The 1,153,433-nt window shown below is 44.4% G+C and overlaps 1 protein-coding gene and 1 long non-coding RNA gene across 8 annotated transcripts; both read left to right on the top strand.

The window, feature by feature from the left end:
* Positions 1-66,570: 66,570 nt before the first annotated feature.
* LOC144821737 (uncharacterized) lies at positions 66,571-81,583 on the top strand. The gene is made up of 3 exons (XR_013608412.1): positions 66,571-66,670; positions 79,865-80,244; positions 80,974-81,583. It is a non-coding gene; the product is annotated as an uncharacterized LOC144821737 (long non-coding RNA).
* Positions 81,584-391,925: 310,342 nt separating this feature from the next.
* SLC7A2 (solute carrier family 7 member 2) lies at positions 391,926-1,033,304 on the top strand. Of its 7 annotated transcripts, XM_078678120.1 has the most exons (14): positions 391,926-392,117; positions 644,678-644,873; positions 782,450-782,539; positions 833,609-833,999; positions 852,111-852,266; positions 856,126-856,291; positions 881,367-881,500; positions 884,450-884,672; positions 889,873-890,009; positions 931,137-931,239; positions 933,341-933,546; positions 933,724-933,890; positions 962,300-962,408; positions 963,633-970,881. In XM_078678120.1, the coding sequence occupies exons 4-14, from the start codon at positions 833,624-833,626 to the stop codon at positions 963,827-963,829; spliced, it is 1,974 nt and encodes a 657-aa protein (XP_078534246.1). In that variant the 5' UTR covers positions 391,926-392,117; positions 644,678-644,873; positions 782,450-782,539; positions 833,609-833,623; the 3' UTR covers positions 963,830-970,881. The 7 variants fall into 7 exon arrangements, with proteins under 7 accessions (XP_078534246.1, XP_078534249.1, XP_078534244.1 ...); XM_078678123.1 differs by lacking the exon at positions 644,678-644,873; XM_078678118.1 differs by lacking the exon at positions 782,450-782,539.
* The last annotated feature ends 120,129 nt before the right edge of the window (positions 1,033,305-1,153,433 follow it).

The raw sequence follows: 1,153,433 nt of genomic DNA, 5'->3' as shown, positions 1-1,153,433 counted from the left end.
TATGAGGCAACACGCCAATTTCTGACAGTTTGCACTATGCAATACCATTCTACTCTACTCCACTCCATGCCACTCTACTCTGATATGGTAATACACTCTATTATACTTTACACCACACTATGTTACATCACTCCACTGGTCTCTACTCCACCGTATGAAACTTTACCTCACTCTTTGCTACTGTACAACAAACCACTCTACCGTAGCTCCACTGTACGGCTCGCTACTATATTCAATGCAACTCCACTGTACATGACTTTACTACACTCTATGACACTCTCCAATACTTAACTCAACTCTGTACCCCTACTCTCCACTGTACAACACTTTACTACACTGTATGCCACTATCCGACACTCTACTCCATGTTATGCTGCTCTGCGTTACTGTAGTCCACTCTATGACAATGTTTGCAACTCTTTGATGACACTCCACGCCACTTAACTCAACTCTACTCTGACACAAAACTCCACTCTACTCCACTCTAATCCTCAACTCCACAGTATGACACTCCACTCTAAACCATTTAACTTTATGAAGCTATATGCCAATCCACTCAGTCTCACTATAAGGCACTCAACTATTCACCACTCCACTATACAAGACTCTACCACACTATATGCCACTGTACCCTACTGTAGCATACAACACTAGCCAACACTGTACGACACACCACTGCACTTTACTGTACAAAACAGTACTCCAATTTATGACACTTTATTTGACTGTTTGCTACGTCACTCTCCTCTACTGCACTTCACACCACTATACGGTAGGACAAGTCACTTCACTCTATGACACTTTACTGCACTCTGCATTACCCCCATTCCAGTGTAAACCACTCTGCCACACTTTATCCCACTCTGCGCCACTGTAACATACTTCACTCTAAACTGCTTCACTGTCCAACACTCTAATCCACTGTATGCAGCTTCACTCTATAACACTGTACCACATTTTATGCAGCTCAAGGACACTCTATTACACTCTATGCCCATCCACGCTACGCTACTGTACTACACTATATGACACTCGAAAACACATAATTTCATGATATGACACAAAACTCTACTCCTTAACATTACAATCTGAGACACTCTACTGCCCCCTAATCCACTCTTTGGCACTCCACTCTTTGACACTCTACTCCATTTTATGAGAATGTGTGACACTCTACTCGCTAACACTCCAGTAAACCACACTTCACTCAACAACACAACACGATACAACATTACACTACAGTCTCCAACATTCCACTCTATGACAATCCACTGCTCTCTATGACACTCCATTGTGATCCAACAGGTCACTTTACTCTATGCCACGCCACTGTAGAAGACTCTACTCCATTGTATACCCGTTCACTCAACTCTACTCTACTCCACTGTCCAATATTGTAACACAGTCCACTGTATGACATGCCACTCCATGCCAATCCACTGTACGACCCTACACTGTACGAGACTCTCTGCCACTCTACTCTACGCCACTCCAGTTAAACCCTCAACTATGCCACACTACAGTACACTGAACTCCATTCTAAGCCACTACACTCTACAACGCTCTACTCCATTCTGGGACACTTTACTTGATGGCACTCTGCTATACCACAATCCACGACACTCCAGTCCACAGCACCCCACTGTACAAAACTCAACCTACTGTACAACACGCCACTCCACTGTACAACAGGCCGCTCCACTCTACAATATTCCCTTCACTATAGGACACACCATACCACTTTGCTGTATAAGCTTTACTCCACTGTACGCTACCCCGCTGCACTGTACTGCACTCACTGCACAATACTCTACTCTGTGACAGTAGACTGTACAACACTCTCCTCCACTCTACTGAACAACATTCCATTTAATGACACCCTAAAAAATGACATTAAACACTACGAGTTGAAACATGTTTTTTTTAACATTTAAATTCAAGGGAAAATACAAAGGTTAAAGTTTTGTTACATATGGGAATATGCTATTTAGTATAGCAACAAAATACAATTTAAACTACATTTGAAATTACAAACTTATAGTTAAAAGTCTAAATTATAAGTTCTACCTCATCCAAACAAGAGTATAGATTGGGCACCTCACAACATTGTACTAGGAAAAGAAATTCGCACCTCATGAACTATAACTCACCAATCTGCACACAGAGTGTTAGCATACATAATGTAATTGTAGCTGTGATAAGTTTTGTTATAAAAACTGACATTTAACATTGCAGAAGTGAAGGTATATGAAAGAGTGTAAGCACTGCACTATGTTGTGAGATGACCAATTTATAATATTTTTGGACGCAAAACGTTTTCCTATCAATGCCTAAGAAGCATATTTTAGACCTCAGGTGACACGTTTTTTCGCACTCTACATCGTTTATAGAGTTTTAACTATAACTTTGCAATTTCAAATATCTGTGTAGTTTAAATTGTTTTGTTGTTGTTAGACAGTGTCTCTGTCCTCGCGCTGTCTCTCTGTTGTCATCTGTTCCTCAGTCATCCACCTGTCGCTGATCCTTTTTGTTTACTTGTATCTGTCCCCTCCACTTTTCAACTGCAATCTTTGTCTCTCTTAACTTTAGAGAGTATGCCAAATAATGTGTCCCAGCGTCTCCGGGGACTAGTCATTTCTGGGCACATTCTGACCCCATATCTGCTGAGATAGAACAGCGTTCTGGGTACGGTCTGACCCCGCATCTGCGGACACAGCAGTCTCTGCCTTTCTTTTAATGTTTGACAGACAGTAGCACGCAGTCACCGATATCCCAGAGTTACCAAAACGGTTGGTTCTCGACAGAGGCGTTCCTCGCGTCGTGTTCGCAAGGGAGAGCACCTGCTTTCAAAGGGATGTTTCTAGCAAATACAGATTTGACTTGCGTTCTTTGCTGGAAGCATTGACGACATCCTGTAGAAAGGGACGCTAGGGCCGGAACTGGCAGCTTGACTCTCAGATGATATTCTCAATGTTAGCTTTTCGGTTGCATAAACCCTACCGTTTGCCAGGTTCGTTTTAGCATCTTCTCTCATTGGCGTTTTCCGACCCCTCCTGGTCACACCCCAGGCACCGACGCCCCTTCGTTCCACTAATCACAAGGCTGCCAGCTGCAGCTGACAGTTACTTACGACCCAGTTCTTCCCGTCATGTATTGGGTGTCTGACGTTTATGATATGTATAGACTGATAACACGCACCTGACGGAGTCATTAGGCTGAGAAAATGCATTCCTTAGAATCGCTGGGTGCATACACAACTTTGCTTCGCCAATGCGTATTAGTTGGTTTGGAGAGGTTACTTAACTTGCCCTCGGCGGGGACACTTTACGTTTATTCAGGGGGCGGACATGTGTGAGACTTTTCACTGTCCTGCCAGCGGTGTCAACCTTGACATGCAGTCTCGTGTCATTCCAAGGGCTACATATGGTTCCGTTCAATGCAAAGCCAACTACAATAGATCACAGTTCCTGCTATAGCCTGCTGCCCAGAGAACTATTTGTGAAAAACGAAAACAAGTTCAAAGGCTCAAAGATTTTCCAAGGAACCCACCGTTGGAGCTTCTGGATGCCTAGGTGATCGTGACCGATCACCAAGGATGCTTAACCTTGCCAGTGCTTAATTTGTGCCGGTGTTTTCCTGTGCTCGGCACCGGCACTTAATTGTCAATACCGGGACTTATGGCAGTCTGCCATATGGTGGCACCGTTTGCCTGATTTAGAGAAGAGCACTACCGCAGTTATTTATTAATTCAAAATACATGAAAAATATCTGATGCTTGCTGCCCAAGCCATTTGCTTTCAGGTCCTGGAATAGTTTGAAATGTCACGCGTGTAGGAGTATGATAGTAGTTGTGTTGGTACTGTCATTGGCAGAACAGGCAGGGCAGTGGGTAGTGTGAGTTGTGGTAGCCTCTTGAGGAGGGCCCTGGCAGTTATTGTTTTACAAATGAAGCCCTGCTTGATTCCACTTCGTGCTTCTTTCGTCCACCACGCTGACCTTCCTGCCTCTTTATTTCACCCTTTCAGGTTATTTTTAATCCCTGCTTTCTTCCCTGATCACAGCTTTCCAATCTTTCTTTTCTCCTTTGTGACTTCTCTCTCTTTCTTTGGATCAGCCTGGTAACCAAAAATCTGCGCGGTGCTCACCATCTGCAACCCCGGCTCAAATGAAGTACTGTCGCTGCCCTAAACAGATTTGTGTTTTATTTCGTATTGATCATTCGATAGTTGCCTTTCCTGATCTTTTGAGAGGCACTGCCAAAACAGCTCGCATTTTAGCAGTAATTGACCCTGAGGACTAGGATCGAACAGGGTAATCAATGGATGGACCAGAAGCCCTGCCTGCAGCGGGCGCACCGCGAACAGTGGGCACCGGGCAAATATTGGTTTGCGCACCTAAGTTTCCACACCTGCACAGCCACCTTTCCGTAACTGATAATCATCGGTTTATGCACATTACTTCTGTTACAAGCAGGGCCGATGGGTTTATTACATTTTTCTGCAGTTGATGAACGAATGAAAAATACTTAGAAGAAAACACACACTGAGCCCTCTCCGTGGTTCCCTGGCGCCACAAGAATGAACTGGAGAGAACACAGAGAGGCAGCGAAACCTGCTTGAAAAGCCAGCTTTTCAAGGCTTTGGACATTTCATGAGGTTGTTCTCAACTGAAAAGAGGGCTGTTTGCAATAGTCTCAGATAGCACATCGTCTTAAAATGAGCACTGACCTGTTTTAATTGTATATGCGTGTGTGCACTAATCACAAAGGAGGAACGGCAAAACAATGGACAATTAGATGTAAAAATCACAGAAAAGTGGAAATAAAGATATATAAAACAATTTTCCCCAGGTGTATATTGTTCATGGTAGGGTCCTCAATGACTATGGTAGATTTCAGGCTCAAAACCTTCAGGGGTGATCCTTGGCACTAGCCCTGAGTCGTAAGGCCCCAGGAGAGCTATTGTGTGAAGAGAAGTGAGCTACATCGGTCATCAAGGGATGGAATAATGAATAAAGGGCGAGCAAAAGGATATGGAGTTATGAGCAGGTCACCACAGCAAATTGTGTAAGCGGATAAAGATTGCATAAGCAAGAGATGATACATCACTGTGGGTTCTGCTGGGATGCAGTTGCAAGTGGATCTAGGTATGGTTGAGGTACATAAAACCTCTGCTGTAAGTAACTAACAGTCTTTAGAGCATACATGATGCACTGATCATAAACAAAACATGCCTCAGACTGCAAATCAATCAATCAATCAGGGAATTGTAAGCGGGCTACTCACCCGTGAGGACCTCAAGGAGCTGAGGGGGGTGTCCGCCAGCCGCGGCCGGCAGTGGGAGTACCTGCAGGGCGGTAACGTGGGGAGGGGCAGGGTGGGGGGTAGTAATGTATGGATTATGGAGCTTCCCAGGTAAGTAAACATTTAGATAAATAAAACGAATTTCGTTGAGTACACTGCATCCCCAAATGCGATGCAGTGTGCGCAATGAAATTTGTTTTATTTATTTAAATGTTTACTTACCTGTAAAACTCCGTAATCCATACATTACTACCCCTCCAACCTGCCCCTCCCCCTCCCCATGTCACCGCCCTGCTGGTACTTCTGTTGAAAGTTGGGCTGAAACCGTCAACATTATCGGCGCCCTCTTGCTCTCCTTAAACCTTTTGTGCGCGTAAAACAGCCGCCATTTTGAGCACCATGGCTTCCCTGCTCTCGCCGAGAGCCAGCGCGCCTCTCTCCCCCTCCTAGCTTCGCTGACAACCCCCCTGCCTGCACCTGCCGCGAATCGTAAAACCCCTCTTCGGCGCTGCTCTGCCCCAGGCCCTCGTCCTGTTCCCAGCGCAACACCTCCCTTCTTCCCATTTATGATCCCCGGCCCTTTGATGCAAACCCCTTTTCCCCGTGTGCCCGTTCGTCTTCCTCGTTCCCAGGCCGACACCCAGCTCTGCCGACACTGTTCCTTGCCCCTCCCCGTACAATAGAAAGTTTCCCCCCAGCAAGGGATCCCCGGGTTGATCAAAGCCCCCCGCCCTACGAGATCCGATCGAACCCCACACACTCCGTGAATCGGCGGAATATCCAGCTGCGCGATGATCATCACCTGTTGTGAACGGGGCGGGGACTTCCACTGTAACCTTGTGTGGGAACGGGCTGGGAAGGGGGGATTCTGAGGATGTCTTTCCGTACATCAAAGTATCGACGAGAATGTGTTACATGCAATAAAGAGATAAACTTGTGTATAAGAGGCCAGGCCTCAGGGATGCAGTTAGAGCACCTCAGAACGATACCTTCTGTCCGTTTCGTTGTGTTCTCCTCCGGAGAGAATAAAAACCTTGTTTCCTGCCTTCCAGTCTCCAGCGCCTGCCTCTTCAATAGTTTAACTTCTTTGTGGGTTCAAGAGGCGACACCGCCGGGCAATACTTAAGGATCTTATATTCTGGTTGGTAGTGCCACCCTTTTTCCACAATTGGCGTCCCAAGCGTGGGGCCCATCAGCGACCCATGGATCCAGTGGGAGAGGTCCTGACGACAAAGTGAACGACTGCAACGATCGGGAACGCGTCTGTCCGATAGACCCTCGTCTGACAGCCGATCATCCGAACTTCACTGGTTCCGAACAGACCTCTCTCGAGTGATCTACGGTCCTGACTGGGAACCATCAGGAGTGCCGCGAGGATAACGGAGAAGAGAGGACGATCGGGCGCTGGATTCGGAAGACAAGAAACTGTCCATGCGGTCCGGGTAAGGTCGTGTAATCACGACAAGTTGCGAAATGATTGCTTGATTGCTTGTTTGTTTAAAAATACTAGTATTGCTCTTTTTTATTTATTTGGAGATTCACTGTCTGCAAACGGAGAAACAACGGGCTCTCTCTTTGCAAGCAGTGGAGGATAGGTAGGGCAGCAGCCGTGCTTATTTTTTCTCCCCCACTCAATAATCACTTGAAACTGAACTGTTGTTCGCAAAACTATTGTTTCCTGGAGATTCCCTGTCTGCAAACAGGGAAGAGACCACCCTTTTTGCAGACAGTGAAAAGGGTAGGTAACGCAGATCTTTGCGGACCTACTCATTCTCCCCATTGTTATTTATTGGTCTTTTGTTATTTTGATCCATGAGGTATTCACTGCCTGCAAACAACGTAGAATAGAAATATTCTGTCCAGTCTTTGCACCTAGTGATAAGATAGGCAGTGCTGACTTTTTAGTCCCTCGTTACGAGCCGTCATGTCTGTCTTCTCCCCACTGATTAGTAGCCTGTTTAGCCCGGACCGCCTATTAGAGATGGACCATCCAGCCCCACTGGAAGGCACCCCTAATAAGGACATGTTCATGAAGCATGGATTGACCGCTATAGCCTATAGTAAACTATGGCATAAATATACAAAAAAGGGTCAAGAAAGTCAGTGGCCCCTGATAGGATCCTTCGATGATGATAAAATAAAAACGCTAGAAACTGCCCTGGGTAAAAACAAGACAACACCTACTATGCTTGACAGCTTCGGCATGTGGCGAAAAGAAACTGAACAACGTAAAAAGAAAACTGAGAGTAGGTTGGAAAAAGAGCTGCGAAAAGCAGCCCACCTAGCTGCCCAGAAACTAGAAAAAGAGATAAAGGAAAGAGAGAAAGCTAAACAGAAACTAGAAATGGAAACGCCAAGCCAGTGTCCGGTTAGAACCCCCTCCATGCTCTACCCTGATTTACCCTCGAAACAACGAGCCAATGAGGACCTGCTGTTAGGTCCTCCTATCATCTACATGCCCCCTCCATATGCCCCTTCTCAACCCTTGGCGCAGCACGCGCCACCCCCAGGTACAAACGAAGGTACCGCCACAGCGTCGGCCCCAATGGCCTCTGTGCCAGCCGAACCCCTTGTATTAAAACCCGCATCAACAACAACGTTAGACGACCATGAGACTCGAGGGGCTGGCCCTGCAAGAACAAACAGACTAGACAAAGATGAGCGAGCGGGGATCGACAAAATAGCAAGGACACTGGTAGAAAGAAAGGATGATGAAGAGTACATCACAGATATGTTCAGCTCGTATACAGGGAGTCACAGACGACATTTTACCGTACGACTGTGTTATCATGTCTTGAATGCATACGAGGACCGATATCGAGACAAAGGTCCCGAGAGCCTAAGGACTCTGTACCGGAAGGTCGATATCGGGGATGAGGGCGAGTGTGATGTGTCGGACCTCCTTACGCGTACGCTTGAGGTTTTCCGCCACCTCACTGAACGAAAGCCGGGAGCTAAATCCGCAGCCTCCGTAGTGACCGAACCACCAACCGAGCAATCTAACACCATGATGCCGATACGAGAGGCTGCCCCTTACTGGGTTCCTCCTCGGGGTACAGGGACTCACGATGATGCAAACAACCAAGATGCGAAGGGAAGGGTAGTGTACAACTGGGTCTACCAGCCATGGGACCGGCAAGAGATACTGACATTCCGGAAATCTCTACCCGACCTACGTAAAAACCCCACTGCCTTCTATACTGAATTGGGTACAGCCCTGGGCTCAACGATTATGACCCTGGCTGACATCGACTTGTTCTTCGGGTTATGTCTACCAGCTGATGTGTGGAAGCAAATCCGGAAAGTCGACCACCTTGAGCTGTTTGGACATACCTGGTCACAACTCGATGACCTGGACAAACAACGGGGACCAGGACAAAAGCCGTTGAAATCCATTCTAGACCTCCCAGATAAAATCGTAGAGAAATTAAAAACCCTAATCCCAGAAAAGAAAGTGGACTGGTCGATAGTAACAGCCTGTCGCCAAAAACCCCAGGAGGATGTATCGGAATACTTCTCCCGGTTTGAAACGGTGTTCTCCGATTACAGCGGCCAGGACATGACCACTGCAACCGGACACCATCTGTTTGTCCAGAATTATGTTAAGGGCCTATCATCGGAAATCTCCCAGAAACTACAGGCCAGCGAGAGTAGTTGGGCAGCCTCCAAACCTACAGCGATTCTCCAAATGGCCCAATATTATGAGCATCAGAAAAATGAAAACGATAGGGCGACAGAGAAAAAGAAGAAGGACTTAAAAGAGAGGGTGATGATTGCCAAACTGCAAGGGGTGACTATAGGACGAGACCAATACCGGGGAAACTACCAGACAAACGTCCCTAAGACTACATTTCCCCAGGACCGCACTCTGACTTCCTACAGTGGACGCACAGACCTTAGAGAAGACCAGTGCGCTTTCTGCAAAGGGACTGGCCATTGGAAATCCCAGTGCCCAGTTCTTCTGGAAATGATCAGAAACAAAGACCCCAGGGATGTAGCAAACGGACCGAGACCTAAGGGACAACAACGAGGGCCCCCAAATGACGCGACTAATGACAGATCAAGCAGACCAAATACGTTCGATCGACCCAGGCAGAACCAATATCAACAATCTGACTATGACGACACTCACACCTTCGCATAGGACAGCCAAGGGCGAGGGAGGGATCCAGTCGAGCTCTATGTTGACCAGCAGGGCCCTTATGTCACTGCTAAGGTCCTGGGTACCAAGTCTCCATTTCTGGTAGACACTGGCGCAACACGTAGTGCGTTATCTAAACGACTGATTCCAAGGGCACCCTTGTCTGGCTCACTCATAACATCGACAGGTTTCGATGGAACGCCCTCCACCAACCCTTTGTCTGCCCCGATTCTCTTTGACGTAGAAAACAACACCACCGACACCACGTTCTTGCTTTCCTCCAATAGCCCTGACGCCATTATGGGACTTGACTTACTGAAACACTTCCGAGCGACGATCAGGTGTTCTCAAGATGGAGTTCGAGTGTTTCTTTACGACAACCCCGTTCTGCTTAGACATTGCTCCCCCCGACACATGTTTTCCATCACCGACGTTGACGCGTCCCTGCTTGACACTCTACCTCCGTATCTGTGGGCCAAAGCGGATTCGGACGTAGGGCGTATGTTAATTGACCCAGTGCACATTACTGTCCGACCAGACGCAACACTCCCAAAACTCCCACAATATCGGATATCGCCAGAGGGCGAGAAGGCATTGGTAATGATTATCCAGTCACTGATAGACGCAGGAGTGGTAGAGGAAGTGGTTAGCAACGTTTGCAACAGCCCTATCTTGCCCATTATCAAGAAGCAGGGAGAGGGAGATGAGAAAGCATACCGTTTCATCATCGACCTCCGAGAGATCAACAAAGTGGTGGTACCCCAGTACCCTGTGGTCTCAGACATCACCACCATCCTGACCTTGATTCCATCCACTGCCACCACCTTTTCCGTCATCGACCTCAAGAACGCATTCTTCTCCATCCCCATCCACCCAGACAGCCGGTATCTCTTCGGCTTTACCCTAAAAGCCCGCTCATATAGGTTTTGCCGAGCGCCTCAAGGCTACACGGAAAGCCCTAGCATTTACAGCCAGGCCCTCAAAAGACAACTAGACCAAGTCCAGTTACCCGACGGAGTGGTGTTGGTACAATATGTCGATGACATCCTTTTGGCAGCCGACACCACCCCTCTAGCGGTTACCGCCACCATTCAACTCTTGCACTTCCTTGCGGAAAATGGCCACAAGGTCTCCAAGAAGAAGTTGCAATTCTGCCTACCCCAGGTCACTTACCTAGGCCACCTTTTGTCCAAAGATGGAAGAAAACTCACCCCTGATCGAATCCAAACCATTCTAGATACCCCTGTCCCTAAGACCCAGAAGCAGGTTCGCTCCCTATTAGGCCTCACCTCCTTCTGCCGACAATGGTTACCAAACTTCAGCCTCGTTGTAAAACCACTGCTTTCTCTGCTAAACAAAGACATCCCTTTCCCACTCCCTTGGACCCCTGAGTGTCAAACTTCCTTCACAGAACTGCGAGATGCCCTTTGCTCAGCCCCTGTCCTGGGTACCCCTGATTACAAAAAGCCCTTCTCCCTTTACACTCACGAAAGGGAGGGGTGCGCTTTATCTGTCCTGACCCAGGCCATCGGCCCTAAGCAACGACCGTGCGCTTACTTCTCTGCCACTCTTGACCCTGTCGCCAGAGCCTTGCCTGCCTGCCTTCGAGCTGTAGCTGCTGCTGCAATCTCTATCCGACAGAGTGAGGGGATTGTACTCTCGAATTCCCTCACGGTACTGGTACCCCATGCAGTCGACACCCTCCTGAACCAAACCAAGACGCAACATCTGACGAGTGCACGACTGACTGGATACGAACTGACCTTGCTTGCCCCCCATATCACCCTGAAAAGATGCACCACACTGAACCCAGCAACTCTGTTACCCTTGCCAGAGAACGATCCCAATGTGCACCCCGTACATGACTGCGTGACTCTTACGGACGAACAGACCAGGAGTAGGGTTGATCTCAGAGACACGGCTTTCCCTGACCCCGACGGGGAGCTGTGGGTGGACGGTTCTTGCATCAAACTCTCCGATGGTACCACTTCCGCTGCCTATGCAGTCACCACGGCTCGAACTGTAGTAGAAACAGCCCGCATCACCCAGCGATCTGCCCAGGCAGCGGAACTGATTGCTTTGACGCGAGCCTGCATCCTGGCAACAGGAACCACAGCGAACATTTACACCGACAGCCAGTATGCCTTCGGGGTGGTTCACCATTTTGGGCTCCTCTGGAGGGAGAGAGGATTCTTGACCTCACACGGCACACCCATTTTGCACGGGGATTTAGTCTCCGCCTTAATCGAAGCTGTCCTCCTCCCCAACAAACTTGCCGTTATCAAATGCCAGGCACACAAGAAAGTGACAGACATTATTGGACAGGGAAATGCACTAGCCGACATCACCGCCCGAACGACAGCTGAAAATAGAACGACAACACATATGTACGTGACCAGGTCACAAGCAGAAAACTGGACTGACGCCAAGGACACAATTAGAGACATACAAACGGCTAGCACACAACACGAATTGACTGAATGGACACGGGTGGGATTGAAAGACGATGAAGGCTGCTGGCGGACAAAAGACACGAACAGATGGTTGCTACCTGATTCGTACTTGATTCCCATATTAACCATGGCACACTCCCCTGCCCACATAGGATCAGCCCCCATGATCGAACTTGTCTCCAGGGTTTGGCACAATGACAAGATCCCAGATTCCGCCAAACGCCTGGTCCAACAATGCTTAATATGCCTGCAACACAACCCCGGGAAAGGAACTGTAGTACCCCGGGGGGGATTTGGGGTCCCAAACCACCCATTTGAAGTCCTGCAGATGGACTACATCCAGCTAGACAGATGCCAAGGCCTGAAATATGTACTCGTCGTGGTGTGTGCATTTAGCAAGTGGGTGGAAGCATATCCAACCCGTGACAACACCGCTATGGCCACTGCAAAGGTTCTGTTAAAGGAGTTTTTCCCCCGTTATGGCCTCTGTCGTGTTTTATGGAGTGATAATGGCCCCCACTTTGTAGCCAAAGTTATCCAGCTCATCCTAAATGGGCTGGGTATTAAACAGAAATTCCACGCAGTCTTCCACCCTCAATCTGCTGGGCTTGTCGAACGACACAATGCCACACTAAAGCTTAAACTGGCCAAAATAGTGGCTACCACGGGCCTGAAATGGCCAGACGCCCTCCCATTGGCATTGCTATCGATGCGCTCTACCCCCACCCGACATCACTTAACCCCTTATGAAGTTGTCTTCGGTCGACCCATGAGCGTCTGGTCTGCCCCGAAACCAACTTCCATTCATGACGTTCCGGACGTCCTAATGTCTGATTATCTGTACAAATTGACTGAAACTTTGTCTGTCCTTCATCAGCAGGTGCAGCAGGCCATCCCCGATGCTTCCAGGGGTCCGGGTCACGCCATCCAGCCGGGGGACTTCGTGCTGATCCGGAATTTTCAGCGATCAAAGAGTTTGGAACCCCGGTGGACGGGCCCCTGGCAAGTGCTGATCACCACTCGGACCGCACTTCGAGTGGAGGGGAAGAAACACTGGCTGCACGCTCATCACTGCAAAAAGGTCTCTCCAGCCCTGGCCACGACAGACACCGTCAACACCCAAGAAGAGCTCCTGAACCAGGACCGACCATCGTTGAACTGCTATCCTGATACTGAGACACTTGAACTTTCAAAACATCCTGACCCCACTGTGCCATCTCGAGAAGGGTATTTCCTGCGTCGAAAGGAGGGAGCTTCGGCTAAGTAGGCCACGGACTAGGTTAAAGGATCTCAGAACGGTGACCCAAACTACCAAGGGTTACCTGGAGAGAAGCTAAAACTAAGTCTGTGGTCCTGCCCACTACCGAGCACCTTGAAGACGAAGACGATGGAAGCGCCAGATAAGAAGATGATGGAAGCGCCAAATAAGAAGCCGACGGAGACAGCAGGAAATACCCACTACAGAAATCCGAGAACAGACAGACTCCATAGCTCAAAGACAATTGCACTCTTCATCGTAGTCCTCCTCTGTTTTCTCCTCATGACTACGCTCTGGATTATGGAAGAACACGCACCTGCTCACGAAACATTCCTAACCACTGCTCAGCCTACCACCATGAAGGAACATTATCTAATTTCGCTCTCTCCTCAACTAAGAGAGAGGCGAAAGGAGTTTTGGAACAACTCTTTCGTGCAGCTACTTCACCAGCACAATCTTGCCACCAACACCACCAACTGCTGGATCTGTGGGTTGCTACCCCATGCCACTGGACATTCAATACCATTCATCCCTTCACCCTTCTCTGTCCACGGCTCCTGCCTTGCCTGGCTGATCCTCCTGCAAGAGAGCTATACGGGCAATGCCACCTCCAGCAGAACTGCAGCACATTCTTCTCACGGGGCCGGGCGAAACAAGACAAAGACACACTTCTGCCCGCTGACCCCCAGCGACTCGATCCAAATGGACATCCCGGCTAAAGAACGAATCGAAATGCAGGTGTTCAACAATCCAACCAGACCCACCTTCTCCTATCTGCGGAAACGAACGGCTGCCACTCTGACTGTGGCCCTGTCGGTCATCAACGTCACAGGCCACATGTGTGTAGAAGGACTTGGGACACAGCTGGTGGGTCGCAGCGCTTGCCGCTTTACCAGCACTCTGGATTCCACGGATCCACCTTCCTTTGTGTCATCCCCAAACATGTATTTCATCTGCGGCACGAAGGCCTACACCTGGCTCCCCAAAGGCTGGGGGGGCACTTGCTACATCTCCTTCGTCCTTCCTCCAACTTATGTGGCCCCAGCGAATCACCACAGGCAAAAACGAGCCAAAGACGTTGAGCAAGCCGACTCAACAGGGGCGCAGTTCCTCGATGCTATGAAAGGACTCGTCCCCCTCTGGGGCCCGATGGCAAACAGCCGTGCCATCCGACATTTGACTCAGGCAGTCGAGACAACCATGAACATCACAGCGGGCATCTTTGCCAACAACACTGCCGAGCTCCAAGCGGTCCGTTTGGTGGCTCTTCAGAACCGCCTCGTTCTAGATGTGGTTCTGGCGGACCGTGGAGGAGCATGCCGCATTATTGGGTCCAGCTGTTGTACATACATACCGGACAACTCACCCTCAGTATACAAAGCCATCGAACATCTTCACAGACTCTCTTCGGAAGTTCACCAAGAGCAAGAAGAATGGTCGCTTGGTGGTTGGTTCTGGGACACCGTCAAAAGCTGGGGCTGGAGACTGCTCACCATTATCCTGATTCCCGTAGTTGTAATATGTGGCCTATGCTTAGGAATTCAATGTCTGCCACCTATGTGTTCTTTATGTGCGAGTTGTATTTTTCCCAAAACTGTGGACATTGGAAGCGAACATATGAGAGCATTGTATGATACCGAAGTTAGGAATTTGATGAAAATTGACATTGAGTAAAGCAAGGTGGCTAGATATGTTGAAAAGGGGGGACTGTTGAAAGTTGGGCTGAAACCGTCAACATTATCGGCGCCCTCTTGCTCTCCTTAAACCTTTTGTGCGCGTAAAACAGCCGCCATTTTGAGCACCATGGCTTCCCTGCTCTCGCCGAGAGCCAGCGCGCCTCTCTCCCCCTCCTAGCTTCGCTGACAACCCCCCTGCCTGCACCTGCCGCGAATCGTAAAACCCCTCTTCGGCGCTGCTCTGCCCCAGGCCCTCGTCCTGTTCCCAGCGCAACACCTCCCTTCTTCCCATTTATGATCCCCGGCCCTTTGATGCAAACCCCTTTTCCCCGTGTGCCCGTTCGTCTTCCTCGTTCCCAGGCCGACACCCAGCTCTGCCGACACTGTTCCTTGCCCCTCCCCGTACAATAGAAAGTTTCCCCCCAGCAAGGGATCCCCGGGTTGATCAAAGCCCCCCGCCCTACGAGATCCGATCGAACCCCACACACTCCGTGAATCGGCGGAATATCCAGCTGCGCGATGATCATCACCTGTTGTGAACGGGGCGGGGACTTCCACTGTAACCTTGCGTGGGAACGGGCTGGGAAGGGGGGATTCTGAGGATGTCTTTCCGTACATCAAAGTATCGACGAGAATGTGTTACATGCAATAAAGAGATAAACTTGTGTATAAGAGGCCAGGCCTCAGGGATGCAGTTAGAGCACCTCAGAACGATACCTTCTGTCCGTTTCGTTGTGTTCTCCTCCGGAGAGAATAAAAACCTTGTTTCCTGCCTTCCAGTCTCCAGCGCCTGCCTCTTCAATAGTTTAACTTCTTTGTGGGTTCAAGAGGCGACACCGCCGGGCAATACTTAAGGATCTTATATTCTGGTTGGTAGTGCCACCCTTTTTCCACACTTCCACTGCCGGCTGTGACTGGTGTCCGCAGATCTGTTTTACCGCAGAGCCAAGTCTTGAGGGTGCTAAATACAAAATAGCAGAGCAGCAGGGTCTTCCTGAAGGTGTTCAGGGAAGGGGCGCATCTGATGTTTGCCGGTAGCTCGTTCCGAGTCTTGGCTGCAATTTCAGAGAAGGATCTTCCGCCTGCTCTGTGGACGCGCGGGGTTTCGGCCAGTGCGAGGTTGGAAGATTGGAGGTTTCTTTTGGGTACATGGACATTGATTCTGTCATTGAGGTATTTGGGTCCGTTGTAGTGTAGGCATTTGTAGGCATGAGTGAGGATTTTGAAAGTGAATCTTTTCTCCACGGGGAGCCAGTGGAGACTTTGTAGGTGTTGACTGATGTGTTTGTGTCGGGGGATGTCGAGGACGAGTCTGGTGGCAGTGTTCTGTATTGTCTGGAGTTTGCGGAGAAGGGACTTGTTGGTGCCGGCCTAGACTGCGTTTCCATAGTCCAGTCTGCTGGTGATGAGTGCGTGGTGACTGTCTTCCTTGACTCAGGTGACATCCACTTGAAGGTCTTGCGGAGGATGCGGAGGGTGTTGAAGCAGCTGGAGGTGACGGCGTTGACCTGTCAGTTCATGGTGAGTGATGTGTTGAGTACGATGCAGAGGTTCTTGGCATGGTCTGAGGGGGTAGGTGGGCTTCCGAGGGCGGTCGGCCACCCGGTGCTGTCCCATCAGAAGAGGTGGTACCTAGGACAAGGATTTCTGTCTTCTCAGCGTTGAGCTTCAGGCAGCTGTTGGTCATCCAGACTGCGACATCTTGCATTAATTTCTGGAAGTTGAGTTTGGCAGTGGTGGGGTCTTTGGTGAGGGAGAGGATGAGCTGGGTTTTGTCGGCGTAGGATACGATGTTGAGGCTGTGTTGTTGGACGATGGCTGCAAGGGGGGCCATGTAGATGTTGAAGAGGGTGGGGCTCAGGGATGATTGGGATGTGGGACTCCGCAGGTGATTTTCGTGTGGTCGGAGAGGAAGGGTGGGAGTCTGAACCTTTCGCTTCTTCCGGTGAGGAATGATCGGATCCAGTCTACGGCTGTTCCTTGTATGCCTGCGTCGTGTAGTCTGGCGACTTGTGTGCGGTGGGAGACGACATCGAAGGCCGCTGATATGTCAAGTAGGATGAGGGCTGTGGAGTAGCCTTGGTCCAGGAGGGTGCGGATGCCATCTGTGGCGGCGAGTAGGGCTGTCTCTGTGCTGTGGTTGCTTCGGAATTCGAATTGGGACGGGTCGACGACAGCATTCTCTTCAATGAATCGTGTCAGTTTCCTGTTGACTGTTTTCTCTGCAACTTTGGCTGAGAAGGGGAGGAGCGAGATTGGCTGATAGTTCTTGAGGTCGGTGGGGTCGGTGGGGTCAGCTGTGCACTTCTTGAGCAGAGGTCTGACTTCTGCGTGCTTCCAGTCATCTGGGAAGGTGCCTGTTTTGAAGGTGGTGTTGATGGTACGTTGTAGTTTGGATGCTATGGTGGGCGCGGCTCTGTGGTAGATGTGAGTGGGGCAGGGGTCAGTGGGGTCCCCCGAGTGGATGCTTTTCATGGTCGAGGCGGTGTCTTTGGCCGTGATCGGTTGCCAGTTGGAGAGGGTGAGCTGGCTGGTGCTTCTGGGGGGGCGGGGGCCATCTGGGGTGCCTGGTGGATGGTCGATGAAGTTGTCGTAGAAGTTTTTGATCTAGAGGTGGCAATAGGTTCCAAGCTTGTCACAGAGGTCTTGGGATGGGGTGATGTCTGTGGCTTTGCTGCGTAGGTTGATGAATTCTTGAATGACACTGAAAAGTTCCTTGGAGTTGATGGAGTTGACCAGGATTTTGTTGAGGATGAAGGTCCTCTTGGTGGCTCTGATCTGGTTGTGGTAGTCCACCTTGTAGGTGGTGTGGTTTTGGTTGTCTTGGTGTTTCTCCAGTTCTTCTCCAGGCGTCTGCAGGTGCGTCTGGCTTCTTGGAGAGCAGTAGTAAAACAGGTGGCTTTCCTGGGGTGTTGTCTGTCGGGGTTGCGTAGTGGGACGAGCTCGTCTGCGCAGTCGAAGATCCAGGTGTGGAGTTCTCTGTCTGCGTCATTTGTGTCTGGTGCCCAGGCGTGGTTGTCTCAGGTGAGGGTGGAGTTACGCTGCTCATCGTTAACCTTGCTCCAGATACTTTATGGTGGGTGTGGGGCTGGTTTGGGTGCCTTGGGTTTGTTGATGGCGAAGTGTACACAGTGGTGGTCGGTCCATGGCGGCGGCGTTGTGTGGCTGAATTAGACGCTGTTTTCTTCCGTGAAGATGTGGTCGAGGGTGTGTCCTGCTCTGTGGGTCGGTGTGTTGATGAGTTGTTTAAGTCCGATGCTGGCGAGGTTTTCACGAAGGAGTGGAGTTGGAGGTCTCCTCTTGGTGTCCACAGCACAAGGTGGGTGCCTCACAGAGAGTCCCTTTGGTGAATCCACCAGAAGAATTCCTAGCCCTGGGTGTGAGTACGTGACCCCCATGTCCTCTGCACTTCACACACTCTTAAGACCTCTGCTAAACCAATGCTATAAAAATGACGCTTAATGTACGAATCTGCAGTGCTGGAAGGGTGACCGGCACAGTGGCAGCTCCCTTCACAGCACTGTGTTTCCCGGAAAGAAAGTGGGGATCTCCAATAGGGTGTAGGTCCACCTTCATGATGACAGAGGCCCCAAGTGGACCAGCAGTCTGTCCACCAGGGTCTAAAAAAGCCCCTTTGCTGTTTTCTGAGGACTATATAGCTAAGAGTGCTTAGAGGTTGTGAAAAGCCCTCTCCTATCTTATTTTGGTAAAGTGGCAGCACCATGAAACTGAATTAGAGGGGAAAGCCCTAAATCCTTTTTGTTGTTGCAGAAAGTTTCTACAGTAATCACAGTGAGGGACATTAATAGGGCAGAAAGTGCTGCAGATACATATAGCCACAAATATCAATCATTCAGTCAGACTGGAGTTGTATAGCGGGACTAATCACCCATGAGGATATCTACCACATATCCATACATATTGACCACTAATTCATCCCGCACATATCTCAATCTATCAACTCACATTATCCATCTGCACACATTCTCCATACATTCACAAGAATTCTGCATTTATCAAAACTTAAGTGCACCATCCTCCAACGTCCCACTCATTTATCCACCCGCTTACCCAACTAAATAAACACCATTCGTCCATTGATTCATTCACCAATACATACACACACTTATTTGCTTATCTGTTAACTCACTACTCCACTCACTCATGCATTCACTTAACCAACCATCCTCATCCAACCATCCATTTACTTATGAATCCCAGCATTAACACACAAACAAACCTACCATCAAGAAAGTGATTTTGCACTGATGCTTCACAAGCTGTTCCAGTTCTGTGTAAGGGAAGCTTGCATTGCTGCTGTTTTGCTGCTCTTGTTCTGCAAAGAAGGTATACTTTACAGTTGCTTCGCAAGCTGTTCCGATTCAGTGTATGAGGAAAGCTTGCATTGCAGCTGTTGTACTGCACCTGTTCCGTAAAGGAGGGAGTCTTTACTGCTGCTGCTGTTCTGCTGTTCCTATTAGTGAAGTAGTGTGGCTCACTGGTTAGAGGCGGCAGACCCGAGAGCAGAGGACGGCCCGGGACCAGGGTTCGATTCCCGGCGCGGCAGGTTTCTGGACCAGGGTCAGCGGACTCGATAATTCTCTCGCCTCGGTGCCCACTCTGATCAGCGATCACACTCGGCAACTCTGGGCATTAGCTTGCCTCATCTTCACTAACGGCCCCACCAGACCGCCGGGGATGCCTGGTCTCACCCTGGAGATACCCATTAAGGGACCATCTCTCAGGGAAGCCAGGAAGGGTTTCGCAGCGGTCGAAGCGCCTTGGGACCCTACGGGTAAGTAGTGCGCTATATAAATGCCTATACATACATACATATACATACATACATACATACATTGTATGAGGGAAGATTGTATTGCTGCTATTGGACAGCTTCTGTTCTATGAAGGAGGGAGTCTTCACTGCTGTTGCTCTGCCTATTCTGTGTATGAGAATATTAATGATGAAAAAGTTGATGTCAATATGAATAACAATACATTCATGTATAAAAACGAAATTGCATCTTTATTGACAAATTCTCCCATTGAGAACTTCACATCAGCATGACTCAGAAATAAGTAGTTAGGCAGGCTTTGAGGCCCTGGCCTGGTGGGGTCATTGATTGGCAGGTCACAGGTGGGGTGGCACGTAGCCAGCAGACAAATGTTCGAAGAGGAAACCCCAAAACAATCCCACAGATAGGCGCAACAACACCAAAATGGTCCAGGCAGATTGGACTGAAGAAAGTACACATGGCCAGATGGGTGAGTGAGTTCCCAAAACATCATAGAGTAAGATACCACATGAAGTTAGGGAACACAGAGCCAAGCAGGACACAACACACATAGTACATGCAGTGATCACGTGCTCCCCATGCCGACATCTGGACACGTTACCCACTGGCCGCATTGTGTCCTTGTGAGGTCAAGCCCCAACTGGATTCCTCATCTAATACATTAATTTATGGCTCCAAAGACAGAGGGTCATATTCCTTACCAAAAAAGCGTTGCAGGAACAATTTTTTTGCATTCAATGAACTGTATTAAAACCCACATTTTATCGATTGTTAATTGAGACAGTCCTAAGACCCTATGCCTGTGACTGTGATCGTGGCAGAAGTGTTTTTATTAAACAAACTGATCCTGTTTTGCCAAAGGCATTTTGTTGCTTTTTATTTCAAGATATTTCATGTTCAAGCAACATTGTGGTGAGCCACCATCAGAGTTGATTGGTAACGCAAACTCAACTGCAGCTAAAGGAAGGGGATCCCTCCTGGATGAATTCACATTTGCGTAACAAGGAAGGTGAGCAGATACCGCAATTGATTAGAAGTTCTGCTGAATCCGCGGGGCAGAGGACCGCCCTGAAGCAGACATAACAGAGGGTAAGAGACTACATCAGTACATTAATAAAGCATGTGGTGTATGGCAAACTAGGCAGAAGCGTAAAAAGATGTCAAGACTCTCATGGGAAAGCCTCCTAGTGCCCCCCAGTTGAACCTTTTTGGGGGAAGTAGGCGCCATTGCAGACCTGTCAAGCTTTGCAGAGTCATGTCCTGTAGCTCGGTGTCATTTTGGCTCTGATGTTTGCTCCCGCCTTCGCGGCGGAAACCTAAGATGGCCGCTCATCAGGATCGAGTGGGTTGCCGGTCTAGTTTTCTAAAAACTCTCCCAACTCAGCTATGCTCGCGGTCGCTCACGCGTAGTACAGCGCACTTAAACCGATAATTTGAAGTAAACGTTTGCGTTTCTGATATTGCGGCAGTTTCATGTTTCTGGAAGAGAAGAATCAGAGATTTTCCACAGAAGCAGTGTTAGGTATCACAGTAGGTACACTGTGATGTAAGGTGAGCCTTGTAATTTCGATTTTTGGCAATTTTGGATATTTTTGGGTTGCATCGTGAAGGAAGGTTTTCATATTGCGTTTGATACCAGAAGAATTTCAGAGACTTTCTTACAGGAATTTAAAAACTTAAATACAACTAGTTTCTTCCTGTATTAACCTGGTTACACTAGAAACGTGTGGAATAGCATATACCTTTGAGGTAGTCCAGTCTCTTCTGATAAGGAAAAGACCTTGCTGAAATAAGGATTAGGAGAGGATACTTGAGCTTAGTAGGTTGTAACAAAGCCCGCTTGCTAGAGAATTGAAGCATTTTCGGATTCCGACCACAAAAGACTTTCAACTCTAGTCAAGACTTCAAACACAGAGAGGAGGTTAACAGTAACTATAGTTATATGTATATTCAACAGAACTGGCTGAGAGGGGGAAGAACAAGCCCCCAGAACAAGAAGAAGAAGAACCAGGAGATCAGGGGGCGGCGGCAAAAGGAAGAGGAAGGGGCAGAGCCAAGACCCAGAACCGATCCTACCGCAACAAAAAGAAGTAAGGGGCATAACACAGACTACGGCGACCAACTTGACTGTAGTGAACCTTACCAATCGCCCCCTCACTAATGAACAACACAAACTCCTGGCATTAGGACTCACCTTCTGCCCAACCACCAATCTGGAATTCATGCAGACCAAGATCGATCTTTTTCGGTTCACCAGAAAATTAAAATTGCATAAACACTTCAAGCTAAGACCACACATCAAGGGACCTACGAAACACGGGACAAGACTGACAGCTACCGACACCTTGGTAGGCAACGACATGTCTTGTATTGAAGCCTTCAATGTCCTTAGGGGCGATTTGGAACCTGAGGACAACACAGGAAGAGATATGGTGCAGCGGGCTGCATTACAGGGGATTGAGCAAGAGAGGGATGAAAGCCATTTTAAACCCCTGTCTACTTTCATCCCCCAGTCACCTTGGGATGCCATTGACGCCTTTTCAGAGGCTATAACTATGGAACTTGTGAAACAGAGGAAAAACACCAACACTGAACAAAGCAGCATCACAGAACCCCAGAAAAAAGCCTTACAGGAGCTCACCAGCGACAAGAAAATCATCATTAAACCCTCGGATAAGGGGGGAATGTCGTTTTAATGACTAGAGATTATTATCATGGTGAAGCTATGAGGCAACTCTCTGATGCAAAGTATTACATGATCACCACCAGGAATGCTTATGACTCTAGCATCAGAGTATGATGATTTGGTTCTGAAATGGTACAATTGCTCTATGCTGGGAAAAGATGAACACATTTTTCTGCGGAGCAATAACCCTATAATACCGACTTTTTATCATCTACCCAAGTTGCATAAAAACAGTGTCACTCCACCAGGCCGCCCCATTGTGGCTTCTATTGATGCGCTGACAGAAAATATGTCCAAATTTGTGGATAGTTATATCTTTCCCCTTGTCTTAGACCTGAAGTCATACATCCAAGATACCAAAGACTTTCTGAGTAAAGTGTCTACAATGGAGTGGAAATCAGACTATCTATTTCTGGTGATGGATATCACCAGCCTCTACACTATCATTGATCATAATCATGGATTGGCCGCCATTGAATACTACTTGGGCAAACGCCCAATTCGCTTTGCCCAACACAACATCATGCTAATTGAATTTGTGCATTTTTGCCTAACTCATAACATTTTCTTGTTTGAGGACAGATTCTACAGGCAAATTTCTGGGACAGCGATGGGCACCTGCTTCGCCCCCAGCTATGCGAATTTATTCGTTGGCTGGTGGGAGGAGCGGGTGCCCAGGAGCTGGAAGGAAGGCCAGGAGAGCGGTAAGGTGGTATACTGGTACCGCTACATTGATGACTTGTTCATCGTGTGGCAGGGTACCAGGGACACGGCAGAGAGGTACATCGACTCTCTGAATGATAACATCTACAATGTGCACCTATCGGGGACAATTAGCGGGGTGGCAGCCAACTATTTGGACCTCCGGGTGTACATTGAAAATGGCCATGTCCATACCGCACTGTATCGCAAGGAAACAGCGGGCAATTCTATCCTCTTTGCGAATAGTGAACATCCACCAAAACTCATAAGGAATATACCCTATGGGGAACTCTTGAGAATAAAGAGGAACAGTACTCAAGACCGGGAATTCGAGGCGGCTGCCTCGGATGGACTAGACCGCTTCCGAATGAGAGGGTATGAGGAACCACTCCTAAAAAGTGCACTAAACAAAGTCAAAAAGATCTCAAGGGAGGATATACTCAAAAAGAAACAGAAAGGGTTGAATACCACCATAAAGGACACTTTTAGGATGATAACTCCTTACTCCTCAGGCGCCAATAAACTGAAATCAATAATGCGAAAAAACTGGCATATTCTGCTGACAGATGAGGTGTTGAAAGAGGATCTACCACCACATCCCCTAGTGACCTTTAGAAAGGCTAGGTCTTTGAGAGACAAGTTGGTGCACAGCCACTTGGAAGCTCCCATTACACAACCTAACACCCTGAGGGAAATGAGTGGTTTCTTTCCCTGTGGAAAATGCAAGGCGTGTGCCAACAGCCGTAGGGTGTTACAATATGACATCCCGGATGCTGGCAGAACTAACAAAATCCGTAAGTTCATCACGTGTAGTACTGTCTATGCAGTGTACTGTCTAATATGCCTGTGCGGCCTACGCTACATCAGCAGCACTATTAACCAGTTGAAGCTGAGAGTGCTGGAGCCCTTAAGGGCAATTGATAAAGTAGATCCCTCGTATCCAGTGGCCCGGCACTTTGCGGAATACCACAATAAAGATAGAAGCAAACTGAGATTCTTTGGGCTAGATCATGTCCCGCAAAACCCACGAGGTGGAGACAGACTTAGGAGGCTGCGACGCCTCGAATCGAGATATATAATTGATCTGTCCACTAAGTATCCTAAAGGCATGAATGGTGGGGAGGAATTGACAGTGCATCTTGGAAAATAGAAAGGAGAAAAATACCGACTAGCGTTTTGAATCTGAATACGCGCTTATTCCTTGCATTATGACGAGTATATGAGATCCGTGACAACAGTTTTAATTTTCGCAAAGTTCTTTGCATGTATTAATTTGGTTTCTCTGGTGTCTTGATGGACCGAATATTGATCATGCGTTATTACCTTTCAGGATTTATTTACTATATAAGTATGATGACATCTTTATGAATTTTAACATATATGTTTGTAACTATGAATTGCTCATCAGGTGGGTTGAATCTCACCACCCATTACAGGAGACTTGGTAGTTTCTGCCACCCATTGGCTATATCGCTTTTTATAATGATTTGTTTGACATGTAACAACTTTTTCTTTTCTTCTCTTCTGTAGTCCTGACAACATACCATCTGTAGATAATGACTGTTTGTTGTACATCTGTATAGGGACATTAGCCGATCCACAGCGTTATTGTTTAAAGCCCCACGTTTTTGGTCATGTAAATATGAGAATTTATGTTGACATCATGTACTATCCTTCATGAATGGAAACATGTTTAAAGATGGCGCTCGTGTAGGCATCTGTGGGGCTAGTCCCTTGTTGATGTCCACCTTACTCTACCTGGTGTGTATTTAAATCAGTATCTTCAGGTCTCGGTAACAACACTGACGAAGGCTATTGCCGAAACGTTTGTTTGCTAATATAATAAAGCACTGTGAATCTGTACTTGCCGGAGTGCTGTTTCCTTCCGTATTTGTGAATGATCTTTTGAGCGCTATATATATATATATATATATATATTCACTGAAAAAACCATAGGTTATAGACCATATATAGTTAGGAATTAGCATTTAAAAAACCTTATTTTACTCACACAAAACCATTGAAATTCCATATATAGTTAGTTGCACTAACTATATATCGCGCACCCGTAATCCACTGCTGATGATGTCACATATTACATCATTCATGACATGGTCAGTGACATCACTGATGACATCACTGATGACATCTCAAATGACATCACTGATGACAACATCCAGTGATTATGTGTTTCTGTAAAGTTTAAATATGTTTTACATATTGAAGAATGAGTGGATGTATAAGTGTCTGAATGAAGGTTTTAGTAGGTGCGTGATTGACTGTATGAGTGAGTGATTAAATGCGTCTTACTAAATGCACGGGTTAGTGACTAAACTGTCTGAAAGTGTGCATCAGCATGTCTGTTGTTGTGCAAGCTGCTGCATGTGTTGATCAGTAGCTATATAAGTAGCTATATGGGTTATTGATTGGTTGCACAAGTATTTGTATGGGAGACTGAGTGTGTGTATGACTGGCTGGGAGGTGTGTGACTCTGTGCAGATCAATGTGTACTTGTATCAGTGATTCTATAAGAGAGTAAGTATGTGTTAGTATATGTTTTAAAATGTAAGGTACTCTATGTTTAACTGTGTAGATTAGAAAATGGAACTGTGATTGATTCTTTACAGGACTGACTAGGTGTGTGAGTAACTCCATGGATGAGTGGCAGAGTGTGAGTGTCTGTATAGGTGTATGAGTGCATATGATAGTGTTGTAAAGATGAGTGATTGTATGTATGAATGATTGTATGGGTGAATGAGTGAATGTGTGTGTAGACGTAGGAATCAGTGAGTGGGTATGTAGTAACTAGTATTGGTGTGTCAATGGTTTCAAAAATTATACTCTGTATTTAACACTGGGTGTAACAGAGGTTATATTAAAGTGTGAGGAGATGCATTGTATTGTCACATTAATGATATCATCATTGATGTGACCATTGATGTCAAATGAGATATCATCAGTGATGTCATTTGAGATGTCATCAGTGATGTCATCAGTGATGTCACTGACCATGTCATGAATGATGTAATATGTGACATCATCAGCAGTGGATTACGGGTGCGCGATATATAGTTAGTGCAACTAACTATATATGGAATTTCAATGGTTTTGTGTGAGTAAAATAAGGTTTTTTAAATGCTAATTCCTAACTATATATGGTCTATAACCTATGGTTTTTTCAGTGAATTTTCAAGGTTTTGTAAATGCTAATTCCTAACTATATATGGTCTATAACCTATGGTTTTTTCTGTGAATTTCATTGGTTTTTTAACAGCTAATATCTGTAGCTGTAAAATGTATTCTTCTTTAAATCCAAAAATATATTTTATATGTTTATGAATAATTTTTTTTTTTAAATATTTTTTTTTCTTCGTTCCCGCTTCGCGAATCGGGAAGCTTCCCGTTAGCTGACCTTGATGCCGCGAAATAGACCGCGAGCCGGTAAACGTTTCTTTACCGCAACTGCCGCGTTAGAAAACAACATCGTGACGCCTCCCGTCCGCATGACGTTTCGCGTTGTCGCGTGATACGTCATATGACGTGCTACGTTAGCGAACTCGTACGCTTACCGAGTCGCAAAGCACAGGTTTCTGGAAGCAAACCGGGAGGCCCTGCAAAGCGCGTAACGTAAACACAGCAGGTCATGTGACTTGGTAATAACACTTTTCATTGGTTCATTTCACTTTCGGTTTCCTAATGATGTAAGACTAGGTCATATGATCTAAAATGAACACTTTTCATTGGTTGAGAACTATTTTTTTCCCAAATGGTGAAAATCCCTCCTTCTTTCCTCACTCTGACTTTCATCATTGTGAGAGAAAGACCCTTTGTTACCAGTGAGCAATGGCTTCTTTACTAGCTTCAGCTGGTGCTTCCCCACCACCTCCACCACATCCAAGGAAGAGTGGACCACCTGCTAAAGTTATAATTCAGCAAGAAGAGGAAGAAGAGGAACAGGACGACCTATGAAGTACCGAAAAATATATGATCCCTTCCCAACAATAATCATTACATTACCAAATCCCTTATCATTACAAATAAGCAGTCGGTCGGCAGTGTAGAAGGTTCAAGCGTTTATTAGACAAACACAAACTCTGCCAGAGGAGCTCCTTGCGACCTGACCCGAAAGGTCCGCCAAGAAGACTGCTGGCACATTGTCAGCACATCACATATATACAATTGCGTTGGCACCGGCATGGCCTAACATGGAAAAATACAAATTGGTACAAGCTAGTACAGTAATAGGAAAGCCCATATAAGGCACACAAAGAGCTCCTGATTTCGCTCAGGCAGCAAGGTCAGACGGGTGACTCCCTTCTGTCTTCTCAGAGACAAACCACCCTGCACCCCTCCCGGAATGTGCTTATCGGCCCTTCCTCGGCTAACTACGACCTTGCCGAGCCTACCGAGCTGAAACAGCAGTTTCTGCAACAGTTGGTTTCTTTCCCAGGAGCAGGGCCTTTAGAGCTAAGGGAGAATAAGGCCTGTGCATGTACGATATTAAAGAGGGCCATAATATGGTATTCATATAGCGTAACGTGGCATGAAGCTAAGTGGAAAGAAAATACCGTAAATACTAATTATGCATGTCTACAGTGTGAGTTTAGTGACACCATGCTAATCCTAACATATCGATTATCAATACTACGTGATCAGGAATCGATTCTGGTACCTCAAACCCTCCTTTTAGCGTGGTGGCGCTAAATGATAACAGACATCTACTCCTCAAATATTTCTTCATCGATGATCATCATACCATGTACCTCTTTCTGCAGCATTTGGGCTTTAACAGCGATAGGGGATGGAACACACAGAGTGGTGATACGGGAAGCACAGTAAGAACAGCAGGCTGGACCACAGTGCATCAAGACACAGCATGTGAAAATGATGGCAGCAGCTCCTCCTAAAATTAACATTACCTTCCATCCCCATGTGGCCAGAAGTCCCCAAAACCAACCTGACAATGACCAAGACCCATTGTCAACATGCATTTCGGAAGCAATGCGATGCAGTTTCTGGATGGCTAGATGGACGGAGGGGGCGGAGTCAGGAATATATACACAACAAGAACTGCCGATGATGCGGCATGCCCCACCCCGATCAGCTAAGATAACGTCTAGAACCATTCGATTTTGAAGCGCTACAAGGCGAGTAGCCTGAATTTCCACCGTTAGGTTAGTTAAAATATCAGTAGTGATATTAATGACATTCTCCACTATTCTAGACAGTCTCCGAATTTCCCTACTATTGAAAATGGGCCCCCAAAAGGGTACTAGACCCTTGCTGAAATCTGTAAATTGCTGCAATGAAGTATCTGTCTGATCAACTTCAGTCATATCGAGCTGTCTACGTGCTCTGTGTAAGAGTGAACTACGGGGATGGTTCGAAGTCACCTCGATGAAGCTTGCTATCGGTGTGCTTGTGATTGGAGCGGCTGGGTTCCCATGATACGACCGCATCGGGTATAACTGATGCGTTTTATGATAGTTGGAGGGAGCCACATAAACAGGGGGAAACAGAAAGGACAGATAACAGCGTCCCCCCCAGTTTCGTGGTAGCCAAGTGTATGCATGTTCCCCGCACACGAAGTACACATTGTGGGGAGTAATCAAAGGAGGGCTAATACGTTTTCGCAGTCGATAGGTATAATTGCAGATGCTATTCCCCATTTGTACCTTACCTATCCCTTGCACACAAAATCCTGCAGAAACATTCAAAATAGGAATGGGGACAGTGCGGTCCCTGGTAACATTTCGTTCGATGAAAATCTGAAAGTATTGGGTGGCATTAAAGTCCTTAAAATCATACAGTTCATCTTTTAACCAAGTTTTGTTCATTACCGCTAAATACAGCTGTATACATCCTTGTGGGTCAATTATCACCTTATCCCCATGTCCTGTTCTATTATATGCATAGTGCGCTCGAACATAATCAAGAATAATATTGTGCTCATTGACATCTAGATCCCTGAAATGCTCACTCCCATGCCGGTATATCGCCAGAAACAGTTTGTACCATGCTTCACAACTACCTAGATAAGACAGAGGGCGGGAGAGAAATAGATCATGATTGCGCACCACAGTAGGCAGGAGTCCACAAACCCAACAATCCGTGGCGTTAGTAACATTGTGCGTCTGATGCAACATTTCTATGAATACATTTTTAGCATATTTTTGGCGATGTCTTTCTTTGTGGGGCGCTAGGGTAAACAGGAAATGCTCGGGAGGTGCGGCAGTTGTGGGCAAAAACTTTTGTAAGGGGTATTTATATTCTAGGTATACAAACAGACTCATGAACACAGCTACTATAACAGTTATAGTTACAACAAAAGCTATTTTGACCTTCGTGGTCCATGTGGAAAACATTGGCTCATAGAAAGGTATGCGTCTAGGCGCAATAGGAAACTCTTCTTCTAGGATTACACGACCAAAAGGGTACATTGCTAGCTAAAAGTCCAGAGATAGGCCTAGCAGTCCGACCTGCCAGAGGGTTTCTTCGTTCCTGCGTCCGTCAGAGTCTCACAGGCAGACTCGTATCCCTATTCCAAGGTAGAAGCCATATCCATTTGAACAGAATCTTCTTTCTGAACAGAGCACAATGATTGAAAAGTTCCAGCTCTCAACGAGTTCAGTCCAGTGTCTCGCTCAGCGCTCAGACCGGTAGTCTAGCAAACCCTATCTTATGCAATGAAGTCCTTCCCTATCTCCTGACAATGTGGTCTGAGGCGCCGTGTGTCGGCCTTCTGGGCCGAAGATTATATCGCTCACGACCCAACACTTCAGGGTCAGAAAAGAGCACACCCGGGGTTTTCCGTACTGGTGACGTTTTGTCGTCTGGGGTACTTGAAACAGAATTCAACGCTACTGCACGCTCACTTGCAACTTCAGTGGAGACCAAGTCATCTGATCTCGCCGATCCTTCCCGTAGCCTCTGCTCAATCTCGCAGGCATCAGAAAAGGGCACAAATGCAGCAGCTCTTTCAGTTTCCTGTGTTAGAATTTCCCCTGGACGTGACCGCTCACCGGGAAGTGGAAGTGGCAGTCGTTTCAGATGCGAAACATGTATCCAATGCTTCCTGCCATCCACTTTAACCGCCGTCCGGGTGGCCAACAGAATCTGCCGTGGCTCAGACCATCTAGGAGCCAAGCTGGTGTCTCGCTCAAACTTTTTGACCAGGACCCACTGGCCGGGCTGTAAACGATGACCGGGGCCCTCTGGCAGTGGCTGCAGTACAGAAGCTACCTGCTGATGAATAGAACGAAGGTCTTTAGTCAAAGCATACAGGTAATCAATCAACATAGGATATTCAATATCTGCAAAAGAACGAGGTCGAGGTACCCCCCACACATTAGCAGGTCTCCCAAACAGTATCTCATATGGAGAGAGACCCGAACGTGAGTGCGGGGTGACACGTAAAGACATAAGGGCTAGAGGTAAAGTGTCAGGCCAGTTCAACCCCGTGCTCTCCTTTATTTTTGCCATCTTCAATTTTAGAATGCCATTGTATTTTTCTACGAGCCCTGCTGATTGGGGGTGTCGGGCAGCATGGAACTTTTGTTGTATGTGTAAGCCCTCGCAGATATGCCGCACAAGGGCTCCATGGAAATGTTGCCCGTTGTCCGACCAAATCAAACGAGGCAATCCGAAGCGAGGCACAAACTCTTTCAGGAGAGCTTTTGCAGTTGCCAGTGCTGTGTTCTCCTTAGTAGGGTATGCCTCGACCCATTTGCTAAATGCACAAACTACAACCAGTACATATTTGAGATTATTGACGCGGTCCATATGAATATAATCCATTTGGAGCACTTCAAAAGGCAATGCAGGTGGTGCGAAATTCCCGGCCAAAACAGTTTCTCCTTTTCCTGGGTTATGCTGTAAGCAGACCATACAATATTGGACCAAACGGACAGCCGTCCGTTGGATATTCGGATTATTCCAAACTGGATCTAAGATCCCACAGATACCTTTTGCTCCTATGTGTGCTGGTCCGTGCGCCATTGTTACCACAGCCTGTACTAATGCATTGGGCAGTAGCCATCTTTGTTTTTCAGTCAAATCGATCCAACAATTATTTTCATCCAATCTCCCTATCTCTTGTTCCCATTTCTCTAGTTCCGCTGGGGTGGCTTCCTTCTGTAGTATTCTGACACTTTCCATAGTATTATCAAATAATTCACAGTCTCCCCCCACCCATCTAGTAGAGGAATGAACGTACATGGGTGACATCAGCGACTGTGCTGTCTGCTTGGCCACCTGGTCTGCAAAAGCATTGCCTTCTCCTACCTCATCCACAATTACTTTGTGAGCACTGCATTTAATAATAGCAACTTTCTTGGGGAGAGTGAGAGCATCCAACAACCTCAAAACCAGTTGCCCATTCTGTATTCTCTGACCGTGTGAAGTAAGGAAACCCCTTTCTTTCCACAGCCGCCCAAAACTATGGGCTACGCCAAAGGCGTATTGGCTGTCCGTGTAAATGTTGACCTCCAGTCCCTCACTCAGCTCACAGGCTCGTAACAAGGCCATAAGTTCAGCAGCTTGGGCTGATCGGTGGGGTAGTCTAAGTGTTTCAACAACTGTTTTCAGAGTCGTGATGGCATATGCAGCTGTCGTTGTGCCATCTGCTAGTTTGAAACAGGAACCATCCACATATAGCTCTCCCTGGGGCTGATCTAAGGGTGTGTCTGTGAGGTCAATTCTACCCTTGGTCTCTTCCTCAGTGCGATATATGCAATCATGTAAATTAGTGTCCTGTTCACTCGTATGGAGTGGTAACAATGTAGCTGGGTTCAATGTTGCGCATCGAGTAATCGTAATATGTGGTGCAAATAAGGTCAGCTCATATCCAGTAAGGCGTGCACTCGTAAGATGCTGCGTTTTTGTTTTATTTAGCAAGGTGTCTACTGCATGCGGCACCATTACAGTCAAATTGGAATTTAAAACGAGTCCTTCTGACTGCCGGATGGCCACCGCTACTGCAGCCGTAGCCCTCAGACAGCTAGGAAGTGCTCTTGCAACATTATCCAATGTTGCTGACAAATAGGCGCACGGTCTTTGCTTACCTCCAAAGGCCTGCGTTAAAACAGATAATGAACAACCGTCGACCTCGTGTACATATAGTACAAAAGGTTTACGATAATCTGGAGTACCCAGAACAGGGGCAGAGCATAAAGCAGTTTTTAGAGAGTCAAAAGAGAGCTGACATTCATCCGTCCAGGGTAGGGGTTCATGCACATCTTTGGTAGTCAAATGCAACAAAGGTTTAGCCAGAAGTGAAAAATTAGGTATCCATTGGCGACAGTAAGATGTGATGCCAAGAAAAGCGCGGACTTCACGCTGCGTGCAAGGTACAGACATGTTAGAAATGGTAGCAATACGTTCAGGTGTTAGTCGTCTACCCTCCTTCGATAAGAGATGACCTAAGTAGGTCACCTCCTTTCGACAATACTGAAATTTAGATAAGGATACCTTGTTCCCCTTGACAGCCAAATGGTGCAACAATTTAACCGTAGCTTTCTTACATCCATCCTCTGTGTCAGATGCAATGAGTAAGTCATCTACATATTGCAAGAGGACATTGCCATCCGGCAATTCTAAGTCATCCAACAGAGCCTTCAGAGCCTGGCTGTATATGCTCGGACTTTCAGTGTAGCCTTGAGGAGCGCGACAGAAGCGGAAGCTGCGTCCGGATATTGAAAATCCGAAGATCTGTCTGCTATCAGGGTGGATAGGAATGCTGAAGAAAGCATTTTTCAGGTCAATGACCGAAAAGTACTGTGCAGTCGGAGGGATCATGGTGAGGATGGTAGTGATATCGGTCACCACAGGATACTGTGGTACCACAATTTTGTTTACGGCTCGCAAATCAATCACAAAACGATAGGCAGCACCCACCTCCCCTTGGTCATGGTTCCTCTTCAAAATCGGGAGGATCGGGCTATTGCAAATATTGGCGTTTGTCTCCTCCACAACCCCTTTGTCAATCAGTTCCTGGATGATGTGCAATAAAGCCCGTTCCCCCGCCGGTGCTATTTTGTACTGTGGGATGCGTGGTAGTTTAGCGCCTTGCTTCAACGTGATGTGAACTGGGGGTATGTCCAGTTCACCCACATCTGCGTCCCCTGTCGCCCAAAGGGAGGTTGGGACGCCATCGAACTCCGGTGGGAGTCGTTCATTTTTCGTAAAACATTGTTTAACAGGTGTTACAGAGGGACGTATAGTTAAATAGACCCCATCCGCAGAACAATGTATAGTAGCATTCAATCTTTTCAGCATATCCAATCCCAACAGATTCTCCCCACAATTCGATGTCAATAAGAAAGGAGTGTCCATCGTAGCTGGACCGATCGTAAAGGGGATAGGTTTAGAGATGGGGCTTACAACGGGGACTCCAGAAAAACCCACCGAAACATTGTTTTGCCCGGACAGAGCTGCCCCTGGAACCAATGATCGAGCAACGGAACTGTTCATTGCTCCCGTGTCAATTAGAAAGTTTTCAGATGTCCCCAACACTTCCCCTCTGATGTAGGGTCCCCTCTGATTGACCGGAATTGACACATGGCCCCCCCTCTGTCCCTGGCTATCCTATGCTGGGGCATATTCATCATCATTCCCTTCGGCATAGTCACCATGATAGTATTGTCTGCGTTGGGTGTTATCGAAGTGGTTCCTTTCTGACCTGTCTGGTTGAACGTCTCTGTACTCGTCTCTATGCATATCACCTCGGTCGGGGCCCCCTCGTCCTCTACCTCATCCGCGATTTGCTGCGTTCTGGGCGGCCAAGTATGGACACTGAGCCTTCCAGTGTCCCTCCTCTTTACAATAGGAACATTGGTTGATGCCTATTGACGGGGCTCCTCCTGAACCCCTTCCTGTCCCCGCCCCTCTCGTCATTGGGCCCCGGCCACCTCTAACTCCTCCTTGCCCTCGAACCACTTGCTGTAACAGTACTCGGGTCTTCAGATCCTTAACCTTCTTATCCACCTTATCCTTATTTTCATTTTCTCTATGCTCGTAGTACTGGGCCATGCTGAGTATTACAGACGGGGAAGAAGTAGTCCAGGTACTCTCTGCCGCCTCTAGTCGTGCTGAAATTTCCGGAGCCAGGTTCGTAACGAACCTGTTAACGAACAACCTTGTGCCCCCTTCTGTGGCCAAATCTTGTCCACTAAAATCAATAAAAACTTCTTCGAACCTGGTAAAGAAGTCGGACACACTTTCGTCCTTCTTTTGTCTACAGGCGGACAGTTTATCCCAATCGACTTTTCGGGGTGGGATCAGAGTATGCATGAAAGTTATTATTTTCGCTGGAAGAGAAGTTATTTCCACTCTGGGTTTGTCCCCCGGTTTGCGATCCTGGTCCCAGCCCCTTAACTCTTCCCACGTGCCACCAAATTCAGCATGATTAGAATCGTGCACCTGTCGCCATATATCAACCGGTACTAGCAGTCCGAAGAACAATTCAACATCGGCTAAAGTCATTACAGCGGATGCAGCTGCTTCGGTCAATTCTTTGTAGTACGCAGTAGGATTCTTTCGGGGATCTGGCAGCTGAGATTTCAACGCCAGTACTTCACTTCTTTTCCATGGGGTATAAACCCACTGTTCCTGGAACCGAGCCGCCACCCCTTGTCGTATGATCGCCTGGTTACCATCTCGTTGTTCGGGGATTTCGGGATGATAGATTGGGTGTACTTCTCGCATAGGGTATTGCGTAGTCCACTGTGGACTTTTCAAGAATAATCTGTCGCGATATTGTACCAAAGTGTCTACATTCTTAAATACTTCTTCCGGTGTTAGGCTAAATTTATGGGCCCAATCTCTGATAGTATACAAGATCTGGGGGGCTGTCCCGTCCCTAAAGCTTATTTCCCAATACCCAATGAGCGAATTGGACATTTCGTATAGCACATGTTGTTGCATGACTGGCTCTAAATCCTTCACAGTACTCCATATGTCAATCAGGGTATATACTTCATTCCGCACCCACTTGACAGCCTGGTCTCCTAATGCTTCTTTTTCGCCATATTCTACGGATGCTCTAGTGAACAAACGCTTGCCATCTAGGCCCCCTACAGCTCCCCTCGGGGTCGGGTCAAACCCTCTGGGTGTAATACAAGCTCGGGGGGAAGATATCTCCGGCATAGGGAGACTCAAGTGCGTCTGAGGGGAAGTAATCAGTTGTGTAGTTTCGGGGACAAGCGTAGCCAAGGCCCCACCCTGAGGTGAGGAAACATCGTTATTTTGTTCATTGATAACGGAGCCCCGTTCCTCGGGCGCAGATGCCCGTGGTCTAACTTCTGTCTGGACAGGTATTGCAGGGTATATACGCTCCGGGGCATATGGTGGGGGAGGCCTTGCATTTAATAATTCCTCAATCTCATCTTCCGCCCCTTCTCTGGCTACATAACATTGGTCTACCTGCAGTTTAAACCGCCTGTCTGCAATTTCAATATTTTGTTCTACCTTATTTTTGTCATATGCGATAGCCTTCTGGGTAATAGTCTGTCCCTGCTCTATCTTCATTAATTTTTCAGATCGAATGCGTCGTCTCTTAGCTTCTTTCTGCCATTTGTTAAGGGTGTCGAACATCGACTGCCGGCTGCGTTTAATAAAAAGACGTTCTTGTAAATATGCCAGTTTTTGTTCATCGAAAGACCCTGTTTTTGGCCACTGTAATTCTATATTGTCCTTAGTGTATTTATACCACAGAGAGTTAAAGATGAGAGGGCCAATACCGTGCTTACAATACATAAAGTGGCTAGGTGTCCCCTCCGGGGGGTTCGGCTGACTCTCGTCTAACCTCCCTTCTTCACTATGGACACAACCAAAACACAATTTGCTAAAGCACGGCATATTGTATTATCTAATTTCTGGCTGAAAAGGAATTTCTTCGTTAGTACAAATTCAACAAAATTAAATATCACGTTATCCTTACGCTTTCATTCTCATGGCCATGACACCCATCATCCTCACATCCGTATTTTCCTTATACATCAGACAAACGTAAAACGTGACACATAAGTTCCTGCAATTGCAATCAAAAAAGTGGAGCCCGTCGGCTCCCACTCGTGGAGAACTCTTCTGCTAATTTATTCAAAAGGCTGCAAAAACACGACCAACAACAGTCTCGTCCTCAGACTGCCTAAAGATGGTTACACAGGTTTTAAACCACAGACCGGTCTACAGGCCATCCGACAGCATTCATGGTTCACCTCCCGAACTGTTCTGGCTAAGCCCGCGTTTCAGCGCCGCTCCAGATTTGTCCGGGTGCTACCCAATCTCAACCATCGGCTTTCCCGAGAACAGTCCGGCCGAGCAGGAACCGCAGTTCCCCATGGCGTATAATCCTTATCTTTAGTGTACCCAGAGCGTTCGCACGTGCAGTTCCACACTGCCCCCGTCGAACCTCCGACCAAATCCTCTCTGTGACAACTAATGCAAAGTCAGAGTTTCTCCGTGACCGTGGGCCACCAGATGCTTAAATCCCGTTATTTAAATCTACATATGCAATTCAACATATAACGAGACACAACACTCACCTGGTGCACACAGGTTTGCCGGAACGTTCTTCACTGCCGACGTTTGCCCAGTATCAGCGCTGCAGGTTCTCGGGTTGCACCCGAAGGACTCCGGCGTGGGGTTACTAGCAGCTGAAGCCCTCTGGATCGGGATGGCAGAGCAAAACCCCAATTTCTTATGCGTCTGGTCTGCAACTCTCCCGATCAAGCGGACCCCTTTCGATGTCGCCTGTGGCTACACAGGGACGACCCCAACGCGGAGTCCCGGCGGAGTCGCCAACTGAAGTACCGAAAAATATATGATCCCTTCCCAACAATAATCATTACATTACCAAATCCCTTATCATTACAAATAAGCAGTCGGTCGGCAGTGTAGAAGGTTCAAGCGTTTATTAGACAAACACAAACTCTGCCAGAGGAGCTCCTTGCGACCTGACCCGAAAGGTCCGCCAAGAAGACTGCTGGCACATTGTCAGCACATCACATATATACAATTGCGTTGGCACCGGCATGGCCTAACATGGAAAAATACAAATTGGTACAAGCTAGTACAGTAATAGGAAAGCCCATATAAGGCACACAAAGAGCTCCTGATTTCGCTCAGGCAGCAAGGTCAGACGGGTGACTCCCTTCTGTCTTCTCAGAGACAAACCACCCTGCACCCCTCCCGGAATGTGCTTATCGGCCCTTCCTCGGCTAACTACGACCTTGCCGAGCCTACCGAGCTGAAACAGCAGTTTCTGCAACAGTTGGTTTCTTTCCCAGGAGCAGGGCCTTTAGAGCTAAGGGAGAATAAGGCCTGTGCATGTACGATATTAAAGAGGGCCATAATATGGTATTCATATAGCGTAACGTGGCATGAAGCTAAGTGGAAAGAAAATACCGTAAATACTAATTATGCATGTCTACAGTGTGAGTTTAGTGACACCATGCTAATCCTAACATATCGATTATCAATACTACGTGATCAGGAATCGATTCTGGTACCTCACCTAGATAATCTCCCTATTATGGCCAGAAGATCTGTTGTACCGGAAGTAACGGGACCAGAGGGCAGGGAGATGGTGCCAAATATACAAACGAGATTTCGTGAAGTAAAACAAGTCTGCGTACATTGCAGTGGAATCATTTGCTACGCAGAAAGTAGCATCACTCTGATCAACAGAGCTATTAACAATCATGCTCATGTTTGTCCGAAACTCCCCAAACAATAAATTCTTTTTTTTGTTTTCTTCCTCCTGTTGAGCCCTTTACAATGAATCGTTTTCGTTGCCCCCTCCGAAAAAAAAACAAAAAAAATATAAAACTGTTCAGAAAAATTCAAAAAAAGTAAAAAAATGTTCAGAAAAATAATAAAAAAAATATAAAACAACAAAAACAATTTAAAAAAAAGTTCTTTTCAGAACTACCTCCCCGTTATAAAAAAATTGGTACAATATTTGCAACTGTGCCAACCTCTATTTCTCTTAGTTCGCTTCCCAGTTCGCTCCCCGGTACGCGAACCGGAAGCGAACCAAAAAATTTTTTTTATAAAAAAGAACAGTAAGTATAAGGGAAGGAAACAGACAGTTATGTTAAAAGAAAGACAGCTATAGGGGAGTAAACTAGAGATACTATTACCCGTAATCCACTGCTGATGATGTCACATATTACATCATTCATGACATGCTCAGTGACATCATCAGCAGAGGATTGCGGGTAACAGTATCCCTAGTTTATTCCCTATAGCTGTGTTTCTTTTAACATAACTGTCTGTTTCCTTCCCTTATACTTACTGTTCTTTTAAAAATTTTTTTTTTAGATCTGTCAGAAACAGTGAAAGTAATGAAATATAAAAGACTACGTAGAATATGAGCACTGTATGCAACAACTTTGACACTGACAGAAGCCTCACCTTCTCCATGCCTCCTACACAGTTCTACATGTACATCATAAATGCAAACAGAACAGAATTAATTATACATGTTAAATGGTTTATTTTTGCTGTTCTCAGAATGTATCAAATTTCACTAAAACAGTGACTTGAAGGTATTCATCATATAACAGCGGGGAAAAAAAAACACAATCAAAATGATTGTGTTTAAAAAACCCATACATTACAAATCAGAATTCAGAACTCCTTAAAGTTAACTTACTTTCCATGACGGCCAAGGATGTCCTATGAACAGCTTACACTCTGTTGTGCTGTTATTACTTTCAACCCGCCACTTTCTGAAAGAAAACCTCCATCGTTTTCAAAAACATGTTACATACAATAAATGACTTCTCGCTCTCTACCACACGATTCCACAAGGCCAAATCGTGTCAGAGCCATGTATAACTCTTGGATTTCTTGTAAGCCAATCCCGTCTTTTCGCATTTCCGCAACTTTCAGAATTAAAATGTTGAAGATCATTTACACAATCCTGGACTAGTAATATCTTCCCCTTCTTGCTCAATCATGTTCTACATTTCCTATCACACTGATACTGCTTACTATGAAGCAGACTTACACTACCTTTATGACTAGTACAATTATTTAATTCTCTACATCACTTTTAATCACAAAGCAATGTAAAACAGTAGACAGCATTGCAGACTTACATTCCCTCTACTCCATGTTTTGATTCGCTGCTTCAATTAGCTTATAAAAAGAAATAGTTTTTCTGAACTCATTCAAAGTGCACGTATTTCTCAATAACGTCCAGTGTTATGGTAAAAAGTTATGTCTCTGTACTACACTTATCCTCAAGGCCAAATAGTGTAGGAGCCATGAGAACTTCTTGAAATTCCTCAGAGCACATCCCGAGATTCTTTCCCTAAAATTTTGGTTTTAAAAACACCAGGTAAGAGTTTTTAAGGTCATATGGCAATTTTTTTGTGAAAATTAAAACAGAATCATTGCAGAATGACCAGCCATTTCTACACTTTAAATAAGCTGTATAATGTCCTGATGTTATTGAAGGACCATCATGATATATAATTGCTACAGTTACAAAAGTCCTTCCTGATATTGACAACTGTGAAGCCACAACATTTTTAATTAAAGTTGTCAATTTTGTTCCATCAGGCCTACATCGTTGGAACATTAAAATGACATACTGGCCATATGTTCGTATAAATAAAGTGGACATCATTTCAGATTTACATTGGCTACACTCCATGTTGTGATCAGCTGCTTTTACTAGCTTATTAAAAGAGACTGATTTACTGTCTGGCAAAGTTAAATATATAAATCTTTCTGAGTCTACACTAGTAGTAGCTGATACCCTACAGTTCTCGCAGTCATGCTGCCATTGATAAGAAAGCCCAAACAGGTGATCTACATCTACACCTTCATCATGCAATACATCAAGCATATACATTAAAAACTCCTGACAATCTTGCTGACTATTTTGAGAGAATTGTGTTTGGCCTGAACATCTGTCTAACAGATTTCGAATTTCAGACACACTTTCTATGTTTGTTCTATCAGTGCTACATTTCTCTAACACAGAATTTAACAAACTGCAAAATCTTTGATCCGAATTGACCACAATCTGTTCTTTTAAAGTTTCTAGAGAAAAGACAACATTAACCACTACATTAGCATAGCAGTTGACACCAGAACTGTTTTCAAATTGAAAACCAACAACATCTTCAACAGAATCCTTTTTGTTTCTGCTTATAATTTCAGGTTCATCAACTTTTCGTCTTTTTGCTACAACCTCCCCAGTATTGGTCACATTTCTTCGTTTCCGGCCTACCACACGTTTCTCAAACAAAGGATACTGAGGCAAATGTGGCGCATACTCTCTTCTCAACCTATTGTATTCCTTAACACAATCTAGATCCGCACAAATGTTTGTGACATCACACTCAATCAAGTACAATCCCGATAAAGTCCTAACTCGTGACAATGCCACATATGCCATACCCTCCTTGAACACAGAACTGCCAATATTCACCAATGCACAGTCTACACTTAAACCTTGCGATTTATGGATTGTCACCGCATATGCCAAGCAAACAGGAAACTGCTTACGACGAACATATAAGTCTTTTACAAGCAAAAATCTAGCAGAACAACGAGCAATTAGCTGTACTTCCTCAATGCCATCAAATTTAATTTTTAAAAATTCAATTCCATCTCTATTTCTGTATTTCACAAAATCAACAACATTACCCATTGATCCATTTACCAGACCTCTTTCAACATGTAAATTCCTTCTTAAAATTATACGGCAGTTCAAGCACACATTCAGAGTCTTTTCAAAACCCGCAGTTTTAGATATACTCTTCTCTAATGAATCCAATTTTGTTTTCAGATTCTCAGACAAAATAATTGTTGATCCCATATGCTCTACTCTGTCAATAGCGTCCAATTTCACAATCTCTTGCTTTTCTAAATGCAACATTTTGTTGTTGAATTTGGCACATTCTGCAAGAGTTGGCATCAAACATATTCCAGATTTTTTCTCAGTAACTTTCTGAAAAATATTCTCAGGCACAACATCTTCGTCTGGATATAAATTTGTCAGTAATCGTGCATGTAAAGCTTCTTTCCCATGCTCGGTCACTTTTCCAATTCTAACATCTTGTAGAATAGTCTTGTAAACTTCATCCTTTGCCTGACGCATATTTTCATGCAGTTCAGCATAATTGAAGTTTAACCATATATTGACGTTGCCAATACTCCCTAAGCACTTCCTGGTATCTTCATGCGTGAGCATTTTGAACACAGGTTGCCCTTTCACTGGTGTCAGCTGCAGAAGATCTCCAAAAACAATGATGTGTTTGCCACCAAATAACACATCATACTCTGTTTTGAGAACTTCTTGCATTCTCAAATGCACAAAGGCAAGCATGACATTGGAAACCATGCTTACTTCGTCAATGATAAGAAGTTTCATTTTCCTCAAGACTCTTGAAACTTCAAAACAAGCATCTCCAGATAGCTTGTGATATTCTAATTTGTTGTCATGCTCCACTGGCAGCATCAGTAAACGATGTAAAGTAATCCCTTTAATGTTATGTGCTGCCAGTCCAGTTGGAGCGGTGACAACACAAGACAGCGATGACTCTGTCCTTTCCTGCAAATAACATGAAATTGCTTTAATAAGGAAACTTTTTCCAGTTCCCGCTTCTCCACTCACGTACAGTCGGACAGGCTTCAACGACGTACATGAGCACTCTTTCTTATCATGACTTAATCCATGATCAATTTGCATGGTAAGTTCGTCATATATTTTCCTCTGCTCAACGTTGAGTTGTCTTTCCAACTCTTCTAAGTTAACCGCATCCTCCTGAGCATGTGCCATGGCTCTTTCCACTTCATTCATAGCAGTGGCAGCTTAATTTTCGATAAGAGGTCCTCCTAGTGGATCCTGACTCAATGAAGCAGAACTCTGACTGTCCTGAGAACTGCCTCTGGCAATCTCGGCTGCAATCGTTGCTTCCTGCTCAATTTCCACATTCAACATTTCTACATATTTGGAAAAAGCAGGACATTCTATGGTCTCCTTGGCAGCATTGAAAGAGTCTTCGTAACAGAGGAAATCTCCAAGCAGTTCCTCTTCTGCACGCCAAGGCTTAAAAAGTTGCAAAAGTGCTAAATAGAAAAACTCCTTTTTTTCAGGAGATTCGCCACTCAATTTTCGATGGTTTATCAAGTGGCATTTTCTTTGCTTGACCAGACATCCCTCACTTCCTATTACAGCATACACTCCTTTCTCAGTATCTTCTTTGATGTTCCTCTTGAATATGTAATTTTGCAGAACCTCATACAGACAAACATTCTCGAGGTGACTGCTTCGATTTGGATAATATGTATCCAACATGTTGCTCTTCAAAATGTCGGTACTGTTTGGCTCCTTTTCCGCCAAATACTCAATTTCCCGCACAGGTTTCAGAACTCGATTACGCGTTGCAGCAAGACCAACACTCGCCCAAACGATACTCCTGGACTTGGCATAGAGACTTGCTGAAGACAACCGGTCAGAACATTCGTAAGCTCCGATTTCTCGATGCGACAACATCTTCAGACTGAAACTGTACAACTTCTTGCTGAGGCTCTTTTCATGGGAAATGTCCTCCCACATATCCTTCAATTCTGTCTTCTCTTTTTTGGTGATGTAAGATGTCACATACCTAGCCACAGCCATACAGTTATCAGCCACAAACTGTATATCCATGTTAGCATTCCACATGGACAAAATCACCGGGTTGTAGTCGTTGATGTACTTAGACTCTTCGTTCCTCTTCAAATTGTATGTGTTTTTAGGTGATTTCTTCATCACATTATGTCGCAGCGAAGACATCAAACTGTTCACTCTTCCTTTAGAAATCACCGATCGTGGAAAGCCGAAACGACATTTGGTGTAGAACTTGTCTTTGTTCCGGAATTTACGACGACAGTACTTTCCACATCGATGGCTTTGGAAACGTAGAACTTTTTCTCTTAGGCTTTTTTTCTCCTTTGCGTTTGGAACAGCACACGTAGAATACTGTTCTATGAAACTCATCACTGAGTCGTCTGCATCCGTTCCAAATTTAGGTGCATCCTTGATCCACAGCAACATATGTATATGAGGAGCACCTCTTGCTTGGTACTCCTTCCTCCAGAAGAAATCCAACACCTCTCCAAGAGGTGGATTCTTCTTATTCATGATGAAAGACATCATACCTTCAAATCTATGATTGAAGTACCTACATACATTGACTGGATCCAAAGAGCACAGTTCTCCGGGTGTCTTGAATTCGATGTTTTCTACGTTAGCATTTGCCTCTCGTAGAAATTCAAGTAAGTCTTCCCAGCCATACTCAGCACAGCTCAAAGTGAGGAACCATGTGGGAGTTCCTAAGTTCCTCAGCATACATTTTAAATCACCATGACGACGGTACCAGTACTCATTAGTACCACGCTGACACGCCATGAGATTAATCAGGTGAGAATCCAAAATACTGTCTTGGACATTGACTTTATCCATAAAGTCACTTGCCGAGATGTTTTGCATGTGTATACCACTTTTCAAGATGTGGTTCACTGCATATGACAGTCCAGACAGATCGCTTTCAAACAGGAGATGAAACAAATAAGGAATGCATTGTCGAAACCTAGGATCTCCTGCATACAATCGCAAAGTCCGGTATTCAGAAGCAGGAATTTGATGAGGTCGCTCATCATATCTTCCTCCCTGACCTGTTGGAAAAAGCTGTGGGAAACACAGAGCTTCCAAACTTTCCTCCCAAACACTAATGGGACTCCCTTTCGCTTGTTTCATTTGAAACAACTCAATAGCATTCCCCATGACTTCCTTGGAATGCAAAGGATGAACACTATAATGTTCATATATTTCTTCACTAGTACAGGGTTCTACTTTCTCAATTTGACCAGCACACAAATCGCTATCCTCTTCCTCACTTACTTCCTCTTCTGCAACATATACATTTTTATAGTATTTATTATATTTTTTCAAATACAATGTTGCCCTTTTGACTTTCCTAACATCTACTAAATCTTGCCATATTTTCTTATTCTTTGTCGGAACCCCATTAACTAAGATAACCAGAGGTTCCTCTTCCACTTTTTCTACTCCAATTGTGTTAATGTTTTTCTTCAAATCTAGAGGCAAATAAACAACTCTTCCCTTTAATCCTCTCTGTAAATCTGATGGAGGCAATTTCCCTGTCTTTGGCTCCATTCTTACAATAGCCTGAAAGGGATGGATACTTTGAATCAAAATAGATTCATAAGTATTTAAATCCTTCAATTCAGAAGGAATTTCAACCAATTCCAGATTATTATGAACTGCTCTAGCAGGCATCTGGTTTTGATTTAATTTGTTACAACAATAAGTACACACACGTTGATCCAATCCCAAATCAAAACAATTTTCTACCATCAAGTATGTTGTAAAATCCTTCCATTCACTATTATTTTCCCTTTCACTTTTTCCATATAAATCCACTAACTTAGTCTGATTCTTATAATAAGTGCGTCGACAACACACACAAGTGAAATTTGGCCTCTCACTTGATTTCACCTCAAACGTCGCAATTTCCCTCTGGAAATTATCTGTACTGGAAACCTGTACACTATCTTCCACATTACTCTCTTCTTCTTGGTCAATTTCAACATTCTCCTCTTTACTTCCAAAGTAACAAAACTCAATTTCTTCACATATATTCTTCACATCTATTTCAGAACCATGCAAAAGAGCAGCGCATAATTGTTTTAGCATAATTGCTGGACTCTTAGCATAATACAACATTCTAACTAATTTCCTCACTTTATTATGATGCACTGCTAGCATCCTGAAATGATGAAAAACACTCTGGCATACTCTCCTGGAAAGACAAGCCAGTGAATGACCATGCAAACCTATCACTTCTCTCACTCTGCAAGGATCTAATTCTTGCAACAACTTCATTTTCTGCTTCAAACTTTTCTTACTAAATGACCGTATAAAATCACAAAGCAAATTGATGGAATCCTGTCGTACACTGCAAATACTACTACACTTCCAGGTGTACACAGGACCCTTAGGACGTCTCCCTAAAACCTCATTACCTAACACCTCTTCTATCTCTGTTCTCACAAGTTTTTCTTTTTCAACTGGACAACCATCTTTCACTTCATAAGCTCGACCACTGGTGTCAACTGCATGCACCAAATCATTATCCTGGAAATAACTCTCCTCATTAAAAAATGCCTCAGAGCTTGAACTATGCATCCATTCTCCAGAAAAAACTTCACAAAAATTACTACGATTAACTATTCTCTTCCATCTACTATTTCTTTTGAAATCATAAATTACCTTGTTTAGCTTCCTAATTCTATTGATTGTCAAAATAAATAACTTACGTTTAATTTCAAATGCCTGATCAATAACTTTCTCAACTATTTTTTTTCTCTTATAAAAAACCACTTTCTGCTGACCTTTCTTAATATTTTTTAACACATTCCCAATTATCCTGTTGCGGAACATTCGTTTACGAATATCCCTAAACTGTTGTTTCCTTCTACTTTCATGCATAGAGTTATCTCTTACTCTAGCAGTAACATTTCTCATTGGCCTTTCCTTACCATTTGAATTCATTCTCCTTTTCTGGAGTGAAACATTTTCTGTAGTAATATTTTTTTTACTACACATATTTCTTATGACTGTTTTTCGACTCTTACCCGGTGCTTTCTTGGTGACTTGACAAATCTTTTTGTTAGAGGACTGCTGCAATATTCCATGCTCCTGCTGTCTTTGACGTTTTCCAGCCTTTCTTACTCTTTCTTTGCTAGGCATCCTAAAATCTTGAAATAATCTGCAGTTGAATCTGTGGTAAAATATAATAAAAAATGTTATTAACCACTATTACCCAACAGTAAATTAATAACAGTCATCAAAAACTTAACACACTACTTAAGTATATAATATACTGAAGCCTATCTCCAATTTTTCACTGAACAGGACTCATCTCTTCTTAACCTTGGATAAACCTCACCTACTCTGTGTCCCCTGCACATAATTAAATGTAAAGGGGCAGATTTATATTAACTAGCACATCCCCAGGGATGCACCAGTTAACGTGCACCGCTGCTCTGCCACCCACGGTGTGCCGCATTTACAATCAGATAGGACAAAGCTACATCAAAACCCTGCGCCTGCTTGAAGCAGGCATAGATCTTGACGCAGGTAGGCTGAAAGCTAAAGCAACAACTAAGTGTCGTGTGCAGAAGTTACAAAAAAGGAAAAATGGCGTTTAAACCAGTAATGAGACCATGCTAACGTAATACAGAGTAAAAATATCCAGGATCTACATCAGTTTGGGGTTCACGAACCTGGCAGGTACAAGGCACTGAGGCTTTCCACCGTGCATGTCTCATCCCAAAACATATGTTGTTTGTGAATGAAACAATTTCCCAGACCAAATGCTTTGGATTGGCTACTTCTAAAAAATTAAACACCCCTACTATCCCGGAGTTAGAGGAATACGATGGTTGGAGTAATTTTACTCGTTGTCTATTAAAGATTTACAGGCCCTACTCCGTAATTCTTCCTTTAACATTTCCAGTATAAATCCAAAAGGTTGACTGCTTTGGCAACGTGCCTTATCCACGGTTTAATAACGCTGCCTTTTGCTTTATATAAGTTTTCAAATTGTATGAAATATATACCAATAGGTCGTTATTAACCTTTAGGTAGTGGTTTTCTTCATCAAGTCTGGTCGCTTCCATACACATACAGATTTTCAAAGATGATCAAGAACTTTATCTGAATGGAGAGGAATGCACTGAGACGCCAGATCATTCACTAATGTGTAGGCACAGACAGTTACACGGTTCATGCAACAAACACCGACCAAATATGGCTTGCGTGTTGCAAGGCACGCCAGTTCCTGCTATCATCCCCACGTTCAAGTTCTTGGAAAATGGTAGTTATTTGATGCTCAATAATGAAGATTGTTCTGGGTTAATTAAAAGTATTCATTTTATCGTAACAGTAAATGAACGGGTTATTTGCTGCAGAAATGTTCTATTTCCTCCCACACATGAACATAGGGAGTTTTCAATCTGGCCACAAATACCAACCTTGGGAGCACATTTCAACAGCATGGCAAGAATAAGAGCTCTTTTGTCTCAGAGAGAGGTGGCCTTGAGTTCGGCCCGTGAAACTTTCGTGCTTCACATAGCGAACACCCGTACAGAGGTGCAGACCCTTTTAAATACAGATTCGACTTTGCATTTCAGCAAGATTACCCATTCATTTCCATGCAGCAGGAGGCCCATAGGAATGAAGGTGCAATTTGCGATTAGCAATTACCTCATCGCAAATTACGAATTTTTCCGACGGTGCAGGGGTATCTCAAGAACACCCTGCTGCACCCCTGAAAAAAAAATTTGGGGTCATATGGCGCACATAAATTTTGAAAACATTCCTTTACCTCAAAAACGATTTTCAACTCATAATTTGAAAACACTGCACATGGGGAAATGACTTAAAATGTCCTTAAGACACATAAAAGCATTTTTTGATTGCCTTTGCAGCATGTTTCAGTCACCTTTAACATGCCTATGTAACGGAAACATTCAAAATCTAAATTTGCCATGCACAGGTGGGAGCATATTTACAAGCAATTTGCTCCACAGACAAACTTCTTACATTGAAATGGGAAAAATAACATCAGAGACTCTCAATTACCTTATAAAGAAGCAGACACCATTATGTCCTTCTCATCAATATTAAAACCATTGCTTTTTCTCAAAAACGATTTACAAGTCATAATTTGAAAACACTCCACAGCTCCTATGCACATAAAAACCCTGTCAGTACTAATACTTCACATTTTCTCCAATTACAATTTCTCATAGAAACAAAATCTATTTGTGAAACACTTGAGACAAAGCAACATTTGAAAAACACAACTTTCTTCATAATTTTCTCCTTAAAGCACACTATTTTCTATCTAAATTAAAGAAATTTTTTCTCACCTTAGCAAATACTTTGAGTTTCAAAACAGTCTCAGAAACACACCAATTTGTCTTCAGCAGAGCAAAAGGTATGCACTCCAGAGTCTGCAGCTATCAAAAGCACAGAAATGCTGTAATTCCTCACACAGATCTCTCATGTCACCCAATCAAAACTCTTCCCTCACTTTTTTTCAAAGCAAAACCCTTCCCCCCTCTGCCCCCTCTCTGCTTTTTCTGCATAGCAACCACCTCTTGCAAGACCTCTCACACAACAATGTTGCAATTGAACTCTGAACTCTCAGTGCACCTGCATATCCAAAGCATTCTTTCATTTAATGATTTTTTCTTCGCCACTCAAAATACATCTTTCAACGAACTCATCCATGCACACTAACTTTCTGTTTTCAGCAATCAAAATCCACCAATCACTCTTACTGCTTCATTAACACAGAAACTCCTCAGTTTTTTTCATTTTACACTCTCATTTTTTCAACTGCCATTTCATTGCCACACTTCATCTGACTGCAGGAGAACCTTCTCTCGCCATGTTTTCTGTCTGGATTGTTGGACATAGCTACATCTATTGGGCTCAAAGGTACGCTGAAAACAGGAATTTACCTAACCTCAATTTACAAGATGTGGAAATTAAGTGGTTTGGCCACAGAGGATTAAAATGTCACCAATTGATACCATTGGTGAAAACCTTTATGCATTTGCCAAAACCTGACCTGTTAATTGTGCACTGTGGAGGTAATGATTTGGGCACTTTGACTGGGGTAGGTCTGGAAATGCTTTTAAAGGACACCTTTGAGCAATTGATGGCACTTTTTCCTCAGACTGCCTTGGTATATTCAAATATATGCCAAAGACAGAAATGGAGGTGGTCGAACCAATTTTGTCCACAAATTGAGAAATCGAGGAAGCATGTAAACAAATCTGTTTCAGCTTACATGAGAGACCATGGAATGGGCTCCCTGTACAACAATAACTTGCGTTACTACATGCAAGATATCTACAGAGGAGATGGAGTTCACTTCTCAGATGAGGGCAACAGAGTTTTCACTCTGAATTTAAGAATGTGCATTGGTACCTACTTATAAGTACCTAAATGTACCATAAACCCAAAAGCTCTTCTCAGAGCTACCCTACATCTGATCACTCACAATTATTATTGTACTCTAACTTTTTTCACTAATTTTCAAGAAAGTACGCTCCCCAGAACGCTTCCCGGTTCGCGAACCGAGCGCACTCCACGCAAAAAAACTAAAAAAACGGTATATATTTTTTTGCCCTGCGAGAACCTTTCAAAGCCTCCACATCAAACCTAGGGGGTCAGGGACGATCTACTATGCCCCCTTATGGTCATTTGCCCCTTCGCTTTGGCCTCCTCTTGTCTCTCGATCCTACCGAGAGACAAGATGGCGGCCGCTACGGACTGTTTGGAATGTTTACAGACGCCGAAAAACCAATCAGCTTCGCAAACCTCCGTAACGCGAAAAGTACGCGAAGCGGAGCGCTGTTACAGATATATATCTTTTTTTGAACGTTAATTTCTCAAAATCCACTGGAGCACATATATTGAGACCTAGCAAAGGCACATCGGGCTACCAGTCCCTACAATTTTGCCAAGTTTCGTGCAAATCCATTCAGCCGTTCGATTATTATTATTATTTTTTTTTTTGCCCCGCGGGGCCCTTTTAAAACCTCCACATCAAACCTAGGGGGTCAGCGAGGATCTACTATTCCCCCTTATGGTCATTTGCCCCTTCGCTTTCGCCTCCTCTTGTCTCTCGATCCTACCGAGAGACAAGATGGCGGCCGCTACGGACTGTTTGGAATGTTGACAGACGCCGGAGAACCAATCAGCTTCGCTTCACAAAGCTCCGTTGCGCGAAAAGTCCGCGAACCAGACCGCTGCCTGGTCCGCGCTTACAGATATATATCTTTTTTTAAACGTTAATTTCTCAAAATCCACTGGAGCACATATATTGAGACCTACAAAAGGCACATCGGGCTACCAGTCCCTACAATTTTGCCAAGTTTCGTGCAAATCCATTCAGCCGTTCGGGCTAAAAGTGAGGCCAACCGCCCTATGGAAATTAACATGGGAAAAACGCGTTTTGGGACCCCCCTTTTTTCTCGGCCCCCCCTTGACGAACCCCCCCCAAATTTTCAAAGGCTGCTCAGAAACAAAATGTGCCATTTTCCTGAAAATTTCAGCCAATTCCGTCCACAAACGGCAAAGTTATTAGACATAGAATTTTCAAAAAACCCATAGAGAAAAAATCCTAACTATATATACCTACTGGCGACCGCCAGTAGGTAATATATATATATATATATATATATATATATATATATATATATATATATATATTCGTGCTCATGGGGAGTGTCCAACAGATCGAGAAGCACTCGGGCATAAAAGAGCTCTTCCCCAACAGCTTTATTAAAGGTCAAACATTTGCTCTCGCCAGTTCCATTAAGCATCGGGCTGTTTTTCTGGACGCGTTTCGGGTATCTCCTTCCTCGGCGGCATACAGTCCATAGAGCACCATTTGGCCCCGCCTCCCACTTTAGCGAGATCGCACGCCAATGACTGGCTGCTCAACATGATTCTGTGCGTTGCTTTATGGGGGGTGAAGTCCGTCTTAAAATGATGCCCACATATCATGCTTTAGTTCAAGCTCAACATGAGCCCCGGAGTAAGCAACATGTTAACATCCTTCTTTTATGCCCCACAATTGAAACCACTTACTGCGTGACTCCGTGGCTTTATTAAAGGTCAAACATTTTCTCTCGCCAGTTCCATTAGGCATCGGGCTGTTTTTCCGGACGCGTGTATCTCCCTTCCTCGGCGGCAATCAATCCGTAGAGCACCATTTGGCCCCGCCTCCTAATTTAGCGAGATCGCACGCCAGTGATTGGCTGCTCAACATAATTCTGTGCGTTGCTTTATGGGGGGCGAAGTCCTTCTAAAAAGGATGCCCACATATCATGCTTTAGTTCAAGCTCAACATGAGCCCCGGAGAAAGCAATATGTTAACATCCTTCTTTTATGCCCCACAGTTGAAGCCACTTACTGCGTGACTCCGTGGCCTCCTGCTTCTGAAATGGTGCCTCCCAGCGGCAGGACAGCCGCTCTAACATTTGTGCTCATGTGGAGTGTCCAACAGATCAAGAAGCACTCGGGCATAAAAGAGCTCTTCCCCAACAGCTTTATTAAAGGTCAAACATTTGCTCTCGCCAGTTCCATTAAGCATCGGGCTGTTTTTCCGGACGCGTTTTGGGTATCTCCCTTCCTCGGCGGCATACAGTCCATAGAGCACCATTTGGCCCCGCCTCCCAATTTAGCGAGATCGCACGCCAGTGATTGGCTGCTCAACATGATTCTGTGCATTGCTTAATGAGGGGTGAAGTCCGTCTTAAAATGATGCCCACATATCATGCTTTAGTTCAAGCTCAAGATGAGCCCCGGAGAAAGCAACATGTTAACATCCTTCTTTTATGCCCCACAATTGAAGCCACTTACTGCGTGACTCCGTTGCCTCCTGCTTCTGAAAGGGTGCCTCCCAGCGGCAGGACAGCCGCTCTAGCATTCGTGCTCAGGGGGAGTGTCCAACAGATCGAGAAGCACTCGGGCATAAAAGAGCTCTTCCCCAACAGCTTTATTAAAGGTCAAACATTTGCTCTCGCCAGTTCCATTAAGCATCGGGCTGTTTTTCCGGACGCTTTTCGGGTATCTCCCATCCTCGGCGGCATACAGTCCATAGAGCACCATTTGGCCCCGCCTCCCAATTTAGCGTGATCGCACGCCAGTGATTGGCTGCTCAACATGATTCTGTGCGTTCCTTTATGAGGGGTGAAGTCCGTCTTAAAATGATGCCCACATATCATGCTTTAGTTCAAGCTCAAGATGAGCCCCGGACAAAGAAACATGTTAACATCCTTCTTTTATGCCCCACAATTGAAGCCACTTACTACGTGACTCCGTGGCCTCCTGCTTCTGAAGTGGTGCCTCCCAGCGGCAGGACAGCCGCTCTAACATTCGTGCTCATGGGGAGTGTCCAACAGATCGAGAAGAACTCAGGCATAAAAGAGCTCTTCCCCAACAGCTTTATTAAAGGTCAAACATGTGCTCTCGCCAGTTCCATTAAGCATCGGGCTGTTTTTCCGGACACGTTTCGGGTATCTACCAACCTCAGCGGCATACAGTCCATAGAGCACCATTTGGCCCCGCCTCCCAGTTTAGCGAGACTGCAAGCCAGTGATTGGCTGCTCAACATAATTTTGTGCATTGCTTTATGGGGGGCAAAGTCCGTCTTAAAATGATGCCCACATATCATGCTTTAGTTCAAGCTCAACATGAGCCCCGGAGAAAGCAACATGTTATCATCCTTCTATTATGCCCACAATTGGAGCCACTTACTGCGTGACTCCGTGGCCTCCTGCTTCTGAAGTGGTGCCTCCCAGCGGCAGGACAACCGCTCTAACATTCGTGCTCATGGGAGTGTCCAACAGATCGAGAAGCACTCTGGTATAAAAGAGCTCTTTCCCAACAGCTTTATTAAAGGTCAAACATTTGCTCTCGCCAGTTCCATTAAGCATCGGGCTGTTTTTCCGGACGCGTTTTGGGTATCTCCCTTCCTCGGCGGCATACAGTCCATAGAGCACCATTTGGCCCCGCCTCCCAAATTAGCTAGACTTCACGCCAGTGATTGGCTGCTCAACATGATTCTGTGCGTTGCTTTATGGGGGGCGAAGTCCGTCTTAAAATGATGCCCACATATCATGCTTTAGTTCAAGCTCAACATGAGCCCCGAATAAAGCAACATGTTAACATCCTTCTTTTATGCCCCACAATTGAAGCCACTTACTGCGTTACTCCGTGGCCTCCGGCTTCTGATGCGTGCCTCCCAGCGGCAGGACAGCCGCTCTAACATTCGTGCTCATGGGGAGTGTCCAACAGATCGAGAAGCACTCGGGAATAAAAGAGCTCTTCCCCAACAGCTTTATTAAAGGTCAAACATTTGCTCCCGCCAGTTCCATTAAGCATCGGGCTGTTTTTCTGGACGCGTTTCGGGTATCTCCCTTCCTCGGCGACATACAGTCCATAGAGCACCATTTGGCCCCGCCTCCCAATTTAGCGAGATCGTACGCCAGTGATTGGCTGCTCAACATGATTCTGTGCGTTGATTTATGGGGGGCGAAGTCCGTCTTAAAATGATGCCCACGTATCATGCTTTAGTTTAAGCTCAACATGAGCCCCGGAGAAAGCAACATGTTAACATCCTTCTTTTATGCCCCACAATTGAAGCCACTTGTGGGGTACCACTTCAGAAGCAGGAGGCCACGGAGTTACGCAGTAAGTGGCTTCAATTATGGGCCATAAAAGAAGGATGTTAACATGTTGCTTTCTCCGGGGCTCATGTTGAGCTTGAACTAAAGCATGATATGTGGGCATTATTTTAAGACGGACTTCGCCCCCCATAAAGCAACGCACAGAATCATGTTGAGCTTCCAATCACTGGCGTGCGACCTCGCTAAATTGGGAGGCGGGGCCAAATGGTGCTCTATGGACTGTATGCCGCCGAGGAAGGGAGATACCCGAAACGCGTCCGGAAAAACAGCCCGATGCTTAATGGAACTGGCGAGAGCAAATGTTTGACCTTTAATAAAGCTGTTGGGGAATAGCTCTTTTATGCCTGAGTGCTTCTCGATCTGTTGGACACTCTCCATGAGCACGAATATATATATAGATATATACATATATATATATCTATATATAAATGTACTTACCTACATTCTCTTGGTGATTTAGTACCGGTGGAGTTCTTCAGTTATCAGTTCATACAGACATTTCCTGCATAAAGAAAAGAATCATTTAAGTTGTATATTCACAAGACAAGGGTGAAAGCAGGTAAAAGAGAAGACATATAGAATAATATAGAGCAAGGAGTGAAGTCTGCAATACTTAAGGGTAGTAAACTGTGTATTTATTTTGCAGCGTCCTATCACGGCAACTTACCAGTAAGGACTAGCAGTATACAGACCTTAAATCTAATACCAACCGGAGAGCAGCTAGCCACTATGAAGAGACAGGTATTGAAGAGTAGGGAGCATTCATTTTTTGGGGGTTTGGGTATAGTTATCGTGGTTATATGATATTCTTTGTTGCAGGAGACCACTCGAAGTCAAGCGAGTGTACCAGTCCAGAAGAAGAGTAACAGTGGCAGTCTCTCTTTATTCCACATCCCCTTTGCTGCTAGTGAATGAATTCGCTGTTGCGGAGTTGGGGATTGAGGAGCATTCATCTGTTCCTGCGAAAATCACAGTTCTGGTGAAGGTACTTGACAAAAGATAACCTGGAAACCCTGCCACTGACAGACATCTGGGCATACTACCTATTTTATATGTCATAGCTGAGTAGTCACAAGGCGTCCTCGGAAACGATCCAGTGAAAGTCACCTTTTTTTGATAGTCAGCATGCTAAGAAAGGTGAATATTTATTGTATTTATCGTTGGAGTTGACACCTTAGTCTTATTTTTTACTGTGAAAGGGTTTCTCAGTTCCACCAGTTTCTCAACACTGTTGGTATTTGAAAGAAGTGGGAGGTGTTTTTTACCTAGGTCCCTGTGTGTAACACAGATAGTACGCTTTTTCTGCTCGGCTTGACACAGCTTATGTGCTTGGACTGCTGGGTGTGACACAGATAGTATGCTTGGCCCACAGGTGTGATACAGGGTGTGATTCCGGCATTTAGGGAAAAAGATTTGGACCTGGGAGATTAGGTGTAACTTGTCTTTGGCCAAGAGGGGCCTGTGGTTCTCAAGTTTTTCAATTTATTTCTGTGAACTGTTGTTATTATCTTTGTCCCAGAGCCAATATTGACAGACTATGAGGCCCACTCAGTCCCGAATACCGCGCAGAGCTTCCCCTGGTGACAGGATAGCATGAGCTAGGAGCGGGTTAAGGGATTTATTTTACAAAGTCATCAATTTTTCTGTCAGTCTTTTATTGTTGTGTTTAATGTAAGGTACATGTGTGACATTGTGCTCCTGTTATAACTGCAAATTGTGTTTTGTCTTAAGTGAGGTGTTTTTGTAAATGACCCAATGTTTCATATGAAGATGCTGCTATTTCTCAAAAACTGTTTTTTATGCCAAGAGTCAGTATCATTCAGATACTGTTTTTTATTGACAAATTGCATTTTTTCTATGTTGCAATCCTTCAAATGCATTGGTATTGTGTTTATGATATGTTCATGGTGAATTGTTGATGCATCTGTATATAGCGTTGAGCTTGTCATTACGTAAATAGAAGCAGTAAGCCCCCATGTAAATTTTCTCTATGATTAAATCAAAACCAAACATTCCCTAAAAAGAAGCTAAGGTATCTTGTCCTCCGAAACTGCCAAACGTATCCTGCAAACAAGATTCCTCACACCGGCTAAAAAGCTCATTGGGCCCGATTCACAGAACTAACTTAAGACAAAATCTTAAACTTACTACCATTTCGGTATTCACAGAACTTAGGAGTCCTAAATTGAAGACTCCTAAATGCCTTCTGTGAATACCGAAAGTCTTAAAATTAGGATTTTTCTCAGTGTAGGAGTAGTAAAGTTAGGAGTACTAAACTGGGAAAAATCATAATTTTAAGACTTTCGGTATTCACAGAAGGCATTTAGGAGTCTTAAAGTTAGGAGTCCTAACTTTACTACTAGTAAACTGAGAAAAATCCTAATTTTAAGACTTTAGGTATTCACAGAAGGCATTTAGGAGTCTTAAAGTTAGGAGTCCTAACTTTACTACTACTAAACTGCAAAAAATCCTAATTTTAAGACTTTCGGTATTCACAGAAGGCATTTAGGAGTCCTAAAGTTAGGACTCCTAACTTCTGTGAATACCGAAATGAGTAAGTGCCCTCTGTGAATACCAAAATGGTAGTAAGTTTAGGATTTTGTCTTAAGTTAGTTCTGTGAATCGGGCCCAATTAAGTTTTGCCAAGAATGGCAAGGACACACGAAGGTGCACACATTTCCCTGGCCAAAGGAGAGAACTTCTGATACTAACGTATTTGAATATACAAGAACACACATACAAACCAAGTACACAGGTCAAAAGAAACATAAGAGAGAGGCATTATTAGAACTATGGACCATATTCAAGGAAGCCCAGATTGACAGTCATGCACTACAGATAGCAAACAAGGTGTCAGCACCTCCTCCACCATATGCAGGTATGGAGGTTCTCTCGCCTGCTCCCCCCACATTAGGATACTCTAATCCGCCAGTTGAAGAAGCTGGTGGACCCCCTACTGAACAAAAAACGGTTAGGCCCAGCTTTGAGAGATTGAGAGGCCAGCAGGTCCAGGCAGTCGCAGAGCAACCCCAATCTGGTGAGGGCTCTCAGAATTTCGACCCCCCCATCCGCCATAGAACCCCAGTGGAGCTGAGAACACACACTGCCACAAGTCTAGCAGAACACACACAAGTGACAGAGGGATTTGTGGGGTTGTAGATAGTGACACAGCTAGAGGTGGTGAGGTTGGAAACCCCAGTCCCCCGGGGACCGATGATGAGGGTGAGACTACAGGTCTTGGCCAGTCAACCAATGTAGTAAGAAGAGAGCCGATGCTCAAGGCAGAAGAGGCACATAATGACATCACCACGAGCTGACCAGAGGAAGAACAAGTAGTCATGATATTCATGAAAAATATACCATACAACTTTGTAAAACAACTGAAGGGCAGCAAGGTAATGCCTAAGGGAAGAGATGGTCTCCTTATCGAAAGACACTACAGTTATACAGGGGTTCTTGAGTTCGGAGTGAAGGATCTCCTTCACAAAACCCCTCAAACTAAAGATAGGAGGGAATTAAGTGAGAATCAGTTTTTATATTCTTCCTCGTCCTGACTAATCTATTAGGATGAGATCTGTTAGCCAAATGGAAAATTACCATCCAGTTTACCGAGAATGGGACCATGGCCTGGTCTTCCCTAGGGGCTCCCACCCTAGGATCCATATAATCGAAACACCCCCTCATCACAAGTATTTCAGCAAAGACACCACCTACATACCAGACCACCTTCACTGAGGCGGTCTTGGCATACATGGGTGAACTCTTGTGTATTGGTGAACTTGTTGGGAAGTGAGCACATCACACACACCGCCTCCTAGTTGAGACAGCTAAACGGACAGAAACATTTGTAGCTAACAAGGGAGTTAAGGAGGAAGAGAGTCACAATTATACTACACACGTATCAACTGGGTCCCCTGGGACAACCCCTGGGAACAAAGCAAGAAGTGGAGGCAAGGCATGTGGGGGCAATGGCCATAACGGATAGATCCCATGTGCCTGTTGAAATGCCAAGCTCAGACTGTGCCACCACCATGGCACCTCCATGCACCTGGGAGCGAATAAGACAAGGCTGTCTGGTGCAATCAATCAATCAATCAATCAGAGAATTGTAAGCACGCTACTCACCCGTGAGAGTCTCAAGGTGCTGAGGGTGGTGGTTCACAGCTCCTTTCAGCCAAAGAGCCAGGCCTTAAGAGTCGTCCTGAAGGTGTACTGGGAGGGGGCATGTCTGATGTCTGCCGGTAGCTCGTTCCAGGTCTTGGCTGCAATGTGAGAGAACAATCTTCCGCCTGCTCTGGCTCTGTGGATGCGTGGGGTTTTGGCCAGTGCGAGGTTGGAAGATAGGAGATTCTTTTGGGTACGTGGAAGTTTATTCTGTCGTTGAGGTATTTGGGTCCATTGTTGTGTAGGCATTTGTAGGCATGAGTGAGGATTTTGAAGGTGACTCTCTTCTCCACGGAGAGCCGGTGGAGTCTCCGCAGGTGTTGGCTGATGTGTTTGTGCCGGAGGATGCCGAAGACAAGTCTGGCCGCAGTGTTCAGTATTGTCTGGAGCTTGTGGAGCAGGGACTTGTTGATGCTGGCGTAGAGTGCATTTCCATAGTCCAGTCTGCTGGTGATGAGTGCATGGGTGACTGTCTTCCTTGACTCAGGGGATCCATTTAAAAGTTTTGCGATGGATGCGGAGGGTGTTGAAGCAGCTGGAGATGACGGTGTTGACCTGTTGGTACATGACTAGTAAAGAGTCGAGTATGATGCAAGGTTTTTGGCGTGGTCTGAGGGGGTGGGTGGGCTTCCGAGGGCAGTGGGCCACCAGGTGTTATCTCATGCTGAAGGGGTGGTTCAGAGGATGAGGACTTCTGTCTTCTCGGCGTTGAGTTTTAGGCAGTTATTGGTCATCTAGACTGTGATGTCTTGCATGCCTCTCTGGAAGTTGAGTTTTGCTGTGGTGGGATATCTGGTGAGGGAGAGGATGAGCTGGGTGGCATCGGAGTAGGACACTATGTCGAGTCCACGTTGGCTGCAAGGGGGGCCATGTAGATGTTGAAGAGGGTCGGGCTCAGTGATGACCCCTGTGGGACTCCGCAGGTGATTTCCATGGGGGCGAAGAGGAAGGGTGGCTTCTTCTGGTGAGGAACAATCAGATCCAGTACAGGGCAGTTCCTTGTATGCCGGCGTCGTGAAGTCTGGCGACTATTGTGCGGTGAGAGACGGTGTCGAAGGCTGCAGACAGGTCGAGGAGGATAAGAGCTGCGAAGTGGCCTCGGTCCAGGCAGGTGCAGATGTTGCCTGTGGCGCCAAGTAGGGTGATATCGGGGCTGTGGTTGCTCCGGAATCTGGATTGGGATGGAGCGAGGACGGCGTTCTCTTCGATGAATCGTGTTAGTTCCCTGTTGACTGTTTTCTCTGCCACTTTGGCTGTGAAGGGGATGAGCGAGATGGGCTGGTATTTTTTGAGGTCGGTGGGGTCGGCCGTGGGCTTCTTGAGCAGGGGCCTGACTTCTGCCCGCTTCCAGTAATCTGGGAAGGTGCCTGTTTTGAAGGTGGTGTTGATGATGTGTTGCAGTTCGGGTGCGATGGTGTCCGTGGCTCTGTGGTAGATGTGCGGAGAGTAGGGGTCGGTGGGGGCCCCTGAGTGGATGCCTTTCAAGATCGTGGCAGTGTCCCTGGTTGTGATCGGTGTCCAGTTGAAGATGATGGACTGGCTTGTGTCTCTGGGGCTAGGGGGCTGGCTGTGGTGTCTTGTGGGTGGTCGACGAAGTTGTCGTAGAGTGTCTTGATCTTGAGGTGGAAGTAGGTCCCAAGCTTGTCGCATAGATCTTGGGACGGGGTGATGTCTGTGGCTTCACTGCATGGGTTAGTGAATTCCTGAATGACACTGAAGAGTTCCTTGGAGTTGGTGGAGTTGGCGAGGATTTTGTTGTGCATGAAGTTCCTTTTGGTGGTTCTGATTTGGTTGTGGTAGTCCATCATGGCGTCCTTGTAGGTGGAGTAGTTGTCGGTTGTCTTGGTGTTCCTCCAGTTCTTCTCCAGGCATCTGCAGGTGTGCCTGGCATCTTGGAGATCAGTGGCGAACCAGGCGGCTTTCCTGGGGCGCTGTTTGCCGGGATTGCGTAGCAGGGCAAGCTCATCTGCGCAGTAGGAAGTCCAAGTGTGGAGTCCTCTGGCTGCGATGTTTGCATCGGGTGCCCAGGTGTGGTTGTCTCGAGTGAGGGCGGAGTTTAGTTGCTCGTTGGTAACCTTGCTCCACCAGTCTCTTTGTGCTGGGCGTGGGCTGGTTTTGGTGCCTTGGGTTTGTCGACGGTTAAGTGGACACAGTGGTGGTCTGTCCATGGTTGTTGCATTGTGTGGCTGAGGTTAATGCTGTTACCTGCGGCGAAGATGGGGTCGAGGGAGTGTCGATGTGGTGATGAGTTTGTTAGGTCCGATGTCGGAGAGGTTGTCACCGAGGATGATGGAGTTGGAGTCGCTGGGGTTGTTGAGGTGAAAGTTGAGGTCTCCAGTGAGTATGTAGTTCATTGAAGCGATGGCGTGAGGTGCGATGAAGTCGGTGATGGTGGTGGCGAAGGGTGTCCGGGGGTCTGTAGATGAGGTTTCCTCGGAGTGTGGTGTTAGGGCCAGTCTGGATCTGCAAGTGCAGGTGTTCGGCGGAGGGAAGGTTTCGCTGGAGGTGTTTTGAGGCAGAGGGTGCTCTTGTGGGCGATGGTGAGGCCCCCTTCCAGGTGGTCGGGTGGTCTTTCCTCTGGATCTTGTATCTGTCCGGGATGGCGGTGTAGATGTCGGGGGCCGAGACGGCATTGGTCCAGGTCTCCATGAAGAAGGCAATGTCGGGCGAGAGAGAGTCGAGTAGGTTTGAGATTTCCACAACGTGTTTGTGCATGGAGCGCACAGTGAGGAGGATGCATTTGAGGGTGTCATTGGTGCTGGTGTCGATGGTAATGGAGGCCGGGGTGGTGGTGAAGGTCCGGCGGCAGTGGAGGTAGCAGAACTGGCCATGGGTTGTGTTCAGTGAGGCTTGTTGGCAGTCTCAGTGATTTCCGGGGTTGAGTTCAATGAGGGTGTTGGAGTTGTTGCGGTGGAAGGTTGGCGATCCAGGGCTCCAGGCCCTGGCTGCGGTGCGGTCAGGTTGCGGATGGGCACAGATGGGTTTGCCTTACGCGCGCCTTTGGTGTGCCAGTGGTATGCCCACTGCATGTAGGGGAAGGGGGAGAGAACATGCAGCTGGGAGGTGGGAGCGGGGGCGGTAACGGCAGAAAAAGACACAAGCAAAACAACCGGATGGGCAGAATAACAGAGGATGAAATCAACAGCAGCAGAAGTGAGAACAAATATCACAATGACACACAAGTGGGGAAACAAATATCACACTTGCACACAAGTGGGGAAAAGCACAATGGGCCAGGGCCAATCACCACAAAATCCTTATCCACATAAAGAAGCCCAGGGTATTCCAAATGCACCTTACATTTAGCCGTAGGGAGCTCAGATAGCCACTGCAACAGGGATAAGGCAGTTGGAATAAACAGTACCTGCAGACAGGGAACTCAGCCCAACAGGGGCCGGGGACAAAGCCTCAGCAGGGAGGGGTAACCCTCTGAAGGTAATGCCTTCATACAAACACAGAGTCCAAATTTGCAGTAGGTAAAACTCTAGAGTAAAATACCACCCATTTACCCCCATCCACCCCATCCCAAAAATTAACTGTACCAAAGCCAAAAGAAGGACCAATGAGACAACAATGGGAATACAAACGTTGACTTGCATCTGAGGATTCAGGGCTGCCTCATGTCTTCTATTGATCTTGTATCCTCACTAAAGTTCACCATTAAGGGCGCCTGTGGGAGCCAAGGCCCCACTCTGCTACTGATCCCCCAGGGAAGGGCTGGCTAGCCATACCGCAGGGGCCACAGCCTGATGAGGGCGCGGGGTGGCTCCCAGGCAAAGTACTTACCAACAGGCACCCAGGTCCCCGCATCCAAAGTCAATGGGACGGATTCCTATTACGAGTCAGAAAGTTTCCCATTCCCTGGTATCCAGCCCAGGACTGATGTTGCCTTCATGGTGTAAAGTTCCAACAGCACCCCCAAAAACTAGAAACCTCTGTCCAAATGGAAGCCCCCTTCCAGTTCTAAAACAAAGCTGTCCTCAAGAAACAGGAGCCAGGATTCCCATACACCTGGAATAATGAGGATCCTGTAACCTTCACAGAACACGCTCAAGAGTCAATATGTTGCAAGGTGCCCGCATGGCGCCAAGTCAGCCAAGAGGTTTGTCAAGTTAGCCAGATTTCCCATAGTTGTAAAACAGTCCTGGTCCAGTCGTCATCCCTAGGCAAAGTTCAGCAAGGGTTCTTGGCCTTTGCCCCTGGCTCTCCGTGTTCTTATGATCGATGATCTCTCCTTTTCTTTCCTTCAGGTTTTTCAAATCTCCAAAGTCTGGTCATTGTGCCATACCCCTCCAAAATAAAGGCAGGAGTATGCCCGCTAGTTAGAAGTTCCTAGCCTCAAATCAGGAACCGCAGATCCAAACACACTGAAAAGACGTTGTCCGAGGGAGAGGGAGGTGTCTGGGAGAGGGGAGGTCACAAAGTTCATCACAGCTCCAGGTGAGCGTAGAATGCTGAATGCGCTCACCCCCGTATCAGGCCTAGTAATTAACCAATGGACCAGGCTTCCCATACACCATCCAGAGAAAGCAGTAAGCACCACAAGACGGCACGATCAGGGGTACATAGGGGCCATGGAACAACTTCCAACCCCTTCCTCCTCATGATAAGTGAAATAGCAGATCATGCAAGAGCAAGAGAAGCACCCAAATATCAACAAAAGAAGCTGAGCGTTAGCCCATAAAGAAATTTCTAGAGAAAGGATGGAGCCATGATATCTGGCACCACAAGGGAGAGGCACCCTGCAAGCTGAGAACAGAGAAAAATATACACATGTGATCTTGGGGCACGTTGCAACTACCAACAGCACTTAACAGTGATCCGTCTCCTCCTTGCACAGTCCTGTGCATGTGTAGGTTGAAATCAGCCCACCCTAATGGCGAAACATGCACACACCAGGAGAGACAGGGTCTCGGAAAACTAGCGGAGCCCAACACAATCATATATAAAAACTGATATGATCCATCCCTATGATCACAAGACAACTACATAAACATCTCACATTAATCCAAGCATCAAGTTAGTTATGAAAACTCATAAAATAGATTAATTCCCCCGATTACCCATAACCCATCTTTAAGTTTTAACCATCAAAATGATACCACGATCGAGCCCACCTTCTGGTGCTCTACTAAAAAGTGGAGAACACACCCCTGAGGGAAATAGAGGAACGCCGAAGAAAAGATCATTAACGATTGCACACATACGATCATTTTCTGAATTAACAAATGAACCAAGTTCTTAGGTCAGCAATCGAACCTCCAAGTGCACCACCATTTCAGCTGACACATCATCACCCCACCATGGATCTAAGGTGTGCGAATCCAAAAATTATGAACTGCACTGTGGCATTTTTTTGATAGACTTCTTGAATGAAAAACACCCAATAACCAGAGGACCACAGACACCCCCTTGGATCCATACCAAGACCGATACTGTTCAATTGCAAGTTATGTATTTTTGCACTTCTATGTAACCCTCTGTTTAGTTTGGGTGCTACACCTATTCACTGCTAAAGAACCGCCTAGCGAAATGGACTCTCTTCAGAAACTATCACATTGCTTGCAAAGGGATCTCTCCCATGTCACTTATAATTACATTGACCCAAACACTATCATTTCACATGCACTACACAGCACCCTTTTACAGAACATGTGGAATCAGCACATGACCACCATGGGCTCTAAGACATCTGCTAAGTTGTGTTACGTCTGTTCGCTGATACCACATGCAGTAGGAGCAGATAGAATTTACTTGTCCCAATAGGTAGCCCCATTAAAACAAAATTCCTTCTCAACTTATACCTGTGCAGAATCAGGGCCAAAATATAGCCCAACAAGGTAGAACCCCAGAGAGTAGTAGTGAATCTGACCCATTACAAGACCAAACCAGTGACTCTATACCTTTTCATTGAGCCTAGCAATGTCCAAACTGAGCTGGACATGATGTATAGGAAAGACACCATAAGGGAGGATACAGTTTGGCCCTGAGACTTCCCAGAGAAGAGATTCTTGGAGGTAGCAAAACCCCCAACTCAATGCACAAACACATCCACTTCTGCCTCCATTTGTGGCTCAAGGGTATCCCTTAGCGTATCTGGCCCAATCTTCTTCAACAACAAGTGGAACCCAGACATGGAGTTCCTGTGTACGGGTATCCAGCTTGATGATATGAAGGGAAATGGGTCTCGTAGGGGAGGGTTGAATTAAAGCATAAATACCCATGTCAGGAATGCTGGATACCAATGTGGGTGGACACACTTGGCTAGAATGGAAGGGGCAACCCCTAATTGTATGGAAATGTACACTGTATTCCTTATGTTTCAGAGGTAAAGGAACGCTTCTACTAGGCATGAATGAAAACTGCAGAACGATCCTGCACATTCCAGAAATGCAATGGGACAACTGCACGCTGATGCATATGTACTGGCAGTGCGGCGAGCTTGCCTACACTCAGCTTGTCCCTAGATGGCACCGACTCTGTTCTCTGGTACAAATATACACCCATACCCTGGTCATTCCCGGAGACGAACTGACAGACTTGTACCAGTACCCACTAAGGAAGAAAGCAGCCTTGTTGCCTCAGACTCGTGAAAATAAAACAGCAGATTATTTTGGCTGGGCTGTACAAGGACATTCCAGAAGAATTCAGACTGTGTTCGGTCTCACAAGTATCAGCAGGCAGGTCCATGCCCTTCTTTACCATGCGGGCAAAAGCTAATGCCGGCAGGCTCCAAATAACCAGGTGGGAAATGCTTAAAATGATAAACAGCACTGAGCTCAGCTTTAATTTTATCAAGGAAGAACTGGGAGCAATGTGCTTCATAGTAATGCTTCAAAAGACAAAGGTCCTTAGCTTATCAGAATCAAGTTTAAAAATAAAATATAGGCCATAGTAGGAAACTATATTTGTCCTCTGTCCAGCCGGACAGGGTATTTATTTGAACAATTTTTTAGAACAGTTAATTAGATCGTTTCTGGCACAGTCCTGTACCACATTCAAGAGAAGACAAAACAACATATAAGGGAAAATATTTCACAGGCAAAGAGAGAGCAAAGCTGGCCACTTTAGGATCGATTTTAAATTGACGTGTTTGCCAGGAAACACAACACACAACTGAGATATAACACAATGGTTAAGTTGTGAGCGTGCTACAGAAAGGCGACGTTTCGATCCCTTAAAGCTCTAGTTACATGGGATCATCATCAGGACAGAAAATTGAAAACATTTGCCTGCCTGTAGTTATCAAACACCCGCCCCAGTGTTGGGCTCCTTAGATCTTGAGCAAACGAATAGCCTAAGTCAACCGTTCGGGATCTTGTTGCAAAATGGGGCAAATTTCTCCGATTAGGGTGTAACGCTGTCCACACTGTTGCCAGCGGAATGTGACATCAATTTCGTCACCGAGGTTTTCTGATATAAAATACTTTGTCCAGAATGGGGTTGGCTGCCCGGTTGAGGGTCGAGGTCAGCGCTGTAAGAGTACAGTGACTCAGTTACAGTTAGGGTTCTTTGGGCGGGGGAACGATGTCCTCTCCGTGTCTGCGGGGGAACGATGTCCTCTCCGTGTCTGCAGAGATTGTCAATTTAAAATCGATCCTAAAGTGGCCAGCTTTGCTCTCTCTTTGCTTGTGAAATATTTTCCCTTATATGTTGTTTTGTCTTCTCTTGAATGTGGTACAGGACTGTGCCAGAAACGATCTAATTAACTGTTCTAAAAAATTGTTCAAATAAATACCCTGTCCGGCTGGACAGAGGACAAATATAGTTTCCTACTATGGCCTATATTTTATTTTTAAACTTGATTCTGATAAGCTAAGGACCTTTGTCTTTTGAAACATAAACTACCCACGGTCCTCAGCCAACTGTTTGGGTTCCCTTGTTTAAATAAGAAATCATAGTAATGCAGCACTGATATGTGTTAGACTTAATGACCGCAATGGAGGGGAGTGTGTGACAATATTGGTGCGTCCTGCTGCACATTTATCCCAGGGAATGACCGGTATATTAGGACATTAACTCTTGCCTCCAAGCTCTGAACCGTTTACAAAGAGACATGCATGAGGATAGAGGTGGCCCTGAGCAGGAGCGGTTCTGGAATAAGTTCTCCTGGCTCCCCCAGTGGCTTTCCGGTCTGTGCTCATCGTTGCTGCCAGTTATCATTATGTTCTTGTTTCTATGTAATTTCGTGCTATTGGGGATTTCCTTCTGTAAAACCGCAGCCCTCAAATTGGGTAGAATAAAATTGGGTAGAATGCAAGTAACTAGGAAAGTAGTAATTCCTAAAACCGGAGAACAGCCCCTCAATAAAGTGTCTGTCATGAAGCATGGATTAGATAGTGTAGTTGGAATTGTAAAATTGAAACCGTACATAAAATATTCGATGAATAACGATACATTCATGTATAAAAACGAAATTGCATCTTTATTGACAAATTCCCCCATTGTGAACTCCACGTCAACCACAACTCAGAAATATGTATTTAGACAGGCTCTGAGACCCATGCCCGAAGTCATTGATTGACAGGTCGCAGCTGGGGTGGCATATAGCTGGCAGATAAATTTGCAAACAGGAAACCCCAGATCAATCCCACAGATAGGGTCAACAATACCATAATAGTCCAGGGCGATTGGCCCTACATAGCACACATGGTCGGAGGGGTGTGCGTGCTCCAAAAACACCATAAACTCAGATGCCACATGAAGTTAGGAAAACATGGCCAATCAGGGCATAGCACAAGCAATGCATTCAGTGATCATGCGCTCCCCATGCCAGACAGCTGGGCTCAGTAGACAGTGGTCGCACTGTGTCCGCGCAAGGCCGAGGCCAACTTGGATTCCTCATCCAATACAATCATTTATGGCTCCAAAGACAGAGGTTCAGATTCCTTACCAAAAAAGGATTGACAGAACTATTTTATTGCATTCAATGCACTATATAAAAATGCATGTTAGACCGATTGTTAATTGAGACAGTCCTCAGACCCTATGCCTGTGCCCCTGCCGTATTGTTTAATTAAAGAAACTATTCATGTTTTGCCAAACGCCTCATGTCTCTTGTTTCTTCAAGCTATTTCATGTACAAGCAGCAAGAGAAGCTTGGATAGCTGCTGTTGTGCTGCTCACATTCTGTAAACGGAGGGAGTCTTCACTGCTACTGCTGCTCTGTTACTGCTATTCTTTGAGGGAGGTAAGTTTGCAGTACTGATTCTTTGGCTGACTCTGTTTTGTGGGAAGAACACTTTCACTGCCAGATGCCCATGCTACAGCTTTTTAGAGAGAGGGGCAAACTTGCAGTGCTAATGGCCATGCAGTACATTTACTCTGTGTCGCACTGAAGCTGAAGCATGAGAAAACCTTTTCACATGACGAGAGACAAAGTTATTGGCATTGGCAATGCTTATTTGATCTGCTAACCACTGACATTTTGTCATAACACAAAAATGTCTAACATATGTTTCTGCCAAATGCTGGTAAGTGCATCATACTTCCATCAAACTTCACTTCATTAATTGCCCTGCTTAAAATTCAACCATGGAGAATTAGTTTCCTAATAAGGTAATGTAAATTGATTTATTTTTTTCAAATTCAAGCCTCAACTCTGTTGCTTAGTAAATTTTTAACATACATCTAAGCACAAAATTTCCTACTGGATATTTAATCATTATTTTTATTATTCTTTTTATGCATCTAGCAAACAATCAACATCATACAATTCATAACCATAGAGAGTAGCACTTCGTATTACAGTATACAAGATAATTGATGGAAAAAGAGCAATATGTGTCAGTTAAGACATACGAGTATACACCTGGCACAAAGAAAACAAGCATTGGAAATGCAATAGGTCTTGCATTTTTTTGAATTACAGCTACTGGCATTGTAAATGGCAATGTGTTACGTATTATGTACGTGGTGTGTAGTGGAATTTTGTGGGTAGGAGCTCTTATGTTTCTCACATCCATAAATGAGTAGCTTATCACAGGGTGGCGCCAAAGAGCAATTTGTGAGCTGAAGGTGAGAGTGCACGGACGAGCCGAGAGAAGCCGGGAAACGGGAGACGCCCGAGGAGACGCCCAAGGAGCGGTAGCCGAGCACCCGAAATCTTGAATCCAGCATCGCACATCTAGCTCGGCGGCGGCAGAAGAGAGCAGCGGTAAGAGGTAGAGGCAGGCAGGCGGGAAGGGGAGAGAGAGCGTAGCTTCACGGCCATCGGCATACAGCCTCGCCTTGCCTCGCCTCGCCTTGCCTCATTTTGCCTTGCCTCACCTCGCATCGCACCGCATTGCCTCACCCAATCGACATCAAAGGAACTCGGCGCTCAGGACTTTAGCGGAACACGGAGGTGGGGGTATTTCAGCACACCTCCTCTGCTTATTTGTTCAAGCGTCTCTGCATGTTCTCTGCACTGGACGTCTGGCACATCAACACAGGCCCCCTCCGTTTTTCCCGTGGTTTGGAGCCTATTAGGAGCCCATTAGGAGCCTATTAGGAAGAGGCACCGGTCTTGCTGAGAGAACCCAGTGCCTTGTTTGCCACGCTTGCTACGAGGTAAGAGGCGGAGGTGGAGGCGGGGGAAGGAGGGAGGGACGCGAGCGCGGCCGCCGTTAGAGGTGGCTGCGAAGTAAGAGCCGGGGGTGTCGACCGAGGGGGCTGCTTGACCAGGTCTTCCAGCTTGCGGTCCCCCTGTGTGCTCCGCTTGCACTGTCCCCCTCTTGCCCCAAGCTGATTTCTACCTGATTACTAGCGCCGCTCCCGCCCCACCCTCCTGAAATAAGCGGCCCATCGACGCGATCGGAGATACATCTAACCTGCAATCAATCTCCCGGTGGTCAGCAGACGCCTCACAATTAACAGTTTTCCAACAGCCCGCTAATTTCACCACAAAATTCAAAAGCCCAACTGGCAAAAACAAAAAACAAAAAAAAAACTAACTTCTTCAATACTCCAAAAAACAAGGCAAACCCCGGTATACTGCTGGTAAACTACTATTCAAGATACTTGTCAATCCGGAGGAACAAACGCACCGCCCGCCCAACAAAAAGTAAACCTCAATCGTCTCAACCATCATAAAAATGAGATCAGGAAAGATACGAGGCGAAGACAATCCACCAGAGAAACCTCAGGGGAAGACAAAAAAGGGAAACGGAGTCCTTCCGAGCGCGATCAACGAGGCAGTGGAAGGAGCTGCTGCGGGCAGGGGCAAGAGCCACAAAAAACTAAGTTTGAAAAAGCCATGCACCAATTCTACGGAGCCAGTAGAACCCCTCCATGCAATGACAAAACGACATGGTTCTCAGAGCCCAGTTGTGGCAGCAAAGGGGCCCCACAAGGGCAGCACAGCCTGCGGCCAACCTGATCACGACGCAATGCCCTCTCCTGCCCAAATTGCTCAAGCCCTGCGTCCCAAAGCAAGCAAACGTGCTTTAATTACTGACTTCCTAAAAGTTTGCCAAAGACTCTCCACCGGGAGTGGTGTGGAATTCCTACAAGATAACGTCAGCTCCAAATCTTACAGCAGCCAATATAATGCCGCCACAGAGACAATGAACAAGGGTACTAAATTATCATCGATTCCATCTACTTCAAGGTGCCACAGTGAGCCCCGTAACGCCCCAAATATTAAAACAAGAAGGAATTCTGGGGGCGGGGGATTAGGTCCTCCCGGGCTAGAAGACTCGATCAGCCACCAACAGGTCAAAGACCCGGGCCGTCTCTCGTCGTATCCACCTTCCAAGGCTCAACAAGCATTCCACACTTCATCGGTTTGTGCTTTAGTCCATCGGGCTTCAGACGCAAGTAACGACGTGAGCAACGATTCGGTCTTCCTGGGGCAAAGCCCACGATCGACCCAAATAACCATCCCTGAAACAACAGAGGAAGGCTCACCTCAAAACCAAAACTGCACCCAAAAGCTGCCGACACCGCCAACGGTGAGCTCCCCTAGTTCAACGAGTGGTCACTTCACACTGAAATCAGACAAAAAGGAGGGAAACCATAGCTTCCTCTCTGCAGGATCAGCAACTGATGTGATCGAAGATATTAAAGTTAGTAGAATTTCGAAGTCACTAGAAGATAATGTTCCAGCAAATGACACTGCAGAGCTCAAAAGAAGCACTTGTCCGCTTCCCGCACTTTATGATTTAAGCCCAGGCAATGAAGACAGCATCTTAAAAAGGACATCGCGAAGGAGTGCCTACCTGTGCGAGCATCAAACCCAAATTGATTTAAGTCCAGGTAATGAAGACAGCATCCTAAAAAGGACATCGCGAAGGAGTGCCTACCTGCGTGAGCATTAAACCCAAATAGATCCTTCTAAACATCTTGACTCCTCATTTATACTCAGTCACACCCAGGGAGAAACCTTCGAGAGCACTCAAACAGCCACAATAGGCGTAGCCATGTCCTACCATGCAGACAAATTCGACATGCAAGTCGACCTGCTAAACCTCTTGGCTTTTCATGTCCAGGGAATTGAATCAAACTTACAGGACTTAAATAGTATGATTACTAAGGTGCAACTTAATAAGGACTCCTCTTTTTATACCTGTCACTGCTCCCAAAAAACAGATAAACTGGCCACCGTACCCAGTTTGATGACACAAATACTGGGGGCCGTTAGGGATTCATCAAAGGAAACAAAGATAACGACAAACCAAGCAAACGTCCAACAAGACGTCAATAAGGAATCTGGCCGGCCTATAGACGATGATAGCTGTGGCAAGGAAAGCTCGGAACCCCGAGACAAATCCTCCTCTCTCTCTACCAACGACACACCCACAACAGTAACCTCAGATGATCAAAATCCAGTTGCCACCCGAGAGGAAGCTCTGCTAACTCAGGTACTACCACCAATCAAGGAAACAGGCTTCAATCACACTGAACAGGCACCCACTCTCACAAAGAGAGAAAGGAAGCGCCTGAGAAAAGCAAGAAAACTCAAACCACAGACTCGAGGGGTGCTACAAATTCAGTCCCAAACAACAAACAACAATTCCAACGGCAAAGAAGTTACACAGCAGTCAGAGGCTGCCCCACCTCAAAACAAAATAACATCAGAGCCAGGGCTACCTTCAATAACTAATTCTCCACCCAAGGAAACTTCTATTTCCAACGGTCCAATAGAACGTATAAGTCCAACCCAGAACGCAAGGAAAGTGTATTGCATTTTCAACCCTCCAGGGGTGAAAGCAGAACGCAACTTACCAAGTCCAGACTCAGCTCATAATGCAGAGATTGAGCAAGGATCTCAACCAAAAGCCAGCTCCCAACTCATGCAAGCACCAGCAAACGACGGGCAAGCAGATGCAGACAAACCCATCAAGAGTAAGGTCAAAAAGACAACAGACATGCTGAGTTTAGAAATTCAAGCATCGTCAGTCCCGGCTCCTAATGGCAATGGTAGGGAGGCAACAAGCAGTGTGAACACATCTAACTCGCCCATATTAGAGCTAGAGGCAGAACGGGTAGGACCAGCCTCGCCAAATCCCGAAGAGAGAAGACGTCCAAAAGATCAAAAACGGCATATCCCAAGTAATAAAATCGAGCCAATTCCGCAATATAGCTCGAGAGGGCCTCACGACATACTAAACAGAGGGTCCATTTTAAAACTGCTAGAAGTACTACCTGGTCTCCGACATATAAAATCAAGTGACTTGGTATCAATCGAGTTTAAACCAAACCCTCTCAAACTAGCCCCTGAATCCACGATAACAACGTGGACCAAACATACTGTCACCGAACTAATCCTGACACATAGGGAGGACTTTGCTCTATGGGGCATGGAGCTAAAAAAGGTGGAGCCTGCTCGATATCCCAGCCCGTTGCAGAAAGAAAGCCCAAAACGAAGTCTTTTAAAAAACGCCAAAGGTCCAGATCAAAGAAGCTTTATCGAAGATGAAGTTCACCCACTCAGGCAAATTACAATTACTTTTGCCCACCAGGAAGCAGCCATACCCGAAAGGCATCAACAAGCCTCCCTGGCACTAACCCAAAGGAACCTAGAATGAACCAACGTTAGACGAATAAAAGGTAAAGAGCAGGGCTGCAAGATCTGTTCGTGGAACGTCAACGGACTAATCACAAAGCTGGAGGAAGATGACTTCATAGAATTCATCACCCAGTACAAACTACTTTTGTTTCAGGAAACATGGTTGACAAAAAACACACCGCTGGTGGGATACAAAGAATTTTTCACATCAGCACATAAGGAGGCACGTCTTGGCAGGGCCAAGGGTGGCCTATCAATTTACATATCTACTGACTTCTCATGGTCTTCCAGCTGCATTGAACTAGACTCCACATGGATGCAATGCATCAAAATTGAAATTTCGCCCATTATGGGTTTATTGATCGTAAACTTATAGATGCACCCCGGTGGAAAACAGAAAGGGAAAAGGATAAAACAACTAATCACAGTAATTAACACACTGAAAACCACCTACCCGAGCGATAACATGCTTATAACCGGAGATTTCAACCTGAATTTATTGCAGGGCGATGAGGGAACTCTCCCTACTCACATTGATCCACGACAGGGCAACCAAAGTAGGAAAAGCGCAATGGGGAGGCAATGCGCCACCGAACTGGAGGCCCTCCACTTATATACACTAAATGGAAGGGGCCACTTGGACAATCCAGCAGCCCTAACGAGGGTTAGGAAGACCTCAGGTTCAACAATAGACTATACTTTGGTTGACCCCGACCTATTCCCTCATATTAAAGATTTCCATATTCAGGCACGGGGAGAAAGCGATCACTTCCCACAGTCCTTTGCATTAATAGTTCTGCCAACTAAGTCCGAGCATGCGCAGCCTTTATCTTTGAACACCCAACTTTTTAATCTGCAAAGGCTAAACTGGAACGAAGAGAACATTTCCAACTTAATGGAGACATGCCACTCATTGTTGTCACCACCTGCCACGTCAAAAGACATAGTAAAGACCTGGGAATCCTTCGTGGCGGATATAAACAAGAAATACCAAAGTAAACGCAGAGGACAAAAAACAATAAGAAACGTAGGAGGGAAATGGTACACTCCAAAACTACGCCTATTAAAAAGGCAACTAAACGCTTATCTCAGGGCTCAACGTAAAAAGGATCTTCAACTACCACAACAAACCCTGAAAAAAATTGAATCCTTAAAAAAAGAGCTAAAACGAGAGTTTAAAATGGCCAAGCGACAGCACATGGAAAAACTTGAGTGCATTATACTCCATGCAAGCAAACAGCGGAATTCCAAAGACTTTTGGGCAAAAATAAATCTCATGCTCAACGGCAAACATCGTCAGTTTAACTCAGACATGACCGATCAACTCTGGTGCAGCCACATCGATTCACTATATAACTTCATTCACGACACATCCACCGATATCACAGTGGCACTACCATCTGAGTTCATTCTAACCCAAAGCACGAGTTTAATGGCAGAATCAAAGTACCCCGAATCCAAAGCCACCTGCAAACCACTGACACTGGAGCATACAGGAGCAATCGACCAAATCACAACGACGCAGGTACTGAATATCATAAAAAATTTGAGAGCAGACGGAGCTCCTGGTCCAAACGGCCTCCTCAATGCTCTATTTAAGCAAGATCCAAAGTTTTGGGCTAGCCAATTGTCTCCCTTGTTTTGTCACAGCCTAATCACCGGGAACATTTCTGACTCCTGGAGGGGCAGTATTTTACATCCGATATACAAATCAGGGCCCCGCTCAGACCCAAACAATTATAGGCTAATAGACTTAATAGACGTAGAGGCCAAGATCTACGCATCAAATCTTTTGGTAGAACTGGAATCTTGCGTCAGTAGCAAAGGGCTAATCCCTCTGACACAAACAGGTTTTAGGGCTGGAACGGGCAGTCTCACAAACTTATCCGCGCTAACCCTCCTGGCTAAAAAGGCAATCGACAATTCCACTACGCTTTACACTTGTTCCTTAGACCTGACAGCGGCTTTCGATAAAGTGCCTAGATCCAAACTTTGGGCCAAAATGAAAGCCTGGGGTGCACCGCCAAAGCTACTGGGAGCAATTATAGAGCTATACTCGCACACCTGGGTTCAAATAAAAAAAGGAGACGGCCGATGCCTAACTAAGAAATTCACAACTTTGAACGGCCTAAAACAAGGCTGCGTGCTGGCCCCCAGCTTCTTTAATATCTACACCGCAGACCTAGAAAGCAATCTACGTACAATCCAGGGAGATCCACCAAAACTGGGCCAAACATCCATAGCCAGTCTACAATACGCAGACGACATTGTGCTCCTCTCAAAAACCCCGATCGGCCTACAACGTTTGATTTCCAAACTCGCGTTATACATCACCAAAGCAAAATTAACTATAAACCTCAAAAAATCAAACATCCTATGTTTCTCCAGCTCTCGAAAGAAAAAACCAAAATTTGTATGGAGGATAAATTCTTCTACATTAACACAGTTGGACAAATATAAATATTTGGGCATTTCACTCGACCATAAATTAAAGTTCAATCACCACTTAGAACTAGGGAAATCAAAAGCTAAACAGCTTCAATTTGCCTTAAAAACCATACAAAAACACCTAAGTGGTAGTTCAACTGCCCATATGCTAAAGATCGTAGCTGCCAAATTCTTGCCATCGCTCACATATGGCTCGGAAATGATGGCAATCAGGGACTCCAAAGTGCTAAATCTCGCCCAATCCAGACTGTTTAAAAACCTCTTTTCAATCCCGAGACACATCTAACAAGCCCAAATACGGTTGGAATATGGACTAACTAATCAGACTCCGGCAAGACAAGGTGGGTGCTCTGGCAAAATTCTACTAGTGCATGAGGGATGCTGAAGACAACACACTTGCCCACCTCTGCTGGCTAAAGGTCGAAAAACAGGCCGGGTCCCCTAACTCAATATACAAATCCCTTAGGCAAGCGCTCGATTCATTAAAGCTGGAAGAAGCCTGGCTTTCACCTATGTCATACAATGCTTTTAAACTGCTTGCCAACAAAGCTATCAAACAAGTATCGCTGCTAATGGACAAAGCCGCAGTGGCTGGTAAAAGCCATGCCTGGATTGTGTTGCCAACCTACAAACATCTGAAACCTCAACCATACTTGCAAGACTGTTTTAGGGACTATTATAAGAGGAAATTAAGCCTTCTGAGACTGGGATGCTTTTCGAGTAAAGACCTCACCCCCAAATGGCAACGGTCCTGGCCAACTTCTGCCTGTCGTCTCTGCGGCAAGGCCGTAGAGTCTTTATTGCATCTAATATGCATATGCCCGGTACTGCAAAAATCAAGGAAAACGCTTTTGCTACCACTTTTAAGAGAAGCTCAGGTGAGAACTTGCAGGGCGGCTGTGATAGAATGCCTCAGCGGATCTCGGATACAACTAGCTTGCAAAACCATAAAATTCTTGGCTGATGCTGCTGAAGAGCTAGAACACAAGGCAGTAATTAAAGATGACCCTGGCCAACTGGTCTCATCACGGCTGACCCTGGACCCCCACCTTCCCTCCTAACGGATACTCCTTTACTCTCACGTTTCCAGGTTGCGTTCTCCATTGTGAGTCAAAATGTGTATCTCTCACCAAACTACATTTATTCCCTAAAGTATTTGCACCTTTTCCCAGAACAATCATCTGCTGCTTCTAAGTTCCAATGAGACAGCCATACCCTCCCTCAGCCATACCCCTATAATTTTACACTGCAATTGTATATTTGTGTAAGTTAGCTAAGATTACGCTATTTTAACTTATTATTTTTCAGTGATTTTAAAGCTGTTTTTATGTCGACTTCATGATGTACATGCTGTTTGCATGGTGGTAAGACCCACCCTTTTATGATTTTTACAAATCAAATAAAGTACAATTATTATTGTGGGTAGGATTGGATTAGTTGGAGAATTGTGTGGCATGGAATTGTGTGGTGTGGAGTGGATTTGTGTTGTGGAATTTTCTTGCATGGTGAGCTGTGGAATTATGTGGTATTGAGTGTACAGGATTTATGTGGAGTGGATTTGTGTGTTATGGAGCGTAAATATGTTGAATGGCATTTTGTGTTTTGGAGTGGTATGTAGTGGAGGTTAATCATGTGGTGTGTTGATGAATTTGCGCAGGAAGGAACAATACATAAATAAAAGAGTAAGACCATACATAATAGGGGATAGTCGGCGGGGAGCGACAATAAGAAAATATGTATTTACACTAATGAAATTGCAAATGCTTTATGTACCAGAATGCAATTGCACGTAGTTATTGTTGGGTACCACGTTAACTAGGAGCTCTTAAGCCTTAACACTAGTGATGTCTGGAAATTGACTATTAATCGGTTACAACAAAGGAACTTTCCACCTTGATATTTGAGAAAGGGTGAAAAGTTTTCCACTAGCCCCAGGCCTGAGACAACAGGTTGAAACACCTTAAAGCAAAGGCTCAACTCACACTAGAGCAATACTCTTGATCAGGGCAGAGATATTGGGCCCGATGTAGGTGGCTAAATACCGGTCGGTAACGGTGAAATTTCACCGCTACCGACTGGTATTTCGCCGATTGCAATTTTCGTAATACCGAATGGATTAGATAATACGGAATCGGTAAAATAAGGAAAACCAGTTACCGATTCGTTATTACAGAATCGGAGATACCGAAAACCCCAAATACCGATTTGATAAATAAGAATCGGTAAAAGAGATGTACCAAAAATTGGTAATACCGAATGTGAGAAGTTGGCCTGGTATATGATGCTCACTAGTTCTAGTGATCACCTTGTACCATGCCGAGCAACCCTTATGATGATTGGTTGTAAGTCAACCTTATAGACCAGCTATCCTAGTAGCGTGGACAAAGCAGTCTTAGGCTAAACTCCGTAAAGGCATGTGAAGCAAGCTGTTTTACCATACACAATCCCCTTGAATACCAAATGAAAGGACACCACACAGATATATATTGAAAATATATATATATTTATTTACTACAAATATCCCCTATACTCTTTATGAGCACAGAAGCAAATGCGTTAAAACAAAACACAGTTTAAATACACAAAAGTTGCACAATATGGATGAGCCCTAGGGGCCACTTAAACCATATACTAAAATAGTGGTATAAGAACCACCAATCTGAAAGGAAATAGGCCTAGGGCCTGGGGAATCGCTGGAGCTGTTCGGGACTAACAGTGAAGAAGTCGGGAAAGGCCCGCGGGACTCGGGTGCAGTGCTTAAAGTGCACGCATGCACCAATGCAAAGTCAATGGTGCGTAAAAGTTACAAAGTTACTGCAAAAGGAGTCTTCCGACTGGACTAGGACTATCAAACTTTAGAGTTAGGCACTAGAGGTATATACCAGTGTAGGAACACCAGCGTTAGTAAGTTACCTCACCCACAGGAAGCCAGTGCATAGGTGCCAAAGTGTGTCGGGTTTCGTCACGCAGTCTGATGGTGCCTGAGGATGAAGATGCTGCAGGCGTCCAGGCGAGAAGTGTCCGGTGTGATCCAAGGGTGGATCGAAGATGTGAAGACCTGAAATCAGAGGGGACAATGTTCAGAAGTCACTAGCTAGTGACTGGCGAGGAACCAGGATGGAACCAGGCAATGTCGGGGGCAAACAGGCGATGAGGTGCAGCTTGTCTCTGCAGCCACATGAACACGAAGAGGTCTAGGATGTCAAGGAGTCAATCACAAGCTGTCCCACGAAGGTTCTAGCTGATGGCGGTGTCGGCAACTTGATTGGAGCAAACAGGCCTTGGCTAATGCAAGCCACGCAGCAAGTGAAGAAAGCTTAATTCCCGGACCAGCAAGGTCAGAGGTGCTGCTCCTTTTTACAGAAACGAGGGCCAATCTGGAGCAACCAGACCAGCAGTTTAGATTGTAGATTTTGTCGCCAAGGTGGCCACTAGCAGCGTGGCAAGTGACCGGATGACGCGTCAAGTGGCAAAGTGTAAAAGGGCCCCACGCAGATCGTGGAGATGCTGGGGGGCTGATCTTTGGTGCAGATGCTGCTCCATAGTGGGGCTTCTCAAACCCCAAAGCACAGCATCGAGGAAACCTCGGGTGCTGCGCAGTCAGCTTCTGAGGGGTCTTTCAAGATGGCCGGTCTCACGTCTCTCGATGCCTCCACGGGTCTCTTCTTTTCAGGGACTGTGGATCGGGCTGTGAGATGTCTGGGAATCTAGGTCTTGTCAGGCTCTGGGCTCGCGCTCCAGCGGGAGGCGGTGGCAAAGCAGACGTCGAGTTGCTGGTTGGTGCCTGTATTCACAGGGTGGTCACTTCTTGGCCACAAGGGAGATTCTCTTCAGTCTTCTGTGCAGCAGAATGTCGAAGTCTAGTTTTCTTCTTAGTTTCAAGTCGAGTTCAGGATGATCTGAAGTCTTGGGACACAGCTACTACTCTTATTCCAAATCTAGGGGCCGGATTACCTGCTAGGTCCCTCCTCTGGGTGGGACCAGGAAGGGGGGTGGTTACACCCCCTTTCCTTTGTCCAGCTTCGCGCCAAGACTGGGGAAGGAGAGCCCCAGCACCGGTTTGAACTGGCATATGCACAGGGACACCTTGTGTGCCCCAGGCATGTCTCATTCTATTCAGCCCTGTCCTACCCAATACACAAAATCCTGTCTGGGGTGGTGCTAGCACCTCCCAAGGCAGGAAACCCTTTGTCCAAGCCTCCCTCGCTGGAAGGACTCCCAGCAGCAGGAGGTCAGACTTGTGTCTGTGGTGGCAGCATCCATTTTGTGATGCTGAGGCTCTAGTTTAACTTTAACCGGGGTTCAGGTTATGTACATGTCGTGTCCCTCTAGAAGGGTGGAATGCTACCCCCGTCGCCAGAACCGGCGAGGGGGTAGTATTCCAATTCGTATGACACCTTACTCGACATGTTTTGATAAAGCCAAACCAAAGTTAGCAAATAACCGCGAGGATTATAATGCACTTAAGAGTATATGGTATGGCAGTATCATGGAACAGCTACAGGAAGTGGTTCTGAAAGCTGCAGACAGGCTCAGCTCATGCTAGAGCACCATCTCACATATTTCCAAGCACTCTGCCTCCAGGATTGATGAGGCCTTCCATAGGAGTGGCTGATAGGTTAGGCATAGGCATACTATACCTAAGTAAGGGGTGATTACACCTACTTACCCCAGCTGAGTGATCAGCCAGTTGTGTCAAATATGGAGGCCAGGCCAGGGGTGGCACAATACGTGCTGAAGCCCCTGGTAGGCCTTGGTAACACCTATGCCCTGGGTACCCTGGGTACACTGTTACAGGGGCCTATAAGGTGAACCAGTTCCAATTTGTAATGCACCTAGAGTGCATTGGCATCAATTTAGAGAGAGAACAGCAGGCTGTGGGTCTGATTAGCAGGCCCACAGCCACATTAAGTCATTAAACAGTGAAGCAAAAAGCAGAAATTTGGGATGACCATAGGATAGCAGACCCTACTCTCGTACACCGAATTTCATGAAATTCAGTATTTAAGAGTTGGTAATTACCACTGACTCAAAGCAGGTGGTAATCATGTGCACAGCATTTAAACAGCCCCAAAATGCAACAGTCTCCACACAATGGCGGCCCTCTACGTTATTGCAAGGCAGCTATGACTACAGGCAGCAGGAATGAGGATCTGGAGAAGGGAGGAACGCATATACAGACAGCGCATCACACTATTTCAACTCACTGAGACAGAAATTCATGAAAGGTACAGGCTACACCCCCAAACTATCCTGGACCTGATACGGGACCTGCACCCACTCCTGGAGCATCCTACACCAAGGGCGCACGCTATACCACCACATGTCCAGGTGCTCTGTAGCCTCCACCTATTAGCATCAGGAAGCTACCAGGGGGTGATAGCTGCGGCAGGTGGTGTATCGCAGAGCTGCCTGTCTCGGTTCCTTAACAATTTCCTGGATACCATGATGCAAAAGATACATCACTACATACGCTTCCCCACCACACAGGCCGGACTCCAGAAAACAAAAACAGACTTCTACCAAAAGGCACAGTTCCCGCATGTTATAGAGTGCATTGACGGGACACACATACCTATCTGCCCACCTGCAGCGAACGAGTACATCTACCATAACAGAAAATCCACTCACTCCATAAATAAATCCAGTACTTGTATAGCGCACGAATTACCCCCGAAGGGGTCTCAAGGCGCTGAGGGCCGTTGGGAAGATTAAGCATGCAGGTCATCTGCGATGCAGCCAACATCATCACCGACTTCGTGGCAAAATTTCCTGGGCGCACCCATGACTCCTACATATTCCGCTACAGTGGGACATACACACGTCTGGCTGGGGGAGAATTTGGAGAAGGATACCTGCTAGGTAAATCACTGTGATACACCCTGATGTATACTGCTGATGAATGTGTTGGTGTTTGTTATTAATGACACTTTCTTTCTCTCCTAGGTGATAGCGCATATGCCGTGCAGGCATTCATCCTCACTCCTTACCTGAACCCATTAACCCCAAGTGAGAGACGATATAATGCTGCGTACAAATCAACACGCAACGTGGTGGAGCGGACGTTTGGGCTGTTGAAGAGCAGGTTCCTCTGCGTCCACAAAAGTGGAGGCGCCCGTCAGTACCGACCCATCATCTGCTACAAGATCGTCGCTACATATGCTATGCTGCATGACCTGGCAACTAAATAAGGGACAGCAGTCGATTTGACCGACTCTGAGGACGATGACGATGACTTTCCACAACCAGAGCCCAGCGCAACAGGAGCGGCACCAGCACCAGATGGGAGACAAAGATGGGCTGTAATTACACGGAACTATTTCTAGGTAAGTAAGGAGACACGGCCAGTAATTGTGTATGACTGACGTAGTTTAATAGCATGTCACTATGCCACATCATGAAGGGCTTAACATAGCAGTCCCAATTCCAAACAGTCTACTAAGCCGTCATGGGTTAATTCACCCATGTATCAAAAACAAGTATGCCTGGCATTACTTCCTGCGCCCACGCACAACACTGCTGCTTCCTCTGTGTACACTGTCCTCACTGGCAATATGTCCTGTGCCACCACTTTGCCGTCCCCTGCTCCTCCTGGACTCTGTTACAGAGGGCGTTTCACTACTGCGGTTATTTGTCTCCTCACTGTCCGCCATATCACCTGCACCAGTATTGGCAGTCTGATTATTTTGTAGCACTTCAAATGCAGTGGTCACTGTCACCAGCCCCCTTGCCACATCCCGGCTGCAGTGTGCCATCTCCTCCTGCATGGCCACCGAGCGCCTGCAGCGCAGAGAAGTGGCAGTGCAGAGGCCGTTCACCGATTTGGTGTTGTTCTCCATGTTATGCCTCTCCCTGCGCCTTGCCATTCTGTCATCGTCCATCTTCTTGCACAGCAGCCTCACTGAGTCGGACATGTCCCTCATGCCCTCAGCCATGTGCCTCATTCCCTCAGCCAGTGTTGTGTTCATTGTGCAGATGCCCTTCTCTATGCACTGCAAGTGTGCTGTCCTGTGCCCCATCTGCCGCCAAACTGATCTAATTGCCTTTCCTTGCAGGTGCTGCACCTTCAACATGTTCACCTCCAGACCTGCATAGACACTCTGATCCTCGCCCTGCGAAGGTGGACTGTGTGCCCTAGCCCTGCGGCATCTGGCACACAGTGTGTGTGGTCGCTCTGTGGGGGACTGTGTACCAACAATATTGCCATCGTCTGGCACCGTTGGCTGTTCTACCCCCCCTGCAGTGCTCCTCGGACAACTCCATGTGTTGGAGGCTGGCAACTGCATGCCTCCTAGGTCTTGGAGATGATGGCGTTGGTGATGCTGCTGGTGATGCCGGTTGTGATGCCGGTGTTGATGCCGGTGATGGTGGTGTTGATGGTGGTGGTGTTGATGGTGGTGGTATTGACGGTGGTGGTGTTGTGGTGTGGCCCGCAGGCGAAATGACATCCTCCTCCTCCGCTCTATCTCACCGGGGTGCCTTTCCTGCCTTGCCTGGCGCAGCCCTGCACGATGTCTCGCCTGTGGAGACAGATTGTATATTAGTTCACTTGTCTGGCAGCATTTGCATAAAAATACATTTCATGTCTGCCAATAAATCCGACTGTCCTCTGCTTGCTTATCGCTGATGTGCGTCAAATGCCTTTGGGTTCAGTGGGCTGACTGTTATGATAGGTGTTACACTGACTACATCTCCCATAATGCATTGCTGGTGTTTAGTAAAACCTGTACTGGAGTGGGATTCACACTGCCTCATTGGGGAATGGGGTTAGGGAGTGGGGGGACGCAGCTTGGTGTGCATGCATCTTACCTTGTTTGGTTGCAGCTCTGGCTGACACTCTCAGGCTCAATGGTGGACTCCACAAGCAGTTCCAGGGCAGTCGGTGCAGGTGCTCTATTTTTTCCTCCTCCTGTCTGGTTTGCTTGCTTTTTCCTTTCAGACATCCTCTTCTTCGCCATACTCCTGAGGTCATACCACCTCTTTTTTAGGTCGTCCACGTCACAGTGGGTCACACCTATGGCATTATTGAGGTCCTGAATTCCAATCCATATTTTTCTTTTTTGTGACTCAGGCACTGTTAGACCTGTCAGCTTTTGGGTGGTCTCATTTTTTCTCTCTGTCTGCCTCACATTTTTCCCACCATTTTTTTTTTGTGTGGCCTTAGGTCTCCGGATGCCTCGCCACTGCCAATCAGTGCTGAGGCACAGGTGTGCCTTTATAAAAGGGTGGAATGGGTGAGCTTCATAAAATGGTCGCCTGTCAGAAATTACCTCAGAGCTCTAGCCCATAGGATAGCATAAGGGGGGTTCAGAACCTTTCGGACCACTCTAGTGACCTTGGCCCAGGCTATATATAGGAGGGTACTGGGCAGCCATTTTGTCACACTACTGGGTTAGCTGGAGTGCGGACTACTTATTTTTAAAACAAGGGTGCTAAGCGAGTATTAAACATATATGGAAAAGATGCAATATAGTCCACAATGGGGTTCTATATGAAAATCCGATGTCCAGCCGGACATGGGTCTTTTATTAACAGGTATATAAAATGTATGCAGAATATTTAAAGCACAAGGTTATTAGGGCACAAGCCTGTACCCTAAGGACAAAAGCATACAAGGGAGCAAAATGGGTTAAGGGGGAAACAATACATACAAAGTAACACAAAATGCAGGCAAAAGATGTTGAGCTAGGCCAACTTGCATATAAGGTTAGGAAGCCGCAAGTTTGGACCAAATAGCAACCACACTGATTACACACAATGGAAAAGCTGTGGTACTATTTTAAATTGTTGACGTTTCGATCCCTGCTCAATTAGTGTAACGGGATCATCATCAGGACTACATTAATATATTTTGCCTGGTTGAGAGCATTTTTGCCGCTCATCTTTCGGAAGCACAGATCTGGGAGCCTGTGCGGGATGTCGGTCTAGCGTCAACTAGAATTGTGTGTTCGTTTCTGGAGTGAATATCCAAATATTAAAAGCTCATATATATGAGAGGCACAGATCTGGAAGCCGGACGGGATGTCGGGCTGGCGTCATCAAGATTGCCGATGACGGGAATGACCAGCCAGTCATGAGGGAGAGAATGAAGGCAGCCGCCTTCTTCAGAGCCGTTCGGTCCTTCTCCGGGGGTGTGGCACACGATGGTGCAGGATAATCCTGGGAGAGCAGCGGTGTGCTATGGCGTGGTTTGCGCGATGGCAGATTAGGTGATCTGCCATCGCGCAAACCATGCCATAGCACACCGCTGCTGTCCCAGGATTATCCTGCACACGTAATATCCATATTCATCCATCTCCAAACTTCCAGAAATGATTTTTGACTTTTATAAAACGACCCTTTTCAAAGTCATTGACAGAAGATGAGGACTACAAGCAAAAGGGCTGGTTTTCAAATTGCCAGCAATCAAGGTCTATTAGTTCTTAGAGGGTGCACTGTTGCTGACTTAAAGGGTCCAACCAGTGTAAAGAAAAAGCAGTTCCCTTTAGCCAGTCCCGCATCACTGACCATCACTAACAATACGCATTCTGGAACATTGCTTTGCTTAATAATGTCTACTTAGGTGTTAAGATCTTTTGTGTCATCGTTGATCAGGTAGCTAGTCCCCCATTTGAACAGGGCTAGAACAACACTTTTAGCAGTTGTCTGAGCCAGGGTCTCTTGTGACTTCCAGTGGTATTTAGAGAACACAATGCAGGCCGGAGACTGGCCTATGAACCTTATTAAGAACCTGGTGGAGTTCGAGATAAGGGAGAGCCAAAGTTGTGATGAACTGGAGCCTTGTGGCTAAGTTGCTGAATGCGAACAAGAGAAACATGGGCTTTAATTCAGAGCCAGCATGTTATGTAGTTATGTAACATTGAACACATTTATTAATCTCCCTGTGCCTACTTCGCATATTTAGCCTATTGGCCAAAACTGGGTGTTCCAGGAATGTGTTAAGTGTTGGCAACAAGATCTACATGAGTAATAAATGAGTAATAAAAAATATACATTTACTGTTTGGAAACTGTCTAAAACATAAACTATGCGATTCAGTCAGCCTATGAAGAACCTAACAGTATGACTACATCTGAAGTTCCATCATTGCCTTTCATGGTCTGCAGTCACATGTGATATGCGCAGGACATACCTGTTTCATTGATGCATTACTATTTCATCATGCAGATGGATGGTATTAGTCAAAAGCATAATATTCTTTGGCATGGATTCCCAAATTCATCTAGGTGACTTAGAAACATCTGAGAAAATGTGACCCAGCTTCAAATCTTCCTTACTAATTGAAATGAATCATCTTAAGACGCATAGATTCGTCATCTGAAAGAAAATTATGATGTTTATTGACATACTTAAACACATAAAGTACTTTTTTGTGCAGAAAACATATATCAGTTTAAGGAGTTACCTCAAGGGTAGCAAAAAATCCTCTCCCCAAGGTATAGAGTTATTCAACGAACAACTAAAGTAAAACGCATGCTATGATTAATTTGTTTCTGGCAGACCAGGCTTCTCCTTGAGCTGTGTGAAGGGTGCCTCTTTTTTTGATATATTATTGAAAGCACGTTTCAGGAAGTGTCTTTGTGCTGCAATCACTTATGCTAGGATGCAGAGGTTCTTTTTCACTAGTACTGTGAATGGACTTAATATGTTGGTTGTCTGCTCAAGGAGAACATTTTATATTTTACTAGATTTAGAAATGTTTACTTTTCTGATTCTGTTTTCAATTACACCTTGCTTGATCTGTCCCCTGGTTTTAAATGCTAGTTTTCAGGCACTGCATTATACATCACATGTCATGAACGTGGAATAGAAGATCTCTAATTTTTGTTAATCAGTTATGAGATTATATTACAGTTATGTTTTTAGTTACTATAACATGTTACATTGATATAAAACATAAAATTAGCCTTGCTGTTACATGGTCAGACACTGAAAACATAAAACACGTGATGGAGGACAGATAACGTGGGAATGAGAAACACAACTGAGATAAAAACAGATTTTGGTCATTTAAATTCATATACCTCGTTTCCTTTAACTAATCATGCTCTGAAATTCAAACAAGCAAATTCATGCTTCTATTAAAGATGCTGTGAAGAAAATACCTTGCTTGGATAAAGCACAAATGAAATGAGAAAATCCATTCAAAAGAGTCAACAATTATAGTTCTTTTCTTCTTCTGCAAGCACTAATTATAAAGCCTAGAATTTTGCATTCTGTCCCAGACTCCTTACTTGTTCATGCAAAATATTTGCCATAAATGGTCCTTCGCCCTAATTATAGTCAAATTTCATAAATAGGGCACATTTTATATAATTTAAATTAAACTAGTCAAGACGCTTTTGGAATCCTCCATTGGGGCGTTCCTGTGTACTGAAGCAGGCATTTCCACGTACATACCTTCCAATGTGCAAAAGGGGACGCTTATGGGAGGGATAAACGCACTGCAACGAACAGCAAAGACATGACAGTGCATTAATTTGGGCCAGATGTAGGTAAATGAGAAATACCGATTCCTTAATACCGAATTTTACCGATTCGGTATTAAGAAATCGGTATTTCCTATGTAGGTAAAGATTCGGCAAAAAATACCGAATCCGTAATATTCCTTATTACCGAATCGGTAATTGAGATTCGGTAATAAGGAATACCTACCCATTCATTTCTATGGGCTTGGAGGCCCGTAGGAATGAATGTGTTTAGACATTCAGTATTACCGATTCGGTATTACTGAATCGGTAATACCGGGAGGTATTTCAAGGGTGCTCGGGTGTCCAAAGGACACCACGTTGCACCCCTGAAATGTGCATGTGTGCACATGTGGCACACATACATAACCCTAAGGGCATGGATGTGTGCCACATGGCACTTTCAAAAAAGCAAAAAAGTGCTTTTTTAAGGGAAAACGGTAATTACTGCCAACTTGTAGCTGGTGGTAATTACCGATTTCTTAGGCTCAAAAGCACTCTTTAATGTGCTTCCTACATTGCATTTAAGGAATCGGTATAACGATTCCTTAAGTGCAAGAGCAATAAGGAATCGGTATTAAGGAATCAGTATTTATCGATTCCTTATTTACAGATTCCTTACCTACAATAGGAATGGCTAAATACTGGTCGGTAACTCTGAAATTTACCGAATTTCGGCATTACTGACCGGTATTTAGCCACCTACATCAGGCCCTTAGTAACAGCACAAGTATTTCGAAGTTAGTTCTTCAGCTAATGTGTGAGTTTATTGGCCTCCCTGCAACAGGAAGCTGATGGGCTAATATGGTAATTGTGGGAGATGTCAAGTAATCTGTCATGTGTACAACTGCAGCAGAGCTGGTAAGTAATATTGCATCTCTGCTAATTATTAAACACGTTGCATTAGAGACCAGAAATTGGCATATTTATGACTTTTCTATCGATGTGTATACATCTTTGAACAATTATTGGATTTTAAAAGCAAAGGGCATAACCAAGCTCCTTGAAACAAATAGTCACTCTCTTTAACAGCTGTAATAAAAAAAAAAGCAGAGTACAGCAGGAATAACAAGCATTTGCAATGCAATAGTTCTTGCATTTATGCGAGTTTGAGCTATTCACATTGCAAATAACAATGCCTTTTATTTTTGTTTTTAAAACATAAATAAAAGGCAGTGTCATTTACAATGCCAATAGCTTAAACTTGCGTGAGTGCGAGACCTATTGCATTGCAAATGCTTGTTGAAATAATATCTGGATAAGCAAGATGACAGCTCACTTTGTTTTATCCATGTCACTCTTAAACTGTATGCTAGGACTCCAATGACCCCCAACAATTGAGTAACTTGATTATTGTGACTGACGTCAATGAAAGGAACTACTCAATACCCAGTGCCATCTTGTTTGAAAAATAAAATTTGTATATCTTTTATTGAGTTGAAATTGTAATGTGCCCGGCCACTGATAATTCTTCAGATCGTCCAGAAGTTGCCTACATTAGCAAAAAAAATTATACTAATACTAATAATGCTCCTGTTTGAGCTGTTACGCAGCCTGTGACGATTGTGGTGTGGAATAGGCCCCTTGAATAAGTGGCACACCACACTGTGTTGCCCCATCCTGGACCAAGGCGTCCAGATGTCAGCAGCTGATCAACTTGGGGCTGGAAACAGAACACATATATATCACTTTCCTAATGTGAGTGACTTGCTAGGCATTCATTTTAAGTGCATAGCCGCTTTGACCAGAAAGCCTTCAAAGAAAGCGGAGCTGTGGGACAACTCTGTAGCTTCCGTGAGCTCCGAGGACTCGTGAACAGGCGCCCGGAGTTCATGTTTCTCACATCCATCTGGTAAGGCTCCATCTGCCACACCTCGCAGCTCCAATAAGCCCTCGAGGGCAGGGCTTTAAGTGGGATAAAAAAACTGTGGGGGGAGCCTCTCAAAGGGGTGTGGCCTATGTCATTAAGGGCGTGTCTTAAAGGCACGCAAGCTAAAAATCTGTACTTAGCATAGTGTGCCACCCGACTTCTGTATTGCTGTTGCAGTCATGGCATCCAGATTTATGATGCAACAAGTAACATCAAACCTATAACAATTCAGGACTATCGGCTTTGTCAATGGTTGTTAGTTGCATAAGATAAATAAGCAGTAACAATGGCTTTTATATAATATTGATAAAGCTTCCACTTAAAGCCCTGGTGACACCACAACGATGTTGCTGCTCCTGAGTTTCAAAAAGAGAAGGGGAAATCCAGAGAGAAAATGACTCTTTAAAGGATTTGACTTCCCCTACAACGCTGTCACTGCAGTCCGGAAAAAACAGACTGTCTGTGCCAGGGCACAAAACAGAACCCGATAGAGACCTGTTTCGAGTCCTCCTTCAAAAAACTGCCGGTGCTCAGCACCGGTGAGACCCAGCCCCCTGAAAGCCCTGCCCATGGGCACATTGGGTTACTTACTCAGTGCGTTACGGTTGCAGCTGCTGACATCTGCAATGACCTGCAGGTCACGAGTTGGAAAATAGGCAAAGCAAATCATTCTGTCGATGTCGAAAACCTGAGTATCAATAGGTTTAATAATAGTGTCATTTGTTGTAAGCAGTGCTTAGAAATTGGGCGACATATAGCGCTCGCTCAACTATACTTATGCACACTAAAAACAAAACAGAGGTACAGACTTTATGTCTAGTCCTATCTCTCTGAAGTGCTCCTCGTCACAGGACTGCACAGCATTGCGAAGCCACATACACACTTTGTCTATTTATCATCTTTCTCCTACTTCCTGTTCCTCGCGTATCTTTTTCCATCTCTCCTTTCACCATGCCTGCTTCTATCCACATCTCTCATCTGTGGACCTTTCCCACTTATTGTTTCTCTTCCCTCTGTACCTCTTTTTCTCTCCTTCTCTATCTTTATACCAGCAGGTTTTTGCACTCCACCTAAATCCCCATCTATCTTTCTCCTCCAATCTACTTGCTCCCTGCCGCTAGTCTTCCGCGTCACTTTCTCTTCTCACTCGAGCCCACCTCCCACCCCTTTTGTCGTTCGATCTCTTCCTCCTGTCAGCTCTCTATCATGTGGCTCTGTCCTCTCCAGGGCTCGAGTCGGGGTACCACGTGGGTGGACGGCGTCCCCCCACTTATTTTATTTTATTTTTTTCTCTCACTTTCTGTCGCCCTATACTACCCCCTCTCTCCTCCTGAGGAGGTCTCAGTGTCTGTGGGGGAGCACCGCAGGCCCAGGTGCATGTGCAGAGAGCAGTGCATTATACTTGGAGCTTATTGAATTAGTTGAGAGGATTTGCGGCAATTCTGACCTAATTGAAATTCTGAAGCACACAATCTAAAGCAGAGAGCCGACCCAAGGATTGAACACCCCTCCACGGACACTGCAATTGAGCCGGCATACTGCCAGGAGCTCACCAGCCACTCATGAAATGGCCCTTGCCTTAAAGTGTATGGATGTGAGGAAACTCTAAAGTTTCCTAGGTCCACGGGGACTATAGTCCAGTCTGTTTTTTTCTTTAACTTGTAGTCCAGATTTATTTTATACCGCTCTAAAAAAGACTACAAGTCCCAGAATTCTCAAAAAACCTAAAATCAGACCTGGTCTAATTAGTCAGACATGGATCTGTGACATGTCGTAGCTTTGAGAGCTGGGGGGGGAGGGTGTAGGGGGATTCTGTGCAGTTTATGTGTGTGCGTGCCTCCGGTGTCGGTGCGTGTGCACGTGTCCATGTCTGCCTGTCTTCGTGTGTGTAACTGTGTGTGTGTGTGTTTGGGGAGGGGGTGCTAGGAGAGCACCTTGACAAGAGATATCAGGATGTCAGGGAGGGGTAAAAGGCAGGGAGGAGAAGAGTTTGGAGAATATGTAGCCGAGTTCTCCAAGGTGGCACAACAATTTGAGGAGAGACAGCAGTCACTGCACTTCTGCCAGCGCCAGTGGCGCAGCGTGCACTGTTGTGTAGCAGGTACAGGGACACTGGTGCCAAGAAGTCCGGGAAGGGCGCACCGAACCCTCATTATTGCTGTATTTGACAATTCAAGCTAGCAGCTTCGCTTCCAAGGGCCCATTCCTTCCAAGCCTAAGGCCAGTGACAGCGACTACGCCACCGGCCAGTGGGTGGAATGTACAGCGTGGGGCACGCAGTGATGTGGAGTGAAGGGGCCCACACAGCCTCCATTGGGGCTGCGCCGTGGTGCCCCTACAGCATGTCCCGATCCACTGGAGGAAAGGGCGTGGGGGCTTATATAGAACCCGGAGTACAGAAGCTTCGCAAGGGTGCACTGGGAGTGACGCGAGCTAAGAAAGTTATCCCTTTGACTGCTGTTGGGGGTAGGAAATTCTGGGTTCAATGAGGCCCTCGTGGCTCTAGGCCTCAGTGCCTCTGAACCTGCTACTCCCGAAGGCCAGGCTTATGGTGGCATGTGATAAGTCTAGAGGCTCCGAGGGGTCGCCGAGGCTCACACAGACCTCACACAGACCACAGACTAGGAGAAGACCTCGAGAAGTTGCGGGGGCCTCCCAGCTTCAAACTGATATGGAAGGGGGGATGCAGTGCTAGGTTAGGCGAGGCGCACTTCCTCACTTGCGCCAAGACCAACCCCAGCACACCTCGCTCTGTGGGTTCAGAACCAGCGGGGCACAGATATCAATCCTGTGGAGCCGCTCTACATTCCACATCCATGAAATAACAATCGCCGTGCTGGATAATGGACACACCCATTGCTGCTGGCATTCCAAGACGAAAACTCGTATACATGAAAGCAGCGTTGCGCTTCCAGGCACAGTCTGGCCGAGCAGGACGGAGCCTGCAACCAGCGCTCAACACACAGTCTGGATACACACCCCCGGCTCCAATGTGCTCCTACTCACAGGCAGCAAGCGCGGTTCCGAAAGTGAAAGGAGGACCGTGCTGCAGCCAGAGCATGGGGATCTCTTGTCTTTATGGGGCCATGTGTTTATAACACATGGCCCCATAAAGATAAGAAACTGCTTTGCGACAGAAGCAAAGCAGGCCACCGAGTCCGGCTCAGAGGCCAAAGGTCGTCCACCAAAAACCCTAATTTCCAATGGCAGGTCATCGTTTACCATAAACGGTGATGCCGGCCAATGGAAATAAGGGGCGGGACTTAAAGCCCTTTTCTAAAACTACTCATCTGCAATAAATCTCGCCGAGCGGGCTATGCATGTGCGCAGTAACGCTAGGCGAGACCTAAAAAGCACAAAAAAGTTGTGTGACACTCTGATTCTAATTTTCATAGTGTTCAGGAATTATTATTTTTTGGTCAGGATATAGGAATTCGTTGTACCAGAAGTCCTTTCATAATGAAAAAATGGTATTCAGAGAGGTGGTTTTTTTTCGTTGCAGATTTATACAGGTGCTTTGACATCATATATGTTTGCCGTTCCAGAGAAAACTATCAATGCTGTCAGGTATGCCGTCCTGGTGTTATACGCCTGTAACTTGCAAACTCTGAGCTGAGTTAGAAACACTTACAATGTTAAGAAAAGGCCCACAGTTTTCGCTTCCCCTTCCGGTATCATAAGGGCAACTTGGATTTCTAGGCAAGGGGCGTGTTTAGAGGCAGCAAAGCTCATGGCCATCTTTGAATGGAACGTAAGTAAAAACCGAATGCCTCAGAAGCTTTTAGTATTTAAAAGTGAAGGCGGGTGTCGGACTTACTAATTAAAAAGTGAAGACAGCTGCCGCGCTTTGTATTTAACAGTGAAGGCAGCCGTCGAGCTTAGAATTTAAAAGTGAAAGTGGGCAAGGCGCTGAGTAATTAAAAGTTAAAGAGGGAGCCTAGTATGTAAAAGTTAAAATATAGTGTAAAAAAGAACGAGCACTAAATGGACATGAAAGCGGGAGTCAGTAAACGGACATGAAAGCAGTAGGGGTTGGAGCCCAAGTCTGGCATGTGACACGTGTCACTCTGTCATGTGGCATATGCCACATCTGATGTGACATATGCCATAGATTTTCTTCATTATTATCAGTTGAGCATTTCCAAAGGACTATGTTTCACTCTGCTAAAATAAATAAATTGTCTAAAAAAATAAAAATAATATTAAAAAATAATTTCCCGAGGTGGGGTTTGAACCCTGGTCAAAACTCACACAAAGCCCCTGTGAAGTAACAGTGAGCCATTTGTTCTGCTGAACTTCCCCCAGCCAAAGGCATTTATGTCATAGAATAATGATGTCGGTCCTTCCTCTGTTTCTATTGTCTTTGGACTTTAGATACCAGAAATCTTCTCTCGATTTATATTCTTTAAATACAAATAGCCCTTCCTTTCATACAGTCTGCCACTAGCCCCATGCATTTATTATTGTTACACAATCATCCCCACATTCTCATTCCACTAAATAAGTGATTTCTTTCATAGCAAACCTGTCCCCCCTATCCACATGCCACCCAGCATGCCATCAATGCCTCACATGCACTATGACTAAGGAGGCCATAGTTCTCCCAGATACTGCTAGGGGGTGATTTACAAAGGCACAGCTTTCATTTGTGGAATTTAGAAATAAAATTTAAATAAAAAAAAAAAAAAAAAACGATTTTCCCTATCTGGGGTTTGAACCCAGGTCAAAACACACTCAAAGCCCCTGTGAAGTAACAGTGAGCCATCTGTTCAGCTGAAATTCCCCCAGCCAAAGGCTTTTATGTCATAGAATAATGATGTGGGTCCTTCCTCTGTTTCTATTGTCATTGGACTTTAGATACCAGAAATCTTCTCTCGATTTACATTCTTTAAATACAAATAGCCCTTCCTTTCATACAGTCAGCCACTAGCCCCATGCATTTATTATTGTTACACAATCATCCCCACATTCTTATTCCACTATTTAAAGAATGTAAATCGAGAGAAGATTTCTGGTATCTAAAGTCCAAAGACAATAGAAACAGAGGAAGGACCGACATCATTATTCTATGACATAAATGCCTTTGGCTGGGGAAATTTCAACAGAACAGATGGCTCACTGTTACTTCACAGGGGCTTTGAGTGAGTTTTGACCAGGGTTCAAACCCCAGCTGGGAAAAATCTTATTTTTTATTTTTATTTTTTTTAATTTTATTTCTAAATTCCACAATTTATTTATTTTAGCAGAGTGAAACATAGTCCTTTGGAAATGCTCAACTGATAATAATGAAAGACAAAGTAGAAAATCTATGGCATATGTCACATCAGATGTGGCATATGCCACATGACAGAGTGACACGTGTCACATGCCAGACTTGGGCTCCAACCCCTTCTCCATGAAAGCGTACGCCATGCTGAAACATGAAGTGGAGAGCCCGTGTAGATAGAAAAGTTATAGTTAAGAATAGAAAGTTATGAGCGCGGTGGCCCATGAAGTGGGTGCCATGGTGAAGAACTCACATTGTAGCACAAGCAGGACTGGACATGAAAGAAGTAGTCCCCAAAGGGACACATAAACGCTTACAGAGTAAGAAAACTATAGTTTGCTGGGGCTCCCGAACGAAAACCAGAAGTGATTCATGGGGAGCTCCAACCAATGAAGGGCCTACAAAGCAGAGGGATGCACATATCAACCTATGGTAAGCAGCTGGCAGGGATTACACTCTTTTATAGTGAATACAACAGATCTTGCAGGCAGCGCATGAGTACTGACGCTCAACCTAAACACTTCTTTAGACAGTGCGTTGTGAAGGTCATGGGTCATGGCCAGAGAAAAACAGAGCAAGCAATGATGACCGTGTCACATTTTAGACATAATATGACAAAGTGCAATGTGGGTTAAGTAAAAACATGCGAGTATGCACCAAGAAAATGGAGGAACCACATTCTACAGTACGTTATAAAGATTATAGGTCATATCCAGATAGGAAGACAGCCATCCACCCACTTATGGGGTATCAAATACGAGACAATATAGGTCAAAACCTGTAATTGCTTAAAACAGAAATCCCAAAGGTGCAAGCATTAATAAACTCCTGCCACCAGACCAGTGGGTGTGATGCATCATTCTCAATATTTACAAGCCAAAACTTAGTGGCTTCTGGCATGTCCCAAAAGTGGTGGGGTGGGTGGTTGTTTAAAAAAATACATAAAATAAAACCCTTACCTTCCTGCAGCAAGGCAAAGTCCTCCGTCTTCTTCTCTCCTCGAGGCAGGCTCACAAGCCAATCCTTGCGCTGCTTGCCCTGATTAGAGGGAGCGACCTCTGTTGGTACTCCTGAGTGCACTGGATGCCTGCACTTACTATCAACTCAGCTGTCTTAAGACAGCTGGGTTGAGAGGTACAAAGTGCGCATGTGTGGCTGGCCGTCGCAAGACGGCCGGCTAAAGAGACATGAGCACTTTAAACAAGTGCAAAATGAAGCCCACCCTCCTCCATGCTGCTGCACCAACACTCTGTTCGGGACAGGGTGACGAAAAATAAAATGGTAATGAATTAGATTCATTACCATTTTATTTTTCGTCTTTGGGGCATTTCACTGGGGGTGACGCTCCTCTGCTATAACAGGGGAGATGATCCTGACAAAACTAACCGTGCCAGGGAGAAACGAAAAAATAAGTCCAGGTAACTCTAGATGGAATTAATGGATAGTATTTGAGTATAATCATCTTCTTATCCCAGGTAACAGTCATTTGAATAGTCGTGTTTAGCTTATAAAAATAAAATGCAAGTGCACAAGTAAAACAGGACAGGAAGCAAAAATATGCGCACTGTCGGCCCCATCAATTCCACATCTAAAACATAAACTGGCAGATGCATCAAACAAAATAGCTCCCGGTAGAATAGCGAATCGGTAAAACAGGCCGTTACCGAACGCAATACCTGAAAACCCAATGCATTCCTTTAAAAATAAAGAATCGCAAAATAACCTCCGAGGTAAATTACCAAATCGCAAATTAGCCAATCGCTAATACCCAGAAAGAAATCAGCCTCCGGAAATACCGATTCTCTATTAAAAAATCACAACGGAATGCATCAAAACACGCAAATAACGAAAGTGCCCAAAATCACTATTTTGCATGAGCAAAATAAGGGGAATCACAAACTGGAGGTAAAGTTGTTGGAAGGAAGAAAAAAAAAAAGACAGGTGCATACAATCAGAAACCCTTTAAATATGCCTCTGGAGACACTGTATGTGTACCAAAATGGCTGCCCCCTAAGTACTTGCTAGGAGGAGGAGAATCATCGCTCTTGCACAGCGCAGGAGGATGATCCAGGACAGGGTTTTCAGGGTGCGCATCACATTGCTGGGCCAGTCAGAGGAACTGATCTACGACAAGTACAGATTGAACCGGGCTATGATCATGCGCCTCATTGCTGAGCTGGAACCACTACTGCAGCACCAGACCCGTAGGACGAACGCCATCCCAGCCTATGTCCTGGTCCTATGCAGCCTGCACCTGCTGGTGTCTGGAAGCTTCCAGGGGGTAATAGCAGAAGCCGGAGGCGTGTCGCAAAGCACAATATCACGCTTCTTCCACAAATTCCTAGATGTCATTCTGACAGTGATACATTGCCACATCACCTTCCCACTTGATACATTGCCACATCACCTTCCCCACAACCCCACAGTATTTGAACCGCACCAAACAGGAGTTCTACCGGGTGGCACAATTTCCCCATGTGATAGGATGTGTTGACTGCACGCATGTCCCCATCTGTCCTCCCTCAGCCAACAAATACATTTTCCGCAACCGGAATTCATATAATTCAATCAACGTGCAGGTCGTGTGCAATGCCAAGCACATCATAACGGACATCGTAGCCCAATTCCCAGGAAGCACACACAACGCATAAATATTCCGTCACAGTGGCATCCACAGGCGTCTGATCAATAGTGAATTTGAAGAGGGACACCTACTAGGTACATACTAATGACTCATCATTAACTCCATCCTCACATGTATAATTGCAACCCTTTGCTCCCCACCCTGCAGGTGACAGCGCCTACGCCTTGCAGGAGTATCTCCTCACTCCCTACCTCAACCCAGCAACACCTCAGGAGCAGCGCTACAACACAGTATACATCAGACACCAGGAATGTGGTAGAGCGAACCTTTGGCATCCTCAAGAGTCGCTTCCGGATACTATACAAGACAGGAGGTGCCTTGCAGTATGACCCAGTGACCTGCTGCCGGATCATAGCGGTCTGTGCCATGCTCCACAACATTGCCACAAGAAGGGGGATACCAATAGAGGTGGACGGAGAGGACGAATTACGTGCACAGCAACCCCCCCCACAACACCAACAGGCACACGTGCCTAACACAGCAGAAGGCCAAAAGGGCGGACATACATCACACGACATCACTTCTGAGACAGGTAAGAATGAGCCATCACAACATGATCTTGTTTGCAAATGTTTAATGCTCATGAGCACTTGTCAGGTGCATACAAATGAGATGCCAACATGACGCTGATTCAAATAATAGGTTAGGATACATGTCCATTGTCATCACGGGAGTATCTTGTGGTATTGTAGTTGGCCCATGGTTACGTCACCATGGCCAGGGAGCCAACGGAACATGGCTATTTGTGCCTCCCATGTACCCCCAGCCTCCTGTGGCGTGACTCCTCCACATCACCACGATGTGTGTCAGTGGCTGTGGAGCTGCGTGCACTGCGCCTCCTCTCGCTGGCCTCCGGCACAGAGATGCTTCTGATGCTTGAAGCAGCCTCACTCCCCTCCTCCATTCCCAAACTGCTGGCACTAAAAGTCCCAGACTGCAGATGCTCCACTGCAGTGGTCACTTTTTCCAAGGACTTTGCCACATCTCCGCAGTAATGGCCCAAGTCGACCTGCAGGGACACAGATCTGCGTGATAGTACAGCTGTGCTGTTGCACAGCTTTGTGATGGCCCTAATGGAGGCTTTGGAACGGAGCATGTTCTGCCGATGCCTCCTGCGCTCGCTCTGTTGCCCTGCTATGACAGCACGTGTGAGATCCTGCAGGCACTGTTTCATGTCTCCCATACCCTCAGCAATGGCTGTGGTCATCTCACGCACAGCGTCAGTCATGGTGCCAATTTTGTTAGCCAATTTTGATAAGTTAATGTTAATAGCACCCATGTGTCTCCCCTGCAGGCGCTGAACCCTCAGCATCCGTGTCTCTACCATACCGTAGCTGTTTGTTGGATCCTCAGATCTCCCTGCAGCTCTACCCAGGGGCCTGCCCCACTGTTGGACCCGGACATGTGCTGGTGTTTGAGTTGGCGGAGTGACAACTGAATGCAGTGGAACATTTGTGGCTGCTGGCCTCTGCTCCGTCTCTATCACCTGCAGGGAGGGGACATTTGCCCTGCGGCTTGGTGTTGTTGTCCGCGGTGGTGGTGGTGTTGGTGTTGTTGTCCCCAGTGGTGGTGGTGATGGTGGTGATGGTGATGGTGGTGTTGTGGGTTGTCGTCCCTGTGTAATCTCAGCATCGGTCACTTCTGGGGGTTCAGAGATGATGAGCCATCCGCTGTCATCGGAATCCAGGGGTGATGCATCTGTGTGTGAAACAGTGCATTGTTATTATTTTGTCTGGATGTATCTGTGTTGCATACTTTCATCTACATAAAGGACATATTTGGACTGACATTTGGCCCTGCGCTGCTGGTCTCATTTCATTAACATTAGGGATCAGACATGCACACTTTCATGACTACAACTCACATGATGCAACCTTCTGGTGAGGGTATATGCGTTAGGCACGGCTACATGTGCACTGTGTTTGGCCTGGGGGAATGGGCAGGGGTAGACAACACGCTGCGTATGTGCACTGGCATGCATCTTACCTTGTCCTTCTGCCACAGCACCGGAAGTGTCCAATTTGGTGACCCTCACAACAGCTTCAGGCTCAATGGTACCCTCAACGAGGTCCTTGAGGGCTGTGTTTGGTGTGACGTTCGATGTTCCCCCTCCTGTGCCAGCTGCATCCTTCACCCTTTCTGCAATCCTCTCCTTTGCCCTTTTCCTGAGGTCATACCACCTCTTTTTCAGATTGTCTATGCTGCGGTGGGTGACCCCTACAGCATTTACCCTCTCCTTGATGCGCAGCCACATCTTGCGCTTCTCTGCCTCAGGCACCTTTAGGGATAGCTTGCCAAACAGCCTGTCATGTTTGCTGCTCACCCCCTCAATGAGTAGTTCAAGTTCTTTGTCAGAAAACTTTCGCTTCCTCTTCCTGGGCGTGTCCTTTTCCTGGGGTGCATCCTTCTCCGTCCTGGAATGCTGTGCTATAGCTGGTTTGTGCTGGCACTGTATCACTCCTCAGCTCCTGTGCTCTGCCTCCTCCTCTGTGCTCCTCAGGGCACTGAATTAAGCATGGGCTGTGTTACTTCCTGGTTGTGATGTCATCAGCCTGCTTCCGATGCAACTTTATTTTTGTGAATTAGTTTATACCGAAATCGCAAATACCGATTTGGTATTTGCTAATTCGGCATTTGCTAATCTTTATTTTGCAGCAATTGTGGTTTCGGATTTATTTAGCGTTTTTTTGCGATTTGGTATTTAATACCGAATCTGTTGATGCATTGCGGTATGCGAGTCCTTATTAGCGATTCCTTATATATCGCTAATAAGGACTTGTATTACCGATTTTTGATGTATATGCCCATTACTATTTTGCCGTAAATTTATGTTAAATAAGCATGGAGGGGTGTGATCAAAATCATTCAAAAATGTTAAACGATGAACCTTGATGCAGGAAACATTCATCCAGATTTTGCAAGGGCATTGCTGTTCTTAATTTCAGAACACGATACCGCGACCCCCAAATTACGTAGTTGAAGGTACCTATAAAAAAACCTTGTCAATAAAGAGAGAACCAATCCTGCAACACCTTGTATAATATAGCACAATCAAATAGTTGCCCAAGAGTATACAGGCCCGCCACTGCCCAACACCCCGGAAGCTGTCATGAATGAATAACATCAAATTTAGTTTATAACCTATTAAGGTATATTGAGTATAGGTAGTAAAACTAGGAAACTATTTCTGTAAAGAGGACCAAACTTGATGATAGACCTGTAAAGTCTTATACCTAGTCCTATTGAAATACATTGTGTCAATCAAACTTACATTTGGATTCATTACCCTCACGAGGGGCATGTAGCCCACAAACATGGAACCCAACTACATGAATCTTTGCCGGTAATTCTAGTGAGAGGAGTTATAAATACAGCAAACAAAATAGTACCACAGTATTGGTAAGGACATACCACCACTCTCACGAGTTGAAGAAAATGAATCTTAAACCTAAGTTTCCGGTAAAACCATATAAAAATCTGCCATCTGGCTTTGTCCTTTCTGAAAAAAATCTTTGAAAGGTAGAGTGGTATTCACCTAAATGGGTACAAATAGCAGGGTAAGATAATCATCTTTATAACATTACATCTACTGATTAATACAAGATTCAATACATTCCATTTGTTAAAGATATCAACTGAAAACTTAAAAAACATATCATGGTCGCACTCTCTGACCTCGTCGGAGATCATTGATAGTTTCACATCCAGTTATCAGGATGACTACACCTTTCTTTTATCTTGTGCCATAGAGGATACATTGGTGATACCTGCGTTTTTTTCAGTAATCAGCTTGTCACCGGATATACACCCAAATTCGCTGCTAATGCTTCCACCTCCATCAAGCCGAAAAGTAAGTCAAAAATAGCCAAATTGTCAGCATATACAAGAACTTTTAGTTCAAGTTTATGTAGGCAAAGAGGTTGTATAGTAATCGACTTTGTGAGAGCCTACATATAGGGTTCCAGGTAGAGTGCTAAAAGTTGCGGAGACAGGGGATAGCCCTGCCTTGTACCTCGGGTAATACAGAAAGAGTCAGACAAAGCAGCCTTGGAAGCAACCCTTGCACTTAATCCACTGTAGATACAGCAAACCCAAGAAATTAAACCAGAGCCAAAACTTGAAGGCCTCTTAACTAGCCAGAGAAACTGCCAGGAGAGCCGGTCAAAAGCCTTTTTCGGCATCCAGCAGGATCATCCCGACGGGCACCTCCTCCACAGATGCCACTTCCAGCACTATTACTCTAGTGTTGAAATGTGCGGTCGTGTCTTTACTTGGTTTGAATCCACCAGTTTGTAAATGACCACTGATAGCCTATTGGCAAAAATCCTCGTATAAATCTTTGCGTCTGAATTGATCAAGGAGATTGGCCGTTATGAGTCAAATTTCCTTGGATTCTTCCTTCCTTGGGGGAAGATCGATGTGCTGGTTCTGCCCCAGGAGCCTGCCCAAAAAAAGTCAGAATAATTGAACAAGCCCAGGAGGACTGGAACAAGCAGGCTAGAAAAGGGGGCTGTTTGAGAGAGCCCGTGCATCGATCCTGACAGTTAAATAAATAAGAAAAAAAGACCAGCATATGAGGAATAATAGCCTCCTGTGTTTTCACTAGGGTAGTGTATTAAATAAAAGGAGTAAAAAAACTTTGAAAATTATTTTTTGACACAGATATTATATATATATATATATATATATATATATATATATATATATATATATATATATATATATATATTCACTGGAAAAAACATAGGTTATAGACCATATATAGTTAGGAATTTGCATTTACAAAACCTTGAAAATTCACTGAAAAAACCATAGGTTAGAGACCATATATAGTTAGCTGGACATTTTATTGACATAAAACCAATGAAATTACATATATAGTTAGTTGCACTAACTATATATCGCGCACCCGCAATCCACTGCTGATGATGTCACATATTACATCATTCATGACATGGTCAGTGACATCACTGATGACATCACTGATGACATCTCAAATGACATCACTGATGACATCACTGATGACATCTCAAATGACATCACTGATGACATCATCTAGTGTCTGTGTGTTTTTGTAAAGTTTAAATATGTTTTACATATTGAAGAATGAGTGGATGTATGGAAGACTGAGTGTGTGTGTGGCTGGCTGGGAGGTGTGTGACTCTGTGCATATCAATGTGTACTTGTATCAGTGATTGTATAAGAGAGTAAGTATGTGTTAGTATATTTGTGAAAAGTATGGTGTTCTGTGTTTAACTGTATAGATGAGGAAATCGAAGTGTGATTGATTCTTCACAGGACTGACTAGGTGTATGAGTGCATATGATAGTGTTGTAATAATGAGTGACTGTATGTATGAGTGATTGTATGGGTGAATGAGTGAATGTGTGTGTAGACGTAGGAATCAGTGAGTGCGTATGTAGTAACTGGTATTGGTGTGCCATGATGTCATCAGTGATGTCATTTGAGATGTCATCAGTGATGTCATTTGAGATGTCATCAGTGATGTCATCAGTGATGTCACTGAAGTATGGTGTTCTGTGTTTAACTGTATAGATGAGGAAATGGAAGTGTGATTGATTCTTTACAGGACTGACTAGGTGTGTGAGTAACTCCATGGATGAGTGGCAGTGTGTGAGTGTCTGCATAGGTGTATGAGTGCATATGATAGTGTTGTAATAATGAGTGACTGTATGTATGAGTGATTGTATGGGTGAATGAGTGAATGTGTGTGTAGACGTAGGAATCAGTGAGTGCGTATGTAGTAACTGGTATTGGTGTGTCATGATGTCATCAGTGATGTCATTTGAGATGTCATCAGTGATGTCATCAGTGATGTCATTTGAGATGTCATCAGTGATGTCATCAGTGATGTCACTGACCATGTCATGAATGATGTAATATGTGACATCATCAGCAGTGGATTGCGGGTGCGCGATATATAGTTAGTGCAACTAACTATATATGGAATTTCATTGGTTTTATGTCAATAAAATGTCCAGCTAACTATATATGGTCTCTAACCTATGGTTTTTTCAGTGAATTTTCAAGGTTTTGTAAATGCAAATTCCTAACTATATATGGTCTATAACCTATGGTTTTTTCAGTGAATTTCATTGGTTTTTTAAAAGCTAATATCTATAGCTGTAAAATATATTCTTTATTACGTGACGTATCACGTAGCCACGTGAGACGCCTCATGACGCGTCGCATAACCGTGACGTATCGGCTCTGCAGCGCAAACAAAACCCGTAACGTAAGCGTGCCGGAGCACGCTTACAGATATATATATATTTTTTTAACCTTAATTAGACAAAATCCACACGTGCACATATCTTGAGGCCTTGCAAAGGCACATCAAACAAACAGTCCCTACAATTTTGCCAAGTTTGCTGGAAATCTATTCCCTTCATTTTTTTTTACTGTTTCTCTTGGTTTTCCCCTTGTTACGCTTACCGGGACGCTACCCGGTACGCGAACCGGACGCTCCAAAAACACAAGATGGCGGACTCCCGTTACGCTGCCGGTTAGCTGCCCGGTTCGCGTACCGGGAAGCGCCTCTACCGCGAAAAATTGCGGGGGACTTTAATATCCCCCTCATCAATCCTAGGGGGTCAGGAGGGGTTTACCTTGCCCCCTTTCCTTCATTTCCCCCTTCTTTTTTCACCACATCTTGTCTCTCGAACCTACCGAGAGACAAGATGGCGGCCGCTCCGGACTGTTTACAATGTTGACAGCTACGCTGCCGGTTAGCTGCCCGGTTAGCTGCCCGGTGAGCTGCCCGGTGAGCTGCCCGGTTCACGTACCGGGACGCGCCTCTACGGCGTAAAATCGCAAAAAAAAATATTTTTTTATTTTTTGCCCCGCGGGGCACTTTAATATCCCCCTCATCAATCCTAGAGGGTCAGGAGTGGTCTACCTTGCCCCCTTTCCTTCATTTCCCCCTTCGTTTTTCACCACATCTTGTCTCTCGATCGTACCGAGAGACAAGATGGCGGCCGCTCCGGACTGTTTAGAATGTTGACAGACACCGGAGAGCCAATCAGCTTCGCTTCGCGAAGTTCCGTTACGCGTCAGGTACGCGAACCGGGGCGCTAACCGGAGCGCTGTCACAGATGTATAGATTTTTTTAAACGTTAATTTCTCAAAATCCACTGGAGCACATATATTGAGACATAGCAAAGGCACGTCGGGAAAACCATATCTACAATTTTGCCAAGTTTCATGTAAATCTATTCAGCCGTTCGAGCTAAAAGTGAGTCCAACCGCCCTATGGAAAAATGAATGGGAAAAACGCGTTTTGGGACCCCCCTTTTTTCTCGGCCCCCCCTTGACGAAACCCCCCCAAATTTTCAGGGGCTGCTCAGAAACAAAATGTGCCATTTTCCTGAAAATGTCAGCCAATTCCGTCCACAAACGCCAAAGTTATTAGACATAGAATTTTCAGAAATCCCATAGAGAAAAAATCCTAACTATATATACCCACTGGCTATCGCCAGTAGGTAATATACATATATAAACATATATAATCTGCATATCTATATAAATATAAATGCATGCATACATATACATATATGCATACATATGCATGTTATTTACATGAAAGTTTTAAAAACACTAATAAAAGCAAAGCTAAAAAGCCACCTCATTACAAACAGAATGGCTTTAACTTAAACGAGGGCGAGATCTATTGCATTTTCAATGCTTGTTTACTTTGGTTCTATCAAGAAGGCATTCAGATGTGTCACACATTTGCCATAAATTCTGAATGTTAGCACTCTAGTTGCTCATTAGATCACTGTAGTAAAGCTAGTGCTCACCAGGGAAGTCTGCTGCTAATCATGGTTTGCAGCCATTTTCCCGCATTTTTTATCCCGCAGACTTTCAGTCCGCATACCATTATCCCGCAAGGTCATTGACCTCGCATACCATTATCCCGCATTTTTTCAAAACGCATGTGCATTTATCGCGCATGCCTTTACAAAGAATTACGTTTTAAAGGCATGTATGGTAAATGCATTTGCGTTGTGAAAACCACGATGACGAGAGAGGTAAGTGGGTTTGTGTTAATTTTTTCGTGGGTTAGTGATTGTGTAGTGTAGTGTAGTGTTGTGTAGTGTAGTGTTGTGTTAGTGTAGTGTAGAGTTGTGGTGGTTGTTTAGTGTAGGGTCATGCTGGGGGTAGTGTTTTAGGGTTTAGGGTTGTGTTGTAGTGTTTGCGTAGTGTAGGGTCATGCTGGGGGTAGTGTTTTAGGGTTTAGGGTAGTGTTGTAGTGTTTGCGTAGTGTAGGGTCATGCTGGGGGTAGTGTTTTAGGGTTTAGGGTTGTGTTGTAGTGTTTGCGTAGTGTAGGGTCATGCTGGGGCTAGTGTTTTAGGGTTTAGGGTAGTGTTGTAGTGTTTGCGTAGTGTAGGGTCATGCTGGGCGTAGTGTTTTAGGGTTTAGGATAGTGTTGTAGTGTTTGCGTAGTGTAGGGTCATGCTGGGGGTAGTGTTTTAGGGTTTTGGGTAGTGTTGTAGTGTTTGCGTAGTGTAGGGTCATGCTGGGGTGTAGTATTTTAGGGTTTAGGGTAGTGTTGTAGTGTTTGCGTAGTGTAGGGTCATGCTGGGGGTAGTGTTTTAGGGTTTTGGGTAGTGTTGTAGTGTTTGCGTAGTGTAGGGTCATGCTGGGGGTAGTGTTTTAGGGTTTTGGGTAGTGTTGTAGTGTTTGCGTAGTGTAGGGTCATGCTGGGGTGTAGTGTTTTAGGGTTTTGGGTAGTGTTGTAGTGTTTGCGTAGTGTAGGGTCATGCTGGGGTGTAGGGTTTTGGGTAGTGTTGTAGTGTTTGCGTAGTGTAGGGTCATGCTGGGGGTAGTGTTTTAGGGTTTTGGGTAGTGTTGTAGTGTTTGCGTAGTGTAGGGTCATGCTGGGGGGTAGTGTTTTAGGGTTTTGGGTAGTGTTGTAGTGTTTGCGTAGTGTAGGGTCATGCTGGGGGTAGTTTTTTAGGGTTTTGGGTAGTGTTGTAGTGTTTGCGTAGTGTAGGGTCATGCTGGGGGTAGTGTTTTAGGGTTTAGGGTAGTGTTGTAGTGTTTGCGTAGTGTAGGGTCATGCTGGGGGTAGTGTTTTAGGGTTTAGGGTAGTGTTGTAGTGTTTGCGTAGTGTAGGGTCATGCTGGGGGTAGTGTTTTAGGGTTTAGGGTAGTGTTGTAGTGTTTGCGTAGTGTAGGGTCATGCTGGGGGTAGTGTTTTAGGGTTTAGGGTAGTGTTGTAGTGTTTGCGTAGTGTAGGGTCATGCTGGGGTGTAGTGTTTTAGGGTTTTGGGTAGTGTTGTAGTGTTTGCGTAGTGTAGGGTCATGCTGGGGGTAGTGTTTTAGGGTTTAGGGTAGTGTTGTAGTGTTTGCGTAGTGTAGGGTCATGCTGGGGGTAGTGTTTTAGGGTTAATGGGTTGTGTTGTAGTGTTTACGTAGTGTAGGGTCATGCTGGGGGTAGTGTTTTAGGGTTTAGGGTTGTGTTGTAGTGTTTGTGTAGTGTAGGGTCATGCTGGGGGTAGTGTTTTAGGGTTTAGGGTAGTGTTGTAGTGTTTGCGTGGTGTAGGGTCATGCTGGGGTGTAGTGTTTTAGGGTTTTGGGTAGTGTTGTAGTGTTTGCGTAGTGTAGGGTCATGCTGGGGGTAGTGTTTTAGGGTTTAGGGTAGTGTTGTAGTGTTTGTGTAGTGTAGGGTCATGCTGGGGGTAGTGTTTTAGGGTTTAGGGTAGTGTTGTACTGTTTGTGTAGTGTAGGGTCATGCTGGGGGTAGTGTTTTAGGGTTTAGGGTAGTTTAGTTGTTTAGTGTATGCTAAAGGCATATTCGTTCTAAAGGTTTTCGTTATTTTAATTTGCGGCCTAATAGTACATGCGGGATTTTTTTTGCGGACTGATGGTATGCGGGATTTCGTCATATATTCGCTAATCATACTTTCTATGGCAAAATGAACCCCCTCATTTTGTTCCTTTTTAAATTAAATGTTTTAAGAGTTACCACTTTATTCCAATCAAGATGGCTTCAGGTGTGCCATACCTTTGTAATAAGTAGGACTGTTAGCACTCTAGTTGTTCTTTAGAACACTCTGGGAGATTCTGTCATTGGGCTATAGTTGGGCTACATCTGGCTGATATTCGGGCTACATTTGTTTTTTTTTGTCTCTGGTGGCCATCTTTGGGCTACATTGGGCTACATTGGGCTACATTTGGGCTCCAACATATATATAGCCCAATGTAGCCCAATATATATTTTTCAAAGTTAATTTTCGTAAAAACCACTGGAGCCTATATCTTGAGACATAGCAAAGGCACATCGGGCTACCAGTCCCTACAATTTTGCCAAGTTTGGTGTAAATCCATTCAGCCGTTCAGGCTAAAAGTGAGGCCAACCGCCCTATGGAAAATTGCATGGGACAAAACACATTTTGGGACCCCCCTTTTTTCTCGGCCCCCCCTTGACGAAACCCCCCCAAATTTTCAGGGGCTACTCAGAAACAAAATGTTCCATTTTCCTGAAAATGTCAGCCAATTCTGTCCTCAAACGCCAAAGTTATTCGACATAGAATTTTCAAAAATCCCATAGGAAAAAAATCCTAACTATATATACCTACTGGCTATCGCCACTAGGTAATATATATATATATATATATATATAAAAATAATTCCACAGTCCTGCTTCTCCCGGGATCCCCCAAGACACAGGTACGGACCACACCGTGTTCGTAGATTTCAAAGTGCCATTTTTATTGCATTCCAATGTGCAGCATTCTCAAATGACAAGTGCCCAGCATTATATCTGGCATATCACCTACTACCATTTGGTGCAACTGAATATTTCAGGAACTGTAAGGCAGAGACAGCATCCTTACATCGGAGTCTGTCTTCTTCAAAGATACCCCTACATGATATATGCTAGTTTTTCAAGTATGTCATCTATGTCTATTATGTGGTCGCGACCAATCACTGGGTTGTATGTAATTTAAATGAGAGGAGGGTTTTGAACACAAACTACCAGCAAGCAAGGCGACTGGGATCACCGAAACGCGTTTGGTTATGGACACAGCAATGCACGAATAAAAATTGAATAAAATTACCAGCGGCTGCTGATAGAAACAAAGAGTCCGTTTCTCTCATCTTTTACGAGCGCTAGGAAATATGGCCTGGAGAGTGGAATCCTGATATATATATATATATATTCACTGAAAAAACCATAGGTTATAGACCATATATAGTTAGGGATTAGCATTTAAAAAACCTTATTTTACTCACACAAAACCATTGAAATTCCATATATAGTTAGTTGTACTAACTATATATCACGCACCCGCAATCCACTGCTGATGATGTCACATATTACATCATTCATGACATGGTCAGTGACATCACTGATGACATCACTGATGACATCTCAAATGACATCACTGATGACATCACTGATGACATCTCAAATGACATCACTGATGACATCACTGATGACAACATCCAGTGACTGTATTTTTCTGTAAAGTTAAAATATGTCTTACATATTTATGAATGAGTCGATGTATAAGTGTCTGGACGAAGGATTTAGTAGGTGCATGACTGAATGTATGAGTGAGTGATTAAATGTGTCTCACTGAGTGCATGGGTTAGTGACTAAACTGTCTTAATTTGTGCATCATTATGTCTGTTGTTCTGTAAACTGCTGCATGTGTTGATCAGTAGCTATATGAGTAACTATATGGGTTATTGATTGGTTGCCCAAGCATTTGTATGGGAGACTGAGTGTGTGTGTGGGTGGCTGGGAAGTGTATGACTCTGTGCATAGATGTATGGGTTCAAAAGTGCATGTTGGAAACAGCTGTATGGGCGGTTGACTGTGTGCATGACTGTATTGGTGAGTGAATAGATATCTCAGTGCTACATGTCAAATTAAGTACATATGTAAAATACAGTACATGTGAGAGTTGACATATATAAATAACTGTGCATAAGAGCCAGTGAATGTGTGAGTGGCTGTATGGATCATTGTGAACTTGTATCCAGGATTGTATAAGTGAGTAAATATGTTTTAGTATATGTTTGAATAAGTAAGGTGTGTTTAACTGTATAGTTAAGGAAATGGAGGTGTGATTGATTGTTTGCATGACTGTCTAGGTGTGTGTGTAACTTCATGGATGAGTGACAATCTGTGAGTCTGTGTTTACACTGAGTGTATCTAAGGTTATATTAGAGTCTGAAGAGGTTCATCGTATTATCACATGAATGATTTTATCAGTGATGTCATCAGTAATGTCATTTGAGATGTCATCAGTGATGTCATCAGTGATGTCATTTGAGATGTCATCAGTGATGTCATCAGTGATGTCATTTGAGATGTCATCAGTGATGTCATCAGTGATGTCACTGACCATGTCATGAATGATGTAATATGTGACATCATCAGCAGTGGATTGCGGGTGCGTGATATATAGTTAGTACAACTAACTATATATGGAATTTCAATGGTTTTGTGTGAGTAAAATAAGGTTTTTTAAATGCTAATCCCTAACTATATATGGTCTATAACCTATGGTTTTTTCAGTGAATTTTCAAGGTTTTGTAAATGCTAATTCCTAACTATATATGGTCTATAACCTATGGTTTTTTCAGTGAATTTCATTGGTTTTTTAATAGCTAATATCAAAACCTTTACAATGTATTATTCTTTAAATAGAAAAATATTTTTTACATCTTTTTAATACAATTTTTTTTTAATTATTTTTTTTGTTTCGCTCCCGGTACGCGAACCGGTTAGCTTCCCGTTAGCTCAATCCGGAGGCGCGACCCGGTCCGCGAACCGGTAAACGTTCCTTTTGCGCACCTCTCGCGTTACAAAACAACATCGTGACGCGTCGCGTCAGCATGACGTTTCGCGTTCTCGCGTAATACGTCATATTACGTGCTACGTTCGCGTACCCGGAAGCGCAGCGGTACGCGAACCGGAAGCGATCCGCGGCGCGGCGCCGACCGCGTAAGGTAAACACAGCAGGTCATGTGACTCGGTAATAACACTTTTCATTGGTTCATTTCACTTTTGGTTTCCTAATGATGTAATACTAGGTCATGTGATCTAAAATGAACACTTTTCATTGGTTTAGAACTTTTGCTTTTCCCAAATGATGAAAACCCCTCCTTCTTTCCTCACTCTGACTTTCATCTTGGTGAGAGAAAGACCCTTTATTTAGAGTTTGACATGGCTTCATTAGTAGCTTCAGCTGGTGCTAACCCACCACCTCCACCAAATCCAAGAAAGAGAGGACCACCTGCAGAAGTAATTTTGCAAGAAGAGGAAGAACAGGAAGAGGAGGAAGAGGAGGAAGAGCCAAGGTTTTTGCCAGAGGAGCCCAGGAGGTACAATCGAAAGGAGAATTACATCTGGCAATTCTATAGAATTCCTGAGGGGCAAAAAAAAGTGAATGCACGCTACGTGTTTTGCCGTATATGCGGTGATAGATTGTCAAGGGGAACTGATAAAAAATACAGTTACGGCAATCATACTATGCATCGGCATATGAGTAGGTGGCACCCAAATAATTATAGTGCTGCCCAGCTACGTGACAAGCAACAAAATCCCCTCCCAATGGCAAAAAGATCGGTTGTTCCAGAGGTGTCGGGACCAGAGGCGAGGGAGATGATCGCAAACATCCAAATGTTGTTTGGGCACGTAAAGCAAGTGTGCGTGGAATGTGGCGATTTCATCTGCTACAGGGAAAGTAGCATCACTTTGATTTTGCGAGCAATTCAAAATCATGTTAATGTTTGTACGAAACGCCCCAAAAAATAAATTCTTTTTTTTTTGTTGCTCCTGTTGAGCCCTTTACAATGGATCGTTTTTGTTTCCCCCCCCAAAAAAAACAATTTTTTTTTAAAAACGTTCAGAAAATACAAAAAAAGTAAAAAAATGTTCAAAAAATACTAAAAAAAATATATAACAACAAAAACATTAAAAAAAAAAGTTCTTTTCAGAACTACCTCCCCATTATAAAAAAATTGGTAGAATATTTAGAACTCTGCCAACCTCTATTTCTCTTAGTTCGCTCCCCGGAGCGCTACCCGGTACGCGTACCGGAAGCTAACCAAAAAAAATATTTTTAAAAAAAAAGAACAGTAAGTATAAGGTAAGCAAACAGACAGTTATGTGAAAAGAAAGACAGCGTTAGGGAGTAAACAAGAGATACTGTTACCTACAATCCACTGCTGATGATGTCACATATTACATCATTCATGACATGGTCAGTAACATCAACAGCAGTGGATTGTAGGTAACAGTATCCTTAGTTTACTCCCTATAGCTGTCTTTCTTTTAACATAACTGTCTGTTTCCTTCCCTTATAGTTACTGTTCTTTTTTTAAAAATTTTTTTTTGATCAGTCATAAACAGTGACATTAATAGAAACAGAGAGAGTGAACAAGAGTGAAGAACTATGGTCCTCCTCAGCCACCCTCAGAAAACCAAGGGGGTCAAGATACATCTACCGTGCCCCCTTCTACCCATTCTGAACATTATTTGCCCTCCATCTTGTATCTTGATTCGACCGAAACACAAAATGGTGGACTCCCATAACGCTGCTGGTTTGCGAACCGGGCCACTTCCCGGGAAGCGGTCCAAAAAAAAAGGTGGGAAAGTAATTCACAGACACTAAGAGTAATAGAGATGGAGTGAGTGAACAAGACTGAGGAACTATGAGAACAGAGGGACTGAGAAAAAAAGTGGAAGGAGTTGAGTAAGTAGGTAATAGAGAAAGGAATGAGGAAAGTAGCAAAGGCAGGAAACTGAGGATTAAAGAAGTGAAGCAGTGGATCTAATAGTAGGTGAATGTGATAGAAATGTAACGAAAAGAGTACAACTATTTACCTTATAATTGCCGTTAAATTAATCACATTTTATTTTTATATTTTCAATCTGTGAAAGAGAGAACCAACATTTGAAAAATATTAAAACATGTATTTAAAAATTACAAAAGACAAGGGAAAATATTGAAGGACAAATAGTTTTTCAACAACTTTGACACTGACAGAAGCTTCTGCTTCTCCAGGTCCCCTACACAATCCTAAAGATATACATTTTAAACTAACAGTATCTTGATGCAGATGAAGTGAGGCCTATCTTAAAACATGGTGCATCTTTTGCATTGCTCTTGTTTCAGAAAAGTGTCGCTTCAGGATGCCAATAACATGTCTCCTATCCAGAGATTTGTTTGAGGTGAGGCCTACTCAGAGTTCAAGATGAGATTTACACTTGTTGAAGTGTACAGAGGAGATAATATCTGTGAAAGTCTACCAATGAAGTGAGTCATGTCCACTGCACTCTTCAACAAAGTAGAAACCTCCTATGTTTCCCTGGACAGACCTAAACTTGATCTGCACAATGTGATTCATAATGATAGGAAACACAGGTGATGTAATTGAAATATGTGCAATTTATTTTGCTCATTTCACAATCACATCACTTGTGTTTCCTTTGCTTAGGTATCTCATTGTGCAGATGTAGTCCAGCATATGAAAGAATACGTAGAAGTGCAGCACTGCATGCAATAAATTTAACACTTACAGAAAACTCACCTTCTCCATGCCTCCTACACAGTTCTACATATACATCATAAATGCAAACAGTACAGAATTAATTATACATGTTAAATGGTTTATTTTTGCTGTTCTCAGAATGTATCAAAATTCACTAAAAACAGTGACTTGAAGGTATTCATCATGTAACAGCGGGGAAAAAAAAACACAATCAAAATGATTGTGTTTAAAAAACCCATACAACATCAGAAATCAAAATTCAGAACTCCTTAAAGTTAACTTACTTTCCATGACGTCCAAGGATGTCCTATGAACAGCTTACACTCTTTTGTGCTGTTATTACTTTCAGCCCGCCACTTTCTGAAAGAAAACCTCCATCGTTTTTAAAAACACGTTACATGCAATAAATGACTTCTTGCTCTCTACCACTATTTTCCACAAGGCCAAATCTAGTCAGAGCTATTTATAACTCTTGGATTTCTTGTAAGCCAATCCCATCATTTGGCATTTCCGCAACTTTCACAATTAAAATGTTGAAGATCATTTTCACAATCCTGGAATAGTAATATCTTCTCCTTCTTGCTCAGTCATGTTCTACATTTCCTATGACACTGATACTGCTTAATATGAAGCAGACTTACACTACCTCTATGAGTACTGCAATTATTTAATTCTCTACATCACTTTTAATCACAAAGCAATGTAAAACAGTAGACAGCATTGCAGACTTACATTCCCTCTACTCCATGTTTTGATTGGCTGCTTCAATTAGCTTATAAAAAGAAACAGTTTTTCTGAACTCATTCAAAGTGCACATATATCTCCATGATGTCCAGTCCTATGATTAGAAGTTATGTCTCTGAACTACACTTATCCTCAAGGCCAAATTGTGTAGGAGCCATTAGAACTTCTTGAAATTCCACAGAGCACATCCCGAGATTATTTCCCTAAAATTTTGGTTTTAAAAACACCAGGTAAGAGTTTTTAAGGTCATACGGCAATTTTTTTTTGAAAACTAAAACAGAATCATTGCAGAATGACCAGCCATTTCTAGACTTTAAATAAGCTGTGTAATGTCCTGATGTTATTGAAGGGCCGTCATGATATATAATTGCTGTAGTTACAAAAGTCCTTCCTGATATTGACAACTGCGAAGCTACAAATTTTTTTATTAAAGTTGTCAATTTTGTTCCATCAGTCCTACATCGTTGGAACATTAAAATGACGTACTGGCCATATGTTCGTATAAATAATGTGGACATCATTTCAGATTTACATTGGCTACACTCCATGTTGTGATTAGCAGCTTTTACTAGCTTATTAAAGGAGACTGATTTACTGTCTGGCAAAGTTAAATATATAAATCTTTCTGAGTCTACACTAGTAGTACTTGATACCATACAGTTCTCGCAGTCATGCTGCCATTGATAAGAAAGCCCAAACAGCTGATCTACATCTACACCTTCAGCATGTAATACATCAAGCATATACATTAAAAACTCCTGACAATCTTGCTGAATATTTTGAGAGAATTGTGTTTGGCCTGAACATCTATCTAACAGATTTCGAATTTCAGACACACTTTCTATGTTTCTTCTATCAGTGGTACATTTCTCTAACACAGAATTTAACAAACTGCAAAATCTTTGATCAGAATTGACCACAATCTCTTCTTTTACATTTTTTAGAGAAAACAAAACATTAATTACTACATTAGCATAGCAGTTGACACCAGAACTGTTTTCAAACTGAAAACCAACAACATCTTCAACAGAATCCTCTTTGTTTCTGCTTGTAATTTTAGGTTCATTCACTTTTTGTCTTTTTGCTACAACCTCCCCAGTATTGTTCTCATTTCTTCGTTTCCGGCCTACCAGACGTTTCTCAAACAAAGGAAACTGAGGCAAATGTGGCGCATACTCTCTTCTTAACCTATTGTATTCCTTAACACAATCTAGATCTGCACAAATGTTTGTGACATCACACTCAATCAAGTACAATCCCGATAAAGTTCTAACTCGTGACAATGCCACATATGCCATACCCTCCTTGAACACAGAACTGCCAATATTCACCAATGCACTGTCTACACTTAAACCTTGCGATTTATGGATTGTCACCGCATATGCCAAGCAAACAGGGAACTGCTTACGGCGAACATATAAGTCTTTTACAAGCAAAAATCTAGCAGAACAACGAGCAATTAGCTGTACTTCCTCAATGCCATCAAATTTAATTTTTAAAAATTCAATTCCATCTCTATTTCTGTATTTCACAAAATCAACAACATTACCCATTGATCCATTTACCAGACCTCTTTCAACATGTAAATTCCTTCTTAAAATTATACGGCAGTTCAAGCACACATTCAGAGTCTTTTCAAAACCTGCAGTTTTAGATATACTCTTCTCTAATGAATCCAATTTAGTTTTCAGATTCTCAGACAAAATAATTGTTGATCCCATATGCTCTACTCTATCAATAGCTTCCAGTTTCACAATCTCTTGCTTTTCTAAATGCAACATTTTGTTGTTAAATTTGGCACATTCTGCAAGAGTTGGCATCAAACATATTCCAGATTTCTTTTCAGTAATTTTCTGAAAAATATTCTCAGGCACAACATCTTGTTCTGGATATAAATTTGACAGTAATCGTGCATTTAAAACTTCTTTCCCATGCTCAGTCACTTTTCCAATTCTAACATCTTGTAGAATAGTCTTGTAAACTTCATCCTTCGCCTGACGCATATTTTCATGCAGTTCAGCATAATTGAAGTTTAACCATATATTGACGTTGCCAATGCTGCCTAGGCACTTCCTGGTATCTTCATGCGTGAGCATTTTGAACACAGGTTGCCCTTTCACTGGTGTCAGCTGCAGAAGATCTCCGAAAACAATGATGTGTTTGCCACCAAATAACACATCATACTCTGTTTTGAGAACTTCTTGCATCCTCAAATGCACAAAGGCAAGCATGACATTGGAAACCATGCTTACTTCGTCAATGATAAGAAGTTTCATTTTCCTCAAGATTCTTGAAACTTCAAAACAAGCATCTCCAGATAGCTTGTGATATTCTAATTTGTTGTCATGCTCCACTGGCAGCATCAGTAAACGATGTAAAGTAATCCCTTTAATATTATGTGCTGCCAGTCCAGTTGGAGCAGTGACAACACAAGACAGCGATGACTCTGTCCTTTCCTGCAAATAGCATGAAATTGCTTTAATGAGGAAACTTTTTCCAGTTCCCGCTTCTCCACTCACGTACAGTCGGACAGGCTTCAACGACGTACATGAGCACTCTTTCTCATCATGACTTAATCCATGATCAATTTGCATGGTAACTTCGTCATATATTTTCCTCTGCTCAACGTTGAGTTGCCTTTCCAACTCTTCTAAGTTAACCGCATCCTCTTGAGCATGTGCCATGGCTCTTTCCACTTCATTCATAGCAGTGGCAGCTTCATTTTCAATAAGAGGTCCTCCTAGTGGATCCTGACTCAATGAAGCAGAACTCTGACTGTCCTGAGAACTGTCTCTGGCAATCTCGGCTGCAATCGTTGCTTCCTGCTCAATTTCCGCATTCAACATTTCTACATATTTGGGAAAAGCAGGACATTCTATGGTCTCCTTGGCGGCATTGAAAGAGTCTTCGTAACAGAGGAAATCTCCAAGCAGTTCCTCTTCTGCACGCCAAGGCTTGAAAAGTTGCAAAAGTGCTAAATAGAAAAACTCCTTTTTTTCAGGAGATTCGCCACTCAATTTTCGATGGTTTATCAAGTGGCATTTTCTTTGCTTGACCAGACATCCCTCACTTCCTATTACAGCATACACTCCTTTCTCAGTATCTTCTTTGATGTTCCTCTTGAATATGTAATTTTGCAGAACCTCATACAGACCAACATTCTCTAGGTGACTGCTTCGATTTGGATAATATGTATCTAACATGTTTGTCTTCAAAATGTCGGTACTGTTTGGCTCCTTTTCCGCCAAATACTCAATTTCCCGCACAGGTTTGAGAACTCGATTACGCGTTGCAGCAAGACCAAGACTCGCCCAAACGATACTCCTGGACTTGGCATAGAGACTTGCTGAAGACAACCGGTCAGAACATTCGTACGCTCCGATTTCTCGATGCGACAACATCTTCAGACTGAAACTGTACAACTTCTTGCTGAGGCTCTTTTCATGGGAAATGTCCTCCCACATATCCTTCAATTCTGTCTTCTCTTTTTTGGTGATGTAAGACGTCACATACCGAGCCACAGCCATACAGTTATCAGCCACAAACTGTATATCCATGTTAGCATTCCACATGGACAAAATCACCGGGTTGTAGTCGTTGATGTACTTGGACTCTTCGTTCCTCTTCAAATTGTATGTGTTTTTAGGTGATTTCTTCATCACATTATGTCGCAGCGAAGACATCAAACTGTTTACTCTTCCTTTAGAAATCACCGGTCGTGGAAAGCCGAAACGACATTTGGTGTAGAACTTGTCTTTGTTTCGGAATTTACGACGGCAGTACTTTCCACATCGATGGCTTTGGAAACGCAGAACTTTTTCTCTTAGGCTTTTCTTCTCCTTTGCGTTTGGAACAGCACACGTAGAATACTGTTGGATGAAACTCATCACTGAGTCTTCTGGATCCGTTCCAAATTTAGGTGCATCCTTGATCCACAGCAACATATGTATATGAGGAGCACCTCTTGCTTGGTACTCCTTTCTCCAGAAGAAACCCAACACCTCTCCAAGAGGTGGATTCTTCTTATTCATGATGAAAGACATCATAGCTTCAAATCTATGATTGAAGTACCTACATACATTGACTGGATCCAAAGAGCACAGTTCTCCGGGTGTCTTGAATTCGATGTTATCTACGTTAGCATTTGCCTCTCGTAGAAATTGAAGTAAGTCTTCCCAGCCATACTCGGCACAACTCAGAGTGAGGAACCATGTGGGAGTACCTAAGTTCCTCAGCTTACATTTTAAATCACCATGACGACGGTACCAGTACTCATTAGTACCACGCTGACACGCCATGAGATTAATCAGGTGAGAATCCAAAATACTATCTTGGACATTCACTTTATCCATAAAATCACTTGCCGAGATGTTTTGCATGTGTATACCACTTTTCAAGATGTGGTTCACTGCATATGATAGTCCAGACAGATCGCTTTCAAACAGGAGATGAAACAAATAAGGAATGCATTGTCGAAACCTAGCATCTCCTGCATACAATCGCAAAGTCCGGTATTCAGAAGCAGGAATTTGATGAGGTCGCTCATCATATCTTCCTCCCTGACCTGTTGGAAAAAGCTGTGGGAAACACCGAGCTTCCAAACTTTCCTCCCAAACACTAATGGGACTCCCTTTGGCTTGTTTCATTTGAAACAACTCAATAGCATTCCCCACGACTTCCTTGGAATGCAAAGGATGAACACTATAATGTTCATATATTTCCTCACTAGTAGAGGGTTCTACTTTCTCAATTTGACCAGCACACAAATCGCTATCCTCTTCCTCACTTACTTCCTCTTCTGCAACATATACATTCTTATAGTATTTATTATTTTTTTTCAAATACAATGTTGCCTTTTTAACTTTCCTAACATCTACTAAATCTTGCCATATTTTCTTATTCTTTGTCGGAACCCCATTAAATAAGATAACCAGAGGTTCCTCTTCCACTTTTTCTACTCCAATTGTGTTAATGTTTTTCTTCAAATCTAGAGGCAAATAAACAACTCTTCCCTTTAATCCTCTCTGTAAATCTGATGGAGGCAATTTCCCTGTCTTTGGCTCCATTCTTACAATAGCCTGAAAGGGATGGATACTTTGAATCAAAATAGATTCATAAGTATTTAAGTCCTTCAATTCAGAAGGAATCTCAACCAATTCCAGATTATTATGAACTGCTCTAGCAGGCATCTGGTTTTGTTTTAATTTGTTACAACAATAAGTACACACACGTTGATCCAATCCCAAATCAAAACAATTTTCTACCATCAAGTATGTTGCAAAATCCTTCCATTCACTATTATTTTCCCTTTCACTTTTTGCATATAAATCCACTAACTTAGTCTGATTCTTATAATAAGTGCGTCTACAACACACACAAGTGAAATTAGGCCTCTCACTTGATTTCACGTCAAACGTCGCAATTTCCCTCTGGAAATTATCTGTACTGGAAACATGTACACTATCTTCCAAATGACCCTCTACTTCTTGCTCAATTTCAACATTCTCCTCTTTACTTCCAAAGTAACAAAACTCAATTTCTTCACATATATTCTTCACATCTATTTCAGAACCATGCAAAAGAGCAGCGCATAATTGTTTCAGCATAATTGCTGGACTCTTAGCATAATACAACATTCTAACTAATTTCCTCACTTTGTTATGATGCACTGCTAGCATCCTGAAATGATGAAAAACACTCTGGCATACTCTCCTGGAAAGACAAGCCAGTGAATGACCATGCAAACCTGTCACTTCTCTTACTCTGCAAGGATCTAATTCTTGCAACAACCTCATTTTCTGCTTCAAACTTTTTTTGTTAAATGACCGTACAAAATCACAAAGCAAATTGATGGAATCCTGTCGCACACTGCAAATACTACTACACTTCCAGGTGTACACAGGACCCTTAGCACGTCTTCCTAAAACCTCATTACCTAACAACTCTTCTGCCTCTGTTGTCACAAGTTTTTCTTTTTCAACTGGACAACCATCTTTCACTTCATAAGCACGACCACTGGTGTCAACTGCATGCACCAAATCATTATCCTGGAAATAACTCTCTTCATTAAAAAATGCCTCACAGCTTGAACTATGCATCCATTCTCCAGAAAAAACTTCACAAAAATTACTACGATTAACTATTCTCTTCCATCTACTATTTCTTTTGAAATCAAAAATTGCCTTGTTTAGCTTCCTAATTCTATTGATTATCAAAATAAATAACTTACGTTTAATTTCAAATGCCTGATCAATAACTTTCTCAACTTTTTTTTTTCTCTTATAAAAAACTAGTTTCTGTTGACCTTTCTTAATATTTTTTAACAAATTGCCAATTATCCTGTTGCGGAACATTCGTTTACGAATCTCCCTAAACTGTTGTTTCCTTCTACTATCATGCACAGATTTATCTCTTGCTCTAGCAGTAACATTTTTCATTGTCCTTTTCTTTCCATTTGATTTACTTCTCGTGTTATGGACTGAAACATTTTCTGTAGTAATATTTTTTTTATTACAAATATTTCTTATGAAATATTTAGAGCTCTTACCCGGTGCTTTCTTCGTGGCTTGAGAAATCTTTTTGTTAGAGGACTGCTGCGTTTTTTTTTTCTCCTGCTGTCTTTGACGTTTTGCAGCCTTTATCTGTCTTTGTATTGTAGGCATATTGAAATCTTGAAATGATCTGCAGTTGAATCTGAGGAAAAATATAATAAAAAATGTTAATAAACATTATTATCAAACAGTAAATCAGTAATAGTGATCAAAAACATAACACACTACTTGACATTTTAATTTGAAGATTTTTTAGTCATTGGCGATTCTTTACCATTCCTAATTTGCGATGAGCAAATTGCTAATTGCAAGTTACCCATTCATTTCCATGGCCTAGGAGGCTAATATGAATGAAGGTTTAATTTGCGATTAGCAATTTGCTCATCACAAAGTAGGAATTTTTCCAAGGGTGCAGGGGTGTCTCAAGAACACCTGCTGCACCCCTGAAAAACAAATTTGGGGGCATATGGCACACATACACGCCCTAAGGGCATGTGTTGGCGTCATATGGCACCTTTTGTTTTTTTGAAAAAAAGCTTTTTGAAAAGAATTCACAAATTACCACTAATTTACCACAATAGTTTCCAAATCCTTAATGTCATTTTTTACATAGTTTTTGTTTGATACATTGCATTTAAGTAGTCACAAAATTTACAAATGCTTCAGTGCAATCGCAAAATAAGGAATAGCAAATTTTGCTACTCCTTATTTTGCATCAAAGTTGTTTGATACATACCATTTGTCTAATTAACATTCGCAAAGGCCGAAATTCATAGAAGTTTGATCTTTGCAAATGCTAATTAGCTTGATACATATGGCCCCAAGTGAGGCCTGTCTTGCGACATGGTGCATCTTTTGCATCACTGCTGCTTGGGTTTTATGTGGTACGTTTTTTTTTTACACCATGACATATCTGCCTAAATGCATCAATTTTTAATGTTGTCACCTCATAGCAAATATTTTGCACCACCGCTGCATCATAAAAGTGACGCACAGTGGCACAAAAAAGGCATACACCTATCATAAATCTATCCCTAGCATTTTAAATGATTAATCCAGGATGACAATAAAGTGTGTCCTATCCAGAGGTTTGTTTAAGGTGAGGCCTACTCAGGATTGCAGATTAAAGTTACGCTTGATGAAGAATACAGAGGAGATAATACATATAAAGGACTACCAATGAAGTAAGTAATGTGCACTTTATTGCGCCAGTCATCATAAATGTATCCCTAAGCTTCTTATCTTGTTACAGATGAACCACCATATGTACCATCAAACTATTTTGCATTTCCTAAATAGCAAATTTTAAGGAATAAATAGCAATTCTTTACTATTCCTAATTTGCAATGAGCAAATTGCTAATTGCAAATTACCCATTCATTTCCATGGGCTAGGAGGCTCATAGGAATTAAGGTTGCAATTTGTGATTAGCAATTAGCTCATCACAAAATAGGATTTTTTTCAAGCGTGCAGGGGTATCTCAAGAACACCCTGCTGCACCCCTGAAAAAGAAATTTGGGAGCATATGGCACACCTACATGCCCTAATGGCATGTATGGGCGTCATATGGGACCTTTTTTTTTGTTGAAAAAAATGCTTTTTGAAAATAATTCGCAAATTACCACAAACTAGAAGTTGGTGGTAGTTTTCAAATCCTTAATATCATTTTTTACATATTTTTTGATACATTGCATTTAAGGAATCGCAAATTTTTAATTATTGACATTTTAAGTCATTTCCACATGTGCAGTGTTTTCAAAATATAATTTGAAAATCGTTTTTGGGGAAAAGTAATGGTTTGCAAATTTATGACAAGGACATAATGGTGTATGCTTCTCTATAAGGCATTTCAGTGTCTCTAATGTCATTTTTCCCATATTACATTATAAGACCTTTCCCCATGAAGCACATTCCTTGTAAATATGCTCCCACCTGTGCATTGCAAATTTAGATTTTGACTGTTTCAGTCACATAGCCATGTTGAAAGTGACCCAAAAAAATTGCAAACGTTTTAAAATAACACATTCATGTGTCTTAAGGACATTTTAAGTCATTTCCCCATGGACAATGTTTTCTAAGTGGCACAAAAGAGGTATACACCTATCATAAATCTGTCCCTAGCATTTTAAATGATTAATACAGGATAACAATAAGATGTAGCCTATCCAGAGGTTTGTTTAAAGTGAGGCCTACTCAGGATTCCAGATTAAATTTACGCTTGATGAAGAATACAGAGGAGATAATATATGTAAAGCTCTACCAATGAAGTAAGTGATGTCTACTTCATTGCGCCAGTCACCATAAATGAATCCATAAGCTTCTTATCTTGTTAGAGATCAACCGCCATATGTATCATCAAACTATTTTGCATTTCCTAAATAGTGAATTTTAAGGAATAAATAGCAATTCTTTACCATTCCTAATTTGCAATGAGCAAATTGCTAATTGCTATTTTACCCATTCATTTCCATGGGCTAGGAGGCTCATATAAATGAAGGTGCAATTTGCGATTAACAATTTGCTCATCACAAATTAGGAATTTATTCCAAAGGTGCAGGGGTGTCTCAAGAACACCCTGCTGCAACCCTAAAAAAGAAATTTGGGGGCATATGGCGCACATAAATTTTAACAACATTCCTTTACCTCAACAACGATTTTCAAATCATAACTTCAAAACACTACACATGGGAAAATTACTTAAATTGTCCTTAAGACACATAAAAGCGTTTTTTGATTGGCTTTCCTGCATGGTAGGGTCACTTTTAACATGGCTATGTAACACAAACATTCAAAATCAAAATTTTCCATGCACAGGTGGGAGCATATTTACAAGCAATTTGCGCCACAGAGAAAGGTCTTACATTAAAATGGGAAAAATAACATCAGGGACAGTCAATTGCCTTATAAAGAACCATACACCATTATGTCCTTGTCATGAATTTAAAAACAATTCCTTTTTCTCAAAAACGATTTTCAAATCATAATTTCAAAACACTGCACATGAGAAAATGACTTAAAATGTCATTGAAACACATGAAAGCGTTTTTTGATTGGCTTTCCTGCATGGTTGGGTCACTTTTAACATGGCTATGTAACACAAACATTCAAAATCAAAATTTTCCATGCACATGTGAGAGCATATTTACAAGCAATTTGCGCCACAGAGAAAGGTCTTACACTAAAATGAGAAAAATAACATCAGGGACAGTCAATTGCCTTATAAAGAACCATACACCATTATGTCCTTGTCATGATTTTATAAACAATTCCTTTTCCCCAAAAACGATTTTCAAATCATAATTTCTAAACACTGCACATGGGAAAATGACTTAAAATGTCATTAAAACACATGAAAGCGTTTTTTGATTGCCTTCCCAGCATGGTTGGGTCACTTTTAACATGGCTATTTAACACAAACATTCAAAATCTAAATTTTCCATGCACATGTGAGAGCATATTTACAAGCAATTTGCGCCACAGAGAAAGGTCTTACACTAAAATGAGAAAAATAACATCAGGGACAGTCAATTGCCTTATAAAGAACCATACACCATTATGTCCTTGTCATGAATTTAAAAACAATTCCTTTTCCACAAAAACGATTTTCAAATCATAATTTCTAAACACTGCACATGGGAAAATGACTTAAAATGTCATTAAAACACATGAAATAATTTTTTGATTGGCTTTCCAGCATGGTTGGGTCACTTTTAACATGGCTATGTAACACAAACATTCAAAATTTTCCATGCACATGTGAGAGCGTATTTACAAGCAATTTGCGCCACATAAATCATAATTTTCTCCTTAAAGCACACTATTCTCTATCTAAAGTAAAGAAATATTTTCTCACCTTAGCAAATACTTTGAGTTTGAAAACAGTCTAAGAAACACACCAATTTGTCTTCAGCAGAGCAAAAGGTATGCACTCCAGAGTCTGCAGCTATCAAAAGCACAGAAATGCTGTAATTCTTCACACATATTTCTCATGTCACCCAATCAAAACTCTTCCCTCACTTTTTTTCAAATGAAAACCCTTCCCCCTCTGCCCTCTTCTCAGAGCTACCCTACATCTAATCACTCACAATTATTATTTTACTCTAACATTTTTCACTAATTTTCAACAAAGTACACTCCCTGGGGCGCTACCCGGTACGCGTACCGGGAGCTAACCTCGCGAAACTTTTTAAAAAAATGGTTTTTTTTCGCACATATAAACCTCCTCAGCCACCCTCAGAAAACCTAGGGGGTCAAGATAACTCTACCGTGCCCCCTTCTACCCATTCCGAACATTAATTGCCCTCCATCTTGTATCTTAATTCGACCGAAACACAAAATGGTGGACTCCCGGAACGCTTAAGGTCCGCGAACCGAGGCGCTCAACGGTTCGCGTACCTGGTCACTCCCTGGGAAGATAAAGGAAAAAAAAAATATTAAAAAAATCCAACAATTAATTAACATACAGCATTTGAAAAGACTATCATTCATTTTTCATTGTAGTACGCTCCCCAGAACGCTTTCCGGTTCGCGTACCGGGCGCTAACCACGAAAAAAAAACAAAAAAAAAAATTTTTTTTTTTTTGCCCCGCTGGGCCCCTTTAAAACCTCCACATTAAACCTAGGGGGTCAGCGAGGATCTACTATGCCCCCTTATAGTTATTTCCCCCTTTGTTTTGGCCTCCTCTTGTCTCTCGATCCTACCGAGAGACAAGATGGCGGCCGCTCCGGACTGTTTAGAATGTTGACAGACACCGGAGAGCCAATCAGCTTCGCTACGCGAAGTTCCGTTACGCGTCAAGTACGCGAACCGGGGCGCTGCCTGGTCCGCGCTTACAGATATATATCTTTTTTTGAACGTTAATTTCTCAAAATCCACTGCAGCACATATATTGAGACCTACAAAAGGCACATCGGGCTACCAGTCCCTACAATTTTGCCAAGTTTCGTGCAAATCCATTCAGCCGTTCGGGCTAAAAGTAAGGCTAACCGCCCTATGGAAAACTCAATGTTAAAAACACGTTTTGGGACCCCCCTTTTTTCTCGGCCCCCCCTTGACAAACCCCCCCCAAATTTTCAGGGGCTCCTCAGAAACAAAATGTTCCATTTTCCAGACAATTTCAGCCAATTCCGTCCACAAACGCCAAAGTTATTAGACATAGAATTTTCAAAAATCCCATAGGCAAAAAATCCTAACTATATATACCTACTGGCGACCGCCAGTAGGTAATATCTATATATATATATATATATATATATATATATATATATATATATATATATATATATATATATATATATCTATATATATATATATATATATATATATATATATATATATATATATATATATATATATATATAGATATTACCTACTGGCGGTCGCCAGTAGGTAGTTATAGTTACGACCTAGTTTCCATAGGAAATCCTCAACATTCTATTTGGATTAACTTTTGCCCTGGTGGATGAATCTTTGCGAATTTCTCAAAGAAGATGGCTCGGTCCGCTGCGCTCCTTCCCGGAAAGTTTGGGGGGGATTGGTGAAGCGGGGGCTGAGATAAAAGGGGGGTCCCAAAACGTGTTTTCTCCATGTTATTTTCCATAGGACGTTTAGACACGGCTACAGGTCGAACGGCTGAATGGGTTTATAAGAAATTTGGCAAAACTGTAGAGTCCGGCTCGCAGATTACGCTTTTTTTGGAATGGTGTAAATCCGTTCAGTAGTTGCTGAGAAAATTAAAGTTAAAGTCAATTATATATCTGTAAGCGCGCACGGGTGCGCGCACTCAAGCGGCTGCGCGCGAGCGGAATTTTTTTTTTGCTGCGTGACGTGTGTTAACGTTCGATTCGAAGGAAATCAGGAAGTGTTGACCGCCATTTTGTCACTGCGAGTAAATATATTGTTCATTTGAAAGCGTTGGAACATGGAAAGGGGAGAAGGTAGAGATTGTTTTGCTGCGTAGGTTTTCTCAGGGTGTGCAGTAAAGTCCTTAAAGGCGAAAATATATATATATATATTTTTTAAAGTTGCGGGGTGCGCGCACTCGGGCGCGCACACTTATTTCGAAGACTGTGAAAATGGAGATAAATCAGAAGTTTGAGTGCTTTGATATAAGGTGGCTCTGAAAAGAGCCCTTGTGTTAATTGAGTTTTTTCTGCATTTATAAGTAAGTAGCGATGCAGAGCCGGATGTTGCAGAGGAAGATTCTGTTTCTGCCTTCCTTCTTACTTAGTTATGGTTTTTTCACTCTCACTCCAGGCTTTTAGTCTGTGGATGGAAATCCATGAACCTAGACTCACCTATGAAAATCATACTATTGATGCTTGACTGAGGCCAAGGAGATCAGAGTGCATGTGTGTGTAAGGTGATGTACCTCTGGGGAGATGATGTTACGTTTAAACGTAGCCCCTGAGTGCTTAGTTCGGTTCTGTTCTCTCACTGTTGTTGATTTAGAGCCCCAAATACAAAGGCTTGTTGTTGCTTGTGAATCCCCAAGTGTATATTTGCTCATACTGATCCATAACGCCCCGGCGTATCCATGTCGTAGGCTGCACGAGTGGGCGAAACTCAGCTGGCCGAGCAAGACTTGGGGAGGGGGCAGGAGCCAAGAGGAAACAAGGAGGGGTTTTCATCATTTGGGACAAAAAATATTTCTAAACCAATGAAAAGTTTTATTAACAAGTCACATGACCTGTTATGCTTACGTTACGCGCTCCGCGCCGCGCCCCGGATTGCTTCCGGGAAGCTGCGCTTCGCGCCTCGCGCACCGGAGCACTTCCGGGTGCGCTAACGCGGCGTGTCATATGACGCATTATGCAACAACGCGATACGTCGTTGGGGCTCCACCGGAACTGATTGAATTGGTAGTCTACAGTGTTTCTGGAAGTTTCAGACTGAAGCTGGCGTCAGCATGAGAGCACCCCGTGGCTACGTCATGGCCATTCTGCGAGCAATCATGGCAGAAGCTCCCCACCGGAACTCTGCGGGAGTCGGCGGCCCCGGTGACTCTTGTAGAATCTTCAAGGCTGATGGGACTCTTTTGGGAATGGGGCCCATGCCGTAGCAGTCAAGCGTCCGAGTTCCAGGGTTGTCCAGAGCCATCGTTGCAGGCCAAGCCCAAGTCTGTGGAGCCGACCGCCATTTCCTGAGCTCCGTGCCAGCCGCCTGTCGCTGTATCACAAGAGTGGGTGCAATTCAGCCGGATGGCGGGTGAGACGCTGTATAGCAAGAGCAGGCGTAATTCAGCTGGCCGAGCGAGGCACTGTGCCGCAGGAGCGGGCGCAACTCAGCTTGTCGAGTGAAGCGCTGGGGTGTAGCTGAGAAACCTCCACCTAGGGAGGTGGGGGAGGCTCGTTCGCGCCGCCTCTCCCTTCCAGTGCACCCCACGCCGTCTCCTGGCGCAGGTATATGTGATGGTTGGCCCAGGGCACCGCAGGACGTGTCTTCAGGTCAAACGGATTGTGGGACAAGGTCCAGAATGGAAGAGTCACCAAAAGGCTAAAAGTTCCGCCGGACCCCGGGAGCCGGCCGCCTATGTCGAGTGAAGTGCTGGGGTGCAGCTGAGAAACCTCTACCTGGGGAGGTGGGGGAGGCTCGTTCACGCCGCCTCTCCCTTCCAGTGCACCCCACGCCGTCTCCTGGCGCAGGTATATGTGATGGTTGAACCAGGGCACCGCAGGACGTGTCTTTAGGGGTGTAGCTGAGAAACCTCCAGCTGGGGAGGTGGGGGAGGCTCGTTCGCGCCGCCTCTCCCTTCCAGTGCACCCCACGCCGTCTCCTGGCGCAGGTATATGTGATGGTTGGACCAGGGCACCGCAGGACGTGTCTTTAGGTCAAACCCTCAACTATGGCACCCAACATCCAGGACTTATGACATTTGTGGAAGGCTGTGACATCGAAGCATCTCAGGGACCAAGCATATCCAGAGTCCTTCCTACAGCCTCTGCGTTCCTTCTTACCTAGTTTTGGTTTTTTCACTGCCACTCCAGGCTTTTAGTCTGTGGATGGCAAACTATGAACCTACACTCACCTATGAAAATCTTACTATTGATGCTTGACTGAGGACAGGGAGATCAGTGAAGCGCTGGGGTGTAGCTGAGAAACCTCCACCTGGGGAGGTGGGGGAGGCTCGTTCGCGCCGCCTCTCCCTTCCAGTGCACCCCACACCGTCTCCTGGCGGAGATGTTGCAGCAGCCTGCCATGTAAGTAGTTATTTAATTAAACGTTTTACCCTGTTACTTTGTTGGTGTGTTGTATATATTTATAATATTTGCATAGGGTTTCTCGTTATTTTGGGCGGGGTGGGCGGCGGAGGAATTTCACTGAAAAAAACATGCATTTGGATCGATGTTGCAGCAGGCTGCCATGTAAATAGTTATTTAATGAAACGTTTTACCCTGTTACTTTGTTGGTGTGTTGTATATATTTATAATATTTGCATAGGGTTTCTCGTTATTTTGGGCGGGGTGGGCGGCGGAGCAAATTCACTGAAAAAACCATAGGTTATAGACCATATATAGTTAAATATCTCAAGTCCATCTCTGCACTCGATGGAGATACAGGTCGTCGATCAAAAAATGTGCTGGCCACCTCTAATGGTAATAGCGTGGCCAGGGCTTTTGTCGATGCCTCTGCAAATTGCACAGGGTGCACTTGTTTGACATGCCGCACCATGGTATGTATGGAAAAGGAATATTTTTTTGTTGGATTTCCTCTTGAGAGAAACGAGTCACATATCGTGCAGGTTACTTTTGGTGCATTTACTTTCTTTTGATCTTCAGGATAAGTGAAAAATTGCCAGATGAAAGATTCTTTTTTTCTTCTTAAAGGTAGTCGATCATTTTGTTCAGAATCGGAAGATGAATGAGATACGGTAGCCAGTTCACCAAAGCCTTCCGAAAAATGTAGGACGTTGTTCTCTCTTGAGAGTAGAAAAGATAGTGAGAGAAGTGGGTGGAGTGCTGCGTGTAAATTCCAGAATAGAAACTAGTTGGAAGTGTTGTTTTCATGTTGCAGCAGGCTGCCATGTAAATAGTTATTTAATAAAACGTTTTACCCTGTTACTTTGCTGGTGTGTTGTATTTATTTATAATATTTGTATAGGGTTTGTCGTTATTTTGGGCGGGGTGGGCGGCGGAGCCGAGCTATCTTGCAGCCATCATGGCATCGAGTTCGGTTTCTCTCACTAGTTTCATATTTCTCATGAGGGGTTGTTCCTAATGTTTCTATTTTAGCGAGGTGAAAAAGAGATCCTATCAGTGGCCTACTGATTTTGCTCGATTCCTTTTGTTTTTTCTAACGATTTTTAAGTTAAAGTTTGCTAGCACGATACAGCGGCTAGTCCGCATTTTATATATATGTCTTTTTTATTAGGGGTCTCCTCCGGTGGAGTCGGACGATCTACCTCTAATAACCGGTAAGTGTTCCTCTGAAGGAATGCGTCTTGAAAGTGGCTGACTGTAATGTATGATATTTCACTCAGTGACTTTCAGGCCCATGCTGTTTCAAAACTGTGCATGTGCTTGAAGCAGGCGTAGGTATTGACGCAGCATTGTGAATATAGTGCATTGGTGAGCCTTGCTGGAGCTGCATCACAGTTGCGATGCAACTCTAGCAATGTATTAGTTTTTGAGCACAGATGTGTTACGCATGTATGGTGTTTTTGTACCATGGTGCGCCACATTTCAAATGTGGCACACCATGGGTAACGGAGCACTAGCATACTGTGGTGCACATTAACTGGTGCATATCTGGGTATGAAGTAGTTAACATAAATCTGCCCCATAGGTTACAAATCCGCGTTTAGTAGACTGTTTGGCCTTTGTAGTTTTATGTTTTTTCTGTTATTCTATGTAGGTATGTAATATTGCAAGATTTTTGTCACGAAAAAGAAGCCATGAGTATTGGGTTTGTGAAAGATTGCAAGATTTTTAAAATTAAAAAGGAAAAACCATGGCATTGTTTAATATAGTATTGTAAATACTTATCTTTAACAATGATGAGAGAGTAAAAAAAGGTTAACCTGATGTTCTAAAGTTATTCACAGGCTTCTTTAGAGGAAGTATTCTATATGATTGTAGCGTGGGTGTTTCACTTTTTTATAGGTAATAGAATGCATTCTGCAAGCATGTAGTACTCCTCCTGCTACAGCATAAATATTCTTCAGTGCTTATTTTCATTTCGTAAGTGGTATTGAGACCGACACAGAACTTCAATGGATCGGAGGGGCTGTTCCTGTGCATCTGGAGGACTGCCAAGCCGTTGCAGCAGTGGGAGTGAGGCCTCTTACAGGGGCGTAGCGCAGCTCCTTTTGATGTTCACAATTGCAGATAACAGGGTAGAGATGTGAGAGAAGTGGGTGGAGTGCTTCGTGTAAATTGCAGAATAGAAACTACTAAGAACCAATTGGAAGTGTTGTTTTGAAGTCACATGACTTCACATGCGCGTCTCAGGACGTGTACGCGGTGATAGTATCTGGTCACGTACGCCATTTGGAAGTAGCGGTCTAATTCAGCGAAGTTTCAAAACGTGAAAAGGAGTAAATCCAAATATATCCGGATTTAATATATCTTCTGAGCTCGAATCAAGCATACAATTGTTAAAGTATAAAACCTTTTATATTTTTTTTTAAAATACCAAGGTGTGTACATTCGGTCACACACGAAAGTTTAAAAAGACATTCGGCTCCATTTAATGAAAATTTTCATATTAATAAAAAAGAAGCCTAGGTTTACTGTCTGTGACGTAGTATAAGTTCTTTGATGGGTCTATGAAGAAATTTAATAAGTTGCAATCGCGAAGTTTTCCCGAAATATATAGGCGGGTGCGCGCACACGGTCGCGCACGAACGAAAGCCAAAAAAAGGGGAGATACACCCCCTTTATAATATGCTCCTGGAGCTGTTTTTGGTACAATGAGTTAGTTCTGAAAAGAACTTTTTTTTAATTTTTTTTTTTTGAAACAACTGGTATGATGTTTTTGATTTTTTAAACTTGCAACAACATTTTCAAGTGTGACACAGGATCAAAGTGAAATGAAGAAATGTATCTTTTCTCGGGGCATTTATGACTCTCAATTTTTAGTTTAGTAAGAATGAGGCTCTGCTCTCCGTACAGAAGAATTTCTCCACACTCGTTGCATTTCATGTGCACCTTTGCAAGATATGGTCTCAAGTCCATCACAGCACTCGATGGAGATACAGGTCGTCCACCAGAAGATGTGCTGGCCACCTCTGATGGTAATAGCGTGGCCAGGGCTCTTGTCGATGCCTTTGCGAATTCCACAGGGTGCACTTGTTTGACATGCCGCACCATGGTATGTATGGAAAAGGAATATTTTTTTCTTGGATTTCCTCTTGAGAGAACCGAATTGCATATCGTGCAGGTAACTTTTGGCGCATTCACTTTCTTTTGTTCTTCAGGATAAGTGAAAAATTGCCAAATAAAAGATTCCTTTTTTCTTTTTAAAGGTAGTCGCTCATTTTCTTCAGATTCGGAAGATGAATGCGGGGCGGCAGCCATTTCAGCAAAGTCTTCCGAAGGGTGTTGAACGTTGTTCTCTTTTGAGAGTAGAAAAGATAGTGAGAGAAGTGGGTGGAGTGCTCCGTGTAAATTGCAGAATAGAAACTACTAAGAACCAATTGGAAGTGTTGTTTTCAAGTCACATGACTTCACATGCGCGTCTCAGGACGTGTACGCGGTGATAGTATCTGGTCACGTACGCCATTTGGAAGAAGCGGTCTAATTCAGCAAAGTTTCAAAACGTGAAAAGGAGTAAATCGAAACATATCCGGATTTAATATATCTTCTGAGCTCGAATCAAGCATACAATTGTTAAAGTATAAAACCTTTTATATATTTTTTTAAAATACCAAGGTGTGTACATTCGGTCACACACGAAAGTTTAAAAAGACATTCGGCTCCATTTAATGAACATTTTCATAATATTAAAAAAGAAGCCTAGGTTTAGTCTCTTTGACGTATTATAAGTTCTTTGATGGGTCTATGAAGAAATTCAATAAGTTCAGATTGCAAAGTTTTCACGAAATATATAGGCGGGTGCGCGCAGTCGGTCGCGCACGAAAGCCTGGAAATGCGCTATCCATTTTATTGAGAACTGTTGCCGAGAGTGCGCACACCGGGTCGTGCACGAAAGTTTAGAAAGACTATTTTTATTTACAGACAAATTTTAATGCGTTGAAAAAAAGGCAAGGTAGAGACTTTCTAATTCTGTATCGCTTTACAAGGAGTCTCTATGCAACTTGAACAGTGAAGAAAACGGCTTGTTTTCGAAAAAAATATTGCCAGAACTTTATTGACAAAAGTATAGGTTGTATACACGAGATATTTCTGAATTAGCATTTTAAAAACCAATGAAATTCACTGAAAAAACCATAGGTTTTACACACGTTATAGTTAGGAAGTAGCATTTACAAAACCTATGAAATTCACTGAAAAAACCATAGGTTTGACAACAGTTATAGTTAGCTGGAAATTTTACTGATATAAAACCAATGAAATTCCACGTTATAGTTAGTTGGACTCACTATAACTTGCGCTTGTAATAAACTGCTGATGACGTCACATATTACATGACATCACTGATGACACCATCCTTGTGACACAGTGACAGACCTCCTTTCACTGTAATCTAACCCTTGAAACACATTCAAAAATAGAAACTAAAATTTTGAAAAAAATTGAGATACCCATACCAGTTACAACAACCAATTCAATAATTCCACCATCTATATACACATGCACTAATTCACCAACAGTTCTATATAGTCACTCATACATATATTCACTAATCATATGTAGTGATACACCTACACATCCTGTTACACACCGACAGTCATCCAAAAGTTATTCACACACATACTCACACATGCAAATAAACTATTGAACATCCATTTATTTACATAAACAGCTATACACACACTACCACTTTACTTCAAGGAAACTTACACATACTTACTCTCTTAAAAAATCACTTATAGAAACACATACTAATTTAAAGAGGAACTCTTATAATCCCTCACTCTCACATATAGTCACTTATATACATCAATATTCACATATACTACATTAAATCATATGTAGTTACTGATAAAGACACTAATAAGACAGTCATTCACTCACTAACACAGACATATGCACACTAATCCACCCATACAGTCTTGCACACATGCTGTCTTCAAAACACATACAAACAGAGACTCAGTCATTCTTGCATCTATGTACTAAGTAATACCCCCACCAAACCATGCAAACACTTATACTGATACTAAGAAAAACATCTAATAACCTATATACATACACATGTACCTACTCATCAACCCATGCAGCCACTTATACACAAAGTGAAACACTAATACATATATTTAAATATTTAAGCATTACTTACTAATATATGTATTCACTAAGATATTCAATATTATATACATATATAACATATATATATTTTTCAGAAAGACACACATTCACTGGATGGTGTCATCAGTGATGTCATGAGTGATGTAATATGTGACGTCATCAGCAGTGCATTACACGCGCAAGTTATAGTGAGTCCAACTAACTATAACGTGGAATTTCATTGGTTTTATATCAGTAAAATTTCCAGCTAACTATAACTGTTGTCAAACCTATGGTTTTTTCAGTGAAGATATATATATATATATTTATATATATATATATATATATAATTCCACAGTCCTGCTTCTCCCGGGATCCCCCAAGACACAGGTACGGACCACACCGTGTTCGTAGATTTCAAAGTGCCATTTTTATTGCATTCCAATGTGCAGCATTCTCAAATGACAAGTGCCCAGCATTATATCTGGCATATCACCTACTACCATTTGTTTTTGCATTTGTCACCCCGAGTGGGATGGGTATGCTCAGGCGTGAGTCCCATGCTCTCCACACCACTGGAGTCATGAGGCACAGGGCCAAGGCTGATTTGCATATGGCCATGTCTGAACTGGAGCGGTGTGGAGTGCAAAAAAACGAAGGATTTAGGTCCAGATCTCTGTACTGGGGTGAATGTATAACATTGTTCTGCATTCTGTCCATCAACTGTTGTTTTTGCACCATTTGGTGCAAGACACACAAAGGGTGGAGAAAATGTCATCCGAGGTGTTCTTAAAAAAGATAATATCCTGATTTGGAATTACTGTTTGGCATATAAATGGGAACGTTATTTCGGTTTACTTTTCAGAAATTTCCACGATTTGAAATGTGGTCATTGACTTAGAGTGAGGTTCATCAACCCCTCCATACATGATTGCAAGGGGTCACCTGCAGTTGTAATTATATAGATAACTTGGAATCATTACAGATATTGGAGTCTCAATTGCATGTTCGAGTCTCTGTTGCATGATTGATAATAGGTGTTCTATTTCAGATAGAGTGTGATGGATATACATACCCTGAGGGGACGGAGAGATATCCCCAATTTTAAAATTTCTAAATTTCTGAACTTGTTTATGTGGCTCGGATGAGTGAAGTGGTTGGTGTATCACCAGGATAAAAACACTGTTTTTTTATATAAGCTTATCAATGGTTAACTGTTTTTTTAAATACATATTTTTGTGATTTTATACCGATTCTGATTGTGCTTTTGGAGATATCATCCTTTGTCCCGAAGAAGGTGGTGTTTAAGCATTTATACCTCCCGAAACGCTTCGACGGTCAGTGCTAAGAGGCTTACTGTAGACTGCGACAAACATTTGTTATTATTGTTAAATTTACTGCACAAAAATCAAATGTCACAAAAATGAATTTGGTCTAATGTATTTGCCTGTTTTTATGATAAGAAACAATTTTTCTTGCAGGTTCTCCCAGTATTGTACTCATTTGTTTTTATAAAAAATTTCTTGTAATATTTGTTGTATGGTGATTCTCAATTTTGTTAATGTTTTATTAATAAAATATTTTATATTTTTCAGCACTTGGCCTTTGATGGTGTTGGTGTTAAGTTCTGGTGATATGATTACGTGTATGATTGTATATTTGTTGGTGAATTAGCATGTCCAAAGGTTTCTTTTTGACTAAGGTCTGCTTAAACAATGGCAGTCATCGAAGCAGAGTTCAAAATGAGTGGCTACCAAATTAGGCAGAGTTTAATAGCATAGTCTCTCTTGCTCTTATAATAGTTAGATTTGTATAGTCTCTTTATGTCCCATCATCTTCTTTGTGTTGATGTACCTTGGGCACTTAAAGCAACAATATCCCCTTTTTAGGTTTTGATGCAGAGTGCAAGTGCTGTGCTTCTCAAATCTATTGTATTTATTATAAGTCTTGCTTTTGAATAGTTGGTGTGCTTGCCACTAACTTTTCCTCCGTTTCTAATGGTTATAGCATACTATTTCCTGTTCTTCCTTTCGTGTGTTTCTCAGTTCCCCTTCGCCCAAGTGTTGTTTTCATGTGCTCTGATGGAACTTCTTTTCTTAATTGATATGCTATCTTACACATAGTGCGAAACCCAATGAAGGTGTCAGAGCACTTCACAAGCACAGATAGATTTGGTGATTTGCATAGAAACACTGAATGCTTCCCAGTGAGACTCGAAATGGTTGCTTTAACCCTTACGCTAGCACTCACTGGCACTTCTGTATTCATCTCCCTTTCATGAATCATGTGAGGTCTACTATAGCTTTAATGGGGGAGGAGACTTCTAGTTAGCTTTTACTCTGATACCATAATTACGTGAAGGGAGCACCAACAATATTATTTTCACCTCAAATGGCTTGTAGGCCTTATTTGTGTTCTTCAGTAAGTTCCACCTGCACAGCGCTTGTGCTGTTCTTTTGAAATCCATTGTATTTAATATAAATCTTAAAAGGGGCTTACATTCCGCCCTTTCTTTTCATTGGTTGGTGTGCTTGCAACTTATGTTTCCCTAGTTTTTATTGGGAAAAGCATACTATTTCCTGGTCTTCCTCTTGTGTGTTCTCTTATCTGTGTCCCAAGTAGTGCTTTCATGTGCTTTGGTGGAACTTCTTTTCTTAATGTATGTGATGTTTTGCACATAGCATAAACCCCTGCAAAGGTATCAAGGCACTTCACATGGAGGGAAAGATCACGTGATTTGCATATAAACTCTGGATTCCCCCAGCCGAGACTTGAACCCTGTTCCCCAGCTTCCAGGATGGCTGCATTAAATCTTACCCTAGCACTCACTGGTGATTCTGTATTTATCTTCATTCCATTAATACTGTGAGCGCTGCTGTAGCTTAAACAGGTGAGGAGACTTCTAGCTAGCTGTTACTTTGATGCCATAATTACATGAAGGGAGTACCTGCAATATTCATTTCACCGTTAATGGCTTGGAGGCCGCATTTGTTTTCTTTACTGAGATACTCTCAACGTGCTAGCGCTACTTGCCCATATTACCAGATTTATCTAAAGTGACAGATTTGTGTATCGTCACTATGGATCCAAGCGGTCCACCATGTTATGCACCACACTACCTGTGTGCCTCACCAGTGCCTCACTACTGCTGCAGCATTTGTACCGCAATCTGGTCCCTCTATTTTGGCAGCATAGGCCATCAGTATAGCCGTTGAAGGATAACCTTAACTCCCTTAAAGGGAGCGCCTGCATGTTTGTTTCCTAAAGTACTGACACTATTGAGACACATCCCTTTATTTTTAAACAACGTGTTCATTGGCAGCAGGTATTGCCCACACCTTGGCTCACCATACTTTGGGGCCTATTACAATGCCGTCTCGGAAACGGAACCAACCGACTGACCTCTGGTCGGCGGTCCCAACCGCCTCATCATGATGCGACCAACCTCTATGGGAGCTCGTGTTACAGCCGGAAACCGGCCGTTGCACAAGCTCCCATCGAGGAATGGGTGTCTGTGTTCATCCCTGCACCATTTGGCAGGCACCTCAGGGTGCCTAGCATACGGTGCAGGGATGAACATGGGGGCACCATAGTGCCTCCTCAGCCATCAACCGGAGGCCACAGAGGCAAGGAGGCCCCTGTTAGGGGCCCCCATTCTCGCTCTCTGACAGGCTTTCCATGTCGTAAATTACGACATGTAAAGGCTGCCGGAGACTGAGTATCGTTACCCCAAGGGCAGAATGGCCGCCCTTTAGGATTATGGGCCAGCTCCTTGAGCCCGTCAGAAGACAGGCAGAATGGCCGGCCGGTTTAATTTTCTGGTAAAAAATTAAACCGAGATGCAGCCCGGAATGGCTGCGACCAACGGTCAGAGCCTTTCAGGACCATATCGTAATCCCGTTTACTGGCGGTAACTGGACATTGAGGTCCTATCCTTGCCGTACTGAGCTCCTCGCAGTCAAGGTTACATTCTTCATTCTTCATAGAACTCACCACAAACACTGAAATAGAAGCACTCCGACGCTCCCACATCAGTGGACTGCATGCAATATTCTAAATCCTTCAATGCTGAACTAGAATTACAGTATAGGCTCTAAAAGGACCCCAGTATTGGAATGTTGCTATTTTGACTTGCCTTACTTATAATTGCATCTCTTGTTTCAATTTAGGGGCTTACGCACAAGTAAGTGGCGGAGTGAGGCATTAGCCGTCATGGCTTAACGCCTCACTCTGCAACGTCAGAAACGCAAGGCTGCATCGTATTTACAACAATATGGTGCAGACTTGCGTTTCCCCCTGCCCATGCGCTACACTTAGCAGGGTAGCGCCAATGGAGGCACCCTTGCCCCATAGTGCAAGGGTGTCTGCATGCAGGGGAAAGATTGTTTATGTACAGGAAGTTTCCCTTCCTGTATATAAACAATTTTTAAATGCCATTTTTCACACATGGAAGTGGCAAAATGGTATTTATTAGGTCGAGCATTCGAGACCTCTTATATTTACTTTAGTATATGCTTATATGTGTATGTACTTTGTGGTCTCTGGAGATTAGCCCTATGTCTTGTCTGCTTTCGCTTAGGGACTTTTTTCTGTTTAACTGCCTCTATTTAACTGTTTTGATAGAAAACGACCAGTAGAGGTCAGTAAAATACCAGAATTGCTTTCTGCTGAGGGACTTTAAAAAAAAAATTCTGGCAAATACCTCTATTTAACTTTCTTGATAGAAAACGACCAGCAGAGGTGAGTAAAATACCAGAATCACTTTAGCATTCTCTAGATTACAGTCCAAGGAAATTGTCTTCCACAAGCACCCAACAATAATATTTGTTTTCAAATCTTGTATTTTCAGTGATATGACCACCAAAGGCCATGATTTTATATTAAAAACAGAGCTTTGAACTATGCCATTTCCCGCTGAAAGTCAATATTTCTCTCCATGTGTTCCCATACCTGGCGCAGTTTGGTGCTTACTTTCCCTCCATGTTAAAGAACAGTAGATTTTCCAGCACCCAGGCTAATAGCTAAATACATATAAGGTCCCAAAGGCGGGACCGATTGCATTGCAAATGCTTGTTTTAAAGATTGTTTATGTTCAGGAAGGGACACCTTCCTGTACATAAACAAACCAAGGCATTTTGCTTTTTCCATGTGTTCTGCACAAGGCAGCACACATGGAAAAAGCAAAAACGAGGAGTAATAATGCATTTCTCCTTGTTTCAACAGCTTAAGACCAGGTTTTCCCTGGTCTTCATTTTGACGCTGCCCCTATTTACGCTGCCCTTGTAAATAGGGGGCAGCGTCAAAATCAATGGGCGTTATTCAACTACTCATTTGAGGGAGTACTTAAAGTCCGCGTGAAACGACTGTCTTCACCAGCCTTTGGGAAGCAGTTCGTTGCCAGAAGCGGGTTCGCCGTAATTTCGAGGTAAGGACTCGGGCTTTTTGTTGTACTCAGAAGCGGTCCGGGGAGGACGTGATAGAAAGCGGGACCCTGACTCTTGCAAGGGAAAGTGGCAGAGAGCCTAAAATTTGAATGTGGCCCTGTCTTACTAAAACTAAGGAGTGGGGAAGGTTAAGAACTCCCATTTAAGACTTTAATGCCAAAGCCCTGTGAACCTCACCCCAGCAACATCGATGCCTCAACAATAAAGTACGCAACGCTCCTTTAAACTGAAGAGCGCTGAAATACATCGTGGTGGAAGCCCTTGGCTTATAAATCAACCTAGCAGCAGAGATGAACTTTCAATTTCATTTTCGTGCTGCAGTAATAAACAACAAGGTGTAGGTAGAGAATAGATTATATCTATGTTCTACCATCGTGTTTCTCCTCTTTATGAAATTTAATTCTAACATTAGAAATCCCTGCAAATGAAGTATGTGGCATAAGATCCCGTTTTAAAATAATGCCCTGACACAAATATAAATAAGTATCTTTGGGCAGAGATAACATTACAAATGTGAGATGAATAACAAACATCTATTAAGTAAGACCTTTTACTGATACAGGTCAAGAGAACATTGTAACAACTCCAAGATCGACACTACCATCACTGTGCACACAGCACTTAAAGAAAAGAGGACAGCGTTGTCACATTCAGGCTGCCAAGTTACAGCGCACGCTCTAACCGGTATGTATTGACCCCTCTATAATAGTAGGAGTGATAGATAGGTGGATTATTAGCCACTGGCCTATGTACATTTGTTAACTGAACCAGCACGTTATGTCTATTTTGTATAGGCATCAAGATACCATTAGCAAAGGCGCAGAAGTGGACAGCCTGACTTTAATCATTAGGCGTAAACCTTACTGGTACGTATAAACAGGCCCTGCTTAAAACAGACTTTAGATCTAGGATATTACTATCTAGACTATATGGTACTATCTGTATATCCCACAGGCACGGCAAACGATTGAATATAGGCGGCGCACATTTAAAGACGCTCCTGCTTGAATGAAGACACCATTGATTACGTGTCACCCTGGCTTTTAATAGTAAGTGTACTCTGTAAGACGTATTTAAAACTAAAAAGTCTTAAAAAAGTATGGCAATTAATTCCATGCTTTTGTCAATTTTAGAACTCTATACTTCTCTGGCCCATAATTGAAGTGGCTTTTATCACAAAGTTTACCAGTGATGATACAGTCGTCCTGATAATTCATAGAAGGACGTCAACCCTACCAATACAAGTAAGGATATTTCTTGTAAAAATCTCGAAATAGTGACACAACTAAAAACGCCCACAACTAGAAGCAACTCTCCATAGGGATAATGTATTAATTGTATGCATTCTTTTTTTTAGAAAGAAGAACTAAATTGGTTTTTAACTCTGTCCGTCCTGAGGAAGGTGCTATAATTGTAACCAACGCACCGAAACGCGTCGACAATGGGACTTTTTAAATGTATATGAAATGTATTTGTTCATTATTTAATTTGTGATTTTGAAATTATATGATTTTACAGTATTAATGAGTGACTCTGAGGTAGATACCGTAATACGGAATTGTTAGACAGTTTGTGCAATATTGTACCAGTGCACCCAAGTATATATTGAATGCATTTTTGAACATGGTTTTATTAAATATAAAAAAAATCTATGAAAATAAATTTTGAGAGAACAAAAAACGTATTCTAGTGTGGAGCAATAATATTTTTCCAGTGTCACAGCTGTAAATCAAAGGTTAATGATTTGTATGTGTAGGCCCCATGGTCACCAACTGAAAGAATAATTACACAGAAAGGAATTTCTTGTTGATAAATATTTGTTATTCCACCACAACACCCACTGCCCACCCCTTTCACACTAAGCATAGTGCCAGCTAGATGGAAGGAAGCAGTGGTTGTTCCGCTACCCAAGAATCTGCATATTAGCCCAGATCAACTTGATAATTTGTGTCTAATTTCTTTACTCCCTTACTTCATAAAGGTTGCGGAGAAAGTGGTAAATACGCAACTTACTGGGCATATTGGGAAATACAATCTTCTGCATCCCACTCACTCTGGGTTCCAGGCCCTCCACTCCACGGAATCAGCCCTATTACTCGCCACTGAAACCATCAGGAAATACATGGATGAGGTACAGATGGCGGTCTTAATCCTGCTGGATTTAAGTGCCACCTTTGACACTGTTGCCCACCATACTGTGTTGCAGTGTCTGAGGAAAAGTGGGGTGTCTGGTAGTGCATGGAGCTAGTTGAAATCCTTCTTGTCCGAGCGCAGTTTTCAGGTGAGGCAGGGCTCTCACTACTCCAAAGTCATCAAACTGAAACAGGGAGTACCGCAGGGATCAACCCTGAGCCCGACCCTGTTCAATCTCTATGTTACACCTTTAGCGGAGATTGCAGACGGTTTGGGGATCAGGGTTGTGTCCTATGCTGATGACACACAACTGGTGGTTTGCCTGACACAAGCACAGGATACGGCAACCTCCAATTTTGTGGCATGCATGCAAGATCTTGCATCATGGATGGCTAATAACTGCCTGAATTGAATGGCAGTAAGACCGAGGTGCTTGTGATGGGGAGAGCCCCGACAGTGTGGTCATCGGCATGGTGTCCCTAGTGTTGGGGCCCACCCCCATGCCCTGCGCTTGGGAAAAGAATCTGGGGGTTTGGCTGGACACTAAGCTCTCCTTTGTGTACCATACCAGGCGGTTAGCAAGTGCCTGTTTCGGAGTTCTCAGGGGCCTTCAGAAAACCCTGAATATGCTGCCTACTGCAGCCAGAAAGACCATGGTGAATGTCCTGCTAACATCGCGTCTTGATTATAGTAATATTCTGTATCTGGGTGCCACGGGTAAATGCATGCAAAGACTCTAAGTCATACAGAATGCAGCAGCTAGGCTGGTTCTTATGCTCCCAAGGAGGGCCTCCTCTAAGATGGTGCTGGCTTCCCTACACTGGCTACTGATAAGGGAGAGAGTCCTGTTGAAGGCACTGTGCATCTGCCATCGTATCATCCAGGGAACATGTCCATCTTATTTGTCTGATTTACTTAGTCTCTACTCCCCAACACGCCAGCTTAGATCATGGGGGATGGGCCAGGTGTGTGTCCCTGCCATCAAGAGAGCTGGGATGGGTGGCCGCTCCTTTCGCTTTTTCACTGCACAGCAATGGAACAAGCTCCCCTTGAGCCTCCGTCTGGAGGGCTCGGAGGGCACCTTCCGGAAAAATCTGAAAACGTATCTCTTCCCCTCTGGATAGTCATGCCGGGTTACGATAGGGTGTAGTGTTCGAGGCAGGTTTGCACCGCAGTGTGGGGGACACACTGGCCGAGTGTAACCAGGCACTCTATAAATGTGTTTATTATTTTTATTATATTATTATTATTATCGTTATAGCGTGAAAGGGGGCCCCATTTATAAGGCAGCGTTAGGCCACGTTAAGTGGCATAACGCTGCTTTGTAAATAAGGCAATTTTAGGAGGTTGTGGTGGCAACAGGGTCTTGTACAAATACCCCTTTGTGTCTGCAGTTCCTCTCCTTCACCCCGCCCTCCTCCTGCTCCAGTGGTTTTACTCAAACTTCCTCTCCCATTCTACTCGGCTCAAAGGTATTGGAGTGCTTTACATAAGCACCAGACCAGTTGCATTAGGATTTTTTATTTAGCATGGTGAGTGTCGTGTCGCCATGCCTGACCCTGTCCAGTACTTACGAGTCCGGCATGGCAGGAAGTAGATTGGAGGGGCGGCACGTAGGAGCGCCAGTTGATGTACGTAGTGGATACATTCAAGAAGCAAAAACTACAGCTCGTGACCGCGTGTTATTTAAAGTGCGCGACACAAAACCTGGTGACGAAGGTGGGATGTGAAGACACCCCCCAGCTCTACATGAAGGGATAACGCTGCTTGAAGACCGCTGCAGCCACAAAGGGAGGCACGCTGTTATTAAAGCGAGCGAGCACTGCCGATCGGCTCATTTCACAGCCCACGATGAGAGGGCCCAGCAAAACAGTCTCCTGAGGCTCAAAACAGTTAAAAGTGCACAGCATTGGGGTAAGAGCATTGATTCCCCATTTATTAAACCGGCATACAGATGTAGCATCTGGCGGCCATCTTGAAGACAGGCAAACAACAGAAAAGCACCCATGAGGTTGCCAAAAGATATCTTAAGGCCTTGTTAACGCTATGGGGAGTATCAGAGGGGACAATGAAGATAACAACACTTCACCATGACCACTCAGCCTGATTCCACACGAGATGCGATGCCAGGTCCAGCTCCAGCGGTGCCACATGGACCCATAGTGGATGAGCTGGATAGAAGACTTCGAAGATTTTATGAAACGTTCAAGAGTACATGACCCCGACCATCAACTCATAGCACTGAGAAACTTAGTGGTTAAAGACATTGGACAAGTAATCAAAGAACTACCTCAGGCAAACGCTGCGTCGTATGCAGACGTAAGAGAAGCTCTGAACAGAAAATTTCTTCACAAACGTAACCTAGATTACGAATGCTACACCTTCAATCTTGCAATTCAAGAACGCAATGAATCCATGGGCGACTTCATTTCGCGACTAAAGCGTCTCGCATGATACTGTGAGTTTGACAACTTTAACCCTGAAGATGAGCTTCGTCTACGCATCATCGAAGGATGCCAATCAGAGTCACTACGACGTCAGCTGCTAAAGAAACATTACTCACTTTACGACATTGAGGAACTCACAAGTATAAATAATCAAGCCAAAGAACACGCAAATAAAATGGAAGCCGGGAAAACAGAAAAACAAGAGCAAGCCCTCCGAGTTCAATCCCCGATGGAAGTAAGAAGTCGGTCAGATCATCGGAGGCCTGGTAAATCCACAAGTTCGTCCCGTGGTGGGACCAGAAACAGTAATACCCAGAAACAACCGCCACACTGCTATCACTGTGGCCTGGACTACCCACATACAGGCACCTGCCCAGCCATGGGACAACAATGTCACCAATGCAGGAGAGATAATCACTTCAAAGCTATGTGCCAAACTCGGCGTAAAGAAGCAGGACCAGCCGTACGAAGCACTGGAACAAACCACCACGCGGAGATCTTTGATATGCTTGCTACTGACTCTCCGGACGTGCTGTTTATGACCGAGACGTGGCTACAGGACGCGGATACCGCTATATTAAATCTTGCTCTCCCTCCTGAGTATACTGTAGCCACTCTTAATCGCGGTGCGCGAGGGGGTGGAATTGCTATGGCATTGAAACGCCGCTTTCCCTGTGAATGGAAAGAACTAAAAATTCCGGGATGCGAATGTGCCCGGTTTAGAATTTCCATCTCTCACTGTTTTAGCCTTACTGGACTCCTAATATATCGGCCTCCGGGCTGCGATGCCGCCTTTAGGGCTGCTCTCCCGGATGTCATCAGCTCTGAGGCTCTTGGCTGTGCTAATTTTAATGTGCAAGGTGATCTTAACCTGCACTTTGACTGCACACTCCAACCCTCTATTCGGAGCTGCTTAGCTGACTTGGAAGCCTTGCAGCTATCACAGAGAGTATCCTTCCCCACCCATCAGGGCGGGCATTTATTGGACCCTGTGTTCTCCAATCTAGAGGACATAATCATAGGTCCACCTACCCAGCTAATCTGGACGGACCATATGTTGGTGAAGGCTGTTATCCCTATGTCAGACCCTCCTTTTGTGTCGCAGAACAAATTCATTTGTATGCGCCAGTGGAACAAATTAAAGTTAGAAGATTTTCATCTTCTACTAGAGAAGTCTCCTCTGCCTTCTTTTTCCGAGGTCAATTCTGGCTATGAATCATTCTGTAATTGGATTGCCTCGGCCTTGGACTTGCTAATTCCCTTGGTTCGATTGAACTGTCGGACTAAAAATCATAGCCCGTGGTATGATGAGACTCTAGCGTCCCTTAAGAGAGACTGTAGGAAAGCAGAAAGGCGTTGGAGGAAAACTTATGACTCCGCGCTTAAGACCTGTTACCTTACCTTAACTAAGGCATACCACAGAGCGATCTGTCGAGCCTGGGCCACATTTTATGCGGAGGAGTTTCAGAATAGCCCTAATCCCTCTAAATCAATTTTTAAGGTCTTAAAGGACCTCATGACAAAGAGGGCCACCGCAGTTGAAATCTGTACTGATTCCCACTGCGAAAGTCTGGCTGCCTTTTTCACTCAAAAGGTACAGGCAATCTACCGCTCCTTTCCGACTAGTATGCAATACTCGGCCTCAGATGGCTGTCCGAGGAGTGACGTTGTGACTCTGGACCTGCTGGCCCCCCTCTCTGAGGAGGGGTTTGATATACTGATCCAAAAAATCAAATCTGGCTCCCCAGGGGACCCGCTCAAACCGGCCCAGTTTAAGAACATGCAGGCTTTATGTCGCACACCTATGTTAGCTCTTATCAATCTGTCACTGTCCTCAGGGACCGTGCCTACTAGCTGGAAGCAAGCGGTAGTAACGCCTATTTTAAAAAAGCCCTCCCTAGATCCGGTCAAACCAGAGAACTATCGCCCTATCTCGCTGCTGCCGTGGGCCGCCAAAGTCACCGAGGCCCATGTGAATGGGATCCTGGCTGTCCATCTTGCCAAAGCTAACATCTTGGATCCCACTCAAAACGGATTTCGTGCAGGTCACAGCACGGAGACTGCCCTGTTGTTTATGACTGAACATCTGCGCTCCGTGCTGGACAACGGACGAACAGCGGCACTCCTGTTATTAGATCTGAGTGCCGCGTTCGATACAGTGTCCCACGAGATCCTGTTGCGGCGGTTAGAGGAAGTAGGCGTTAGGGGATCTGCTCTCCGCTGGTTCCACTCTTTTCTTTCCGATAGATCATTCCAGGTTGTAATTCCTCCCGGTAAATCCACCTCTTACCCGCTTACTATGGGGGTCCCACAGGGATCATCATTGAGCCCCACTTTATTTAATATTTACGTTAGACCGCTGGCTGCTGTAGTCAAACGCTGGGGCCTGACAATGGTCTCCTATGCGGATGACACACAGCTGGCGGTCACGTTAAGTGGAGACTCAGCTGTGGAGGCCCTCAAGTTTTGCGAGGGGCTTCGTGCGGTGGTCAATTGGATGAATCAGAACTGTCTCCAATTGAACACTAAGAAGACAGAGGTTATGGTGTTTGGTAAGCAACCTGGATGGTGGAATGATCACTGGTGGCCCCCCGAGTTAGGAATGATCCCTTCTCCTGCCATGGAGATAAAAAACCTTGGAGTCTGGCTGGATCCTACCCTTAGTTTTACCTGCCATACTGAGAGGGTGGCCGCCTCCTGTTTTGGTGTTATCAGGGGCATGAGACCGGTATTGAAATTGTTTGATGCCCCCACTAGACAGCTTGTGGTTCAGGCCTCTGTACTTTCTAGGATAGACTATGCCAGTGCTCTACTAGCAGGAGCCAACCAGGCGGAAGTTAAGCGGCTGCAGCGAGTACAGAACGCCGCTGCAAGAGCGGTGGTTGGACTGCCGAGGAGATGTTCGGTCTCAAGAACACTGCAGGCGCTTCACTGGCTCTCAGTTGCTGGGAGGATCGAGTTTAAGGTGCTCGTTCTGGCGTTTAAAATTTTAAAAGGCATAGCCCCCCCATAATAATGAATCTACTGACCCCGTATGTTCCCTCTCGACCCCTGAGATCAATGGGTCAGAACTTGTCCGTTGTTCCACGTTTCCTGTTGAGTAGGACTGGCGGCCGCTCTTTTCGAGTTGTAGCCGCAAAACATTGGAACTCTCTTCCCGCTGAAATTCGAGCACTGGAAGATCTTCTCCAGTTTAGACGTGCTACTAAAACTGTACTTTTTAATAAAAATTTCTGATTTGGCAGCTATTTGCAATGTTGTGTTTACCTTTCTGGGCGCCAGGACGCCCCTTTGCTGGGGCAGCTGTGCGCGGTACAAAAGCAGTTAACATAACATAACATAACACGTGGGGGCGGTGCATGGAAGGAGAGACAGCTCAACTAGCTTGTTCAGATCCAGCACCCAGTCACAGGCCTCATATCAATCTCGCCGGTCGACGTCAAGAGAATCGTCCACCCTCACTCCTATATCACAAGACAGTGATGAATACGTGTGCATGGTGGCAGACCCAGACCGGTTGAAGAAATATCCCTGACTAGATATTCAAATGGGAAACTACCCTGCCAAATTTGTTCTAGACACGGGAGCGTCACTCAATTATCTCTGCATGACAGAATATGAGAAAATTTGCCTGAAACCGAAGTTAGAACCAGCCGCAGTGCGCGTCTACACGTGGATATCCAAGGAACCACTGCCATGCTTAGGACGATTTCCCACAACGCTAACTTACAAGGACAGGACAATCCAGGCTCAAATTCACATAATAGAAGGTCCTGAAGCTGCTATCTGCCTTCTCAGCCTACTCACAGCAGAACGGCTGAAGCTGGTAGAGATCCTATTCAAAGTGGACGACTCACCTGATATCATCAACAAATTCCAGAAGCTGTTCTCAGGCCTAGGAAAATTAGCCAACGTCAAAGTCAAACTACACATAAATGAGCAAGTAATGCCAGTGGCCCAACACTACAGGAAAGTACCGCTCCACCTCCAACAAGCAGTTGATGACAAACTTTAAGACGTGCTGAGAGCAGACATCATAGAAAGGCCATCCGGACCTACTCTGTGGGTGTCACCTGTAGTAGTCGTGCCTAAGCGAGGACATGAGAACAAAGTGCGCCTGTGTGTGGACAGGTGAGCCCCGAACACAGCCATTGAACGGGAAAGACACCCTGGACCTCATATCAGCGACATGATTACTCGCCTGAAAGGAGCGACAGTCTTCTCAAAATTAGACCTCAACAAAGGATACCACCAGTTCGAACTCCATGAAAAGTCAAGATACATCACCACGTTTACCACACATCAAGGACTCTTCAGAGACAAACGCCTTATTTTGGTATCTCTTCAGTGGCGGAAATCTTTCAAGAAGCCGTTCGGTGAGTGATCCACGACATTCTAACTCATTTAACTATAGCGACGTCATCCTCATATTTGGTGCAAAACGCGAAGACCATGACAAAGCCCTAGACCACGTGTGTCATGCCCTTCTTAACGCCAAGCTCAAACTCAACAGAGACAAGTGTGAATTGCACAAGTCAACTCTCAAGTTCTACAGCCACATCTTCTCTGAAGATGGCATGAGACTGGATCCCGAAAAACTCTCAGCACTCGCTGATACTCCACAACTCCATGATGTCAGCAACATTCGGTCCTTCCTGGGCATGGCCAGCTATTGTGCCTGGTACATCAAAGACTATGCAACCATCAGCTACCCGCTGCGAGAACTAACAAGACAAGGCCAAACATTTCACTGGCCCAAAGCATGCGAGCATGCTTTCAACAAAATCAAAAGGGCTGTGAGTTCTGCCACCCACTTGGCAGACTTCAACCTCAGACGGAAAACCGAAATCACAGTTGACGCCAGCCCCGTTGGCCTTGGTGCCATCCTAGCCCAGTATGATGATGAGAGAGACCAGCGTCACATCATAGCCTATGCCAGCTGCAGCCTCACTGATTCGGAGAAGGCATACTCCCAACCGGGGAAGGAAAGTCTGGCAGTCGTATGGGCATGCAAGCACTTCCATTTATTTGTATATGGGAAGCACTTCACACTTATCACCGACCATCAGGCCTTAATCACCATCTTCAGCAACCCACAAGCAAAGATGCCTCCAAGAATCGAGAGGTGGGGGATCTGCTTGCAAGACTACACATACACCATCATTCACAAACCAGGAAAGGCAGAGAACCCAGCGAACTAAATATCAAGTCATCCCCAAGTACTGACACAGACACGTAACTCGCTAGCCGAAGAATACCTCCACTTCCTTATTGACCAAGCACTCCCACCTGCCGTCCCACTGAACGCCATCAAAGAGGCCACTGCCAAGGATGCCACACTCCAAGACGTCATGCAACACATCCGCCCAGACTCATGGAGACATATGGAGGATTCACAAACTACCATTGCTATTAATATCCAAGAACTTTCATCTTTCAGACACGTCAAGGATGATCTCACAATCAGTGCGGATGGGTTGATGTTGAGAGACAGAAGAATTGTCATCCCTCACCAACTAAGACAAGGGACTATCAATCTAGCACACGAAGGCCACAGAGGTGTAGACCACCTTTCAATGGACACGAGTTCACGGAATTCGCAAATCACCTGAATTTTAAACACCGGAAAATCACTCCTTTATGGCCTCAAGCCAATGGGATGGTTCAGCGCTTCATGGCCACCCTAAAAAAACAATACAACAAGCTGAACTGTCCCAACGTGACATCCAACCAGAGGACCCCAAACACCAGGATACCGACTACGGATGCAGTCATACAATCCAGACTCCCGACCTTGGACCATGAGACACTGATGAACCTCGATTGAGACAAGAAAGCAAAGATGAAAGATTACGCTGATAATCGCCGGTATGCAAAAACGTCTGACATTCAAGAACGAGATTTGGTACTAGTGAAGCAGGAACGGAGAGCTAAAGCCGACTGCCATTATCATGCTCACCCGCTACAAGTAGTGAGGAGGAAAGGGACCATTTTCACAGCTGCCGCCACAACTAAGAGGACCACGAGAAAGTGTCACACTTCAAGAAGTGCAATCCAGCGGCATATGATCGAGAAGACGAAACAGACGGAGACACGGGCACCTCAGACCCAGGAGCGGACAACCTCGAAGAACGCCTTCGTGTAATTGACACGGATAAAATCAGAGAGTGGTGTACTCCTCGCCGACCACAGAGGACCATTCGAAGACCGGTTCGACTCATTGAAGAACTCTAAAGAATAGAAAAGATCAAAGGCAACTGATAAATCACAAATGGGGGATATGTTGTGTTGCCATGCCTGACCCTCTCCAGGACCTCCGAGTTAGGCATGGCAGGAAGTAGGTGTGAGGAGCGGCACAAAGGAGCGGCAGTTGATGTAAGTAGGGGATAAATTAAAGAAGCAAAAACTACAGCTCATGTCCACGTGTTATTTAAAGCGCGCGACACGAAGGTGAGATTTATTTATTTATTTGCAGGTTTATACCGCGCTAGATTCGACTCCCAGAAGAGTATCTCCGCGCCTTTAGGCATCTACAACATAAATTTTGGGGAAGAACCAGTTTAGCAGCCGTTCTAATGTTGGAATAAAAAGGTCTTCAGCATTTTTCTAAAGGGGAGGTGTTCTACACATAGCCTAAGAGACTTGGGAAAACTATTCCAAAGGGAGGGTCCTGCAACTGATAACGCTTTGGTTCCATGTCTGGCTTTTTTTGCTCTAGGTACGCAGAGGAGGCCTTGCTCACTCGACCTAAGGATCCGGGAAGGTACATAGGGGACGAACTTTGTAGTCAGGTATGCTGGACCCAGCCCGTTAAGGCTTTTGTGTATTGTGCAGCACACTTTGAACTTGGCCCTCTGTCTGACAGATAACCAGTGTAATTTTGTCAGCAATGGTTTGGAAGGCGTACAAGGGGGGACGTTCAGAACCAGGCGAGCAGCCGTGTTCTGAACGACCTGGAGTCTTGTCATGACTCCCTCGTTAGCGGAGAGGAGTAGGCCATTACAGTAGTCCATTCGACTCAGGACCAGGGCCTGTACCAATGTTCTTCTAGTTGCATCTGGTAGTAAGGGAAAGATTTTGCGCAACATACCAATGACATGGAAGCAGGCTCCCACCACCTGGTTGCCATGCTGTTTGAGTGTAAGTTCTTGGTCTAAGCGAACTCCCAGATTCTTAACTATTTGTTTGGGCTCGGGTACTGGACCCAGATCTTGTGGCCACCAGTCCGGAGTCCAGAGGAGTTTCGCTTCACCAAACAACATGACTTCTGTCTTTCCAACGTTACATTGCAAGTAGTTGGAAGACATCCAGTGTGCCACTGCTTTCATGCCCTGGGAGAAGGAGTTCCTAACCTCGGTGGTAAAGGATTTAAAGGGAAAGAGGAGTTGAGTATCATCCGCGTAAGATACCGGGATGAATCCATAGGTTCTCATGATGTTAGCCAGGGGTGCCACATAGATGTTAAAAAGCGTAGGGCTCAGACATGAGCCCTGTGGCACCCCTTTGGAAATTTCAACTTCCTCTGACCGATATGCACCCATTGTTACTTGCTGGGTGCGGTTTGTTAGAAAACTCCTCAACCATGCCAGCGCTTCATGCTTCAGGCCGATGTTAGCTAGCCTGGCAGTCAGGATGGAATGTTACACGGTATCAAATGCCGCAGACAGATCCAACAGCACCAGGATAACGGAGTGACCCCTATCCTGGTACATATGTAGATCGTCTGCGACAGACAACAGGGCGGTCTCGGTACTGTGTTTAGGCCTGAAGCCCGATTGTGAATAGTCTAGCCCTCCTGCAACTTCGATGTATTTAGACAAATGTCTATTAACAAACTTTTCAATAACTTGCCTAGAAATGGGAGCAGGGATATAGGCCTAAGGTTGGCTAGCTCATTCCAGGGAATCGTTGTGTTTTTCCTGAGCGGTCTAACCAACGCCTTCTTCCATCCTTAAAAGATTAAAAGATTTGCTCAGAATCACAGAATGTTGAGCAGAAGCAGAGCGTCAAACCTGGTTACCCAGCTCAAAAGTCGTCAACTCTATTTGTAACACCACATCCTCTCCCCTTTCATTTAAGGGGCTTTGGATCACATCAAATGGATAATTTAAAACAATGAAACATTAATCTCTCTCGTGTTGTAACTCTCGTTCCTTTTGATGAGTGCCGGTGCTGCTCCTGTTTAAGGGGGTGGTATTTATGCACTCCCCTTTACTGGATGTTGTGGCATTCTCTCATCACCATTTCCCTCTGTTTTGCGGTTTGCTTTCGCCATGTCTCTCTTCTTATGCTTCTCCTCCCCTTTAAGAGATGCTTGTGTGATGTCACTGGTATTGTGCTAGCAGACGAATCAGGAGAGCACCAAGGGCCCCTGTGAGCATAAAAGCTTGAATCATCTTTACGGGCTGTTGTGTCAGCGCGTACAAAAAATACAGTGAAACCTCCGTGATGAAGAAAGATGCCAGGCTAAAAGCAGACATATAGGGATGATTTCTCACAGCGGGGCGAAGCTAGTGTACATTGCACGGAGGTGACACGTCTATGGTTTCACACGGCTGTTCTCTTGCAGTTTTTGTTCAGTTCGGAAATAAAGCCAATCCATTCATATGCCAACCAAGGCTACCTAGAAGTATTGTATATTATTGATTATAAACATAACAAGAATTGATTGTGAAGCCCTTGCTGTGTAAGGTAAGCCTGCCCACAGGTTTCCACAAGTCGCTTCCATTTTAAGGAAACATCATTTTCCATTTATATGCATTTATTTTTTCCCCTGAATCACTGCGAGCTGCTTGTGTTATTTTGAAGGTGGGCTTCACTTTTAGTGAGCTGACAAGGAGGCTTATCGAGTTAAAAGCCTGCTGCTGTTATCTGAGTGACACAAGGTTCAACGTCATGTGACTCAGGGCAAATAACTTAATCTCCCCGTGTTCAAGAAAAACACGCATTGGCATAGCCAAGAGGTCTCACTTTTGGGACATAATAAGTATTTAGTTATGCAGCATAATCTCCTTGGTGCAACAACATCAACTGTTGCATGGCTAAACACGTATAAGGTCCCAAAGGCGAGACCTATTGGCTATGCCAATCCAGTCATGTGTGAGTATCTTTCGTAGATTTGCTATTAGTTTTAGCTTTGAGATTAATTTTACCACCAAATGGATAGGGCAAATTCATACAAGTAATATTTTGCAAAATGGCTCAATATACAATATCCGAGGTCTCAAATCCCAGAGGTTTAATATAACGCCCCAATGCAAGAGGAGAATGCTGCTCATGCTGGCTTATTGCAATGTCTGCACCAGCTTGAAATAGGCGAGGGCGGAAGTAATAACTTCACAAGGGGGGCTTGGGGGAGGGAGCTGACCGAAGGAGGGCTGCGAGGGGTTAAACAATTAGGTAGAAGCTTCTAGAATTGGGCTGGTCTAGTAGGTTTTACCAGCCCAATTATAAACCCAGGTGTCCCCTCCTCCTAGCCACCATTTTAGGTTTGGTGACCTGGTGGCTAGGAGGACAGTTAGCGTTTTTTGTGTGGTGTTTGAATTGAAGTTTTAGGTAGCCCCCTTTTGGTGTTCAATCTTTTTTCCCTTTGGTAGCTTAGCGGAAATGGAAGACTACCGAGTTTTGGAAGCGATGAGGCTTCTTTCAGAGGCAGGTCGGATGGATCTGCTGGTGGGAGGGGGGCCGGCGCGCCCTCAGCGCCAGGCCTCCGCTGGTGTTTCTGCAGCGGTGATGGCGTGCTCCTCTCCAAAGAAGAGACGCTCCTGTCAGGTAAGCGAAAGGGGCCGGTCCCGTACGAGGAAACCGGCCCCTCTTGGTCAGGCGCGAGTGGCGGTAGGGGCGGGGGGAGCTCCGGTGGTGTCTGGCGCTCATTTGGCGGGCGCGAGTGAGACACAACAGGCCCCTTGTGTTAAGGCGCGAGTGACGGTTGGAGCAGTGGGAGCTCTGGCAGTATCTGGCGTTCTGGCGGGGCATGCGTCTGAGGCGGCAGGCGCGCTGGTTGTCTCTGCGGCGGTGCGGGCTGGCAGTGTGGCTCCTGATACAGCGTTCGATTCGGCGGCGCTTTCAACGGTCAGGTGGGGGAGGGGGGGTCGGAGAGGGAGCAAGAAGCGCTCTGCATCAGACCCGTTATTAGAGCGTCGGTTGGAGCCTGATCATGTGGTTGCTGCGCGAGGGGCGCGCAGGGGCTCTGTACAATTTAGCGCTTTGCAAGGGGTATGTCAGGAGCAGTTTGAAAACAGTGTGGATCCTTCAGGGCTCGTGATTGCTGAGTCGCAGTTTACGTTTGATGCAGGCAATAGGGTTTTATTCACCCCTCCTAGACATCTGGTGCCAGTTAAACAGGTTGTGGGCAAGATACTTCCTGGCAGGTTTGTATCAGGTGGGGGGGAGGGCCCTGGGGGTTTGGAGCCTCAGGTTGGGCAGGTATTTTCTTCTCATGAGGTGGGTGCTGGTCAGGTGGAGGTGGAAGAAAATGTGGGAAGCCCCTTATTGTTTTCTACTCCTGGTTCTTCTGTGGGTGCTGCTTTCTCTGTGGGGGGGGGTTCCAGGGGAGAGGGTGAGTGGGCTCAAATGGGGGGGGCGGGTTCTTTTTCTGGTGTTGCTTTGGAGCCGGAGGCGTCTCGGCCAGGGGGTCCTGGATCTTTTGGGTTCTTGGAAGGGATTGACCGTTTTCAGGGAACTGGTAGGGGTGTGCCACTGGTGGGACATGGAGCTTTTTCTGGTGATGTCAATATTACAGGTCATGTACCTGTTGCAGGGAATTTGGGGCTTTCAACGGCAGTGGTAGGTGATTCTGCGGGGGTCTGGCAACTTGGGGTTAGAAGTGTGGGGGGTGTTGGTTTTCATGGCACAACGTCACAACGTGATGGGGGTTTCAGGCAAATAAGTGGGGGGCCTTTACAGGGGCCTTTAGATGTGGTTCCATATGGGTCGAGGGGTGCAGGAGGCCCCTTTTTGATGTTTGGTTCCCCTGGGTGGGAGCATTTTGGGGCTGCAGGTTTGGCGCAGCGTGGATTACAGAAAGATGGTGAAGGTCAAGAGTGGCGTGCAAGGGCTCCTTTTCGGGCGTCTTCTACAGCGGTGGCGGTGGATAATTTGGATGGTAGTGATGATGAAGAGGTGATAGGTGACTCTCCAGTCAGGGAGGTGCCTTTGAGAAGTAATCTTGGAGGGCGTTCTTTGGAGAGGCTTACGGGGTTAGTTGCTGGTTCTAATTTGCGGAGGACAGGGTCTGGGTCAGGTGTTGTATTTAGGGACCCTAGCACACCAGTCCAAACTTTTTCTTTTCAGGACAGGGATAGGTGCGGCGGTCCAGACTTGGCAGGGCGTGGTCCAGTCCAATTTCGCCGAGGTGAAGTGAGGAGAATGCCTAGCGCGGCCCTCTCTGTTCCACCGAGGGAACCCGCCGCAGTCAGCACACGAGGGTCCGGCGTGACCCCGCTGGCCCCAACGAATAGCAGGTCTAGGTGGTCCACCTTACCGTCGGCTATGGAGCCACAGAGTCAGCGCAAGGGGAGGTACGGGCGTGTACAGCCTGCTCCCCCTCCTGGAGGTTCTTCACAACAATTAAAATGTAATATTGCTGATGCCGGGTTAGGTAAGACCCGTAGTGTGGTGTTTCCTGCTGAACTTGATTCAGTGGTCCTGGATTATGATGAAGACAGTCCCGAAGAAGGAGAGTTACGGGACGTGGAGGGGGTGGAGCCCTCTCATGTGTCTGGTAGTGTTTTTCAGGCTCAAGCGGTGCAAAGACAAGTAAAGGAGAGACGAGAACATGGCCCGTCAGTCAGGGCGCCTCGAAGACAGGATACATTGGTATCGGCACCACGGGCTGAGCCTGCGAGAGTGGTCTCTTTGTTACCAGGTGAGCAGTTAGCTGCACAGGCCAAACCGACTATGGTGTCTGTGGGCACAGGTGGGGAAGGGGCTGTTGGGGTTGGTGAAGGGCGGTTGCTGAAGGGACGTTACGTTAAAGACACTGCTGTAGGCACTGACGATGTTTTGGACATTACAGGTAAAGTGGAGAGTTGTACTAGCACTGAGGCTTCAAGTGGTGTAAAAGAGCCATTGGCTAGCAAGGAATTGAAAATTAAAAAATTACCTTATATGGGGGGTCACGAAGCCTTTGGGTGCCCATTTAATGTTGGCTACAAAAGAGAGAATTTGGAAGAGTGAATATAATGAACTTCCTAAGTTACTACACCGGGAAGTCCGGTCCAAAGAAGGGTCCAAGGAAGAAGAATTTGAGCTTGCGAAACGACCTAGAGTTCCGTTAACCATTGAGAATTGGACGGCTGCATTCCTTATATATGCGAGTGTGTATTGTGAAAAATGTCCGGAGCGCAGCGTGTCTCTGTTTAAATACATGGGTGTTATACGTAAGGCGCAGCTTACTGGGGGGGGGATTTGCTTGGTCCCAATATGATGAGGAGTTCAGGGCCAGGATGGCTTGGGATCCGGAGGCCAAGTGGGGGGAGCTGGACACTGATTTATGGCAGCATACTATGGGATCTGCTTCGGGGGGTAAGACGATTTTTACGGCTAGTGGTCTCCCCTTAATTTATCGGCCCTTTCAGGGCAAGCCCACCCGGGGAGGGGTGGGGAGTAGCTCAAACACACAGTCTGGAGTTGGCACGTGCTGGGAATTTAATAAAGGGTCCTGTAGTAGAGAGTATTGTAAGTTCAGACATGAATGCTCCGGTTGTGGTAAGCGGCACCCCTTGGCTAGATGTTGGGATAACAAGCCACCAGGAGGTCAACAAGGGAAACAGTCGGGTGCAGGTGGTTCAGGGACATCCCAGCAGTTTTCAGGGGGTAGGGGATCTAGAGGTAATCAGGGTGTTGGGCCCAAGGGCTCATACACCGGTTAAGTTGGAAAAGTTGCGCCTTGCACTTCAGGATTATGATGATGAAGCTGTGAAATGGAAATTGTTGGAAGGTTTTGAATTTGGATTTCGTTTGGGTTACATGGGTTCCAGACAAAGGAGATGGTCTGCTAATTTGAAATCAGCATCTGAGCATGGCGCAGTGGTGCAAGACAAATTGAACAAAGAAGTACATGAAGGAAGGATGGCTGGCCCTTTTCATGATTGGCCGATCCATAATTTGATAATATCACCTGTTGGAGTGGTCCCTAAAAAAGATCCGGAACAATTCAGGCTTATTCAGCACTTGTCATGGCCGGAAGGGTCGTCTGTGAACGATTTTATTGACCCAGATTCTACTTCGGTCTCTTATTCCTCAGTTGACGTGGCCATGTCACTTGTTGTGACCGCGGGCGCAGCTGCTGAGATGGCTAAGTGTGACATTAAGTCTGCTTTTCGGCTGCTGCCTGTCCATCCAGATGACTGGTGTCTCCTGGGCATACAATTTTCAGGAAAATGGTATGTGGATAAGGCATTGCCAATGGGTTGCTCCATTTCATGTGCTCTTTTTGAGTGTTTCAGCACTTTTCTACAATGGTACTTTACTCATCGTCTGATCACTCTCTGGTATCGCACTACCTAGATGACTTTTTCTTTGTCGGGTCCCCGGGCTCCACGGAGTGCCAGTCTGCTCTGGACACTTTCCAAAGGCTTATGGAGGATCTGGGAGTTCCTTTAGCTCCCGAGAAAACTGTGGGTCCTGTCACTGTCTTGTCCTTTTTGGGAATTGAAATTGATTCTGTGGCAATGCGGGCTCGCTTGCCAGAGGATAAGAAAGTGAAGATGCTGGAGTTACTGGAAACCATGTTGTCAAAACGGAAGGTGATGGTGAGAGATATTCAGGTGTTGCTGGGTCACCTCAATTTTGCGTGTAGGGTGGTGAGAGCAGGGAGAACTTTTTGTCGCAGATTGGGCAGGGCTCTTGCAGGTCAACATTTGCCTCACCACCGTGTTCGCTTGTCTGCTGGTGTCAAGGAGGATTTGAGAATGTGGAAATTTTTTCTCACTTATTTTAATGGTGTACCTTTGGTTCGGGATGTTGACTTCCAGTGAGATGTGCAAATGTTTTCTGATGCAGCAGGCAGTGAAGGATTTGGTTTATATTGGAATGGGAGATGGTGTGCGGAACGATGGCCGGATGAGTGGTTGAATGGTGGTCGCAGCATAACCTTTTTGGAGCTTTTTTCTTTACTGATGGCTTTGACCCTGTGGGGGGAGGTCTTGGCACACAAGAAGGTGCTTTTTCGTGTGGACAACATGGCTGTGGTAGAGATTGTTAATCGAGAGTCCGCCAGGGATGAACAGGTTTTGAAGCTCATGAGAGTCTTTGTGCTGGGCTGTTTGAAACACGACATTCACTTTCGTGCTTTGCACATTCCGGGTGTGGACAATGACATTGCGGATGCTTTGTCTCATTCACAGTGGGGGAGATTCCGTGGACTGGCCAGGGAGGCGGACAGATCACCAACCCCGATGCCGATTCATCTGTGGCACGTAGGCAACGCCGGGTCTTACAACTGGTGGTAGGTTCTTTATCTGTGTCTACGCGTTCCTGTTATTCCCTGGCTTGGAAGGAGTTTCTGGAGTCCGGCGCTTGCAGGCGGGAGGAGGTTTGGCGTCGTTCTGAAGATGTGGTGAAATTCATTTTAGATCTCATGGATAAAGGTTTTACTAGAGTAACGATTGCAGGGAAACTGGCAGGGATAGCTTTCATGGGTAAGTTAGTTTGGGGTTATTCTCCTTCGGCGGGTGAGATTGGCAGGAGATTGCTTGAGGGCTGGGCTAGAGAGCAAGGTCATTCTAGTAGATTAAGGGGTCCTTTATCTTGGCAGATGCTGGCTCGGTTGATAGCTATTTTGCCTTCGGTTTGTACAGATGACTTTGAGTCTTGCTTGTTCTCAATGGCATTTATGTTTTTTGGAGCTTTTAGGGTTTCGGAGTTGTTGGGCTCAAAATGTAAGTGTGGCATCTTTTGGCGTGATGTGTTTTGTTCTGATGAAGGGGTGCATGTTTGGTTAGCTAGTTCCAAAACTGATCAGAAGAAGTTGGGGAAAGGAGTGTGGTTGGAAGCGCGCTCTCCTAAGATTACTTGCCCTTTGCTGTTGGCTCGGCGCTGGCGTTCTTGATCAGAGGGTGGTGATGATTCTCTTGTTTTCCAGCATACTAATAAAACTCCTGTTACAGCATACCAATTTCGCATGGTTTTGCGCAAGGCGTTACAACACTTGGGTTTGGATGGGAATTTATATGGTACACATTCTTTCCGGATTGGTGCTGCAACTGAAGCTTTTAATAGAGGATGGACGCAAAGGGATATCATGAGGTTGGGGCGTTGGTCTTCGAACTGCTTTCAGCGTTAGGTGAGAGGTCCGGCGGAGGAGGCGCTTGCGTCATCTTCCTTTCCATAAGCTTTAACTATGTTTTCTTTTACAGGATCAGTAGCTGGGCCCCGTTCTCCAGTGGTGACGGTCTGGATAGTTGGGCATTCCTTCGTGAAATGGGCCCGAGTCCAGGTGGCGCAGAGTTACTTCGGAGAGCTTTTGGGTTTTAATGCTCACATGTTTAACATTGTTTGGAAGGGGAAAGGTGGTATGCTCTGGAGAGAGTTAATTCCATGTCTCAACAATAGTATGGTGGGCGGGCTCTGTCCTGACATTCTGGTGATTCATTTGGGGGAGAACGATCTCTGTACCACGAAGGGTGTTGTATTGTTGGGAGCTATCAAAAAAGATTTGAGTCTCATTAAAGAGTTTTGGGCTGGTTGCCATGTTTTCTGGACTGAACTAGTTCCGCGTAGGATTTGGAGAGGAGCGGTGAACCCCAGAGCTGTAGACAGAGCCAGGAAAAAGGTGAATTCTGAGGTTTCTAGATTTTGCCGGTTGCTTGGTTTCAGCAGGATTTCTCATAGAGAGATACGCTTCGAGACAGTGGAGTTTTTCAGGGACGATGGTGTTCATCTTTCCAGAATAGGGATGGATCTGTATTTGTTGGAGCTGCGTGAGGTTTTGGCACGATCACTGTCGATGCAGCGTTGAATTTTGTTAGTTTCTGCTTCTATTTTCCTAGTTGGGGGGCAGAAAGGGGGGTGGTGTCGTTTTCTCCCCCCGCCCTACCTTTCTGGGTGGCGGGGTTTTTGTTATTTCGGTGCTGTTTATTGTAAAGTTTTTGGTGAGTATTGGTCTGATTCATTGATTGACAGGTAAAGGGGAAGTTGGTCATTGCTTGACCGTTCAGGTTTTGGGGGGTCTTGACAGGGGTGAAGGGTCAGGCAGGCTTTTGGTTATAGAGGGCCTGGTTTTCATTATGTGATGGGGGTTGTTGATGACGTAATGTGTTAAGTGATGACGTAATGATTTAATGGATGATGTAATGCTTTATTGATGATGTTATGTTTATAATGTTATTGTAATATTTTAATGCTGTATTGTTGGGTGGGGGAGGGGCCAAAGAACTTTTGGGGAGGGGGTGGGGGCGGGGTTTTGAAGTTATTTATTTATTTAGTGAGGTCTAGTTTTGTCAGGCTTTGCCAGGATTTACATATTGTAATGTGCACCTGTTTCCTAATAAAGCGGCCTTTTTCACACTCAAATACTTTGGTCTACTTTTCTCCCTCACCCCTCGCCCTCCCTCCCAAGTGATGGTCTTGGAGAGCTCCCACAAATGAAATGGCCAATGGCTGTTGCCCCGTCACCGGCTATATTTAGAAACAGTGTGCTCGACTTCTGGTGTGTAAACACGTGGAGCGGGTGCATTGTTTTGTTTTCGACGATGGTGCATACGGATATAACTCCGAACTGCTAATGGAGCAATGAGATGATAGATGTTGTAAGATGCCCCGCCCCTGACGCATCCTGCCTGCCTCTCATTGGAGAGAACGACGCCTGGACATTGCGTAGCCTAACATACAGACTACAAGGATTTATTTATTGCCAGTATGAAAATGTCAGTAGCCACCACCGGAATAAAGGAAGCTGCTCTTGGTTCTGGCGGTGGGCTGTAGTGCATGACTTAAGTAATCCTCTCCCCGTCACGCTTTTTGCAAATAGGGTAAGGTAAATAAACAGGAGATGTTCATGGCTGCCCCCCCACCCCCTCCTCCCTAAGGAAAAAGGCAGATAATCAAACTCGTAATAAAAATGCCGCGCAGGGAGTGCACGCATCCTGCCGAGAATGTTTTAGAGCTCAATTTAACACTGATGAGTCTAAACAACACAGCGGGATTGTTACAATACCATCAGGGCTCAGAGGTTCCGAATCCATCGCCTTTTTCACCACCATGAATCCAAACGCGTTATTGATCCCGTATTACTTTACCAGCATGGTGAATCAACTAGACAAAAAACACATTTTATTTCGGCTGCATTATTCATGATGTTAAACAGGCTATGTCATTGACTCGGCACTATTTTACAACTGAGGTGAGCCCACTCATGGTAATACGAAATATACATAGGTTAGGTGTACGAGCAGTGATAAAGCATGCCACCCCTGGGTGAGTGAGGGCATAGAATCCTATATATTTACAATCTCATAAACCATTTTGAAGTAACAAAACACAGAAAAGTCTCACCTTGATGAATTGCGTCTCTGTAGAGTTAGTATCCAGCTCAATATCATACTCACATGGTTTACAGGTTTTTTAGCTTAAGAATACTAACTTGTTCATATTTGCCATGCATTGACAAATTGCCATTCCACCTGCAATCTAACTGAAGCAAATGCACTATTGCTACTGCTAGCAACAAATCTGTAATAGACGATTCAAATTAATTTCCAAAGCATTTTTGATACATTTTACTTCCCAAAATGACGAAAAGTGAGGACAAAGAGACAGACAAAGCCCATCCTCTCACCTCATAATGATCAGCTTTCATGTGGTCCATCCTTCCTCTTGACCTACATCAAATTGTAAGTCCTATGCTGGTACTTTATTACATTTTTCGAATGGCTACTTTTGATAAGTGAGGTTTAGAGATTGGAAGATGATGTTGGATGTTCATGCATGTGTCGGTGCTGTCTCTGAGATAATCAACATAATAGTCATAACATCAATGCAGGTCAGGGACGGTGTTATCCTCAAGATTAGATTACAAAAGATGTCCCTAAATATTAGATTCAAAACAGCATTTCAAATAACAAACATTAAATAAGGAGTGACTCAAAAAGGGTGTGGTATGTCGTTTAGAAAACCATAAAGGTTTATAAAAAATATAAAAGTGCAACACAGAAGGCAAAAAAGTATACTTAGTCTCAAGAAATCAGTCACACGGCTTATAGATCAATTCCCATAAAGGTTCTTAGCATTTAAAATAGATGCAGCATTGGGCAAATCAGAAAATAGTCTTAGTCCAGAGTGTGCAGGAAATAAATAGAGGAATAGGCTACATACCTAGTACAGACCCAAAAGAATCTGGCACATCCCCAAAAATCGGGGCTTTTCATACTAAATTTTACAATGACAGGCAACGGAAAGTGAGCAAATGTATTAACACATTGTCATACCACAATAAAGCATTATTAAACATCCTATAATACCACCATGTCAGTACGATCCCCCTAAATGAATAATATTAAGTTCCCTCTGACCTAAAATCATTGGAAGTGTCAGAACAAATGTAGTTACATAAACAATCAAAAGTCTTATAAATGAAAAGTGTTGGACCTGGCCCTTTTGGCAGGTTCACCCCGAGACTTTTTGCTTTTTCCTAGCCTGTTTCTGGAACCTGGGTTGGTGATTTTAGGCCTCTGCGCACTTTTTCCACTGTGGTACAGTGTAAAGTGCGTGTGCTCTCTGTGTATGTGTGGTGAGTGACCTGCCCTCCCATAGGAATGAAGGGGGAGTATGTATGCCCATGGTAGTCCTGATGTGTGGGGAGTGCAGGGTCGAGTTTGATATGTGTGAACTCGTGAGATTGAATGCTGCGTAATGGTGTATGCAGCATGGTTGTGTCTAGTCTAGAAGTACCACTTTTAGAAGTTGGCATATTTGTGTAGTGAGTCTGCTGGCACGTAATTGGCTGGTGAGCCTGGCCCAGGAGTGCCTGGGCCTGCTTGTGGATTGACTGTCTGGTTCGAGTGTGACAGGGGCTGCAGAGCCCCAGGAGGTTGTCTGAGTCAGCCCGTGGATGAAAGGCAGCATCTGCTGCCAGGGAAGTGGGAGGAGATTTAGCACCTGATAGTGAAGGGCTGTGCCTGCTGCCACAGTGCTGGCTCCACCCCCCCGCTGGGAGACTGTCACCTCTGTCCCTGATACTGAAGGGACTTCCCTCTAAACCAGTCTAGCTGGTTCTCACACTGCCTACACAAAGACTTCAAAGACTTTTCTGGGTATAAGAAGGGGCTGTGTCCCCTTCCAAAATTGTTCTTGTTTTCAACTTGAATCTGCCAGGGGCGTGCTGCTGCTGGGGCTCAGGGTAATCCCTGAGCCCTGCCCAGCCCCTGGACTCCTGATGGACTTTCCTTCTCTGGGAGCTGCTGTGCTCCACCTTATGTCCTGGACTACTGAAGTCCTGGACCCCTGAAGGACTTTGCTGGATTTATGGGCCTTTTCTGTGGCTCTAGCGCTGGGGAAGCGCTTTATTCTGCTTATAGCGCTGGGGGCACTGTAGATTGATTCCTAGCGCTTTGTTCTTGGTCCTGGGCTTGAGGGCGCGTGTTCTTGCCCCTTTGGCGCTCTGGAGCGCTTTGTCTTTCCCCCGCGCTTAGTAGCGCTTTTATTTTCATATTGAATGGAGGCCGGTGCCCACCCGGCATTGCCCCGTGTGGTTCACCGCCGCTGCCCGGGGCCCGGAATATCCCTAAAAGTTGCCAAAAGCGGAGGCTGCAGCGCCGAAAATCGGAGCCGCCACGCTCTCATTGGTTGAGAGAGCCGAGCCCCCTCACCAACGTCGCGACGGGATAGGCCCGTGCGGCGCAGCGTCATGGCCCTTGTCGTGCTGTGATTGGATGAAGAGAGGAGGCTCGTCATCGGGGCCGCAACGGGATTGGCTGATCGAGGCCGGCCCGGGGAAGGAGGAAGAGTGATGGTGGCTGGTCTGCAGGGCTTCCGTGAGCGGAGGGAGCCCTGCAGCGAGAGGAGCGGCCTGCAGAGACGAGCGGAGGGGGCGCGAGGCACATTGCTGGTGCCTGCCCCCACCGCGAGGCTCCCCGACTGGAGGGAGAGCCCCGAGGAGAAGAACCGCCGATCGTCTGACCGACCGGTGAGTGTGTGGCAGCAGAGGAAGGGGAGGGGCGCCGGGACATGTTGTCGGTGTCCGCCCCCCCCTCCCCCGGTAGCGCGAGCTCGCGCTCGTGGTCGGTGTGAAGCCACGAGGGCTTCAAGGGCGGCCCCGGTTGGCAGTGGGTCGCCCCAACGTGCATAGAGCCCTGAGAGGCTCCCGGCCCCAGTTTGTGTTCAGAGCCACGGAGGCTCTAGGGGGCCATTTTTGATTTACGAGCCCTGAGAGGCCCGAGGGCCTGTTCGCTTGTTTTCAGAGCCTGAGGGCTCCGAGGGGGCATTTGAATCTACGAGCCCAGCGAGGCTCGAGGAGCCATTGGTTGCAGAGCCTGAGGGCTCCATGGGCCATACTTGTTTTAAGAGTCTGTGAGGCTCTTGTGTTATGCCAGAGACTGTGTGGCTCTAACGCGTGTAGAGTGTTTCCAGAGCCTAGGTGGGTCCAGCGTGGCGCAGTTTGCGCCTAAGGGTCAGTGAGGACCCTGTCGCAGTTTGGACTCCCAGCTGCCCAGCAATTAGTGGGCAGCTGCACCGTTTAGGTCTTGTGATTTGCCCAGGTGCCCAGCAAGTAGTGGGCACCTGCACCGTTTAGGCCCCTGACATTGAGACTCAGGGCGTCCTAGCCCCAACAAGGCCAGTTGGCCTAGGGACTGCCACAGGTGGTGGCTTATGTAAGGTTGTGCGCAATTGTATGGTTTTTAATCCTGCACCTCTGAATGTTTTTAGACATCATGTGACTTTTGCGCTATTGTATTGTTATGGTACCTCTGAATGTATCTTTATTGCATCATGTGCTTGTTCTTAACACAGCTGAATGTGTAGGTTTATGCATCATGTGTTTCCCTTTACTACTCCTCTGAATGTATATTTATGCATCATGGGTAATGTGTTCTTTCCTAGACCCCTAAATGCTGTGTGATACTTAGGTAGTTGTTCTTTTTGATACAGGTGGTCCTAGTGAGGTCCTGGTCCCCTGCGTGACATTCTCCTAAGGTGTTTAGGGTTGCGTAGGTGGTACTTACCTGTATCCCAGTACTTACTGGTATGTGATTTACATATTTTATATTTTTTTTGCTATACTTATTCTAAGTTCTATAAGTGCTATTTCTATTTCTAAAAGTGCTGATTATGACAGTGGCCCATGTGGCCCTGTCCTGTGTAGATAATCCCATGTGAATATTGCCCGTGCCAGTTGGCACAATGTATATGTGTGATTCTATCTGATATGTTTTGACAATACAAAAGTTATTTTAATATAACCTTGTGTGGAGTTCCGTTTGTGGTGTGCCTAGTATGTTGTTGCTGTTGTGTGCTGGCGCAAATGCTTTACACATCGCCTCCGAGTTTAGCCTTGCTGCTCGTGCCAAGCTACCAAGGGGGTGAGCAGGGGTTATCTTGGCGTGTGACTTCCTTGCCCTGACTAGAATGGTGGTTTCTGCCTGGCTTTGGCGTCAGCCTTAGCCTACCAGAAATAGCCAGTTCTAACATTGTTGGTCAGCGGTGCGGATTTGGACTTGTGTTTGCGCAGTGCCACAGCGACAGCTGGCTACATTACAAAAACTCTGCAATTTTTTTTCAGATAGTCACATGTTTGGGATTATTGTTTTTGGTTTTGTTTTTCCTCAAGAGTGTCATTTTCAGATGGTGTATCTGCGCTTTATGTTTAGTGGCAGATGAGAGAAAATGACAGGGCGGGACGCCAGTAGAGGGGGAGGTTCCCATAGATTAGGAATCCCTTGCTGGGTCCAGTGTCCAATCCCTATTCCTGTCCCTGTGTGGGTAGATGGAAGAGAGCGAGTGTGGAGGAGAAATGACTTGCTTGGGAGGGTGGTTATCCCCTGAGTGTAGTGTGTGTGTCTGGATTCCCCAGTATGGTAGGATCCAGTGGTGGCAGCTAAAATATGTCCAGTGCGTGAAGTCCCATTCCCAGTTCCCAGAGTATGGTGCCTGGTGCTCAGTAAGAGGGGTACGGGTTGAGAGTCAGAGGCAGTGAGGAACTGTCTCACCAGTCTGGAGGGGGAGTGTGTGGATGAGTGGTGTCTTGAACTGGAGGAGTTGGTGTGAGTTTTTTTTAAGGAGCTTGCACGTGAGGTGTACCTCTGGTGGTTTGCAGGAGGTCCTGCAGAGGCATTGGACAAGAAGGTGGATGTCTGGCGGTGTGCTAGATGTCTTGCAGAGACATTAGGGAGTGATTCTAAAAGCAGTGGCTTGTGTATCTGATGATCCTGTGTAGGTGAAGAGGTTCATGTGTAGCCCAGCTAGGTCCCAGTAGTATAGTAGGGGTGTAGGGGCTCACGTCCTGTCTCAGTGGAGGCGGAGTGAGTGTGGGGCGGTGTGTCCCACGTTGGCCCGAAACCCTATCTCAGGGCCTGGAGGGTTCCCTAAGGGAGCGCCAGGTCAGGGGCCTAGGCTGTACTTACACGTCATTTGAGGAGGATCTTCCTGTGTCTAGAGGACGGGGAGTGTCTGTAACCAGAACTCCGGCGGTCCTAGTGTTGGGCAGTACCGCTCCTAAGTGGAGGGTGCAGAAGTCCTGGCTCGCTGAGCATTTGACCGTCTAGAGTGCTTGACCATTTGTGGGGCCTCTGGAGGTCTTTCTCCGAGGAGGGGGAAAGCCAGGTTGGGGTTGTAGCCTGACCTAGAAGGAGTACTGGAGGAGAGTGTGTCACTGATACGCCGCTGGCGTGTGCTCTGTCTAGCTTGGGACATACTGAGAATCACCCTGTGATAGGGAGTACTGGAGGAGAGTGTGTCGCTGATACGCCGCTGGCGTGTGCTCTGTCTAGCCTGAGACATACTGGGCCTGTAATCATGGAACTGGAAGGGGGTGCAGAGGGACGGTGTACTTCTGACCCCGGTGCAACCTGAGGGTTTAGATCCTAGGTTCGGAGATAAGAAGCTTCCAGGTCAAGAGGAATCTCTGCCAAAGTAGATCAGCTGAAGAGACTGAGGAGGCTGCCCTTGCTGTGTGTTCTGGGGCCCACCTGCAGTCTGTTGTTTCTACTAAGGTGGAGGAAAGGGGATTTTGCTGTGTGCTGTGTCCCCCCACCTGCTTGAAGAGGGACTGTGCTGTGTGCTTTGTACCTCAGGAGTGAAATTATTTCCAGGTGGTAGACCAGTGATGGAGTGAGGTCCTGATCTGGTAGGAGAGTTGTGTTCTGGTGAGTGCTTCCCTGTGAGGGTGCGGGAACCCAGAAGTAGAGGTAGGGTGGGGCATTCTTGCCCGTAACCTCTGGTCAGCCTGAGGGTGTGGTTCCTAGGTTGAAGGATCAGTGGTAGTGTAGCTACACTGAGAGAGGGAGTGGAGAATGGCTATTGTGTGCCAGGGGTTACTGCCCCCCGCTCTGTGGATTGGTTAGGACCTGTGATATTTGGATGGCCTAGGGCCTGGTCCTGGCTGTGGATGACTAGTGTGTACCAGTGAGGTATCCTAGTTGTGCCAGAGAGCTTTTGTTGAGGGAAATCTATGTGGGTTCAGAGTGGCGAAAAACTGGAAGGTGTCCCTGCCGTGCGGGCCCGTGTCCGTGTTTTGTCGCCCAAAGCAAGGAAGCCCATCAGTGGAGTGATTGGTCTACCCTGCGTTTTGGCTGGAAGGGGGTTGTGTTGGACCTGGCCCTTTTGGCAGGTTCACCCCGAGACTTTTTGCTTTTTCCTAGCCTGTTTCTGGAACCTGGGTTGGTGATTTTAGGCCTCTGCGCACTTTTTCCACTGTGGTACAGTGTAAAGTGTGATAGAGGGGCGTTTTTATCGACTTTGGTAGGGTGAAGGTCTGATGTGAGCCCTACTTGACAAAATCCGAAAATAGGCTAAAATGACCAGGTTTCCACCATATAAAATCAGCAAATGAAATCCCACGGATCCCCTGAATCCCGGGGTTGTAGGCCCAAGCCAAAGGCCAAAAGCCACCGGCTTATGTTAACAGAATCCACTGAGCCTAAATAGTTTTAAACGTACATTTCTGATGTGCTGAACACAGCGAGGCAATTGAGCAAACCTGAAAGTTACAGTAGCCTTTCACAAGCCCCATTGCAAGACACCACATACACACACGTACACAGACTCAGCCATTACAAGTTGGCACATCTTGGAATCTTGCAGAAATGTTGTTTTGAAAGATAGCTTGCATGAAATAAATGTCACAGCACCTCAGCACCTGTCGTAAGTTCCGCTCTAACACATATATTTTTAGAAATGTACAAGATGTTCGCTTTTGAAGAACACAATGTCCTCTTTTAGAGAACAGAATGTTCTTTAAGGGTGTCCTTCCAGTGTCCTAGAACACATGTGGTTAAACCACCTGCAGAAAGTGCGTCAGAAAAGGCGTCAGAACAGTGTTAGTTCTGCATTTTTCAGGTATATTAGATTCAGCCCGTCAAATCTGAAGCCAGAGTTCTGCTAATGCGACTTCTTGCATGCAGGCTCTCCGGCTAGTCGATTGTCTGACTTGGGGTGTCAATTCCTCTCTCTCAGGTGGTGGGCACCCTAAGCCAGATAATACTTTTGTCTTTTAAATGTCTGTCCTTGCTCTGTACTTTCCATTCACACCCAATCCCTTGCATTTTAGGTTCACTTAGGCTATTAGGTCCTGCTGGGATAGTCTCCATAGGCTAAGGGGCTTCTGGGCACTAGACTTTATAGAGTGTTCTGCTTACCCCAACTAATTTCAATTGTGCCTTTTCAATAATCCTGGCCACTCACATTCTGGGTCTCTTCAAAATGTTTGACTTGCATGAATCATTCTCATCAGAAAGGCTTAATTCTAGGCACTATGATTTCATCACAAATGTACTCCATGTCTTTGGATCTCTGTCAGTTTTCCATTATGCATTTTTAAGAGTTACTCATTTCAGCTTGCCTCGCAGCACTTTAGAAGCAAGTTCTATTTAGCATATACTCCTGGCAGAGTGAAGCCAGATTGTCTTAAAGAATATTCACTAGAAATGCGTTTTATTGAAATACATGTGTTTTGTGCAATAAAAGACACCTCAACTGTAATCTTTGTTCTTTGTTCCTTATTCCTCAGTGAAGTATTGCGTCGATGACATGTGCCCACGGCTCATGACCACAGGACAGGGTGGTTTGTGGTTTGTGACTCGTGATCACACCCCAGAGGGCTTCACTTCACCCTTCATCAGCTGGCGCCCAACATATAAATCATACTACATACGTCTGCAGTGGATTTGGCGTACACCCCCGACAGGTTCCTGAGAGCACCGCCACCGCTCCTTTGTGGCAGAGACCACAGGTAGGACAAGGGTTTTGTTTTTCCTTGGATTTCCTGGGTCTCTGCTGCCTGGGGGTGTGACTGACTCTTTTGTGGACTGTCTCTGGCTGTCACCTGTCCCTGCGACGCTATCTTTGGTCATGATTTGAACCCAAGTTGTCTGTCCCTTTGTGTGGTCACGATTTGTCACTTTCTTGTCAGAGGCCAGTATCGGCTTTTCTGCTGCTTTTTGGTTCATAACAGTGTGCCTTCGAGGTTGTTTTTTTTTCCTGTTTTGCACTCTTGTTTGCCCTGCCGGTTCCGGTCCGGAGGGGATGGTTATAGCGTCAATGGTGCTAGGTTTTTGATCCCTCGACAGTTAAAGTCTGTGCGCAGGGTGTCCCCCGGAGCCTCTGTGTCCGGGGTCGGAGTTAGAGTCTCCCCTTCTACAGTTCAAGTCTGTGGGCAGGTTTATGATCCCTCTCCAGTTCGAGTCTGTGTGCAGGGTGTCCCCCGGAGCCTCTGTGTCCGGGGTCGGAGTTAGAGTCTCCCCTAGTTCTCCATTTTCGCATTATGGTTTGACGTACGATTGCATTTTGTTCTTTGCCATATTCTAGGTTGATAACACATAACTACTTTGCACATTGTATTTTTTTTCTCTCCGAACTGTTTATTGCCTGTTTACATTGCCTATTGTGCTCTTCCTCAGTTCCGGTCTGTTCATTCCTCATCTTCGCAAATCCTTGTTGCCCATTCTTCTCTCCCGCGCCCTTCCTCTGCCACTTGTGCCCCTACGTTCTCTTCCATGAGGGCTGCCTTCACGCCCTTCCATTGTTTACTTTCTTCTCCTCACGATTTAGTTTAGCAAGGTTTGGGTGTCCATATCTTTTGTTCGGTTCCACTTTTAGTCTGCTTTACTGACTGGCTTTGTCAGGTGCTGCCTTGTTCTCTCGCTCCGCGAAGGCACAGAAAGAGGAAGTGGCTTGTGGTATTTTCGGATTCCCCCTCCTTTCTAGCCCATTCTTGCTCAAGCTGGGGGCTCCACTGTGTTCAGTGGGAGCTAATGTATGGGTCCGTTTTACTATACTTTCAGTTTTTGTGGTGCGTCTTTTGCATATGTTTTTGATTTATATGTGAGTTTGTTGTAATGGTGAAATATTTGGTTTGTTCCCATGTCATTTGTCCATTGCCTTGCTCTGTGTAAGTAGGTGTGCTTTGCAGTTGCCTCTCTGTGCATCCAGGGATATAGCGCCTCTTTACTGTTTGCACCATCTCCCCAGTGTTGTTTTTCTATCATTCGCCGAGCAACTGATAGCCAGAAAGGGGGGGACAGGTATTCAATTTTTCCACCGAACCCGTTGACATCCTCATCGCATCCTCTATATTCGTGATGGCCAACACCACCACACATACTATAAATTGCTCTATGCATCTGGTGCATGACGTTCCTATGGCAATACATAATACCACTTTTAACACAATAAAATACCTTGATAGCAAGAGCCGAAAGCGCCTAGCTAAGGCTTGGAACATTCTAGGGTTCCTGTTCACTCCCAATACACAGGTGACCATCTCTACTATTTCCATGACTGACGTGTTTGCCTGCACACATGCATTTTTCTGCAACGGGCCTAGCTCATCTCAGTCCACTCATTCTATAACTCATTCAAATTATCAGGGTCTCTCACACGGCTCAAATTCCATTGTCATCTCTGATGAAGAAGACGTAGAATAATCAGATTCTACGCAGTCTGTTGTAAGTCCACTCATTCGGCACTACCAAGACAAAAAGCCCCAGGCAAAAGATTCAGGCAGGATTTGAGAAAGGAACATATACTTTACCTTAAAGATTGAAAGTTGGGAAAGACTGCTAATTCTGTCAAGCTTTTGAACAAAATACCCACATCAGTCTAAAATTTCCTATGCCAGTTGTGTCGGCCAGTAACACCCTGGTTGCTGCACAGAATGAAGAATTACAAGAGAGTATATACCCCTGTGTCATTAAGGGTATAGGAGAGGGACCTATACCAGATCTCCTATACTCAGTGTGATTTCCTTAGTGTAATTTCCTTGTATAATAACTGCCTTACACTCCGGTTTCGTTTCCATTTTTCATTTCATAACAATGTCATTTCGTCTTCATTGTGCTGTCCTACATATAGACATCATTTAAGGGTTTTTTATTTCTCATGCTTTCAGAATTAAAATATGTCCCTTAGGCACCTGGCCTCTCCAAAAATAATTTCTCTTCTTCCTTCTCTTCTTCCTTCTTCCTTCCTTCTTCTCCTGATTTTCTCTCATTTTGCGCCTGCAAACTTATTGCCAAAAGAGGAGGGGTGAGAACTGTATTCCATCCTGGCACTTGACTCCCTTTTGCTACCCCCCACACCGGTCATGCTCCACCTTAATTGACCACATCACAGAGCAACGTTTTTTTTGTGTTTTCTGGTTGCTATTACACCCTATTACACCCTATTACACCCTAATAGTACTTACTAGTATAGTAATAGTCTAGGTTTTTCAAAGTTGCAGGAAATATTGTGTACCTATACTGGAAGGTGAGTGTACTAAAATGCTTTTAAGCAGTACATAAGCCAGGGACTACAATAATGGGTGTGCATTGACAAAGCCAAGAGGGTAACAAATAATTTTGAGACCTACTGAATTTACAAATGCTTGTTTATTTTTATGTTGCAAAGAATGGTACCTACCTTATTCCAGTAGTTGGGTGAAATATTTTTGCATTCTGTTTTGGGAACATTTTATTTTGAAAGCAAAGAATTATCAGTCTTGCGTTGAAGCTTCTGCAAATATTTGAATATCTTCAGTAACTGGTTGTATGTACACAATGGTTCAAATTGCTTCTTCTCCACATGATATCACAATATGAAGATAGAAGATAATGAGATGTACTATTTCCCTAAAGTCTTTTTCATTGTCTATGACTTGTAGGATGTGATCAGATTGTTACTGTGTTTTTCTAAAATGCTGGTACTAAGGTTAAATGCACATGAAATGGACTGCTTCATCTCACCTTGGTGCCGGGACTCATCATAGCCCCCTATTTGAGACTGCAAGTACGTGTTGGTACAACTATCCAAGAACTGCAATGTATAAATTCTTGCCAAAATGCCTCCTGAAGGAGTTCATTCCACACCTTTAAGTGCCTATGCTTTTGTGTTCTGACAATTGACCACCGTTCATCTCACACGTGATTGAAGGGGTGTGCATGGGGCGAGGAGTTACACAGACTGGATTGATGCACTTCCACTTGCTCTGTTGTCCATGAGTGGCACTACAACGACTAACATTGTTAAGTTCTGAAAGGCCTTCCTGAAGAAGGGACACCAGAAGTCTGGTTAGACAAAGGAGGGCAAGCTCAACTTGCATCAAGAGTGTCATCTAAGGTACGCCACAGGTACAATATTCACTCCAGCAGACAAGCAACAATAAAGAAGGATTAGAGGAGAGGCAGATCCCTGCTTGCTGCAGGCCAGGCTTCCTCCAGGAAAGCACAACTCAACGGAGGCAGCTCCCTGCTAAACCAGAGCAGGCCAGGCCTCTTCATACTATCATCCAAGGACCCCTACGTTCTCTCCCAAGTGCTAATGACTGACTTTCTTGATCCATGGTTCTCATACAAAGAAAGCAGCGACTCCGCCCCATGAAAAGCACCAAGTGGGGATGTTATCCCAAGATCATCCTGATGGGTTGCATGTGCTACACAGCAGAGAAAGAAAGAGTGTAAGCAGACCCCAACGATACATCACCTAAAGGCGTCTGGAACTTCAAATGCCCCAACGCCTCAATATGCAAGTTGTAACAAGATATCTTTCCCTTCTTCATCACCCTACTTTTTTCATATTTGAAAGTGCCTAGGTAATAGAAGTGCTTGCAAACCTCTCAAATTACCTGAAGACAGGCACCAACGGTTACTTTTTCTGTTTACAGAAATGATCACTGAAGATCTGTTTAATTTTTCAGCTTAGTTTTGAAAAAGACTTAAAGTACAGCAGAAAATAAGACATTTTTCCAACTAATCACACCAACCACAAGTACCAACGATTGGAACAATGCCTCAAGACTTTCAGAACAATGAATAAAAAATGATAATGAGTGCTACTGGCAGTATTGAACACTATTTACTGCCATTATAATGACTATAAATGTATTATGATCACAGTGCTATACCGAAGATACTGATTAAATGAGACAGAGATATTGTACTGAAATTGAATAGATAGCCATTGATAAAGATGGGACAAGGGGACAGCTGACAGGACAGGATGTTATGTTTGCACACACTGGCCTACCGTCACAGACAAGAGCATGTGTCATACTTGTCTCTAAACATGTGAGCTGTATCCTAATGAGCATTATGCCTTATGAACGCCTGCTTAAATGAACACGATGCAGAGTATGCAAAAATACTACTATAAGTGTTATGTTAGTGACATGCCCAGGATGCGGCCACTGGCTGAAGGGTCACAGAGATACTGAGTTGAAAATAAGTGATCATTGAATGAATGATTGAATGATCAAGAGGAGGGAGATGATAGAGGGGCGTTTTTATCGACTTTGGTAGGGTGAAGGTCTGATGTGAGCCCTACTTGACAAAATCCGAAAATAGGCTAAAATGACCAGGTTTCCACCATATAAAATCAGCAAATGAAATCCCACGGATCCCCTGAATCTCGGGGTTGTAGGCCCAAGCCAAAGGCCAAAAGCCACCGGCTTATGTTAACAGAATCCACTGAGCCTAAATAGTTTTAAACGTACATTTCTGATGTGCTGAACACAGCGAGGCAATTGAGCAAACCTGAAAGTTACAGTAGCCTTTCACAAGCCCCATTGCAAGACACCACATACACACACGTACACAGACTCAGCCATTACAAGTTGGCACATCTTGGAATCTTGCAGAAATGTTGTTTTGAAAGATAGCTTGCATGAAATAAATGTCACAGCACCTCAGCACCTGTCGTAAGTTCCGCTCTAACACATATATTTTTAGAAATGTACAAGATGTTCGCTTTTGAAGAACACAATGTCCTCTTTTAGAGAACAGAATGTTCTTTAAGGGTGTCCTTCCAGTGTCCTAGAACACACCTGCAGAAAGTGCGTCAGAAAAGGCGTCAGAACAGTGTTAGTTCTGCATTTTTCAGGTATATTAGATTCAGCCCGTCAAATCTGAAGCCAGAGTTCTGCTAATGCAACTTCTTGCATGCAGGCTCTCCGGCTAGTCGATTGTCTGACTTGGGGTGTCAATTCCTCTCTCTCAGGTGGTGGGCACCTTAAGCCAGATAATACTTTTGTCTTTTAAATGTCTGTCCTTGCTCTGTACTTTCCATTCACACCCAATCCCTTGCATTTTAGGTTCACTTAGGCTATTAGGTCCTGCTGGGATAGTCTCCATAGGCTAAGGGGCTTCTGGGCACTAGACTTTATAGAGTGTTCTGCTTACCCCAACTAATTTCAATTGTGCCTTTTCAATAATCCTGGCCACTCACATTCTGGGTCTCTTCAAAATGTTTGACTTGCATGAATCATTCTCATCAGAAAGGCTTAATTCTAGGCACTATGATTTCATCACAAATGTACTCCATGTCTTTGGATCTCTGGCAGTTTTCCATTATGCATTTTTAAGAGTTACTCATTTCAGCTTGCCTCGCAGCACTTTAGAAGCAAGTTCTATTTAGCATATACTCCTGGCAGAGTGAAGCCAGATTGTCTTAAAGAATATTCACTAGAAATGCGTTTTATTGAAATACATGTGTTTTGTGCAATAAAAGACACCTCAACTGTAATCTTTGTTCTTTGTTCCTTATTCCTCAGTGAAGTATTGCGTCGATGACATGTGCCCACGGCTCATGACCACAGGGCAGGGTGGTTTGTGGTTTGTGACTCGTGATCACACCCCAGAGGGCTTCACTTCACCCTTCATCAAGTGCGTGTGCTCTCTGTGTATGTGTGGTGAGTGACCTGCCCTCCCATAGGAATGAAGGGGGAGTATGTATGCCCATGGTAGTTCCTGATGTGTGGGGAGTGCAGGATCGAGTTTGATATGTGTGAACTCGTGAGATTGAATGCTGCGTAATGGTGTATGCAGCATGGTTGTGTCTAGTCTAGAAGTACCACTTTTAGAAGTTGGCATATTTGTGTAGTGAGTCTGCTGGCACCTGATTGGCTGGTGAGCCTGGCCCAGGAGTGCCTGGGCCTGCTTGTGGATTGACTGTCTGGTTCGAGTGTGACAGGGGCTGCAGAGCCCCCAGATGGTTGTCTGAGTCAGCCGTGGATGAAAGGCAGCATCTGCTGCCAGGGAAGTGGGAGGAGATTTAGCACCTGATAGTGAAGGGCTGTGCCTGCTGCCACAATGCTGGATCCACCCCCCCGCTGGGAGACTGTCACCTCTGTCCCTGATACTGAAGGGACTTCCCTCTAAACCAGTCTAGCTGGTTCTCACACTGCCTACACAAAGACTTCAAAGACTTTTCTGGGTATAAGAAGGGGCTGTGTCCCCTTCCAAAATTGTTCTTGTTTTCAACTTGAATCTGCCAGGGGCGTGCTGCTGCTGGGGCTCAGGGGAATCCGTGAGCCCTGCCCAGCCCCTGGACTCCTGATGGACTTTCCTTCTCTGGAGCTGCTGTGCTCCACCTTATGTCCTGGACTACTGAAGTCTTGGACCCCTGAAGGACTTTGCTGGATTTATGGGCCTTTTCTGTGGCTCTAGCGCTGGGGAAGCGCTTTATCCTGCTTATAGCGCTGGGGGCACTGTAGATTGATTCCTAGTGCTTTGTTCTTGGTCCTGGGCTTGAGGGCACGTGTTCTTGCCCTTTGGCGCTCTGGAGCGCTTTGTCTTTCCCACGCGCTTAGTAGCGCTTTTATTTTCATATTGAATGGAGGCCGGTGCCCACCCGGCATTGCCCCGTGTGGTTCACCGCCGCTGCCCGGGGCCCAGAATATCCCTAAAAGTTGCTGAAAGCGGAGACTGTAGTGCCGAAAATCGGAGCCGCCGCGCTCTCATTGGTTGAAAGAGCCGAGCCCCCTCACCAACGCCGCGACAGGATAGGCCCGTGCGGCGCAGCGTCATGGCCCTTGTCGTGCTGTGATTGGATGAAGAGAGGAGGCTCGTCATCGGGGCTGCAACGGGATTGGCTGATCTAGGCCGGCCCGGGGAAGGAGGAAGAGTGATGGCGGCTGGTCTGCAGGGCTCCCGTGAGCGGAGTGAGCCCTGCAGCGAGAGGAGCGGCCTGCAGAGACGAGCGGAGGGGGCGCGAGGCACATTGCCGGTGCCTGCCCCCACCGCGAGGCTCCCCGACTGGAGGGAGAGCCCCGAGGAGGAGAACCGCCGATCGTCTGACCGACCGGTGAGTGTGTGGCAGCAGAGGAAGGGGAGCGGCGCCGGGACACGTTGTCGGTTTCCCCCCCCCCCCGGTAGCGCGAGCTCGCGCTCGTGGTCGGTGTGAAGCCACGAGGGCTTCAAGGGCGGCCCCGGTTGGCAGTGGGTCGCCCCAACGTGCATAGAGCCCTGAGAGGCTCCCGGCCCTAATTTGTGTTCAGAGCCACGGAGGCTCTAGGGGGCCATTTTTGATTTACGAGCCCTGAGAGGCCCGAGGGCCTGTTCGCTTGTTTTCAGAGCCTGAGGGCTCCAAGGGGGCATTTGAATCTACGAGCCCAGCGAGGCTCGAGGAGCCATTGGTTGCAGAGCCTGAGGGCTCCATGGGCCATACTTGTTTTAAGAGTCTGTGAGGCTCTTGTGTTATGCCAGAGCCTGTGTGGCTCCAACGCGTGTAGAGTGTTTCCAGAGCCTGGGTGGCTCCAGCGTGGCGCAGTTTGCGCCTGAGGGTCAGTGAGGACCCTGTCGCAGTTTGGACTCCCAGCTGCCCAGCAATTAGTGGGCAGCTGCACCGTTTAGGTCTTGTGATTTGCCCAGGTGCCCAGCAAGTAGTGGGCACCCGCACCGTTTAGGCCCCTGACATTGAGACTCAGGGCGTCCTAGCCCCAACAAGGCCAGTTGGCCTAGGGACTGCCACAGGTGGTGGCTTATGTAAGGTTGTGCGCAATTGTATGGTTGTTATTCCTGCACCTCTGAATGTTTTTAGACATCATGTGACTTTTGCGCTATTGTATTGTTATGGTACCTCTGAATGTATCTTTATTGCATCATGTGCTTGTTCTTAACACCGCTGAATGTGTAGGTTTATGCATCATGTGTTTCCCTTTACTACTCCTCTGAATGTATATTTATGCATCATGGGTAATGTGTTCTTTCCTAGACCCCTAAATGCTGTGTGATACTTAGGTGGTTGTTCTTTTTGATACAGGTGGTACTAGTGAGGTCCTGGTCCCCTGCGTGACATTCTCCTAAGGTGTTTAGGGTTGCGTAGGTGGTACTTACCTGTCCCCAGTAGTTACTGGATGTGATTTATAACTGTTATATTTTTTTTGCTATACTTATTCTAAGTTCTATAAGTGCTATTTCTATTTCTAAAAGTGCTGATTATGACAGTGGCCCATGTGGCCCTGTCCTGTGTAGATAATCCCATGTGAATATTGCCCGTGCCAGTTGGCACAATGTATATGTGTGATTCTATCTGATATGTTTTGACAATACAAAAGTTATTTTAATATAACCTTGTGTGGAGTTCCTTTTGTGGTGTGCCTAGTATGTTGTTGCTGTTGTGTGCTGGCGCAAATGCTTTACACATCGCCTCCGAGTTTAGCCTTGCTGCTCGTGCCAAGCTACCAAGGGGGTGAGCAGGGGTTATCTTGGCGTGTGACTTCCTTGCCCTGACTAGAATGGTGGTTTCTGCCTGGCTTTGGCGTCAGCCTTAGCCTACCAGAAATAGCCAGTTCTAACAAAAAGCATTCAGTAAGCAAACAGGAAGGGCCTTGAAAAGTAATTAAAGGCTTACTCTGGAGGTCAGCGAGAACAGCATGTCATCACACAGTATCAGTGCACATTTTCCTCCATGCGGTGTCAATGAGAAATATACATGTATAAAGAATATTATGGATGCTCCAAGAAAAAAGATGGAGTTGAGGCATAGTTGAGGCTTGGTCTATGCCAGGAAAACATAGTTCTGAACATCACAGCATTAGTGTTTTAATTGCTAAATATTCAGGTCAACAGGTAAATATGATTCTAATCAGAAAATAGCTACAACAGAGCCTTCCTCTGATGATTACAATCATCGCCAATATCCCACTGTTACATTCATAATGCAGTTGCAATTACTTTCTATCTCTTTTGTCTCGATTTTTCCAAAGCCTTGATGTTTTCTTATACTTGTGCATTGTTATCTTCCATTTCATAAAGATCATGTTTCCTCTTATTTGCAGATGTTGCTATCACCTTCTACTTATACCCACAATTTATTTGCATTTTGTATAAAATTGCTTCAAACATTTTAAGTAAAAGAATGAAAATAATTGCACAATTCAACACAATATTAAATTATATTAACATTGCACAAAGCATATTTCTTCCTACAGAGTCAAACCATTCACCAACTGTTTCTAATCTTATGAAACCAGGACCCAATCGATTCCCACAAACCATAGTTCTTAAGAGCGTTTGCATCATTAGAAATGTTAGTTATTTATTTTATATACGGATTAATAAGTTTACTGTTATTGGGGATTAAAGTACAGAACTGTTGTACTCATAAAACTCCGCTATCTTTTGTGAGCAAATTTCCAAAGCAAGTCTATTTCGCATTATCAAAGCACACATGCCCATTAATTCCTTGTTTATTCGGGTTAATGCACTAGCATTGAAAGAATCCAAGCGGTGTAAAAGTGTTGATAATCTTCTAATTATCATATCATTCAAAGCCATAGCAATAGATGGAAATATAGTACCTAATACATCTAACACAATTTGTCAAAACACCCAGTTCACTCTTCAATCCAACAATATCATTAATTTCATTTACACGGTAAACTCAAGGGAATACTAAAGCAAGATAGCAGCTTCCTACCCAATTACAAGGCAGATTATAATAGGCAGCCTTACCACAAACATTCTGAATTATTTTCAATATTGTCTCTTCACCATTCAAAAACGTATTGTTGATCACATAACTCCTTTCACACTCACTTTCTCCAGCTAATTCTATTGAACTAGTACTTTGAAACTTCTGTCGCACCATACATACTTCTTTTCGCATAGGCACATTCGAATATCTGATTTTCCTTTCAGCTTCTTTTTGCATCTTAATTGCACTTTCCAATTTCTCAGAATGTTCACGCTTCTTTTATTGTAATAAACTCACTCTCTTCTTCACTAAAGCTGCATACAAACACGTTTTTAGTGTTGTTAAAGTTTGAGGTAGATTGTGCAATTTGCTTCAGATATTTACAAAACAATTCCACAATTCCCAGAGTCTTCCAATTCAAGAAGTCCTTCCAAAGAAACATTAAATTCCAAAGGATATGGAGGCAAGAATTCATGACTATATTACACACTGTGATTGTAATTTTATTTATAAAGCGCTTACTACCCTTGACGAGGCTCTGGAAAATCAAGGGAATGTAGACATATTGAAGAATGGGAAGAATACTAGTCTCTTGATAAATCTATTATCTCTTCTTCAGATATTCCTGTATTGGCCACCAAAACTGTTGGTGCTATCTCTCAAATAATCTCCATTTCTAGTTACAGCACCAATGTGGGGCGGGGCATGGTGTATTCCCCAAGAATAAATGAGGTAAAATGTTTTTAAAGTTAAAATTCAGAACTGCATTCCAAATAACAGACAATAATTAAGGATCGACTCAAAAAGAGCTCAAGATCATTGAACTAGAAAACCATAAATATTTATTAAAAAGATCAAAGTGCAGTACAGAAGGCAAAAAAATAAATGTTTGTCTCAATAAATCCATCAGAGGGCTTAGAAAACAATTGCTAAAGGCTGTAAGCATTTAAAGTCAAAGTAGTATAAAGAAAATTCGAAAAGTAGAAAAAGTCCAGAGTGTGCACAAAATCAAAATTGAAACGGGCAACATCTGTAGCAGAGACCCAAAAGAATCTGGCCATTTCCCCAAATCAGGGTTTTTAATAATACATTTTACAATGGAAGGCAATGGAAATTACACAGTCAGCATAGGGTGAGCAATGTATCAACATATTGTCAAATCACAATACAGTATTATTAAATGTCATACAATACCACTCTCTCAGCACTAACTCCATTAATTAACAATAAGTTCCCTCTGACCTAAAGAAATTGGAAGTCTCAGAAGAAATGTGATTACATAAGCAGTGACAAGTCTCATAAACTAATAGCGTACAGTTAGCAAACAGGAAGAACCTTGAAAAGTAACTAAATGCTTCCTGAGGAGTTTTTCAAGAACAGCATGCCATCACAAAGAAACAGTGCACATTTAGCGGCATGCGGGGTCAATAAGAAATATGACCATAGAATTAATATTTAGATGCTCCAAGGAACAAGACAGAGTCAAGGGCTAGTTGAGGCACAGTTAGGCCTATGCCAGGAATATATTGTTCTGTCCATCACAGCATTATTGTTAGATTTGCAAAAGGTCCATGTTAATAGCCAAATAATATTCATTATATATATATATTTATAAGAAAATAACTGCACCAAATGTTTTTTCACTGATGATGATCAAGTTTGGGCTTTACCATGAAGGTGGCTTTATAGTACTATAGGATTATAAAGAAAAACGTTTGATTTGTTTGATTGTTCTTTCCTTTCAGAGATTCCTGTGTGTCAAGTATCTCATCAATTATTTTTTGTAGAGTTTCATTGCAGTTGGGAGGCTATATCTGAGGAATGTAGAATGGTAATAACAAGGCAGTGGAGCATACTGTTGTGCTGTTGTTTTTTTTAAAGAGGGTATTTTAGTAGAGCTGAAAGTGTGGTGTGTGTAGCCTTTAGAGGAGTGTGTGATCACTGTAGATGTTGCTTAAAGTTCAAGTTTAGTGGAGTCATGAAAAGAATGGAACAGTAGTCAGACCATTGGAGGACAATGGTTCCGAAAGTGAATTTTATGGTTCAGGTTGGAAGATCAGGCCGATGGTGTATCCAGCTAGTTTATTTAGGATTCGGTATCTGTTGGTATAATTCTAAGGATTTGTGGTCTTTTAAGGATGACGAGGGGAGTAGTGTGTTTGTCTAGAGTGATATCTTCAGTACAGGTTATTTTCTCAAATTAAGTACATGTAAAAACTAACGTTTTTTTCTCACTGCAACTCAGCCTGTATCATTTCACCACTAGTTTCCTTTCCTCCTATCTCCCTTCTTTATAGGACCTGTTCTTCCAGTTCCACCCTGATTTGGATTTTGCTCCATCTATTGGCCATGTTGTACAATGATGCCGATTTCATCTCTTTAACTTCTGTAAAATCAAATCTCTTATTTCGTTCTCTTCTCTCACAGTACTGCTGCACATCTCTCTCTTTAATCATTGTTCTTCTTTTTATGTAGGCTTGCCGAAATACTTAAAAATTCCTATTCATACACTATTCATAATTCCTGTATTTGGCTTCTTTTTATTTTTTCTCCTAATTTCTCTACCTCTTTTTATACATGTCACTCCATTGGCTACCTTTCTCAATTGTGATAGTGGGCATGTGATTTTTGGGGTATGATGATCAAGGAGTCTGTGTAGGAATGGTGCTGACAGTTGTGTAGTGAGATTATTCTGATGTGCTTGTTGTAGGAATGTGGTGTACTCACGTCAAGAAACTCACAGGGACTTGCTTTGGCACCCTGAAAACGCTGCGAAAATTTCTCCCTCTCTTGCCAGTCGGTGCCAAAGAAACGGTAGTTCGGGCGCTCATCCTTTCCCGGCTCGACTATGCTAATGCTCTCCTCGTGGATGTCCGGGTTAACTTACCAGGAAGCTGCAGGTAGTCCAAAACGCGTCAGCGAGACTCCTACTGGGACTTTCTCCCAGACAGAGTGTGCGGTTTCAACTCCGCCACCTACACTGGCTCCCAGTTGAGTCTCGTCTTAAATTGAAAATGCTGTCCATTATCCAACGGGCTCTGTATGTGCTGGGCCCACTCTACCTCCAGAAGCGCTTTGCCTTCTATACTCCTTCCAGGCAACTGCGGTCGTCTGACCAACTCCTTATACAGAACCCCCGGTTCAAACGTCACCGGCTGGGCGGCTGTTCCTTCACCCGCAAAGCTGGCTTAGCCTGGAACGAACTCCCTCTCGCCCTCAGGATGGTCTCAGACCCAGCAGCTTTCAAGAAGAAATTAAAAACGCTGCTGTTCGGAGGCCCTTTTCTCCTGACGTTCCTGATTCTTCAACTGGTTCTGTGGTGGGTTTTCTTGATAGCAGCGCCGGGATACTTTGAGTAACTGCGCGCTTTATAAATCTAGTATAACATAGCATAACATAACTAGTGGAGTTTGAAGTGGAAAATCGATGCAGCTGGAGTTGAGGTACGGGTAGTGTTTTTTGAGACTCGGGAGAAATCGTGTTGTTGATGCATGGAACAGACAATGGATAGTGAATAGACAGTGAATTTAAATGATTGCAGTGATAGAGACTAGGGATTAGGGGTGCTGAATGAGGCTGAGGGGAGTGGAGGTGATATTGGTTGCTTTGTAGTGGTGCTGGCATGAGTTATTTATAAGTAGAGTATGTATTATTAGTTGATGAGTAGAAAATAACTTCCATACACACACCATAGTAACCACCAACCAGCGGCATAGCTGGGGGGGGGGGGGGGGGGGGTCGGTCCAGTGGTAGGGTGCGCAGCGCGCGCGAGCGCCACCAGTGACGGCCCTGTAAGGACATTTTTGGCCAGTCCTCGCCTCGCACCGTAGCAGTGTGATGCGTTACGCGCTCACCGCCCCCTACGCTCACCCCTCATCGTGTCGAGGAGTCGGAGTGCGTGGAGACCATTCTTCTTGCCTGCTTTACTGTCTGTGGCACGCAACTATTAAAGAATTCATAAGAGGTGAGAGAGAGAAAGAAAGAATAAAGAACCGTCCAATTAGAATGATTGCACCGTGCACGACGGCACCAAGTTACCTCTTGGAGACTCCGGTTCACACTCATGGACATGTTAAACCTGCTTTATTCTATTAATTGGTATTTGGTTTGATTGTCGAGGTTTTAGTCACACAGCGCTGTGCACAAATTTTTGGGAGCTAGGTAGATCCACCTCATCTCAGCGAGGTTCCCCAGAGCCTGTTGGTCTCGCCATGGCAGACAATACCTCTGTCGCGTTTGATACGCCGGGGGTCCTTTTCCTGCGCCCCCACCCACCAGCTCTGGGCCGAGCCTACTCCTCCGTGGGAACCGGCTAACATTTACCTTTCCCGCTTTCCCGGCCCTCCTGGCGTCTTTTACAGTTCCATCGGCGGCTGAATGAACTCCTAAATTAAAGTGTATATTTCGCTTCTTTCTGTGGTTGTATTAAAACAGTGGGGCTTGGGGGGTGGGGGGAGGTTGTGGGGCCCCCGAGGACACCGTTCCCATCGCCTGCCTCTTGGAGTGTGTTTGCAAAGGGCACATAATACCTTTTAGCCATACTATCCAAAGTGCATCCACCTCCCAAGACTGTATCGTGTAGATTCCCAAACAAAATATCCAGAGCTCTGCATTGTCCTTGGTTGTGCAAAGGTCTACCCAACGGGGCCCACGTTTTTGAGTGTTTGAGTTAATATTCTGCATACTATTGGGCTCAATTGAAATTCAACTGAGGTTGGGAAATTCATACTGGGTTGACCTGCCCTTTTGTTCATTTCTCCTGCTAGAATGCTGATAGGGAGGCTAAATTCTGCTGGGCCCATACTGCAATCGAGAATGCTGACTAGAGATTTTGTTCTACCCTGCATACTAACAAACGTTTTCGCTACTTGATTGTCTGTTCTCACTGGAACATCTTTCCCTTGTATCTGTGTCACAAATGCTTTTAATGCTAAGAATATATATTGTTGTCAGGTTCTCCAGTTGGAGGAGTGAAATGACTATTACAAACCGTTTTTCCTGGACTTGATTGTCCTCCAAAACTGCTGTCCAACCCATGTGGCTGGTTTCTGTTGTTATCACTACTGGTCTTGCTGACTGCAGAGACATTCCCTTAATCAACTGACATTCCTCTAACCACCAACTTCCTCTAACTGTTGTCTCAGACTGTCCACTACATGAATAGATCAGCTCATGTCGAGAGTTATCAGGTCCCAGTGGTTGAAGAGATGCCACGGTAGACATTTCAGATGAAACCAAGACCACACTTGTCACTGCTGACATCAGACGTTGGACTTTCAAGAATTGTGCTGTTGTCACATCTGTTATAGGAGAGAGTGTAGCTGGAAATAAAGTGTCAAAGGAAGGCCTTCTGGTAGCAATACTTTCCCCAGTTTGGAAATGGGCTACCACGAACTTCTAATCTTGTGCCGGGACCAAATGTGAATTCTTCCAAATCAGTAGAGTGACACGTTCTTGTACAATCTGTCCGATCTTGACCATTTGATAGAGAAGGTGCACACATTAACCAATCATCTATATATGGAAAACATGTGAATAGCCTGTAGTTGTAAATGAGCTACAACAAGTGCAAGTCTCTTTGCTAAGTCTCCCAGAGCTGCTGATCCCCCTCCTTCCCCCACCCACCAACTACGGGACCTACCCCGAAAAGACCCTCTTTGCTGCTGACCGCTTGTAACTAGGAATGATCAAACACTATATGGATGCTATTTGAATGGCTGTAATAGTTTCGTTTGACAGCTCAATGAGGACTAAAAGTTTGGGTCTTTATAAGAGTAATTGCTTTATTTGTGTTTTTTGTGCTGCTCCGAGCTCCCAGTGATGCAACCAAATATGTCTTCTGGCCGCAGTTAGAGCTCCCAGTGATGCAACCAAATATGTCTTCTGGCCGCAGTTAGAGCTTCCAGTGATGTAGCACCCGTGCAGACTTTATTAAAGATAATATCAGACAAGTACCTCCGCTCCCATCAACTCTGCTGCTGTAAATGTTTCATACAAATTCTGAAAATCATGCAGTAAAGTGTGTTTAGCGTACGTGACGTATGTGGCTGCTCTAAGAACAAAATAGATTAATGCATATGCCCTTTTATATATCACACTTTTTGTCAACAATATCTGATGGCAACGAATCTTCAGTCGCCAAAGAGAAAGACATATTTTGCGCACTCTTTCTCTGGCTCTTTAGTGACTGATGTTGTTGGGTGCTGTCTTTTTTGGAAGTCTGCGGTGTGATGGGTGGGTTTCGGTTCATGTGTCATCGCTATCGCCCTTGGCTCTTTTGTCCATTTTCTCTGATGCCCGGTATGGATGTTAAATGTCCGTTGCTGAGCCACTGACACATGACCTCAGGACATATGAATTTCCAAGAACAATGACAATGACGTTACTAGAGGTAACTATTAGCAGCAATACTACGTGTCTCTTGGAGACTCGGACATCTTTTAAGTGCTCACCGTCCTTTTTCCCCAGCACCCCTCACGCCCCCAAAGGGGCGGCAATCTGACAGATAGCCCCGGGCGCCACAAGCTCTACCTACACCCCTGCCACCAACATGTTAGCCTGTTAGCACAAACACAATGGAAGTGGGGTGTCAAAATACATTGCAAGTGCTATTATTGTTTTTTGTTTGCTGACATTGACCAGAAGTGATCTAAGTAAAGCATTGGATGTGAATATCTTCTGAAGGATGTGGTAGATTGATGCTGGGAAAGAGGGGGCTCAGTAGATATGATATTGTGCTACAACTCATTTTATTGCGCAATTGATTGACCGAAATCAGTGCTAATCCTTTTACGGATTTTGGCACTGCTTGCGGGACCTCTGTCTCACTAAAGCATTCTAAATGACAATTTTAGTTGAACACATAGAACCTTTTTGGTTCTACAAAAATGACAGAAAGAGAATTCCTAAACCTTAAAGATTCATTTTTAAATTTTGTCATACAGAAATTGATTAATAGAGCCAAATCAATAAATCAGAGTGCAAAGCTCAGTTAGAGTGCAGAATCAATCAAGAATTTAGCAAAGTTCAGGTCAGCAAAATACAAGGTATATAATGGGATGACAATCCAGCATGGATTCGCCTCAAGTGGTTGGAAATATGAGGCCTCTAACGCATCCTAAAAGAGCACAATTTAATAGAATTCTGAGCAAGCAATCAATCAGGTGTTTGTTAAGCGCGACTACTCAGCCGTAAGGGTCTCAAGGCGCTTGAGGGTGGGGGGTCGCAGGTTCCAGTCCATCAAGGAGGGGGTCTGTCGAAGAGTCAGATTTTGAGGTTTCTTGCGAAGATGGGCAGCGATGTTATCTGTCTGAGGTGGAGCAGAAGGTCATTCCAGGCTCTGTCCGCGCGGAAAGAGAAGGAGCGGCCGCCTGATCTGGTTTTTCTGGTGCGGGGGACCATGGCGTAGGAGAGCTGGGCTGATCTTAGGGTCCTTTGGGGTCCGTGGAATTTGAGTCGGCTGTTCAGGTACGCTGGTCCGATGTCGTGGAGGGCCTTGTGAGCGTGGGTTAGCATCTTGAAGGTGACTCTAGCTTCGATGGGGAGGCAGTGGAGTGTGTGCAGGTGCTGGGAGATGTGGCAGTGTCTTGGCAGGTTGAGGACTAGTCTTGCGGCGGCATTTTGGATGTTCTGTAGCTTGAGGGTGAGGTTTAGAGTGCGTTGCCATAGTCGAGCCTGCTGGTGACCAGGGCGTGAGTGACGGTCTTTCTGTGTTCAAGGGGGATCCATTTGAAGGTCTTACATAGGAGATGAAGGGTGTGGAAGTAGGAGGACAAGACAGAGTTGATCTGCCGGTCCATTTTGAGCTCTGAGTCCAGGATGATTCCCAGGTTGTGTGCATGGTCCGTGGGGGAGGTCGGGCTTCCGAGGGCGGGGGGCCACCAGGTGTTGTTCCAGGCATCGGGGTTGGGGCTCATGATGAGTACTTCCGTTTTGTTGGTGTTCAGTTGTAGGCAGCTGTTTTCCATCCATTTGGCGACAGCTTCCATGCCTTCTCGAAAGTTGTGTCTGGTGGTGTTGAGTTTGTTGGATAGGGAGAGGATGAGTTGGGTGTCGTCTGCGTATAACACAATGTTGAGTCTGTAGGTTCTGACGATGGGGGCGAGTGGAGCCATGTAGACGTTGAAGAGTGTAGCGCTGGGGGAGGACCCCTGGGGGACTCCGCAGGTGGTACGTGTTGGGTCCGAGAGGAAAGGGGGGAGTCTGACCCACTGCGTTCTGCCGGAGAGGAAGGAGCGGATCCAGACGAGGGTCTTGTCTTGTGTCCCTGATTGGTGGAGTCTGCGTATTAGGGTGCGGTGAGAGACTGTGTCGAACGCCGCTGAGAGGTCGAGGAGGATGAAGGCTGCTGTTTCTCCTTTGCCCAGTAAGGTACAGATGTCGTCTGTTGCGGCGAGGAGGGTGGTTTCTGTACTGTGTTTTTTTCTGAAGCCGGATTGGGAGGAGTCGAGGATGTTGTACTCTTCGATGAATTTGGCGAGTTGGCTGTTGATGGCTTTCTCGATGACTTTCACAGGGAACGGGAGCAAGGAGATGGGTCTGTAGTTTTTGAGGTCGGTGGGGTCCGCCAAGGGTTTCTTCAGGAGGGGGTTGATCTCAGGGGGTTTCCAGTTTTCAGGGAACAAGGCGGTTGCCAGGGAGCGGTTGATGGTGTGACAGACCATGGGTGCGATGGAGTCATAGTTTTTATACATTCACTACAGTTGTACATCGTTCCCACAAGTTAATCAAAGTTAAAAAAAGGGAAATATTTGCAAAAATACATTTAGAAAGTCTTATATAATTCTGTAACCTAGAGCTTCTAACAAACACCACCTATGCTAAAATAGACATTGTTACAGTGCGTGATTCTGCTACACAGCTAGGTGCAACCTCAAACATTAGCAGTTGTACTAAAGCAACAGTTTAATATTTTCGTGAAGTTCTTTGTCTTGCCTGTGAAAAGTACATTTGAACATTATTCTACTGAAACATGAAAATGCAGGCTTTATCCACGCAATACTCGTCAAGTGGCCATAAAGATGGAGTACGAGGCCTATAATTTCTAATTTCTGTTCACTAGTATTCGAGTTTCATGAGTTCAATGCATTTATTTTCAGGGAAACAACGTTGCCAGATATATAGTAGTAATGGCGTAAGTTCTAATGGAGGATGAAAAGGGAGGCTGGCTGTAGAGGGCACTTGTGGTGGTCATGCAGGGTACAGAGGAGGTTAAACGGAAGTAGGGAGTGTTATGTTTGAAAGGACTTTCATCAGTGATTAATGAATATGTACACAGGCATACAGCTGTCCCGCACATACTCAAACATGTTCGCAAAAAGAACTGGTGATCTTCATTGGGCCATCTTCTCACATATTTCTAGCACTTTCGTAAGAAAAGTAAACAAAAGGAAACGGCAACAGTGATATTAATTTCCGAACTTTCACCTAAGGAATTAAATATAGCCCACAATACATTGTTACACCAGTCCAGGGCCGTAGCTACAATACAGCTTTCTGTTAATTGTTTTGTGCACAAAATAAATAAACCACGTCTGCATTTGAAAATACATCTACTTTTGAAATATTCTTTTTGGGTCCAATTGGCAAATGTACAAATCCCAAATCTCAAAAATTGCTGTACAGAAACTCTTAGCTTTTACTCCTTGCTATGCTTTTATTTGCAAAATGATATATGGCTCTGTCAAACATAAAACAGCAAAGCAGTTTAAATAAACAGATACACTTTGTGTTGTTACCCTGACTACGTCTGAAAAACATATGCTATCTGCCCATATTAATAAATAGTTGAACAGATTAAGAAAGAGGTTCATAATCAACTTAAATGTGTAGTGCTGCCAAAAGGCTCCCCTCGGACTATGCAGCTGCATTGACAATGCGTGTTCAGTTTGCAGGAATGCTTTTCCCTTCTTAAAATGTGTTCTTCAATGGAATTAAATCCTAGGCTTAGCAATTTTGAAAGGTCCCCTTGGGAGGCGGTGAACTTTGTGCCACCATCAAGAAGCAATGCTAAATTATTGAAGTAATCTTCAAAAATTTGGGATTTAAAGCACTGTTTTCTAATCTCCGAGCATGCTTTCTAATGCTTTTGGCACTTCAGTCTCAAAAAGTCGCTGTTATTACTGGACCCAGTAGTGCAACCAGTACTGTACTCCTGTCTGCAAGTGCATTACTGCGTCCAGTAATTCTGGGGCTAGTGATACAGGTTCAGTCAAACCAGGGTCAGTGTAAGTGGACCAGATTTACAGTACAAGCCTAATGAACTGGAAACGCGTTGTAAGAAGTTGTCTCTAACTCAGTGGTCTTCTAACTTTTTAATGCCCCCTCCACCCCCCCCAAAAAAACAATAATCATCGGGTCCCCCTTTAAAAATTTCACAATTATTTTATTCAACTGCCAATGTTTAAATATGTCTAGACTTATTTAAACATTGCAGGTAAGTGCTGGTACCGTTTTAAAAATGCAATCAAATGCGTGATTGCCAAATACAATTTTGGTCAGGTGGGCCTCACCAGTAAAAATAACCACAGTGTGATTATTAGAAATGGGGGATTGTTTTTTTTTTTATTTCTTTCCCTTTTTACACCTTCTCCCAGCCAGGATATAAATGACAAAAGATGTTAGTGATGGCTCATTACTGAACGGCTTATTGCCGCTCATTGTTTTCCGCTGAAAACAAAAGCACTGTTATCAGCGTAATGCTTCTTTTGACCAAAGCCTGGTGCTCCCCACTTTCCAGGATTACTTGAGGCCCCCGCATAGGGGGCCGAACCCCCAATTTGAAGACCCCTGCTCTAAATCATATTACTTCCTGGAATGTCGTTTCTAGTCACCCTCTGTTCGCAGGATCCTTTGCTATAGAGAAGCAGTAAGACTCCTGGTAGCCATTTTAGCAACAATGCAATCATTTTTGGGTCGCACCCTGGCCACTGCCATCCTTTCTGAAAATCAGTCATTAAGCCACCAAAACCTGCCTATTCAACACCATGTGATTTCACGGCTTAGTTACATTTAATTTTTAGAGCGGGAACTCCACTTCCTTGCAGAGGTGTTCGTAAGAGAAGAGCCCTACTAAATGTGCCACATCATAGCCAAAACAAGTGGCAAGGTGTGTGAGCCTGTGTTGCAAGCCCTCACTGTCCATGTCAACCCAATGCCCTCAACTCACTGAAATGTTGGAAACAATAATGGTGAAGTGACCTGAAGAGGCGAGTGAGGGACCGCCTAGCAAGGCCCTGATAAGAAAGCCTTGACACATGTTGAAGTCCTGTACCTCATTTGCAGTTGGAGACCTGGAAGAGAGGGCCGGGTCCATCATAAACCTGATCAGTCTGCCAGGATTGGATAGTTGAGTTAGAGCATTGCAAGACGCAATAAAACTGTCCCAATTCTAAATGTGTGTTTCTTAACCCGACTTCACTGGGTACGTTATTATAACAATTTCTTGTTATAGGACAGAGCACTATTACCAATTGTAATGTGGCCATACTGGAGGAATGATTCAATATGTGGTTTGTTATATATACCAAATATGTATTTGTGAGCCACTACTGTATTTAGCATGTTATATTTGTATACCGTAAGTAATCAACCCTGTTGATTGGTTGCTTACTCTGGGGCCACTTATCCAAAGTATAACACTAGGTTTTTCTACATTACAACGCACTTTTCTATGACGTGTTACATCAGCGATTTAGGCTGCAGTCAGCTGCCCTACCATAGTGCAGCTATATATTTGCAGGCATACATGTGAGCGGTATAAATGTACATTGGAGCCCAAATGTGACCTTAACTTCTTTGTCACTAGTGCACTTCCTATGTCAACTTACGATGGCCTTACTAGAAAGGTAAAAAAAGCTAATTGGGTGTAACTGAATTTACCTGATGTTATAGGGATAAAGCACACACATAGCCAAATTGAATAGCAGTGTCCCAGTGCACAGAGACAATATAAAAGGCAAACCCAGCCAGAAACATTGGAGGACCACCGACACAATAATATTCTTGCTTACTCCATATTTCAAGTGCCACTTAGCCCATTCTTCCTCATTATTTTCAAACGATTTCTTGTTTTGTCTTCTATGCAAACAGGAGAAACTAATAACATTAAGTCTAAAATGTTGCACATATTGATATATTACCCTTGCATTTATCATTTGGGTCTATCATATCATGTAATATATTTAATTCCACAAATGCCTGTCACTTACAACAATTCAATTAGACCTTCTTGCCTTGGGAATAATCCTTTTGATGTGCCTAGTTTTTATTCCATTAGTGGTATATTTTTACCCCAAGAACATGTGTAAAATGAAAGCCTAGCAAAGCCATTATCATGCCATGCTTTTGCTCTCTAAGCCCATTTCAAGCAATCTTTCATGGTATTTTTGTTTGGTTATGACATGTCTTGTGGTTAAAATCAAGAGCTTCTGTGTGACAGAACTGGTGTCCTTTTTCAAATGATAGACAGCAATGTTTTTTTAGATGTTAGGGCAGTAGATATGATATAAATTGTTGGAAGAACTGAAGCAACTTCAAGTGCATGAGTGGGTAGAATGCCGATTACTCTTGTTGCAGTGAAAGGTATGGCAGAAATTAGTCAAGGTGTGCACTAGGTTTGATTGATGGCTCTCAGGAGCCCTACTCTAAATGTTACTTTCTACTTTATCAATAGCACATTTATTAATACCAAGGCCCCATACATTTGCATTATAAGAAAAATCTTGCCAAGCCATGCATCTGCTGTCTCATATGCTTTCAAATTGTTTTTGTAGATGCTGCTTCCAGTTTTAGCTGTACATTTACCAAATACACGTTTTTGTTGCAAGGCTTTGCTGTTGTGGAAAACAGGCTAAAATCATCAATGTGCCGAAACACTGGTACACTGGTACACTAACGGATGCAAAATTGGTGTGTGTTGGACGTGGCCCTTTTTGCCAGGTTATCCCCAAATGTCTTGCCTTCCTCCTGTATTTTTCTGACTTCTTTTGCTGATTCAGGACTCTGGGCACTGTAGCACTGCTGACCAGTGCTAAAGTGCAAGTGATCCCTGTGTAAAGTGTCATGATAATTGGTTTCTCTATGATTGGTATATTTGATTTACTAGTAAGTTCCTAGTACAGTGCACTGTGTGTGCCTAGGGCCTATAAATCAAATTGCCACTATTGGGCCTGCAGCACTGATTGGAAAGTGCACCCACTTGCCAGGCCCAAACCTTACTTTTTACTGCATGCTGCATGTAAGTCACTTCTGAGGTAGGCCTAAAGCAGCCCCTGGGGCAGGGTGCAATGTATTTAAAAGGCAGGACACACACTGGTGTGTATTACATGTCCTAATAGTGAAATCCTGCTAATTTTTCACTATTGCAAGGACTAGCTCTCCCATAGGGTAACATGGGGATTGCCTTGAAATAACTTTTAAGGCTAATTTCCCATTGGGAGCGTTTGAGATTTGGAGTTTGAGATCTCTGGACTCACAATTTAAAAATACATCTTTTGGTGAAGTTCGTTTTTAAAATGCATATTTGAAAATGTCACTTTAGAAAGTGGGCCTTTTCTTGCTTAACCATTCCATGCCTCTGCCTGTCTGTAGAATACATGTCTGGGTTGGCTGGCAATCTCTTGTACATCCACTCTAGAGAGTCACAAAAAAGGGAGCTGAGGTATGCCTTGCATATCCGGATGGCCCATCACCAGGCTGATGGGCCATCCTGAGCTAGAGTGGTGGGAAAAGTTGTCACTGACACCTGAATATGGCTGTGAATGTCCTCACAAAAAACTGTCTCCACCGCCCTGTAGTGTGTCTAGAGCCAGGTCAGGAAAATGCAGGGGGTTGTGAAATGCAAAGACTTGCCTTTGAAGTTTGCCTACTTCAAAGGCAGAAAGGGGTTCAGGTATTGGACCTCTGACACCTCAAAATCAGAACACTTCTGGACTGAGGAATAAGAGCTAGATGCTGTAGAGGGACTGCCACTCTGCCTATTGCTTTGTTGTTCTGGCCTGCTGCTTGCTGCCTCTGTCCTGAGAGTGAAAGGACTGGACTTTGCTTTCTGTATCCTGGGTAATCGTGGCTGGTGGGTGTTACCAGGGTTCACTAACAATTTGTCAGGACCCAATTTGGGCTGTGGCACATACCAAAACGGTGGTTTCACCCAGAGACCACCTATTCCAAGGTAAGTATTAGCATGTGTGATTGGTTTGTGCCCTTTCTATTCAAATAGATCTGTAGGGTGAGTACAGCCCCAATTTTTGTTTTGTCCGTCATGTATGCAGAACTAGTTGAGTACTCATTTGCGTTAATCATATCTTATTTGTTTGAAGATATTTGCAGGAGCCAGCAGGCCTGGAATTTCTCAAGGCAGAATATTCTCTGTTGGTTATTAGTGTTGTAATTGGATAAATATCCGATGTGTCAAAAGGAGTGTCTACCTTATGCCAGGTAAGACCGCAGAGATCATGACGGATAAAAAAAAATTGGTGATGTACTCACGCTATAGATCTGTTTGAATCACCCTGTACTCACCCTATAGATCTGTTTAAAAAAAATAAAGCCTTGGAGGTGGGGGTCCCCGGGGCTGCGGGCGGCAGTGTGCCACCCCACAATCAAAAATAATTAGAGCCCCGGTGGTGGTGGTCACAGGGGTTTGGGGGGCGTTAGAGCCCCCCAAATGTTATTAACCATCCCCGGGGGTGGCGGACCCCGGGGCTTCGGGGATGTGTGTCCCCCGCAATAAAAGTTAAATCGAGCCCCGGGGTTGGCGGTCCCTGGGACTTGGGGGATGTTAGAGCCCTCTCTCACATTTCATTGCCAAGCCTCAGGGGGTGGCGATCCCTGGGGCCGCGGGGGGGCCATGTGCCCCTGCAACCATAAATGCTTTGCCCCAAGGGTGGCGGCCCCCGTGGCACTTTTTTTGATCATGCCCCCGGGACTTGGCCCCCCGGGAGCTAATTACCAACAAAACGCGGGAGTCCGCTCGTCCTTTTTTTAAAATGTCGGTCAAAATTCGCGCTGGGTGCGCGAATCTTGCCGATATTTTTTTTATATTTCTTTGGGGCCCTGGGGGTCCTTGTGGGGCCCCCTGAGCAGGCCTAGGGTGTCAGGGTGTTTCTACCCTGCCCACATTTTGCGTTTTGTGAGGTTTTTTTTTGCTTTTCTGTGCCTCAGTAGAACCGATGCAAAACAACAGTTGATGGACAGAATGCAGAACAATATCATACATTCACCCCAGTACAGAGATCTGGGCCTAAATCCATCGTTTTTTTGCACTCCACACCACCCCAGTTCAGACATGGCCATATGCAAATCAGCCTTGACCCTGTGCCTCATGGGAACAGTCCAGCCCGAACTGCCAAGCCATGTCTTTCCTGGACCGGAATCAAGCATCCTAGGACCGGTTTCTGGCTATCAGCCGTCTTCAGCCAGGATAGCTTGACTCCAGTGGTGTGAGAGCATGGGACTCACGTCTGAGCATACCCATCCTACTTGGGGTGACAAATGCAAAACAACAGTTGATGGACAGAATGCAGAACAATGTCATACATTCACCCCAGTACAGAGATCTGGGCCTAAATCAATCGTTTTTTTGCACTCCACACCACCCCAGTTCAGACACGGCCATATGCAAATCAGCCTTGACCCTGTGCCTCATGGGAACAGTCCAGCCTGAACTGCCAAGCCATGTCTTTCCTGGACCGGAATCAAGCATCCTAGGACCGGTTTCTGGCTATCAGCCATCTTCAGCCAGGATAGCTTGACTTCAGTGGTGTGGAGAGCATGGGACTCACGTCTGAGCATACCCATCCCACTTGGGGTGACAAATGCAAAACAACAGTTGATGGACAGAATGCAGAACAATGTCATACATTCACCCCAGTACAGAGATCTGGGCCTAAATCCATCGTTTTTTTGCACTCCACACCACCCCAGTTCAGACATGGCCATATGCAAATCAGCCTTGACCCTGTGCCTCATGGGAACAGTCCAGCCCGAACTGCCAAGCCATGTCTTTCCTGGACCGGAATCAAGCATCCTAGGACTGGTTTCTGGCTATCAGCCGTCTTCAGCCAGGATAGCTTGACTCCAGTGGTGTGGAGAGCATGGGACTCACGTCTGAGCATACTCATCCCACTTGGGGTGACAAATGCAAAACAACAGTTGATGGACAGAATGCAGAACAATGTCATACATTCACCCCAGTACAGAGATCTGGGCCTAAATCCATCGTTTTTTTGCACTCCACACCACCCCAGTTCAGACATGGCCATATGCAAATCAGCCTTGACCCTGTGCCTCATGGGAACAGTCCAGCCTGAACTGCCAAGCCATGTCTTTACTGGACCGGAATCAAGCATCCTAGGACCGGTTTCTGGCTATCAGCTGTCTTCAGCCAGGATAGCTTGACTCCAGTGGTGTGGAGAGCATGGGACTCACGTCTGAGCATACCCATCCCACTTGGGGCGACAAATGCAAAACAACAGTTGATGGACAGAATGCAGAACAATGTCATACATTCACCCCAGTACAGAGATCTGGGCCTAAATCCATCGTTTGTTTGCACTCCACACCACCCCAGTTCAGACATGGCCATATGCAAATCAGCCTTGACCCTGTGCCTCATGGGAACAGTCCAGCCCGAACTGCAGAGCCATGTCTTTCCTGGACCGGAATCAAGCATCCTAGGACCGGTTTCTGGCTATCAGCCATCTTCAGCCAGGATAGCTTGACTCCAGTGGTGTGGAGAGCATGGGACTCACGTCTGAGCATACCCATCTCACTTGGGGTGATAAATGCAAAACAACAGTTGATGGACAGAATGCAGAACAATGTCATACATTCACCCCAGTACAGAGATCTGGGCCTAAATCCATCGTTTTTTTGCACTCCTCACCACCCCAGTTCAGACATGGCCATATGCAAATCAGCCTTGACCCTGTGCCTCATGGGAACAGTCCAGCCCGAACTGCCAAGCCATGTCTTTCCTGGACCGGAATCAAGCATCCTAGGACCGGTTTCTGGCTATCAGCCATCTTCAGCCAGGATAGCTTGACTCCAGTGGTGTGGAGAGCATGGGACTCACGTCTGAGCATACCCATCCCACTTGGGGTGACAAATGCAAAACAACAGTTGATGAACGGAATGCAGAACAAAGTCATACATTCACCCCAGTACAGAGATCTGGGCCTAAATCCATCTTTTTTGTGCACTCCACACCACCCCAGTTCAGACATGGCCATATGCAAATCAGCCTTGACCCTGTGCCTCATGGGAACAGTCCAGCCCGAACTGCCAAGCCATGTCTTTCCTGGACCGGAATCAAACATCCTAGGACTGGTTTCTGGCTATCAGCCGTCTTCAGCCAGGATAGCTTGACTCCAGTGGTGTGGAGAGCATGGGACTCACGTCTGAGCATACCCATCCCACTTGGGGTGACAAATGCAAAACAACAGTTGATGGACAGAATGCAGAACAATGTCATACATTCACCCCAGTACAGAGATCTGGGCCTAAATCCATCGTTTTTTTGCACTCCACACCACCCCAGTTCAGACATGGCCATATGCAAATCAGCCTTGACCCTGTGCCTCATGGGAACAGTCCAGCCTGAACTGCCAAGCCATGTCTTTACTGGACCGGAATCAAGCATCCTAGGACCGGTTTCTGGCTATCAGCTGTCTTCAGCCAGGATAGCTTGACTCCAGTGGTGTGGAGAGCATGGGACTCACGTCTGAGCATACCCATCCCACTTGGGGCGACAAATGCAAAACAACAGTTGATGGACAGAATGCAGAACAATGTCATACATTCACCCCAGTACAGAGATCTGGGCCTAAATCCATCGTTTCTTTGCACTCCACACCACCCCAGTTCAGACATGGCCATATGCAAATCAGCCTTGACCCTGTACCTCATGGGAACAGTCCGGCCCGAACTGCCAAGCCATGTCTTTCCTGGACCGGAATCAAGCATCCTAGGACCGGTTTCTGGCTATCAGCCATCTTCAGCCAGGATAGCTTGACTCCAGTGGTGTGGAGAGCATGGGACTCACGTCTGAGCATACCCATCTCACTTGGGGTGATAAATGCAAAACAACAGTTGATGAACAGAATGCAGAACAATGTCATACATTCACCCCAGTACAGAGATCTGGGCCTAAATCCATCGTTTTTTTGCACTCCACACCACCCCAGTTCAGACATGGCCATATGCAAATCAGCCTTGACCCTGTGCCTCATGGGAACAGTCCAGCCCGAACTGCCAAGCCATGTCTTTCCTGGACCGGAATCAAGCATCCTAGGACCGGTTTCTGGTTATCAGCCGTCTTCAGCCAGGATAGCTTGACTCCAGTGGTGTGGAGAGCATGGGACTCACGTCTGAGCATACCCATCCCACTTGGGGTGACAAATGCAAAACAACAGTTGATGGACAGAATGCAGAACAATGTCATACATTCACCCCAGTACAGAGATCTGGGCCTAAATCCATTGTTTTTTTGCACTCCACACCATCCCAGTTCAGACATGGCCATATGCAAATCAGCCTTGACCCTGTGCCTCATGGGAACAGTGCAGCCCGAACTGCCAAGCCAAGTCTTTCCTGGACCGGAATCAAGCATCCTAGGACCGGTTTCTGGCTATCAGCCGTCTTCAGCCAGGATAGCTTGACTCCAGTGGTGTGGAGAGCATGGGACTCACGTCTGAGCATACCCATCCCACTTGGGGTGACAAATGCAAAACAACAGTTGATGGACAGAATGCAGAACAATGTCATACATTCACCCCAGTACAGATATCTGGGCCTAAATCCATCGTTTTTTGCACTCCACACCACCCCAGTTCAGACATGGCCATATGCAAATCAGCCTTGACCCTGTGCCTCATGGTAACAGTCCAGCCCGAAGTGCCAACCCATGTCTTTCCTGGACCGGAATCAAGCATCCTAGGACAGGTTTCTGGCTATCAGCCGTCTTCAGACAGGATAGCTTGACTCCAGTGGTGTGGAGAGCATGGGACTCACGTCTCAGCATACCCATCCCACTTGGGGTGACAAATGCAAAACAACAGTTGATGGACAGAATGCAGAACAATGTCATACATTCACCCCAGTACAGAGATCTGGGCCTAAATCCATCGTTTTTTTGCACTCCACACCACCCCAGTTTAGACATGGCCATATGCAAATCAGCCTTGACCCTGTGCCTCATGGGAACAGTGCAGCCCGAACTGCCAAGCCATGTCTTTCCTGGACCGGAATCAAGCATCCTAGGACCGGTTTCTGGCTATCAGCCGTCTTCAGCCAGGATAGCTTGACTCCAGTGGTGTGGAGAGCATGGGACTCACGTCTCACCATACCCATCCCACTTGGGGTGACAAATGCAAAACAACAGTTGATGGACAGAATGCAGAACAATGTCATACATTCACCCCAGTACAGAGATCTGGGCCTAAATCCATTGTTTTTTTGCACTCCACACCACCCCAGTTCAGACATGGCCATATGCAAATCAGCCTTGACCCTGTGCCTCATGGGAACAGTCCAGCCCGAACTGCCAAGCCATGTCTTTCCTGGACCGGAATCAAGCATCCTAGGACTGGTTTCTGGCTATCAGCCTTCTTCAGCCAGGATAGCTTGACTCCAGTGGTGTGGAGAGCATGGGACTCACGTCTGAGCATACCCATCCCACTTGGGGTGACAAATGCAAAACAACAGTTGATGGACAGAATGCAGAACAATGTCATACATTCACTCCAGTACAGAGATCTGGGCCTAAATCCATCGTTTTTTTGCACTCCACACCACCCCAGTTCAGACATGGCCATATGCAAATCAGCCTTGACCCTGTGCATCATGGGAACAGTCCAGCCTGAACTGCCAAGCCATGTCTTTACTGGACCGGAATCAAGCATCCTAGGACCGGTTTCTGGCTATCAGCTGTCTTCAGCCAGGATAGCTTGACTCCAGTGGTGTGGAGAGCATGGGACTCACGTCTGAGCATACCCATCCCACTTGGGGTGATAAATGCAAAACAACAGTTGATGGACAGAATGCAGAACAATGTCATACATTCACCCCAGTACAGAGATCTGGGCCTAAATCCATCGTTTTTTTTGCACTCCACACCACCCCAGTTCAGACATGGCCATATGCAAACCAGCCTTGACCCTGTGCCTCATGGGAACAGTCCAGCCCGAACTGCCAAGCCATGTCTTTCCTGGACCGGAATCAAGCATCCTAGGACCGGTTTCTGGCTATCAGCCATCTTCAGCCAGGATAGCTTGACTCCAGTGGTGTGGAGAGCATGGGACTCACGTCTGAGCATACCCATCCCACTTGGGGTGACAAATGCAAAACAACAGTTGATGGACAGAATGCAGAACAAAGTCATACATTCACCCCAGTACAGAGATCTGGGCCTAAATCCATCGTTTTTTTGCACTCCACACCACCCCAGTTCAGACATGGCCATATGCAAATCAGCCTTGACCCTGTGCCTCATGGGAACAGTCCAGCCCGAACTGCCAAGCCATGTCTTTCCTGGACCGGAATCAAGCATCCTAGGACTGGTTTCTGGCTATCAGCCGTCTTCAGCCAGGATAGCTTGACTCCAGTGGTGTGGAGAGCATGGGACTCACGTCTGATCATACCCATCCCACTTGGGGTGACAAATGCAAAACAACAGTTGATGGACAGAATGCAGAACAATGTCATACATTCACCCCAGTACAGAGATCTGGGCCTAAATCCATCGTTTTTTTGCACTCCACACCACCCCAGTTCAGACATGGTCATATGCAAATCAGCCTTGACCCTGTGCCTCATGGGAACAGTCCAGCCTGAACTGCCAAGTCATGTCTTTACTGGACCGGAATCAAGCATCCTAGGACCGGTTTCTGGCTATCAGCTGTCTTCAGCCAGGATAGCTTGACTCCAGTGGTGTGGAGAGCATGGGACTCACGTCTGAGCATACCCATCCCACTTGGGGCGACAAATGCAAAACAACAGTTGATGGACAGAATGCAGAACAATGTCATACATTCACCCCAGTACAGAGATCTGGGCCTAAATCCATCGTTTCTTTGCACTCCACACCACCCCAGTTCAGACATGGCCATATGCAAATCAGCCTTGACCCTGTGCCTCATGGGAACAGTCCGGCCCGTACTGCCAAGCCATGTCTTTCCTGGACCGGAATCAAGCATCCTAGGACCGGTTTCTGGCTATCAGCCATCTTCAGCCAGGATAGCTTGACTCCAGTGGTGTGGAGAGCATGGGACTCACGTCTGAGCATACCCATCTCACTTGGGGTGATAAATGCAAAACAACAGTTGATGAACAGAATGCAGAACAATGTCATACATTCACCCCAGTACAGAGATCTGGGCCTAAATCCATCGTTTTTTTGCACTCCACACCACCCCAGTTCAGACATGGCCATATGCAAATCAGCCTTGACCCTGTGCCTCATGGGTACAGTCCAGCCCGAACTGCCAAGCCATGTCTTTCCTGGACCGGAATCAAGCATCCTAGGACCGGTTTCTGGTTATCAGCCGTCTTCAGCCAGGATAGCTTGACTCCAGTGGTGTGGAGAGCATGGGACTCACGTCTGAGCATACCCATCCCACTTGGGGTGACAAATGCAAAACAACAGTTGATGGATAGAATGCAGAACAGTGTCATACATTCACCCCAGTACAGAGATCTGGGCCTAAATCCATCGTTTTTTTGCACTCCACACCACCCCAGTTCAGACATGGCCATATGCAAATCAGCCTTGACCCTGTGCCTCATGGGAACAGTCCAGCCCGAACTGCCAAGCCATGTCTTTCCTGGACCGGAATCAAGCATCCTAGGACCGGTTTCTGGCTATCAGCCGTCTTCAGCCAGGATAGCTTGACTCCATTGGTGTGGAGAGCATGGGACTCACGTCTGAGCATACCCATCCCACTTGGGGTGACAAATGCAAAACAACAGTTGATGGACAGAATGCAGAACAATGTCATACATTCACCCCAGTACAGAGATCTGGGCCTAAATCCATCGTTTTTTTGCACTCCACACCACCCCAGTTCAGACATGGCCATATGCAAATCAGCCTTGACCCTGTGCCTCATGGGAACAGTGCAGCCCGAACTGCCAAGCCAAGTCTTTCCTGGACCGGAATCAAGCATCCTAGGACCGGTTTCTGGCTATCAGCCGTCTTCAGCCAGGATAGCTTGACTCCAGTGGTGTGGAGAGCATGGGACTCACGTCTGAGCATACCCATCCCACTTCGGGTGACAAATGCAAAACAACAGTTGATGGACAGAATGCAGAACAATGTCATACAGTCACCCCAGTACAGAAATCTGGGCCTAAATCCATCGTTTCTTTGCACTCCACACCACCCCAGTTCAGACATGGCCATATGCAAATCAGCCTTGACCCTGTGCCTCATGGGAACAGTACAGCCCGAACTGCCAAGCCATGTCTTTCCTGGACCGGAATCAAGCATCCTAGGACCGGTTTCTGGCTATCAGCCGTCTTCAGCCAGGATAGCTTGACTCCAGTGGTGTGGAGAGCATGGGACTCACGTCTGAGCATACCCATCCCACTTGGGGTGACAAATGCAAAACAACAGTTGATGGACAGAATGCTGAACAATGTCATACATTCACCCCAGTACAGAGATCTGGGCCTAAATCCATCGTTTTTTTGCACTCCACACCACCCCAGTTCAGACATGGCCATATGCAAATCAGCCTTGACTCTGTGCCTCATGGGAACAGGGCAGCCCGAATTGCCAAGCCATGTCTTTCCTGGACCGGAATCAAGCATCCTAGGACCGGTTTCTGGCTATCAGCTGTCTTCAGCCAGGATAGCTTGACTCCAGTGGTGGGGAGAGCATGGGACTCACGTCTCAGCATACCCATCCCACTTGGGGTGACAAATGCAAAACAACAGTTGATGGACAGAATGCAGAACAATGTCATACATTCACCCCAGTACAGAGATCTGGGCCTAAATCCATCGTTTTTTTGCACTCCACACCACCCCAGTTCAGACATGGCCATATGCAAATCAGCCTTGACCCTGTGCCTCATCGGAACAGTCCAGCCCGAACTGCCAAGCCATGTCTTTCCTGGACCGGAATCAAGCATCCTAGGACCGGTTTCTGGCTATCAGCCGTCTTCAGCCAGGATAGCTTGACTCCAGTGGTGTGGGGAGCATGGGACTCACGTCTGAGCATACCCATCCCACTTGGGGTGACAAATGCAAAACAACAGTTGATGGACAGAATGCAGAACAATGTCATACAATCACCCCAGTACAGAGATCTGGGCCTAAATCCATCGTTTCTTTGCACTCCACACCACCCCAGTTCAGACATGGCCATATGCAAATCAGCCTTGACCCTGTGCCTCATTGGAACAGTACAGCCCGAACTGCCAAGGCATGTCTTTCCTGGACCGGAATCAAGCATCCTAGGACCGGTTTCTGGCTATCAGCCGTCTTCAGCCAGGATAGCTTGACTCCAGTGGTGTGGAGAGCATGGGACTCACGTCTGAGCATACCCATCCCACTTGGGGTGACAAATGCAAAACAACAGTTGATGGACAGAATGCAGAACAATGTCATACATTCACCCCAGTACAGAGATCTGGGCCTAAATCCATCATTTTTTTGCACTCCACAGCACCCCAGTTCAGACATGGCCATATGCAAATCAGCCTTGACCCCGTGCCTCATGGGAACAGTCCAGCCCGAAGTGCCAAGCCATGTCTTTCCTGGACCCGAATCAAGCATCCTAGGACCGGTTTCTGGCTATCAGCCGTCTTCAGCCAGGATAGCTTGACTCCAGTGGTGTGGAGAGCATGGGACTCACGTCTGAGCATACCCATCCCACTTGGGGTGACAAATGCAAAACAACAGTTGATGGACAGAATGCAGAACAATGTCATACATTCACCCCAGTACAGAGATCTGGGCCTAAATCCATCGTTTTTTTGCATTCCACACCACCCTAGTTCAGACATGGCCATATGTAAATCAGCCTTGACCCTGTGCCTCATGGGAACAGTCCAGCCCGAACTGCCAAGCCATTTCTTTCCTGGACCGGAATCAAGCATCCTAGGACCGGTTTCTGGCTATCAGCCGTCTTCAGCCAGGATAGCTTGACTCCAGTGGTGTGGAGAGCATGGGACTCATGTCTGAGTTGGGTGTGGAGAGCATGGGACTCACGTCTGAGCATACCCATCCCACTTGGGGTGACAAATGCAAAACAACAGTTGATGGACAGAATGCAGAACAATGTCATGCATTCACCCCAGTACAGAGATCTGGGCCTAAATCCATCGTATTTTTTGCACTCCACACCACCCCAGTTCACACATGGCCATATGCAAATCAGCCTTGACCCTGTGCCTCATGGGAACAGTCCAGCCCGAACTGCCAAGCCATGTCTTTCCTGGACCGGAATCAAGCAAAATATGACCGGTTTCTGGCTATCAGTCGTCTTCAGCCAGGATAGCTTGACTCCAGTGGTGTGGAGAGCATGGGACTCACGTCTGAGCATACCCATCCCACTTGGGGTGACAAATGCAAAACAGTTTATGGACAGAATGCAGAACAATGTCATATATTCACCCCAGTACAGACATCTGGGCCTAAATCCATCGTTTTTTTGCACTCCACACCACCCCAGTTCAGACATGGCCATATGCAAATCAGCATTGACCCTGTGCCTCATGGGAACAGTCCAGCCCGAACTGCCAAGCCATGTCTTTCCTGGACCGGAATCAAGCACCCTAGGACCGGTTTCTGGCTATCAGCCGTCTTCAGCCAGGATAGCTTGACTCCAGTGGTGTGGAGAGCATGGGACTCACGTCTGAGCATACCCATCCCACTTGGGGTGACAAATGCAAAACAACAGTTGATGGACAGAATGCAGAACAATGTCATACATTCACCCCAGTACAGAGATATGGGCCTAAATCCATCGTTTTTTTGCACTCCACCCCACCCCAGTTCAGACATGGCCATATGCAAATCAGCCTTGACCCTGTGCCTCATGGGAACAGTCCAGCCCGAAGTGCCAAGCCATGTCTTTCCTGGACCGGAATCAAGCATCCTAGGACCGGTTTCTGGCTATCAGCCGTCTTCAGCCAGGATAGCTTGACTCCAGTGGTGTGGAGAGCATGGGACTCACGTCTGAGCATACCCATCCCACTTGGGGTGACAAATGCAAAACAACAGTTGATGGACAGAATGCAGAACAATGTCATACATTCACCCCAGTACAGAGATCTGGGCCTAAATCCATCGTTTTTTTGCATTCCACACCACCCTAGTTCAGACATGGCCATATGTAAATCAGCCTTGACCCTGTGCCTCATGGGAACAGTCCAGCCCGAACTGCCAAGCCATGTTTTTCCTGGACCGGAATCAAGCATCCTAGGACCGGTTTCTGGCTATCAGCCGTCTTCAGCCAGGATAGCTTGACTCCAGTGGTGTGGAGAGCATGGGACTCACGTCTGGGCATACCCATCCCACTTGGGGTGACAAATGCAAAACAACAGTTGATGGACAGAATGCAGAACAATGTCATACAATCACCCCAGTACAGAGATCTGGGCCTAAATCCATCGTTTTTCTGCACTCCACACTACCCCAGTTCAGACGTGGCCATATGCAAATCAGCCTTGACCCTGTGCCTCATGGGAACAGTGCAGCCCGAACTGCCAAGCCATGTCTTTCCTGGAACGGAATCAAGCATCCTAGGACCGGTTTCTGGCTATCAGCCGTCTTCAGCCAGGATAGCTTGACTCCAGTGGTGTGGAGAGCATGGGACTCACGTCTCAGCATACCCATCCCACTTGGGGTGACAAATGCAAAACAACAGTTGATGGACAGAATGCAGAACAATATCATACATTCACCCCAGTACAGAGATCTGGGCCTAAATCCATCGTTTTTTTGCACTCCACACCACCCCAGTTCAGACATGGCCATATGCAAATCAGCCTTGACCCTGTGCCTCATGGGAACAGTCCAGCCTGAACTGCCAAGTCATGTCTTTACTGGACCGGAATCAAGCATCCTAGGACCGGTTTCTGGCTATCAGCTGTCTTCAGCCAGGATAGCTTGACTCCAGTGGTGTGGAGAGCATGGGACTCACGTCTGAGCATACCCATCCCACTTGGGGCGACAAATGCAAAACAACAGTTGATGGACAGAATGCAGAACAATGTCATACATTCACCCCAGTACAGAGATCTGGGCCTAAATCCATCGTTTCTTTGCACTCCACACCACCCCAGTTCAGACATGGCCATATGCAAATCAGCCTTGACCCTGTGCCTCATGGGAACAGTCCGGCCCGAACTGCCAAGCCATGTCTTTCCTGGACCGGAATCAAGCATCCTAGGACCGGTTTCTGGCTATCAGCCATCTTCAGCCAGGATAGCTTGACTCCAGTGGTGTGGAGAGCATGGGACTCACGTCTGAGCATACCCATCTCACTTGGGGTGATAAATGCAAAACAACAGTTGATGAACAGAATGCAGAACAATGTCATACATTCACCCCAGTACAGAGATCTGGGCCTAAATCCATTGTTTTTTTGCACTCCACACCACCCCAGTTCAGACATGGCCATATGCAAATCAGCCTTGACCCTGTGCCTCATGGGAACAGTCCAGCCCGAACTGCCAAGCCATGTCTTTCCTGGACCGGAATCAAGCATCCTAGGACCGGTTTCTGGTTATCAGCCGTCTTCAGCCAGGATAGCTTGACTCCAGTGGTGTGGAGAGCATGGGACTCACGTCTGAGCATACCCATCCCACTTGGGGTGACAAATGCAAAACAACAGTTGATGGATGGAATGCAGAACAGTGTCATACATTCACCCCAGTACAGAGATCTGGGCCTAAATCCATCGTTTTTTTGCACTCCACACCACCCCAGTTCAGACATGGCCATATGCAAATCAGCCTTGACCCTGTGCCTCATGGGAACAGTCCAGCCCGAACTGCCAAGCCATGTCTTTCCTGGACCGGAATCAAGCATCCTAGGACCGGTTTCTGGCTATCAGCCGTCTTCAGCCAGGATAGCTTGACTCCAGTGGTGTGGAGAGCATGGGACTCACGTCTGAGCATACCCATCCCACTTGGGGTGACAAATGCAAAACAACAGTTGATGGACAGAATGCAGAACAATGTCATACATTCACCCCAGTACAGATATCTGGGCCTAAATCCATCGTTTTTTGCACTCCACACCACCCCAGTTCAGACATGGCCATATGCAAATCAGCCTTGACCCTGTGCCTCATGGTAACAGTCCAGCCCGAAGTGCCAAGCCATGTCTTTCCTGGACCGGAATCAAGCATCCTAGGACAGGTTTCTGGCTATCAGCCGTCTTCAGACAGGATAGCTTGACTCAAGTGGTGTGGAGAGCATGGGACTCACGTCTCAGCATACCCATCCCACTTGGGGTGACAAATGCAAAACAACAGTTGATGGACAGAATGCAGAACAATGTCATACATTCACCCCAGTACAGAGATCTGGGCCTAAATCCATAGTTTTTTTGCACTCCACACCACCCCAGTTTAGACATGGCCATATGCAAATCAGCCTTGACCCTGTGCCTCATGGGAACAGTGCAGCCCGAACTGCCAAGCCATGTCTTTCCTGGACCGGAATCAAGCATCCTAGGACCGGTTTCTGGCTATCAGCCGTCTTCAGCCAGGATAGCTTGACTCCAGTGGTGTGGAGAGCATGGGACTCACGTCTCACCATACCCATCCCACTTGGGGTGACAAATGCAAAACAACAGTTGATGGACAGAATGCAGAACAATGTCATACATTCACCCCAGTACAGAGATCTGGGCCTAAATCCATCATTTTTTTGCACTCCACACCACCCCAGTTCAGACATGGCCATATGCAAATCAGCCTTGACTCTGTGCCTCATGGGAACAGTCCAGCCCGAACTGCCAAGCCATGTCTTTCCTGGACCGGAATCAAGCATCCTAGGACTGGTTTCTGGCTATCAGCCGTCTTCAGCCAGGATAGCTTGACTCCAGTGGTGTGGAGAGCATGGGACTCACGTCTGAGCATACCCATCCCACTTGGGGTGACAAATGCAAAACAACAGTTGATGGACAGAATGCAGAACAATGTCATACATTCACCCCAGTACAGAGATCTGGGCCTAAATCCATCGTTTTTTTGCACTCCACACCACCCCAGTTCAGACATGGCCATATGCAAATCAGCCTTGACCCTGTGCATCATGGGAACAGTCCAGCCTGAACTGCCAAGCCATGTCTTTACTGGACCGGAATCAAGCATCCTAGGACCGGTTTCTGGCTATCAGCTGTCTTCAGCCAGGATAGCTTGACTCCAGTGGTGTGGAGAGCATGGGACTCACGTCTGAGCATACCCATCCCACTTGGGGTGATAAATGCAAAACAACAGTTGATGGACAGAATGCAGAACAATGTCATACATTCACCCCAGTACAGAGATCTGGGCCTAAATCCATTGTTTTTTTGCACTCCACACCACCCCAGTTCAGACATGGCCATATGCAAATCAGCCTTGACCCTGTGCCTCATGGGAACAGTCCAGCCCGAACTGCCAAGCCATGTCTTTCCTGGACCGGAATCAAGCATCCTAGGACCGGTTTCTGGCTATCAGCCATCTTCAGCCAGGATAGCTTGACTCCAGTGGTGTGGAGAGCATGGGACTCACGTCTGAGCATACCCATCCCACTTGGGGTGACAAATGCAAAACAACAGTTGATGGACAGAATGCAGAACAAAGTCATACATTCACCCCAGTACAGAGATCTGGGCCTAAATCCATCGTTTTTTTGCACTCCACACCACCCCAGTTCAGACATGGCCATATGCAAATCAGCCTTGACCCTGTGCCTCATGGGAACAGTCCAGCCCGAACTGCCAAGCCATGTCTTTCCTGGACCGGAATCAAGCATCCTAGGACTGGTTTCTGGCTATCAGCTGTCTTCAGCCAGGATAGCTTGACTCCAGTGGTGTGGAGAGCATGGGACTCACGTCTGAGCATACCCATCCCACTTGGGGTGACAAATGCAAAACAACAGTTGATGGACAGAATGCAGAACAATGTCATACATTCACCCCAGTACAGAGATCTGGGCCTAAATCCATCGTTTTTTTGCATTCCACACCACCCTAGTTCAGACATGGCCATATGTAAATCAGCCTTGACCCTGTGCCTCATGGGAACAGTCCAGCCCGAACTGCCAAGCCATTTCTTTCCTGGACCGGAATCAAGCATCCTAGGACCGGTTTCTGGCTATCAGCCGTCTTCAGCCAGGATAGCTTGACTCCAGTGGTGTGGAGAGCATGGGACTCATGTCTGAGTTGGGTGTGGAGAGCATGGGACTCACGTCTGAGCATACCCATCCCACTTGGGGTGACAAATGCAAAACAACAGTTGATGGACAGAATGCAGAACAATGTCATGCATTCACCCCAGTACAGAGATCTGGGCCTAAATCCATCGTATTTTTTGCACTCCACACCACCCCAGTTCACACATGGCCATATGCAAATCAGCCTTGACCCTGTGCCTCATGGGAACAGTCCAGCCCGAACTGCCAAGCCATGTCTTTCCTGGACCGGAATCAAGCAAAATATGACCGGTTTCTGGCTATCAGTCGTCTTCAGCCAGGATAGCTTGACTCCAGTGGTGTGGAGAGCATGGGACTCACGTCTGAGCATACCCATCCCACTTGGGGTGACAAATGCAAAACAGTTTATGGACAGAATGCAGAACAATGTCATATATTCACCCCAGTACAGACATCTGGGCCTAAATCCATCGTTTTTTTGCACTCCACACCACCCCAGTTCAGACATGGCCATATGCAAATCAGCATTGACCCTGTGCCTCATGGGAACAGTCCAGCCCGAACTGCCAAGCCATGTCTTTCCTGGACCGGAATCAAGCATCCTAGGACTGGTTTCTGGCTATCAGCCGTCTTCAGCCAGGATAGCTTGACTCCAGTGGTGTGGAGAGCATGGGACTCACGTCTGAGCATACCCATCCCACTTGGGGTGACAAATGCAAAACAACAGTTGATGGACAGAATGCAGAACAATGTCATACATTCACCCCAGTACAGAGATATGGGCCTAAATCCATCGTTTTTTTGCACTCCACCCCACCCCAGTTCAGACATGGCCATATGCAAATCAGCCTTGACCCTGTGCCTCATGGGAACAGTCCAGCCCGAAGTGCCAAGCCATGTCTTTCCTGGACCGGAATCAAGCATCCTAGGACCGGTTTCTGGCTATCAGCCGTCTTCAGCCAGGATAGCTTGACTCCAGTGGTGTGGAGAGCATGGGACTCACGTCTGAGCATACCCATCCCACTTGGGGTGACAAATGCAAAACAACAGTTGATGGACAGAATGCAGAACAATGTCATACATTCACCCCAGTACAGAGATCTGGGCCTAAATCCATCGTTTTTTTGCATTCCACACCACCCTAGTTCAGACATGGCCATATGTAAATCAGCCTTGACCCTGTGCCTCATGGGAACAGTCCAGCCCGAACTGCCAAGCCATGGTTTTCCTGGACCGGAATCAAGCATCCTAGGACCGGTTTCTGGCTATCAGCCGTCTTCAGCCAGGATAGCTTGACTCCAGTGGTGTGGAGAGCATGGGACTCACGTCTGGGCATACCCATCCCACTTGGGGTGACAAATGCAAAACAACAGTTGATGGACAGAATGCAGAACAATGTCATACAATCACCCCAGTACAGAGATCTGGGCCTAAATCCATCGTTTTTTTGCACTCCACACTACCCCAGTTCAGACGTGGCCATATGCAAATCAGCCTTGACCCTGTGCTTCATGGGAACAGTGCAGCCCGAACTGCCAAGCCATGTCTTTCCTGGAACGGAATCAAGCATCCTAGGACCGGTTTCTGGCTATCAGCCGTCTTCAGCCAGGATAGCTTGACTCCAGTGGTGTGGAGAGCATGGGACTCACGTCTGAGCATACCCATCCCACTTGGGGCGACAAATGCAAAACAACAGTTGATGGACAGAATGCAGAACAATGTCATACATTCACCCCAGTACAGAGATCTGGGCCTAAATCCATCGTTTCTTTGCACTCCACACCACCCCAGTTCAGACATGGCCATATGCAAATCAGCCTTGACCCTGTGCCTCATGGGAACAGTCCAGCCCGAACTGCCAAGCCATGTCTTTCCTGGACCGGAATCAAGCATCCTAGGACCGGTTTCTGGTTATCAGCCGTCTTCAGCCAGGATAGCTTGACTCCAGTGGTGTGGAGAGCATGGGACTCACGTCTGAGCATACCCATCCCACTTGGGGTGACAAATGCAAAACAACAGTTGATGGATAGAATGCAGAACAGTGTCATACATTCACCCCAGTACAGAGATCTGGGCCTAAATCCATCGTTTTTTTGCACTCCACACCACCCCAGGTCAGACATGGCCATATGCAAATCAGCCTTGACCCTGTGCCTCATGGGAACAGTCCAGCCCGAACTGCCAAGCCATGTCTTTCCTGGACCGGAATCAAGCATCCTAGGACCGGTTTCTGGCTATCAGCCGTCTTCAGCCAGGATAGCTTGACTCCAGTGGTGTGGAGAGCATGGGACTCACGTCTGAGCATACCCATCCCACTTGGGGTGACAAATGCAAAACAACAGTTGATGGACAGAATGCAGAACAATGTCATACATTCACCCCAGTACAGATATCTGGGCCTAAATCCATCGTTTTTTGCACTCCACACCACCCCAGTTCAGACATGGCCATATGCAAATCAGCCTTGACCCTGTGCCTCATGGTAACAGTCCAGCCCGAAGTGCCAAGCCATGTCTTTCCTGGACCGGAATCAAGCATCCTAGGACAGGTTTCTGGCTATCAGCCGTCTTCAGACAGGATAGCTTGACTCAAGTGGTGTGGAGAGCATGGGACTCACGTCTCAGCATACCCATCCCACTTGGGGTGACAAATGCAAAACAACAGTTGATGGACAGAATGCAGAACAATGTCATACATTCACCCCAGTACAGAGATCTGGGCCTAAATCCATAGTTTTTTTGCACTCCACACCACCCCAGTTTAGACATGGCCATATGCAAATCAGCCTTGACCCTGTGCCTCATGGGAACAGTGCAGCCCGAACTGCCAAGCCATGTCTTTCCTGGACCGGAATCAAGCATCCTAGGACCGGTTTCTGGCTATCAGCCGTCTTCAGCCAGGATAGCTTGACTCCAGTGGTGTGGAGAGCATGGGACTCACGTCTCACCATACCCATCCCACTTGGGGTGACAAATGCAAAACAACAGTTGATGGACAGAATGCAGAACAATGTCATACATTCACCCCAGTACAGAGATCTGGGCCTAAATCCATCGTTTTTTTGCACTCCACACCACCCCAGTTCAGACATGGCCATATGCAAATCAGCCTTGACCCTGTGCCTCATGGGAACAGTCCAGCCCGAACTGCCAAGCCATGTCTTTCCTGGACCGGAATCAAGCATCCTAGGACTGGTTTCTGGCTATCAGCCGTCTTCAGCCAGGATAGCTTGACTCCAGTGGTGTGGAGAGCATGGGACTCACGTCTGAGCATACCCATCCCACTTGGGGTGACAAATGCAAAACAACAGTTGATGGACAGAATGCAGAACAATGTCATACATTCACCCCAGTACAGAGATCTGGGCCTAAATCCATCGTTTTTTTGCACTCCACACCACCCCAGTTCAGACATGGCCATATGCAAATCAGCCTTGACCCTGTGCATCATGGGAACAGTCCAGCCTGAACTGCCAAGCCATGTCTTTACTGGACCGGAATCAAGCATCCTAGGACCGGTTTCTGGCTATCAGCTGTCTTCAGCCAGGATAGCTTGACTCCAGTGGTGTGGAGAGCATGGGACTCACGTCTGAGCATACCCATCCCACTTGGGGTGATAAATGCAAAACAACAGTTGATGGACAGAATGCAGAACAATGTCATACATTCACCCCAGTACAGAGATCTGGGCCTAAATCCATTGTTTTTTTGCACTCCACACCACCCCAGTTCAGACATGGCCATATGCAAATCAGCCTTGACCCTGTGCCTCATGGGAACAGTCCAGCCCGAACTGCCAAGCCATGTCTTTCCTGGACCGGAATCAAGCATCCTAGGACCGGTTTCTGGCTATCAGCCATCTTCAGCCAGGATAGCTTGACTCCAGTGGTGTGGAGAGCATGGGACTCACGTCTGAGCATACCCATCCCACTTGGGGTGACAAATGCAAAACAACAGTTGATGGACAGAATGCAGAACAAAGTCATACATTCACCCCAGTACAGAGATCTGGGCCTAAATCCATCGTTTTTTTGCACTCCACACCACCCCAGTTCAGACATGGCCATATGCAAATCAGCCTTGACCCTGTGCCTCATGGGAACAGTCCAGCCCGAACTGCCAAGCCATGTCTTTCCTGGACCGGAATCAAGCATCCTAGGACTGGTTTCTGGCTATCAGCTGTCTTCAGCCAGGATAGCTTGACTCCAGTGGTGTGGAGAGCATGGGACTCACGTCTGATCATACCCATCCCACTTGGGGTGACAAATGCAAAACAACAGTTGATGGACAGAATGCAGAACAATGTCATACATTCACCCCAGTACAGAGATCTGGGCGTAAATCCATCGTTTTTTTGCACTCCACACCACCCCAGTTCAGACATGGTCATATGCAAATCAGCCTTTACCCTGTGCCTCATGGGAACAGTCCAGCCTGAACTGCCAAGTCATGTCTTTACTGGACCGGAATCAAGCATCCTAGGACCGGTTTCTGGCTATCAGCTGTCTTCAGCCAGGATAGGTTGACTCCAGTGGTGTGGAGAGCATGGGACTCACGTCTGAGCATACCCATCCCACTTGGGGCGACAAATGCAAAACAACAGTTGATGGACAGAATGCAGAACAATGTCATACATTCACCCCAGTACAGAGATCTGGGCCTAAATCCATAGTTTCTTTGCACTCCACACCACCCCAGTTCAGACATGGCCATATGCAAATCAGCCTTGACCCTGTGCCTCATGGGAACAGTCCGGCCCGAACTGCCAAGCCATGTCTTTCCTGGACCGGAATCAAGCATCCTAGGACCGGTTTCTGGCTATCAGCCGTCTTCAGCCAGGATAGCTTGACTCCAGTGGTGTGGAGAGCATGGGACTCACGTCTGAGCATACCCATCTCACTTGGGGTGATAAATGCAAAACAACAGTTGATGAACAGAATGCAGAACAATGTCATACATTCACCCCAGTACAAAGATCTGGGCCTAAATCCATCGTTTTTTTGCACTCCACACCACCCCAGTTCAGACATGGCCATATGCAAATCAGCCTTGACCCTGTGCCTCATGGGTACAGTCCAGCCCGAACTGCCAAGCCATGTCTTTCCTGGACCGGAATCAAGCATCCTAGGACCGGTTTCTGGTTATCAGCCGTCTTCAGCCAGGATAGTTTGACTCCAGTGGTGTGGAGAGCATGGGACTCACGTCTGAGCATACCCATCCCACTTGGGGTGACAAATGCAAAACAACAGGTGATGGATGGAATGCAGAACAGTGTCATACATTCACCCCAGTACAGAGATCTGGGCCTAAATCCATCGTTTTTTTGCACTCCACACCACCCCAGTTCAGACATGGCCATATGCAAATCAGCCTTGACCCTGTGCCTCATGGGAACAGTCCAGCCCGAACTGCCAAGCCATGTCTTTCCTGGACCGGAATCAAGCATCCTAGGACCGGTTTCTGGCTATCAGCCGTCTTCAGCCAGGATAGCTTGACTCCATTGGTGTGGAGAGCATGGGACTCACGTCTGAGCATACCCATCCCACTTGGGGTGACAAATGCAAAACAACAGTTGATGGACAGAATGCAGAACAATGTCATACATTCACCCCAGTACAGATATCTGGGCCTAAATCCATCGTTTTTTTGCACTCCACACCACCCCAGTTCAGACATGGCCATATGCAAATCAGCCTTGACCCTGTGCCTCATGGGAACAGTGCAGCCCGATCTGCCAAGCCAAGTCTTTCCTGGACCGGAATCAAGCATCCTAGGACCGGTTTCTGGCTATCAGCCGTCTTCAGCCAGGATAGCTTGACTCCAGTGGTGTGGAGAGCATGGGACTCACGTCTCAGCATACCCATCCCACTTGAGGTGACAAATGCAAAACAACAGTTGATGGACAGAATGCAGAACAATGTCATACATTCACCCCAGTACAGAGATCTGGGCCTAAATCCATCGTTTTTTTGCACTCCACACCACCCTAGTTCAGACATGGTCATATGCAAATCAGCCTTGACCCTGTGCCTCATGGGAACAGTCCAGCCCGAACTGCCAAGCCATGTCTTTCCTGAACCGGAATCAAGCATCCTAGGAGCGGTTTCTGGCTATCAGCCGTCTTCAGCCAGGATAGCTTGACTCCAGTGGTGTGGAGAGCATGGGACTCACGTCTGAGCATACCCATCCCACTTGGGGTGACAAATGCAAAACAGCAGTTGATGGACAGAATGCAGAACAATGTCATACATTCACCCCAGTACAGAGATCTGGGCCTAAATCCATTGTTTTTTTGCACTCCACACCACCCCAGTTCAGACATGGCCATATGCAAATCAGCCTTGACCCTGTGCCTCATGGGAACAGTCCAGCCCGAACTGCCAAGCCATGTCTTTCCTGGACCGGAATCAAGCATCCTAGGACCGGTTTCTGGCTATCAGCCATCTTCAGCCAGGATAGCTTGACTCCAGTGGTGTGGAGAGCATGGGACTCACGTCTGAGCATACCCATCCCACTTGGGGTGACAAATGCAAAACAACAGTTGATGGACAGAATGCAGAACAAAGTCATACATTCACCCCAGTACAGAGATCTGGGCCTAAATCCATCGTTTTTTTGCACTCCACACCACCCCAGTTCAGACATGGTCATATGCAAATCAGCCTTTACCCTGTGCCTCATGGGAACAGTCCAGCCTGAACTGCCAAGTCATGTCTTTACTGGACCGGAATCAAGCATCCTAGGACCGGTTTCTGGCTATCAGCTGTCTTCAGCCAGGATAGGTTGACTCCAGTGGTGTGGAGAGCATGGGACTCACGTCTGAGCATACCCATCCCACTTGGGGCGACAAATGCAAAACAACAGTTGATGGACAGAATGCAGAACAATGTCATACATTCACCCCAGTACAGAGATCTGGGCCTAAATCCATAGTTTCTTTGCACTCCACACCACCCCAGTTCAGACATGGCCATATGCAAATCAGCCTTGACCCTGTGCCTCATGGGAACAGTCCGGCCCGAACTGCCAAGCCATGTCTTTCCTGGACCGGAATCAAGCATCCTAGGACCGGTTTCTGGCTATCAGCCGTCTTCAGCCAGGATAGCTTGACTCCAGTGGTGTGGAGAGCATGGGACTCACGTCTGAGCATACCCATCTCACTTGGGGTGATAAATGCAAAACAACAGTTGATGAACAGAATGCAGAACAATGTCATACATTCACCCCAGTACAAAGATCTGGGCCTAAATCCATCGTTTTTTTGCACTCCACACCACCCCAGTTCAGACATGGCCATATGCAAATCAGCCTTGACCCTGTGCCTCATGGGTACAGTCCAGCCCGAACTGCCAAGCCATGTCTTTCCTGGACCGGAATCAAGCATCCTAGGACCGGTTTCTGGTTATCAGCCGTCTTCAGCCAGGATAGTTTGACTCCAGTGGTGTGGAGAGCATGGGACTCACGTCTGAGCATACCCATCCCACTTGGGGTGACAAATGCAAAACAACAGGTGATGGATGGAATGCAGAACAGTGTCATACATTCACCCCAGTACAGAGATCTGGGCCTAAATCCATCGTTTTTTTGCACTCCACACCACCCCAGTTCAGACATGGCCATATGCAAATCAGCCTTGACCCTGTGCCTCATGGGAACAGTCCAGCCCGAACTGCCAAGCCATGTCTTTCCTGGACCGGAATCAAGCATCCTAGGACCGGTTTCTGGCTATCAGCCGTCTTCAGCCAGGATAGCTTGACTCCATTGGTGTGGAGAGCATGGGACTCACGTCTGAGCATACCCATCCCACTTGGGGTGACAAATGCAAAACAACAGTTGATGGACAGAATGCAGAACAATGTCATACATTCACCCCAGTACAGATATCTGGGCCTAAATCCATCGTTTTTTTGCACTCCACACCACCCCAGTTCAGACATGGCCATATGCAAATCAGCCTTGACCCTGTGCCTCATGGGAACAGTGCAGCCCGATCTGCCAAGCCAAGTCTTTCCTGGACCGGAATCAAGCATCCTAGGACCGGTTTCTGGCTATCAGCCGTCTTCAGCCAGGATAGCTTGACTCCAGTGGTGTGGAGAGCATGGGACTCACGTCTCAGCATACCCATCCCACTTGAGGTGACAAATGCAAAACAACAGTTGATGGACAGAATGCAGAACAATGTCATACATTCACCCCAGTACAGAGATCTGGGCCTAAATCCATCGTTTTTTTGCACTCCACACCACCCTAGTTCAGACATGGTCATATGCAAATCAGCCTTGACCCTGTGCCTCATGGGAACAGTCCAGCCCGAACTGCCAAGCCATGTCTTTCCTGAACCGGAATCAAGCATCCTAGGAGCGGTTTCTGGCTATCAGCCGTCTTCAGCCAGGATAGCTTGACTCCAGTGGTGTGGAGAGCATGGGACTCACGTCTGAGCATACCCATCCCACTTGGGGTGACAAATGCAAAACAACAGTTGATGGACAGAATGCAGAACAATGTCATACATTCACCCCAGTACAGATATCTGGGCCTAAATCCATCGTTTTTTTGCACTCCACACCACCCCAGTTCAGACATGGCCATATGCAAATCAGCCTTGACCCTGTGCCTCATGGTAACAGTCCAGCCCGAAGTGCCAAGCCATGTCTTTCCTAGACCGGAATCAAGCATCCTAGGACAGGTTTCTGGCTATCAGCCGTCTTCAGACAGGATAGCTTGACTCCAGTGGTGTGGAGAGCATGGGACTCACGTCTCAGCATACCCATCCCACTTGGGGTGACAAATGCAAAACAACAGTTGATGGACAGAATGCAGAACAATGTCATACATTCACCCCAGTACAGAGATCTGGGCCTAAATCCATCGTTTTTTTGCACTCCACACCACCCCAGTTCAGACATGGCCATATGCAAATCAGCCTTGACCCTGTGCCTCATCGGAACAGTCCAGCCCGAACTGCCAAGCCATGTCTTTCCTGGACCGGAATCAAGCATCCTAGGACCGGTTTCTGGCTATCAGCCGACTTCAGCCAGGATAGCTTGACTCCAGTGGTGTGGAGAGCATGGGACTCACGTCTGAGCATACCCATCCCACTTGGGGTGACAAATGCAAAACAACAGTTGATGGACAGAATGCAGAACAATGTCATACAGTCACCCCAGTACAGAAATCTGGGCCTAAATCCATCGTTTCTTTGCACTCCACACCCCCCCAGTTCAGACATGGCCATATGCAAATCAGCCTTGACCCTGTGCCTCATGGGAACAGTACAGCCCGAACTGCCAAGCCATGTCTTTCCTGGACCGGAATCAAGCATCCTAGGACCGGTTTCTGGCTATCAGCCGTCTTCAGCCAGGATAGCTTGACTCCAGTGGTGTGGAGAGCATGGGACTCACGTCTGAGCATACCCATCCCACTTGGGGCGACAAATGCAAAACAACAGTTGATGGACAGAATGCAGAACAATGTCATACATTCACCCCAGTACAGAGATCTGGGCCTAAATCCATCGTTTTTTTGCACTCCACACCACCCCAGTTCAGACATGGTCATATGCAAATCAGCCTTTACCCTGTGCCTCATGGGAACAGTCCAGCCTGAACTGCCAAGTCATGTCTTTACTGGACCGGAATCAAGCATCCTAGGACCGGTTTCTGGCTATCAGCTGTCTTCAGCCAGGATAGCTTGACTCCAGTGGTGTGGAGAGCATGGGACTCACGTCTGAGCATACCCATCCCACTTGGGGCGACAAATGCAAAACAACAGTTGATGGACAGAATGCAGAACAATGTCATACATTCACCCCAGTACAGAGATCTGGGCCTAAATCCATAGTTTCTTTGCACTCCACACTACCCCAGTTCAGACGTGGCCATATGCAAATCAGCCTTGACCCTGTGCTTCATGGGAACAGTGGAGCCCGAACTGCCAAGCCATGTCTTTCCTGGAACGGAATCAAGCATCCTAGGACCGGTTTCTGGCTATCAGCCGTCTTCAGCCAGGATAGCTTGACTCCAGTGGTGTGGAGAGCATGGGACTCACGTCTGAGCATACCCATCCCACTTGGGGCGACAAATGCAAAACAACAGTTGATGGACAGAATGCAGAACAATGTCATACATTCACCCCAGTACAGAGATCTGGGCCTAAATCCATCGTTTCTTTGCACTCCACACCACCCCAGTTCAGACATGGCCATATGCAAATCAGCCTTGACCCTGTGCCTCATGGGAACAGTCCGGCCCGAACTGCCAAGCCATGTCTTTCCTGGACCGGAATCAAGCATCCTAGGACCGGTTTCTGGCTATCAGCCATCTTCAGCCAGGATAGCTTGACTCCAGTGGTGTGGAGAGCATGGGACTCACGTCTGAGCATACCCATCTCACTTGGGGTGATAAATGCAAAACAACAGTTGATGAACAGAATGCAGAACAATGTCATACATTCACCCCAGTACAGAGATCTGGGCCTAAATCCATTGTTTTTTTGCACTCCACACCACCCCAGTTCAGACATGGCCATATGCAAATCAGCCTTGACCCTGTGCCTCATGGGAACAGTCCAGCCCGAACTGCCAAGCCATGTCTTTCCTGGACCGGAATCAAGCATCCTAGGACCGGTTTTTGGTTATCAGCCGTCTTCAGCCAGGATAGCTTGACTCCAGTGGTGTGGAGAGCATGGGACTCACGTCTGAGCATACCCATCCCACTTGGGGTGACAAATGCAAAACAACAGTTGATGGATAGAATGCAGAACAGTGTCATACATTCACCCCAGTACAGAGATCTGGGCCTAAATCCATCGTTTTTTTGCACTCCACACCACCCCAGGTCAGACATGGCCATATGCAAATCAGCCTTGACCCTGTGCCTCATGGGAACAGTCCAGCCCGAACTGCCAAGCCATGTCTTTCCTGGACCGGAATCAAGCATCCTAGGACCGGTTTCTGGCTATCAGCCGTCTTCAGCCAGGATAGCTTGACTCCAGTGGTGTGGAGAGCATGGGACTCACGTCTGAGCATACCCATCCCACTTGGGGTGACAAATGCAAAACAACAGTTGATGGACAGAATGCAGAACAATGTCATACATTCACCCCAGTACAGATATCTGGGCCTAAATCCATCGTTTTTTGCACTCCACACCACCCCAGTTCAGACATGGCCATATGCAAATCAGCCTTGACCCTGTGCCTCATGGTAACAGTCCAGCCCGAAGTGCCAAGCCATGTCTTTCCTGGACCGGAATCAAACATCCTAGGACAGGTTTCTGGCTATCAGCCGTCTTCAGACAGGATAGCTTGACTCAAGTGGTGTGGAGAGCATGGGACTCACGTCTCAGCATACCCATCCCACTTGGGGTGACAAATGCAAAACAACAGTTGATGGACAGAATGCAGAACAATGTCATACATTCACCCCAGTACAGAGATCTGGGCCTAAATCCATAGTTTTTTTGCACTCCACACCACCCCAGTTTAGACATGGCCATATGCAAATCAGCCTTGACCCTGTGCCTCATGGGAACAGTGCAGCCCGAACTGCCAAGCCATGTCTTTCCTGGACCGGAATCAAGCATCCTAGGACCGGTTTCTGGCTATCAGCCGTCTTCAGCCAGGATAGCTTGACTCCAGTGGTGTGGAGAGCATGGGACTCACGTCTCACCATACCCATCCCACTTGGGGTGACAAATGCAAAACAACAGTTGATGGACAGAATGCAGAACAATGTCATACATTCACCCCAGTACAGATATCTGGGCCTAAATCCATCGTTTTTTGCACTCCACACCACCCCAGTTCAGACATGGCCATATGCAAATCAGCCTTGACCCTGTGCCTCATGGTAACAGTCCAGCCCGAAGTGCCAAGCCATGTCTTTCCTGGACCGGAATCAAACATCCTAGGACAGGTTTCTGGCTATCAGCCGTCTTCAGACAGGATAGCTTGACTCAAGTGGTGTGGAGAGCATGGGACTCACGTCTCAGCATACCCATCCCACTTGGGGTGACAAATGCAAAACAACAGTTGATGGACAGAATGCAGAACAATGTCATACATTCACCCCAGTACAGAGATCTGGGCCTAAATCCATAGTTTTTTTGCACTCCACACCACCCCAGTTTAGACATGGCCATATGCAAATCAGCCTTGACCCTGTGCCTCATGGGAACAGTGCAGCCCGAACTGCCAAGCCATGTCTTTCCTGGACCGGAATCAAGCATCCTAGGACCGGTTTCTGGCTATCAGCCGTCTTCAGCCAGGATAGCTTGACTCCAGTGGTGTGGAGAGCATGGGACTCACGTCTCACCATACCCATCCCACTTGGGGTGACAAATGCAAAACAACAGTTGATGGACAGAATGCAGAACAATGTCATACATTCACCCCAGTACAGAGATCTGGGCCTAAATCCATCGTTTTTTTGCACTCCACACCACCCCAGTTCAGACATGGCCATATGCAAATCAGCCTTGACCCTGTGCCTCATGGGAACAGTCCAGCCCGAACTGCCAAGCCATGTCTTTCCTGGACCGGAATCAAGCATCCTAGGACTGGTTTCTGGCTATCAGCCGTCTTCAGCCAGGATAGCTTGACTCCAGTGGTGTGGAGAGCATGGGACTCACGTCTGAGCATACCCATCCCACTTGGGGTGACAAATGCAAAACAACAGTTGATGGACAGAATGCAGAACAATGTCATACATTCACCCCAGTACAGAGATCTGGGCCTAAATCCATCGTTTTTTTGCACTCCACACCACCCCAGTTCAGACATGGCCATATGCAAATCAGCCTTGACCCTGTGCATCATGGGAACAGTCCAGCCTGAACTGCCAAGCCATGTCTTTACTGGACCGGAATCAAGCATCCTAGGACCGGTTTCTGGCTATCAGCTGTCTTCAGCCAGGATAGCTTGACTCCAGTGGTGTGGAGAGCATGGGACTCACGTCTGAGCATACCCATCCCACTTGGGGTGATAAATGCAAAACAACAGTTGATGGACAGAATGCAGAACAATGTCATACATTCACCCCAGTACAGAGATCTGGGCCTAAATCCATTGTTTTTTTGCACTCCACACCACCCCAGTTCAGACATGGCCATATGCAAATCAGCCTTGACCCTGTGCCTCATGGGAACAGTCCAGCCCGAACTGCCAAGCCATGTCTTTCCTGGACCGGAATCAAGCATCCTAGGACCGGTTTCTGGCTATCAGCCATCTTCAGCCAGGATAGCTTGACTCCAGTGGTGTGGAGAGCATGGGACTCACGTCTGAGCATACCCATCCCACTTGGGGTGACAAATGCAAAACAACAGTTGATGGACAGAATGCAGAACAAAGTCATACATTCACCCCAGTACAGAGATCTGGGCCTAAATCCATCGTTTTTTTGCACTCCACACCACCCCAGTTCAGACATGGCCATATGCAAATCAGCCTTGACCCTGTGCCTCATGGGAACAGTCCAGCCCGAACTGCCAAGCCATGTCTTTCCTGGACCGGAATCAAGCATCCTAGGACTGGTTTCTGGCTATCAGCTGTCTTCAGCCAGGATAGCTTGACTCCAGTGGTGTGGAGAGCATGGGACTCACGTCTGATCATACCCATCCCACTTGGGGTGACAAATGCAAAACAACAGTTGATGGACAGAATGCAGAACAATGTCATACATTCACCCCAGTACAGAGATCTGGGCGTAAATCCATCGTTTTTTTGCACTCCACACCACCCCAGTTCAGACATGGTCATATGCAAATCAGCCTTTACCCTGTGCCTCATGGGAACAGTCCAGCCTGAACTGCCAAGTCATGTCTTTACTGGACCGGAATCAAGCATCCTAGGACCGGTTTCTGGCTATCAGCTGTCTTCAGCCAGGATAGGTTGACTCCAGTGGTGTGGAGAGCATGGGACTCACGTCTGAGCATACCCATCCCACTTGGGGCGACAAATGCAAAACAACAGTTGATGGACAGAATGCAGAACAATGTCATACATTCACCCCAGTACAGAGATCTGGGCCTAAATCCATAGTTTCTTTGCACTCCACACCACCCCAGTTCAGACATGGCCATATGCAAATCAGCCTTGACCCTGTGCCTCATGGGAACAGTCCGGCCCGAACTGCCAAGCCATGTCTTTCCTGGACCGGAATCAAGCATCCTAGGACCGGTTTCTGGCTATCAGCCGTCTTCAGCCAGGATAGCTTGACTCCAGTGGTGTGGAGAGCATGGGACTCACGTCTGAGCATACCCATCTCACTTGGGGTGATAAATGCAAAACAACAGTTGATGAACAGAATGCAGAACAATGTCATACATTCACCCCAGTACAAAGATCTGGGCCTAAATCCATCGTTTTTTTGCACTCCACACCACCCCAGTTCAGACATGGCCATATGCAAATCAGCCTTGACCCTGTGCCTCATGGGTACAGTCCAGCCCGAACTGCCAAGCCATGTCTTTCCTGGACCGGAATCAAGCATCCTAGGACCGGTTTCTGGTTATCAGCCGTCTTCAGCCAGGATAGTTTGACTCCAGTGGTGTGGAGAGCATGGGACTCACGTCTGAGCATACCCATCCCACTTGGGGTGACAAATGCAAAACAACAGGTGATGGATGGAATGCAGAACAGTGTCATACATTCACCCCAGTACAGAGATCTGGGCCTAAATCCATCGTTTTTTTGCACTCCACACCACCCCAGTTCAGACATGGCCATATGCAAATCAGCCTTGACCCTGTGCCTCATGGGAACAGTCCAGCCCGAACTGCCAAGCCATGTCTTTCCTGGACCGGAATCAAGCATCCTAGGACCGGTTTCTGGCTATCAGCCGTCTTCAGCCAGGATAGCTTGACTCCATTGGTGTGGAGAGCATGGGACTCACGTCTGAGCATACCCATCCCACTTGGGGTGACAAATGCAAAACAACAGTTGATGGACAGAATGCAGAACAATGTCATACATTCACCCCAGTACAGATATCTGGGCCTAAATCCATCGTTTTTTTGCACTCCACACCACCCCAGTTCAGACATGGCCATATGCAAATCAGCCTTGACCCTGTGCCTCATGGGAACAGTGCAGCCCGATCTGCCAAGCCAAGTCTTTCCTGGACCGGAATCAAGCATCCTAGGACCGGTTTCTGGCTATCAGCCGTCTTCAGCCAGGATAGCTTGACTCCAGTGGTGTGGAGAGCATGGGACTCACGTCTCAGCATACCCATCCCACTTGAGGTGACAAATGCAAAACAACAGTTGATGGACAGAATGCAGAACAATGTCATACATTCACCCCAGTACAGAGATCTGGGCCTAAATCCATCGTTTTTTTGCACTCCACACCACCCTAGTTCAGACATGGTCATATGCAAATCAGCCTTGACCCTGTGCCTCATGGGAACAGTCCAGCCCGAACTGCCAAGCCATGTCTTTCCTGAACCGGAATCAAGCATCCTAGGAGCGGTTTCTGGCTATCAGCCGTCTTCAGCCAGGATAGCTTGACTCCAGTGGTGTGGAGAGCATGGGACTCACGTCTGAGCATACCCATCCCACTTGGGGTGACAAATGCAAAACAACAGTTGATGGACAGAATGCAGAACAATGTCATACATTCACCCCAGTACAGATATCTGGGCCTAAATCCATCGTTTTTTTGCACTCCACACCACCCCAGTTCAGACATGGCCATATGCAAATCAGCCTTGACCCTGTGCCTCATGGTAACAGTCCAGCCCGAAGTGCCAAGCCATGTCTTTCCTGGACCGGAATCAAGCATCCTAGGACAGGTTTCTGGCTATCAGCCGTCTTCAGACAGGATAGCTTGACTCCAGTGGTGTGGAGAGCATGGGACTCACGTCTCAGCATACCCATCCCACTTGGGGTGACAAATGCAAAACAACAGTTGATGGACAGAATGCAGAACAATGTCATACATTCACCCCAGTACAGAGATCTGGGCCTAAATCCATCGTTTTTTTGCACTCCACACCACCCCAGTTCAGACATGGCCATATGCAAATCAGCCTTGACCCTGTGCCTCATCGGAACAGTCCAGCCCGAACTGCCAAGCCATGTCTTTCCTGGACCGGAATCAAGCATCCTAGGACCGGTTTCTGGCTATCAGCCGTCTTCAGCCAGGATAGCTTGACTCCAGTGGTGTGGAGAGCATGGGACTCACGTCTGAGCATACCCATCCCACTTGGGGTGACAAATGCAAAACAACAGTTGATGGACAGAATGCAGAACAATGTCATACAGTCACCCCAGTACAGAAATCTGGGCCTAAATCCATCGTTTCTTTGCACTCCACACCACCCCAGTTCAGACATGGCCATATGCAAATCAGCCTTGACCCTGTGCCTCATGGGAACAGTACAGCCCGAACTGCCAAGCCATGTCTTTCCTGGACCGGAATCAAGCATCCTAGGACCGGTTTCTGGCTATCAGCCGTCTTCAGCCAGGATAGCTTGACTCCAGTGGTGTGGAGAGCATGGGACTCACGTCTGAGCATACCCATCCCACTTGGGGCGACAAATGCAAAACAACAGTTGATGGACAGAATGCAGAACAATGTCATACATTCACCCCAGTACAGAGATCTGGGCCTAAATCCATCGTTTTTTTGCACTCCACACCACCCCAGTTCAGACATGGTCATATGCAAATCAGCCTTTACCCTGTGCCTCATGGGAACAGTCCAGCCTGAACTGCCAAGTCATGTCTTTACTGGACCGGAATCAAGCATCCTAGGACCGGTTTCTGGCTATCAGCTGTCTTCAGCCAGGATAGCTTGACTCCAGTGGTGTGGAGAGCATGGGACTCACGTCTGAGCATACCCATCCCACTTGGGGCGACAAATGCAAAACAACAGTTGATGGACAGAATGCAGAACAATGTCATACATTCACCCCAGTACAGAGATCTGGGCCTAAATCCATAGTTTCTTTGCACTCCACACCACCCCAGTTCAGACATGGCCATATGCAAATCAGCCTTGACCCTGTGCCTCATGGGAACAGTCCGGCCCGAACTGCCAAGCCATGTCTTTCCTGGACCGGAATCAAGCATCCTAGGACCGGTTTCTGGCTATCAGCCATCATCAGCCAGGATAGCTTGACTCCAGTGGTGTGGAGAGCATGGGACTCACGTCTGAGCATACCCATCTCACTTGGGGTGATAAATGCAAAACAACAGTTGATGAACAGAATGCAGAACAATGTCATACATTCACCCCAGTACAGAGATCTGGGCCTAAATCCATCGTTTTTTTGCACTCCACACCACCCCAGTTCAGACATGGCCATATGCAAATCAGCCTTGACCCTGTGCCTCATGGGTACAGTCCAGCCCGAACTGCCAAGCCATGTCTTTCCTGGACCGGAATCAAGCATCCTAGGACCGGTTTCTGGTTATCAGCCGTCTTCAGCCAGGATAGCTTGACTCCAGTGGTGTGGAGAGCATGGGACTCACGTCTGAGCATACCCATCCCACTTGGGGTGACAAATGCAAAACAACAGGTGATGGATGGAATGCAGAACAGTGTCATACATTCACCCCAGTACAGAGATCTGGGCCTAAATCCATCGTTTTTTTGCACTCCACACCACCCCAGTTCAGACATGGCCATATGCAAATCAGCCTTGACCCTGTGCCTCATGGGAACAGTCCAGCCCGAACTGCCAAGCCATGTCTTTCCTGGACCGGAATCAAGCATCCTAGGACCGGTTTCTGGCTATCAGCCGTCTTCAGCCAGGATAGCTTGACTCCATTGGTGTGGAGAGCATGGGACTCACGTCTGAGCATACCCATCCCACTTGGGGTGACAAATGCAAAACAACAGTTGATGGACAGAATGCAGAACAATGTCATACATTCACCCCAGTACAGAGATCTGGGCCTAAATCCATCGTTTTTTTGCACTCCACACCACCCCAGTTCAGACATGGCCATATGCAAATCAGCCTTGACCCTGTGCCTCATGGGAACAGTGCAGCCCGAACTGCCAAGCCAAGTCTTTCCTGGACCGGAATCAAGCATCCTAGGACCGGTTTCTGGCTATCAGCCGTCTTCAGCCAGGATAGCTTGACTCCAGTGGTGTGGAGAGCATGGGACTCACGTCTCAGCATACCCATCCCACTTGGGGTGACAAATGCAAAACAACAGTTGATGGACAGAATGCAGAACAATGTCATACATTCACCCCAGTACAGAGATCTGGGCCTAAATCCATCGTTTTTTTGCACTCCACACCACCCTAGTTCAGACATGGCCATATGCAAATCAGCCTTGACCCTGTGCCTCATGGGAACAGTCCAGCCCGAACTGCCAAGCCATGTCTTTCCTGAACCGGAATCAAGCATCCTAGGAGCGGTTTCTGGCTATCAGCCATCTTCAGCCAGGATAGCTTGACTCCAGTGGTGTGGAGAGCATGGGACTCACGTCTGAGCATACCCATCCCACTTGGGGTGACAAATGCAAAACAACAGTTGATGGACAGAATGCAGAACAATGTCATACATTCACCCCAGTACAGATATCTGGGCCTAAATCCATCGTTTTTTTGCACTCCACACCACCCCAGTTCAGACATGGCCATATGCAAATCAGCCTTGACCCTGTGCCTCATGGTAACAGTCCAGCCCGAAGTGCCAAGCCATGTCTTTCCTGGACCGGTATCAAGCATCCTAGGACAGGTTTCTGGCTATCAGCCGTCTTCAGACAGGATAGCTTGACTCCAGTGGTGTGGAGAGCATGGGACTCACGTCTCAGCATACCCATCCCACTTGGGGTGACAAATGCAAAACAACAGTTGATGGACAGAATGCAGAACAATGTCATACATTCACCCCAGTACAGAGATCTGGGCCTAAATCCATCGTTTTTTTGCACTCCACACCACCCCAGTTCAGACCTGGCCATATGCAAATCAGCCTTGACCCTGTGCCTCATGGGAACAGTGCAGCCCGAACTGCCAAGCCATGTCTTTCCTGGACCGGAATCAAGCATCCTAGGACCGGTTTCTGGCTATCAGCCGTCTTCAGCCAGGATAGCTTGACTCCAGTGGTGTGGAGAGCATGGGACTCACGTCTCAGCATACCCATCCCACTTGGGGTGACAAATGCAAAACAACAGTTGATGGACAGAATGCAGAACAATGTCATACATTCACCCCAGTACAGAGATCTGGGCCTAAATCCATCGTTTTTTTGCACTCCACACCACCCCAGTTCAGACATGGCCATATGCAAATCAGCCTTGACCCTGTGCCTCATCGGAACAGTCCAGCCCGAACTGCCAAGCCATGTCTTTCCTGGACCGGAATCAAGCATCCTAGGACCGGTTTCTGGCTATCAGCCGTCTTCAGCCAGGATAGCTTGACTCCAGTGGTGTGGAGAGCATGGGACTCACGTCTGAGCATACCCATCCCACTTGGGGTGACAAATGCAAAACAACAGTTGATGGACAGAATGCAGAACAATGTCATACAGTCACCCCAGTACAGAAATCTGGGCCTAAATCCATCGTTTCTTTGCACTCCACACCACCCCAGTTCAGACATGGCCATATGCAAATCAGCCTTGACCCTGTGCCTCATGGGAACAGTACAGCCCGAACTGCCAAGCCATGTCTTTCCTGGACCGGAATCAAGCATCCTAGGACCGGTTTCTGGCTATCAGCCGTCTTCAGCCAGGATAGCTTGACTCCAGTGGTGTGGAGAGCATGGGACTCACGTCTGAGCATACCCATCCCACTTGGGGTGACAAATGCCAAACAACAGTTGATGGACAGAATGCAGAACAATGTCATACATTCACCCCAGTACAGAGATCTGGGCCTAAATCCATCGTTTTTTTGCACTCCACACCACCCCAGTTCAGACATGGCCATATGCAAATCAGCCTTGACCCTGTGCCTCATGGGAACAGTGCAGCCCGAACTGCCAAGCCATGTCTTTCCTGGACCGGAATCAAGCATCCTAGGACCGGTTTCTGGCTATCAGCTGTCTTCAGCCAGGATAGCTTGACTCCAGTGGTGGGGAGAGCATGGGACTCACGTCTCAGCATACCCATCCCACTTGGGGTGACAAATGCAAAACAACAGTTGATGGACAGAATGCAGAACAATGTCATACATTCACCCCAGTACAGAGATCTGGGCCTAAATCCATCGTTTTTTTGCACTCCACACCACCCCAGTTCAGACATGGCCATATGCAAATCAGCCTTGACCCTGTGCCTCATCGGAACAGTCCAGCCCGAACTGCCAAGCCATGTCTTTCCTGGACCGGAATCAAGCATCCTAGGACCGGTTTCTGGCTATCAGCCGTCTTCAGACAGGATAGCTTGACTCCAGTGGTGTGGGGAGCATGGGACTCACGTCTGAGCATACCCATCCCACTTGGGGTGACAAATGCAAAACAACAGTTGATGGACAGAATGCAGAACAATGTCATACAATCACCCCAGTACAGAGATCTGGGCCTAAATCCATCGTTTCTTTGCACTCCACACCACCCCAGTTCAGACATGGCCATATGCAAATCAGCCTTGACCCTGTGCCTCATTGGAACAGTACAGCCCGAACTGCCAAGGCATGTCTTTCCTGGACCGGAATCAAGCATCCTGTGGTAAATAAATAAATAATACCTCTATTTTTGACTGGATATACAATAACAGATAGCTCAATAAATAAGAGTCAAGATTCGAGGTAGCTGGAGTTTGCAGGTTTAATACAGCATAAAGGACAGGAACAGGACAACCTGCACGGGCAAGATCTGGGATGGCTAGCAACTTTTAATAACAGTGCACAAGCATATATAGTTAAACAAAATACATGATGTTCAATACAATAGGCGTAGCAGTGGGCAGGGCCTGTAGCAGTCGCGAAAGATAAGGCAGAAAGTAGGTGTAACAAGAGGCGTGAACAGGGCGTATACATAGACATGTGATGTAAACGTAACGGAATATGTCATAAATGGGGCGGAAACATGGAGGGGGCTACCTAAGGAGCCGGGACCTCTGACCTAGTGGTGCGCGCAAGCTGGCAATGACGTATTACTAGGGAGAAGCTGGGGGCTATGACTTCTGCGCTAGAAGGAGAGACGAAAGTCTGGAGAGTCAGAGCGACATGTACCTAAACACTATCTAGTATCTGATGTTTAGAGAACATGTTGATAGAATCCAAAAGTTATCAGGGTAAAGGCTAACAGACACTAAGACTGGTGCATGCATTATTCTACATGTAGTGTGTGTTGAGGAATATTAAATGACCATAAATACAGTATTTCTCTTTCATGGAGACGTAAAGGCTAGACGATGACTGAACCTATTGATGCGATTCAGTAGCTTAGGAATGCAGGGAAGGAGAGCTGGACTGATAACTAGAATCATAACATACTCTTGGCAGACTGACAGGCAGAGCCAGGCCGAGCCGGGCACTGTGAGGCAGGAAGTAAGTGAAGGGTCAGGGATACAGGTGGGGGCTGTATCGCTCCTCGGAGAGGGTTTAGGAGACAGGAACTGAATCTGAATCTGATTCCGGGCCCTTTTGAGGCCTAGAAACGGGGATTTTACAATGAAATAACGTGCACACTGTGAAACGTGGCAACATAACTTTACATAGGCCTGATGCTCGTTGTATTCACGAAAACTAGGAACTGGCATACTAGAGATGGACACAGCTGTAATTGCGTCTTTAATCGATCATAGGGAATACATATGCATATTAATCATGCACATATAACATAAGATGGGGAACACGTAGGGACACAGAACATGGCAAAATTTACTTTTCCACAATCCTAGGACCGGTTTCTGGCTATCAGCCGTCTTCAGCCAGGATAGCTTGACTCCAGTGGTGTGGAGAGCATGGGACTCACGTCTGAGCATACCCATCCCACTTGGGGTGACAAATGCAAAACAACAGTTGATGGACAGAATGCAGAACAATGTCATACATTCACCCCAGTACAGAGATCTGGGCCTACATCCATCATTTTTTTGCACTCCACAGCACCCCAGTTCAGACATGGCCATATGCAAATCAGCCTTGACCCCGTGCCTCATGGGAACAGTCCAGCCCGAAGTGCCAAGCCATGTCTTTCCTGGACCCGAATCAAGCATCCTAGGACCGGTTTCTGGCTATCAGCCGTCTTCAGCCAGGATAGCTTGACTCCAGTGGTGTGGAGAGCATGGGACTCACGTCTGAGCATACCCATCCCACTTGGGGTGACAAATGCAAAACAACAGTTGATGGACAGAATGCAGAACAATGTCATACATTCACCCCAGTACAGAGATCTGGGCCTAAATCCATAGTTTTTTTGCATTCCACACCACCCTAGTTCAGACATGGCCATATGTAAATCAGCCTTGACCCTGTGCCTCATGGGAACAGTCCAGCCCGAACTGCCAAGCCATTTCTTTCCTGGACCGGAATCAAGCATCCTAGGACCGGTTTCTGGCTATCAGCCGTCTTCAGCCAGGATAGCTTGACTCCAGTGGTGTGGAGAGCATGGGACTCACGTCTGAGTTGGGTGTGGAGAGCATGGGACTCACGTCTGAGCATACCCATCCCACTTGGGGTGACAAATGCAAAACAACAGTTGATGGACAGAATGCAGAACAATGTCATGCATTCACCCCAGTACAGAGATCTGGGCCTAAATCCATCGTATTTTTTGCACTCCACACCACCCCAGTTCACACATGGCCATATGCAAATCAGCCTTGACCCTGTGCCTCATGGGAACAGTCCAGCCCGAACTGCCAAGCCATGTCTTTCCTGGACCGGAATCAAGCAAAATATGACCGGTTTCTGGCTACAGTCGTCTTCAGCCAGGATAGCTTGACTCCAGTGGTGTGGAGAGCAAGGGACTCACGTCTGAGCATACCCATCCCACTTGGGGTGACAAATGCAAACAGTTTATGGACAGAATGCAGAACAATGTCATATATTCACCCCAGTACAGACATCTGGGCCTAAATCCATCGTTTTTTTGCACTCCACACCACCCCAGTTCAGACATGGCCATATGCAAATCAGCCTTGACCCTGTGCCTCATGGGAACAGTCCAGCCCGAACTGCCAAGCCATGTCTTTCCTGGACCGGAATCAAGCACCCTAGGACCGGTTTCTGGCTATCAGCCGTCTTCAGCCAGGATAGCTTGACTCCAGTGGTGTGGAGAGCATGGGACTCACGTCTGAGCATACCCATCCCACTTGGGGTGACAAATGCAAAACAACAGTTGATGGACAGAATGCAGAACAATGTCATACATTCACCCCAGTACAGAGATCTGGGCCTAAATCCATCGTTTTTTTGCACTCCACTCCACCCCAGTTCAGACATGGCCATATGCAAATCAGCCTTGACCCTGTGCCTCATGGGAACAGTCCAGCCCGAAGTGCCAAGCCATGTCTTTCCTCGACCGGTATCAAGCATCCTAGGACCGGTTTCTGGCTATCAGCCGTCTTCAGCCAGGATAGCTTGACTCCAGTGGTGTGGAGAGCATGGGACTCACGTCTGAGCATACCCATCCCACTTGGGGTGACAAATGCAAAACAACAGTTGATGGACAGAATGCAGAACAATGTCATACATTCACCCCAGTACAGAGATCTGGGCCTAAATCCATCGTTTTTTTGCATTCCACACCACCCTAGTTCAGACATGGCCATATGTAAATCAGCCTTGACCCTGTGCCTCATGGGAACAGTCCAGCCCGAACTGCCAAGCCATGTCTTTCCTGGACCGGAATCAAGCATCCTAGGACCGGTTTCTGGCTATCAGCCGTCTTCAGCCAGGATAGCTTGACTCCAGTGGTGTGGAGAGCATGGGACTCACGTCTCAGCATACCCATCCCACTTGGGGTGACAAATGCAAAACAACAGTTGATGGACAGAATGCAGAACAATGTCATACATTCACCCCAGTACAGAGATCTGGGCCTAAATCCATAGTTTTTTTGCACTCCACACCACCCCAGTTCAGACATGGCCATATGCAAATCAGCCTTGACCCTGTGCCTCATGGGAACAGTCCAGCCTGAACTGCCAAGTCATGTCTTTACTGGACCGGAATCAAGCATCCTAGGACCGGTTTCTGGCTATCAGCCGTCTTCAGCCAGGATAGCTTGACTCCAGTGGTGTGGAGAGCATGGGACTCACGTCTGAGCATACCCATCCCACTTGGGGTGACAAATGCAAAACAACAGTTGATGGACAGAATGCAGAACAATGTCATACATTCACCCCAGTACAGAGATCTGGGCCTAAATCCATCGTTTTTTTGCATTCCACACCACCCTAGTTCAGACATGGCCATATGTAAATCAGCCTTGACCCTGTGCCCCATGGGAACAGTCCAGCCCGAACTGCCAAGCCATGTCTTTCCTGGACCGGAATCAAGCATCCTAGGACCGGTTTCTGGCTATCAGCCGTCTTCAGCCAGGATAGCTTGACTCCAGTGGTGTGGAGAGCATCGGACTCACGTCTCAGCATACCCATCCCACTTGGGGTGACAAATGCAAAACAACAGTTGATGGACAGAATGCAGAACAATGTCATACATTCACCCCAGTACAGAGATCTGGGCCTAAATCCATCGTTTTTTTGCACTCCACACCACCCCAGTTCAGACATGGCCATATGCAAATCAGCCTTGACCCTGTGCCTCATGGGAACAGTCCAGCCTGAACTGCCAAGTCATGTCTTTACTGGACCGGAATCAAGCATCCTAGGACCGGTTTCTGGCTATCAGCTGTCTTCAGCCAGGATAGCTTGACTCCAGTGGTGTGGAGAGCATGGGACTCACGTCTGAGCATACCCATCCCACTTGGGGCGACAAATGCAAAACAACAGTTGATGGACAGAATGCAGAACAATGTCATACATTCACCCCAGTTCAGAGATCTGGGCCTAAATCCATCGTTTCTTTGCACTCCACACCACCCCAGTTCAGACATGGCCATATGCAAATCAGCCTTGACCCTGTGCCTCATGGGAACAGTCCGGCCCGAACTGCCAAGCCATGTCTTTCCTGGACCGGAATCAAGCATCCTAGGACCGGTTTCTGGCTATCAGCCATCTTCAGCCAGGATAGCTTGACTCCAGTGGTGTGGAGAGCATGGGACTCACGTCTGAGCATACCCATCTCACTTGAGGTGATAAATGCAAAACAACAGTTGATGAACAGAATGCAGAACAATGTCATACATTCACCCCAGTACAGAGATCTGGGCCTAAATCCATTGTTTTTTGCACTCCACACCACCCCAGTTCAGACATGGCCATATGCAAATCAGCCTTGACCCTGTGCCTCATGGGAACAGTCCAGCCCGAACTGCCAAGCCATGTCTTTCCTGGACCGGAATCAAGCATCCTAGGACCGGTTTCTGGTTATCAGCCGTCTTCAGCCAGGATAGCTTGACTCCAGTGGTGTGGAGAGCATGGGACTCACGTCTGAGCATACCCATCCCACTTGGGGTGACAAATGCAAAACAACAGTTGATGGATAGAATGCAGAACAGTGTCATACATTCACCCCAGTACAGAGATCTGGGCCTAAATCCATCGTTTTTTTGCACTCCACACCACCCCAGTTCAGACATGGCCTTATGCAAATCAGCCTTGACCCTGTGCCTCATGGGAACAGTCCAGCCCGAACTGCCAAGCCATGTCTTTCCTGGACCGGAATCAAGCATCCTAGGACCGGTTTCTGGCTATCAGCCGTCTTCAGCCAGAATAGCTTGACTCCATTGGTGTGGAGAGCATGGGACTCACGTCTGAGCATACCCATCCCACTTGGGGTGACAAATGCAAAACAACAGTTGATGGACAGAATGCAGAACAATGTCATACATTCACCCCAGTTCAGAGATCTGGGCCTAAATCCATCGTTTTTTTGCACTCCACACCACCCCACTTCAGACATGGCCATATGCAAATCAGCCTTGACCCTGTGCCTCATGGGAACAGTGCAGCCCGAACTGCCAAGCCAAGTCTTTCCTGGACCGGAATCAAGCATCCTAGGACCGGTTTCTGGCTATCAGCCGTCTTCAGCCAGGATAGCTTGACTCCAGTGGTGTGGAGAGCATGGGACTCACGTCTCAGCATACCCATCCCACTTGGGGTGACAAATGCAAAACAACAGTTGATGGACAGAATGCAGAACAATGTCATACATTCCCCCCAGTACAGAGATCTGGGCCTAAATCCATCGTTTTTTTGCACTCCACACCACCCTAGTTCAGACATGGCCATATGCAAATCAGCCTTGACCCTGTGCCTCATGGGAACAGTCCAGCCCGAACTGCCAAGCCATGTCTTTCCTGAACCGGAATCAAGCATCCTAGGAGCGGTTTCTGGCTATCAGCCATCTTCAGCCAGGATAGCTTGACTCCAGTGGTGTGGAGAGCATGGGACTCACGTCTGAGCATACCCATCCCACTTGGGGTGACAAATGCAAAACAACAGTTGATGGACAGAATGCAGAACAATGTCATACATTCACCCCAGTACAGAGATCTGGGCCTAAATCCATCGTTTTTTTGCACTCCACCCCACCCCAGTTCAGACATGGCCATATGCAAATCAGCCTTGACCCTGTGCCTCATGGGAACAGTCCAGCCCGAAGTGCCAAGCCATGTCTTTCCTCGACCGGAATCAAGCATCCTAGGACCGGTTTCTGGCTATCAGCCGTCTTCAGCCAGGATAGCTTGACTCCAGTGGTGTGGAGAGCATGGGACTCACGTCTGAGCATACCCATCCCACTTGGGGCGACAAATGCAAAACAACAGTTGATGGACAAAATGCAGAACAATGTCATACATTCACCCCAGTACAGAGATCTGGGCCTAAATCCATCGTTTCTTTGCACTCCACACCACCCCAGTTCAGACATGGCCATATGCAAATCAGCCTTGACCCTGTGCCTCATGGGAACAGTCCAGCCTGAACTGCCAAGTCATGTCTTTACTGGACCGGAATCAAGCATCCTAGGACCGGTTTCTGGCTATCAGCTGTCTTCAGCCAGGATAGCTTGACTCCAGTGGTGTGGAGAGCATGGGACTCACGTCTGAGCATACCCATCCCACTTGGGGAGACAAATGCAAAACAACAGTTGATGGACAGAATGCAGAACAATGTCATACATTCACCCCAGTACAGAGATCTGGGCCTAAATCCATCGTTTCTTTGCACTCCACACCACCCCAGTTCAGACATGGCCATATGCAAATCAGCCTTGACCCTGTGCCTCATGGGAACAGTCCAGCCGGAACTGCCAAGCCATGTCTTTCCTGGACCGGAATCAAGCACCCTAGGACCGGTTTCTGGCTATCAGCCGTCTTCAGCCAGGATAGCTTGACTCCAGTGGTGTGGAGAGTATGGGACTCACGTCTGAGCATACCCATCCCACTTGGGGTGACAAATGCAAAACAACAGTTGATGGACAGAATGCAGAACAATGTCATACATTCACCCCAGTACAGAGATCTGGGCCTAAATCCATCGTTTTTTTGCACTCCACCCCACCCCAGTTCAGACATGGCCATATGCAAATCAGCCTTGACCCTGTGCCTCATGGGAACAGTCCAGCCCGAAGTGCCAAGCCATGTCTTTCCTCGACCGGAATCAAGCATCCTAGGACCGGTTTCTGGCTATCAGCCGTCTTCAGCCAGGATAGCTTGACTCCAGTGGTGTGGAGAGCATGGGACTCACGTCTGAGCATACCCATCCCACTTGGGGTGACAAATGCAAAACAACAGTTGATGGACAGAATGCAGAACAATGTCATACATTCACCCCAGTACAGAGATCTGGGCCTAAATCCATCGTTTTTTTGCATTCCACACCACCCTAGTTCAGACATGGCCATATGTAAATCAGCCTTGACCCTGTGCCTCATGGGAACAGTCCAGCCCGAACTGCCAAGCCATGTTTTTCCTGGACCGGAATCAAGCATCCTAGGACCGGTTTCTGGCTATCAGCCGTCTTCAGCCAGGATAGCTTGACTCCAGTGGTGTGGAGAGCATGGGACTCACGTCTGAGCATACCCATCCCACTTGGGGTGACAAATGCAAAACAACAGTTGATGGACAGAATGCAGAACAATGTCATGCAATCACCCCAGTACAGAGATCTGGGCCTAAATCCATCGTTTTTTTGCACTCCACACCACCCCAGTTCAGACATGGCCATATGCAAATCAGCCTTGACCCTGTGCCTCATGGGAACAGTGCAGCCCGAACTGCCAAGCCATGTCTTTCCTGGACCGGAATCAAGCATCCTAGGACCGGTTTCTGGCTATCAGCCGTCTTCAGCCAGGATAGCTTGACTCCAGTGGTGTGGAGAGCATGGGACTCACGTCTCAGCATACCCATCCCACTTGGGGTGACAAATGCAAAACAACAGTTGATGGACAGAATGCAGAACAATGTCATACATTCACCCCAGTACAGAGATCTGGGCCTAAATCCATCGTTTTTTTGCACTCCACACCACCCCAGTTCAGACATGGCCATATGCAAATCAGCCTTGACCCTGTGCCTCATGGGAACAGTCCAGCCTGAACTGCCAAGTCATGTCTTTACTGGACTGGAATCAAGCATCCTAGGACCGGTTTCTGGCTATCAGCTGTCTTCAGCCAGGATAGCTTGACTCCAGTGGTGTGGAGAGCATGGGACTCACGTCTGAGCATACCCATCCCACTTGGGGCGACAAATGCAAAACAACAGTTGATGGACAGAATGCAGAACAATGTCATACATTCACCCCAGTACAGAGATCTGGGCCTAAATCCATCGTTTCTTTGCACTCCACACCACCCCAGTTCAGACATGGCCATATGCAAATCAGCCTTGACCCTGTGCCTCATGGGAACAGTCCGGCCCGAACTGCCAAGCCATGTCTTTCCTGGACCGGAATCAAGCATCCTAGGACCGGTTTCTGGCTATCAGCCATCTTCAGCCAGGATAGCTTGACTCCAGTGGTGTGGAGAGCATGGGACTCACGTCTGAGCATACCCATCTCACTTGAGGTGATAAATGCAAAACAACAGTTGATGAACAGAATGCAGAACAATGTCATACATTCACCCCAGTACAGAGATCTGGGCCTAAATCCATTGTTTTTTGCACTCCACACCACCCCAGTTCAGACATGGCCATATGCAAATCAGCCTTGACCCTGTGCCTCATGGGAACAGTCCAGCCCGAACTGCCAAGCCATGTCTTTCCTGGACCGGAATCAAGCATCCTAGGACCGGTTTCTGGTTATCAGCCGTCTTCAGCCAGGATAGCTTGACTCCAGTGGTGTGGAGAGCATGGGACTCACGTCTGAGCATACCCATCACACTTGGGGTGACAAATGCAAAACAACAGTTGATGGATAGAATGCAGAACAGTGTCATACATTCACCCCAGTACAGAGATCTGGGCCTAAATCCATCGTTTTTTTGCACTCCACACCACCCCAGTTCAGACATGGCCTTATGCCAATCAGCCTTGACCCTGTGCCTCATGGGAACAGTCCAGCCCGAACTGCCAAGCCATGTCTTTCCTGGACCGGAATCAAGCATCCTAGGACCGGTTTCTGGCTATCAGCCGTCTTCAGCCAGGATAGCTTGACTCCATTGGTGTGGAGAGCATGGGACTCACGTCTGAGCATACCCAGCCCACTTGGGGTGACAAATGCAAAACAACAGTTGATGGACAGAATGCAGAACAATGTCATACATTCACCCCAGTACAGAGGTCTGGGCCTAAATCCATCGTTTTTTTGCACTCCACACCACCCCACTTCAGACATGGCCATATGCAAATCAGCCTTGACCCTGTGCCTCATGGGAACAGTGCAGCCCGAACTGCCAAGCCAAGTCTTTCCTGGACCGGAATCAAGCATCCTAGGACCGGTTTCTGGCTATCAGCCGTCTTCAGCCAGGATAGCTTGACTCCAGTGGTGTGGAGAGCATGGGACTCACGTCTCAGCATATCCATCCCACTTGGGGTGACAAATGCAAAACAACAGTTGATGGACAGAATGCAGAACAATGTCATACATTCCCCCCAGTACAGAGATCTGGGCCTAAATCCATCGTTTTTTTGCACTCCACACCACCCTAGTTCAGACATGGCCATATGCAAATCAGCCTTGACCCTGTGCCTCATGGTAACAGTCCAGCCCGAAGTGCCAAGCCATGTCTTTCCTGGACCGGAATCAAGCATCCTAGGACAGGTTTCTGGCTATCAGCCGTCTTCAGACAGGATAGCGTGACTCCAGTGGTGTGGAGAGCATGGGACTCACGTCTCAGCATACCCATCCCACTTGGGGTGACAAATGCAAAACAACAGTTGATGGACAGAATGCAGAACAATGTCATACATTAACCCCAGTACAGACATCTGGGCCTAAATCCATCGTTTTTTTGCACTCCACACCACCCCAGTTCAGACATGGCCATATGCAAATCAGCCTTGACCCTGTGCCTCATGGGAACAGTCCAGCCCGAACTGCCAAGCCATGTCTTTCCTGGACCGGAATCAAGCACCCTAGGACCGGTTTCTGGCTATCAGCCGTCTTCAGCCAGGATAGCTTGACTCCAGTGGTGTGGAGAGCATGGGACTCACGTCTGAGCATACCCATCCCACTTGGGGTGACAAATGCAAAACAACAGTTGATGGACAGAATGCAGAACAATGTCATACATTCACCCCAGTACAGAGATCTGGGCCTAAATCCATCGTTTTTTTGCATTCCACACCACCCTAGTTCAGACATGGCCATATGTAAATCAGCCTTGACCCTGTGCCTCATGGGAACAGTCCAGCCCGAACTGCCAAGCCATGTTTTTCCTGGACCGGAATCAAGCATCCTAGGACCGGTTTCTGGCTATCAGCCGTCTTCAGCCAGGATAGCTTGACTCCAGTGGTGTGGAGAGCATGGGACTCACGTCTGAGCATACCCATCCCACTTGGGGTGACAAATGCAAAACAACAGTTGATGGACAGAATGCAGAACAATGTCATGCAATCACCCCAGTACAGAGATCTGGGCCTAAATCCATCGTTTTTTTGCACTCCACACCACCCCAGTTCAGACATGGCCATATGCAAATCAGCCTTGACCCTGTGCCTCATGGGAACAGTGCAGCCCGAACTGCCAAGCCATGTCTTTCCTGGACCGGAATCAAGCATCCTAGGACCGGTTTCTGGCTATCAACCGTCTTCAGCCAGGATAGCTTGACTCCAGTGGTGTGGAGAGCATGGGACTCACGTCTCAGCATACCCATCCCACTTGGGGTGACAAATGCAAAACAACAGTTGATGGACAGAATGCAGAACAATGTCATGCATTCACCCCAGTATAGAGATCTGGGCCTAAATCCATCGTTTTTTTGCACTCCACACCACCCCAGTTCAGACATGGCCATATGCAAATCAGCCTTGACCCTGTGCCTCATGGGAACAGTCCAGCCTGAACTGCCAAGTCATGTCTTTACTGGACCGGAATCAAGCATCCTAGGACCGGTTTCTGGCTATCAGCTGTCTTCAGCCAGGATAGCTTGACTCCAGTGGTGTGGAGAGCATGGGACTCACGTCTGAGCATACCCATCCCACTTGGGGCGACAAATGCAAAACAACAGTTGATGGACAGAATGCAGAACAATGTCATACATTCACCCCAGTACAGAGATCTGGGCCTAAATCCATCGTTTCTTTGCACTCCACACCACCCCAGTTCAGACATGGCCATATGCAAATCAGCCTTGACCCTGTGCCTCATGGGAACAGTCCGGCCCGAACTGCCAAGCCATGTCTTTCCTGGACCGGAATCAAGCATCCTAGGACCGGTTTCTGGCTATCAGCCATCTTCAGCCAGGATAGCTTGACTCCAGTGGTGTGGAGAGCATGGGACTCACGTCTGAGCATACCCATCTCACTTGAGGTGATAAATGCAAAACAACAGTTGATGAACAGAATGCAGAACAATGTCATACATTCACCCCTGTACAGAGATCTGGGCCTAAATCCATTGTTTTTTGCACTCCACACCACCCCAGTTCAGACATGGCCATATGCAAATCAGCCTTGACCCTGTGCCTCATGGGAACAGTCCAGCCCGAACTGCCAAGCCATGTCTTTCCTGGACCGGAATCAAGCATCCTAGGACCGGTTTCTGGTTATCAGCCGTCTTCAGCCAGGATAGCTTGACTCCAGTGGTGTTGAGAGCATGGGACTCACGTCTGAGCATACCCATCCCACTTGGGGTGACAAATGTAAAACAACAGTTGATGGATAGAATGCAGAACAGTGTCATACATTCACCCCAGTACAGAGATCTGGGCCTAAATCCATCGTTTTTTTGCACTCCACACCACCCCAGTTCAGACATGGCCATATGCAAATCAGCCTTGACCCTGTGCCTCATGGGAACAGTCCAGCCCGAACTGCCAAGCCATGTCTTTCCTGGACCGGAATCAAGCATCCTAGGACCGGTTTCTGGCTATCAGCCGTCTTCAGCCAGGATAGCTTGACTCCATTGGTGTGGAGAGCATGGGACTCACGTCTGAGCATACCCATCCCACTTGGGGTGACAAATGCAAAACAACAGTTGATGGACAGAATGCAGAACAATGTCATACATTCACCCCAATACAGAGATCTGGGCCTAAATCCATCGTTTTTTTGCACTCCACACCACCCCACTTCAGACATGGCCATATGCAAATCAGCCTTGACCCTGTGCCTCATGGGAACAGTGCAGCCCGAACTGCCAAGCCAAGTCTTTCCTGGACCGGAATCAAGCATCCTAGGACCGGTTTCTGGCTATCAGCTGTCTTCAGCCAGGATAGCTTGACTCCAGTGGTGTGGAGAGCATGGGACTCACGTCTCAGCATACCCATCCCACTTGGGGTGACAAATGCAAAACAACAGTTGATGGACAGAATGCAGAACAATGTCATACATTCACCCCAGTACAGAGATCTGGGCCTAAATCCATCGTTTTTTTGCACTCCACACCACCCTAGTTCAGACATGGCCATATGCAAATCAGCCTTGACCCTGTGCCTCATGGGAACAGTCCAGCCCGAACTGCCAAGCCATGTCTTTCCTGAACCGGAATCAAGCATCCTAGGAGCGGTTTCTGGCTATCAGCCATCTTCAGCCAGGATAGCTTGACTCCAGTGGTGTGGAGAGCATGGGACTCACGTCTGAGCATACCCATCCCACTTGGGGTGACAAATGCAAAACAACAGTTGATGGACAGAATGCAGAACAATGTCATACATTCACCCCAGTACAGATATCTGGGCCTAAATCCATCGTTTTTCTGCACTCCACACCACCCCAGTTCAGACATGGCCATATGCAAATCAGCCTTGACCCTGTGCCTCATGGTAACAGTCCAGCCCGAAGTGCCAAGCCATGTCTTTCCTGGACCGGAATCAAGCATCCTAGGACAGGTTTCTGGCTATCAGCCGTCTTCAGACAGGATAGCTTGACTCCAGTGGTGTGGAGAGCATGGGACTCACGTCTCAGCATACCCATCCCACTTGGGGTGACAAATGCAAAACAACAGTTGATGGACAGAATGCAGAACAATGTCATACATTCACCCCAGTACAGAGATCTTGGCCTAAATCCATCTTTTTTTGCACTCCACACCACCCCAGTTCAGACATGGCCATATGCAAATCAGCCTTGACCCTGTGCCTCATGGGAACAGTGCAGCCCGAACTGCCAAGCCATGTCTTTCCTGGACCGGAATCAAGCATCCTAGGACCGGTTTCTGGCTATCAGCCGTCTTCAGCCAGGATAGCTTGACTCCAGTGGTGTGGAGAGCATGGGACTCACGTCTCAGCATACCCATCCCACTTGGGGTGACAAATGCAAAACAACAGTTGATGGACAGAATGCAGAACAATGTCATACATTCACCCCAGTACAGAGATCTGGGCCTAAATCCATCGTTTTTTTTCACTCCACACCACCCCAGTTCAGACATGGCCATATGCAAATCAGCCTTGACCCTGTGCCTCATCGGAACAGTCCAGCCCGAACTGCCAAGCCATGTCTTTCCTGGACCGGAATCAAGCATCCTAGGACCGGTTTCTGGCTATCAGCCGTCTTCAGCCAGGATAGCTTGACTCCAGTGGTGTGGAGAGCATGGGACTCACGTCTGAGCATACCCATCCCACTTGGGGTGACAAATGCAAAACAACAGTTGATGGACAGAATGCAGAACAATGTCATACAGTCACCCCAGTACAGAAATCTGGGCCTAAATCCATCGTTTCTTTGCACTCCACACCACCCCAGTTCAGACATGGCCATATGCAAATCAGCCTTGACCCTGTGCCTCATGGGAACAGTACAGCCCGAACTGCCAAGCCATGTCTTTCCTGGACCGGAATCAAGCATCCTAGGACCGGTTTCTGGCTATCAGCCGTCTTCAGCCAGGATAGCTTGACTCCAGTGGTGTGGAGAGCATGGGACTCACGTCTGAGCATACCCATCCCACTTGGGGTGACAAATGCAAAACAACAGTTGATGGACAGAATGCAGAACAATGTCATACATTCACCCCAGTACAGAGATCTGGGCCTAAATCCATCGTTTTTTTGCACTCCACACCACCCCAGTTCAGACATGGCCATATGCAAATCAGCCTTGACCCTGTGCCTCATGGGAACAGTGCAGCCCGAACTGCCAAGCCATGTCTTTCCTGGCCCGGAATCAAGCATCCTAGGACCGGTTTCTGGCTATCAGCTGTCTTCAGCCAGGATAGCTTGACTCCAGTGGTGGGGAGAGCATGGGACTCACGTCTCAGCATACCCATCCCACTTGGGGTGACAAATGCAAAACAACAGTTGATGGACAGAATGCAGAACAATGTCATACATTCACCCCAGTACAGAGATCTGGGCCTAAATCCATCGTTTTTTTTGCACTCCACACCACCCCAGTTCAGACATGGCCATATGCAAATCAGCCTTGACCCTGTGCCTCATCGGAACAGTCCAGCCCGAACTGCTAAGCCATGTCTTTCCTGGACCGGAATCAAGCATCCTAGGACCGGTTTCTGGCTATCAGCCGTCTTCAGCCAGGATAGCTTGACTCCAGTGGTGTGGAGAGCATGGGACTCACGTCTGAGCATACCCATCCCACTTGGGGTGACAAATGCAAAACAACAGTTGATGGACAGAATGCAGAACAATGTCATACAATCACCCCAGTACAGAGATCTGGGCCTAAATCCATCGTTTCTTTGCACTCCACACCACCCCAGTTCAGACATGGCCATATGCAAATCAGCCTTGACCCTGTGCCTCATGGGAACAGTACAGCCCGAACTGCCAAGCCATGTCTTTCCTGGACCGGAATCAAGCATCCTAGGACCGGTTTCTGGCTATCAGCCGTCTTCAGCCATTATAGCTTGACTCCAGTGGTGTGGAGAGCATGGGGCTCACGTCTGAGCATACCCATCCCACTTGGGGTGACAAATGCAAAACAACAGTTGATGGACAGAATGCAGAACAATGTCATACATTCACCCCAGTACAGAGGTCTGGGCCTAAATCCATCGTTTTTTTGCATTCCACACCTCCCTAGTTCAGACATGGCCATATGTAAATCAGCCTTGACCCTGTGCCTCATGGGAACAGTCCAGCCCGAACTGCCAAGCCATTTCTTTCCTGGACCGGAATCAAGCATCCTAGGACCGGTTTCTGGCTATCAGCCGATCTACAGCCAGGATAGCTTGACTCCAGTGGTGTGGAGAGCATGGGACTCACGTCTGAGTTGGGTGTGGAGAGCATGGGACTCACGTCTGAGCATACCCATCCCACTTGGGGTGACAAATGCAAAACAACAGTTGATGGACAGAATGCAGAACAATGTCATGCATTCACCCCAGTACAGAGATCTGGGCCTAAATCCATCGTATTTTTTGCACTCCACACCACCCCAGTTCACACATGGCCATATGCAAATCAGCCTTGACCCTGTGCCTCATGGGAACAGTCCAGCCCGAACTGCCAAGCCATGTCTTTCCTGGACCGGAATCAAGCAAAATATGACCGGTTTCTGGCTATCAGTCGTCTTCAGCCAGGATAGCTTGACTCCAGTGGTTTGGAGAGCATGGGACTCACGTCTGAGCATACCCATCCCACTTGGGGTGACAAATGCAAAACAGTTTATGGACAGAATGCAGAACAATGTCATATATTCACCCCAGTACAGACATCTGGGCCTAAATCCATCGTTTTTTTGCACTCCACACCACCCCAGTTCAGACATGGCCATATGCAAATCAGCCTTGACCCTGTGCCTCATGGGAACAGTCCAGCCCGAACTGCCAAGCCATGTCTTTCCTGGACCGGAATCAAGCACCCTAGGACCGGTTTCTGGCTATCAGCCGTCTTCAGCCAGGATAGCTTGACTCCAGTGGTGTGGAGAGCATGGGACTCACGTCTGAGCATACCCTTCCCACTTGGGGTGACAAATGCAAAACAACAGTTGATGGACAGAATGCAGAACAATGTCATACATTCACCCCAGTACAGAGATCTGGGCCTAAATCCATCGTTTTTTTGCATTCCACACCACCCTAGTTCAGACATGGCCATATGTAAATCAGCCTTGACCCTGTGCCTCATGGGAACAGTCCAGCCCGAAGTGCCAAGCCATGTCTTTCCTGGACCGGAATCAAGCATCCTAGGACCGGTTTCTGGCTATCAGCCGTCTTCAGCCAGGATAGCTTGACTCCAGTGGTGTGGAGAGCATGGGACTCACGTCTGAGCATACCCATCCCACTTGGGGTGACAAATGCAAAACAACAGTTGATGGACAGAATGCAGAACAATGTCATACATTCACCCCAGTACAGAGATCTGGGCCTAAATCCATCGTTTTTTTGCATTCCACACCACCCTAGTTCAGACATGGCCATATGTAAATCAGCCTTGACCCTGTGCCTCATGGGAACAGTCCAGCCCGAACTGCCAAGCCATGTTTTTCCTGGACCGGAATCAAGCATCCTAGGACCGGTTTCTGGCTATCAGCCGTCTTCAGCCAGGATAGCTTGACTCCAGTGGTGTGGAGAGCATGGGACTCACGTCTGAGCATACCCATCCCACTTGGGGTGACAAATGCAAAACAACAGTTGATGGACAGAATGCAGAACAATGTCATACAATCACCCCAGTACAGAGATCTGGGCCTAAATCCATCGTTTTTTTGCACTCCACACCACCCCAGTTCAGACATGGCCATATGCAAATCAGCCTTGACCCTGTGCCTCATGGGAACAGTGCAGCCCGAACTGCCAAGCCATGTCTTTCCTGGACTGGAATCAAGCATCCTAGGACCGGTTTCTGGCTATCAGCCGTCTTCAGCCAGGATAGCTTGACTCCAGTGGTGTGGAGAGCATGGGACTCACGTCTCAGCATACCCATCCCACTTGGGGTGACAAATGCAAAACAACAGTTGATGGACAGAATGCAGAACAATGTCATACATTCACCCCAGTACAAAGATCTGGGCCTAAATCCATCGTTTTTTTGCACTCCACACCACCCCAGTTCAGACATGGCCATATGCAAATCAGCCTTGACCCTGTGCCTCATCGGAACAGTCCAGCCCGAACTGCCAAGCCATGTCTTTCCTGGACCGGAATCAAGCATCCTAGGACCGGTTTCTGGCTATCAGCCGTCTTCAGCCAGGATAGCTTGACTCCAGTGGTGTGGAGAGCATGGGACTCACGTCTGAGCATACCCATCCCACTTGGGGTGACAAATGCAAAACAACAGTTGATGGACAGAATGCAGAACAATGTCATACAGTCACCCCAGTACAGAGATCTGGGCCTAAATCCATCGTTTCTTTGCACTCCACACCACCCTAGTTCAGACATGGCCATATGCAAATCAGCCTTGACCCTGTGCCTCATGGGAACAGTACAGCCCGAACTGCCAAGCCATGTCTTTCCTGTACCGGAATCAAGCATCCTAGGACCGGTTTCTGGCTATCAGCCATCTTCAGCCAGGATAGCTTGACTCCAGTGGTGTGGAGAGCATGGGACTCACGTCTGAGCATACCCATCCCACTTGGGGTGACAAATGCAAAACAACAGTTGATGGACAGAATGCAGAACAATGTCATACATTCACCCCAGTACAGAGATCTGGGCCTAAATCCATCGTTTTTTTGCACTCCACACCACCCCAGTTCAGACATGGCCATATGCAAATCAGCCTTGACCCTGTGCCTCATGGGAACAGTGGAGCCCGAACTGCAAAGCCATGTCTTTCCTGGACCGGAATCAAGCATCCTAGGACCGGTTTCTGGCTATCAGCCGTCTTCAGCCAGGATAGCTTGACTCCAGTGGTGGGGAGAGCATGGGACTGACGTCTCAGCATACCCATCCCACTTGGGGTGACAAATGCAAAACAACAGTTGATGGACAGAATGCAGAACAATGTCATACATTCACCCCAGTACAGAGATCTGGGCCTAAATCCATCGTTTTTTTGCACTCCACACCACCCCAGTTCAGACATGGCCATATGCAAATCAGCCTTGACCCTGTGCCTCATCGGAACAGTCCAGCCCGAACTGCCAAGCCATGTCTTTCCTGGACCGGAATCAAACATCCTAGGACCGGTTTCTGGCTATCAGCCGTCTTCAGCCAGGATAGCTTGACTCCAGTGGTGTGGAGAGCATGGGACTCACGCCTGAGCATACCCATCCCACTTGGGGTGACAAATGCAAAACAACAGTTGATGGACAGAATGCAGAACAATGTCATACAATCACCCCAGTACAGAGATCTGGGCCTAAATCCATCGTTTCTTTGCACTCCACACCACCCCAGTTCAGACATGGCCATATGCAAATCAGCCTTGACCCTGTGCCTCATGGGAACAGTACAGCCCGAACTGCCAAGCCATGTCTTTCCTGGACCGGAATCAAGCATCCTAGGACCGGTTTCTGGCTATCAGCCGTCTTCAGCCAGGATAGCTTGACTCCAGTGGTGTGGAAAGCATGGGACTCACGTCTGAGCATACCCATCCCACTTGGGGTGACAAATGCAAAACAACAGTTGATGGACAGAATGCAGAACAATGTCATACATTCACCCCAGTACAGAGATCTGGGCCTAAATCCATCATTTTTTTGCACTCCACAGCACCCCAGTTCAGACATGGCCATATGCAAATCAGCCTTGACCCCGTGCCTCATGGGAACAGTCCAGCCCGAAGTGCCAAGCCATGTCTTTCCTGGACCCGAATCAAGCATCCTAGGACCGGTTTCTGGCTATCAGCCGTCTTCAGCCAGGATAGCTTGACTCCAGTGGTGTGGAGAGCATGGGACTCACGTCTGAGCATACCAATCCCACTTGGGGTGACAAATGCAAAACAACAGTTGATGGACAGAATGCAGCACAATGTCATACATTCACCCCAGTACAGAGATCTGGGCCTAAATCCATCGTTTTTTTGCATTCCACACCACCCTAGTTCAGACATGGCCATATGTAAATCAGCCTTGACCCTGTGCCTCATGGGAACAGTCCAGCCCGAACTGCCAAGCCATTTCTTTCCTGGACCGGAATCAAGCATCCTAGGACCGGTTTCTGGCTATCAGCCGTCTTCAGCCAGGATAGCTTGACTCCAGTGGTGTGGAGAGCATGGGACTCACGTCTGAGCATACCCATCCCACTTGGGGTGACAAATGCAAAACAACAGTTGATGGACAGAATGCAGAACAATGTCATGCATTCACCCCAGTACAGAGATCTGGGCCTAAATCCATAGTTTTTTTGCACTCCACACCACCCCAGTTCAGACATGGCCATATGCAAATCAGCCTTGACCCTGTGCCTCATGGGAACAGTCCAGCCCGAACTGCCAAGCCATGTCTTTCCTGGACCGTAATCAAGCAAAATATGACCGGTTTCTGGCTATCAGTCGTCTTCAGCCAGGATAGCTTGACTCCAGTGGTGTGGAGAGCATGGGACTCACGTCTGAGCATACCCATCCCACTTGGGGTGACAAATGCAAAACAGTTTATGGACAGAATGCAGAACAATGTCATACATTCACCCCAGTACAGACATCTGGGCCTAAATCCATCGTTTTTTTGCACTCCACACCACCCCAGTTCAGACATGGCCATATGCAAATCAGCATTGACCCTGTGCCTCATGGGAACAGTCCAGCCCGAACTGCCAAGCCATGTCTTTCCTGGACCGGAATCAAGCACCCTAGGACCGGTTTCTGGCTATCAGCCGTCTTCAGCCAGGATAGCTTGACTCCAGTGGTGTGGAGAGCATGGGACTCCCGTCTGAGCATACCCATCACACTTGGGGTGACAAATGCAAAACAACAGTTGATGGACAAAATGCAGAACAATGTCATACATTCACCCCAGTACAGAGATCTGGGCCTAAATCCATCGTTTTTTTGCACTCCACACCACCCCAGTTCAGACATGGCCATATGCAAATCAGCCTTGACCCTGTGCCTCATCGGAACAGTCCAGCCCGAACTGCCAAGCCATGTCTTTCCTGGACCGGAATAAAGCATCCTAGGACCGGTTTCTGGCTATCAGCCGTCTTCAGCCAGGATAGCTTGACTCCCGTGGTGTGGAGAGCATGGGACTCAGGTCTGAGCATACCCATCCCACTTGGGGTGACAAATGCAAAACAACAGTTGATGGACAGAATGCAGAACAATGTCATACATTCACCCCAGTACAGAGATCTGGGCCTAAATCCATCGTTTTTTTGCACTCCACACCACCCCAGTTCAGACATGGCCATATGCAAATCAGCCTTGACCCTGTGCCTCATGGGAACAGTACAGCCCGAACTGCCAAGCCATGTCTTTCCTGGACCGGAATCAAGCATCCTAGGACCGGTTTCTGGCTATCAGCCGTCTTCAGCCAGGATAGCTTGACTCCAGTGGTGTGGAGAGCATGGGACTCACGTCTCTGCATACCCATCCCACTTGGGGTGACAAATGCAAAACAACAGTTGATGGACAGGATGCAGAACAATGTCATACATTCACCCCAGTACAGAGATCTGGGCCTAAATCCATCATTTTTTTGCACTCCACAGCACCCCAGTTCAGACATGGCCATATGCAAATCAGCCTTCACCCTGTGCCTCATGGGAACAGTCCAGCCCGAAGTGCCAAGCCATGTCTTTCCTGGACCGGAATCAAGCATCCTAGGACCGGTTTCTGGCTATCAGCCGTCTTCAGCCAGGATAGCTTGACTCCAGTGGTGTGGAGAGCATGGGACTCACGTCTGAGCATACCCATCCCACTTGGGGTGACAAATGCAAAACAACAGTTGATGGACAGAATGCAGAACAATGTCATACATTCACCCCAGTACAGAGATCTGGGCCTAAATCCATCGTTTTTTTGCATTCCACACCACCCTAGTTCAGACATGGCCATATGTAAATCAGCCTTGACCCTGTGCCTCATGGGAACAGTCCAGCCCGAACTGCCAAGCCATTTCTTTCCTGGACCGGAATCAAGCATCCTAGGACCGGTTTCTGGCTATCAGCCGTCGTCAGCCAGAATAGCTTGACTCCAGTGGTGTGGAGAGCATGGGACTCACGTCTGAGCATACCCATCCCACTTGGGGTGACAAATGCAAAACAACAGTTGATGGACAGAATGCAGAACAATGTCATACATTCACCCCAGTACAGAGATCTGGGCCTAAATCCATCGTTTTTTTGCATTCCACACCACCCTAGTTCAGACATGGCCATATGTAAATCAGCCTTGACCCTGTGCCTCATGGGAACAGTCCAGCCTGAACTGCCAAGCCATTTCTTTCCTGGACCGGAATCAAGCATCCTAGGACCGGTTTCTGGCTATCAGCCGTCGTCAGCCAGGATAGCTTGACTCCAGTGGTGTGGAGAGCATGGGACTCACGTCTGAGCATACCCATCCCACTTGGGGTGACAAATGCAAAACAACAGTTGATGGACAGAATGCAGAACAATGTCATGCATTCACCCCAGTACAGAGATCTGGGCCTAAATCCATCGTTTTTTTGCACTCCACACTACCCCAGTTCAGACATGGCCATATGCAAATCAGCCTTGACCCTGTGCCTCATGGGAACAGTCCAGCCCGAACTGCCAAGCCATGTCTTTCCTGGACCGGAATCAAGCAAAATATGACCGGTTTCTGGCTATCAGCCGTCTTCAGCCAGGATAGCTTGACTCCAGTGGTGTGGAGAGCATGGGACTCACGTCTGAGCATACCCATCCCACTTGGGGTGACAAATGCAAAACAGTTTATGGACAGAATGCAGAACAATGTCATACATTCACCCCAGTACAGACATCTGGGCCTAAATCCATCGTTTTTTTGCACTCCACACCACCCCAGTTCAGACATGGCCATATGCAAATCAGCCTTGACCCTGTGCCTCATGGGAACAGTCCAGCCCGAACTGCCAAGCCATGTCTTTCCTGGACCGGAATCAAGCACCCTAGGACCGGTTTCTGGCTATCAGCCGTCTTCAGCCAGGATAGCTTGACTCCAGTGGTGTGGAGAGCATGGGACTCACATCTGTGCATACCCATCCCACTTGGGGTGACAAATGCAAAACAACAGTTGATGGACAGAATGCAGAACAATGTCATACAGTCACCCCATTACAGAGATCTGGGCCTAAATCCATTGTTTTTTTTCTCTCCACTCCACCCCAGTTCAGACATGGCCATATGCAAATCAGCCTTGACCCTGTGCCTCATGGGAACAGTCCAGCCCGAACTGCTAAGCCATGTCTTTCCTGGACCGGAATCGAGCATCCTAGGACCGGTTTCTGGCTATCAGCCGTCTTCAGCCAGGATAGCTTGACTCCAGTGGTGTGGAGAGCATGGGAATCACATCTGAGCATACCCATCCCACTTGGGGTGACAAATGCAAAACAACAGTTGATGGACAGAATGCAGAACAATGTCATACATTCACCCCAGTACAGAGATCTGGGCCTAAATCCATCGTTTTTTTGCACTCCACACCACCCCAGTTCAGACATGGCGATATGCAAATCAGCCTTGACCCTGTGCCTCATGTAAACAGTCCAGCCCGAACTGCCAAGCCATGTCTTTCCTGGACCGGAATCAAGCATCCTAGGACCGGTTTCTGGCTATCAGCCGTCTTCAGCCAGGATAGATTGACTCCAGTGGTGTGGAGAGCATGGGACTCACGTCTGAGCATACCCATCCCACTTGGGGTGACAAATGCAAAACAACAGTTGATGGACAGAATGCAGAACAATGTCATACAGTCACCCCATTACAGAGATCTGGGCCTAAATCCATTGTTTTTTTTCTCTCCACTCCACCCCAGTTCAGACATGGCCATATGCAAATCAGCCTTGACCCTGTGCCTCATGGGAACAGTCCAGCCCGAACTGCTAAGCCATGTCTTTCCTGGACCGGAATCGAGCATCCTAGGACCGGTTTCTGGCTATCAGCCGTCTTCAGCCAGGATAGCTTGACTCCAGTGGTGTGGAGAGCATGGGAATCACATCTGAGCATACCCATCCCACTTGGGGTGACAAATGCAAAACAACAGTTGATGGACAGAATGCAGAACAATGTCATACATTCACCCCAGTACAGAGATCTGGGCCTAAATCTATCGTTTTTTTGCACTCCACACCACCCCAGTTCAGACATGGCGATATGCAAATCAGCCTTGACCCTGTGCCTCATGTAAACAGTCCAGCCCGAACTGCCAAGCCATGTCTTTCCTGGACCGGAATCAAGCATCCTAGGACCGGTTTCTGGCTATCAGCCGTCTTCAGCCAGGATAGATTGACTCCAGTGGTGTGGAGAGCATGGGACTCACGTCTGAGCATACCCATCCCACTTGGGGTGACAAATGCAAAACAACAGTTGATGGACAGAATGCAGAACAATGTCATACAGTCACCCCATTACAGAGATCTGGGCCTAAATCCATTGTTTTTTTTCTCTCCACTCCACCCCAGTTCAGACATGGCCATATGCAAATCAGCCTTGACCCTGTGCCTCATGGGAACAGTCCAGCCCGAACTGCTAAGCCATGTCTTTCCTGGACCGGAATCGAGCATCCTAGGACCGGTTTCTGGCTATCAGCCGTCTTCAGCCAGGATAGCTTGACTCCAGTGGTGTGGAGAGCATGGGAATCACATCTGAGCATACCCATCCCACTTGGGGTGACAAATGCAAAACAACAGTTGATGGACAGAATGCAGAACAATGTCATACATTCACCCCAGTACAGAGATCTGGGCCTAAATCCATCGTTTCTTTGCACTCCACACCACCCCAGTTCAGACATGGCCATATGCAAATCAGTCTTGACCCTGTGCCTCATGGGAACAGTCCAGCCCGAACTGCCAAGCCATGTCTTTCCTTGAACGGAATCAAGCATCCTAGGACCGGTTTCTGGCTATCAGCCGTCTTCAGCCAGGATAGCTTGACTCCAGTGGTGTGGAGAGCATGGGACTCACGTCTGAGCATACCCATCCCACTTGGGGTGACAAATGCAAAACAACAGTTGATGGACAGAATGCAGAACAATGTCATACATTCACCCCAGTACAGAGATCTGGGCCTAAATCCATCGTTTTTTTGCACTCCACACCACCCCAGTTCAGACATGGCCATATGCAAATCAGCCTTGACCCTGTGCCTCATGGGAACAGTCCAGCCCGAACTGCCAAGCCATGTCTTTCCTGGACCGGAATCAAGCATCCTAGGACCGGTTTCTGGCTATCAGCCGTCTTCAGCCAGGATAGCTTGACTCCAGTGGTGTGGAGAGCATGGGACTCACGTCTGAGCATACCCATCCCACTTGGGATGACAAATGCAAAACAACAATTGATGGACAGAATGCAGAACAATGTCATACAGTCACCCCAGTACAGAGATCTGGGCCTAAATCCATCGTTTTTTGCACTCCACACCACCCCAGTTCAGACATGGCCATATGCAAATCAGCCTTGACCCTGTGCCTCATGGGAACAGTCCAGCCCGAACTGCCAAGCCATGTCTTTCCTGGACCGGAATTAAGCATCCTAGGATCGGTTTCTGGCTATCAGCCGTCTTCAGCCAGGATAGCTTGACTCCAGTGGTGTGGAGAGCATGGGACTCACGTCTGAGCATACCCATCCCTCTTGGGGTGACAAATGCAAAACAACAGTTGATGGACAGAATGCAGAACAATGTCATACATTAACCCCAGTACAGAGATCTGGGCCTAAATCCATCGTTTTTTTACACTCCACACCACCCCAGTTCAGACATGGCCATATGCAAATCAGCCTTGACCCTGTGCCTCATGGGAACAGTCCAGCCCGAACTGCCAAGCCATGTCTTTACTGGACCGGAATCAAGCGTCCTAGAACCGGTTTCTGGCTATCAGCCGTCTTCAGCCAGGATAGCTTGACTCCAGTGGTGTGGAGAGGATGGGACTCACGTCTGAGCATACCCATCCCACTTGGGGTGACAAATGCAAAACAACAGTTGATGGACAGAATGCAGAACAATGTCATACATTCACCCCAGTACAGAGATCTGGGCCTAAATGCATGGTTTTTTTGCACTCCACACCACCCCAGTTCAGACATGGCCATATGCAAATCAGCCTTGACCCTGTGCCTCATGGGAACAGTCCAGCCCGAACTGCCAAGCCATGTCTTTCCTGGTCCGGAATCAAGCATCCTAGGACCGGTTTCTGGCTATCAGCCGTCTTCAGCCAGGATAGCTTGACTCCAGTGGTGTGGAGAGCATGGGACTCACGTGTGAGCATACCCATCCCACTTTTGTACCGCTCTGGCCACCATAAGTGTGGCAGGGTATGCTCAGACGTGAGTCCTTTGCTTACTTTGCCACTGGATTCAAGCAAGCCGGGCTGAAGACGGCTGTAATGCCAGAAACCGGTCCTCGGAAGCTTGTTTCTGGTCCAGGGAAGGCATGGTTTGGCAGTTCGGGCTGGACTGTTCCCATGAGGCACAGGGTCAGATTGATTTGCATATAGCCATGTCTGAACTGGGGTGGCAGAGTGGGCTAAAGAACGGTGATGGATCGAACCGAGATCTTTTGACTGGGTGTGAGTGTTTGATTGGTTCAGATGCTCCGTCCATCACCACCCCCTTTTGTCCCGCTTTGGCCGCCATAAGTGTGGCAGGGTATGCTCAGACGTGAGTCCCTTGCTCACTTTGCCACTGGATTCAAGCAAGCCGGGCTGAAGACGGCTGTAATGCCAGAAACCGGTCCTCGGAAGCTTGTTTCCACTCCAGGGAAGGCATGGTTTGGCAGTTCGGGCTGGACTGTTCCCATGAGGCACAGGGTCAGACTGAATTGCATATAGCCATGTCTGAACTGGGGTGGCAGAGTGGGCTAAAGAATGGTGATGGATCAAACCCAGATCTTTTGACTGGGTGTGAGTGTTTGATTGGTTCAGATGCACCGTCCATCACCACCCCCTTTTGTACCGCTTTGGCCGCCATAAGTGTGGCAGGGTATGCTCAGACGTGAGTCCCTTGCTCACTTTGCCACTGGATTCAAGCAAGCCGGGCTGAAGACGGCTGTAATGCCAGAAACCGGTCCTCGGAAGCTTGTTTCCGGTCCAGGGATGGCATGGTTTGGTAGTTCTGGCTGGACTGTTCCCATGAGGCACATGGTCAGGCTGATTTGCATATATCCATGTCTGAACTGGGGTGGCAGAGTGGGCTAAAGAACGGTGATGGATCAAACCCAGATCTTTTGACTGGGTGTGAGTGTTTGATTGGTTCAGATGCTCCGTCCATCACCACCCCCTTTTGTACCGCTTTGGCCGCCATAAGTGTGGCAGGGTATGCTCAGACGTGAGTCCCTTGCTCACTTGGCCACGTGATTCAAGCAAGCCGGGCTGAAGACGGCTGTAATGCCAGAAACCGTTCCTCGGAAGCTTGTTTCCGGTCCAGGGAAGGCATGGTTTGGCAGTTCGGGCTGGACTGTTCCCATGAGGCACAGGGTCAGACTGATTTGCATATAGCCATGTCTGAACTGGGGTGGCAGAGTGGGCTAAACAACGGTGATGGATCAAACCCAGATCTTTTGACTGGGTGTGAGTGTTTGATGGTTCAGATGCTCCGTCCATCACCACCCCCTTTTGTACCGCTTTGGCCGCCATAAGTGTGGCAGGGTATGCTCAGACGTGAGTCCCTTGCTCACTATGCCACTGGATTCAAGCAAGCCGGGCTGAAGACGGCTGTAATGCCAGAAACCGGTCCTCCGAAGCTTGTTTCCGGTCCAGGGAAGGCATGGTTTGGCAGTTCGGGCTAGACTGATCCCATGAGGCACAGGGTCAGACTGATTTGCATATAGCCATGTCTGAACTGGGGTGGCAGAGTGGTCTAAAGAACGGTGATGGATCAAATCCAGATCTTTTGACTGGGTGTGAGTGCTATATTGGTTCAGATGCTCCGTCCATCACCACCCCCTTTTGTACCTCTTTAGCCGCCATAAGTGTGGCAGGGTATGCTCAGACGTGAGTCCCTTGCTCACTTTGCCACTGGATTCAAGCCAGCCGGGCTGAAGACGGCTGTAATGCCAGAAACCGGTCCTCGGAAGCTTGTTTCCGGTCCTGGGAAGGCATGGTTTGGCAGTTCGGGCTGGACTGTTCCCATGAGGTACAGGGTCAGACTGATTTGCATATAGCCATGTCTGAACTGGGGTGGCAGAGTGGGCTAAAGAACGGTGATGGATCAAACCCAGATCTTTTGACTGGGTGTGAGTGTTTGATTGGTTCAGATGCTCCGTCCATCACCACCCCCTTTTGTACCATCAGTAGAACCGAGGCACAAGATGGCTGCCAACACTTCCTGGTTTGGAGTGTTGACAGCAAATTAGCATACAGCTCGTGCTTGGCAGGGTGCGCGGATCCACCGCGGCCATAGATATATAATTATGTGATTTTACTTTTGATTTTCTCAGCAACTACTTGAACGGATTTACAACATTTAACAAAAAGGCATGACTCCGAACCCAGGGCTACCTCTTGGCCAAATTTGGTGTAATTCCGTTCAGCAGTTCTGGCTGTAGCTGCAATTAAATGTTCTTACGGGAAATTGCATGGGGAAAACATGTTTGGGGACCCCCCTTTTTTGTAGGTCCCTGCTTGACGAATCACCCTGAGAGTTTAAGGATAGGAGCGGACCGGAGCGGCCCATAAGTCTTGAAAATTTCGCGAAGATTCGTCACCCGACGCCAAAATTATTCCAAATAGAATGTTGCAGATTTCCTATGGGTAACAGGTCCTAACTATAACTACCTACTATAACTACCTACTGGCGACCAATAGAAGGTGATATATATATATATATATATATATATATATATATATATATATATATATATTACCTACTGGCGGTCGCCAGTAGGTATATATAGTTAGGATTTTTTTCCTATGGGATTTTTGAAAATCCTATGTCGAATAACTTTGGCGTTTGAGGACGGAATTGGCTGAAATTTTCAGGAAAATGGCACATTTTGTTTCTGAGCAGCCACTGAAAATTTGGGGGGGTTCCATCAAGGGAGGGCCGAGAAAAAAGGGGGGTCCCAAAACGCGTTTTCCCCATGCAATTTTCCATAGGGCGGTTGGACTCACTTTTAGCTCGAACGGCTGAATGGATTTCCACGAAACTTGGCAAAATTGTAGATATTGTTTGCCCGATGTGCCTTTGCTAGGTCTCAATATATGTGCTCCAGTGGATTTTGATAAATTAATGTTCAAAAAAATATATATATCTGTAACAGCGCTCCGGTTAGCGCCCCGGTTCGCGTACCTGACGCGGAACGGAACTTCGCGAAGCGAAGCTGATTGGCTCTCCGGTGTCTGTCAACATTCTAAACAGTCCGGAGCGGCCGCCATCTTGTCTCTCCGTAGGATCGAGAGACAGGAGGTGAAGAAAAACGAAGGGGGAAATTAATGAAAGGGGTCAAGGTAGACCCTTCCTGACCCCCTAGGATTGATGAGGGGGCTATTAAAGGGTCCCGAGGGGGAAAAAATAAAAAAAATAAAAATTTCCGTTTTTTCGCGGTAGAGGCGCTACCCGGTACGCGAACCGGGTAGCTAACCGGTAGCGTAACGGGAGTTTTCTGTTTTTTTGCAGGAGAGGTGCTACCCGGTACGCGAACCGGGTAGCTAACCGGTAGCGTAACGGGAGTCCGCCATCTTGTGTTTCGGTCGAATTTAATCACAAGATGGAGGAAAAACAATGTGGGAAATGGGTATAAGGGGGCACGGGAGACGTATCCTGACCCCCTAGGTTTTCTAAGGGTGGCTGAGGAGGCTCATATATGTCGAAAAAGAAAAAAAATTGAATTTTTCGCGAGGTTAGCTGCCGGTACGGGAACCGGGTAGCGAACCGGGAAGCGAACCGGGAAGCGAACAAAAGTGAAAATGAGTGAAAAAAGGTACATTTGAAATTTTTAAAGAGTAATCATAGTTAAGGTAGCTTTGGAAAGAGCTTTTGGGTTCTGTGTAAGTTCTAGGTACTTATAAGTAGGTACCAATACATAGTCTTAAATTCAGGATGCAAATTCTGTTCCCCTCATCTGAGAAGTGAACTCCATCTCCTCTGTAGATATCTTGCATGTAGTAACGCAAGTTATTGTTGTAGATGGAGCCCATTCCATGGTCTCTCATGTAAGCTGAAACAGACTTATTTACATGCTTCCTCGATTTCTCAATTTGTGGACAAAATTGGTTGGACCACCTCCATTTCTGTCTTTGGCATATATTTGAATATACCAAGGCAGTTTGAGGAAAAAGTGCCATCAATTGCTCAAAGGTGTCCTTTAAAAGCATTTCCAGACCTACCCCAGTCAAAGTGCCCAAGTCATTTCCTCCACAGTGCACAATTAACAGGTCAGGGTTTGGCAAATGCAAAAAGGTTTTCACCAATGGTATCAATTGGTGACATCTTAATCCTCTGTGGCCAATCCAGTTGATTTCCACATTTTGTAAATTGAGGTTGTGTAAATTTCTGTTATCAGCATACCTTTGAGCCCAGTGGATGTAACTATGTCCAACAATCCAGACAGAAAATATGGTGAGAGGAGGTTCTGCTGCAGTCAGATGAAGTGTGGGAATGAAATGGCAGTTGAAACAGTAGGAGTTTGTAATGAAAAAAACTGTGGAGTTTCAGTGCTAATGATTCAGTAGCAGTGATTGGTGGATTTTGGTTGCTGAAAAAAGAAAGTTAGGGTGCTTGGATGAGTTCTTTGAAAGATGTAATTTGAGTGGTCAAGATAAAAAATATTTTATGAAAGATTGCACTGGATATGCAGGTGTACTGAGAGTTCAGAGTTCAATTGAAACATTGTTGTGTGAACTTGTAAACATGAGAGGTCTTTCAGGAGGTGGTTGCTATGGAAAAAAGGCAGAAAGGGCAGAGGGGGGAAGGGTGTTGATTTGAAAAAAGTGAGGGAAGAGTTTTGATTGGGTGACATGATAGATATGTGTGATGAATTACAGCATTTCTGTGCCTTTGTTGGTTGCAGCCTCTGGAGTGCATACCCTTTGCTCTGCTAAAGAAAAATTGGTGTGTGTCTGAGACTGTTTTGAAACTCAAAAAGTATTTGCTAAGGTGAGAAAAGATTAATTTAATTTAGATAGAGAATAGTATGCTTTAGGGAGAAAATTATGAAGAAAGTTGTGGATTTAAAATGTTGCTTTGTGTCAAGTGTTTTACAAATAGATTTTGTTTCTTTGAGTTTCATAGCCATGTTAAAAGTGACACAAAAGTGGTGCAAGGGCCTTAAAAATACGCTTTGATGTGTGTTAGGGCATTTTAAGTCACTTCCCCATGAATCTGGGTGAATAGTTTGCTTACTTAATGTGTTTAAAAAGGTTTCTTGAAGTCAATTAGGTTTCTTGATATGTGCTGCTAGAGTTTCATAGCCAGCATGGGGCATATTTAGAAGGACTTTGAGCCACTTTCACATTATTTTCCCCATGTTAAAGGTGACGCTAAAGTGATGAAAGGGCCTTGTAAATGCACTCTCATGTTTGAGCCATTTTCATGTTATTTTCCCTATGTTAAAAGTGACGCAAAAGTGGTGCAAGGGCCTTGTAAAATATGCCCTCATGTGTGTTAGGGCATTTTAAGTCACTTCACCATGAATCTGGGTGAATAATTTGCTTACTTGATGTGTTTAAGAACGTTTCTTGAAATCATTTACTTTTCTTGATATGTACTGCTAGAGTTTCATAGCCTGCTTGGGGGCATATTTACAAGGCATTTGAGTCACTTTCACGTCATTTTCCCCATGTTAATAGTGACGCAAAAGTGGTGCTAGGGCCTAGTAAATACGCCCCCATGTCTGTTAGGGCATTTTAAGTCACTTCACCATGAATCTGGGTGAATAATTTGGTTACTTGATGTGTTTAAGAACGTTTCTTGAAATCATTTAGGTTACTTGATATGTACTGATAGAGTTTCATAGTCAGCATGGGCCATATTTACAAGGCCTTTGAGCCACGTTCACATTATTTTCCCCATGTTAAAAGTGACTTTAAAGGTGGTGCAAGGTCCTTGTAAATACGCCCTCATGAGTGCTTTGCAAATTTAAGTCATTTCCCTGTGGTGCAAGGTCCTTGTAAATACACCCCCATGTGTGCTTGGCAAATTTAAGTACTGACAGGGTGTGCTTGTACATAGGAGCTGTGTTGTGTTTTCAAATTATGACCAGAAAATCGTTTAAAAAAAAAAATACTTTTTACATTTATGAGAAGGTCAAAATGGTGTCTGCTTCTTTAAATAAATATTTCACTTTCCACCATGAATATGGGAGAATAATTTGCTTGTTTGCCGGTTTAAAAACACGTTTCTTGAAGTCATTAAGGTTTCACAATATGTTCTGCAAGAGTTTCATAGTCAACATGGGGGCAAATTTACAAAGCTTATGAGCCACATTCACGTCATTTTCCCCACGTTAAAAGTGACTTTAAAGGTGGTGCAAGGTCCTTGTAAATACGCCCTCATGAGTGCTTTGCAAATTTAAGTCATTTCCCCTTGGTGCAAGGTCCTTGAAAATACGCCCCCATGTGTGCTTGGCAAATTTAAGTACTGACAGGGTGTGCTTGTACATAGGAGCTGTGGTGTGTTTTCAAATTATGATCAGAAAATCTTTTTTTTTTTAAAAAGAAATGCTTTTTACATTTATGAGAAGGACAAAAAGGTGTCTGCTTCTTTAAATGAATATTTCACTTCCCACCATGAATATGGGAAAATAATTTGCTTGTTTGTCGGTTTAAAAACTCGTTTCTTGAAGTCATTTAGGTTTCACAATATGTTCTGCAACAGTTTCATAGTCAACATGGGGGCAAATTTACAAAGCTTATGAGCTACATTCACGTCATTTTCCCCATGTTAAAAGTGACTTTAAAGATGGTGCAAGGTCCTTGTAAATAAGCCCTCATGAGTGCTTGGTAAATTTAAGTCATTTCTCCGTGGTGCAAGGCTCTTGTAAATACGCCCGCATGTGTGCTTGGCAAATTTAAGTACTGACAGGGTGTGCTTGTACATAGGAGTTGTGCTGTGTTTTCAAATTATGACATGAAAATGGTTCATAAAGAAAAGGAATGCTTTTTACATTTATGACAATGACAAAAAGGTGTCTGCTTCTTTAAATAAATATATATCACTTCTCACCATCAATCTGGGAGAATAATTTGCTTGTTTGTCGGTTAAAAAATCGTTACTTTAAGACATTTAGGTTTCACAATATGTAATGCTAGAGTTTCATAGTCACTATGATGATAATGATATACATTTAGAACTGTGTAGGAGGCATGTAGAAACTGAGGCTTCTGTAAGTGTCAAGGGAGGTGAGTAATGTACATTGCTCTGTTGCATACAGTCCTCATCTTCTGCGTACTCTTGGATATGCTAGACTACATCTGGACAATGAGATACCTAAGCTGAGGAAATACAGGTGAAGTGATTATGAAATGAGCACAAATATTTGCTCGTTTTTCAATTATATCACCTGTGTTTCCTAACATTACGAATCACATTGTGCAGATGAGGTTTAGGCCTGTCCAGGGAGACAGAGGAGGTCTGGCCTTTGTTCAAGAGTGCAGTGGACATGACTCACTTCGTTGGTAGGCCTGCACATGTATTATCTCCTCTGTACTCTTCAACAAGCCTAAATTTCATCTGCAACCCTGAGTAGGCCTCACCTCAAACAAACCTCTGGATAGGCCACACCTTATCGGCATCCTGAAGCAATCATTTAAAATGTTAGGGGCAGATTTATGATGGCCGTGCGCCTCTTTTGCGCCGCCATTGCGTCACTTTTGTGACGCAGCAGCGGTGCAAAAGATGCACCATGTTGCAAGATAGGCCTCACTTCATCTGTAACAAGATACCGTCAGTTTAAAATGTATACATTTAGGACTGTGTAGGGGGCATGGAGAAGCTGAGGCTTCTGTAAGTGTCAAAGTTGTTGCATACAGTGCTCATCTTCTGCGTACTCTTTGATATGCTAGACTACATCTGCACAATGAGATACCTAAGCAAAGGAAACACAGGTGATCTGATTGTGAAATGAGCAAAAAAAATTGCACGTTTTTCAATTACATCACCTGTGTTTCCTAACATTACGAATCACATTGTGCAGATGAGGTTTAGGCCTGTCCAGGGAGACAGAGAAGGTCTGGCCTTTGTTCAAGAGTGCAGTGGACATGACTCACTTCATTGGTAGGCCGGCACATGTATTATCTCCTCTGTACTCTTCAACAAGCCTAAATTTCATCTGCAACCCTGAGTAGGCCTCACCTCAAACAAACCTCTGGATAGGCCACACCTTATTGGCATCCTGAACCAATCATTTAAAATGTTAGGGGCAGATTTATGATGGCCGTGCGCCTCTTTTGCGCCGCCGTTGCGTCACTTTTGTGGCGCAGCAGTGGCGCAAAAGATGCGCTATGTTGCGACATATTTACAACTTGATGCATCTAGGCAGATGCGTCACGCTGTAAAGTCCTGCGCCACATGAAACCTGCATCAGGTTTCATGTGGGCGTTTTGTTGCAGGGTGGGCGTTCACTTGCATGAAAGCCCTGTAAAACTAACACAGTGAAATTTACAAGATTTCACTGAGTCAGCCTTATGGCATTGCTGAATCAAATCCTTACGCCTGTTTGAAACAGGCATAAGGAGTGATGCACCATGCAATGTGTGGCTTGCCCCTGTGCATTGCAGTAGTCATGTCGCGCTTGCGACGTGATTCCTGCAATGCGCCGCTTTTGCAGGAACAGATGCGCGACGCATCTGTGCTGTTTTTGCCCCATGGTGCTCCGCATTGTAAATGTGACACACCATGGGTGGCAGAGCAGCGGCGCAGGTTAACTGGTGCATCCCTGGGGATGCGCCAGTTAACATAAATCTGCCCCTTTACATTTAAGTATGAGCAGGGGACACAGAGTCGGTGAGGCTTATCCAAGGTTAAGAAGAGATGAGTCCTGTTCACTGAAAACTTGGACATAGGCCTCACCTCCTCAGCATCGCTGGACATGGCTAAATAATATCTGCAAAATGTTACTCTTGTTAAACAATTTTACTATTATAGTCTCTGAGATTTGTCTCTTACTCTGCAACATCTCATTGTTGTTCTCTTTCTTTAAAGATAACGACAACATCAACCATGAGTGATAATGAGCAATCTGTTGATCTCGATCTTATCATTGAACTTGTCATTGAAACGTCAGTGGAAGTAGATCCCTTGGATGATTTATATCCTGTGGATGATGAAGAATATGATGAGGATGCCGATTTGTCAGACTTGTATGACATAGGGTGGGCAGCTGACCTGCTCGAGCCTATTGAACTATAAAGACTTTTAAAAATAAATTTAAGTTACTGGATATGAAAAGTAACCATGTTAACCGTTTTATTTAAAATTAAATACAACTTCAAAAACAGCTTGTGTGAAGTGTCTTTAATAAAATAGTGAAATATGCTAATACAATTAGTTCAGATTCACATATAAAAGAGTACAGGTCAAATGTAGAAGCATTCCATTTCTTTGCTACTATTTGTGAGTTTTAAATTTGTCAATGCACTAAAAATTATTGTATGTAGAATTGACAACTAGTGTGTTAATTTTTTGGCGACTGTTATTGATTTACTGTTTGGTAATAGTGGTTAATAACATTTTTTATTATATTTTACCACAGATTCAACTGCAGATCATTTCAAAATTAAAACATGCCTTCGAGGCAAAGGAGGAGAAAGTCTACAAAACGTCAAACACAGCAGCTTACTACATGCTTGCAGCAGTCCTCTACAATAAAAACTCGTCAAGTCACCAAAAAAGCTCCGGGTAAGACAACTAAATCTTTCCTAAGAAACATTTCCAGAAAAAAAAGTATCACTACAGAACATGTTTTAGTCCAGAAGAAGAGAGTCAATTTAAACAGGAAGGAAAGGCCCCTTAATAAAGTTAGTGGTAGAGCAGGAGAAAACTCTGTGAGTGCCGGTAGAAGGCACAATCAATTTAGGGACATTCATACACGAATGTTCCGCAACAGGATAATTGTAAATTTGATGAAAAATGTAAAGAAAGGTCAACAGAAACTGGCTTTCTATAAGAAAAAGAAAAATGTTGAGAAAATTATTGATCAGGCTTTGGAAATGAAGCGAACGTTATTTATTTTGGTAATCAATAGAATTAGGAAACTAAACAAGGCAATTTATGAATTCAAAACAAATAGTAGATGGAAGAGAATAGTTAATCGTACAAATGTTTGTGAAGTATTTTCAGGAGAATGGATGCATAGTTCAAGTTGTGAGGCATTTTTCAATGAGGAGAGTTACTTCCAGGACAATGATTTGGTGCATGCAGTTGACACCAGTGGTCGAGCATATGAGGTGAAAGACGGTTGTCCAGTTGAAAAAGAAAAACTTGTGTCAACAGAGGCAGAAGAGGTGTTAGGTGATGAGGTTTTAGGGAGACGTCCTAAGGGTCCAGTGTACACCTGGAAGTGTAGTAGTATTTGCAGTGTGCGACAGGATTCCATCAATTTGCTTTGTGATTTTGTACGGACATTTAATAAGAAAAATTTAAAACAGAAAATGAAGTTGTTGCAGGAATTAGATCCATGCAGAGTGAGAGAAGTGACAGGTTTACATGGTCATTCACTGGCTTGTCTTTCCAGGAGAGTATGCCAGAGTGTTTTTCATCATTTCAGGATGCTAGCAGTCCATCATAATAAAGTGAGGAAATTAGTGAGAATGTTGTATTTTGCTAAGAGTCCAGCAATTAAGCTTAAACAATTAAGCAGTGCTCTTTTGCATGGTTCTGAAGTAGATGTGAAGAATATTTGTGAAGAAATTGAGTTTTGTTACTTTGCAAGTAAAGAGGAGAATGTTGAAATTGACCCAGAAGAAGAAGGTAATGTGGAAGAGAGTGTACAGGTTTCCAGTACAGATAATTTTCAGAAGGAAATTGCCACGTTTCAGGTGAAATCAAGTGAGAGGCCTAATTTCACTTGTGTGTGTTGTCGACGCACTTATTATAAGAATCAGCCTAAGTTAGTGGATTTATATGCAAAAAGTGAAAGGGAAAATAATAGTGAATGGAAGGATTTCGCAACATACTTGATGGTAGAAAATTGTTTTGATTTGGGATCGGATCAACGTGTGTGTATTTATTGTTGTAACAAATTAAATCAAAACCGGATGCCTGCTAGAGCGGTTCATAATAATCTGGAATTGGTTGACATTCCTTCTGAATTTAAGGATTTAAATACTTATGAATCTATTTTGATTCAAAGTGTCCATCCCTTTCAGGCTATTGTACGAATGGAGCCAAAGACAGGGAAATTTTATTTTACGAATGGAGCCAAAGACAGGGAAATTGCCTCCATCAGATTTACAGAGAGGATTAAAGGGAAGAGTTGTTTATTTGCCTCTAGATTTGAAGAAAAACATTAATACAATTGGAGTAGAGAAAGTGGAAGAGGAACCTCTGGTTATCTTAGTTAATGGGGTTCCGACAAAGAGTAAGAAAATCTGGCAAGATTTAGTGGATGTTAGGAAAGTCAAAAAAGCAACATTGTATTTGATGAAAAACAATGAGTACTACAAGAATGTATGTGTTGCAGAAGAGGAAGTAAGTCAAGAAGAGGACAGCGATTTGTGTGCTGGACAAATTGAGAAAGTAGAAGCCTCTAAAAATGAAGAAATATATGAACATTATAGTGTTCATCCTTTGCATTCCAAGGAAGTCATGGGGAATGCTATTGAGTTGTTTCAAATAAAACAAGCCAAAGGGAGTCCCATTAGTGTTTGGGAGGAAAGTTTGGAAGCTCGGTGTTTCCTACAGCTATTTCCAACAGGTCAAGGAGGAAGATATGATGAGCGACCTGATCAAATTCCTGCTTCTGAATACCGGACTTTACGATTGTATGCAGAAGATCCTAGGTTTCGTCAATGCATTCCCTATTTGTTTCATCTACTGTTTGAAAGTGATCTGTCTGGACTGTCATATGCAGTGAACCACATCTTGAAAAGTGGTGTACAGATGCAAAATATCTCGGCAAGGGACTTTATGGATAAAGTCAATGTGCAAGACAGTATTTTGGATTCTCACCTGATTAATCTCATGGCATGTCAGCGTGGTACTAATGAGTACTGGTATCGTCGTCATGGTGATTTAAAATGTATGCTGAGGAACTTAGGAACTCCCACATGGTTCCTCACTCTCAGCTGTGCCGAGTATGGCTGAGAAGACTTACTTGAATTTCTACGAGAGGCAAATGGAAACATTGAAAATATCGAATTCAAGACACCCGGAGAACTGTGCTCTTTGGATCCAGTGAATGTATGCAGGTACTTCAATCATAGATTTGAAGCTATGATGTCTTTCATCATTAACAAGAAAAATCCACCTCTTGGAGAGGTGTTGGATTTCTTCTGGAGAAAGGAGTATCAAGCAAGAGGTGCTCCTCATATACATATGCTGCTATGGATCAAAGATGCACCCAAATTTGGAACAGATCCGGATGACTTAGTGATGAGTTTCATAGAACAGTATTCTACATGTGCTGTTCCAAAGACAAAGGAAGACAAAAGCCTAAGAGAACAAGTTTTACGCTTTCAAAGCCATCGTTGTGGAAAGTACTGTCGTCGTAAATTCAGAAACAAGGACAAGTTCTACACAAAATGTCGTTTCGGCTTTCCACGACCAGTGATTTCTAAAGGAAGAGTGAACAGTTTGATGTCTTCGCTGCGACATAATGTGACGAGGAAATCACCCAAAAATACATACAATTTGAAAAGAAACGAAGAGTCCAAGTACATCAACGACTACAACCCAGTGATTTTGTCCATGTGGAATGCTAACATGGATATACAGTTTGTGGCTGATAACTGTATGGCTGTGGCTCTGTATGTGACATCTTACATCACAAAAAAAGAAAAGACAGAATTGAAGGATATGTGGGAGGACATTTCCCATGAAAAGAGCCTCAGTAAGAAGTTGTACAGTTTCAGTCTGAAGATGTTGTCGCATCGAGAAATCGGAGCTTACGAATGTTCTGACCGGTTATCTTCAGCAAGTCTCTATGCCAAATCTAGGAGTATCATTTGGGCGAGTCTTGGTCTTGCTGCAACGCGTAATCGAGTTCTGAAACCTGTACGGGAAATTGAGTATTTGGCGGAAAAGGAGCCAAACAGTACAGATATTTTGAAGACCAACATGTTGGATACATATTATCCAAATAGAAGCAGTCACCTCGAGAATGTTTGTCTGTATGAGGTTCTACAAAATTACATATTCAAGAGGAACATCAAAGAAGATATTGATAAAGGAGTGTATGCTGTAATTGGAAGTGAGGGATGTCTGGTCAAGCAAAGAAAATGCCAATTGGTAAATCATCGAAAATTGAGTGGCGAATCTCCTGAAAGAAAAGAGTTTTTCTATTTAGCTCTTTTGCAACTTTTCAAGCCTTGGCGTGCAGAAGAGGAACTGCTTGGAGATTTCCTCTGTTACGAAGACTCTTTCTATGCAGCCAAGGAGACCATAGAATGTCCTGTTTTTCCAAAATATCTAGAAATGTTGAATGCGGAAATCGAGCAGGAAGCAACAATTGCAGCCGAGATTGCTAGAGACAGTTCTCAGGACAGTCAGAGTTCTGTTTCATTGAGTCAGGATCCACTAGGAGGACCTGTTATCGAAAATGAAGCTGCCACTGCCATGATTGAAGTGGAAAGAGCCATGGCACATGCTCAGGAGGATGCGGTTAACTTAGAAGATTTGGAAAGACAACTCAACGTTGAGCAGAGGAAAATATATGACGAAGTTACCAACCAAATTGATCATGGATTAAGTCATGAGAAGAAAGAATGCTCATGTACGTCGTTGAAGCCTGTCCGACTGTACGTGAGTGGAGAAGCAGGAACTGGAAAAAGTTTCCTCATTAAAGCAATTTCATGTTATTTTCAGAAAAGGACTGAGTCATCGCTGTCTTGTGTTGTCACCGCTCCAACTGGACTGGCAGCACATAACATTAAAGGTATTACTTTGCATCGTCTACTGATGCTGCCAGTGGAGCATGATAACAAATTACAATACCACAAGTTATCTGGAGATGCTTGTTGTGAAGTTTCAAGAGTCTTGAGGAAAATGAAACTTCTTATCATTGACGAAGTAAGCATGGTTTCCAATGTCATGCTTGCCTTTGTGCATTTGAGAATGCAAGAAGTTCTTAAAACAGAGTATGATGTGTTATTTGGTGGCAAACACATCATTGTTTTCGGTGATCTTCTGCAGCTGACACCAGTGAAAGGACAACCAGTGTTTAAACTACCTACACATGAAGATACCAGGAAGTGCCTAGGGAGAATTGGCAACGTTAATATATGGTTAAACTTCAATTATGCTGAACTGCGTGAAAATATGCGTCAAGCGAAGGATGAAGATTATAAGAATATTCTACAAGATGTTAGAATCGGAAAAGTGACCGAGCATGGGAAAGAAGCTTTACATGCACGATTACTGTCAAATTTGTATCCAGAAGAAGACGTTCTGCCAGAGAATATTTTTCGGAAAATTACTGAGAAGAAATCTGGAATATGTTTGATGCCAACTCTTGCAGAATGTGCCATCTTCAACAACAAAATGTTGAATTTAGAAAACCAAGAGATTGTGAAACTGGAAGCTATTGACAGAATAGAGCATATGGGAGCAACAATTATTTTGTCTGAGAATTTGAAATCTAAATTGGATTCATTAGAGAAGACTATATCTAAAACTGCTGGTTTTGAAAAGACTCTGAATGTGTGCTTAAATTGCCGTATCATTTTGAGAAGGAATTTACATGTTGAAAGAGGTCTGGTAAATGGATCAATGGGTAATGTTGTTGATTTTGAGAAATACAGAAATAGAGATGGAATTGAATTTTTAAAAATTAAATTTGATGGCATTGAGGAAGTACAGCTAATTGGTTGTTGCTCTGCTAGGTTTTTGCTTGTAAAAGACTTATATGTTCGCCGTAAGCAGTTTCCTGTTTGCTTGGCATATGCGGTGACAATCCATAAATCGCAAGGTTTAAGTGTAGACAGTGCATTGGTGAAAATTGGCAGTTCTGTGTTCAAGGAGGGTATGGCATATGTGGCATTGTCACGAGTCAGAACTTTATCGGGATTGTACTTGATTGAGTGTGATGTCACAAACATTTGTGCGGATCTAGATTGTGTTAAGGAATACAATAGGTTAAGAAGAGAGTATGCGCCACATTTGCCTCAATATCCTTTGTTTGAGAAACGTGTGGTAGGCCGGAAACGAAGAAATGTGACCAATAGTAGGGAGGTTGTAGCAAAAAGACGAAAAGTCGATGAACCCGAAATTATAAGCAGAAAGAAAATGGATTCTGTTGAAGATGTTGTTGGTTTTCAATTTGAAAATAGTTCTGGTGTCAACTGCTATGCTAATGTAGTGGTTAATGTTGTCTTTTCTCTAGAAACTTTAAAAGAACAGATTGTGATCAATTCGGATCAAAGTTTTTGCTGTTTATTGAATTCTGTGTTAGAGAAATGTAGCACTGATAGAACAAAAATAGAAAGTGTGTCTGAAATTCGAAATCTGTTAGACAAATGTTCAGGTCAAACGCAATTCTCTCAAAATATTCAGCAAGATTGTCAGGAGTTTTTAATGTATATGCTTGATGTATTGCAAGATGAAGGTGTAGATGTAGATCATCTGTTTGGCCTTTCTTATCAATGGCAGCATGACTGCGAGAACTGTAGGGTATCAAGTACTACTAGTGTAGACTCAGAAAGATTTATATATTTAACTTTGCCAGACAGTAAATCAGTGTCCTTTAATAAGCTAGTAAAAGCAGCCAATCAAAACATGGAGTGTAGCCAATGTAAGTCTGCAATGCTGTCCACATTATTTATACGAAGTTATGGCCAGTATGTCATTTTAATGTTCCAACGATGTAGACCTGATGGAACGAAATTGACAACTTTAATTAAAAATTGTGTGGCTTCGCAGTTGTCAATATCAGGAAGGACTTTTGTAACTGCAGCAATTATATATCATGACGGTCCTTCAACAACTTCAGGACATTACACAGCTTATTTGAAGTCTAGAAACGGCTGGTCATTCTGCAATGATTCTGTTTTAACTTTTAAAAAAAATTGCCTTTTGACCTTAAAAATTCTTAACTGGTGTTTTTACAACCAAAATTTTAGGGAAAGAATCTCGGGATTTGCTCTGAGGAATTTCAAGAGGTTCTAATGGCTCCTGCACTATTTGGCCTTGAGGATAAGTGTAGTACAGAGTGAAAAGTTATTTTTGAGTTTTAAGTAGTTCCTGAAAAAAAAGAAGGTTTTCTTACAGAAAGTGGTGGGCACGGATTAGTTAAAGGACAACAGAGTATTTCCCAAACCAAACAGAGTTCTTACCATAACACTTGACGTCATGGAAAAATAACTGCACTTTGTTTTTTATTTTTTTAAAAATATTTTTATTGGCTTTGCAGTGTAACAGTACACGTAAAATTCGCTGTCATACATATAAACATCATATTTAGGCATCCTCAATGTTTACAACTTGTATTACATTTGTTAATTAGCGAACGCTGGCCATCATAACTTCGTCACTAAATAACTGCACTTTGAATGAGTTCAGAAAAACTGTTTCTTTTAATAAGCTAATTCAAGCAGCCAATCAAAACATGGAGTAGATGTAATGTAAGTCTGCAATGCTGTCCACATTATTTGTACAAACTTTTGGTTATAATGTCATTTTAAAATTCCAACTATATAAATCTGATGAAAGTAAGTTTTCAACTTTAATTACAAATGTTGTGGCTACACAGTCGTTGATTTTAGGAAGAACATTTGTAACTGCAGCTATTATATGACATGATGGTCCTTTGACAACATCCGCTTATTACACAGCTTATTTAAAATGTAAAAAAAGCTGGTGTTTCGGAAATGATTCCCATTTGACTATGATACAATGTTGCCTTTTGACTTAAAATATTCTTACTTTGTGTTTTCAGAAGAGAGAATTTAGGGTAGGTAACTGGCCTATAATGATTCTAGGAGTTGATATAATTTTATGTACTGTTTTAAATTGCTTTGTGATTAACAGTGATCAAGAGAATTAAATAATTGTACTAGTCATAGAGGTAGTGTAAGTGTGCCTCATAGTAAGCAGTATCAGTGTCATAGGAAATGTGGAACATGAGTGAGCAAGAAGGGTGAGATATTACTAGTACAGGATTGTGAAAGTGATCTTGAACGTTTTCTTTCTGAAAGATGTGGAAAAAGAAAATGACGGGATTTGCTTAGAAGAATTCCAAGACTTATAAATGGCTCTTACACTATTTGGCCTTGAGGAGAAGTGCGGTACAGAGCGAGAAGTCATTTATTGTATGTAACATATTTGTCAAAACGATGGAGCTTTTCTTTCAGAAAGTGGCGGGCAGAAAATAATAACAGCACTACAGAGTATAAGCTGTTCATAGGACATCCTTCGACGTCATGGAAAGTAAGTTACTTTTGAGGAGTTCTGATTTCTGATTGGTTATGTTATATGGGTTTTTTAAACACAATCATTTTGATTGTGTTTTTTTCCCCCCGCTGTTATATGATGAATACCTTCAACTCACTGTTTTTAGTGAAATTTGATATATTCTGAGAACAGCAAAAATAAACCATTTAACATGTATAATTAATTCTGTACTTTGTATAGTGAATTTTAATTTGTACTCGTCTTGTCTCATGCTCACTCGTCTTTTACTACCTTCTATCAATCCTCTTTACATACTCACATTGCCTGTTGTTTTATTCTCTTTCACCCTTGTTCTCTAAGTCCACTTATCTTTCAACCTTTGTTTCCCTATTCCAAATCTGCTTTTTTCTTTTCTCCCTTGCACTATTTTCCAGCTTTTAGACCTTCTGCTTCGCTTGTCTTTTCCATCTTTCCTCCCTTTGTTTTCTAAATTAAATATTTTTGGGTTCTCCTTTTTTGGTGCAATCAGTTAGTATAACTCACCCTCACTCATTTATCTTTCTTTGTTGCCTCACTCAGTCTGTATCTGACACTCTTTCCTTCACTTCCTCTGTCTCCTCTCTCCCGCACTCTCTTTTCCTTATTCGCCCTTTCCTTATATAGTTTACCTTACTCACTTTCTTTTAGTAGCTTACACAACTTCAAATTAGTTTTCTCTTCTATCCTTCTTTTCTGTCACTGAAAGTATCTTCCTTTTTTTTCTCTTAGTAATTTACTCAATTACAATTTCTTTTTGTCTCTGACTGTCTATCACCGTTTCTTTCTCTTTTTTTCTGCATGTTTATCTTTAACTTTATTTCTTTGTAAAATTGGATGATTTTCAATGTTTTCCCTTGTCTTTTCTAATTTTTAAATACATGTTTTAATATTTTTCAAATTTTTGTTCTTTCTTTCACAGATTGAAAGTATAAAAATAACAAGTGACTAAGTTAACGACAATTATAAGGTAAGTGTTTTGTACTCTTTTCGTTATATTTCTATCACATTTAACTTCTATTAGTTCCACTGCTTTATTTCTTTAACCCTCAGTTTCCTGACTTTGCTACTTCCCTCATTCCTTTTTCTATTACTTACTTACTCTACACCTTCCACTCCTTTTCTCAGTCCCTCTGTTCTCATAGTTCCTCACTCCTGTTCACTCACTCCGTCTCTATTACTCTCACTGTCTCTGACTCATCACTCTTTCACTACTTGTTCATTATGCTTTCTCCCTGTAGTTCAAGCACACTGTTATTTACATTTCTTTGCTGTTTCAATTATTCCTTTTCTGTCACTTCTTCTTTTCTGCTTTCTGTTTTTTCTCTCTGTTATTCCACATGTTTTAACCTTAGTCACTGTCATACATCTTGTTTTATTCCTATTTACTTTCACTCACTGTTTTCGTAACACTTTCCCTCAGGGTTGTTCTTTTAGTCCGGTTCTATCCCTACCTCTCATTCCACATCCTTTACTGTTTTTCTTCTTAATTTGAACATTCACTCACATTCTCTAAGAAACTCTTGTTTATTATTCTTCTACTCTCCTTTTTTTCTTTCACTTCCTTATCTATTTTGTTTTTCTCAATTATACCCTCTTACATCTTTTCTTTGGTAAATAGATCTATTAAACAGTATCTCTGTGTTACTCCCTCTAGCTGTCTTTCTTTTAACATTACTCTCTGTTTCCTTCCCTTATACTCACTCTTCCTTTTTTTTTCTGTTTTGCTTCCGGTTCGCGTACCGGCGCGCGAACCGGGAAGCGAATCAAAAGAAATAGAGGTTGCCAGAGTGCTAAACATTCTAGCAATTTTTTATAAATGGGAGGTAGTTCTGAAAAGAACTTTTTTTTTTTATTGTTTTTGTTGTTTTATATATTTTTTAATTTTTCTGAACATTTTTTTACTTTTTTTGTATTTTTTGAACGTTTTTATATTTTTTTTGTTTTTTTTGGGGGGGGAACGAAAATCATTCATTATAAAGAGCTCAACAGGAGCAACAAAAAAAAAAGATAATTTACTTTCTGGGGCGTTTTGGACATTTATGATTTTCAATAGCTCTGTTGATTAAATTGATGCTACTCTCCCTATAGCAAATTAATTTGCCGCAAAAAATGCAGACTTGCTTCACGACCCCGAAGTTCATCTAAATGTTTGGGACCGTCTCCCTCGCCTCTGGTCCCGTCACTGCCTGTTCGCTTAATGTACTGGCCACATGAGGGGGGTTTTCCTGCAGGTCACGTACCTGCGCAGCACTATAATTTATAGGGTGCCACCTCTCCATGTGCCGATGCATGGTGTAATTCCCGAAGCTGTACTTTTTATCAGTCCCTCTGGACAGAGTTTTGCCACAGATCAGACATGTGACGTAGCGGGCATTTACTTTTTTTTGACCCTGGGGAAATGTATAGAATTGCCAGATATAACTATCCTTCACATGGGACCTCCTTGGCTCTTCAGGCAAAAACTGTCTCCTCCCTTGCTCCTCTTCCTCTTCTTCCTCTTCTTCCTCCTCTTGATTAAGGATGACCTGAGGAGGTGGTCCTTCCTTCCTAGGAGGTGGTGGTGGTGGTGGGGGTGCACCAGCTGCAGCTACTAATGAAGCCGTTTCTTATTAATCAAAATAGGTCTTCCTCTCACAAAGTTGAAAGTCAGAGTGAGAAAAAAGGTGGGGGCTTTCATCATTTGGGAAAAAAAAAATTCTAAACCAATGAAAAGTGTTATTTTTAGGTCACATGACCTAGCCTTACATCATTAGGAAACCAAAAGTGAAATGAACCAATGAAAAGTTTTATTAACAAGTCACATGACCTGTTACGCTTATGTTACGCGCTCCGCGCCGCGCCCCGGATCGCTTCTGGGGTGCTGCGCTTCGCGCTCCGGAGCACTTCCGGGTGCGCTAACGCGGCGCGTCATAAGACGCATTACGCGACAACGCGATACGTCGCGCTTACGCGACGCGTCACGATGTTGTTTTTTAACGCGGTAGTTGCGCAAACGGAACGTTTACCGGTTCGCGGACCGGGTCGCGGCACCAAATTGAGCTAACGGGAAGCTACCCGGTGCGCGGACCGGTAGCGAAACTAAAAAAAAAATAAAAAAAAATATATACATAAAAAAATTGTATTAAAAACATAAGAAATATATTTTTCGATTTAAAGAAGAATACATTTAAAGCTTTTGATATTTGCTATTAAAAAACCATTGAAATTCACTGAAAAAACCATAGGTTATAGACCATATATAGTTAGGAATTAGCATTTACAAAACCTTGAAAATTCACTGAAAAAACCATAGGTTATACACCATATATAGTTAGGAATTAGCATTTACAAAACCTTTTTTTACTCACACAAAATCATTGAAATTCGCATATATAGTTAGTTGCACTAACTATATATCGCGCACCCGCAATCCACTGCTGATCATGTCACATATTACATCATTCATGACATGGTCAGTGACATCACTGATGATATCTCAAATGACATCACTGATGACATCACTGATGACATCTCAAATGACATCACTGATGACATCTCATTTGACATTACTGATCACATCACTGATGACATCATTCATGTGATAATACGATGAACCTCTTCAGACTCTAATATAACCTTAGATACACTCAGTGTAAACAGACACTCACAGACTGTCACTCATCCATGGAGTTACACACACACCTAGTCAGTCATGCAAAGAATCAATCACACCTCCATTTTCTCAACTATACAGTTATACACACCTTACTTATTCAAACATATACTAACACATATTTACTCTCTTATACAATCCCGGATACAAGTTCACAATGATCCATACAGCCACTCACACATTCACTGGCTCTTATGCACAGTTATTTATATATGTCAACTCTCAAATGTACTGTGTTTTACATATGTACTTACTTTGACATGTAGCACTGAGATATCCATTCACTCACCAATACACTCATGCACACAGTCAACCGCCCATACAGCTGTTTCCACATGCACTTTTGAACCCATACATCTAGTGAATCAACTGCTCACACATCTATGCACAGAGTCGTACACCTCCCAGCCACCCACACACACACTCAGTCTCCCATACAAATACTTGGGCAACCAATCAATAACCCATATAGTTACTCATATAGCTACTGATCAACACATGCAGCAGTTTACAGAACAACAGATATAATGATGCACAAATTAAGACAGTTTACTCACTAACCCATGCACTCAGTGAGACACATTTAGTCACTCATTCATACAGTCAGTCATGCACCTACTAAATCCTTCATCCAGACACTTATAAATCCACTCATTCTTCAATATGTAAGACATATTTTAACTTTACAGAAACATACAGTCACTGGATGTTGTCATCAGTGATGTCATCAGTGATGTCATTTGAGATGTCATCAGTGATGTCATCAGTGATGTCATTTGAGATGTCATCAGTGATGTCATCAGTGATGTCACTGACCATGTCATGAATGATGTAATATGTGACATGATCAGCAGTGGATTGCGGGTGCGCGATATATAGTTAGTGCAACTAACTATATATGCGAATTTCAATGGTTTTGTGTGAGTAAAATAAGGTTTTGTAAATGCTAATTCCTAACTATATATGGTGTATAACCTATGGTTTTTTCAGTGAATATATATATATATATATATATTACCTACTGGCGGTCGCCAGTAGGTATATATAGTTAGGATTTCTTCCCTATGGGATTTTTTAAAATTCTATGTCTAATAACTTTGGCGTTTGTGGACGGAATTGGCTGAAATTTTCTGGAAAATGGAACATTTTGTTTCTGAGCAGCCCCTGGAAATTTGGGGGGGGTTTGTCAAGGGGGGGCCGAGAACAAAAGGGGGGTCCCAAAACGTGTTTTTAACATTGAGTTTTCCATAGGGCGGTTGGCCTCACTTTTAGCCCGAACGGCTGAATGGATTTCCACGAAACTTGGCAAAATTGTAGGGACTGGTAGCCCGATGTGCCTTTGCTAGGTCTCAATATATGTGCTTCAGTGGATTTTGAGAAATTAACGTTCAAAAAAAGATATATATCTGTAACAGCGGACCGGGCAGCGCTCCGGTTCGCGGACTTTACGCGTAACGGAACTTCGCGTAGCGAAGCTGATTGGCTCTCCGGTGTCTGTCAACATTCTAAACAGTCTGGAGCGGCCGCCATCTTGTCTCTCGGTAGGATTGAGAGACAAGAGGAGGCCAAAACAAAGGGGGAAATGACCATAAGGGGGCATAGTAGATCCTCCCTGACCCCCTAGGTTTAATGTGGAGGCTTTAAAAGGGCCCAGCGGGGCAAAAAAAGAAAAAAAAAATTGTTTGTTTTTTGCGTGGGTAGCGCCCGGTTCGCGAACCGGGAAGCGTTCTGGGCAGCGTACTATAAGGAAAAAAGAATGATAGACTTTTCAAATACTGTATGTTAATTGATTGTTGGTTTTGTTGATTATTTTTTAATTTTTTATTTTAAAAAAAATTATTTATTAATGTAATTGTGTTTCAAAATTTAATAACATTTCTAACATTTCATTAGTTTATGAATTACATATAAAAATGATTAAAGACTCAAATAATTTTTTAATATTACATATAATTTTATTTTTCGGATTGTTTTTCAAAATTTAATAGAATGTCTAACATTTGACTGTCAGATATGTCCTCTTGTTGAGTGAACATAACTTCCCACATTTGACCGTCATCATAATGAAGTAAATGATCCACAGATTCTACACATTGAACTAATTCATGGTCCCGTGATTCATCCATGAAATCTGAGTCATCATTATCCTCAATATCTTTTTCTGTGTTGTTCTCCAGAACAATTTCGAAGGAAATATTCTGCTCACCTTCCATTTTATTGCTGTAATTTGCATAAAAAATAATTATATCAGTAGAGATAGGGCACTGTTGGGTTTAAGTTCAGACAGGTACTTGTGAGTTTATAACAGAGAAGTAATCTATGGGCACTGTATGGTTTCAGGCGTGAAGTAGTACTATTAAAAAGTGCCTGTGAAGAAGCCTAAGTAAATTCATAATTATACCACAGAAACCTAAATCAATCCATAATTATAATAAAGAAGCCTTTCTCAATGTCTAACTCTTACAGAGGGATAGTATATAACTATCTGAAAATGTTTTCAAATTTATAAAATAATATCTCACCTTCTAAAAACAAGTTTAAGTTGTGAGTGAAAATGATCTTGCAATGTAGTTCAGGAAGTAGTAGTCAAAATGGCTGTGTTTCTCTCTCTTCCTTTATATATATTCAGGTACATAACCAATCAAATGTCAGGTAAAAAAAGTAGAAAATGAAAGTAACATTTTAATTGGTTGTCAATTGCAACACTTCAGATGTGTTTTGTGAAGTAATTTACCTCAGGGTATTTAGAGAGGTGTACAGGCTAAATGGTTAAATGGAATTTCAATCAAATTTGTGAAAATGGTAGGGATTGGTATGTACTATGAGCTAATCTATATTTGGTGAAAGTGTCTCCAGTCGCTTTTCTGTAAACTACTTTCCCACCTTTTTTGATGGTGCGCTTCCCAGGGAGCGACCCGGTACGCGAACTGGCGAGCGCCCCGGTACGCGAACCTTAAGCGTTACGGGAGTCCACCATTTTGTGTTTCGGTCGACTTAAGATACAAGATGGAGGGCAAATAATGTTCAGAATGGGTAGAAGGGGGCACGGTAGACTTATCTTGACCCCCTAGGTTTTCTGAGGGTGGCTGAGGAGGCTTATATGTGCGAAAAAAAACATTTTTTGTAAAAATTTTGCGAGGTTAGCTTCTGGTTCGCGTACCGGGTAGCGCCCCGGGGAGCGTACTTTGTTGAAAATTAGTGAAAAAGGTTAGAGTAAAATAATAATTGTGAGTGATCAGATGTAGGGTAGCTCTGAGAAGAGCTTTTGGGTTTATGGTACATTTAGGTACTTATAAGTAGGTACCAATGCACAGTCTTAAATTCAGAATGAAAATTCTGTTGCCCTCATCTGAGAAGTGAACTCCATCTCCTCTGTAGATATCTTGCATGTAGTAACGCAAGTTATTGTTGTACAGGGAGCCCATTCCATGGTCTCTCATGTAAGCTGAAACAGATTTGTTTACATGCTTCCTCGACTTCTCAATTTGTGGACAAAATTGGTTTGACCACCTCCATTTCTGTCTTTGGCATATATTTGAATATACCAAGGCAGTCTGAGGAAAAAGTGCCATTAATTGCTCAAAGGTGTCCTTTAAAAGCATTTCCAGACCTACCCCAGTCAAAGTGCCCAAATCATTACCTCCACAGTGCACAATTAACAGGTCAGGTTTTGGCAAATGCATAAAGGTTTTCACCAATGGTATCAATTGGTGACATTTTAATCCTCTGTGGCCAAACCACTTAATTTCCACATCTTGTAAATTGAGGTTAGGTAAATTCCTGTTCTCAGCATACCTCTGAGCCCAATAGATGTAACTATGTCCAACAATCCAGACAGAAAACATGGTGAGAGAAGGTTCTCCTGCAGTCAGATGAAGTGTGGCAATGAAATGGCAGTTGAAAAAATAAGAGTTTAAAATGAAAAAAACTGTGGAGTTTCTGTGTTAATGAAGCAGTAACAGTGATTGGTGGATTTTGATTGCTGAAAACAGAAAGTTAGGGTGCATGGATGAGTTCTTTGAAAGATGTATTTTGAGTGGTCAAGAAAAAATCATTAAATGAAAGAATGCACTGGATATGAGGTGCACTGAGAGTTCAGAGTTCAATTGCAACATTGTTGTGTGAACTTGCAAACACCAGAGGCCTTCAAGGAGGTGGTTGCTATACAAAAAAGGCAGAAAGGGCAGAGGGGGGAAGGGTTTTGATTTGAAAAAAAGTGAGGGAAGAGTTTTGATTGGGTGACATGAGAGATATGTGTGAAGAATTACAGCATTTCTGTGCTTTTGATAGCTGCAGACTCTGGAGTGCATACCTTTTGCTCTGCTGAAGACAAATTGGTGTGTTTCTGAGACTGTTTTGAAACTCAAAGTATTTGCTAAGGTGAGAAAAGATTTCTTTAATTTAGATAGAGAATAGTGTGCTTTAAGGAGAAAATTATGAAGAAAGTTGTGTTTTTCAAATGTTGCTTTGTCTCAAGTGTTTTACAAATAGATTTTGTTTCTTTGAGAAATTGTAATTGGAGAAAATGTGAAGTATTAGTACTGACAGGGTTTTTTTGTGCATAGGAGCTGTGGAGTGTTTTCAAATTATGACTTGAAAATCGTTTTTGAGGAAAAGGAATGGTTATAATATTTATGACAAGGACATAATGGTGTATGCTTCTTTATAAGGCAATTGAGTGTCTCTGATGTTATTTTTCCCATTTTAATGTAAGACCTTTCCCTGTGGAGCAAATTGCTTGTAAATATGCTCCCACCTGTGCATGGCAAATTTAGATTTTGAATGTTTGCGTTACATAGCCATGTTAAAAGTGACACAAACATGCTGCAAAGGCAATCAAAAAACGCTTTTATGTGTCTTAAGGACATTTTAAGTCATTTCCCCATGTGCAGTGTTTTCAAATTATGATTTGAAAATCGTTTTTGGGGAAAAGGAATGGTTTTAATATTTATGACAAGGACATAATGGTGTATGCTTCTTTATAAGGCAATTGAGTGTCTCTGATGTTATTTTTCCCATTTTAATGTAAGACCTTTCCCTATGGAGCAAATTCCTTGTAAATATGCTCCCACCTGTGCATGGCAAATTTAGATTTTGAATGTTTGTGTTACATAGCCATGTTAAAAGTGACCCAACCATGCTGGAAAGGCAATCAAAAAACGCTTTCCCGTGTCTTAAGGACATTTTAAGTCATTTCCCCATGTGCAGTGTTTTCAAATTATGATTTGAAAATCATTTTTGGGGAAAAGGAATGGTTTTTAAATTTATGACAAGGACATAATGGTGTATGCTTCTTTATAAGGCATTTCAGTGTCTCTGATGTTAGTTTTCCCATATTACATTAAAAGACCTTTCCCCGTGGAGCACATTCCTTGTAAATATGGTCCCACCTGTGCATGGTAAATTTAGATTTTGACTGTTTGAGTTACATAGCCATGTTAAAAGTGACCCAAAAAAGTTGCAAAGGCTTTAAAAAAACACTTTCATGTGTCTTAAGGACATTTTAAGTCATTTCCCCGTGGGCAGTGTTTTCAAATTATGACTTGAAAATCATTTTTGAGGTAAAGAAATGTTGTTAAAATTTATGTGCGCCATATGCCCCCAAATTTCTTTTTCAGGGGTGCAGCAGGGTGTTCTTGAGACACCCCTGCACCTTTGGAAAAATTCCTAATTTGCGATGAGCTAATTGCTAATCGTAAATTGCACCTTCATTCCTATGGGCCTCCTGGCCCATGGAAATGAATGGGTAATTTGCAATTAGCAATTTGCTCATCGCAAATTCGGAATGGTAAAGAATCGCTATTTATTCCTTAAAATTCGCTATTTAGGAAATGCAAAATAGTATGATGATACATATGGCGGTTCATCTCTAACAAGATAAGAAGCTTAGGGATACATTTATGATGACTGGCGCAATGAAGTGGACATCACTTACTTCATTGGTAGACCTTTACATGTATTATCTCCTCTGTATTCTTCATGAAGCGTAACTTTCATCTGCAATCCTGAGTAGGCCTCACCTTAAACAAACCTCTGGATAGCCACACCTTATCGTCATCCTGAATTAATCATTTAAAATGCTAGGGACAGATTTATGATAGGTGTATGCCTCTTTTGCGCCACTGTGCGTCACTTTTGTGATGCAGCGGCGGTGCAAAAGATTTGCTATGAGGCGACAAAATTACAAATTGATGCATTTAGGCAGATGTGTCATGGTGTAAAAAACACCGTGCCACATGAAACTGATGCAGCAGTGATGCAAAAGATGCACCATGTTGCAAGACAGGCCTCACTTGGGGCCATATGTATCAAGCTAATTAGCATTTGCAAAGGCCGAAATTCTGTGAATTTCGGCTTTTGCGAATGCTAATTAGACAAATGGTATGTATCAAACAAGTTTGATGCAAAATAAGGAATAGCAAAATTTGCTATTCCTTATTTTGCGATTGCACTGAAGGATTTGCAAATTTTGCGATTCCTTAAATGCAATGTATCAAACAAAATATATGCAAAAAATGCCATTAAGGATTTGCAAATTACCACCAACTTCTAGTTGGTGGTAATTTGCGAATTCTTTTCAAAAAGCTTTTTTTCCAAAAAACAAAAGGTGCCATATGACGCCCATACATGCCCTTAGGGCATGTATGTGCACCATATGCCCCCAAATTTCTTTTTCAGGGGTGCAGCAGGGTGTTCTTGAGACACCCCTGCACCCTTGGAAAAATTCCTAATTTGTGATGAGCTAATTGCTAATCGCAAATTGCACCTTCATTCCTATGGGCCTCCTGGCCCATGGAAATGAATGGATAATTTGCAATTAGCAATTTGCTCATCGCAAATTAGGAATGGTAAAGAGTCGCTATTTATTCCTTAAAATTCGCTATTTAGGAAATGCAAAATAGTTTGATGATACATATGGCGGTTCATCTCTAACAAGATAAGAAGCTTAGGGATACATTTATGATGACTGGCGCAATGAAGTGGACATCACTTACTTCATTGGTAGACCTTTACATGTATTATCTCCTCTGTATTCTTCATCAAGTGTAACTTTCATCTGCAATCCTGAGTAGGCCTCACCTTAAACAAACCTCTGGATAGGCCACACCTTATCGTCATCCTGAATTAATCATTTAAAATGCTAGGGACAGATTTATGATAGGTGTATGCCTCTTTTGCGCCACTTTGGTCACTTTTCTGATGCAGCGGCGGTGCAAAAGATTTGCTATGAGGCGACAAAATTACAAATTGATGCATTTAGACAGATGTGTCATGGTGTAAAAAAACCGTGCCACATGAAACCGATGCAGCAGTGATGCAAAAGATGCACCATGTTGCAAGACAGGCCTCACTTGGGGCCATATGTATCAAGCTAATTAGCATTCGCAAAGGCCAAAATTCTGCGAATTTCGGCCTTTGCGAATGCTAATTAGACAAATGGTATGTATCAAACAAGTTTGATGCAAAATAAGGAATAGCAAAATTTGCTATTCCTTATTTTGCGATTGCACTTAAGGATTTGCAAATTTTGCGATTCCTTAAATGCAATGTATCAAACAAAAAATATGCAAAAAATGCCATTAAGGATTTGCAAATTACCACCAACTTCTAGTTGGTGGTAATTTGCGAATTCTTTTCAAAAAGCTTTTTTTCCAAAAAACAAAAGGTGCCATATGATGCCCATACATGCCCTTAGGGCATGTATGTGCGCCATATGCCCCCAAATTTCTTTTTCAGGGGTGCAGCAGGGTGTTCTTGAGACACCCCTGCACCTTTGGAAAAATTCCTAATTTGTGATGAGCTAATTGCTAATCGCAAATTGCACCTTCATTCCTATGGACCTCCTGGCCCATGGAAATGAATGGGTAATTTGCAATTAGCAATTTGCTCATCGCAAATTAGGAATGGTAAAGAATCGCTATTTATTCCTTAAAATTCGCTATTTAGGAAATGCAAAGTAGTTTGATGATACATATGGCGGTTTATCTCTAACAAGATAAGAAGCTTAGGGATAGATTTATGATGACTGGCGCATCACTAGGGATGTGCCAGTCATCCTGTGCCGCTGTTCCGCCACCCATGGTGTGCTGCATTTACAATGCGGCGCAGCATGGGGCAAAAATAGCACAGATACGTGACGCATCTGTGCCGTTAAGGTGGCGCATTGCTGGAGTTGTATCGCAAGTGCGATGCAGCTCCAGCAACGCTCAGGGGTGCCCCATCTCCACAATGTTGCGTCAAGACCTATGCCTGCTTCAAGCAGGCGCAGGGTTTTGACGCAGCTTTCTCCTATCTGATTGTAAATGCGGCACACCATGGGTGGCAGTGCAGCGGTGCACGTTAACTGGTGCATGCCTGGGGATGTGCCAGTTAACATAAATCTGCCCCTTTACATTTAAGTATGTGCAGGGGACACAGAGTCGGTGAGGCTTATCCAAGGTTAAGAAGAGATGAGTCCTGTTCAGTGAAAAATTAGACATAGGCTTCACCTGCTCAGCATCGCTGGACATGGCTAAATAATAGCTGCAAAATGTTACTCTTGTTAAACAATTTTACTATTATAATCTCTGAGATTTGTCTCTTACTCTGCAACATCTCATTGTTGTTATCTTTCTTTAAAGATAAAGACAACATCAACATGAGCGACAATCAGCAATCAGTTGATTTCGACCTCATCATTGAACTCGTAATTGAAACATCAGTGGATGTTGATCCCTTGGATGATTTAAATCCTGAGGATGAAGAAGAACGTGATGAGGATGCAGATTTGTCAGAATTATATGACATAGGATGGGAAGCTGACGTGCTTGAGCCTATGGAACTATAAACATTTATTTTAAAAATTTATAATAAATAAAAAGTAAAAATGTAAACCGTTTAATTTAAAAATAAAGACACCTTCAAAAACAGGTTATGTGTAGTGTCTTCAATAAAATATTAAAATATGCTCATAAAATTAGATCAGATTCACATATAAAATAGCACAGGTAAAATGAATATAAATTCCATTTCTTTTCTGCTATTTCTGTATTCTAAATTTGCCAAGGACTAAAAAATCTTCTATGTAAAAAAGTCAAGTAGTGTTTTAAGTTTTTGATTACTGTTATTGATTTACTGTTGGGTAATAGTGGTTAATAACATTTTTTAATATATTTTACCACAGATTCAACTGTAGATCATTTCAAGATTTCACCATGCCAACCAAAGAAAGACTGAGAAAGGCTGCAAAACGTCAAAGACAGCAGGTTAATGAAAAAAAGCAGCAGTCCTCTAACAAAAAGATTTGTCAAGTCACCAAGAAAGCACCGGGTAAGAGTACAAAAACATTCATAAGAAATATCTGTAGTAAAAAAAATATTACTACAGAAAATGTTTCAGTCCAGAAAAAGAGAAGCAATTCAAACGGAAAGGAAAGGCCAATGAAAAATGTTACTGCTAGAGCAAGAGATAACTCTGTGCATGATAGTAGAAGGAAACAACAGTTTAGGGACATTCGTAAACGAATGTTCCGCAACAGGATAATTGGCAATTTGTTAAAAAATATTAAGAAAGGTCAACAGAAAGTGTTTTTTTATAAGAGAAAAAAAAAGTTGAGAAAGTTATTGATCAGGCATTTGAAATTAAACGTAAGTTATTTATTTTGATAATCAATAGAATTAGGAAGCTAAACAAGGCAATTTATGATTTCAAAAGAAATAGTAGATGGAAGAGAATAGTTAATCGTAGTAATTTTTGTGAAGTTTTTTCTGGAGAAGGATGCATAGTTCAAGCTGTGAGGCATTTTTTAATGAGGAGAGTTATTTCCAGGATAATGATTTGGTGCATGCAGTTGACACCAGTGGTCGAGCTTATGAAGTGAAAGATGGTTGTCCAGTTGAAAAAGAAAAACTTGTGACAACAGAGGCAGAAGAGGTGTTAGGTAATGAGGTTTTAGGAAGACATCCTAAGGGTCCTGTGTACACCTGGAAGTGTAGTAGTATTAGCAGTGTGCGACAGGATTCCATCAATTTGCTTTGTGATTTTGTACGGTCATTTAATAAGAAAAGTTTGAAGCAGAAAATGAAGTTGTTGCAAGAATTAGATCCTTGCAGAGTGAGAGAAGTGACAGGTTTGCATGGTCATTCACTGGCTTGTCTTTCCAGGAGAGTATGCCAGAGTGTTTTTCATCATTTCAGGATGCTAGCAGTGCATCATAATAAAGTGAGGAAATTAGTTAGAATGTTGTATTATGCTAAGAGTCCAGCAATTATGCTTAAACAATTATGCGCTGCTCTTTTGCATGGTTCTGAAATAGATGTGAAGAATATATGTGAAGAAATTGAGTTTTGTTACTTTGGAAGTAAAGAGGAGAATGTTGAAATTGACCAAGAAGAAGCGGGTAATGTGGAAGATAGTGTACAGGTTTCCAGTACAGATAATTTCCAGAGGGAAATTGCGACGTTTCAGGTCAAATCAAGTGAGAGGCCAAATTTCACTTGTGTGTGTTGTCGACGCACTTATTATAAGAATCAGACTAAGTTAGTGGATTTATATGCAAAAAGTGAAAGGGAAAATAATAGTGAATGGAAGGATTTCGCAACATACTTGATGGCAGAAAATTGTTTTGATTTGGGATTGGATCAACGTGTGTGTACTTATTGTTGTAATAAATTAAATCAAAACCAGATGCCTGCTAGAGCAGTTCATAATAATCTGGAATTGGTTGAGATTCCTTCTGAATTGAAGGATTTAAATACTTATGAATCTATTTTGATTCAAAGTATCCATCCCTTTCAGGCTATTGTAAGAATGGAGCCAAAGACAGGGAAATTGCCTCGATCAGATTTACAGAGAGGATTAAAGGGAAGAGTTGTTTATTTGCCTCTAGATTTGAAGAAAAACATTAACACAATTGGAGTAGAAAAAGTGGAAGAGGAACCTCTGGTTATCTTAGTTAATGGGGTTCCGACAAAGAATAAGAAAATATGGCAAGATTTAGTGGATGTTAGGAAAGTTAAAAAGGCAACATTGTATTTGAAAAAAAATTAATAAATACTATAAGAATGTATATGTTGCAGAAGAGGAAGTAAGTGAGGAAGAGGATAGTGATTTGTGTGCTGGTCAAATTGAGAAAGTAGAACCCTCTACTAGTGAAGAAATATATGAACATTATAGTGTTCATCCTTTGCATTCCAAGGAAGTCATGGGGAATGCTATTGAGTTGTTTCAAATGAAACAAGCCAAAGGGAGTCCCATTAGTGTTTGGGAGGAAAGTTTGGAAGCTCTGTGTTTCCCACAGCTTTTTCCAACAGGTCAGGGAGGAAGATATGATGAGCGACCTCATCAAATTCCTGCTTCTGAATACCGGACTTTGCGATTGTATGCAGGAGATGCTAGGTTTCGACAATGCATTCCTTATTTGTTTCATCTCCTGTTTGAAAGCGATCTGTCTGGACTGTCATATGCAGTGAACCACATCTTGAAAAGTGGTATACACATGCAAAACATCTCGGCAAGTGACTTTATGGATAAATTCAATGTCCAAGACAGTATTTTGGATTCTCACCTGATTAATCTCATGGCGTGTCAGCGTGGTACTAATGAGTACTGGTACCGTCGTCATGGTGATTTAAAATGTATGCTGAGGAACTTAGGAACTCCCACATGGTTCCTCACTCTGAGCTGTGCCGAGTATGGCTGGGAAGACTTACTTGAATTTCTACGAGAGGCAAATGCTAACGTAGAAAACATCGAATTCAAGACACCCGGAGAACTGTGCTCTTTGGATCCAGTCAATGTATGTAGGTACTTCAATCATAGATTTGAAGCTATGATGTTTTTCATCATGAATAAGAAGAATCCACCTCTTGGAGAGGTGTTGGATTTCTTCTGGAGAAAGGAGTACCAAGCAAGAGGTGCTCCTCATATACATATGTTGCTGTGGATCAAGGATGCACCTAAATTTGGAACGGATCCAGAAGACTCAGTGATGAGTTTCATCCAACAGTATTCTACGTGTGCTGTTCCAAACGCAAAGGAGAAGAAAAGCCTAAGAGAAAAAGTTCTACGTTTCCAAAGCCATCGATGTGGAAAGTACTGTTGTCGTAAATTCCGAAACAAAGACAAGTTCTACACCAAATGTCGTTTCGGCTTTCCACGACCGGTGATTTCTAAAGGAAGAGTGAACAGTTTGATGTCTTCGCTGCGACATAATGTGATGAAGAAATCACCTAAAAACACATACAATTTGAAGAGGAACGAAGAGTCTAAGTACATCAACGACTACAACCTGGTGATTTTGTCCATGTGGAATGCTAACATGGATATACAGTTTGTGGCTGATAACTGTATGGCTGTGGCTCGGTATGTGACATCTTACATCACCAAAAAAGAGAAGACAGAATTGAAGGATATGTGGGAGGACATTTCCCATGAAAAGAGCCTCAGCAAGAAGTTGTACAGTTTCAGTCTGAAGATGTTGTCGCATCGAGAAATCGGAGCTTACGAATGTTCTGACCGGTTGTCTTCAGCAAGTCTCTATGCCAAGTCCAGGAGTATCGTTTGGGCGAGTCTTGGTCTTGCTGCAACGCGTAATCGAGTTCTCAAACCTGTGCAGGAAATTGAGTATTTGGCGGAAAAGGAGCCAAACAGTACCGACATTTTGAAGACAAACATGTTGGATACATATTATCCAAATCGAAGCAGTCACCTCGAGAATGTTTGTCTGTATGAGGTTCTTCAAAATTACATATTCAAGAGGAACATCAAAGAAGATACTGAGAAAGGAGTGTATGCTGTAATAGGAAGTGAGGGATGTCTGGTCAAGCAAAGAAAATGCCACTTGATAAACCATCGAAAATTGAGTGGCGAATCTCCTGAAAAAAAGGAGTTTTTCTATTTAGCACTTTTGCAACTTTTCAAGCCTTGGCGTGCAGAAGAGGAACTGCTTGGAGATTTCCTCTGTTACGAAGACTCTTTCAATGCCGCCAAGGAGACCATAGAATGTCCTGCTTTTCCCACATATGTAGAAATGTTGAATGTGGAAATCGAGCAGGAAGCAACGATTGCAGCCGAGATTGCCAGAGACAGTTCTCAGGACAGTCAGAGTTCTGCTTCATTGAGTCAGGATCCACTAGGAGGACCTGTTATCGAAAATGAAGCTGCCACTGCTATGAATGAAGTGGAAAGAGCCATGGCACATGCTCAGGAGGATGCGGTTAACTTAGAAGAGTTGGAAAGACAACTCAACGTTGAGCAGAGGAAAATATATGATGAAGTTACCATGCAAATTGATCATGGATTAAGTCATGACAAGAAAGAGTGCTCATGTACGTCGTTGAAGCCTGTCCGACTGTACGTGAGTGGAGAAGCGGGAACTGGAAAAAGTTTCCTTATTAAAGCAATTTCATGTTATTTGCAGGAAAGGACAGAGTCATCGCTGTCTTGTGTTGTCACCACTCCAACTGGACTGGCAGCACATAACATTAAAGGGATTACTTTACATCGTTTACTGATGCTGCCAGTGGAGCATGACAACAAATTACAATATCACAAGCTATCTGGAGATGCTTGTTGTGAAGTTTCAAGAGTCTTGAGGAAAATGAAACTTCTTATCATTGACGAAGTAAGCATGGTTTCCAATGTCATGCTTGCTTTTGTGCATTTGAGAATGGAAGAAGTTCTCAAAACAGAGTATGATGTGTTATTTGGTGGCAAACACATCATTGTTTTCGGAGATCTTCTGCAGCTGACACCAGTGAAAGGGCAACCTGCGTTCAAAATGCTCACGCATGAAGATACCAGGAAGTGCCTAGGGAGCATTGGCAACGTCAATATTTGGTTAAACTTCAATTATGCTGAACTGCATGAAAATATGCGTCAGGCGAAGGATGAAGTTTACAAGACTATTCTACAAGATGTTAGAATTGGAAAAGTGACCGAGCATGGGAAAGAAGCTTTACATGCACGATTACTGTCAAATTTATATCCAGAACAAGATGTTGTGCCTGAGAATATTTTTCAGAAAATTACTGAGAACAAATCTGGAATATGTTTGATGCCAACTCTTGCAGAATGTGCCAAATTCAACAACAAAATGTTGCATTTAGAAAAGCAAGAGATTGTGAAACTGGAAGCTATTGACAGAGTAGAGCATATGGGATCAACAATTATTTTGTCTGAGAATTTGAAAACAAAATTGGATTAATTAGAGAAGAGTATATCTAAAACTGCAGGTTTTGAAAAGACTCTGAATGTGTGCTTGAACTGCCGTATAATTTTAAGAAGGATTTTACATGTTGAAAGAGGTCTGGTAAATGGATCAATGGGTAATGTTGTTGATTTTGTAAAATACAGAAATAGAGATGGAATTGAATTTTTAAAAATTAAATTTGATGGCATTGAGGAAGTACAGCTAATTGGTCGTTGTTCTGCTAGATTTTTGCTTGTAAAAGACTTATATGTTCGCCGTAAGCAGTTTCCTGTTTGCTTGGCATATGCGGTGACAATCCATAAATCGCAAGGTTTAAGTGTAGACAGTGCATTGGTGAATATTGGCAGTTCTGTGTTCAAGGAGGGTATGGCATATGTGGCATTGTCACGAGTTAGAACTTTATCGGGATTGTACTTGATTGAGTGTGATGTCACAAACATTTGTGCGGATCTAGATTGTGTTAAGGAATACAATAGGTTAAGAAGAGAGTATGCGCCACATTTGCCTCAATATCCTTTGTTTGAGAAACGTGTGGTAGGCCGGAAACGAAGAAATGTGACCAATACTGGGGAGGTTGTAGCAAAAAGACGAAAAGTCAATGAACCTGAAATTATAAGCAGAAACAAAAAGGATTCTGTTGAAGATGTTGTTGGTTTTCAATTTGAAAACAGTTCTGGTGTCAACTGCTATGCTAATGTAGTGGTTAATGTTTTGTTTTCTCTAGAAAATGTAAAAGAAGAGATTGTGGTCAATTCTGATCAAAGATTTTGCAGTTTGTTAAATTCTGTCTTAGAAAAATGTAGCACTGATAGAACAAACATAGAAAGTGTGTCTGAAATTCGAAATCTGTTAGACAGATGTTCAGGCCAAACACAATTCTCTCAAAATATTCAGCAAGATTGTCAGGAGTTTTTAATGTATATGCTTGATGTATTGCATGCTGAAGGTGTAGATGTAGATCAGCTGTTTGGGCTTTCTTATCAATGGCAGCATGACTGCGAGAACTGTAGGGTATCAAGTACTACTAGTGTAGACTCAGAAAGATTTATATATTTAACTTTGCCAGACAGTAAATCAGTCTCCTTTAATAAGCTAGTAAAAGCAGCTGATCACAACATGGAGTGTAGCCAATGTAAATCTGAAATGATGTCCACATTATTTATACGAACACATGGCCAGTATGTCATTTTAATGTTCCAACGATGTAGGCCTGATGGAACAAAATTGACAACTTTAATTAAAAATGTTGTGGCTTCACAGTTGTCAATATCAGGAAGGACTTTTGTAACTGCAGCAATTATATATCATGATGGTCCTTCAATAACATCAGGACATTACACAGCTTATTTAAAGTCTAGAAATGGCTGGTCATTCTGCAATGATTCTGTTTTAACTTTCAAAAAAAAATTGCCGTATGACCTTAAAAACTCTTACCTGGTGTTTTTAAAACCAAAATTTTAGGGAAAGAATCTCGGGATGTGCTCTGAGGAATTTCAAGAAGTTCTAATGGCTCCTACACGATTTGGTCTTGAGGATAAGTGTAGTTCAGAGACATAACTTCTAACCATAAGACTGGACGTCATGGAGAAATAAGTGCACTTTGAATGAGTTCAGAAAAACTGTTTCTTTTTATAAGCTAATTGAAGCAGCCAATCAAAACATAGAGTAGAGGGAATGTAAGTCTGCAATGCTGTCTACTGTTTTACATTGCTTTGTGATTAAAAGTGATGTAGAGAATTAAATAATTGTAGTAGTCATAGAGGTAGTGTAAGTCTGCTTCATAGTAAGCAGTATCAGTGTCATAGGAAATGTAGAACATGACTGAGCAAGAAGGGGAAGATATTACTAGTCCAGGATTGTGAAAATGATCTTCAACATTTTAATTAAGAAAGTTGCGGAAATACAACATGACGGGATTGGCTTACAAGAATTCCAAGAGTTATAAATGGCTCTGACACGATTTGGCCTTGTGGAAACGTGTGGTAGAGAGCGAGAAGTCATTTATTGTATGTAACATGTTTTTCAAAACGATGGAGGTTTTCTTTCAGAAAGTGGTGGTCTGAAAGTAATAACAGCACAACAGAGTGTAAGCTGTTCATAGGACATCCTTCGACGTCATGGAAAGTAAGTTAACTTTAAGGAGTTCTGAATTCTGATTTGTTATGTTGTATGGGTTTTTTAAACACAATCATTTTGATTGTGTTTTTTTTCCCCCGCTGTTATATGATGAATACCTTCAAGTCACTGTTTTTAGTGAAATTTGATACATTCTGAGAACAGCAAAAATAAACCATTTAACATGTATAATTATTTCTGTACTGTTTGCATTTATGATGTACATTTAGAACTGTGTAGGAGGCATGGAGAAGGTGAGGCTTCTGTAAGTGTCAAAGTTGTTGCATACAGTGCTCATATTCTACGTAGTCTTTCATATGATAGACTACATTTCCACAATGAGATACCTAAGCAAAGGAAACACAGGTGATATGATTGTGGAATGAGCAAAATAAATTGCACATTTTTCAATTATATTACCTGTGTTTCCTAACATTACACATCACATTGTGTAGGTGAGGTTTAGGCCTGTTCCTGGAGACAGAGGAGGCCTGACATTTGTTCAAGAGTGCAGTGGACATGACTCACTTCGTTGGTAGGCCTCCACATGTATTATCTCCTCTGTATTCTTCAACAAACCTAAATTCCATCTGCAACCCTGAGTAGGACTTACCTGAAACAAATCTGTGCATAGGTTACACCTTATTGGCATCTTGAAACAATCATTTAAAATGTTAGGGTCAGATTTATGGTGGCCGTGCGCCTCTTTTGCTCCATTGTGGGTCACTTTTGTGTAAAAGATGCACCATGTTGCAAGATAGGTTTCAGTTCATCTCCAAGCAAGATACCATCAGTTTAAAATGTATATAATTAGCAGTGTGTAGGGGGCATGCAGAAGCTGAAGCTTTTGTAAGTGTCAAAGTTGTTGCATGCAGTGGTGCACTTCTGGGTACTGTTTAATATGCTGCACTACATCTGCACTATGAGATACCTAAGCAAAGGCAACACAGGTGATGTGATTGTGAAATGAGGAAAAGAAACTCCACATTTTTCAATTACATCACCTGTGTTTCCTAAGTTTACGAATGACATTGTGCAGATGAAGTTTAGGTCTGTCCACGGACACAGAAGAGGTCTGGCCTTTGTTCAAGAGTGAAGTGGACATGACTTACTTCATTGGTAGGCCTTCACATGTATTATCTCTTCTGTATTCTTCAACAACTCGAAATTTCATTTGGAACCCTGAGTAGGCCTCACCTCAAACAAACCTCTGGATAGGACACATCTTATTGGCATCCTGAAACAAACATTTAAAATGTTAGTGTCTTGCGACACTTTTGTGAAACAACAGCAGTGCAAAAGATGCACCATTTTTTAAGATAGGCCTCACTTCATCTGCATCAAGATACTGTTAGTTTAACATGTATATCTTTAGGACTGTGTACGGGGCCTGGAGAAGCAGAAGCTTCTGTAAGTGTCAAAGTTGTTGAAAAACTGTTTGTCCTTCAATCTTTTCCCTTGTCTTTTCTAATTTTTAAATACATGTTTTAATATTTTTCAAATGTTTGTTCTCTCTTTCACAGATTGAAAGTATAAAAACAAAAAGTGAGTAAGTTAATGACAATTATAAGGTAAATGTTTTGTACTCTTTTCGTTACATTTCTATCACATTCACCTACTAGTAGTTTGACAGCTTCATTTCTTTAACCCTCAGTTTCCTGCCTTTGCTACTTCCCTCATTCCTTTCTCTATTACCTACTTACTCTACTCCTTCCACTCCTTTTCTCAGTCCCTCTCTTCTCATAGTTCCTCACTCTTGTTCACTCACTCCGTCTCTATTACTCTTAGTGTCTTTGACTGATCACTCTTTCACTACTTGTTCATTATGCTTCTTCTGTGTAGTTGAAGCACACTAAGGGGCATATTATCAACACAGCCAATAAAATTATTGCTGTTTTTATCGGCAGAAAACTGGTGCAAAAGTGGTTTTAGCGGCAGTTTTCCGCCGCAAAAGCGGCTTTAGCGACACATTTCTGCCGATAAAAGCTGCAAAACTTTTATTGCCTATGTTGATGATATGGCTCTATGTTATTTACATTTCTTTGCTGTTTCAATTAATCTTTTTCTGTTATTTTTTCTTTTTTGTTTTCTGTTTTTTCTCTCTGTTATTCCACATGTTTTACTCTGAGTTTGAACATTCACTCACATTGTCCAAGAAACTCTTCTTTGTTATTGTTCTACTCTCTTTTTTTTCTTTCACTTCCTTATCTATTTTGTTTTTCACAATTATACCCTCTTAAATCTTTTCTTCGGTAAATAGATCTATTAAACAGTATCTCTGGTTTACTCCCTATAGCTGTCTTTCTTTTAACATCACTCTCTGTTTACTTTCCTTATACTTACTCTTCTTTTTTTTTTTTTTTTTTTTTTTTGGTTCGCTCCCGGTTCGCGAACCGGGAAGCGAACTGGGAAGCGAACTAAAAGAAATAGAGCTTGCCAGAGTGCTAAACATTCTAGCAATTTTTTTTGAAAGGTAGGTAGTTCTGAAAAGAACTTTTTTGTTTATGTTTTTGTTGTTTTATATATTTTTTTTTTTTTGAACATTTTTTGTTTTTTTTGTATTTTTTGAACAATTTTATATTTTTTTTGGTTTTTTTGGGGGGGAAACAACAAAAAACAGGCATTGAAAAGTGCTCAACAGGAGCAAAAAAAAAATAATTTTTTGGGGCGTTTAGGGCAATTATGATTTTCATAAGCTACATTTATTAATGTTATGCTCATGTTTCCACAGGAAATCAATGCTCCACAATACAAACAGGTGAACTTGAAGTGTGCAAAGTTCTCTTGAATGTTTGGCACGGTTTCCCGTGCCTCTGCTCCTGACAACGATATTTGAGAAGTTGACCTGGCCACAGGAGTTGTTGTTGGGTTCTCCTGCTGGTCACGTATCTCTGCCCGGCTGTAATTCAATGAATGCCACCTGTTCATGTGCCGATGCATGGTATAGTTCCCATAGCTATACTTTTTATCAGTCCCTCTTGATAATTTCTCTTTGCAAATGAGGCAGGTGACATACCTCGCATTTACTTTCTTCTGCCCTGGAGGGATTGAAAAAAACTGCCAAATGAAACTGGCTTTCCTATGGGAAACCCGGGGCACCTCTTCCAAGAACTGTGGTCCTTCTCTCTCCTCTTCCTCTAGTTCTTCCTCTTCCTCCTCTGTGTTGGTGATGACCTGGGGAGGTGGTCCTCTCTTCCCATGAGGAGGTGGAGGTGGTGGTGGGGGTGCACCAGCTGAAGCAACTACTGAAGCCATTGCTCAAGTATGAAATAAGGTCTTCCTCTCACAAAGATGAAAGTCAGAGTGAGGAAAGAAGGAGGGGTTTTCATCATTTGGGAAAAACAATAGTTCTAAACCAATGAAAAGTGTTATTTTTAGGTCACCTGACCTAGCCTTACATCATTATGAAACCAAAAGTGAAATGAACCAATGAAAAGTTTTATTAACAAGTCACATGACCTGTTACGCTTATGTTACGCGCTGCGGAACGCGCCCCGGATCGCTTCCGGGTCGCTGCGCTTCGCGCCTTGGTTCGCGCTCCGGAGCACTTCCGGGTGCGCTAACGCGGCGCGTCATAAGACGCATTACGCGGCAATGCGATACGTCGCGCTTTCGCGACGCGCCCCGGATCGCTTCCGGGGAGCTGCGCTTCGCGTCTCAGTTCGCGTACCGGAGCACTTCCGGGTGCGCTAACGCGGCGCGTCATAAGACGCATTACGCGACAACGTGATATGTCGCGCTTCCGCGACGCGTCACGATGTTCATTTCTAACGCGGCAGTTCCGCAAACGGAACGTTTACCGGTTCGCGGACTGGGTCGCGGCATCAAGGTGAGCTAACGGGAAGCTTCCCGGTTCGCGAACCGGGAGCGAAGAAAAAAAAATATTAAATTTTTTTTTATTAATAAACATATAAAATATATTTTTGGATTTAAAGAAGAATACATTTTACAGCTACAGATATTAGCTTTTAAAAAACCAATGAAATTCACTGAAAAAACCATAGGTTATAGACCATATATAGTTAGGAATTTGCATTTACAAAACCTTGAAAATTCAATGAAAAAACCATAGGTTATAGACCATATATAGTTAGGAATTAGCAATTAAAAAACCTTATTTTACTCACACAAAACCATTGAAATTCCATATATAGTTAGTTGTACTAACTATATATCGCGCACCCGCAATCCACTGCTGATCATGTCACATATTACATCATTCATGACATGGTCAGTGACATCACTGATGACATCACTGATGACATCTCAAATGACATCACTGATGACATCACTGATGACAACATCCAGTGACTGTATGTTTCTGTAAAGTTAAAATATGTCTTACATATTGAAGAATGAGTGGATGTATAAGTGTCTGGATGAAGGATTTAGTAGGTGCATGATTGATTGTATGAGTGAGTGAATAAATGTGTGTCACTGAGTGCATGGGTTAGTGACTAAACTGTCTTAATTTGTGCATCATTATGTCTGTTGTTCTGTAAACTGCTGCATGTGTTGATCAGTAGCTATATGAGTAAGTATATGGGTTATTGATTGGTTGCCCAAGTATTTGTATGGGAGACTGAGTGTGTGTGTGTGGTGGCTGGGAGGTGTATGACTCTGTGCATAGATGTGTGAGCAGTTGATTCACTAGATGGATGGGTTCAAAAGTGCATGTGGAAACACCTGAATGGGCGGTTGACTGAGTGCATTGGTGAGTGAATGGATATCTCAGTGCTACATGTCAAAGTAAGTACATATGTAAAACACAGTACATGTGACAGTTGACATATATAAATAACTGTGCATAAGAGCCAGTGAATGTGTGAGTGGCTGTATTGATCATTGTGAACTTGTATCAGGCATTGTAAAAGAGAGTAAATATGTGTTAGTATATGTTTGAATAAGTAAGGTGTGTATAACTGTATAGTTGAGGAAATGGAGGTGTGATTGATTGTTTGCATGACTGACTAGGTGTGTGAGTAACTCCATGGATGAGTGACAGTCTGGGAGTGTTTGTTTACACTGAGTGTATCTAAGGTTATATTAGAGTCTGAAGAGGTTCATCGTATTATCAAATGAATGATGTCATCAGTGATGTGATCAGTAATGTCAAGTGAGATGTCATCAGTGATGTCATCAGTGATGTCATTTGAGATGTCATCAGTGATGTCATCAGTGATGTAATTTGAGATGTCATCAGTGATGTCATCAGTGATGTCATTTGAGATGTCATCAGTGATGTCACTGACCATGTCATGAATGATGTAATATGTGACATGATCAGCAGTGGATTGCGGGTGCGCGATATATAGTTAGTACAACTAACTATATATGGAATTTCAATGGTTTTGTGTGAGTAAAATAAGGTTTTTTAAATGCTAATTCCTAACTATATATGGTCTATAACCTATGGTTTTTTCATTGAATTTTCAAGGTTTTGTAAATGCAAATTCCTAACTATATATGGTCTATAACCTATGGTTTTTTCAGTGAATATATATATGTATATATATATATATATATATATATATATATCAAAACAATGCCCTTGTAGGCATAGAGTGATGTATAATTTATGCTAAAAGAGGGAGAGATTTAGGTGGAAGGCAGGTCCTGTATAGAGCCCCCTTAACACCAGTGACACTCTAAATTTGCTCACCTCGAATGTCTGCTTTTCTATCAAAATTTTTAAGCATAGGATTAGCACAGTGCTATCCACGCTGAGATAGAAAGGGACACAGTCTTTTGCCATTTCTACATCTCAGTCTTTAAACATAGGATTAGCGCAGTGCTATCCATGCTGAGCTGTAAAATGACAAAAGCCATTTACCACTCAAGGCACAGTATTACAGCTTTGGATTGGTAAATTACCATCCAAGCCAACCTGAAATGAATAAAAGCAACCTCTGACACGTGTTTCACTGTCATTACAGCTCTTCAGAGAGGTTTAGCTTTGTCCAGACACAAGGGAGCACCCAGTATAAGTCAAAACAATACCCTTGCAGGCATAGAGTGACGCATAAATTATGCAGAAAAGAAGCAGCGAACTCTGGGTAGTTCCCAAGTTTAGGTGGAAGGCATCTCCTGTATAGAACACCCTCAACACCAGCGACACTCTAAATTTGCTCACCTCCAATGTCTGCTTTTCTATCAAAGTTATTAAACATAGGATTAGCACAGTGCCATCCACGCCGAGATAGAAAGGGACACAGTCTTTTGAGTCTTTTTGCATTTCTACATCAAAGTCTTTAGGCATGGGATTAGCACAGTGCTATCCATGCCGGGCTATAAAATGACAAAAGCCATTTACCACTCTAGGCACAGTATTACAGCTTTGGATTGGTAAAATACCCTCCAACCCAACCTGAAATAAATAAAAGCAACCCCTGGCACGTGTTTCGGTGTCATTACAGCTCTTCAGAGAGGTTTCGCTTTGTTCATACACAAGGGAGCACTCAGTATAAGTCAAAATAATATCCTTGCAGGCATAGAGTGATGCATAAATGTGCAAAAAAGAAGCTGAGAACTCTGGGTAGTGCCCAAGTTTAGGTGAAAGGAATCTCCTCTATAGAGCACCCTCAACGCCAGCGACACTCTAACTTTGCTCACCTCAAATGTTTGCTTTTCGATCAAAGTTTTTAAGCATGGGATTGGCACAGTGCTATCCACGCCGAGATAGGAAGGGACAAAGTCTTTTACCATTTGTATAGCAAAGTCTTTAAGCATAAGATTAGCGCAGTACTATCCATGCCGAGGTGTAAAATGACAAAAGCCATTTACCACTCCAGGCACAGTATTACAGCTTTGGATTGGTAAATTAACATCCAAGCCAACCTGAAATGAATAAGAGCAACCCCTGACACGTGTTTCACTGTCATTACAGCTCTTCAGAGAGGTTTTGTTACGAAAAAATCATCATGTGGCTGATTTCCTTTCCAAAAGACTTAAGTAATAAGCATGTCCTCGAATACTTATTCATTGGATATTACATCTAAAATTCTTTCTGAATATGTATTTAATTGTAGTCATCAATGCTTGTTTATTTATGCTTTCCAACGTTTTGTATTTGGCATCTAGCTTGTGTTTCCTTCCAACTTTCTTTACATGCATGGTTGAGTGCGTCCGTTCCAAACTGCCAATATTTAGCATAACTGAACGCGTGTTCGGAAACGTGAGCAGAACCTATTTAAACCCGACCTGTCCTTATCCCAATGCTTCGCTTTGTCAGTAGAGACTCCTCCCTGAATCCGTGCAGTTCCTGATCAGTCGGCAGAAGGCATCCGGCTGGCTTTGACGCTCGCCCGGCACTCTTCTGCTGACCTCGGCTCTCCCTCTTCAGCGCAGAACTTCTGCTGGAACAGTCCTGCTTTCCGCTTCTTTGAACAAACAAAGAAAGGAGGAATACATCACCGCATCGTTGCCTAGCAACAGAACGTGAGCTTGCTGTTGTTTTATTTAACAAACTCAAGTTAATAAACGGTAAGCTGAACATCATGTATTTGTTGGAAAATACCTTGGATTTTAACTTTCTCTCGAGGGGGCTCATTACAAAGGATTATATAGCGCTTGGGTGCTTTTCTCGGAGACATTATTGAAAACTCTCAAGAGTGTTTAACAAAGACATTATTCATGCTCGGGTGCCTTTTTTGAGACGTTTGGTTTGACAGTCGAGAGGATTCTTCAGAGACATTCGATTCACGCTTGAATGCAAATGGTCAAAGACATTTAATTTGCGTTGTGTGTTTATTCTTAGACTTCCTAAGATTAAGAGAAGTGTATTGTTTCCAGAACTCCTTAGCAACTGAACACATAAGAATTTATATGAAAGGCTGAGTAAAGCCAATGTCGAACTCACAGAGAAAGGCATAAATCTGTGAATGATTGAGTGCTATATTGTTCTTTCTTCTGTGTTTTCTTTATTATCATTACAGAACCCCTTTTGGAAGTTGGGACAGGTGTACTAAAGGTACAGAGCTCTTTTCTGCATTTAAAAGATATGAATAACAAAAAAACTTTGAATCAGTATTTAGTATGTTTTTATATGTTTTTACCTAGACAAGAATCAGGTCCAAGAACTATGTGGGAAAATATTTAATGAATGCAAGAGTCACGGCCTATTAGGATGTGATGTTAAGAATAAAGATAATAAGGTTAAATTATTGTTGGTTTAATCTTGAAGAGGTATAGCTTTAAACTGTTCTTACCTATTTTTTACCTAGCATAGTACCACAGCATTGGCCTAGTCAAACACCTGCATTCCCCAGAAGTATTCTCCAATCCTCCGAGACACATCCACTCGAAGAGTTGCTAACACCAACAGGCAATGTTTTGTCTCTATCTCTCTCTCCCATTCCCCCCTTCCCTTGGGAATCGTTTGCAAATCAGTACGTTTAACTATCTTGCTGACCCCGATTGATTTTCAGGCACGTAGGGGCAAAGCAACACCAAGAAAGGAACAGAACAGAATACAGGTGAGAGTTTTGTGACAGAAAGCCAAGCCACACAAAAAAAGGTTCCTTTCTTGGTTTTGCAATATGGAGTTTACAGAGGAGACTTTAGATTCTACCCAACTGACAGCCTTGGTTAGGAAATTGTCATTAGAAATTAATAGTTTAAGAGAGGAAAACCAGGCATTGAAACACGAATTAGAAAAAACTAGATTAGGTGTTACTACTTGGCGAAAATCTGACCCTGGGTCTTTAAAAACAATTATTTCACCTGCTAAATTTAATCCCAAATTTTATTTATTTATTTATTTATGCATTTTTATATAGCGGGGACTTTAACCGAAGGTGTCAGAGCGCTTCACAATAGGAACAGAACTGATACATGAGAACATTACAAGTGAGCAAAATACAAAGGCAAACGTTACATTAAATGAAGCAAAATTACAATTGTGCGCCAACAAAGTATAAGAGGTAGTAAACGGTGCATTACAAAAGTGACAATCGTGAGTCAACAAAATACAAGAGGTAGCAAACGGTGCATTGCAGGAGGAAAAAGTGACGTGTGCAGGTTACAAAAAGCGTACAGAATAAATATAGAGGTATAATACTGCAATATATGGAGGACACTCCAGCACAAGAACAAACGTTACGTAGGCACAGGTCACTACCCCTTCAGAGTGTTCAGGAGGAGGTGCTGAGCAGAATCTCCACGTTACAGTAGTGTCTCCAAGTCCAGTTCCCTTAGCCAACCCTGAACGTTTCTTAGGAGATTGTAACCGGTTCTCCACCTTTATGAGTCAGTGTCATTTGCATTTTATGTGGAAACCACAGATTTTTACTAATGACACGTCAAAAGGTAGCCTTTATCATATCCTATTTAGGTGGTATGGCAGCTAGTTGGGCCATGCCTCTCGTAGATATCAATGACCCTTTACTACACAACTTTACTGCTTTTAAAGCAGCAATGTCAGGATTATTCGCTAAACATGTCTTCATTCATGCTTCAGATAATGAGCTTGTAAATCTCCATCAGGGATCAAAGGATCTGATAACTTATGTTAACAATTTTAATAGGTTATTGTCAGAAACTCATTGGCCAGAATATAAAAGAATCTCTTTATTCTATTGTGGGCTTCAGGATGATCCGGAGGATTCATTAGCTCACATAGTTAATCTGCCTGAAGATTATACTGAATTCCTAGACCTAGTAGTCAAACTGGACCACCATTTAGGTGAGAGAAAACATGAAAAACCCAAGGGTGATTTTAGAGCTATACATTTCAGGACTGAAAGAAAGGAAGTTGAAGACAAAAATAATCATCAAGAACCTATGCAGATAGAAGTATTAAAAGGGCCACTATCCTCTGAAGAGAAGGAACGGAGGAAAATGGGTAATCTTTGTCTTTAATGCGGTAAACCTGGACACTTTGCCAAAGATTGTCAGGTTAAACCAAATAAAAAGAAAGCAGTTGCCATGAGCAATTCTACTCTGACTGAGTCGTGAAAACTAATGTCCCCAAAGGAAGTTGAGATTGTTTCTTTGGGTTCACAAGACTTTAAGATCTCTCGCTACTAATGTAATAACTAACACTCCCAAACATTTGACACTAAGAATGACGTTTATTTTTTCTACTCAGCATAGACATAGTTTAACAGTAATGATAGATTCAGGAGCCACAGGCAACTTCTTTGATCTAGAATGAGCAAACAAATTAGCACTTAGGAAAATTCCTAAATCTGAACCAGAAGTTGTTAGAGCTGTGAATGGGTCAGCCCTATCTTCTGGACTAATAAAATGTCATACCCAACCACTGACAATTGTCGGTGATAATGGTCATACTGAAGAAACCATATTCGATCTAATAGATACTCCAAACTTTGGTGTAATTTTGGGAGTTCCCTGGCTAGAACATCATAACAGTAATACCAAATTGAGAGAGAGGGTAAAGGGCACTCTTGGTCCCCCTGGTCAATCTTGTAAAACAACAAAAGAGTGTCGTGAAAAAAGTGTATAAGCACTAGACACAGAGAAGAAAAAATCACCCTGAACAAGTCACATTGGAAATCAGCGTGGATTTTTCAGGAAGCCCTCACTCACCATCCTGGGTGGTGACATGCTTCATCATCGGGCCCACCAGGAGTAGCCGAGTGCCTCCCTGGTGTGCTACAACGCCAGATTACTGCGGAGCTGGTTCTTTGTGGCAAAGGTGTCAAAAAGAAATGTGGATTAAAAATGTCAGAAACTGTACCATACAAAACATTTTATTCAATGGTCAGTTTGACATAAGTAAAATATGTGTGGGAAACTTACCAGTTAAATGACTTGGTTGTTTCCACTTAAAGTGGGGTCAACATTTTTCTGCCCATCTATGTGTCATTTACTGGGCTTTCATCAGGACCGTAAGGTGGTGTACCTCGGCGCTATGGGCGCGCTAAGGCCCCCCCTTACCAGAGGACGTGAAAGTTAAAAGCAAGTGTGTAAAAATAAAGTGCAAAAACCAAACAAACCAAAAGTGGTGGGATACCTTCAATTTGAGGTCCCTGTACTGTCTGAAAGAAAAAGACATACATACACAAAAGACAAACAACACAAAATTAGTGCGATCCATCTCAAGGGTTTTCTACAGCGTAAAAACTCTGTGTGGACGTGCTTGAGAATACTGAAGAAGTGGTCATGGTGCCATAAACGGTATTTTAGTGCAGGAAAACGCCGCTCTATAGGTGAGATCAGCGCAGAAACATGCACTATGTCACGTAGAAATGGCCGTTGGACAGATCGGCCGATAACACAACACTCGTGATTAGGCGATCAATATGCCCTAAGTTAGGGCAAATGGTGATGTCAAAAATAGCGTCAAGGAAAATTTTACTGACGAATACTGGACAGGGTTCTCACTTGTAATGCACAAGATCCACACCCCATGGGTCTCGGGAGGGGGGGAAGCGACAATGGCACACCCTGTAGAAGGATATTAAGAAAGGCGAAATCGGGATTAGAAACGAGGAAAAGGGTGCTCGCAGATTACTTATCTGATTGGTAGTGAAGGTAGTCTGAAGGTCTTACGCCCGCAACGCCTGCCACCCGTTCAGCACCTAGCGTCTCCTGCTACCGGACCCCGTGGATGTGGGGCTGTGGTCAGAGATCGCTAAAGTGTGGAGCTGACGGAGGTGGCGGCTGCTGGCGCTGGCGGAATAGCCAATCCCTGGCCGAGCTGCAAAAGAGGCTTGGGATAGGCAGCCAATCAGGGAAAAGCTTCACTACGAGGCTTGGTTTGTAAGCATGTGGGTAGTTAGGACCTATCATAGAGTCCGGCCGGAAAGAGGCTTGGAACTCAGGTCGAGGCTTATCAAATGTAGGAAACGAACTTTATTTAGATCGAAGAAAAAGCAGTCACAGTGTTGGAATGCTTTTTTAACTAGTAAAGGTAAAATTACACAGCACCATACTTCGGATGCACAATGGAACAGGCAAATGAGTGGAAAAGTCAAAAGTTAAAAATAAAGTTTTTAAAAGAGGATTGAAGGGCAAAGTTGTCAGTGTTTTATGAAAATGCCCCAGTTACAGATATCGGTAGACACGGTGGCTTCTTAGCCTATCAAGATTATTAACGCTTGAGTACTGAACTCCAAGGGATTTGATCATTAAAGCCATTTTGATGGGTACCCAATCTATATACCCAGCGTTGTTCTTTCTCAAAAAGGATGCTGGCGGTGTTTCTTTCAGTAGTGTTTAGTTCTATGATGGTCCATTGGAGGTCATTTGGAGTGTGATTGTGTTGGAGAAAATGCTCACTCATCCTTGTCGTGATTTTGCGACATCTGATGTTACTGCGATGCTCGCAGATTCGTTGTTTTACCTTGCGAGTGGTCATGCCAACATATCTTTCCAGACAAGGACACGTAATCAAATAAACAACGTTGGTGGAGTTACAGTTAGTGTGTGTCCTTTGTGTCCAAATCTTGCCTGATTCCAAAGAGAGTTCTTTAGTGTGTGTGGTCAAGTGACACACACTGCAGTTGGAACAGGGATAATGCCCGACGATCGGTGGTAGACCCCATGTGCTTGTGATGGATCTCTCAACGTGAGAGTTTGACACTGGTCCTTTCGGACGTGTGTGCACCAAGGAGTCTTTTAGACTTCTGCCTTTTTTGAAAGAAAAGAGGGGTTTGTCCCAGGTCCTCTTGTTGCTTGTTACTATCTTCCAGTGTTTATTGATGGCCTTTTTCATGGCGTCTGATAAACAACTGTAAGTAGTCACACAAGTAAGGGGCATCTCTGTAGGTTCCCTGATATTATCCTCCAGAAGTGCTTTGCGTGGTTGGTTCCTCGCACGTTTATTTCCTTTTTCAAGGATCTTGTTGGGATAGCCTCTTGCTCTTAGTCTATTTGTTAGTTCCCCAGCTTGTGTTTTGTAGTCTTTGATGTCGCTACAATTCCTGCCTATCCGAAGATAGTGTCCATAGGGCAGGTTTTCTTTAAGAGGTCTGGGGTGATGACTAGAAAACTCAAGCAGATTGTTCTTTGCAGATGGTTTATAATGAGTTCTAGTTTTTAGGAGCGTTCCTTGTACGGTGATAACCACATCTAAGAATACCACTGACTGCTTACTTTAGCAGTGTGTAAATCTTAGGTAAGGATCAAGAGTATTGATCCACCTGAAGAATTCTTCCAGATCTCTCTCGCCCCCTTTCCAGATAAGGATGATGTCATCGATATACCTCCTCCATATTCCTATGGAGGAGGTGAAGGGATTGCTGGTGGGCAGTATATGCTTGGTCTCAAAATTGTAGACATAAAGCCCCGCTACACTTGGAGCAAAGGTACTGCCCATGGAAGTTCCAGTAGACTGAAGAAAAAGCTTTCCTTGGTACTCAAAATAGTTTTCTTTCAGAGCCATGGTCACACATTGCAGTATGAATTCTTTGGGCGTTTGGTATTCTCAGGGGATAGAGTCTAAAGCTGTTCCTATGACTCTAAGGGTATCGTCCTGTGGGATACTTGTGTAAAGGCTCTCGATGTCAAGAGTAGCCAAGATGATGGAACCTTCTGCGAAGGTGACTTGTTCTAGTAGTTGCAAGAGGTTTTTTGTATCTTTCAGGTACGTAGATGTATTTTGTATGAGTGGTTTTAGGTAGTGATCACAAAAGGTGGAGAGAGGTTCGAGCACTGAGCAGATACCCGACACAATAGGTCTGCCAGGTGGAGGGATTTTATTTTTATGCGTTTTGGGCAGAGTATAGAAATATGGGATGGTACTGCCACCTGCTGTGAGATATGCCGCCTCGTGTCTGGAAATTTGTTCATTCTCTTCTGCGTCCTTAATCAGGTTTTGGATACGCTCTTTCAGTTCCGGGGTGGGGTCTATTGAGAGTGGCACATTTTGTCATAATCCTGGGTGTTTTGGATCACCAAGCCTCCACCCTTATCCGCTGGTTTAATTGTTATTGATTTGTCATTTTTGAGATCCTCGAGTGCCTGGTACTCTGAAGTTGAGAAATTCCTAAAGGGCGTGGGTGTGGGTAAAGTTTCCATGTCATTGAAGACCGCCTGTTCAAATGCTGTTATTTCGGCAGGGACTGTGTGCGGAGGGGGAACAAACGTTGATTTAAGACTCAGGTTCGTATCTGCGCTAGGTGTAGTGTCATTTGTTGAGTCAGCAGTGGACTCAAAGAAGGCCTTGAGTTTCAATTTTCTAAAGAACTCTGATAGTTCACAGTGAAGTTTGAACTTATCCGGTCTTGCAGTCGGTACGAATCCAAGGCCTTTCTCTAGAACTAACTACCCACATGCTCACAAACCAAGCCTCGTAGTGAAGCTTTTCCCTGATTGGCTGCCTATCCCAAGCCTCTTTTGCAGCTCGGCCAGGGATTGGCTATTCCGCCACCACCAGCAGCTGCCACCCCCATCAGCTCCACACTTTAGCGATCTCCGACCACAGCCCCACATCCACGGGGTCCGGTAGCAGGAGACGCTAGGTGCTGAACGGGTGGCAGGCGTTGGGGGCGTAAGACCTTCAGACTACCTTCACTACCAATCAGATAAGTAATCTGCGAGCACCCTTTTCCTCGTTTCTAATCCCGATTTCGCCTTTCTTAATATCCTTCTACAGGGTGTGCCATTGTTGCTTCCCCCCCTCCCGAGACCCATGGGGTGTGGATCTTGTGCATTACAAGTGAGAACCCTGTCCAGTATTTGTCAGTAAAATTTTCCTCGACGCTATTTTTGACATCACCATTTGCCCTAACTTAGGGCCTCTTGATCACCTAACCACGAGTGTTGTGTTATCGGCCGATCTGTCCAACGACCATTTCTACGTGACATAGTGCATGTTTCTACGCTGATCTCACCTATAGAGCGGCGTTTTCCTGCACTAAAATACCGTTTATGGCACCATGACCACTTCTTCAGTATTCTCAAGCACGTCCACACAGAGTTTTTACGCTGTAGAAAACCCTTGAGATGGATCGCACTAATTTTGTGTTGTTTGTCTTTTGTGTATGTATGTCTTTTTCTTTCAGACAGTACAGGGACCTCAAATTGAAGGTATCCCACCACTTTTGGTTTGTTTGGTTTTTGCACTTTATTTTTACACACCTGCTTTTAACTTTCACGTCCTCTGGTAAGGGTGGGCCTTAGCGCGCCCATACCGCCGAGGTACACCACCTTACGGTCCTAATGAAAGCCCAGTAAATGACACATAGATGGGCAGAAACATGTTGCCCCCACTTTAAGTGGAAACAACCAAGTCATTTAACTGGTAAGTTTCCCACACATATTTTACTTATGTCAAACTGACCATTGAATACAATTTTTTGTATGGTACAGTTTCTGACATTTTTAATCCACATTTCTTTTTTGACACCTTTGCCACAAAGAACCAGCTCCGCAGTAATCTGGCGTTGTAGCACACCAGGGAGGCACTCGGCTTCTCCTGGTGGGCCCGATGATGAAGCATGTGACCACCCAGAGTGGTGAGTGAGGGCTTCCTGAAAAATCCCCGCTGATTTCCAATGTGACTTGTTCAGGGTGATTTTTTCTTCTCTGTGTCTAGTGCTTATACACTTTTTTCATGACACTCTTTTGTTGTTTTACAAGATAGAACATCATAACCCCAAGATCAATTGGGTTAAAAGAACAGTTACCCTAGACTCAAGTTACTGCAGAAATCATTGTTACCAGGACACGCAAGATCCTATACATCATTTGTTTTGTTCTGCAGTTGAAATCTCTTGTCCACAATTGCCAAAAGAATACCAAGACTTCTCAGAAGTCTTTGACCCAGTTCAGGCAGCCAAATTACCACCACACAGAGTATATGACTGTCGCATTGATTTAATTCCTGGCACAGTTTTGCCCTGTAGTAGGATTTACGCCTTGACTGAACCAGAGAACCAATATCTAAAAACATATCTTGAGGAGCTTCTAGAAAAAGGGTTCATAAGGCGCTCAACATAACCTGTTTATTCGCCACTCTTCTTCGTACCTAAAAAATCTGGGGATTTGAGAGCGCGTACATAGACTATCGCGCCGTTAATAAAGCCACTATTAAGAACTGGCATCTTCTACCATTAATTCCGGTCCTGCTAGATCAGGTCAAAGGATCTAGTATTTATACAAAACTTGACTTCCATGGTGCGTACCATCTGGTGCGTGTCAAAGAGGGCGATAAGTGGAAAACAGCTTTCCGCACAAAATTTGTGCTGTATGAATATACTGTGATGCCTTTTGGCCTCTGCAATGAGCCAGCCGCATTTCAGTATTTCATTAATGAAGTATTGCATGACTTACTTGATGTGTGTGTCATTGTTTATATAGATGACATTCTATTTTTTTCAAAGTCAGTGGAAGAACACACCATTCATGTTCATTCACTTTTGCAAAAGCTAAAAGAAAATTCTTTATATGTCAAACTAGAAAAATGCGTGTTCCACACTTGAGAAGTAGAATTTTTAGGCTACTGGCTCTCCCCAGAAGGCATTACCATAGACCCAAAAAAGATCGTAGCTATTTTAAATTGGCCCATCCCAACCACAGTTAAAGACATCCAGTGGGTTCTAGGGTTTGCCAATTTCTATCGGCGAATCATATCCAGCTTTTCCGAATTTGTAACCCCAATCACCCAACTGTTAAAAAAAGGAGTTAAGTTTCATTGGAATCCTGATGCTGAATCAGCTTTTACTAAATTAAAAAAGGCTTTCACTTCAGCACCCATTCTTATACACCCAGACCCAGATAAACCATTTTTTGGGGTGCCTGATGCCTCTCAAACAGCCTTAGGAGGAGTTTGCGGAAAGACTCCACTACTGGAAGACTCCACCCAATCGCCTTCTACTCATGCAAACTGCTGGCTGCAGAGCAAAACTACACAATTGCAGAGCGAGCGTTATTAGCCATAAAGGTGGTATTTCTTGAATGGAGACATCACCTTCTAGGAGCCAAGCATACAGTCACCATTTTCTCATACCATAAAAATGTACAATTTTTTACTACCATCAAGGCTTTAACCCCAAGACAAATGCGATGGTTGCTTTTTTTAGTGAATTTGACTTCATTATTACATATCGTCCAGGTGAAAAGCAACTTCTATCAGATACCTTATCAAGGTTGGTCTGTGATAAAAAGCTAGAGAAAAAGAATGACTTACCCAACATCATTCTTCCTGAAAAGATAGTAGCCATGACTAACGCTGAAAAATTCCTTGCCCAAGTTAAATCATCTTCTCAAAAGATTAACAAGAATGGCTTAAACAAAAAGAAAATTCCATTCAGGAAGGTTATCTTTTTTACAAAAAAAGAATGTTTCTCCCTCAAAAAGAATTACAACAACAAGCCCTAAAATGGAGTCATGATTCTAGTACTGCAGGTTACCCAGGAATTCATAATACTCTGGAACTATGTCAAAGACACTTTGGCAGCAAAATATTAGTCATGATGTCCAACAATAAGTGAAGTCGTGCCCAACTTGTGTCAGACAGAAAGCTTCTCATCAATCTCCCACTGGACTTTTACATTCTGCCATCCCCTTGTCACACGATTAGTCTAGATTTCATCACGGGTTTACCTGAATCTCATAAATTTACCACTATTCTAGTAGTCATTGACCAGCTTTCTAAAATGGGACATTTCATTCCCTTATTAAAGCTGCCATCTGCAATGGAATTTAGTAGCATCTTCATGAAACACATAGTTAGAGTACACGGACTGCCAAGTAAAATTATTTCAGACAGAGGCCCCCAATTTGTGTCCAAATTCTGAAACCAACTCTGTAAGCATCTAAAAATAGAGCTGGCCTTTCATCTGCCTTCCATCCACAGACCGACGGTCTGACAGAAAAACTGAATCCGTATTTAGAGCAGAGTTTATGATGCCTAACCTCGACCGTTTCCGCCAATTGGGACGAGGTCCTGCCCCCTAGCTGAATTCTCTTACAACACTCATCATTCAGCCTTAGGTTGTTCCCCTTTCTTCTTTCTTACCGGCATGCACTCAAGATCCCTCCCTACCATCTTGTAAGATTCTTACCATACAATGACTGCTGTTACTGAGAGGATTCAACTTTTGCATGAATTACAGGAAAAGGCTAAACGTAGTTTAGCTAAGAATAAAGACAAAATGAAGAGTACAGCAGATAAACATAGGAACCCAACACCAGAATTCAAAATAGGTGACTTAGTTTGGCTATCTACTAGAAACATTAAAATCGAAGGTCCTAAAAAGCTGAAACCAAGGTTTAATGGTCCCTATCCAATTGAAAAGATTTTAAACCCAGTTTCCATCAAATTAACCCTGCCACATGATTTCACTATTCACCCAGTTTTTCACGTATCTCTCCTAAAACCAAATGATCCAAATACAAGACAGGATCATCCACCTCCACCAAATGTTGTGGGAGACCATGTAGAATTCGAGGTAAATCGCATTTTGGATGCTAAGCGTATTCATGGTCATTTATATTACTTGATAGATTGGAAAGGGTATGATGATTCTGAACGTTCCCAGGAACCTGATACACATGTGCATGCTCCATGACTTATAAGGTCTTTTCATGCCAAACACCCAGATAAACCTCGCCCAGTAAGAAGACCTTTAGGGGGGAGAACTGTTACGAAAAAACCATCATGTGGCTGATTTCCTTTCCAAAAGACTTAATTTATAAGCATGTCCTCGAATACTTATTCATTGGATATTACATCTAAAAGTCTTTCTGAATATGTATTTAATTGTAGTCACCAATGCTTGTTTATTTATGCTTTCCAACGTTTTGTATTTGGCATCTAGCTTGTGTTTCCTCACGTTTTTTCCTAAGCGCTTCTAACTGTATTTACATGCATGATTGAGCGCGTGCGTTCCAAACTGCCAATATTTAACATAACTGAAAGCGTGTTCGGAATCGTGAGCAAAACCTATTTAACCCCTTCGCTGCTGGGGTTATTCTCCTGCTGTGCTGGGGGGGAGGGGGGCGCGCACAGCGCCCCCATGCTCATGACGAGCTCAGCTCGTCATGAGCTACGGCGCTCCGGTTCTCATGACGAGCTGAGCAGGTGTATTGACTCCCGTGGAACGCTCAGCACAGCAGGGGAATTCTCCCCGCACCTGAGCGTTCCACTGGCCATGACGAGCTGAGCTCTTCATGAGCACCGGAGCGCCGTGGCTCATGACGAGCTCAGCTCGTCATGAGCGTCGAAGGTGTTAAACCCCACCCGTCCTTCTCCCAATGCTTCGCTTCGTCAGTAGAGACTCCTACCTGATTCCGTGCAGTTCCTGATCAGTCGGCAGAAGGCATCCGGCCGGCTTTGATGCTCGCCCGGCGCTCTCCTGTTGACCTCGACTCTCCCTCTTCAGTGCAGAACTTACGCTGGAACCAGCCGCGGGCCGTGGAGGGAGTTACGGTGGGGCAGGCAGGCGGGGAGGGGGCGGGGCAGGGTGGAGAGGGCTAAAAACCGGCACCTGGATAATTACAGGTAAGTAAACAATTTGATTAATAAAACGAATTTCGTAGTGCGCACTGCATCGCATTTTGCGATGCAGTGCGCGCTACGAAATTCGTTTTATTATTTAAATTGTTTACTTACCTGTAATTATCGAGGTGCCGGTTTTTAGCCCTCTCCACCCTGCCCCGCCCCCTCCCCGCCTCCCTGCCCCACCGTAACTCCCTCCACGGCCCGCGGCTGGCTGGAACATTCCTGCTTTCCGCTTCCTGTGAACAAACAAAGAAAGGAGGAATACATCATCGCATCGTAGCCTAGCAACAGAACGTGAGCTTGTGGTTGTTTTATTTAAGAAACTCAAGTTAATAAACGGTAAGCTGAACATCTTGTATTTTTTTGGAAAATACCTTAGATTTTAACTTACTCTCGAGGGGGCTCATTACGAAGGATTATATAATGCTTGGGTGCTTTTCTCAGAAACATTATTGAAAACTCTCAAGAGTGTTTTACAAAGACATTATTCATGCTCGGGTGCCTTTTTTGAGACGTTTGGTTTAATGCTCGAGAGGATTCTTCAGAGACATTCGATTCCCTCTTGAATGCAGATGGTCAAAGACATTTAATTTGCATTGTGTGTTTATTCTTAGACTTCCTAAGATTAAGAGAAGTTTATTGTTTCTGGAACTCCTTAGCAATTGAACACATAAGAATTTATATGAAAGGCTGAGTAAAGCCAATGTCGAACTCACAGAGAAAGGCATAAATCTGTGACCGATTATGTGCTATATTGTTCTTTCTTCTGTGTTTTCTTTATTATCATTACAGACCCCCTTTTGGAAGTTGAGACAGGTGTACTAGAGGTACAGAGCTCTTTTCCGCATTTAAAAGATATGAATAACAAAAAAACTTTGAATCAGTATTTAGTATGTTGTTATATGTTTTTATCTAGACAAGAATCAGGTCAAAGAACTATGTGGGAAAGTATTTAATGAATGCAAGAGTCTTGGCCTATTAGCATGGTATGTATAATAAGGTTAAATTATTGTTAGTTAAATCTTGATGAGGTATAGCTCTAAACTGTTCTTACTTATTGTTTTCCCTAGCACAGTACCACAACATTGGCCTAGTCAAACACCTGCATTCCCCAGAAGTATTCTCCAGTCCTCCGAGAGACATCCACCTGAAGAGTTGCTGACACCAACAGGCAGTGTTTTTTCTCTATCTCTCTCTCCCATTCCCCCCTTCCCTTGGGAATCTTTTGGACATCAGTAAGTTTAACTATCTTGCTGACCCTGATTGATTATCAGGGGAGTAGGGGAAAAGCAACACCAAGAAGGGAACAGAACGGTATACAGGTGAGGGTTTCATGGCAGGTTTAGCTTTGTCCAGACACAAGGGAGCACCCAGTATAGGTCAAAACAATACCCTTGCAGGCATAGAGTGACGCATAAATTATGCAGAAAAGAAGCAGCAAGCTCTTGGTAGTTCCCAAGTTTAGGTGGAAGGCATCTCCTGTATAGAGCACCCTCAACACCAGCGACACTCTAAATTTCCTCACCTCAAAGTTTGCTTTTCTATCAAAGTTTTTAAGCATAGGATTAGCACAGTGCTATCCACGCCGAGATAGAAAGGGACAAAGGGTCCGATGTAGGTAATCTCAATTTACCGATTCTTAAAGACCGAATTTTACCGATTCGGTATTTAGGAAATGGTAAATTTGATGTACCGTATTTTCTGGCGTATAAGACGACTTTTTAACCCTTGAAAATCTTTTCAGAAGTTGGGGGTCGTCTTCTACTGATTCGGTATTTGAAAATCGGTAAATAGTATGTAGGTAAATATTCGGTAAATTTTAGTGAATCGGTAATATTCGGTATTGCTGATTCGGTATTTACCGATTTGGTAATTCCCATTCATTCCTATGGGCCTGGAGGCCCATGGTAATGAATAGGAAGCCATTCACTATTACTGATTCGGTATTACCGAATCGGTCATAGCGGGAGCATATTCAAGGGTGGCAGGGTGTCACATTGACACCCTGTTGCACCCTTGAATCGTGCATGTGTGCACATGTGGCCGCACATACATGCCCTAAGGGCATGTATGTTTGCCACATGGCATTTTGAAAAAAGCAAATAATTGTATTTTTTAAAGGTATTCGGTATTTACCACCAACTTGTAGTTGGTGGTAAATAACAAATCCTTAAAGCAAAAATGCACTCACTTAAGTGCTACCTACATAGGTTTTTAGGATTTGGTAATTTACCAATTCCTTAAAATAAGGAATCAGTAAATTACCAAATCCTTATTTACAGCCTCCTACATTGGAAAGGGCTAAATACCGGTCGGTAACGGGAAATTCACCAATTTTCGGCCGTTACCGACCGGTATTAAGCTACGTACATCTGGCTCAAAGTCTTTTGCCATTTCTACAGCAAAGTCTTTAAGCATAGGATTAGCGCAGTGCTATCCATGCCGAGCTGTAAAATGACAAAAGCCATTTACCACTCCAGGCACAGTATTACAGCTTTGGATTAGCAAAATACCATCCAAGCCAACCTGAAATGAATAAGAGAGGTTTAGCTTTGTCCAGACCCACCTAAACTTGGGAACTACCCAGAGTGCTCTGCTTCTTTTTTTGCACATACAATCAGGATTGTTATCCATATTGATATCCATCATGGCTATCAATCAGTTTAGGAATTTATTCCGCCAGACTGGCATCTAGATTTGCACTATAACATATGTATATAAAGCAATTTAACAGTTGCGTCTGCTCCTGAATGTGCCTTCCTGCAACAAACCCTTTCTGATCCGTATGTACCAACTTCGGGACCGTTTTTGCCAATCTCCCTGCCAATATGCCCATAAAGATCTTATCATCTGCATTTAGCAGGGAGATTGGACGGTATGAATCCGCCTTTTTAGGGTCCTTGCCAGGTTTTAAAATCAGAACAATTGTTGCCTCCTTCCAAGACTTGGGGACCCTTCCAGTTGGGCAGTAAACCGAGTTAAAAATATTACCACACCAAGGGGCCTTCAAAATCTTTTAAATGCGCTGGATGGGTATTGCAGACAAAAGGGGCTTGAAATTAATCCGGTAAAAAACTAATTATATGACCATCAGACCCCATAAATGTTTCAAACAATAAATGCAGTCAAATGGAGTTAGTTTGGAGTGTGTTTCAAATTTTGTATATCTTGGGGTGACCATTGACTCCAAACTTTCATGTAACCCCCAGATTGCAAAATCTAAATCTTTTCTTATTCAAAACGCAGCTCCAATTGTAAAAAAACTTTTTTCTACTAAATCAAAGGCAATTATTCCTGCATTGCAAGTTTATAAATCTAGAGCTCAAACAGCCGCTCTATACAGCTCAGAGTTATGGGAAGGGGGGGCCTTTCGCCTCTAACCTTAGGAGAGAACAAAATTATGAGGAGGTTTACTGCCCTTTCGCAAAATACTCCAGTGATTCCCCTTATGCTGGATTTAGGTATCAAGCGAATTGAGCATAGGGTTATATGGATGTCCCTCTCGTATTGGATCAGAATATGGACAACGGAGGAATTACAAATATATAGGCAGGCACTAAGTGAACTGATTGCTCTTGACACTCTTGTCACATTTCAATGGCAGATCCATATCAGGAGGTGGTTTTTGGGTCTGGGTTTGAACAGGTACTGGGTGCACCCGGACCTGCTCTCCTCTGATTCCAAACAGGAATGCAAAACCATCTTCTGGAACATTATTGAGCAGAGTGTTGTATCAAACCCCAGTCATGGTCCACTTATTAACCAGTTTTTAAGTTTTAAAATAAGTCCCTCCTTTGAACATTTTTTGGGCGCGATCGAGCCCCTTCTAGCTAAAATACTGTACCTAAAATTTAGATATGGTACGTTGAAAATCAAGAAATTCCCATCTAGGTGGGGAAAAAAGGCTGGGGAGGAAAATTATTCTATATGCACTGAGTGTTCCCTGGGAAGAGAAGAGGATATTGCCCACGTGTTATTTTTTTTACGCACTGTATGAAACTCCTAGGAAAAAATGGATTCGCCCCTTGGGTAGGAACCTTTGCATCAGGCAGTATACTGAAATGACGCGCATTCTCAAAACAAATACTTCCAGATTTTTTTGTCTTTGGAACAAGTAGATTTTTATTGACAGCCAATTTCATCAGACTAAAGCAAGGCTTAAAGTTTTAATAAGTAAGGGAATATGTTAAAACTTGATACTAGTGTTTTATGTAAGATGTGTTATCCCATTTACCTGTGTTTGTATACTATGGCATCAAATACCCCTGTAGCAGAAAGATAAATATACAATAATGATGAATGAATTACTGTGATGCACTAGCACTTTATGCACCTAGGATCCTGTTAATGACTTGTTAGGCCATATTCATTCTTGTTGCTGATTAATATTGCACAGTGGAACTTAGAACTTAAAGGGTTACAATTATTAAGAGATTGCAGGCTTATACGAACATTAATTTATATGCTGCTAAAATTAAAAATTGCACTTTAGGTATCGAAGTGTTGGCACTTCGCACTTTAAAAACTGTTGTATACCGTGTTAAAATGCTGTATTTTATATATATTGTGTTTTAATTGGTACAAAGCTGTATGTTAACTTATATATTTTTAATGGAAATGATATGTTTTAATTGCTTTGATGATTCTGTGAATCGAGTAAAGATGCTTATTAAAAAAATAATAATACCCATTGCAGGGATCAACTCCTCTTCAAGAAGTTTATAAACTTCACTCGGGAGCAAATCCGAGCCTGCAGCTTTTTTATTCTTAGATTTTTTAATTTGCTCAGTTATCTCTTCCGGAGTAAAAGGAGCATCTAGTTTGCTCCTACTTTCTTCCGACAGAATGGGCAGATGTTCATTACTAAAGAATGACTGGATAGAGCTCGGGGACGGTGCCAGATCCTCTCTGTAAAGGGAGAGAAGACAGGATTGCATATCCTTGATCCTGCTTGATGTCTCCCCATTGTTGTTTATGATCAGTTCTTTAATGTTATTCCTGGCACGATCAGTTCTGGTTTTCCAGGCCAATAGGGCTCCTGCTTTCTCCCCGAATTCAAAGTTTTGCATATTTCTGGTGTTCCATTGCGCTCTACATTTTGCATCTGATTCCCTCTATATTCCTGTCTTACCTCATCTAAGTCCTTCAGGGCTAGCGAGAGACGCTCTGAATCCCCATTGCTTAATCCGTTCCTTTCTTTCTCCAACTTGCTTATCTTTCCTTCAGTGCTTTTCAGTGCCTCCGCCTCCACCCTATTCTTAAAACAAATAATACCATGGAGCTTCCCCCTTAAGCAAGCTTTATAGGCATCCCAAATAAAATCCATAGTCGTGGAACCCATATTTAAGGAAAACAATTCCAGAGAGGAAGCCTGCACTGCTTCAATGACTTCAGGATCAAGGAGCTTGGCCCTAAAAAGTGTCCATCTCAGCGGCTGCTGCGGCAACCCTTTGTTTTGGTATGAAAATTGTACGGGTGCGTGATCGGAGAGGTGGCTTGGCAAGACAGAGATCCCCTCTAGATTGTCCAGAGACAACCTATCTGAGAATATATAATCAATCCTTGAGGAATGACTGTATTTTTTACTGTAGAATGTGAAACCATGTTGATCTCCTCTGTGGGGCCTCCATAGATCAACCAGGTCCAAATCGTGTGTCATATTCAATAAGGCTAGATGTATCTTTGTGGCTCCTACATAATGACTCAAATTGGATCTGTCCTTTGACGGATCCAACAAAACCTTAAAGTCCCCCCAATAACATAAGGTGGTGATTCCAAAGTCAATATTGACTGCAATTTATATATGTAGGTCGGATCGTCTACTTTTGGGCCATAGAATGAGGCACACATTAAGTCTACGTTCTCAAATGCTAATTGAGCCACCAACCACCTCTCAGAAGAATCTGATTGTGTTTTTTTATGGAACAAAGGATGCCTTGCTTGACCAGGATCGCCACACCTCTACTTTGAGACGTCTGATGTGACACACTAAAACATTTTATCCAAGGAACCTTGGAGAAAATTGAGCTACTTTCTATGAAGCTTAGGTGCGTCTCTTGTAGTATACAAACTTGGGCGTCGGAAAGCTCCAGATACTTAAAAATTAACCTCTGCCTTCAAGGGCACCTCAACCCATTTACATTCCAAGAAATAAAGATGGTCTTTCTATCCCTTAGGCCTTGATTTCCTACCATTCCCTTGCACTACCTGTAAAGCTATCTCCCCTGCATGGCGTGATATTCCATACCTGAGGTTGAGATGAGGTTGATTTTTTCTTTTTTCCACTGCTCCCCACCCTCATGCCCCCCTCCCTCCTCCCCTGACCCATGAGGAACCCTCCCTTTCAATAGGCAAAAGCCTATTCGGCCCTCTCTCCCCCGTGGGATAAAATAAGAACTTCTAAACTAACTAGGGGCCATATTATCAAGAAAGGGCGATACATTATCGCCGCTTTTATCGGCAGGAAACTGCCGCTAAAGCGGCGATAATGGACTTGATAATATGCCCTTATGAATTTCCATAGAAGCCCAGGTTAACACCAGAACCTGGGCTTCTATGCATCTACTGACAGACCTACTCTTACTCTCATAGACATACACAAAGACACTCCCAGAGACTCATAAATGTTTTATAGAGTTATTTAGATAGTGATGTAGCAAATGTGATACTGACAATCAGTTATATAGTTATACATTTTGAATGTACTGGTGGCTGTTGAATATATGCTTTTGCTTTGCGACGTCGGGACATATTTGCAAATATAGCGAAGTCCTCGTGAAAATTACGAAAAATTGAAAATTTCAACAAAAGAGAATCATAAAGAAAATGAACAACATTTTAGAAAATAGGGTGGCTCTAAGAAGAGCCTTTGTGCTCAATGTGTGTATATGAGAGCTACACATAAGCCTGGAAGCAGAGTTTCAGATTGCTGAGAAACACCTTGTTGCCTTAGTCTGTGAAGTGAACTCCATCACTTCTATCGATTTCATGCATATCAAAACACAGGTTATTTGTGTAGATAGAACCCATGTTCTGGTCTCTGAGAAATGCAGAAACTGTTTTCTTAACATGTTTCCATATGCTGGAGTACACCAGGCAGTTTAAGGGAAAAGTGTATTAATTAGGATTTCCAGCCCTACCTCAGTCAGTGTGCTTAGGTCATTACCACCTCAGTGTACAATCATGAGGTCAGGGGGTTGGGAATCCAAAATGCTTTTAACTAAAGGCAGCAATTGATGTGACTTCAAGCCTCTCTAGCCATCCAGGTAATGGCCACATTAGCTAAACCCAAGTCCCTGTCAATACCACATTTTTACTATCAGTGTCTCTAGCCCAAAAAACATAGCTGTGGCCCGCAAACCACGCACTAACCATTTTGAACTGATGCAGCAGTGGCAAACATGAGAAGGCTAGAGATTTATAAGACAGTTTGGAAAATGAAAGGCAGTTAAAATGGAGGTGAGCTCCTGATTTAAAAAGAAAATAGTTGATCAGATGCTGTGAATTTGGAGGATAATACAATTAGGTAGTGTTTTGAAAGCTTAAGTAAGTAGGTCTGTGATTGACTATTAGAAATAACAAAGTGTAAGGCAGACTTTGATATTCTTTTTATTCTATTAAGTTAACCACACCTGCTGCAGCTCATTTTGTAACCAGTATGGCCCTTCTAGATTGTACTGAGAACTTGTGACCTATTGGTTCCAGTGGGTTGCTATGGGGCCTGTGCTAAGAGTGTATTGGGGGAAGGGTGTTAAAGAGAGATTGTCTACTTTAAGAAATTCAAGCTCCTTACTCATTCATGTGTAACAGGGGTTGCATTTCCTAGCAAGGGCTTGCTAATAAAGTGTACAGTACTCTTAAAGTCATAAAACTACTAAGCTAAATATGTTTTTGGACTCCCCTTATTTTTCGCAAACTCGTCCCGTGGATTACAAATAATTTGCGGATATGCAGAAATACACTACCATTTTGGGCTTCTTTATAAAAGTGCATGTAAGGGTTAACAAATACTAACTATTCAGAGGTGGAGTTACAAAACTAAAAGATTAAAGATATGCTTTTATTTGCTGCCTTCTGCACTCTCAGAGAGTGCAAAGTTGAAAAGTTTGCCATTAATCGTTTCTTCGTATGAGAGTGGTGTACCATTCTTATGCTTTGTTTTACTTTTCCTAAGAGCATTGGATCTATCTAATAAGAGCAAAAAAAACTATTTCACCAACAAACACAATTTTCAGGTATGTAAAGTACATTAATTTTGAGAAAGAAATCGATTGAAAAGGTATATGCATATTGAAGTTTATAAAACTGAGTATGAAATATGTGGAAACATTTTGAAATTTTATCAGATGATGTATAAGTGGTAGTGTGAGTGTTTTTAAATATTTATCATTAGGTGAGTAAGACACTTTCTAAGTGTGTGACTATGTAACCGTTTGAGTGTGGTGCAGAGCAGGTGAATGAGAAGTTAGTTTACAATGTGTTGGCCAGGAAGTGAATACTGTAGATGTGTTGTTTTAGTGAATGCTGTAATTGCTAGAAACAAAACTAACTGCTAAGGGTTGAAATTATGCTTAACAATGTATTTGAAGATTTGAAAAGTTTCTGCTCACAAAGAATGTTTTTCTTGAAACTCTGGGACTTTTAGTTCGATCTATTCCATTTTAAAAGATGCCTACAAGTCTTAGAATAGAAAAGAAGAAACATGCACTTTAGTTGTACTTAATGCATGAACCTGTGAAACTTGACAGCTATGTGTTAATAGACATAACTCACCTCTAGGATACGTATCCAACGTATCCTAGAGGTGAGTTATGTCTATTAACACATGCTGCTTTGTGCTTGAAAGATGAGAGATGCCCTTTTGAGTTCAATAAGCTACTCATGCACTTGCAGGCCCCTAGCCCAAGTAGTACACGGAGTATACGACCCATAAAGGAACTGGCATACATGTTTCAAAGCAAAGAGCTCTCTCTTCCCACTCACAGATCGACAGAGGGACTTGTACATTCACTCACATAAAGAAACCGCTTATGTATACACAGTATCAATGGCAGTTGCACAGACACCTGCATATCCCTCTATTCCCTAACACAGGTACTAAGGGATTTGACATGCCACTTACATACACATTCAGAGAGCCATTGAGGTACTAAAACAGACAGACACACACTGGCACATTTATTTAAACATCTCATAACACTGCTATAGCTAGACTCCTACACTCACTCAGATATGTAGGCAAGTAGAAACACAACCTCATCATCCATCAAGACGAACAGTCCCTTAAATATGGGTCAGGCCTCGTAGTGTAGACCCTGTCTTTGCAATCCCACTGCCAGCTTCACTTAGCATGTAAGCCATTTGGCAAGTCTTATATCCACTTTTTAGTACACATTAACTTTCCTCTGAGATAGACTGTATGCTGTAGGTATGCCATAAAGCATGTGCTTTGTGCTTAAAAGATTGAGAAATGTCCTGTTGAGATTAGGGAACTTACTCATGCACTTGCAGACCCCATGCCAAGGAATGTGTAGAGGATGCCATCCATAATGCAACTGACATACGTGCTTCCAAAGGATACAGCCTCTTTCTCACCCACTCACAGAGTAATAGAGGAACATAGACATTCACTCACATCTTCAGAATCTACCTATCTATGCAGGAGTATAAGAGGCACTTTCAGGCATACCTACATACCCCTCTATTCCCAAACACAGGCACTGAGGTATTCGTTTAGGTACTTAACTACACATATAGAAAGCTATAGTGGTACTAAAATAGACAGTTATATATTGGCACATTAACTTAAATATCTCATGGCACTGCTATATGTGACTACTACACTCACTCAGATATGTGGGCAAGTAGAGCCACAACCTCGTCACCCATGCAGACCCATAGTCCTTTAAACATGGATCAGGCATACTAGTGCAGACGCTGTTTGCGCACCCTCACTGGCAGCTGCACTTGTCATGAAAAAGCATTTGTCAACTCTTACATCCATGTTTTAGTACACATAACACACCTCTGAGATATGATATAGGCATGCCATAAAGCACAGTGCTTTGTGATTAAAAGATTGAGAAATGTCCTTTAGAGTTTTAGTAGATTACTTATGCAGTTGCTGACTCCTATGCCAAGCACTACATAGAGTATACCACCTATAATTCAACTGACATACATGTTTGTAAAGCATAGAGCCTGTCGCTCACCCACTCACAGAGAAACAGAGGAACATATACGTTCACTCACATACTCAGAAACTGCTATGTATGCATCTGTATCAAGGGAAGTTGCAGATACACCTACATACCCTCTAATCCCTGAAACGGGCACTGAGGTATTCATTCAGCTACTTACAAACACATTTAAAGAGTCATGGTAGTACTAAAACAAACAGTGATGTACTGGCCCAGCTACTTAAGTATATTTTGGGTCTGCTACAGCTGGACTCCTACATTCAATTAGCGATGTAGGCAAGAACTGATACAACCTCGTCATCCATCCAGAGAAATAGTTATTTAAACATGGGTCATGTCTACGAGATCTGGGCGTAACTCCATCATTTCTTTTTGCTCACCATGCCATTCCAGTTTGGACCCAGCCATATGCAAATCAGTCTTGACCCTGCATCCAATGGGAACAGTCCAGCCGGAATTGCCAGGCCAGGTCCTCCCTGGACTGGAAACAAGCATTCTAGGATAAGTTTCTGTCTTTCAGCCCCCATCAGCCAGGATAGCTTGACTCCAGTGGCATGGTATTTTGCTTTCTCGCCCTAAGTGTGCCAGGTATGCCCAGAAGTGCGTCCTGGGCTCACAGTGCCACTTAAATCAAGCTATCCTGGTTGAAGAGGGGTGAAACCCCCAAACCAGTCCTAGGATGCTTGTTTCTGGTCCAGGGAGGACCTGGCTTGGCAGTTTTAATTTTTTAATTTTTTTAGGAAGCTTATAAAGCGCGCGGCTACCCCCGTCGGGGGTGTCCCGGCGCTAAGAATACAAGTTAATCACAGAAGGGGATTACCAGGTTCAAAACCATCCAACCTGAAGCTATAGAAGCTCACCTGATCAGAGTTTGGTGAACAGCCAGGTTTTTAATTTGCGACGGAAAATTTGCTCTGACTCAGTGAACCTCAGGTCCAGAGGAAGGCTATTCCAGTACTTGGCCGCCATCACGCCGAACGTTCTGCCGCCACTCCGGGTAAGCCTAAATCTGGGAACAATCAGTAAACGGAGGCTGTTGGATCTCAGGTGTCTTTCTGACATGGATAATTTGAGTCTATTGCTCAGGTAAGCCGGGCCAATTCCATGAATGGCCCGAAAGGCAAGGATCAGAATTTTGAATTGAATGCGTTGAGCGATGGGAAGCCAGTGTAGGTCGTTCCGAAATGCTTTAACCGAATTACGGGTAGGGATGTTTCCAATAAGCCTGGCTGCCGCATTCTGAACGATTTGCAATCGGTCAATGAGATAGAGGGGGGCACCAGTATATAAGCTATTGGCGTAGTCCAGATGTGCCGTAATAAGAGCATGGACAATCGTTTTGCGGGACGCCTGAGGGAGATAGGGAAAGATCTTCCTGATCATGCGCAGCTTGCCAAAGCAGGCCGCGGTAACTCTATTGACCTGAGCTTTGCAGGACATGGTGTTGTCAAAAAGGAAGCCGAGATTGCGGGCTGACTGTACTGGATTGGGAGGGGGGTTCAAGACAGTAGGCCACCACAAGGTGGCGGGGGGAACTGATTTCTGGCTAAAAAAGAGCACCTCTGTTTTATCCGTATTTAGGGCCAGGTGATTGGAAGCCATCCATGCGCAGATGTTGCCAAGGCAGTTGCGAAAGTTAGAGAAATGGGAGTCTGAGTGGTCTCTGAAGGAAAAGATAAGCTGAGTATCATCAGCGTATGAGACCACCCTGACCCCCCATGGCTCAACTACCCTGGCAAGCGGGCCCAAATACACGTTAAACAAAAGAGGGCTTAAGGCGGAGCCCTGAGGCACGCCGCACACAAGGGGTTTATCCTCTGATTCGAAGGGACGCAAAAGTACCCTTTGAGATCTCCCTGAGAGGAAAGATTTAACCCATGCCAGGGCCGTGCCACCAATCCCCAGCTGCTGTAGGCGAGTCACAAGTATGTCATGTGACACAGTATCGAATGCAGCGGACAGGTCGAGGAGGGCCAGCATGGCCTCCTCGCCCCTGTCCACTGATTCCCGAATTGTCTCAGATACCTCTAGCAGCGCAGTCTCGGTGCTGTATCCGGTTCTAAATCCGGACTGTGAATCGTGCAACAGCTGGTTGGTTTCTAGGTACAGGGCCAATTGTTTCTGGACCACTTTCTCTAAGATTTTGGCAGGTTTAGGCAAAAGAGATAGGCTGTTCGGGCTGGACTGTTCCCAACAGGCACAGGGTCAAGACTGATTTGCATATGGCCAGGTCTAAACTGGGGTGGCATGGTGAGCAAAATAATTAAGGATTTAACCCAGATCTCTTGACTGGGGGTGAATGTTTTGATTTGTTCTGCATTCATCTGTCAATTGTGTTTCTTTTGCTTTCTCGCCCTAAGTGTGCCAGGAATGCCCATGCATGGGTCCTGGGCTCACTGTGCCACTGGAATCAAGCTATCCTGGCTGAAGAGGGGTGAGACCCCAAAACTGGTCCTAGGATGCTTGCTTCCAGTCCAGGAAGAACCTGGCTTGGCAGTGCGGGCTGGACTGTTCCCATGAGGCACAGGGTCAAGACTGATTTGCATATGGCCAGGTCTAAACTGGGGTGGCATGGTGAGCAAAAGAATGATGGATTTAATCCGGATCTCTTGACTGGGGTGAATGTTTTGATTTGTTCTGCATTCCGTCGATAAATTGTGTGTCTTTTACTAAAGCAAAGAAAGCAACATTATATCTGGTACAAAATAATGTTTATTATAAAAAATGTAGATGCTCTTCAAGATATAACATGCATGAAAGGTGACACATTGCAATCAAATGGTAAGATTGAAAAGGTGTATCGATCCCCATCAGAAGAAATTTATGAACACTACAGTATCCACCCTCCGCATTCTAAAGAGATTATTGGTGATGCTATTGATCTCTTTCAAATGAAAGAAGCGAGAGGAGCTCCCTTGAGTGTGTGCGAGAAAGGTTTTGGAGCTCAGTGCTTTCTATATCTCTTTCCCACAGGAGTGGGTGGTAGGTATGATGAGCAGCCTGTACAGACATCAGTAGCTGAGTATAGATCAACTAGACTATACTTAGAGGAGCCTAGATTTCACCAGTGCATTCCCTATATATTTGTTATTTAAATGAGAGTGACTTGTCAGGCTGATCTTATGTAGTAAACCACATTCTCAAGACAGGAGTGATTCTGGAAAATATCACAGCAAGTGAATTTGTTGACAAAGTTCAAGGAAAAGATGAAAACCTGAAATACTACTTGAGGAATTTGATGGCATGCCCACATGGCACCAATGAACATTGGTATTGTTGTCATGGTGAGCTGAAATGCATGTTGAGCAATCTAGGAACATCAACTTGGTTTCTAACACTGTGAGTGTGTATGGGACGACCTGCTTCAATTCTTCCAAGAATCAAACTCAAACATAAAAAACATCGATCTGAAGACATCAAGAGAACTTTGCTCGCTGGACTCTGATAATGTTTACAGATATTTTAACAATAAGTTTTAGCGGTGATGACTTCCATCTGCAACAAAACGAATCCTCCTCTTGGGCAAGTAACTATCAAGGGATTTATCTCCGCTTTTTTGGCTTTAAAAGCCAAGAAAGCGGAGATAAAATTATCTCCCTATTACCTAGCTGTCGCTAACACCAGTTAGCGACAGCTAGTAGGAGATAGCAACCATCTTGGGCCCCGCTTTGCATGTCAGAGATATTTATCACTAATGACATGCAAAGTGGGCGTGCCAAGATGTTAGCGACTGGAAACAGTCGCTAACATCGCTATCTCCTATTACCAACTTTTGGAGATATTCGCGCTAAGCGCGAATATCTCCAAAAGCTAACACCTGCCCTGAGCAGTTCTTAGCCATGTTATCCAATGGGAGGTGGATAACATGGCTAAGAGCATTAGCTCGGTAATGCATGAATATCGCTGACTTTACAGCGATATTCATGCATTTCGGCCGATTTTTATCGCTTAGGAGATAAACCTTGATAATAGCAAGGCTCCTAAGCGATAAAAATTGCCGCAACACGGCGATAAAATTATTGCCGCTAAGCCAACATAGCGATAATTATCGCTATTTGTTGGTAATATGCCCCTGATTTCTTTTGGTACAAAGAGTACCAAGCTAGAGGTGCTCCACATCTTCATATGCTGTTATGGGTAAAAGAGGTCCTGAAATTTGGAACAAACAGTGATGAGTCTAGCTTCTTTTTCATACAACAGAATGTGACATGCGCCATCCCAAAAGACGGTGCTGACAAGGGGTTAAGGCAACATATTCTACGGTTTCAAACTCATAGATGTGGGAAGTACTTTCACTGAAAGTATAGATGCAAAGACATTTTTTACATGAGATATCGTTTTGGAGTCCTACGACCAGTCATCTCAGAAGGAAGAGTCAACTGATGTTTCTCTGCAGTCATGCACACCCGGACACAGAAATCAGAGAAGAGCAGATGCTTCCAAGTATATTAATGACTATAACCCTGTGATTCTGCAGATGTGGAATACAAATATGGATCTACAATTTATTGCAGACAACTCCATCACTGTTGCTTGCTACGGGACTTCATATAAAAACAAATCAGAGATAAAAGAGATGTGGGATGAGATTTTGGCAGGAAGAATCTTACCAAGAAATTGTACAGTTTCAGTTTGAAAATGCTTTCCCACAGAGAAATAGGATCCTATGAATGCCCTGACAGGTTGAGCTCAGCTAGTTTGTTCTCCAAGTCATTAGGATTTGTGTGGGTAAGCATAGGCCTTTCAAGTAGTCAAAATAGAGTATTAAAGTCTTTCCCAGAAACAAAGCACCTTGCAGAATTTTGATCCCGAAAGTTGAGACATTGTGAAAACTAAGATGCTGGAAACATACTACCCTTGACGGGGTCCACATCTTCAAAATATGTGTCTCTGTGAAGTACTTCCGCACTAAACATACAGAAAAAATCTAACTGAAAACATAGAAGAAGGAAGATATGCAGTACTTGGATGTGAAGGTTGTTTGGTGAGACACAACAAAGGAAATCCAATAAACCACTGAGTGCTTAATTGCCAAACCCCAGAGAGAAGAGAGTTTTTATACTTACCACTTTTGCAGTTGTTCAAGCCATGGCATGCTGAATTAGATTTACATGGACCTGTTACAAAGACTCTTTCAACACTGTGAAAATGTTCAGTGTTTGCAACCTACTTGCAAATGTTGAAAGATGAGATTGAACATGAAGAAACCATTGCTGCTGAGATAGCCAAGGAGAGTTCACAAAGCAGCCAAGGTTCTGCACCAGCGTGTCAAGATCCTCATGAAGAACCAATTATTCAAAATGAAGCAGATAAAGCTATGAGTAAAGTGAAGATTGCAATGTTGCTAGGAAACTTTGGATTTTGAACATGTATTAGAATAACTGAACAAAAAGAAATTTACAAAGAAGTCAAAAATATAATAGAGCATGGATTTCTCCACAAGAATGAACAGTGTGATTGTTCTTGGCACAAACTAATATTACTATATGTAACATGGGTCAAGTTGGCACTGAGAAAAGCTTCCTAATTAAGGTTCTCACTGGTTACCTACAGAAGGCTACAGAATCAAATGTCTCATTCGAGTAACAGCACCAACAGGATTAGCTGCTGAAAATTAAAGGTATTACTTTACACCACCTACTAATGCTACCTGTTGAACATGACAATTTATTTATTTATTTATTTATTTATAGAGTTTTATATAGCGCGAACGTGACCCTTGGGTATCAGAGCGCTTCACAGTTACATATATATGGTGTAAAAATATAATTCGCATAGTACTGCATACAGTGAGTGAGGTAGGTAAGTATAGAGCTATATAGTAAACATTTTCCTGAAAAGAGGTAGGTAGGCAGTCTAAGGTATAGAGCTATATAGTAACAGATACATATACATATAGTTTGTATAACATTTCCATATCGTGAGTGAGGTAGGTAAGTACAGCAATATGTAGTGAACATTTCCCTTGGCAAGAGGTAGGTGGGTATAAGTAAATATATAAAGCTATATAGTAAACATTTCTCGTTGATATGAGGTAGGTTAAGTAAAGTCTATAAGGAGCTATCCTAACATATGTACAATGGATTCGTAGGAGTAGTCCTTTCTATATGCTACAGATTGCATCAGCCCGGTTACTCTACTAGTCTACTATCTGAATGTTATATTCCTGTACACATGATCAGCATTGTCTTTTATCTGTGTATTCTTCATCTCGGTACTGGGGAAATACATCGGCAATAAACAATAAACTGGAAGATCAGAAATAAACTGGAAGATCAGAAATGATCTGGTGAAGCTTGCCATGAGGTATCAAGAGTATTGAAGAAACTGAAGCTTTTAATCATTGATGAGGTCATCATGATATCCAGCTTAATTCTTGCTTTCAAACACTTGAGAATGCAGACGATTTTAGGAACAAACTACACTGCGCTCTTTGGAGGAAAGCTTATAATTGTATTTGGTGACCTACTGTGATTTACCCCCATGAAAGGACAACCTGTTTTCAAAACAGTTGTATATAATAAAACAAGAAATTTTTCTGGGGAGTATTGGCAATGTAAATATTTGGTTACACTTTGAATACAAGGAACTAGAGAAAAATATGCGTCAAGCATCTGATGTAGATTATGCAGATACACTGAAGAACATTAGAATATGAGTTCTGACAAAAGAGTGGAAACAGGCTTTGGAATATTGCCTTATCAAGAAAATATTTCCATCTAATATTATAACAGCTGAAGTTATGTACAATTTCATTGAAAAACAGAAGTCTATACTTTGTTTAATGCCAACACTTCAAGAGTGCACCAACTTTAATGAACAATTACTACAACTGGAGAAAGAGGATATTTTGGAAATGACTGCTATTGATAAAATGGAACATTAGGGAGTCACAATACTACTCAAAGATAATCTACAAACAAAATTGGATGCTTTGGAGAAGTCTGTATCCAAAACTGCAGGGTTAGAAAAGTGTTAACCCATGAGCAAAAACTGTTGAGTAATTTTGCACCATAATTTAAACATTGGGGAAACGTTAGTATGTGGTGCAATAGGTAATGTAATTGATTGTATTCATTTCCCAAATAGATATCGGGTTGAATACTTGGCCATAAAATTTGATCAGATTGATGGCATGAAGCAGATCACCTGTTGTGTTGTACGTTTTTTGATAGTGAGAGACATATGTGCAATGCAAACAGTTCCCACTCTCTCTAGCAAAAGATGTAACTGTCCATAAATCACAAGGTTTAAGTGTAGACAGAGCGTTTGTTAATACTGGAAGTACTGTATTTAAAGAAGGAATCTCATATGTAACATTGTCGCAAGGTAGGACATTGTCCAGTTTGTTTTTGATTGATATACTCTCCTCTTTCATGACAATACCCTGTTTGTGAGAAATGGACTATCTGTCCAAAACAGGAAGATTACAAAAGAGTGTACAAATGCTGAAGACATGAAAGGACAATCTAGAAGCTGTTGAGAAGAGAAAACTGGAAAATGATGAACATTTTGTAGGTTACCTGTTGGAAAACATTTCTAGCGTCACCTACTATACAAATATTGTTCTCAAGGTACTGTTTCATTTATCACATGTAGTCAACCAAATTCAACTGAAACCAGATAAGAGATTGTGTTCTGCACTGTATTACTTGCTCCAACATTTATTGACTAACAGAACTGTGATACATTCTGCTTTAGATATATGGGCCCAGATGTACGATGTCATTTAGCATTTCTTACTGGGCTGAATTGCTATTTCGGCCCTTTAAGAAATGCTAGTTGGCGTTTTCAGATGTAGAAAGGGCTAAAACCAGTCGCAATTTATGATTTCTACACTGTACAAATCGCAAATCGCGACTACAATGTAGTATTCGTAAATAGGAATTATTTGCAATTCTAATGCACATGTACAAACACTTCCTAAATGTGAATTGGGCAATTACCATTGACTTCAAGTTGATGGTAACCATGTGCAAAATAAAAAAATGCATTAAAATACATATTTTGTAATGTTACATGAAGAGCACACCCTGGGCATATATACACTTGTGCACTAGGAAATTCAGGGTACCTCCAGGGGTGCCTTAAGCCCAGAGGCACCCTCAGCTTTGCAGTTCTTATATTGTGTTTTTCTATAAGGAATCACAATTTTGGAAATGCAAACTATTTTCTATTTCACCCGTAGGCTGGAATGCAATGCCATTTCATATTTGCGTTTCCCCAATACCGATGCCTAATCTGTAGCATTCGCTCTTAGGGAATTGCAGATTTTGTACATATAATTTTGCATTTCTTAAATTGCGATTCCCACAGAGATTCTTTTTAAGAAATGCTAATGGAAACCTTAGTAGATCTGGCCCACGTAGTGGAAAAGTAATGTTTACTCTCAACAATCAACAAGATAAACAAGAATTTATGATGATTTTATATAGAGTTTTAGAAGAACAAGATGTAAATATTGATGATTTATTCAGACTGATTTACTTATGGAACCGTGACTGTGAAGATTGTGATTTTTCATCTACCACTCAAAAACATTCTGAGTGTTTTCTCTATGTAACTTCACCAGATTCCAAAACTGTGTCTTTTAACAAATTATTGTAGAATGCTAACCAAAATATGACCAGCCCAAAATGTGAAAAGCAGCGAGTCTCCTAAGACCCCAAAAGCTGCCCGGTGTAGGGTCACCTTTAATTCACTTTGGATTCTCTTAACAAAATAATGAGGCAGGCGCTGGACCTGGAAGACAAGAAACAAGTTTATTTCTCATGAGGAGAACCTGTCAGCAGACACCGTGGTAATCTGCTGAGGTGTGCTGTCAACAGCTCTCCTGCAGGTCACTTTTACACAGTATCAGGACAAAGTAATCTCTATGATCAGTGTCATGTAAGCTTTGTATCCCCGCCCGGACAGGTAGTCACACAAGCCAAACATTGTTTCATCAACATGGTTACACAAGCCCAACAGTTATTCTCCTCCCACCCAGGCCAAACAGACAATTTTATTTTGCAGCTGGACCTTGCTTCAGGGGCTAAAACATGTGAGACCGGCCAGATCTAAGAGTTCGTTCTGTTGATAAAAACAGGTCCCATTGTTGGCAAAAACAAGTCTTGCTGTGTGCAGTGCAATAAACCATGTTTGCAAGAGTCTGTTTGGTATTTGGAACCTGTTTGTGTAAGGATGTCCATGGGTTTGCCTGTAAACAGAGATGAGAGGAAAAACGAGTGTGTGGCAGCAAGTTGATGTTGCTGTGGTCGGTCAGAATGACTGCAGTTTATATGTGTGGAGGAACTTCCAGCAGACAAGATGGTGCAATGTTCACGATCTTCATTTTGCTCTCAACAGTGGCTGTGGCGAACATAAATGAACGCCGCTTATGTGCACCTAAAGTTTATCGATTCTAACAGTCCCCGCTTTTTACCATAAGTTAGGTCAAAACAGAGGGTGAGTAACCAGCAATAATAGTCATTTTGGAGGGGAATGAGGGTGGTAGAGGACAGGAGGGTATCATTATCGAGTCCATTTTTCTTTGTCAATATTCATCGCCATAAGTTCCTTTACTTTCTGCCTCACAGCTAAACATGCAGTTGGGCTGTTCATTGTAGTCTTTGGTGGCATACAGGTATTATAGGCAGATGCACAAACATCAGGAAAATAATATTGCTATCAGTACAAACAGTATTGTCAATAACTTATGCAGTCAATGTAACAAGCTGGGAGACAGTGTATACAAGAAGGGTATTTGATGTACCACACGTTTAAACTTGGTGATGAGCATAATTCATAGATGATGCAGTAAATTCAGTCTAACACAAAAACTAGGTTATCATACTAATTGCTTGGTAGGATAAGGACCATTAAGTGCATTATTGAGAACTGGACTATATGAGGAGCCATACTAATAAGTATGTTCATGAGGACAACTGGTGCTCTATAATCCTTGTGATGCACATTTTACTCTTCCATATGGTGTGATACTCCTACGTTATTATTCATACAATGACACTATGGATGCAATTGATGTAGAATTTCAAAGGAAAACCTTTTTCTTGTCCATTTGGGGCATAATGAATACAAGGTGATTGGGAGAGAAATTTAACCTAATATAATAGATGGTCAGGGCATTAGTTTTGTCAAAGCTCTTCTTTCCAGTGTCCTTTACAGTGAGCCATCACTGGTAGGCTCCCATTGTTCATCTAGTGTTGGCGCTGTGGAGCACCGGCGGTGGAGCTATGCGTCCAGATCGGATCCAGATTCCACGTTGCAAGGCAAGGTTGTTCTTTCTCTGGGATCACAGTCCCTTTGCCCTGTTCACTAACTAATCTATTGCTGGTACCTTAGACAGGGTACCCGCACCTTATTCTTGATCTGTGAAGTCCATCCCTACTAACCCTATTCTATCTTTGTGCACTGTTCCTTCATCAAGTGGATTAAAATCCCATGTGAAAAAGGGGGCTGGGGAAGTCAAAGGAAGAGAGGGTGGAGTGGGGTCAGACTGGAGATGGACCAAGGGGGGCAGAGACTCCACACAAGTGAGCCCATCAATTAGGCCCAATGGGCCGAGACTTCAGGCACAAGTAAACCAACAGGCTGGGGGCTTCTGGACAGCCCTTCTCTCTTTCATTCTTCTTGTCGTGATAGTGCCTCATCCAGCATATCTTTGCTCTGCGGCTCCACCTTGGTCGTGGTCAAAGGTATTTTTATGGCACGCAGCCAGGCTATGCATCACGTCCGACCTCTCTCTTCCAATGACTGGAGGGCATCCTGAATCTAGTAGTGAGTATAAAACACATTTTTAGAAAACTGGTTGGGGAAGACGTTACACAATTTAGTTTTCTCTCCCAACCCCAAGCAGCTGGGGAAATATGTATCATTTACTTACAAAGGAAGATAATATGGATACCCTGAATCTTTACATCTGTGTATATTATTCACTCATGAACCTTCACTGTTGTGCAGGTCTACAAACACATGTAGGAATTTCCAGCATACATATTATCTCGTGTCCATTCCTTTTACGTTTATGGCTGTGGCAAGAAATCTAAAATTATTAATCATATAGCCTGTCAAATTTAAACTGACTTCTCCAGCAAAAACCCGTTGTTACAAACAAATTCCTGCAGGGCTATATTTTCTTCAAGATCTGCTAACCACAATAAAAAGTGTGATGCGCTATTATCATGGGCATACAGGTACCCTTCCTAGTATTGTGCACCATAAAGTACACAGGCTGAGCACTGTCCCATCCTGTCAATGTTCCTTACTTTTAACTAAACATCTTGACCTCAGTACCCACTCAGCAGGGCTTACTACAACATTCCTTTCAGTTTAGTTCAAATCATTTTCTGTAAACATTATTCTTATTTTTACATGATCCTTTACTACACTAGTTAATGAAGGACTTGCGATGTCCCTACAACTCATATGCAATGTCTGTGGTAACATGAACGATGATGGTGGTGCCACTAAGGCATTTAAACAAAGGCCACCGACATATAGCTCCCTTTTAAGGGTCAGATTAGGGAACATCAGTCGTCTTACCCGTCCTTTCATTTTCAGCCAATCAAATTCCATAATTTTACAGAAAGGAGGGGCAGTAACATGGCATAATATGGTATTTTGTTCCTGTCAAGTTGTTCAAAGACTGTTGCGTTAAAGCCAATTAGACGTGTACTTGTGAGGTACAGTGTCTTCATTTATTCAAAAGCGTATTCACAGCATTCTATGAAGTGAATGGCTAAGAGTGAGTCCGCCCAGTTGTCTTAAGGAATTGGTCCCAGCATGGTCATTCCTGGACACCGTAGGTAGGCTCAGAGAGAGAGAGAGTGCACAACAACAAGCTATCCAGTGCACTTACCACGTAGAACAGTACAGGACAATTTGCATAATAAGCACATAAATCAAAGGAAAACATAAAACGCACAGTCTTTGTATACAAACAATACAAAATAGGACGCGACAATCCATGTACCAAGCACAGAAACCGACGAAAAACGCAGTGTTAGTTGCACAAAAGGACTTTTTCATGCATGTCGCGCATCTCATAGTTCATTTAATTGACCCAGGGGCCAGGCTCCTTCCTTCCCCCCTTTTTTTTTTTTACAGTAGATGACCTAAGCAGGTGACCTTCTTTTGAAAATTCTTACTCTTTTTAATGGCTGGACACAAGCACAGTCGTACTAATACTCACAGTGGTGTCCCCCAACATCTAGCAACGATAGTCCGAGTTGAGGTATAGGTGTAAAATAGGGATGCCAGTCAGATGTGCAATGGTACAGCTCTTATGTTTCTATGTGGATGGAAGAAGAAGGGGTACATTTGAAACATGACAATGTCTCTAACTTCTGGGTGGAGGGAGATAGGATGAACCCCAACCCAGGGGACCGTACACTTCTCCATTTGGTCAGTACATAAATCAAATTCATCATTCTCACTAGTGTGCGTTACTTCATTCTAAATAGGATAGAAAGTGTTCCTAGTAAAAGTGAAAGGTCGCACACTTGTGATACCTACTGGAGCCGGGCTCTTTTCATTGCAATAAACCTTCAGGCTCCTGATGTAAACTGCCCTCCCAATCACTGGCTTCCAGGAGACACGTTTTTAGTAAGGTATGTGTCATATTTTAATTAAGAAAAATGCTATTTCTCTTTCGCATGTGGACACCAGGTTTGGGCCTGTTTTACACATCCCATTGGCCACCTGGTTAGCAACCCAGCCATACAAAAGCGTTATTGACCCATATGCACATGACACATACACATACATACTATACAAACATTTCACGCACTCAGAGATAGTCCCTACACACAAAGCACAATTTCATAACACTAGCCTATTTTCGCATAAAAGACAATGTGCTAAGCCTTTCCAACCTTCAGTTGAAACACAGCTATAACCTAAAGAAAAAGGGGGTGAGGGGGCAGCATCTAAAGCACATCAATACGCGTGATGATGAAGATTTTTAACCCACCATGAATCAGACTCATCTCTGAGATGCAGTCCTTGGCACCTTGGTATTGAAGCCCAGAAAGATTTAGTGCGGCCAGGTTAACTAATGGCAGAACGTTCACTACATGGATCATTCAAGTACAGCATTACAGATCGCGTGTAGGAAAAGGTCAGATGCCAGAGGTATTCAGTATAAGGTAGGGGGATGATGGATTAATGCTTTCATTTAAAAAAACAATCTACAGTGGTCTGGGGCTGTCCCCATTCACAGAATAGGGAAACTATAGGAGGTGGCAAGTTTCATTGGGTGCATCCTTGTTTCTAAGGGTGTACATCTTGGTTACAGTGGCAAGACCACTAACAAACGTGTTTAATGTTTGCATGGAGATCAGTTTGCGGGAGGATGGGGTAAACAGTTCAGCTCCAGTTAAAAAAAAATGTGTGGGCACAGCTGTGCTAGGAAACCACAGATTTGTAACGGCCAGGGCTGGCAGACTTACCCATGGGGTCCGTAACCATTGACTAGGACATGCCTCAAATGCTTGTGTAGGGTGCACCACTCTATATGACATAAAAGAAGCTGTGCCTTTCTAAAACCAGCAATATGTGTTTGCGCCTGACTCCTAAAATGCAGTGGCTAGCAAAGCTTTTCCATATTACAATCTAAACAGATGACCTTTTTCCTAGGAGGTTGTGGGTGGTTAAAACAGAGCAAGACTTTCCTTAAATGCTCATTCAGGTCATGTAACTTATGCATGGACATCAAATGTTGGCACTTAAAATGAGCTTTTCTTGTGATGATTCTCCTAGCCCTGGTTTTTGCAATGCAAGCAATTTAGGGAATGCATCTCTCTTTTCATTTAATAGATTTACACCTTACTTCTGTATAATGTTTGACTGGATGGCATACCCCTGGTAAGGCTCAGGAACGTTTGAAAAAAAACTCCTCTGAAAGTTGGCAAGATTATTAGAGTGGAACGTGCAGCGCTTAATTTGTGCCGGTGCTTTTTACAATGCCTATGCATTTACTTCCTAATGTGACAGTTTAAGCCCTCTAGCCTAGGGCGGGGTGCACACAGCACAGGAGCCAATACATTTTGCAAATGAATATTGTGTATATCAATTGAAACTGACAAATTAAGCACTGGGAACGTGGGTGGGAAGGTAGATGAAACACATGATGTGCAAAAATAAAAATTCTATGTCTAGGACCTCAAGTACCAGAATGCAGCTGGGGTTCACAGTCACCTAACATCTGGTTAAAGTACTCCCTTTGGGAACCATATAATAGTAGTACAAAAATGTTCATTAAACGTGTGCTTTTGCTCCGTCAAGGGGGCTGCGAAGTAAAAGAGGCTGAATTTACTATCCTCTTCATTGACATATCTAAACGCCAGGATCTTACAAAGTGCTTATGTTGTCAAATGAAACATATCTTAATTATTATTTTAGCGTTGTTTCTGCATCTTTTTAACTTTTTAGAATTGAATTACTCATTCTAGTGGCCACTGAAAATTGAGTTTCTTCTTTGTGTATTTGTTCCACAATGAGCCCCACATTATGGGACAAATACCGTACTTTATATCTAGCAAACGATTCGAGCTTAAACAACCATTTTTCAACAGCTTTAGAAAAGAGAGGCATGATGGAAATTGGTTAAAATAAATCTCTCAATTAATCCTAAATTCAGACAAGAAGTCTGCATTACCTGCTCTTTACTATTTGCAACAGGTAACCTCTGTTCAAAAACAATCAATCAATCAATATTAACAAGACTTGTTCATTTTTTACGTACATGTCTTTGTTAGGGGTGTCTTCCGGCGGTGCCAGATGACTGACCTCTAACAAAACGGTCCGGTCAAAAACAATCAAACAATCTTGAGAAGACAGGCATGACGTAACAAAGGTCAACATGAATATCTCAAATCAAATTTTGGCAAAAGGCCCGCATTACGTGTCCTTTGCTGTCTGCAAAGAAAGAGAGGATTCCTAATCTCTGTTTGTTTGCATGCAGGGAATGTCTTTCCTGTAAGGTCCCAGTCAGGACCGCAGGTCACTCAAGAGAGGTCCGTTCGGAACCGGTGAAGTTAATTTGATCGGCAGCCAGACGAGGGTCTTTTCAGGGCAGGTTAACTCCAATCATTAGATGTTCACTCCGTCGTTAAGACCTCTCTCACTGGATCCACGTGTCGCTGATGGGCCCGACGTTGGTGCGCCAATTGTGAAAAGCAGCGAGTCCCCTAAGACCCCCAAAGCTGCCCGGCGTAGGGTCACCTTTAATTCACTTTGGATTCTCCTACCAAAGTAATGAGGCAAGCGCTGGACCTGGAAGACAAGAAATACGTTTATTTCTCATGAGGAGAACCTGTCAACAGACACCGTGGTAATCTGCTGAGGTGTTCTGACAACAGCTCTCCTGCAGGTCACTTTTATACAGTATCAGGACAAAGTAATCTTTATGATCAGTGTCATGTAAGCTTGGTGTCCCCGCCCCGGACAGGTTGTCACACAAGCCAAACATTGTTTCATCAACATGGTTACACAAGCCCAACAGTTATTCTCCTCCCACCCAGGCCAAACAGACAAGTTTATTTTGCAGCTGGACCTTGCTTCAGGGACTAAAACATGTGAGACCGCCCAGATCTAAGAGTCCGTTCTGTTGATAAAAACAGGTCCCATTGTTGGCAAAAACAAGTCTTGCTGTGCGCAGTGCAATAAACCATGTTTGCAAGAGTCTGTTTGGTATTTGGAACCTGTTTGTGTAAGGGTGCCCATGGGTTTGCCTGTAAACAGAGATGAGAGGAAAAACGAATTTGTGGCAGCAAGTTGATGTTGCTACGGTCAGTCAGAATGACTGCAGTTTATATGTGCGGAGGAACTTCCAGCAGACAAGATGGTGCAGGCAATGTTCACTATCTTCATTTTGCTCTCAACAGTGGCTGTGGCGAACATAAACGAACGCCGCTTATGTACACCTAAAGTTTATTGATTCTAACAAAAATGCAGATCATATGCTATCTCTGCGTTAATGCTAACAAGAACTGGAAAATACCTTACAACGAAGCAGAGCAGATGGTTCCAATTTGGAAACACAAATTACAAACTTCAAACCAGACAAATATCAATTTCTGGAAGAATTTTTACTACTTCAGCTATCATCTTTCATGACGGAATTATTACAACCTCTGGACACACACTGGCTATTTCAAGAGTGAAACTGGATGGAAAGAATGTAATGACATCAATGTAAAATTCAAACCAAAACTTCCTTTCGAACGACAAAACTCTTATCTATTTTTTTTTCAACCAAATTTAGAGGGATTAATTCTAGATAAAAAAGTGATCTATAGTGTTTCTTCTACATGGTTCATCAGTTATTTAGACATTACTCAACCTATTGTGGCTAATGTGTTCAAAAAATTCTTTAAAATTCAACAGTCCTTTTATCTTCCACAAAGGAGTAAATACCACTTCTAATTACTACACTGTCTAATCAAAGTCTGAAACTGAATGGATATAATCCAATTACAGCAGCCTTAATTGAAAGCAAAAACTGCCTTTGTAACTACAAAAATACCCCTTTTTTTTGATCAACCAAACTTCTATGTACTATTTGTGCAACAAAACTACAGTATGGGATCTTGCCTATATGGATCATCAGCATTTTAAACATCATTTGGTCAACCAAGGGTGATGTTTTAAAAAGGATCTCTAAAGTTGAAGAGTGCTTTATATTTATTTATTAAACACTTTTGTTCATTGGCATAGAGTGCGTTATATTTATTTGTAATGTAGTACCAGATATAATAATTTAATAAATATTTTTAACATATGTTTCTTTACATTACTATCCAGAAAAAGCATTTGATTAATGAATAGTAGGGAATGCAATGCATAGTGTCACTTATTTGTAGTGATCTACTGTGCACCTTTGGGGTTTTCTTTTTACAATCCATTGATTGTATTTTCCCCACTGTTTGAGGATGATGCTTCATACAGATCACTGTTTATGGTGAAGAAGTATGAAAGCTGAGAACAGTAAAAAAAGGGAAAATTATGTTAAACTACATTGTAATACAATAAAACAGTGTTACAATATATGTAATGTGTATTGTTATGATTATGTAATTTTGAAGATTAAATACTAACAAATCTTTATGTTCTTTTTCTTTTTCAATAGCTACTGCAGTTGAACATCATTAGATGTCTCAAAAAGCTTTTCCTACCACAGACATATTGCTTAGAGATATTCAGGGAAAGTGTTTTTAAACATTATGGGCCTCATTAGGATGACGGGCGGACTTTGCCCGCCCATCATCCCATCATAAATCGGAACCCCCCGCCATAAGGGCGGGGGTCCCGGGGGTGCTATTAGGATGTGCCCGCCATAGTGGGGGGCACATCCTGTATTTTCAGCATTGTGGCGGGCGGTGCTCTCTGCACCGCCCGCCACAATGCTGAAAATGCACTTTCACATTGTCATTTACAAAGCGGCAGGCAACACGCGGTGCCTGCCGCTTTGTAAATGACAATGAAGGGGGTACCACAGGTACCCCCCATGTGCACCCCCCACCTGTACTTCACTCTGGGGGCCCCCACGGCACCCCCAGAGTGAAGACCGCATGCCATTCCGTGGCGGCATCGCCGCCGCGGAAAGGCACTGAAAACCAGACATCATAATATGGCTGGCGGTGTCTGTTAGACACCGCCACCATATTATTCCTTTTCCGCCCCGGCCGCAAGACGACCGGGGCGGAAAAGCGGCGGACGGTCTTTCCGTCCGCCGTGGTCCCCTCCACCATCCTAATATGGCGGGGGGAAATCTGGTTATGATATCGGGCGGATTGCCTCCGCCAGGCTGGCGGTGGCTACCGCCAGCCTGGCGGAGGCAATCCGCCCGATATCATAATGGACCCCTAAGTGTTCTTGCCATAGCTTCCCATTAGTTTCTTTTGCATTTTTTGTAATTTAAACTTTCCATGTAATACAGCAGATTTACAGTTAGTCACAAAACAGCTCACTCAATTATTCATGCAAGGAATCACACAACCAGTCACTTACCCATAAAGCTTCTCACACATGCAGTCGCTCAGTCATACAGATACTCACATACCTATCATTTCACTAGAGTAGATCACACCCCGACTCATTCACTCAAACAGCCACTAACATACCCATTCACTCACCCATACTACAATAATGCACCTTGTCACTCACTGATAAAGTCCCCCACCCACCCACTCACACACATTTACATTCAGTCTCAAACACTCACTCACCAATCGCACAACTACTTACTGACTGATTCAGCCACTTGCATACCCACTCATTGTCCTATACAGCCACTTACTCACCTAACCAGCCACTCACACTAGCACTCACTCAGCCATACAGCGACTAACACACCTACTCTCTCACCCATACAACCTCGCAAACAACAATTCACCCATACTACCAATCACACAACCACTCACTGAATCATACAGCCACTCACACATGTACCCACTTAGTTATACAGCCACTTACACATCCACTCACATACCCTACAGCCACTCATGCACCCCTTCTCTCACCTCTATAGCCACTGATACACCCACTCGCTCACCCATATAGTTACTCACAAAGTCACTCACTCACCTATACAGTTATTCATTCACCCACTCACTAATTTATACAGACACTAATACACACATACTCAGTCACCCATGCACTCACTTACTCCCCCATACAGCCACTGACGCAACCATTCACTAACCCATACAACCATTCACTATCTTATACAGCCATTCACACACCCATTCAATCAAACAAACAGCCATGTACACAGGTACTAACTCAGCCATACAGCCACTTATGCACCCTCTCACACACCCTTACAGCCACTCATGCACCCACTCTCTCATCCATACAGCCACTGACACACCCAATCACTCACTTGCACAGTTACTCACACAGCCACTCATTCACCTATACAGTTACTCACACACCCACTCACCCATACAATCACTAACATACACACTCAGTCAACCATACACCATGATGCAGTCACTCACTCGAGTCAAGTCAAGTCAAAAAGATTGTTTATTTAGACCATTGGTTTTTCAAAACAAGGATGAACATCCAAGCATCATACATATCACCGTTTTAAAATCAGCTCCAGTTAAAACTTTATCAAACCAATTAAATACTTTAAATATATAAAATATACATCTAAAAAGAACAAAATAAAGTCTATCTCTCAATTATTTAAATTCCCAATATCATTAATAAAAACTGGTGTAATTTCCATCACATCCATACTGATGCTGCAACGTCTACTCTACACATTTTTAAGAACATTTTTAACTGCAAGCATACACTTCTCTAATGCAGATGCTACATCCAAGGCGTGCAAATCTAATAGCAGAACTCATGCTCGTTCCCGATTCCTAATCTTGCATTTTAGGAAGATTGGATGTAGCCACAGTTTTTGTGCGTCGGGAACATATAGACAGCCCAATAAAATGTGCAAAATATTGCATTTTGTCCCTATATTACAGGTGCACTTCCCTTCTGGATCAATCATAACTCTCTTAATCCTATCATTCTCATAACATGGAATACCCCCAGTCCTTATCTTTAATAATTCTCTTCTTTGAAGACCGTGTTTCATTATATGCCGACGACATTTTGTTGTATTTGATGTCCCCCCGTAAGTCGTTGGGAGTTCTCTTTGATGTCCTGCGTTCCTTCGGACGTAACTCCGGGTTGGTTATCAATTGGTCCAAATCCTGTATTTTCCCGCTTACTGGTGACCCTCTCTCTTTGCCCCGAGTGTGCCCGATCCCGGTCCGCACCGAGGGTTTTAAGTATTTGGGTATTTATATTTCACTTGACCCTTTGTTGCGCTATAATCGGAATCTGTTGCCTCCACTCGCCCGACTTCGGTCGGACGTCGCGGCTTGGTGTAATCTGCCCTTATCCCCCCTGGGACGGGCGGCCCTGTTTAAAATGATGTCTCTTCCCCGGTTCTTATATGCTGTGCAAAACACACTTGATCTAGTGCCGGCTAGCTATTTCCGCGAAATTGAGGGCCTCCAAAGGAAGCTGGTATGGGCTGGCCGACCTCGTATTGCGTTGGCTAAGCTCACGTTACCCTGGTACGATGGGGGCATTGCGTTACCTGATATACGACGGTATTATTGGGCATCTCAACTGAGTGCTGTGAATCATGCTATGTATGGTCCAGTTCCGAATCCTGCTTACGAAATGGACCGGTGGCTCTTGCCCGGGGGAAACTATTACAGGGCGTTCTATTCTCGGGGTGCTAGGAAGAACTTGACGGGACCCACTGGAGTGGCGGTGCAGGTATGGGGCAGTGCGACCGCGGCTACCGGATGGACAGATAGGCTGACCAGAGCGACCCCTCTCTTTGCCGCGGAGAGGCTGGGTGAGTTGTGGACCTCAAAAGGGTTTGATAGATGGGACCTCATCGGGATTAGTAAGTTGGATGACCTCTGGGTTAAGGACAGGGTTAAGTCCTTTGCTGAATTGCAACAGGAATATGGTTTGACTGATTCGGAGTTTTTCCGGTACCTTCAGGTTCGTCATGCCATTGGGTCGGTTTTTCCGGCTGGGTCTGCCATCCCGGAGAGCTCCCCCCTGGAAGACAGGGTGCTGGACGGACATGTTCCGGACAGCACTATCTCTCTTATATATAAGAAACTTATTAATACTCGGTCGGATTTGCTTCTTCATCTGCGTACCTCCTGGATTGATGACGGACTGGAGCTGGATGATGAGGATTGGCAGGCCGCGATATCCTCTCCTAGGGAGGTTGCGATTCCGGCGCGTCTGCGACTCGTTCAGCTGAAAATTCTACACCGGGTCTATGTCACGGGTCCCCGACTGATACATATGGGTTTTTCGGAGGATGGATTGTGTCGGCGGGGCTGTGGTATGCTTGCTACCTTCCTCCATATTATATGGGAGTGTCCGGAGGTTGTATCTTTTTGGAATGGAGTGTATGCGGTGATGAGTGAAGTTACGCATGTTCAGTTGCTGCCTGAAGCCCGGCGTTGTCTTTTGAATGTATGGGAGCCGACTGATTGTAATGTTGCTCAGACTCAATGGGTGACGCTGGGGAACGTGGTTGCAAAGAGGGACATTGCACAATTGTGGGGATCTCAGAGGGCTCCATCAGTCTCCGGGTGGGAAGATAGTATGGACTGGTGCATGTTCAAGGAAAAGATTGTGTATGTCTCCCGTGGCAGGCCCAAAAAATGGGGTAGGATATGGGGCCAATGGAACTCGTTCCGTGGGGATGTCTGCGACCCCCCTTTCACTGATCCCCCTGATACTCCTTGTTCCCCTTAGCTGTGTCTTTCGCCTCTTTCCCGTGCTGTATTTTTGTTAGACCACTGGCGCTGGGTCCCCCTTTCCCCCCTCCCTTTTTCTTTTATCCTCTGAAGATTCTCCTGTCTTTCCCTATTGTTCTAGGTCTGACTCGCCCCGCATCTTATGAAGCGGACGTGACAACTCGGGCATAGCCTTGTCTTTTTCTTCTTTGTTTGTTTGGTTGTTTTAAAAAAATGAAACCTCTTTATATCCTGTCGTTTTGTAATTGATCGATGTCATGCACCATGGCTGCCGGACCCCTGGTTGTCGGCTGATGAGCTGTGTACCTTAACGTTGTTTTGAGATGCTGCACCGGCCGGCCCAGAGGGTTGTAGGCACATCTTTGTTTCTATTTGTCTCTTGCAAATAAAGGTTCTTAAAAAAATAAAAAAATAAAATAATTCTCTTCTTATCCAGCAACTGGGAAGAAAATCCATGTACGGGAATTGTTGGCCATTTTGCCAAGGTTTCAACATAAAATGTACGGATCTTTTCCCTTCCAAATATTGCCTATCCATGTCCCATGATATTTCTTTCCCTGCTGTCTTAAGTCCTGCCTTACTTATCGTCGGATGGATGTTCTGCTGGCTTACACCAACCCTCACTATTTCTCTAACCCCCTTTGCCCACTTCATTTCACTCTGTAGGATCTCACATTTTACACCAAGAAGATACTTGTTGCCCCTCTTCACAACCTAAGCGTTGCCAGAAACTTATTAGTGCCATGATTGCCATTTTCTCCCATGAGACCATACCCGTTTCTAATCTTATGGCCTGTATCATGGAGGATCTAGGAAGGGACAGTAATTTTTTTTACACACATTCCTTCTTCGACATCCCACTTCCTCTTACCATTTAAAAATAGCAGTTCAGGTGGCCAAGATGGCGACGGAGTAGGACGTGCTTTGGTCCCCTCCGGCGCCAGGCCCTAAAAATAGCCTTGTATAGCTTTGACCCCGGGTGTCCACCTGGGGTTTTGGGCTGCTCCGGAGCCTACTTACTGTGGCGACCGGCGGAGGAGCGATTTCCAGCGGTCCCTGGGCTCGCAATAGCGAGACGGAGTCGGCGGCGGTGTCCGGAGCCTGAGTGACGCTGCGGCCAGAGACGCGAAGGGGCAGCGTGAAGACTCTGAAGGGTGCCCGGCGGAACATAGCTGGTGGGAGCACCGAGACCCGGGACTACGGTGCGGCGGGGAGCTAGCAGCGGTGAGGAGAGGCCTGATCGGCGCCGTGGTCCGGGCGCCGGGTAGGGGGCGGAGCCTCCTGGCCGAGCACTCGGTGCCACAATACGGCCGCCGGAGCAATCGAGGCCGTGGTCTGCGGCCTAGCTGAAGGACGTTCTGCCCTACTGCCGGGGCCCTCGTCCAGGGTTCTGACCTGAGGAGACTGCGGTTGGCCCCCCCATGAACGCTGGCAGAGTCAGATCCTTCGTCTGGGATCCACGAGGTTTGGCTAGCCGGGCCTGATAGCTGAAGGCCGAAGCAAGGACGTGAGACGCCGTGTGCACTTGGGCCCTTAAGGATAGAGGCGCTGCAGAGGGGAAGCGGTGTGAGCAGTGGGTATTTACAACCTGTGGACGCAGACGCTGAGAGACTTGTAGTGGCTGCTGAACGGCCATTTAGCTCCGGTTTTGCCCCCCCCTACGTCTCAGGGACTGAGTTTACTGGAACGAGACTGGGCCTGTGTGACCGGCAGGGAGGGGAGAGGTTGGACCCCCTGACCATTCGGCTACGCTAAGTCTGCGGGCAGATATTGGCGTTGAAGTGGGAACTGGTGCAGGCACCATCTAGAGGCTACCCTAGTGGGGAAGGCACTGCGCGTGGAACCCCCCTGGGAAGCGACAGGGGCTGCAATGTCTACCATTTCGCGCAAGGGGAAGAATGGTAGGGACGGCCAACCGAAGACCAGCCAGCAACCGGCATCCCCTGGCCCGAGCTCCTCTCCCAAGAGATCTGACGACGAGGCCCCAGCCACCAAAGCTTTTATGACTGACCTCTTCAAATCCATCAAGGAGGATATCTCGGACCTCCGAGCGCAATTGACGTCTGACCTTCGGGAGGTGAGAAGAGACGTGGATGGCATTGGGGAGAGAGTGGCCACGCTGGAGGACCACGATCTCAGCATGGCGAATGACGTCCAACAACTTCAGCAGGACGTGCTGAGGCTTACGGAGCAGAACTTGGACTTGCAGGCCCACACGGAGGACTTAGAGAACCGCTCCCGAAGGAATAACATTCGCATACGGGCGGTACCGTGGGATGGCGAAGCAGGAGACTTAAGGGGCTACGTGCAGGAGCTATTTCTACAGATCCTGGCCGAGGACGACGTACATGAGATCCGGATGGACCGTGTCCATAGAGTTGGACTGCCCCGAAGGGGAGGGGGACCACCCCCGGATATACTGGTCTGTATCCACGATTTTCAACTAAAGGAGAGGATCCTCAGGAAGGCACGAGAAATTACTGACCTGCAGTTCCGAGAACACCGCCCGCAACTCTATCAAGATCTAGCGGCCACGACCCTTCAGAAACGACGAGAGTTCAGGCCGGTGATGGCGTTTCTCCGGAATCGCAGCATCCCTTACTCCTGGGGCCACCCTTTCCGCATAGTCTTCCGGTGGCAGAATAAGTTGGTGCAGCTCCGCTCCTTGCAGGCTGCAAAGGAGCTACTAGGCATTGAGGATGAAGCCCCGGCCTCAAGGGCGAGCAGCCCCTCGACGAGGAGACGACATCGATCCTCCTCCTGGCACAGAGTGGGTTCAGCATCGGACCGCGGGAGGCCTGATCGAGCTACCAGCCTACAGGAGAGGGGCGATGCGGTAGCTTCCGTCGCCTCCGCGACGTTGACGACTTCACAGCAGAGCTCCGGAGCGGCCTGACTTATGGGCTGTTGATCAGTGGGCGCCGGAGGGGCTTGTGCCCTCAAGTTCCGTGGGTATGGTGGTACTTTGTGAGAAGACACCCCGGACCGAGGCCATGGGAGTCCCACATGGATTCTCCCACCCCCTTCCTAGTGACTGTTCGGTGCGCTGCACTGATCTGGGACGCTTCGTTGAGACTGCTAAGTATATTTGTTTGTTTTTGAGTTGGGGTTTGGGTGGGGGGGGCACTGGGGGTGTTGTGGGAGGTCTGGTGGAGGGGGGTGGGTGGGCAGGGAGGTGGTGGCGCCTGGTTTGAATGTACGGTACGTCCTTGTTACGCTGTGTATATGCTACTGGAGCTCTTGCGTGTTCGGCCTTTAGGAGCGATTGTAGCTTGGGAAGACTTTGTTGCTGACCTTGAGTTGTTGGATGTGGACAGGGGCTCAGACTTCGGTAGAGATCCGGTAGTAAGAATGTCTACGGATTGGATGGGTAGGTTTCTTGGTTGCTGGAGTGGGGGGATGACATTTGCATTGATTGTGAAGGAGCGGACTCTACCTTACCGTTATGCCGCTTAGCATTGGGACATGGAATGTCAAGGGGCTCAACTCCCCTCAAAAACGCCAGAAAGTGTGAAAATATATTACTGATCATCATTTAGATATTGTGGGACTCCAGGAGACCCATCTGGCGCGTAAAGACGAACTCCGCCTGTGCCATAGGCAATTCCCACTGGTCTATAGGTCATCTGCTTCCACCAAACATAGGGGAGTGGCGCTTCTCTTTCGAGCGTCTATACATTTCCAACCCTTGGGGGTTAGCGGGGACAAGGAGGGGAGGTGGCTTATGGTTAAGGGTGTGCTTGCTGGTGTAACGTGTACGTTTGCGGTGATATATGTCCCCAACGCGGGGCAGAATGCCTTTCTCCGTGCTGTGCTTGATAAGGCGGGGGATTTTGCTGAAGGCCTCATGGTACTTATGGGGGACTTCAATATGATTTGGGACAGAGACCTAGATGGCTCAAGGGCGCAGAGGGCGGGTGCTGGGGTCTTTTCCGCTGAGAATCAAACTGTAATGGGTGAACTTGGCTTGGTTGATGGCTGGAGATTTCTGCACCCCCAATCGCGTGACTACACGTTTTTCTCCCATGTTCATCACACTTACTCTAGGCTTGACCATATCTTTGTGAGCCAGGCACTACAGGGAGCGATCCGAGACTCCAGCATTTTCCCTTTGTCTGTTTCGGACCACAGCCTGCTGGTAGTGGGGTTGCACTGGCCTTCCGGGGGTGACGGGGTGAAGAAATGGTATTTCCCGCCGGCTCTGGTCAGGGATGACGCCTCCTGCAGGGCATTGCGCAAAGCAATAAGGGAGTTCTGGACCCTCAACCCGGCGTCAGACACTTCCCTCTTTAACACCTGGGATGCGTGTAAGGCCTCCGTCAGGGGCACATGCCTTCAACTAAATGCTAACCTCAATAAGTTAAGGCGGAAAGAACGGGAGGAATTAGAGGCAGAATTAGTCACCTTGGAGCAGGCCCACAAGAACAAGCCTTCTAGGCTCGCACTAAGGCCACTGACTGCAGTGCGGGGTAAGCTGAAGGCCCATTACGCCAATCGTGCGGAATTTACCTTGCTTCGACTTCGGCGCATTTCCTACTCCCAGGGGAATAAGGTAGGCAGACATCTGGCTCGTCAGCTGCGTGATAAACGAAAGAGGGAGTATATAGGTGGCATACTGGACTTCTCGGGGACGCCCTGCCACAATGATGCGGATAAGGCCCGTCTCTTTGGCCAGTTCTATGAGACGTTGTATAAAGGAGATTCCCTTGACCAAGCAGCGCAGGATCGCTTTCTAGCTGCCCTCCCCATTCCACGGGTCTCGAAAGAATGGAACGAACAGCTTATGGCCCCCATCTCTAGAGAGGAGGTATTGGAGACTATCGGAGACCTCAAGCTCCACAAAGCTCCCGGTCCAGATGGGTACACGGCATTGTTCTACAAAACCTTTGCTACGGAACTTTGTGAGTTCCTGGTACCCCTTTTCAACGAAATGGCAGTCTCGGGTTGCACCACGGGTTCCATGTCCGAGGCTGTGATCTCTGTAATCCCTAAACTGGGGAAGGACTTGTCCAAATGCTCGTCTTACCGCCCGATAGCTCTGCTCAACATAGATGCTAAGCTATACTCCGCTGTCCTGGCACGTAGACTCCGGGATTTGATGCCGGCCATTATTCACCCGGACCAGTCGGGATTCATCAAAGGCCGTCAAACGCACGACAACTTGCGAAGGGTGATTCACCTCATTGAAAAGGCCTCGAAGTTCCATCTCCCAGCCGTCTTGGTGGGGCTCGATGCGGAAAAAGCCTTTGACCGGGTGGACTGGAACTTCATGTTCCGCACTCTGGAAGCCTTTGGGTTTTCGCAACAATTCATCACCATGATCCGAGCGAATTACAGCACTCCATGCTCCAGAGTGATGGTTAATGGGCACCGTTCCGCTGGCTTCGCCCACACCAGGGGCACGAGACAGGGGTGCCCTCTTTCTCCCCTGCTCTTTGCCTTAAGCATCGAACCCCTGGCCATCGCAATGCGTGAGCAGGAGCAGATAAAGGGACTCCCCTTTTCAGGAGAGCAGCATAAAATCTCCCTTTTTGCGGACGATGTGCTGCTTTCTGTAGGAGACCCGGCGCACTCTCTGCCGCACATTCGGACTCTGCTGTCCGACTATGAGGAGGTGGCCGGATTCAAGGTGAACTTCGACAAATCATTTATCTTGAACTTAACGCTCCCGCCGGCCGAGCTGGAACGCTTACGTCCACTTACGCCGTTGGCTTGGGCGTCGGCCTCCCTCCTCTACCTGGGGGTCCGATTGACACCTTCTATTGACACCCTGTTCGCAGCGAACTTTCCGCCCATGTTGTCGGCGGTGAGAGTGGAACTGGACTGCTGGAAGCCGAAATACATTACCTGGCTGGGTAGGATCCACGCCATTAAGATGGTCCTCCTTCCTAAATTTTTATACCTTTTTCAGGCCCTCCCCATACCGATGGAGTTAGACTTCTTTCGACGACTGAAGACCCTCTTGCTGAAATTCATCTGGCAGGGGGGCCGGGCGTACCTCGCTTATGCGACTTTGAGGCGCCCGCGGGAGGAGGGTGGAGTGGGCCTCCCAGATATGCACCTGTACTACAAGGCCGCACAATTGAGGGTCATGGTAGAGTGGTCGCAACAGGAATCTGAAAAACACTGGCTACACATGGATAGGAGTGTAGCTGGGAGGTCGATATGGGACCTGGCTTGGAAGCCCAAACCAGACAGACCTAAGAATGCTTACATCAGCACCCCCACTGGCACTGTTCTAAAGGTATGGGACACGGTATCAGGGGACGAGCGATGGACGTCGTTCCCCTCCCCCTTCACTCCGTTGCACTTCAATCCGGCTTTCCCGCCGGCGCTGCAGGAAGGGCCGTTTCGGCCCTGGAGAGAGGGCGGGTGTAGGGCCCTTACACACCTATTTCATGGCACGGAACCCCTCACATTCTCCAACTGTATGAGGGACTATGGTCTGCCACCCACGGAACGCTTCCGTTATGCCCAGCTGATTCACTGGGCGACCTCCCCTGGTCTAAGAGAGGCAGCTACGAGACCGCCCTCACCCTTTGAGGCCTTCCTTTTACGGACTGCTACGATGAAGGGCACGATCTCCTTTCTGTATAAGCTCCTGCTCAGCACAATGGTCTCTCCTCGTCCCCGCTATATGAAACACTGGGAAGGTCAGCTGGGTAGGGAAGTAGAGGACGGTGAATGGAAGGGACTCTGGAGGGACATTAGGGCCCACAATCTCTCGGCGGACCTCCGCGATGCCCATTACAAGACTATGTTTGATTGGTACCTTTACCCCTCGACACTTCACTGCATATTCCCAGCGACCTCGGATCGCTGCTGGAGGGGCTGTGGCCTACTAGGAGATTTTCGCCACATCTGGTGGGACTGTCCAATCATTCGACCCTTTTGGACCGAAATTCTGTCACATATCAGAGACATGTTGGGATACCCGATCCCGGACTCCCTATCCTTTGTCGTCTTGGGTCTCCGAGATCCACTGCTGGAGCATCAAACAAAAGCAGACAAACAGATTATGTGGCTATGTCTCGGAGCGGCCAAGCTTACCCTGGCTGCGGCCTGGAAAAAACCAGAGGCCCCGGCTATGTCGCTATGGCACGCAAGACTATGGAGGTTGATGAGCATGGAGAGATTGGCAGATATCTTCTTGGGCAATTTTAAGAACTTTATGTTCCGATGGGGTCCGCTTGTCAGATTCCTATCGAATGGTTTACCATCTGCTGTTTGCCCGTCAGCTCTGCGAGCGCTCCACCTTTTCCAGGTTTAACTGCATGATTGTTGTGACTGCGTAGTGCAGGGAGATACTGTTGGCTGGCGCCACCACATGGGGGGGGGGGCACCGGGGAGGGGGGAAGGGAAGGGGTTTTAGGGGGGTTTTGTCTTTGTTGCGGCCTAGCTTGCTGGGGGGGACCCTGGCTTTCCCGGGGGCCATCCCGAGGACCTTAGTATACTGCGATGACGCCTTCTCGGGGAAGACTCGGCAGAGACAATGTGGAACTCCGGGCAGTTGAAACCCCTAGCTACCAATGACTCACTTGATCCCGCTCTATGCGGTGAAATGTACCCTGTAGCTCTGACTGGATACGTCGGGAGTATTGCTGGGTTATTGTGTCTAAAACTGCAATGTTGCCGCCTGTTTTCTCTCTGTCTTTCTCTCAATTTCATTCTTTTTTTTCAAATGCAATAAAAACAACTTTTACAAAAAAATAAATAGCAGTTCAGCACCATATAAAAACTGGGGAGGTACCATAACCATATAGGCATTCAGGACAGGTCTATCTGACATTTCTCCATAGGAAGCATTATATTTCCTCAGGCTGCTAACCGAGGTTAGGGCCCAATTTCTTAGTGCATCCAGGTGAACTTTCCACCTCATAGATTTCTCAAACCAGATTCCTAGATATTTATATTCATTAACTTTCTCTAATTTTATGGTATCCAGGACTCAGTTGAAAATCTTTCTCTTTTTGCCGAAGCAGAGATTCTTTGGTTTTTCCAGGTTTACTATTAATTTCTTTCGGCTGCAGTAGTCTCCAAACACTTTGAGGTTTTTTTCAGACCTATCTCAGTTTGGTCCCTAATCACCCGATCATCGGTGCAAAGTAAGCATGCAATATGCTTTCCATCTATTTTTGGGCTTACCTCCCTCGCCGATCCCAAGGTGGTGGGCAAGTCTGCTATAAATAAAGAGAAAAGTAATGGGGCCAACACACACTCCTATCTTGGCCCAGTTTCAATCAAAATCTTCCATGACAGTGTATCCTCTGTATTGAGAATAACCTGGGCCCAATTCTGACAGTGCAGCCCTTGTATTATTGAAATGAGCCCCTTGGGGATATCTAAGACCCCTAGCATTTCCCATAGCCGTTCTCAATCTACCAGGTCAAATGCGGCCCATAAGTCTACAAAACAGCAGAATAAACTACCCTCCTGTTCCATAGACTTCCGAGCCAATGTCGACAACACAAAACAGTGATCGATTGTGCAGTGGCACCCCCGGAATCCGCCCTGTTCGGGAGGCACCACTTCATTGTCTACAGCCCACTCTTTAAGTTTTTCCAGAATAATTTTAGAAAACACCTTTTCACTAATATCCAGGAGGTTTATTAACCTGTCATTTTTGGGTAGCAGAATATCTCTTCATTTATGGATGGGTCTAATGATTGCCCCGCTCCAATTTACCGGGTATAACCCAGAGTCCAGGATGCTATAGAACATTTTAGTGAAAAAAATCAGCCAACCAATACGGTCTAGTTCGAATAATTGCTGCCGGAAGATTAACTGGCCCGCTGCAAGCGTAAGTGTTAGTTTATATATAGTTCGTCTTACATTAGAAAATGTAAAGAGAGACCTAATATCTATCATGTTCCACCTCCATCCATAATGTATCTTTCTGTTTTCCTTGACCACCCCCTCTACCATATAATTCTCCCACATAACTCTCCCATGCATCTTCGGTTACCACACATTTCATAGCCCCCGGTTTCCTACCCGATCCATCTTGGACTAATTTCCAGAACATTTTTACATTTCTTGATTCAATAACTTCCAGTAATCTTCCCCAACATTTCTCTTTAAAGATTCTTTTATACTTTCCAATCAAATTTTTCTATTCTTTCCTTAGTTTCTGTTGGCTGTGGAACGTATCTAAATCATACTTTATTGTTAACTGTCTTTCCTTTTTTCTTATATACAATTTTAATTTTCTAACATTCCTCATTTACCAGTTCTTATTTTTCCCCTGTGGTCCCCCCTTTCTATGGTCCTTATGGCTATTTCTTTGTAGATCCCCCTTAGACATTGGACCTCATCAGATATAACCTTTTTGAACCATCCTATATTTTCTGTGGAAGAGATTATCAATATTGTCTTGGACCGCTGGAATGCATTCAGCCACTGATACAACCATTCACGCATCCATAAAGCCACTCACACAACCACTCACTCTTCCATACTACCATTCACACACCCATTCAATCAAACAAACAGCCACTCGCACAGGTACTAACACACCCATCCAGCCACTCATGCACCCTCTCACCCACTAATACAAGCACTCACACACTCACTCATAAAGCCATTCACTTATCCACTCACTCACCTATACAGTTATTCACATACCCTCTCACACAACCATAAAGCCCTTAACATATACACTCACTCACCCATTCAATCACTGACACTCCCAGTAACGTATCTATATTCTACTCATGCACCCTGTCACCCACTGATACACCCCCTCATGTACCCATTTACTCACATATACAGTCAGTCTCTCACTCACTCATACAGCCACTGATAAATCACTCACTCTCCGAGGCAGCCAATCACACAGCTTCTTACTGGCTGACTCAGCCACTCACATTCCCACTCACAGACCCATACAGCCACTTACTCAATCACTCCCTCACCTATATAGCCACTGACACATGCAGTCACTCACCCATACACCCACTAACACGTCCACTCCCTCAATCATACAGCCACTGAAGCAACCATTCAGCTGCCCATACAACCACTAACACAACCACTCACTCTCCCATACAACCTTTCACATACCCACTCACTCACTTGTACAGCCACTCACACATCCTCTCACATACCCATACAGCTACTCATGCACCCACTCTCTCATACATACAGCCACTGACACACCCAGTCACTCACCTGCACAGTTACTCACACAGCCACTCATTCCCCTATACAGTTACTCACATACCCACTCACCCATACAGTCACTAACAAACACACTCAGTCAAACATACACCATGATGCAGTCACTCACTTATCATTCAGCCACTGACACAACCATTCACTCATTCATAAAACCACTCATTCATAAAGCCACTCATGCAACCACTCATACTGCCATTCACACATGCATTCAATCAAACAAACAGCTACTCACACAGGTACTAACACACCCTTCCAGCCACTCATGCACCCTTTCTACCACTTATGTAAATGTAAATGTAGCCGTACTTGTAAAGCGCACTGATACTCCTGAGTGTCCTGGCGCTGTACTCATACCGCTAGGGAACCCTTCCTGGTTTTTTCCTGTGAAATGTCCACTCGTGGGCATCCCCGGGTGCAACCAGGCATCCCTAGCGCTGTAGGGGGCCGTTGTGGAGACTAAGCAAGCTATTGCCCAGAGTTGCAGCGTGGGACCCATGCTTAGAGTAGGCACCGAGGCGAGAAATCAGGTCAGAGGAATTATGAGCCCAAGATCCGCCGAGACCAGCCAAGGCAGGAATTGAACCCTGGTCCCAGGCCAGACTTCTGCATCAGGGTCTGCCGCTCTAACCATTGAGTCACACTTCTCCACGTACAAGCACTCACACACTCACTCACTCATAAAGCTATTCACATATCCACTTACTCACCTGTACAGTTATTCACATACCCTCTCACACACCCATAAAGCCTTTAACATATACACTCACTCCCCATTCAATCACTGACACTCCTATTAACTTACCTATACTCCACTCATGCACCCTGTCACTCACTGATACAGACCCTCACATACCCACTTACTCACATATGCAGGCTCTTACTCACCTATACAGCCACTGACATACTCACTCACTCACCAATGTAGCCAATCACGCAGCCTCTTACTGGCTGATTCAGCCACTCACATGCAGTCACTCACCCATACACCCACTAACACACCCACCTTCTCACCCATACAGCCACTGAAACAACCATTCAGCCACCTATACAGCCACTTACACAACCACTCACTCTCCCATACAGCCTTTCACATACTCACTCACTCACTAACTCACTCTTACAGCGACTCACACACCCTTTGACATACCCACACAGCTACTCATGTACCTGCTCTCTCACACATACAGTCCCTGATGCACCCACTCACTCACCCGCAGTTACTCACATGGCTACCTACACACCTATACTGTTACTAACACACCCACTCACTCACCTACACAGTCAATAGCACATGCACACTCAGTCACCCATACACTTACCCACTCACCCATAAAGCCACTGACACAACCATTCACTCAACTATACAACCACTCACTCTCCCATATGGCCACTCACACACCTATTCAATCGCACAGCCACTTACACAGGCACTAACTCACCCAAGCAGCCACTCATGCACCCTCTCACACACCAATACAGCCACTCATGCACCCACTCTCTCACCCAAACAGCCACTCACCCACCCAGCCACTCACCCAGTTATTCACTCATCAATAGTTACTCACACATAGTCACTAACACACACTCTCAGTCAACCATGCACCACTTATTCAGTCACTCCCTCACCCATATAGCCACTCACACAACCATTCAATCATCCATAAAGCCACTCAAACGACCACAAACTCTTCCATATGCCCAGTCACACATTATTTCAATCAAACAAACAGCCACTTGCACAGGCACTAACTGACCCATGCAGCTACTCATGCACCCTCTCACTCACTCATAAACCACTCACACACTCACTCATACACCCATTCACATATGCACTCACACACCTATACAGTCATTAACATGCGTGCTCACTCACCCATACAGTCATTGATACACTGACTCACTAACCCACACAGGCACTCACACACCCACCCATTCACCCATACATCCAATCACACAACCACTCACTCACCCATATAGCCACTCACACTAGCAATCATTCACCCATACAACTACACACACAGGCACACACTCACCGATAGAACCACTCACACAACCATTCCATCACCCATGCAGCCCCTCACTCAACCATTCACTCACCCATACAGTCATTCCCACAGCCATTCTCTCTCTCAGATGGCTACTTACACAGCTAGTCACTCACCAATACAGCCACTTACATATGTGCTCACTCACCCAGACAACCACTCACACAACCATTCACTTACCCATATAGCCACTCACAGAACCAATCACTCTCCTATATGGCCACTCACACAGCCACTCACTCAACAATACAGCCACGCACATAGGAATTCACTCGGCTATAGAGCTACTCGCACAACTATTCACGCATCCATACAGCCACTCCCAGAATCACTCACTCTCCCATATGTCCATTCATACAGCCAGTCACTCACCTATGGATGTACGACATTACAACGCATGCTTTTACATCGCATGCTTTTACAACGCGAGTTTTACAACGCATACCATTACAACGCATAGTCCTTTTAGGCGCTGGATAGTGATTTATTTAATTTACTATTCCAACTCCAGTCCCCGTGGATAGTAGGGAAGGTGTTGGATAGTAAATTAAATATATTCCCTATCCTAGAGCGCCCCCCAGCGCAATGCGTTGTAATGGTTTGCGTTGTAAAAGCTGCGATGTAAAAGCACTGCGTGGTAAAAGTTGCATTGTAAGTGATGTTCCCCCTCACCTATACATCCACTTACACGGGTAATCATTCACCCATACAGCCAATCATACAACAATTCACTCACCAATGCAGAAACTCACAGAACTACTCACTCTCTCATACGACCACACACACAGCCACTCATGCAACCAAACAGCCACTCACACAGGGACTAACTCACCCATACAGCCACTCACACAACCACTCACTTTTCCATATGGTCACTCACACACCCATTCACTCAAACCAACAGCTCCTCACACAGGCACTAACTCACCCATACTGCCAATCATTCACCCTCTCATACAATCAGTCACATACTCACTCACTCATACAGCCACTAACACACACACTCACTCACCCATACAGCTTCTGACATACCCTCTTTCTCACTCATAGTCTCTCACATACCCTCTCACTCACTCATACAACCACTCACACACCCACTCTCGCCTATACAGCTACTCAGACTAGCACTCACCCACCTATACAAACACTCACAAAGGTTCTCACTCACCTATACAGCCACTCATACAACCATTCATTCACCCATACAGCCGCTCACACAGCCTTTTGTTTTTAGTTCTGCTGCAGATTTGCAGATCCTCCTTAAATACATGTTTGCAAACATTTTTGGCCCCGAGTCTAGGAGGTTAGAGTATCCCTACCCTGCCCCCTATATCTTTTTTGCATTTTTTAGGACTTGGGACTGAGTCCCAAGTTTTAAGATCACTGCCACCAGGTCCTGGTTGATGTGGTGATAGCCAATCAGATCTCAACAGGAGGTCTGTCCACTCAGCAAATCCACTGCAGTGTGAAATATACAAATGTCTTTATTATTAATGGGTCACCTCTTAATGGATTTACACCATATCCCAAAAGCACTCTTTATGGACCAAGATCTAGCTTTCTGCCAAATCTGGTGAAAATCCAATTAATGGGTCTGGCTGTGTCTAAACTTCCTGAGGAAAAATGAATGGGGAAAACGCGTTTTGGGACCCCCTTTTTTCTCAGCCCCAGACCACCTCAAAGCTTCCCCGGCGCACAGTAGTCAAAAAGTAGCACTTTTCTACAAAGTTTCATGGAGAATCGCCAAACTGTGTCAATTTTTATTAGCAATACAAAAAGAAATTTCCAATGTATACGCGATCCTAACTATAACTACCCAGTGGCAAACGCTATTGGGTAATATATACTTATTTTTTTTATTACTAAACTTCATGTGTTGGTCTGCTTGTACAAAGAAAATCATAAAAATAATTTTAAAACTTTCAAAACAGAAATGTAATCACAATTCACCAACTAATTGCTTTGAAAAATAGCACAGCTTCTACAACAATTCTCTTTGATTCTTGATCCAGCAAACATTCAAATGAAACTTTGTACTAGATATATTCCAGCTCCATTGAAAACAGGTTTAAGTTACATTATATGTGCAGCTAGGTTTGAAAGACATAAAAAGAGTAAATGGACTATAAAGATGTATGCAAATATTTTACTTATAATAATTATTATAAAATGTGTTAAATGGAACCAGTAACTGTCTTTTGCACTCTGTGGTTAAAATCATATTACAAATAAAATGTTGCTCAAAGTGAGAATTTTCCCATGTTATGAAAAGTCAATGTTGTTTCAGAGAATTTAACTGCGTGAAGAATCTAGTATTGGTCAGGAGTGTAAATTGTTCCTTATTGACTTAATGAAGAGAGGGAACTCCTCAGATTGACTGAACACTCCTGGTGCCTGTTTTTATTGTGTAATTGTATTTATTATATTGTACTCGATTTGTCTAAATTGGTTTTGAATGTTTCTTATAATGTGTTTTCATATTGTTATGTTAAAATGTTATGTTAAAACGGGTCTTTTATAGCGCACGGCTACTCCTAGGAGTGTCCCGGCGCTTTGACAAAAACCCAAGGAAAAAAGAGACCGGGGCTAATGCAGGGCAAAAACAAAGGAAATTACTGGGTAAAAAGCCATGTCTTCAGCTCCTTCCTAAAAACCAGTAAATTACTGATTTTCCTAAGAGAGACGGGCAAAGAATTCCAACATCGAGGCGCCAAGCATCGAAAGGAGCGTCCTCCAATTCTAGCCCGCCTGATGGAAGGAACAGAAGCCATAGCCAAAGAAGCCGATCTCAAAGTTCTAGAAGGCACATAGAAGGTCAGGCGCCTCCTGATATATCTGGCCCCTACATGATGTAGCGCTTTAAAGGCAAGTGTGAGTGCCTTAAAAGTAATCCTTCTTGAGACAGGTAGCCAGTGGAGCTTTTTAAGCAACTCCGATGCGCTCACTCTTCGCTGAAGGCCATAAATGGCGCTTGCGGCGGAGTTTTGCACCATCTGGAGGCGCGCCAAAAGAAATGTTGGCAGTCCCAAGTAGAGCACATTCGCATAATCTAGGCGTGAGCCTATCAATGCCTGCACAGTAATCTTTCTATGCTCAAGAGACAGGATAGGGAGGAATTTCCTTAACATTTTCAAAATGCCGAAACATTTCCCTGCAAGCTCACGAATCTGAGGCCCAAAAGAAAGGCCATCATCAATCTGAAACCCGAGATTTTTTGCTTTGGAAGAGGCATCTGCCGGAGGGTACATGTCCGGAGGCCACCAGGCATTCCACCTAGGATCAGGAGAGCAGCCAAAGAAAAGCAGTTCCGATTTATCGGAATTACATTTAAGACTGTGCTGTTTAAACCAGTCAAAGACCGCCCCTAGACAACTTCTGATCCGCATACCGTCAAAGTCAGAGCCCTTCGAGCAGGTAAAAAGAAGCTGGGTGTCATCAGCGTAGGATACGATCTGGGCACCGAACGGCTCCGCCACTGCCGCCAGAGGGGCCATATAGATGTTGAAAAGGGTGGGGCTTAAGATAGAGCCCTGAGGCACCCCCACCTCCAGTGGCGGCATAACGGCGGAGAAAGGTGGCGCCCAGACCGTTTGCCGGCGGCCGGCCAGAAATGACTCAAACCAGTTCAACACCGTTCCGCGTACTCCGATCTCCCAGAGTCTTAAAAGGAGACCGTCATGGGGAACGGTGTCGAATGCCGCCGACAAATCCAGCATAACTAAAATGGCCTTTCCTCCAGTGTCTAATAACTCCCTGATGGCATCAGTAACCTCAAGAAGAGCGGTCTCCGTACTCATGTTGGCCCGAAAGCCCGACTGAGTATCGTGAAGAATATCATTACTCTCAATGAAGTTAGATAGGGAGGTATGCACATGCTTCTCCACCACCTTTGCCAAGGCTGGGAGAAGGGAAATCGGCCTATAGTTAGCATGGACTAATGGGTCCAGATTGGGCTTCTTAATAAGCGGCAGGATCAAGGCATGTTTCCAGGCCTGGGGGACTACTCCCGTGCTTAAGGACATATTGAGCACCGGGTTGAGCAAGGAGTTTATGGCAGGGGCTACTCTACCAAGACACTTAGCGGGGCAAGGATCCTGCGGAGAGCCGGACTTAAGCTTAGTAAGAAGGTCAAATGAGGCAGAGAGAGATATAGATGGAAACTCAGACAGAGAGGGGCCTTTCAATACCAAGGATGGAGACCGAGGAAAACTAATCTCAGGTGCAGGTACTAAACTAAGGGGGGGAAAGTGTCTTGAATAGCTTTAATTTTAGTGGAAAAAAAGAGTGCAAGTTGACAGACCCAGGCTTCAGTATGGGAGTGAGATGGCAAAATCGAGGTGGGGGAGATGAAATCTTTCACAATGCGGAATATTTCTTTACTCGTATTCGCTGCATCCTCTATCCTTTTGTCAAAATAGGCTTTTTTTATCAGCCATAATATGGCGGTGATAGAGCCTAGTAGATTCCCTATATTTATGTTTGTCACTGGGATCGTACCGGCGACGCCAAGCCCTTTCTGCTTTTTTACACTCTCTACGCAACTCACAGAGAAAGGGAGTGAACCACGGGGCAGAGGCGCGCCTACTAGTTTTACTGGAAATTACCATGGGAGCTAGCTCCCATGGTAATTGGGTGTTTGAGTGCTGCATTAATACTTAAAATATTGCATCTAAGTTAACCCTGACTGTTTTTGTGGCAAGCTACCAGAGGGTTAAGAACAGGTTTACTTAGCAAATGTTGTGGTTCTTCCTGATAAGAATTGTCTTTATTATGTCAGTGGGGCTTACACCCCTCTCATCTAATAACCCAAGTTCTTACATGCAAATAACAAAATTGGCACTCACAGCTGGGATAATCCTTTTACTTTCCAACCACGACCAGCCTCTTTTCTTAATGTGGATACCATATTTTGGGATGATACAGGATTCTCACTGGTCCACCTGCACTTGTGTCACATTTGTCTTTCAATTCTCATTCAAAAATCTACTCTTTCAGAATGTCCCATTGTAGTGTAGTTCCTATATTCCCAATAGGCTCTGCGCATTGGAATAATATATTCAGCAGTGTAGACGTAGGACTGAGGTTATCTAGGTCTCTACTGACTATATTAGACTTAAGGTTTGCCAGCTAGCTCAGAGGTCACTAGAAACTTTCTCGAATAAACGAGGAGGAGTTTAACCTCCCTGGACAGACAAGAAGGGATTAGCTTCTGACAACCATAAAACATGACAACTTTGCTCTCCCTGAATAAGAGTATATCTCTAGAGTCGTGTGAAAACAATAGACAGCTATTTCACTCAGTCAAATGTGCGTACTTAGTTTCACCAGAATGCGGAGAAAAGAGAGACGGGCGTTTTCAATAAAAGGTGTTATTTATTGAGCAGTCTTCTTCCTCATACAAGAGAAATGAATTGCCACGATTGTAATGCTCATGGTAAAGTAAAGTGCGTACAGTAAAAGGAGGATTATAAAATAATACTGTAAAAGCATTGATATGGTTTCTTAGCCATATGATACTTTAAAATAGATAAAATATATACATACATATATACATCGACTAATCGTACTCAACTGGTGCTTCTAAATACGCCTACCCCGGTGTACCTGACCTAAGCCTAATACGTGGGAGGGAGTAAGTAAGTAGCAGTTTAAGTTACGTTTGTTTTGCCAAGAATCTAACTCAAGAATTCTCTGTAAGGGTTTAGTCAGTTCCGTACCTGGGTAATAGAAAGCAGGAGGTCTGGTATCTCTCTCTCAGGACTCGATATCCCAGCAACCCGCAAGGGTAGGCTGGAAACGCCAGAGCTAGATTTCTCGGCAGGAGAAAAGACAGCGTCTTTCTCAGCGCGTCAAAGAGGAGGGGCAGCGTCCGTGGGCTCTCACATCAGCTGGGCTTTCGGAAGTAGATAGCTGCTCTGCTCCAGAATTACCACCGTGTGTTTGCTTAAGGCAACGTTGGTATATTTATACCTGAAAGGTGCCTGGGTTTGACGTAAGGTTGGACATAAGACGTCAATAAAGATGTCACTAAGAACTGGCCGTTCTTACAGTGCTTTACTGGAGTTCTAGGACGAAATCAAAACAAAGGCAAGGGGGATTTCCCAGGTTGCTGGAGGCTTGGTTTTGTTTAGAGAACTCGGTGTGCTTACTAGGGGGCCGGAGAAGTAGCCTTGCTTAATGTGACAGCACGTGCTACGACTGAATTATGGATATGATTATTATGCCGTTGTATGGATATTATTGATTATAACCGGACAAGGGCATAAAATAGGAATATCAATTCAGGTTTCCTAGATAACACACTACACCCACTCCACGAATTAATATCCATCATTACTAAAACTTAAGCAATAGTAAACATACAAGGTGCACATGTACACCAACCCACCCCAAAATACATTTTTGCATTTGAAATGGTGTATGCGAAATACATGAAAAAGATTATAGGTACTGTATGTGTTTCAAGCAGTGTAATCATTCATTAAAAAGGATGCATATATATATCAACATGAATGATTTGCGAAATTTACACATGAAATTGCTCTTAATACAGAAAAAAGTGCGAGACCATTCCATCACATATAAATACAGTTGCTGTAAATGTGCTAGACGTGATATATTGTCTTCAGAGGTCCTAAAATAGAAGCTCTGTTCTCTAAGAATAGTTCTACTTCAAGCAGAGTACATGTGCCCAAAAAAGGTAAATTTTTTGGAATCGGGGAAAAAAACAATTTCGCTTTCAGGGGAGAGAGAAAAAATATAGTTCCAAATATGTTCAGTAGCTTTTGTTTATCAAAGCCGAAGGCCGAATTCAGAGTTCAGGGAACTCTGTGTACTAGTTTGCTTAAAAGTTATTCTTTTTGTTCGGGGGAAAACATCATTTCAGACAGACTTTCAAAAAAGTGGTTTACCGCTTCAGGTGAAAGTTCGACCAAGTTGGAAAATGCCGCAACTGTGCAGTCGTGAGCATGATTGCTATCATCGATGACAGGATCAGCAGTGCTCACAGAAGGTCGTACCTGGGTGATGTTGCTCTCATCTCATACGTCACTACCCTTTAATCGCAGTGGTGAAGTCTCAACGAATGCTGTCATCAGGATGGGTAACCGCTGGGGACAACACGATGCATGAGCCGTTACAGGACTTAGCAAAGTATCTGTATCCAATGGTACTTCTGATTGTAGTGTAAGACAGACGTCCAACACGCATTCTTCTCCGCATAGCATACATCGAAGCACAGGTAAGATACAATTCTGCCAGATGGGTCTGAATGAAAGAAACCAGGTCATATTCAGATCTCTTAGCCGGGCTAATCCAAGGACTTTAGTTATGCGGTCCCGATAGCGTATAGCTAGGATCGTTTCTTCCATTGTTGCTGCAGTCTTGTCTGCGTTTTGGCTTGCCATAACGAAGCAGGAGAATCAAAAATAAAATGCCTGCTACGAGTCCCAACAGGAGTGGTAGGCCACCAAAGACAGAATAGACAAAATTAGGAAAAATGCCCAGAACTGTTGTGAAGGGTGTTAACAGTCCCGAAAAAATTGTCTTAAATACATGTGGGATACCTCCAGTATCGGACATATTTAGGATTTGGCTTAATATTTCTGCGAAATGTAGGGGGCAATTTGCTGATAAAAGGCTATGTATCTCTGCCGTTGTCCTTGCGACTTGCAGATCATACGTTTCTTTTGATGACGTCAAGGGCACAGTTGTCTGCAAAAGGACAGACTTTATTCTGCTTAAAGTATCAATTCGAATAGAAGAGATATTCAAAAATGGCCAAATGTTTTCCTCCCTGTCTGGAGTGCTGTTTGGAAACAATACTTGCATACAGCAAGTGACCATGGAACTAACGCTAACTAGATAAGCTTTTCCTGGCACCATGCCACAACATCTGTGGTCCACTATTAGAATATAGCTCCCGTTAGAAAGCCGTCTAAAGAATGGCTCTATTCGAGTTGCAGGTGTGCCATGCTGGTGACATGAAAGGTTATTTGAAGTCCCCTCACAGGCCCCATGCAGGTTAATACCTTGACACAGAAGTATACCACTTAGTGATCTTTTACAATTATTACCACTGAGAAATACATTCTGTTCCTTTTCACTATAACATGTGTGTGTGTAAGGTAATTTCCATGATGACTTAATGTACCCTTTGCCCAACCTTTCATACTGGCCTGCTGGTATATATTCTTGACAGAATTTAAATTTGAAAGTTGTTATCGGAATAGATATTATTCCGTGTATTATCCATTCAATGACAGGTCTTTCTGACATTGTCAATGGCAATCTCTCTAGTTTTTCCATGCTCAGAATTGTATATTCTGCTCCTTTCTGTGCCAAGCTGATTTGTGTATCAGTAAGGTTAAAGATAGAGAATAATGATGTTGTGTTGATTAAACGCCAAGGCACGTAGCCTGAACGCAGATTTTGTAACGTCCAGCCAAGCTGTACAATAGAACATAATTGGGACTGACCATGTTGTAACATTAACAGGTCCTCTTCTATTATATCTGTAGCAGATGATACAATGCTGTCCAGTGAATATATTCTGGAAGACAGAGTCATTAACCCATTGTCCCCAACAGAAAGTGATTTTTCCAAATTAATACGGTCAATTTCCCGTATTTTTTCTGCTGTTTCAATTTGCATTATTTTCCAAGCTTCATTGTAAGCTGCATATATACCGGCCGCTATGAAACGTTTTTGACGCTGTTTGCGTGGTCCCATTATGAAATCACGCAAGTCAGCACCGTCTTTAAGTAAAGTCAAGTGTTGCTTAATTTCTGCCAGTGTGGATGTGTGTAGCCATTCGAGGCAGAGTTTTCCTACACTGTATGTTGTAACTATCCCTGGATGTTGTCTCTGGGAGTATCTAGGGTCTGGCCTGGTCAATTTGAACCCCTGTATTTTGTTCAGGAATCTATCTTGACAGTTATTTGTGTCTGTGGGCCAGATCAACCATTTCTTCCAATCAGGATGTGTTCTGTTTTGGTTAAAAATATGGGATACGTCTATCTCAACATCTGTAGTGCTATTACTGTCAGGTGTTGGTTTTGGAATAGACGGTTTGTTTAAGTCTTTAATTTTGGCTAAGCCAAGACAGGTTGTCTGTTAAATGGTATCATTCAAGAATATAATTTGTTCTGGGATCATTCAGGCTCTAAATAATGATTCTATACCTTGGACCTGCCAATCTTTGGTACCCCAGATGGTTTTTGTTTCAATATTGTTTTTCCAAAAATGAAAACCAAATGTAGTCATTTTTTCATGAAATGCTTCTGAATAGATTAATTTAGTGTTTGTCAGCATTGTTTTCATTCCTGTCTTATTTAACATTTTGAAATAAAAGACTTCTGCTTCACTTGTGTTAAACCCTGAGAAGTATGGGAATTTCTCATAAAATGTTTTTGAACTACCTTTTGGTGGAGTTGCACAATGTTCCCATTGATTATAATTTAAAACATTTCTAGGTTGAGCAGATTAATGCAAATAGTGATGCGCAAAGTGGTTGTAGCAGTACAATTCGTCATAATTAGATGAACCCTGCAAGTAATCATGTTCTGTAAATTTTGCTGACATTACTAAGTCTGACATCATATCATTAATACTTTCAAAGTCCCAATCATCAGAGAATGTGCTCGGTTTTACAAAGTCACTTAATGAAATTTTGAACTGGTGTGGATACTTCAAGAGCTCGACCGGGCCATAAATATCGTAATCTGTTTTGTCCCAAGCTACCCCACCGGGTATTGGATTGGCTGCGACATTCACGGATGATAGTTCTCTTTTCTCGATGTGAGATGACTTTTGTGGCTTTAGGACCAAGTTGATGTTCTGACTTGCTGTGTCCATTGTACTATATTTTCCCTCAATTAATTTTCCCAAACAAAGAACCATGATGAGCCAAAGCAGGAGGAAAAGTACACCTAACACAATCCTAAATTCAATCCATGGAGAAATCAGATAGGTTTCTTTGAGTTGATGAAAGAGTTCTGTTACTTTGTTTTTAAAAGATTTAGTTGTTGGCTGTTCTTCAGGCTCGCTTGGATCCTCAGAAAAGTAATCGAAATTGATGAAGTAGCCAGATGCAGTTCTGTCAATTGTTGGAATCGCTTCCGGATTTTTATTTGCTTTGGGAATTTTCTTTGTTTCATTAGCATAGTCTGTGGCTACATCGTTGTAGACAGGTGTTTCTTGATGAACTGTTTCAATTTGGGCTTCAAGAGGCACAAGTTCCATGGCATTATTGCATAGTCCCTTTTTAATCACTGCAGGTTTATCAAATGTGATTAGTCTCTCAGTTTGAACCTCTTGGATTGTAGCAAGATTTGGTCTTCTGCTATTTCTTGGGAGTCAACTGGGCCTACTACTTATTATCGGCCACATGATTGTGGTTATACGAGGTCGATGGATACAACTCGGTTCTCCTTTTTACCAGCAAGGGGCGGTAGTACAACTGATCTTGTTCCGTTGACAGCTAAGACAGGTACTGCTTTTCTGTAAGAAGGCCCAAATTCCTTCTTCACCGCGATCTTCTCTCTGACCAGATCCCCAATCTTTGGAATCCATACAGGCCTTGCTGGGACAGGTGGTTTCTCTTTAGTGGCTGTTGGCTGGTGTTTTAGCTTTACGTTGCTCAGGTCTTTTCTTGTTTCATTTAAGTCCTGTAAAATAGCCAAACGATCTTTGATATCAAAGCATTTTTCTTCTACCACTGAAGTCTGATTATCTAAGTCCTGAATATGCATTCTTGTACCGAACAATAGTTCATACGGACTGAAACCTTTTAGAGAATTTCTTGGCAGATTGTTAAGACTACGTTGGACACTTGTTAAATGTTGGACCCACCCAGTACCCGTACCTAATTCCCTCGCCGTTATAGATTGCTTTATGTCTCGGTTTTTTCTTTCCACAATCCCGTTTCCCTCAGGATGGATGGGACAAGAATACCGCAATGCAATGCCCATGCTGGTCATGGCCTCCTTATAAGCGCGAGAGCTAAAAGCAGGACCATGGTCAGAATGTAGCATGCCAATTGCGTATGTGCCGATATAGACTCGCAAATCTTTTATAACAGTTCTGGAATCAGCCGAGCGCTGGGGCCTACATTTTAAGTGAATCTAGTCTTAAATAATATACATAGGGACGCATGTTTCCTATTTAATCATGCGTATAGATCGCCTTATGCTTTCTACTAGGTGTTCTGGCACTACTTCGGCCGGTTCGCCACTGCGGTCTCTGTTGCAGTTTTCACAATTTTTTGCAAATTTGTGATTATCCATGCTCATTCCCGGCCACCAGTATTCTGATTGTAATTCTGTCAGAGATTCCTTGATCCTTCGGTGCCCTAGACCTTCAGCCAAGTGTGCGTCTACTGTGAGCAAAACTCTCCTGTTCGTGTTTGGAATCACTCTATCCCTCACTCCAGGGATTCGAGCAAAAGGAACGGAGTTTGCATCGATTATGTATGTATAATTGAGTGGATAATTCACGGGTAATGCTGCACAGTCGCCTTTTAAAGAAGTTTTTACCGCCAGCACGGTTTCCCCGTCTATGTATTTTTCTGAACGCTTTTTTGTGGCTACGGAAGCCGGATTAGTTGCTTCCGCTGTGGCTGTCTCAGCCAATGAATTCCCTGCAGCATGAACGCCATCACGCTGATGACTCAGTGTATGTATCACGTGAGTCTTTTGTAGTTCTTTCTTTACAAGAACTACTTGTTCCCAAAGCGATTTTCGCTTGATTGTGGCACCTGTGTCATCTTTGTAACCGTTTTCAACCCATTTCTGCAAGTCTTCATTGTATGATTTGACGCAGGAATGCGAATCGCACACTATTAGTGTCGGGAATTCGCGATCGGCAATGTCGAGCGCCATATTTAAAGCTATTAATTCAGTTTGTTGACCTGAATTGTCTTTTACAGATTGTGACATTGTGACCAGTGGCATCAATTTTCCTCCGCGCCACCGGCATTTGCCAACCTCGCACGTAGCGTTATAAGCTTGTTTTCCCCAAACTGAGGGTTCTGCATAACTGTTTGTGTATATTACGCAGGCGTAAAGTTGTATGGGCAGAATGTCGTTAGGCAGAGGATATTCTTTTTCATATGTTAGATATTTCAATTTTTTCATTTCCGGGTCAAAATAGTATTTCACTTTTTCTGTAGCAAGAGAATTTTCCCATTGTATCCATTTTGGATCTAATGCCGCGGTAGTTAAATTACATGGGCTTGTTAATGCCTCGAAGGCTGATTCTGCTGTTAAAACAGTAATCCGTCTGCCTTGGGCCTGGGCTCTTTCTTTTGCTACAGCTGTTTGAACCGCATTTACAACATTTTTCGCAAGACTGAATGTTTTTTCAGCCTGTGAGTACAAGTGTGATTTGTATGCTATTGGTACCTTTTCTCCCTCATTGGAGGTCAGGTACGTGAATCCGCATCTTCCTGGGATGACTCGGATTACAAGGTTGCGTGTATTATCGCGAGTTTGCAATTTTGTTCTTGCTAACATGTCTGTTTGCAAAGATCTCAAAATTTCTGTCTGTTTTTGAGTCCAGTTGATTGGTTTAAAATCAGGTTTTATTAATTCATAGAGAGGTTTAACCCTCTCTGCATAATTTAGAATGTAAGTTCTTCCGAAATTCAGGAAACCTAGTATTGATTGTAAGTTCCTCAGCGTTTTTGGTGCTTGGAGTACAGCACACTTCTCTAAGAAATTGTCTGCTAGGCTTTTGCCTTCACTTGATAATTCATATCCTAAAAATAGGACAGTCAGATGGGCAATTCGTGACTTTTTTAAAGTTGAATTTGTAACCCTCTGCTGCGAACCCAAGTATTATGGTGTTCACTCTTTTCAAGTGAGTATCCAAGTCATCATCTGTTAGATAGATGTCATCAACATAAGATAATGCCTCATCATCATACATTTGTAGTAACTCTGTTACTCTTGCTGAGAATAATCCTGGGCTATTCTTGAACCCCTGTGGGAGTCGACAGAAATTTTTCTGCGAGCCCATTATTGAGAAAGCGGTCAAATACCTGCTTTCAGGTGCAATGTTTTGACAAAAGAATCCATTAGAGATGTCTAATGTTGTTTTGTATTTTTTGCGCACGATGTTATTCATTAGTGCTGCACTGTGTGAGTTTTGTACTGCAAATGTCTTGCAACATGAATTAAGGTGTCTGTAGTCCAAAACTAGACGATATGAATCGTCTGGCTTAGAGACAGGAAACAAAGGATTGTTCATTTGTGAGGTGCATGTTTCAATCACCCCCTGGTATTCAAGTTGATCTAAGATCTCCCTGACCTGTTTTTTAGCTTTTTGCTTAATTGGGTACTGCCTTTGTGCAGTTGGTTGACATTTTAATTGGATTTTGTGAGGAGGAGAGTCCTCATTCCATCCTACATGATTTTTATATAATGCAGGAGCTTGGGCTACTGTCCACTTTCTTGCAAGTGTATATTTTTTATGTATTGGAATGTGATTTGAGAAGGCAGGCATAATCATTTCTTCGCCATGTGGGCACTCCCTGACAAACTTTGGTGGCCAGTCTTTTTCAGCTAAAAGGATGTCATAGCCTTTGGAAAGGTTATCCCAAAATAGACCCCTTACTTTCCTAGTCTTATCCCCCTCTATACGTAGTGTTATCTCATATATTTTATGAGGTTTGCTAACTCTGCTGTCTGCAGTTTCCACTTGAATGTATTCATTCGTGTCCACTGTCTCCAGATGATTCATCAGGATCTTGCGAGCTATGGTCACTTCTGCTGCGCTGTCTAGCACTGTCTGGGCCCACTCTCTGTTTTTCAGCTGTGTCCTCAGTATCCTCGGCATGTTTGACTATTTTAATGCTGGCTACCTTCTTTCTTGGAAATTGTAATTTTTTACTTTGATGAGCAATTTCCTTGTCTTTGGACTTGACGTGCTCTTCCCTTTGTGACCGTCCTCTTCTTTCCGATTTCTGCGAGGAAGTCTGAAAAGATCGAGAAGGACGTGTATCAACATCTTGAAATCTATCAGGTTTCTTTAGATTATCCCTATTTCTAAGGTTGTATCTTTTCTCAGAGGGCTCCCTCTGGGGAGACTTGTGTCCTTGGTCCGGAGATCTTTCTCTCAGCCGAGGAGACTTTCCTCTGGACTGGAATCTTTTTTCTTTGGGAGTAGATTGTTTATTTCCATCCCAGCTCTTTTTTGGAGTGTTTAGATTATTTTTCATGAATATTTTTTCAGGATTTTCAGTTAGTTGGGGTTTTACTGGTTTCCCACCCAAACTATCTCTTCCTAGTTCTTCATAGGATTTTTCTATGATTCTGGCAAGTTCAAATGGTTGTTCTGCTATATATGTTTCTTTCAATTTCTGGCGGATCGCCACAGATGCTGCTTTCCCTTTTATGTTGGCTAATAATATAGCCGAGACCTGCTTGAAGTCTTTTAGTAATTTCATATCCAGAGTTAAAGCAGGTTCTGGACCGTATTCATTTTGAATCTGTCTTAGCACATCGGGTATTACCGCCATGGACGGAACACCATGTGTTTTTGTGTAAATGGAAGCAAAGACTGTGCCCCAAGTGTCACAGTCCTCCACATGTGGTGCGATCCCCATTGGAAGACAGATAGTCAGAATTCTGTGTTTCTCAGTAGGGGTAGTATCCGGAAATACTGCCTCTATTTGAGTGATTTTTTGTGCTAACCAGAATGGAATTTGTTCCCGTTTTATGGGTACTTTACCCAGACATGATTGTATGTTCTGTGGTGTAATTTTGTTTGTATTCCCCTGATGAGGGTTCAGCTGTGGAATGTTAATAGCTGGTTGGACTGTTGAAGTCCGCATTACATATTGGACTAATTGTCTATGAATTTTAATCAGTTGTTTTAGCTGTGCTAAAAGTTCTGGTATTGACATTTTTTCAATGTCTGGATGTGGTGTGTAGCTGGCTAGAACCGGCCACGTTGCTCCTGGTCTACCTAGTGGACCGAGCCTGGTGATGTGATTATTATGTTTTAGGGCGACTTTAAACCAGAGCAGGTGCTCTTGGTATTTTAATGGGATTTCCACCTCCTCAAAAGGAGTGTTTTCATCCTGTGGTTCCTCTATTTTGTAATAGTGGAATTCGTGTGTGACAGCGTTTGCTGCTGGAAAGTTTATCCATGAATAGAATACCTCTGTCTGCCGATATTCATGTGCCTCAATTACGAATACGACTATACCACCTCTCGATGTTAGTCCATTGTCTATTAGTTTAAGAGTTATAGTTTTTCTAATATTGACCGGAATGAGTATTGCATTCGGGTCGGTCTGCAGGAGACTATTGTCATCCTCTAGGAGTCGAGCTGCTATTCTAGCTGTCTCCCTTTCTTCTTAACTTTCTGTCATTTTTACTGACAGAAAGGTTTTTGTTGCAGATCAGTTTTCAAGGAAACAAAGATTAGGTGCACAATATTTTTGGAACACTGTATCCTTCAACGTTGACTAAACCAAAAACTATACATAGGAATCTCTTCCTACTAAGTTCCGGCGGATTTTAACCTTTTACCCACTCCAGACGTCTTTTGGAGTATTTACGGGAAAAAGGGTCTGTGTGAAAAAGCACGACTGAGTTACTCTAACGTCTTGAGTTAGATTTATCGCCTTACCAAACGTTGGGCGCCATGTAGTGTAGTTCCTATATTCCCAATAGGCTCTGTGCATTGGAATAATATATTCAGCAGTGTAGACGTAGGACTGAGGTTATCTAGGTCTCTACTGACTATATTAGACTTAAGGTTTGCCAGCTAGCTCAGAGGTCACTAGAAACTTTCTCGAATAAACGAGGAGGAGTTTAACCTCCCTGGATAGACAAGAAGGGATTAGCTTCTGACAACCATAAAACATGACAACTTTGCTCTCCCTGAATAAGAGTATATCTCTAGAGTCGTGTGAAAACAATAGACAGCTATTTCACTCAGTCAAATGTGCGTACTTAGTTTCACCAGAATGCAGAGAAAAGAGAGACGGGCGTTTTCAATAAAAGGTGTTATTTATTGAGCAGTCTTCTTCCTCATACAAGAGAAATGAACTGCCACGATTGTAATGCTCATGGTAAAGTAAAGTGCGTACAGTAAAAGGAGGATTATAAAATAATACTGTAAAAGCATTGATATGGTTTCTTAGCCATATGATACTTTAAAATAGATAAAATATATACATACATATGTACATCGACTAATCGTACTCAACTGGTGCTTCTAAATACGCCTACCCCGGTGTACCTGACCTAAGCCTAATACGTGGGAGGGAGTAAGTAAGTAGCAGTTTAAGTTAAGTTTGTTTTGCCAAGAATCTGACTCAAGAATTCTCTGTAAGGGTTTAGTCAGTTCCGTACCTGGGTAATAGAAAGCAGGAGGTCTGGTATCTCTCTCTCAGGACTCGATATCCCAGCAACCCGCAAGGGTAGGCTGGAAACGCCAGAGCTGGATTTCTCGGCAGGAGAAAAGACAGCGTCTTTCTCAGCGCGTCAAAGAGGAGGGGCAGCGTCCGTGGGCTCTCGCATCAGCTGGGCTTTCGGAAGTAGATAGCTGCTCTGCTCCAGAATTACCACCGTGTGTTTGCTTAAGGCAACGTTGGTATATTTATACCTGAAAGGTGCCTGGGTTTGACGTAAGGTTGGACATAAGACGTCAATAAAGATGTCACTAAGAATTGGCCGTTCTTACAGTGCTTTACTGGAGTTCTAGGACGAAATCAAAACAAAGGCAAGGGGGATTTCCCAGGTTGCTGGAGGCTTGGTTTTGTTTAGAGAACTTGGTGTGCTTACTAGGGGGCCGGAGAAGTAGCCTTGCTTAATGTGACAGCACGTGCCACGACTGAATTAAGAATATGATTATTATGCCGTTGTATGGATATTATTGATTATAACCGGACAAGGGCATAAAATAGGAATATCGATTCAGGTTTCCTAGATAACACACTACACCATTTTAAAGGTACCAAATGTGCACCAACGTTGTCAATAGATCTAATTTCCACTGCTCACATCCCACTGTCGGCTGTAGCAAGTTTCTTATGACCCATGCTAAGGAAATTACAGTCCAAGAAGAACCTTTCTGTCCTAAAGATGAGAATAGGCATTATGGCTGACTAAAATACAAATAAAACTGCAAGAACAGACCAAATTAGGCTGCCCGTGGACAATCTGTGCCTTCCATATACAAAGAGTTTTCAAGGTAATTACTGAATGCCAAATTCCGCATGAGTGAACTATGATTTACCAAATCCAATGTATATTCTTCATCTTAGGCAGTGTTGTGATGCACTTAAATGAGTGCCCAAAAGGCACAATGTGGGGAGAGCACAAAGGTGATAGGACACATGAAGCAGAACACTTCTTGTACATCTGTGCAAGAAGGGCATACAATATGCTCTATAAAATACATATCTAAAAAAATACAATTATATATTGTCAACACCAAATCGTGTTTTGCTAGATCTTTCACTACGTTTGAGGGCCTCGATGGGCTATAAGTCTGGGGGACAGGTGAATTCACATTGTAATTATAATAAATAATTTAATTTAAAACTAATTCAAATACAAAACATTAATCTAACGTCAAACTAAATAGAAAGTTATGTTTTTGACTAGTGTGTTATGTCCTGTTAGTAAAAAACAAGAAGGCGTTAAAGAAGGATTTTTATATATTTTTTCACTTAAATTGATATGTATTATTAATTTTAAATACATTTAAAATGATAATTAAATGTATAATTATTACTTTCTTTTTAAAGCTATCCACCCTAGTGACAGAGATCTCCATAAAAGCCAGAAAGTTACTAATAGTTAGGCAGGGGCGTAACTCAGGCCCCTGCAGCCCCCGCGGTGCGGGAGGGCCTCACCCTCCAGGGGGCCCCGTCAGCACCGCCCTTCTGCTGGGGAGCTCTAGATTGAGTCCGGAGGGGGCCCCTTCACGTACCCTGCAGGGGGGCCCCCTCAAGGTTCATTACGCCACTGTAGTTAGGTTGTAAATTTGGTCATAGGCATCTCCACCTCTTCATTTGAGGGGGTGTAGCCTCGTAATTCTAAATCTAGGCATTGATCTCCACAGGGAAATAGTGAATTTAATCCATGACGAGACCTCCACTTAGGTGGATTCTTCAGGTGCAAAGATCTCCACTTGTAAACATGCATGACTAGGACTCCACATTTTACTCTTAAGTATCTGTGTACTTTTGTAAAATCACAGAAGTAAAACAATAGGACTGTATTAATAGGCAGCTTTTATAAAAGTTACCTATATTTAATTACTTCAGTGCGGATCTTGATTAGCTTGTTAATGAAGGATAGGGATCAATTTTGGAAAACAAAATTGAAATGCGCCAACTGTTTGCTGACATTTTTCTTTCAGATTTGAAAAGATAGAGGTTTAATCCTGAAAAAGAGTGAATATGGACCCCAAAATACCTTGTTGGAATCTTAAAAGGAGGACATTTGGTACGTTGGATTGAGATATAAGAATTCTTTTTGTTGCCACTTTCTATTTTGATTGACTGTCGGCATTGTTCTATATAACCACAACAGTTGATGGTAGTACAAACATAAATTAGAGAATGAAGATAATTTTGCTTGAAGCAAAGTGTTCTAACTTCTTCAGCTATGACTTAAGGAAACACTTAAAATTTGAACATTTAGGATAAGAAATAATCAGAAAAGTAGATTTGCTTTGAAAAATGTAATACATATATTTTTAACGTGCTTTGGAAGAAGACTCATAGCCCATTCTGGACACGATTTTACATATGAAATATGTCCTAAACAAGCAGGAAAAATGTGCTAACTATACCAATAATTTGTCATTGATCCTTTGTGGCGTAAAAAATGTATTGCATCATATTTGCTCTGAATCCTGAAAATTAGAACTATTTTCAAAGTAAAATGTAGACATAAAAATGAGACCCACTGCTTCACATGTCCAACAGTAATTACAGATTTTACCTCCTGCAAGGCCTGCTAAGTCAATTAACTTTATAGAAATTGAGTTTGGGCTACTGTACCAGGTACTTTCCTTTTATCCAATGGCACACAATGTTTATTGTGTAATCACTAATTTTATTGAATTTTTAAATTTGTTATATTGTTCCAACCTTGGTTTTCTAATTATGCCTTCTAAAATCTATTTGTCAATTGTGTGCCTTACCCATTTCCTTACTTTTACATTGGTCTTGATAGAGGGATGTCAAAGAAAAACCTTTGATGATGCCATTGTGGCTTTCGTATGAACATTAGGGACGTGCAGGTAAATGAAGAATAAGATGATAATTAAGAGCAATCCCAAAAAATGTGCAAGACAAGAATAAAGTCAGCACCCTAAGGTGAGGGCATGGAAGAATTAAATGAAAAACCCTCTTATAAATAGACTATGCAAAAAAAGATAACAAAGAACATTGCAGAATTAATACAAGAATAGAACAAGCATAGTCACAAGGAAAAATAATGGAATGAAATGCAGTGAAGGATAAAGTACAATAGAGATGCAATATTCCACGGCACTGTGATAAAAGAAGTGATACAATTACTCATCTTCAAATAGTGTTTTTGTACAAACATTTCCTGTCGTGACCTGGAAATTACAAACTTCCATCTATGATTAGGAATATAAGCATCATCAAATAGAAGAACATGACGATTGCATCAACAAATAACCCCTGTAACATTCACACTATCAAGATTATCTTCTGTATGTCTTTTGCTCAAGATGCCATATTCAAAACGTGCATGAGGAAATCCATAATGTACATTGAATATTCAGAGCTGCTGTCCCCCTAAAAAAGTGTGTGATATTACTATGCAATTGAAGGTCTAGCTGACTTACTTACTTACTTATGCCTACTACCACTCCTGGGGGATAGGCCATCAACTAGGGCTCGCTAGCCATCTCTGTCCTGGGCTTTTCTTTTAAGCTCAAAAATATTACAAGCGTGACCGCTTGTCCTAATGCGCACTATTGCACTGCCTGCTGGGATGCTACTATTTAAATGATAAACATAGTTCTAGGCTAATATTACATGCCATGTCATTGTTAGATCAACATAATCAATTCAAAAACAATTTCATTGGTAACCTTTTTACTTGATTCTTATCATAAAGAAGAAATCACTTGTATTAACCAATTAAATATATCATTGGATAATAGTTTCCCATTCAAAGTTCATACATAAACATTTTATACATTTCCTCATGCTGCCCTATGCATTTCGGGCCCCTTGGCCCTTCCTCAGGGGAAGAATCTGTAAAAAATCAGAAAGAAATACATTCTATTTGATAATGTTCTTAGTCTGTGAGGGGTATACAGTCAAATGTACTTAAACAGTCATTACTCCTAAATACAATGGTGTACGAACATGCCATAATATCAGTGAAGGGGAGGGATGTTAGAGTGACTGGTGAGCAGGAGAGATGATGAGAAAAGAATCTGAGGAAAAATTATAATCTGAGGAAAAATTATAAAGAGTAGCTGAAAAACAGAACGAAAAAATAGAGATAACTGTGGGGGTGATTCAGTACGGTGGACAATAGTATAACCATTACTCTACACCCGGTGATAAAGGAGGTCTTCTAGTTATATCACTGACCTTGACTTAGCATTTAGTAGAGAAGGGGTGGTTCATAGGACGCACTCACAAGACAGATGTGAATTCTAAAAAATACGGAGGGATGTGTTTAAACATCGCAGGTCATACGATTGTCAGGGTTTACAGTGATAAGAAGTGAGAATCATCATACCTAGACGTGTTCACGGAGGTCAATCACGTATCGGTAATTGTGTAGAAGGTTCGAGTGGGTACGGTCCTCAAGCTAGAAAAGTAAACGGGTGGAATTCATTAAATGCTCGTTTAAGGAAAAACTACATGGGAGAAAACAATTCAACCGGCTGTCATGGGGAGAGGCTCACCTTGCACAGATTTAAGGAGCTCCGTAAAACTTCACGGTAGAATTCCGGTGTAGCTGCTATCTCGATAGCTGGATACCGCGCATGCGTGCCACGGACTTAAGAGTGCTAATACTGGAAAACGGACTTCATCTAGTCTACGAGGATGTACTACAAGACGGTGGCGGCCATTAGTAAAAAGAACGGAAAACATGGAATAACAAGAAAGTAGAAAGAAATAGACGGTAAAATATTGGAAAAAAGAAGAAAGGGTGTGTATAGAATGTGCATAACATTAATATTCCAAACAATGGAAACATACATATACAAGCATATGGTTATATGCTTATTCTCGAGTGTTTACTGTTATTAATAAGATGGGTACTGAACACAAAGTCGCACGCAGGCGACTTACGGAGCATTATCACAGGTAACATCCTAAATCTGCTCTATCATTGATCCCTTTAGGATCCTGTGAATCTAGTTTTCTTATCCAGAAAATTTCTCTTTGGAGTAATTTTTTAGTGGTGTCCTTCCCAGGGGTGGGTTTGACTACCTCGAGAACCTGGAACTTGAGCTGTGCTATTGTGTGTCTATTCTTGGTCCAATGTGTTGCTAAACTGCTATTGGGGTTGTTGTTTCGGATAGTGCTTTTGTGCTCCGATATACGTGTCTTAATCTTGCGTTCAGTTTTTCCTACGTATAGGAGCCCGCATGGGCATTTTATGGCATAAATCAGATGTGTGGAGTTGCAGTCTGCATTGTGTTTGGTCTTGAAGGTTTCCCCAGAGTGGGGATGCCTGATGTTGTCACTCACAATAACGTTGTTGCACTGGACACAGTTATGACATTTCCTGGTGCCTCGATAAACTTCTTGAACGTTCGTGGTGGGTGCTTTCAACATCTCTTTAATGTTTCTGGACCTCTTGTAGGCAAAGATCGGTCTGTCTTTGAATAACCCTTGAAAGTCATTTTCATTGCTGAGAAGGTCCCAGTGTTGGTTAATACTCTTTTTAATTTCTCTTGAGCTAGTTGAGTATTTAGAAACAAATACTTGACGACTCGTCTCTGGTTTCGTTACAGATGTTAGCAATGATTCCCGGTTTCTTTCTGCTACTTTTAGTTTGGTGTTTTCCAAAAGGGTCTTTGGATATTTCTTCTCTGTGTATTTGTCGGTGATTATTTCCAGATTGCGCTCAAGTGTGTGGGTATCCGTACATATCCTTTTGGCTCTCAACATCTGTGAGTATGGCAGATTTTCAATTAAGTTTTTTGGGTGAAAGCTATTATACATTAATGCTGTGTTTTTGTCTGTAGCTTTGTGATATATCTCAGTTCGGATTTCATTGTCTTCCAATTTCACTGATACATCCAGAAAAGGAATTTTTTTGAGCTCTATTGTACTGGTGAACTGAAGATGTTCATCTAGTGTATTCAGCTGGGTTATTTTTTCTTCAAGCATTTCTTTGGTGTTGTGCCATATTAGGAAAATATCATCAATATATCGGCAATACAAGGTTACGTTGTCCTGCCATTCGGGATCTGTCAATAGTTGTTCTTCCTCAAATTTCGCCATATAGGTATTGGCGTAGGCTGGTGCTCCAGAAAATCCCATGGATGTCCCTTTATTTTGTAAAAAGAACTCATTTTTGTATTTGAAGTATCCATGGTGAAGACAAAAGTGTAACAATTCGAGTAGAAATACTTTGTCAGCTCTTATTTCTTCTTGCTTTAAAAGAGCCCATTCCACAGCTTCAATTCCTCCTCTGTGGGGAATGGATGTATATAAAGCTTTTACATCCAAACTGCATAATATGAGTCCTTCCTTGAATTGCACTGTAGCCAATTTTTGTAGAAAATGTGTGGTGTCTTTGATGTATGAGTACCAAGTTTGTACGAAAGGTTGCAAAAAGTGGTCAAGGTACTTCCCCAATCGAACCCCTGGGGAAGTACCTTGACCACTTTTTGCAACCTTTCGTACAAACTTGGTACTCATACATCAAAGACACCACACATTTTCTACAAAAATTGGCTACAGTGCAATTCAAGGAAGGACTCATATTATGCAGTTTGGATGTAAAAGCTTTATATACATCCATTCCCCACAGAGGAGGAATTGAAGCTGTGGAATGGGCTCTTTTAAAGCAAGAAGAAATAAGAGCTGACAAAGTATTTCTACTCGAATTGTTACACTTTTGTCTTCACCATGGATACTTCAAATCCAAAAATGAGTTCTTTTTACAAAATAAAGGGACATCCATGGGATTTTCTGGAGCACCAGCCTACGCCAATACCTATATGGCGAAATTTGAGGAAGAACAACTATTGACAGATCCCGAATGGCAGGACAACGTAACCTTGTATTGCCGATATATTGATGATATTTTCCTAATATGGCACAACACCAAAGAAATGCTTGAAGAAAAAATAACCCAGCTGAATACACTAGATGAACATCTTCAGTTCACCAGTACAATAGAGCTCAAAAAAATTCCTTTTCTGGATGTATCAGTGAAATTGGAAGACAATGAAATCCGAACTGAGATATATCACAAAGCTACAGACAAAAACACAGCATTAATGTATAATAGCTTTCACCCAAAAAACTTAATTGAAAATCTGCCATACTCACAGATGTTGAGAGCCAAAAGGATATGTACGGATACCCACACACTTGAGCGCAATCTGGAAATAATCACCGACAAATACACAGAGAAGAAATATCCAAAGACCCTTTTGGAAAACACCAAACTAAAAGTAGCAGAAAGAAACCGGGAATCATTGCTTACATCTGTAACGAAACCAGAGACGAGTCGTCAAGTATTTGTTTCTAAATACTCAACTAGCTCATGAGAAATTAAAAAAGAGTATTAACCAACACTGGGACCTTCTCAGCAATGAAAATGACTTTCAAGGGTTATTCAAAGACAGACCGATCTTTGCCTACAAGAGGTCCAGAAACATTAAAGAGATGTTGAAAGCACCCACCACGAACGTTCAAGAAGTTTATCGAGGCACCAGGAAATGTCATAACTGTGTCCAGTGCAACAACGTTATTGTGAGTGACAACATCAGGCATCCCCACTCTGGGGAAACCTTCAAGACCAAACACAATGCAGACTGCAACTCCACACATCTGATTTATGCCATAAAATGCCCATGCGGGCTCCTATACGTAGGAAAAACTGAACGCAAGATTAAGACACGTATATCGGAGCACAAAAGCACTATCCGAAACAACAACCCCAATAGCAGTTTAGCAACACATTGGACCAAGAATAGACACACAATAGCACAGCTCAAGTTCCAGGTTCTCGAGGTAGTCAAACCCACCCCTGGGAAGGACACCACTAAAAAATTACTCCAAAGAGAAATTTTCTGGATAAGAAAACTAGATTCACAGGATCCTAAAGGGATCAATGATAGAGCAGATTTAGGCTGTTACCTGTGATAATGCTCTGTAAGTCGCCTGCGTGCGACTTTGTGTTCAGTACCCATCTTATTAATAACAGTAAACACTCGAGAATAAGCATATAACCATATGCTTGTATATGTATGTTTCCATTGTTTGGAATATTAATGTTATGCACATTCTATACACACCCTTTCTTCTTTTTTCCAATATTTTACCGTCTATTTCTTTCTACTTTCTTGTTATTCCATGTTTTCCGTTCTTTTTACTAATGGCCGCCACCGTCTTGTAGTACATCCTCGTAGACTAGATGAAGTCCGTTTTCCAGTATTAGCACTCTTAAGTCCGTGGCACGCATGCGCGGTATCCAGCTATCGAGATAGCAGCTACACCGGAATTCTACCGTGAAGTTTTACGGAGCTCCTTAAATCTGTGCAAGGTGAGCCTCTCCCCATGACAGCCGGTTGAATTGTTTTCTCCCATGTAGTTTTTCCTTAAACGAGCATTTAATGAATTCCTCCCGTTTACTTTTCTAGCTTGAGAACCGTACCCACTCGAACCTTCTACACAATTACCGATACGTGATTGACCTCCGTGAACACGTCTAGGTATGATGATTCTCACTTCTTATCACTGTAAACCCTGACAATCGTATGACCTGCGATGTTTAAACACATCCCTCCGTATTTTTTAGAATTCGCATCTGTCTTGTGAGTGCGTCCTATGAACCACCCCTTCTCTACTAAACGCTAAGTCAAGGTCAGTGATATAACTAGAAGACCTCCTTTATCACCGGGTGTAGAGTAATGGTTATACTATTGTCCACCGTACTGAATCACCCCCACAGTTATCTCTATTTTTTCGTTCTGTTTTTCAGCTACTCTTTATAATTTTTCCTCAGATTATAATTTTTCCTCAGATTCTTTTCTCATCATCTCTCCTGCTCACCAGTCACTCTAACATCCCACCCCTTCACTGATATTATGGCATGTTCGTACACCATTGTATTTAGGAGTAATGACTGTTTAAGTACATTTGACTGTATACCCCTCACAGACTAAGAACATTATCAAATAGAATGTATTTCTTTCTGATTTTTTACAGATTCTGCCCCTGAGGAAGGGCCAAGGGGCCCGAAATGCATAGGGCAGCATGAGGAAATGTATAAAATGTTTATGTATGAACTTTGAATGTGAAACTATTATCCAATGATATATTTAATTGGTTAATACAAGTGATTTCTTCTTTATGATAAGAATCAAGTAAAAAGGTTACCAATGAAATTGTTTTTGAATTGATTATGTTGATCTAACAATGACATGGCATGTAATATTAGCCTAGAACTATGTTTATCATTTAAATATTAGCATCCCAGCAGGCAGTGCAATAGTGCGCATTAGGACAAGCGGTCACGCTTGTAATATTTTTGTTACTGAACAGCACAACATGGACATTGTGCTAACCTAAGCAGCAGGCATTAAGTAATAGTATAGACTTTATTTAAAATATTTTTTCCCAAAAAACAGGTGTGCCCAGCCTCCACTATAATCTTTTCTTTTAATCTAACTTAAGGTGCAACCCATCTCCTTGCAGTCAGCTTTGAGGTCTCAGCACCAGGTGATTCTTGGCCTTCTTCTTTTCCTTTTTCCTTGAGGGTTCCAGGTCAGGGCTTGCCTGGTGGTGTTTGATGAGGACTTGCCGAGGGTGTGACCTATGCAGCTCCATCATCTTTTCCTGATTTCTTCATGAGCAGGGAGTTGGAAACTCTGCTGCCATAGGTCGTTGTTGCTGATGGTGTTTGGCCAGCGGATTTGGAGGATTTTCCTCAGACAGATGTTGATGAATGTCTGGGCTCCAAGTTTCTGCTCCATACAGAAGGACTGGTTTTTACCTTGGTGTTAAAAAGCCTGATCTTGGTTTGCAGCGTTACATCCTTGGAGGTCCCGATCTTCTTTAGCTGAATGAAGGCAGCCCTTGCTTTGCCAATTCTTGCCTTGACATCGACATCTGTGCCACCCTGCTTGCGTACGACACTGCCCATGTAGGTGAAGCACTCAACCACTTCCAGTGTATAGCCTGCAAGAGTGACTGCAGTTGTGCTGGCTGTGTCACGCTTCAGGATCTTGTTTTTTCCCCCTGTGGATGGTGAGGCCAGGTTTTGCAGATGTGGCTACTATATTTTTGTCTTCTCTTGTATATGCAGATGAATATGAGAGAGTAGGGCCAGGTCGTCTGCAAAGTCCAAGCTGTCAAGCTACATCAATGTGTCCACAATATCCAATTTCATCTCCTTCCTCTGAATGTCTTCATGATCCAGTCAATGGCAAGCAGGAAGAGAAAAGTTGAGAACAAATAACCCTGGCGGGCTCTGGTCCTCACTTGGCAAGCTTTTGTGAGTTGTCCTCCACAGACTATCTTGCAGGTAATTACCTTGTAAGAGTTCTTGATGATTCTTATGCATTTATCTAGCACACCGTAGAAGTGGAGGAGTGTCCACAGGGTCTCGCTGTCCACGCTTTCAAATTACTTTGCATAATCGATGAAGGTGACATAGAAGGGTGAGTTCCATTCCATTGACTGTTCAGTGATGAATTATGTGAGGCGTCACAATCTAAGGATCCGGCAGCTTTTTGGAGGGTTATTAATACCCCCCTCCTATATGAAAAAAAGGCACGCATGGAAATCGCCATCCCAGAAGATGAGTGGGTGACGCACTTTTCCTCCCTTTACAGGGCTGTGGAACCAGTCCTCGATACAGGCCAGGACCCTATGCTTTTAAACTTAGACACATCCAAAGTCTTGGTTGTAACCCTTCCTGAAGTTCTTGCGAGCTTGAAGGCAACTAAGGGGGGGTAAGGCGGCTGGACCAGATGGTATACCAGCAGACCTCTATAAGGCTAACACAGAATTATGGGGGCCATTGCTTGTCCAGCTTTTTAATGTTGCTTTGGCAAAAGGTTTAGTTCCTACCTGGTTTACATCTACTATAGTCCCAATCTTCAAGAAAGGTGACAGGCAGAACTGCATGTGTTACAGGCCAATTTCTTTATTGGACTCTTCCATAAAAATTTTGGGGAGAGTGGTTTTAGATAAGCTGCGAATCTGGGCAGAAGATAATGGGGTGTTAAGCGATTTTCAATTTGGGTTCCAAAGGGGTTTAGGGACTATAGAGCAAGGACTGAATTTGTTTATCTTGCAACAGAAGTATATAAGGGTTAAAAAACAACGTCTATACCTCACCTTTGTTGACTTATCGTCAGCCTTTGATTGTGTTTCACATAATAAATTGTGGTCAATTATGGCCGATCTGGGGGTAGACAATGCCATTATATGCTTCTTGCGAGATCTATATTCCGGGGCCACTGTAAGCGTCCGTTATGGGAAAGATGGAGAATGTAGTAGACAATTTGGGATTGGTCGGGGTGTACGCCAAGGGTGCGTTTTAGCCCCCTTTTTATTTTTGTTATATATAAATGGCTTGGAGAAACGTCTCGTGCAGGAGGGTAGGGACATGCCTATGGTGGCTGGAAGGCCTGTCCCTGCCCTGATGTACGCTGACGACGCTGTTTTGATGGCACGAACCCCTATGGCGCTACAAACTTTGGTCACATCTTTTAATAGTTTCATGCTTGGCTTAGATTTAAAAATCAACTGCTCAAAAACTTTGTCTATGTATTGTGGGTCAAGAACAAGCAAGCATTTGAAACCTATTTTTATAAATTCCAATCCCTTAGAAAAGACCTCCACCTTCCCATATTTGGGAATTCTGTTTCATGAAAGTGGCTCATGGACTAGTGCAATCTATGCTAGATCCCTGTTGTTTTCCAAAACTATTATGGCTTTACAATGTTTTATGAAAAAATTAGGGAAAAAACCCATAAAGGAAATTGTAATTATTTATAGGGCAACTTGTTTAGCTGTAGCCACCTATGGATCAGGTTTGTGGGGTTACTCAAATATTAGTTCAATTCAAACCATGGAAAACAAATTTTTATGTTACATCTTGTCCGTGCCTGAAAGTACTGCAACTATGATATGCCATGTTGAATTGGGAGTAATTTATGTTACTGATACGATTAGGATTCAGCCAATCCTTCTTTGGCACAGGGTTTGGACAAATGACGAATGTGTGGTTAACCGGGCCATTTTAAAGGACATTTTAGCATTGGACAATATTAATGATTTTAAATGGATATGTTATGTCAGAAACTTTCTCAGGGAACTAAATTGTGCCCAATACTTTGAGGATCCCTCATCAATGGCATACATATCAAGAAGAGACCTGAAAAATTTGTGTATTACCTATCTCAGGGACAAAAGACACTTAGAGGAGGCAAGAAAAAAGACTGTTTCTGCTCATCAGGATATTTTATGTGGAGAGAAACTACAGCCATATTTATCATTGTATATGTCCAACCATGAACGTTTCCTTCTAACCCGGTTTAGACTCAACATTATTTTTAGGGTTTTATCTTTTCCTGTGATGAATTGTTGGTCGAAAGAACTATCCTTTTGCCCATGTGATGACGTGTCCCCACAGTCTGATATACATATTTTATTCTTTTGTAAATTTTATACCTTCTTTCGAAAGAAACTTATCATCCCTATTCTTAAAGACCTAAATATATACAGATGTCGCTTAGCGTTCTTAGAGTGCCAGAAAATGGAAACTGTTTTTATGGTAGCCTCACTTGGTGAATTTTTTAAATCTGTTTTTAAATGTCGTAAATCGATTCAAATGAATTAATCTCTATGTTGTACACATGTATTTTAAATAATGAACACATGACTCCCCTGTAAACTGTACCTTTTCATGCTACTTTTATGGTTATTTTTGCTTTTTTTTTAAACGAATAAAGTATTTTGAATCTGAATCTGAATCAGTGATGATGTGCAGTGTTGCAATCTGGTCTATGCAAAATCAATCTTTGTGGATGCCAGCTTGCTGACTCACAACTGAGCATCAACTTGTTCCTTCTTTCTGTCAGGATGGCTCTGTTGAACACTTTGCCCGGTGTTGATAGAAGAGTTATCCCTCTGTAGTTTGCACAGTTATTCGGGAAACCTTTCTTGGGGATCTTGATAATATAGTCCTCCTTCCAGTCTGATGGCACCTTTTCCTTTTCCCAGATCCTTCCAAATATGGGTAGAGCATATCTTCTGATGTTTCAATGTCTACCTTCAGTGCCTCTGCAGGAATTTTGTCATGTCCTGCTGCCTTCCAATTTCACAAATGTTTGATGACGTGCCGTATTTCTTCCTTGGTTGGTCTGCTGAAGTCAATTGTTAAGTCCTTGTCAGCGGACTGTATGTCTGGTGGAGACTGCAACACGGGCTGGTTCAACAACTCTTCAAAGTGCTCGACCCTTCATCGTTGTTGCCTTTGTTACCCATGATTGTCTTCCTAGCTTTGTCTCTGGTCTTTCTGGCTTGCTGTATTCGCCAGAAAGTGCCCTTGTGTTGTAGAGTTCTTTCAAGATTCCATAGCTTGCTGCTTCCTGGGATTCTGTGGCACGACCATCGATGAAGCTTCGCTTGTCTGCTCTTAGGTTTCTATTTGCTTCGTTGTTGGTTTCGGTGTGCATGACGGTTTGGCTAGGCTAAGACAACCCGACCAAACTGTCATGCACACTTGCAGTGCCCTGTGCCCACCACTCCTCCTGCTGCTGTCAGAGGATGGCGTCACCCTCATAACTCAGCTCTGGCTCTGTATTATAAAATAAAATGATAATAAAGCAGTTTTATTCATTGCTTTACTATCATTTTATTTTATGTTTACATGCAGTGGGCCGACGCTCCTCTGCCTTAAAGGAGGAGCCACTGCTGAAGAAAGAACCATTGCAGGGTCTTGTGACTGACATCGCAGCTCCTCAACTGCTGAAGTAGGAGGTTGTGGGATACAGTGTCACAGGCTGCATCAGGTTCAAAATCAGCACTGAAGCAGTCCCACCTCTGTCAAGAATGTTATGAATGGACTTAGGGGCAAGCAACAGGGCAGACTCTGTAATGTAGAGAGGGCGAAAGCCCAACTGCGATCTACGCAGAAGCTCCTTAGCTTCGATAAACATTGAAAGCTGCTGGTTAACATATTTTTCTGCAACTTTTGAAGAAAAAGGGAGGAGCAAGATCGGCCAATAGTTCTCAGCCTTAGTTGGATCTAGTAAGATTTTTTTTAAGAAGAGGGACTACCGAACCATGCTTCCAGCGCAGTGGAACCCGGGACACCACGAAGGAGATATTAAATAATTCACAGAGCACAGGTAGTACCTGTTCCACTCCTCACTCCAGAATGGCAGGGTAGGCCGAGTCAAGCGGAGCCAGACTTAATAGATCAGTGTGGCATGCGTGAGAGTTGCAGTCAGCGGCAGGCTATGAACAGTTAGGCGGCCGCCAACTTTCTTGGGGACAATAGAGTTAAGAAAACATTCATGAAGAATGGAGGGGCGCCTCTGAAGGAGACCTAAGGCATACATGCCAATAGACCCGATTCAGGCGGGAGACTACTGATTTTTCAAGCCAAAAATGGCTTTATTTTAGCTGTATCCCGCCTGAAATTGCATTTTCTACAATAGAAGTCAATGGGGAATTTTCATTCTCCCGATTTTTTTTATTTTAAACCTCCCATGTCCATGTCCTAAAATGTTGGCATGTTTGCTAAGGTCAAGGGTTACACTGTGTACACTATATGTGGGCTGGGCCGTGACATGCAGAGAACTATGAACGTATTATGATGTTAGGCTAATGATTTTTTCTGAGCATTTTCACACCACTTTACAGGGTCTTGACGGTTAGCTCAGCGGAAACACTTCCCTTACCACAGATGTAAACAAAATGCAAAAAGAAACTACACTTTGTGGGTTCTGTGTTAAGGTGTGCCAGTAGCTGAGCTGGAATAGATTTTTTTAACTTAATTTATTATTTTTGTCTAGACACGCGTTGTTTCAAATTTAACATGTATTTATTTAACAAGGTGTAGAGATGTGCTCCTTAAAAGATTCCAGACAAAGCAATAGCCTCTCTTGTATATATTTAAAATAAACTATGTTTGTTGATCTATGATGAAATCTAGGTCATATACAGCGTTTTCATTGCAAACGGCTTGCATTCTGGTCCCCTGATTGCATCGCTGCCAGGGAGGTGGGCCAGGTGCGTGACTGGGCTGGTGTTAATGCATAGGGAGCTAACTAAGCCATACCATGTGCTCGGCATTAGATCGGCTCTGCCAAGCAATTTGCTTGTTTGCCCACCTTGCTACCACACAGGGAGGCTCATGCCTCCCTGTGTGACATTTGACATCTCTAAAATGTGCTTCTTGAATCTAGTTTAAGTTATTTAACAAAAGCAATCTCGGTAAGACCCAATGCGCGATCCGTACATACAAGTAATATATATATATATATATATATATATATATATATATATATATATATATATATATATATATATATATATATATATATATATATATTCACTGAAAAAACCATAGGTTATAGACCATATATAGTTAGGAATTAGCATTTAAAAAACCTTATTTTACTCACACAAAACCATTGAAATTCCATATATAGTTAGTTGCACTAACTATATATCGCGCATCCGCAATCCACTGCTGATGATGTCACATATTACATCATTCATGACATGGTCAGTGACATCACTGATGACATCACTGATGACAACATCCAGTGATTATGTGTTTCTGTAAAGTTTAAATATGTTTTACATATTGAAGAATGAGTGGATGTATAAGTGTCTGAATGAAGGTTTTAGTAGGTGCGTGATTGACTGTATGAGTGAGTGATTAAATGCGTCTTACTGAATGCACGGGTTAGTGACTAAACTGTCTGAAAGTGTGCATCAGTATCTCTGTTGTTGTGCAAGCTGCTGCATGTGTTGATCAGTAGCTATATAAGTAGCTATATGGGTTATTGATTGGTTGCACAAGTATTTGTATGGGAGACTGAGTGTGTGTATGGCTGGCTGGGAGGTGTGTGACTCTGTGCAGATCAATGTGTACTTGTATCAGTGATTCTATAAGAGAGTAACTATGTGTTAGTATATGTTTCAAAAATGTAAGGTGTTCTGTGTTTAACTGTATAGATGAGAAAATGGAAGTGTGATTGATTCTTTTCAGGACTGACTAGGTGTGTGAGTAACTCCATGAATGAGTGGCAGAGTGTGAGTGTCTGTATAAGTGTATGAGTGCATATGATAGTGTTGTAAAGATGAGTGATTGTATGTATGAATGATTGTATAAGTGAATGTGTGTGTAGACATAGGAATCAGTGAGTGCGTATGTAGTAACTAGTATTGGTGTGTCAATGGTTTCAAAAATGATACTCTCTATTTAACACTGGGTGTAACGGAGGTTATATTACAGTGTGAGGAGATGCATTGTATTATCACATGAATGATATCATCAGTGATGTGATCATTGATGTCAAGTGTGATGTCATCAGTGATGTCATTTAAGATGTCATCAGTGATGTCATCAGTGATGTCACTGACCATGTCATGAATGATGTAATATGTGACATCATCAGCAGTGGATTGCGGGTGCGCGATATATAGTTAGTGCAACTAACTATATATGGAATTTCAATGGTTTTGTGTGAGTAAAATAAGGTTTTTTAAATGCTAATTCCTAACTATATATGGTCTATAACCTAGTGTTTTTTCAGTGAATTTTCAAGGTTTTGTAAATGCTAATTCCTAACTATATATGGTCTATAACCTATGGTTTTTTCAGTGAATTTCAATGGTTTTTTAATAGCAAATATCATAAGCTGTCGAATGTCAAGTACGTGGTAAGTAAAAACATTTTCGTGTTTATGCACACTGATCTGCTTTGAATGCTGCCCCCCACCCCTCATTTCTATTAGGAGTACTCTCTCTTTGCAGATAGTGAAGGGTAGTTAACGCAGCCCTTTGCCCCCTTTGTAATCCGTTGTGCCTGCTTCTCTCTCCATTTAATTGATTGTTCTCTTTGGTTCATTCTCTATTTACAAACAAGCACAGAGTCAAAATACTCTGTTTAGTCTTTGCAGATAGCGAAAAAACGTGTAAAAAAACAAAAGGAATCGAGCAAAATCAGTAGGCCACTAATGGGATCTCTTTTTGACCTCGCTAAAATAGAAACATTAGGAACAACCTGTTGAAAATAGCAATGCGTATGTACATAAGCGGCGTTCATTTGTGTTCACAGTACCCCTTGTTGATTGTTTGAATCGAGCATTGAATTGTTCGAAGTTGGTTCTCTTAAGGATCTTCTCTGCCTGCAAACGAGGAAGAATAGGAATATTCTCTCTCCCTTTGCAGATAGTGAAGGGTAGGTAACGCAAGCCTTTAACACGTCGTACCTATTTCATTCCTCATTGATTGATTGATTGTCCGAACATTGACTGTTTGGGAATTAGTTCTTTTTGGAGGTATTCCCTGTTTGCAAATAAACGTAGGAAAATCTTTGCAAGTAGTGAAAGGGTACGTAATGCGGACCTTTCTCCCCCGTTGTAATCTGTCATGCCTATCTACTCCCCACTGATTGATGCACCTGTTTCACCCGGACCATTTACTAGAGATACGTCATCTGGCCCGACCAGAGAGCACCCCTAGTGAAAAGGACATATGCAATAATAACGAAGTGATCACTGTATCCTGTTAACAGAAACTTTAGCATGAAACAACCTGGAAAGAAAAGAATAGGAAATCGAAAATCAGTAGGCCACTGATGAACATGAACTTTTATTAAACAACGAACAAAGAAACGATAACATAACGTAATGATAAAACCTATTAATGTCCTAGAAACAAGAAAACGTTCGAAATATGCCAGTGGTGAGAGACCAGAAAAACAGTAAGAGAAACCAAATCACCCCTCGCTGTCCCACCGCCTGCCATGCCAAAAAAATCGATAGACTAGGGAAAATGCAAGTCAGTAGAACATCCGCCCCCACTCTGGAAACTTCCAAGGTGGGGCAGGGTTCCGGCTACGCCCAGCCGGGAGCAGCCCATATAAGGCAGGTCCTGCTGCCACGCCTCGGCCAGGAGATCCTAACGTAGGGTGTAGCCGGAGGAGAGGCCGAGACCAGCGGGACCCGGCCAGGGGATTGCCTTTACAACGCTGAACAGTTGCAGGGGGGGGGGAATGTCTCCTCGACCCTCCCCTCTCTCTCCCAGTCCGGCCGCGGTGGAATGTCTCCTCGACCCTCCCCTCTCTCTCCCAGTCCGGCCGCGGTGGCCCTTGAGAGTTGCAGGTAGTCCCGCCACATGCTCTTCCGGTCCGGCCACCAACGGTCGGGGGGCCGAGGCCGACGGGATCCGGCTGCAGCCAATAAACCAAGAAACCCGTTCATGGGGCCAGAGCCAGGGGCGTCCGGCCGACATCTACCGGAAGCCCGGCCCGAAGACGGACGGGACACTTCTTCTTTCTTGTATAATTGCTGCAACAACCCTGGGGGGGGATGTCTTGCACATGCCTCCGACCCCCCCCCCCCTCGTCCTCATCGCCTGGTCCGGCCATAACAAATCTCAAGCGAGACGCCGTGGGGTGCACTGGGAGGGAGAGACGGTGCGAACAGGCCTCTCCCGCCTCCCCAGGTGGAGGCTTCCCAGCTGCACCCTCAGCGCTCCAGGCGCCCGGAAAAGGGTTCTTCCACTGTGGCCATGCTGCAACGTCTCGCCCGGCAGGGTGGAGCCCGTCCGCTCATTTGACCCCGCGATCGCCAGTAGCTACCGAACTCTCAAAATGGCGGTCGACCTGGCAAGAGCGGGCCCAGCATAAAGAAATGGCCCGGTCACTGGTTGACTCCACCACCGTAGTCCTCCACGACCTTGAAGATTCTAGAGGAGCCGCGGGAGTCTCCGACCCCCAATGGGGAATGACTGCCATGATCACCCGTGGAGTGACGAAACTGTATCCGCGGGACGTCGGCGCCAGCCTCACTTTGAATTACTAGAATCCTGTAGACCTCACTTCCGGTGAAAGCACAGTGTGACCCGGTAGGAAAAATTGTTGCACCCCCTCCCCTTTTTGACTGATAGTTCAAACCACCGATCCTTTCCTTTGCCCTTTTAACAGAACTTTGGACTGCCTCCCCCTCTTTTACATTTTCTAGAGAAAACAAAACATTAACCACTACAATAACATAGCAGTTGACACCAGAACTGTTTTCAAATTGAAAACCAACAACATCTTCAACAGAATCCTTTTTGTTTCTGCTGTGACCCTGCTACAGCACAGGCATTGTCCCCAGCAGTAATTCTGCAATGCCGGTAAGAATAGCTGTGGTGCCTACTGGACTCACTCACCCCCGCGGCGCCCCACGCCGTTATTTGCTGGGCGGCAACTTGCTAGACATCACTTTCGTGCCATCTAGATTTCAGCGCGTTCTGCTGCCTTGGAACTATTCGCACAACAGACCGCTACTGACAAGAATATTTCATTATTGGTGCTGTCAATTTCAATAAATCTATTGGATAATTCAAAAGAAATTGCCACGGTCTCTTCGTTGTTTAAATGTTTTTACTGTTTTTGTTTTGTTGTATATATTTATATGTTATTAAAGTTTTATATTCCTACTACTTTGTTGGAGTGCTATATATTTTTAATGTGACACATAATTGTAAAAACTTTGATGTACAAAGAGTGATTCCTGGAATCTTCCGCTTCAGGCTCGGTCCCCTCCCCAATCACAATACAGGATGGTTTTCAGATAGTAGGAACACGTGTGGTGTGACGGATCTCATCGGGTGTGGGCCTTCATCTACTATAACTCCTTTGAAGAGGGGTGATTCTTTACAGCTGGGGCCATAAACTACATCTGCAGGGCTAGCTGATAGCCTGGACAATCGGACACAGAGGAAGAGGAGTGTCAGAGGGTGCGGTAGTGAATAGGGCGAAAGGGAGGTGTCGGGCGGGCACAGTGTGATTCTCAGGGAAGAGCAGCGCAGATGGGGGAGGTTTATTGCCCATGCATAAGACAGAGAGCGGGGGTGACCAGTGCCTGGGGAAGATGCTTGCGAGGGTGAGGAGCCATGCTACGAATCGACAGCGTGCAGAGAGTGGGTCTGGTCAAGACATCTAAAATGGCTGCCGTGCACGACAAAAGTGTGGCATTTCAAAAAAGGCAAGATGGCGCAGACAATGTTTTTCAACACTTCCTCATTTCCTTCGAATCGAACGTTAACAGACGTTGGGGCATATTACCAAAGTTAAGCGATATTTATCGCTAACGATGCTTACCAACGAATTTTTTACCGCTAAGCATCATCAGAAATTATCGAAGATAAACCTTGCTATTATCAAGGTTTATCACAAATGCGATAATAAACGGCCGCAATGCATGAATATCGCTAAAAACTCAGCGATATTCATACATTACCGAGCTAATGCTCTTAGCCATGTTATCCACCTCCCATTGGATAACATGGCTAAGAACTGCTCAGGGCAGGTGTTACTTTTTGGAGATATTCGCGCTTAGCGCGAATATCTCCAAAAGTTGGTAATAGGAGATAGATATCTTGCATGTTGTAATGCAAGTTATTGTGGTATATGGAACTCATACCATAATCTCTCAGGAAAGCAGAAACTGATCCTTTTGGGACCGCCTAAAAAGGCCTAGGGGGTGAGGAGTACTCTACTTTGCCCCCTTTTCACGTTCCGAACTATTTTATTTTACTCTCTTCTGTAATTACACAAAATAGCAGCGATAAGATGCATCGGAGACACACAGTGAGAGAAAGGAGGCCGGAGATGAAGAAGAGATGTCAAATACACATTGGAGATAATATAGTGGCAGAAGGGAAGTAAATATGAGTAAACTTACCATGTAACATAAAAATGTTGCACTCTATACTATAAGTCTCATTTTATACTACAATCACTTCGCTACAACCTCATAAATTAAAAATAAAAATGAATAATGTCTCAAACAATTTTTGATTTCTAAATATAAATTTATTCTTCAGAATTTTCTAAATTTGAAAGAACTAGTAACATGTCCTCATCAGCAATGTCCTCATGAAAAGTCTCCAATAATGATTCTTGTAACTCTATGGTCTCCAAACACTCGATAAATTCGCCATCAAGAGATTGATCAAAAAAATCATTCAAGTCATCTCCTCCTTTTGACAATATTTCATTATTGGTGCTGTCAATTTCAATCAATGTAGTGGAATCATTCAAGTCATCTCCTCGTGACAATATTTCATTATTGGTGCTCTCAATTTCAATCAATGTAGTGGAATCATTCAAGTCATCTCCTCCTTGTGACAATATTTCATTATTGGTGCTGTCCATTTCAATCAATCTAATGGAATCATACAAGTCATCTCCTCCTTGTGACAATATTTCATTATTGCTGCTCTCAATTTCAATCAACGTAGTGGAATCATTCAAGTCATCTCCTTGTGACAATATTTCATTCTTGGTGCTGTCCATTTCAATCAATCTAATGGAATCATACAAGTCATGTCCTCCTTGTGACAATGTTTCATTATTGGTGCTCTCAATTTCAATCAATGTAGTGGACGATTCAAAAGAAATTGCCACGGTCTCTTCATTGTGAGCCATTTTATTTTGAAATTGCTTGCTGTAAATTGCAGAAAAAAATAATCACTTTCATTTATCGTTTTTAGTAATACATAATATAAAACTAACTTTATCAAGTATTTAGTATAACAGAAGGACTGCAAATAAATAACAGAAAACATTTTTCAAATTATCTTCAAGTGTACAACATAGTTCCCCTTACAAATTAACAACTCACCTTTTCAAAAGTAGGAAAAGTGTTAGTACTGTGTAAATCAAACACCAGAAATTCACCACCAAAAATTCCTCACCAATGTACCTCAGACAGTAGTATCACAAAATGGCTGTGGTTTCCTCTCATTTGACATATATACATAACCAATTAACTTTCATCACACACAAATACAAAACCAAAGTAACATTTTAATTGGTTCTAAATTTCAACACTTTCAAATGTGTTTTCCCCATGCAATTTTCCATAGGACATTTACATACGTCTACAGCCTGAATGGCTGAACGGAATTACACCAAACTTGGCAAAATGGTACATCAAACCTAAGAGGTCAGGAAGGATCTACTATGCCCCCTTATGGTCATTTCCCCCTTCGCTTTGGCCTCCTCTTGTCTCTCAATCCTACCGAGAGACAAGATGGCGGCCGCTACGGACTGTTTGGAATGTTGACAGACGCCGGAGAACCAATCAGCTTCGCAAAGCTCCGTAACGCGAAAAGTACGCGAAGCGGAGCGCTGTTACAGATATATATCTTTTTTTGAACGTTAATTTCTCAAAATCCACTGGAGCACATATATTGAGACCTAGCAAAGGCACATCGGGCTACCAGTCCCTAATATTTTACCAAGTTTCGTGCAAATCCATTCAGCCGTTCGATTATTATTATTATTTATTTATTTTGCCCCGCGGGGCCCTTTTAAAACCTCCACATCAAACCTAGGGGGTCAGCGAGGATCTACTATTCCCCCTTATGGTCATTTGCCCCTTCGCTTTCGCCTCCTCTTGTCTCTCGATCCTACCGAGAGACAAGATGGCGGCCGCTACGGACTGTTTGGAATGTTGACAGACGCCGGAGAACCAATCAGCTTCGCTTCACAAAGCTCCGTTGCGCGAAAAGTACGCGTAGCGGAGCGCTGCCCAGTCCGCGGTTACAGATATATATCTTTTTTTGAACCTTAATTTCTCAAAATCCACTGAAGCACATATATTGAGACCTACAAAAGGCACATCGGGCTACCAGTCCCTACAATTTTGCCAAGTTTCGTGCAAATCCATTCAGCCGTTCGGGCTAAAAGTGAGGCCAACCGCCCTATGGAAAACTCAATGTTAAAAACGCGTTTTGGGACCCCCCTTTTTTCTCGGCCCCCCCTTGACGAACCCCCCCAAAATTTTCAGGGGCTGCTCAGAAACAAAATGTGCCATTTTCCTGAAAATTTCAGCCAATTCCGTCCACAAACGCCAAAGTTATTAGACATAGAATTTTCAAAAAACCCATAGAGAAAAAATCCTAACTATATATACCTACTGGCGAACGCCAGTAGGTAATATATATATATATATATATACGAAGAAGATTTCAGAAGTACTTGTTGCACAGGAAATGTGGTTTCCCTCCACGCTGGCCTCACGGCTCCGTTTTTGCGCGTGTATCCTCGCTTACCCCCAGGGGCCCCTCCCTTCTCTCTGCCTGTCAGGAGCGCTCGGCGGGCGCACCCCCTCCCTCTGTGTTTGACTTTGACGGGGGGCGGGAGAGGCGAGGGTGCTGGTGCCGAGCCTGGAACCTGAGCCCCGGGCAGCAGCCCTGCCTTTTGCACGTGTTGGGTCTTCTGCTGCAGCTCTTTGCAGCCCTAAAGTAGGAGCGGGAGCCCCTTTCTTTCCCTTTCACTTCAGCTGCACCGAAGACCCCGAAAGACACCAGCGCGAGACCTCCTGGAGCCCACCAGAAGGGAGGAGCCCCAGCACGGTGTAACCTTGCCTTCCTTCCTGCACAGACCTCGCTGTAAGTGAGCCTCCCTGCCCTGCGCTCGTGTGTTGTGGTTTGCTGGCTGCAGCGCCTGTTGCAGCTCAGATGTCACTCAGCGCATTTCTGCATGTGTCAGAAACTTCAAGGCGCATACTTGCTTTCTGGTTTACATTTCAGCGCATTCTATGTTGCTTTTTATTAGTTTCTCCTGGCTGGGAACGGAAAGGGCGTGCCCCGCCTACTTATACCCCGTGTTATGATTTTGATGACAGCTAAAATGTCACCAGTAAAATGTTGTAAGAAACCGGGGGAGTGTGTTTGGGTTCCTTATCACACATTTCTTGGGACATTAATTAACCATGTCTTCCAACTCATATTGTCTAGGAGGCACTCCGATGTGGAGGGACCTTTCATATGCATTTACAGTATCGTATGCCTTCACATATAATTGCCCCGATGTTGTTCAATGCAAAGGTGCTATTTTTATTTTTTATTTATTTATTTATGCATTTTTATATAGCGCGGACTTTACCCGAAGGCGTCAGAGCGCTTCACATTAGGAACAGAAATGAAACATAATGAGAAACATTACAAAAGAACAGATTGCAAAAACATACGTTACTTACATTTGTACTTTCTCATGTTTTGCCAGTGCTCCACCTCCCGCCTGGCTTTAGGTAAAATGAAAGCATTCACCTTCGTGGGACCTGCAAGCATATGTGGGCAACTCATTGTCACTGAGAACTTTCATATGTGCCCCAGTAATGACAATGGTGAGCGGCTGAGAGCCACGCTTCCCGAAGGTGTAATGCCAGATGCAGACATACAAACACGTTCGAACAGTGCAACAAAGTAACTATCATAATAATCTCTGACCCCAAGGTGAATAACTAAAGGGTCGAAAAAGTATCCGTGACGTAAAAGTAGTGGAAAGGTGTCATAAATCAGCATTTGACGTGTTTTTATTTTGTTAAGCACCCACTTACCAACTTCAGACATGTAGGGGTTGGAATGGGTTAAATTGCAAGGTGGTGGATGGCGCTGTAAACCTAGCTGTCTTGCCACTTAAGTAGGGTCTCAGCTGCCAAGGAGCCTCATGCCATGTGTGACATTTCTCATCAGTGATGTTTTTTTACCCAACAACAATTTGGTGCGCGTTTTAAGCCCATACTACTAATGTTAAAAGGGAAACTATTGGCTGCACAGCGCATCGTGTTGCAGGGGTCTAAATGCAGGACTGGTTTGAGATTCCACACATTGCATGGGCGCAAGTTGCAACTGCTTGAAAGAGGTGAGTCTGAAGGCCTTTCCAATGGGGGTTACCCGTTTAGATGTGTCCAGGAGACAGAGACAGGGATGTCTTGTTAGTGGCAGTACCGTGTCTTGATTTAAGAAACCAGTACATTCTGGGAAGGTGAGTCTGGGTGTTGTTATCAACCGTGATTGGTAAGTGAAAGCTCAGGACCAAAAATAGACAATGATTCGCTATAATAGCTAGGAGTAGCGGAAGTGCGAACACGCGCCCTTTGAACTGATGAAAGCATAGAGTTGACCCCTAGTTCTCCAACCTCGCTCTGACCATCACCTGCCTCATACATGATGCTGAGGGGTTAGGTGGAGAGACTTATACGGAAAGTCCACAGGACTCCTAGAAGCCGTGCCTACTTTTGCCGCCTACAGCAGGAAGGACCGTGCCAGGGGCGCTAAACGATAAGCCACAGGTAGTAGCTCCTACCCCTTACTGATCCTAAAAGACGGCCATAGTTGCGCCCCAGTGACACGGCATCTCTTGCCAATGTTCGCTTTTAAAGTTTCTTCAGTAAATCCCTTTCAGAGACAGCTCCCTCCTCTTTATTTATGTTTCTTCTGAAGCCAAGTTTACCGATAAATTTAGAAATATCACAGGGCCTGTGCAGTGCGAGACACGCGTCCTGACCGCCAAGTTTACATTTCTAGCTGCATACTTTTGGTGAGAAAGCTGGGGTGCAGGCAGGCAAACCTTTCACGGAGAGAGGCGGTGGGTGAAACCTCTCTTCAGCAGGCAAACCGAACCCCGGGCCTCGGCCATGCAGACTGCGCTGATACGACCGACCATATGTTGTTTTTTTTTTACTAACCGTCACGGAAGAATGCGTTCACTTTCCGTGGGAACAAGAGCGCTGAGGCCGCGAGCGCAAAGCAGCCAAGAACTGACGTGGGAAGTCATTTACACAGACCAGAGGATCAGGGAAGTTGTTCCAACAGAGGAAAGCACGCGCCCATAGAGGATTTAGTACTTCGTTACTAACACCGTTTCACACTACCCTCAAGCTCTGTAATACGGATCACAGTTTCATTAGAGGTCGACAACAGTGTTTTACTAGTAAAGCGAAGAGTGCCTGCCCCGTGTTTTTGTTAGAATCCCTCTGACGCTGCTGCCAAACACCAAGGCTGCCTAGCCATGCATTACAGCGTGTGCTTCTTTCTTGAATACTTGGAATTGTAGAGCGCCGGTAATGTGAGGGATTCTGGGAGCTATTTCTAGGCATGGGGACATTGGTGGGTGCCCAGAATCACAGGATACCAGCCGACGCCGGGACTCGAACTAGGATCCACAGCTATAGCCATTGCCCACACACTCTCCAACATTCAGTCCATCCTGTCTCTTTACCTTTTCACCTCTACCTACTTTGTCCATTTGTCACAATTTGTTCTCCCTTTTTTGTTTTTCTCCCACTTTCTCTGGGTTAAAGTGTGATGATGAAAAATAATTCCCAGCCCAAAAAGAAGTGCAGATGGCACCACCACAAACTAGGAACTGTCAGTGAAGCTTTATACTCAAGAACATTTACAAACAAAAGCTCAAAAAAGAAAAAAAAAGTGCTTCAACACCCTTTCAGGGGTAACAAGCGCTATATCAATACAAACCTTTTTCCCTCTTCTATCCCTCCGCTACCCTTCTGAATCCAAATAACTGACTAGCCTATCCACCACTCAAATTACTTTCATATTTCACTATACTACTTCAACACTAATCCTTCTTCGGTTCCGGAGTAGTGCGATACTCGCCGAAAAAGCGCTTTGACGCCTCGTCAGGGGTAGTAAGTGCTATATAAATGCTATTACAATACAATACAATACCTGTGTAATTCATTTTTTTATGCCTAAAGCATCCCTCACCAGCCATTTCCCTAAGTAAATAATGAAGTTTCCTCTAGGATGCAAATGTAGTCAAACTAGGACAAGTGTTGGCTCCACTGCTGCGCGTACATTGTGGAACTCCTAAATTAATCGAATTCCTTAGAAGGCCTTCTCCCGAAATTGGGCAACCAAACTATCAGACACATGGCCTATTCAGGCCACCTGGTGAACTCTTCTCTCAAACTTGATCAGTTTTACAAAGAAAACTGTTGAGTTTGATTACATTGACAACTTTTTGACAGTAAATGTGTCATAAACTAAAAAATGGCCTTTGGAAAAAAAGAGAAACATCTTGAATGGAAGGTAGGACAGCAATCCATAGACCTAGTAAAGAAACATGATTATGTGGGAATAGCCGTGGACTCCAAATGGTCCTGGGAAGACGCTCTCCGTAAGTGAAAGCAAAAAGCAAATACGTCAACCAAACCAGTGAAACAGGTTACAAACATCTGTGACATAGGAGCCATTGGTCCTTATATGATGACATTGAACGCTAAGCTCCTGCCTATGCTCTTCTGTGCCTGTAGTGTTAAACACATACAAGAGCTGAGCACCATCTACATACAAAGCATGAGAGCACTGGCAAATCTACTGTCTTAAACACCATAAGTAAAACTTCGTCTACAACTCAACTTTAAGTCACTGTACATTTGGCATATCGCCTCCATGGCCAACTGATTCTTACCATTGCATAATGGGAGAGGATACCCTGAAATTGAATAATCTAGCTGATTTAAAAGTTAAAAAAAAATCCCATAATTAAACTTGATTTTAATCTACCCTCTATAGAAAACATATCAGAGAATACAATTTACATTCACTAGGCTCACCGATAAAGATGACAAAATCCAACTGCAAAGGGATAATAAGAATTGGTCCGTGGACTAAAAACTGTCAGTGTCACTTAATAAATCTACTGGAGTATAACTAACTCATTTAACCCTAGGCTCATATTTTTTAATGAAGCAGTTGTACATTGACTTCAATTTGGAGGCATAAAAAAGCTGAAATCTACAGTTGCACTCACTGCACATGCCAAAGCGCCAGCTAGATTATGTGCTGAAAAAACTACAAACCATGTGATTATAAAGCTGAATCTTTGGAATATATAATCTGTATCTGCCCAAAACTACAAGGTTTACAGAAAAAGTATGTATGTCAACCATATATAGAAGCAAATGTAAGGTCTGTCGAGGAGGCAATCAAATGTTGTTCTATTCTACCGTCCAACACTTTTATCAGCAAATTAATGAACTTTATTGAGTAATTCTATCAGATGCTTAAACAATCAATTAAGTTGATCCACCTGGGTGAAGTAACTTAAACTAGATTACTGATTCCTAGTAGGACACAGCCGGTCATCAATTTACAAATCATGTTGCTTAGTTGTTTGTAATCGTTTTTCACCTTTCTATTTAATGTAAATGATTTATTTAAATGCAATAAAATACATACTTAGCTATTTACTTAGTGCAAGGAATCAAATTGAACAGAGACAAGTATTGGCATCAACATTTGTGTGTATCTTTAAATTGATCACAGAGAGGATTTTGAGATTAGAACAATACATTGGGAGCGAGGGCCCCGTCAATAATGAATGCCATATCAGCAGTGTTTGATGCTCTCAGTTATAGAACGCCCCTCAACATGCTTGCACTTAACTGTGGCAGCAGTGACACAATCTTTAAATAATTCACCTCTTTCTTGTCCAACCGGCCTGACCAAGTAAAATTAGCCTCTTACTTGTTTACATTCTTAGCCATTTCCTATGGTGTTCCTCAAAGATCAGCTCTATCTCCAACCATTTTCAATCTTTACATGGTACCCCTCCCAAACATTTCTTGACAGATACCATGGGGCACCAAATGCTAGCAAATGATGCCCAAGTATAAACCAAAGTCTCTAACGAGTCATGTGATCATTAATGAATCATAGCTTGCCTCAAAGTGTGTAGGACAGCATGAATCAATTTTGTCTCTATCTTTAGTCTTTTACTTATAGCTGGACTTCTTCCATGAACCTGCCACTACCACCCTCTCAAAATGTCAGAATCAGTGTGTTGTTCCAGATGTGAATTGGTCAATGATTACATAGACAAAAAGCATCACAGCACAATGTTTTACCCTCCACGCATTATTTGAGATGTCCAGATCCTGTTGCATCTCTTCCAGATAACCACCCTTTAGCTGTAGATTTGATTATTGTAACAGAATCCACGGAGGCCTTCCTGCGAAGACTATGTCCAAATGTCAAAATGTTCAAAACTACTTATGTAGAGCATCCTTTATCTGAAGTGAACTGTCCACACCTCTTAGCCCTGAAATCTTTCCACTGATTCCTGATGAGACAGAGGGACAATTTAAAGATCTCCTGCCTTGTGCATGAACGAAACAAGTACAGGACGCACCTGCCATTCCATCCTGTTGGTGCCATACCAGCTGCCCAAACAACTAATGTGGTCCACTTAAATCAGATTCTCTTTTCATTTGGTGAGGCACAAGACATTTATGGGCAGAGAATCTCATGCTCAAGACTCCTTTCTGTGAAACTTGCTTCCTTCAGTCCTTCGTACCAAAGAATGTTTTCTGAGTTTCAGGTAGTCCCTGGAGACACATGTTCAAGCTTCTGAACTGCAACATAGCTGACACTACTGGCTTTCATGACCAACTGCTACTACTTTCCTCCTCTCAGAAGATAATCCTACTACCTGATCTGGTTATTACCTCTCTGCTGCATACCCCTGAGGAGCGCTCAGGACCAAACTGTAGGCTGTTCTAAAACCATAGAAAAACTATAAATAACATAATATGCATTTTTCTATCTCTTTATAACATAAATTGGTTGATAATACGGATGTGGATATTACTGATAGAGATATCTGCAGTCCCCTTGATTTCCATTCATTAACAGTAATATTGACTGGGCAATCACACCCAGTGGAGTTGATCCTAACTCCCTGAATAGAGCTCCAGTATCAAAACAAACTAATTTCCGCAACAGCAGTTGTAATCTATTTGGAACACGAAAGAACCATTTCAAAAGCACAACATATAAAGTTTAATGTAAATTTTGGCGGATGAGATACTCTGTCATAAATGTGACGGATATCCTGTCTGCTGTATTACAAGTGCATTATATCCTATGACACTTATAGTACATCAGGCAGGATATCCGTAACATTTTTAATGGCGAATCCCATCTACCGAACTCTAAAACAGGCCCATTGTCTCTGTTGACTCACTCAAGCAGTTTGCCCATATCAAGCCTTCAAACAAATGTCCTAATCCTGAAGTATTTCTTAAATTCCCACTCATTTATTAGTATCATCCATCTGCCCAAAATACTTTTACTAGTGACCATTCTGTCACCCATTAATAGAGCTACAAACCATACTCAATTTTACCATCACCATCTAGAAAGACCAGTCTATTGATTTCCTATTCCTGAGCCCCCTTTAGTCACTTTCCCATACAAAACTGAAAGCACACCGTCTTCTCCAATCATACCATTACCCTCGTTCTCTTATACAGTTTATAATATTCTTGTAACAAAATGCCTCTTTTTGCAGGGAAGCCTTTGCTGTGGTTTGTCCCCTGAAGAAGCTAAGACCCTACTTGTTTGGGACGCACTTCAAAGTTCACACTGACCACAAGCCTCTTAGATAGTTGATGCAGATGAAAGGAGAGAATTCCAAACTGTTGAGGTAGTCAATTTCCCTACAGGGTATGGACTTTACAGTGGAATATGGACTTGGGACTAAACATGCCAATGCAGATGGCCTTTCCAGGTTTTTCCACTTGGATGATGAGAATGAAAGATAAGGGTTAGCTTGCTCATCACCTTTCATCTGGAGGGGGGACATGTAAGGAAATGCCTCTTTTTGCAGGTTCACCCACAGATGTTTGGACTGATGCTGCTGGTTTTTCGACTTTGAGAGTGCCCTGATGCCTGCTATCCAGGCCTCAGTGTCAATGTTCTAACTCTATACCAAAGTTTTTAGAATTGGATACACACAATTGGCAAGTACCAACTTATTTATAAGTCCCTAGTAAATGGTACCCAAGGTACCCCAGGCATATAAGGGAGAGTGTTTACCTAGGGCTGCAGCATTGTTTGTGCCAGCCTGCATGTGACAGAGGCAAAATGGACCCTAGCCTGCCACTGCAGACTGAAAGGGCAGTGTTTAACACTGCTAGTTCGACTTTGCCATTACACCTAATGGCAAGGTCACCACTTCCCTTAGGGATATATGTAAGTCTACCCTAAGGAAGGCCTATGGAGCCCTATCACAGGGAGCTATATATACCCAATTAGGACATATTTTTTGTAACATATCTTAGCAACAACATTTCCAAGTTGTCGTTTGCTGTGGAACGGTTAGGAGCCCCATTAGCTAACACAGGGTTACCTGCTGGCATCCGAGCCTGGCTAATATTTGAATGAGACTACCTACCAAGCTCAAGTAAGGCTTCAAATTATTCGTGGCATTAAATCACACCGATGCCAAGGCCTAATTTAAAGTGATGATGAAAGTTAGCTTCTTGTATAAAGCTGTCCCTCTTCTCCCCAGCTAGTACAGTAATCTCACAAAGGCACTGACACATAAACAGATTTCTGAGTGCCTAGGGAGATGTGTGAATGACTCCAAAGGCAGTTGCTGCAGAGCATGGTATTGTCTTCAGGAAGGCCCCTCAGGGTGTTAGCTCAAAGGTGAGCCTCAAAGGTGAAGTCACCTTTGAAGAGCTGCCGGTGACAACATCCCTGAGCAAGATGCCTTTTGTTCCTGCAGACAATTAGGAGACAGAGCCAAGAAAGGGAAACTTTTGCCCAAATCGGTTTTCTCGTGGGCATGTAGCCCCCTGATAGCCACACCTCTAGGGTGGGCTATCCTGCTCCTGACAACCGAGGAAGGGTCGTGTCATTTTGAAAGGGCAAGAATGGGACACTCTGGGATAGCTACATGCCACATATCACAGGAAACTTGTCATTAGGTAGGAGGGTACCCAGTAGCCCATTGACTAGTGACCACATGGGCTCTTTCCTGGGATAAATATGACACCCCTGGCACCCTGGCCCTCAGTTCATACTGGAGAACAAGAGAGGACTGAAAAAGGACTGCCCTACTGCCCTTGACCCGCACAAATAAAGGCTGCCCCTGCAGCACTTTTGGGTTGGCGAGACTGTGCCTGCAGCTCCTGATATGGGAAAAAGTTTATTTCCCGCCTTCACCCACAGCAGTGACTTCCAAGAATCAGTCAGCTGATCCCCTGGAGCCAGCTTCAAGTCTACAAGAGCTGAAAGAGCCCAAACCGATAAGTTGACCGCCACCACAGAAGTTTTGCCACTCCCAGGCGCCGGGCACTTCAAGAGACAAATCCAGGACAGCCATAACTTGCATCCATGTCTACCAGACCAGGGAGTGCTATCAGAGTCTGGATTTTTTGTACTCAAGGGACACCAGAACCCCCCCCCCCCCCCAAAGAGTTTGCATCCACCCACAGTGCAGGAAGACCAGTAGTTTAGCATTGGTTGTTCGACTACTGTAAATTAGAGGACTTCGAGGGATCCTGATCTCCATGCTCAAAGCAGCCCCACATCACCTGTGGACACAGGAACCACCACAGAGTCACCCGTGTCGGCCACACAACAACCAGAGCACACTTTGAGCATCCTTTGCCTGTATTCTCAGCATCAGGACCACTCCATTGAAGTCTAGGGCAGTCATTCTGGAAAGTTTGGAACTTGCTTTCAAAAATGCTCTGGTGGTCAGGTAACTGACCAAAGTATCTTTTCTGGCCCCCTAGACCTTTTTCCTGCCTGATTTGGTTCCCCAAACCAGGCTGGAGAACCAGCACTAACTCTTTCAAACTTTTGAAAAGTTTAAAAACTTTGTGTTGTTGCATCTAAAAATTATAAAAGCCTCTAAAATCTGTACCTTTTGAACCTCTCCAGTGGATTTCGATGAACAAGATCTCTAAAAATACATAAAAATAATAACCTCTATTCTTATAAATTGTTGTTGTGTCTCTTTATTGGTGTGTGATTTTCGTATTTTGTTGTTTAGTGCTGTTAAATGCTTCACACTAAACTCTTTTGCCAAGCCTTACTGCTCACAACCACAGCTACCCAGGGTTTAGATAAGGTTAAGTAAATTATACTAACTGGACCCAAGCAAGTGAACGCTACGCTAAGTCCCCACAGCCATATCATATTGTACACCAAGTTCCTCACAATTCTTATAATGCACCTCCTCTAGCTGTGCTCCTTGCTTCCCAGAAGTGTTTAACCTCATAGATCTTAACCACAAAAAAAGCTTCATATTAAAAGTCTGTTTTTTTAATTGGTTACTTGAGGGCACATCTTTAATTCTAGTCAACTCAAAACTGTTTTCCAAGGTACGATCTAAGCTAGCCGTAATATGAGAGCAACACACAAGCACCTGAACTATCCTCACAGCCCAACTCAATGGCAAAGCTTAATTTGCAGGTCATAGGTTAGGCACAACCTCTTGATTGTTGTAAAAGTATACATATATTAAACTTATAATGGGTTACAGGCAGCCCTCTTCGTCTATTGGTTTGTTATTGCGTCAGTTACATTTTTCTTCCATCCATTACAGAATACAGCATGGGACAGCGGGTCAGCTCTTTTTGAGCCATTGACTAGCTTCACTCTGAGTAATCCCTTTAACAAAGAGCAGGCTCACACACAAATTAGTTATAAAGTGCCATTGACTATTGTGGCAATGTGTCCGGTTTTTTTTTGTGTTTTTTTAAGTCTTTTTATTGAAGAGAACAAGAGGAGGCATTATAGAAATAGGGTGTCGTACTTGAGATACCATACAATAGGCGATGGGCGAATACGGCAACGCAGATAAACAAATATACATGAATCTATGACGTAAACGTAAGTAAGCATATAAAGAAGGATAGAGAATATGCTAAACAAACCAGTTCGACTTCAGTATGCTAGACCCATCCACCCAAAATACAGAGTAATTAAGGCCGGAGTAGACACCCACATGAATGAGAAAATCAGTTTAGGATAAACAACCCACCTCTCGCAAAAGGAAGAAGGAAAGAAAAAAGGCCATAGAACAAAAAAAGATAAAATAACAAACCCCCCCAAACCCCCCACCCTGCACCCCTGCAATGGCTACGGCCTAACCCCACTAGCAGCGTGCCTGTCGCCCAAGAACTAACCCTACAAGAAGGAAAAGAGTGGAGGAGGAGAAAGTAAACATGCCCCCGGTCTCCCTTACCCCCCGCCAGAAGCGACCCCCCCGAGACATAATCAAGACAGTATGAAGCTAAAGTTATACACCAACCGGGGGAGGAAGTAAAAACCACCCGACTCCCACATCATTATAGGTGCAATCTCCTTATTGAATCAAGGTAGTTTATCAAACCCAGTCAGTCAAGTTCAACCCTGGCCACTACGAGTTTTCGTGCGAGCCCTTCCCACCCGCACCGCCATCTCAATGGAAGAATCAGAGCGCTCAGAAAAGTCCAGGTCAGTGCAGTAGGATCGAAACCAGGATAATAGTTCTCGATGTCCACAAATCAAACGAGGATAGCTGTCCAAATCAAGGTATTTTATCAAATCCAAGCAGTCAAGTTCAACCCTGGCCAGTCCGGTTTTTCTTGAGAGCCCTTTTCACCTGAACCACCATCTCAATGGAAAAATCAGAGCGTTCGCAAAAGTTCGAGTCAGCGCAGTAGGATCGAAAACAGGAGAAAAGTTCACGGTGTCCACAAATCAAGCGAGGAAAAGTGTCCCAGGATAGCGAATCTCTCCAATAGTCACTGAGGAACTTATAACGGCACACAGGATTGTCCATATCTATATTTGGCGGCATCAGGATCGAACAGGAAAAGCTGGCGATAGTCACAGGCTTGTTAGCTGTTATATGGGGACCGACAAAGCCCATTAAATCTGGCTTCCGCACGGGGTCCTCAATCTCAAGCGTACACTGCTCCGCGGGTACCACAGCTTGCTGAAAACCTACCGTGGGGTCGTCGTCTGGTCTCAGACAGATATCTTCCACTGTTACAGTCAGCTTCTGGAATATGGCGGTGACCTGCGAGTGGAGCGCCCCAATGGCGGCCATTACGGCCTGCAGCGATGGCGTGCATTCCGTCAGCTCCATCACTTCTCGCGAAGCGACAGAGCAGGACTTGAACCCCGGAGGTCGACTACTCCGGGGTAACAGGCCCACGCGAAGCCGATGACAACAGTGGGCGCTCTCAGCCTTGCAATATCGACACCGTCGCCGCTAGCAAGGGCCCAAGCCCGTCCACCCCGGGAGGCTAGCAGAGTCTCCGGGCGTCGGACCCCCGACCACCGTAGCCGGCGCGTCACGCAGCTGTGTCCTCGGTGTGAACCGTTCACAGTGTCGCCATCCAAAACAAGCAGAGGAAGTCCCACTTCGGAAGACCGGATGCAGCCCAGGTCCCGCGGCCGTTGTTGTTCAACTCTAACCCGGATGGGCTAGAAATCGAGGCCCCGGGTTCCACGCCGAGTTAGGCCGAGAATGGAAACACGGCGTATCTTCATCATCCGATAAGATGGAAATCTCGGGATTGCACCTTTAGAATCAGAAACACCTCATGAACACGGGAGTCTGGTGCGAGTTCAGGATCGATGTCAGGATATACGAGCAGCTGACGGAGGTCGGCGGAGCCGGGAGATTATGAGGCCATCTTGATTGCTAGCGTAGCTCCTCCTCCCAATGTGTCCTTTTTGATCCCAAAAATTGTTTGATGTTAGCCAAAGCTTTTTTTTTTTTGATGAGGGCCTGGTAGCTTTCATGAAAAACCATGCTAAAACATAAAAGCATCGACAACCCAAAATGCTGATGGCCAATTCTATATCTGTTGGCTTTGCCACTGCTTGTTTATTAGTCAGCCCTTAATTCAGCCTCCTTGAGCAGCCTTGACGCAAATGCAATAAGAGACCGATGGAGTCTCTGCCTCTCCCTCTATCAATCAATCAAGCAATCACTTGTAACGCGCACTACTCACCCGTGAGGGTCTCAAGGCGCTGAGGGGAGCGGGTGCTGCTACTGGTCGAAGAGCCAGGTCTTGAGGAGTCTTCTGAAGGTGAGCAGGTCCTGGGTCGGCTGCAGGTGGGTAGGGAGGCTGTTTCAGGTCTTGGTGGCGAAGAAGGAGAAGGACCTGCCCCCGGAGGTTGCTCGTTGGATGTGGGGGACGGCAGTGAGGGCAAGGCTGCTGTTCAGGTAGGCTGGTCCGGTGTTGTGGAGTGCTTTGTGTGCGTGGGTGAGGAGCTTGAAAGTGATCCTCTTGTTGACGGGGAGTCAGTGTAGATCTCTCAGGTGGGGGATGATGTGGCTGCGGCGAGGGATGTTGAGGATCAGTCGGGCCGAGGCGTTTTTGATGCGTTGTAGTCATTGTAGGTGTTTGGCCGGGGTTCCTGCGTAGAGTGCGTTGCCGTAGTCCAGCCTGCTGCTGACGAGGGCCTGGGACACCGTTCTTCTAGTTTCGGTTGGGATCCACTTGTAGATCCTGCAGAGCATGCGGAGGGTGTTGTAGCAGGAGGAGGAGACGGCGTTGACCTGCTTCGACATGGAGAGGGAGGAGTTGAGGATGAATCCTAGGTTGCATGCGTGGTCCGTGGGTGTCAGTGCTGTTCCCAATGTGGTCGGCCACCAGGAGTCGTCCCAGGCAGAGGGGGTGGGGCCGAGGATGAGGACCTCCGTCTTGTCCGAGTTCAGTTTCAGGCGGCTGCTCCTCATCCATTCGGCGACGGCCTTCATTCCCTAGTGGAGGTTGGTCTTGGCGGTGTTCGGGTCCTTGGTGAGGGAGAGGATGAGCTGGGTGTCGTCCGCATAGGAGATGATGTTCAGGTCGTGCTGGCGGGCTACTTGTGCGAGGGGGGCCATGTAGACGTTGAACAGGGTCGGGCTGAGGAATGAGCCCTGGGGTACGTCGCAGCTGATGTCGGTGGCTTTGGATCAGAAAGGTGGGACTCTCTGGGTTCTGCCGGTGAGGAAAGACGTGGTCCAGTCCAGGGCCTTCTCCTGGATTCCGGCTTCTTGGAGGTGTGTCTTTAGTGTGCGGTGGCAGACCGTGTCGAAGCCAGCTGATAGGTCCAGGAGGATGGGGGTTGATGTTACGCCGTTGTCTAGTTGGCATCGGATGTCGTCTATGGCGGCAATGAGGGCTGTCTCGGTGCTGTGGTGTCATCTGAATCCGGACTGGGAGGGGCCTAAGATGTTTTTGTCCTCGAGGTGGCGGGTCAGTTGCATGTTGACGGTTTTCTTGATGACCTTCGCCGGGAAAGGAAGCAGAGAGATGGGCCGGAAGTTCTTGAGGTCCTTGGGGTCCGCCTTGGGCTTTTTGAGGAGGGCGTTGATTTCGGCATGCTTCCAGCTTTCCGGGAATGCTGTCTTGAAGGAGATGTTGATGACCTTCCGTAGTTGGGGTGCGATGGATGCGTCAGCTTTGTTGAATATGTGGTGTGGGCAGGGGTCTTAAGGGTGATCCTGAGTGGATGGAGTTCATGACCTTGCATGGCTCGTCCTTGTTGACATGGGACCAGGAGGTCAGGCGGTTGGTGCAGGTGGTGTTTGCGGGGGGGGGGGGAGGGTGTGGAGTCTGCCATAGTCGGGGCGGTCGTGGTGTTAGAGTTGTCATGGATGTCAGCGATCTTGCGGTGGAAGAAGGTGGGCAGTGAGTCGCACAGATCTTGTGAGGGCGGGATGTCATTGGTGATGGTGCTGGGGTTGGAGAGTTCCTTCACTATGTTGAAAAGTTCTTTGCTGTTGTGTGCGTTGTTGTCCAGGCGGGCTTTGAAGGAGGATCTCTTGGCTGCTCTGATGAGTTGGTGATGTCTGCGGGTGGCGTCCTTGTGGGCTGCGTGGCTGTCTGGTGTACAATCGTGGGGCCATTTCTTCTCCAGTTTCCGGCATGTATGTTTGGAGGTCTGGAGCTCTTCGGTGAACCAGGTGGCTTTCTTGCTGTTGTGGCTGTTGGAGGGTTTCTTGAGCGGGGCGAGGGTGTTGGCGCAGTCGTCGATCCACTGTCTGAGGTTGTGGGCGGCGGCGTCTGGGTTGGTGGGGTCAGAGGGTGGGTTCTGGGCGAGGGTGGAGGTCAGTTGATCTTCTGTGACTTTGCTCCAGCAGCGGCAAGGCAGCTATTGGGTGCGGTGGTGTGTGGTTGGTTTCTAGAAGGTGAAATGGCTGCAGCGATGGTCGGTCCAGTGGAGTTCGGGGGTGCGGTTGGAGGCGACGTGGGTGCTAGTGGTGAAGACGGGGTAGAGCGTGTGGGCGGCGGCGTGGGTGGGTTAGTTGACGAGCTGTCTGAGGCCGAGGTTCGCGAGGTTGTCGATCAAGGTGGCGTAGTTGGCGTAGTTGTTGTGCTCGAGGTGGTTATTCAAGTCTCCGAGGCGGATGTAATCCATGGAGGCAAGTGCGTGGGTGCTGGCGAGGTCGTCGATGGAGTCGCTGAACTGGGCACAGGGTCCGGGGGGTCTGTAGATGAGTGTTCCTCTGAGTGTGGTGTTGGGGTCAGTGTGGATCCGGAAGTGCAGGTGTTCGGCAGTGTTTAGGGTGACGTCTGCGTGGGTGTAGACCTTGAGGGTGGACTTGTGGATGATGGCTAAACCTCCTCCGATAACGTTGTCGCGATCCCTGCGGGTGATCTTGTAGCCGTCCGGGATGGCTACAACGATGTCGGGCGCTGAAGAGTCGTTCCATCAGGTCTCGGTCAGGAAGCAACGTCTGGGTCGGAGGTGTAGGTCCCAGAGCTCGACGGCGTGTTTGCATGCGGAGCGGGTGTTGAGGAGTATGCAGCGGAGGTGGTTGGTTCCGGTCCTTGGAGGTTTGGTGGATCTGTCGCAGGTGAAGTTTCAGGTGCGGCAGGGAAAAGGTCCGTGTGTGCATTTTGGGGTGGCCTGGAAGCAGCAGTGGTCTCGGCCGGCGTTGAGTGCGAGGAGCGTGTTGCCCTCATATCGGAGTCTTGCGTTGTGGAATGCACGGGGACCAGGACCATAAGAGGGGGAGAGGGAGGGAGGAGCAACTGAGAGGCGGGAGCGGGGTGGCAAATGGGAATGCAGGGGGGCGGGGCCGCAGGGACGCAGCGGCGGTAAGAGTAGGAAACGGCAGGAATACGGCGGGCAGCAGCCAGTGGGCACTGGCGGAAATCCTGAGGAAACAGTTAGACAGTTAGGGAGTTGGGTGCAGAGAAACCCACCTACTAAGGAAACAGGCAGCAAAACCCGAAGTGATGAAAACAAGTTAGCAAGGCACCGAACAGCTGGCAGCCGTGTGGTGGCGTGGGGAGTGACCTGCCTGCGAGCAGGGTCAGAGGTCCTTCTATGTTTCTTTCTGCAGTGGAGGTGACAGTGCTCTAACTGCGGTGGTGAATGTGTCTGCACAGTATTGTCGGCAATTTCTATTGTCCCTCAGCAATGAAGCAGGAGTGACTTATTCCTCCCAACAATAGCATTTGGCCTACACATGACACAGACATAATAATCCAAGTACCTTCCTTCACTCTCCCCGATTAATGAAAGGCTCCTGTTGAAGCATTTGACAACTGAATGTTAACATGTACTTGATGACACACAAAAGCAGAACACAAACACTAAACCTCAACAGTAACTGATATAGTATTTGCAATACTTTACCTGTACTTAAGCAGGTACCCAATGCCTTCTACTGGTGCTTTCCACAGTACCTGAAACACTGGTACGCAATTATGAACCCTGTTGCTTGTCAGTAATTATAAGCTATCCTAATCTATTAAATCATAGATAGACGTTCACAGACATTGTCATGATTTTCTGAATAGTAAATGCTGTCATCCTCTTGTGACTGACGGTATTGTGGATCATGAGGCAGACATTCAGCGGGTTCTGTGCCTTCAGCGGATGCACAGTGCGCGTGCACCTCCCTTGATGCAGCCATAGAGGATTTATGTTCAAAGTCTCTCAGTTGCTCCTTTGATCCTGCCCAAATCTCAAATTTCTTGGCAATCTCTATGTCCTGGTTTCCATCTTAGACACTCAACATTTCTAGTTCCCCATCTCTGTCTGTAGAGTACTAAATTTTGTAATATTTTGGATCACTCACTTGGATTAATCACTTTGGATATTGTGGATGAATTCCCTCAGTAACACCATAAATGCTTTACACTGAGTCTTTCTGCTGCCCACCACATTCTCATTTTAAAATAGTTGTCTATAACTTCGCCTATTGCCCCTCCTAATACTACTTCTTGTAACCATGTAGCTTACAGTCTTCAGCAAGGTATATGTGCTACAGGCCTATCTCCTTTCACCGTTAAGAGCAATGGGCTTTGATCGAGAGGGTTGTGCAAAGATATTCTGCTGCATGTACTAGTGACATGAAATGTCATGAGTAAGTTATTTATCTGAAGATGAAGTGAATGCACAAGAGAGTAGAATGAGAATTCCTTGGTCCCGGGTTCAGCGCCTTCCAAATATTCCTCAAACTGTAAATTGGCTGATTGCTGTAACAACCTTTGACACGAATGGCACACATTTGAAGCGGCCTCCCAATGTGCTGTGGGGCGTGCCTCACTCTGCAAGCTTGAGTAAAGCCCAATATAATCACTCAAACAGTGATACACTGGTAGTGTATAAACACACAGGTGTAACTAGAGATCCTTTTCTTAAACTCTCATCTATTACATACAGCCCTTTCTGGGTCAACTGCAACTTTTCTGTCATGCCAAGGTCCCCCATGTTTAATCAAAATCAATGCTCCGCATACATAAGATGAGACCTCTGTGGCATGGATCTTCCATTTCAATTTATTCTTCATTTTACATAGGTGTTTTGTGATATCTGGGTTTCCTTTGAGGAGCCTCTACGGGTTCCCCTCTCCTCGTGTATGTGTGAAATTTACTCTGCGTTGCTGGGAATGCCATGCCATGGCATGGGCATACACCATCGATGTACAGTTTTTACCAGACTCACAACCCCTACAAAATACTTTCAACTTTTAATTATATTACATGTCCCAATGTCATGGGAGCAAAAGAGTGGGGGCTAGATGTACAACCCTTTTTTAGGCCGCAAACGGGAGTTTGGCCCGTTTGCAACAGCAATAAAGGTTCCAGGCATCTACAAATGCTATTTAGTGAGTCACTGACTCTCAAAATAGCATTTGTGACTCTCGCTATTAGGAAGGTGCGTCCCTTCCTAATAGCGAGTCACCACGTAATGTAATGCTGTTCTGCGACTGCAAAACATTTGCAGTTTGCTACCTACTTCAAGTAGGTGGTAAACCACTCGCAAAGGGGACAGGGTCCCGAGGAGACCCCTTCCCATTTGTGAATGGGTACGTAAATATTTTTTAAGAGCAGGCAGTGGTCCCAGAGACCACTGCCTGCCCTTAAAAAATGAAACGGAAACATTTCATTCTTCATTTTTAAATGCATTCCGTTTTCCTTTAAGGAAAACGGGCTGTATTTTAACTGCTTATTTTAAAAGCAGTCCCAGACATGGTGGTTTGCTGACCCCAGCAGGCCACCATCCCTGGGAGTGCTAGCCGTTCCCAATGTGTTGCAAATTGTGACATCCTCATTATTATTCATAAGGCATGCAATTTGCAACACCATTGGGAATCACAAACAGTGTCTGAGACACTGTGGTACATTTAGTTTAGTGAGTCGCAAATTGTGGGTCGCAATTTTGCGACTCGCTAAACTTAATGGTCGTACATCTGGCCCTGGGTGCTTTTGACCTCCGTCCTTTGGAGTGTCTGCTTTGGCTTCTTGTCAGAACTCAGAATGCTGTGACTATCTCCTGTGTCTGATTCTCTCAGTGCCAGCACTTCGAATTCCTCTCCATCTTTTCCAATTCTTTAAGACTTTGAGTGACCTTTTTCCTCAGTTTTTTCCTGGAAGATCTTCTTCCCCTTCACCTCTTCTCTTGTTTCCAAGTGTTTCTCTCTCCATTCATCCAAAGCAACACCGTTTCTGTTTCCCTGAAGAAGTGGACTCAGCCTTCTTTTCGCACTTTTATCTTCACTGATAAATGGAGCGTGCATTTGATCTTGGCCTCCATGAGCCTCCATTTTTCCTCGTGGAATAAGCATTTCCCATATCCCTTATACTGCCACAGTAAAGTCAGGAAACATGGAGACATACATGTTTCCAGTCTTGTAGGGACCCTGTTTTTGGGCATTCTGCAAGATGATATTTTGGTTCCTATGGTGTTCTGTGCTCTTTCAATCTCAAAGAATTTTGTTACACCCTGGGAGTCACCTCTGTCAACAACCAGTTCTTCAGGTATCATGCTGCATCTTGCACATCCACTTGTTCTGGCAGTCCCGTAACATAAATGTTACTTCACCTTGATCTATAAAAAACACCTTTTTACTGCGGCCGTCTCTCTGTCATTGCTTCTCTTCCGAATGAGTCCCGGAACCTGTAAGCACCCTGGCTCCCCTAAGCCAATCACAACACTGCAATGCAGTGTTGTGATTAGCCTGATCATCGTGGTTCGACACTCAGATGGGGTTTGGGAGCCTGTGAATGTTCTCAACCCAAGCTGTGTATTACAGCGCGGTGGAGAACATGCTAAGTGCGCATGACTGTCTGGTTGGTCCATGACCGCCGGCCAAACTTTCATGCGCACTTAAGTGCATGAACCACTCTTCCCCCTGTGACATCAGCCCCGCCCTGTAGCCACAAAAAAATAAAAGGATAATAACAATGTTATGATCATTTTATTTTCCCCATTTTCCACTGCTCTGAGAGCAGTGGGACGGCCCTCCTCCACCTAAGCAGAGGAACCACCCCTGCTACCTTGGCTGCCTGTATTCTACACATAATCAGTTGCTCCTCTGCTGTTCATTTACCATTGCTTCCTGTAACCAATTTGTCAGAGGTTCGCTCAGGAGTGGCATTTACAGAGCATTTATCCCAGCTTTCTGTAACCAAAGCATGGCTGTACATTGCTCCAATATACCTCCTAGCTGGCCTGGATAGATCATATACCATGACTGTCTACAACATGTTTCGAATTGATGCATACCTTTGGATTACTTCTTTGTCTCTCCTGGTGGCCTCTCTTGTCTATTCACCTTAGCCAGCACCTACTGAAATCTGCCTGGCATTTTCACGTGTCTTTGATATAGGCCTGAATATGATTGTTAGGAACTGGGAATTAAACTGTAGACTCCTGGATTTATAGTTTTGCCACATTTGTTTCTCTCTTTCAATTGTTGCGTGTGTAACCATCATTTATTTGTGGGCCTGCAAGCCCAAAACTCAGGGCCTTTGCTACCTCTAACCAGTGCATGATCCACAAGGGCTGCTGGTAACCAATGTATTTTTGTAGATGGTTCTATTATTTCTCCTAAATAGACTCAGGAGACCTATACCTCACTGATGGTGCCCAGTGCATCCCTGTGGTGCCTTTTATACCTCTCCTCAGTGAACTTCCTCGACAATTTCTACAAGCTGCCTTTAACCAGCATGTTCCTTTGGCCTTCTCCTCCGCTACTCAAACCTACACGAAAAATTGAATGAATTCCCTCCCAAGTAGGCAATACCACATGCGGATCTACCTCCTATTCTGTTTCAACCACTACAGGCATAAGTGTAAGTACAACATTGCTGCAACATGAGGCGTTCACACCTCTAGCTATCACATATTACACCAAAACACTTATGGGGCCACACTCATAACCCACCCTTGTCCAACCAGAAATATTAATAATTTAATGTAAATCTCACGTGTTCTAACCCTCACTCCTCTTTACACTTAGGAGCTGCAACATGTCAGGATAAGGGTTATCACTGTAGCCATCATGCTTGAAACAAAAATTATTTCTACACGCGCCACACTGCAATTCAGTACGATTCCTTCCGAGCTCTACCCTGCACCCTGTGGTGTATCATGCTACCCCTCTGCTAATGGACATTGGCACCTCGGCAAATGTATAAAGCACTGTATAATAGTTATACCATACAATAAAAAAAGTTTACTTAAAAAGAGGCAATATTTATATGAAATTAGCAGAGCCATGACAGAGAAATTGGATTTCCACGACAGTAAACCAATGCATTTTAAAGTACTAACATAAATTGTTGTTTAAGGTGCTTGGGAGATGAATGTGTGAAGAGTGGGTTCGTATTGGTCAGTAATCCTAAAATTTGGGTTCAGTCACCATTCATCAGAGTGAACAACTGTACCACTCTTTTGCCCACTCTTTTGCCTCACATAAATTGCAATTGTTTACTTAAAAGGCCACTATTTCCCCCTCTCAAACCATACCCCAAATATCTCCAATATTATTAATAGTATTCCTTCTAAGTCCTTAATAATTTGAGTGCAACACATTCCTTCATTTTGCATGCGTTGAACAGAAGGGGCGAGGACACTGCAGTGAAAATGCTTCTATATCCACACTCTAGTAAAGTGTGTTATTATTTGGGACGGACATCTGCCCACCTCAAACGATAATGCCACACAAATAAAATATCCCTTTGCCTAGTTCCTGATAACGTGACACAAGGCAATTAGGCTTAAATCAAAGGTAATGTGTAACATTTAAAAGACATGCATAAACAGTCAATCACATGAAACACAATAAAACTCCATGACCTATTTCAAAATAAAGAGGAACGTTTTATGTGCAAAATAAGACTACATCAACTAAAATCCAGTTAGAGGAACTGGAGATATAAATCTTTAAAAAATGTACGTAAAGAAGCATCAAGGAAAATCAAGTACCCAATGTAAGTCAATGATTGCTGTAGACCGATACTTACGTGCAATGTCAGGTCGGCCGAAATGGAGCCCAGGTTGGATACACTAAGTCAGTGGTCTCCAACCTTTTCTATAACGAGAGCTACTTCTGAGCAATGAAAACGGTCCTGAGCTACTAACGGCTTCGACTGTTTCTGCAGCAGTGACCACATCAAATACAATCACTACAGTGACCACACCTTATAGAATTACTAGTAGTGGCCACCCACATGCATGTCACACTATCAAGTGATAAAACTTTGGGTCATGTCAAAATATCAAACCCAGAATATGACTAATACAATATCATGAAAGTATACATGAATACGTAAGTATAGATTTACTATTTTTAACTCCACATCTACACACCTCGAAGGCTCATATATGTGCAAGATAAATGGATGTGAAATGTAGAATGTAATTGAAATTAAACTCTCATGGGCTGCACTAACGTGATTAAAATGTTGATTCTGCCTAAATTTCTTTACTTTTTTAGAACCATCCCCTTAGTTTTTGAAGCTAAATGGTTTAATATAATAGAGGGAGTATTGAATAGGTTTATTTGGGCCCATGGGAAAACTCGGCGGGCTTACAGATTCATGTCTCTCCCTAGAGAAAGAGGGGTTTGGGGGGCTCCTGACTTCAGGCTCTATCAAATGGCAGCTGCATTACAATAGATGCAGGGATTAATTGGGGGAGGAGGCTTCGAGCAAAGAGTTACGAGCATGTCCACGGAAGTATATTCAGTAGTCTTGGGGGTTGAGGCAGAAAACTGTTTTTTAAATAGAATGGACTTTGGGTATTATAAAAGGACAAAATTTAAGACGGTTATGGCAGCAGTGAAAATTTGGAATGCTCTATTAAAAAGGGCAGGATTAGGAAGATATAATAGGTATGTCCGGCTGTATAAGAACAGATCCTTCCCTACGGCTGTGTTTGCTGATTTAACAATGGCTGGGCACAAAAAAGGGATTATACAGATTGGGGACTTAATGGATGAAGAGGGGATAGTTCAGTTTTCAGCCCTTACCTCCAAGTACGGCATTGATAAAAGGGACTTTTTTAAATATCTGCAGGTAAGGAGCTTCCTCAGTAATAAACAGGGGGTTTAGCCGGGTTTGGTAGGAATGAGATATTGGAGAAGATAAAACTAGGTGGGGATTGCACGATCAGATCTTTTTATGCATGCCTCGCAATAGGAAAAAGTGATGATATTGACAAATATAGTAACAAGTGGGGTGAAAAACTGGACGGGGAGCCTGAATGCTTTCAGGAATCGCTGGATCTGGGACGTACCATCCTGTGCTCAGCTCCCCTCCAGTCTCAGTACTATAAAACTCTGTTTTCATTATACCACACTCCAGCCAGGATAGCTAAGTGGGGAGGAACCACTGGTATCACTTGTCCTCGATGCAATTCACCAGAGGCAGATATTGTGCATATGTTTGCTCTTTGCCCACAACTATTTACTTTGATTAAAGAATTGGAGGACTTCCTTGGTAGGATATTACGGTTACAAGTATGTTTGACACCTATACTGATAATATTGGGGAGAGTTTCAGATAGAGATTTTGCACAAAATGAATTTATGTTTATGGCTATGGCAGTGTTTAGGATGACAATAGCAAGAGCATGGTTGGATAAGAATCCCCCGGTTATGCAAACCTGGCTGGCGAATTTATTAGCTACGTATAACCTGGAGAAGGCAATTTATGCACGAAAGGGAAAAAGGGGAAGAAGCTTAGGCTTAAAAATTTGGGAACCAATAGCGAAATGGAAGGAGACCTTGGCAATATAGGGTATATAAAAGGGTAATTTATGTGAAACGTAACATGAATTATAAGGTATATGAAGGATGTGAAAATGTTGGTAGCTCCAAGAAAGTCGACAAACCGGATATTGTAATAGATACATTTAAATGTAAATAGTCAAATGTATAATATATACAATGTGCGTACTTGGGAAAAATAAAAATATATTTAAAAAAAATATATGAAATTAAACTCTTCTATAAATACTTAACTTCATGATATTGTGATAGCCAATATTCTGGCTGCAATATTTTTTCAGGACAATATTTAAAACTCAATATTGTAGAAGCACACCAGCCTCCCAAAGTGTAAGAAGCAGTGAAGAGTTGCTAACATCAATGTCAGGAAATTATCAATATAAAATGCTTCCACATGACTAATGAAATAACAGCCACAGAAGAAAATGTTCAATGGTATAAAGGGAATGCGAACAGGTATAAACATCCCCAGCTTGGTTTGAATTATTATTCAAAGGGCAGCTATAAATATATTTTGTATTTTAAATCCTCTGTTTTCAAACATTAGCATATTAGTTTTCCAAAATGTGTTTTCTATGAAATACGAACATTTCATATTGGGTAAATACACAGAAAGAATATATTGCCTTTTGCAACAAAAAAACTCACAATTTGAGGGTACAGAAATGTGTAGCGCAACCATCATTAAAACTGCTAGACCCTCGAAATTACTTACAATGCTGGGCTGCACTACAGGGAGCTACTTCCAGGGTACTGGTGAGCTACCAGTAGCCCCTGAGCTACCCGTTGGAGAACCCTGCACTAAGTGGACTGTTTCCAGTGAAAGTCTGGAACTCAAAACATTACAGAAAGTTTCAAAGTGACACTTCAGAACTTTGTCACTTTTTAAAAGAAAAATGTAGAAGTTTCTTCCAAGTCTAAATGTAGAAAAGGACTTTGTAACTTTTTGAGAAGAAAAATTCTTTCCATGTAGGACGATTCTGAAATGTTAGCCACCGCTGTGGATCTGAATGCCAGAAGCAGGTTGGTCCGTCTGGTCACATTTTGCGATGCAGGGCGCGTTACGAAATCCATTTTTATTAATTACATTGTTTACTTACCTTCAATTATCCTTACTCCGGTTTTTAGCACCCCTCCTCCTGCCCCTCCCCCCACCCCGCCTCTCTGCCCCACCGAAACACCCTCCACGGGCCACGGCTGTTCAACACTAATCCTTTGTGGGCTCCAGAGTAGCGTGCAACTCACCAAAAAAGCTCTTCAACACCTCATCAGGGGTAACAAGCACTATATAAATGCAAACCTTTTTCCCTCTCTATCCCTCCTCTATCCTTCTCAATCCAAATAACTGACTAATAGCCACCACTCAAATTACTTTCACATTTCACTATACTAATTCACCACTTATCCTTTATGGGTTCCGGAGTAGCATGCTACTCGCCAAAAAAACGCTTTAACACCCCATCAGGGCTAACAAGCGCTATATAAATGCAAACCTATTTCCCTCTTCTATCCCGCCGCTATCCTTCTGAATCCAAACAACTATACAATACAATATGTCTGTGTGCAAACATGAGAGTTTGCACTTGCAGGGGACCAGGCCTCAGGAGAGGCCTGTGTCATATTTTCAAGGTCATAAGGTGGATAGCACAAGATAGTCTTCCAGTGCATGTAGATTATTGCATGTCATAGGTGTAGTTTTTATAAGATATACATGGATCTTTTAGTAAAATTCAATTTGCCAAATGGTGTTTTAAGCCAATTCCGACCTTTGTAGGGATGAGAGCACACACACTGGGTCCTGGGTAGTAGTGTCCAAGTGTTAGGGTTCGTAATTGCCTGTATGTAAGTCCCAGATAATGAAAATCCGGGGGTAACTACCCAAAAAGGAGTCAATTTGCAACACACACCATCCTCTACCTTCAAACTGGCTCCATAACAGCATGTAGGTGGGGAAAAGTCAGAATATTCCATTGCTTCATAGCTCGATTGGGTAGATACATAGACATAAGGGAGAGCAACTGCAGCTGTGTGCAGCCCTGCCCTGTGCATTTGAAAGACAGTTGTGCAAATGTAATGACTGTTGTGTGGTGAGGTGCAGCTTCATGTGGTATTTCTTATTGCCTTACTGTTTTGTGTGTGCAACGGAAGCAGAGTGGTCTAAGCCTAGGTGTGCCATGTTTATTTTTTATGTTTCCCTTGCAATGTCATTCAAGCTTAGTGGGCTTCCCAATGCCAGAGGAAATGAGCTTAACAAAGAGCACATGAAGGCAGTAGACTATGGATGTATATTTGCATCTTTTTATTACATGATTTTCTTCATTGAATTGTTTTGGCGGCCTCTTATTAGCAAGGTAACCACTTTATTGCACGCCTTGTTAAAAATCCCTGAAAGCCACATACAATGATGGTTCCACCAAAATACATGCTTTCTGGTGGTAAATTCCTTACTTCAAGTGCAGGGGACTGGCTGTGCAAGAGGCTTTTATTGTATTTTAAAATGTCAGGGCCTAATTCACAGGTTTTGCCCTTTCCACCTATCTGAGAGATGCTCTGGACCAAGGGTCTAATTTTAAGTTTTGGCCGCCCTATTGCTAAGACAGTTTAGTCATCCCAGTTGTAGCTGGTGTGCCAAATGTCTGCAGTCAGTTGTCTCCCCTAAAGCGGCGGCCGCTGCCTCCCAGTTAGGAGCTCTTTGAGAGAACAAAAACAGGCAAAGCAGGGGTTCATGGTATAGCAGAACTGCTGTCATGTATGTATGTACACTTCCAATAAAGATGAGGTAATTTTTCCAAAATTAAATACTTCTCATTCCTTGAGTTAGTACCAGTAGGAGTGGCTTCTTGAGAGCTTGGTTTAATTAGGGTGGCCACTCTGATAGCATTTGAGTGGCAGAACCAAACACTAAAGAAAAGAGCCTGCCTGATCAGATACCACTGCCAAATGTCTAAAGCACTGACAAGTCACAATAGAGCCTAGCGATCCAATACATATAAAGGACGAACCTCAAGTGATTTTATATAAAGAGACAAACGTCACTTGTATTCTAAATATTCAACACTTGGTATGACATACAATCTAAGCACAATCATTGATTAGATATAATGTCCCTTTGGATCAAATACAAGAATGAGGAACTAATACAAATGCACACTCGCCCTGAAAAGACCCAACAAAACCCCAGAGAACTAAAAAGTATTCCAGGGCGATGTATCATAGAATACTATTCAAGAGAACAACTACATATAATGCAGGCCGAAAAACTCTGATTCTCAGCAAAAAAGTCTGGTTTTAGAATAGTTCTAAACAGAATTATTGTACAACATAACAAGCAGGCATTGACCTTGGCGCACCCGATATGGGGATTCTCAACACCTCAGGCAATGGTTACAGACACAAGATGAAACACTTAAATAGACTTAGTCCCCTGTTTAAAGATTTATGAATGACTTAGTTTGCTTTGTAGAACAAGCATGTGAAGCTTACATTAAAATGCAATTTAGGTATTTAAAAAATCACGCGGTGTTCGATATGTGCCAAAACATGATTTCAGTGGCTGCTCGAGAATTTTATAAAGGTTAGAGTGTAGCCAAGATTTCCTCGCCCCAATGCCTCCTGTTGAAGAGTGCATCCTCATTGAATAATGTCTTTTATCTGCCAGCTTTTCCCGATGCTGCTCACAATATAATCATTATGATTAATGACGTTTATCATTACAAGTTCTGCATTATGTGTGTGAATCTTCACACAGTCACAAGAGACAGCCTCTAGGTGTTGTTATGCTGTTTTATGATATGCATGTGTATAGCTCTCTTGTTATGTTCACGGCTCTTACCTGGTCTTTGTTTGGAATCAGGCGGCTGGACCGTGGGTTGCAGGAGGGAACGTGTGTTGCAGGAGGGAACGTGTGTTGCGGGAGGGAAGGTGAGTCGCGGGAGGTGGAATACGGTTGAAGACAGTTTGAGCTGAACGGTTTCGTGTGCTGTTTGTACACCGAAGACAGCTATTAAATCTCATCAAAACCACTTCGTGTCTTCGTGTTAATCGTAACAGCTCTATCACACAGGAGGGTATCCTGGCGCTGAAGCAGTAATAATCCTGCCCTTGTCTACGGCTAGGCTGGGGGAAATCTATTTGAACAGCCATTTTTTTTTTAGCTTTTTGTGGATTTCGAGAATAAAAGAAGCGGCTCTGATGAGTAGGAGCAGATCGATCCAGGCTTTAGGACTGATGTAGGAGAAAGCTATATATACCCCTTGATCTGGATCTGCATATGTGTGTGAAGTGTGCGAGTATTAGGATTGCTGAGTGGTGTCTGGTTGGTTTGTGGAATGTGATGTGGTTTTTTGAGGTAATCTGGGCTGTGTTGTGTAAGGATTCAGAGGTGTGCATGAGGAGTTTGAACAGAGCTTATTTGTGTATAGGATGCCAGTGGAATTCCTGAAGGTGCAAGGTGTTTTGCGGTGTGGTAGTATGTGTGTAAGTCTATTTGCTGAATTCTGTATTGTTTGGAGATGCGTGGTCAGTTGTGTTCTGATTCTGGCATAAAGAGTGTTCCCGTAGTCCAGTATGCTTGTGTTGAGGACTTGAGTGATGGTTCTACAGGTGCTGCTGGGAGGCATTTGAAAATTGTATTCAGGCATCTTCAGGGTGTGAAAGCAGGAGGTGGTGGAAGCGCTTACTTGTCCAGCCATGGTAAGTTGATTGCCAGTGATAATGCTGAGATTCTTGATGTTGTGGGTTCAAGTTCTACCAGCCACCAAACTGAATCCCACTGTGCGGAGTTTCTGCTGATAATCACAACTTCCGTCTTGCTGGTGTAAAGTTTGAGACAGTTGTTTTTCACCCCGTGGCGACTTTGGTCATGCAGCCGTCAAACTTCATAGGGGTGTTAGGTGTTTTGTCAAAGAGGGAGACCATAATCTGTGTGTTGTTGGCATAGGATAGGATGTCAATTCTATGAGTGCGACCGATTCTGGTGAGCTGGATCATGTAGTTGAAGATGGTCATAAGCCTTGCGGTAATCCACAGACGAGGTTGTGGACATTTGAGTAGTAGGGGGTCAGACTGACTGAGTGGGTTTGACCAGTCACGAAGGAGCATAGGAGAAAGGGCAAGTGTAGTACATCTCTAACTTGGACAATGCTAGAGATGCTGTCAGTTTGAAAGATTAAATTCATAGGAATAAAATAAATATACCAGGTGTGAAACATTTGAAAGTGTTTAAACAGGTGATGTTGCTTTACAGAAGGATAGCAGGGTCCCTAAAGTGACAGCGTGGGAAAAGTAGTGCATACTTTGTAGTTTACGTCTGCTTGAGCTGTCCTTTAGCATGTTGTCCATTTATCTGAACCTCCCAATAACCCGGTAAAATGTACATTTGTATCAAGGTAACATAAAGAAAATGTGTGTTCTTGTGAATGTGAATATAAGGTGAAATGTAGAAGTTCCTGCCTACGTTTAAATGTTTTAAAAATGTCATTCTTTCACTTTCACAATTATGTATCTTTTTTATTGACAGAAGAACATTCATGTTGTCCGAGTCACAAGGAGCTTGTGTTATAGGTCCAAAATGTGCTTCCTTATCATTCGTTTTATGTTTGAAGAGCATTTGTGACTTTAGAAGTATTCAAAAGACACCAATCAGAGATTTATTGTGATAATACAGTGTGGAACATTTATGCATGTAGAATTCCACAAGGTGGAAAAATCATAATGTGTACACCTGGCCCACATGTGTTGATGCACGTCAATGTCAAGGTTTGTTAGTTTTGATTCCACCCTCCCATAAAAGGCAACAAAACCTCAAATACTACATATCAGACATTAAACACTGATTAAAAATCAAATGGTTAAGAATGATGAATTAATGCCATTGTTAAAAAATATTTATACAGCGCTCGGTCACCAGACGGTTTCATGGCGCTCATAGACAATTGCGGGGAAAACAGGGCAGCAAGTGACTCAGTAGGATAGCTGGAAAAAGTGGGTTTGAGTAATTTACGAAAACAAACGTAATTGGGGCAGAGTCTGAGGGAAATAGGGAGGGAATTCCACAGAGTTGGGGCCAGGAAGGAAAAACACAAACCTCCATGCTTTTTGCGTTTGTACCTTGGAACCATCAGCAGGTTATGGGAAGTGGACCGAAGATCTCTCAGGGGGTGTAACGCTGAAGGCTGGATATGATGAAAGCGGGAGCTTGATCAGTAAGAGCCTTAAAGACAGTACAGCCAAGTTTGAACATACAGCAATAGGCCACGGGGAGCCAATGCAGTCTCCTCAACAGGGGCGAGACATGTTGATGTTTGGGCTGATGAAAGACCAGTCTTGCCGCCTGGTTTTGCACCAACTGCAGCCGATGTAGACGGTAGGTAGGTATTCCAACATAGAGGGAGTTAGCGTAGTCAATACGGGAAGTAACAAGAGCCATGATGACGAGGGTGAGTGCCTCGGTGGTGAGGAACCTACAAATTTTGCAAATCCTGCGCAGATGGAAAAAACAGTATGATGTAACTGCATTAATTTGAGGCCTCATAGACAGGTCACTACATATGATGACGCCAAGGCTCTTTACCGAATTGACAGGGCAGGGCGAGGGCCCAAGGGAGGGGGGCCAGAAGCTAGAATTCCAAGGGTTAGCTGGCCCACCCATCAACACTAACTCCGTCTTGTTAGGGTTGAGCTTCAGCTGACTATAGTGCATCCACTCAGAGATCGCAAGCATGGTGGATTGAAAGTTGGTACAGGAGGAGGGGGTGGGATCAACCGGAAAAATCAATTGTAAATCATCCGCATAATTAAAAATAGTAACCGGGGTGTGACGAAGAGAAACTATAAGAGGTTGCATGTAAAGGTTAAACAAAAGTGGCGACAAAGCAGAGCCCTGAGGGACTCCACAAGAAAGGGGGGAATAAGAAGCGGAGTAAGTGGACAGATGAACTGCCTGGGAACGCTGGTGCAGGAAGGATCTAATCCAAGTAAGGGCCATGCCTTGGATACCCGCGTTGTTGACACGGTCGATCAAGATGGCATGATCGACCGTGTCAAAAGCAGCCGACAGGTCCAGTAATACAAGAGCCTGGGCGATATTCTTGTCGGCGCCTTGCCTCAGCACATCCATCACGGCCACAATAACGGCTTCGGTAGAGTGGGCTGGCCGAAAGCCGGCTTGCTGGTTATCCAAAAAGGAGGAGCCCTCGATGAATACACTGAGACAACGAGTAACATAGGTCTCCAAGATTTTCCCCAAATAGGGGAGAAGGGAAATCGGTCGAAAATTACTCATGACCGAAGGATCGGCACCGGACTTCTTTAGTATGGGAACTACAACCGCCTGTTTGAAAGAATCTGGGACTGTGCCAGTGGCAAGCGAGTTGTTGAGCAGTGACAACGGGGGTCAGGACAGGCCAAAAAAGCTTCTTTAAGGATTTGAGGGGGGCAGCAATCATTAGGGGAGCCCGAGCTCACTGAATGTAGCAAGGAGATGAACTCGGTCGGGGAAATGGGAGGGAAAACATCCAAGCGACAGATATTCATAGGAGGTAAGGGGGGAGGCATAGGAGAGGAAGGAGGGGGAATGTTATTCTTGATGGTGACAATTTTTTCAGTGAAGTATGAATTCAGGGAATCACAAAGAGCTTAAGTAGGTAGGGGTTGAACAGTAACACGGTCCGGCAAGGTGAGCTCCTCAACAATAGAAAAAATGTCCTTAGACTTAGAGGCTGAGTCCATGATTTTCTGGTAAAAATAAGAGGTTTTAGCCAATAAGATAGATTTTTTATACTGTTTCAGTAAATCAACATACTCGATATTAGATGTCGGTTCGTAATTTCGCCTCCATCGGCGCTCAGCTTGGCGGAGGAACAATTTATCCAGTTTCAATTGATCTGTGAACCACCGCTGGGCGTCATGGGGACGTTTAGATTTTATAATTTTTAGCGGGGCCACTTTATCACTGGCGGATACCAGCCACTGCTCGAGATGACAGGCCTGGTCAATCAACAAGGCCTGGTCCCTAGGGGCTGTAGAGACTAAGGTGGCATGGAATTCTGCAAGATTGGCATGCTTCCAGTTACGGGCAGTAAAATTGATAATAGGGATAGAGTGAACAGGCAGAGTGAGGTTGATGGAAAACGAAATAAAAAAATGATCATTATATAAGTTAATTAAAATATTTCAAAAATTTATAGCAATCAGCTATAATTAGTAGGCCCAAATCTAATTTTAAAGCTTCTTTGGAGTTAAATATATTATTCATTAAGAACATAACTCTTAAATAGGGTTGTCAAATTAAAAGTGTTGGGAATACAAACAATACAAGTTGCAAGCCGTGAACACACCATAACATAAAGTGAAAGTGTGTTGTTAATATTGTACTCTCAATGATATGTCTGTGTAATATTGTAGAAGTAACCCGCCTGATCTCATATTTATGTGGAATCTATGCAAAGAATGGTTGATGAGCATGCTCAAATAGGGTTTTGGTCTATATAGTGCTGCGTCCTTAATGTGTTGGAGATCATCTCTAGTCATGCAATGATTTCAGTTGAATGACCTCAGTGACAATGTTCTTTCCTTTTCAAAATGATGTGTTTAATTGGGTGTCTAAACAATGTGGACGAGCCCACTGACACGAAAACTTATGAAACTCACTGTTGTGATAAGCTAACTCAGGCAACCATCAGGTTTTCTTAAAAGACCCCTAACACACTAACCTAGTTGGTGTCATGCTTTATCATTTGTGTCCCAACCGGGTGGCCGAATGCCCCCCGGTTGTGCTACAACGCCTGATTACAGCGGAGCGGGTGTGGTGTATTGTGTGATTTAGTGTGGGTTAAAAAATATCACTGGGAATCCTTGCCTGATATGTTTACTAATGACGGCCCAGGATATCGTTAAAAACAAGTGGTGCAACCAATGAAGGAATTTGCTCCTAGTCGTCAAATAATGGTCTACATGTTTCAGTGCAGCAAAAATTTGTTAATGGGCTTTTTTCAGGACCGGGTGAGTGGAAAGTGAGTGGCAAAAAATCACGCCACGTGAATTTGATTGTCCCACACACTCGCTAAGGTGTGTGGTAGTGCTCGACGGTGTCGGTATACTTACGGACACTCAATAAAAACACTAGGCTGTAGTGCTAGGCAGAAATTCGGGGCTCAGGAGGGGTTTCATCTGTAGTCACACTTCTGCAAGATGAAAACCCGCAGTAACCTGTTGCGGTCTCAGCTGCCCCCCTACAATTCCCTTGCTCTCTCCTTGTTTACACATTTAATTGGGTGTCCCCAGTTGTCATGTGCTGACTTACTTATAAGCCCCTAGTATATGGTGCCCAGGGCATGTAAGGCTGTCTGTCCACACAAGAGCTGCAGCACTGTTTGTGCCACTTTGTGAGTGACAAAGTGAAAAAATGGCTTTCAGCTGCCAGGCTGTGCATGCACTGCACACACTACTTTATCATTATATATCAAAGTGCAGAAAAGAAATCCCTTAACTATATATATATATATATATATATATATATATATATATATATATATATATATATGTCCAAAACCTCCTTTGCAGAAAGAGAAGAGGCCACACAGGGGAAACTTTGGAGCCAGCTTTATTCAGAGGTCACACAGAATGGCGGATGCATTTCGGCGTCATAGCCTTCTTCAGCACCAGGAGTGTTGTCAGGATGCAGGCGCATATCACGGACTTAAATTACCCTGCCCCATCCTGATAGGTGTTGCGCTGCTCCTCCCCCAAGGTAAGTACCATGCGCCTTTACCTAACGTAGGCCAGTAGTTAGTTATAGTTTAGAACCTAGTTTCTATAGGAAAAGCGTTTTTTGATTTGCTAATAAAAAATTCTCCTAATAAAAGGTCTATCCAGGTTAGCTCCTACCCTGAAAGGTTGGGGTGATTCGTCAAGTGGGGGCTGAGAAAAAAGGGGAGTCCCAAAAAGTGTTTTCTACATGTTAATTTCCATAGGAAATTTTATTACAGACTACAGCCTGAACTGTTGAACGGAATTACACCAAATTTGGCAAAAAGGTAGCGCTTGGTTCAGAAAGCGACCTTTTTTTTTATGGTGTAAATCCAGTCAGTAGTTGTTGAGAAATTCGAAAAATAAAAGTCTGAAAATTAATTTCCCATAGGAAACTTTAACCAAGGCTGCAGCCTGAACTGCTGAACGGAATTATACCAAATTTGGCAAAAAGTCACCGCTTGGTTCAGAAGGCGACTTTTTTTAAATGGTGTAAATCTGTTCAGTAGTTGCTGAGAAATTAAAAAAATGAAAATTTCGATATCTGGGGCAGCGGTGGGTTCGCACACCTTCCCGACCACAAACTTCACTGTGATTGGCTGCCAACACTCCAAACAAGGAAGTGCTGGCAGCGATCTTGTGACTCGGTAGAGCCGAGTCACACTAAAACAATAGAAAAAAGATTAAAAAAGAAGAAAAGGGGCAGGGTAGAGACACCCTGACCCCCTAGGCCTGCTCAGCGGGTTCCACAAGGACCCTCAGGGCCCCGATTTCTTTTTTTATTTTATTTTTAAACGACAGAATGCGCGCTGGGTGCGCGAATCAGGGTGAAATGCTTTTTAAAAAATGAAGCAGGCGCACCCCCACTTCATTTAAATGAGCCAAAGGGTGGGTCAGGTCCCAGGGGCAATCCTATAATTATATTGCGGGGTCATGCGGAGCCCCCATAGCCCCAGGGACCGCCACCTCTTCCGGGGCTATGTCAATTAGGTTCAGGAGGGCGCATGGCCCTTCTGCAGCCCCAGGGACCGCAACCTCCCCGGGGCTTGTTTTGTAATTAGTGGGGGACCTCTGAGGCCCTCCTAAGCCCCAGGGATCGCTACCCGCGGGACTTTAATTAAATATGCAGGGTGGCCTCGCGGCCCCCCCCCGAAGCCCCAGAGACCACCACCTCCCCGGGGCTTTGAAAATAGAGGGAGGGGGGCCACACAGCCCCCCTCCTGGTCCCCTTGAGGGCCCTGGGGACCACCACCCACCAGGGCCAGCTCATGCAATGTCCCAGGGTACCCACCCCCAGGACATTGCTGTTTGCTATGGCAGGGCGGGAGCATAAGTCCCACCCTGCCATAGCAAAACCTGCTTTGTTTCATTGAAGCGAGAGCAGAAAAACCTGCTCTCGCTTCAATAAAGCAAAGCAGGATTGCTTTTGGGCAAGGGGAGCTGCATGTTAGCAGCACCCCTTGCCCAAAAGCAATGCTGGTTCCCGCAGGAGGCGGGGAGCCGGCGAGACCAATGGGGCATTGGGGCTCCCCCCACGGTCCCCAACGAAGAGGACAGGCCCCGGGGATGGGGTCCCCGGGGCCAAAAGAGGACAAGGGAAGGGGGACCAGGCGGCCCCTATTCCTAATGATTAGTACAAACATTTAAGAATTGGGTATGCCCTGGGGGATGGGTTCCTCGGGACGCATATAAATTAATGGAAGTGGACCATTTTTTTAGAAAAGTTTGGAGTGGCGATCCTAATGTGACGCTCAACATTCCCCTTAGTGTGAACGCGCTGGGTGCGCAGCTCTCATCGCTACCCCTTAGTGTGAACGCGCTGGGTGTGCGACTCTCAGCGCAGCACCTGAGTACTTGACTGGTCTTCAAAAGACCATTTACCTGTTAATGAGGCTTTGATGTCTTTTCACTCCTTCTTAGAGCCCCTGCATCTCCACTCTGCCTATGACTGGAAGAATTAGCCACCCCCCAAAAAATTTATCAGCCTCCCCCCGAAATTTGGTTCTAGTTGCGCCCCTGACTGGCATACACCGGCTCTGCCCACTCCGCTTGCTTATGCTTACAGAATTCCGTAGATTCTATCCGCCGTATGTCAATGATCCAGCTGTGGGACTGGGAATATCATGCAGTCAGGATTCTGGGCCTTTTATTACAGGTGCTCCATGGACTCAGCAGCTTGCTTTAGGGGATCCAGTGGAAGGGACTCCGGGGATCCAACAGTCAGAATTCCTTGATCCAGAGATTAACGACCTGGGAGGGTATCCACTGAATGAGAATGCAGTATACCACAACAAGAATTCCAAGCTTCTGGACACGGTTTTCTAGGCATCCGTGCGGTATTCCCGCGAGCCAGTGGCCCAGATTTTAGTGGGCGGGAACCCAGGGTACTAGAGCAAAGGCCGTGGGGATCCCGTAGCAAAGAAGGCGGGTGCCTCAGGAACCAGTGCGGTGCCTACTCATGCCCCGTGTGTAGCATCAGCTCTCCCGTGGCTTGGTTTGAAATCCTGACACTCCACCGTGGTTGCCACTGGTTGGCAGCCAATAAGAGCCAAGCTCGTGCTCGGGGGTTAGGCTCTGCCAACATATGTACTTATCCAATCACTCCGCCAATTCCCAAGCACTTATAAATTCACCATACACTCTTCTTGCAGTACTCTAATCATCCAGTCTCTACCCATGTACTCATAGAATGATCCAGACAAAGTTACATAACCGAAGTCTTCCCCACTGCCAGAGGTAACATGGTTGCATGCGCAGTCAACAGCACAATGTAATGTGGTAGCGCCCAGGGCCATCATGCATACATAATGAACACATGGACACAGTTAGATAAATAGTGGAACTGGCTACGGGCACGTGCGCTTGGCCCCTTTTTATTACCAGGGTTACATGTCCAGTGATGTCCGTGCTGGATGCGTGTGGGGTGAGTGTAAGCCAGCCCTCAGGGAATGGTTGGTGCTGGCAACAACTACAACAGTGATAATTGGATCACACACAGAGCTTCAATCATTAAGGTTCCATGACTTGTTGTGCACTAAGGTAGGGGCACCAGAATTTAAATCACACTCAAAAGATTGTATCGTAAAGGGTTCATAACTTGTGGTGCACTGAGGTAGGGGCACCAGAGATGAGCGTGCTGATGTGAAGAAATTGTTAATGTCCCTTTGGGATATTCCTGCTGCCTGAGGTGACATTGTTGCGTCCGGTGCCTACAGCACGAAAGTCAATCATAAAGGGTCCATGAGTTGTGATGCACAGAGCTAGTGGCAGCTGAAGAGCTCAGCGTGTGCGCTGCCAGCGATGATGGCATGTCCTTGCAGGACAGGATTGGATTGGATATGTGTAAGACCTGCTGACTGCAGTGTAGGCCGGAGGCAGGGGTCAGCAAGGGCCCACAACCACGTGGTGTTGACTTGTGGTGCACTGAGTTGGTGGCAACAGTGGCGTTCAGCGTGTGCGCAGCCAGCGATGATATGTGGTTCGGGCAGCCTGCACAGGGAGCAATGTCTTTTGCCTAATGAATTCTGCCTCAATAAGGCCACATGGCGGTGACTTGTGGTGCACTGAGTTAGTGGCATCAGAAGCATTTAGCGTGTGCACAGCCAGCGATGATGCGTGGTGTGGGCGGGCTGCACTGGGAGCAATGTCTGTTGCCTACTGGACTGTGTCATCTGCAATCGCGAATCGATCTGAATTGTGAGCCCTGCTATCCGCAGTGTAGATGGAAGGCAGTAGTCAGCACAGAAATCGAGGAATGCTTTTTGTCACTTCTATATGACAAAATACAAGGACATAGAGTACATTTCACTCTGCAATTAATAAATCAAGTCTGAATTCAAATTGTGAGCACTGCTGATCGCAGTGTAGGCGTATGGAACAAAAGATGAAATATGTATGGAATACATTGTCGAAATATATAGGTTTCAGGGACGTTATAGTTAGTTGCCTACCGGACTCTGACATGAATTAATCAAGACTGAATTTGAATTGTGAGCCCTGCGGCGGCCTCGTGGCAGGGTGAGGGCAGACACTCTGGCAGACGGGATGGCCTTCCCAGAAGTGAACCACGCCCAGAGCCCCGGCCTATTTATTCACACTCCTATGCTGGAGTGGTGTACGTTGGACCAGCCCACTCTGCTTTAGCTACAGGGGGGACGACACAGCTACATGACCGAGATCTTCCCCACTGCCTGAGGTAACATGGTTGCGTCCACTGTCCACAACACTACAAGCACCCAGACCTTAATGCTCACCTGCCACCACTGGCGTGTCTCCAAGAGGGCCCACCACGTGCCGGAGCAACCTCCTCAGCTGTCGCTAGATTCCGCGGCACAGGCCCCCAGTGCATCCTGGTGCACCGCGCCAAGGAGTACAGCCAGCTGCCTTTGGCGTACATGCGGTCCAGCCGAGATCACAATTCAAATCGGGTCTTGATTGCCAGGATGGTGTATCGAGGCCTACGCATCATTGCAGGCTGCACACCTGCTCAGCTCTGGTGGCACTAACTCAGTGCAGCTCAAGTCATCGCCACGTGGCGGGAGGCCCGTGACGGCCAGCATGCCTCAGCTGCCACAAACTCTGTGTACCTCAAGTCATCACCACTTGGCAGGAGGCCAGTGTCGGGCAAAGTTCTTCGGCTGCCACCAACTCTGTGCACCTCAAGTCATCGCCACGTTGCGGGAGGCCCGTGTCGGCCAAAGTACCTCGGCTGCCATCAACATAATAACCACAGGGATACACCCAGACAGAGAGTGGAAATGGCGTCGAGCACGTACACCCGGTCCTTTACATTGGCAGGGTCACATGTCCTGTGACGCCTGTGCTACATGGGTGTGGTGTGGGTATAAACCAGCCTCAAGGGAGTGGCTGTGGCATGCTGGCAACTAGACCTGTGATCAGCAGATCACTACAGGGAACACCTGGGGTATGTAGCGTTGTAGTTCCCTCCCTGTAAGTGTAAGCAGAGTGTGCTGGCTGAAACGCGCATCCTTCACAACTTTGGCGGTTTGAATCTGCACACTCACCGAGATAGGTACACAATGGGTGCGTGCCTCCACTTAAAAAAATATATATATATTAATATTTAAGAAAACAGAAGACAATATATTATTTTAACAACAAACAACAAAAACTATTTTTAGGATATTAAAGTTACAAAATATCACACAAAAAATTCAAAAATTATGATAAAAACCATAGGTTTAATAAACATTATAATTCGAAATTAACATTTAAAAAACCTTAGAAATTCACTGAAAAAACCATAGGTTTCAGGGACATTATAGTTAGTTGGACATTTCCCTCATACAAAACCATAGAAATTACCCTGGTATAGTTAGTTCAGCTAACTATAACTCGCACCCCCGCAATGCACTGCTGATGACATCACATATTACATCGTTCATGACATGGTCAGTGACATCATTGCGGACATCTCAAATGACATCACTGATGACAACATCCACGTGAAAATCTGATCCACCTCCTCACACTCTAATATAACCTTTGATACACCCACTGTAAAATACAGACTACCCTTTTCAAAACCATTGACAAACCAATATCAGTTACTACATACAAACTCACTTATTCCTAGGTCTACACACACATCCACTCATTCACCCATACAATCACTCTTCAATACAACACTATCATAAGCACTCATACACCTGTACAGACACTCACACACCACCACTCATCCAGAGTTGCTCACACACCTAGTCAGTTATGCAAAGAATCAATCACACTTCCATTTTCTGACCTATACAGTAATACACAAACACCACATCACTTATTCAAACAGAAACAAATGCATACTTACTCTCTTATACAATCACTGATACAAGTATACACTCATCCATACAGCCACTCTCACAATCACTAACTCTCACGTATAGTCATTTATATACCTCAGCTCTCACATACGCTGCCTTTTGTATATGCAGTTACTTGGACATGTAACATTGAGACGTCCTTTCACTCACCAACACACCCAAACACAAACTCACCCACCCATATAGCTGTTTCCACATGCACTCTTGAACCCATTCACACAGTGAATCAACCACTCAAACATCTATGTGCAGAGTCACACACCTCCCACCCACACACACTCAGGCACCCATACAAATGCTCAGACAACCAATTGATAACCCATATAGACACTCATGTAGCTACTGACCAACCCAAGCAGCAGCTTATACAACAACAGACAGACTAATACAGACATTCACACAGTTTAGTCACTAACCCATCCATTCAGTAAGACACATGTAATCACTCACTTAAACAGTCAGTCACACATCTACTAAATCCTCCATTCAAACACTTATACACCCACTCATTCTTCAAATACACAATGGCATATATGTAATACATATTTAAACTTTAAAGAAAAACATAGACACTGGATGATGTCATCAGTGATGTCATTGGCGTTGTCATTTGAGATGTAATCAATGATGTCATCAGTAATGTCACTGACCATGTCATGAATGATGTAATATGTGATGTCATCAGCAGTGCATTGCGGGGGCTCGAGTTATAGTTATCTGAACTAACTATAACGGGGGAATTGCTATGGTTTTTACAGAGAGAAATGTCCAACTAACTATAACGTCCCTGAAACCTATGGTTTTTTTCAGTGAAAAAAAAACAAACCAAAAAAAAAAAATATATATATATATATATATATTTATATATATTACCTACTGGCGATAGCCAGTAGGTATATATAGTTAGGATTGTTTTCCATAGGGAAATCGCAACATTCTATTGGGAATAACTTTGGCGCCGGTTGCAAAATCTTCCTGACATTTTCCTTAACTTTGCCTCGCGGCGCTCCGCTCCTTCCCTGAAAGTTTGGGGGGGATTCGTCAAGCGGGGGCCGAGATAAAAGGGGGGTCCCCAAAACGTGTTTTCCCCATGTTAATTTCCATAGGGCGGTTGGACTCACTTTTAGCCCGAACGGCTGAATGGTTTTCCACCAAACTTGGCAAAATTGTAGGGACTGGTAGCCCGATGTGCCTTTGCTATGTCTCAAGATATGTGCTCCAGTGGTTTTTACGAAAATTAACTTTGAAAAAATATATATTGGGCTATATATATGTTAGAGCCCAAATGTAGCCCAATGTAGCCCAAAGATGGCCACCAGAGACAAAAAAAAACAAATGTAGCCCAAATATCAGCCAGATGTAGCCCAACTATAGCCCAATGACAGAATGTCCCAGAGTGTTCTAAAGAACAACTAGAGCGCTAACAGTCTTTCTTATGACAAAAGTATGGCACACCTGAAGTCATCTTGATTGGAATAAAGTGTTAACACTTAAAACATTTAATTTGCAAAAGAAACAAAAGGAGGGGGTACATTTTGCCATAGAAATTATGATTAGTGCTGAAGAAAGAAAAATTAGGGCACATTTTGAGTGACTTCTCAAATCCTCTTATATTTCATTAAAAAAATTCTGATATGCAGTCTCCCAAGATGGCCACCAGACACAAAAGAGCCCAAATGTAGCCCAAATATCAGCCAGATGTAGCCCAACTATAGCCCAATGACAGAATGTCCCAGAGTTTTCTAAAGAACAACTAGAACGCTAACAGTCTTATATTATACCTACTGGCGATAGCCAGTAGGTATATATAGTTAGGATTGTTTTCCATAGGGAAATCGCAACATTCTATTGGGAATAACTTTGGCGCCGGTTGAGGAATATTCCTGAACTTTTCCTTAACTTTGCCTCGTGGCGCTCCGCTCCTTCCCTGAAAGTTTGGGGGGGATTCGTCAAACGGGGGCCGAGATAAAAGGGGGTCCCAAAATGTGTTTTCCCCATGTTAATTTCCATAGGGCGGTTGGACTCACTTTTAGCCCGAACGGCTGAATGGTTTTCCACCAAACTAGGCAAAATTGTAGGGACTGGTAGCCCGATGTGCCTTTGCTATGTCTCAAGATATGTGCTCCAGTGGTTTTTACAAAAATTAACTTTGAAAAAATATATATTGAGCTACATTGGGCTATATATATGTTAGAGCCCAAATGTAGCCCAAATGTAGCCCAATGTAGCCCAATGTAGCCCAAAGATGGCCACCAGAGACAAAAAAAACAAATGTAGCCCAAATATCAGCCAGATGTAGCCCAACTATAGCCCAATGACAGAATGTCCCAGAGTGTTCTAAAGAACAACTAGAGAGCTAACAGTCTTACTTATGACAAAAGTATGGCACACCTAAAGTCATCTTGATTGGAATAAAGTGTTAACACTTAAAACATTTAATTTGCAAAGGAACAAAATGAGGGGGTTCATTTTGCCATAGACATTATGATTAGTGCTGAAGAAAGAAAAATTAGGGCACATTTTGAGTGACTTCTCAAATCCTCTTATATTTCATTAAAAAAATTCTGATATGCAGTCTCCCAAGATGGCCACCAGAGACAAAAGAGCCCAAATGTAGCCCAAATATCAGCCAGATGTAGCCCAACTATAGCCCAATGACAGAATGTCCCAGAGTGTTCTAAAGAACAACTAGAACGCTAACAGTCTTACTTATGACAAAAGTATGGCACACCTGAAGTCATCTTGATTGGAATAAAGTGGCAACACTTAATACATTTAATTTGAAAAGGAACAAAATGAGGGGTTTCATTTTGCCATAGAAATTTTATATTACCTACTGGCGATAGCCAGTAGGTATATATAGTTAGGATTGTTTTCCATAGGGAAATCGCACCATTCTATTGGGAATAACTTTGGCGCCGGTTGAGGAATATTCCTGAACTTTTCCTTAACTTTGCCTCGTGGCGCTCCGCTCCTTCCCTGAAAGTTTGGGGGGGATTCGTCAAACGGGGGCCGAGATAAAAGGGGGGTCCCAAAACGTGTTTTCCCCATGTTAATTTCCATAGGGCGGTTGGACTCACTTTTAGCCCGAACGGCTGAATGGTTTTCCACCAAACTAGGCAAAATTGTAGCGACTGGTAGCCCAATGTGCCTTTGCTATGTCTCAAGATGTGTGCTCCAGTGGTTTTTACGAAAATTAACTTTGAAAAAATATATATTGGGCTACATTGGGCTATATATATGTTAGAGCCCAAATGTAGCCCAAATGTAGCCCAATGTAGCCCAATGTAGCCCAAAGATGGCCACCAGAGACAAAAAAAAACAAATGTAGCCCAAATATCAGCCAGATGTAGCCCAACTATAGCCCAATGACAGAATGTCCCAGAGTGTTCTAAAGAACAACTAGAGCGCTAACAGTCTTACTTATGACAAAAGTATGGCACACCTAAAGTCATCTTGATTGGAATAAAGTGTTAACACTTAAAACATTTAATTTGCAAAGGAACAAAATGAGGGGGTTCATTTTGCCATAGAAATTATGATTAGTGCTGAAGAAAGAAAAATTAGGGCACATTTTGAGTAACTTCTCAAATCCTCTTATATTTCATTAAAAAAATTCTGATATGCAGTCTCCCAAGATGGCCACCAGAGACAAAAGAGCCCAAATGTAGCCCAAATATCAGCCAGATGGAGCCCAACTATAGCCCAATGACAGAATGTCCCAGAGTGTTCTAAAGAACAACTAGAACGCTAACAGTCTTACTTATGACAAAAGTATGGCACACCTGAAGTCATCTTGATTGGAATAAAGTGGTAACACTTAATACATTTAATTTGAAAAGGAACAAAATGAGGGGTTTCATTTTGCCATAGAAAAGGTATATATAGTTAGGATTGTTTTCCATAGGGAAATCGCAACATTCTATTGGGAATAACTTTGGCGCCGGTTGAGGAATCTTCCTGAACTTTTCCTTAACTTTGCCTCGCGGCGCTCCGCTCCTTCCCTGAAAGGTTTGGGGGGATTAGTCAAGCGGGGGCCGAGATAAAAGGGGGGTCCCAAAACGTGTTTTCCCCATGTTAATTTCCATAGGGCGGTTGGACTCACTTTTAGCCCGAACGGCTGAATGGTTTTCCACCAAACTTGGCAAAATTGTAGGGACTGGTAGCCCGATGTGCCTTTGCTATGTCTCAAGATGTGTGCTCCAGTGGTTTTTATGAAAATTACCTTTGAAAAAATATATATTGGGCTACATTGGGCTATATATATGTTAGAGCCCAAATGTAGCCCAATGTAGCCCAATGTAGCCCAAAGATGGTCACCAGAGACAAAAAAAAAATGTAGCCCAAATATCAGCCAGATGTAGCCCAACTATAGCCCAATGACAGAATGTCGCAGAGTTTTCTAAAGAACAACTAAAACGCTAACAGTCCTACTTATGACAAAAGTATGGCACACCTGAAGTCATCTTGATTGGAAGAAAGTGGTAACACTTAATACATTTAATTTGAAAAGGAACAAAATGAGGGGTTTCATTTTGCCATAGAAATTGTATATTACCTACTGGCGATAGCCAGTAGGTATATATAGTTAGGATTGTTTTCCATAGGGAAATCGCAACATTCTATTGGGAATAACTTTGGCGCCGGTTGAGGAATCTTCCTGAAATTTTCATTAACTTTGCCTCGCGGCGCTCCGCTCCTTCCCTGAAAGTTTGGGGGGGGGATTCGTCAAGCGGGGGCCGAGATAAAAGGGGGGTCCCAAAACGTGTTTTCCCCATGTTAATTTCCATAGGACGGTTGGACTCACTTTTAGCCCGAACGGCTGAATGGTTTTCCACCAAACTTGGCAAAATTGTAGGGACTGGTAGCCCGATGTGCCTTTGCTATGTCTCAAGATATGTGCTCCAGTGGTTTTTATGAAAATTAACTTTGAAAAAATATATATTGGGCTACATTGGGCTATATATATGTTAGAGCCCAAATGTAGCCCAATGTAGCCCAATATAGCCCAAAGATGGCCACCAGAGACAAAAAAAACAAATGTAGCCCAAATATCAGCCAGATGTAGCCCAACTATAGCCCAATGACAGAATGTCCCAGAGTGTTCTAAAGAACAATTAGAGCGCTAACAGTCTTACTTATGAAAAAAGTATGGCACACCTGAAGTCATCTTGATTGGAATAAAGTGTTAACACTTAAAACATTTAATTTGCAAAGGAACAAAATGAGGGGGTTCATTTTGCCATAGAAATTATGATTAGTGCTGAAGAAAGAAAAATTAGGGCACATTTTGAGTGACTTCTCAAATCCTCTTATATTTCATTAAACAAATTCTGATATGCAGTCTCCCAAGATGGCCACCAGAGACAAAAGAGCCCAAATGTAGCCCAAATATCAGCCAGATGTAGCCCAACTATAGCCCAATGACAGAATGTCCCAGAGTGTTCTAAAGAACAACTAGAACGCTAATAGTCTTACTTATGACAAAAGTATGGCACACCTGAAGTCATCTTGATTGGAATAAAGTGGTAACACTTAAAACATTTAATTTGAAAAGGAACAAAATGAGGGGTTTCATTTTACCATAGAAATTTTATATATATATATATTCACTGAAAAAACCATAGGTTACACACAAGTTATAGTTAGGAATTAGCATTTAACCACTTGGCTGCTAAGGTACATCCCCCTCTTCCCATTGACTTTCCATTGAAATCAATGGAAACTCCATGACGAGTTACCCTTGTCATTAGCACTGAAGGGGTTAAAAAACCTTTGAAATTCACTGAAAAAACCATAGGTTTCACACCAGTTATAGTTAGCTGGAAATTTTACTCGCATAAAACATTGAAATTCCCACGTTATAGTTAGTTGGACTCACTATAACTTGCACGTCTGCAATGCACTGCTGATGACGTCACATATTACATCACTCATGCATATATTTAAATATTTAAACATTACTCGCTAATATATGTATTCACTAAGATACACTTAACCAATCAATTTTTTTTTTAAAAACACTGAAAAAACCATAGGTTTCAGGCCTTATATAGTTAGGAATTAGCATTTAAAAAACCTTTGAAATTCACTGAAAAAACCATAGGTTTCAGGCCTTATATAGTTAGGAATTAGCATTTAAAAAACCTTTGAAATGCACTGAAAAAACCATAGGTTTCAGGCCTTATATAGTTAGGAATCAGCATTTAAAAAACCTTTGAAATTCACTGAAAAAACCATAGGTTTCAGGCCTTATATAGTTAGGAATTAGCATTTAAAAAAACCTTTGAAATTCACTGAAAAAACCATAGGTTTCAGGAGTTATATAGTTAGGAATTCGTTTTTAAAAAACCTTTGAAATTCACTCAAAAAACTATAAGTTTTAGTGGTGTTATAGTTAGCTGGACATTTTACTCATACAAAACCAATGAAATTGCTCCTCTATAGTTAGTTGTACTAACTATATTTTGCGCACCCGCAATCCACTGCTGATGATGTCACATATTAGATCATTCATGACATGGTGAGTGACATCACTGATGACATCTCAAATGACATCACTGATGACATAGTACACGTGACAATCACATACACCTTTTCATACACTATTACAATTTTTCATCACTGTTTGTAAAATACAGAGTATAATATTTAAATCCATTGTCACAGCAATACAAGTATCTAAAAATCCACTCAGTGATTCATAGATGTATACACACATCTAATCACTTACCTATGGATTCACTCATACATGCTGTCAATGAACAATAGAACACTATCAAAAATACTTATACATCTATATCGACATTAAACAACAGCACGCATCCTATTCACATATGAAGTCAACCTACTCACTTATGCAAACAATGGATCATACTTACATATTTACTTAGCAAAACACTTATACAAACACCACTTCTTCTATTCATTTAGATAGTAAGTCCTACTTAGTGAATTATAAAATCATTATTACAAGTATACAGTTATCCATACAGTCACTCACACAATCATTGTGTCTCATGTATACTTATTTATATACAACAACTGACACATACACTGCCTTTTATTTTTCTAGTTTGTTGGACCTGTACCTTTGAGAAATATATTTGCTCATCACCACACCCATAAAGAGATTCCCTCACCCAAACTGTTAGAACATGTAGTTTTAACTTCATATATCTACTGAATCAACTATTCACACATCTTTGGACAGTCACACACCCCCCACCGAACCACACACACTTTCACACTCCCATACAAATACTCAGTTAACTAATCAATAACTAATATAGACTTTCACATAGCTAGTAACCAACTGTAGAATCAGTTTACACAACAACTGACAAAGTGATACAGATATTCACACAGTTTAGTCACTATCCACTATATTTAGTGAGACATTATAAATTGGTCAAGTAAACAGTCAATTACACTGCTACTAAATCCTCCATCCAAATATGTATTTATATATATCCACTCATTCTTCAATGTATATTGCTATTTTATAATGCATATTTAAATAACGAAGCAAACCACATTCACTGGATGATGTCATCAGTGATGTCATCAGTGATGTCATTTGAGATGTCATCAGTGATGTCACTGACCATGTCATGAATGATCTAATATGTGACATCATCAGCAGTGGATTGCGGGTGTGCAAAATATAGTTAGTACAACTAACTATATAGGAGCAATTTAATTGGTTTTGTATGAGTAAAATTTCCAGCTAACTATAACACCACTAAAACTTATAGTTTTTTGAGTGAATTTCAAAGGTTTTTTAAATGCTAATTCCTAACTATATAAGGCCTGAAACCTATGGTTTTTTCAGTGAATTTCAAAGGTTTTTTAAATGCTAATTCCTAACTATATAAGGCCTGAAACCTATGGTTTTTTCAGTGAATTTCAAAGGTTTTTTAAATGCTGATTCCTAACTATATAAGGCCTGAAACCTATGGTTTTTTCAGTGAATATATATATATATATATGCCACTCACCGTGCAATCAAGCACGTGTGCACTCCTCTCCAGAAATAACACCAACTCCAGCAGTTGCTCCAAAGAAGTGTATTTTCAGTGTATCGAGCCAACAAGAAGCACCCAACGCGTTTCGGCGAGACCGCCTTGTTCATGGATAAACTCATTACTCTTACGAGCGGACATTTAAACAAAAACATTACGTGTGCATGTGACCTGCAGAACATTAACAGTGAAAAAAGACTTGTGCTCAAAACAAAGGAAAACTGTCGGCCATTTTATAGTGGTCTCAAAAATCACAAAGTAATAATTTCCAAAACAGTATACTGGATGATACGTAATCCTTTCTCACCATAGATTACACATATTTATATTTACAATGGGGAAGATGATATAATAATTTTTGGTCAATTCTCATAACATAATCCATCATATCCTGTAATGTTATTTAACAAAACTACAAACATGGATGCTTGTTTTTAGTCCTCCATACCTTTCCTCTTAGCGATACAGTCAGTGATCTTTACAAGTGGCAAAAGGCTGGACTACAATGCATATGTGAAAATCTAGTGAACGTGAATTAAAATCTGAATAACTATTTACACAGATACATCAAATAGGAGGCCAAGGCAAATACATGAAGGAGAGTTGGAAGACAAACCAGTTGATTACTCAACTACATACAGTAGTTTAATCAGCAACGAACAATAAAGAGGAGGAGTAAGAAGAGAGAGCAGGGAAGGTATCACCAAAAATCCAAGGTATAACCATAATGGTACGTGGTTTATTCACCCAGATACCAGGACATTTCTTCCTCAGAATTCAAGCCCCCTGGGATTTTCGTATTGAGTTCCAGAATAATTTGATATACTAACTGTCGAAGTTTGCGAATCCTATCACCACCTCTGCTGCAGGGGGGTATTCGGACGACCACAAAGATTCTCAACAAATTGCAATTACTCTTATGGAGTCCCTCGAAGTGTCTTGCTATTGGAGACAACTTGTCCCTATTCTGGATGGCTCTCATACGTTCTAGGACATGTTTCTTCGCAGCAAACATAGTACTGCCGACGTACTTTTTAGCACACGGACAGACTAGAACATAAACGCAATAGTCAGATAGACATGTCAGATGTTTGTCAATGAGTTTCTCAGAATCAGTGATAGAATAGTACACACTTTTCACATTAGAACTGAATTTACAAGCTTTGCACGACATGCAGGTAAAGAAACCCCAAATTTCAGAGTTAGTACTTTTGCTTTGTACCACCTCATTGCTACAAAGTTTGTCTTTCAAAGAGTCAGCCTTCCGATAGGTAATGTTCGGATAGTTGCCTATTTCATCTTCTAAAGATGATTCTGTTTTCAAAGTCTTCCAATATCTATTAAGGCATTTGCGTACAGACATGGAGCTTAAATTAAAAGTAGAGATGTACCTAGTGAGCACAAGTCTTTTTGCACTGTTAATGTTCTTCAGGTCACATGCACACGTAATGTTTTTGTTTAAATGTCCGCTCGTGAGAGTAATGAGCAAGGCGGTCTCGCCGAAACACGTTGGGTGCTTCTTGTTGGCTCGATGCACTGAAAATAAATTTCTTTGGAGCAACTGCTGGAGTTGGTGCTATTTCTGGAGAGGAGTGCGCGCATGCTTGATTGCATGGTGAGCGGTGAGTGGCATTTGAAAACCGGGCTGCCTCGGACACGGCTTAAAGTGTCCCGGCTTTCTCAGAGGATGGGTAACGAATATGTATATATATATATATATATATATATATATATATATATATATATATATATATATATATATATATATATATATATATATCTGTTAAGGCAGGTCTATGAAACCCTAAGGCTAGGAGATGTATATTGTTAAGACAGACATATATGTTTGATATGTCTGTCTAGCAAAACTGTGTTGGTGTGTGATAGGGATAGTTAAATAGCCTTATAAGGTCATTGCAGGGTAACAGTTGGCATTCCAAGGCACGTAAGACCTGACAGAGGCTACCTAACTATGTCATGTAGGGTATCAATTTAAAGGAGACATCAAAGGTGACTCAACTGTGTAGTCAGCATTTATGTCAAATGTAATGCTGGCCACTTTTGAAAAAGTCGCGACTCTTTGACACAGCTGGTCCAGTGACTTTCAGAGGCACTGGCACTGAGGTAGGTAGCTGCTCACTTGGAGAGATATGTGAACGACTCTCATGCCAGGAAAAAAGGTTGTTACCGCACTTTAGGTTTTACCCCCTCCCACAGGATGGGCTGCACAGGGTGTTAGCCAAAAAGGTAAGCATCAAAGGGTGGTGCCATCTTTGAAGGGCCGTTGCAACAACACTCCCACGCATGAAGCCTTTTGTTTCCCCTAGACAAGATAGAGCCAGGGCAAAGGAAGGTGTTGGAACTTGGGTCTGTAGTTGGCAGGAATTTGCACCCTATCCAAATAGGGACCACATTCCTAGTCAGGGTAAGTCAGATACACAACCTATATTAACCGGTGCTAACCATCTGGTAGCTTGGCACAGAGCAGTCAGGCTTAACTTAAGATGCAATGTGTAAACTATTTGTGCAACACTTTAGTTACAGTAACACAGTGAAAACAACACAAACACACTCCACACCAGTATAGAAAAATAGTGAATATTTATCTGAGTAAAACAAGAAAAAAAAACCAAGAATCCAATCAGTAGAAGTCGAAGTATGAATTTTAAAAGATTAAACTGTAATACAGTGCTTTAAAGTCAATAGTGCTAAAAGGTTACTTGAGGTCATGCTAGACCAGGGTAATTCAACGTTTGGATCAACTGTGATTGAGGGCAGGCCGGCTACAAGATCCACACAGGGCCCGCTGAAAAAGTAGCTTGTATGGAGCAAGAGTCATCATTGAGGACTCCCTTTGTCTATTCCAATTCATGCAGTCGGGTCGATGAGTCGGAGTCGAGCCTCGCAAACGGTATAGAAGGATCTGCCCACGTTGAAGTCAAGTCTAACTGCATCTTTTTTTTGGATTGGAGCTGTGTTATCATCGAGCCTCACAGTCGGGATACACATCGTCATCGAATCAGTACTGCATTGGTGTTGGAGGGTACTGTTTCGGTTCTGATAGGAGCAAAGGGGTCACTGTATTGATGTTTTGGAGAAAAACGCTGCAGAACCCCCTTCTGAGGCTTAGGGCAGGAGGGAGAACATCAGGCAAGGATAGGCAGAGTCCAGCATGACCAGTACAGTTGCAGGAAGTCTTTTGTGTCCAAGAGACTTTCGAGAACAGGAGGCAAGCCCTTGGTGAAACTTGGGCTCAAGAATATAGAGAACAAGTGCAGTCCTTTTCACTCCCAGGCAAGAAGCAGCTTGCCAGCACAGCAGCGTAGGTAGCAAAGTGGCAGCCCATCCTACTGCACAGCAATCAGCAGGCAGCAGGCCAACACAGCAATGCAGTTAGCAAAGTGGCAGTCCCTCCTACAGCACAGCAGCTCTTCTTCCAGACAGAATTTCCTTGGTTCCAGAAAAGTTCTGCTTTTATGGTGTCAGGGCCCAAGGTCCAGTACTTATACCCAAATGTGCCTTTGAAGTGGAGGAGACATCAAAGAGGCCTTTGAAGATCACAAGACCCCTGCCTTTCCTGGCATGGCTTCAGACACACTGCAGGGGGTATGCAGCTCTATGTGTGGTGACAAGCACAGCCCTATTTGTGCAAGTGTCAACTCCTCCCTCTCAATCTACCTCAGGAAAGCCCATCAGTCCGGCCATCAGGATACAGATCTCACATCCTAGCTCTCTTTGTGTGACTGTGTAGGGGGAATGCACAAAGCTCATCTGTTACCCAACGCAGACGTGTATTCAGAGACAGGCAGAGGCACAAAATAGTTAAAGTAAAAAAAATGCCAACTTTCTAAAAGTGACATTTTCAGACTTACAATTTAAAATCCGACTTCACTATGAGTTGTGATTTTAAATTGTGGGTCCAGAGACACCAAACCCCAAATCTCTATCTTTTTTCCAATTGAAAATGACACTTAAAAGATGTTTTAGGCAATCCCAATGTTAACCTATGGGAGAGATAGGTCTTGCAGCAGTGAAAAACGAATGTAGCAGTTTTTCACTACCAGGACATGTAAAACTCAATAGTACTAGTCCTACCTTTTAAATTCACTTCAGCCTGCCCACAGGGCTTTCTAGTGCCTACCTTAGGGGTGACTTATATGTAAGAAAAGGGAAGGTTTGGGCCTGGCAAGTTGGTCAGCTTGCCAAGTTGCAGTGGCAGTTTAAAACTGCACACACAGGCTCTACAGTGGCAGACGTGAGGCATGTTTACTGTGCTGCTAAAGTGGTTGGCACAGGCAGTGCTGCAGGCCTCTAGGTGCATTTAATTTACAGTCCCTGGGCATTTATAGTGCACTTTACTAGGGACTTACAAGTAAATTAAATATGCCAGTTGTGGATAAGCCCATGTTATCATGTTTAGAGTAAATTCACTTTAGCACTCATTGGTAGTGGTAAAGGGCCCAGAGTCCTAAAGCCAAAAAAACGAGGTCAGAAAGAAAGGCAAAAAGTTTGGGGGTGAGTATGCAGAAAGGGCCAGGTCCAACAGAAAGGAAAATCAGTTTCAGAACAAGTTTTCCATGGGCATGCAACCCATGGTATCCACACACCTGGCAGTAGGCTACCAAGGTCCTTACACTCGAGGAAGACTTCAGCCATGTTGATTGTGGCATGCAAGTTGCACTCTGGGATAGCCGGATGCCACACATCAGTGGAACTGTGTCACCAGATAGGAGGGGACCTACAAGCCCATTGGATAGCAGCCGCAGTCTGTAGGGGAGTACCTGCCGGGGCGGTGACGTGGGGAGGGGAGGGGCAGGGTGGGGGTTAGTAATGTAGGGATAATGGAGGTTTGCAGGTAAGTAAACATTTAAATAAATCAAACGAATTTTGTTGTGTGCACTGCATCCCCAAATGCAATGCAGTGCGCGCAACGAAATTCGTTTGATTTATTTAAATGTTTACTTACCTGCAAACCTCCATTATCCATACATTACTAACGCCCACCCTGCCCCTCCCCCTCCCCATGTCACCGCCCCGGCAGGTACTCCCCTACCGACCACGGCTGTTGGATAGTACTGTGTTGTCCCCTCAGGGCACTTTACTGAGATATAATGGGTACCCATGGCACCCAAGATTTCAGTACTTGCTGGATTTGGAACAAGGACAAAAGGAAAACCAGTTTGGATGCATTGAAGGAGCACAAAGAGAGGCAACGACACCGGAGCGTCTGCACCTGCTGCACTTTGAGTTAGCAGCGTTTGGACCCTGTTCTGCCTGTTTGTGTTGGAAAAACTTTATTCCCAGCCCCAATCTGAAGCAGAGATTGCAAGGATCATTTGGTTGGCCCCCCAGAAAGGCAATGGGGACATTGAAGCTGAAAGAGGCCAAACCCCATTCCTGGAAGCCACTGCACCGGTTTTGCCGCTACCAGCCGCTGGCCACTTCGACTGACAATTTGGAATTAGCCAAACGTTGCACTCGAGTCTACTGGACATGTGGATCTTGGTTGTGACCAGATTCGCCCACCCCAAGGGACACTAGCCCCACCAAAAGTTTGCATCATGACAGTGGTGTTACAAGAACAAATGGTCTGCATAGGCAGCCCTTTGACCTGTGCATAGAGGGCTTTGTGGGACCCCGAGTTCTGTGCTCAGAGTTTCCCCCACTCACCTGTGGACCGAGGACTCAACAGACTTCCCCCCCATAGAACACACAGCATCTGGAGCATCCAGTGAGCATCTTTAAGCCTGCATCCCTTTGCATCAGGTCCACTCTATAGAAGTCAATGGCGATTGTCCTGCAAAGTTTGGAACTCACTCTAAAAACACTCTGGTGTGTTCGGTGCCGCTAGAAGGAGCTTGTGAGTCGTTCTCGAACGCCAGATCACCAGAACGCCATCTCCACTACAGCAAGGAGGTCGCGGAGGTTGCCGGCTCCGTGTCGACCTTGCAACTTGCTATCGCACCCGTAAGTTCGGGAGACCCGCTAATGAGCTCAAGGTGCCCTAGGAGCTGAAGAAGTACGCAGTGAGAGCCGAGGAGCCCGGAGCAGAAGTAGCCGTTGTCAATAGCCCCGCTCCACCCGTCTGCCCGTCTCCTGTTCTGTCCGCTGGTTCGAAACTCAGCTGGACTTGCACCCTGGCCCATAGCGAGACAAACGGTGAGCAGGTGAGCAGGTGGGCGGGAGGTGGAGTAGGCTGCCGCGGGCTGCTGGCGCAAGAAGGCAGAAGGTGGACGGAGTGAGCGCCCGGGCGTACACCTGCGTGCTCTAAGCGCCTTAAGTACCGAGCGAGGCGTCGAGTAAGGAATAGCCGCTGCCTCGGAAAAAGCTAAAAACACTTAAACACTCCCGAAGGTCAACGGGGTTGCAGGGCATCGCTGGGGCTGCTGGCAGGTGTGAGCGCTGTCTCAAGCGCTGTGATAACAACGCCTGTTAGCAGGGGGGGGCGTTTCACCCGCTGGCCCCCCAGGTAAGTTTCTGACCCCCCGTGTAATCACCCATCGATATCGACCACGGCGCTAAAGCGCTAAATGTGCGGTAGGCAGGCGTGAGCGCTGTGTGGAGCTCTAAGCCCTGTGATAACAACGCCGCCACCGACACTGATCTATTTAACCTGCAGGACTAGATACCTAATGAGAAAAGACTTCAACCTCAAGTGATCTAGAGCGTAGGAGGACTACGAATTGAAGGAATATAGAGCACCTGCCCACCTTAGGGGGCCGCGGGAACACCACCCTCTTCTTCATCGTCCCGACGATTTCAGAGGGGATAACGCCAACGCTGCAGGAGAGCAGTAGGAAATCACAGGAGAAATAACGAGGACCAGAAACTCGACCCTACTGCAGGCTCAGACACAGGTAAAGCCTCGCCCCCACAGATCTGCCAGAAAATGGAAGGCAAAACTCTTCTACCCCTTGGGGGTAGGGGAGCTTTATACTGGGTCTGTGCTTTTGGAGGGGACATTCTCCGATTCATCCGGAGCCACAGGAGCCACACCAGCGCCCTCAGGGTTACTTATGGGGCCTCCAGCACCAACAGTGTCGCTAAACACCGTAGCGCCGCAACCAGGGGAAGAGGGGAAGCATTATAATTGAGCCATTTTAACCCCCCATACCAGTGCTACCGCAGCCAGCTCTGGGCCCCCAGGTAACAGAGATATAAGAACTTTCTTACACCCTTTGGCCACAAGTCCCGCTACACTTTTCAGGCCTCAGAGTAGCACACTGTCTACCATACCTCCAGAGGACGGCCAGAGTTCAAGCTTTATCGCGTCCCAGGCTCCAGGGATTCCCCTCTCACCAATAATAACTACGCTTCAGGGGGGAGAATTGCTCAAGTTAGAGCCACCTGACAGGGCAGTCTCGAGAACCGAGCACAACAGCACAAGAACCTCGCCCCCTCAAGCGTCAAAAAATCCTCAGTCAAATCTGCCCACTAAAGGGGCCCCGATGGCCGACGTATGTACCGGCCAACGCCGCCGCACAGCAGGAAACGGAGATTACATACCTGACGCGCCCTGTAGCAGCAAAAGTTCAGTTGAAGGAGGAGGAGTAGTCACAGAATCACCAGCCTGGCACATCCAGTCTCCGATCTCGCTGAACTGGAGTCCACCGGACCAAGACAAAATGTCTCAGTTATCACCCACTATGAGCAGAAGGGGGAACAATCCCCCAGTGTTTGTGGATCCCCTAACATTGATTAACGAGACTCTGATTTTCATGACTGGAGCCGCAATCATGCATGCTGATAAGGTCGACGCCCAGATAAATATATTACAAACAGTGGCAAACTTAATCTCTGGGGTTGATGCGAAACTGGATCACCTGAACTCTCTGATCCGCAGAGTACAGGACAGCACAAACTTCAAGCCCGAACCATGTAGTTGCGGACCTATTCTGAAAAACCTAGAAAAACTTCCGGACATCATGACTACATTAATTGAGGATCTTAAAACAGAAGTTGGCAAGAACAAGGCCTCAATCGTAAAGGCTCCAGCGCCTGATCCCTCCAAAAAAGAAGGCTAAAAAATCTCTCCACTAGACAGCACAGAAAGTGCCAATGAAAATAAACTCGCTATGGTGGAACCCCCATTATTGTTTAATGCAAATTTAGCAGAGTTCTCATCGACCATAACAAAAATCCATGATCAGCAGCAGATTTCCGTTTCGACCAGTCCAGCTCTCCAAAAGCATCTATCGAGGAAAAATAAGAAAAAATTAAAAAAACTGAACAAGGCGAACAAAAATAAATCTATACGGGAATGGTTACGCCCCGGCAACCAGACACAGGGACATAAAGAAACATCGGAAATGACAGAACTAGTGGCAACCCCCACAATACCAGAAAGCTCGGAACAAATGCACGAAGCCCTTTATCTTGCTGACGCATCAATTAATCCAGGGCCGGCTGCCCAACCGGCAAGGCCCCGGCCGGCTCCACCAGCACCTTTTATAAGTCAAGTAACCGAATTACAAGGTCAAAACGCCGTTGAAGCTACTCAAATCCGCACTATTGAACATGATGCTCGCTCAAACGACCCCTTGGTTGTCCCATCAGCAACGTCGACGATACCTGGTGCGCCTCAAGTGCCATGGGTTGTCTTAGATACCAAGGACATAGTTAACTCCTCGTCTAACAATTGCCTTCCTAGAATCCCACACACAGGCGGCTTGGCCGCGGGCTCTGTTGGTTACTTAAATTACGATCAATCACAGGACCGGGAAATTAGGCTGTACCCAGATTACGTCTCGCAGGGGAGGTGGGACATCCTCAATCGTAGTAACCTCCTGAAACTTTGTGCAAACATCCCACGGCTTGAGGGAATAAATACTAGGGATATTGAAACCATCTCGTTCCTACCGCCAGATGAGGAAGAAAAAAATGAAACAACGGAGTTAACTTTCACGAGCTCGGTTATGGCAGAGGCCTTGAAAAGCCAGCATAAGCTTCTGGAAAGCTGGGGCATAAAGATAAAACCCAAGCGACCACAAAAATATCCTCTTACACTAAAAACACTGCCGGCATACCCCCAGATGAGAAATATGGCAACATCAGCTGGAGAGTCTTCACGCGCTCAGGCGCTTTCCACTCATGCGTCAAAAATGGTGACCAGCCACCAGGGGTCTAAAGGGGGCATAAACACTGGTCAATCCATCAGAACCCCAATAAAGATAACCATGAATCCAATCCAGGGCTCACGCACATGCGCCACACTGGGATCCATGTATAAAGATTGGTCCTGGTTGCCGCTTGCTTTAAATTCCAAGACCTAATGGTCCCTGTCTTAACGTCTGGGACCACCTCCACCGATGCACGATAAACATGCACGCAAATCCCTCAGAGAAGGAATGTCCTCCAGTGAGTCTGAAAATCATGTCTTGGAACGTTGCTGGGCTCATTTATGGAGGAGGCAGATATCATCTGCACACAAGAAACCTGGCAAATGCATCCTCTCTCCTTGAGAGGATATGCTGAGTATGGAAAACCCGCGAAAAAGCTCAACATTTTCGGTAGTCCCGCCGGTGGGATATGCATTTACATCAAACACTCACTTAATTTGGAATTCGCAGAAATATCCAACTTGCCAGATACTCTCCAGGCAGGCATCCTGAAAGGCTGTCGCCTGACAAACAGCAATTTTTCATTTTTATTAGTTAACCTTTATCACAACCCCCATGGGACTAACTCTAACATGGCCACATTGATACACCACCTTGAGCGTTTAATGCTTCAATTCGCCGGGCCTTGAATGCGTTATTCTTGGTGACTTTAACTGTCATAATATAGGGGTTTCCTCCACACGCAGATGCCAGGCCGGGGCCACCAATGCTTTGAACGTTCTACTAAATAACTATAATCTGGCAACAGCGCACTCAGTCTTCCTAAAGAGCACCCCCAGGCTGACTGTAGCTCCCACATTTAATAATCACACTACGGTCGACTATATAATCCTAAGTGGCAAACTCCAACTTTTAATGTCAAACTTTTCAGTCCAACCGCGCAGTGACAGCGATCACGCCGCTCTAATCGTTACATTGAATCTCATAGCGGACCACCGTCATAAGCTTGAATTCATCGGGGAAGCCGATGGAGAAGAACTAATAAAGCTGCCCAGAAGGATCAAATGGGAAGAGTCCGCAATTAATAGATTCAACATCTGGGCAAATCATTGGTCAGGCTGGCCACCAAGCGAACAGAAAAAGGGCGCCATAGAAACCTGGAGTATCACAACAGAGACCCTTGCGGTGATTCTTCGCGGGAACTTGAATAATACTGCACACAGGCAGATTCCACCAATATATGGTCATAATACTGAAATCAAAATAAGCGCCAAAAATCTAAACAAGACACGCAAACTCTTCCGCAAAATCGGGACAAGCCCAAACAAGATTTTCCTACAAGAAGCCAAAAAAAGCCACGCAAAGAAGGTTTGGGCAGCAAAACGTGCCCATTGTGATGCACAATGGCTAATAATATTTGATTTGTTAAGCCCGGTAAAATCACAGGAGTTCTGGAAGTACATATGCAACCTGGGCCGAGATACAAATCACAGAAAAAACTCCCTTGAAGCCTCTACCTGGGTCACCCATGTAAAAGCACTTTATACTTATGATGGTGCTGCCGACATGCAAAATGATACATCCACTGCAGGGGACAATCTAGGTATATACACCGAGATGATGGCTCCACCGGGAAAATTGCTTGTCACCAAAATCATTAAAAAAATCAGACAAAATGCTGCTCCAGGCCCTATTGGTCTCCCTGGTCATCTATTCAAGGCAAACATCGACTTCTGGTCCACCAACCTGACCCACCTGTACTCGGAATGTTGGCTTCAGGGGGTTGTACCAGTCTCATGGAGAGGCTCGCTCTTACAGCCTATCCATAAAAAAGGCCCAAAAACCGAACCTACCAACTACCGTATGATTGCCCTGTTGGACATTGAGGGAAAAGCTTATGCTAGCGCCATCGCGAGGGACCTTGCAGACTGGTCAAGCGCAGAAGGCATTCTTCCATTTTGCTAAACTGGATTTAGACCTGGGTCAGCCACGGTTGACAACATCGTCGCACTTTCTTTCTTGGCATATCGCGCTCGGACACGCAAAAGCCCTCCACTCTTCGCCTGCTTTACTGATTATTCTGCGGCGTTCGATGGGGTAGACCGCACAATTCTGTGGCACAAGCTGGTCCAATGAAACATCAACCCTGTACTGCTAAGAGCGATACAGTCCCTTTACCAAAAAACATGGGTGCGAGTTAAACTCTCGAGGGACTACGCATCTGTCAAGATCAACACAGACAGAGGATTAAAACAAAGGTATGTGCTAGCCCCATTATTATTCAATTTATATACAGCGGACATGGAGAAGGCTTTGACTGGGGCTGCCTTGGCCACCCCAAAGATTGGTGGAAACAAAATTCTCTTCATGCAATATGATGATGACTTGGTCCTCTTTGACCACACGAGAATGGGGCTACAAAAGGTGTTGACGGCACTTGCCGCATATAACGACAAAAACAGGCTTGTAGCAAATCCAACCAAGACAAAGGTGATTATTTTTGGCCATCACCCAAGGAAGAAAGCTTTAAAATGGAAGCTAGGCAATATCCTTCTGGAAACCACGCAGCGGTATATCTATTTGGGCATTTGTTTTCAGGAATCAGGGCTTGCAAGTGCCCACCTTAAGTCAATCCAAGCCAAATGTAAATACATCCCCTATGCCATTTGCAAGCTGCAAGCCTCCTTACATAGCCCGTCCACCATGGCCATTAATAGAGTTCTTAAAGCCAAGCTTATGCCGGCTCTCAACTATGCTCTACAGGCATTCCCGGGCAAACTGAACAATGAATTAGAAAAAATCCAGTGCAGAGCATATAAGAAAGTCTACCATCTTCCAAGGTGCACTAGAAACACCCTCATTCGCCTGGAGTTCTCACTCAACTGGCAAAATCTGGAAGAGCTGGCCGCCTTAAGTAAATATTACTTTTTAACAATGGCGGCTCAGGAGAGCACATTAAAGGCCTTCTTGAAGTGTATATTCAGAGATCCCGGGAACCCCTGGTCGGACACCCTTGAAGTGGCTAAAACCCACCTCAAACTTGCTATGGACTCATGGAACCCTGAACATGTCAAATTCTTTGCCATCAAGAACGCGATTAAAAAACAAGTGCGGGCTCGGTCACGGGAACTGGAACTGGAGTCTCTGAGAAGAAAAGACTTGCATAAGACCCTGTGTTTCCCGCAAACCCTGCACACTCCCAAACATCACCTCACGCAGGCTGTGGGCCGTGTTGCCCTTCATAAGATTTTGGCCTACAGACTACATCCACTGCCCCTCAAAGAACTATATTCCGGCGGCAAGGCCAGCTCAGGAGTCCGGGAATGCAGGCTCTGCAGGTACAAACGTGAGTCTCTGGCCCATCTCCTCTTCTGCTGCCCAGCCCTCCGCCCGGCCCGTAGTCTTGACCTTAGGCCAATACTAAGACAATCGGGGTCACGCTCTGCAGAGGAGGGGATTACTCATCTTTATACACTGTCCACGGTAAAGCATATGGCGGCCTTTGGAAAGTTTATCCTTCAAGCACGGGCAAAGTTGACGGCTTCCACAAGCTGGTCTCCAGAGCCACCTACCGGTCAATGATCCTTTCCCCCGCTCGTTTAACACCTATGGAGCAATCAGATAAACTGAACTATTGCAATTTTCTTGGTTTTTAACTTTTGTAATGTTGTTACTTTTGTATTCTGGTTTTATGTAATGATTTTTAGTAACCAAACAAATAAAATTCATTCATTCATTCATTCATTAAACTGGCCAAAATTCCTTTTAGGCTTCCTGGGCCACTATTATGTCTGATTTGGTTGCCCAACCAGGGTTGTAGTCGCCAGAATCATTGCTATAAACCTTTACAAAAAATTCAAAAGTTATCAAACTTTGCGTTTTCCAGTGCTTGTTTGTGGCTGTATTCAAAAGTTATAAACAAAGTTCTAAAATCTGTATCTCTGGATTCCTTTGGTGGGTTGTAAAGATTATGTTCTCTAAACATTTATAAAGATATGCCCTATTTTTATAAATTGTTGTTGTGCCTGTTTCCTGTCTGGTGATTTTCCAATTCTGTTTTTTCATACTGTTCTAATGTCTGAAGGCTTGAACATTGCATAATCTGTATCTTCTTCTGGCACACCGATAGTAAGGTGTCAGTGCTTTGATAATAATAGAGCCTAATTTCTCTCTGGACTTTTGTATATTGTGTAGTGACCCAGATTTCCATCATCTGATTTAAATGTATTACGCAGACTTTGTAATGTTGGGGAATGGCAAAATATATTTGAATTCATGCTCTCTGTTATACATTAATTGTGAGTGATGTCACATCTATATATCTAAAATTTTCTTGGAATTTCACAAAATGCAAATATAGGTCTTTAGGGGCTGCTCTAGTTATGTACTATACATTTATATAAGATCTCATATGGTAAATACCAAAGATATCCCTGATAATGACACCAAGGGGTTATTAGTGAAAGGTGTGCTCTCAAATAACTGATGTAAACATTCGGCAGATTTGTTGTTCTTCATTGTGTATATTCCAATCTTAAATTGATCATCATTGTTAGATTGAGATTTGATACTTTTATACGTTTTTGTGGGCACTAACTGAGTTACAAAGCAATGGAATGCTGAATAAAAAGGGGGGTAGGATACAAGATAGATAGCTGCATCAAAATAAATTGTAGTACATGAAAAAAGGGACCTAGAAGGTTTGTGAGTGGAATAGTGTGGTGACTTGGGAAGTCGCAGAGTACAGTGAGATGGTATGTTAAGAAAAGTCTTATTGCTGAAAAGGAGGAAGATTGCTGCTTGTCAGATCTGGGCTGGGATCATGTTCAGAATCTGGAACACAGGGAGAAGGCTTACTGACCGTTTTTAACCTGGCTTTCATCTGTTGGCTTCCAAGTGCGTGATTTGGCTGCTACCTCACCATTGAAAATTCTGGTATTGGAGACCAGATATGGTAGGGTCTTTGTGTAGAGTGCTTTGTAATTGATTCTGTTGTTGTAGCTAGTCTTTGAAGATACTGGGGGGTGACAAAGGGTCAGTGGTGTTCTCTTTGAGTGGCATAGGTTCTTGTTGATCTTAGGGACACCAATGATCACATAAGCCTCTGTGTGATGGATGCTTTTCAGAGGGTTAGGTTGAGTTCCAGCACTCTGTTCAGCAGAATACTACCTCCTTCAAGGTGTGGGAGGACTGCAACCTGTATGGCAGTTTCGACATTTTTTTCCAGAAGGAATTACTTCACTTTGTGAAGAAGCAATAGTAGGTACCATGTGGTTTTCATCTTTTCAATGATATGCATCTTTAAACCAACTGAGGTATCAATGTGGAATTCAAGCGACTTGGTACACTGGTGTGCAAAGCTACCTGGAGTCATTGATCAGAGCTACTCTTGCAAGTATTGTTGTGTATTCTGGGTGCAGTGAAGTAAATGTGTTTTCACTGGATTCAAGTTGAAGTTAACTGTATACCTCCAGCCATGGTAGAGGTACAGTAATGCTTAACAATTTCAACACTGTGCAGGCCTAGGGACTATATTTGTAGGCACTGTTGTGCACTTTTGTAGCAGTGTCAAACCTTACTTACTTGTCTTTAAACAAGCATCTTGTGGCGTTTCCCAATCTCTTATATTTACATATAATTATTCTATTGCATAATGGGTTGTGTGGCATTTTTACAGTCAGTATTACTCTATGTAATGGTACAACCTGTCCACATACATAAACCTGGATGAAAAAGAGGTTGTTTCTATCAAACACACGTTCTGAAACTGTCTGACGTGCAAAACTTGACTATTGTTCCTTTGTTCCTCTGAGTTTTCTACACTTGAAAAACTGTCTCAAGATTGACTTAATTGCTTTTGATGTACTCATCATTTAGTGTAAGTATATATATATATATATATATATATATATATATACCAACTCACTGGATGCTCTCCTCCCCAAAAAGAAACAACTTACTAGGGGTAAGAGCGTGGGATCTGTGCCCTGGTATACATCTGAGTTGAGGACATTGAGGAAGGGCTGCAAGAGGCTGGAGCGGACCTGGAGGAAAGATTGGAGCGAAACGAGCCGGAGAGAATATCGGGCGGCTCTTAGTACCTACAAATCTGCCATTCGGGCAGCTAAGTCTGGATTCTTTGCGGAGAGAATTGGCTCTGCGGCCAACTCCTCGAAGGAATCGTTCAGGGTCATTAAAGAACTTCTGAAAATCCCCGAACCTCAGGTCATTCACGAGGACCCACGTGAGAAATGCTCAGAATTGGCCTCTTTTTTCAAAACTAAAATTGATAACATCCTTGCATCTCTTCCCCGGCTAACCGAGGATGTCTCCTCGGATGGTAGCCTAGGGCCTCAGCCCAGGGTGCGATCTGCAGAGCTGGTCTCTCTTGGTCCTGTCACTGTGGAAGAAGTCCTTACAGTTCTGACAGCCATGAAAAGTGGCTCTCCGAAAGACCCTGCACCCATGAAGTATCTGAAGCAGGTAGCCCTTACCATCGGTGGGCCAGTGACGGGCCTTATAAACCTGTCTCTTACCCAAGGAGTGGTACCCCCTAGCTGGAAAGGAGCGGTTGTGAAGGCTCTTTTGAAGAAGCCTAACCTGGACCCAGCCGACCTTGCCAACTTCAGGCCTATCTCCCTTCTCCCCGGCCTTGGTAAGGTGGCGGAGAAGTTGGTGAATAGCCGCCTATCGGGCTTCTTGGAGTCCAATTCCCTCCTGGGCAATTCTCAAACTGGCTTTCGCCCCGGTCAGGGGACCGATACTGCCCTGCTGGCAGTCGTGGAGAATGCAAGGAGCATTTTGGATTCAGGGGGATCGGTGGCAGTGATCCTCCTGGACCTCAGTGCCGCCTTTGACACCGTAGACCATCAGGTGCTTCTCCGACGGCTGTCTGGGGTGGGGGTCTCCGGGATGGCCCTCAAGTGGTTCGCTTCCTTCTTGGAAGGCCGGACATTTGAGGTGTGGGAAGGCCACGAGAAATCATCTTCAGTACCTCTCCAGTGTGGTGTGCCTCAGGGCTCATCGTTGAGCCCCACCCTATTTAACATTTATATGGCCCCTCTGGAGAGTGTGGTACTGCCTCTGGGTATCAAGATCATCAGCTATGCTGATGATACCCAGTTGGTGGTAGGTCTTCCCCAGTTGGCTCACCATCCCGACCGGCTGCACACGTGCTTGGATAAGATCTTCACGTGGATGTGTAGCTCAGCTCTTAAGCTCAACGGCTCCAAGACGGAACTGATGCTGCTGGGGAATTCCCCTCCCTCTTTATCACCTAGCAGTTGGCCTAGCTGCCTGGGACCCGTACCCACCCCCAAGCAGGAGATCAAGAGCCTGGGGGTGTGGCTTGAGCAGGACCTTTCCTTTAAAACACATGCAAAAAAGATCTCAGGCGTGTGTTTCGGCCTGCTCCGATCAGCCCGGAAGATTCTACCTCTCCTTCCAGTGGCCTCTAGGAGGTTACTCATTCAGGGGCTTATCATCTCGCGGCTGGACTTCAGTAATGTACTGTTTCTGGGTGCCCCAGAATCCACCCTAAATAAACTGCAGCAAGTGCAGAACGCGGCCGCCAGGCTCCTGACGGATCTTCCTAGGCGTCAGTCGGCTCGCCCTGCACTGAAGGCGCTACATTGGCTTCCCGTCAGAGAGAGGGTGAAATTCAATGCACTCTGTGTAGCCCACAAAATTCTACAGGGGAAAGGCCCACCTATCCTTGGGGATATGGTCCAATCTTATAAGGCCTCCCGCTCTCTTCGCTCTGATCACCAACATCTGCTGCAGGTTTTGAGGGTGAGGAAGGCAAGAACCGGGGGTAGAAGATTTTCCATAAACGTGGCCACCCTGTGGAACTCCCTCCCTCTGTACTTGCGCTCGGAAGCGAGCTTTTTACGGTTTCGTAAACTTTTAAAAACTTTTCTGTTCCCTGTGTGCTTAGTGTGGTGGTGTCTCTTTCTGGATGAGCGCGGGGATGCCTAAGGGTAACCAGGCGCTATATTAAAACTCGTTAATAATAATAATAATAATAATAATAATAATATATAGATATATATATATATATATACACACACACATCAGTCTAAGTGTAGACTGCATCATCAACTTAATTATAAGTATCTCTTTCAAATGTGTGATTCATATCTTTCAGCTGCACATTTGCGTCTGCCTAATTCTAAGCTTCATATTGTTTAGAAGATGTTCTATCAGCATTTTCATTTAATTGCATGAATGAAATTAATAATTTCCTAATGGTAAAGCAGGATCAAATTTTAGGACTATAGATTCAAAATCATGTATCGTTTACATGCATACCCTTGATTCTCCTTACATTACGTTGGTTTGAATTATACATGCAGACCTCCTAATGTTAAGTAAACTTCATAATGTTCAGCTTTAGATTTTACTCCTGCTTCAGCCACACTCCCTACCAGGCTCAAAATCTGTTCTGGCTCAGTATCAGTACTTAGTCCAACAATCTGTATAGCCTCTTAATCTAAAAAAAGCTAAGATTCTAGCTGTTGTATCTGATTTTATGTTCCTACAAAACTCCAGTAGAATATTAATAAATATGTTAAATCTTGCTATGATAAGCTCAATGAAAAAGCATTCCAAAATATTCATGAATATTAAAGGGACAAATGTGGGAAGATATCTTAGATTTCAAACATAAATTAAGACTTAATTGACAACCTTTTGGAATCATCTACATTGGTAGACTCATCACCAGCTAACACCTTGTATTAGAGCATTAACTGCTCAGTACCCTTTAGCAATATCCAATATCCAATACTTCTTCTAATGAAGTATTCCAGCAACTAAGAAGTGACTCCTCAATCTTTTTTGAGTTGCAAATGAAGATTAATTAACCTCTTAATTAAGCATCCACACTTTTGTTGAATTCACACATTGCTGCTAAAGTGCAAATTGCAGCTATATATTCCTCCAGTTACATGTCTTTCTAAGATTATGCTTTGTTCTTCCATTAATAGTTTTTTCTAAACGTGCCACAACTACTTAATACTAAATTTGTGTTTATAGCACCAAATTCTGCATTTCTTGATTTGTTATGGCTTAATGTCCCTGATAAATTGCAGATGGCGTGTTATTTTCTGCACAATTTATAATTTTGGTTCCTGCGCACAAAGAGGATTGCACAGGGATAGGAATTCGCCCGAACGAAGCCCAAATACATGTTTTTTCAGTGCAGTGGTCATAACGCTATAATTACATGACATATCTCTTTTTTAATTATAAGTATTTTTTGACACACATTGTATGACAAACATCATATTATAGTTACACTGAGCTGTTCTTACGTGTCTGGAGTAGAAGATGTTAAAATGTTCTTATTTGAGATATAAACCTTCTGAATGACATTTCATGCCGCAATATGATGATACAGGAACTAAAGCAGTTACTCCTTGTAAGAACATGCCAAGGTAGCCTTGAGCAGTGTACGCTGAGGTATTTAAGTTGTTGTAAAGTAGTGCCTCATGATATCGCAGTTCATGCATATTTCAAGAGACTGTCTAATTCATTATACACGAACCTGCCTCTCATCTGCATGGGTTGAATGTCCCTGTACAATTGAGATGCGCATGGGCAGTGCAAACTTTGGGCGCACGTGCCTCACAATGTGCCAGACCCTCTTCACTCAGCTAAAAGGCCTGGCTTGCCTCAGGTCTTGCCCAGCAACTGCCTTGTTATCTAAAGAGTCCGAAATTATCTGTTCCACTGATTTTTTTCACCTTTAACCTAGAAAAAAGCACCTAAAACAAGTTCTTTCAGCTTAGTTTAACTAATGTGATAATCTGTCACTGCTTTATATGTAATTTCTAGCAACAGATGGTTTGCACTTAGTGCAGCGAACCACATGAAGAAAGAGCAGAATTTGCACTAAAGTACTGTTGATTTTCCATGTTTGTCGAAGTAAAGTCGTTTTAATGAAGGTTTTGCACATTTAAACTTGCCATATGGTTTACATTAGCTTGATGTGGCTGATAAATGCTCTAATGTCATTTGTGCTTTGAAAAGAAAAGCCTGTTTTTTCCCAGCACATGCTATAATTTGTGTCTGCCTGATAGATTGAGCAGAGGTCACGCCGGTTTTATATTATTACACCCACACCAGAAAAGTAATAAGCAACTTTGTATACCTCTGCTTTGAAAAATATAGAATATTGTTGCATTTTTGTGAACACCCTTGGACAAGGTAGTACACCCAAAAAAAGTATCCGTAAAAATTACATGGAAGGAGGAGGGCCCATTATCGAGCGTCAAATGTGGCAAAAACAACATTGAAGTGACAGAAATTAAATGACTGTAATTTGGGGTCGCTGGAGGTTGCAATGGGTTCCCATGTGTACTCTCATTTGAGACTCCTGAGCCTACTCATTTAACCCCTGACACGTTCTTCTCAATCTTCAGTTCCAGGTCAAGCACAAAACAGCCAGAAACTAATATATCAGATGTGCACTGTTTTCCGTACCTTGTGATGATTTCTGTAGAAAAATAGGCTTTAGTATGCATTGAATAAGCCTATTTTATGAAACATGTCCTGGAGAGGATATTGGTGCCTCCCCTCCCTTCTGCGATCCCCGCCTTGTCACCAAGTTTCCATTGGAGAGTTTAGGTTTACTTATAAAACTAGCTAGCTCAAGGACTTAAAGGTTCTTATCAACTTATAATTTAGGCAAAATTGCAACACTGAAAACAAATGGAAGGCAAGGAGGCGATATATTTTCTAATTTTCTTTACTTCAGAATTATACATCCGTTTTGTTTGACTCTGACACGAGTGTTTTTCACTATGTTCACTATTTAAGAAGTTTTCTATTTTCATTACCTCTTCAATAAACTCATGGCCACATACTGTTTTCTTGGATTCCAGGTACATGCAACTGCAATTATTCAGAATTTGGGGATTGTAATTATGAGGGGATCAACTAGGAATCTGGATATTTTGAGCCCCATGTAACAAGAAGTTGCAAATAGTGGTCTAAAATTATGCCCCAACTTTTGCAACATGTTTGCAATTTTGTGATGCAACCTTTGTACTAATAGGTTGTTTCGCAATATCCCCAGCCACAGAATGATGTACTTACAAATAATAGTAATAGTAAATGTGATTGACGAAAACACAGGTATTATACCCTATAAAGAACACCATAATACTTTCCCTGCAATGCATTTCCAAAAGGAAAACATTTTATTTGTAAAGCAGCATTTTTATTTCAAAGCACCAGTGCTGCTTTGTAAAATACATACTGCCAATGCCTACTCCCCCAAGGCTCCTAAACACACTTCTCAAAGAGGTAACCGAGACACCTTCCCCTTCGTAAATGATCTAACAGTTCTTTGAGGAGTGAGTAATTTATTCAATGGTTTGCGTCCCACTTCTCGCCCCAAACCATTGATACATTTCATTGTGAAATGCAAGTAGGAGGGAATGCTCCTTTTACACCTCTTCTGTTTGCGCTTCAGAATGAGTCATATAACCCATTTTGTGATTTAGAAAGTCTTTACAGATTCACAAAATGGGTTTACTAGATGGCATAACACCCTTTTGCAGTTGCCAACCCTGTTTTTTGGGAATCGCAGGGTTTGCCACAGCACAATCCCGCCCTTAATTTTGTAATCCACGACAATTATGGCTATGTTAAAAATCATCATCTACACTAACATAGTAGTGTTGGAATGTGCCAGTGCATACATTTGTAATGGAAATATATGTTTTGAAAGGTTGAGGGTTTCAAAAGCTTGCGAGGTTGACCGCATTCAAGGAGAAAGGCGATTCATCAGTTACTTTGTGGATAGAATTTTGATTGCATTAAAGACAACAGAGGCTAACATTATGTGATAACCTTTTATTAATCCCCCGACATGCAGCACTTAAAAGACTATTCAATACATCATAAGTAAAACATTCCAACATAGAATGTCACAACATCATAAAAGTACATGACATCTGTGAGTCTTCCTCTTCAAGCTGCGCCGAAAACCACGCCTCACTTCAGTTCCATCCGAAACTTATCTCAGAGAGATGTCTGAAAATAAATTTCGTGTTGCAAAATGTAATCATGCCAGAGTTAGAAAACTGCAATATCAATCTTATTGTTACAATCACTACAAGTTGTAAACAACATTATTAATTTATCAACGTTTAAGTTTAATAATACTGTATTATTACAAAGTATTCCCAAACATCTGAGCATAGTTATGTTCATAGCTTTAACAGTACAGAAAAACAGGGCATGGTGGGAGGAATAATATGCTATGCTATGCTATGCGGTTTTATATAGCGCACAGCTGCCCCGGCAAAAGGGCGTCCCAGCGCTGAACAGAAAACAGCAGAACAACAGACAACATACAACAGTCTATAGTGGGGGAAAGAGGTGCGTTTTCATGGACTTGCGGAAGGCCGGGTAGTTTTCCATACTACTGATAGAGCGCGCGGGTCACCCGACCAATAATTTCGCCACTTCCGGTCTTCGGGCCCATATATTTCAAATCACCATATACATTGATCGGATGACCTCACGGTCTACTATCAATAATTTGTGAGTTCCTTTCGTTATTCTTCAAAATACCCGACTTGCCATCCACCGATGCGGGTACCTATGACCACAATGGATCAGGGAGCTAGCTGTAAAAGGAAAGGCAGCAAAATACAAACCCAACAAATAATATTCAAATTCTTTGTAAATGACCACGGACAACTGGAAGTTTTAAAGTCTTTATCTAAAGTTCGTTCTCAGAAATCATTAGATTTACAAGAATAAGACAATCAATAATCAAAATAATGAAAAGTACATAACTATAGAGAAATAAAGTCAGGGTAACCATTGAAATTCTGATATGAGATGCAACGGGAATATGCTATGCAGATTTTAGAAGAAAGTTTTAAGAATGGACATTCATTAAGGAAACAATCTTATGCACGTACTAGAGATTCCCTATTGGAAGAGTTTATACTATGGTAAATTCAAAGATCCTATATAACTATAGGAGAGTCTATGAAGAGAAACACGCTATGCATCAAGGCAAAAGTTCTTTAGACAGTTTAAGTAAGGAGGTTCTAGACCATATGAGAAAGTGACAAACTGCAATGCAGAATATAATTTCTAACAAGTAGGGTAACATAGGAACACGTTATGAAACCAAATGCAAATGACTTTATGATTCAATGGTTGCGGAAAAGCATGGAAAAGTAACATATGCAAAAGGTATGTCTTTATTAAAGCAAAAGACAGGAAATTTAGAAAGGTGCAAGATTCAGAGTTTTCAGAGGAATATTTACCTAGACTGGTGTGGAAACCAAACCCTGGCCACGGGTCAGTTAAGGACAGGAAACCCTCAAGGAAGGATACCCCTCAATGGACAGCAGGTGCAGAATGGACACCCAGGACAGGACAGGAAACCCTCAGATTAGGAATCAGGACAGGACCTCTCGGACAGGACCCTCAGGACAGGACCAGCACCCGCAGTTCGGAAGCAACGCCTGCGCTCCACCCTCTCTGCAGCTATCGATCAAGACCCCGATTGGGTCAGCGAACTCCCAGCAAAGTGCTCCGCCAGCACTTTAAGGTTTAGTAAAACCTTAGTCTATGGTCAAATTTCGGACAGAGTGCTCCGCAGCTCTCTGTATCTTCAGTCACCTATTGAGTGCGTTGGGTCAGTGACAGGTCAGCTAAACCAGACAAGTCGGACAATTTCCCTAGGTGAACCCAGGGTAGATATACTGTTTTGGGACGGTGTACCACCCCCAAATGTTGCAAAGTGTCAGAATCCCTCAATTTGGATTGGTCCTAAGGTAGGATTTGGGTAACACACCAATCAGAACAGACTATTTGGAAGCCTAATTTGCATCTCTGGGTACCGCCTAGCAAGATTGGGGTTCCCATGGGAAGTCGCAGAGAATACAAATGGAAAGAATACATTTCGATACAATAGAACATAATCATGATGCTTTTTGCTGGGTGAAGGTGCACTTTCCCATGGTGGCTCTGGCATCAACCTTCTTTGGCCTGAGTTCAATGTCATGGCAGCCTCTAGTGATTCTGCGCAGAAATACCCTCCAAGATGGACTCCCCAGCCCCAGCGCCCCTCCGAGTCGAGGATACATGAAAAGTAAGCGAAAACAAATTAAAACATAGAAGTGACGGTATGAAAAACACATCATTGGTTTTGTACTTTAAACTTATCATTATAAAAATATACTATGCAGTTTAAACATTAGCAACATATACACGAACACAAGAGCATTCACCACGTTATTCACGAAAGCTGTGTATTACGCATGCGGACCTTTTCCCACCAAACTTATAACTACGTCAGGTCACGTGAGTGTGACTGACGCATGCGAAGAAGCAATTTTCCAAGCGGCGGCCATGTTTAGGGACATGGATTAGTTGTATTAGAAATACATGTGCAAGCTTCATCTACTTCGTTCGTATATGAAAAAAATATATTAGTAAGACGAACAAATTTTATTAATTGATTACACACGGGCGAGGTTCATGACTCGAGCAAGTCGCGATGCGAAGCTTGCTCTATCAATCCCCTCTTTGATGATATTTACTATCATCACAAAAATAATGGAACCAGATGCCAACTTCTCACACTTTATACAACTCTATCTCTTCCAGCAAGCGATTCAGCTTCTCTTTTTCATTTTTGGTAGGGTGAGAATTTTTCACCTTTTTGTATATCTGATTATTCATTTCCTCTAATTCAAGCTCATCCACACTCCGTTTCACTCCTCTGGCATTCACTTGATGCTTTCTGGTGTGCTTACGGCATTTGCAACAGACAAATATGAAAAATAGGATAAGACCTATAATTCCAATTGGCATCAGTACCTTAAACAATAAGCTTTTACCTAAGCTAGCAAGCCAATGACCTACATTTGAGAGACCATCAACCAGTCTCTTCCAGGCACTGTCAACCTCGAGTGGTTTGAGTTCCTTTTCCAAATTAGTAATGTTTTTCACATATCTTTTGAGCTGCACACTTTTGTCCGGAATATAAGTGCAACAATGTTGCGCCTTCAACATCCGGCAGACTCCGCCCTCTTTTGCTAATAAGGTGTCAAGAGCAAGTCTGTTCTGCAAAACCATTGATCTGATCGCAACTATTTCGGTATTGACCATCAGAAATCCATGAGCTGTGTCTGTAGACAACACATCCACTATTGTGGATAATTTGCAAATTCTGTGAGTGTTCAGAACCACTCCCACTCCAGGTATCAGTGCACTGAAAATACTACCCATTATTTCACCTACGCTTTCTCTTTTACTACGCACTAAGCCATTAGTATTTTCACTGCTTCCAGCAACTTCATTCACATGGTATATTTTCGGGAAGACAATGCCAAAATAGCAGCTTCCATACCAGTGATCCGGCAATTTGAAATAAGCCTTGTCTCCACATATATAATAAATTCCAGGAAACACAGGCTCCGACCCATTTTTGAAACCCCATCCTCCAATTACCTTGTAATTATGTTCACATTCACTGGAACCAATGAAAATGTTATTATAATAGCTAGTCTTCTCGCGGTGAAGACATAGCTTTCCCTTCCTTTCAAAATCCAGCAACAGAGCAGGTCCCGCCCCACCCTTTGAGGTGCCTTCCATGTCCTCAGCCCATTTTGGCGTTTTCTGTCTTTCGTCATCTGCCTTTCTTTGTATTTTTATTCACCTCTTCTCTGCCATGTTCAGGAACATCTTTTCCTGCTCACGCAAAGAGCAGGTCAAGTTATCTCGGTGTGCGTCACCTATGTCTATATTACCTATAGTCAGAAAGTATTCGCCCATATAGCGAGTAACGTCACCTTTGGTATGTACAGGATTCAGGTTCCCACGTATAGGAAGTTCAGAAAAGATCACGTCATTGTTAGAGTAATAGTACTGTAATGGTCCTCTTTTGTAAAATAAGCTTGCTAAAATGCTACATGATATTCCGTATGTCAGGGGCAGGTGATGGTATGTCACGCCTTCAGCTACAGAGGTAGGTAGCTTCATGCAGACATAGCAATCCTCAATTTCCATCGTCTCTACATAGTGTATTAACAAGTTTGCGAAAACATTTAAATGTGTCTTATTCTTAACTCCATGATAATGTAGTCCTCCCTCATCTGATGCTTCTAGGTCTCGTTTTGTTTGTTTGAGTGCTCTCTCATGTCTTGCTACACTCTGTTTTGTCAGTTCTTCAATGTCAGTATTTACAATCTCAGTAGGGTCAATATTAGTATTTTTGCTCACCGCAAAAGGAATGAAAACTGTTAGTCCTATCCAAACTAATATCACTATAATTATACTACATACACATACCTTGCAGCATGTTTTGCAACAACTGCGACTAGGTCTACCACTCACGTTTGAATCAGACATTTTGGCTCAAAAGAAGTTTCTCGACCCCTCTTTGTGTCTCTGCACGAGTAGCTTATTTTGAGCAATTTCACGGTGGCTCGTCTTCTTCTTCGGCAGAGTACTCAGCGACTGGTTCTCCGTCGCTTTCGTCAGTTATATCAAGATCTTCAAATTCTTCCAAAACGAGCGTCCATTCAGGAGACTTGTACTTTTTGTTTTGTCTTTTTATTCGATCGCTCCTTCTTTTGGAAGTGTCTTCTGGTTGCTCTGCTATGCGAGAACTCCTCCTTTCTTCTGCACGTTTTTCTTCTACCGTTTTTATTCTTAGCCTCAATTTCTTTATGAATCCAGGCTCAAGGTGCTTTCTTTTCTTAAGTCTTTTAGTTGGCACTCGGATTTCGTTTTCTTTTATTGCTCTTTTATTTTCATTTGCTTGTGGCAATTCTGCTTCCTTTTCTTCCCTTCCTATCTGACTAGTTCCAGGGCTCGTATCTATTTCTTCTGCCTGGTTACTAAACTGGCCTTGTTCAGGAGAGTTTTGTGTTTGCTTTTCAAATGTCTCTGTTTCTGTGTCCTGAACACGTTCTTCTAACCCTATCTGATCCTGTTCGAGCACTTCGATCCCTTGATTTTCTTCTGCTCGAACTATTACACTATGTCTAGTCTGTCCCTTTTCGACATCAGGAGTCAGTGGAGGTGTATCAATTATTTGCTCAGTCCCTGTCTGACCTTCTCCTTCCTCAGTTTTGATGTGAATCTCAATAGTCTGAGGTTCTTCGCCTGTGCCTTGCTTTTCCTCTCTATTCCACTCTCTACCTTCCCAAATTCGCTCCCTTGTTCTGATGGGGTCTTCGGTGAGGTCAATCAATGGTATCCACTCATCTGGCCATATGCTTGGCAGCTCGTCATCAGCTACTTCTGGACCAACTTCTGGGAACCCCTCAGCAGGCTTGACTCTTGGTAGCTCGTCATCAACTACCCCCGGACCAACATCTGCGGACCCCTCAGCTTGACTGGTACTGGGCTGTACGTCGTCAGTTACTTCTGGTCTTGCTTCTGCAGGCCCCTCTGCTGGACGGCCTTCTTCTCCAGGCTCCTTGCCTGGTAGTACCTTCTGGGTGTGGCTGGCGTGGATCCAATGGGGAACACCTGCACACTTCACTGCTGTGGTTGTTACCAGGATTACTTGGCGCTTCTGTCCCCACCTTGGTGCCAGGCAGTTCGACCGAGTATGCTTCTTGATTTTGACCCAGTCCCCTGGAACCAGTTTGTGAAGAGGTGTCGTTGGATTGGCGACGGCGTCTTCTCCGATCTGGCGAGAGATATAACGCACTTGGTCACCTAATCTCTTGCAGTATTCAAGCACCAAATCATCAGTAATACTCAATAGTTTGCTTCCTGGTACCCACGCTTGTCTCATCACTCTTCCCATCAGGATTTCATGGGGGCTCAGGCCTGTTTTCCGGTCTGGAATACTTCGGAGTCCCATCAGAACCAGAGGCAGGGCCTTTACCCAGGTCATGCCAGATGCATCACACAATTTCGCTAGTCTTGTTTTGATAGTCCCGTTTATTTGTTCCACCACTCCAGAAGCCTCTGGATGATATGCACAGTAGAGTTTTTGCGAGATCCCAAATGCCTTACAGAGTTGGTCGATCACATAATTCTGAAAATGTCGGCCTCTATCTGATTCAATAGTGACTGGAACCCCGAATCTAGGTATCAGTTCTTTCAGTAAACACTTTGCTACTGTCAGTGCGTCACTTTGGGGAGTAGGGTAAGCTTCCACCCACTTTGAAAATAGGCAGACAATGACAAGGACATAACGCTTCCCCTCACAACGTGGCATGGTGATGAAATCAACCTGTATTCTCACAAAGGGACCCCCTGACCTCCCAATTTTCCCTAGTTCCACCATTGTTCTCTTGCCTGCATTGAACTGTTGACATGACAAGCACCTCTGGCAGAGGGACTCTGCTACTTTCCTGAACTTTTTGCTGTACCAAGTCTGTTGGAATACCAGAATCATGGCGTCCCTACCAATGTGAGATCCCTCATGTATCAGTCTAGCCATTGTTCCAAGCAAGTGTCTGGGTAACACAGGCATACCATTTGGGCCCAAGATGACACCATCCTCACGTCTTGGTCTACACCCTTCTTCCTTCCACTTCTCTCTCTCTTGCCAGGGTGTTGCCTGCTGCCATTCTCTCACTTCATCCCATGTAGGCACTTCTTCAAACACTCGAAGTTGGCAGCTGTTTCCGCCCCCCCCCCGTTTCGGATTGATTATTAGTCGATCCCTGGCGCATAATTTTGCCACTTGATCAGCGAAATCATTTCCCAAAGATACAGAGTCAAGGCCCTTCTTATGGGCAACACACTTGACCACTGCCAATTCCTTTGGTAACTGGATTGCCTCTAAAAGGTCTTGAACAACTTTTCCATTTCGAATAGGGGTACCTGATGAAGTCAGGAACTCCCTCTGTAGCCATAATTGGCCAAAGTCATGCACAACTCCATAACAGTACTGACTGTCAGTATACACTGTTAGGCATTCATTTTTCCCCAATTTGCAAGCTTTTATCATGGCGATCAATTCGGCTATTTGTGCAGACTTTACTCCAAATAAATAACCTGCTTCTTCAATTTTTGTTAAGGAGACTACAGCATAGGCAGCATTTAGGCCTCCTTGTTCATGTCTTAGGCATGAACCATCCACAAACAATTCCATGTCATGTTTAGGCAAAGGTGTTTCTTTAATGTCTGGGCGTGGTTTTGTGCTAAATTCTGTTAAATCAATGCAGTTATGTTCGTCTTCTTCCCCATCTTCCATATCCATTGAGTTGGGAAGCAGAGTGGCGGGGTTCAGAATGTTGCACCGGACAATTGTTATATTTGCAGCACCCACGAGAATCCTCTCGTATTTAGTCAGCCGACTAGGGGTGAGATACTGAGTTTTCGTTCTTGTTAGTAAAATCACCACTCCATGCGGAACATACACAGTTACAGGATGTCCCATGACAATGGATTCACTCTGCTCTAAACTTGTGCAAGTAGCAGCTACTGCTTTCAGACATCCTGGTAATCCAGCAGCCACTGGATCCAGGGTGGCAGAGAAATATGCCACTGGCCTTCTGGTTGTGCCATGCTCTTGTGTTAGGACTGACAACGCGCAATTATCGCGAGTGTCACAGAACAGGGCAAATTCCTTGGAATAGTCTGGCATTCCCAACGCAGGGGCTGTACACAGACAATCTCGCAATTTTGTGAAGGCTGTTAAGCTTTCATCATCCCATTCTACGATATCCGGTGTTCCTCTCTTGGTCATTTTTATCAAAGGCCTAGCTAGGACTGCAAATCCCACAATCCATTGCCTGCAGTATCCTATCACCCCAAGGAACATTCTGATTTCTTTCTGAGTACGGGGTAACTGCATCTTTTGAATTATTCTCACTCTTTCTGACGTTACTTTCCTGATGCCTTTCTCTATCTGGTGCCCCAGATATTTCACTGATTTTGCACAGAACTGTAATTTTTCAGGGGCCACTTTATGTCCCTTCTCACTCAGGTGATTCAGTAGGGCAATGGTGTCAAGCACACAATCTTTATGACTTTTGGACGCCACCAAGAGGTCGTCAATGTATTGCACCAAAACAGAATTTCCAGGTAAGACCAAAGTTTCCAAGCATTTTTTCAAGATCTGATTAAAGATAGAGGGGCTCTCTGTGTACCCCTGGGGGACCCTGTTCCAGACATACACGTGACTGTTGAAAGCAAATGAGAAAAGAAATTTGCTGTCTGGATGCAAGGGAATGGAAAAGAATGCATGACATAGGTCTATCACAGTGAACCACTCAGCATCCCAGGGAATTTGGTACAGAATCACTGCTGGGTTCGGTACAATAGGACAACAAGGAACCACTATTTTGTTTACCTTTCTTAGGTCCTGCACTACTCTGTACTTGCCACTAGGCTTCTTGATGCCCATAATTGGTGAGTTGCATGGGCTACTCATTACTTCCTGTATGATGTTTCCTTCTAGCAATTTCTGTATTTCCAGGGCAACACCTGCTCTCACTTCTGCATTCATTCTGTAGGGTTTAGTATTAGGGTATACTGCATTGTCCTTTATTGCTATCTGTATGGGGTCTACGTTTTTCATTATTCCTACATCTTTCCCGGTAAAGTCCCATACCTCTGGCTTCACTGTTTCTTGGAGTTCTTTGGGCAAATCCTGCATAGTCATTCATTTAATTTCTGAGTCGGGTCTGATTAACATTAATTTATAAATGCCATCTTCATCTGGGGTCTGAATTTCAACACCCTTTGGTGTGCAAAAGATGGTACAGTTCATTTTGCACAGCAAATCACGTCCCAGTAAGTTCACTGGACTGGTGTCACAAACGACAAATCTATGCATTTCTTTAAAGTTTCCAATTGAGATCTCCATGGGCTCGGTAACAGGAGTACTAATCAGTTGATTAGATACCCCCACTACTTGGATTGCTTCTCCCGAGAGGGGTAGGTTTGGAACGTCCACTGTTCTTACAGTAGAACGGGTAGCGCCAGTGTCCAACAGAAAGGTGACATCATTTCCGTCAACCTTTCCTTCAATGTATGGTCCTGACTGGTCTACCGGCAAGGAGGCGCCAAGCACGCACTCCTCGTCCTCCCCTCTCAGGCCCCGTCAGTACTGGTCATCACAAAAGAAGGTATCATTTAGTAAATACTGCGAAGTTGCTGCATTTCTGTTCTCATTGCTCCCCCAGATTTCTACGTCCTCACCCTGCGTGGATTTTCCCTTAAATACTGGCTTTGGTGCTCGGGGCAACTGAATCGTTTTTACCTGTTGTTGGGTCTTTCTTGGTCTTTCATTCTGCGTCTGTGGAGTTAAATCAGGTGTTTGGGAGTTATCATCCTGCAAATAGGGACACTCGTCTCGCCAGTGTCCAATTTCTCCGCACTGGTGGCAGGGAAATTTCTTCTTAGCCTCCTCCCTGCTCATTTTGGGCCGGGGCTTTCCTCCACCCCCACCCCCAGGACCTGGATTCTGAGTAGTTTTGGCCATTTTATTCAATTGTTTTTCCTGCTGTTCTGCGAGCTTCACTTGAGCCCACATAACCTTCTCCTTGAGAGCCTTTTTCTTTTCTGCCATCTCGTCCTCACAGTACTTTGCGTACCGTAGGACCTCATCCATCTTTTTAGTATGCCAACAGATTTTGTTATCTTTTATCCATTGACAAATTTCGGGTCTTAAACCATTTACAAACCTGTAAATAAAATGTGTCATATCCTTCATCTCGATGTTATCTATACCACTGTATGTTTTGAACACCTGCAACAGTCTTTCATAAAAGGAGTGCACTGTCTCGTCTCTTTCCTGCGTGGTTCTATCTATCTTGGTCCAATCAGTTTCCTTTGCTGGCACTTTTAGTTTCAGATGCTGTATTACCTGCTCATATTTTCTCATTACTTCCTTCGATGGTTCCCCTGTTTTGTCATCTCTTGGGTATTCCTCACTAGGCCAAGCTATGGCTATTTTACACTCGGTCCATAGATCCACAGGGACCACTATATCGAAGAACCCATCCAGGTCCTTCCACAGGCATTTTTGCACTTTCACGAATCTTTCTACCTGCCTATACCAATCCACGGGCTTTTCGCGTAATTTCGGGAAATCGTTAGTAAAGGACACAATATCCTGTCTGGACCATGGAACGTGCACATATTTTCCACCTGGTACTTCGCGCATAGGGCATAACTGTTCCGGTTTGTCAGGTTCCTTTAGCAAGAATTCGGGAGTTGCCTGCCTAGACCTGGCCTCATCCTTTTTCTTGACCCATCTGGCTTTCCACCTTTCCACATCTCCCCATTTTTGCAATACGGTCAATAGTTCCTTGACCTGTGCTTTCTTCCCTAAAACATTCAAGTTTTCCAAATCCTTGTCTGAGAAATCTGCCCTATATGGTTTCTGCAGTGGTTTTGATTTTGAAATATCTATTCCCATGCTAGCAGCAGTATCTGTCAGTTTTTCATGAAGTACTCGGGTATTTCGGGTGAGACTCTTGCAGATAAACAGCATTTCGTCTTCAGAGTAGGTATTTAATCTATCTAATCCTACGTTTCCTGCCATCAATTCCTCTATTTCTATTCTCAGCTTGTAGAGATCTAAAGGTTTCGTTGGGGACGCTTGTTTTTCAAATTCTTGACTCCATCTTTCGATTTCTACAGGAGTCACCAAGGTGACACTCTTAGTACCTGAGGTCGATTCCATTTGAATTTCCCTTGCGTTAAAAGGATTATGTCTTTTCTGTATCCTTTTTCCGGCATTTCTAACGGGCAGATCTAGCAGCGAGACCTCCGACTCGCACTCACTTGTCTGGTCATCTACAATTAATGGTTCTGGTCTGGTCGGTGCAATGACAGGAGTAATTACTGGAGTTTTCAGACTTCCTTGACGGTCCCCGTACAACGGAACCACCGGTCCGATCGTTACTGGGATCGTTAAGGCTTCAGGACTTGCATTTAGCTGTGACATTTTCTGTATTATCTCAGCTCTCTGGTTTGCTAGCGCTTCCCGCTCTTTTTCTTCTAATAACCTGTCCAAGGATTTGTCATGTAACACCTGCGGGGTTAGAATGGGAGCATAACTCGGGGCAGTGGGATGTGTCTCACTTGGTCCTCCGCCATAATTAGGTTTCTGAAACAAACTTCCTGTGCCTAGAATTCTCTGATCTTCCTCATCCCGGGGCTGCACTAACGGCAATCCTAAACCTAAGGACCTCACCTCACCTCCGTAGGGGGGACGAGAGCAAAAATCTCCTTCCCGTGAATGTCCCATCTCCCCACCAATTGGTCTCCTTGGGTAAATACTTCTGGTTTCTACGGGTCCTAGATTCTCAGTATAAGGAGGAATTAGATAATCCCCTCCTACACTTGCGGACCTGACCTCTTCCCTTTGTAGGGGTCTCCGGGGAATATCTCCTGCACTCGAAGGTCGGTGTCCCTCATTATAAGGAGGCGGACTTCTCATGCATATGTCATCTAACAATTCGTCATCTGATTCTCCGAGGGGCCCCCAGTGTTTGGATTTCTCTGTCCTTTCCCCCCCCCCAGGAGGATCTTCTGCTGGCATCATGGGAAACAGTCCCTCAACAATCATGCTCTGTCTCCATTCTTTCATCTTTTTGTCTCGGGTTTCTTGTTTCAGTTTTGGGTAATACTTTGTCAGCCCTTTGTCCATTCGGGGCTTTTCTCTTTGGAAAGCCTCAATCTCCCATTCCTCTAATGCCTCATACTGCGTTAGTCTCGGTCTGGGATGTAATTCATTCATTCGGGTTCTTAAATTGAATAGGATCCTACCATTAAAGGTACCTTCTAACGGAAAGGCCATTATTCCGTCATCTTGTGTGTATTTCGCCCAATTTTCTAACCACACACATGTATTGTACCCTCTGTCGAACATCATGAAAGAGGCGGGAGTATTTGGTGGTGGAATAACAATGCCCTCTCTAGTTTTGATCGGCTTGTCCTTTTTGAAGTAATTCTTTACCTTATTTACAAGGGACATTTTTCGCTTATTTCCGTACATAATGCCGTATCTATTAGCCTTCCACTGATCTCTTTCAAACCCTAGGTTTCTTGGATCGGGTCTAGTCTCTGGAGTATACGAGTGCCACATACGATTCCTACGCTTAACTTTGTTTACAAAATTACCTCCAATCAAAATGCGTCTTGTAATTCCGTGCGACCAATGGGGTGCACGAGTTCAAATATTTTCGGCCAATGGGTGCGCGGCCTTTTCGCGAGACAGTTCTCACGCTTCGGCGCTCACCCCTCCTTCACAATTCCAGCCCCGCTACCCGCCCGCTGTTTCTACCAATCCCAGCGCGGCACGGAGTGACGTCAGAGACGCTTCGCGACTGACTCCCTCCCTTCGCAAGGTAACGGAAACTTTCTTTCTTTCTAAAGTGCTTAGTACTTGGTTATTTTACGACGAATACACATTCGCCACAGTGCTCAAGTGTCTAGACAGGAAAGAGTTGTTTTACTGCAAGTAAACTACTTCCATTTACTTTTCACACACTACGGGTAGATCTCTTCCGCCTACCCTTCACTCTAGCATCAGTGAACCTGTTACTTCCCTAGACCCATCCACTCTTTCCGGGATATATCCAAGTCTAAGGTTTCCCAGCGGACCCCTTTGCTTTCACCCAAGCTCCGATGAACCTGCTACTCTTCCGATGTGACCCTTATTAGGTTACGCCACTATGGGAATTTTGCCAATGAACCTCGTTACTAACATTTATTCACACATGTATTCAGAAAAAGCCCTAGTTAGTGCTTCCGGTTCTACCTAACCTGCACCTAACTTTCCTTGAGCCTGCGACCTCGAGGCAAGTAGATTCTATTCACCACTTGCCATTCAATTTCCCCGGGGATTTCCGACAACACTTAACAAACCGTTTTACATACGCATGGATTAATACATATAACAATATAGGAACAAGAATAACAATTTTCAAACAATTCATAAATTTCAAAAGCAACGCATCTCAAGAGAGTGATCAAGTCCCCGAAATGGCCGCTCTTGTAGCAGCAATAATGTTAGCAGCTACCGACTTGGCTAGCTTAACTAGTCCCACCTAACCTTTAACTATTCCCTAACCATAACTCTGCTACCAGAAAAATACTGATAGAGCGCGCGGGTCACCCGACCAATAATTTCGCCACTTCCGGTCTTCGGGCCCATATATTTCAAATCACCATATACATTGATCGGATGACCTCACGGTCTACTATCAATAATTTGTGAGTTCCTTTCATTATTCTTCAAAATACCCGACTTGCCATCCACCGATGCGGGTACCTATGACCACAATGGATCAGGGAGCTAGCTGTAAAAGGAAAGGCAGCAAAATACAAACCCAACAAATAATATTCAAATTCTTTGTAAATGACCACGGACAACTGGAAGTTTTAAAGTCTTTATCTAAAGTTCGTTCTCAGAAATCATTAGATTTACAAGAATAAGACAATCAATAATCAAAATAATGAAAAGTACATAACTATAGAGAAATAAAGTCAGGGTAACCATTGAAATTCTGATATGAGATGCAACGGGAATATGCTATGCAGATTTTAGAAGAAAGTTTTAAGAATGGACATTCATTAAGGAAACAATCTTATGCACGTACTAGAGATTCCCTATTGGAAGAGTTTATACTATGGTAAATTCAAAGATCCTATATAACTATAGGAGAGTCTATGAAGAGAAACACGCTATGCATCAAGGCAAAAGTTCTTTAGACAGTTTAAGTAAGGAGGTTCTAGACCATATGAGAAAGTGACAAACTGCAATGCAGAATATAATTTCTAACAAGTAGGGTAACATAGGAACACGTTATGAAACCAAATGCAAATGACTTTATGATTCAATGGTTGCGGAAAAGCATGGAAAAGTAACATATGCAAAAGGTATGTCTTTATTAAAGCAAAAGACAGGAAATTTAGAAAGGTGCAAGATTCAGAGTTTTCAGAGGAATATTTACCCAGACTGGTGTGGAAACCAAACCCTGGCCACGGGTCAGTTAAGGACAGGAAACCCTCAAGGAAGGATACCCCTCAATGGACAGCAGGTGCAGAATGGACACCCAGGACAGGACAGGAAACCCTCAGATTAGGAATCAGGACAGGACCTCTCGGACAGGACCCTCAGGACAGGACCAGCACCCGCAGTTCGGAAGCAACGCCTGCGCTCCACCCTCTCTGCAGCTATCGATCAAGACCCCGATTGGGTCAGCGAACTCCCAGCAAAGTGCTCCGCCAGCACTTTAAGGTTTAGTAAAACCTTAGTCTATGGTCAAATTTCGGACAGAGTGCTCCGCAGCTCTCTGTATCTTCAGTCACCTATTGAATGCGTTGGGTCAGTGACAGGTCAGCTAAACCAGACAAGTCGGACAATTTCCCTAGGTGAACCCAGGGTAGATATACTGTTTTGGGACGGTGTACCACCCCCAAATGTTGCAAAGTGTCAGAATCCCTCAATTTGGATTGGTCCTAAGGTAGGATTTGGGTAACACACCAATCAGAACAGACTATTTGGAAGCCTAATTTGCATCTCTGGGTACCGCCTAGCAAGATTGGGGTTCCCATGGGAAGTCGCAGAGAATACAAATGGAAAGAATACATTTCGATACAATAGAACATAATCATGATGCTTTTTGCTGGGTGAAGGTGCACTTTCCCATGGTGGCTCTGGCATCAACCTTCTTTGGCCTGAGTTCAATGTCATGGCAGCCTCTAGTGATTCTGCGCAGAAATACCCTCCAAGATGGACTCCCCAGCCCCAGCGCCCCTCCGAGTCGAGGATACATGAAAAGTAAGCGAAAACAAATTAAAACATAGAAGTGACGGTATGAAAAACACATCATTGGTTTTGTACTTTAAACTTATCATTATAAAAATATACTATGCAGTTTAAACATTAGCAACATATACACAAACACCAGAGCATTCACCACGTTATTCACGAAAGCTGTGTATTACGCATGCGCACCTTTTCCCACCAAACTTATAACTACGTCAGGTCACGTGAGTGTGACTGACGCATGCGCAGAAGCAATTTTCCAAGCGGCGGCCATGTTTAGGGACATGGATTAGTTGTATTAGAAATACATGTGCAAGCTTCATCTACTTCGTTCGTATATGAAAAAAATATATTAGTAAGATGAACAAATTTTATTAATTGATTACACACGGGCGAGGTTCATGACTCGAGCAAGTCGCGATGCGAAGCTTGCTCTATCACTACGAATGGTGGTGGGGAGTGCATTCCAAAGTCTGGCTGCCAGTACACCAAAGGATCGTCCACCAGCACAAACCCTCCTCGTCGGCAGAACAATCGCCAAATGCTGGCCCATAGAATGGAGTTGGCGGAAGGGGGTGTAAGGTGTAAGTAGATTGGCCAAGATTTATGGAGAGGAAAGATTTAAGATTTTAAAAGACATGCAAAGATTCTTAAACTCTATGCGTTTTGCCACAGGTAACCAATGTAGCCGACGGATTGCACTGGAAGTGGGGCATGTCCTGGGCAGACCTAACAAGGCTCTAACTGCAGCATTCTGGACCCTTTGCCGTCTTGTAATTTCGGCCTTATTGACTCCCAGGTAGAGTGAGTTGACGTAGAACAGTCTAGACAGAATGAATGCCTGGACAATCACCTGCCTCATGGCCAGGTCAAAGAATCCCAGCACTGCTTAGAGCCCCCGTAAAATGCCAAAACAGGTTCCTGCTACTTTCTTTGTTTGTTTGTTTATTAACCTCTGTTGTCTTTAATGAAATCAAGATTCTCTACGCAAGGTAATTGGAGAATTGCCATTTCATTACAAGACCGAAGGCTACCATTAGGCACGTTTAGAGCTTTTCAGTGCCACGTTGCTCACATGTTCTACAGGTCAAAGATAAAAATGTGCAAAAGTGCTAGCACTTCCCCAGGCTGCTGCTTTAAGTATATCTGCAAGTCGACCTTCTGCCCAAAAAACCTTATTGGCCATTGCAACTCTTGATGAATGTGCTCCAAATCTAGATAAATCTATTCCTGCTTCAGACATCACTGTCCAAACCCATCTAGAAATGGTAGCTGATGTTACTGCTCTGAATGGTTTAACAAGAAATTGGTAATTGATCTTCGCCATCCGGTCTGCACTCTAACATAGAATGTTTGTAAACTTTCATGCAACTTACCACACATAAATTTTGACAGTCCTCAAAGGCGGAATAAAATATGTTTTCTGACATTGTTTTTGTTCTTTTCCATATCTCATGCTGGATCTACACGTAGCCTACTTGTTAAGGCGAGAGCTGAAAAGCTGTGTGAGGAGCACTACCCCTTTTTTAGGTCTCGCTAGCGAATGCAGCGCATGCGCAAATTCGCCTTGCGAGGCTCTATTGTTGCCGCTTTCTGTGCCGAAGGGAGACAGGAGATGGCATGCGCGGACAGGAGATATGCACGCGTACGGACAGGAGATGTGCACTCCGTACGCGTACACATCTCCTGTCCCTGGAGCCTGGTAGCGCACGCATCGCGCATTTTCAGTTCCCCCCCGCCCCCTGTCGGCTCCACGGAGCCAGTTTGTTTTATTTTTTTATAACTTTAAGATTGAGCGCGACGCCGACTTCAGGGTCACCGCGTTCATTTATTTTATTACGTGTAACAGTGGATTCTCCTCACAGTGGCGCTGTGTTGGTACGGACCTTGTGCCTGCTCCAGCAGTAACAGAGTCGTAGTCCAGAGGCTGAAGAATCCCAGTTAAGGCAGGAGAAACATGTTCATTTAGCAAGTGTGTGGCATGTATTAAGCCCCTCTGTGTCATCTGCGGGTGTGTCTTCTTTGTGTCATGTATGTCCGCTCTAGGTCAGCATCCCGTGTGTATCCCGCTTTTGGCGGTCTCGCGTCGTCCTTTGCCTCCAACCTCTGAAAGTATATGTCCTATGTTGTGAGTCCATGCTCGCCCCCACCCCCTCAGCCGGCCATCCGACAGCACCACGGCCCTCGCCCAGCTCAACGTAGGATGGCTCGATACCGGTGTGTCCAGTGCAGCTGGTGGTTTCCTGGCCTTTGCAATCTGCCATTTACACAACACAAATGCCAGGCCGATGGATCTGTGGGGGATACGTGTCACCCTTGGCTTGGGTCGGATACCCAGAAAGCAGGACTCCGGTGATGGATGGTAAGACGCTATGCAAACTAGGGTAGAGGTTATCTCCCCACCTCTTCCCAGCCCCAGCAGTTCCATAGCATGTGGAAGAATCCTACGTCACTGACCCCGCATCGTTGGCAGTCAGAGTCGGATGTAGCAAACATGCATGACAAGCGGTGGGGTGTGAGGTAGGTGTGGTGCAGCTAGTTGAATTGAGTGAAATGAAAACTTGAGTTCCATGAGATATCCTCAACCTGCCGCAGGGTTGAGACCATTGTCCGTTAATGGGAGGCGATGGTCCACTGTCCTGTGGTCCCTTGACTTAGCACTCGGTATCTGTCCCGGTCCCAGGAGAGTTACATACAGGGGGGCCCTTATGGCTTTAGGTGTACGTCCACGTGTCAGCATGGTGTGACACAGGAGTGAGGTTGCAGGCCCCATCGGTTCCTGTCCCCAAGTTGAGGCTAGCACATAAGAGACAGTCCCGTAGGCCTTGACCTTGGGCAGTATTTAAAACACCTCGCAGATCTCGGGGAACGGGTGGAGCACCCCATCTGCGTAGAAGTCCCCAGTGCGAGTCACCCCCTCTTTCCAACAACACGTGTCATGATGTTGGTTGGAGTCCTGTAGAGCCGGCAGCTGCCATACCGGTTTTAGTGATAAGTACGGGGGGGGCACCCCCACCCAGGACACAATTCTACCAGCTGCTTCTGGCCACCGTCATCTCTGATGTCAGGGACCGGGGGACGAGAGCCCGGTATGCATGGGAGTCCCCAACAGCAGGACGACAACTTAAACAGGAAGACATTTATGGCCCTCAAGCTAGAACTCTACAAATGGGACATCATGAAATTAACAAGCATTTGCAATGCAATAGGTCTCAGATTTACACAAGTTTGAGCTATGTACATGGCAAATAAAAATGCCTTTTCTTTTTGTTTTCGTTTTTAAAACATAAATAAAAGGCATTGTGATTTACAATGCCAATATCTTAAACTTGTGTAAGTGTGAGACCTATTGCATTGCAAATGCTTGTTTAAATATAATATAGGGGTTGGGTTGGCCTGCAGTTGCTGTTCCTACAGTAAAAGGACTGGAATGTCCTCCGTTCTTTAATCCCTTTGTAAAAACAAATAGCTAGCAACCAGACAGCTGGATAGGAAAATAATTCACTTCATATATAGACTCATCCATATTTTACATAATCACAAAATAGAATTAAAACATTTCTAAACATAATACTAAATTTTAATTAATTATACAGAATTCAATCAAACATAAATTTATAAAACACAATAAACAATAAAGGAGGGAGTTAATACACATGTATATAACACAAAAAGAATTTATTGTGTCACAGTAAATAAAACAAGGTGAGTGAAACCCACAATTCATAAAATCTTCCTGTACCAATTTGTATTTAAAATATACAACTAGACAAATGGAATAGACTTTCAACTGTAAATAGCCAAAGTTCTTTCCAAATCCTAAAGTATAGAAAAACACATATTTACAAAAACATAAAACGTGGCAAAACTAATTCTGTTCGACGCGCGTTTCGGCGTTTCCAAAAACGCCTTCTTCCGGAGCCACAAGGTTATACTGTAATGATTTTGAAAGAAAAAAGAACACAACTTCCCGGGGTCAAAGTATTTCGTATTCAAATAAAGCACTCCACTTATGCTCAGACAAGAGATGTCAATTTATGTCAATAAATTTGTATTTTCCCCGATCCTTTTTCTACCATTAATTCTCCATTCGGTCAGCCGTTTAAAATACTTTCCTATGATATGCACTTCCAAGGTATAGTTCGAGTTAAAGAATCGTAGTCTCTCTGCGTCAATACTTCCGAGTGCGGAAAGAAAATAGTTCCCACTTTTGAAAACCGGTTCGTGCAGCGTATTCTGGAAGCCGGTATTTCCTTTACTCGAGCTCCGGCGAGGTAGATCGAGATAGGGTCGCGGACGGGCTGGATGTAGCCGCTGGCGTCTCCCGACTGTTAGAAATCGTATCAACCATTCTTTAATCTCCACGGAAAGCGTGTGGAGTGCTTGAGGGTGCTTCTCCCGTCTTTTCTACAGCCTCAAAATCAAAAGCGCGTATGAAGCTATTCTTATGCTGTTCAGCACGTGTGAGCATTTACTTTTGTGTTACCATGCCACCCTATTGCTACTGAGGGACGGGAGGGGAGAGCTGAGGCAGGAGAAGTGCTCTCCGTCTGCCTGGTGGCCGGCACATACTCTGGCAGTAACCGGGCAACTGCAAAGCCAGGCGAAGTCTGGAGGGAGTCCTGCCTATCCCCTGGAGCGCGATAGCTCTGACCCGGAAATTACCGCAGCAGTCTGAGCTTCAGGAGAGGCAGTCACCACCCCGGCAGCCCGGAGTCAGGAAGAGGGCAGAGAGGCCTCTGCCGACGTCAGCGGTGGGTGTGGCTTTGACTTGAAGAGAGACTGCTCTGCAGGCAGGGCCGTGGAGGGAGGCCCGCTGGCAGTGTAGTGACATTGAGCCCGGCGAGGTCTCAGATCTTGTGCACACCCTCGCCCCAGGGACCGGGCTGACCCAGAGACCGGGCTGCCCACCCTCATTGTCTTACAGCACACTACACTGCTTCTCTGTTTGGGAGCGAGCCCCACAGGAGGAGCAGCTGTCCCATGGTTTTTGTGATCTTCACCCCGCTTGTAACTTTGTGGGATGTGTGATGATTCCTGAGCACGGATGGGTAGTGATTCATGTGTGACCTAACTACTGCATTTCATGCCCTACAGGTATGATGTATGCCTTCTGCATTATATTGACAGGATAACTGGTATCATTTCCCTAGTCACCTGTAGTGCTCTGGCTACCCAATGATTGATCTAATTCACTTGCAGCGCTCAGGCTACCCATGGTGTGTGTCCCATCTGATAGGTGTTTACATTTCTTTGAGGCCTTACCTCGCCTTTTAGGTAGAGATGCATCCTCTTGTGAAGATAACAGGGATCTTCCTCAGTTATATCGTCCCTTGGCCATTTCCCAAGTACAGCCTCGACTCCCTCCTTTATGGTAGACTTACATTCCTTCTTATTTAAAACATATCCTGGTTAAGGGGTGCATCTATTGGGCCTTGTATGTCACTTTCTAACATCCTTACCTGGTTAAAACACTGGTTTACTTCAAAAAAAAAAATATATATATATATATAATTATCACTCTCTTTTCCTGAGAGAGGTAAGTAGGGATTTAAAGTTAACAAATATATTTCCCCCTTTTTTTCTCTTTTTTTTGATGAATCAGCTTATTTTCATTTGAGACCTTCTGAATCCGTATTGTTTAAACAGTGCCAACAACAGACTAGACGGTTGCCAAGTGTAGTTCGTCTTGGCTTTATCATTGCCAAGCAACAAGCTTTGTTTGATGACAACGGGTCCGAGCCCGTTGTCTTACCTCTATGTTCACTTCCGCTTATGTGGGACACTTGTCTCTTATCGTGCACCGATCCTTCCCGCTGCTTTGTAGGCAAGGTCAGCGGGAGGGCACTTCTGTGTGCAGATTGAGCGGCGACCCCCGCGCCTAGGGGAGGGGCGCCCTTTGTAGCGCCACAGGGCTGAGACTCCGCCGAGGGACCGGATATGGATGGGCTGGCTGGGTTGATGACATCAGGGGGCGGCGCAGAGAAACAAATCTTAGAAGATATTTAAGGCTGGGCCGGGGAGTTTCGTTCTCTTTGTCCCCTCGGACCACAGCAGGGCTACAGGAGCATAGTCTACCACCCACCCACCCGGCAGAAGAGCAAGGCTTTGCAGAGGCGGAGCGCTGACAGTTAACAACAAAGGGGCATGCACAACAAGGGAGGTGCAGCCATTTGATGGACCCCAGGAGGGGGTAGATTCCACGTGTGCACTGGGTAGGCGGGGAGGAGGGACTGACCTGCCGGTAGTCCTGGTCTCCACTGCCCTAACCCACAATGTAGGGACTGAGTAGAATCTTGGGGAGGTTAGCTGTGTTCAGGTACCCCGGTGGGCCGGTGCGGTATGCGGTGCCCAGGATGTCAAGTAATGCAACTGTTGGCTGTAGCGCATTGGGGCCTGCCGGCGCAACGTGCACAGCAGAGTGAAATTGGTGGGCCGAGACGGCCAAGTTCAGATGTACGGCCAAGTTCTAGTGTACGGCCGAGTTACAAGTATAAAAGATATAAAGTTGAAATGTAATGTTGTATCTAATTTTCTTGCTGCCATTGACATGTTGATGCAGAATAAATAGTGTTGCTGTGAATAATTGTTATATATCCAAGAAAGTTACTTTTCTCTGGTAATGGTCTGTGCCGAAATTACTTGGATTGATGTGAATAAAAGGCTACGCTGTGACAACATACCCTGATTCTGAGAGTTCTTGGGCGTTGTTGGGTGGCAAGGTGATGGTAGCTGGGGAGGAGGGAATGTCCTGCTGTGTCCTGCTGTGCGCTTACTATGTTTGGCTCTGCCTCTCGGAGGCCCGCTGGCACGTAATCGCCGGTCGGTTCTCAACGGTGCCTGTTTCTGTGCATGGAGGCTGCAGGAGGTGGTTCGCCTCCTGGCTGAGGAGGGTGGGGCCTTGCCTTGTCCACTCTCAGCCCCGGGGCACGGCTTCCACATGCTACTGTTTTAAAGTCTGTAGCGCCAGTATTCAAGAGCGTGCTCCAAAAACGGAGCTCTCAACTGACATTCAATATAAATGAAAAATGCTCAAAATGACTCCAACGCATTACCCAACCATAAATTGGAAGGGAATCCAACATGTGTGCAACATTTACCTCATAAGTTTCTATCTGTAAATAGTATGGTGGAATGTTTTATTTATGATGTATTGAATATTCTTTAAAGTGCTGCATGTTGGGGCAGCTATAAAAGGTTATTGTATAATGGTTGCCTCCAATATTGTAATGACATTTTACAAATATTTTGGATGATAAGACAGATGATGCTGTAATTTAGCTGCAGCTTAATTTGTTTACTCTTCTTTCTTGTGTGCTTTTCAATGTAATGCTTACATGTTTCATATATTATTTCATTTTGTATATGAGTGTATACTAAAATATAACAAGAAAAACGATTAGGGGCCGCTTTTGATCTCGGTCAGAAAGCCTCTGAGCTTAGGTCCGAGGCTTTCCGACCGAGTTCATCGGTTTTACTTCCGACCACCTATTTACAATTTAGGCAATTGGAAGTGAAACTGGCCGGTCATCCCCAGCTGGATTCCAACGGGCTCAATGAGCCCATTGGCCAGTCAGAGACCGGCCCGTAATCCATATAGACTGCGTTTTACGCCGTCCGGATTACGATGCTCGGTTACCGGCAGGTTCTCCATGGCGGGCCTTCTGACATGGAAAGGCTGTCAGAATTTTAGTTTGGGGGTCCCTAGCAGGGCCCACTTCATTTTGCAGCCTCCGGTTGGGGGCCAAGGGCACACCTTTGGTGCACCCTTGTTGATCCCTGCACCGTGTGGCAGCCGCAGGCCACGCGGTGCAGGGATGAACACAACTTCCCATATCCGCATGGGAGCTTGTAATTTGGCTGGTTTTCGGCCGTAGCACATGCTCCCATAGGGACATGTGAGTATGCGACCGCATCATGTGCAGTCGCATCATAATTAGGTGGTCAGGACCGCCGACTGCAGGTTGGTCGGTCCTGTTTCTCTGACAGTGCCGACATCGTAATAAGCCCAATAGAGTTGCATAAGTGATATATGAAGCAGGCTCAAGGGATGACTTCTTAAGGACAATATTCTTAAAACGTCAGGTGGAGAATCATCTGAAATATATTTACATTTTAAAATCTTACTAAACATACAGCAAAATAGCTTGTGTGCAGCAACCAATAAAAAATAGAGTAGGATAATATTAAAAGCTTCAGTAATACAGTTAATAGATGTCAAAAGAGAAAAAAACACATTTCACTGGCAATCAACTCCAAAAGAAGTGCAGCTTATTTTTAATTATCTTAGTCTTGATTTCCCAATTTGATTGTCTCCATTTTTCTATCATTGTTTTTTTAAGAAGCTGTTTATATTTCTAGGGAACTTTTACATGGCTCTTAGAGTCGGATAAGATGTTTTAGGTTCATTTATTACGACAATGTACATTTCTTCTCAGTTGAGGTGAATTAACACTTCTAAATGCATCTTAAATTAGTGTTTGATATCAACCAAGCACTAACATAGTGAATTGATAGTACAGTGTAAAATGTTTATTTTTTTTTAATGTATTGCCTTGCCTTGTTTGGATACTGTTTGTTGGAAGTGGACCTTTCTAGGGTACTTTCCCTCGACTTTTTACTTTTATGCCTTTTACGCAGATTTATGTGCTAGCCTTGGGACTTTGCCATGACGAGGCCTGTGGGTGGAGGTTACTGTTACTCAGCTTTTTATTTAAAAAGTTACTTGCCAAGGTTCTGGATGTCTCTCGCTATATCGGAGTACCCCCTGGGCGCAGGGTGAAGTGTAGGGAAGAAGTAGGGCATGTGCACGTGTGCACTACATGGACTGGTAGCGAATGGCACCGGATGCAGATATCGATGAGTTCGTAATGGAGAATCCTCTCCAGTGGTGAGAGGGGATGCAACATTCCTGCAGTGGAAATGCCATTTTGGGGAAGTGGGTATTTCCATGTTTGTGGCTCTGTGTGCTTGTCTGCCTGACTCCAATCCACAGCTGGGTGCTGCATTACTGATAAGACAGCCATAAACTAGGGGCTCAAGGGTAATTGCAGATCTCAGACGACTCTGAGGGGCCTTCCTGGTATGGTTAAGAGGGGGTGGAATTGGCACCTGCATTCCAAGGGGCAGGGTCTTGGCCCCACTAAAGGTATTGATCAAGCCTCCCAGGGTAGGATGGCAGACAGGACAAAATATAGAGAGCGCCCGTGCATTTCAAAGGTGGCCTTTTAAACTGATCTCATCTTCAAAGGCCATTGTGAGAATAACTAATGGGGCTCTGTACTCAGGAATTGGAGAAAATGTGGGGATTGAAACCATACTACGCTGGTTCGACGCTGAAACATCAACAAAAGGAACTATTAGGGCAGGAGGGTCTACAATTGGATTATCCACAGACTCGTTGTGGCTTGGGGCTTGTCGCTCTCTAGGAAGGGGCTATCACTTGGAGGATTTGCCTGGATGTTGCTGGCCTGTAGCTAATTGCCAACTATCATGGCCTGGGTCCCTAAGCACTTTCCAAGGACTGGTTGGCTGGCCTCCTACCCACGAGATCCCAGGGACAGAAAAGATCTCCCCGTTTCCACAAGACCATAAGGACCATGCACGGTGCTGTGGAAACAGGTGAAAGTGATTGTCAGTTTGGATAAGGACCGTCTTGAAGTTTTCAGTAATCACACTGTGCCGAGGAGTGTGCTTATAACGATCAGCAGCCCACCTTCGGGCCGTAGCATGTGGAGCTCGAGGAGTGCAGGGGAAGTTTGCTGAGTCCACAGGACCCGAGCTGCTAGCTAAGACTGTTTCCGACCTCCAGATCTGGAGGACAACAATGCCTGACATCACAGCCTCAGTGCGATGTTGCCGGCTCTCTCTCCCCAGACCCATGCCACTAGTTGTGCCTTGTGTGCACCCCCGGCTGGTTGCCTGGAGCTACTTCAGCTCGCACTTCCGCTGGAGGGGAAACCAAGCTCCAAACTGAAAGTGTGCCAGCTTCCAGTGTCAGAGTCTCTTGCCTGCAGAAGGTGACAGTGATCCCGCACTTGTGAAGGTGCCTCTGGGTGCCTGAGGACCTAATCTGGATGGACGAGACCATGTAACTGTTTTCTTCTGGTTTCGGTAGTCCTATCAATCTAATAAAGTGTTGTCAGCGGGTGCAACGTGTATCATTGGCTGGTGTAGTTTGAGTGGCTGGGTCACGAGGCATTGTCAAAACCTGTGATTTCTTGACCATTACACCTGTACGGGGTATGCAATATTGGGAAAGTTTTGTTTTATGATAATATGTTAGCGGGAAAGTGGAATAATTCTGAACAGCCTGCATATATGTTTCTGTGGGCGGACTTTCAGATTGAGTAAGCCTGTGTTGCTGTGCCCCGCTGTAGTGTTGCGCCGTGTTCTGTTGTTGGGGGAATTGTTTGTGTGCACCTCTGCATGTTGCAGGGTGCACTGTAAGGGTCATTGGTACTCATTTTAAATATTTTTACTCCTGCATGGCTTTTCTTACAATTTGCCCAAACCTTAATTGCATCTACTCGATCTTTGGGCATTTCCTCATTGCTTCTCCTGAGTGGAGCTCAATTGTTCCTTGCTCCAAAGGTGCTAGTACCAGACGCTATTTTAGGTGGGTTAGCAGTCCAGGTGTCAGTTTTTCCTCCTGCTGCTATATATTAAAATCAGTGATGTTAATGTGGAATTAAGGCAAGCCTGTCTGCACCCGTCTCATCCGGATCGTGGCCAGCACCAGCCACGCTGGTCAAAAAGCCAGCGGCAAGGCCAATACTTGGAAAAGAGATACTCTTTTGGCCTTGAAAGATGAGCCCTACATAGGTATGCCACATACTGACCTTGGGGCGGGATGCTCCGAGTACCACTGCTCAGTCTGTAACTTTGAATTCAATGTGTGCTAAGAGGTAGATGGGGAAAAGGCAACAAACTCTGTTTTTCAGACTTTACGACGCTATGACATTAAAGCCTGTCTTATCAACTGCAGGTCTCTACACACAGATGATATTTGGCAATCCCTAATGAACAATGTTTGGGATCTGATGTTTCTAACAGAGACCTGGTTGAGGGAGGGTACTAACCTCGATGTGGCCCTTGCGATTCCCTCAGGTTTTCGAATTGTGTGTGCCATTAGGGGTGGAGATAGGATGGGGGAGGAGTGGCCATTATCCTGAAAGATACTTGGGAGGTTTCCGCCTTCAGATTGGGACACTTTGGAAATATTGAGGTGCTAACCTTCTGCATAAAAATATCCCTCTCCTTCTCCCCTGCTGGGCTGCTGCTATATAGTTAACACAACTAAAGAGGAGGTGCCCAGTCTAACATGAAAGGAACTGAAAAACAACTGAATGCTCGCAGTCTTATCTGGAGCACCGTCGGACAAAGCGGGGCTCCCTTCTTCGAGCAGTCAGCCGGGTGAGGTGAGGCCTTCCTCCCACATAAAGCTGGGAAAGAAGACGTAGCTCTTATCAGCAAACACATATTTTGCATGTCGGGTAGGGTGGCGAGGGCCACAACTTTACCTTATACCTTAATATTTCGTTTCTTATACTTTTTGCACTTATCATAAATTCCTTCCTGCAGTAGCTCATATCATATAAATATCTAGGTCCTGAAGAAAGCCGGGTCAATTTGACCATGACGGCTGAAACATGTCGACCATATTAGTTTGTAGCCAGGAGATAGTGATTATTTCTCATACTATCAGGTTATTTTAAATATGGCACTTAGACAATCCTTAATAAATATATTTTTTGTCTAATTAGCTATTTTTAATCTTCACTCACTTTAGCACTGCACTGCACTAGAGTCACATACGGTTTGAACACTCACCTTGGCATGAGTCGTTTAGGAGTGTGAGGCCAGGTACCCAGCAGGGCAAGATGGCTCAGGGCTGTGGTCCTAGACCTGTATCTCCCTGAGTTCCAGATGACGATGTTCTGCCAGTAAGGGTGGGCCGATGGACTCTTGAATCTAGCCAGGTGGTGGACAAACTATCAAACCTGGGTCTCCACACTCCTGCAGCATTCAGTTGTTTTTCAGTTCCTTTCATGTTAGACTGGGCATCTCCTCTTTAGTTGTGTTAACTGTGATTGGGGAGCGGAGGTGTTCTCAGTCTTTAATCAAATTCCCCTTGGACCCTTACTTAAACCCCCTTTTTTTCGCTGCTGCTATATAGGCCACACAGCCACACACCGGAACTGGCGGATGTCATTGCCCAGATGTCCTTACACTATGCTAATTGTATAGTCTTGGTGGATTTTAATATCCATGTAGATGATCCTTGCTGCCTTCAGGCTGCCCATTTAATATCAACACTGAATGGCTTCAACCTCATCCAGTTGGTCACCGCACACACCCATAGAGCTGGCCATGTGTTAGACTTAAATGTATCCAATGTGCAAGATTTGAGAGTGAAGGAGTCGCTTTGCATGGTTTGGACGGACCTTTTTATGGTCCCTTTTAGGTTTAGTTTTAAGGTTAAATACCCATCAAGCATAAAACTAACAGAAGAAAAGAGGAATTGGAGTATAAACACTCTGGGGCCAGTCTTTATTGTAACAACGCCACAACTGTCAGGCAACCCCGATAGCAACGCCTCCTGCTTTAAGGCTTGGGTGACGTCTTCATAAAATACGGTTGCCCCTCTGAGGTCAGTCACTACTGCTAGAGCAACTCCCTTGGCTCCTTGGTTCTCTGATGATCTTAGAAAGGAAAAGAGCAATTGTAAAAAGTTGGAACACTACTGGAAAAAGTCCTATATGCACGCAGCCGAAAGGTCTTATAAAGAGGCCCTGAAGAACTTCCACATACAGTTAGGATGCAAGAGGAGGGAACTCTGGCAAGATGTATAGAGAGTGCTGAAATTCCTCTAAGAAAATCTTCAAGATTGTAAAATAATTTACCAAACCAACGGCTTTGGATAGTAATATCCATCCCTCCCTGACTCTGTGCACAAGCCTGTCAGAGTTCTTTAATGAAAAAATACCAAAGTTGTATTCTTCATTCACAACAGTTTCTGAGCCCATGATAATCAAGGTAACCCTAGTCCCTCATATAGGACCTAACATTTTTCCAGAATTCCTTCTTATAACAGCAGAGAAGTCATTGGCTGTACTCTGGAAATGTAAATTGCGTTCCCCAGGAGATCCCTGCCCCACTCATTGGTTTAGATCACTGGTCCGTGGCTAAATCCCTTACTTAACCAATTCTGGAAAGCCTCATTTATTACTGGAATTTTTACAGCCACTTGGAAACAGGCATATCTTTTACCATAGTGGAAGAAACCTAATGCTGACTCTGAAGTGCTGAGCAACTTTCTACCAATTTTGCCGCTATCTGCACTGGCCAAATTAGCCAGTTTTGTCGAAGCCATTCGTCTCCTACATGACTTTCAGACAGGCTTCTGTTCAGGCTATAGCACTGAGACAGCGCTGGTAGGAGTGGCCGAATCAGTGAAAGTGGCCGTTTTATGGCGGCTCATCTGTCATGTTAGTGCTGTTGAACCTATCAGCTTCGTTTGATACAGTGTCACATTCAATTCGGTTGGAAAGATTAAAACATATTGGTGTGCGGGGGGTGGTACATCACTGTTTTTCCTTCGCCCTTTCTCCTCCTCATTCAAACAACTAATTTGTGGAGTACCTCAGGGTTCTGCCTTGAGTCCGCTGCTCTTTAATATCTACCTTACCCCTATGGCTGCTCCTATTTCCACTAGGTTGGTGAAGATAGTTTCCTCTGCGGACGACACTCAGTTGGTGTTCTCCTTTAAAGAACAATCCATGGCAGCCTTCCACAAATTTAAGGAATGCTCAAAAAACATTGTGGTTTGGAAGCACGAAAATTGGCTGAAACTAAATGCAGACAAGACTGAGGTCTTGTTCTTCAGTCAAGCATCTGTTCACCCATAGTGCCTTTGGTGGCCGAGAAAGTTGGGCCTCCCACCCGTGCCTAAGGACTCAGATTTAAATCTTGGAGTTAGGTGGGAGAAGGACCTCTCCTTTACGGTGCAAGTCCGTCAAATCTCTGCTAGCTGTTTTGGGAAAATTAGATCCATCAGGAAATTTTTACATTTTCTGCCGGAGTAAAGCTGTAGGAATATGGCCCATGCAGTGGTGACCTCTCAGATGGACTATGCCATTTGCCTCTACCAAGGGTTGCATGGCTACCTGACCCACAGGCTGCAGATGGTTCAGAATGCATCTGCCAGGCTAATCCAAAGGGTCCCTTTTCACCATCACATTTCCCCACACTTGAGAGAGCCTCACTGGCTCCCAGTGGCCAGAAGGATTGAGTTTAAGGCTTTTTGGGCCACCCATGGTGTGGGCCCAGACTACCTCACGTTGAGGCTTAGCCTATATCGACAGGAGCGGACCTTGAGATCAAATCAGCAGTACCTTCTCTGTGTCCCACGTTTTGCAAAGATGCGACAAGGGGGCAGGTCCTTCATGGTTAAGACTGCCAAGCTATGGAACTCCTTGCCTAGCCACCGGCGCTTGTTGGAAACAGAACATGAGTTCAGAAAGGCCCTAAAAACCTGGCTCTCTAGGCAGGGGAAGTAGTATCATGATCTGCTCAGTCTCGCTAGTCTGTTTTGCTAGCACCAAGACACCTCGGCCGAGGCAACTGTGCGCTTCATAAATGCCCATCGATTGATTGTTTAATTGCTCTTGAAGTGGGGGGGATTTCTTGGATCGTGAACACCTCGGGGAAGAACGCACATGGGTTTATATTGCTTACATGGCTGAGGGGATAATGGGCCAAGTGGATTCCTAAGACTAGTACCTATATTTTCATGCCATTCTGCTGCTAATGGAAGAGTTTGACAATTGTATATAACTAGAAAGTATATAGCCAATGTGTATGTTGTTTTGGTTTTAATGTGTACTCAAAGACCAGTGTTTTATACATACACTGTAGAGTTTTTTGTAGCATACACATGGTGCTGTGAGGGTAGGGGATGTGCCAGTACTTATGCACTTTGGTGCTGAGGATAAGTATGACTGCTCTGTGCCTTTCTACCCAACGGTGAGCACAGTTTATCTGACAAGTGTATCATTCTCATCCTATCTAGACGGTGGATTCTGAGTGGCTTTGATGCGCCCCAGCCAGCCAGAAATCACTGGTTCTTTCATTATATTTTAAAGTATTCCTTTCTTTGTTAAGTTGAAAGTATTACAATAGAAAACCTTCTTATATCAGCCCTGGAAACATGTGAAAACCCTTGATTGTCAAAATGAATTTCTGTCTGTATGTGAAAGCATTCTAAATTCTTCTTCCTGAAGGAAGGAAGCAGTAGAAAGCCCTCTTTATAAAATGTTTTATACATATAAATGGAGAAAATGCATCCCAACAACTGAAACGTTCCTGATCCTGATCCTGATGCACAAAATCAGGGTCAGGGAACATTTCTATCCATCCATCAGATTTGCTCATGCAGATAGTCACCTATCTGTTCAATCAAAGCAAGTAAGGGGGCTTTCCAGCAAATATTAGTTGAACAACCATAAAACTATACGTTTTGGCATGCTGACAAACCTCTTGAATTTTTTTCCATTCTGGATCTTACCCGCACAACTAGTGGGTGGATACAATATCCTATATATATTGGAATGCCTCATTAGATCCTTTGGATATGAATTTCCAGCCAACCTGTGGGTCTGCTAGCAGGCATCTGTTTGCTGTTTGGGATATGCCCAAAAGGCTCTGGGGCCATATTATGGTGAGGGCTCACTTCCCTGACCTGCGCTGCGAAGCACCCTATTACCCTCAAAGTGCTGACCAAAGGGCAGCTGCAAACTCACGTATGCCAAGGGGGCAGTGCTTTAATGAAAGAAGGAGTGTCTGCTTGAAGCTTACATAGCCTTTTGTGCTGATTTTATCTCTTGCTTTAACTCATGCACATAGAATCTTTTTTGAGCAACAATGGCTAGTAATGTAGATCAGCGGGCTAAATGACTGCTGCAGACGTCTATTTGTAACAACCACGACCAACTGAGTCTTTCACATGTCTGGCATTGATAATCATAGGACCCCATCACAACTTCTTATGTGTACATAATTTAAACTTTTGTCATGCACAAATTTGAATTTGTGATCACAAATTCCAACACCCGTTCCTACCCTGAAAACACATATAAAGTTCCTCCTACTAAAGGAGTGTAAGTTCCTCCTGTAAAATATGTGTTTCTATGTGTTTCCAAGGTAGCAAAGGATGTACAAAACACCCATAATTGAGATCTAGTTGAGTGAGTAAAATGCTCTTAAATGTCCTCTGCTGTGACCAGCAGAACGTAAATCCGGACAAGGTGAACTCTACCTGGCATCTATCGAGTTAAGCTGGGTATAAATAACCTGTTATTTGAAAGGATACGAGACTGTAAGAATGTGGTATGAAGCATTCTATTAAACAGCAATTACTACATGGGGTGCTCGCGAAAGGTGTTTCTCCAGAGCAAATATTTGAAAGTTTATAGAAAAAAGTTGCACGTGCTATGTAAGTGTCCCCTACAATTGTGGTTTGCTTATGGGCACTGCATGGAATCAATACTTTGCCTAGATGTTGTGCATATGCCTCGAGAGTTTTGTGAACACTTAAAAAATAAGGCTTCTAACATTTCATAGGCGGAAAAATCAAACAAAGCATAGATTTTTTTTAAATCACGACTCAGAAAAATTAAGTAATAATATCCTTTATTTTGGTTGTGGGGACTAGTTCAGTAGTTAATGGTGTGTCTCCATGTATGGTCAGAATTGTTATCGGTATGGGCATTAAAATGGAAGCTAATCTGCAAATTCAATATGACATTTACCCTCAAACTCAAGTAATCCTAATTATTTCAATTAACTGTAATTGTCAGTTATTGCTCACATTCTTCTGTCCCTGCTACTGCTTAAATCAGACCACCCACGCGTTTGCACTGTCTACGCGTAAACCTTTGGACAGTGAACTTCTTAAACAAATATTCAGCCTGGCCAGTTCTTTCACAATCCTTTTTTCTCAAGCCTTTTTTACTTCACTAAATCCTGTTGGTCTCATGGAGAACACTGCATGAACAGAGCTTAATGCTTAACGCTGCATGAGCATAGCCTAATGCTGATGTTATCTACCTCTCTCAATATGCATTCTCCTCATTTAACCTTGTTGCTTGGGCCCCTACAGCAGCAACTTTCATCCTTTCCCACAGGGATCACGTCTAGATCCAGTGAGGACTTCTAAATCTGTTGGAAGGTGTGCATCGAGGCACATTAGTTCAATTCTTGAGCCAGAGGGACAGAGAGTTATCGAAAGTACAAAGCAGCATGTTCTGTGACGAGGCATGTGGGGATGAGTGACCATGAAAGCATTTAACGCCACAGGTTGCCGGTCTGTCTGCAGAGAAGACAGCTTCCTATCTCATCTGACCTTTTACCGTACATTCTAACCATAAAAATGCAAACAGCTTGAGTATAGTCCACATTGACCATCCTTAAGCAGAAATGTCTTAATTTGATAATTTATCAATTTTTATATTAATATATACTCAATGGAGCCGGTTGTCAGAGTGCATCATAAGACATGTAACTCTAAACACTTTGATTTTGATTAATTTGAGAAATATGACGTAGCATGACAAGTAATAAAAGGTCAAAATACATGGTAGGTGAGTTAGATGGGCCATGCAGAACAATTCACAATACATGAAAGACAGACAGTTATAGCATTTTGAGTTGTGGTACTTTGAGAAATACTAACAGTATCAGAATTTTGTCAACATTATTGAGAAAAGTAGATTAGGAGGACTAACCATATTCTAAACAAAATAGGTCAGATGTGACAATTGGATTTTTAGGATTTACAAACCAAATAATCTGGCATGATCAAAGTAGTGCAACATATGTGAAGTAGTACTCTAGTCTTTCAGCATGTGTATGGGACGTGGGATCATTTCAGTTTAAATATACTCTATAGGATGACTTTCACTTAAAAGGGACCCTATTTTTGCTTACTCAGCTCACTGTATAATGCATGCCGGTTGTGCAATGTACTCATGGTAAATACCATGTACACATAGGCAAATATACCAAGGTTGTCTGTTTACCTGAAACCCATACAGATCTTTAAATAGTTCTGTGGTTTATGGAGAGTGAACCACACCCCTCCAGACAGGGGTTGGACAACTCACCCTGTATGAATGAGAAACAAACATGTTTTAATTAAAATGCCATAACAGTTGTTTAAAGGCTAAGTGTAGGTGTAGTCATTTCTGAGTATTGCATAATCAAATGTCTGGACAATGGTCAGTGATTCAGACAAGCAAGTGCCCCCTGGTTACAACCTTAGGAGACTCTTATAGATGCATTTTGATGTATTGAATCAATTCAATACATCCAAATGATTCAAATGTACAGTTCCAGGAATACACAATAGGAAACTCAAGGAGCATTGTGTTGCCATGAAGAAAATGACGACTAAAAACAGAAACTCACAAAATATATATGTATATATTTATATACAATTATATAATACATATATATGTATGTGTGTGTGTGTTTGTTTGTATACATGTATGTATGTACAAATATATATAATATTGAGTGCATATATATATATTTATATATACATATCATATCTATATATCTATATATATATATGTATATATTACCTACTGGCGGTCGCCAGTAGGTATATATAGTTAGGATTTTTTCCCTATGGGATTTTTGAAAATTCTATGTCTAATAACTTTGGCGTTTGTGGACAGAATTGGCTGAAATTTTCTGGAAAATGGAACATTTTGTTTCTGAGCAGCCCTTGGAAATTTGGGGGGGTTTCGTCAAGGGGGGGCCGAGAAAAAAGGGGGGTCCCAAAACGTGTTTTTAACATTGAGTTTTCCATAGGGCGGTTGGCCTCACTTTTAGCCCGAACGGCTGAATGGATTTCCATGAAACTTGGCAAAATTGTAGGGACTGGTAGCCCGATGTGCCTTTTCTAGGTCTCAATATATGTGCTCCAGTGGATTTTGAGAAATTAACGTTTAAAAAAAGATATATATCTGTAAGCGCGCTCCGGGCAGCGCTCCGGTCCGCGGACCTTAAGCGTACCGGAACTTCGCGTAGCTAAGCTGATTGGCTCTCCGGTGTCTGTCAACATTCTAAACAGTCCGGAGCGGCCGCCATCTTGTCTCTCGGTAGGATTGAGAGACAAGAGGAGGCCAAAACAAAGGCGAAAATGACCATAAGGGGGCATACTAGATCCTCCCTGACCCCCTAGGTTTAATGTGGAGGTTTTTTTTTTTTTGCGTGGGGAGCGCCCGGTCCGCGAACCGGGAAGCGTTCTGGGCAGCGTACTGCAATGAAAAATGAATGATAGACTTTTCAAATGCTGTATGTTAATTGATTGTTGTTTTTGTTGATTATTTTTTATTTTCTTTATTTTTTAAGCATTTTTTTTAAATGTGATTGTGTTTCATAATTTATTAAACTTTCTAACATTTCATTGTCAGAAATTTCATAATTATCATGGAATATACATTGTAGTCTCTGAGGGTGTAAAATGTCCTCATTTGCAAGGAGGTTATCTACTGCTTGTACACATTGCAGTAGTTCATTGTCCCAAGTTTCATCGAAAAATTCAATGTCAATTTGATCAATTGTATCAATCAATTCTTGGCTGCTGTCTTGCAGGTCCATTTCAAAAGAAACTTGGTTTTCGCCTTCCATTTTGCCTGAAATTTGGATTAAAAAAATATATATTAGTAGAGATAGGGCAATGTTGGGAATAATTTTAGATAGGCATTTTTTATCAGTGAATTTATCTTTGGGCAGTGTATAGTATCAGAGTGGAAGTAGGAATATAAAAATGTGTATGTGATTTAACGTAAGTAAATTCATAATTATACAAGAGAAGCCTAACTCCATCCATAACTATAACAGAGAAGTCTCTCTAAATCTATAACTACTACAGAGGGATAGTATATATCTATCAGAAAAAGTTTACCATATTAACTTATAGTGCACAATATACTTCAGTTTTAAAAATAAAAACTTACCTTTAGAAAGAAGTTGAAGGAATTAGTGAAAATACTATTGAAATGTACAGCAAGAAGTAGTAGTCAAAATGGCTGTGTTTTCTTCTCTTCCTTTATATATATTCAGGTATATAACCAATGAAATGTCAGGTAAAAAAAATAGAAAATGAAAGTAACATTTTCATTGGTTGTCAATTCCAACACTTCAGATGTGTTTTGTGAAGTAATTTACCTCAGGGTATTTAGAGAGGTCTACAGGCTAAATGACTAAATGGAATTCCAATCAAATTTGTGAAAATGGTAGGGATTGGTATGTAGTATGAGCTAATCTATATTTGGTGAAATTGTCTCCAGTGGCTTTTCTGTGAACTACTTTCCCACCTTTTTTGATGGTGCGCTTCCCAGAGAGCGACCCGGTACGCGAACCGTTGAGCGCCCCGGTTCGCGAACCTTAAGCGTTCCGGGAGTCCACCATTTTGTGTTTCGGTCGAATTAAGATACAAGATGGAGGGCAAATAATGTTCAGAATGGGTAGAAGGGGGCACGGTAGAGTTATCTTGACCCCCTAGGTTTTCTGAGGGTGGGTGAGGAGGCTTATATGTGCGAAAAAAAAACATTTAAAAAAAAAATTTCGCGAGGTTAGCTCCCGGTTCGCGTACCGGGTAGCGCCCCAGGGAGCGTACTTTGTTGGAAATTAGTGAAAAATGTTAGAGTAAAATAATAATTGTGAGTGATCAGATGTAGGGTAGCTCTGAGAAGAGCTTTTGGGTTTATTATGGTACATTTAGGTACTTATAAGTAGGTACCAATGCACATTCTTAAATTCAGAGTGAAAACTCTGTTGCCCTCATCTGAGAAGTGAACTCCATCTCCTCTGTAGATATCTTGCATGTAGTAACGCAAGTTATTGTTGTACAGGGAGCCCATTCCATGGTCTCTCATGTAAGCTGAAACAGATTTGTTTACATGCTTCCTCGACTTCTCAATTTGTGGACAAAATTGGTTTGACCACCTCCATTTCTGTCTTTGGCATATATTTGAATATACCAAGGCAGTCTGAGGAAAAAGTGCCATTAATTGCTCAAAGGTGTCCTTTAAAAGCATTTCCAGACCTACACCAGTCAAAGTGCCCAAGTCATTACCTCCACAGTGCACAATTAACAGGTCAGGTTTGGGCAAATGCATAAAGGTTTTCACCAATGGTATCAATTGGTGACATTTTAATCCTCTGTGGCCAAACCACTTAATTTCCACATCTTGTAAATTGAGGTTAGGTAATTTCCTGTTTTCAACGTACCTTTGAGCACAGTGAATATAACTATGTCCAACAATCCAGACAGAAAACATGGTGAGAGAAGGTTCTCCTGCAGTCAGATGAAGTGTGGCAATGAAATGGCAGTTGAAAAAATGAGAGTTTAAAATGAAAAAAACTGTGGAGTTTCTGTGTTCATGAAGCAGTAACAGTGATTGGTGGATTTTGATTGCTGAAAACAGAAAGTTAGGGTGCACGGATGTGTTCTTTGAAAGATGTATTTTGAATGGTCAATAAAAAATCATTAAATGAAAGAATGCACTGGATATGCAGGTGCACTGAGAGTTCAGAGTTCAATTGCAACAAAGTTGTGTGAACTTGCAAACACCAGAAGTCTTCCAAGAGGTGGTTGCCATGCAGAAAAGACAGAAAGGGCAGAGGGGGGAAGGGTTTTCATTTGAAAAAAGTGAGGGAAGAGTTTTGATTGGGTGACATGAGAAATATGTGTGAAGAATTACAGCATTTCTGTGCTTTTGATAGCTGCAGACTCTGGAGTGCATACCTTTTGCTCTGCTGAAGACAAATTGGTGTGTTTCTGAGACTGTTTTCAAACTCAAAGTATTTGCTAAGGTGAGAAAATATTTCTTTAATTTAGATAGAGAATAGTGTGCTTTAAGGAGAAAATTATGAATTATGTGGCGCAAATTGCTTGTAAATATGCTCCCACATGTGCATGGAAAATTTTGATTTTGAATGTTTGTGTTACATAGCCATGTTAAAAGTGATACAAACATGCAGGAAAGGCAATGAAAAAATGCTTTTATGTGTCTTAAGGACATTTTAAGTAATTTTGCCATGTGCAGTGTTTTGAAATTATGATTTGAAAATCGTTTTTGGGGAAAAGGAATTGATTTAAATTTATGACAAGGACATAATGGTGTATGCTTCTTTATACGGCAATTGACTGTCCCTGATGTTATTTTTCCCATTTTAATGTAAGACCTTTCTCTGTGGCGCAAGTTGCTTGTAAATATGCTCCGACCTGTGCATGGGAAATTTAGATTTTAAATGTTTGTGTTACATAGCCATGTTAAAAGTGACCCAACCATGCTGGAAAGGCAATCAAAAAACGCTTTCATGTGTCTTAATGACATTTTAAGTCATTTTCCCATGTGCAGTGTTTTGAAATTATGATTTGAAAATCGTTTTTGGGGAAAAGGAATTGTTTTTAAATTCATGACAAGGACATAATGGTGTATGCTTCTTTATAAGGCAATTGACTGTCCCTGATGTTATTTTTCTCATTTTAGTGTAAGACCTTTCTCTGTGGCGCAAATTGCTTGTAAATATGCTCCCACATGTGCATGGAAAATTTAGATTTTGAATGTTTGTGTTACATAGCCATGTTAAAAGTGACCCAACCATGCAGGAAAGGCAATCAAAAAACGCTTTTATGTGTCTTAAGGACATTCTAAGTAATTTTCCCATGTGTAGTGTTTTGAAATTATGATTTGAAAATCGTTTTTGAGGTAAAGGAATGTTGTTAAAATTTATGTGCGCCATATGCCCCCAAATTTCTTTTTCAGGGGTGCAGCAGGGTGTTCTTGAGACACCCCTGCACCTTTGGAAAAAATTCCTAATTTGTGATGAGCAAATTGTTAATCGCAAATTGCACCTTCATTTATATGAGCCTCCTAGCCCATGGAAATGAATGGGTAATTTGCAATTAGCAATTTTCTCATCGCAAATTTGGAATGGTAAAGAATCGCTATTTATTCCTTAAAATTCGCTTTTTTGGAAATGCAAAATAGTTATATGATACATATGGCGGTTGATGTCTAACAAGATAAGAAGCTTAGGGATACATTTATGATGACTGGCGCAATGAAGTAGAAATCACTTACTTCATTGGTAGAGCTTTACATGTATTATCTCCTCTGTATTCTTCATCAAGCGTAACTTTAATCTGCAATCCTGAGTAGGCCTCACTTTAAACAAACCTCTGGATAGGCCACATCTTATTGTTATCCTGAATTAATCATTTAAAATGCTAGGGACAGATTTATGATAGTTGTATGCCTGTTTTGCGCCACTTAGAAAACATTGTCCATGGGGAAAGGACTTAAAATGTCCTTAAGACACATGAATGTGTTTTTTTAAAACGTTTGCAATTTTTTTGGGTCACTTTTAACATGGCTATGTGACTCAAACAGTCAAAATCTAAATTCGCCATGCACAGGTGGGAGCATATTTACAAGGAATGTGCTCCATGGGGAAAGGTCTTATAATGTAATATGGGAAAAATGACATCAGAGACACTGAAATGCCTTATAGAGAAGCATACACCATTATGTCCTTGTCATAAATTTGCAAACCATTACTTTTCCCCAAAAACGATTTTCAAATCATAATTTGAAAACACTGCACATGTGGAAATGACTTAAAATGTCCTTAATTCAAAATTTGCGATTCCTTAAATGCAATGTATCAAACAAAAAATATGTAAAAAATGATATTAAGGATTTGGAAACTACCACCAACTTCTAGTTTGTGGTAAATTGCGAATTCTTTTCAAAAAGCATTTTTTTCCAAAAAACAAAAGGTCCCATATGACGCCCATACATGCCCTTAGGGCATGTAGGTGTGCCATATGCCCCCAAATTTATTTTTCAGGGGTGCAGCAGGGTGTTCTTGAGATACCCCTGCACGCTTGAAAAAATTCCTATTTTGTGATGAGCTAATTGCTAATCGCAAATTGCAACCTTCATTCCTATGAGCCTCCTAGCCCATGGAAATGAATGGGTAATTTGCAATTAGCAATTTGCTCATTGCAAATTAGGAATAGTAAAGAATTGCTATTTATTCCTTAAAATTTGCTATTTAGGAAATGCAAAATAGTTTGATGGTACATATGGTGGTTCATCTGTAACAAGATAAGAAGCTTAGGGATACATTTATGATGACTGGCGCAATAAAGTGCACATTACTTACTTCATTGGTAGGCCTTTACATGTATTATCTCCTCTGTATTCTTCATCAAGCGTAACTTTAATCTGCAATCCTGAGTAGGCCTCACATTAAACAAACCTCTGGATAGGCCACACCTTATCGTCATCCTGGATTAATCATTTAAAATGCTAGGGACAGATTTATGATAGGTGTATGCCTCTTTTGTGCCACTGTGCGTCACTTTTATGATGCAGCGGCGGTGCAAAAGATTTGCTATGAGGCGACAACATTACAAATTGATGCATTTAGGCAGATATGTCATGGTGTAAAAAAAACGTACCACATGAAACCGATGCAGCAGTGATGCAAAAGATGCACCATGTCGTAAGACAGGCCTCACTTGGGGCCATATGTATCAAGCTAATTAGCATTCGCAAAGATCAAAATTCTACGAATTTTGGCCTTTGCGAATGTTAATTAGACAAATGGTATGTATCAAACAAGTTTGATGCAAAATAAGGAGTAGCAAAATTTGCTATTCCTTATTTTGCAATTGCACTGAAGGATTTGCAAATTTTGTGACTACTTAAATGCAATGTATCAAACAAAAAATATGTAAAAAATGACATTAAGGATTTGGAAACTATTGTGGTAAATTGGTGGTAATTTGTGAATTCTTTTCAAAAAGCTTTTTTTAAAAAAAACAAAAGATCCCATATGACGCCAACACATGCCCTTAGGGCATGTATGTGTGCCATATGCCCCCAAATTTCTTTTTCAGGGGTGCAGCAGGGTGTTCTTGAGACACCCCTGCACCCTTGGAAAAATTCCTAATTTGTGATGAGCAAATTGCTAATCGCAAATTAAACCTTCATTCCTATGAGCCTCCTAGCCCATGGAAATGAATGGGTAACTTGCAATTAGCAATTTGCTCATCGCAAATTAGGAATGGTAAAGAATCGCTATTTATTCCTTAAAATTCGCTATTTAGGAAATGCAAAATATTTTGATGATACATATGGCAGTTCATCTCTAACAAGATAAGAAGCTTAGGGATAGATTTATGATGACTGGCGCATCACCAGGGATGTGCCAGTCATCTTGCGCCGCTGTTCCGCCACCCATGGTGTGCTGCATTTACAATGCGGCACAGCATGGGGCAAAAATGGCACAGATGCTTGATGCATCTGTGCCGTTAAGGTGGCGCATTGCTGGAGTTGTATCGCAAGTGCGATGCAGCTCCAGCAAGGCTCAGGGGTGCACCATCTCCACAATGTTGCGTCAAGACCTATGCCTGCTTCAAGCAGGCGCAGGGTTTTGACGCAGGTTTCTCCTATCTGATTGTAAATGCGGCACACCATGGGTGGCAGAGCAGTGGTGCACGTTAACTGGTGCATGCCTGGGGATGTGCCATTTAACATAAATCTGCCCCTTTACATTTAAGTATGTGCAGGGGACACAGAGTCGGTGAGGCTTATCCAAGGTTAAGAAGAGATGAGTCCTGTTCAGTGAAAGATTAGACATAGGCTTCACCTGCTCAGCATCGCTAAACAATTTTACTATTATAATCTGTGAGATTTGTCTCTTACTCTGCAACATCTCATTGTTGTTATCTTTCTTTAAAGATAAAGACAACCTCAACATTAGCGACAATCTGCAATCAGTTGATTTTGACCTCATCATTGAACTTGTAATTGAAACATCAGTGGATGTTGATCCCTTGGATGATTTAAATCCTGAGGATGAAGAAGAGCGTGATGAGGATGCAGATTTGTCCGAATTATATGATATAGGATGGGAAGCTGACCTGCTTGAGCCTTTGGAAATATAAACATTTATTTTTAAAATTTATAATTAATAAAAAGTAAAAAGGTAAACCGTTTAATTTAAAAATAAAGACACCTTCAAAAGCAGGTTATGTGTAGTGTCTTCAATAAAATATTAAAATATGCTCATAAAATTAGATCAGATTCACATATAAAATAGCATAGGTAACATAAATATAAATGTCATTTCTTTTCTGGTATTTCTGTATTGTAAATTTGCCAACGACTAAAAAATCTTCTAATTAAAATGTCAAGTAGTGTGTTAAGTTTTTTATCACTGTTACTGATTTACTGTTTGGTAATAATGGTTAATAACATTATTTATTATATTTTTCCACAGATTCAACTGCAGATCATTTCAAGATTTCACCATGCCTACAATAGAAAGACAGAGAAAGGCTGCAAAACGTCAAAGACAGCAGGTGAAAAAAAATACGCAGCAGTCCTCTAACAAAAAGATTTGTCAAGTCACGAAGAAAGCACCGGGTAAGAGCACAAAACAATTTATAAGAAATATGTGTAGTAAAAAAAATATTACTACAGAAAATGTTTCAGTCCATAAAACGAGAAGGAAATCAAATGGAAAAGAAAGGCCAATGAAAAATGTTACTGCTAGAGCAAGAGATAACTCTGTGCATGATAGTAGAAGGAAACAACAGTTTAGGGAGATTCGTAAACGAATGTTCCGGAACAGGATAATTGGCAATTTGTTAAAAAATATTAAGAAAGGTCAACAGAAACTGGTTTTTTATAAGACAAAAAAAAAAGTTGAGAAAGTTATTGATCAGGCATTTGAAATTAAACGTAAGTTATTTATTTTGATAATCAATAGAATTAGGAAGCTAAACAAGGCAATTTTTGATTTCAAAAGAAATAGTAGATGGAAGAGAATAGTTAATCGTAGTAATTTTTGTGAAGTTTTTTCTGGAGAATGGATGCATAGTTCAAGCTGTGAGGCATTTTTTAATGAGGAGAGTTATTTCCAGGATAATGATTTGGTGCATGCAGTTGACACCAGTGGTCGTGCTTATGAAGTGAAAGATGGTTGTCCAGTTGAAAAAGAAAAACTTGTGACAACAGAGGCAGAAGAGGTGTTAGGTAATGAGGTTTTAGGAAGACGTGCTAAGGGTCCTGTGTACACCTGGAAGTGTAGTAGTATTTGCAGTGTGCGACAGGATTCCATCAATTTGCTTTGTGATTTTGTACGGTCATTTAATAAGAAAAGTTTGAAGCAGAAAATGATGTTGTTGCAAGAATTAGATCCTTGCAGAGTAAGAGAAGTGACAGGTTTGCATGGACATTCACTGGCTTGTCTTTCCAGGAGAGTATGCCAGAGTGTTTTTCATCATTTCAGGATGCTAGCAGTGCATCATAACAAAGTGAGGAAATTAGTTAGAATGTTGTATTATGCTAAGAGTCCAGCAATTATGCTTAAACAATTATGCGCTGCTCTTTTGCATGGTTCTGAAATAGATGTGAAGAATATATGTGAAGAAATTGAGTTTTGTTACTTTGGAAGTAAAGAGGAGAATGTTGAAATTGAGCAAGAAGAAGAGGGTCATGTGGAAGATAGTGTACAGGTTTCCAGTAAAGATAATTTCCAGAGGGAAATTGCCACGTTTGAGGTGAAATCAAGTGAGAGGCCTAATTTCACTTGTGTGTGTTGTCGACGCACTTATTATAAGAATCAGACTAAGTTAGTGGATTTATATGCAAAAAGTGAAAGGGAAAATAATAGTGAATGGAAGGATTTTGCAACATACTTGATGGTAGAAAATTGTTTTGATTTGGGATTGGATCAACGTGTGTGTACTTATTGTTGTTGCAAATTAAATCAAAACCAGATGCCTGCTAGAGCAGTTCATAATAATCTGGAATTGGTTGAGATTCCTTCTGAATTGAAGGATTTAAATACTTATGAATCTATTTTGATTCAAAGTATCCATCCCTTTCAGGCTATTGTAAGAATGGAGCCAAAGACAGGGAAATTGCCTCCATCAGATTTACAGAGAGGATTAAAGGGAAGAGTTGTTTATTTGCCTCTAGATTTGAAGAAAAACATTAACACAATTGGAGTAGAAAAAGTGGAAGAGGAACCTCTGGTTATCTTAGTTAATGGGGTTCCGACAAAGAATAAGAAAATATGGCAAGATTTAGTAGATGTTAGGAAAGTTAAAAAGGCAACATTGTATTTGAAAAAAAATAATAAATACTATAAGAATGTATATGTTGCAGAAGAGGAAGTAAGTGAGGAAGAGGATAGCGATTTGTGTGCTGGTCAAATTGAGAAAGTAGAACCCTCTACTAGTGAAGAAATATATGAACATTATAGTGTTCATCCTTTGCATTCCAAGGAAGTCATGGGGAATGCTATTGAGTTGTTTCAAATGAAACAAGCCAAAGGGAGTCCCATTAGTGTTTGGGAGGAAAGTTTGGAAGCTCGGTGTTTCCCACAGCTTTTTCCAACAGGTCAGGGAGGAAGATATGATGAGCGACCTCATCAAATTCCTGCTTCTGAATACCGGACTTTGCGATTGTATGCAGGAGATGCTAGGTTTCGACAATGCATTCCTTATTTGTTTCATCTCCTGTTTGAAAGCGATCTGTCTGGACTGTCATATGCAGTGAACCACATCTTGAAAAGTGGTATACACAATGCAAAACATCTCGGCAAGTGACTTTATGGATAAAGTCAATGTCCAAGACAGTATTTTGGATTCTCACCTGATTAATCTCATGGCGTGTCAGAGTGGTACTAATGAGTACTGGTACCGTCGTCATGGTGATTTAAAATGTATGCTGAGGAACTTAGGTACTCCCACATGGTTCCTCACTCTGAGCTGTGCCGAGTATGGCTGGGAAGACTTACTTGAATTTCTACGAGAGGCAAATGCTAACGTAGATAACATCGAATTCAAGACACCTGGAGAACTGTGCTCTTTGGATCCAGTCAATGTATGTAGGTACTTCAATCATAGATTTGAAGCTATGATGTCTTTCATCATGAATAAGAAGAATCCACCTCTTGGAGAGGTGTTGGATTTCTTCTGGAGAAAGGAGTACCAAGCAAGAGGTGCTCCTCATATACATATGTTGCTGTGGATCAAGGATGCACCTAAATTTGGAACGGATCCAGAAGACTCAGTGATGAGTTTCATCCAACAGTATTCTACGTGTGCTGTTCCAAACGCAAAGGAGAAGAAAAGCCTAAGAGAAAAAGTTCTGCGTTTCCAAAGCCATCGATGTGGAAAGTACTGCCGTCGTAAATTCCGAAACAAGGACAAGTTCTACACTAAATGTCGTTTCGGCTTTCCACGACCGGTGATTTCTAAAGGAAGAGTAAACAGTTTGATGTCTTCGCTGCGACACAATGTCATGAAGAAATCACCTAAAAACACTTACAATTTGAAGAGGAACCAAGAGTCCAAGTACATCAACGACTACAACCCGGTGATTTTGTCCATGTGGAATGCTAACATGGATATACAGTTTGTGGCTGATAACTGTATGGCTGTGGCTCGGTATGTGACATCTTACATCACCAAAAAAGAGAAGACAGAATTGAAGGATATGTGGGAGGACATTTCCCATGAAAAGAGCCTCAGCAAGAAGTTGTACAGTTTCAGTCTGAAGATGTTGTCGCATCGAGAAATCGGAGCGTACGAATGTTCTGACCGGTTGTCTTCAGCAAGTCTCTATGCCAAGTCCAGGAGTATCGTTTGGGCGAGTCTTGGTCTTGCAGCAACGCGTAATCGAGTTCTCAAACCTGTGCGGGAAATTGAGTATTTGGCGGAAAAGGAGCCAAACAGTACCGACATTTTGAAGACAAACATGTTGGATACATATTATCCAAATCGAAGCAGTCACCTCGAGAATGTTTGTCTGTATGAGGTTCTGCAAAATTACATATTCAAGAGGAACATCAAAGAAGATACTGAGAAAGGAGTGTATGCTGTAATAGGAAGTGAGGGATGTCTGGTCAAGCAAAGAAAATGCCACTTGGTAAACCATCGAAAATTGAGTGGTGAATCTCCTGAAAAAAAGGAGTTTTTCTATTTAGCACTTTTGCAACTTTTCAAGCCTTGGCGTGCAGAAGAGGAACTGCTTGGAGATTTCCTCTGTTATGAAGACTCTTTCAATGCCGCCAAGGAGACCATAGAATGTCCTGCTTTTCCCAAATATGTAGAAATGTTGAATGCGGAAATTGAGCAGGAAGCAACGATTGCAGCCGAGATTGCCAGAGACAGTTCTCAGGACAGTCAGAGTTCTGCTTCATTGAGTCAGGATCCACTAGGAGGACCTGTTATCGAAAATGAACCTGCCACTGCTATGAATGAAGTGGAAAGAGCCATGGCACATGCTCAAGAGGATGCGGTTAACTTAGAAGAGTTGGAAAGACAACTCAACGTTGAGCAGAGGAAAATATATGACGAAGTTACCATGCAAATTGATCATGGATTAAGTCATGATAAGAAAGAGTGCTCATGTACGTCGTTGAAGCCTGTCCGACTGTACGTGAGTGGAGAAGCGGGAACTGGAAAAAGTTTCCTCATTAAAGCAATTTCATGCTATTTGCAGGAAAGGACAGAGTCATCGCTGTCTTGTGTTGTCACTGCTCCAACTGGACTGGCAGCACATAATATTAAAGGGATTACTTTACATCGTTTACTGATGCTGCCAGTGGAGCATGACAACAAATTACAATATCACAAGCTATCTGGAGATGCTTGTTTTGAAGTTTCAAGAATCTTGAGGAAAATGAAACTTCTTATCATTGACGAAGTAAGCATGGTTTCCAATGTCATGCTTGCCTTTGTGCATTTGAGGATGCAAGAAGTTCTCAAAACAGAGTATGATGTGTTATTTGGTGGCAAACACATCATTGTTTTCGGAGATCTTCTGCAGCTGACACCAGTGAAAGGGCAACCTGTGTTCAAAATGCTCACGCATGAAGATACCAGGAAGTGCCTAGGCAGCATTGGCAACATCAATATATGGTTAAACTTCAATTATGCTGAACTGCATGAAAATATGCGTCAGGCGAAGGATGAAGTTTACAAGACTATTCTACAAGATGTTAGAATTGGAAAAGTGACCGAGCATGGGAAAGAAGCTTTACATGCACGATTACTGTCAAATTTATATCCAGAACAAGATGTTGTGCCTGAGAATATTTTTCAGAAAATTACTGAGAAGAAATCTGGAATATGTTTGATGCCAACTCTTGCAGAATGTGCCAAATTTAACAACAAAATGTTGCATTTAGAAAAGCAAGAGATTGTGAAACTGGAAGCTATTGATAGAGTAGAGCATATGGGATCAACAATTATTTTGTCTGAGAATCTGAAAACAAAATTGGATTCATTAGAGAAGAGTATATCTAAAACTGCAGGTTTTGAAAAGACTCTGAATGTGTGCTTGAACTGCCGTATAATTTTAAGAAGGAATTTACATGTTGAAAGAGGTCTGGTAAATGGATCAATGGGTAATGTTGTTGATTTTGTGAAATACAGAAATAGAGATGGAATTGAATTTTTAAAAATTAAATTTGATGGCATTGAGGAAGTACAGCTAATTGCTCGTTGTTCTGCTAGATTTTTGCTTGTAAAAGACTTATATGTTCGCCGCAAGCAGTTTCCTGTTTGCTTGGCATATGCGGTGACAATTCATAAATCGCAAGGTTTAAGTGTAGACAGTGCATTGGTGAATATTGGCAGTTCTGTGTTCAAGGAGGGTATGGCATATGTGGCATTGTCACGAGTTAGAACTTTATCGGGATTGTACTTGATTGAGTGTGATGTCACAAACATTTGTGCGGATCTAGATTGTGTTAAGGAATACAATAGGTTAAGAAGAGAGTATGCGCCACATTTGCCTCAGTATCCTTTGTTTGAGAAACGTGTGGTAGGCCGGAAACGAAGAAATGAGAACAATACTGGGGAGGTTGTAGCAAAAAGACAAAAAGTCAATGAACCTAAAATTACAAGCAGAAACAAAAAGGATTCTGTTGAAGATGTTGTTGGTTTTCAGTTTGAAAACAGTTCTGGTGTCAACTGCTATGCTAATGTAGTGGTTAATGTTTTGTTTTCTCTAAAAAATGTAAAAGAAGAGATTGTGGTCAATTCTGATCAAAGATTTTGCAGTTTGTTAAATTCTGTGTATGAGAAATGTACCACTGATAGAAGAAACATAGAAAGTGTGTCTGAAATTCGAAATCTGTTAGACAGATGTTCAGGCCAAACACAATTCTCTCAAAATATTCAGCAAGATTGTCAGGAGTTTTTAACGTATATGCTTGATGTATTACATGCTGAAGGTGTAGATGTAGATCAGCTGTTTGGGCTTTCTTATCAATGGCAGCATGACTGCGAGAACTGTATGGTATCAAGTACTACTAGTGTAGACTCAGAAAGATTTATATATTTAACTTTGCCAGACAGTAAATCAGTCTCCTTTAATAAGCTAGTAAAAGCAGCTGATCACAACATGGAGTGTAGCCAATGTAAATCTGAAATGATGTCCACATTATTTATACGAACATATGGCCAGTATGTCATTTTAATGTTCCAACGATGTAGGCCTGATGGAACAAAATTGACAGCTTTAATTAAAAATTTTGTAGCTTCGCAGTTGTCAATATCAGGAAGGACTTTTGTAACTGCAGCAATTATATATCATGACGGCCCTTCAATAACATCAGGACATTACACAGCTTATTTAAAGTCTAGAAATGGCTGGTCATTCTGCAATGATTCTGTTTTAATTTTCAAAAAAAAATTGCCGTATGACCTTAAAAACTCTTACCTGGTGTTTTTAAAACCAAAATTTTAGGGAAATAATCTCGGGATGTGCTCTGTGGAATTTCAAGAAGTTCTAATGGCTCCTACACAATTTGGCCTTGAGGATAAGTGTAGTTCAGAGACATAACTTCTAACCATAGGAATGGACATTATGGAGAAATACGTGCACTTTGACTGAGTTCAGAAAAACTGTTTCTTTTTATAAACTAATTGAAGCAGCCAATCAAAACATGGAGTAGAGGGAATGTAAGTCTGCAATGCTGTCTACTGTTTTACATTGCTTTGTGATTAAAAGTGATGTAGAGAATTAAATAATTGTAGTAGTCATAGAGGTAGTGTAAGTCTGCTTGTATCAGTGTCATAGGAAAAGTAGAACATGACTGAGCAAGAAGGGGAAGATATTACTATTCCAGGATTGTGAAAATGATCTTCAACATTTTAATTCTGAAAGTTGCGGAAATGCCAAATGACGGGATTGGCTTACAAGAAATCCAAGAGTTATAAATGGCTCTGACCAGATTTGGCCTTGTGGAAAATTGTGGTAGAGAGCAAGAAGTCATTTATTGCATGTAACGTGTTTTTAAAAATGATGGAGATTTTCTTTCAGAAAGTGGCGGGCTGAAAGTAATAACAGCACAAAAGAGTGTAAGCTGTTCATAGGACATCCTTTGACGTCATTGAAAGTAAGTTAACTTTAAGGAGTTCTGAATTTTGATTTCTGATGTTGTATGGGTTTTTTAAACACAATCATTTTGATTGTGTTTTTTTTTCCCCGCTGTTACATGATGAATACCTTCAAGTCACTGTTTTTAGTGAATTTTGATACATTCTGAGAACAGCAAAAATAAACCATTTAACATGTATAATTAATTCTGTACTGTTTGCATTTATGATGTATATGTAGAACTGTGTAGGAGGCATGGAGAAGGTGAGGCTTCTGTAAGTGTCAAAGTTGTTGCATGCAGTGCTGCACTTCTGCGTATTCTTTCATATGCTAGACTACATCTGCACAATGAGATACCTAAGCAAAGGAAACACAAGTGATGTGATTGTGAAATGAGCAAAATAAATTGCATGTATTTCAATTAGATCACCTGTGTTTCCTATCATTATGAATCACATTGTGCAGATCAAGTTTAGGTCTGTCCAGGGAAACATAGGAGGTTTGGACTTTGTTGAAGAGTGCAGTGGACATGACTCACTTCATTGGTAGACCTTCACATGTATTATGTCCTCTATTCTCTTCAACAACTCGAAATTTCATCTGCAACCCTGAGTAGGCCTCACCTGAAACAAAACTCTGGATAGTAGACATCTTATTGGCATCCTGAAGCAATTATTTAAAATTTTAGTGTCTTGCGACACTTTTCTGAAACAACAGCAATGCAAAATATGCACCATGTTTTAAGATAGGCCTCACTTCATCTGCATCAAGATACTGTTAGTTTAAAATGTATATCTTTAGGACTGTGTAGGGGGCCTGGAGAAGCAGAAGCTTCTGTAAGTGTCAAAGTTGTTGAAAAACTGTTTGTCCTTCAATCTTTGCCCTTGTCTTTTGTAATTTTTAAATACATGTTTTAATATTTTTCAAATGTTTGTTCTCTCTTTCACAGATTGAAAGTATAAAAACAAAAAGTGAGTAATTTAACGACAATTATAAGGTAAATATTTTGTACTCTTTTCGTTACATTTCTATCACATTGAACTACTATTAGTTCCACTGCTTCATTTCTTTAATCCTCAGTTTCCTGCCTTTGCTACTTCCCTCATTCCTTTCTCTATTACCTACTTACTCAACTCCTTCCACTCTTTTTCTCAGTCCCTCTCTTCTCATAGTTCCTCACTCTTGTTCACTCACTCCGTCTCTATTACTCTTAGTGTCTTTGACTGATCACTGTATCACTATTTGTTCATAATGCTTTCTCTGTGTAGTTGAAGCACACTAAGGGGCATATTATGAACACAGCCAATAAAATTATTGCTGTTTTTATTGGCAGAAAACTGGTGCAAAAGTAGTTTTAGTGGCAGTTTTCTGCCGCAAAAGCAGCTTTAGCGACACATTTCTGCCAATAAAAGCTGCAAAACTTTTATTGCCTATGTTGATGATATGGCTCTATGTTACTTACATTTCTTTGCTGTTTCAATTAATCTTTTTCTGTTATTTTTTGTTTTCTGTTTTCTATTTTTTCTCTCTGTTATTCCCCATGTTTTAATCTTATTTTGAACATTCACTCACATTCTCCAAGAAACTCTTCTTTGTTAATGTTATACTCTCTTTTTTAGGTCGAGCGACCTATCTCAATGCGCATGTGCGCATTGAGATCGGGAGCTCGATCTATTGCAGCTTAAACAGAGCTTACCGAGATCAGGCGATTCCCAGGCGATTTCTTCCAGTGCACGTGAAAGCGCGTGCACAATGCCACCAGCCGCTTGCCTCGCATTACCACATCAAAGGCAAGGCGGCCTCGTCTCAGGCCCCTGCTGCTTCACACCCTCATGCCGCTCTCCCCGCTCCGCCCCCTCCCCTGCCCGCCGTGTCGCATTTCTCCTCCGCCGGCCGTACTTTCACTTTGACGGCCGCAGGCCATCTCTCGTGTTTCTCCTTGTTATTGTTCGAGTGTTTCCCTGGCTCAGCGTGGTGCCCGATTCATGGACATTTACAGACGCTCTGGTCTCTGTTATTGTATTTCCAGGACATGGTGACATTCTGCCGCAGCAGCATTAGGGCTGTACATAAAATGCCATGCGATAATTCACTCTAGTTTTACTTAGGCTCTCACAATGTTTTTAAGTAACGTGACAGCTGCAACATATTTAAGTGCCCAGACAGCTACAACCACACTTGTGAACAGCATTTCTTACCCCGCTCGGTAGGCGGGGTCATGACTTCACTCAAATGGTGAACAATGGCATGGGAGTCAAGAACATCGCAGAGTAGGGTTATAAGCTGGCCGGTGCTTGTTCTACATTGGCATGCAGCTCTCCCTTTGAAGACTAGATTCCTGTTTGTATTCCCCAGTCTAATATAAACAAGCATTTTTTATACTGCAATCAAAATAAAATAAAGCGGAACAGGACCGTAAATTACGTGTGACGTACATTGCATACAAACTGAGGATTCACGTGTGTTTGTCTATACACTCCAGCACCCGCTTACACATACAGTGGTACCTACACAGCAGCACACACACACTAACAAACATAGATAGATCACAGCACAGCGTGGGACACGCACACAAACACAGTGGCTCACACACACACACTCACAGTAGGCCACATACAGTAACTCGCTGTACACACACGCGCACACACACGCAGTACATCACGCTCCACATACACAGGCACTCAAGGTTAAATGCACACGCATAAAGTGGCACAGACACAGAGTGAGTCACACACAACTGCAAGGTCAGTAATTGTCAGGTACAAACCCACTCGCAAACAGCGTGACTCACAAGCGCAGTAGTGCATACCCTCACACTGTTACATGCTTAAAGTGGCACACAGTCTAAGATGCAGTGACACATAGACTATTACTATGAAGCACACACACTTAGATAGACATACCTAGGCACGTGCACACGAGCACTCCTAATTTCAGATTTGGACGTAGCATTCGCTGCGTTTTGTAGTCTGAGAGGCATTTGAAACACACAACCACCTGCCTTTAGCTCATACACTCAGAAGGTGCCAGCACAGGGCTCCCTCCTATATCCGCCTTAATGCGCTCTTGTTCTGCCAATTAATTAGCCTCCGAGGGTGGGAGCGGTCGCTCTTGTGATCCCCCCGCCTGCCGGGAGGCTCGGGCACATTACAGACGGAATAGCAGTGGTCCCCACGCCACCAGCTGCCTAATAACTGAGCTGCCTGCAGCCCGGCAGAGCACAGCTGGGACCTGTCCCACCAGGCTCGGCACCAACAGCTCCCCTAATCAGCCGGGCCAGCCGGCCACTGCGAGCCGCTCTTTAGTGGGCAGATGGTGTGACTTTGGACACTTTTACCTGCGTTAAAGTATTGCATGCCTCCCTCGCCCCCCCCCTCACTCCCCTCAAACTATACACCCCTGCTTTCAAGTGGAGGCTGGAGGGCATCTTACTCATTCTAGAGACTAATTACAACTCTGATTTCTAGTGTTTATTTGGAAGGGGCACAGAAGTTGCAATTGTGTGTTGCATTATTTCTTATCAAGCACGTAGCAGCAAACACCTGGGTAGGTCAAATGCATGAGAGTATTTTTCTAGGGTTTATCCCAAGCTCAAGCATTTAAAAGTACTTTGAGATGTGATAAATGTCCAAGATCACACAGGGTGTGCCTGCAATGACACTGTAATTGTTCCCAGCTATCAGGTTTTACAATTTGCACTTCAGCCGCTGGATGGTAGGTAGGATTTGTAAAGTGTGCCCAGGATCACACAGTGTGGTCATGCAGCAGTTTAATTGTCTACTGGACCAATAAAACTAACATTGTCCAGTATACCAATCAAAATTGCTCTCCAAAGACACCAGGCAAAGCAGACGCTCCCTCAAACAGATCACCAAGCGCAATTTACCCTACTTACAGCCTAGCCTGTTCTCTGTCGAGACTTTAGCAATCTTTAGAGCACAAGATAAGATCTTTTCACATGGAAGAGTCAGACGTATTGCAATACTACTTAAGAAACAAGCATTGGCATAGACAATAGGTCTCGCCTTTGGGACCTTATACGTGTTTAGCCATGCAACAGTTGATGTTGCTGCACCAAGGATATTATGCTGCATAACTAAATACTTAGAAGGTCCCAAAGGCGAGACCTATTGGCTATGCCAATGCTTGTTTTTCTTTCACTTCGTTATCTATTTTGTTTTTCACAATTATACCCTCTTCTGTCTTTTCTTCGGTAAATAGATCTATTAAACAGTATCTCTTCTTTACTCCCTATAGCTGTCTTTCTTTTAACATCACTCTCTGTTTACTTTCCTTATACTTACACTTTTTTAAAAAAAAAAAATTTTTTTGGTTAGCTCCCGGTCCGCGTACCGGGAAGCTAACCCGGGAGCGAACCAAAAGAAATAGAGCTTGCCAGAGTGCTAAACATTGTAGCAATTTTTTTTGAAAGGGAAGGTAGTTCTGAAAAGAACTTTTTTTTAAATATTTTTGTTGTTTTATATTTTTTTTTATTTTTTGTTTTTTTTTTATTTTTTGAACGATTTTATATTTTTTTTGGTTTTTTTGGGGGGGGGGAAACAACAAAAAACAGGCGTTGAAAAGGGCTCAACAGGAGCAAAAAAAAATTACTGGGGGCGGTTAGGGCAATCATGGTGTTCATATGCAAGGTTGAGTGCATTGATGCTCATGTTGCCACAAGCTAATAATGCACGACAGTGCATACATAAATGTATCATATGCCCAAAATTTTGTTGGATATTTGGCACAGTTTCCCGTGCCTCCTCTGGTGTTAAAGAAACCGGTATTGTTGGTCTGGCCACAGGAGTTGGTCTAGGATTGTCCAGCATATCCCTTAATTCCGCCCGGCTGTAATTTAGGGGATGTTTCCTCGTCATGTGCCTATGCATGGTGTGATTACCATAACTGTATTTTTTGTCCGTCCCTCTGGACAATTGTTCCTTGCATATGAGGCAGGTGACATACCTCGCGTTGACTTTTTTTTGTCCACGAGGCATCGAAAAAAACTGCCAGATGAAACTGGCTTTCTTTCTGGAAACCCGGGGCAACTCTTCCAGGAATTGTGGTTCTTCTCCCTCCTCATCCATTTCTTCATCTTCCTCCTCAGTGTTGGTAATCACCTGGGGAGGTGGTCCTCTCTTCCCATGAGGAGGTGGAGGTGGTGGTGGGGGTCCACCAGCTGAAGCAACCAATGAAGCCATTTTCACACAAGCAAAATAGGTCTTCCAACAAGCAAAATAGGTCTTCCTCTCACAATGATGAAAGTCAGAGTGAGGAAAGAAGGAGGGGTTTTCATCATTTGGAAAAAACAATACTTCTCAACCAATGAAAAGTGTTATTTTTAGGTCACCTGACCTAGCCTTCCATAATTATGAAACTAAAAGTGAAATGAACCAATAAAAAGTTTTATTAACAAGTCACATGACCTCTCACGCTCATGTTACGCGCTGCGGAACGCTCCCCGGTTAGCTTCCGGGTCGCTAAGCTTCGCGCCCCGGTCCGCGCCCCGGGACACTTCCGGGTGCGCTAACGCGATACGTCACAAGACGCATTTCGCGGCAACGCGATACGTCGCGCTTTCGCGCCGCGGATCGCTTCCGGGGAGCTGCGTTTCGCGCCTCGGTCCGCGCCCCGGGGCACTTCCGGGTGCGCTAACGCAGTACGTCATAAGACGCATTACGCGGCAACGCGATACCGTCACTATGTTGATTTCTTACCGGTTCGCGGACCGGATCGCGGAATCAAATTGAGCTAACGGGAAGCTTCCCGGTTCGCGGACCGGGAGCGAAAAAAAAAAAATAATTAAAAAAAATTATTAATAAACATATAAAATATATTTTGGGATTTAAAGAAGAATAAATTTTACAGCTATAGATATTAGCTTTTAAAAAACCAATGAAATTCATTGAAAAAACCATAGGTTATAGACCATATATAGTTAGGAATTAGCATTTAAAAAACCTTATTTTACTCACACAAAACCAATGAAATTCCATATATAGTTAGTTGTACTAACTATATATCGCGCACCCGCAATCCACTGCTGATCATGTCACATATTACATCATTCATGACATGGTCAGTGACATCACTGATGACATCACTGATGACATCTCAAATGACATCACTGATGACATCACTGATGACATCTCAAATGACATCACTGATGACATCACTGATGACATCTCAAATGACATCACTGATGACATCACTGATGACATCTCAAATGACATCACTAATGACATCACTGATGACATCACTGATGACATCTCAAATGACATCTCAAATGACATCACTGATGACATCTCATTTGACATTACTGATCACATCACTGATGACATCATTCATGTGATAATACGATGAACCTCTTCAGACTCTAATATAACCTTAGATACACTCAGTGTAAACACAGACTCGCAGATTGTCACTCATCCATGAAGTTACACACACACCTAGTCAGTCATGCAAACAATCAATCACACCTCCATTTCCTTAACTATACAGTTAAACACACCTTACTTATTCAAACATATACTAAACATATTTACTCACTTATACAATCCTGGATACAAGAGCACAATGATCCATACAGCCACTCACACATTCACTGGCTCTTATGCACAGTTATTTATATATGTCAACTCTCACATGTACTGTGTTTTACATATGTACTTACTTTGACATGTAGCACTGAGATATCCATTCACTCACCAATACAGTCATGCACACAGTCAACCACCCATACAGCTGTTTCCACATGCACTTTTGAACCCATACATTATGCACAGAGTCATACACCTTCCCAGCCACCCACACACACTCCCAGTTTCCCATACAAATGCTTGGGCAACCAATCAATAACCCATATAGTTACTCATATAGCTACTGATCAACACATGCAGCAGTTTACAGAACAACAGACATAATGATGCACAAATTAAGACAGTTTAGTCACTAACCCATGCACTCAATGAGACACATTTAACCACTCACTCATACAGTCAGTCATGCACCTACTAAATCCTTCATCCAGACACTTATACATCCACTCATTCTTCAATATGTAAGACATATTTTAACTTTACAGAAAAATACAGTCACTGGATGTTGTCATCAGTGATGTCATCAGTGATGTCATTTGAGATGTCATCAGTGATGTCATCAGTGATGTCACTGACCATGTCATGAATGATGTAATATGTGACATGATCAGCAGTGGATTGCGGGTGCGCGATATATAGTTAGTACAACTAACTATATATGGAATTTCATTGGTTTTGTGTGAGTAAAATAAGGTTTTTTAAATGCTAATTCCTAACTATATATGGTCTATAACCTATGGTTTTTTCAGTGAATATATATATATATATATATATATATATATATATATATATATATATATATATATATATATATATATATATATATATATATATATATATATATCCAACAGCTGCAGTCTCTCAGCACGCCGAACAGACGACAGAGAAAACCACGCAAGTCATTTCATTATCCCCCGCCCCTGGGACCCTCGGAGTCGAAAGCCGCCCCATACCGAACGTGGTTTGGGCATCACTGGATGTAAGGCCAATTCGGAATACTATGTCCGTAGCCTATGTGAGAGGCGAATAAACTCCGACCTGGATCACTATGGAGTGGAGTGGTAGGAACGCTGTGGGGGTGGGGCGGAAAGCAGCCCCAATTGGGAGAGACTCTAAGGACTTTAAAATCAAGAGCCCCCACAGTACGTTCTAATCGGCAGCGAAACGGGCACTGAAGAAAGCCGCAAGGCTGAATCGCATCTGCCCCTGCGTTTCGCATTTCAACAACGAGCCCTGCCAAATTTTATTAAAAATCTGAACCAGCTAGCATGTGTTGGTTCCCTTTCTGTTGATGGGGAGTGGTGTGGAGGAAGTATACAGCGGGCGACACTGGTCCGTGGTATGTAGCTGGCTCAGAGAATGAGATTTCATTATCCCCCGCCCCTGGGACCCTCGGAGTCGAAAGCCGTCCCATACCGAAAGTTGTTTGGGCATCACTGGATGTAAGTCCAATTCGGAATACTATGTCCGTAGCCTATGTGAGAGGCGAATAAACTCCGACCTGGATCACTTTGGAGTGGAGTGGTAGGAACGCTGTGGGGGTGGGGCGGAAAGCAGCACCAATTGGGAGAGACTCTAAGGACTTTAAAATCAGGAGCCCCCACAGTACGTTCTAATCGGCAGCGAAACGGGCACTGAAGAAAGCCGCAAGGGTGAAACGCGTCTGCCCCTGCGTTTCGCATTTCAACAACGAGCCCTGCCAAATTTTATAAAAAATCTGAACCAGCTAGCATGTGTCGGTTCCCTTTCTGTTGATGGGGAGTGGTGTGGAGGTATTAGACGGTTGGCAAGTACCGTCTCACCGGCACGCCTTTCGGTCTGGAGCACCGCGTCAACTTGCAAAGAAGGTGGTACAGTTTCTAGCAGAGACAACGCGGCGCCCCCTCGAGCGGTCAGAAGTGCTCACCTGTGATGCTGACTGCGATGGGGAGGAAGTATACAGCGGGCGACACTGGTCCATGGTATGTAGCTGGCTCAGAGAATGAGATTTCATTATCCCCCGCCCCTGGGACCCTCGGAGTCGAAAGCCGTCCCATACCTAACGTTGTTTGGGCATCACTGGATGTAAGGCCAATTCGGAATACTATGTCCGTAGCCTATGTGAGAGGCGAATAAACTCCGACCTGGATCACTATGGAGTGGAGTGGTAGGAACGCTGTGGGGGTGGGGCAGAAAGCAGCACCAATTCGGAGAGACTCTAAGGACTTTAAAATCAGGAGCCCCCACAGTACATTCTAATCGGCAGCGAAACGGGCACTGAAGAAAGCCGCAAGGCTGAAACGCGTCTGCACCTGCGTTTCGCATTTCAACAACGAGCCCTGCCAAATTTTATTACAAATCTGAACCAGCTAGCATGTGTCGGTTCCCTTTCTGTTGATGGGGAGTGGTGTGGAGGTATTAGACGGTTAGTAAGTACCGTCTCACCGGCACACCTTCCGGTCTGGAGCATCGCGTCAACTTGCAAAGAAGGTGGTACAGTTTCTAGCAGAGACAACGCGGCGCCCCCTCGAGCGGTCAGAAGTGCTCACCTGTGATGCTGACTGCGATGGGGAGAAAGTATACAGCGGGCGACACTGGTCCGTGGTATGTAGCTGGCTCAGAGAATGAGATTTCATTATCCTCCGCCCCTGGGACCCTCGGAGTCGAAAGCCGTCCCATACCAAACGTTGTTTGGGCATCACTGGATGTAAGTCCAATTCGGAATACTATGTCCGTAGCCTATGTGAGAGGCGAATAAACTCTGACCTGGATCACTATGGAGTGGAGTGGTAGGAACGCTGTGGGGGTGGGGCGGAAAGCAGCACCAATTGGGAGAGACTCTAAGGACTTTAAAATCAGGAGCCCCCACAGTACATTCTAATCGGCAGCGAAACGGGCACTGAAGAAAGCCGCAAGGCTGAAACGCGTCTGCACCTGCGTTTCGCATTTCAACAACTAGCCCAGCCAAATTTTATTAAAAATCTGAACCAGCTAGCATGTGTCGGTTCCCTTTCTGTTGATGGGGAGTGGTGTGGAGGTATTAGACGGTTAGTAAGTACCGTCTCACCGGCACGCCTTCCGGTCTGGAGCACCGCGTCAACTTGCAAAGAAGGTGGTACAGTTTCTAGCAGAGACAACGCGGCGCCCCCTCGAGCGGTCAGAAGTGCTCACCTGTGATGCTGACTGCGATGGGGAGAAAGTATACAGCGGGCGACACTGGTCCGTGGTATGTAGCTGGCTCAGAGAATGAGATTTCATTATCCTCCGCCCCTGGGACCCTCGGAGTCGGAAGCCGTCCCATACCGAACGTTGTTTAGGCATCACTGGATGTAAGGCCAATTCGGAATACTATGTCCGTAGCCTATGTGAGAGGCGAATAAACTCCGACCCGGATCACTATGGAGTGGAGTGGTAGGAACTCTGTGGGGGTGGGGCTGAAAGCAGCACCAATTGGGAGAGACTCTAAGGACTTTAAAATAAGGAGCCCCCACAGTACGTTCTAATCGGCAGCGAAACGGGCACTGAAGAAAGCCGCAAGGCTGAAACGCGTCTGCCCCTGCGTTTCGCATTTCAACAACGAGCCCTGCCAAATTTTATTAAAAATCTGAACCAGCTAGCATGTGTCGGTTCCCTTTCTGTTGATGGGGAGTGGTGTGGAGGTATTAGACGGTTAGCAAGTACCGTCTCACCGGCACGCCTTCCGGTCTGGAGCACCGCGTCAACTTGCAAAGAAGGAGGTACAGTTTCTAGCAGAGGCAACGCGGCGCCTCCTCGAGCGGTCAGAAGTGCTCACCTGTGATGCTGACTGCGATGGGGAGGAAGTATACAGCGGGCGACACTGGTCCGTGGTATGTAGCTGGCTCAGAGAATGAGATTTCATTATCCCCCGCCCCTGGGACCCTCGGAGTCGAGAGCCGTCCCATACCGAACGTTGTTTGGGCATCACTGGATGTAAGGCCAATTCGGAATACTATGTCCGTAGCCTATGTGAGAGGCGAATAAACTCCGACCTGGATCACTATGGAGTGGAGTGGTAGGAACGCTGTGGGGGTGGGGCGGAAAGCAGCACCAATTGGGAGAGACTCTAAGGACTTTAAAATCAGAAGCCCCCACAGTACGTTCTAATCGGCAGCGAAACGGGCACTGAAGAAAGCCGCAAGGCTGAAACGCGTCTGCCCCTGCGTTTCGCATTTCAACAACGAGCCCTGCCAAATTTTATTAAAAATCTGAACCAGCTAGCATGTGTCGGTTTCCTTTCTGTTGATGGGGAGTGGTGTGGAGGTATTAGACGGTTAGCAAGTACCGTCTCACCGGCACGCCTTCCGGTCTGGAGCACCGCGTCAACTTGCAAAGAAGGTGGTACAGTTTCTAGCAGAGACAACGCGGCGCCCCCTCGAGCGGTCAGAAGTGCTCACCTGTGATGCTGACTGCGATGGGGAGGAAGTATACAGCGGGCGACACTGGTCCATGGTATGTAGCTGGCTCAGAGAATGAGATTTCATTATCCCCCGCCCCTGGGACACTCGGAGTCGAAAGCCGTCCCATACCTAACGTTGTTTGGGCATCACTGGATGTAAGGCCAATTCGGAATACTATGTCCGTAGCCTATGTGAGAGGCAAATAAACTCCGACCTGGATCACTATGGAGTGGAGTGGTAGGAACGCTGTGGGGGTGGGGCTGAAAGCAGCACCAATTGGGAGAGACTCTAAGGACTTTAAATTCAGGAGCCCCCACAGTACGTTCTAATCGGCAGCGAAACGGGCACTGAAGAAAGCCGCAAGGCTGAAACGCGTCTGCCCCTGCGTTTCGCATTTCAACAACGAGCCCTGCCAAATTTTATTAAAAATCTGAACCAGCTAGCATGTGTCGGTTCCCTTTCTGTTGATGGGGAGTGGTGTGGAGGAAGTATACAGCGGGCGCCACTGGTCCGTGGTATGTAGCTGGCTCAGAGAATGAGATTTCATTATCCCCCTCCCCTGGGACCCTCGGAGTCGAAAGCCGTCCCATACCGAACGTTGTTTGGGCATCACTGGATGTAAGTCCAATTCGGAATACTATGTCCGTAGCCTATGTGAGAGGCTAATAAACTCCGACCTGGATCACTTTGGAGTGGAGTGGTAGGAACGCTGTGGGGGTGGGGCGGAAAGCAGCACCAATTGGGAGAGACTCTAAGGACTTTAAAATCAGGAGCCCCCACAGTACTTTCTAATCGGCAGCGAAACGGGCACTGAAGAAAGCCGCAAGGCTGAAACGCGTCTGCCCCTGCGTTTCGCATTTCAACAACGAGCCCTGCCAAATTTTATTAAAAATCTGAACCAGCTAGCATGTGTCGGTTCCCTTTCTGTTGATGGGGAGTGGTGTGGAGGTATTAGACGGTTGGCAAGTACCGTCTCACCGGCACGCCTTTCGGTCTGGAGCACCGCGTCAACTTGCAAAGAAGGTGGTACAGTTTATAGCAGAGACAACGCGGCACCCCCTCGAGCGGTCAGAAGTGCTCACCTGTGATGCTGACTGCGATGGGGAGGAAGTATACAGCGGGCGACACTGTTCCGTGGTATGTAGCTGGCTCAGAGAATGAGATTTCATTATCCCCCGCCCCTGGGACCCTCGGAGTCGAAAGCCGTCCCATACCTAACGTTGTTTGGGCATCACTGGATGTAAGGCCAATTCGGAATACTATGTCCATAGCCTATGTGAGAGGCGAATAAACTCTGACCTGGATCACTATGGAGTGGAGTGGTAGGAACGCTGTGGGGGTGGGGCGGAAAGCAGCACCAATTGGGAGAGACTCTAAGGACTTTAAAATCAGGAGCCCCCACAGTACATTCTAATCGGCAGCGAAACGGGCACTGAAGAAAGCCGCAAGGCTGAAACGCGTCTGCACCTGCGTTTCGCATTTCAACAACTAGCCCAGCCAAATTTTATTAAAAATCTGAACCAGCTAGCATGTGTCGGTTCCCTTTCTGTTGATGGGGAGTGGTGTGGAGGTATTAGACGGTTAGTAAGTACCGTCTCACCGGCACGCCTTCCGGTCTGGAGCACCGCGTCAACTTGCAAAGAAGGTGGTACAGTTTCTAGCAGAGACAACGCGGCGCCCCCTCGAGCGGTCAGAAGTGCTCACCTGTGATGCTGACTGCGATGGGGAGAAAGTATACAGCGGGCGACACTGGTCCGTGGTATGTAGCTGGCTCAGAGAATGAGATTTCATTATCCTCCGCCCCTGGGACCCTCGGAGTCGGAAGCCGTCCCATACCGAACGTTGTTTAGGCATCACTGGATGTAAGGCCAATTCGGAATACTATGTCCGTAGCCTATGTGAGAGGCGAATAAACTCCGACCCGGATCACTATGGAGTGGAGTGGTAGGAACTCTGTGGGGGTGGGGCTGAAAGCAGCACCAATTGGGAGAGACTCTAAGGACTTTAAAATCAGGAGCCCCCACAGTACGTTCTAATCGGCAGCGAAACGGGCACTGAAGAAAGCCGCAAGGCTGAAACGCGTCTGCCCCTGCGTTTCGCATTTCAACAACGAGCCCTGCCAAATTTTATTAAAAATCTGAACCAGCTAGCATGTGTCGGTTCCCTTTCTGTTGATGGGGAGTGGTGTGGAGGTATTAGACGGTTAGCAAGTACCGTCTCACCGGCACGCCTTCCGGTCTGGAGCACCGCGTCAACTTGCAAAGAAGGAGGTACAGTTTCTAGCAGAGGCAACGCGGCGCCTCCTCGAGCGGTCAGAAGTGCTCACCTGTGATGCTGACTGCGATGGGGAGGAAGTATACAGCGGGCGACACTGGTCCGTGGTATGTAGCTGGCTCAGAGAATGAGATTTCATTATCCCCCGCCCCTGGGACCCTCGGAGTCGAAAGTCGTCCCATACCGAACGTTGTTTGGGCATCAGTGGATGTAAGGCCAATTCGGAATACTATGTCCATAGCCTATGTGAGAGGCGAATAAACTCCGACCTGGATCACTATGGAGTGGAGTGGTAGGAACGCTGTGGGGGTGGGGCGGAAAGCAGCACCAATTGGGAGAGACTCTAAGGACTTTAAAATCAGTAGCCCCCACAGTACGTTCTAATCGGCAGCGAAACGGGCACTGAAGAAAGCCGCAAGCATGAAACGCGTCTGCCCCTGCGTTTCGCATTTCAACAACGAGCCCTGCCAAATTTTATTAAAATTCTGAACCAGCTAGCATGTGTCTGTTTCCCTTTCTGTTGATGGGGAGTGGTGTGGAGGAAGTATACAGCGGGCGACACTGGTCCGTGGTATGTAGCTGGCTCAGAGAATGAGATTTCATTATCCCCCGCCCCTGGGACCCTCGGAGTCGAGAGCCGTCCCATACCGAACGTTGTTTGGGCATCACTGGATGTAAGGCCAATTCGGAATACTATGTCCGTAGCCTATGTGAGAGGCGAATAAACTCCGACCTGGATCACTATGGAGTGGAGTGGTAGGAACGCTGTGGGGGTGGGGCGGAAAGCAGCACCAATTGGGAGAGACTCTAAGGACTTTAAAATCAGAAGCCCCCACAGTACGTTCTAATCGGCAGCGAAACGGGCACTGAAGAAAGCCGCAAGGCTGAAACGCGTCTGCCCCTGCGTTTCGCATTTCAACAACGAGCCCTGCCAAATTTTATTAAAAATCTGAACCAGCTAGCATGTGTCGGTTTCCTTTCTGTTGATGGGGAGTGGTGTGGAGGTATTAGACGGTTAGCAAGTACCGTCTCACCGGCACGCCTTCCGGTCTGGAGCACCGCGTCAACTTGCAAAGAAGGTGGTACAGTTTCTAGCAGAGACAACGCGGCGCCCCCTCGAGCGGTCAGAAGTGCTCACCTGTGATGCTGACTGCGATGGGGAGGAAGTATACAGCGGGCGACACTGGTCCATGGTATGTAGCTGGCTCAGAGAATGAGATTTCATTATCCCCCGCCCCTGGGACCCTCGGAGTCGAAAGCCGTCCCATACCTAACGTTGTTTGGGCATCACTGGATGTAAGGCCAATTCGGAATACTATGTCCGTAGCCTATGTGAGAGGCGAATAAACTCCGACCTGGATCACTATGGAGTGGAGTGGTAGGAACGCTGTGGGGGTGGGGCGGAAAGCAGCACCAATTCGGAGAGACTCTAAGGACTTTAAAATCAGGAGCCCCCACAGTACATTCTAATCGGCAGCGAAACGGGCACTGAAGAAAGCCGCAAGGCTGAAACGCGTCTGCACCTGCGTTTCGCATTTCAACAACGAGCCCTGCCAAATTTTATTACAAATCTGAACCAGCTAGCATGTGTCGGTTCCCTTTCTGTTGATGGGGAGTGGTGTGGAGGTATTAGACGGTTAGTAAGTACCGTCTCACCGGCACGCCTTCCGGTCTGGAGCACCGCGTCAACTTGCAAAGAAGGTGGTACAGTTTCTAGCAGAGACAACGCGGCGCCCCCTCGAGCGGTCAGAAGTGCTCACCTGTGATGCTGACTGCGATGGGGAGAAAGTATACAGCGGGCGACACTGGTCCGTGGTATGTAGCTGGCTCAGAGAATGAGATTTCATTATCCTCCGCCCCTGGGACCCTCGGAGTCGAAAGCCGTCCCATACCGAACGTTGTTTGGGCATCACTGGATGTAAGGCCAATTCGGAATACTATGTCCGTAGCCAATGTGAGAGGCGAATAAACTCCGACCTGGATCACTATGGAGTGGAGTGGTAGGAACGCTGTGGGGGTGGGGCTGAAAGCAGCACCAATTGGGAGAGACTCTAAGGACTTTAAAATCAGGAGCCCCCACAGTACGTTCTAATCGGCAGCGAAACGGGCACTGAAGAAAGCCGCAAGACTGAAACGCGTCTGCCCCTGCGTTTCGCATTTCAACAACTAGCCCTGCCAAATTTTATTAAAAATCTGAACCAGCTAGCATGTGTCGGTTCCCTTTCTGTTGATAGGGAGTGGTGTGGAGGAAGTATACAGCGGGCGCCACTGGTCCGTGGTATGTAGCTGGCTCAGATAATGAGATTTCATTATCCCCCTCCCCTGGGACCCTCGGAGTCGAAAGCCGTCCCATACCGAACGTTGTTTGGGCATCACTGGATGTAAGTCCAATTCGGAATACTATGTCCGTAGCCTATGTGAGAGGCTAATAAACTCCGACCTGGATCACTTTGGAGTGGAGTGGTAGGAACGCTGTGGGGGTGGGGCGGAAAGCAGCACCAATTGGGAGAGACTCTAAGGACTTTAAAATCAGGAGCCCCCACAGTACTTTCTAATCGGCAGCGAAACGGGCACTGAAGAAAGCCGCAAGGCTGAAACGCGTCTGCCCCTGCGTTTCGCATTTCAACAACGAGCCCTGCCAAATTTTATTAAAAATCTGAACCAGCTAGCATGTGTCGGTTCCCTTTCTGTTGATGGGGAGTGGTGTGGAGGTATTAGACGGTTGGCAAGTACCGTCTCACCGGCACGCCTTTCGGTCTGGAGCACCGCGTCAACTTGCAAAGAAGGTGGTACAGTTTATAGCAGAGACAACGCGGCACCCCCTCGAGCGGTCAGAAGTGCTCACCTGTGATGCTGACTGCGATGGGGAGGAAGTATACAGCGGGCGACACTGTTCCGTGGTATGTAGCTGGCTCAGAGAATGAGATTTCATTATCCCCCGCCCCTGGGACCCTCGGAGTCGAAAGCCGTCCCATACCTAACGTTGTTTGGGCATCACTGGATGTAAGGCCAATTCGGAATACTATGTCCATAGCCTATGTGAGAGGCGAATAAACTCTGACCTGGATCACTATGGAGTGGAGTGGTAGGAACGCTGTGGGGGTGGGGCGGAAAGCAGCACCAATTGGGAGAGACTCTAAGGACTTTAAAATCAGGAGCCCCCACAGTACATTCTAATCGGCAGCAAAACGGGCACTGAAGAAAGCCGCAAGGCTGAAACGCGTCTGCACCTGCGTTTCGCATTTCAACAACTAGCCCAGCCAAATTTTATTAAAAATCTGAACCAGCTAGCATGTGTCGGTTCCCTTTCTGTTGATGGGGAGTGGTGTGGAGGTATTAGACGGTTAGTAAGTACCGTCTCACCGGCACGCCTTCCGGTCTGGAGCACCGCGTCAACTTGCAAAGAAGGTGGTACAGTTTCTAGCAGAGACAACGCGGCGCCCCCTCGAGCGGTGAGAAGTGCTCACCTGTGATGCTGACTGCGATGGGGAGAAAGTATACAGCGGGCGACACTGGTCCGTGGTATGTAGCTGGCTCAGAGAATGAGATTTCATTATCCTCCGCCCCTGGGACCCTCGGAGTCGGAAGCCGTCCCATACCGAACGTTGTTTAGGCATCACTGGATGTAAGGCCAATTCGGAATACTATGTCCGTAGCCTATGTGAGAGGCGAATAAACTCCGACCCGGATCACTATGGAGTGGAGTGGTAGGAACTCTGTGGGGGTGGGGCTGAAAGCAGCACCAATTGGGAGAGACTCTAAGGACTTTAAAATCAGGAGCCCCCACAGTACGTTCTAATCGGCAGCGAAACGGGCACTGAAGAAAGCCGCAAGGCTGAAACGCGTCTGCCCCTGCGTTTCGCATTTCAACAACGAGCCCTGCCAAATTTTATTAAAAATCTGAACCAGCTAGCATGTGTCGGTTCCCTTTCTGTTGATGGGGAGTGGTGTGGAGGTATTAGACGGTTAGCAAGTACCGTCTCACCGGCACGCCTTCCGGTCTGGAGCACCGCATCAACTTGCAAAGAAGGAGGTACAGTTTCTAGCAGAGGTAACGCGGCGCCTCCTCGAGCGGTCAGAAGTGCTCACCTGTGATGCTGACTGCGATGGGGAGGAAGTATACAGCGGGCGACACTGGTCCGTGGTATGTAGCTGGCTCAGAGAATGAGATTTCATTATCCCCCGCCCCTGGGACCCTCGGAGTCGAAAATCGTCCCATACCGAACGTTGTTTGGGCATCAGTGGATGTAAGGCCAATTCGGAATACTATGTCCATAGCCTATGTGAGAGGCGAATAAACTCCGACCTGGATCACTATGGAGTGGAGTGGTAGGAACGCTGTGGGGGTGGGGTGGAAAGCAGCACCAATTGGGAGAGACTCTAAGGACTTTAAAATCAGTAGCCCCCACAGTACGTTCTAATCGGCAGCGAAACGGGCACTGAAGAAAGCCGCAAGCATGAAACGCGTCTGCCCCTGCGTTTCGCATTTCAACAACGAGCCCTGCCAAATTTTATTAAAATTCTGAACCAGCTAGCATGTGTCTGTTTCCCTTTCTGTTGATGGGGAGTGGTGTGGAGGAAGTATACAGCGGGCGACACTGGTCCGTGGTATGTAGCTGGCTCAGAGAATGAGATTTCATTATCCCCCGCCCCTGGGACCCTCGGAGTCGAGAGCCGTCCCATACCGAACGTTGTTTGGGCATCACTGGATGTAAGGCCAATTCGGAATACTATGTCCGTAGCCTATGTGAGAGGCGAATAAACTCCGACCTGGATCACTATGGAGTGGAGTGGTAGGAACGCTGTGGGGGTGGGGCGGAAAGCAGCACCAATTGGGAGAGACTCTAAGGACTTTAAAATCAGAAGCCCCCACAGTACGTTCTAATCGGCAGCGAAACGGGCACTGAAGAAAGCCGCAAGGCTGAAACGCGTCTGCCCCTGCGTTTCGCATTTCAACAACGAGCCCTGCCAAATTTTATTAAAAATCTGAACCAGCTAGCATGTGTCGGTTTCCTTTCTGTTGATGGGGAGTGGTGTGGAGGTATTAGACGGTTAGCAAGTACCGTCTCACCGGCACGCCTTCCGGTCTGGAGCACCGCGTCAACTTGCAAAGAAGGTGGTACAGTTTCTAGCAGAGACAACGCGGCGCCCCCTCGAGCGGTCAGAAGTGCTCACCTGTGATGCTGACTGCGATGGGGAGGAATTATACAGCGGGCGACACTGGTCCGTGGTATGTAGCTGGCTCAGAGAATGAGATTTCATTATCCTCCGCCCCTGGGACCCTCGGAGTCGAAAGCCGTCCCATACCGAACATTGTTTGGGCATCACTGGATAAAAGGCCAATTCGGAATACTATGTCCGTAGCCTATGTGAGAGGCAAATAAACTCCGACCTGGATCACTATGGAGTGGAGTGGAAGAAACGCTGTGGGGGTGGGGCGGAAAGCAGCACCAATTGGGAGAGACTCTAAGGACTTTAAAATCAGGAGCCCCCACAGTACGTTCTAATCGGCAGCGAAACGGGCACTGAAGAAAGCCGCAAGGCTGAAACGCGTCTGCCCCTGCATTTCGCATTTCAACAACGAGCCCTGCCAAATTTTGTTAAAAATCTGAACCAGCTAGCATGTGTCGGTTCCCTTTCTGTTGATGGGGAGTGGTGTGGAGGTATTAGACGGTTAGCAAGTACCGTCTCACCGGCACGCCTTCCGGTCTGGAGCACCGCGTCAACTTGCAAAGAAGGTGGTACAGTTTCTAGCAGAGACAACGCGGCGCCCCCTCGAGCGGTCAGAAGTGCTCACCTGTGATGCTGACTGCGATGGGGAGGAAGTATACAGCGGGCGACACTGGTCCGTGGTATGTAGCTGGCTCAGAGAATGAGATTTTATTATCCCCCGCCCCTGGGACCCTCGGAGTCGAAAACCGTCCCATACCGAACGTTGTTTGGGCATCACTGGATGTAAGGCCAATTCGGAATACTATGTCCGTAGCCTATGTGAGAGGCGAATAAACTCCGACCTGGATCACTATGGAGTGGAGTGGTAGGAACGCTGTGGGGGTTGGGCGGAAAGCAGCACCAATTGGGAGAGACTCTAAGGACTTTAAAATCAGGAGCCCCCACAGTACGTTCTAATCGGCAACGAAACGGGCACTGAAGAAAGCCGCAAGGCTGAAACGCGTCTGCCTCTGCGTTTTGCATTTCAACAACGAGCCCTGCCAAATTTTATAAAAAATCTGAACCAGCTAGCATGTGTCGGTTCCCTTTCTGTTGATGGGGAGTGGTGTGGATCTATATATATATATATATAGTAATGTATGATTTATGGTATCATGAATTTGGACTGAAGTTGCTGCTTTACAATTATATGGATCGACTTCATTATCACACAAATCAAATATATTGGAACAAGAGCTATGGCTCATGTACATAGATGAAAACTTTTTTATCATGTATGGATTATCAATATATTTTTCTACTTAGATGTGAGTCATGGATAACTGTGTGCATTCACTAAAGTATACAATTTTGAACACAATATTTTCAAGACAACATTTTTGTGATGTTTGTGTAAAAAAATGCGCACACAATGTATTATCGATCGGATTATTGCAGCATTTTACAATCCAGTATTTTTTCCATTTTCATGCCACACAATTATGCACTGTCACTTTAAAAGTTCTGCTGGCTCCTACGCAGTTTGTCATGTGATCAAGCCTTCTCGAAGGCGAAACGCGTCATGGCGGCAGCGCTGGCTTTTATGGAATAAATCACCTTGCACCAGCACTTTTGGGTCGACTCTTTGTTGCTTTGAACCAGCGTGGTATCCTGTGTGATGTCCTGCAAGCGGCAAGTTTCTTCATATATATATATATATATATATATATATATATCCAACAGCTGCAGTCTCTCAGCACGCCGAACAGACGACAGAGAAAACCACGCAAGTCCAGCGTTTCTTTGGCACAGAGTTTTATTTAGGTATGAGTATCCAAATCTGACGCGTTTCGGGCATCCGCCCTTGCTCAAAGCAATATGCTAAATTTAAAATCAAAGTTATAACCACACGTAAAGACGCCAGCAGATTATGTGTTCTATTTATGGAGCACTAATTCTCCTTTCTTTGTAGATGAAAATGCCTCATCCACTAGGAGTAAGCCAAGTTGCTTTAAAAGTTGGAATGTGACACCATTAAGCCATACAAACATTGATAAAGGAGAGGATGCCGAAACATGTCTGTTTGGGCTAATAAATGAAATTTTTACTTAACCCTCCGCTGTTGATGGAATATATATATATATGAACTTGAGCCACGGAGTATGTGTCGGACCTGTCCTCTTGGGATGGGAGTTTGGTGTGGAGATTTGGACGGTTTGCAAGTACCGTTTGTGCCGGCACGCCTTTCGGTCAGGAGCACCGCGTCAACTTGTAAACTAAAAGTGGTGTGGTTTCTAGAAGAGACAACGCGGCGCCCCCCTGGATGGTTAAGCAATACTCACCTGAGTGCGAGACTATGCGGGGAGAAAGCATGCGGCGGTCTGTAATGGGCCGCTGCGTGTAAGTGACTCAAGCTGTAATTTTTAAACATCGCTGCCTTTGCGCCATGTACATCGGAGGTAAATCCCTGCCACCACCAGACTTCACGTTTGGGACACCACTTGGTGTTGGAGGAAGCAGTTCACTGCACCTGCAGTCCGAGTGGGAGACATGAAAACTCCGACATGGATCACCAGAAGGATGGGCGGCGGTGCAAGCCAAGGACAGTGGGCCAATCAGAGTTCACCATGCTGACCTTTTAAAATCACGAGACCCTAGGCTTTATGTCATTCAGAGCGAAGCGGGCACTGAAGAAAGCCGTTAGGCTGAAACGCGTCTGCCCCAGCGTTTCGCTATTTTCAACAACAGAGCTGTTTGTAATAAAAATGAACTTGAGCCACCGAGCATGTGTCGGACCTGTCCTCTTGGGATGGGAGTTGGGTGTGGATAAATATATATATATTCACTGAAAAAACCATAGGTTATAGACCATATATAGTTAGGAATTAGCATTTACAAAACCTTGAAAATTCACTGAAAAAACCATAGGTTATAGACCATATATAGTTAGGAATTAGCATTTAAAAAACCTTATTTTACTCACACAAAACCATTGAAATTCCATATATAGTTAGTTGCACTAACTATATATCGCGCACCCGCAATCCACTGCTGATCATGTCACATATTACATCATTCATGACATGGTCAGTGACATCACTGATGACATCACTGATGACATCTCAAATGACATCACTGATGACATCACTGATGACAACATCCAGTGACTGTATGTTTCTGTAAAGTTAAAATATGTCTTACATATTGAAGAATGAGTGGATGTATAAGTGTCTGGATGAAGGATTTAGTAGGTGCGTGACTGACTGTATGAGTGAGTGATTAAATGTGTCTCACTGAATGCATGGGTTAGTGACTAAACTGTCTTAATTTGTGCATCATTATGTCTGTTGTTCTGTAAACTGCTGCATGTGTTGATCATTAGCTATACGAGAGGCTATATGTGTTATTAATTGGTTGCCCAAGTATTTCTATGGGAGATTGAGTTTGTGTGGGGGTGGCTGGAAGGTGTGTGACTCTATGCATAGATGTGTGAGCAGTTTATTCACTAGGTGTATGACTTCAAGAGTGCATGTGGAAACAGCTACATGGGCAGTTGACTGTGTGCATGAGTGTATTGATGAGTGAATGGATATCTCAATGCTACATGTCATAGTAAGTACATATGTAAAACACAGTACATGTGAGAGTTGGCATATATAAATAACTGTGCATGAGAGCCACTGAATGAGTGAGTGGTTGTATCGATCATTGTGAACTTGTATCAGGGATTGTATAAGAGAGTAAATATGTGTTAGTATATGTTTCAATAAGTAAGGTGTGTTTAACTGTATAGTTGAAGAAATGGAGGTGAGATTGTTTCTTTGCATGACTGACTGGGTGTGTGAGTAACTCCATGGATGAGTGGCAGTGTGTGAGTGTCTGTATACACTGAGTGTATCTAAGGTTATATTAGAGTCTGAAGAGGTTTATCGTATTAGCACAAGAATGATGTCAAATGAGATGTCATCAGTGATGTCATCAGTGATGTCATTTGAGATGTCATCAGTGATGTCATCAGTGATGTCACTGACCATGTCATGAATGATGTAATATGTGACATGATCAGCAGTGGATTGCGGGTGCGCGATATATAGTTAGTGCAACTAACTATATATGGAATTTCAATGGTTTTGTGTGAGTAAAATAAGGTTTTTTAAATGCTAATTCCTAACTATATATGGTCTATAACCTATGGTTTTTTCAGTGAATTTTCAAGGTTTTGTAAATGCTAATTCCTAACTATATATGGTCTATAACCTATGGTTTTTTCAGTGAATTTCAATGGTTTTTTAATAGCAAATATCATAAGCTGTCGAATGTCAAGTACGTGGTAAGTGAAAACATTTTCGTGTTTATGCACACTGATCTGCTTTGAATGGTGCCCCCCCCCTCATTTCTATTAGGAGTACTCTCTCTTTGCAGGTAGTGAAAGGTAGTTAACGCAGGCCTTTGCCCCCGTTGTAATCCGTCGTGCCTGCTTCTCTCTCCATTTGATTGATTGTTATCCAAGTATTTACTGTTTTAGAATTAGTTCTCTTTGGTTCATTCTCTATTTACAAACAAACACAGAGTCGCAATACTCTGTTTAGTCTTTGCAGATAACGAAAAATCGTGTAAAAAAAAAGAAAAGGAATCGAGCAAAATCAGTAGGCCACTAATGGGATCTCTTTTTGACCTCGCTAAAATAGAAACATTAGGAACAACCCCTCATGACAAATACAAAACTAGTGAGATGAACTGAACTCCACACAATGATGGCTGCAAAACAGCTCGGCTCCGCCACCCACCCCGCCCAAAATAACGATAAAGAACGGCTGCCATGATTGGTTGCGGAATGACCACGACGGAGCTACGAAATGGTGCTGCTCTCATGCTAACCCCAGCTTCAGTCTGAAACATCCAGAAACACTGTAGACTACCAATTCGATCAGTTCCGGTAGCGCCCCAATGTAACCCGGTAGAGAAGAACTAGCCCTCCCCTCTTTGACTGATGGTTCTTGTTGCCTGTCCCTTCTGTTGTCATTTAACAGAACTATTTAGCCTGCTGAAAGGGGTTGTGTTCCGACCGCTGGTTGGTGGAGACATTTTGACTATATTCTGTACCTGCGTTGTCGCGTAATGCGTCATATGACGCGCCGCGTTAGCGCATCCGGAAGTCATCCGGGGCGCGCAGCGCGTAACGTAAGCATAACAAGTCATGTGACTTGTTAATAAAACTTTTCATTGGTTCATTTTACTTTTCTTATTGTAATGATGAAAGGCTTGGTCATATGACCTAAAAATTACGCTTTTCGTTACTTCCGAACATTATTTTTTCTTAAATATATGTTATAATGTTCCAGGCTAATGTACTTTCCCGGAAATTTTACAACTGTCCTGCAAGTAAAATATATTCTTTTTTCGAGAAAAAGAGCGTTTCTTCGTCCCATGACGGAGCCGTTGAGCAAAAGAGGGTCGACCTGCTGTCTTAGTCGCCGATACGCCTGAATATGACATTCTTATCGATCACTTTATGTTGCAGGAATAGAAAACACAACAGCCCTTGACCATTTATCTTTACTGCGTTCCTTCGTATTATACCTTTTACCCTTCATGTAATTGGTCTGCTTTATTTCACTTGCCTTTTAATGATTCTAAAACAGTCACTATTATTAAAAACTTTACCAATGTATAAACTACTACCATGTTTTCTTTTAAAAACCTTTATTGTGAAAATTTCATTATACAAATACGAGCCTATAACCACGTGGGCCTGCCACAGAGCAAACTGTAATCGTATATGATGAATAGACATTTACACTGTAGAGGAACGTAACGGGCGGGCCATTAGGTTGCAAGAACTAAGGTGTCTAACAGTTACGGAATCGGTGGACGTACATTTTATAATTAAAATACGACAGGGCCAGTTACAATAAAATTATCTAGATATACATTTGCGGGCAAGTACCATGGGTGACGTTAATTCGAACTTTCAACAGTACAGTAATCAATAACACATCAGAACTTAATATCAATAGGGATGTCGAAATATTCAATCAATTCTCGTCCCCGCCCGCCATGTGCTTCAAAACTGCATACGTATCTCGTAATTTCAAGGTTCTGCAACCAGTACACAACAAGGAGTTACGAGTCCCATTTATTCCGGCGCCATTTTGGGCGAGGACGGGCAGGTCCAGGATATAGTCAAAATGTCTCTACCAACCATCGACTACGATGATGTTCATATGCTGTATTTATTAGAGTAACACTCATCTGTCCACATGAAATTAATTTGCCACAATCTAAACATGTCATTTTAATCTTTCCAAAGTTCTTCTAAATATTTGGGACCGTTTCCCTTGCCTCTGAAGCTCTCAGTGCCACTTCTTTGATGAATGTACTAGCAGGTCAGGGGTTCTCCTCCAAATCTCTCTTTTATGCAGCACTATAATTAATTGGTGCCACCTCTCCATATGACGATGCATGGTATAGTTACCACAACTATATTTTTTTTCGGTTCCTCTGGAGAGTTCATCGTGGCAGATGAAGCGTGTAACGTACCGGGCATTTACCTTTTTTTGCATGTACAGGAAAGGAAAAAAAAATCGAGCGTCCGAGTTCTAAGGTGTCCCAGGGCCATTTTAGTGGACCAGGCCCAAATCCAAAGAACAGGCCGCCATTTTGAGAGTCCTCTTGCAGCCGCCTGTCGCTGTAGCATCAAGAGCAGCCGAAACTCAGCTGAATGGCAACTGAAACGGTAAAGGGGCGCCCCACTACAGCAGACGAGCCTCCACCTAGGAAGGCCCATTCACGCCGGCTCCCCCCCCCTTCGGGCACCCCACGCCGTTATTCGGAGCAGTATTGTAGGATGGCCACACCAGTGCGGCAACTTGCTAGACATCACCTGGGTGGTAACCGAATCTCAACGCCTTGTGGTGTCTTCTATTCAAAAAACATTGTTATGCTGCCTTCGACCTATTCGCCGCAAGTGCGCACACAACTCAACTGCATAGCTTGCTAGACACCACCTCGGTGCCATCCGGATCTTGGAATGTCAGCACCTTTTGGTGTCTTCTCTTCAGAAAATATTGTTGCGCTGCCTTTGGCCCCATTCGCACATCAGTCCGCTACTGACGCCATCTCACAGGCTAATGGGGCGCCCCACGCCGACTTTCAGCATTGTAGAATGACCACACCAGTACAGCAACTTGCTAGACATCACCTCGGTGCCATCCGGATCTCGGCGCCCCACTGCAGATGAAGTGCCTCTCAACTATGAAACCACCACGGTGACATCCGGATCTTGGCGCGTTGTGCTGCCTTTGGCCTATTCGCACATCGGTCCGCTACTGACGCCATCTCACAGGCTAATGGGGCGACCCACGCCGAGTTTCAGCATTGTAGGATGACCACACCAGTACAGCAACTTGCTAGACATCACCTCGGTGCCATCCGAATCTTGGCATCTCAACGCCTAGTGGTATCTTCCATACAAAAAATATTGTTACGCTGCCTTTGGCCCCATTCGCACATCAGTCCGCAACTTAGACATCACCTCGGTGCCATCCGGATCTTGGCATCTCAGCGCCTTGTGGTGTCAGTCAGAAAATATTGTTGCGCTGCCTTTGGCCCCATTCGCACATCGGTCCGCTACTGACGCCATCTCACAGGCCAACGGGGCGCCCCACGCCGACTTTCAAACATTGTAGGATGGCCACAGAAGTGCGACAACTTACTAGACACCACCTCGGTGCCATCCGGATCTTGGCGCGTTGTGCTGCCTTCGGCCTATTCGCACATCGGTCCACTACTGACGCAAACTCACAGGCCAACGGGGCGCCCCACGCCGACTTTCAGCATTGTAGGATGTCCACACCAGTGCTGCAACTTGCTGGACACCACCTCAGTGCCATCCGGATCTTGGCGCGTTGTGCTGCCTTCGGCCTATTCGCACATCGGTCCGCTACTGACGCCGCCTCACGTGCCAACGTATTTTCTCCGCATTTTATACCCTATGCCGCATAACAGGTCATGTGACTTGTTTATAAAACTTTTCATTGGTTCATTTTACTTTTGGTTTCCTAATGATGGAAGGCTTGATCATATGACCTAAAAACAACACTTTTCATTGGATGAAAACTTTTTTTTTTTCCCAAACGATGAAAGCCCCACCTTGTTTCTGGATGTTTCAGACTAAACTGGCGTCAGCATGAGAGCACCACCATCTCGTAGCTCCGTCGTGGTCATTCCGCGAGCAATCATGGCAGCCGCTCCCCACCAGAAGCCTGCAGGAGTCGGGGCCACCAAAACCTTTGATGAATTCTCAAGGCGGAGGGGACGCTTTCGAGAATGGGGTCCAAGACCTAGCAGACAAGCGTCCGATTTCCAAGGTGTCCCAGGGCCATTTCAGTGGACCAGGCCCAAAAAGGAAAGAGCCTGCCGCCATTTTGAGAGTCCTGTGACAGCCGCCTATCGCTGCACCGCAAGAGTGGGCGCAACTCAGCTGAATTGCGGCTTTTGACACAGTGGACCAAAAACGGACGGAATGGCAACTGAAACGGTAAAGGGGCGCCCCACTACAACAGATGACACTCCACCTGGAGAGGCCCGTTCACGCCGCCTCCCCCGGGGCGCCCCACGCCGTTATTCGGAGCAGCATTGTAGGATACCAAAACCAGTGCGGCAACTTACTGGACATCACCTTGGTGCCATCGTTCTGCTGCCTTGGAACTATTCGCACAACAGTTTGCTACTGATGACCCACCCCCCGCGACGCCCCACGCCGTTATTTGCTGGGTGGCAACTTACTAGACATCACTTTCGTGTCATCTAGATTTCGGCGCGTTCTGCTGCCTTGGAACTATTCGCACAACAGTTTGCTACTGATGACCCACCCCCCGCGACGCCCCACGCCGGAAATCTGGACGTTGTGCTGCGTTGGGACTATTCGCACAGCCGACCGCTACTTCGTTGTTTTTCCCTAAAAATGTTTATATGTTATTACTATTTTTGTTTTATTGTATATATTTATAAATTATTAAAGTTTTATAATCTTACTACTTTGTCGGAGTGCTATATATTTTTAATGTGACACATAATTGTAAAAACTTTGATGTACAAAGAGTCATCCCTGGAATCTTCCGCTTCACGCTCGGTCCCCTCCCCAATCACAATACAGGATGGTTTTCAGATAATAGCAACGCTTCTGCTGTGACGGATCTCATCGAGTGTGGGCCTTGATCTACTATAACTCCTTTGAAGAGGGGTGATTCTTTACAGCTGTGGCCATAAACTACATCTTCAGGGCTAGCTGATAGCCTAGGACCGGCCTGGACAATCGGACACAGAGGAAAAGGAGTGTCAGAGGGTGCGGTAGTGAATAGGGCGAAAGGGAGGTGTCGGGCGGGCACAGGGTGTGATTCTCAGGGAAGAGCAGCGCAGAGGGTGGGAGGTTTATTACCCATGCATAAGACAGAGAGCGGGGGTGACCACTGCCTGGGTGAGATGCTTGCGAGGGTGGGGAGCCATGCTAAGGATCGACAGCGTGCACAGAGTGGGTCTGGTCAAGGCATCTAAAATGGCTGCGGTGCACGACAAAAGTGTGGCATTTGAAAAAAGACAAGATGGCGCAGACAATGTTTTTCAACACTTCCTGATTTCCTTCGAATCGAACGTTAACAGACGTTGGGGCATATTACCAAAGTTAAGCGATATTTATCCCTAACGATGCATTGCAAAGATTTTTTTACCGTCAGAAATTATCGCAGATAAACCTTGCTATTATCAAGGTTTATCGCAAATACGATAAAAAACGACCGCAATGCATTAATATCGCTGAAAACTCAGCGATATTCATGCATTACCGAGCTAATGCTCTTAGCCATGTTATCCACCTCCCATTGGATAACATGGCTAAGAACTGCTCAGGGCAGCTGTTACTTTTTGGAGATATTCGCGCTTATCTCGAATATTTCCAAAAGTTGATAATAGGAGATAGCGATGTTAGCGACTGTTTCCAGTCGCTAACATCTTGGCATGCCCACTTTGCATGTCATTAGTGATAAATATCACTCACATGCAAAGTGGGGCCCAAGATGGTCGCTATCTCCTACTAGCCGTCGCTAACTGGTGTTAGCAACAGCTAGGTAATACAGATATAATTTTATCTCCGCGAAGCGGAGCGCTGTTACAGATATATATCTTGTTTTTGAACGTTAATTTCTCAAAATGCACTGAAGCACATATATTGAGACCTAGCAAAGGCACATCGGGCTACCAGTCCCTAATATTTTACCAAGTTTCGTGCAAATCCATTCAGCCGTTCGATTATTATAATTTTTTTTTTTTTTTGCCCCGCGGGGCCATTTAAAACCTCCACATCAAACCTAGGGGGTCAGCGAGGATCTACTATGCCCCCTTATGGTCATTTGCCCCTTCGCTTTGGCCTCCTCTTGTCTCTCGATCCTACCGAGAGACAAGATGGCGGCCGCTACGTACTGTTTGGAATGTTTACAGACACCGGAGAGCCAATCAGCTTCGCTTCGCAAAGCTCCGTAACGCGAAAAGTACGCGAAGCGGTGCGCTGTTACAGATATATATCTTTTTTTGAACGTTAATTTCTCAAAATCCACTGAAGCACATATATTGAGACCTAGCAAAGGCACATCGGGCTACCAGTCCCTACAATTCTGCCAAGTTTCGTGCAAATCCATTCAGCCGTTCGATTATTATTATTATTTTTTTTTTTTGCCCCGCGGGGCCCTTTTAAAACCTCCACATCAAACCTAGGGGGTCAGCGAGGATCTACTATTCCCCCTTATGGTCATTTGCCCCTTCGCTTTGGCCTCCTCTTGTCTCTCGATCCTACCGAGAGACAAGATGGCGGCCGCTACGGACTGTTTGGAATGTTGACAGACGCCGGAGAACCAATCAGCTTCGCTTCACAAAGCTCCGTTGCGCGAAAAGTACGCGTCCTGGAGCGCTGCCCGGTCCGCTGTTACAGATATATATCTTTTTTTAAACGTTAATTTCTCAAAATCCACTGTAGCACATATATTGAGACCTACAAAAGGCACATCGGGCTACCAGTCCCTACAATTTTGCCAAGTTTCGTGCAAATCCATTCAGCCGTTCGGGCTAAAAGTGAGGCCAACCGCCCTATGGAAAACTCAATGTTAAAAACATGTTTTGGGACCCCCCTTTTTTCTCGACCCCCCCTGGACGCCCCCCCCCCCAATTTTCAGGGGCTGCTCAGAAACAAAATGTGCCATTTTCCTGAAAATTTCAGCCTATTCCGTCCACAAACGCCAAAGTTATTAGACATAGAATTTTCAAAAAACCCATAGAGAAAAAATCCTAACTATATATATTTTGTTTTCTGCAAAGTTTTGTTGTAGAACTCCCTTCTTATATCAAGGACACAGGACACTTCCTCATGAAATTGAAAGAGGTTAAATGGGAGTCAGATTTCATTCTTGTGGCATTAGATATATGTACCCATATACCAGTATAGAACATACAGATGGCCTTAAAGCGGTCAGATACTTCTTGAACCAACGGAACATGTGTTTTAAAAACCATAATGATATGCTGTTGAAAATGATAAGGTTATGTCTAACGAATAATTATTTTCTGTTTAATAACGAAATTTATCAACAGCAGAGAGGAGTCGCCATGGGGGCATGCTTCTCCCCAACCTATGCGTGTTTACATGTGGGGTGGTGGGAGGAGCATGTCCTCAAGCATACTCCTAGCTTTGTCAATAATATCATTCATTATTGGAGGTTCATAGATGACATATGCATGGTGTGGAGAGGTACAGAAAGCTCTGCCAGGGACTTTGTAACAACAATCAAAGATAACATTCTGAATTTTCAAATTTACCTCCCAAATAAGCACCACTAAGATACAATTCTTAGATGTTGAAATCTTTGTAAGAAATAATACCCTTGAAACTAAACTTCACAGAAAAAGCACAGCGGGCAATTCTATCCTGCACGCAACCAGTGGCCATCCGGGACATCTCATAAAGAGTATCCCCTATGGGGAATTCATACGGATGCGTAGAATTTGCAGTTCTGAGCTAGACTTAGAAATCTGTCAAAGTGAGGCCATTAAAAGATTTTTGAAACGTGGCTACATAGCCTAAGATCTTTTAGTAGCCAAAGAGAAGGCCAACAGTAAAAACAGAGAAGATTACTTTGTTAATCTAGCAGAGAATAGTGACACTGAGGGTATGGACACAGTGGTCAGGGAGGAAAGGTACATCAGCCTAATAACCACTTACAATACAGAGGAACGTAAAATAAGGGACATTTTAAAGAAACACTGGCCCATACTAAAAACAGACATTAGTCTAGCACCGTTGCTTCCTGTTGAACCTTCCATTGTTTTTAGGAGGGCGCCCTCCATGAGGGACTCTCTGGTTAGAACTAGTCCTGAAGTAACTAACAGCAAAGTAAGGGTCACTAACAAAAAGGGCTTCCACAAGTGCTTCTCATGCAGGGCATGTAAGTTCGGGGTTAATACCTCAGAATTTTGTTCAGCATTCAACCCTACACCCATACCTATAAGGGAATTATACACATGCCGCACAGATTTTGCGGTATATGTGTTAGAATGCTCCTGCGGGTTAAAATACGTGGGTAGCACCAAATTACAAGCTTTCATTCGAATATTGCAACATCTGAGAGCAATTGTTAACTCAGATGCTGCATATCCGGTTGCCGCCACTTCGAATTGGTGCATGGAAAAAATCTGAATCACCTGAAATACTTCATCATTGATGCAGTGCCCAGGAACATACGGGGAGGGCACAGGGAAAAACTTTTAAGGCAACTAGAAAGCAAGTATATATTGCTTCTAGATACCAGAATCCCCAATGGATTGAATAGGGGGGAAGATCTTCAGGTTTTTCTCTAGGGATGACCATATGAGCCTTTTGAGCCATATTGGGTAATTTCCCACTATAGATTGTCCAGCACCCATTCTAGTCTTCCAGAACTCAGGTTATTCCGATGATGTTAAATCCACACTTGTAGCCTGAGAGACAGTAATAGACTTACTGATTTCTGATTTGAGTGGTCCAGTTTTTCCTGTAATATTCTGTATATAAGAATTTGTATATATGTGTAGCTCTATGATTATCGTTTGTATACAGCCATTGTCGGTTCTCTAAAATACCGGGCAGTAATGAAACCGTGAAGATATCTTTAAATAGATCAAAGGTATTACTAGTCACTATGGCTCAAGTAAGGTTTTCGCAATCAGCTTGGTGTGCTTTTGTGTTTATTTCTGTGTACATACATTAACATATGTTTTTAATATTTCGATCAATTTTGATGATTGATGGAATTGCTTTGATTGGGATGAAGACATAATTCATGCACTACCACGATGCACTTTATAATCAGTTTGAAGCACTTGTACTTTGTTTGACATTAAGCTCACGTGATTGTTGATTTTATTTGACATAATTGTTAGTAAGGACGTTTTGATGAGCATATCGGTTTTGTAGTACTGATTTCATTACAATACCTGAACTTATAATTTTGACCATTATGGTTATGATCATTAGTACTTGCACTTTAACGAATTTTATTGTTGCAGACACTATATGTAAATGGAAATTCAAATGTAGTTCATTTAATATCATTATGAAAGTTATTGTACTATCGACTGACTCTCCTTTAAGACGTTTTTGTAAATAGTATTATTTACACATACAATTGTATATATTTCTTCTATGTCAGTTAATCATGTGATCAATGTCAATCGTAGTTTAAACACAGTATATAAGCACTCCCATTGGTATTTCGCTGCTATGTGATCAAGGCTGTAGCAATACAGCCGAAACGCGTCATGCTGGTGGAGAGGAGAAAATAAAGAACACTCTATTCAACTAACTTTTGGCGTCTGAGAGGTCTGTACCTGTGATTTATGTGCAGCGACAAGAGCTGGATTAGCAGGATTTTGTTGCATATATATATAAATATATATATATTACCTACTGGCGATAGCCAGTAGGTATATATAGTTAGGATTTTTTTCCTATGGGATTTTTGAAAATTCTATGTCGAATAACTTTGGCGTTTGAGGACGGAATTGGCTGAAATTGTCAGGAAAATGGAACATTTTGTTTCTGAGCAGCCCCTGAAAATTTGGGGGGGTTTCGTCAAGGGGGGGCCGAGAAAAAAGGGGGGTCCCAAAACGTGTTTTTCCCATTCAATTTTCCCTAGGGCGGTTGGCCTCACTTTTAGCCCGAACGGCTGAATGGATTTACACCAAACTTGGCAAAATTGTAGGGACTGGTAGCCCGATGTGCCTTTGCTATGTCTCAAGATATAGGCTCCAGTGGTTTTTACGAAAATTAACTTTGAAAAATATATATTGGGCTACATTGGGCTATATATATGTTGGAGCCCAAATGTAGCCCAATGTAGCCCAATGTAGCCCAATGTAGCCCAAAGATGGCCACCAGAGACAAAAAAAAACAAATGTAGCCCAAATATCAGCCAGATGTAGCCCAACTATAGCCCAATGACAGAATGTCCCAGAGTGTTCTAAAGAACAACTAGAGTGCTAACAGTCCTACTTATTACAAAGGTATGGCACACCTGAAGCCATCTTGATTGGAATAAAGTGGTAACTCTTAAAACATTTAATTTAAAAAGGAACAAAATGAGGGGGTTAATTTTGCCATAGAAAGTATGATTAGCGAATATATGACGAAATCCCGCATACCATCAGTCCGCAAAAAAAATCCTGCATGTACTATTAGGCCGCAAATTAAAAAAACGAAAACTTTTAGAACGAATATGCCTTTAGCATACACTAAACAACTAAACTACCCTAAACCCTAAAACACTACCCCCAGCATGACCCTACACTACACAAACAGTACAACACTACCCTAAACCCTAAAACACTACCCCCAGCTTGACCCTACACTACACAAACACTACAACACTACCCTAAACCCTAAAACACTACCCCCAGCATGACCCTACACTACGCAAACACTACAACACTACCCAAAACCCTAAAACACTACACCCCAGCATGACCCTACACTACGCAAACACTACAACACTACCCTAAACCCTAAAACACTACCCCCAGCATGACCCTACACTACACAAACACTACAACACAACCCTAAACCCTAAAACACTACCCCCAGCATGACCCTACACTACACAAACACTACAACACTACCCTAAACCCTAAAACACTACCCCCAGCATGACCCTACACTACACAAACACTACAACACAACCCTAAACCCTAAAACACTACACCCCAGCATGACCCTACACTACGCAAACACTACAACACTACCCTAAACCCTAAAACACTACCCCCAGCATGACCCTACACTACGCAAACACTACAACACTACGCAAAACCCTAAAACACTACACCCCAGCATGACCCTACACTACGCAAACACTACAACACTACCCTAAACCCTAAAACACTACCCCCAGCATGACCCTACACTACGCAAACACTACAACACTACTCTAAACCCTAAAACACTACCCCCAGCATGACCCTACACTACGCAAACACTACAACACTACCCTAAACCCTAAAACACTACCCCCAGCATGACCCTACACTACGCAAACACTACAACACTACCCAAAACCCTAAAACACTACACCCCAGCATGACCCTACACTACGCAAACACTACAACACTACCCTAAACCCTAAAACACTACCCCCAGCATGACCCTACACTACGCAAACATTACAACACTACCCTAAACCCTAAAACACTACCCCCAGCATGACCCTACACTACGCAAACACTACAACACTACCCAAAACCCTAAAACACTACACCCCAGCATGACCCTACACTACGCAAACACTACAACACTACCCTAAACCCTAAAACACTACCCCCAGCATGACCCTACACTACGCAAACACTACAACACTACCCTAAACCCTAAAACACTACCCCCAGCATGACCCTACACTACGCAAACACTACAACACTACCCTAAACCCTAAAACACTACCCCCAGCATGACCCTACACTACGCAAACACTACAACACTACCCTAAACCCTAAAACACAACCCCCAGCATAACCCTACACTACGCAAACACTACAACACTACCCTAAACCCTAAAACACTACCCCCAGCATGACCCTACACTACGCAAACACTACAACACTACCCTAAACCCTAAAACACTACACCCCAGCATGACCCTACACTACGCAAACACTACAACACTACCCTACACCCTAAAACACTACCCCCAGCATGACCCTACACTACGCAAACACTACAACACTACCCTAAACCCTAAAACACTACCCCCAGCATGACCCTACACTAAACAACCACCACAACTCTACACTACACTAACACAACACTACACTACACAACACTACACTACACAATCACTAACCCACGAAAAAATTAACACAAACCCACTTACCTCTCTCGTCATCGTGGTTTTCACAACGCAAATGCATTTACCATACATGCCTTTAAAACGTAATTCTTTGTAAAGGCATGCGCGATAAATGCACATGCGTTTTGAAAAAATGCGGGATAATGGTATGCGAGGTCAATGACCTTGCGGGATAATGGTATGCGGACTGAAAGTCTGCGGGATAAAAAATGCGGGAAAATGGCTGCAAACCATGATTAGCAGCAGACTTCCCTGGTGAGCACTAGCTTTACTACAGTGATCTAATGAGCAACTAGAGTGCTAACATTCAGAATTTATGGCAAATGTGTGACACATCTGAATGCCTTCTTGATAGAACCAAAGTAAACAAGCATTGAAAATGCAATAGATCTCGCCCTCGTTTAAGTTAAAGCCATTCTGTTTGTAATGAGGTGGCTTTTTAGCTTTGCTTTTATTAGTGTTTTTAAAACTTTCATGTAAATAACATGCATATGTATGCATATATGTATATGTATGCATGCATTTATATTTATATAGATATGCAGATTATATATGTTTATATATGTATATTACCTACTGGCGATAGCCAGTGGGTATATATAGTTAGGATTTTTTCTCTATGGGATTTCTGAAACTTCTATGTCTAATAACTTTGGCGTTTGTGGACGGAATTGGCTGAAATTTTCAGGAAAATGGCACAGTTTATTTCTGAGCAGCCCCTGAAAATTTGGGGGGGTTTCGTCAAGGGGGGGCCGAGAAAAAAGGGGGGTCCCAAAACGCGTTTTTCCCATTCATTTTTCCATAGGGCGGTTGGACTCACTTTTAGCTCGAACGGCTGAATAGATTTACATGAAACTTGGCAAAATTGTAGATATGGTTTGCCCGACGTGCCTTTGCTATGTCTCAATATATGTGCTCCAGTGGATTTTGAGAAATTAACGTTTAAAAAAAAATATATATCTGTGACAGCGCTCCGGTTAGCGCCCCGGTTCGCGTACCTGACGCGTAACGGAACTTCGCGAAGCGAAGCTGATTGGCTCTCCGGTGTCTGTCAACATTCTAAACAGTCCGGAGCGGCCGCCATCTTCTCTCTCGGTAGGATCGAGAGACAAGATGTGGTGAAAAACGAAGGGGGAAATGAAGGAAAGGGGGCAAGGTAGACCCCTCCTGACCCCCTAGGATTGATGAGGGGGATATTAAAGTGCCCCGCGGGGCAAAAAAGATTTTTTTTTTTTTTGTTGAGATTTTACGCCGTAGAGGCGCGTCCCGGTACGCGAACCGGGCAGCTCACCGGGCAGCTCACCGGGCAGCTAACCGGGCAGCTAACCGGCAGCGTAGCTGTCAACATTGTAAACAGTCCGGAGCGGCCGCCATCTTGTCTCTCGGTAGGTTCGAGAGACAAGATGTGGTGAAAAAAGAAGGGGGAAATGAAGGAAAGGGGGCAAGGTAAACCCCTCCTGACCCCCTAGGATTGATGAGGGGGATATTAAAGTCCCCCGTGATTTTTCGCGGTAGAGGCGCTTCCCGGTACGCGAACCGGGCAGCTAACCGGCAGCGTAACGGGAGTCCGCCATCTTGTGTTTTTGGAGCGTCCGGTTCACGTACCGGGTAGCGTCCCGGTAAGCGTAACAAGGGGAAAACCAAGAGAAACAGTAAAAAAAAATGAAGGGAATAGATTTCCAGCAAACTTGGCAAAATTGTAGGGACTGTTTGTTTGATGTACCTTTGCAAGGCCTCAAGATATGTGCACGTGTGGATTTTGTCTAATTAAGGTTAAAAAAAATATATATATCTGTAAGCGTGCTCCGGCACGCTTACGTTACGGGTTTTGTTTGCGCTGCAGAGCCGATACGTCACGGTTATGCGACGCGTCATGAGGCGTCTCACGTGGCTACGTGATACGTCACGTAATAAAGAATATATTTTACAGCTATAGATATTAGCTTTTAAAAAACCAATGAAATTCACTGAAAAAACCATAGGTTATAGACCATATATAGTTAGGAATTTGCATTTACAAAACCTTGAAAATTCACTGAAAAAACCATAGGTTAGAGACCATATATAGTTAGCTGGACATTTTATTGACATAAAACCAATGAAATTCCATTTTATTTATTTATTTATTTTGAAAGTTTTATATAGCGCGAACAAGATCTTTGCAGATATCAGAGCGCTTTACAAGGACACGGGGGTGATAGAGTAATACAAAGTAATATTTGAGGTAGTTTGGTACAAGGTGCTTAGTTACATGGGTAGGTTAAAAACATGAGGTAGGTTACAGGTGAGGTAGTACACGGTGCATAGTCAAACAGTTGTGTCAATAATATAAAGTACAAAAATAAGGAGCATATACTTGCTTGAGCGTGTTTAAAATATATAGTTAGTTGCACTAACTATATATCGCGCACCCGCAATCCACTGCTGATGATGTCACATATTACATCATTCATGACATGGTCAGTGACATCACTGATGACATCACTGATGACATCTCAAATGACATCACTGATGACATCACTGATGACATCTCAAATTACATCACTGATGACATCATGACACACCAATACCAGTTACTACATACGCACTCACTGATTCCTACGTCTACACACACATTCACTCATTCACCCATACAATCACTCATACATACAGTCACTCATTATTACAACACTATCATATGCACTCATACACCTATGCAGACGCTCACACACTGCCACTCATCCATGGAGTTACTCACACACCTAGTCAGTCCTGTAAAGAATCAATCACACTTCCATTTCCTCATCTATACAGTTAAACACAGAACACCATACTTCAGTGACATCACTGATGACATCACTGATGACATCTCAAATGACATCACTGATGACATCTCAAATGACATCACTGATGACATCATGACACACCAATACCAGTTACTACATACGCACTCACTGATTCCTACGTCTACACACACATTCACTCATTCACCCATACAATCACTCATACATACAGTCACTCATTATTACAACACTATCATATGCACTCATACACCTAGTCAGTCCTGTGAAGAATCAATCACACTTCGATTTCCTCATCTATACAGTTAAACACAGAACACCATACTTTTTCACACATATACTAACACATACTTACTCTCTTATACAATCACTGATACAAGTACACATTGATATGCACAGAGTCACACACCTCCCAGCCAGCCACACACACACTCAGTCTTCCATACATCCACTCATTCTTCAATATGTAAAACATATTTAAACTTTACAAAAACACACAGACACTAGATGATGTCATCAGTGATGTCATTTGAGATGTCATCAGTGATGTCATCAGTGATGTCATTTGAGATGTCATCAGTGATATCATCAGTGATGTCACTGACCATGTCATGAATGATGTAATATGTGACATCATCAGCAGTGGATTGCGGGTGCGCGATATATAGTTAGTGCAACTAACTATATATTTTAAACACGCTCAAGCAAGTATATGCTCCTTATTTTTGTACTTTATATTATTGACACAACTGTTTGACTATGCACCGTGTACTACCTCACCTGTAACCTACATCATGTTTTTAACCTACCCATGTAACTAAGCACCTTGTACCGAACTACCTCAAATATTACTTTGTATTACTCTATCACCCCCGTGTCCTTGTAAAGCGCTCTGATATCTGCAAAGATCTTGTTCGCGCTATATAAAACTTTCAAAATAAATAAATAAATAAAATGGAATTTCATTGGTTTTATGTCAATAAAATGTCCAGCTAACTATATATGGTCTCTAACCTATGGTTTTTTCAGTGAATTTTCAAGGTTTTGTAAATGCAAATTCCTAACTATATATGGTCTATAACCTATGGTTTTTTCAGTGAATATATATATTACCTACTGGCGGTCGCCAGTAGGTATATATAGTTAGGATTTTTTCTCTATGGGATTTTTGAAAATTCTATGTCTAATAACTTTGGCGTTTGTGGACGGAATTGGCTGAAATTTTCAGGAAAATGGCACATTTTGTTTCTGAGCAGCCCTTGAAAATTTGGGGGGGGGTTCGTCAAGGGGGGGCTGAGAAAAAAGGGGGGTCCCAAAACGTGTTTTTAACATTGAGTTTTCCATAGGGCGGTTGGCCTCACTTTTAGCCCGAACGGCTGAATGGATTTGCATGAAACTTGGCAAAATTGTAGGGACTGGTAGCCCGATGTGCCTTTTGTAGGTCTCAATATATGTGCTACAGTGGATTTTGAGAAATTAACGTTTAAAAAAAGATATATATCTGTAACAGCGGACCGGGCAGCGCTCCAGGACGCGTACTTTTCGCGCAACGGAGCTTTGTGAAGCGAAGCTGATTGGTTCTCCGGCGTCTGTCAACATTCCAAACAGTCCGTAGCGGCCGCCATCTTGTCTCTCGGTAGGATCGAGAGACAAGAGGAGGCGAAAGCGAAGGGGCAAATGACCATAAGGGGGAATAGTAGATCCTCGCTGACCCCCTAGGTTTGATGTGGAGGTTTTAAAAGGGCCCCGCGGGGCAAAAAAAAAAAAAAAATAATAATCGAACGGCTGAATGGATTTGCACGAAACTTGGTAAAATATTAGGGACTGGTAGCCCGATGTGCCTTTGCTAGGTCTCAATATATGTGCTCCAGTGGATTTTGAGAAATTAACGTTCAAAAAAAGATATATATCTGTAACAGCGCTCCGCTTCGCGTAACGGAGGTTTGCGACGCTGATTGGTCATTCTGTCACTGGGCTATAGTTGGGCTACATCTGGCTGATATTTGGGCTACATTTGTTTTTTTTCGTCTCTGGCGGCCATCTTTGGGCTACATTGGGCTACATTGGGCTTCATTGGGCTTCATTGGGCTACATTGGGCTACATTTGGGTTCCAACATATATATAGGCCAATGTAGCCCAATATATATTTTTCAAAGTTAATTTTCGTAAAAACCACTGGAGCATATATCTTGAGACATAGCAAAGGCACATCGGGCTACCAGTCCCTACAATTTTGCCAAGTTTCGTGCAAATCCATTCAGCCGTTCGAGCTAAAAGTGAGTCCAACCGTCCTATGGAAATGAAGGAAATGAATGGGTAATTTGTAATTAGCAAATAGCTCATCGCAAACTAGGAATGGTAAAGAATCGCTATTTATTCCTTAAAGTTCGCTATTTAGGAAATGCAGAAAACTTTGATGATACATATGGCGGTTCATCTCTAACAAGATAAGAAGCATAGGGATAGATTTATGATGACTGGCGCATCACCAGGGATGTGTTAGTCATTCTGTGCCGCTGTTCCGTCACCTATGGTGTGCTGCATTTACAATGCGGCGCATCATGGGGCAAAAACAGCACAGATGCGTGATGTATCTGTGCCGTAGAGGTGGCGCATTGCTGGAGTTGTATCGCAAGTGTGATGAAGCTCCAGCAAGGGTCGGGGGTGCCCCTGTCGCAGGGTTTCTGTTCTCACACAGAACTGTGGACAGAGGATTGGAACCTCGGCGAATTAGGGTGTCCCAAAACTCACCTTAGTAATCAAAAACCCCTTAGCAAGCTAGGTACAGTGTCACATTGGATATAACAAACTCTCAATGTTTAGACAATCCAGAATATGAACTTATAGTACCTCAGGATACGTGGAACTCATGAACAGTCGGTCGTTATATATTTCTTAGAAACCAGAACATGGAGTTAAGAAGAACACATGTGTATTTGAAATGTTTATTTACTAATGCCGTCTTCTCAGGCGTAGTATCTTAGATAATACAAGTACACATATTATCAGTAGCAAAATTACCAGAATAGTTACTAGTACATAAAAAGCGAATGGTGACAGTATGTTAACATGCTGTAAATGAATAAGAGTTAGCAACACTTATAAGCAGCCGCGGGCCGTGGAGGGAGTTACGGTGGGGCAGGGAGGCGGGGAGGGGGAGGGGCAGGGTGGAGAGGGCTCCACCCTGCTTCTCCCCCTCCCCGCCTCCCTGCCTCACCGTAACTCCCTCCACGGCCCGCAGCTGCTTATATCTCACCCTCCCTAATACACATATTATATTATTTGCTAAGAAGGTCTCTTTGTGTTGGTTTAGGGCGTGCCCATACTTTAGTGTCTTAGATTTGAAGGAATCACATCAGCATACACCAGCTCTCTCTTCATGTGAACCGCATCAAGTGTTGTGTATGTGTGTTCGGCAAAGCAATATAAAACCCGCCTCATGCCCAGAATTGGCAGAAGTTGCACTTATGTTATGAGTATGAAGTCGTGGAGATCAGACCTCATAACAATTCTGTATCGTGTTGTTCTTGAAACTTTAGCACTCGCTGTACAGATATAGTTTAACAAGCAAAGCAGATAGTAGAGCAATAACATATTATTCTCATGTAAACCACGATGAACTACTAGGTTGAAAGCTAAAGCAACAACTAAGTGTCGTGTGCAGAAGTTGCAAAAAAGGAAAAATGGCGTTTAAACCGGTAATGAGCCCATGCTAACTTAACACGGTGTAAAGATATCCAGGACGTAGATGACACCTCCCCATGATCCGGAAACGAACTGAATAAGATAATAGAAGTGCCATCTCATGAGAGCAGATTGCAAGTTTATATGTGGACGGTCCGCAAGGTAAAGCATTAAAAACTAGGAAAATTTAATGCTAAAGAAAAATAAAACAGCCAAGTACTTTATCGAGTCTTAAGCCAATAGGCAAGGTAAATAATAAAAACTTGACAAATAAGTCAATGAATTGTCAATGAAATGCTAGTACTCAGCATATCAAACATGAAAAAGGTCTATGACATAACTGTGTATGCAAAATAAGCTGCAACAGCCTCCAATAGGAAGTCACCGTCTTCATCCGAAAACAGTTCAGCCATCCAATTTAAAAGCGGAAAAGAACATACGTGCTCTCCCAGCACCGGATCCTCTATCACCATCAGAGGACAGCTCGGTGGGTTTTCAAGAAAGCTCTGTTCCAAGAAAGACTGTGTTGCCGCCAGTAAATTCCAGGGACCAATTAGTCCATGCATCAATGCCACAGCCATAATCCTTTCGCCAGGACAAACCAACTCGTGAGTAATGATAGGAGTCATCAGCTGATTAAAGTCGACGTCAGGAGAAACCGGTCCGCAGAGACACAAATCAATGGCCCAATCGAAATCACAGGTCAGGCAGTGAAATACAGGCTGGACACAGGTGAAGTAGGAGAATCGAAAAGATAATCCATATGCCGTGCTTAATATCGCCAACGGCATTGTGCCATAATATTCTAGCATGCGATTGCGGAACAGTGTCAGCAGCTGCAGGGCGGGAGGTTGCATAGGAGGGACATCCATATTTAAAAATGTAAAAAAGCACAAGAGCGTCCGCTGGTAATGCAAGTAAAAATGGCAATCCACGAAGCAGAGTGGAAAAAATACAATGAAAGAAAGTAGGGATGACTCGAAAGATTTTCTCAAATGAAGTCACGAGACCACTGGTAACAACTTTAAAAAAGTGCGCCAGGGCCTTTGTGGAGGATGCGTTAGAGATAGTCCGAACCATCTTGCTGAAATGGAAAGGCAAATCTGAATTGAAAAGGGTCTGCACCTCTGTACGGGTGTTCGCTATGTGAAGCACGAAAGTTTCACGGGCCGAACTCAAGGCCACCTCTCTCTGAGACAAAAGAGCTCTTATTCTTGCCATGCCGTTGAAATCTGCTCCCAAGGTTGGTATTTGTGGCGAGATTGAAAACTCCCTATGTTCATGTGTGGGAGGAAATAGAACATTTCTGCAGCAAATAACCCGTTCACTTACTGTTACGATAAAAGGAATACTTTTAATTAACCCAGATCAATCTTCATTATTGAGCATCAAATAACTACCATTTTCCAACAACTTGAACGTGGGGATGATAGCAGGAACTGGCGTGCCTTGCAACACGCAAGCCATATTTGGTCGGTGTTTGTTGCATGAACCGTGTAACTGTATGTGCCTACACATTAGTGAATGATCTGGCGTCTCAGTGCATTCCTCTCCATTCAGATAAACTTCTTGATCATCTTTGAAACATCTGTATGTGTATGGAAGCGACCAGACCTCATGAAGAAAAGCACTACCTAAAGGTTCATAACGACCTATTGGTATATATTTCATACAATTTGAAAACTTATATAAAGCAAAAGGCAGCGTTATTAAACCGTGGATAAGGCACGTTGCCAAAAAACCCGCAATCCTCTGCTGATGATGTCACTGAGCATGTCATGAATGATGTAATATGTGACATCATCAGCAGTGGATTACGGGTAATAGTATCTCTAGTTTACTCCCCTATAGCTGTCTTTCTTTTAACATAAGTGTCTGTTTCCTTCCCTTATACTTACTGTTTTTGGTTCGCTTCCGGTTCGCGTACCGGCGAGCGAACTGGGAAGCGAACTAAGAGAAATAGAGGTTGGCACAGTTCCAAATATTGTACCAATTTTTTAATAACGGGGAGGTAGTTCTGAAAAGAACTTTTTTTTTTATTGTTTTTGTTGTTTTATATTTTTTTTATTATTTTTCGGAACATTTTTTTACTTTTTTTGAATTTTTCTGAACAGTTTTATATTTTTGGGGGTTTTTCTTGGAGGGGGCAATGAAAACGATTCATTGTAAAGGGCTCAACAGGAGCAACAAAACAAAAAAAAAGTATTTATTATTTTGGGCGTTTCGTACAAACTTGCATATGATAGTCAATAGCTCTGTTGATCAGAGTGATGCTTCTTTCTCCGTAGCAAATGAATCCATCGCAAAATACGCAGGTGTGTTTTACTTCACCAAATCTCATTTGTATATTTGGCACCATCTCCCTGCCCTCTGGTCCCGTTACTTCCGGTACAACAGATCTTCTGGCCATAATAGGGAGATTATCTAGGTCGTTCCGAAACTGTGCAGCACTGTAGTTGTTAGGATGCCACCTAGTCATATGGCGATGCATTGTGTAGTTTCCGAAACTGTATTTTTTCTCGGTTCCTCTGGACAGTCTATCTTGACATATAAGGCAAGTTACGTATCTTGCATTTACTTTTTTCTCACCTTTGGGAATTTTAAAAAATTGCCAAATGAAGTTTTCTTTCCGGTGAGACGTCCTGGGCTCCTCAGGCAAAAACTGCCTCTCTTCGTGCTCGTCGTCCTGTTCCTCTTCTTCCTCTTCTTGTTGAATTATAACTTGAGCAGGTGGTCCACTCTTCCTTGGATGTGGTGGAGGTGGTGGGGAAGCACCAGCTGAAGCTACTAAAGAAGCCATTGCTCAGTGATCACAAAGGGTCTTTCTCTCACAATGATGAAAGTCAGAGTGAGGAAAGAAGGAGGGATTTTCATCATTTGGGAAAAACAAGAGTTCTCAACCAATGAAAAGTGTTCATTTTAGATTATATGACCTAGTCTTACATCATTAGGAAACCAAAGTGAAATGAACCAATGAAAAGTGTTATTACCAAGTCACATGACCTGCTGTGTTTACGTTAAGCGCTTTGCAGGGCCTCCCGGTTTGCTTCCAGAAACCTGCGCTTTGCGACTCGGTTCGCGTACCAGTTCGCTAACGTAGCACGTCATATGACGTATCACGCGACAACGTGAAACGTCATGCGGACGGGAGGCGTCACGATGTTGTTTTGTAACGCGGCAGTTGCGGTAAAGAAACGTTTACCGGCTCGCGGTCTATTTCGCGGCATCAAGGTCAGCTAACGGGAAGCTTCCCGATTCGCGAAGCGGGAACGAAGAAAAAAAAATATTTAAAAAAAAAAATTATTCATAAACATATAAAATATCTTTTTGGATTTAAAGAAGAATACATTTTACAGCTACAGATATTAGCTGTTAAAAAACCAATGAAATTCACTGAAAAAACCATAGGTTATAGACCATATATAGTTAGGAATTAGCATTTACAAAACCTTGAAAATTCACTGAAAAAACCATAGGTTATAGACCATATATAGTTAGGAATTAGCATTTACAAAACCTTATTTTACTCACACAAAACCATTGAAATTCCATATATAGTTAGTTGCACTAACTATATATCGCGCACCCGCAATCCACTGCTGATGATGTCACATATTACATCATTCATGACATGGTCAGTGACATCACTGATGACATCACTGATGACAACATCCAGTGATTATGTGTTTCTGTAAAGTTTAAATATGTTTTACATATTGAAGAATGAGTGGATGTATAAGTGTCTGAATGAAGGTTTTAGTAGGTGCGTGATTGACTGTATGAGTGAGTGATTAAATGCGTCTTACTGAATGCACGGGTTAGTGACTAAACTGTCTGAAAGTGTGCATCAGTATGTCTGTTGTTGTGCAAGCTGCTGCATGTGTTGATCAGTAGCTATATAAGTAGCTATATGGGTTATTGATTGGTTGCACAAGTATTTGTATGGGAGACTGAGTGTGTGTATGGCTGGCTGGGAGGTGTGTGACTCTGTGCAGATCAATGTGTACTTGTATCAGTGATTCTATAAGAGAGTAAGTATGTGTTAGTATATGTTTCAAAAATGTAAGGTGTTCTGTGTTTAACTGTATAGATGAGAAAATGGAAGTGTGATTGATTCTTTTCAGGACTGACTAGGTGTGTGAGTAACTCCATGGATGAGTGGCAGAGTGTGAGTGTCTGTATAGGTGTATGAGTGCATATGATAGTGTTGTAAAGATGAGTGATTGTATGTATGAATGATTGTATGAGTGAATGTGTGTGTAGACATAGGAATCAGTGAGTGCGTATGTAGTAACTAGTATTGGTGTGTCAATGGTTTCAAAAATTATACTCTCTATTTAACACTGGGTGTAATAGAGGTTATATTAGAGTGTGAGGAGATGCATTGTATTATCACATGAATGATATCATCAGTGATGTGATCATTGATGTCAAGTGAGATGTCATCAGTGATGTCATTTGAGATGTCATCAGTGATGTCATCAGTGATGTCACTGACCATGTCATGAATGATGTAATATGCGACATCATCAGCAGTGGATTGCGGGTGCGCGATATATAGTTAGTGCAACTAACTATATATGGAATTTCAATGGTTTTGTGTGAGTAAAATAAGGTTTTGTAAATGCTAATTCCTAACTATATATGGTCTATAACCTATGGTTTTTTCAGTGAATATATATATATATATATATCTTCCCAAAGTTGCCCTGTGCATAGAGGACGCCACTCCACAGGTATTAGGTCAACAAACCTTTATTGGCAACAAGCAGCTTCACAAACAGGGAATGTTCAAAGACGCCCTGACGCGTTTCGAGGCAGCATGCCTCTTATTCATAGGGCAAAGCAGTTAGTGCGCGGCTGCGCATTACAACCCTTTTATTCCCATTCTGCATGCCGCTCCCACATGGGTTTTCCAACAGCATGCTGGGTGTTGTAATGCCATGATACCCTCCAGTGGGTGATTTCATGCCTCTGGTGGCTTGCCATGCACTAACCTTCATTGTTGCTTTTTCAATCGTCTTTAAAAACCCTCCAGTGGGCCTCCGTTTAAAAAGCTGTCTGTGAATCAAAAGCAATCCTTGTGCTGCCATGCCGGCATGATTCCGGCATGTAGATCCGCCATTTCTTCACGCAGGCGGTGCATCCTCCCATGGCCGGGCTGCCGTGTGATAAACATCTTCCCAAAGTTGCCCTGTGCATAGAGGACGCCACTCCACAGGGATTAGGTCAACAAACCTTTATTGGCAACAAGCAGCTTCACAAACAGGGAATGTTCAAATACGCCCTGACGCGTTTCGAGGCAGCATGCCTCTTATTCATAGGGCAAAGCAGTTAGTGCGCGGCTGCGCATTACCACCCTTTTATTCCCATTCTGCATGCCGCTCCTACATGGGTTTTCCAACAGCATGCTGGGTGTTGTAGTGGCATGATACCCTCCAGTGGGTGATTTCATGCCTCTGGTGGCTTGCCATGCACTAACCTTCATTGTTTCTTTTTCAATCATCTTTAAAAACCCTCCAGTGGGCCTCTGTTTAAAAAGCTGTCTGTGAATCAAAAGCAATCCTTGTGCTGCCATGCCGGCATGATTCCGGCATGTAGACCCGTCATTTCTTCACGCGGGCGGTGCATCCTCCCACGGCCGGGCTGCCGTGTGATAAACATCTTCCATATATATATACAGCCACAATTGAGAACAAGGGGAAAATGGAGCATGTTTTCCGACTGAGAAAGGGAAGAGGCAGCAGAAAGTATTTTTTGTAGGAGTGCACGTAAACCGAACACTGAATCACAAGTGGGTGCAGGAGTGCAGACATAATCCAGTACCCTAAAATCTTTATACAACAGGCTGGAAAAGACGCACGAAAAAGAAACAAGAAAGTAGTGGGAGGCCACCTCCCTGCAGCGATACCTTGACGCCAATCGGATACCAATGGAACTTAGAATCTATACAACCCCCTCCTACGAGAATCCAGATCCTCTGCTTTTACAGGAATGGTCTGAATACACACATGAGTCCGCAACAGGAATGGTAAAAATACTAATCAAGAATGCGCGGAGAGACAGGCAGAAATTGCTAGAGGAAATTGAAGCATTAAAGGAGAAATAGCCTTGGAGTAAGACACCAAACTCAAAGACGAATTGCAACAATGGATGAAGAAGCATTTAACGGATTATGAAAGTGTAATCAAACACCGTAAGCAAACGAAATATCTCCAGGAAGAGGAGGATTATGAATCGGGAAGAATATGAACTTTCGCCCAAAAATTTGAAGGCCCTAGGAAACAAATGATGCAACAGAGAACACAAGAGGCCTCCTCTAGGGAGACGTCAGAGGTGGAAGTATCTGAAGGGGAACAACCGGTACGAAAAGATAAGGAAGTGATTCCTACTTTTTTGCACGAATATCAGCTGATAAGGCACGCGAAACAAAGACTGGCAGCAAGAACCCACCAACCTCAGAAAGGAAGAGGAAACGGAGGACAAGAAGGGGCAGGAAAGGAAAAAGTGACATAAGAACAGATGATGACATGGAGCAAACGTGGGGGAAGAGAAAGTGACAAAAAAAATTGTAAATCTATCTAAGAGACAGCTAACATCAGAAGAAGAGAAAGTACTTGAATTAGGCCTCACTTTCTGCCCCACAGCACAATTTGAATATGCAAACGTCCGTATAGACCTGTACAAGTACATAAGGAAAATAAAACTATTGAAAATGCACCTCCTGCACCCGGCGTAACCTAGACCCTCAAGTGAATCTGCTCCGGCAGAAGGGGAGGCTATAACTGGAGCAGATATTGAGACTGTACAATTGCTACATGAATTGGAATTCGAGGGGACGGTGATGAGTCAAGTTGACATAATGTGGACATTAGAGGAAGCTGGAGTAACACAAGTGGGAGCTGCCAGCAATATTAAGATCAAATCACACTTTATCCCCCAAACTGCACACAACCCAATTGACACCTTCCACGACCTAGTCATAGCCGACCTGAAAAAATTACAAGCCAGAGGCCCGACCTTAGGAAAGAGAGCATTTCAAAGAATCAGTGGAAGGCAATCATGGAACTAAAGAATGACGACGACTTAATTATAAAACCCTCGGATAAAGGAGGAAATGTTGTGTTGATGGATAAAAAACAATATCAAAAAGAAGCGTGGAGGCAATTATCCAACATAGAATGCTATAAAACAGTCACTCGAACCACATATGAGAAAAGCTTAATTGACTTTCATGAAATTCTGATGAAATGGCATGAAAAAGGAATATTGAGAGATGTGGACTTCAGATTCATCCATTGTGAGACACCAGAAATTCCTAAATTCTACCATCTGCCGAAAGTGCATATATGTAACAAAGATCCACCAGGCAGACCAATTGTGTCTTCACTGAATAGTCTGCTAGAGAATGTTTCTATTTATATATAGATTGCTTTTTAAATCCACTGGTCAGAGAGTTGAGCTTCTACATAAAGGATACGAAGGACTTTTTATGCATTATTTCAGGTCTCCAATGGGAATCGGATATGCTGCCCATAACTCTAGGCGTAACAAGTCTTTACTCAAGCATAGAACATGATAAGGGATTGCGGGTGATAGAGTTCTTTTTGAAAACGCGATGGAGATAGGGAAACCCCAGAAAAAAAACAGGAGAAGAAGGGTGAGATAAGGATGATGACAGAATACTCAGCCCAATCGTCAGAGGTTTTTCAAATCTTCTGGAAAAATTGGAAGGTTCTTAAATCAGATATAATCATAGGGCCACAAACCCCCCTGATAACTTACAGGAGAGGTCCGGCCTTGAAGGATCAACTCGTGAGGAGTCACTTTTCTAAAAATCTGCAACGGAAGGAAATTGTAACAGGATTCTATCCGTGCATGTACTGTAAAGCATGTAAAAACTGCAAAAAAGTTAAGGAATTTACTATTCCGGCAGAACGATGAATTGCAATACAGATTTTGCTGTATATTGTTTAACCTGCCCATGCGAGCGTAACTATGTGGGCAGCACCATCCACCCAACTAAAAAACGAGTTCTTGAGCACATGCGTGCCATTAAGAACCGAGATATCACGTATCCTGTGGCACGTCACTTTCAAGAGCATCACAAATCTAACCAGAACCTCTTAAAGTTTTTCTGGATCGAACAGATCCCCAAAGGCAAGAGGGCTGGGGACAGAGTAAGGAAACTGAGGAAGTTAGAATCAAAATATATAATTGAGATGCAAACCAAGAGTCCGTCAGGCTTGAATAATGAGGAGGAACTTTGGATACAAATTCCATGAAAATATCAAATGGAACTGTTTGTAAATATATAATAGATTTATGGAGAAAAGGATAATAATTTGCACTTATTCACACTTGTGTATAGGAAAGGAAGGGCAATGAACTATATTATTGATTGATAAATATTAGTGGACATGATTTATATCTTAAACTATTGCACAGTTTACAGTACATGGTGAGAATGATGAGTGGTGGTGTGATATAATTTTGATTGAAGAACCAGTGGAGATAGCCCATTGAGGGCATAATCAGCGAAACAGGGAGACTTCAATCTATATGAATCACCTTAAATAAATGACACCCGTTGCCCACTCAGGGCTGCATTGTGTATATTATGCCCATTCAGGGCACAATAAGTAAAACAGGGAGACTTCAATCTATATGAATCTCCCTGAATAAATGACAACAATTGCCCATTTAAGGCTGCATTGTGTGTGTTTACAAATTTAGAGATAAAACAATTGGATGTACATGATGTAAATAGTTGTATATAGGCTAAACAGATGAAATGTCCAATATATAAATACATGGTAGTAAATATTTTATTTCAAAGGCTCAGCTTTCAGAAAAGCACACGACAGCAGATGAGGGAAACCCTTCCTTTTATTTGCATTACCGAAGGTGGCTTGAGTCCGTCATTATTCCTGTTGGCCGACGCGTTTCAGAGCTGTCTGCTCTTTCTTCTTGGGCAATGGACTAGCGATGGATTCAGGCTCTGCCCCATGCTTCAGTGACTATAGTAGTCAGGTGTGCTCACTTTAGTAGTGTCTGCGCACTTGCAGAGTATGCTGGGACATGTAGTTATTGGTATGCCACGTTTTTCACCATTCGTGGGTGTCGCCAGTTCATTATATTAATGCAGGTTCACAGTGATTAAGTACGCATTACTGTGATTGAAAGCACTCCAGTGTGCTCCGGAGTTCAAGTACACCCTCGTTAATCTTGCAATCTGCTGTGCCGATTCCAGCTTGAAAAGTTCATGCCGGTGGCCCCTTGCTCCAGCGGTTCCCTCCTCCTCTTTTCAGTAGGTGGTGCTCTTCTCACGACGAAGCTGTCGTGCAGTATTCATTTTATTTCAAAGGCTCAGCTTTCAGAAAAGCACACGACAGCAGATGAGGGAAACCCTTCCTTTTATTTGCATTACCGAAGGTGGCTTGAGTCTGTCATTATTCCTGTTGGCCGACGCGTTTCAGAGCTGTCTGCTCTTTCTTCTTGGGCAATGGACTAGCGATGCATTCAGGCTCTGCCCCATGCTTCAGTGACTATAGTAGTCAGGTGTGCTCACTTTAGTAGTGTCTGCGCACTTGCAGAGTATGCTGGGACATGTAGTTATTGGTATGCCACGTTTTTCACCATTCGTGGGTATCGCCAGTTCATTATATTAATGCAGAATCACAGTGATTAAGTACGCATTACTGTGATTGAAAGCACTCCAGTGTGCTCCGGAGTTCAAGTACACACTCATTAATCTTGCAATCTGCTGTGCCGATTCCAGCTTAAAAAGTTCATGCCGGTGGCCCCTTGCTCCAGCGGTTCCCTCCTCCTCTTTTCAGTAGGTGGTGCTCTTCTCACGACGAAGCTGTCGTGCAGTATTCATTTTATTTCAAAGGCTCAGCTTTCAGAAAAGCACACGACAGTAGATGAGGGAAACCCTTCCTTTTATTTGCATTACCGAAGGTGGCTTGAGTCCGTCATTATTCCTGTTGGCCGACGCGTTTCAGAGCTGTCTGCTCTTTCTTCTTGGGCAATGGACTAGCGATGCATTCAGGCTCTGCCCCATGCTTCAGTGACTATAGTAGTCAGGTGTGCTCACTTTAGTAGTGTCTGCGCACTTGCAGAGTATGCTGGGACATGTAGTTATTGGTATGCCACGTTTTTCACCATTCGTGGGTGTCGCCAGTTCATTATATTAATGCAGGTTCACAGTGATTAAGTACGCATTACTGTGATTGAAAGCACTCCAGTGTGCTCCGGAGTTCAAGTACACCCTCGTTAATCTTGCAATCTGCTGTGCCGATTCCAGCTTGAAAAGTTCATGCCGGTGGCCCCTTGCTCCAGCGGTTCCCTCCTCCTCTTTTCAGTAGGTGGTGCTCTTCTCACGACAAAGCTGTCGTGCAGTATTCATTTTATTTCAAAGGCTCAGCTTTCAGAAAAGCACACGACAGCAGATGAGGGAAACCCTTCCTTTTATGTGCATTACCGAAGGTGGCTTGAGTCCGTCATTATTCCTGTTGGCCGACGCGTTTCAGAGCTGTCTGCTCTTTCTTCTTGGGCAATGGACTAGCGATGCATTCAGGCTCTGCCCCATGCTTCAGTGACTATAGTAGTCAGTTGTGCTCACTTTAGTAGTGTCTGCGCACTTGCAGAGTATGCTGGGACATGTAGTTATTGGTATGCCACGTTTTTCACCATTCGTGGGTGTCGCCAGTTCATTATATTAATGCAGGTTCACAGTGATTAAGTACGCATTACTGTGATTGAAAGCACTCCAGTGTGCTCCGGAGTTCAAGTACACCCTCGTTAATCTTGCAATCTGCTGTGCCGATTCCAGCTTGAAAAGTTCATGCCGGTGGCCCCTTGCTCCAGCGGTTCCCTCCTCCTCTTTTCAGTAGGTGGTGCTCTTCTCACGACAAAGCTGTCGTGCAGTATTCATTTTATTTCAAAGGCTCAGCTTTCAGAAAAGCACACGACAGCAGATGAGGGAAACCCTTCCTTTTATGTGCATTACCGAAGGTGGCTTGAGTCCGTCATTATTCCTGTTGGCCGACGCGTTTCAGAGCTGTCTGCTCTTTCTTCTTGGGCAATGGACTAGCGATGCATTCAGGCTCTGCCCCATGCTTCAGTGACTATAGTAGTCAGTTGTGCTCACTTTAGTAGTGTCTGCGCACTTGCAGAGTATGCTGGGACATGTAGTTATTGGTATGCCACGTTTTTCACCATTCGTGGGTGTCGCCAGTTCATTATATTAATGCAGGTTCACAGTGATTAAGTACGCATTACTGTGATTGAAAGCACTCCAGTGTGCTCCGGAGTTCAAGTACACCCTCGTTAATCTTGCAATCTGCTGTGCCGATTCCAGCTTGAAAAGTTCATGCCGGTGGCCCCTTGCTCCAGCGGTTCCCTCCTCCTCTTTTCAGTAGGTGGTGCTCTTCTCATGACGAAGCTGTCGTGCAGTATTCATTTTATTTCAAAGGCTCAGCTTTCAGAAAAGCACACGACAGCAGATGAGGGAAACCCTTCCTTTTATTTGCATTACCGAAGGTGGCTTGAGTCCGTCATTATTCCTGTTGGCCGACGCGTTTCAGAGCTGTCTGCTCTTTCTACTTGGGCAATGGACTAGCGATACATTCAGGCTCTGCCCCATGCTTCAGTGACTAAGATAATCATGGTTTATCTCTAATAAAGGAACTGTAGTTGATATAAGTGTTTTAACATTGTGTCCAAACAAACTCGTTTTTAGGTTGTGGTAAATTCCTGAAGAAGGCGTAGGATACGCCGAAACACGCGTCGAATAATTACCACGTTACTAATGATCTGATTGTTATTACATTAAAGATAGTTACCCATTGATTGAAACCTCATTGTATTTGTAATATTGTATTTTTATTGTAAAATTTATTGTTGATACAGATGTGTTATGAAATGAATTTCTGAGGTTTTTTAATTTGTTATGAATTTATATTAATGAACAATAAATACACTATATATTTTTTATAGAACACTATTGTTTTGGATTTTTGCCATACCCTCCGCACATGTATATGTGTTTTTATCTATGATTGCCTAGGAATTGTTTTTCGCACATGTTTGATTTTCCCTGTCCTAGGAATTGAACCACTGTAGTTCAGGGGGCCTTTGTTTATCTCCTTGACCCTACTGACATTGACAAAGGTGTGTAGCCGAAACGCGTCTGTCATATGTTTTTTTGCTTGTGGCTGAAATGAATTAAGAAGAATACAATCCCCTAGTGTGCGCCTCATTTGCGGTCCTAGAGAAGGATCATCGAAGAGGAATATATATATATATACATATATATATATATATACGAGGATCGTTTGTGCAGCAACTTGGTGGAATGTATATATATATATATATATATATATATATATATATATACATATATATATATATATTCCACCAAGTTGCTGCACAAACGATCCTCGGCCTCACAACGCTGGTGCCGCCACACTTTATTCGAACCTGCTTCCCATCCACCTCCAATAGCTGGACACCAGGAAAATCCAGCACAAATCCTTTATTGTGCACTAATGGAACAAGGTCCTTTTGGAGGTGGATGGGAAGCAGGTTCCAATATATATAACGAATTTAGCAAGCAATTGTAAAACTACTTTCAGATTGCCCTGCCATCGCCAAAAGAACTTTCTTTGACAAGCACCCCCCGCAAAAGACTTACCGGGCCTGACACCGTGCATTCTGGGTGTTGTGGTCCATGCACAATTAGTGGTTATCAACATCAGGTGAGATTACAACACCAGTGGGAGGAGCGAGCCCTCAGCAAATAAGAGGGCGACAAGATGGACACTCGCAATGCTGGAAGCTGCACATTTGCTTGGGCGCTGACGAGGCTCACCTATAGCCGAAATGCATCCGCCCTAATGGAGAATAAAAGCTGCTTCCTGAATTCCCCGTTGTGGCTTCTGCTTCTTGAAAAGGAGGTTTTCGTGGCATACAATTTACGTGTCAGCCAGAGACACGCTACAGAGGCCCCCGTTCCGCAAGTGGTCCTGACTTCACTGGTCTTCAGCCGCCTACGGCGGTTTTCGCTTGGTTCCATGAAAATGGTCAGTCGGGACCCATTGAGGAGTTTTGGGGTGAAAAAGCGGTTGAGGGGTTATTAACCTCCTTCTGGACAGTACGTATTGCCGTTACTGCCCCCGCGGGAAGTATCCTTGAAGCTCCGAGATTGGAACGGTTTGGGGACTGGAGGAGGCGGCTTTTACCAACGAATTTAGCAAGCAATTGTAAAACTACTTTCAGATTGCCCTGCCATCGCCAAAAGAACTTTCTTTGACAAGCACCCCCCGCAAAAGACTTACCGGGCCTGACACCGTGCATTCTGGGTGTTGTGGTCCATGCACAATTAGTGGTTATCAACATCAGGTGAGATTACAACACCAGTGGGAGGAGCGAGCCCTCAGCAAATAAGAGGGCGACAAGATGGACACTCGCAATGCTGGAAGCTGCACATTTGCTTGGGCGCTGACGAGGCTCACCTATAGCCGAAATGCATCCGCCCTAATGGAGAATAAAAGCTGCTTCCTGAATTCCCCGTTGTGGCTTCTGCTTCTTGAAAAGGAGGTTTTTGTGGCATATATATATATATATATATAAAATCCAGATCCTGAAGTGGAGCAACTTGAGGCAACACGACAAACAGGTACAGACCACTCGAGCGCTTCAAAGTGAACAGTGCTTTATTTCTCCGTATCTGGTAGCATGACGCGTTTCGACCGGGGGAACCCGGTCTTTATCACATGACGAGACCAGAAACAAGCGAGTTTTAATTGCAGGTAGAAAGCATTAACTCCTCCCAATCCATCATGGACATAGTAATCAGACTACTTATGTGAACAACCTGATAATATAACAATATTTCTGAGAAGATTTTTCCTAAAGCTCACAAATGAGCAAATATAAATAATTTACATGATATATAGTGCATAATATCAATATATAAGTAATGTGATACACACAATATATCCAGATGGCACCACAATTGAGGGCAAGTGCCCAAACCAAATCTTCAACCGGTCATTCACAAACCCATATTCCATTATCAAGTCCATCAAGGAGGTTAATGCAACCAACTGCATCTCAAAAAGTGCAAAAAGTAGTGTCTAAAAATAATCAAGGATGGATCATTGCTTAATACATCCATTATTCAAATAGAGCGATGCCTTAATCAATTTAAAGTGCAAGTGCTGATATATATCTAAACAGTATAAATAAAGTTCTCAATGAATTTACAAAAAATGTGAACACAATATATACGTATGATAGAAGTGTTAAAAGAAAATAGTTTGTAAATAGGTGTAAAAGGAAAAAAACAGCTCAAATATTGAATTCATATAGAAGGCTACATCAATTTAAATCCCCTGTTAAAAACCGATAAATTCATCAGAAGAGCAACAATACAATTACAAAGCAGCAAAGCAGACGAAATAGCAACAGTGAAAAATACAAAATTCATAAATATCTGATCTGAGGGGTCAAGCCTGCCCCCTAAGAAGTGGTTACTATAATAAATATAATATTATAAATATATAAATATCTAAAACCACACAAATATTTATAAAAAATTGTACAAATCCTCCCCCGTATTAAGACCATTTGGAATCTTTGTGTCAAGAAGTAAAATATATTGACTTTCCAATTGTCTGGGCTTGCGTTCTCTATCACCTCCCCTCTTGAATTTGGGCACAGCATCAATGACAAAATAACTTAAATCATTTAAATTATTTTCATGTACCAACTAAAAGTGGCGTGCCACAGGGTAACTAGGGTCAGAGTTGACAATCGCCCGAAGATGTTGAAGGATGCGATTGTACACTTGGAGCTTGGTGCTCCCAACATATTGTAGTTTACATGAACATTGCAACACATAAACAGCATGATCTGTTTTGCAAGTAAATATACCTTTAATTTTAGTAGTCTCTTGTTTGAAAGCGTCCCTGTATTCCCTACTGTTGCAACTGAACTTACAAGCTCTGCAAGAACTGCATTTAAAAAAACCTGTACGATTGGATAGCCAATTAGATGAAAAAACTACTTCTGGACTGGTCTTAACCAAAATGTCCCTCATAGAGGGAGCCCTCCTAAAAGTGATACATGGAATTTCATCCAATAAAGGTGCCAAGGTTATATCAGTTTTCAAAATTGGCCAGTTAGATTTGAGAATATTAGGAATCTTACGTTCATGACTACTATAAGTAGTAATTGATCTAACTATCATCTCTTCCTTTAATGGTATCACTTCAATACTAGAAGGAACACTTTCAGCCTCTGTAATCGGAGCGGGGGGTTTTGTATTAAAAATCATTTTCTTTAGTGCATTGTTCAAATCAATCTCTTTGTAACCACGAATCAAGAATCTCTGAAAAGACTCATTAAGACATGTTTCCAAGTCATATTCATTGCTGCAAATGCGTTGGATCCTCAAAAAAGAACCCATAGGGAATGCTTTTAATCAAATGACGGAGATGGGCACTAGAAGCATGGGGAGTGTAATTTCTAGCAGTACTCTTTCTGTGGAGTCTAGTCTGAATTATGTTGTTTGAGATATATATCTCCACATCTAAAAATTCAACTCTCACATTGCTAATGGTGTCAGTGAATTCTAAATTAAGCTCGTTGTTGTTAATACTCATCACAAATTGTTCTGCACTGTCTTTCGTCCCTTGCCAGATTATGAACACGTCGTCTATGAAACGCCAAAGATGGACAATTCCCGTTTCTAGACTCCCATCAACATCCAAGGCGTGACCAAGGACACACTCCTCCCACCAGCCCACGTGTAAACACGCGTAGCTGGGGGAGAAGCATTCCCCCATGGCCACGCCTCGCAACTGCTGATAAACCTCATTATTGAAGAGAAAAAATTATTCTGAAGGCAAAGCGCAATCATTTTAACCAACATTTTGTTGTGTTCATAAAACTTACTGTCACGATTGGACAAAAAATGTTGAATAGCATGCAGTCCATCCTCATGTTTAATAGAAGTATACAGAGAACAGATGTCCATAACAATGAAGTGGTAATTTGGACTCCAAATAACCTCTTTCAATTTACTTAAAAAATGGCCCGTATCTCTTATATAGGATGGCAATGATTCCATATGGCCGTGAAGCAAAAATGTACATATTTGGAAATTGGTTTCAATAAACTATCTGTGCTGAAATAATAGGATGACCTGGTATAGGGGATACTCCTTTGTGAACCTTAGGTAATAAATACAAAATAGGGGTAATGGGGGTGGTCATTTTTAAAAAACAAATACTAATTTTTAGATATAAGGCCATCCCGATTCCACTGAGCTAACTGTTTGTGTATAAGCTCCTTAACCTTAGGCTTTCCTATAGCACGAAATATCATGTAATTGACTTTCAGCTTCCAAAATGTACATATCACGAGGCCATAAAACGATATTACCCCCTTTGTCCGCCTTATTCACGATGATGTTGCCATGAACATTTATCTTACGCATAAGGGAAGAGTAACGCAGCTCAGCATAACTTCTACGTTTTTGTTTTCTAACAATAGATTTATTCAAATCTTTCAAATCCTCTACCATGCGATCATTAAACACATCTATAGCGTCTCTGGGCATCATCGGAACAAACGTAGAGCGCGGACTGAATGGACTAAAAGCTCTACTACCACCTGCTGCCCCCATAGATTCTATGACTGCCTGAGTGGACACTGGGGGGTCATTATCAGAATCTACTACTGCATGCACAGTCTTTAACAATGAGACATCAGAAGCTAACAAATTCTTATATATTCGTCTATATATGAGATGGTGAAGGGAACAGAGGCGAGGCAATGTCTAGTTCGTATAATCGAACCTAGTTATTATAAGAAAACAAAGTGCAAATAGTGTTAGCCGCATTTGAAATATGGAGGAAGATTAAGAGGAGAATTGGTTTATGTTCCAACTTAAATTTTTATATACGCCATTCCACAACTCTCTCTTATTCCCAGAAGTATTTAGAGATCAGGTTATGACCAGATGGGATCGGACCGGGGTCCGTAGGTTGGGAGATCTTTTTCAGGGGAACCAGCTAGTCACTTTCAATTATTTGCAGTCTAAATTTAAATTACCTCGTTTAGATTTTTTTAAATATCTGCAGGTCCGTAGTTTTTTAGAGCAGAAAATATCTCAGAATTTGTTTATATATAATAGGATTGAATTTTTGGAAGCCATTAAACGTAGATCTAAAATGGGGCCGTTATATCAGTTGCTTCTAGAGAAGATAGAGGATGATCTCTCGATATGGGAGACCAAGTGGCAAAATAAATTTGAGTCACCTTTAATTAATTTGGAAAGAATGAATGAGTTCTCTATGGATGTTTTATTTAATGGTGCCTTAAAGAGTCAACATTTTATGTCCATTTTTAATTCATATTATACTCCTGAAAAACGGGCAAAATGGAATTCTAACCGGGGCAATAAATGTAACCGTTGTTGGTTATACGCAGCAGATGCACTTCATATGTTTTTTCTTTGCCCTAAATTGTGTCATTTTATTAGGGATGTTGAATATTTTTTGAATCATAGTTTAGATATTCAATTGCAATTATCTGCTGAAATGGTGATCTTAGGCTCCCAAGAAACTATGGTTAGACCTGGGAAGGAGGCCGAGGCAGGATTTATTTTTATTTGTATGTCAGTTTTCCGACTTTGCATAATGACACAGTAGCTGGATCCAGAACCAACAACGTTCACTAATTGGCAATCTAGATTATTGTCCATATACCATCTTGAGACAGCTGTCTATAAGTCTAAGGGCAAGAGAAAGAAAATGCTGGGTTTGAAATTGTGGGCACCTGTTGCTAATTGGATATGAATTTTGTTCTTTTTTTTTTTTTTTACTTTTTTTTTTCTGGATGTTATTATTCCCAAGATGTGTGTATATGGATATCGTTTGGATAACTATTATGATTGCCTGGCCTATTTGTTTTCTTCCTTGTGTTTTTCTCTGCTTGCTGATAAAAATGCTAATAAAAAGATTTTAAAATAAAAAAAAGAAGCTAACAAATTCTTACTGGGAAGGGAGTCAGAGAACACAGTGTTTGCAATGCTAGTGACTTTATTCATTTTGTGGTATTTCATCAATTTCAATTTGCGTATGAATTTAAATACGTCAATCCGCGTACGTACTTAAAATCATTCTTAGGGCAAAATGACAGGCCTAATGCCAAAAGTTGGGTTTCAGCTACATCTAAATTCAAATCAGTGAGATTAATGACGATGTAATCAGTCACTGTATTTAGATTTGAGGAGGAGTTTAATTCATTTGGGGGGCTCCTCTTCCTCTCTTCTTGTTCGTGAAGCCTCCTCTGTTTCCTCCTTTCTTTGCAGCATTTATTTCGCTGTTGTCGTTTTTCACTGATGGGGAAATCTTGGTCTCAATGTTTGCCGCCTGTCCTCTATCATAAACCCCAATTCCTCCGAAGGGGTAAAACCACTCATTGCAGAAGAATGGCCTGCCATTAGACTGATCTCATCCAAATCTACACTACTCAATATAGAGCTCACATCCGTGTCAGAGTTTTCAGAGTGCTCCACTTGTTGTACCGGCAAGGTAGAATATGCTTTCAATGGGGCCTTCGCTGTTAATGCCTGTCGTTTAACATTTTCGAATTTCTTAGAAAAAGTAAAAATGCGCCCCTGTTCATAATCCGCTCGATCCTGGGCAAATTTAAAAACCTTGCGAGTCTTGATGGTAATTTCATGCTTTTCTAGGCGTTTCTTGATGTCATCCCTTGTTTTAGCAATTAGTTCCTTCTGTTCCATTGCATAAAGATCTTTGTTGAGTGCATCAGTTTGGTGCATAATATCGAGTCTATCAATCTCTGCATATTTAATGAGGATACACACCATATTCATTCACGCCTCCAAATTATTAGACGCCCATTCCTTCAGCATGAGAGGGTTGGGGTTCTCAAAAGATGGAGCAATGAGAACCCTCAACCCTCGAGGTTCCCTACCAACCTCCTTATACTTTTCTAGGGACTTCTTTTCCCACCACTTAGTGAGCTCTGTCCTTTGTAGATTTTCCAACTTCTTCAATTTTCCTTTAACATCATTTTTATCGGATATAACAATCACATTCTTATCAGTGACTATAGTGTCCGGTAAATTTATGAATAGGGCATCCGCTACTAGCTCGCAGTCTCTGAGCACGTCCACTGCAATTGCTTAACAAGCAAAAAGTAACCACAGGGAGAAACAAATAATACTGGCACGTATTGGGACAGGAAACTGTCCGTATATCCAAGTCCCAAAATTGAGTTATGCGCAATCTCCTCACCCGCAAATATACTTCAACGTGGTCGCTATATATATATATCAGGCTCCAAAATTCTTCGTGTTGGACAAAGAATAACCGCACTCGGGGAGAGGGGGGCGTTTAAGCAAACTTCTTTAATTGTTGTTGCCAAACAGACGCGTTTCGGCGTGCAGCCTTCTTCGGTTATTCTTTGTCCAACACGAAGAATTTTGGGGCCTGATATATTGCGGTCTTCCACGGCTGCGACCGGCACCCTCCTGTGAGGGCTTCGTATTGGAGTGGAGAAGGAGCGTTAATATATATATATATATTCACTGAAAAAACCATAGGTTTCAGGCCATATATAGTTAGGAATTACCTTTTCAAAAACCTTTGAAATTCACTGAAAAAACTATAAGTTTTAGGGGTATTATAGTTAGTTGGACATTTCACTCATACAAAACCATTGAAATTGCTCCTATATAGTTAGTTGTACTAACTATATTTTGCGCACCCGCAATCCACTGCTGAAGATGTCACATATTAGATCATTCATGACATGGTCAGTGACATCACTGATGACATCTCAAATGACATCACAGTACGCGTACCCCGCGATTTGTAAAAAAAATAAAAAAAAATTGGGGCCTGGGGGGGGTCCTTGTGGGACCCCCTGAGCAGGCCTAGGGGGTCAGGGTGCTTCTTCCCTGGCCCCTTTTTGAGTTCTACACGTTTGTTTTTCTGCTTTCCTGTGCCTCAGTCTACCGAGGTACAAGATGGCTGCCAACAATTTCTGTTTTGGAGTGTTGACAGACATTGGCAGCCAATCAGAATGCAGCTCGTACTCGGAAAGGTACAGAGTACAGTAAGCTTACAGTAAGCTTATATAGATATATACATTTTTTCAAATTCAATTTTCTCAACAACTACTGGAGGGATTTACACCATTTAAACAAAAGGCCGTACTGCGTACCAGTCCCTACCATTTTGCCAAGTTTGGTGTAATTCCGTTCAGCGGTTCGAGCTGTGGCCATGTCAAAAAATCGTGTATCCACAAGCACTCAAATAAATAAATAGAATTAAAACACCATTCATCCGATCGCCAGGAAACTTTGGGAAGTTGTTGAGTACACTCCCGCAAAGGTTTCTGGCATAATTCTTTTTAAAATATCGGCCCCCCAGGGCCCTCATAATCTTTCGAATACTGATGTACGCACCGGACGGAAAAAACAAAAAATCGTGTATCCACAAGCACTCGAATAAATAAATAGAATTAAAACGACACTTTAAAATGTTTTCCATATTAAAATGAATACGTTTCAATAAAAATGACACAAAGTAAATTGAATGTTATCATAAAGAGTTTCCTTGAATTTCCTTTCTTCGGAGATCGCAGCAATGAGCGACGGGTAAGCTAGTATGTATATAATAACCAGATTCCGAAACCGTCCATGTTCCGACGGACTCACATATTTAAATAAATACTATGAAAAAGTAAAGAGGGAGAAATAATTAGGGTCAGAGAACACCAGGTTGCCAATAGTCCTGAGACACTGACCGAAGGAGAATGGAAGAAGGCGTACGAGCAGGTGAGGCAATTCTCCAACGCAGGGTTTAAACTAACCCAGTTTCAATATTTGCACAGAACGTACTTTACAAAACATCACTCAGATATATCCTGGGAGATTATCTGAATGTGCCAAATGGAAGCAGATGGAGGCAGGATTTGTGCATAGAAGTTGGCATTGCTCTATCATATAGGAATTTTGTGAGGCAGTGGCATTAGCCTTATGAGCAGAAACAGGTACATCACCTGAGAGCGGTGTCAAGCAATGTCTACTGGAAAAGAAAGGTTACAAAAGCATACATAAGTTTGTAGCAAGAGAAACAAAACTAGTGAAGTGTGGAATTGTAATGCACTCGGCGAAGGACAGAGCGACAAGACTACGAGGTGCTAGAAAGATATGATAGATTACACATGAGGAGAAGAGCAACATATATTGGTTGCATGTATCAATGTAAAGGTGACTAACATCGAATGGGCTGACATGTTGATATTGATTATGAACCCACTGGATGCCAGGCCTCCATGAGAAATAGACAAAAGGTCTATGTACGATGATCGGAGGTATTTTGCAATACTAAATCGGAAAGGAATGGATAATGCTTCTCGAGTTTCCTGTAGTGTATTCCTTGCACAGGCCAATCGATTAATTGGGATGTATTCAATTGATACAATACATCAAAATGCATGTAGAATAGTCTCTTAAAGTTGTGACCAGATGGTACTTCCTTGTCTGAATCACTGACCACTTGCCAGATATATGACTGTGCGATACTTAGGAATGGCTACAACTACTCTTACCCTTTGAACAACTATGATGCCATTGTATTTGTAACCTATTTGTTTCTCATCTTTTTTATTTGCGTATATATATATATATATATACACCAGTGAATATATATATTCACTGGCGTTATAGTTAGCGGGACATTTCACTCAGACAAAGCCATTTGAAATTCTCCCGTTTAGTTAGTTCAGCTGGCCCTCCCGCAATGCGCTGCTGTTATGTCACATATTACATCACTTATGACATGGTCAGTGACATCACTCATGACATCACTGATGACATCTCAAATGACATCACTGATGACATTACTGATGACATCATCCAGTGAATGTGTTTTTTCCCGAAAATTATATATGTATTTTATATACTTCTCAAGGTCGATAGAAGAATAAATGGGTATATAAGTGTCTAAATGGATGATTTTGTTTTGGTAAAATTGATTGTATAACGGACTGATTACGTGTATCTTAGTGAATACGTGGGTTAGTGAGTAATGTTTAAATATGTAAAGATCTGTATCAGTCTCTCACTTTGTGTCTAAGTGGCTGCATGGGTTGGTGAGTAGCTACATGAGTGTCTATATGGGTATTACTTGGTTTTTTGAGTATCAGTATGCATGTCTGAGTATCCGTATTGTTCAGTGGGGGTATTACTTAGTGCATACATGCATGAATGAGTGAGTCACTGTTTGTATGTGTTGAAGACAGTATGTGTGCAGGACTGTATGGGAGGATGAGTGTGTGTATGGGTGTGTTAGTGAGTGAATGACTATCTCAATAGTGTCTTTATAAGTAACTACATATATTTTAAACTAGTATATGTGAGTATTGGTGTATATAAGTGAGTATATGTGAGAGTGAGAGATTAAGAGTTTCTGTATGAATAAGTATGTGTTTCTATAAGTGATTGTTCAAAAGAGTAAGTATGTGTAAGTTTCTGTAGAAGTAAGTGTGGTGGTGTGGGTATAACTGTATATGCAAGCAAATGGAAGTACGATTCTTTATTAGCATGAGTGACCAAGTGTGTGAGTAACTCTATGGATGAGTGGCGGTGGGTAACAGGATGTATAGGTGTAGGAGTACATATGATTGAGTACATGTATGAGTGACTATATAGGACTGTTGGTGAATGAGTAGATGTGTATGTCGATCTTAGAATGACTGAATATGTTGTTTTTACTGCTATTGGTATGTCCATTGTTTTGAAAATTGTAGTTTCTATTTTTGTATGTGCGTATCAAAGTTTATATTAGGGTGAGAGGAGGTCTGCCACTCTATCACAAGGATGATGTCATCAGTGATATCATTTGAGGTGTCATCATTGATGTCATGAGTAATGTCACTGACCATGTCATGAATGATGTAAAATGTGATGTCATCAGCAGTGCATTGCGGGCGCAAGAGTTATAGTTAGCAGAACTAACTATAACGGAGGAATTTCAATGGTTTTGTACGAGTGAAATGTCCAGCTAACTGCAACGCCCCTGAAACCTATGTTTTTTTCAGTGTATTTCTAAGGTTTTTTAAATGATAATTCCTAACTAGTGGAGAAGCGTGGCTCAGTGGTTAGAGGCGGCAGACCCGGAAGCTAAGATCAGCCGTGGACCAGGGTTCGATTCCCTGCCTCGGCGGGTCTCGGGCTCAAAAATTCCACGGACTCAACAATTCTCGCTCCGGTGCCTACTCGACTCACGGGGTCACACTCTGCGACTCTGGGCAATAGCTTGCTTAATCTCCACTACGGCCCCTCGCGGCGGGATGCCTGGCTTTCACCTTGTGAATACCCCGCCGGGGTATCTCACAGGGGAATACCAGGACGGGTTCCCTAAGCAAGCGCCTTGAGACCCCTGGGTGATTCGTGCGCTATATAAAATCGAAATACAACTATAACGTGCCTGAAACCTATGGTTTTTTCAGTGAATTTCAAAGGTTTTTTAAATGATCATTTCTAACTTTAACATGACTGAAACCTATGGTTTTTTTAAGTGAATTTCAAATGTTTTTTAAATGCTAATTTCTAACTATGCCTACAGAGATAGGACATGTGAAGAAAGACGAAAAAACGCACAGAAAAAAAAATGAAATGCAGAAAAAGCAACAGAAGTCCTCCAAGACAAAGAAAAGTGCAGGAAGAAGGAAAACATTCAGAAAAAACAAACAGAGGAGCAGAAAGAAGCTTTGTTGCAAAATCATCCTGTACCCTCAACTTTTTCAGACAGATACGGTGGTACCTGAGTCTGACTAACCAGTCCTAGAGCCTGTGCAATGTTAAAAGACACTTAGAATACAGTGAAAACGCCTACATACACTAGGGAACACTATGCGTTGGGGTCCCCCTGTGATTAGCATGACCTCCTCTGTAAGCCCCTTTTATATAATAGGTCAGGGGGATTAAAACTACCTCTTAAAATGCGTCACAAGGTGTGTTTTCACACTGGTGAAGGGAGGGGGGCCCGAGATGAAATGTGTGCAAACACGACCTGTAGGCGTTTCAAGTTGGGGGATAAAGTCCCCTTGAATCCTGAGGGTCCCTAGGGTCCAACTAGCCCACTAGGTACCTCCAGTAAGTGCCAAAGAGCTGCGTGGCAGAGAGGTGTAAAAAGGGACACGGCCTAGTCCACCTCTCTGCAGCGCAGCACAGTGGTGTTTACTGGAAGCACCTGGTGGGCTAGTTTGCCCCCAGAGGTCCTCAGGATTGAAGAGGAATTATTTCCCCAACTTAAAAAGCGCCACAGGGCGTGTTGGCGCACGTCACCTTCAGGCCATGTCCCCTGCAATCACCACTGTGTAAACACTCTCTGTGGCCGTTTTACTTTGGGAGATTAAGTCCCATTGAATCCTGAGGGTCCCTAGGGTCCAACTAGCCCACTAGGTACCCCAGTAAGCGCCACTGAGCTGCATTGCAGAGAGGTGTAAAAAGGGGTATGGCATAAACCACCTCTCAGCAACGCAGCGCAGTGGTGCATACTGAAGCACCTGGTGGGCTAGTTGGCCCCCTGAGGCGCTCAGGATTGAAGGGGAATTATTTCCCCAACTTAAAATCTGCCACAGTGTGTGTTTGCACACGTCACCTTAGGCCGCGTCCCCCCCCTTCACCACTGTGTAAATGCGCCTTGTGGCCTTTTTAAGTTGGGAGATTAAGTCCCCTTGAATCCTGAGGGTCCCTAATGTCCAACTAGCCCACTAGGTACCTCTAGTAAGCGCCACAGAGCTGCGTTGCAGAGAGGTGTAAAAAGATGCATGGCCTAGTCCACCTCTCTGCAGCGCAGCACAGTGGTGCTTACTGGAAGCACCTGGTGGGCTAGTTAGCCCACATGGGACCTCAGGACTGAAGGGGAATTATTTCCCCAACTTAAAATGCGCCACAGGGTGTGTTTGCACACCTCACCTCAGGCCCCATCCCCTCCCTTCCCCACTGTGTAAACATGCCCTGTGGCCATTTTAAGTTCGGAGATTAAGTCCCCTTGAATCCTGAGGGTCCCTAGGGTCAAATTAGCCCACTAGATACCTACAGTAACCGCTATTGCAGAGAGGTGTAAAAAGGGGCACGGCCTGCACCACCTCTTTGTAACGCAGCGCAGTGTCACTTACTGGAAGCACCTGGTGGGCTAGTTTGCCCCCAGGGGCCCTGAGGATTGAAGGGGAATTAATTCTCCAACTTACAACATGCCACTGGTATTGTTTGCACACGTCACCTCAGGCCCTGTCCCCTCCCTTCACCACTGTGTAAACATACCCTATGGCAGTTCTAAATTGGGAGATTAAGTCCCCTTGAATCCTAAGGGTCCCTAGGGTCAAACTAGGCCACTAGGTACCTCCAGTAAGCACCACAGAGCTGCGTTGCAGAGTGTTGCAAAAAGGGGCGGGCCTCTGAACACCTGTCTGCAACGCAGATCCCTGGCTCATACTGGAACTACCTGGTGGGCTAGTTTGCCCTTGGGGACCCTCAGTATGGAAAGAGAATTAATTCCCCAACTTACCACTCGCCATGGGGCGCGTTTGCACAATGGTGAAGGAAGGGGGTGGGGCCTGAGGTGACATGTCTGCAAACACGCCCTGTGGTGCTTTTTAATTAATTCCTCTTCAATCCTGACCCCTGGCCCCCAGGGAACCCCAGTATTGAAGGGGATTATATTCCCCAATTTAAAATGCGCCACAGGGCGCGTTTGCAGAGTGGTTCCATGAGGGGGCGGGGCCTAGGCACGATCGCTTCTCTTTTATTTTTTTGGAAGGGGGGCTGTGCAGCACCCCTTCTTTTTTCTTTTTTGTGGCCCCGGGGACCCCATCCCCAGGGCCTGACCTCAATGTAAAAAAAAATTATTAACGGAAAGTGGGACGCGTGGGCACCCCCCCTGTGCCCCATTCCAGGCCCCAGGGACCCGGCATGGCCTTTTTTTAAAATATTATTTTGGAGGGGGGCTGCATGGCCCCCCTCCTAAGGCCATTTATGGCCTCGGGGACCCCAATCCCTGGGGCCTGTCCTTTGTGTTTTTTTAATTTAAATAAATAATATTGGGAAGGAGGACGCGTGGTCCCCCTCCCTGGCCACTTCTGGCCCTGGGGATCTTATCCCCTGGAGCCTGGCCACCTCGTTGGGGACCGTGGGGCAAGCCCCAATGCCCCCAATGTTCGAGCCGGCATTGCTTTTCACATGAGGAGCTGCTAAGATGCAGCTCCTCGTGTGGAAAAGCAATTTGCTTTGGTATTTGGAAGAGAGAGCAGGTTTCCTGCTCTCTCTTCCAAATACCAAAGCAGAGTTTGCTATGGCAGGGCGGGAACCACGAGACTCCCGCCCTGCCATAGCAAACTGCAGTGTCCCGGGGAGGGAACCCGGGGACACAGCTGGAGCTGGCCCTGGGGGGTGGCATTCCCCAGGACCATGACAGGGTTCCAGGAGGAGGGCCTCGTGGCCCCCCTCCCAACATTACGAAAGCCCCGGGGAGGTGGTGGTCCCCGAGGCTGGGGGGGTCCATCACAGACCCCCAATTATAATATTTAGAGCCCCGGGGAGGTGGCGGTACCCGGGGCATGTGGGGGGACTCGAGCCCCCCACACAGGTTTTTTACAAAAAAAAATACAAAGCACAAGCCCCGATGGGTGGCGGTCCCTGGGGCTGCGGGGGGCCCATTAGCCCCCCTGCACATATTTTCTTAAAGCCCCGTGGGTTAGCGGTCCCCAGGGCTTGGGGGGGCCTTTGAACCCCGCACCCATGTATTTTTAAATCCCGGGGGGTGGCGGTCCCCGGGGCTGGGGGGGACTGTGAGCCCCCCGCATATAATTCTGAAAAGCTCCGTGGGTGGCGTCCCCTTTTGGCCCCCCATCACAAATCAAAGCTTGCCCCAGGGATTTGGCCCACCTGGGGGCTAATTATTAATGAAGCGCTGGAGCCTGAACTTCGTTTTTTTTTTCCGCAGCCGGAACCGCACACCCTGCTCGGATTTTGCCGATTCACAAAAAAAATAATTGGGGGGACCCCCTAAGCAGGCATAGGGGTCAGGGTGTTTCTACCCTGCCCCCTTTTCACGTTCTCCGCATTTCTTTAACTGATTTCTTGTGCCTCGGTTCTACCGAGGCACAAGATGGCTGCCAACACTTCCTGGTTTGGAGTGTTGACAGCCAATTACCCTAAAGCTCGTGATTGGGAGGGTGCGCGGATTCTGCGTGGCCATAGATATATATGTGTTTTTACTTTTGATTTTCTCAGCAACTACTGAACAGATTTACTCCATTTAACAAAAAGGGTTCTTTCTAACCAAGAACTACCTCTTTACCAAATTTGGTGTAATTCCGTTCAGCAGTTCATGCTGGAGCCCTGTCTAAAGTTTCCTATGGAAAATTGCATGGGGAAAACACGTTTTGGGACCCTCCCTTTTTTCTCGGCCCCCACTTGCCGAATCACCCTGAAACTTTAAGGATGGAAGCAGACCGGAGAGCCCCACGAGTTTTGAAAATTTTGCAAAGACTCATCAACCGGTGCCAAAGTTATTGGAAATAGAATGTTGTGAATTTCCTATGGAAAATAGGTCCTAACTATAACTACCTACTGTCGACTGCCAGTAGGTAATATATGCATATATTTCCCTAACATGGACCAACTTTGCATACTCGGTAAAACGAACTTTGGGGAAACCGGCTGCCGCCAAACACTGGAGTTTGGTATGGTTCTTCAGCAGCCTAACAAAATACGGGCTGCGGGAGGAGCTACACAACTGGAAACTTCTTCATTCCAGTGAGACAGTAAGAATTTTGGCACAACCTGTTGGAGGGTTATAAAAATTAACTGTAAAATGTGGGACCACAAAGACCCGCATGCTGAGCTACCACCACACCATGGGTGTCCACTAGAGGGCCGACAATGCTTGAAAAGAACACTCCTTGTGGCTCACTTACAACTCTCACTTGCCGGGGCTGACCTTTGAGAAAGTTTATGGACTAAACGAAACGCATCAGGATTGCCCTACACTGCTCAAATAAAATGCTTGCAGCATGTGTGTAGCGTGTGCGGCTCAATTGCTTTCCAGAATGGGGGAGAAAACGAGGTGATATATATATATATATATATATATATATATATATATATATATATATATATATATATATATATATATATATATATATATATATATCTTCCATCAATTAATTCACTGCACTCCCAAAGTCGTGTTGTTTGAAAAAGCTTTTAATAAAGCATAGTTACCACCACCATTACCACCCTGGCTAGAAAAAAGGAGAAGGCAAATGTAAAATAAAACTACAGAGTAAAAAGACAGGTTTTAAGGGGTTCCTCAATTGAAGCAATTCTGAGGATTTTTCTTAATGGGTAGAAGAGTGTTCCACAGTTTGGACATTGTGGAAACAAATGTTTTGCCACCCCAGTTAGATAGCCGGAATCTGGGGACCTCAACCATATTGTGGGTGAAACACCGGAGATTTCTTGGTGGAACATACCAGTGGATCCATTGTATTAGATATTCTGGTCAACAATTGTGTAATGCCCTAAAGGCAAAACATAATGCAATAAAGTAAATCCTTTTCTTCACCTGGAGCCAATGAAGAGAGATAAGAGCTTGTTTGGCAGAAAGATGGCTGGGACTTCCCATCAGAAGTCAGGCCACTGCATTCTGAAGAACCTGTAGCTTTACAACAAGATCTTTCTGTAGACTGACAAATAGGGTGAATAGTCTAATTTAGAAAGGATAAGAGCAACGCCAACGTTTTAATGTTTGGAAAGTGGATGAGGTAATAGTATTTCCCTGATGTTTAAAGGATAAAGCTGTATTGAAGCTTACTTCCATGTTCTTCCATGTTGGCTCGGATGGGTGGCCGCCGGCTTTCTGTACAAGCAGCCAAAGGATGGAGCAAACTCCCAGACAACATCAGGCATGAATTTAACCATCTGGCTTTCAGGAAGCGATTAAAGACATTCTTGTTTCAATAATGTCCTTCTAACGTCCTCCGGTCTTACAGCGCTGGGATGCTCGAGGGTAGCCATGCGCTCTACAAGAAAGTATTCATTCATTCATTCATTCATTAATTCTTTGCTTTTGTTACAGGAGTGAGGAGCAAGCCAAGTTCCTGAGGCCACCAATCAGGTGACCAAATGGAGTTGTTAGATCCGTGAAGCAATCCCTCATTCTTGCCTGAGTTTAATTTTAGGCAATTCCCTGTCATCCACTTACTAACCTGTTGCATACAGTTTTGAAACCTGGCAGCTGTGTCCTGAATATTGTTGGTCACTGAGACCATGATCTGAGTGTCGTCAGCATAGGACACCATGGCAAAGTCAAAGGATTTAATGAGACCTGCCAGGGGAGTGACATATAGATTGAAAAGGGATGGGCTGAGCAAGGATCCCTGTGGAATGATGCAAAGGAGTCTGAAGGAGTGAGGCGTATAGTTGTCCAGGTCGAGAAAATTGCTCTCCCTCAGCTAAGAAAGATTTCAGAAGGGAAAGGGATGAACCACATATGCCTAAATTTTCGAGACAGCTTATAAATAAACTGTGATCCACAGTGTTGAATGCTACAGGGCGGTCTAAAATAGTTATTGCAGCATTCTCTCCTCTGTCCACTACGTGTATGACCTCTTCAGTAGTGGTGATCAGGGCCAACTCTTTACTGTGCTCGCACCTGAAGCCTTACTGAGTCTAATCCAGGAGATGGTTATTATTAATAAAGGTGGTCATTTCTTGATTTATCCGTTTTTCAAGGATGTCTGCCAGCAAGGCAATATATAACACATATTTGTGAGTATATATTTTTTCTTTAGCCCTAAAATAACGCTACCTCTCTTTGTCTTCACCTGCCTCTGAACCCATGAAAAGTCCTTACATTATTTACCTTACCAACACCTGAACCCTAAAATCCAATTACCTCTATCCTTCTTTGAACCTTAAAAACACCTTGCCACCTTTACCTTACCACTGACCCCTTAATACCCTACCCCTTGACCCTTAAACCGTTTCCTTTTTAAGTGACATTAAAATGATATCCTTTGAAACAAGCATTAGAAATGCAATAGGTCTCGCAGCATTAGAGTTAGTGCTTTTAGAATTGTTAATGGGTTTTTTTGTAAATCTTTAGCATGAGGTTGAGGGTGAGTGAGGGTGAGGGGTTGAGGGTGAGTGAGGGTGAGGCTGAGGGGTTGAGGGTGAGGGTGAGTGAGGGTGAGTGAGGGGTTGAGGGTGAGGGGTTGAGGGTGAGTGAGGGTGAGGGGTTGAGGGTGGGTGAGGGGTTGAGGGTGAGTGAGGGTGAGGGGTTGAGGGTGAGTGAGGGTGAGGGTGAGTGAGGGTGAGTGAGGGTGAGGGTGAGTGAGGGTGAGTGAGGGTGAGGGTGAGTGAGGGTGAGTGAGGGTGGGTGAGTGTGAGTGAGGGTGAGTGGGGGTGAGTGTGGGTGAGTGTGGGTGAGGGGTTGAGGGTGAGTGAGGGTGAGGGGTTGAGGGTGAGTGAGGGTGAGGGGTTGAGGGTGAATGAGGGTGAGGGAGGGTGAGTGGTTGAGGGCGAGGGGTTGAGGGTGAGTGGGGTGAGTGAGGGTGAGGGGTTGAGGGTGAGTGAGGGTGAAGGTGAGTGAGGGTGAGGGTGAGTGAGGGTGAGGGTGAGTGAGGGTGAGTGAGGGTGAGTGAGAGTGAGGGTGAGTGAGAGTGAGGGTGAGTGAGGGTGAGTGAGGGTGAGGGTGAGTGAGGGTGAGTGAGGGTGAGTGAGAGTGAGGGTGAGTGAGAGTGAGGGTGAGTGAGGGTGAGTGAGGGTGAGGGTGAGTGAGGGTGAGGCGTTGAGGGTGAGTGAGGGTGAGGGTGAGTTAGGGTGAGGTGTTGAGTGTGAGTGAGGGTGAGGGGGAGTAGTTGAGGCTGAGTGAGGGTGAGTGAGGGTGAGTGAGGGTGAGTGAGGGTGAGTGAGGGGTTGAGGTTGAGGGTGAGGTGTTGAAGGTGAGTGAGGGTGAGGGTGGGTGAGGGTGAGTGAGGTGTTGAGGGTGAGTGAGGGTGAGTGAGGGTGAGTGAGGGTGAGGGGGAGTAGTTGAGGCTGAGTGAGGGTGAGTGAGAGTGAGGGTGAGTGAGGGGTTGAGGGTGAGTGAGTGAGGGTGAGGAGGTGAGGGTGAGTGAGGGTGAGGGGTTGAGGGTGAGTGAGGATGAGTGAGAGTGAGGGTGAGTGAGGGGTTGAGGGTGAGGGGTTGAGGCGAGACCTAAAAACCTGACGATCGTAGGGCTTAGCAAGATTTTGGGGGTGAATGTAAAGAGGCTTGATGTGTGCATAAGTGCCTCTCAGGCAATACTTAGCATGAGCCCCTTCCCCTCCAAGAACACACCCCCACAGAGTTATTTTAAGTTTGCACAGCTGCATTTCATGTCCAGATGAATACTGAGAATGATAATTTTTCATCACTGAATAGAACTGATGTAGCTTATGAAAATAACACACAGTTTAAACAAACTGGAGATATACCAATAAAATACATCTATATTATTATAAATAACACCACTATTGTTTCATGGCGATCATGTCCGTAAAGGAAAGTAATTTGTGTTACAGCATAAGCGTTTAAAGAGTTTGCAATTGTTTCAAGACTATTTCTATACCATAACTGTGCAACGTTTCTCTACACGGACATAACCGCTTTACTCGCCATTAGAAAGTGACACAGACTATAAGGCAATGAAATATCACACAGGAGCACACTGAAAACGTGCAAATGTCACACTTAAGACTGAAAACTTGGCAACTTTGGACAATGCGGGGGTGGGGTGCCGTGCAGACTGAATACCTGTACCAGTCAGATCCTTCAAGACTGACTCTTCGGCTGTTAGCATCAATTTGCAAATCCCCGCCTCAATACCTCAAGTGATTGTAACATTGTTTGGACACGGGAAGTCTTTTTGCAATAAAGCTTATTTGATTCTACAGCCACGATTTCTACTGAAGACGGAGGGAAGAGAGGGGAGGGGGGAGGAGAAATGCGACACGGCGGGAAGGGGAGGGGGCGGAGCTGATTGGAATTGAATTGGTTGAAGTGTGAATTTTTTTAAGTGGGTGAGGGAATGTAACACTGGTTTGGCAGGAGAGACCACTGGGACAGAAGCAACATAGCAGGGCTGGGGGGTGTTGTAAAGCAAACGGGTGACCGAGCAGTGAGGGGTGGAATAAAGCAAACTGACGAGCGAAACATGAAGCAGGCAAGGAATACTACTGGCAAGAAAGCAACCTGGAGGAGGTGAGGCACAGGAGTTCCAGCAGCGCATTACTGAGGCAGGTGAGGAACGGGAGCAGGCAAAGCCCAGGTCAAGCAGCGCATCACTGAGGCCGGTGAGGGAGAAGCACATGGGTGAGCAACATGTCGCATGGCAGAGGGGGAAGAGAAGTACATGCGGGAGAGCAACACCGAGCATGGTGGAGGGGGACGAGAAGTACATGCGGGAGAGCAACACAGAGCATGACGGAGGGGGAAGAGCAGTACATGAGGGAGACCACTGCAAAACACTTGCCTGCATACTGGCGCTTAAATAAATGCCTGTTTCGACCCTGGCACGGGACGCTGTCTGGAGAAGGCCGCACCGCCGGTGCATCATCCGCTCGCCATTTTGGAATACTCGAGAAGTCGAACAATGTTATGACAATGTTTATAACTTTTACAGTCAGGCCTGGCCGCACATCTGCACAGCATCAGACCCTGGTCAGGCCCACTGAGAGGAAACCATTCTTTAGCTGGCAGCGGTTCGCTCCAGCCAGATGTTATCACTTTGCCGGTATCTTTTCACTGAACAACAAAAAAAAAAAAACACGTTTTTTCACATGTCTAAAGAGGAAATGGGAGTCTCTTGTTTGGGAGGCATTTTGCAATAAATTCATTCGGCTCTCTGGCTGATTTGCTGTGACAGGACTGAATGCAGTTCCGAGACAAAACCAAGCTTCCCTTTGATGTCGCGGCGCTCGGGCCCTGCCAGTGCAAAGGAAGCAGCCTTATATAGAGGCACAGCGCGAGCTGCAGTGTGCGCGTGAATCACCGGGGCTTCAATGCCTGGGTACATCTCAATAGGCTGTGAAATTGGACAGTCACCTGGCATGTGCTTATTTACACACTGCCCTCCGCTGCTCTTTCTCAAGTGCCTGTGCACGGCGCGACGGGCGTCTCTCATCCTTTCTGAAGCAGCAGTAACTAACGTCTCTGACACCTACTCATTCCGGCAGGCTGTCACGTGAAATGTCAGATCGCCGTCATTACTCGCATTGTTGCTGCAGGAAGCTTGAAGCATGAGTCACCATGGGTACACATGCAAACAAACCCGGAAAATATGTACAAGCGGAATTCAGTTGCGTTGTGGTAAATCCACCGATAATTAGGAAGAAAGCGAGTTTATAAAATGTGTGGCAAGTGCGGGGGGTTTTATTGCACCACAGCTGTGAGATAAAAATATATTTCTACAGGCGAGGGAGTTATTTCGCGAATGTTTGTGAAATATGTATTCCGACCGATGGAGGCCTAGTCAACCGAATTGTGGTATACTTTCTGGGAAATATGGCGAAGGCTAGTCTCAGCCGGACTAGCTTCTCACCAAATTATAAGATTGCTCTAAAAAGAACGCCTTCACCGCCAATCTCTGTAGAATGTTTGTATATGATTGCCTTTATCGTATCAGTGATCTCTGACAAGCAAAGTTATGTTTTGTCATACTTTAGAGCTAGCATGCTACTAAAATCCACATGGCTCACTAGAAATCGACATGAAATAACAAGACGGACGGACGGAGGAGAGGGGAGGGGGGAGGAGAAATGCGACACGGCAGGGGAGGAGAGTAGGATGAGGAGGGGGGAGGAGAGTAGGGGAGGCACGGCCTAGCGGCAGGCAGGCAGGGGAGGAGGGGGGATGTATTCCGACCGATGGAGGCCTAGTCAACCGAATTGTGGTATACTTTCTGGGAAATATGGCGAAGGCTAGTCTCAGCCGGACTAGCTTCTCACCAAATTATAAGATTGCTCTAAAAAGAACGCCTTCACCGCCAATCTCTGTAGAATGTTTGTATATGATTGCCTTTATCGTATCAGTGATCTCTGACAAGCAAAGTTATGTTTTGTCATACTTTAGAGCTAGCATGCTACTAAAATCCACATGGCTCACTAGAAATCGACATGAAATAACAAGACGGACGGACGGAGGAGAGGGGAGGGGGGAGGAGAAATGCGACACGGCAGGGGAGGAGAGTAGGAGGAGGAGGGGGGAGGAGAGTAGGGGAGGCACGGCCTAGCGGCAGGCAGGCAGGGGAGGAGGGGGGATGTATTCCGACCGATGGAGGCCTAGTCAACCGAATTGTGGTATACTTTCTGGGAAATATGGCGAAGGCTAGTCTCAGCCGGACTAGCTTCTCACCAAATTATAAGATTGCTCTAAAAAGAACGCCTTCACCGCCAATCTCTGTAGAATGTTTGTATATGATTGCCTTTATCGTATCAGTGATCTCTGACAAGCAAAGTTATGTTTTGTCATACTTTAGAGCTAGCATGCTACTAAAATCCACATGGCTCACTAGAAATCGACATGAAATAACAAGACGGACGGACGGAGGAGAGGGGAGGGGGGAGGAGAAATGCGACACGGCAGGGGAGGAGAGTAGGAGGAGGAGGGGGGAGGAGAGTAGGGGAGGCACGGCCTAGCGGCAGGCAGGCAGGGGAGGAGGGGGGATGTATTCCGACCGATGGAGGCCTAGTCAACCGAATTGTGGTATACTTTCTGGGAAATATGGCGAAGGCTAGTCTCAGCCGGACTAGCTTCTCACCAAATTATAAGATTGCTCTAAAAAGAACGCCTTCACCGCCAATCTCTGTAGAATGTTTGTATATGATTGCCTTTATCGTATCAGTGATCTCTGACAAGCAAAGTTATGTTTTGTCATACTTTAGAGCTAGCATGCTACTAAAATCCACATGGCTCACTAGAAATCGACATGAAATAACAAGACGGACGGACGGAGGAGAGGGGAGGGGGGAGGAGAAATGCGACACGGCAGGGGAGGAGAGTAGGAGGAGGAGGGGGGAGGAGAGTAGGGGAGGCACGGCCTAGCGGCAGGCAGGCAGGGGAGGAGGGGGGAGGAGAGTAGGGGAGGCACGGCCTAGCGGCCGTGCAATCAAGTAGTGAGGGGGCGGAGCTGGGGGAGGCTGTCTCAGAGAGTAGGCAAGGCGACACGGCGGGAGGGGGCGGAGCGGGTAAACAAAGACGGACATGCACGCGCCCGTGACTTTTAAGGTCAATGCGCATGCGCATAAGCTTAATGCGCATGCGCATTGACCTTAAAAGTCACGGGCACTGCAAGGAATCGCCACGATTCCTTGCAGTGTGGATAAAGAGTGGATGAGCCCCTATAGTCTCGCTTGCTCGATGCGCATGCGCATCGACAGGCGAGACCTAAAAAGAACTTACCTGTGTTGTAAAGCCCAGCATTGTAAATCGCTTCAAAAGACCCCTCGTTGTGGTAAACACCCTGTGAGTGTTACACACCTCACCTGGACATGAAGCCAACAAAAAACCTCACAAACAAATACAACTTTCTATAATGTATCAAATGGGCCTCCGTGCTGATTGCAGAATTCTCAAAATGTTTGTTTTGACATATTTATAGCAATAAGAAAGTTCATATGCAGCCCTTTCCATGCGAAATAGTTTGGTATTACGAACTGGCTGCCCATAAACTAAAAGCAGCTACTGCTGGCTCCACTGTCTGCATTGCCTGTGGCCATTACCAAAGCTTGGCGTTGCCTGATTCGGATAGATTCAGAAGGAATATGGCAGAGGGAGTTCCTTTTTCCAAACAAGATTCAGGACCAACCGGTGCTTCTATGGTTCCTGTTTAAGTTAAATATATGATACATATCTTAAGAAAGGTTAAGTGCACTTTTCAGAAAATTTGAACTCGTACTCAATATAACTTAGTAATTTTGTTCAAACGGATACATTAGAAAAAAGCACAAGCCTATGAAAGTCTGATATACATGTTTTGCAGTAAACAGAATATTGTATTACCATGTGTTGTCAAAAAGAATGAAAACGAAGGTACACTCAACCATAGTGACAAAAGAATAGACAGGAGTAAAAAGGATGGATATTCTTGTCACAAAAATTAGATTCTGTAATAGTATACACAGGAAATATTTCCATATCGGCATGCAGTACATAAGTTATAAGAAGTACATAAATATACATACATTTTAAGTAGAGCAAAACAAGTAAGACAAATAATTCAAGATTTACAGCCATTTTCACTCATCTGTTAATATTTAAACCTTCATCAGCACGGTTGTCCAAAACCTATTATTGCAACGATATTGGCCAATGCACAATAGAGTCAATGTTCATATGATTGATCCTCTGTAGTATTTCAGATCACACTTGTAAAGCTTAATCAGTCTTTGAATATCACCATACGAACCCTAAATGGTTTGTGGTACCACTAGATTTTGCAGTGCATGGATGCAATTCACATTCGCTGTCAGGAAACAATCCGTTTATATGCATTACTTGGTAACGCATTGCGAGGAATGTGTGCAACTTGTTGCACCAGAGGATGTTACAGTACACAGCATAAGGAGCAACATAATTAGCACTTTTACAATTTTAGGTATAAACTGTCATGATTAGTAATAACTTGCCGACATTGTGGCTGTGGGAGGCCTGTGATTTGGCATTCCTTTTTGTTACATAATCCTTCAGTCAATACGTTCAGCGTCTAAAGGCAACTTATTTTATTTCGATTAATTCCCTCTGAAAGGCCACTCATGTAGCACAGTCCAAGCCTCGGTTGCAACCCTCAACCAATAACAAGATCACCATTAAGTATAATATGAATGAGAATATGAAGCGATTGGTCGCTGTCTCCCTTGATAATGTACAGCTTTATTTAAGTGTCGTCAGGGTACAGATATACGCCAATTCACATCATTTCAGAAACAGCACTGTTACAAATGGGGGTGTCTAGCTGGCAGAGGTAGGTACCTTTGTCCAAAGGGGGACCCTTCTTCCTAGTCAGGATAAGCGAGTTACGCTCCAAAAATAACCCCTGCTCACCCCTTAGTAGCTTGGCACGAGCAGTCGGGCTTATTCTAGAGGCAGTGTGTAAAGTATAACCAACAGTAATACAGTGTAAGCACTACAAAAGGACACCACACCAGATTAGAAAAATATCAATACTCAAGACAAGACCAAATACGATAAAAAAATCCCCAATACAGTACTTAGAAATCTTCATTTATCAAAATAACCTTGAAATACATTTCCTTGAAGTCGATAGCTCCGTCCGGGGCTATCACGTCGTCGTGAACAAACAAACCCAAACAGTTCTGGCTGACCGCAGTGTTGCCGGCCAGCTACGGTGTCGGGAAGACCTGCAAAACAGTACCTTTAGAAATGCAGGGCGTCGACGACCTCTCGTGGAGCTTCTGAAAGCACGGCATCCGCAGGCGTCGATTCCGGAAGTCGGTGCAGGAGTTGTTGGTCCCTTGAAGTCACAAGCGTTGCAGATCAAACTCCTCACGGTTGAAGTCAGGAGCGCTGGTGTCGGCAGGTGTCAGGTGCTGTGGTGCAAAGTGCAGCAGTGCGTCGGGCGATGCCCTCATGTCACAGTGCGAGCAGCGGCTCAGTGGCAGTATCAGATGGCGGCGTCTGTAAGACCAGGGTCGCGGTGCGAAGTGATGTGGTGCTCGTCACGGTGCTGGCAGGTCACGGTCAAGGCAGCGGCGGCATCGTTGCTGAACCACTGTCGTCGGCTGGCGAACGGGAGTCGATGGCACAGGCGTTTGTAGGCCAAGGCTGCTGTGCGGGATGAGGGTGGTGCATTGTGTAACTTTACGAGCAGTGCCCTCGAACGACAGTGCAAGCAGTGGCATCGATTTGGGTGTGGAGCTGCTTCATCGGGGATACCAAGGAAGCGTCGTGAAGCGAGGCAATGAAGAGTGCAGTGCCCACAGGTCGCTGTGCGAGCAGCGGCTCCGTGGCGGCATCAGCAGGTGTCGTCGGTAAGACCAGGGTCACGGTGTGGTGTTGTGGCGGTGCGCTCTACGGTGCCTTCAGGACACGGAGTCTGCAGCGGTGTCATAGACGGTGTCTGGTTGCTTTTTCTTCTGTGGCAGCACAGTCCCCAGTGCTGAGGGCAGAACAACTTGAAGTATTTTCTGTTCCAGAGACTTCTTGAACAGGGGGAAAACTCTACCTCAAGCCCTTGGAGAAACTGACAACGATAGATAGCAGAAAGTTCAGTCCAGTCCTTTCACTGCCCAAGACAGAAGCAGCCACTGCGGGCCAACACAGCACTCAGCAAAGTGGTAGTTCCTCCTCACTGCTTCTCCAGCCCTTCTTCTTGGCAGTCTTCTTGGTCCAAAAGAGTTCTAAATTTCAGGGGTTTGGGTCCCACTTTTTATTGCCCAAAATCCTTTTTCCTCTCAGGCAGAGAGTGTCTGTGCCCAGTCAGAACCTGTTCTGCCCTCTCTGGTGTGGCTTCCTCGCAGGAGGTGGAGACAGCATTGTCAGAGGCACCAGGCCCATTCAGGTGAAAGGAAATATCCCCCCCTACTCTAAATGCAGAGAGGGCCTATTCAGGTGCTAGTCACACCTCCTCCCACTACGCTAAATGCAGCCCAGGACTATTCAGCACAGCCCTGACTCATTCAAGAAGAGGTGTGGCGCCGCGGCTAGGGTGACTGACTCTGGAATCTGTGGATCACGGTTCGATCACCGGCACCGGCGGCATATTAGTCCAGCACCATGTGACTCTGGACAATAGCTTGCTTAATCTTCTCGACGGCCCCCAGCGCCTAGAGACCCTTACGGGTGTTGTGCTCTTTACAAATGTGGATTGTTATTATTATTATAAGAAAGGCAGGTCACACATCAACCCTCCCCCTCCCCCGGTGGCCGTCTGAGAGAATGCACCTCCCCAACTCCTGCCACTCCAAAGCCAGACAGTCAATACACATCCTAGCAGAGGCACACAGGATGGCTAAGCAAGAAAATACCTACTTTCTAAAAGCGGTATTTTCAAACACAGAATGTAAAAAATATCTTTACTAAAAGATGCATCTTTAGATTCTGAGTACAGCCATACTAAACTTTATTTTACTATCTGGTCCCAATGGGAAGCTGTTATAAATAAACTCCCATGCTTTCCTATGGGCCAGATAGCCTTTTAATAGTTAAAAAAATTGGCAGTAGTTTACTATCAGGTCATGCCACACACACCAGGGCATGTCCTACCTTTCACATACACTGCACCCTGCCCACAGGGGTACCTTGGACCTACCTTAGGGGTGACTGACAGGTAAAAAAAGGGAAGGTTAGGGCCTGGCAAGTGGGTACACTTGCCAAGTCCACATGGCAGTTACAAACTGCATGCACACTCTGCAGTGGCAGGTCTGAGTTACCTTTTCAGCAGGCATCAGGACTGCGGTGTGAAGCAAAACGGTGCAATGTGCGGTGCCCTCAAGTTGTAGTGCAGGTAGCTGCTCAGGGACAATTGTCCAGCAGCATCGGTGAGACCAGGGCTGTCGTGCGAGATGGGGCAATGCATTGTGCAAGGCCCACAGGTGATGGTGCAGGCAGCGGAATCAGTTGACGATCTGGAGTCAGTGGTGCAAGCGGGACAAGGCTTCAGTTTGAAAAGCGAGCTGCAGTTTGAAAAGCGGCTGTGCTTCATGTAACTTACCAGCAGTGCCCCCAAACCACAGTGCAAGCAGCGACGTCGATGTCAGCTTGGATCATCGTCGTCGGTGAGACCAGGACTAAAGTGCGTAGCGGGACTATGCTCCATGTTCTCAATGAGTGGTGTCCTGGCAGGCAGCGGCTTCGTGACGGCGTTGTGGTTTTGTCAGGGATACCAGGGTGGCGGTGTGAAGTGAGGCAGTGTGGAGTGCGGTGCCCACAGGTCACGGTGCATCGGACGTCATTGTGATGAGACCAAAGTTGCGGTGCGAAGTGCAGCAGTGCCCTCTGCGGTGTCTTGAATTCACAGAGCAGGCCGCGACATCGTTGACAGCGTCGGGTTACCTTTTTCCTCTGGCAGCTGAAACATGAAGTTCCAAAAGCCAGTACCCAGAAGATACCAAAAAACAACAATGATGCTGTGGTAAATATTTTAGTAATTTACCTTAATCGGAATTTCTATATCAATAAGGTCAAGTATGAAGAGCAGAGTCCGTGGTGGTTCGAATTCAGGGTCTTTATTCAGTAACTCGAGTTAAGGGAGAGCTCCGTCACCTGAGGAGGATTGGGGGAATCTCTAACTTTATTATCGGAACACATTGTATTTATACACAGAATAGAGGAAGGAGCTTCCCTTTAATGCAGGCACGTGTCATATGTTGCAATAAACAGAAGTCATGACTAGAAAAAGAGGCTGCGTCATGAAAAGAGGAAACATGGCAGAGGAGATGAGGCTGCGTCATGATTAGAATGAGGAAGCACAAGAGAAGCAGAAATGTGGAGAAGTAACACTAGGCTGGTTCCTTAGATAAGAGAGAGGTGGTCGTGACAGGATGTCTGCTTGTCGTGTTTCAGCATTCGGGGGTTCTTCTTCTCGGAATTGGTTGTCGTGGTTTAGGAGAACGGGGCCTATTTCTTGGAATCGGCCTCATTATAGGGAAATGGTTATGAATGGGGGGGTCTTGTTCTCGGCATCGCCTTGACCACAGGAATGTAGGGTTTGAGTGAGGAAGCTGGTTCTCGGAATCGCCCTGACCATAAGGATGTACCTGTGAATTTTAGGGGAAGGAGAGCGCGTGTGTAACTTTGTGTGCGCGTGATCGTTTTTTGCTCGTGTGTTCGTTTTCTGGCATGATGGGCTAGGGGACGTGCCTGAAAAGGGTGTATGAAGGGACATAAACTACGAAAAATAATCATTTTCCACATTCCCTCCTTGTCCCATAATATACCCTTTTTAAAATCATTTTTCTTTTCTAATCTACTTCTATACTCATTAGGTCGTTCACTTGTTCCTGTAACATGATTCTTTCCTTTTCCTTCTTTCTGGACTGGGTTTTGGGAATGCAGGTAGTGATACAGAAACTACAGAGTGCTGGACCGCACTGAATACAGAGGCAGCAGGTGAAGAGGAAGGCTAGAGCAAGACCTATAACTGTAAGCGCCTTCCATCCCCATGAGGACAGGAGGCCCCAGAGCCAACCCGTCAGGGACCAGGCACCAGTGTCTGCATCTAGTTTTCTGGAGAGTATATGAAGGCGGGAAATAGCAGAATACACTGAGGGTGCATTATCTGGGATAAATATACAGCAGCTGGACCCGATCAGTTCACATACACCACCACGGTCAGCCAATATGATGTCTAGGACCATACGGTTCTGTAACATCATGAGTCTGTTGGCAGCCATCTCAGCGGTGATGTTACTTAATGCACCAGCTGTTTCGTTTATGGCTCCCTGGACTACACAAGTCAGTTGTCTTATGTGGCGGCTGTTGATCATAGGCTCCCAGAATGGGATGACGCCTTTAAAGAAATCACCGGCCTCTTGGTCCGCTGTATCTTCAGCGTCTATGGCCCCCCCTTCGCCGTCTATTAATTACGGTCGGAGGGTCACTGAGATGGTAATCTGCTGGGGCGGTGTAGGTGGGGGAAGGAGAAATGCAATGTAGCATTTTCCGGACCAGCCTTGAGGTAGCCAAGTACGTGCGTGAGGTCCACAGATAAAGTAGGTGTTGGGGGCAGTGGTCATCGTTGGGAAATTTGGATCAGGTAGGGTGTATGTCTTGTTACATTCACTATCTCCCATTTTCTGACCCTTGCCCTTTCCTCTTACGCAGAATAGGCCCTCATGGGGCACGGCCCATCCTCCCTGTTCTGTCTGTCTCTTCTGGACTGAAAACGTATCCCTAAAGGAGGTAGTGTCATTAAAGAGGGAATAACTGGTGTTATCACTATTGTCTGCTCGTCCCTATGTTGCTGTAAAAGTTACCATTCTTTCTACGGCTCGTACTGTTTTTGTATTTATCTCGTTCCAGGTACTACCGTTCTTGATCTGGGTCTCAGGAATGTTTCTAACAGAAGCGGAAAATATCATAGAGAGTGCATAGGTAGATCCAGCATAGCCAAAAGGGAGAGGAATAAAAGGCATTCCTCCGTGTACGGAGTGTGGCATTAAGCCACAGACCCAACAATTGGTCTTGTTAATCACCAATTGATGTTGGTGGAGTGTGGAGATGAACGTGTTATTGAAGAACTCTTTTCTTCTGTTCTTGAGATGTGGAGGAAAATCTACGTGTGAATGCATAGCGGTGTTGTTCAAAGGCGTGGGGGAAGATGGTGGGAAAGCTAGATGAAGGAACCAACCTAGACAAGCCATGATGCAGAAAATAAGAATCATGATAGAAAGGGAAAAGGAAACTTTGGTCTGTAACAATTTCGCACAATGAGTCTTTATCTTCATGATTTCGGCTGCTTAGTCTGAGTAAAATATGCACCAGTGACCGGACACTTCCCAGCAACCGCTTCACCAAGCGTCCGTCTTGGGCTTAAATAGCCACTGGCAGGTCGAGGTCAGATGCAATGTCTCAAGTCTGTTTTGGATAGGATCGCAGCCGCGATTTGTACTCTTCTTTGGGCAAAAGTTCCGGAAGGGGTGAAATAAAGTCTGTTGTTTCAGTGTCTTTAAAGTCTGATGTTTTAGTGTCTCTGGTCTTGGGATCAGCAACAGCGCCGGAAGGAGTTGGTCCGTAGAAGGGCTTGCAGTGGCTCACGTGGAGCCACCCTTTCCGTCCCTCGACTTTGACGGCCGTCCTCGTCGTGAGCAGTACCAGCTTGGGAGATGTCCACCTTCTTTCCAGAGGGCTGGTTCGGTCAAAATTTCTGATGAGCACCCATTGGCCAGGCTGAAGGGAGTGCTCGTTGGGCGTGGTCTTGTCTGGAAAAGCTGCAGCCACCTGTGAACGGCAAGAACGTAGTGCAGACATCAAAGAAGCCAAGTAATCATCAATGTCAGTTATCTTTTTAGGAGATGGGACTCCCCAGATATTCGGAGGCCTCCCAAATGTGATCTCATAAGGGGACAGACCTGTCCGGGAATGTGCCACCATTCTCATGTAGAAGAGGGCAACCGGAAGGGCTGTAACCCAGTCTATTTGTTTGTCAGCGCAAATTTTGGCTAATTTGGTCTTTAGGGTCTGATTATGTCGTTCGACTAGACCTGCGGCTTGGGGGTGTCGGACACAGTGAAATTTCCAGGTGTATCCTAACAGTAAAGAGACAGCCTCCATCAATTTAGAGGAGAATGGTTGTCCGTTGTCACAGTATATGACTCTTGGCAACCCATATCGAGGGAAAAATTCCCTTACCAATTGCTTGGCAGTCATCTGGGCACCATAGTCTGGGACGGGATATGCTTCAGTCCATCGAGTTAAGGTACAGACTACTACGAGGACATACTTATGTCCCCGGCATCTCTCCATCTGTATGTATCCATTTGGAGGACTTCGAAGGGGTGATCTGGAGGATGGAACCCTCCTTGTTCAACTGGTACACTTTTCCCTGGATTGAACTGACAGCAAATCATACAGGTTTGTACTTTTTGTTTGGCTGCTGCACGCAGATGCTTGTTGTGCCATATCAAATTCAGATTGTCTAACATTCCTTTCTCTCCTAGATGTGCAGGACCATGGGCAGTTTCTATGATTACGGGAACCATTAGGTCAGGGAGAAACCATTTGGACTTGTCCTTTGTTACCCAACCTTGAGCTGTGTGTGAACCTCCCTCCTCCTCCCATTTTTTCTTTTCGGTCTCTGTGGCTTGGTTTTGGATGTCTACTACATCTTTGGTGGGATCGATAACTGGACAGATAGTTCTAATGGTGGTTTCGGTGTTTAGTGTTTTTGTCTGAGCAGCATGTTTAGCTGTGGCGTCTGCCAGAGCATTACCTCTAGTGATAGAGTCTATGACCTTGGTGTGTGCTTTACATTTCAGTATGGCTACTTCTGTGGGTCTGTGTATTGATTCTAGTAGCTGGAGGATAAGATCTCCATGTTGGATCTTGGTTCCATGAGAGGTTAGAAAACCTCTCTCTCTCCAAAGGATGCCGAAGTTCTGGACTACCCCGAATGCGTACTGCGAATCGGTGTAGATGTTGACTCGCTTTCCTTTGGACCATTCACATGCTTGGGTAAGAGCTATTAGTTCTGCTGCTTGTGCTGAATGTACGGATATTCTGGCTGCTAAAAGGACTGTGTTTTCTGTAGTGACAGCATAAGCTGCTGAAAGTTCGCCTGACTGGAGGCGCATACAGGAACCGTCTACAAACAGTGTGTGTTCTGGTGTACTTAGAGGAACATCTGTAAGGTCAGATCGAGGTTTTGTGACTAGTTCGACTACCTCTAAGCAGTCATGAATCTGATTGTCAACTGGAACAGTAGGCAGTAGCGTAGCTGGGTTGAGGATATTGCATCTTTTGATGATGATGTGGGGTTGGAACAGAGTGACTTCATAACCTGTGAGGCGAGCTATGGTCAAGTGTTGTGTCTGTGTCCTGTTCAAGAGTAGTTCCACTGCATGTGAAACTTGCACTTCAAGAGAGTGTCCTAGTACTATGGAATCACTTTGTCGTATTGCTAGAGCTGTAGCTGCTACAGATTTCAAACAGGCAGGCAAACCTTGTGCAACAGGTTCAAGAGTGCTAGAAAAATAGGCACAGGGACGATGTTTGTTGGCTTGTGTTTGTGTGAGTACTGACAAGGCTGTACCTTCCCGTTCTGTGACAAAGAGGATAAAAGGTTTGGCATAATCAGGTGTAGCTAGGACAGGTGCAGAGCATAATGCTTGTTTGAGAGTGTCCGTCTGTCTCCCTCCCTCTGTCGCTCTCCTCCCTCTGTCTGTCACCCTCTGTCTCCCTTTCTGTCTCCCTCTGTCTCCCTCCCTCTCTCCCTCCCTGTCTCCCACTCTCTGTCTCCCTCTCTCTCTGCCTCCCTCTCTCTACCTCTCTCTGTCTTCCTCCCTCTGTCTCCCTCTCTCTCTGTCCGTTGCCATCTGTCTCTCTCTCTGTCTCCCTCTGTCTCCGTCCCTCTGTCTCCCTCCCTCTCTCCCTCTCTCTCTACCTCTCTCTGTCTTCCTCCCTCTGTCTCCCTCGCTTTCTGTCCGTTGCCATCTGTCCGTTGCCATCTGTCTCTCTCTCTGTCTCCCTCTGTCTCCGTCCCTCTGTCTCCCTCCCTCTCTACCTCTCTCTCCCTCTCTGTCTCCCTCTCTCTCCCTCCCTCTGTCTCCTCCTTCTGTCTCCCTCTGTCTGTCTCCCTCTGTCTGTCATTCTCTGTCTGTCACCTCACCCCACGTGTGTGGCAGCCTGGGCAGAGACAGCTTCCTGGACCCACACACAGCCGCACCCCAGTACTTCGCAGGTCTTTAAAAGACCATTTACTTGTTATAAGGAGGTTTTGTTGTGAATCTCCCGGCCCCCATAGAGCAGAGTGTCTCGGAGTCCCAGCTGCTGTGGCTGTGTGTGAGAAAGTGCCATCTTTCTTGCCTTGGTATGCCCCCACTTTTTCTGAACTGCTGATGTGCTTTGACTGAGTGTGCCCTGGGTCCCTGCCAATCAGGTACCCAGGGCCTGTGTTCCTTCCCTAAAAACTATGCAGAAACCAAATACCCAATTGGCATCTCTGGCCACCTGTCAGCCCCTCGTAAATGGTACCCTAGGTACCCAGGGCATGGTGACCCAAGAAGACCCCTGAGGACTGCAGCACTGATTGTGCCACCCTCAGGGGACCTGTACCCTGGCACCCACACACTGCCTTGGCAGGCTGAGTGCCTAAGTACGGAACCAAAGCAAGAGTCGACAGGGCACACATCCCTGTGTGCCCTGCCCACAGAGCCCACTGCCCTGGCATACCTCAGTCACCCCTCTAGCTGGGTGCCCTATGCCAGAGGTGAGAGCACAGGTGCATGAGCCCTGTGCCCCTACAGTACCCAGGCGCATTCCTGGGCACTGTAAGTGCAGTGATGCCATTAAGAGTATATGGTGCTGGGAGGTTGTCATTACGAACTCCACAGCACCATGATGGCTACACTGGAGACTGACAAGTTTGGTACCAAACTTCTCAGCACATTAAACCCGCACTGATGCCAGTGTGAGATTTAATGTAACATGCATGGGAGGGCCTCTTAGAGATGCCCTTCAAAACCCAAACCTACAATCCATGTCTGGGCTGAGTGGCTGCAGAGGCTGCCACACCGCAGACATGTTGCTGGACCCCTGGGTGGAGAGCCCCTCACTCTGCTGGGTCTGCAACAAAGCACATCCTGGGCGAGGTGCTATGTCTCCTCCCCCAGGATGGACCGGGGGAAGCTTCAAAGGCATGCCGCCTCTGATAGCTTCTCCAGACCAGTTGCTATACCCAGCAACTAGCCCCCTACCAGTCCTACCCCCACTTTGGCGGGAAGACAGGCGGGAAAACTTACGTCAGGAAGGGGGGTGTGCCAACCTGTGCCCACTCCACCCCTCAGGTGGAGGAAGCGAGGTGAAGCACGACCCCGGGCTCCGGCCATCTTGTAGATGAGGAGTCCTGCCCAATCCCAGCTAGCCTCCTGCCCCCCTCCCACAGGAGAGGAGCAGGCTAGGGGGTGTACTCACCCCAGGACAGGGACCCATTAGTCCCTGCCCTTGCCCTACCTGTAACGCCCCTAAATTTAGTATTTAGGGGCTCCCTGAACCTTCCTTCCTCAGATCCCGATAGAAAAAAGAAGCAAGAAGATAAAGAAGAAGAAGACCCGCCGCGCAGCTGCTAACAACAGGACACCACCAACTGACTTGGCCCCAGCCCTATGGCCTGTTGATCCTGGAACCTGGTCTTGCTTGAACCCGGCGACTTCGATGGACAGTGACCTTAGGACACCAAGAGGACCTGCCTGCCGTGACCCTCTCGATGATTGGGACTCCCTCCAGCAGAGGTTCTGCTGAAACAACCCAACTGGTGCCAGCCAGGAAGCTCCGGAGCAGCCCACTCTGCACCAGCCGAGCCCGGGCGGGCCAACCCGAACCAAGACCACGAGGACGTCCCCCCGGCGACTGGGACCCGAAGTCCAGTGCCCAAAGACCCTCCTCGACGAACCAGCCGACGCCTGCAGACTCAGAACCAGGGGCCACCCCAACCGCGACCAGCTGAGGGTAAGCTTTTCCGACACCCAAAGACACCCCTGCACCCGGCGTCCTCCAGCCCCCTGTGCCTCCCTTTGGGGTACCTACCTGTGCTCCAAGATCCCAACTTACCTCTCGAAGTGCTGGTCGTGCCTGGAGAGTCTCCGTCCCCGATCCTGCAGCCTTTTTCCCTTTTGCAAGATCCTCATTGGATAACATTGAGCGCCCGACGGCTCAAAAGCACCCGGCACCCAGCCGCCCGAGTGCCGCTGGCTGTGAACCCCCTGTCCTAACTTCCTTTCCCCCTTGCCCTGAGCAAGTGACCAGGAGCCCAGCTCCCACAACCGCGTGGCCTGCTAGCCAGCAGCCACCAACCGAAGACCCCCTTTCCCTCATTGGATATCATTGGGCCTACCTACCTCTGCACCCGGCCGCCCCTGTGCCGCTGAGGGTAAACCAACTGTACTTACCTGACCCTAGGGGACACCTGAGTCTATGCCCAGAACATTGACTTCATCAACCAAGTACTCACCTGGAAACCGGTCAGTCACTTACCTGCCATTGGATAACATTGACCCGTTTTGACTCGAAAAATTTCAGTGTGAAGTTTTGAAAACTGAAAATATTCCTATAAAATCATCCAACGTTCGAATCCGAAAATACTCACCTGTGACCAGGGGAGAAGGCAGTACTGTACCTTTCAGCCCCGTACTGGACCGAAAAAGTAATCCCTAGCGGGATTACCAGTAACCTGTATTTTCTCCATAGGAATCCATTGTATGCTTTTCTAAGAAATTTCTTCTAAGTGTGTACTTTTGAAAATTACAAATATTCCTTAAAAATCGTATGAAATCCTGAAACGCAATTACCTACCTGTGTTTAGTTAAGCCCCCAGTGCTGGCCCTAGGAGGCTAGTACTGGGTTACAAAAGTAACGCGATCATACTTTACCTGCAACCTGAATTTCCTCCCATTGAATAACATTGACAGATTTACCTTGAAAAGTTTCTGTGTGAACTTTTAAAACAGTATTATATTCCTGAAAATTCACTACAGTAACTAAAACGTGTTTGCTAATTTGGTTTCAACTTGCACCCCGGCTCTGAATCTTAGGTCTAGCCCTGGAACTACAAAAGTAATCCGTAAAGTAATCCACTGTAATTTTTATTGCAAAACCCATTGAGCTCAATGCTAGAGTGTAATTCAGAACTGTGTTGCTCATTTCTCATACTGTAATTATTGTATGCACAACCTTTATTGCTTCCTTGCAAAGAATCTACATGAGAGTACTCATAACAAGAAAAGAATATTTTTATAACTGTTAGTTCTAAAAATAAAACAACCATATCTGAGGATATAATAACAATTGGCCTGGAGTTCAGTCTCTTGAGTGTGTGAAACCCTTTGCTGACTGAGTGTGTACAACAAATGCTTTGCACTGCCCTCTGGTACTGCCTTACTGCTCGACCAAGCTACCACTTTGGAGAGTAAGGTCAGTTCAGACTTTAACCTCTGTTATACCTCTGTACTTCACACTGTACTTCCTTCGAGTCCAGTATATATAGAGCCACTTTCTCACACTGTGTTTGCTGACACTCTTTCAAAGGAATGCCTCTTAATTAGCCGCAGTTATGTGCTAAGTGTCCATTAATAGCGGTGTCATCCCGCGACACACCCACCATTTGCAGGCGACACAGTACTGTGTTGGGACACACAGTTTGATAAGCTCTGCTCTAAACCAAGACAGAATACACAAAAGGCACACAGTATGGTTAGATAGGAACTATGCTCTTTCTAAAAGTGGTATTTTCAAACACACAATATAAAAATCATCTTTGCTAAAAGAAGTACTTTCAAATTCTGAGTTCAGGCATACTAAACTCCACTGTTCTATCAACCCCCACTGGCCTGCTACATTTGTAAGAGTTTCACAAAGCAACTCCCATTTAAACCTATGGGTGGGATAGCCTTTCAGCAGTGAAAATGAAATGGACAGTATGTCACTATCAGGATATGTAACACACACCAGTACATGCTCTACCTTTCACATTTACAGCACCCTGCCCACAGGGGTATCTTTGGCAGGGTGTAAGGAAAGGTAAGGTTAGGGCCTGGCAAGTGGGTACACTTTTTTATTCGACAAAAGGAGGAACCACGAGGGCTATATTTAACGGGGTCCAGTGTATAGGCCCTAGAACTATATCAACAAAGAAGAATACACTGTTCCCCAGGGGAAGAAGAATGTGCGAACCAAACACAAAGTGGAGAAATAGAGGGTGGGGGAATCCCTCTTTTGGAACTAAAACCCTCACACACCCAGCAAGCTAGGTGTCATGCTTCATCATCTGGGTTTTGCTCCTCGTCAGACTGGCACTGCAATGTCTGATGGGCACCCATAAAGGGGCTCTTTACCGGAGATCTTTTGTTCCTGCCAGTTGGTGCATGTGGATATGAAGGCTCTATTGATTGGGTAGACGTGAGAGGTGGGTGAACGATAAAACAGGTTGGATAATCCACTAGGGTTTTTTAATGGTGTGGTTATCTACCTAAATAAAAACAGTGAGGTGAAGATGCACCCAGGTGCAATGATCCAGGAGTGTAAGTTCTACCTAAAGGTCGACATGTTTCATGCTCTTATAGCAATTCGTCAGGACCGGGTGAGAAATAACAGTGCTAAACGCTGTGGTAGGAGACAATACTACCTTCCACAGGATGCTCAAGGGCAGGCCGATTGGTCCTGCTTCATCCTAATGGGACCTAGGAAGGGAGACAAATAGATAGGGATAATGCCCCTGTTAGTGTTAAGCTCAATTATCTAGATCGCTAATGAGTGGTTCTGCATTCTTCAAGAAATTACTAGTTATAGTAAGAGTGGGAGAGGCATATTCTGTTAGTCAGGTGCATTTAAAAGTAGTTAAAAACCACGTTGCGGAAGCTAGGTGCATCAGGACTATGTACAAGAATGACGCTAATGGAGTAGCAGTACGGTTACTCAATAATACTCCCCACAGCGAGCGGAAGCATAGCTCATAAAGAAAACAATCTTGACACACTCAATGGTCTGTACTAGTTGTAGGACACTGGAAAAATTGCTCACCCTATTAGGAACTATCAGAAGCTTCAACAGTCTTCTCTCGTGTCGAGGCACCTCGATGGTAGGTACCCTAAACGGTAGAGGGGGAGAGGGAGAGAGAGACATAGGGGGTGATGGCACAGGGGTCAGTGGTATCTCACAGAATGCAAAAATGGCCAGTCTGCACCTCAAGACCCATATGAGACCTCCAACAGTGTAGGCAACCATGACTACCAAAACGCCCACTCTCGGTGTCCCGCCGATGCAACGCCTCATCGTGTGTATTAACGGTGAGCAAACACACAACCCTCAGCATAGGGCCGTGCGCGAGAGCCGAGGCGCGTAGCGCCGGCCTAGCGGACCCGCGAAAGCAGGGTCCCAGCGGAGCCAAGCACTGGTAACGCCAATCCCAGTCCCGCACACGCCCCCTTTGATGATCGCGGCAGGGTGGGGAGACTTGGGCTGAGAGGGTAATGGTCCAGCATGACCCGCTCACAGGATGGCTTCCTCATACAAGTTAGCGGTGAGATAGGTTAGTCTCACCCATAAGAAGCAGGACTCTGATACCAAGCAATAGGCGATCCGGGGTGCACTCACCTGTCCGCTGCTCGGATCACGACCAGAAACCTACCCACACGGAGTCGGGAGGACAGAGAAGCTGGAGCAGCAAGTCGGCCGTCAGCAGCGCTTTTAAACTGTCAAAACTTTTCTTGTTCCCGTTCTTGCACTTGTCACGTGCTGATTGCTTCCATGATGGTGCGCTCGCGCGGCGGGGCAACCCGGAACTACCATATAGCCACGTAATAGCTCAGGAGCGACTACACCAACCGGGCGGCTATCTTGTAAGGTGCGAGATATAGTAAGGGGCTCCGCACGAAAGCTCATCAGAGGTAATGATAATCCATATATTGTATTCCAGAAAGGTGGGTGTAATCTGTTAAAACTGCGAAAGTTTAGGGGCTGAGGACCCAACACCGCATCAACGCAAGTGGCTCAATGCAGGCTGGGTGCAAGGTAGAAATATTGCTAAAGAAAACGTCTAAGTCAGGGAAGCTGATTAGTAATGTTGATGGCAATACGGGGTAATGTTCCCTTCATGCATCGAAGAGAGGTGCCACCTTGAGATTTCCAGGAGACGGTAGATTCACTGCGTTCTAGCCAGGTAACTCCAGGGGATGGAGTCATTCAAGCCATCAATGTCTGCTGCCAAGCGGAAAACCCATCTTTGCTCTATTCTAAAGAGCGCTTGGAAGGTAATACTGTGGTGTTTTTCGAGAACAGTCCACCTCAAGCTGTCTGCAGAATGGTTCTTTTCCTTGCAATGGTTATAGAGCCTGGTGTGTGTTTTCTGGCATCTAATGTTGCTCCTATGCTCGGTGATCCTTAGCTTGACCTGTCTAATGGTCATCCCCACATATCGTTTCTCGCAGGGGCATGTTAAGAGGTAGATGCACCTAGGTGTATTGCAATTCGTGTGTGATTTAGGGCGCCAGGTAAAAGTCTCTGTTAATTTAATCTCTTTGCAGGGGCTAGTTAGGATGCAGACAGAGCAGCTACCGCATGGGGTAGTGGCCGGTCACTGGGGGGAGGGCCCATAGGGTTCTTTGTGTGTTTACAGTTTTTTTCATAGGTCTTGTGTGTATCAGGGCATCTTTCAAGTTAGATGTACGTTTAAAGACAAACCTTGGGCGAGGGATTGTGAGTTCCCCATAGTTGATGATCCCTCAGTGTTTGTTAATGCTCTTCTTCAAATGTGGGGAGTTCCTAGTGAAAGATGTAACGCAGGTTAAGGTGTCAGTCTGTTCCCTGGTTCTAGTCTCAAGTATTACTTCACGGGGATTGTTCATTGCCCGTTTGTAGGAGTTATGGATGTGTCTGGAGGGGTAGCCCCTATCCTGTAATTTATGTTGTAATGTCTGAGCCTCTTTTTTTTGTAGTCTGACATACTTGAGCAATTCCTTCTGATTCTGAGGAACTGTCCAAAAGGGAGATTATCCCTAAGGGATTTGGGATGATGACTGTTGTATAGGAGGAGACTGTTCCTATCTGTCTCTTTCCTATGCAGGTTAGTGCTGACGCCACTCTCAGATCCTGAGGTCAAGGAAGGGAATGTTGGTGTCTGAGATCGTGTTGGTGAACTTGAGGAAAGGGTTCTGTGTGTTAATCCAGTTACAGAAAGCTGTACAGGTATCGCGATCACCCTTCCAAAATATCAAAATGTCGTTGATATACCTGCGCCAAATGGTCAGGTTGTCTCTGTAGGGGTTGTTCACACTCTCAATGGATGTCTCTTCGAAGGCAGCCATGTAAATACAGGCTAAACTAGGGGCGAAGGTGCTGCCCATCAATGTCCCCTGTATTTGGTGATATAGGAGGTTCTCGTATTCAAAGAAGTTCTCTTTTAGAGCAATGGAGGCACATTCCATACGGAAGGAGATAGGGGTGGGGGAGGACCAATCAACTTTGTGCAGGGTAGATTCCACTGCATCAAGGGTCGCCTGTTGTGGGATATTGGTGTTAAGTGCTTCCACGTCGAGGGTCACCAGTAGGTCAACCCCCTCCCTCCCCTCGTTGATGTCAATGTGGCGGAGGACATCCCTAGTGTCCTGTAAGAAGGGTGATATCTTCTTAACCAGGGGCTGTGAAAACTTGTCGCAAAACTTCGACAGGGGTTCTAGCAGAGAACCTATACCAGACACTATGGGTCTACCAGGAACTGGAGTGGTGGTTTTGTGAATCTTGGGGAGGGTGTAGAAATAGGGTGTCTTGGGGTTAGTTGTCGTTAGAAAAAGTGCTTAATTTTTACTAATCCACCCATTCATTTCACCATCCATCACCAAAGTAGTAACCTTGGTCGTTAGTCTAGGGGTAGGGTCAACTGTAAGGGGAGCATAATGACTGGTATTAGCAAGTTGACGCCTGCACTCCCTGTCGTATTCCACGGTGGACATTATCACGGTGGCACCTCCCTTGTCGGCCTGCTTGATGGTAATCACAGGGTCGTTAGCAAGTGACTGCAGGGCCTCTTTCTCCACTTTCCTAAGGTTGTGGTAGATTGGGGTGTGCGGTCTGGTTTTTAGGCTCTTAAGAACTGCCCCCTCGAAAGCCAAGACCAGCAGCACCATAGAATTGGTAGGGGTGAAGGTGAACAGGTTGGGCAGGCCAGTATCATCTGTTTCTATTTCAGGTCATTCCTGAAGAATTGTTTGAGTTCGCAAATTTCACTGAAGTCATCTGGGATGGGAGTCGGGACGAAGCCCAATCCCTTCTCCAGGACAGATATCTCATTCTCGGTCAAGGTTCTGGTGGAGAGCTTAACCACTAGGCTCTCTTTCCTCTGGTTGTGCTCCTCGGCTCCACCGTGGGGGCCGGTTAGTCCTGCCACTGTACACCCTTCTGTCCTCTTCTTTTGCGCCCTCTTCCTCTGCCCCAACCTCTGCCTAAAAAAGGGGGGTTCATCATTGGGTAGAACTGAGGAGGGCCTTGGGGATACATAGGGTAGTGCCAAGGTGGGGGTATGGTTGTTGTGGGGGCCATGGAATAGCTGGCCATTAACATAGCCCTGCCTTGGAGGGGATGGGACTTTGCACAAAGCACAGCATGAGGCACTTTCACTGACCGCCTCCCCACTCCCACAGCAAAAAGAAAAAAATAGCATCAATATGCTGGGGAGGTTTCACATTGCGGAATAGACATCAGTTGGGCAGACTCCACACAATGAGCTTGAAACCTGCTCTCTGCAGGAGTTTCCACCAGGGGACAATGTGATGGGAGTCAATATCATCTGACATACGGTAACACAGTGTGAGTTGAAAAATCTGCAACTATCAGTAATTTCCCTCTTGTATGCTTTTCCATGCTGTAACTAGCACCTGCCTGCCGCCTGCTAGTAACATAACTGGCTTGTAAATCCCATGTGATGTAAATAGCTGAAAATAGTTCCCAGGACTAAAGGTATTTTAAGACCAAACATAACAAATTTTACATTTACATGCGACCTGTGAGACAAGGTAACAGATCTTTTAGTTCCAGAAGCGCACACTGAGGAGGACCACATAAAAAGGTCCTGTAGACCGCGGCTGCCTATGAAGCCAGCTTAGCCTGAATACAAATGAAAAGGTCTGCATGCGAAACGAGCCAATTCAGGCATGCACTGTTTGGTTATGCACTGATACTGCCAAGCACTTGCTTTTAGATGCATGAAGCCACAACTCTTTGGAAGAGGAATCAATAAGCCCTACCTCCAGGAGGCGGGCTCCCCTCTGCTTCCTCACAGATTTGATTGGATACTTCTTTTGATGTTTTTAGTAAGCTAGGTGTGAGTGCTCTCTGGTTTCAAGCAGTTATTACATCCCACTGCCCACTCATGGGACATGGTCAGCAACACCAGTGAGCAGAGGTAAGCAGTGTGCTATGTATGCTATGTGCTGCGAGCTGTAGGCTGAGTGCTGGCACCTCGAGGCACAGGACCAAGCAAGGTGAGGTGCATTCGGCTGTGCCAGAGCGCTACAGTGCAGTGCAGCGAGTGCAGTGCAAACGGGCAGGCTGCCCTCGTGGCTCCTAGTCGCTCACCTCATCCTCCAGGAGTGTCTGCCTCTGCTGTGTCAAGGAGACCAGTGGCACTAGGACACTCGCTGCGAAGATGCAAGTGTAGGCTGGGCCACAGGTTTCTGGTTGCTGCAGTGGATCAAGTGGGCGATGTGCGGGTGGCCTTCTGCGAGTTTTGTGAACTCCACAGGTCCCTCGTTGCCCCCGCAGCATGACAGCCCCCTCAGTCAATCGCAGTATGTTCCTTGCGTACCACATTCCATGTTCCCTGCCGCGCCGCGCCCCCTTGCACTCCGCAACACTGCAGCTCCATAATTGGTCTACGCTCGATCAGAAGCACAAAGCAACTACATCTTAAAGGGAATGGGTAATGTAGTCGTTTTCTGGAATTGATTGACTGATGTAAGAAGGGGTCGGGTAGATCTCACGACTGCCTAGCCAACTTGGAGGTGATTGAAAGGAGCAATGGAATAAGGCTAAATCCATAGTGGTGGGTGAGATTTAGTGGTGCATACCATGCTCAAGTTTAGTCTTGATAGTAGACTCGGATTAAAGCTGCTAAAGGAGAACTGTGGCAATAGTGCACATGACAGCAAAGCCTTTGTTCACATGCGCAACCAGACTTACATGCAAAATTGTGCAAGTGATAACCGGGGCAAGCAGAATGACTGGATTGAGCACTGATCCGCAACTTGTGGCAGGCCAAAGTTTAAAATAAGGAGGGTGGGTTGATTGACGATGGGCTGTTTGTGGGCCGGAGGTGATACTGTAGAGTACCGATGTGTATGTGCATGTTTCCAGACTTGGAGACCGTATCTGACTTAAGGTATAAAGCAACAGTGCTCTATTTTTCTTCACCAAAATAGGAGACCACTCTAGGAGCACTGCAAGCACTTAATAGGGTCTTTCAGACTAAATGGAGCAGACAAGATCCTTTTAACTGTACACATTTACGTAATATTTAATTGAACCAAGTCTACTGAAGTTTAAACAAAAATTGAAGCTTAGAGTGTGCCTGCACCATATTTAGATTGAAAAGGAAAACAAAGATTACCTGGGCGCATTGCTGCGGGACTGACGCTAGCCGAATCTTGATGGGAAGCTGCCAACCAAGAGATCAAAGAGAGACTAGCGGAGTGGGGTAAAACTGTAAAGAAAGTTGCAGAGAGGTTATCAGGAGAGAGGCACGGTTATTCAACCTAGACCGGCAGCAGATGCTGGTAAGAGAAAAACAAGAAACTCGATGCCGATGAGCAGTCCTGCAGTTCTCCCAGGGCACAAGCAGGCGTCCACTTCTGTCAGGGCAGCTGATCGCAGCAAAAAGACAGAAGTAGATGCCTGCTTGTGCCCCGGGGGAACTGACAGCCCGACTGCAGTGGAGAACAAGCACGCACCTCAGCAACAGGGGAGGGGACATGCGTGATGTCCTTGCGGGAGCGTGCGACTATATGGTGCCACCAGATGGCGACGCGCGCTCCCGTAAGGAAATCTCCAGACGTGCACGCGTTTGCATTGCAAGCAATGCAACGCATGCACTTGTTTGCTGAAAAAGCGGTGCCAATGGCATTAGGTCTCTCCTAAGCAGCGCATGCGCACTGCATAGGCGAGACCTAAAAACGCCAATGAACTGTATCAAGCACTACTTTTTAAACTGGCATCTGCTGTTTGTAGGTATTATGTAGAAATAGGGGTAATGTTCTTTATTATGAATCTTAATTAGTGGATTACAATATTTTCCACCTTTGGAGGTTAGATAGCAAACACATTGTACTTAGGAAATGTGGATTGAAAATGACCCAGAGTGCATATCTTTGCCCGACCTTCCTATTCCTTTGTGCGCTACTCCTAGAGATTTTTGCAGATGGATTCACGCTAGGTAGAAGTATATTTCTTTAAAGTTGCAGTTTTCATGCAGATTTTCTATATTACAATAGTGCATTGTATAGAGCTTGGTTCTTACTTTGAGGAGGAGATGGTTGTGAGAGTGATTGGGATAGCCATGCTTCTGAATTTGTTGCAGGAAAGTGTTTGCAGATAACTTGTTTTGTATTGATAATGATGTGAATAACGTGTCCAATTGTAGGACCTGTCCCATTTTCATCTGTCCTCTGCCATGCTTGCTGTGCATACATGTTGCATGATTTAGCTTTCTGTGTTTGCTCAGCATAAAGCAATATTTTTTCTGTTTCTTTTTATGTTTTATGACAGTTTCTTTGTAAATTGCATTAGAGGTGGTTGTGTAAATCTGTGCATGTTTTACAGCTGTCCATTTATATGTGTGGTTGAGTGGTTCATATGTCAATTTTAGGTCTCATCAAATTTTTTGACAGTTTGTAATCGGAGTGTTGAATGAATCAATGTAGACAAGATTTATAAAGTACAAATATTCACCGAAACACTATAATGGCACTATTATAGAAAAGATGACCCATATATGGAAAAATACTAAACTCTACTAACAGAATAGATGCATATTCAGAACCTTCCCAAATGGCAAAAGATTCTCCCTCAACCCAATTGATTTCAGCAGAGAGCGAGGGAGGAAAATGGTTTAGCACCCACTCTTGTTTTGTAGACATGAGAGATGTTAAATATTGGTAAGTTGTTGGAACGATGAGACCTAAAACAGGTGTACCTTGGTGAGCAGATCTTAATAAAACCTGGGATTCATCCTGTGGTATGCTCTGTAATGATACAGCTAACCAATGTAAAGCATCTTGGGCTACTGATATATGTTTAAATTTACTTAAGGTTCTGATAACTCAAATTGCCTGATTTTGGACTCTGCAGCTCTTTTTTGAAATTTTTTTTTTTATTGTCCTCTTTGTGCAATAAGTTGTAGTAGGAGTTGTTGGGGTCCACTGACTTTTCTCTTCCTACTTGAGTCTGCCTATTGTAGGGATATCTGGAGTAGGGTAGATATTCCTTTTTGGTTGTCAGGATGCCTTTATTTCTACTACCAATGTACCTTTTCATGGGGGGAGCTAGCCATCGTGCCTTCTTGTACAAGCACTTTGCTTGTCGGTTATTACTGGTGCATAATCATTGGACATCCAACGAGCCAGCGGTATTCCTCATATGACCTATTTGTGCTGTTCCCAGATATCCCATAAATGATTCTTCTTACTTTGCCTCCCACTTCTATCGAGCCTGTGTACCCTCTGGACTGATGTCAACCATTCCCACTGTGTTGGGGGGATAGGCGTTATATATTTAATACAAATTTCCCTTCTGGCAAGCAATATTAAAAGAAAAAGGAGGTTTACCTGTTTTTTACTCAGTTTTGGATAGCCTTCACCGTGGTGACCTACCCCAAGGGAAAGGAAAGTTGTCACATTTAACTACGCTGATGATTTAGAACTGATATTCATCATCGACAAGTCACCACAGTCAGCCCCAGATTTTCAGTCTACCATGCTGCACATCCGCCACTGGATGGACTCTTATGATCTAAAATTGAACCCAGGCAAGACCGAACTGATGTTGACGGGGGGCAGCCACAACCCCTGGGGCCCACATTTTTGGTCAACAGAACTAGGACCAGCCCCTACCCTCTCGCCTTCTGCAAAAAGTCTGGGCGTCACAATAAACAACGACCTATTGTTAAAAACCCAAGTTAGCTCTGTGATCTCTACCTGCTTCTTCCAATTATGGAAGATCAGAAAAATAAGCAGACTACTTACTCAAGAAACACTGACACAAGTGGTGAGATCTATGATTATGTCTCACTTAGACTATGCAAATTCAGCCTATCTTGGGATGCATTTATTCTTAACCAAACAGCTACAGCTGGTGCAGAATCAAGCAGCCAGATTGATTCACCAGCAACCAAGTTGGCAACATGTCACCCCACTTCTGAAGAAGCTGCACTGGCTTCCTATCCCCCAGCATTGTGCTTTTAAAGTAGGCTGCCTGGTTTTTACATTGCTTCATGGACGAGGCCTAAAATTCATCGATAACCTTATCCAAAGGCACACCCTCTCATGTAACCTACGCTCGGCTCACCTTCAACTCTTGGCTATTCCCGCCTTTAAGCTGCAGCAACAAGGGGGATGTAGGTGTGCTACGCTTGCCCTAGACTCTGGAATTCCTTTCCCCTGGAAATTAGATCATGCACTGACTTATTGAGATTCAGGAAATCCCTCAAGACAAGCTTATGAATAAACCTCCCTTGGGGTTCGGCAAGTCCTAGAAATAGGACCATGAAACCAATTGATGTATGTGCGCTCTATAAGTTCATTATAACATAACATAACATAACATAACAAGATCTATGCTTACCTCTATTGGTTGGTCAAGTAGATTTGTGAGGACCTTACCCACATCATCCCAAAATTTCTCGAGCTGGGGGACCTGCCGGAGCATGTGCACATCATCTACCCTCTCTTTTCCACATTTTGGGCAACTTTTCACCTTCTGTTTGCTTAATTTTGAGAGCCTCTTCAGTGACCAGTACACTTTATGTATGGTAAACAAATTAAAAAAATTTAAGGCGGCAGATTTTACAATGTACCAACATGTAGCCATAGATATTTGCCATCTGTTTTACACATCCAGCGTCAGCATCTGTTTCCCTCAGATCGCAATGGGTACTGTGAATTCTTCTTCTCCAGTCGATATAAGGGCCTAGTACCAGCATGAATCTCCTTTTTTTAATGTCCCGCCTCTCTGTAATTTCTTCTATATTTCTCCATTTCCTTTTTTGATTTCTCCCAGGTTCTTGGCCCAACTCAATAGTTGGTAGTATTTAAACTTTGATAGTGTACCGTTGGTTTTGGTTATAAGTTGGTCCCAATCAATGATGGTGTTTCCTCTATCAGTTGACCCCATTTAGTTATTCCTTCTTTCCTCAATGGGATGGCAAACCTATCCTTAAGACATTCTGGTGTTCCAGGCGATTCCCATATTGGGGCAAGGTATTTAGATAAGGTATTTTCAGCAACCTTCTCACATGATACCATAATTTTACTGCTGATAACAGGACCTTAAGTTTTAACCTTTTAAAATATTTTGGATGTCTACATTTATACAGAAGATTGTTTCTTTCTCTGTTAACCATTTCTTGTAGATAAGTGAGATAGGTCTCATATTCATTTAGTAATACCGTCAGGGACTTAAATTGGAATGCTCTACAGTATTCCTGTATGTCAGGGATTGCTATTCCCCTTGCTCTTTTTTCCTCCTTAGTTTCTTCCAGGCTATTCTTGCCCCCTTTGATGCCCATATGAAGCTGCTTAGTTCTCCTTGCAACTTTTGTATTCACTCCTTTTTGAATTCCACTGGTATGGAGCTATAAATATATGAGAATTTAGGTAAAATTGTCATTTTGACTATATTTAATCGTCCCATGAAGGTCAAAGGTAGACCCCCCCAGATCTTAAGAAGTTTCCTGACCTCTCCGCGTACCCTATTAAAATTTGTGTGGGCAATTTTATGAATGTCTTTTACTAGTTCCATGCTCAGATACCGTATTTTTTCCTTTATGAGAAGGATATTGCTGTGGTTATTCCATTCCATGATTTCAGACTTCGATTGATTAATTAAATAACCCGAGACTTTCCCGTATTGATCTAGAAGGTCCTCTATAAATGAGAGTGACCGTATCAAATTGCTGGTAAATATCCTTAGGTCATCCGCATAAAGGGACACTTTTTTCTCCCACCCTCGATAATTTAAGGGAGCTATTTCCAGGTTACTCTTGAACTTGCTCACCACCGGTTTGATATATAAATCGAAGAGCAGGGGGAAGGGGGCAACCTTGTCTAGTTCCTCTCTTGATCATTATCCTTTCCTTAAGACTGCCATTAACCAGGACTCTGGCCATTGGTTTTTCATACATTAGTTTTATGGCTTCCTGGAAGGTTTCCTCTAGATTATATTTTCCTAATACTGCATTCAGGAATGGCTAGCTAACTCCGGCAAATGCTTTGGCTGAATCAAAGGTAATACTTGATGGGGGAGATTCTCGTGTGTTGCTACATCTATTGCGCCAATCAACTCATGAGTCAGTTCTTGAATTTGTCTCCCTTTAATGAATCTTTTCTGGTTTGTGTGTATTAAGTGTCCAGCTACCCTTCCTAATCTTTTGCCCATGATTTGTGTGTATATCTTATTGTCACTGTTTAGGAGTGATATGGGCCTGTACGATTCACATTTTCCAGGATCTTTCCCAGGTTTCAGCAATATGCTACTTATTGCTTCATTCCATGAATCTGGGAGATCCCATTTTGCTTGAAAAATATCACTTAACAATTCTGTCAGAGGTTGAACCAGTACTTCTCGTAGTTTAATGTATAGTTCATTAGCAAAAGCGTCAGGGCTAGCAGCTTTCCCTTTGTTTATAAACCTCTGACTGCTTCAGCCACTTCCTCTACTGTTATTTCTCCTTTGAGATCCTCTCTGTGTTCTTGTGACAGGGTTGGGAGGGCTATCTTTTCTAAATACCTCTTAACTTGGTCTATTGATGAAGTAGTGTCTTCAGTATAAAGATTTTCAAAGAAGTTCATAAAAGCCTTCTCTATCACAGAATCTTTAGGACTAAGCCTAGCTTGGTTCTGGGTCTGAATGCTGTCTATCTTTTTTCGAGTTTGATCTGTTTTTGTCTTCCAGACAAGTATGTTGCCACACCCCTCACCATATTCATAGTGAGACAATTTGCTAGCCTCCCATTTGTCCCTTACTGTGCCCTCTAGGGTGTCTGAAAGGGTTTCTTTCTTCGCTTTCTTTTCTGCTTCCATTCTAACTACCTCTTGTGGGATAGCCTCTTTCACCATTTAAATTTCTAAAAGTTTTATTTCTTCCTCCAGTCGGCTAATTATGCTCTTTGTTCTTTTATATTTATATGCCCTCTGATGACTGGAGTATACGCATCCCACGCTAATTGTCTTGAAGTTCCTTCTTTATTTAATAAAAAGAACTGTTCCGTCTCTTTTGTGAGTGCCTCTATGTTTTGAGGGTCAATGAATATGGTGCGATCTACTGTCCACCTTACGAGGGATACGGCAGTCCTCATCTGGAGTTGTATTTGGATTGCTGAATGATCAGATAAGTGCGCTGGTAAATGCTCCACCTTTTGTGGGTTGCTAATCAAACTCCTGTCTAACAAAAATAAGTCTATTCTGGAGGTGTGTCCGAGTTATTTATTTTGAAAGGTATAGCGATGGGCCTTATCTGCCTTCTCTTTCCAGATATCAATTAGCCCCAAGTCCTTGATGTATAAGCCAATCCACTCCCTCATTCTAGGGAGATTTGAGGTCTTTTTAGTTGGGAGTCAATCCACTTTTGGGTCTAAAATTATATTAAAATCTCCCCCCATGATTATAGGGGACGAGGCAGCCAGTAACTGTGAGCAGACCTTTTGTAGCGGCACTGGGTCATCTGTATTAGGGCCATAGTATCCCGCTATTGTGTACAGCTTATTACATATTCTGACTTTCGCTATTGCCCATCTCCCCTTCGTGTCAGTGTCTATTGTTTCGATACTTGCTTTAAGCGACTTTTTAATCATGATCGCTACCCCTTTGATGCAACAACCTTGATTTGTGCACACATATTTGTTCACCCATTTTTGGATCTTGATTATGCCCATTCATCCTTTAGGAGGTGGGTTTCCTGTAATATTATAATTTCACTGTCTACTGTTTTCAAATATTCTAAAAATATTTGCCTACAGCTCTTGATTCTGAGGCCATTAACATTCAATGAGAGAATATTAACTATTGTTGGGTCATTTTTCATTGCTCTTTAAAACATGGGCCTGGGCATTCCTTGCAACTCTCAGGGTCCCCTCCTCCTCCACTTTGCACAGCTAGGACTTTTTTCCCCTATTATACTCCCCACCCTAGTGCATACATTTTTCTTCATGATTTTCTTTGCGATCTGTGTCCTCCTTCTCTTGACCTTCTCCCTCCCGGGAGAAGCCTCCCTCTTATTTTCATTGGGCAGCATTTTCTGCCCTTTTGAGCTCTGTGCTCTCCAAGCTTTAGCTTTGGTCTTATTGTTGTGATTTAATTTGCTCGATAAAACACTCCACCTCTTTAGGCTCTTTAATGTTGTACATTTTATTCTTCCACATTATTCTCAGCGAGGCAGGGAAACAAATCTCAACCGTTGCTCCGAGGGACCTCAATTGTTGCATCTGCTGGCCTAGCTCCAACTACCTATCTTGCGTTGCCTTAGAGATGTCGGACCTGATTCTGAATGCCCAGTCGTCCTTAGTGTAAGTACCTGCCTTAAGGGCTTCACTCAGGATTTTTTCTTTGAGGGTATAAGTTTTAAAATGTAATCAAAATTTTCCTCTGCTTCTTCCTCGCTTTTCCCTTTCCAAATGGGTCACGGTATATCCTCTGAATATCCTCTGATAGGGCGACTGATTTTATCCAGGGGAAGCTTTCTTCCAGTAATGTAATCACAAATGTTTTAATGCCGTCACCTTCAAGCCAGTCTGGATTGTTTAGAACTCTTAAGATATTCCTCCTAGGTTGATTTTCAAGGGATTCTATTTTGTCCCTGAGATCTCCTTCACTTGTCTTTAGGAGTTTGATTTTCTTTTGGTGTGATTCTACTTCCTTGCTTAGGACATCTACTGTGGCCTCTACTGTGGTTACTCTCCCATTAACAAGTTTATTTTAGTGTCCAAAGCTTCACATGTCTCTTTGTTCATGTTTTCGTTTTTTTTTTTCGGAGGTGACAACGTTTGCCTGTACTTTTAAAAAGGATCTCAGGGACCGACAAATTTTTACTTTGGGTCCTGGTTTTCCTTGACCTAGTAGTTGTCCTGAGGCATGGGTCTTCCCTTTCTTCCTGGTACTCATGGGGGCTATAATGTTTCTTCCCTTTTAGGTATCATGAGGGATCTTAACTAGCAGTTGCCTATTGCTGACCCAATAACTAATACCTTTTTTTGGTATGCCAACTGTCCCGCTTGCACTAATGGGGTCGGTAGAAATAGCTTTTTCTCCCCTTTCTTTATCTTTCTTGGCTGCTATTTTACTTATGTCTTGGGGAGGGTTAGACCAAACTATGCTCCGCTCAGCCCCACTTACCCTCTCTATACACTTGCCCCGGTGTCCTCCTGCAATGGTGATGGGTTCCGCAGCCCCTTCCGGTTCTGTGTGGTTTCTCCTTGTTTGTGGGAGAATCAGTGGCTCTCCGTCAAGCGCGCCTGAAGGAGATCTTGGCGGCAGTCTTCTGGTTGCTGCGGCACACCGCATCCGCTTTCGCCCACATGCTAGGAGGACCGTCCAAGCTGTGCCACGTCTTGCTGCCTCCTCCTCCCGCTTGCTCGAGTGCTAGCTTGATTCCTCTCTCACCACATCCTGCCCCCCGTTAAGAGTTTTTGGCTCATTTCATTCCTGCCTTCATTACGCACTGCATGTAAGAGTGCTTAATTTTGTACTTTGCTTAGTTGTTTGGCTCTCATGTTCCTTCCGCTTGGACAGCTCTGAGCTCCCGAACGGACTCTCTAGACGGCTGCAATAGTCTCCCCTTGGCAGACTCTGCAGCTTTTGCAAAGATTTGGCAGGAACGCTTAAATAGCATGCATTTTTCAGTCCTTGAGTTAATGATGCATTAACTATTGAGGACAGGTTTTTACTAACAGTTGATTTGAAGGGTTATACTTAGTTTTTCCCTGTCAGTTAAAAAGTTATTATTTTTACTCTTTTGCGAGGTCTGAGGGGGGGAAGGGTAGTAGGCCATAGTGTAAGACACCAAAGGTTATTTTTTCCCAGTAGCAATACCTTGGTTTTAGCTCCATTCAATTTTAACAAATTATGGTTCATCCAACCTACTACTGAAAAGAGACAACCTGCTAATTGATCTTGAATAGCTGTTGGTGGGTTGTCTAAATGCAGATGAGCTTAGTATCATCAGCATAAGAGACGATACTCACTCCATATTTTTTGACAATGTTTACCAAAATGGAAATGTATATATTAGACATAAGTGAAGTAAGGGCTGAACTCTTAGGTACTCCATGTTTGGATTGTAGAGACGCGGAACGATAAGATAATTGTGTTAAAGCAAACTTCCTGTTGACTAAAAAAGCTTTAAATCAGGACACATCAGTTTCTGTTAAACCTGCTTCCTCAAGAGGCTTGATGCTTGATCAAGATGGCGTGTTCCACAGTGTCTAACAAATTGTGAGTTCAATGTCAAGCGAAAGGAGGCAGGCCTAAATTCCTTAATCCAGAACAATTGTTATGGGTTTGAATAATAACACCGGAGCTGCCTTGGTACCAAGGTCTGACCCAAAACCCATTTGGCTAATATGAATTCCTATGGTTCCCTAAATGTGTAGCTAATCAATGTGATAAATATTTTTCCACCCTCTTTGCAGTGGTAGTAAGGTAAGAGACGGGCCTGTAATTAGCTACACCCAGTGTGTGTAGATTAGATTTTTTTTAGCAATTGTTAAAAAATTGACTTCTCTCCAACTGTGCAGTACAATTCCACTGTTAAAGGAGGAATTTCAATTCTAAGGACTGGTTGGAATGATGGCAGGGCACAGCTTTTTAAGCTTTGCAACATGGGAAATATTGTCTTCATTAAGTAGAGTTCCAGTCTTAGTTTCAACAAGGAAAGGGAAGGAATCAATTATAAAATGTCCCTCAATTGCCAAAATGTCCTGAGTTTGCAATTCTAACAAGTATGTTCTGATTGGGAATTAAAGGCCTCAAAAATTGTCTCTGTCTCATAGATTACAGGCTTTGCTTAGTTATCACAGACATCTTGGGAATCCAGGAATGATATAATTAGACAGTGTGAAATGGTAAAGCTAGTTATAAATTTAAAGAGTTGTTTGGTACATCGGTGGCAGCTTTTATAATTTGGTCGAACTATGACAATTTAGCCGAGTTAAGGCACTTTAATACTTGCTCATCTGATTTTCTTTTGTTTAAGTCGAGGTTCATTACTTTAGGATCTTCACCAACTATGTTCATCTTGCCTCAGTTTGTTTTTCATGTAGCATCTCATTTGTGAACCATAGATTATCCATACGCTTAGGATCCTTAGAAACAGATTATTGTAGGACTGCATTCTTTAGCTAACTTGTCCCATAGGCAACCACAGAAATGTTTGAATAACACTTTTGCTTTTTGCGTAGTCTATCAGGGACCAAGGTTTATCAAACTGTTTATGAGCTTTGAAAATATCAAGTTTGCTACAGAGCTTAACAGTTGTACACTTACTAGCAGAAGAATGTATAGAATCCAAGTTAGTGAGGTAGCTTAGAGTAAAAAACCTTCAGACTCACGCAAAATGTGATACTTATATGCCCCTTGGCACAGTGTTGGGAAGCCATATGAACATCTATTTTTTATATAGACCCCAAAGATCTTACTCCCCATTTTAGGCCTGTGATGTCATAATACAAAATGGCCACCGCAAAGGCTAGTAAATTATCATAAATGTAATGTTAGTCTTCCATCACATACTTGTAATGGTTTTAAGCCAATGATTTCAAAAATGTTGCAATTGAATTGACTCATAGTACACTCTGATAAGTATGTAGATATATGGTAGATATACTGGGTGTTCCACATAACTTGCTCGCCCCCGGTAACTTTTGAACCGCTAAACATAGAAATTTCAAACAAAAATCCTGGTTCATCAAAAATGTCTTCTTTATGTTGTTATTATTTTAGGGTCACTTGGGCACCATAAACAGGGTGTACCACAAGTCTATTACCACATTTTATATGGCACCCTGCATATTTTTGCCTTATTTTTTGTTAAAGTATAAATACAGATTTTGTAACATTTAAATGTTAAAACATTTTTTATTGAAAAAGAATGAAGATACAAATGATATTGTTATTAGTGTTTATTGTTATTTTAGTCAACAGTTTTTTTTAAAGGTTACATTTTGGTCAGTCATCTAAAACATGTTCTCCTGATTGCATTGTCATCACAAACACAAAGACACTAGTTTACTTTTACATGCATGGGTACAGAATGTTTTCCATCCACACTTAACAAGTTCCTTGCAGTATTTTGAAGCATCGGGCAGAAGTAATTAATAAGGTTCCTATCCAGAATCGTCCCTCTGCCATCCCCACTGAGCTGGATCATGTATATCAGGATACACACTCCACCAATGAGACCACACATAACCTGCTTGGAAAATAGCTCTCTTGCTGTGCTGTAAAAGAGCAGTCTCTCTTGGTCGCACATTTTCTAGAGAGAGATTAAGTTTGGTCACCATTATTCTTTGATTCTGTTTTAATGGTCTTATAGTAAAATCTGATTACACATCTCTGAAGCTGACTGAAACTGTTATTTGAAATATCTGGTGGGCATTAAGAGAGCTCAATAAATGTTTATGTGATGGCCTGGAAATTGTGCGACGTTTCTCAGCCTGTTTTCTTGTCACAACCTTCAAATGCAGATATAGTGTCACAACCCAAAAAATTCATGGAAAAATAAAATATCATCACTATTGCCAAGTTTTTTTGGATTGTTATGCATAGGCAGTAGCCTTTGCTGTTTCCCAATACCAAAATCAATCCACAAATTTGAAAGATATAAGCTGCTAAATGCATAAAGAGCAATAACTGCTTCGTCAAAATCAACAGTACGTATAGGTATAGACTTCTGGCAACCTTTACTAGCATGTTTCATATGTAATAGTATCAGCTTCTTCTTGATAACATAGTATGAGTTAAGATACATTCAGATTTTCAGGAATATTCACCATGTTCTCATCCTTTGTCAGTACTACATTTTTACCCTCTGGTATATCAAGACTCAAAAAGTTAGAAGCTAAGAATTGGAACAAATCATTTTAGGTATCCTCAGTTTGTAGAAAAGTCGTCCAGTTTTTTGGATGTATTTGTTGAACATTTTCTACAATAGCGTGGATCAAAACCTCACATATTTCTTTCTTCCTTTTTCAGAGACCCCTCTATGTAACAGTCAAATATTACGTCTATTCATTTAAGGCTGGAATATATAGGTGTTGCAGTTTTGAAAATTGCATAAGTTGTCTGGTTTTAAGAAATGGATTATTGCTGATCCATTCCTAATAACACAACCTGCAGTGTCTGGAATGTTATTCATGTTATCTAAAGCACTATTAAGCTTTTCCAAACAAGAGATGATATCAGACTTTGTCCCTTTTCTTAGCAATCCTCCCTCAGAAAGTGATGCGGGATAATCGAGATTCTCATGGGCCAAAAATTCCTTTAACTCTCCTTCTCTATCTTGGAAAGCAATATACAGTCTAGTGAAAAGTGAGCAGTCGTTTTTTAAGATGGAAACTTTGTGGTTTACTGATTTTGGGACTACCTTATGAAATAAACATAACAGGTTTCTAGGAATAGGTTAAAAATTGATTTTTCGCAGCATATTAGGTGTTCATGAACAAACGTTCCATATTACGTTTTTCCCACATCGTCAGCAATGCACACAGATTTATTTACATTATCACTCATGATTAAGTTGGATGCAATATTCATTAGATTTTCACCAACACTACAGGCATAATGATTTCTATTATCATACCAAAACACTTGTGTATGTTCCTTAATATTATTTACAAATCGAGTGTTGCAAGAGACATTGTCTTTATGGGGAACACAGTTATTTTAGTTTTCCCTGAATCCCATTTCTTCATAGAATTGTCCCAGTAAGTTGGCAATTAGAGATCCAGACACCATCCATTTCATTAACGCACTAGGGTTATTAAGAATACCAACTGCCTCGCAGTCTGATTTTATATCCTTGTTACACTGCTCATGCATCTAATCATGAGATATGTAGGAAAAGCTCTATCACTTTTACAAGCAATCAAATATCTGTTTGAAATTCTTCATTATCATTTGGAATTCTTGTTTTCAGCTTGGCAAGCGTTTTTAATATGCACTGGCATCCACCTGGCATAGTGGGTGTGGTCCATCGCAAATATAAACGGACACATCATGTGCCAGGCTACAATAAACTTCTAAAAATTTGCTGATTGAATGGTATCAAGAAACTGGAATAGCAGTAATTTGAGTTGAAGTGTAATATAGCAATATTTGAAATGAACTTACTCTGCACTCCTCATGTTATCCATACTTTCATTGAAATGTTCCCATCAGTAGAAACATCATAAGCCTTCTTCAAAAGTATATATAGTGATGCAAGTAGGATAGTGGGATAACTTTATATGAGACCCTTTTAGACATTCTTTAACTTTAGCCTCACTAGTAACTAAAATATTGGCCCAGCCATTACCATCAAGTCAATCTCCTAAAACTGCAAGGAATGACATTTCAATGTGTAATGCTCCCATCATTTTGTCTACCCCATATAATTCTGGAGTAACCACTGTAATTGTTTAGCTGTTGCATAGACTAGTTGATAACATGTCACCACAGGAGTCTGATTATGATTAATTGTGGCCAGTGTAAGCTTTAGTATATTAGAGCAGTGGCGTACCATAGTAGGAGAATTTATTGACTCCGTTTAATAAAGGTAGCAATAAAGTATGGCTTTTTGTATCAGAACCACTTCTGTTGGAGTGGAAAGCAGTCCAACTGGTGTGGCTTATATTGGTAAGATTATGGAGATCAAGAGTTTGAATCATCTTCAGCCATTCATCCGACATAGGTTCATTATGAATAGGACGAGGCTGGAAGGCATTGATATTACTTGCAGGCTACATTTTGCTGTTTTTTGTCATTGTACATGGTAACTGCAAATACCACTCTGGTAGGGATGAAGTACATTTCTTTTCCACTCTTTGTCTTCAGTTTTTAAGAAGGATGATATACCATGTGCATCTGATTTTCTCTATATCAGAGATATGGCAGTTCCGTGGAAAAACTTAGCGGATGAAGATGACAAGGGATTGTGATCAACATGATCTATTGCAGGACAAGTGAAAGTGAAGAGTTAAAGGCCTGTTGGACACACAACCCTGTCATTGCAAAATTGATTACATTGTTTGTTTGTTAATGTTCCTGACACTTCTCGAACACGCTCATATAACAAACATACACACGATTTCTGCAGTTTGTCAACTAATTGCAGTTTTCGAGTTTTAGCATGCACCATTAATCCGATATAAAGAGGTAGTGGAGTTTCATTTATCTGTTTTATGGCTGATGTTTCCTTTAGTATTTGCCTTCTTACACTTATTGGTGTGATGACGAAGAAGCTGTGAGACTGACAAAGCTGCATTCCACTGTGCTGTCATTTGAAATGTTACAACCTTCCAAAGGCATTCGTAGTATGTTATGATAATAATAAAGTTTTTATATTGTATAGTTAATAAAAACAGTAACAATTTACATAAAACAGCATCCTTCGAACATTAATTTAATGCATAAAAACTCTTCATAAAACGTATAAAAGACAACTTACGAGTTTGTGTATACACATTTCATGAACATATAAAAGAACCCATAATATGAACATGTAGAACTAGGCATCATCTGCTTCAGTCTATTATATTCTTCCTTTTTTTGGCCTAAAAAGACTTCCGTCACTGTCCATGAATGAGAACGATGAGAAAAGATGACTTTATCCGTTATCAGCGAATTAAATGTTGCTGCTTTGTTTAGTGCCAGCTTAAATGCTGAGAAAAGCATATTTTTATTCCAAAGATTAGTAGAACAAGTTGCCTTAAGCGCACCGGTCAAAAATTGTTTGGCCTGCGATTTTTTTAGGCTATTTTCCTCTGCGTTTTGCTTAATCCAATCCACACCTTTATATATGTATAAAGTTTGCCCAATGATTTGTTCATCAGTCCAAATTCCAACCGCATTTGCGCAGGTGAAGCTGTCGTGGGGATTTGAAAATCCTTTTTTATAAATTCTTGTTATTAATTTATTAAGAATTTCAGAGTCCTTTCCATGCATGGCCGCACTGGCATATGATAAGTTTGGCAGTGCTTTGGCGGAAATAATCGCCTGGAGCGGCCTTAGGGATGGCCCCCCAACTTCTTTGCCAGTGACCTAAATGCAAATATTAAGGCCCCTGCTCCCTGTGTCATGTATTTTTTCTGGTCACGTAGGGATAACTTATCATCTATGTAGAACCCCAAATACTTATAGCTGGATACTTTCTCCAATTGTTTGCCTTCTAGCCAGATGTTGTGTTGTGGGGCTAGTCCAGTGGTAATGAGCATTGTTTTTGTTTTGGACCAATTGAGTTCCAGCTTATTTGTAGTCAGAAATTCTGAGAGTTCAATTAGGAGCCTAGTCAGGCCAACTTTGGTTACGCTCAAGAGGACAATGTTGTTTCATAGGCCAGATGAGAATGTTGTTTGCATAGGCCAGATGAGAAAGTTGTAACTTGCCTAATTTTGGAGAATGTGAGTTGGTTCTATCAAGCTTTCCAGATAAATCTTATATGAATAAGTTGAATAGATGTGGAGCAAACACACATCCCTGTTTCAAGCCGATAGTAGTGTACACTTTTCTTGGGATTCTAGCACCATCCCCAAGTTTCACTTGAACCCAGGTATCTGTATAAAATAATAACAAACCCCTCAATGTTCCATCCGGTATTTCCCAGGCTTTTAGTTTTGCCCACAGTAGTTTACTTTCGACACTGTCAAAACAGCTTTCAAGTCTATGAAACACAGATGCAAGTCCTGTTTCTCGCTGTTACATTTTTCTGCTATCATAGTGATTGATAGGATATTCGAGATATTTCCAATCCCCTTTCTAAAACCTGTTAGATTGATTGGGATCAGATTACATTCCCCAGACAGTTGACCAGATCTTCAAGTATTAATGAGGCAAAATATTTAGCTTCTACATCCTGTAGGGTAATTAGCCTGTAATTAGAAGGGTTAGTTCTTTCTCCTCCTTTATAAATGGGGGTTATTATCGATTCTTGCCAGCTATCGGGCACTTGATTATTAGTCTCTACATCAGCGTATAGCTTCTCTAAGTGTGTACTCCAGTATTCAGAGGCATGTTTATAGATGGCTTGCGGAATGCCGTTCGGGCCCAGAGACCCATTGCTATTTCCTTTATTTATTATAATTGCTATATCCTCTGTTGTATAATCAAAGTGGTTTATTACTGGGACTAAGTCTTGCGTAAATTATTGAATCAAACCCATTGGTGGTGATTTATAGTCCCCTACTTCCATTAATTTTTATTTATTTGATATTGCCGATTTGAATTTCTGTGAAAGAAAGTTGACCCATTCCTGCTCCTAAACATTTGACATTAGGATGTTTCTGTGACTAGTCAGATGATTTATCGTGTGCCAAAATTTGTTCAAGTTTGGGTGCCTTATGCTGTAAGTTAGTTTGGTCCAAAAGCTCTCTGTTTTCCCTTTTTTGAATTCCCATATCTTCCTGTTGTATTGTTTTCTTAATAGTTGAAATTTCTCCCATGCTGTCCCTTCTGTGTTTTTTGATTGTAGCTTCCTTTGTGTTCTTTTTAGGTCCCTTTTTAGATCTTGCACCTCTTTTGGTAGATCTTTAATTGGGTCATATATTTTAACCTTCACCTTGGGTGCTTTCATTTCCATCTTTAGTTTGCCTAGGAAAAGAGACTAGGCTTGAATCTTATTCATACGTTTGTTTGCCAATTCAGCCAGGATATCTTTTATTATTGAGAACCAAGCTGTCTTATTTTCATTTGTCCATTTAATATGTTTTAAATTGGTTGTATTGATTAGGCCCTCTGGTATATTGGTGGACTGAAATCTTTCCACGTTAAAGTAAAATGTAATGTGTTGAAACGCGTGGTCACTCAAGGTGGTGTACTCTATGTAAAAGCAGACCAGCAATGGCATTAATGAAAGAGTTATAATTGTGAAATCAAGTATTGTTTGTGCCCTAGGGCCATAGTATGATTTGGTATTCGAGATCTGTTACTGATTGCTGGCCAAGCCGATCCTTACGAGCCTTCATCCCAGCTTGAGATTGCTGATAAACACACCAATATGTGTTATCTGCTGTCAGGATTTCATCTTCAACCGGCGTGAATATCAAATTAGAATTAAAATCACCAGTCACTATTAGGCTCCATGTGGGCTCGGCACAGGGTAGACCTGAAATTGTTTTGCTCAGAAGAGCATTTCTTTCCTTTTTAGTTCGGAGCTTCGGTTGTGTGTAGTAATTAATCAATATTATCATTCTTTTATTATCTGAGTATTGATCTGAGAATTTAATAAGTAGCATACTAGGATCTGGAGATTTCAGCTGTTCAGTTTTAATTTTTAGAGCTGTAGATACATAGACTTTCATTCCGCCTATTGCACAGCCATATTGCTTACTTTTTCTGCTGATAGTGTATAGTGGGTGAAGCCTTCTATTGGGAGAACTTCTTGCAACCATGTCTCTTGCAATGCAATTACGTCACAATTTGCCCATTCCTTAAGTGGGAAACCCTCCTCAAGTAATTGCTTTGCCCCAGTAGTATTCCAGGATAACATATGTATAACACCAGATTCAAAGTAACCCTCCCTCAATTACTCCTCTTATTGCAAAGTAAGCTGGGAAGCCAATTCCATTGATCTAAGTTTGAATCGATCTCCCCATGAAGATCTTTATCTGATTTTTCTGGGCATTGGGGGGTATTACTCCTACCTTTTGCATTTTGTAAAATTGAGTAGACCTGTGTGTGTGCTGCCGTCTGATCTGATTTCCTATGTATTTGGTGTGTTTGAAGTTCTTTCAAGGGAAATGGATAACGGGGAGTAGTGGGTGCTGATATTCGTATACCCCATGCTAAATATTGATCTGAACTATTTCATATTCAGTGAGCTAGTTCTGGCATTTTCCATGTGGTTAGTGTTTGTTCTTTAGTTATTTCGTTGTTCCCTGGAAGAAATTGGACTGCTACGAGATCTTACGATTGTATATTCTTTAGTTCCAGAGTTTTAGCCATAAGTTTCAAAATATTGCTTCTATTCAAAATATCGTGCCTGCCCTGCGTTTCATATTCTGGTGTCCATATTATCTGTTGATATATCTCAGTGTGATGTGTTGTTCCCCTTTTTATATCCTTAACTTCATGATTCTTCAAATGAGATCAGCCCTGATTTGGGATACAGAAACTTAATTGATCTTGTAACAAGCTGCATTACTTTACTACATTGAGTCGTGGTATTGAACTTGGTAGGCATTGGTCGCTCGCTTTTTTTAATGACTGTAGAGGTGAAGAAGTCATCTCCACTTTCTCTACTTTTGTGTTAATTTCCATAGGGGTAATTATTTGTTAATTGCATTATCTATTTCCCTATTTACTGCAGATTCCAGTGTCGATTGTTGAACATTCAGCTGGGTTTGTAGCTTTGATACCGCTTTTAACTTAGTTGTTTTTAAGTGTCCCTCTATGTGGTTTCTACCTATACCTACTTTCCTTTCTTGCAACTGCAGTGTCATTGAAGTGGCTGTTGTCTGTGTTTTATACTCCTTAGGACTATGACTAACTGCATCGTCAGCCACTATCCAAATGTTTTTATCCCAATTTCCTATATTAACCGAGGGTTTACCCGTTAGCTCCACCTTCTGGGAATCTTTCGTCGGTTGTGAAGAACAAGCCTCTTTTTTCCATTGTGGTTGGACCCTTGAAGTCTTTTTTCGGAGCCTGAGTCGTGTCAATGTACAAATCTCCTGTCCCTTCAGTAGATGAACCAGAGTTACGTAAAGATCTGTCCAGTCTAGTTTCAGAGCGATGTTCTTCTTGAGGTGGACCTGCTTTGGATTTAGAGTAAATAGAGTATTAGATTTAGCATAGCAATACCTGCTGACAGTTCTTGATAATTTTGCTCAAACTGCCCACTAAATCCATCTACTTCAAGTTGAAACATTTCTTTTTGAATAATATCAGCTGCATTGCCCAGGCAGACACCATCCTGAAGACCATTTTGTTTTCAGATACTGAATATATTTTCTCCTATATCGTTTTTGCATGTTAGAAGAATATTTCTACATTTTGGTTAAGCTGTAAGTTCTAGTATGTGCTGTGTATATATTTGTCTGCATTTTTTACACTTAATTCTGTTATGCGATGAACTACGAGTGATTTGATGTTAGGTAAAGTACATACTGGTGATACTTCAGATTTTGAAGTGTATCTTTGAGAGAGTTTCCAATTTTACCTAATACCATACCATAGATTAATGTCAATTTGTTGTCTTCACTTTTTCCTTTCTTCTGTATTTGCCGAAGCCAGTTATAAAAAGGAACAAGATGCTTTTTGTGGTACTTTGCTTGGATCGCAATCATATCACTATCACTTACGTTGGTGAGTTCTTTTAAGTCACTTAATGTAACTGCGCATCTCAAACTCGATTACTCAATGCAAGTGAACGCACATTAATAAACTCTGCCCCTTACACTTCATCATGGAAGAAACACACATCTTTCAATTCACCAACTATAATTAAAGCATGTGTAAACCTTGAACTACTCTCTTGAAAACTGTCTTGGGCTAGTTAAGTTTTTTTTTGTATACCTTTAGCAAGTTGTTTTTGTTAAGTTTGTTTCTACACGTTTTATGGAATTTTCCACAGTTCCTATATAACAGTTGCTCAACTACGTCATGATTTTTTTTATATAATTTTGTCTTGGTGATTGATGGAAGTCCTTTTATTTTCTCAAAGCTAACAGATCATCAAGCAACCTTTTGAACCCAATTTCTTTATCAGAACGTTGACTATTGACACACTAAAATGTCTGGTAAATCTTGTTGACACAATACACACAGATTCCAATCAATCTCAGCTCCAACATTTTGTGTACTAGATATAAACACTTCATTAATAATTACAAATTTGCATCTTTTTTGGTAGACATTTTTACTCAATGACAGCAGATAATCTTTTCACAATATCAGAAACCTGCAACAACAAAAAAAATAAAGTTTACAAGGACAGTACAACATACTTTTTTATTTACATCATAATGTATTTACTTACTGGATCCCTTAAACATTTCTCATACTTCATCAGGGGTCAACTAAATTGCAGAATGTATACCACTAATGGTATTCCCGACCAGAAAATGTGTGAAATGATGTGATGGATGCCTAACATTAGATTCAGAATCTCTATACACATAATAGTGGCAGGCATTTTCTTTTATAGCGTTATACGGGCAAAGTAGCCATATGATTTGTGGGGTCTCTATCATACCTCATTTTGTATCTTATTATTAAGCCCAGTTTAAAGTTTCATGTTGGTATCACCTTGTGCATGAATCTAACGCCAAGCTACCTCACTAAGGGTCCCACCATAAACAGAAAGGTAAATAAACTGTGATCAGTCCGAGTCATCATTAAACAATCTAAAATCTCCATACCATTTCTAGAAGAAATTACTAAATTATCTGTGTGGCCTGCAACATGAGTGGACTCTCATATTAACGATTAAAGCTCCACATCACCTAAGCCTTCAAGTGAATCTCCTCTATCTACCTACCACTTTGTCACTTTTTACTATCAACAAGCTTTTAACTGTATGGATAATAAGCAGTAGTCACTACAATCTATAGAGTTAGGTGTAAAGCTCATCTGTGACATTATCATCCTGATTCTAGTATTGTATTGGGCAAGGCTAAATAGAATTCGTATTGAAGGTGTTTACATAAAGTCAGTGGGGTAAGTGAATACACTAAACAGCATATCATATAATATAATATTTTTCCATGTCAAAGGTATGGGTAGAGGAGATTTATGGGTCATCCATGCTCTCCATGGTCCTGAAAAAACAGCCCTAATTAAGAAGGTTTACTGGGCTTTGAAACTTAACAAGGTAATGACTACTGCTCAAACTGGTTTATTGTTACTAACCAATTGAATATTTGGTGACTGAGAGGTACCAAAATTGGATTTAATTTACTCAGACGCAAGACATGCTGTTTACCTTAACTTTTGACTTGGTGTACTCCCAGCCAATAAATAGAGGCCATGATTGGACTAGTTTTATACAACAATGGCTTATGTAGCAGTAGCTTTGTGTAATAGATATAGTCACCATTTTTCGCAGTTTTCCACTAATTACGCAAGAGTTCGCAAAAAAATGGTTGCTTCCAATATTATAGATTCCATTCGGGTAACTAAAACCAAGATTGGTAGCACATTTGAAGTTTGCTTTTGAGCGGTTGATCCTTGTGCCTGCAGAGCACACCATGCATCATAATTATGAGCATCATCATAATTATGAGCTACATGCTATAAAGGGAAGAGGTCAATACACACACTATTGCAGTAAATTGGACCTGGCAAGTTCATTTATTTTTTAACATTCAACTGTTGTGTATCATATGTATAGTATTTGTTTTCATTTTTTAGCTGGTGGAGGCCCTGCAGGAATTTTAGGTCTCCCTTTTAATACTGAATATATTATCTTATTTATACCCTGGTGAACTCTTTTTGGGTTGAAGCCTACCAGGCAATGCAGCTGTCAGGTTTGCTAAGACATCTTGAGGACCTTCTGAAAAGTTCCCTGGGAATGCATTCTGCCCATTCTGCCCATTACCTTTGGCTTCAGGGGAGAGGTGTGGTGCCGCGGCCAGGGCGACTGACGCTGGAATCTGGGGACCACGGTTCGATCCCCGGCTCCGGCGGCAGGGTAGCCCAGCACCATGTGACTCTGGGCAATAGCTCGCTTAATCTTCCCGACGGCCCCCAGCGCCTAGAGACCCTTACGGGTGATTGTGCGCTTTACAAATGTGGACTTAACTTTACTTCATGGTTTGTGACTCACATTTTCTTGCTTTCTGTTTGCTGGCTTTATTTGTTTTACGCTGTCCAGAATGTCTTCGTCCCTCCCGTGGAGAATAGCCTTTTCATCATCGCTCCTTGTATTTTTCCACTAGTGCTCTCTTTCTGTAAACAGCCCATTACATTTTGCTCCTATCTTGTCACATTTGCTGTGCATTCAAAGACACAGATCAGATGTCAGGCTCTGTCTTCTGAGGGAGTTTGGGGATTGCCTTTTCTTACTCTGACTTCAAAGTGAGAGGATTGATGTGTTACTCCTGCTGGGTACCCACTCTACTCCATTACACTCTCAGATACTACACTCTACTCCAATCTACTCTACTGCCCTCTATTCTACACCACTCTATAACACTTTACAACACTCTATGCCACTTCACTATAGACCACTCTACTCCACTCTAAGCCACTCTAAGCCACTCTACTCCACTCCATGCTACTCAACTCTGTGACTCTCCACTCCACTCTTGAAGTTGAAGTTGAAATTATTTGTAAAGCGCACTGTGGCCAAGCGGCTTCCTGGCGCTGGAAGATTGACAGTAACAGATGGAAGGAGCACCAGGGAATTACTGAGTTGAAAAGGCGTGGGCAAACAGGTGGGTTTTGAGTGCCTTACGGAAGTGCAGATAAACGGTGATGGACCTGATGGTAAGTGGGAGACTATTCCAGAAGCGGGGGGCAAGAGTAGAGAACCTGGTGCCACCTGCTATGGACTTGCGGAAACGGGGAACTCTAAGGAGTGCCTGGCTAGAGGAGCGGAGATTGCGGCAGGGGAGATAATGGGTGATCATAGAATTAATGAAAATAGGAGCAGTGCGGGCGCGGGCCATAAAGACTATACATCTCATCTTGAAGAGAGTTCTCTGCAGGATGGGAAGCCAATGGAGGGAGCTGAGAAGGGGGGTGATGTGGTGAAACTTAGGAAGCCGATGAATAAGGTGAGCGGCCTGATTCTGGATGGTCTGAAGGTGCCGCAGCTCATAGGCAGGAATGCCCAAGTACAGGCAGTTCCCGTAGTCCAACAGTGAAAGAATCATAGCCAAAACAATTATTTTAAGGACGTCAAGGGAAAAAAAATAGAAATCTTGCGAATAATCCTAAGGGACAAAAAGCAGGATGAAACAACAGAGCTAACCTGGGGACGCATGGAGAGGTCCTGGCTGATTTTGATACCCAGGGTTCTAACTGACACAGAGGGAACCGGAGGGGGGCCAAAGGTGGAAGGCCAAAAGGCAGGAGTCCAAGGGCTGGTGGCACCACCAGTCAGGACTAACTCCGTTTTGTCCGGGTTAAGCTTGAGGTGGTTTTGATTCATCCAACCAGAAATAAAAATAAGTGTGGTTTGAAATTTAAGAAGAAAATCAGGAGCGGGAGAGAAATCGAAAACAAGCTGAAGGTCGACAGCGTAATTGTACACTGAGACCTCCATGTTGAGCAGAGAAATAATAAGGGGATAGATATAGAGATTGAAAAGAAGAGGGGAAAGGGAAGAACCTTGGGGAACCCCGCAAGACACCGAACAGGGAGGGGCAGAGAAGCCGGAGAGACGGACGTCCTGCGTCCTGCCTTGGAGGAATGAGGAGAGCCAGGAAAGAGTGGTGCCCTGGATGCCCGCTGCCCTGACACGGTCGAGAAGGATGGAATGGTCGACCGTGTCAAAAGCAGCGGATAAATCAAGGAGCACCAAGGCTTGAGGAGAGTTGGAATCTGCCTTGCTCTTCAGCTCATTTAGGACGGAGAGGACCACAGATTCGGTCGAGTGGACCGGGCGAAAGCCCGCTTGGTGAGAGGCCAAAAGATGGTTGTCCTCAATGTAGGCCGACAGGCAAGAAGTAATGTGGCTTTCCAGGATCTTGCTTAGGTAAGGGAGCAGGGAAATGGGCCTAAAATTACAGGGAGAGTAGGGTCAGAGCCAGGTTTTTTTAAAATAGGAATGACTATGGCCGATTTAAAGAGGGGCGGAACTATGCCCCGATGGAGAAGATTTCCTTGGATTGGTTAGCCGCTGATAGAATTTTGCCAGAAAAGTATTCTAGTTTGGCTGAGAGAATAGCTCTCTTGTAGTTATTTAGGAGAGACCTATATCGGTCCCTCAGAAGGGGGCAGTAATTGCGCCTCCACTGACGCTCTGACTGTCGGAGAGCCAATTTAAGGGTTTTGAGATCACTAGAAAACCATTTATTGGCTTTGTGGAGGCGACAAGCCTTTACCCTCTTGAGGGGGGCAACCAGGTCACAGGAAAAAGACAGCCAGGAGTTAATGGCGTCAACTTGAAGATCGAGGGGAAGATCAGATAGATCAGGGAGGGAGGTCGCCAAGGAGGAGTGGAGAATGTTAAAGTCCACCCGGTTCCAATTCCGTGCTAAGACATTCTTAGGCAGGAGGGGCTTGTCAGTGACTGAAAGATCAATAGAAAACAAAATAATCGAGTGGTCCGACCAAGTGCAGGGAAGGATGGTAATGGGAGATATAGTCCGACTGGCCGACCATATCTGGTCATGGATGTGACCATGGACGTGGGTAGGGGCATGAATGTGAGAGGTGAAATTGAAGCAGCGGAGGGTGTCAGAAAAGTCTTTGGAGGTCTGATCTTCCCTAGGGTCACCAGGCCAATAGTTGAAGTCACCCAGTAGAAGAACGGACGAATTGTTAATCGCAAGAGTGGCCAACAAATCTTGCAAAGCAGGCACAAAGTGAGGCATGGTTTGTGGAGGGCGGTATAAAAGAACTACAGTAAGGGGAGCCAAAAGGTTTGTCGAGCGGGCGACTAAGAAGTCCACATTAGGTATAGAAGGGTAGGACAAGAGTTGGAACTGATGGTGAGACCGGATGATCATGGCCACGCCTCCACCGATTTTCCCATCTGGACGATCAGCCCGAAGGGCATAGTAGGAATCGGGAAGTGCAGATAGGACATCGGGAGTAGAATCAGCAGGAAACCAAGTTTCCATCAGGAACAGGAAATCGGGAGACTCAGTGTCAAGAAGATTAATAAGTTCCAGCTGGTGTTTGCCAGCCGAACGGGTATTAAGGAGATAGGCGGGGCCACGGTAGGTGAAGGGGAAGTGGGAAGGGGGGAGCACACCGGAGAAGAGGCAAGCTTGGGCTTAAGCAATGGAACAGCAATGGGAGGGGGAAGGAGGCAGAAATGCCAAGGGCTAGGATACGTTCAAGCGTTAGAGAGCTAAGGGGCCAATTACCCTGATGGGCAAGGAGCTGCGCAGAAGTGTACATTAAAAAAGGAGCAGGGTCGGGGGGGCGTGGCCAGCCAGGCAACATGGCGGGCGCAACTTGCTAGAGCTCCGCTAGCGAGGCCCTAATTTATCCTGTACTGCCCCGGGAAGTGTGCAGCATGTGTGTCGGCGACCAGCGGAGTGGTTACGGAATCGCCTGGGGACCCCTCCGGTGCTGCAGGAGCCGTGTGGCGAGACTGGGGGAGCCGAATAATCGCCGAAGGAAAGGAGGAGCGGGAGACCGGGGAGAAGGCGCGAAGATCGTCCGGGACCCGGAGAGGCCGGGGTCCGCCTCCGACGGTGTAGGTGGCGTCTGGCGGTGACCGGAGGCACAGAGAAGAACTGAGAAGGCGCTGCCGGGGCCCGGGTGAGAGGCGCCTGGCCAGATAGCCGTGCTGTCGCCGGTGTGTTGAGTGGCGGAGCCCTGCGGCGCTGCTGTGAGAACCCGGAGGGCGAGCCGCCATCTTGTGGCCACACGGACCGGACTGTTGTGGAGCCTGGAGTCCCGCGCTGTGCGGTGAGGAACCCGCTACTTGGTGCCCGAGGGGAGCGGAGCTAGGGAGCAGCAGGCGGCAATCGCGGGTCACTGGGGCCCTTGAACAGAGGGGAGACGGGAGTGAGCCCGAACCCATGCGGAGCTGATAAGCGACGCCTCGCCGCAACGGACGTGGCAGGCAAGTTGCGCTGCGAGAGTTGGAGGCGGCTGGTGAGGGGGTGAGGCCGGCGCTGCCCTGTGCGGCTCAGGTGGCGGTGCTACGCGGGCGCCACTTCGGGGCCCCCGCACTGTGAGGTCCCCCCCGGAGACAAGGCCCCCCCTCGGTGAGGCCCGCCCTCCCCCTTCGCCTACAACGCGCCAACCCCCGGATTGTGAGCACTACTGGGCAGAGGAGCCTACTTGGCCTGCTGCCCCAGGACTTCCCTGGCTACCGCGGAGTGGGGGGCTGGCCTGGGAGAGGCCCTGGACAGAACACCGCAACTGCCCACAGCAGAGGTCTTTCTATAAACCAGCCATAACTGCCCCTGTGTGGCCATATCCACGGTACAGTGGGTAGATCCCTTGTTATTGGGCCGCCGTCTACCAGACCTGCCTAGCTGCATAAGCCCGGACCCCTTTGGTGACTGCAGGCAGCAATCCTGGGGGAGTGACGGTGAGGCAATTTGCGGACGGCACGTGAGGACGCTTGCGGATGTCCGGGAGTGTGACTGCAGAGTGACTACTGCTGGCTGGTAAAGAGACGGACCTCGCTTCCTGGGGAATAACGCTCACCTGAGGCGGCTGACAGCGAGTGGCCAGGCGGGTGGATGCCCATGGCGCAGCAGCTTGTCATGGGCAGACTCAAGGACAAGGCGCAACTGCGACAGCAGGAGGCGACCGGGCCCGACGCGACGCAAGACCAGAGGAGGACGGCCCTGGACCCAGCGGCTGCGCTGGCGGCAAAGATGGACACAGTTTTGGCGGCGGTGGAGCGCATTGGATGGACCCTAGAGCAAACCAAGTCGTCACTAGAGGGACGGATAGATAAGGTGACATCGGACTTCACCCTGCTGCACGCGGACCACCGTAAGCTGGCGGAGACCGTCACAGAACAGCGCCAGGCAGTACAGGAGATACAACCGGTGGTGCGCAGTCATGCCGCGGCTCTGCAGGACCTGATGGATAGGGTCCACGAACTGGAAGACCGCGCCGAGGACGCGGAAGGGCGCTCTCGGCGCAACAACGTTCAGGTGGTGGGCCTGCCGGAAGGAGAGGAAGGGACAGCACCAGAGAGGTACACTGAGGCGTGGCTGAGGACAATCTTGCCGACAGGAGTGCTGTCCCCGCAGTTCGTGGTGGAAAGGGCGCACAGGGTGCCAGCGCAAGCCCGGAGGGCGGGAGCTCGACCCCGCCCATTCCTTTTCAAGCTCCTCAACTACAGAGACCGGGATGCGGTACTCCGAAAAACTCGAAAGATGAGCGATCTCCAGGTGGGCAACAGTCGTGTAATGCTCTTCCCGGACTACACCGCGGCGACCCAGAAGAGAAGAGGGTCCTACATGGCAGTGAAGAAACAACTCAGAGACCTGGAACTCCCCTATTCACTGCTCTTCCCATCACGACTACGTGTGGTTGCGAAAGAGGGCACACATTTCTTTGACACCCCGGCGGAAGTCTGGGACTGGCTGGAGGAGTCCGAGCAGTGGTCGAGGACAAGACCGGAGGCCCCAGAGGGCGGCGGATGGCAGGTGCAGCGCTCTGGGCGACAAAGAAGGAAGAGGGGGGCCGGACGGGGAGCGAGTCTGGGACAGGCGGCACCCAGCCCGGAGAAAATAAGGCAGGAGCGGCAGGAGGCACTGGAGGCGGTCGCGACACTGCGAGCGTGGATAGAACATGGCAGACCGGAGCATGGACAGCAAGATGGTGCCGCAGCTAGCGGATCCTCCTCGCCATCCACGATAATGTCGGACGACGCTCTACAGGTGGTGGTGACACCCCAGACAGCGGACTACATAGTGTGATAACTGCGGACCCCATGTTGTTTTAAAGCAAACTGGTGATCTGTGTATACTCCACTGTATCCTTTGACTATCTGATACAGCACGTCGCTGGGCAACGCTGCTGTCCTGGGGTAGCTCACGCATGCCAACACTGTACTTAAGCATGCTGACACACTGCGAACGCACAGCCGCGCTTCCCGTTAGGCCGCACGACACTGCACACACGCGCGAGCCGGCGCTTGAGGGGGACTCGCACGCGCCGACACACTCTACTGTTGGGGCCAACCGACCACACCTCAGCAGGGACGGGCCTTGTGGCGAGAGTCACAGACAACACTACTGACTGCGCGTTCCCCAAGCGCACACACATTGCGCTCACACTACACTAGGTAATAGTATGGTTGATCAGTCTGGACGCACTCTCCGTTGGGGGTACGCCCATAAAGTTATGAAGTTGGTTTCAGTTCATATGTTCCAGATGCAGCAATCAGTGCCTCCTGACCGAGGGCCCACCCCCAGACCCCACAAGATAGGCGCCCTGCCCCCCCGAGCGAGAGCGACACACCACCGTTCATGGCATGCACTAACGTCATGACTTGGAATATCCGAGGCATGCACACCCCGTCGAAACGGTACTCTGTTTTTGCGTATATGCAGCGCCACCACACAGGGATTGCACTCCTCCAAGAAACGCACATGTCCAGAGTGGAGCTAGAGAGGCTTCGCAGGCGATGGAGGGGACAAATTTATGGCACGACCTACTCAGCGCATGCACGAGGCACCCTGATCTGGGTGAAGGCAGGTGTCCCCTTTGCACACATAGACGCGCAGGTAGACAGGGAAGGGCGATACACGTTTGTGAGGGGGAGGCTCAACGGGCAAGAACTGTTGCTGGGCTCCATTTACGCCCCTAATACGGAGCAGCCTGCCTTCCTGGCGTCTTTAAATCATGTCCTTCAGCAATATGCGGGCCTGCCTTGGTTACTCGGTGGCGACTATAATATGGTGCTGGACACGCAATTGGACCGCTCATACCCACCCCTGCGCGCAGCGGCAGCGGCCTCACTGGCGCAGACCCTTAGAGACTGGCTGACTCACTGGGGCATCCAAGACCTCTGGCGTACACAGCACCCCACAGACAAAATATACTCCTATTACTCGCCGGTGCATGGCCTACATGTTAGACTAGATAGAATAGTAGGCTCCCAGTCACTGCTCCCGCTCATAACCAAATCGGAATAATTAGGCAGGATGCACTCAGACCATAACCCCTGTTATTCCAAATTAGTTGGATGGCCGATAGACCTCCGGTGCCTACATGGCGGCTGCAGGCGGCTGCACTGGAAGATGCGGAGTTCAGATCCTCCCTAAGTAGCACCATTCTCTCCTACTTTGAGGAAAACGGGGGCACAGCGAGCGACACTATGGTGGAGTGGGATGCCCATAAGGCAACCATACGGGGACACTGCATAGGGACCGCGTGGAACATCCGGGCGCAGGTGTCTGTGTCCCTGACCCGCATAGAATCTGAACTACAGCAGTACGAACGAGAGGGGGAGGGAGCGGGTAGACATGCGCCTAAGTTGACGGAACTGCGAGGCGAGTACGCGGTCCTCATGGAACGATTACGGTGTCACAACTATGCAGCGCACACGGCCCGGACGCACGCAAAAGCAATCAGAGCAGGTCGCTTGCTAGCCTGGCTGGTACGGGCCACGGCGCGCAAGACGCCGATTGGCGCCATTCGCTTGGATGACGGTACTGTGCTACACACGCAACGCGAAATACACCAAGTGTTCACTGAGCACTACCGGAGCCTTTATAAAGCCCGAGACACCGGCCGGGTCCATGCGGTGGTTGACTTCTTAGGGTTGGTCACATTACCCAAGGTCACTGACGCGCAGAGGGAGGAACTCGGTGCCCCGCTTACGCTGGAAGAAGTTGGTGACGCAATTCAAGCATTGGCGACCGGGAAAACGCCGGGGCCAGTCGGCCTACCGGTTGAATACTACAAGGCGAACAGAGAAGTCCTGTCACCACTACTGCTCCAGATGTATCAGGAGTCGATAGCCGAGGGCCGACTCCCGCCCTCGTTGAGGGAAGCGTTTTTAGTGTCCCTACCCAAGCCTGATAGAGACCCACTGTCCATGGGCTCCTATCGCCCATTGGAGATGCTCAATACGTACTATAAAATACTGGCCAAGATGCTTGCTGAGCGACTGGCGCCGCTAGTCCCACATCTGGTCCATCCGGACCAGAACGGTTTCGTGCCGGCGAGGTCCACCTCCCTGAACCTTAGGAGGTATTTTTGAGTGGCGACGGAGGCGGAGATGGTGTGGCCTAGAGCAGGGTGCTTGATACTAGACCTGGAAAAGGCCTTCGATAGTCTCGAGTGGGGGTACCTCCGAGCGGTGTTGGAGGCGTATGAGCTGGGCAGCGACTTTTTGGAGATGATGGGGCTTCTGTACAGGAACCCTGTGGCCCGCGTTCGACTGGGGCCCTTTGTCTCGGAGGAGGTGGCGATAGGCAGAGGCATCCGACAGGGATGCCCTTTGTCGCCGCTGCTCTTTGCGCTAGCCATTGAGCCGCTGGCGGCGGCCATGAGGCAACTGCTGGCTGATGGGATCCCACTGGGCGATGGCGTGCATCAGGTATCCCTGTATGCGGACGACCTCTTGGTCTTTGTCAGGGATGTGAATAATATGCCGGACCAGCTCGCCCCACTGCTGAGCCGATTTGCCGACCTCTCGGGGCTCCGAGTTAATGCGGGTAAGTCCTGCCTCTACGCCTTCAATAGCGAGGAGCGAGATCCAGAGTACTGCCTGCATGACACAAGAGTGCAATGGCACGCGGATACGTTTAAATACCTGGGGATCCAGATATACCGGCAGCCGGCGGACCTGATGGACGGCAACCTAGGCAGAGCAGTTACCAGGCTCAGGGCGCAGATGGGTTTCTGGTCCATGCTCCCCCTGACAACCACGGGCAGGGTCGCTTTGACCAAAATGGTAATGCTTCCCCGCCTCCTATACTACTTCACGAATCTGACGCTGTTCGTACCCGCGGCCTTCTTTTCCAGGCTCAATGGGATCCTGCACGACTTTGTGTGGGGCGCGTCCAGACACCGACTGGCCCTAGGGAAGCTGTTTCTCCCCACAGACAAAAGTGGTCTAGCTGCCCCCTGCTTTGAGCACTACTATCTGGTGGCGCAGCTCCAATGGGTTGCACGCTGGTTGGCGGACAGGGGAAGAGAGGACACTGCCACAAGGAAGCCGTCTTATGCCTTGGAACGGATCACTGCACTGTTTCACCCACTGGCGGTCAAGGCCAAACCTGCCCCGCTCCTGCTAGGGGTGGCATACAAGTGCTTTCGTAGGGCACTCTACCTCACGAGGAAAGTGCTCCCGTACGCGCCTGCGGTGCCGCTGGAGGGCTCTCCGGGGGGCGAAGGTGTCCTCACGCATCGCATGCTCGAACAGTGGCAAGCGGCGGAGGTGCAGACATTGGGCGACTTATACCAGGATGGAGCCCTGATCCCCTTTGAGTCGCTGGTTGCAGAGGTTGGGCTCCCCCCTGGGGGATTCCTGATGCATAGATCGCTCACAGCCCGGATGGCGATGAGATGGGGTGACATAACGGAGGAGCCGGCGCAGCACCTGGTGATACAGTACCTCCATGTCATGGGTAGGGGCAGACACCTCATCAAATGGTTTGCTGCGTCCCTACGCTTACACACAGAGCTGGACCTGGCTCCCCTTCGCGGGAAGTGGGAGCGGGACATGGGGAGGCCGCTGGCGGAAAAAGAATGGGAGAGGATACTTAAAAGTCTGGCGCACATACCCAGAAACATGCGCTTTCGCCAGATCCAGGTATATATCGTCCACAGGGCCTACCTCACTCCGGCTTTAATCAATAAATACTTTCATAGGGTGGACGCATCTTGCCCCCGATGCGGCGAGCTCTTTGCGGACCTCCTTCACCTACTGTGGCGCTGCCCGCGGCTCAGCGATTACTGGAGGGAGATACATGCCCGGCTCGTGCAATGCACAAGCCGCGAGATCCCTTGCGACTGGCCAGAGTATCTCTTACACCATTTTAAACGGTCTCCAACTACCAAAGTGTTGTCCCGTTTTCTGGTCCTTGGGATGGTCACGGCGGTGAGACTCCTGACAAAGAGGTGGAAATCAGGGGAACCACCCAGTGTGCAGGCGTGGACCCTCTCCCTACTCTCGTGGGGCCGTGCGGAGTGGACTGCTATTAGGAGAGAGGAAACGGTAGGACTCCGCAAAGAGCCCTTGGCGGAACATTGGGAAGACATGCTCAAGACACTGCAGGCAATAGGGACTGACACGGCTGAGGAAGGGGCTGAGGACATAGGGTGAGGGTGAAATGGCTGACCATGGTGAGCGGCGCGTAGAGGCCGCGTAGAGGCCGCCGCTAGCGGCAGCAGTGACAGCAGTAGGGCTGACAACAGCGCGCAGATGGGAGCCCATGGCCTGAGCGAGGCGAGGGTGTCATAGACAGGGGGATATATAAGCGCCAGGAGCGGAGGGCGGTGGAGTGGGGGGTGCGGGGAGCCAACTGGACAAGATGAGAGAATAAACATGCATATACTGTCGGTCAGGGGGGAAGGGGGACCTTGGAAAGGGAAAATGGGGGATTGATTTGTATTGTACCCAGAGGACAATGCCGCATCTAGTTATCACTGTTTATTGCAAATGTTGTGGTTGCAACTGAGTTATGTTTACATGAAATGGCACTCTGAGTGGAGAGGAGACGCAAAGACTTGCACGAACTATGGCCATGCACGGAGGCCCGGGACTCAGTCGCCTGACACATATGTCACAATATAGTAGCGTCTAAATAGTGAATGGTGATGTCGGTACTGATAGCGGAACACTGGGATAAATGTTTGATGTGCATGATGCTTACAATATGTTATTGGAAATGAAGATGATACAAATGCCAATAAAAAAGAGTTGACAAAAAAAAAAGGAGCAGGGTCTGTGGCCCCTGGTCCCGGTCGGTCACGAACGGGCGCAGACGGGCTCGCCTTTGGCGCGCCACCGGCGTGCCCGCTGCGCTCGTCCGCTGTGCTTCCGACCCATTTTATGCCTGTGGGGCGGGAGGGGCCGAGCACTAGACCACTCGCCTGCTCCTCACCTCACTCAAGATGGCGCCCGAAGTGATAGACCCCAAGCAGCACCTAATCGACTGCAATGGGGGAGATCACACTTCAAGGGGAACAGAAGAGGTTTCAAGCAGGTAAATGCTAGCGCAGGGAGCGCGAAAGTCTAATTTTAAAATTTTAGCAGAGTAAAGCTAAAACGAACGCATGTGCAAGTGCAATTAAAAACTCAGTGAAAAAAAAATCACAGTCTCAACACACGCTAACATACGGTCCCGGCTTCCGCCTCAAGACCTTCACATTCAGCTGTCAATCAATGAATGCGAGAATTTCTCCGGGTTTTTATGTCTGTGGGGCGGGAGGGGCCGAGCACTAGACCGCTCGCCTGCTCCTCACCTCACTCAAGATGGCGCCCGAAGTGATAGACCCCAAGCAGCACCTAATCGTCTGCAATGGGGGAGATCACACTTCAAGGGGAACAGAAGAGGTTTCAAGCAGGTAAATGCTAGCGCAGGGAGCGCGAAAGTCTAATTTTAAAATGTTAGCAGAGTAAATCTAAAACGAACGCATGTGCAAGTGCAATTAAAAACTCAGTGTAAAAAAAAAATCACAGTCTCAACACACGCTAACATACGGTCCCGACTTCCGCCTCAAGACCTTCACATTCAGCTGTCACTCTTCTCCACTCTTCTCCAATCCTCTCCACTTCATGACACTCTGCTCCATTCCAGTCCACTCTGCGACGATCTGTTCCACTCTACTCCACACTGTGTTACTCTACTCCACTCTAGCCACTTCGCTCTGCATCATTCGACTCTATGTCACTTCACTCTACGCCATTCCACTCTATGCTACCCCACAACACTGTACACCACTCCACTCTATGACACGCTACTCTATACTACTTCACCATATGACACTACATCACTATGCCACTCCACGCAACGTCACTCTACTCTGACACTCCATTATACGCTTAGTCACTCCACTGTAGCGCACTCCACTGTACAGCACTTTAATCTATACTATGCCACTCTACGCTCCCCCACTCTACATCACTTCACTTCACTCTACGTTACTTCACTCTATGACACTCTGTTCCACTATATACTACTCCACTCCACTCTATGCCACTCCACTCTATGTGACCTCACTCAAGGCCCCTCCTTTATATGCACCTCCAATCTATGCCACTCTACCCTACGCCACTCCACTCTACGTCACTCCTTGCCAATATGTGCCACAACACTCTATGCCCCTCCACTCTACACCACAACACTCTATGACACAACACTCTACTCTACACCACTCCACACCACTCTATGCCACTTCACTCTAAAACATTCTACTCCACTCTATGACACTCCACTCTATGAAACTCTACTCCAATCCACTCTACCACACTTCCCTCTAAAAACTACTGTTATTCCTTCGCCTATATCATGCTTTCTTTTTCCAGGAATTACATTATCGCCCTGAGGGATGCCTCGGAAATGTCAAGCAAACACAAAGAGATGATGGCTGGAGCGCTGAAACTTTTAAGACACTCACCCCCAGTCACAGATCAGTGTTGAATCCATCTTCACTCTTTAGCTCATTTTGCCACCCCAGTTCAGACCCAGCCATATGAAAATCAGTCTTGACCCTGTTCCTCATGGGAACAGTCCAGCCCCGACTGCCGAGCCAGGTCTTCCCTGGACCGGAAACAAGCATCCTGGGACCGATTTCGGGACCCCCCCCCATCAGCCAGGTTAGAAATTTCGAGACCTGACTCATTATGCATCCAGGTCTTAGTAAAAAAATAAATTTCATTGTATTTTGGTGAGAAAGTTGAACATTTCTCATTCATGACTAATGAGCAAACATCTAGCAGAGCCACTATGTTAAACGTGGCCCTTTCTGCAGAGTCATCCTCAAACGTTTTCCTTCACCTTCTTGTTTTCTGAACCCCTTTTTGTTGACTTTTACGACACTGTGCACTTTACCACTTCTGACCAGTGCTAAAGTGCTTGTGCTCTCTCCTTTGAATGTGGTGAAATTGGCTTACAACCAATTGGCATATTTAATTTACTTGTAAATCCCTAGTGCATTACTACATGTACCCAGGGCATTCAAATTAAATGCTACTAGTGGGCCTGTAGCACTGACTGTGCCACCCACTTAAGTAGCCCTGTAAACATGTCTCAGGTTTTAACCTGCCATTCCGATCTGTCAAAATAACCCTTTTGCCATGCCTAAATCTCCTTTTTAATAGAGATAAGTCACCTCTAGGGTAAGCCCAAAGGGTAGTGTGCATTCTATTTAAAACATTGGACATGTACTGTTACATTTTTCATGTCCTGGTAGTGAAAAACGTCTAAATTCATTTTTCACTCCTGTAAGGCCTACCTCTCCCATAGGATAATATTTGGTTAACCTATTGCATTTAATAAGTAATACATTTAGGGGCCGATTATGATGGCGGACGGACCTGAGTCCGTCCGCCACCATAGAGTAGGAGGGACCGTCCGCAGGGGCTGCGGAGGTCCCTCCGTGCAGATTAGGATGTGACCGCCAGGGTGGAGGTCACATCCTTAATCTTTAACATTGCGGCGGGTGCAGCTTCAAGCTGCACCAGCCGCAATGTTAAAAAAGTCATGCACGGCATTTGCGTGCACAAAGCAGCAGGCACCGCGCGGAGCCCGCCACTTTGTCCACGCAAATGCAAGTGCACCCCCCACCCCCCCGTCACCAAGGGGGCCCGCAACGGAAAAGCCGCCGTGGAAAAGCATATGTTTTCCGCTATCCTAATTTGGCGGTGGGTCTTTTATGCATCCGCGGCGGATTTCCCGCATCCTCCGGGCCGGCGGTGGCTTCCGCCGGCCCGGAGGATGCGGGAAATCCGCCATCCTAATCAGCCCTTTAATTTGGAAACAGGTAGGAATATCAAGTTTGGCTCTCTAAAGAATTGTAATTTATAACATCCTATAATGGTTAAGTCAGATTTTAAGTCACAATTCTGAAAGTGCCACTTTTCGAAAGTTCGCATTTTCTTGTCCCAACAATTTGGTACAAGCAGCCGGTCTCCTGGGTCACAAGAATAGGTGTAGCTGGTGGTTGATCTTTGTGTATTGCACCCAGACAGTGAGACAAAGGATGATGATATGTTAGCAGGACAAGCAATCTCTTACTTTATAGGGGGGAAGAGGTGTCACCTACCACACTTGCACATTACAAAGACTGCCTAAGCACACTCACAAATGGCTTGATAATAGTCTGTTGTATCCCCAGGCTAGCTGGGGCCAGGGCAGAGAGGCAGGAAAATCCAAACACCTCTGGGGGTGCAAACGTCCAGAACCTTCTCTTACTTCAAATCTGGCACCAAGTAAAATTATTGGACCCTCAGACCTAACTATTCAGTACTCCTCTGGACCTGTGAATACTACAGAAGGACTGCTGTGCTGCCAGAAGAACTGCTATGCTGCTGCCCGGCTTACTGACAAGGAAGACTGAACGTGCACCCTTCATCCCAGGCTGAAGCAACTTCAAGGGTCGGCTGACTGACCTGTTCTGAGCTGCAGGGACATAACAAGCTCTAGAGGCCTCCTTTCATCTGCTCAGCTGGCCTGCAGCCTGGACTTGCTGCCTGGACCTGCTGCTTGGTCTTTCCTAAGACCTGCTGGGCTCTGCTGGGGTGAGCGTTTGATCCCAAAGAGGTACCCCTTAGGTCCTGGAAATTTCAGTGACATCAGTGGAGCTATTTCCCCAAGAAAGGGAGAAATCCTAATGTGTTGGGCTCTCTATGAGCGTGAATGATTCTGTTTTCACCAATATTTTTCTGCCTGCGCTACCCTCAATGCGAAACTCCAATAAACCCAACTCTTCATGTCATAGGGGCAGCCAGCAATGACTGGCAGTGTGAGGTCTGCACTTCACACTACAGCATCGACAGCCCGCTGTGACTGCCAACGTGAAACTCCAGCAGTGACCATCCCTGAAGCCCAACAGGATCTTCGTGCCACAGCGATGACCATTTCGCAATGGTCTCCCTGATCCTTGCTCCATCTCCCTACTCCTCGTGACCCCCCTCCACTGTGAACAGAACTCTTTGCCCTGGACTTTTGAAGGTAACTCTTTCAGCGGGACCAACCTGTGACCTGTGACCATTAAGACTATAACAATTAAGCCAGAAGTAGAAAATAAAAAAGATTTTTTTTTTAGTTTTCAGTTTCCTTTAGAAAGAATTAATACAAAATGTATGTTGCTTACTGATATCATAATGTAAGATCATACCAATGTGGACATGACACACCAAAAACAATTTCAATTAATTCAACATAGGGGGATACTTGTAATAAAAGCCCTATAAAATGCAGAACTCATTACAGGTGAAGAACCTAAATAAAGGAGATACCACGTTTTCCATTACTCTTGAGGTAATCTTGAGCCCTTGTAATTTGCTTATATAGTATAGAGTGCTGCTGTAGAGTTCTACTAAGGTGAGCTATGCAAATGGTAGTGCATTTTATAGACAGTGTTAAGGTCTTTACCTTCGAATAAGGAGTATATTAAGTTAATATTCTCTAGTCTTAAATTACATTGAAAAAACAAACACCTTCAGAATAAAGCATACCAGCAATGCACCATAATACTCTGTTAGGCTCATACAGGTCCAACTATATCCATACTTAATGATCATCATAATGATCCAATCACAAAGCAAAAATGCAATCTTTTTACAATAGCCAAAGGAACTGCAGGCACACTATGAAAACATACTTAATAGGTGAATGTCAGAATATTAAAAATTATCTTAAAAAAATACAAATTGTCATAATTCTATCAGCCAAATGAACCAGTTCCTCCTATGGATAAACTTGAATCTGGCTAATCTAATTCCATATTATTTGATACTGCTCCATTTTCGGTAGCTTTTTGTTGCCACTGAGTTATCTTACGTACATTTCACTTATCTCTTAATATCACAACACTGAATCTGAAAGGATAATTATTATAATAATAATATTAATATAATGCCTTTTATCTGACTGATAGTTGACCCAAATACTCAGATGCCCTTATGGTATGTAATGTTTACTTCATTCAGATTGTATTTTATGGTACATACAACAAACAGTGTAATTTACAAATTATACTATGTTTATAGTTCCCTATTTCTGTTCAGACCTGAAGTACCAGTCTGTAAAATTTCTACCCAGTGGTTCTCTTGTTGTTATAATATTATTTCTTGGCTACCCCATTTGATTTTTCTTGATATGCCGGATGCCTTCTTCAGATCAGTGTTAGCTTCCAAATAGACTCAATCTTCTCTGTTGAACATCTAGGATCCTCAGTTTTCAATGCATGTATATGTTCATTAAGTCTCTTTTTAAGTGGTGTCTTAGTAGTTCCAATATACTGTTTCTCACATTTTCAGTTAATCACATAGATATAGAATTTCGTATCACAGTTTATAAAGTCACGGATAGTAGATCTTCTAGTTTTATCCATAACCATGATTTGTTGCATCCATCAATCATGTATTTGTAAATGAGGTATGTGTTGCATCTATAACTCCCTGAGTGTTACCTTAGCCATATTGTTGTGTTCTCTTGCATATGATAATAAAGAGAATTCCTGGGACTACAAATGTGTTTCAATGATGCTCCTCTTCTTAATGTAATAAGGGGTTTATTAAGTAAAACTGCTTTCAGGTCATTGTCCATTGTAAGGACATTCCAATATTTTAACAAACTTTTGTACATATTTTTGTTCTGCATGTAGAATATTTTATAAATCGTACAAAATTGTCTGTTCCTTTAATTTGTTGTTGTCATTTAGAAAATATTGGCGTTTGACACTTTAATTCTTGTAAGTGGTTGCTGTAAAATCTACTTTCTATAATCTCTTGCTAAGAACCTACTAATAGTAACCTTAGATTGTCAGTCAAATTATTCATCTGTGCTACACATTTGTTTTATCGTAATCGACTCTCCAAAAGGGATTTTATTGATCTACTTATCAGGAATACTTTATTGTGCATGGGGTGTACTATTCATAGATGTTGGTTTTTGATAGTTTACCTTTCAGTTTCTCATTCTCAATGTATAGTTCAGTATCAAGAAATACCATCCTCCTATTATTGAAGTCAAGAGTACACACCTACAAATCGTTCCCAAATAATGATTATCTTGTCAATATAGCTGCCCAAGTACACTAAGATGTGCTGCCTTTCATACGAACCCATAAGTAGTTTGGCATAAGAGAAGCAAACCTAGAACCCATTGCTGGGCCTCTCACCTGATGGTATTAGATCTCTTGGTAAATAAAATAATTATGTGTAAGAACAAATGTGGTTATTGTGACCAACATTGCAGAGACTATAATAACTAACTGATGCAGTTGACAAAAACATCTCAAGTACATGTATCCCTTGCTCATATTTGAGAATAGTAAAGGCGCTTGACATTCATCGTCACAAGATAGTATATATCAACCCATTGAATTTCATACATTTGTACAGTAAGCCATTATTGTCCTTAATATATGAGCTAAAGTACAGACCATGGGTTCCAAATAGATATTAACATACCAGGAGATGTGTTCTGCACTTGAATTGGTACCAGATAAGCCTACCAGTTGATCTTGCTCCTAATTTATCTATTTTAGGTAAGAAATGAATAATGGGAGTAGCTAGATTTTCTAAATTCAGATATCTGAACTCCTCTTCATCGATGAGTTTCATTTCTCTATAGTATTTTAACATTCTAGTCATTTCTTTTTGGTTTCTTTAAGACATGTGTGGGATACACCACTATAGCTTTCTAGATCTAGATCTGATAGTCACTTATCTCTTAATGTCACAACACTGAATCTGAAAAGATAATTATGATGTTATAGTCTTCAGAGTTCATTACTACGACATGCCCACCTTTGTCGGCTTGACAGTAATGATGCTACAATCTTTCCTGCAGATTTCTCCTGCCATTCTCCTCTTTTCATTTTTCATTTTTAATTCCACACAGTGAGTCTTTCTCACTCTGACTTCATTAAAGCACAGCATTGCAATATATATATATATATATATATATATATATATATATATATATATACATATATATATATTTATATCTTACAACCTAGGTCCTCCGTTTACAGATGGATCTACTGCATTCTTTCAGTATATCCCAATATATAGCTATTACCATGGATGCAGAGGTTTAAATGATGTGGTGATTATGTGTTCTCTGAAGCGTGACAAAGGCTTAATTGCTGAAACGCGTTGCTTTTCTTGCCATTAAAGATATTATTCTTCTGCTCACAAAGGCGTTCGAGTTGTTTGTGCTTGAAGAACACGAATGGTGGAAAGGAGATTTGGGACTTCCTGTGTCCTGGCTCGAACCGCCCGTGACAGCTCGCAGAAAGTTACCGGAAATTGTGGATATATATATCAAGCTAATTTCGGTCTCTCCAGCCCGGCACCACAGAAATAACGGACCACCAGGCAGCATAGAGTATTCAGGTAGGTTTATTATCCCTCCTTTCCACTCGGCATGATGCGTTTCGGGTAACAAGTACCCTTGTTCACATAACGGGCATGCAGTACATATCGGCATATATATACATATTTTTTTCATTTCAAACACCACGTGATCATAAAAAGTGAAGAAATACTTATGTGCAAATACGACAATGCTATGTATTCCACTTTCTTCCTTTATATATATATTATATGTCCTTTACATTTCCTGACAGCAAGTATATATATCAATATTGCTTTTTATCGGTTCATAGCAGCATAAATGCTTGAATTATATGTGCAAAAATACGCAATAAATATTGTTTACAAAATTAAATAATAAACAATTTACAATTATAACACATATTTTTAAACACCCAATTTTAAAATCACATTTTAAAATTTGTGCAACATACGCAAATGTTCTTTCTTTTTGTTAAAATCACATTGCTGATTTTATGTGCAAATAACAGCCTTAATGCTGATGCGCTGTGCAAATCAAGCTACATATTTAATGAACTCATTTGACCTCACCAATTAGTTCATTATCTGTGCAAAAATATACTGCATTACTGCCTCAATGCAGTCGCATTTGTGCAAAAATAAGCTTATATATTAATAGCTGCCAAAATTGTCTCCGAAATTCAAATATTTATAGTTATACACTGCCAAGATTAAAATAATATATTGACTTCCTGTGTCCTGGCTCGAACCGCCCGTGACAGCTCGCAGAAAGTTACCGGAAATTGTGGAGAGATTATATATATATATATATATATATATATATATATATATATATATATATGTATTCATATTTCAAAATATGTAGGTTATTATCTCCAGCTGCTCATGACAAACCTACCTTCATATTTGAAGGACACAACTCATTTCCTAGTTAACATCAATAATGTCGAATGGTGCTCAAATGATTTATTCTTGGTGATGGATAAAGAATCTCTGTATACTTCCATCAACCATCACCATGGAATCAGAGCTGTTGAACAGTTTCTTAGTAGACGTGATGTGGTTTTTAGGGGTCATAATGAGATGCTGATCGAAATGATTAAAACCTGTCTTACCTCTAATTTTTTCAGATTCCAAAGTAACATCTACCAGCAGCTGCGTGGAGTGGCAATGGGTTTGTGCTTCTCCCCCAGTTACTCATGCTTGCATGTGGACTGGTGGGAGGAGCACGTGCTCAGTGTCAACCACAGGCACTGGTGGGATAACATCGTCCATTATTGGCGCTATATAGACGATGTTTGTATAATCTGGAAGGGGTCTGTTGATGACGCTCAGACATTTGTTGATGACATTAACACTAATGAACTCAATCTTAAGTTTACTGCCACTATTAACCATAAATTGGCGGAGTTCTTAGATGTACAACTGTATGTGGATAATGATGAATTAAAGACCAGACTTCACCACAAATCCACAGCGGGCAATTCGATTTTACACGCCCGAAGTGCCCATCCCATTCACACGATCAACAGCATACCCTACGGGGAATTTATCAGAATCTGTAGGATCTGTAGTGATAGGGCAACTGTTGATACTGTTCTGGCAGAGTCAATGCAATGTTTCCTTAGTAGAGGATATACTAAGAAGGTTCTTGACCAAGCTCTAGCTAAGGCCAAGTTACTCGATCGAGATACTCTACTGGCTCCTAAAGTTCTTATCCCAAAAACCACAGACTGCTCAGTGAGGCTGATCACCACTTATTGTGCCCAAGAAAGGACCATCCGCCGTATCATCTGTGCGGAATGGCCTATTGTATTAACTGATAACATCTTGGGACCCATTATGCCTAAAACACCTGAGATTACATTCAGGAGGGTTCCCTCTATGCGGGATGCCCTAGACAAGCCTATGCCTGAAGTTCCTCCCAAAAAATCCTGGCTAAATAAAATGGGATTCTTTAAATGTACATCTTGCCGTGCATGCAGTTTTGCGAAGAATAGTACTCACTATTTAACAGCTTTTGGTGAGACTAAAATTCAGATTCAAGAGTATCTAACATGCAGGTCTGAGTATGTTGTCTACAAACTGAAGTGTACCTGCAACCTTGAGTACATAGGGAGTACGAAACTCCCTGTGCACAAACGTATTCTGCAGCACATAAGGGCTATTGTGATCTCCAACGCCAACTATCCTGTGGCGAGACACTTTAAGGCGGTTCACAACAACCAATTAAAGGACTTGGAATATACCGTCCTTTGCTCTGTTCCACAGCCCGGCCAAGGTGGGAACAGGGACAAGTTATTAACCCCTTGCACGCTGATGACGGAACCGCTCCGTCATCAGCTGCGGGTGCGCTGATTACGGAGCAGTTCCGTCATGGCCCGCCCCGCTCGATAGAACGCTCATGCGCGGTGCGAATTCCGCGCCTGCGCTGAGGGTTCTATTGAGCGGGGCGGGCCATGACGGAACCGCTCCGTCACCAGCATAGCTCAACCGACGCTGGTGACAGAGCGGTTCCATCACCAGCATGCGGCCGCCGCATGGCCGCCCCGCCCCCTTAGCACTGCGGCAGAATAGCCGCCGCAATGAAGGGGTTAAGACAGAAAGAATCACATTTTATTCTATCGCTTGATACTCAAGCCCCTAATGGATTAAATTTGACGGAGGAACTTCACAATTTTTTGTGATTTATTTACTCAATATTGACACATAACCTGTATTGTATCTTTCTAACTGACTTAGGATCTTACACTAGGAATCGTAAGTAATATACCAAATCCTTCTAGGTCATGTCTTTACTTAAAACTGACTCACCATATGACTTCTCCAAGGTCCCTATTTTAGCGATATGTGTATATATATGGATTCTATTAGATAACTTAGTTGTTATCTAATCAGTAATAATGGGACCTTTCTGTACAGTTGCTTCTTGAGTTAAAAACAAGTATACTTAGTTCATGATAGTTTTATAAAACACACAAAAAAAATTCTTTTGATTTATTCAGCACGTTAGCACTTTTTGCAGTCTTAAATCATGCTGCTTCTTAGTAACTAGTAATGGGGAACTGTTTGAATATTTTGGTTTTATGAATTTGTTAACCACATGGATCTGGTTATTGGCAATCACGAGTGGATAATTGACATCGAGTAGCAATATGAATTATTATTTTACGGTCATTGTACATATTTGTCTGTATAGTAAGTTATCTTCCATATAATGAGTATTTTTTCATACATTTTCGCTTCTCTATACTTAAAAATGACTATGAAATACTTATTCTGACACTTGTCTAAACTGCTGCCCATTTATACATTCCTTATTCCAATCCGCTATGTGTTTTTTCTTCTATTGATTGGCCTTTATTTAAAAAACTTTACAGTCCCCGTTGTCTAAAAAAACACTATGTTGTGATTTTCGAAGCAGCTATGCAAAATTAGTCTGTTTATTATGTTTATTTCACATTTTTTTCACTCTATGGGTGTGTCTTATTTCTATGGCTACTCGACATTTGGATTTATTTGCTCCCACTACGACAGGTGATTGTGTGGGTACGGGCATTGTTTTATTATTATGATCATGATGGCCCCAGTAATATTGTGTTATTTACTGGTTTCCATGCTGTGCAAATTAGTTACATTACGTTTTTACGTTTTGCTTTTTCTCCACTAGCCCTATTTCATTTCAGTGTATTTAACTTTTTGACTAGGCTAAGATGTCTGCCTCACTTTGTTCACAGTCCTCTTTTCATGTTTATCACAATTCACTTGATTTATGTGTCGTGCACATCCACACTCATTTGCGTGATCAAGGCTTGTGAGAAGCCGAAACATGTAGCAATTGAATAAACACCCTTGGATTATCTCCTGTTTGGCGTTTCTGTGACGGCTGCTGAGAGCGTGTTTACACTTTTACTGCTTGGAGTGATATATATATATATATATATATATATATATATATATATATATATATATATATATATATTCACTGAAAAAACCATAGGTTATAGACCATATATAGTTAGGAATTAGCATTTAAAAAACCTTATTTTACTCACACAAAACCATTGAAATTCCATATATAGTTAGTTGCACTAACTATATATCGCGCACCCGCAATCCACTGCTGATGATGTCACATATTACATCATTCATGACATGGTCAGTGACATCACTGATGACATCACTGATGACATCTCAAATGACATCACTGATGACATCATCCAGTGACTGTGTGTTTCTGTAAAGTTTAAATATGTTTTACATATTGAAGAATGAGTAGATGTAGAAGTGTCTGGATGAAGGATTTAGTAGGTGCGTGACTGACTGTATGAGTGAGTGATTAAATGTGTCTCACTGAGTGCATGGGTTAGTGACTAAACTGTCTTAATTTGTGCATCATTATGTCTGTTGTTCTGTAAACTGCTGCATGTGTTGATCAGTAGCTATATGAGTAACTATATGGGTTATTGATTGATTGCCCAAGTATTTGTATGGGAGACTGAGTGTGTGTGTGGCTGGCTGGGAGGTGTGTGACTCTGTGCAGATCAATGTGTACTTGTATCAATGATTGTATAAGAGAGTAATTATGTGTTAGTATATGTTTCAAAATGTAAGGTGCTCTATGTTTAACTGTATAGATTAGAAAATGGAAGTGTGATTGATTCTTTACAGGACTGACTAGGTGTGTGAGTAACTCCATGGATGAGTGACAGAGTGTGAGAGTCTGTATAGGTGTATGAGTGCATATGATAGTGTTGTAAAGATGAGTGATTGTATGTATGAATGATTGTATGGGTAAATGAGTGAATGTGTGTGTAAACATAGGAATCACTGAGTGCGTATGTAGTAACTAGTATTGGTGTGTCAATGGTTTCAAAAATTATACTCTGTATTTAACACTGGGTGTAACAGAGGTTATATTAAAGTGTGAGGAGATGCATTGTATTGTCACATGAATGATATCATCAGTGATGTGGTCATTGATGTCAAATGAGATGTCATCAGTGATGTCATCAGTGATGTCATTTGAGATGTCATCAGTGATGTCATCAGTGATGTCACTGACCATGTCATGAATGATGTAATATGTGACATCATCAGCAGTGGATTGCGGGTGCGCGATATATAGTTAGTGCAACTAACTATATATGGAATTTCAATGGTTTTGTGTGAGTAAAATAAGGTTTTTTAAATGCTAATTCCTAACTATATATGGTCTATAACCTATGGTTTTTTCAGTGAATTTTCAAGGTTTTGTAAATGCTAATTCCTAACTATATATGGTCTATAACCTATGGTTTTTTCAGTGAATTTTCAAGGTTTTGTAAATGCTAATTCCTAACTATATATGGTCTATAACCTATGGTTTTTTCAGTGAATTTCAATGGTTTTTTAATAGCAAATATCATAAGCTGTCGAATGTCAAGTACGTGGTAAGTAAAAACATTTTCGTGTTTATGCACACTGATCTGCTTTGATTGCTGCCCCCCACCCCTCATTTCTATTAGGAGTACTCTCTCTTTGCAGATAGTGAAGGGTAGTTAATGCAGCCCTTTGCCCCCTTTGTAATCCGTCGTGCCTGCTTCTCTCTCCATTTGATTGATTGTTCTCTTTGGTTCATTCTCTATTTACAAACAAGCACAGAGTCGCAATACTCTGTTTAGTCTTTGCAGATAGCGAAAAATCGTGTAAAAAAACAAAAGGAATCGAGCAAAATCAGTAGGCCACTAATGGGATCTCTTTTGACCTCGCTAAAATAGAAACATTAGGAACAACCTGTTGAAAATAGCAATGCGTATGTATATAAGCGGCGTTCATTTGTGTTCACAGTACCCCTTGTTGATTGTTTCAATCGAGCATTGAATTGTTCGAAGTTAATTCTCTTAAGGATCTTCTCTACCTGCAAACGAGGAAGAATAGGAATATTCTATCTCCCTTTGCAGATAGTGAAGGGTAGGTAACGCAAGCCTTTAACACGTCGTACCTATTTCATTCCTCATTGATTGATTGATTGTCCGAACATTGACTGTTTGGAATTAGTTCTTTTTGGAGGTATTCCCTGTTTGCAAATAAACGTAGGAAAATCTTTGCAAGTAGTGAAAGGGTACGTAATGCGGACCGTTCTCCCCCGTTGTAATCTGTCATGCCTATCTACTCCCCACTGATTGATGCACCTTTTTCACCCGGACCATTTACTAGAGATACGTCATCTGGCCCGACCAGAGAGCACCCCTAGTGAAAAGGACATATGCAATAATAACGAAGTGATCACTGTATCCTGTTAACAGAAACTTTACCATGAAACAACCTGGAAAGAAAAAAATAGGAAAACGAAAATCAGTAGGCCACTGATGAACATGAACTTTTATTAAACAACGAACAAAGAAACGATAACATAACGTAATGATAAAACCTATTAATGTCCTAGAAACAAGAAAACGTTAAAATATGCCAGTGGTGAGAGACCAGAAAAACAGTAAGAGAAACCAAATCACCCCTCGCTGTCCCACCGCCTGCCACGCCAAAAAAATCGATAGACTAGGGAAAATGCAAGTCAGTAGAACATCCACCCCCACTCTGGAAACTTCCAAGGTGGGGCAGGGTTCCGGCTACGCCCAGCCGGGAGCAGCCCATATAAGGCAGGTCCTGCTGCCACGCCTCGGCCAGGAGATCCTAACGTAGGGTGTAGCCGAAGGAGAGGCCGAGGCCAGCGGGACCCGGCCAGGGGATTGCCTTTACAACGCTGAACAGTTGCAGGGGGGGGAATGTCTCCTCGACCCTCCCCTCTCTCTCCCAGTCCGGCCGCGGTGGCCCTTGAGAGTTGCAGGTAGTCCCGCCACATGCTCTTCCGGTCCGACCACCAACGGTCGGGGGGCCGAGGCCGACGGGATCCGGCTGCAGCCGATAAACCAAGAAACCCGTTCATGGGGCCAGAGCCAGGGGCGTCCGGCCGACATCCACCGGAAGCCCGGCCCGAAGACGGACGGGACACTTCTTTCTTTTATAATGGCTGCGACAACACTGGGGGGGGATGTCTTGCACATGCCTCCGACCCCCCCCTCGTCCTCATCGCCTGGTCCGGCCATAACAAATCTCAAGCGAGACGCCGTGGGGTGCACTGGGAGGGAGAGACAGTGCGAACAGGCCTCTCCCGCCTCCCCAGGTGGAGACTTCCCAGCTGCACCCTCAGCGCTCCAGGCGCCCGGAAAACGGTTCTTCCACTGTGGCCATGCTGCAACGTCTCGCCCGGCAGGGTGGAGCCCGTCCGCTCATGTGACCCCGCGATCGCCGGTAGCTGCCGAACTCTCAAAATGGCGGTCGACCTGGCAAGAGCGGGCCCAGCATAAAGAAATGGCCCGGTCACTGGTTGACTCCACCACCGTAGTCCTCCACGACCTTGAAGATTCTAGAGGAGCCGCGGGAGTCTCCGACCCCCGATGGGGAATGACTGCCATGATCGCCCGTGGAGTGACGAAACTGTATCCGCGGGACGTCGGCGCTCCCATGCTGGCGCCAGCCTCACTTTGAATTACTAGAATCCTGCAGACCTCACTTCCGGTGAAAGCACAGTGTGACCCGGTAGGAAAAATTATTGCACCCCCTCCCCTTTTTGACTGATAGTTCAAACCACCGATCCTTTCCTTTGCCCTTTTAACGGAACTTTGGACTGCCTCCCCCTCTTTTACATTTTCTAGAGAAAACAAAACATTAACCACTACATTAGCATAGCAGTTGACACCAGAACTGTTTTCAAATTGAAAACCAACAACATCTTCAACAGAATCCTTTTTGTTTCTGCTGTGACCCTGCTACAGCACATATATTTACAACAAGGGGTGGTGAGGGACAGAGTCTCTGAATAAAGCAGAATACTCTCACCCAGTCAAAAGATCAGGGCTAGATCCAACACCGTTTTTTAACTCATTGCACCATCCCAGTTTCAGAACCTGGCTGTATGCAAATTAGTCTGTTCCTGTCCCAGTGCATGATGGGAACAGGGCAAACCAAACTACAAAAGCCAATTCTTACACTGGGAAGGAAACAAGCTTCCGGGGACCGGTTTCTGGCATTACAGCCGTCTTCGGCCCGGCTTGCTTGAATCCTGATGGTGCAATGAGTAAGGGACTCATGTCTGAGTATACCCTTCCACGCTTAGGGTGGACAAAAATATTTACAACAAGGGGTGGTGAGGGACAGAGTCTCTGAATAAAGCAGAATACTCTCACCCAGTCAAAAGATCAGGGCTAGATCCAACACCGTTTTTTAACTCATTGCACCATCCCAGTTTCAGAACCTGGCTGTATGCAAATTAGTCTGTTCCTGTCCCAGTGCATGATGGGAACAGGGCAAACCAAACTACAAAAGCCAATTCTTACACTGGGAAGGAAACAAGCTTCCGGGGACCGGTTTCTGGCATTACAGCCGTCTTCGGCCCGGCTTGCTTGAATCCTGATGGTGCAATGAGTAAGGGACTCATGTCTGAGTATACCCTTCCACGCTTAGGGTGGACAAAAATATTTACAACAAGGGGTGGTGAGGGACAGAGTCTCTGAATAAAGCAGAATACTCTCACCCAGTCAAAAGATCAGGGCTAGATCCAACACCGTTTTTTAACTCATTGCACCATCCCAGTTTCAGAACCTGGCTGTATGCAAATTAGTCTGTTCCTGTCCCAGTGCATGATGGGAACAGGGCAAACCAAACTACAAAAGCCAATTCTTACACTGGGAAGGAAACAAGCTTCCGGGGACCGGTTTCTGGCATTACAGCCGTCTTCGGCCCGGCTTGCTTGAATCCTGATGGTGCAATGAGTAAGGGACTCATGTCTGAGTATACCCTTCCACGCTTAGGGTGGACAAAAATATTTACAACAAGGGGTGGTGAGGGACAGAGTCTCTGAATAAAGCAGAATACTCTCACCCAGTCAAAAGATCAGGGCTAGATCCAACACCGTTTTTTAACTCATTGCACCATCCCAGTTTCAGAACCTGGCTGTATGCAAATTAGTCTGTTCCTGTCCCAGTGCATGATGGGAACAGGGCAAACCAAACTACAAAAGCCAATTCTTACACTGGGAAGGAAACAAGCTTCCGGGGACCGGTTTCTGGCATTACAGCCGTCTTCGGCCCGGCTTGCTTGAATCCTGATGGTGCAATGAGTAAGGGACTCATGTCTGAGTATACCCTTCCACGCTTAGGGTGGACAAAAATATTTACAACAAGGGGTGGTGAGGGACAGAGTCTCTGAATAAAGCAGAATACTCTCACCCAGTCAAAAGATCAGGGCTAGATCCAACACCGTTTTTTAACTCATTGCACCATCCCAGTTTCAGAACCTGGCTGTATGCAAATTAGTCTGTTCCTGTCCCAGTGCATGATGGGAACAGGGCAAACCAAACTACAAAAGCCAATTCTTACACTGGGAAGGAAACAAGCTTCCGGGGACCGGTTTCTGGCATTACAGCCGTCTTCGGCCCGGCTTGCTTGAATCCTGATGGTGCAATGAGTAAGGGACTCATGTCTGAGTATACCCTTCCACGCTTAGGGTGGACAAAAATATTTACAACAAGGGGTGGTGAGGGACAGAGTCTCTGAATAAAGCAGAATACTCTCACCCAGTCAAAAGATCAGGGCTAGATCCAACACCGTTTTTTAACTCATTGCACCATCCCAGTTTCAGAACCTGGCTGTATGCAAATTAGTCTGTTCCTGTCCCAGTGCATGATGGGAACAGGGCAAACCAAACTACAAAAGCCAATTCTTACACTGGGAAGGAAACAAGCTTCCGGGGACCGGTTTCTGGCATTACAGCCGTCTTCGGCCCGGCTTGCTTGAATCCTGATGGTGCAATGAGTAAGGGACTCATGTCTGAGTATACCCTTCCACGCTTAGGGTGGACAAAAATATTTACAACAAGGGGTGGTGAGGGACAGAGTCTCTGAATAAAGCAGAATACTCTCACCCAGTCAAAAGATCAGGGCTAGATCCAACACCGTTTTTTAACTCATTGCACCATCCCAGTTTCAGAACCTGGCTGTATGCAAATTAGTCTGTTCCTGTCCCAGTGCATGATGGGAACAGGGCAAACCAAACCACAAAAGCCAATTCTTACACTGGGAAGGAAACAAGCTTCCGGGGACCGGTTTCTGGCATTACAGCCGTCTTCGGCCCGGCTTGCTTGAATCCTGATGGTGCAATGAGTAAGGGACTCATGTCTGAGTATACCCTTCCACGCTTAGGGTGGACAAAAATATTTACAACAAGGGGTGGTGAGGGACAGAGTCTCTGAATAAAGCAGAATACTCTCACCCAGTCAAAAGATCAGGGCTAGATCCAACACCGTTTTTTAACTCATTGCACCATCCCAGTTTCAGAACCTGGCTGTATGCAAATTAGTCTGTTCCTGTCCCAGTGCATGATGGGAACAGGGCAAACCAAACTACAAAAGCCAATTCTTACACTGGGAAGGAAACAAGCTTCCGGGGACCGGTTTCTGGCATTACAGCCGTCTTCGGCCCGGCTTGCTTGAATCCTGATGGTGCAATGAGTAAGGGACTCATGTCTGAGTATACCCTTCCACGCTTAGGGTGGACAAAAATATTTACAACAAGGGGTGGTGAGGGACAGAGTCTCTGAATAAAGCAGAATACTCTCACCCAGTCAAAAGATCAGGGCTAGATCCAACACCGTTTTTTAACTCATTGCACCATCCCAGTTTCAGAACCTGGCTGTATGCAAATTAGTCTGTTCCTGTCCCAGTGCATGATGGGAACAGGGCAAACCAAACTACAAAAGCCAATTCTTACACTGGGAAGGAAACAAGCTTCCGGGGACCGGTTTCTGGCATTACAGCCGTCTTCGGCCCGGCTTGCTTGAATCCTGATGGTGCAATGAGTAAGGGACTCATGTCTGAGTATACCCTTCCACGCTTAGGGTGGACAAAAATATTTACAACAAGGGGTGGTGAGGGACAGAGTCTCTGAATAAAGCAGAATACTCTCACCCAGTCAAAAGATCAGGGCTAGATCCAACACCGTTTTTTAACTCATTGCACCATCCCAGTTTCAGAACCTGGCTGTATGCAAATTAGTCTGTTCCTGTCCCAGTGCATGATGGGAACAGGGCAAACCAAACTACAAAAGCCAATTCTTACACTGGGAAGGAAACAAGCTTCCGGGGACCGGTTTCTGGCATTACAGCCGTCTTCGGCCCGGCTTGCTTGAATCCTGATGGTGCAATGAGTAAGGGACTCATGTCTGAGTATACCCTTCCACGCTTAGGGTGGACAAAAATATTTACAACAAGGGGTGGTGAGGGACAGAGTCTCTGAATAAAGCAGAATACTCTCACCCAGTCAAAAGATCAGGGCTAGATCCAACACCGTTTTTTAACTCATTGCACCATCCCAGTTTCAGAACCTGGCTGTATGCAAATTAGTCTGTTCCTGTCCCAGTGCATGATGGGAACAGGGCAAACCAAACTACAAAAGCCAATTCTTACACTGGGAAGGAAACAAGCTTCCGGGGACCGGTTTCTGGCATTACAGCCGTCTTCGGCCCGGCTTGCTTGAATCCTGATGGTGCAATGAGTAAGGGACTCATGTCTGAGTATACCCTTCCACGCTTAGGGTGGACAAAAATATTTACAACAAGGGGTGGTGAGGGACAGAGTCTCTGAATAAAGCAGAATACTCTCACCCAGTCAAAAGATCAGGGCTAGATCCAACACCGTTTTTTAACTCATTGCACCATCCCAGTTTCAGAACCTGGCTGTATGCAAATTAGTCTGTTCCTGTCCCAGTGCATGATGGGAACAGGGCAAACCAAACTACAAAAGCCAATTCTTACACTGGGAAGGAAACAAGCTTCCGGGGACCGGTTTCTGGCATTACAGCCGTCTTCGGCCCGGCTTGCTTGAATCCTGATGGTGCAATGAGTAAGGGACTCATGTCTGAGTATACCCTTCCACGCTTAGGGTGGACAAAAATATTTACAACAAGGGGTGGTGAGGGACAGAGTCTCTGAATAAAGCAGAATACTCTCACCCAGTCAAAAGATCAGGGCTAGATCCAACACCGTTTTTTAACTCATTGCACCATCCCAGTTTCAGAACCTGGCTGTATGCAAATTAGTCTGTTCCTGTCCCAGTGCATGATGGGAACAGGGCAAACCAAACTACAAAAGCCAATTCTTACACTGGGAAGGAAACAAGCTTCCGGGGACCGGTTTCTGGCATTACAGCCGTCTTCGGCCCGGCTTGCTTGAATCCTGATGGTGCAATGAGTAAGGGACTCATGTCTGAGTATACCCTTCCACGCTTAGGGTGGACAAAAATATTTACAACAAGGGGTGGTGAGGGACAGAGTCTCTGAATAAAGCAGAATACTCTCACCCAGTCAAAAGATCAGGGCTAGATCCAACACCGTTTTTTAACTCATTGCACCATCCCAGTTTCAGAACCTGGCTGTATGCAAATTAGTCTGTTCCTGTCCCAGTGCATGATGGGAACAGGGCAAACCAAACTACAAAAGCCAATTCTTACACTGGGAAGGAAACAAGCTTCCGGGGACCGGTTTCTGGCATTACAGCCGTCTTCGGCCCGGCTTGCTTGAATCCTGATGGTGCAATGAGTAAGGGACTCATGTCTGAGTATACCCTTCCACGCTTAGGGTGGACCCGGAAGCTTGTTTCCTTCCCAGTGTAAGAATTGGCTTTTGTAGTCTGGTCTGCCCTGTTCCCATGATGCACTGGGCCAGGGACAGACTAATTTGCATACAGCCAGGTTCTGAAACTGGGATGGTGCAATGAGCTAAAAAACGGTGTTGGATCTAGCCCTGATCTCTTGACTGGGTGAGAGTACTCTGCTTAATTCAGAGACTCTGTCCATCACCACCCCTTGTTGTAAATAATTTTGTCCACCCTAAGCGTGGAAGGGTATACTCAGATGTGAGTCCCTTGCTCATTGCACCAACAGGATTCAAGCAAGCCGGGCCGAAGACGCCTGAAATGGCAGAAACCGGTCCCCGGAAGCTTGTTTCCTTCCCAGTGTAAGAATTGGCTTTTGTAGTCTGGTCTGCCCTGTTCCCATGATGCACTGGGCCAGGGACAGACTAATTTGCATACAGCCAGGTTCTGAAACTGAGATGGTGCAATGAGCTAAAAAACGGTGTTGGATCTAGCCCTGATCTCTTGACTGGGTGAGAGTACTCTGCTTAATTCAGAGACTCTGTCCATCACCACCCCTTGTTGTAAATAATTTTGTCCACCCTAAGCGTGGAAGGGTATACTCAGATGTGAGTCCCTTGCTCATTGCACCAACAGGATTCAAGCAAGCCGGGCCGAAGACGCCTGAAATGGCAGAAACCGGTCCCCGGAAGCTTGTTTCCTTCCCAGTGTAAGAATTGGCTTTTGTAGTCTGGTCTGCCCTGTTCCCATGATGCACTGGGCCAGGGACAGACTAATTTGCATACAGCCAGGTTCTGAAACTGGGATGGTGCAATGAGCTAAAAAACGGTGTTGGATCTAGCCCTGATCTCTTGACTGGGTGAGAGTACTCTGCTTAATTCAGAGACTCTGTCCATCACCACCCCTTGTTGTAAATAATTTTGTCCACCCTAAGCGTGGAAGGGTATACTCAGATGTGAGTCCCTTGCTCATTGCACCAACAGGATTCAAGCAAGCCGGGCCGAAGACGCCTGAAATGGCAGAAACCGGTCCCCGGAAGCTTGTTTCCTTCCCAGTGTAAGAATTGGCTTTTGTAGTCTGGTCTGCCCTGTTCCCATGATGCACTGGGCCAGGGACAGACTAATTTGCATACAGCCAGGTTCTGAAACTGGGATGGTGCAATGAGCTAAAAAACGGTGTTGGATCTAGCCCTGATCTCTTGACTGGGTGAGAGTACTCTGCTTAATTCAGAGACTCTGTCCATCACCACCCCTTGTTGTAAATAATTTTGTCCACCCTAAGCGTGGAAGGGTATACTCAGATGTGAGTCCCTTGCTCATTGCACCAACAGGATTCAAGCAAGCCGGGCCGAAGACGCCTGAAATGGCAGAAACCGGTCCCCGGAAGCTTGTTTCCTTCCCAGTGTAAGAATTGGCTTTTGTAGTCTGGTCTGCCCTGTTCCCATGATGCACTGGGCCAGGGACAGACTAATTTGCATACAGCCAGGTTCTGAAACTGGGATGGTGCAATGAGCTAAAAAACGGTGTTGGATCTAGCCCTGATCTCTTGACTGGGTGAGAGTACTCTGCTTAATTCAGAGACTCTGTCCATCACCACCCCTTGTTGTAAATAATTTTGTCCACCCTAAGCGTGGAAGGGTATACTCAGATGTGAGTCCCTTGCTCATTGCACCAACAGGATTCAAGCAAGCCGGGCCGAAGACGCCTGAAATGGCAGAAACCGGTCCCCGGAAGCTTGTTTCCTTCCCAGTGTAAGAATTGGCTTTTGTAGTCTGGTCTGCCCTGTTCCCATGATGCACTGGGCCAGGGACAGACTAATTTGCATACAGCCAGGTTCTGAAACTGGGATGGTGCAATGAGCTAAAAAACGGTGTTGGATCTAGCCCTGATCTCTTGACTGGGTGAGAGTACTCTGCTTAATTCAGAGACTCTGTCCATCACCACCCCTTGTTGTAAATAATCCTGCTACAGCACAGGCATTGTCCCCAGCAGTAATTCTGCAATGCCGGTAAGAATAGCTGTGGTGCCTACTGGACTCACTCACCCCCGCGGCGCCCCACGCCGTTTTTTGCTGGGCGGCAACTTACTAGACATCACTTTCGTGCCATCTAGATTTCAGCGCGTTCTGCTGCCTTGGAACTATTCGCACAACAGACCGCTACTGACAAGAATATTTCATTATTGGTGCTGTCAATTTCAATAAATCTATTGGATAATTAAAAAGAAATTGCCACGGTCTCTTCGTTGTTTAAATGTTTTTACTGTTTTTGTTTTGTTGTATATATTTATATGTTATTAAAGTTTTATATTCCTACTACTTTGTTGGAGTGCTATATATTTTTAATGTGACACATAATTGTAAAAACTTTGATGTACAAAGAGTCATTCCTGGAATCTTCCGCTTCAGGCTCGGTCCCCTCCCCAATCACAATACAGGATGGTTTTCAGATAGTAGGAACACGTGTGGTGTGACGGATCTCATCGAGTGTGGGCCTTGATCTACTATAACTCCTTTGAAGAGGGGTGATTCTTTACAGCTGGGGCCATAAACTACATCTGCAGGGCTAGCTGATAGCCTGGACAATCGGACACAGAGAAAGAGGAGTGTCAGAGGGTGCGGTAGTGAATAGGGCGAAAGGGAGGTGTCGGGCGGGCACAGAGTGTGATTCTCAGGGAAGAGCAGCGCAGATGGGGGGAGGTTTATTGCCCATGCATAAGACAGAGAGCAGTGGTGACCAGTGCCTAGGGAAGATGCTTGCGTGGGTGAGGAGCCATGCTACGAATCGACAGCGTGCAGAGAGTGGGTCTGGTCAAGACACCTAAAATGGCTGCCGTGCACGACAAAAGTGTGGCATTTCAAAAAAGGCAAGATGGCGCAGACAATGTTTTTCAACACTTCCTCATTTCCTTCGAATCGAACGTTAACAGACGTTGGGGCATATTACCAAAGTTAAGCGATATTTATCGCTAACGATGCTTACCAACCAATTTTTTACCACTAAGCATCGTCAGAAATTATCGAAGATAAACCTTACTATTATCAAGGTTTATCGCAAATGCGATAATAAACGGCCGCAATGCATGAATATCGCTAAAAACTCAGCGATATTCATGCATTACCGAGCTAATGCTCTTAGCCATGTTATCCACCTCCCATTGGATAACATGGCTAAGAACTGCTCAGGGCAGGTGTTACTTTTTGGAGATATTCGCGCTTAGCGCGAATATCTCCAAAAGTTGGTAATAGGAGATAGATATCTTGCATGTTGTAATGCAAGTTATTGTGGTATATGGAACTCATACCATAATCTCTCAGGAAAGCAGAAACTGATCCTTTTGGGACCGCCTAAAAAGGCCTAGGGGGTGAGGAGTACTCTACTTTGCCCCCTTTTCGCGTTCCGAACTATTTTATTTTACTCTCTTCTGTAATTACACAAAATACCAGCGATAAGATGCATCGGAGACACACAGTGAGAGAAAGGAGGCCGGAGATGAAGAAGACATGTCAAATACACATTGGAGATAATATAGTGGCAGAAGGGAAGTAAATATGAGTAAACTTACCATGTAACATAAAAATGTTGCACTCTATACTATAAGTCTCATTTTATACTACAATCACTTCGCTACAACCTCATAAATTAAAAATAAAAATGAATAATGTCTCAAACAATTTTTGATTTCTAAATATAAATTTATTCTTCAGAATTTTCTAAATTTGAAAGAACTAGTAACATGTCCTCATCAGCAATGTCCTCATTAAAAGTCTCCAATGATGATTCTTGTAACTCTATGGTCTCCAAACACTCGATAAATTCGCCATCAAGAGATTGATCAAAAAAATCATTCAAGTCATCTCCTCCTTGTGACAATATTTCATTATTGGTGCTGTCAATTTCAATCAATGTAGTGGAATCATTCAAGTCATCTCCTCGTGACAATATTTCATTATTGGTGCTCTCAATTTCAATCAATGTAGTGGAATCATTCAAGTCATCTCCTCCTTGTGACAATATTTCATTATTGGTGCTGTCCATTTCAATCAATCTAATGGAATCATACAAGCCATCTCCTCCTTGTGACAATATTTCATTATTGGTGCTCTCAATTTCAATCAATGTAGTGGAATCATTCAAGTCATCTCCTTGTGACAATATTTCATTCTTGGTGCTGTCCATTTCAATCAATCTAATGGAATCATACAAGTCATGTCCTCCTTGTGACAATATTTCATTATTGGTGCTCTCAATTTCAATCAATGTGTTGGACAATTCAAAAGAAATTGCCACGGTCTCTTCATTGTGAGCCATTTTATTTTGAAATTGCTTGCTGTAAATTGCAGAAAAAAATAATCACTTTCATTTATCGTTTTTAGTAATACATAATATAAAACTAACTTTATCAAGTATTTAGTATAACAGAAGGACTGCAAATAAATAACAGAAAACATTTTTCAAATTATCTTCAAGTGTACAACATAGTTCCCCTTACAAATTAACAACTCACCTTTTTAAAAGTAGCAGAAGTGTTAGTACTGTGTAAATCAAACACCAGAAATTCACCACCAAAAATTCCTCACAAATGTACCTCAGACAGTAGTATCACAAAATGGCTGTGGTTTCCTCTCATTTGACATATATACATAACCAATTAACTTTCATCACACACAAATACAAAACCAAAGTAACATTTTAATTGGTTCTAAATTTCAACACTTTCAAATGTGTTTTCCCCATGCAATTTTCCATAGGACATTTACATACGTCTACAGCCTGAATGGCTGAACGGAATTACACCAAACTTGGCAAAATGGTACATCAAACCTAAGAGGTCAGGAAGAATCTACTATGCCCCCTTATGGTCATTTCCCCCTTCGCTTTGGCCTCCTCTTGTCTCTCAATCCTACCGAGGGACAAGATGGCGGCCGCTACGGACTGTTTGGAATGTTGACAGACGCCGGAGAACCAATCAGCTTCGCAAAGCTCCGTAACGCGAAAAGTACGCGAAGCGGAGCGCTGTTACAGATATATATCTTTTTTTGAACGTTAATTTCTCAAAATCCACTGGAGCACATATATTGAGACCTAGCAAAGGCACATCGGGCTACCAGTCCCTAATATTTTGCCAAGTTTCGTGCAAATCCATTCAGCCGTTCGATTATTATTATTTTGGTTTTTTTTTGCCCCGCGGGGCCCTTTTAAAACCTCCACATCAAAACTAGGGGGTCAGCGAGGATCTACTATGCCCCCTTATAGTTATTTCCCCCTTTGTTTTGACCTCCTCTTGTCTCTCGATCCTACCGAGAGACAAGATGGCGGCCGCTACGGACTGTTTGGAATGTTGACAGACGCCGGAGAACCAATCAGCTTCGCTTCACAAAGCTCCGTTGCGCGAAAAGTCCGCGAACCAGTGCGCTGCCCGGTCCGCTGTTACAGATATATATCTTTTTTTAAACGTTAATTTCTCAAAATCCACTGGAGCACATATATTGAGACCTACAAAAGGCACATCGGGCTACCAGTCCCTACAATTTTGCCAAGTTTCGTGCAAATCCATTCAGCCGTTCGGGCTAAAAGTGAGGCCAACCGCCCTATGGAAAACTCAATGTTAAAAACACGTTTTGGGACCCCCCTTTTTTCTCGGCCCCCCCTTGACGAACCCCCCCCAAATTTTCAAGGGCTGCTCAGAAACAAAATGTGCCATTTTCCTGAAAATTTCAGCCAATTCCGTCCACAAACGCCAAAGTTATTAGACATAGAATTTTCAAAAAACCCATAGAGAAAAAATCCTAACTATATATACCTACTGGCGACCGCCAGTAGGTAATATATATATATATATTGATTTAAGCCTGTTGCAACTGAGGGAACAATATCATGTACATTCCTTTTCAGTTCACGCAAGGTGGGTTCAAATTCAACATAGAGCATCCATCGCTGGATTAATCATATAACCAATTATCACCTATCCTCATACCTCCATTAAATATTGCACACTCTCAATTAAAGGGTCAAATCCTCAAAGAAAGTTATGGTATATGTAATAAAAACATCTGCAATAGACAACTTCAATAAATAGTACACAAATCCAAATGAAAGCATCATTACTTAGTAAAAGGCTAATGCATATACTAAGGGCATCTTCAGGAGGAGACTTCAATAGAAATATCAGAAACTGATATACCAACATCATCACTGAATAAAGTGCCATTGCATGCATTTATCCATAAGACTGTCCATGCCGTATATATTCTAACTCGAATCCTCAAAGAGGGTTCAAATATATGACAATCCCAGGGATAAGGTGTATTATTGCTCAAAACTAATTAAAGTGCCAATACTCATTTCCATATTGATGTGATGACATTTTTTGTTTTCAAATGAGGTAGGAAATTTTAAATCAAAAAAGGTAAATCCAGCAACATCAATCTGATGGCTAAAGTAATCATAATATGGTCTTGCAAAACATTGTTCATCCATATTCCTGTCAGTAAAGGTACCAGTGCCCTTATATATATGCATCTGCAATGTTTTGCATAATTTCATCAAGACCAATCGACATGCTGTGCTAAGAAAATATGAAAAGAACGCTAAGACCAAAATCTATAACTCCCCCAGATCATACAAGAAAGTTCCAGTGCGATACGTGCTCCAATCCCCAGATGGTCCTGCCACAAGGCCAGCACCTTCAACAGGGAAGGCACTGCATCATTTTTTTTAAAACTACAAAACAATAAACCTGCAAAAATTTACCAATATTGAATTCATATATATGCTCTGTCACTACAAAAGTGTGATATTAAAATACGAACACAGCACATGGAATATCTATATATAGTCCAACATCAAGTCCGGGAATAATCAAACAAGTCATTACCCAAGTGTTCACAGTTTCGTTTCAAGATTATGCCCCCACGGCCTTTCAATGACCAATAAAACAATCATCTTAGATTCACATTGCCGCAGTTCCAGTTCCCTGTTGCCTCTGCGGGGATGAGCCTTAATATGCTTTATGCCATAGCATTGCAGAGTAATCAAATTTCCCTGGTGCACCTCCCAAAAGTGCTTGGCTATGGGGTATGTCCTGTCTTGGTGTTTTATAGACCCAATGTGCTGCAAAATCCTAATTTTTACCTTATTGTCTGTGCTGCCTACATATCTCATTTTACAACCACACTCCAGTACATAGACAACAAAGTCTCACATTTGATCATCTCCATGATCATACAGGTTCTCTCTTCAAATGTCTCATTTTTGGCACAATTAGCCCCAGATTTGCAGCCCTTGCCTATAACACATTTTTTAAAACCCAAATTCCTATTTGTTAGCCAATCAGATTCTGGATAGAACATGGATCTGGTTGAAATATCGCCTAATGATGGTGCTTTGCGATATGTGATATTAGGATGCAGGCCCACAACATCATTTAAGTGCTCATACTGCTATAATATGTGCCAGTTGCAAATGTTCAACAACTGGATCCATGTTCCATCTTATAACCTATAAAGAATTTTATCACATTGTTTTCCTTGGATTACTCTCCTCGTGTGATTTTGGGTTTAGTCTGTTTATTAGTGAACAGCAATTCTTCCCTGCTCTTGGTCAGCACTCTACATTTCGCCTGCCTGAGCACTTGTTCTGGGTATGCTCTCTCAGAAAACCCAATAATCATAGATTTGGCTTCAATTTCAAACTAATTCTGTGGCCTCTCAAAAGTTGGCTGTATCGTATGCTCCATTTCAGTAAGTGGGGATGATCACTATTGCCATGTAAAATCAAGCTGCAGGCAGTGTTTTAATTTTTTGTTTTTGTTTTAATAGAATCCTCTACTACCTGCAGCTTTACATCTAAAAACTCAATCTCATGTGAGCTCCATTTCATAGTCAACTGTATGTTATATGGGCTGTTATTCAGCATTCCTACATACTCACTCAGTGATGTCTCATCTCCATCCCACGATATGAACAAGTCATCAATAAAACACAACCACATTAAGATATTGTTCATGTGGTGCACATTACAATCAGCCCATGCCACCTCTTTCTCCCACCATCAAAGGTTGGCATATGGGGAGAAAACACCGCCACCATTGCTGTGCCCTTCTTTTGGAGGTATAGCTTTCTCTCAATGAGAAAGATGTTGGGCGTGAGACAAAAGGATAACATTGTTAAAAACCTTGTGTTATGCTGTGCAAATGCTAGGGGATTTTGAACTAAAACTATATTGGCATGCCTCTATTCCATAATGAGGGACAATGAACGTATATAATGAACAAACATCCATGGTTACCATTATATAGCTGGTAAACCATGGAATATTGTTAATCTTGCTCCACAACCATTAGTGTCCTGTATATAGGACATAAGACTTATTGACATATTGGCATAAACATAGATACAAAAACCTGGAGCTGTTTTCCAATTATGAGCCCATCATACTGACAATTGGTCTCTCCAGCGGATCCTGAAGATTTTTGTGAACTTTGGGAGGGCAATAAATAACTGGTATCTTGGAATAATCTGTCCTTAAAAACAAATATTCATCTGTTGAAAGCAGGCTAGATTTTGCTCATCACTTGAGTATAACATTATACTCCTTTTGATGATTACAAATAGGATTAGTCTTTAACTCCTGAAAATGCTCTCTGATCCTTAGTTCCATATTCATTTCTCTGACATAATGGTTACTGTTCATAACAACGACGCTTCCACCTTTATCGGAAGGTTTCAAGATAATGGATTTGTTATCCTGAGTGCATTCAACTCCATGCTTGTCATGGGCCGTAAAGTTGTTATGATTTTTCTTATGTGTGGCGATGCTAAGTCATCAGTTTGTGGAATGCATCTACCAAATTGCCACTAGGCAGCTGTGGTGTAAATCTACTACTTGGTTTTAATCCACTATCAACAGTGAAATGCATGGAGAACCCCATTCGCTCAACTTGAGAGATATCCATTTCATTTGATGTCAGTACAGAACCACATGTCTCGTCTTTTGTATCTTCAAGTTGTTAATTTCAAGTATCTCAGGGATGTCACCAATAGAAAATTGCATTAGAGTGGAATCAGGGTGGCTCATATTTGTCTAGTTTACAAAATTCCTCATGGTGAAATATTTATGCAACTTCAATTTCCTGACACATTTATAGACCTCAATTCGGAGACTAACAAAGTCAGGTCCTACCGATCTGCAAAACCTCTCGCCAGTATTAAACATCTTTAATTGGCCCACTGTAAGAAGAACATCCGAGATGTTAATGACACTTTTATTAACATCCAATTTTGACGTATCTTAAGATATTAATTCTGAGCTTGCTTGGCAGTCTTGACTTTTACTTTTGACTGTTCTTGTTTTGTGCTGCCTCGCCCTCGACTCCACCCCCTGCCATGTTGGGGTGTCACCAACCTGAGCAGCTACTTCTCCTCATGAAAATCCAGTGGCTCTTTGGGTGCTTCATCCGCCGAGGACCCTGGCTCAAAGCTTCCATCTGTATCACTTATATTTATAGTGGAACGACTCACCAGGTGCAATCATTCCTTGGCTCTTAAAGACTCATATTTCTTTGCGAATGTGTTGATCTCCTATACTGATACTCAAGTTTATCCCTGTTAAATTTATGAGCCTTAGGCATCCTTGTCTCTTCCTTATGCTTTCCGATGCGTTCATCCATTTTCTTGAGGAAAGCTTTAACCTCCTCTTGTTCTTTAATCTCTTTAAGGAGTGATTTTATAATTGCTGTCTGTTTCTCCATGCGTCAGTTGGCATAGGTTAGAAGCATCTCCATAAGCTTAAAGGAGCAACTTTCTGTATTTGATCTCCATTCCTCAAATAGGTATGAATCCATGTCCTCACATGTAGGCATCACAAGGATATGTAGCCCACGAGGTATTCTTTTGCATTCAATATTCCGAGTCAACAATGTCATCTCCCACAATTTCTTGGATTCAACAATTCCTGCTTTACACATCTTCACAACATTTCCAAAATGTTTACTTTATTCAGGATAGCTGCTGTGTTGAACATTTAGGGGAGTTCTGTCAAGTGGGGACCTAGAAATAAGGGGGGTCCCAAATTGTGTTTTCCCCAAGCATTTTCCCATGTGGATTTTGAACACGACTACAGCCTAAACTGGTGAACAGAATTACCCAGATTTGGCAGAATGCTAGATGTTCCAGAACGTTTGCTTTTCGTGATTTGGTGTACAACCATTCAGTAGTTTTTAGGTCTCGTGACCTTAAATGCGTGCAAGCGCATTGAGGAACGAGAATTAAAGTGCTCAAAATGCTCATGAAACCACCAGCTTTTTGCTGGCGTTTTCATGCAGTTCATGTGAACCACGTGTTCAAACATGAACGCGCATCAGCCTCCCTCCATTTGCCGCACAGCACATCAAAGGGCTTCGCCCAGCGTGCGCTCTGCGGCTTCTCGGCTTCTCCTCCCCTAACTTCCTTGCATTTCTCCTCCCCCTCCCCAGCCAGCTTCCCCCAGGCCGTGTTCCCTCATCCCTCGCACCCCCTCCTCCTTCAGCTTATCACATTCTTCAAACTAAAAATGCGTTCCCGCTTGTAGCATGCAGGGGCCTAAAGTGATTGCATTAACCAAACTAGTTTTCCTACCCAATTTTTTTTCCCCGACAGATAAAGGTAAGTTGCATTTATATTTTCCATTTAAGGTATGTGCGTTGTATTGTGTATGTCTGTACGTAAACATCTACCAAAATCCCCCAGGATCAGAGTTCACTTACTTTTATTTATGCACTTTGACTGCTGCCCAGATCAGTGATGAGTGCTTGGCAAAGAATAAATAGTAATAATAAAATACATTTTCATGCAGATTTTAATAATGCTAATCAGTAAGTGGCCACATCAAAGGCTCTGTGCCACTTTCACCCACACAGCAACACTTACAGACACGCAACGCCACTCACACCCACGAAAGCCCGCTATCATCCACGCAACACCACACTCACCCACGCAACGCCACTCACCCAAACAACACCACTCACACACGCAACGCAACTCATCCACGCAACCCCACTCATCCACGCAACCCCACTCATCGACGCAACGCCACTCATCCATGCAACGCCACTCACACACGCAATGCCACTCACACACGCAACGCCACTCACACACGCAACGCCACTCACACACGCAACGCCACTCACACACGCAACGCCACTCACACACGCAATGCCACTCACACATGCAACGCCACTCACACACACAATGCCACTCACACACGCAACCCCACTCACACACGCAACGCCACTCACACACACAACGCCACTCACACACGCAATGCCACTCACACATGCAACGCCACTCACACGCAACGCCACTCACACACGCAACGCCACTCACACACGCAACGCCACTCACACACGCAACACCACTCACACACGCAACACCACTCACACACGCAATGCCACTCACACACGCAACGCCACTCACACATGCAACGCCACTCACACACGCAACGCCACTCACACACGCAACGCCACTCACACACGCAACGCCACTCACACACGCAACGCCACTCACACACGCAACGCCACTCACACACGCAACGCAACTTTCACCCACACTGTGCAGGGCACAATAGGTCTCGCAGTAGGAAAGTTGGAGCTATTGGTTTTGTAAATGACAAAGCCCTTTATGTTTTTAAAATGAAAACAAAAATAAAAGGCATTGTTATTTGCAATTGTAATAGCTCCAACTTTCCTACTGCGAGACCTATTGGCAACGCCAGTGCTTGATAGATGAGCGTAAGCTTTTTTCTTAGTCTTCAATAAATTTGAAATAAATCAACGTGTGAAATACACTCAGGTTATTTACACTTTGTGTGCGAGCTAGTCATACGCCACTCATCCATGCAACGCCACTCACACACGCAATGCCACTCACACACGCAACGCCACTCACACACGCAACGCCACTCACACACGCAACGCCACTCACACACGCAACGCCACTCACACACGCAACGCCACTCACACACGCAACGCCACTCACACATGCAACGCCACTCACACGCAACGCCACTCACACACGCAACGCCACTCACACACGCAACGCCACTCACACACGCAACACCACTCACACACGCAACGCCACTCACACACGCAATGCCACTCACACACGCAACGCCACTCACACACGCAACGCCACTCACACACGCAACGCCACTCACACACGCAACGCCACTCACACACGCAACGCAACTTTCACCCACACTGTGCAGTGCACAATAGGTCTCGCAGTAGGAAAGTTGGAGCTATTGGTTTTGTAAATGACAAAGCCCTTTATGTTTTTAAAATGAAAACAAAAATAAAATGCATTGTTATTTGCAATTGTAATAGCTCCAACTTTCCTACTGCGAGACCTATTGGCAACGCCAGTGCTTGATAGATGAGCGTCAGCTTTTTTCTTAGTCTTCAATAAATTTGAAATAAATCAACGTGTGAAATACACTCAGGTTATTTACACTTTGTGTGCGAGCTAGTCATACGCACCAGCTTTAGCTTTACAATAAATTGTGCAAACAAATCCAGTGTCCATATAAAAGCCAAGAGGAACAAGCATTGGCATGGCCAATAGGTCTCGCATTTGGGACCTTATAAGTATTTAGTTATGCAGCACAATATCCCTGGTGCAACAACATCAACTGTTGCGTTGCTAAACACTTATAAGGTCCCAGACACGAGACCTATTGGCTATGCTAATGCTTGTTGAAATATTTATGGCTGAAAAATATAGATATCTGGGTACTGCGGATCCTTGCAGTTGACTTGCAGATCCTACGAAGCTTTAACCAGGAAGTGTTGGCGGCCATCTTGGGATTCTCCCCGATGCTAGGACCCACAACAAATGTAAAAAGTAAAGAAATGAGTGCCGGATAGGAATACCCTGATCCCCCCAGATATGGTGAGGGGGCTGCCACTGGGTCCCGGCTGGGCATTATAAGCATTTTTTTTTATTCAGTTTTGCCGTAATTCGCTGTGGACCCATGGATCAACAACAGAGAAGGAAGGATAGTGTCAGAAACAAAAGAAAGACATATTTAAATTTTTTTTAAATAAGTTAGCAGCAACTCACCGGTGAGTTGCTGGTAGGCGTCCACCTGGCAACCACTTGGTAACTATGCTTTATCATCAACATATGATATAAACTTGTGGCTTATTTAAAAATTGAAACTGCTAACTTATTTAAACTTTTTGTAAATATGTCTTTCTTTCGTCTCTGGCACTGTTCTTTCTTCTCTGTTTTTATCAACCATTGCAGGTCCTGTATACTATTGAGGTGGAGATGTGTCCCCGTGACCTGATGAAATTGCCGCAAATTTTTTGGGCAATGAAACATGTTGGCCATTCAGGTTAATATTATCTAAACATGGCGTTTTTTTTAATTGGGTGTAAACACTAGTCAAGGATTATAAATATGTGGGTTAGATGTTCATAGCTCTTTTTAATACGGAGTTCAGCTTACTCTTTTTCAAATTGCGGGGCTTAGATGGCAGATAGATGACACCATTATTTACACCTTACTTTTTCACCTCTTATGTTTTCATATTAGTTTAGGAGTTAGGTTACATTCCTTTTCTGTCAAGAAAGTGCTGATGATGACAGAGTGAGCAAACTGGTTAGTACCAACCAGTAGCTCTACGGATGGTGCTTATCTGAGGCACTTTCTAACCCACCTCACAATTTTTCAGTGATACCTTTGTCAGCCCATTTTGAGAACATTGGCTGATGAGTGTGCGACCTGAATTCGGTGGTTGATGAATTTTTAATAATGTTGAACACATATGGGGGGGCATGACTAGACAAGTAAGCATAGCCCCATCTAGGAGTAATACATGATACCCATTTGATAGACACCCACTCACTCGCCAAAAATAGTCACTCACAAGGTATCTTACTCACCCACACAGCTCCTCACACACCCACTTATACACCCAATACAACCACTCACACATTCATACACACAAGGGAACATACAGTCACACAGCCACTCTCATAATATATGTGAGAAGTATTATCACACAGTATATATGTTTATTTATTTATTTATTTATTTTGATGGTTTTATATAGCGTGGACAAGACTCTTGCGAGTATCAGAGCGCTTCGCAAGTCAAGCAGAGGGTACCCATTAACTCTTTAAAATACTTACACTCACTTAATGATGTCATCAGTGGTGTCACTGATCATGTCATGAGTGATGTAATATGCGCGGTCATAAGCAGTGCATTGCGGGTCATACATCATTGTTAGTTCAGGTAACTAATGCTGCTAAATTTCACATGTTTTGTGCAAGTGAAATGTCAGCCTGACTATAACATCTCTGTAACCTTTGGATTGTTTCAGTGAATTTATATATATATATAAATCTGGGTTGTGGTATTGCTGGCATGCATTCATAGAGCTGGTGGGGCGTAATAGGACTCTACTGCTGTTCTTTTTTAAAACCTCCATACAAACGTCCCAAACTGCACATATATATACCTGCTTCAGAATCTATATTTAATTTGGCTACAATAATTAAGTTAATTAAACAATTGGTTATATATACTCAGGTTGAAGTGTACTGAGCTTCAAGGTATTAACTATTATTTTCTTTTTCATGTGTAACTTTGCATTTTCTCTTTGTATTAATTGATTTTTTCCTTGGGTTCTGTTATCAAGATAATGTGTGTACATTCCTTTTTTAACTTCAATAACTATAATATTTTTTAGTCTTGATAAAGTGGGAATTTACCTGTGAAATATGTTTTGTCTCTATTTCTGCCAAATTTTGTAATACAAAGGATTCATCTTAGTCTGACATGATCCTCTGTCACTTCCATCGCATATGATAGAATTTGAATATCAAATTGACAAGTTAATCTTTTTAAACTATGCGGCGCACAAGGAGTTTTTATAAAATAAATGGATTTTTTGTAAATATATTAGACTTCGAATGTGATATGTGGTTACAATAATTGTTCACTTACTCAGATATGTCAATGAGGGTGTTTCTGAGATTTTGGAGAATTTATTGAATTATGGCACCAGGGGGTACATAGTGCCATCGGTTGTGCACCGTTATGTCAGGATGAATTACCTTCTACCCTGTTTGTGATGTCCTTGGGATCATATGCCATTTCCTGGCAGTAGCCCACAGTTTCTTGCATATGAGGAACTGCTGAAGTTTGCAAACAAACTTTATTTCGCTCCATAAAGATGTCTCCCCACACTGCCCATCTGAATCACACCCATTCATGGAACTCAGCATTATTAAAGCATCTTTGAAAAAAACACATAGCTGATGGAATGTAGTTGGATTAAATCAACCTTTATTCTTGCCCCACTTACATTCCGCTGGAAGACATGAAGGGTATTAATCTTGTGTTTGTGGGAAGGTAAGGGCCGAGAAACCATGTTCTTATAATCTTTATGGCTTTTTAAGAAGCGATATGTTTTACTCAAAGTTTTGGGGAGGTGTCTATTAGTAGCCTACAATTGTGCTAAAGGTATTGCCCACATGCATTCTGGTTAAAAACACAAATGGTGACAATAACACTCGTTGGTTTTAGTCTTGTGTTTGTGAGATGCCGCATTCTCATGCACAGTTTTAGAGAACATGGTGTATTTATGGCTTCTTGAAAACAAACGTTTCTCTCAATATATTGAAGATGTTTCTGCTAGTCCCTTACACCTGTTCTCAAATGCCTGTGTAACTTAAGGTGAGACATTTAAGAAGATTCAAGTTGAAAAGGTTCTACATAGGATGAACGTAAAAGGGTGGACTTTCATACTCTCTTGGTTTACCCAAGAGCTCAGCTTGGTTTATTATTTCATTGAGCAAAACATCACATGAGTCATTTAGTGATTTTTCCTTCTTGAATTAACTGTTCCCGGATCACAATCAGTGCCTCCGCTGGTTGGGAAATACACCAGCAGTCTATCAAAGGCTTTGCTTTCTTAACACGCCGCCCACCCCCACTCACTCTTCATCCTGCCCTCCAATCAAGAGCCAGGACATTTCTCAACCCCTTGGCACACGTTTAACCAACGCTTACTGGCCAAACACGTCATGACAGGGAAGGCCACGCAGGTGTTCCTGGTGCGTTCTAAAACACAAGTACAATCCGCTTCTCATGTGGTTTGTGATTTGCTGGGAGGGTTGACGTAAAAATAAAAATACTCCTACACTGTCTTGGTCCAGGTGGATTAAGGGTCTATAATAGAATTGAAAAAAAGGCCAGTGGTGGAAGTGATGAAAATGTTTTTACACGTGCTTTTGATGATCTTAACAATTATTTTGCACCTACTGTATGTAAGGCAGTACACAGGTTTAATTTTTACCATAGGAAGCAGGAAGCCAATGAAAAAATTGAGCATTATATTGCTTCATTTAGAAGACTTGCATTGTCATGTAATTTTGGCGCTTTTGAGGAAGAATTGATTCGTGACCAATTGGTTATGCATTGTAATAATCAGAATTTGCAGGATAAACTATGGATCAACGGTGATTCAAGTCTAAAGGAGATTTCTGCAATAATTTCAAAAGCTGAATTAACCTCCAGATGTGCGAAAACTGTTATTAACAAATCCAAAAGTGACAACAGTGAAGAAGTAATCAAAATTGTAAGAGTTCCTACTCAACACCAAAATCCAGAAAAAAGCAAATTCAAACCAAGCTTCAAAGGGAAAAGTAAAATGAAAGAAACCAACCCAAGACCTAATATGGTTAAAAGTCTCTGCTTCCGGTGTGGTAGTACTTCACACCTTGCAAATGATAGGAAATGTCCAGCACTTGGCCAGAGGTGCGCCTACTGTAAAATGTCTGGACATTTTGCACTTGCTTGCAAGAATATTAAAACTGTAAAGTGTATCGTTGATGAGTGTGATGCAACCGATGACAATGAAGAAGACAATTTTGAAGACATTGAATGTTGTATTAGTGATGATGAATCTTCTAACCAGGGTAAGATAAGGAAAAAAACAGGTTGTGATATAACTGTTGGTGGTGTTATTGTTACACTAACTGCTGATTCAGGCTCGCCATACACTATCATCAATAAAATGAAATGGGAGGATCTGTTTACCTCAAAAATAGGTCATAGCCTAGATACACCTGATATTCACCCAGTTAGTTATACTGGTGAACCCATTGATTTAGTTGGGTTTCGAAAACTTAAATTCGAATTCAAAGGTAGATCTGCCTTTTGCAAACTTTACGTCTCTAAAGTGGGACTGAGTGTTTTAGGCTGGTGGGATCAGGGTGACCTTGGGATACTTCTTGACCCTAATAGTTCAGATCCAGTATTATGTATCGAGCAAGACAATTGTGTTAACATTTATGTAGAATTTCCTAAAGTGTTTTCTGGAAATGTGGGGGAATTAAAAGGATTCTCACACAAAATGATCCTAAAACATAATGCAAAACCTTGCATCCACAAAGTGAGGAATGTTCCTTTGAGTGTCAGAGATGAAGTACAAAATGAAATTCACAAGCTCATAGATAGGAATATAATTGAGGGCATAGAATCCTCTGATTGGGTCGCACCTTTGGTGGTCGCACGAAAGGCCAATGGCAAAATTTGTTTATGTGTGGACCTCAGGGAATTAAACAAAAATATTTTTATTGATGTCTTTCCCCTGGCAAAAATTACAGAACTCCTCTCATCCACAAGGGACATGGAATGGTTTTCCACTATCGATTTAACTTCGGCCTACCACCAGGTTCCTCTCCAGATAGAGAGTAGACACTTAACAGCATTCATAACAGCATTTGGGTTATTTCAGTTCAAAAGGGTACCATTCGGGTTAGCATCTGCTGCTGCCATGTTTCAGCGCATAATGTTCACCATTTTTAAAGGTATCAAAGATGTATTATTCTTTCAAGATGACATTCTTGTGATAGGCAAACATAAAGTAGAACATGATAACCTATTGATGAAGGTTTTACAAGTTTTAGATAATAAAGATCTGACTGCTGAGAAGTCCAAGTACAAGATCGCAAAGAAAAGTGTAACATATCTGGGCCACGAAACCAGTAAGCATGTTATTAGTCCCAAATATGACTTAGTAGACGCCATTCTCAAGGCTCCCACCCCACAACATAAAAACGATGTCAGATCTTTCTTAGGGCTTGCAGAATACTATTCCAAATTTGTTAATAATTTGCGGAGAAGATGTATTGCATTAGACAATTAATGAAAAAAGGGAAGAGTTTTCAGTGGTCTGATGAGTGTCAAGTAGGAATGGAAAGAATTAAAAAAGATATTTGTTCTCCACCTGCATTAAAAGGATTTGACCCTAAGCTTAAGAGCTTCATCACAACAGATGCTAGTGGAAAAGGCCTTGGAGCAGTTTTTTTCACAATTGCAAAGAGATAGCTCAGAGTGTATAGTAGCTTTCGCCTCTAGAGCTTTAACTGCAACGAAGAAAATTACTCAGTTATAGAAAGAGAAGAACTAGGCTGTTTGTGGGGTCTCAAACATTTCAAACAATTCATTTGGGGCACATGTGTTACATTTAGAACAGACCACAAACCATTAACTAAAGTTCTCACATCTTCTGGTCTTGATATTGTGTCACCCAGGATATCAAGTTTTTTCTGCACAATTGTTAAATTTTGTTTATGATGTGGTGTACGTGCCAGGTGTCCGCAATCGAATTGCTGGTTTCCTAAGCAGGAGCCCCCTTCCTGTTATAGACAGTGGTGAAAAAGAGTGGGGTGATTGGTTTGTTGCTAGCATCTTCAACGGTGAAATCAAGAGTGTAACTCATAAGGAATGGATTAATAGCATAGCTACTGACCATGAAATTCAGGAAGTTTGTCAATTTATTGAAAAAGGGTGGCCTATGAAACATAATCTAGACAAAAGTTTAAAACCATTCTGGGAAGTGAGACATGAATTGTCTTTTGAAAATGGTCTGTTACTTACAGGTGGCAAGTTGATTCCACCTTCAATCTTTAGGGAAAAGGTCATAAATCTCTGTCATGAAGGACATTTAGGTATTGTAAAAACTAAGAATAGGATTAAATATAATTATTGGTGGCCTGGCGTTGATAGAGACATAGAGAAAGTGGTGCGAGAATGTTGCGATTGCATTAATTCCGAAAAAACTTTGACCACATGTACACCTAAACCACACCCCATTATAGTTCCCTATATGCCGTGGGAAAGAGTGGGAGTAGACATATTTGGGCCAATTAAAGGATATGATGATTTGCAAAAATACATCATTGTCATTGTTGATCATTGTTCTAAATGGTCAGAGTATAAAGTGGTTGAAAAAGCTGATTCGGAAAATGTTTTGATATTCTTAGGTGATGTTTTTAGCAGAGAATGCCTCCCTAAAGACCTTGTTTCTGACAATGGTGGACAATTCATAATTGATTCAGGTATTACACACAGAACTACCTCAATTTATCACCCAGAAGGCAATGGTAGCGTAGAACGCTTTAATAGAGTTATAAAAGGAATTATTGTCTTATGCAATAGCAACAATAAAGACTGGGAAGATGAGTTAAGAAAAACTGTTTGCGCTTACAGAATAACAAAATGTGACTCTACAGGGTATTCACCTTTCGAATTGATGAAAGGCCGTTCCCCTCGTACTAAGGATAGCATGGGTTGGCTAAGTTGCACTGAGAAGATTAATTGGTCAGCCAAAGATGTAAGACTATCTCTTGAGAGTAAACAAGAGCATTGGAAAGATTTAAGTAAGAATAAAAAAGGTTTTGCCTTAAAAGTTGGTGACATTGTCAAAGTAAAAAAAGGTAGGATTGTTCAAAAAGGTGAAAGTAAGTATTCCTCACCTCTCAAGGTTATCAAAGTTCTATGTAATTCCGCTCTATTGAGCGATGGGAAAGTATGGAATGCAAATAGAATTGCATTGTTTAAAGGCAATTTTATTTCACAACCTACAAAGAAGAACTATGATTGGATTGATGATGACATTGATACATCTAGAAATGAAGTAGCAGGAACTTCTAGTGAAAGAAATGTATTGGGTACTGAGATACATGATAAAATGGTGTGCTTGGACTCGCAAGACAATATTATAGAAGGAAGGAGAGATCATATCACTCCACGATCTAAACGCAATTGCACCAAACCAAAGAAATTCGATGATTACATTACTTATGTGCATTCCTAATATATTGCTTAATTTCATAAGTTATATGTATACATATTTTTATATATTGTGTATATAGTTTATTTTGTGTTATTATAAGGGGAGGAGAAATGTTGTGTCTAGATAAATCTCGAGCCAGATCTTCTTCTTCCGCAAGATCTGGCTCGAGTACAACTCGCGCTGGCTCTGGTACTACTCGTGCCATGTCCTCTGGTACTACCCGTGCCATGTGTGTTGTTATCAATTGAATGTTGATTGTTGGGCCGTTTGGAACTGGGTGCTGGTTTAACATTGTGGATGGAAAGAGCTGTCTGGCGGCTGCGTCCGCTGATAATACTGACCGGGATACGCTTGAATAAAGATGTTACTTCTATTATGAAACACAAGTCATCTTTATAACAGAAGCCACCTATCTATCTTAGAAACGTTTTGTGTTGTGGAGGCCATAGATATATTTTGTCGACTAGATGACATCCATTCACCAGTCACTGTGAGCATGCCAAGACAGGTTTTGAAGCAGGTTGCTGTTGTTATAGCCACTGGTCCTGATGAGAAATCTGGAATAAATTAACAAAATCATACAGGGCTGAAGTCTCCTACTACCCTGTCTGACAGCTCGCAGTGACTCAACTTTCTTTCTTGAATTCAGAACCCAGTCTTCTCTTCGTGATGAAATATGAAATGACAACTTAAAACGAGCACTTCTGTCCTTCTACAGCTCTTCTTAGTTAGTGATGATGATGGACTTGATGCAGATTACTATATATCCCTAAGAGGCAATATTTTCCACAGGGTCCTAGAATGACACAGCCATGGGAAGGTGAAACCCTTCTTTGTCCTACATGAGGTAGAGTACAATTTTTACTCTACCTAAATTAACCATGTGTGCATGTAAAATGATGAAAAAAATATGTCTAGATGGCTCAGTAAATTAACGTTCACTAATACCATCCACAGTGACCCGGAGGTCATTAGTTTAAATCTCGACAAGGCATACTCACCCCTTTTTGAGGTCAGATATTAGAGTGCCATTGTTTTGGTTACAAAAGACATCTGTTATTTACAGAGCTCGGAAACACCACCATTCTGGTTAGAAATTTAATTTGTGAAAGCAAGTTGTTAGTATTAGTGTGTGGCTTTATCCTGTGCTTTGAAAAGGCAAGCATGACTAAATGCCAGGGGCGGCTCCTCCACTAGGGCGGAGGAGCGTCGCCTCACTGCTTTCTCACAGTGCGAGAAAGCCAAATCATAAAATGGCAATAACTTTTGGCTATTACTATTTTATGTTTCTGTCCTCATTGCGGGCGGGCGGGTGGGTGGAGCTGCTTGGGCAGGGCAGGAGTGGTTTGCCCACTCGTTAGTAAGCATTACTGGTTTGGTCGGCCCTCTCGGCCGCCCAAACCAGTCATGCGCACATCTGCACTTCTCCATGCAGGCTGCATTGCAGCCTACATTCCAGCCTACATGGAGAACATGCCATCCCCTACAGCCCCTGGCTGGGCGGTGTCCCGACCAATCACAACGCTCCACTGGAGTGTTGTGATTGGCTTACGGGAGGGAGGCTGCCTGTTTCCTGTTCCTCCCAGAGGCAGGAGCAATGAAGACGCAGGACCTAGGCCGGCAGAAATGTAGGTTTTAATTTTCTTTATTTTTTATTATTGACCTCCCCCACCCTCCTTGACCGCCCCCTCAGCCATGCCGGCTGCTACTGCTAAATGCAGCATTTAAGCCAAGAATTGAAAATAGATTCACCTAACCGAAAGTTAAAAATATGCTTCTTGATGACAATAATATCCTTTGCAAACGTTTTGGGTACTTCTAATATTATGTGAAACCCCAGAATTCCCAAAATATAATTTTACATCATCTCATTTGTCCAACCACCGGCTGGGGGCAGCCATCCTTGTCGAAGCAGATGGAACCCGCTTTCCACTGAAAACCATAAAGGTCCGTTCTAGTACTTTATTTTCTGCAAATAAAAGGGGCTTCAGAAGTAACTTTCAATAACATTTAGTAATATACTGTCAATACTGATCGGCCTATGTCGTAAAAACCCGGCCAATAAGCACCATTGTTCCAAACAACCTGATTCCCCACTTCCCATGGCTTATATATTTCACCACAAACTAGCAGAGTTTTTTCTGTCTATTCCACTCTCAGTATATCCCCAGACACTCAGCAGACCTGGAGGACCTTAAAAAATTACCAACTCTTTTAGAAAGCGTTTTAGCCTGGAAAAGTGGGTGCACACATAGTTGTGTACTGTTTGTTGGTTATCAAGATGCACCAATAATAAATCCTCATCTGCTCACATAAAGAATGCTATATTATTCCTAGATCTCCTGTTGAGAGAGTTGGGACTCAATGCCCTGTCCCCATGCCTTGCGCCAAACTGTCAGGACAGCGATAATGCCCAAATCAGCCCCTCTCCCTTCTTATCTTTGCACAATCTTTCTCTTCCCATAATTCCATTCTTTTTCTCTCTCTTCTCCCTCTCTGATCCCTTTCTCTCTGCCTTTCCCCTCCATCCCTCTCTTTCTCTCTTCAAATCAATCAATCAAACAGCATTTGTAAAGTGCAACTCTGTCACTCCCAGGAGTATCTGGGAGCTGAGTCTCAGTCGAAGAGCCAGGTCTTAAGTCTCTGTCTGAAGTCTGCCAGAGAGGGGGCTGTACTGAGCTGAAGGGGAAGATCCTTCCAGGTCTTGTCGGTGATGTAGGAGAAGGAGCTGCCACCAAAGTGGCTGCGATGGATGAGGTGGTATGTGCGAGGGCGAGTGAAGAGGAGCGCAGGTGTCTAGAGGGTTTGTGGAAGTTCAGTTTATGGTTGATGTAAACAGGTCCTATGTTGTATATAGATTTGTAGTGTAGCGTGAGGATCTTGAACTGCCATCTCTTCTGGATGGGCAGCCAATGTAGGTTACTCTGGTGGGGGGTGATGTGGGTTCATTTGGAGAGGTCCAGAGTGAGTCTGCTGGTGATGAGGGCCTGAGTGATGGTCTTTCTGGTGTTGGTTGGGATCTATCTGAAGATTCTACTGAGCAGGCGAAGTGTGTGGAAGCAGGAGGAGGCAACTGCGTTGACTTGTCATTTTGTGGTCAGTCAGCTGTCAAGGATGAGGCCAAGATTGCATGTGTGGTCTGTCCGTGTAGGTTTGAGTTCTGCCGGCCACCAGCTGTGGTCCCATGCACCGGTGTTCTTCTTGAAGGAATTGAGTTGGAGGTAGTTGTCGCTCATCGATTTGCCTACGTTGGTCATGGCATTGCGCAAATTGGATTTGGAATTGGAGGGGTCGTCGGTGAGTGAGAGGATCAGTTGAGTGTTGTCTGCATAGGAGATATGTTGAGGCTGTGGGATCTGGAGACGTCTGCTAGGGGGGTCATGTAGATGTTGAACATGGGGGGGCTGAGGGATGATCCTTGTGGTATGCCACATATGATGTCTTTGGGTGTGGAGGTGAGGGGAGGCAGTCAGATGCTCTGTGTGCATCCTGTATGGAAGGTGGCGATCAACTTGAGGGCTTCTTGCTGTATGCCGGTGTTGTACAGTCTGTTGATGAGGGTGTTGTGGGAGACGGTGTCGAACACCACAGAGAGGTAGAGGTGGATTAGGGCCACAGTTTCTCCATGGTCGAGGAGTGTTCTGATGTCGTCTGTGGTGGCAGTCTCAGTGCTGTTATTGGCACAGAATCCTGAAGGTGATGCATCCAGTAGATGGTTTTGTTCGAGGAATTCAGTGAGCTGCTGGTTGATGCCTTTCTCACGTACATTGGCTGGGTAGGGGAGCAGGGGAATTGGACTATAATGAGTTCCCTGGGGTCAGCGGAGGCTTTGTTTAGGAGGGGTCAGACGTCTGCATATTTCCATCTGTCCGGGAAGGTTGCTGTGGAGATGGAGGTGTTGAGGATGCTGGTGAGCTGTGTGCAGATTGGGTTTGTTGGAAGGTTGTAGAGTTGGTGGGAGCAGGGGCAGTGGGTGCCCTGGAGTGGATGGAAGACATGCTGTCTGAGGTGGTCAGGGCAGTGAGTGGAGAACACGTGATAATGATTTGGCTGGTGTTCATTGGTTGGTCAAGGTTGTTGGGGTTGAGGGTGGCAGATTGGAGGTTGAAATTGTTGTAGATGTTGGTGATCTTGCTGTGGAAGTGGTCTGAGAGGGTGTCGCAAAGTTCTTTGAAGTGGTGAGTGATGTTCTCTATAGCTGTCAGGTTGGAGAATCCTATGACTACTTTTAAGAGTTCCTTTGTGTGGTTTGGTTGCGGAGTCGATGTAGGTGGAGGTGGCTGCTTTCTTGGCTTCTTTGATGTGCCAGTGGTAGTTGGTGAGGGCCGCTTTGTGAGTGGCTCTGTTGGCGGGGTTCTTAGTGTTGCGCCATTGTTTCTCTTGTTGGTGGCATTTGCGCTTGGTGACTTGAGTGCTGGGGTGTACCAGCTGTCATGTTTGGAGGTCTTGTTTGATTTTTTGGGTTTTGGTAGGGTGGTTGTGCCGGTGCTGTCAACGATTCAGGCAGCGAAGATCTGGGCAGCTGGTCGAGGCTTGTTGAGGCCTCAGGTTGTGCTGTGGTGAGGGCTTGTGACCACTGAATTTCAGTGACCTTGCTCCACCTGCTTTGAGAGGAGATCTGAGGCCTGGTGATGATGTGCTGGGCATCAGAGATGGTGAAGTGTACAATGGTGTGGTCAGTCCAGGTAAGTTCTGTTGTGTGGCTGAATTTAATTCTGTCGCTGGAGGTGAAAATCGGGTCAGTGCGTGTCTGGCTTTGTGCGAGGTTTCACAGACCAGTTGGGTGAGGCCGAAGTTGTCCAGGTTCTCCAGGAGGGCGATCAAGTTGGACTCGTTGGGGCCGTTGATGTGGAAGTTAAGGTTGCCGAGTAAGAAGTAGTGGTGATAGTCGATTGCTGGGGGGCGATGAGGTTGGTGATGGCGTCGCATAATTTTGCTTGGGGTCCCGGGAGTCTGTAGGCAAGGGTGTCTCTTATCATGGTCTTTGAATCAGTTTGTAGTAGGAACTTGAGGTGTTCCATGAGAGGTGTGGGGTCATCGTTGGTTATGGTGCATCTGATGGTTTCTTTGAATATGATGGTGATGTCTCCTCCTTATTTATTGGCGCGGTCTCGGTGTATCATCTTGTAGCCTTCAGAAGTAGTCGTGGAGATGGTAGGGTTCGAAGAGGGATTGAGCCACATTTCAGTGATGAAGGCAAAGTCCCTGGAAAGGGTGGTAATGGTGTCCGATATTTCTGTGGTTAGTTTGCAAAGTGAGCGGGCATTGAGCCGGCTACAGGGGAGTGGTTGAGGGGTGTTCTTTATCTGCGGGCAGGAGTGGTGCTGGATCGTTCGTAGGTTGTGTGGCAGGAGAATTACAGTGTCGGCAGGTGAAGGATACTTTGGTGGATCTTGGGATGGAGAAGACAGAGCTGTTGTTTTGGCATCTGTTGTTTTGCCCAAGAGTTACTTGGTGATGTACCCTCGGTGGTGGGAGGATCTGGGGTCCTGGCACTGGGCATTGTCCAACCAGTGGTGCTATGTAGTGACCTCCATAGGTGGTCCTAGTAGGTGGTCCAGGTGGACTTGGGTGGGAAGTGCAGGGTCAGGGACCACAGGCAGTGCAGAGACCGGGACAGAAGGAAGTGCAGGGGCAGCAGGCAGTGTAGGGACAGCAGGCAGAGCAAGGGCAGAGGCAGCAGGCAGCACAGGAACAGAAGCAGCTCAGGGGCAGCAGGCAGCGCAGATGCAGGGACATCAGGCAGCACAGGGGCAGCTGGCAGCGCAAGGCAGGAACAGCAGACCTTAAGCTAGGGGTCAGGTGAAAAAAGGATGGCCCAGCCTCCCCTTGGCCCTGATATGTGCGGATTGGCTTGCCCTCGGCCCAGGCTTTGCCCGGGTGCCACCCTTGCACGTCCCGCGATGTGGAAGGCGGAATGGGGATTTAAGGTGCATGAGCGAAAGAAACAGGGGAAAGAAGCTGAAATCGCATCCCAGCGGCAGAGGCTGCTAGGAAGTGTAGGTAGGCGGGAGGGATCTGAAGGATTTCCTCTTGAAACCGCCCCATATAGACTACAATTACCGTCAGGGAGCTATAGTAAGTGACAGGGGCACCAGGCAGCCCTGCGCTTTCAAGACCTGGTGCCAAGAGCTACCGGACACCAGGGAAATACCGGTAGAATGAAAGGCTGGTCCCTATCCCGAGTTTCCAGCCACAGACCATTTCCAGCTGTGCGCTCTACAAGTGCCAATAATCTAACATACCATTCATTACCTAGCATAACACAGGGATTGAAGGTGTGAGAGTGTCCCCCATTTCGAGCTGTCCCTCCAGCTCGTTCCAGTTTCAGCTGTGAAACTCGAGGCCCCTTCCCTTTAATCCTCGGTCTTGTGATGTTAGGTGTCCCGGCCGGGTCCTCCCATTTAAGAGCCGGTGCGGCCAGGGGGCGGGAAGATAAGCCGGACTCGTATTGCACCGCGCTGCTTCTGTGACAGGAGTCATATGTGCTACTGGTATCCTCTGCACAGCAGAACTTCGCGCTTGCGGGAGGGGAACTTCGTGTGTAGCTAAAACTAGAAGCCAACAGCGAGCGTGGAGTCCCCTTTCTGGAGGAGGCAGCCACCCTTCTGTCTGTCTATGAGAGCTGCCCTGGGCTTAGGGCTTTCTTCGGGGCGCTTTCAGCCAGGCACTGTCTGTTCACTGCAAACACAGTGAATCAACACGCGTGCCTCTCGCGGTATTCTTCGAGGGAAGAGGGCCCTTGGATAAGGCGACCCAGACGACACCTCGCCGTGTGGTAAGTTATTGTGTTGCGCTTTTCATTTCAGAGAAATGAAGCAATGTCCCTCTAGGCTTAGAATGTAACCTGTGAATTTAGAGTTGTGGAGCCACAGCCTCCAGGCCCTGTGTGATGAATCACCGCTGCCAGAGGAAACTTGAAAAACTGAAAGGCAGAGATGGGGTTCTCGACGTTCATAAATATTTTTAAAATGGAGGGCAGATGGAGAGCAGCGAAGCCAAGTCGATTTTCTTTAGACCTTTTTAAGCAGCATGTGCACTTTCATTTTGCAGTTAATTGAAAAAGTTGCCGGGTGGTGCATATTATAAAGAGAATATTCTTGTACTGATTCAAGAAATGTTGTGTTAGTCCCGCCATGATTTGGCACTGTGATCTCAAAGCTAATGGAGTAAAATAACCAAGCACCCGATTTTCCAACAATATTTTCGCAATTAAGAGAATTATGAATGACAGTAAACTAAGAACACATGTACAGGGGTAGTTGTTTTAAATGGCGTCATCAACACGCACTATGAAAAACACCATCAACTATCATCTTGTTTTGCCAGAATGTTGGACTCGGAGTCATGATAAAAGTCTATATTTAATGTATATAATTGTCCCATGTTGGTGAGGAAATTCTTAATAACGTTGCGGATTGGATTCTAGGAGTCAGTCAGTGTCCGGAAGTGCTCGAATGGGGGCACCCCTTTCTATCTGTCCTCTTCTACAGCTCTACTTTTACAATCACGGTACAATGCTTGAAGCATTGTGTGCTGCATAGTTACAGCGACAAAAGAGGCACTTAAGCACGTGAATGGAATTTGAAATGTCAATCAAAATTCCACTTCGGATTAGAGAATAGTTTTCTGCGCAAAACGCACTTGCAATAATGGAAAATCTGCCTGAATAGGGAATTTTCAATTTTTAGGGTTGGGGTGTTAAAAGGGACTTTAGAAAAGGGTCTCATTGAAAAATACAGCAAGGAGGATCATGAAGCAAGCACGTTAGTGTGCATTGAGAACTGTTCTATTGGGAGTTACTCGAGCTGGAAGCGCACATGAAACTACTCCTGTGGCAAGCCGGAGTCAACGCCGTTTCTGGGTGGGGAAGGAAGACAGCCCCTTCCTAGCCCTCAAGGGTCACAGACAATATATTGCACATGTGGATATACATTTTTTTAAAATGCAAATGGTTATTTCCACCATTTGTATTTTTAACAATTTCCTGCCATGTGGATAGTCCCGCGGGCTTCACAGTGAGGAGAAGCAGCACTCTCATGGAAATCTACAACGAATACAGATTCACACACACACGTGGCAGCTTAAAAATTCTGAGCTGGCTGTGGAGGCTCCGTGGACTTATGCATCCCATGAACACGCCTCACCCCTGTTACCTGTGCCGGCCGCACCTGATGGTTACATGTGTGAAGTCAGGTGGCTACTCTCGGCCTTTTATCCATCCGAGGTCGATAAACTATGTACCATTTAACCTGGAAATCATAAACTTCTGTTGCCTGCCACCAGTGCACTGTATAGATATATCAGTTCTTTATTATCTTATAATCTTGAAAATGTACCCAAATACCAGGCGCACATCTATGATGCGTAAATGCTGACTCGCCACAGTAGTTTTGCACCCAGGGCCCTGTACAGCTCTTCAGAGTGATGCCTAACACCCCGGATTCAGCCAGCATCTGAAGGGAATAAACGCGCAGACGGGTGAGCGATGCTCCCATGTCAGCACTGCGCCTTCAGTCACTTCATCTCTGCGATGCTCTGATTTTCGGTATCTGGCAGGATGAGAGGGGGCGAGGGTCAGCGTCGGTTTGTTTTAAATGTCCCTGTATTTATTCTACTTTTAAGTAAATGCTGGGTGAATTGTTAACCAGCTGCTCTCGTGTCCTCTTCTCTCGGGACATGGGGATTGATTGCACGTTCTGCTGTTCTTTAGAGACTGTTGGATTTGTGATCAGGAAAAGTTTTCAGGCACCTTTTCATGTGATTCATGTAGTTTGAAATGATATATTATTTTATCACCATCTTAAAGTGGAATAATTGTATTTCCACCATTATTAAAATTTTCCCTTTAGACAAGTGTATTACATTTTAGAGTTTGGATTAAACTACAAAATATACTTGTGACATAGTTGTATACTTCATTTACTTTATGTAAGGGGAGCAGCTATCAGTAGTGCTGAAGGTGTAGTGGCCCAGGGGCGTGAGGGGGCTCACTGCACCAAAAGTGTAACTGGTTTTTGCTACCTAGCTAGAGGAGGCTAGTTCCTCGTTTGCTTTAGCGTCCATGGGATGTATGACGTTACAACGCATACTTTTACAACGCCTACCTTTACAACTCATTTTTTACACTGAAACATCCATTACAACGCACACCATTACAACGCATGCCATTGCAACGAATTCTTTGAAACTACCTTTACAAGGCATTCCACTACAACGCATACTACATTTACAACGCATACCATTACAACGCATAACATTACATTGCATGTAAGGTAAGTGTTGTATAGTGTAGGGGTAAAATTACTATTCTAACTCCAGGGGGTGCAACAGTAGGGTAAGTGTTGGATAGTGTAGGGGTAAAAATTACTATTCTAACTCCAGGGGGTGCAACAGTAGGGTAAGTGTTGGATAGTGTAGGGGTAAAAATTACTATTCTAACTCCAGGGGGTGCAACAGTAGGGTAAGTGTTGGATAGTGTAAGGGTACTATGTGTTGTAATGCTATGTGTTGTAATGGTATGTGTTGTAATGACTGCGTTGTAATGGCATGCGTTGTAGTGGTGTGCGTTGTAGTGTCATGCGTTGTAATGACTGCGTTGTAATGGATGTTGCGTTGTAAAAGTTTTGTTGTAATGGTAGTGCGTTGTAAAAGTTGCGTTGTAAAGGTTGTTTCCCGCGTCCATGGCACCCTCTCCACCTCAGTGATTTGTTCAGTTTTGTGACATGAGAATATGTAAACAACAACTTTCAGAACTTAGCAGCAGAAGAGCTCAGATCCCTTGCAGTGCTTTAATCACCATGAGAAGATCCTGATATTATAGAAAGAAGTTGATAATACCTCAAGGTTTATGCGATGGAGAGGCATGTTGGGGGCCATGACCAAGTTTGTTGTCTTGTTGTATGTTTAAGTGAGTGGAGTCTGGCACATCAAGGAGTTTTGGAAAAAGTATTGTGCACATGAGATAGAGTGGGGTCCCTCCACATCCCCAGCAAGACCATAAATATGGAGATTGTTACGTCGTTTGCGATTCTCCAACTCTTCAGTCAGTTTTTTGAGGTGGGTAACTTCAGTTTGAAGTTGTTTAACGACCTGAGCAGTGTTTTTTATATCGCTTATCTTTTGTTCCATGGTAGTAACACTGTTCTCCATCAATGACCACTTGTTATCAAGTTTTTGAAGTTTTCTCTCTCTATCCTCCTTATAAGATTTCAAGTCCCATATCTCATCCAGAATAACTTCCATAGAAACAGCAGCCATAGGTTTGATAGGGGAAGGATGGTCCTTCTTATGCCTTTTATTGGTAGGTAATGGTGTTGTTGATAGAGTTTTAGAGACACCTCTTGAGGAGTTTGTGTGAGTGAAGGAGGAACATGATGAAAAAGCTTCCTGAGACAAAATATTAGGATTCTCCGAATGAGAACCTAGAGTGGAGAAAGAGTTTTTGGTGTCAACTGTGTACTAAAGAGTGGACATTTCACGCGCATTTAACTTCAAGTTTCTAGTTTTCCCCATAAGCAAGAAGGTTCACTGTGAGGATGTTGGAAATGTAAATTATATATGGAGCGTTTGAGATTATCTGAAATCAATAATGAAAATGTCTGAGTCAGACTGGTACAAATTAGGAAGTAAAATGACGTTGGAGGTCAATATAATATTGATGGAAAATATGTGCTCAAAATCAGGTTCAAGAGGTCGTGACTGCAATAGTGACATAAATGGGCTAATTAGGTGAAAATGGCAAGGTGCAATGCAGAGAAGGCCAACATTCACTTCATGTGAGGAATTAAAATGGTAGGCGTGACCGGGCCGTCAGCATGCAACCTGCCATGATGACAAATTTGGCAAACATGCAAGAAGAAAAATGTCACCTGCTGACAGAATTATTGGCAGGATATGTTTCTATGCAAGTGCTGTGACTGTGAAGCAGTTTGGCTGCCATAAAGATGGTAACTGGCCGAATTCCCTCCGTAGCAGCTCCTGAGTCTTATCAGCTGGCAACCATCACCAACAAGTGCCAACCCACATCTCCCGCAGATTTCACCTTCTGACTTTAGTTTTTTAAGTCCCTATCCAACACAGGAATACTCTTCTAAAGCACCCCAGGACTTCAGGGGCTGTACTTGACGACTCACAGGGTAGCAGGCAGAGGCCAACTGTAAGGTCCAATTGCCACTGGTCAACTAGACAGATACAGTAAAAGCTTAGTTGTGCCACTGTCGCTTTAACAGGAGGTCAGTTTTCTGACCCTTGGAATCAATATCTTCGTCTTGAGTACAAGAAGGAGAGCAGGTCCAATCTTTTTCTTCGACATAGCAGACACTTTCCCTTAGGTTTGCACGTACACTTCATTGCACCACGTCTGCTTGTGAGGACACTGTGTTACTCGCCTCACTTCTGTGGGACACCATATTTGTAGTTGGCATACTCACGGTGCAAACTGTCCATTTGGAGCTTTGCTATCCATTGCATCCGCAGTGTTTTTGCCGTGCTCCCATTGTGGAGGATATTTCGGCTTATCGATTCCTTCCCTGCTTATTACCTATAATAATTTCATGGATAAGCCTTCTATCCTTTTTGTTTCTTTCTAACATTGAGTTCTTATTTTATTTATATCACAGAGATATTGTTGTTTACTCTATTAGGTTTTATCTCATGAGTATACCAAACTATCCTGGTTTAACCATGGTGCTTTCACTTGGTGGCAGTTAATATTACAGAGAGAAATACTTATTTCCGCCCTTGCTGGAATCCATTTTCAAGCATAAGTAGGTGGTATTCCTTACCTACTTAGGGTTTTCCAGCCAGTAGTTTTTCCAGTCCTAACCTCTCCTTTTGTAGGTTCCCCCACAACATCCTCAGTCTTGATGAGATACTAATATCCTTCATAGGGTCGAAAAGTTGTCAACAGTACTTTCAAACAAACCTCTGATATTTCAGTAAATAGGTAACAGAGATTGTTGAAGTAGATTTTATATATGGTTGTTTGCATTACAAGATTCCTTTGATTTTCACTTACTGCCTCACTTTCTTGTTGGGTTATTGTTGCGCACTTGGTAGTCGCCATGCACTTGTATTATATCACGATTTATAGGGTGAATAACTTCACTTTCTTGTCTGGAAATCGACGAATATGTTTTGTTTATGCCATTACATTACAGTTATTTTGCTGTAACTTATAGCATATAACTCTGGTGGTTAATGAGTTTCAGGAGTGTTTTGTGCTCTGTCCAGTCACATTTTTTACTCCTAAATTAGCAGATAGTTTAAATGTGCCTGCTTCAAACCACAATGTTTAAAATGCAGATCATAGATTTATATTTCATGTAGATAGGTAAGTGAGTTACTGATTTCAATACAGAGATCCTCTTGTTACTTCCCGTTCATAAATTGCAATCCTGGTATAACATAGTGAGATCGGAACTGGCATCAATTAGTGGCATGCAAACTGTAGATCATGGGTTTAGATCCTTAATTGTTTTCTCAATCTGTAGGTGTTCAGAGTTTGCAAAGAAGGGTGTCTTAACATTGATATAAAATATTGTTAGTACAGACAACCCCAATCACTGCGTTATGTTTTAAATCCTGACATTGTGGCTCTCCCGACCATGCACTCTTCACAAATAATGTCTACAGATATGGACTATATGCAACCCCTACACCCTTTAACCCTCATTGTCTTTTGTAATATTTCCTGTACATTGATTTACGCGCTTATATGATTTATTGTCTCTTTTTTGTGTGCCTTAATATGGTCACTGGGATGAAGAGTGCTATAGAAGAATTAAACAAAAAAATCAATTAGTGTCATTTAAATCATTATATATGTAATTACTCATCCACTTAGATACAAATGACATTCTTACAGTGCATGAAATGCTATTAAATGGGAACAGGGGTAAACAAAGTCAAAAGCCTTCCTCCAAATCAAAGTTTCATTAAAGTACTTGTGAAGATAACAAGCTGTATATCTTTGTTTCCTTCCATTACTATGGAGTCTAGGTGTTAGACTGCAGATTGCTCCCAGCCCAGTTGATACTTGAACAAAAGAAGGGCTGATGGCCCTTTAAATCAGTCCTTTGCTTTAGATCTAGCTGGAAGTAAAAAATAAAACCCCCCTCATTGCCTCCATGCTGCTGCTCCGAGAAGCAACCAAACAATGCGTGGACTTTGCTGAATTGCTTCCCCATGTCAGAAAATTACACCAGGACAAATTTAGCAGGTTTCACTTGGTCGGTTGGATCCCAGATCCAGCTCATAAATAGCTGCCGGATCCGGAACACAGCAGGCTTCCACTCATTTTCTGCCCTGCCTCCAATCCATTATCTGCAAAGTGCTTAGTAATTCCTTTTTTAAGTGGTGTATAAAATTAGGCAGTTGCATTTACTGTTTCAGCACAGAGATCTCAGGTAAGCTGCTAAGTTTAAAACTGTCCACATTTCCGTAAGGATTTATGGAAAAAATAAAATAATGACTAGTGTTATAAACAATATTGAAATTGCATGCAGTTAGCTCCAGAAGAGGTGTGGCACCGCGGCTAGCGCGACTGATTCCGGAATCTGGGGATCATGGTTTGATCCCCGGCACCGGTGGCAGATTAGCCCAGCACCATGTGACTCTGGGCAATAGTTACCTAATCTTCCCGACGGCCCCCAGCGCCTAGAGACCCTTAAGGGTGATTGTGCGTTTTACAAATGTGGATTATTATTATTCCTATGGTAGACAAATGAGAATGAACGTGCATAAAAGTGTTGACTTGGAAGGAAGGATAAACTTGGTCTATGGTAGTGTTTGACACACAGGAGGACATGCTTTTAATGGTTCACTTAAACACATTGGGCCTGATTCACAAAGGTACAGTTAGATAAAACTTCTCAGAATTAAATTATTTTATTAATTTTCAGAAAACATATAATGAAATAATAATACATTCTTAGTTATATTAGGCGATGATAAACAGCAGAAAAGACGAGCAGTGGGATACAACCAAGTATAAACAATAAGACAGAATAAGACATAAAAAGGAAAATAAGAATACTAATCATAATAATAATACAAATTAATAATAATAAAACAGAGCAAAACAATACAATATGAAACGATAAGTGGCCTGAGGGTACATATACTGGATATGTTTAGCTATTTTACTTGAGAGAAAGGAGCAAATTAGTCTAGCTAAGATTTAAACAATACTTTCCCATGTGAGTTATCATAAGAGTATTAGTCAACCGTGTCATAAGTGGAGGTAGGGGGAGAATCCACCGATAGAAATTATAGGTGTAGGGTGTTCAACGCTTTGGAAGATAATTAAGATAATGTGTGCCTGGTAGCATGTCATGGCTGTTTGTTGGAGGCAAAGTAGTTGTCTAACTTCTAACTTTATGACTTTCGGTATTCACAAAGGGCATTTATGTGTAGTAAATGCCCTTTGTGAATACAGAAAGTCATAAAATTAGACTTTCGTCTATCTTTACCTTTGTGAATCGGGCCCTATATGTTTTTCCCCACAAGTGTGAGGCACTTCGTGCCTTTCCTTTGGAGTCCAAATGGAAGAGCAAGTGTGTAAGATTTTCCCCACTTGTTGGCTTCAGAAAATATGACATGACCATGTGACAATATGAATAGAGTTGCTGTCTGATTACGGTAGCTCCGCTCACTTCTGCAGCAGAAATGACACTAGTCAGACCTACCCAGGTGATGCATGCACTGTTGCTTGTGACAATCTGTTGTTTCTAACAAAAAAAACCTCTAAAAAGGGGCTTTCACCATAGGTTGGCTTCATTGTCCCTCTCACTTACTTCTTTTTCATTGGAGAGTGCATGTCGGCTTCAATTCATCTCTGTGTTTTTGTTTTGTTACCTGTAACATAGACCAAGTACTGATTGGTTTCTTGATTAGTATTCTTACACCCCTCTTGTGCTCAGATGTGGTATATGTTTTTTTTTTACTGGTGTATATTGTTTGTAAATTCTTTTTACATACTCCTATACCGCTCTATCTAATTTCCTGGCTGCTTCTACGCCCCTTTATTTTTGCTTTCTCATCTTGGGCCCGTTACTCCCTCGTTTGTTGTTTGCTTTCCAGATTTTTCAAAACTACAACTTTCAGTAAGCCACTTTTCTGCAGGCAGTCTTTTCCAAGCCGCATGACTACAAAATTTACTAAAATGTAATAAAGTTTCATGTTGCAGCATTCACTAAGGGTGTGTTTGTTTATAACTCTTCCTTGCTTTGGTCGCGTACTGTGTAATTCCACCATCCTACCCAATTTTGAAAAGCCAAAGTAAGTTTATTGTTTTTAAATTGCATGAACTGGTGATATTGACGCTTGCATGTGCATGCGTGCAGTTAGCAGTTCATAGGTTGCATGTCTCAATAACATGCAATACACTTATACCATAATATACTATACAATAACAGGCCATGACCTAGCACACCATACCAAAGTATACAATAACATACCATATTATACAATACCATATCACACTATACAAAACAGGCCATAACATAATATACCATACAATGCAATGAGTGTCAATACCATGTCATACCATACTATGTAATGACAGGCCATACCATAACATGAAAAACAATAACAGACCATACCACACTTTAAAATAACAGGACATACCATACCATACTGTACAATGATAGGCTGTACCAGTGCAAACCCACTAATCAAGTCTCCTTCACCTTTCTTTACTTTAACCCACCTCTGAACTTTCTGGTCACCCTCACCTCCCTTTACTCCTATCCACCCTGGAGCCCTTAATTCCCGCTCACCTTCCTTTACCCATACCCACCCCAAAGTCCTCAAGACACCCTAACCTCCCTTTACCTTTACCTATCCCTGAGCCCTCAAGTCACCCTCACCTCCTTATACCGCTACCCACCGAACGTTCAAGTTACCCTCACCTCACCTCCCTTTACCTCTACCCACTGTTGAACCTTAACTCTCCCTCACCTCCCTTTACATCAGCCTACCTCTAAACCCTCAAGTCACCCTCACCTCCCTTTACCTCTACCAACCCCTAAAGCCTCAAGTCACCCTCACCTCTTTTTACCTCTATCCATTCCAAAACCTTAAAACAAAGTTTTTTTTAACATAACATAAAAAGTTTGTTAAAAAAAAACTTACCTGTGTACTAAAGTACGGTGTGGTAAAAGTGTAAATACTTACCTGTGTAGTACTTACCTTTACGGTAAAGACTGTGTAGTGAAGGATATGCGGCAATGGCTGTTTTCTCTTCAGGTAGAGTCTCTCTACACAAACATTCCGCAAAACGACTCATTATTGGTCATGGAATCTATACTCAACTGCAGACCACGCCCTCATACAGTCCCAACTCTATTTATCCTACAACTCTTAGAGATATGCCTGACGAGGAATTTTTTCTCCTTTGATGATCATTTTTACCAGCAGGTTCGAGGCACCTCAATGGGAGCTATTTTTGCTCCAAGCTTAGCTATTCTTTATATAGATTCACTTGAGTGTAGTATCATCTTGTCCCCTAGCAATCCTTTTCAAACATGCATAATAAACTGGAAACAGTATATAGATGACATTTTTCTTATTTGGTCTGGTGAGGTTGAAACCCTTGACGCCTTCCTGCACTGGCTCAATAATAATTGGAACGGATTTAAATTTTCTCTCACCAACAACAAGACTAGTATTCCATTCCTAGACCTCACAATCCAGCACCAAGACGGTACTCTCTTCACATCCCTCTTTCGCAAACCAACAGAACGGAACACTCTGTTCAGCTACAACAGCTGTCACCCAAGGGCACTTAGGGATAGTCTGCCCTACTCCCAATTCCTCAGGATTAGGAGAAACTGTTCACACAAAATTGACTATTTCTCTGAGGCCAAAATACTTTCCACCAACCTTACTGCCAGAGGCTACCCACGCAGTTTGGTACGAAGCGCCTTAAAAAGAGCGTGGTACTGCCCACGTGAAAGTTTACTGGAACCTAAATCCAAATCAGTTTCGGAACGTCTTGTATGTGTGACCACATTCTCCTCAGTTTCCAATAGTGTTCATAAAACCATTAGGAAAAATGGGCCAATTCTGAATGCAGGTACACTCAATTTGGATATGCCAATGTTTGACTTTAAAAGAAGCAAGAATATAAAAGACCAATTGGTTTGGGCGGCACTCCCAACCCCCCTAATCCCAAACCTACATTGCATGACCTTTGGTCCATAGCACCCCTGAATGGCCATAACAAATGTAGTAATTGTGTTGTATGTGAATTCACAGTTGAGACAAAGGAATTTGTTTTTAAGGATGTGAAAAATGTACTCAAATAGTTTAGCAATTGCAACACATGCAACGTAATATATGCCATCTTCTGTCCCTGTGATATGATTTATGTTGGACACACCAAACAGAAGATCCGCTTACGCATCTCACAACACTGCAGCAGAATCCGGTGTAAAACAGCGAATGCGCCTCTTGTGGATCACTACATAGAGAAAGGACACACAGAAAATGACATTCGATGGACAGTAATCAGCTCTGTTAAATTGCCCCCAAGAGGAGGCGATATCACGCGGATCCTGCATGCATAAAGAGTTCAAATGGATTCTTAAGACTGATAGTCTTAACACTGGATTAAACCTTCTTGAGGACTGGAATACTCTAATCTGAACTAGCTCTCTACACTGTATTATGAACTGTTAATTTGCTCCTTGTGTCCCCCTATGCCTTAAATGTAAACTTAATGTGACCCCACGCCACTCCACTGTTCCCAAACCAATTAATCTCCGATAATTCTATCTGTTTCTTTCTTTCTTGACTCACAATTCACCATCTTAAGATGGCCGACACTTCAACCCCTTGCAAACACCTCTTTTATATTTTTTCTGTCACGTGGCTTAGCACGACCTATCAAACACTGTCTCTCTTAATAAAAAGTTCAGCAAGGCACGCCCCCCAGTACCACCAGCACCGCGTCCGAGCAGCACCACAATCCCGTATCCTGGCAAGTGCTCCCCGCCCCCTGCTTGGTCCTTCTGCCTTGTTCCCTATTCCTCTCTCCCGTCCTAACCCGTATCCCCTGGTTTTTACCCCTTAGGTCATTGTACTACCTAGCTCACCCTGAGTGATCTAACTACCGCCCATTGCGGCTTCCTTGATGCTTCACCCGCAGACTGAGCAAATCGGTAAGCCGCACTCCGGTTTCACCTCACTGTTCCCTTCAACCTCACTGCAGTACCCCCAGTTATTCTCTGTTTAATTCCAGAACACACCGACTGAGCCAACGTAAATTACGCCCCATCCGTGGCTTCCTTGATCTTTTCCCCCCCAGACTGAGTAATTTGCTACGTCGCTTTTCCGCATTCCTTTTACAGTTCGGTCCGCCCTCACGGCAGTGCCTTACAATCAGTTTTTGTCACTTCCCAGACTCATCCCAATAACCCTGGACATCCTCCGTTGCTCCTGCAACCTCCCCGAAGCCTTGTACTCCCTTGGCTTGCTCCCGGTAAGCCATCCACTCAGCACGTTGCCGCCCGCAATTCCGTCACTATTCACAACCAGACCCCCGCCAGAATTGGTAGCTTGCTCGTGTACTCTCCACCTTAGACCTTCCCTCCTACACGACATGCCGCTGAACTGCATGTCACTCTCCACGTATGCCAGCATCACTTATGTTTGACTTGTATGTGTCCTGAACGTTCTTCACATGCAATGTATATGCCCTTATTCCGTAACCAACCAACACCGGATTATGAACCACATTCAGCACTCCATACCTGGTTTCGTCGCAACCTTCTGTTTTTTATCTCACAGAGTGCATGTCCTTGAAGTATCCTTGCTTTGCGACATTTTCCTTAATATTGTTCGGTTTCTCTCTAAATACTGTTCCCTTGTATTTTCCTTCCCCCTCTTCCCCCTCTTTCCCTTAGACAATTGAGGCTAACAAGCATTAGGCATTTATTACATGTCCTGATGATGATCCGTGTAATGTGTTAAACGGATCGAAACGCCGTCGACAAATATGTGCACCAAATACAAATGCATACACCCTATATGTCCTTCAAAAGTGTAATGGTGCTAGTATTGTTTTATTACTGAAACTGTGCAATTAACAGGTTAACAGAACGCTAAGCTTTTGCCTAAAAGCCCTTTTGTTTGTTTCTCCACTTGCCCTTCTTCCCTTATGTCTAATTGTACGTTAAGCTGGGTACAGGCTTGTGCCGCGCCTTGTATACTATTTGTAAATTGTGCTTTACATTGTGTAAAAAGTAAATATTAGACCTCTTCCCGGCTGGGTATGTCCATTTCAATATAGAAACGACTTTGTCTATATTTATTGGTTATATCCCCACGTTTGTAAGGGACCACTGTTGCCTTAATAATAGAAATGTTTTAGGAGCACTGTCCATTGTTTAATGCCCTTAAGTATGCTTGGCGGGCACCTTCGCCTCTTTGAAAGTTTGCCCTTCTGCCCTCACTAGCTATTATTTAGGTTTTGCCTGAGACTGGGCATCTGCTGTCGCTTGTGAGACCTTTTTTTTATTGCTTAGGGGGTTCAGAGCCCACCCATTGCCTACCATTGGTTGGCCTCATTACACTCCCATTTCCTTGCCTCTCTTTGGTCAGTAAGTGCTGGTTTCCCTTGCTCTTGGTGAGTTTGTCCTTACCATGGAGCATGGTCCATGTACTGCTTCCATTGCCCAGTGTTCTTTCACTACTTGATGTATTCAGAGTTACTTTGTTTCCTTCTACTTGCACCCCCTTTCTCCCTCCCCCTCCCACTATGTTGCTTTCATTGCCCCACCTTCCTCTAGCATTGTTGTTTGCCTGGCCTACACAAACCTGTTTGTTGCTTGCCCTGTTAATAACTTACCTGTCCTTCCTCATCATTTCTTACCCCCTCCTGTCTTACATATAAAAATAAAAATAAACCCACACAAGTGGTTGTCAAGATGCTACAAAGGTTCAAATGACACTGCACTCCCTGCTCTGCTCTATCTTGATGTGGGGCAAAATGGAAAACTTCAGATCGGGCATTAAATAATAAAACTTTTTTTTGTGAGGACAGACAATACTAAGGGTATGGACCACTGACCCTCGTGGTCAGCACTGGCTGTGTCATAGCTCTTTTTTTCTAACTTTTAGTCATACTGCACAGTAGCTGCACAACATGTCTAAAAGAATTTGATAAATCCAATAGTTCTTTCATAGACGAGACCAATTGGCTTCGCCGATGCTTGTTCTAGTAAATTATCCTCCACTATGTAAGCTGCTCCATGAATATTCTAGGTCAGTGTTGTGACAGAGCTTCATGAAATATTTAGAGCCAATTTTCAAAAACTTTCCACCACTGGCAAAATGGTCTGTCAGTGACTAAGACTCCCCAGTTGTCACTCTACAATTGCTTTTAATTAGTGCTTTTGCTGATGTTAATGCCAGACATAAAGGTATTCAGTTTGAAACAGAGTGTTTACTTACTTTCTCATTCCTACACGGACTCAGGGTAAGCCTTACCTACCAGATACCTACAGGTCACAGAGAATACAGAGTATTATGTAACTAGTCTTCAGCTTTCCTTGCGCAAGTCATTGTTGTCACCTGTTTTAGACATATTAGTTCATATAAACTAAACCAAAAATAGTGCTCCAATAGTGAGACCATTGTTAAATAAGGTTGGATGAGCTAACTTGAGAATGCATCTCTGTTGGAAAATGGCCCATTTTGCAGAGTTAACCACTCATTTTGTGCTTCTTCCTCCCTTGTTTTTCCTGACCTGTGGTTATTGGCAATAGGACTCTGAGCACTTTACCACTGCTGATCAGTGCTAAAGTGCATATGCTCTCTGTATAAACTGTTATTGTGATTTGTTATCCATGATTGGCATATTTGTTTTACCAGTAGGTCCCTAGTAAAGTGCACGGAGTGTGCCAGGGCTGGTGATTCAAATGCTACTAGTGGGCCTGGAGCACTGATTGTGCCACCCACAGGAGTAGCCCTAAATTGGTGTCTCAGGCCTGCCACCGCAGTGCCTGTGTGCAGTTGCTAACTTCCATGCTACCTGACCAGTGTCCACACTGTCCAGGCCCAACCCTTCCCTTTCTGTACACATTGGACACCCCTATGGAAGGCCCTAGGTACCCCCCTGGGCAGGGTGCAGTGCAAGTGAAAGGTAGAGCATTAACTAGTGTGGGTGAAATGCTCTGGTAGTGAATTACAGCCATTTTCGTTTTTCACTATTGAAAGGCTATCTTGCCCCTAGGCTAGAATGGGGGATGCTGTGTATAATGTTTACCTGCATATCTTCCCAAAGGAGCAAGATAGAAAATTAAAGTCTGGAATCCCTGAACTCAGAATTTAATAACCTCTCTTTTAGGAAGGATGTTTTTTAAATCCTGTGTTTGTAACAGCACATTTAGAAAGTGCCTGTTTTCTTGTCTGACCTTTCTGTGTGCCTTGGCCTGTTTGTGAATTGACTGTCTGGTTTGTGAGTGACAGGGGCTGTGGCTGAGATGGCTCCCAGAGGCTGAGTGAGTCATCCCTAGGCTGATTAGCTCCATCTGCATGTTGAGTGGTGGAAGGGGATAGCACCTGGGCCTAAATAGGGCTGTGCCTGCCTTCCACAATGCTGGCTCCACCTCCTGCTGGGCGACTGATGACCCTGCCCCTCTCTCTCAAAGGAATGAAGAAGTCAAGTAAACAAAGTGCTCCAGGACTGACCAGAACTGGTTCTGACTACGCCAAGACCTCTCTGCCCTCAGAGAACAAAGACAATATTGGTATGAAAAAGGCTGCCCAGACTTCAGAAAATGAGATCATCCTGGAATCAAGAAGGAACCTCTGCCAAGGAGAAAGTTGGAAGACTGAAGAGGAAGTACTGTCCTGCTGTGTGTTTGTGGACTGACCTGCAGTTGCTTTGCTGCCAAGGAGAAGGGAAGGACTTTGCTGTTGCTGTGTCCCCTTGCTTGAAGTGATCTCCAAGGGCCTGAGGAGAGCTGGCCTCCTGTTGAGAAGTCACAGGAACAAAAGGACTTCACCCCCAGCTACCCCCCTGAACTCCGCTGAGTGAGTTCTGCCCTTCCTAGAATGCTTGATCCAATTGTGGGGCCTCTGGAAGTTGTGCCTGCTGTTTGGGGAGCTGGACAAGAAGAAAAGAAGAAGATCTGCAATGTTCACGCATCACTCGCTTGTGGAGCGCTTCGTCGACAGTGCGAGAAAATTCCCGTTGCCGCGAAGATCATCGAAGCGCCTGTTGCCGCTACAAGAACCGACGCATTGTTCGCTTGCGGAGCGCATCGCCCCGGTGCGGGAAGATTCCTGTCGCTGCAAGTATCATCGCAGAGCCTGTCGTCGCTGGGTGAGATCATCGCACCGCTTGCTTGCGTGCCGCATCACATCGCTGCGAACATCGTCACAGAGCCATTGCATCGAGGGACCGCAAGAGGAGAAGATCGACGCTGCACCGCGCATCACGGCCGCACCTGAGATCGTCGCCATCCGAAGATCGTCGCATCGTGCCAGTGCAAGACGCTTCCTACCGAACCTGCGCACCGGAATCCATACAAGGTATCGCATCCCTCCCCATACAGACGGTATTTGTCGCAACACGCCCGCTGCGTCCAGCAGGGCTGTCGCATCGCCTCCCCAGGGTCTCGGGAGTGACGCATCGCTTGTTTTTCAAAGCAGCAGCTTCCATTTGGAACTTTTGTCGCATCTACAGGTACTTTGGACTAAACGTGACGCAACTGTGGATTATTTTGACGCAAACACTAGAACTCTTTGAAAGACTTATTCTTGAACTGTGTATGTTGGAGTTTTGGTCTTGTGTAGTTTAGATAAAGATACTTTATTTTTCTAAACCAGTGTGGAGTCCATTTGTGGTATTTGCACTGTGTTACTGTGAGTGTTGGTACAAATACTTTACACATTGCCTTTGATAAGCCTGTCTGCTCGTGCCAAGCTACCAAGGGTATGAGCAGGGGTTATCTAAAGAGTGTATCCCCCTTACCCTGACTAGAAGCAAGGGTCCCTTTTTGGACAGTGGTACCTACCTCTGCCAACTAGAGACCCCAGATCTAACTTTGGTGGTCAGCGGTGAGGATTTGAACTTGTATTTGTACTTGACCCACAGAAATTGGTGTACATCACTAGTCTAGTGCAGACCACTACGCAACCACATTTTGTTTTGGTTATATTTTTTATCGTAACCCTGAAAGTATCCATGCAGCATGTCTCACAATGCTCTGATTTGTTAAAGAAAGCCCAGGACTGGGATGAAATAAACTAAGTATACTTCTCTCATATTGCTCTGATTTGCTAAAGAAACCACTGGACTAAATAAACTAAGATTGCATTTCCCACAATTCTCTGATTTAATAAAGCCCAGTAGTCGACAAACAAAACAAAGTTGTTACCCCACTTTGTTACAATTTGTCATAAAAAGCCTAAGACTAGATGAACTAAACTAAGGCTACAACTCCTAGAATGCTCTGATTCATTAAGTGAGAGCCAAGGATTGGAAACAATGTGTGGTGACATGGAGGTAGCAGGGGACTTTAAAGCTTACTTTTTTGCATCATTTTTAGGCCGGCCTAGGAGTTTGTTAGATAAAAACCAACATTTTTTTTTCTACCAGTTTATGCTTGGTACAAATTCAAATCAATTTTTAGCAAGAGTTCAAGATCCGAACTTTTTCAAGCGGGTAAAATTTAAGACCGCAAGAGATGCTGTATATATTTATAATTTGATTTTGAATTACTGTGAAACTTCTTTTTTTCATACTGAACTGCCTATTTGGGACAATCCTGGGCTTCCCGATATTTTTAGTGATAAGACGGGGAGGGAGTGGGCTAACTACGGAATTAAGACTCTAGGGGATCTGTACGGTCCAGAGGACTTCTTACAGTTTTCAGCTTTACAAATTTTGTATAACCTGCCCGTAGTAATGACAAACAAATATATGCAAATTAAGGACTATCTGATTCGGAAAATGAAGTTGAAAAAAATAAACAACTCGGACATTTGGAGCTGTCTCTACAGTACGAATAAGAAGTCTCTAATTAGCATGGGTTATAAATGTCTTGGTCAATACAAAGCCGATGACTGCCCAAGGTTGTCACTAAAATGGACGGCTGATTTAGGAACTAATGTTACACCACAGAATATTTCAAATGCTTTTGTCAATATCAATAAATTAGTCCATTCCTCTAGTTTAAAGCTACAATTATACAGGACGGTCAGCCAAATATATCATACGTCATTAAAAATATCTAAATGGTCACAGAACATTTCAAGCAGTGATCGTACAAAATGCCCTAAATGTGATCTGGTGGCAGCAGATCTCATACATATGATCTATTCATGCCCTATGCTTACTAAATACTGGCAAGAAATAGAAAAAGTTTTACTTCAAAAACACATGATTAATACTTCAATCACCGCACCTATGGTATTACTATTGCTACACCCTCCGGGGATTAACAATAGGAGCTGGCTAAATATAGCTTTGTCCTGTGCTAGACTGGTTGTAGCGAGAGCCTGGATATCGCAAAATCCCCCGCATATGATCGAGTGGTGGAATTTGTTATATGAAATATATACTATGGAAAAGGCTCTTGCAAAGGGCAGAAGCTTAAAGGCTGTAGCTAAAACCGAAAAGATATGGGTTAATTTTGTATAATTTTTAAAGGATCTAAGCTGAATATCTTGCTTATACATAAATATAAACCTATCTGGATTAACTTTTTTTTATTGTTGTATTTGTTGAATAATGATCTGTCCCTGTAATGATTTAAAAATTAATTTATATACCTGTTTGTTTAAGAATATGTATCGTTTAGTTTGGTTTTGTCTGTCAAATAAAAAAAATTAAAAAGGAAAAAAAAAAAGACATGTAGGTAGCAGGTTACCCTTCACTAACTTGTTCAAAATGCCAAAATGTGAATCATTACAGACTCCTTCTCCTGCAAGGGTACTGACTTGTCAGACTAGCTCTGGCAACTATGCAAATAGCACCTTAGAGTTAGTGGCTTCTGCATCTTGGTTCTTAAGAGTGAGGAAGGCTGTACTTCTGACCACACACACGTTGATAGGTATTATCTTAGATAGGTGGCAAGGTATAGGGGAGGAACAAATGCAGCAGAAATATAAGGATGTGGTGCAAGGAATCAACAAAAGCATAGGGAGTAAGATGAGGTTTTAATGCAGTTTTCCTGCTGTGTTAACTCTTGAGACCAATTAAGTAAATGCATATAATGAACCTCTTTGTTAGGCCAAAAGAGGTAATGTATAGATATGTTAGGGCTAAATCAATTGACACTTTTGAACAGCTAGTCATTTTAATTCAGGCAGAGTTGCTTTGAACCCATCCAGATTTGAGTGTCAGGGGTAGAGAACCAGCTGCATCCTTACTTCAGGTATCTGACTTCAGTGCGTGGTGAGGTCTAGCTCAGCAGGTGTGACAGCAAAAAGTGAGTTGGTGGCTAGATGAAGTAGCATGGTATTGGTGGCAAGTAGAGCATTTAAGTAAAGACTTTATCGGGAATTCATTACCTTATTTTGCACGAATATGAGATTCTTGATTTTGCACCAATCCCAAAGTCCTGATTGCTGTGATACCGAGACCTTGGCAAGATAAGTGCAACAGTTAAAGCTAAAGCTTATTGTCACATTGACCATAGCCTTTTTACTATTTTAATTACTTGGACAATAATTCCATTACTCTGAGTCATTTCTTTCTTGTTCTAGTCATTAATACTCTGAAGTGGGAGTGCTTTCCAAGGCAGACGCCCTCCGCAGCCTACTTCTGCTTCTAATGAAAAACCTGTCCGCTTTTCATAGTTGGGTAAACGTGTTATTCACCTAAAGGCATCCAGGCCATCACCAAGCCCCCCAACTTGACATGGCTTAGTGAAAAAACTGGGAGGGTGGGTCTTAATGACTGGAACAATGAAAAAGGAGTCAGAGTAATTGAATTGACTATCAGTAAATAAAATATCACCTCCTCGTGCACATCTTTGTTTTAGTCATTACTATGAGAACTACCCAAGATATTGGCAGAGACAAAGCCGACTAGTATCAATGCTCTGTATCAATGAAAAGCAACTTGATGCAAATTAGTGACATGCCCATTTAGTTATGTATTCTGTAGGACGGCTCAAGAATCTTCTTCGTAAATTACATCATAGCCAAGGGACCCTGGTGTCAAGATCTCTATGTCTCTCATCACTGGGCAGGTGTTTATGGTTACACTACCAAACTAGCTGCCACAAAAAAAATTCAAGCAGAGAGGTGTCTTCCCCAAGAAGCCAACATGCACCTAATTTAGGGATCTTGCACTCCTAAGGAACTTGCCTAGCACTACATAGGCTGCTGAAATGGTAGAACAAAGCCATCTTCTTAATGTGGCTGTAGAATATTTCAGCCGTCTCTAGTAATGTAGCCAGTGTGCCATGATCTTTAGCGCAGGGAAGAAAATGAGCCCCCACTGATATTTGAATTATAAAATACAGCAATAATCAGGGTTTAGTGGACCCATCTGCCCTTGCTCTGTGCAACTGCACCTGCTGCATAAATGGAAGCCACACTCCTGGCCCTCTCCTACACAAAATAAAAAGATGTGTTCACGATGGGTAATCCTTTTTTCTACTTATTTGAAGTCAGAGGAATTACCTTTATTAGAAATTGAAACTGGGCTGGAAAGGGTGGCTGTACGCACTATAGTAGTGACTGGAACAACAACATAGATGAGTTGGTAATGTTCCATTGTAAGCAGTGCATTCAATATAGTTCCTTTACTGAAACTTTACACTAATTTGATGATTTGAAATGTGCATGTATATGTACAATTTTATTTTTAAAAAATAGCATGCATTGTTGGTGTCCTACAATAAATCAATGTATAGAGGGGTGTATTTCTGATAATTGGCCTAATTGCAATAACTCTCTCCCCAACCAGTCTTGTAAAGCTTTATAATGGAAGAGCCTGTAATCTTATTCAGTAATAGAGGGAAAGTGCACTGCTTTCTTCAGTAATGGTAATGTGCACTATTTTGTTTCAGAAGGGGAAAGAATGTATATTGTTTTATTCCAGAACAGAAAGCACTAAACTGTAATGAACGTAGAACCCTATTTGGCAGCCAGAAAAGCTGCTGCTGAATTGTTGCAAGTAACAAAGTCACTAACATTTAAGGTTCAGTCAGAGGTGTCAGCAATTTAAATCTGAGCTCAACCTCTGGTAGCTATGATGCAGAGCATACACACTTAACTTAAAGAAAATATTTAAAGTATTTAGAAGTATCAAACAAGTTAAAAAGTCAGAAACACAACACAATAAAAATCCCAATTTAAATTTAGAAAAATAGAGTAAAATATAATAAGCAAAATGACAACACAGGAGGTCAGCCAACAGAGCTTTGGAGTCCACTTCTTTGTCCTGGATACAAGTGGGAGCAGGTCCAGCCCTTCAGGTCCCCTTACAGGTCTCAAACAGCAGATCCAACCCTTCTCCTGTTCTTTAGCAGGTCCAGAAAGTGTTCTGAGATGGGTGCAATGGAGTGCCTCATTTATGGCTTGCGCTAGCTAGTGGATGGGGGTGATTCCTGGCTTCCCCCTTGCCAATAGGGTAAAAGTTTCTAGGGGCAACCCTGCCAATTTATGCAGCAGTAGCTGTTTGCCCTACTGCAATCAATCCTACAGAGCATCTTACTCCCAAAATCTAAAAATGGGGGAGACACCTTCTCCATTGTGCAGAGCCTGCGCACCCACCCAGAGAGTTGGGGTAACAAATGTTCGCCTTCTCTGAGTTTCACCTTACTTTTACTTGTGAAAAGGCAGGTCCTTATCAAGATAATACAATTCCTGGGTTCATCCTAAATGGTCTTCCTGAAAAGGGAATTAAGACACCTCCTCAGACCATTGTCTCTACTCTGGGAGCAGTTTTCAACCTCATTAAGAGCAATCACTACCGAGGCTGCAGCCCCAAAACAAATTAGCCTGCAAGAGCACCAGGTAGGAAAAATGTAACACTCTTAATGTTACGTTGCCTAAATATTTATTGGAAATCCAACTTCGCCATTGAATTGAGCTTTTAATAAATGTTAAATATAGTGATTTAATCATTTTTCTAGCTGATCCCAAACCCTAGATAGAAGAATTGATATTTTAATTAGCAATCAAGTTTTCCTTATAGGACAGCCAGAGCCTTCCACAATGAAAATAGCTTTTAGGGGGTTGTCCCTGTAAGGTCATGGCAACATAACATTTCTATATAACCCACTTTTAAATACCATGCACCCTACATTGTGCACCACACGATTTTTTCTTCTCAAAAGGGCTATTGCCACAGATTGATCTGCAGGTTCAAACTGTAGCAGACAGGCTACATAGTAGGCCTGAAGCCATTTTTTTGGTTGTCACACTATTCGATGGCACAAGTTCTGCAGTCCACAGGCAATATTTCAATTTTCATGCCATGGTTGTATTTCTGCACCTTATACTTTTGCCTTAATAGAGAGTTAGATATGCCAATCAGGGATTGGTCATCTGTTTTGCATATTGTAGGGGTCAGAGCACATATTTTATTTATTTTATTTTTGGCATTTGTACAGCGCTCTGTTACCCGTAGGTGTCCTGGCGCTAAGTGTTACTCCTGATATAGAGGCAGGTTAGGGAATCAGATGGTAAACAACCATGTCTTTAAAGCTCTTCTAAAGGTCATAAGGTCCGTCAGTTTTCTGAGGGCGTGAGGCAAGGCATTCCAAGCTTTGGCTGCGCCCAGCACAAAGCTTCTGCCCCCCCAGCGCGCTCTCTTAGTACGAGGCACCGCGATCAACCCTATGTCAGCTGATCTAAGATTTCTAGTCGGACGGTACCAGTAAAAGTACCGCCGAAGGAATAAGGGCCCCTTGCCTTGTAAGGACTTGAATACTAGGCATAAAGCTTTAAAGAGAATTCTCTTTCGCATTGGAAGCCAATGCAGCTTGACCAGCTCCTGAGACACGGGGAAAAATTTAGGGATCCCCAGAATCAGCCTAGCCGCCGCATTTTGAAGTACCTGCAATTTATTGAGTACCCCTTGTTGGGCACCCAGCAATAGACTATTGCAGTAATCCAACTTTGCCATGACCAACGTTGTAACAACCGTTTTCCTATCGCTGCCAGGGATGAATGGCAGGATCTTACGGATGGATTTGAGCAGGTAGGCCACCGAAGAAGATAGTGCATTAACCTGGGGACGAAAGGTAAGTTGATCATCGATCAACACCCCCAGGTTTTTCACCTTAGCTACTGGGGTGGGAGCCTTGCCCATCTGATCTGGCCACCATCTTGGGCTCCAGAAGTTAGTGTTAGAGCCAAACACTATGACTTCGGTTTTCGCCGAGTTTAATTTAAGGCAATTAACTGCCATCCAGTTTCCGACCGCCAGCATACACTCCTGGAAATTCCTAGCTACATCATCTTCCCTCCCTGGTAATACCGACACCACAATCTGGGTGTCGTCAGCATATGATGTAAGATCAAAACCATGTGCCCGAATTACTGGCGCCAATGAGCTAACATAACATACACTGGGCACTTGACAGCAGTTCCCCAGTGTGCAGAGTATGCACACAGTAATAAAATTCAGCAAACAAATAGGGGTGACCGTGTAAACTAGAGACATTGTTTAACAGAATGGAAAAAAAAATTGCGAACTGACCCATGTACTATAGGATCGGTTCACAAAATTCGGAATCATATTTGGTCACAATCAGAACTGCGCAAACACAAGGAGATGATGAATGGAGCGCTGAAACTTTTCAAACACTCATCCCCAGTCACAGATCTGGGTGAAATCCATCATTGCTCTTTAGCTCAGTTGGCCAGCCCAGTTCAGACCCAGCCATATGCAAATCAGTCTTGACCGTGTTCCTCATGGGAACAGTCCAGCCCAATCAACCAAGCCTTGGCTTCCCTGAACAGGAAACAAGCCGCCTGGGGCCGGTTTTGGGTTAACACCCCTCATCTGCTAGTCTAGCTTGAACCCAGTGGCAAAGTGAGCAAGGGACCCACGTCTGAACATACCCTACCAACTTAGGGCAAACACAGCAAACACAAGGAGATGATGAACGGAGTGCTGAAACTTTTCAGACACTCAACCCCAGTCACAGATCTGGGTTGAATTCTTCATCGTTCTTTAGCTCACTTCGCCACACCAGTTCAGAACCAGCCATATGCAAATCAGTCTTGACCCTGTTCCTCATGGGAACAGTCCAGCCCAAACTGCCAAGCCAGGTCTTCCCTGGACCGTTAACAGGCATCAAGGGACCGGTTTCAAGGTAATACCCCTCATCAGCCAGGCTGGCTTGAATCCAGTGGCAAAGTGAGCAAGGGACACACGTCAGGGCATACCTTGCCAACTTAGGACAAACAAAGCAAACACAATGGTACGATGGATGGAGTGCTGAAACTTTTCAGACACTCACCCCCAGTCACAGACCTAGGTTGAATCCATCATCGTTCTTTAGCACACTTCGCCACCCCAGTACAGACCCAGCCCTATGCAAATCAGTCTTGACCCTGTTCCTCATGGAAACAGTCCAGCTCGAACTGCTAAGCCAGGTCTTCCCAGGACCGGAAACAGAAATCCTGCAACCGGGTTTGGGGTAACTCAGCCAGGCTAGCTTGAAGTACCTAATAAATATTCATGAGGTTAGTTGCAAGTTGCAAATTGCAACTCCCTACAATTGGATGCCATCACAGGGGTGGTCGCTTTATGGCATCAGCAGACTACAATGTCTGTGATCATATTTAAATAAAATACGTTTTTTTTAACTGAAGGAAATGGGGCTGTGTTTAACAAGAAAAGCTTGTGGTTTTTTAAAGTTTGTTTGAGGGTTGACAGTGGTCCCCCAGACCACTGCCTGGTGCTACAAACTTTATTTTTCAATTCATAGATTTTAGACGCAAAACATTTACACATAGCTTAATGAATCGCTATTTAAAAGGACCTCGTCCCTTCCAAATATCGATTCATTATGCATTTCTGAACCCACTTTGCAGTTTGGTAAGTTGCTACTGAATTTAAAATAAGGCTTAATGTATTTAAAAAGTGCCATTTTGTTTTACCAAACCCTGTGATGTGCAAATCACACGCTTTGTGACCACACAATGGTTTTGTACATGTGTCCTTGGTCCTTCTCGTATCATTCTGCTAAACTGTGGAACATCCTTCTGTTACATCTTCGATCTCTTCCCGATCACAATCTGTTCAGGAAAAGCATTAAAACCTGACTATTCCAGCTTCCACTATGAAGCTTTTCTTCTCTTACTATTCTTTACTGCCAAGAAACCCATGAGTAAGCAGAGCACTTTATAAATCTTTTTCATTTCTTTATTCACACCAGGGAATGTTGCACTCCATGACTTATTTTAATATTAGTTTGAAAAATGTATTTATGGAGCTCTGAAGGTGGTATAACATGTTTAACTAAATATGCTAAATGTGTGGAAAAGTTTAACCTTCCTTGTCCCATCGCATATATTCTACATTAGAGACCACATTTACAACAGGTTTTAGCAGTTGCAAACGGAGAATTGGGCTATTTGTGACAGCTAAAGAGCCTTTTGCCATGTACTTACACTATTTTGGGAGTCGGTAACCTATTACCGACTAGCAAAATAGGGTTTGCGAGTCAGTATTAGGAAGGGGCGGCTCAAGGGTGTCTCTTCCTAATAGCGAGTCACATGGGGATGTAAGAATGTTTTGCAACCGGAATGGGTCACAAAACATTTGCACTTTACCGCCTACTTTGAGTAGGTGGTAAGCCAATCGTAAACAGGAAGGGGTCCCCTTCCCCTTTGTGAATGGCAGCGAAATTGTTTTTTAAGAGCAATTGCGATTCATAATGCTTGTTCCCAATAGTGTGTCACAAAAAATTGCAATTAGGGACTCACAAAATTATTCGGTTGGACATGTGGCCCAAAATCTTGTATGGATGTAATAGTGTATCAGTTGTGTCACAAAAACATTTTTCATATCCAAGTGTGGAAGGACCACTTGTTTATACCGTTGGGACCTCTTCCAAACTACTAACCTCGACAGGGATGTTTGTATGACCCGACCTCAGAGTTTAGCGGCTTAGAGATCACGAGTTGCAAGAGTGATGCAAACACGAGTTGTTAATTCAATCTGTTGTTTTGTGTTTAGTTTCTTTCTTGACACAAAGCGATAAAGAACTGTTTTGTTTCTGAGCATTTCAATGACAGGTGTTGTACTTCATGGTACACAGATAGCTGACGTCAAAAGAATGCAAAACAGAACCAACAAGTGAAGTTTCAGGTTGTTCTCACTTTTGCCTTGTCAGCGGGAAAATACAAGTTGTGTTCTAGTTTCTCTGCATTTTAATAATAATTGGTACTTAAAAAAGCCACACCAGGAAGATAAAAAGTTGAGTGGACATGCCGAGATTTTTACTACTGAGGCACCAGCGGTCCTGATTCACAAAGATAAACTTACACATTTTTGTGTAAGTTTGTGATTTTTTGCTATTCACAAAGGTATGTTTACTAGTTGTATCTTTACACCTGCAGAGTCTCATCGCTTGAAAAAAGATAGGACAGTCCTATCTTTTGGTAAAAGCAAACAATCGTAAACTTACACAAAAGTGTATGTTTACCTTTGTGAATCAGGCCCATTGTTCTTTTCTGTAAGAGACAGACTGACCGCTGCGCACTACCTACTGAATGTAAACCAGCACCAAGAAGTGAAGTTTTCAGCGGTTGACCTTTTCAAAGTTTTTCTATGAAAAGTCTTTTAGTGTGGTGAGATTCTAGACGCTATAGGAATTCCCTCGAATGTTGTTGATAGTAAAAAAGTAGCTCACTGTGGCACAGGATGGAAAAAGAAGCAGGCTTATGGACGAACTCACCAACTGCAGTGAAAGGGAAAATCCATAGTAACCCTCTTGAACAACAGAAGGATATGGCCCCGTAGTAGCACTTTAGAACGCTTAGTCTATTTGTTCATCAATCTGTATGTGCGGTCTGTGTTTCTGGTTGCCTCTTTCTATTCCTCCCTTTGAGCCCAATTCAGAGAGCTTTGCCTCACCCAAGTTAGATATAGATCTACTAAAGATGTCACATGCACAGCCAGATTGCTAATCCTGGTTCACAGAATCATGATCTGCGAATGTTTAAGGGTGCAGATGGAAATGACAATTGTAGGAACCCTTGTAGGTGGGCAGATGTTCTGTGGGCCTAAGTTTGGTCACCAGTGAAAATGTAATGTACCAGAGAAAGGCTAAAAGGATGATAATTGCATAGTTAGTGTACATTGTAAAAAACTTAGGGTACGTGTGGAATTGGGGTGAGAAAGGACCTCCAAACAGCACTATGTTGTACAAGAGGAAGACTGTTTTTCAGGTGGAGAACAAAACTGGGTCAAAAATGTGCACATTTCTTCTACGAATAAACCTACATATTTTCCTCTTGTGTGGTAGTCCTCAAGAGTAATGTATAACGAATGCATCTGGAAATCTATGATTTTGATAGATCACTGGCCATATTCATTGGAATTCAGAGCATGGCCAAAAAATGTGGAAATCTATGCATGCCATACATAGGCGTAAGCCTCTTGGTATCCAAACGTACTCATGAAATAGGTACTTTTTGTCTTTCTGACGATTTATCTTTCTAATGTTCAACATACTTGTCTGTCCACCTTCAACAAAAGAGAACCGTCAGGAAACTAGACCACATCAGTTGGTTCGTTCGGTGACACAATGTACCAAGATAACACGCGAGTGCTCTCTCTCTTTCCTGCAGTGAAAGTGCACTTAGAGGCCAGAGTGAAAATTCAGTCCTTTACAGGTAGTTTGAACTTAACAGTTTAATCGACTCTACATGCACATGTTACATTGCCTGAAAAATACGTATTGTGGGCTTTTTCTTAAACTTAAGGCTTAACAAAGTGAAACTTTTAGGGAGATATACTACTTTTGAGGGAGCTGTCGGTATATCCCAAAATTCCCATATTCCATCATTTAAATGGCAGGACTCACAGCCCCACTTTCAGGCAGGGATGTGGGTCACGTACTATCACGTTTACTGCTTGGTGATCTTGGATCACGACGTTTGAAGAGCTTCCCGTATTTAACTAGTGATAATAAACTAAGTACACACGTTCTCGAGAAAGGGGCCATAAACTGCCTATCAGAGGTATTCTTCTGGAGACAGTGCTGCAGCATTTATTAACCACCGCCGAGTATTTACTCACTGAACTGCATTGTTTCTTGAAGACGATCACGACCCCCGTCAAAACTCTACATTTTTTGCTTGCTTGTGAGTGTGTGGATGAGATTTTATAACTCCTCACACGTCTGGCATATAACCACGAATTAAAGAATTACTGCTTGTGTCTTTAAGCCCCTTGTATCACAAATGTCATATAAATGAGTTAGATAGTGTCTCTTCAGGCCATGAGCATTGATGGGTCTTTTGCGCGGTGGTCTTAGTCTCCTACCTCAACAGCTCTCTCAACCATCACAGAAAAGTACCTTCTAGTTTTTCGACTGGGGCACTCCTATACTCGCCCCTCCAAAAAACATAATGAGAGAGAAGTAAATACATATCTAACTATCCTTTAAATTGCCCTCTATTTTATAGTTAGTTAGCATTTATATTACACACAATCTGTCATCAGTATCAAAATATTGACCTTCCATTTTGTAACTTAACACATGCTCAGTAGCTGCTGCTATGGGGCAGGAGTGGTGGGGAGGGGTGGATTTAAAAAAAAAGAACATTTCACTTACCTGCAGGTCGCCGCCTCTCCTCCTCCCTCTTTGGTCGACGCAGGAAGCACACAGGCTCCCAGACTTCCCTTAGCTAATCAAGACGCTGTTGTCATCAGCATGACAGCAATGTCATGATTGGTCTGAGCGACCTGGTTTGGCGCTCAGACAGGGAGTGGGAGCCTGTGCATGTTCTCCACCCAGCTGTGCAATGCAGCCGGGTGGAGAACATGCTAAGTGCGCATGTCTTTTTCGGCAGGTCCAAGATGGCGGGCCAAACCGTCATGCACACTTAGAAAGTGCCTACCACACCTATCCCTGCTCTGTGGGCAGCCCAGCCCAGCCCCACACCTGCAGAGCCAGTACTGAAAAATAAAATGATAATAACATGGTATTATTATTAGCATTTTATTTTTCTTTTGGGGCGACGCTCCTCCGCCTTAGAGGAGCCGCCACTGCACATACTTGTCCTCTCAGTGCTTATTCAAAAAATATAAAACTCCACAGAAATGTGCAAACCTGCAATAAATAAGTTACACTGTCTCTTAAGATTTGCTGTTCACAGCTCAGAGAGTTACCCATCCCACAATTATGGACTCAAAGCAGTGACAAGAACTCATCTGGGGAATAATGCTGTCACCACCAATCCCCCAATTTCAGGAAAATGTCCATGACCTTGTTTCATGTTTTTGCTAAACAGAGTTAAGGCTTACAAAGGTAATTACTGTCAGCATTGTAAGTAGAGAGCTAATATTGTTTATGGGTGGGGACATTGTTGAATTGCAGTAATGTTTCTTCTGCTCTGCAATTCCAGGCTTAATTTTCTGTTTCTAGTCTTCATGAATAAAGGTCTAATTTTTCCATTCCCACGAAACAGGGGACTGCAGGGACTACAAAGGTGCTGAGTATGTGTCCAGCCGCTCAAAGGGCCGTCCCTACCATCACATAACCGTTTTTGATTACATTGACTAGTGAAGCATCTTATAAAGACAAGGAATCGAAGGTCCAGTTCACTTGTAATCGTCATGTGATCATCACATGAGCACCAGGAGTACTTGTCCATAAAAGGACAGTTGGAAGTGGAGAAGTCATTCTGAGAGATTATTTTTATTGTTTAATTATTTAAAACTGCAATAATTTTAGCATAGTAAAAACATAATATAGCAAAAGTCCAAATTGAAAGAAGCATGATTAAAACGTTAATTCCTTGTATGAAAATAAACCGGACATTGTACATTATTTGTGTACATTATTGACTCGAGGCTAGTCGTAGCTATGAGTGCAAACTTCAATCTGAGGATAAAACATAATAAAAATGTCATCTAAAGTTAGTTAGCTGTCAGCGTTCTTTGAGTGAATCCTTTAAAAAACTTACTATGAAACTTAGAATAAAATAGTTGTGTCTAGACAGTTCCGTGCATTAAAATAGCTGTTGCAAGCAAGGATGTTACAGACATGAATGAATCCACCTTAAGATCTGTGTAAATCCGCAAGTGTTTAAGAAGTGAGAACGTAAGTATTTAAATGAGTGCCAATACGGCATGCACACATATTGATAGGATTGCACAGGCTTATGCTAATCCCATCTCGAAGTCCTGTGATTTTATTGAGTTTTGGACCATGTTGGCTCCATAACATGCAAACAAGTGGGAACGCCGTAAGATGTTTATAAGATTGCCGGTTGTCCCTGGCAGGAGGCCCGCATTATTAGTCCAGACTCTCGTAGTAATCTACCTGCTTCCGCAAAGAATTTGCCAAAGTGTGTTAAGTCCTTCGGGGTAACAGATGTGTATATGAGAGATAGTGCTTGCTTACATTGTCTTATCTCATGCTGCATGAAGATAGGCCGTAAGTACCTGTTAAGTCTCTGTTGTAGTAAGCTTGTGCAGCAGCATACAATATGGACAGCCGATTCAGAATGGTATTTGCACAGCCTACATTGCTTGTGCCCCACAGCCCAGTTTTTCCAATGTGCCCTGTACTCACTAATGATAGTTAAACAATAATGGGGCGACCCTGTGTCCCTCAGAACCTGGGTATGGATAAGAAAGCAAAAACAATGGTTCTGTCGGGTATTTCAATTATTTCTTGTAAGAACGCCTAGTGTTAATATATAATTCTGTAGTTATTGACATAGGTATCTCAGTTGTCCAGACAGGATAGAAAACAGCAAATAATCAAAAGCATGATACAAATTGCTATCTACTCACTTGTTTTATAAATATTTTATCATTTATATATATTTTTACACGTTTGTAAACAAAGCTGTCAAAACGAGGTGAGCTATATGAATGATAAGTGATCAAGTGACATTAGTGCTCAGTGCTGGTGTTCAGTCCGCAGTATGTAGAGTGGGCTTAAAATATGTACATGGGAAAGAATAGGCCAGAATTTTAGGGAACAGCAATAACTCTGCTGTTTAATGAATATTCTTAATCACACAGAGCCTTGGTTAATCTGGACCATGCAAGGTGGTCAACGTTTCTCTGACTAACGGATGCTCTGTCTCCGGTACGCAGCACTGAATCCTCCGTTGCTGCCACTATCTTTAACACCGAGACTCATCGCTCGGATCTTCCACTCGATTTACGTCGCTTGATCTAATTAATCTGGATCCCACTGCCAGGATCTTCATAGCTGTTTGAATAACTAGGAGCTACTCTGGTTTTCTTTGGGCTGTCACCCCTAACCCTCGTTCTTTGTCCTGATGAAGACCCGGCTTGACTACCTAATGGAGCTGAGTTTGGGTTGAAACGTCGATGACCTTGCATAGTCCAGATTGACCAAGGCTCTATGTGATTAGGAATATTCATTACACAGCAGAGTTCTTGTTGTTCCCTAAAATTCTGGCCTATTCTTTCCCATGTACATATTTAAAATACCCGACAGAACCATTGTTTTTGCTTCCTGTACTCACTAATGGGCATTGTTGGGAGCCTAACTGATAGGATGTTTCTGAATGTGTGCTTTCAAATTGCTGCTCTCAGGTATAGTTGACAAAGAGAGGCTTCATGGGATGCTAGAAGCTCCTCCGTGCCTCTGATGCTTCTTGCCTGATTTCAGTCCAGAACTCTCAAGGCCTTTTTGGCATGTGCCTTTAGACGGTTCTCAAGTTGCACTTTGCTGATTGGGAGAGCTAACAGGAGTGATGGATCCAGATTTAACGTTAATCCGGCTATGTCAAAGTACTTCGCCCAAGCTCTTTTCTTATCCGAGAACATTGCCATGAGGACACCCCGCAAGGACTCAGGATCTGCCCAGCTCACCTGAAAATAGTAGTTGATTAGGTCTCTCTTGCATGCTATTTCCATACTTACTAGATTAAATTCCAGTGGATTAAAGTGTGCTGACTGTTCCTTGGCATGCCAAATATCTTCTTGTATGACAATGTGTGGTTCCTTTCTAATGTGTCCGTTAGCCTTCCTGGATAGGCAAGGTGGCAATAACTTATTGTTTGTTCAAGTTTAACCCGATGACTCTTCCAATTGCCTTGGCCGAATGGCTGTTTAGTACATGCAAATTAGACCAATTTGTAATATCTCCAGGTGGTCAACAAAAACGATCCTACAAACATGCATCTATGATTTCGACCTTGGGTCGGTAACATTCTGAGTGATGAGATACCGTTTCTAGAATATCTAGTTGATAAGATAGAATCGGGTTATTACAGGGTAAACTTGAGGTCATTCTCATTTTATAAAATTAAGCAGCATTCTCTACAAACCAATTGACTGGAATATAGCTTGCCTGATTTGAGACTCTATAGGAGAATGGAGACAAGCGTAATCTATACACAGGAACACATTTTGACAGTGCCTGGGGTGAGTTGGTGCTAAGCTACAGCGCTGGTCAGTTTATCAGCTGCATTTGATATGACCAACCATATGGTTCTGGTCATTCATCTGTAGAATCAGATGAGAGTCAGTGAAGTTGATTCAGGAAATGGTCAGCAGATGAAGATAAATAATTTAATAAAGTAAAAAGGGATTAGTCTGTGGGTTTTTTGTAATGAATATTCCTTACGTATTCTATTTCAGTATGCCATTAAACTTTAAAAGTATTTGAACCTATCAAATAATGTCTTCAACTGGAAACCACCTTCAACCCTCACACTTTTTTAAATTAGGTATTTACATATCCCCCTTGGTGTAGGAGATTGTGTACTACTTCAGTTGATACCAGTTGCATGTTGATGACACTAAGATCTTGCTGGCTCTCAAAAACTATATTTGGGGCCTATATCCATATTTTCTACCAAAATAAATTAATGTAAATCCAACAGCAGAGCCATAAGACCTCCTGACAACTTATTCTACTTAACCGTTATCAATACAGGCCTACTGCAACTACAGACTAATGTTTCCTGATTAAATGCCTTTATTGAACTCTTATAAACCCACCTGTATACATATAGACAAATCCAGAAAAGTGATTAGAATGGAAGTACCATGCTCCACTCAGCTACTTGGAGACACAACCAAGCTGTTGGAAATTGGATGACCGGTTGAGGTGATTCAACCGTTCTCAAGCAGCCACTAGAATTTTTGTCAGGGTAAAGTCACTAGCAAACCTCAAATTAACCTGTGCTTCACCCTCTGGTAGCTTGGCACGAAAGCAGTCAGGCTTAACTAAGAGGCAATGTGTAAAGTATTTATGCAGCACTTCAAATAGCAATAGAGTAAAAACACAACACAAGAAAAATCACAAACCAATTTAGAAAATAGAGTAACATTTTATACATTATTTGAGACCAAAACAGAAAGAAACGCAATCATTAGAACCGGAGATATGTTATTACAAACCTTTAGGTAAAAAACAGTGCCTAGAAGCACAACGCGCTAACTGTGGTTATCTGGTCACGACCGATCGGGACAAAAATCTGAAAATCAGGCTGACCAAGATGGATTGCGGACTGGATACAGGGACCAAGTTAGGGCCGCTGAACAAAGTACCTTAAATCCTGGTTGTGGAAAGTCGTGTGGTCCTGCATTGAGGGTGTGATGTGCAGCGGTGGTTCCGACGGGCTGCGAGGTTACGATGCAGAGTTCTGCGTTATTGTCGTGGATGCTATCGAAAAAGGCCTCTTGATGCAACGTCCTTTGTTCAAGACACATTGCACATCAATGGTTCAGAAGAAGCTGAGGGGCTACGATGTGAGGTCCTGCATTATCATCAATGATGCCTTCAACAAGGAATTGTGATGCATAGGCGTGTGTCGAGGATACGTCATGTAGTGGCGGTTCCGAGGAAGCTGCGGGCTGCGATATGAGAACCTGCATCAGGATGCATCACAGTGTGGCAGTTCCGAAGTGGAACTGCAAGGAATTGCATCGCGCTGCGTCTCTTCCATCCACAGGACCACAGCTGGTCTGGCAGAGCACCTTCAAAACCACTACCAAGGATCCAGGAGAGAACCAGCAATTCTTGGGTGGTAGGACTCCCAGTACACAGAGTCCAGATACTGGGTTCAAGGTAGTTGGAGCCTTTTCTGTCCCTTAGACTCTGCTCAGGAGGTCAGCCAACTAGCCCTTGGAGTCAATCTGCTGGTCCTGGGTTCAAGATGCAGATCCAGTTCTTTCACACAGACAGCAGGGCAACAGAGTAGCAATCCTTCTTGCAGAGCAGCACTGAGCAGCACTGCAGTCCTTCTGAATCTTCCACAGGTTCAGAGGTGTATGGAAGAATTGGTTCTGAGGATCCACTATTTATACCTGGTGCTCACTTTGAAGTAGTAGTAGGTTCTGGAGATTTCTACCCTCAGAGGTGTTTGGAATTCCCACCTTCCCTAACTTGGCTCCAGCTTGTCTGGGGTCACAAAAGACTTTTGTCGAAACTCTTTTTGGGTGCTCAGGCACCACCTTTGTGATGTGCAAGTGTGGTAGGTCACACCTCCTCCCCCTCATCAAGTCAGAGAGGGCCCATCCTGCCAACACATCTTTGTCTCACTGTTTGGGAGCAATACACAAAGACCAGCTACCAGTTACACCTAGTTTTGTGACCCAGGATACAGGCATCATGCTCCAAAAAGTTATCACTTCTCAAGTATAATAAGTTAACCCAATGCTATCCTACGGGAGAGGCAGACCTTGAAGTAGTGAAAAATGAATGTAAGGGTTTTCACCACCCGGTTACCTAAACCTTAAAAGTATGTGTCCAGCTTTTTAAATACACTACAATCTGCCCTATTGACTGTTAAGGACCTACAATAGAGCTGACATATGTATTAAAAAGGAAAGTTTAGGCCTGGCAAAATGTTTATTTTGCCAGGTCAAAATGGCAATTTAATAGTGCACCTAGAGGCTGCAATGATAGGCCTGAGACATGTTTAAAGGACTACTTAAGTGGCAGCACAATCAGTGATGCACGCCCACTAGCAGCAATTATTTTGCAGGCCCTGGGTATGTGTAGTATCACTATGCTAGAGACTTACAAGTACATTTATTGCACCAATTGAGTGCTTGCCAATTTCACCATGTTTAAAGGAGACAGCACAAGCACTTTAGCAGTGGTTAGCAGTGGTAAAGTCCACACAGTTCTAAAAGCAACAAAAATGGATTAAAAAAACAGGAGGGTGAAGGCTAAAAGTTTGGGGATGACCATGAAGAGAGGACCAAGTTCCACACAAGTGATATCAGCCAATTGGAGACTAGGCTATACCACGCCTGCTAAAAAAGAGAAGGCAGTTTGGTTTGCTGAATTCAGTGTTCATCCACCCCACTTAATGTGTGTATCATCTCCATGTGGTGCACAGTGTGTTAGCAGACCTCCAGTTGAATGCCATATTTGGCAGACTAAAAGAAACAGAAATAGCCATGTGGAATCATTGGTCAGTTGGGAGATAGAGCCTTTAAACACAAGTGAAACACCTAAACCAATGCTACACCTTATAACAGCCTAGCTCTGGGCATACACAAAAATGTGACGGGATGTCCTCACACACCACCTGGTGTCATGCTACATCATAGAACTCCCCATGCTGTTCAAACACCCGGTTTGATGAAGAGCAGGCTTACACCTGGAGATCAGGGAGGCACAGAAACTGACCTTTATATTAAATGGATTTCAACTTGGTATTAACAAACCTCATGGAGAAAAGGGAAATTAGTACCCCATCACCACTCAAAATGTCAACATGTTTCTGCCTGTTGGTTCATGCGAGTCTGTGGCATTCTTCAGGATGGAATCATGGGATCCCTGCATAGCACACAACCTTGTGCATGCCACAATCAGCATAGGGCTGACCTTTGTTGACCCTCTCAAATTTTAGGTCCCTAGGTACCCAACTTTGGGTCATCAATGATAGAGCCTCCCAGCCCCAGTCCCAGAGACAAGATCGCAGACTCAATTCCCAAAGATATTTTTGGGTGCATAAGTACTGTTACAATAAAAACTGTCTGGATCTGTGCATGCAAGGAAGTCTCAGAAGGTGACCTAGCAGATGTAGATCAATGTACTTCAGCATAGTGTTAACCCAAGGTTGTGTAATAATATTCAGGAGTAGATCCGACTCATTGGTTTATGAGTGTATGGGTCCTTGCAAGGTTTGCCTTGAAAATGTATGGTGTCCTCAAACTCATCTGTGTGTTGGCATTCACAAACTCCTCTATTTCTTGGAAATCATTGGAGATGTGCTTCAGGAAAATATTATGTGTATCCATTTAGGACCAGGAGGGTAGTGGAACACCCCCAAGCTTCAGGGGGATGCAGGGGCAAGGATCTTCTCCACAAAGAAAAATGTTTTCTCGAAGTTTATTGAAACCAATGGGCTTCTGCATCCTTCCCAGTCCGGCTTTAGGAATGGCCACTCCACTGAGTTCACCCTCCTAGGGGTCACAGAAATGCTTCGACACAACACTGATGCGGGCAAAACCATGGCTTTGATCTTACTTGACCTGAGCGTGGCCTTTGATACGGTCTCTCACATCCTACTCTTAAAGGCCCTTCAATCCTCTGGTGTCACTGGGACGGCTCTAAACTGGCTTAGATCCTTTCTTTCTGACCGCACCTTTCAGGTCTTCTCTTCCAACTCCAAATCCAAACCTCAGTCTTCACCGTACGGGGTCCCCCAGGGCTCTATTCTCAGCCCCCTGCGGTTTAACATTTACGTTAGACCCTGGCAGATCTGGTCGAAGAATCTGGGCTGTCGCTTTTTTCATATGCTGACGATACCCAGATCATCTTCTCTCTCTCAGCTGGGATAACCTTCGAGCCGTCTGCACTCAGATCAGGCCTTAGCAAAGTGGTGGCCTGGATGAACGCCAACTTTTTAAAACTCAATGGCGATAAAACTGAGGTCCTGATTCTGGGCAAAGATCGAGGTCTCTGGGGCCCTCAACACTGGCCGCCAGAAATGGGCACGTTCCCTCAACCCTCTACCCAAGTACGCAACCTCGGCTTCATTATCGATGACACCCTCTCTATGCGTCAACAAGCCACCAAGGTTGCGGCCACTTGCTTCACCATCCTAAAATGGTTGAGGAAGATTGTGTGGATGCTCCCACTTGACGCCCAGTGTACCGTAATCCAAGCCCTTGTAACATCTAGGCTGGATTACGGGAATATTCTTTACCTGGGAGCTAACAAAGAGGTAACACGCAAATTGCAACAAGTACAAAACTCGGCTGCTAGACTGCTCTGCCGAGCACCTAGAACTGCCCCGACGTCCGGGCTGCTGGCAGACCTCCACTGACTTCCTATGGAGAAATGGGTCAAGTTCAAGGCACTGACGTACATGTTTCGTATTAAGCATGCGAAGTCTCCACATTACTTACAACATCTAGCAAGTCCCTATGTTCCTTACCGCACCCTCCGGTCCTTCACCCAAGACAAATTCCAAATTCCTAAAGTTAGACTTGCTCGAATGGGAGGACGCTACCTGGGCCCCACCTTATGGAATGCCCTGCCATTACCTCTCCGCATGCAATCAAACCTTCTCCTATTCCGTAGATCTCTAAAAACTCTGCTGTTTAGCCAATAGGTCCTTTCTCACCTCTGCTGTTCCATGTAGCCCCGGGAAACCCTTGTGGGTAGCTGTGCGCTAATATATAAATTTAAATACATAAATAAATAAAATGTAAAAAAAAAAAAATTGCAATTGCAAGGTGATGCCGTATATACCCAAAGATGAATTGCATTTTGTGTACAATTTTGTCTGGGGTAATATTTCATCCAGATATGTCACATGATGTTCCCAAGAATATGCCAGTGCCTGGTGTAACTTTCCATGTGCCCCCTTAGCAAAGGTTTGTGAATTACATAAAGATGTCAAAGTGATTTCAAGCTGAAGAGTAACTATCTGATCCTATTTGAACATTGTAAAATTAAGTCCAAATTTATGAATTTATGAAATTTGTGTGTGATTGAACCCTGAACCAGTCGCTCCTGTCACAGTCTGTTTGCATAAGGAAAAAATCACAGAACAACTGAAGGTCATTACAGTGCCACCAGTCCTCAGCATGATGGAATCTTGTGCCACAAGTCCTCTCTGCAGGTAGGAAATTAGTTTGATGAAAAAAGAACCTTTTTATGGAAAGATAAAGACATGTAGACCTACTTATCCACCCGAGTAATAAGAAAAAAACTGTAATAAGAGCAGAAACTGAGATACCTGCCACTGAGGAGATCCTTCCACAGTGCAACCCAAACTAAGGTAGTTGAAGATCCGGGAGTTGGGAAAACCAAAGCAGAATAACAGCTCATATATATTCAGCTGGTCCAATGTATGGATCCTGCTGTGCTGGTGTAAGATAAGCTTCCTACCATTGCATTCCAGCCTTTTAAGTTAGAAGGTCATTGTCACACATAAATATATTAGGCACAGTAAAATAACTGTAGAATGTATAATCCAAAACTGAATCATGCAGTTGTTGTCTGTCTCAGATTTGTTGTCAGGAAGTGAAAGAGTAAATGTATTAGGCTCCTGAGGTAGCAATTTCATGTTTCAGGGTGAGTGAGAGGAATACAATCAACAAACAGTATGCCTTATGGTTAGGACCATCCCCACTCTAGAGAAATGCAGTCATTCATTTATAAAGGTCTTTGAAGTAGCATGCCTGGACTGAAATGGCTACCATATTCAACAGATATGAAGTTTGAGAAGCCCCGGGGTTTTTTAGACACTCCAATTACCCACCATTCAAATTTAACAGTGACCGCCACTTCCAGTCTAGAAAAGCTCAATATAACTTTCCAAACATTTTGGAGGAATATGTTAAACAAATCTTTGCCAAAATGTGTTTTGTAACATACTAAAAACTTCTGCAATGCCTTGTGACAGCTTCATTTCTTAAACATGCTTAAAATACCATGCATTTGTAAGAGGAGAACTCTGTGTTGGCCCAATTGACATGTAAACCTAACACAATACATATCTGATGTTAGAGCTCAATGTGACATTACAGTACTTTATAGGTACATACATTCAAGTTTCAAAAGTAGTCAAATGATAATGCTGTAAGGAGTGTGAGCTATTGAAGGATAGCCTGATAGACATACATCTATTTTGACTTTCAGTTACAATTTCATTTTGACCAGTGGTAGATTATGAGGAGTAGTCTGTTTAATACCTGACCTCTGTGGAATTGCTTTTATTTTGTATGTATTTATGTGTCATCAGAAAATGTGTATCGGTGTTAATCAGAAAACATGCAAAGGTGTTCAATCAAATGTTATATAACATGTTTCACAGTGCTTTCTGCTGGAAAGCATTATGTGGGGAGCAGAGGCTGTGAAAGTACATCAGTTATTGAGTTGCCCTGTGAGTAATTATGAGATACTCCTTCCATTTGGTGTTGCCTGTTGGAGCAAAACACTGTAAAAAATTAAGACACCCCAAAATGTTCCTTATTGAGTTCTCCTACATTTATTTGGACCACAGATAGTGATAAACCTCAATTTCATCCCAAAGCATCCGAATCAATAAACTACAATTTCATAAATAATTCTAAATTGAGAATAATTAGAGCCAATTCAATTACTGCATCCTAGATTAATTAAAAAATAAAAGGTTTTATTAGAAAAATTTGAAAATAAGCTGTGCAGAGTCAACGTCATGAAGGCTCTCTCAGACTAAGTTATACTGAGTATGTAAAAACCAAAAAATATTCTAACTTCCAATGGCCAGCAAATGGAAAAAAGGGCAGCAATAAGAAACGCTCTAAAATCTCTGCCTCAACCCAGAATCAAGGATTTTTTATAGACAATTCTTGCATAGAAATAAGAACTTCTGCAAAATCATTGTGGTGAGAGCAAATGTATCATTTCATCAGCAAATCAGAGCACACAAAAACATAAATATTATAATCTTAATACCATCCAGAGAAGCTCCAACAAATAATTCACATCTACGTCATTCTATTTGAATGCATAGATTTTTTTTAAACAGCAGAAGACATAAAAATATGTTGTCAGTTATGTCTGATTTAGAAAAGTTCACCATGAACAGAACAATATCGCCAGTGAAAAATATTGTAAACCATTACAGCTTGACTCATTGACTGCTTTCGGCGGAACTTGTGGGCAGAGGAGATGTGTGGGGGAAAGCACAGTATCAGTGACAAAGACAACTTCCTTTATAATTAAAATGGCTGTTTGCACACAAATGTGGCCTAACTAAAGCACATCAAATATACACTTCTACATGTCAAAGGAGATTAGTTTAAAAAAACATTCTATTAAATCAGTCTGCATATGTGAATTTGTATGTGTAAATGCATAATGCACATTGTTAATCATGCACAATCCATGAATGTTTTAGCAAATTCCCTCCTCTGATTGTTCTGTAATCACTAAAATAGCACTTAATAATTAATTATTAATCAGGATAATATAACACAGTGTGCACCACTTTCTATTTCTTTTGGCTGCTCTCCCCTTTCATTTTTAGTTGGTTGTAGACACAGCCTTTAACATTGTCCATCTCAAATTCTTCCTCATGTCTCCTTTTTCTTATTGAAGCCCAGAAATTTTTAATAAAAGGAGACGGGCAATTGCACAAATCATTGTGATAATGACAGCAGTTAGGGTTAATTTTAAGATTCCTCCTCCCAGTATATCATTTCATTCACCAACCTTGCTAAAATCTCCTACACATCATGCTCTTCTAAAGCTTGAAATTCACTAGAGATATAGTTACATTATTTATATAAGCGTTAATAACCCTCCTGTAATCAGATATGAAGGTGCAACTACGTTTACCCTGAGACAGTTGCAAACACCTACCTTCTTTTGCAAGAAGTATAACTAGCGCTAAGAGGTTTTTCATCACCATGGCACATATAGCGATTACTTCAGACTTAAATTGGTTTAGAGCAGCAGCTGAGCTTGACGCAAACCTATCCACCAATGTAGATACGTATCTAATTTTACAATTAGTCACACACATAACTTTAGGGGGACTAATGCCACCAATATAGCTAATACTTTCTGTTCAAATTCACATTTCACTCTCTTACAACAAACTATACCATCTATTTCACTCATATGATAGACTCTAGGAAACACCAAAGTAAGATAACAAGATCCAACCCAGTTACACTACAAATTGAAATAAGCAGTGTTATCACACACATAATAAAGTCCTCTCAGAATCAGCTCTTCAGCAATCAGAAAATCCCCACCTGTATATCATATAGCTTCTTTTATATTCACTTTCTTCCACATATTCAAACTTTCAATTTTTCAAAGTTTAAAGATGCACCATACACATCTCATCCTTTCTCTCATGTTTCACTCGCATTCTAGGATGCAAATTTGAAATTCTGAATTCTACTTCCTCCATCTGTAGTTCTATCTCTCCTCATCTTTTGAGTGTCTCACAATCTTTACTGTCCTCTCATTGTATTCCTTAACAAATGCATGCTGCTCTTTGCTTAAAGCACACCAATACCCCCAATTATTAGATTTTGTTTCATGCTCAATTTATGGTTTCAAGAAATTAACCATATTTAAGACTCCTAATAATACTTCATTTTCTGTGTTAGGCAGATCTTCCAACATTGAAATCTGACAAATTAAGTTACAAAAATAATTTTTGTTAAATATTCTTACAAACACAGAAGGAGGGTGGGAGCACACTGCCTCATATTCGAGCACTTACTATGCCCCCATGCATAAGGGTAATTACAGACACTTATAACACTTACTTCAGTAGTAGTCTTTAATTTTCCACCCTTGGTGGAGCCTGTGCTCAGATATAACCCAGATATGTGTTTCTGGGTTAATTCTTTCATCAGTTGAGAACAACAAGTCGTTTGGGGGTGCTGGAACTGCTACCCCACATCTTCTCAGGTCTCTTTACTCACTGGGTACAGGTGCAACAACATAAGCTCACCAGCTCAATAGCTCCAGGGATCCTTTTCAAACAGAAGGTGGGTGGAATCACATTGCCTCACATCCCAGAATTCAATTTTCCCCAATGCATCATGGTAAATGCAGTACATGATAATGCTTACTTCAGTAGTAGTCTTTAATTTTTCACCCTTCTGCGTGTTTGGGTGTGTGAAATTGGAAATTCCATGTAAGTAGATCCTTTTCTTGCAGAAGAGGGAAGAAAGGTACGTAAAAAGCAGTTTCTAACATTCATGATCTCAATCTATTCCTTTAACATTTTAGCATATTATCTTAAAATTTACTAATGAACCTTTCCTGACATGTCAGTGTATCATGCTTCACTTAGCTATTTACTGTAGTTAAATCAACCCTATCCCACCGGAGAGACTAGGCACAACAACAGACCAAAAAAGACTACTAATATTATCATTAGAAATTGAACTAAATATTTTCCAGCATTTTCTATTGTAACAAACCAAAATACCAATTTATCATAAAGGTAAAACATTTAAATAAGCAATTTCTATAAAACAATAATAGTTTTTCTTTTCTTCTTATTTCTTTAAATACAGTAATCAAAGTAAACAAAAACTTCACAAATATTTCTTTCTCAAAAGTTCATGTCAGTTCATGCTCTCAAAGGATTGTTTTCTTTAGTTTAAATCCAGACTTCTTCCTTTTCTCAGTCTTTACACTCTCTCAAAGTTTCCCTTTGGTTTAAACTGATTTACTTCCAGGTTCACCTTTAAATGTTTACAGATAGCAGTGTTTTGGGCTCTAAATCTCTGGTTCAGACTCTTTTTTTCTTATTCAGACACAGTTGTTAGATATACACATTCAGGTGCCACGTATATTCTATTTGGAGTTTTCTTTCCTGTTGGCCAACTGGTAAATCACTTTATCTTCTCTCTGAATCTATTACATTCTTTCAGACTCTTCCTTGATAGACTTTAATCTTTCTTGTTGACAGTGCTTTCTTGTACGTGTTGTTTTCAGTGATGTTTTCTTCAACTCTTTCGTTTTACGTGAAATTACTGTTGAATCTTCTCCACTAACTGATAAACAAATCAATTTCAACTGCACAATTCAGTGTGAACTATTTTGTTACTCTGGGGGGCTTATAACTCGGATTGGAGTATTTCATTGCTTGGAACAGAGACTAACATTTCTTCACTCAAGCCTTTGACGTTGACATTAAACAGTTCTTCATGCTGATCCTTACTTTGAAACAAGCCAGCGCCACTTGTACCTTCACCAGGATTTTTACTTACACCAACCTGGACTTCTATGATCTTCTTGTTATTTTTGGCAGTTTTATCAGGTTTACTTTCAAATTGTCTGCACCCCCCTCTGGATCCACATTGTGAACTTGCACTTGGCTTTATGAATCAGTGCTTGTTTTCACCTCTTTCTCATCCACCGCCTTCACTCTCTTTGTGTGAGTGACGTGGATCTATTTTGCGATTCCAGCACACTTTACCACATAGTTTGTCATAAAAAAATATTGGTATGGCCCATTCCAGTGTTCTTCAAGATAGCTTTTCCTCACACGTCTCTGATAACTATTGAGCCACCAGGGCTCAGATTGTGGCATTGTACTTCTTTCATTGCTTCAGTTGCTAAGTTCACCTGATGAAAAATAGATTTCACCATATCAGCCACGCCTTTGTAGTAATCTAGAACAATGTCACCAGTAATTGAAGCAAGTGTCACTGAAGGAGTATAAGCCACTCTCATTGATCTACCCATCATCACCTCATGAGGTGATAGACTAGATTCTTTGTCAGGGGTACATCTAATGCTTATCAAAACAAGATGAAGAGCAACTTCAAACTAGTAAAACCACATACTTTGTCCAATTTGTGCTTGAAGGTCCTATTTATCCTCTCAATCAGTACAGAAAATTAAGGACACTAGCTACAATGACACCTCTAATCAATTTAGAGAGCAGAACAAATTATTTGTAAAATCTCATTCTTAAAATGAGAACCACGATCTGTCTCAATAGAAGTTGCAAGGCTAAAATGAGGAATCAAATCCCCCAACTGAAGTTTGTCAACTGCCAGGGTCTTTGAACTCCAGGTGGGATAAGCTTCAATCTGTTAGGAAAACAAGCAGCTAATCACAAGCATGCATTTCCCACTATTGTAACCTGGTATTTCCATTAAATCTGTATGTAGTCTTGATGATGAGGCCTTTGATTTGACAGTATGATTCATCATTGTAACTGTCTTCTTTCCCTGATTAATATTCTGACAGACTAAACACCTAGAACATAAATCATCAGCAACATTTCTAAAATGTGTATTTTCCCAATACTCCCTAAGTGGGTTGGGTTTTCCATGTAGATAGCATTTCATGGAATACAGTAAAATATACCTATGTTCAAGGGTAACAAACAAATCCTGAATAATTTATTGTAACCCAACTTTGCCAATTCTTTTTCTGATCTTCTGTAGCTTCCTCATAGAGGTCTCTCAATTCGCTCAAAGAAGCTTAAAGTGAATTTAGCAAGAAACAATTCACATTTTCTGTAGTATGAATAGAATATATTCTAGATTCATCTTGTTCAGTTTCTTGAATCACTGTCTGATTTTCAACTGTGCAGTGTCTAGCCACCTCATCAGCATATGCGTTTCCAAAGGTGTCCATACCTTTTCCAGCTTTATGAGCAATACACTTGACTACAGCATTTTGTTTTGGCTGCTGTATTGCTTTCAATATTCATGTATATAGAGACTATTCTTGATGGGAGCTCAGGAAGATGTCATAAAACCTCTATGTGACCACATTTAACCAAAATCAAGAACCGCTACAAAATCATATTAGTGGTCTATATCAATTGTCACATTTAAAATGTCAATGTTACCAACTCTGCCGCTTTTGCTGGTTACGTTAGGCAGATATGATGCTGCAAGAATCCCAGAGATGGAACATACTGCATAGACAGCCTTCATTGCTCCATATTGATGTTTTAAGCACAAACCATCAATAAACAAAATCAGATGAGCCATTTCAAAAGGAATCTTTTCGAAATCTAGTCTGGTTTGGTACATAATTCTGTAACTTCAATGCAGTCATGTTCAGGCTTGTTATCTTAATCAAAATCATAATGTTTCCTGTAAACACCATCTTTGTTGTAAATTGGAAGCAGTTTTGCTGGATTCAACGAACTATACCTCTTTATAGAGATATTCTCAGCTGTCAATATAGCTTGTTCATCCCTGGTCAGTTGAATATTTGTCATATGCTGTTCTTGCACCAATAAAATCTCAACTTAATGTGGAACATTTACAATTAAAGTATGCCCCATCACAATGTTCTCACTTTGTTCAATTGCAATGCAAACAGCTGCAACCAATTTCAAACAACCATGAAGACCTACAGCTACCGGATCCAACACAGCTAAAAGGTAAACCACAGACCTTATTGTTTCTCCCTACTTTTGAGTAAGAATCGCTAAGGCACATCCACCTCTCTTATGAGATTTGAGAAAGAAAGTCAATTGTACTCAGTAATTCCAAGGGCTGGTGCATTACAAACTTTTTTCAATTCTGAACATTCTTCGTCAAATGGTGCTGGTTCGTTTATGTCAGTATGGGTCACCCTTATTGAAAGTTTTTCAATCGAGGAAAAGTTAAGAATTCACTGATGACTGTAGTCAACAACCATTTCCAGAAAAACCCTGGGTGGTAGGAGGATACATTTTCAGAATTGCAGAAACAGGTTCTTTTGAGAATCTTTGTTTTCTCCCATCTCAATATGATAGCAAAGAAAGATTACTCTTTTTACAATACTGCATCTTTGGTGGGGAGACCTCTTGACCACTGTCAATGATTTAACAAAGCAACTGTGCCACATTTACAGTCTTCTTTTGTCTTGGATGCTACTAGTAAATCGTCAAAACATTGCACCAAACTGAATTACAAGCCAATCTCAAATTTTCCAGATCTCTCTTTAGGATTTGGCTAAAAATTGAAGGGCTTTCAGTATACCCTACTGGTATACTACACCAAACGAAAACTTTATTTTGAATTTGAAATGCAAAAGGAACTGACTCAATTCATGGAGAGGAACAGTGAAGAGTACTTGGCATAAGTCAACATTGAATACCACTCTGCATTTGATTGAATTTGGAACTGAATTACTGCTGAATTTTGTAACACTGAACAACAAGAAATTATATAATTTTGATAATTTTTCTTAATTCCTGCACTATTTTCTATAAGCCACTAGGTTTCTTTAACCCCCATCACTGGAGAGTGCAGGGGCTATCAATCACTTCCCAAAGAATTACCAGCTAATCATTGTTTTCAATGGCAGGCTTCATTTCATCTCCTGCCTTTTTAAACGATTGTACTGTCTAATTCTTGAGAAAACATTATTAGCCCTATGGCTTTACCCGAGACACCCCACACCTCTTCTTTCGCAGCATGTCTAAAATCCATAGGTTGGTAATTTTTAGTCAGCACTGGTAATAATTGAACTCTTGAATTTTGTGATTTAATTAAAACACTGAATTCTCATCTTGAGTTTCAATTGTATACCATCTGGTGTGCAGTCAATCATGCAATTGATCTTTCATAGCAAGGCTTTGCCCAATAAATTCACAGGACTTAAATCACACAAAATTAACTGATATTTATGTTCCATTTACTCAATTTTAACTGGGACCTCTGCTGTAACCTGGTTAACAATCTGTTTATTATTAATCCCTACAGCTTGGACTTCTCTTCCTGAGAGGGGTAAGTGTGGGGCTTCCACAGAACAAGCAGTAGAACAAGCAGCTCCCAGCTATAAAAAAAGAAACGGGGTGGCCATAGACTTCACCATGAATGAATGGGCCACTTTGGTCTTCCTCTAGGACTGTTCCAAAAAGACAACCCTCCCCTTTCAGGTATTGTCATTGTGAATTACTTCCTGAGGAAAACGGAGGTAAATCATTAATCAGAATAAATGGATTCTGTTGGTACTCTGGACTATATGGATTTTTTTCTCAATATTTTGCTCCAACACTGGCGCTGTAGGCATTGTCATGGGAAACTGTTTATGATCATTTACACTCTGCACAGAAACTGATTGGGCTGGGACCATTGACTTTACATCCCGCTCTACCTGAAAAACAAAATCATTGTGTATTCTCTCTGGATTTTGTCTACATCCCAGCTTCCAGAGTCTGATTTTACCATGGAAATGACATGCAATGTTCCTCTTGAACTTCCCAATTTCTGTATTTGTTTCAGAATTATTCACCATCCCACTTCCATAACCTTGAATCTGCATTTTTTCATATCCCATTTTCATCCCTCTCATTCAGAATTTCCAGATTGAACATAACCCAAATCCGAACCAATCAACTGATTCCAAGCTCTCCTCTCAAACTGCTTCATCTAGAAAACCACCAGCTTCTCTTTGAATTTCTTTTGCTTTGTGTCAAACCAATCACTACTGTTTTTGGCAAACTTCAAAATCTCTTATATACTCTGTCTGCCAGCATATTTTACTTTGCTGTAACTGATTACTAAGCTCTGGATGCAGGCCCATAACAAAAGCAAGAGAAACTCTTAATCCAGGGTCTGATCATGTCCAGGTTAGACTTCAGCAATGCGATCTACCTCGGCGCCCCTGAGATCACTCTGAACAAACTTCAACAAGTTCAGAACGCGGCTGCACGAATGCTATATAACATCCCCATGTCTCGTTCGGCCAAACCAGCTCTGAGGGCGCTACACTGGTTGCCCATACGGGAAAGGGTGAAATTTAAATCCCTCTGCCTTGCGCATAAAATCTTGCAAGGCAAAGGCCCCCCAGTCCTTCAAAAGATGGTGGTCCCGTATAAAGCCAGCAGAACTTTACGCTCGGACCAGCAACATCTGATCGTTGTCCCCAGGGTAAAAAAGGGCCGATCAGGAGGAAGGAGATTCTCCGTTAATGTCGCTGCCCTTTGGAATGCTCTCCCCTTAGGTCTACGCGCGGAACCATGTCTTTTGCGTTTTCGAAAACAATTGAAAACTTTCCTTTTCTGCTAATCTTCTTTGCCTCCGTTCTGTTTGTAGTAATACTCTGTTTGGCAAAGCGCTGGGATGCTCCAGGGTAACTGTGCGCTGTTCAAAACCGATTTAATAATAATAATAATAATAATAATGAAACTACTAACACCATCTCTTTCAGGACCTTTGACTCTGTTGTGTTTCTTAAAAATCTGCATAAGCGTCTCATAATAAGCATGCACTGACTCTTTTGGCTCTTGAGGCATTCTCAAACCTTTTGCCCAATTAATATTCTTTTCAGGCACTTTCTTTTTCAACTGTTTGATTACTTATCTATAGTTATTAGCTACCTCATCAGAAGGAGCGTTATTAGCTGCAACCCTAGCTGGTTCCTCAGTTGGCTAAGCAACTTTATACTCAGACTCCAAATTGCTAGGAACCACAATCTCAAACCATGAATTCAAATCAGTCCACAGCATTTGTGAAAACATAGTCAACCTATGATCTTTCTTGTATCACCTTTCAGGCTCCTCTCTCAATCAATTTAGGAAAGTTTGTAGTAAAGGCATAAAGATCAGACCTTGTCCAAGGCATACGCACCATGTACTTCTTTCAAATGAAACTCTAAAATTGTCCCTGCTTCTGAACTGCTGTGGTCCCAATTCTTTTAATTTCTTTTTACTGGTTCCTTTCTTCTATCTTTCTCTATACTTCTTAAAGTTACTCCATTACCTCTTTTTTTAATGAAATTCTAAACATGAGCTATTAAAGTCACTGCACCCAATTCCTTTATTTCATCATGAATCAAATCAATTTTGTAATTCTTGATCACATTTTTCGTTTTGCTCATGTCAACCTCACATTCATCAGACATTTTTTCAAACCTATTGTGTGCTTCAGTCATACATCTGACTGCTTCTTTGATCAACATTTCATGTCAATAATCTTTTTAAATCACTTGCCCCACTTAACATTTCTCCAAATTCAATTTTTAAAAGTCTGACATTAATAGTTCCATTTATAGGAGCTTCGTCTATCACAGCTGTATTAACAGGTGGATCAGCCTGAATCTAAGGAACAGCTGAAGCATCTCTGCTATTATTTGGCAACGCTGTCATTGCAGTCTCAGGTGGGGCACTCACTATTGCACTCACAACCACAGATATGTCTTGTATCTATTTTTGCACTTCCTTAGAATCTTCTGCTGCACCCTAATCAGGTTCTTCACTATGACCAGGATCCGCTCCCTGTTCCTGAATCTTATAAGAAGTCTCACCCTTCCCATTGTAACCCCCCACTGCCAGCCTTTTTCCTTTGAGTTCCATTTGTTTTCTAATCATTGCCTAAATGAGGCTTTCACTTGCTTTGTCATTTTCTTTCTTTCTTTCTCAGTGGCCATTCGATCTCATTTGTTTTGCGCCTCTAACTATGTGGGCTTAATTAACGGCTTTCTGTCATTCCTGGTCTTTCTCAGAAAGTCCAGCTTTCTAAGGTTACAGGTACCCTCTAAAGGAAACTGTAAATCTTTATCAGAAGTGGTTATTTATGCCATGCAGAAATCCAAGTACATCTATAAAAACAATGTTCATCATCATTTTGTATGCAGGCATTTCTTTGGCAGGTAATTTCTGACCCTCAGAAGAGGAAACGATTGAAACTTTTTGTTTTTTCAGCACAACACATATTATTTTCACACAAAATAATCTAACAATTATGCCAAATAACTCAGCAACCAACAACCAGTCCCAGCGCAGCTCTGTCAAAAAGTAATCCTATCACAGTGCAGCTCTGTTAGCTACCAGCCAATGATAGTGCAGCTTTGTGGTGATATCTCACCAACCCCAGTGCAGCTCACTGGCTGGCTAACCAATCACAGTACAAATTCTCCATGAATTAGGAAAACAATTGCAAAGCCCTGTTCTCACAGAATTTACACTAAATAAACAAAATAACCCTGTTCTGCTCAACCTAAATGGAAGAAATAGCCAGTTTAAGGAATTCCAAATCTCACAAACAATAGAAACAAGAGCAGCTGGACAAAAGGTGCTGTTAATCAACTCAGTTCACATTAGGCAGAACTCTGTCCAGCAGTAATGTCCTTAGCTAATACATTTACTTCTATGCAGCTAGGAGCTAAAGACACCACCCTAGATTAGACAAACATTCTTCCAAAAAGGAAAATATGTTATTTCAGAAACCACCATCTGCAAATATGCAACACGAGGTAAAACACACTACCTTAGGCAAATATTTAAACAAAAATACAATGAGATCTTGGATTTTGACAAATCTGATAACTATACCTAATCAATAATAAAGCCAAAATCTTTATAACACCAAGTTACAAATAGAAATAGTATCTCAAAACAACAGTGATCAAACTATCAATCGAACACAAAATTGGCATTAAATAATCAATTACCTCACATATAGCATAACAATACACCTCACAAACACACTTCAACAACAGATCATCGTAAACACACTAAAATCACTCTTGGTCATCAAAATCATTTACCCTGTTTATACTTATACTCCCAGTCACTCATGAACAGTACTGCATGTCAGGTTTCTCAGAAAAATCTCAATCCTGGAAACACCCCAAAGAAAAATCCACTATCTACATGAACTGAGGGACCCCTATAGCAAAAGGAAGTGCTTTTTAACGTGCAAACATCCTCTGCTACCAGGATTTGTGGTAGCATAACACTGTCACCCAAAATCAGGACTCCCGTAAATGTATCTTATTCAGATCTCCCACATTTTTTTGGATCAGAGATGGTGTTAAACCTCAATTTCATGAGGTACTGTGTCCGCACATTAAGGCACCTCCCAGCCCATCATAATCAATAAAATGCAAAGTCATTAAAACATCTAATTTAAGAATAATTTGGGCCCATTCATTAACTGAGGTCTAAATCAATAAAAAGTTAAAAGGTTTTGGTGCAAAATTTTAAAATAGGCACTGCAGAGTCAATGCCAAGAAAATATTCTAAGTTGGGTAACCAGACGTCTGTGATTAGCCTGGACAGATCCGGTTTCCTCGAGCACTGTCCCAGTGTTCTGACAGTTTTTACAAAAATCAATACACGTCCCAGTTTTGGGAGAGAGTTGGGTGAACATACACATTTATCACTGTGCTCCGAATACTCATGTGCACACCAACCGTCTTTTTACACCAAGGGCAGAGTTTATTTTAAAAGATTCTCCTACTGTACTGCCTGACCTCATTTGGGTAGCACAGCGGGATTCAATAAGAGTGAATCCACTCTTGCAGAGCCTTTCATTCAGGCCAGAATCACAAAGCTACCCTTGCAACACACCCCAGCATGCCAAAGGAGGTTTTAATTTTCGTGCTACACAGTAGGGAGGTGTGTGTGTATATGTATACACACACCTCTGTAGCTTGAAAATTAAAGACTAACTCAACCATTCTGGGGTTTGTTCCATATATGTCCTATATGACTGTCCTGCGATATATACATATGTATAAATATATATAAAACCAGTGGCCAGTGATAGCATTTAGTCCTATTTCTATGTCAATTAGTGTCCCATTTTTTTGTTCTGAAAATCTGGTCACCCTCCTTCTAAGTCCCAATCTGCAGCAAAATCAGGAAAAATAGGCAGCCTCCCTGCCAACAGCTTGGTGTGAGGAAATGTAACATTTCTGAAGCAAACCAAAACTTGACCATAGAGGAAATGATGACAGGGGAATTATTCATTTCAGCAGATTAACTCTCTGAGCAAAGGGGTAGGATCGGGAACTGCCTGATCAAAAAGGGTCCTTTCAAATAGGAACTCTGTTACAGGAGACTAGGCCTACTCTACAGTTAGCTAAAACTAAGATGAACTTTCAGGTTCACAGCAAATACAAAGCTCGAAAGGTCCCAGTGCAACATCTTTATAGACCAACACTAAGATTTTATTTGTCCATTTTTCTTGCCTGACCATCGCCATCACCAATGAAGAACTGAACCTAAACCTAGCTATCATATAGGTGTAGAGACTCGCAGATCAGAGCATGTCAGGATCCTTAGAGAGTTCACAATAGCAGTGGACCGCAGAATGGGCCTGAGCAAGTATTGGCAACAGGATTTAGTAAAAATATGAATGGTCAAGTTAGGCCAAGTGGAGAGACAGTGCTAAGTCCCTGCCCTGAGGAGAACCTTTGAGATGCATGGATTCAAAACATGTTGACACACCCCCCAAGGATATTTGTAATAAGAATTTTGCCAAAGCTGTGCAGGCATAGGGTCCTGACCCTTAATGAAGATCATTAGGTGTGGGTAAACTAAGATGACAACTTTTCTGCACTACCAGTCTGGCTTCAAACCATGCAGCAGCATGGAGACTGCAACTTTACACATAATGGAAGATTCCCAATTGCAGAATGAAGATGACCCATGCCTACTGATATTGCTGGACCTCTCAGCTGCCTTCAACACAGTTGAACTTACCATCTTCATATGCACCCAGGAGGACCGAATGGAATTCATCAGCAATGTCCTTCACTGGTTCTCCTATCTTTCAACTGACATCAGTTTGTTTTTATGGGTACTAATTGGGCACAAAATATCCCTATTGCATGCAAAGTCCCACAGGGATCCATACTGTCATCTTCAAATTGTACATGGAGTCATTTGGTGCAATACTAACAGGTCGCAGCATCAAAACTCACCGATATGTCAATGATACACAACCCTACTTCAAAGTCTTCTCTTCTTCAAACGCCTCAAAAACTGCTTGCACATTACCCATACCTGAAAGTTCAGCACCTACCTGAAGCTCATCCCAACCAAGAATGAATTTCTGTTATTTTCCAAGAACATAAACAGGATACTCTACAAACTTGGCTCAATGCCATGAACCTTGAAGGCTTTGAACTCCAACTTTCTTTAATGCCAAGTCACCTCAAGTCCCGATGGACACCAACTTCACCCTCAAGGAACACATTGCCAAAAAAGCAAATACAGCCTAATACCAGCTCTCTTTACTAAAGAAACTCGAATAATTTCTTCCATAAACCTACTTCAGAAACGTTGTTCAAGCCCTCATATTCTTGCATCTGGATGGTGGTAATGCCCTACTCAGTGGCCTCACAGAATCCACAGTGGCACCTCTTAGGGGCATCCTACATGCCACAGAATGCTTCATCTATGTCCTGAAAAAATAGGACAAAGTCACCCCCAGCCTGATGGAACTCCATTGGCTCCTCTCACCAGCCTGCAACATTTTCAAAACTAGCTGAATCCTTTATAAAGTTCTGAATACCAGTACCACCACTTGTCCATCTATGCAGTCTGGATCTGGAACAACATCCTGTATCCACCAGAACCACCCAAAAGCTGCCCCAATTTAGCACAGAGTTGAAGACTTTCCTCGTTAAAGAACACTTGGGGCCATATGTATCATGCAAGTAAAAGTATGAGTGGTTAAATAGGTGATAACCACATCTACTTTTTTCCTTTTATTTTTTCCATACACAACACAAGAAATTGAATAAAAGTATTTTGTCTGTGTTGTGTTATGAGTGTTTTAATGTGTTGATTGACACTGTACTGGTTACTTTTCTTCTTTATGCTCACTGCACTTTTTCTGCACAAATCTTTTGTGTATTTGGACACCATTTTCTGTTCTAAAGCTTGATGGTACCGATGATGACAACAGGGCAGTCCTGACGAGTACCAGTCAGGTCCCCGCTTGGTGGTGCGCCCGTGAGGTGCCATCTCGCTCCCACACACTTTTTTTCGGTTTATCACTATATTTGTTTGTCACGAGATTAAGTGTGGTATGATTGGTCTCTCAACTGTATTTTACTGTTGCATGAGAATCAGGCAATTTTTTGAATTAAGCACTAACCCCAGATATTTTGGCTACCCCAATTAAGATGTAACAAGGGGAGTAATGTTTGCTAATGAATAGCAACGAACAAAATATTCTAACTAAGGGTGAATTTTCACATGTGCTTCCATAGTCTAGGTCTTTGTGTATTTGCTGCATATTGAGTGGAGGGCGACCTATTGACTAGCTTTTCCCTCTAAAGCTCCTTTTTTCTTGAAGAGCCATATGTATCATGCCCAAATGCGTTCGCAAACGCAGAAATTTGCAGAATTTCGACGTTTGCGAACTCATTTTCGCAAAATGATATGTATCACCCAAATCTGCATGCAAAATAAGGAATCACAAAATTTGCGATTCCTTGTTTTGCAATTGCATTTAAGGAATCGCACATTTTGCGATTCCTTAAATGCAATGTAAGATGCCAAAAAAATTTGCTAAATGGCCTTAAGGAATCGCAAATTACCACCAACTTCTAGTTGGTGGTAAGTTGCGAATTCCTTGAAAAATGCACATTTTTGCATTTTTCAAAGTGCCATGTGACGCACATACATGCCCTTAGGGCATGTATGTGCGCCACATGTGCACCCATGCATATTCCAGGGGTGCAACAGGGTGTCCTTTGGACACCCCTGCACCCTTGAAATTATTCTCAATTTGCGATTAGCAAATTGTGAATCGCAAATTGAGAATATCTTCTCATTCATTCCTATGGGCCTCCTGGCCCATTGAAATGAATGGGAATGTAGGGCCATATGTATCATCAAACTATTTTGCATTTCCTAAATAGCGAATTTTAAGGAATCGCTATTTAGGAAATGCAAAACGGTATGTATGTACAAAATCGCTTTTCAATAGCGATTCCTTAGCATTCCTAATTTGCGATTAGCAAATTGCTAATCGCAAATTAGCCATTCATTTCCATGGGCCAGGAGGCCCATAGGAATGAAAGTGCAATTTGCGATTAGCAATTTGCTAATCGCAAATTAGGAATTTTTCCAAGGGTGCGGGGGTGTCTCAAGAACACCCTGCTGCACCCCTGAAAAAGACATTTGGGGCATATGGCGCACATACATGCCCTAAGGGCATGTATGGGCGTCATTTGGCCCCTTTTGTTTTTTGGAAAAAAGCTTTTTGAAAAGAATTCGCAAATTACCACCAACTAGAAGTTGGTGGTAATTTGCTAATCCTTAATGGCATTTTTTGCATATTTTTGTGTGATACATTGCATTTAAGGAATCGCAAAATTTGCGATTCCTTAAGTGCTATCGCAAAATAAGGAATAGCAAATTTTGCTATTCCTTATTTTGCATCAAACATGTTTGATACATACCATTTGTCTAATTAGCATTCGCAAACGCCGAAATTCGCAGAATTTCGGCCTTTGCGAATGCTAATTAGCTTGATACATATGGCCCTTATTCCTTAATTGTGAATTCGCTATTTGCGAATTGCGCAATTAAGGAATATCAAGAAATCTCAAAAAATTTGCTATTTTCTTGATACATACCAATTAGCGATTCTGAAATAGCGATTTCTTAAAAATCGCTATTACAGAATCGCTAATTGGTACCTTGATACATATGGCCCTAAATCACAATGTATTAACTGTCAACAACCAATTTCCTCAACTCTCACTTGTTACTTTGCCATGTACAGTGCTGTCGGCCTTTTGGCTTGGTTGCGCCATAGAAATATCTTATACATACAAACACACAGATTCCTCATTGGTGTCTCTATTGGAAAAAGATTTATTAAAGATGCTATCAAAGAACAGATACAGTCACCGGAGATTGTAAATGAATTTGGGGACGCTAACAATGTTTGGAGTAGGTAAGGTAAGTCTTTGATGGCCCTTGAGTTTTCAGATTACACCTTGTAAATTACCCAGTTGCTCTGTATTGCTGTGGAAGGGCTGCAGCACTTGGTGGTAAAACTGATGTTTCAATTGCTGTAAGATGTGGTTATTCTCTTTCAACTCAGAGTGGTTATTGTTATGGTATCTGGTTAAGATTTAGAAAATACTCTGTAATATCTACAGTTATTATTTCTTTGACAAACTACTGAAATAAGAATTACTAAAAAATAAGTGACTCTGTGCTCCATGGTTTCATATATTTACTAAGTAGTAAGAATAACTTTCTGGAGTCATTCATTCAAACATCTGACCTTCCCATAACGGAGGTAGCATGAGTGTTTTTTACTATTATGCCAAAAGAAGTATTATCTTGATATACTTACAGTATTTGCATTATTATGAGTCTTTCTCCCTCATTTCATTCACTACATTTTAAGACATCTCTCTCCTCCTAGATTCACCAATCCAAACAGAAAAGAGAACACCATATGCAATCCCTCTTACCCTTCATACCCACTGTGTTAAATAAGCGTCAGCCTACATTTTCCTAAGTCAGTCTGCACAGAGACGGTGGGAGGGAGAGAATAATTAATAAAGTGAGAGAAGGCATTTAAGAGATGACCCCCTCATCCCTCCCCAGCTGGATTCATTACTTTATGAGATGTACTAAAGTAAGCTCAATTACTACTTGAGAAATTAATGCAATTTCCTGCTATAATGTCAAAGGAAAGTGCAGCTTAGAACCAAAACTCTCATTTAACTCCAGGTCTTGCATAATTCTATAACGACTAGCAACAGTAGATGGGGTTGTCCATTTAGCTGCTCTGCAAACTTCGTGAACCTCCACCCAATATCACAACATTCCTCTTATGTACCTGCTCTGAATACCCCAAAGGCAAAGAGCTGCAAAAGACTTTTAACTCAAAGAAACCAAAGATCTAATCAAACTACTCAAAGTCTGAGTAGATGGCTTGGCCCCTCTTTTTGCTGGGCCAAAGTTACCAAACAAGGAATCTGAAAGTCTAAAGGGAGGTGCCCTATTAAATACATAGGAACAACCTTTTTCACATCCAGACTATACATTTTTTCTTCCTTCCGAGATAAAGAAGTGGGTCAGAATTCTGATAAAATAACCTTGATAAAATGACCTCATGATCCATATGAAAGGGCGAGGATTTTTTAGGAGCTGAATAGGAACCTGGAGTACAGATTATCTAGTCCAAAATAAACTGGGATGCCTGCAAGTCAAGGATCCTAACTTCCAAGCCACCAACTTAATCAGAAATGGAACCCCAAGATTCTCTAAAGGTCTCCTTAGTTAATTGAGTAATTAAGGGCCTTGAGTGTTGAAATTGTGAGACCCAAATGCAAAGCATCTTGAAGGAAGGACCCAATCTGGACGTTGTCTGCAGACAAAGGATCTAATTCCTTGTAAATACAGCGATTTCTAAAGGACCCCGAATAATGCGAAAGGACCCCCAATAATGCGAGTAAGGCTTTAAAGTAGAATCTTTTATAGAGGCCTATACATTAAAAGCTAGCTGATACAAAAGCCTTATGTTCACAAGTCCTACATGTTCAACCTCCAAACTGCTAAGCAGAGAATCTCCAGAGATTCTTCAGGCAATATTAGAGAAGCTACAGGTAAATGAACTTCTGACAGTAACAACTCCAAACCTGTCCTCATCAGAATCAATGGAGGATACCAGGACAAGTGGAGCCAAGCATGAGCAACCATCACTATAAATGCACTCTCTCTTCTTATTTGTACCAGAAATCTCAGAATTTAGTAAAAGGGGGGGGGGAGTATACAAAAGCCCTTGAGGCTGTGGTCAACTCAGCACATCCCCTCACAAAGGATCCTATCCTTTACCCTTAACCAAAACCATGTCAGAAAAGCATTCTATTGACTGCCAAACGATTCAGATTAGCCCCCCCGCCCACATCCACACACAGATCTAAAAAAGATTTGCAAAAAATAATGATTCTGGTTGCAGTATCTGCAATTGAGTTCAACACCCCCTGTAAGAGAAGTCACATTCTTCACTACCCCATGAAAATCTGGTCTGAGATGTTGGACAGGGACCTTGACTGATCTTTCCCATCTGATGATATGAGTCACTGTAATGATGGCTCATTTTGTTTTGCAGTGAAGACATTCCTTACCAGATAGCTAAGCTTTGAAGGATACCTCAGAATGGGAGCAGAGATGATCTTTGAATTGGGAGTAAAGGAGTCAAAGTGTATGAGATAGCCCTTGCTGACAATATTGGCAAAGAGCTTCTGGATTTTTATTCTCACTGCATAGGCATCTTCTGAGAAAGAGTAAGGACTTCTGCGTTGGTGGTCCTGTCTGCCTCACAGAAAACATTTTCATTGATCACTTTTTAGGCTGAACCTCTTACGGTGCAAATAGCTGGATTGTTATTTTCAGGCTAGTCAGTGTGTACTTTTTCTTATATATCCAAAAGCATAAATAACCTCATCAGAGTTCCTTGAACTCTTTCTTTTTTTTGTTCAATTCTGGTAAAATCTAACTGCAAACAAGAGAAATATTAAATGCAATGAACATTTACATTTTTTAGTGGAAGGAAGTACTCCCAAATCTCCCAGGCAGAGGAGCAATCTCTGCCACTGGAAGTCGGTGTCCTCCAAGAGGGTCTGTTCAACGTGACCGGGAACATGAAGTGACCCTATGCTGCTGGAAAGTTTTTCATGAAAAGCTGCATGCTACTGTGGCTAAAAATTCATCTGCTCCTGCCATGATCCATGAGACGGATGCCAAACCGCCGGAGGTCAGCTGGTCCCACCTATTGTCACCACTCTGAGCCGACCTACCACTTCCTACATTTTAGCGCAGAAGTTTAGTGGCTCCACTCACAATCCAAACATGGTACAGTTAGAGCAACACAGACAGCTGAAAGGTATTTAAACATATGTTTACTCCTCGGAAACTGTGCCTTACAGGCAGATACACAAAACAGTTATGGGTGGGCGGTTTATACACTGAGCTTTTTTACCTTTTGGGTTGGTCGGTCTGGGAGCAGCCTGGCATACCTCATAAAGTTATGAATTAAGCAAGGGAAGGGCAAAGAGGAAATGTAACAATTTTGATGGGCCTGTTAGCAAATACATTACCTGCCTCCAAGCTCTAGTTGCTTAATTTTAAGGAAGAGTTGATTTGAGCTTACCTCCCTCACTTTTGCATGTTGGATCCTTGCTTTTTGTAACGTACAACTTTGACTAATTAATATCCTTAGGAACAACTAAGTTGGGCTACGTATCTCTCCTAAAAAATTTCTTATGGGGCAACTCTGATAGCTTGACTTTGTTTTGTTTTAATTTAACCCTCTAACCCACTGCTCAGAGCATATATTGCTGTTAAGGCGCTTTACAGGCGATGTTAACTGCTGGTATTTGCCCACTTCACAATTTTGGGCCACGCTTGATGTGAGGGCCCATAATGAGGAGCAGAGCAATTATTTACTGGTAACACCTGATAGTGTGTGTCTAATAAGGCTATTTGTTACCACCCATCAACGCCTCTCCTCTTCCAACACATGCAAACAAACCAATTGTTCCTTTGTTTTCTGTGTCTTCTTTCACAGGAAAACAATAGTCCTCATTACAACTTCTGCAGAACTTATGATTTGGTATTATAGGACTTAGAAATCCTGATACTACAGAGTGCCATCATTTCTACTTGTACTATCACAGCATCATTATGAGTTTCATAGCCTGGAATGGAGAATAACCTCGGAATTTGATGTTTACACGCCGATTTTCATGTTTTACCATGTGTTTTTTCACATTCAGTCAACTTTTTCTAAATTTTGCAATGCAAAATTCGTCCTCAAGAAAAAACCTGCAAATCTCATAATCCTGATTAGTTACTTCCGTTACCAAACAAATTGGGATTCATAAAGAGTTTGTAACACGGGACCCAGTGTCCACATTCTAAGCATGTCGATTGACTGAGCCATATTCATTGTGTGCATAGAAGGTAGTAAATAATGACTATGTTTCTGACTATAGGGAAGCTGACAACGATCAATGGAGTGCTCAACATTTTAAAACCTGCACTATCTGCAAATATCCAGAAATCAGTTGTTACTGTATTTCTAACTTTGGTCTATTAATGTAATGTGCAGTGCACATTCAGGAGGGAAACTTAGTCAGTGAGATTTGGAGCTGACTCTCAAGTTCCTCAACTAAAATAGTGGTGGGCTTCAGGGTGGAGGGGTGAGAAGAGCAAAGTTTGGGATGGGCTATTTCCATGAGGAACAGGGTCAGTACTGATGTGCATTAGGTGGGCCTCTGTTTAAAGTGACACACAGGGCAAAAGGGATGTGTTGGAATGATACCCTAAACGTTTTTTACTGGTTAGACTGTTTTCCAGCTTCCATCCCTTCACCCTTTGTGCGTTTGATTGCCAGTAGTATGCCTGGAAATTTGACACTGGCCATGTTTTCCAAGGTTACTATTACCAATGTTTGTGAATTCCAAAAAGTACTATATTTCCACCCATTCAAAGAGTACTTCTATAGGTGAAGATTTACAACTTTTTTGATAAACCGGTCACTACATAAATACATATATATATATATATATTCACTGAAAAAACCATAGGTTTCACACTCGTTATAGTTAGGAATTAGCATTTAAAAAACCTTTCAAATTCACTGAAAAAAACATTTGAGATGTCATCAGTGATGTCATCAGTGATGTCATTTGAGATGTCATCAGTGATGTCATCAGTGATGTCACTGACCATGTCATGAATGATGTAATATGTGACATCATCAGCAGTGGATTGTGGGCGCGCAAGTTATAGTGAGTCCAACTAACTATAACGTGGGAATCTCAATGGTTTTGTATGAGTAAAATGTTCAGCTAACTATAACTGGTGTGAAACCTATGGTTTTTTCAGTGAATTTGAAAGGTTTTTTAAATGCTAATTCCTAACTATAACGATTGTGAAACCTATGTTTTTTTAGTGAATTTCAAAGGTTTTTTAAAAGCTAATTCCTCACTATAATGATTGTGAAACCTATGTTTTTTGCTGTGAATTTTATTGTTTTTTAATAAGCAAATTCCTTTGTATATCGACTTTGTAACCTACGATTTTATTTTATTAGCTGTTTTTTATAAGTATTAATTATATTTTTTTAATAAAAAATTATTTGTTCAATGTATATATATTTTTTTTACATTTTTTCCTGGTGCACTCAGGGTGCGCGCAATGGTAAGCTTACCCGTATCATTTTGTCCTGGAGAGCTCAGGGTGCGCGCACCGGTAAGCTCTCCCGATAGCGCAGCGAGAGCGCTATTTCTGTGTTCGTAAAAAAAAATATGTATGAAAAGTAAATAATAATGCAAGACATTCAGTACCATACTTATAAAAGCAATATTTTTGATTTACGAAATGAAAATGATTTTGCATTTCCGTAAAGCTACCAAAACGTCACTCAGGCGCGCCGCGTAGGCGCCCCCGGAAGCGCCTACGTTCGCGCCGTGTAAGCGTCCCCGGAAGCACTCCGGTGCGCGCAGCGTAAGCGCGTCAAGTCATGTGACTTTAAAATAACACTTTTCATTGGTTGCTAACAGTTTTTTTTACAAAGAATGAAATCCCCACCCATTTCCTTCACTTCTTCTTTCACTTTTGTGACTGCAAGACCTGTCTTTTTGCTTTTGAATCTTTGTTGGATTATCATGGCTGCCAGAGCATCCAGCAGCAGTGATGACACAGAGGGATTTATAGATGAAGAGGTTCCTCAGCCTAGAGTTAAGGAGCATTATCTGGAAATTTTTTGATGTACCTGAGGGACGTAAGAAAGTAAATGCTCCAAAGGTGGAATGTAAGATCTGCCATACTGTGCTTTCTAGAGGAGACCCCACAAAGAAGTACAGTTTTGGTAATTCTACCATGATTCGCCACGTGCAGAGAAGGCACCCCAGAACTATGCCCGGGAGAGTGTTGTGGAAAAGTCAGCCCATAACGCACTGGATGCCCAGGCTGCTGGCGCAAGGCGCCTCTTAGTTCCCATTGTAAATAATTACCAAATAAAGAGACGGGCACTGGAAGCAGGAAAACAAGAACAGAGTTTTATTTCTCATGAGGAGAGCCTGTCATTTCGGACACTCCCATAGTGTCTTGAGGAGGTGCTCTAACAAGTTTCTCTGAGGCTTCGTCTTTTATACACAGGTTTATGGCACACAAACATCCTTCATTACAATCAAGACATTGTGAAGTATGAAGATATTCCAACACGTGGCTACAGTAGGGGCCCTTATCCTCCATACAATAGGAGGGGGCTGTCACGCAGCTGAGTGTTCTGCTGATTCCTTTGGAATGTGTGCGCCTGATCGAATCTCAGGGGGTGGGGTGGTCATGATCAATAGTAGCTCCCTTTGAAGAGGGGCGAATGCATACAGTAGTGGGCAATAAACTGTATCCTCAGGCTGAGGGATGACCAGCGGTCCGTGCAGACAATCAGGCTCAGAGGAAGGGGTCATAAAAGGAGGGGTATTCATGGAAGAAAAGGAGGTGTTGGTCAGGCGCGGGGTGTGATTCCCAGAGACAGAGTCATGCGGGAGGGGAGGGTTCATGACTGGTGCATGTGAGAGCGGGGGCGGTCAGGGTGCATGGGGGGTGCTTGCAGGGTCAGGGAAGGGCGCTGATGATCGATCGCGAACAGGGAGACCATGGTACCTAAAATGGCTGTTGTATATATGTGGGCATGGGTCTATGCTGGCGGGGTAACAGTCAGTGTTTTGCAATATCCATTCTGCTTACGACAAGAGGTACAGTGAACACAAATGAACGCCGCTTATGTGCATATACATTGCCAATTTCAACAGTCGCCGCTTTTTAACATACGCTAGTACATTTGTGTTTACCCCAACTGATGGGGTGTACGTATAGCCATGTGTGGCCAATGAAATAGCGTTTGTCAATGCTAGCAGATTGCATATAACCATATGTAGTCGCTATGATTGGCGAAATGTGGTACGTATGAATTTACATTTGTTGGGTTATTCGTACAAGTCTGGAGATCGACATAACACTTTAGTCGAGGGCAATCAGGAAAAACGTTCCGACATATTATAGACTCAGGTTCTGACTTTCTTTTCAATGACATCAACATACAGTAAAAAAGTGCTATATGAGACTTTTGGACTTGAGTGACCGATGAAACATTTTTGAAAGCAATAAAAAAATAGTTGAGGGAGGAATTCAGTTCGATGTAAGCAACTAGTCAAGGGGTGGGTAGAAAGTTCAGGAAGGGGGGGGTCTTAGTGAAAATGTCTTTTCAACGACGAGCCACCACTGGTAGACTCTGGTAGTCTGTTTTCTTTTCGTTGGCGCTTTTGAGCACCGGCGGTGGAGCTATAAGTCCAGCTCGGAATCATCCTTACGCGTTGCAGGGTGCGATCAGTCCTCTGCTGTTAGATCACAGTCCTGTTTCCTAACTGATCTTCTTAGGGGTGCCTTATGCTGGGCACCTGCGTGTCTTTCTTCTTCCGTGGCAAAACCTAATTCTATAGTCAAAACTTATGTGAAAAAGGGTGAGTTTGTTGAATAATCGAGGGAAGAGAGGGCGGAGTGGGGCCAGATCTTTGAACACACCAAGGGACCAAGGGAGCAAAGGACAACGAGCAGGCAGGCCCATCAGTCGGACTCAAAAAGGGGACGGGGACTTCAGGCACGAGTGGGTCAGCAAGTCGAGGGCTTCAAGGCAGCCCTTCATTCCTTCATCTGCCGAGTTTGAGAGTTGTGCCTCGTCCCGCGTCTCGTTGCTCTGCGGCTCCACCTTTTGTTTGCGGTCACATGTGCTTCATGATCTGTGGCCAGGCTGTGCGTCACGTCCAGCTCCTCTCCTCCGGTGATTGTATCTTTGAATGGGTACAAAACAAGTTTTTAGAAAAACTGGCAGGAGAAGACATTTATACATCTCAATTCCGCCCCCAACCCTAAGTAGGTAGGGAATAAGTTCATCGGTCACAGTCAGAAGTCAATCAATCAATCAATCAATCAGGTCATTTATAGAGCGCACTACTCACCCGTAGGGTCTCAAGGCGCTGGGAGGGGGGGGTGCCGCTACTGCTCGAACAGCCAGGTCTTGAGCTTCTTCCTGAAGGAGAGGTGGTCCTGGGTCAGGCGCAGGTTGGTCGGGAGTGCGTTCCAGGTCTTGGCGGCCAGGTAGGAGAAGGACCTTCCTCCTGTTGTCGCTCTTCGGATGCGGGGGACGGCGGCGAGGGCGTGGTTGGTTGATCTGAGGAGGCGCTTGGGAGTGTAGAAGTTGATCCGGTTGTTGAGGTAGCACGGGCCTTGGTCGTGTAGGGCTTTGTGCGCGTGGGTGAGGAGACGGAAGGTGATTCTCTTGTTGACCGGGAGCCAGTGCAGGTCTCTCAGGTGTCTGGAGATGTGGCTGCGTCGGGGGATGTCGAGGATGAGTCTGGCCGAGGCGTTCTGGATCCGCTGGAGTCTCTTCTGGAGCTTGGCGGTGGTTCCGGCGTAGAGGGCGTTGCCGTAGTCCAGTCGGCTGGTGACGAGGGCCTGGGTGACCGTCTTCCTCGTCTCGGTGGGGATCCACCGGAAGATCTTACGTAGCATGCGCAGGATGTTGAAGCAAGACGAGGAGACGGCGTTTACTTGTCTGGTCATGGAGAGGGAGGAGTCCAGGATGAAGCCCAGGTTGCGTGCGTGGTCCGTCGGTTTCGGTGCGGTGCCCAGGGCGGGGGGCCACCAGGAGTCGTCCCAGGCGGAGGGCGAGGAGCCCACTTATGGAGTATGTAGGAGGACATTTCCACTGAATTCGTACTTTCTATCTGGCGTTCATTCATGACATACGCGGAGAGAAGTCAGATTCCCATCGACAGTGTATTCTATCAAACTCAAAATCGAGTCCTTAACCCAAGTACTAACGATCTTACATCTCCCTTCGGGGTCGGCTAACTCTCGCAAGCAGGAGGTGTTATCGTCATGTGGGGGGGGGGGGCAAAGACCAAACATGCTTTTCTTGGGGAGTGACTGTTAATCAATGTTATTAATTGTGCTTCGGGGATAGCTGATATGGAGCCGGGGTCAATCGGGAGAAGCGAGGACGCTTTGGACATCCGCACTTAAGTGCAGAGGGGTGGGACAATCTGGGCATTGGGGATCGCATTTCTGACGAACTGAAAAACAGAAGACCATTGACATTATAGTCCCCCTATAAAAAGGCCAGATTAGGGGACATCAGTCGTCTGACCTGTCCTTTCCTTCATTACCAACTCGGGTTCTATCGTTTTGCAGAAAGGAGAGGTAGTAATATGGCAAGTTACAATCGTTTTAGTTCCTGTCAATTTTGCCGAACACCTTTGTGCTCGAAGAGACCCAATTAGGTTCGTGCCGGTGGGGCACAACTTTCTTGCACAAGGGGGTGGACAGGGGGACCCTCAGAGAGAGAGAGAGAGAGTCGCCCGCACTCTAAACGAACCATTTAGTACACGTATGACGTGGAGAGAGAGAGAGAGAGATAGAGAGAGAGAGAGAGAGAGAGGGAGAGAGAGAGAGAGAGAGTGAAGCGTGTACAATAATGGTCCATTCAGTGCGCACACAACCCAGAACAGCGGGGGTTAAGCAATACGGAAACACAGGCAGAGGGATGACGTAGATCACGTACACAAACTCAGACGGGGGAGACAGTACATGTATTATATACAAAAATCCAAGACAAAACATAGAACAGTTATTGGCCAAAATGATCTCTTCCTGTACGCTGCGCATTCTCAGCATCCTAAGCTCTCTTTACTTTTTTTTTCTTTTTATTGTCGGCTGCTTTCACTGGAGGTTGTGGTTGCACACACTTGTACCTCTGCCAATTGGTCATGAACTAACCTGGTCGGGCTAATGCTCACGGTGGGATTTTCGAGTCATTTTAGCAAATGTGTTTCCAGGCTGAGACAACAGTTGGTGTCAGTTGGAGAACAATGGGGCAGCTTTGAGTTACATGTCTATGAGGATGCGAAAAAGGAGGTAGTAGGTTTTTAAATATTGGCAATATTCCTAGTCCTCCCGGCGGAGGATACTTGTGTAAACCTTACCTCGGAATATTCCTTAAACTTTCCCTATTTAGTTAAACGTAGGAATGTATTCATTATTGTACGTCATTTTTGGTTGCATTATTCGGGGACCAAGCAAAGTCATATTTTGTAGTTTCCTCTTCAGGCTGTCCTCCCAAGCACTAAGTTCAGGGAGAAAAAATAGTCATGGTTTGCTTGTTGCGGTTAGGTACCATAATCAAACCCTCTTTCCCGTCTCTTCGTCCGCTAGATCACCATTTTCGTACATTAATCGACATTCCGATGTGACCTGCAGAGAGAGGGAAAAAGAAGGGGGCAGGGGCTACATTGATAGACACATTAGCGCGCATAAACCCAGAAAGGCTTTTACTTACTGCATACTCGGCCTATCTCCACGGGATACAGTCACTGCCAACTGGGCGTTCAAGCCCAGGTGGACCGTTAGTGTGACTTTTCTTATACAGGTAGCATATAAAGTATAGGCTAAATACCAGGATCTTTAGCGGTTGCTTTTGGCTGTACAAAAAGGGAAAAATACACAACTAAAACTCGGACCCTTCATATCTGCAATATCTCTATATATTATACCTTTTAACCCTTAACTAATCGAGCTGAGTCATTTCACCTGTATTTTAGTTATATCGGAAATAGTGATCATTTATTCGAAACTTATCAATCTACGCGTGACAACTACGTTTGCTTTTTCCAAAAAATCTTTAATAAGAATGTCGGTGCACAAATACGGGTCTACAACCCCGTGGGCCGGCCACGGAGCAGGCTGGAACTGTAGATGTGGGGATACTTTATTAGTGAAAAACCTAATGGAGTCGGGGTTGTTTATTTTATAATAAAAAGTGCGACAAGTGCAATAAAAACATGTCGAGAATTCAGTGTGAGCGAGTATCATAAGTGTTGAAATTCGAACTTGCAATAATCATGAGGCGCCAAAACTTAACAACAATTCATTGTCCGAATGTTCAATCAGTACCCATCTGATGTCAATTCACTGTCTGAACACATAATCAGTACCCATCCTATATCAATTCATTGTCCGAACATATAACCAGTACCCATCCCATATCAATTCATTGTCCGAATTGACAGTACACATCCCATATCAATTTACTGTCCGGACATATAATCAGTACACGTCCTATATCAATCCATGTGTTTTAAAAAAACTGCATACATATCTCATGACACCAGGGCTGAACAATCGGGGTACAACAAGGAGTTGAAAGTTTCGTTTGCATCGGCGCCATTTTGGGTGCAGTCAAGCAGATCCAGGCATAGTCTAAATCTCCACTAACTCGTGGTTGGCCCAGAGCTTCTGTTGGCAGTCCAAAAGTTCCGTTAAAGGGCAAAAGAAAGGATCGGTGGTCTGAACCATCAGTCAAAAAGGGGAGGGGATGCAACAATTTTTCCTACCGGGTCATACTGGGTTTTCACCGGAACTGATCCGAACTGTAGTCTGCAGGATTCTAGTCATTCAAACTGAGGCTGGAGACAGCATGGGAGCGATGACGTTTTGTGGCCACATTTTCATCGTTCCGTGGTCAATCATGGCAGTCATTCCCCATCGGGGGTGTCTGCGGGGGTCGAGGACTCCCGCGGCTCCTATAGAATCTTCAAGGTCGAGGAGAACTTTTATGATGGTGGGACTCGTTTCTTAATCAACAAGCAGCCGTGTCATCTCTTCACCCCGGGCCCGCTCCAGCAGGATCGTCCGCCATTTCACGAGCGGGCGAACCCATGTCCGGTGAGTGGAGCGTTGGGGTTGCTGCTGGGGGCCTCCACCTGGGGAGGTGGGAGAGGCCCGTTCGCGCCGTCTCTCCCTCCCAGCGCACCCCACGCCGTTTTCCTCGGCGCTAATATACAGGATGGCCGGACCAGGCGATGAGAGAGGGGGGTCGGAGGCATGCGCAAGACATCCCCCCCCCAGTGTTGTCGCAGCCATTATTGAAGAAGTGGCGCCTAGTACGTTTCGGGCCGGGCCTCCGGTTGATGGCGGCCGGACGCTCTTTGCCACGGCCCTCAGGAACGGGTCCCTTGGTTCATCCTGGGGACAGACCTTGGCGCGTGGTGCCTCCTCCGGGCTATTCGCGTAGTGGTCTCTTCACCCCCAGGCCTCTTATGGAAGCCGGCCCACGCTGCCTAAGAGAGGGGGGGGGCTCTCCCACCTCCCCAGGTGGAGGCCCCCAGCAGCAACCCCAACGCTCCACTCACTCACTGTTATCGTTTCCTTATTCGTTGTTTAATAAAAATTTCATCAGTGGCCTACTGATTTCGTTTTCCTATTCCTTTCTTTCTAGTTTGTTTCATGCTAAAGTTTCTGTTAACAGGATACAGTGATCACTTCGTTATTATTGCGTATGTCCTTTTCACTAGGGGTGCTCTCTGGTCGGGCCAGATGACCTACCTCTAGTAAATGGTCCGGGTGGAACTGGTTTATCAATCAGTGGGGAGTAGATAGGCATGACAGATTACAACGGGGGACAAAGGTCCGCATTACCTACCCTTCACTACTTGCAAAGACTAGACAGAGTATTTCTTTTCTATGTTATTTGCAAACAGAGAATACCTCCAAAAAGAACAAATTCCAAACAGTCAATGTTCGGACAACCAATCAAATCAATGAGGAACGAAATAGGCACAACGGGTTACATTGGGGGCAAAAGCCTGCGTTACCTACCCTTCACTATCTGCAAAGGGAGAGAGAATATTCCTATTCTTTCCCGTTTGTAGGCAGAGAAGATCCTTAAGAGAACCAACTTCGAACAATTCAATGCTCGATCAAACAATCAATCAATTGGGAGAAAAATAGGCATGACGGATTACAGTGGGGGACAAAAGTCCGCATTACCTATCCTTCACTATTTGCAAAGAGAGAGAGACGTTCCTATCTGTCGCTGTTTGCAAACAGAGAATGTCTCCAAGAGAACCAATGCTTCAAGTAGCACCCAAGGCTAAATGAACCAATCAATGAACAATACCAGTATCTAAATACCGTTTCCAATATCAACAATCAATCAATCAATCAGATGGATAAAGCCATCCTACCAATCAGACGTAAAGACGTCCTACTTAACCTTACCCGGACCGGACCGTATGGGCAATTCTTCGCCTTCCTTTCTCCAGCGCCCGATTGTTCTCTTTCTCCATGTTTTTTCCGCAGCATTCCTGTGGGATTCCAGTCAGGACAATAGGTCATTTGAGAGAGGTCCGTTCGGAATCGGTGAAGTTCATTCAATCGGCAGCCGGACGAGGGCCCTCTCAAGGCAGGTATACTCCAATCATTTAGATGTTCACCCCATCGTCTGGACCTCTCTTACCGGACCTTATGTCGCTGATGGACCCCGCGTTGGGACACCAATTGTGGAAAAGTCAGCCCATAACGCACCGGATGCCCAGGCTGCTGGCGCAAGGCGCCTCTTAGTTCCCATCGTAAATAATTACCAAATAAAGAGACGGGCACTGGAAGCAGGAAAACAAGAACAGAGTTTTATTTCTCATGAGGAGAGCCTGTCATTTCGGACACTCCCATAGTGTCTTGAGGAGGTGCTCTAACAAGTTTCTCTGAGGCTTCGTCTTTTATACACAGGTTTATGGCACACAAACATCCTTCATTACAATCAAGACATTGTGAAGTATGAAGATATTCCAACACGTGGCTACAGTAGGGGCCCTTATCCTCCATACAATAGGAGGGGGCTGTCACGCAGCTGAGTGTTCTGCTGATTCCTTTGGAATGTGTGCGCCTGATCGAATCTCAGGGGGTGGGGTGGTCATGATCAATAGTAGCTCCCTTTGAAGAGGGGCGAATGCATACAGTAGTGGGCAATAAACTGTATCCTCAGGCTGAGGGATGACCAGCGGTCCGTGCAGACAATCAGGCTCAGAGGAAGGGGTCATAAAAGGAGGGGTATTCATGGAAGAAAAGGAGGTGTTGGTCAGGCGCGGGGTGTGATTCCCAGAGACAGAGTCATGCGGGAGGGGAGGGTTCATGACTGGTGCATGTGAGAGCGGGGGCGGTCAGGGTGCATGGGGGGTGCTTGCAGGGTCAGGGATGGGCGCTGCTGATCGATCGCGAACAGGGAGACCGTGGTACCTAAAATGGCTGTTGTATATATGTTGGCATGGGTCTATGCTGGCGGGGTAACAGTCAGTGTTTTGCAATATCCATTCTGCTTACGACAAGAGGTACAGTGAACACAAATGAACGCCGCTTATGTGCATATACATTGCCAATTTCAACAGTGTCAGGGCTCTGGCACGAGAGGCTCCCAGGGATGGTGCCTCTACTTCAACCGGAGGACCAACTACATCGGTGAGGGGGCGACCAGAAGAGCTGATCCCTAATTTTCAGCCTGCTTTTAATGAAGCCGTAATTAAATGCAGACAATGTGATCAGCTACTTCGTTATGGGGAACAAAGTGTTATGCTCATGGTTCGAGCAATAGATAACCACCGATGCCGTCCCCAGCCCTAATTTTGTTTTTGTTTTTTTGCTCCTGTTGAGCAGTTTCCCATTCCCTGTTTTTGTTTTTGTTCAAAAAAAGGAAAAAAGAAAAGAAAAAAAAGTTCTTTTCAGAACTACCTCCAATTCTCATCAAAGAGCTGTATTCTTAAAAAAATGAAAAAGAGTAACTGAGGTGGAGTGCAGTGAGAGAGGAGAGGAAAATGAGTGAGAAAGCAAAGAAAGGGACGAGAGGGGAAGGGAAGTGAAGTAGGGGGACTGAAAGAAGGTGAGTGTGGGGAAGGAGAGTGAGGAGAAGGAGAGTGAACATGGGGAATGTGGATAAGTGAAGAAAATGTAGTAAAGGAATGGGGGTGTGGAAGGGTAAGAAAAGAGCAGTGATGTTTAGGAAAGAGTGGAGATACAGACTGGATAAAGACAAGTGAGTGTGAGACAAGGTAAGTAAGGCAGTGAAGAAACAGAAAGTGGAAGAAAAAGTAAGAGTAGAAGACTGAAGGCCTCATTTATGAGGCCATGCGTCACTTTTAGGCCGCTGGTGCGTCACTTTTTGGGACGCACCAGTGCTGTAAAAAATGCACCTTGTTGAGTCATATTTACAAAGTGACGCATCTAGGTAGATGCGTCACTTTGTAAACCCCTGCGCCACATTATACCTGCGCCAGGTGTAATGTATGCAAAGGGGGCGTATTGACGCAAGGAAAGGTCGTAGAAGTGACGCAGTGAAATCTATGAGTTTTCACTGCGTCACTTTTAGGACGCCGTTGTGTCAAAATCTTGCGCCTGCCTCACAGCAGGCGTAAGACTGACGCAGGCCCTTTCACATGGGGCTGGCCCCATGTGAAAGGATGCATTGCTGGGGTTGCGTCACTTTTGTGACACACTCCAGCAATGCATCACTTTTGCGCTTACAGATACGCCAGAAATACTGACGTATGTGTAACTCCTTGCGACATAATGCGTCATACATTAAATATGACGCATAAGTAGAAGACTGAAGGCCTCATTTATGAGGCCATGCGTCACTTTTACGCCACCGGTGCGTCACTTTTTGTGACGCACCAGTGGTGTAAAAAATGCACCTTGTTGAGTCATATTTACAAAGTGACGCATCTAGGTAGATGCGTCACTTTGTAAACCCCTGCGCCACATTATACCTGCGCCAGGTGTAATGTATGCAAAGGGGGCGTATTGACGCAAGAAAGGGTCGTAGAAGTGACGCAGTGAAATCTATGAGATTTCACTGCGTCACTTTTAGGACACCGTTGCGTCAAAATCTTGTGCCTGCCTCACTGCAGGCGTAAGACTGACGCAGGCCCTTTCACATGGGGCTGGCCCCATGTGAAAGGATGCATTGCTGGAGTTGCGTCACTTTTGTGACACACTCCAGCAATGCATCACTTTTGCGCTTACAGATACGTCAGAAATACTGACGTATCTGTAACTCCTTGTGACATAAGGCGTCATACATTAAATATGACGCATGAGTAGAAGACTGAAGGCCTCATTTATGAGGCCATGCGTCACTTTTACGCAACCGGTGTGTCACTTTTTATGACGCACCAGTGCTGTAAAAAATGCACCTTGTTGAGTCATATTTACAAAGTGACACATCTAGGTAGACGCATCACTTTGTAAACCCCTGCGCCACATTATACCTGCGCCAGCTGTAATGTATGCAAAGGGGGCGAATTGACATAAGGAAGGGTCGTAGAAGTGACGCAGTGAAATCTATGAGATTTCACTGCGTCACTTTTACGACGCTGTTGCGTCTAAATCTTGCGCCTGCCTCACAGCAGACCTAAGACTGACGCAGGCCCTTTCACATGGGACTGGCCTCATGTGAAAGGATGCATTGCTGGAGTTGCATCATTTTTGTGACACACTCCAGCAATGCATCACTTTCCTCTAAACACTCTACTTTATTTTTTTACCCTATTTTTTTACACTGTTTTTCCCCGTGGTACGCTCAGGGTGCGCGTACCGGAGAGCGCACCCAGGAGCGCGCCCAGGAGCGCACCCAGTGCTTACCCCGCGAACATTTAAAAAAAAAGTTTTTTCCCCTTCAGGGTCCTTCTAGGCCCCCCTCAGAAAACCTAGGGGGTCAGGGGATGTCTACCCTGTCCCCTTTTAATTATTTCCCCCTTTCTTTTTCACCGCTTGTGTCTCGATTCTACCGAGACACAAGATGGCGGACTCTCCGGACTGTTTAGAATGTTGACAGACACCCGACAGCCAATCAGCTTTCCGCTCGCGCACTCCCGTAGCGCGCCGGGTGCGCTCCCCGGTACGCGCATCTGTGAGCGCTCGGAGAGCGCTTATAGATATATATGTGTTTTTGAAGTTAATTTTTAAAAAAACCACTGGAGCAATTTTCAGCAAACATAGCAAAGGCACAATCTGCGTACCAGTCCCTACAATTTTGCCAAGTTTGGCGTAATTCCATTCAGCGGTTCGGGCTGTAGACTCGTCAGACCGTCCCATGGAAATTAACATGGGGAAAACACATTTTGGGACCCCCCTTTTTTCTCAGCCCCCACTCCACGAATCCCCTCGAAACTTCCAGGGAAGAAGCGGAGCGGAGCTGGCCAAACTTTTGGAAAATTAAACACAAATTCCTCAAGCGGCGCCAGAGTTATTCCCAATAGAATGTTGCGGATTTCCTTTGGTAGCCAATCCTAACTATAACTACCTACTGGCGACCGCCAGTAGGTTATATATATATATATATATATATATATATATATATTACCTACTGGCGGTCGCCAGTAGGTATATATAGTTAGGATTTTTTCTCTATGGGTTTTTTGAAAATTCTATGTCTAATAACTTTGGCGTTTGTGGACGGAATTGGCTGAAATTTTCAGGAAAATGGCACATTTTGTTTCTGAGCAGCCCTTGAAAATTTGGGGGGGGTTCGTCCAGTGGGGGCCGAGAAAAAAGGGGGGTCCCAAAACGTGTTTTTAACATTGAGTTTTCCATAGGGCGGTTGGCCTCACTTTCAGCCCGAACGGCTGAATGGATTTGCACGAAACTTGGCAAAATTGTAGGGACTGGTAGCCCGATGTGCCTTTTGTAGGTCTCAATATATGTGCTCCAGTGGATTTTGAGAAATTAACGTTTAAAAAAAGATATATATCTGTAACAGCGGACCGGTTAGCGCTCTGGTTCGCGGACTTTTCGCGCAACGGAGCTTTGTGAAGCGAAGCTGATTGGTTCTCCGGCGTCTGTCAACATTCCAAACAGTCCGTAGCGGCCGCCATCTTGTCTCTCGGTAGGATCGAGAGACAAGAGGAGGTCAAAACAAAGGGGGAAATAACTATAAGGGGGCATAGTAGATCCTCGCTGACCCCCTAGGTTTGATGTGGAGGTTTTAAAAGGGCCCCGCGGGGCAAAAAAAAATAATAAAAATAATAATTGAACGGCTGAATGGATTTGCACGAAACTTGGCAAAATATTAGGGACTGGTAGCCCGATGTGCCTTTGCTAGGTCTCAATATATGTGCTCCAGTGGATTTTGAGAAATTAACGTTCAAAAAAAGATATATATCTGTAACAGCGCTCCGCTTCGCGTAACGGAGGTTTGCGAAGCTGATTGGTCATTCTGTCACTGGGCTATAGTTGGGCTACATCTGGCTGATATTTGGGCTACATTTGTTTTTTTGTGTGTCTGGCGGCCATCTTTGGGCTACATTGGGCTACATTGGGCTTCATTGGGCTACATTCGGCTAATTAGCAAATAGCTCATCGCAAACTAGGAATGGTAAAGAATCGCTATTTATTCCTTAAAGTTCGCTATTTAGGAAATGCAAATAACTTTGATGATACATATGGCGGTTCATCTCTAACAAGATAAGAAGCATAGGGATAGATTTATGATGACTGGCGCATCACCAGGGATGTGTTAGTCATTCTGTGCCGCTGTTCCGTCACCTATGGTGTGCTGCATTTACAATGCGGCGCATCACGGGGCAAAAACAGCACAGATGCGTGATGTATCTGTGCCGTAAAGGTGGCGCATTGCTGGAGTTGTATCGCAAGTGTGATGAAGGTCCAGCAAGGGTCGGGGGTGCCCCTGTCGCAGGGTTTCTGTTCTCACACAGAACTGTGGACAGAGGATTGGAACCTCGGCGAATTAGGGTGTCCCAAAACTCACGTTAGTAATCAAAAACTATTTAGCAAGCTAGGTACAGTGTCACATTGGATATAACAAACTCTCAATGTTTAGACAATCCAGAATATGAACTTATAGTACCTCAGGATACGTGGAACTCATGAACAGTCGGTCGTTATATATTTCTTAGAAACCAGAACATGGAGTTAAGAAGAACACATGTGTATTTGAAATGTTTATTTACTAATGCCGTCTTCTCAGGCGTAGTACCTTAGATAATAAAAGTACACATATTATCAGTAGCAAAATTACCAGCATAGTTACTAGTACATAAAAAGTGAATGGTGATAGTATGTTAACATGCTGTAAATGAATAAGAGTTAGCAACACTTATAAGCAGCCGCGGGCCGTGGAGGGAGTTACGGTGAGGCAGGGAGGCGGGGAGGGGGAGAAGCAGGGTGGAGAATACAAGTACACATATTATCAGTAGCAAAATTACCAGCATAGTTACTAGTACATAAAAAGCGAATGGTGACAGTATGTTAACATGCTGTAAATGAATAAGAGTTAGCAACACTTATAAGCAGCCGCGGGCCGTGGAGGGAGTTACGGTGGGGCAGGGAGGCGGGGAGGGGGAGGGGCAAGGTAGAGAGGGCTCCACCCTGCTTCTCCCCCTCCCCGCCTCCCTGCCCCATCGTAACTCCCTCCACGGCCCGCGGCTGCTTATATCTCACCCTCCCTAATACACATATTATATTATTTGCTAAGAAGGTCTCTTTGTGTTGGTTTAGGGCGTGCCCATACTTTAGTGTCTTAGATTTGAAGGAATCACATCAGCATACACCAGCTCTCTCTTCATGTGAACCGCATCAACTGTTGTGTATGTGTGTTCGGCAAAGCAATATAAAACCCGCCTCATGCCCAGAATTGGCAGAAGTTGCACTTATGTTATGAGTATGAAGTCGTGGAGATCAGACCTCATAACAATTCTGTATCGTGTTGTTCTTGAAACTTTAGCACTCGCTGTACAGATATAGTTTAACAAGCAAAGCAGATAGTAGAGCAATAACATATTATTCTCATGTAAACCACGATGAACTACTAGGTTGAAAGCTAAAGCAACAACTAAATGTCGTGTGCAGAAGTTGCAAAAAAGGAAAAATGGCGTTTAAACCGGTAATGAGCCCATGCTAACTTAACACGGTGTAAAGATATCCAGGACCTAGATGACACCTCCTCATGATCCGGAAACGAACTGAATAAGATAATAGAAGTGCCATCTCATGAGAGCAGATTGCAAGTTTATATGTGGACGGTCCGCAAGGTAAAGCATTAAAAACTAGGAAAATTCAATGCTAAAGAAAAATAAAACAGCCAAGTACTTTATCGAGTCTTAAGCCAATAGGCAAGGTAAATAATAAAAACTTGACAATTAAGTCAATGAATTGTCAATGAAATGCTAGTACTCAGCATATGAAACATGAAAAAGGTCTATGACATAACTGTGTATGCAAAATAAGCTGCAACAGCCTCCAACAGGAAGTCACCGTCTTCATCCGAAAACAGTTCAGCCATCCAATTTAAAAGCGGAAAAGAACATACGTGCTCTCCCAGCACCGGATCCTCTATCACCATCAGAGGACAGCTCGGTGGGTTTTCAAGAAAGCTGTGTTCCAAGAAAGACTGTGCTGCCGCCAGTAAATTCCAGGGACCAAGTAGTCCATGCATCAATGCCACAGCCATAATCCTTTCGCCAGGACAAATCAACTCGTGAGTAATGATAGGAGTCATCAGCTGATTAAAGTCGACGTCAGGAGAAACCGGTCCGCAGAGACACAAATCAATGGCCCAATCGAAATCACAGGTCAGGCAGTGAAATACAGGCTGGACACAGGTGAAGTAGGAGAACCGAAAAGATAATCCATATGCCGTGCTTAATATCGCCAACGGCATTGTGCCATAATATTCTAGCATGCGATTGCGGAACAGTGTCAGCAGCTGCAGGGTCGGAGGTTGCATAGGAGGGACATCCATATTTAAAAATGTAAAAAAGTACAAGAGCGTCCGCTGGTAATGCAAGTAAAAATGCAATCCACGAACCAGAGTGGAGAAAATGGAATGAAAGGGAGCAGGGATGACTCCAAAGATTTTCTCAAATGAAGTCACGAGACCACTGGTAACAACTTTAAAAAAGTGTGCCAGGGATTTTGTGGAGGATGCGTTAAAGATAGTCGGAAACATGTTGCTGAAATTGAAAGGCAAACCTGTGTACGGGTGTTCGCTATGTGAAGTACGAAAGTTTCACGGGCCGAACTCAAGGCCACCTCTCTCTGAAACAAAAGAGCTCTTATTCTTGTCATGCCGTTGAAACGTGTCCCAAGGTTGGTATTTGTGGCCAGATTGAAAACTCCCTATGTTCATGTGTGGGAGGAAATAGAACATTTCTGCAGCAAATAACCCGTTCACTTACTGTTACGATAAAAGGAATACTTTTAATTAACTCAGAACAATCTTCATTATTGAGCATCAAATAACTACCATTTTGCAACAACTTGAACGTGGGGATGATAGCAGGAACTGGCGTGCCTTGCATCACGCAAGCCATATTTGGTCGCTGTTTGTTGCATGAATCGTGTAACTGTATGTGCCTACACATTAGTGAATGATCTGGCGTCTCAGTGCATTCCTCTCCATTCAGATAAACTTCTTGATCATCTTTGAAACATCTGTATGTGTATGGAAGCGACCAGACCTCATGAACAAAAGCACTACCTAAAGGTTCATAAAGACCTATTGGTATATATTTCATACAATTTGAAAACTTATATAAAGCAAAAGGCAGCGTTATTAAACCGTCGATAAGGCATGGTGCCAAAAAACCCGCAATCCTCTGCTGATGATGTCACTGAGCATGTCATGAATGATGTAATATGTGACATCATCAGTAGTGGATTATGGGTAATAGTATCTCTAGTTTACTCCCCTATAGCTGTCTTTCTTTTAACATAAGTGTGTGTTTCCTTCCCTTATACTTACTGTTTTTGGTTCGCTTCCAGTTCGCGTACCAGCGAGCGAACTAGGAAGCGAACTAAGAGAAATAGAGGTTGGCACAGTTCCAAATATTGTACCAATTTTTTAATAACGGGGAGGTAGTTCTGAAAAGAACTTTTTTTTTTATTTTTCTGAACATTTTTTTACTGTAAGGTTCCCGATTCGCGAAGCGGGAACGAAGAAAAAAAAATATTTAAAAAAATAATTATTCATAAACATATAAAATATATTTTTGGATTTAAAGAAGAATAAATTTTACAGCTACAGATATTAGCTGTTAAAAAACCAATGAAATTCACTGAAAAAACCATAGGTTATAGACCATATATAGTTAGGAATTAGCATTTACAAAACCTTGAAAATTCACTGAAAAAACCATAGGTTATAGACCATATATAGTTAGGAATTAGCATTTACTAAACCTTATTTTACTCACACAAAACCATTGAAATTCCATATATAGTTAGTTGCACTAACTATATATCGCGCACCCGCAATCCACTGCTGATGATGTCACATATTACATCATTCATGACATGGTCAGTGACATCACTGATGACATCACTGATGACATCTCAAATGACATCACTGATGACATCTCACTTGATATCAATGATCACATCACTGATGATATCATTCATGTGATAATACAATGCATCTCCTCACACTCTAATATAACCTCCGTTACACCCAGTGTTAAATAGAGAGTATCATTTTTGAAACCATTGACACACCAATACTAGTTACTACATACGCACTCACTGATTCCTATGTCTACACACACATTCACTCATACAATCATTCATACATACAATCACTCATCTTTACAACACTATCATATGCACTCATACACCTATACAGACACTCACACTCTGCCACTCATCCATGGAGTTACTCACACACCTAGTCAGTCCTGAAAAGAATCAATCACACTTCCATTTTCTTATCTATACAGTTAAACACAGAACACCTTACATTTTTGAAACATATACTAACACATAGTTACTCTCTTATAGAATCACTGATACAAGTACACATTGATCTGCACAGAGTCACACACCTCCCAGCCAGCCATACACACACTCAGTCTCCCATACAAATACTTGTGCAACCAATCAATAACCCATATAGCTACTTATATAGCTACTGATGAACACGTGCAGCAGCTTGCACAACAACAGACATACTGATGCACACTTTTAGACAGTTTAGTCACTAACCCGTGCATTCAGTAAGACGCATTTAATCACTCACTCATACAGTCAATCACGCACCTACTAAAACCTTCATTCAGACACTTATACATCCACTCATTCTTCAATATGTAAAACATATTTAAACTTTACAGAAACACATAATCACTGGATGTTGTCATCAGTGATGTCATCAGTGATGTCACTGACCATGTCATGAATGATGTAATATGTGACATCATCAGCAGTGGATTGCGGGTGCGCGATATATAGTTAGTGCAACTAACTATATATGGAATTTCAATGGTTTTGTGTGAGTAAAATAAGGTTTAGTAAATGCTAATTCCTAACTATATATGGTCTATAACCTATGGTTTTTTCAGTGAATTTTCAAGGTTTTGTAAATGCTAATTCCTAACTATATATGGTCTATAACCTATGGTTTTTTCAGTGAATATATATATATATATCCCACAGATCCAACTTCATGCAAGCAAGAAGAGGGCACGCACACGAAGCAGGTAAAATATGCAGCACATCTTTATTGCCAGGGGCCTTCAATGACTCTGCACACAAGAGAGACGCGATTCGGCAGAGAGTCTGCCTTTGTCAATCTAAAGGACGCTATGTTGTAATAACATTTAAATACCTAGGAATGCTAAACATAGACGACATACTGCAAATTGAGTGCGGGGTGAGTCTGTCTCAATAAAGTTCTAAAGCATGCCTATTAGAAAAATCAAGAATATCCCTTATTCTTAAATATCTGCAGGCCAGCTGATGATACCAGCATGCATTGTCAGAAATAAAAGTTGCGTAACTAACAAAGTTAAAAACAGCAAAGTGCAGTACATATCCTGACAATGACATATATTATGTTAACGCTGTTACAATGTAACCGTCATGAACAGGTGAGACCAAATGATGTGAATCCTCTGTGCATTCCGTTGTCACCATGCATGCAACATTCAATATTAAAAGGCCAAACATGGCGGATAACTACAGCAAGTACATTGCATCTCTGATATCATGGGTGACTTATTGTCATTCCCGGTTGACTCAAATCTGATCTCCACTGACTGTAGCGCAGATAATCTGCAGTTCAAGAGTCACAGGGCATCACCACAGATAGTCAAATATGAATATATATAATTCAAAGAGTACTTCTACAGGTGAAGATTTACTACTTTTTTGATAAATACATATACACACACACAAATATATATATATATATTATATATTACCTACTGGCGGTCACCAGTAGGTATATATAGTTAGGATTTTTTCTCTATGGGTTTTTTGAAAATTCTATGTCTAATAACTTTGGCGTTTGTGGACGGAATTGGCTGAAATTTTCAGGAAAATGGCACATTTTGTTTCTGAGCAGCCCTTGAAAATTTGGGGGGGGGTTCGTCCAGTGGGGGCCGAGAAAAAAGGGGGGTCCCAAAACGTGTTTTTAACATTGAGTTTTCCATAGGGCGGTTGGCCTCACTTTTAGCCCGAACGGCTGAATGGATTTGCACGAAACTTGGCAAAATTGTAGGGACTGGTAGCCCGATGTGCCTTTTGTAGGTCTCAATATATGTGCTCCAGTGGATTTTGAGAAATTAACGTTTAAAAAAAGATATATATCTGTAACAGCGGACCGGGCAGCGGCCCAGGACGCGTACTTTTCGCGCAACGGAGCTTTGTGAAGCGAAGCTGATTGGTTCTCTGGCGTCTGTCAACATTCCAAACAGTCCGTAGCGGCCGCCATCTTGTCTCTCGGTAGGATCGAGAGACAAGAGGAGGCCAAAGCGAAGGGGCAAATGACCATAAGGGGGAATAGTAGATCCTCGCTGACCCCCTAGGTTTGATGTGGAGGTTTTAAAAGGGCCCCGCGGGGCAAAAAAAAAAATAATAATAATAATCGAACGGCTGAATGGATTTGCACGAAACTTGGTAAAATATTAGGGACTGGTAGCCCGATGTGCCTTTGCTAGGTCTCAATATATGTGCTCCAGTGGATTTTGAGAAATTAACGTTCAAAAAAAGATATATATCTGTAACAGCGCTCCGCTTCGCGTACTTTTCGCGTTACGGAGCTTTGCGAAGCTGATTGGTTCTCCGGCGTCTGTCAACATTCCAAACAGTCCGTAGCGGCCGCCATCTTGTCTCTCGGTAGGATTGAGAGACAAGAGGAGGTCAAAGCGAAGGGGGAAATGACCATAAGGGGGCATAGTAGATCCTTCCTGACCTCTTAGGTTTGATGTACCATTTTGCCAAGTTTGGTGTAATTCCGTTCAGCCATTCAGGCTGTAGACGTATGTAAATGTCCTATGGAAAATTGCATGGGGAAAACACATTTGAAAGTGTTGAAATTTAGAACCAATTAAAATGTTACTTTGGTTTTGTATTTGTGTGTGATGAAAGTTAATTGGTTATGTATATATGTCAAATGAGAGGAAACCACAGCCATTTTGTGATACTACTGTCTGAGGTACATTTGTGAGGAATTTTTGGTGGTGAATTTCTGGTGTTTGATTTACACAGTACTAACACTTTTCCTACTTTTAAAAAGGTGAGTTGTTAATTTGTAAGGGGAACTATGTTGTACACTTGAAGATAATTTGAAAAATGTTTTCTGTTATTTATTTGCAGTCCTTCTGTTATACTAAATACTTGATAAAGTTAGTTTTATATTATGTATTACTAAAAACGATAAATGAAAGTGATTATTTTTTTCTGCAATTTACAGCAAGCAATTTCAAAATAAAATGGCTCACAATGAAGAGACCGTGGCAATTTCTTTTGAATTGTCCACTACATTGATTGAAATTGAGAGCACCAATAATGAAATATTGTCACAAGGAGGACATGACTTGTATGATTCCATTAGATTGATTGAAATGGACAGCACCAAGAATGAAATATTGTCACAAGGAGATGACTTGAATGATTCCACTACGTTGATTGAAATTGAGAGCAGCAATAATGAAATATTGTCACAAGGAGGAGATGACTTGTATGATTCCATTAGATTGATTGAAATGGACAGCACCAATAATGAAATATTGTCACAAGGAGGAGATGACTTGAATGATTCCACTACATTGATTGAAATTGAGAGCACCAATAATGAAATATTGTCACGAGGAGATGACTTGAATGATTCCACTACATTGATTGAAATTGACAGCACCAATAATGAAATATTGTCAGAAGGAGGAGATGACTTGAATGATTTTTTTGATCAATCTCTTGATGGCGAATTTATCGAGTGTTTGGAGACCATAGAGTTACAAGAATCATTATTGGAGACTTTTCATGAGGACATTGCTGATGAGGACATGTTACTAGTTCTTTCAAATTTAGAAAATTCTGAAGAATAAATTTATATTTAGAAATCAAAAATAGTTTGAGACATTATTCATTTTTATTTTTAATTTATGAGGTTGTAGCGAAGTGATTGTAGTATAAAATGAGACTTATAGTATAGAGTGCAACATTTTTATGTTACATGGTAAGTTTACTCATATTTACTTCCCTTCTGCCACTATATTATCTCCAATGTGTATTTGACATCTCTTCTTCATCTCCGGCCTCCTTTCTCTCACTGTGTGTCTCCGATGCATCTTATCGCTGCTATTTTGTGTAATTACAGAAGAGAGTAAAATAAAATAGTTCGGAACGTGAAAAGGGGGCAAAGTAGAGTACTCCTCACCCCCTAGGCCTTTTTAGGCGGTCCCAAAAGGATCAGTTTCTGCTTTCCTGAGAGATTATGGTATGAGTTCCATATACCACAATAACTTGCATTACAACATGCAAGATATCTATCTCCTATTACCAACTTTTGGAGATATTCGCGCTAAGCGCGAATATCTCCAAAAAGTAACACCTGCCCTGAGCAGTTCTTAGCCATGTTATCCAATGGGAGGTGGATAACATGGCTAAGAGCATTAGCTCGGTAATGTATGAATATCGCTGAGTTTTTAGCGATATTCATGCATTGCGGCCGTTTATTATCGCATTTGTGATAAACCTTGATAATAGCAAGGTTTATCTTCGATAATTTCTGATGATGCTTAGCGGTAAAAAATTCGTTGGTAAGCATCGTTAGCGATAAATATCGCTTAACTTTGGTAATATGCCCCAACGTCTGTTAACGTTTGATTCGAAGGAAATGAGGAAGTGTTGAAAAACATTGTCTGCGCCATCTTGCCTTTTTTGAAATGCCACACTTTTGTCGTGCACGGCAGCCATTTTAGATGTCTTGACCAGACCCACTCTCTGCACGCTGTCGATTCGTAGCATGGCTCCTCACCCTCGCAAGCATCTTCCCCAGGCACTGGTCACCCCCGCTCTCTGTCTTATGCATGGGCAATAAACCTCCCCCCATCTGCGCTGCTCTTCCCTGAGAATCACACTGTGCCCGCCCGACACCTCCCTTTCGCCCTATTCACTACCGCACCCTCTGACACTCCTCTTCCTCTGTGTCCGATTGTCCAGGCTATCAGCTAGCCCTGCAGATGTAGTTTATGGCCCCAGCTGTAAAGAATCACCCCTCTTCAAAGGAGTTATAGTAGATCAAGGCCCACACCCGATGAGATCCGTCACACCACACGTGTTCCTACTATCTGAAAACTATCCTGTATTGTGATTGGGGAGGGGACCGAGCCTGAAGCGGAAGATTCCAGGAATCACTCTTTGTACATCAAAGTTTTTACAATTATGTGTCACATTAAAAATATATAGCACTCCAACAAAGTAGTAGGAATATAAAACTTTAATAACATATAAATATATACAACAAAACAAAAACAGTAAAAACATTTAAACAACGAAGAGACCGTGGCAATTTCTTTTGAATTATCCAATAGATTTATTGAAATTGACAGCACCAATAATGAAATATTCTTGTCAGTAGCGGTCTGTTGTGCGAATAGTTCCAAGGCAGCAGAACGCGCTGAAATCTAGATGGCACGAAAGTGATGTCTAGCAAGTTGCCGCCCAGCAAATAACGGCGTGGGGCGCCGCGGGGGTGAGTGAGTCCAGTAGGCACCACAGCTATTCTTACCGGCATTGCAGAATTACTGCTGGGGACAATGCCTGTGCTGTAGCAGGGTCACAGCAGAAACAAAAAGGATTCTGTTGAAGATGTTGTTGGTTTTCAATTTGAAAACAGTTCTGGTGTCAACTGCTATGTTATTGTAGTGGTTAATGTTTTGTTTTCTCTAGAAAATGTAAAAGAGGGGGAGGCAGTCCAAAGTTCCGTTAAAAGGGCAAAGGAAAGGATCGGTGGTTTGAACTATCAGTCAAAAAGGGGAGGGGGTGCAACAATTTTTCCTACCGGGTCACACTGTGCTTTCACCGGAAGTGAGGTCTGCAGGATTCTAGTAATTCAAAGTGAGGCTGGCGCCGACGTCCCGCGGATACAGTTTCGTCACTCCACGGGTGATCATGGCAGTCATTCCCCATCGGGGGTCGGAGACTCCCGCGGCTCCTCTAGAATCTTCAAGGTCGTGGAGGACTACGGTGGTGGAGTCAACCAGTGACCGGGCCATTTCTTTATGCTGGGCCCGCTCTTGCCAGGTCGACCGCCATTTTGAGAGTTCGGTAGCTACTGGCGATCGCGGGGTCAAATGAGCGGACGGGCTCCACCCTGCCGGGCGAGACGTTGCAGCATGGCCACAGTGGAAGAACCCTTTTCCGGGCGCCTGGAGCGCTGAGGGTGCAGCTGGGAAGCCTCCACCTGGGGAGGCGGGAGAGGCCTGTTCGCACCGTCTCTCCCTCCCAGTGCACCCCACGGCGTCTCGCTTGAGATTTGTTATGGCCGGACCAGGCGATGAGGACGAGGGGGGGGGGTCGGAGGCATGTGCAAGACATCCCCCCCCAGGGTTGTTGCAGCAATTATACAAGAAAGAAGAAGTGTCCCGTCCGTCTTCGGGCCGGGCTTCCGGTAGATGTCGGCCGGACGCCCCTGGCTCTGGCCCCATGAACGGGTTTCTTGGTTTATTGGCTGCAGCCGGATCCCGTCGGCCTCGGCCCCCCGACCGTTGGTGGCCGGACCGGAAGAGCATGTGGCGGGACTACCTGCAACTCTCAAGGGCCACCGCGGCCGGACTGGGAGAGAGAGGGGAGGGTCGAGGAGACATTCCCCCCCCCCTGCAACTGTTCAGCGTTGTAAAGGCAATCCCCTGGCCGGGTCCCGCTGGTCTCGGCCTCTCCTCCGGCTACACCCTACGTTAGGATCTCCTGGCCGAGGCGTGGCAGCAGGACCTGCCTTATATGGGCTGCTCCCGGCTGGGCGTAGCCGGAACCCTGCCCCACCTTGGAAGTTTCCAGAGTGGGGGCGGATGTTCTACTGACTTGCATTTTCCCTAGTCTATCGATTTTTTTGGCGTGGCAGGCGGTGGGACAGCGAGGGGTGATTTGGTTTCTCTTACTGTTTTTCTGGTCTCTCACCACTGGCATATTTCTAACGTTTTCTTGTTTCTAGGACATTAATAGGTTTTATCATTACGTTATGTTATCGTTTCTTTGTTCGTTGTTTAATAAAAGTTCATGTTCATCAGTGGCCTACTGATTTTCGATTTCCTATTCTTTTCTTTCCAGGTTGTTTCATGCTAAAGTTTCTGTTAACAGGATACAGTGATCACTTCGTTATTATTGCATATGTCCTTTTCACTAGGGGTGCTCTCTGGTCGGGCCAGATGACGTATGTCTAGTAAATGGTCCGGGTGAAACAGGTGCATCAATCAGTGGGGAGTAGATAGGCATGACAGATTACAACGGGGGAGAAAGGTCCGCATTACGTACCCTTTCACTACTTGCAAAGATTTTCCTACGTTTATTTGCAAACAGGGAATACCTCCAAAAAGAACTAATTCCCAAACAGTCAATGTTCGGACAATCAATCAATCAATGAGGAATGAAATAGGTACGACGTGTTAAAGGCTTGCGTTACCTACCCTTCACTATCTGCAAAGGGAGAGAGAATATTCCTATTCTTCCTCGTTTGCAGGCAGAGAAGATCCTTAAGAGAACCAACTTCGAACAATTCAATGCTCGATTCAAACAATCAACAAGGGGTACTGTGAACACAAATGAACGCCGCTTATGTACATACGCATTGCTATTTTCAACAGGTTGTTCCTAATGTTTCTATTTTAGCGAGGTCAAAAAGAGATCCCATTAGTGGCCTACTGATTTTGCTCGATTCCTTTTGTTTTTTTACACGGTTTTTCGCTATCTGCAAAGACTAAACAGAGTATTTTGACTCTGTGCTTGTTTGTAAATAGAGAATGAACCAAAGAGAACAATCAATCAAATGGAGAGAGAAGCAGGCACGACGGATTACAAAGGGGGCAAAGGGCTGCGTTAACTACCCTTCACTATCTGCAAAGAGAGAGTACTCCTAATAGAAATGAGGGGTGGGGGGCAGCATTCAAAGCAGATCAGTGTGCATAAACACGAAAATGTTTTTACTTACCACGTACTTGACATTCGACAGCTTATGATATTTGCTATTAAAAAACCATTGAAATTCACTGAAAAAACCATAGGTTATAGACCATATATAGTTAGGAATTAGCATTTACAAAACCTTGAAAATTCACTGAAAAAACCATAGGTTATAGACCATATATAGTTAGGAATTAGCATTTAAAAAACCTTATTTTACTCACACAAAACCATTGAAATTCCATATATAGTTAGTTGCACTAACTATATATCGCGCACCCGCAATCCACTGCTGATGATGTCACATATTACATCATTCATGACATGGTCAGTGACATCACTGATGACTTCTCAAATGACATCACTGATGACATCTCACTTGACATCAATGATCACATCACTGATGATATCATTCATGTGATAATACAATGCATCTCCTCACACTGTAATATAACCTCCGTTACACCCAGTGTTAAATAGAGAGTATCATTTTTGAAACCATTGACACACCAATACTAGTTACTACATACGCACTCACTGATTCCTATGTCTACACACACATTCACTCATACAATCATTCATACATACAATCACTCATCTTTACAACACTATCATATGCACTCATACACCTATACAGACACTCACACTCTGCCACTCATCCATGGAGTTACTCACACACCTAGTCAGTCCTGAAAAGAATCAATCACACTTCCATTTTCTCATCTATACAGTTAAACACAGAACACCTTACATTTTTGAAACATATACTAACACATAGTTACTCTCTTATAGAATCACTGATACAAGTACACATTGATCTGCACAGAGTCACACACCTCCCAGCCAGCCATACACACACTCAGTCTCCCATACAAATACTTGTGCAACCAATCAATAACCCATATAGCTACTTATATAGCTACTGATCAACACATGCAGCAGCTTGCACAACAACAGACATACTGATGCACACTTTCAGACAGTTTAGTCACTAACCCGTGCATTCAGTAAGACGCATTTAATCACTCACTCATACAGTCAATCACGCACCTACTAAAACCTTCATTCAGACACTTATACATCCACTCATTCTTCAATATGTAAAACATATTTAAACTTTACAGAAACACATAATCACTGGATGTTGTCATCAGTGATGTCATCAGTGATGTCACTGACCATGTCATGAATGATGTAATATGTGACATCATCAGCAGTGGATTGCGGGTGCGCGATATATAGTTAGTGCAACTAACTATATATGGAATTTCAATGGTTTTGTGTGAGTAAAATAAGGTTTTTTAAATGCTAATTCCTAACTATATATGGTCTATAACCTATGGTTTTTTCAGTGAATATATATTATATATATATATTTTTTTTATGTAGCGACCAGTTTATCAACAAATGAGTACATCTTCACCTATAGAAGTACTCTTTGGATGGGTGGAAATATAGTAATTATATTTATAGCATCTTTTTCCAAAACATGAAAAAGTTTAAACCTCTTAGTGAAATAAGAACAATGAGAAAAACAGACACAGACATAGCAGACCTAACTCAGGGCCCCCAGACTCAACCAACAAACTCAGAATGCATTTGAGGGGTGTCACATCCCAAACACCCTTCCTGAAGCTATGCCCCTGCCCATCCCATCTGGACTTGGATGTTTTCCCTGGGAACGCATGACTACGGTTACACACAACACAAGGGTTTGGAGTCCCTGCTTACTTATTTGTAATGTATTTTCACTGCCCACGCTCTTCTTCATCCCTGCTTCATGAAGTCTTGATGGTAGAGTTGTCAAATCACTGCATGTGAGCCGGGCTTCATGTTTCTAGTCCTTGCCTTTTATAAATCATTTTATCAAGCATTTTGACAGCCCTGTTTACTAATCCTGAGTCGCAAATAGAGTAAGGCGAACAGATAAATTAATAGGGCAGCTAAACCAGAGCTGAGCCATTAGTCTGGCTTGGCTCCAAGAGTCAGTGAATGAGCCAAGCCATGAAAACGTTTAGCATGTATAGCCTGCAACAACATAATGCAAAAATACGACACAATTTCTTTAAAATTAAAAAAAAAGGATATCTGTTTAACATGCAGAAATGATTCATCTATGTACATCAGATTATATCACGGCATAGACAGTCACTTATTAAAAGTGAAAGTTTTTAGAAACATTCATGGATTGCTCCCCGCCTGTGACCATGCCATTAGTGAACAAAGAGCAAATCAGTAGTCATGTACCTTCTTAACTCGTTTCGCATTTGACATTCAGCCACCATATAGGTATCTCTGTTTCTCTCTCTCCCGTTTATATAAAGGCCCTTGTTTTGTCTTTCATTCTAGGTATACGACAAAAAAACAACACAGAGCTAACAGACCCGACTAAGTGCCCCCAGCCCCAACCACCAAGATAAGAATGCATTTATTTGGGGTTGTCACACCCCCTAAAACTGTGCACATTGCATTCAACAGATGTAGTGACTAGTTGTTTGAGTAGCAAAACGTAAAAGAGCATATCAACGGAGAAGGCATCTAAATGTTATCCAAAAAACATTATTTACTGTTTCTTGGATTGGTTCATTTGGCTGTAATCCAAAACAGCTTTTTTCTCAAGTTATTTTCTTTCCGCTATATTTGCATAGTTGTGTTTTCGACTACTTTCCCTCGTGTCTGAAAATGTCCAGAAAAGAAATGAACCCTGGTAGGAGGCTACACCTGGTCCAACCTGTTCCACCCTGATATAATTTAACTAAGACAACTTGAAAGAGATAACTCATTCTCCTCTGACACTATGCAGTCTTGCAAGTTAAGACATTAATCAAACATTTTTCCAAGATCACATAGCCATGAGCATAGTCCCTGCTTGATGCTTTGTTCCTGTGTTGAGATGCAAACATGCGTGCACAGTTTCTGCCTTGAGCAGTTTAGGCATGGTTCATATAGAAATGTGTGTGGCGGAGATGGAAATGTTTGAGAATTGCCAAAACATGAGCACTTTATAGGTAGCCATTAGCACTTGGCTGCCAATTTGCCATATGTCATGAGTAACCCCAGTGCACCCCACTACTTTTCAGCACTGCAAAAAAGGAAAAATAAAATGAAAACGCAATGTTATTATTATTGTATTTTTCAGTGCTGAAGCCAGTTTTGAGGGGAGGCGGGGCTTGGCTGTCGTCACAGCCAGCAGGGGCAGGAGTGGTTGATGCACTTTAGTGCGCTTGACGGTTTTGTCATGCACACTTAGGATGCCAATTCCGATCTTGCTAGGTAAGCCCACCGTACGACTCGGATCCGGACGGCTTTCCAAGCGAATCGCGCTTTGAGAGTCCGACCGAATGAGTACGAAGCATTCGTATCCTGACAGACTCAGTTCGGTCAGGTTCCCATTGAACTCTATGGGAGCCTGTATACCGAACGCATACACAGGCTCCCATAGCAAAAAGAGGTGGGTGGGGGAAAGTGTACACCCAGTGGCGGACATCCCATGATGCCCACCACACTGTGCATGCTTGGATCGGGGGGACACATGGGCATCCCCGTGACCGATTTGTAGGGCCCCGGTTGAAGGGGGGACCGCTACGGATCCCCCGAAATCCGATTCCCACAGCCGCTTCGTCTCGCTGAGACCGAGTAGATACAGCTGTCCGAATCGTGCATCGTACTCGCTCGTTCGGAATCCGGCTCTGTTTCGGGGTACAATTCGGCTGCGCACTAGTCGGACGGATTGGATCAGGTTCAGAAACGATTCGTACCACATGGACGAGATCTTCGCATCGTACTTGGTTGTTTGGAACGGGGGACAATTCAGTCAGAAACATAGGCTCCGAATCGGATTTGCATGTTCTGGAACCCATCTAGAGGCCTTCCTAACAACATTGGAATCGGCCCCTTAGTATGTTCACCACCCGGCTGTATTGCAGAGCTTGGCTGGAGAACTACTCCCTGTCTGAGTGCCGAATCAGGCAGCTCAGAATAATCATGACTGCAGCGTCGTGATTGGCTTAGGAGAGCCTGTGTGCTTCCTGCTCCTGGGAAGAGATGCCCCCCTTTTGTTCTGAACCTCATTCCCGAAGCAATCTCCCCTGCGTTGTCTACCATCTGCAACGCCATGTTCTCAACAGGCATATACCCCTCAGTCTGGAAAGAGGCTATCATCAAGCCACTACTGAAAAAACCAACTCTGGACCCTCTCCTCCCCGCAAGCTATAGACCCATCGCTTGTCTCCCATTCCCAGCAAAGATTTTCGAAAAGTCCATGAACATCCAACTTTCGAAATTCATTAATGACAACAACTTGCTTGATGACACCCAGTTTGGTTTTAGACAAGGGCATGGGACGGAAACAGCACTCCTGAAAGCCGCAGACGAAATTAGAACAACTATGGACAAGGGAGGGGCGGCTGTCCTGATACTCCTAGATCTCTCCGCTGCATTTGACACGGTCGATCATGTCACTCTGATCGACCGTGTCTCAGCTCTGGGAATAGGAGGCACAGCTAAAGATCTAATTGCCTCATTCCTCGCCAATCGTCCCCAGACTGTTAAGATGGGCAATTTCACCTCCCAGACCTTTTCACTTTCCTGCGGTGTTCCTCAGGGCTCCTCGCTAAGTCCGACGCTTTTTAATATCTATGTATCGGACTTAGCGAGGGTGATAAAATCTTATGGAATTGCCCTTACCACATACGCCGATGACACGCAATTAGTACTATCGGTGCACAACAACGGAGCCAGTGTTGCAGCCAACTTTCAGGAGGGAATGAAGGCGATAAGCTCCTGGATGTCATCAAATTGCCTCAAACTCAACTCCGATAAAACGGAGGTGATGACATTCGGGAGCTTACAGCCAGCATGGTCCCCGCAGTGGTGGCCACCTGAGTTGGGCTCCCCCCCCCAACCAGTGGTAAAGGTCCGCAACTTAGGAGTCACCTTTGACAATAAACTGACTTTCCACCATCACGCCAATGCCGTCGTATCATCCGCCTTTTACACCCTCAAAAAAATCAAGAAACTTCTCCCTTACCTACCACAGTCAGCCGGCAAAACTCTCATCAGCACCTTAGTCTTTTCAAGAACGGACTACTGCAACTCACTTCTTCTGAATGCTCAGGAAGGGATTCTTAACAAACTACAGACCGTGCAAAACGCGGCGGCTAGAACCTTACTTTCCATTCCTAAATTCACATCCACCTCCCATCACATCAAAAAGCTCCATTGGCTCCCTATCAGGAGTCGAATCAAATTTAAGGCTCTGTGTATAGCCTATAAGACCCTGAATAACTCAGGACCACAGTTTCTAAAAGAAGCTCTTCGCCCAGTGGAGCAACGCAGGACTCTACGATCCTCTGCAGCCTTCTTGCTGAACGTCCCTCGGACAAGAAAGGCCACCTGGGGAGACAGATGCTTCACTACAGCCACAGCTAAATTGTGGAACACCCTCCCACTCCATATCAAATCCGCACCTACGCTTCTTAAATTCCGAAAAAACCTCAAAACATGGCTCTTCTCCTCCTCCTAACTCCCCCGTCATACTTTAGTGAGCTCTGAGATCACCAGCGCCGAGACACCCGCAAGGGTATTTGTGCGCTTTAAAAATTGCAAAAAATAAATAAATAAATAAATAAAGCGGAGACAGACTATGAAGGAGAGACGCGGTCTGCAGAGGTAAGTGACATTTTCTTTTGCTTTTCACCGCCCCTCACCCTGCCACCCCTGTTCTATGCCAGCCACCACTGGTGTGACCCTCAAAGTTTTGAACAGGTGCAGCACTGAAGCTGGGATTGCACAGTGCTTGATGAATGTACATTCAATACCTTTTCAAAAAGGCTAACACATATTTGTTTGTCAAGATCAGTTACATAGACTGAAGCTAGGCTGCTTGCTCCAAGTAACAAAGACAATCTTTTGAAAACTAGAAAACAAAATCATCAACATAAACAGGAAGTCTCTGCATGACAGCAGCTAGACTTTCAGAATATTGATTTGAAATATCACCGAAGTATGAATGGTGTCAGAGCTTGCATATTCACTCACTCATCTGCCCACACCTTCGTCTTTGCAAGTTAAACACCCACCTCAGAGATCTGTCTGTAACCAATGTTCCACTCAAACACTAAGTAGATATATTCTGTAAGCATTTAAGGCTTGTAGTTTTCATTAAATTACTATAAGGAGAACTGTCACCATCAGTCACCAACCTCCACACCTCAGTATCTGGCCTCCAATGAAAGGAATGCAGGGAATACACTTCCACTGTCTGGGGGAACTATCATAACCCCATTTTATGCCATGCCTACATCCTAGGGCATTCAAAATGGAACCACATTTGCTTTCATAATTAATCCTGTGAGCATTAAGGGTGAGCATGTGAAAAGAGTGGTTCCAGCATTTGCAGAATCTTCTTTTTTAATGTGTGCATTATTTACCCATATATTTTCTCACATTGCTATAATCGTGAGGTTACTGCTTCCCTAAAGCTCTCCATATTTCCTTATATATGTGTCCGACTATCTAGTCCAATCCCAGTAACAACTAATAACCATTGGATTACACACAAACCTTGGGTTCTGAAACAGCGTGCTGCCTGACGTAAATTGCTTCCATGTCTTGTCAGGGTTTGTAAGCACTATATAAATGCATTTACAATACAATTGCAATGGAATACTATTCTTCCCTACTGTGTCTCTTCTGTGGGGATGGAGATTATACTGGCTGCCTTCTGTGAGAGAGAGAAGTGTGCTTTGGTACTGCTATGCTGTACCTTTTGCTTGAGGAAATAAATCTTGCAATGCTGGTGCCTGATTTTTACCTGTCCTCTGGTGGGGAAAGAATGAAGGATATATTCAATTCACAAGAATTACATGCTCTGGGAATCAGAAGAGACGGTTCCACAATATTTGGTGTGAGATACCTATATGCCTGAGGAAGGTGTCCCCATTGGGGGCTGATATTCGAGTACAGAAACGTGTCAACAGAAGGAGAAGCAAAGTCTATTGCTCAACCCTCCAATTATAATCATAAAGTAGGGAGACATCAGTAAAAACATTTTTCTTCACCCACACAGAATTTTAATACAGGTCTGACAAAAGGAGAACATAATATCCGAACCCAAACCTAGGAGACTATAAAACCAGTGAACAGTGGTACACTTGGATGTTTCCCAGTGCTAGATGTAGAACCCACTGTTGAAGCATAACACGCTAGGCAGGTGAGGGTGTGCCATCCTGTATGTTTACAATAATGTATGGTAATTTTATAGGAGGTTTGGCTGTTTCTCCCAGGAGTTTACAGAGCGTGCACACCAGTTATTCACTTTTACTCACTCCTTCTCTAGTGTATTGAGCACCTGTGTTGCACTTGTCCCTGCATGCGTGAGACAATTGTGTGATGTTCCGTGTATTACTGTCAACTGTCTTTTACTTATTTCTTGTGTTAGGAAAGGTTGCACTGCCTTTGTTGTGTAGGGAAGCCCACTATTAAACTGTCCACTCCACAATTGACAACACAATTGCATTGCCAATGCAGGTTTCAATGCTTGATGTGTAGGAAAGACTGAGCCATCGCAAAATATGTGAACAGAGTTTATTTGTTATTTTACCTGTGAAACTAGCAGTTTTTTTAAATCGACATTTTATAACAAAGCTGACAAGTGGCTCCAATGCCATGTATAGCCCCTTCATCCATCTCTGGCATTTTTCTCCACCAGCATTTTGTATGAGTAGGTTCTCAGCATCCCTCCCCCGCCGCCCCCCCCCCACCCCTCTCCACCCCCCACAAAGATCAATTCACTGATCGCAGATATGCAAGGCCATTTTGTCCCTAAGAAGTGAGATCGTTGTGAGTCGGCCTAACAGAGAAACATGATAAGCAACATTTAGGCATGAAAAATGGTAGTTCATATTTTTCAGAAAAAATGTTTGGTAAGAGTGCTACGTTGCATAAAAAAGAGACCATGGCTCACCCTACACACTGCTGGATCATAATATTGTCTTTGCTACTTCTCCCAAGACCAGTCGGTCAGCACAGAGGCGCCGCATGTTTTATGCATGGTCACTTTGAACTTTGAGAGGCTTATTTTAACTGCCCCCAGCAACAAGTTCAATGTGGAGTTCTACAAATAAGCTCACCGGGCTACTTCTCGAATTGCACCTGAAGAATGTTTCTTGGCAGATTCATTAGGGGCGGTGGGACTGGTTCAGGGTGGATTCATCTCTGTACAGCTGAGCTTGTTACTGTGATTGCATCAGAGAGAAAACCGGAGTTTGCACGACAAACTGTCCTTTAATGCATTTGCTGCCCTTCCTAAAATATTGGTTTCTGCACAATTCGTGATGTTGAGACACCATACGATTAACGATGTTTTCTTTTTAACATCTTTTTTTCTGCTGTTTTAACACCACGACCATGGCGAGTTCTACTAACTAAAAAACTTGTAGGTGAAGCCCCTAGAATTCATGATTTAGCTGAGCAATATAATGCATAAACAGATAACATTAAACTTTGAGACAAGCAAAAATAAAGGAACATAATCTGATTTTATCTACGGCTCCCAGGTTTGTTGCAACTGTTCATGCTAGTCTAAAGTGAAAGCTACTCCTGTTTTCCTAGTAGTCAGAAGCAATCCTGTGCCCTTCCTGCCCAAACGTAGCATATTGAATTGTAGACTTATCCTACCCTTATCGAGGCAATAGAGCATTTTATGTGTGGGTGGAGCACTGCTCCATGTAGCCCAGAATTAGTTTGTACTGTTAGTTATAAGTGCTGCAGTTAATCGTACATTATGCACGATTATTAGTTATCATACCGATAGTTGCATATGCTTTCTAGTCAGACACAAAGTTAGTTGGTAATTTTTATTGTTGCAGATATCTTGTTTCTCTTGAGAAAGACGTCATTGGCCTATGCTGCTAGCCTTATACACCAGCAGCAACGTGAAAATGAGCTCGCACTTTCATGCCATCAACATTAGAAAGTCGAAATCAGTTTCAATTATAATTCATTTAGATATCGAACCATCCACTCCAGTTCGAAGAGGTTTTGAATACTTAGCAAATAATAAAATGTGGTCCAGAGACAATCAAAATAAACATGAACCTTATTTCAGGAATATGTCAGATGGTAAAAAAGGGCCCTATTATGTTTTCTGAAGTGACATAAGAGATATTAGGAGTTTAAACAGTTTCCAGAGATCTGTGTGTAAACGTAATGTGATTGCTAAACAGCCTTTCCCAAGAAATGTGTGGTCTTTGGTACTTTTGGCTCCCCTGCTGATAAATCTAGTTAACAGGCCCATCATCTCTAGGCATAGGGGACATTTTATTTTAAATAGCCAGGTTTGCGCTCCTAATTAGTTTTTTTGTTTGAATCTATTTTATTATTTTTCAAAAGAGCATAAACATGGCTTCTGCTTCTCCTACTCTCGCTAAAGTGACTAAATGTTCTGAGTCTGGGTGCTGCTCACTTTGAAAGTTATGTAGTATAGTGTCCCAGTTAGCAGCTATAGGGCTCTTACGAAATCCTACGGCGTCTTCTTTATTTAACTCTTTACTGTCAGCCTGGGTCCACACCAGAAGGGACTGTCTCCAGGCTACCAGAGTAGGAGGCGCAGGTGACTTCCAGCGCCTGGTGAATAAGCGTTTAGCCGCCAATAGTCTCAAATCAAGGAAGCGGGAAGTGACCTTTTGCCTCTCACTCCTTCGAAAGAGACCCAAGATGCACATCCGGGTATATGCGCTTAATAAGGTGGATGGGACTTCTGCTAATTTTGGTGGATAACCTCGACCTGTCCATCAATGCGCCACTGGCCCACAGGGTCTCAGTGGCACTAGTCCTGAACCACCACCACTGTTTGTCCTTGTCTTGGTCAGCCATGCCAGACATGCTCAAGCCTTGAAAAAAAAGAGTTGCCCTGACACACTGGGAGAAATGAAAAGTCCCTGCATGCCAGGGCCATTGACTTTTTTGTTGTTTCTCTAAAACAATCTCCCGCTTTGAAAGATTTTTGAAAAATGAAAAAGAATGCAAATTGAGCCAAAATATATGGCACCCACTTGCCATTCAATGGTGCCTGGAATGCCTTGCTGCCGTGGATGCACTGTTGGCACATAGATCAACACCAGGCATGGAGGATATATAATTATGTTAGATGCTGGGGGATTACGGAAAAGGCCTCCGTTGTCCCAATAGGATGACAGATGCCATCCAAAGTTTAGCACCTTAATCTTGATTGCTCAAGATTCTCAAATGTCCTTTCTACCACAACTCCGTCTATGCTGGAAAAGGTTTGGGAAGATAGTTTTAACCCCTTCGACGCTCATGACGAGCTGGGCTCGTCATGAGGTAGCCTCCTGGCACGCTCATGACGAGCCCAACTCGTCATGAGACATGGGAATGAGTAAATCTCAGCGTACGGGCGGAATTCCGCCCGCACGCATGCGGTTAAATCAATGTTTTGTGGTTCTCATAATTGATTCTGCTCCATACAGACTGGATTAAGACCCAAGGTTGGAGCGGCAACAGATGATGATGTTGATACTCAGCAAATGCTGGATGAAGATACAGGCTAGCATTACATACTATAGCCTTATAGCACGCTGTGGAGGGCTATGCCGGCTATTAAAGGTCCTCTCCAGCGTTTAAGGCCCGAGCCGAAGGCAAGGGCCTTTAACAAGGGAGAGGGACTTTAATAGCTGGTATAGCCCAGCTACGAAGGGCTATAAGGCTATTAGAACATTCTTCCACTAGAGGGCAGAATGTTGTAGCAAAAAAGAACAAAGCCTTATGGGAGCGTGAGGGGATTGGAATCCCCTTAGGCTCCTTGAAGCCTTTGTTCACAGCCAGAACTGTGAACAAAGAAACATTGGAATGTTGGAGCTCCAGGCTTATACCAGCTATTATAAGCCCGGAGCACTCCATTGTTTTCAATGGAGCTCCCAACATTCCAATGTTCTAATATGGGACATAAAATGGAAACACAGTTAAATAGGTTGTATCCTTTCTAGATCAGCAATGTCAACACATGAGATTAGGTCCCTCTCTTTCGAAGTAAGTTACTCTCTCCTGCATGGTCGCAACAGGCCTCCTTAACATGGTCGTTTCTACTGTGAATCTTACTGAGATCTTTGATCTGTTTAAATATCACCCAGCATTTACCCCAATCAAAGCTGCAAGTAATCTGTACGTGCCAATAGATCAGCTGGTGGCCTTTAAAACAGCCAGTTTAAAATTCAATCTTGAGTACTACATATATGTTTGCCACTCAGTTCTAAAACAGAACTTTCCATTTTTAGTACAAAAGGTGTATCATCGCTTGCTTTTCCGTCCTCTCCTTTTTTCCCCAATAATTCCTTGAGTCCAATAAATTTGACGACCTGGAAGTCCATTTTGACATCTAGCTTATCTTGTGGCCTGAAACAAGGTTAAAGGTCCGTAACTGTTTCACTAACTCAACAGACCCCAAGATATCATGTCCTGCTTCTCCGATTTTCACAAGGCGATAATTGATGAGCAGCTATGGAATCTTCCCTCGACTACTGTATTTTGATTTACATGGCCTTACACTCAGGGAAAACTAGAAGCCTTAAAAGGGTCAAATAAGCTGGTGTCTATCTGATACTGGGTTTTAAAAACAAAGACAATATCTCAAGGCCATGAGTTCATTCCACTGGCTTCTAGTTGGAAATGGAGTCAGATGAAAGTGGTATGACCTGTCTCCAGATGTGTTAGCAGTTGTCTTCTGCCCATGTGTTAGCAGTTGTCTTCTGCCCTATCCAGCCAATATGATATCGTGTTAGCGAGACTTCGAGCAATGATAAATATCTTTTACATGTCCTCTACTTTAAACTCCTCACTTAAGATGGCAAAGCGTTCTGTGTAGAAGGTGCCTCAATTTGGGGCTTTATTCCTTTGAAGCCATGCAACATGATTTCATGGACGACCTTACAAATACAAACCTATAACATGAGCATTTTAGAATTACAGTCTATAGAATCCTTGCTAATTATCACGTCCACACATCATGAATATTATGAGGGGAGCTCGACAGGCAGCATCCAAGTTTGAATTCCACTAGAGCCAATTTAGCTGTTCATCATTTGAAGTTTATTAAAATAGTAACCACTATTTACAGTGCTACTTCATGACAACATTTGGAGATAAGCAGCTGACATAATTTATATTATTATCTCGTACCTGGTGAGAGTAATAGATCAGTAAACAAACCTAGAGAAGGCAAGCAGGCCATGACACGTTGGTCATACAGAATACTGATTGCTCATTCAAGTGGAGATTCACCAAAATTGTATGGAAAATATGATTTGTAGACTCATTCCTTTTATGTTCATAAGTGTTGGCACTTGTTTGTAATTTACAAAACTAGCCAGTACAAAAATATATTAAATGGTTTTTATTTAATAATTTGTTAATGAAGCATTTCTTTCTGCTGCCTTTCGGCTATGTTTGAGCTATTTAAATACCACATGTGTACATATGTTTACCGGAAACCCTATACATTGTTTCAAGGTGGTACATTACCTTATAGGCTCTAGAATGGCTGCAAAGATCAGTGGTGAATGTGAATGATGATGATGAGGCGATGCAAAGAAAGTATATTAAATATCATTTCTACTACACACATTGACATTAAGAGGTTTATTTCTATTACATCATATTTATTTACAATTTCAGGCGAAGGAGGGTGAGGCGATCTTCCAAGAAACACACAGTGTTTTCTCAACTGCCAAAGCCAGGATTAGAACCAAGTGTTCTGATTCCAAGGTGAGATTTCCAAGTAGAATTTTAAGTATACTACTGTTTACCCTAACCATAGTCCTGCTTCTTGTCTCAGGCGGATAATCAGATGGTTTAAGTATTCATGGTGAGAAATCACTTCTAGTACACTTGAAAAACTGTTGGTGTTTTAGTCACCTTCCCATACTAAATTTACGTATGCATTTACAATAGAAAAATATATTTGGGAATCACCATAAAGTTCTAAAATTCCCTAGGGCCAGTCGTCTGCCCTTCCCTGGGGGAAGCCTTATTTTTCACACCTTTCCCAAACTTACACCTTCAGAAAATTATTTTTTTCTATAAGAGAATTATTAATTCTCTTATTAAGTGGAACCAATGTTTAGATAATGGTTCAAATTCTTTATCTGTAAATCACAATTGGGAATCCCAACCATTAATTGCCTCTTTGAACAATGTGTTGTAAATTGGAACAAAGAGTGTTAATCAGATTCATGGATCACAGTGCTCATGTTGCTGCGGTTGTATGTCAGCACAACGCGGGCTATTACCACGCGTGCCATTACAATGCTGTTTTTACAACGCAAGTCGTTACAACGACTCGCGCTGTAAGCGCTGGATAGTGGAGTAGTTTAATTTTCTATTCCAACTCCAGCCCACGTTACAGTAGGGAAGGTGTTGGAATAGAAAATTAAACTATTCCTTGTCCAACAGCGCCCTCCAGCGCAAGTCGTTGAAACAACTTGCTTTGTAAAAGCAGCGTAGTAATGGCAGCGCGTGGTAATGCCCGCGTTGTAAAGACTGTTCCCCGTTGCGGCATAGATTCTAACTTTATCTGAATATTTTACTGAAAGTCAGTGGGAATGATGTGCCCAAAGAAGTTTTTCAGCTTCCAAGATGTTGCATTCCACACTGGTTGAAGTCTCTGCTTGAGTCCAAGGAGAAACTGTAGATCTATCCATAATTCACTGAAAAAAACTAAAGGTTACAGGGACTTTATAGTTAGGGTCACGTTTTACCCACACAAAACCATAGAAATTCGGCAGTCATAGTAATGCTTATGTTAAGAAACTATAACTTGTGAACTAAATTTACTTAATGACACATTTCTTCAGATGACTATAACTATAAGTATAACTATAACTGCTGAATTTCTACGGTTTTATGTGGGTAAAACATGGACCTACCTATGACGTCCCTGTAACCTTTGTATTTTTCAGTGAATTTCTATGTTTTTTTTTTTTACATAAAGTCATATATAATTACCATACATTATTACAATCACCACTGCACACAGCCTTCAGGGGGTTGGCCGCAGGACCTGGCCACTTGCCAGGCCGTCTGGCCAACCACCGTGCATGCACTTAACCCCACACTGAGCACAGCCTTGGTCGTGCACGGCGGAGGTATGATGTGTGAGTTTTTTTTTCCATTGAGCCTCAGATCCGCGACTACGGGCAGGATCTACGGGTACCCACAAATCCTCGATTTGGGCCCAAATTATTTTTGGGGGCAATATCTTGCCTGTCAGGTGTCCCTCATGGACCCCTCCAGGTGTCCTGTGGGGTCAGTATACCTCTATCCTGACCCCTTATATGTTTTTTTTTCACTTTATTTTTTCCTCTCGGGTCAAGCGATAAACAAAATGGTGGCCGCAACTTTCCTTTCAGGTTGCAGCCAGCTAATCAGGGCCTTGCTTTTCCCCTGGATTTGCTGATCCCCCCAGACACCCGCGGATCCCCTGCAGGTACCTGCGAATCCTCTGGGAATAGATCTGCAAAAGATTTGCTTCCTTAGGTATCTATATTTTCTTTCTTTATTAGCTCCCAAACTACTGTACAGATTTGCACAAATTTATGAAAAAGGCTCTTTCTGGACCTTGATCTACCTTTCTGCACAATTTGGTGTAATTCCATTCAGCGGTTTGGGCTGTAGTCGTGTTAAAAAGGGCAAAATCCCCATAGACATTGATTGGGGAAAAAGCGTTTTGGGAACCCCCCTTTTTCTCGGCCCTCATTTGACCAATCACCCTGAAACTTTCCAAACTGCAGCTAAAGCTGAATGGTATACACTGAAGGACAGGTCAAAATGTTGCATAATGAAGGTCAAACAACAGAATGATCTTGCACCTGAAATTAGAAATTTGGAAAACCTTGAGCTGTTTAAGAAAATATTACAATAGCTCATTTTTAAGAACCTTTACCTACCTTTAAAAACGTTGATTGGCTTTCTCCCCACTTTCTGGACCTGTAATCCCTTACTGATCCTCCTCTTCTTCTTCTCTCTAGAGCTAAGAATCCAACTTGAATTATTTTCTATCTATTGTTCATTGATCAAATTCTGAATCCTCCTCCTGTGCCATCTGGACCTACCAATTCTCATAGTCCACTGGGAATTAGTGATATTCTGGAGCCTTCCGATTCACTGCACCTTCCAAATCCCTATGCTAACCTGTACATTCTGTGTTCAAACTTAACCCATATACCTATCATAACATAATAACCCCACAAACACCCTATAAACAACAACAACCACACACAGGAAACACCCTTTATCAATGGAATTTTCCCACCCGACTCTCAATTATCTCCTTGCCCAACAGTAAACTTCCCAATGTCCCCGGTACCCATTATATACAGTAAATGTGCATAAACTTGATTAACCCATAGAAAGTATAATTCTCGTAATTGATAGCTTCGTGAAAAATTCTCACAGCCACTCCTTCCTACTGAAAAATCAATTTTCCATAATTAGTTTTTTTATAGCCAAAGTTGGTGACACCTCTCTTCTTCTGCCACCACTTCCCTCTTTTTCCCCCTTTCATAAATAAAATAAATAAATATTGTGCCCATCATCTTAGTATTTCTCTTTATACCCATCCATGTGCATCAATCATGTTCTTTAGCAACCTTTCTCTTCTTCCTTGCAGTTCTAGTATCCTGTGAACCTCACCTTCTTCACTACACACTTCTACATATTTGTCACCACAACTCTCCTCTATATTAACCTTATCTGCTCATGACCTTCTTTTACTAATTTGAAACGTTTGACCACAATACCCCCTGAACTTTCGCTTCATCTTTCCTAGTTTGCCAAAGCTGTTGCTCCTTAATGGGTGATCACTGTGTGGTTCCACTGTCTGGATGAACCCTTTGTGGGCACCTCCATTATTCAGGTTCTACTTCTCCAAGATTATGCTGTCTCACTATCTCTACTCCGCCCCTCTAACCTCCTTCTTTACTTTCTTCTTCACACGTCCCTCCCTCCTTACCCCTGTGTCTTTGCATACAATTTACACCTTACTTCTGGCCACCTTCCCCTGCCATCATCCTCTTTCCATGCCAGTTTAAATTAATTACTTACTTCCATGACATCAGCAGATTCTCCCTCGCATTTGAGCCCTGCTAGGCTTATCTATCCTCAGCCAATGTACCTGCCTGACACATTTAGTTTTTTTTAAAGTGATGATTCATATTTTCTTTAATTTATATATATTTTATATAGCAGGCAATGATATCCTATGGAAGGAAATTCAAGTCACTGGTAAGTACGGTTAAAATTACTTTTCAGGATCAGTACTGGGCTCAAAGATGCAGCACCGAGGTCTCTCCTGATAACAGGTGAGTAAATCGGAATTCGTAGTTCGGCTGATTTTAGAGGAATTTTTTAAAGTTCCAAAATTCCACACTTAAAAGAATTTCCAAGTGAAAACAGTCAATGTTAGCATATAGAAGGAAATTCAAGTTGCTGTAAGTATGGTAAGAATTACTTTTCAGGATCAGTAGTGGGTTGAAAGATGCAGCACTGAGGTCTCCCCTGATAACAGGTGAGTAAATTAGAATTCGTAGTTCGGCTGATTTTAGAGGAATTTTTTAAAGTTCCAAAACTCTACACTTCGAAGAATTTCCAAGTGAAACCACTCAATGTTACCCTATGGAAGGTAATTCACTTAGCAGGTAAGTAGCGTTATCATTACTTTTTCTCACTCAGTGTCGAATCCTGGATCCAGCACTGGTGCATCTCCTGTAAACAGTTGAAAGAATGTGTTCGAGTCATACAGGCGATTTTTAAGGAATATTTTTAGTTTGTGAAAATAGACAGAAACTTTTCTGGTAAAAACCAGACAATGGATTCCTATGGAAGGAAATACAAGTTACTGGTAAGTAGGGTTAGAAGTACTTTTCAGGGTCAGTGCTGGGCTAAAAGATGCAGCACTGGGTTCTCTCCTGATAACAGGTGAGTAAATCGGAATTCGTTGTTCAGATGATTTTAGGCGAATATTTTAAAGTTCCAAAACTCCACACTTAGAAGAATTTCCAAGTGAAACCAGTCAATGTTAACCTATGGAAGGAAATTCAAGTTACTGGTAAGTATGGTAAGAATTACTTTTGAGGATCAGTACTGGGCTTAAAGATGCCGCACTGAGGTCTCTCTTGATAACAGGTGAGTAAATTGGAATGCGTAGCAGAGAGATGTAAAAAGGGGCACGGCATGCACCACCTCTCTCTAACGCAGCACAGTGGTGCTTCCTGGAAGCACCTGGTGCACTACTTGGCCCCCATGGTCCCTTAGGTTTTAAGTTGAATTTTTTCCCCAGCTTAAAACGCGACACAGGGCGTGTTTGCATACATAACATCAGGCCCCATCCCCTCCCTTCACCACTGACTAAACGCGCCCTTTCACCTTTCTAAGTTGAGAGATTAAGTCCCCTTCAATCCTAAGGTTCCCTAGGGTCAAACTAGCCCACTAGATACCTCCAGTAAGCACCACAAAGCTGCGTTGCAGAGAGGTATAAAAAGGGGTGTGGCCTCTGAACACCTGTCTGCAACGCAGCTCCCTGGCGCATACTGGAGATACCTGTTGGGCTATCTGGCCCTCAGGGACCCTCAGTATTGAAAGAGAATTAATTCCCCAATTGAAAACGCACCACTGGGCGCGTTTGCACACTGATGAAGGAAGGGGGCGTGGCCTGAGGTGACATGTCTGCAAACACGCCCTGTGGCGCGTTTTAAGTTAGAGAATTAATTCCTCTTCATTCCTGAGGTCCCCTGTGGGCACCCTAGACCACCAGGTACCTCCAGTATGCGCCAGGGAGCCGGACCTGGGGGGTGGCGGGCCCCAGGGCCACCACAAGGCTCCAGGAGGGGGGCCGCATGGCCCCCCTCCCAACAGTTAAAAGCCGCGGGGGTGGTGGTTTCAAAATTTAGTGCCCCGGGGAGGTGGCGGTCCCTGGGGCGTATCAGGGGGCTTGAGCACCTCCCACACAGGTTTTTTTTTTTTTTTTTAAAAGAAGCCCCGGGGGGGTGGCGGTCCCCGAGGCTGCGGGGGGCCGTGAGCCCCCCCGCATACATAACATTCATGACCCGGGGAATGGCAGTCCCCGGGGCTGGGGGGCCCCTCTGGACCCCCCATTATAATGAACAATTTTGCCCCAGGAATTTGGCCCCCCTGGGTGCTAATTAAGAAAAATCAGACGTTTTTTTTTATGGGATACGCGTACCGTACGTAGATCCTTCGATTTAATTTTTTTTTTTTAATTGGGGGCCTTGGGGGTCCTTGTGGGACCCCCTAAGCAGGCCTAGGGGGTCAGGGTGTTTCTACCCTGCCCCCTTTGCGTGTTTTGCATGGTTTGTTTCACTGCTTTCTTGTGCCTCGGTTCTACTGAGGCACAAGATGGCTGCCAACACTTCCTGGTTTGGAGTGTTGACAGACAATTAGCATAAAGCTCGTGCTCGGGAGGGTACGCGTACGGTACTTCGTCTATAGATATATCTATGATTTTACTTTTAATTTTCTCAGGAACTACTGAACGGATTCACACCATTTAACAAAAAGCACAATCTGTGAACCAAACTCTACCTTTTTGCCAAATTTGGTGTAATTCCGTTCAGCAGTTCGGGCTGTAGCCGTGTCTAAAGGTCCCAATGGAAAACTGCATGGGGAAAACACGTTTTGGGAAACCCTTTTTTTTTCGGGCCCCGCTTGATGTTTCACCCCGAAACTTTCAGGGAAGGAATACGGGAAGATTCGTCAACCGGCGCCAAAGTTATTCCAAATAGAATGTTGCGGATTTCCTATGGAAACTAGGTCCTAACTATAACTACCTACTGGCGACCGCCAGTGGGTAATGTATATATATATATATATATATATATTCACTGAAAAAACCATAGGTTATAGACCATATATAGTTAGGAATTAGCATTTACAAAACCTTATTTTACTCACACAAAACCATTGAAATTCGCATATATAGTTAGTTGCACTAACTATATATCGCGCACCCGCAATCCACTGCTGATCATGTCACATATTACATCATTCATGACATGGTCAGTGACATCACTGATGACATCACTGATGACATGACAAATGACATCACTGATGACATCACTGATGACATCTCAAATGACATCACTGATGACATCACTGATGACATCTCAAATGACATCACTGGTGACATCACTGATGACATCTCATTTGACATTACTGATCACATCACTGATGACATCATTCATGTGATAATACGATGAACCTCTTCAGACTCTAATATAACCTTAGATACACTCAGTGTAAACAGACACTCACAGACTGTCACTCATCCATGGAGTTACTCACACACCTAGTCAGTCATGCAAAGAATCAATCACACCTCCATTTCCTCAACTATACAGTTATACACACCTTACTTATTCAAACATATACTAACACATATTTACTCTCTTATACAATCCCTGATACAAGTTCACAATGATCCATACAGCCACTCACACATTCACTGGCTCTTATGCACAGTTATTTATATATGTCAACTCTCTCACATGTACTGTGTTTTACATATGTACTTACTTTGACATGTAGCACTGAGATATCCATTCACTCACCAATACACTCATGCACACAGTCAACCGCCCATACAGCTGTTTCCACATGCACTTTTGAACCCATACATCTAGTGAATCAACTGCTCACACATCTATGCACAGAGTCATACACCTCCCAGCCACCCACACACACACTCAGTCTCCCATACAAATACTTGGGCAACCAATCAATAACCCATATAGTTACTCATATAGCTACTGATCAACACATGCAGCAGTTTACAGAACAACAGACATAATGATGCACAAATTAAAACAGTTTAGTCACTAAACCATGCACTCAGTGAGACACATTTAATCACTCACTCATACAGTCAGTCATGCACCTACTAAATCCTTCATCCAGACACTTATACATCCACTCATTCTTCAATATGTAAGACATATTTTAACTTTACAGAAACATACAGTCACTGGATGTTGTCATCAGTGATGTCATCAGTGATGTCATTTGAGATGTCATCAGTGATGTCATCAGTGATGTCACTGACCATGTCATGAATGATGTAATATGTGACATGATCAGCAGTGGATTGCGGGTGCGCGATATATAGTTAGTGCAACTAACTATATATGCGAATTTCAATGGTTTTGTGTGAGTAAAATAAGGTTTTGTAAATGCTAATTCCTAACTATATATGGTCTATAACCTATGGTTTTTTCAGTGAATTTTCAAGGTTTTGTAAATGCTAATTCCTAACTATATATGGTCTATAACCTAGGGTTTTTTCAGTGAATTTCAATGGTTTTTTAATAGCAAATATCAAAAGCTGTAAAATGTATTCTTCTTTTAAATGAAAAATATATTTTATATCTATTTAATATAATTTTTTTATGTATATACATTTTTTGAGGGAACAAATTTATCAACTATCATGCTGAAGAAGAGTGTGGGGAAAAAAAACCAAAGAGGAGGACTAAGAGGAAAGAACAATCAGTTCAAAAATACAATTGCTTTAAAGCATGAAGTGCTTTTCCACACATTTACATTTAAATAACCCATATTAGAACATACAAAATATCTACAGAGGAGACGGTGTACATTGAATTTTAGACTCTTCATTGGTACCTGAGAGTCACCGGAGAGCCAATCCGCTTCTCCTCGCGAAGTTCCGTTACGCCTCTGGTACGCGAACCGGGGCGCTAACCGGGACGCTGTCACAGATATATATATTTTTTTGAACGTTAATTTCTCAAAATCCACTGGAGCACATATCTTGAGACCTAGCAAAGGCACATCGGGCAAACAGTCTCTACAATTTTGCCAAGTTTCATAGAAATCCATTCAGCCGTTCGAGCTAAAAGTGAGTCCAACCGCCCTATGGAAAACTCAATGTTAAAAACACGTTTTGGGACCCCCCTTTTTTCTCGGCCCCCGCTTGACGAAACCCCCCCAAACTTTCAGGGGACGCTCAGAAACAAAATGTGCCATTTTCTTGAAAATTTCAGCCAATTCCGTCCATCAACGCCAAAGTTATTCAACATAGAATTTTCAGAAATCCCTATTCAAAAAAATCCTAACTATATATACCTACTGGCGACCGCCAGTAGGTAATATATATATATATATATATATATGACATTTCTATGGCAAAATGAACCCCCTCATTTTGTTCCTTTGCAAATTAAATGTTTTACGTGTTAACACTTTATTCCAATCAAGATGACTTCAGGTGTGCCATACTTTTGTCATAAGTAAGACTGTTAGCGCTCTAGTTGTTCTTTAGAACACTCTGGGACATTCTGTCACTGGGCTATAGTTGGGCTACATCTGGCTGATATTTGGGCTACATTTGGGATCTTTTGTCTCTGGTGGCCATCTTTGGGCTACATTGGGCTACATTGGGCTACATTGGGCTACATTTGGGCTCCAACATATATATAGCCCAATGTAGCCCAATATATATTTTTCAAAGTTAATTTTCGTAAAAACCACTGGAGCATATATCTTGAGACATAGCAAAGGCACATCGGGCTACCAGTCCCTACAATTTTGCCAAGTTTTGTGGAAATCAATTCAGCCGTTCGAGCTAAAAGTGAGGCCAACCGCCCTATGGAAAACTCAATGTTAAAAACACGTTTTGGGACCCCCCTTTTTTCTCGGCCCCCCCTTAACGAAACCCCCCCAAATTTTCAGGGGCTGCTCAGAAACAAAATGTGCCATTTTCCTGAAAAATTCCGTCCACAAACGCCAAAGTTATTAGACATAGAATTTTCAGAAATCCCATAGAGAAAAAATCCTAACTATATATACCTACTGGCTATCGCCAGTAGGTAATATATATATATATTCACTGAAAAAACCATAGGTTATAGACCATATATAGTTAGGAATTTGCATTTACAAAACCTTGAAAATTCACTGAAAAAACCATAGGTTAGAGACCATATATAGTTAGCTGGACATTTTATTGACATAAAACCAATGAAATTCCATATATAGTTAGTTGCACTAACTATATATCGCGCACCCGCAATCCACTGCTGATGATGTCACATATTACATCATTCATGACATGGTCAGTGACATCACTGATGACATCACTGATGACATCTCAAATGACATCACTGATGACATCACTGATGACATCTCAAATGACATCACTGATGACATCATCTAGTGTCTGTGTGTTTTTGTAAAGTTTAAATATGTTTTACATATTGAAGAATGAGTGGATGTATGGAAGACTGAGTGTGTGTGTGGCTGGCTGGGAGGTGTGTGACTCTGTGCATATCAATGTGTACTTGTATCAGTGATTGTATAAGAGAGTAAGTATGTGTTAGTATATGTGTGAAAAGTATGGTGTTCTGTGTTTAACTGTATAGATGAGGAAATCGAAGTGTGATTGATTCTTCACAGGACTGACTAGGAGTATGAGTGCATATGATAGTGTTGTAATAATGAGTGACTGTATGTATGAGTGATTGTATGGGTGAATGAGTGAATGTGTGTGTAGACGTAGGAATCAGTGAGTGCGTATGTAGTAACTGGTATTGGTGTGTCATGATGTCATCAGTGATGTCATTTGAGATGTCATCAGTGATGTCATTTGAGATGTCATCAGTGATGTCATCAGTGATGTCACTGAAGTATGGTGTTCTGTGTTTAACTGTATAGATGAGGAAATGGAAGTGTGATTGATTCTTTACAGGACTGACTAGGTGTGTGAGTAACTCCATGGATGAGTGGCAGTGTGTGAGTGTCTGCATAGGTGTATGAGTGCATATGATAGTGTTGTAATAATGAGTGACTGTATGTATGAGTAATTGTATGGGTGAATGAGTGAATGTGTGTGTAGACGTAGGAATCAGTGAGTGCGTATGTAGTAACTGGTATTGGTGTGTCATGATGTCATCAGTGATGTCATTTGAGATGTCATTTGAGATGTCATCAGTGATGTCATCAGTGATGTCACTGACCATGTCATGAATGATGTAATATGTGACATCATCAGCAGTGGATTGCGGGTGCGCGATATATAGTTAGTGCAACTAACTATATATGGAATTTCATTGGTTTTATGTCAATAAAATGTCCAGCTAACTATATATGGTCTCTAACCTATGGTTTTTTCAGTGAATTTTCAAGGTTTTGTAAATGCAAATTCCTAACTATATATGGTCTATAACCTATGGTTTTTTCAGTGAATTTCATTGGTTTTTTAAAAGCTAATATCTATAGCTGTAAAATATATTCTTTATTACGTGACGTATCACATAGCCACGTGAGACGCCTCATGACGCGTCGCATAACCGTGACGTATCGGCTCTGCAGCGCAAACAAAACCCGTAACGTAAGCGTGCCGGAGCACGCTTACAGATATATATATTTTTTTTAACCTTAATTAGACAAAATCCACACGTGCACATATCTTGAGGCCTTGCAAAGGCACATCAAACAAACAGTCCCTACAATTTTGCCAAGTTTGCTGGAAATCTATTCCCTTAATTTTTTTTTTACTGTTTCTCTTGGTTTTCCCCTTGTTACGCTTACCGGGACGCTACCCGGTACGCGAACCGGACGCTCCAAAAACACAAGATGGCGGACTCCCGCTACGCTGCCGGTTAGCTGCCCGGTTCGCGTACCGGGAAGCGCCTCTACCGCGAAAAATCGCGGGGGACTTTAATATCCCCCTCATCAATCCTAGGGGGTCAGGAGGGGTTTACCTTGCCCCCTTTCCTTCATTTCCCCCTTCTTTTTTCACCACATCTTGTCTCAGGAACCTACCGAGAGACAAGATGGCGGCCGCTCCGGACTGTTTACAATGTTGACAGCTACGCTGCCGGTTAGCTGCCCGGTGAGCTGCCCGGTGAGCTGCCCGGTTCGCGTACCGGGACGCGCCTCTACGGCGTAAAATCGCAAAAAAAAAATTTAAATTATTTTTTGCCCCGCGGGGCACTTTAATATCCCCCTCATCAATCCTAGGGGGTCAGGAGTGGTCTACCTTGCCCCCTTTCCTTCATTTACCCCTTCGTTTTTCACCAAATCTTGTCTCTCGATCGTACCGAGAGACAAGATGGCGGCCGCTCCGGACTGTTTAGAATGTTGACAGACACCGGAGAGCCAATCAGCTTCGCTTCGCGAAGTTCCGTTACGCGTCAGGTACGCGAACCGGGGCGCTAACCGGAGCGCTGTCACAGATATATATATTTTTTTAAATGTTAATTTCTCAAAATCCACTGGAGCACATATATTGAGACATAGCAAAGGCACGTCGGGCAAACCATATCTACAATTTTGCCAAGTTTCATGTAAATCTATTCAGCCGTTCGAGCTAAAAGTGAGTCCAACCGCCCGATGGAAAAATTAATGGGAAAAACGCGTTTTGGGACCCCCTTTTTTCTCGGCCCCCCCTTGACGAAACCCCCCCCAATTTTCAGGGGCTGCTCAGAAACAAAATGTGCCATTTTCCTGAAAATTCCAGCCAATTCCGTCCACAAACGCCAAAGTTATTAGACATAGAATTTTCAGAAATCCCATAGAGAAAAAATCCTAACTATATATACCCACTGGCTATCGCCAGTAGGTAATATACATATATAAACATATATAATCTGCAGATCTATATAAATATAAATGCATGCATACATATACATATATGCATACATATGCATGTTATTTACATGAAAGTTTTAAAAACACTAATAAAAGCAAAGCTAAAAAGCCACCTCATTACAAACAGAATGGCTTTAACTTAAACGAGGGCGAGATCTATTGCATTTTCAATGCTTGTTTACTTTGGTTCTATCAAGAAGGCATTCAGATGTGTCACACATTTGCCATAAATTCTAAATGTTAGCACTCTAGTTGCTCATTAGATCACTGTAGTAAAGCTAGTGCTCACCAGGGAAGTCTGCTGCTAATCATGGTTTGCAGCCATTTTCCCGCATTTTTTATCCCGCAGACTTTCAGTCCGCATACCATTATCCCGCAAGGTCATTGACCTCGCATACCATTATCCCGCATTTTTTCAAAACGCATGTGCATTTATCGCGCATGCCTTTACAAAGAATTACGTTTTAAAGGCATGTATGGTAAATGCATTTGCGTTGTGAAAACCACGATGACGAGAGAGGTAAGTGGGTTTGTGTTAATTTTTTCGTGGGTTAGTGATTGTGTAGTGTAGTGTAGTGTTGTGTAGTGTAGTGTTGTGTTAGTGTAGTGTAGAGTTGTGGTGGTTGTTTAGTGTAGGGTCATGCTGGGGGTAGTGTTTTAGGGTTTAGGGTTGTGTTGTAGTGTTTGCGTAGTGTAGGGTCATGCTGGGGGTAGTGTTTTAGGGTTTAGGGTAGTGTTGTAGTGTTTGCGTAGTGTAGGGTCATGCTGGGGATAGTGTTTTAGGGTTTAGGGTTGTGTTGTAGTGTTTGCGTAGTGTAGGGTCATGCTGGGGCTAGTGTTTTAGGGTTTAGGGTAGTGTTGTAGTGTTTGCGTAGTGTAGGGTCATGCTGGGCGTAGTGTTTTAGGGTTTAGGATAGTGTTGTAGTGTTTGTGTAGTGTAGGGTCATGCTGGGGGTAGTGTTTTAGGGTTTTGGGTAGTGTTGTAGTGTTTGCGTAGTGTAGGGTCATGCTGGGGTGTAGTATTTTAGGGTTTAGGGTAGTGTTGTAGTGTTTGCGTAGTGTAGGGTCATGCTGGGGGTAGTGTTTTAGGGTTTTGGGTAGTGTTGTAGTGTTTGCGTAGTGTAGGGTCATGCTGGGGGTAGTGTTTTAGGGTTTTGGGTAGTGTTGTAGTGTTTGCGTAGTGTAGGGTCATGCTGGGGGGTAGTGTTTTAGGGTTTTGGGTAGTGTTGTAGTGTTTGCGTAGTGTAGGGTCATGCTGGGGGTAGTGTTTTAGGGTTTTGGGTAGTGTTGTAGTGTTTGCGTAGTGTAGGGTCATGCTGGGGGTAGTGTTTTAGGGTTTTGGGTAGTGTTGTAGTGTTTGCGTAGTGTAGGGTCATGCTGGGGGTAGTGTTGTAGGGTTTAGGGTAGTGTTGTAGTGTTTGCGTAGTGTAGGGTCATGCTGGGGGTAGTGTTTTAGGGTTTAGGGTAGTGTTGTAGTGTTTGCGTAGTGTAGGGTCATGCTGGGGGTAGTGTTTTAGGGTTTAGGGTAGTGTTGTAGTGTTTGCGTAGTGTAGGGTCATGCTGGGGGTAGTGTTTTAGGGTTTTGGGTAGTGTTGTAGTGTTTGCGTAGTGTAGGGTCATGCTGGGGTGTAGCGTTTTAGGGTTTAGGGTAGTGTTGTAGTGTTTGCGTAGTGTAGGGTCATGCTGGGGGTAGTGTTTTAGGGTTTAGGGTAGTGTTGTAGTGTTTGCGTAGTGTAGGGTCATGCTGGGGTGTAGTGTTTTAGGGTTTTGGGTAGTGTTGTAGTGTTTGCGTAGTGTGGGGTCATGCTGGGGGTAGTGTTTTAGGGTTTAGGGTAGTGTTGTAGTGTTTGCGTAGTGTACGGTCATGCTGGGGGTAGTGTTTTAGGGTTTAGGGTTGTGTTGTAGTGTTTGCGTAGTGTAGGGTCATGCTGGGGGTAGTGTTTTAGGGTTTAGGGTTGTGTTGTAGTGTTTGTGTAGTGTAGGGTCATGCTGGGGGTAGTGTTTTAGGGTTTAGGGTAGTGTTGTAGTGTTTGCGTAGTGTATGGTCATGCTGGGGTGTAGTGTTTTAGGGTTTTGGGTAGTGTTGTAGTGTTTGCGTAGTGTAGGGTCATGCTGGGGGTAGTGTTTTAGGGTTTAGGGTAGTGTTGTAGTGTTTGTGTAGTGTAGGGTCATGCTGGGGGTAGTGTTTTAGGGTTTAGGGTAGTGTTGTACTGTTTGTGTAGTGTAGGGTCATGCTGGGGGTAGTGTTTTAGGGTTTAGGATAGTTTAGTTGTTTAGTGTATGCTAAAGGCATATTCGTTCTAAAAGTTTTCGTTATTTTAATTTGCGGCCTAATAGTACATGCAGGATTTTTTTTGCGGACTGATGGTATGCGGGATTTCGTCATATATTCGCTAATCATACTTTCTATGGCAAAATGAACCCCCTCATTTTGTTCCTTTTTAAATTAAATGTTTTAAGAGTTACCACTTTATTCCAATCAAGATGGCTTCAGGTGTGCCATACCTTTGTAATAAGTAGGACTGTTAGCACTCTAGTTGTTCTTTAGAACACTCTGGGACATTCTGTCATTGGGCTATAGTTGGGCTACATCTGGCTGATATTTGGGCTACTTTTGTTTTTTTTGTCTCTGGTGGCCATCTTTGGGCTACATTGGGCTACATTGGGCTACATTGGGCTACATTTGGGCTCCAACATATATATAGCCCAATGTAGCCCAATATATATTTTTCAAAGTAAATTTTCGTAAAAACCACTGGAGCCTATATCTTGAGACATAGCAAAGGCACATCGGGCTACCAGTCCCTACAATTTTGCCAAGTTTGGTGTAAATCCATTCAGCCGTTCAGGCTAAAAGTGAGGCCAACCGCCCTATGGAAAATTGCATGGGAAAAACACGTTTTGGGACCCCCCTTTTTTCTCGGCCCCCCCTTGACGAAACCCCCCCAAATTTTCAGGGGCTGCTCAGAAACAAAATGTTCCATTTTCCTGAAAATTTCAGCCAATTCTGTCCTGAAACGCCAAAGTTATTCGACATAGAATTTTCAAAAATCCCATAGGAAAAAAATCCTAACTATATATACCTACTGGCTATCGCCAGTAGGTAATATATATATATATATATATATATATATATATATATATATATATATATATATATATATATATATATATATATATTGTTGTTGTTTTTTTTGCTCAATTCCTTCGATAGCATAGAAACGCCGCACTCACAGGGGCGCTTGAAAAACTTTATTAAGCAACCAACAGCAACAAACGCGTTTCGTCGAACAGCCTTCCTTGGTGTTAATGACACACCAGAAGGGGCATGTTTAAAAAGCATTTCATTCGTGCACTGTAATAAAGAAGGGACAAGCACTCTGTTTCTAACGTGAGTGCCATCTTGAAGTTTCGTTTAAGCATACATTTCATAATGAAATACACAATTCATTCATGTTATACTCCATTATCCACATGATTGTTATCATATTTATAAGTAGTACATTCAATAATTAAGTCATCTATATACAACTATCATAAATCAGTGTCTTGCCAATTCATACAGCCGTGTAACGTGTTTGTTGCTGTTGGTTGCTGAAAGAAGTTTTTCAAGCGCCCCCGTGAGTGCGGAGTTTCTTTGCTATCGAAGGAATTGCGCGAAAATACATTGCGGAAACCACAACTGCAAACCGGCAACCGCCCGAGAGTGCTTCGTTGGAAGAGGAAATCGAGCATCTATATATATTTATGGTTCGACAGGAGCGCTATATATATATATATATATATATATATATATATATATATATATATATATATATATATAGCGCTCCTGTCGAACCATAAATCACGGGTCACTCATGAGCGGGTGCGTCAGACGCGACGGTACACACGTTTAAAATCCAAGCTCAGACTCCATTTCTTTTATCATGAAACAAAGTTCTGCACTCCAGGGGTACAGGCAAGTATTTCTTTATTTCGCCATTAGCCGTAGACAGACGCGTTTCGGACGTGAGTCCTTCATCAGTGTTTACTCGAAACGCCGCAAAGCGGCTACTTTAAATACGTCATTGTGACCCGCCTCTCACCATTAAATGACGGTGTCGAAATCGCACATGCGCCCAAACGAATGTGGCGGCCATCTTTGAAAGCATAATATAATGCAATTTCCAAAGCAGGGTATTAGTACTGCCACTAATCATGCCGTGTATCGGCATATCTGCCACTCTAGCTAGAGTAACCTTACTATAAAGCCGTGGATCGGCATTTCACCAGCTACATTTCATTGCGCATTGCGATCTAGACCCGTGATTCATAATTAGTTCTATTGTACATTTCTCTTTTCCTAGGCATGTCTCAAATGGCATAATTAGTATTAATCATATTCTCACTACCACTTCATCAATTCATATTCAGTGCAGGAGCAGACATTTCAAATAAATCTCTCATAGTGTTAAGCAACATACAGTTCAAAGGAGAAGAATCAAAGTTGCAAAGGGCAAAGCAAAAGATCATTAAAATGATTTAACAGAGGTTCAGGGTGATATGTCCATGATTCATTCATTTTCCTAAGTGTACCATCAGTTCATCCCCGCTATTCATCCCATATGGATGTTTAGTTTGCATATCAATAATGTAGCGGGATTCCAGTCTACGTAGCCTCAACAATCTGTCCCCTCCCCTAGGATTAATCGGAACATGATCTATGCCAAAATATTGTAATAGATCCCTATTACTCTGATGTTCCTTGGCAAAGTGCGGTGCCACCGGGTAGTTGACATCTTTATTACTTATGGCATGCTGGTGTTCCAGAATTCGCATCTTTACGTTATTAATTGTGCTGCCAATATATTTAAGACCGCATGGACATGTCAGGCAGTACACGACATAGGGGGTTTGGCATGTGATGAACTTAGCTATTCTTCTGGGTGTTTGTAGACCAAGAATGTTATATGTTAAAACCCGTTTGCTGTTCTCACAGGCTTTACATTTGGCACAGGGAAAGAATCTTTTCTTGTCTTTTAAAGTGTTGCTTCTCTTAGGCTTGGGGGGCATAAGGTGGCTCTGTACTAACTTGTCTTTTAAAGAGCTTAGTTTGCGAAAGGTGATTAAAGGGCGTATGGGGACATCTCGCCCTATGGTGGGGTCTAAACGCAATATATGCCAATTTTTGGTCAATATCTTTCTCAGATGGTTAGCATCATTCGAGAAAGTTGTAATCATCCTGAATTTGTTACTAATCTCTGATTGCTCTGTTTTTTCTTTTTCATTTAATAGACTCCTTCTTGGTATTTTCCGAACTCTGTCAAAGGTTTTCTCAAGGAGAGTACAGTCATATCCTCTAGTTTTAAATCTAGTCATAGATTCCTTGGCTGCACTAATAAAATCAGAGTCCCTTGAGCAATTGCATCGGAGTCTAAGTAACTCGCCGTAGGGTATACTGCGAATCAAATTTCCAGGATGACTACTCTTGGCATGTAATATGCTGTTGCCCGAAGTGGGCTTCCTGTACAATGATGTTTCAAGTTTCCCCTCATTTACAAAGACCTTCAGATCTAAGTAGTGCACCTCTTCCCTGCTTATATCACTGGTGAATATCAAATTTAAGTTGTTTCTGTTCAGATCACAAATGAAATCCTCTGCCTGTTTGAAGGAGCCCCTCCATACTAGGAAAAGGTCGTCTATATAACGACGCCACACAACTATATATTCTGCCCATTTGGAGTTGTCACCTCCCAGGGCCACCTGCTCCTCCCACCAGCCACCAGTAGTGCATTCAATAACTAAGTCATCTATATACAACTATCATAAATCAGTGTCTAGCCAATTCATTCAGCCGTGTAACGTGTTTGTTGCTGTTGGTTGCTGAAAGAAGTTTTTCAAGCGCCCCCGTGAGTGCGGAGTTTCTTTGCTATCGAAGGAATTGAGCGAAAATACATTGCGGAAACCACAACTGCAAACCGGCACCCGCCCGAGAGTGCTTCGTTGGAAGTGGAAATCGAGCGTATATATATATATATATATATATATATCTATATATATATATATATATATATATATATAGATATATATATATATATATATAGATATATATATAAATTCCAAAAGTTCGCCCAACATGGAAAGGCCCACACAGGAGTGAAGATTTACCGCTTTATTTTGCATGGAGGTTGCAGCGTGATGCAGAATAAGCAGCCAGACATCAGTTCAAATAGTTCCAAACACCCGACGCGTTTCGTGCTGGATAGCACTTAATCATGGGTTGTGCAGGCTCGCTGGTTGATGTGAAAACGGCAGTTTTGTAGGCAGCTACTTATAGTTCGTATTTCCCGCCCATCTGGGCGTGGCCACCCCGTGGCCTCATGGTTCTTGTAGTGCTCGTGCTTCCTCCAGTGAGTTTGCCGCATCACAGCAATGTAATTCAAATTAAAATTATTTAGTCCCCAGTGGGTACGTGTGGCTTCAGATCTGCATCACATCACACGTGATAACCACCATACGCAGTCTCCCATCCGTACTGCTGCAGCGCTTACCGTCACAGCCGGACTGCATACACAGCGGAGCGCTTTCCGCGACCCAGGCGTGGCCGCTCATATAAATTCCAAAAGTTCGCCCAACATGGAAAGGCCCACACAGGAGTGAAGATTTACCGCTTTATTTTGCATGGAGGTTGCAGCGTGATGCAGAATAAGCAGCCAGACATCAGTTCAAATAGTTCCAAACACCCGACGCGTTTCGTGCTGGATAGCACTTAATCATGGGTTGTGCAGGCTCGCTGGTTGATGTGAAAACGGCAATTTTGTAGGCAGCTACTTATAGTTCGTATTTCCCGCCCATCTGGGCGTGGCCACCCCGTGGCCTCATGGTTCTTGTAGTGCTCGTGCTTCCTCCAGTGAGTTTGCCGCATCACAGCAATGTAATTAAAATTAAAATTATTTAGTCCCCAGTGGGTACGTGTGGCTTCAGATCTGCATCACATCACACGTGATAACCACCATACGCAGTCTCCCATCCGTACTGCTGCAGCGCTTACCGTCACAGCCGGACTGCATACACAGCGGAGCGCTTTCCGCGACCCAGGCGTGGCCGCTCATATAAATTCCAAAAGTTCGCCCAACATGGAAAGGCCCACACAGGAGTGAAGATTTACCGCTTTATTTTGCATGGAGGTTGCAGCGTGATGCAGAATAAGCAGCCAGACATCAGTTCAAATAGTTCCAAACACCCGACGCGTTTCGTGCTGGATAGCACTTAATCATGGGTTGTGCAGGCTCGCTGGTTGATGTGAAAACGGCAATTTTGTAGGCAGCTACTTATAGTTCGTATTTCCCGCCCATCTGGGCGTGGCCACCCCGTGGCCTCATGGTTCTTGTAGTGCTCGTGCTTCCTCCAGTGAGTTTGCCGCATCACAGCAATGTAATTCAAATTAAAATTATTTAGTCCCCAGTGGGTACGTGTGGCTTCAGATCTGCATCACATCACACGTGATAACCACCATACGCAGTCTCCCATCCGTACTGCTGCAGCGCTTACCGTCACAGCCGGACTGCATACACAGCGGAGCGCTTTCCGCGACCCAGGCGTGGCCGCTCATATAAATTCCAAAAGTTCGCCCAACATGGAAAGGCCCACACAGGAGTGAAGATTTACCGCTTTATTTTGCATGGAGGTTGCAGCGTGATGCAGAATAAGCAGCCAGACATCAGTTCAAATAGTTCCAAACACCCGACGCGTTTCGTGCTGGATAGCACTTAATCATGGGTTGTGCAGGCTCGCTGGTTGATGTGAAAACGGCAATTTTGTAGGCAGCTACTTATAGTTCGTATTTCCCGCCCATCTGGGCGTGGCCACCCCGTGGCCTCATGGTTCTTGTAGTGCTCGTGCTTCCTCCAGTGAGTTTGCCGCATCACAGCAATGTAATTCAAATTAAAATTATTTAGTCCCCAGTGGGTACGTGTGGCTTCAGATCTGCATCACATCACACGTGATAACCACCATACGCAGTCTCCCATCCGTACTGCTGCAGCGCTTACCGTCACAGCCGGACTGCATACACAGCGGAGCGCTTTCCGCGACCCAGGCGTGGCCGCTCATATAAATTCCAAAAGTTCGCCCAACATGGAAAGGCCCACACAGGAGTGAAGATTTACCGCTTTATTTTGCATGGAGGTTGCAGCGTGATGCAGAATAAGCAGCCAGACATCAGTTCAAATAGTTCCAAACACCCGACGCGTTTCGTGCTGGATAGCACTTAATCATGGGTTGTGCAGGCTCGCTGGTTGATGTAAAAACGGCAATTTTGTAGGCAGCTACTTATAGTTCGTATTTCCCGCCCATCTGGGCGTGGCCACCCCATATATATATATATGAAAAAAACTCCTACTCCACAAAGAAGAGGCACGTACTCGAGGCGTGTAGGTATAGGGCTTATTTAATATTTGTCAGGACTCCCACGACCCCGCAATGACAGAGAGACGCGTTTCGCCTGCGCAGCAGGCTTTATCAATCTCATATATATATATATATATATATATATATATTACCTACTGGCGATAGGTATATATAGTTAGGACCTAGCTACCATTGGAAATCCGCAACATTCTATTGGGAATAACTTTGGCGCCGGTTGAGGAATTTGCGTGTAATTTTCCGAAATTTTGGCCAGGTCCGCTGCGCTCCTTCCCTGAAAGTTTCGGGGAATTCGTGAAGTGGGGGCAGAGAAAAAAGGGGGGTCCCAAAACGTGTTTTCCCCATGTTAATTTCCATAGGACGTTCTGACAAGGCTACAGCCCGAACCGCTGAACGGAATTACACCAAACTTGGCAAAATTGTAGCGACTGGTACGCAGAAGTGTCTTTGCTATATTTGGTGAAAATTGCTCCAGTGGTTTTTATGAAAATTAACTTCAAAAACACCTATATATCTGGGCGGAGCCTAACCACACATCTCATCGTGAGATCTGACTGGCTGTCAGCACTTCATCCAAGAAGGGTTGGCAGCCATCTTGGGACCAATATACATGATAGCACCTCATTAAAAAGCATTGTAGTTAATAGAGGGTTTTAGGACTTTAGTTACATTATAAATCATTTGTTGATGGTACCATACTCATTTTAGGAATTGTGGTGTGTTCTAAGGTGATTTTACCATGTGAAAAGGCCTTCTGCTGGGATATCATGAATCATGTTTGAAAGAAAACTATTATCTCATGCTTTTCCCACAGTGGTTTGGAAGGGGATCCATAAGCTAAACTGAAAGCATATTTTCTGTAAATTCACATTATCTTTCTCAGTCATGTGAGCATGAAGTCTGACATTCTCAGTAAAACATGTACATCGAACAAGGACAGAGACTGTCAGTTGATTCCTTTGTGTACTACTGCAGCCAACTAGAGCGCTAACAGTCCTACTTATTACAAAGGTATGTCACACCTGAAGCCATCTTGATTGGAATAAAGTGGTAACATTTAATTTAAAAAGGAACAAAATGAGGGGGTATATTTTGCCATAGAAAGTATGATTAGTACTGCAGAAAGAAAAATTAGGGCACATTTTGAGTGACTTCCCAAATCCTCTTTTATTTCATTAAAAAATTCTGACATGCAGTCTCCCAAGATGGCCACCAGAGACAAAAGAGCCTAAATGTAGCCCAAATATCACCCAGATGTAGCCCAAGTATAGCCCAATGACAGAATGTCCCAGAGTGTTCTAAAGAACAACTACAGCGCTAGCAGTCTTACTTATGACAAAAGTATGGCACACCAGAAGCCATCTTGATTGGAATGAAGTGGTAAGTCTGAAAACATTTAATTTAAAAAGGAACAGAATGAGGGGGTTCATTTTGCCATAGAAAGTATGATTAGCAGCAGACTTCCCTGGTGAGCAGTAGCTTTACTACAGTGATCTAATGAGCAACTAGAGTGCTAACATTCAGAATTTATGGCAAATGTGTGACACATCTGAATGCCTTCTTGATGGAACCAAAGTAAACAAGCATTGAAAATGCAATAGATCTCGCCCTCGTTTAAGTTAAAGCCATTCTGTTTGTAATGAGGTGGCTTTTTAGCTTTGCTTTTATTGGTGTTTTTAAAACTTTCATGTAAATAACATGCATATGTATACATATATGTATATGTATGCATGCATTTATATTTGTATTTATATAGATATGCAGATTATATATGTTTATATATGTATGTATATATATATTCACTGAGTGATGTCATTGGCCATGTCATGAGTGATGTAATATGTGACGTCATCAGCAGTGCATTGCAGGCGCGCAAGTTATAGTGAGTCCAACTAACTATAACGTGGGAATTTCAATGGTTGTATGTCAGTAAAATTTCCAGCTAACTATAACTGGTGTCAAACCTATTTTTTTTTAGTGAATTTAATAGGTTTTTTAAATGCTAGAGAGAGGTAGAGAGGTAGAGGTGTAGAGGTAGAGAGGTAGAGGTAGAGAGGTAGAGGTAGAGAGGTAGAGACTAGTAGAGAGAGAAGTAGAGAGAGGTACAGAGAAGAGAGTGAGTAATAGAGTAGAGAGTGAGTAGTAGAGAGCAGTAGAGAGAGTAGCAGAGAGTGAGTAGTAGAGAGTAGTAGAGTGAATAGTAGAGTGAGTAGTAGAGAGTAGTAGAGAGTGAGTAGTAGAGAGTAGTAGAGAGTAAGTAGTAGAGTGAGTAGTAGAGAGCAGGAGAAAGTGAGTAGTAGAGAGTAGTAAAGAGTGAGTAGTAGAGAGTAGTAGAGAGTGAGTAGCAGAGAGAGAGAATAGAAGAGAGTAGTAGAGAGTGAGTAGTAGAGAGTGAGTAGTAGAGAGTAGTAGAGAGTGAGTAGTAGAGAGTGAGTAGTAGAGAGTAGTAGAGAGAGAGTAGTAGAGAGTGAGTAGTAGAGAGTAGTAGAGAGTGAGTAGTAGAGAGTAGTAGATAGTGAGTAGTAAAGAGTGAGTAGTAGAGAGAGTAGTAGAGAGTGAGTAGTAGAGAGTAGAGAGTAGTAGAGAGTGAGTAGTAGAGAGTAGTAGATAGTGAGTAGTAGGGAGTGAGTAGTAGAGAGTAGTAGATAGTGAGTAGTAGGGAGTGAGTAGTAGAGAGAGAGTAGTAGAGAATAGTAGAGTAGTAGAGCATGAGTAGTAGAGAGTGAGTATTAGAGAGTAGTGGAGTAGTAGAGAGTAAGTAGTAGAGAGTAGTGGAGAATATTCCAAAGTTTGGCACAGCACCACTTGCACAATAAGTCCAATCAAATCATATCACTTAGAGTCCTTATTGAAGCGCTGAATCTTGGTGTAAATTCAAATACTTTTATTTTCCTTAAGTTTATGTACCACAGCCAGCTGACGCGTTTCGTTCTGTACAACAGAACTTCTTCAGGGCGTTCTTATTTCCTTCAAGTTATGTCGGTATCCTGTTGTCATATAACTAGATATTTCTTCCAAATGTTAGACGAGAAGTAAGTACATTCTTATTCAAAGTGACTAGGTATCAATTTTACCCACACAATTCGGGCAGACTTGAGTAATTTATAGCATCCTCAAAGTCAGTCTTTCAAAAATTCCAAAGTATAGGACATGATAATCCAAATCCAAATGTTTCTCAAGAAAAGTCATTTTCAATCGTTCGGAATTTCGGCGTTTGGGCAGATATGACCCAGGGACCCCCAGTATGCAAGGGGAATTAGTTCCCCCTCTGCAAACGCGCCAGGGGGCTGCGTTGCAGAGAGGTGTAACAAGGGGCATAGCCTCATTACACCTTTGCAATGCAGCCCCCTGGCGCATACTGGAGTTTCAAGGTGGGCTAGTTGGCCCCCAGGGGCCCCCAATATGCAAGGGGAATTAGTTCCCCCTCTTCAAACCTGCACGGGGGCTGCGTTGCAGAGAGGTGTAAAAAGGGGCGTGGCTTCATTACACCTCTCTGCAATGCAGTCCCCTGGCGCATACTGGAGATTCCTGGTGGGCTTTCAGGTCTTATATAGTTAGGAATTAGCATTAAAAAAAACTTTGAAATTCACTAAAAAAAACATAGGTTTCAGGCCTTATATAGTTAGAAATTAGCATTTGAAAAAACCTTGCAAATTCACTGAAAAAAACATAGGTTTCAGGCCTTATATAGTTAGGAATTAGCATTTAAAAAACCTTTGAAATTCACTGAAAAAACAATAGGTTTCAGGCCTTATATAGTTAGGAATTAGCATTTAAAAAACCTTTAAAATTCACTTAAAAAAAGTATAAGTTTTAGGGGTGTTATAGTTAGCTGGACATTTCACTCATACAAAACCATTGAAATTGCTCCTATATAGTTAGTTGTACTAACTATATTTCGCGCACCCGCAATATACTGCTGATGATGTCACATATTACATCATTCATGACATGGTCAGTGACATCCCTGATGACATCTCAAATGACATCACTGATGACATCACTGATGATATCATCCACGTGACAATCACATACACCTTTTCATACACTAGTAAAATCTTTCATCACTCTTTGTAAAATAAAGAGTATCATATTTGAATCCATTGTTACAGCAATACAAGTATCTAAAAACCCACTCAGTGATTTTAGATGTATACACACATCTAATCACTTACCTGTAGATTCACTCATACATGCTGTCAATGAACAATAGAACACTATCAAAAATACTTATACACCTAAATCGACATTACACACCAGCACACATCCTATTCACATATGAAGTCATCCTACTCACTTATGCAAACAATGGATCATACTTACATATTTACTTAGCTACACACTTATACAAACACAACTTGATCTATTCATTTAGATAGTAAGTCATACTTAGTGAATTATAAAATCATTATTACAAGTATAAAGTTATCCATACAGTCACTCACACAAATATTGAGTCTTATGTATACTTATTAATATACAACAACTGACACATACACTGCCTTTTATTTTTCTAGTTTGTTGGACATGTACCATTGAGAAATATATTTGCTCATCATCACACCCATAAAGATATTCACTCACCCAAACAACTGTTAGACCATGTAGTTTTAACTTCATATATCTAGTGAATCAACTATTCACACATCTTTGGGCAGTCACACCCCCCCACCGAACCACACACACATTCACTCTCCCATACAAATACTCAGTTAACTAATCAATAACTAATACAGACTTTCACATAGCTAGTAACCAATTGTAGAACCAGTTTACACAACAACTGACAAAGTGATACAGATATTCAAACAGTTTAGTCACTATCCACTATATTTAGTGAGACACTATAAATTGGTAAAGTAAACAGTCAATTACACTGCTACTAAATCCTCCATCCAAATATTTATTTTTATATATCCACTTATTCTTCAATGCAAATTGCTATATATATAATGCATATTTAAATAACGAAGCAATCCACATTCACTGGATGATGTCATCAGTGATGTCATCAGTGATGTCATTTGAGATGTCATCAGTGATGTCACTGACCATGTCATGAATGATGTAATATGTGACATCATCAGCAGTGGATTGCGGGTGCGCGAAATATAGTTAGTACAACTAACTATATAGGAGCAATTTCAATGGTTTTGTATGAGTGAAATGTCCAGCTAACTATAACACCCCTAAAACTTATAGTTTTTTAGTGAATTTTAAAGGTTTTTTAAATGCTAATTCCTAACTATATAAGGCCTGAAACCTATTGTTTTTTCAGTGAATATACATATATATATATATATATATATATATATATATATATATATATATATATATATATATATATATATGTATATATATATATATATAAAAAGAACTCGCCAAGCAATCCCAGCCCTGCCACGTTCCGCCGGACTGGAAAAGACGAAGAGAGGAACCCGTTTTCTTGGTGCCAAACAAAGTGAGTTTATTTAAATATATTCTCGCTCAGCATGCCCGCCATTACGCGTTTCGACAGTAAACCCTGTCTTGATCACATGATATGATTGCAAAGCCACATGGGGAATTTAAATACGAAACACTGAGGGTGGACCAATGGTTACCACCCACACATTTACAGGTTTTAGATAAGGAAACAGAAAAAAGACTTCCATTATTGTCAGAGTCTTAACGGTCACAAATATAACCCATAGTGGGTCTTGATTACCTCATGCAATATATAATGTAATAAATATATACATGTGCAACATCAAGCAATAGAATAAATATATATATATATATATATATATATATATAAATTAATGAATATACAAATATATAAAAAGTTTTTTTTAAAAACAATTGATGATGATATTACATTTAAGACCGAGTTTCCTAAATAAAAAACCTGTATCAAATAAATCCCAAGTGGGGATCTACATTAAAGTGCTTCTGTGCAAATGTAAACAATGAACTCTGTAAACATACATACAAGTTGTCTTTTTTCTCCCATATTGTGGCAAGGAGCAGTTATTACAGCTAAGTGCAAAAATCTAATAATAAAGTGCAAAATGCAAAAAGTGAAATAGTCAAATATACACATCTAAAAATGGTTATATAAAATTTTTTGTCAGTATAAAGGGAGGATCCCCTCCCTTACAGTTGTAACTATTTGACTGATGTTCCGAACTAGCTAAAACCATGGCAATTAGAGATAAAAGGACTGTTCAAGAAATAATTAATATGGCCGCCAAGTTCAACAGTATGAAATGAATATATCTATTACTGTAAGCAAACTAATATTTATAGATGTTAATACAAATCTTAATGTTTTACAAACAAGTATATAGATCCTCACTCATATTCAGTCCCCCAGGGGTAGCACTGTCTAATTCAAGGATATAGCGAGTTTCCAGGACCCTCAAAAGTGCATCTCTGTTGCCACCTCTTTTGAGAGGCAATATGCAATCAATAACATAATAAGAGAGATATTTGGGGTCACTATGATGAGAACTTTGAAAGTGGTGTGCCACAGGGTAAGACTGGTCCTTAGTGGTGATTGCTCTTATGTGCTGCAGTATCCTCTTGTGAGCCGGTAGTCGGGTGCTCCCTACATACCGGAGATCACAAGGACACTGCAGCACATAAAGTGCAAACTCAGTTTTACAAGAGAGCTGTTTTGTAATAAGTACATGTTTGTCTTTAAATGGCGTAGAATACTGTGTTTTACTACAACCATTTTTACAGGCTTTGCAACTGGAACATTTTTTGAAACCCTTTCTCAGTGCCATAAATGTCTCTGGGATGGGTTGCTCCAAGTAATTTTTTACAAGCCTGTCAGACTTAGATGTGGACTTTCTAAAGGAGAATTCCGGTCTTCTGCCGACCAGACCACCTATGACAGGATCCCCTGTCACCAAGTTCCAGTTACGTCTGAAAATGTTCCGGATCTCCTTGTGTTGTTGATTAAATGTAACAATGATTCTGGTGTAGTCAGAAACAGTGTCTAGCTGAGACATTGGTGACACTGTTTTCGGAGCTAAGGCTTGGGCTCTAGAAATGATATTAGAGCGGTCCATTGCCTTTACCAGTATACCCTCTGAATATCCCCGTGCCAGGAAACGTTGTTTACTTGCCTCCTGTGCCTTGGAACACTCAATTTCATCACTACAAATTCTTTTGATGCGAAGCATCTCCCCAAAGGGGATGCTCCGTATCAAATTATGGGGGTGCTGGCTCACCGCGTGCAGGACGGTGTTACCCGCAGTTGGCTTCCTGTATAGCCTGGTTGCTAATGCTCCTGACTCTATATATACCTCTATATCCAAGAAGCATATACATGATGTACTCATTGTGGATGTAAACTCTAGGTTCCTGCATTGTGCCCTGCCATATGAAAAAGAGGTCATCTATGTACCTCATGTACAGGGGAACATTGCTTTCCATGGTAGCCTGATGTTGTATCATGAGGACCTGTTCCTCCCACCAGCCCATGTGTAAACACGCTAGGCTGGGAGAAAAACAGGCCCCCATGGCTACCCCTCTAATTTGTTGGTACGCCTGATTGCTAAACAAAAAATAATTTTGTTCTAAACAAATTTTGGTCATAGCGATCAACATAGAGTTATGTGCAGAAAAATTGATTTCACGTCTGTTCAGGTAGTAGTTAACAGCTCTGATACCATCATTGTGGCGTATTGATGTATACAATGATGCAACATCCAATGTCATGAGTACACAATTTGAATTCCACGAATAGTTACTTAATTTTCTTACAAAGTCAGACGAATCCTGTACATAAGAGCTCAATCTCTTTACACTGTCTTGTAGGAAATAATCAATATATGTGGATATATTCTCTGTGGAGCTATTGATAGCTGAAATTATAGGTCTTCCAGGGGGATTGTCCAAGCGCTTGTGTATTTTCGGAAGCAAATAAAATGAAGGTATAACTGGAAAATCTTTTTTGAGAAACCCAAATTCTTCCTTAGAGATTAAGTTCCCACTTTTCCATGCAACCAATTTAGGATTTTGATCTTGCCATGCTAGTCTTATCGCTCCCAAATTACTTTTTCTGTAACAAGACTGGTCTTGAAGTTGTAATTCTGCCTCCTATATGTACATCTGTCTGGGCCACAAAACTACATTGCCGCCTTTGTCCGCTTGGCGGATTACAATGTTGTTATTGGATTCAAGTTTCTTTATTAGAATATTGTAGCTTTTATTCAAATTGTTGACCACCTTATGTCTTTTATTGGTTAGGATGTACAGTTTTTTCAAGTCTTTTGTGACCAGATCTTGATAGACATCAATATTGTCATGTGTCATGGTTGGGAGGAATACAGATTTTGGTTTAAACGGAGTAACACACATTGCCTGGTCAATTCTAGATCTGACCAAAGGGACAGGAATTGATGGATGTGTCTCCTCCTGCAAAGCCCATATATCCTCAAAGCCGGACCGATCTCCAGCCTCAAGGTGCAGTGGGCTATTTGCATTTTCCCCAGGTTTTTTCTTTTTGGTAGGTTGCAATCTGAAATATTTCTTACGTTTAAGCTTCCTAACAAAACGGAAGGCATCCATCCTTATATCAGCATAAATAAAATTGCAGGGAGGGCAATATGTCAAACCTAAACTGAGGATCTTTTCTTCTTTGTCCGTGAGTGCTAGCGTTGTGAGATTCATCACTGATTGGGGGCTGCCGCCTGTGTTTTTGCTGCCTTCTTGTTCCAACGACCCTTCTGAGGCTTTTGGTTGCTGTTTGTTTTTTCTAGTGCAGCATTTCCTCCTTTCGCCTCGTTTCCAATTGGCCCTTTGGTGTTTTGACCGCCAATTTTTATCCTGGGTCTCAATGTGTCCCGGCGGTCCTGGCACATGCAGCTTACTTCCTGAGCCAGGGACAGTACGGTAAACCCCAACGGCATGCTCTTATCTCCCTCATTTTTAGATTAGCTTCCCATGGAACTCGCATCTGATGAAGATGGGATAGCGAGGGTGCTGTTAGGTGAAATAGTGCGTGTTTTCCTGGCCCTAGCTTTGACGCTCTCATATTTCTTTGCATAAGTAAAGATTTGTCCATGCAGGTAATCCAAGCGGTCCCGCTCGAATTTGAAAGCCTTACGTTTTTTTATGACTTCCTCTTCCTTATTCAACCTAGATGTCATATCAGCACGCATTTTGTCGATAGCCTCGCTCACACCCATACTACCTATTTCTTCTTCCAATTCTTCAATCTGGGTTTGAAGCTTGCGTCGATCAGACTCGGCATACTTCGCCAAGATGGTCATTAGCTTAGCTGATTATTCCAAATTTGCTTCGGCCCATTCTGTGAGCATATCCGGGTCTGGTGATTCGTAACTGGGTGCAAGACTATTGCGTAGTCCTCTAGATACCCTTCCTTCCTGCAAATACATGTTTAGGGATTTATTCTCCCACCACTTCGATTGTTCCTTGGGTTTGAGCTTCTCCAGTTTTCTATACAAATCCCTCACAGTAGGATTTGCATTGCCATTGCCAATGGTTGTTTGCCGTGTTAGGTCAACTCCCCCAGCCGGGGGTTTCACAAATACGAGGCCGGCCGCCTCTTCCCTACTCCGCAACACATCTGCGGACATGGCTGTGCTGTAGAGACTTTGTAAACTGATGCTTCACTTTGTAAAGGTCTTGTATCCACAGTATGCAAGAATATGACTTGCTAAAAGGTGATTACAGTCCCGGCACACTCCCCGCCAGACAATCTTGTATCTCCTACCTCCTGGGATTACCGCATACACCATCCGCTCCTCTGAAACAGAAGGCTGCGATTCCCTCTCTGAGGCAGGACTCTACAGCGTCCGGGGGCTCCTGGCGGCTAACTCCACGCCGATGTTTCGCAATGGGCAGCTCCGTGAACAGAGCTCTCCGCTTTCTGCCGCCGAGCCTCTCAAGGGGGAGGGGTTCCTCTCGCACCAACGAAAGCCTCCAGGTGCAAACAATGAAAAAAGAACTCGCCAAGCAATCCCAGCCCTGCCACGCTCCGCCAGACTGGAAAAAAAACGAACAGAGGAACCCGTTTTCTTGGTGCCAAACTAAGTGAGTTTATTTAAATATATTCTCGCTCAGCATGCCCGCCATTACGCGTTTCGACAGTAAATATACATATATATATATCTATATATATATGTATGTATATATATATATACACAACACACACTTGGGAACTATCCAGATTTCTCTGCTTTATATATATGTGTACATATGTGTGTATTTATTTTTCTAATTTTCATTGAACAAGCCAAAGGTTCAAGTAATGTTATAGCTAGGAATTGTAATAATATGTTACTATGTTATTGTGATTGTCTCTGTATGTAAATTTATTGTGTTTTACACATTTATAATCAGAATATCATATGAATAAAGTAAATGTATTTTTCTAAAAATCAGCATCTGTGTAGAGTGTCACTTTAATGTTTTCCTTTAATTAATTGTTAAGGAGTGTTTTAAGTTGAAGTAGCTCTAGAAAGCTTACATTACTGTATTTTCCTGTCTAGATGTACTTCATACTAGTTTTTCAGGGGTCCCCTTCTTTTTGCAATAATATGTTACTTAACCTTTTTTTTTAAACTAGAAATTCACTGAAAAAACTGTAAAAATGTAATTTCAGATCTTGCAGTGATATCAATGATGTTATACAGTAATGTAATATGTGGGGTAAATAGCTGCACACGGTGAGGGAGCGAGTTATAGTTACTATTGAATATTGAAAATCTGTTCCCTTTTGAAGGAAACTGACCTCGTCCCTTGTGGGCAGGGAAGCAGTTTGTAAAATGATCATACTCTTTAGATGTCTGTATGCGTTCCAAGGCAGTTAGTGTTTTGGCGGATCAACAAGATGCTCACACTGTTGCTCTGGGACGGCGCATGCCCCGGGATTAAGTTGGGAACAATTAAGCTCCCCTTTGAGAAACAAGGCCTATCACTTCCCAACTTTGAGCATTATTACATGGCTTACCAAATGCAGCACCTCCGCTGTGGCAAACTGACACTTATTGGGAATAGGCACTTTTTGAGGGATGCTAGCACCCAGGGGATCTGGAAGTGGCATACCTTGTGGCACGTTGGGCGATTTCAGGGGTACCATATTTGGTGGTTTTAATGTCGCAGATTTGGGATTGTTTCTGTAGGCATGTGGTGAAGGTTGCCCGTTTTACATCAGACAATGGACCTGTGGAAACACCCAGAGCTCCATGATATCGGACCGAATCACCTTTACAGCAAGTTGGTTGGAGGGGGGGCCGGGTGAGAGCTAGGAGAAGTCTACGAGCGGTAAACTTTCCCAACATTTGAGGAGGCTAGACTAAATTTTTACATTGAACTGGGACAGTTCCGGATCTTTGCCCGAGTCGCTGCAGTGTCTTGTCGGTGTTGGACTGGCCTTCCAAGGTGTGACCCCCAAAATCACACACGCATAACGCTCTGGTGGATTTGCAGGAGGGGAAACATATGTGTCCCAGGTTTATAGGTCAGTGGTCGAAGATCGGTTGCACCACAACTTGACTGCACAAGCTAAATAGGGGTGGATGTGGGGGCCCCATTCATTGACTCTAAGTGGGACAGGGTACTGGGGTACCATAAAATAGTATCCAGTGATGCTAGGTTTCACGTGGTACAATTTAAGATCCTCAATCGGGCCGATTTGAGCCCGCTCAACCATAGTAGAATTTACCCGACACAAACAGGGGAATTCTCTAGGTGGAGACAGAGTGCAGCTGACCTACTTCACATGTTGTGGACCTGCCCAGTAGTGGTTGACTACTGGACAAAGGTAATTGACTGTCTATCAGTGATGCCTCAGCTGAGAGTGCACTGCTCCTTGAAACACTATATGCTGGGCTTGCACCCTCTGCACAAAAAAATAATACGGTAATGGTTTGCATCTTTGGTGCTGATGTTAGCAAAACACAGAATTATGATTGATTGGGCAAAAACTAGTCTTTCTCCTATAGCATGATGGCTTGGGGATGTCAGGGAACGGCTGATGGCCGAGGAGATACGACTCACCATGATTCAGACATTATTTTTGTTTTGATGTTACATGAAATAAATAAATATATTTTCACAAAATTGTACCTGATAGTTATTTTTTGGGGTTAAAAATATTAGGGTGCGCATGTGACTATATTTAGGCAGCATGTTTCCTTTTTTCTTTTTCTTTTTCTTTTTTGTGGCACATGTTTACAATAAAAACATTAACCACAGTGCCAGCTGGCCAAAGCCAGACCTATTGGCTTTGTCAATGCTTATTTAACACTGGTGCTCTTCACACAGTAACCTGGACTTCAAGCATCTCTGGTCAAAACTGCCACTGATAGTCTGTTTCCTCCTAGGATTAGAGTTTACCCTCATCCTATTCTCATACAGGACCATGTTGTCACTGTTTCTTCTTTTTTGTAAACTGGAAAGGGTTTGGAGCTTTTTAATAGCAAACGCTATATTATTCCTTCTCTGCAAACTTGCTTGTTTTAGTCGTTTCATGCAGATGCCAGTGGTGGATGGCGTCTACGAGGGCGGGTGCGACTGGCACAAACTCAAAATAAAATAAAAATAATAATAACTTACCTGAACACGACGCAACATCCTCCTTTCCGGTCCTCTTCTCAACACCGCAACTGAAAGCAGTAACCCCCTTGACCAAACATGGTACTGCCCTCATACTGCATGAGAGCAGAGCCCTGATTGGAGGGAGCGGCCTCACTCGCTGCTCCACAGCACTCTGGAGGCTTTGTCTTGCTCTAACCCTACTGTCTTAAGAAAGCTGGGTTAGAGCTGTTTAAAGTGTGCATGTGTGGCTGGCCATCACAAGACAGCAAGTCAAAATTAAATGCGCATTTCAAACAGTGCACATCTAGCCCACCCTCCTCCCTGCTGAGTGACATGCTGCTGTCACTCAGCAGTGGGCCCGCCCCTGTCCTGATGCTCTGTTGGGACAGGGAAGAAAAATAAAATGGTAATATATTACCATTTTATTTTTCAGGAGTTTGGGGGGATTTTAAGTGCGACGAGGCTCCTCTACTCCAACAGAGAAGCCGCCCCTGGCAGATACATTCCTGAAGTGGCAACAGTTGATTAAAAATTTAGCAGCCTGCTTGCTGCAAGCGTCACATATTCCTAGCACTGTCAAGTTCCTCCATCGGCACAAGAAAGGTGAGTTGAAAGCCTTGATCTTCGTGTCCAAAACCTTGTACCCCCAAACTCTGAAATGAAATTCATTACAGCAAATATTAGCTGCCTTGTACTTAAGAGAACTTTACACACCGCCGGTTTCAATGCAGATTCTTGCAACAATCATAATGTGCAACCGAACACTCTGTTATCGCAGTTATACTCTGGAGCTCTCATCTTCTCCGTTCACAGGGAATTGTCGCTGAAATTTTGGGAGCATGGACTTCAATTCACCAAAATGCTAGGGGAAGCAGAAGTGACTTCACATGCCCCTTGACAATCACTTTCACATAAATTCATACATGCACACACACACTCAAAGCTACAAGCACTCACACAACCTACATACATTTTAAAGCTTTTTTTTTAATTACCTCAGCTGACACGGAAAGTCATATTCCAGCTATTTGTAATCCATTTCTTCATGAAACTAATAGGGAATATTGTAATATTATTCACTATTAGTATAATAGAAAATTGACAAAACGTAGGAAGAGTGAAGCCTTCACCCACTTCCATAAGGACAAGCTGCACTGTCGCAAAGGCAGTGCCCGGGGTCACAAGGGGCATGAGGGGTTGCAGCAACAACCCTTAGCAACCCCTTAATGATGTCCATGTTTGGGAGCTCTTCCAACTTGTATAGTTCTTTGATGTAAGTTAGGAGGTCGGAGATGTGTTTTGTTTTATTCAGTGCCAAGATATTTTGGTGGATGTGCACTTCAGAAATTAATAATATACATTTTTCCTATTCTTTCCTCCGTACCTTGCTGCTTTGATCACCGCCATTGCAGCCTGCTGAGGAGGTGAGCTGTTATAAGCGAGATATAACCTCATCCCTCATGCTCATCCACATCCTGCTCATGGGCCTCTCCTACATGCTTATACTTACCCAGAGCAAGATGGCACTCTTCTTAGGTTTTACCCTTTTGACTTCAATCTAAGATGGAAGAACATTACAACCTGGTCATCTTTGACATATCAGCTGAGAACTATTATTCAACGCAGAGTAGCCAAGCTATCACTATTTCACAATTGTTTCACAGACTTCCCTTCATATTGTACATCACCCACATTATTGTTTCCATTAATACAGTTACTGTCCAGCTATTGACGCTGGAGTGAAGGTACAGCTACTTTGCTCTACTGAATCTCAGTTACCATAGCTCAAAGACATTGTAATCAAGGTTGGCAAGGGGAAGCAGTTAACCATCTAAGGATTTAACCACAGCAGCTTTAAAAGACCACATACTGTAGTTAGACTTAAATAAACTGGAGTTCACTAATGTTGCACGTTTTCCACACTATGAAAATCCGAATGCTGTTGTTTAACTGAATATAACGTTAAAGTGCCTTTAAGATGCTACAGCAGTGAATTCTGCTCTATCAAACTCTGGCAAATCTATATAAAAAACTTGGACAAGCGGGTTGACAGATGGGAATTAAACCATAGTTAATGTGCCAAAGAAACATACACTTATCTGTGTGTCTTTGCCATAGAGGTGGGCCTTCAGTGCATACCTCAATTATGTCCCCATGCAGTCTAAAAGGTAGGATAAAAGAATCCTGTGCCACCTAAAATGTATAACTGTAAAACAGTATTATAAATTGAAATGGACTGCTCTGCAGTGCATGTAGTTAAGAAACCATCCTATACACCCAGCACTGCAGCCACAGCTGTAAATGTCTGCATGGTGCATGCTGATCATTGAAGGACACTGAGACAATGATATTACGGGAGATAAAGAGAGAGAGAGAGAGAGAGAGAGAGAGAGAGGGATTGAGGTAATATGCTGTAAGAACTGATTCTCAAGTGATTATTGTTCAGCTTTGGAGGTGTAGTTATCAGTGCTTATTTAGAAGATTGTGATATATTTCCTCTCTTCATGGCTGCCAGATATAGATCCAGTAGGTACTGATTCAATATGTTGTTATGTGTAGTAAAACATCACTGGCAACTTGTTGTTGTCAGGGGTTTTCCTTGTAGCTAAATCTTTTATGCTTCTTTTTCTCTCTTCTGGTCCCATTGGCATGTCCAATTGAGCTCTCTGATCTTCATTTAACTTTTTCAAAGGGGCCTTGCATAAATACTCTATTTAATTCTGTGTTGTTGAGTCCATGGTTCTCATATATAGATTTTGGGAAAATTCCCTAAATGCTGCATTAATTGTGCATGAGTATCATTTGAGTGCCAGAATTATTTCTTCCCGCACCAGTATACAACTTGTTTTACCCCCCCATTGTCTTTCCTCATTGTGCGATGCCCTGTGATGAAGCCTTCCTTGCCTTTTCAACTGTTCCCTGAAATACTTCCTTGCCCATGATAATAGCATACAACTCTCTTGTGAAGAATACGCTGCCAGCTCAGATTGTTTAATTTTTCCTTCAGTGTAGTAACTTCTGATTCCAATATTTCCCAGACCCCATGAGTCATACTTATATATACACCTAGCAGGGTGGCTTTAAATGTCTCGCAAACCATAGGTGGATTATCAATAGCACCCTTGTTGTCTGTAAAGAAAACAAATGATATATATCGTTCCTGTATTCAGAATCAACAATACAGTTCCTTGCTAGTGTGGTCATGAGGAACAAAACAATTCTGGAATGTATAGTTTGTACATGGTAAAGGCAAGAGAAATCCCTTACTCCTGGATGCATCCATCTCCCTGTGTCACTTAGTTGCCAATTTCTCTGCCATTTTTGTAGCTTCTAAGAAGCTTTGCCTGCAGAGCTTCCTGGCAGGAGTGGGTATGCTCTGCCCTGCTCTACATCTCTTACATAAATAAAATCCCTATACCACATTTTTGGCACTACCTAAGCATGCACCAACATTGTTGCCATGTTATCCAGGAAGTCTGCTTGAGCTGTTTTAGGTGCTTATACATTTACCCACATCACGGGAGAACCATCAAGCCTACCCTCAATTATCGTGTGCCGCTCTGCCATTTATACTTTTTTTCACTTACAGTGGACACCCATATACATGAAACTCTTGCATATGAAGCATAATGTGTATAATACAATTGTCCCCTCCTTTGTTACCTTTCCTCAGCTTCTCTCCGTCCTCCTTTGACATATGCATTACTTAAAGAAGCACAATATCAACTTTCTTCTTTTCTACAAATCCATGTGTTTTGTGTCTCTTTGCTGCACTACCAAATCTCCTCACATTCCGGGTTATTATATTGTACCAACAGTTATTCACACTTTTTAAAATGAGTTTGAGTGGAGTGGCTTTTATTCCTTAGGTCCGGTATTCATCCAAGTATTCCCTGCTGCCCGACTTGCTAGCTACATTACAATACTCCACCCTTCCCAATACCACTTCTGCCCCATTGATTCTGAATAAGAGGCGTCCTTTCTGTGATTGATAAAAAAACAACTTTACCCCCCTTCCCTACTCAAGGAACTAGTGCCCAAATCTCTAGACCCATACTAAAAAACACACACAAACTAGAGGAAAAAATAGATATCTCCAGGTCTGTATAGTGGGAAGATATCTAGCGGGGGGAGCTCCAATGTCAAAGGAACTTTCATTGAATTTAACAGCAATAGTTCTAACCGTTTCAATTTACCAATTTCAGACACTAGTGGTTTAGCACAGACTCTACCCAACATGGTTACATTTTGCAGTTGCTACACATAAGTACATTTCATCTATTTTATTTATTTATTTAGGGTGTTTTAGAAAGCGCAAACATGGCCCAAGGGTATCAGAGCGCTGTACGAAAGATTGAATAAGCATACCTATAAATGAAGAACTAAAAACAAGGAAAAAGTAGACACCTTAAAAACATTGTTCAAAAGCTAAAGTCTCTAGTGGTATATGGTATTTTGAAACAGAGATATTGATAAACGTCCGTCCTTCGGTTATGAAGCACTGTACTCGATTCTACAAGATGGGTTCCTGAGTCTGTTCTGAGCTCGATCAGTCAGGTTAAGACTCTTCATGCAGCACGACCCTAAAAACCAATAGTCAAGTCTAATATCTCAACCATCTTAAGTCAGGGTATTATGGGGCATATTACCAAGGGTGGCGATAGGCAGTTATTGCGGTTTTTGGCAGCTAAGCGGCGATAATTCTATCGCTCTGTTAGCAAGCTGTCGCTAACTGATGTTAGCGACAGCTTTTAGGCGATAGCGAGCGGTTTGGGGTCCGCTTTGCATGTCAGCAATATTTATCGCTAATTACATGCAAAGTGGGCGTACCCAACCTGTGCACGACTGAAAGCAGTCGCTAACGTCGCTATTGCCTATTAGCAAGGCAGGAGTAGCGATGGAAATATTCCCGCTATTGCCAAAAACTAACGCCTGCTCAGACCAGTTCTTAGCCATGTTATCCAATGGGAGGTGGATAACATGGCTAAGAGCATTTTGTCGCTAATGCGTGAATATCGCTGTATTCTCAGCGATATTCACGCATTTCGCCAGATTTGTATGGCTTTTGAGATAAACCTTGCTAATAGCAAGTTATCTCAGCGATAAAAAAATGGTGATGCGCGGCGATAAAAATATTGCCGCTAACCCTATTTAGCGATAAATATCGCTATTTGTTGGTAATATGCCCTTATGTCTTCAGATCTTCAGAAGTCATTGGCATGACTACAGGCACCGGGACAGTGCCATCCACTTTTTCTGTGCTGTCTGAGCCCAGCACTTCTGAGTCACAGTCAGAGCATGCACCTTGGATTGTGTTGCTTCATCCTTCCCATCTGCTTGCTGTCCTTGACGCGTTCTGCTTTTCTGCTGCTGTTTGTTCTTTCGACGCCTGATAATCAATGTCCTCTTGCCCATCCTCTGTGACTGCAGTCGCTTTTCCCTAGAAGGATGTAGTTGTTCTAGAGGTTTGTTATTGACACCTACCTATTTTTCAGCCCATTTGCACGTCTCATCTGGATTAGCAAACAGTCTTATTGTTTCCCATGATTTTTAAGGTGGCAGGAAAGAGGATCCAGTTTAGCCACTCCCAGCTGTCTGAGACTTTTCTTGCATCCACAAATAAGTGTCGTTTAGCATGCACTATTGCATTGTAATCTGAAAACAAAAACACTTTATGATCGTCTACCAGTGTCAGGCCTGATGTCCTGGTGTGTGTCCAGATCTTTCTAGTTCAGTATTCTTGCTTCTATTGGATGTAGTGGTTCACCAGGGGCACTGTGCGCTCTCTCCATGATAAACAGCTTGAAAGTCCCTCAGGTGCCACCTTCAGTTTGAGTCAGGTTTTTTAGATAATCTCCATAGCCGAGCCTTCAATTTGTTTAGGCATTTGTACTGGTCTGATATTATGGCACCTGGAATGCCCGTCCACATCTGCATCCCAAGACCTTAGTGTGATTTTGTAAGTTTTTTATTAGTCTTCGAAACTCTTTTACTTCTGGTTGGAGTTCTGTGATGTTCGTTTCGACACTTGTGATTCTTGTACCAGTCTTATGTTGCTCTGCTTGAAGTATGGCATACATTTTCTGCTCCAATGCTTCACTTGACTCCCTTATGGCAGCCTGGAGATTATCCAGTTTATCTGCATGTCCTGCCTTGTCTCCATCTCTGTGTTGCATACTTTATAGCCCTCACTTTTTTTCTGCCGGCGTGGTCTTGGCATTCGTCATCTTATGGCACACCATTGTTATTTCTTTTAGCCCCCACATCAGTTCCTGTCCCATACCAATTTATGTGTGAAGTACTCCAACTGAGTTTGAAGACACTCATTCCCCCTCAAGGGAGCCTCACATCATCCATGGGTTTAATGCCAGAGAAGACCCAGATGGAGCATGCTTTTCAGTCCACAATAGTCCGCAAATGTGTTACAGAAATAGATTTATCAGGCTGTCCATCAGAGGCTACCCATATACCCACTGGGTGGTTGAAACATAATCTCTGCTGCCTCCTTTCTTTGAGGTCCCTGTCATTGATCCAGAGCAAGGTCCTACCAGCACTAAGGTATGACAAGGCCTGGCTCTGCCATCACTATGGCAAGATAGCAGGCATAGGGGCATGATGGGTCTGACTCCCACATCCGTAGCCCCACCAGCTTAAGGGCTCAATTTACCATACCAAGAACCCCCGCACGCCTGACTCTCTCCAGGCTCACCTCCACTCAACGAGTGCACACTGCTACCTTTGCACACGAGTGCCTGTGAGCTCAGCATTCAGTAGGCCGGTCTTCCAGTGGGGCAAACTATGCTCTGGCCCGCAGGAGCTCCATGACCCTTCACTGCAGTGGTCATCTTCATGTCGCCCCTCGGGTGTCAGACTCTTGGCTCACCCCACTGCCCTTATAGGCAGAGTAATATTCACTCAAGCTCCACCGCCATCTTGACCATACACTCATATTGTGACTGTACCTGTGACCTTGGTACACAGCAGGCCAGCCTTCCAAAGGGGCAAACTATGTTCCAGACTTGGTAGCCCTCCTAAAAATCTGTTCACTTACAGAGCCAATGGGAGCCTCTTCAATCCAGCCTCACAGACATCATGATTGCCTGCATGTGGTGTATCTCTGCCCTCTTCAGTTAAAGATGCCATTTTCATTATCCCTGGATCACTTCACAAACCACTGTTGAGTACTCCAGCATATGCCCAACATCTTTATTCATGCAGGTCTGCTGGCTGGATTGGATGGACACAGATCATTTCATCTGGGCACAATGCGGGCGAAAAGTGAGCTGCTCAGCACTGTCACTATCGGCCGCTCACCACCACAATTCATAAGTTAACTTCTCAAACCCCTTTAACTTGGTGCCTTGACTCTGCTGTTGACATCAATTATATGTAGCTAAATTCTGTATTTTGTTAAGTTTAAACTGTAACACCCCCACCACCATTTCAACATACTGAAATTCTATTAGGGTGTTGCACCATTACATCCTCATTGGCCTTCCTTGGCCCATTTCTTACTTATTGAGGCTCTTTGCCTAGAGGCGGGTACTCTTACATGATTTGTTTTTACAAGAAAGACTTGAAAAGTATTGGTGCTTCTACCAACCTTTCCACTACTATTAACCCCTAATCCAGTCATTCGTGAAAATTCTGCTTTTTTTCTCATTGATCAAGGTGTGTCTTCTATTAATTTATTTTGATGTCTTACTTTAAATGTATATTTGGATCCTGAGTGGTCCACTGTTTGCAGTGCACCGTGATCTCCGCATGCCCCGAAGGTGGACTCTAGTTTAAGAAGGCTTTAAGGGCGATTTCACAAGCCTTTCATAATCTTCGAAACTCTTAAACTTCTGGTTCGAGTTCTGCAATTTTCTTTTCGACACTGGTGGCCCTTTCCGCAGTCTTATGCTGCTCTGCTCATGGCATCAGATTCCTACCCTTTTCCATGGAACTCTGGATATAATGTTGCAATTGTTTCCCTAATCATTTAGATGATAGGTAGAGAGCCCAACACAAAATGTATGTATGTAGAGCATTGTTGATGTATTTACAACCCCCTCTTTCTTTCAGGAATTCCTAGTCTGTATTTGTACCATTTGGCCCAGCAGGGACGGGTAGGAAAGCCTCGGTTTCCGCAGTTAGTCGGTGGGCTATGGGAGTGATTAAGCTCATGACTCTTCTGGGACAACTTTCCACTTAGGTGTGCAAGCATGATCAATTGGGGATATGGCTGAGAAACTAGGAATCTTTCTGCAAGAACTATGTACAGCATGTTTGCCTTAAAATGCTTTTGTTTGTCATTTATTTTTGGATATAAGTTCTAGTGAATTGCAAACAATTATTCTTCACTATGCTATGATTTATGTTCCTTGAAAACTTGAGTGTGTGTGGGGGGTGTTTGTGTGTGGTTGCATGTAGGAGTTTAGCAGTATTGATTGTCTGTTCTCTTAATTTGAGGTATACCTGGTTAATATGATATTAGCTCATATATCCTCAATAAGTAAGGACTTGGACTAGTAAGTCCAAAGAGGAGATGGTATATTATTCGGTTAGACAAGTACCTGTTTGAGGCAGCCAGTCTAAGGTAAACCTTGACTTACCAGGAAGTCATCGATCATTCGCGCCCCTCGTGCTCCGGCCTTCCCTTGAATGTGACTTGCACATTTGGCATTCCTGTTCTAGTTGTTTTGGTCGAGAGGGAACCGTGTGCTCGTGTTTACAGCCCTGACACGTTGTCTTCAGGCGGTGGATGCCTCGCGTTGCTGCTTTCATGCAACTAGTGCCAGTGTTGAAGGTTACCCTCCGGTTTCCGAGTGTGATCACCCCGAGGAATCTCTTCCAAGAACATTCTTCTGAAAGCGCGCATTAGAGACAGACATGGTCTTCGTTTCCAAGTAGCTCTTTGGTGAGCATTATTTTTATTTCGAGACTAAACAGGACGGGGAGAACGTGAAAAACAAATAAAGTAATGATAAACTGAACCCACAGCAAACAGTGCTGCATATTATTTTGGCAGCACTGATTGATGGTGACAGCTCAGAGAGAAGCCAGTAGCACGGACACATTTAGGTAGAGCCGTCCAATCACAGGTGTCTTTCGAGCCACCGCCCTCTAGCCTCGCCCCTCTGAAAACATCGGCAGACATTTCTTTCCAGCACGCTCGTCTTTCCATTGCTCATAATTCCTGAGCTGCCTGTACGTGGGGTGAGAGGTGGCGGGGGTTGAGGAGAAGGGGGGCGGGGGCAGGTGTATAGCGCTGTCTGCCCTGACCCCTCCCTGGAAACCCCACAAGCAGCACTGCAGATAAGTGTAACAGGAGGCGACATTTATTTATTTATTTATTTATTTGTGCATTTTTATATAGCGCGGACTTTACCCGAAGGTGTCAGAGCGCTTCACAATAGGAACAAAACTGGTACATGAGAACATTACACCAGCAAAATACAAGAGGTAGCAAACGGTGCATTCCAAAAGTGACACTCGTGAAACAACAAAATAAAAGAGGTAGCAAACGGTGCATTACAGGAGGAAAAAGTGACGTGTGCAAGTTACAAAAGCATACAAAGTAAACATAAAGCTATAATACTGCAATACATGGGGGGCACTCAAGCACAAGAACCAATAAGAAGGGAATCAAAAATAAACAATTGTAGGAGGTAGAAAACAGTGTGTTACAAGAGAAAGTGACGGGTGAAAGATACACATGAGTACCAGACACAGGTAGAGAGATAGTACTGCACAAAATGGCAGACTCTCAGATCACAAGAACACACTGGGAAAACACTTCCATAGTCATGTACAGTAGATTTTTCTAAAATGGAAGGGCTTCCTACGGATAATAGAGAGGGCATGAGTTACATTTGGAAGTGTCTTTGAAGGAGGAGAGCTTTGAGGTCAGTTTTGAAAGCCTGGGAGGAGGAGGTGGTCCGGAGCTGCGGTGGAAGGGAGTTCCAGATTCTCACCGCATTGCCCGAAAAGGATTGGGCCATCGTTCTTTCCTTCTTGAAAGTGGGAGGTTCAAGCAGAAGATTTTCCGCATTGCGTGAAGGTCTAGAGCCACCAGAGAGTTTCAGTTTATTCGCCAGGTAGCGAGGAGAGGAGGAGTGCAAGGCTTTGTGGGCGATACAAGCAGTCTTGTAGATGGCTCTAGCCTCGATTGGAAGCCAGCGGAGGGTGGATAACATGGGAGTGATGTGGTCGCTTCTTTTGGCCCCATAAATGAAATGAGCTGCTGAATGGAGAACAGATTTAAGGGGGGACAGGTGGGATTTGGGGAGGCCAGTAAGAAGAGAATTGCAGTAGTCCAGTCTTGAGAGGACCAGCGATTGCACCAGGGTTATAAGGTCCTGCTCCGGGAAGAAGCAACGGATTCCCCAAAGAAGGCGCAGATGGTAACGAGCAGACTTTGCAATGGAGTTGATATGAGGGGTTAGATTGAGTTTTTTGTCGAGGATGACACCCAGGGATTTTGCGCTGTCGGCAATGATGGGTTTAGTGTTGAGTAGATTCAGCTGATCCATCCAAGATTGCACTGGGGGGGGAGAGATTGAAGAGGAGAAGAGGAGGAATTCGGTTTTGGAGGGGTTCAGAATCAGTTGATGAGTAAACATCCAGTTATGAATGGTGTCAAGAGTGGAGCTTAGGATCGAGAGATCGTGAGTAGAGTCAACCTTGAGGTAGATTTGAGTATCGTCAGCATAGAGATGATAATGGATCCCGGATTTACTTAGGAGATTTCCTAGTGGTTCTAAATAAAGGTTGAACAAAGTGGGTGCAAGTATAGAGCCTTGAGGAACACCTTGACCTACCGCCACAGGAGATGAAAGACTGTTCGCTATTTTGATCATTTGTGATCTATCAGAGAGGAAGGAAGCAAACCATTTATGCACAGTGCCCTCCATGCCCATTCTCTGTTTAAGAATGTTGAGGAGGGTGTTGTGATTGACAGTGTCAAAGGCTGCAGAAAGGTCAAGGAGAATTAAGAGACAGGACCCCCCTGAGTCGAGGATCCTCAATGCGTCATCAACCACTTGCAGTAGGGCGGTTTCAGTGCTGCAGTTTTGAATGAAGCCAGACTGGAAATTGTCAAGAAGATCATTGTCTTTGATATGATGACAGAGTTGTTTTGCTACACATCTTTCTGTAACCTTCGCAAGAAAGGGTAAGTAAGTTAGTGATGGGGCGGAAGTTGTTGAGGTCAGACGCATCAGCAGTTGGTTTTTTAAGAAGCGGGGTGACCTGCCCAGTTTTGAAGGAGACAGGAAGGGAGCCTTGATAGAGGGAGAGGTTGACCAGAGTGGACCAGTAGGAGATGGAAAGGGAATAAAAGTCAATGGCAATGGCACTGGGGATGGGGTCCAGATGATGGTTGGAGGGCTTTGTTTCGCGGATGCACTTGAGAAGGGCATCTTCAGAAATGGGGTCAAAGTTATGCCAAACAGCTGAGGACTTGCACTCCTCTGGTGGGGTAGGATGAGCGACCTGATCCACAAGAGATTTCACTTTTTCGTCGAAGAATAAAGCGAAATCCGCTGCTCTCTTTGCAGAGTCCTCCAACTTGGAGGAAGGGGGAGAGCGGTCAGGACACTTGATGAGATCGAATAGTTTTTTGGGTCTATTTTTGGCTGAGTCAAGGAGGGTTTTGAAGTGTGCCGCTTTCCCAAGGAAGATGTGTTTGTGGTACTTGGATCTTGCGGAGCGGAGCGTGGACAAGTTATCGGTGGATGGCACTTGCCTCCATTGTTTCTCCAGGAATCTTAGCTGCTTCTTTTCTTCATAGAGGGATTTGTTGAACCAAGGTGCTGAGGGGGTGGGCCTTAATCTTTTGCTTTTGAGTGGAGCGACGTTGTTGATTTCATCTGCAAGAACTGTGAGACATTGGGAGGTGAGATCGTCCACATCTAGGTTCGGGTCTAGCCTTGGAAGTGATAACAAAGCTGATTCACAGAGGGGGCCTTAGACTGAGCTCCGCGAGGAAGTAAGATTGACTCTTTCCAAACGACGAGACACGGTGAAATTTATACCGCTGGCTGGCCTGCACTGGGCGCCGCCTAACGTGCTGCATGTTTGGAGTGCAGTACCTACCATCTGCGCTGAAAAAAGACAGCGGTCCATCAGCCCTGAGTGTGTTCCGCGCCGCGGCAACCACGCTTTCTGTTTAACATTGTGAAAATAACAGCCTTGAATATCTTTTGCGACTAACCTACACCTCGGCAACGTTGTGGCCTTGTGCAGATCCATTGTCCCCAGTCCCTGTCCTGAAGAGAACCCATAACATCCGGGTTCGAAACGCGTCGACACCTCCACCCTGTGGTAATCCCAAAGGGTGCCGCTAGGACACAACAAGTCTGAGTGTGCCGGACCCTAGCAGTGCAACCCCTATAAAAGACTTGACCACAGGTTATAGTTGACAGGCAGGCACCTTTTTCCACCTTAATCCCGCCTGTCCCTTGGTCTCATCACTTAAAGGACTGGTTCTTTGTTTATTCTTATGTTTTTTTTAAAAAAGCACTGTATATAATCACAATTGAGTTGAATCAATATACGTTTATTTGGTTTGGTGTCTCACTATGTTTGTCGCTTAATTCGATTGTTGTAAATATTGTATATATTGTATGTTTGTAGATACTGTGCATATGAACCCACTGTTCTGATGGTCATTCTGTTTGTGCTTTTGTTTGAAAATTGAAACATTTGAAAAATAAATGAGAAAATTGTTTGGAATAATAATCCAGTGGTCACGTGGTACAGTTTGACTGCGTGGCTGCAGAATTTTTGTTGAGAATTTGTCCTGTCCAGCCAACTGTTTCTGTTTTTCCCATTGTTGAGATCCGGGCTGGGTAGATGTAGGATCCAAAACCTTCATTGTTTCACTGTCACAGAGGGGACCGACATCAATATTTTTAACATCACGGAACCAGGAGATAGCCCTCTTGGGTTGGCCAAGTGTAATAGCGTGTGATAGTTGAATAGAGAATGGGATGAGGAGGTGGTCAGACCAATCTACGCGAATAGGGGTAGAGATGGAAAGCAAGCCTGCTTTAGAAATAACAAGGTCCAGGATTGAGCCCTTAGAGTGTGTTGATTCTGTGCAGTGTTGGATGAGATTGTTATCAGAGAGGAAGGTGGCCAGGGAGTTTGCGGACGAGTCTTGCGGTGAGCCCCAGTGTAGATTGAAATCACCTACGAAAGTCTGATTGTCACTTTGCGAGTATTGGTCACTGATGAAGTCAATGAGTTCCTCCAAAAACGCAGGGCCGCTACGAGGCGGACGGTAAATGACATGGAACCTAAGGGGTGAACGGTGATGCACTTGTAACTCCAATGAAAGGCATTCAAAGGTGAGAAAGGAGCTGATAGGAGAGGCCTTAAGTTGAAGGGAGTTTCTAAAGATGACTGCAACACCTCCCCCCGTGTTTTCTGTTCTGTCATTCTTAAGTATAGAATAGCCTGTAGGAAATAGGAGATCTAACACAGCATGCGAGGTATCTTTGAACCAGGTCTCTGTGAGGAAGAGCATGTCAATATTGTGGTGGGTGATGATATCTGAGATTTCAAGTTTGTGTTTTACTGCAGATCTGCAGTTGTGGAGCAGACAGCGCAGCTCTGTCAGGACTGTTTTGGTGACGGGGGCACTTGGGCTCTGAAGGGTGATCGGGATGTTGTGTTTATGTGGGGGTGCTCGGGAGGGTTTAGGTGGTTGCTTGGTTCTAACAGAGGAGATGGTTGGAATAGTGTAGATAGTAGGGTTGCTAGGGTATGCAGGTTGAGGAAGGGCGGCGTTCAAAGGCTTGTGCGAATTAACAGAGTTTGCTGACGACTGATTGAGCTTGGCTAAGTTGAGGTGAGGGGGCGAGGTGCATCTCGTAGGAGGGTGGGACGGAGGGGGGGTGCACAAAAAGGTGGAAATCTTAGAGCTAAGCAGTGAGATTGCATCATACAACTGCACCTCACCAGACATAATAGATTCAACTACGTTTCACTTGCATATTTATACAGATACGGATCAAATATAGACAATAAAAAATATGTGGATATTAAAAAAAATAAACAAAAACACACTCTTTCCAAATGACATATTTAGGGAGCCTCATCGCTTTCATATGTGGCTAATGTGAGCCTTGGAATGAGTTTCTTGCTGCTTTCATATTTCACGTTTTCTTTTAAGGTGTGTTATTCAAACTTTCTTTAGTCTTTGGATTGGTTTTGAAGTGCAATGAATATACGTTTTTTTTTTTTGCGTACTTGCTTGGATTACTAGGACCACCCTTTAATAGGATACATATCATCAAAGAGTGCTTCCTCAATCGTCAGCCTGCATTCATGCTTAGTATGTAGTTTATATTTGACTTGAAATGACTCTGATTGATGGGGCTCTTACTTGTCCAGTTTGACCAGGGTACCTCGAATTAGGTACCAAATCGGAAATAAATTCATTTTTCCATGGCCGACGGCCGTGCGTCAATTTCAGCTTAGGTCACGTTTGTTTTTCTGTGATTCTCGTCCAACAGATCAATGATTGGCTACTGTTCCTGCCCAAGTTGTTCCCAGCTCGGGTCCAACTTTCGAGCCTTGTGCAGTACACTTTTATTTGGACACTTAGTGCACACTGGTGCCTTCTTGTGGAAATTTGTGGTAGAGCATCGAGGCAGCTGCCTACAATGGAATTAATGCAGCATCTGTCCCATAGCTGCCAAGTTTTCGCATTGCTTATGTGTGACATTTTCATGCTTTTGTGTACTTACGAATGACATTCTACTGAAAATTTCTGGGGTGGCATTGGCAATCAGAAGTAAATTTGTACCTTGAACTGTGATTTTATTGATCTTTTTGATGTTTTTTAAATACTCTGTCAAAATGCTTTGTATATTTAATTCTTTTTTAAACCTGTAAATGTATTATTAATAATGGAAATTTATTGGAGTTTGTAAACCTATTTTAGCATGGAACCAAAATGTTTAATCGTGCTTTTATGAGTTTTTATCTCGAATAAAGCGAATTTGACTGACTGACTGACATTCTACTGAAAAAGATGTGACACTGCGAGTGACAATTTCTCTTAAGTAAAACCAAGCAATGAAGCTTATGTAAAGAGATAAATATAATAAATTATCTCTTTGGTCCAATGAAAGGCTCAAAAAGGAATTGAATCATCTACAAAATTCCTGAAATGGAAGGTCAGTAACATACTTGGAGCCTTACTACGTTTGCACCTGCTTTTTGCTCCCCCAGGGCACTTTGCTATTACAGAAGGGGGCGCAGACGCTTGTGGGTCCCCTTCAATAATACCGATAGCGCTGGCGCACTTGAAGCGCCAACGCTACCTTCAGGGTAAGTTCCCTCATTTGCATAAGAGACTGCTCGATGCAAATTAGGGATTTCCTTTGCCTTTGCGCCCGTTCCATATTACAGGCACGGGAGCAGACACAAAGAAGCTCTCAGGCGGCTCACTCACAGTGCGTCACCTTCTGTGAGAGCACCCCCTGAGAGTGGCACTCTGGAGTGTGGAAAGAGGGTCCTGTAGACCCCCCAGATATCCTCTTGCAGGTAGGTGCAGTCACTGACAATGAAAATGCATAATACGGCCCAGTTGGTAAATGCACCTGCCCTAGAAATCTGTGTGCAGTCACATCACAAAACTCATCACAAAAACGCATGGAAGGGTAAAGTACCAGCTGTAATGCACGGAATATAACATGCAGATCACTGATTTGCATTTTCTGTAGAAGGCTTAGTGGGTAACTGCTTTTGCTATCAAGATTATGTTGCGAGCTGCAGTTCACACTTATAATCATTTGTCTATAACTCAGAGAGTTATGAACTGGTATCAAGGAGCTACATGCAAACGACAAAAGATAAATGAAGAATGTTACCGTGTTTTTCTCAGTCTTTCATTATTCTGCCTCCTGGGATAGTGAGGCAAAGGCTTCTGCTAAACCAGAATGTGGGCACCTGGAGTACCTATGGTACCAACTGCTCGAGACCTTCCAAGCAACATTCAACTGCTAATAAAAACTATACAAGTGACATTATAAAGGCCTATTCCTAATCTTTTTCCACCCCCTTTGCAATGGCCACTAACTCTTCATTTGAGGTTTTCAAGTAAGGAACAAAATGTTGCCAGCATGCTTATTCTCTTGCCGCTGTTCTCCTTTCCAAATCCCTCTGCAGATCTCTCCTGGCCTTTCTTTCTGATAAAATCCCTCACATCCGGGCTGTCTAATGCCTTCATCTGCACTCAGCCTTGCTGCTCCGGTTGTTCCACCCTTCGACTTAATCACGTGGAAACTTTGGTGAATGTGCAGGTGAAGTTTGCTCATTCTTTGATGATTCCATCAAGAAGATATTTTTATCTACAAAATCTGGTTCCCTGTACACCCCATTCTACAGTGTCTTCTTCCAGCTGGCAGCTGATCACTCGCACCATTTATGCATGACCAGTGATTCCACTCTTTTGGTCGAACTATAATTTCAACTATGTGGAATAGATCCGTAGTGGTTCTTTTCTGAAAAACCGAATACAACGTTCTATCTGTCTCCTGCCCTTTGTGGCTTTATTGTGTTAGCATTATAAACTGTTAGCCTTCTACCTCCATCAGCGCTAATAATGTATTTGCACCTTAGCAAGGTGGTTTTTAGCGGATGTATGACGTTACAACGCATACTTTTACCACGCATACCTTTACAACGCGGTTTTTACCACGCATACCTTTACAACGCATAGCGCTTAGAGATGCTGGATAGTGGTAAGTATAATTTTCTATTCCAACTCCAGTCCCCGTGGACACTAGGGAAGGTGTTGGATAGAAAATTAAACTTATTCCCTATCCTAGAGCACCCCCCAGCGCAATGCGTTGTAATGGTTTGCGTTGTAATGCCAGCGTTGTAATGGTATTGCGTGGTAAAAAATGCGTGGTAAAGGTTGTATACCGTTTTCAGCCCATACATGGGACCAAGGTAGTGTTAGTACAGATGTAAATGCCTTTACTGATCAAAGTGGCGTAGCCTTGATGAACCTTCTTGACCTCTCCGTAGCCTTTGACACAGTGTCTCATGCTACACTGAGTTCCTGCTTGCATGATGTGGTGTTATATAAAAGGCACTGAATTCTCAGCCTGAAGAGATGCTATTGCTTCCTCCATGTCAATCCTCCAGTGGACCAATTATACCTACTGTGCAGTATGCCTCCTTTGGCCCTTTTGTTCTGATTCAGCTTTTAAGAATGGGCTGTAATTTATATGTTGCTCAAGCCAATGTGTATATCTGCAATGACATCATGGATGAACCAGAGTCCTTATGCCTGTATTCATACTGACTTGTATTGAACTGTTTCTAATATCTGTTTGGAACAAATATCTAACATGTTATTGATGTGTTTAATTTTGCACTAGAGGTTTTATTTATATTTTTCATGTATGCCAACATGCTTGCTCTTTCATGTGAAAGAGCCACACACCAAGACTTTAAGTGGTTAATGGGAAAGGTGATGGTTTGACCATACATTCTATGGGATAAAGTACTCACCGGCATACATTATAAGGATATTGCAAGTCACCTCGTAGTTCCGTAACCTTATAAAGGAATCAGTCTTCGGCTTTCATTTCTCTATATGGTTATGAAACTCCTACATGACTTGCAATATCCTTATAATGTACAGAAGGGGGTACTTTATCCCTTCTATGATATTTTGTGCGTGTGTTTATTGTGACTGGCATTTGCTTAAGGGTGTTATGTGAATATCGAAGTATGAGATCACTCATGACTTTTGAAAAGAAACAGAGTACCATTGCCCTTCATTGTGACTATTAAGCTCACTCCCTTGAGTCACTTTAGATTATCTGGATTTTTTAGTTGTGGGGTGTCAATGCTTAAAATTGCTGCAACAGACATTTCAAACTGTGGTGTTGTCAAGACCTCCACCACAGGGACAGAATGATTTACTGCATCACCATGGTAGAAGATGGCCTGACCGCCAAGTTTTAAATCGGGCCCTAATACCGAACAATGAACAACCCTAATGCTGATTGTGGCACACATAACACCCCCCCCGACACACATGCACACACATGCACAGTTTGACCACTCTCATGCAACCACATTTAATAAATAATTTTACTCACAATATTGAGATTGATTATTATGTTTATGTTTGTAAACTATATTATATATGTATTCTAAATGTGTTTTTATTTTCAGATTACAGAGTACACCATGATTCCCTGTGGGCCTGCAATAACATTTGTCCGATGTTTATTACGACGAAAAATTGTATCTCTGGACAGTCTTGAGGATTCAAAATTATGCCGCTGTTTGTCAACTGTGGACCTCATCGCCCTGGGAGTGGGCAGCACTCTTGGTGCTGGTGTCTATGTACTGGCTGGTGAAGTGGCAAAAGCGAATTCTGGACCCAGTATTGTTGTATCGTTTCTCATTGCAGCTCTGGCCTCAGTGATGGCGGGTCTCTGCTATGCTGAGTTTGGCGCTCGGGTGCCCAAGACGGGTTCTGCGTATTTATATACATACGTAACTGTTGGCGAGCTCTGGGCTTTTATAACTGGCTGGAACCTCATCCTTTCATATGTTATTGGTAAGTTTACCACAGCTGTTAATATTTTAAATTATGTTTTTTAAAATGTCAGCAGTAGATGGCACAATGTCACATTATTTTGTAATTGGGATTTGCCTAATTCTATAACACAATAATTATTAAAAACAAATTGTTTTTGAAGGATTGGGTTGGAGACTGAGGGGTAGATTAAGAGTCTAGTGATTGGCAAGATGGCCGGCAAGATCAATGGAGGTCAAAAGAGGCCAAGGCTTTTGCTCACCTACCCACCAAATGTGTAGATAGACATTGTGCCTTTAGAGACATTGCTGCCACTGCAGCTCTGCTGACAGCACTGAAGCTTCCTTGAGTCGATGCCACGTTTAATGCTTTTTTTGGACCTTAACAGCAGACTTCCCAAGTTGGAGTTTGTTAATGAAAAACAAAAAATAGGTCCCTGACGCTCAAGAAATTTTGTCCTAGAACGTGGGGGTAATTTTTTATGTTTTTCTTTTTGGAACCACAAGGTCGTCCCTGGTGGTCCCAAACACAACAGTTGTACATCAGAATAACGGCTCCAAATAGGACGATTATTCTGATGTACATGGGCTGATGGCCATTTGGGGGATGGGCCATTGGACCAAAGTTTCCACCGTAGAATCAGCTAAGGCTCTGTCATCGGAAAATGTGTACTTTCCCAAGCTCTAGACAGAGCAGAGGAACAGCCAGTTTGGCAGACAAGTCCTCTACTATTTCTGAGTGGATTTACCGCATTGCCAAACTCAAAATGACATCCTCAGGGATTTTTGCATATTCGTTTTTCCAAAAGTGAGACATAAAACCTTTAAAATCGTAACTTAAAGAAGTCTATAAATTGCAAAGCTATGGAATGGACATCAATCACAGCTTTCCTTAAATGCCAATTTAATATCGGTCATAATGCAAAATCCAGTCAACATGAGCTCAAACTTTCAAAGCTAAAGGGAATGCATTTGTTTCAAATATAATATAACTGTGAAGAGGTGTACAATTTGCATCAACGTCACCCCTGAAAAATGAGATATCTCTATGGTAATTTTGACTTTTCTTTTGGCACGACAAACAGCAAAGGAGACATTTTGAAAAGCATGCACATTAGTGTGATCACCATGATCGGAACGTTTTAACAAAATCGTCATTTATTATATTTTCTTTACACATCTGTATTCTATTTAGTTTCATATAAAATGTATCATGTAAAACTCAAGATGCTACCAGAGGTGTTTTGCATATAAAAGCCTTAAGAATTAGAATTTCTGTAGGTACATTAATTAATACAATACATTTTCCTTTCAACAGTTCGAGGGAGCTAAGCGGAAAGGAAAAACATAATATAAATCATTTGCAATATTTAGCGTGACATTTGTGGGAGCTATTAGGGAAGATGATGAATGTACAATGTTATTAGAATATAACAGTACAAGATTCAATAGCAGTGCTGGTTTGACACCAAGATGTTTGCATGTGACTCTAGACATCCTATGATGGTATGCCATGCAAAATTAATTTCAGAAGACAAGAGGTTTTCATCCTGGAATAACTGCTTTTAATCAAATCGATAGTGGTATATCAATAAAACTATTTGCAGAGTTGAACTATGTATGACCCTGTTACAGATATTGTTTAGAAGGTAGTACAAGCCATAGCTAGGCGTGTTACCTAGAAAATGAACAAGTAGTTAATAATTCTTAATTAACAGTGTGTATCAAAGGAATGCCTACGAGGCGCACAGAAGACACTTTCTTATCCACGGCAGCATTAATCCAGGAGGGTGAATTGCTATTTGGATGAGCTATTTGTCCATTATGAGAATTGTGGAAAGTTGCATATTCAATCCTTTCAGAAAAAAATCACATTGTTGGACACATGGAGTTCCTCTGGTTCCTCAGACACTTGCAGAGTTAATGAGCAAGGCAGTTAAAGGTCTCTTTGATATCTTAGATTTCATTGTTAAAAAGATGTCCAGGGTAGAGTCGAGATTTACCCCTTTTGGTGTAGAAACCAATGACTCTTGAAAGGTTTTTAAAGGTATGGCATTCAGCCAAGATGCATTGGGCCTCATTTATGAGGTTTTGACGTAGGGAAGCACAATAGGCTTTCCTGCTGCGTTTCTCTCTGGCAACAGAAATGGGCAGGAATCTATAAGATACGGCGCATTCCTGTCCCTTTCCCCTGCGCCGCCGCACAATGGGCTGCCGTGCGCCAACGCAGGCACCTTTGCACCATGGTGCAAGGGTGCCTGCATTGCAGGGATGATTAGTTTTGTACAGGAAAGGAAACCTTTCCTCTTTCTCTGTGTGCTGCAGAATGCAGCCCACGTAGAATGGAAAACGAGGAGAAATAAAGATATTTCTCCTCGAAATAAAGATATTTCTCCTCGAAATAAAGATATTTCTCCTCGTTGTGCCTCCCTTGGTGCTGCCTCAGATTTACGGTTTCTTGTAAATCTGGGGCAGTGTCAAAAGTTTATAGATGTTGCTGGGAATGCCCCCAGCAACACCCATTGCACGCCCCTTTTATGCCGAACACTGCGTTAAAGGGACTGATATTTATCAAACCGAATTAAGCCAAATAAAGTGGCTTAGTCCTGCCTGATAAATATCACGCAGGCTTCTGTGCCACCGAATGTCACAAAAAGTGACATTCTTAAGGCGCAAGGAGTCTCATAAATGAGGCCCATAGTCTTTTAGGTAATGCAGCAAGCCTTTAATGGATGTGGTCTGATTTCTTCTCTCCAGTGATGATGGGAGTTGGAGTTATGAAAGAAAAGAGATATACTTTCCTAAACCATAGTCAGCTGAGTCAAATCATTTCTTTATCCCAACTGAGTGACTCACAAACAAAGTAAAACACACAATTCACAAAGGACCTCCACACACCTGACAGAGGCCCTGCAGTCGCAGTGGGAGTACTGCACTCGATGTGGGACCTCCACAATAGATAACTGTAGTACGGAAGTCCTGCCATGAGTGTGGGACCCCCGCCTTACGTCGGGACCTCTATCACGAATTTGGAGACCCTTTGTGAATCGGGCCCATGTTTATCATCTCAAGTTTGAAAACATTTCCTTTCCTATAATTTGACTTTGATGAATCAAGGGGGAGTCAAAAGAAACAATTAAGAAGCAAATGTTTGGACTGGTTTCTCATTCAAAATACTAAGCATAAGGAAAACATACCAGACACACGTAATAGGTGTGTTACCTAAAAACACAAGTAATAGATCCAGGTCCTTTGAGATCTCTACACAACATAGCCTCATTGGTGTCATACCTCAGTCATTAGGTATTACAAACATGAGGTCAAACTTAAAATGAAGGTACATGAGTCATGATGAAAAAAGGCCAAAATAATAAGGTTGGCACCTAGATCTAATCTTGAATAAGGACACAAAGGGATCTATATAGTGCTGTAAACCATCTTACACATCTGGCCACATCCAGAGATTGATAGGTAAAGTCTGTGCTTAGGTAATGTAAGTGTGGAGGAGCATTTATGCCTAAAGAATGGAGGGAATATTTGAGGTGAGATACTTACAAAGTTTTGTGCTAACTAAAAGAGTTAATAGCACTTACAATGTAAACAAAAATAGTTGTGTTTGGGTTCATTTTAAATATAATTTAAGTTTGGTTGCTGAATATGCTTGTTTGCTTAACTCTTTGTATTACTGTATATTATGTAATACATTTTCAGTGTTTTTAGAATAGCCATCTGTTGCTTAGGATCACTTCAAACATGTAATATAAAGCTAGCAGGATCAAGGGGTAAGGGGTGGGGTCCATTGGAATGATCAGAGGAAGGTGTTATTTCTTGAATGTGGATGGTTGCTTTCAGTGGGGAGATGTTAGTTGGGTATGAATTCACTTACTAACCTTGTTTTTGTAGGCTATCAAATACTTTTTAAAACTTTCAGTCATAGGTCCAGTGATCTTCAAAGTAAACTGACTTGTACCTTGATGGCCTCCCTGCTTCATGTTTTGTTTTAATTTGAAACTGCCACATTAAATAGTTATGAAATTGCTGGATCTGAGTTGGCAGGGACTTGTGATCATGGCCCTGTTTCCAGAGAGACTCCATCCATATACTATGGTCACCCTTGAACATGCAGCAAAGATTTTTGAATTCTACTCGTTTGTAGCACCTACATTTGAAATCTGTGGTTTTAGGAGATCATTTTATGGGTACCTACAATGACACTTTTGCAGTTCTCAAAGCAGGATTGTACCAGGGCCAATGTGATTGCCTCTCAGTAGTTGACATGAAGGGGAGGGAGCACACCCGTAAGCATGTCCTGATGAGCGTTTCACCAAGAGTAATTCACCAAAACAATTTATCGGTGGGTCAAATGTCAGTTCTGCGAACAATCCAGGTTATTTTATTTTTTTGAATCAGAAGATGGGAATCTCCCTATTATTAAGGTAACTTAAGGGCTACTGTATTCATGAACTAAGAATTGTATCCTGAGGAACTCCAATTGTGACCTGGTAAAGTACAGGTAGTTTTCATTCAACTAAAGTTACATGCGTTACTGTATATGGTCAGCAGCCGAAGACAGATTCGCATGTCCTTGGCAAACATTTGCATATGGATATTGTGTTGGGTAATCACTACTGTCAAGGTGACATGTATGTTTTAAAGATGATAGGAGTCAGTGCAGAATCATAGGGCACTGTGCTAAACACTTTCTTCCATTACAACAGAGCAGTGCTGATCCTCATCTGTTTATTCGGGTCAGAGAGGAAGGTTCAGGTGCTATTCAGGGCTAAATCTGTTATCTCCATCAAGGTTTCAAACATGTCCAGGAATATTTCATGCTCAACTGTACCATGTGCGGCAAAGAGAGATCCAGTAAGGAACAATGGTATATAAAATGTCCTCCTCTAGTGCTACTAGGAAGTCTTTTCTGGTGATGACTAGGAGTCAGGGAGCAGATCTGAAATCACTGTTTACTACTTGGTATGGTGCAAGCATGGGGAAGTCATATTCCAAACCAAGTTGCACTGAGTTCCTTTCAGTGAAAGGCTAGTGGTCACTACGGAGTGTCTCCACTGTCTGGGCTGAGGCGTTGCATACCTAGGTAATATTCTAAGTGACTTCTTTCTTACAATGAAACTCAAGTGTCCACAGGCTACACTCTGTTGCATATTCCGGAGAGTAGGTGGCCATCTTGGATTATAAGGTATAACTTCCCTTGTGTTTCAGGGCGACTCTGCTAGGCAATTGGTATACAATGCAGCTGCAGTAAAGGATCTTGGAAGGGAAATCCGAATCTCAGTTCTCCCTTGCTAAGACCTTCTGCTTCATAAGAATTTATACTGATGGACATTGGAAATATAGAGAAGTATTCAGAAAACTTTTATTGTTAATGCCCGCAAAAAAGCCTGAACTACCTTCTGAACAGTTATTTGAACTCTTTTAGGATTTTGAGTTGTTACTGCCTTATGCTGAACTCTTATAAGACTTTAAGTTGTTACATTGTACTAAGGGTTATCCTATGACAGAACAAGAAGGATTCTTAGACTGTGTTATGTTGTACATGTATACATGACAGATTTTTAGAGTTCTAGTATGCATGTATGAATAGCTTGGAATAGGTAACAGCATAATACAATTGATGGTCATTTTGCAGTACTGCAGAAGTCAAGTAGAAACGTTAAACCATCTTCTGTATGAGAGTGCATAGTGCTGAAGCTTGTTGTAGTTATTCAAAAACATAGGGCAATTGCTAGTATAGATATATATTTGAGTTGCTCAATCTTTGTGTTTTTTAGTTTCCAGGAATTTTCAGGAATTACAAGTTTCTTTTCAAAGAGAGTTGCTTACACAGAGATATTCCTAAGGTATATCCTTCACTATTACTATTACAGCTAAGCATAGAACCCTTAGCAACAAATTACTTAAGATATCTCTACTTTCTTGAACTCCACTACATCCTGCAGACATCCTTGACCAAGAGAACTGACAAGTCAGAGAGGTGGTGTCCTGTGTCTCTGTTTTCTCTCTTGCGCCGATCCCCTTTCTCCATTCTGTCATTGGCCCTCATATTCATATTTATGGGATCATTGGTGGGTGTGGTGAGATACAAACAAATGTGTCACTCTCATGGGATACTGGGCACAATGATTGCAACAACAGTTGACATTCAGTTAAACTGTCCTGGGGGGGCAATACAAGGATTATGTAAAGTCTACCAGGTAATTCCTAAAATTACCTTAAACCGAGGAGCATCTATCAACTGACAACAAATTGGCAGATTGCCTAGCCCAGTTTTCATCCAGCTTGAATGATAGATCATGGTACCACTCAAGCTCAGTTTAGAGATTAAGAAATCGAGTTACAAAAAAAAGTCTGTTCATGGAGGTCTGAGAATAAGACCTTGAAATCAGAAATCATTTTAGGCAAGCAAGAAATTTGAGAAATGCAACAGGAGTTTAAATCTCACTCACATATATACTAGAATAAAAAACTCCACCAACTCGGCAAGAGAATCCTTTCTCATCGCCAAAGAGCTATTGAAAATACCAGCTCCCCCCTCATCCATCACTCCCCCGGCGGACAGAAGTGACGAATTGGCTACCTACTTCAACTCCAAAATCGCACGTATTCTAGTCTCCCTCCCCCATCCCTGCCTGCTGAAACACATGGACAATGATGCATCTTCCAACCTCTCAGGAAACATCATGCATCCTCAGCTGACCGCTTTCAGAGCAGTAACACTGGACGAAGTAAGCACAACCATGGCCAAAATGAAAAGCGGCTCCCCTCTAGATCCTGCCCCCATTAGATTCCTGAAAACAGTAGCCCCTGTCATCGTGCCTACGATCACGGAGCTGATAAACATCTCGCTATCTCAAGGCTCTGTCCCCCCAAGCTGGAAGAGTGCAGTAGTCAAGGCACTCCTAAAAAAACCTCATTTGGACCCCGCCGACATGGCGAACTACCGGCCAATCTCACTCCTCCCATGCGTCAGCAAAATGGCCGAGAAACTGGTCAATAGGCAACTGTCACAGTTCCTTGAATCAAACAACCTTCTGCGGCAGTCACAAACTGGATTCCGCCCGGGCCACGGCACAGATACCGCCCTTCTCGCTGTCATCGAGGAGGCAAGGTGCATCCTGGATTCAGGAGGGTCAGTGGCAGTGATCCTCCTGGACCTCAGCGCAGACTTCGACACGGTTAACCACTGTGTCCTACTCCATCGGCTGGCCGTGGCAGGGCTCGCCGGTTCGGCGCTCACATGGATAGAATCCTTCCTTTCAGGGCGCTCGTTCCAGGTATGGGATGGCAACTCCCACTCTGCCTCCCTCCCCCTTGCGAGCGGAGTCCCCCAGGGGTCATCCCTAAGCCCCACTTTATTCAACACCTACATGGCCCCCCTCGAGGATGTCGTCGCCCCCTTCGGGATTAAGATAGTGAGCTATGCGGACGACACGCAATTGGTCGTCTCACTCTCACATCTGGACAATCACCCAGACAATCTGCCGAACTGCCTCCAACAAATTCACCACTGGATGTGCGAGTCATCGCTCAAGCTAAACGGATCAAAGACAGAAGTCATGCTTTTGGGCAAGCAATGGACCACCATCCCCTCTTCGGTCTGGCCAGACGTCTTCGGGGAAGTACCGACCCCAAAACAAGTAATTAAGACCTTAGGAGTCTGGCTGGAACCCGAGCTGTCTCTGAAAACCCAAGCAACCAAAACAGCAGGCACCTGTTTTGGTCTCATGCGCTCCATCCGCAGGATCCTCCCACTACTTCCGCCCCTATCTAGGAAACTCTTGGTCCAAGGCCTGATCCTTGCGCGGCTAGACTACAGTAACACGGTCTATCTAGGAGCTCCTGAAGCCACTATGGCTAAACTTCAGCGTACGCAAAACGCAGCTGCCCGGCTCCTTATGAATCTCCCTTCCAGAGTCTCAGCCAGACCAGCGATCAAGGCCCTCCACTGGCTTCCAATACGACAAAGGGTAGAATTCAAGGCCCTGTGCACCGCACACAAACTTCTCAACGGTCTCGGCCCTGCTATCCTGAGAGACCTGGTCACCCCCTACAAGGCCCCCAGATCCCTACGCTCGAACAATGAGCGTCTGGCCAACGTCCCCAGATACAGGAAGGCACGCACCGGCGGTAGACGCTTTTCTGTAAAAGCATCCTCAGGATGGAACTCACTTCCTCGCCCCCTGAGGCAGGAACCCAGCCATCTCCTTTTCCGGAAAAAATTGAAAACGCTGCTGTTCCCAAAATAAAGTCCCCTCTCCCCTCTGGCCTCCACAAATGCTACAGCGCGGGGATGCCTTCGGGTCACCAGGCGCTCTATAAATCGCTAAATAAATAAATAAATAATATATATCCAGTAGCAACACTCGCCATAACTCTAGTGCCTCCCAAGCGGTTTACAAGAGATCCATAGAAATTTGCACTAAACCCTAATCAGTGTCAGTTGCATTTTGTATGTGAAATAAAGTAATTTTCAGATGATAAAACCAAAGTGGTATTTAATTCGTCATATTTAGGTGGGAATGGTGATAATTAGAGTGTACCTGGAGTGGAGAGAAATGATCCATTGTTGTACAACTTCTCTGCCTTCTGCGATCAAATGCAGAAGTTGTATGATAGATTTCATGTTTAGACAATGAGTTGTTAATTTTCAAACAGGGCTATAAAGATTTTTTATATATTACTACGTTTAATCATTTAAAAATGAAGTCTGGTTGGCCCAAAGCGAAAAAAAAGCATCATTATTTTATCAGGGATTATCAATTGAATTGAAAGATATTCGGACAGTGGTAGATCCCAAAGCGAAGTGTAAAGACTTTTAAAGACTCTGTTCTACACCCCTTCATCACTGAGGACCAATATAATTTCATTATTGTCACAATAGGTGGCACTATTCATCCAACAGAGGAGTATATTTACAAGCCCCTATCACTTTTAACAACGTTCTCGTGGCGATAAGGGCATTGCCTTATTTACAAGGTGGCGTTAAGGCACTTAACCTGGCTTAACCCTGCCTTGTAAATAAGGCACTTTTTCACGCTATACTTAGCATGAAAGGGGTGGGCAATGGGTGTTGTGGTGGGTATTCCGCAGCAACACCCATTGATTTTGACGCTGCCCCCTATTTACAAGGGTGGCGTAAATAGGAGGCAGCACCAAAATTAAGACCAGGGAAAACCTGGTCTTGACATGGTAAAACGAGCAGAAATGCTTTATTTCTCCTTGTTTTTGCTGCTTCTATGTGTGCTGCCTTGTGCACCACACATAGAAACAGCAAACACCATCAATTATTGTTATGTGCAGGAAGGTGAGCCTTCCTGCACATAAACAATCATTACAAAAATGACGATTTGAAACTTCTATGTGTGCTGCACAATACAACACACATAGAAGGTACAAATCGCCATTTGTGATTGTTCATGTGCAGGTTGTGAAACCTTCCTGCGCATAAACAATCATTCCCTCCAAGCAGGCACCCTTGCACTATAGTGTAACGGTGCCTGCGGTTGGCGCTTGGCAGCTTACTTTAGTGCCAGCGCTAGGGAAAATGGAGGGGTGCTCCGTGTCTTTGTAACTTTGGGGAGAGGACGTAGCCTAACGGCTAGAGAGGTCAACCTCGAATTCGAGGAATCGGGTTTGAGTCTAGGCAATGACTCTCAACATCCTGTGATACTGGGCAAATCACTTGATCTCCCCATGCCTAACAAAACAATGAATGTGTCTGTCTGTAAGGCAACTGCTGTCATGTAAGGCGCTCTGATACCTAATACCTTCGGGTCGAGTTCACAATATATAAAACTCCGGGGGGAAAAAAAAACCAAATGCAGTGCATCCCTGTATTTTTCAGAATGGCGGAGCATGGCGTTAGCATTTTGTGCTTAATACCATTCCCTTGTAAGTCTACCCCAGAGTTTCTAAAGAAGACCACTCTTGATGCAACTGATATAACTTTTACCCTTATGGGTCACAGTAAATTTCGGTTGCAGTCTTTGATAATCTGAGGCGTAATTGGATCAAGACAGTACTGTGAGTTGATCTTATTTGCACCTCGTGTACTTCAGCCCATACCAATTTGATGAAAAGACTGGAAGGTAATAGACACTGCCTTCTGGTGATGCAGAGCTTAATTCTCCATGGGTGCTGTCCCTTAGAGATTTATCACATTTGTTTGTAATACCTCCTTGCTTCCCTTGACACCCCAGATTGCGATCCATGGTTCAGAAAAATATAATCACTGATGACACCCTGTATGTATAGTATGGTATTGTTGTTACCTACACAAAGTACTTCATACACTTGAAGAGAAGGGCTGGTGCCTTAGAGGATATGTAGCATGCTACCCTGTGGGAGTGCTTCTGTAGATGAGCCTGTCCTGTTTCCTATGCAAGTATTGTCATGCATGAGGACCAGAGTTCTCTTATCGTGGTTTTTGACACTGTGCTTAGGAGTGTAATGAAGCCAAAGGAGTGAGACAGGGCGCTTCGGCTGTAGATGCTGGTATCTGCATGGAGAGAACTTGAGTAAACGCAGCACGGCCTATGTGGGGAAAACATTGGTGTTGTGCTTGCCTGGTGGAGGCTGCACTCTTGTTGTGGCTGTGAGAGGAATGTATCATCACCCGTGGGTAGAAACTGCATGGATGACGTGCGATCCATTGGGATATGAATTTAAACAATGTATGGCTTACTCCCTCAAGAACAAAGCTACGAGTGGTAGTTCTTCACCCTAATCTCTGATACCTGTCCATTGTGCCACTGGATCTTGGTCAGTGTAAGTCTCCAGCCACAAGTGTGTAGAACCTGACCGTAGTCGCTCATCATGACCTCTTCTTGGAACCACAGATGGCTGCTATGTTCAAGGCTGTTTTTTTCTTCATTTTTGGTTGGGTTGAAGACTTGTAGCCTATCTGGTAATCTCGCAAAACATGTTCTCTGCCAATTCTGCTGTTCTGTCTCTCACTGAACACATTGTACCTGTCTCTTTTGTCTTAATGTCTTTTTCCTGCCATCAACAGTTACAGAACCCAGCAGCATGGTACCGGATGGGCCTTAAACATAGTGATAATGGTTCACCATTTCCAAGCACACTGAAGTGCATCCCAGTTACTCACTGTTTGGACTTTAAATCTGTTGTGCACACCAACAAACCCCCTACTGTAGGGACCCACCATCTCTACACAGCATGTTGGTTACATATGAACTCCGTGGAGCCTTGAAATCCTTCTCCGCTGTATTCCTGAAAGTGCCTAAAAGATGTTGTGCATGCTAGACTGATATTTTGCTATATTGGTTCTTCGAATGCGAAAGTTCTTTGCCCCTCGCAGCTATTCAAGATAGTGTAGTGTTTAGGAAACAACTGAACAGCTGGGTGATTCCATACTATCCTTTACTTGGCAGCACAGTTCAGTGGTGTTTGTAGAGCCCTACACCTTCCAGGCCAGGGAAGTGCCTTGACACCTGCACACTTTCCACATGTTCTGCTCACTGACGCCACACCACTTTAAGTGTGCTTTATCACTGTTCCCATAATATGCGCCGTGGGCAAAACATTAATGGGGAACCTTCTGCACCACTTATCTTTTTTGTCTCAAATAGTTTTCATGTGCTGCAAATTTAAACTGGAGCTTCGTTAGGAACAACAGGCAGAGATGGCTGGAATGTTTAAATGAATTCCAGCAACTGTCAGTTACTTTGGGACACAAGTCAGTCTTAGGTACTGGGTCACGCCCCCTTTCAAGGAGAGCACGTTTAACACGTTTCTCCCTTGTTGGGTGTGTTAAGTGAGGAATGTCATGAGTCTTTGGCACAGTGAGGTATGGGGTCCTGGACTGGTCTACCCATTGCACCAGGAAGTAGAACTGTTTCTCCTTCCGGGGTAGGACACAACCATTGGACTTTCTCCAGAATCCTAGGGCTGTTTCCAGGTTTGGAAAAGCATCACATTCTGAGAGTCCTGGTTCGAGGCAAATAATCCTCTGTGCTGGCAAAGGAGAGCTTCTAGAAATTTAGAAGAATACAACTTACGAACTCTCCCAAAAGTTACTTCACTTGTCCTGTCTCTTTTTTCTTTTTCTTTTTCTCTAGTTCTCGCCATTTCACTCTCCTCCTCTTGCTCTCTTTCGCATTCCTTCCTATTACCTCTCTCTCGCTGTCCCCAGGTCTAGGTGAAGTGCATTATTTTCATTCATGCTGCAGCCTGTTACAATCTGCATCTCATGTCAAAGTGTGGTATCTTGGTGACCTAACCGGCCCCAAAGTAGCCCTATTCTGGGTTTGGATACCCATATGTGTGATGTCTCATCATGTCATAGACATCCTAGTACAGAGCCCTGATTGCGACTTTACTTTGTGCTGTACTGTGTTGTGTTACATCAGATTATAAGTACCCTAACTGGAAATTCCTGTGACCTCTTAGTGCTTTTTGGCTTCCTGAGTGTTGCACTGGGGCAGTTCGCTGGGGTGTCAGTGGAGTGCACGCATGCACCCTTCGGCTTATCAATGGGGCGACAGCTACATGATGGTGGGTGACTTTGAAGCCAGGTGTGCCGCAACATGGTTGATTAACATATGTTCCTATGAGCATGCAAGCAATGCAGTGCAGTGACAGGCCCGTGTGATGGTAAGCATGCTGAAGCCCAGTGGGAAAGGTATTGGGGTTAGGTTTGCGACAGCGCCAGGACACCCTTCTGCGTAATTGCATGCTTTATACATTGTTTAAAATAAAAACAGGGTTTATACGTGTGGGGTTAAGATGGCCTCGGGGGCAGAGCACTCGGCTCTTGCACGGTCATACCATGGAGGGCAGTTGTCAGCATCATATAGAGAGTCATGTGAATGTTGCATTGAGAGAGCCTTTGGATTGTTCTTCGGGGCTATCGTTGGGGAGAACATGATAAAGCATGCTAGGAAGAATGGGGGTTCGTATTTCATTGCGTAGCAGATCATGTGGCACGTGTACTTTGGCGGGTATACTTATAGGTAGAACGTGCAGTTGCTGTTTTGGCCAAAATAACTGGAATCAGCACAATCGGCTATACCAAGAGACCATGCCGCAGAGTGTCTGTTTTCTAAATGTTATTAGACAGTCAACACAAAACAGGGGTCCTTCTTTCGACCCTTCTACCTTATTCATCATGTACGGCAAGGGAGTACGCAAGGGAGTACTTTATCCTACATATACTGTTACCTGATATGCAAGTCTTCCTATACATCCATGTGCATGGAGGCATTAATACATTACCAATCCTTCCACACGAGGAGAGGGCAGAAGTGCAAGATCTAGAGTACTGGTGCTGGCTAAATTCCCCTGCAGCTTTGGAATGGGTTGTGAACCTTCAGTCCTGTACATCCTAGACAACTTTTCAGGGTTTGTAGTGCCAAGGCTGTGAATGGGCTGTTGTGCTGCCCATAAGTAAAGAGCAATTGCACAGGGGCCATGTTAGATTACAGGAAGGCACCACTTACATTCTCTTTGAGCCCCTACAGGATATAACAACTGTAATGCACTCTTGAGTCTCAGCAGTCTGTACAAACCTAGAAAATTGGAAACTAGGAACTTGTTATGCGTTGATGCGTGGAGAAGCGTGGCTCAATGTTTAGAGCGGCAGACCCTGATGCAGAGGTCTGGCCCGGGACCAGGGTTCAATTCCTGCCTCGGCAGCTCTTGGACACAATTTCCCCGGACCTGATCATTCTCGCCTCGGTGCCTAGTCCAATCATGGGTCCCACTCTGTGACTCTGGGCAATAGCTTGCTTAATCTCCAGAACGGCCCCAGCAGCGCTTCGATGCCTGGCTTCACCTTGGGGGTGCCCAGGAGTGGACATTTCACAGGAAAGCCAGGAAGGGTTCCACAGCAGTATGAATACAGCGTTACGAGACCTCAGGGTAAAAGGCGCTATATAAATACAAACAAACTTACACACACACACACTTGATGATCCTAAATGTCCTTAGTGATCTCTTGCCTTCTGTTTTATATTGTCGTTTTTCAAATATCTGAAATAAATGCTAGACCTCCTACAAAAGGCGGGCAAACCAGGCAATCTTCCTTGTTCATTTCGAGGGGGCAGTGGTTGCAGGGAGGACGCGCTGCTGTGAATGAAGTGTGCTGCACACCTGTGCAATTTATAAGCGATTTTCGCGAGCAATTTTAAAGCGCCCGTTTTTTGTCTATTTTAATTTTACTTGAGTTCTACTTTATCCCCTGATTTTAAAATCCAACAACTTGCACTTTAAATAGCAAAAACCACCGCCCTTGGCGGGTCCTTGCCCTTTCTTCTTGGCCTTCGTGACGTCGACTTTGGCGGCCATATTGGGGGTGAGTGGGACGCCTCCCCTTACACGGTCTAGTCGTCACAAGGACGCTAGACCTCCTACAAAAGGCGGCCATGCTAACGCGCAGCGGGCACGCGCAGCGGGTCCGCCGGAGTTACGCCAGAGTTCAGCCCGTCTGTGCCCATCCGGGCCCAGACGGGCTTAGGGCTAGATACGCTGGCTCCTCGCCTTAGGATTAGGATGACATATACTAGAATTGATTTGCTATCACTACGCCCGGAGGAGGGATCTTGCAAGGCTACCCACACAAGTGAGTTTCCTTTTGTAACGTGTAGGTATTGCATGAAGGAGCAGGGAGTTGTGAGAAATAAGGTTCTACTTTCGGCTTTGCTGAATTGTAGATCCCTGCCCAGCCACTCAACTGAAATTAATTGTCTTATACAAGATCATGACTTGCATGTCTTGTTTTTAACTGAAACCTGGACCACGTCCACTTCGGGCCCAGATATGGTGCAAGCACTCCCCCCTGGCTATCTTATTTATCATCTAGATAGACCTTCTGGGAGAGGAGGTGGTATTGGGATAATTTATAGGGACACGCTGGTCTGTAGAGCTCAGGATAGGGGGGTACGTGAGTGTGAGAGTTGTCACTTCTCACTATGTATATCAGCCACGACCTCCATGTCAGGCCTTTTGGTGTATCGTCCACCGGGAGGGGCAGGCATTTTTTCCTGCTCATTGGTGGAAACTGTTACGTTTCTGGCATCATCGACAACTAATTTTTTCCTACTAGGAGACTTTAACCTCCATTTTGATGACCCTGATGATACACTTGCTGGTGACCTGCAGGGCGACCTGAAAGCTTTGGACATTAGTCCAATTAATTCAGGGGCCACGCATTGTAAGGGTCATTTACTGGATCCGGTCTTTTCGAATATGGACCGGATTGATTCCTTGACCCCTCTGGCTTTGCCATGGTCAGATCATTTTTTGGTCCCTTTTAATTGGCAGTACGAATCAACGGAGGTGGTGATTCCTAGAGTTTTCTCGGTTGATAGAGCTTGGTCCAGGTTACCAGTAGAGCGCTGGATCACTAACTTAAATGCCACGTGCCCGCGCCCGGTGGTGGACCCTGTAATCGCCGATGAGAATTTGAACAAGTGGCTAAATAGCTCCTTGGATGTTATTCTCCCAAAAAAGAGAATGCCAAAGAGGGAGAAGAGAGTGGGCTCTGCCCCTTGGTACACCCAGACATTAAGAACGCGCAGGAAAGGCTGTAAAAAGCTAGAGAGGATTTGTAGAAAAGACTGGGGAGAAGCAAACCGGAAGGAATATCGTGCTGCCATCAGAGGATATAAAGCCGCCCTACGGGATGCTAAAGCCAAGTATTATGATGAGAGAATTGGCAATTCAGCCAGCTCCTCGCGAGAGTCTTTTAAGATCTTTAGAGACCTCTTGAAAATCCCAGAACCATCATTGAGCCATGAGAATCCTCTAAAGAAATGTGAGGAACTGGCCAACTACTTTCACATGAAAGTAGAAAATATCATAAGCTCCTTACCTCAGCCTGTCTTGGTAGCACATACAGGCGAACAGGGAGGTGAGGTACAGAAGAAGCTTGATGTCTTTGGCCCAGTGACCATTGACGAAGTTAGCATGGTTCTAGGGACCATAAAAAGTGGCTCACCCAGGGATCCCGTTCCGATGAGATACTTGAAGCAGATAGTAACTACTATTGCTACACCAGTGACAGATCTTATCAATGCTTCCTTAGCGCAGGGAGTAGTTCCTTTGAGCTGGAAAAAGGCGGTTGTAAAGGCCCTTTTGAAAAAACCTGGTCTCGATCCATCAGACCTGGCCAATTTTAGACCGATCTCCCTGCTGCCTGGGGTTGGTAAGATTGCGGAGAGACTGGTGAATAAACGACTCTCACTATTCCTGGAATCCAACAGTTTGTTGCGGATTTCCCAAACGGGTTTCAGGCCGGGCCAAGGCACAGACACTGCCCTTCTGGCAGTCGTTGAAGAGGCTAGGAGCATTTTGGATTCAGGAGGATCAGTGGCAGTGATCCTCCTGGACCTTAGTGCAGCTTTTGACACCGTTAACCACCAGGTGCTGCTCCAACGACTGTCAGAGGTAGGCCTAACTGGAATGGCCTTAAAGTGGCTTGGTTCGTTTTTGCATCAACGAACCTATCAAGTGTGGGAAGGGAGTGCACAATCTGCCCCCATCCCCATTCAGTGTGGTGTGCCTCAGGGCTCCTCCCTGAGCCCCACACTGTTTAATGTCTACATGGCCCCATTGGAGGAGGTGGTGGCACCTCTGGGTATCAAAATCATCAGCTATGCTGATGATACCCAGTTGGTAGTAGCCCTTTCCCAATTGGTGGATTGCCCAGATGTGTTGCACTCTTGTTTGTCCAAGGTGTACACATGGATGGGCAATTCAGCATTAAAATTGAACGGCTCTAAAACAGAGCTGATGCTGTTGGGACAAACGGGACCTTCCTTGCCGATAGGCAGTTGGCCGAGTTGCTTGGGTGATCCTCCTAGCCCAAAAAAGGAGATTAAAAGCCTGGGCGTGTGGCTTGAACAAGATTTGTCTTTCAAGACCCACGCAAAGAAAATAGCGGGAGTTTGCTTTGCACTGCTCCGATCAGCCCGTAAGATCTTACCTCTCCTTCCCCCAATGTCCAGGAAACTCCTTATTCAGGGGCTGGTTGTCTCTAGGTTGGACTACGGTAATGCGCTCTTTTTGGGCGCACCGGAAGCCACGCTTAATAAATTACAACAAGTGCAGAATGCAGCAGCAAGGTTGCTGAAGAATATCCCTAGGAGACAGTCTGCAAAACCGGCACTGAAAGCATTGCATTGGCTTCCGATAAGGGAGAGGATAACATTTAAATCTCTCTGTACGGCACATAAAATCCTGCATGGGAAGGGTCCTCCCATTCTGGGTAATATGGTGATGCCCTACAAAGCGACCAGAGCTTTACGCTCTGACCACAAAGCTTTGCTACAAGTGCCAAGAGTGAAAAGAGCCAGAACGGGGGGTAGAAGATTTTCTGTGAACGTTGCCAAGCTGTGGAACGAGCTTCCTTCGAACTTATGGACAGAATTAGGTATCCTCCGGTTTCGAAAATTACTTAAAACCCACCTATTTCCTGCTTAACGTATCTCATCATAGGCTCCTGTTTTTTTCTCCTTCTGTTTTTTTTTTCTGTGCCATTTCCCTGAGTCATGAACGAGCGCCGGGATGCCCAAGGGTAACTGCGCGCTATACAAGATTCCAAAATAAATAAATAAATAAAATGCATTGCTGTAAATTTATGTCACAGAGTATCCGTGTAAATTGCACACGTTCTATAAATAAACAAACCCCACTCCATAATGCAAACAAAATTAAACGGAACACTTATATTAGTATTCATCTTTAGGTTTTTGACAATAAGGAATTTTCTGCTTCCAACCATCTTTCGATTGGTTTGTGAAATATCTAAACTTTCACTCATTTATTTAATTCATGTTTTCCCATCCTAACACTATTAATGCTCATTTTGAACCTCACACGTCACCATGAATGGCATCATTATGTAACCGTAGTTGAATTCTTAGCTTTACCATTGAAGGCTGGTGATTTCAAGGGGAATGGTTAGTATCAATCTTTCCTTATCATGCCTTCATCCATTACGAAATCGTATAAGATGGTCTCCAGTTCTTCCTTGATCAGTAAGCCTGCTCCCCTTTCTCTATCCAGCTGTGTTAAGGGACATACTTCTGTTATCATTGTGTTACTTTCTTGGTTGCACTAAGCTTGAAACTGTTTTATGTGGCATATGTTCCAGGTACCTCAAGTGTGGCGCGAGCATGGAGCGGGACCTTTGATGAGCTTCTCGGCAAGCAGATTGGCCAGTTTTTCAGAACCTACTTCAGAATGAATTCCACTGGCTTGGCAGAATACCCAGACTTCTTTGCTGTATTCCTTATATTACTACTGTCAGGTAAATGGCTGGCTAATATTGTTCTTGCCTAAGTCTCAGAATGAGTAGTGTGTATGGATAATTTGAAAGGGGAGGATCTCTGTTCAAAAAGGAGTCCTATATGAAACGTCTTATCATTTGGTAGCCCACATTGTTATCTAGTGCTCACAAGTAGTGTAATATGTGGTTCATCCCTGGGGACGAGGAACCCCATATGATTGCCCCCTGTAGAATGCTTTCATTATGAAGCTCCTATGTAAAATGGGCGTTAAGGCTGATGTTATATTTATTGATCTACTAGTTTTGGAAAGTCCTTGTATGCTGCTTCATGGCTACATTCCGTAAAGTGGCTCATGAAGTTTCCCTCCAATCTCAGCAGTGCCTGCACAAGTTGCCCTCTTCGTGGTTTGTCACATCAAGCGGGAGAGCCAATGTTAATTTGTTAGCAAAAATGTTCAAATGGACCCAGTCCCTTCCTGAAGTGGGTTAGTCCTCATGATGTTTGTATGAGTGCCAAGGCAGTTCTAGAATCGATTCTACAATGCCACTTAAGTTGTTTAACAAAGTTTATCAGACAAAATAAATAATATGATGTATAAACAAATAGCGTCAGAGCAAAATCATGTTGCACTGTGATTAGCTTCATATTCACCATATTAAAAGGGGAGGAATTTTAGTTTGCTGTGAACTCTAATCCTAAACAGCAGAAATAACACAAAATTAGGTGTACAGACTACTTTTAGAAAAAACGCTCATTACCACACGTATCAGGCCGCCAGCGACAATAACTGGGTAGAACAGATTTGTTGTCTTACTTTGCAAGTGCGACAAAATGACAAGGATACGTGTCTCTCTGAATGTACTATTTTAGGGCTTGATGAAATTTCCCATATGCGAAGGCTTTAGTTATGCATTTGGATCAGTAAGCGTTACCCTGTTTGCACGCACAACGTTGATTTACCTCTCTAATTTAATGTTTTCTAATCTTTTCTCTAATCTTTGGACTATCCAGGATTGTGTGCACCACCCTGCTCATATTTATGAAATATCACCCACCACCTGTGTTGCTACTCATCCCATTCTTGTTACAAAGTAGTATCTGCTGTCATCCTCCTTCCACTGCCCTCTGAAACAAGGAAGCCCAGGTTTTCCCATGGCAAAGGCTGCAAGGAGGCCAGGAGCAGGCATGCGTTACTCCACTATTGGCTCTTACCCAAGCTAATTCTGAAGTTCTCTTTTCAAGCATGTCACACAGGTTAAAGTGACAAATAAATTCAGTATACTGATCTCAAAGGCCAGTAACAAAAGTGTAATGTGAATTATGTCAAAAGTGGAGTTTAAGAACCTCGTTTTATGCTCTTTATTTACTTTGCTGGCCCAGTGCCAACCCAAGCGCCCTACATGGCAATGTTTTTCTTTTTCAAAACAAGCCTTGTAACTGGGGGCGTTTTTAGAAAAATGAATAATCAATGTCCCTTATGTGCTGGGAGATTTCCCTCAGTGCATGGAGCACAAGTGTGAGGTTGTCCTTCCTAGGAACAACATGTTGTGCATGGGGCCCCGGGCAGGAAAACACTGTCGTAGTAGCACTGGAAGCCCTCAATACATAGGAGGGGGTTTCGAATTTCATGATTTATTTATTCAATGTATCAAGCGCACTATCACCTGGCAGGCATCCTGGCGCTGAAAGTAGCTCAAGCGGGGGAGGGGGGGGGGGAGAGGGCACAGAAAACCGGCCACTAAGTCTTAGGGAACAGCCAGCCACATGCCAGTTGCTGACTTCTATGCAGTATGTATGTAGTATTTGTATAGCACAAACCTAGCCGAAGGGCAGCGAAGTGCTGTATTAAGTAAAAGAGAACCTTACTGTCGACTAGCGATAGGAGAGATAGTGTTCTTTAAAGAGATGCATCTTCAGCTCTCTCACAAACTGCTTCACCGTTGGGGTTGTCCTTATGGAGACGGCATGTTGTTCCAGATCCTGGGTGTAAAGATGGAATTTGTTTCTCAGTGTGTTCCTGTCTGGGTAGCTGCAGCATCTCTACCATTGGAAACACTGTGGTGCCCCCACCTTTAAATGTAGCTTGCGAACTGAGGGATAGGTGAACGGGGCATTATGGATGGCACATTACCACCCATCCCTGGATGGAGTTCTGAGTGTGTTTACAACATCTTGACATCTTTGCCAATTTGAGGCACATGGCTGAGCCTTGCAGTGTTAATTCTTCTAGGCATGTTTGTTTTACATCCTATTTTCGCATGGGGAATACTACGGAATAGGCAATTGTTATCCAGTTTGATGGGAAGCACCTTTTTGATTACGCCTCTGAGGAAGTTGCCACCCAATGTAATAGAAACACTATTGCGACAAAGGTTATAGCGCCTGCTTCTTGCAAAGGCATTTTCTCCAAGCACCCTGGTTAGCCTTATAGTGCCAGGCAGACCTCTAAAACAAAATCCCAACTCAAATTGTATGATATTTTGGTTAGGGCAACGCAGGGAAAACTTTAGTTAATGTTTTATGGTTGTGACAGCTGCCTTCACGAAGAACTGTAAAACTGAATCGGCTCATATAAAAATAGTACATTGTATAATATAAAAAAGCAAAGGGACAGGAAGTGGAGAAAGTGTATGGATGAAAGAATGTTGCAGCTGAGGCCAAGTAAGGCCTATGGCAAGAGTATCAATGGAAGTGGGAAGACTCATGTGGCTTGTGGCCATTGGAGAGCCTCAAATTCTCCGTATGCATGTTTCTAGGCACATAACTATTTCATGCTGTATTTGCAAGACACCATTTATGGATGGTGCAGCACAATTTCCCCACTGCCACTCTTGGCTAAGAAGACTGTGGGCAATTTCCTACACCCTGCAATCCAGCCTTTTCAGAACGTGTATGCGGCTGCAGGTAAAAAAAGATGAAGTATACTTTGTCAAAGCTGGGGAAAGTTTGCCCACCTTCACAAAGTCACAGTTTTCTAACTTTGTGGTTCTAAACAGACTCCATACTCATAAAACAACAATTCACAAAGATTGTACTGTGATTTATTTTTATAGCGCTCCTGAAATGCATGAGTAAGTCTGAGCAGCCGAGCCAGTACCGACTCTGGTTTGTCGAACTGATTCATAAACCAAACAGGCCCAACGTTTCTTTGTACAGTACCTTGGGCCCCGCGGGCGGATTGCCCCCCCAGGCCGGCGGAAGTCACCGCCGGCCCAGCGGGGGCAATCCGCCCACCATACCTGTACAAAAGACCCCCGGCCATATAATTATGGCTGGGGGGTCCGCCGCATTTCCGCCCCGGTCGCCTTGCGACCAGGCGGAAAAGGTTGCAATATGGTGGCGGTGTCTATTTGACACCATCAGCTATATTACAATGTGCTTTTGGGAATGCCAGGTGGAGTCTGCTTGGGGGGCACGTTGCGGGCCCCCAGGGACTCCAGGGCTGTGGGGGATGCACATGGGGGGTACCTATGGTGCCCCCCAGAAGTTCCATGCACAACATGGCAGGCACCACGCGGTGCCTGCCATGTTGTGCATGGAAGTGCACAACATGCCTTCCTGGCATTGTGGCGGGCGGCGCTGTGTGCAATGTCAGGAATGCTTGATGCGCCCACCACTGTGGTGGGCGCAGCCTAATAGCAGGCACGGGACACCCGCCCTTATGACGGGCGGTCCCTCTGTACGACGGGATGGCGGGCGGACAAAATCCGCCCTCAATCCTAATGTGCACCTTAGTGTTTGAGATCCGCCTACTGACGGAATGTTCTTCGTAAAACACGCCCTGCTGCTTAGAGCTCGGTCCCCACTTTATCAAATACCTACACTAAAACCAAAATAATAACAAAATGTAAAACTAATCCTCGTTGCGTTCCTTTGTAGGCCTTCTGTCATTTGGAGTGAAAGAATCTGCCTGGGTAAACAAAGTCTTCACGGCCGTCAACGTCCTGGTCCTGCTGTTTGTGATGATTGCGGGCTTTGTCAAAGGGGACATCGGAAACTGGAAAATTACTGAAGAATTTCTCAAAAACATCACGTGTGAACCTGAGTAATATATGCATGTTTCCTTTTATTTCACATTTGTTTTCAAAGGTGCATGTTTTCTTTTACTGATCTGCGGCAAAAGACGACTGTTTTACCTAAATTAATTTTGATGTCGTCATTGAAACATTCTTTACAATGGACAGAAAGAAACGTCTTAAAGCGATGTCCAGAGCTTAGAAGCAGCGATTGGTTGTCAAAGGGCAGTTTAATTGTTTACTTCCTAATTAGCGGTAAAAGTGTAACACCAATAGGAACCCTGGGTTCACGTTGATGCAAAGTATGCGGATTACGTCATAAGGGGAATTGCTTTCACTTTATAAATTTAATTAACTTCTGTATGGGGGCATCCACGGCCTTTTGTCAGACGCCCAGTGGGAAATGTTTGCACGAACTGCTTATAATTGTGGAGAGTGAGGTAGAAGTTGTCAGGGTTGGAGTCATTTGAGGAGATGAGGTTGGAGAAGTCGTCATATAATTTTAGTTTGAGACATTCAGAGAGCAGGTAAAATGGAATGGAATGTAATGTAAAGATGACGAATGCCAATGGAAGTTGTTCTTGTAATTTATTGACAACCTCGGATGGCAGAGGCGTTGAGGTGTGAGCACATCCACTGCTACACCGCGTCTGACTGTAATACATTCTATTATAACACTCACAGAATATAGAATGACATAAACGTTCTAAACGCTACAATCTATTAAGGACACATTACTACACATCCCTCTTCTTTATTAAAAAACATACTCTTATCCACCCCTTATATAGAATGAACAAAAAGCAAACAAAATAAAAACATAAAATAAGATTAAATCAAATATAGGTAACACAAACGTAGTCTTCAAATTTCCTGGGTTTAACAACGTTCCTACCAAAACTGCTAACTCTGTCAGTGCAAGTAGAAGAATTCAGATTTGCAGGCAAACTGGAAATTGCATTATCATTATACAAATCTGATCTATGATCAGACCCAATGTCAGTAGAGACAAGTACTTTTTCATGGAAGTTGTTCTTGTAATTTATTGACAACCTCGGACAGCACAGGTGTTGAGGTGTGAGCACATCCACTGCTACACCGCGTCTGACTGTAATACATTCTATTATAACACTCACAGAATATAAAATTACATAAATGTTCTAAACTCTGCAATCTATTAAATACACATTACTACATGTAATTATTTGTATTGGGGGTGGATCGCAGTGGGAGGAGTTCTAGGGGTACTTACTCGAAGTGGCTGATTACGATGCGGCCTGTGTGGTCAGAGCCTTTAGGGCTGCATCGTAATGGGCCTCTCAGTTTACTTTCTGCCTTATTATGTTGGAGACAGGTGGAAAGTAAACCGGCCGGTCATTCTGGCTGGCTTCTGACAGACTCGGAGAGCCCGTCAGCCAGTTGGGAAGCGGCAAGTAATCTCAATGGTGGGTCTCTCCATCCTTGAGATTACGATCACGGTTTCTGACATGGTTTCCATGCTGGCCTGTCTGGCATGGAAACCATGTCGGAGAGCATGTTTGGGGTTCCCAGCAGGGCCCCCCTTGGTGCACGGCCTACAGTTGGAGGCGGAGGGGGCACCTATGGTGCCCTCCTGTTGATCCCTGCACCTTGCGGTAGGCACTTTTCTCAATGGGAGCTTAAGTGTTCAAAATCAATATTATTTGCTTTAAGGAGGCATTGTAAGGAGCCTTGTAACCAGCTGTGCCAATGTAATGGCAAGGCTCATCCTTGTCTCAGATTGGCCAACCCTTCAGTATATTATTCCAATGGAACAGGCCACAGTGCAATGCCTCCTTTACCTTTTTTCTCAGTTGCAAACATATTTACAAAATATACATGTAGACAGCAATACACTTTGAACAAAAGTACGCAACCTCAAACAACTAAGATTATTAATAGCATACAATGGAATTACATAATTAGGCACAACTAAAAACAGCAGGAAGCAATGTCAAAGCCAATAGGTCTGATTTTATTAAGCATTAACATATGTTGTTTACATGCAATAGCACAATAAAGAGCAAATATTCTTGGTACACATAGGGGTCTATTAGAATGTTGGGCGGATCACCACGGCCTGCATGGCGGTGGCGATCCGCCCGACATTCTCCTCCGCCCGCATGCCATTTCCCTCCTGCCATATTAGTATGGCAGACACCGCACGGTGCCTGCCACGTTGTGCATGGAAATGCACACTGTGCAGCCACAGCATTGTGGCGGGCGGTGCTGTGTGCACCGCCCGCCACAATGTTGTGGATGGGGGATGCCACCGTGGCCGTGGCATCCATATGGCTGGTGTGGGACCGCCGCACCACTGGTGGCCGGTCCCAGCACCCCAGGGTGGCGGGCGGACATCCTAATAGTCCCCATAGAGTTCAGTTTGACCAATGCAGAGAGCTTGTCATTAGTCATACTTCAAACTACATGCCATTCCATTCTATGATAATCACGGAACTGTTTCTAGTCATGCCAGAGTCTGCGTGTCCATAGGTCGCAGACTCTTCTCTGTGACATTAAATGAAATGTTTTATGGTGTATGCACGGCACACACTTTTCTTTATGAATAATATTATCAGTGAGTATGACATTTTTTGGGGAGTTCAGGGAGGATTTCAGACTGATGAAAAGTTTGCATATACCAAAGTCCCTCTTTAATTGGGCGCAAGTACTTGTAGAGTCCATCACAAGGATGCAGTACTGCTGTTCTAGTGTACAGTTTCATTGATTATTCGCCAAATAAGCCTGTAGTCAAAGGCTGAAGGGACATTTGATGCTTGAAGTGTGCATGAACCCTGCACATTTTTCAATTGCACTGCAACTTTAGTTGTTTTTTTATATTGGCAAGACTTAGCAACTCCCCCTACAATTAATTTCTGCAAAGCAATGTTGAAACAAAGTAAGCACTGGCAAAGCCAACATGCTGGCAGCCAACCTCAGATCTATTAGCTTTGCCAATGCTTTACAAACATGGTATCAGGTTCACATAAGCCATTGAATTTATGAATTCCTTAGGATTGTTTTCAGAGTATGATGGATTTCATTGCTTTTGCATGGCCAGTTGTTGGTGCTCTCGCAATTTACGTCTGTTCCCTAATACCAATGTAAGTAATTTGGTCTAGTTATAGGCTATATGTGATCTGTTCCATTAGTCCAAGGATCCCACATAGTTCAGCTCAAGTGTAGGTAGCTATTTTGTGTGGACAGAGTAGGGGGGCGCTAGAGAGCCCGAAGCAAGATGGCCGCACATTAGTACAGTTCCACTGGCCAGGCATTCAATATCCAATTAATATCTGCCAATCCAACATTCCCAGCTACAAAAATCATGTTTCAAGCGTGCAGTGAGTGCCCGCTTCCAAAGGGCCACCTGGAAAAATCTGCGATTGATGTGGCGAGGCTGTGACCGGGCGTAGTGTGCAGTGGGCCGTGTCGGGCCTGGGCCTCTGAGACGGACGCCGATCGGCGCGCTAGACGGTGAGCACGAAACAGCTACTCAGCCCATGGGTCTCAGCCTGGGGTGCAGTGCGCTGGTGTAGGCCGCGACTAGCACCGGGAAGCGGTGACTCACTCCCTGGCCTACCTGTGATGAAGAGCACCGGATGTGTGTGCCGCGACGTGACCGGCAGTGCTGCCCTTCCTGAAACTGCCTGGCAGGGCTCGGCCTTCATGGGAGAGGAGACCGCATACGAGAAGTAAATACAAGAGGATTGACTGCAGCAAAAGCAAGTGCTGCTGATGACCCAGGGAGGAACAGCAGGGCAGCTGCACTGGCAGTGCACTCTGGTGAACTCTCCTGGCGTGAGCAGTGTGCCCCAGGGGTACTTTAAATAGCCTGCGGGTGGAGGCGCCATTTTGCCGGACTGCGGTGAGGCATAGATTATGCAGCAGGGAGCAACAGTGATATTGCCGAAGCTCCCCCCTGACATCAGGCGCAGTGAAGGGCTCCCGGGTCTCCTAGGGGGAGGTGGTCAAGCACTGAGTTGGTCCCCTCCAAGATAAGTTTGCGGGTGGTGCTGATGCAAAAGGAAAATACTTCTGGAATGTGCTAGGCTGGAGTAGCACACTATCCACGGCCAAAGCTCACTGTCAGCGGGAGCTGGGCCCATTTTATGAGCTGCTGGCTGTGTCTGAGGCAGAGAGCAAGTAAAGTGTTCTGATCAAGAGGCCTGCATCTCTGTTCCCTGCATCGTCTGTGTGGGCTGTGGGGGAGTGCTGGACCCGGAAAGGTGCGAGAGCGGACACCGGCCCCTGGCCGGCCTACGTACATCACTACTTCTGATCAGGAGGGCAGACTGGCTGACACAATGGGCAAGCCTGAGAAGGGTCAGCCTCGGCTCACATTCAAGGTGAAGAAAACACTGAAATCAACACAGGGTGACCAGCACGACTCAGGGCAAGTTCCTGTAGCTCAGGGTTCCACACAGCTCGAGGTGACGCTACAGGATATACAGCAAAGCCTTCTCTCTATCGATAGCCAGATGGATACCCTAAACCAGGGCATGGACTCCATGGTGGCCAAACTGGAAAAACATGCCTCCAGAATTGTGGAGCAGAGAATGTCCACTGTGGAGGATAATGTGCAAGCTACGACCAGCAAATGCACTGAAATGGAAAAGCTCATCAGTATTATTCAAGCCAAGAATGAAGACTTGGAAGCGCGCTCATGGCACAGCAATGGGTGCATTGTTGGCATACCGGAGACCACGAACACTGGTAAAATGGAGCTGTATGTGGAGCAGATGCTTACTGATTTGTTTGGCCGGGAACGTTTTTCATCAGCACTGGTGGTTGAACACACCCACAGATCACTGGCGGCGAGACCGCCCCCAGGTGCACCCCGTGCCCTGTAGTTGCTTAACTGCACAACTAACGGGACGGGGACGCGATCCTCCACCAGATCCGGGACAAGGGGTATCTAACTTACCAGGGCTTCCAAGTCGCATTCAATCCAGATTTTACGGCTACAGTGCAGGCTGTGAGGAGTACCAGACGGTAAAGAAACAACTGCAGAAGGCGAACATCACCTATGCCATGTTGTACACGGCCAGGCTGCAGATTGAGTGTGATGGACAGTACGGTGCAGAGACAGTAAAAATATCAAATTATACAAATATCGTGACAAAATATCTTGGGTCAGGAATATTGACAAACAACTTCTCGTGGTCAAGAATATCGATTTCAGGTAAGTAATATTGATTAAAAAATATTGAAGTATTTAATATCGTTTTGCAAAAATATATCGAATTTTTATTAATGTTATTTATTTTAGTATATATTTTATGTGTGTGATGTTTTTTTTTGTTTTTTTGTTTAAGAATTGTTTGTATTTTTATTATATGTGTTAAAATGTTAGTAGTTATGGAAACATTTTTGGGGGAATTCTCTGTTTTTAGTTCCGTAGCGGATTGTGGGTTTATAAGGGTATAGAGTGGGAGGTAATTGAATTATATAAAATGTATTGATTATTTTTAGTAGTTATTAGTTATTTTCTTATTTGAAATTTGTGTTTTCAGATCCGTAGCAGGTTGTGGATTTATAGGGGAATCGGGTGGGAAATAATTTAATTATATAAAATGTATTGAATCATTTTTATTTATTAATATTTGTTTACTTGTGATGTTGTAGTGTTAAATGTGTAAAATAGTGTATTATTAATTATTTAATATTTAGGACCCCATTAGGATGGCGGGCGGATCGCCCCCGCCAGGCCAGTATGACCCCCCCCCATATTATCGTGGTTGGGAGGTCTGCGGCGGACGGAAAGACCGTCCGCCGCTTTTCCGCCCAGTCGTCATGTCGACTGGGTGGACAAGGGTTCTATATGGTGGCGGTGTCTATCAGACACCGGCAGCCATATTAGAATGGTCATTTTACAATGCCTTTCCGTGGCGGCATTTCCACCACAGAAAGGCATGCAGAGTCTGCTTTGGGGGCCCGTTGCGGGCCCCCAGTGACTCCAGGGGCGGTGGGGGGTGCACATGGGGGGTATCTATGGTACCCCCCAGCAGTTCCATGCACAACATGGCAGGCACCACGGGGTGCCTGCCATGTTGTGCATGGAGGTGCACAGCATGTCTTCCTGGCATTGTGGCGGGCGGTGCTGAGTGCACCGCCCGCCACAATGTCAGGAATGCTGGATGCGCCCGCAACTGTGGTGGGCTCATCATAATTGCAGGCACGGGACCCCCGCCCTTATGGCGGGCGGTCACTGTCTATGATCCTAATGGGCCCCTTAGTTGTTAATTAATCTCAATTAATTAATTGGTAATGCATGATGGTAATTGTGTAATTCATTTTTAGGTGTGTGTTGTGGTGTTTATGCATGTAAATGGTGGAAAGGGTGGGAAGTGATTTATTTTTTATTGAGGAATTATTAATTAGTTGTTAATTAATTTAAATTAATTAATTAGTAATTAATGATGGTAATTGTGTAATTAATTTTAGGTTGAGTGTTGTGGTGTTTATAGGTGTGTAGGGTGGGAAATAATTTATTTTTTATTGCTGAATTATTAAACGGTTGTTATTTACTTTAAATTAATTCATTGGTAAATAATGATGGTAATAGTGTAATTAATTTTAGGTGTGTGCAGTGTTGTTTATAGGTGTAAATGGTGGGAAGAGTGGGAAGTAAATTATTTTTTATTGCTGAATTATTAATTAGTTGTTAATTAATTTTAAACTAAATAATGAGTAATTAATTATTGTAATTGTATAATTAATTTTAGGTGTGTCTTGTGGTGTTTATAGGTGTAAATGGTGGGAAGGGTGGGAAGTAATTTATTTTTTATTGATGAATTAGCGATTAGTTTATTCATTTAAATTAATTAATTAGTCATTAATTATGATAATTGTGCTATTAATTGTAGGTGTGTTCTGTGGATATTATAGTGTTAAATAATGTGTATAGGTGTGTAGGGTGGGAAATAATTTATTTTTTATTGCTGAATTATTAAACGGTTGTTATTTACTTTAAATTAATTCATTGGTAAATAATGATGGTAATAGTGTAATTAATTTTAGGTGTGTGCAGTGTTGTTTATAGGTGTAAATGGTGGGAAGAGTGGGAAGTAAATTATTTTTTATTGCTGAATTATTAATTAGTTGTTAATTAATTTTAAACTAAATAATGAGTAATTAATTATTGTAATTGTATAATTAATTTTAGGTGTGTCTTGTGGTGTTTATAGGTGTAAATGGTGGGAAGTAATTTATTTTTTATTGATGAATTAGTGATTAGTTTATTCATTTAAATTAATTAATTAGTCATTAATTATGATAATTGTGCTATTAATTGTAGGTGTGTTCTGTGGATATTATAGTGTTAAATAATGTGTACTCAATGAAAGTTTATTATCTTTTTTATTAATATTTTTTTATGAATTTTTTATTATAATAATTATGGAAATAAATGTAAATAAAAACTGTTGAAGTCTTTTTTTATTGGTGTGGTGTTATAGGGTAGAAAACAAAATAAATACTTTTATGTTTTAAATAGTTTGTTTGTTAATATTTGCTCATTATAATGAAATATTGTTTATAAATGTATTTATTAATGTATTTGATGTAATATTTGTACTTTTTTGTTATATGTAATTAATATAATATGTGTTCTTTTTATGTTTAAATTATCTAATCGTATATTTTTAAAATATTGTTGATTTATTTTTAAGATTATTTAATTTTTTTCAATTGTTTGAATGCTATTAGTAATTTTTGTTTCTCGGCTATCCATCATTTTCCCTACTGTTGAACTCACTGGAGTGGGAATAATACTTTTACCCCTCCGCTACCCAATATTTTCCCTACTCTTGCACTCACTGGAGTGGGAATAGTAATTTTTACCCCTCGGCTATCCAAAACTTTTACTACTGTTGCACTCATTTGAGTGGGTTTAATAATGTTTACCCCCCTGCTATCCAGCACTCTCCCTACTGTTACACTCACTAGAGTGGGAATAATAATTTTTATCTCTCCGCTACCCAGCACTTACCCTACTGGTGCACTCAGTGGAGTGGGAATAGTAATTTTCACCCCTCCGCTATCCAGCATTTTCCTTCCTGTTACACTCACTGGAGTGAGAATAGTAATTTTTACTCCTCCACTATCTAATACTTTCCCTACTGTGGCACCCACTGGAGTGGGAATAGTCATTTTTACCCCTCCTCTATCCAAAACTCTCACTACTGTTGCACTCACTGGAGTGGGAATAGTAATTTCTTCCCCTCCGCTATCCAGCACTTTCCCTACTGTTGTAATCCCTGGAGTGGGAATAGAAATGTTACCCCTCCACTATCTAACACTTTCCCTACTGTTGCAGTCTTTGGAGTGGGAATAGTAATTTTTACCCCTTCGCTATCCAACATTTTCCCTACTGTTGCACTCACAGGAGTGGGAATAGTCATTTTTTTTTTATAAATCTTTTTATTATTTTAAAAAAGAAAAAAGGAATAGACATATCCGGTGCCATATATGCATACATTGATAATAGGGTGAACTGGTACGATAACAGGATAGACGTGGAGCAACAGAAGAATCCCTGAGAGGCCCGCGCTATTGAGTACAGTATAAGATTTGCAACAGTACGATCGATAAACGTTTAAATGCGGACTCTCAAGACCCTCCACCCATAAAATCAAAACAGCAGGAGAATCATGGCAACCAGACACTAGAATTTAAGGAACAATATCAGGATATTTCGACAATATTGCTAGTAAAGGAAAAACTAAAAAGAAATTGAAAAAAAGAAAAACCATATGAGCGATAACAGAAAGAAAACAATAAACCCATCCCCCCACCCTGCACCCCTGCTAACGGCTATCGCCTAACCCCCAGTAGCAGTGTGCCTGTCGCCCCCAACTAACTAGGTTCCAAAAGTGGAAAAGAGAAAAAGTGGGGGAGGGCATTTCCATATGAGCTCCCGGTCTCCTTCCCCCCTGCCAGAGACTAGCACCCCCTAAGATGAAAATTCAATAATTTCTAAAACCACAAAGAATAAATTAGGGGGAGCCGTAATGCACCGCCCAACCTCCGGTGGGACCAACAGCCACTAATTTTACATCCAATAGGGCCGTAATACCAAGTGCAGTCAATCACTCTTAGCCCTGGCCTTTCCGAACCATGTGAACCCCTCCCGGTGGGACTATTACTGCGACAGGAGAAGCAAAGTGAAAAAGGAGTCTGAGTAAATGCAGTACAAAACAATTCAAAGTCAGTAGGTTCTCAAGGACTTCAGCAGCACAGGAACACTCATTCATGGACGGATAGTCCCAACTTATTTTCCTCCAAGATCGTGCAGTCACTGAAGAGGGAAAGGATGGGACAGAAGTCCAAGAATAATCACCCACAGGATTCTCCGGGAGGGGTACGCAAATCGAGTCTCCCAAAGTCAGTGATAATGGTAGAAATGTCAATTTGTTCAAAACGCTGGGTTCAGGAATTTCCAGGAGACCATCTGAGGGCTGTAGCTCAGCTTGTCGCACGGGGTCCTCGTTCAGAATCAAGATATTTGTTGTTGAAATCGTAGCTTGCAACAGTACCTGAGTCGTAACAGGGTCCGTTTTCACGCACTCCATCTCCAATAAGCCCGTCATTATTTTGTTAATCAGGGCATCCACATGTGAATGGAGTGCCCCGATGGGTGCCAATATGTCTTCAGCGACGGCTCACGCTCCGTCCGGTCCATTTCTCCACGCTCAACACCGTTCACGTTCACTTCCCCCGGGGAGCCCGGTTTCCCCGGGGGGAACAGGCAGGAGCGGAGCGGACGGCGTCGGAAGTTGACTGATCGGTTTCTGCAGCAACAATATGTATCTCGCTTCCGTGAGCGAAGACCCCGACCGACCCACCGAACCCCGGCAGGACTCCACCGGGTCCGCGGGCCAGGGACCTCCACCCCCGGCCACTGTCGTGCCACGTCACTCCTCCCTCGGTGTTGATCAGGCAAGATGAGCGCCGTCGAGATCGGGCAAAGAAAAAACCTCCACTGCGGTAGTCCGGACCCTGATCGGATCTCAAGGCCGATGTTGTTCAAGTACGACACGGCCATATCAAAACTCGAGGCCCCGGCTCTCCTGCTGGATTAGGCCGCAAACTTCAACTCGACACAGCTCCGTCACCCAAGCAAATTAAGTTTTCGAAATTGCACCATCGGAGTGAGCATCGGTTTATCCACACGGAGGTCGGGCGTTAAATCAGGATTATCGACAGGATCATCTGGCAGGATACGGAGGTCGGCGGAGCCGGGAGCCTAAGCGGCCATCTTGGTTGCTAGCGTAGCTCCTCCCCCGGGGAATAGTCATTTTTAAACCTCTGCTATCCACAACTTTCCCTGCTGTTGTACTCACTGGAGTAGTAATAGTAATTGTTACCCCTCTGCTATCCAGCACTTTCCCTACTGATGCACTCACTGGAGTGGGAATAGTAATTTTGCCCCTCCGCTATCCAGCACTTTCCCTACTGTTGCACTCACTGGAGTTGGAATAGTAAGTTTAGTTCTTGCGCTAGTCAACATTTACCCTACTTTTGCACTCACTGGAGTGGGAATAGTATATTTTACCCTTCCACTATCCAACACTTTCCCTACTGTTGCACTCTTTGAAGTAGGAATAGTAATTTTTACCCCTCCGCTATCCAACACTTTCTCTACTGTTGCACTCACTCGAGTGGGAATAGTAAATTTAATTATTTTGCTATCCAACATTTTCCCTACTGTTGTATTTATTGTATTGCGAAATGTATGTTTTAATTTAGTTTTATTAGTTTAATGTTTTAATTAATTATAGAATTTTTTTAACATTTTGGATTATTGATATATGTATATATTTTATTTTTATATAATTTAAAAGTTACAAAAATAAATAAAGATAATAGTTAATAAATTATTTTAAAGTAAATATAGGTATATGTATAAATCATTATGTTTGCGTATTTATAATTTTTTTTAATAACGTTTATTTTTTATATTTAGTTAAAACGTAATTTCTTTTGTTAAAGATAATATTAATATTTAATAGATTTAGTGTATATTATTTTATTTTATTTATATTTTTTAATTGATATGTTTTACGTCTATATTTTTAACTTCAATATTTTGGTACTTACCTGTTTAAGCATAGGGAGTCGATTTTTTTGCATTCTAAATCTTTTCTTCGATATTTTTTACATTACATTTCTCCTAAAGCGGTGCAGGAATTTCTGAAAAAAGTTGTAAAGATGAAACGACCTCATCGCTCACAAGAGGCAGAGGACACAGGCTGATCATTGGTTCGTGGGCTTGACAGCGGAAAACAAGGTTCATGTGCGAATTAGTTAGTCACACTGCTGGCTCATACGTGCAGATTAAGGGGCTATTTGATGTGTGCCTCGCCTGGCCACCTCCGGTAAGAAGGCTGTTTGGGCTCCTGACGACCCTTCAGTGGGAGAACCCCTTTTTTTGAACGGACAAGTATTGTTCTCTGGTTGGGGTTCTTGGTCTTTGGGTACTTAATCTTCAGCATGTTTGGGATGCTGCTGTGGGAGGGCAGGGGTGGGGGGATTGCGGAACTGTTTTGTATGGCTTGCTGATATCGTGGGGATCCTTTTTTTACAGTAGTTTGCCTATGCTTGCAGATTTTGTATCTGGTATACTAGATGGCTGGAGTGGAAGATGCGTATAGCATGTCGTTATCATGTGTGACATGGAATGTACGCGGTTTGAACTCCCCCCTAAAAATCAGACAAGTACTTGCCCATTTAGATAGACATCATATTAAGGTAGTTTTCCTTCACAAAGCGCACTTGACAAGGAACACCGAAGCTAGGGTGGGCACACATTGGACTGGGGTCAGTTTGGCTTCTTCATATTCATCGTACGCAAGGGGAGCACTTATACTCATAAAGAAAAGCAACACGTTCACTTTCATTAAATCTGTTGGTGATGACAATGGAAGGTACGTCATGGTCTACAGCAAACTATGTGGGACGCTTCTCACTTTAGTGAACGTATACAGGGCTAATACGGATGAGCCAGGTTTTTTCGTGGGCTTATTGAGTGTGCTCAGTGAGTGGCCAAAATCAGAAATAATATGGGGAGGTGACCTAAACACGCCTCTGGATCCATCCAAGGATAAATCAAGTCAACAGGGGGGGGCACTCCCCTAAAGCAGCCCACATTATCAGGGGTGGGATGGAAGAGCTGGGGTCATAGATACGTGGAGGATCCAGAATGCTAACAGGATGGAAGGTACACACACATCCACTGCTCTCGCAAGCTGGTCAAGACTAGATTATTGACTACTCAGTGGGGGTGTGAATGCATGGGTGTCTGACATAGGTAAGCTTCCTAGAACCTTGTCAGATCGCAACCCGGTCAAGATCACTCTGCATATCCCAGGCTTGTGATTCGCTATTTGGAAGGGACGTGTTTAGGGCGTCCCTTCCAAATAGGGAATCCTAACAGTATACATGAATGTTTTGTGACCGGGAATGCGGTCGCAAAATATTCACATATTACCACCTACTTCAAGTAGGTGGCAAGACATTGTCAAATGTGAAGGGGTCCCCTAGGGACCCCTTCCCCTTTGTGAATGTTTGTATAAGCATTTTTTAGAGCAGGCGTGCCTCCTCTTAAAAAATGAAAAGAAAACTTTTACTTTTTCTTTTTGTAAAGCATCTCGTTTCAAGGAATACAGGCTGCTTAACAAAAAAACGTATTGCTTTATTTAAAATCAATCACAGATATGGTGGTGTGCTGATCTCAGCAGGCCACCATCCCTGACATTTTTACGATTTCCAGGGGGTCGCAAATTGCGACCTACCTCATTAATATTCATGAGGTAGGTCATTTGTGACCCCTTAGGAATCACAGAAAGTGTACTGCTCACTTTCATGCATGCCGTTTTGCGATTCCCTAATTGCACATCACAAAGATTCGCAATTAGGGAATCGCAAAATATTTTTTGATGCATCTGGCCCTCAGTGTTAGAATACAATGAGTTGGTGGCGGGGGAGGTGAGATACCGGTCAAAGAGACATGTTGCGCGAGCGTACGGGGATGGTGGTAGGCCAGGACACAACCTAGCTGTTAGAATAAAGACGAGTAATGACCATCACAGTAAAGCACAGATCACTGATGACTCTGGGAATGTTCACTTCACTCCGCATGCAATCGTTGCGCAATTCCAGAAGTTTTACGCAGACCTGTACACTTCAAGGGGTAGTGCCGACCCGAGCGAGTCGGATGAACACCTAGCTGATATTGCACTTGCCTGGCTGTCAAATAGACAACAGGATTACTTCTCCCAACCGATCGAGGTGGCTTAAATTCGTGATACAATTTGGGCCCTCCCAAACAAGAAATCGCCTGGGCCAGACGGATTCACAATCACATTTTCAAAGAATTTGCAGACAAGTTAGTACCTCACTTGGTGGACATGTATGTAGAGGCCTATGAAACAGGCAGGATACCATCCACACTCAGAGAAGCCCTGATAATTACTCTCCTAAAGAAAGATAAGTCACCATTGAGATGCGAATCATACTGCCCACTGTCACATAGATGCAAAGATTTTGGCAAAGATACTAGCCACTAGACTCCAGCCCTTGGTGCCGAATATGGTCCTACCGTATCAATCTGGTTTTATACCAGAAGGATCTACGTCACACAACTTGCGCACGAAATTTGCCTTGTATCACGTCTTAAACCCCGGCCTTCAAGCGGTGGCAGTCATGCTAGATGCTGCCAAGGCATTCAACTCTATTAAGTGGAGTTACATGTTCCAGATATTGCAAAAAATGGGGCTCCCTGAGTTCTATTGTAGATGGGTGCGGTTGATTTATGCCAATCCAACAGCTTGTGTCAGGATAGATGGACTAACATCAGATCCTATATGGATCTGCAGAGGGACAAGGCAAGGGTGCCCTCTCTCGCCGCTCTTATTTTCAGTGTTGCTGGAGTCTGTGGCCTGCATCATCAGGTACCGTCACAGAGAATCAGAATTGCGCTTTAAATTGTGGCCTGTCAGTATTTCGCTGTGTGCCGATGATATGGTGTTGCTCGTTAGGGAGTCACAGAGGTACCTTGCACCAATTCTATGGGAATATATTAGATTCAGGTGCTTCTTGGGACTCAGCATAAATTGGAACAAATTGCTCATAGTGTCTTTGACTGAGAACACTACTCAGCAGGCTCTGGAGTTCCCCCTTGAGAGGTTTGCTGACCCTGTGAAGTACTTGGGTATATGGATTAATCGCGACCCAGAAATAGGGGTGAGGGAAAACTATGGCACAGCAGATAGCAAGCTAGAACACCAAGTGTCCAGGTGGATTGGCTGCCGATGTCGCTTACGGACAGAATAGCACTTATTAAGATAATAGTTCTACATGATTTCTGTACCTATTTAGCAACATACCCATCAAACTGCCCAGTCAATTTTTTAAAGAATATACGCTCTCAACTGGTGAAACTGGTGTGGGGAGGCAGGCAACCATGGGTGGGTTGGGATACACTTATTTTGGACTACAAAAAGGGAAGTTTCAATGTACCAAATTTGTATTCATATTATCTCTGCGCTCAAGCACAATATGCGCACTACTGGTACAGTCCTCACGCATTTACTCCACATGTAGCGGTGGAAGAGGGAGATGCGCACCCGATTCCTCTACACAGCATCCTGTCACACTCCAGCCGGGGATCACCCAACACTGAATACAACACCATTGACTGCATAATCGCAGCCTGGCAGGCCATAGGGCGCTCAGCAGTGAAACTCCCACTGTACGCCCCCATGATCCCCTTAGTGCATCATGCAGCACTATCGTTCATGCAGAAAGCGGGGGCTATGCACTCTGTTCATCAAGCAGGTATAGACAAAATGCAAGATTTGTTCACGAATGGTAAATTGCTCACAATAGAGGAGTTGCAATACATACAAAATAAGACACCACTGTTCATGTTCACATACCACAGACTCTGGGTGGCTGTACAGGCACTCTACCACACCTTTCCTTATGAGCCGCCGACACTACAATCACTGCAGACACTACTAGTAAGTCCCACACGTCACAAAATAATCACAAAGTTATACAGAGTGGTTAGGCACGAAAGTCTTCCAGCCACTGATAGAAGCCTAGCCGTTTGGAATGTGAAGATTCGGCCCCAGCTCACACAGAAAGAATGGGAGTACAGCTGCCAGCCTACAGATGCCCTGACGCCGAATGGCACCCTTCGCATTATTCATTTCAAATATCTACATCAAGTTTACCATACACCAGTTAGGTTGCACAAATATGGTATTAGGCAGTTTGATGCATGCAAGAGGTGCGGGGTGCAGAGATTAGACTTCATACACTTGGCATGGAAATGTCAGCGAGAGCACGAGTTCTGGGTGGAAGTGGTACTTCGGCTGCGAACTATGACTGACACTGCGTTGCAATGTAGCCTACAAGCATGTCTACTATGTTTAGCGCCCCTTCTTAAAGGTACAATTTGCAAGTTTATAAAAATTGCATTGCTTCTTGCAAAGAGGAGGCTGGCAATGAATTGGGAGAGCAGGGCAGTCTCACTGCCCGAGCAATGGATAAAGGGCCTACAGCCTGATTCATGAAGCTAAATTGCACTAGCAAAGGGCAAGATTCTCAGAATCTTGCCTTTTGCGAGTGCACTTTTGGCATTTGGGATTCACAATCCCAAATGCAAAAATCGCTAATGAAGAATTAGCTAATATGCGAGAATTAGCATTTAAGGAATCTCTATTAGAGATTCCTTAAATGCTATTCATGATACTTTCAAAAATTGCGATTTTGCAAATTTGGGCCACTATTTACCGAGAGACCTCTCGGTAAATAGCAAAAACTTAGAAAAATGCTTTTAAAAGCATTTTTCTAAGTTGCATGTTGCACACACACATGTCCTTTGGACATGTGTGTGCGCAACACCTGTTCAAATGTGCATTTTAGGGGTGCTACAGGGTGTCCTTTGGACACCCCTGGCACCCTTAAAATCGCTATCTTATTTGCGAGTAGTAAATTGCTACTCGCAAATAAGGGATACTCCCCATTCATTCCTATGGGCCTTTTGGCCCATAGGAATGAATGGGGAGTTATTCCTTTTTTTGCGAGTAGCAATTTTCTACTCGCAAATAGAGAACATGTAGGAATCGCTATTTATTTAGCAATTCCTACATGAATACCGTTTTGCGTGTCCTCAATAGCGAGTCGCTATGATTCGCTATTAGGGCCACGCAAAACGGCCCGTACATGAATCAGGCTGCTAGTGTATTATAAGGAAACCTGGAACTCTATGCAGAGGAGCTACCAATGACGTCAAGGCCCAAGGACATTTAGGAACCGCTTTTGAACTATTTGAGATTGAGGTATCAGTCTTTGACAGATGGGGGAAATGACTGAGCACCAATCCACGTGGATCTATCACGAAGTGAAATTGTAATGCCAGATGTTGAGGGGCAAACGGGAAATGTAATTTCAGCAAGTCATATGCTGTTTGTTGTTGTTATCTCTGTAGAAGCAAAATATATTTTTTAAAGTATGGTCTTGTTCTGAGTATGGTATGGGAGTGATGTGGCGCAGCGGCCAGAGCAGGTGACTCCGGTGCGCGGGGCTCACGCTTCAATCCCCGATGGCAGCACAGCTCAGCATCATGGAACTCTGGTCAATAGCTCATTTAATCTCCCCATTGGCCGCCAGCGCCTTGAAACCCTTAAGGGGTGATATATTCGTTCTTTACCAATATTAATTATTGTTACTAGGGTTCAGACCCTTGCCGGCCGTGCAGGTATGTATGTATTGTGGAGTAATCTGTATTGTATTAGAACATTTGCCTCGTGCTTCATACCCCTGACAAGGCCCCAAAGTCCGACTTCACGCTTTTTTCCATCTTTGACCGGTTGTTAGTGTTAACCTTTGTTTTAAATGTGTATATGTAGTGCTAATTATATTCCCGCGTTGATTTGGTCTAGGGTTAAATGGTTCATCATGCCTTATGCTCATAGAGGCACAACCATGTACTCAGGGACACTGTTTATTACTAGAAGACTGTATTCAAGCTTTTTCATTTAAGCACTGGGACCCATTTCCAAATAAAACTCCAGAATACAAACAAACCCTTATATTTTTAGCTCTGTTTCCGTTTGCGGTTTGCCCTTTGTCCTTGTCCTTCACTGAACTAACTTTGCCTTTGTGCAGGCAGATGCACTTTAATGTGGTTTTCTCAGAGAAAGAACTTGAGTCTAAGATATATCACACCTCCTTCCTACAATCCAGTTGTCAAACCATCATCTATTGACATTACTTATGTGTGGATGTGATTCATAATCAGCTCTCATTAACACGTTCCAGTAAAATGGCACTTGTGCATATTCCTTGGCCATTTACACTTATGTTAATTAAAGAACAGACCCTTATGCCATAGAACTGGGGACAGCGCGTTGGTGAAAGGCAGACCATCTGCTTGTAGCTGCTGAGTCTCTTCCACTGGAGAGGCCGCCAGCCTGCACTTGAAAAGAGGGGCAGAGATTCCCCTGTAAGAAGGAGCAGTGAGTGACTCCACCCCCTGCATGGGAATGTCTGGGCGTCCATGGAACCCCTTCCCACCCTTTTTAATGTGCAATCAGAATTCTAGATGAGTGAAAGGTGGATTAGCAGAGGCTTCTGTCTCCTCAAGGAAAAGTGTCTCAAATGAAGTGACACAGTAACCAGGTGATGATGGGGTTCAAGCAAGAAAACACTATTGCCGCCGGTGCTTGTTCATGAAGCTGCTGTGATGTGCTCTGAGGGGTCTTATAAGATACATGCTTTGTACAGTCTTTTGAAATAGGTGATGTGTCCAACAGAATTTCTCAACAAGTGCTCACGTCTGTTAACATGTCACCTTTCTTGAAGCACTGTCCTTGGTATTGCAAATTCTGCATGCTTATTTCTGCATGAACTACAGCATAAAGGGTTTCCAAGTTGTACTTTTACTGTCATGAGTTGCTCAATGATAAGCATACCAAGTCACTTCTACGGTACCCGCTGCCTATTGCACTTGTGCACTGGTGCACAAGCCTTATTCCGTGCAAGTGCCCACATGATGTGCTTAACATACGAGCTTCTTCTCCTGTTCCACATGCTCCTCGCCAGGAATATAAATGCAAGAGTGCATTCTCAGATGGTGTACTTCATAGTTTTTGCGTGTTCTTCGTTCCTGCATATCCCCTTTTTAGGTTTCACCTGCAGAGTGCTTGCGCTGTGCTTGTGAAATCTATTGTATTAAATATATCTAAAAGGGGCGCACTTCACATCCCGCCTTCACTTCTTATTGGTCCTTGTGGTTGTCACTTTACTTTTCCTTGTTTCTATTGGTTGTAGGCTTCTATTTCCTGTTCTTCATGTGCAAACATTGCGCTGTTATTTGTACTGTTTTACAGGCAAGAGGGATGGGATGTGGTGGGAGCTTGTGACGCCATTTACCTTTTTGTTCCAATAACAACACTGACTGTTCATCTACCCTTAGCACCTTTTGGCTCTAACGAAGTCAGACTGATTAATACATACGCAGAGTTCCATTTGACGCCCAGTTTACAGGTTTTTACCTTTCTGTGCCCCGTCTGCATGGTACTATGGTCCAGATGTAGGTAAAATAGATTTACCGATTTTTAATTACCGAATTTTACCGATTCGGTAATTAAAAATCGGTAAATCTAAGGGGTGGATATGTAGGTATTCCATATGTGCTGGAATACCGATTCTGAAGAATTCGGTATTTACCGATTCGGTAAATACCGAATCGGTAATGCCCATTCATTCCTATGGGCTTTGAAGCCCATAGGAATGAATGGGCATTACCGATTCGGTATTTACCGAATCGGTAAATACCGATTTGCACAAGGGTGCAGGGGGTGTCACTTTGACACCCTCTGGCCCCCCAAAACAGGCTCGGGTGCCATGTGGCAGGCATACATGCCCTAAGGGCAGGTCTGCCTGTCATATGGCATAGGTGTGCATGCACATGTGGATTTGATGGTAAAATACCGATTCGGTAAGGCTTGTGGGACTCAGAAGAGTCCCACCTACATCTCAGATTTACCGAATCGGTAAAAATACTGATTCGGTATTTTACAGAATCAGTAAATTTACCGATTCTGTAAAATAATGCCCCTACATACCATTTCTGAAATACCGGTCGGTAACGGCCGAAAATACCAATTTTCGGCCGTTACCGACCGACCTACATCTGGCCCTAAATGTACAAAATTTGAAGGCCTTAAAGTTATCTTTCAAAAAGCGCATTATACCGTAAAATGTAGCTATAGCGCATATTTAGCATTTCCAGTGTGCCAACCACACTTCCTGTAAACTTGATAAATGGATAGCACTGCTGTGTATATTTTAAAAAACTTCACACGTTGTTATATTAATGACTAATTAACCTGATTCGCATGTCAGGTCAACGAGTGAAATTGCTGCATACAGACGAGCATACATTCCTGCAGACAAGGGTTGGGCTTGAGCACAGTAAATGTTTTTTGTACAGGCTGCTGCTTTCAACAACCTGCTGTATTTTTGCTCCTTAACACATTTTGAGAAATGAAGGTGTGTACAACACAAGCTTCTCTTTAAAATACATGTTTCCTGTACACAATGTAATGCCTATTTAAATCATTTATTTCTGTGGCATTAGAATGTTGGCATCACTATAATCCTCACTTGCACAAATTAAGCACTGATTAGGCTCCTGCACAGCGCTTTCTGTTATGTCACCCAGACCCCCTCTGGGCTCTCAGTTATGTCACCCAACCTCCCTCCCGCTCTTCTCCTCCCATTCTAAGTTATGTCACCCAGCCCCGCACTCCTCCGGCTCTATATTTTGTTACCCAGCCCCCGCACTCCTCCCATTCAATGCTATGTCACCCAACCCCGCACTCCTCCCATTCTATGATATGCCACTCACCCCCGCACTCCTCCCATTCTATGCTATGTCACCCACCCCCCGCACTCCTCCCGTTTTATGATATGCCACTCACCCCCGCACTCCTCTCATTCTATGCTATGCCACCCAACCCTTGCACTCCTCCCATTCTGCGTTGTCATCCAACCCCGCACTCTTCCCATTCTATGATATTCCATCCACCCCCCCACTCCTCCCATTTTGCGTTGTCACCCAGCCCCGCACTCCTCCCACTCTTCATTATGTTACCCAGCTCCCGCACTCCTCCCATTCTATGCTATGCCACCCAACCCCCGCACTCCTCCCATTCTATGTTATGTCACCCAGCCCCCCTGCACTCCTCTCGTTCTACATTATGTTACCCAGTGCGCCACCCTCCTCCCGCTCCCCGTTATGTTACCCAGTGCGCCCCCTCTCTGTTATGTTTCACACCCTCCTCCCTCATGTTGCTTGTTACACTTGTGAGCACTGCCTGGATAGAGGTCGCAGCTCATTCGACACCCACATATAGCAAAAAGCAACAGAAAGGTGACTAGTCAACCTTTGCAATGGGCATTTCACGTTAGGGGAGAGGTGTGGCGCCGCGACCAGGGCGACTGACGCTGGAATCTGATGCTGGAATCTGGGGATCACGGTTCGATCCCCGGCTCCGGTGGCAGATTAGCCCAGCACCATGTGACTCTGGGCAATAGCTTGCTTAATCTTCCCGACGGCCCCCAGCGCCTAGAGACCCTAATGGGTGATTGTTCGCGCTTTACAAATGTGGATTATTATTATCACTGCGTTTTCAGTAACATTTGAAGCGTTTGGCTAGAAACATTTTTTGGTTGTTGTTAAAGGCTGCAGATTATGCATCTGATGATGGATTATTTAGCAAATGCAGATAATCCATAATTGTGTGAAAAACGTAGTTACTGCGCATATTGCCTTTCTCAAAAAACAAGTCATAAAACCTTTACATAGTTTCTGCAACTTATATTGAACAAATGCTCCCCAAGCTGAAATATACAACCCCAAAAAATTATTAATAATCACATATGTGAAATCTAATGCATTTACCAATGCTTGTTCTTGTACTGTTTGTGCTCCCTGTGGGCAGATTACTCGTTCTTTTGAAATGCTTTCTTGATGCAGTCTTTATCGTATTTCAGTGAGCGCTCTACAGTTTCACACTCTTCATTTCCCTAATGTGTCCATCCTGTACATTCATGTGACCCCATCCTCCAGTGTTGCAGGTTTTACAGGTTTACACTCTTCTTCTTGAGTGTATGTTCTGCATATTTTCACATTTTCATTCTCATCCTGTAGGGTGCATTCTTAACTATTGCTTGCTCTTCACCCTCCTGTAGAACGAGTCTTCATTTTTAATACACAACTAATGCTTCTGCAGTATGTGTTCACAAGTGTGTGTTCTTCTTCCCCCATAGTCTAGTCCCAAGTACAGTGCTTACTCCTGTCAAGCGCTTTCATCCTTCATATTAGAATGCCTATTTTTTTTCTTTTCTGTAGAGTACACTTGGGCAGCAATAACACTAGAAATGTGCTATCCCCCATCCCTTTCCTACAAAAGCCTCCCATATACAGCCCAATCACTGCCTCCCCAACCCAGTGCCCTAAGCACATCCCTCTTTTAGAAAACATGTGTCCTGCTGTGGTTCACGGTCTTCGATCACAATGACTTGCTTTTCAGCTGCGGTTTACACTTCTTGTCCCCAGTGACACACTTGCCCCACTAAAGTAACCTTACTTCATGCTTTTTTGTCATGTCTACAAGATAGTGCAAGGTCTCTATTTGAGAAAGCACTATTTTGAATATATAGGAAGTTGCTCTTTTCTTATTTCCATAATCTTTTTTAATTCTGTTCAGAGTTTCCAGAGTGAAATGTATTTTTAACATATGGCATTTATTAACATTGATAACATTGATTTCAATGTACAGTTATGAGGTGCCATACGATATGTATTTGCTTTTTTCACTTTTTTCTAAACTATACTTTACAAAGCCAACATCTCGATACTCATATTAGAAAGGCGAGACCGATTGATTTTATTAACGTTTGTTTCATTAATGAAAATGTTATGAGTGAGTTGTACTGCAAACATAGAAAATGCAATGATTGTACTGTTGTAACTTAATACCTTCAGGTAACACAAGAATCTCAGTAACAACCACATTATTACACAAAGGTATCCTACATGGTACACAAATTTGTGACCTACACATTAAATCCTACGTTTTGCAGAAGGCAGGTTAACCTAGGAATTACACATGCATCTCTCCAACATGTGCATTAAGCACCAGAGGTATCTTAATAGAATGTGTTGCATGCAAATAGATCTCTGCAGCAAGTGGCTTGAGTTCCAATGCAGTGTGATGTACATGATACTCCACACATAGAATCTAGCCCACTCATACAGGCGCACATTACACACACAAACTGAGGAAGCACTTTTACATTTAGGCTAGACTTGATGGTTTTTTGCCAGTTTTTTTATTCCTCCTAAGGATTGTCTTCAGGATTAGGCCTTTGAGTAATCTTAATTATGCCAGAATAATCAAAGTAATTTTGGGAATTCTGATTAACTCTTTGATGCAGACTTACCAATAATAACGCAATTACAGCTGTTCAGGTAATTAACAGTAGTTTAGGGAAAACATCCTACCCAAAAGCACAATTAGCGAGCAAGAGAGGCGGCTCGCGCTGATGCTTATTTTCTGTTGCATTTAGTACTATTTTCTGTGTGCAAAATGTGTCCTTGCTTCCATTTGTTTTGCACTTAGGGCCATATGTATCAAGATACCCATTTGCCATTCTCAAATAGCGATTTTTAAGAAATCGCTATTTGAGAATCGCACATGGCTATGTATGTACAAAATCGCATTTATTTTGAGATTCCTTAGAATTCCTTAATTGAGATTAGCAAAATGCGAATCGCAATTAAGGAATACTTTCCGATTCATTTCTATGGGCCAGGAAGCCGATAGGAATGAATGGGAAGTTATTCTCAATTTGCGATTCGCAATTTGCTAATCGCAAATTGAGAATATTTTCAAGGGTGCAGGGGTGTCCAAAGGACACCCTGTTGCACCCCTGAAATATGCATGGGTGCACATGTGGCGCACATACATGCCCTAAGGGCATGTATGTGCATCACATGGCACTTTGAAAAAAAGGAAAAATTTGCATTTTTTAAGGAATTCGCAACTTACCACCAACTAGAAGTTGGTGGTAATTTGCGATTCCTTAAGGGCATTTTGCTAATTTTTTGCTACATACATTGCATTTAAGGAATCGCAAAATTTGTGATTCCTTAAATGCAATTGCAAATTAAGGAATCGCAAATGTTGTGATTCCTTATTTTGCACCAGTTTTGCTTCATACATTCCATTTAGCAAATTCGGATTGGCAAAGGCCGAAATTCTGCGAATTTCGGCCTTTGCGATTGCGAATTTGCATGGTACATTTGGCCCTTAGAAACTAGGGCTAGATGCTGGGAGTAAGGTGGGGGGAACCCCTACCCCATGTTCACAATAAGTAAGTGCAATTTGCTGCTTGCATTCACTATCTTCTGTTGAATTTAGCACTATTTCTTAGTGCAAAATGTATCCTCGCTTCTATTTTGGACATGAGGGGGCATTTTTGGGACTAGAAAATAGTGTTAAATTCACACTTACTCCTTTTGCGTAGTTCTGCTTAATTGTGCAGAGTGTTTAGTTAATTCCACATGATTACGCTTCACAAAATTTCGCTAGTTGCGCCCACCCCTGCTCAGGATTAGGTGTAAGGGAAGAGAAGAATGTAAGGCAACCTACAGTGTACCTGCTTACTCCTGGAGATGTTCTGAATGCTCTGACATGTAGATATCACTGAAAAGAAAAGCTTTATAGGATCTTGGTGGACTGGCCGTTAGGAACTTATTCTAACTGGGCTGGTTTTTGGGGAGGTGATACCGCAGCGGGAGCCTTATTACTGCCCTATTCTGAGTTCTGCACCTTGAGGTAGGGGGACAGGGGAAAATGAGTATCTCCTCGACTCTCATTATGGATAAGAGGCCCATTTTCTTTGCTCGAATTTGGGCCCTTGTCAACCCTGGTTTTGTCACTGAAATGCTTCTCAAGGGATTAGTTATTTAGGGAGCATGTCGGGTCACTTTACTCTTTTTTCCTCAGACTGAAGGGCCAGCAACAAAGTTTGCAACAAACTAACACTGCAGTAGCACTATTATCAAATCTGTCTTGCGACGGCCAGCCTGACATACGCACTTTAAACCTCTCCAGCCGAGCTGTCTTAGAAAGCTGGCTGGAGAGCAGGCACAGGCCTCTAGTGCCTGTAGGAACACCAGGGCCGGACTGGTTGTAGCAGGCAGCAGGCGTTTTCCTGGTGTGCCGCCAGGGTGGAGGCCGGTTTTCGACCCCTGGTGGCCGTTTTTGTTACCGGGGCATAGCTGCAACAGCGGCCCCCTGTAACAAAAGCAGCTACAGTGTTTTCCACACGCACCCTCAAACCCTCCGTAACTCCCCACCCACAGGGCCAGTTTGCATTCCCAGACCGGCCCTGAGGAACACTGAGCCAGCCCACTCCAACCAATCCTGGCGCTTCTTTCATGTTGGTTAACAGCATAAGAGCTGGTTCTGGATTGGTTAGGGGAGTTGGCTGAGTGATCCTTTGCTGCTGAACTGCAGGACTGGAGAGGGCTAGAGTAGGTAAGTATATTTTTCTTTCTTTTTATTAAGTATACTGTTTAATTCGTTTTTACACACCGTGAGAAACTCACACTGCCTTCAGCCTCAACTCGGTAGCTCTTTATTGTGACCTGGGATGAACACTGTTTATAACGGGCCAAAAGTGAGAGCTTTGGTGTTGCATCAGTGCCCGCCTGATCGCCCCACTACTTAAGAAAGGAATCAGCCGCCATTGCATGCCAGCGATGCCACATCTATTTCCAGTACTTCCTCCTAACCTTCACTCGCATGCAAGTGTTACTATTTAGACATTCTGGGGCACATCCAGCTCTAAGGATGGACTTGACACACTAGTTTCATTATGGTTTTTAAAGTATGTGGAATTGTAAAACACTGCACTGCTGAAGACAGACAGAGCCTCCAGGAGTGATATAGTTTGTTTGTCTTGTAATGTCTCTTTTGTGTTTATTTTGTTTTCTAGAAATCCATTAGTATCCAACGTAACCAGTTCATATGGAGTTGGTGGTTTTATGCCTTATGGGTTTGCAGGAACCTTGGCTGGGGCAGCGACCTGCTTTTATGCCTTTGTTGGATTTGATTGTATTGCAACAACTGGTAAGAAAAAAATACCAATTGTGCTTATTTACACGTATGTAAAATGACAATGCTGGTTCTACATATGTCAAGATTAAGTCAGTGCTAACGCCCCAACAGGCATTGATAGACCGCCTGTAAAGCAGCAGTGTTGTACCATTGCTGGCACTGGGCAACAAAAAGTCACTTCATCTATAGAAGCTTAAATGGTTGCACCCATGTCATCAAGAGGGGTGAGGGGGGTACAGGTTTGAGTGCTTGCACCTGAGAGTAAGTCAAATGTAGGCCCCATGTAACTGATGGTTCCTGACCTGTTGTGTTCAGCCTGTGTGACCCACTATTGTAGGATCGGTGTAGCTCACAGAACAGAAATTAGTTTATAGTAAGGAGAGGCCATCTTGCCAAAAGGTGCTACGTGATTATTCAATAATACATGATGATGAAACAGTGTTTTCGACCTGATGTGGACTTTATGTTTTCTACCCTTTCTTGGTTTGATTTAAACACAGCACACAATGCATTTTACCTGAGGATTTTCTACATGCTTGGCGAAAATACAGAAGATGAAGGAAGTACTCAGAGATGTACTCAGAGAACCCGTTTTACTCGAGAGATTCTGCTGTTTGGGCTTTATGTGTGGGAGCTCAGCTACAGCTCACAGCTACAAGGCCTTACTCCCAGAGCCTGACTGGCCGCTATCCCCCAATGCCACAGCCCGGCATTCTCTGGAGCAAAGTCATTCTGTCATAACTTCAAATACCTAATTTTACTATAGCAACCTTGAAGTCAACCTACAAGCAGCCTTTCCTCCACCCGAGGGGAGAGTTATCCTCAAGGGTTCCGTTAGGTTCTTTGCAGAAAATATGCACCATCGTTGTAGGGTGGCAAATGGATTGATGACATCATGAAGTCAAGTTTCACTTGAGCAACTTCACTGTCATTCATGGCAAAACTTTCTTTTACATTTTTCTCCCATTCAGTAGTGAGATTATTTTCAGATCCCAGCTTTGTTCCTGCAGTACCTTACGCCTAGAAGCATCTTCATTGTCTCTTGCACACTGAATTGTTTATAGCATCTGTCCATGTTTCTACTTTCAAGCACCTTGTTCACCAAAGTTATTAATGCACAAGCAAAATAAATGCCACCTTTAAAGGATTCAGCCTAATTAACTTAGGCTTCCAGGCAACCATTAGCCATCCCCTATGCTTTTTACTCTGGATACAGTTTTCAGAGTTAGTGCTAAAGCCTGGCTAACCTTAGGGCGCTTTATTGTTTGCAACCTGCTAGCTTAAAATCTGATTTCCTTCTTATTAGTCTTAACTACTGAAAGTTGATCCTCGATAGCAATCTTTTCTCATAAAATTGGGACCATAGATCTAAGGGTAAGGAAAATACTGGCAGCAGTAAATCCAGTGCTCTGTAGTTCATAGCCTCCTTGATAATGTGCATGGGTGCCCACCAGTAATATGTTTGCTTCTTTTAAACTAATAATATGTCAATTTGTGAGAACAAGGTGTGAAGAACACACAAGTCTTGTAGAGGGTACTACATGGGAACGTATGCATGAGACTATTGTTCGTATTCATTATATACCTGGAAGATCTCTTGACAGCAATTCCTTAAACCCATCTCTCACTGTCCCCCCTCCCAGCCTGTGCCTAACCCTCACTCACCTCTCTCTAAATCCTGCCCAGCCTGCACCTAACCCTCACCCATCTCTCGCTGCACTCCTCCCAGCATGTGCCTACACCTCACCCTTCTCTCTCTGCACCCTTTCCAACCTGCATCTAACCCTCACCCATCTCTCTCTGCACCACTCTCTGCCTGTACCTCTCCATACTCATTCCGCTCCATTTCCGGGATTCTCCCTGCCCGGACGTTATCCTGCCCACATCTCTCCCAGCTTACATGGTGGCCACACCTCTCACAACCAGTACCTCTCTCTAGCTGTAACGCTCCCTAACCATGACTCCCTGCATCTCCCAGCCCATACATCTCCCGGCCCATACATCCCCCGGCCTGCACCCAGTCTGCACTCTCCCAGCCCTCAATCCTTTCCATTTACGCCACTTGCTGCCCACACTTCTTCTTGCCATACCTCTCTCTGCCCTAGTCTCTCAATGCCTGCATCACTCAAAGCCTACACCAGGACCCAGTCCTTACCTTCCCACCCACAGTTTTCCCTGTCTTCCCTGTGCTCACATTTTTCTTCTCCACCCTTCTCCCTTTTCCGCCTCTTCCTTACTATTTCTTTCCATATCTCCCATCCTACACATCTCCATAATCACACCTCTCCCAGCCTGCAACGGTTCTTGCTCATATTTCTTCTTGGGTGTAGATCTTTTTGGCCATACATATTTGTTCACAGTTCTGCATGGATGCATTATTTAGGCCCCAGCATTGGAAAACCTAATAGGTCTGACTTATGACTGAAAATGAAAGCCAAACGTATTGGATTTGCCAGTGTCAGAAGTGTTGTACATACTTGTTTCACGGTCCGTCAATATTAACAAAGGAGTTGCAGCTCCAAAAAACATGTTTTCAATGTACCGTTGCTCTTTGTGTGGCCATACTTCTTCTTGTGATTTGAAAAGGAGGAGGTAAAGGTTCTGATACAATCAACTAAACCCGGCCTATTTTTTGATAGATCATTTATTTTACTGCTGTCGGTATCCTTTTGATACCTTTACACCCTTATTTGAATTATTGTGTGTTAATATCTGTGAATAAAGGCTTTCTTGAAATGATGTGTTCATTCTAATGAAGGAATATGTTTTTTTACTAAAGACACAATCAGCATTTGCCAAGATTCCTTAATTGATCTCCACCTAAACCCATTTTTTGCTTGTAGGAAGTCAACATACAGAAAATGCAGCATTATATTTGGCTCACAGTAGGCCCTAAAGTTGGCATTCTGTGTAATGTTACTGCCCTATGCCCTACAAATGCTTTCTCTTTTTCTTCCATAGGTGAAGAAGTACGCAATCCTCAAAAAGCCATACCAATTGGAATTGTGGTTTCCTTGCTTGTCTGCTTCATGGCTTATTTTGGGGTGTCTGCTGCTTTGACTCTTATGATGCCATACTATCTACTAGATGAAAAGAGCCCACTTCCAGTGGCGTTTGAATATGTTGGATGGGGTCCAGCAAAGTACGTTGTCGCTGTGGGATCCCTCTGTGCTCTCTCGACAAGGTAAGATGATTAAACACAAAAGGCTTCCAAAGCTCATTGTGAAAAGGGCTTTAGCGAGAGAAGTTACATGATAACATTGTACTATTCCCAGAAGGTTTCTCCACCACGCACATAGGTACTCTTTCTCAGTTAGGGTCATTTGGCACACACATGTGGCTGTCCCTCACACTACCTTCCTGCAGAGTTTGGGTTCTAGATCAAATTTGTTATTCTTGAGCCTCAGACACCAGTTTGAAATAAAAACGGCCAGAATGTGTGTTCTCGTCCATCCTTCGTACCATTAGAAGTAAGCCAGGAGTGTATCTGGATCGCTACAGCTACTCAGGACAAAGCCCAGAGAACCATACAAGTAAGAAACACCTATTTAGAGCAAAATCTTTCTGTAATGTGCCCCAACCTTTTTCCCGGACTAAAAGTGCGTGTCATTGTCATTAGTCCAGATTAGAGGCGCTATTCCTATTTTATCAATACTCTGAATTTGTGTTGTCAGATTTCCTATGAAGTTATTTTTGCCACCTTCTTCTTGTATGCCTTTTCATTGGCCAAGGAGGTGCCTGAAAACTCAACCTCTTCCTCTAATATTTTTAAAAAAAAATCTTTTTACTGAACAAGCTCAAGGGACAGTACATTCTTAAGAAAATATGCATGCACATCACTAGGTCGATTCGAGACATTAATACCTCGTCAGAGATGGGAGGACTATTCTGTCTTCTAAGGCATAAAAAGAGAAATACTATCACAAAAGTCATCATTAGAAGCAGAAAGTGAGTTAACACAAAGGGCTTATCATACCTTACATATTTGATAAATCTATGGTGTACGTCCCGTATCCCATTATGTCTTCCTGTACTTGCGCCTTGGTGCCCATATCTTCTCCCATTTCTTGGCACACCCCCTAGTTTTATACACAGTCTCTGCTCGCTGGCACCAATCTAAATCTCTCTCCCCCCCAGTCACTAACTTTGGGGTTGGGGTTGGGGCACATCCCAGCACCTGGCGATATTTAGTTTTGCGACATATCTGGATCTATCTGTCTCTCGCCTGATCATTAAAAGGAGCCATTTGGCGTCCATTGGGACACTTTTGCCATTATTAGGGTGACTCTTTGCCAAAACTGGGTAACCTTGGAGCATTCCCATAAGATATGAAAAAAGGAGCTCCCCTGCTGGCAGCCCCTGGTGCAGAAAGCTGTTTGTGCCCTCCTCCATTTGTATAGTAGTGTGCGTGGGTAGTAGGAGTGATGCAGTATCTTGAGCTGTATCAACCTAAATCTTGTGCGGATTTTAATTTACCTGGAGTTCTGCAGTGCCTCTATACATTCCTCATTATCTATATTGCCTAGGTTGTCGATCCAGGCAGCACGGAGGGCCAAAAGGGGGTCTGGCATATTGTGTATGAGTTTACAATATATTGTTGAGGCCGCCTTTTTAAGCATGTGTTCCGCAGGAGCCTATCTTCCAAGTAGGAATGGTCAGGAAGGACCGTGCCCCGCTGTATGTGTCTCTGTAGGGCTTGTGTGAATCTCAGATAGGGAAATCTTTGAGCCGAAGTCAAACTATATTCTTCTTGTACGTCTTCGAAGGGAAGAGAAGCACCATTCCTCCACAACTCACCCAAACATTTGATGCCTATGGTATGCCAGCCCTTGAAGCCCCCAGTGCAGCCACTTCTCTCAGTCAGTGGTCGGCTCACAGGGGCGTCATGCTGATTAATTTACTCTGCGGTACAAAAGGGGGTGGTGATGGACGGTTTTGTATCACTTTGTTCGCCATAAGTTGGCAGGGTATGCTCAGACGTGAGTCCCTTGCTCACTTTGCCACTGGATTCAAGCAAGCCGGGCTGAAGACGGCTGAAATGCCAGAAACCGGTCCTCGGAAGCTTGTTTCCGGTCCAGGGAAGGCATGGCTTGGCAGTTCGGGCTGGACTGTTCCCATGAGGCACAGGGTCAGACTGATTTGCATATGGCCATGTTTGAACTGGGGTGGTAGAGTGTGCTAAAGAATGATGATGGATTAAACCCAGATCAGTTGACTGGGGGTGAGTGTTTGATTTGCTCCAACGCTCTGTCCATCATCCCCTTTGGTGTCGCCCACTAGTCACATTACATTTTTAGGTCCTGGGCTAAAGTAATCTTTTAGTTAATGACATCCTGCAACCTGATCGCTACTTCTGTACTCAGTTTTCTGCTCCTAAAATCCTAGTGTACTCAAGTCACAAGGAGAAAGGGGGCGACAGCCTGTTTTCTTGAAAGAGGTGTCCCTGGAGCCCGCCAAATTCACGCTGCATCCGGTTGAGCCTGAGGACCTGTTCAGACTAAGTCACAGACAGTATTGACGTTGTAGTGTTTCAAAGCACAATACCTTTTCCGTACCGGTTACAAAATCTATGATTCCACTCTGCAGGAATGTCGTGTGAATGACAAACACGCTAAATACTTGTAACAGGCAGTCTGGGGTGCGTCATCGTAATTCAGTGTTGAACCATGAAAATTGTAATACTATTTGAGACCTTTTATATTTTGGAACAGTGCAGGTTATTTAATGTACAACTTGAAAATGATGGCCAACAGTTGTACCTGTTGGCATAAATATACCCTACAAAGCCTTCCTGGTTTGATACCAAAATGTGCACCACTATTCTGAAGCGCTTATGGATTAAGTTTGTGACTTTACTCAAGAGCCATTGCTATTACATTGACTTATATTATTAGGGCCAACCCTATGAGTAAGTGCCCGTCCCCTGATGCTTGAAGTGCTGGTTAAGCTGAACCTGAACCGTGGTCGCAAATACACAGAAGTACTGGAGGGAATGTTGTGCATTAGGAAGGCTCCAAATTACTAAACCATGTTTTCTCAAGCGTAATAAGCCTTGACATTAATTGAACTCGTGACTTGCTATTCACAGCAAATGTCAGCGGTGAGAGTTAACTCTGTAAGTCATTTTACTAGCTTAATAGTGGCTAATACTAAGTTATTATTTGGAAAATGCCATTAGCTACAGAAGACTCTACAATCAGGTGATTGTACTTAATAAATTCTCATCCCATATTCCATGCATCATGTTACCGATTCAACCCCCCATACGGATATTATGCCATTTAGAATTTAATAATAAGCTCAACATATTTTGATCAAAAAACAATTCCCTTCCACACCTGCAAAGGGAAGGTTATGAAATATCGTCAATCTATACAAGAAAACAGGTAAAGGTGATCTGCATCTAGTCTGGGGCAAATTCTAGAACACTGTTTGATTACAAGATGTGCTGCTACATGCATTAATAAATGACTCTTGGCCCTCCCTGAAAACAGGCAGTCCAGGCCAAATTGGTAGTACCTGACCTCTCTGCCAGAAGTATAGGCAAACTAGATATGATTCGTCCATGGTAAGCTTCAACAGTACCGTGCATATTGAGCCCTAGGGTGCTTACGAGACCCAAGGAGGCTAAACATGTCTGGAGTTACTTGTGATGCAGAGGGCCATGGCCTGAGATAGCAAAATAAAAGATGTATTGAAATGGAAACCAGAGCAGTGATTGAGCCCCACTTGTTAAGAATTTGTAATGAAGCCATAAGAACCACTCTAGTTCTAACACATTTACTGCTTGTTCATTGGTGAACCCGGCGGACCCTTGTTTTTCCCATTAATTTGAAACTAACTATAAGTCCTTTTTTATGTGGCTGACCTGTATCAGTCCTCTAGCATTGGCAGAGCACACAAGTACCCGAAATAAGTGTATTTTCTACTTTCTGTTTTTTCATAAAATAGCGCCAATCTCTATAGTTATGGTAAGGTTTATGTCCTCGTCAGGTCTTATTGAAAGCCTAACGTAATTGTGCTGTATTAAACACATAAGAACACAGGACTGCCTGATGGGAGAATATATGATTTATACTTGAAAATATGTGATAAATGCTGTTTCTGATACAAACCACAGTAATAAGTAGATTTATTCACTTTGTCATAGATATAATCAAAGCATCATCCCAGAGCTGAAACATTATAACGCCTTTGTGTTCCTTCTATCATTTAGTCACATCACGTGATCTATCATTGTATCCTGAACTACTGCCTAAGCCCATAGGTTTCCGGAATTGCAAAATGTAATTGCCATGAACATTCGCATATGTTATTCAATCTGTACCAGCCCAGGGGCTCAGAGGTTTTCACAATTATTTAAGAATAGTTAACTATAAAAAATTACGGGTAGGTCTACAACGTTTCCCAGAAACAGATTTTTAAAACACATTCCTCACCTAAGAAAGTTACAAAACAATATCACATTTAATATGTTAAGAGGACAGCTTCATCAATACCACAGCATTTATAAAGTTGTCATTGTTGGTCACTCAGTTTTACTTAAAAAGCAATGCAGCTGTTAAATAAAAGAGCTTATTTGATAATTCTGTGGCTCCTAGACCAGCTGCAGTGTTTTCCAGCTTGACGGGTAAACCAATAAATGAATCTTAGAATAGAGGTCAAAAGAGAAGATGTGCTGAAGAAGGTGCATTGATATGCCAATTTTAATTGTTCTGCCAATGATGTTATTATGCTCTTAGCTCTGTACACCATGTGTCTGGCTACTGTTGTTGAAGGACCTTACCTTCCCCCCACGGCAGGGATTACAAAGCGGGAGTTCCCGGTGACACATGGGCGTCCAGCACCTAAGAGCCCATCTCATGCTTTCCCTGGTTTCAATTTATTGTGGTTGCATGCTGTAATTAATTCATTGATCTATGCATATCGCTTTCTCGTGACCTACAACCTTTTACAATCTTGCATGACCTTGTGTTTGCCCTGGTGCATGTCTTTGCTTTTTATTCAGTCTTCTTGGATCAATTTTCCCAATGCCTCGTGTAATCTATGCTATGGCGGAAGATGGGTTGCTTTTCAAATCTCTAGCTCAAATCAATGCCAAGACGAAGACCCCAGTGCTTGCTACTATGTCCTCCGGTGCCATGGCAGGTGAGAGAGAACACTGAGAAAGTGGCCAGATGTCCCCCCCTTCATGAAGTACACGTTTACTGGCTTTGCCCCACCACAACCCCTGTTTTTGGCATGCAGATGTAAGTCTCTATACGTGTCCGTTTTCTATTTCTAAAGTTTCATAGTTTTATGTGTGTAGCCTACTTGTAGAATGTAGAAGTAGATTAGCTCTTGTAGTAACTATCACTTGAACCTTACCCATTTTTCTGTTCTAGCCTGCTGGGCTCTCTGTTCCCTTTGCCTCGAATTATGTTTGCCATGGCGCGAGATGGTTTGCTCTTTAGATTTCTGGGCACAGTGAGTAAGAGGCAGTCTCCAGTCGCCGCCACCCTGACTGCAGGGCTCCTCTCTGGTAAGCTGTGAAAATGAAGGCTTCTACGAAAATGGGAAGTGAGTTGTGCATGCCGGCGCATGGACCTGCTCCTAATTTATCATGCATGTGTGTCTAATACCTGACGGTGTTAAATGGTGCAAGGGATGAATTGTGGCACGTCACTTGGGAGACATTTGGTGTACTTAAAAGTGTGGTAGAATTCCGATTTTATGCACGTTCATGATCAGACTGAATGCATTAACTATATTAATACAAATGCATAACACTTTTTCTTTTATTAAAGTGGTAAAACGAAAAACATTGAAAATGTTTACAAACTGTGCAATACAGTACAAACACATCAAAGAGATACAGCCTCATTTTGTGTTGTGCTCAGCAGGTAAACGGTCTTAAGAGGTTATAGTTATGCAATAGGTCCACTGTACAATAAGTGCAATTATTGCAGCGCAACTAGGAATCTAAGCGGCAAATTTACAAGAAACTGACCCATCTGTAGAGTTGCGGCAGTTTCACCGCGCCAGCCTATGATACCTTTGCTCCACCATGGATGCGCCACACTTAAAATACAAAAAGAACAATTGATGGACAGAATGCAGAACAATGTCATACATTCACCCCAGTACAGAGATCCGGGCCTTTTTGTTTTGCTCACAATGCCATTCCAGTTTGAGCCCATCCATATGCAAATCAGTCTTGACTCTGCACCCAATGGAAACAGTCTAGCTCGAACTTCCAGGCCAGGTCCTCCCTGGATGGGGAACAAGTAACCTAGGACCAGTCTCGGGGTTTCACCCCTCATCGGCCAGGATAGCTTGACTCCAGTGGCATGGAGAGCACGGGACCCACATCTGGGCATACCCGTCCCACTCGGGGTGACAAATGCAAAAAGAACAATTGATGGACAGAATGCTGAACAATGTCATAAATTCACCCCAGTACAGAGATCTGGGCCTAAATACATTGGTTTTTTGCTCACCTTGCCATTCCAGTTTGAACCCAGCCATATGCAATTCATTCTTGACTCTGCACCCAATGGGAACAGTCCAGCCCGAACTGCTAGGCCAGGTCCTCCCTGGACTGGAAACAAGCATCCTAGGACCGGTTTTGGAGGTTTCACCCCTCATCAGCCAGGATAGCTTGACTCCAGTGGCATGGAGAGCACGGGACCCACGTCTGGGCATACCCAGTTTGCATTGTCCAGCATTCCGTCCATCAATTGTTTCTTTTGCATATGTTGCGCTAAGCGTGAAGGGTATGCCCAGATGTGGGTCCCGTGCTCACTACACCACTGTATTCAACTAGCCTGGCTGATGAAGGGTGAAGCCCTGAAACCGGTCCCAGGATGCTTGTTTCCGGTCCAGAGAGAAACTGGCTTGGCACACAAGGAACAGGGTCAAGACTTATTTGCATATGGCTGGGTCCAAACTGGGTTGGTGTGGTGAGCAAAAGAATGATGGATTAAACCCAGATCCTTGTGACTGGGGGTGAATGTTTGCATTGTCCAACACTTCATCCTTCAGTTGTTTCTTTTGCGTATTTAAAAAACGATGCACCATGGCGCAAGGATTGACAGATGCGTCAGAAATTCAGACGTATCTGTTTGCCCAAAAGTCATGCATTTCTGGAGTCGCGTCACAAGCACGACGGAACTCCAGCAATGCTTGGGTGAGACCTACATTTAATACACTGTGCCACTCCTTACGGCTGCTTGAAGCAGGCATAAGGTTTGACACAGTGACATCCTAGAAGTGGCGCAGTCAAATCTTGTAGATTTCACTGCGTCACTTCTATAAGGCTTTCCTGTGTGGGAACACCCACCCTGCATACATTATACCTGACGCAGGTATAATGTGACGGAGGGCTTTACAACTGGTGCATCACATTGTAAATTGGCCACATTGTTTATTCCACTGCTGTGTCAAAAAACTGACGCAACGGCGGTGCAAAAGTGTTGCAACGGGCTTGCAAATCTGCGCCTAAGTGTATTGACAATTGTAACACCATATTTGTTCACTGTGATCAATGGCTTGTTTGATAAGTTAATAATTCATTATTTTAAGTGCACATTATACACGCATAGTAAACCCCTAACTTGTCAGTGACTGTTGATTATTACTCTTTATAAATTATTTTGTGTTCGATGGTCAATAAATTATGCTGTGATTTTGTCACAGTCTTGCGCTTCTATTTATTAAACGGCGCGCAGCGTGTCAAGTGTTAACAGTACAATTATGGCTTTCAGGGTTGGTGTATGGCACAGAAAGCACATCAAATCGTGTCACCAGAACCATTTTAACACAGGCCACAAAAAGCTGCTTATCACTTCTGCTACACACAGGTCACATTTGATTCTTAATTGTTTCAATAAGGTCTCCATGTTGGTGTATTCTGTTATCAAATTTTCAGTTTTCTGTTTTTTATCAAGGCCCTATTTTTAAATGAAGCAAACATTAAAAATGTAAGAGTTAATTTAAAGAGCATGAATGGCTCATCCATGCCCAGGTGAGGTCAAAAATGGGGTTCAGCAAAAATAAACCTGTAGATGAAAGGCGATGTGAATAAACCACGTAATATCTTGATGTTACTGCTCTCCTATCCATTTGGTACTTGTAGGAGACAGACATTTCACTCAAGATGCTCTTATTAGATGTCTTCATGAAGCACAGTGTTGAATTTCTTTTTTTTTTGTATCATCCACGGTCAAACATTCTTCAAACATTCTTCCGTTCAATGAGAGTTTCATCTCAGTTGTCTGTCTCATGTATTTTTTCGACCCAAGTGTGGGGAAGACAAAACGATAAATTCTGTATAAGAATTTTTATGTGAATTGTTTAATAGTCAGCGAGCACAGTAGCTGCAGCTTTGATAAAATGGCCAATGGACGTGATAAAATGGTCAATGGACGTGACCATTTTAGTAAAGTGCAGTGTCTCACGTCTCAGGGTGGGGAAGTGGTGGCTGGTGAAGTTTGAGAGTGGTGGTGCTGGGCTAAGCATATAGGGGGGCCTGTTATGGGAGTGTGGCATGGCATTTTCTGGAAGGCCAGTCACCATTTTCTGTGCCAATATTTTTTTTAAAAGTCAGATAAAATAATGCATTTTCCACTGCACCATAGTTACGGCTTTCTTCACGTCCCATGAATTCCTCAGTAGTGACTAATTTACACAAAGTAAAACTAGAAAACAAGGATTAATTAGGACTTTTACAACTTAAATTGTGTGATCTTAGGCAAACATGTTATCTCACCAGAGCTCTGTTCCATCATTTTCACATATACCAGGGCATTCAATCAAATATGTGCGTTCCGAATGCCAGTTGTACAAAAACAATTAGAGGTGCCTTTAGGTCGAGTTCTGCAGTTGCTATATAAAAAAGTACAGAGAAATGCACAAAGAGTTAAAAACCGAAGCCTTAACACAAAGAAAGTCTAATAGACACTCAATTACCGGCTGATTTGTATGATGAACCAGAAAACGTGGATAAATCAGAGCTGCCTTACTTAAACTGTGCAATCTTAGACACATTTTCATCTCACCCAAACTCTTCAGAAAACAAAAACATTAACACGAGAAAATGAAAGCACTTTCAAATATGTGCATTCAGAAAACCATTTATACAAAAAACATTATTGCATGTGTATAAAAGTACTTTAAAATATGTGCGTGAATGCCTGTATTACAAAAATCATTATGGTCAGTGAAATCACTTTTCAAATGAGTGCGTGAATGCCAGTTATACAAAGATCATTAGCATTGCCTATGAGGCGAGTTCTAACAGTCACTGTGTGAAAACTACAGAGAAATTCATAAAGAGGTAAAAACTAAAGCTAACACAATTCCTTGTCTAAAGTTTACAGGGGCAGACGGAGTCGTAAAATATGAACCTCTCACCTCGTGGTTTAGGGGCTGCAGGGCACCCTCCGGAGTCTCCAGGCACCGTCTGGACACCGTCCAGAGTCACACACAATTGTAGCGCGCAACGGAACCACCTTAGCTCCATGCCGCCACGAGTCTGCCGCTGAACGCGCGACACGCAGGGGAGCATGGGCGGGCAGCGCCCTAGTCCCACACGACGGGCGAGCAGAGCCCTTTGCGCATCACCCCTCCCTGAGCCTACCTCCTACGCAAGCAGCCAATAGGGAGGGGTCACCAGGGAGATGGGGGCGTCCCCTATGTTATAAAGAGGCGCAGCAGCTATGCTCGGCCTCTCTTTCCCGCCAGGATTCCTTAGGCTCTGCTCTCTTTCCCGCCAGGATTCCTTAGGCTCTGCGCTGCGCCTGGGTCGTCATCGTACTGAGGTATGTGCCACTGTCTTGCCTCTCCCCCTGTCCCCGTCCCTGGGCATGACCAGGTTGCACAGGGGCCCTGTGGTATGATACCACGGGGGGGGAAGAAGTGGCCGGGCTGAACATTACGTGCGGGCGGGCCTGGGCTGGGCGGATAGTGGGGGCCGGGGCGGCAGTGGAGGGTAAAAGGGGCTGCCCGGAGATCGGGTGCTCACCCGCAGTGCCACCCCGGAGCTTGGTTACCCTACCCGTATGGGCCAATGTATGCTTTTCAACCCCCCACCCAGCAACGGACAGCGTTGCGAAAAACTGGCCCGGCCGCGTGTTTGCCTTTGTGCCTCGACGCGGCGGAGCAAAACCCCCCTTCACCAACCCCATTGTTTAGCGCGTGATGCTAATAACGCGAGGGTGCTGATGATGAGGCTTCCAAGTCTTCGTGTTCTGCTCTCTCATTCACTGCTGGAAATCCTGCCCCATGCGTGGTTCGGTTCTGCCATTAGCCTTACATTCGTTGTGGCACGATTTATCGTAATTTAATATCTCGGAGGACTCTGTTCTCAACATGGCATACTGGTGCCAATTATATCAGGTATGAATAGCGCTCTAAGTGATAGGTAGCGGCTTCCTCACCAGGAAATTACCTCTGTTCATTTTTGTATGCACATGGCATTATGGGGTCGTGACGTGCTCTTTAAATTATTAGGAAGGTGTGGACGCACGTTTTATTAGTGGCCCGGGGTGCGACCAGCCACGCGATGAGCAGCGGGAGACTTGCGGGCTCCTCGAGCCCAGGGGGGCTGGGAGCCCGATTCTGCTCGTGTATTGCGTCAAGCCACCGCCAAGCGGACTCAGCCTTTATCTGTCTGAGGCGGGTATCGTCCCGGTACATTGGATAATTAGCAGGGTGGGAATGTATGTTGCTGGTCAACGGCAGACAACATGCGGTCACAGTTCTTTTGAGTAGTCCGCATGGTCACGCTGCCAGGTTGTGCCTGTGCCTGCCGTGCGGGCTCCTCTCGGCCATTGAGGCCCGATCCCGGGTGCATTATGTGCAGGCACAAGAAGGCGAGTATCCCTGTTACAGCAGCTGCTATGCCTAGACACGTTAGGATTGTTTCAGGCGAGCCCGTTTATGACACGCACGCTATATACCCAAAGCAACAACCTAATATGCTAAGCTGCTCACGATAACCAAGCCGAGTGTTACACGTTTCCGCGTTCCCAGCAAACACCTGATGCGGATCTTCCTCTTTTGTAAGAGGGTTGATCGCGCCACGCTTTTCTTGAGAATGGCGGCTTAAGGGAATGTAGCTCAGATTAGCACGGTCACGCAGATGTAAATATGGAGAAAACGTTGGATGCTACGCCCGACTCGCATGCAGCCCCCGACACTAGTCGAAGGTCAAAACTTGGCCTCCGACGGTGACCCCATACGAGAATTAGGAACTCCGGCAACCTTCAGAAGGCAGTTGGATTTGCTGGATGTTCTGTTGCCACGGGGTTCCATTGTTGGGACGAGCATGGTCTCGTCTGCTGGCAAATTGCGAGCAATGGGACTCGGGAGTCCCCCTCTCCCCCCTAGGCCCGATCTCAGCGGGTGCCCTGAGTCGCGATCCGGTGCCGTCTCCCGTTGAATGGGATGACTATCAGGGCGGGGATGTATGTTGCGGGGCAATGGTGGGTTCCCTGCGGAAGAGTGCATGCCGGGGCTGATGGTAGGAGGAGGCTATAGCCAGTTCATCAGTGTATCACACACGAGCGCGGATGCCATGCCGGGAGAGTTGCCCCTCTCCGCAGGTGGCCCCGGGCCGACCCACGTTTGTTCGTGCAACTTTGGCGCTCGTGAAGTTCGAATTCTTGCGGCATTTGGCTGCTCGCACCTTGACACAGATGCGGTGGCGGCATTCTCGTTGCTTCTTGTTTTGAAAGGGATAGATGTACTTTTGGGCAACACAGAAATTGATGCAAGTTAATGGATGGGTCACAATTGCGACAGATTGTGTTTTCTGCGTGCCGCTGCTCACGGCAATGATGCTGCACTTTCGGGACGCCCCTCCTCGAAACGCTGATGTGAGGAAATACCAGCATGTGTGGAGCTCTGCCTCCGGAGAGGTGTCCCGGCGCCGGGGGCCGTCGGGGAGAGTGGGCGAGCTATTATTGCCCAGAGTCACACTGTACATGACGCCTCCTCAGAGAAGGCTTCCCCAGATAATAATGGAGCTCATTGCTAGATCAAGCCATTGCTCCTTCAGAAGACAATTCTCAACATAACTGTGGGCACCCTTCGCGGCAAGTCCGCAGGACAATGAGTCTGCAGATTCCCAGATGCCCCGCCAACACACACACACACCCCTTACAAGCATTAATGGTGCGCCCATTGCTGCATTCATCCTCTCGGACACGCGAGAGGATGCTGTGCACGTTCTTTCTGCCTCCGTTGTTTGCATTAATAACGTTAAACATACATAAAACTGGCAACAATTCTCATAGTTCGGACGGCCTACAACTTAGCGGTGGAGCGCTATGCAATTGCACAGAACACAAAGGGCTCTCGATGTACTTTACTATACTTTCTTGTTGGTTTGTTTATCCAACAACTTCACACTAGCTGCATGTATTCCAGCTATACATGCTTGGAGCACATGCTTGTAGCATACAGCTGATTCGGTAATCTTTCAGACGCAAGCGGGTCGGCGGTAAATCGAAATAGCGAGTTGTTCTATTGTCTCTTCAAACCCTGCCGTTTGGAAAAGTACTGCATTTTCAGAACTCCTTGAATGAAGAGTGGTTTCTGGATCGTTGGCCGGCGTTTCGAGGCCCCCCCCACAGAGCGGAGATTCATTGTGCCGCTGCGTTAGTGCTCCCCGAGCGCCATTGCGGTTTACAAAGTGCCATGAATGCATTTTTCTCCCTCCTGCAGCCACGCGTTTCGCAGCAGGTTGCGCTACAGTGTTGTGTGTCTTCTCTACATGTACTTGAGTGTCTCAAGAACGTCCTGGCATTGGCGATTGCAGGCGTCCAGTTAGACTCCTGATGTGTTTAAATGCATTCACCATCCGAATCAGGGAATGTATGCCGAGGGCCAGAGCATGAGTGCGGGACATTTGGGTCTCGGGAAGATTGAAGCGTCACATCTGGGTCTCGTATTTCTCGGAGCGTCGGTAGCAAAGGAAAGGAATGGGGGGGCCTTGATTGAGAGGTGGCGGGGGCCTCGGCAAGTGCCACTTCTCAAGGCCCACATGGGGCACAGACACGCGCAGTTGGGGTCCGGGGGCCCCACCTCTGGATGGTAATATTAGGCGGTTTCTTCGGGAACGGCACCGAGCACGCGGCCGACCGCTACCTGCCATCACCGCTGTCGACCGTCTGCGGTACAGATGGTGGCGGCCCCTGCCACACACAGGGACACCAGTGGCAATAGGAGAAACTTCTTCTATTATAGGCATAAAGGAATTGTGTGCACCCGGGAACACTCCTTAAACGCGGACTTGCCCATCCTCCCAGTTATGTACGGGAATCGAACACGGGTTAGGTCTGGCGACATGGTGCCGCGTCACCTCGACCGCCCCTCATGTGAGGTTCATGATGGGTATGGTTGTGGCGAATGTATTGGTTTTCATGTCGTAGGGCAGAAAGTTGGCGAGCAACTATTTGGTGTTCTAATCTGGTAGGTAGGTGGCATGACCTGTGGTATATAAATAAATAATACCGGATCTAGGTTTTACTGGACATAGTAATAACAGATAGCTCAATAAATAAGAGTCAAGATTCGAGGTAGTAGGAGTTTGCAGGTTTAATACAGCATAAAGGACAGGAACAGGACAACCTGCATAGGAATAGGATGGCAGGGCCCTGCAGGGGGGACAGGGAATGAGCGCGCTAACTTTAATAACAATGTACAACATATATATACTAAAACAATTGCATTACAGTGAATACAGTAGGCGGAGCAGTGGGTGTGGTCAATAGCAGTCGCGAAAGATAAGGGTGAAAGTGGGTGTAACAAGAGGCGTGTACATAGACATGTGATGTAAACGTAACAGAATATGTCATAAATGGGGCGGAAACATGGAGGGGGCTACCTGAGGAGCCGGGACCTCTAACCTAATGGTGCGCGCAAACTGACAATGACGTGTTACTAGGAGAAGCTGGGGGCTATGAACTCTGTGCTAGGAGTAGAGACGGAAGTCTGGAGAGTCAGGGCGACATGTACCTAAACACTATCTAGTATCTAATGTTTAGAGAACATGTTGATATAAACTAAGAGTCAGGAGGGGAGAGGCTAACAGACTCTAAGACTGGAGCATGCATCATTCTACATGTAGTGCGTGTTGAAGAATATTAAATGACCATTAATACAGTATTTCTCCTACATGGAGACGTAAAGGCTAGACAATGACGGAAACTATTGATGCGATTCAGTAGCTTAGGAATGCAGAGAAGGAGGGCTGAACTGATAACTAGAATCATAACATACTCTTGGCAGACTCGTAGGCAGAGCCAGGCCGAGCCGGGCACTGTGAGGCAGGAAGTAAGTGAAGGGTCGAGGATACAGGTGGGGGCTGTATCGCTCCTCAGCGAGGGTTCAGGAGACAGGAGCTGAATCTGGTGTCCGGGCCCTTTTGAGGCCTAGAAACGGGGACTTTTCAATGAAATAACGTGCACACTGGGAAACGTGGCAACGTAGCTTTACATAGGCCTAATACTCGTAGCTTTCACGAGAACTGGAAACTGGCATACTAGAGATGGACACAACTGTAATTGCGTCTTTAATCAAACATGGGGAATACATATGCATATTAATCATGCACATATAACATAGGATGGGGAACACGTAGGGACACAGAACATGGCAAAATTTACTTTTCCACATTCCCTCCTTGTCACTACGTTTCCATCAGGAAACATCAATATTCATGATACCATCTATCATTTCATACAGTATCATTTGCTCGTCTCGGATTTTCTTGGAACGGGATTTAGAACGGGACTTGGGACTAGGAATACAAGAGGTAGCACAAATGCCACAAATCGCAGGGCCACATTGTATACAGAGGCAGCAACTGAATATGATCGCTACTGCAATACCCAGAAATGACAATACTTTCCATCCCCAGGCGGAAATTATATTCCAGAACCAACCGGACCATGTCCAGGTGCCTGGATCTTGGTGTAACATATGGGCAATTTTATGGAGTCTGGTTATAGCTGAATAAACAGACGGTGCGTTATTAGGAATGAAAATGCAGCAACTAGATCCGATGACTCTACATGCCCCGCCCCTATCGGCCAGTATGACGTCAAGGACGAGACGATTCTGGAGCACGAAAATTCTCATAAAGGATTGCTCTTCGGTTAAGTTACTTAGAGCAGAAGTAGTCTCAATCACTACTGCTTCGAGTGTTCTGGTTAATCTACGTATCAGTTTACTATTCACAACAGTACCTAAATAAGGGAAGACACCTTTATTGATATCTATGTATTGTTCTAGGGCAGTTTCAGTATAATCGACAATCGGGAGGTCTCTCTTGTGTCTAGTATGTACTAGGTGGGAATTCCTATGGTAGTCAGGTGGGGCTAGAAAAACTGGTGGCAGTAGGAAGGCAATGTAACAGGTTCCCTCCCAATCGAGGGGCAGACGAACATATGCGGTCTGACCACAAACAAAATAAGAATGACGTGAAGCTTTGAAAATAGATTTCCTACTGTCACTATACTTGACAATAGTGGTACAATCACTATGTCCTACGTGTATGGAACCATTATTTCTGACACATAATTCGCCTTTAACTGGTAATACTGAAATAGCAGGTAAGTCTGGAGTAGTATCAGACTGAACATTCAGGACCATAAAATTCGAAGAATAATTACCTAAGTTATAAACTTCATTTTCTAGATCTAACCCTGTTCTGTGGGGAAGACCTTGCTTGTCTGGAAAACATGTACTGTTAAGAAAAGACATATCTGTTGAGGATGACGTTAACGTGGACCATGCTCCACACGAACCATTATGTGAAAATGGATAAGGAAAGAGTGGCAGAACTCCCTTCGGTGTCTGGAAAGGGGGGAGTCGACCACACACCCAACAATTAGTGGCATTGCTGGTCTGGTGTGAGTAATGTAACATGCGGATAAAGGAATTATTACGCATAGCAAGACGATAAGATAGTTCATGAGGAGGTAGATCACTAAACGTGTGCTCTACTGTAGCAATAGAAGACTTATTTACATGAGAAACTGAAAAAAACAAATAAAATGCATAACTTGTGCAGGTAATCATGAGGCTGAAAAACAATATGAAACTTAGAAAAACGATACATCGGATTGAGTTTTGACTAACTCTCTCACTATGAGGGTCTATTTTATACATGTCAGAAACCGGTCTAACCGTTTCACCTAGGGGAGGACTTAGACAATCAAACTGGCTGACTTATTTTACTAGACCTTAATTTTAGCTTATACTCCTGCTGCGGAGTTTTCTCTAACAGGGAGGAATCTGTATCATTGTCTTTTGCGGGACAGTCCTTAAGAATAGTACTTTGGCAATCCTTAAAATCCTCGGAAATGTTCTTTGAAACAGTCTTTAGTCCGTAAAATTTCTTCACATGAGACAAATGGACCCAGCCCTTCCTGCCTTCCAGTTTGACGGCAGTACGGGTGGCCAGGAGGACCTGTTTTGGCTCCTTCCAGCGAGGCTCCAGCGGACTTGAACGATCAAAGTTCCTCACAAGAACCATGCATCCGGGAACGATTTCATGCGGTGCCACCTCGGTATTGTCTGGAAATGCGGCGGCAACCTGTGAACGACAAGAGTGTAGGGCAGACATCAAGGAAGCTAGGTAATCTGTCAGCATATTACTTGAAACATCGGTAATACTTCGGGGTCTAGGTGTACCCCACATATTAGGGGGGCGGCCGAATACGACCTCGTACGGGGACAGACCTGATCTGGAATGTGCGACCATGCGCATATAAAACAAAGCGACTGGCAGAGCTACTAGCCAGTCCACACCTTTCTCTTTATATATTTTGGCAAGGCGGATTTTCAGGGTCTGGTTATGTCTCTCTACGAGACCGGCTGCTTCAGGATGGCGTACACAATGGAACTTCCACTGGTACCCTAACAACAGGGAAACATGTTTCATGAGTTCAGATGAGAATGGCTGGCCGTTGTCAGAATATACGACTCTAGGGAGTCCATAACGGGGGAAGAATTCACGAACCAACTGCTTGGCAGTGGTCGCGGCTGTGTAATCTGGGACCGGATATGCTTCTGTCCACCTGGACAAAGCGCATACAACTACAAGGACATACTTGAAACCTCGACATCGCTCCATCTGAATATAATCCATCTGGAGGACTTCAAAAGGGTGGTCAGGGGGCTGGAATCCACCTTGTTCCACCGGGACACTTTTACCTGGATTAAACTGGCAACATATCATACAGGTACGGACTTTCTGCTTGGCTGCAGCTCGTAAATGCTTGTTGAACCAAATGTTCTGGATACTGTCTAACATAGCTTTTTCTCCTAAATGTGCTGGACTATGTGCGGTATTGATAATGACTTGAACCATAGAGTCGGGGAGAAACCATGTGGCTCTACCCTTCGTTACCCATCCCTGATCTGTCTGGACCCCTCCTTGTTCGGACCATTTCTTGATTTCATCGGGAGTAGCATGTAACTGGATATCTATGACATCTTGAGTAGGGTCCTTAACTGTCATACAGGTAGTCGGATCTGGAGTATGTGTCTGTGTCGGATTAACTGAAATGTCTGGAGTCTGTGCTGTAAGTTTGGCTGTGCGATCTGCTAGATCATTACCTTGAGAAATAATGTCAGTAACTTTCGTATGTGCTTTGCATTTCATGATAGCAATAGATGTCAGTAAATGTATGGCATCTAACAGAGCTTGAATAAGGAGACCATGCTGAATCTTGGTTCCATGAGAAGTCATGAAACCTCTCTCCTGCCAGAGCACTCCAAAGTCGTGTACGACTCCGAATGCGTAGCGTGAATCTGTATAAATATTTACTTTCAGGTTCTTGGCGTGTATGCAGGCTTGTGTCAGAGCAACTAGCTCTGCTGCTTGAGCAGACAGGGTGTCAATACGGTGTGTTTCTATAACTTCAGTGTCAGTAGTCACTGCATACGCGGCTACTAGTTCTCCTGTACTTGTTCTCATACATGAACCATCCACATAAAGTGTCAGGTCGGGATCTGGTAATGGAATATCTGTCAGATCTTGTCTTGGCTTAGTCATAGTGTTAACTACTTCCACACAGTCGTGTGTGGCAGGATTCGAATTAACTGACGGTAACAGTGTAGCAGGATTTAGAACGTTGCAGCGTTTGATTTCTATGTGTGGCTGGAACAGTGTCAATTCATAACCTGTTAAACGTGCAATTGTCAAGTGCTGAGTCTGTGTTCGGTTTAAAAGAACTTCCACGGAGTGTGGAACTTGTACTGTCAAGGAATGTCCTAATACTATGGAATCACTTTGTCTGATAGCTAGTGCTGTGGCTGCAACTGACTTGAGGCACGCAGGCAAAGCCTGGGCTACAGGATCTAGTGTGCTCGAAAAATAAGCACAGGGCTTGTATTGACCGGCTTGATCTTGTGTAAGAACAGATAATGCTGTACCTTCACGTTCAGTGACGAAAAGTGTAAAAGGCTTACTGTAGTTCGGTGTAGCTAGAACTGGAGCTTGGCATAAAGCTTTCTTTAACTCATTGAAACTAAGTGTATGTTCAGATGTCCAAGGGAGGACAGTCGATAGGGCTGCCTCCTGTGTCGTTAACTGTATCAGTGGTTTGGCTAGAAATGCATACTGAGGAATCCATTGTCTGCAATAAGAAGTAAGGCCGATAAAAGCACGTACCTCCTTCTGTGTCTTGGGCTGAGGAAGACTCGCTATTAACTGGATACGGTCTGGTGTCAACTGCCTACCCCACTTGGACAGTAAGTGGCCTAAGTAGATCACTTGCTGTACACAGAATTGAAGCTTCGAAGGGGACACCTTGTGCCCCATCTCGGCTAGAAAATACAAGACTGTGAGTGATGCTCGCTCGCAAGCACGTTCAGAACGGGCTGTGATCAGTAGATCATCGACATACTGGAGCAGGGCAGTGTCAGTTGGCATGTGAATGTTGTCTAGTTGTCTCTTAAGTGCTTGACTGTAAATACTAGGACTTTCTGTGAAACCTTGAGGAGCTCGTGTGAACATATAGCTTCTTCCATTTAAACAAAATCCGAAAAGAAACTGGCTGTCTGGATGAATGGGGACACTGAAAAATGCGTTCTTGAGGTCTATGACTGTGAAAAAATGAGGCTTCGGAATCAATGGCTGTCAATAGGGAAGAGATATCTGGGACAACTGGGTACTGGGGAATAATACATTTATTGAGTTCTCGAAGGTCAATCACTAATCGATATACTGGGGGTGCATTTGGATCAGTACGTTTCATGACTGGAATGATCGGAGAATTACATACATTGGAGTCAGTTTCTACAACTACTCCTTGAGCGATGAGCTCGTCAATAATTTTGGATAAGGCTGTCACAGCCTCAGGTGGCAATCTGTACTGTCTGATTCGTGGTAACACTACACCTGGCTTGAGAGTCACACGATGGGGTGTGATTTGCATATAACCTACATCAGTTGGACCTTGCGCCCATAAATGCTGCGGAACATTGGACAATCTCGGATCAAAATCTCGTAATACATAGTGACCCTTGAAGTCACGTAGAAACAGTCGTATTCCCTCTGGGGAGCAGCAAATAACTGCACCTAATTCTTTCAGTGTCTTAATGCCTAACAAATTTTCTGGACACGACTTCGTAAGTAACAGATCAGTAGTGCGGGACAATGGACCTACTTCTAGAGTAACTGGCTTAGATATCTCGTTTACAATAGGCTTTCCTGAAAATCCAAGGGAAACATTTCTAGAGCCTGAGAGCGGAGCCCCTGGAACTTCGGCGTGACTAATGGTCGTCCTACTTGCCCCTGTATCAATTAGAAACTTTCTGTCTTTCCCTAGTACCTGACTATGAACATAGGGACCTTCTTGATCTACAGGAATCTCGATGAGAGGCAAGCCTACCTCCCTCTCTAGGCTGTTTCATGAATATGGCTGATACTCTGGATACTCAGACTGTGCATACTGGTACATCTGCTGCGTAACATGCTGTGTTGCAGCAATAGGCTGCGGTACTGTAACTGTCTGTTGTGCATTCTGTGGCTGAGAAGTCTGTGAAACTTGTTCTTGTCTAGGCGGACGTGGTCTTTCTTTAGTCTTACCAGTAGCTATATTGTGTTTCAGAACTGCACACTCGTTTATAAAATGACCTGGCTGTTTACAATAATTGCAGGTCCCTTTAACGGGAGCTGCAGGATGACTGGCTTGATTCGGACCCCTCTTCTGACTGTCTTGAGAAACAGATTGTGCAACTAGTACTTTCATTTTCGTGTCTTTCATACGTTTTCTCTCGTGATCTTGCTCTTCTCTGATTCTATTCTGGTGATACTGGAGCATCTGTAACATCTGGGACGGGGTATTAGCTTGCCATGTACTTTCGACTTTCAAAACTCGATTCTTAACTTGTGGACTTGAATTCTCGACTAATTTAGTAACAAAAAGATGAGGGTATGACTCGCTACTTGTCTTGAGGCCACTGTTAATAATAAAGCATTTCTCAAATCTAGAATAAAAATCACTAGTGTCTTCGTCTTGTTTCTGTTTACAGGCTGAGATTGCATCCCAGTCTTCCTTTTTAGTGGCCAATAATCTTGGCAAAACTTGTATCAATAATTCAGGTAATTCTTTACATTTCTCTCCAAGACCGGTACCTGGTACTCGTATCTTATCTTCAGCTTCTAGAACTGCCCAATCGATCTTTTTCTCTCCCACCTCCCATTCTTTTTCCTTGAGTTTCTCGTATACCCCTGCGGGCAACAGGACCTTTAGCATTTTAATAATATCTGGATAAGTGTATTCTCCCATACGGAGCATGTCTTTTAATTCTCGGTGGAACCCTGCTGGATCTTTGTCATGACAGGGAATTAATTTCTTCATCTCTAAGAGTTCCATCTTTGTAATCGGAGTGTAAACAAACACTCGTTGCATTTCACCATCCGCTGTCCTAACTGGGTGTACTTCTCGTAGCGGGTTCTGTCTATCTATGTAAAACGGTTTATTTTCTGGAGGTGAGACATGAACAAAATGCGGGTTCAGGAACGTTCTATATTTGTGGCGTTGTTCTAGAATGACACTAATTAAATCGGTACCTAGACCTCTCCATCTATACTGGAGTAACTCGTTCAGGACATCATGTAACGGACCTGGATCAGAATGTTGACCCTCATACAATGTGATGAGGTGCTGGATCATATACATACCCACCAGTCGTTGCTCGGCTGGGGGCAGTTTCAGAAACATTTGTACCACTATTTCATCTGGAAAAGTGGTAGAATCAGTAATCCATCGGACTGCTGATCGGGCTAGTTCTTGTTCATGCATAGTACTTAACTCACTATAACCGATTCGTGATTTCAGAATGTGATCGGTAGCTTGAAATACTTGTTCTAAAGAACCTTGTTCTGGTGCTGTAATGTAGGCTGGACCGGGGGTACCGTGGCAGGTACTCCGGTGTCTGGAGGAGCAGGAATGGCATGATTTACAGGGACTGGCGGAACAGGATTTGCATATTCTGGGACCGTGTCGTCCAAGTAGGACGAGATGAAAATATCAGCTGCGGTCGGTTTGTGACGTAGCTTGGTCGGAACTAATGGTGGCGGAAAATTACTGGATGCTTCCGGGGTTGCTTTTGGCAAGCCCTCGGCAAGAAGAGGATAGATACCCTTAATGAGGGCATTCCTCTGTCTGTCTGACTGTTCGGTTTTAACTCGTTCACCTATCTCGATTAGTTCCCTTTCTTGGGCTCGTTCTAAGGATTCTCTACTTAATTCTGACTTTCTGATTTCTTTTTCGGTTCTTTTATGAGATTCTTTGCGCCATAACTCGATGGCATCTTTCTGTGACTGTCTGGCTTTCTTTTTCCATAATGCTTCTTCTACTCGCATGATGCACTCGGCATCCCATGTACCCGATACGGGCCATCTATACTTTTCTTCTAACTGTTTGGTATACTCTACCCATAAATCTAGATATAATATGGCACTTATGCCATGCTTCTGATACATAAAATGACCTGGACTGTCCCTAGGCGGGACAGGAACTGCTTCTTCTAACAGACCTTTTCTAGTTCTTAACTGACGTAGTCTGGAAAATAACGGCATGACTGAACTGTAATCTAGACACAATACAATACACAATGAACACGATAATTACACCACTCTCATACCACGACATTAAAATACATGAAGAACATTTAAAAATAACAGTTCTGACAAAATACTACCTGGAATACGGAAAACAGAATACATGAATTTTCTCGAGAACAGAACTGACTAGAACAGAAACTAGATGCACTGCTAAAACAGTACGAAACTTACCGGTCTCATAAAGAGACACGTCAGGACCCGCATCCACCGAAGTGGACACTTCGTTTTGGGTCTGTGTACCACCAAAACCCACGGACCAGAGACAATTAGATTGACCCTGTCTAGATACTACCCCAGCAACGGTACTCACCGGGCAGCAAGAACGGAAGGCCTCGGACTGGACTGGACTGCTTCGACGCCGGACGGACGAACTTCGGACTTCTGTTACGGGTGGGCCTCCGGATACCTCGGACCTTGGACTCTCGGCTTGGGCTCTGGTCGGGACTCGCCGCGTTCCTCCACCGCCTCGTCTGGATGCTGGACCGCCACCTCCGTCTCCTCCGTGGGCCTGAGGGATACTTGAAGCAGAAATATCTGCACGTGCACGGTATGGTTCCGTCACGGCTGCAGAGGGTCAGGGGGCCGGCGTGGCTTCACCGGCGCGTGGAGAAAGGGCAAGTCCCTGTTCGGGCGCCATTATGTGGTATATAAATAAATAATACCGGATCTAGGTTTTACTGGACATAGTAATAACAGATAGCTCAATAAATAAGAGTCAAGATTCGAGGTAGTAGGAGTTTGCAGGTTTAATACAGCATAAAGGACAGGAACAGGACAACCTGCATAGGAATAGGATGGCAGGGCCCTGCAGGGGGGACAGGGAATGAGCGCGCTAACTTTAATAACAATGTACAACATATATATACTAAAACAATTGCATTACAGTGAATACAGTAGGCGGAGCAGTGGGTGTGGTCAATAGCAGTCGCGAAAGATAAGGGTGAAAGTGGGTGTAACAAGAGGCGTGTACATAGACATGTGATGTAAACGTAACAGAATATGTCATAAATGGGGCGGAAACATGGAGGGGGCTACCTGAGGAGCCGGGACCTCTAACCTAATGGTGCGCGCAAACTGACAATGACGTGTTACTAGGAGAAGCTGGGGGCTATGAACTCTGTGCTAGGAGTAGAGACGGAAGTCTGGAGAGTCAGGGCGACATGTACCTAAACACTATCTAGTATCTAATGTTTAGAGAACATGTTGATATAAACTAAGAGTCAGGAGGGGAGAGGCTAACAGACTCTAAGACTGGAGCATGCATCATTCTACATGTAGTGCGTGTTGAAGAATATTAAATGACCATTAATACAGTATTTCTCCTACATGGAGACGTAAAGGCTAGACAATGACGGAAACTATTGATGCGATTCAGTAGCTTAGGAATGCAGAGAAGGAGGGCTGAACTGATAACTAGAATCATAACATACTCTTGGCAGACTCGTAGGCAGAGCCAGGCCGAGCCGGGCACTGTGAGGCAGGAAGTAAGTGAAGGGTCGAGGATACAGGTGGGGGCTGTATCGCTCCTCAGCGAGGGTTCAGGAGACAGGAGCTGAATCTGGTGTCCGGGCCCTTTTGAGGCCTAGAAACGGGGACTTTTCAATGAAATAACGTGCACACTGGGAAACGTGGCAACGTAGCTTTACATAGGCCTAATACTCGTAGCTTTCACGAGAACTGGAAACTGGCATACTAGAGATAGACACAACTGTTATTGCGTCTTTAATCAAACATGGGGAATACATATGCATATTAATCATGCACATATAACATAAGATGGGGAACACGTAGGGACACAGAACATGGCAAAATTTACTTTTCCACAGACCAGTAACCATTTTGCTGACATATTCACTTTTATCTTCGGGGCACTTGGCGGCAAATCGGGCGGTGGGATATGGCTGTGTGCTATTATAAATTTAATAGTAACGCCGCGATTGCACGGCCGTTTGAGATTGTGTTCCATCGTTGTCTTGGTTTGGTTACGCTCGGGTTCCGAATCTTTGCAGCTTTGTTCTAGGGGTTTAGATCCGGATCCTTTGCCGAGTACGAGTGTCTCACTTAAGTCCACATTGTCACTTACACTTGGTAGGAGCCTGCCACGAATAGCAATCTAATATTTGGCAGTTTTAGCGATGGGCTGGGTTGGCGCCATATTCGGCCGGTTTTCCCCTCGATTCGGGATTTTTTTTCCTCCATCTGGGGCCCCGACTGGAGTTTCCCCTCCATTGTGTCGTGCATTCTGGGATTTGTAGTTCTGGGGCCCCGTCTGCGCGCGCGAAACGGGGACTGGATGGAATGTTGCTCGAGCGCCATGGGCACGCCGAGAGCAGCTCTTTTACAGCCAGTACCGGCGGCCTAACATGTGTGGAATTCTGTAGGGTACGGGAATACTCAATGGTTTAGTAGGGCTCTGTGGTGGTGCTCAATAATTAATTTAATGACATTGAGAATAGTGGGCTTAGAACTCCTCTGATGTATACCAGTAATTTGTATCAGGACTATATCTTTCAGGACAAATTTCGAACGGTTAATTAAAACGAGAAGGGATATAAGGACAGGTCCGGCTTCTGGCTTTTAGGAGGGGATATGAGCCGAATAAGATTCGAAGTAGGCTCATAGTGACAGGTTCGAAGCCTCGAGGTCAAACGTCTGTTATTTAAGTTAACGCCAAGACGCCCAAGCTGAGCATGCGCCTTATGTATTACACAGCCCGCTACCGGCCTATTTAACTTCATTTGGAGCTGGAGCTAAACACGTCCTTTTGTAATATAACGAGTCCTATTGCGGGGCGTGCCGACGCCTGGGGGTAGAAGTTCACGCGGTTTCATAGACTAAAGCACGATGCTGCAGCCCGTGTAGCCAGGCTTTATTATTAACAAGGTTCGGAGCAGGCACGGAGGTTGGTAACGTTAACAGCAATAAAACAGAAGCCAGACCATGCAACCTTTTCGTGCTACTGATCTGATAGCTAGTGTACTAGGGATGGGGGAAGTTATTATTAATTTTGCGTAAGCAATGCGTTCCCCCACAAAGTATATGCAACAGTTATTCATGGGGCAGGGACTGATAACAATTGGCAAATCATAGAGTGATACTCTCATTTAAAAGGGAGTTGGGAGGTGCCCCGGTAAACAATCCCTGGAATGATTTCACGGGTGATCGTGGGCAGGCGCTTTATGCGCCAAGAAGCTTATGGGAGCAAGTATTCTCCAACTGCCAGTAGCATGTCCATAGCATATACTCGCAGCAAACACGTCATCCGGAGAGGGCATTCCTTCATTGCTTGAGGTCAACTTGATTCAGTTAATTTATTTATGCGTTTTATACATCGCAGACTTGGCCCGGGGGCGTGCGAGCGCTTCGCAGGTTACAAGAGAAACAGCATACCATTAGAGGTGAAATACTGCAATATATGATAGACACTCTGGCAAGACAACACCGTTAGGGGGGCAATGGTGGCACTTGTGCAAGTAGCAAAGGCAAACAACAGCTGCGAAGTAGCGGACAGTGTGTTACAAGAGAAAAGTGACGTGCGCAAGTTACGTAAGAGTACTAAGCACTGATCCCCCGTAGACTAAGTCCGGATGAAAACAGCGAACGCATTGCTCAGTAAGCGGAAAAAGTAAGAAAGGTGAACAAATATGACATTTTAAACAACAGCCTAAGTCACAGAGTGAGGAAAAGTCAAGTGTTTAGACCCAGGCAAACAAGGAACCGACCTATGGAAAGAGCCAGAAAGTGATTTTCTGTACATCAAAACTTGGAAAGGCCTTTAGCAATTATACCATATGTACAACGGAAAACTGGTCGGACAATTTGACGTGACTCCAGTGTCATAATTACTAATGATGCTGTGCTCACACAGCAAGAAAACGATGCTGCGGCAGGGTAACTTTCACATTCCCATCACTGTTGCTTCCTGGTACCAATATCACGGGTTTCCAAATAGATTAATTTGAAGTAACCTCCTTTCATGTTACAGAGTGAGAAACGATGCTGCGGCAGGGTAACTTTCACATTCCCATCACTTTTGCTTCCTGGTACCAATATCACGGGTTTCCAAATAGGTTAAATTGAAGTAACCTCCTTTCATGTTAAGGAGTAAGAAAGAGTTAAGTAACTAGACTCCAGGTGAGCAAAGAAATGACTTCTGGAACAGAGCGAGGAAGTGAATTCTGAGTGTGAAATTTCGAACCGGGGTGACCGTAAATACGTATAACCCCTGGAGTTGACAGTACGCCTATTAATTTGGGCAGGCGAAGGGAGTGCAGGTTAAGAGCTACCCAAACACGCAAAGGTGATAGGTCTCCAGCATCAGATACAGTAATGCAAATAGTCACTGGCCGAAAACAGCATACGTTGCCCACTAAGCAGAAATTCAGAAAAAGGTACTAATATGACAGTCATATTTATGGCTATGCTGTGCTCGTACAGCAAGATAACGGTCTGACGACGGGTAACTCTCCCATCACTTTGGTTCCTGGGGCTAATATCACTGGTTTTCCATATCCATTATGTAATAGAGCAATTTGAGGCTCTAAGCAGCGACCGAAAGTAGCTAGGTGGGTGGGGGGCTCTGTCATCGACGGGGGCCTCCTCCAGAGCTGTGGCGGAGTACAGGGCGATCTGGAAGCAGATGGACAGTAAGGGTACCTCTGCGGCAGAAGGATACAGTCTAGATACCTCTGCCTGGCACAGTAAGGGTGCCTGAGCCAAGCACCTGGAGCCGAAGGGGGTTCCAGGAAACAGCGTCGACGCCCCGTTAGTCCTTCGGGCGGTCGGGGGGCCTGAACCGACCGGGGGTGTGCCTCATCGCTCCGCCCTGACAGGGGGGGCGGGCGTATAACGAAATGGTAATTTACTGCACCGTCAGAGCATTGTCTCGCCGTGCAAGATGGCTCCTTAGGCATGCGGGTCAGCGAGGGGCTGCCGCATTGGATCGCCTGTAAGATGACCCACCTTAACTGCTACCTGTGTTGTACGAAATAAACCTGCAGCACTGCTTTCCCACAAATATGTCTCATGAGTTTCCTTTGGTATGTAAGTGGATAATGTGCAACGCGGGGCGAGCGCTGGCGGTGTGGGCACTATGCTCCACGCAGCTACAGTCAATTGTGCTGTGTCGTATCATATTGGTGTGATGCACCAGCACTAATCCTGCCCCTTACAAAATGCAGCGTGGCCAGCAGAGACCTCGAGTCTGTGCAGTGTCAAAAAAGAGGAGCAGATAACTGCCATGGATACAACGGCAGAAGGAGCTTGGTCTTTCTGTGTGGGATTCTTCCAGCGGATTTATTTGGAACAGGCTGACGTGTCAACCATGAAAAAACAACACACTTGATGTAGCGAACGGTGGGCAACACAGGAGGAAAACGACGTGTGTGCAGGATACCAGAAATTATATTTTTTGCTTTCCTAGGTTATACGGCACGAACTAGACCTGAAGGTATCAGGGCACTTTAAATGACCCCCAGTTATGTTGAAGACGGATACATTCACTTTAGTAACGAACTAGACCTGAAGGTATCAGGGCACTTTAAATGAGCCCCAGTTATGTTGCAGACGGATACATTCACTTTAGTCAGGCACGGAGAAATTAATCACGTAATGTTGCGCGTCCCTACCGAGACTCGAACCCGGATCCCCAGCTCCGTGGTCGACCGCCCTAACTGTTAGGCCACATTCACTCCATGAAAACCAAGCACAATTGGAGGTAAACACTGCACACTCTAAGGGGCACTCCTCTCCATGCCCTCGACCTCGCTAAAGACACATAGCGATGCTACACCTTAAATTAACTAAAGCTCTCCCGCCCATCATAGTCCACTATCCATGCGGATTCCTGCTCACGACAAGGAGCCCGAGTCCATCAACCAGAAATTGCCTATAGAAACCGACTTCCGAGCAGACTGGCTGACTCGGCTGTAAATCATGTTGATGACCCGCGGACCAGGGCCACTCGGGCCAACTGCCTGGCCTAGCAAACTTCGGGTAGAGGAGGAACGTGCGCGCCGCTGTTACTGATCGGGCCGTATTGAGGCAGGGAGGGGGGGGGTTGCGAATGCGTTGTAAGGCGTCGCTGCTACCCCTCCCCCTAGGGAGATGAAATGTCCACCCCGCCAACCTAAGCCTAGTCCGATCTTTCCCACAGTTGGACACCGCCTGACAAACCTGCTCGCGGGATACAAGATTAACGCGGCCCCTTTCACACGACCCTGAAAATTCGCCCAGACAATCGCGGCGTAGCCAACTTACAACTGCAGAGCCTCCCGAGCCACGGCAAAGCACTTCCACGACCCAGGCATACCCAAACATGCAGCACCCTTGATGAACCCGGCCTGACTATCCATCCCGTGCACGCTCTCCCTCGGCGCCTCCGGCCACACAAACAGCTGCTCGGCATCGGGGACAACAAACATCCCCAAAACTTCCGCTCTTTGCCCTTACCGCTCTGTGCCCCTCTACGATAAAAACGCCTGCAAGCGGGCTCACGAACACCAGCACTCAGCACAAAACACGTCGAAGGAAAAACCCGACGCAATACCAACGTGGCATGTAGTCGCAGGACGACCGGTACCGAGGCCGGCAGGGGCAGCCAGGAAGCAGACGACCGGAACAGCGCTTGAGCAACAGCGCTTGAGCCGGGGGAAGCTGGGATGAGAAAGGCCGAGCCTTGGCCACCGCGTTAGATATAGGGGGTTCGCCCCTCCCACATGTAGGCCCTCCCCTGGCCTGTGAATGGTAGATGCGGGGCGGGGCGCCCCACCAGTGTCGGCTGGAGTTTTTGCCGGGTGGGACTAAAGCGCTGCCCCGCCCATGTTCCCCTGCGGGTCACGCGGTCAGCGGCAAACTGCGCAGACTCGAGTTCCAACTTCCTGCCTGCCTAAAGCCTTTACCCTGCCCTTTCCCAACTCGTCTCAGGGTGGTGCCAACCCCCTATGACGAGTTGGGAAAGGGTGGGAGTGACCATGCTCTCAATCCCATGAGTTATATGAACCCTCAGCACTACAGGGCTTCAATCTAAAATGCCTGGGGATAATTTTATCCCGACGTCCTCAGGAGTGGACACTGGCCCTCAAGTCTATGTATTTGCCGTGCTGATGACATCACAGGCCTCAGGGCTGAGAAATCGTCAACCCGGCAAATAGTGTAGACTTTGGGCCCGCCTAGGCCAGAAGTGTCACTCAGCTTGATTGACTCACGCTGAGTGGCAAATTGGCAGTGTGCAGCAGTCCCAGCTCCTGGAAAGAAAGAAAAAATAATGCTGTGTGGGAACAACGACTTAGACAAGACAAGAAACCGCCGCTGGGGTGAGTCCATTCCTGCTGCTGATTGGCAGCAGGAGTGACTTGCCTATAGTCTAAAGTGCGCATGTCAGTTAGACCGGCTGTCTAGCAATGGCCAGCCCGACAGGCGCTCTTCAGCCCACACCAATACCAGCTGTGTAACAGCCAGGTGGACTGGAGGCACCGGCTCCTAGGCTCCTAGTATGAAAAGAAGCGCTGTGTCAGCCTGCTCCAACCAATCATAGCGCTACTGTCATGCTGAAAATGGCATGAGAGCAGTTCCAGGATTGGTTAGGTTTGCTGGATGTTTCGTTAGGCATCGAGAAACCTACATCCAATGCAGAGAGCGGAGTCCAGAGATAAGGGAATTAGATCTGAATGGGCGTATTGGAAAATGGACTGTGGGTTACCAGTGAGGACAAACCTGTTGTGTTCATATAGGTCGAATATCAACCTGTGCCTTCAAAGAAAACCATTGCCTGCACTGACCACCACTGCCTGTGTGAAGAATCTAGTGTTGAGGTTGTAAAAACTGCTAGTGCTGTGAAACAGGCTTTGTTATTTTACGTTACTAAAATATCACTTTTGTCATAGTTGTGATCCAAAGTGACGTGATGAGTTGGAGTATAAAACTAAGGATGGGGGGGGCTGTCTTTCCTGTCTGCCCCAGAAGACAGGTGACTGACTGGTTCGGTTCCAGTCACACCACTGGGGGTTCCCTCCTTTCACTGCCCACCGTTCTGCCTCCAGAGTCCCGGAGGTATACCAGTAAGGAAATGCAAGAGCGCACATACACCAATACAAGCTACAAGCTTCTGTGCTCCGAGTCTGAATGAATATAAGGCAGTCTCTCCATGTGGTTTCTCACTTTCACTGCAACAGATGATCAGGGAGCTCAGATCTACCTCATTTGTTCAGTTGTGGCCACACGAATGTCAGGTCCCTGGCGAAACATGAGTAGGAAATAGCTGACATTCTTTTCATTACTGAAACATGGGCGGATGCAGCATTGGACCCTCACTTCGTAACAGCAGCCACTAGGGGTTTTCTGTCTTTTAGAATAGACTGACCAACCAAAAGAGGGGGCAGAGTGACTGTTATCTTCAGGAAGCAGTTTGAAGCTAGTTTGACCCCAACCTCAACGCCCTTCTATGAAGCCATCCATTTTGTCATTGAACTAAATGCCAAAAAAACTTTAGAGGCATTCTAATATATCGCCCCCCTGGCACTAGAAGTACCTTTATTCATAATCTTGATGGACTGAGGGAACTCATTCTCGCTAGCAATGAGTTCACTATCTTGGGCGATTTTAATATTTATCTGGAGAATAGTGCGGCTAAGGAGACTGCATCCTTGCTTGAGACTAGGGGGGCTCTGAGCCTTTCCAGATGGTGTTAATACCCACCCATGAGGCAGGACATACACCTGACGGTATTTTCACCTCCTTACGATGACTAATAATAAAGGAGTTTCTTCAGCTGACATGGACAGACCATTCCTTAATCAGGTTTGATCTATTAGCTCCTAAAGCCCACTTGAATGGGATCACTAAAACCCACTCTCTCACCTACACGGCTTGGAATAAAGTGGATTAAACCACTCTCCAAACGCATCTAGGTAGAATGCATCCTCTGTTGAAGGTTCTCCCTGATTTAGTAGTCACTAAATATACGGACTGGCTAAATGAGGCCATTGAGGCCACTGCACCCACTGGGAAAACATCAGGGAATCGGAACTCGCCTTCGGCTCCCTGGTTCACTAATGTCCTGTGAAAAGAAAAACAAAAATGCTGAAGACTCGAAAGACTCTGGAGAGCTAATTATGGCATAGTGGACAAAGAGATATATAAATCTGCTTTAACTTACTATAAAAATCTGCTGATGGCGGGAAAAAATGATTTTTTTTACCAAACAGATTTAGAGAGCTAAAAATACTTAACTGTTTGGAGCAGTAGAGAAACTGTCGTCTCTATGTGAGAAGAAAGGAATTAAGAGCGATCAACATTTCTGTTACATGATTGCAGTAGCATTAAAAAACAAAGTTAAAGATATCTACAACGCCTTTGAAGCCACCCCCTCTTGCAGTCCTGCTAAATCACCTTTAAACCCCGAACCAAAGGGAAACAGTTTCCACTGCTTCTCAAAGACCTCCCCTGAGGTAGTGGAAAAACACATTAGAGAAATCAAATCTGGGTCCCCACTTGACCCCTGCCGATCCGCATTTCTGAAAGATATCGCAGAGGTGGTGAGCCCTGAGCTCACTGAAATGTTTAACAATATGTTCATATCGGGCATTTTTCCTTTGCTTTGCATAATTCCACTGCAAAAAAAACAACCATCTGGACATGTCTAATCCTAATAATTACCGCCTGATAGCTTGGCTGCCACTTCCAGCCAAAATAATAGTAAAAATCATGAACACACAATCCAATATATCCAAGACAATGAATTATTTGAACACTCCCAGTTTGGTTTTCGAAATGAGCACAGCACAGAAACGGCATTAATGAAATCACTGAGGAGATCAGGATGGTGATGTTAAGAGGGGTCTTGGCCACCCTGATTCTCCTCGATCTGTCAGCCACCTTTGATACTGTGGATCACAATCTTCTGCAGCAGCAGCTGAAAATGCTGGGGGTCAAGGGAACACCATTAGCCTTGCTGTCCTCCTTTCGGAACGAAAGGAGAGAAACAGTGATGATGGACAAGTACAAATCGTATCCATACGTCCTACCATGTGGAGTTCCACAGGGATCATCTCTGAGTCCTTCCCGTTTTAACATGTACATATCCGAACTCGCCCCTCTGATCCGAGAGTTCGGCTTTAGTCTCACGTCTTATGCCGATGACACCCAGATAGTGGTTGCAGCATACAAACATCAAGCCCCCCCACATCACAGTTTCAGAATTGTATGAGGGAAATAAACATTGGATGGGAAAACACTGTCTACAGCTTAACTCTGAGAAGACCGAGGTAGTAATCTTTGGCAATTTGCAACCTAGATGGGACATCCTTTGGTGACTGGCAGAGATGGGCGAACCACCAAAACTAGCTCTGAAGGCCAAAGATTTGGGAGTTATGATTGACAATAAACTAACACTATCTCACTAGACAAATGCCATCGTCTCGGCCTCCCACTTTTTGATAAAGAAACTTAAGAAGATCCTACCCTACATCCCCACTGACTCTAGAAAGACGGTTGTAACTACACTTACACAGTAAAAACTGGATTACTGTAATGGGCTCTACCTGAGTATGCAAAATCAATATAAAAGAAGCTTCAGACAGTTCAAAATGCAGCTGCAAGACTTCGCTGAACATCCCAAAGCGTGAATCAGTAGCCAAGGAAATTCGCAAACTCCACTGGCTTCCGGTGGCACAACAAATTAAATTCAAGTCATTATGTCTAGCATATAAGGCACTGAGCAATACAGGACCAATATTTCTCAGGAACCCCTTTGCCGGGTACGAACCATCTAGACAGCTACATTCCTCAGGTGCTAAACTCATGAAAGTTCTGAGAATACGGTCCTCAAACTGGGGCGGCCGAAGTTTCTCGGATGGCCCAGCAAAACTCTGGAATATGCTGCCAATGGAGCTTAGAAGTGAAAGCTCCCTCACCATCTTCAGAAAAGGGCTAAAAACCTGGCTATTTCAGAACTAGACACATTGGCTGGGCTTACCGCAATCCTAGCGCCAAGACACCTCCGGGTATTTGAGCGCTCTGTAAATCCTAGTAACATAACATAACATGAACACCAGTTATCGTGGACGCCCTTTACGGTCTTCGGGGGTAGAAGGTCAGCAGCTATGCCTTCGCACTCTCCTCCCTTGAGCAGGTGAAGGGGGTCATTGTGCGCCCGGTGCATCCGCGTATGACCTCACTGCCCCGCTACGGTGTCGCTGTACACTCACTTGTGCCTACCTGCGAGCTCCAGCCATGGACCTGGTAGCCGACCCAGGATGCTGAAGTTTTGTGCTGACCGCCGGACTAGGTAAGAGCCCTGGTTGGGGGCAATGAGGAAAAGGGTGAGGGATGCGAGTCAAGGGTAAATACATGAATTGTGAGCCCTAGACTGAGAGTGGGACTCTTTTTAGCATCCGGGAAGGGAGCTGAATATCTGCCCCTTCTTATCGTTCACTTTTGTGTGCCTGGTTTTGTTTAGGAAGGCTTGCCCAAATTAATGTTTACATACATTGGCATTTAGCGTTTGTTTCTAGGGCCGCGTGGCTCGATTGGCTCACCACTTTCAAATGTCACTAGCTGCCACTGTTAATAGTATTTATGTAGCTCTTTTCAGCGCTGAAATGCATTCTTTGGACGAGTAATGCACTACATCAGGGAGAGACCACATGGTTGGAACAGCATTGTACATGGCCTGATTCTCTGCTGGAAGCCTTTTAGTTTTTGTGCTTGAGTGACCAGAAATACGATCTCTTCTTGTACTGTGCAGTGTGATGGAGGAAAGGGTACCGGTGGTATCATTTACTCTGCAGGTCCTGTCTTATGTGCATGGTTTCTTTATATTTTTCAATCCATTTCCTTTGCTGAGTGCAGGAGTTATGTTCTCTAGTCTAGACATATTAAAGTCTGAGCAGGAGGTGCAGACAGAGATAGGGTGAAAAGAGAAAGAGGCAGAGAGCTACCTGGATGGTCTGCTTTACAGTCATCCTCCATGATGTTGAGACTATGAGAAGTGTAGCATTGATAATGACAATGTGGTGATAGAAGCATGCAGGGAATGGACTGTATCAAAGTCAACATGGGTGCCAGCTCAGTGTGGTAACGCTTTTTAGCCATTAGCTACCCACCACTCTAGTGTTAAAGAAATGTCCTCTTGTTTGCTGCAATCCTGCAACAGGGTCAGACTGGCCTCTAGGGCAATCAGACAGTGATGGAAGGTCTAGTCTGACAGGTCAGTCAGTGTATGGGCCAGTTTTATGGCTGCTTCTGACGCTGTTATACGGTCTGCTGGACAGGTGTTTACTCTTGATTTCTTGATTATTAAAGCAAACATTGCCTGCACCAGGCTCAAATCCATGCTTTCCTCCATGCCTTGCAAAACACATATACGATGTGTCTTTACAAGTTCAAAACTGACCCACGGTGCAAACATGGGACACCTTTTTAGCTATTTATTCCACTAATGTATTCCATTTTTATTTTGGTGCACAAGCCTATTTTCTATCCAAGCCAGAGCCTGTCTTACAGCGACAAATGGAGTGAAAACTACACCAAAGTGAGATAATGTGTGGTGCTTACTGCAGATGAAAAATATAGATATGGAGTAAGTGATGCAACATGTTGGCCAATCTTCCTGCTTAGCTCCAACCTGTTTTTGCATCCACCCCACACTCCAAACATGTACAAACATTCCGTCTTACACACTCTCATTCCACATTCGTGTCTTCTTCCTCCATCTTCCATTGAACATTCTGCCTGACTTGTTGGTGCATGTGATTAGCCATCTGGCTGAAAGGCCAGAGTGGTTTTGCTCTTACGACAAAGGAAATTTAGATTTGTTGGAAGAAAATGCTTATTTGTAGCATTTGGCTTGCTTACCAGTTGCTTCAGAATAAATCGCCTTCTCATTTAAAACGTGTAGGACAGTGCAGTGGATTGAGAACATGCAAATTAATAGTCTCTCAGAACTTTCCAAGATGAGGTTACTAGAACTCAATGGTAATAATCTCTTCCACTTAAGAAAGACAGGAAGAAGGGCATCCCTCATTAGGTTCGCATATATGATCTACATGGAGGCAATGCAGGATATTTTAACAATCATTCTGCTCACTTACTGCATTTCAGGAGGAAGAAAGGCTTGCAGTGTCTGTCTGGATTCAAACATTTGACTTGCAAGTCAATAACAGGTGTTGTCATTGTGGGGGCGCTGTTCCCCTTGAAAATCTCCATGACAATAGTGCACCCAAAATTGGATGGATGGGTGATGGTGCTAACCTCAAAGTCTATGAGGTAATGTGTCCCCAGAGACAAGATTCAAAACAGCATTTCAAAATACAATTTAGAAGGAAGGATTGACCCAAAAAGGGAGTTTGAGATCAGAAATGTAGAGAATACCATCCAAGGTTTATTACAAAATCATGGTACAATATTTGGTACATGCATATGCAGCGTTAGTCTCATTGAAATGCATAGAAGTAATTTACCTGCAAGGCTTTCAAACACAGAATAATATAGCGATAAAGGCGAAATCAAGAAGTAATTTAAATCACTATATGCAGCAAATCAATAGGAAATTGGGCAGCATCCATAACAAAGATCCAAAAGATCAAGAAGAATTGCAAAGTTAGCATGGTGTGATCGTTGCTCTGCAAATCATATTTTCCATTTCAAATCATCACATAACCATTGCACCTTAGCACTAACCCGGTACATTATGTCGTCCAGAGAATCAACAGAGAACTATTGTGAATGAATGCAATACCGTGTGTTAGCAGGAAGATCCTTGAAGATGTTACAAATTGCTTACTTTAGCGAGTTCTTTTAGAACAATGTGTTATACAAAATAAGCAATCCACGTCGTGCTGTATGTAGTGCCATACAAGAAACATATACATAGATCGAGCATCAAGATTTTGTCTCCATTATTACAATGACTACGATGCCTAATTGGGGCTTAGTTAAATCTAAGCAAGAAAAACCACACTTTATCACATCATAATGAATCTGTTTCAATTGAAGTAACTCCATGTTAATATGCATGTGTGGAGTCAAATGTCGAATAGCAATATTAATGTATTTTTCAGTTCAATTGTAGAAAGCTTCCACAACATTAAGCAGATCAAGACTATTTAATTTACCCACTTAAAATTAAGAAAAGACATGTACTCCTTGCCTACAGTAATAAAAAAAAAACCTAGGAGCAGATTTACAAGCCCCTTGTGTCACTTTTGCATCACTTTTCCCATGTTAAAAATTACGCAAAAATGGCGAAAGGGCCTTGTAAATAAGCCCCTTAGTATTTGTTCTAAACAGTCACATGTAACATTCTTAGAGTTAAATCACAAATAATTCAAACTCCGAAATAAACTATTTAACTTTAAGGATGCTCAGTTTCATAAAAAAGTGATGGATATTTTTCATGCCCTTTTAAAAACTCACTGAGTAAATATGGCATGTTTGTATGCTAGATGTTCCGTATAACACCCTCGTGAAGGAGAAATTGATCACTAGGGAGTTTACTGACAGACTGCTGCTTGTGTTGAAAATATGTTTCTGTCTGCAAGTCAGAATGTTTTACTGACATAGATGAGGAAGATATTTGAGAACTCATAAAAAAAAAAGTGTGCTTGGTTTAACTTTCTGGAGCACCTACCATCATTTCTATAACAAAATGAATCCCCCAAATTTTCTCAATTTCGAAAAATATTCTTAACATTTTATAGCTTAGAGAACAATCAAAATAGCATTCAGGTGTGCCACACATTTAACATAAATATTGAATATTAACATTCTAGTTGCTAGTTTGGAGTACTGTGGTGGTGCTGCAGTAGAACAGTGGGTAATCAACTTTCAGGCTGCTGCTGCTGTTGGAAGTACAAGATTTTCACAGAATACCAGACTTTGTCCTCACATGGCTTGGGAAGATAGCATTAACATATAGAAAATGTACTCTCATTTTAGCTTCTGGAGCACCTTCCATAACCTCTATGTCAAAATCATGAGAGAAAGCAGTTTTCTCTCAAACATGTTCTATCAAATTCTAGCCGAGGCTTAGCATTTTTCACAGGGTAAAATCACCTGCGAACTGACCAGAATTTCTAATATAAGTATAGCACCACCAACAAATAATTTATATTGTGACTAAAATCTGTTATCACCCTTTACATGAGTTCCTTTTTGTGACCATCAAAACCTAGCATTAACTACAATGCAGGTCAATGGGAATGGTATCCGAATACTGCAATGGCCGCCACAATATGCTACCCTGTTCTGGAAAGCCAGATAAGGGGATGGTCCCTTTATGTTGCAGATATTAAATTAGGAATAGTAAATCTAATCATACCTATATATACTTATCTTCACAATATTCTGCTTGTTGAAATTCTGAATACACTATTTTGGCAGGACAATATATAACTGAGTATCGTGTTATTGTGTTGGTAGATATATTGTACAACACCCAAATGGATACAGTGCCAATGACAGGCAGCCTTCTTTGATATCTCTGCCAACAAATTCACAAACGTAATATAAAATAAAGAACAGTTTTAGCGCATTTTAGGCTCCATGTTCTCCTGGCTTTTCTTTATATATCCAGGAACCTGAATGATAGTCAGGTGAGTGTTTATGAATGGATTTGAACTCTATTTCTTTTTTCCATGATTTTGCCACATGTAATGCATATGTTAAAGCTAAAACCAAAGCAGATTATTTAAATGGACCTTACTGTACACTGGTAACAACTCCGTTTGAGGAAGCATCATTACCCAGGTTTCTACAAAATAGATAAAAGTAAATTCTTGTGCACTTGCATCTGTGTTAATGAATGTTACAAGAGATTTGCAGGCTTCTATGAATGGTGTTTTCATTCTGAATGCAGTATCCCGTGATTTCAGCCTAAAATGGATTAAGTAAACCTGGTTTTAATTTTGCATCAGCCCCATAACCTTTGTTTCTAGTTAATCCCATGTGGAGTTTTAATAATACCAGTTCTCAGAAAAATTACCTGGATTTGCCTATGCTCTGACCAAAGAAAGAAGAAATAAAGTACAAATTCCAACTACTTTAGGTGCAATTGAAAGATTGCTTTTTGAAGGAAGATGTTTAAATATAATTAAAGCTTTGTCCACATGGCAGATTATAGTCCATACATCTAGAGATAACACCACCCCAATACCCCACCCCTTGATCAGACAACAACTGTTGTCCCTTTAAACAAGAATCTATTTTTCAGACTTTAAGGCCACCCACATTGAGCTAAATTGTGCTCTTGCTGACCTTTATGGACTGTTTTAAGCCTGTGGTTTGTGGTGGGGCCTGCTGACACTCAATGTTTAGACACCCACACTTATTTTTCATCATCAGACTTTGATCAAGAACAAGAGAGAGAAGGGATAAAAAGGAGGAAAGAAAAAGGAAAGGAAAACAGCGACAAAGAGAAAAAGCAGGGAAGAAAAAGATCCTCCAAGAGGGAGGTCAGAGGCAGGGAGTGTATGGTGGTGGCATGAGGTGGAATCAAGATTCGTCACCCGTGGAATTTGGCAACCCTAGCATCCCACAGCGCCGCCGGCAGAATTCTGCGAAAAACTTTGAATTCTGGCACTTTTATTTCTGAAAATTAAGCCGTATATAAATCTTAGAGCAAATTGGAAAGCTCTCTGTCCCTTACGCCGGCTCCGCTGATAGACCCGCAGCAAGGAAGCCCGGGTAACCCCTACGTTACAAACGGTCTCATGGAGTAATAAACTCCTTACTAAACAGTCAGCTAAATAGCGGTTGTTAAGTAGGTACATTGATATACTTTCACTTGTAAATATCACTTTTTGTAATATTCAAAAACAATATTAGAAAAACGTGAGTAAGGTGGGGATTTGTGTACCCCAGTCCTGAAGAAGATGTTTTTACATCGAAACATGTTGACACACACAAGGAGGCGGCGCACATAAAACTACGCCACACCTCCTCATGTACCCTTTTAATAGTACCAACTCGGGGACCAATTAAAGTTTTTTTGCAACCCCACGAGTCAGGTCCTTTTTAAATATCCACTCACTATCCTAAACCCCACCACAGCACTCACATATATATAAAAATCCCTCACAATACACCACACATAGTCAAGAAGTGCTCCCGCGTAATCGTTGGTCGCAGCACGCCGTATCCCGTAGAGGGATACGATGACCCCGATGATGAAGCATGACACCAAGGGGCCTGTTGGTGTGTGAGGGGTACCCAAAAACACCAAACGTGTTCCCAACCATAGTAGGGACACTGCTAACCCATTACTTAATGGATTCCTCTTGTTTATAAATGTAACTCAGGGAGAACGAATCCATTCCCAGGTAATATATTCTCTCTCTCCTTCTTTTTGTTTAAAATTGGTACCTTGGTAGATCTGCCATGCAATCTATAAAAGAGGCTAGGAGAACTACAATATCATTATCATACCAACTGACAGGAATATTGTGTCCTAAAGATCTTTCACAAACATATCAACCCATTGGTGCAATAGTAGAACATCTACCCTCAGTGGGCTGCTATTTTTGTAAACAATATTTAGGACTCAATACTTATGTCAGACAGTATTCAGGCATACAACACAGAGAAATGCACCCAATAAGTCAAAAAATAGTTTCCTGGTTGTTAACTACTGAGTAATCCATACTGAATCACGAGGGGAAGAAATCAACGATTAAGTTTCAAGCACTTTGTTCATTTTCTTAGTGGAGCGCTTTTAGCCACAGTTTCATAATGGAGTGCTTCTCGCAATCAGTGTTGTCTCACATAGTATACACCTCTGTATCAGCCACATTATTGCTAGCTTTGCCAGTCTGCCTTTCATCTTCCCTTTAGAAAATCACAAATTGTAGCTCCTGAATAGTCCCAAATGCAATGGCATATTTAAACTAAAATGACACTTGCTTCAGCTTCAAGCCCTCTATGACCAGGAAGTGGTGACCATTAATTATAGATTTCTTGCCAACTATGCACCACAGAACCTAGAATCTTTTAGATGCTCTTCAAATAAAAGAGTAACCATACCAACATATCCTCTAATGGGGTCTTGGCAGAGCAGCTACCGAAAGTAGAAAGGGAATAGCATTTAATCTGATGGGGACGCGTTAAACTTCTAGCGCCACACTGCCAGAATCTGATTGGAGCACAAACTCCATGTCAGCTGCTGTAGTTAGTATCTCTATCCTAAAGAAATGGGAAGAGAAACAGGACTAATTGGCAGACCTTAAGAAACTGAAAAGTGGTCAAAGGTAATACTTCACATATATGAAGGTTGAAACGAGCAGGCTCTCTATGTCCTGCACCAGGGACATTCCCAGTAGAGTGTAAGCAGGCACCTCTAAAAGCTTAATTTGCAGGCTAAATGTGCCAACATTTACCTACCTTCCTAAATCCATTTTAGATTCCTAGTCATTACGGAAAAATTGTTTTCATAGAGAAGTACAGCAGCCAATTTAATGCCCTACACTTAGCCCTGTGCTGTATCCCCTACCAGTTCTGAGCCCCCAAAAGTGCCAAAGAAGGTAAGTGCATAGATGTGCTGAAACAGTAATATTCGAAGGCAGAACCACAAATCATGGGTAGCATGCTTAACAAGTAATGTAATGTATCTTCAGCCATTACTTTAACATGATCGAGATCATTGAGTCTTGCTCCTCAATTGGCATAAAGCCATTTGTCGACAGCTGCCTTTTCATTTGACCATCGGACTCTCTCGCTGTCCTCTGTCTTGTAAGGAAATTGATGATGTAGCCTAAGGCGAATGGAGGACCTTTTTCCTCTGGCATCAAGGCTGCAAGAAAGAACTGCTCAACAGTCTAGTTTGCCTTATTTGTCCTTGGGCTGATCACTACTGCTGACAGACTTTTAGACCAGACCACCATCCTTTGCACCTTAGAATTGACTCCCCAGATGTGCACCGCTGCTAGTATTTGGAACAACTGCAAAAATGTCATATTCTTGATCAGGTCACTCTGAAACCGTTTCTCGGGCCAATATTTCTTGCACTCTTTTCTATGAAAGATTTATTCAAAACCTATGCTTCCAGCAGCACCTGCATATAAGGCTAACATAACCTTAGAAGCCACTGGCTATCGCCAAAGAAGCGTCTAATTACAGACCTCGACCCAAATCCTCCCCCCTCCCCCCATCCGTACTTCCATTGAAAGCCTTGTGTGGTAATGTTTTGATTGAGTCTTAACATGCCTCCTGCTATATTCTCGGAAACTGCTTGCCCCACTTGTGGTGGGAGGTGTTCTTGGAGAACAAAATGTATCTTCCCTACCAGCCCCTGCTGACGATGCAGGGGTACCTTACAGGATGAAGGCAAGCTTACATAACATACTGGAATTGAAGTATATTCCCCCTCGTGTACCTTGCGATTATCTTACTGCAAATCTATTTAAGTTCCCCAAAATGATGGCTTCTTGGTTGGACCCTCTGTCTGGTTTGGCACTAGTAGGACAGCCAAATAATTTTCCTGGGCCATGAAGCTATTCTGGGGATCATGAACAAGAAGCCTTTGCGATAGGGCACTATATTATATGACATCACCTTGTGTATAACTACTTGTTCCAGGAAGAAAATACATGCATTAAAATACACTTAGACAATTTAGAAGACCGTAGGAAGTCCCTTACCAACAATGAAATTGAAGTCAAATAGAAATCCCCGCAACCTTACGTCTTCTGTGTGTACTTGCAATAGCCTGAATGCAAATGTCATATTTTGCTGTCATGGCCCCTCTTCCATTTTTTTTAGGTTTTATCAAAGGCTTAGTCAAACTAAGAGGATCTAAAAATGCACTGCATGTAGTCTAGGCCAATTACTGTTTCAATAATCAGGTAGCACAGTATAAGAATCAAACAATATTTCCTTGGTTCTTTTTTGGGGGAAAAGGGCCAAAGGTGAACATTCTACACCTGGGCCCTGTAGACCATGAAAGGGACCATTGATTCTACCTGACAATTGTTCCTCGTCTATCTTGCCCCTAACTATGAGTCAGGTTACCAGTAATGAGGTTAACACCACACTGTGCACGGGCAGAGATTGTGCGTGGTGGGGGGTTGGCAGCCTGCTGGATAATCAGTGCCGGACCTGGCTTGCAGTCAGGCCTTTCAGCCAACCCCATACCGCAAACAGCCAAAAGCTTTGTGTGGCATTGGGGAGGCATAAGTAAGTACTGTAATAAAATATTACTTTATGAAAAAAAATGGAAATTCACTGAAAAAAAGCAAAGGTTACAGTGACGCTATAATTAGATATGGCTACAGTATTTCACTTTACAATAACAAAGCTGAAAAATGTACTACAAAAACCTAAGGTTAAAGGGACATTGTAGATACGTGTCAATGCTAGTTAAAATGTTGCATTTTTTAGCAAAACAAAAACCACTGTAATTCACCAGTCATAGTTAACTCTCTCCCTCTGCAAACAATAGAGATCCGAATGTACTTAGTGTATGCCACATTTCAGGCATATTCATCAAGGTTCCAAATGTATAAACATTAACAAATTGCTTCTTAACTGATAAGATATACAAAAGCGTTAACCCTTTAAATCCCACTTGCACTTTTTTTAAACATGAACATTTAAAAAACTACTGAACGTACTTACAACAAATCAAATAAAGCATGCTCTCTGAATAAACCAATATAGGACCAATTTACAATGGGCCCCATTACGAATTCTTTATATTACACGAGTCATATTTAATATTCATTTTTAATTGGGCCTGTGAATATTTGTTACATTATTTGACACCAAAGACAGTCCTAGCTATCTAGGTCCATATGGCACAGTGACCAGGTGGTATGTTTTATCACGACCTCCCTGTTAGAACTGTCAGCCTTATGGTGGTCTTTCCCCAAACATTTTGCCTTCCCCTCATTTTTGTTGATCTTGTTTTTGCTGGCCTTAGAACTCTGGGCACTGCACCACTGCTAACAAGTGCTAAAGTGCATGTGCTCACCTCTTAAAACATTTTTAAATTGGGTGATGCTCAATTGGCATATTTAATTTACCTGTAAGTCCCTAGTACAGTGGTACTCTATGTGCCCAGGGCCTGTAACCTAAAACCTAATAGTGGACCTTCAGCACGGATTGTGCCACCCACTTAAGTAACATGCCTCAGGCCTGCTATTGCATCCTGTGTGTGCAGTTTTGAACTGCCATTACCACCTTGCAAAGAAAACCATTTGCCAGGCCCAAACCTTCCTTTCTAATACATATCAGTCACTCTTAAGGTAGGCCCTGGACAGCCCAAAGGGCAGGGTGTAATGCATATAACATATTGGACATGTACTATTGAGGTTTACATGTCCTGGTAGTAAAACACCCATAAATTTGTTTTTTTCTGCAGCAAGGCCAACCTCTACCATTGGATAATGTTTGTTAGGCGTGGCATCCTTGGCAGGGTTTCCCCTGACCTTTTGCCTCTACCTCCGGCATTTTTGACTTTGTGCTGGATTTCGTTTTTTGCTGGCTTAGATGCTTTGGGCACTTTGCCACTGATGATCCATGTCAAAGTGCAAGTGCTCCCTATGTAAATTGTAATTATGGTTATTTATCCATGATTGCCATATTTGATTTACTGGTAAGTCTCTAGTAAAGTAAACTGAGGGCGCCAGGCTCGGTAACTCAAATGCTAGTAGCAGGTCTGCAGCATTGGTTTTGCCACCTACACAAGTAGCATTTTTCAAATGTGACTCAAACCTGCCACTGCAGTGTCTGCACACAGTTTTAACTGCCATGTAGACCGGGTAATTGCACCCACTTGCCAGGACTAACCCTTCCCTTTTACTATCTGTTAGTCACCCCTAAAGTAGACCCCCGGTACCCTCATGGGCAGGGCACAGTGTATGTGAATAGTAGGACATGAACTGGTTTGTATTACATGTTCTGGTTGTAAAATACTGTGCTTTTCGTTTTTGACCATTGCAAGAATTAGCTCTCCTATAGGCTATCATTGGAGCTGCCTTGTAACATTTTAAATGGTTAACTTTCAATTGGGGATAGCTAGAGATTTGGAGTTTAGGCTCTTTCTTGTTTATTCATCCTGTGTACCAAAGCCTGTTTGTGTATTCACCGTCTGGTTTTGGAGTGACAGGACTTGGGGATGTGCATTCATTCTAGACAATCGCAAGGGGAGTTGAGGTGTGTCATGCTTTCCTGGGTGACTCATACCTCGGTTTAATAGACCTTTCTGCATTTAGAGTGATAGGAGCTGTTTTCACGAGTACCTGAATAGGCTGTGTCTGCTCTGCACAATGCTGTCTCCACCTACCTCCTGTAGCGAAGATAAACCAGGGAGGACAGAACTGGTTTTTACTGAGCTCAGAGATTCTGGAAAAAACAACTACAAAGAGAAAGTGGGATTTAAGTATTGGATTTAAAGTTTCAGAACTTTAGATCACTTCTGGAACTAAGAGGATCCTGCCAAGAAGAAGTGCTCAAGAGCTGCTAAGAGGATTCCTGCCCCTTTGCTGTGTGTTGCTTTGTTGGGTTGGCCAGCAGTTTCTGCTTCTGTCTGTGGGCAGAGGAAAGGACTGAAACGTTTACCCTGCTGTGCTATCATGTTTAATTAAGATATCCAAGACTTTACCTGCAGTATCCTTCAACGCCATTGCTGGGAGTTCTGAGCTGCCTTATGGTGCCAACTCAATTTTGGGCCCTTGGACGTTGATCCTGCTGCAGAGAACTGCAAAGAACTAAAAGAATCCTAAAAATCGATGCAGCGCCTGTTTTGCCACTGCCGCTTCGACCTCCAGCGCATACAGATTTCCTCGCATTGCACGTGTACGGCAAGTTTTCCCGCGCATCACCCATAGACCAGAATTGTCTTGGAATGGATGCATCGCTTCCCCTTACAGTACGGATTTGATGCAACACTTCTCCTGCATGCAGCAGAACTGATGCATCACCTCCCCGAAGACTCAGGAACCAACACATTGCTGTGTTTTTCTGCACTTCCCTTCTCTGCAGCTGTTTGGCCTTGTGATCTTTGAAGCATCTGAAGGTACATTCTGTAAAATCACTCATCCATAGATTTTTATGGACAAAATTGTATGAAACCTTTTAAAAGTAATATTTTCATATATGTATGTTGGATTTATGTCCTTTTTGTCTTGTTTGGTTTAGATAAAGGAACTTTATTTGTCTAAATTGGTGTTGTGTCCATTTGTGGTGCGGTGTTACTGTGTGTTTGGGTACACATACTTTACACACTGGGATAAACCTGTCTGCCTGTGCCACGCTGCCAAGAGGGTGAGCACGGGTTATCTAAAGTGTGTAACTAACTCCTTTATCCTGGTTATCCCTTATCCTGGTTATCCTTAGTTGGTCTGGAGCAAGGGCAGGGGAGGCAGGGCACCTGTGCACTTAAAGGAAAGACTGTATTAGCTTCTCCCCCACTTCAAATGCAGAACTGGGTATAAATACTGGGCTTCAGACACCAATTCCTGATTACAGTTCTGGATCGGTGTATACTCTGCCAGAAAGAAGCACTGCTGTGCTGCTGAAAGGACTGTCACTCTTTTGGACTGCTCCATGTTGCATGGATTGTATCCATCGCAAACACCTGCACCACCGCCACAGTCCTCTAGAACCGCCACTGTGTGACACATCCTTGGTGCAGTCCCTCGCATCCATCTTCGGTGGCAACCTCAGCACCAGACTCCGCATTGCAGTCTCACAGCTCTTCAGAACAGATGCACCGCGCAGCTGCACGCCACATCCCACAGGCTCTCACACCACAGCTTCATTGAATTTTGGAACAGACGCATCACTTCAGCTGCGTGATGCATGTTTGACAAGGGATCCTCACAACGCTTTGCAAGCCAGGATTTAAGGTATTTTGTTCACCGGGCTTAACTAGGTCTCTGAAGTCCATAGTCCATCCACCATCATAGTTAGCCTGAAGTTATGACTTTGTTCTGGTCCGGCATGACCAGATTTCCACTGCTGGTGCTTCGTGCTCTTTGGCGCTGTTATCACTAAAATCTTTAAACAGGCATACCTTTGGTTCTACTGATTGGACAGTTGTCATTTTGGACTTGTTTTATTTATTACATTTCGCTCTTTTCTCTAAACTGGTATGGAATCTTTTTGTGGTCTGTTTCCACTGTGTTACTGTTTGAAGTGTCTCTAGTAAAGCCTGACTACTCTCTGGAAAGCTACCAGAGGTTTGAGAACAGGTTAATTTAGGGTTGGCTTGTGACTCACCCTGAGAAGGATTGTGGTTGCTGCTTGACCAGAGTTCACACCCCAGTCAACCAACAACACAATTTCTTACATTCCCTGTCTCTGAAATGTATATATCCCTACGTTTTACAGTTTTTAAAGAACTTTACAGAATGAAACCAACATAGAGAGCCTGTATAAGTCTGTAGTTATTGTTTGCAACACTAAAAAATAGAAGCCCTAATTGTACTGGCACTGCAGTAATGAATGTCATTCTAAGCTGTTGGTGGCTGACCTTCACTTTGGCACCTGATAGGTCAGTATGATCACTCTGTTTGTGCTTTCTTTTAGCTGTAATGGCATTTCTTTTTGACCTGAAGGCTCTGGTGGACATGATGTCTGTGGGCACCCTTCTTGCCTATTCACTTGTGGCAGCCTGTGTTCTCATCCTCAGGTAAGCCTCATTTAAGACAATCTTACCTGCACATTTTGACATGTTCAGAATTTGAAATTTGCTATTTTTAGTAGGCCTAGACAGCATTAATGGTCTGCACAGGGCCCATGTTATCATAGAACACACTTCACACAATTATTATGTAATTTGGGTTGTGTAATGCGCACAGCGTAGAACATACATATACAAATATATACAGATATAGAAAGGGTATTTTGGATAGCCATTTCAGCCATTGGCTATTTGGTACAGGTAGCTTTAGGCATTGACTTAAATAGTTGTTTATCAGCAATGGTTTCAGCAGACACCAGTTTTGCAGTTACAAAAGTAGTCCACACACATATTGGATTCAATAACTTTATTTTTATTTATTTGTTTTTTATCTAAAGCAGAACTCAGAGAGACCACTATCAGAAAAATCACTGATAGCATTGTGAGTGAAAGGAGGCATGAAAGAGAGTGATGTGTGCTGACAGAGAATGACGCCTGATCAAGAGTGATGATAGCATTTAATTTTTAAATTCATTCAATCATCTACCTATGCTCTGAAATAAGTGGATTAAGCACATCCTCCAGGGTCCTCTGTATAACCTACCTGCAACTGATGCCTTAAACTATTCATGTTATGTAAGCAATGGAAACATGTCCCATATCTGTGGCATATTTGTTCTGCTGGGGAGAAAGCCCGGGGCACTCTGTGAGAACTGGAGGCTTGTTTGCTGTTACCAAGCCATATGTGTTCTGTGAGGAAGCGAAGCTTGCACTGCTGCTGCCCAACTTGTACTTGTAAGAGAGGAAGGTTTGCACTCCTGTTACCTAAAGTGAAGACATTCGGAGGGGGTAAAAGGTTTGCACAGGCTCTTTTGTACCTGTTCTATGGAGATGGGGTGTTTCTACTGCTGTTATCCCAAAAGCACTGTAGGCCTTGCAAGGAGTGTGGAAAATGTTATATAATATATAAGTACACTACCATCTTTATTTGTTCTGCAGTGGAGTGAACCTTGCACCACTGATGCTCAATTGTACCTATATCTTTGAGGAAGTGAAGCTTGCACTGTTGCTACCTGTGTTGTACCTGTGCTGTGTTGGACAGAACCTTGTGCTGCATCTGTTGCAGTTGATACTTGTCCTATACTTTTTCTTTATGTTAGGCACCTTTGTAATGCTGCTCTCCATGCTAAACCATTCTTCTGTTTTAGTGGAGCTTGACATAAACGTTTCACTCTGCAGAGCCCAAAACAATTTGCATTGTTAAACTTTATTTCAATATATATGGTGCGCATTATAGAGTGGTTCTCTCAAAGTAGGTGATGGGTGTTTGAATTTGCACCTTAAATGGATTTTTTCAAATGAACTAAACCAGTTTCTAACATTTTTAAAATGAGTTGCCCAGTGACTCCATGTTATGTGTGACACCTTTACACAATACTGGCTTTTTAGCCAACATCACTTTGCATTTTGGGATTTTTGAACCAATAATGACAGTGTTAAAAGAAAACTACAATACCAAGAATGTAATGTGCTGTTGCCTGAAAAGCCAGGACTAGCTGATGGGCTTACATGTCACCGCAAGACACTCGCTAATGCTTATTCAAATTGAAATTAAATTCCTGTGTGATTTTTTGACCTTTTTGTCTTGAGGCATTTAAGGGTTAAATGGTCTAGTGGAGGAGGGAGATGGTGAGTTTAGATGGCCTTTTCAAGAGCCTATGTCAAAATCCTACTGCTAATGTGCAAACTTTAATACTGCTCTAAAACAAAAAGGCATACTAAAAGTATCTTATTGTGTAGAGAAGTGAGATTCTAACTAGAGTTTGGGTGCCTTCCCCTTCTTGTGATAAATAGTAGCACCAACTGCTTAACATGTCTTAAGAGAAACAAGAAAAGAAGAGACACAATCTGCTGGAGTTGCTCTTCCCAAGCCCTGCTTCACTAGCCTACAGTGTGGTGTTTCACATACCACACCTGAAACACCTTTGGTAAGCACTGTGCAACCATTGCAGTTGCTACCCAATGAGGCAGCCAGTGAATAATTACAGCTGCCTATGCACCGATTGAGTAAGCTGGACAAGGCAATAATAAATATGTTTCTTTGTGACAGGTATCAGCCAGGCTTGGGTTACGAGAAGCCAAAATGCTTAGAGGAGAAAGAGATGCTGTCGGCATCTGAGAGGGAGTCCGCAAAGAACGAGTCCCAGATCAGCATCATACAAGAACAACGGACAAGTTTCCGGAATATTCTCTATCCATCACGTCTGCCGACAGATCAGTCTTCTTCTTTAGTCAGCTTCCTTGTAGGTCTCTTGGGTAAGTTTCTTGATACTTATTAAGAAATTTGCAGAAAAGTTGTAATGTGATATTTGTCAGAAATATATAATGAGATATTGTATTGGGAAGGTTTTCAAGCCCTTTCTCTGTAGTTTCTTGAGCTTTGACAATCCTTCTTTTCCATAATTTTTTTATGGTTTTGGTTCTTTTACACAGCCATTCTGATTTGTGGTTTAAGTGTTCTGACCACTTACGCAGTTGAGTCCATTGGCAATCTGGAATCATGGAGTATTGGACTTCTTGCAGTTTTTATACTACTTTTCCTGTTCCTGGTGCTCATCATATGGCGACAACCACAGAACCAGCAAAAAGTTGCTTTCATGGTAAGTAATTATCCAACAAAAAATACTGTGAGTTTGTGAATGCTAGGTAGTGTGTATATGCATAAACCCACAATCGCCATTTTACACCAGTCACAAATCAAACTGTATTGTATCTCAAGGATTGTAGGAAAATGAGTTATTTGTTGGGGAGGATGTGAGTCATACCCACATTATAATCTCCAAAATCAAGTCATGGCAAACACATTTTCAATATTTTAGACTTGGGCTCAACCCTTGGCAGTTATGGCACAGAGTAGACAGACTTAACCTAGGACAATTTGCAAAATATTTGCAATAAAAATCCCACAACCAATTTCTAAACATTAAGAAAAATGTATTAAGAACAATGACACCAAAATAATAAAAAGTCTATAAGAGGAGGTAGGTATGAGTATTTACCATTTTAAGGCAAAAAGTGCCAAGAAAATAAAATGGCAAACCAGAAATTATCCTTCACCATTGACACGGCCCTAGTGCCATTTCTGTCTGGCAGTGATGAAATGAAGGCCAAATACACACATCAGGTTGTCTCCATCAATGTTTTTACCTCTGGGCTTAGTCTTTTTTGAGTAAATCGAAATCCTTCAGGAGGCAGAGTTGGAGGCTACATCCTCTTGAAATCCGATAGCTGCTGGATGAGGACCTGCTGAAGTCGTTGGTTTTGGCAGACAAAGCTCTGAGCGAGGAAAACCAACTGTTGTGCTGCTAAGTCCTCTTGTTGGGCAGATATTTTTTTTGCCTTTGCCCTGTCAACATTTCTACCTTTGGAACCTTTTACAACTCAAAGTTTTCCAGCAGGACAAGCCTGAAGCTGTCTTGAGTTAGGTTCTACTGTGACATCCCAGTGATGCGCCAGGGGTCTTGGAAGACCAAAGATTTTATGATCCCCCAACTGTTCAGACTTTCTGGAACAGTGCCTCTTAGCCAAAGGAAATGCTCCCAGCACAGGCCAGGACACACTCCAGCAGAGGCCAACCAGCAAGGTCCAGTCCTTGTCCCATTGTAACTGATCAACTGGCAACTCCAGGAAAAGGCCTCTTGCAGCTTTTTATTTGCCTGTAGGCTTACAGGTGGTAGACCGAATGAACAGCGGAGTCCAGATCTTAGTCCTGGGTATAAGAGAGGACAGGTCCATCCCTTCAGGTCTCTACACTGATTACTGATAGCAGATCCAGTCCTCTTTTGTTCCTCCACATGTCCAAGAGGTATTTTGAGTAACTGGAATGAGGTGCTGGTTTGTTCAATTCAATAGCCAGTGGATGGGGTGACTCCTGGACACTCTGCAGCATTCTCATTCTTTCTGGCCCTGGGTGGAGCTTGTGACACACCTATGGGAGCAGCCCACTCTCACTCATCCACTTTAAACGGGTTCTGGAGCATGACCCACTCTCCAATAAAAACTTAAGCTAGTAGACTAAAGTTTGTTATGGGATCAAAAGAGTTCCCTTCTCCAGCTTGTCTTATCATTAAACTATACATTTACACATCTCCCTTTTATCCCTTTTAGGTTAGTGAAGTTCCTGGGCACTCCTAATCTGCTTTGCTTGGGTTACTTTGGGTCACATTCCTCCGCCAAGCCATCCTTCCAGGTCCAAGTCATTGTCTCTGCTTTGACAGCAGTATTTCTCACCTCATCAAAGCAACACGGACAGGCCAGCTGCAGGTAGGCCAGTGCTAGCTACAGTGGCATTAGGCAAGGAAAGTATAACTTTCAAAGTTACTTTTCCTGGATAGTTATCTTAAAATTGAATGTCACTTTTGAATTGGAAGTTTCATGAATATTAAAAATAATGGTTTGAACCATTCCTGTACCTTATCCCAAGCCACCAAGATACAGAAATAACACATTAATTGAACTTAATTTTTTCTTAATAGAACCAGCTACAGCTCTAACCGTGTAAATAGCTATTGGAGGCTTACACGTTCCACTTTTAAATACCAGGGTCCCTACCCAGTAGGGTTCCCCCCTGCCAAAACGATTATTGTGACAGTCTTGCCTGCAGGTTTCAGAGCTACGAGAGTCAGGCTATGCATATAGGCCTGAAACAATGTTTTCCTTGTTATCCTAGTGAACGGCACAATTGCTGCTGCAGTCCACATGTGTCATTTCTGTACACCGTATTCTATAACCTTAATAGAAAGTTAAATTAGCCAGTTGGAGATTAGCCAGTTTTACCATATTTTAGGGTGTCAGAGCAAAAACACTGCTTAGTGTTTAAACCCCACCAGCATCAGTTCTTAAAAAATGGTGGTGACCACGCAAAAGGAGGTACTTTCTCACAAGGATGCACAACAATCTCTTCAAAACTAAAAAAAATGTGAAATGGGTAGAGACTATGATGCCTGCCCTCCAAAGCAAGGATCCAAGTTTCAAGTGTATTTATGTTTGATACTATGCCAATCTAGGCAAAGCAATCATTACAAAGGCAAGTCATAACAATACAATGTGTATATACAACTAAGTTATTTAAATATCATTAAAGTGATATCCTTATTTCTATTTATGTTAAATCACATATAAAATACCTTATACAAATATCAGAACAAATAAATATATTACTGAGAAGATAATACAATAACATAAGGTCACTAACACCGCAATTGGTACACTTTTAGTTGTTACTAACAACATCCTTTATTTCAAACAAGTTAGGCAAAGTAAGAGAAGAATATTATTATATTTCCCCATCATGTGGTCATACATACATTCCTCCATTTGATGAAGGGGTAGTCAAGGCAATAAGTGCATAAAAGTGAAATAAGCATTGGAATATAGATAAATGTGCAGTGCATAGTGCAACATAAAATATTAGCAGACAGGGCTTGATTTTACTATATCCATCCAGCATTAGAATCAGATCACAAACACATGATACAACTTTTGTAATTAGCAAGCAGAGCTGGTCCATCATTGTCTACTTAACCAAAGGAACAATACCCGTTCATTTGTCCTTTACCTTACATCAAAATAACATAACTCACATTATTATACATGTCTCAGATTTGTCTCAATCCTGCTCACATCTAGAAATGTTCCATATTGGTAGCATCCCAATTCATTATACAGGTTAATAGTTCATCAAAGTTTTTGATATCCATTTGTCTAAAAACAGGGATTAGAAGTCTCTTCCTTTATGCTAAGAAGTGTGTTGAAAAAAACAATAAGTTTAGCTAATGTAACTGGCCTGATTGGCTAAAGAGGCATAATAGTGTATTCCCCGAATTTTGACCATTCTCCTTCTTAGATAATTTCCCATAAATAAATAATGCACTTGCCCCAGTCACAGCTTCAATACACACCGTCTAAAATTCCTATACTTTGTGTCATTTAGGTATGATTGGAATGTATCAGATAATACTCCTTTGCACATATGATTATGCTACTTTTTACCCTCAAAGCCTCTAAATCTGTTTTGATAGCTAGCTCATTAACAAGATTGTTCAATACCTTCTTCCTAGGTAATTGTGAACACCATTCTGGACTAACATTCGCCATACTTTCCCCCATATTTGCTATCAATGATACAACCTTCTCTCCCAGGAGATATTTGATTATATATTTTAGCGTGTCTTCTGTAGCTGTTAAAATACCATGCCAATAATTTATTGTTCTTTGATCATATTTATGTTTTAGATGTATCAAGCCGAGACCCAACCTTAAAGCACAGTTCACTTACACCTTTGGAAAGCCAAGCCATTTCTTCCATACATTCATCTCAGTTAGCTCAGCACCCTTCATCACCTTTTCATCTATTATCTCACTCCCGTAACTGCAGTAGACATGCTATTTTCATATTATAAGATTTAGTGCCGCTACTGATTTGTGACCAGGTTCCAGATCTAGACATGGCCATTGTTCCAGCCACTGCTGTACATCTGTATTTCTTAGATCTAAAGTGTCTTTTGAAAGAAAGGGTATTTCTAAAGATCATTCACAAATACGTGCATTCAGACGCAGTTTCTACTTGTTGACCTTTCAACCACCATTTCAATGTAATACCTTTAATTATTTACGTAAAGACCATAGCTTTCATTCTTTTTATGTTTATTAACAATTCATTGGCTTCACAGTACTTTGCGAATTCCTTTAGTTTTCTCTGTAGACCGATCAGAGTAAGGTTGATTAAGATTGTTTCATCTGCATAAAAAATGTAGGACAATTTTGGTGGAAATGAATGGCCTCTCGCTAGATATTTCAGAGGTGTCTGAGGTGTATATGGAGCACAAGAAAGGTACCAATATTCATCCTTGCCTTAACCAATTATTTGTTCCGATTTTCTTTGTCAACTAGCCATTACATTCCAGCTCGAGCTGTGTCCATTTTCTCGCATTTAGCTTGAATATTAATTTCAGTAGTCCAGACAAGATACCCCATCTATACATTTTTTTCCGTAGACGTGATCAATTGACATGATCAAATGCTGTTGCTAAATCAGTGTAAATCACAAACCGAAGTTGGCCCTTCAGTATGGCATATTTCTCAACAGGAAGCTTTAGTAAAAAACACCAATCAGTGGTAGAGTAGCCTTTCCCGAACCCAATCTTAATTTTTAGAAGTATGTGTGCAACTTTTCGCCATTCTTACTCAAATGTTAATAAATGTTGGCAATTGTTTTTGCTAGGACTGTCCAGCAGTGTTGTAATCGGGTAGTTAAGTAGCTGCTCCGAGGGCCTTTTTTTATACAGTATTACTTGTATACTACCATTCCAGGTTTCTATGATTCTGTTCTCTTTTATGACTGTTTTATACAGGGGAATCAGTACTTGTACCCAAAGATTCTGAATCAATTGTAGATTAGCAGTAGAAATACCATCTACCCTCATGGTCTTAATTTGTTTAGTAGTGGCAGAAAAACCATAGGTGTGCCTTTATGTTTTTTTGATTGGATTTGGGAATCACCTTGTATTTGTGAATCTGCAGACGATCCGCACATTGTTGGTCCAGATATGTCTAAAATGTAACCTCTATGTGCTATCACTGGAACACTTTTTAAATGCCAACTTCCCCAAAACTACTCAAGTTTTTTTTACACCAATCTAAACAAAGCCTTAACATAACTGTGTCAAATGGTCCCATATAGTGATCAAGGGATTCTGGTGACATAAACCACAAGGCTGAATGCCAAAGGGTTTGTAAATATCACCAGAACTCTATTGAAAGCCACTTAATATTTTGAGATTACTCTTGGGATGTTTAACCCGTTCGGTGCTGATGACGGCTCCTGGCCGCCATGAGTTACGGTGGGCGTGTGCTGATGACCACGCCGGCGATCGGAATGTGCTGCACAGTCGCGGAATTCCGACCGCGGCCAGGGGGGTAAATTCAGCCAAATCCATAATGGGGAGCCCCGTTAAAAAAGGGGGTGCAAACCAGTGTTTTGTTTCTTGTGGGTTTGGCACTGCGCTCCATGGGGGCCAAGTTAAAGGGGATTCATTACGATTTTTATTTGCTTATACTTTCGGCACTGTGTGATGAATTAGGATGAAATGTGGTAGGCAGTTAGAGACTTACCCCCAGCGTAGGAATTTTAGGTTTCCTAAAGCTCAAATTGGGATAAAAAATACTTTTGATGTACTAATAACATTGCAATTATTTGATGGATCTGCAGGAAATATAGCAGAGACTTAACCTGTGTAGACTTCTTTTGTTACTTCTAAACTTGTGCATGGGGGTATATAGAGGAAAGGACAGTTGAAAAGGGGTGGCAAAAAAGTGTTCATTTGCACATCACATTGGAACTATGTTGCAAACCAGCACAAAAATTGACAGGTGCTTGGGAGGAATGGTTTTCTATTGGAATTTAATTTTTGTGCTAACCCATTAAGGCTGGGGCAAAGTTAAAGGGCAGCAAGAAAATGGTAATTTGCTCATAACTATATTGCTACTTGATGAAATTGCATCAAATGTTGCAGGCAGTTCACAAGTTACAACCAGTACAGGTATTTCAAGTTTTGCGCCGATTCAATTGGGGCAGTGAAGAGAGAGTGGGGTTGAAACATTTTTGCTTTCCTAATAAGCATGGTATTATTTAATTGATCTGCTCAATATTTGGCAGACACCTAGCAAGTTTAGCTTTCTCGTGTTTTTCTCAGTTTTATGCAGGTCCTTCAGGAACAGATTTGAAGGAAACACATTACTATTCATTTACTAATATATTTGGCACCTGTTAGAAATGGGGGTCTCTAGTTGGCAGAGGTAGGTACCTTTGTCCAAATAGGGGCCCTTGCTTCTAGTCAGGGTAAGAGGGATATACTCCTAAAATAACCCCTGCTCACCCCCTTGGTAGCTTGGCACGAGCAGAGAGGCTTATCCGTGAGGCAGTGTGTAAAACATTTGTGAACACATACAGTAATACAGTGAAAACATTACAAATGGACACCACACCAGTTTAGAAAAATAAGTCATCTTTATCTAAACCAAAACAGACCAAACGATAAAAATCCACAATACAATACTTATACAATATACAATACATCAATACAATCCACAATATTTCCTCTCATCAAATCAATACTACAAAAATATACTTCAATAATATACACAATACTTCAATAATATACAATACTTCAATAATACACATTACTTATTTTATATTGTTTATTTTTATATTAGTATTTACTATATTTATTTATTTATTATTACTTTATTTATTTATTTATTACTTATTTTGATAATGTTTACTCCTTTTTATAATATATATTACTTATTATTATATTGTGTATTTCAATAATACACAATATTTCATTAATATACTCAATACTTCAATACAATATCCACAATACAATAATATAATCCCCAAAACTTGTGTCGGGATTGGTGTGGTGATCTCGAACTTCGGAGATTGTTGCACCCGATGCGTTGTGCTGCGATTTCTCGAGACGGGGCAGGAGCAGGAACGGTTTCTTCAGCGATGCTCCGGAAAACAGGTGCCGATGCGCCTCGCTTCTTCAGGGTTGCGTTGATTTTCCAGCTCCCAGCGACAAACAGTCTCTAGAGGTCCTAAACAACAGCAGGCACCTCTATGCAGGTTGAAATACCCAGCAAGTAAATTCAGGGGAGGTGGTGGTGATGTCTTTGTGTCCCTGAGACTTCAGAACAGGAGACAAGCTCAGTTTCAAGCCCTTGGAGATCTTTTCTTCAAGCAGGTGACAAAGCAAACAGCAAAGTCCTTTTCCTCCTTTCCTTGGCAGGAAGCAGCCACTGCAGGCCAGCCCCAGACAGCAAACAGCACAGGGGCAGTATTCCTCCTCAGCTTATCCGGCTCTTATCCATGGCAATGGTTTCTCTTGATTTCCCAGAAGTGACTCAAAAGTCGGGGTTTGGCCCCTCTTTATGTACCCAAAAATCCTTTGTTCCCTGAAGGCACAGTGTGTCTGTACCCGGCCAAAACCAGTTCTGTAGGGCACTTTGCAAGTGTACAACAACCATTGTCAGTGTGAGCCCTTGCTCCGGACACACCACAGGGGGCGGATCCGTCATTGGTGAAGGCAGGCACAGGTCTATTCAGGTGCAGGTGTTACTTCTCCCACCACTCCAAAAGCAGACCAGGCCTTTTCAGCCCAGCCCTGACTCATCAGACTTCTGGAGCTGCTGCCCCTCTCCAGCCCCTGTCATCCAAAAGCCAGACATGCAATACACAAACCTAGCAGAGGAACACTGAATGGTTAGGCAAGAAAATACCCACTTTCTAAAAGTGGTATTTTTAAACACAGAATGTAAAAATCAACCTCACTAAAACATGCACTTTAACATTCTGAATTCCGGCATACTAAAGTTTATTTTTCTACCTGTTCCCAGGGCCAGTTAATTTTATAAGATGTTATAAAAAAACTTCCCATTCTGTGCTATGGTAACAGATAGCCTTGCAATTGTGAAAAACATAATTGGCAGTATTTCACTATCAGGACATGCCACACACATCAGGGCATGTCCTACCTTTCACATACAATGCACCCTGCCCACAAGGGTACATTGGGCCTACCTTAAGGGTGACTAATATGTAGAAAAGGGAAGGTTTAGGGACTGGCAAGTGTTTGCCCTTGCCAACTCGACATGACAGTCGCAGACTGCACACAGGCTTTGCAATGGCAGGCCAGAGTTACATTTTACAGGCTGCTTCTGTGGGTGGCATAATCAGTGCTGCAGCCCACTAGCAGCATTTTATTTACAGGCCCTGGGCACACACAATGCACTATATTAGGGTCAGACAAGTAAATCAAATATGCCAATCATGGAATCACTAATCCATAACAGCAATTTTTACAGAGAGCACTGAAAAGCAGTGGTAAAGTGCCCAGAGTCATAACACCAATAAAAACAGGTCAGACACAATACAGGAGGAGGGCAATAATAACTTCATTCCCTAATAACTTTGGAAATAAATACTGCACAGTACATCTCACGTCCACTGCCACACTCAGTACATCCCTTATCATAGTGGTCCTTAACCTATGGTCTGCTGGCCCTAGGGGGTCCGAAAGGGCTATTCAGGGAGTACACAACTGTTTAGAAACTATATATTATTAGGAGATTGATCAAATATATATATATATATATATATATACATATATATATATATATATATATAAATATATTTATTTAAAAAAAAAGTTACATTGATAGTTTTAAAAAGCTATGTCTATGTCAATGAATTTGAAATTGGATGCAAAAAAATAAGGGCCTGAGTTAGAGTTTAATGGATAGGTTACTCCATTACAAACTTGACGGATATCCTGTCCACCGTATTGCAAGTGCCATTGGATATAATACATTTGTAACATGGCGGACGGGATCTCTGTCACTTCTGTGATCGAGTTTACCAGTCTGCCGTACTCTAAATCAGGCCCTAAGTAGGTATCCCTTTCTTGATTCTGAGAGCAGCTCAGCTATGTAGGAATGTAGCATGGATAAATTAGGAGCCAAAAGCACAATGTAGGTAGCCAAATACCGGTCTGTAACGGCCGATTTCGGCCGTTACCGACCAGTATTTGGTTTTTGAGATGTAGGTGGGTCGGAATTTACAGAATCGGTATATTTAACGATTCGGTAAATTTACCACTTCGGTATTTTACAGAATCGGTAAACATACCGATTCTGTAAATCCATATGTAGATGACACTCCTGAGAGTGCCACAGGCCCTTAAGAGTCGGTATTTTACCACCCAATACTATTGGGTGGTAAAATACCGAATTCAGGTGTGCATGCACATCTGTGCATGCACACCTGTGCAATGTGACACAGTGACATGCCCTTAGGGCATGTATGTGTGCCACATGGCACACAAGCCTGTAGTTGGGGTGCTAGAGGGTGTCAAAGTGACACCCCCTGCACCCTTGCAGGATTCGGTATTTACCGATTCTGTAAATACCGAATCTGTATTTCCCATTGATTCCTATGGGCTTCAAGGCCCATAGGAATCAATGTGAAATACAGATTCGGTATTTACAGAATCTGTAAATACCGACTCTTACAGAATCGGTAATTTTTTATCTACATCTGCCTCCTTCAAATTTACCGACTCTTAAATACTGATTCGGTATGGGTCGGTATTTAAGAGTCGGTAAATCGAAATTACCTACATCTGGCCCAAAGTGAGGTATCGTCGTCTAGCATATCTCTTCATCTTTTCAACATAAAACTCAATTTTGGAAATCTCCAGCCTTCTCATTAAAATCAAAATTTCATTTTTGACACTTTTTTGTTAGTAACTTCAATAAACTATCTCATAATTTGTGTATTTATTTGATCTATATTTTTTCTTTATTTTTCTTTATTGTTTTGAGATTCAAATCTTAGCAATTGCTTTGGTGCGGGTCACCAGCTTCAGTAATGATTCCGTGGTGTCCACTGAAGTCAAAAGGTCGAAAACCTCTGCCTTAGCTGATGACGTGTATGCAAAAAAGGCAGTCTACCAAAAGTTAAATAGGGTTTTAGTTATTAGTTATGGTTTTCCTTGTACATTGCAGATCATAACTGGTGAATTTCAGGGCTTTTTCAGTTTTATATTCGCTGAACCATAACTGACCTCTAACAGTTTTTTTTCAGTGAATATACATATTTATATTGGCCGTTTTATGTGACATGGACTGTCTCAGTGAGAGACTGAACCACAGAGGTTACAAGTGAGGTCACTGCCTAAATCACACAAAAAGTAGAAACTAATTAACAGGAGCTAGTTAAAGGAAACGTACTCAAAGTTTACATGTTTTAGATAATATGACCAACCGCTAGATGTAATACAGCTATGAATGATAGTGAAAGGGTAATAGATTATCATCAAATATAAGCTGCAACACATACAATTGCCGGTGAATTAAGAATGTGTAATATTAACGAGATTGCTTGTTTTATATTAAGGAGGAATTATGAGAATAAGTAGAATTTGCCTTAAATCCTTTATAAAAAAGGAGCAATGATTGAACAGCAGTTTTTGCCAATTTCTTTTTTACTGTACCACAGTAAAAAGTGGTACTGATGTTTGAAAGGTTTGCATTCTATGCCCTATGTGCACTTCTTGAGAAGCATTGTTTAAGTGTCTGTTTTTGTAAAGGATGGCATTTCGAGAAATAGATTGACCATGTTCGAATGATAGTGCTGGCCCACGCTCTTATTTAGTTACTGGTGGATTGCATTATGTGGAATTTATGCTATTGGAAGGCTACATCTTGCCTCAACAGCGACCATTTCAATGATATCAGAATTGCAGAAGTATAATCAGACTTCCTTTAGTCAGTACCCAGCCTTTCCACAGCATGTATGAAAGCCTTGAGAAGATCTGGATGTAGTTTGAATATTCCTATAAGTACGGAGGGCCTGTGACCCCCTCCGCAACTGTAGTAGGAATTGAACAAATTCGTTTTTTTTCCCCAATACGTTACCCCAAGTATGTTTTTTAAAACCTTTTTGTAGGACATGGGACTGAGTCCCCAAATCTTAAAATGCCTGTAGCCACATCTATGTTGATGTGTTGGCAAGCCAATCAGATTTTAGCTTTTGATCTGTCGGGTCTCTGGATCCTCCGCTGTCTAATATATACATAAATGTAAAACCTTAATCTTCTCAAAAACTACTGAATGTATTTATACCAAATCACAAAGACACACTTTCTGGACCTTGATCTAGCTTGGTGCTAAATTTGGTGTAATTCCGATGAGCCATTTTTGCAGTATCACTGTTCAATTTCTCTATGGAATATTTCATGGGGAAAACGATTTTGGGCCCCCTTTTTCTTGGCTCCCGCTCGATTGATCACCCTGAAACTTTCCATGAAGCAGCTGAGGAAGATTAGACTTTTTTTGAAAGTTTTGTGAAGAATCTCCAAACGTACGCCCAAACCACACAATTCTATATATGTATGTATATAAATATAAAACAATACACAGCAACTAAAGAAGGCACGATCAGAGTTGTCAGATGCCATGGAAGTGTTGGGAGGGCCCAGAGGCATAGAAAAAGCATGTTTACTGTCTAAAAAAAAAATCAGGAAACTATGTGTTAAGCAAAACTAATTACAAGATTGCAAATGAAATTTTGGTAGCAAAAACTGACCTCCATTTTGCATGAGTAGTGAATCTCACTTGAATCATGACTCTGTAGAAGGTTGAAAAAAACTGACTCACACACAGAGGCACCATCAAACATTGACACACCACAACCATTGATTCTCATTCAGAGGCACAAATTCACAATGCGACATTGACTCAAACGCACACTTGGATACTTACAGCTAGATACACTCAGATGCACAGACAAGGATAGAAATTCCCACACCGCCACTGATTGGGATAAAGAGTTAAATACTCGGGCACAGGCTAAAACACAGAGGTTCAAAGAGAGATAAGAATGTGCACACCTCTACTAATACATGCAAACATTCAGGCTCTGATAGACACAGACTTTGAAACACATGCTCACTCAAGAGTGGTGATAAAGGACATAACAGTGGCATTAAATAGCATATCACATTCTGTCCAGTTGTATATATAGTTTATGCCATGATGTTTTCCATAGGAATGTGTTAAAAAAGGGTATTTAAATAAAAACCAAGATGCAAGGAGTTGAATTTGTGCAGTAAAGTTAAATCACACTGAAGAGGCGGTGTGTCTATTAGAAGAGTTGCTTTCACATATAAAGTAAAGTATCATGCAATCTGTGATGCAGTAAACCATGAGTGTCTCATGTGACTTTCACACTGCTGTGGTAATAAGCAGGAATTTGTTTTACCTTTGCACAATAAATGTGTGCTTATTAGTAAAGTTTCTGTATTGCTCTAAATATCAAACTAACATGAGTTAACATTGCCACGTATATATGCATATAACGTGAGTTAACATTGCTGTGTGATATGGCCCTATATTGCCATTGAATGCTTCTGCTGACATTTATAAACAACGAGGCACGATTACACCTCACATTTTAAATGCAATAATGGGTTGTAGCAGTCCAGACTTGGGGCCTGATTTAGTGTTTGGTGGATCGGTTACTCCATCATGACAAATATGCCTCTGCCTTTATATAAGTACCAAAGGATATAATGCACTTGATAGAAAGGCTGGCAGCGCATCTCTTATGTTTGTGACAGAGTACTGTAGACTGTAAATCAGGCCCACTGTCTACTTAGCTCTTTTTAAGGTCATGAAGGTATTGCTCCAAATGTGAGTGGATAAAGGAATTTGTTTCTTTGTAAGCTCACATTTGGAGTTGCTGCCTACGCAGTTTCAATGGACATTACAATTAACTATCGCAAACATTCAAATCTGCTAATTTAATGGTAAAAACAGTTTCCCCGTTGAAGGAGGGCACTTACAGATTAGAGTAGTTTAGCAAATCCCAACTGCACAAAGGTCAAAATCCCATATAACTATAGTCCAACAGTTAAGCAATCCTGGGGAAAAGCACACCAAAAGATCCTCACATTCCACATATACATTTGTAGGAAAGTTCCCCTTTTTGTATGGCTGCTCCCCACGTTATGCCTGGCATCTGGGGCAATCAGACTTGATGTGCCCTGGCTCCCTGCCAATAGGTTCTCAGGGCTTGTGTTCTTTCCCCAGACGGTACCTTTGTATCCACAAATAGCACATCCCTGGCCACAGGTAAGCCCCTTGTAAAATGTGCCATGGATACCAAGGGCACTGTGACCAGAGAAGGCCTCTAAGGGCTGCAGCACCTATTGTGCCACCCTTAAAGGCTCTGCACCTTAACACACACACACTGCCACTGCATGCTGCATGTTTTGGTGCAGAGAAAAGTGAAGAGTCGACATGGCATAAATACCTGTGTGCCATGCCTGCAATCGACCACCTGAGGCCTAGGTGAGTAACCCCTCTAGCAGAGTGCACTACCTCTCAGGTGAGAGTACAGAGGCAGGAGCCCTGTACCCCTGCAGTGTCTACATCCATTCTTAGACATTGTAATTGTAGTAAGGCCATAAAGAGTAAAGGGTCTGGGAGCTGGTTATTATGAACTCCACTGCTCCATAAAGGCTTTACTAAATACTGGGAAGGTTGGGAGCAGACCTCTTAGCACATTAAACCCACACTGATGCCAGTGTGGGATTTAATGTAAAATGTACTCAGAGAGCCTCTTAGAGATGCCTCCTGAAAATCAACCAACCCTAGTGTGGTTCCTGAACGGCTGCCCGCCATTTGCCACCACCAGACAGGTCTCTGGACCCCTGAGTAGAGAGCCTCCGCTCTCTGGGTTCAGAATTAAAGCGCATCCTGGGCAGAGGTGTCATGCCTTCTCTCACAGGATGGGCTAAGTCCACAAAAGGGAAAGCTTCGAAGGCCTGTGGCCTTTGGAAACTGTCCCTTCCTTTAACTGCCCCCAGCACTGGCTCCCACCGGTTCTGGCCCCCACTTTGGGTGGGGGAATCAGTGTGAAATCCAAGCTAGGATGAGAGGTGTGCCCACCTTTGACAACCCTACCCCTCAGGTAGGAGAGATGAGTTAAAGCACACATCTCAGTCCCCTCCATCTTGAAGATGAAGGACTCAGCCAATTAGGAACAGGTTAATTCCCCTTCCCACTGGTGGGTGGCATAATAGATGTTGTATCCACCCCAAGGAAGGGACCCATTGGTCCTGACCTGCACACCTCTTTAATGCCACTAAATTTAGTATTTAGGGCCGACCCTGAACCTTGCCTCCTCAGATTCGAGGAAGAAAGAAGAAGGACTGAAGATCCGTGCTGAACCAGGAAGGAAAAGGGGACCCCAACTGCCTTGGGCCAGCCTTATCTGCCTGTCCCGTCTACGACCTGCCTACAGCAAGAACCCAAGTGAGTCCAGCAGCCAGCAACACCCAGAGCCCAGAGGACCTGCCCTGCGACCTTCCTACAGACTCTGTATCCTGTGAGCACCGGATTTGCTCAACCAAAGGCTCACCTCCAGAATCCGGATTCCGGCGACTCCGCGATACTGCACCACTCTGCACTCAATGCCCATGTCCTGAGTCGAGTGGCCCAACACCCCAAGGAGGTTTCCTCAGTGATCCTAACCCAGGATCTGGTGATCCCCGACCCCCCTCAAGCCTCAAAACGACGCCTGCAGCCTCAACCTGAAGTGTACCCTGACCGTGACCGGAGCTGGTAAGAAAACCCGACGCCAGAAGACATGCCTTCACCAACACCTCACGGCCTTGGGTGGCCCAACTGATGGTGTCCAGGCATCCCCCAGATCCCAACTTACCTCTCCAGCCAGTGGTTACTTTCAGGAAGCCTCCCTGTTCGAGCATCCAGCATCATTTCGAAATCGAACGTCTCCAACTAGAAAGCACAGGGTCCCCAATGTCTACTTTGCATCCTGCACCCGGCCGCCCGAGTGCTGTTGGTGGTGCCCTGTGCTGGTTGTTGGTCCCTGCAGTGCTGACCTTAACCCCAGGAGCTTTGCTCCCCCAACCGAGTGGCCTGCTCGTCAGAACTCCCTAACTGAAGTCCCCCTTAACCCCATTGGCTGACATTGGTCCTTTGCATTCAGCACCTGGTCGCCGCAGTTCCGCTAGTGGTGCAACTCGAGTGCCCATCTAGACCTTGGGGAATCTTGATCCTAACCCCCAAAACTCACCCTTGTAAATAGTGTAATTACCTGTGAAACTGCTTAAACCTTTTCCCCATAGGAACCCATGTAAAGAGATTTTGGGCCTAAAACATGTCTAAGTGTTGAACTGTGTTGCAAGAAGAAAAGAGAATCGATTGCAATGTATCAAAAGTCTAGGCATACCACCCCCAGTAGACAAGGTAATCTAAAAAGTAATCCAAGAGTAATGAAAAGGCATTACTGTGTATTTTAAACTGTTTCCAAAGCATATACAAACCTGAAACAATTGTAATTTCAAGCACAACTGCATTTCCTTGAACACTCTTGCATTTGAGAAGTATTTTACTTACCTGTGCCAAGTCCTGCTTGGTTCTAAAAAAAAAGGTAAGTATACCTTTTTTATACTTACCTAATTTGTCTGGATTCTGTCTCTGAGTGTGTGTAATTAGTCCTTGATTGAGTGAACACAATAAATGCTTAACACACCCTCTGGATAAGCCTAACTGCTCTCCTACACTACCACAAAGAGAGCTGTTAGTACTTACCTAATTTAGCCTCTGTTATACCTCTTGGGACTCCCTGGACTCTGTGCACACTATCCCTTACTTTGGTCTAGTATTTACAGAGCAAGCTTCCTACTACATCTCAATAAAGTTCTGATGATTTGATAGGTCAATGAAATTCTTTAATGATGTAACCGGCCTTGAGTGAACGATAATGACTATTGTTTGTTGGCCTTGCCATAATGTAATTTGTTACTGCATACTTGAATGCATTTGCCCGCCTTATGTCATGATCTACCTTATTCACCTATGAGCTGGTTTAATAAAAAGATTTTTTAAAAAAGAAATTCAGGAGAACCCAGTAAATAGCCTAAAATCGTTCCCATACCACACCATTTGCTCACGTGTTCTGTGGTCTTGTCTATCTTCCTTTGATCAAGAGGATGTGGAACTTGCCTGTAGTCCAGTGCCTGGCATCATCCCTCTATGTCAATATTCTTCTTTGTCAGATGTATGTAGTTATCACCTTCCCAAAGAAACACACCTTCAACAACATTATGCTTTAGGTCTCCTGTTAATTATTATTTTCTGAAAAGGTGAAGTAATCAGACAGTCATAGTAGCAAACAGAAAACCACAATCAACTCCATTGCCCTCAAATGTGTGAGAAGGTAAGAAACAGAACAATAAAATATTATGAAGCATTGAGGGACTTATTTACATCCTTTGCAACTGTTTTAAAGGCTAAGAGAGTGCATAGGAATCAAACGATCTGCTTTACAGTGGGCAAGTTTATTTCTACACAGCCACAAGTTTATAGTAGAATTTGATCAATTGATTCCTCTAGGTTAAGTGTTCTTGTAGTACTCTATTACCCATGATAGTTAGCGTCTGTATTTTTCGTTTAGGCTAAGGAAATCAAATATCACCACTTATATTGCTTTCTGATAACACACAAATCCAACTCTACATGATATGGTATGGAGGGTCTTGCCAATGTCAGAAACAACTGGGGTCATGATTACTAGATGTGTGGAAACTTGTGGCGTTCGATACAAATGATTTGCAATTAAGTACATTGTTTTAGAAGATTGCAAGCTTTGCAAAAAAAAAAAGAAGCAGCTTTTGCAGTCCCACATGACTAAAGAAACCAAGTTCACTGCTGAGGCATAGTCAGTCGTCTTGCACTGCTTAGCAGCAGTACCCAGGTTGTTTAAGAGTTCTACACTGATAAATATTAATTAAGAGTCGGCCTGGCCACACCCTTTCATCAAACTGTCTCCTGCCCCCTCAGCAAGTCCTCCCTGCTTCTAGGCTGCTACAATCACTGTTCCCTGATCAGTAGTCTTAGGCCCTGTGGTCGAAAGCTGTGTTCACCATCTCCTCTGCCTGTAGCAGGCTGCCAGTGACCAATATAGTTGCTTGTAGATGGATATTTTGCCAATGGGAGCGCAGGACATTGTGTTTAACGCTGCCTGAGCTAACTTGGACATAGTAAGGAAACTTCACCTGATTTCATCAAGTGCAAACTTCCTAACATTGCCCAACTTAGCTGGTAAAATTGAAACTGCACCACCCCTAATGTTCACCACTGAATAAAATGGAGCTACCCATCCTGTCAATGAATTGAATTGAATTTTATAAAGTGCGCAATACTGGAAGGTATCAAGGCACTAAAAAGCCTAAAAATGAAGAACAGATGCCAGGGTAAAAAGAGTTAGAAAAGAAAATTAACCCTAACCCCGAATCTCTGGAAAATAGCCACGTTTTTAACAGCCTTCTTAAGAGATAGTGATCTTCAAGTCCTACAATATGGTGGGCAATGTATTCCATAGTCGAGCTGTGGCATATGAAAAAGATCTGCCACCCATCAAGCTTTTTGAATATTGTGCACCACCACTGACTTATTATGGACAGATCGCAGCAACCTTTGAGGTACATAGCAATTCAATTTGGTACTAAGAAAGCAGGGACCTCGCTTGAAGCGAGCCATTGGGTTATGCAAAGGGATTTTTCCCTGATGGAGATCAATGTAGGGCCCTCAGGACCTGGGCTACAGGCTGACATTTAGAGATATCCAAAATTAGACAAGCCACTGCATTCTCTGTAACCTGTAATCTATTAAGGTAAGCCCTGTTGATGCTAAGGTACAGTGGGTTTCAATAGTCTAGGCGTGATGATACCAATGCAAGAACGATCACTTTACGCGGATCAACCGTAATAAAAGGAAACACCTTTTTTATTTATCTAACAATATGAAAAGAATAGCTGGTGGTTCGACTAACTTGTTTATCAAAGATGAGCTGATCATCTGGGATCACGTCGAAATTCCTGGCTGAGCTGACTGGAGATGGACGCTCGTCCAGCTCCTCCGGCCGCCAAAACATGGACCAGCTGAATGCCAAAAACCAAAACCTCAGTTTTATCCACATTCAGCCTCAGCCAGTCTTTCTTCACTCAGCTGCTAATGTCAAGCAGTTAGGACCTGAAAATGGTGGCGATTGATTAGATGGCAACTGTGAAGTTAACAATCATCTTGGTGTTATTGGCATAAGTAGTGAAAAACCAAACAATTGGATCAAATTGGCTAAAGATGACACATACAAGTAAAAAAGGGTGGGACTTCATGAGGAACCCTGTGGAAGAAGAAGAACAGATTCTGCAGTGAAGTGTCCACACGTGACTTTCTGATGTCCATCAACTAGGAAGGCTTCGAGAACACTGGGCGCTTTGGCCTTGATACCCATCTGGGCAAGGCGAGATGTCAGGAGAGAAGGGAAGACAGGGTCAAAGGCACCAAACAGGTCAAGCATGTGGCTGCCTTCTCACCATCCGCCACCGATCTGATAACGTCCACTGCTGCTACCAGGGTGAATCGGGGCTGTGCTCAGTTACGTCATGACCTGGGATGGATCCAGGAGCTTCTAACTCTCATTGAACTCCATAAGATGATGCTCTAGATGTTTTTCTAAGATCTTGACCGACGCGGACGAGAGCGAAATGGGCCCATAGTTTTTGAGATTTTTGGGACCAGATTTGGCTTCTTCAAAATAGGAATGACAATCACTTCTTTCCATGAATTGGGGGAACAACCAGCTTCAAAACCGATAACAGATGTCTGTGTGAGCCAATACAGCATCACATATAATCCCATTTGTGAGATTATCAGGGAACAAGAGTCCAAAGGTGAACCAGATTTTCCCCTGAAAGTAGTTCACCCACCTGAGACATTGACTAAGAAGTTAAGGAAGAGAAATCAAAAGCATTGTCTCATGAAATAGTATAAGGAGTGCACTGCAAAAGTCTAGATTTGGAAGAACTGGAGGATTCAGAATAGGTATTAAGAACCTTGGACTGAAGAAAGGCTTCAATGTCATTGCAAAAAGATTGAGTATTGTCCATATAAGAGTGCAATGGACTCAACAGGTGCTTGACCACTTAAAAAAGAGTTGTAGCTGAATCATCAGCAGTTTTAATCTGAAAAGTGAGGTATTCCAGTTTTGCTTTGAAGATAACTTGTCCTGCATTAACAGCTTATGTCTATTTTTCAGGGGGATCCAGCATTGAATGCCATTTGCACTACTGTCGGTGACACTTCTTTTCCAATAACCTAAGGTTTTCGGAGAAGCAAGGGGCCATAGAGTTGTTTCTATAAGCCCTAACAGATTTTTAAAGAGCAACACTATCAAGGACAGTCACAAGCCACTTGGAGTATTGAGAGGCCGCAAGGTAAGGATCTGCTTTAACAGTAAAAGGAGTCATCTCTAGGGACCCTTTAAAAGCCTCATTTAATACTTTTCTCCTATTTCGCCTTAACATGTTGACCTTAGTGGTCCCTTGTTGAGAGCTGAACATTCTGGTTCAGAGGACTTGTAAAAGATCCCATTTACTGGGTGGCCAGCTACATGAGTAGGAACTGAGCAATTTGAGTAAAACCCGAGCTGGCCATAGATTCAAGAAATGTGGATGAGTTCCGACAGGATGAATCCTTAAAATGAAAGATAAAATCTCCAAGAATAAAAAGGTTCAAACAGAAGGCCACAACCAGCCAAAAAGTTAGCCCTAGACTGGGAGGGCGAGACAGATAAGCACTCTCATAAGAGTTAGTGAGGCATGGATTTTCAGCTTAAACAGAGCCGCCTCACAAAACAACTGCAAGCTGAGAAGTTCAAGCCTGCAGTGAAAAGAATCTTTAAAAATTATTGCCAGGCCACCACCTGGTCTGTTAAGGTAGAGCTGCCCGACAATAGTGTAACCAGCTGGGGCAGTTTTGATGAGGTTGGACCGAAGTATTCAGACTCCCACGTTTCAGTAAAAAAAGACGGTCTAAATTCTGTGCTTGAATAAAATCCATGGCTTTAATTTAATTTTCAATTAACAAGCGGCCATTAAAAAGTGCACAATTTAGCATAATTTCCTCTTTCCCAACCTCCTCCTCTGCAGAAAACCCAATACTAGGTGAACCAATAGACCTAACAGGTGCCACCTACTTGAGTGTTTTGTCTTTAAGCCTAAACTTCCACTTTTTTACTGGAGACCTCAGAAAAATACATCAGACCAAGCGTGGGACATTCCAATCCCTAACCTCAGCCATGAAGGTTAAGAAGCTGGTATTGATTGTAAGAGATGCGAGAGGGGGCACTAAGGTAAAACTGCCAGGGTTTCTGGTGCAGGGCGCAGTAAAGGCATGGACTGCTACAGATGGGTGTGCCATTGGAGTGCCAGTGGCACGTATGCTGCATGGGCGTGCTAATATCTGGTTGAAATAGACCGCCTTCAGACAGGGTGTGTCCAGCACAAGGTGCCATGTCAGTAGATCAAAGGGGCAAGAAATTAAAAAATGACTGAAGTCTATCCACTCACACCTGTGTCAGAAGGCTTCCCTTAGTCACAGGAATACTGAAAACCAAAAACAAAGTAACAAAAAAGTGAGAAACTAAGAACACATAAACTTAAAAAATGTTCCCAAGTACTGCTATGTACTTTGAAGGTGGCACATTGAGCGGAGCCAGGCACCTCTGTAAAGTCGGAAACTCTGCCACCTGGTACACAGTGAACACCAGGACAGATGCACTGCTACAGTATGATCCACAATTGTGATAAACACACTAGTACAAGGGTATATACAAGCAGTCAGGGTATATTTCGTGACTCACAGCTTAACCTCTACCACAATATATAATCATTGATCAAAGTTGCCAAACTCCTAAAAGCACTGCAAAGCAACAAACTAATTTCTCATTGGAGGTCATTAAATCCCTGGGTCCCTGGATGCAATGTAACTTATATTATCTTCCTCACAGAACTCAGTTTACTGGTACAAAATCAGACAACCAAACTAGGCGTTCACTTGAAATATGAGCAGATAGCTCTTAAAAGCATTACACTGACTCACCATGGAGTTTAGTATTACATTTAAAGCCTATTGTACCATATCCCAGGCCTCCTGGAGCAAGGTCGGCCATTGCTGTTTGCATATTGATGTCATGCGATCTAGGACCCTTGTGTTTCTGGGTAGACTCTGATGAGGAAACGCGTATATGCAGGGAGGTGTTAGGGTGTGGTTAATGTGAAGCATGGTGTAATACACAGTGTGTAAGTGTATGCTGAAGGATAAAATAGCAGCTCCTGTGTGGCATAATTCATTTGCATGCCCCTGGTTTGGGAAGACACTACAAGTGGTGACGATTACTGCCGAAAGGACAAGACTGCTCTCCCTGACACTTTTGGAGTTAAAGCCCTGCTCCAGACCATATATGGCTGCAGAAGAAATCGAAGGCCCTACAGAGGAGCATATTCGAAACGCCTGCCAAACTTGCTGACGAGGTTGTCAACACAGACGCTGTGCCGCACCCCAAATACAGAGCACCTAATCAGACAAAGCCAGAAATAACAATCACTACAACAAGGTACGAGAAACAGAGAACTTACTCATCGTCAAGGACGATTAAAGCATTCTGTGACTCAGGTTTAAGCACAAGGTCAGTAGTTATAGAAGTTGTTGTTGCTGCTTCTGCACAGCGACAGCTGTCTGAACAGCATGTGCTCTCTATGGCGACAGAAAGGAGCATGAAATACACTGCAGCCATGTTCCTGAAGCCACCACCACCTTTCCACACTTCTCAGAAACAGAAAATTGGTGCAAGGTGGGCTGCGTGGATCGAAACCTTCGATGACTTCAGAAATGCGCTAGAGGAAGATTACAAAAAGATCATCAAATATTTGAAAAACCTTGCAAGTGATTGCGTGAAAGAAGTGATAAAGGAAATCTGACAGACTGATGTTGTTGTTGTTGTAATACTTTATTCGATAGCAAGGTATCATAAAAGTAAGTACATAATAAATTGAATTAAAATACAATTACATCATAAAAATAATAAAAATTGCTAAAGGAATATTCAAATATAAATTTTGTTTAAAAAAGGAGTTTTCTAAAAATTCATAGTTAGTAAAAAGGACAAGAGCCCAGATGGGTATGTCACAGCAAAAAAGATGCTAATTAGTAAAGTGCTAATTCGAACAGGTTTACAGATTTTAAACATCTACCCAATACTCAATCGCACCAGCTTGGATCGTATTTGCCATGCACTCCCCAGAAATTTTGCAACCCCGGCAATTATCATCATGGAGGTAGTGTCCGTTGTCAGGATGCGGAGGGCCACTGAGCACTGCCTTGTCCCCAATTCTCTACAAACTGGGCTTAGCCATCTTTTCCTTGCCCCCTTGTATGCCCTACAGGCAAACAAGAAGTGACCAAGCGTTTCAGTGGGATTAGGGCACCCCGGACATGCCGCTTGATGATGTTTAAAGTTTTTCCACCTGCTGGTAAAAATATTCAGGGGTAAGGTGCCATGCCTCATTTTAAGGAACAAAGATCTGTCTCTTGGTGAGGTGATAAAATCAAGGAATGGCTCCAGCCTCGGCATTGGCTTGTGTGCCAGAAATTGGTCGGTTAGAGCACCCCACTTTGGGTTTAGCGAGTCCCTTTCTTGGATCCTCTCCCAATACAGTTTTTTAACAGTGTCTTTCGGCGGGGTCTGCTGTGATAGCCATTCTTCTTTAAGTCCCAAGTTAATCACCAGGTGCCTTAAGTTTTTCAGCCAAGGAATCACCCCAAAACCATTCAACTCAATAAGTTCGTCAAGGACTGCAGCGTAGTGGCTAAGATCCGGCGTCCTTCTAAGGCGAACCCAAAACAATTAAGGACGGAGGCCGACAATGTCTTTGATTGAACGGCGTCCCAAGTCATGGAGTAACGGTTTGATAGGGGTGGAGACCGGGAGACCCACTAGCTCTCTCATAAATTTGTGCTCAGCTGTGGCTAAATCAGTAACTCTTTCAGACCCCCAAAGTTCGGAGCCATAGGTTGCAGCAGACAGTGCCTTGCCCTCGTACACTGCTAGGACAGGGCTAATGGGTTTGCTGGATGTCAGACGATGATCTCTGGCAATTGCTCCTGTCACCCTTTTAAAGTTAAGCAACATCTTAGCAATATGAGGGTCCCACTTCATTTTACAATTTATTCTGACCCCAAGGTAATCAAATGCATCAACCTTCTCCAATAAAGTGCCATTCAGTGCAATGTGGATTTTCTTCGATTTTTTGTTTCTAGACAAAACCATCAATTTGGTTTTGGTGGTGTTAATTGTAAGGCCACGATCTTTACAAAAGTCGCTAAACCTGTCTAGAAGTTTCTGGAGACCAGAGGGGGTTTTGGACATGAGGAAAGTGTCATCAGCAAAGAGGAGGGTAGATGTTTTTTCCCCAGCCAGGGTGGGGGCATCCGCTGGGTCCTCCCTCAAATGGTCTGCCACCCCATTTATAAAGAGGGAGAACAAAGTCGGAGCCATCACACACCCCTGGCGGACCCCCCTCTGCACAGGTATTCTCTCTGTCAGCTGACCTTCATGCCCCCATCTGATTCTCGCATATGTACCATCATGCAATCTTTTGATTAGTTCCAGGCGGTATCGTGGAAGGCCCATCTCGTGCAATACCTGCCACAATTTGACCCGGGGGACAAGATCAAAAGCGGTTTTAAGGTCAATGAAGGCCAGCTATAATGACCCTTTGCCAATATGATGTAAAATCATACACAAAGGTAACCCCGGGTGGGTAACTAAGCTCCACCAGCGGGGTTTACGTAGTTTTGCCTACTCGTGTTCCATTGCAAATGCGGAGTTCAGGCAAAACTACGACTCCGTGGCGGAGCGTAGTTAGCCGGCCCCTCCAAGACTCCTCCAAGCCCCCCTCGCAAAATGTACAATGTAGGGATTATCAGTGAAGCAGGATGGTGAGGAGGAGGTAGGAGAGCGGCGATGTTGAGGAGTAGGCAACCACAGGGCAGGTAAGTGCCTTTTACTTACTTTTAATTCTTTTGGGAGGGGGAGGGCGCGGAGCGGAGCGCAGCGTAGCGAAGTTCCACAGAGTGGCTTTCCAACTCCGTGGAACTACGCATAGAGGCACTACGCCTGCTCCGCCCAGGGTTACACAAAGAAGGTAAAAGAAGCGTTTGAGGCCAAGTTCAATTGAATGCCGAATGTCGACTATGAAAGGTATATATTGGGTGAGTTTGTTGAAACATTTGACACACTCATTAAACATTGCAAGTTCTGTAACTTCACTGATGAAGAAGCCATGTGCCTCAGAGTCATTGATGGGTTTTTTCAGATTCATTTAAAAGGCGCATGCTGAAAGAAACACACAGTCTACAAAAAGTGCTGATGGCTGCGAGAGCAGAAGAATGAGCAGACCGACAAGCTGCTGAAAATGGAAGCAGGAATAGCACAAAATTAATCAACATTGATCCTGAAAAGCAAGCACAAGCATAAACAAGAAAGTTGTTGTCTTTAAGGAAACAAAGCTATGCTTCCGATGTGGATTTTTGTTATCCAGTAATTCCAGTCATAGGACAAGTCGGCAAAGGTTGTGGTAAAGCGACCCATTTCATAACTGCGTGCCAAGCTAAAGAGAAATCAAGTGCATCACAACAGCAAGAAAAGATGGACACAAGAATGTTCCAGAAGCATTCTCACCACGCCCTAAAACCAAAAAGCAACAACAGCTACAAATAGAAGCCAGTCAAAATCAATCGTCGTCAAGCTCATCAGACAAGGTCTCTTCACATCACTATCAAATACCAGCAAAGAAGATGGGTGTGCGCTGATATTATCTACAAGAGTACATCATGCACATGTGGGGTTAGTTGCCTGTTAAGATAATTACATTTCAAAGGCAGCTTACCAAATAAAGCGACAAACTTCATTTGGACAATGTCCGAAAATCACATTGAAAGTGAACTATCAGCCAAAATCTTTCATCATACACAGTGGTACATCAATTAACATCATGCCAGTGTAAAGGGTTAACAGCCTATCCTCTGTGCCTCGCCTCACTCCACCTGGCACAAAGGCATATACCTGGGCCACTTCTGAGCCACTCCAAAGCTTGTTGTTCACAGTGACAATGAGACACAAATGAGACACAAAAAGAGATTGGTGCAAGCCACCATTCATGTTTGACAAGGGACTTCGTCAAGTGCCTTCTTCCTCAGTTTTGCCCCCGCTGCTTATATAGTGTTGATATCCCTCAACTATAACCTCTGTGATCAGTCTGAGATTATGAGACAATTTCAATCATTGTTCCATGGCCTGGGAAAAGTCAAGAAAATAAAAGTACAGCTTCACATTAATGAAGACATTTGCCCTGTTGCTCAGCAACGCCGTAGAGTTGAAAGCACTCTTAAAACACGGCATAATTGAACGCTCCACCGGTCCAACACTATGGGCTCTGCCCATAGCAGCAGTAGTACCAAAAAAGGAAAGTAGCAGAGTGATGCGCTTTTGCGTCGATATGCGCCAGGTATACAAAGCTATTGAGAGGGAGAGAAACCCTGATCCACACATCGCTGACATGATCATGCAATTGAATAGAGCCAAAGTGTTTTCCCGTCTTGACCTGAATAAAGGATACCATCAACTGGAGCTAGAAGTGAACTGCAGGTACATTACTACCTTTTTGACTCATTTTGGTTTTTTCAGATATTAGAGAGTTTTGGAGTTTCTTCAGCTGCTGAGATATTTCAGGACATTATTCACCGAGTAATCCAACCCTTAACTCATGATTTCAAATACAGTGATGGCATACTGGTTTTTGGGAGAACACAAGAAGAGCACGACATAGCTCTTACATGTCTGCCAATTACTCGCTGATGCAGGTCTCACTTTGAATGCCGCAAAGTGTGAGTTTCAGAAAACCAAACTCTAGTTTTAGGGGCACATATTCTCTGATGGTGAATGACTCCAGACCCAGACAAGTGCAAGCATTATCATTCACTTGCACCCCCTCACCCCAAGATGTTACCATTCTGTGATCCTTTCTAAGCATGGGCAGTTATTGTTCAAGATACAGTCGCAACGTTGCTACAGTCAGTGCCCCATTGAAAGACTTGACAAAGCAAAATGTACCATTTAGTTGGTCTCCGGAATGAGACCAGAGTTTCAAAGACAATAAATATGCGATTTGAGAATACAACTGAAATGGTCTACTTTGACTGGAAAGTACATACCGAACTAATAACCTGCACCGTGTGTGATCCTCGTGTTTCAGTTCAAACTAAAACACGAGGATCACCCACGGTGCGGGTTATTATGCCATTGCTGATATTTTATCATTTATAGAAGTCTTCTGAATATTGAATTTTTTTAACTCTTGAACTGTACAAACATTGTATGAATGTCCGTAATATCACACTGTGAAGCCCTGAAGAAGTCTCTTTGGGAGACGAAACGTGTTGGCTATGGCTATGTCTCTTTGCCTTTGGAAAAATAAAGAAAATTCCTTTCAAGAAAAATAAAGAAAGATCACCTCAAGAAACACACACCTTGGTTTTGGAATTCTTTTGTGTGCTAACTATCTTAAAATTTGATGTGATATATTTATATTCTGCTGTATAGTGCTGAACCTTTTTGTATTTAATGTCATTGTAGGATTTGTTCCTAATTAAGGAGTATAAAGGGGAGTGCTCCTTGGTTCCTTGCACTACTTGATAACTTGAGACACTATTCATTTGTTGGGTGCGGTTTCTAATAGCCTCTTCCTTTTTGGCATACATACCGAACTAACGGTTCATGTGAGCCTGGTAGAGCTAGGGGCCATCCTTGCTCAACACAATGGCCATCTGAATGCTCAAAGACACATTGTGGTGTATGGCAGTTGACGCCTGTCTGAAACAGAACAAGCCTACTCTCAGTCGTAGCAGGAGACTCTGGCTGTGGTGTGGGCCTACAAACATTTTCATGTATTTGTTTATGGAAAATGATTCACCATCATCACAGCTCTCCAGGCGTGGCTTGCAATATTTGCAAACCCGAAGGCTAAGATGCCCCCACGCACCAAGAAGTAGAGATTAAGACTGCGAGAGTACCCCTATGTGATCGTGCACAAACTGAGAAGGATCAAAACTCAGCAGATTATTTTTCATGCGTCCTGCTATCTCATTACAGTTGGACCTTAAGGACAGTTGAAACATATCTCAAATGTATTGTGAGATCCAACACACCAGTGGCTCTGTATTTGGAACAAGTCATTACTGCCACCAATGTAGATAAATACATGACCCTCAATAAAGAACTTATTGCCACACACTAATGGATTAGAAGTAACTGGCTCCTTGCTCAAAATGTTGAGTATGCGTTAGCAGTCATCCAAGAAGGCATAATACGGCTTAATACTGCAAGGCTCGAGAATCATTATACCTGGAAGCCTAAGACAGCGAGTCGTCGAGCTTGTCCATGAAGGACTCCGTGGTATCATAGCCACCAAAAGTGCTTTACAATTTCAAGTGTGGTTCTCTCAGTTAGCTGAGCGAGCCGAGAATGAGTTGAAGGCATGCCATATTTGCAACTGCTTGTCCCTCAAAGGGGACTTAGCACCCAGTGATAATGTCTGACCTTCATGCCCATGCTTGGGACTTTGCAGTTGACTTGTTTGGCCGTTAGGTAGTCATAGACGAATATTCAAAGATGTAGCATATTGATGCAAAGCACTCTAGTACCCTCATGGTTCTGGGCAGACTCTGAAGATCAAGTACATAATATGCAGGGAGGTGTTAGGGGGTGGTTAATATGAAGGATGATGTAATGCGCAGTGTGTGAGTTCATGCTGAAGAATTAAGTAATGCTTGATAGAAGCTCCTGTGTGGAGTAATTCATCTGCATGCTCCTAGGCTGGGGAAGAAACCATAGCTGTAAAAGCTGGACCTTTGCTCATAACTGAAATGTTGCCCGGTTAACAGTCTAGTAATGGAGGAGAAGACAGTATTTTAATTTTTTTAAATAATATAGGGATTTAAGCTGGAAAGACCATTGACCAAGTTGAGTATTGGGACAGAACATTGATGAGTAACACTCTGATAACTGTGGGGGCATGGTCAAATGAATCAGTTTTGATGGTAATTGTGGGAATAATATGATTTTCTTTTTAGCTTGAAATTTCTTATCCTAAAGTATGGCCAGTGCTTCAGGCCTGTATGAATCTTCAAACACCATAGCATGTGCGTTAGTCTTTTTAGAAGTGATCCCTGTCTTTATTAGCTCTGCTGAAATTGAAAAAATCCATTAATATAAACCTCAATTAGAATGCTTATTACAAGTAGGAAACTTGTTTTCTTTCTGTCATACCTTATTTCAAAATATTTTGTCTTGAATTCCAGTTGGCTTTTAATAGCTGCTTTTGATATGCAACCAGCCATATTTCCAGAATTATTACCATTTATGAGTGCTATTCACAGGGCTTTTGGAACACATACCTGTATTATAACAATCCACACCACAGTTATATTGATTCTTTTTGACTTTATCTCTCTGTAGGTCCCTCTTTTGCCTTTCCTACCTGTGTTCAGCGTCCTCGTGAACGTCTACTTGATGGTGCAGTTAAGTGGGGATACATGGATTCGATTTAGCATCTGGATGGCACTGGGTATGACTTATTTTCATAAAGTAATCCTCCTGTAGATATACTTTCTCTCCCTCTCTGGTAATAGAGACCACTCCTGGAAATATCAGTGTATTTGTAATCAGTTTATTTTTCTATTCTTTTCTTCACAAAATAGCCAGTTTTTAGGCTTGTGAATACAGGGTGTCATGCATCTACTACTGTTGTTGGATGTGGAATATGTACTGGAATGCATATGTTGAAACCCAGACTAACACATTATATGGATGTTTAATTAGCAATGGATTATGTGGCAGTACAATGAAGAATTCGTCATAGGTCCTCAGTAGTCTCAGGCCATATAAAAATCTGTCAGCTAGTCATCCAGGGTACAGTAGCTTCACTATAGCCCACGGGTGTACCTAAAAGAGTTTTTCTTGATTTTTACATTCAAAACCTATGAATTAAAGTCCAAAGTGATGTGGGACCCAGGTAAAAATGAAGAATTCCTTAAGATATACAACTATTGAATACAAAATGAAGAAATACTATATTTTATTTTCATCTGGCATAGGTTACCAATAATGGCAAACCCATAATAGAAAATGCCATTATAACCAATATATAGGCTCAATCCTAATCCTTAGAAGTAATCTACTATTACCACAAAACTAACCCATAAGCTATCATTGACCCTTGAGCCTTATAGTAACCATTGTCCTAACCGTTACCCCAACTCTATCAGAAATCCTTACCCTCAGCATAATTCTTCTTCCACCTCTAGCCATAAATCCAACCTCATTTATAACCCTTACCCTAAACTTAAAGCCAACCCTAAGCCCCTTCAATTAAAAGTCAAATTGCATTTGAATACAAAATTGCAAATATATACAGTTTCAGTGTTTTGTATTGGTTGCATTATTACAAAGAAAATTAGCATTTCTACATTTTGGATGTGCCTCTATGATATTTCTTTTTATGGTCACCACTTAGATAATGCAGCTTTAGAAATGCATTCCTTTGGGGACACTAGGATACAAGTCATACAGAGCCAACCTCAGCTGTTAAAATTGTTCCTGGAGCATTACTTTATAGAGGAAAAATGTATTTGCATGGAGTTTCCCCCCAAGGTTTAAGACCTGTGTTTAGAAAACCCATAAGAAGGACTTGTGCGATGTTAAGAGTGTGGTGATACTGTTAATTAAAATGGTTGCTTGAGGTTCACTACTCTACTGTTAGCATACTTACACCTTGCTTTCTTTTACAAAGGTTTCATCATATACTTTGCATATGGAATCCGGCATAGTGTTGAAGGTCACCCAGACAGCAGCGAAGAGGATGATGTTGAGGATGAACACATGAACGGTCATTCAGAAGTGAAGAATAGTGCAAAAGTAGCAGATGAAGAAGACCTTTCAAAAGAAACTGATCACTTCATTTCAAACGAAGGAACGAGTGAATGCTAGTATCTTCAAAGTGCAGGGGGGCACGCTGAGCCGTGAAGAGCCTGTCATTGTTAGGTGGTGGACTAATGCACAGTTATTGTCATGTGTTTACTACCGATTGAGAACATGTTGTACTTTTGAATGCTAATAAGATGTTCCTAATATTGAGTTGGGGTTTGGCCAACTGTCTACTAACTGGCTTCTTGACAGACATTTCTGGACCGGTCTACGTAACGACTTTTATTAGTCAGTAGTTTTATTATACTTTTCCCCGAACAATAACATTAGTGGACAAGAAAGTCACTTTCTTGTGAATGCTGATATTGTTTTGTTTACAACACCTAAAGAAGATTTAATGTATGTCTTTAGGATGCGGTTAGACAGAACAACTTGACCTTGAAGTAAACCAGTTAGCACATATGAAATATTGGCATGGACTTATGGCGATATTTCTAATTCTCAGGTATAAAAAATCTGACCTTTTCCCAGATGTTTTAAATAGATTTTTTGCATATTTGTTTAATTGGAAATATTTCACAACAACAAATGCTGACTTAAATGTAGCATGTCATACCTTTCCTCCTCAATGTCAAAGAACCATTGGTTTCTTACTAGAAATGTTGACTGTGGAGCAAAGCCATAAGATGCTTTCCTAACCCTATTATGTTGTAAGCTCTAGCCAGTTCGAAGAGTCTACCACCGAGCTGAAGATTCAATTTAAAGGCAATGAATATATATAATATATTTTCACTTAATATGAAATTAGGAATCATTGAGTATCAATTGGTTAAAAACATAGTTGAATTATACGTTTTGAGAACTGTGATTGGGCACTAAATGTGTCTCCTAAATCATGGTTGTGCCAGCTTCCAGAGTTCATCAGGAGATGTGTGCAGCTAGCTGTCCCAAGTCAACCATTGGTGTATCTAGCAAAAATTCTGAATGTTTTGAATAAAGCCCACAAGGAAGGGCTTTGTTGGAATTTGAAAATAGCTGCTTCTTGTCATCACTAAAAAGTGTTTTGTGGAAAGTTGTTGCTTCCACCAAATTACAGTTACATCATATATAAACAAAGCATCCTTACTTTCATACAAAAATCTAAGAGATAAGTTACTTAATGTGCAATTATTACTGAAAACATTACTGTATAGCAACATGATTACAACTGTGAATGTGCACCTAAGCACTTGTGCCCCACTGAGTCAAACTATGGAATAATTTATTTTGTTCAAATATTGCATTTGTACCTCTTATGCACCTTGTCAACATCTCAAGGACTTCAAGAATCCCCAGGAAGCTTTGTTTTTAATTTCATAATTTATTGTCTCTGGAGAAATATTTTAACTGTGGGAAATTAATCCACATAGTCACCCTTAAATATTTCTCTGGGAGCTGTTTTACAGTGATTTGGTGTATACACTGCTTAACGCTCCAATACATCACCTCTGATGCAATAATAAAGACTACATTGTTACTTTTGATCATGGTAGCCAATTGGAAAAACAATTAACCACTTTTGGGGTCAATCTAAAGAAACAAAAATATTGAAGGGCACCTTGGCTGAAGTTACGTGCTCTATTCGATTCAAGAATGATAAACTAAGTGTGAGTCCTGCATGAATCTTTGTTAGGTTAAGTACCCACATACCTTTTTCAAAAAGTCCAGAGTGTTGTAAAGTTGAAAGGCACAAAGTGGCGACAAACACTCTACTATCAATAGTGTTCTAAACAGGGATAGCTCGAGGTTTTTTTTTGTCTAGATGATGATATATCATATCTTCCTGGCAAACCATAATATCTTTTATCTGTCATTAAAAGACAGAGATGGATGTTCCATGTGTCCTTGTGGGACATCATATATGACCACTGCTCGTAGAGGCAGGACTTGTCAGCACCACCTTTGCGTAGACAACAGCAGGTCCCTTTTAGAGTACAATTATGTGCTTCAACATTTTCATAAGGCATGGTGGTTTGATAATGTGCAGAGCCAGAAGTAGAATATGAATTAAGTATTTGCTATATGTTTCATGAAGTAAGTGTCCGCCAGTCATGGTTAAAGACGTTTGGTCGGATAGTTAAGTAGAGACCGAAGCTCTGTACTTTCAAGAACTATGCTGGCCTTCGGAAAGGTAATGAAATTTCACATGTGCAGTAGATGGGTGCAATATTAAAATTTTAGGCAACAATAATGTAACTTGAAAACCAAATGATATATTGACAGCAAACATATATTATAAAAACTAGCAAGTTAGGTCATCTCCAGTCACCAAAACGAAGTATCTATCTCAACCATTTGACTATATTCCCGTTGTATTACATACACAGCGGAGTCACAAAAAAATTAACCAATAAACCATGGAGATGCACTGTAGCCTTGCGGGCGCCAGTCAACATTTTCTGTCCAACACCCCCTGATGATGCTATTGTTACAGCTGTAGGTGTCCTGCTTTTGATACAATGAAGCATATAAGTCTAGTCTGAATTACCTTTTTTAATTGAAAACATTAAAAACTTTTATGGTTTCTGGTCAATAACTGTTGCTTCCCTTGTGTTCCAAATGTGTCAGATCAGGGAATGTGTTGGTTGCTAGGTTAAATCAATGCATTTTGCCTTTCCGGTACCTATTATTTTACTTATGAGTAAGAGGCCGGGTATATGGGAGTTATGAGTGGGTGCAAACTTTATGCAGTTCAGTTGCACAAGTGTTGCACTGGCACCAATCAAAATTATAGTGTATTCACAATGGTTTACATATCAGAATTTATTTAAAAGCTTGTAAATTTGCATTACATTATTGCACATTATAAGCTAATGTAACCATTGCCTCCAAGATAAAATGATAAAATAGGTTGTATTCTTAATTTTTTGCGATAGTGCCTTTGTGCTGTTAACTGCTAAACTTCTCCTCTGACAAGGAAGATGTTCAGAGTCAATTAGAAAACAGTTTGTGCGGAAACACCTGTGAAAATGTATGGCCTTGGTTGTGACAGATCTCAGCGGTAGCATCCCACGAGGATTGCTGTCCCAAATACCTCCCAGAGGGCAAGTGTGCCCTCATCCTAATGCCATCTCTGCAATATTTAAGGACAGGGAGTGCAATGGTTGCTGTCATAATTGAAATTGTTTTCTGTATGTGCCTTTCGAAAGTATATTCCATCTTTTACTGTGGCAAAACAGCATCCATGGCTTATTCTAATACTTGCCTGCTGCATCGGTCATTATAGCTGCAAAGGATGTTATAAAAAGAAATAATCTGACAGTTTAACTCAACCTCCAAGCGGAAAATAGAGCAAACCTGTTGATCAAGTGCAGGGTTAACCTGGGATAAACCTGCTTATCAAATGCAGGGTTATTCTGATATCCCTACGACCCCTGCCGAGCTACACTGATAAAAAACTAGGCACATGCTTTACCCAAGCTATCAGAGGCCAATTTATATAGATTGAACCAACATTTTTACCACCTGAAAAGTAGAATGCTGTCCTTTGTGATAACTGATCTGGGCAAAATCTTTTTGGCCCAGTAAGTCTGTGCCAAAACTAGAACAAACTTTAATTGGTTACAGTGCAGTCCATTCAATCCAAACATTTTGGTGTAAAACTGGACCGGCCACTGAAAACTCTGTAACAAAACCTTTGGTTATTAATTGTTATCTCAATGGGAGATTGTCCCCAAATTTCTCTTTTCAAAACAGATATTTTCACACCTCATGATAGAAATTCAGTACAAAACTAGACGATGGAAGGCATAACAGATGCATCTCACTGACAGAAAGAGCTGGGCGGACAGTGCTCATGTTACAATAAAAAACGCTGAGTATCAACGTAAATATTATCAACCCGGTGCATCTCTGGCACTTTTTAGGTCATTTGGACTGAATGTTAGCCCGTAGGCATGTGACTTAGAATCTGGAGCTGATGGATCATTCAAATCACAAACATATCTGATAATATAGGTTAATGACTGGATGGCTGAGAACTACCAGTGTGTAAACAGACCTGAAATCCTGCTCTTAGATCAATCTCTAGAAGTGCTGGTACCAAGCCCTTGGCCAACATCCTTGAGACCCCCTTTAAGATAATAAATTGGTTTACACTAATTCCAGGCACTGTTTAGCAAAACGTTGTCTTATACACTGCTGATAAATAAAAGAGCTAATAGTAAGTATAAAGATCACCTTCCAGCCAATCCACTGTGCCAGGGCTGGTAATTGTTGGCTCGAGGCAAAGGGATCGAGCATCATTACATTTGGAGCTACATGATATTACCATCACACTTCTCCTGTAAGCACAGAACTGAAGCAAGTCTTCTTACTAATAGGAAGTAAGCAGTGACGCCTGCTATTTATGGCATAGAGGAGTCATTCATGTCCCAGAGACCAAACTTTATAGGTAAAAGGCCCGATTACAAGTTGTACCATGCAAAGAGGCATGGGTGACCACCACTAGAATTACTATTTTTGAGTGGAACTTCTACCCCTGTACCAGGTTTTTTGGGCCCGGAGCAGGGACTAACATTCGGGTCTCAGAATTACCTGGACCTTTCTCACATATGTTGCTCTGATTCCAAGCTAACTTATGTGCAACAAAGCCTTCTTCTTTCAACAGGAGGACCTATGTGGAATAAGTAGATATACTGGGTGCGAGTTCACACCCAGTCAACTTGGAATCGAGAGTTGGTATTCCTCGTGAAGATACATCTCCGTCTGACTAATAATCGGCCCCTTGGTGGATGTGAAGACTGCACATAAAGAGCTGTTCCATCACATAACATTAGCACCTCAAACATATTGTGCTACTTGTCTTTATCTTTTAGATAACCACATTCTGCCTGTTGTCTTCATTTATAGACATGAATTGTCTGCATTGTGTACCCATATGTGTGCTATGTAAAGTTCCTTTTTACCATGATATCATACATGTGAATTCAATCTCAGATTGTTTGGACTGACCATGTGGAGGATTTTCCTGACCTATTGTCTCTCTTTCCTTCTCTACACCTATCGTTTGCTGTATCCTGTCTGAGTAGCTTTTATATTTGCTGTAAGGATATGACTTGTCCTCAGGTCACCACCTGCTAAGTCATAAGTGCAAACAAAAACAATGTCAAGTGCCTGTTATTTTATTCTATGAATATTCTTAGGTATCATGAATTACTAATTTTAACCTACAGTATTTACTATTATATTTGTAATAGTTGGTGTGTGTGTGTGGTAACATAGGTTCCTAATTAATGCATTGACAATTGTTGGGTGCAAAATGTTCATTCACGCAATTTAAATAGTTCAACTGTAATTGTGTAATTGTTAAGGGTTCTCAATGTTACCTGCTACCGTTGAATAGCTATGTACATAGTATACATAATAGAAAATATAGGACTGGTGCCATAGGGTTAATTAATTTTCTTTTTGCTTTTCCTACTTAGAGTATTGCAATCTCACTGTTTTTAACGTAACGTTTTACTGTAAATAGAAATGACACCAGCTTTCATTCATGTAAGGAACTTTGGTCTAGTACATGATAGTTTTATATGTTTTACTTACACTGTGAATGTCATCACATCTTGAAGGCAGACCCAAAATGATAAATGGTGGAGTAAGCTGAGAATTGGGTGTCGTCAAATTAGAGTCGTTTATATGTGTTGTTATTGGCTGAGAGACGAAACAGGGTGAGCAGTAGACAAAATAAACCCAGTAGTTAAATGAAGGACCCTAGCCTTGACTTGAAGTTTATGGGTCTTCAACTCATGCATTCACAAATGATGTGCCTGGTGCTTTGCTTCTCGTGAGAATGGTGGAAGCCTAACATCTCTTAAGTAGTTGTTCTCCTGAACTGGGTAGGCTAGAAACTTTGACCATCCATTTCAGCCATTTTCATATCAGAAGACCTATGTTTAATTTTTGAATCATTGCACAGTCACCATTCTAAATAAATACACCCCTCGATCCCTCTCCGAGCATGCCTGTAAGTGCCTCATGGCTGTCAACAAAAATGCTAAATTAAGAGAAGAGCATATGCCAGGTCAATTAATGTGAAGGTTCACCATTCAGCATCTTGTGGAATTTTGTATGTTTCACTCACCATTTAGTGCTGTTTCATTTTAACTGAACATCTAGCTCCAGGGATTCTCATCCACTTAGTAAGTATCATCATTTGATTCCCCTGCATACCTCCCAGCCAATCCCAGCGTGTCTCCAACACTGATAAAGACAAGGGTGATACAAGATGTAAAGCAAGCTGTATCCATAGGACTTTACCAACATATCTGCACACAGTGATGCAATGTTGTGTGACTTGAACATTGTTAATACATGTAAATTTTTGATACTCGTCAGTTACTCGATTTACTTTTAAGTCTCAACACCTGCTTGTACCAAGGCTAGTTTCTCAGAGACTGTTAATATTTACTAGTGAACCTTCCCTCCGTTCAGTGGTGTTTCCATCCACAGAGAACCATTTTGGTTTCTCTATATCTAGTCTTAAGTGTATTCTAGGGCGTTGCCTTTTGGGAGCCAAATTAGACCCATATTGTACAGTCTGGAAACAAAGCTGCTCAGGTGTATAGTTGTTTTACGTATGTAACTTTTTGAGGCCTACTATTTTCTTATGTCAGTAGGTTGCCAAAAACTCAAATTGCTTTTTGTAACAAAATTGTCTGGCTTTCAGTTTTTGGGTTTGTAAAAGCGTTAAGTATGTTTTCGTGTTTCAGTTTCACGTCAATTTATATGTTGATTGTCTTAATTACGAAAAGCGTGTTTTCTTCCGCACTGTATAATACATTGATGGGTGGTAATGTGACAAAGTGTTGGCTGCTCACATAGCCAAGTCTGCAGTATGACACAGATTAACACAGATCTTTCAATCTCGTGTTTGAATGTACATTTATGTATTAAGTGCATACATCCGAATTGCAGATTCAATAAATGCTCCCAACACTGTAATTTCTTTGTTGTTCCGAATCTGTAATTAATGATTTTTGCTGCTTCCTTGCTCATTGTAAAATATGCTTCTTTGTATTGCAATCATGCACCATTCTGTATTTTTTAAATAAAGTAAGAAATTGTGTAGGATACAAGTTTTGATTTTTAACCATATAATTTTGTAATCGTATCTAAAGATCTTCACAAAGCAATTATTAATGTCAAAGACCTGCGAAAGACACATTTCCTTCCATGGTTTGCACATATTTCTGATTTAAGTTGGATTCACAAAAATTCCCAGGAGCAAGCATGGAGGGGAACACAAATTATAGACTTATATGTGCATGCCTACTTCATAACAACAACTCCACAGTATTATCAGATAATCTGAAGAATCGCATGCAACTTTTTTTTATTCAGTTTTAGGAAACTTTATTTGTAATAGGTCAATGAGATACGAAGGTGTTTGAGTGGTTTCACACCTGGGGGCATATTTATGAATTTAGTGGCACAGGCCAGCGCAGCAAGTCACCTTACTGCGCTGCCCTGCATCACAGGGAAATGGCTGTAATGCACCATTTTGTATCCAAAACAGCATATTCCTGTCTTTTTCCCTTGCACTGGCATCGTTTTGGCATCTTAGTACCAATGCAAGCACCCTTGCACCACAGTGTAGGGGTACCTTCCTATACACAAACAATCCTGGGAGTCTTTTTCCTCTTTCTATGTGTGCTGCAGAATACAGTACACATAGAAAGAATAAGTAACATGGAAAAAAAAAATTTCTTTCTCCTTATTGGTCTTCACCTGGGGAGGGGTATTTTTGGGCTTATTCCCAGATTAACAAGGTCTCGTAAACCTAGGAATGCGTCCCATACCATGGGAGTTGTGTGGGAACACCCATGCAATGCAAATTGAACACCTACCCAGGGCAGAGTAACTCAACACAGGAAGTTGTTTTACTCCAGATTTTTTTAACCACTCAAAAAAAGTGGCTTTGCGTGGCCTCAAAATCTGATTTAAGGTTTGCGTCAATCTTGCACCACGTCACAAAGAGCGACGCAAGTCGGGTCATAAATATGACCCTTAGTTTACATACTTACTTCAGGTTTTTGGCATTAACAGCCTCATTTAGAATTGTGCATTCAATGTAAAAGCCTTCAATTTCTGGATGAAATGTTAAATGTAGAAGATAATTCACTGGTTGAATTTGCTCTATACATGGATACTGTAGTGAAAGAATTCCATTGATGTATTCAACTTCAAATGTAGTTTGTAGTCCATAAATTAATGGTTTTCAGTTACCATACAAATCTAGATCATGCCATAAATAATGTCATGTGAAATATCCACAAACAAAATTATGAGTCGGCAAATCAGAAATTACAATATTTAATGATTTGCATTTTCTGAATTACAAAGCATCGACATTAACAAAGAATAATTTCCTAATATATGCTATTTCTAAAAGAGTACTCCCATTTTCAATTTGTTGTTCTTTGCAAATTGTCACAAATTCAGAAGTTCACAATGGCAGTGAATGATGACATCAGAGACCCAGGAAGTTTGTCAGAGACATTAATTTAAAGTCTGAGAGAGGAGCATATGTTTCTATTTCTTCTCTGTGTTCTGTGCAACAGAATGACAAGCCAGGAGCCGCGGGAGGGAATAAAAGAAAATACCTGTGATAAATAATTCGAAATTTAGGGGAAGAACGTTTTTAGCCAAAAATGAGAAATTATTTGAAAGATCTCACTAACAATTTCAGTGTCATTAAAAAAATGTAGGGTATTATACGTGGTAAAAATAATGCAATGGGGTCACCAACAGGAGTAAGGAAACATTGGTAAAATCTAAGAACCAGGGCAAAGGGAAGACTTTCCAGCAGGAGGATGCAGCAACAGGTGGGAGACCCAGCACAGAAGCATCACCATCTGAAATGAACCAATTAATTGAATACAATTTACAACCAGAGGCAGTATCTGGAGTATCTAATTGACACATCATTTTCAACACACTAATCAAAAGGTATGTTTAATCAACATATTTATTGTTCCCAAATATAATTTATATTTACAAAATGTGCACATAAATAATTATGTCTAAAGAACTGTTAATCACACTTTGTGTTCAATGTTACTTAGTGCACGACCATTCATTATGGTAAACTTAATCTAATTGGTACTATAGAAGAAATCTCCACAATTTTAAGAAAAACCTTAATTTCTTATAGGAAAAAAAATATATATATATATAATATATATATATATATACACATATATATATATATATATATATATATATATATATATATATATATATATATATATATATATATGTGAAACAACGGAATTCCAGTAAGTCCAACAGAATTCAGACGAGCCCATAATCCTTTTTAGATGTTTATTTCGGCACAGCAAGCGATCGAGGATAACGCGTTTCGAACAACCCTGGTTGTTCTTGGTCACATGACCCGCGTTCCTCACACACCACCTTTTAAAGGTGTATCCACGTTTTTTTGTCATGACACAAACAAAAATATAAATGGTACAAGTTAATAATCCTGATTTCTCTAATGAAATTCGTGGGGGAAAAAAAAAATATATATATATATGGCGCTCAGTCTTTTCTTTCCGATTCAAAAGAAATGCACAGCACTCAAGGAGGTCGTGGTAACCACAAATGATTTATTTTGCGGGGGACTTGCACAGGCGTGTTTCGGCGTGCTGCCTTCGTCAGTGTGTGTAACACTTCAACATTCGACATGTTAATAAAGTTTTTCATGAACATAGGCATCAACAAAGGACTCAACCCTCCTAGAGTCACAATGGGCGCCATTTTGGAATGTATATACAAAACCATTAGGTACGTGCAAAGCACTTATTCTGCCCACCAATGGGCTATAGTCCATGGACAGGGGGGTATTAATTATATAAAAAAAAAGTTTAAATGTTCAACAATAATAAAGCCGTGGATCGGCTAGTGTCCTCTGTTAATCGATCCCGTCATGATTACTCTACTATGACAAAATACACATGTATTACACCGAGTCAATAAAAAGTTCATCAAATTCCATCATTCAAAGGATTAATGTATATGGCAGTTCAAATCCAAACCTATAATAAATCAATTGATTCAAATTTAAAGATTAAAAATTCATCAATCGAATGTTATAGAAAAAACAGAAACATCTTAACTTAAGTGGCAAATTCACATACGTGATCATGGCGAACTTCCGATCAAGAATTACAAATCACAGATCGAAAATCACAATTTACAATTTACAGCAGATATTTCGGAGATAGGCTTAAATTCATTGATTGTAAGTTCCGTATTGGTGCATCTGGCTTTCCATATGTTGCAACCAATACGTTGGCATTCCTATTTGTTCTCAAATTACAGCTTTACTTTCCCAAATGGAACGCCATCTCCTCCCCACTATTTAGACCCCTTGGATACTTGGTAGAGAGGTCTATAATATACCTCGACTCCAATCTACGGAGTCGTCTTAAGCGGTCACCGCCCCTGGCATTAGGTGGAACAATGTCCAAACCAAAATATTGCAGTTTATTTCGGTCCCGACCGTGTACCTCAGCAAAGTGGCGGGCCACCGGATAGGCTGGGATCCGCCTTGTCGATGGCCCTGAGATGTTCTAATATCCTCAATTTCAGTTCCTTGATTGTGCTACCAATGTAGCGTAGGCCACAGGGGCAGAGCAAGCAATAGACTGCATATTGAGTGCTGCAGGTGATAAACTTTTTAATGTATATTTTCTTCCCTGTCTCGGGTATCATATACGATAGGACCCTTTTACTGCCCGCACAGGCCTTGCAGCGACCACAAGGATAAAACCCTTTCTGTTCTTTAAGGGTGTTGGTCTTCGATATAGGTCTCTCCAGGTGACTGGTGACAAGCATGTCTCCTAGTGACCTTGCTTTGCTGAAGGTTAATAATGGATAAGCAGGTAAATCTTCCTTCAGCACATTATCCGTTTGCAGGATATGCCAGTTTTTTTTAAAGCATAGCTCTGAGGTCGTTGGCCCCGGATGAGTAGGGAGTGATCAGCCTGAATTTCCCTTTACTTGTGGCTTCATCCTTTTCACGGCCCCCCCTTGTGGGTTTGGCAGTGAATAAAGTCCCTCTTGGAATCTTTCTCACCTTCCTCAATGTTCTTTGCAGTAGTTCCCCACCATACCCCCTAATTGCGAAGCGTGATAGGCACTCCGAGTCAGCCGCCTCAAAGTCTGATTCCCTGGAGCAATTTCTTCGGAGCCTTAATAGTTCCCCATAGGGAATGCTCCTAATTAGCTGGGGGGGGGTGGCTGCTGCTGGCAAAGAGTGTTGAATTGCACGCAGTCTCCTTTCTGTACAATGCAGTGTGTAGTTGTTCTCCTTCTATGAACACTCTCAGGTCCAAGTACTCCGCTGCCACCGGACTAATTGAACCCAAGAACTGCAGGTTAAGGTTGTTGTCATTCAATACCCTGAAGTATTCCTCTGCTGTGTTCATCCCACCGTTCCAGACAATAAATAAATCGTCGATGTAACGATGCCAACACACTGTCTCCCCCTTGTCGTGCCCAACCATGCAGCTCCTGGGCACCTGCTCCTCCCACCAGCCCACGAACAAGTTTGCGTAGCTGGGAGCAAAGCAGGTGCCCATCGCAGTACCTGACCTCTGTAGATACAACTGGTCTTCAAATAGAAAAATATTATGGGTTAGACAAAACTCAACAAATTCAAGGATCATTGCATTATGCCTCGCAAATCGCATTTGGCGTTGGTCTAGGAAATGCCGGATCGCTTCCAGGCCGTGTTTGTGTTCAATACAGGTATATAAGCTGGTAATATCCAGCACCAACAGCAGAGAGTGTGAGTCCCATTTCAAATCTTGGATCTTCATCAAAAAGTCCTTGGTGTCCTTAATATAAGATTCCAATTTCAACACCAAGGGAAACAAAATGTTGTCTACAAATCGGGACATATTCTCAGGTAAACTGCCGATGGAGGAAATGATAGGACAGCCTGGTGGACGGTCTCTATTTTTATGCAACTTGGGAAGGTGATAAAAAGTAGGGATCATAGGGCAGTTGTTCCGCAAAAACAAATGTTCATCTTTGCCCAGCATCTGAAGATTATACCATTTATGGATAAGTGTGTCATATTCCATAATGCTCTGTTGGTATAGTTCAGAGGTACATTTCATGTAAAACTTCACTTCAGAAAGTTGCCTCAGTGCTTCGCTTCTATAATGATCCCTACTCATAAGAACCACATTCCCCCCTTTAATCGAGGGTTTCACCACAATGTTTTTGTCATTCATTATGTTGTTTAGTGCCAATTTTTGTTGGTCTGTGATATTGTTCCTATGGATTTGGTGGTCCGCTTTTCTATATTGCATGAGGTCGTTGTTCATTGCCTCAGTGAATACATCCACGGCGTCCCATGGTGACTGGGGAACAAAGACGGAGGTGGGTTTGAACCCACTTTCCTCCCTCTGCTGTTCTACTCCTTGTAGTTCTGCTTGTTGTGCAGTATTCAGTTGGCCCATATTAGATGCCTGTTCCATTTGTAAGTCCTCAAGGGTCTCCACTATAGATATATCCCTACTGCTAAGAGCATCAGTTGCAGTCATCCTTGCTCCTTTCTTGCTTTGATCTTTCACATGCGGGCGCAGTTTAAAATATTTGTGGAGTTTCAGCTTTCTAGTAAAGCGGAACAAATCAATTCGTGTTTGCGTATATTCTAGTTCATTGTTAGGGCAGAATGTCTGTCCCAGGCTAAGTATTTCGGTTTCTGGATCTGTTAATTCTTTGCCTGTGAGATTCACGACTGTAAGGTTAACTGGGTCTCCAGAACCGTCGCACATTGCTGTTATTGCTTCTTGTTGGTGTTGCGAATGGTCCAACGGGAGGCTCTTGCTCCTCCTCTGCCTCCATTTGCCGCCCCCTGACCTCCTTGTCCTCCTGGTTCTCCCGAGCCCCCCGCTCCCGTGTCCGGTGGTTTGTTCTTTCTGTCGCAAAGCCAAGAATTCCTGATTATTTCGAATTCCTCTTGAAAAGGGATTCTTCAGGTTTTACCGGCTTGGACAGCTCTACTTTTCCCTTGACCTCCTGGGTCAAATTGATCGTCACTGGACTCTTTTTCGGTTACATTAGACTCCGAGGTGACCACTTCGGCTGTTGATGTTACACCCGCACTAGCACCGGTACCTCTTTGGAGAGCCTTCCGAGGAGCATCAAATTTCTTCGCGTATGTCAGTACGCGGCCTGTCAGGTAATCGTTCGCATCACATTCATATTTCTCCTGCTTACGAAACCTTATCTTCTGCTCATATTTCATGAGCCGGGCTTTCATTTGATCTTTCATTTGTGATATTAAAGTTATTTGTCCCGGATCCGTCTCCTTTTCCAGCTCTTCATCGATCAATTTGATCGCGGCCAGCGCCTTCTTTCTATCACTCCAGGCGTACTTGACCAAGATTTTGAGGGTCCCTTCACAATAGGCTGCTGTGTGCTCAAACCAGTCCGTTAATAACTGCGGGTCCGGATGTTCGTAGGACGGCACCGTATGGACCCTTAAGCCTCTGGGCACCCTTTCTTCCTCCACGTAGTTTGTCAGGCTAGTTGCCTCTCACCATTTCCGTACTTCACGTTCATGAAGTCTCTCCAACTTTGTCATGGTCTCTTTAAATTTGTTATTTTGCGGCTCTGCCACTGACGTTGTCTCCGACGGATTTTCCCACCGTTTAAACATGTCCTTCGCCGCCGTATGGCACTCGGTGTCTGAAAACATGACGATATGTCTTGGTGTCCCACGCTGCGTTTGTAGCCGCAGCTGAGACCAATGCAATCCCCCGCTTGCTGGTACCACTCCCCTCCTTAGTCGCCCTGCCGCTATAACCCGCTATGTCAGCAAAGATTTGCGAAATGGGGGCAAGTGGGTGCTCACCGAGAAGGCGTCTTCCTTGGGAGGCTCCCGGACACTCCGGTTACTCCTTCGTACTTCGTCCTCTCTGGCCAGCTAGATCCTCCCCCAGCGGTGGCGGCGGTGCGCAGTTGTGTCCTTAGGAAACGCTCCTCACCCACGAAGAATATATATATGTGTGTGTGTATATATATGTATATGTATATGTATATAATACATTTATTATAAAACATCGTAATATTAAGAACCAAATAATGTGTCCCCAAACAGAGCCACCTAACAGGTGAAAGAGACAGACAGTTGAGGAACCATCAGAGGTTGAAGGCCTTACTAAGCTATTTCTGTGCCAATATCAATTGAAAATTTATGAACCACTAGAGGAGAAGACATTATTAAAGAAATTGAATTATTATTATTTTTATTAATAATTTTTGAAACACACAAAATCACGGAATAGAGACCGGAAACAACTAAGATTATATGTCCAATAGAAAATGAGAACAAGGCTTAAACTAAGTATACACCCAGAGGAGCAGAAAACTGATCGGCAACCCAAATTAGGATTCTTTGTATATAATGCAAAAATAAAATACACATATATGCAGAAGGGAGCAAAGTGGTGAGAAAACCCCCCGAAATTAAGCACCTGTGTCCTGGGTAGCAGCCACATCTGCTAGCCATAGTCGGAATGTCCCTCAGCTCTGGCTCAGTCACGACGTCTGTGGATCGTTCTCGATTAACACCATTTCCAACATGCTAACGTTCAGAAATTCCCTCCACCAGATGCACAAATCGAGAGGCTCACTAGAGATCCAAAAATGTGCCAGCACCAGTCTAGTCAGAGAAATTGAGACGAAAAATAGACCCGCTAAAGGGGACGTGTTAGAAATGGGGTCTCTAGTTGTCAATGGTTTGCACCTTTTTCCAAGTAGGGACCCTTCTTCCTAGTCAGGGTGAGGGGGATACACTTCTAAAATAACCCCTGCTCAGCCCCTTGATAGCTTGGCATGAGTTGATAGGCTTATCTCAGAGGCAGGTGTGTAATGCATTTATGCACACATACAGTAATACAGTGAAAACATTACAAATGGACAACACACCAGTTTAGAAAAATATGTAATCTTTATCTAAACTAATCAAGACCAAAATAACAACAAAAATCCACAATACATATACCAAGATATCGTAAAAAATAGGTTGTTCACACAAATAAAGCTTGTTGTTACACATAACTCCACCTGGAGCTATTATGATGTTGTGACAGCTGAAAATCCAAAATACTGCGCTGGCTGCAAGATGTGTGGCATCAGGCGCGGAGTCACACAGACCCCCAAAGAACAGTATCTTTTCTAAGCGATGAAAGCAAAGACGGTGCATGGCGTTGGGGAGGTGAGGCTTCATCGGCGCCAGGTGGCGTCAGTTCCTTACAACCACAGGGGAGGTGAGGGGTTGGTTCCTTAATGCAATGCAGGGAAGGTGAGGCGTCAGGTCCTTACTGTTGCTGGATTCGGGAGGCCACCCATGTCATGTATCGGCTCCGCGATAATGAAGCACCAGTGTTAGTGAAGTCGGGCTGCGGTGTGAGTTAGGGTGGTGCGTTGAGCACATCATGAGCGGTGCCCTCGGCTCCAGTGCTGGCAGAGGTCTCTGTGACGTCTTCGGAGTTGGTATGATGCAACGTCGGCAGGCGTCGGGCTGCGGTGCAAGTCGAGAAGGTGCTTTGTGCAAATCAAGAGCAGTGCCCATGGCTTTGTTGTAGGTAACGGAGTCACTCGCTGACATTGGTGTTGCAGTTTCCCTCTGTGGCAGCCGAAACAGCAGTTCCAGGTGCAGGATGACAGAGGGGATGAAGTCTCTGTGTCCCTGGGACTTCAGAACAGGAGGCAAGCTCTACTTCCAGCCCTTGGAGGTCTTCTTCAAGCAGGATACACAGCACACAGCAAAGGATTCATCCTCTCCTTAGCAGAAACAGCTACTGCAGGCCAACCCCAGACAGCACACAATAAAGGGGCGGTACTTTTCCTTAAGCTTTACCAGCTCTTCTCCTTGGCAGAGGTTCCTCTTGAGTCCACAAGTATTCTAAAGTTCTGGGGTCTGGGCAACAATATTTATATTCCATTTCTCTTTGTTATCTTGTGGCAGAGAGGCTCTGTGCTCAGTCAGAACCAGTTATGTCTTCTCTGGTTCAGCTTATTGGCAGGAGATGGAGACAGCATTGTGCAAGGCAGACCAAGCCCATTCAGGTACAAGAAAATGTCCTCCCCCAACTCTAAACGCAGCCCAGTCTATGCAGCCCAGCCCTGAATCATGCAGGAAAGGCAGGGCACAATTCAACCCCCCCACCCCCAGTGGCTGTATATGCGTTTGTATTTATTTATATAGCGCACTTCTACCCAGAGGTCTCGTAGCACTGTATTCATACCGCTGTGGAACCCATCCTGGCTTTCCTGTGAAATGTCCACTCCTGGGCACCCCCAAGGTGAAGCCAGGCATCCAAGCGCTGCTGGGGCCGTTGTGGAGATTAAGCAAGCTATTGCCCAGAGTCACAGAGTGGGACCCATGATTAGACTAGGCACCGAGGCAAGAATTATCAGGTCCGGGGAAATTGAGTCCAAGAACTGTCGAGGCGGGAATTGAACCCTGGTCCCGGGCCAGACCTCTGCATCAGGGTCTGCCGCTCTAACTATTGAGCCACGCTTCTCCACATTCTTCGCTTCTATACAGTGAATGCACATTCCCAGCCTCTTTCACTCCAAAGCCAGATGGTGAACCCACAAACTAGCAGAGACACACAGGATGGCTAAGCAAGAAAATGCCCATTTTCTAAAAGTAGTATTTTCAAACACACAATATAAAAATCATCTTTATTAAAAGATGCATGTTTATATTCTGAGTTCAGGCATCCTAACTCCATCTTTCTATCTTGTCCCGATCAAAGTTATACTTATAAGATGTCATAAATAAATTCCCATTCCATCCTATGGGACAGATAGCCATTCAATGGTGAAAAACAAAATACACTGTAGTTGACTATCATGACCTGTCACACACATCAAGACATGTCCTACCTTTCACATACGCTACACCCTGCCTACAGGAGTATCTTGGACCTACCTTAGGGGTGAATTCCATGTAAGAAAAGGGAAGGTTAGGGCCTAGAAAGTGGGTGCACTTGCCAGGTTGACTTGGCAGTACCAAACTGAGCACAGACGCTGCAGTGGCAGGTCTGAGAACCTTTTGCAAGGCTGCTTGTGTGGGTGGCACAATCAGTGCTACAGGCCTACTAGCAACATTTGACATACAGGGCCAGGGCACACATAGTTTACTGTTCTAGGGACGTACCAGTAAGTCAAACAAGCCAATCATGGAAACATCAATCCATATTCACAATTTACATAAGGTGTTTTTCCACTTTTGGTGGCACTGGTGGTGTGAGGTGCTGAACTGCAGAATAGGATGGGGCTGTTCCTTGTGGACAACATGACTGTGGTGAACTGGTGAACAGGCAGAAAGCGAGGGACTTGAGGGTATTGCGGCTTTTGTGAAGGTTCATGCTGAAGTGCTTGAGGATGAATGTGGTTTTCATGCAAAACACGTCCCAGGGGCAAGTAATGACATTGCGGATTCTTTGTCTGATTCGCAGTGGCGGCGATTTTGAGGACTAGCGCCTGGTGCAGACGAATGCAAGACAGATCTGCTGGACAGCATCTGGGCCTGGGGGAGTGAGAGTGATAGGCCTGGTTGAGAAGTCTTTGGCAGAATCCACAAGCCGGAGTTACAGGCTGGTGTGGTCTGAATTTGGAGATTTCATGGGCCAGCCTGTAGCCGCACGGAGCATGGCGAGGCAGAACACTGAGCAGGGAGTGTTGTGTTTTGTTCTACGTTGTATTGACAAGGGTTTGTCGCAAATGACTATAGCAGGAAAAATGGCAGGGATATCGTTCTATAACAAATTATATCTAGGTTTTGATCCAGCCAAATATGAGATTCTGAGCAGAATGTTGAAAGGCTGGGGGTGTGAACGGGGGTAGGAGAGAGAGCTCTGAGGAAGGCCATAACATTTTAATTGTTGCAAGGATTGTTGGGGGTGTTGCCAGATTGTTGTTACGACATGTTTGAGTTATTGGTGTTTAGGTTATGTACAATTTGGATATTTTTTGGGGGCTTTCCGGGTCTCAGAGTTATTGGGAGCAGTACGGCAGGCAGGAAGATCCTATGAGGAGGTGAGATTGGATCAGGCCTATTTGGGATTTGGCTAGGTCATTCTAAGACAAATCAGGCTGGCTGGGGTAGATGGGTCTGGTTGAATGAGAGCGGTTGCAGAGGTGTGTGCCCAGTACAGGAATGGTGGGATTATCTAGCAAGACCAGGAAGGTCTTCATTAGATATTTTTTACCATGCGTCAGGAGACCGGGTGAAGACTTTTCAGCTGCTGGCTGTCCTACGCATGGCTCTAAGATGCTTTGCCAGGGAGCCAGCCAGGTATGGAACACATTCCTTCCGCATTGTTGCAGCTACAGCGGCGGCGCGTTTAGGCTGGTCCTGGGACAGAATCCACCAGATTGAGAGATGGAGGTCTAGGTGCTGCGAGAGATACGTACGCAAATAGGGGAGACAGACCCAAGGAAGGGCAGGAACAGGAAACACTTACACAGGGAATTGTTCAGTTTGTACACTAATGTATTTCTTTATGTCGCAGGTTGTGTGAGCGGCCCAGGAACCAAGACGGTTACCTGGATCGTGGGACATTCTTTCATGCATTGGGCAGCCAAATATGCAGATCGTCAGGTTTATGGTCATGACTTGGGTTTGAGGAATAGCCACCATGAAGTGTGTTGGTGGGGTATAAGAGGGATGCAATGGGGGGCATTATTGCTGTGGTTGAAAAAAATAGTACCACAAAGAGGCTGCCCAGACATGTTGATTCTACGCTTTGATGAAAACAATTTGATACGACTATCATGACTGGCAATCTTGTAACACATGCAGAGGGATTTAGAGAGGATAAAACGCAATTTGGCTGGAAGATGCTTAGTATGGACTGAGTTTGCGTCCCACAGAGTGTGGAAGGGGGCTGTCAAGCATGCAGCAGTGGAGAAAGCCTGCAGGAAATTGAAAAGGGCAATGAGGGTTTTCTGCCAAGCGAGAGGCATACAGGTGATTGCTCATGTGGTGCTGAAATTGGAAGAGCTGTTATTGTTCAGGTACGATGGGGTGCACCTTTCACAACTAGGGAATGCCTACTACATGATGGAGATGTGTGATGTGATTAGTATATTGTGGAATGAATCCATCTGGTGACGCAGGAGATACTGAGAGTGGGGTGAAAGGTAACCGCCCTATGGGTGTTCCCTGGTTGGCAATACTTTGGAGAGTGGTGAGTCACATATGGGCGGATCCACCCCTCGGGTGGGAAACAGGTGACTGATGGTGGCATGCGGGATGCAAAAGAGCAACAGAGGAAATTCAAGAGAGGATGTTGGAGGGAAAGTGAAGCAGATAATGGGGAGATGGAAGAGGTCACAGAGTGAAAGGGGAGGAGTGAAACAGGTGTGATGGTTTGAGGATGAATGGGGTGAATGAGGGAGATGATGATGGAAAGTGTTATATTTGCATTGATGTTTTGGTTAATAATGTTAACTGTTACAACCTTGTACTAATAAAATGACCTTTTACACTTCAAGTAACAGAGTGGAGTGGAGGTTTTGGCCAATGCCAGGCCCCGGGGGAAGTGGGGTCGCAGACCAGTCTTCCCTCTGGGACATTCGCACATGGGCCGGAAGGACATGGTAGGAGGGGGTGAAGGGGTTGGGTAAAGGGAGGGATTAGGTTGGGCTAGAAAGGTGCAGGAGAGGAGGTTTCAGCTTCTGCATGCACCTGGCACCACAGGGGAAGGTCAGCTGAATTTAGTCCACGCACCCACCCTACAAGTTATAGGGGAATGGGTGCCGGTGACGTTAGCGTGCCAGTTTAAGACAGGTTGCGGGTGATTGGGGCAACAGTACTATGTTGGGGTGGTGAGACATATACAGGCGCATCCACCCCTTGGGGGTGGAACAGGTAACTGATGGTGGGGTGCGGGATGCAAAAGAGCAACAGAGGAAATTCAAGAGAGGATGTTGGAGGGAAAGTGAAGTGGGGAATGGGGAGATGGAGGAGGTCGCAGAGTGAAAGGGGTTGAGTGAAACATGTGTGATTGCTTGAGGAAGGATGGGGTGAATGAGGGGGATTATGATGGAAAGTGTTATATGTGCATTGATGTTTTAGTTAATAATGTTAACTGTTACAACATTGTCCTAATAAAATGGCCTTTTACGCTTCAAGTAACAGCGTGAAGTGTAGTTATTGCGCGACAATGCTAGTGAGCACTTCTCAATGCCTAGACGAAATTGAATTATTGTTATCCATTGCCACACAACATATTTCTATTTCCAGTGTGACACCTAATATAAAAATATAATCAACACCACAAACGAGTGGCAACAGGACCAGACATCAGTCTATAGGCAGACAAGTAGGGCCTCTAGGCAAATGTTAGTGATTTATTATGGGATAGACTAGTGGTACTCCTGCAGCATTATTTTGTTACTTTGTTACTTATACAATGAAAACAGCAAAACAGCATAGGGACACTTGTGCGCTCAGTAGGAAGGCTGAGGAGGTTAGCACAACAATGTCTGACTCTAATTCAGTATTAAGAATAACCATGTCAGATGTAACAAAAGCAGTGAAGAATATGTGCCAAGTTGACTCAGGTAAAGGCGCACAAAAACCCACCATCAGGCTATAGGTAATTTTGTTCAAAGGATGGCTTCTGCTGCTACAACAATGTGTAGATGCTTAGTAAATATCCAAGTAGAGATGGCTCACCAAAGTGGCGATGTAGCCAGTTAGCTAGTACCAATGTCACACTTGAGGAAAAGCAGATAGTTCAAGTAGCTAATAGGTTTTATAATATTTCAATAGGAAGTGAAAAAGCATCAATTGTTAGTAGTGTGTAACACTTAAGCTATGCAGTACTTAATAAAAATTCTTTTGGTTTAGTGTAAATCAGTGTTCCAGAATTTAATATTACTTATTTCTAAAATGTCTTATAAAGCAAAGCCAATTGCATACCTTTTGTTGTATTTGTTTTACAAACTAATGTTATCTATGAAGACATTATTAAGAATAATATCAACATAACAATACATCTTTATCAACATATGTACCTCTGATATAATTGTAACTACGGACCTGCATGCGCTTCTTTCATCAGCTCTTGCAGCATCCTGTTCTGATGTGGAGGTCAAGAAGGGTGTGCTTCATTGTGAGAGTCATCGGAGAGAGATTCAGCTGGCATGCTTTTTCTTATTAATATATTGTGCAACATATTTCTCCTTTGCTGCACTACTAGGATGCTGGTCCTCCTCACCATATATTGATTATAACAAGTTACCTCTAGTACCATTGATCTATACTTTTCTTATAACAGCAGGACCATAAAATTCCTATGTTAGTTGTTCAATTAATGAACTGGTTTCTTTACGTATTCTTTATCCCCTCGGTCGGTACACAAACATATCTATATGGCATTTCTTTTCATATCAACAATTATATATTCCATCACCCTTCTTTTTGAAAAAAAAATATTTTTTACTTCATGATTATTTTCTTTTTTATCCTTATTCAAAACACTGTAGTAAACATTCATTTATACTTAACCTCGACATTCTTTTCTTTTCTATGGTCCTAATAGGTCGAAACGCCTCGGCACAGCACCTTACCCATTCACTCACTAACCCCTACCCCAAGGTCAAGAGTATCACTATTGTGGAGCTAAAAAGTAATAAAAGAGATTATTATTACAACCAATAAACAGTGGCTGTAATTATAAGATGAAATACAAAAGTGTTCCCTGACCTTAACACCTTTGCACTCTGCTATTAGGACCATAGAAAAGAAAAGAACGTCGAGGTTAAGTAATGTATATCCCAACAGAATAAGGACTATGCAGTAGAACTTTAGACACTAACCGTTATGTTTTCTGTTTAGTTATGTGTTGTACATAAATGTTTACAGACGTACTTCAAATAATAAGAGTATGCTAATGCACTGTATATAACGTATGAACACAGATGTATTTCAATCTATAAATGAATGTTTATTACATTGTTTTGAATAAGGATAACAAAGAATGTAATCATGAAGTAAAAAATATATTTTTTTTCAAAAAGAATTGTGATGGAATATATAATTGTTCATATGAAATGAAATGCCATATAGATATGTTTGTGTACCGACCGAGGGATAAAGAATACGTAAAGAAACCAGTTCATTAATTGAACAACTAACATAGGAATTTTATGGTCCTGCTGTTATAGGAAAAGTATAGATCAATGGTACTAGAGGTAACTTCTTATAATCAATATATAAGTGATTCCAGCCTCTAGGATCCTTAAATGAATCAATTCCCATAATCATACACGGGTCCTCCTCACCATAGCATAGTATTGTAAAACTTTTGGTTGTATTTTGGAATAGCTTTTATACTTTGTACCTAACCATCTGCTACACATTGGGGCATATTTTCTAGGAGCTATCGCCAAGTTATAGGCACTTTATTGCAGCCAAAGTCGCAATAAACCTAACTCCCCATTCATAAGCAGGTGTTAACAGCCATATCACCAGTTTACCTGCGATAGGAGCTGTAAAAAACAACGCCACAGATGACCCCGGCAACTATCGCTAATGAGATGCAGAGTAGGCATTCCCGTGCAAAAAGCCACAACAAAACACGTCACAACATTCTCAACTACCAACCAGATCTGTGATAAGATCACAAAACTGGAAATAAGGCGCATTAGCTGCAGGAAATTAACACCTGCCCTGACCTGGTGTAAAATTGGACTACAACCTGCACCAGAAAAGTGAGCCCCGCCCAGAGCCACACCTGAAGAACAACAGATGCCATGGAGCCACTGATCATGCAGCGCAGACACCCAAGAGGACCACATCACCCACCGCCACCACCCCCGACCCCCCAACCTCCCCAAGCCCTACCCCGAGTACCCCCCACCTCCCCGGACCAAGATATTGCATATCAAAGTCATGAAATCATGAACAAAAGCATTCTCTTGATGTCGCACCTTTACCACATTTAACATACATGTGAGTACAGAATATCTGATTCATTCATTCACCATTGAAAGTCTCAAAAAAATATCACAACCAAATTGGTCTCCAAACAACTATTGAGAAGAGTCATGGCGGGGCATCCCTGGACAATCTGTAAGTCACAGCCTGCAAGACAACATACAAGATAAGAAGGTGTGTCAGGCACTCATCAAAGGAGAGAGAGAGAGAGAAAGAGAGAGACTGAACAAGGAGCGCAAGGCCAATCGGGCCCTTGGTTCATTCATAGATGCCATCTGGTGCGTGTGTGTCGCCATTGGTGCACCCCAAATCTAAGGCCTGGCATCAATGCCAGCGTGAAGGCAACATCACATTCAAGAAATTAAAGCAGTAGTCAGACTAAAATTAGGTATGAAAGCTCCTTTGTCTCAATACACAAGGTGCAAGGACAACCGAACCCCCGACCTTGGACTTGAATGCGGCTGGCACACCCTGCAGGAGATACCATACTAGACTCCAACAACTCCCAGACCACAAACTGCGCTAATGAAATGACGTGTCCACACCCCACACACTTGTCCCTGTCCGAGCTACACCTGCAAGGCCTGCCCTTGACACGTTGGTAAAAAACTACCCATACATCCAAACGTTGCACACACATACGACTCATTGTCCAGAGCTGTGGAATATCGTCCACAGAACTGCGGCTTTTCTGAGCATGGCCTGTGCTAAAAGACCAGCAAATGCAATGGCAGACCCTCCCAGGCACATGCTCAACCCATATCACGTGGAACTGTACGGTGCACGAATGCTGCATCTGTTGGGATCACTGCCAATGCCTGTGTTGCGAATCAGTTTCGGTCTGAGTTTCCGTCTTGCCCATGTCACATGCGTCCAGCCCTGGTTCCACTGACGATCATGCACATTTGAGGGGCCCATGGAGGTCTGCCTATCCAACGTAATGGTAGCTGAACTGGATTATGACTTGTGTGTACGCCCCCTGTTGGCCCACGAACAGGAGTGTAACCAGTATACCCGTGCATGGGATATCTTGATTTTTGGCATATGTGCTGGCAATTGTGCATGGGAGATTGCACAACTCCTCGTGTACAGTGACCACATCGAGGCACTCCCCTATTGGCCTGTGTTGTGGATAGGTGAAAAGACATGGACGGAGCACATCTGCCCGGACCAGTAAATGGATTGACACTCCCTTGTGTTCCTTGAACTCGATAATGACGTTCTGTTGGAACAGATTGCTCATGAAGCTGCGCTTGCATTTATGGATGAGTAACTAAGTTTCTGCAGCCACATCTGATTGTCACCCACAGCACAGGTTGTGTCTTGGGGAATGTACACATAACCCACAATAACAGTGGACATGTCTGCCTTCGCCTGGACTCAGAATGCATGTGCGCGGAACTACGCGTGTGTACACACACCTGTGCAAAGTGATGCAGTCCCATGGGCGGAGCTCCACAGAGTCACTTGGCAACATTCCCAATTCGGACATACTGCTGGGGGAGAGTACACACATGGAAATGTAGTACGACATGTGACCTTGTAGGACCCTTCAACCTGCTCACTGTCAGCAGAGCAGACATTCGGCGCAGTCCGGTGGTACAGCAACATCCAGATCCCATGGGCTGTGAGTTGTGTCCCCTGACATGGGGCCCTGAGCATATACCAAACAGCACATGACTCGTCCAGCGAGGCAAAGTGGGCTGAGAACGTTGCCATCCATAATGATTTGTGTTCATTTTTGCCTCCCCATTTCTTTCACCTCGACATGTTCCTATGCTGCCTGTAAGTGTCTTAAGCATGTCTCTGCATGTTGTGGCCCTTGCCTTGCCAGTACTGACATCCACATGCTAATAAAGTCTATGCAACTTCACTAGTGTTCAACTGTGATGAATGTTGATTAGAAGGACAAATCGTGTGCCTCAATGAGCATTGTCCGTACACAGGGAGGGACAGACTGATGCCTGTACAATGGGGGTGGGTCCCTTTTGACAGCTCCACCTCTGTGAGCCAGACATTCTGTTTGGGATAGTTGCTGGCAGACCTGTGCACTTACGTGTCTTCAGCAATGTGAGTATGGTGTCCAACTTCTGGCCCTGTAGAGCAATGTTATCCATCAAACCAGACTGTGTCAATAAAGATGTTTGTGAGTAGGCATGCGAATAGACGTTCTGTTGTCACATGTGATGGGGGACACCACTTCTGGCCTGCTAACAATTATGTCATTTCTACACAGATCCCTATTTAATACATGGGCATGCGCCCACATTGGGGAGTTGCGAGATTGTTGTTCATGTGCAATGAGGCCAGATCTACTTCACACCTTCACAGTTGTCTAATTGGCCATGTGGCTCAGGCTCAACATTTGCTTTGTTATCATTGACCAGGGTGTACCTTTCAGTGCAATCAATGTCCCTACATTCATCCATACTTTTATACTTGAGTGAACATAGACATAACGCATCTGTGTGATTTCTAATGTTTAATTCATATTCTGGGGAATTCCGGAGCTGAAGCAGTACATGGCCATGCCAAGCCCACATTGCATGGTAGCCCAGTGGTTGGCCAACCAGAGTCCTTTGAGGAATGAAAAGTGGAAGAGGAAGAGTTCAATCCACAGCCAGTTTGCTGTGTCAGTGGTAACCTGAGCAGATATGGCAGTCCATGTCGGAGTCCAGGTGAATGTCGCAGAGTGTTCCGGGGGACAGTGGGAGGTGTTGTTCCAGGGTATGATGCATGGGGCTGAACCAGGCAGGGACAGGCCATATGGGGGATGTATGCTACTACTTCCTTCCTCTCACAGTCATTACCATCCACATCTTACTCCTGTGATACATCTTCTGTGTCCGGTGTGTTAGGTGTGTGTGGTGGTGTTATGGCTGAATCACTGTATGCCACTGACACATCAGGGTGCGAAGGTGATATGGCTGCATCACTGTGTGCTACTGACACATCAGGGGTTGGAGATGTGTGTGTCGAAGTTCCCGCAGCAGCTATCTGGGACAGGCTCAGTGGCACCAATGACAAGATGAGGAACTGCAAGGCATGGAAGATCCCAGCTACATCTCGCTGGTGTTCTGCCATGGCAGCCATACTTCCAGCCTGCGTCGGGTCCATGGTCTCCATTGTCCTGCGCATCTGTGCCAACTCTGTGCCATCATCGCTGGTGCCTGTCTGACTAGACAGTTCTTGTGTCCGGGTTATGGCCCCAGCGATGCCAGCCAAGGATTGTCAGAATGCATGGTGCGGACAGTGGGTGTCAAGTCAAGTCAAGTCAAAGAGGCTTTATTCGAGTAAAAATTCTCATAAAAGCACATACATACATTTATATATATTAAAACCACATTAAATAAATACCTCATTTTTGATTGTCAATCATTAAAAAAGATAAAATACATAGTTAATACATTATAAATGTTAACAAAATTACTTAGTAACAGTGATTGCTAGAAAGGGTGCTTGTAGGGGCAAGCTTTTGGCCACAATTCTCTGTCTAATAGACCATGCCCGTCCCAGGTACTTGGCGACTGCTATAACTAGGGGCATAAAAGTGCTGGTGCAAATAATTCTCAGAGCCACTAGGCTACTGGTAGTATCTACGTTTCTACACGCTGGGGCTAGCAAACTCGTCTTGGAGTGACGTAAGCCCTACAGGAAAATAAGAAATGACCTATGCTTTCTTTTGAGGCTCCACATACAGGGCAATCTATATTAGAAGAACTCCTCCACCTCCCTGTAAGCGATCTAAGGGGGAGCGCACCAGATCTGATTTGGAATAGGAGCTTCCTGTCCCCTGGCGTTGTTATACTATCCCAGTAGTCTTCCAGCACAGGATACAATTTGGCTTCCAAGAAACGGCCCGTCATGGAGTCAGCAGCAATTTTTCTCCAATGTCGCAGGGCCACAAAATCCCAATATAGTCCTTTCAATGCTTTTTTACTCAGAAAGACCTCTCCTAAAGGATTCTCCCATAGGGTTTGGAGACCAAATTCACGGAGCATGGTTCTCAGTTCTTTTAACCATCCTATTCTATGGAAGAAATCTGCTTTTATTACAGCTAGGAACCCCTCCACATAATGATGTATCTCCGGAGTCGTCCAAAGCCGTCTCCAATATAGAACAGGTTGTAGCCTCGACAATCCCCTACTGCCCTACTGCCTTCCTCCCCAAGTCAAGTCTAAGAGGGAGCAATGGGGTACTTTTACGTAGATAAAGAACAAAAGAAGGAGTACCACCCAGTGGAAACGACAGTTCCTAATGGGGTACAGGCTGAAACAAAAGGGGGAAATTTCCTTTTGTTAAGAAACCCCTCACTCACCACCTAGTGGTGACATGCTTCATCATCAGGGTCCACCCTAATGACCTAGCGTCATCAGGGTGTGCTACAACACCTGATTACAGTGGAGCTGGTTGTGAGTGAGGATGCGTGAAAAGAAAAAAAGGGTATGTGTGTTAAAAATTGTCCTGGTTTAACTTAAGAAATTGAATTTTTATTTATAAGCAACTGGGCAATGTTAAAAACAGAAGTGCGAGATAAAGTGAGGGTGATTATGAGCCCTTGTATCTCTATGTGTTGTCAGGTCTACATGTTTCAACCATAAAGGTGTTGGTTCACCAGGTTTTTTTCAGGACCGTTGCCCTTAGAGTGGGTGGTGTGCGTCCCCTAAAAGGCGCACCCAGTCCTACACTCTGGGACCACAATAAGTGACAAAAAAGTAGATGTCTGTGGTATACGCTGTAACCCAGTTGGGTTAGCGTGAAAAATCAAAATACCTGCAAAGAGAATGAGGAGTAATGTCAGGTAATTGGTCTATGTACAAGCCTGTAACGTCGTGCAGTGTCTCACTTTCGTGTCTGCATGCTGATGATCCCATTAGGACAGGTATCTTATGCTCGTGTACAGGGTACTGTGGCTCAGTACCATACTGTGGTAGTACCTGGGTTATGTTGAAAGTGGTGTGCTGCTTAACCACTCAAGTACACAACGCTAATTTTACGTGCGTCAATATCTATTTGATGCAAACGCCTGACATCCAGTTTATGTGGCGTGAACAAATCTTGCATGCCTATAGTGTGGGCAAAATTTTGTAAAAGTGCATCGGCTGCCATGCTCTGCATGCATCACTCGTACCGGACTCACAAACACAAAACATTTAAAGACACACAAGGGTTAGGCTTACTCGTTTTGGGGTATTTAGAAACCTCATAGGGCGGGGAAGGCTAGCCTCGTCAGGAAAACGAATTCTGAAACAAAGATCGATGGTATCTTTCAAGAGTGGCGTCTGACTCGGAAAAGTGGGTTAAGGAAGATCGGGACCGGGCGCTGAGGTCTGTGCAGCCCGCGGGTCCCAGCGCATGAATTACTTACAGTTTTGTGAAGAGGTCCCTGGCCGTATACCTACTGCGGTCCTCCGCCCTGTTACAGTGAGAACGGGCGTCTGGGCCGGTATGTAAGCTTTCTACTTCCGCGGTAGGCGGAGTTGACTGCCGGTCACGTGGGTCAGCGCCAGCGTCGTCACTGAGGCAAAGTGATGGATGGTGGCCGCATTGGCTCAATCTCCCCCTGCAATGTAGGGTTCGATTCCCGTGTAGGGAATCGATCTGTCTGAGAGCTAAAGGCTTAAAAAGGAAAGTAAATAATTACAATTCCGCTGCTACGAGGGTGTGACAATATAAAGCCATGGGGAGAAAAATATCCAAATTATTGGGAGATGAGACATGGCTGGAGGTACATGGCTCAGCAGTTGTTAAAGCCTGTACTAGGTGTCAAATTGTACTAAGGAAATCATACAGAATGTGGATATAATGGAGTTAAAGCCAGAGTCCAGGACAGGTGGCCTTAAGGCAAAGGCTCTTAGGCTGTATGTGGTGGGGTGGTCAGTCAGCCCACTGCTAGATGTTCTGTCCCAGATGGGAAAGTTTATCTGCAGATAGTGTCAGATAGTGCTGGAAGTGGGCGGCTGGTAGATGGTGAGGGACCCTTTCTAGATCTGTGAGTGAAGGGAGGAGTTCGTTTAAAGTCATTGTAATACTGAGTGCCATGGGATATTATCGTTGAGCCCTGTTCTGTGGGTCGACAGTCTGTAGACCCAACGTTGTTCTTTTTCATATAGGAGCCGCTGGGTGTTGGGTCCCAGCAGGACTTGCTCAATGACGGTCCATCTCATATCGTTGGGTGTGTGATGAACCTCGAGAAAATGGTCGGTAAGTTTTGTCGCATTTTTCTTGCTTCGTATGGTGCTGCGGTGCTCGCAGATCTGTTGCTTGACTTTGCGAGTCGTCATGCCAACGTAGGATTTTCCGCAGGCACACTTAATCAGGTATACCACATTGGCACTGTTGCAGTTAGTGTGTGCACGTTGTTCCCACACTTTCCCTTCCTCTAAGTTCAGTGTCTTGGTGTTTTCTGTCAGATGGCAGACACTGCAGTCTCCACATTTGAAGTGTCCTGTAACTGGAGGTAGGTTCCATGCTGTGGTAATGCTCGGGTTGAGGTTGACAGGATTAAGTTTAGGTCTGGTGGAAACCAGGTTGTTTTTCAGACTGGGTGCTTTTTTGTAAGAAAACAATGGTTTGTCCCAATTGAATGCTCCTGTGTTCACTATTGCCCAGTGTTTATTAATACATTTACTCACTTGGTTGGATATGGTGTTATATGTCGTGACGCAGGTGAGTGGTATTTGGTCTGTTCCCACAGTTTTTACTTCAAGGAGCCCCTCTCTTGGTTGGTTCCTAGCCCTCTTTTGGCATTTTTCGATGATCCTGGTAGGATACCCACGTTGTTGAAGTTTACTGGTTAAATCTCGGGCTTGAACCTTGTAGTCAGATAGGTTACTGCAGTTCCTCCGGAGTCTTAAATATTGCCCGTAGGGTAGATTTTCTCTGAGAGGGCGAGGGTGGAAACTCTCATATCTGAGGAGGTTGTTTTTGGCAGTTGGTTTGAAGTGGGTTTTAGATGTTAGGTCGTTGCCCTCTTTTGAGATTTCTAAGTCCAGGAACACAATGTGTTGTTTGTCAAAAACATGGGTGAATTTCAAGTGTGAGTACTTTTACGTAGGCCAGTAACTCCCCTAAGGAACTTGTTTTCCGATTTCTGCAATGAGTGTAACTTCCCAAAGCCCCACAGTTCTGCCCCATACAGAGCAGTGGGTGTCTTTTATGGACTGTAAGTGGTCCCCTGATGGGACTCAGACACCCACGTATGGCATCAAGTTTGGCTGCCACGAGGTTGAAACCCACCCGCAGCTGATCAGCCATCTCCTCCTGGCAACTCAACACACAGCGTTGGAATTCCATGTGTTGGTTGTGGGGGTCCTGGGAGACAGCTGTGGTGCTGTGTCCTTCCTGCTGTGTGGTCTGTGCAGAGGGTGGGGTCACCTCGAGGCAGTTGGGCTGCCCTGCTCCTCGGGGTGCGGTGCGGAGGCTGTCGGTGCATATGTACAGGGTGTCCTCTTCATCATCACTGATGAGATGTGTGGTCTGCTCTGCTCTGCTCTGCATGAGGTGTTGATTGTCCCTCTGCAATGTAAAGGGGGGATGCAGGTTAACAGAGTGTCCAGTGTATGTTAATGCTTTGTAGATGTTTACCTACAGACTGGATGACAAAGTACATTGTGACTGTTTCGGTGGAGCTCGCTATTTGATGGGAAACAGTGGACATTTCGACTACAGGCCGGATGTGTGGTTGTACTTGTGCATTATCTTCTCACAGTGTCATGCAATGCCAGATGTGAGTCGCCAGTTGTGTCCTCTCGCCTGTGGTGTAAGTGTTGCACTGTGTACCACATTGCCTTCAATGTTGATGTGCTGTGATTGCTGTGTGTGTGTGCTGCATTGTGGGAGAGTGGACCCTGCAGCTCTGATTTTGCTGCCCCTTTTCCCTTTGAGGCAGTGTGTGTTTTTTTTTGTGTGCTTTTCGGGTGCTGGGATGTTTGCGACTTGGGTCATTTGTGCTCTTGGACAGATATTGTACTCTTGTGCATTGTTTGTCTGCAGATGTGTTATTGACATCATGGGTTGTAGGTGCACGTGGATGTGTCAGAGGGTGACCTGCTCCTTTACGGATGTGATCCACACTGGGCCACCTCAATGTCGACTTGTGCACCATGGCAAATATTTTTACTGCAGCCATGCTATCGGTCATGCAGTGTCACTTACATTGTGTGTGTGGCTCATTTCTGGATTCTGCACATGTGCATGGGGAGGTTGTGGCATTGTTGATATGGAGGTGGCCCATTTGTGAACATTGTGGATGTGGGCCTACTAGGTGTTTCTCTGTGTGCTGCAGTGTGACATGGGTATCAGAGACACTCTACACTATCATTGTGCGTGTGCAGTGTGCTACACATGATTGTGCATGTGTGACATTGTGCCCATCTCCCTCCGACCACCCAGTCCCTGGAGGTTACTCACCATGCTGCTATTTGGTCAGGTAATTTTGTCCAGGCCCCCAAATCCTTGCACCGTCTCCACACTGATGACTGTGGCAACCATTTGCTCCAGCTCATCCTCCTCCTCCTGTGGCGCAGGTCTACCACCTTCAGTCGACTTTGCTGCCTTCCTGTTTACAGTGAGTTTCTATTTGGTCTGGCTTTGCACATCATGCCAGCGCCTCTTGACCTCCTTTGTTGACCTCCTTGACACTCCGACTGCATTGATGTTGTTGACGATGGACTGCCATATTTACGTATGTATTCAAAATGGCGCAGTGGAGGTGACGAACAGTTGTTGGTAGTGTTCTATCACCTCCGTGACGATTATCCGGTCTTCCTGCGGACTGAACCATGTCTTCCTCTTCTCCTTGCCCTTCCCCGTACATGGGGTCCCTGGCTGGTCCTCCGTGGGGCTTGTGGAGTTCGAGTTGTCTTCTGCACTCGGTCCGGGTGCATCCATGGTACTACGCAGTTTGCTTTGGTTTTGGGTATTTTTTTGTTGCTTTTGTAGTGCCTTTTCCTGCATGATTCGTGGGAATAGCAGGCCTGTCGCTGGTTGTTGCTGATTTTGGTATAGCGATTTGGGGCATCGCATCTTTTTTCGCCTTAGAATATCACATTTTTTCGGGGTCGTGTTACTTTTTGGCCATTTATTTGGCGCTTTATCCTGCTACTATCGCATAGTGCCGCCGGGATGGGAATACAAAGTTAACACAGTGTTATTTTGTCACAATAGCCTGCGATGTGATGAGGTGCGTTAAGTTAATTTGGCAATGGTTATAACACGTTCTTGAGAATATCCCCCTTTGATGCTAATTGATGCTAATTTGCACATGCTCTATGCAGTTTTTGGACTACTTGTGAATGGTCAGTACATATAAATTGGGGTTTGGTAATTGGAAATTGTAATGTAGGAAAGGCTAGTAAAAAAAAAGCAAAAACAGAAATTTGCAAATATTCGGTACACTGTGTGATTTTAAGAAACCTAAGTTTAGCAGCACATGATACATCACACTAGCCCATTTTTGACAGTCGCAAGCCATTTTGTGAATAGTTTACAATTTGCAAAACTTTGTACATCAGCCCCACAGTTCTAAATTAGGGTATTTACAGCCTTACCCATATGAACTCACCTGCCCTCCTCAGGGAAACCTGGAAACTTGTATTTCCAATTTCCATCACTATTTCTGATCATAGGACACTGGAACATATGTCAAATTTCTAAACTTGAGACAGACATAACTAATATATGAAAGTGTAAATGCGCCAGATCCATCATCTGGGAATCAGTGTCTATTTACAGAAAGCATTTTTTGCACACATGTGGAATGTAGGAGCACATACATTTTGTGTACATCAGGTTGCTTATTAAGATCTGCCAAGTAGAGCAATCTTACATTTTAATTGAGATACACAGAGATGAAAGAAAATGCATTACATTTTTTAGGTTCAAAGGAACCGCTCTGCTTAGCTCCCGACTAGACTGGTTACCCTGGGTACTAATGTACCTGTGCTGGAATTTGAGGTGATATGCCCAGCCTCATCATAAATCCTGCTAAAAAAGCAGCTATCTTTTTTGTCTTCACATTTCTTCATAACACATACTGTGAGTAATATCAGTCTTAAAGCTGCTCTGATAATCTATCCAAAAAATCCAATATGGTACCCACTCCAGAGTTGGCAACATAAAAAGTTCACTAGGCCAATTTTCAGGTTTAGCATATTAAATATCCGCTTAAGAAAAATAGTATTTCTTATGTGTCAAGATAGTTTTTTCAGCCCAAATCTTTGTTAAGGGTTTCTCTGAGGTCATATTAGGCACCTCATTATTGATACCCATCTTACTAGAAAATTGTTTCTGCTCTCTTATAAATAATCAAAACCTACCAAAAACCATCTTCCAAGAGGATGAAGCTTTTGTATAAGTACATTATGTATGCATATAATGGGCTGCATCATTCTTCTTTTCCAACAGTTGTCAGAGTAAGTTAATTTTCATTTATTTTCTCATATAACCACTGTCTATAAACAAAGATGTTGCTGAGTTAAACTCCTTGACATGTCTGTCTGTTTCAAGATTCGCTGACAATGCTCTACTCCACTCTTGAACACAATGTGCCTCTTCAAACTCATTCGTCCCTTTTGACAAGTGTCCAAATTTCCCATAGAAAAAGACCCTGATCATAGCAACTTTAAATGTCTTCTGATTCTAAACCAAGGTCATCTTCTCTCAGATCCAGTCATCTTAGCATTAAGAACTCGTCGTGAACATTCCTGAACTCCCTGAGTCACCGAACTGCCGCACACCAACACAATTTATGGGGAGTTCCTCCCCTTTGCCTCGGGGTCCACTTAAATCTATTTGTACATTAGATACACAAGCCATGGACAGCCGCGGCCCGTGGAGGGAGTTCTGTGGGGCAGGCAGGCGGGGCGGGGGAGGGGCAAGGTGGGGGGTGGTAAACACCGGAATTAACGAAAAACGAATTTCGTTGCGCGCCCTGCATCGCAAAATGCAATGCAGGGCGCGCTACGAAATTCGTTTTATTAATGTGATTGTTTACTTACCTCCAATCATCCATATTCCGGTGTTTACCACCCCCCACCCTGCCCCTCCCTCGCCCCGCCTGCCTGCCCCACGGAACTCCCTCCACAGGCCGCGGATGGCCATGGAGCCCATATCACTAGCTGGCCAAGATACTGGGAACTCACTGCCAGCTCATGAAGTAGCAGGAAACCCACATTCTCACTGGGAAGGGTTAACCATGGCCACATGGAACATCACAGGTGCCCACCAATAATTAGCAAATCCAGATTGGTTTAAACTGGTTTCATCCTTCAGCATTTTCTGTGACCAAGAAACCTGGATGACCAAACCATCCTATATAGATGGTTTCTCCCCGTTTTGCCAACCTGCTGTTGCAGCCACAGCAGGAAGGGCACAAGGAGGCCTTGCACCTCTGTCTCCATTCAAATTCCAAAGGTTAAAGCTGTGGTTAAATGGTCCTCACCCCAAGTCCTGATGTCATTGATTTTATTAACAAGGGATCATGATATCCTGCTGATACATTATTATAATGGTATTGTTGAGTATTTACTGCAGTCAGGGGTGGATGTCCTAAAGATGGGAGACCTTTCTGTGCCCATTCCTTTCTACACAGACAATGCGGTTTTACTTGGCCGCACCTTAAGAGCATTCCAAAAGCTGTTAGATCATTTCACATATTATATTGAGGGCTTGGATCTGAAAGTGATTTACACAAAAGCATATACTATGACAAGTGGGCCACTATGCACAAAACCTAAGCATTTTAGAATGGGTGGTACTCTTTTAAAAGGAAGAAATGTTTTAGCTATTTAGTAATTGTTTTTAATTTACCATTAAAATTGAAAACCCATCTACTTTCAAAATCACAGCAAATGGCAAGGAACGAGGAGACTATTTTCCATTTTGCAAAGAACCTAAAACATAAACCCCTTGCAGAGATGATAGTGTTGTATGAATCTACATGCATCTCCACCACTCTATAGGGGGCAGGGGTATGGGAGTACCAGAAAGCAGATGTGCTCCGGTAATAGAAAATGACTTCACAGCAGGATGCTCGCAGTTCCAAAATATCTGCAAGCGTCATATGCCACGAGGAGTTGGGCCTAGCCTATATAGGGGACCAAATAACAATTGCACAACTTTTATTATGGATGAAGTGTTTGCAAAGCCCGGAAGCAAATGTGGTGAGAGTATGCATGTTAGAATGCTTATCATTGGAAAATACAAACAAGATACCTTGGCTCATGTACGTAAAATTTATACATTGGGCGTTAAAGAGAGGTTTGCATCCCTAAATTATATGCAGCCTAATGCGAAGTCTATTGTTAAATCCCTTCATGTGGACTATTGCTGGAGGAGAGACAAAGGGGTGCCTTAAACAGGAAAACAGTCGAGCATTATCTGCAAATTTCAACTGTTAAATGTATCGACCCATATTTGGGTTTGATTGAAAATGCACAATATTGTGATTTTTTTACATATTTTAAAGTATCTTTCCATAGACAATGTGCAGCGGGACTTACCACCATGTCATTGGAATAATGTCACAAAACAGAGCACAAGCCACTTTATATTATTTTGCCATTTATACTCAGGAACAAGGACCATCGTTTTGGTTCCTTTGCTGCGTAAAGCAGGGGTTAATCGTTTCCAGGTAGCTAAATAATTTTTACGAAGCCTAATGGTCGACAGATATATGTTTTTCAGTTTTACATTTTATTAGAAAAGCAATTCAGATTAGAAATAATTAAGAGCCGGTATATATTTTATTGAACGCTTACATTTTATTGCTTTTTCTGCTTTTTAAACAGCATTTTAAATTCAAAGCTTTTTAACGAATACAATTGACTTTTACGCTTAAATGTATACACTATGATGTTTCCATGATTTTTATGGTACATTTGCCGAAATAAAGATGTTGACTGACTAACATTAGAAACTCTTTTATTACTATTCATTGTTCCCCATAATTCTCTTTCTCCTATCCAACACAGTTTCTAAAAAGGATTATAGTTCTCTTATTCGCTGTATGGTTCTGTATCATTCTGGTCACTCTTTTTCACACTGTTTTGCAAAAATAATCGTTATGCTCTTATTGTAATGACTCATACACATGAGGAAAAGCAGATAGTTCAAGTAGCTAAAATATTCCAAATAGAAGAAAGATTCTGTCTTCTCAAAATTCCACTGCAGTTAGCATTTTAACGGTAACGCACTGTTCCATTTAACAATAAACTTGATATGTCTACACTCGTTAATCTCTTTTATTGTCCTTGTGACGTTTACTAATATATTTTTTCTATTACAAATCATGTTGGAACGTCGACTTCTTTCTTCTTAAACAGTGTGCTAGCTTTTTATAAGATAAAATGCTGATAATATTTCTCAAACATAGGTAGCTCAAACCTAACTCATTTGGCTCGTGTTTGCAGACACAATATGGAAATTGGCGGTTGTATTCATCTCCTTAGTGGATTCAACATGATCTTTTCAGAAACCATAAAGTACTTTGGAAGACACCTAATCCATATGTTACTGCACGCAGAAGTACCAGGGCATTGCCGTTGAACGTCGCTTGGTATCCATTCATTGATTATTCATGTATGTCTGTTTAATTCATAACTGTGTTAGGGCACTTACTCCAAAAGACCAATTGTCTACATCTGTGGCCATGATTATTATATATTGTCAGTGGTTTCCACACAGTGAGGCTCAGACAAAATTGGGTCTAATTGATGGCACTACTGTTGGACCTGGCCCTTTCTGAATGGTTAATCCCAAGCATTTTGCCTTCCTCCACCTATTTTTCTGACCTACTTTTTGTTGCATTTAGGACTTTGGGCACTTCACCACTGCTAACCGGTGCTAAAGTGCATTTGCTCTCTCCCCTATCATGGTATGTTTAGCATATTTGATTTACTTGTAAGTACCTTGTAAAGTGGTACCATATACCCAGGGACTGTAAATTAAATGCTACTAGTGGGCCTGCAGCACTGATTGTACCACCCACAGAAGTATCCTTTCAAACCTGTCTCAGGCCTGCCACCGCAGGGCCTGTGTGCCCAGTTTACCGACACTGTGTCTGTCATTTAAAGCTACTTGCCAAGCCTTAAACTTCCATTTTATTGCACATTGGTCATCCCTAAGGTAGGTTCTAGGTAGCATTTTATGTATCAATTGCTTCAGCTCTGGACAGTCATAAAACATATGGATGCTATCAGCTTGCTCTATTACACATCGCGTGATATAGGTTACCAATCCTGCCGTGCTTTTTCAATATCTCCAGCAAATCACTTTTCCTAGCCAAATTCATTACATCTACTCTTCTTGTTAGGTAGTCCCATATTTGTAAATATTTAAAAAATCAGCTTGAGGGAGATTATATTCAGACACCTGCCAGGAATAGGCCTGGATATCACCTTTACTAATTAAATCCCCCAAGGTCACCAGACCCTTTCTCCGCCATCTAGCCATGACGACGTTGGATAAAATTAAGGGAGGTCAAGCTAGAGAGGATGTAGGTGTATAGAAATTAAGTTTACCAATCTTCAGCATTTTACGGATCTGAGACCATGTTATGTAAGCAGCTTGGAGCAACTTAAATTGAGGTTTTTGTAGTAACTGGACTCTAAGTTCTGAAGGAAGTTCCTCTCTGTTTTTGCGCCCAACTGACCAACTGAATCTTATAAATATTTGGGGACTCTTCTACCTTTTCCACCTCTTCTCCAGTCAACACTATGTCCATTTGTTGTAATGAACACACCCAATAATAAAACAAGAAATTTGGAACAGCCCACCTCCCTCGATGTCGTGGTAAAATCATGTACTTCATTGCACGGCAGGGCTTTCCTTGTGCCCACAGGAAGCTACTGCAAATAGATTGTAATTTCTGCAATTGCTTCCAAGTAATTCCAGGGGGACACATCTAAAATAATACAATACTTTAGGCAGAACATCCATTTTTAACACATTACACCTGCCTACTAAGGATAAGTGCAGGCCTTCTAGTCTACCCAAATTCTTTCTTATTTTAGATAACAATCGTTCCTAGTTAGATATTAGCATCTTTTCTAAACATGCATTGATACGAATGCCCAAATATGTAGCCTCTTCTGTAACCCTGGCATCATTATTACATGCTTGCTCTGTACAGATTATTTGTGTTTTTGCAATATTTAGCTTAACTCCAGATTCTTCCCCAAAGACAGCTGCTAGTTGTTCAATCTCTTGTATGGATTTAGCTGGATCTGGTGAGATCACAGTAATGTCATCCGCATATGCTAATTTAGTAATTTCCATTCCGGGCCGAGCTCCTAGCACATTTAACTGAATTTCCAGTAAATTTAAAAAGGAGTTAATATATAGAGCAAATAGTAGAGGAGAGCAGGGGCACCCTTGCCGTGTACCTCTTGATATTACAACTGAATCGGACTCAAGACCCATTGCACATATTTTGGCTCTATGTACTTTATGCATAGTTCGCAAAGCTTGAATATACCCGCGTTCATAGCCTTGCCACCTCATAGTAGCCCAGAGGAACTGACAGGTCTTAATGATATGAATACTCATACATGATAAATCCTTACACTCACATAAAAACATGCAGCTTTCACTTTAAGTGCCACTTCACACAGCTATTGACCTGACATTCATGACTGACAGCATTTAGAATCACTCTAAAACAACATCATTTCCATTTCTATCCCTATTTAAAAATAAATACAGAGGGGAAAATAGATGATTTTCTTTCTCTGTTTATCTGGAAAAATAAGTAAAAACAGAAAACCTTTCTATATCTTCTTTAAGGCAAAATTTAGTGTGCGAAAATGTTTTGCTTCATGGTAAGTGTAACTCAAACAAGTTGTATTCTTGGCAAAGAAACATTGTTGTGCCCCATGGTGGGCACAGAAATAGTACAGTACAGACTGAGAGATATAACACAGCCACAGGTTAGATGAGGCGGTGAAGAGGGGAAGAAATGGGAATTAATCAGAGCCCAGAAACCCTGTTGGAATATTCATTAATGCAATCATATTATAAGACATCTATACTTGATATTTTGTGATAGTCAAGTTACTCCAATCCGTCGGGAAAGGATTTGCAGCCTTACAGTTGTTAGTTTACTGTTTTACAATGGAGTAATTATACAAATATATATTGTGGAGCTACATTAGTGTGGTACATTGTCATTAAACAAGAGATTGAAGCTGTTGCCTGTCCGTTCGCATGTGGAAAGATCAAATGAATGCGTTTAAATGGATCTTAATTGTATGCTTTATTTATAAGCCTCTTGATGGATGTATTGAGTGATTCCTAAAAAGAGCAGGTCCACAGCCATATCACAATGAAAAGACACAAGAGAGGGCCTGAGGAGATTAAAAGACCTACAGGGGCGACTCCCCTTTTCACTATACAGAAACACCAAAAGCCCCCCCTCTCTCCACAGCCATACCAAGCAAGCAGCCTCCCTTTACCTCCAACATCCAGAGTTGCTGATGCAATGTAGGTCCTCGCTGAACTTAAATGAATGACCCAGTTTACCTCTCTGTGCCGGGAAACCAATCTCTAAAAAAAAAATCACGGCAAAGGGGCTCGCTGTGAAGAGGACCCCAAAAATAGTGATGAAAATGGATCATTCCTCATATGTCCTCTGATTGAGGTGGTAGGCAATTCATTGAGACAGGTCAGCGAAGCATATATGTTCACCAATAGTGAGCAGATCCTGCTTTGGCTGATGGATAGGCCAAGAAATAATGAACATGGGGAAAGGAGAGGGAAATCTTCAGTGGGCAAGTCCTGCTAGGACTAGGGAAAAGGACTGTAGGAAGAGGATTCCAGGGAAAATGTTGAGAAATGCCATTTTGGAAGCTAGTTTGGAAGCCATGATTAAATGACCACTACTACCACTACCACCATTCTCCCAGTGGCCTCCAAGGCAGTGGGGAAGAGTCTACACACAAGAGGCAGGTAATTCTATTTCAAAGGGATGGGGCATAAAATGTGCATCTCAGTTGTGAGCAGGGAAGACGTAACTTTACAGAGGTCAGGCTGATAGTGGGCAAATGGATGGAGCAATAAATAATAATTTGGGGGATTTGAAAGGGAGAGACCTGGAGTGGCTAGCTGACAGTAGCCAAAATAATGGGAACAGTACTTAAGGTTTTCAGAAGGTTGTCGGCGTAGGAGATGAAAAGGGACACCAGAGAGGAGGGCAGGTAACGGGCAAAGGGATGAGTTTGAATTCAATCTGTCATGCATGGGTAGTTGTCAGGGACTGATAAGTGGGAGGAAATCGCTTCGGGGGGCAACACAATATGATCAAGTGAGCGGGAGAGTGAAACCTCAGCAGGCAGGATCTTCTCGGTCAAAGACATGGAAGACATAAATGATGGTCCCTGATAGTAAGATTAAAGAAATTCATTTGGAAGGCTGACCCAGGCCATGATAGCGCCCCATGCTACCAATCCCCTGGTGATCCCATGGAAAGAACAGGAAAACCTGCAGACAGGGTGTTTGACCTGGCCCTTTTTGCAGGGTTGTTCCCAAACGTTTTGCCTTCCTCCTGTATTTTGTATGACCTGTTTCTGTTGGGTTTAGGACTCTGGGCACTTTACCACTGCTATTTAGTACTAAAGTGTGTGTGCTCTCCTCTTTAAACTTGGTATGACTGGCTTACACCTGTTTAGCATGTTTAATTTACCTGTAAGTCCCTTGTACAGTGGTATCCCATATAGCCAGGGCTTGTAAATTAAATGCTACTAGTGGGCCTGCAGCGCTGCTTGCGCTACCCACAGAAGCGGCCTTTCAAACCTGTCTCAGGCCTCTGCCACTTCAGGGCCTTGTGCACAGTTCACTGCCTCAGTGACTTGGCATTTAAAGTTTCTTGCCAAGCCTGGTAGGCCCAAGGTAGCCCTATAGGCAGGGTTCTTTGTAGGTAAAAGGTAGGACATGTGCTTTCGTTGTGTGGCATGTCCTGGTAGTGACAAACAGCCTATTTGGTTACTCACTGCTGTGAGGCCTGCTCCTCTCATAGGTTTGCATTGGGAATTCCCTGATATGTTTTTAAGTAGCCATATCTGATCTGAAAGGAGTAGCGTTGCTATGTTTGGAATAGTGGTGATAAATCCTGCTTATTGGTGAAGGTGACATTTTCATTGCTATGTGCTTATGACTCTTTTTGCTTTGCAGCCTGACTCCAATCAACACCTGGTTTGGACTGACAGGGACAGGGACTGTTCATGCATTCACTCTAGACAGTCAAACAAAGGGAACTGAGGTGTGCCCTGCATATCCTGATGGCCCATCACCAGGTTGATGGGTCTTTCTGAGCTCGAGTGGTGGAAGGAGTTGTCACAGACACCTGAATAGGGCTGTGCCTGTCCTCTTACAATGTTGTCTCCTCCCCTCTGTAGTGTGTCTGGAGCAAGGCCTGGGGATTGAATGGAGGTGCTATGCACTTCTAAAGTTTGTTTGATGTTACCCCAACATCAAAGACATGTTTAGTATAAGTACAGGGGCTCTGACCCCATGAGTTTAGACACTGCATAGAACTTGTTACAAGCCGCTGCTCGCTCTACATGCTGCACTTTGCCAGGAGGAACTGTTATGCTGCCAGGAGGAACTATCATAGGACTTTGCTTTGTTGTGCTGTCCTGCTAAGAAGACTGCCTCTTCACCTACAAAGGACCCTGTGTCCTGGCCTGCTGCCTACATGCCTGCTTGTGTGTCCCAGTGATCCCCCAGGGTTTGGTGGCTTCCCTGCGTTACTGATGACTTAGCATGTGGTGAGCATTGTGTGCCTCTTGTGCTGAAGCATGGTGTGAAAAGGTTTCCCCTTCAACGAGGAGCCCTCTAAGACTAGCATGTGGAGAGTGCTTCATGGGGATTTGACTTTAGCCCCAAAAGATAGCACATGGTGAGTGCTTCTTTCTGACCCTAAAAAGGAGAAGTGCGTAGTGAATGCTTTGTGCTGCATCAATATTTCCCCAGAGAGAAGCCCCGCATGCTGGCACTGTAGCCGCTGAGGAAAAAACAGTGCAGCAGGTACTCAATCATTGTTGGTCCCATCCTCCCCGATGAAGCCAGGGGACGGGTGCTGCGGGCAGAAAGAAGGCTGTGTTCGTGGCAGCTGGTACACTGCATGCTCACGGGTAGCTGCTGTGTACTCCACCGTGCATGAGGGACCAAGAGAGGTCTCCCCACCGAAACCAGCATGGTGGGGGCCTCCACCACTGTTAACATACCTTTGGGTCCTATATCGCCGGAGTATACTTTTTGAGTCTGGCGACCCTCGGGGATCCAACGAGGTCGCCCTGCCAATTTGGTGTGTGTGTGTGTGAGTCACTTTCTCCCCTTCATGTAGCAAACCTTTGGGGGCATTTGGACTTAGCTCTCAGAACAGAAAGGAATCCTTGATGGAGGCCCATTCCTTCTGAAGCTGTCAGTTCCCATAGTACCACAAATAGAAGCGCAGAAGCTTCTGTACCCGGCATAGGGGTTGCTCAACAGAAGGACAGTATATCATGTATTAGAAGGGCAGGTGGCTGTTCCTTGTATTTTTATGGCATGGCTTCGTGATTTCTGTGCTATGGGGGACTTATGGAGACTTAAGTGTTTTCATTCTAAAAAGTCAGCTTCATATTCATGCCCTGATGTCATGATATGTGTCAATATATGCCGTGCAGTGACAGGATAATGAGTACTATGTCAAGGACAGCATACTATGCGCAGTGATGGTGTTTCAATGACGTGTGCCACATGAATGCCTAGATGCATCATTCAGAATTGCATTCGCAAACGGTGCGAATCGCATAATTCGGCCATTTGCAAATGCAATTCATGATTTTGGGATGCATCAATTTTGAAGCTGGTTTCGCATTTTTAGGAATCGCAAAAGTATTTGCGATTTCTTAAATAATTCGCTAAATTTGCGAATCGCATTTTATTTGCGAAAAAATGCTATGCATGAAAATTCGCTATTTGCAATTTGTTAAGAAATCGCATTTTGGAATTCTTAAAATTAGAAGAAGTTGAACCTGGTGCTAATTTAACTAACTTTTTGCACTACAGCTGACAATCATCAGTGCTGCATATAAGGACCTCATAGACATAGAATTTGCTTTTCAGGATGGCTGCACTTTACTTTTTGGCTCGCAGGCAGAGGTTGAGAGTAGATGCAGGATGGAGGACAAGGCTCATACAAGAGAGAATCTTCAGAGTGCGCATAACCTTACTAGGGCAGACTGAATCAGAGATATTTGCTAAGTATAGGTTGAATGCTAATTTAATTTTAGATTTAATTCAAGAATTGGACCCAATTGTGCAGAGGCAAACACGCAGGACACAAGCAATACCAACCCATGTGCAGGTTTTGTGTTCACTGCACCTCCTTGCTTCTGGGTCATTTCAGGGTGTAATAGCCATTGCTGGTGGTGTCTCCCAGAGTTCACTTTCCAGATTTTTTAATGCCTTTCTAAATGCCATGTTACAAAGAATAAGGTATCGTATTAAATTTCCTAGCACACAACAGGAGTTGATGAAAACCAAACTAGATTTCTACAACATGGCTCAATTTCCACATGTCAATGGCTGTGTAGATGGCACACATGTTCCCATTTGCCCACCCTCTGAAAATGAGTATATTTTTCGCAACAGAAAATGCTTCCATTCCCTTAACATTCAAGCAATTTGTAATTCCAAAACCATTATCACAGGCATAGTTGCAAGTTACCCTGGAAGTGCCCATCACTCCTACATTTTTAGACACAGTGCCATTCATGCTAGACTGCTTGCAGGGCAATTTGGTGATGGATACCTGCTTGGTAAATATTTTTTTTTAAAATTGAAACACACTTTCCCTTCATCTTCACACATTTCTTCTGTGCAATTTTAAAATTCTATTCTTTTCTATTACAGGAGATAGTGCCTATGCAGTAAGGTCTTATATTTTAACACCATACCTAAATCCAACTTCCAGAAAAGAGCAGCATTACAACCAGGCTCATATAACAACCAGGAATGTGATAGAAAGGACCTTTGGTGTGATGAAATCACGCTTTCGAATACTTCATAAGACAGGTGGAGCATTACAGTATCAACCAGACATTTGCTGCAAAATAGTTGCAGCATGTGCAATGCTGCACAATCTAGCAACTGAGAGAGGCATAGAACTTGATGAAGAAGATGTTTTACCTCAAAATGACAATCAGCCTCCTCAACCACAGCAAGAGCACATGGACCAGAGGCAGCAGAGGGGAGAAGGAGAAGGGCAGAGATCACACAGCATTACTTCTGAATGAGGGAGGAAACATACTCTGTTTTTTTTTGTTTTTGAAATTAATGTAAATTTTAATTCAAAGTCAAACATAAATGCATTTAATTTATGGACTGTGACTGTATTTCAAACTTTATACTGTACTTTAAATCAGAAATGTTGAAATGAATTTTTTTGAACCATAGGCAACTTTGACATTATTAATACCAATCAAGAGGCATCACAGACATAATGTCATTTCTTACGGCCACGCACTCCTAATGCCTTCCCTGCATTTTTTTCACTCTGCATGGCCATATTACTTGTATCATTCTGCTTTCTATTACTGCGCCGTGTGCCACTTAAGCAATGCTCAAGTGTGCCACTCACAGCACTGCTGGCACCACTCTCCCCCATTGGTAGTTGCTTTTCTGGGGATACATTAGAATGTGAATTTCCAGAAGTATCATATATAGTCCCCATTCCCTTTTGAATATGTTCAAATGTTTTCATCAAGAGTACCTGTGTTGAAAGGGTCTGTTTGCAGAGGCCACTTGTACAATTGGAAAGGCGAGCCATTTGCCTGTTAGAAAGGCGATCCCGGGGGAGGCAGAAGATGTCTGACTGACCACCCCTAGGTCCACCCCTCCGTCTAGAAGTAGCCGAGCGTTATCAAGAGGCCTCCTGGGTGAGGGTACTCTCCTAGGATCGTACAGCAGAGTAACCACACTACTACAAATTGGCACCACACACGAGGATAAGTTCTTAGGCTTTATCAAGAATAAAGGTTGCTTGTCTTCAGCGATATGTACAGGTAGATCGAGGGATCTGAAAGGTCTCGTAAATAAGGGACAGGGTAGCGGGACAGTCTCAGTACTGGTGAAGGAAGGGATACCCTGCGCACAGCTCTCAATCCTCGAGCCGGGGGGTTTCGAGAGGCCGAGCCGCGGCAGCGCCAGCAGGACTCGACAGGTGGTCTTTAACGGGAGGGGGGCCGCGGCAGCGCCAGCAGGCCTCGAGGTGGTTTCGGCGAGGATGGGCCGTGGCAGCGCCAGCAGGCTCCAAAGATGGTTCAGCTAAGATGGACCGCGGCAGTGCCAGCAGGCTCCAAAGATGGTTCAGCTAAGATGGACCGCGGCAGCGCCAGCAGGCTCCAAAGATGGTTTGGCTTAGATGGACCGCGGCAGCGCCAGCAGGCTCCAAAGATGATTCAGGCTTCAGGTTACTGAGTTCTTCTCGGGGTCAGCCACGACAGCGTCAGCAGGGCTCTTGACTCCAGGATACAACTGGCGTCCTACTCCAGGGCTGGCCCAGATATAGGACTGGAGTCCTTTGATGTCCGGACCCTCACGCCTGGGGAACAGAGGGGCCGGGATGGTGGTGTCCAGACACCCAGCAGGGGGGTGGAGCCAGCGCCCAGGGAGGCCGGAGGCCGATCGATACCAGGCGTCCGGGGACGGCTGGAGGGCCATCAAAACTCCCCTCCTCTTGGATCCGTTGAGTGGCCACTCTACCACCCGGGGGGATCTTGGTGCCTCGATGTCGGGGCTTTGCTGGGGTTTTGGCCGGGGCCGAGGCCACGTGCTCGGGACGTGATGGGCCCAAGATGGGGTCGGGCGAGGCCTCGTGCTCGGAACGTGATGGGCCCAAGATGGCGTCGGGCCTGTAGGGGTGGTCCGGAGTGGGAGCCGGACCGGCAGTGTTGGGGCGTGCCGGGTTCGCCGTGTCCCAGGAGGAGAGCCGTGGTTCGCCAGGGTGGTGGCTCTCGTCGGTAGTTCGTGTAGGGTTGTGCCAAGGGGGCGACCGGGGCTCGATGGAGGGCCGATGTCGTCCTGGGCCCGCCATGCGGGAGGGGTAGGACCACGCCACGAGGCCGGGTCCAACACACGTCCCCTCCAGCTGAAGGCAGGGGAGAGTCACCCATCTTCTTGGGGGTTCTCCTCGCCGAGGCGGAAGAAGCGGGACAGGCCGTCAGCGTTAGCGTGGCCGTTGCCAGGGCGATGCTCCACCGTGAAGTCCATCCCTTGGAGGGAGATGGACCATCGCAATAGCTTCGGGTTCTCGCCCCGCATCTGCATCAGCCACCGCAGGGGCCGGTGGTCGGTCTGTACCCGGAAGTGGGTGCCGAAGAGGTAGGGCCGGAGTTTCTTTAGGGCCCACACAACGGCGAAGGCTTCCCTCTCGATGGTGCTCCATCGCTGTTCTCTAGCCAGCAGGCGCCGACTGATGAAGGCCACGGGAAGGTCGACTCCCTCTGGGTTTACTTGTGATAGGACCGCCCCAATGCCGTGCTCCGAAGCGTCTGTTTGGACCACAAATTCTCGGCTGTAGTCGGCGGCCTGGAGCACAGGGGCGATGCACATGGCAGTCTTTAGTGTCTCGAAGGCTGCTTGGCACTCAGGGGTCCAGTGCACCTTCTGTGGTAATCTTTTGGAGGTCAGTTCTGTGAGGGGCCCCACAATGCTCCCATAGTCTATTATGAAGCGCCGATAATATCCAGTGAGCCCCAGGAAGGCTCGGACTGCTGTCTGGGTGACCGGGGGCTCCCAGGCCCGGATGGCGTCAATCTTTGGCTGGAGGGGAGCCACCTGGCCGCTCCCTACTTGGTGCCCCAGATAGGTCACGGACCCTTGGCCTATCTGGCACTTGCTGCTTTTATTGTCAGTCCGGCCCGTCGGAGGGCCGTCAGGACCTCCCAGAGGTGTGTCAGGTGCTCGTCCCAGTGGAGGCTGTATACCGCAATATCGTCCAGATATGCGGCACTGAACTCTTCTAGTCCCGCCAGCACTCGATTCACTAGTCTCTGGAAGGTGGCCGGAGCGTTTTTCATGTCAAAGGGCATCACGTTGAAGTGGAAGTGGCCGTCGGGGGTCGAGAAGGCAGATCGCTCTTGTGCACCAGGGGTGAGGCCGATCTGCCAATACCCGGCCGTGAGGTCGAAGGTGCTGAGATACTTGGCGGCCCCCAGGCGATCGATCAGTTCATCTGCCCGGGGGATGGGATGGGCGTCGGTCCTGGTGACGGCATTCAACCCCCGGTAGTCGACACAGAACCGGAGCTCTGGGGGTGCGCCGGGGGCGGCGGCTTTAGGGACCAGGACAACGGGACTGGCCCAGGGACTGTTTGAGGGCTCGACTACCCCCAGAGCTAGCATCTTGGCAACTTCGGACTGAATGCAGGCCCGAACTCGGTCGAGAACTCGAAAAGCCCGGTGTCGTACAGGCGGGCTGTCCCCGGTGTCTACATCGTGGACACACCACCGGGTGACCACGGGAGTGAGGGAAAATAGGTCTGCAAAGTGCCCCAGCAGCTTCCGGCAGTCTTGGTGCTGTTCTGGGGTCATGGTAGAGGAGAGCGTGACCCCTTCGACGGAGCCGTTGTTCTCGGTGGTGCTCAGGAGATCCGGTAGGGGCTCGGAGTCATCTTCAGCTCTGTCATCGGTAGCTAGCAGCAGGCTCAGTTCCGTGCGAGCAAAGTGAGGCTTGAGCCGGTTGGCGTGTAGAACCCGGAGGGGGTTCCGGGGGGACTCCATGTCCACCAAGTAAGTGACGGGGCTCTTGCGCTCCACCACTTTGAAGGGCCCAGTCCATTTGTCCTGGAGGGCACAAGGTTCGACCCGGGGCATGATCCAGACCTACTGGCCTGGCTCGAACTCGATGGACAAGGCGTTCTGGTCATACCAGCGTTTCATCTCCTCCTGACTGGCCTCAAGGTTGCCTCGGCAAGTTCCCGGAACTTCCGAGTCTGGTTGCGGAGGGTCAGGAGGTACCGGTAGACATCCGGTGGAGCATCTCGGACAGTCTTCTCCCAGCCTTCTTTGACCAGGCTGAGGGGACCTCGGACAGGATGCCCATACAACAGTTCGAAGGGGCTGAACCCCAGGGACTTCTGGGGCACCTCTCGATAGGCAAACAGGAGGCAGGGCAGCAGGACATCCCATCTGCGTCGTAGCGGCACTTCTAGGCCCTTGATCATCCCCTTCAGTGTTCGGTTAAATCGCTCTACAAGTCCATTTCCTTGGGGGTGATACGGGGTGGTGAACTTATATGTGACCCCGCACTGTTGCCACAGGGACCGCATATATTTAGATATAAAGTTTGTGCCCCGATCACTCACGACCTCTCGGGGGAAGCCGACTCTGGAGAAGATCCCCATCAGTGCTCGGCCCACCACGGGGGCCATGATGGTTCGGAGGGGGATGGGTTTTGGATAGCGGGTGGCATGGTCCACCAGAACGAGGATGAAGCGGTGTCCCTGAGAGGTGCGGGGGTCCAAGGGCCCCACTATGTCGATCCCCACTCGCTCGAAGAGGGTGGTTACCACGGGAAAAGATTGGAGCGGGGCTTTGGTTTTCCCCCCGCTCTTCCCGCGGGCTTGACAGGTCGGACAGGTTCTGCAGTGGTTGCTTACATCGTTGCATATTTTCGGCCAGTAAAAATGGGTCACAAGGCGGCTGTAGGTTTTGTCCTGCCCCAGGTGCCCAGTGAGGGGCACGTCATGTGCCAGATTCAAGAGGAAGTCTCTGAATCGGAGGGGGACGACCAGCACCCGGCTGGCTCCCAGTTCGGCAATCTTCTGCTCGCTGTATAGGAGATCGTGGTCCCAATAGACCCAGTGGGACCCCGATGGGTCTCCGGCGGCTTGCGTGGTGGCTTGTTGTCGGATTCCCTCGAGGGAGGGACACGTTTTCTGTTCCTGCCGGAACTGCTCGCGGGTGGGGCCACCTTCTTGGCGCCATTGGGCTAGTTCGGGAAGGTGGCCGAGCTCGGTGAGGTCTTCATGGCTGGGCCCCTGGGGCCCGTGTTCTGGGTCGGCGTCCTCGGGGACGGCGGGCGGCGGAGGTGCGGGCCACTCCGGTTCTTCCGGCGGGGTGTCTTGGTTCGGGGCAGAGGCCCGGGCGGTCATGGATCGGGTGGTCGCACAGGCCCACTCGGGAAGGCCTAGCATCCCCAGATGCTCTCTCCGCTCGACGTGGGCCCAGGGGGAACTTTCCAGGTCGTTCCCGAGGAGGCAGTCCACGGGGGCATCGTCCCGGACGGTCACCTTCAGCATGCCCGACACCCCTCCCCATTCGAAGGGGATACGTGCCATCTGGCACAAGCTCTCAGAGTTGTCCGCCGACCGTACGGGGCACAGGACGTTGGGTAGGATCTGTTCAGGGGTCACCAAATGGCAGCGGACCGCCGTTACGCTGGCTCCAGAGTCACGGAGTGCTTCTGCCCGGTGTCCATTAATGGTGACCCATTGGCGGTACTTCTGGGTGTTGCCTGGGATCGGGGCTCGGAGGATCATGTCTTTTTCGCCCAGGCACACCAAGGACATAGCGGCGGGCTCCCACTCAGCCTGCTCGGGGTCGTCGTCCTCTTCCTCACCTCTTTCTTCACCCAGGGCGGCGGCCGCGATCTGGCGGCTTGGAGGACCGGTGGTGCCGGATCGCTGGTTCATCGGGCAGAGAGGGTCATTAGCATAGTGACCCGGCCGCTGGCATCTGTGGCAAGTAACGTTCGGGCGGGGCCCCGGTCGTGCTGGAGTGGTCCCCCTTCGGCCCAGGGCTGGTGAAGTGGAGGTAGGGGAGGACCCCGTGGGGGCACCTCGGCCCCTTCTCTGGCCTACTCCGCTGCCTCGTGGTCGGTGGTTCCCCAGGGATCCCCGGCCGTAGTCTCCCCTCGGGCTCCGGGGGACTCGGGTGCTCTCCCATCTATCAGCCTCGACAGCGAGTTTTCGTGGCTCTGTCAGTTTGCTGTCGAGGAGATGCTGCCGGAGTTCGATGAAGCAGTTGTTGGACAGATGTTCCCATATGATGAGGTCGACCAACTGCTGGTAGGTGGTGACCTGACTGCCTTTGATCCACCCCTCGAAGGCTCTGCTATAAAAGTTCACGTATTCCACCCATGTGGTACCGGGGATTTTTTTACAGTCTCGGAATCGCTGCCGGTAAATTTCGGGGGTGAGTCGGTAGCGAGTGAGGAGGGCGGTTTTCATGTGTTCGTATGAGGTCATCTCGGCATCGGGAAGCTCTAGCAGGGCGTCCCTCCTTTCGTTGACGAACTTCCCCCACAGGCCGGCGCCCCAGTCCCTGAGGGGTACTCGATGGGCGGTCATGGCTACTTCATAGGCTTTGAACCACTGTTGGATGTCGTCGTTCTTATAGTACTCTTTGACGACATCCTTGGGTATGTGTACCTTCGTGTCCCCGGGAGGTGGCGAGGTCTTGCCCCCGGAGGCGCTGGCTTCGCTCTCTTTGGCCTTGATTTCTAGTTCCTTTAAGCCCCGCTCATGCTCGAGCGTGAGTTTCTTTTCTTCGAGGTCTCTTTGTCTTCGTTTCTCCTCCAGGTCTCCTTCCAGTCGTAGTTGCTCGAGGGCTATTTTTCTTTCCGCCAGCTGTAGTTCTCCGTCCAGCCGGAGTCGGGCGAGCTCCAATTCGTGGAGCCGGTTCCCTTCTCGTTCTCGGGCGTCTTCGTGGGAGAGGCCCGTATCTATGGTTGCGGGTCTTTCCCCCGCTGGGGACGCGTCGGTCTCCGGGCGCCCGTTCGGCCCCGGGTTATCTTCATTCTGGGGTGGCGTGTCTCCGGCTTCCACCCATGTTTGCAGGGCCGATTTAAAGTCTTCCTTGGTGCTTAGGCCAGTGGTAGCGATGCCCAGGTCTTTGCAGAATTGTTTCAATTCTTTACGACTGTACTCTTCCATTTTCTCTTTCCAGAATTCTGCAGTCGGTCTGGTTTCTTGAGTAGTCATGGTTGCGGTGTGTTTTTATCGGTAGCGGGTGAATCACTCTCTGTACAATTTGCGTTGGCTCGGATCGCACCGCCTGCCACCAATATTAGAAAGGCGATCCCGGGGGAGGCAGAAGATGTCTGACTGACCACCCCTAGGTCCACCCCTCCGTCTAGAAGTAGCCGAGCGTTATCGAGAGGCCTCCTGGGTGAGGGTACTCTCCTAGGATCGTACAGCAGAGTAACCACACTACTACCAATTGGCACCACACACGAGGATAAGTTCTTAGGCTTTATCAAGAATAAAGGTTGCTTGTCTTCAGCGATATGTACAGGTAGATCGAGGGATCTGAAAAGTCTCGTAAATAAGGGACAGGGTAGCGGGACAGTCTCAGTACTGGTGAAGGAAGGGATACCCTGCGCACAGCTCTCAATCCTCGAGCCGGGGGGTTCCGAGAGGCCGAGCCGCGGCAGCGCCAGCAGGACTCGACAGGTGGTCTTTAACGGGAAGGGGGTCGCGGCAGCGCCAGCAGGCCTCGAGGTGGTTTCGGCGAGGATGGGCCGCGGCAGCGCCAGCAGGCTCCAAAGATGGTTCAGCTAAGATGGACCGCGGCAGCGCCAGCAGGCTCCAAAGATGGTTCAGCTAAGATGGACCGCGGCAGCGCCAGCAGGCTCCAAAGATGGTTCGGCTTAGATGGACCGCGGCAGCGCCAGCAGGCTCCAAAGATGGTTCAGGCTTCAGGTTACTGAGTTCTTCTCGGGGTCAGCCGCGACAGCGTCAGCAGGGCTCTTGACTCCAGGATACAACTGGCGTCCTACTCCAGGGCTGGCCCACATATAGGACTGGAGTCCTTTGATGTCCGGACCCTCACGCCTGGGGGCCAGAGGGGCCGGGATGGTGGTGTCCAGACACCCAGCAGGGGGGTGGAGCCAGCGCCCGGGGAGGCCGGAGGCCGATCGATACCAGGCGTCCGGGGACGGCTGGAGGGCCATCGAAACTCCCCTCCTCTTGGATCCGTTGAGTGGCCACTCTACCACCCGGGCGGATCTTGGTGCCTCGATGTCGGGGCTTTGCTGGGGTTTTGGCCGGGGCCGAGGCCACGTGCTCGGGACGTGATGGGCCCAAGATGTGGTCGGGCGAGGCCTCGTGCTCGGAACGTGATGGGCCCAAGATGGCGTCGGGCCTGTAGGGGTGGTCCGGAGTGGGAGCCGGACCGGCAGTGTTGGGGAGTGCCGGGTTCGCCGTGTCCCAGGAGGGGGAGCCGTAGTGCGACAGGGTGGTGGCTCTCGTCGGTAGTTCGTGTAGGGTTGTGCCAAGGGGGCGACCGGGGCTCGATGGAGGGCCGATGTCGTCCTGGGCCCGCCATGCGGGAGGGGTAGGACCACGCCACGAGGCCGGGTCCAACACACGTCCCCTCCAGCTGAAGGCAGGGGAGAGTCACCCATCTTCTTGGGGGTTCTCCTCGCCGAGGCGGAAGAAGCGGGACAGGCTGTCAGCGTTAGCGTGGCCATTGCCAGGGCGATGCTCCACCGTGAAGTCCATCCCTTGGAGGGAGATGGACCATCGCAATAGCTTCGGGTTCTCGCCCCGCATCTGCATCAGCCACCGCAGGGGCCGGTGGTCGGTTTGTACCCGGAAGTGGGTGCCGAAGAGGTAGGGCCGGAGTTTCTTTAGGGCCTACACGACGGCGAAGGCTTCCCTCTCGATGGTGCTCCATCGCTGTTATCTAGCCAGCAGGCGCCGACTGATGAAGGCCACGGGAAGGTCGACTCCCTTGGGGTTTACTTGTGATAGGACCGCCCCAATGCCGTGCTCCGAAGCGTCTGTTTGGACCACAAATTCTCGGCTGTAGTCAGGGGCCTGGAGCACAGGGGCGGTGCACATGGCAGTCTTTAGTGTCTCGAAGGCTGCTTGGCACTCGGGGGTCCAGTGCACCTTCTGTGGTAGTCTTTTGGAGGTCAGTTCTGTGAGGGGCCCCACAATGCTCCCATAGTCTTTTATGAAGCGCCGATAATATCCAGTGAGCCCCAGGAAGGCTCGGACTGCTGTCTGGGTGACCGGGGGCTCCCAGGCCCGGATGGCGTCAATCTTTGGCTGGAGGGGAGCCACCTGGCCGCTCCCTACTTGGTGCCCCAGATAGGTCATGGACCCTTGGCCTATCTGGCACTTGCTGCTTTTATTGTCAGTCCGGCCCGTCGGAGGGCCGTCAGGTGCTCGTCCCAGTGGAGGCTGTATACCGCAATATCGTCCAGATATGCGGCACTGAACTCTTCTAGTCCCGCCAGCACTCGATTCACTAGTCTCTGGAAGGTGGCCGGAGCGTTTTTCATGTCAAAGGGCATCACGTTGAAGTGGAAGTGGCCGTCGGGGGTCGAGAAGGCAGATCGCTCTTGTGCACCAGGGGTGAGGCCGATCTGCCAATACCCGGCCGTGAGGTCGAAGGTGCTGAGATACTTGGCGGCCCCCAGGCGATCGATCAGTTCATCTGCCCGGGGGATGGGATGGGCGTCGGTCCTGGTGACGGCATTCAACCTCCGGTAGTCGACACAGAACCGGAGCTCTGGGGGTGCGCCGGGGGCGGCGGCTTTAGGGACCAGGACAACTGGACTGGCCCAGGGACTGTTTGAGGGCTCGACTACCCCCAGAGCTAGCATCTTGGCAACTTCGGACTGAATGCAGGCCCGAACTCGGTCGGGAACCCGAAAAGCCCGGTGTCGTACAGGCGGGCTGTCCCCGGTGTCTACATCGTGGACACACCACCGGGTGACCCCGGGAGTGAGGGAAAATAGGTCTGCAAAGTGCCCCAGCAGCTTCCGGCAGTCTTGGTGCTGTTCTGGGGTCATGGTAGAGGAGAGCGTGACCCCTTCGACGGAGCCGTTCGTCTCGGTGGTGCTCAGGAGATCCGGTAGGGGCTCGGAGTCGTCTTCAGCTCCGTCATCGGTAGCTAGCAGCAGGCTCAGTTCCGTGCGGGCAAAGTGAGGCTTGAGCCGGTTGGCGTGTAGAACCCGGAGGGGGTTCCGGGGGGACTCCATGTCCACCAAGTAAGTGACGGGGCTCTTGCGCTCCACCACTTTGAAGGGCCCAGTCCATTTGTCCTGGAGGGCACAAGGTTCGACCGGGGACATGATCCAGACCTGCTGGCCCGGCTCGAACTCGATGGACGAGGCGTTCTGGTCATACCAGCGTTTCATCTCCTCCTGACTGGCCTCAAGGTTGCCTCGGCAAGTTCCCGGAACTTCCGAGTCTGGTTGCGGAGGGTCAGGAGGTACCGGTAGACATCCCGTGGAGCATCTCGGACAGCCGTCTCCCAGCCTTCTTTGACCAGGCTGAGGGGACCTCGGACAGGATGCCCATACAACAGTTCGAAGGGGCTGAACCCCAGGGACTTCTGGGGCACCTCTCGATAGGCAAACAGGAGGCAGGGCAGCAGGACATCCCATCTGCGTCGTAGCGGCTCTTCTAGGCCCTTGATCATCCCCTTCAGTGTTCGGTTAAATCGCTCTACAAGTCCATTTCCTTGGGGGTGATACGGGGTGGTGAACTTATATGTGACCCCGCACTGTTGCCACAGGGACCGCATATATTTAGATATAAAGTTTGTGCCCCGATCACTCACGACCTCTCGGGGGAAGCCGACTCTGGAGAAGATCCCCATCAGTGCTCGGCCCACCACGGGGGCCATGATGGTTCGGAGGGGGATGGGTTTTGGATAGCGGGTGGCATGGTCCACCAGAACGAGGATGAATCGGTGTCCCTGAGAGGTGCGGGGGTCCAAGGGCCCCACTATGTCGATCCCCACTCGCTCGAAGGGGGTGGTTACCACGGGAAAAGGTTGGAGCGGGGCTTTGGTTTTCCCCCGCTCTTCCCGCGGGCTTGACAGGTCGGACAGGTTCTGTAGTGGTTGCTTACATCGTTGCGTATTTTCGGCCAGTAAAAATGGGTCACCAGGCGGCTGTAGGTTTTGTCCTGCCCCAGGTGCCCGGCGAGGGGCACGTCATGTGCCAGGTTCAAGAGGAAGTCTCTGAATCAGAGGGGGACGACCAGCACCCGGCTGGCTCCCAGTTCGGCAATCTTCTGCTCGCTGTATAGGAGATCGTGTTCCCAATAGACCCAGTGGGACCCCGATGGGTCTCCGGCGGCTTGCGTGGTGGCTTGTTGTCGGATTCCCTCGAGGGAGGGACACGCTTTCTGTTCCTGCCGGAACTGCTCGCGGGTGGGGCCACCTTCTTGGCGCCATTGGGCTAGTTCGGGAAGGGGGCCGAGCTCGGTGATGTCTTCATGGCTGGGCCCCTGGGGCCCGTGTTCTGGGTCGGCGTCCTCGGGGACGGCGGGCGGCGGAGGTGCGGGCCACTCCGGTTCTTCCGGCGGGGTGTCTTGGTTCGGGGTGGAGGCCCGGGCGGGAAGGCCTAGCATCCCCAGCTGCTCTCTCCGCTCGACCTGGGCCCAGGGGGAACTTTCCAGGTCGTTCCCGAGGAGGCAGTCCACGGGGGCATCGTCCCGGATGGTCACCTTCAGCATGCCCGACACCCCTCCCCATTCGAAGGGGATACGTGCCATCTGGCACAAGCTCTCGGAGTTGTCCGCCGACCGTACGGGGCACAGGACGTTGGGTAGGATCTGTTCAGGGGTCACCAAATGGCAGCGGACCGCCGTTACGCTGGCTCCAGTGTCACGGAGGGCTTCGGCCCGGTGTCCATTAATGGTGACCCATTGGCGGTACTTCTGGGTATTGCCTGGGATCGGGGCTCGGAGGATCATGTCTTTTTCGCCCAGGCACACCAAGGACATAGCGGCGGGCTCCCACTTGGCCTCCTCGGGGTCGTCGTCCTCTTCCTCACCTCTTTCTTCACCCAGGGCGGTGGCCGCGATCTGGCGGCTTGGAGGACCGGTGGTGCCGGGTCGCTGGTTCATCGGGCAGAGAGGGTCATTAGCATAGTGACCCGGCCGCTGGCATCTGTGGCAAGTAACGTTCGGGCGGGGCCCCGGTCGTGCTGGAGGGGCCCCCCTTCGGCCCAGGGCTGGTGAAGTGGAGGTAGGGGAGGACCCCGTGGGGGCGCCTCGGCCCCTGCTCTGGCCTACTCCCCTGCCTCGTGGTTGGTGGTTCCCCGGGGATCCCTGGCCGTAGTCTCCCCTCGGGCTCCGGGGGACTCGGGTGCTCTCCCATCTATCAGCCTCGACAGCGAGTCGAGGAGATGCTGCCGGAGTTCGATGAAGCAGTTGTTGGACAGATGTTCCCATATGATGAGGTCGACCAACTGCTGGTAGGTGGTGACCTGACTGCCTTTGATCCACCCCTCGAAGGCTCTGCTATAAAAGTTCACGTATTCCACCCATGTGGTACCGGGGATTTTTTTACAGTCTCGGAATCGCTGCCGGTACATTTCGGGGGTGAGTCCGTAGCGAGTGAGGAGGGCGGTTTTCATGTGTTCGTATGAGGTCATCTCGGCATCTGGAAGCTCTAGCAGGGCGTCCCTCCTATGGTTGACGAACTTCCCCCACAGGCCGGCGCCCCAGTCCCTGAGGGGTACTCGATGGGCGGTCATGGTTACTTCATAGGCTTTGAACCACTGTTGGATGTTGTCGTTATTATAGTACTCTTTGACGACATCCTTGGGTATGTGTACCTTCGTGTCCCCGGGAGGTGGCGAGGTCTTGCCCCCGGAGGCGCTGGCTTCGCTCTCTTTGGCCTTGATTTCTAGTTCCTTTAAGCCCCGCTCATGCTCAAGCGTGAGTTTCTTTTCTTCGAGGTCTCTTTGTCTTCGTTTCTCCTCCAGGTCTCCTTCCAGCCGTAGTTGCTCAAGGGCTATTTTTCTTTCCGCCAGCTGTAGTTCTCCGTCCAGCCGGAGTCGGGCGAGCTCCAATTCGTGGAGCCGGTTCCTCTCTCGTTCTCGGGCGTCTTCGTGGGAGAGGCCCGTATCTATGGTTGCGGGTCTTTCCCCCGCTTGGGACGCGTTGGTCTCCGGGCACCCGTTCGGCCCCGGGTTATCTTCATTCTGGGTTGGCGTGTCTCCGGCTTCCACCCATGTTTGCAGGGCCGATTTAAAGTCTTCCTTGGTGCTTAGGCCAGTGGTAGCGATGCCCAGGTGTTTGCAGAATTGTTTCAATTCTTTATGACTGTACTCTTCCACATTCTCTTTCCAGAATTCTTCAGTCGGTCTGGTTTCTTGAGTAGTCATGGTCGCGGTGTGTTTTTATTGGTAGCGGGTGAATCACTCTCTGTACAATTTGCGTTGGCTCGGATCGCACCGCCTGCCACCAATGTTAGAAAGGCGATCCCGGGGGAGGCAGAAGATGTCTGACTGACCACCCCTAGGTCCACCCCTCCGTCTAGAAGTAGCCGAGCGTTATCGAGAGGCCTCCTGGGTGAGGGTACTCTCCTAGGATCGTACAGCAGAGTAACCACACTACTACAAATGGGCACCACACACGAGGATAAGTTCTTAGACTTTATCAAGAATAACGGTTGCTCTTCTTCAGCGATATGTACAGGTAGATCGAGGGATCTGAAAAGTCTCGTAAATAAGGGACAGGGTAGCAGGACAGTCTCAGTACTGGTGAAGGAAGGGATACCCTGCGCACAGCTCTCAATCCTCGAGCTGGGGGGTTCCGAGAGGCCGAGCCGCGGCAGCGCCAGCAGGACTCGACAGGTGGTCTTTAACGGGAAGGGGGCCGCGGCAGCGCCAGCAGGCCTCGAGGTGGTTTCGGCGAGGATGGGCCGCGGCAGCGCCAGCAGGCTCCAAAGATGGTTCAGCTAAGATGGACCGCGGCAGCGCCAGCAGGCTCCAAAGATGGTTCAGCTAAGATGGACCGCGGCAGCGCCAGCAGGCTCCAAAGATGGTTCGGCTTAGATGGACCGGGGCAGCGCCAGCAGGCTCCAAAGATGGTTCAGGCTTCAGGTTACTGAGTTCTCCTCGGAGTCAGCCGCGACAGCGTCAGCAGGGCTCTTGACTCCAGGATACAACTGGCGTCCTACTCCAGGGCTGGCCCAGATATAGGACTGGAGTCCTTTGATGTCTGGACCCTTGCGCCTGGGGGCCAGAGGGGCCGGGTTGGTGGTGTCCAGACACCCAGCAGGGGGGTGGAGCCAGCGCCCAGGGAGGCCGGAGGCCGATCGATACCAGGCGTCCGGGGACGGTTGGAGGGCCATCGAAACTCCCCTCCTCTTGGATCCGTTGAGTGGTCACTCTACCACCCGGGGGGATCTTGGTGCCTTGATGTCGGGGCTTTGCTGGGGTTTTGGCCGGGGCCGAGGCCACGTGCTCGGGACGTGAGGGGCCCAAGATGGGGTCGGGCGAGGCCTCGTGCTCGGTGTTAGGAAATAGGTCTAGTCTGCTTTCTATGGCCATGCTTTGCCATCACATGACCTCCCTGTTGGACATTCAAGATTAGCCCTGCCCATAACCCAGTGCTTGGTATCCAGTAGTTTTGGGTTCCAGGTTCTGGGCTGGGCTGTTGTATTTGACTCCTGCTTGGTAGGGTTCACGGGCTCGTGTTCCCTTGTTGTTCTCTTTCCCTTCCTTCCCTTTGTGTTTAGTTTTCAAGCCCCTGGTGCTTATTATTAATCCTGTCCCTCTTCGCTATTTTCTGCATCTCCTTTCCTTGAATCGGACATTGTCCTTGGAACCCGTTTTTTATACATTCTAAGAGGGACTGCTGGGGCTCCAGCCCCCTCGGAGTCTTACCGAAGGAAGAAGCGTGTTGCCTTTGGACGTCCTTGGAGGCAGGATTGCTACGGAAGACGCCGCCTGGAGACCGAGCAGCGCGCTGGCCTTCCGCGTGTTGACAGCCAGTCCCTGTCGTGCGAGGTTCGGTCGTTTTCAGACGCGCTGCAGACGCTGAAGAAACAGACGACACAGACGATCGCCTTTGGCGCCGGAACCGGTGTTTTAGTTCTGTTTATGTTCACTTCGTTCTTGGCCCCTATATTCCGCAAAGTAGAGGCTCTAGGGGGGGTTTTATGCCCTGGATAAGGCTTTTTCCCCCTAGTAGTCCGTTTTTCGTAATTCCCTGGGTAAGGAGCATTTTCCCCCCTGGACTCAGAAGTACATCAGCAGACTCTCTGTTCTCCCTGCTCCCAGGACCTCCCGAAGCTGATCCTGTATTGTAAACAAGTAAGGAGGTTGTGTTGTATATGGCAGAGTGTGGTCATAGTGGAGGAGGGAGGTTGATGATTAGGTATTGGGGATTGTGAAGTAATTGTGTGCACTACTTTTTAGGTACAGAAGCGTGGAGGTGGTGGCGAGTGTTGGTCTGCAGTCCAGGTCCTGGTTGGGGTGAAGCCTTCTGACATCTCCTTCCCTTGTTTTGTTTTCCCATCCCCTGTCCTAGGCTCCGGTGTCATCTCATGGTTATATGCTTCATGAGTGCCATTTGAGTCAGGGTAGTGGATTGGGCCATACTACGTTCCTGCAGTGTTTGGGCCAGTGGACTGCAACAGAATACCAAGCCCACAAATTTTAACACTGCCTGGACGTGAGTATGGATGAGCATGCGGGCGGGGGTCATAGCGTACCCACTATGCAGGATGTCATGGGGGCGTTAACCGCATTACAGGCTCAGCTACAGGATCTACGGCAGAAAAATGCAGGACTGAAACAGGAGCTTGGGGCAGTGAGGGAGAGAGAACAGGCAAGAGAGAGAGGACCAGGTCCTATCATACAACCAGCAACTTTTCAGTATGGAGGAGGGACGGGACAGGGTTCAGGAGGTGGAGCTCCTATCACTGTTACGGTTACATCACCTGTTCCTGTTCCCTTAGCCCCCCCGGAGATGTTTACAGGAGATAGCGACAAGTTCGGGACTTTTATGAACCAATGTCAGCTGCATTTTATGTGCAAGCCGAACGCCTTTCCAGATGACGCAGCCAAGGTGGCTTTTACAATATCATATTTGGCTGGCACCGCTGCTCAGTGGTCGATCCCCCTTGTGGATAGTGATGACCGCGTTTTGTATGACTACTCAGCATTTAAAGAGTTAATGAGAGGATTGTTTGCTAAGCATGCTTTTATGCAGGCTAGCGATGCCGAGCTCTTAAAGCTGAGACAGGGTAGACAGGACTTGTTAACATATATTTCAACCTTTAACAGATTGGTATCAGAGACTCACTGGCCAATGGACAAGAGGACATCCTTGTTTTATCAGGGTCTTTGTGAAGAACTGAAAGACGTGGTATCGCAAGTAGTGGACCCTCCAGACGACTGTGCCGCTTTTATCGATCTAGTGGTAAAATTAAATCACAGGTTGTCTGAGAGGCGTGGGGAACGGAATCGGTTTCAGGTGTCCAGTGGGAATTATGTGAAATCAGAAGTGAAACCCCTTGGCGATCATAATGCTGCTCCTGAGCCAATGGAGATAGGAGGGGTGAGAGGCCCATTAACCATGGAAGAGAAGAAGAGGAGGAGGGAGCAGAATCTATGCTTGTATTGTGGTCAGGGAGGTCACTTCGCCAGGGAGTGCCCTGTGAAGCCTTCTGCCATCGCACTGAACAAGAGGGTAGCTTGTATCCATGTGGACCGTCGTCCAGCCTTTAATGAAGGAGCTGGGGGAACGTATGATGTGCTGGGTGTGGTGGATCAGGTGCCTAGGCATTTTTTTTATTCCTGCTTATCTTCTGCTCTCCGTAAGTAACCGAGTTCCTGTGTCGGTCTTGCTGGATTCCGGTGCGACCGGGAATTTTATCGATATCTCTTTGGCTGAAAAGTTAGAGATACCGTGTCGATATAAGAACCAGCCAGAACCTGTTAGAGCCATCGATGGCACGGAATTGACTTCGGGGTCTATTACCCGCCAGACTGAGCCGTTGAAGTTGTTGTGCGAGAATGGTGATTCTGAATCAGTGGTGTTTGATCTCATTGATGCCACTTCCTTTGGTCTAGTATTGGGGGTTCCATGGCTTCAGGAACATAACCCTAAGATCGATTGGGTGCAACGTTTGGTGACCCTGGATTCCTCACATTGTCTCAAGTATTGCTATAAGGAGGCCAGTGCACGTGCTTCCCCATTGTCATGTGCAGTGACGGATGTCGGGGCTGTGCCAGTGCAGTATTCTGCTTTTCAGGGTGTCTTTGATAAGGTTCAGGCTCAAGGTCTTCCTCCACATCGGTCTTTTGATTGTAAGATCGACCTGATCCCGGGTGTCCCTTTACCTTGCTGTCGCATTTACGCACTCTCAGAGCCTGAAGAGTTACATCTTAAGGGATACCTGGAGGAAATGTTGCGGATGGGCTATATCCGCCCCTCCAGTTCGCCTGTGTCATCGGCGATTTTCTTCATTCCAAAGAAGGAGGGGACATTGAGAGCCTGTGTGGACTACAGGGCTCTTAATAAGGCTACGGTGAAGAACAAGTACCCTCTTCCACTCATCCCCGTGTTGCTGGATCAGCTCCGCAAAGCAACGGTGTTTACCAAATTGGACTTGCGGGGCGCTTACCATCTTATACGTGTACGCCCAGGGGATGAGTGGAAGACGGCATTTAAGACCAAATATGGCTTGTTCGAGTATTGCGTAATGCCGTTTGGCTTATGCAATGCGCCGGCGGCCTTTCAGTTCTTCATTAATGAAGTCCTCCGTGATTACCTAGATAGAAGTGTCATCGTCTATCTACATGACATCTTGATCTTTTCAGAGACGGGGCGGAACATCAGGAACATGTGACACAAGTGCTACAGAAGTTACACGATCATCATCTGTATGCTAAATTGGAAAAGTGTCAGTTCAGCACCCCTACTGTGGAGTTCTTGGGGTTTATTATTTCAGCGGAAGGTATCCAGATGGACCCGAGGAAGATACAGGCTATTGTCACCTGGACTGTACCATCCTCTGTTAAACACATCCAGGTCCTTTTGGGCTTTGCCAATTTTTATCGGCGTTTTATTTCTCACTTTTCTGATATCGTGTCTCCCATGACCAGGTTGTTGAGGAAGGGGGTTCCCTTTGTCTGGTCTGTTGAGGCTCAGGCTGCCTTCCATCTATTGCTGGAGAAGTTCACATCGGCACCTGTATTGGTGCATCCTGATCCTGTCCTACCGTTTTTTGTGGAAATGGATGCTTCACTGTGAGCTGTAGGTGGGGTTTTGTCCCAAAGGGATGCTGAGACTGGTCAAATGCACCCCATTGCCTTTTTCTCTAAGACCCTGTTACCCGCAGAGCGTAACTATACGGTAGCGGAGAGGGAGCTGTTGGCGGTGAAACTATCCTTTGAGGAATGGCGGCATTATTTATGGGGCGCTCGGCATACCATTACCATCTATACCGACCATAAAAATCTGGAGTTCTTCCGGTCTGCCCGTGCGTTAACACCTCGCCAAATGCGGTGGGTTTTATTGTTCAACGAGTATGACTTCGTCATAACATATCGACCCGCTGCACAGCAGAAGAAGTCCGATGCCCTTTCTCGGATACATGTTGTCATTGGGGATGAGGGACATGAGAAGGAGGATAGACCTATGATCAGTAGTGAGAAGATCATAGGGAGTATGTGTATTGAAGACTTCCCTAAAACAGTGAAGGATCAGTTGAGTCAACTGGATTTGGCCCCTTGGCTAGCATTGCCCCAGGTTGTGGCCCATGAGGATTTATTGTACCATGAGGATCGCTGGTTTGTTCCCCCAGTTTTGAGAGATATGGTATTGCAATGGTGTCATTCCTCTGCATTGGTAGCACATCCAGGGATGCGAAAGACAAAGGAGATGTGCTTGCGATGGTTTTGGTGGGACACATTGGCTAAGGACATTCAGAGTTATGTGACAGCTTGCCCTGTTTGTACCACTAGTAAGCCCTCCCATTGTAAACCGGCTGGCCTGTTGCAGCCTTTAGAGGTTCCTCCTGCTCCTTGGCATACAGTTAGCATGGATTTTGTGACCGACCTACCCTCTTGTTCAGGTTATACTGCAATCCTGGTGGTGGTGGATCTCTTTACTAAAATGGCGCATTTCATCCCGCTTTGTAAGATCCCCACCGCTAGAGAAATGGCTTTGGTGTTTATGTCCTCAGTAGTCAGGATCCATGGCTTACCTTCTGCGATTATATCTGACAGGGGGGCGCAGTCTGTGTCCCATTTTTGGACTGAGCTCTGCTCTGTGCTTAAGATGGAAATACGATTAACATCAGCGTATCATCCACAGTCCGATGGTCAGACCGAGCGGACCAATCAAACCATGGAGCAGTATTTGAGGTGTCTTGTGTCATCCTTGTCTTGTGATTGGGTGGCTGCTCTTCCCATAGCGGAGTTTGCCTATAACAACAGTACACATTCCGCTTTGGGTATGACTCCTTTTTACTGCTCGATGGGGTGCCATCCTAGGGCGTTAGCCATCCAGCCCACTGGGCATGTGCCAGCCATAGATGATACATGTAGGAGGTTGAGTGGCATATGGGGTGAAGCACGGAAGCATTTGCAGGAGGCAAAGGTCAACATGAAGGCCCAGGCTGATAAACATCGGGTCCCAGCACCACCTTATTATTATTATTATTATTGGGCATTTGTAAAGCGCCTGGTGACGCCACTGGCGTGTCCCCGCGCTGTGATAAGTGGAGTGGTCGCCCCCCCCCTCCCACTAAAGGCTACCTGCTGAAAAGGTGGGTTTTAAGCTTTTTCCTGAACAGGATTTCAGATGGTTCAAGTCGCAGTTCTGGAGGTAGAACATTCCAGCATCTGGGGGCGAGATGTCTAAAGGATCTCCCTCCCATACGCGCCTTCCTTACTCTGGGTACCATTAGTAGCCCAGTCTGAGAAGACCGTAAGTTGCGAGTGGGCTCGTAGTGGGACACCAAACTCTGAAGCGGTTCAGGGGCTTTACCCCTCAGAATGCGATGGCATGTGACGAGGGCTTTGAACTCAACCCTCTTCTCCACAGGAAGCCAATGGAGGGCTTGAAGAGCAGGTTTGGAGGGTGACCTCCTGGGGAGTCTGAGTACAAGCCGCGCCGCGGCGTTTTGGAGCACTTGGAGGCGGCCCATGACCTTGCTCGTGGCCCCCAGATAAAGCAGGTTCCCATAATCAAGTCGCGAGGTGACCAGGGCGTGCACCAGCGTCCTTCGAGCAGAAATGGGAAGCAGATCTAAGACTTTCCTTAGGGCTCTTAGGACACCGAAGCATACCCCCGTCACCCGGCTAATCTGAGGACCAAAGGCAAGGTCTTTATCCAGCCACACGCCAAGGTTCCTGGCCTCATGGCAGGGAACGGGGACCTCGCCCAGGCAGGGTGGCCACCACGCCGACGACCAAGCAGAAGGCCCACCCCCCACCACGAGCACCTCAGTCTTGCTACCGTTCAGCTTTAAACAGTTTGCGGACATCCAGGCTGCAAGGTCTTGCATGCAGTTCCTGAAGATGTCCGCTGCAAGACCGGGTGCCCGCGATAGGGAGACAACCAACTGCGTGTCGTCGGCGTAGGACACCAGGCGAAGGCCGTGTCCCTCCACGATGGCCGCTAGGGGGGAGACATAGATATTAAATAGGGTTGGGCTCAGGGACAAACCCTGAGGCACGCCCTGGCCCAACTCAATCTCCCTCGAATAGCATTCACCCAGCCTGACCTGGAAACACCTGTCAGACAGGAAGGACCTGATCCAGCCAAGCGCAGCGCCTGTAACCCCACCTTCATTCAGACACTGTAGCAAGGTGGAATGTGCTACAGTGTCGAATGCTGCGCTTAGGTCGAGCAAGATCAAAGCCATGGTTTGGCCATCATCCACGCCCTGTCGTAGTGCTTCAGCCGCTACAAGAAGTGCCGATTCCGTCGAGTGACGGGGACGGAAGCCAAATTGCGAGTCGTGGAGTAGCGAAGCCTCCTCCACGAACTGCATGAGTTGTACGTTGGCTATTTTTTCCGCCACTTTAGCCATATAGGGCAGAAGGGAGATGGGGCGAAGGTTGTCAAGTTTTTCGAAATTCACATTGGCTTTTTTTTGCAGGGGGAGTACAATTGCTTGCTTCCAAGCTTTGGGGACACTCTGGGATTTGAAGGAGGTATCTAGTAGGTGGCGGACATAAGGTTCGAGTACTTGCAGGCTACCCCTAAGTCGACTGGGAGTCGTCGGGTCTCTTGGGGAACCAGATTTAATCGACCCGCAAATACGGATTAGTCCTTCAGTTGGAGGGGTGGCAAAGGAGATTAGCTGTCGTTCTCCTTTGGTTTTAGTGCCCTCCCCATGTGGAGGACTGTTGTTTGCCCGCTGAGGAAAGGAGTTGTAGATGTTAATAACCTTATTAGCAAAGAACTCTGTAATACGATCGCAGCCCTCCGTAGTGCAAAGTTTCGTGGGCATCACAGCGGGCTTCCCGACTGCAATAGATTTATAAATTGAGAAGAGTTCCTTGGTGGACTGTTCGGCTTCTTCAATCTTAGTGCAGAAGTACAGTGATTTGCCCTTTCGTAACAGCTTATGGTAGTTACGCCTGCAGTCTAAATACTCTGCTTTGGCGGGGGTTGAATAGGCAATCCTCCATTGCCTTTCGGCCCGTTTGCATGCTGCTTTAGCCACCCGCATGTCCTCATTGTACCAGGGAGCTGATCTCTGAGCTCGACCCCCCATTTTGGCCGCACCAAGTGGAGCCACCAAGTCCAGGGCCTCCGTAATTCGTTGGTCTAGGTTGAAATTAATTTCTTCCACGCCCACACCACCGGGAAGACCCTTCGCAATTAGCGCCTGATTGAATAGGGCTTGGGAGAACGCCGCCCATCTCCGCCTAGGATGTTTGTCAGCAGGAGGGTCGGCCAGACAAGGTCCCTGTGTCCCAATGGTAAATGGAATAAGATGGTGGTCAGACCATGGGATGGGGACCGGGGTCTGAGCTTCCACTTGGTTCCAGTTTGCGAAAACTGGATCAAGAAGGTGGCCCAACTTGTGGGTAGGGTGTTGTACCTTCTGTTCAAACTGCAGGCTTGCCATTGTTAGACAAAGATCATTTGCTACCTTGTCCGTGGGGGTGTCTAGGTGTAAGTTTAGATCACCCAGGACTAGGAATTTATCCGTACTTAATGCAGCTTCAGTGACGTCCTCCACTAGCTTCTCAATAAAGGCTGTAGAGGGGCCAGGCGGGCGATAGATCAAAAGGCCTTTCAAGGGGAAGTTGCCATTTATCGTGATAGAGAAGGCACCAGCTTCACTACCCTCAATATTCGTACGTTCTAGCTGACATTGGTAGTCCTGTTTAGCAACTATGGCTATGCCCCCCCCTCTCCCTCTTATTCTATCTAATCTTTGTAGACAGTAGCCCTCTGGGATGGCTTCAATGATTTCCGGCATGGAATCTAGATCTAACCATGTTTCCGTAAGGAAAAGTAGATCCCATTGCTTCCCGCTAATGAGGTCGTAGATATCGAGGCAATGCTTACGTAGAGAGCGTACGTTCAGCAAGCCACATATCAGGGAGTGTCGGGCACTGATTTTGGCTTCCCCTGTATAGAAGGCGAAACTGCAGTAGTTGCAGCCCGCGTCATTTCCTGCCTCCATGCTGTGTGAGCAGGGACCCAAATGCTCATGGCGGAGGAGAAGAAGATCCTCTCGACTCCAGCTGATATGAACTGCAAGAGGAGCAGGGGGTCTGGCCCTGGGCCGCAATCGGCCGCGGACGGGCGCAGACGGGCTTAACTCAGGCGCAACTCCGGCGCGCCTTCGTCGCGCCCGCTGCGCTCGTCCGCTGCGCTGCCTGCAACACATCCGCCTTATATCCCCCCCAGCGTCCCAACAGCTAGAGCGCTGCAGATAACTTCCGGAAGTGTCTGGCTCGGACCCTCCACGCCCTCTGCTCAAACGGTGCTAGTCACCGGCGTCAGAACGAGGCGGGAGGGAGGGGCGAGTCCAGCACTCCGTTGCTAGGTGGCGGTAGCTGCTTGTCTGCTTAAAGGAGCTCTGCCGAGCAGACTGCAGATAGCGGAACAAACACCCAGTGCAAAGAGGCTTGCACGCGCTGGCTCACCACAATGCCAGGTGAGGAGAAATAAAGTTTTTAAATTTAAAAGTATAAAAAGAGCTCACACGCCAAGTCAGCATACAGCATACAGGTAGTAATCACCAATACACTGGAAGCGCTTCAATAAAAGCGGTAGGGACACTGCCACTGCCCACTTACCAGGTGGGAGATCAGGTGTGGTTGGCCTCACGCAATCTCAGGCTGCAGGGTTCGCGTAAGTTACAACCTCGGTATGTGGGCCCGTTTTCTATCATGCAGGTCATCAATCCTGTGGCTATGAAGCTTGGGTTACCTGATGATTATAAGGCCCACCCTGTGTTTCATACGTCTTTGTTGAAACCATATGTTCAGTCTGCTCAGGTATTGCCACCACCTCCTGCCGTGTTGATTGATGGGGAGGCAGAATTCGAGGTTCAGGCCATTTTAGACTCCAGACGTAGGCGGGGTCGCCTTTTCTATCTGGTTGATTGGAAGGGTTATGCCCCTGAGGATCGAACTTGGGAGCCGGCTGGGGGGTTACATGCTCCTCGGTTGGTCCGTATGTTCCATAGACAGCATCCCTCTAAGCCCCGCCCGGTGGGGAGGATTGTAAAGGGGGGTACTGTTAGGAAATAGGTCTAGTCTGCTTTCTATGGCCATGCTTTGCCATCACATGACCTCCCTGTTGGACATTTAAGATTAGCCCTGCCCATAACCCAGTGCTTGGTATCTAGTAGTTTTGGGTTCCAGGTTCTGGGCTGGGCTGTTGTATTTGACTCCTGCTTGGTAGGGTTCACGGGCTCGTGTTCCCTTGTTGTTCGCTTTCCCTTCCTTCCCTTTGTGTTTAGTTTTCAAGCCTCTGGTGCTTATTATTAATCCTGTCCCTCTTCGCTATTTTCTGCATCTCCTTTCCTTGAATCAGACATTGTCCTTGGAACCCGTTTCTTGTACATTCTAAGAGGGACTGCTGGGGCTCCAGCCCCCTCGGAGTCTTACCGAAGGAAGAAGCGTGTTGCCTTTGGACGTCCTTGGAGGTAGGATTGCTACGGAAGACGCCGCCTGGAGACCGAGCAGCGCGCTGGACTTCCGCGTGTTGACAGCCAGTCCCTGTCGTTGTGCGAGGTTCGGTCGTTTTCAGACGCGCTGCAGACGCTGAAGAAACAGATGACACAGACGATCGCCTTTGGTGCCGGAACCGGTGTTTTGGTTCTGTTTATGTTCACTTCGTTCTTGGACCCTATATTCCGCAAAGTAGAGGCTCTAGGGTTTTTTTTATGCCTTGGATAAGGCTTTTTCCCCCTAGTAGTCCGTTTTTCGTAATTCCCTGGGTAAGGAGCGTTTTCCCCCCTGGACTCAGAAGTACATCAGCAGACTCTCTGTTCTCCCTGCTCCCAGGACCTCCCGAAGCTGATCCTGTATTGTAAACAAGTAAGGAGGTTGTGTTGTATATGGCAGAGTGTGGTTATAGTGGAGGAGGGAGGTTGATGATTAGGTATTGGGGATTGTGAAGTAATTGTGTGCACTACTTTTTAGGTACAGAAGCGTGGAGGTGGTGGCGAGTGTTGGTCTGCAGTCCAGGTCCTGGTTGGGGTCTCCTTCCCTTGTTTTGTTTTCCCATCCCCTGTCGTAGGCTCCGGTGTCATCTCATGGTTATATGCTTCATGAGTGCCATTTGAATCAGGGTAGTGGATTGGGCCATACTACGTTCCTGCAGTGTTTGGGCCAGTGGAATCCAACACTCGGAACGTGATGGGCCCAAGATGGCATCGGGCCTGTAGGGGTGGTCCGGAGTGGGAGCCGGACCGGCAGTGTTGGGGCGTGCCGGGTTCGCCGTGTCCCAGGGGGGAGAGCCGTGGTTCGCCAGGGTGGTGGCTCTCGTCGGTAGTTCATGTAGGGTTGTGCCAAGGGGGCGACCGGGGCTCGATGGAGGGCTGATGTCGTCCTGGGCCCGCCATGCGGGAGGGGTAGGACCATGCCACGAGGCCGGGTCCAACACCTGTTATGAGCCTGCATGTTGGTCAGTAGTCGTACTTGCCTTTTGCCACTTATATTTTGCTGTTTTTGCATCAAGGTGCACATGGTCTCCAAAGAGTTGGCAATGCGGTCAAGCTTCAATGAAGATGTTTCATGGCCTGGCTTCATTACATTTATCATTTTATTCATACTGCTCGATAAAGAACCCATTTGTTTGCTGATATGTCCAGGTTTACCTTTAATTATTCTAATGTCTTTCCCTTACAGGCGCTGTATCTTGAGGATTTTGTCTTCCACAAGATTGCCAGTGATGGGACCCTCTCCAAATTGACCACTTTCTGTCACATTACCTCCGCGCAAAGAAAACTGCTGAAGTCTCCTTCGCCTACTCAGCCTTCGATTTGTGACTGTTGTAGTGCTTTGAGGTTGCCTTTCAACTACATTGTCATTCTGCTCTGTTTCAGAATCAGTTTGCAGCAGTTGTCGCACTCTCTGTCTTTCCCCTGTTTGTTAATTGGATGCTGATGTGCTAGGGGCATTTCCCTCTTCTGTTTCTTGAACATCTTGGTTGTTGAAATCCCTCAAATCACGCTCAATTAATTCCTGCAGTGCTTCTATGATAAAAAAAATGCAAACATGATGTTATTTAAAGTTTGCACTTTCATTAACATAATTAATAAAATGTGACATTCTACACAATCACATGATCCCAGTCTCATTCTTAGTAGTTCTTCGTAGTAATAAAGTTTAAATTACAAATTATTGTTTGTGTACATGATGGACTTTGAAAAACTACAACTCCCATAATGCACTGCTTTCAGTTTCCTAACATTGAATAACTGTTGTTGGTGACACACAGATAAGATATCAAACACAACAGAAATGCAATGCTGTTATTCCAACTTCTTTCACAAGACTCTTGCAATTTCTAGGCTCCAATCAGAGAATCAAAAGCACATACAATTCACTTACCTTCAGAAGGAATTGGAATCTCAGAAGTATCAATGTCTATCACTCCAACTACAGCCTGAGTCAACAGTGTGCTTTTTACCATGTCTTCCAGGGGGGTGTTGGGTCTATCCCTGGGTGTTCCACCTCCAGTTTTCTTTGAAGATTTAATCCTGTTTGCAGCTTCTCTTTAACACGACTGCGCAGGTCATACCATCTTTTTTGTAAATTATTTATGTCACGATCTGCCACTCCTACTGCGTTAACCTTTGCTTGTATGGCAATCCATAGGTTTCTTTTTACAGCTTCAGTAACCTTCAGAGACAGCTTACCAAAAAGCTGTTCCTGTCTTGCAGTCACCTCCTCAATAAGAATTTCCAACTCTTGATCAGAAAACTTAATTTTCCTTTTCCTGGCTGGCCCCTCTTCAACAGGAATATCATTTTCCATTTTTCAAAAGATTTCTCAGGCACACACAGCAGCAGCAACCTCCTGGGAAAGCTCACAAAGCAAACTGCCAAACCTCACCTTCAAAAAAGGGAGCAGCTGTGCCTAATTGCTGTACTGGCTTTCAGGCAGTTGATTTAATGAAATTCATCATGTGTGTAAAATCGCAATTTGCGAAATCGCAAAATGCGAATTCGCAATTAAGAATTCGCAATTTTACTGCGATTCGGTAAAATTTGCAAATTTTACCGAATCGCGATAAAATAGCGAAAAAAATGATGCATTGACATTTGCGATTCCTTATTTGCGATTCCTTATTTTTCGCAAATAAGGAATCGCAAAATAAAACGTTGATGCATCTACCCAATAGTTCTTTATCTTAAGGCATGCCATAACATCACAATTAATGCCTTAAGATAACAGTTATGGCAATTGTCTGGTTGGCAAAGTGATGTTTATATGCAATACAGAAGCGTATTTTTATATAGTACTGTGTGGTGTCTCTTTTGTGGTGTATTTATTGTGTCACTGGTGTGTGTGTTGCGCAAACGCTTTACACATTGCCACTGGGATAAGCTTGATTGCTCTGGCTAAGCTACCAAGGGGATAAGCAGGGGCATAACAAACGCCCCCGCAGCCCCCGCAGTGTGGGGGGGCCTGTGCTCCAGGGGCCCCCTGCAGGGCGCAGTACACCAAGAGTCAGTCGCTAAAATATGGTGCAGCATTCTTCGCACACGCTTCAGTACTGTCTTCAGCCTCAGAACTGGGCTGCGGTGTAGGAGGCAATCACTCTCCCAAACCAGAAGTACAATGAAGGCCAAACAGCGAGTCTGGAACAAACAGACCCACTAAAGAGCTTTCCTGAAGGTAAAGAGGCTATTGTCAGGACCTTTAGGGAAGATCAGCCATGAGAGCAGGGCAGCACGAGTAGAGCACAGGACAACTTAATAACAGGGGCGTAACACAGCCCATGCAGCCCCCGGGGCCCCGCGCTCCATGGGCCCCTCACTCTCGGCGGAGTCAGCAAGCCTAAGGCATCTTTCCTTCATTAATTAAAGTGCTGGTACGCACGCCTGGGCCCCCTCTTAATTAATCATTGGTGCAGCCTCGACCGGCAGCCGGGCCTCCTTTATTTCACCTGTCTCCCTCCTAAAATTGCTTCTGCTTCAGTAGTAGTCAGAGGACAAAATCGGTTAGCATGACTTTATTTTCCAAATCTTCCACTGTCCTGTTCGAAAATGTTGGCATGCATCTAAAAACTGTGTGTGTGTACGTGCTTTGTCTGTAAGCATGTGCGTGCAAATGTGCTTATGACTGTAACTGCACTCTGTGCAAGAGTGTGTGGGTGAAAGTACAATGTAGGGGTGAATTTACAGTGTGGGGTGAATGTACAGAGGGGGGAAATGTGCTTCATGAGATGGATGACTTAGAGTAGGGGATGTGCAGCTAGAGAAGGTTGACTGGGAAGAAAGAGAGGCGTGACTGTGCAGCCAGAGGAGAGAGGAGTGACTGTGCAGCTAGAGAAGGGTGAATGCACAGGAAGGGAGGGCTGACTGGGAAGAAAGAAGGGGGGGCTGTGAAGAAATAGAAGTGTGATTGTGCCGTAAGAGATGGATGACTGCAGTGGGGATGACTGAGCAGCTACAGAGCGGTGACTGCAGCAAGAGAAGGCTGACTGAAGAAGGAGAGAGGTGATTGTAAGATAAAATATGGGGGAAACAGAAAGAGATGGGGCGAATGTACAGCAAGAGAGGGTGATTGAACTATGTGTGGAGTGACTGTGCAGCTGGAGGGGTGACTGTATCTAAAGGGCAGAGAGTGCATAGCTGGAGATGGATGGCTGTGCAGCTAGAGAGGGATGACCGTACAGATGGAGTGGGTGAGTGTGAGGCAAGTGAGTTCAAGGTACTTTAGAAGTGGAGTTAAGAAGAGTAATACTATACTTACCTCTATGCACTTACACATGTATTTGCTACAATATTTTGGTGACACAATATTTAAAACTCGAAATTCAGACATACCACCGTTTGAAAGTCCTAACACAGCCCCCAGTCATGTCTGTGTGAGGCCTAATGCACAGCCTGGTTTCATATCTGTGAGAGGCCTAATGCACAGCTTGGTTTCATGTCTGTGAGAGGCAGGACACATAGGCTTGGGTAGTCCTTCTAAAACAAAGTCTTGAAGTACAACCTCAAGCCTTCCTTCTGAGTAGTGATTGTTTGACAAAGGAGAGAGAGAGAAACACACTTGCAAAAGCCATTAGGTAAGGCTTACCTGAGCTAATGAAAGCACGTATAAGCATGCACAAATGCTCCTGCATGCTTTGCATGCACAAATTCTGTTGACCTAGTGGTTTACCAATGGTGGGGGAAACAGCAAAAAATAGTTGCTTTCTGTACAGAACACATATAGAAGATAAAGAACAGTGACAAATAGAGAGACGTTGAAGTATGCTTTTCAGATGTAAAATTGCCCCTCATACATTCCAATGGAAGGAGTTCCTGGATGGTGGAATAATACACCAAATGGCCAATTGCATGCTGTTGTGTGTGCATGATGAAGGCCTGACACACAATGTCAGGTGTTGTATGTGGATGAGGGTCTGAAAGCCTGTTATAACGTCTGTGACAGGCCTGAAACCCACCTTGATGGCATGTCCATGAGAGTTTGTGTGTGTTTGTGTGTGGTGTGTGTGTGTGTCTGGGTCTGTGTCTCCGTCTCCACCCTGTTTGGGTTCCTGGGTAGAGGGTTACTCACAGAAAAGCGCTTCAACATCTCATGAGAGGCAGCAAGCACTTTATAAATACAAACGTTTTCCCTCTTCTAACCCTCCACTATCTTTCTCTTTCCAAATAACTGACTAACATATTCACCACTCAAATAACTCTCATATTTCACCATACTAATTCACCACTAATTCATTATAAGTTCCTGAGTAGCATCGTACTTGCCGATAAATAGCTTTGACGCCTCGTCAGGTGTAGATAGCGCTATATAAATGCAAATACAATACAATATCACAGAGCAGAGGTCTGGCCTCTCATCAGTACATACTCTCAGTAAGGTAGGGGCTGTTTGGGGTATGATCAGTGCTTTAAATGGGCCTGTACTGAGTACTGGCACTTATTTATTTTGAGAGAGTACCTGCACTTTTTTATTTTGAGAGAGTACCTGCACTTTTCAAGAGAGGGGTAATAGCTTTAATTGGAGAATACTGGCACTTCTCTGAAACAAACAGGTACTCTGGTAAAGGGTACCTGCACTTCTATTTTTCCATTTCAAGCATTGGGTACAATGCTCTCATTGGATAGGTAAAGAACGGGCTTGGGTGTTTCACTGGAGGATGGGTATGGTCCTTGTATCTCACACCAGGTTGGGATACAGGATCTGAAGTCTGTTAACTGGAAGTCAATGGAGGTTCCTCTCACAAAAAATCTGTCTGTCACTTGTGAAAGTGGTTTTTCGCTACTTAAGGAATTAATTTCTGTCACTGAAGGTGAAGGAAGGAGAGGCACTATTAACGAAGAAGCTGGTGGTCCTGAAATTGAAGGAGTGGGATTGTGTTATTCAAGGGATTTGGTTTGTTTGTGAAGGAGATTGGTTATGCTGACACCGCTACTGGGTGATGTTTCTGTCAGTGAAGGAGAGTGTAATTTTCATTGAATTAAGTGTGGCTCGACAGGTATGTTACTGGAGATGGGTATTTGCTTCGGTAACCAAATAAGGTGTTTGGTCTCTGTTAGCAGGCAAGATGTGATTCCTGCTGGTACCCTGAGAGCCCATGTGTGGCAAAAGAAACCATAAGATAATTCTTGTGGTTAAGAATTTGGCCGAAGAAAGCTTTGTTTTTTCTCGTCACAGTTTTGCCTCATTATAAAATAGCGCAGAGGGTCAATGTGGGGGCTGTAAAGGCTGTAATGGCAGCCACATATGGCAGGTCTCTTCACGCATTAGGCACATGTCCTCTGTGGTATTGAGTGGTTTGGTTCCGGTGGGTTGGTGGTGGTTTCCAGACAGTGTCCAATTGCAGTTTCTATCTGTTATGGTAATTCTTAGCTGGGCTGCAAGTGATTTATCACCATGTGCAATCCGTATACTTGCTATTCAGCCTGTAACTGGCAGTGCAATGGTTATGGTCCTGTGACATTTTGGCACCACTGAGAGGGTATAATTTGCATCCAGCCTGCAATTTGTACACTCAGCAGTGATAGAATCAAATTGTATTGACTCCCGTGCTAGCTGAGCACTATTCTCATGTACCCTGCGTGGTGTGCAGCCATCCCTCTTGCAATCTAATGGTGGCGTTTCTGTGACTTTCGGAATGCTTGACTGAAGTGTTCTCTTCTGTTCTGTTAATTTGTTTTTAAGTCAGTAATTTATTTTGGTTTTTATCTTTGGGAGAAACCGTTTTTACTTCCTTCCTGAAATTACGGTGGACTTGTAGATTTCGTATCTTTGCTGGCAAGCCACCTGTACAGAGAACGTAGCTCCACCAGTGGTCTTTTTTTAATTAGCAGATACGATGAGTTGAGGTGCTATTTTCAACAGTAGTGTCCTTTTCTGCATCATTGGAATTTCACTTGTAGCTACTTTGTGCCTTCCCCTTGAAGGTCTCTATGGAACTGTAAAGTGCTTTAAAGACCGAACATCTGACTATTGACGCTTGGAGGGTCTCCTAGTTTTAGAATGATCTACATGTCATCTACATAGTTGTAGCAAGTGAGGTTGATTGATCTGATCAGGTAAGTTAGAGGTTGAACAAGACTGGTGAAAGGAGTGACGCTTGTGGGATGCCACAGAGCAGGATGTGAGCAGCTGAGGTAAATATTGATTTAGATATAAAGCTTTATTTGTTGCTGAGGTGAGAGGTGATCATTTATTTAAAGGTCCAGTTTCTCAAGTCACAGTAGTAGTGTCTGATGATAGTCAGTATCAAAGGCTGTTGATTAGTGTAAAGGTACCAGGCCCAGAAGCAAGGGGGTTGAAGGCAACTGCCTAGATGCCAGAGACCATTTGCATATTTACATACCTTTGTAAACTGGTTACCTAGATGTAGTTTTGTTTTCTGATTCCAGTACCCGCTGGGCCCCCACTCTTGACTATTCCTTACATTTGAAATTTACATTTACTGATGTAGTGTGAGATTGCATTGCATGAAAAGGAATATAAAGTAGGGTTGCCAAAACAAAAATGCCAGCCATGTGTTGTGTAAAGACCCTGAAAGACCTCGTCTTGACACTAAATAGGGTTATAAATAAAAATGTATGTATTCATTTGTAATGTGACTTTTCTGTCTAAGTTCCCTTTAATTATTAGTCATGGATCATTCAGGCATCCCTAGAACACAATTAAAAGTGTTTTCTATTTATATTTGCTGTTCGAAGTATGCACAGATAAGTGCTGAAAATATGGCTTTAGGTGATGCTTATTTTTGTCCTATAGGGGCATCATAATAATGAGCTGGCAACCCTAATCATAAGACCGGAAGTTTGTTGCACAATCAGCACATTATTTCCTACACCCTCTATCCCTATTAATGCCAGAATAACAATGGTTTAACTTACACCTGAAACCCTACGCCGCCGTCAATAACATGCTGAGTTACTTCAAGTGTTCGGGAATGCACCCTGCATTCAGACAACTCACTCGCCATTCTCGCCCTTCATTTTTACGCTCACCCTGCACTCACAGCAATCACAATGCACTCACACTGACCACCATGCACTCTCACCATTCACCCGCTCACCCTGCACTCAGTCATCACTCTGCACTCGCAGTGCACTTGTGACTTGCGCTGTTCACCCTGTACTTCACCCTGCACTCATGTCACACTTCACTCACCTGTCCCCCTCACTGCTCAATCTGCATTCTCACTCAAATAAGCCGATCACTAACAATGCATTCTTCCGTCCAACTCTGCACTTACATATGGTCACCTCACTCCCCCTGCAGTCGCTCCTCTTACCCTACTCTCATACTGTTGCATCACTCACTGTGCACTCTTTAATCTATGCCTACTCCGGCCCATTAACTTTAAACAATAGGCACAGTATTTTCAGAATGGACGACTCTGTGCAGTAATCATCAAGGTGGGATTTGAACAAAATAAATACCATAAAGGCACCTGCATAGATGAAAAACAAAATGGTGTGCATATCTCTCACCTCGTAATCCATTGCTAAGTGCTCCATCCTATTGCACAATAACCTGCATGCACCCCAGTCAGTGGTCCTCATGCATAACATGGCTTCAAAACAAATACAACGCCCTTCCAACCACACACCTTACACATATTGGAGCTTGCGACTCATGTACACAAGCGCTTCAGTGCTCCACATAGGGGTAGTACGCACTCTATAAATACAAAACAGTACAATACATACAAAACTGCTCCATCCCCGGTCTTTTTGGCTCTGTCGGTTAGCTCCTGCCTCCTTGCCTAGATTTCTTGGTGGTAAGGCACAGTGGTAGCTGGTGGTCCGAGCCACGGGGGCCCCTTCCATGTGCTTTGCAGGGGGCCCCTCTCAAGTTTTGTTATGCCACTGAGCCGGGGTTGTCTTGGGTGTGTAACGCCCTTAGACTAGAGTGGTGATTTCTGCCTGGCTACCCTAGCCAACCAGAAACCCCATTTCTAACAGAAAAAGGCTGGCCATATGGATATCATTTAGGGGTTGCCAGAGCTCGTAGTTGTGTTGCGATCCCTTGCTTGCCCATTGCAACCCCATGCACTTCCTTTGCAACCCCTGGCCTCAGAGGCGTAAAAAGGGGTCTCAAGAAGGAAGATAAACAGTCTCCAGATGAGCGCTGCTCCTATTTTATATCCAAAATTCTGTAAAATTAGTAAGTTCAGTTGAGCAATGGAACTCTTCTCAATAAACATAAACGCTAAATGAAATCACACATTATTGTACAACATATCATGTTTATTTTTTTGAGAGAACATAAAACATTATCTATTTGAACAAATATTCATCTTTGCACTTAGTAAGAGTGAAAGTGACTTTTAACTGATTATAAATCCAAACAATGATGAGAGCAGTGTAACCCAATAAAATAATTTATATTCAATATATGGTCCATATTAATAGTGGACATAACAACCTTTGTGTTGTAATTTATGTAAAGCATTTTCCTGCTTTGTACCAATATATTTTCACTTTCTTTTTATAAACTAGGAGAATCATTGCTTCATTACTCTTTGAGGTAGAAATCATTTTGATTCTTAGGGGTCAATTAGAATGTCGGGCAGATCGCCACCGCCCGCATGGCGGCGGTGATCCGCCCGACATTCTCTCCCGCCCGCATGCCATTTCCCCCCGCCATACTACTAATTACAATGTACTCTACCCCATGAGTTGTTTAGGGCCTACCTTAGGAGTTCAGTCAGTCAGTCATAATAGTTTTATTTCGATAGAAAAAACATCTTAAAAGCTGTAGCACAAAATTTAAAAAAGCTATAGTATTTAAAAACATATTTACATTTTAGCAAAAGATACCCAAATCAACAGAATAGCAAGAATTAATCGATAAAAATGATTAAAAATAACACTGGCAACATAAAAATAGAGAAAGGTACAATTTACAGAGGGCGGAAAACACATAGCAGCAAGAATACTTAAAGGTTGGCTTTCAGGGCTCTTGATCTAATATTCCAAGTCCATCTCAGGAATTTGGCCAGACCACATGCATACAGTGCTCGTGCGTCAGATCTTAAAATGTGCAACGCCACGGAGTGGCTGCGAGTTCCCAAGACTCTGCAGAGTGGTTTAAGCCAATATTCCCTTGGCACTTTGTAGGCTGGACAAATGAACATGACATGCGCAATTGACTCCGAAATAGCCTCACAATTCGGACAGGAGTCTGGTGTCTGATAAGGAGCCTTCCACTGCGCTGTCAGCTCGCGAATGAGGAGTGAGCCTACCCTGAACTCAAAAAATAAGGCTCTGTCATAGGGTTTCTGTATGACATCTAGGTAGGGTTCATAGCGAGTAGAATGCTTATGTTGCATGAATTCCTCTGTCAGCCTACCTAATTTAGGATCAAGGAAACCCTTATTACTGACCCAAGACCAGTACGCCTTCTTGAGTTCTGCCTTTAGTGGAGCTGTTCTGATTGCCCATGCTTGAGGTCAAGATCGTACAGTAGTGTTTTTAGGTCCTTTAGCCATTTGATTTTGTGCCACCCATCCATATTCATTATTTCGCCTAGCCCTGCTGCATACTTTGCGAGTTCTGGTGTTCGCCACACGCGAGCCCACAGTATAAGCGGGCAAAGTCTTGCTAGATCTGTGAATGAATGTCACCCTAGATCTTGCAATAGAGGCCTAGTAGGGGTCCTCTGGGGAAGCATCATAAGCTCTTTTAAGAATTTGTTTTCTGATCTTACAATTTTCTCTGAATTAGAAAAGCCCCAGAGTTCGGCACCATAAAGGGCCGAACTTACTCCTCTGGCCTTATAGATGTCAATGGCTGGGGCAATGGGTCTGCATGTTGAGGAGCGATGCTCTTTAAGTATTGCCCCCGCAACCCTTTTGTGATTCAGGAGCATTTTTGGGATGTGAGAGCTCCAGACCATAGAGTCGGAGATGCGAATGCCCAAATAATCGAACATGGTAACCCTCTCTAGTGGAACAGAATTTAGTACTGGTGGGGTCCTGAGATTTTTAGGGGGATTCAATACCAAGTATTTTGTATTCTCAGAATTAATAACCAGCCCTCTGTTGGTACAAAAAGACTGGAAGCTATCCAACAGGCTCTGCAAGCCCCTCTGGGTCTTTGAGATAAGGAGGGTGTCATCGGCGAACAGGAGGGTAGGTATTTTTTCGTCCAACAGGGTTGGGGCGTCAGATGGTATTCGCTGTAGATATTCAACCACCCCATTCACATACAAAGAAAATAGGGTGTGAGCTAGGACACAGTCCTGGCAGACGCCCCTGTTCACCGATATTCTGGCTGTCTTCTGCCCTTGGGAGCCCCATCTCACTTGTGCGTAATTGCCTCCATGGAGGCGCACCAGTATGTTTAAAATGTTCTTGGGGACCCCCTGCTCAGCTAGCACCTGCCACAGGCGCTCCCGGGGGACCAGGTCAGAGGCAGTCTTTAGGTCGATAAATGTGAGATAAAGACTGCCCTTGCCTATCTGAACCGCCTTCCAATAAAGGAGGAGTAGCCTAAACACCTGCTAAATTGTCCCTGTCCCGGCCCTAAAACCTGCTTGGTAATCTGAGAGGACCCTATTTTCATCTGCCCAATCCAAGATCCTCTCCAATACCACCCTCCCAACAACCTTTTGTACTGAGTCAATCAGACTTATTGGGCGATAGTTAGCAGGGTCGTCCCTGGCCCCCTTTTTATAGATGGGGACGACCTCTGCTCTTTTCCAGGAATCTGGGATCGGGGAGCCATTATCAATGGCATTAATTAAGATGGTGATAAATTTCGCCCAGTTTACGGGGTCTTCCCGAAGGAGATGGGGGATGCCATCAGGGCCGGCTGCCTTTGCTTGAACTATGCGCCGGATGGCGGTTTCCACTTCCAATTCGGAGAAAGGGTAGCTGTTTGGGTCACCAGGGCCAATGCTAAAATTAGTAGATAGGCCTTCACATGGGACTTCCTCAGAATTAGAATAAAGTTTCAGGAAGTGGTCGTACCAGATTTGACCTGGAATGTTGCAGGTGATTAATTCACAGTCGGGTCGCGTCTTGGTTCTAATCAAGTTCCAGAATCGACTAGCACCCTTCTCCACACTGGCTATTTTCAGAGCTTGCCAGTGCTGCTCCTCCCACTCTTTCTTAGCATTGGACAGTGCCTCCTTGTAATCCCTTCTTGCTAACTGGATCATAGGGAGAGACTTACTTTTGACGGCCGCAACCAAAGCTGTCTTTTTGCGTCTACAATTTTTCGTGTACCACATGTTGCTACCATTGGGCTTTACACACGTTGGGCGGGGCCCTGCTCCAGTGGTTGTGCGGAAAAAGGTTCCAAAGGTACTAATAGTTTTGTCATAAATTTTGGGGATCTTTTCGGTGGCATCTGGGTCCGTAGAAACGTCTCCAATTTCTCCCAGAGCCTCTACCAAGGTCTCTTTAATACCGTGTAATTTCTTATCATCCAGGACAACTCTACGCCATTTCAGATATCTGCTACAATTTGAGGGAATTACTTCCCTTGTTGACATTTGGTTTCGTGGCTCTGGATCCGGAATTGGGCAGTCACAGAGATTTTAAAGTTAGACATAATGGGTTATGATCGCTGTCAATTGTCGGTGTTATCACCATATCTATTAAATACCGCCACAATTTGTGGTTCAAAAGGATATAGTCAATTCGCGAAGAGCAACCTACCCTGTTGTAGGTATGTGCCCCTGTAGAATCAGACAGTGACCTGCCATTGGTTGCCCTTAACCTGTATTCTATGGTTAGAGAGTTCAGCTGGACAGTCAATTTAGTCCATCTTTTTATCGGGGGGGATGCTCAGCAGGGGAATTCCTCGCTTCGCATCATCCTCTTCGACATCTAGCACGTCCTCAGCAGCGAGAGGCTCAAATGTACAATTGAAGTCTCACACTACCAGGACGTACGAGTCGTGGGAACAATTGGAGAGTTCAGCTTCCAAGGATGCGACTATAGGGGACTCTGATCCACCCCATTCTCCCTAATAGTTAGTCTTAAAAGGTCAGGGGAGATACATTGAATCTGTTTCATTGTGCCGTCTAAGGAGATACTAATCCATAATAATAGACCTCTAGAAGGGCGCCCCTTCCCTGCTAATGATGATACTGCTGGGACACAGTAGGACACAAAGCCCACTTTATGATGGGGGACCAAGCTCCATGTTTCTTGGAAGATGCAAATAGTGAAGCCTTCAATAAAACAATTCCAATCTGGGAGAGATAGTTTCTTGGCAAGGCCAGCTATATTCCAGCAAAGTAACTTTAAGGTTGGGCTATTCACTTTAGGGTGTGCTAGCTCGCTAGATAATTTAGGCTGGGCACAGTTAGGATCCAAGGAGCAATTTATGGAGCAGGGACTTACAACTATATGCCTAGGGTCTGGGGCAATTCGAGGGGGATAAGAAAATTCGGGCCTAGCCTGGTCATGTGTGCACTGGAGAGCGGTAGTAACAGTGGGAGTGTTACCTAAAAGAGCTAGGGCAGGATACATATATATGAGCGGTTGGTGTCTGAGAAGAAACTGTCAGTCAGTCATTATCGTTTAATTGCGAACCTCTGGATAGCTCCGTAACCCCATCCATCGTGATTGTGGGAGAGGCCAATGGAGAGCGTTTAAATTGGATACCTGAAGGACCAGGAGGACAAGTCCTGTACTCTAGAGCCAGTAAGCCCTCAGCCAAATGGGGGGATGTCAACGTGATCTCAATGGTGGCTAATTGTTGGGCTTGGGGGGAGTGCCTCGTTGCCTTAATGATGTCCTCTCTTATCAATGATCGGCACCCCCTAACATGCCGAATCCAATGTATGCCCTTATTACTTAATGTATTCCCATATTCACAACCCATAGGCTTGGGAACATTAACCATGAAAACTGTCTGCTTCGAGGACAAGGTAGCCATTAAAGTAATGGGGTGACCCGTAAGGTACTGGACCTGGGTATCAGTCAATATTAAACAACAATGGTCCAAGACCTCTATAATTAAATAAATTGAGTTAATCATGACGAATACTACAAGTTTGGAGCACATACACATTAATCAGCTCCATCCAATTTATGCATGTATTTATAAAAAACATATAAAGGCAACAGCATCCATTTCCAAATGAAGTACAATATTTTAATCTATTGTCTCAGCATCAAACAAAGAATGCAACGTTCAGTTTATAAATCAGTACAAAATATGGATCCATATGATGACATATAATTTTGTCCCAAGTTAAGAATGAGAGAGTGTTTTTTGCATTAATTAAGTGGCTAGGTTATGCAGATCGGTTAATTGTGGATCCGTTACTGCCCTTTAAAAATCATTTGAATTTTATGTCACCTCTTTGATTTTTCTCCTTTTCTTCTCCAATCACTTCACAATTTCTATGGCACCCTTTGCTATGCTGCACGCTCTGTTCAGGGCAATCCATGTTTTGTACTGATTTATAAACTGAACGTTGCATTCTTTGTTTGATGCTGAGACAATAGATTAAAATATTATACTTTATTTGGAAATGGATGCTGTTGCCTTTATATGTTTTTTATAAATACATGCATAAATTGGATGGAGCTGATTAATGTGTATGTGCTCCAAACTTGTAGTACTCGAGGACAAGGGACGCGAAGGGAATCCGGGGAGGTATGAACCTGGCACTAATGCCTTATGAGAAGGTGCCTGGGGTACAGAAGCAGCTAATTCAGTGTCAGTAGGCGCAGATTGAACGCTAGTTTGCTTCCTCGGCTGGACCTTTGCCGCAGTCTCACTAGGTTGCACTGGCCTTTGAGACGGTATAATGCATGGCAATTTGTTTGATGCAGAACTTACCCTGCTAACTTGTTTAGGGATTCTTGGCAATAAATTAAAGGACTGTGAGACGGCTAGTTGGTTATGTGGAATATGGTGCAACGCTAATGCTGCCATGGAGGCTCTTAGGTCTTAGACTTAGGCTTTTAGGTCCCTCACCTCTATTGTTAGCAATTTTATAGTTGATGTCAGGGTCGGGGTCCTATTGATTGGATCTACTCCACCCTCCATTTGTGCATCAGTTAAAACATCCGCCGGGCCATGAATTAATGAGTCATCATGACTAGCCAATGTATCAGCCAAGGCCGCAAACCGGTTGGAGCAAACTATGACAGTAGGCTCCAAATGGCTTGGGCCCTGCTGTACCAGGGGCTGAGATGGTGTCTGAGAGGGCAAAGGGGTGTCAGAAACGAAACTGGGCTGTTTGTTACTAATGGAGATGTTCGGACCAGGCAGTTTGCGAAACATTTGGGGTATATGTACATGAGTTAACTGAAAACGTTTACTAGATTCGTCCGTCTGGGCTAGGGTGGTATCTATATTTACAACTGGGTCTCCCAACAATATACTTTCACAATCGTCAACAATCGTTTCGATGTGGTCCATAACATCAAATTTGGGCGTCTTCTTGTTGTTTTTCTTTACTTTCTTTGCTTTCCTAAGGCCCTGTATTGTGTTTGTTCCCGTGCCCCCCCACCACCCCCCCTGCCCCCTCCAAAGCTTTCTTTTTACCCATGGAAATAAACCCAAGGGGACAACGTATCAGGTCTGAGGTACTTTTAAGATTATATAACTGGAAACATGTAAAAAAGTACCTTTAAAAGCAGTCACAAGTTGGTGCAGTTCACTCTACCCAATATCCAATGGCACGTATAAGGGGGTGGCCCCGCCCTTGCTCCTCCTGGCTATGACGGGCTTGGACGGGCCCGCCCTTGGCCCGAGCTTTGCCCGGCGTGCGCCCGCACGCGTCCCGCTCAGCGGGAAATCTCGCGAGCTTTATTACTATTGTGACAGTAGGGTGGGACCAGTGCTCTCCCCGCTGGCTCCTGGGGATGGAAGTTCTAATGCTGCCCCCGCAAAGCTCCAACAAAGCGTCTCCCACGAAGCGAGAGGCGCGAGGCGCTGATCAAGTGCCGCTGGAGGGTAGGGCGGGACCAGGGCTCTCCCCGGTGGCTCCTGGGGATGGAAGTTCTAATGCTGCCCCCGCAAAGCTCCAACGTGTACTATTACCTTAGGAGTTACTTATATGTATTTAAAAGGAAGATTTAGGCCTGCATGAAGTTTAGTTTGCCAAATTGAATTGGCAGTTTAAAAGCAACAGGCTGCAATGGTAATCCTGAGACATGTTTAAAAGGCTACTTAAATTAGTGGCACAATAAGTGCTGCAGGCCCACTAGTAGCATGTAATTGTCCAGCCCTGGGTATATGGGTGACCACTTTAATAGGGAGTTATAAGTGAATTAAATATACCACTTGGGTATAAGCCACTTTTACCATGTTTTAGAGAGTGAGTACAAGCACTTTAGCACTGGTTATCAGTGGTAAAGTGCTCAAAATCCCATGGCCAACAAAAATGAATTTAGAAAAATTGGAAGATGAAGGCAAAAGGTTTTGGGGCGACCCTGCAGAGAGGGCCATGTCCAACACTCCCATATAAAAATATAGACTCTATCAGAGGCGGCCGGCAGTGGGAGTACCTGCATGGCGGTGACACGGGGAGGGGGTGGGGCAAGGTGGGGGGGGGGTAGTAATGTATGGATTACGGAGCTTCCCAGGTAAGTAAACATTTAAATAAACAAAACGAATTTCGTTGAGGGCACTGCATCCCCAAATGCGATGCAGTGCGCGCAATGAAATTTGTTTTATTTATTTAGATGTTTACTTACCTGTAAAACTCTGTATTCCATACATTACTACCCCCCACCCTGCCCCTCCCCATGTCACCGCCCTGCAGGTATTCCCATTGCCGGCCGTGGCTGGACTCTATTGCTATTCTGGTAACTCCAGGAACAGCGTACTGCAAACAAGATTCACAACACTTCCGGGTCCTTCATTACCAAGCACCAAGAACTCGGAGAGTGGCATTGGTCTGAAGTAAGTGGCATTTGTTTTGTCACATGGCCTATGGGGACATTGTCGTCTTTCCTAACTTAGCTTGAGCACGATACAGACTACGTGCTGCTTTGCACACGTTATTACACAAGTTTATTTTGCATAAGCCTCTTTCGATACTTTCACATGAGAACCAACTACTGTTTTCATACTTTGCAGGTTCCTGGGATTTAGTCTGAACATTGTGAACAAGGTTGAACAACAATGCCCCTTGTTATTCTGTTCTGGTCAGGCCATAGCACTTGAACAAAACATACAGATGCAGCTGTTGTTTGGAAAACACACTTTGGTCTTATTGGAATACACGGATAGGTCGCACACACTTGAGAGGGACCTTTCCAGGGAGAAGAGCATGACAGCACCTGTGATGTAGATCTACCATCTATAGACTGAGGTACAGGGTCTGCAGATCATGCCCAGAGACCTTCTAATATAGAATAATCCTGCTTTTATACAAGGGAAGGTAGGTTAGGTTATGCTGTCCTTCGCAATGACAGCTCCTTTTATGATTTACGGATTCCTTGCTATGCTGACTGTATTTGTGTTATGTATTTTTCTGCTTATTGTGGCACGTATATTACCTACTAGAGCATGTTAGTTCAAATAAATATTTTAAACTTCTTAGTGTCTCTGTCAGATATTATTGTGGACGAGTATAAGAGTGTGAGCGAAAGGGTATGTCTTGCAACTGCAATTCCTGAGAGAGTCGGAAGTGTTATGTTCTGTGGTATCTAATCACTTGTTCCTCTGTGAGTTAGTAGGAGGGCAAGTTGGACACTATAGCTAGTCGCACCCTGGCTCTTGGTTACTAAGGTGGTAGGATGACTCAGTCCCTATATACTAAGGTCCCATAATCATACGCATAATTCTGTGTTTGTGCAGGACCCCTGCAACATGGCACCACCAACATTATGTCTGGTACTTATTTCCGACACCCATGAGTAGCGTTTGTGCTTGTCCACAATACCCTTTCACCGGTTACCAAGGACGTGTGTGGTGGGAGGGCTTAGCCTCCCATTGCTGTTGGGTACCCCTGCCTCAGTAGGTTTTCATGCTTGAATTTTAAAATGTTAGATTTTTTGTTTAATATTTATGTACAATGTGGCACAACTGGTCGCTATTCTGGCTCATAACAGAACGGCGGTTATACAACATTTGACACAGTATGGAGTCCCCAATGCGGGGGCTACTATTTTTTTTGTGGTTGAGGCGGATCCTGCATACCACTTTGAGATGTTTTATTCCTGGCTTACATTTCCCGCAGTGAATGCCAATGATAATTTTTTTCAGGCTTACACGGTCACTGCTCCTCCTAATGCGTTTTGATCTTACGCGACGATTGAAGTTTCGCTGTTGTCCTGGGAGCATATTATCTGGTTTAATGGTGCCCTTTCTCAGCCTGTTCTTTTGGTGCGTATGGGCCTCTTATGTATTGATGTTGCTTCTTGGCCAGTTTTAGCTGGTTCCACACTGCATTCGAACTATCTTCATGTTAATATAGCTGAACTTCGTCGGCTATATGGACAAGTAATTCAACTCTATAGAAGAGTCATTCAATATATTTTGTTACGTTTTTGTGGTTCCAGCCGGGGCCACACCTCCAGCACCAGTACCCGGCGGAGGCCTTGTGATGAGTCCCGTCAGTATTAACTCAGTGGATAGCTGAGAAAAGTGAACACCTTGATAAACACAGGATCCTTACAATGTGTTTGCCGAGTGGTCTAATGCCTCCTTTAGCGGACTGCAACACCCGGGGGCGGTGTTTGCCTCAGTGTATACACTGTGCTTTGGCACCCCCTCCATGAGAGTTCGGGCAAGCGTTCTAAAACATGTTCAGGATGAACATGGGGCTGGTCCAGCCCTGTATTTGGGAATGAAATTAGTGGGCATGTTCCCTATTGTCTCCGATATGATTCTGGCTAACATTAAAGGTGAAGTGGTTTGCTTGTAGGTGCGCCAATGGCTAGCGGCAGTGGCGGACATTGATCGGGAACGACAGTTGCCAATTAAAAATGCGGATGTCTATACATCGCTAGGACACAATCATTTAGGAGTAAGACCATTTACAGAGGTACAGAGTGAACCCCCTCCGGACACAGAGAGTCATCCAGTCTTTCTGAAAAAAGTATGGAATAAAAATATGCAGCAGCAGAAGGCTAGTTGTCGTGCAGGTTCGCCTCACCTGACACTTCTGAGCGTAGATATGTTTTACGTGATTGCTCTAAAATTAAAACACCTGAGAGGTTCCAGGTTCCTGATCCCTGTTCTCCTCATTCCTTTCAGGAATTCTCGGATCAACAATTTGGTGGAGGGGGATGACAGGATCACAGACAGGGTGAGTCAACACAACAAAGGCGAGACTTGTTGAACCAATTTGATGTAAAAGTGAAACAGGAGGAACCACCTCAATATCAACCCCGGTTTCAGAAAAAGAAAGTTGCCACTTAGACAGCAAAGTATGCCCCAGATGGTAAGAATCCTCCTCCTGGACAGGAGTTGGGAGGTGACTCTCCTCGACAACACGGCAGAAGTTACCATAGTGCGGCAGACACTCCACCAGCGTCTGGAGGCGAAAGCAACTGACACTTTTATAACTGTTGAAACCACGGACACCCACGTAGTTCCCCCGATAGACTCTCTCAAGTGAATCTCCAAATTGATGGTGATAATAAATGCACAGTAAATGCTGTGTTTTGGGACAATTTGACAGCTTCATACGACATTTTGCTTGCGGAGGTTGATTGGCTTCTCCCATTCGTCCTCGCCTCCTCCAAGGGCGAGGACGTAGTTCTGCCAGCTTTCTCACAATATGTCCCAGAGGAGACTAAACAAGCTTATTCTTTGGAGTGGGCTATAGCCTTAGCTCCTGCTTTATATCGCAATCAGGCGGGTTAGGATAAGGATTCACCATTGCATGTTATTCCTTTGTGATCTACACCTCAGCCCCAACCACAATATCCCATTAAACGTGATGCTAAAGCGTCCGTTAATGGGGGCGTGGCTTGGCCGGCTGCAGGATGGCTGCACTCAGTGGGCTCTGCCGGCCAAGCGTAAAAATCCGACATAATCCTTAAGACATCGCAACCTTCTGGGTGCTACTCTACAGTTTACCGCCCCCAGGGGCTGTCCCGCACCTACCTGGCCGGTTTGGTGTCTATGCGAGCCTGCTGAACGAAGTTGTCTGCCTCGTGGTGAGCGCAGTGCTCCTGTACTGGTGCCGGCCTGTGCTACGCTGGGCCCGCCGCTGCCTGGAGGCGGGCCTGCTGTGCTTGCTGGCGAACAAAGAAAAACCAAAGGGGATGATGGATGGAGCGTTGACAATTCAAACACTCACCCCCAGTCAACTGATCTGGGTTTAATCCATCACGTCTGCTGCCCCCACCGGTCTCTGCGAGGGTGTCGTGGCGGCACCTGCGCTACTTTACCTGTAGGCTGCCCTGAATTCCGCTCTGCTGCTGGTGCGTCGACTCGCCCTGCTCAGCGCTACGTCCTGCAGGAGTGAAGCCTTCTGATGGTTCGGTGTGTCTGGCGGCGGCCCTTCCTCCTCAAGTTCTGCGCTGGCCCTCACTCTGGGACTGTGAGATAGCGGTGAGGTGAAGGTTTGGTGGTATGCTGCTGTGGACTTATATCTGGTCTGCTGGGTGCTTTGCTCTCATAGATCGCCTACATCGCGCATTGAATGGCACCAGCCTGAAGTTTTTTGGACCTACTTTGTGGCTTCTGGTACGCCCTTGTCCGCTTTCTGCTCCCTTTTGCTACTCCTGGGCTGCCTCAGCAATTCCCCTGTATGGTGGCTGGTGGACCTCGCCTCATTTTTTGCCCCCGTTCTCCTGCGGCAAGCCGTGTGGCTGCCCCATTACTTGCCCTCACTTCCACTCCAGGGCTGTTGTAGCTGACGAGTACTTCCTGCGATGGGGAAGAGCGATCCTAAACAGCCTAAGATAGCTTTCGAGCTGCGCATGTCCTCCCGGCAGGATGCTGCGGGTGCTGAGGGTGCTGACTCTGCTGCAGGGGATGGAGAGGTCCTGCCGACCCGTGAGGATGATCTCAAAGCAATAATGTTGGATGTCAAATCCACGGTCACTGGAATAGCAGCCCAGCTGGACCAGCTTTCGGCCCGCCTCGATAAGGTGAAGTCTCGTGTGGACTCCCACGACAACCGTCTGCTGCACGTTGAGTCTAGGGTCTCCGACGCGGAGGACGCTGCCACCCAGGACCGGCAGAGGCTTCTACAGATGGACAAGTTACTCGCCATAATCCGGGATAAGAATGAGGACTTGGAGGCCCGCTCCCGGAGGTGTAATCTGCATATCACCGGCCTTCCGGAGTCTATGAACATTTTAAAGATGGAGGACTTTGTGGAGCAGTTGATTAGGGAGCTCTTCAGAGATGTTCTGTCCACAGTCTTCATTGTAGAGCAGGCACACCGCTCCCTGGGGCCCCGCCCGCGCCCTGGTCTTCCCCTGCGTCCCATCATAGCGAAGATCTTAAACTACCGGGACGCAATCCTCCGGGCGGCACGCGACAGGGGAGCTATCACTCACCAAGGCAATGCCCTGTCCTTTTATCCTGACTACACCCTCGCAGTGCAGGCCGCCCGGAGGGAATTTCTGCCTGCCAAACGCATTCTCTACAAGCATGAAGTTTCCTATTCACTGGCCTACCAGGCGAAGTTGCGGGTCCGGCAGGGGGCGAAGGCGTTGGTCTTCCCGGACCCCAAGGAGGCCCTGGCATTTGCCAAAAAACTGGACAGAGATGCCCGCTCTTCTTCCTCCACGCCTCAGTCTGATGGAGCCGGCCACCTCAGTGAGAATGACTGAGTAGCGCACTCTTCATTGGATGCCTAATTGTTGTTTTCTTCGGATTGATGTCTGGTCTTCTGCTGCTTAGCCACCCTGCTTTTTTGCAGGGGGGTATGCTTGGCCCTGCCGTGCCCCCACAGGATGATTCCCTATTTTTCCCTTTGTACTCTGATTCCTGGTTGTGGGTCCCTGGGGCGGGAGGGGTGGTTTACTCAGCCTGATTGGGGGGTTGGAGTGGGTGTGGGGAGGTTGGGGATGGTGATTTTGGGGTTGGTTGGTTGGGGTGGGGGGTGTTGGGGATGGGGGTTGTCGGTGTCGTCTACCAAGGAGGCGGCTTCAGTCTGCCGCCGTTACATTGCTATGCTCCATCTTTTGCCTCTACGTCGCCACCCGGTTGGACTTGGGATGGCTCTGGGTTGTTGTTGTGTGGTTTTCCAATGTTGAAATTGAAAGTTTCCTCGATGACACTGTAATTTGCGTATTATTATGGACACCCTATTTTTTTTTTCTTTCCTCTTCTTGGCTAAGCTCCTCAGTGCCACTTAGCATGTCTTACCCTTGCCTGCTGGTGTTGCTGGCTGTCCGGCCTGTCATTGTTATGACCCTTCCCTCCTGCTGTTACGCTTTTTTATCCCTGGCCCATTACACACCACCTCACGGGTTGCCTGCTATTGGCCCGTTGCCGTGGGTCTCGGCATATTCACCAGGTGTGGCTACCATACCAGTCCCCCGCTTGTGCAGAGATCCCTGCCTACGCTAAGACCCATGCCACTAGTTTGCCGCGCCCGCGCGGGCGGAGAGCCCCCAGCCCATGGTCGCTCGCTTCGAGGGTCTACCTGGTTTGACTTTGCGTCTCACTGGAGGGGTCGTGTGGTAAATTGCCTGTCGTTCATATGCCATGACTGACGTTGTGTGTTGGTCCTGGAACATCCGGGGTCTGAATGATCACCGTAAAGCCCGGTTAATTCTTTCCCATCTACAGCGGCATAAGGTCGACATCTGTCTCCTGCAGGAGATGCATCTTCTGCCCGGGACGGTCTCCAGGTTGCGTTCTCGGTCCTGGGGGAGGTCTATTCTGCCACCTACTCTTCCTATGCTAGAGGGGTTTCGTTTTTTATACGTCGGGGCTTGCCCTGGCAGACCATTTGTGCGATTCAGGACCCTGAAGGTAGATATGTGAATCTCAATGGTGTGCTCTTTGCGCAGCCGGTTACAATTGCTGCGGTCTATGGGCCCAATTGTGATGATCCAGACTTTTTTGCGCACGTGTGGCACCTCATCTCCTCTTGCAGCCCCCCTGCAGTCCTCTGGGGGGATTTTAACATTGCCGTTTCCGCTTCCCTGGACAGATCGGGGACTCTCCTGTCCCACACGTGAGCTACTGCAGCCCTCTTATCCATCCTCTCCGATAATGCTCTATATGACGTGTGGTGCCACTTCCATCCCAAAGGGAGAGAGGGCACCTGCTATACCAGAGCCCGGGGTTGTTGGTCGCGCATAGATTTTTGGCAGGCCACTCCAGATGCCCTGTCCTGGCTAACGGACGCAATGCATATGGCTCGCACCTTTTCCGACCATGCGCCAGTTCAGATTCGCATCCGTCCTCCGTTTTCCCCACGTAGGGCCTTCACCTGGCACCTCCCACACAATGCCCTTCGCGACACAGCTTTTTGTGCTGATATTCAGACCGCCATCACTAAATATTTTGACACTAATGCTGGCACCGTAGACTCTGCTTCCACCCTCTGGGAGGGATTCAAGGTCGTCATTCGTGGCAAATGTATTTCTAAGCAGGCAGGTGTGCTTCGCTCTATTCGTTTCACCCTGGCAAAGCTTGAGGCGGAAATTCAGGAGATGGATAGGCCCAGGCGGCCTGCCCTGGCCCTGCAACACTTGCTCTCCTCTGTGCAAAAGACACAGAATTTTCAGAGGAAGCGGAGCGGGAACTGTCCTTTTTGAGTAGGGAGGGCCGCACACTTGCCAACCTTCTGCGCCCTCCACGTGCAGTTTCATATGTCACAGCCTTGTGAGATGGTGGCACTGGCAGGACCACCTCCCCGGTGGAAATGCAATCTCGCTTTCTTGACTATTATTCCCGTCTGTACTCTGCTGCCGCTCCTCCAACGGATCTGGAGCTGGATCAATATTTCAACGCCATTGCGTTAGTTTGGCTAGAGGACTATCACCGCAAATTCCTTGACGAGCCGTTCTCTCGGGAGGAAATCCTTGCGGCCATCAGCAGTCTTCCTGGTGACAAGGCCCCTGGCATCGACGGGTTACCAGGTTCGTTTTATAAAACCTATGCGGATATTCTGGTGCCTCACCTGGCTGCAATGTACAACGATTCCTTTGACATCGGGTCTTTCCCGCCCTCTCCCCTTCAGGCGTTGATAACTTTGGTTTTGAAACCTGATAAACCTGCTGACAGCTGCAATTCGTACCGCCCCCCTCGCCCTTAATAATATTGACAATAAAATCTTCGCTAAATTACTAGCCTCCCGTTTACTCCTGCTCATGCCTACTATTGCCTCCCAGATCAGTCCGGTTTTATTCCGGCAGAGCTACCTCACATAACCTCCGCACTATTTTCGATCCTGCACCAAATTAACCCCGAGTTGCCGGCTGTGGCCGCCTTATCAGACGTCACGAAGGCTTTTGATACACTGGGATGGCCCTTCTTGTTCTATGTTTTACCGCGCATGGGCTTCAGTGATACCTTTCTTCGTAAGGTTAAACTCTTATATGCTAGTCCTGTTGCGCAGATCCGTGTTAACGGCCAGATCTCCGACCCGTTCCCGGTCACGAGGGGCACCCACCAGGGGTGCCCGTTGTCACCCATGCCTTTTGCTGTGGCAATGGAACCCCTGGCCGCCAGGTTGCGACAGCATCACACTCACAGAGGCATCGGGTTCTCCTCTCATTCATTGTTGGTATCAATGCACGCGGATGATGTCACATTTTACGTTCGACATCCTCAGGAGAATCTTAGTCCGTTGGTCCGTGAGATAATCCGCTTTGGTGGACTGTCGGGGATACAGGTGAATTGGGGCAAGTCTGTCCTCTTCCCTCTGATGGAAGCGACTTTGCCCTTTGTACCCGATTTTCCCTTTGTTTGGGCCTCTGGCCCCACGCGCTATCTTGGTGTTTGGATCAGCAGGGATCTGGATGAGATCTGGAGATCGAACTTTGGTCGTGCCGTGGACTGGCTGGAGTCCAGAATTCCATCTTGGAGTAGGCTCCCATTATCTCTAGCTGGCCGCATTGCAGTTGCGAAGATGGTGGTCCTCCCTAAATTCCTGTACCTGTTTCTCAATGTTCCCATTCCCCTTACTTCCCATTTTTTCCGCAAGCTTTTCTCCCTAATAATCTCGTTGATCTGGGTGGGCAAACAGCCGAGAATCGCCTATGACGTTCTCACACTTCCCATGGCCGCTGGCGGGATGGCCGTGCCTGATTTCCAACTTTACGCCTTGTGTGCTCAGGCCAGCTTTCTCCATTATTGGATCCATCCCTCCCTGTACCAACCCCACGTGGCGGTGGAGATGGATCTGGCGTCTCCCTGGCCCCTCTCTATGGCCTTGCTCGTACCTGCGGTGCGGCCCCGGACTGAGGTGGACACGGTTGCGGCGTTGCGCTGGGCCTGGTCGGCTCTCTGCCGTCTTTCTGGTGCCCCCTGCTCTCTGCTAACGACACCATGCCCATCGTGGATCACCCTTATTTTCCCTCACTTCCGGTGTCCAGTTTGTCTGCCGTGGCGAGGCGTCTGGGCCTGGCGACGATTGCAGAACTTTATCCGGGGAATACCTTCTACTCCCTACCAGAAGGCTCTGGGTTACAGGATACGCTCCTTTTTTATCAGTTACGCCCCACTTGTCGGAAGGGGCACCCTTCATTTCCTCAACCTCCTCCCACCATGCCGGCCATAGATAGCATTTACTCTTCCTCGTCCACGCATAAATTGGTAACTCGCATATATGCTCTAACCTTGGTGTCCGGCCCTATCTCTTCTGACCGTGCCAGGGTGGCCTGGGGTAAAGACCTTGTTGTTGAAATCTCACCGGCGGATTGGTTGTATTGTTGTAGCCAGACGAAGAAGCTATCACATAACTATTGTCTCCGTTTGATTCACTTCAAATATTTGCATAGGCTGTACCGAACTCCGGTGCAGCTTCACAAGCTCGGGCTTCTACCTGGTGATAATTGCATGCGCTGTGCTGCGCCGGCCGCGGACTTTGCTCATTTAGCTTGGCTGTGTCCGAAGGTTTCCTGAGATATGCACTGTCTGATGTGTCCACTGCTGTATATGCAAATGTGATTTGATGCTGCACTTTGTACTGTGTCTGCTTTGAATTTTGTCCAATAAAGGTTTTTCAAAAATCAAAAAAAAGCGTCCGTTAATGACATTCTGACTCAATTGTAATATCAAGGTGTGATCAAACCCTGTGTCTCTTCTATGAACTATCCTCTTTTTCCGATATTGAAACCGGATGGTTCATATCGGATAGTTTTGGACTGCAGGCATTTGAACAGTCATGTTCATATCTTCGCGGCACAAAATACACATAGCTCTGCTTTAGTAAATAATATTGTTTGAAAGAAGTTCAAATGGATTTTTCAGTCACACTTTGGCTCCACAAAGCCATGACTTCACAGCATTCCGCGCTCTTGGTAATCAGAGACGCTATGCGAGATTGCCTATGGGGTATAGGAATAGCCTGGGGTTTTTGAAGCACGCATTGTTTAGATTTTACCTGACATTAACCCTGATGCTTTTTCATATGTCGATGACATTTACTTGACGGAAGATGAACTAAATCCTCATCTACAATGTGTGGATCGCATTATCACACATTTTGCTTCTTTGGGTTACAAATTCAATTTTGCTAAATCGCATATAGCTTTTTTGGCAGTTCTTTTCCTTGGTTATGAATTGAATAATGAAGGGAAGGGGTTAGCACCCCACATTTGGAGAAGTGTGCTCAATTGTAACCTCTGACTACTCTAAAAAAGCTACAGTCTTTGCTGGGTTTCTTTGAATTTTGGCAGAACCTATATTCCAGATTATGCCCAGTGTATCAAGCCGCTATATGCATTAATACAACCTTCTTTTTCGTCTTCCAGTTGGCTTCCAGAACACACCGAGGTCCTGTGGTCTTTGCAATTGGATCTTCTTGCAACATATTTCTCATTAATTAGAGACAATACCACAAATTTGGTCATACGTATTGTACCAGGTACCTGGTACTTTAGGATTCACTTATGTGACTTTTAATGAAGGGGACACAGTTCCCATTGCTTATATATTGAATTCATATACTCCTGCTGAAATGTGTTTCACTTCCACTGAAAAAATCTTAACTGCTGTGCAGATGGCAAAGGAACACACTCCGGCTCAGGTCAAACTTTTTTTATGGTTTCGGCTGTGCCCACTTTGGAGGCTGTCTTGATGCGAGTGTACCCAATTCTAAAGCACTGCGTCCTCTTTGGATACAATGGGCTAGTTTGTTGGCACCGGCTGATGTCAGTTACATCTTTGATCCTTCTCTGTAGACACAAGAGTTTTTATAATATGAACAAGTTCATCCTCTTCCATTGTCTCTACTACCTCTTGATCAGTTCAAATGTATAATTTACACTGATGGGTCTTCACAGCCAGCCATGGGCTCTAAACATGCTTATTCTGTGGCCTGCGATATAGTGGCAGGCACGATAGTTGATGGTGACTTTAAATCGGCCTTGGTTCACACACAGTGCCTTGGGGGTTGTACGGCATAATTAGCCTAATTATGTTCTTTGCTTTTGGCTCTTGGGATTTCTGATCCTGAAGTGCCTACACTTGTAGCATGTGACTCCTTTCACTGTCTACAGTCCTTTAATGGCATCAGTGCGTGAGAGCACACACTGTCGGTAACTCAATGGCTGATGAGGCAGCTAAGTCTGCAGTAGCCACATGCTCCATAGCAGCTGTTACAATGTCCATGACTAAAATTAATGAGGATATTTTGGCAGCTAGTGCTGCTACGAAAGAGCGGACAGTGTTTCCCCAGGGTTTTCCCTCATGTTATTCTTATCACTTACCTACCGATCAGGCTCCATTTGTGACTATCCCCTCAGTTGGTGATCGATTAATTCCCAACTTGGACCGCAGACTTTCTTTAATTGTGGCTGCCCATGAAGAAATGGCTTCCAAGCATGCGGAGTGACAGCCACAATTTCTCTTATGCAACAACTTTATTGCTAGTGTGGCTTATACCAGCAAACGCGCAAATATGTTCTTTCCTGTGACATTTGTCAGCAGATTAAGCCCTCTACTGTTTCCCGACCACCTCATACTCAAATTTTTATTTCAAATCAGTCCTTTGGTTGCATTTATCTTGATCACTGCGGTCTGTTAACACCCGATCCTGATTTCAAATATATTTTGGTTGCAGTGGATTCATGCACTTAGGGCCAGATGTAGGTAATTTTAATTTACCACCTCTTAAATACCGATTCATACCGAATCGGTATTTAAGAGGTGGTAAAATAGAGGGGGGGAGATGTAGGTATTTCAGGTTCGGTAAATACCGAATCGTTAAGATTCGGTATTTACCGATTCTGTAAATACCGATTCGGTATTGCCCATTGATTCCTATGGGCCTTGCAGCCCATAGGAATCAATGGGCAATACCGATTCTGTAATTACAGAATCGGTAAATACCGATTTTAGCAAGGGTGCAGGGGGTGTCACTTTGACACCCTCTGGCACCCCAAAAATAGGCATGTGCGCCATGTGGCACACAGACATGCCCTAAGGGCATGTCTGTGTGTCACATGGCACAGGTGTGCATGCACACATGTGCATGCACACCTGGATTCGGTATGTTACCACCCAATTGGATTGGGTGGTAAAATACCGATTCTTAAAGCCCTGTGGCACTCTGACATGTGCAGGCTACATCTGCATTTACAGAATCGGTATTTTACCGAGTCTGTATTTACCCACTCGGTAATTTTACCGAATCGGTAAATACAGAATCGGTAAAATACCGATTCTGTAAATGCATGCCCTAAATGCATGCCCTACATCTCAAAATCCAATTACCGGTCGGTAACGGCCGAATTCGGCCGTTACCGACCGGTAATTGGCCACCTACATCTGGCCCTAGGTTCCTCTGGGTTTGGCTACAGCGTTGTGCTGACGCTCGTACTGTTATAAAAGATTTGCAGGTCTTTGTAGGAATTTATGCCTGTGACGCCTTCCATTCTGACAAAGGTTGGCTTTTTCTACTAAGGCTAACCATGATTCAATGAAGTCAATGAGGGTGCGGGTGCATTTCTCATCTCCATATAGGCCTGAGGGCAATTCTGTTGTGGAGCGGACAAACCGTTACTTAAAGCAATCTTTAACAGGAATGGTATTAGGTACGGGCCGGGACTAGTTGACTCATCCCTATGGGGTTCAACGTACATTAAGTAATCTCCCTAGAAGATCTCTGGGTGGGCAGACCCCATACGAAATGCTCTGTGGCGTTCAGATGTTTGTACCAGACCTTGATGGTCTAGATGTTGACGGCAGCTGTAACATTTGATGTAGATAACCATTCTGCTGTGTTACAGGATCTACAAAAGTATTGTGATGCTCTAGCAAACACCCATTTGCCCTCGCCATCGTATGCTGCAGTGCTGGTCCCAGTTTCTGGCTGGCTTCCTAAAGTTGGTGATGTTGTTTTACCAGGTGTGCATTTGGATGATTGGGATGTCAGTGCTGTAAATCCATTGTTTTCTGATTTGCAATATTATACTGTTTTTGATACTGAAGATCTATATTTAAATTCAGCAAATTATGCAGATTTATTGTGTTACCAACATTATGGGCATCCCTGTCTTCACAAACAAGTACTTCGAGACCCCCTTTTAATTATACACAATGGGAACATTGCCCAAAACTATCTAAAGGGAGTTCCAGTATACATCAGTAGAAATGTACGTATTTTTCTGGTTACAATCTATCTGACCGAGCTTCCTATTTTTGTCAAATTGAATAGCCCCTCATTGAACAAATATATGGTCACACATACTAAAGTGATTTATTCCGCATCCTTCATAGCAAATCTGTACCTGAAAGGTTACAACTATTGGAAGGACACTATTGACTTAAAATCTATTTGGGGCACCAAATTCTGGCAAGTGCAGGGTAGTGAATCCCTTCACAGTGTATGCATAATACCGTCTCAACTAATATTTTTAAATCACACGGTTTAACAAACTACCTGTTTCGGTTTTTGCCACAGCTAAAAATGTGAATACTCCCTCCATTCCGTCTCTCGCTCAATATGAGCAGTACACACTCATTCCAACTATACTATTGCTGAATTGACTAGTATAATACAAAGTGGCACATTCAATACTTCTATGATGAATTCAGAGGGTTGGGTGCCATGGCTGTTACAAAACAATGCTTGTTACGGATGTTTTATAGGTGCTGCTGATGGATTTACCCAAAATAGACCCGATCCCTGTTACCCCACACACATACATTTACTATTTATTCAGTTGGTAAATTATGTCAACAATGGTTGGCACATTCCACACTTTTGTCTGTGAAACACCACCTTTCACTTTTGTCTGCTGACCTTGATCTTTCTGATTTTCTTTTAGGTCCGAAATCCCCCCCGCACTAAACATTTTGTTTATGCAGCTATAATGAATTTTGGAAACTGTCACAAATGAAAGCAGCATTACGCTTACGCTTACGCCAAATTCAGTTATGCAATTTGGTTAGACTTTGCAGACACTTAAAAATGAAAGAGTACCCTGGGATTACCTTTACGCTTATGCACTGTACAATTTAATTTGACAGATAAACAGAAGATGATGTCTATGGAGGATGTAATGTGTACCGTGTTACAAATAGACAAACTGGAACTGTTGGCATTTACTGTGTCCGAAACAGATTCTGCAGTCTGGTTGATACATGGGGTTATATTAATTGCTCATCTCACTTTTTCAATTCACAGCTTGCATGAAACACGTTCCTGTAGGTAGATATGAACCACTTGGCAGCAGTTTCATATATGAATTGTGGCCCTTGCCATTCGTATTCCATTGTTAGCGTGCGTGAAAAGAAGTTTTCCTTTCAGGCGAAGATTGTGACGCCACTGTCGGTCACTCCCTTGTGTGTGGGCAAGTAAAACATCACAGTGCCTGCAACATTCCAGCTCCCAATTTGGCTAGTTTTTTAAAAAGGACACCACTCCCGGCTATTATTCCAACTCTCACTTTGATTTCCAATGGGAGTTATCTCATTCTAAACAATCAGAATTGCTGTGCATTACGGGCAGGCATCCCATACATAATGACTGTTTCGTAAAGAGTTACTTGTTGCAGTCATTTCCTGTTTTCCCCTGCACGCGGGAGTGTAGATAGTTCACTGTGGCCTTCCATTAAGACTTTGAAAACAGATTTCAATAAGCTAAGCAGACTCAAAGCACTATTGTTTCAACAAGAATTAGCTCTCACATCAGCTCCTGAGACCTTCAAATTGCGGGTGGCAAGGACATCAAGTGAGATTCAGTCTTACTAAACACAAATCTCCCCCTACACTTAAGGGAATTCATTCACCAAATATTTAATGCGTCTGATTCGGTGGGCCTAGCCCACTTTTGTAAAGTTGTGGGATCCGACCTTGTGACATCATTTCCGACTATTTTTGGAGTAATCCCTGCTTTTATGAATTCTATTTTTCCTGCTTATTTGGAGGGTTTCCCGCGCTGCTGCTCCTGGTTTGTGGCGTTCTTATACTTCTAATGCTGTTCCGCAATGGGCGCTCGATCTGTACTACTGCCAGGCCAGGAACTGTTGCAGCTGTACCGTGATCGGATGCAGCACCTGTTTGGCTTGACGCCATTGGATGCTCTTGACATCTACTATTGGCTCACCTTCCGATATGTCTACTTTATTTGTGTGCACCCTGGGTTGTACTGCAGCCCTTTTCAATGGGCTCTGGACGTCTACCTCACAACAAAGTCACACACTACGCTCGATTATTAACAGTTGATGGGGCCCTTAATGTCCTATAACGAGGTCTGTTCTATGGGTACATGGTTAGTGTACAATCCTACACTGGAGCCATCGGCCGAAGCAAGTCCCTGTGCACAGCGCCTCTTGGATCAGAGTTTCATCGAATTCGACACAGGTTGCCCTGGTATGCTCCTGACAGCCTCTGGATATGAGGGCCATGTCTGCTCATTTGATTTGCTTAATTGGATAGCATCCCTTTTTACGTTGGAAGGTTCTGAAGCCTTGATGGAGCTTATGGCATTCCACTTGTCCTGTGAAGTTTTTGGCCCTGACGATACGCTGTAACTGGATATATTATTGCGTACACTATTCTTTTTCTTCTACTTCATGTCTCTGACCATTGAAGTTCTACTTTCATTTTGCATTGCTATTTGGCCTTTGACTAAGACGCTTTGACTCTGCTTACCTCTGACTTCTGCATTCTTCCAGGGCTATTGTCCTGACCACGGGAAGGGTATCACATGGCCTATGGGGACATTGTCGTCTTCCCTAAGTTAGCATGAGCACGATACAGACTGTCTGCTGATTTGCACATGTTATTACATAATTTTATTTTGCATAAGCCTCTTTCGATACTTTCTCATGAGAACCTTCTGCTGTTTTTACACTTTACAGGTTCCTAGGATTTAGTCTGAACATTGTGAACAAGGCCGAACAACAATGCCCCTTGTTATTCTGTTCTGATCAGTCCCCAGCAGCTAGACAAAACATACAGATGTAGCTGTTGATTGGGAACACGTACTTTGGTCTTATTGGAATACATGGATAGGTAGCACACACTTGGAGAGGGGCCTTTCCAGGAAGAAGAGCATGAAAGCACCTATGATGTAGATCTACCATGTATAGACTGAGGTATGGAGTCTGCAGATAACACCCAGGGATCTTCTAATATATAATCATTCTGCTTTTAGACAAGGGTTGAGAGGTTAGGTTACGCTGTCCTTCACTATAACAGCTCCTTTTATGATCTACGGATTACTTGCTATTCTGACCTGTTGGACTTGGTCCTTTTTGCAGGGTCATCCCTGAACTTTTTGCCTTCCTCCTGTATTTTGTCTGACCTGTTTTTGTTGGTTTTATGACTCTGGGCACTCTACCACTGCTGTTCAGTGCGAAAGTGCATATGCTCTCCCTATTATAAATGAATGCATGAATTGGTGATTCCATGATTGGCTGGTTTGGTTTACCTGTCAGACCCTAGTACAGTGCACCAGGAGTGCCCAGGGATGGCAATCCAAATGCTGCTAGTGGGCTTGCAGCACTGGTTGTGCCACCCACAGAAGCAGCCTGTAAAAGTGTGTCTAAAGCCTGCCATTGCAGAGCCTGTGTGCAGTCTGGTACTGCCATGCTGACTGGGCAAGTGCACCCACTAGCCAGTCCCTAAACCTTCCCTTTTCTTCATATCAGACACCTCTATGGTAGGCCCAAGGGCAGGCTGCATTGTAAGTATAAGGTGGGACAAGCCCTGGTGTGTGTGGCATGTCCTAATAGTGAATTACAGCCATTTTCGTTTTTCACTATTGCAAGGCTAACTGTTCTCCATAGGCCAGAATGGGCAGTTAGATTATTACATTTTATAATCCTAACTGACTCAGAGAACATGGTAGAAATTCGAGTTTAGTATACCTGGACTCAGAGTGATAAAATACATCTTTTAGTGAAGTTGATTTTAACATTCTGTGTTTGAAAATACCACTTTTAGAAAGTAGGTATTTTCTTGTTTAACTATCCAAGCATGCCTCTGCTAGGCTGTGTATTCCTTGTCTCAGGAGTTTGAGTGACAGGGGCTGGGGGATTCCAGGAGACAGGGTGAGTCCGCCCAGTGGTGAATAGAGAGATCTGCATCTAGATGGGAGGGAGGAGTTGCACCTGGTACCTGAATAGGGCTGTGCTTTCCCTCCACAATGCTGGCTCTATCCACTGTGGTGTGTCTGATGTCTCTGCCCTGTGAAAGGAAAGAAAGAGTCATGTAAACAGATGGCTCCAGGGCTGACCAAAACTGGTTTGATTAGGCAAAGGCCCCTCTGCCCACAGAGGACAAAGGATTTTGGGGTATAAATAGTGGGACCCTGATCCCAAGAATTTATATCACTTTTGGACAAACAAGAAGAAACCTGTTCTGGGGAGAGGAACCTGTAGAAACTGAGGAGAGACTATCCCTAAGCTGAAGTGCTACTTGGGTGATTGGCCTGCAGTGGTCGCCTGACTGCCAAAGAAAGAAGAGAGGACCTTTGTGTGTACTTTCATCAACTTGTGTAAGGATTTCCTAGGGCTTGGAACAGAGCTTGCCTCCTCCTGAAGTCTCAGGGACAATAGACTTCACCCACCAGCTCCTCAAGAGTTCTCCTGAAGTACATGCAGTTGTGTTGGACTTTTTGGAGACTTGCGTGTCCCAAGGAGCTGGAAGCGCAACTCAAGATCGAGAAGCATGTTGCAGAACTTCCGCATCACAACACGAAGCACCTCGCAGCGCCGGAGGAGAGGATCAACGTCGCAGCAGATGCCGCCGCATCACCGGGAAGCGTGTTGCAGGAGTAGAGGGGCGACGTCGCATCAGACGCTGCCGCATCTCCGAGAAGCGTGTCTCAGGGCCTGTCGCGGCTCATCGCCGGAGAAGAGGATCGACGTCGCAACAGACACCGCCACATCACCGGGAAGAGTGTTGCAGGGCCTGTCGCGGCTTGCATCATTGTGGAAGCAACTCGCATCGCCAGGAGAGAGAATCGAGATAGTAGCAGATGCCGCCGCATCACTGGGAAGCGTGTCGCAGGGCCTGTCGCGGCTCGCATCGTATCAAGCATCTCGCATCACCCGGGGAAGAGGATCGACGTTGCAGCAGACGCCGCTGCATCACCGGGAAGCGTGTCGCATCAAGGAGACAGCGCCATCTTTATTTCTTTGCACCAGATCTTCAATGCATCACCATATTAGCATGACAGGGACTACCGCATCACATTCCTGCAACACTTTTGTACCCCTGCGTGTCGCATCCTAAGGTACATTGACTCAAAGTGTCGCATTTTAAGATCTCAAAAGAGCTAAGCTAATTCCACCATTTTAGGTACAGGATTGTGAATTTCTTTCTTTTGTGGTCTTGTGTTAAATCTATATAAAGAATATTTATTTTTAATATACAACTGTGTGGTGTCCATCTGTAGTGTTGTCACTTGGTTACTGTATGTGTTCACAAATGCTTTACACACTGCCTCTGAGATAAGCCTGTCTGCTCGTGCCAAGCTACCAAGGGGGTGAGCAGTGGTTATTTTAGGAGTGTACCCCCTTACCCTGACTAGAGGCAAGGGTCCCTATTAGTCACAAGTACCTACCTGTGCCAACTTGAGACCCCCAAATCTAACATGACCGTATTTGAGTTATGCATTTTTCTGCTTATTGTGGCACTTACACAGCATACCAAGCACGTTTGCTAAAATAAATATTTTAAACTTCTTAGTGTCTCTGTCAGATCTTATTGTGGAAGAGTACAAGATTGTGAGCGAAAGGGTATGTCTTGCAACCGTAATTCCTGAGGGAGTCTGGAGGGTTATGTTCTGTGGTATCTAATCACTTGTTCCTCTGTGGGTGAGTAGGAGGGTAAGTGAGACACTATAGCTAGTCTGTCCCGGGCTCATGAGTACTAAGGTGCTAGGATGACTCAGTCCCTATATACTAAGGTCTCATAATCCAACGCATAGTTCTGTGTTTGCGCTGAACCACTGCATCAGTTTCTACCGATAGAATGTAGAGACTAATTAAGTTTTGTGCGATTTCGCATAAAGGTCTCGAAAAGAAAGCAAGGCAGAATCCATGTTGGTTTGCACAGACGAAAGATTTTACATACACGGCGATAACTTTGTTGGTTGAAAATAACCCCGGGCAAAGCACTAAGCTACGCTCGCGTAGTTTGCGAAGTTTCCGCTACTTCGCCCTACATGAACTGCACGTAGCACAGTGTAAACACACGTAGCGTAGCGTAGTGCAGCAGTCATTTTTTGCTTGCTCGTGGTCCTCAACGTCAAGTTGGCGAGTGCGAGCAAGCAAAATTATATCCCAGCGAGACTTTTTCCTCGTTTGCGATCAGCAACATCAAGTTGCCGATCGCGAGCGCGGAAAATAAACCTCCCCAAAAGATTCTCAATGCGGGGAGGTCAGGTTTCTCATTGCGAGTGGTCGCGTATGCTTGTGACTGCTCGTGATGAGAAACTACCAGTCCGCGTTTAGAAAGCTGGTGCTTGAGTAAAAATCTACTTGAGCGGCAGAAAACTACAGCTCGCCCTGTGCAAGATGTCGTTTTCAATGATTGCACAGTGCCGGATGATTGTCCGCACTGTCCAATCATTGAAAACGGCCTCTTGCACAGTGCGAGCAGTTCGCTTAGCGCTACGCATAGCTCGCGTAGTGCTAATTACACTTTGCGTAGCTACACGTAGCGCTACTTCGCCAACTGCGCCCAGGGTTAGTTGAAAATATGGCATTCTTAATGCTGGTTCTCCCATGTTTGGAGCAATGTTATGCAATACTGTTCACATGGGCCTAAATCCAGGAGCATGCTGGTCAAGGTACTTGGTGGTCTTTTTTGCTATATTTTCAATATAAGAAAATGAAGCAAAGAGCAAGTTACTTTCCTTAGCAAACAGTTTTTTAAAATAGTTTCAGGAAACTTCTTAAGAACTAAACCAATGTACCAAAACTTAGGTGTAGGGATATGGGGCCACATGTAGTATGCCAGCGGGAAGATTATGCAAAATACAGCTATTTGCGACCGGTAACTTTTGGTATGTCTCAATTCCAATTTGCAATTCGGTAACATGTTACCGAATCACTGTTTGGAATTGCGAATACAAACAGATTCGGTATTAGGAAGGCGCGTGTTTATGACGTCCCTTCCTGATACCGAATCGCAGTGGCATATAATAATATTTCGCTAACATTCACATTTTACTACCTACTACAAAAAAATGAAAAGAAAACTTTACATTTTTCTTTTTGAAACGCCAACCATTTTCCTTTAGGGAAAACGGGCTGCATTTTTTAAAAAATGATTGCTTTATTTAAAGGCAATTACAGACAAGGTGGTCTGCTGACCCCAGCAGGCCACCATCCCCATGATTTTAGCGATTCCTAGTGGGTCACAAATTGTGAATAGCCTTATTAACATTAATGAGGTAGGTTGATTTGCGACCCATTAGGAAACTCTAAATGAAACTCAATGAGTTTCATACATTCAAATAGCGATTACCATATTTCAATTAGCAGATAATCACAATTAGGTAATCACTACTTGAAATAATGATACATGTGGCCCATTAACTGGGATTTAGCAATATTAATTTTGATGGAAATGAAAGTGCTGCTTTCTTTGGACATGCTTAGCATTTATTTTATTGCAGGTAATGTGCAATCAAAAACTTGAGAAACCCTTTTCCGACTGACATTTCGAAACTGTAGACATTTTTCTTGTTAAACTGTAAGGCCAATCCCAGAGGTCTGTGATCCAAGCGCAATTATTCAGCCCATGTAAAAAGGATTGCTGTTATCCTTGGAAACAGGAACCACATACTATGGCAAGCTCATTAAATTGCCACGTTCCTACTCAATGAGGTTCATTGATTAATCTTGAATGGTTGCCTGGGTAGTAGAATGGTGACAATTATATCTCAAATAAATCCATTGGCAAAGAAGTGTTATTTTTTTCTTGAAGAAAAGTGAATTAATGTTATTCGTATACATAATAGAAGCGTAGCAACGTTAAGGATGGCACAGTTGTGATTCTGGTAAGCATTGCAGTTATTCTGTAAGGTTGTGTTTCTCAGGATCTGCATGTGTTTATAGTTGTAAGGGTTAGACCACGCTACAGCCAAAGTAAACATAAAGGTTGTGGCAACACTGCCCATGACTACACAGTCAAATAGAAAACTCAGGGGCTTATTTACAAGCCTCTTGCGCCGCCAGTACGTCACTTTTCCACATATTAAAAGTGATGCACCAGCAGCGCAGGGGGCTTGTAAACAATCCCATCAGTTTGTTTCGGAACCTTCTCACATTTCTCTGTGGATGCTACGGTGGACTCTCTGAGCCTGCAGCATTTATTATTTTTGTTTCTCACACACACCATCACTTTTTCTTTCGTTATGGTGGCGGTAGGGGCTTTGCCTTATTTACGAGGCAGCGCTGCCTTGTGAACAGGGCACCCTGTCACGCTATACATAGCGTGAAAGGGGAGTGCAATGGGTGCAGTGGGCGTTCCACCGCCACACCCACTGATTTTGGCGCTGCCCCATATTTACAAGGGTGGCGTAAATATCGGGCAGTGTCAAAATTAAGACGCGGGATAACCTAGTCTTACCCTGGTACAACGAGGAGACATTTTTAATTTCTCCTCAATTTTGCTGTTTCCATGTGTGCTGCATTGTGCAGTACACATAGAAACAGCAAAAGGTTATTGATTATTTCCATCGGGCATCAGACAAAATAGTTCGGTCTCAAGTGTCGAGGGAAGAGGTTCACTGAGGGGGAGGGGCAGGTGAAGGCAGAGGACAGAAGCTGGAAAGAGTAGGAGGGGAGAGGGTTGGGAGAAGAGAGAGGGGGAAGATAAGGTCAGGAGAGACGCGGGAGCATTTGCCCAAAAGTCCGGCTGGGTAGGTGATAGTCAAAGGAGGGAGTCCAAAGTTATTCTCCTCTAAGGTTCGCAAGTTAGTTTCTCGTGAATGTGGGGCTCTGCTTGCGTTGGTTGCTGAGGCAGAAGGTGCAGATCTGGTTGGGCTGCTTTAGGGTTAAGATACTCGTTTGGGTGAAAGTGTGCTTTAAAAATATACATTTTATGTTAAGGACCAGCTCTAGATATGATTCCTCTGACCATGCACTTGTGAAAATGGAAGGCAGCATAGGAAACGAGTGAGATAACTGGGTACATTTTTCGTCCATCTGCAGAAAATAGGAAATGATAATGGTACATTGTTGTAGATGTTAACCCTTGTCTTTGTCTTTTTCTCGTATATCATATATTTGTTACAATGCTTCTTTTATCAGTAAAATAATTGCTTGCCATCTTACTACACTACAGTAGTGAATAGTTGTTTACTTCTCAGCCCCAAAGATGAGAGTTCACCTAAAATAATGATGCAAGTGTTAATGGCAAGCTTTTACAATCTCCAGACTGACTCATCCTTCTGAACCACTGAGAGCCCTGAGATTGGCCTGTGTATCCATACATTCCCAGGCCACTTCCGACGTATCAGATGCCCAAAAAAGATCTAAGTGAAGGGCTGAATTCCTTGGCTCACCTCAATATTCTCAACTTGGTACCTAGTGTACCTATGGGTGTTCATGTACAAGTGAACAGATGCCCAACATCCTCAAGGTCAAGAGGGAATTATTCTTCAAAATGAGTACCAGCTAAAAGTCCTAGATCTACATTGAAATGGGCTTTCACCAGGGTGACTCTCTCTGAGACTCCATGAAGGTTCAAAGTGGGTAGGAGAACAGTGCCCTGATTTTATTTATTGAGAATTTCTTCTTAATACTGTACCTTTTTTTAACTTTCTCGCACATTCTGAAGCTCATTTAAAACCTTACACTAATTGCACTTTATTGGCCTCAGACTAAACATTGATATAGGCGTTTGAATATTTTATACATTTTGTAAGAGTATGCCAATATCAAAATGCACCAGACCCACCTGGAGCAAGTGAAATAAGGAATCTTGTGAACACAACTGAAATTATGGTACGTACTAATGCAACATCTATTTCAATTCATTACCTAGGAAAATGTGTATACCAGGTAGCAAACTTGTAAAGTATACATATAATAAAGAAGCACTATGAATTAAAAACAAAGTAATATGCTTTCTTGATAGCACTTAAACTTTTCTGCAACAAACCATTATATGATGAGTTCATTATGCATAGTTCTTTAATATACATTTACTTGATGAAAGTCTATATTTTACCTCCTTTTAAGGAAAGGAAACTCTGCTTCATCTTGCAATGGATGTTCTAAGGACACTCAGTGATGCTACCATGTTTTTCAGAGCTGTTCTCCAGACAGAAGTGCAGTTGGGTGATGGTGTGCATTTGAAAGTGCACCTCACACATATGTAGTGTTTGTGCTGGGGGAATGTATGAATATTTAAGCGCAAAGGAGATGGGGTAGACCACTGTGGTACTTCCTATTGCAGATTGTGAAAGAGAAGGTTAATGGACATTATAGGGGGAAATACATCTGACAAATGAGGCAAAGAAGTAAAACATTCATGAAGACTTGGCCAAAAATGCATTAATCGAAGCAGAAGCATAAAGAGACTATGGGCCAGAATACAAGTTTGGCGGTCCTTAGGTCCACCGAACCTCACTGCAGACCTGGCCACAGTATTTTGAGTGTGGCGGTCAGACCGCTACAGGACCACTGCGATTGTTGGGTATCCACATATCGGCACCGCAGAGCATATCAAGAGTTGCCTCAGTGCTACCCTTTTCATGGCGGTGAGACCGCCCTGAAAAGGGTGGTAATGAGGCAGCAAAGGGAGCCCTAAAAGGGCCCCCTTATGTCTCTGGGCCTAGAGGTGCATGCAGGGGTCGCATGTTGTGTCCCGCTGTAAGTATGCACCCCCAGTTCCTGCACGGTGTAGCTTGTATTCCACAACGTGCAGGAAGGTGCAATCAGCGCTCTGAGAGCAGCGATCTGCCTGTTAGGCTCTTTTATAAGCCTGACAGACCACAGCAGGACTGCCCGCCCGATGAGGAAAAAACTTTTGATCTGGCGGACGGTTGCACCACAGATTTGGTGGTCCCACAGCGGACTGCGCATTGCACCGTCCACTGTGGAACCACCAAACTCGTAATCAAGCCCTTAAATAAGGTAATTCAAAGTTCACATGTTCTTAACCCATATATATATATATTTTCAGGGGTATTTGGACAGAATATTGTGATACAAAAATATAATGTCAAGAATACCTTGACATCAGAAACATCCTCAAAAGAAATATTGAAAGGTAAAAATATTGTTTTATTATTAATATTGTAGTAAAAAATATTGATACAGAAAATATCACTGTATGTAATATCATTTGTAAATGTTAATTAGTATGTAATGTATTGTAGTATGTTCAATTGTATTTTTCTTAAGTAATTATTGTTTTTTTAATTAAAAATGTTAAATCCGTCTGTGTGTTTTTTTTAGTACTGGGATATTGAGTTTATTGTGGACAACAGTGTGGAGATTTTTAAAGAATTTATATTTAAATCTTAATATATAAGGTTACTATATTTATGATATGCAAATTAATAATTTAGAATGTTTACATTTGTTTTATGATATTTCTTTACATTTTAATTTGAAGGTAATTAAGATATATGGTAATGGTATGATATATTGAAGTAGGAATTGTAAATGTTACCCATTTTGATGAGAGTTGGAAAGCCTCTGACCACAGGTCGGAAGCTTTCCAAGCCTCATCGTGGTTTTAGTTTTGACCGCCGCATTACGAAGCGGGCAGTCAAAATTGAAACCGGCCAGTCATCATGTGCCAGCCAGAGACAGGCACATAATCCCAATGGACGGCGTTTCCGCCGCAGGGATAATAGTGTTGACTTCCGACAGGCTTCCCATGTCAGGATTTCCGACATAGAAACTCTGCCAGAAAGTGACATTGGGGGCCCCTAGCAGGGCTCCCTTCACCCTGTGGCCTCCAGTTGTGGGGTGAGGGGGTACCTATGGTGCCCCCTGCTGATCCCTGCACTGTGTGGTAGGCCTCCTGAGGTGCCTGTCACACGGTGCAGGGATGAACAGATTCTCGCATTCATATATGGGAGCTTGTGCTACAGTCAGTTTACAGCCACAGCACAAGATCCCATAGACAAATGGGAGTATGTGACTGCACCATGTGTGGTCGCATTGTAATAACGGTGTTGGGACCGCCAAACGGAGGTCGGCCAGTCTAGAGACTGGTAAGACCGGTACTGTATATCCGCCCAACATCGTAATTAGGCCCTGAGGACCTCATTTATGAGGTTTTGCCGTAGTGCAGCGCAGTAGGCCTTCCTGCTGCGCTGCCCTACGGCAAAAGAAAAGGGCAGGAATGCACCGTTTCTATAGGATAAGGCGCATTCCTGTCATTTTCCCCAGCGCCAGCGCACAATTGGCTGCTGTGCGCCAATGCAGGCACCTTTGCACCATGGAGTAGGGCTGCTTGCGTTGCGGGTATGATCATTTTTGTACAGGAATGTAAACCTTGCTGTACAAAAATAATCACAAGAAGCTTTTTCCTCTTTCTGCAGCACACATAGAAAAAGAAAAACGAGGAAAAATAAAGATATTTCTCCTCGTTGTGCATTCCTTATACCTTGCCAGGGGAGGTGTAAGCTTTTGGCGCTGCCTCAGATTTACGATTTCTCATAAATCTGGGCAGTGTCAAAAGGCCATGGATGTTGCTGGGAACACCCCCAGCAACACCCATTGCACACCCCTTTAACATAGAACACTGAGTTAAATGGACTGATATTTATCAGGCAGCATTAAGCCAAAAAAAGTGACTTAGTGCTGCCTGATAAATATCACACAGGCTTCTGTGCAACGGAACGTCACAAAATCTGGCATTCGGGAGTCGCAAGGAGTCTCATCAATGAGGCCCTTAGTGTCCAATACCTTCCCCAATATGATTAGATTGGAGAAGGAATAATAAATTTTACTTAATTACTTTTCAACACCTTCCCCAACATGGGTAGATTGGAGTGGGAACAGTAAATGTCAGCCATTTAGTGTCCAACACCTGAAATTGTTTTGGATTGGTGTAGGATTAGTAAATGCTCTCTCTTTATTGTCCATCTCTTTCCCTCAATATGGATAGATTGGAGTGGGAATAGTAAATGTTACCTCTTTAGTATCTAACAAACAGTCAATCAATCAAAACTTTTGTAGAGCGCGCTACTCACCCGTGAGGGTCTCAAGGCGTTAGAGGAGGTGGGGGGGTGGCGCAGCTACTGATCGAACAGCCAGGTTTTGCGAAGTCACCTGAAGGTAAGCAGGTCCTGGGTCTGTCGCAGGTGGATAGGAAGGGTGTTCCTTGTCTAAGCAGCGAGGCGGGAGAATGACCTGCCGCCGGTGGTCATTCGGCGGATGCGTGGGAGGGTGGCGAGGGTGAGGTCAGTGGAGCTAACCTGGCGGTTCGGGGTGTAGAAGGAGAGTCTTCTTTGAGGTAGGCTGGTTTGGTGTTGTGGATAGCTTTGTGAGCGTGGGTGAGGAGCTTGAAGGTGATCCTCTTGTTGACCGGGAGCCAGTGCAGGTTTCTCAGGTGGGTGGTGATGTGGCCGAGGCGAGGGATTCCGAGGATGAGGCGTGCAGAGGCATTTTTTATACTTTGGAGTTGTTTCTGGAGTTTGCCCGTGTTTCCCGCCTAGAGGGCGTTGCCGTAGTCCAGCCTGCTGCTGACGAGGGCTTGGGTGACCGTCCTTCTTGTTTATGTGGGGATCCATCTGTAGATCTTGAGGAGCATGCCGAGGGTGTTGAATCAGGAGGAGGAAACAGCATTAACTTGCTGGGTCATAGAGAGCGTTGAGTCCAGGATGAACCCCGGATTGCGTGCGTGGTTGTTGGGTGTAGGGGCAGCTCCCAGCGTGGTCGGTCACCAGGAGTATCCCATGTGCAGGAGGTGGAGCAGAGGATGAGGGCCTCCGTTTTGTCACCATTCATAAATTCTGTAGAATAAAAACGTCACACATTTTCAGTTTTTGTTTCCAATTGTTTATTACTGTTTAGTTTTGCAATTTATATTATATATACTTTCAGTAAAAAAACTAAAATTAAGTAAATTAACAATGTTTCACTTTTTTAATAATAAAAAGATAGGCACATCTTTTTTCTACACATTTGTACATTATACATTTTAAACTTTTATTTTTGGATTGTCCACAATATTTTAACATTTATTAACTGTGCATGTATATTTTCAACATTATTTTCAAATATGTTTTATTAGTAAATATTTAATAATTGTATATTTTATATACTAGTATTTAATTTATACTTTACTATTTTTTCATAGTTGTTTATAACAACGATTGATATGTTTCATATGTTACATAATTGTTTACCATTTTTTTACATATCTTAACTTTTTATATATATATTTTCAACATTATTTTCGCATGTTTTATTAGTAGATATTAAATAATTGTATGTATTTTATACTCTTATTTAATTTTATACTTTACAATTGTTTCATAATGTTTTATAACATTGTTTTATATGTTTTACATGTGTGGTAATTTGTAAAAAAAAATTAAACATTTATTCAGCTTTTTCTCATTGTTTCCCATTCATTTCTATGGGGAGATAGTCTTTTTTTAGCTTCATTTAGTAGCCACTTCGTTTTTCCTCTATCTTCTATTTTGTAATCTATTTCTGTCATTTTTAGTCTACTTTCCTGGAATGTTGCGGTAAGGTGCTGCTGTTCGTCACAACAGGTAAGTTACTTTTTAAGGATTTTTTAAGGCTTTTGAGGGGAGGGGGATTTAGGAAGGATATTAAAAGGGAATTATAGTGTTGTTTGTTGTTTTTTGTTATATTTAGGTCTATTGCTGTTACTATTTTACATAAGTTTGTTGCTTAAGTTTTTTACACTATTTTAGTTATGTATTACTATGTTATGTTAAACTGTGTGGTGCTAGTTATATTTTGATGATTACCTGTTATGTATATGTACTGTTGGGAATGTAATGTGTTTTGCAGTTGGGTTTTGTAATTTCTTTTAGAGGTTTCTGTCAAACAATATGTTCTATGGACATTTGGAGTTGTTGTTTTTTGTTTTAAGGAAATCAGTTTGGTTCATAATAAACCTTCATGGTAAATTACTGTAATATCTTCCAGACTGCAATGTTTTTATCGGATCCTTACCAACCTTACTGTAAGGTGAATTTGCAGATTGCATGCAATTAATTATGAAATTCTTATTTTATGCACTTATTGCCTTCTTTTTATTTGGCTGTTTAGCAATTACAGCAGATTTTACAGAGAACAGACACTTTAGCATTATGCAACCATGCAACCATGCATAGGGCCTTCGCTATCCTTTTTTCCAAGTTCAGGGCATCCCAATGTTCATTGGGAACAGTGGAAGGAAGGTTCTGAGGCTTAACATGATGCTGTAGATGGTGAGGCATTTACTCATATGAAACATTATGCTTTATAAAATCATTGTTTAGGTCCCAAGGGAAGGAAATTTTGAAACATTTACCTCATTAGTCAGTTTTGGGTGAAGGAGATGTAGAGGATGGGTATGATTTGGCATTAAAGATTTAGGATTCAAGATTCAAGCTGCACAAATATGTAATACTATAAAGACACAATTTGTAAAGACAAAGCAAACACAAGGAGATGATGGACAGAGTGTTGAAACTTTTCAGACACTCACCCCCAGTCACAGATCTGGGTTAAATACATCATCATTCTTTAGCTCACTTCGCCACCTCAGTTCAGACCTAGCTATATGCAAATCGGTCTTGACCCTGTGCCTCGTGGGAACAGTCCAGCCCGAATTACCGAGCCAGGTCTTCCCTGAACCGGAAACGAGCATCCTGCGACCGGTTTCTGGGTAACACCCTTCATCAGCCAGGCTACCTTGAATCCAGTGGCAAAGTGAGCAAGGGACCCACGTCTGGGCAAACTCTGTCAATTTAGGGCGAACAAAGTAAACACATGGAGCTGAAGGACGGAGTGCTGAAACTCACCCCCAGTCACAGATCTGGGTTAAATCCATCATCATTCTTTAGCTCACTTCACCACCTCAGTTGAGACCCAGCTGTATGCAAATCAGTCTTGACCCTCTCCTTGTGTTTGTACAATTTTTAGAGACAGCATCAACTTTCTGGGGAGCCAATAAAAAGTTTTGTTGGGGCATTGAGAACAATAATCTCTATTTGGAAGTTTAAAGATTTTGAAGATGAACTAATTAGGGACCAGATTGTTGATAAGAAGATTCAAGAAATGTTGTTAATTACACCTAATTTAAAGCTGAGTAAGGCTGTAGAATTAGGTGCAAGTATTGAAATACAGCTTCCTAAATAACTAAAATGTCTATTGCTCAAAATGTCTCTGTAACTAAAGAATTAGTAGCAGAACTTTTCCAATGGAAGAACAAACTGGCAGCGCAGGCAAATCTAAAGTATTGCTCAATTCACTCTAGTGAGTGTAAACCATAAGTTTCCATGTAATAGACTAAGTGCTTCAAACATAAACAAAATTTAAACCACAGTGTTCATTCATTTATACAATTCAATTAAATATCACAGACATAAACATCATGATTTTGTTACACGATAAGTATTTAATCAGTATTCTTCTGAAATTGTTATATAGTCACAAAATCGAGTACTGAAGCAACAAGTTCAATTATACATCCCAATGCATTTCGGGCTGAACAATCTGCCCTTCGTCAGGGAAATATATAAAGTAATAATGATACATATTAATCAACAATATCGGCAGAGGTGTCACAGCAAATCATTAAATGGGATCAAGAAATTTTACTAATGGGGTGTAACACATCATTGTGGGATGGAAAATAGTAAGCGATCAAGAGAAAGACGCATAGTATCAAGTGTGGGATAGAAATAGTGAGCAATCAAGAGATAGACCCATAGTATCAAGATAGTGGCCAACGGAAACCAGCCTCGTGTAATGGGTTAGAACAACATAAGAGAGAAAGTGGGAAAGTCAAACAGAAAATGTGGCATGGAAGGTAACAAGAGCCATGAATCAATCGTGAACCCACGGGCGGAAAAATGAGGTGAAAGCATAAACGAGCCTGGGTGCAACATGTTAGCGAGATCTTAACGTGCGGGGTTCAACGCTTACTGCAGAGAACGGAGGGATGCTCTGAAATGTCCTTTAATGCGAATGTGCGACCTAGTACATTTTCCAAATGAAAAGCCAACTGGAAAAAATATATGAATCGGCTATAGTAGTCAAAAACGCATTATGATGAGGCGTGATCAAGATTAAGATAATATGCACTCACCCTCTCTGTTTTGATACGGGTAGGTAGTCATGATCACGTCAATGTATGGCGTCCCTACAAAACGATTAAGAGGGAGTGTTTAAGGAAGTAAAATCGACGTGACTGTCTCCGTGAAGGAAACGCGGTAAGGCGAACAGGGACTCACCCAGAAATGTATCTCGTTGGTGAGCCGGTGAGCCGGAAGGTTCCTACGAGTCTAAGAGTGACGGAAGTGAGACAAACTTCCTATATTAGGGTGTGGAGATAAAGAAAGGACTGACGTGGCAAACGCCATCTTGTGTGAGGAGAAGCCGAAGCGCGGGTGTGGATAGTGAATACACTAAGATATTCACCGAAAAACATGCGTGTGATGTGTTCTAATACTAAAAACATGTTGAAACTTTATTAAAATGCACTTCAGGTTAAGTCCAGACTAAAGTGAAACTAAACATGACAAACAATCATACTATTTGACGATACTTCGAAATATACACAAAGACAGTTATAAACACTAGGAGCTGCCGCTAACAGTGTGCACAATCTTCAAAAGGTATTATGAAGAAGTCCTAGAGAAAACATGCTGTAAGCAACACAGTAATGAAAAATTACAAAAAGCAAGCTAATTCGAAATTGTCATTTAACCCTGTGGGGGTCAGGGTCTGCAGAAACCAGATCCAGTATGATTCTCGCTGTGATAATACCTGAGCTCGATCATGTTCAGGATTAGAGTCAATAACCTCGAGGATGCCGAATTTCAGTTGAGCAATGTTATGCCTGCACTTGAGCCAATGTTGGGCTAAGGGAGAATTCACGTTCTGTGTACATATGCAACTCTTGTGTTCAGTTATGCGGATGTGCAAGCTTCGCTCTGTCTTCCCTACGTAATAGAGGCTGTAAGGGCATTTTATGTAATACACAACATAATTGCTGTTGCAAGTAGCTGTGTATTTGAGAGCAATAGGTTTGCCTGACCTTGGATGGTTGATGGTTTTGCCAATAATGGCATTATTGCAATTGGAGCAGTTCATGCATTTAAGCAAACCTTTTTGCTGTACGTTAGGTTTGGGGGTATTCGTGTTGAGAACTTCCTTAAGGTTATGTGCTCTTTTGTAAGCGAAAAGCGGTGGCAAACTAAACATGCCCCCGAAGTCTGGTTCAGATTGTAATAGGGACCATCGATTTAATATGATGGTTTTCACTAGTTTTGATTGCGTAGAGAAGGTTGATACAAACACTTCTCTAGAAGCCGTTCTGGGCTCCGTTTTCTTTTTTAAGAGGGCCTCACGAGTTACCGTAGAGGCTCGAGTGGCTGCTTGTTCAAGGATAGTGTCAGGGTAACCTCTCTGCCTGTATTTATGCTTGAAGACCTCAATCGTCTGCATGCCAGTGTTGTGATCCGAATTAATCCGTTTGATTCGAAGGAACTGGGAATAGGGAAGGTGCCTTTTTAGCGACCAAGGGTGGAAACTTTGGTAAGCCAAAGCATTGTTCCTGTCAGTGGGTTTAGAGAAAATGGCAGTCTCGATGCTCCCATGAGATGTGGTGATCATCACATCTAGAAATGGAATTTGTGATGCAGCTATGTGATGTGTGAATTGTATTCTTGGGTTAATGGTGTTGAGCTGTATTAAATTGTTTTACAGATCCTCAAAAGTGCCTTGCCATACAATGAGAATATCATCGATATATCTTTTGAAAGCGAGTAAGTGAGTGCTCCATTGGAGTTGTGAGAGTATGTGTTCCTGTTCAAACTTCATCATAAAGATGTTTGCGTAGCTGGGGGCTCCTGAAAAGCCCATGGATGTATCATTTGACTGTGTCAAAAATAACGTCCTTGCCAATTGAAGTAGCTGTGGAATAAGCAAAAATGGAGGATCTCCATTAAGAACGTTAGATTGGCTCTCTGCGTGTCGGTTCTCAGAAGGGCCCATTCTATTGCTTCCATCCCTTCCATATGTGGGATGGAGGTGTACAACGCAACAACGTCAACAGTACACAGCCATATCTGTCTGTCTGAGGGGATCGTGATTTCTCTAAGGATGTTAAGAAGATGTGTGGTATCTTGTATGTATGTGTTACATGATTGCACAATGGGTTGGAGGAATGTGTCTAGGTACCGTCCTAGCATAACATGGATAGATCCGCAGCCCGAGACTATCGGTCTCAAGGGGGGGTCTAACAATGATTTGTGAATTTTTGGCACCATGTAGAGCCTTGGTCTGCGCGGGAATCTGGTAAACAGGTATTCTGTTTTTTTTTATTGATCCATTTCATTTCGAGAGCGTTATTGAGAATGGTGTCTAAGACCACCTGAAACTCCTTCGTGGGGTCTTTGGGTAAAGGTAGGTATGTGGTGGTGTCCTGTACTATATTTTCAACCTTACGTTCATATTGAGATTTATCCATGATAACCAAGGCTCCACCGTTATCAGCCGTGGTGAAATGTAACTTGGTGTTCGCCTGGAGTGTGTGTAATGCTGACTTTTCTGCTGGACTGAGGTTAGATGGAGATTTAGTCTGTTGTGGTATTTTAGCGATGTCTTGCTTGACTAGGGTTTCAAAAAGATCTATGGTCTTGTGAGAGATAGGGGAGATGAACATACTCTTGGGTCTGAACTCTTGGTATTCTGTGCCATCTAAGCTAGGTGGATTAGTGTCAAGAGTAGAGAAGAAATGACGCAATCGTAGTTTACGAGTGAATTTAAATACGTCAATTTGTGCGTCTAAACTCCTGGCTTGGTTCGTGGGGACAAAAGAACATCCTTTATTAAGCACCTGAGTTTGTTGTTTCGTGAGTTGTTTAGAGGAGATATTAACTACTAATGTTTCTTTCTCCGGCTGGGTTTTCCTGAACCGGTGTCCTCTCCTGGTTTTGTGGTACTGGGACCTTGGGGTGGGTGCTTTGCGGCAGGGCTGGTGGACAAAAAAGCAGGCTGGGAGGTGGAACTACCGCTAGGTGCACTTTTGTCGGTGGTGGACACTATGCTTGCTCCTGTGTTCGATGGAATAGGGGGGCGTGTCATTTGGGTGTCGGTATCCGATACTACACTTTCTTTAGAAGACGTTTTGCCTGGTTGGGTCCATGTGCGTTTCTGAGCGTATACTTCCGCCCACGAGTAAACTTCGTCAAGCTTATAATCAATAGTGTTGCGACGAAATTTGCGTACCTTACGTTCATGGATATCTTTAGCGTAACCATCTAATCTGGTGTTAATCTCCTCTAGAGTGGTTGACCATAATTCTGCTTCCATGCGCTGTGTCAAATTGTTCTGCAAGTCTTTGATTTCTGATTCTAGACCTGTCAGGACTTGTGAGAGTTCCTCTACGATTAAAAGAATTAGGTCGAGGGAACACTTATTTAAAATAGCGTACCATTTGTCCATGAATTTTTGTGTTCATTTTAAAGAGCATGAACAACAAAAAACTTCATGGACAAATGGTACGCTATTTTAAATAAGTGTTCCCTCGACCTAATTCTTTTAATCGTAGAGGAACTCTCACATTCTCAATAACGCTCTCGAAATGAAATGGATCAATAAAAAAACAAAAGAATACCTGTTTACCAGATTCCCGCGTAGACCAAGGTTCTACATGGTGCCAAAAATTCACAAATCATTGTTAGACCCCCCTCCATCTAACCTCAGTCCCACAGAAAAGTCAGCATTACGCACACTCCAGGCCAACACCAAGTTACATTTCACCAAGGCTGGATAAATCTCAATATGAACGTAAGGTTGAAAATATGATACAGGACACCACCACATACCTACCTTTACCCAAAAACCCCACGAATGAGTTTCAGGTGGTCTTACACACCATTCTCAATAACGCTCTCGAAATGAAATGGATCAATAAAAAAACAAAAGAATACCTGTTTACCAGATTCCCGCGCAGACCAAGGCTCTACATGGTGCCAAAAATTCACAAATCATTGTTAGACCCCCCCCCCCCCTTGAGACCGATAGTCTCGGGCTGCGCTTCTATCCATGATATGCTAGGATGGTACCTAGACACATTCCTCCAACCCATTGTGCAATCAAGTAACACATACATACAAGATACCACACATCTTCTTAACATCCTTAGAGAAATCACGATCCCCTCAGACAGACAGATATGGCTGTGTACTGTTGATGTTGTTGCGTTGTACACCTCCATCCCACATATGGAAGGGATGGAAGCAATAGAATGGGCCCTTCTGAGAACAGACACACAGAGAGCCAATCTAACGTTCTTAATGGAGATCCTCCATTTTTGCTTATTCCACAGCTACTGCAATTGGCAAGGACGTTATTTTCTACAGTCAAATGGTACATCCATGGGCTTTTCAGGAGCCCCCAGCTACGCAAACATCTTTATGATGAAGTTTGAACAGGAACACATTCTCTCACAACCCCAATGGAGCACTCACTTGCTCGCTTTCAAAAGATATATCGATGATATTCTCATCGTATGGCAAGGCACTTCTGAGGATCTGTAAAACTATTTAATACAGCTCAACACCATTAACCCAAGAATACAATTCACACATCACATAGCTGCATCACAAATTCCATTTCTAGATGTGATGATCAGCACATCTCATGGGAGCATCGAGACTGCCATTTTCTCTAAACCCACTGACAGGAACAATGCTTTGGCTTACCAAAGTTTCCACCCTTGGTCGCTAAAAAGGCACCTTCCCTATTCCCAGTTCCTTCGAATCAAACGGATTAATTCAGATCACAACACTGGCATGCAAACGATTGAGGTCTTCAAGGATAAATACAGGCAGAGAGGTTACCCTGACACTATCCTTGAACAAGCAGCCACTCGAGCCTTTACGGTAACTCGTGAGGCCCTCTTAAAAAAGAAAACGGAGCCCAGAACGGCTTCTAGAGAAGTATTTGTATCAACTTTCTCTCCGCAATCAAAACTAGTGAAAACCATCATATTAAATCGATGGTCCCTATTACAATCTGAACCAGACTTCGGGGGCATGTTTAGTTCCCCACCGCTTTTCGCTTACAAAAGAGCACGTAACCTTAAGGAAGTTCTCAACACGAATCCCCCCAAACCTAACGTACAGCAAAAAGGTTTGCTTAAATGCATGAACTGCTCCAATTGCAATAATGCCATTATTGGCAAAACCATCAACCATCCAAGGACAGGCAAACCTATTGCTCTCAAATACACAGCGACTTGCAACAGCAATTATGTTGTGTATTACATAAAATGCCCTTGCGGCCTCAATTACATAGGGAAGACAGAGCGAAACGTGGACATCCGCATAACTGAACACAAGAGTCGCATACGTACACAGAACGTGAATTCTCCATTAGCCCAACATTGGCTCGAGTGCCGGCATAACATTGCTCAACTGAAATTCGGCATCCTCGAGGTTATTGACTCTAATCCTGAACATGATCGAGCTCAGGTATTATCACAGCGAGAATCATACTGGATCTGGTTTCTGCAGACCCTGACCCCCACAGGGTTAAATGACAAATTCGAATTAGCTTGCTTTTTGTAATTTTTCATTACTGTGTTGCTTACAGCATGTTTTCTCTAGGACTTCTTCATAATACCTTTTGAAGATTGTGCACACTGTTAGTGGCAGCACCTAGTGTTTATAACTGTCTTTGTGTATATTTCGAAGTATCGTCAAATAGTATGATTGTTTGTCATGTTTAGTTTCACTTTAGTCTGGACTTAACCTGAAGTGCATTTTAATAAAGTTTCAACATGTTTTTAGTATTAGAACACATCACACGCATGTTTTTTGGTGAATTTCTTAGTGTATTCACTATCCACACCCGCGCTTCGGCTTCTCCTCACACAAGATGGCGTTTGCCACGTCAGTCCTTTCTTTATCTCCACACCCTAATATAGGAAGTTTGTCTCACTTCCGTCACTCTTAGACTCGTTAGAACCTTCCGGCTCACCGGCTGACCGACTAGATACATTTCTGGGTGAGTCCCTGTTCGCCTTACCGCGTTTCCTTCACGGAGACAGTCACGTCGATTTTACTTCCTTAAACACTCCCTCTTAATCGTTTTGTAGGGACGCCATACATTGACGTGATCGTGACTACCTACCCGTATCGAAACAGAGAGGGTGAGTGCATATTATCTTAATCTTGATCACGCCTCATCATAATGCATTTTTGACTACTATAGCCGATTCATATATTTTTTCCAGATGGCTTTCCATTTGGAAAATGAACTAGGTTGCACATTCGCATTAAAGGACATTTCAGAGCGTCCCTCCATTCTCTCCAGTAAGCGTTGAACCCCGCACGTTAAGAGCTCGCTCACATGTTGCACCCAGGCTCGTTTTGCTTTCACCTCATTTTTCCGCCTGTGGGTTCACGATTGATTCATGGCTCTTGTTACCTTCCAAGCCACATTTTCTGTTTGACTTTCCCACTTTCTCTCTCCTCGTGTAATGGGTTAGAATCTAACCCATTACACGAGGCTGGTTTCCGTTGGCCACTATCTTGATACTATGGGTCTATCGCTTGATTGCTCACTATTTCTATCCCACTCTTGATACCATGGGTCTTTCTCTTGATCGCTTACTATTTTCCATCCCACAATGATGTGTTACGCCCCCTCAGTAACATTTCTTGATCCCATTTAATGATTTGCTGTGACACCTCTGCCGATATTGTTGATTACTATTTATCATTATTACTTTATAGATTCCCCTGACAAAGGGCAGATTGTTCAGCCCGAAATGCATTGGGATGTATAATTGAACTTGTTGCTTCAGGACTCGATTTTGTGACTATATAACAATTTCAGAAGAATACTGATTAAATACTTATCGAGCAACAAAATCATGATGTTTATGTCTGTGATATTTAATTGAATTGTATAAATGAATGAACACTGTGGTTTAAATTTTGTTTATGTTTGAAACACTTAGTCTATTACATGGAAACTTATGGTTTACACTCACTAGAGTGAATTGAGCAGTCCATCAGGTCCCTGGAAAATTTACCGGATGTTCATGTTGCTTTCAGCCTAAAGGTCTAGCAGGGCCTTATACCTCTTGCACGCAAAGTAAAATTGATTAGTAGTTTTATTTAACTACTCATTTAGATTGATCACTGAGTGCACACGCTGCTGCGTTTACCCTTCAAATCTAAAGTATTGACATGTTATAGATATAGAAATACCAGTGATCTTGGAAATCAAACAATCAGCATCACTGTCACACCCAGGAGTATCTGGGCGCTGGGGTGCCGTGTCTCCGTTGAAAAGACAGATCTTGAGTTTCTTTCTGAAGTCCGCCATATAGGGTGCTGTTCGAGGTGGAGGGGCAGGTTGTTCCAGGTCTTGGTGGTAATTTAGGAGAAGGAGAGGCCCCCACTTTGGCTGCACTAAATGCGGGGTGTGTGTGCAAAGGTGAGTAAGGCAGGTGTCTTGCGGGCTGATGGAAGTTCAGTTGATGGTTAATGTAGGATGGTCCTTGATCGTGTAGGGCTTTATATGCCTGTGTGAGAATCTTGAACTGGCAAATTCATCATCATGTCTTGCTGTTGAAAAGTTATATGCAAGCTGTAAAAAGAAGGATCTTTTTGCTAAATTGTGCAAATCCAAGAGAAAAGAGAAGGTAAAAGTGGTTAGTGTCATCAGTGAACAAGAAAGCAGTTCCAATTTCTCAGATTCGAGCAATGAGAGTGTTGTGTTATGTTTTGAGACATTGTCACATGAATTAGAATTTTATGAGAATGGTATGATTCAAATAGATATGACCACTTTTATGAGACCCTATTGTGAAGTATGTGTGGGCTGTGTGAGTGTAATGACATATTCAGTGTCACCGTTTCCATTAACTGATTTGAATGATAGGAAAAGTTTTCAAACCATCGAATTAATAAGGTCTGTGATCAAACCTGTAGCACAGTGGTCTCAAACCTTTTCTGGAATTAGAGCTACTTATGTTGAATTAAAATCATCCAGCGCTACTAATATTATTAGTGTTTCAATAGTGACCACGTCAGAAAAGTTTACAAAGTGATTGTATGCAAGATTTCTAGCCGTAATAACCTCAGTGCATCCGGCAGCAAGAGCTGCCGCAGCTGAACAGGTTTCTAGAGGGTCGTGACCGCCATTAGCAGTCTCTTCCTCTGCCGGGCATCTCTATAGATTTTTTAGAGAAAATGTTCCGGTCACTGTTTTTGTTCTGCAACTTTATTATTTGAGGCAGAATCTCACCCTAAGGTGTTTAATCCTTGGGTGCTTTTTATATTCTTAATAAAATAGTACAAAAAAAGTTTTTTTAACAATATTTGGAAAACGTCCGAGGGATAATCGCTGTCCTACACAGTGGTATATATTTACATGTGCTGAAAACAATTATTGCAATACAAACAAAACATTGAAAAAACCTTTAGCAATTATATAACATATTTATCAAAACATCATCGTTATCAATTCTCATGATAGTACCATACCAACTAATTCAACCAGGCCGCTATAATACAATTTTGCTCAAAGTTCGGCCTAGTAACGCAAAGGCATTCAATTTGATATTTTTCCTTTTATTCCATGCAGATTTTTTGTGAAGCCTTATGCGGAAAAGAAACCATTCGTAATTAAAACGAGTGTGTGGGAAGCCGATGCGTTTCCGAGCCTGTATTTTACTTGTCAGGCTCTTCTTCAGGGCTTTAGGATGGGTACCTGTATGAATGTAAGCGAGGGACATACTTTAGTGTGGGACCTTCACATATGTTGTCACTGGTGTGAAACTTATGAACAATTATTGTTACCTTCCTGTCGAGTTTACGAGTCTAATCCATTTGTTCAGACTCTTGACTGAATATTTCATTTTGTTCTGCAATACAAAACAATGACATTGTTTCTATTTACTATCTTAAGGGACTGTGCATCGTTAATTCAAGAGGATGCTTGTGATATAACTTACATAATTATCGGGTGGTACATGTCTTCCAATCTGCAGTTATTATTGTGAATGCTGAAGAGTCATCGGTATCTGCAACATTAAAGATGGGCAGTTTTTTTAGTCACGGAGCTAAGGGATCTATCTGCAGGCAAAGACCGCCGGCGGACCGCAAGGGTATCGTGCACTTACTTCGTTTTTGTCACAATGGCGCGAAGCACCGTGGTTTCTTTTAATGGGGCGCCACCTTTTTCAATCTTTTTCAAAAGTCGCCGCTTGTGCTGCGGGGGTGAAGGGAATTTGGATTAGGGGGCATGTCTTCCACGTTTGTGCTGTGTCAATGCGAGCAGTTTACAAGGGTATCATACACTTACTTCAATTTGGCCACAGTCGCGCGGAGCGCCGAGCTTTCGTTCGGTGGGGCGCCACCTTTTTCAGTCTTTTTCAAAATTCCCGCTTGTGCTATAGAGGCAAAGGGAACTTAAATTAGGGGACATATCTCCCACATTTGACGCTATGTCTATGTGGACATGTTCGGCATTTACCTGCAGTGCTCCGTTTCAATGCTTTCGTCTGCCAGTTTCTCACTCGTGTGGGTGAGTGTTGCGATCACGTGACAGTTTAAAGACCAGACATGTGACCTGGCGTTTATGGGACATGAGGTCCAGGACATGAATCATTCTAGAAGTAATTCTTTATCATAATTTTGGGACATCTTTTAGCAGTGATTGGATTACATTTGACCTGTTTACTGATTGTAGCATTCTCCGTATTCGTTCAGACCTACACTCACGCAGTCGAACTTCAAAATCAGATAGGCTTCACTCCTTAATAGCAGTGCTTCTACATTCCCTCCCCGAGGTGGAGCTTTTATCTTTGATAATACTGACCATTTTAAATCTCTTTCTGAGTGTCCTTGATCTATGAAATGTTGGACCATTGGTGCGTTCAACACTTTTTGTTTTATCCTTGATCGGTGTTGGGCCAATCTTTGTGCAATTTGTTGTGTTGTTTTGCCAATGTAAAGTTTGTCGCAAGGACAAACTATTACATAAACAATGTTTTTACTTTTGCAGTTTGTGAACTCAGTATGTGTCCATCTGATGGTGTTATGTTCAAACATGGTGCCTTCAATAGTGCTAGCGCATGATATACAGGTTCCACATTTGTGGTGGCCCTCCACTGGATTTAATTTCCATAGTGTGCGCAAGTCACTCTTTGCTTGGGAGATACCCAAATCTGCCCTAATTATTTGCTGTCCTATGTTTTTATTCTTTTTTAGTGCAAACATGGGTTTAGCAAATGGAATGTCCAAATTGGTCAATAAATGCCAGTTTTTCAAGACAATCGATTTAAATTTATTGGTGAGTGGGCCGTAGGTGGCGACACACACCAGTTGTTCTAGTGGCTTTTTGTCTTTCTCTGTTAGTAGCGCTTCCCTGGGCGTGAACCACGCACGCTTGGTCGCGTGTTTTAACATTTTTTTGGGGTATCCTCTTTTTGCTAGTTGGTCGCACAACATTTCTGCGTGTATTAGGTAGTCCTCCTTTCTCGAGCAGTTACGCCTAATCCGTAACAACTGGCTGTATGGTAAGTTTTCCTTCAGACTTTGTGGGTGGAAGCTCCGGTAGTGGAGGATGGTATTTTTGTCTGTATTTTTACGGTATAAAGTTGTTGCCAACTCATTGTTCTGATGGAACACTTCTACATCTAGGAATGTTAAGCGTGTGTTGCTGCTGGCCATACTGAATTTTATGTCAGGATGTCTATTGTTCATCCATTCGTGGAACTCAGTCAATTGTGCCTTAGTTTCTCTCCACTGGCACCAGACATCATCGATATAGCGATACCATCTTACGATGTGTATGCTATAAGGATTATTCTGAAAGATGAATCGTTCCTCATACAATGCCATGAAGAGCACCGCCATCTCTGGGGCATAAGGACACCCCATGGCGGTGCCCTTCACCTGCATGTAGAAGGTGTCCATAAATCTGAAAAAGTTCAGTTTCAGTGCCAGGCCAGCCAGCTCGATTATAAATTTGGTTGGAACTCTGTGGGGTCTGGGCCTTGTATCTAAGAAAAATTCGATGGCTTCAAGTCCTTCCTCTTGGGGAATTTGTGTATATAGCGAGTTGACGTCAAATGTCACCATCAACTCTTCTTAATCATGAAATGGTAAATTTTCGATTTTAATGATGAAGTCAGCCGTATCTTTTATATACGACTTGACCTCACTCATGAATGGTTTCAGGAACACGTCGACATACTTAGCTAGCGGCTCTAGGATGGAATCACACCCGGAGACTATCGGTCTTCCGGGTGGATGCTGTAAGTTCTTATGCACTTTTGGTAGGAAATAAATTACCGGAACTCGTGGATTTTTCTTGCTTAGGTAATCGAATTCCTTTGGGCCCAATATGCCTTCGTCCAATCCTTGCTTTAGTTTTATTTGTATTTCATTTTGTATCATGTTAGATGGATCTTCAGTTAACTTCCTGTACCATTCTGTGTTGCCGATTTGACTGTTGTCCCATAAACGCCAGGTCACATGTCTGGTCTTTAAACTGTCACATGATCGCAACACTCACCCACACGAGTGAGAAACTGGCAGACGAAAGCATTGAAACGGAGCACTGCAGGTAAATGCCGAACATGTCCGCATAGACATAGCGTCAAATGTGGGAGATATGTCCCCTAATTTAAGTTCCCTTTGCCTCTATAGCACAAGCGGCAATTTTGAAAAAGACTGAAAAAGGTGGCGCCCCACCGAACGAAAGCTCGGCGCTCCGCGCGACTGTGGCCAAATTGAAGTAAGTGTATAATGCCCTTGTGAACTGCTCGCATTGACATAGAACAAACATGGAAGACATGCCCCCTAATCCAAATTCCCTTCACCCCCGCAGCACAAGCGGCGACTTTTGAAAAAGATTGAAAAAGGTGGCGCCCCATTAAAAGAAACCACGGTGCTTCGCGCCATTGTGACAAAAACGAAGTAAGTGCACGATACCCTTGCGGTCCGCCGGCGGTCTTTGCCTGCAGATAGATCCCTTAGCTCCGTGACTAAAAAAACTGCCCATCTTTAAGGTTGCAGATACCGATGACTCTTCAGCATTCACAATAATAACTGCAGATTGGAAGACATGTACCACCCGATAATTATGTAAGTTATATCAAAAGCATCCTTTTGAATTAACGATGCACAGTTTCTTAAGATAGTAAATAGAAACAATGTCATTGTTTTGTATTGCAGAACAAAATGAAATATTCAGTCAAGAGTCTGAACAAATGGATTAGACTCGTAAACTCGACAGGAAGGTAACAATAATTGTTCATAAGTTTCACACCAGTGACAACATATGTGAAGGTCCCACACTAAAGTATGTCCCTCGCTTACATTCATACAGGTACCCATCCTAAAGCCCTGAAGAAGAGCCTGACAAGTAAAATATAGGCTCGGAAACGCGTCGGCTTCCCACACACTCGTTTTAATTACGAATGGTTTCTTTTCCGCATAAGGCTTCACAAAAAATCTGCATGGAATAAAAGGAAAAATATTAAATTGAATGCCTTTGCGTTACTAGGCCGAACTTTGAGCAAAATTGTATTATACCGGCCTGGTTGAATTAGTTGGTATGGTACTATCATGAGAATTGATAACGATGATGTTTTGATAAATATGTTATATAATTGCTAAAGGTTTTTTCAATGTTTTGTTTGTATTGCAATAATTGTTTTCAGCACATGTAAATATATACCACTGTGTAGGATAGCGATTATCCCTCGGACGTTTTCCAAATATTGTTAAAAAACTTTTTTTTTACTATTTTATTAAGAATATAAAAAGCACCCAAGGATTAAACACCTTAGGGTGAGATTCTGCCTCAAATGATAAAGTTGCAGAACAAAAACAGTGACCGGGTCATTTTCTCTAAAAAAATTATATGTTGTCCAACCCGGCCACAGTGTAGGACACAACCCCACATGTAGTAGGGCATCTCTATAGAGGCATTCGCTTCAAAACGACAGCTTATGCTTGGAGAGGGAATACCCCCTCCCACACGTAAGGCACCTTAGAGCGGGCAACACATTTTAAAACTCATCCTCACCATTAGTACAGCCATCACATTTTACTGGGCCTGAGGAAAGCAAGTTTAATAAAGGCCTTGCTGAAACATGTAGACCTACCACTGGATGCAGGAGTTCATAATCACCACTCCACCTACATCCACAGCCTTGTTTTTAATGCTACCAGAGCCCCTTGGGCACTGGGACCACTGGATAGCTTTTAACCTGTTCACTTATCACTTCACCTTCGGCTGCGGCGGCTCTCCGTAGGAAACCTATGTTTTCTACGGAGAGCCGCCGCAGCCGAACAGGTTTCTAGAGGGTCGTGACCTCCATTAGCGGTCCCTTCCTCTGCCGGGCATCTCTATAGGGGCTTACGCTTCAAAACGACATCTTATGCTTGGAGAGGTAAATCCCCTCCCACACGTAAGGCACCTTAGCGCGTGCAACACATTTGAAACCACATACTCACCATTAGTACAGATATCACATTTTACTGGTCCTGAGGAAAGCAAGTTTAATAAAGGTCTTGCTGAAACATGTAGACCTACCACTGGATGCAGGAGTTCATAATCACCACTCCAACTACATCCACAGCCTTGTTTTTAATGCTACTGGAGGCCCAGATATTAAAGATAGCCCCTTGGGCACTGGGTCCACTGGACAGCTTTTAACCTGTTCACTTATCACGTCACCTTCACTGTACTCTCAGTAATATACCAGCTACGCTGTAACACAGGCGTTGAAGCACACCCGGGGCACATTCGGTGTCACTGGGTGGGCCGGATGATGAAGCATGCCAACAACCAGGTTGGTGGGTGAGGGCTTCATGAAGAAACAGAATCTGTTCCCCGATACATACAGTTCTGAGTCATTTATTTACAATAGACCAGTCCATTATTGATTACATGTAACAAGAATAGTTGTAGCATTTATAAATCACGTAAAACCAGGAGGTATCAAAGCGCTAAATCAAAAGAGAGCCATGTGAAAGGTGAGAACCCAAAGCAGATAAAGCCTCAACTGCCAGGCAACTCTTTAAGGGAGGAATATTTCTACATAACCGCGTTTTCACCTGCCCATGAAAGATCAGGTACGAGTTTAAACTCCTAATGTGCTCTGGGACAAAGTTCCACAACCTGGCAGTCACCACTGTGAAGGCCTGTTCCGCCCTCCTGGCTTTCCTACACCTAGGTACCACCGTCTTACTACATCAAGCTGATCTCAGAGGCCTAGTAGGAACACACCAATTAAAGGCCGCCCTAAGATAAGTCGACCACTGTAGATAGAGAGCTTTATGAACCAATCAAAGAACTTTAAAAGACACCGGCTTCAGCACTAAGTACCACTGTAGAGGTCACAATCTCTCTTTGACTGAGAAGTGTTTTGGAAGTCCCAGAACCAAATGTGAGTACTGGTTGACATTTGGATAAAATGCACTGCAATAGTCCAAGAGAGATGATTTTCTTATCCAGGATTTTAGCTGGAGCAGGTAACGGGGAGATTGGGCACCGATTTTTTTAAATCGCCAGAATCCCCATCAGGCTTTTCCTTCAGAAGAATGACAACTGCCTCCTTTCAGCCCAGCAGGTACACACCAGACTCCAAGACCTGAAAATAGACCTTCTCCAAGGCCTCCGCAATAAGGTCAGGGAATAATTGCAGGATTCTGGGCAGCCCAAAGTGGTTTCTCCTAACAGAGTCTTAATTTTAGTCACAGGCAATGGAGAGAACCTGGCTAAGCATATGAGATTAGGCAGTTCTGGAGTAGTACCTTCCCCACTGGATGTAATAGACCTCTCCTTCCACTCTGCCATCACGAGATCCCAAGGGCTATCAGTATGTATATCAAATTCTGTGAAGATCTTCATGATCTAGGGCCAGATGTAGGTAGCCAAATACCGGTCGGTAACGGCCGATTTCGGCCGTTACCGACCGGTATTTGGCTTTTGACATGTAGCAGGGTCGGAATTTACATAATCGGTATATTTACCGATTCAGTAAATTTACCACTTCGGTATTTTTCCGAATCGGTAAATATACCGATTCTGTAAATCCATATGTAGGTGGCACAGTTTGCAGTGCCACATGCCCTTATGATTTCTTATTTTACCACCCAATCCTATTGGGTGGTAAAATACCGAATTCCAGTGTACATGCACATCTGTGCATGTACACCTATGCCATGTGATACACAGACATGCCCTTAGGGCATGTATGTGTGCCACATGGCACACAAGCCTGCATTTGGGGTGCTACAGGGTGTCAAAGTGACACCCCGTTCCCCTTGCCAGGATTCGGTATTTACCGATTCTGTAAATACCGAATCGGTATTTCCCATTGATTCCTATGGGCTTCAAGGCCCATAGGAATCAATGGGAAATACCGATTCGGTATTTACAGAATCGGTAAATACCGACTCTTACAGAATCGGTAATTGTAAAATTAAAATTACCTACATCTGCCTCCTTCAAATTTACCTACTCTTAAATACCGAATCGGTGTGATTCGGTATTTAAGAGTAGGTAAATCGGAATTACCTACATCTGGCCCCTAGTCTCTGAAGAACTCTGCCACCTTACTGCAGAAAATTTGGAAGTTTTCTACGGCTTGATGTATAGGGGGTGACAGGAGGGTGTGTACCGTGTTGAAGAGTTCTTTAGGAATGTTAATAGCAGATCTAATCCTCTGAGAGAAGAACATTGAATTAGCCTCCTTTATGGCACTTTTGTATTTAAGAATAAGCTCCCTATGTTTGTTTTTCTCTTCCAATTTAGGAGCCAATCTCCATCTCCGTTCCTGCATCCCACACTGCCTTTGAAGGTCCTTGAGCTCCTTTGAAAACCACGGGGCAGATGGTTTCCTCCTGCCCTTAGGTCTAGCTCTAACAAAAGGGGCAACCTCCTCAATTCTCTGTCGCTGAACCTAGCCCCCTCAGGTCATTCTGTTTAAATTCAACAAAGGCATTCGCAAAAGTGTCAACAGATTTTTCTCCATTTTTTAATGCTGTTAGTGGGGCCCAATGTGCTTTCCACCACATAAGACTTGTGCACACTAAACATTACCAAACTGTGGTCAGGCCAACTTAACAGAAAATAATTGCTCACTGTCCGGGTCTCTTGATTGGAAAAATCACATTCAGCATGTGTCTGGCTCTGTGGGCAGAAACATTAAACCATTGTCTAAAGCCTAAACTGTGCATAAGATCCATGAAAGCCCTGGTGTCGCGGTCACCCTCTTCTTCCAAATGGAGGTTAAAATCCTCCAAAATTTTGAGATTATCGCAAGAGATAAAGGGTTCGAGCACTTAGTGCCAGTTCAAAATGAGCAGCTTTTTGGGACTAAGGCGGGTGTTAGGTCATCAGACCCGCGAAGATCAAAGAATGTTTGTTTTTGATTTTAAAGTGCCCCACCTCGCAACCTTCGAATATGGTGTTAACGGGCTCTAATGTACAGCTCAGCTGCTCCCCAGAAAGTAATGGCAAGTCCTCCCCCTCTATATGCTCCTATCATGTCTCAACACTGCATGCCCCCATGGCATAGCAGCCATTAAGGCCGGGCTTAAGTCCTCCTTTGTCTAAGTCTCGGTGATAAACAAACAGTCTAACTGAGCTCTCCCAATCATCTCACAAATTTTTAATCTATGTTTTACGAGAGAGCAGGAGTTGACTAATGCACAGTGTAGGGCCTCCTCTGTTGAAAGCACCCCCAATGTGCTCTTTCCTGATATTCCAAGATGGCACATTCTCCAGAGACAGCAACGGACAACGGACTAAAGGGGCACGCCGGCCACGAGGCCGCTTATGGTCTAAGATGGCCGCCGCAACATTCAAAATGGCGTTTTCATACATAGCCAAGTTAAGGAGGACAGCGTGTAGTTTCAGCTAATCGCTAACGCGGCCATGCCAATTACGACAGACGACCCTTTTAGCGTTTTGCTGAATCTACCTCATAGTGAACATAATCAGGATGTTCGTCCTCGATGTCTATTAACATTATTTGTGTTACTTCCTTATGAAGCATCATTTTGTCATGAGCAAGAGCTCGTCTTGATGGTATGCAAGCGGATAGACACATAGAACATAAGGCTGGGCCACATTGAATACATAGGCATATGAAAAACATTGCTCCCACAATTATACATAGAATTGTCAACAGTTTCCAGCCCCAGGTAGCAAGCATGGACCAGAACCATCCTGAAAGTGTCCAAGTTCCATTGTCCGGATGTATCTCAGCTGCGATCTTGTGGAGCTTGCATATGGCATCATAAACAGATGGAGAATTGTCCGGAATGTATACACAGCAGCTGCTTCCGATGATTCTACATGCCCCCCCACGATCAGCCAGAACTACATCCAACACCATCCTATTTTGGAGCGTAACAATTCTAGAAATCTGTAGTTCTTCAGTGATGTTTCCCAAGGCAATGGCAGTGTCATTCGCTACAGCCTCAAAAACACGTGTCAGTCGTCTTATTTTCCGGCTGTTCAGTGCAGCCCCCACGAAGGAAAATAGTCCCAAATTGAAGTCCACATACTGTTGCAAAGCAGTATCGGTTTGGTCTATGTCATCCAAAACAACAGTCCGTTTAACCCTATTCAGGACGAAATCATGATACAAAGTATAATCATTGTGATACATTGGTGGGGCAATGAATACAGGAGGTAGCACAAACGATACATAGCAAGTGCCCAACCATCCCAATGGAAGCTGATGGTAACCCTTCGTTCCACAAATGAAGTACGTGTTTCGTGATGCTACAAATGAGATGCCATTCGGACTATCAAAAGTAAGGGTAGTGTTACATTCGCTTTTCCCCACTGCAATCGAACCCTTATTCCTAATACACAAATCGGCTTTAGTGGCAATAACATTAATAACATGTGCGCTGGATACATTTACATTTCTCTGGTTGCTGTACACACGTGGGGCAGACATATTATCAGGCCTGTACTCCTCCCATTCAAATCGAGTACCCTCAGCCCGCGGAAACCCATCCTTGTCATGGGTACATACTTTGTTCAAACGGAAAAGCACCCCCCCTTTGGTTGGCCATCTCAAGGTAAAGAGGAGGGTGTACCAGGCGTTACATGATCCATTGTGCGAAAACGGGAGTGGAATGAGTGGGGTGCCCCCTCTTTTCTGGTGCCCTGGCAACATCCCACACACCCAGCAATTTGAGGTATTAGTCATATTATGTGTGTGATGAAGAATCTGAATAAAACTGTTATTCAGATAGGTTTGCCGATGTCGTTCTTCGTGATAGGGTAATGTAAAGTGAAAATGTTCAGATGGAGCCGGGGTAGTCGGCAGCAAATGTTCACGTACAGGCACCACAAGTTCAACTACCCAGGCTATTACAGCTATCACCACAATAGTCAGAACAAAGAGAAAGGCACCCAATATTCGTTTATCTCGTGATGCCGTTGATTCCATAGTTCAGGAATACTCGTGCAAAAGTCTCAAATAGCACAAATTGTTCACAGAGCCTCAGATACACGTACGTGTATACCTAAAAAAAAAAGAAAAATGCGGTGCTGAACTCCGAGGTAGCCGTTGTTTTCTTCTCCGGGCCAAGACGGGTGTCGCTACACTGGCAGAACTGATCCCCCCCCCCTTGGAATTCCCGGTTTCCGTTTCATAACCCTGGAGCGGTAACCAACCAGTCATTAAAAAATACAAAAAATCTTCTTATCGAGGACGCAAGTTGTAGCGCTCTCGTCCGGCAACAGCGTGGTCCGGGAAGGCTCCCTCAACTTCGGCCGACGTCACAGCTGGGCTCTTTTCTTTCTCCAAAATCTCCTTGTAGTCGGTCAGCACAGCAGGGGTCACCAGATCCGGAGAGACACGGCGGCAATGTGTCGAATGCACCCACCGCTTCCTGTTGGTCACTCGTACAGCTGTTCGGGTTGCAAGGAGGACCTGTTCGGGGCCTTTCCACCTGGGCTCCAAACTGCTTGCCCTCTCAAACGACCGAATCATGACGTGATCCCCAGGACGGAGATCATGGCCCTCTCCAGTAGAGTTGTCAGGGAGCGCTTCTCGAACCTGTTGATGAATAGAGAGTAAATCATTTGTTAATCGTGCCAAATAGTCGTTCATCATAACACAAGGCACATCATGTATTAATCGCGGCTTAGGCACCCCCCAAATATTCATGGGGCGCCCAAACACCACCTCATAGGGGGTAAGGCCAGTTCGTGAATGGGGTACTGATCTAAGAGAGAGCAGTGCTAGCGGCAAAGCGTCTGGCCACTTCAACGATGTAGATGCCACAATTTTGGCCAGCTTAAGTTTCAACGTAGCATTGTACCGCTCAACCAGACCTGCCGACTGCGGGTGGAATACAGCGTGGAACTTCTGCTGAATCCCTAACCCCTTCAGTACATACTCCACAATCTTTCCGACAAAATGAGGCCCATTATCGCTCCACAGAAATTTGCAAACTCCAAAGCGAGGAAAGAATTCCTTAAGCAACACCTTGGCTGTTGTCAAAGCCGTATTGTCTTTCGTGGGGAAGGCCTCAACCCATTTACTAAAGGCACATACCACCACTAGGACATACTTCAGGTTGTTGCAGCGCTCGAGTTGGATGTAATCCATTTGGAGTACCTCAAATGGTGCAGAAGGTGGAACGAACCCTCCTTTCGGAGTATGGGTCCCCTTTCCGGGATTGTGTTGTAAACAAACCAGGCAGGTCTGCACTACTCTCTTCGCAGTATTAGCGATCTCAGGATGTTCCCAAGCTCGTGTTAACAGCCGAGTAATTGCAAGAGCTCCGACATGCGCCAGTCCATGTGTCATCTGGACCATCGCCTGCAAGTAAGCCGCAGGCAATTTCCATTTCTCCATGTCTTTGCTTCTCCAACAACCCTCGTCATCTAGTACCCCATCTGTTGCCCATGCCGCAAGTTCAGATTCAGTAGCTGATTTTTGAATGTCCAATATTTCTGCTCTAGCATCACTCCATCGCTCAGCCTGTGATTGTATCACATACATGGGGGAGCTAGTTCGGGACATAGCCGTTTGTCTAGCTATGCTGTCTGCAAAGGCATTTCCTTGGCCCACTTTATCCGTGATCCTTTTATGAGCACTGCATTTTACTATCGCTACTTTCTTTGGGCCAAGCAACGCATTTAGGAGATCACGCACTAGCTCTCCGTGCATAATGTGTTCTCCATGTGATGTCAGAAACCCACGCTCCCTCCAGAGTAGCCCGAAGTCATGTGCTACTCCGAAGGCGTACCGGCTGTCTGTGTATATGTTCACACATAGGCCAGCACTCAATTCGCAGGCTCTTGTCAAAGCTATCAGCTCTGCTGCCTGAGCCGATTTCTGTGGTATCCTAGCTGTTTCTACCACTGTCTTAAGTGTCGTGATCGCATAAGCTGCGGAAGTCGTGCCATCTGGCAGCCTTAAACACGATCCATCAACCCACAGTTCCCCATCCACATCTGGAAGTGGCGCATCCTGTAAGTCAACACGACCCTTTGTCTGTTCCTCGGTCAGGAAAACACAATCATGATGTTTTTCTTCCTGACCCTCCTCGGCCGGATAGGGCAATAAAGTGGCAGGGTTCAGGGTAGCGCATCTTTTTAGTGTAATATGTGGCGCCAAAAGTGTCAGCTCGTATCCCGTTAGCCGTGCACTCGTGAGGTATTGGGTCTTTGTTTGGTTTAGCAGAGCATCTACTGCGTGAGGAACTAACACCAGCAGCTTGTGCGATAACACTATTCCCTCACTCTGTCGTATGGCCACTGCCGTTGCTGCTACCGCTCGAAAACACCCAGGCAACCCTCGTGCTACAGGATCCAAAATGGCAGAGAAGTATGCACATGGTCTCTGCTTATCCCCGTGTAGTTGCACTAACACTGACAACGCGCACCCATCATTCTCGTGCACGTACAATGTGAAAAGTTTCGTGTAGTCTGGTGTGCCTAACACGGGTGCAGAACAAAGGGCCTGTCTCAACTGTTCAAAAGCCTTCTGACAATCATCTGTCCATTCTAGAGGCATTGGTGTAGCTTTGGATAATAATGCTAGCAAGGGTTTTATGATGTGTGAAAAACCCATAATCCACTGTCTACAAAAAGACGTCAATCCTATGAAGGCACGTACATCTCTCTGCGTGCGGGGGACTGGTGTATCTAAAATTGCTTGAATTCGATCAGATGTTAATGCACGCCCCTCCTTAGACAACAGATGACCGAGGTAGGTCACCTGAGGTCTACAGTATTGGAGTTTCTTTTTCGAAACCTTATGGTTGGTTTGTGCCAAAAAGGAAAGCAACGCAAGTGTACTTTCCTCACATTGTGCATAAGTGTCAGCAGCAAGCAGAAGGTCATCCACGTACTGGATGAGAGCAACGCCAGACTGCAATTGAAACGAATCTAGCTGCCTTTTCAAAGCCTGGCTGTAGATGCTAGGGCTTTCAGTATAACCTTGGGGAACACGACAAAATCTATACGATTTATTATTTAACGTGAAGCCAAACAAGTATCTGCTATCAGAATGAACAGGAATGGAAAAGAACGCATTCTTTAAATCAATTACGCTAAACGTGGTGGCCGTGGGTGGGACCAGCGTAAGCAGAGTCGTAATATCGGACACCACCGGGTATTGGGGAATGACAATTTTATTGATCTCTCGCAAGTCAATAATAAAGCGATAGACTTTGTCGTCAGTATCTCGTTTAAGGATCGGAAGAATAGGACTGTTGCAAACATTATAAGGGACCTCCTCCACAACCCCTGCAGAAATCAAATCCTGAACAATATGTGTCAATGCAAGTTCACCTTCTCTCGAGATCTTATACTGTGGTACTCGTGGTAGAGGGGCCCCCTCCTTAACAGTAATGTGTATTGGTGGAATACGCATCTCTCCCACATCCGTATCCGAGGTCGCCCATAACGTATGCGGCAGAGAGGCCAAGGCTGGAATATCTGAGATGGCGTAAAACCTGTTGGGGTCAGGATAATTGTCATTCAGGATAACCCTCACTCCCTCAGGAGCGCAACGTATCGTTGCTCGAAAATATTTAAGCAAATCAATACCCAGGATATTATCTGGTGTGTGGGGTGATAACAAAAATTGACCAAAACTAAAGTATTTGTCAAGACATAGTGCAAGGGGCTTGGACAATGGGCTGGGGGAGGGTGTGCCATCAAACCCTACACATGTAATCATTTCGCCAGACAGGGGAGCCCTCGGAACCAAGTTTTTCGACAAAGCGCTACGTGTAGCTCCTGTGTCAACTAGAAATTGATCAGTAGAACCCAGAATACCCGCTGTTACATATGGACCCTGCTGATCTACCGGCACTTCAACTGATTCCTTACCCCATCCTACGCAGTCCTATGCATGCACATAATCCTGATGCTCCACATTCTCACCCTCCGAAATCTGATATTGATTCCGCCTATCAAACGTGTTACGTTCATCCTGGCCACGGCCCCTCTCCTCAACCCTTCCACGATCACTTCCGCCACCTCTCGCTCCCGCATAACCTCCTCTCGACCTTCCGCCTCCTCGACCACGCTGACTACGCTGTTCGCGAAGTACCGGACAATCTTCGGCCCAATGCCCAAACTCCTTACAATAAGCGCACTGATCCCCCGCTATGTCCGTACGACCATACGACGTATTTCCTTCACCTCGTCTACCTCTATCATTCCCTCTACCCTGTGTTCCCCGAACCTGCGCCAACATCACCTTCGTTTTCAGTTCCCTCGCCTTCTTCTCTACACTTTCTTTAGCCTCCAATTCCTGCCGCTCATAGTACTGAGCCATAGTTAACAAAGACGCTGGGGTCGCCGTGGCCCAGGAACTTTCACTCGACTTCAATCGTTTTGCAATCTCCGGTAGGAGATTAGCCACATACTTATCTACAAACAGATGTCGACCCGTATCGTCTGTTAAAGATTGACCACTGTAATCATGGAATGCCTCCTCAAAACGTGTAAAGAAATCTGAAACCGTTTCATCGGGTTTCTGTTTACACGACGTTAGCATAGTCCAATCGATCTTTTTAGAGGGAACAAGCGTCTTTAATTTAATCAAAATAGCTGCCGGAAGATCTAGAATTAACTGACAAGGCTTACATGCCGGTTCCCTATCTAAATCGGCAGCATTTATTTCTTTCCATGTGCCCCCCAATATTGTTTCATCATTATTTTTACGAATCTGCCTCCACATATCAGGTGGTAAAATTAACCCAAAGAACAAATCTATATCCACAAGAGTCATCACACAAGACGAAATAGCTCCTTCCACCCCTTCATAAAATGCCGCCGGATTTTTCCGAAGATCAGGTAGAGAATTTTTCAATGCCATAACATCTGCTCTATTCCAAGGCGTGTTTACCCAATTATATACAAAATACCCTTTCGCATCCTTTGACAATTTATCATCATCTGTACCTTCCCCTTTGGGTGGAACATACAAGGGCGCGGCTTCACGCATAGGCATAACATGCAACGCAGAACTCTTATCTGAACCCCGGAGAGAACACTCCTTAATCTGCTCATCAGGCGCCGACTCGGCCTCCTTTTGCCTCCTTTTCCGCTCCTCCCGTAATCTGGTCGTTTCATCTCGCAATTGGATCAATTGCTTGAATAGGTCATCGACATCTGCAAGATCAAATAAACCTTTATCCAAATTCTCACGATGCACTGACAAAGCTTTAGGTTCTAACGTATCTGAAAGATCACGATACGCGGCAACAACTTCATCCGCCAAACTAGACAAAAAGTACATTAATTCAAATTCCGACCATTTACCCCTCTCTGCAATCACCTCAGACTGAGAAACACAGTTCTTATTCACTTTACGAGCCCAACTACGTAAATGTGCGGACCTCTCCGCAGTAAACCTGAGAGCGGATACACCTTTCTTTTCCGACTTATCCAGCCCATCATCTCCCGGATCTTCAGCTGGAGCCGTCGGCGAAACGTACGGAGGCGGTGACCGATCTAGCAATGAAAAATCATCAAATTCATTATTAAGGACAGGATAAAGCGGTCGGCGAATAGGAAATTGACCAGTCGTTTGCAATTTACGTTCCCGTTCCTCCCTCTCTTTCTTCTCCTGAGCCTCCTTTTCCTCAAGCTGCAAAGCCTTATCCCGAACAGCCTTGCGCTGTTCTTTGTCCGCCAAGGCAACTTCACGCTTCATACGCTCACGCACCGCTTTCTCCCACATTCGCACACAATCAAACATGTTTTGTCTAGACCTGCGTTGAAACAAACATTGCTCTACAAACTGTACTTTACGTAAATCGAATGACCCATGTAGAGGCCATTGCAATTCAGGATCGGCCTTTGTGTACTTATGCCATAATTTACTGTACATAATAGGGGGAAGGCCAAGTTTGATGTACATCTCGCGGTTTGGTGTTCCCTCTGGGGGAGCCGGCTGTGCTTCCGCTAACCTAATTGTGGTACCCTCTCCAAGACAGCACATCCCTCGGAGTGTGCTAAAAACAGGCATGTTCAAAAAGTATCACGAAAACATGACACCGTACAAAAATGGCACTTACAGTACTTCACACAACTGTGCCGCTCAGAGGAAAAAAACAAAGTTAGAGAAACATCTCTACATGCCTGCCTATGTGAAGTGCACTACACATATAAGTTCAAAGGATCACAAATTCACAAACGTTAGCTAACTCAAGTCAAATCACAGATCGTAGGACTTCGGCAAGCGCCCGAGGACTACCTTACCGAACACAAATCATAGAACTTCAGTAAGCGTCCGAAGACTACCTTACCGAACACAACTCTTACCCAAATTCTCAAATGTCCAGATTCCAACTGCCAAGGTCTTGTGATCAAATCAGCCAAACGGCACTTTCCCGGCAACACAGACGATCGAAAACTCAGTCGGGGACCGGCGCCACCTGGAAGGTCAGATCGGAAGGAAAGGAAGAAACACCGTGGGAGCCAAGACTCGGGTCACTCGTGGCAGCGCGCGTCCATGGCGAGTTTCCAAGCCTTCGCCACGACCTCTCCTTCGGGCATCCGAGTCACCGATGAGTCCGTTCGTGGTCGCCAATTTGTAGTAATCAGGGTTCCCAAGGCCTACATGCACCGAAGATAACCCACTTACACTCAAGAACTGTTGGCACGGAAACTGTAAAAGGCAAAGAACAGGTTTATTAAGACCCCATGGGGTGGTGGTACACTCAAACAGCACCCTTCGGTAATGCAAGAGGTATCACACCGAACACCGGTGTGACCCCGATTTATATACAGTTTTGGGGCAATAAAAGGTAGGCGGCACAAGTTAGGACACATTTATATACATATATGGTCATGTTTTGGAACACTGCCAGCTCATTGGAGGGGGCACAACTCCGCTGGTCAGTTTGGCGCACATTCCTGAAGGCTTACTGGTCAGTTTGGACTGCGCATGTGCAAGCTTGACCAGTACTAACAATAGCCTGTTGCTGGGCAGACTGAAGTGGTCAGTGGAACGGACAACGGACTAAAGGGGCACGCCGGCCACGAGGCCGCTTATGGTCTAAGATGGCCGCCGCAACATTCAAAATGGCGTTTTCATACATAGCCAAGTTAAGGAGGACAGCGTGTAGTTTCAGCTAATCGCTAACGCGGCCATGCCAATTACGACACCCTGGACTCTGAACTCTTGGTAGTCTGGTTGCACGAAGAGCAAAACCACTGTCTCAGTATCTTAGGGTCCATCATTTCCCATCTCCGGCATCTCATCTTCTGCTCAAGGTTCTTGAGTGCCAGACAAGTGTAGCTCAAACCATGTTTGGGTGTACTAAAAACTACGGCGTCCCTGGCCCCTGGTCCTATCCAGGCACAGACGGACGTAGATGCGCTTGCCTGAGGCATGCCACCATCGTGTCCGTGCATCATTGCGTTTATATCCAGAGGGCTCGCACATACTGCACGAAGGAGCGCCAAACTCTAGAACGCTTCCCTCTATAGAGCATGGTGGCACTACAATAATGGCCACCAATAAAAGGAATGGGCTCTATTAGGCCGTAACAATTAGTACCATGTACAGATTAAGAAGCAAAATTAAAACCTTAACATTCGCAACAAATTCAAGCATGCAATCAATTAAAAAGAATAAGGAATACGGCATTAGCTTGCAAAGGCCAACTCCAATACAGCAGTATCACATTAAAATGGGTGTAGGAAAAATCATTCTGCTCAAACCATTCGAGGTGGAAGACTCTAGCAATGTGGTTACTGACTCCAGCCAGTATGGATTAGGGGCTGTGTTGCAGGAGAGGATGAATGGTAAAGATGAAGTAATTGCATTTGGTAGTTGCAGTCTCAGAGGTGCTGAGGTCTCCTATTCAGTAGCAGAGTGGGAAGCTTTGGCTTGCTGGTGGGGCATGAACGATTTCCCCACGGATTTATAGGGTTATGAGTTTGTTGTGCGAGTGCATCATATGTCTTGGTTGATTCTTTATGCCACTAAAGAAGCGGGTACATCCACACTCAGAATTGCCAAGTGACAGTATAGATTGCAGGAATTTCATTATTGTATGAGTACATAAAAACATAATGGCGGTTGTAATAGACCACATAAATAAAGGTTGCGCAAGGTCCAAGATTTCAGATGCAGTTTTGGATGCTTACCGGCATGTATGTCCTGAATTATCAATAGTCAAGGGATTTCTTCATAGAGCAGATTTCTTTGGATGGCGCAATCAGTACTGCAGCCCACTAATAGCATTTACATTACAGGCCCTGGGTATATGAGATACATCTTTACAAGGTACTTATTATTAAGTGAAATATGTCAATCAGGTATACACCAAGTGCACACATGTTTAGTGAAGAAGTACATGCACATTAGCTCTGATTATCAGTGGTAAAGTGCTCAGAGTCCTACAGTCAACACAAAGATACAGTAAACCGTGAAGGTGAAAAAGCAAATGGATTGGGGTAAGATCTCCCTAAGGATACCAGGTCTAACACTGCCCCTTTGACAAAGTTAATGTGCTCCTCATTCTGTGGCACAAATGTCTGCCTCTACCTCCGGATGGGTTTATGGATTCAGGTTAGCCAGACCCAGTCTCACTGTGATGTCAGTGCAAGGAAAGCATCACATCACATGCTGCAAACCTGATGATGTAAAAGCGACACACAACAAGAATCAAGAGGAATGGGAGATATACCAGAACTGCACAGAGGCTGAAGAATGCTTTGACACAGGACTAGAGGAGTGGGAGAGGTCCTAAGAGTTTGCAGTGTCCCAGGGGAGAGTGAATAAATGCCACTGCATGATAGCTGATCTAGCAGGCTGTTGTAAATACTATCTGCATTTAATATCTCAATTATCCCCATTCTCTATGTACTCCCCATATTCCAGAATATGTGTTACTCGGACTCTACACTCTATGTTCTGTTTGAGACAGTTGGAGTCTGGTCAGCAGGCGTTGGGTCACTCTCTGCTGTCCCACTGAATAAACCACCTTAACAAGTTACTGTGCCTTTGAAGTTATTTACTACATTTATGACAACGATTGACTGCTGACCAGAGAAAGAAGGGATGTGGTTGGAGCGGAATTCACGTTGTGAGAAGATCGTGTGATTCAATAACAGCGGAAAGGACCCATCGCAAAAGGACCAACTTAAACTGGTGTTTGGTTGTATCTCCAATAGAGAAACGAAGAAGACAAGCAAGAATTACTGTGAGAATCGAAGATTATAAAAGGAAGAAATTGTACCTCAAAGCCGTTTGAATCGTGAGTAGAGCGGGCAGCTTTAATGCGTATCCTAACAACCCAGCGAGGTTCTATGCGGGGAGTGAAGACGCTATCTGTGAGAGTCCCTCTCTGGATATTGAAAAGTGTAGGCGGAAGTGACGCATCACGCTATACGTGTGACGTGCGTTGCAAGCCTCGTTTGAATTTAGTGGCCATTTTTAATCCTGTACTTCACTCAGAGTGAGTGCAGTTCCCGCATGCGCAAATTGAAAGTAAAGCGCAGAAGTAATAACGCGTGTGGGCAAAATAAAACCAGCGCTTGCCCACTGTGTGCTTTCAGACGATTTTGGAATCGGTTCAGCGATCTGTGCACAGGTACCTTAATTAAAAAGAAAAATTGGAGAAATTGTTACGTTTTGGATAATTGTCAAATATTGACTGCCTACTATTCGCATGGTCTTATAAATAAGCATTATCATCGTTCTGCTTTCTGTCTATTATATCATCAGCAAAGATAAAACTTCCTACTTCTTTAGTCTCATACAAGTTTAAATTTTGTTGTCAAGAAAGAAAATCATAATGGCGCAACAGTTTAATGTCACTCTCCCTTCACCATTTTTGAGTGAGCCTGGTAATCCACCCATATCTTGGGAAGACTGGTTCATTATGTTTGACAATTATTTAGAGGCACTTGATGGACAAGAATTTTCTTCTAAGAGGAAAAAGGCAATATTATTAAGCACATTGGGTAAAGAAGGAATCCAAGTTTTTAGATTATTACCAATGGCATTACAGGCTAATGGACAAGCTATGCCTGATGAATATAAGGAGGCAATTTCAAGACTCGAAGTAAGATTTTCTAAAGAAGAAAATCTTGTTATGAATCGTTATAAATTTTATACACAGAAACAGAAAACAGAAGAGTCAATCAATGACTTTGTTGCTCGTCTAAGAGAGCTATCCATCAAATGTAAGTTCGGAGCAATGAGTGATGAACTCATTCGTGACCAATTGTTTGTACAATGCAACAACAGAAAGGTTCAAGAAAGACTGTGGGCAGCAAAGAATCCCACCTTAAAAGTAGCAATTGAACTGGCCAAAGTTATTGAGGAATCTGAAAACTGTATGAAGGCCATAGAGAATCAAAAGAAAAAAAGCTTAGAACAAGAAGTTACTGAAGTCTCAGAAAAGAGCTGTGATGTAGAAGGTGGACAAAATGTAGATGATTCAGTGGCTGTCGTTAAAAACACATTTAAAATGAATATGAGGAGGAACGTCCCTACTAATAATCTCTGTACAAGGTGTGGCAGCAATACCTATACTTCGGAAGCTAGATTTTGCTTCGCGGCCAACAAGGAGTGCCCCAAGTGTGGTTGTGTTGGTCATTTTTCAAAGATGTGTAAGACAAAGATCAGACAGAAAGTTGCAGTTGTTGAGGATTATACAGATAATTGTAGAATCGAAAGAGATAAACTATTAGTTGTTGATGATGTTGACATTGTCAATGAAGATGATAAAAGACAAAACAGGCCAAAGGCTGTTTTGGGGATAGATGGACATGAAGTCTCACTGATGGTTGACACTGGGTCAAGATACATCATCCCCCAGTCTACATTCAAAATGTTTTGGAATGACAAACCATTGTTAAAAAGGGACATTTCGCCTAGGGGTTTCCAAGGAAAACTATTAACATTGTGGGCTATTTTGAATCAGACATTGTCTTCAAAAATAGATCTACTACTGGTAAAATGTATGTATCACTTGACGGTCCTCCATTTTTAGGTTGGGTAAACCAGTATGATCTATATATTGTCATAAATCCAAGGACACCCAATCAAATTATGGTTCTTGAAGATAATTCTATTGATTCCATGTTGAATGAGTTCAGCTCTGTATTAAAAAACGAATTGGGTGAACTCAAGGGGTATTCTCACCTCATCAAACTTAAAACAATCATTACCAGTTCAACATAAGTTGAGAAGGATCCCACTTGCTATTAGAAATGAAGTAAAATCCTTGTTGGATGAGATGCTTCAGAGTGGAGTCATCAAACCTGTGGAGGCGTCCTCATGGGTTTCTCCGGACGTGATTTCAAAGAAATCGGACAGAAAGTTAAGGTTCTGTGTTGACCTAAGATCTTTGAACAAATGTGTTATTGCTGACACATTCCCACTGCCCAATATCGGTGAATTGGTGTCCACTCTTGATGGTGCAAAATTCTTTTCGAAGTTGGATCTCAAGAGTGCGTACCACCAAATAAGGTTGCATGATAGTTGCAAACATCTCACTGCTTTCATCACTACTGAAGGTATCTTGTGGAGAAGTGTGGCTCAAATGGTTAGAGCGGCAGACCCTGATGCAGAGGTCTGGCCCGGGACCAGGGTTCAATACCCGAAGTTGGCGGGTCTTGGGCTCAATTTCCTCGGACCTGATAATTCTCGCCTCGGTGCCTATTCTAATCATGGGTCCCACTCTGTGACTCTGGGCAATAGCTTGCTTAATCTCCACAACGGCCCCAAAAGCGCTGGGATGCCTGGTTTCACCCTGGGGGTGCCCAGGAGTGGACACTCACAGGGAAAACCAGGAAGGGTTCCTAAGCGGTATACGGACAGCACCGGGACACTACCTCAGGGAAGTAGCTGTGCGCTCTATAAATACCGGTACATTTACATTTATTTTTCAGTTTACGCGCCTTCCATTTGGCTTAATTTCAGCAGCCAGTGTATTCCAGCGTATGGTTACTGAAATCTTTAAAGGGATACGGAAGGTTGTGTATTTCCAAGATGATATTTTTGTCTTTGGTGATTCAGTAGCTGACCATAACCGAGTACTTAGAGAAGTTCTGCACAGTATTTGGAACACAGACCTTACTTTACGTAAGGAAAAGTGTTCATTTCTGGTGGAGCAGATTGAGTATCTTGGTCATGATATATCAGCTTCTGGAGTTAAACCAAAGAAAGACCTATTTAGAAGTGATACGCTCTGCCCCATGTCCTGTTGACAAGGAACAACTTAGATCGTTCATGGGCTTAATAGAGTATTACTATAAATTTGATTTTGATGGTAGATGCAAGTGCAACTGGATTAGGTGCAGTATTTCTACAAAAACAAAGTGAGGGTGAACGTCCTATTGCTTTTGCCTCGCGCACATTATCCTCGTCTGAACAGAAATATTCTGTAATCGAGAAGGAGGCATTAGCAGCTGTTTGGGGCACACACTATTTTTTCACATATCTTTGGTGGACAAACTTCATTCTTAAAACAGATCACAAACCTTTAATTCGCATTTTTTCTCCTGGTGGTGCGATTAAAGGTTCACCGAGATTGGCAGCAAAGCTACAAGATTATCATTTTGAGATTCTACATGTGCAAGGTTGGCGGAATTTTCAGGCCGACTGTCTGTCTAGACTCTCTATTACTGATGTTAATCCCACTGATGATTCCTTTAATGTTAAAGATGAGAGTGTAGCTTGGATTCAGGATGTATTGACAGTTAGCAAAGGTTCATTTTTGCAGGGTGAATGGGTCAAAGCTATGCAAAATGATCACATTTTACAAGAAGTTATATGCATGGTTAAACACGGTTCAGGAAGGGAGAGTTGTTTGAATGTTGCTGTTCGCCCTTTCTTCAAGGTACTAGATGAATTATCAACTTACAGTGATAACATTCTTTTGCATAATGACAAGATTGTTCCACCTTCAGAACTTAAAAATAGGTTTATTAGCATTGCACATGAGGGACATCTTGGACAGACCTTAACCCAACAGAGGTTAAAAGCAAATTTTTGGTGGTCTGGGATAGACTCTCAGGTTTCATTGTGGGTTGAGAATTGTAAAACATGTAAAGAAGGTGAAAAGAGATTGAAAGTTGCTGTTGGATCAACAATGGGAAAGTTAGTTTCTCCAGACATTCCTTGGCTTACCATTTGCTTAGACTTTATTGGGCCAATGGAAGAACTCACTTTGCATCAACGGTTTGCCATTGCATGTGTTGATGTTTTCAGTTAATGGTTGTGTGTTGAATTTGTAAGAGACATAACAACTGAAAGCACTATTCAATTCTTAAAATCTCTTTTTCAGGTAGAGGGCTACCCCAATGTTATCATCACTGATAATGGCACGCAATTGGTGTCACGGAATATGCGTTCTTTTCTTTCTGAGTGCGGTGTGTCACATCATCGTACTTCCCTATACAATCCACAGGGAAATGGACTCTGTGAGATAGTCAATAGACTTGTAAAAGGAATAATTCAATTGCCACTCTCAAAGGGTGATTCTGTTTTTGATCTTGTCCAAGAAATGGTTTGTGCATATCGTACTACCATTCATAGCGGGAGAGATAAATCACCTTTTGAAATAATGCGTGGCAGAGTCCCAAGTACAAAACTTAATCCTTCTTGGTTGAAAGATTTGCTTGCCAAGGATGTTACTTTGATTTCACAAAGTTTGGGTAAGAACTTAACTTCTAAAATTTCTAAAGGTGATTACGTAAAAGTAAAACCAGGTAGAATTACAAGAGGCCTATCCAAGTTTAGGGGGCCTTATTGTGTTAAAGAAGTTTTACCTCATTATGTTGGTCTCTCCAATGGTGAGAAATTAGAAGAGTTGCTTTGTATCAAGAGAATGCGTCACTATGTAGTGGCACTGGTTTGAAGGATTCTTGTGATGTTTTCCACAACGGTAAGAATAGTGGTTACAGGTTTTCATCTGAAGAAGATTCTATTTCATTTTCATCTCCTTTTAACAGAAGTTGTGATGGTGGAGGTGATGCCTCTGATTCAGGCTTTTCAAATGTTCCAAGTGCCATAACTGATTCCTCTGCTTCTCAATACTCTTCCTTTGATGTGAATGTCAGAACTGCAAGGTATTGTAAGCCACCTGCTTATTTAAATGATTATGTGTGCAATTAATTTGCTATGCATTTCATTATTGTTGTTCACTTAGTTATGGTTTGTTTCCTGCATTTTCTAAAGAAAGAGGATGTTTTGTAAATACTATCTGCATTTAATATCTCTATGATCCCCGTTCTCTATGTACTCCCCACATTCCGGAATACGTGTTACTCGGACTCTACACTCTATGTTCTGTTTGAGACGGTTGGAGTCTGATCAACAGGTGCTGGGTCACTCTCTGCTGTCCTCCTGAATAAACCACCTTAACAAGTTACTGTGCCTTTGAAGTTATTTACTACACTGGCCTTGGCAGGACCGGAGAGACCTATACTTAGAAAGGCCTGTGGCACTACACATAACATGTCTCCCACTGAAACAAAAATAAATACAAGATAGATCTATTTGACTCTTTCGCTCCCACATTGCTCTTGGGGCAGAGGGACAGTGATCGGAAGATGATGAACGCAGCCATTGAGTCTGATGCTTGAAAGTCCAGAAGTGAATCTCTAATCCTGGCAGTCATAAGAGACCTGCAAATAACTACATCATATATCAAGAAGATAACTACTGTGACCTCATTGATCAGCAGTTGTGCTAAACAGAGGGGGCAGAACAGGACTACAAGGTGAGGATTGGCGACTATGAGGCTTCAGTAACAGTGCTGCAAGATGGAAACAAAAAGCTCAGGTACTGCACCATTCCAGTTCTAGCTTGCATTGAGTCACAAAGTGAATTCCAAGAAGATCAGATCTTTGTAGCCAATGTCCGCCTTCTGGGAATTCCGAGAAATCCATTTAAGAGTAAACCATAACAACTAGAATCGAGAGGATTTTGAATTCATAGGAATTTCCTGCGGAGGATGGCATCAAGTCACAAGTTAACTCCCATGGATGGTGACCCAATGTTGATTTTTCTGGATAACAGCCGCACACATAAGAGGCGAGAGAGATGACAGGTTATTAGGAAGGAGCTGTTTAAGTTAGGCCTGGAGACATCACTTTGGCATTTTGCAATACTGAAGGTAATCCCCAAGAGTAAATGCCATGTTTTCACACAGATTGACGCAGCTGAGTACCTCACACAAGTGAAGAAAAAGGAGTGTAAATAAGTTTGGCAGGGCATGAACTAGGCGCAGTCAGACTAGACTAACCTTGAGCTGCCGCTGGGATTGGCATGTTTGTCTTGTGGCTTGTGCCTGTGGGAAGAACACACAAGTGGTGGAAGAGGTATATAGACAATATCCTGGTGGTATGGAGGGGTGACCGGGAGTCGATCCTTCTATTCCATCACTGGCTGAATATGCAAAACCAACATCTGCGGTTCACAGTGGAGATTACTAGAGAAAGGATTTCCTTTTTAGACCTCTCTATTTATGCCACTGAGACTGGCCTGGAGAGCAAATTGTTCCGCAAACCAATGGCCAGGAATTCCCTTTTACTGTATGGGAGCCAGCACCCCAAAGCCCTCAGAGATAATTAGCCTTATGGGCAATTTCTCAGGGTAAGGCGCAATTGCTCGGTGAAAGATACTTTCTCCAAACATGCAGAAGACTTATGCCACCAGCTAATTGAAAGACAGTACCCGAAGAAATTGATCAGACGTTCGCTCAAACGAGCTACGAATACCAATCGTTTAGCTCTACTTGATCGCCCAGTGGCGAAACCACCTTTAGAGCATATGACTTTTGTGAGCACCTTCAACACCAGGTCCAACCGCATACAGCAAATTGTAAGACGACATTGGAGGCTCCTGAACGCGAGTAATGACAAGATTGAGCCTCCCTTGTGCGCCTTTAAGAGGTCAACAAGCCTGCGTGACAGACTGGTACATACTCGTCCCAAAGATACACCCAGAAGAGCTATTGGGACCTTGTGGGATCTACCAGCAGTGACAGGGCATCACCCTTGTGGGGCTTGCTCTGTTTGCCAACATACATCACGCTCTTTTCAAATAGACATTGGGACGGACCGCCCATGGGTGCAGACACAATTTACCAAAAGCACTCATGTTATTTATCAACTTACCTGCCCGTGCAACAGCAAATATATTGGTATGACTACCCGCAAGGTACGAACGAGGATGCTGGAGCACAAGAGTCTATTCAGGTCCAAGAAAACGGTCTCTAAACTGACAAAACATTTTGTAGAATTTAATCATTTGTAGACAGAGTTTAAATGGACCGTCCTAGGCAAACCTCACATTCCATCTCATATAGGTGATGTTTCGAAATTTTTATTCCTCAAAGAACAGAAATGGGTTTACAAGTTGTCATCTGACACCCAAGGGCTCAATGATGAGATACCATGGGTGGCCCTAAACTGAATACCCTTGTGGATAATGGATCTGTAATCGTTTCTACTATAAGAGGATGTCAGGCGTACTCTCTGACAATTGCAGGAGAGACATGTATCCAGTATCGGAATGCATTTTCCATATGTGTAAATGCTGGACTTTTCCGCTAATGAGTCTGTAATATACACACTGCCCCTTAATTTGTCTTAGAAAGCCTGCTTAGTCAGCAACAGTTTGTTCAGTTTATACTGCATATATAATGAACACCCCGTATATTTGTAAGACTTGGGTAGCGTATAGGATCTTTATGAGTCCATACACTCTAGGTGTAACTAACACCGAGCAGATTTACATAGCCAACAGATAATAACCTTGTTTGACTTAGTTGCTCGAAGAGAGGCACCAATAAAGCACGGCCGATTTTGTATTCTTAACAAACTACTAAGATGGGGTCATTTTGTAGTTCCGCTGAGCAGGTACATATCATACATCCCTAGCCAGTAATTATGATGTATGGCTCATACATGGATTACAACTCAATAGCCTGATATATAACTATCATGAGGCTAGTATTGAGTTTTCCTTTGTAATCTCGTGAGATTACATGATAGATGGAAATCGTTTACAACATTGTTCCAGTTCTAGACTCTTAAGATGATGTGGATCATACATCTTACTGGGACGAGCTGGAGAGAATACTAGGGGCGTCCTGGGGCTTATACTCCCTTTTAACTATTATACATCTAGAGTGATCAGGTCACTTTGGAGTTTAGGTGTAACTTTAATACACTCATGAACTACAAGAGTGGGAATGATGATGTCATTTGGTAGTCCGGCTTGCAGTTCTCGCGAGATCACGCTCGTTCTAGGACGGAGCGTGCTATTGATGTAAATAGAGATTTAGCAAGCATAGGATCGTTTTGGCTACGAGGTAGAGGGCTAATTTACTGGAGGCATAGCTCTCGGTGTATGAACACCATCATTAAGATCTAACATTGTGCCACGAGGGAGCCCCGCCTTAATTTCTGCTCCTCCCTTAATTTTGCTCCTCCCTATAATAACAGCTGATGCAAAGTTTGCCTCGCCTCCCCCTGAGCTCAGTATCCAGCCACAAGGTCGCGACGGACAGGTTAGTGTCATAACTTTTAATAAAAGCAAAAACAGGGGATCCAGCACTGCCTGTTACATCCTAAGCAAGCTGGGCTATGCATGTGTTTTATTTAGAGACAACAGAGGGTTATACTTAGCTCTCTAACAGTAAATAAGATGACTAGTGGGAGATCAGGGACTCATGGGGGCCGATTATGATCCTGGATTTTTATTTTCCATACAAATAGGATTTGTATTTTTTTCCATACAAATTGTAAAAGTCCCTTCCAACCCGTGTAGTACGATTCGTATGGGAAAAATACATACAGATCGGCCCGATCCTTACAAATCGGATCGGGAAAAGCTGTACGACACGGACTTGTAAAAAAGACCATACAATTTGTAAAAAGGCTGTCCAACCCGTCAAGTACGATTGGTACCGGGTTGTCAGCATACGATTTGTATGGAAAATGGCCTGTATACGGGGAATGACTCATACCGGGCAACAAAGCGAACTCCTATACGCCTCGTACCCTGGTATGACTCGTTCTGGGGGTACGACTCATATCGGGGTATGGGTCGTATAGGGGTATGAGGCGTACAGGGGTCCCCCCACATGCGAGGCGTGTGTATGGTGCGTACCCCAACATCGTGCATGTACAGAAAGTACGTACGCGATTTTTGGGGTACTGGTCGTGTACGCACCGTACAAGCACCGTACCCCAAAATCACATACGTACGCACCGTACCCCAAAATCACGTACGTACGCACCGTACCCGAAAACCGTGTTTTTGGGGTACGGTGCGTACGCACGCGTTTTTGGGGTACGGTGCGCACATACGTGATTTTGGGGTACAGTGCGTACGTATGCGATTTTGGGGCACGGTGCGTACATACGCGATTTTGGGGTACGGTGTGTACATACACGATTTTGGGGTACAGTGCGTACATATGCGATTTTGGGGTACGGTGCTTGTACGGTGCGTACACGACCAGTACCCCTTCATCGTGTATGTATGCACCGTACCCCACTTTCCGTGCCATCCGTACGCACCGTACATACGCACCGTACCCCTGTATTCATGGGGTGTACGACGCGTACATGAGGGGGTCTGTCTCGTACTGTTTTCGGGGCGTACAAGGTTTTTCCAGCACTTTTTGGCTCTTGCAAAAAAAGAGCTGTATGGAGTGCCGTTTGTACGAATCGTACTTGCCGGGTTGTAAACTGCTGCCGGGAATACATGGGAACGCCGTGTACAGAGCAATCCGAATCGGAATCTCTTGTATATACAAGTTGTATGGTCTTTTTTACAATTTGTATGGAGTGCGTCTATTTGTACGGATCGTACTTCCTAGGTTGTAGGGGCCTCCTTACAAGTATGAGTTGTATGGGGAAAACACTCCATACCACGATTTGTACAGCGTTTTTCCAGGATCGGAATCAGCCCCATGGTGTGGTAATGGGACCTGGAGCGTTGAACTTAGATTTTTTTTACTAACTCTGGGAGGTTTGATTATGTAAGGGGTAGACAAAGTTTGATAGGGTAGGACAGAGCCATTTGTTCTTTCACTCCCTTTCTTCCAAATACCCCTTCCTTACCTTTTACAGAGCGGGGCCTCCTCCATTCCTGAGCAAGGTTCCAGGAGAGGTGAGGTACACTCCCTGTACAATTCGGGTGAGTAATAGAATGTAGACTTTTTGGCTCATGCGAGGGGGGCAGTGTTATGTTTCTCCTTCCAGTAATTGGTACTCACTGTATGTTTTGTTTCCAGTACAGATGTAAGAGAGACCAGTTGATACAGAGGAAATCGATATTTGATTTATACACCAATATCCTTTAATTGATTTATTTTTCCACCTTTAAAATGCAGTAGCAGACTTTAAGAACTGTGGCCCTGACGAAAGCCCTGGGATATAGTCCCTCTTGGCTGAAACATGTTGGCCCTATATAGGCAGTTATATGGTTAGACTGCTTCTCTTGCACTGTTCTTCTTGTTTTTACTGAGGGAGAGGACAAGTTCCAATAAAGTTTCCTTCATTGATCTTCTACTCTTTTTTAACTCACCACACTTTTCAGTTTTTGCACTGCACTAGATCCCATCTTGATCTCAGTCTCATGGTCACCACAATGATTGAGGGTGCGACCCAGAAGAGTATGGGGAATGGATCAGTCTCGATGATCAAGAGGCATACCATCCCTATTCGGATAACCAAATGAGAATATTTGATCTACATCTAATTTTGATGGGAATCCAATTTTTCTCTGTATGGGTCTGATCAACAATCACAGTGGGTCCAATTAGTGAAGTTTGTTTCCTTACACATTGAATGGTAGTAAGATTTTTCTAATACCACAAGCGCTAACTCACTTATGCAGGAGGTTTGTGTAGATTTGGAGCACCAATAGCTCCTTTATAGACCCCAGTTTGTTTTTTGTTATTAAGAAATTGAGGGACTCATTCCAGTTTGAGACTGAGCGTGATCCCTAGTTGGAATGGGGAGTTGGCATTCTTTTGCCTGCCTCACCTCTCCCCTGTGCTTCCACCACTTCTCAATCTTAATTGCTGTAAGAGGTGAGGCACAGTGGGAATACAGTGGGAGAACTCAGAGATAACAAATACTGTAATCCTTTACTTGGGGTATGTTCATATCTCTGTGTTTTTCTTAATCCTTAGGTTAAGTGTACAGGTTGTTATGATAATAAAACATTATTTAATCCTAGAGCTAATACGTTTTGTAATTGTTCTTAGTAAAACTACAGCTCTGCCTCATAATGTGTAGGGAATGTGAAATGCTGTGGTGTTAGTGCCTGGTGTAACAATCTTTGTTGGTGTCCCTAGTGACCTTCTTCTCCAAGGATTCCGTCACTACCACATTCCAATGGTGCCTCTAATCTCTTTATATAGTTAATTTCTTTTATATCGCTACACATACCAATGTAGGGAGTTGGGGTGCTTTACATATTTTTGAAAGACAATGAACCATACATGTGTAAATCAGTGTATAGGAAATGTTACATAAGTCAATGAGGACTATAAAGTGTAGGAGTCACATGTCTTTCATATTGGTAGGCATTATAATTTAAGAGTGCTTGGTCCGTAGAAACACAAACTCAAGATTTAAAACATAGCAAAGTGGTTGGGGTTGGCTTTACTAATATTTTCGCGAAATAAAACCTGCTCGGATTGAACTCCTCATTTTGTGGATTATTAACACAATGGTGTGAAAATTAACAGCGCAAAACTACAAGGGGAAAGATGAAAACGGCACAAGCGCATGCTGGGGAAAGTTAGTGTAGGCCGCCATGCTGCCCAAAATTCTGACGGTGAGCCTTTTCCAATAGGTTTTAGTAAAGAGGCACTGCTTCTTCTTAGGGGCCCTCCCCCCACTTGTGTAGTGTGGCTGACTTAAGTTCAGAGGCTGAATTCCGTTGCAAGAAGTGGGACTGGTAGCTTCCTTTGGTTGGGGGCCCCGCACCCAGGACCCCTACGGTCCAATTCAGGGCCATTCTAGGAAGAAGGCTTAAGATATCAAAGCTATTCTTGTGAATTGCTGCTCCAAGCAAAAGCATGTGCCTTTTATCCAGGACTTATTACTAGATGAACAGCCTGATCTTCTATTTCTTACAGCGACATGCTGTCTGATGCTTCAAATCCCACGATTGCGGAGGCCATTCCCATGGGCTACAATATCCTTAGGAAGGATTGTGCCAGTGGAAAGGGAGGGGGAAGCTATAATTCATAAGCACACTCTAGCTTGTTCCCTCATCCCAACAGAAACCATAGAGAACACAGAGTTCTTGGCTTTCCGCTGTATTTTATCACCTCATCAAAGCATTGTGGGCTTTCTGATTTACAGACCCCCGGGTCCTATCTAAAATGTTATTGCATCATTAAATTCTGCTATCTCCTCTTTGGTTCTAAAATACAGAGATTGCCTTATCTTGGGAGATTTTAATTTACACTTGGAGAACAGGAATGATCCCCAAGCTACTTTTTTGCAGGAGACGCTGCTGACCTTTAAGGTGCTTACATCTATCGTTTCAGCTACCCATGAGAAAGGTCATACCCTTGACCACATTTTTCATAATTTCGGTCTATCAGCCAGTCCTCCCCTGCCCATCATGTGGTCAAATCACTTCCTTCCCAAATTTAATATCCCTTACTTGGCCTCAACCCCTTGGGCGTTTGTAGGGCCAAGGGCCTTTAGCTATAAAGCCTTCCATAAAATACCCATCCCTGAGTTAGCAGACGCCCTAGACCGCCCCCAACCTGAGCTGTCAAATACCCCGGATGTGGATGTAGGAGAGTATGGTCTGCTTCTTATGGTCACCCCCACTTTTTGCTGTGATTCTCTGGTTTTTTGACTTTAGTGTGGCTGTGGGCCTGCTAATTAGACCCACAGCCCAGCTGTTCTCTCTCTACATTGATACCATGTACTTTAGGTACTTACCAGATTGGATATTGGGTCACCTTTATGAGCCCCTGTATAGTGTAGCAGTAATCCTTTTAGACAATCACCATTATGCCGGGCGCACAGCGATAATTAAAGTATAAACTATAGCAATATTTATTCAAAATTAAACAGCAAGTACTCAATCGTTCAAAATCAACTTGGATTATTATTGCTTAACTCATTGAAATCACAATCATTTGTTTTGTGAAAACTCAAGTATTAGTATTAGTAGTTGTACCAAACTTTGTTTAAAAATAAAGTTGTGAAAAAGTTCAACATTTGTAAACCTCTGAAGACCCCGCCCAGCAGACCCGGCAGCAAGAAAGCCCCATGGTTCACCGACGAACTCAAGAGCTCCAAGAAGAACTGTCGAGCACTCGAGAAAGCCTGGCGCAGAGACCCGACACCGAACAACAGGACTGCCTTCAAGCTCGCCACCCGAAAACACCACCAACTGATTCACGCCACCAAGAAAACTGCATTCAAGGAACGACTGGACAACAACGCACACAACAGCAAGGAACTCTTCAACATCGTTAAAGAGCTCTCCAACCCCAACGCCGGAAACAACGACATCACCCCTTCACAAGACCTCTGCAACTCCCTCGCCTCCTACTTCCACAACAAGATAACGGACATACACAACAGATTCAGCACTCAACCAACGCACGCCACGACTGAACCACCGCCCCCCACCACCACCCTCCGCGCCTGGACCCCGATCAACACCGAAGATACCATCCGCACGATGAACTCCATCCACTCCGGATCTCCGACCGACCCCTGCCCTCACCACGTCTTCAACAAGGCCGACGCTGTCATCGCACCCCACCTGCGGGACATCATCAACACCTCCTTCGACACCGCTACCTTCCCGGAGAGCTGGAAGCACGCCGAACTCAGCGCTCTACTTAAGAAGCCATCAGCCGACCCCACCGACCTCAAGAACTACCGCCCCATCTCGTTGCTCCCGTTTCTGGCAAAAGTCATCGAGAAGACCATCAACAAGCAGCTGGCTGCCTTCCTCGAGACGAACGGATCCCTCGACCTCTCGCAGTCTGGCTTCCGGGCCAACCACAGCACCGAGACCGCCCTGATCGCAGCCACCGATGACATCCGAGCCCTGCAACGGAGAAACAGCGGCCCTCATCCTCCTAGACCTCTCCGCGGCCTTCAACACTGTCTGCCACCGTACCCTAGTGCGGCGCCTCAGCAACGTCAGAATCCAGGAGAAGGCACTGGAATGGATCATCTCGTTCCTCGCCGGAAGGACACAGAGAGTCCGCCTCCCCCCGTTCAGATCAGAAGCCACTGGAGTCATCTGCGGCGTTCCTCAAGGCTCCTTGCTCAGCCCAACCCTCTTTAACGTCTACATGAGACCTCTTGCAGCCATCGCACGCCAACACAACCTCAACATCATCTCCTACGCCGACGACACCCAGCTGATCCTCTCCCTCACCAACGACCCCGCCACCGCCAGAGCCAACCTACACGAAGGGATGACAGACGTAGCCAAGTGGATGACGAACAGCCGCCTGAAACTGAACTCGGACAAGACGGAAGTCCTCATCCTGGGATCTTCACCCTCCGCCTGGGACGACTCCTGCTGGCCCCCCGCCCTGGGCAGCGCACCCAAACCAACAGACCACGCACGCAACCTGGGCTTCATCCTGGACTCATCCCTCTCCATGACCAGACAAGTCAACGCCGTCTCCTCGTCGTGCTTCAACATCCTGCGCATGCTACGTAAGATCTTCCGGTGGATCCCCACCGAGACCAGGAAAACGGTCACCCAGGCCCTCGTCACCAGCTGTCTGGACAACGGCAACTCCCTCTACGCCGGAACCACCGCCAAACTCCAGAAGAGACTCCAGCGGATTCAGAACGCCTCAACACGACTCATCCTGGACATCCCCAGCCACATCACCGGACACCTGAGAGATCTGCACTGGCTCCCAGTCAACAAGAGAATCACCTTCCGTCTCCTCACCCACGCACACAAAGCCCTTCGCAACCAAGGCCCAGGATACCTCAACAGCCGCCTCAACTTCTACGCTCCCACACGCCAGCTTCGATCGACCGGCCATGCCCTCGCCGCCGTCCCCCGCATCCGAAGAGCCACTACAGGAGGAAGGTCCTTCTCCTACCTGGCCGCCAAGACTTGGAACTCCCTCCCGACCCACCTCCGCCTGACCCAGGACCACCTTGCCTTCAGGAAGCAGCTCAAGACCTGGCTGTTCGAGCAGTAGCAGACCCCCCCTCCCCTAGCGCCTTGAGACCCTCGGGGTGAGTAGTGCGCTATATAAATGCTTTGATTGATTGAGTGATTGATTGATTGATTGAATTACTGTTGAAAAGAAAATCAATAGTTCACTTCCATGCCTATGCCCAATGCATTTCGGGATTATCAACAAATCCCTTCTTCAGGGACCACTGTGAAAATAAAGGACATGAATAAATGTAATGTACAAAAATATTTTTCAAAATATTATGTGTGCACCATCACACTAGCATTTTACCCCATGATTATGAATAGTATCACTCCAAAACCTTACATGCATCTTACTAGAGGCAATGCAAATAGAAGATACCCAGTGATGGAAGCATAGACACCCTTGTCACCCTTGTGGTTGTCAAATGTTAATTGTGCATTAAAAGGAAAAAGAAAAAATGTGCCAAAAAGATGCCAATAGTAACTCATCTCGATCTAAAAGACTGATTGGTGATTATAGCGTTTACAGTATGTGAAACCGTTAATTGTGGGAAGTAGAATAGACTTACTATGAAACAAACAAGTTAGAAAAGTAGCTCTGCTATCCTACTAATGGAAAAGCGCAAGACTCCTTCAAAGAACAGCGTGAGGATGTAATCGCTGCCCCTGTTAACAAAGTGCAAGTAACTGATCAGAAAGATTAGAACCAACTTACGTGGCAACAAAAACGCCAGAACGCGTTCTCGAGTCAATATCCTTCTTGGCTGTGCGGATTCTATATATGGAAAAGCCAACAAACACGAAGATGACGAGTAATGTCCGTGTAAACTAAAACACTAAAGCATTGGCCAAACATCCTTAGATGGTTACCTGAACACTGGAGGAACTCGGTGCATACCAATACTCCGAAATAAGTAGAACCCTTCTAACAATCTTCCCGCTACCAGTGCCGTGTGCGTCTACTGAATCTGAAAGTTGAACAGTATGCAACCGATATAAGTAACTGCTAATGGCTGTGGACAATAACTCTCTGTGTACAGCCTGAGTAGGTATGCTAATGATTCTCCTCTTCTCCTGACTAAGTCATGCGCAAACGTAAACCTCCATAACAAGTCTCCCTTGAAATCGAGCTGGCTCTACGGGCACGTGATAATACGTGCACAGAGAAACAGGACTAACTTACTCGTAAACCAGCGCCATCTTTTAATGTTGATCTGGCGCCTGCTCTCTTAATGGTGTTGCCAAAATAGAAAACATAATCTGAAATAATGAAACTAAAGGGCTAAACAGTAAAGTCTTGACATCACAGAATGGTGTCAATGTCATTTCTATTGAACGAGCTGGTAAAGAAAAGGTGAAAAGAAAAAAGTGAACAACAAATGAAATAATAAATAGTCCATAAAAGTACTAACCCCGGTGCAATAATAACGTTACTGTCTTTTTCGAAATGCATATAAATCCTGTTGTAGACAAAGAGTGAATGTATTGCCTCAAGAACATGCATATTTACAATCTTTGTATATTGACATGCAGAACAAAGAACACTACGCTATACTGAATGAAGGACACACGTTTTGAAACAATGACAGAATCTCATAAATTTACAATGATTTTATATAAAACAAGACATTTCTATTCGGTCATTTAACCCCTCTGGGATCATTGTTTGTAGAAATGTTGTCCACCATATTTCTCTATGCGCCAATGCCCTGCTGTTATCACAACCAAGTTTGGGTGATAGAACTTGTAAAATTGTAAATTTGAGTTGAGCGATAGTATGTTTATGTTCTAGCCAATGTTTTGTAAAATGTGATTTTGTACTCATGGTCTGAATCGTGCTCTTATGTTCTGTGATTCTCACTTTAATCTTCCGTGCAGTTTTCCCTACATAAAGTAGCCCGCATGGTCACTTGATCGTGTAGATAACGTTAGCTGTATTTTTTATTTTTATTTTTTTACACTTATATGGCGCACAGCTACCCAAAAAGGGTTTCCCGGCACCGACGACATGTTGTTGAGCAGGGATATGGGATGAGCTTGGTCAGTAGAGTTATTTCTGGAAGAACCAGGTCTTTATGTTCTTCCTAAACCTGGCATAGTTTTCCTCCTTACGAATGTGAGGGGGGAGTGTATTCCAGAGAATAGGCCCTAGGACAGAGAAGGATCTTCCCCCCATTCTCGCCAGTCTGAACCTGGGAACCACAAAGTTTGCTGCGGTTTGAGAGCGCAACTTCCTTCCTGGGATGTAGGGAGTAGCTAGTGATTGCAGGTACTTCGGTGCTGTTCTGGATTTAATCCTGAACATGTAACTCAGGGCTTTGAACCTAATGCGGTTTTCCATCCTGAGCCAACGCAGGTCATTCAGGTGCTTCGACACACTGGCCGTTTTTGGGATTTTACATAAGAGTCTTGCAGCTGAATTTTGGACAAGTTGTAACCGTTTAATGACTGCCTGATTTGAGCCCAGATAAAGAATATTGCCATAGTCAAGACGAGATATAAGTGCATTGACTACGGTCTTTTGGGTATCTGGGGGCAGCATCCATAGGATTTTTTTCAGCCACTTCATAATAGTGAAACAGAGGCCTACCACTTTGTTGGCCTGTTGTTTCATGGATAGGGCGTTGTCAATGGTAACCCCTAGGTTTCTTACATGAGTTGCAGGAGTGGGGAGGTTTCCTAATTCGGATGGCCAGTGGGAGGAGTTCCATAGATCTTTATTTTTCCCCAAAAGAAGGATCTCAGTTTTGTCACCGTTTAACTTCAGCTGGTTGGAGGAAATCCAGCTGAAGATATTTTGGAGCCCCTGTCTGAGAACGGATGGAGCTAAAGGATTGGACTCTGATAGTGAAAAGATGATCTGAGAGTCATCTGCATAGGTCATGAGAGTGAGTCCTGACCTATCTGCTAAGTCAGCCAGGGGTCTGAGATAGAGGTTGGAAAACAGTGGGCTCAGGGTGTAGCCCTGTGGAACTCCATGTGGGGTACTGAATGTATCAGAACAGGCGAGAGAGGATGTGATCTGGAACGTCCTGTGTGTCAGAAAGGACTCGATCTATTGTAGTGCGGCACCCCGCATACCGTTTCTCCCGAGTGTGTCCAGGAGTTTGTTGTGTGAGATGGTGTCAAAAGCCGCCCTCAAGTCTAACAAAATGAGTGCGACTGTTTGGCCCTCATCTAGGAGTTTCCTGATGGTTTTGGTTACTCCCAGGGCGGTTTCGGTGGAGAATCCCGCTCTGAAACCGGACTGTGACGGGTGAAGGAGGGCATTTTCCTCAGTGAAAAGAGTGAGGGCAGAGTGGATGTGTCTTTCCAGAAGTTTTGAAAAGTCTGGAAGAAGAGATATGGGTCAGTAATTTGCTAATATTTCAGGGTTGGCTGTGTTTTTTTTTAGAATTGGATCGACCATAGCGTGTTTCCAGAGTGAAGGGACTGTGGAAAGTTGAAGGGAAGAGTTTAAAGTATCAGCAATAATGGTCAGGGATCGGGCATCAATCTGTTTCAAGACACTAACGGGTAATGGATCACGAGGGGAACCTGATTTAATGGTCCTGAGGGTGGACCTAAGTGATTCCAAGGTTATAGGAGGCAAGTGTTCTAAGATGTTTATTTCGGCCGACCTTGAGGGGATGACCTCTTGTGAGCCGTTAGCGGAGGTGTTTAAATTAATATCGTGGATGATTTTATAAATTTTTTCAGAGAAGAAAGAGGCAAGATCTTGACATTGTTTTTTGTTTAGAGGGCGGGCCGTTGCGGCCGTTTGCGCACCTGCAAGTTCTTTTACCGTGTTAAAAAGTGTTCTTGCCTTGTTGGGTGCTGTGTTGATGGTATCTGCTACATAAAGGGCTCGGGCTTTAATGCATGCAGAGTGATATTCATTTCTGGCTTTATGATATATATTATTATTATTATTTTTTTTTTAGTTCAAAACTGCTTTATTGTATAAGAGGAAGCATATTACACAGCTCTTTGCGCCCACAACCCGGAGGCCGGCAGCAGTGTGAGGTAAGCATAACACAGCCTCCTGACCGGCATCCCGGAGGCCCGGCGGCATTGCATAACTATGAGTAAGGATGAAGACACTTCCGGTGTTGTGGGGCAATGAAGAATGAGCAGCAGTAGAACAGTCTTTTTCTTCAAAGGTAACGGCAGTGTCCATAACAGTTAACTGAAACCCCCAACAGCACAGAACCTAAGAGGCAATTCACATCCGCTCGGCAGGAAGAACAGGTAGCAAGCCGGTGCGGCAGTCTAGGCAAGTAAGTACAGGCATGTCACATTAGCCGCATCACACCCACCCCATCACCCATCCATCAGTGCTAGAAGTAGCGATGTGTGTGGTGTCCCCCCGTGTCAAGTAATAAAGGAAGTGCAAGTGTACGTCGATCGTGGCTTAAGAAACCCAGGAATGACAGAGAGGGAAGAAGGACAGCACTCGGAGGGAGGCCGGCAATGCCGGGTGCCCCATGGGTGGCCAAGGAAAGAGGCCGAACCTTCACAGCCCGAGGGTAGCAGGTCCTGATGAGGGCCGATCGGAAGGAGACATGGAGGCATCAGTGGAAACAATGGCCGGGACTAGAGTTCAAGAAACAGGACATTAAACAGTGACAGGATGTTCTTCAGGCGGATCCTCGTCTTCCGAACGGGCAAGCAGATAGCCCACCAGTGGATCCCAGATGTCGCGGGGCCGACTGGAAATGTGTAATAATTCAGCGAACGTAGCGTGTTGTTCCTGACAATAGGTCAAGTCCGTCAGCCACTCCTTAAATTTGGGCGCTCTGCCCCGACCCCAGCGACACGCCACACGTCTCTTGGCCAAGAGTATCGCGGTGTCAACGAATTTCCGGCAGGAGCTAGGGATCTGCATAGTATACCCAAGAAGCGTCACCAACGGATCCATGGGCACCGCTTCCTTCGTCATCTCTGCGAGGGCATCCGTCACCTGCTGCCAGTAGTGTGTCACCTGGGGGCAGTCCCATGCTAAATGTAGAAAATCCACGTGCGCGGCACGACAGCGCTCGCAGCGATCATCATCCGCCAAACCAAATCTGTGTTTCCTCACCGGTGTGTAATACACCCTCTGTAGGAATTTATAATGTATGATTTTCAATCGACTACTAGCGGAGATGCGGGACGTGAGCGCACAGCAATATTGCCATTGCTCATCAGTAACATCGGTGGCCAGTTCAGTAGTCCAGCGCATCCGAGCATTAGATTCCGGCATCGGAGCTGCGCCCCTGAGCTGGCGATAAAGGCCGGAGACCAGATGGGCCCCATCCTGTGAACACAACAGGAAATGAAGCGGAGGTAGGGTGTCGGGTTCGTCTGGGAAATCAGGTAGGATGTCTCTCATCCCAGCTCGCAGGCGTATATAATAAAAAAGCTCAAGTGGGGTATAGCTGTGTGTCGCAAAAAAAGAGTTCCGCCGATTTAAAGTGACCGTTAGAGAACAAGTCACCCCAACAGGTGATATGAATCCTCGCACATAGGTTGCGGAATCCTCGTTCCCACAAAAGGGTGAGATTAGGATGGTAGGTAAGCGGCGATCTGGGAGAGTAGGGCAGGGGACATGCCAAGCCCGCGGCTATGCGGCGCCATGCATCCATTGTACAGGATACTGACGTATTCGGCGTGGTTATGGACGATTCGGGGCAGTGAAGCAGCCCGTTGAGTGGGAGAGGATGCACTATCCAGTCTTCCACCTCGATGTGTGGCATAAACGGCGTAGGAGCCATCCAGTGGTAGGCAAAATGTGCCTGCGCACACTGATAATATGCCTCAAAATCCGGGACATCGAAACCTCCCTTGTCATAGGGGAGGGTAAGCGTGGACCATTTAAGCCGGGGGCTTTTGCCTCCCCAGAAGAGCCTGCGTAACTCCGTCTTCAGAGTCTTGAAGAAGAAAGCGCCGGGGAAATAGGGAATGTTGAGGAATAAGTAAAGAAAACGGGGGAGGATCACCATTTTTATAAGGGATGCCCTCCCAGCCATAGAGAGCGGCAGGGTGATCCAGCGATCCACAGAGGCGGCCAGCCTGGATATTGCCACTCCATAATTGGACCGCAATGTCTCTTCCCTGTCGCGAGAGACACGGATCCCTAAGTAGCGGAGATCAGTCCGACACCATTCCAGTGGATAGTCAAGAGGAAAGTCTGTAATCGCATCCGTTAAGGGGAAAAATTGCGACTTGGACCAGTTAATATGCACGCCTGACATCCCGCCAAACGCAACAAACTCCCTGAGTAAGGGATTGAGGTTCGTCTCAGGGTGCTTAACATACAATGTGATGTCATCCGCATATAGAGACACATCTATTTGACGTTGTAAGCATTGCATCGCCCCGTCTCGATGTAGTTGACGCAGGCGACAGGCAAGAGGTTCAACCGCTATGGCAAATAATAGGGGAGAAAGGGGGCAGCCCTGGCGCGTGCCTCTGGTAAGTGCGATAGACTGCGACAGGCGCTCATTAATCAACACTCTCGCCGTGGGGCGAGTATATAGTAGGCGGACCCAGGATGTAAACAATCTCGGGAACCCCATGCTATCCAGGATCGCGAATAGGTAGGACCATTCAACTGAGTCGAAAGCTTTGGAGGCGTCGAGAAAAACAGCCGCAACGGGTATATCGGGATGAACAGCGCGAAGCAGAGAGAAAAGGGTACGGAGGTTGTGGGAAGTGGACCGACCAGCACCAAAGCCAGACTGATCGGGCAAAACAATTCTAGTCATCAGCAGTGACAGGCGGGTAGCAAGGATCTTAGCGAGTATTTTTACATCACAATTCAAGAGGGAGAGTGGGCGGTAAGAATTGCAGGAGCTGGGATCCTTGTCAGGCTTTAGGAGCGATGTGATTACCACCTCTCGCATGGAGCATGGGAGAGCACAGTCACAGAGCGATTGCCAATATACCTCACGAAGGACAGGGGCCATGATATCAATGTACGTTTTGTAAAACTCTGCAGGGATGCCGTCGAGGCCGGGAGCCTTGCCGTTCTTGAGGGACATGATGGCCTCGCGTACCTCATCTAGTTCGAAAGGCGCTGCCAGGAACTCCCTGTCCCCATCACTGAGCCAGCACAACGCCACGTCCTTCAGGTATTCAGCATAGGACGCATCGGACCCTGTGGTAGAAGTGTAGAGCAAGTGGTAATGTGCTGTGAAAGTATTTAGTATCTCATCCGACTCCGGCCCCGGCAGTGTCTGTGAGTTCAAGTATGACATTATGTGATCGTAGGGATTGTGTGAGCATGGCGAGTACCTTCCCAGGTCGATCTCCCTCGCAATATTTCCGGGCCTGCCAGTGTTTACCACGGAATTTAGCCTCCCTGGCAGCCTCCTCCTCATACCTCGACAATGCCTCTCTGAAAGCAGCATGTGATTCGGGCCCAGTCTCAGTCACCATACGGAGTTCCAGAGTCCGCAACTCCTTCTCCAATGTATCAAGTGTGTGAAGGATGTCGCGTAGAACCCCGTAGCTCTTAGATATGCAATATCCCCTAACAGTCACTTTGAATGCCTCCCAAATGTGTTCAATCGATTCCACTGACCCCTTATTTCTGGGAAAGAAAGCTGCTATCTCTTCCCCCAGTTCAGTGCGAAATAGAGTGTCCAACAAGGTGTCAGGGCGGAGTCTCCAGTGTGGCCTAGGGTTATCCCACCCAGGTGGCCGGAATTGAAGCAGAACAGGACTGTGATCAGAGTACGTTCTTGGCAGGTGTACCACCCTCACCAGCTCCGAGACTACACCACTGGTAACCAAAAAGTAGTCCAACCGTGCCCAAGTTCCCGTGTATGAGGTAAAGTGTGTGCCTTCTTTCCCATGCGGGTACACGTGTCTCCAGGCATCCATCAACCCGCCCTCCGCCATGATACCCTCCAGTGCCTCTCGCGCTCTAGGCTTATATGAGCAGACTCCGTCCGCCCTATCCAGCTGAGGCACTAACGCCAGGTTGAAATCCCCACCTCAAATGATGTGTCGTGACCCAGTAGCCATGATGTTGCCCCACAGCGTAGTAAAAAAAGCAGGCGTATCGACATTTGGTGCATATGTGACGACAAATGTGTAAGTGTCCCGTCCCAATCTACCCCACAGCAGCACAAAGCGCCCCTCCTTATCCATCAGTTCCCCGTATCTCTGAAACGGTACCCCTCGGGCAACAAGGATAACAACCCCCCTTGCATAGGTGGAATATGAGGAGAAGGTGCGGTACCCTGCCCATCTACTCACAAAGGTGGTGCTACCCTTCGGTGGCAAATGAGTCTCCTGTAACAGGGCAACCTGAACGTGATGTCTATCCAAATAGGCAATGACACTGCGACATTTCTTAGCATCATTCAGACCTCGAACATTCCAGGACAGGCAAGTCAGGTGCGTGTTAACATTCAGAGCAGCCATAGATAATACAGCAAAAGTCCCAGTGGTGCCAGCCAAGGCAGTGATACACGGTCTGTCCCACCCCGCCAACATCGGTGCACCCACCAGTATAGAGTCCGTATACATAGTCCGAGCGATGAATGCCTCTTCATAGAACAACCCCTCCCCCCTCCCACCCCAGCATCCCAATCATGCCAGAAGCCATTGTGCCCCACCCAGCACCCCACCTCCCACCCCCTCCCTCCCAACTTCCACAACAACAACAAAAACAGCAGCAGTCTTAAGGGGAACACCCTGTAGGGGTATAGCATAGAGTTCGCACAGCCACCTCTCGGCCCATAGCTCCAGTTCTGTACCGCCCTCTATGGAGACTAGTGCCAAGAGAGTGGTCCTTGGGTTACATTACCACAGGAGCGCTGAGTCCGTGCAGGTCCAAGTCGTACGGTCAGCCCAGTGCCTGCGCTCGGAGCGGCATCAAGAATTCAAACAGTGCAGGAGATGCGCCCATCGCAGTCGGTGTAAGCAGTCAGTGATCGCTCGGCGCAGGAGAAATGCGTCCGTCCTCTCGTTCCTCTGCGACATCGCGATCTCCCCTGCGCGCCCTTCGGAGCGATTTCAAAAAATCCTCTACTTTCTGTGGATTGGTGAAAAAACGTTGCGTTCCCTGGTATGTGATCCGCAACTTTGCCGGGTAGAGGAGGGCATAATCTACTTGGGCTTCTCGCAGCTTCTTCTTCACCGGGAGGAATTTACGCCGTTCCTCCTGCACCAACGGTGTGAAGTCCGGGTATATGGAGAAGGTGACACCATTGTACTGTAATGTCCGTTGAGTCCGGGCCGCCCTTAATGCAGTGTCACGGTCCCGATAGTTCAATAGTTTGGCTATAATCGGCCTCGGTGGTAGCCCAGGCTTGGGCACAGGCGCTAAGGAGCGGTGCGCCCTCTCCACGATGAACTGGGGAGAAAAGGCGTCCTCTCCAATCGAGCCCTTAAGCAGTTTTTCAATATACAGTTCCATCCTACCCGTATCCGTGGATTCTGGCACATTAATGACGCGTATGTTGTTCCGGCGGCTGCGAGCTTCCAAGTGCTCGTTTTTAGCCGCTATTACCCTGAGCAGATTGTCCATCCTAGCTAGTTGCGTTGTATGAGTCGAGGTGGCATCCGAGTTGTCAGAAATGCGTTGCTCCGCAGCCGTTAGCCTCTCCTCATGGCGGTCTACCTTATGAACCAAGGCGTCCAAGCGAGCAGTGACGCCGTCGACCTTTTCGACAACGGTGGCAAACCCCTGCCGCATCTCTTGAAACAGGCTGTGTAAATCAATGTCTTTAGCAGGGGCCGGGATGGCCGTCGGGGCCGCTGCGCTGGGCCCAGGATCCGTCGGTACTGATTTCGCGCCTTTTTTTGCGCCATCGAAACTGAGCTTCATTTGGCGGTTTTCAGGCCGCACCATGGTGGCAACAGGTCGCGGCACCAGATCACCGCGTGTCATGGCAGCGCTTTGGGCCCAGAAGTCCAGCGTATGGGCGCTAAGGCAGTACGGATGTGATGACCGCACAGGTAAGGCGCAGAGCAGCAGTCGTCGGGCAAGGTGGCACCGCGGCAGAGCAGCCTTTGTCTAGCGGGAAGGTGCAGCCCCGGTCGTTCTCCCCAGACGCCTCGGCGGTGAAGGGTGGCGAGGCCTGGCCAGCAGCGGCGCCAAAGCGTCTCTCCTCGGGAACGGCAGAGCGTTGGCACAGCCCCGCAGTACAGCAGCAGGCCGGAGGACCTCGAGCACCGGGCCCAGGGGGAGGCCAAGTCCAGCACAATCAAGGCGCCTCTGGAGATCCCAGCCACTCAGCACAGCGGCGGGGGAAACGCGAGATCCGGCAGCGCAAGGGACTCAACCCTGCTCCCAACGTGCTTCAGGATGTCCCTATTGGGCAGGGGAGCGCTCGGCACCAAACACAGGGCCCATGTGCCCCAGAGACATAGCCATGCACAGCAGCTCAGCGCGTCTCCAGGCGTAAGGGCCGGTTCACCTGTTGCGGAGCAGCAGAAGCAGGGGGGGGGGACCCGATTGTTGGAGGGGATGTCAGCCTCTCGCCCCTGTCCCGGGCAGTCATGCAGCAGCCGTCTCACCTCCGGGCGGCCGTCCGAGTTCGCGGCCCACCCCCTCGTGGCAGTCCCCGGTGTCGCGTGAGTCACCGCAGCCGGCCCTTCTCACTCGCCAGTTCCAGTGCCATCTCCGGTGGGCAGTAATGGAGCAATATCTCCGGCTCCGAACGGCGCAGCGACCCCAGACTTGGGTCGAGTGCAGATCTCAGCCTCCTGCAGCAGATGCGGGGGGAAAATGGTACGTGGGCACCCTGTGGCAGAGGATAACTGAAGGATAAACGTCCAAGGAGCGGGAGCTGCTCGTCTAAGCAGCCATTCCGCTTGTGCGCCCTCTAGCGCCCTGGCTTTATGATATATAATTTTTTTTTTGTGAGCATAGTCTTTCCGCCACTGTCTTTCAAGGGCTTTGCACTTTGATTTTTCGATTTTTAAAAGCTCCTTAAACCAGGGGGCTGGGGGGCGGTGGACGTTCCTTTTTGTCCGCGATGGAGGAAGACAGCCATCTGCGGCATTTTCCAGCCATGAATGTGTTGCATTGGCAATACTTTCCATATCAAGGGCTGGGGCAGGGGGTTTAGTGGCCAGAGTTTGATTTAGTTTTTCGGCATCAAGCAGCTTCCAATTTCTCATAGAGGAAGCAGGCCAGGCCGTATGTATTTGAAAGGGTGATGGTAGTGTTAGGCAGAAGTGAATAAGATGATGGTCTGACCAGCAAATGGGAATGGTATTTAGCCATTTCGGGAATGTTGGTAAAAATGGGGTCTAGCAGGTGTCCTGCCTTATGAGTAGGCCCAGAATTAAGTAGTCTTACGTTGAGAGCTGTTAGGTCATCTAGTAGGTTGGTGCATGCCATATTAGTGGAATCGTCGAGGTGCAGATTTAAGTCTCCAATTAGAGTGAAGTTATTGGAGGCAAGGTGAAATGGGGTGATATGGTTTGTCAGATTGGCCGCCCAAGTGTTGGCATTCCCGGGGGGCCTATATATTAAAAGGCCGGAGAACGTGAAGTTGGGGTTTAGGGTTATTTTTTAAAAAGCCGCTTCACATTCCGGGATATTGACTGACTCCAGGCTGCATACTAGTTCTCTGCAGAAAATAATAGCGATACCCCTGCCTACTTTACCATCTCTATCTCTCCTCGCAATGGCATAGTTTGGAGGAAGAGCGGTTGCTATATCAGGGCCCGCGCTTTCGTGCAGCCACGTTTCCGTTAAGAATAGGACACTGGGTTTATTGTCCAGTAAAAAGTTGAAGATGTCTAGTTTGTGCTGCGGTAGAGATCTGCAGTTTATGCTATAGAAAGAGAAATCACAAGCTGCGTGTTTAGGCCACTGAAACTGCGTTAGATTGCAGGATCTTGGGTCAGGGTAGGGTTGAAAATTGGTGAGAGAAAAATTACATTTAGAGCAGTTAGGGGTTCCTTTCAGTGACGGCGTAAGTACGGTGCAGTCTCTGTGATTTTTAGGACGTAGGGCTCTTAGTTGTTCAGAGCTCATACCTGTGGTTTGTCGGGCCGGTGAAGTATAGTTCCATGCCCCTTGTCCCGGCCTGGCCCGGACGGGCACAGACGGGCTGGTCTTAGGCTTGTCTTTGGCGCGGATATGGCGCGGCCGCAGCGCATATTCGCTGCGCGTCATAAAGGACATCAGGTTTATGTAGAGGACGGGCTAGTCATCAGCTCCGCCTCTACACACTCGCCCAATCAGTGCCTGCCCCGGCCGGGAAGCCGGAAGAAGGTACCGCCCTGCACCCTCCACACAAACAAGCCTAGCGCTTGCGGTGGACCGGGGCTACAGGGGCGACAAGTGCATCAATGGTAGGTAGATACAAATGTCTTTGAGAATAAACACACGGTGCAATTTTTAAAATCAATCGACGCAGTGTTTGTTTAATTAATTTTCGCGCTCTGAACATGATATCGTTACTCAGCGCAGGTCAGTAAGGACAGGCAATTAGTTTTAAAAGAAAGCGGTGCAATTCTTAGTTCAATCACACAGCAAAAATCGTTCTACCAGATAGCGCTTCACCATACACTTCGCGCAAGCGAATGTCATCAGGGAGAGCAGATGATTATAATGGGCTTATGTAGAGGACGGGCTAGTCATCAGCTCCGCCTCTACACACTCGCCCAATCAGTGCCTGCCCCGGCCGGGAAGCCGGAAGAAGGTACCGCCCTGCACCCGCCACACAAACAAGCCTAGCGCTTGCGGTGGACCGGGGCTACAGGGGCGACAAGTGCCTCAATGGTAGGTAGATACAAATGTCTTTGAGAATAAACACACGGTGCAATTTTTAAAATCAATCGACGCAGTGTTTGTTAAAATAATTTTCGCGCTCTGAACATGATATCGTTACTCAGCGCAGGTCAGTAAGGACAGGCAATTAGTTTTAAAAGAAAGCGGTGCAATTTTTAGCTCAATCACACAGCAAAAATCGTTTTACCAGATAGCGCTTCACCATACACTTCGCGCAATCCCGATTGTACCTTAGCTAGGTAGGTTGACCAGAATGAGGATGATTGATGACATTGCTCAACATTACATTATTGCAATTGACGCAATTAAAACATTTACGCATTCCTATGTTTTGTTCCGAGAGCAGTTACAGGTTTCAGATTCAGTAGACGCACATGGCACCGTAGCGGGAAGATTGTTAGAAGGGTTCTACTTATTTTGGAGTATTGGCACGCACTGAGTTCCTCCAGTGTTCAAGAAACCAGCTAAGGATGTTTGGCCAATGCTTTAGTGTTTTAGTTCACACGGACATGACTCGTCATCTTTGTGTTTGTTGGCTTTTCCATATATAGAATCCGCACAGCCAAAAAGGATATTGACTCGAGAACGCGTTCTGGCGTTTTTCGTGCCACGTAAGTTGGTTCTAATCTTTCTTATCCGTTACTTGCACTTTGTTAACGGTTTCACATACTGTAAACGCTATAATCACCAATCAGTCTTTTAGATCGAGATGAGTTACTATTGGCATCTTTTTGGCAAATCTTTTCTTTTCCTTTTCATGCACTATTAACATTTGACAGCCACAAGGGTGTCTATGCTTCCGTCACTGGGTATCTTCTATTTGCATTGCCTCTAGTAAGATGCATGTGAGGTTTTGGAGTGATACTATTCATAATCATGGGCTAAGATGGTGCACACATAATATTTTGAAAAATATTTTTGTACATTACATTTATTCGTGTCCTTTATTTTCACAGTGGCCCCTGAAGAAGGGATTTGTTTATAATCCCGAAATGCATTGGGCATAGGCATGGAAGTGAACTATTGATTTTCTTTTCAACAGTAATTGATGTTTATAAATGTTGAACTTTTTCACAACTTTATTTTTAAACAAAGTTTGGTACAACTTCTAATACTTGAGTTTTCACAAAACAAATGATTGTGATTTCAATGAGTTAAGCAATAATAATTCAAGTTGATTTTGAACGATTGAGTACTTGCTGTTTAATTTTGAATAAATATTGCTATTGTTTATACTTTAATTATCGCTGTGCGCCCGGCATACTGATGATTGTTTACCAGGAACACTGCTTTAGATTTTTGGCTGGCGGCCTAACAACTGGGCAGCACACATCTTTGTCAAACTTAGAAAAGTTACATATCTTCAGATAAACGAAGGGAGTGCATTGACTAACCATTTATTTTTCTATATCAAAGCCCCTGTATAGTGTACCGTAGGTACCCAGGGCATAGGTGTATCCAAGGCCTACCAGGGGCTGCAGCATACCATATACTCTTAAGTGCATTATAATCCTCGCGGTTAATGCTAACTTTGGTTTGGCTTTATCAAAACATGTCGTGTAAGGTGTCAAACACTTTGGAATACTACCCCCCCCCCCGACAATCCTTGTGGCAGGGGTAGCATTCCACCCTTCTAGAGGGAAAAGACATGTATGTTACTGCTTTACCGGTTAAAGTTAAACAGAGCCTTAGCATCACAAAATGGATGTGCTGCCACAGACACGAGTCTGACCTCTTGCTGCTGGGGGAAACTCCAGCAAGGGAGGCCTGGACAATAGGTTTCCAGTCGAGGGAGGTGCTAGCACCTCCCCAGACAGCCTGTAGTGTATTGGGGCAGGGTGGGTTGAATGGAAAGATGCTTTTCCAGACACTGCCTGGGGCACATAAGGTGCTCCATGCATAGCTCGGTTCAAACCAGTTGCTGGGGCACTCCAGCCCCGCTCTGGCATGAAACTGGACAAAGGGAAAGGGGTGTAACCACCCCCTTCCCTGGTCCACCCATAGGAGGGACCTAGCAGGAAATCCAACCCCTAAAATCTGTATAAAGATAGGAGCTGTGTCCCCAGGATTTTAGATTATCCTGGAACGAAACTCTGATATGAAACTCTTGGACCTTCGACGTTCTATTTCGACTAGAAGACTGAAGACATCTCCCTTGTGGTCAAGAAGTGACCACCCTGTGCAAACAGGCACCACCAGTAACTTGCCAGTTTGCTTTGTCGATGCTCCTGCCAGAACCCGAAGACTAAGCGACACAGGAACTGGACTTCCAGACTTCTCTGACTCCGATCCACCTCCACAGCAAAGCTGAGACCCATGGCAGACACAAGAGACGTGGGACCGGACACCCTGGACTTCCTGCATTTTGCTAACTGCATCGAATCCTGAGGTAACTCGCAGTTGTGCATTAGGGTACAAGAAGCCCCAGACCCAAGCACCATTTGCACCAAAGCTCAGCTCTCCACACTCCACGAGTGCCACGTGGGGCCTGCTCCTGCATTTCAGCTTGATGCATCTTCCCGGTTGCTAGCCCACTGGCTAGTTAGCCCTCTGAAGACTTCTTTTTGAATTTACACCACTGGCCTGGTTGCTCCACGCTTGCTCCAGCTTTCCTCCAAAGGAGAAGCTCCCCAGACCTTGCGGGTCTGACTCAAAGCCAATCACTTCCTGCGTGGGTTGCGTTTGCCAAGGCTTGTTGGGTTCAATTTGGAAACCACTCTGCAGTCAACTAGATCCTTTATGGGACAGCTCGAATACAGCTCCTGGTCATCGTCGATGCCTCCTGGTCCTCGTGGCTGCAGAGACAAGCTTCGCCTCTTCACCTGAAATCGACTTGACATCGCCTGGTTCCTTCTTGGTTCCTTCCTGGTCACTGGCTAGTGACCCAGACTCTGTCCCCTCTGCTTTCAGGTTCTCCAGTTCCTCGATCCACCCGTACACTTTTCCTCTGGTCGCCTGCAGCACTTCTTTGCAGATCTACATTGAAACGATCAACGAAACCCGACACCTAAAGGCACCTATGCACCCGGCTTCCCTGGGTGAGGTAACACGAGTACTCCGGTGCTCCCGTGGGTCTTGACTCTCGAAGTGCCCTACTCTAAAGTGGTTTTGTTGTAGTCCATCCGGAAGTGCCCTAAATCTTAAATCTTTAACTTTGTAACTTTTACGTTCCCATTATAAGTCAATGGTAACTCGTGACTGTGTTTAGACACTGCACGCGTTTCCCGTGGGTCTCCTATTTCCTAACCTTTGGTCGTCTAGTGTAGCCCCAGCGATTCCCTAGGCTCTAGGCCTATTCACTCTTTCTATAATGGCTCTTATACCACTATTTTAGTATATGATTTGTGAGGCCCCTAGGGCAAAACTGTATTTTTGAGTACATTTGACTTGACATTTTCAACCCCAGGAGGTCATTATCAATTTGTTGTAATGCCCTTTGGTCTGAAGAATGCACCTGCCACATTTCAAAGGTTGGTGAACCAAGTCCTCTCAGGTCTGGACGACTACTGTGCAGCTTATCTTGATGATATTGTTGTCTTTAGCTCCACTTGGGAGGATCACCTGATCCACCTAAAGAATGTTTTGGAGGTCCTGCAGAAGGCAAGCCTAACTCTCAAGGCTACCAAGTGCCAGATAGGGCAGAGTAAGGTTGTGTACCTGGGCCACCTTGTAGGTGGAGGTCAGGTTCAACCATTGGAGAGCAATATCCAGACCATAAAGGACTGGACTCCTCCCACCACCCAGACACTGGTCAGAGCTTTCTTGGGCCTGTCTTGGTACTACAGGAAGTTTGTTAAGAACTATGGGTCCATTGTGACTCCTCTTAATGACTTAACTTCCAAGAAAATGCCAAAGAAAGTTCAGTGGACAGTAAGCTGTCAAAAGGCATTTGATGATCTGAAGCAGGCCATGTGCACTGCACCTATTCTGCAAAGTCCAGACTACTCCAAGGAATTCATTGTACAAACAGTTGCTTCTGAGTTGGGTGTAGGAGCTGTTCTTTCACAACTGAATAAAGATGGTCAAGACCAGCCAATAGCTTTTATTAGCAGGAGGCTGACCCCTAGAGAGAAACGTTGGTCAGCTATTGAGAGGGAGGCCTTTGCTGTGGTTTGGGCCCTGAAGAAGCTGAGGCCATACTTGTTTGGTACTCACTTCAAGATTCAGACAGACTATAAGCGCCTCTTGTGGCTAAATCAGATGAAGGGTGAAAATCCCAAACTGCTTAGGTGGTCCATTTCCCTACAGGGGATGAACTTTACAGTGGAACATAGACCTGGGACTAACCATGCCAATGCAGATGGACTCTCCAGATATTTCCACTTAGAAAATGAAGACTCAACTGGTCAAGGTTAGTTTAATGTCCCTACGTTTGGGGGGTGGGTTAGGAAGGAGAGTAGGGTCTGCTTCCTATGGTCACCCCCACTTTTTGCTGTGATTCTCTGGTTTTTCGACTTTAGTGTGGCTGTGGGCCTGCTAATCAGACCCACGGCCCAGCTGTTCTCTCTCTAAATTGATACCATGTACTTTAGGTACTTACCAGATTGGATATTGGGTCACCTTTGTGAGCACCTGTATGGTGTACCATAGGTACGCAGGACATAGGTGTATCCAAGGCCTACCAGGGGCTGCAGCATGTATTATGCCACCCCTGGCTGGCCATCTAAACTGACACCACAGGCTGATCACTCAGCTTGGGTAAGGTGGTGTAATCACCCCTTACTTAGATATAGTATATCTATATCTACCTTATATATAGACACATAGTCACCTATAAGTCACTCCTATGGAAGGCCTTAACAATCCTGGAGGCAGAGTGCTTGGTTTTATGTGAGAGGGTGCCCTAGCATGAGCTGAGCCCCTCTGCAGCTTTCGGAACCATCTCCTTATAGCTGTTCTATGATATAGCTATACCGCATACTCTTAAGTGCATTATAATCCTCGCGGTTAATGCTAACTTTGGTTTGGCTTTATCAAAACATGTCGTGTAAGGTGTCAAACACTTTGGAATACTACCCCCCCCCCGACAATCCTTGTGACAGGGGTAGCATTCCACCCTTCTAGAGGGAAAAGACATGTATGTTACTGCTTTACCGGTTAAAGTTAAACAGAGCCTCAGCATCACAAAATGGATGCTGCTGCCATAGACAGGAGTCTGACCTCCTGCTGCAGGAGGAAACCCCAGCGAGGGAGGCCTGGACAATAGGTTTCCTGTCGAGCACCTTCCCAGACAGCCTGTAGTGTATTGGGGCAGGGTGGGTTGAATGGAAAGATGGTTTTCCAGACGCTGCCCGGGGCACACAAGGTGCTCCATGCTTAGCCCTGTTCAAACCAGTTGCTGGGGCACTCCAGCCCCGCTCTAGCTGCGAAACTGGACAAAGGGACAGGGGTGTAACCCCCCCCCCCTTCCCAGGTCCACCCATAGGAGGGACCTAGCAGGTAATCGAGCCCCTAAAATCAGTATAAAGATAGGAGCTGTGTCCCCAGGATTTTAGATTATCCTGGAACGAAACTCTGACACGAAACTCTTGGACCTTCGATGTTCTATTTTGACTAGAAGACTGAAGACATCTCCCTTGTGGTCAAGGAGTGACCACCCTGTGCAAACAGGCACCACCAGTAACTTGCAGGTTTGCTTTGTCAACGCTCCTGCGAGAACCCGAAGACTCAGCGACACAGGAATTGGACTTCCAGACTTCTCTGACTCCGATCCACCTCCACAGCAAAGATGAGACCCGTGGCGGACACGAGAGACGTGGGACCGGACACCCTGGACTTCCTGCATTTTGCTAACTGCATCGACTCCTGAGGTAACTCGCAGTAGTGCATTGGGGTACGAGAAGCCCCAAACCTGTGCGCCATTTGCACCAAGGCTCAGCCCTCCACACTCCACGAGTGCCGCATGGGGCCTGCTCCTGCATTGCAGCTCGATGCATTTTCCCGGTTGCTAGCCTGCTGGCTAGTTAGCCCTCTGAAGACTTCTTTTTGAATTTACACCACTGGCCTAGTTGCTCCAGGCTTTCTCCAGCTTGCCTTTAAAGGAGAAGCTCCCCAGACCTTGCTGGTTTGACTCGAAGCCAATCTTCACTTTCTGCATGGGTTCCGTTTGCCAAGGCTTGTTGGGTCCAATCCCGATTTCGACACCGCAGTCAACTAGATCCTTTGTGGAACAGCTTGAATCCAGCTTCTAGTTGTCGTCGACACCTCCTGGTCCTCATGGCTGCAGAGACAAGCTTCACCTCTTCACCTGAAATCGACTCAACATCGCCTGGTTCCTTCCTGGTTCTTTCCTGGTCACTGGCTAGCGACCCGGACTCTGTCCCCTCTGCTTTCAGGTTCTTCAGTTCCTCAATCCACCCTTGGATCCACCCGGACACTTTTCTTCTGGTCGCCTTTGCAGATCTCCATTGAAACGATCGACGAAACCCGACACCAAAAGGCACCTATGCACCCGGCTTCCCTGGGTGAGGTAACACGAGTACTCCGGTGCTCCCGTGGGTCTTGACTCTCAAAGTGTCCTACTCTAAAGTGGTTTTGTTGTAGTCCATCCGGAAGTGCCCTAAATCTATAACTTTGTAACTTTTACGTTCCCATTATAAGTCAATGGTAACTCGTGACTGTGTTTAAACGCTGCAGGCGTCTCCCGTGGGTCTCCTACTTCCTAAGCTTTGGTTGTCTAGTGCAGCCCCAGCGATTCCCTAGGCCCTATGTCTATTCACTCTTTCTATAGTGGCTCTTATACCACTATTTTAGTATATGGTTTGTGAGGCCCCTAGGGCAAAACTGTATTTGTGCAACTTATAGTATGCTAATTGAGTAACTTGTAATGTACTTTTACCTCTGACCTCATAAAGAGTGCAGAGGGGTTGTGTTAGAAATAAATACATATATATTTGATATATACCTTGTGTGGTGTCCTTTCATTTGGTATTCAGGGGATTATAATTGGTAAAACAAACAGCTTCACATGCTCTTTGGAGTTTATCCTAAGACTGCTAGTCCATGCTACCACTAGGATAGCTTGTCTATAAGGTTGACTTTACAACCACCATCAATAAGGGTCGTTTAGACTGGTGCAAGGTGCCCACTAGAATAGTGGACATCATATGCCAGGCTAACTTCTCACAGTGGACGCCCTACAAATAGACTCTTGGCTTTTGGCGAATATCGAGGCTATAGTTCCGACTGTTTCCCGTTCCTCAAAGAGGTCAGCTGCTCCGGCCCCCTGGTATAATGATCTTCTTAGAGCCAGTAATAGGAACTGTAGGAAAAAGGAATGAAAATGGCGTAAAGTCTACCTGCCTGAGGACAGGAAAGCGTATAAAGATATACTAAAACTCATTACTCTATGGTAAAAGCAGCCAAATCTCATTTCTTCCAATCCAAGATTGATATGGCCAAAAATAAAAGCAAAGAAATCTTCGGCATAGTTAAATCCTTCACTTCTCCAAAGGTGGGCTTTAATGAAGGGCCATGCACAGAAGCATGGTCTAAGCAGGTTGCAGAATTCTTCCATAAAAAAATCTTCGTGATTCAACAAGCTTTCACTAACATCTCGGAAGAGGAGTTGTCTTTCTATCATAATGTCAACAGTAAATTCAATAATTTGGATCCTCCATCCTTACATGCCTTCCATGAGCTCCATCCGGATGAGTCTATGGCTCTTCTCCATAGCATTAAGTCGGGCTCTCCGTCCGTTTCTTGCACAGCTAACTTCTTGACCTTACTGGCTCCCACTAGTCACTCTTCAGTTCATCAGCTTTTTAATCCCTCCCTTTCCACAGGCATTATGCCAAAATTATGGAAGCACATTTGTGATCCGCCGCCGGATCGAGATGATGAGGACTCAGAATTGGAGGTAGACTGATGGCTTAAAAGTGATTGCAAGGGGTCTTGATATGAAAACTGTGAAACTGTGTACTTGTGACTTTTTAATATTTGATGGTATTTATGAGAATAAAGTGCTGTGCTGCTTTTTTATGTTTAAGAATGTTTTTTATGCTTGCTTTTGCGGAACTGAATAATAATAACATTATTTAAAAAAAAAAAATTAAATTATGGAAGCACACAAAGATTCTTCCTCTGATAAAAAAGGCCAACGCTAACCCAATGGATCCAGCAAATTACAGGCCAATCTCTCTGCTTCCAGCTTTCTCAAAGGCATTGGAGAAGAGTGTAAATAAAGCCTTGCACATACATATTGAAGGGGGGGCTTCTCCATGAATCCCAATCCGGATTTAGGGCAAGTTTCAGCACAGAGTCCGCCCTGCTGGAAGTGACAGACTTCATGAGGGGCATACTGGACCAGGGATGAAAGGCCGTTCTGATAATGCTTGATCTGTCAGCGACCTTTGATACGGTCCCACATGAAAGGCTCTTAACTAGGCTCAAAGACAATAGCCTATGTGGGACTGCCCTAACTTGGATGTCCTCTTTTTTGGGAAACGGATCTCAGGATATCTGGCTCCCTCCATTCGCATCTCCAGTGCCTGCATCTGATGTGGGTGTCCCCAGGGCTCCGTTCTCAGCCCTACCCTTTTCAATATTTATCTATACCCCCTTGCATCCATGGTAGAGCATGAGGGCACAAAAAGTTTTTCTTATGCTGATGACACTCAGTTGATCTTTTCCTGTGATAAAGGCTCCGACCTTGATGGGGTTAGGATCGGGGCCTGTCTCACGAAGATTAATCAGCTAAAGTGCAATTCGGACAAAACGGAGGGGGTTTTTATTTGTAAATCCGGTAATTTCTGATTGGCGCTCCTGGTGGCCTGCGGATTTGCTACCTCCACCCGCAGAAAAGGAGAAAGCGAAAAAGGTAGGAATCATGATAGACAGAACTCTCTCCAAGCGGCCCCAGATTCAAAATCTTACTGGCACATGTTTCGCCATCTTACTAATGCTAAAAGAAATCCTGCCACTGCTTCTGCTTAAGAGTAGGAAGATCGTGGTGAGGCAATGGTGACTTCAAAGCTGGACTACGTCAACAGCCTGTACCTTGGTCTGCCCAAATCTTAGATCCAGCGCCTACAAGTGGTTCAAAATGCGGCAGACAGAGCCATTTGTAAATCTAAACTCAGATCTAACAGAACTCTGCCTCTTACATCATTACACTGGCTCTGCATCAAAGACCAGATAGACTTTAAAGTCCTGACTATCTTCTTTAAAGCATTCCACAAAGTAGGAGCCGGCTACTTAATGAAATGGGTTAATCATCACACTACTTTGAGGCCGCTACGCTCCTCCAATGCCAACCTGGCCAGAGTGCCTAAGATATGTCAGGCCCGTACCGGCAGCATATTCTTTGGTTTCCTTGGCACGAAATTGTGGAACAGCCTCAGGGCACCATTGAGGCTTAATTTCGACCTACACTCCTTCAGGAATATTTTGAAAACTTGGCTGTTTAATCACAAGGCTGGGGCTTTCTCACGTCTTCCTTCTGCTGGCTAGGCGCCAGGACACTCTAATTTGAGTAGCCGTGCACCCAAACAAATACCCTATTTCATTTAATTTCAAATGCACACAATTAATGCTGAAAATAACAGCCAAAAAGCCACGAGTTTTTTTTCACTAAATGTTTGAAAATAATGTGCAGAGCATAAGAAAATGCAAGAAAAAGCATTCATAGAGCGTTTAATAATGGAGTTTTATAAAATAACAATGATAATCACACTTTAATCAATCAGGTGTTTATTAAGCAGGACTACTCACCCGTAAGGGTGTCAAGGGGCTGGGGGGTGGGAGTCGCAGGTTCCAATCCATCAAGGAGGGGGGTCTGTCGAAGAGCCAGGTTTTGAGGTTTTTTTGTGAAGAGGGGGAGTGATGTTATCTGTCTGAGGAAGGTCGTTGCAGGTTCTGGCCACGTGGAAGGAGAAGGAACGGCCTCCCGATCTGGTCTTTCTGGTGCGGGGGACCACGGAGTAGGAGAGCTGGGCTGATCGTAGGGTCCTTTGGGGTGTGTGGATTTGAGACGGCTGGTCAGGTATGCTGGTCCGGTGTCGTAGGTGGCCTTGTGAGCGGGGGTTAGCATCTTGAAGGTGACTCTAGCTTCGATGGGGAGCTAATGGAGTTTACGCAGGTGCTGGGAAATGTGGAAGTGTCTTGGCAGGTTGAGGACCAGTCTTACAGCGGCATTTTGGATGTTCTGTAGCTTGCAGGTGAGGTTTTTGTTTATTCCGGCATAGAGTACGTTGCCGTAGTTGCGCCTGCTGGTGACAAAGGGCGTGAGTGACGGTCTTTCTATGCTTGAGGGGGATCCATTTGAAGGTCTTACGTAGGAGGCGAAGGGTGTGGAAGCAGGAGGATGAGACAGAGTTGATCTGGCAGTCCATTTTGAGTCCAGGATTATTCCCAGGTTGCGTGCTTGGTCCGTGGGGGGGGGGCGGGCTTCTGAGGGCGGGGGCCACCAGCTATCGTTCCAGGAATCTGGGTTTGGACCCATGATGAGTACTTCCATTTTGTTGGTGTTTAGTTGTAGGCAGCTTTTTCCATCCATTTGGCGACGGCTTCCATGCCTTCTCGAAAGTTGTGTCTGGCGGTGTTGGGTTCGTTGGATAGGGAGAGGATTAGTTGGGTGTCGTCTTTGTATGACACAATGTTGAGTCCGTAGGTTCTGATGATGGGGGCGAGCGGAGCCATGTAAACTTTGCAAAGCGTAGGGCTGAGGGAGAACCCCTGGGGGACTCTGCAGGTGGTAGGTGTAGGGCGCGAGAGGAAAGGGGGGAGTCTGACCCGCTGCGTTCTGCGGGAGAGGAAGGAGCGGATCCAGTCAAAGGCCTTGTCTTGGATCCCTGCGTCGTGGAGTCTGCGTATTAGGGTGCAGTGAGAGACTCTGTCGAACACCGCTGAGAGGTCGAGGAGGATGAGGGCTGCTGTTTCTCCTTTGTCCAGTAAGGTACGGATGTCGTCTGTTGCGGCGAGGATGGAGGTTTCCGTACTGTTTTTTTTTCTGAAGCCGGATTGGGAGGAGTCGAGAATGCGTGCTCTTCAATAAATGTGGCGAGTTGGCTGGTGATGGCTTTCTCGATGACTTTTGCTGGGAACAGGAGCAGGGAGATGGGTCTGTAGTTTTTGAGGTCAGTGGGGTCAGCCGAGGGTTTCTTCAGGAGGGGGTTGATCTCAGCGTGATTCCAGTCATCAGGGAACGAGGCGGTTGCCATGGATCGGTTGATGGCGTGGCAGAGCATGGGTGCGATGGTGTCGGTAGCTCTGTTGAAAATGTGGTGGGCAGGGGTCTGTGGGGGCCCCGGAGTATATTGACTTCATCATCTTCAGTGTGTCTTCGGTTGGGAAGGCTGTCCAGTTGTCGATTGCTGGCTTCAGGGTGTCGGGTGGTTGGGGAGGGTTCAGTGTGTTGGTTGTCTTCATCAAAGTTGTCATAGATTCTCTTGATTTTGTGGTGGAAAAAGATGCTGAGTTTGTCGCAGAGGTCTTGTGAGGGAGGGATATCAGTGGACTCGCTGGTGGGTTGGGCGAACTACTTGAAGATGTTGAAGAGTTCTCTGATGTTGTGTGCATGAGTAGAGATATTTTCTTCAATTGCTTTTTTCCTAGTTTTTCCGATGAGTTGGTGGTGGGCGTTGGTGGCGGCTCTGAAGTTATTGTTGGCTTCTGTGGATTTGATGTTCTTCTAGGCCTTTTCCAGGCGGCAGCAAGTGCGTCTGAACTTGCGAAATTCGGGGGTGAACCATCTAGCTTTCTTGGCGTGGGTGTTGTTGTTTTTCTTGAGGGGTGCTATGGTGTTGGCGCTGTCGGAGATCCATCTGTGCAGGGTTCGGGCTGCGCTGTTGGGCGTCGTCGTTTTCCGCGATGGTTGGGGTGGAGTTGGTGAGTGATGAGGTTAACTGGTCGTCGGTGATTCTGATCCAGTTTCTTTGTGGGCACAGATGCTGGTGTCTGTGGATGGTGGGTGTTCTGAAGGTGAAGTGGACACATCGATGATCAGTCCATGGGAGCGACCCTTGACCTTGCTGGTAGGTCGCTCCCCCACCACACAGCTCCGCCTGTGTGTCCTGACCCTGACCCAGCTGCCGCTGCTGTAGAAGTTGAGGCCCTCCTCCACCCGCAGGCTACCACCTGCGCCTCATTCCTGGTGGCCAGTAGTAGGCCTTAGGTTTGTTTCACTGTCGCTGTCTATCTGTCTTCCCTGTACTGCCCAGACTGTCTTCTGTTGTCTGTGACCGCTGTTGCCTGTCTCCCCCCTGTGCCTGCATTCTTATCTGTGCACATTTTCTTGCCTTCTGCTCCCCTGATTGCACTAGTTTTTCTTGCCTTCTGCTCCCCTGATTGCACTCGTTTTTCTTGCCTTCTGCTCCCCTGATTGCACTCGTTTTCTTGCCTTCTGCTCCCCTGATTGTACTCGTTTTTCTTGCCTTCTGCTCCACTGATTGCACTCGTTTTTCTTGCCTTCTGATCGCACTTGTTTTTCTTGCCTCTACTCCTCATCGTGCCTCTATGCCACTTGTTTCCCCCGTTTTTTGTGACCTTTTCTGCCCCTTCTTGTGAACTTTCTGCCTCTGTGCCACTCGTTTCCCCCTGTTTTTTGGAACCTTTTCTGCCCTTTCTTATGACCTTTCTGCCTCTGTGCCACTCGTTTCCCCCGTTTTTTGTGACCTTTTCTGCCCTTTCTTGTGACCTTTGTGCCTCTGTGCCACTCGTTTCCCCCCGTTTTTTGTGACCTTTCTGTGCTTTTTTGTGACCTTTGACCCTGATTGCAGGCAGGTCGCCCCCACGCCGCAGCTCGTCACCTGACTGCCTGGTTCCTGCCTCCTTGCTGCCTCCTTGTTTCCTGGGTTTTTCCCTCCCCTCTGCCCTGTGCACCAGTTCCCCTCGCCCCCCGCCGCGACCCTTTCCCGCCGCTGTATCCCTGCGGCCCCGCACCCCCTGCACACCCATTCGCTGCCCCGCTCCTGCCTCCCAGCTGCTTCTCCCTCCCAAGCCACCTCATATGCAGGCCGAGAAGCAGCCGCGCAGCGGACACGCGCAGAATGCCAGAACCCCTGGACCCCGCGAATGCCACGACCCCAGAATCCACTACGACACCAGCACCCTCCATGCACTCAACACTGGCCGAAACCACACCTGCTTCCAGGCCGCCCTAAAACTGACCCACGGACCCTTCTCCTGCCACACCTGCAGCTTCACCTGCGACAGAACCACCAAACCTCCAAGGACTGGACCCAACCACCTCCGCAGTATACTCCTCAACACCCGCTCCGCACGCAAACACGCCATCAAGCTCTGGGATCTGCTCGACACCTCCGCCACAGACGTGGCCTTCCTGACCGAGACCTGGTGGATCGACTCCTCGGCGCCCGACATCGCCATAGCCATAGCCATCCCGGACGGCTACAAGATCACCCACAGGGATCGCGCCAATGGAATCAGAAGAGGAATAGCCATCGACACCCTCAACACGGCCGAACACCTGCACTTCCGGATCCACACCGACCCCAACACCACCCTCAGAGAAACACTCATCTACAGATCCCCCGGACCGCGGGCTCAGTTCAGCGACTCCATCACTGACCTCGCCAGCATCCACGCACTCGCCTCCACGGACTACATCCTCCTTGTGGACCTGAACTTCCACCTCGAGAACAAAAACGATGCCAACTCCACCACCCTGATCGCCAACCTCGCCAACCTGGGCCTCAGACAACTTGTCACCGCACCCACCCACGCCGCCGGCCACACGCTGGATCCCGTCTTCTCCACAGGCTCCCACGTCGCCTTCGACCACACCACCGAGCTCCACTGGACCGACCACCGCTGCATCCATTTCACCTTCAAATAACCAACCACGCACCACCGCACCCAACAGCTGCCTCGCCGCTGCTGGAGCAAAGTCACCGAAGACCAGCTAATCACCTCCCTTGCCAAGAACCCACCCACCAATCCCACCAACCCAGACGCCGCAGCCCGAAACCTCAGACAGTGGATCGACAACTGTGCTAACACCCTCGCCCCGCTCAAGAAACCCTCCAACAGCCACCCCAACAAGAGAGCCACCTGGTTCACCGACGAGCTCCAGACCTCTAAATGCGCATGCCGAAACTGGAGAAGACATGGCTCCACGAATGCACACCGGACAACCAGGCAGCCCACAAGGACGCCACCCGCAGACACCACCACCTCATCAGATCAGCCAAGAGATCCTCCTTCAAAGACCGCTTGGATAACAACGCACACAACAGCAAAGAGATCTTCAGCATCGTAAAGGAACTCTCCAACCCCAGCGCCAATGCCAACGACATCCCGCCCTCACAAGAACTGTGCGACTCACTAGCCATCTTCTTCCACCGCAAGATCGCTGACATCCACGACAGCTTCAACACCAAGACCGCCCCGACTACGCCAGACTCCACTTCCCCTGTGAACACCACCAGCGCCAACCGCCTAACCTCCTGGCCCAACGTCAACGACGACGAGACACGCAAGGTCAATGAAGTCTGACCCATGCCCACATCACGTATTCAACAAAGCAGATGCAGCCATCGCACCCCAACTACGGAAGGTCATCAACATCTCCTTCGAAACAGCGACATTCCCGGAAAGCTGGAAGCACGCCGAAATCAACGCCCTCCTCAAGAAGCCCAAAGCGGACCCCAAGGACCTCAAGAACTTCCGGCCCATCTCCCTGCTCCCGTTCCCGGCAAAGGTCATCGAGAAAATCGTCAACATGCAACTGGCGCGCCACCTCGAAGACAACAACATCTTGGACCCTCCCCAGTCCGGATTCAGATGAAACCACAGCACCGAGACAGCCCTCATCGCCGCCTAGACAACTAGACAACGGCGAAACATCAGCCCTCATCCTCCTGGACCTGTCAGCCCCCTTCGACACGGTCTGCCATCGCACTCTAAAGACACGCCTCCTAGAAGCCGGAATCCAAGAGAAGGCTCTTGACTGGACCACCTGCTTTCTCTCCAGCAGAACCCAGAGCATCCGCCTCCCTCCCTTCTGATCCAAAGCCACCAACATCATCTGTGGCGTCCCCCAGGGCTTATCCCTCAGCCCAACGCTGTTCAACTTCTACATGGCCCTCCTCGCACTAATGGCCCGCCATCACGACCTCAACCTCAACATCATCTCCTACGCTGACAACACCCAGCTCACCCTCTCCCTCACCTAGGACCCACACACTGCCAAAACCAACCTCCACGAGGGAATGAAGGCCGTCGCCGATTGGATGAGGAGCACCCGCCTGAAGCTGAACTCGGAGAAGACGGAGGTCCTCATCCTCTGACCCACCCCCTCAGCCTGGGGCGACACCTGGTGGTTGACCACACTGGGAACAGCACCAACACCCACCGACCATGCACGCAATCTAGGATTCATCCTCGACTCCTCCCTCTCCATGTCTAAGCAGGTCAACGCCATCTCCTCCTCCTGCTACAACACCCTCCGCATCCCGACTGAAACAAGAAGAACGGTGACACAGGCCCTCGTCAGCAGCAGACTGGACTACGGCAATGCACTTTACGGAGGAATCCCAGCCAAACACCTACGACGACAACAACGCATCCAAAACTCCTCCGCCTGACTGATCGTCAACAACCCCCGCCGCAGCCACATCACCCCCCACCTGAGAGACCTACACTGGCTCCCCGTTGACAATAGGATCACCTTCAAGCTCCTCACCCACGCACACAAAGCACTCCACAAAGCCGGACCAGCCTACCTGAACAGCAGACTCAGCTTCCACACCCCCACCCGCCAGCTCCGCTCTGCCAGCCTAGCCCTCGTCGCGGTCCCCCGCATCCAACAAACAACCTCGGGTGGCTGATCCTTCTCCTACCTTGCCGCCAAGACCTGGAACACCCTCCCGACCCACATACGGCAGACCCAAGATCTACTCGCATTCAGAAGTCTCCTCAAGACCTGGCTCTTCGAGCAGTAGCAGCACCCCTCCTCCCCTCAGCGCCTTGGGACCCTCACGGGTAAGTAGCTCGCTTTACAAGTACTCTGATTGATTGATTGATTGATGGAGTTTCCTGTTGTGAAGAGTGGGTCGAGGGTGTCCAATGTTGTGGAGGTTGTCCATGACGGATGTGGTGCTGAGGTCCAGTTGGTTTTAGAGGTGGAAGTTGAGGTCTCTAAGTAGGGTGTAGTTGGTGGACGCGATGGCATGCGGGGAGATGATGTCCGTGATGGAGTTGGCGAAAAAAGTCCACGGGATCCAGGGGTTCGGTAGATGAGGGTTCCGCAGAGGGTGGAGGTAGGGCTGGCCAGTATCTTGAAGTGAAGGTGTTCCATCAGGTCTGTGGGCTTATCGGAGTGTGCTCAGGCGGAGGGTCGATTTGTGGACGATGGCGAGTTCTCCTCCCGGGCGGTTGGGGAGGTCCTTCCTGGCAAACTTCTATCCTTGAGGAATGGCAATGGCGATGGCGATGTCTGGTCCCGAGGTGGTGTTGGTCCAGGTTTCAGTAAAAAATGTTACTTCATGGAGGTGCTGTCGAGGAGGTCCCAGATTTCGATGGCATGTTGGTGGAGGGATCGGACATTGAGCAGGGTCTTCGGTTTGGTTGTGTTCTTGCAGGCGGGTTGTGCTGGGTCCGTGGTCTTGGCGGTGCTGCAGGTGTGCTGGCAGCAGTGACTGCTGAAGAGTCCTTGGGTTTCGGCTGGTGATGCTAGCTTGCAGTTGTTGTTGCGGCCTGGGTTGAGAGCATGGAGTGTCACTGGGTTGTAGCGTTGGCGGTGCAGAGATCCAGGGTTCGTGGTGCTCATCGCAGTCGGGTCGCGGACGGGCGCAGAAGGGCTTGCCTTTGGCGCAGCCGCCATTAAGTAGGGGTCGGGGAGGGCTAGACAGCTGGGAGGCGGGAGCGGTGAGGGGATCAGGATTGAGCCGGTCACACTGGTCATGCTGGGGGAGGGGCCAGTGGGGCAGCAGCGGCGGGGAAACGAGCTGAAAAAGGCAAAAGGGAAAAGGCAAAAAGAGAGAGAAAAGTGCAACTAAGGCAGCAAAAGTGTAAGAAAGAGTGGAGGACAGACACAGAGGACACAAAAGGAGAGTGAAAGGGGGAGATTGAGATGAGGGTAAAAAAAGAGTGAAAAACTGAGGAAAAACACAGAAGGAGAGTGAAGGGGGAGCTTGAAATGAGGGGAAAACGACAGAAAATGGAGGAAAGACCCAGAAGGAGAGTGAAGGGAGAGATAGACAAGGCCGGACTGGCGGTAGCGGGCACCGGGCAATCCCCCGGTGTGCCGTACGTGTGGGGGCCGGTTTTGGGCCCCTGGGGGCCGTTTTTGTTACAGGGCCGTTTTTGCAGCATAGCTGCAAAATCGGCCCTGCACAAAACCGGCCAAAAAACGGCCCTGGAAAGAGCTCGGCCGCACCCCCAACCCCCGGGGAAGGAGGCAGGCCGAGCACTGTGTCAGTGCCGGTTTTGGTTCCCAGTCCGCCCTGGAGATAGAAGTGAGGGGAAAAAACAAATGAAAAAGGAGAGAAAAAGCAAAGCGAGAGGATGGAGACAGAGGTCCACTAGATCAACAGGGATGAGGAGCAGGTGAAACCTGCGGGTGGAGGAGGGCCTCGAACACCAACATTGAAGAGTGCAGGGGCTCAGGGGAAGGCCTCACTTAATGGTGGAGTTGCGAGGGAAAGAGAGCAATTTCACTGACAATGAGTCAGTGCTGTTGCTCTCTTGTATTTGTTTTTCTTAGAGCTCATTTTACTGCTCTGCAGAGAAGGCTTCAAGCGTCTTTTTAGGTTTCATTTGCTTATTAGAATGTAGAAATGAGAAATATGTAATCTGTCCTTCATGAGTTCCTGATGATGGCAAAGGTTGCGTGGAGGAAACAATGACCATTATGAATGAAACTTCCTTGCTGAGCGGAGTATGTGGGCATTTGTACTGCAAGATTGATACATTAGCGGGATGGAGAAATGTGCAAGCCGCGGAACAAGTTTATCTGAGTTTCCTCTGCTGAAGGTTGATGATGTGTGCTGTATAAAAACAAAAGAACTATTGAAAAGTTAGACACATCAGGACCCCATCCCTCTAGACGGCGCTATATTCACTGCCATTACTGCACGCGTGGATTCTCCATCCCCGATAACCAGTACAGTTAGAGCGTGGCACCATATTGCTGTGAAAACCCAGGCTTCCATGTTGTACTCACCTCTGCTCCCACTAACATACCACCCAAACATGCCAGTCCTTCAAGAGGGAATTTTTCAAAAACAACTCGTCAAATATGGAATTAAGACTTGGGGAGACCTTTACCTCCAAGGGAAATTCCGTACCCCACAGCAACTCTTCTCCGCACAGCCCCCTTCCCCTTTGGACTTTTTTTTATACATCCAGTTGCGTCAGGGACTCGAGGAGCACACCCCTTCCTTTCCCCGAGCACCTCTAGAAGTTGCTGCACTTCGCCTAATATTGGCCAAAGATGCAGCACCCCACTTAGTTTCTTCTCTTTACCATTCGCTGTACACCACTCAGTGCCCCTCACAGAAAACTTCTAGGAATAGATGGTCTGTAGATCTGGAGCTAGCTATTACGGAGGAGCAGTGGACCTTTTGCTGCAGGCAAACGGAGCAAAGTACATCCAGCAGCACTTGTAATTCTCCATTACAAGTACTTAACACCGTGCATTCTACACGCCAGCGAAACTCCATCGCTTTGGGCTCCGGGATGATGATAGATGTGGCCGATGCAGGGCCACGGGGGCTGATTTCCTCCACCTGGCTTGGGGCTGCGCTGTGGTGCAGGAATACGGGCTCCTAGTACTTGAAGCATTGGAACAGATGACATTGCTACACCTTCCACACACTCCCCTCTTTGCCCTCCTAGGTTACACCGAAACTATAAAATTGTCACACAGGAAATTCATATCATTCAGCCTCCTTCTCGCCAAACGTCGAGTTGCATGCCAATAGGGTCGGGGTCGGGCACCTAAATTTAAGGAGTGGGTCTGGGACATGGTGTTCTGGCAGGATCAAATGCATGACTTTGCTGAACTGCTCCAACTAGCCTTGAGACAATTGGGGTCCCCTCACAACATATCTGCTTACACACCCTATTGACACTCCCGATAACACGCAAATTGTTACAGCGCCACCCACTTAAGACCCCCATGCCAGTGCCCCATGCCAGTGCTAAACCATTATAAGGCCCAATTCTCTCCCCCCCCCCTCCTTTTGAACTCGCCTCACAACTGAAGGCTGCTATTACGTGTATCATATGGTGTCCACTACTATACTGCCTCTAATGTTTACATGCATGGATTACTTGCCCATTGTATTTTGTTGGCCTTCAGATCTGCTTCGCCAATTTATTATACTTGTTCCATCTGTACATTTGTAATGACGCACTGTCTGTACTCATGCCTACTTCCTCTGTATTTTTTTGAAAATGTATAAGTAAATTAATTTAAAAAAAAATAAAGTTAGACATATCAAGAGTGGTGTGATTAGACAGCCCTTGTTCTGAACCAATGAGAAGTTAAGAATTCTATGTGTGATGATACATGAGGGGTTGGACCTTTAGTGAATTTAGGGTATAACTATTAGTAGTAAGAGGGTGGGGGCTAGGGCACGTTTATTCTTTACTTTGCGAAAGGAGAGAGCTGTGCTGTTGTTTCCTAACCTTATTGGCTGACTGTTGTTCTTCTGATCCTGACTCTTTGACTTTGCTCCTTAATTCTTCTTGGGGATGCTCAGACTACTCATGGCCAGAGGGTAGCTT

This window comes from Lissotriton helveticus, chromosome 2_2, assembly GCF_964261635.1.
Source record: "Lissotriton helveticus chromosome 2_2, aLisHel1.1, whole genome shotgun sequence".
Classification (NCBI taxonomy): Eukaryota; Metazoa; Chordata; class Amphibia; order Caudata; family Salamandridae; genus Lissotriton; species Lissotriton helveticus.
Note: the sequence above shows the minus strand (reverse complement) of the source record. Positions and strands in the feature narration are given on the sequence as shown.

Excerpts from the sequence above, each read along its gene's own strand:
- SLC7A2 (XM_078678124.1), top strand. The coding sequence starts at position 833,624 with ATGATTCCCTGTGGGCCTGCAATAACATTTGTCCGATGTTTATTACGA. Across the intron at positions 834,000-852,110 it reads CATCCTTTCATATGTTATTG|GTACCTCAAGTGTGGCGCGA; the intron begins GTAAGTTTACCA and ends CATATGTTCCAG. Across the intron at positions 890,010-931,136 it reads GACTGCAGGGCTCCTCTCTG|CTGTAATGGCATTTCTTTTT; the intron begins GTAAGCTGTGAA and ends GCTTTCTTTTAG.